The sequence below is a fragment of the Phyllostomus hastatus genome, unplaced genomic scaffold (genome assembly GCF_019186645.2).
Source record: "Phyllostomus hastatus isolate PE091 unplaced genomic scaffold, TTU_PhHast_1.1 phas_scaffold_12, whole genome shotgun sequence".
Classification (NCBI taxonomy): Eukaryota; Metazoa; Chordata; class Mammalia; order Chiroptera; family Phyllostomidae; genus Phyllostomus; species Phyllostomus hastatus.
The window spans coordinates 3,925,840-5,079,272 of record NW_025334007.1 but is presented as its reverse complement, the minus strand read 5'-3'; the positions used below and the strand labels follow the sequence as shown (position 1 = coordinate 5,079,272).

The 1,153,433-nt window shown below is 37.5% G+C and overlaps 2 protein-coding genes, 1 non-coding gene and 1 pseudogene across 3 annotated transcripts; 2 read left to right on the top strand and 2 right to left on the bottom strand.

Moving 5' to 3' along the window:
• Window positions 1–145,030: 145,030 nt before the first annotated feature.
• Window positions 145,031–145,817, top strand: LOC123830116 (annotated as a pseudogene).
• A 291,411-nt stretch (window positions 145,818–437,228) lies between these two features.
• IL1RAPL1 (interleukin 1 receptor accessory protein like 1) lies at window positions 437,229–1,020,080 on the top strand. Its single transcript, XM_045855844.1, has 10 exons — window positions 437,229–437,271; window positions 437,755–438,034; window positions 521,791–521,977; window positions 524,713–524,866; window positions 752,709–752,783; window positions 973,745–973,877; window positions 975,764–975,909; window positions 1,002,739–1,002,882; window positions 1,018,576–1,018,746; window positions 1,019,184–1,020,080. The coding sequence occupies exons 1-10, from the start codon at window positions 437,229–437,231 to the stop codon at window positions 1,019,900–1,019,902; spliced, it is 2,052 nt and encodes a 683-aa protein (XP_045711800.1). The 3' UTR covers window positions 1,019,903–1,020,080.
• Window positions 498,762–501,527, bottom strand: LOC123829883 (transcription factor SPT20 homolog). The gene is made up of 2 exons (XM_045855828.1): window positions 499,595–501,527; window positions 498,762–499,375 (listed from the first exon to the last, which is right to left on the bottom strand). The coding sequence occupies exons 1-2, from the start codon at window positions 501,525–501,527 to the stop codon at window positions 498,762–498,764; spliced, it is 2,547 nt and encodes an 848-aa protein (XP_045711784.1).
• Window positions 920,278–920,408, bottom strand: LOC123830166. The gene has a single exon (XR_006787724.1). It is a non-coding gene; the product is annotated as a small nucleolar RNA SNORA38 (small nucleolar RNA).
• Window positions 1,020,081–1,153,433: the final 133,353 nt, after the last annotated feature.

Sequence of the window (1,153,433 nt, the reverse complement as noted above, 5' to 3'; positions counted from 1 at the left end):
CTCTTCCAGCTTCTGTTGGCTTCGGGTGTTCATTGGCTTGTATCTGCATCATTCCAATCTCTGCCTCCGTCTTCACACGGCCCTCTCCTCTGTGTCCCGAATCCCTGTCTGCCCTTATCTTACAAAGACATTTGTCATAGGATTTAAACTCCACTTGGATAATCCAGGATGGCCTCACCTAGACATCTGAAATAAGCTGTCAGATTTTCTTTAAAGTATATACTATAGAAAATCAGTATTAAGGCTGTTTATGTTTTTAAAAGTATGCTTAAGTCTTAGACATTGTTACTTTTGGTATTTTTTTATTTAGGTAAAACAACTGTGAAACTCTTGGTTATCTGTGATAAGGAGAATAATTATACAATAGGAAGGATGAAGCTTATGCCAATCAAATATTCTTTTTCCTAAATTTGAAACAGGATTGCCATAAATGAATCTCCTGAAGGCAGGGGAATAGCGATTCAATTTTTGTTGCCTTTATACAAACAGATGGGAAAGGTGACTTACAGCGTATTAAAATTTGTCATGGCTAATCCTCATGTTGACTATCGTAAATTGGCAGGACATTTCTGCAGACAACTAATATTGACATGTCAACTTCTGTCTACAGTGATGATTGATTACTAGAAACACACCATTGGAGTTATTCTTCCAGAAGTGATTTAGGTTGTTCTGATGAGTATTATGAAACCCATAGAACTGGAAATTAAGTTGGGTTTCAGTCCAGCACGTTGTAAGCCTTGTTGACTGGGGCAAGTCCCTGAACATTTCAGGACCTCGATTTCCTTTTTTTTTTAATATAAAGCAAAAGTTTTGAACTATACATTGTCAGTAATAATAGAAGTTTATTCTTCTGTTCATTGCACAAGCATGTACTGAATAAATTGTTAACTTTCAGTGCCCCCTAAATACACAAAGTGATGCTTTTTTCTGAAACATATTGTAGCTATTTGCAAACTGATAAAACAAACTGAGATGTCTAAAGTTTGCAGCCTTAGTACTTTGAGGCACATCGCTGACTACCTTTAACTGTTTGCTACCCATTTGTCCTAACACCACAGGGCAGAGGATGTTACCAGTGTAAAACAGGGATTTGATTTAAAAATACGATTTTAGTGTTATTAAAACACATATGATACATAGTTACAAAGCTAAAGTAAAAGTAGGGTACTTTTCCTTGCAGGTGGTGACATTTTTAAGTGCAATTAGATTTGGTAGTTCAAAACACAAACTATGTTTTAGCCTGTTTTTGCTTATTTGCAACAAACTTCCTTTTGTACAGTTGTAGTCTCTTAAGACACCTAGATTATTGCGTTGCATGGAAAATGTTTCCTATGGCAATGACAATGGCTAACTTTGCCAAGTTTTAAAATCTCTGAGGGTTATATACAAAAATTCCTTCAAAAAGTGTCAGTAAGCCTCTCATGTGTATCCTAATCACTGTTCAATTCTCATTTATATTTTACTAACTACACTGAAATATTTCCCAGTTAATATAGCTAACTCGATTTCAGTAAAATTCTGTCACTGGCATTTTATGTTGCTCTCTAAAGACATCTTCCTGTGTGACATGAAGTTGTGAATGGCAAAGGAAAAATATTTTTATCAATGATGATAAAAAGTTCCCATACAATGATGGATTAAGTTTTTTCTTCAATACATTTGCATATCAGGAAAAAAAAAAGAACAACTTCAGCCCGAAAAGAGGATTTTTCCAGTTTTTCCTAGATATAGGTTCTACAAAGTAATGGGACTCTCCAATGCCATCTGGTGGCTTCTCTGAGTTGGTGAAAATACAGTAATAAATACAAAAAAACAACGGGAAATAAACATGGGAAGTAAACTTCTAATGAGTTATTGTTTAGAAATAATTTTAATTGATCCAGATATTTTCCAAACATTTATTGTCTCCAATTTATTGCTCTAGGTTTTAAAAAAGTATATAAGCTTCCATTCTTTTTTAAAAAATTATAATACAAATTTTCACTGACATTTTAAAAAAGAGGCAAAACTATTACGCTTTTTGTGATATAATCATCATGTTCATTTGTAACCCTGCTTTATTGGAGTTTAAATTATATAGACAGGTCTATTCATATTATAAACTGTTTTAAAAATTTCTTCTTTTAAAACCCTGCCACCATGAAAGCATTCATTGCAATAATTCAAGTATCAATAGGAGAAAAAGTCATTAAAATTTTTTTAATTGTTCACTACTATAAGTAAGAACTGCTGGTGGAAATATGGAAGTGAAGAGTAAGTGAGGATCAGTCTGTGCTAAACCACTTAGATTTTCCTGCTGGTCCAAAGGGCTGGGCCTGGAATAGGAGATGGGGGCAGTCCTGAGGATAGTCAGGCTAATGTACAGCACTAGTCACCAAGCAAAGTTACCCTAAAAACCAATCGCTCTTATTTGCATGTCCCAAAAGAACAAGGCCTGAGATGAAGGGAAATTCTAGGTTGGCTAATTTTTTTTTTTTAAGAAACACACTTGCTGAAGAGTTTTAGCTATTATAGATATCTTTTAAAATAAATGGCATATCATACATATGAACATGCATGTGTACATGCACACATACTAATGTACAGTCTTCCCAGATTTTGAACAGAATCTTTCATCATTTCCAATTATATGTACTTATGTGTGTAAATGTGTACAGCTGTATTGGTTAATGTTAGTTTCTTGTAGGGTGTTTTGAACCTCTGACTTAATGTCACTGGGAAGCTCCTTCCCCTTCCCAAAGAACAAACTAATAGGTTCCGTATACAATCATTAACAAGCATTCACTGAATTCATACTGTACTAAGTGCTCAATAACATTGACATCAGCTATATCCGAGTATAAAAAAGGTTAAAATATTTGTAGGTTAAAATATTTGTAGGTTAAAATTTAAAAGATTTGGAGAGATTGGACTTTTGCATTCCTTATTTGAAAACTGAATTATAGAAAGTTGTAGTTAAAGAAAAAGTGAAATAATTGATCATTGTTAGGTTTGACCACTTCCTCCTCTGTTTTCCATATCCATGAATTTTGTTCTGAAAGTTGTTTATACAGTTTCTCCATAGCTTTGGTCGTTATTATTTTTGGAAACATATGGGGTATATTTTTTCTGGCTGCATGCTTTTTTTAAAAAAGATTTTATTTGTTTATTTTTAGAAATGGGGAAAGGGAGGGAGAAAGAGAGGGAGAGAAACATCAGTGTGTGGTTGCCTCTCACGTGGCCCACACTGGGAACCTGGCCCACAACCCGAGCATGTGCCCTGACCGGGAATCGAACCGGTGACCCTTTGATTTGCAGCCTGTGCTCGATCCACCGAGCTACACCAGCCAGGGCTGCATGCTTTTTTTACATTACAAAGCCCATGTATCTGTCATAACTTTGAAGCTGGCAGTGCTATAGGCATTGTCCAGTCATATTCACTAGTCAGTTCTAGTTACTTTTTCATGTTTTAAAACATAACATATAAATAAGCAGTTGGAATGAATTCTCCAGGCGTTTAAAAAGATGAACTATCTACCATCTCTACTGTTAATGATTTTGCAACAAACAAAAACAGGAGCTATGAGACACACAGCCTAGTATATGTATTAATTTCCTCCAGCTGCTGTAAAAATTGCCATAGACTTAGCAGTTTAAAACAACCCCAGTTTATCGTACAGCTTTGGAGATCAGAAGTCCTGCAGTCAAGGCGTCAGCAGGACTGTGTTCTTTCAGGAGACCCCAGGGCATCATCTGTTTCCTTGCCTTCTCCACCTTTCAGAAGCCATCAGCATTGTTTGGATTGTGGCTTCTTCCTCAACGCAGATCCACGGGCCGTAGCATATTCTCACCTCTCCCTCTGACCCTCTGACTTCTACTTCTATTGTCACATCTTCTCTGAGTCAGACTTTCCTGCTTCCCTCTTATAAGGACCCTTGAGATTGCATCAAGGTCCACAAGGTTAGTCTAGAATGATCTCCTCATCGTAAGATGCTTAGTCACATCTGCAAAGTCCCATTTGCCGTGTAAGGTGACATTCTCAATGTTCCCGGGATGAGGACAGAGAAACTTTTGCGCGGGGCATTCTGTGTATCCCAGAGTGACACTCGAGTCGCTTTCAGATAGAAGAGTTGGATATGGCTGGAATGCACGCACATTTGGGCACGGCTTGGGAGACAGGAGGAAGGAGTGTGCCAGGAGAAAAGGTGGGAAAAAATATATGGGAGCCACATCACAAAGGACTTTGTATGATGTAACAAGAAATGTGACTGTTATCTTGTTGGAAATTAGAAACCGCTGAAGAAATTTAAGCAGGTATATAGCAGGAGTAGCCTGACGAGGTAGATTGGAAAGAGCCCTGAGACCAGGGTGTGGGAAAAGAGACCAACAGTTCGTTCAGGCAAGGAAGTCATGAACTGAGGCAATGGCATTAGGAACAGAAGGGAAGAGATGGGTTTGATTTCCAGTACAATATGGAAGTAATAAAAACTAGTGGCTGATTGTACAGGAGAAAGAGGGACAGGTAGAAGGTGATTCCAGTTGCCTTTATTAAATTTAAAATTCTGTTGATAAGTAATTGCTGATGTGGCATTTATAGTCTATTTTCTTCCTGGACAAATGCATGTTTAGGTTCTCAATATAAGGTATCTTCTGTGGTTTGGGTTTGGACTGGCCCATTGTATCTGACATATAGGTCTCAGTTTTGGAGCTAAATCCCTCTCTTGTAGGATTCTCACACAGTGCATTTTCCTGAAGTCAGTATTTCCTTCTCAGAGGTCTTTCAAATTCTGTCATTTGTGCTTATAATGAAGAATTGCAGCAATGAGTCTTCGTTTGCCAATTTCAGAGAAATACCTCATACAAACATACTGAATGGCATTTTAAAAGGTGTCAGGCTTCCTTTGAAATGTAGTATAATGTATGATATACAAATATCTACATGCATATACACATACACACCGGTGTGCACATAGAAATATACACAGAGTTAACTATTAATTCACAAAACACGCATTTCAAGAACACAGTATGTGTCAGGTGCTGAGGATTCAAAACTGACGAGGAGCTGTGATATCTGCTTTTTTTTAACATCCTTGTTTTATTTACCCAACTAGATAGTATAATATCACTGAATGTGAACATATCTTATGCATGTGTATGTATATGTCTTTTCAAATCACTGGGCTTAAAAGAGGCATTGCGTAATTAATGCTCAATACATATTTGTATTTGATTTCTGGATTTAAGCATGTTGACGAATCTCATCACAACACTCTCTATTTTCCGGTGGCAATGTATGTGCCTGTCAGAACTCTTCTCCGGTATGGGAAGCTCCTTGAGGAATGATCTCTATATAGTTTAACTTCATAATCTTTATAAACCCTCATTCAGGACCTCGCACATAGCACTCTGTGATGAATGCTTACATGAGCAAATGAATGAATTTAATTTACATGAAATGAATACTTTTATCGGAGTTTACATTTCTCTGGAAAGGGAGAATTAAATTTTCCCTCGAGCTGTCAGGATGACCTGACCATTCCTGTTTATTGCATGTGTTCTCTGCTGGAATTGCAATTGCTCGAGCCAGAAGCACTGTGGCTACCCTGGGAAGTGGATCTCCAGGACGTATTTCTGCTTTTGCTGCAAAGGGCAGCCTTTCAGTTCCTTCGTTGTAATGGGGATTGCACAGATTTTTCCTGCTCCTTATCTTTAGAATTTTTGCCACATGTGTGCATATGTAGGTCATTGCATGAAGGAGAACTAGATGCGAGAAAGGAATCCCGCTCAGAAGGGTGCCTGCCAGGAGTGGGGCATGAGCCAAACCAGCTGCTCAGTGCCTCCATGTCTCTCAAGACAGATCACAGCAAACCCTAGGAATACTGGTGAATAGAAGTGGCCTACAACATTGAGGGTGTTTTATTTTAATTCAGAACATGAATTAGTTCAATTTGGCAACTTGCACATTCATTCTGCCGTTCTGTAACTGACATGCCGCTCTGCAATGAACAGTGGTGACTTACTGTTTGTTTCAAAGGCATGTTTTTGCTTCTTTGGAAGACTTGCTTGGTTTGTTTTGTTCAATTTTTAATGATACATGATTTTATTTTAAATTTCTTTGGAAACTGCTTTGTATCCTAGGGTTTCCGGCTTTCTTTGAAATGAGAGGGGGTTATTACCTTCTAAGTTTTCAATTAGGAAAACAAAGCAAGTTTGGAAGCTCCATTGGGATCTTGTAAACCCTCTCAAAGCATGTTCTGAATGAGACAATTTTTGTGTAACTAGCACTAATTGTCTGAGATGAGACAATCTACAGAAGCTAATTGGCGAGAGTCTGATTCTACAGCATGCCTGGGGTTGATACAACAATAACTTTACTTCTTTTTGTTTGTTTTGGTTTTAGAGGGGTTTTTTTGGTCCACCCTTCCTGTCAGTATTTTTAAGGGAAAATTTTCCCGATTTTAACTTATCCTTCAGTGATAAGATTCAGGCTTTGGGTTTACATATGTACCCTCTTCAAATTCTGCATATTATTTCTAAATCCACATCTATTATTTTTATTTAATATGGCATCAGCAAACTATTGATACCCTTGTATCCTGTTGTGCTTTTCCCGCATGTGGTACTGGATTCTGTTTGAATTTTATGTGTGTGCGCTGAACTACAGCTGGTGGGGACTGAGTCGCATTTATCACATTTTGTTAAGATCACCACCTGAGTGATTACACTGTTGACATATTCTGAATTAGACAAGAACATATGCTTGACTAAATTGATGCCTCACTTCGAAACTTGCATATAATGAATTTCATTTGTGCAGTTATTTTAATTTTTGATTATATACTTTGGTTTTAGTTCTATGCTGTTTATGCTTCCTCAAATCTGTTTCTTCATGCCCTAAAAAAGAAGAATTCACTGAAACTTAGCAACTTATCATGTAGACTTCATGCCAATGTACCTTGAAGAAGTCAGGTTTCATATGATTGAGAAAAAGTATTTGAACTTTATTTGTATGCCATTCGTTCTCTTACCACTCTAAATTCGATTTATAGTTTATAATGTTTAGCTTAATAGATGGGAAAAATAGAATCATGTGGACACCTCTGGGATGTGATTGGAAAGTTTTCTTGTGTGGTTCTCTTCTCTGCAAATCTCCTGATGATGCTGACAACTTCACAGGAAAACTCTCCATGAGGTAGCGGGCAGGGAGAGGAGTCCCGGGAAGGAGGCAGCTGAGGTCACAGGGTAAGGAAAGTTTCTGAGGCAGAGTGTCAGGGAACATGGGAGCATAGAGTCGAGACCCATGTCCTCCAAACTCTCCTTTCTGTGCCTGGTGCCACACACACAATTTTGTTATAAAATCAAAACAGTTTTCCTCACAGTAGAATGAAGTAAGAATTATGAAGAAGACAGTGGGAAAATGTCAGTGGATAACATGGCTTAAATCAAACATATTCTTTCGTGAAGAAGACTTGAAGTAAATTTCAAGACTAGGGAAAATGATGCTACGACCAGATGTTTTGAATTAACGAAAATATCTAGATGCTGTTTGAGATTATTTTTAAATAAGAACATTTAAGTTCATGTTCCCATGTGGTTCAGCCACACCATCTGTAAATTATTGTTGAATGACAAATTATTAAAACTTCTATTCAAACATGTTTATATTTACTTTAGATGCCTCTATCTCTGGGAATTGCAAACATAAAGATAAGAAGGGAGCTTGCATTAATACATGAAGAATTCATGAGAATCTGTTTTGCTGTGTATATGTATTTAAATGCATATTCTGCTGTTTTATACAGATAATTTAAATATTACTTATATAGTTTAATATTTATATAATATGATACCTGAATTGGAATGGGTATAAACTAAGCTGTGTGCTCTTAATAAGAAAAAAGTTAAATATTTTTCTTAAAAACAAATTTGGTATTCATTGGAAACATGTAAATGCAAGGTCTTTTAAATTTGTGCCTCACTTTGTAACCAAAAAAAGAGATTGCATTACCTTTTACAATTACTGTTTGTAGAAGGAGGAGGACATTTATTCTCTTCTATGGCTGCTTTTTCTCAGCATTAGGGAATCAATGGGTAGAATGCTTTTAGTAAGTGTTATTTGGGCTCTTGAGTAGCCTTGTAAGTCATTACAGAGGTAATTTTAAAGAAGTGCTTTTTGAAGAAAATATTTTGAAATGTGCAAATGAAAAGATTAAAGCTATTTTCTACAGGTTGTGCAAATTCTTCTTAGAGTTTGCTTTTATAGTGATTGTTTGGGCTGTGTGTTGAACAGAACATGCCAGAAGTTATTAAAATATATGACTTACCGCATTTTGCCGTGTCTAGTGCGCACCTCACGTTTTTGGCCTGGGCTTTCAGAAAAAAAAATCTTTCGTTTTATTTTTTAATTCATTTTTTTTACTTATTTGTATTCAGACACTTGTTTATTTGTATTATAGAAGAATTTTAGCATTTATTTTTGAACATATTATGATACAAGAAATTGGATATAACAAATAATGACAAAACGCAAGACCAGATACAAGGTATTTCAGGTACTACCCATGTATAATGTGCATCCTTACTTTCCCTTTAAAAATTTGGGCAAAAAAAGTGCACATTATACATGGCAAAATATGGTAATACTTTTCTTCAAAATATAGAAGAACTAGTGAATTTTTTTCACTTACTATGGAGTCAACATGTAATGCTTCGTGTTGTCCAGCTCCTGTTATACACACTGAGGACAAATGGTGGGCAGTGTGCTCATGGCACGTACAACCTGGTGGGCTTAAGTGAACAATATTATTTCACAGGTTTTCTTGTTGTGAACAGAACAAAACAAGGTAATATGATAGTGATTGGCAAAGCTAGCTGCTTCAGACAGGCTGGTCGGGACAAGTGTCTTCAGGGAGAAAGCATTTGCACTGAGACTTGATGGCAAATGAGGAGTCCATTATACAAGAATCTTGGAAAAACTCCCTCCAAGCAGAAGGAATAGCGAATGTCAAAGACATGCAGCGGGAGCGAGCACAACACGAATAAGAAACAGAAAGAAGGTCACGAGGGCTGACAGGTTGGGACTGAGATTTGCACAGTGAATCACACAGTGGGGTTGTCAGAGGTTGTAGAGCAGTGAGTGGAAGGGGTGGAGCGGTAGGAAGGGCTGGAGAATGAACTGTGACCCCGAAGGGCATGATTTGGAAGTTGCATTTTATCCCCAGTGTAATGTGAAACTCCTGGAATCCAGGCAATGGAAGAATGATAAGATCTGACTTACATTTTCTAAAAGATTCATTTGGCGGTGGAGTAAGAGGCAATAAATATCATCCTAGCAAGAAGGGAGCTTGCAAGAAGGGAGCTTTGCCAGGTCTAGGGTGATAAATAGAGGATGGAGAGAGAAAGACTGGTTTCCATAACAATTTGGAGGTAGAATCAAACAGGACTTGATAATGGGCTGAATGTGGAGGCTGAGAACTAACTATACGAGGAATATATTGCATATAAGGAATTTCTTCATGTTTGGAGCAACTGGGTTTGTGATGGGGCTGTTTACTGAGATGGGGCCAATTGGGCAAGGGAAAGGTCACATGGCTTTTTCCAGGAGTCTGCTGGTGATCAGTAGACAGTTCAAGGAGTCACTGGCATGTAAATGGTTTTAAAAACCATTTGCCTGGATGAGATCACTCAAGCTGAGTGTGTAAGTTGGTATAAAACATAGAGGTCGTAGGATGGGGCCCTGGGATGTGCCAACATTTCAGGAGCTGGCAAAGGGAATGGAGATGAAACAGAAGTGAGATAGGAGAAAAATTGAGTGATTTCATGGGAGCCCAGTGTGATTCAAGAAGATGAAATCAAATTGTACTGAATAGAGCTGAGAAATGGAGTAAGATGAAGATAGAGGAGTGTTCACTGGGTCTGGACATCTTTACAACTATTAGTAATGAAAAGCGATGAATGAATGTGAGGGAAAGGTAGAGAATGGCGGCCAGGGCACCAGGCTCTAAGTCTTATTTGCTGTCCTGGTGTTACAATGCAGTGACTTTAAATTCTTCTTTTTACTGTATGGGACATGTTTGTAGAGGGTAATTTATGCTACTAGATAACCCAAGTTTAGGATGTAGGTGAAAAGAAGTGAAGAGAACAGGAAACATAGAGGTCAAACTATTATAGGAAAAAAAAAAAAAACCCTCAGGTCCTGTAATGAAGAGCTGTGTTAATCATTCCTGCCACTTGTGTCTGCTGAAATTAGATGTGAAATTTCTGATAGGTATCGATGGCCACTTTAAAAAAAAACCTTTCCCCTCCATCAGCTGGCCAAATCTCTTAAGTTAGAAATGTTCAGGCAATGAAATTAATCACCATTTTTCTTTATAAGTATAGATAATAAGCACAAACGACAACTGCCTCACTGCGAAATAAACTTGTTTTATTAAGATTTTGAGTTTAAATAATATCCAGTCAAGTGTACCATGCTGACACATTGTGATTTTAAACTATGGTAGCGGTCTAATATGGTTGAATGATTTCAACTTAAAAAATACGATAACTGTTTCTCAATTTAATTCAGTAAATTTTATGCAAATACATTTTAATCTTAGGATGCATGTCAAATAAGACTAGAATATGATATGTACTGTTGAATAATAAAGCCTTCAATTTTATAACGAGAAGCATTGAAAAGGTTTGGCTTACTGAAATTAATAATGTATAACTTTGACAAGCTGTAAAGCATTAATTACCCTGGCAAGGGAGTAGAAAATACATGGTGATGATGGTCAGAATCCTATATATTTTGCACAGAAAGTTGCCAGTATCTTCAAAGTGAGGATTGTTAAAATTGGGATTTAGATGGCTGTGGAAAGATGCAGGCTGGAAATTACGAGTCTAGATAGACTCATGTGGTCAGATAAAGAAAGGCACGGTGACAGAACAGAGAAGCACAGACGTGGCTCGGTAACCTGGGTGGAAGACATGAATGAAAAGTTAGTTGAACTAGATAGAGCAGTTAGAGCTGAATAAGTTAAGCAAGGGATGAGGAATACGATGATTAGAAATATGTTCAAACCCATACAATGAATATCAAACATCTCTCCATGAAAACCAGGGCTGAGATATGCAAGCCGTAGATGGCCACAAGCCGAGGCAGAAGCAGAAACACGCTAAGAATTGTCTAAAGAACACATGGAACAAAGTTACAATTGCAGCCTGGAATGTCAGAGGTCATTTGGGATAACTCTCTGTTACGAGGTGAAATAACTTAGTGTGACCTGCTAGGTTAGACCATCACAGATAGAGTGGCTCTCTCTGAACTGTTAAGGAGAATTGTACATGGTACAAAGAGAGGTCTCAGCTGTGTGTTAGAGACCAGCCTTTGTGCATTACTCTTTCTGCAGGATATCAAGGAAAAAAGAAAGTGTTGACTGAGTGGCATATTTGAATTACATAGATTGGCCACAGGATAGCTATTGTATAAAAATTCAGGCACAAAGAAACTACTTGTGTGCCCACCTATTTAGTTTTTATTAGTTTTGTCCACGCAAAATGAAGCAACCTATTGTGTACACATTGCTTAGGCCATACCCAACTGAATTTCAGAAATTTGAAAACACATAGTTTAACCTTGTTTTTTAATTCAATTATATTGATTTGCTAAGGCAACATTCTCTGATGAATAGTTTCAAAGTGTTAACCCTCTGGGTTTTGCAAAAGATGTAATTTTGGGCAAGCTTAACTACATGTTTTTGGATTCATAACCATTTTCTTTTCTTGAATATAAAAGATTTGAAATATGTCTTGACTATTTTTTGCTTGTTGTAATTAAAATGTCAAATTTCAAGTTGTTAAAATGCACATCTCTCTGATACTAATAATTTTTTCTCTTTAAAAAGTCACTTATGTTTTGTTTAATTTCATACATATCTAGATTGCTTAGGAAAATATAGAAGTGCCTGCTTTTAGGATTTGCCCATAAGCAAATATAGTTAAATATATATTAACCTCCATGTGTATAATAGACACATATTCATAAAATGAAATGGAAAAATTAATACAAACATATTTCCTAAGGTTAACAAAACACCGCAGCAGGTTGAAAGAGAGGCTTAAGGCTAATACTATAGCATAGAATGTCTAACACTGTCATGAAATTCTCTGTTGAATGCCGTATTCCCAGACACAGTTACCCTAGTCACAGCACCAACTGGCACCTGTTCACCCTAGAATGTGCCACATAAGCCAGTTTCATTGTCTCTACGTCACTCCTGGCCCTCTGGAAGCATTGGAAACTCCTTTAGTTGTTTGATATTCAAGTGTCCCTATTAGATGTAGTGTTTTCTTGTTTACTCCTGTATCCCCAAAACCTAGAACAATTGGTGACATATGAAATATGTCTGATAAATAGAAAAAAATTCATGATAACATTTTCCTTAACTGTAATTTTCAGTTAACAAATCCAAGTCTTGGAGACTTGACTTATGGGGGTGAACACACAACACAGTGTACAGATGATGTGTTATAGAATTGTACACCTGAAACCTGCATAGTTTGGTTAGCCAGTGTCATCCTAATAATTTCAACTGGAAAAAAGAAAAATGCATGGCATCGCACGCACTTAGCTGTATCCTAGCTAAGTCATGCTGCATGAATGAATTTGCCTTTGGAAAAAAGATCTTTGAGGAAAAATATCTTTCAGTTTTATTGTGTGGAATCCTGTACATTCTTGAATAGCGTTTAGCATGTAGTAAGGCTCCTTTGGTGTACGCGTAGCAAGTGTGTGCTGTGGGTGGTATATCATATATGCACATTGACCCTGACCTTACAAACCACAAAGTCTGTCTACAACAACTGCTGTTCTCTGGAGAGTAACGGTCGGGTCTTTCTCTGAGAAGTCTGCCTGCAGTGGCAGCTCCAGAATTTCTGTCTAGGAGGAGCTAAGAGAAGACAGTCTTTCTTGTTGGAAGAAGATGGGGATGGGAAACATCTCTCAGAGCTGAATTGCAGAACACTGTTTTCCTAGAAGTCTATGTGTATTTGAGGATTATTTGGGGGGACTGTTATTGTTCTCACTTCGTGAGGCCTCTGTTGTCTCTCTCCCCTCTCCCTATCAAATGGAACTGAAATGTTGGAAAAAATTAGTCCATTTCATTTGATTTCAGATCTTTTCTAGTACATGCATTGAGTGCTATTTAATTCCCTGCTGAACACTTGTTTTCATTGCATCACACACATTTTCATAAGTTGTATTTTCATTGAAATGTAGTTCAAAGTAATTTACAAATTTTGTTGAGATCTCTCTCATGGTTTTTAAGTGTGGTATTTAATTTCACAGTGTTTGGGGGATGTTCCACCCGTCTTTCTGTTGTTGAGTTCTAGTTCAATTTTATTATGGCCTGAGGTAATACATTCAATGATTTCTATTCTTTAAATTCCTTAAGGTGTATTTTATTGCCCAGCATGTGGTCTGTGTCAGTGAATGTGAGCTTGAAACAAATGTGAATTCTGCTGTTGTTGGGTGGAGTATTCTGTAATGTTAATGAGACCAAAGTGATTGATAGAGTGAATCAGGTCATATATACCCTTATTGGTTTTCTGCCGCACTGATCTATTAATTACCAACAGAGGGGTGTTGAAGTAATACAAATGTAATACAAATGTAATAGATTTGTTTATTTTTCCTTTCTGTTCTATCAGTTTCTCACTCATGTATTTTGCTCTGTTGTTAGGTGGAGATATATTTCAGATTGTAACATCTTCTTGAGAAATCAACCCCTTTAAGTAATGCACTTCTTCATTACTGATAATTCTCTGCATTTAAAAGTCTACATTATCTGAATTTAATATTTAAAAAATTGTAAAGATATATTAAAAATCTACCTTGCTTTCCAAGTGCTGGGCAGCACAGCAGTTTCACATCTTGCCTTGCCTCTCCCAGTGTGGTGTCTGTCCCATGAATAAGCTGGGGCAAGAGTGATCAGGACACCGTATTCTCAATCTGCTGCTTTTCTGTCCAATGAGGGGAGGAGGGGTGAGTTGGAGAAAGGATTTTCCCGACTTCTCAGTTGTACTAACAAGCAATTGAGACACTTTATCTTGGAATTAAAAGGAATGAGGAATTTTGGAGCCCCCCCCCACCACCGCCCGCCACTCCCAGAGAGCTATGGTAATCTTTAATCGGGAACTGGGGAGGGAGGGAGCACAGTCTTCTTGGGCACACCCATCTGGGGGGTTAACAGCTCCCCAGCTGGGTTGAGGCGGGGAGCTGTGGTGGGGGTAGGGGGAACAGGGTGTGGTTCAAATGCCACTGACTCTTGCTGTTCTTACGGAGTTTCAGTATATTTTTACGAATGTTTCTTCAGTTGCTGTATTCCTTTAGGACAATTTCCAGATACTTGAAACTTTTCAAATGTCTTCACCTGTTCTGCTTGCTTCATTAAGGAATGGTCCACAGAGTTCTTCATGCTGTCATCTCGGAAGTAGTTTCTCTCTCTCTCTCTCTCTCTCTCTCTCTCTCTCTCTGGTTAGCATTGTTTACAGGCATACTTCGTTTTTATTACACTTTGCTTTATTATGCTTCACAGAGCTTGAGTATTTTTTTTAAACAAATTGAAGGCCAAGCATTTCACTGGCAAAGAGAATACAGCTTGCTTTATCGCTGTGGTTTGGAATCGAACTCACAATATCTCTGAAGTATGCCTGTGTCTTTCCTCATGTCTGTCCTAACCTATACGAGTCTTTATGCTTAAGTCGGGTTGTTTGTAGACAACATATTTTTGTGTCTTCTGTTTTTCAATACACTTTAACAAAATCTATTTTTCATTGGTATATTTAGACTATTCACATGTAATGTGATTATGGAAATAGTAGGACAAATATCTTACATATTTGTAACTTTTTCCTATTTATTGATTTGTTCTTTGTTTCTTTTCATTTCTCTGTTTTCTTCCCTTTGTGGTTTTCATAGGGCATTTATATGATCCATTTTATCTCCTCTTAGCATATCAATTATACTTCTTTCAAAAAATTTGGTTGTTTCCTAGTGTTTGAAATATATATTTTAATGTATCCTAAGTCTGCCATCAAATACTATACTTCATGTGTAGTGCTGGTACTTTATAACAGAGTACTTCCAATGCTCGCCTTCTCTCCCTTGTCCATTTGATGTCATTCATTGTACTTATCCTTATGTTATAATAACTCAATACATTATTATTTATTCATTTAAACAGTTAAGTTTAGATCAAATAACAATAACAAAACTATTTTATTTTTACCTTCATTTATTCCTCTTCTGATACTCTTCCTTTCTTCATGTACAACCAAATTTTTGACATACATCATTTTACTTCTGCCTGAAAAACTTAATTTTTTTTACAGTGGGGAAGTTTGCTGCAATGAAATTCCTTGGGTTTTGTTTGTCAGAGAAAGTCATTATTTCACATTTGAAATGGAAGTGTAATTTCACTGGATAATGAATTCTAGCTTGATGATTCTTTTCCTTTCATACCTTTAAATATTTCACTCCACTCTCTTCTTGTCTGCATGGTTTTTGATGATATCACTGCTATAATTTTTGTTCTTGGTCATGGTATCTTTCAAGATTTTCTCTTTGTCTTTGTCTTTCTGCAGATTAAGTATGATCTACCTAGGTGTAGCATTTTTTATATTGGTGTTCACTGAGCTTCCTGGGCCTATGATTTCATGTCCGTTATTAATTATGGATAATTCTTGACCTTTATTACCTCAAATGTTTATTCAGCTCTATCATCTCTTCCTTTTCCTGCTGGCAGTTCAATGACATGACCCCCATATTGATAGTGTCCTTCACTTCTTGGATTTCCTGTTCTTTTGTATCATATTTTTTTCCCTTTGAATTTTAGTTTAGGAAGTTTCTATAGATGCACCTTTAGGTTTAGTTCTTCTTTCCTTAGCTCCATCAAGCCTACTGATGAGCTTGTTAAAGGCAATTTTAATTTCTGTTAACAGTGTTTTAGATTTCTAGTACTTCCATTTGATTATTTCTTAGAGTTTACAGCTTAGTATTTACATTACCCATATGCACTTGATATGCACTTTTTTCTTTAGAGACCTTAATGTATTACTCCTACTTATTTTAAATTCCGGTGTGATAATTTCAGCATCTGTGTCATTTCTGAGTACCGTTCTGATTGCTTCATTGTCTCCTTATATTGCATTTTTTATTGCCTCTTGGCAGGCCTTGTAAATTCTTGGTGAAAACTATACATGTTGTATCAGGTATTTGGAACTGAGGTAAGTAGGCTCTCTAGTATGAGTATATATGCTAATCTGGGCTGTGGTTCATGTGTGTGCATGTGTGTGTGTATAATATTAGTTGTAGCTAGAGGTACCAAAAGCTCCAAATTCCTCCAGTGTCCTTGTCTTGTTACCTCTATTGCCTTTATTGTCCCTAAGGACTCCTCTTCATAGAAAGCCTGTGTCTTGCAACCATTTCAGATGTAATCTACTGTTACTATACTAAACCCTTCTGGCTTGGAAGTATGGTATGGGAGAAGGAGAGCATGCTCTAATCTTATGATTAAATCTCACTCTATTTTAATTTTCAATTATAGTTGCTATTCAATATTATCTTAGTTTCTGATGTGCAGAATATGGGTCAGACATTTATATAACTTACAAACTGATCCTTTCAATAAGTCTAATACTAATCTAGCACCATACGCCATTTTTACAATATTCTTAACTGTATTCCCTATGCTGTACTTTACCTTCACATGACTATTTTGCAACCGCCAATTTCTACCCCTTAATCTCGTTGCCTTTTTTACCCAGTCCCCGTCTCCCTCCCATCTTGCAACTCTCAGTTGGAAATTAAGGGAATAAGTAAATTTTCAAACATATCATCTCCGTGAGTTCTAGTTTTGGACTATGGAAGTTAATTTCCAACAACGTCTTTATGAAGCCGAGAAATAGACAGCTATAGTTTCCTCTCCTTGGGCCCCATCTTTTGCTGTGTAACCCTTTAGTGCTGGCAATGGTGTTCTCAAGCACATTGTCAAAGAAATAGTACTGTGGCAAATAAATTAAGTTTGTCTTTTGTTCAGGTTGTGGCCTACTTGATATCATTTAATGAACTCCAAGAATGTCTTCCTCACTTTTGATTATAGCAGGCTATACAAGCTTAACAATGACTGGAGTTCTAAAATTACACCTTTATTCTTTGAGGCTGATGGATACTCCCTCTATAACTTGCAGTTGCTTCTTGGAAGATTGATGCTTTCTGTCTAGGGCGGTTTTGATCAGAAGGGAAGGAGAGAGAATATGGATGTTGAATGGAGAAAAAGTGTTATGGGAATAGACGGGGGGCAATAGATGACCTAAAGGATGATAAGGAACAGAGAAAACCACCTAGTGAGGATAACTCAAGGGCAACTATTACCTTTTGAAAAAACAGTCTAGAACCTTTAAATAAAAACAAAAAAGCATGTAAATTGGAAGTTCCACCAGTCATTGTGAGACTTTAGAAAAGTTGCTGAGATGCCATAGTTCACAGTTCTCTTATATGTGAGGTCAGGACAACCATGGCACATCTCTCATAGCATGTTAATAATGTAAGTAAAGTATTTAGCACAGTATGTGATGCATATTCAGAGCTCAATAAGTCTCAGTCATTATATTATTAACAGAAACAATGATTTATTTATGAAGCCCTGTGTAAAGTATTTGATATTTAAACTTAAGGTAATGTACAGACCCTTGTTTAATTACACATAATATGGAATTTGATTGGATAGCTCTTCCTGAAACTTAAAAACTCTTATGTGGAATCATGATGGTGATAAAGAGATCAGCATTCTTTCTTTATATCTGTGCTCAGTGATATTTCTCATATTTCTGGAAATGTATTATGAACAACAATTGTGTAAGGAAGACACAGATGAAATCAAGTTTTCTTTATGACCTTATATCCTCTCACTCTATCACTTCTAAGACCTTAGATCCTGGATTTCATATGCTGTGACCTATGAGTCAGTAACCATGAACTCCCAATATCAGTTTATTTGCAGAGGGTCACCCATACATCAGGCAGATCTTTCAAAATGATGGATAGGAGGAGTGTGTTAAGAAGCCAATGGGAGAACAATAGGTTGCCATCATCTCCTGGAACGGCACTAACAGGAGACTATTAGCAAAATCAACATAATGTATAATGTGATTGGAGACTTCTCTGAACCAATTTTATCAGTCACACACCAGGCAAAATCTACATAAAGAAATGTGACATTTACCATGGAGCAGGAGAGACTCTATCTTACAGAAGAACACACAAACTAGGAAAGCTTTAGGGTCTGTTTTGGTACTGTGTTGAACGCCCTTCACTAAATGTTGTAACTTTTCCCTGAAGTGCACGTCACTGGACACTTTATCTTAGGATTTAGGCGGCCAGCTAAATAATTTTGGCCAGCGAGGTTCTGGTAAGCCTCCTCTAGAAGATGACCTTTTGTGATGTTGAACTGACTTATAACTGAAGGATGAACATGTTATTTACTGGCAGGCGATTTCCTCTATCGGTGGGAGAATTTGAAGATCACCGCCCTTGTGAATGGCGATGGGATTGTTGGCCCAGGTGTGACTGAGCAGTTTAGTGATGCACATAATTTTGGTGACTGCCTGGAAGCTCTAGGCTCCTTTTCACTTTTGACCCTGATTTCAACTGCTGACGCCTAAATTACAAATCAAATGGTGGGAAGATGAATCACAATGCTGGGGGCATCGCTGTGTCATGCCAGCGAGCTGCAAATTGATTTTTTTTTTGTGAGGGGGAGTTGAATGAACAAAAGGGGAAAATTTTGTGGAAAAAAGTTTTTACCTGTTTATAACTCACTTGAAGGCATAATTTTGGATTTATACAAGACTAAGGACAAGAGGGATTGCTATTTTGGGAAGGCTTGTTTTTGAACATAAAAACTTCGAGTCTCCATTTTCAAGCAGTATGATTAATATTTGGGGGGCAAACCAAAATCTCAGATCTTAAAGGGGCCTGTGATCATAAGTTTGTAATTTGTAGCATAACCAAATTGTGGGCATGGAAAGACACTGGTTGATAACAAATAAGAGTTCTATGATGTGAAACTGTCGGAAGCAAGGGCGTATTTCCACTAAAATTTCACAAAATGACTGGCTAAATCCAAAGTTTTGTTTCATTTAATACAGTAGTTATGTTTTGTATGGGAAGATGTGGTCACAGATATGTAGTGAGTACTTTCATTGTGGCCTCTGAAAGTCAGTTAAGGCCTGACTGACGGTTTCTGAGGCCTGGTTGAGGTTTATTGTTTCTCCAGTGATTTAGAGCTAATGATTCATATCTTGGTTCTAATAAATTTTCTATATAAAATAGGCTACCTTTTAAGTGTTTCATGGGATTTACAGTCACTATAAGATTTACATTTTGGTTTCTGAGCTAAATAAGACTAAGTTTCTTGTGACTGATAGTCTGACTGACGTGTTGAGTATGACCTGTAACTTCTGATTTTCAGTTTTTCCACATGACTCTCTACTACTCTCTGAGAAATTACAGACCAATTATGTTTGATTTTTCTAAAGATTAAGTTTACTGGGTGACATTGGTAAATAAAATTATAGAGGTTTCAGGTGTATATAATTCTGCAGGTGCATTATCTGTACATTGCATTGCATGTCCACCGCCCGAAGTCAAATCTCCTTACGTCAGCATATATTTGACCCCCTTTACCCTTTACTACCCCCTTTCCTCTGGTAACCGCCATACTCTTGTGTGTATCTATGAGTTGATGTTTGTCTTGTTTGTTCATTTGCTACTTTCAGTGTATATCCCATGTATGAGTGAAATCATATGGTTTTTGACTTTTTCCATTGAAGACAAGGGCGAGTATGTCCAAAGTTCTCTTTGAGTTCATATTGAGGGATCAATGCAAGTATTTTCACATGAAGGGCTGTAACTGTCTTCACCGTCTCCTCACCGTTCACCCCAAAGCTCCAGGAACTCTGCAGAGGCCACGGGAACATGCTGCCATATCTGGGCCGTCCCTTGAATTGTGGTGCCCAAAGAAAATGAATGTGGATGTGCTCATCATCCTACAGCTTCCCTAATATTTTACTATAAAAATAATCAATTATTCCTTTAAAGAAATACAAGGCACCCCAAGAACGTGGTGAGGTAGGTGTCATACGGCCCCCTCACAGGCATCCTGGGCTGCACTGAGGACCAGGTCGTCTCCTGAGACTTTAACAGTGACACCCACTCCTCCACCTTCAATGATGGGGCTGGCATTGTCCTCAATGACCACTTTGTCAGGCTCACTTGTAGTACAGTGATGAATTTGGCCACAGCAACAAGGTGATGGGCCTTATGGTCCACATGGCCTCCAAGCAGTAAGAGGCCCTGGGCAACCAGCCCCAGTAAGAGGCTTCAGGCGCTGGGGTGTCCTTGCCTCAACTTGGCTGCCAACACACTCAGAACCACCCTGAGTGAGCAGTTTCCATTCTGGACCTTCTGAAGAGGAAGGAGGGGCTTAGGGAGCCCGACCTTGTCATGCACCATCCATAAAGTACACTGTACCCAGCACCATCTCCCCGTACCCCCCCATTGTTCCTAAGAGAATACAAGCCAAAGATTAATCTTAATCCAAAGATTATTTTCTTTAGAATCTTGATACATCAAGATTCTACGGAATGTTTCTTGTGTATATATGTTCCACAGAGCATATGATTTGGAGCAAATGGCTTTATTTCTTCTTGCTGATTACCACTTTTTTCTCTTATGAAGGAATTTTCATTAAATATTTTTATTGCAACTAAAAAGATCCTATAGAATATGTTGTACAATTATTGAGATTTCCCTAAGCCTGTGTCAGCCAACTGGCTAAGGCAAACACAACAATCTTAGGAAAAACTAAAGTGTAGTTTAAGCCAAACACATATTGTTATGTGGTCCAAATATTTGTCATACAAAATAGGAATACATTGCTGATGGGCTATTCTTAGTTGCAAATGTTTATGAAGCTTTTAGGTGTATTAAAAATCCCATGCCATTACACAAATAGTACATCATCTTTGTAGAAAATTAAAAAGACTTGTATAAGATCAGAATTGACCCCAGAATCCTAGGTTGCAAGGTTCCTTGTTAAGGATAACTAAGGGCCAAAATGAAATAAACCTATTATTGGGTTTTATATGCTCATTTATATGTGCATATGTTACAATGAGAACTGCATGCATTCTTTTTTGTTTTGGCACCTTAATTATTGTTGTGCATTATAGTTCAGTAGTTATCATTTACTAAATTTGATTAATATGAAGGGGAAGGATTAGACTATCTTTAAATTTCATTTCTTGATTTTCTTTCTATGATTGAAGGACTTTAGTTCAATTTTTACCATTGGCCTTAACATATAAATAGTAGTGCATGTTGCATATTTAGAAATGAAAATATATGCAATGGAACTAAGATACTTTATCAGTGAATAGCTTATACTTGATGAATAACTATGTACTCAAATTCTATTCATGTGTAATCTCAGTTTAAACATAATAACTTTAAAAATCTATAAAATGTATGGGAATTTTAAAGAAGTTCGGGATTGCATTTTTATTTTGCCCCAATGGATACTTTATTTCCCCATGGAATCAGAGGATTTTGTCACTGACATATTGTTGATATATACATAATTTATTGATGTTGGAAATGATCCTTGAGATAAATTATGCCCTTTTCTTACAATTGAGGAAACCGATACATGTGGTGATGAAGTGGCTTAATGGTATGCAGCTAATCGGTAGCAGAGTCTGGATTAGAATTGACTACTACTGTCTAAGCATTATTGATATACTGTATCATGTAGTGCCATGCTGAGTTACATCACTCACTGCTTGATCCAGCTGCTTTGTTATGTAAATAGTAAAAAACCATGATCTCAAAGGTCTAATAAAAATAGTAAATGTGTGTATTAGTAAGGGTTTCATCAGGAAAGCCGAGGCCACCCTAGGCTTTTGCAAGTTGGAAGAGTTTCAACTCAGGGAATGAGAGGACTGTACAGCCATTGGAGGATTGAGACAGAGAGAGCAGGGAAGCTGCTGTTTGAGCTCACGGAATCGGAACGTTGGATGGGCGGGAATCCATGGCTGGTTATCTGTGCACCTCAGTGGGTGATTCACAGGAGGGACCACTCAGCAGCCTCCTCAGACTCCATGCCTGCCATCTGATTTTGCTGTAACTGATCCTTCTCTTCGACCTCCAAAGAAAGCACAAGGGCCTCTGATGGGCTGAAACAACTCTGGAACAAAGAGGGAAAGGGATTCTAGAAAATTCAGTTACAGATTTCCCCTTGTGAATCAGTGAAGAGTGCAAAGACGCCATGATGATGCTGTGTTGACATTAAGCAGCCCATAATCCAGCTCAGAAAGATGGCACTTAAAGCTGTCAAATACAGAGGGGTGTTCAGTAAAGGACTAAAAAAGCCATATGGCTAAATTCCATGTCCTGTCTTATTTCAAAATTTAAAAAAAAACACAGAATTTTGCATTAATTGAGACATTTAACCTAATTAAAAACTATGCAAACAGGTAAGGTTTGGTATTCACTGTAACTGATATGATTAACGCATGTGCGTGGATACATGTAAAAGCGAGCAGAGTTCCAGTCTATTTCTTATTGTTTGTGTTCTTAACATTTTGGATTTTTTTAATGAGAAAAATATATTAAAAAACATTCACGGGTTCTTGGGGATAAGGATGTAGCCACCTTTGAAGAGCTCTTTTTCAGCTTATTACAGAACCCGGAGTTCCAATATCATTCTCTAAAATTGCAAAGTCCTTTATGTTTGTCAAAGATAGAAGTTTCTCAGAGGACTAATACCTTCTATGCAGTGTGATGAATGTACAGACAAGGCTAGATCTGCATGATAAAGCAGTATATTATAACATTAGTTATTTTGACTTGAGACATTTTACCTAGGCAAAAATAAACATTTTGCCCTTTGCAAGCAATACTACCAAGACATTTCTCAGTCTTGCTTTATCTCTAAGCTTCACCATACCCCTAGCTGTGTTAGGCCCAAGAGAGGCTGAAGATAGCATGTGCCACACACGGGGTTGGGGCCAGAAATTGGGTGAGGTTCAGTGATGGAAGGAGGCATCTTTGACATTGTATCAGTTTGCATGCTTTTGATCAAAAGAAACAGGAAAGCCAAATCCAAATGACTGAAATAGAACAGAAATGAAAAGATGTATTATTTAACTAGTATTCACAGATGTAGGGTAGGCTTTGAGCATGGTTCATATTTTGAGCCAGAAGTTTTGGTTGCGTTAGGTCTCCAGCTTTATTCTCTGTGATTGTGTTGGCTCTATTTCCCGCTGCTCCCCTCTCGCCGTTCATTTGGTTTATTTTGAGATGATACAGATTCACTTGGAAGATACCAAACTGTGCACAAGCAAAGTTCCATCCAACAGCTCCTTGTTAAGCACACCAAAACACTCCCATAAAGAAGGTTCACCTGCAGTGTCCATTTCCCTAACAACCTTTGTATTAAATCTTATGTTTGTTCTCTGTGTACACACTGATAATTGCCTGTTAACCAGGGGTTAATAAACTGTAGCCTGTGGGCGACATCTGGCCCACAGCCTGTTTTGGTGCAGCCTATGAGCTAACAATGTTTTTTACATCCTTTAAAAAAGATTTTATTTATTTACTTTTAGATAGAGGAAAGGGAGAGAGAAAGGGAGGGAGAGAAGCATCAATGTGTGGTTGCCTCTCATGCACCCTCTACTGGGGACCTGACCCACAACCAAAGCATGTGCCCTGATGGGGAATTGAACTGGTGACCCTTTAGTTCACAGGCTGGCACTCAATCCACTGAGCCATACCAGCCAGGGCTATTTTTTAATGTTTTTTAAAGGATTATAGAGACAAAGAATATATTGCCCAGACCTCATGTGGCCCACAAATCCTAAAATATTTACCATCAGCCCCTTCATAGCAAAAAGTTGCAAAGCAATGTGTAAGATTCCATTCAGATACAAAAATCCCCGCATTTCTAACCCATTCCCATTGTACCTACTGCAATTCTTTCTGCACAGCATTCACATCTTTAAACAGTTGTTTCCATCTACTCCCATAGGTCAAGTTTTCCTCTTTTTTATTTTTACTTTTTGAGGAGGAGGAAATGTTGCCAGGAGAGATTTTATTAATATAGCAGGGGGAGGACTTGCAGGAGAAGGTTGGTACAGAGACACCAGATGCAAATTTTCATTAATTTTAGAGGATCTGAGCACTGAAAGGACTTCAGAGAGCACCTTGTTTGGTTGCACCTTGTTGCAGCAGTGGGAGTAGTTGTGGCTCTGTACCACTCCCACAGGCTCCCGTTGCTTTTTTGATGCTGCATCTTTGACTTCCAGCCAACTCAGCCATATACTCAGCGCTGTGTGCATGCCAGGGCTGCCCCAGACTGCCTTTTTCACCCCGGAGTTTTCTCCATAGTCACTGCTGGAACGGGTGACCAAGAACTTCCTTAAAGGGATCTTCTTTCATTATGCTGTATTTTCCTCCTGGTCTTCTAATGCTATGCCCACATTCTGCTCCACTGGTTGTATTTCTGGAGCCTTAGCTCCATTGAGCTGTCATTGGCTGCTTTCTAGGATGGCTTAGTGGTGATAAAAAATGTACCAGAAGAGGAATGTAACTTCTTTGACTGTTAACTCAAAGTTTTCCAGTGGCCTGTTTAAGTCCTTAGATTGATTAATTTTCTCAGATCCCATTCTCTTTGATCTTTCATTCCGACTGTTAACCAGCTCTGCAGTTGTGATACTTGCTGTGGCACCTCTGCCTCTAGCTTGCCTTCTGATTCTTCTACTAGTTTCCTTTTTTATTCATTGGCTCTAATTCCTCTCTGTACCCAGAAGGATGGGTAGTCTTAGTCTGTTATAGTTTCTTATCACTGCTGTAACAAATCATTACCAACTTCATGGCTTCAAACAGTACAATTTATTTTTTTTCTTTCAGGTTAGATGTTCTAGGTGGGTCTTATAGGCTAAAATCCCAGTGTGGGAAGAGCTGTGTTCTTTGTGGAAACCTTAGGAGAGGACCCATGTCCTCATCCAGAGGTGGCCTGCATGCCTGCCTCAGGTCCCTTCCTCCGTCTTCCAAGTACATGAGGCCATCCTCTGCTTCTCTCACCACCTCTCCTCTTTTCTGACTTGGAACCTCTTGCTTTCCTTTTTTAAGGACCCTTGTGATCTTACTGGGCCCACCGGACTAGTCGAGTATGCTCTTCCCATCTCAAGATACGTACCTTAATCATACACGCAAAATCCCTTTTGCCATATCAGGTAAAATGTGGCAGGTGCCTAGAATTGGAACATGAGCATCTTTAGACATCATTCTTCTGCTTACGTCTCTTAGGTTGCTACCAATGTATCCCAGTTACATTTGTCTCTGATTCTTTAAAAATGTAAATCATCTTCCCAAAGTATGCCTGAATTAATAAAGGTTATTCTCTTGCATCTCAGACTCATTATCTGCAAAAGTATTCAAATCAATACTTCATTTTACCTGTACCTCAAATTAAGCTCCTACTGCCTCTCAAATGGACTGCATTTGAAAAGTATCCTGTGACTCACCCCACCCCACCCCACCCCACCCCACTCAGATTTCATCATCTGGATTATTAGCATACTCTGAAAGAGTAACCTACCTTACCTTCCTTTGCTTTCTTTTCACATAACTGTGTGATATCCTATGCTCCTACCACCACCTAGGTGGCAGAAAACACTTCCCACACAGATGTGTACCTCCTAAGTTCTATCCCCATGCTTTATACATAGAAAGTACCCAACAATAGCATGCCCATGATGTTATTTAAAACAACAGCATAGAGGGCTGCACTGGCTTAAGGTGTGTATTGAAGGAACCAGCTGCCAGCAAACTATACCTAAATGAATATTTCCTGCGTGTTTTCATTGGGAAACTTTCTTTTGCTCATCTCAGCAGACATCTTCTGACACAGCCTGTGAATTCTTTTTGAAATACCAATCGTGGAGATGTTGGCTACATCAAGTAATCCTGGGTGTTTGAGGCAATGTATGTTTACTTTAGATCTGTTTTAATAACCTCCACATTAGCTGAGAAGGACTGTGCCAAGTGTCGTGAAGGGTGTGAAGATGTCTGCGCCGAGATGACTGTCTTCTAAAAGCTTCTAGGGGGATACATTCCAGTGTGAGTTTTCCCGCTACATAGCGGTAGGACTCTACCCGTTAGTACATTTAATGCAGCATCTGACTGATTCCAGTTCCTTAACAGTAATAAAAATGCTTTGGTGAGGCCAACGAGAACCTGAAGTATGTTAGAATATTTCCTCTAAAATGTTTTCTACTTGGTGTTTATCAGAAATGAAGTTGCCATCTGAAGACATGACTTCGTTTCATGCACTGCTTTAAGCTTCTCGGCGGGCATGCTGCTCAGGCTTTGCCATTAGCAGAGAAGAGCTGTGGAGCTTGGAAGCTGCCAGGGCTTCCTCTCGAGATGTGTCATAAAGTGGTATCATTATGATGTTTGCAGTATGAGCCGAACGTGGGGAAAATGAACTGACCCTAACACTCAAACATCTATGCGATTTTGGAGTATTCCATTTCTCGTGGCGTTGACAGTGGTGTGAATGTAAATTACTTTCCCCCCAAACTTCCTAATTACCCATGTCAGTCACTTTTCTTTTTACTGTTCAAGAACAACATTTTAATCTTTACACTCAAGAGGATAAGTTATTATGGTGGTGCCATTTCATTCGAAAGCATACAGTGGCATATTTCAGAATTTTGACATTTGAATATATAACATATATTCAGCTAAAGCCTCAGCTATTGAAAATGCACTTTTGAATAACCATGCTGGCATTCTGATACTCATCAGTGAATAAATAACTGATTGTATTAATGTACTATTTTTATTTTCACTGCAATGGCAATGACTCAATGAGGTTTATTTTCATTCTTGTAATCCTATGGATGTTTCAAGAATTATTTATTTGTAAATTACTTGAATTGGTAAGACTCTGAATTGAATGACGTAGATTTAATATAGTATGACATTTAAGTTTCAGCTTCTCTGAGTACCGATGTTGTGTTCCATCATAAAAACACAAAAAAAACAGAGAATGCCGAGGGAGAATGAGTTTGCATATATATAGGCACAAATCATGCATATTAAACTGTCATCCAAATCACCATTTAAATTTATTGGTTAAAAATTCTATATCTGCTTAAGAATGTATAATGTTTGGAAAGTAAAATCTTATTTGCTTTGTTAGATACAAAACCCATTACTTAGAATCATTCAATTATTCAAGAAAATTTATATCATTTTGGCTATCTCCATAAGGTTCATGTATTTTTTTCACTTGGAAATATGAGCTTAGTGGACTTAGAGAAACCAAGACTAGCCATTGCTACTAAAATGTGAATTTTTACTTCCATTTTCTCATGTAGTTCAGCTTTAAAGGAAATTAAATTATGTAAAAATTATTTATTGAATTGGTCCTGTAGACCCGTGCTCATCTATAGATGTACAAAAATCAACAAAGCAAAGTTATCACAAAGCTTGGAGAGTGAAGGGCACTATGGACAAAGAAAAGAAACTTTGTTTCTCAGGGCACATTCTTTCAAAGGCAGTGTGCTTATTGTGGCTACAAAGTTATATCAGAAAAGTACTTAAACTAGATTTCCTTTTTGATAATACATTTATACAATGGAATACTACACAGCCATGAAAAAGAAGGAAATCTTCTCTTTTTGTGGCACCATGGCTGGAACTGGTGATTATTATGCTAAGTGAAACAAGCTAGGCATTGAAAGACAGATACCATATGACTTCACTTATATATGGAATGTAATGAACAAAACAAACTGATGGACATAATAGAAACAGAGGCATGGATACATGGAACAGAATGACATCTATCAGAGGGGAGAGGGAAAGGGGGACCAGATGGGACAGGGTAAAGGGATTAGTCAAAGAATGTATATGCATAACACAGAGACACAGACAACAGTATGGTGACGGCCAGAAGGAAGGGCGTGTGATGGATGGGTGGAGGCATGCAAAGGGGAGTTGAGGTGACCTGTAATAGAGTCAACAATAAAAATTAAGTTAAAAAAGAAGTACAAATCCCATTTATGATAAAAAACACTCAGCAAAGTGGGAATAGAGGGAGCATTCCTCAACATAATAAAGGCCATATACGAGAAACCTATAGCCAACATCATATTCAATGGGCAAAATCTAAAAGCCTTCCCACTAAGATCAGGAACAAGACAACGATGTCCACTTTCACCACTTCTATTCAACATAGTGTTGGAAGTCCTTGCCACAGCGATCAGACAAGACAAAGAAATAAAAGGCATCCAAATTGGAATGGAGGAAGCAAAACTGTCATTGTTTGTAGATGATATGATAGTGTACATGGAAAATCCTATAGACTCCACTGGAAAACTACTCGACCTAATAAGTGAATTTGGCAAAACAGCAGGATGCAAAGTCAATATTCAGAAATCAAAGGCATTTTTGTACATCAACAATGAAATATCAGAAACTAGGGAAAAACCTCCATTTACTATAGCAACAAGGGAAATAAAGTACCTAGGAATAAACTTAACCAAGGAGGTAAAAGACCTGTACTCAGAAAACTACAGAACACTGAAGAAAGAAATTAAGGAAGAAAATAAATGGAAGCATATACCGTGTTCAAGGATTGGAAGAATTAACATTACTACAATGTCCATACTATATAAAGCAACCTACAAATTCAGTGCAATCCTTATTAAAATACCAATGATATATTTCACAGATATAAAACAAATGTTTCAAAATTTATGTGGAGCCATAAAAGACCCTGAATAGTCTCTTCAATTTTGAGAAAGAAGTACTAAATAGGAGGGATCACAATACCTGATATCAAACTATACTATAAAGCTACTGTAATCAAAATAGTCTGATACTGGCATAAGAACAGACACATAGAACAATGGAAAAGAATAGAGAGTCGAGAAATAAACCCATGTCAATATGGTCAATTAGTATTTGACAAAAAGGGCAAGAGCATAAAGTGAAGTAAAAATAGCCTCTTCAATACATGGTGTTGGGAGATCTGGACAGCTACATGCAAAAAAGTGAACCTAGACCACTGACTTACAGCATACACCAGAATAAACTCAGGGTGGATAAAAGACTTAAATATGACTTGTGACACCATAAAAGTTCTAGAGGAAAACATAGGTGGAAAAATGTCAGATATTCCATGCAGCGATATTTTTGCTGATATAGCTCCTAGGGCAAGGGGTATAAAGGAAAGAATAAACAAATGGGACTACATCAAATTAAAAGTTTCTGTACGGTAAAGGAAACATCATCAAAATGAAAAGGCAACCAACTCTATGGGAAAACATTTGCCAATGATACTTTGGACAAGAGTTTGATTTCCAAAATATATAAAGAACCGATATGACTCCACACCAGGAAGACAAACAAACCAGTTAAAAAAGGGACAAAGGACCTGAAGAGACATTTCTTCAAGGATGCCATGCAGAGGGCCATAGACACATGAAAAACTGCTCAACATCACTAGCCATCAGACAGATGCTAATTAAAACCACAGTGAGACACCACTTCACACAGGTGAGAACGGCTGTCATTAACAAATCAACAAACAACAAGTGCTGGTGAGATTGTGGAGAAGGGGAACCCTAATGCATTGTTGGTGGGAATGCAGACTGGTGCAGCCACTGTGGAAAACAGTATGGAATTTCTTCAGAAAAGTAAAAATGGAACTACTTTTTGATCCAGTGATCCCACTGCTGGGATCCTACCCTAAGAATCCTGAAACACCTATGCACACCTATATTCATAGCAGCACAATTTACAATAGCCAAGTGTTGGAAGCAACCTAAGTGCCCATCAGTAAATGAGCGGGTCAAGAAACTGTGGTGCATTTACACAATAGAATACTATGCAGCAGAAGGAAGGAGCTCTTACCCTTCTGGACAGCATGGATGAACTAGAGAGCTAAATGAGGTAACCCAGGTGGTAAAAGACAAATACCATGTGATCTCACCTATAAGTGGAACCTAATGAAGAAAACAAACAAGAAAAATAGAAGTAGAGACATGGAAACAAACCGACAATGACCAGAGGGGAGGCGGAGGGGAATAAGAGGGGATAGAAGGGGAAGGGTCTAGCCAAGGAACAAGTGTAAAGGACCTATTGATAGGGACAACTGTGTGGGGACGGACAGTACGAGTGGGAGTGTGGGTGGGGCAGGAAAGAGCATCGGAGGAAACATTAGGACAACTGTAATTGAACAAGAATAAAAAATAAAAATGAAGTTAAAGAGTGTTTGCTATTTAACAATCACTGGCTTTAAGTAAGATAGTTGTTGCACAAAATACATGTGAAGGTCTTTAACCTGGGGAACATTATGTTTAAATACGGTGTAATGTGTATGTTAATACACATTATACTTTGTATATAAGCATTGTACATGAAACATTACATTGTACCTTATTGACTGATATGGATGGGAAGATTACATCCTGTTAAAATTTTGGCATTAGCAAGGCTCATTCCTCAAGTCTGGAGGCCAAATTCCTCAAGAGGTAACAGCTGGTTCTGTAACCCTCTTCCAGTAGCAGTAATGCTTTTGCCCCCAGATATTATATAGCTATTGTAGGCTTGTATAGCTTAGCCACATTACTAGTGGAAACAAGTTTACCTTCACTATAATAGTCGATCAGTGAGGGTAGGGAGAGAGAGCTGGGATATTTTCCATGGCAAGTTTCTTTGCATATTCAGGTGGTTTGAGAAGTAGCCCAATTATAAGAAGCAAGTCTGTGGTCCTAAATTGTTTGAGAAGATTATTAATTATCTGTGTAAATGTTGGAGAAGAGCAGTATGGGTAATTAATTTGAATGTATTTGAACATAGGCAGTTTTCATATTGCCTGTTGAAGTTGCTATTTGTGCAAAATAAAAAAAATCACTAATTAGGAAGCTTTCTAAGAAGATTTTTACATACACTATATTTTCATGCTCAGTAGAAATGTATTTGGAGTATAAATATTTTATTTAGCTACACATTTTAATTTAAATAACTCTCACTTTTTAAATTCCTAAATATTTATATTATCTAAAAACCTGAATTAATCTCATTTTTAACTAGGTTTATAGGCTGAAAGCCTGATAGCTATATACTGGAAAATTTGTTGGCTTTTTATTCATTAGGCTAATCAAGACTATAGGGGACTAAGTTGGGTGTTCACTCATTATGAAATATCTCAGATGGGACCAAATATAGAATATTTACAAGTAACACATTTAATGTGAAATAGGGGATTTTGATAGAGGCTATAAAAGTTTTATTCTGACTTGATCACCTTTATTTCTCATTCATATAAAGAACCCCCCAGTGTCTTCATCTTTTTTTCTGAAATTTGAACAATTAAATTTTACCTTCACTACAATGGCTTTGAAAAGGATTTATATTATGTGGTAGCTATTTGTACATTTAATTAATTTTTCCTGTCAGCCGTATTGAGAAATTTTATTCATTTATTAATTCTTGCAGCAAAGATGAAGTTAGAGAAGTAATTAAGATGTGGGTTGTGTGGCGCTCCTACAAATATTGAATGTCATTAACATTTTAGTATCTTTTCTGTTAGCTTAATTAAGAGGCGAATTATTTTAAGCAACAGTTGTACATTTTAGCAATTCCAAAAGTTTAATTTACCTGTAAAATTCATTTTTCTCTTCATTTAGTGCCTCACATTGTTTTCTGTAATAACGCCTTTATATGTACAACTTGTTTCTCTGTGACACTGTGATTTTGCAAGGAGCCTGGGAGTTCCCAGTGTTTTTATGTCTTCACCAGGTCATTCATCTATTTTGAAGTATAACTAGATTTTAGACTGGTTTATACATTTACTGATACTAATCATTTTGCTACTTTCTGGGCTGCATACTGGTGTCATTTTTCTAAATCGAGAGATTCACTTAGAATTAGTCCTGGTAGACCGTCTGGCAATGAGCTCATGCAGGAAGGTCCGTCAAGGTCATCATTTTGTGTGGGGAAATTAAATGGGAACTAGCCCCTTTAGAAAGATCCTTGTATCTGTATGTCAGTCTGCATAAACAATTTCCATCACAGTGAAAAATCTTAACACTGTTGTCTGTTAATGAATACTTCTTTTATGTTTAGCAATTTATAGTGTAATGCTTTTTCAACATTATAAAATAATTTAGAATATGAGAAGCTTCTTTCTGTGTGCTTATTGATCAGTTGTACACCTTTTTTTTCTGAAGAAATGTGTTTTGAAGTAGTGTCTTTTGAATTCCTTTCCCATGTTTTAATTGGGTTACTTGGAAAGGGTTTTTTTCTATATCCTGGATAGAAGTCCTTAATCAAAAATGTGTTTTGCAAATATTTTTCTCAGTCTGTGGGGAGCCTTTTTACTTACTTTCCTGATGATGTCCTTTGAAGAATATAAGGGTTTAATTTTGATGATACCTTGGTTTATCTATTTTTTTTCTCTTGTTGCTTGCACTTTTTGTCTGACACGGAAGAAACCATTTCTTACGTGTAGTTAAGATTTACAATCATGCTTTTTCCTATGAGTTTTATAGTTTTACCTTTTGCATTTATGTCTTTGATCCATTTGTAGTTAAGTTTTGCGTGTGGTGTGGAGTAGAGATGCAGCTTCATTCTTTTGCATGTGGACATCCAGTTGTCCCTGGGCAATTTGTTGAAAAGACTATTCTTTCTCTCATTATATTATCCTTATCAAAAATCAATTTATTGTAAATCTGAGGGTTTATTTTGTACTTTAGATTGTATTCCATTGATCTGAATGTCTGTTCTTAGGCCAGTACCACGCTGTCTCAATTACTATAGCTTTCCATTAAATTTCAAAATTGGGAAGTGAGTCCTCCAATTTTGTTCTTTTAAAGATTGTTTTCTCTCTTTTTGTTTCTTGCATTTTCATACAATTTTTAGGCACAGATTGTCAATTTCTGCAAATAAGGAAGCTAGTATTTTCATAGGGATTGCTCTGAATTTGTAGGTTTAATCAAGAGGTATTGTTATCTTGACATTAAATCTTTTGATCTGTGAACATCGGATATCTTTCCACTTACTTAGATCATCTTTAATTTCTTTCAACATTATTTTGTAGTTTTCAGTATACATGTCTTGAATTCTTTTCTAAACTTTATTTCTAAGTATTTTACTATTTTTGATGGTATTGTAAGTGGAATTATTTTCTGTATTTTATTTTCAGATTGTTCATTACAATTGTATAGAATTCAAATTGCTTCTTGTATTTTGATCTTGAATCCTGTACCCTTGCCAAATCTATTATTTTTAATATTGTTTTTCTGTGTGTGAGGATACCTTAAGATTTTTTTTATGAAATCATGTCATCTGCAAGTAATAGTTTTACTTATTCATTTCCATTTTGGATATCCTTTACTTCATTTTTTTGCCTAATTTACTTAGCTACAATCTATGTTTCAGTGTTGAATAGAAATGTCAAGAGTGTAAATTCTTGTCCAATTTCTGATTAAGGTGAAAACATCTAGTCTTTACTATTTAATATGATGTTACCTTAGGGCTTTTTGTCAATGTCTTTTATTGGGTTTAATTATTTAGTACCATTTTTGTTCCTAAATTGTTGAAGTTTTTATCACGAAGGGTATGGGATTTAAAATTTTTTCTTTATCAGTTGACCTGGTCATATAACTTTGGTCTTTTATTAATATGGTTTGTTACATTGATTGATTTTTGGATATTAATGTAGCCTGGATTTCCTGGGAAATATCCCAGTTGGTGTTGGTATATAAATTTTTTATATACTTCTGGGTTTTATTTTTTTTATTTTCTTGAGGATGTTTACACCTATATTTATAAGTGACATCATTCAGTAGTTTTTATTTATTGAGATGTCTGTCTGGTTTGGGTATTTAGGATAATCAGGGTATCAGAATGAGGTGGGAAATATTTCATCGTTTTCTGTTTTTTGCAAGAATCAGTGAAGAATTGGTGTTAAGTTTTAATTAAATATATGGTAGACTTAACCAATGAAGCATGTGGACCTAATGTCTTCTAAGTATTGAATTTTTAACTAAATGTCTTTATTTGTTATAGATAATTTAGATTTTCTGTTTCTTCTTGAGTCAGTTTGAGTCATTTGTATCATATTAGGAATTTGAACATTTTAACTATTTTCCATTGTTACTGTATATGTTCGAATATCTTCTTAGTGGGTGACACATATATTACAATTAACATTAAAACAATCCATCTTGCATTAATATGACCTTAATTTTAATTATCTACAAAACTTTGCTTTGATATAGGTATTTTCTCCTCAACTGTTTGTGCTATATTGTTATACAAATTACCTCTTTATACCCTATGAGCCCATCAAGACAGTTTTATAATTATCGCTTTATGCAGTTTTCTTTGAAATGAGATGGGGGAAGAAAAGTGGTACAAGCAGAAATACATTTAAATTGTCCATTATATTTAGCTGTGTAGTTCCTTTTAATGGATGTCTTTAATTCTTGATACGGATTTGAGTTGCTACTGTCTGGTGTCCTTTTCTTTTAGCCCAAAGAACAAACTTATATTTCTTGTTGTGCAGGTCTGCTAGTAATAGGTCTTTCAGTTTTTGTTTATCTGGGACTGCCTTAATTTGTCCTTGAGTTTTGAGGAGTTGTTTTGCTGGAATTCGTTCTTGACTTTCTTTTACTTTCAACTCTTTGACTGTTTTATCTCACCGCCTTCTGGCTTCTGTGATTTCTGATGAGAAGTCAGCTGTTAATTTCATTAAAACTCCTGTGTATGTGATAGTTGTTTTTCAGTTTCTAGTTTCAAAACTCCATCTCACTCATTGAATTTTGGCAGTTTTACTAACATGTACCTAGATGTGAATATCTTTGGGTTTATTATCATCGGAATTTATTGAAATAATTGGTTCATAGATTAATGTTTTTCATCAATTTGGGAAGCTTTCAGTGAAAGGATCTGTTTGGTCAGGTAGTGGTTGCACAGAGTTTTTATAAATTGCCTTGAAACATGAAGTCTCTCTGTTTTCTCAGAGGCTCTCTGCACATGTGTTTTTTGTTGAAAAGATCTTCAGCACTTTGCCATTTGACAAGTCTGCTTTAGCCTATACATTCTGCTTGTGCTGAAAGCTCAAGGTCAGCCAGAGGTGAAAGATTAGGTCTATCCCAGGTTTTTTCTAGGCATGCTTCACATCCACGTGGGCTACTAATTCCCTAGAAGTACACCATAGCTTTCAAAGGTGCCTGTGGCCATCTTATCCCCCACAGTTTCCATTTAACTGTTTTGGCTATCTTCACGTTTGTTATCTGTTGTTTTTCATCACTTTAGGAAGCTGAAATGTTAAGCAGTTGCTGTTGATTATTTTTGAAAAAACACTTAGCAAGTTATGAGTCAGGTCAGATAAACCAAAGTTCATGAATGGGGATTTTGAAAAGAGATACAAGACAGATTTCCAATAGTGATAGTCCTCTTGAGATGGAGCTTTGTGGGGGGTTCCAAAGCCTGCCACCTTGATTGCCTGGCAGATAACTTTTTTTTCCCCCAAGGGTAACACAGAGCTGATAGGAAGGGGGCGGATAGAGAAAGTTAAAATGTCACAAAGCTCACTGTTCTAATTGAGACTTAGTCATTTTTCTTGAATAAGCATTCTTCAGATTATTACCAGTTTTTGGTTAATTTCCAGAGTTCTGAAAAAGTTGATTTCAACAGTTTTCCCCAATGTTCATTTTGCATTCATGGAGGAGGGAATTTGTAGAGGGCGATATTTCTCCACTCTGGAGAGACTTCTCTTGTGCATATGTTTATTTTCTTTATGATTCAGTAGTTTGAACATTTTTCATCACTTTATACTTAATTTAAAAAACCTATTAGTGCTTTCAGTTTAAGAAATAATTCCAATACATGAGGGTGTACTTGACATACTTTTAAAAAGTTTAGGACTTAATTTTTTGAAGACCTACACTTACTGTTTTTCTTCCTACTACTTACTACATTTTAACATAGATTTGCAATTTATCTAAATGCTCTTTTCAGAATCCTGTTAAGCTACTTATTAATTTGGTCATAACACTTTTTTTCTTTCCAAAATTAAATATCTGTTGTCATTTAATAAAAATTAACTAGAAATAGAACATCTGAAAAGCATTTTCCAAGTTCTTCTGCACTGGAGAAAAGTCTAAATCAGAAATATGTTGAAAAGCAGAGTTTTATGACTGTAAACTACAGTAAGTTACCTTTATTTAGAAAACAAATAACCTGATTTATTTTTCTGCACTCTATTTTAGAGAATTAAAATAAATGAAAGCCTTATAATTTTTTTCTTGTATTCAAAATAATTTCCAACATGAGCTTTTAGTTCAATACCAATTCAACCCAATGTAAACCCCTACATTAGCTATATTTTAAGATGCCATTTTCTATATTGTAGATGCCATCTACAACATATAACTTAATAATATTCACTTAATAACTTAATAATAATTTGTTGTAAGCAACTAATGAAGGAGAAATAGTGACTATTTAAAATCTACTCTTGACCTTTATATATTGTATTATAATAAGATTAAGGAAATTGTGTATTTGTGGGTTCAAATATTAATTTATAATTTAAAAATATACTATATTAATATTATGTTGGTGTTTTGGGGTAAATGCAGAAGTTAATGCAATAATCACTTTCTAAATTCTTATATTTAGATGAGTTTTTCTTCTTATGAAATGTGGATCTCAAATGAATGGTTTACTTAGTTTTAGTAAACTTGTAAGTCACATCCTAATCAAGAGATTACATTTCTGTCACTTCACTTCTTTCCCTCATGATTTCTTACATACGAAAGGTAACCCACATTTTAATTTCTATTTCTATCAATTAATTTTGACTGTTATTGAAATTCACATACGCAGAATTAGGTAATCTTGTGTGTCTGACTGCTTTTGGTCAGTGTAGTGGTTTTGAAATTCATCTACGTTGTTGTATATGTCAGTAAATCATTTTTATTGCTTTACTTATTGGGTTCTTTTACATAAACACATAGCCATTTTTATTCATTCTCTTGGAAAGAAAATTTGGGCAAGGTTGTTTCATGTTTGGCTTTATTATAAAGGAAGTCCGGGCCATGATTTTTCAAAAGAGGCATGAAGTGGAACATAGTACACACTCACAATTCTGTAAAAAACTTGTTCCATGTGTGTGCATTATGTATTTAAAATATACACAAATGCATGTGGTGCTACGCATATAATAAACATAATGCTTATAATAATTGCAGTTAACATTTGCTTGTTTGTTCTTTTGCGAGGTCATTTCCTAAGTACTGCACATGTTTTTTTTCATTTACTCCTCGCAAGTCTACAAGTAGGTAGATGGTGATATATCCGATGAGTAAACTACAAATTTTGGAGGATAAGCAATTTGCTTAATTGGCCACACACCTAGTGAGTGGTCAAGTGGGTTTTTGCGTTATAGTTCTTGCGCTGTCAAACCTTGTACTGTGGCTGCTACTTCCTAGTAGTTACATCCCTCGAACTCTGCTATATGCCTAACACCAGTGGGATGCACGCACACACACACCTGCACTGCACTATAGACAGACAGTCTGTGTAAAGACTAGCTGAATGCATCATGTAGAGGTCACATTCTCCTCAGAAGGTTATATGAGGCAGAGGCCACAAGCTGGTTGTTAAGAGGCAGAAGTCAGTCAGCAGATATGTAGTGTTTGGCCTCCGAAGGGTTTAGAATTTATATTTTATTTGTTGCCAAGATTTAAAAATCAGAATGTCACACATTGAATTCTAGACTTCCAGTGTTTTCCATGAAATCATGAGGCCTGAAAACCTTGCCCACCACAGTGATCTGGAGCTGACCCTTCAGCTACCTCCCTCGGGCCCGCTGCCAGCCCTGATGGCTTAGTTCTACTTCCTCCAGAGAGGCATGTGAGTTTGCGAATCTTGACGTAGCATTTCAAGAAAGCAGCTTTAAGCTTTCCTTTGAAGGTTTCTAACGGCCTCTTCCAGGCTGCGTGAGGAAGCAGTACAACTGAAAAAGCCCAAGGAATGGGAATGAGGCAGGAATAATCTGCATTGGCCAAAGACCAGGATGGAGAGGACTATGCCAGACTGAGGTGTGGCCTTAGGATTTTAGGAAGCCTTGTGTTTTCAATGCTTTTATAGAGGAATGCAGAATCAGAGGTTTATGTTTTGATAGGCAAAGAGTAGCCTAAAATGGCTAATTGCAGAAAATGCCGTTCAAATGTGGTCATTTGAACCGAACATGTAGCTAAAACATCAGATTGCCGTTTTTGCAAGTTAAAAGGAATGCACTATCAACAAGTATGTCCAGCATGACCTTAAAAGTTTGCCTAGTAGAGCTTCACTTCAAATGAATAACGTACTTAATATATTATTTGTATGGTAAAATTCATTTGTGTTTTCTGAACCAGGACAAGGCTACCAGTACAAATATGTACTATAATCACTCCTCAGTTGTTGTTTTCTCTGTTTAATCTCTCAAACCTGTTTTCTATTTATTTTTGATGTGTTGAATTTCTATAATATATATCTGAATATTTATTGAAGATATTGAGATAACAATTTCTGTATGTTAGGTTGAAACCATTTGAGTTATATAAACAAATAATAGAGTTAACCAAAAATAGAAGATCTTCTATGAAGTGTTGATGCTAAAAAGACAAATTATGTGGATGAACATACGTAAGCTTCAGAGAGCTTTTCTTGTACTAGGCATTTAGCTGTCTTGCAACTGTTAATCAGCACAGGCCTGAAAACAGCTGCTATCAGATTAATTAGAGGGAATCCAGGAAATAATTCAAGTGAATGTAGCATTCATGTAAGTGTGTTGCAGGCAATTAAGAGTAACTATAGTCATTACTGAGACTTCCAGGAAGTATGCCAAAGGGCTCGAAAGTTATAAAATGCCTTCCCAGTTTATATATATATATATATATATATATATATATATATATATATATATATGGATATAGCTATATATGGGTATATCTCTATAGCAAATATATAAATACAGTAATAGAAATTAAAAATAAATAAAATTGAAATGATTTGCTTGAATTATGGGGTATTACCTCACCTTTTTCTTTGATGATGATGGGCTAAGAAGAAAAAAGTCTATTTAAAGTGATTTAGAAAGAAAAGAATGTATTTGACAGTGCCATGCAAAGCCTTGCAATCTAGTAGATGAATTAGGTTTCGTTCTTAGATTATTAACTTTCATAGCTAATGCAAATCTTCAAATAAAGGAAGCTGATGTTTCACCAAAGGCACCTATCTGTAAGTGAAAAAGGAATCAAGAAAATTTCATAATAAGGGATTAAATCCTTAAGAAACTTTATACTTTTCACACGACACACCTTCAGTACCTGGTCTCTGTGATTGCCAGCAGCATCCTCATTGCCACCATCACTGTCACCCCCAGTTGTTATTGTTGTCACGACTCCAGTGCTGTTTGTGTGACATCTCATCTTGTTGTCACTTTACTTAGGTCTCTTGACTACTTTACTGATTGATAGTATGTTACCGAAAACTTTGCAATGGGAAAATTCTCTCTTTTTTAATTTAAATTTAATTTATTGTTGTTCATGTGCAGTTGTCTCCATTTCCCTTCTCTTTAGCCAGTTTTTCCCATGATCGGCTCCTTGCAGGGGTGGTGGAGGGAAGGAGACGGAGCAGAAGGGAGACAGGGATGGGGGTGGGAATGTAAGTTTAAAAGGTTACGTAATAATTCCTTCTTATTTAATGGTACCACAGAGTGAACTCAGAGAGGTTAATTTATTTATGAGAATGGAAATTTGGTGTCTGACTACATCTTACTGTGCATTACAGTGCTTTAATGCTGCTTCTACAATTCTTCTTAAGCACGAGCTGAAAGACAAGATGGTTAACACTCCCCATTTTCAAAGTCCCGGCCACATGTTTTCAAAAGGGGCATAAAGTGGGAACAAATGGCCTACTTATCAATCTGTAAACAATTTTTATGAGTGTTTCGGGAACGTATGTCTGTTTGTTCTAAAGCTGGCAAAATAGAACCAGAAACATTGAAATAAAGAACACAATGAGAGTCACCAGAGGGCGGATGGGCAGGGGGATAACGGAAAGAAGGGGAAGGGTCGTCAAGGAACATGTATGCAGAAGTGGGAATTGAATGTGGGAGGTGCAAGTGGGTAAGGCAGGGGAGTGTAATGGGGGAAATGGGGACCATTGTAATTGAACAACAATATAAAAGTACTTTTATAAACACAGAAAACAAACTGTAGATTGGGAACAGTGGAAATGATTGATGAGAGTGTCACAGTTGGGACGGGGAACAGATGGGAAATGTTATTCTTGTGTCCTCATGCCCTGCCCCTCAAAGGTAACAGGGGAGTAAGTTCCCAGTGGCAGCAGGAGAGGCCTGATGGATCATAGGAGACTGTTCTCTCACAGGGTGCTACCACCATTAATGGAAAATGCACACCACGTTTCTCTTTGAGACTTGTTTGATTACTAGGCCTTTGGTTTATCAAGTGTCCATTTTAACCTCAATTGGATCCTTCTTTCCTTATCTCCCGCTGCAGCACCGATGCTCATCACCCTTCCCCTTTCTCCCACACACTAAGACCACACGCCACCTCCTTTCTTGTGGTCCCATCTGTGGCTCCTTGCAAACTCTGCTATTCTCTTTGATTCAGTTTCACCCCCCTCTCGCTAATGAAGCATTCACACACTACCATGGCTGTCTCAACCGCACATTTTCTGAGATGTTGTTGTCCCCAGCAAATCACCAGCTGTAGATAATGTATCCTCAGGTATTCATTGATTTCTGTGGTTAGTTCTACTTCACCACCAAAAACAAATGCTCTGGAATGAGTCTGGGAAGAATTAGTTATTTCCACGCAATTAGTTACTGTGTGAAAAGAAGATAAAAGTATTATAAGGAGCCCTGCCTGGCTGGTGTGGCACAGTGGATTGAGTGCTGGCCTAAGAACCGAAAGGTGACCAGTTTGATTCCCAGTCAGGGCACATGCCTGGGTTGCGGGCCAGGTCCTCAGTTGGGGGCATGGGAGAGGCAACCACATATTGATGTTTCTCTCCCTGTCTTTCTCCCTCCCTTACCCTCTCTCTAAAAATAAATAAATAAAATCTTTAAAAAAATAAAAAAATTCATTTTTAGGTAGATATATCACAGAACTGCAATTTAAAAAAATCTAGAAGTAATCTTAGAATCAATCTAGTATAAACCTGTCAAGGGAGAGTTCTAGAAACCAAGGTCCAGAGGGTTTGCACATCTGGTAAGTAATGTAGTACATTTTTTTTTTGACAAGATGTACTAGAAATTTGTTCTGCTGATTCCCTCTGCAGAATACTTGCCACAGTACTGCACGGAGTGTAATCATGGGTTATTGCATTTGAACAACTTGAACAAAGTTGAGAAATCAGATCTAGACAGACAGGAATAACGAGAGGTAAAAGGAATGAATTTTCCCAAATAAAAAATAGACAAAATAAAAAAGTGCAGAGAAGAGAAATGAATGTTGTCTTTTGTGGGGCAGATCAGATGGTTCCGTGTGCCACGGCTGGGTGAAAGGGCCTCGATACAGGAAATAAAGAGGAGTGCTTTTTTGTAAAGCAATGAAAAACAACAATAAAATTGACCCCAATTTTGTTTACTTCTTTTTGTTATTATTAGTGTGACCTGGATAGGACATGCTAATAATAAGGACAGTGAGAAATTACTCCTCCTTGGGAAAAAAAAATGTCTCTATTGTCAATAATTGCTACAGTTGTCATCAGTGTTCAATAATATATATGTAATCTTCAAATTAACACATATTTATTACTTATAGAGTTGAATAAACATTCAGTTCTTCTCACAAGTTTATTCAAAGAATTCCTCATTAGGCAGGTAGCTGAAATTCAGGCATACTCAAGATATTCGTGTTCACTTTGAAAGTAAGTTTATCACGGTTTCAAATCACTAGAGCTTGTTGCAGATGGAATTCCTGTCTCCAGTCCCCTTGATGCTGTGTAATCCTGCATTTGAACAGTAGGTTTTAAGTAAATCAGGTTAGCCTATTGATTATAAAGGTGAGGAAAAAGAATTTGAGTTACTTAACTTCATCTTGTTATTCTCTGTGACCGCTTGTGGTATTTATGTATGTTTAAAGTTCAAAATGGAGAAACAGTACAAAGCAGTGAATTTATTTTTTAGTAAATGCAAATTTTAGGACATAAATGAATTATTTTACTGAATTTCAATAATATTCTAAAATTTAACTGTAAGTGTAATATACATTATCACATACTAGGCAGCGGTAGGCAAAATAGACTTTATGTAAAATATTCTTAGAAGTAAATTAATGTACCAATATATTTTCTTATATTTATAATATAATACTATTTTAATTATTAAAAACTAATGAAATGAATTTCATTATTATTAAGATGGATGTAAAATATTACTACGAAGTATTATCCAAGAAAGTAAATCAAAATATAATCAGAAATAATTTGAAATAATATTTTAAAGCAATAGCTATTTGTAATTATACACAATACCAAATCACATAGCTATTTTTTGTTATACACAATACAAAGTTGCATGTAAAATTCTTTATGGAACAGCTACAGTGTTCAAAACATCGAGCAAGTCTATGTCAACAGTGAGAGCTAGAAGTTGAGACCCATCAAGTTGAGAGAGGATTGATCTATAATGATGGTGCCAAATATGAAGTGTCAGTATATATTTATTGAACTTATGATTACTCTGTTTAAATGGGGGAATATTTTATTGTCTTTTTACATTGCATAGTTCAACAACTTGTCTTCATAAGGGAAATTCAAGTTGCAAGTCTTTTACGCAAAGAGAGATGGGAAGAATTAACTCATCAGGAAAACACGAGGAAGAAAAGATTATATCAATTACCTCCATTAAATAAACTTCTGAAGAGACGCACTAAGTAAAAGGGCATTTTAGAAAATGTAGTAGAGTTTTAAAACTGTGAAATGTTTGCTTATAAGTGTTGCTTCAAGAGAAAACAACAACAGCAAAAAACCCAGTACGAATTCAGAAGTGCTAGTTCTGTCCTTTTGCACCAGAATGCTATTGGGTATAGAGCACTGATTATTTATCACCTGAAGATGACTTATGGATATAGCATTCCAAAACAATAGAAAGTCTGCAAGCCACTTTATATTGCAGTGAGTTTCACAAAACCACAGTTTGAAATTTATTATTTTGCTATGCTATTATACTCACAGATATTATAAAAGTACTAGAGTTCTCCCATGTCCTGTATTCATTTTCCTCTGATGATAACTGCCACTCATTATCAAGACCAGGAAGTTGACATTGGTACAGCACTACTAAGTCAGTACAGACCTTGTTCAGATTCCATCAGTACACGCAACTTTTTTTTAACACTAACACTTTTAAAGGTTTTCTACAAAATCATGTTTAGAAATGTTATTTTTACATCTGTAGAGGAAAAACTTAAATGAATTTAATTTTCTTTTATTATGAATTAATATATTTATTAATTCTCTGAATACGGAGTGTAGTATCTTTGGACTACACCTCTTTTTTCCATGGGGAGACTTATGCTGTTGCGTGCAAGTTGTTCTTCCCACGTGGGTCACCACCAGGACTAAACCCACCGAAGCAAAAATGGGACAGATAAGTAGAAGGTGTAGGGAAACCTCAGGTTCTGTCTCCAAAATCCACTTCTTAACTGCAACAGGCATAGAACCTTATTTACGATGGAAATATGTTTTACATGTGTTCTTGGACAGTAGTGCTATTTCTGAACAAATCTTCTTCAGCGTAAGATTACATATACTGAATATTAAATTTTGAATGTGAGCAGACGATTTCAGAGAAAAATAATTTTCAGTGCAATATGAAAAATATTGTCAATTTGAGGAAATGTGGCTATTGGAATATTCTAATATGCTAAGCTTAAAGGGAAACTGTAAATCTTTTAAAAATGTCCTTCCAATTTTTATTGTAGCAAAGCATGCAATACTTAATATTCCCGTAGTCTACAAGAAGATATATTTATACTTATTATGTTCACCAAAAAAGCTTTTATGACTAGGAGATTGAGAATTTCTTATAAGTAGTAAACCAGAATACCTAATTTAACAGAATAATTTACGTAAGAAATATCCAACTGAGAGATTAATCCCCTCACCAGGAATAATGTACTACAGTTTTAAAGTTAGAAATCACAGATACACAGTTTTAGGAATAATAGCAACAGCTTTTTAGTGCTGAAATAAGGTCAGTAGAATAAAAGGGTAAAATGATACACAGGGTCCAGCAGCAGTAAGGTTTGCTTGAATGTGGTTGATAAGGTACATGAATGTCTCGCATGAGGTGGACAGCAATTTGGACATTTCACCTCAAATGTCATATGGTGTGTTTGAGTGTGATGTTAATGTTACAGAATGCCATGCTTGTGGTTTTATAATAAAATATTTTGTAATAAAAAGGGGGCATTATTTTTTTCTGGACCCTGCATATATTTATCTTTGTAGAATATTACTGAGAATACTTTGCCTAAAATTGGTTCATAGACAGAAAAAAACCTTATGCTCACAAAATCTCCTATCTGCTCTATAAGCAAATGAAAGGAAATGACAGTGCAAGGGACAATTATCATATAAGCCATGGTTCTTTACCTCCAGTGGACATAATTGCCTGGGAGTGATTTCAGAGCACAGCAGGGAAAACCTGGTAAATGACTGTCTAAAACTTACAAAACACTCGTTTTTGTAGGACAGGAAAACAGTATCAAATCTGGTACTATTGGTTTCTGTGTAGTGTATATTTTTTCTAGGATTGGTTTGTAGGTAACTCAGGAGTTGAAAGCATTATTGAATAGTCATATTTATTTGACTTTAGACAGTTTTACATTTGCCTACATATTTCAATAGATATTCTCATGAATGTGGAAATAAAATAAAGTCCAATGGTGTGACCCAAAGTAGCTAAACTGTGGGTTCTAGACAGACCGATGAGCTGCAGTGTTGCTAGGACTCCAAAGTAGAGAATGCTGGGAGAAAGATAAAAATCTGACTTTCCGAAGCTCTCTCCGCTGATAGTATAGTGTAATGGCTTACTCTGGCTTGTCACTACTCACATGATATTTCTTTAATTTAATTTAATTTTATTTTAATTGTTGTTCAAGTACAGTTTTCTGTCCTTTACCCCCATCCCAGCCCACCCCCTCAGCCCTCCCCACCTCCCTCCCATTTCCACTCCCCGATGTTATTGTCCATGGGTCCTTTATACTTGTTCCTGCATCACATGAGATTTCTTAATAATCTGAAAACTTTTAAAGCTTTTCTAGCTATAATTTGGAACCTTGTATATTTAACTACTTATGTACTTCAAGGAGAAATGGAATACTTACTTTCTTTGAGGGGCCTGAGAAGTGTGGAGCCTAGGACATGTGTTATGGTGTGAGGTAAAACATTGTTTTAAAGGTTATATAAATATAACTTTTATTACCTTTATGAACTGGTCAGCACGTATTTCAAATATGGTGCAGTGGAAGAAGTGTGGGTGTTGACATTGGATAGTTCTGTGCTCTAATTCAGGCTCTGCCGCATTTTAGCTGTGACTTGGGCAAATTACTTAACTCTTGAACCTCCTGTGGTTCCTGTGAGAAAGTAAAGTGCATACCCAAAACAGCATAACACGATGCAGACAATCAGCAAATCCTCCTTTCCCCTGATTATCACGAAAGACAATTACTTTTCATGCACACATGTTGAAATTTACATGTTGTGGACACTCACTCAGTGTTGTTGAATGAATGTAATCATGGGTTAAATATGCTGTGTTACAAAACTTACGTCACTCATTTGGTGAAAGTGAGGATTATTGGGATAAGGTTATTCCATTTAATTTTGTAAGTTACAGAATTTTGTTCAGCTGAACTTTCACTGCACTTGATCTTAGCCAAAAGACTGAGAAGCGATGTTCCACTGCACAGTTAAAACATGGTCTCTTTATCATTTTTTCTTTGCCTTATAGTATAATTCCATTTAGAGACTCTTGTAAGTTCATGATGACCTCTCCAGGTTGCTTCTGAATCATAGACAGAAAAGGTTGAAACAATACAGACATGGGTTACATGAAACACAAATAAATTCTAGAATTTTCTTATTTATCATTTTTTTTTGCATGAGTAATTCTCGAGCTTAAGTTTATGGATAAAGTGGAAATACAATTTCCACTTCTTATATTTCAAGAGTCTGGTGATTAGTTATGCAGCTTTTTTTTTTTTTGGCTTATAGACTTTTTGCAACAGAGGGGAGAGTTGGGGGTAGTGGATGAAAGATGGTGAAGGGATTAAGCCAAATCCCTTCTTCAGAGGGCTCGACAATACCTTCTATACCCATACAGGAAATGTGCACAAGGACACTTTTAGCTATTCAGGATCATTTTGTAATATTATTACTGAACTGAAATTCAAAGGTGAATTCATCAATCATTTACTGGAAATGTCCCGAACACCGTTCATTAAAGCGTGTTGGTGCTGCACGTGCTAGCTGTCAAGTGCATGGCCTTCATTTTTATGAGCAGTTTGTTCCTATGTTTTCTTTGTCACTAGATTGGCTGTTTAATGAATCATGCATTGTAGATATTTTTAATAGCTTGAATATTTGGATTTTCTGAAAACAATTATGACAGTCAAGTTTGTATCTATCTTTGTGGTTTGAAAAAACGTTGCATGAATTAAGAATTAATTCTAGCTAGAGATTACTACCGATTCAAACAGTATTTAGTTATTTCTTTTTAAAGATTTTATTTATTCTTATTTTTAGAGAGAGGGGAAGGGAGGCAGAGAGGGAGACAAACATCAATGTGTGGTTGCCTCTCACACGCCCTGCACCAGGGAACCTGGCCTGCAACAAAGGCATGTGCCCTGACTGGGAATCGAACCGCTGACCCTTTGGTTCGCAGGCTGGCACTCAGTCCACTGAGCCATACCAGCCAGGGCGTATTTAGTTATTTTTTGTTCTCTATTCTTTCCATGGTTTTTTTTCACTTCAGTTTTATTGTTTACACTATCTCAGATGTCCTCATTGCTCCCCTCTGTGAACCTCCCCCTCAGCCCATATCACCTCCCCCCTCCCTCTGGCCATCACCTCACTGTTCTCCATGTCCATGGGCCATCCATGCATGTTATTTGGCTAATCCCTCCACCTTCTTTCATCCGCTACCGCCAACTCTCTCTGTTGCAAAAAACAACAACAACAACAACAAAAACTGGTGACTATTGACTTGTCTCCATAGTTTTGCCTTTTCAAGAATGCCGTAGAGTTGGATCATACAATATGCAGAATTTTCAGATTGGCTTCTTTCACTTGGTAATATACATTTAAATTTCCCTGAGTCTTTTCATGGCTTGAGAGCTAATTTCTGTTTAGTGGCGAATAATATTCTACTGTCTGGATGTACCAGTTTGTTAATCCCGTCACCTACTCTAGGACATCTTTGTTGCTGCCAAGTTTGGGCAATTATGAATAAAGCTGCTCTAAACATCTGTGAGCAGATTTTTGGGCATAAAGTTGTAGTTGTATTTATTTGGGTAAATAACAAGGAGTAAAACTGCTAGATCGTGCAGTAGGAATATAATTAGTTCTGTAGAAAACTGGCAAACTGTCATTCAGAGTAGCTGCGCCATTTTGCATTCCCACCATCAGCGGTTGAGAGTTCCTGTTGCTCCACCTTCTCTTCCCCATTTGGTGTCATCAGTGCTCCAGAATGTGGCCAGTCTAATAGGTGTGTTGTGGTGTGTCATTGTTTTAATTTGCATTTCCCTGATGACATATGATGCGGAACATGTTTTGATAGGCTTATTTTTTCACCTGCATATCTTCTTTGGTGAGGTGCCTTAATATCCTTTTTATATTTGTCACTGATTCCCATGAATCCAATGACAGCTTGTAGAAGCATTTACTCAATGCTTAAATTTCATATCCAAGCAGCAATTTTTTTACTATAGGGTATTATTTGAAATATAAAAGGTTGATTCTCATTAGAGGTATAACTCATACTTATATTACATATTCATATATTAGAATTTTACAAAGATAAGGGAAGATTTCACTTCTAGTCATAAAAACTGTACAACATTTGGAAGGAATTCTAGAAAACACCTTGTTAAATCAGCAGTCAGTCTGTGATCTTGCTTTACAATATTTTGTTTTAAAGGATTGTTGCATCCAGATTCCTTCACAGCCATCTGTGGATTGCTTCTTACATGAGTTCCAGATCTGCTCTGTGCCACCAACCACTGGCGGCCCCAGAGCTCAGCCCTCAGACATCTTGTCCTTGAATGCTCACTGTCTTGGGGATCTCTTCCAACATCATGACTTTAAGTATCTTCTATATGTTGATGATACCCAGATTTTCATCAGCACCCTGGAACTCCCGACTCACATATCCATCTGCCTAGTCCACTTCTTTACTTTTGCTCTAAACAGGCCCATCACACTTAGCCAGTCCCAACCAAATTCCTCACCTTTCCTCCCATTCGTGACCCTTCCCAGTCTTCCTCAATGGTAACTGCATTGTAGGTGCTCAAGCCAGAACCTCAGATTCCTCTTGACTCCCCCTTTATCATATGCTCCAGCCTATCAGCAAGTTCTGTCAATTCTGCCTTGAAAATAGACCCCAAGTTTGAGAACTTCTTAGCACATCTCCTGCGTCTTGGTCAAAGCCCTATCTCGCCACTCACCTATTTTATATAAATAGTTTCCTAATTGTTTTGTCTGCTTTCACCATCATTCCCTTTCAGGTTTTTTCTTAACATGGCAAGAAGTATGATTGGTTGAAATGCAAATTGTGTGATACCTTCTTGCATTCAACGTGTGCTCGGAATGCTTTTTCATCTCTGTAAGACTAAATCCCAAGTACCCACAGTTGCTCACAAAGTTCTTTGTACAATCAGCTAGCTCCTCCTCATGTCTCTCTGTCTCTTTGAACTTTCCGTTGCCTGCTCCACTGTTACAGGAGACGCTCTTCTTCCCACATCAGTACTGGCGCTACTAACTGCTCTGTTTGCCGGGGATGCTTTCCCCCCAGCTGGCCTCATGGCTGCCCCTCATCCCCCAACCTGCCTCATCCTGTCACCTCCTTCAGATATTTGCTCATGTGTCACTGCTTAGGGAGGCCTTCTCTGGCCTCCTATTTAAAACTGCAGACTGCTCCTTTAGCTCTTTATCACTGCCGATACCTGATACATAATTTTATTATCTGTGTCTCCTCACTTAAAATGTAAGCTTCAGGAGGAGAGATTTTTATCTGTTTTGTTCGATATCCCCAGTGCCTAGAAGAGTGCCTTGCTTAATAAATGTAGATCGATGGAATGAATTATGTCTAATACAATTAAATACTATGCAACTATGTGCCATACAATATTTTCGAAACTGTGTGCTTCAACAGTAGAGAAGAGAAAGCAGTCAATAGGTTCTTTGTTTTGAATTTGAGTTTTCTTGTTTAGCAGATTCATTCATTTTTTTCCCTTTACTGAACCTGTTTATTTACAAAAAAAGTCCACTGTGCTTTTCAAAAGCTGTGTGCTCTTAAAGAACTCAATAATATTAGTGCATAATCATGGTTCTTTGGTATGCTTCAAGACTTTCGTTTGACCTTTAGAAATTAGTTCTGAATTAGGGGCCACTGCTGCATGAGAAGTAAGGTACAAGATAAAGACAGAAATTTTAACTCAATGTGGAGTAATTAGACAGACAAAGACTGCAAGGAGAGGGACTATTTTCAGTGCATCAGTCCTCGTTTTCATAAATGCTGACATAAGCCTGCCATTAAAATAGCACATTTTCGCAAATATGGAACTTTCAGATGCAAAGTGAGCAGTCAAATGGCTCTGTTAACGTGACCTAATTTCCAGAGCTGGGTGTTGTGCGTGCTTTCATTCCGAGTCTGTAAACCTTCAGACCGCTGATTCTTTCAGCCTTAAGCTGATTGTATTGTCGTCTAAAACCTAGCTCGTCTTCTCTGTAAATTTAACATTTTGTGTTTTCTAAAATCTTCTATGCACACCTATATGAAGCTCTGAGCTTTACTGTCCTAAGGAGGGGGAGGAAAATGCAGTTCCAAAATAAAAAAAAAGCACAACAATATATTCAAAGTAGAACATTTAAAAAAGACTCTATTTCTGCTGAAAGGGGAAAAATTACCATTGTTCTGCCGGCTGAAAGGGTTGGAAATGTCTCAAAGAAACACAATTGGATTAATTATATTTTCATCTCTTTGCACCCATTCAAGTCTGAGGACGTACTTCACTGTAGTTTCACATTTTTTCTGGATTATATGCAAAGTCGCAAGATTATCAAGATGCTTTCGATGCTTCTCTAGGGATAACATGTCACCTTTACGAAGGACTTTTTGTGAGTCTGATATTCTCTTTCCTAGATAATCATATGAAGAAGAAGCTTCAAAAGCACCAAGTAGCAAGTTGGAGTTTTTTTATTCTGATTTTTAAAAATACTTGACTGTATTAAGGTGACCTTTAAAAATAGGCTAAACATAGATATAAAACTAAATTCAGAGCATAGCCAGATTCTCTAAAAACATCTAATCAAAACACTTAAGTTGAGCCCTGGCTGGCGTGGCTCAGTGGATTGAAGGCCAGCCTACAAACCAAAGGGTCTTCAGTTTGATTCCCAGTCAGGGCACGTGCCTGGGTTGCAGGTCAGGTCCCCAGCAGGGGGTGTGTGAGAGGCCACCACACATTGATGTTTCTCTCCCTCTCTTTCCCCTGTTTCCCCTCTCTAAAAAGAAATAAAACCTTAAATAAAATAAAATAAACACTTAGGTTGTTCAAAAGCACCCAGGCATCTGAGCACCGTGTGTTCAGAGGGTCAAACAGTAGAAAAACTATGGCATAATATCTGCATAATGAAATGGGGATGATATTGAAATTATACTTTTATTCTTATAAAATCCTGTGTTCTAAATATGCATACCTTACGGTGCAGCATTTTCAACCCAGGCATGCTTGCTTACCCAACAGTATCAGGTACTTTTGTTTCTAAAAATGTTCAGAAAAGTGCTATTTATGGTAGTTTAAAAGTGGAAGCAAGCCAAATGACCAGCAGTAGATAAATACTTTTGGTAGTGTGATGCAGCAATAAAAATAAATATATAGTAACAAGAGTCTACTATTACATGCAACATGATAGGAGAATGCCAAAAATGTTAAGTAAAACTGGATAAAGCCATAGAGAATATAAATTGTCTTTCCATTTAGGTAAAATACAATAGAGGGGAATATGAATCTATTGGGTGTTAGAAGTCAAGATAGTGGTTAGCTTTGGAAGGTTACTGACCAGAAGAAGAATCAGGATTGTTCCTGGTGCTGCTTATACAGGCATACTTAGTTTATGAAAATCCATTGAGTTCTATACTTATGATTTCCTTTTTTGTGTGTATGAGGTACTTCAATAAAATGTTTACTTAATAATAGCCTTTTCTTCCAGGTTCTTGGAGCTTGCAACTAATGACTAGAATGTGTGCTAAATGACTAATTCAGTAGTCTTTCCAGGTGTCCTTGCATAACTTCTTAACTGTGGGTACATTGTTTTGTTTTTAGAAGGTAAAAAATAAGGCTTTGGGGAAAAAGAAAGCCTTTCCCATGTGTATTAGATTCCTTTAGTTGCCACAAACTTTGTGTCTTAAAAGAACATAAATTTATTGTCTTACAGTTCTAGAGGCATCAGTATGACTGCGATGGAATAAAGGTGTCAGCAGGGGCATGCTCTGTGTGAAGGCTCCGGGGCAGAATCTGTTCATTGCTTCTTCCAGCTTCTGGTGGCTGCCAGCATTCCTTGGCTTGTGGCCACACCACTCCAACCTCAATGCTAGCATCTTCAAATCTCTCTCTGTTCCCTCTTCTCCATGTGTCAAATCACCCTATGCCTTCCTCTTACAAGGATGCATGTAACTGCATTTCTGGTTCACCTGGATGGTATAGGACAGGGGTGTCAAACTCGTTTTCGCCGGGGGCCCCATCAGTTTTGCAGTTGCCTTCAAAGGGCTGAGTGTTATTTCAACTCCTTAACTGTTAAGGAGTAGTTACATTTATACAGTCCTAAAATTACACTTGGCCCTTTGAAGGCAACCGCAAGGCTGATGTGGCCCCCGGTGAAAATGAGTTTGACACCCCTGATCTAGTATAATCTCCCAATCTCAAGATCCTTAACTTTATTACATATGCTAAGATTCTTTTATTCCATGTAAGGTACCATTTCCAGGTTTCAGGTATTAAGATGAAGCTATGTTTTGGGGGCTGCATTTTAGCTTTCCAGGCAGTGGGGTGTACATGAGATAGTATTGTTTACCAATGAATGTTGTTTGGGCATACTTTGTACCACAGTTTACATATGTACAAAAATTATTTTCTAGGGTTTCATCACCCCACTCTGTCTCTTACTACATACAATTTTAATCAAAAGATTGGAATTGTATTGCTGCATAGAGTAGAAATCGCATAATGCAAGTATTTTTAATACTCAAAATTTTTCTTTGGGTGAGATCTTCCATGGAATTCAAATATAAAACCACAAATAGCACTGCCTCACAATCTCAGTTTGTTTATTTTCCAGAGAGGCACCATAAGGTGTACCGGGAAATTCTAGGCCTCTGTTGAGTTGCTTTAAAAATTTATGTAGTCTAATTTCATTTTATTGGGGGCAGGTGACTAGCTTTCATAGCATGGCAGTTGTTTTTCCAAAGATCACCCAGAAAGATTGGGAATAAAATCCTCTATATTCAACTATTCTTTGTACTAAACCACCTTCAGATGCCTCTACATGGAAGAGCATGCTTTCACACAGCCCATGGTTACACTGTTGCATCAGAGAGGCCCTTTAAACCATAGGCCCAGATTTCTGGGTATCACAGAAACTTCACGAAACATCATAAGGTACCAAAAAACATGCAAGCAGGTTTATGTGAAGGCCCTAAACTCTCCATACAGACACCAATGCATGTCACTTGCTTACATTTAGGATTGTGGGAGCTACTTTCTGTGTACTCAAGAAAGAATGTCCCAGATTAGCTCTGTTTGATGCAAACAGTCCATCTTTTCAGCTTTCTACCAGTGTACACAGATGTCATCAGCTCAAGTCAGCACTTTGAAGGCTTGCAGTCTCAGAGCAAATTAGGGGGCTTCCCTGCTATGTGTAGGTTAATATCTAGGGGTCTTTCTTGCTCATCTTTGCTCCTCATAGGACCCATAGTATAATGACATACACATTTTATATTCCATGTGTTAATCCCATAAATTGCTGTTTACCTTTGTCCCCTGTCCTGTGAAACTCTGTTCATTATCTGAGCAATGTCACTGATGTGCTCCGCTGGTTTTACTCAATCGATGTCACTGCTCTCTTGTCGGACTAAGATCTTAAAACTAATGTGTGCTTACATGTATTAAAAGCATTAATGTCAGCAAACAAGGAATCAGTTTGGAGGGTCTGATTCATTAGGGTGATTTTCAATTTTTATGGGCAATGGAAACCTTTTGCTTCATCTAGCTGAGCTTTTCCATTTGATCAGGAAGAGGCAAGTATTTGATTTTTGTAAGTGTGAAATAAAATCTCCCGTGTTTGTTTACCCAATTGAAGCACCGACTTGTATTAACATGGTTAGTCCCAGGGGAATCGTAACCGACTGCATGCGTTGTGTTGGTCAGGAAACCGCCCTCTCACAGTCTTCTCATTGGGGTGTGTAATGGACGGCTGGCCGCTGATGCTGCATTCTGTGCATCATGAATTTGGTCCTGAGGCTCCTTCACAGGAGTTTATCCCAGCCAATGACTGAGTGTAGCAGGGGTACTAAGGTGGGCCCATTCCTTTAAGATGTGGAGTCCTCCAATGGTGGCTTTCTGGTAGAGGATCCCCCCGTCATGTTGGCCAATGCTATTTTACTTTATTTTTTGGCATCACAGCAGGATAGCTCTCTCAGGCTTGCTCCTGTTCTCTTTCAGAGGCTGGCTCCTCATCCCCGTAACTGCCACCTGTCTGATCCCATCTTTGTGCCTGCTTCTCCAGGAAAGGAGCGTGCATTAACAGATAGAGAAAAAGATGCTTGTACCTAAGTAATGACATATTTATGCCCCATTATTCAAATTATGCTCTCAGGTTTTACAGCCCACTCTTTTCTCATAGACTTATTTATATGCCCATACACTTTTTCAGGAACTCGTTATATAAACTTGAACATTCGGGAACTGTTGGATAACCTCAAACTTTCTCTTAATTTATTTTGCCAAACCTAGTTGCCCTTCAATTTGAACTCTTCCAACCAGCATAGAAAAGTATAGTTTCTCCTGCCTCTGCCAGTCAAAGGAGGTTTGTTTATCCTACTGGGCGAATCAAAATGACTGGGTGACTCTTTACCAGGTTCCCGTAATGCTGATGTGTCGGAAAACACTTTCTCAGGCTACTGGACCCTATGATGTAATTTCGTAATGGAGGCTTGAGTTAATGACTCACACTTGCCTAGAAACGGTCCTGACACCATGCTTTGTTTTGGTGCTTGGTTGTGTTGTGTCTGTCCACGATCCGGCACTGGGGTTTGACCGCTCCACCGCATCTCATTCTGGGATGTGTCAGTGTGAGGGAGCTAAGGGAGATGGTAGTCATTAACGCTTTGACTGCATTCTTAGTTTGCAAAGCAAGAAATTGTCCCGGTGGAGAGCCTCCCAGACCAGTTATGGTGATGCATTAACAATAATGTCTAGCACCTGGATAACGAGACTAATTATTTGGGTGCTTTGGAGGTTGAGTGTTATCTGAACCTCGGTGAAAATTCTCTCCTTATTAAAGTGTTATCTGCATACTAAACGGCCCACTCTATCCATTCACGATTAATACCCCAATTTTATTAAAAGCATCTGAGGACGTGGATTTTATAATGTCAACTTTAAATATGGAGACTCCGAATGGAACAGTACAGTAGACGCCATCAAAGGAGCAGCTGAAGGTCAGGCTATGAGGTGCATTAATTCTTCTAACATTAAATCTTGTAAAAACGGTACTTTATTGTTATTAAGTAGAGGTTTTTAAAAGGTCCATTAACTCCAGTGTCCACCAAGTGGCACATCAATTATAAATTTATTTTATGTAAATGGGACCCCCAAATGACACTATCATTGTATTGCTTTTTTACCTTTGATCAAACTAGTCAAAGCCAGTACTTGACACTGTCTTTGCTCGATTTCTCAGATAAAAATCTGGGATTAGCTGAGCAATTCCCATCTCATGCATTGAAGACAAATGGCCTCACTGAAAATTCTATTATAGTTTAAGAAAATTATCTCCCTTAATCTGACACCCTGAGGTAGTAGGGAATACAGTTATCTAGCGACACCTGCTTAAAATGGCAGTGGGAGGTATTTGGGGACCGTTGTTTCACTGAGTTGCTACACATGACCTTTGAAATCACAATAGCTACCATACAACCCACGACAAGAGCACGCACGGATTTCATTGAAGCACTAATTAAACTTTGAAATGAAGCTAAATTTGAGAAGTAGATGGTGCTAGATTTTTGGCAAAGAAAACCCACTTTAGAATAGATGACAGCATGACATTTTATGCAAATGAGGCTATTAAGACAATATGATATATAATATCCATGGCTATTGAAAATATTTTATTCCCAAGAGCAAGCCAGCCCACAAATGTGGGGTTAAGTTGCTAACTAGTCAGCAGCTGATACTTGTAATACGTTGCCTACAATTAGAAGAGTATAACAAATTTGTGTCCCATAGTGGCCAATTTCTCTATGGTCTCATACCAGCTCTGATTTGCTCTTATATTAACCTTGACAGCTTGCTGTTTTTAACATCCAGGACCAAAAGTACTTAATATGATTAAGTTGGCAAAGCTTGCATTTTTGGCATTTTATTCCATTCCACATTTTCTTGGTAGTAATTTTCCCACTCTCTTAATTTTTATACATGGGCATAATTCATGTGCATAAATGTAAGTAAGTGTGGCACTTGCCAAGAGATATTTCTATGTGAGGTCTCAAGTAAGATATCGAAGGGATGAAATACACTTTCTTGTTGAACTTGCGGTCATCAAACCCCACAGAGAGGAGGAATTATGACCCAACCTATATAAGGTAAGGTTAGACACGCAGAGCTGGTGCCTGAATGCTTGCCTTCAGATCTTAGCTGTATGATTCTAGCCAAGTTCCTTAATCTCACTGTTTCCTTTTTTTTTTCACTTGAAAGAAGGGGACAAGGACAACACCTCCTCACAGGATGTCTGTGAGAATTCAGTGCACTGATGCTCGAATACCAGTTAGCGCAGTATATCTAGTACACTGAGAACTCTGAACTATTATTATAGGCTGCTGAATATCCTGATTTTATATATATACATACACACACAGACATAAATACTTGTCAATCATAGAACAGTGCTTGGCATGTAGGAAGCGCTCAATAAATAATAGCTACTGCTAAAAATAGTGGCAAGGGATGGATCCAGGTTTTCGAAGTTCTTGAGGCTTTTACATTTGGGAGGAGGCACTTTGTAAAAACGGAAACAAAGTTATGAATGCAAAGTGCCTACAGCAACTTCAGTGCTCTTGCATAAATAAGTGATGAATCTGAGTGCCTGCAGTTTCCGAGGGAGGGCCCGTGCTACTGAGAGGGCACGGAAGTGTATGTATCATTGGCTTCAGTAAACCTGCCTTTGAAAAGGGACTTTGCCAACCCCACTGAAGTTATTCAGCTTGTCTGTGAAATGAGTATGTAGAGGTCATGAGGAGCAGGGCCGTGATTAATAAGTGAAGATTTGGGACCACATTTTTATAGCTCTGTACCCGGCCCCCTCGATCAAACACACACGCACGCACACACACGCACACAGACACACAACTGACACATGGTATCCTCCTTACAAAAGTGTGTTGTTATAATAAAGATTCTCAGTAACTGTTAAGTAAAGGCAACTATAATGTACATTCGTTAGCCTATAATTAGTGTGAGGAAATGAAATAGGGCCACAGAGATAACTAAGACGTGGAAAATAAGGGGTAAAATTAGAAAACAAATAAGGCTGAAATGAATGATTTATTTATTTTTATCCAGGAATCATTTATCAACTACCTACTAAATGTACTTGGTGTTAGATATATAAAGATAATTAAGATAGGGTAGCTGTCCTCTGGGAGTGTAGTTTAGAAAGAGAAGAGAAATAAACAAATAGAAACTGCAAAGTGTAGTAGGCAGTGTTTAATTTTACTGATTGTGGCGAGTTTTAAAGAGAAGGTACCACTTTATCTGGTCATCAGAATAGTGAGGTTTTCCTGGAGTAGTCAACGGAAGGTCAATGACAGAAGTAAAGATAAAAAGATAGGAAACACAGATCACTGAGAGAACTCCACATAACTTTACAATAGCGGAGTACTGGGCTTTTCCAGTGGAATGGCAAGAGACAGGGTGAGATCAAGGGTGTGTCTATATGCCTTACTAAGGAGTGCCGGTTTTCCACCGTGAATGGTGGGAAGCAAAAGCCATAAGCATGATTTAATATGATGTGCACCTTGATAAGATTACTCTGAGAGTATAGTGAAAAATCCCGTTTAGAGGGTTGGAGTGTGGATGTGGAAATACCAATTAATTCAGGTAAGAGAAGATGAGGCAAAGGTAGTAGCAGTGGAATGGAACTGGTGGTGTGGGAACCAAAAGAAAAAAAAAGATAATGAATCAACAAGATTTGATCACCAATAGCACATCGGGATGAAGGAGAGAAAGTGATCTGAGGTGCTTTTAGGGAATATAGAAGTCATTAAGGGAGAGAGATGCAAAGGCTAGTTTTGGTTATACTCTATCTAAGGAACCTGTGGGATACCTAGGCATACACATCATGGGTGGAGGGTGGATTCAAGGGATACGGATGGATATATAATTTTTGGTAAGTAGTTAGACATATTTTTAAAAGATTTTCTTTCTTTATTTTTTTAAAGGGGAAAGGAAGGAGAAAAAGAGGGAGAAAAACATCAATGTATGGTTGTCTCTCACAAGCCCCCTACTGGGGACCTGGCCCCCAACTCAGGCATGTGCCCTGACTGGGAATTGAACTGGCGACCCTTTGGTTTGCAGGACAATGCTAAATCCACTGAGCCGCACCAGGCAGGGCAGCAATTAGTAACTAAATTCACCAGAATGCATGCGATGGCACACCAGTAATGTGTGGAGAGAGAAGAGACCAAATAGAGAATCCAAGGAACTTGATATTTAAAGGACAAAAATTTGGGGAGGGGAAAGGAGGGGAAGGGGAGAGGGAACAAGAATAAGAGCGAGAGAGAGAGTTGTTGAGTAACACAAAATAAGGATAAGAAAATGGTGTTATGGGAATCAAAGGTACGGAGAGAGTTATGCTACAGAGAGATTAAATAGTGAGGTCGTTAGTAACCTTGGCCAGACCACTTTCAGTGAGCAGAAGGCCCAAATCTGATGGTGGTGCTTGAGAAGGAAGAGATTACAGGAAGTGGCGGCGGTTTGCATAGAGGGGGTGTCAGGCGAAGGATGTCTTCATTCCACACAAGTCTCCAGTTATTCTCATGGCCTCACATCTGAAGTAGCCTCAGATGCTTTTATCTTGCAGTGGCAATCTAGTGTATATGACACACAGGTACCCAGTGTACCATTTTTTATTACTCTCCTCTTCTCCACAACATTAGTTTTAGGAGTGTCATAAAATTAAGTAATAACAATGGCCCAAAAGAAAAATGATCATATGTAAGACTATTCCAGGAAAATAAAGGAGTGAATAAATTAACTACTACTGTACAGCAAAGAGGGGAAAAGTAATACTTAGTCATATTAATATATTTTCTGAAAAAAGACAAAAAATATATACCTACTTACTGACCTGTTTAATAACATTATGGTTTGTACCTTTGAGCCTTCCTCAAAGTTGCCAATGACTTCGTCTGAAGAGCGTTTTTTGTTACTTTTAAGTTTGAAAATCATCTTTCACATAGACAAATGGATATACAAATACATAGTTAGGAAAATTCTTAACTGTACAAGTAAGCTTGGCAGTCATTTAAAAAAATCCACTTCACAATAAATTCTAGAAATTGTAGTACAGACCATGTCGTTCCCTGCTTGGGATAAATTCTAGGGGCTTCCAAATGTCTCCATAGTCAAAAGAATTCTGAACACAAAATCTCCAAGTGTCCATATAAACTGTCAACAACAAGAGAGCTCAAATTCCAGTTTCTGGTCATCACATTCATGTTGAGACCATTTTTAGTTATATCTGCTTTTGAAAATTAAGATTATATAATAACCAGAGTTTGGAGACAGCACCTGTGCTGAAGGAGAGCTTCAGTTACTGTAATTTTCAGCCATTAGGAACTTACTCTTTCTTTGTTATTTTTTACTTTAATAAAGTTTTATTTTCTATTATAGTTGGCATTCCATACTATTTTGTATTAGTTTCAGCTGTGCAGCATAGTGGTTAGGAAGTGTTCCCCCGGCATTTCAAGTCCCCACCTAGCACTATGCAAACATGGTTATAGGCAGTGGTAGAAACTTACTCTTGAAAAGACCTGTGAAGCTGAGTCTGTGTGTATTGGAGGGGGGGGGTGAGGGAGGCGAGTGCGTAAATAGGATTTGTCCAAATTAACTTCCATGAAGAATTCAATGTTTAATCAAGGATACGTGGTAAGAAACCATGTGAATCTGACACTGATACAAATATTAAAATGAATAGGAACATCACCATTGCTCAGAACTTGAAGCCACAAAGGGTATTTTTCAAGGAGAAATACTTTCACATGGGTAGTATTTAGAATTGCCAGCACGCAATGATAATAAAATGCAGATTGACTTTAAATAGATTTTTTTATCTTTTAAAAATTATCTGCAGAAAATACCTCTGCTATGGCCTGCTCCTTCTGCCTGGCTTTGGAACTGTGTAGTATTGGGCAAAGTGCCTTTGTTTAAGTGATTAACATTCTTTTCAAAATTAAACATTTTCTCTGATAAAATATGAAGGATCTCCAACCTACATGTCATCTTTACTAATATCATTTGCCCATGCTTTCCAAATTATATTAAAGAGTGAATCATTCTGCGAAGGGTAGACAGTGTACCTTATTATTGGATAAGTTTGATTCCTTATATAGTTTATAGTATACAAAAATACAGTTTTAAATGTACATTGTAAGTTAACCATTAGCAGGTGTGATATACAGCAGTAGTCTCCTACAAAAAAAATCTGAACTACTTAAATAATGTATTCTAAAATCTCCACAATTACCTAGTATCAATCTTAGTTTGAGATTATTGTTATAATATAAATTTGAAATAGCATGAATAATTTATAATACTTGTGTTTTAAAATTAGTTAAGTATTCCATTGAGGATCCCACTTCCTCTATATTATTTCTACATGTTTCTTTTAAAGAATTACCCTTTAGGAAACTGACACTAGCTAGATATTAATCTAAATTGCTTTGCCCAAAATATGATTACTTAGTCACTGTTTCTCAGCCTGTTATAATGCAGAGGACATAGTTCAAACTATTATTATAATAATGAAAAGCATCAGCTCTGGTGGAGGAGGATCAAGATAAACTCTCTGTGCTACTAAGGAAGTGATTTCACTTCTGTGCTTTCCTCTCTTTATCTGTCAAACGGGGCTAATAATGTTACATAGCTCATTAGGCTGTTTTGAGGGTTAAGAAGGAAAACACATGGAAAGTTCTTATGACAATGTTTAGTGTATTGAAAACACTCAAAATGTGTAGTTATTTCAGGAAAGACTATGTAATACTAATTACTTGTTTATTCCTTTTCTCTGCTTGTGTTATGTATGAAGTGGGCACTATTCCATGTTTAGCCTAATTGTCCCCGTGACCTTACTCATGTGGCTCTTTTTGACTGAGAAAGCCATACCTGCTGTCAAGGCTTAGATATGCTTTAAAGCAACAACATTTTAACATTTTCATTAGCCGTGTTTTCTATAGCGTTAGAACATAACATATAAAGTATGTTAGCTGTATTATTCCCTATTGTGATCATTTTTATTTAGTATAAATCTGTCTGTAAGATTTCTTCTCAGTAATACTGCTTAAGAAAAAGACGCCTTCTAAACATAGCTTCGACTACACTAGAAATTAACCTACTTCATTTTAAAGGCAATATTAATATGTTTCCTGAAGGAAACACAATAGCTACTTACGGTGTAACTGAATAAGCAATAGATGTCAAAAGGACTCTTAACGTGTCTTCTCCCAGGCACACAAAGTGAAGAAGATCAGTCTTCCTTTCACAGGAGGCCCTGTGGAAGCGAACAGCATGCTATGAACAATGTCAAGAATACCCTCCTCAGCTCTCTGGCTTTCCCAGTGCTTACAGGCTGGTATGTGTGACCCATGGCTGAGATTCGTGACGAACAAAACACACAAAAAGGGCAAAACGTGGAGGGGCCAATAAAGAGAAAGCGTTTCCCATTTAGAGGAATTAACTTTTTTCAAGGCATGTGACTTGGATTTTTGAGCTGACAAATGCAGGCATTTGAAGCAGAAAACTCAGATGGTGAGGGGCGGCTGAAGGGAACAGTCTACAAGGAGAAATGCCCCTTGTAGTGAACTGCAGTGGGCTTTAAAATGAAATTGCTGGGAGCTACCTAAGGAAGAGAAAAGAATAGAAACACAATGAAGAACATCCAGATTTACAGCATCCCTGAAGGCAGCTGAGGGGCTGACCCCATTACTTTCATTGAGCAATTTGTTCCGTCTCTCCTCACACATACCCTCACTAGGACTTCTAAAATAGAAAGATGAACAACATCCTCCAGCCCTTTCCACTGTCTCAAAGAGGTCTCCAACTTTGTTTATTAAGGCGTTAGAACTTCTTCATGTTTTCCTATTTTTAATGTTTGGGTAACCTTCTATTTTTTTCCCTCTGTTTATTTTTCTCCTTGACCTATATCACAGAATTGAATTCTAAGAGGGCTTTTTTTTTTCCTAAATGCAATTTGTTAGAAATGACTTGGCAAAGACAGGCAGAATTCATAGTATCCTGCAGCAATAGAAATAATGAAGAGTTTTTTGATTAAAAAAAACTAAGACTGATTAATTTTTTATGCTTTTGAAATATACAGGCCAAGAAGAAAATGTGAAGAAATAACTTTAGAAACATAGTTTATATCTAAAATGTTACAAGCCTTAAAAAAAACCACTAACAATCTGATTAATCAACAGCTTTGGTTTTTATTATTTCAAGGGGTATCATTTTATAACATTCACACAATTTATTTCATGCTTATAAATATCTTTATGCAAAGTATATGTGAAGATGTATAGGATAATATTGCATAATGCCATCACCTTCAGCGACATGGGGTTGTTGTTTGTTTCTCAAGACTTGTGCCATACTAATACTTTTTGTTCGTAGAAACAAAAGTCCCCTCTCAAATAAGCTCAGTTGGGTTCGAATTTATAAGCTTGTAAGGGCAGGAGAGACTTAGAGGATATCATGTAATCTTCCATTGTGCAATACAATGATTAGGTTGGACAGAGGAACAAGTTCCACTTATACGAAAAGTATCTGCTTAGTTGGCGGGTCTGTGTCACACACACACTCACAGAGGTCCAGTTTGATGTCATGTATCACATTCAGTTCAGGTGGTACAATGATATGTAAAATGACACCAGCCACTGGAAAGGTCAGGTTCCAGGGGGACTGACTACTTTCCAGGAGGAAGTCATTCCTTTGCCCAAGGAATTACTAAAACTGAAAAAATTGTGTTCTTGAAACTACTTGACTTTTTATGTTTCAATGGCTTGGCTAGCTTTCAAGCTAGCAATGTGAAAAGACTGTAAGTTGGCGTCTGATAGCAAATTTCGCATCATCACTACAGCTTCGTTTCTGGTTACCTCCATCATAATATTAAAACCAAGCACACTAGCACATGGAAAATTCAGCCAGGCCTTGTATTATTGGATTTAACCAGGGGCTGGCAAACTCTTTCTTTAGAGGGCCCGATAGTAAATATTTTCCAACTTACAGGCTACACAGCCTATGTTGCAACCACTCAGCTCTTCCACTACAGTATGAAAACAGCATGGATAGTATGTAAATGGATGTGTGTGTACATTCCATAAAACTTTATTTACCAGAAACAGATGGCTGACCTGGTGTGGCCTACAGATGGTTGTTTGTTACCTCTGGACTAAGGAATGAACAGGACAGCTTTCCTGCTAACAGGGTTTGTTAGGAGGTTTACATAATTTAATGTATGTAAGATGCTTACAACTACGCCTGGCATGTAGTGAATGTTAATGGGTTACTACTACTACTACTAACATCTAGATAATTTCTAGGACTTAATCTTGCATGTACATATATCTTTGAAATCTGGATTATTGACCATGACAGTACCTGGATTTTAACATGTCAACCACTCACATGTATGGTAAGAAATTTTGTGGATAAAAACCTTCAGAAGGTTCAGCGTTTCACTTGTATATCACATATATTTGGACTGTCTCTACTAACAGATATGAAGTGATTTAATGATATTTTATACTATTTAATCATTTTAATTTGCCGTCCATATATTCTTTAAACTTTTAACCATTTCCCAAGACTCTGATCATTCAACTGACATACTTTGGTTTTCTGTTTATATTCTCATTTTAACTTTTTTTTTGCATCATATGGGTATAAACATGTGTTTATAAGCAAGAGAAACAAAGAAACACTGGTGTTCTTGAATATGATTCTCTCCCATATTGACACACCCAATGAGAACTCTACCTTATATAGTATACTTAATTTGACCAGATTTTTAAAATTGTTGAAACCTAAAATGTTCCGGTGTTGTGGGCCACTGTCTCCTGGGATAATAACATGATATAGAAATTTGGCTGTAGAGTCCTGGAACAGCAGTGATTCAGTTAACTTAAGCGTGACCAAGTTGCTCAGACCTTACTGACATTTGATATTCTTCAGTCCATTTCCTCACTTGTAGGGAAGATTAAATAGAAAATGAAACACTTGAATTTGTGAATTCAGAAAGATAAGTTTTGAGTGCCTGCGTCATATCCAGACTGAGTTCTGGGCAAATTCCTGCTACATTTTTATACAGGAAGATAACACATAACTTTTTGGCTGCAATTTTTACTATGGAAGAATGATCACAAAAATAGATTGAGTAAAGGAAAGAATTGTGGGAAGCAGAGGAAAGCACTACTTGGTCTTGTAAGGTTCTTCAGAAAAGGAGGCATTTGGCATAGCAAGTTCTAAATGAAGGGAAAGAACAACTTACATGGAAGATCTGGCGACAGCATGTTCAGATGGTAGGAACCATAGAATAAAAGGCTCTGAGACGGGAATGGAACTTGTGCATCTGAAGAACAGAAGGTTGCCAGTGGTGAGCATGGGGAAGAGTGATCTGACGTAAGGTCAGTGAGTATGTAAGGCCTTGTGAGACATTATTAGATACGCAGAGATCCCTGACACATACATGAGATGGTTGTAGGTAGGGCAATGCTGTAACTATATTGTTTTCCAACATTATTCTAGTAGCTCCAGTGATAGCAGGTATACCAATAAGGAAACTATTAGAGTGACTCATTAGGAAATGGCTGTCACTGGACTGGAGTGGAAGCAGTGGCAGTGTTGGGAAGACATGATTCCGAATATGTGTAGAGGTAGAGATAGAGCTAATAGGACTTGCCATTGAGTTGAATATGTGGTGCTGGAAAAAGAACCGATTCAGGGAGGTTTCCTAGGTTTTGGTCTGTACTCCTGGTAAACTATGATGCCATTTACTAAGATGAGGGACTTTATGGGAGGAGGGGATTGTCAGAAACCAGGAGTTCAGCTTTAGGTATATGAGGTTTGTGTGGCCTTCTCCATATCCAGATGGAGCTGTTGAGTAGGCAGTTAATCATTGAAATCTAGAATTCTCTAGAGACTTCTCAATTATAGATGAAAATTTGAGACTCCTCACAATGTAAATGGTATTTAAAACCATGAGTTGGTGTTATATTTTCAAGATAGTGAGTGTAGACAGAGAAGCCCACATACTGAGCCCTGGGTATTTCAGTTTTAGATGTTTAGCAGAAGAGATGACCCTGCACAGAGCATCAAGGAGTGGCCAGGGAGATAGAAGGACAACTGGGAGTGTACTTGGTCCATAAGCCAAATAGAATGTGCTTCAAGATGGAAGGAATGATTATTTTGATAAATACTAGGAAGAATTTGAGTAAAAGATGAGAATTGACAAAACTGATCATTGCATTTGGCAAGAGGTAAGAGGTTGCTGGTCTTGACAAGAATTTCTATTGAGAAATTAATGACTTTTCAGAAGCTTTTTGTTGTTGTTGCCTCATTTTTGCCTTTACTCCTCTTGCCTTTGGGGTCAAATTCATAAAATCTTTTCTAAGACTAAGGTCCATAATTTTATTTATTTGAGAGAGACAGAGAGAAAGAGAGTGGGGGGGGGTGGAGAGAGATTGATTTGTTGTTCCACTTATATATGCATTCATTGGTTGATTCTTGTATGTGCTCTAACTGGGGATTGAACCCACAACCTTGAGGTATTGGGATGATACTCTAATTAACTGAGCAACCTGGAAAGGGCCTCAAAGTCTATAAGTTTAGTACCTATGTTTTCTCCTGTGTAATTTATTGTTTCAGATTTTGTATTTAGGTCCTTGGTTCATTTTGAATTAATTTTTCTACATGGAGACAAACTGTAATCTAGATTAATTCTTTTGCATGTAGCTTTCCAATTTTTCCAGCACCATTTTTGAAGAGTTTTTTTTTCTTCATTTATGTTTTTGGCTCCTTTGTCAATTTTTTTTTTGGTTCGTATACATGTGGTTTATTTCTGGGCTCTCATTTCTGTTCTATTTCTCTTTGTGTCTTTTTTTTTTTTTTGCCATACCATGCTGTTTTAGTTATCACTGCTCTGTAGTATAATTTAAAGCCAGGAATTGTGATACCTCCAGCTCTGTTCTTTTTTTCCCAGGACTACTTTAGCTATTCAGGTTCTACTGTGGTCACCCCAATCTATTTAATAAAAAATTACATTTAATAAAAAAAATCACAGCAAAGGAGTAAAAGTAGGGAGTATAAACCAATCTTTCCAGAAGTATGGTATAAAATGAAGCACAGAAAAGAAGAGAAATGGAACTTAAGAAGTTTGTTTTTTAAATTGAGCAATATTGCATTATAGATGTACTAACAGAAATGTTCTGGTAAAAAGGAAGACATTTGTGATGAGAGAAAAGGGGATTTTGAAATAGTAGATTCTTTGAGTAGATGTGAAATAATGGAATCCATTGAGGGAGTGGATCATTGGCCTTAGATAATGATAATAACAGTCATTATTTAATGTGTGACTGATTCTTTTCCAAATTATTTACATATATTACCTCACTTAATCCTCAGTATAAAATTGGTTATATTATTATCTTCATTTTACATGGACAGAAACTAAAGCACAGGGATAAGCTCTTAAGTGGTGGAGCTGATTTCCAAAACCACTATGTCTGGCTCCAGAGTCAACAGTGGCCTATGTTGAGAGACTCATACTGCAGGCTCTCTCCACATAGGACACTATTCTGATGTACACATGGAATATGGGGAAAATTATCTTAAATATGCCTGGGTTTTTGTTCAGGTGAGGCAGATGGAGAGAGAAAAGCCCATTCCGCCATTTTCCTTTAGTAAAAAAAATGCCATGTGTAGCAAATTTCCCTTTCAGGAACTGCTTCCAGGTATGTCACTTAATATTCCTACAGCTTCATCCCACTCCCGTTTTCTTTTCTTATATACTAAACCCAAGAGGCATGTTTATTTAAATTTTTCATCAAAATTTTAGACTTTGCAGATTCTTCAAATATTATTTAACTTTACTGCTATCTATCACAGGAAATGTAAAACTGGCTTCTTTACCTTCTTTCACTTTGTTGTATTCTCATGCTCTACTACTGGAAGAGTTACTTCAGTTTCTAGAAGTGTAACTACAAAGAAACGATGGTCACCAAAGTGAACAGTGCCACACTCTTTGTCAAATCTATGGATCTATTCCATTGCTCTTGGCGTTTGTTTTTTACTTTGCCTTATAACCAAATATAGTATTTTGTGTTATGCATAAATGTTTGAGAAGTACCTATTTATTTTGTCATATAAGTTACTGAACTAAGGAGAGAAAGTGGCTTAATTTGTATCTTTTAAGAATGTGAACGTTAAACTTTGTCATTAGTTGGAGTTTATCATTTATAATATAGTTTGTAATACTTGCAAGTAAGAAAGAAATGGATTCCATGCCCTGGCTGGTGTGGCTCAGTGGATTAAGTGTAGGCCTGCAAACCCAAAGGTCACCAGTTTGATTCCCAGTCAGGGCACATGCCTGGGTTGCGGGCCAGGTTCCCCCACCCCCAGTAGGGGGTGTGTGAGAGGCAGCCACACATTGATGTTTCTCTCCTTCTCTTTTTCCCTCCCTTCCCCTCTCTCTAAAAATAAACAAATAAAATATTTAAAAACATAAAAGAAAGAAGTGAATTCCAACTCTAAGCTGGCAAGAGAAAAACAGCTTGATTCTGCTTGGAGTGAATGGAAGGAACATAGTAAAAAGAATGGAAGCAAGTGTCTGAATGAGAGACAAATAATTTTTTCACCTCTTTTCAATCAAATTTATTGACGTGACGTTATGGAATTGTACAAACAAGTTGTTTTTTAAAATACTTCTGGGCATGCCTTATTGAAGTAAGATAACAGACTAGCTAATCTAACCCCAGTTGATGAAGCCCTTTTGGTTATACTGCATCCTTTAGTTTTAAAGGTTTGCATTCTACAACAGGAGCAGGCTACATATTTATTGCCTTGCCATCTTTTGTTTTCTTTCCTCTTCTTTTTTTGACCACACTGAGTTTAGTAAAATACACTCTTGGCTCATTTAGGTGCTCCTTCAGATAGGAGAACAATGCATCTCCAAATTCCTCAAGAACCCACTTTCATCTGAATCTCCTAAGAAAAGTGTGCTTGAAAAAAATGTGAATTTTCTAACCCCTACACCATAACTATCAGGTGACAATCTCTTGGAACTCCGAGAACGTGAATACTCTCAGTTACTTCCAAATGGTTCTCGCATAGGCTACAGTTTAAGAATCACTCTACTGTACTGTACAATCTGCTTGTAGGGACTACAGTTTAGCAAAGTGGACTTTGGTGTCAGGCTTATCTAGGGCCAAGCCTTAGATGTGTTACTTGTGATATAACCATGGACAAGCCACGTAAATTCTTTCAGTTTTCACTTTCTTTAGCTGTAAGGTTGAAACTAAAAGACAACCATATTCATATTTGCTCGAGGGAGAACACATTTAAGTGCTGCCCAGTCATTGACACCATCTTCATTCTCAAAAGGATCCATTTGCATTATAAATCATATGATCACTCCAGCGTGCGATGATTATGTGATACAACTTATGTGATCGATTTAGCACAATTGGAAGCTAATACATATTTAATAAATGTTCTTATAAATAATGCTAATTTAAGAGAGCAGATAAACTATGTGGTTATTTATGCATCTTAACAGCATACTCAGAATTGCCTACTGCTTTAATTAGTTTTAAAAATGGATTTTCATGGAAAGGAAGTCACTGATTATTGATTGTCGGCTAGTTTTTTCCCACTGCGGGAAAAGGTCCTTGAATTAAGTCATTTTGTCTTTGTTGTTTTTACTGGCTTGGTGATGCCAGTTGGCATTGTTTTGTGCTAAATGGCATTTGGAAGGGAGACTGGGAAATAATACATTCAAGAGAAGGATAATAATAAAAGTCTTTAAACTGTAACTCTAACACAACAAAAGCAACTGTTTCCTATAAGCCCAACTATCTACAAAAGAGAAACAACACTTTTCTTCTCTCACTAGCTCCTTGATGGAAAACCTCATTATGCTGCCTTCTACTCGCTTTTCATTTCCAAACAAGTATGTATCCGCAAGGAGAAACAGGTGTTCAGCAGTTGTTCTTGAATGTTGTTTCATCTTGTAGATGAAAACCATGGGCTTTGAACCGAGACAGACCTATGTTTGAATCCCTGCTCGGCGAGAGAAGTTATCCAACTTCTGTGAGCTTTATCAGTAAAATGAAGGCCTCATTAGCGTCTGCTTCATCACGGTGCTCGGAAGAGATGAAATAATGCACATACAGTTTCCAACTTCTATGCTCTCATTTATGATTTCCTGCTACCGTTATAAAGAAGAATATTGAGGATGGGCTTCTTAAAATTGTGTGGGCAGTGGATTTGAAGACTGCAGCCTGGAATGTGTTCAATCCATTGGCTTCTTTCTACCCTATTCAGATGTTTACTTCTCTGTAATTATTATTTTTTTCATTCTCAGAAGAAGAAGAAAAAAGGAATGGGGTATAAGTAGAAAAAAGAAATCACAGTATATGAAAACCTAAAAGAGAGGAACTCGAGAATTGACAGGTCATGTCTCACAGCAGATATATAATGTTTTGGAGTGGCTGGTTGGCAACACATACCAATAAGTGGTTGAGATTTTCATTTTCTAGGGCTTTTTCCATTGCGTTTTTAAAAATACTACTTTTGTTGTACTTCAGATGAAGGCATCATCTTCACTGCAATGTGGATAATTTTGTGGGTAACATGGTAATAAAAATATTCAAACTAGTGCTGCATTATGAAGTTAAAATAGCCTTTTGGAAAAAAAGGTGCTGGTGCAAGTGGACACCCACATGCAAAAAAAATGAATGTAGGCACAGATTTTTATGCTTTTCATAAATATTAGTTCAATATAAATCATAGGCTTAAATATTAAACACAAAACTCCAAAACTCTTAAATAAAATCACTATATTGAAGAGATATCTGCAAGCCCATGTCTATTGCAACATTATTAACTATTGTTTTCCTGTATTGTTCATTTTTGACCATGTTTAGTTTGCCGAGATACAGAAAAAGCCTAAGTGTCCTTGGACAGATTAAAGGATAAAGAAAATGTGCATTTGCAACAACAGGGATGAACCTAGCGTACCCTATGTTAAGTGAAATAAGCCAGATACAGAAAGCAAAACCTGCATGATCTCACTTACATGTACAATTAAAAAAGAGAGAGGGAGAAAGAAAGAAAAAGGAAAAAAGTCAAACCCATAGTAAAATAGAGTAAAATGGTGGTTACCAGAGCTTCAGGGGTAGGAAAAAAAGGACAGGGAAATATTGGTCAAAGGGTACAAACGTTCAGTTATGTACAACATGGTGACTATAGTTATTAGAAAATATACCATATACTTAAAAGTTTTTAAGGCAGTAGATCTCAAGCGTCTCCTTCACAGACAGATCTCCCGAAAAGAATGGTTACTATGTGAGGTGATGGATATGTGAATTAGCTTGATTGCTGCAGTCATCTCACAATGTATACACATATAAAAACATGTTGTGTACTTAAAATATATACAATTTTTACTTGTTAAAAATGTAAAAAAGAACAAAGCCCTATAAAATGTTTGAGAAGATAATATAAGCAAAGCTTAGATGACCTTAGATATGGATAATGACTTTTTAGATGCAACACTAAAGCACAGTCCATGAAAGAAATAATTGATAAGCTGCCTTCATTAAAATTGAAAAGTTCTACTCTGTGAAAGACAATGGCATGAGAATGAGGAGACAAGCCACAGACGGGGAGAAAACACTGGCAAAAAAACACATCTGATGACAGACCGTTATTCAAAATACAGAAAGAACTCTCAAAACTCAACAATAAGAAAAACAACTCAATGTAAAAATTGACCAAAGACATGAACAGACACCTCACCAAGTGGCAAATAAACATTAGAAAAGATGCTCAACGTTATGTGTCATTGGGGAAATGCAAATTAAAGCAACAATGAGACACCATTGCATACCTGTTAGAATGGCCAAAATCCAAAACATTGACAGCATCAAATGATGACGAGGATCTGGAACAACAGTAACTCTCATTCATGGCTGGTGGGAATGCAGGATGGTACAGCTACTTTGGAAGATAGTTGGAGGGTTTCTTATAGAACCATATATACTCTTTCCATACAACCTAACAATTACATTCCTTGGTATTTACCAAAGGCATTGAAAGCTTATGTTCACACCGAAATCTGTAAATGGTTGTTTACAACAGGGTTATTTATAATTGCCGAAACCTGGAAGCAACCAAAATGTCCTTCGGTAGTAGGTGAAGGAATAAATAAACTATGTTATATTCAGTCAATGGATATTCTTCAGCATTAAAAGGAAATGAGTTATCAAGCCACGAAAAGACCTGAAGGAACCTTAAATGCATATCGCTAAGTGAAAGAAGCCAATCTGAAAAGGATACAAACTATGTTTCCAACATTCAGAAAAAGGCAAATCTATGGAGACAGTAAAAACATCAGTGGCTACCGGGGGTTGGGTGAGAGGGAGGGATGACTTAGGCAGAACACAGAAGAGTTTTAGGACAGTAAAGATACTCTGCATGATACTCTCATGATGGGTATATGCCACTATGCATTTGTCCGGACCCATATAATGTACAACACCAAGAGTGAACTACAATGTAAACTCTAAACCTTGTGTAATTGTGATGAGTCAGTGTAAGTTCATCAGTTGTGAAAAATGCACCATTCTGGTGAGTGCGGTTGATAATGGTGGAGGCTATGCGTGTGTCAGGGCAGGGAGTATACAGGAACTCTCTGAACTTTACTCTTAGTTTTTCGGTGAACCTTAAACTGCTCTAATGAGTCTCTTAAGAAGTAGTGTAGCATTAAGTCTAAAATATCCTCTATATTTTTTACATACTACTGATATTTAAACTATAGAAGGAAGTTAGAAACACTCACTTCTATAGGTATTACTTTCATAAATTATAATCTCCATGGCCATCATGTCCCAGTTACGTGTTTCAGGTGTGTGCCCATGATGGTAAATTAGATTAACTTTGAATCATCGATTATCTGGTTGACAATCATACACACGTAGATGATCCTTAACTATTTTGTGTCAAAATGAAGTGACTATGTGAGAATCACACTTTTATTGTGTAGCCACACTTTTCAGTAATGTTTTCATCCATTGCAATATTTTTCAATGAACTAGCAGCCTTATAATGAACATGGTGTTATTATATGGAAGCTGGCAGTACAAGTGGTACTTTGTGCTTTCTCATTTTATGCTTTCATTTAGATTTAAGATGTCCTTGGTTTCATTTCCAAGTTGGCATGAATTAGCAGTAAATAAGAATCTGCTGGCTCGTGTTAACTTTGCTTCTCACATACCTCTTGGGAAAGAATGGGAAGAATTCAGAACTGTGATCGGTTTTGATTGAGATCACCTAGATATGTCTTTTCTATATCCAAACACCAAGCTAAATTTCTTAGCATGTAATGAAAGGGAACCATGTTGATTTCACAACTTATTGATAGGTGTATGCTTTGATTAAGAAGTCACAGAGAAAGGAGATGATGGTATTCCCATAGATTCATGATTGTGGATTTTCAGCAATTACAAATTTCATTCAGCCTAGAAAACAATTTTTAAGAATCAGTAATCATGCAGGTCTCAGGAATAAAGGTTGATTAAAATGATGAATAATATATAAAATGCAATATGTGGTGAGAAGGAGCACATTGGCTTTTTAGGCACACATGATTGTTTTCCAGTCCTTTCTTTAATATTTACTTTTAGGTTCATTTCACCTCTGGAAAGTTAAAGAATCACTGCAATACCCCCCTCCCCCCAAAAAAAGTAAAAATGAATACTCTGACAGTAGATAGAAGTGCTCCTGATAACTTTGCATCATGGAACAGGTTTGTGTCAACCTGGCTAGCTGTATCAGTCAGAATAGTGTAGTTTATGATGCAGAAACAAATAGTCCCCAAGTATCAGTAAGCTAAAACTAAACAACCAAAGAAGGGTTTGTTTTTGGTTCTGGCTACATGTCCATTTCAAGATGGGGTGGGCTTGTGGGCTGCAGGAAGAGGAAGGGCAGGGCTGGAAAATCCTGCAATTAAATTAAATGCCATCGTCCAGAAGTGACCTGCAATACTTCTGTCCACAGCTCTTTGGCCAGAATAATTCTCATGATTCTGCCAGTGGCAAGTTGGCAAATAAGGATAATTGTCTTGTGTGGCCAGAAGGGGAAAATAACCAGACTTAGAAGAGCATCAGACATCTCTGCCACATCTGAGGAACACATTAAGTGTCCGAGCAAAGATCCAGGCATCCCACCTTAGCAAACGTAACATGATTAACACTAGAGCCAGCGTTTCCAAGCTTACACTGACCTCATTTCCTCCACTCACCCCAAGCTGGCAGATTTGGCTTTGCAAACATGGATAATGCTTCTCTGGTCCAAACCGAATTGAGTATTGGCAGTAGCAGAACCTGCAAGCTAGAGCCTTTCTGTACATCAATGCGTAATTTGATTTTTATTGAATGAAATGTGCACTCCTTTTATTCTTGTTGGAAAAAATGTCAACATGAGAGCTAGTCCAACTATTAAATCAAGATTTCCTGCACGATTTTTATTAATTCTGCCTGTCCTTCCACAAGACTGAAACTGATTTTATTTTCCAGATGTGATTCACTTTCGATACTTTGAGGATGGGGAACAGACCAACTATGTACCTGGTTTATTTTCCTGACAGCCTCATGTTAAAGGGAAGATAAGTATAGGCATCTCTAAGGAATGTAGTCATCTATCTCTGTTGATTATCAGCAGCCAAGAATGCTTTGGTGCTTTATGTGTTGCCTCATTGTGACCATGCATTCAAATTACCTGGCATGATTTGAAAGTGCCTCAATTCCTGGCCAGTGCTTTCAGACATTCCAATTAAGCAGGTTTAGGAGGAGGTTCAGGCATCATTGTTTTTAATAATCACCAAGGGATTCTGATGGGCAACCAGAAGTGAGAATTTCTGTCCTGGAATGTTGGAATGTTATGTAAGAGAAATGCATTTCAGTTGAACTTGTTTACTCAAACCATTAATTACCCAAATCTCATTTTTAAAAACATCTTCCAACCTAAAAATAAGACCATTCATTTAGTAACAGAGAATCCACATTTGCAATGTTTCTGGTTCACTTCTTGTGTGGAAAACACCGAAGTTATTACATAATTCATGGTGTGTTTTGGAATCCTGTCAGTCTCTGTATGTTTCATATTCTGGTTTATAAGTCAGTCGTGTAGGGAATATGTCATTCCTCAGTTTGCTACACAATGTCCTATTAAATTGATACAGAGCCCGTTATCATAGTTATTCTAATATATGATTCAACAAAATAATGGAAAAAATGTTGTAACTAATGATTTGTCTGCTCTAATCTCTTTCTTTAAAACACTGAAATAAAACCTGCCACACGTTTTTAAAATCACATTTTGATTTTGGTAGCTAGGATTAAAATGATTGTTAGAGAGAGGGCAATGGAAATCCCAATTATGAAGCCACTAATTACAGGAATCTGTATGGGAATACGTTTCTTCTTCTTAAGAGGATATTTGCTTTTCTTTTCAAGGATACCAGTTGCAGGTGTATCATTTTGGAACTGAATAAGACTGAACATCTTTCTGATGTTCATAGTTTTCTGTAAGATAAAATACACATGCATGAAAGACTGTCAAATGAATCTTACACTTATCTCTTAGCTTCAAAAGAATCTTCAGTTTATGTAGAGGAGCATTTAATAGAAGTAAATGATAACTAAGGCGCATAATTCTCATATTGTCAGACACAACCAAATCTGGACATAGATAAGGAGAGACTGTATTCAAAAGGATTATTTCAGGAGGGACTGTTGCAATAGGGAGAATGTTCCAACTATAAGATCTGTAAGTATTTCCGTGGTCAGGCAGAAAAAGTCTTTTATAGGGAGGAGTGAATGAGGCGAGAAGCAAAACCAGGTGTGGGAAAGTGGGCTGAAAGGGTGGCGTGATCACATGATCATACTGTTGATTAGGCAATGTTTCTCCTAAGGTCAGTGAATGCTCTGGAGGGACTCTTACAGAATGGTTGTGTGCTGGTTCAGGATGAGGATGTGTCAAAGTTCAGAGGTCTGGGAGAATGGGAGAAGCTTTAGCTTGGTTGGTCAAGCGAAGGTAGTAAGTGTTTCATCCACGTTGGTCAGTGGCTGTAAACAGTACAACTGATCACTTATGTTCAAAGGGAAGGGAATTTGGAGGGTTCTGGGTCTGTGTAGCCTTGTCATAGGGAGATTTATTTAAACCATCACTATATTCTAGGACTGTAGGGGCCTGGGTAAAGGTCAACATTGTCAGTTGTAGGCTGTGCAATACATTTTAAGAAAAAAGCACTTAATCTTTAATCATACGTTTTGATTAAATGTTGCAGCCAAGAAAAATGCTCTGTATAGCCTTAAACAGGTATGTATTTTGCACTGTGAAATGCATAGACTAAGTAAGGGAGACATGAATGAACACCACCCTAAGGCTGAAGTCTTTACAGAAGCCTGACTGGAGAAGAATTCTCCTCCTAAGTGAACTTCTCTGATTCTGTAGATTTTAAAACATTATGGCAGGCTCTGTTCTTTTCCTTTGGACCATGCTGTGAGATCGTGCTGGGGAAGTTCTCTCTGCAGTCTGCTAACAGACATTGATAATGGGATTTGAAATTATTCAATTCATATACGAATGAGCACATTGTATTCAGAACCTACAGAATATAATGTCAGTGTACATTTTTGAAGTGTTTGAATTAAAAATGAAGTGACAATGACAATGTGACTTTAAGATAAGTCATTTTTAAGGAGAGTAATATGTAATGTTAGAACATCTGGCTAGCATCTAAGCATAGAATTTTAGAATTGTGAGCAAACTTAAAGGTCATAGAATCCAACCTCCCACAAAGCACAGGAAATTCCCTCGTAAAAGATTCTTAGTACCTAGTCATTCAGGCCCTGTTTGATGATTTGTAGTGTCAGGAATTTTGCTTCCGGGACCACGTAATTTTTGAAGAGCCCTAATTGTTGAAAATTTTATCATGCTGGACTGAGATACAGCTACCTAGCAAAATAAGAGTACTTTATGTGCATCATTACTTTAAAAGTCTATAACCAAATAACTGCAACATATCAAATAATCTCTAAACTGGATACCAGCTGTAGGAGGCAGAATTAATCCCACTCTCACTCATTCATAATTCAGTGGCTCTTAATACTGTTTCTTTCATGACCCATATTTTCCGTATCAAAGGTTTTTTTTCTATTTTACTTTGTTTCCAAAATAAATTTGGGGAGGGTGGAGAAATGCTTGTTTTGATGAAAGAATACACATTGTCAAAAATAGCATATGTTTTTGGCCTTTTATTGTCTTTGAGCTATTGTACATGGCTACGCACAAATTCTGTTTTGTTACAGGGGCTTTCAGTGACATCCTTCCCGATTATAGGAAAAAAGTTTTGCCTTAATTTGCAATTCAATTCATTTACTCCATTGAAATTTTTGCTTTTTGATTTTTTCCCTTTGAACCAGTTATAACATGTCTGTTTTATTCATTTAATTTTCAATGTTTATTATATTTTAATAATTATTTTGATTGCATTTTTCCCCATTACCATTTATCCTCCTTGTACCCTCTTTTACCTCCACCCACACACCCCCGGTTTTCTTATTTAATGAATAAAAATAAAATGTATGGCATGTGTTTGTTTTCATTTTTTTATCTGTATTGGTCATCATATTATCTTTTTTCCTGCAAGTTATCTTTTTACATTAAATGGATTGGGGTGACATTGGTTAATAGGATCACATCATTTTAAAGTATAAAAATTCTATGATACATGATCTGTGTATTGTATTGTGTACCTACCATGCAAAGTCACATCATCTTCCGTAACCGTATATTTGAGGTCTTCCAAGAAGATGCTGAATGGATTCACCTACCAGAACCAGGTAAACTTCCTCAATAGAAAAGGGCGCTTTGTGGGTGATTTAAATCCCATTACCGGCAGAGAGGTGGGGAATTTTATTTTAAGATCTGGCCATTTAGTGAAGTTGTTCCTCATCACTGGCAACTCTGGTTGGTAATTTGAGTTCAAATTCTTATCATTTGATGAGCTCTGTAAATACATTAATGGTTTATAGAGATGGTATTTCTGTTAGGTGCAATATGAAAAAGAATCTGATGTGTAAGCTTGGTTTATCTTGTTTGCCTAGTTTAAGCTCATTTATAAATTTCACCAGAAAGTTCATGTGTAGACTGATTTCATATTTATGTTTATGCTTGAGCCATGGCCGAAATTTTAGACTTGAAGTCATAAACTTTCTCTGTGTTTCTGTAAGTTATGTCACTAACTCTGAAAGGCCTTTGTGTGAATGTGTAATGGTTTCTTACCTATGGATGGTATTCCCAAATTATACTATGAATTCTTCTTAAGGAGATCTATTCTGATTGGCTGGGAGATGAACAATTTGTTATAGAAATAGAACATTCCTAAAATTTCCAGAAATTAAAGAAATTGAATCTCTAATACTTTCAATGTGCTCCCAAAAGGTATGTTTATAGAAACCAACTTGAGATACTTTAAAGTTTTTTCTTTAAAGATTTAATTTATTTATTTTTAGAGAGGGAAGGGAGGGGGAGAGAGAGAGAGAGAGAGAGAGAGAGAGAGAGAGAGAGAGAGAGGGAGAGAGGGAGAGAGAGAGAGAGAAACATCAATGTGCGGTTGCTGGGGGTCATGGCCTGCAACCCAGGCATGTACCCTGACTGGGAATTGAACCTGTGACACTTTGGTTCTCAGTCCGCGCTCAATCCACTGAGCTACGCCAGCCAGGGTGAGATACTTTAAAGTTTTAAGTTCATATAATTTAGGTAAATCTTTGGTATTTAAGACTAGTCTAGACTAGTTTTATTTACTAAAAATAAGCTTTGTTTTCTTTGAGTTTATAAGCATTAAGTATAATACAAGTATGCATTATTTTTTCCACCCAGGTGTATTCTTCCTAAATATATGAGGTTTGCTGATTAAATAGCATGGCATCTACTTAAATCTTTAAAATTATTTAAAATGCAGGAAGATGGTGAGATAGGAAGTCTCAGGCCATTGTTTCTCCATAGAGACGCTGACTTAAAACCACCATTTGGATGAAATTGCTTTTGTGAAAACCTTTAAAATTGGTTAAAAGGTTGCAGCATTTCTTGTGAGCACAAACCAAGAGGAGTTGTAACTAAGTGGATAAGTAACTTAGTGGCATTTTGCATACCCTAGCCCCTTCCTTTCTGGTATAGAGCAGAATGCCAGGTAGAAAACGCCAGCTCCTGGCTACTCCCTCAAGGAAAAAGAAGAGAAGAACAACTACCCTGAAGGACTGGCTTCTGTCTCACCTGCTATGGAGTAATTTGCATAACAGCTATTCGAACACCAGGTTTTGGGTCAGTGCAAAGAAAGATGAGCACCATAGCTTGTTACATGCAGAGAGACTTCAGTGCTGCAGAAAGACATCAGGAAGACTAAGAGACTATAGGCTCCTGAGTAGAAATGGGAAGGTGAGAGAAGATGCATCCTCAGAAAAGGTTTGAGAGGTTCCCAGAATCTTTTTCAGTCTGGTTGGTGAGGGTCTTTCCCTGTATGAAGTCCATCCATAAAGACATGGAGAGGTGACTCCCCGCCCCCACCCCCAATGTCTAAGTGTCAACCAAAGTTCACAAGAAAAGAAATGGAATCATGCCCCAACGAAAGGAACCATATTAACCTACAGGAACCAATTCTAAAGAAACAGTGATTTTATGGATTATCTGAGAAAGACTTCAAGATAGCTATCTTAAAGATACTTAACTTACTGAAAGAGAAAACAGACAATACTTAAACAAAATGTGAATATCCACAAAGACATAGAAACTATTAAAAAATAAAATAGAAATTGTAGAGTTGAAGTACACAAGAGATTGGGGAAATCACTAGAGGCATTCAACCACAAACATGATCAAGCAGAAGGAAAAAAGATATCAGTGAACTTAAAGACAGGACATTTAAAATGACCTAGTCAAAGGAGAAAAAGCATGAATAAAAGTGAAGAGAGCCTTAGGTGGTTTTGGACCCCATCAAGTGGACCAGAGTATAAATTATAGGAGTCTCACAAAGAGAAGAAAGGAACTAAAGGGGCAAAGACCTGATTTCAAGAAACAATGGTCAATAACTCCCCAAATTTGAAGAAAGAAATGGGTCGAAATTCAAGAAAATCAACAACATCCAACAACAATAAACACAAAGAGACCCACCAAGACATTATACTCAAATTGTTAAAATCATGAACTGATTCTTGAAAGCGAGAGAACAGTGACTCATTACATGTAAGGGAGCTTCTGGGAAGACATCAGTGGTTTGCTCATCAGAAAACTTGCAGTCCAGAAGAGAGTGGGAGTGATGTATTCAAGTGCTAAAAGGAAAAATTACCAAATAAGAACACTATATTGGGCGAGACTGTCATTCAAAAATGAAGGAGAAGTTAAGACGGTGCCAGAGAAACAAAAGCTGAGGGAGCTCATCACCACTAGACAAGCCCTATAAGGAATTCTAAAGCGCGTTCTTCAAGTTGAAAGACAAGAATGCTAAACTGTAACATTAAAGCATATGAAAATGTATAGCTCTCTAGTAAAGGTAAATATATAGACATATATATATAAAATACTATAGCATTGTAATGTTGGTGCATTAATCACTTAATTCTGAAATAGAATTTGAAAGAAAATACATAAAAATAATTATATATCAATGTTAATAGATCCACAATATAAAATATGTATAATTTGTGACATCAATAACAAAGTAGGGGGCAGAAATATAAAGAGGAATAATTTTTTCCTGCTTTATTGAGATATAATGGACATAAAGCATTGTGTAAGTTTAAGGTGTTGACTTGATATATATGTTGCAAAATGATTAAAATGATAACATCAGCTAACAACTATAACCCATCACATAATTATTTCCTTTTTAGGTGAGAATATTTAAAATCTAGGAGTAGTTTTTGTATTCAACTGAAGTAAAGTTGTTATTAGTTTGAAGTAGTTTAAACTATGTTATTATAACTTTAATGTTTTTTAGATAATCCACTTGGTAACCACAAAGAAGATACCTATAGAAGATGATCTTGTAAACTAGTTATAACAGATGCCAGGTTTCCTCACTGAATGATTTATAAAGATAATGTTGAACCTGTATACATTTTCGTATCTGTAGGAATCATGGTTTTACCTTTTACTGAAGATCATCTCTTTATACAAGTGTTTATATATACTCATTAATGAAAAAGTTTTATTAATGAGAAGTAGCATAGGTTGATTTATACCTATTAGCATGTTTAATCTGAAAGATACTACTTCAAATACTTATTAGAGTTTAAATAATTTACTATGTAGTATTTAGGGCATTCCTAAAGACACATGTAACCATCACCTAGGTTAAGTAATAAAATATTGCCAAAGCAGTTAAATTTCTTTCTCTGTGTTCCTTCCCTGATCATCTTTCCTCTCCCCCAGAGGTAGTTATCATCCTGAAATTGGTATGCATAATTCCAAGCATTTTTATTATTTTTTAAATTATAGGTATGTATCCCTAAATACATGTAGTATTGTTGTGCAACTTTGAACTTTGTATGAATGGCATGATGAAATAGGTGTTCTACAACATACTTCTGCTCAGCTCTTTGTACTCGTGAAGTTTGTCCAAGTTGATATGTGTAGGTCCAATTTATTCATTGTCCGTGTTTTGTGGTATTCCATTGTTTCGTCTACAATTATCAAATGATCACCTGTCCAGGAAATGAAATAATGTGGTGAGAAACCGAAGTTGAACAATATTGTAATTAGTATAATTACTTTCAGGACCATTAAAATAAGTTTATTATGAATCAGTTAGCAAGGAATAAAATATTCTTATTTGATAGGAGCATATAAATCAGCTTCCTATTGCCTTTGCACCGGTAACATTAAAATAAGTAAATAATGTACTGATGCAGTAGTAAGGTGTTATTTATCTCAATTCTACTTAATTTGGAGGTAATACATTATGTAGGAAAACTAAGAGTATCAGTATTGATTAGCGATGTGAGGCAGATGACTTGCAAAACAAGTTGGAGATTGCTAGCAAGGTTCTGGTCTCAATCATGATGAAGTGACTTGCTCTGATGTGCCTAAGGACCCTGTCTAATGAGTTGTGTCATCTTAATTGGCCATACACTGGTGAAAAACATAAAAACAAGTTAATCATAATGCTGTCTCACAAAAGCTAAGCCATTAGCCAGTCCTTGTCTCAGCCCAGGAAAAGTTTCTGGCCGTTTGGTCGTAACTTCACCTCAGTCTTCACAGGTAGAGAAACACAATGTGTGAGCAGAGTATCTGCTACTAATTACTTCTGATTGGCATGCCATGCATACTCTTACGATAATTTGGAGGGCAATAAACATGTAAAACAATGCACAGTAAATTGCCTAAAGGAGTACACAGTGAGAACATTTATCTTTCCACCGTCCGCCATGTTCTATCTTAAATGGGAATAACAGTGTTGGCATTGTGGAGATAGGAGTTTTGGAGATCTCACAGATTCCAGTCATGGATTTTCATGTGTGTTACCCATTGTGCAAAAATCCTTAACAGTATAAGTTGTTTCTTACTAGTAGGTTTTCCCACTTTTGTTTATAACATTTAAGGATGTTTTTATGCTAGTATAACAATTGATATTTCTGTTATATTACAATCTAACTAGAACTGAGTTTTTCTTTTTTCAGACATGAGTTTTATATGGTAGTGTTTACGAGGTTGTCTTGGAAAGGAAACCAGAACTAAAACAGTTAACACATATAGCTCTGTTATTACCTATTTCCCAAACAATTTTCATTTTATTTACCTTTTGACAAAAGCAATCTTATTTTAGAAAACAGCAAAAATTTTTTATGCAGAGTGTCATTTTATAGTATATTTACATTAAGACTTTTAGGTTGAAAATTTAAGTTATTTCTATTAAGTTCAGTATATTTCATTATACAGAAAAAGGTGCTGTCTGCATTTTCCTATAAAGAACATGATGTAAATACTATATTGTTTCACTATATCATTAGTACTGAGCTAATAATATTATATTATTAGGATACAATTATTTTCCCTATAGATATTAGAACATATTTTGCTTTGCATTTGAATAAGGAGCATATTATTACAACTCTTAATGTTTCTCAGATGGTAAGGCAAAACTATATTCAAATGAGAATATACATTGAAGTTGCCACATCTAGAAGCTTGAGGTAAATAAACGATTTGGTGAGAGAGAGAACAGAATTTTTAATAATGATATAAGTTATTAATATTAAAATATTTGGGGATTTTGGGCACAGTATCATTGTCTACATGAAGAACGTTATAATTGCAAGTGAAACATTTTCATCTGAATTTGAAAGGCTAGACTAGAAATGAGCTAGTTGGTAGTATTTGAATAGAAACACTTACCTTTCTTTCTATTTTCCTGAATATATTTTTTCATTTGTTTCCTCTCCCCAACATCTTTCAAGTTATTAACCGGATTGCCTAAGGGTGAAACCACCACCTGAAAAATTATAATAACTTCTTGAGGGGTTTTTCATACTTGGCTTCAGTTTCTTCTACCTCTCCTAATAGATTCACCCTCTTTGTTCACCTTTCTAAAGGAGGCATTGTAGGGAAGCTTTCTAAAGGGATTTTGCAATATCTGGTGAGGTCTGACCCTTTTTTCTTAGGCTAGGCATTTCCTCACTGAAAGATGCCTTTTATCAGCGTGTATTATGCTCCATTCCCACTGCTATAAATCCTCTCTATTTTCTTAAATAGGGCAGATTATATTAGGAATCCAGTTCCAATGCCATAGTACTTGACTTCAGTTGTGAGTCTTTTTATTTCCCCTCCTAATCTGTATAAACTCTGATAGTTGCTTGAGGACAGCTTGCCTTTTTGTTTGCTTTGTTCAGTTGTTAAGCTTTAGTGGTAAGTGATGAGGGAAGGTGGATAAAAGAAAATCTTGAAAAGCCGTGAAATCCTCATTCAGTTTGGAACAAACACCTTAGTTTAAATGTTTCTGCCACTCAATGTCTTCGAGCTCTTGGTGTGTGTGTATGAGTGTTTGTCCACAGTCTTGAACTGAGCATGACTTGAACCTCTTAGGCATTCTTAGAATACATTTTGTTTCTGAGCATGCACCATGAAAGAGCATGTTGGTTATCAGAGCTCTTACTTATCAGTTTGTTTGCCAATAAAATACATGTATCTGTAATATAAGTCAGTATTAAGTGCAACTAAGTTTCAAGGGGATAACAGGTAATTTTCAATATAGAACAATTTACTGTACTTAATATCTTAAATTTATTTTTGGAAAGTGATTTATTATTTTTAAATCTCCTAAATACTCTAAGCACTAAGGAAAAGTATAGAGAATAACTTTCTATTACTGGTTTGAAGTCCTGTAATATAGGGTGGATTTAAGTGCTTCTGTCAATATAAGTTCAAAATTCCTAGTCCAGTGGTCCCCAACCTTTTTGGCACCAGGGACTGGTTTCGTGGAAGACATTTTTTCTACTTCCAGGGTGGTGGGGATGGTTTGGGGATGATTCAAGCATATTACATTCAAGCTCCTCTCCTGTGTGCCTCCTGTCCTAACAGGCCCAAACTGGTACCCATCCAAGGTGAGGAGGTTGGGGACCTCTTGTAACCTCATGGAGAGCACTGTGGTAACTCTTTTATGAATGAATGGTAGTCTTTCCTTTTATAATTAATAAATCTGAGCAAAAGTGAAGGCGTTTTTACTCCTTGTTATCAGCACTCCGTCCTGAAATACAGAATCACGTCTCTGCAAATAGCATTTACTAAGGGAGTTGTATTTGTTAGGTTAGTACATTTAGGTGACATCTATGAATAACCATTTCAAAATCCTTAACAAACATTCATTATCACAATAGGCTATTGGTTTAACCTACGGGTTCCAAAGTTAGCAAACAAGTAGGATTCATAAAGGGGAGAAGGTGGAATAGGAATGCTGTCAGATACTAAGGCAGAACTCTCAGTCTGGTCTCAGGGGCTCCTTGGTTTTTTGCTTTTATTCATTCATTTATACCTGTGTTTACTGAACAAGTGTTTGTTGATTCCCATGTGCCTGGACTGGGCACTGGAACTACATCACAGAACACAAAAGATGTGATTTCTTAAGAAATATAATCTGTAATTCATATACTTTACAATTCACCCATTTACAGCCTCCAATTCAGTCATTTGTAGTAATTGCACAGAGCTGTACAACTGACAATGTGGCAGGAAAAGAGAAACTCCAAAGTTTCTTATGCTCTGTACCTGTAACACTTGCAAAATTTCACATAGGACTGTAGAAGCTGACAAGTCATAACCAAAGCAACGGCCAATTACTCAAGGTCATACACAGACTCCCATGATAAGCTCCTGTGCTCTGTAGTTTCTGCAAATTCCTCCTGCGTTTTCTCTTTGTCTCCCATATAAGGTAGCTGGACCTAACTTCTGCATTCAGCTTCTGTAACCTTGCTTCGCCACGTAGGTAGGAAGCCCGGGACTATTTAAACCCCGGGAGAGTGAGGATCGGGGCTCAGAGGATTTGGATGTTAGCCACCCCCTCTGGGCCCCCAGGTAATAAAGTTTGTGCTTCGTTATCTCCCCGCGTGTGGGTGGATTTTCCACAACAACGGTACACAGAGTTTGACTCCCCAAACTATGTCTTTTGGGATATTGTTCATTTTAAGCTGGTTAGTGTTAAGAAACGAAGACTCAGGTGAGTCTTTGAACTTCCCTCTGACTGACTGACTGACTGACTGAAGGAATTTAGATGGAGGACCTGCCCCAGGAAGGGAGCTATCATCACAGATAACTATGGTTTAACATGAACTAGTGTGTTAAAGACAGGGAGGAGGCTAGTATGGACCAACTGATCAAAGTCCTCTCTGTGTCCTGTTGTTCAAAATGTCCCAGCAAGCATTTGTTTGCCAAACACCTGCTTTTCCAGCTCCTTGTGAGTTGCCTTTCTCCCCTTTGAAGTCCACCCCCACCTGCTTCTCCTTAGGTGAAGATAGCGTGTAAGCCTTAACTTTCTGGATCTGTCCTCAGCTCTCAAAACCCAATGGAACCCCCGTATGTATATATGTAGTAAATTTGGTCATTTTTTTTGTTAACCCAAGTGGAAGAAAAATTATTCTTTCTCCTCCACATAACCATCACCACAAACAATTTGAGAACATTTTTTTTAACCCAGAAAAGAAACCCTGTACCTATTGGCAGTCACTCTCTTTGTCCTTTCCCTTCAACTCCTGGCAACCGCCAATCTGCTTTTGTCCTTATGGATATTCTGCATAGTTCATATGAATGGAATCATACCTGGTCTTTTGGGACTGGCTTCTTTCCCTTAGGATAATATATACAAGGGCCTTCATTGCTTTTTATTGCAGAATAATGTTTAATTGTATGGATACAGCACATTTTACTTTTCTTGTCATCAGCCAGTGGACATCGGGTTGTTTCAGATTTTTTTGTTGTGGCTCTTACGAATGACACTGCTGTGAAATCCGGTGAAAGTTTTTGTGTGGGGGTATGTTTTCATTTATTGTGGGCATAGACCTAGGGGTAGAAATCTGGTTCATATAGTAAATTTGTGTTTAAGTTTTTGAGGAACTGCCAGACTTTTTGAAAAAAGTTTTAGGAGTTTTCATTCCCACTGGCATTATATGAGTATGTCAGTTTCTCCAGGTCCTTGTCACAGCTGTCAGTCTCTTTTATTATAGCCACCCCAGTGATATAAAATAATATGCCATTATGGTTGTAATTGACATTTCTCTAAATAAATAATACTGTTGAACAACTTTTTATGTTCTTATTGGCCTGTTTGTGTTGCTTTTCTGGAGAAGTGTCAGTTCATGGGCTCTGGCCATTTTTAATTTGGGTTATTTGTGTTCTTGTTGAATTATAAGAGTTTCTTATATATTATGGATATAAGTCCCTTAAATAGATGATTTGAAAATATTTCATACACTGTGGGTTGTCTTTTCACCGATGAATGGTCTTTAAACACATGAGGTTTTTACAAATAAGCCTGCCTGTCCCAAGATCATAAAAGCTTTCTCCTAAATTTTCTTTCTAAAATTTTGATAGTTTTAATTCTTTCATTTAAGCCTGTGATTCATTTTGGGATCATTTTTGTGTTGTTATTAGGAAAGGGGTCCAATGTCATTTTTTCCCTAAGTGTTCAGCTCTGTATCTCTCAGGTGTGGCTTGGGGTGTCAGTGGCAGCAGCTCTCAGAGAAGAGGGTTTTAGGCTGGCCAGAGACTGAATAATCTCCTTTCAGAGATATCTGGGGTTGTTTTCACCTTTAAATTTGAGAAGTTGTAAATGGTGTTTAGTAAAAGTGAAAACTCTTCAAATGACTGTGAATGAGTAATTCTGGGCCAATAAGGGAGAAATAGAGTTTTCCTCGAATACCAGCTATCCTGCACATTTCACCTTTAGCAACAATGGGTGGCTTGTGCGATTTCTGTCAGGGCTCTTATTGGAATGCAGGTAGTTCTGGTGCAAGGACCTTGGAGCAGGCAGTCACTGGTAAGGTGCTGAGTCTTTGTGGATGCTTCCTCATTTATAGACTGAGAATAATAGCTCCTCTGCAGAGACATTGTAATGACTTTGTTTCTGGAACAGAGTGTGTTGAAATCTATGTTAGTTTTCCTCCCTTCCAACTTCCAGAAAAGATTTTCTGCGATTTACATATAAATGACCAACTATAATAGGGCCATTAAATTAAGGATAAAACTAGAAGCATCTAATGGAAAGAAGACACAGTTTTTCTGCAAAATTGAGGCTAAAACTGGTTACTCTAATTGAATAAAAATGTAACTATTAGCTTTTTGGCAAACATGGTAAAAAGGGAAACATAATCAATTAAACAACTCTTAATATGTAAAGATAAAAAGGCATACTAGTTTGTTAGGAGAGAGAAAAAAACTTCTTAATGTTCAATTTATATGTATGTAAAATAACCAAGAAGGAAAACAGAATGATGCAATTTATAATTCTTAAAAATATCAAATTATAGATTTTTTTGTAATGGTCCATAAAATTTTTCAAACCTCCTGCCACTGTCCAATTTGAAATTATTAGTTATTTGTTACATCAGCACCCTGCTTCCAGTTAGTTACCAAAATCTGTATTAGATTTCTTTGGTGCTGTAACTAAATGCATCAAACTTTGTGGTCTAAGACACAAGTTTATCATTTTATGATTTTGGAGATCTACAGTCCTAAATGAGTCTCAGTGGGCCAAATTTAAACTATCAGAAGGCAGAGTTCTTTCTTCAAGCTCTAAGGAGAATCTGTTTCCTTGTGTTTTAGCATTTCTGGAGTCTGCCTACATTCAGTGGTTTGGGGTTCCTTTCTCCCGTCTTCAAAACCTGCAACAGCAGTCTAGCCTTTATCACTCTGCCTTCTTTATTGGTTCTGTTCCCCCGCCTCCCTCTCTTCTCCTTGTATGGATCCTGGTGTTTACATTGGGCCCACCTTCTTAATCCAGGATAATCTTCTTATTTTATTGGTAGTCTTAGTTCCATCTCCTTCCCCTTTGTCGTGTTTACTAACATTCACAGATTTTATGGATTAGGACCTGGACCCCGCTTGTGTTTCGGTGGATGTGTGTGGTTCTGTCTACTATAATGACCACTTAAGATAATAATCCTTAAGGAAATCTTTGAGTGTCATATTCAGTTGTGGTTCTGTAAGGCATTTTTGGTAAGTAGCTTAATTAACAGAATCCAAATATTTACTTTTGGGGGTAGTTTTTTACATGATAGAAGGTTTAAGAGATTTCAGAGAAATGGGTTTTTACTGTGGCCTCAGCTTTCACTGTTAAATAAATATTGGTTGTCTCACTTTGCATTCTTTTCAGAGTTTTATATCTGGTCATTTTATGAGACAAGCTTTGGATTTTTAATATAGAACCATTTAAACACTAATTTTACCTCTTTTATCTAATGTTAATGTCTGTGCACTCTCTCTCTCTCTCTCTCTCTCTCTCTCTCTCTCTCTCTCTCTCTCTCTCATGAATGGAAATCAGTACTCTTTTAGTAGAGAAGAGTAAACAAATACTAAGTTATTGAAAGGATATTGACTTTTGTAAATAACTATGCCAGGTCCCTGTCACAGTACAAAGACTAAGGCTGCAGTGCCAATGAGCATGCAAATAAGTTTGCTAATCAACAGCTGCTAGGATTTATCCATCTATCCACTCCTCATCTATAGAGCATCCAATATTGGAGATGCAGGAGTGAGGCTTGGCTCGCATGGCATGAAAAGAAAATTGCTTTGGTGGGAGGAGAGAATAATACAAGTTCGTAATAGATGTTTTTGAATATTTGTATTGACACACACAAATCTATTTTAAACTTTAAATGATACAACGATTTTCTCCGTTTTACAAATATTCTTCTCATTTTAACAAACATATGAAGCAATGCATCACATATATTAGAGGTTAAAAATAAATGATAATAGTCATCCTGGCAACTAATTTTTATATATTATACAGTATACACCAGGCCCGTTGTATTGCTGTGAAAAGTGAGGCAAAGAGAAACCTATCTAAGGTCATATAGCTTGTAAGTGCTGCTGTTTGAATCCAATAGCATGGTATTATGGCTTCTGCTTTTGTGATGGTAAACTGTAATTTAACTGTGTTTTATTTATTTATTTATTTTTTTGGGTGATCATATTCAATCAGCTTACAGATTTTTTTCAGGAAAACAATTTTTTTTTAATTTTTTAAAAAATTTCATGTATTTATTTTTAGAGAGGGAAGGGAGGGAGAGAGAGAGAGAAACATCAATGTGTGGTTGCTGGGGACTGTGGCCTGCAACCCAGGCATGTGCCCTGACTAGGAACCGAACCTGCGATGCTTTGGTTCGCAGCCTGCGCTCAGTCCCCTGAGCTATGCCAGCCAGGAAAAACAATTTTTTATTATTAAAGAATGTATAACACTGTCGTCTTAAGACATATTGTATACATGCTAGATAAAACATTACTTTTCATATTAATATATTCAATTTGTATTAACTTGTGCAGTGATAAGTTTCTAATAAAAAATGAAACTCATGTGTTTGTGGGTGTAACTTGTTAAGTCCTTCTGTGTCCAAATATTATTTTGGTCTAATAAATGATTGACACTTTGGATCGAAGAACTCTGGTTACAGTCATTGACTCTTCTAGAGTCCAAGTTTCTTGATGGTGTATCTGAATCTTGTTCTTTCACAGAGACTTTTATTTTTCTCACCTGGCTCCATGAAAAGGTTACTCAATATATTCTTGATATTTTCCAGATAAAATTTTTTTCTTGAAGTTTGTAATTTATCCATAGTGTTTTCCATTATTCTCCATCAGGTAAATCATTTGTCAGCAAGTTCTTGCTTTTCTTTATTGAGAAGTTTTTAATATTATTTATGTAACTGTTTTCTGTCACATGTTACCTGTATTGTTTTGTCTCCAAAAATATGTATTGGATAAGTGCTGCACCTCGTTCTTTATTTTCCACCTCTTTTTGCTTAACATTTATTTTCATGTCTGTTGCCTTTTTTTGTTTTGCTTAAAGTCATGGAAACTTTTCTGAAAATTATGAATCATATCACCTGCTCGTCTTTGTCCAATTTGTTATCCAGTCTTCTCATTAAAATGTTTATTTCATTACTTTTACTCACAAGAACGGGTAATGAAGATGAGCTGAGATTGAAGAAGAAAGTAACTTCTGGTTATAATCTAGAGGTAAAAAGACATGAAATCCTTAAAAATTCTGTTCGATCATAAGTCTGAGAACATTTGCCTTCAACTTCCAATGGCTTCGTGATAAAGGTTTCCATAACAACTTTATTGGTTTCCTCCTACAACTTGCTACTATGCATGCCCTTGTTGTAGAATTTAAAGACGTAAAGCTGATTTACATGCAATGTATGGAAGACTCAAAGCTACAGATTAGAATATAAATGATGCATATCTTTGCAATATAAAAATGACTAAAATGTTGATTAAAGAGAAAGAGGAAATTGTAGGTTTGGGAGTACACTCAATTCTCACCTTTAATACATCTTGAAGATCTTGTCAGTGTTTTCAAACAAAGGGAAAAAGCAATCATAGACTGGCATAGCAATTGATTTTGTAAAGGAATGGTTACCTCTCAAGTATGGGCAGAGGCGAATAAAGGGGGACACCTCTTTCCCTTTTACTTTAAACACTTTTGTTTAATTTGGTATTTCTGTCAGTTGCAGACTACACATACTAATCATGAAATTTTTTTCTAAAGGAAAGACAAAATAGACCTCAGGGCTAATATATTTTGGCTTTATTTATCACCGATAGAAAACAATTTCAATAATGTGGCTTAATTTCTTTTAATGATAAGTTCTTAGAAATTAAATCTGAAGTCAAATGTCTTTTTTCGTTATTGTGATTAGTTTATTTAAAAATGTTTTCCAGTTTTCCTGCCATTAAAGGCAGAGTTGTAGTTTAGGCCTAGAGTTTGTTATGCGATTTGTTCAGAAACGATTTGAGTTGATTTCTCTATTTGTCAATATTATTATTTTAAATCTGAATAATCATTTGCCCATTCTTTGTAAAAGCTCAAAGGCAAAAGAAAGGAAGTCCCTTTATCATCAAATCAATGCCAGGTAATCCTTCTGTTGGTGACAATCTGTTGCCTTGGAAATTGTAAAAAAAAACAAAAACAAAAACCGAAAGGTCTCCAAAGATGCTAACATTTTATGGCATATTAGATTGAAATTGGTTACTGAGGCCATGAAAAGGATTTAAACGTGAAAATGTAAATCCCATTGTTATTTTCCTTAACTTTTCTTCTGTTTAAACATCAGGATAACTTGCTGTCTGTGTGCTTGGTCTCCTGCTCTTGGTAGCAGCTCTAACGTGTGTGAGCATGCTGAACCTCGGACATGCATTAATGCGGTGACTTCTGAAGAGGGCTTTCATATCTTTCACCATTGCTAACTTTGAATGGAGCCAGTGAAAACTGTCCTAGTTTCAGTAAAAGTTAATTACTTTAATAGTCTAATGAAATTATGCTTGGTAAAAAAACAGTGGGCCATAGTTTGCTTATACCTGAAATCTTTGTGGGTTTTGGCAATGAATTAAAAAAAAAGAATGTTGATTTACATGCTTAGTCCAAACACTAACACAGAGCTATCTTCTAGGCATTGTTTAACAGACATCAGCTGCGTTGATACCATAGAAATAAAAATTTTAGGTGAAAATAGACAATAGTTTTAATAAAATTAAATTTGTTTTTTATCTTTTAAAATATTTAAAATTAATTTTATTTTTTTAAAGATTTTATTTTATTTGTTTTTAAAGAGGGGATCTGAGGGAGAAAGAGGGAGGGGAAGATCAAAGTGTGGTTGCCTCTTGCATGCCCCTACTGGGGACCTGGCCCACAACCCAGGCATGTGCCCTGACTAGATATCAAATCGGCAACCTTTTGATTCACAGGCCAGCACTCAATCCACTGAGCCACACCAGCCAGGGCAATAAAATTAAATTTATTGTTGCTTTGTTTTCTTGTTCCTTTTTATTCACGTAAGAACAATCATGTCATTTCAAATAGGATTAATATATGGTATCAATTTAAATATTTAGATAGCACTTATTTCTGGGAAAAAAGTATACCTACAATTGTTTCCATTTTGCTTTTAAATTCATTTTATCACCCTATTTGCACATTTAATTGGTTTTTGCTCACACTGTTGCCTGTGTTCTAAAACCTCTTTTTTTCTTAATTTTTGCCTTTCTTTAACCCTTTCTGCACATTGCCATTAGAGTTCTCTTTTAAAGAACACCATTTTTGTGAGGCTTTCTTGCCTAGCATCAGGAATCCCAATGGCTCAAATTCAAGGCTCTCCAAAAGATGGCAACACTCACCGTTTTAGTCTCACATTTTGAACATTTGGAATATAATCCATTTACACAAATTCACCATGTAAAATTTGACCTTGCTTACATTTACAAAAATCCCCATGAGTAGAATGAGTTTCCATCCTCACCTGCTCAACTATTGCTCAGCCCTTCATTCATAGATCAAAGGCCAACTTTGTGAAACTTCCCAAAATTAGGTGAGCATTGAAGAATGTCCTTCATGTGACTCTAAAGCACTTTTGGTTATTTTATATGATACCAGGTATATATACAAGCTTGGGCAAAAGTAGGTTTACAGTTGCTCATATGGAAGATAATACAATAATTAGTGAATAATAATACAGGAATAAACTCTGTGTTTTGCATACTCATTACTGTAAACCTACTTTTGCCTCATCCCGTATGGCTCCATATAGCCCCAATTCTCTACAAAATAACATTTAAAAAGCTGCATCCAGTGATCTTAAAGTACAACGTGGAAAGTTCTCCAGAAAGCTACCACTCTAAAATCTTTGCCAAGTGCTGCATTCATGTCACCACAAAAAAATTCTCTCTCCAGCTTCCCCTTGTCGATGTCCTTTTCTTGTTGTCTAGATTCTACCACCTCACCTTTCTCCCTCAGTTTTTGTCACCATGACACTCTGTCTCCTTGTTGGGAGTGGTCACTGGGATCTACCTCTTCCCACTTCCTAGAGAATCACAAATTCCATGCTTCACCCATAACCCATGGGTTTCCCACAGAAAGAAGCTAAAGAAGTTTCCAGGTAATAGTAGTTCTTCCCACACTCTGATTTTGGTTGTGAGACATCCTTGTGGAGACGCTTTCCACCTGGGAGACATTTTCCACCACAGTCTTTCCGATATCATTTTCACTAATTGTTTTATCAATTAGTAATAGTGCATGTTTCACCTGCCCCTCAAAACTGAGAAAAAATTGAAGACAGGGAGCACTTTTATTACTCAGAGCTTAACCTCTAGCAATGCCCCAATATATTTATTTTGTAGTTTAAAGAAAATAGTTCAGCTATTCTTCCTGTAGGTGAAATGTCCAAGTAGTGAGGTCAGCTTCAGTCACAAGCTTGCAATTCAAGGAGATTGTCATTGGCATGTAAATAACATAGGTCTTTAGAGCTTTTATTCCTTCTGCATGTGGTATATGAGAAGGTCCAGAGAAAATTCTTCTCCCTTCTTCCTTTCTTGCATTCTGTTTCCTGCTACCAAATATATGCGACAGTAGCTTAATGAACTAAAATAATTTGTGTGTATTGTATATTAGATTGTTATTGGAGGTGGATAAGACAAAGCCTAATCAAATATCTTAACATTGGTATTTATTATGAGCTATCTAAATGCATATGTTCTATGAATAACATATCATATAACGCTTTCATGAAATGCATACATATTTGTATTTTAAAAATTACATTTCTCTGTGTTTGGGTACTATATTTAAATCATTTTTGAAGAAAGTTAAAATATAACTTCATGAATAAAAGACGTGCGTGTATAGATGTATATATGCATGTGTATATATATATATCTATACATATGCAAACACAGATTTTTTTCATTCTCTGTCACAAAATAGACCTGTAATAGTTTTTTCCACACAAAGTTCCTTTGAAGATGCAGAGTATCAAGATTTACTATCTAGATGTCAAATTCAAGCATCATCATCATAATTGTCATAGCAGTGATAATAACAGCTACCGTTTAATGTGCTATTATTATACACCAAGGACTAATCTAAGATTTATAAGAACTTAACTATTTATTTAAGAATCATGAAATCTCATGAAGGAAACTGAACACAGATAATCCCAAAGCCACACTTTTCATAAGTGAATAAGACAGAAAAATAGTATGAAATTTAGTTGGAATTTTCAGGTAAAAACTTCAGCATTCTTATTTGAGGTAGTGTATGTAATGGTGCATGTACAGCTTAGAACTACTGCTATTCATTGTAGCGGTACTTCTCACAGTGGGTGCTTATTCGAGCTTCAAGCATGCGTGTCAGCCCTGGTGTCACTGAATACAGTGGATAAGGTGGCAGTGAATATCATAGGTCATAAGCTTTGTAACTGGCACAATACAATATTTATTTTAAACTTAGAAATGAGTGAAAATTGAACTGTTTACATAAAAGGTTTCTTTTTAGATTTCTGTGGGGTTTTTTTGGAAGACCTTAGCTGCAGCTTCCTTGTTTATACAATGAGGGTATTCCTTAAATCTATAAGGATCACTCACTCTGCAATTTCTTCAGATCTGTGATTCCTGTTACTTAACATTTTATCATTAAACTTAATTCTCTAAAAGGCTAACAGACTGCAAGATTTAAACCCACTGGGTTATTTGATTGCATTAGATCCAGAAGACATACAGAGCAAAATATAGAAAATAAGTATATATTTATATAAATGTATAATATAGAAATATATATTAAATACCACAAAAATATGATACATATATACATTATAATGTAAATATGTATTTGTATGTTATGTAATAAACATCTACTTTATCTATAATATTTCAACCTGTATGCATACATTCAATTCAGATTTTTAATAATTACCATTTAAGTAAAATCATGTGTTGTGACTTAGGAAATTAAATTTTTTCTAAGGAATACAATAATTAAACAAATAGAGACTTTTATAGCATTTCGCCTTAAGATATTATTTTGATTTGCTTTGAACTACCCATTACTTCTTTGATGTTTTGTATTCATACATTTAGTTTTAGATCATTTCTTTCTCATTATACTTTTCTTCCATAACCTCTGATATTAACACATTTAATTTTTTACTGAAATGTAATAGGTTTCACCAGACAAGATTTTTTAAATAAATGTTTTATTTAGAGGGAGGGGAAGGGAGAAAGAAAGGGAAACATCAATGTGTGGTTGCCTCTCATGTAACCCCTACTGGGGACCTGGCCCACAACCCAGGCCTGTGCCCTGACTGGGAATTGAACCAGCGGACCTTTGGTTTACAGGCCAGCACTCAATCCACTGAGCCACACCAGCCAGGGCTCTGTGCATTGTAATTATCATCACTAATCTGTAATTTGAAAGTATTGTATATACTTTTATTTTTTTAATTTTGTGGATCATATTATTTTGATAATGATGAGATAAAAAGGGCTTCTAGTTAAGTGAAAATTCAAAAAAGTATTGTAGAATTATTGATTTATCTTTGCTGAAGACCTTCATCTTTGTGAGTTTTGGAATATATTATTTATAATTAACATAAAATATGAGAATATTAAAAATGTTTCCTTTTTGCTAGAGAATTTACCATAAAAAGGGACAAAAATAATAGTATTTTTTCTGGGTATGCTGAAGTGATTTTTCTGTAGTCGGGAGGGCAGCAGAAGGGTAGATTCAGAATGGGTTTTATTTTCTACCATATGCACTTCTGAATTAGAATATTTTGAGTGAATTTGCATTTCTGTAATAACTACCTAAATGTGTAATTATGTTAAGAATATCTACAATTCCTACACTAATAGAATGGGTATCCTGCTCTTGTTTGATGGAAATTTCCATAAATGTCAAAATAGGACAAGTTAATTGATGGTGCTCTTCAGGTCCGTCTGTATTCCTTAAAGATTTCCTGCATGCTTGATCTATCAATTATTGGAGTGAAATCTTCAACTTTATTTGTGGATCTGTCTATTTCTCTTTTCAAGTGTATTAGTTTTTTTTTTTTCTAGATTTTATTTATTTATTTTTAGACAGAGGAGAAGGGAGAACAAGAGGGACGGAAACATCAATGTGTGGTTGCTTCTCTTCTGCCTGCTATTGGGGACCTGGCCTGCAGCCCAGGCATGTGCCCTGACTGGGAATCGAACCAGTGACCTTTTGGTTCACAGGCTGGTGCTCAGTCCACTGAGCCATACCAGTCAGGTCAAGCCTATTAGTTTTTATCTCATATATTTTGGCACTCTCTTGTTATCCCCGTATGCATTTAAGATTGTCGTGTCTTCTTGGAGAATTTAGTAGTTTTTCATTGTGGCAACTTTTTTTTTTATTCCCAATAATTTTCTTGTTCTGAGGCCTGCTTTGTGTATAATTATTGTAGCTATTCCAGCTTTCGAAAAAACAAGTACTAACATGGTATGTCATTCTCCATTCTTTTATTTTTAACTTAAGTCTTTACATTTAAATTGGGTTTATCACAGATAGCATATGGTTGAATCTTTTTTGGTCTACTATGAAAGTTTATGTCTTTTAATGGTGTATTTAGATCATTTACTATTAAAGTAATTACTGACACAGTTGGATTAATATCTATCATGTTCAACTACTTTCTAGTCATTGCATTTGTTCTTTTGGAAGAGGAAGGGGAAGTTCCTGGCTTTTTATTGATCCTTGGAATATACATTTATGGCTCCAGGAGAGACATGTGAAGATCTCTCTAGGAGTTCCTTTCTTGAAGTTCATGTTTTCTTTTCACAGAAAGCTCTGACCATGCAGATGCAGGAAAAAGAATTGATGTAACATTGCTTTCTGACAGTTTTTAATCTATGTCAGTTCCAAAATCTTTAAACTTAGAGGGTTTTGTTTAACCTCTCCTTTTTCACACTTATGAACATTTTAATGTTTTAAACATAGTACTTAATTTAGTTCTGAATGTCTTTCAAAAGGCTAAACAAACCTTTTAAGAAGATACTAAATTCCTGAAAAACTTTATTACCCAATAATGCTTATTTGAAATGAAGAATGATCCTGTTTTTACCTACCATACATTCTTATATTTTATGAGATACAATCATTCATAGTTTGAGTATAAAGTAGTGTTCTAAAACGTTGTGATGTATATCAGTGACAGCTTTCCATTTTTAGGAAAGTTTTCTGTGATTATAATAAAAACTGATTCGTTTCCCTTCACAGATTTGCAAAGTCACAAAAAGCCCTCAATCTGTTTCTCCACAAAGACACAACAGAACTTTGCTGTTGAATTCTTAAAAGGAGGATTGTTTTTGAGAAACCTGTATCAACTTCATTTGGATTTATTTTATATTACTGTATTTTCAAATTCTTCATCATTCTTGTGACTACCTGCAGACTTTGAAGTGTTTTAAACAGCCTAATATCATTAATTCTACCAGTTGTGTATCAACCACAAGAAGATGTTCTTATTTAAAACAAAAAAAAATAAAGAAAACACCTTTAAATTATCTGCAGTCTTTGAAGTCTGAGAATTTGTGGGTCAGACAGTAATTACTGAGGAAGATAATTCAGAATGCTGTTATTTGAGCATAAGTCTCTTGGCTCTCTGATCTGCAAAGAAGCCTTTCTCTGCAAAACTCCAAATCTCACCTCCTTCAAGGGATTTTCTTCTTTTGATCTGAAAATCACTGACACCTTTGCTTTTCTCAACCCAGTCTGAACACGTATCCCTTAGGGTCTTGTCATGATTTCAACCAGAAAACCTCATTTGATGTTAGTAATATATGGGATCTTATGATCGGTGCGACTGCTCTTATTTTATAGGGCAGGAAATATTTATTAAATTCCTACTGCATATATAGAGAAAGAAGTAGTGATATATTAAGGTCTTGAGTATAGTGTTACAGAGACGAGAGGAAAGAGTTTCAATGAGGCAGAAACAGTCATCATTGTTAAATCCAACACCATTTTTTTCATTAAAAAAGAAGGAATAATTTCCATTTAAAAAGTCAAAATCTTTCTAAAAGCTTTTGGAATGAGTCTTGCTGTATTCTATATGTCTTAGAAAAAGTGCCTGACCCTGGAAATTCTTAGATGAGTAATATAGATAAGTATGCATCAATATGATATAATATAATATAATATAATATAATATAATATTATAATGGTTGCTGTTTAAGTGTGCTTATGTGTTACCCTAATGTATCACTGTCCAATGGTTAATAGATTCAGCATGGCTGCATTAAAAAACCACACACACTCATTTTTTAAAAGACAATGTGTCTTGTTTTTGCCATGTTGCCAATGAAAAATATAGTTTTCTTTTGATTAAGGTTATAGAATTTGTCTGTGATGGTATTAAAAATGCCTTTCTCAAAACAATTTCAGATATCAAAGTTACTTACTGATGCTCAGTCTCTTGAGACAGTCATCCAGCACCAATTTCTTAAAGGCAGTACAGAATACTAATGTGTAATTATTTTTTTCCAAAGAAAATGCTAATGCATTCTGAAGTGAATGAATGGTGTACTAAAACTAGATGATGACTATTGGAAATGAAGTAGAAGTCCTTTTGCAGAAGAATCCCATGGGTCATTAATATTTCTACAATAAAACAAGTTCCTTTTCGGTTTATCACAGTAGCACATATTATCTAATCTAGTCATCTTTTACTCATGTGGTTAAAATTCTTTTTCAGCAAAGTCTTTTAGTTTAGAAATCACTGCTTTTGGAAGTGATTGGGGTTACATAACAGTGTCTTCAGTAGGGTTAACAATTCATGTGTAAAGAAAATATGCACAAATTTTTGAGAGCAGAAAAATACAGATTTTTCAAACATCAATGATTTACTTGGCTTGAAGTACAGGGTTTGTGGGGCTCACGTGCTATGCCATGTTCTCCGCTAGAATTGCTCCTCCCCCTCTCTCTCTCCTCTTTTTTACTCATCTTTAAATTTTAGTTCAAATATCACTTCCTCAGGAAAGCATTCCCAGACTCTCAGATGAGGTCAGGGCCTAAACTACACTCCTACTTAGGACTTATCATGTATAGAATTAAAGATTAGTTGTTTGTGTTCATCATCCCTAGAAGGAAAGCTCTCTGTGGCCAGAAACAGTGCTTGGAATGCACTGTCCACTCAGTAAATGTCTATTGGGATGAATGAAAGAGAAGGTGAAAAAAAAAGAGACTAGAAAATATATTGTATTCAAATCATTGTAGACTTAGATTTTTTTGTTTTATTTTGTTTTGTTTTGTTTTTAATTTTCTTCTTTACTCAGGGAGGCATGAAGAATTTGTAGCAGTAGGTTGAGAAAAGGAAAAGCAGAACTCTTGTCAGATTGTATGTCTAGAAAGCTTCGAGGGCAGAGCGACTGGAGGGAAGTGGCCTGTTAGTAACCACAGCACAAGGGATGTGGGCATTGGGAGTGCCTTCCTGATATCTGTGCGGTAATACAGTATTACTCTTCCAGTGTAACCATTATGGAATGTAAGGCTCTCACAGGTTGAGAAATCTGTCTAAAGTCCCACAGTTAGAAAGTGTTAGAATTTGAGTTTGGTTCTAGATTTCATGCTCGTTCCATAATGCCCTCTTAGAATAAGATGTTAAGATAGATAAATGAGACTGTCTGTCTATCTATCTATCTATCTATCTACTATCATATTATAGTAATATATGTATATATAATAATATATGATGTGCATATATCGATACATGATCCATTTGACAAGTGAAAACAATTTTTTTAAAAACATTCTGTAGGATATTAAGCAGTTAGTTAGAATTTTGGGACAAGGATTTAGCATAATATTGAAGTGGGAAACAAATGATTGATTCCCATATACATTTCTTAGATTTAAAATAAACCTGGATGTGTATACAAACTTACCTTGCTAAATTCTAATTCTTAGATAAATAATAGCCATAGGAGGGCATGTAAAGAGCATTATAACCTCAGTCTCTTAAGTTTTTTTCATAGGTAAGGTGGAAAAAATAAGAATCATTTGTAAAACGTTTTGGGTGTTTTATTAGGCAGAATGTTTCCATTAAAAGGGTCTTGTGGTTAGTCTATTCACTTTATAGTAAAGTAAGATTAATTTTATTTATATTTTATGTATTCCAGTGAATTTGTTTTTGTGGTGACAGATAAGTTAGTCTTTAAAAACAGCTGTCTACGAGGTGCCAATCCCAATTCTGTGGGTTCCTTTTGCTTCTAGTGGCAGGTCCTAATGAGCAATGTAATGATCTAGGAGGATGAGGAAAGGGACTCCGTAAATGAAAATTGACCGTAAGGATAGTGCTGTGGCCCTCTATAAAACCCATAAATCATTCTGCATTTTGGAGGTGATTATTTCACATTAGAATGGAGAAAACGAAAGCGCCAGGAGGGGACATGTGTGGTGATTTTACCCACCCTTGTAAACTATTGAGCTGCAGCTCTAGAATATTAGCTTGAAACAATGTATGCTGAATATTTCCATTTTTTAATTACACATATAATATTGTTCTATACTTCATAGTCTCCTGCTTAATAAAGTGTTGCTCTCAAAAGATATTTCCGTTGCAATGTGAGCATGGTTTATTTCTTCAGCTTGATGGCGAGCTCCTCTCTGAGGGCCTGCATACATTTTTCTACACATTCATACCCTGTACAATGCCTAATGATAAGCTGAAAACAGAATAAAAAATATTTCTTGGGGGAATTTGTTAACGGCAGCATCTCTAGTAGCATAGAAAGATGGGGATATTTGTTCCTGTCAAATAACTCAGAGGGAAAATTTGATGAAAGGGCACTGTCTAGTTGAAATTCTGGTTAAGCCATGTAACGTGAGTTTCCCCACCTACAAAATAGCAATAGTCAAGCACTTCACCAGTTGTGTGGTATGAGAAAGTGAATTTTAGGTACTTTTGTGACAATTTAGAATGTTACTGCTGTTTTAATTTTCCCCAGTACTATACTGCGATCCATTCTAAAGAGAAATTAGAAAATGCTCTTTTGCATTTTCATACCCAGAAAATTCAAAAATAGAAAAATAATTAGGGGCGTAATTTGAATGAGATGGTTCTAAGTGATATCTTGAGACTGGTTAAAATTGCAATATTTCGACAGTTTTTGATATGCTGAAGAAAGACTTAGGAAAGTCAGTGGAGTGCCAGGTGATACACACTGTGCTGGGTGGTACACAGGAGTGCATGAAGTGAACGTGGCTCCTCTACTAAACGCACTCAGAATGAGCGTAGCAAAAAAGAAAACAAAACCAGAATATCTGGGCATGTAGAAAGTCATACATCATTTGAAAAAATGTAAACTGCTTATCGTACAACCATGTATTCTAAACTAATTTTACATGATCTCAAGGCTTGTTATTGTGAAGTCAATCTTTTTCCAAATTGCCTTAAATAGTTTCATCAAACTGATATTTTATTTTTTCTTATATCATGAGGGACACGTGGTAAATAAAAGTTGGAATGCATGGCTTCAGAATCTCACTGTTATTTTAAACTTTTACTTTCTCTTTAAGGTTTGAGCCTTCATGTCCTCATCTACTTAGTAGGGATAAAACATCTCCACCAAGTCGTTACTTGAACACTTTCAGTCCACAGAACAGTGCTCAACCCACTGAGCCACACCAGCCAGGGCAAAAACACTTTGAAATGATAAAACATTATGCAAATATTGGATATTGTTAACGTTTAAGTCCACCTCACCAAACAATGCCGATATCAATGTTTTCAGTGTCAGTGCCTGCCAGCAAAACATGTGTTAGCTCGGCAAGATGTAGTCCTCAAATATTCACATCATGCACTTTCCATTAATAAACATTTATCACTTAACAAGGAAGCTGTTGTTCATTTCTTCTTTCTCATTTGTTAGCAATTTGGGCGTATGAACAAAAGGCACATGACAATTCAGGCTCACAGTGAAACATGTAGATATTTCCTGCTTTCTTTGAGCTCTCTGGTATTTTATTGTGTTTTAGGAAGAGTGAGGGGAAGTGTAGGCGATACAGTATAATTTTAGGCCCTCACGCTTAAAGACTGCCCTCTGCATCCTGGCCCCAATACTAATGATGCTTCCTTGGTGGAGTAGCTTAAAAATAGTATTCTTTGAATGCCTCTAATATCCTAGGCACTGTTGCGAATGCCTTACATATGGGCGTTATTTAATTTTTCCTGAAACACTAGAGGTCACTTAGTACTGTTGTCCTTACTTGATAAATGAGGTAACTCAGCTAACAGATGGTGCAGACCAGATTTGACCCCAGCAATATTTACCAGCGCGCCTGTGCTCTTTCCATGACACCATGCCTCCCAGTTTCTCATCTATAAAAGTGATGCTAGCTGTCTAGTCTATAAGTCTGTAGGAATTAAATAAGTCAATGGGTGATGAATAAGTAGCAATTTAGCAGCATCATATAAGTGCTCAATAATGTGTCACAGTTATATGTTCCAAACATCTGCAGGCCAGTGTATTTATTTTTTTCAACTCTGGTAGTGATATTAAAACTAGTGACGCTTCTGAACAGTGCAAGAGAAGACTAGGTTATAGATAGTTGCTAATTTCATGTAGTTAATAAATATGAAATCAGTTATTGAGAAGTCGAATGAAGACATCAAACTGATTGGAACTTAGGATAGAGTGTTTTTGATGGGCTGACTGTTAGTGTGGAAGACACTAGATTTCTTTCCAAATGACACTGTTAAACTATAGGGAGTTTCTAATTTCATTCAGGCAACAATGTGAAAACCAGAATAAACACAGAGAGCCAGAGCAGATGTAGCATACACCTTGGCCCCCAGTACCCCTAATGAGGACAGCGAGTGCCAAGACTGACTCTAGATTCTTAGCTTGATTCTGTGCTGCGACATTGCATTTTTATTACTAGGGCTTATGTCACCACTCAGGAAGTTGTAAATTAACAGTGTATGATTGTGTATTTAAACAGAATGATGACAAGCTCCGAAATTAGCTAGGGCCACATCTTTGTCTGCGTTCCACATGATCAGGAACCAGTACACCCCACATCTGGAGGTAGAGACTACTTCCAGCACTCCGGAGAAGGACACGCCTTCATTCTCAGGCTCAGACAGTCCATGAATGGATGCTCTGTGTGTGTTCCTTAGAGCTGCACTAGAGAGGTAAGCTTCAAACTTTAATTTGTGAGGAAAGCATCAGGGGAACTTGCTATGGGGATGAGATTCAGTAGGCCAGTGGGACCGAGCCAGCTGCACTTCAACAAATTATCAGATGATGCCCACGCAGCTGGTCAGCAGATGGTATTTCAGTTAGCAAGTCCCTACCAGGTGAGTTTCACATATCTGTAAGGAGTTTTAAAGATCAATCTTGTCTGGTCATTGTACTATTAATTTGTGGTGGTCTGTTTTTTAAACCTGTCATTTATATTTCAGGGATCTTTTACATATTATAAATGAGATATGGGAAGTGTTTTTCTTAAAATGGTTCCCAGTGTATGTACTGCTTTCTCAGGTTCATTATCACTATTGGTGTTTGAATCACAGAGTATAAGCAGTGGAATTTGAAGTTTGTTTTCTCTACTGAAAAACCCCTTTCCCTTGAGTCCTCTCTGATAAACACCGTTATCTTTTTTCCACTATGGAATGATACTACTTCAATATTGAAGCAAGAGGCCAAGATCATAGCCTCATCGGAATGTATTTGAACAGGACTCTCTTTATTGCCTGAGGGAAGATGCATTATTAGTGACATGTACTTTGTTTTTTGGTACAGAGAAGATAATATAAATGTGTTCATACTGTAACTTTAATATAAAATCAACTTTGTGCTAGCCAACTTTCTTTAATATGGTTGCAAAGAAAAATGTTAACACAGCTCATTTACAGTCTTTTAAACATTTTTTTCGACAGAAATCATAATTTTGGAGATTCCAACTTGCTTTATCTTAGAATCAAACTGAATTCTTCATTTGTGATATGATGCATGATCCGTAACAATTTGGGGCCAACACTATTTTAAGTCTCGAATCTTAGTTCTCTGTAAACCTAGTGCCTACTTGAAATTCACTGAGACCAAGTAACTCTTTGACTGCAATACTCGTGGGCTGCAATGATGTTCAGATACAGTGATTCTCAGTCAGGGCGAGAGGGAGACACAATGAAAGTTACCTCTGGAGAGTTTTAAAAGGTTAAGGCACTACTTGTCATGTAACACGAACCCTAATAACCCCTCACGAGCCACACGTTTTAGATATACTGCACCTGGGTTGGAAATCTCTGTTAATATGGTTTCTGATGGTTATGTGATGATAAAGAGTTATGGAGTTACTGGAGTTTTAAAATTGTGGTATGACATACATAGCAAAAGTTACCACTTTTACCATTTGAAAATGACAGTTCTATGGCATTAAGTACACTCCCAGTATTGTGAAATCGTTACCACTATCCATCACTGGAACTGACAAGTGCTTTTGAAGATTTTTTTCCAGTTAGATTCTTTATTTCTAGCATTTGTCACCCATGTTCGGTTAAATGTATACATATTTTAAACTTGAGACTTTTTTTTTAAATGGGAGAGTTGAGTTCCATCTGTCTGAGGACACTGAAAACATTTGACTTTCATAAATATGATTCCTGTTTTGCTGTTGTTGTTCCTCATGATATTCCTTTAATGGGAATATTTTCTTAAAACACATTGACATTCAATTTGACAAGCTGTTACTTTTGGCAAATGCCACTTTTTCCATGAGTAATTTTCTTCTTTCCACAAACAGTATTAGCCATTATATCTTACTATTGTATATTGAATGTCTCCTTTTAACACTGATAATGTAAAATACTTTAAACATTCTTATTAAAAATTTTATTGATTACTAGTTCAGCTTGTTCATTAGATTCCACATATGAGTGAAATCATATGGCATTTGTCTTTCGCTGACTGGCTTATTTGATCAAAAACGAAGAAGGACTCGTGGATGGGGATGACACTGTGGTGATTGCTGGGGTCAGGGGGTTTAAGAGGATTAAATAGTATTAGAAAAAATACAATAAAGATTAAATTTAAAAAATAAAAAATCACATTGAATCGAAAATTAGAAGACCACAGGCATTTACCCAGAAAACAAATTCTTTGTCCTTGATAATGACAGTTACCAAATCGATAACTTTATCACCCAAACCAATTAAATAAATTGAAAAACAAAGACGACTTATTAATTTTCATCCGAAATGGATGTTACCAGTAAAGTTTTGGGAACTTGAAATAACAGGCCCAATAAACTCCCAAGTAAGTTAAGCTTTCCAAAATACTCCACAGAGTAAGGAAATCAAAGTATTTATTAATTTAATGGAACAACTTTTTCAGTTAGTTGCAGGGCTGGTTCCATCCTGTCCCCCAACTACATACAGTTCATGTGGGCTCTGGGAAAGGCAAGTGCAGGATGCTCTCTATGAAAGTGGAAACAGGGGTGATTCAACTTTCATCAAGGTTTCCAATGAATTGCCAAAGATCAAAGAAACGTCCCTGAATTTTACAACAGAGACTTGATGCTAAACAGAAACTTGCCAGGCAAGGATGGATCCAAAGCCCTGACTGAGTCAGGGAGACCAGGAGGAAAGTTAGTAGGTCAAAGGCTGACTCAGGAAGGAGGGAGTGGTCTGTCCTACACAGGTGGTAGATTATGCAAAACCTTGTCGAGGGCTTTAAACTCTTTGGGTCCGTAAGTACAAGGGGAAGCCACTGAAATACTTTAAGCTGGAAATAAACATTTTTTTCATTTCTATTTTTAGAAAAACAACTTTTGCTATTGAATAGTGAATACAAGGCAGGACTGTTTATGGAGATAAAGTTAGACAGTTCTTGCTGAAGTCCAAGAATACTTACTCTCTCGGGGTAGATGGAGTGGAAGATACTGCAGGACCGCCACATGTGCTCCATCACTGATACATGATATACTCGGCCACAGGGACATTAACAATACTTGAACAGCTGTTAATGTCTGTTTCCCTTAGGAAATTTATTTCATCGAGCATACAGTGTTCCAGCCCTTACTCACTTATCTCACAAGGCATTCTATATCTGACTGTGATCCCTTCACTCAGTGCCACTAGGCTCTTTATACGAGTGCGGGATAGATACCCAGCTGCTCTCTGTAGTCACAGTGTACAACTTGCAGAAGTTAAAACTTTTTGCGTATCTCTGAGAATGTGTCTTCCCCCATAAAATTAACACCAGATTCTCAGCAAAAAGTACAGCTCTGGGATCAGACTTGTGTTTGAATTCTGTCTCTGCCCCTTACCAGTCATTTGAACTTGAGTAAGGCATTTAACCCTTTCTGTACCTCAGTTTCGTCCTCTGGAAATGCGGATGATGACACCTACCTTGCAAAACTGTTTATAGAAAGCCACCAATGAAAACAACTTAGACTAGTGACTGACACATAATAAGCATTTAATAAGTGAGAGATGCACAAATAACAAATTCAAAAAGGGTACTACAGTTGACAAATATGGAAGTTACTTTTATAAAATAAAATATCTAAATGAATGTATAAATATACTAGGAGCAAGCATGCCTATTAGGTTTTCAGACTTAAGAAAATACATTGTTTCAACATAGTTATCTTGCTTGGTTAGCTTTATTTTAATTGCAAGTATATTTATTTAAATTTATGTTATTGTCTTTTATTTTAAATGTAGGAACATTTTACTTATAGACCACTAAATAAATCAGTGGTTAGTTGTAATCATTTATTTAGTACATCAACTTTTCTTTTGAGGTGTCTCTCTCTCTGTTTATTTATTTATTTATTTATTTATTTTTGCTCAGTCCCTTTATCCCATCCTATCCAGTCCTGAACCACACCCCCCTCCAACAGCAGTCAGCCTGCTCTCTAACTATGTCTCTCTCTATTTTGCTTGTTAGTTCATTTTGTTCCTTAAATTCCACATATGAGTGAAATGGAAGCAGTCACACCCATGAATATAACAGTGGATAAAAAATGCTTTGGTACATTTACACCATGGAATACTACTCAGCCATAAAAGGGAAAGAAATCTTACCCTTTGCCACAGCATGCATGGATCTGGAGAACATTATCCTAAGTGAAATAAGCCAGGGAGAGAAACACGAGTACCATGTCTTACTGAATTAATGAACTATCAAGCATTATCCAGACTTAATAAAGCCTCTTCGAGAAGAGAAAAAAAAGATCATTTAATTCTAATGCCTGATACTTCTGGAGATGCAATGTGCAATATCAGATAATTCATTTGCCTTTTCTTCTTTTGTGCACCTAATTGGTTCATCAATTGTTTCCGAATCAACCTTTAAAGGGAGCCATATAGGGTATCAGAAGGGGATGTGACTTTGAGTGGTAAATATACCATTCAATATACATATATTCAATATACAGATATACAGATACAGAGATATCATCAAATTGTACACCTTAAATCTATATATTTTGAATTATTAATGTCATCCACCAAATTTAATAAGGAAACAGAACTTTTCTGCGATAAATCTCAACAGCTTTCACAACACCCATATTTTAAAATGCAAATCATGCTTAAGTGCGATTAAAATATGGCACTCTGTCAAACCGTACAAGCAGCTTTTCTCCAGTATAGTTGAGGGTTGTTTGAATGTGCCAGTGACCTCTATCATCCCTCCATGTCTTCCCGGGTTGCCCTGGTGATGAGAGTGTTGATGCTGTGGGTATTTCCAGTGGAGTTGCTCCTCATGAGGAAGTAACACTCCTGTCTTTCAGACATCGTTGAGTCTGAAAAGTAGCATTTTTCTCAACCAGCGGTATAAATGTCTGTAAAATTCTTCCTCCTGGTAGCAGCAGCAGCAGAAATAAAAGTCCTACTAAACCTGCAGCTTTTGTAATTTTGGGAGTTGTGGTTCCAGGCTCAAACTTACCTATTCTTCTTGGGAAACTTGGGTACAGAAAGCCCATAGCTAAATGGTGACCGAAGCACTTGATTTATTAATGCCTGACAGTCATTTAATACCTACTGCAGTGCCAAGGCTCTGTGTTAACTACAGCTGGATCAAGAGCAAACTGCTCTGCCTGAGCCTAGAATGAGGCCTTCTGCTGCCTGACCATTCATTGAAGAGAAATGGCTGAGCAGTGGCCAGTGATATAGCACAAATAAGGAATGGGGAGCTCTCCATACTGTTTTACATGCAGGGGCCCTACCTTGTATGTGTTTCAGAAAGAGAAATTCCCTAGCTTACTTCTTACTTTGAGAGAAACTAACCCAATCCAGTAATAAATTGTTGCTCCTTGCATGTCAAATGCTGACCAATAAAAATAGGGATGCTGCCTTCTTGAGAGGGGGAGGTAAGAAGATGGACGTGGAGTGGGGTGTCCTGCTTGGACGTGGGACTGAGACCAGAATGGAAACAGAGGAGCAGAAAGCTTCTAGCTACTCAACTAAAGGTTACGTGGATGCATCTAGAAACAGGATTAAAAGGGGATCAGTAGAATTACAGTTTCCAAAGTCTATAAAATTGAGAGAGATTGTAACTTAAAGACTAAATATGAATACCCACAGTTCTTATTAAAAAAATCATTGTACCATTACTTATACCATAGTGTTGAGGGAAATAATCGTTACATTAGATAGTAGATATTAATTAGAAGATGCAGCCTGATTTTCAAAAGGTAATACTGTAAAAAATTAAAAGGTCATTCTTAGAATGAGGGAATTCTAAGCTATTGCAAGGGTAAACTGAAAGATTTCTATTATAGAATCACTAGGAAGTGTGTGCACTGTTTGATGGGACCCACATTTCCTCTTTCTTTTCTTCCCTACCCTCTGTTCTCTCCTTGCCCTTTTCTCACTAAAACCCATCTTGCTGTGGCCAGCTAGTTTAAAGAAACCACCTGCTCTAGAAATAAGCTAACATTACATTTCAACTAGAGAGATGCAGGTTGAGGTAAACAGAAAGGGGGGGTTTCAAGTTAAGTAAGAGCATTATCCTGCCCGCTCCTGGCCAAGTGTTCTGCCAACAACGTATTTGGATTCACTCTGTGGGTTTAATCCTTTTCATTTAATTTTTTGGTTGACTTCATAAAGTCAACAAATAAAGAGGCACCACTGTCACTGTTGAAAAGAGATAACTGATTTGTGTGGAACCTGTGGCATTTTCATTCCTAACTGATGTATCAAATTTGGCTCATCACAAGTTAACAGCTTTCCCAAGGTAAATGACTTGGTGTGGACAAGTCTTTATATAGCAACTCCTCAAATAACGTCATTTCATTATAACATTGATGAGATGCCATAGGAACATAACAGTCTTCTTTATAACAGTCTATGGTAAAACTAGTTTCATTGGAAGTTGTTTGCTTTAAGTCACAGAACGTAGTAATGATGTTAAGTGAGCAGTTACTACACCTGTGAGATTTTATTTTATGATCATGTTAGTTGATTTTTCAGTGAAGAAAATTTGCTGTACATTTTAATGTGATGGTCAGTGGCAAAGGAGCAAGGAGTTGCTTTTCTTCTCATCTCTATTTTTCTTCGAATTCCATGTTTAATATGGGAAAGAATGTAATGTAAAGTAAGATATAGTGCTAGAATTAAGAGAGTTAGTCCAGAATATGCCTAGTTTTTTTTTAAATGGTCTTAATCTGCTATATTTTCAAGGAGCTTTTAAAAGTACAGTATTAAAGACTCGTCATTTTAAAGGTGCCTATACTTCCTAATGTGATTAAGTCTGCATTCATCTTAAGATTTCATTGGATGTAAATTGTGTTCAAGTGTAAGTACTGGTTGTTTATAAATAGAATGTGAAATCCCTAAATCCTCTGTAAAGGCATTTAACCTTCATTCCCTTATACTTTCTCTATCGTTACATTTACATCTACTTGCATTTTTAATGCATGCATTTGACCCCACCTAAATGGAGGCCTCTGAACATTTCTATATTACCTTTTCTGTGTAGCACAATACTTTTACCTGACAAATAATTTGTACATATTTAATTTGTAAGCAAAAAGCCTTCATGTGATATCTATGCCTTCGTTGTTTTGACGATGTGAGAACCAACTAGCTTTTTAAGCAATGTAGCATAAGAAAAACAGTCTCAATAATCTGGTGCTATTGGAAACCATTGTGTTCCCACCTGAGGAGTTACCCTGTTGAGCAACCTCAGTTTCTTATATAACAAGTACTAATAGTTTGAAACCAGGTTGTCAAGTTTCATTCTACCCTAGTAGAATTCAGACAGTCAAAACCAATAATGGTATCTACTCATTTCAAAAAGCCAGTGTCAAATTTCAACAGACAAATGGTCATGAGCCCCCAGAGGTGACAAAAATCAACGTGTGTCACTTGTTGAGTGCAGTCATGCCGTGTAAAATTTGTGTGTTCCTTCTTTTTAAAAACAGATATTATTTAATCCAATATGTTTATTTTAAAATATTTTAAAATTAAAATCACTGGGGTAATAAAGAACTCACACAATGCGACACCAGACAATCCAGTTCAAGAATGGTTAGAGTATCTGAATAGACACTTCTCCCTAGAATACATACAAATGTCCAGCGGTTTATTCAAAGATGTTCAACGTCACTAGTTAGTAGAGAATTGCAAGTCAAAACTATAGGAAGATATCACTCCACACCTGTGAGGATGGCTAATAACAACAAGACAGGTAGTAACAAGTGTTGGAGGGGCTGCGAATTCCCTCATTCACTGCTGGTGGGAATGTGAGCTGATACAGTCACTGTGGAAAACAGCATGGAGTCTCCTTCAAAAGAAGCGAAATAGGAAGCTTCCGTGCTCAGCACATAGCAGATACCTTTGCCAGTGCAGAGAGGAAAGAACTCGAATCGTCTTTTTTTGTTGTTGTTATAATTTAAAATATTTGTCACTGCTTTCAAGTACAAAGTCCTCCCTCTTCCAGGTAAAAAGTCTTGATTCAATTCAGAAATGAGTTATCTTTTTATATTCCTTTGAAATTGAACAAATAAAATATTTGTCCAGAAATTGATCATTTCCAGCTATCTTGGCCCTTTGCTCCCCAAAGTTTTAGTAAGACTGTCAGATGGATTAGTTCTTTAGAGTTGGAAACTTAGAGAAGACAGTTTGCAAAGGATTCAAGTCCTTTCTTGAATGACCAAATTGATATTATCTAGTACTGAGATACAGAGGTTTATAATAACATTGAAATGTGAACCTGGAAAGTTTATTCTAGTGTATTTTGCTGAAATTTAATTTCATGACATTTAAAAAGTATGAATTTTAATTAAACATTGAGGGAACTTCTTGTGATTAATATATATTTATTAAATATTCCAGGGTAAATGTGACCTATAAATCTGTTAGGCTTAAATGGTTGAGAGTAAATTTAATTTTACTTTCTGTGGGAACATTTGGATTACCCCAGGAGTAAAAATAACAGATTGATAAAATAATATTATTTATGTTTAACTATTATTTTTATTTATATGCCATCCAAATGTCCAAAATTCATGAAATGGTTCACTTAGGATTTGTGCACCAAAATAAAATGGAGTAATGGGTGGATAGAGAAATCATTAGATAGATATACTTATACATGATAAGGGAAGTTTAAACTCAGTTGTACAATCCAGATGGTGGGTTTATGGATGTTTATTGTATGTCTTCTGATTTTTTAAAATATTTTTGAAAATTTCCATAATTTAAGGTGAGGAAAAGCTTAAAATATGCTTGAATTACAATTCTATAAAAACTATTAAAATAATACAACTATCCATACTTCATCAAAGTTCCTGACATTCACAAATGTTACTGGTCTTGTGTTGGGAAAGCATTTAATAATGATTTTTTAACTAAGTAAGAAAAGTAGAACTTTTGTTAGATATTTGAATTTATGTTTAAAATATTGTGCTGCATGTTAAATTTGAAAGTTGCATTGTTCTTTAGTTTCTGCTGTTAATGGAGCCTTCCCTGCCACGAGTTCCTGTACATTTTCCTTAATGCTTTCGACGTCGTTGGATACTTTCTGTACCATTTTCAATTAGTAAGCTGTAAATAACCAGTTTTATGTTTAGATTCAGAAATAAATTCCCCATTGAGTTTGGGAGATAATTAAGCAGTGAAAAAGTATTGTCAGTAAAATTTGTTAGTCATTAGTTTGTGTTAAATTTATTTTCTTGAGCATAATTGGCTTAATGTTCTAAATGGTATGGCTACTTCACAGCCACTGGGAGCATAGGGAGAGACAGATCAGTGAGGTGCCGGTAATAGTGCAACAACTGAAGCTAACACCTGGCATTGTCCTTATTGTTGATCTTCATCCAGTGACTCAGATATGCAAAACTTCAATTCTATGATCCCTCACTTGAAAAAAAAAGACAAAAAACAACAACAAAAGCATAACCATTTTCTTTAAATCCTGATAAAATGGAATTATCATTTTATGAGGATTTTAGTGGTAGTATTAATGACAACATGTAATATATGTTGGCATTAATTCCATTTGCTATGCTAGCATTTGAAAACAAATCTGTGGTATATCCTTTGGTTTACCAATTTTTAAAAAATATAAGGACTCCATTTTAATAGTAATTTTTAAAAAGATTATACATATGAATATCTTAAATTTTAATACCCATTAATGGAGGGAGTCCATAAAGATGGCAATTCAGCACCGCTTAAAACTAATTTGAATGTCGCTATGACACCGATGAACACATCTGATAAAGAAGACATGTGACAAGCACATGTGAACCATATTTTTAGTTTTTGAGAATGCTGAATGACGTTTGGCACTGTGGGACTCATGAAGTTTTCCCAGAGGTACCTAGAGGCCCTGGGCTACCATATTGATAAATAGAATTTTAGTTGTTTGCCTGTACAGGAAATTTGTCTAGAAAATTTCTAAAGAATGTCTAAACAGGGATTCTGGGAAAAAATGGAATCTTCTAGGAGATTAGAGATGTGCTGAAAATACAAAGGTTTTACAAAGAAGACCATGAAACATAAATAGAAAAAGTAATTTTTATTTACACTATTGAAATATTCAAAGGAGAGAAATTGATTACTTTTAAACTATAAAAAACAAAGGCATGTGAAATTATTTTCAGGTGATTTCATTTTCTTTTTTCCTTTATAGTGAGATTAATCAGGTTTTTGTCTGTCATTACAAATATTGCTAAAGATTGCTTCTTTTATTTTGACTTGAAGTAGACCACATGATGACAGGATATATTTTCATTTCTTTATTATTATGGAAAAATTTATACAATCAATGTGAACAAGAAATATAATTTTCAGGTCCACCAAATGCTGAAATTTTGTTGCATTTCTAAGTGTTATTATGGTGTCTTAAAATTTCCATATGGTTTAATAGCTGAAAGGAAGCATTAATTTTTAAGTATTAACTTTAATACCAAAGTTAAAGTAGATTAATACATTTGAATGAATATTTAAAATTCCCTAATGTGAAGATAATTATATAAAATTAACTATGTATTTATAATTTGTAGGGCTAAATAATTCTTCGTACATGACATTAATGTCCACCTGATTCATCTCTTTTTGCCAAACATTTCTGTATTAGTTCTTTAAGTCAATTCTCAGCGTGACTTTATAGTATTGAAATGGGCGAGGGGTCACAGGGTCAGACTTTAATGTGAATTTATAATTTATAATGTGAAGATTGCCAGCAGTTAAAACTACCGTAGAAAATCTTGTGAATTACCTGTTTGAGCTTTTATGGTTTCTGTATATACAATCCTGTACAGTAATTATCAATTCTACTGAAGTTTTAAAACTACTGATCTAAACTAAAGAAGCAAAGGAAATCTATCTCGTGGCCATTTCAACATTGAAACTCTTTGCTTTTCAAATAGCTACCAAATACCTAGTGCAGGATGGGAAAGGAGTAGGTGATTCTATAACTGAGCTAGCTATTCAGTGTGGTAGCCATTAGCATCCTGTGACTATTTAAATGTAAGTTGATTATAATTAACAAAGTAGAAAATTCACTTCATTGGTCATACTAGCCACATTTAAGTGTTCAATAGCCCTATGTGCCTAGTGGCTACTGTATCAAACAGCACTGAAAGATATTTCCGTTTGGGGGAGAAGTTCTATTAAACAGCATTGTTCTAAAGTGTTAGTGCTTCTCCTAGGATTTTCTCAATTGTTTTAAAGATTAAACTTCTAAAAGTATAACACATTATTTTGAGTATTATAAAAGCTATTTGAGATCCAGGATATCTGCAAGAACAATCCATTTTACATTTTAGTTGTTTTTCCTCAAAATATTCTATTGAGAGTTTTGAAATAAAAATAGTCACAAATTGGCTAGTGCACGTTCCTTGACAGTAAGGAAAAGAGTTTAGAACACGGAGACAATCCCCTGTATGGTCTGATGATAAATCGCTTTTTCCTCTTAAAACTATTCTGTAAATTGTAGTTTACAGCCTTGGTTATAACCACCCACCTCAATGCCTGCGTTGCAAGTAGTTAACTATCACTGACACGTCATTTTAAATTCATAGCCACAATTCTCAAATGAGCATTCAACATCCCCAGACATCCTATTCCATTTCTTTTTTCTATTATCCAAAATGATTTTACACATCTTCTCTCTTTTCAAATCTCCCTCCCACAATTGATTCTGCTTCCCACATGGATAACCTTGCTTCTCATTTCATTGAGAAGAATAGTTACCTTACCTGAGTTCCCTCATCCATTCACATGTAAATCCACCAACTCATCTGGCTCTAAATCTCCGTGTTGTTTATTTTAACTGCTCTGCTATTTTACTGTGGATGACAGTCTACCTGCTCTCATTTCAAGCCCAGCCCTTGCACTTGGACTCAGGAGTTCATTTGTTCTGAATGTATTTATGTATTTTCTCATGAAATTATATATCTTTTAATACCAATTTTTCTGTATCTACAAATAACGTGTTTATATTTTCTAACTCAGCATTGCTAGCCGTTAGAGAGGTGCAAGTTAAAACCACAATGAGATACCACTTCACACCAGTGAGAATGGCCATCATAAACAAATCAACAAACAACAAGTGCTGGCGAGGTTGTGGAGAAAAGGGAACCCTAAGTGCACTATTGGTGGGAATGCAGGCTGGTGTAGCCATTGTGGAAGACGATATGGAATTTCCTCAGAAAACTAAAAATGGAACTGCCTTTTGACCCAGCAATTCCACTGCTGGGATTATATCCTAAGAACCCTGAAACACCAATTCAAAAGAACCTATGTACCCCATGTTCATAGCAGCACAATTTGCAATAGCCAAGTGCTGGAAGCAACCTAAGTGCCCATCAGTAAATGAGTGGATCAAAAAAACTGTGGTACATTTACATGATGGAATACTACCCAGCAGAAAGAAAGAAGGAGTTCCTACTCTTCATGACAGCATGAGTGGAACTGGAGAGCATTATGCTAAGTGAGATAAGCCAGGTGGTAAAAGACAAATGCCATATGATCTCACCTGTAAGTGGAATCGAATGAATAACACAAACAAATGAGAAAAATAGAACCAGAAACATGGAAATAACAACAGACAGTAACCAGAGGGGAGCGGGGGAGGTAATGGGGGAAAGAAGGCAGAAGGGGAAGGGATGTCAAGGAACGTGTATCAAGGACCCATGGACAGAGACAACTGGGTGGGGGAGGATTGAATGTGGGAAGTGCAATTGGGTAGGGCAGGGGAGAGTAGTGGGGGGGTGGGAAATGGGGACAACTATAATTGAACAACAAAATAAAACCACAAATAATCTTTTTTTGATCCTCTGACATACAAAGTTCTTCATGATCTGTCTCTTGCCTGGCTCTTTACACATCGCTTTATCTTCGTTCCTAATTCATTCTAGCCTCAGGCCAAGCAGCACCTTGCCTTGGTCCCTTGCTCTAGATATACAGTCTGTGGGCTTCTCTTTGTTTTTCAGATTTCAGCTTAAATGACCATTTCTCAGCCATAACTGATAACCAAACTAAAGTAGCTACTGGTCACTCTTAATCAACTCAACCTATTGTAATTGTTGGTGGGGAATGTATACTTTGTAAAATCGTTCTTATTTTACTTAGTTACAGGTTCATTGTTTATCTTGTCCTGTAATGATAATATCCATTGTGTCCCTAGAGTCTAGAGCTTGGCATGTCTCAAAATTAGAACTCTGAATAAATTAACGCCCTAAGGATGAAATCCATAGAAGCCGCACTGTTGGTTTTCAAGTGGTAGGCGATATTTAACTATTTGAGACTGTGGGGTTACCAGTGATACTCATTCTGGTAGACATTTCACTGAGACAAACAACGGCAATGTGAAAATGTATTAGGATGTGGATGTGGCTGTATCTAATGTGTCACCTCCCGCTCCTCTTCTTCCTTTACTGTTGTCACTGCGGCACTAATGAATCTCTGGAATCAGGCTTATATGACACATCCTTCTTGCTATATGTGAACATTCTGAGAAACACGTGTTGAAAGGCAGCTAGAAAACCTGATGATTATTTAGTAGCTTTCTTCACTGAACAGCCATGAATAATACCTTTGATGTCTACCACCAAAACTTAAACAGAAGCTCTCCAGAAAGGAAGGCCTGGGGATGATTTCCACATTTTCAGATGTACAGATGCTTGCTTTTGATGCACAACTGGTTTACAAAATGATTTTTATCTGTTTATTTCAAAAATACACGGTAAACCATTTTATAGTTAATATGTAGAATTTGTAAAATAGTCCTTTTCTTTTAACATTGCTATGTTGTTAGGAGAGGACTCCTTGTAAATCTTGTAGTTTTTTTTTCCTTTGTCTTCTAGTGCATCAAAATCGAAGTAGGAATGAGTGTTTTGCTTATGCTTTTTAAAGAAAGAGAATTAACTCATATTCTTGCACCAGTATCTTATTAAAAGCTTAAGTAATAAAGGTGAGAATCAGGATTCTGTGGACAGTTTAATTCCACACTAGGTCCTTAGTCCATCTTGCCAGTTATTTTCCTGAATGCTTAATGACTTTAACACTTTATAAATTCAGTACATAGTGGCACTTAAGCATTTCATGAATATTGTAGTTCTTTTCTTTCTCCTGGGTACTATGTATAGGGTATATATTCGCTTTAACTCATATTTAAAAATTAATTTCTAAGTATGAGAAAAATATTGAAAACTCTTGAATGTGAATTAGAAATTTGACCAGGAATTTCTTCTGCAAGAGCAAACTGAGTACGGTGTTTGGTCTGCTAATGAAATATAAGTTATAAACTGTGCTATAAAATCACTGGATATTTTGATGGGTAGGTTTTTTTTAAATATATGGGTAATTAAATGAGTGATACAGTCTAGGTGTTGTAACCATAGTGTATGGCAAAAGTAGGTCTACAGTTGTTCATATGGAATAAAATACAATAAATAATATAAGAATAAACTCTGTGTTTCTCATACAACTATAAACCTACATTTGTGCCACTCTTTATTTAGATTAATGTTTAAGCTTGGTTAATATAAAATCAATTAAGGAAATGGTCTGCATTACTCCATCATATCTATTTTCAACAGTGTTTTCTTTACAGTTAATTCTAACCAAGTCTTAGAACCTTGGGTGATTTATTTCTCTCTTCCCATTGCCTGTCAGTGTGATTGAGCCCTATTTTTCCTGAAAGTTGGAAAATTCAGCTCTATTAACTTTAAAGAATAAAGCTATGGGAAATTTTTCAGTTCAGTTAGGCAATAAGCTCTATTTATGAAGATGTTTAGAATTGAAGCATTTCTCTTATGGATAAAATCATGTAATTTTGGTTTATTATGAATGCAGTCCTGAATATGTGTAAATTATTGAATTTTAAGTTATTAAACTATTTTCCTTCAAATTCTATTATTTAATTCAGTACATAAAAATATAACTTTGCACAATATTTTATTAGCTATCATTAATAAGTAGTTAACCACTCTGTTTCAGGTTAGTAATAATTAGTTAGCTAATGATGTTTAAATTGTTAAGTCGAACTAGGAAATTTTATTTGGAAAAATATTATATAGTTAATTGAAAATGATTAAAATGTAATTGCATTGTTTTTTATTATTTAATAGTTCAGTGGCTATCAATATAATAGCCACACAAACTTATTTTGTTAAATGCTCCATTTATATTTAATATAAAGTTGGCTTTGCATATGTGAGTACATTAAGTTTACCTAGACAGAGACCTCTGAATATATTTAACACTTTTCCTGAAAAAAAATTTTATAATATTTTTTTTACTTGGGTGGAGGCCAATTCTCATTTATATGCGGTGGGTACCTAAACTGAATTTGAAAGGTCTTCTAATGATACATATATAAGTCACATATTCTTATTTGCATTCACCATTACAATCATTATATTTTGATGTTTTATTATAAATATCATTCTTCAAGGGCAACTTTCCATCTCCATTGTAAAGAACCCTTATCTTGTAAACAATATGAGTTTTAAAAAGATTAGTAAACAGAAACCTCATTTAAAATGAAGTAGCAAGGCCACAGGGGGACCTCTTCACTGTGATTACAAAGCACAACAAGGAGAACTCTCTGTTAGTAACAGGCTCCCAACTTCCTCCTTCCCTCTAAGAGTTTCCATTTCTTTGTTTTAGAGGGTTTCCAAGAGTTCTGCTGAGGTTGTGTGTTCTGAAGTGAAATTCTTTGTTGCTTCTGAATAAACCCATTTTGCTGGAGAAACATTTGGCAGGCTTTTTGTTTATGATCAATAGTCTTGTAATTCCCCTGTAATTTAAGAATTTTGTTGATCTTTGCTCTTCTTTGTACTGAAAAGAAATGTGTGCCTTTGTGTTTTTATTGATATGGATAAATACATCTTCAAATTCAAGTGCTAGTGTTTTGGAGAAATAAAATTTGGCTTCTGCTCTGTTTCCTTTTAAATGTTAGTAATAAAGAAACAATTAACCTAAATACAAAACAGTGTCCTGAAGGGAAAATCTCTTCATGGATCCCTTGAGGAAGAGCTATTTAGACTTTTTATGTTTCTAATTTTTACCTTGGAGCATATAACTTTACAATTTTTTTTTTTTGCAATTCAGCTTATTGTAATGCTAACAGGTAAAGTAGGAAAAAATCATTAAGAAGAAACACTGGGAAATGAGTAAGAGGGGAATTCAGTCCCACCAAAATAGCATACATGTTTGGATTATTTTCTTGTAAAAATTAAAATATTCCATACGAACATTTTTATTTTCAAAGTTTCAGAGTTATCTCAAATACTAAAGTTAATGTAATTCGTGGTCATGCAATTCTACTCCTAAACTTTTATTTCTTTTTTTTTAAGATTTTTTATTTATTCACTTTTAGAGAGGGAAGGGAGGGAGACAGAGAGAAAGAGAGAAACATCAATGTGCAGTTGCTGGGGGTTATGGCCTGCAACCCAAGCATGTACCCTGGCTGGGAATCGAACCTGCGACACTTTGGTTCGCAGCCCGCGCTCAATCCACTGAGCTATGCCAGCCGGGGCCTCTAAACTTTTATTTCTAAAGTTTGGTCTAAGTACCTCCTTTTTGCTCATACCATAATACCATATGTCTTTGCCTGTATGATTTGTTGGATGAATGAATTCAGATTTAATTAAGTAATTAATTCCAAGAATTGATTTTTTTATTTCTGTGAGCCAGAATGTTTTCTTCAAATGTACATTAATCACATGTCAATATATTTCTTCATGTTTACATTCTGGACTTGGTATAACTCAGTGAATTTTCAGCTTGTGCTTATACATCGTACTTTTCAATGGTTTGTTTTTACTGCCCCAGATCATTCGCTTTGTAGGCAGAGTTTGGAGAGGCAACGTGTCAAGCCTTTTCCACTGAACTACCTTCCCCATTATAGCTCAGTGACCGTCATGGTACCTACCTCAATCTCCAGTTCTCTGAAACCATGTAGAGACAGTGTTGGAGAGTGTCTTCTACCAACATCCTCATCTGTGATTGAACATAGCTTGTTACCAGTCAGTGGGTTTAATTTCTTCCACCATTGAAAAAGAGTTCTACAGAGAAATGGAGTTGACAGAATCAGATCTTCTAAGTATAAATAAATCACTATCAGAGTGTACTGAAAAACTTGTTTTTTTGTACTTTGAGCAAAGTACATTACCCTGTATCTAAATGTGTTCATGAAATCTTTGTGTTAGTCTGCTTGGTGGTTGGTATGGACATTTTTCTTCCTTGGCATTAAAAGCTCCTTTTTTTTGATAGCTGCTTTATTGAGATAAATTTCATATACCATATGATTCACCCACTCAGATGGTAAAGTTCAGTGATTTTTTTGTATATTCACTGAATTGTGCAACTATCAACATAATCAATTTTATAATGTTTCCTCACTACAGATCGAAGCACTGTACCCATTAAGAGTTTCCCGTCCATTGCTCCCAACTCCCCCAGCCCTAGGCAACAACTAATCTACTTTATGTTTCTATGTATTTGCCTATTCTGTACATATTATATTGTAATATATTATATGTACAACTCCATATAAATTTTATATTTTGTTTTTCATTTTTGTTTAAAAAGTCATGAGCCTAGGATGACTTTTCATTTACTTATTTCTTTAATTTTTTTCTAGTTTTCAATGTGCCTTATAGTTTGATAGTTTACATTATTCTAAGAATTTTTCAATTTTCTAATTCATTTAATTCATTGCCATACAATTGTTCATCAAATTACTTACAATTCTTTAAAAAAATTTTTTTTATAGGGCTGGTAGTAAAGAATGAATGCCCTCCTTCATTCCTCATTTTTGGGGTTTGAGGTTGTTTTTTTTAAAGATTTTATTTATTTATTTTTAGAGAGGGGAGGGGGGAGAGAGAGAGAGAGAGAGAGAGAGAGAGAGAGAGAGAGAGAAACATCAATGTGCGGTTGCTGGGGGTCATGGCCTGTAACCCAGGCATGTACCCTGACTGGGAATGGAACTTACAACGCTTTGGTTCGCAGCCCGCACTCAATCTACTAAGCTACGCCAGCCAGGGCTTTTTTTTTTTCATTTCAGAAGCTAAAGTGTTATTCTTCCCTGCTTTCTGGATATTTTTAATACTAATTACATGATAAAGTCATACAAGAAGATAACTTGTAATCAAACAAATTTAAGCTATTTTTGTACATCCGGTGACAGCCAGGTAATTGGGGAGAATGCCCATATTCCATAAGTGTGCATGTGTGAGTAACTTAACCTTCTTATCTTTTGGACTTCCTTCCCCTTATGTAAATAGAATGTAAATACATCTCTCTCAGACTGTTACTACCTGCATCAGCACTTCTCTTCTTGCTAGCTATGCTTCTGCTATATTTGAGTTTTATGTCACTCTCACTGAAATTTTTCATTGTCAAAAGTAGAATTTTCCATCAAGGGATAGAAGAGAAAAAGCTGGGTAATGAAAGTATATTGTAAAATCTGAGAAAGATTTCAGGAAAATGGGGGTCTTTCTGATCCCACTTCTTATTCTTCTGGCTCTTTCTGTTCCAAGCACATTGGCTTACAGTTTCTTGACTTCGAGTACACTTTTGACTTCATGGCTTTTGCAAAGCTCTTTCTTCTGCCTTAGGTATCCAGATGGTTTTCTCCCTCATCTTTTTCAAGTCTTTGGTGAAGACCACACCACTTTATTTAAAATTGCAACATCCCCCTGACTGGTGTAGCTCAGTGGACTGAGCACAGGTCTGCGAACCAAAGGGTTGCCGGTTCAATTCCCACTCAGGGCACATGCCTGGGTTTTGGGCCGGGTTCCCCATAGGGAGCACAGGAGAGGCAACCACACATTCATGTTTCTCTCCCTCTTTCTTCTGTCTCCAAAAATAAGTAAATAAAATCTTTAAAATTGGAACATCCCATATCCCCAAGAACTCATCATATCATGGTCATGGCTTAATTTTCTCTTTAGTATTTGTCACCTTCTAGAATATCAATTAATTAATTAATTTATTTATTTATTGAGGCTGTCCCACTTCTTTTATGCTATAAACTCTCTGAGAGCAGAGTATTTCTGTGTGCTTGCCACTACATTTAGAATTTTGCCAGATACATTTTAGTCACTGAATAATTTTTAATACAAAATGACTAAATTAATAACCTAGCAGTCTATCTTATTCAGAAGCTATAAACCAAACTGCTTATTCATTATATTTTATTTTAAGAGTTTTTAATGAAAGCATAGTTGCAATACAGTATTATATTAATTTCAGGTATACAACATAGTGATTCAACATTTATGTAGGTTATGAAGTAATTATATTATATTATGTCTAGTAACCATCTCTCACTAAAGATATTATGTTATTGACTATATTGCCTATGCTTAAAAGGAATTGTTTTAAAACAATATCCGATATTAAGATTGAACAAAATTCTCAAAAGGTTTTTTATTTAGTACATAAGGATGATTTGGTAAGTTAAAGATAAGATTACTTTCTGCATGACAATTTGGCCTGGAAACCTGAATTACTGGAAATCCGATAAATATAATTTGCCAAGTATACCAGAGGACAACATTTATTAGGGTAAACATGGTCTGCGACTGGTGAATTATATAAGGACTGAGAGAAGTTTAAATAGCTTACGGAAAGGCAGTAGCTTTGGGCTTCTCTGAGTGCTATGACTTTCAAAATTGGAAGATCTGTCATGGAGCTGTTACAAGACATACTGGCTCTTATATGGTATGGGGTTTTCAAGCCAGGAAGACTGCCACACCTGGCCAATATGGACAGTGGGTTTCTTCTGCAGACTCAAAGAGGCTGTCTCATGGATGGCTATATGGACTCATTTTTTTAAAAAGATATTATTTGTTTATTTTTAGACAGAGGGGAAAGGAGGGAGAAAGAGAGGGAGAGAAACATCAATGCGTGGTTGCCTCTCATGTGCCCTGCACGTGCGGATCTGGCCCACAACCCAGGCATGTGCCTTGACTGGGAATTGAACCAGTGACCCTTTGGTTTGCAGATTGCCGCTCAATCCACTGAGCCACACAAGCTAGAGCGATATATACTATTGAAGAGGAATATCTAATGCTGCCTTTCCAGCCTCCTGGGCTCCAGTCTTACATTCCTGTTAATGAATCTGATAGCTAGTATGGGCTAGTGTGGTCTTGTATGTCTGCATGTTCAGTGGAGCCTAAGATGCAGGCTGCACAGTATGTTTATAATTAGCCAAATGTAGGCCACCTGCATTGATTTACTCTCAACAAATTGAGTTACCTTAAGCGAATCACTTAAACATTGAGCTGCAGCCTCTTCAACTATAAAAATGAGAAAAGTATAATTGATACTCTCTATGGTTATACCCAATCGAGCATTCTATAACTTCCATAAGACTGTTCACAGTGTCCCTTAATAATTTTGTACAGACCCAAAGACTTTAGGTGTTTCAGATGATTTCCTCATGATCGTGACTGCAGACTAGATACTGGGCTACTGTTGATCATTGTAACTGTAACAGTGAGTATTGAGAACACCTGCTGTGTTCCTGGATATAATGCAATAATATAACTGTGTGTGTGTGTGTGTGTGCATGCACATGTGTATATAGTGGTATTTCATATTATGGCATTGATTTGGGATGAAAGAAAAGGAGAACTAAACTAAGAATCAACAGTTTTAACTTTAGCTATGCCACTAGCTTTTTTTGATTATGTAGCTCCCCTGCCAGGTAACTATGCTTTGTATTTTTTAAAAAAAGATTTTATTTATTTATTTTTAGAGAGGGAAGGGAGGGAGATAGAGAGAGAGAGAGAAACATCAATGTGCGGTTGCTGGGGGTTATGGCCTGCAACCCAGGCATGTACCCTGGCTGGGAATCGAACCTGTGACACTTTGGTTCGCAGCCCGCGCTCAATCCACAGAGCTACGCCAGCCAGGGCTATTTTTTTTTTTAATAAAAATGGATAATACACAATTCCTTTGAACTTCAGTTTTCTCTTTTTTACAATAAAAAGTTTGCATCACAAATTTCAGAGTTTCCTTTCAATTTTACATCGTGATTGATGAAATATTCTTTACATCAATGCCTGCTGCTTTGGCAACTTAGGCCAGGGGGGTCAAACTCATTTTCAATCAGGGGCCACATCAGCCTTGCGGTTGCCTTCAAAGGGCCGAAATAATTTTAGGACTGAATAAATGTGTCTACTCCTTAACAGTTAAGGAGTTGAAATTATACTTGGCCCTTTGAAGGTAACCACAAAGCTGATGTGGCCCCTGGTGAAAATGAGTTTGACACCCCTGACTTAGGCCAGAAAGGGTGGGGGTGGGGGTGCGGTGTGGCTCTAATACAACTTTGCAGAGAATGTGTAAGATTAAATTTTTTAATCATTTCTTCTCATAAGCTCTGCCTCTGCCAGACATTCTTTTGATTCTTTTATTGGTGTTTTCTTTTTCTTATTGGCTCTAACACTATTAATCTCACTCCCTTTGTCAGGCCTTGTCATTTATGCTGTGGTTCCGTAAGGCCAATAAAAAATTCTGTCGATAAAATATATTGAGAATTTCCAGCTTGCTTTTTTATTCATTTTTAAATCATGTCTTTGGAACTATAATTACATATATATCTGCATTAAAATTTACCCTCTGAAGCAGTAAATAACATTTGTCCCTTTGTGTTGCTGCTTATATTGAATTATTACTCTGAGTTCCTCTCTCACCTCAGACAGCACAGAAACCTATGCTAAACACGCAAAATTATTATTTGTTATGACATACCGCTCTGACATATCCAGATGTAAGTTCACATCCATGATTTTGCTTGGGTCCTAAGGTTGTGAAAATGACCAGATTTTACCGTCTGGCCTACTTGAATAAGGACATGCGCAAAAGGTAAAAAACAAAAATGAAAGGGACTGATCTAAGAACAGAGTAGGGTTTGTAGCTGCCATTGTGGATGGCACTGGTAGTTACTCTCTCCCAAACATCAAAAATTAGTGACAGAGGCAGAAAAAGGAGGGAAAGCATATCTTCCATTCCTGTCATCTTTTTTAGTGTGGTCTGGAATAAAGGCAAGATTACTTACCATCACGCACATTACTCGTGCTAAAGGAGACATTTCTTTTTCTTATTGGCTCTAACACTATTAATCTCACTCCCTTTGTCAGGCCTTGTCATTTATGCTGTGGTTCCATAATCTCCTGGATTCTAAGATGCACTTTTCCCACTCATGTTTTAACATCTATGAAATTGGGATATATATTATTGTACTATAAATTAAGCAGTGATTTTCTCGCTTAACTGGAATGGAAAGTGACATTGAATCTTACCATCAATGTCTTGGATTCAGACAAATTTCTCTTTCCACAGGCAACTTTAGACAGGGAATGACAGATGTCAAATTTCATACTGTATCCTGGTTTATCAAATAGCAATATGGTCCTCAGAATTTCTCTGAATAATCACCCCATCATGCTTAAGTTTTGCCTGCCTATCTATCTATCTATCTATCTGCATTTTTACTTTTGTCTTCCTCTTTAAAGCAGGTGCAGCTGCACAGCATGTATTCAACACATAGTTAAAAAAATCACTTTAAAAGAGAATATTTTATACTTTATATATGCATAAAGAAATAACAGAAAAAGATAAATATGCTCACCAAATGCAAAGAAAATTACATTCATATAAATACCTCTTATTACCTTCTCCTCAGCTCTGCAGAAAATATGAAACCGGTTGGAATGTTCATTTTATGTGGCTCTCAAGATACTGTTCTCATAAGGGTAAAATGAGAAACAGTAAATTATTGTGAAGTTTAGTAATAAGTGCAAAGAAGGCATATATTTATGAGAGTAAAAATATTGAGTAGCATTGGCCAAAGAATTGTGAGACTCATTTAAATTGATTTCTTTTAACTGCTGTAAATAAAAATGATTTATTGATAAAAGCCTATTTCTTTTCCCCTCTTTTTACTGTTCTCTTAAGAAGTGTTCTTTTTCTTATGAACAGTTTGGAAATATGGTCTTCTCATCACATAAAACTGTTGCAATATCAGCGATGGTTTTCCTCCTAGAAGTTTTAGAAGATGTCATTATGTGTCATTCTAGACAAATAAGATGCGGTTGGCTTAAATGTCTTAGAAATCTCTAAGGAAAGAAATAACCTGTTGATTGTATTATGTCCTGCTTGGGGAAATGGAAAATCACAGCCAGGATAATGCTGTCTCTGTCAGTCACATTTGATTGTGTGGTGTGCTCGCCTTTGGCCCCTGCTCTGCCATTTGAAGGAGCAGGTAGATATCAGCACTATGTCAGATAAGCCCTACCCACTGCTGTTTGGGTATATCTGCAGGTGATGAGAATTGTCATGCCATGGTCAACCACTGTAGCAGAGGTTTTCCATAAATGCCCAAATTCATGAATGGATAACTGATTTGAGCCAAGAGTAACAATCGATTTCTTCCCACTCTGGAAAGCATGAAACACTATAAAGTTTTCTTTTCTTTCTGGTTCTTTTTATTTTTATTTTCCTTTGCATTGTTATCTCAAGTTTATTGATGGGACTGGTTGAAGCAACTATTTAAAGCTATTAAAAGTTTTAATTGGTTTGAATAGAAAAAAATATTTGGAATGCCTTTCTAATGTGAAAATACAGCATCAGGGAGTTATATTTACCAATGAAGAGTCTTCGATGTATGCTAGCCTTAGCAATTGATAGGATATTATTTCCCTTTCCTCAAGAAGTAATTCATATTTGTGCATGACATTGTACAAAGCTCTAGGGAATGCTTAGCACTTCCAAAGGATAGTGATAAGGGCTTTTTGCTTTTGACTTACCTCTGTTACAAACTCACTGCAAGATGATGACTTAGATTTGGATGGAACTGGAAGATTTAAATAAAATTATGAGGGATGAGACAATTTGGACTCTTCTGACCTCACCGTTGGTACCACTTTCTTGGCTTTCCCGTCTAACTTAGTTCCATCTCGCTGGCCTCCTTCTAATTGGCTGTAGAAGCGATCCATACTCTACACTGAGCAGACACATCTGTACCGCAGCATAAGCACTTAAGGAAGGTGATTTAAAATTGTTAAAGGTTTCTTTTTAAAGATGAAAAGTGATTACAATTTTTTGGAAGTAACCATAATATTTAGTTTGGCTCCATTTAACTTTTCAGACATATAATCACATGCTTTTCCTCATGCTTAAGTGTATGATTACATTATTTGCATAAAACTCCCTTTCTCTTTAGTAGATTATAAATTACTTAGGGAAATATTGTGCTTTACAAAACTGTAGTTTGTAGAGAGTAACTACCCTCTCAACTTGCATGCAATAGGTCTTTAACAAGTCTAATGAAATGAGAGCACTACTAACTTCTGTTCCTGGTTGTCCCAGAGACTAAATACTTGAGTCCACAAAAATTGAAGACCTATTACATAGAAAAGGAGAAAACGCCCTAAAACTCAGAGTAAAATTGGAACAGAGGATGGGTAAGAGGATAGGGTGCCAGATGAGGATTTCTTAAGCTGAGATGAAATCTAATATGCTGAAAAAGCCATAATAAATTGTCATGGGAAGTATTGGTTTGCTGTGCACTAGCAATGTTCTGTCAGACTGGGCAAGCTTTCCAAAGGATTTTTTCTAGAGAGGATGTGATCATCTGATTGAAGTGTTGTATGCTTGATTATAAAGAAATTAAATGTAATAACATATAATTTATATTGTATGTACAGGATTAGGCAAAAGTAAGTTTATCGTTGTGGGTACATGAAACACAGAGCTAATTCTTGTATCCTTATTTATTTGTTATCATATTGTTTTCCACATGAACAACTATGAACCTACATTTGCCCCACCCTGTATTATAAAAATTGTATACATGTGTGAATATACATTATAAACAAATTCATATATATAAAATATATGTACCAGCCTATTCCAAGTCATTTTATTTATAACAGTTTTAATGGTTTTGAACCAAGATCTTGAAAATACAGAAGTAAGTTCTCACTGAAGTCCATTTCAACTTCTCAGAACCAGCCCTCAACCATTTTCTCAGTTTTTTAAATGATTTTACAGATAATTTAGACATGCATGGTTATCTGTTTTTCATGTCTGAATAAACTAAAAAATGTTGACCATTATAAAGGTAGTGGAAACTGGGCCATATAATATCATTATGAGACATTAGATAGCAAAATATATTCACAATTAAAGAAAATTAAAGATTTACAATAACTTCTAGGCATCAGATGTTTGAGAAAACTTGTTCTTTGTGGTGGAAAGAAATACAGATTTCTATTGAATGTAAGGAAGATCTTTTTCATATTTGTGTTTTCTGAGAATGGATAATTTTGCATTAAAGCAGTTTTTCTCTTACCAGATATTTTTAAGCACAAAATGAAAATCCACATGATAAAGACATTGTAGAGCACATCCAAGAATGTGTTAAGCTATTAGGTAATGTAACCTGTAAATTCTTGTGATGTTCAGTGTCATCAAAAGAAATAAATTGAACTGTACATGCCATTTAAGGAGGCACTAAAGGAAATAGAAGACACAGGAAGCTACTTAAAATCTTAGTTTTCATCTTTAAATATGCAAGCTTTTTTTTTTAAAGATTTTATTTATTTATTTATTTATTTTTTAGAGAGGGAAGGGAGGGAGGGAGGGAGAGAGAGAGAGAGAGAGAGAGAGAGAGAGAGAGAGAGAGAGAGAGAGAGAGAGAGAGACATCAATGTGCGGTTGCTGGGGGTTATGGCCTGCAACCCAGGAATGTACCCTGGCTGGGAATCGAACGTGGGACACTTTGGTTCCCAGTCCGTGCTCAATCCACTGAGCTATGCCAGCCAGGGCTTAAATATGCAAGCTTCTTAAAAATTTATTTGTAAAAATCAATCACTGCATTTTGTGATGGCTTCACATGCGTAAGTTTTGACTTTGTATTATAACATTGACTTAGAATTTGAAAAAGGAAGAACTAATTATTTTTTACTTCTTAGCCAGTTGAATATTTCTCTCAGTCTTGTTCACAAATACTTTGTAATATATAATTGACCATGGAATGATTGGTCATTAGAATAGCTTTTTTCACTCATGACAACAAAGGGAATTCACCTTGATGGTTCAACTGGTTGGAACTGAGACCTTGGCAGGGGAATAGGGAGACAGAAGTAAGATTAAGGTGGGGTCAGTTAAAGAAATAGTATGAGTGTCATTTTGAAGAATTTAAATGAGGTAGTAGTGAGCAATATTGTGAGTTACTGATCAGGAGTATAAGGTTACAAAGTAAGGTTAATGCATCAGTACTACACAGCAACCATTAAAAGGAGGGAGGTAATCATAGAAATAATTTTTAGGGCTAGGGAATCAGTGATATTGCCCTAAACCTTGCAATTAGAGGAATCATGGAGAAAGAACCGAGATAAGGAGGAATGTAGGGAGCTGGGAGATTAGGGGGAGGGGAGATAGTTTTTCTCTTATTATTGGGCTGGCCATAAAGTCTCTTTAGTTTTTCCCATAAAATAAAAGATACATGTTTCACATTCACCAGTAACTTTATTGATTTGGATATTTTGAGTATGTCAGCTCTCTCCCCTGGTATAATTTTGGTTGTTCTCAATTACTGTCTCGATTTGATCGCTATCAACTTGAAATGGTCTGCTGACCATGGAGCATCATCCAGCAAGAATTCTCCACCATGAAACTTCACAGACCACTTTTGACACATTCAATCAGTCACAGCACCTTCTTCCACACACTGCACAAATCATTTTTTGCATTTCAGTTGTGTTTTTACCTTTCTTAAAATAATAAAGTATAATATGCTAAAAATCTTGCTTATTCTCTTTCGTCTTCAGTATTAAAATGGCTACACAAAAATTCATCAATTTTGATGTTTTTTTTTTCAATGAACGCTGCTAGGATAGCTGTCAGTGTATATTATCTAACAAAATTGTTTCTAATGAAGTTAAAGACAACTAAGCACACTAGAGTCATCTTATGGAAAAAACCCAATGAACTTTTTGGCCAACCCAATAAAATATCTTTGACCTGTAAGTCAGATAGCAAGTTATCTTTAAAATTTTCATTAACATATGCATACTTGATCATCCAGAGTTGCCAGGCATATTAATAGACATAGAAATTATCAGTATTAGGTTCTAATGGAAAACAACAATAAATCTCTTGGGTATAATTAATTTAACAGACTAGAAAGGACCTATTCTATGGTAAAGTGCATTTGTTTGATGCCTTAGTTTGAATTCCATGATGTGTCGAAAGACTGATTTCTCTCCCCAGGTCCTTTTGCTTCAAAGATCTTTAGTATTATATCCTTCCCTTATTTCCTGAATTTGATTGACCACTGCCCTCCAAATAGATTTATAAATCAGAGCACTTTTATGTAAGTTCTGCAACCACCGTGTTTGGGCAAGTCAGTACATCTCTGAGCTAAACCCTCCCTAGTTGTTGTAAAGGTAAAACAAACTACATTGTGGGGACAGATATAGTAGGTAAAAATCAATTTTGTTGTCTTTATTTTTAATGACGACAGCAGATGCTCAGAATTTTATTATTTTTTAATCATGACTAAGGTAGTTATTTTATTTCTGTTATGGTAGCAGAGAACAATATTTTTAAAATAATCACTGATAAGGCAAAAACTCACAAAGTCCTCAGGTAAGCTAAGATTTGGTAAGTTCTGTGTAATGATTTATGATACTTCTTTCTTAAAGCTGGTGTCTGGTGTCACAAATAATGAGACATTAAGAAAATGATTTGAAACTTCTCTTTTGATGGGTCATTTTTGGATTGTATTTCAAAGTTTCTAAGGAAATTTCATTATGCTTACCCCTCTGCACCACTTTTGTGAGTATGGCTCTGATCCCCTGGGAATGAAGTTGATATTTAAATGACTTTGCAGTGGAGTTTCTTTTCCAGCTTTCAGTCTGCATCATGTGTTCAGATGGCAAATAGAAATCTATTTGCATATAATTGAAAATTGTTTATTATGATGTCAGTGATAAGGTCGAAGTGTTGGGGACTTCTGGCATTCTGTTTTGTTTCCAGTTGTGTACAAAATATATTATTGTAACTAAAAGTGTAAAGTTATCCAACAAAAGAAATGTCTACATCAAACCTTCAGCATGTTTGGAATGTTATTTGAAGACTAAGGAGTAAGTGAAAACAAACTGCATGGGATTTTTACTTAAAATCTTCAAAAGGAAGAAATGCTTTTAATGTTGGGATAGAAGGATTTATTTTTTAAGATGTGACAAAAGCAGACCATTTTAAAAATCGGACTGTGGTTTTTAATCTTGTTCAGTTCATGCATTCACAGCAGGTTATTTTCATTATTATTAATTATTCAGTCCTATTCAAAGCCTGTGATTGGCATTTACGCCAAGTCTCTGTGTGGCATTGATAAATGTATGAGTTTATAAAGCTGTCTTGCTAATCAATAGCTTTTGACTGAACACAGTTTAGTAAGTTGTTTATGTAGACTGTATTACTGTCCAAGTTCTAGGGTTTTGGAATCAGTGGGCACTAATTATCAGAGAGATTACACACACACACACACACACACACACACACACACACACACATAATCTTTTCAGGTATTTAAATGCATATATTTGTCCAGTAAGTACAAAAATAAATTATAATGTCTAAAATACTTTTGAGTTCAGAATGTGTATGAATAATTGGTAGACTCTGGAAATGGAAAGGGGGAGAGAAGGACATTCTAACTGATGTACTGTGATGCAAACATAGACGGCCTACAAATTAACATTTGATAAAATATGAGGTATATGGTTAATCTAATCTACAAATGCTTGGCATGAATACAAAATAGTAGATCATTACTTCATTTAGTTTGAAAAATATTCAGTCACATTTCAAAAGATTGATTTGATTAATGGATCGGTAACACAGTCATTTTTATGTTGTATTTCCCCTGTGTACATAAGTTTAATTATTTACTTTCCTTATTTCATATTAAGCAAAATTCTTTTTGTATGTTAAAATTTTTGAGAGAGGACAAGTAAGTGCAGTGATTTAAAGTATGGTCTCTGAAATAATGCAGCCTCTCTGACATTGTGGCGCCACTACTTAATTTAGTACGCAAATATGGGAGAATTACCTTCTCAGTCCCTCAATTTATTATCTGTTTTTGTGAGAATTATAATATGTGAAAAAACTGTGAGATGACCTATATAAACTGCTTTGGAAAATGCCTGGTACCTTGTAAGCATTCGGGTTAGTCATAATAATTACAGAGAATACACTTATCTTTCAGAGGATAGTAATTCTGGAGCAACAGATATCTAATAGATTTTCCCATTTTAACCCAAACAGTATTTATGGGGTCTCCGTTAAGTTCAAGGCAGTGTGCTTAATTAAGGACACAGCAATGGTTAGGACAGAGCTTCCACTCTCAATTTCATACAACTTTGTCTATAGCTTGAAGGCAGTGTCGATGATCCACAACATTTCATGTGTATGAAAGAGTATGGTGGTTACATTTAGTAAAAATACAGTGCTATTTGCTCTTGAGCTCTGAGGAGTTCAATTACTATGGAAATAGTGGCAATTCTCTTATCTATTTAACCATTTTGAACACCAAGGAACAGTTCAGAAAAACTTCATGCTAATAAGCAGTCATGGGCTTTGACAAGTTGTGTGTGGAACTGCATACCCAGTAAGCATGAATTGGAACAAAGAGAATCACGTTGTTCCATTTTTCTTTTTACTATTCAATGGTGGATGCCCATGCTCACATAAATCCCCCTTTTGGCCTGTTTTGTATGTCTCACACTCCAAGTTCATGTGTTGAAAGGAGTAGAGTCCCATAGCAGTGCTAGTGGTGAATGGGTGTTTGCGGGGGGAATATGTGTGCATGGGTACACTCATGTGCAAGAATGGTTTGGGGGAGGCGGCTGGCGAGCTGCTTGTGAATTTTTATCGCTCTGAAGTTTAATTCTCCCTTAGAATAGATTTCACAACACACCTCAGAGGGTATACAAGTTTATTCACTCAAAGTGTACGGAATGGCTAATGCGTACGATGCTGGCAGAGGTACATGGATAAGGATAATGTGGTCCATTTTCTCAGCCATCCAAAAACTTATTGTTTAGCAGAAGTAATAAATCAGGCATGCAATTGTGTATGGGAAAGAAGAAAACATTGTAAAGAAATAGATTTAATAAGAATGTGGGAAATAAGCTTGTTCTGATGCTTAGAGAAAGATGTAGTATTTGGGCCAGAAATCAAAGTGTGTAGAGTAGGCTTTTGAAATAGGGAATGGGGTAGAAGAACATTGTTGGAAGAGAACAATGGCTGTGACATTATTCAGCTGGCTGGGAGTGATTCCTCTGCCACCATGATTATGAGACCTAGCAGGCATTAAGTAATTAATGCTTGTAGTAACTGCCAAGACTGACCTACAGAAGTATGGCTTCTGACTGGAAGTCCACCGTTACAACCTACACACAGCTGTAGAATGTATAATGGTTGCACACACTCAAGTGGGAATGAGACATTCAGGTGTTATTCAGCATGTCACTTTTTCAAAGCTACTTAAAATTCTTTAATGGATTAACTTTTTCCATTTAATTTTCCTAAAATTGCTAAGGACCTTGCCTCTAAGCACACGAGCTTCATTGTATCTACTCATCTCCTAAGACAGGAAAATGGGTGAGTTTGCTTTGTTTGACCCTCTCTCTCAGACCCAATCAGCTGCCAACCTCTTAGAAAAACTCACTGACCCTGGCCCCATCTGGACACAAGTCCCCTTTCCCAATCCTCAGGAAACAGAGAGGTTTGGATGCCACACAGATAGAAGGCAACAAGATGGGATTGAAGAGTGAAATTGACCTCTGGCATGCACTTGCTGGGTGGCAGTTCTTGTGGTACTGATGTTTAATTTCCTCACTTAGAAACGATGGAATAGTAATTAATCTGCTTGAATTGTTAGAAGAATTTGAGGTAGTATATGTAAAGCAGCTCTAACAGTAAGCATTGTTAACAGTAATGTGGTGAACAATCAGCACATATCTAAAGGGAAGTTGCTATTGTTACCATTATTACTACTATTACCGGTTCAGTGAAAAAATTAGTCTCTAAATAGGCTATGGTAAGTAGATCTTTATTGAATGCCAGAGTGCTCAGGGTTAGGAATGAACACAATTAAACAACATTATGACTGATAGTCTCCAAAATGGCCTTAGCCTTAGAAAACAATGCAGTAAGAGGATCACGTATCCTAGAAATGTACACTTGAAACTTAAATCATTAACAAATGTCACTCCAATAAATTTAATAATAAGAAGGAAAAACCCCACGTACTTTATTTAGACTATTTCGTGTTCCCATATTATATAAAACTTCTTAAGAGATAACTGCTGAAAACAGTTTATCGGAAAAAGTAGTTTGCTTTGCTCAACATGAAAGAAATAGCCTTGCGCGTTATCATTTGCAGTGCCTATGTGAACGTATTTCAACTGTCAGCACAGTTGATAGTGGACTACGCAAGCGCCTGGCCAACTTGGGCCTGCAGTCCAATCTGGCTCACAGCCTGCTTTTGTAAATAAAGTTTTCTTGGAACACAGCCATGCTCATTGGTTAATATATTGTTTGTGGCTGCATTCAGGTTACAATACAGTTGACAGAGACCATAAGATGTGCAAAGCTGAAAATGCTTACTCTGGTTCTTTGCAGATGAAGTTTGCCAAGTACTAACAAGCTTTGACAATTCATGTGTCATAGAAAATCAGTGTTTTTGAAATTAGTGTCTGGTGATAGAAGTTGATTTGACTTTAGGTGGTGGGCACACAAAGCAATATACATATCATGTATCATAGAAATGTACTCTTGAAACCTATATAATCTTATTAACCAATGTCACCCCAATACACTTAATAAAAATTAATAAATAAATTTTGAAATCCCCCAAAATTAGTGTCTCATAGAATATCAACATTTATGACTGTTGATAATTGAGAACATTGAATATTATCATGGGCATGTCTAGTTGAAATTTTATTTACATTTGATTCACTTGAATAATTCGAGTGCAGAGTTGTTATCTACTTAGTGTCATTAGAATGAATATCATGGTAGATTTCAGAAATAGAGATTTTACTTTTAATTTATCACCTGCCCCACAGTCTCAGTTTAGTTGTCTCACCTTACTTATTTAGGAAAATTGAAAAAGTATCAAATTGTAATTGATAAGGACAATATACTTCAGTATAGCCAAGCATTTGAACTCGGGCAGGCTACATGGGAAAGGAGAAATAAGTGAAGTTGTCTTTTTTTTATCATGAGAGAACAGAAAGTATACCAGTTGCTACAATTAAATAAAGCTTTTATCCCTGGTGCTTTTAATGGCATTTATTACATGAGCTGCTGTGAGGCAGTATATTTTAAGTGTTCCGAAAAATATAATTAGTATCAGGAAGATCTGATATTGCATTCCAGTTATACTACTTACTCTCTGGCTGAGGGAACTCATTTATCCTCTCATAATTTCATATATGTCTAGAGTTGTTCTGAGGAAAGTACGAAAGATTGCATATAACATGCTCACATATATAGAATGGTCATTTTTATATTGTAGAGGTGCCTAAATTACCCCTCACAAACTCTTGAGAATAATACAGCTTATAAATTTTTAAGCCAGTATGTTTTTAGTGTGTTTAGTTATGTTTCCTCAAACTTTCCCTTACAAACAAAATTTCAAATCTGTGTCTGTCTTCCTTGTAATGTTATTATCATCAGTAACCTTATTCAAATATTACTTGAGGATCAATGAAAAATACCATTGACATTTGCTCTTACAATTTTAAACTTGGAAGTTTCAGAAGAAGAAACCCAAGTATATAAGTATACCCAACATATGAAATAATATAGCTGGCAAACAGATTATTCAAAAATAATAATACCTAATCAAAATGATTAATTGGAGGTAATTGTTAGTAGAGTATTAAGACTATTTTAACATTTACAGGAAGGAAATAAATATTTTTATCTCTTTTTTTTAAAGATTTTATTTATTTATTTATTTTTAGAGAGGGAAGGGAGGGAGATAGAAAGAGAGAGAGAAACATCAATGTGCGGTTGCTGGGGGTTATGGCCTGCAACCTGGGCATGTACCCTGGCTGGGAATAGAACCTGGGACACTTTGGTTCCCAGCCCATGCTCAATCCATTGAGCTACACCAGCCAGGGCTCTTTTGTTTATATATTAAAAGCAGAAGTAAAAAGTCATCTATAAGTCAATGTATTTTTATTCCAAAATATAATCTCTGTTGTATCAGTTTCTTAAGTTAAATCTACATGTTATTTGATGGTGTGAGGTCTAGAAGTCAAAGAACATAGACTGTGCCCTAATTCAAAATCTCTAAATGTATCCTAATTTTTTTTAAAACCAAAGGCTAGAAAGGCATAAAATGAAATGATGACAGATAATATTTATTAAACTTGTTCTTTGTGCCAAGTATACTATTCTAAGTACTTTCATGTATTGTCTGATTGAATATTGAAAACACCACTAGGGTAGATACTATTTTTATCTCCATTTTACAGATGACTGAAGTGAGGCAAAGGTGAAATAACTTTCTCAAGGTCATAAGGCCAGTAAGCATTAGAGCCAGGAAGCAGGTGCAGACCAGGTAGTCCAATTCAAGGACGTCTGTAGATAAGAGATATGATACCGCTGCAAGAAATAAAGTATCAGGATGCTCACAGAAATTATTGATTGTAGACGCCAAATAAAGGAAGAAGTGAAGGGTATGCAAAGTGAAATAAAGGAAAATATACCGGGAACCAACAGTGAAGGGAAGGAAATTGGGACTCAAATCAATGGTTTGGACCACAAGGAAGAAATAAACATTTGACAAGAATGGAATGAAGAAACAAAAATTCAAAAGGATGGAGAGGCTAAAGAACCTCTGGGGCAACTTTAAACATTCCAACATTCTAAATATAATGGTGCCAGAAGGAGAAGAGGAAGAGCAAGAAATCAAAACCTTATTTGAAAAAATAAGGAAAACTCCCCCAATATGGTAAAGGAAATGGACATGCAAGTCCAGGAGGCTCAGAGAGTCCCAAGGAAATTGGACTCAAGGAAGCATACACCAAGAGATAACATCATTACCCAAGATTAAAGATAAAGAGAGAATCCTAAAAGCAGCAAGAGAAAAGGAGAGAGTTACTTATACAGGAAATCCCATAAGATTCTCAGCTGATTTCTCAAAAAAAAAAAATCTTGCAGGCAAGAAGGGACTAAAAAGAAATATTCAAAGTCATGAAAGGCAAGAACCTACATCTAAGATTACTCTATCCAGCAAAGCTTTCATTTAGAATGAAAGGGCAGATAAAGTGCTCCCCAGGTAAGGTCAAGTTAAAGGAGTTCATCATCACCAAGCCTTTATTATATGAAATGTTAAAAGGGACTTATCTAAGAAAAAGAAGATAAAAAATACGAACAGTAAGATGACAACAAACTTACAACTATCAACAGCTGAACCTAAAAAATAAAAACAAACTAAGCAAACAAGTAGAACAGGAACAGAATCACAGAAATGGAGATCACATTAAGGCTTATTGACAGGGAGGGGAAGGGGGACCATGGAGGAAAAGGTACAGGGAATAAGAAGCATAAATCATAGGTACAAAAGAGACAAGGGGAGGTTAAGAATAGTATAGGACCTGGAGAAGCCAAAGAATGCGTATGTACGATTCATGGACATGGACGTGAACTAGGAGGGGAGGGAATGATGGAGGGAGGGGGATGCAAGGCATAGGGGGATAAAGTGGAGAAAAAATGGGGACAACTGTAATAGCATAATCAATAAAATACTAGAAAAACAAAAAAAAAATCATCAAACAAACAAACAAAAAGTATCATCCTGGCTGCTGTGGCTTAGTGGATTGAATGCCGGCCTGTGAACCCAAGGATCACTGGTTCTACTCCCAGTCAGGGCACATGCTTGGTTCTGTCCCCAGTTATGGCACATACTGGAGGCAACTGATTGATGTTTGTATCTCACATCGACATTTCTCTTCCTCTCTTTGTCCCTCCCTTCCCCTCTCTCTAAAAATAAACAAAATATTTTAAAAATAAAAATAAATAAAAATCTTAGAAAATGAAACAATATATTTAAGAATTATTTAAAGCTGAAACACATTCTTAAAGGTTTATTGTTTATTTAAATCTGGCATTTAATAAGTTGGTGATTATGGTATCTCCCCTACCGGGTAAGTAGGGGAGATACCATAACTGAACAACAATAAACTAATAAAAAAATAAGTTTGTGAATACCCTGGGTTTTGAAGTATCTTCAAAAGCAAAATCCAAATGAATCTGGAATTTAAACTACCTAACAGGCAGTTGCAAAATCTAAGTTTAGGTATTGCAGGGTTACATGTGCACATAAAGAGATCTTTAAGTGTTAACAGGCATCAAGACAGCCTGAAATTTTATTTCTCAACCTTCGTAACCTATTTAAAACACTGAGAAATGCTCGCTCTTAGTAGGCTTGCATTCTTCCCCTAATAGCTAAGAAAATAATTAGAGATACACAATACAGATTTTCTCATCTAACCCAATTTTTTTCAAGGAAGTTATTATTTTGGTATATTTTTCCAGTGGGATAAAATACAGATTGCTTAAGAAATACCATTCACTAATATCTCTAAATACAAGGAGATGAATACTGACATATTCAACTTGAAGAAAACACAACTGTTTTTGACTATGAACATGTTTAAACAAAAAACGAAAATCTAATCCTGAAAACATGTAGGGGTTCACATTGTTAGGATAAAGTATATCTGGTATAATTTCTATTAAGACAAAGACAAATGTTCAATACATTGACATCTCTATTTTAGTTTTTGGCTTTCACTTAGGTATTTACAGGAATATATTTATAGATGTGTTTGTAGCAAGATAAAACCAGGGTGATAATAGAGTTTGATAATGCTTTTTCTATGTTTATAAATAGTTTCATACAATAATGAAAGGTTAATACTATGGTTTAATTTGTTGAAACCTTGGTACATTTAATGGGATTTAATTTTACTTATGAAAATTTAAACTACTATTTTAATAATTCACAAAAAACTATAATGTTGACACATTAAATTGTCCAACAAAGCTCATTTGTATTCAGTGTGGACTGTTGAATATGGAATATAGCAGCCGGTTATGTGAAATTGATGATGTTTATGTGTTATGAATAATAGAAGGAAAATCCAAATCTATTCAATTAAACTTTTATGTGCAAAATTTTAGCCACATTGAAGGAAAATCTTATAATAATTCATTTTACAACCATTTGGGTTAATCAGATACCCAGTTATGTTTTAATAGATCTTCCTGGCAAATAAATATAATGTACATTTTTTTTATGTTTATGGCATACAATTACACTAACATTGCAATGACCAAACCAATGTTTGATCTATTTGGAATAAGATCACTTCTTTAGAGTAGTAGATACTTCTGAACTTACAAAGACCAAAGGAAATGTGCTTCCATTTCTGAGTTTTACTGCTTGCTTAACTATTTATTCATACTTCTGCCTTGCTCCTGAGAGGATTTTAGGTTCCTTACAAAAGTCCACACAATACAAATTAAAAATAAGCAAATGAGGGTTTGGGGACTGGTTTGGGGACGAAAAGCTGATGCAGATGTGAAGCTGTTCTGAGCTTTTTAGTACTCATTATAAAAACATTATACAAACATGATTCCATTCTCATGAATTAGAACTATTTTTTTTTTTGCTATAATAGGGCCCACCACAAATAATGCCCCTTTTATAAAATCTTTTATTGCAAAATTATAAGCATGTCATTCTGTCACATAATATCATACTCAAGCACATCATATGACATTTTAGGTGAAATGTTCAAATTAAAACTATAAATTATTACACCCATATTATTACCCTACCACTCACATTCAAGCAGGCGTTTCTTCTGCCAGACCCTGTATACTAATGGAGTTCAAATATTCCATTCTAGAAAAAGGTGCTTATTTTTAATGCTAGACCATCTAAAGGCACTTGTTTTGAATAGTGAATCCTCAGAAAATATATGCCTTTTGAATTCATCCAATAAAGCTGCCTGTCAACTTAGTTTCCATACATTTATGAATTAAAGAAACCAACATTTAAAAGAATTGACATTAGATTAGCTCAAGATCTGAAAGAACGTCATGAATCATAAAGGAGAAATTGAATTATGTCAAGTGAAATGTTGCTATTACTGGGAGAGATACCTGTATAATTTCTAAATTTTTTCTACCACTGAGATTTTGTGGTATGGTGTATGACTGAACTGCTCCCACTTAATTTTTCTCAAGTATTATGCCTTCCTCAAAAAGTAGGTCTTCTAGATTATGTGAGGTTTCTGTGACTATATAACAGATTTTGCATGTTCCCATATTTATAGAATGCTTAAAGTAGATTTTTATTTGCATATAATGTAAAATGTTTTTTCAAAATCTTTCTTGTATTTTTTCATTACCATTTAGTCTCCTTATACCCCCTCCTCCCTGCAATCACCACACTGTTGTCCGTGAGTCCTTCTTCCCTTTTGCTCAATCCATTCTCCATCCCCTAACCTCTCCCTCCACACTATCTGTCATCTGCTCTCCGTCTATGAGTCTGTCCCCATTTTCATTTATAGTTCAGTTTGTTCATTAGATTCCACATGAGTGAAATCATGATATTTGTCTTTCTCTGACTGGCTTATTTCACTTAGCATAATTTACTCGAAGTAGGTACATACTATCGCAAAGGGTAAAACTTTCTTCTTCTACTTCTTCTTTTTTATGGCTGAATACTATTCCATTATGTAAATGTTCCATAGTTGTTTTATCCACTCACTTATTGATCAACACTTGGGCTGCTTCCATATCATGGTGATTGTAAATAATGCTGCAGTGAATGTAGACGGATGCTAACGTTATTTCGAATTAGTGTTTTGGGTTCCTTTGGATATATTCCCAGAAGTGGGATTGCTGGGTCAAAGGGCAAATCCATTTTTAATTTTTTGAGGTATCTCCAAACTGCTTTCCACAGTGGCTGCACCAGTCTGCATGCCCACCAACCGTGCAAAAGGGAAAAGGGTTCCCCTTTCTCCACATGCTCGCCAGTACTTGTTGTTCAATGATTTATTGATGGTAGCAATTCTGACAGGTGTGAGATGGTATCTCATTGTGGTTTTAATTTGCATTTATCTCATGATTAGTGGCATTGAGCATCTATTCATATGTCTGTTAGCCATCTGTATGTCCTCTTGGGAGAAGTGTCCATTCAGGGACTTTGCCTATTTTTTTAATTGGGTTGCTTGTTTGTTTTTTTGGCATCAAGTTTTGTGAGTTCTTAATAAAATTTAGGTAACCCCTTATCAGATGTATTGGCAAATATGTTCTCCCATTCTGTGGCTTGTCTTTTTAGTTTGTTGATGATTTCCTTTGCTGTGCAAAAACTTTTTTGTTTTTATGTAGTCCCATTTGTTTATTTTTTTCTTTTGTTTCCCTTGCCTGGGGAGAGATATATCTGATAAAATATTGCTATGAGCAATGTGTGATATTTTGCTATTTTTTCTTCTACAATTTTTGTGGTTTTGTGTCACAATTAAACTTTTATTTTTTATAGATAAAGTATCCATTCCTATCTGAAATCTCAGTGTCTAATTATTAAGTATAAATAATATTTGCCCCAAATCTAAATCGGTAAGCAGTTATACTACATTCTCACCCACCTTCCACTAGAAATATTTAACTTGTTTGCTGTTCCAGAATAAAGAATGTACTGTGTCTACAGCAATATCTTAGCTGTTCACCTATAGTTTATCATGTCACACTCATGCCATTTAAATATGTACAATCTCTTCATCACATTCGCACATTATTAAGAGAAGACACACTCACAGAAAATGGGAAACATTGTTAATAAAGGAAGTGTGTCTAAGAGGCCTAAAAATGCTTATGCAGGACAAGTTAAGTTGAAAGCAATGCCATTAAGACAAGCATGTCAATTGACATGTGCTCATATACCCTGCATTCATGTATTTTTTTTGGTTTATTTACAGTTATATATAAGGTCCCTGAAATGAAACTGCATTCTGTCATCCTATACCATACAGAAATACTAATGAATGCATTAACATTTAAAACATATTAGCTTGTTATTGATGTTAAATATAATTGAGTTTTAAATATTCTGTATAATGCAGAAACCTTGGTGGATTGTTATGTAGGTGTTAAGAAGTCTTTTGTGATATTTGGAAAAACTGATGGGCCTTTTGGATGATCTGTGTAGGCATTACTTGTTTTCATCATTTAAAATAATGAAATACAGACTCCCAGTATCCAAACATTTTTATCCAACATATTTCCAGAATGGATTACATTGAGATAATTAAAGATACCTTTAATTGAAGTGGTAATTTCATATATGACCATAAAGAGCTTTTAACAATAAAACCTGGGTAATAATCCCTAATTTCCAAATTTGCGGGCAGTCTTTTTCCTTGCAAAAGTGCCATTTTTCTTCTTTCATTTGTGATACTTTGGTGTTGCCAACTTGTTTTATATTCAGTTTGGATTTTTATTAAAACACTTCACACATCTTAAACATTTATCTAATGAACTATCTCTTCAAAATAATAGATTGAATAATTTAAAATTGCTAACATTCAATTGATTTTGATCTATCAGTATCAAAATTTCATATAATTTAACCTAGTGTTAAATTAGTTATTCGTATTTCCTACCTGACATTTCATTGTTAGTATTCATTGACAATAACTGAATTAAGTGCCTTTTAAAATTTTAGCCTATTCTTGTTGTTAAGATATTTAATTTTAAAGTATTTTATTATATATTTATGTGTGTAAATATATAAACATTATTTGCACATATTTTGCCCAGTTCTCTATCTTTCGCTGATTTCAATGCTCATTACTATTGCTTTTCCACAAAGCCATCTGTGAGTCACTAATTCTTTTCTGTTAGTGTATCACTGATTTTGAGTTTGTTGCTGATTGCTTTTTATAGAATGTTATTTTTAATGAAAACTTTTGTGAGGCAGTGCATAGCTCATTTGACTCATGTGTGTTTTTATTTTGTATAATTCAGGCTTGTCTTTTATGCGTTTTTTCATGTTTCTCTCATTAATTTTTATGAATTGTTTACATATCAAGGACATTAATATTTTATATTCTGGAAATATTAAGATGTTTGATTTTAAGAATATTGAAAATATTATAGGATGAGCCTTTTGTTGATATAATTTTTTGTTTGTTTGTATGTTTTACTTTCTCTCAACTGGGGGTATCTGTTCAGGTATCCAGCAAAGAGTCTTTTTTTAAAAAATTATATGTTATTTGAGGATCATTCAATACTTGCTGTCTGCAGAAATAATTTTGAGTCATTGGAATCTTGCCTCTGAATACATTTTTTTAAATATTAAAAACAAGTTTTTGGCCCTGGCTGGTGTGGCTTAGTGGATTGAGTGCTGGCCTGCGAACCAAAGGGTCACCGGTTCAATTCCCAATCAGGCACATGCCTGGGATGCGGGCCAGGTCCCCAGTGGGACGTGTGTGAAAGGCAACCACACATTGATGTTTCTCTCCTTCTCCTTCCCCCTCCCTTCCCCTCTCTCTAAAAATAAATAAATGTCTAAAAAGTAAATAAATAGAATTTAAACAAAAACCAAAAAACATGTTTTTGCTCTTTTTCATTGCTGCTCACTTTCTGAATTGCTGGTTGGATTTTATGTATTTTGTGGGAAATGGGGAAGAGTTGGAGTCCATTAAGAATATAGGGCAAGTATTTCTTGTATGTGCTCATTTGGCCCCATTGTTACTCTCATAGGGACCACTTCAGCAGTGCAAGTACATCTTGGTATGAGTAATTGAAAATCAAATGTAGAGAGAACTATAAATGAAATTTTGGGAGCTTTTTTCTATGGCTGATTTTGTTAGCCAAATGACTTTCCATCGTGCCCGATTATTTGTAATTCCTTTGGCTCAGAATTTAAATACTCTAAAGCCTAAGTCTAATATCTATCTATCTATCTATCTATCTATTCATTGAAATAATTTTTAGGGTCTTTTGGCTCTATAAGTATTTACTGCCTTTGGTTTCTTTTTATATATTTTTTATTTTTTATTGTTATTCAAGTACAGTTGTCTCCATTTTCCCCCACCACTCACCCCAACCCCAGCCACCACCTCTCACCCCTGACCCCACCCGCCTTGCTTTTGCCCATGTGTCCTTTATAGGTGCTCCTGAAAACCCTTTCCCTCTTTCCCCCCATTATGTCCTTCCCCCTCCCCTCTGGTTACTGTCAGTTTGTTCTTAATGCCAATGTCACTGGTCATATTTTGCTTGATCCTTCAGTTTCTATACAAGTGACCAATTCCCTGTTAGGAAATTCTTAGTGTCTGCCATACTGTTTCAGCAGCTTTTTCCAGTGCTATTTAGCTCTCTCAAGTCTAAATCCTACTTACATTTTCAGATTTTACTCAAATGTTTGAATTTGAAATTAACATGAAATGATTTGATAGGGTACCTTGTTTGTAACTTAAATCCTTTGGGACCATTTTAAAATTGACTCAAAGTTATCAATCCTTTTATTCTCTTAATACATTTTAGAATAGCTTAATAGACAATGCTGAGAGGGACAAAATTAAAATCTATATGTATTTAATTAGTGTAGGGGTCATTTTTCTTGGTGTAATAATTACTTTTCTCCTTCCAAAGGATATCATCTTTGCAATTATTTCCTCATGCATGTGTCTGAACACAGTAAATGCAGGTGTATGCTATAGATGTAGCAAATACTGAAATTATATCCATCTGCCTAGATCAGGGTTATAGAACCTCAGCACTACTTATATTTTAAATCTGATCATTCTTTGTTATAGAGAGCTGTCTTGTGCATTGCAGGGCGTTCATTGGCATCCCTGGCACCTATCAACTACATGACAGTAGCACCCTACTTCCCACTCGTGACAGCCAAACTGTCTCCATGTATTGCCAAATATTTGCTGGGGAGTAAAATTGCCACCCCGGGAGAGCCACCGATTGCCATAGATATATTTTTAGGTTTTCTGAGAAAGTGCTATGAACATTTATTTCCACATACCATATTTTGCACTGTATAATGTGCACTTTTTTGCCTAAATCTTTGAGGGGAAAAATACAAATGCACACTATACATGGGTAGCACTAATTCCATATCTATTTAATTCTTTTATTTATGCTTATGTGTTGAAAATGTAACTCGAGTTTTGGGCTCTCTGAGCAGCACCATGGTGGTGGGCGAGAACAAGCGCCTGACGAAAGGCGGCAAAGAGGGAGCAAAGAAGAAAGTGACCCATTTTCTAAGAAATATTTGTATGATACAAAAACACCAGCTATGTTTAATATACGAAATGTTGGGAAAACAGTTATCACGAGAACTCAAGGAACCAAAATTGCATCTGATGGTCTGCAGGGCCGTGTATTTGAAGTGAGCCTAACTGATCTGCAGAGTGATGAAGTTGCATTTGGAAAATGCAAGCTAATTACTGAGGACGTTCCGAGGAAAAGCTGCCTGACTAATTTCCATGGCATGGATCTTACTCCTGACAAAATGTGCTCCATGGTCAAACAATGGCAGACCGGGGCTGAAGCTCATGTTGATGTCAAGAGTACTGATGGGTATTTGCTTCATCTGTTCTATGTTAGTTTTACTAAAAACACACAACAATCAGATTCAGAAGACCTCTTGTGCTCGGCATCAACAGGTCCGCCAAATCCGGAAGCAGATGATGGAAATCATGATCCGAGAGGTGCAGACAAATGACTTGAAAGAAGTGGTCAATGAATTGATTCCAGATAGCATTGGAAAAGATATAGAAAAGCCTTGCCAGTCTCTTTATCTGCTTCATGATGTCACTGTTAGAAAGGTCAAAATGCTGAAGAAGTCCAAGTTAAATTGGGAAAACTCATGGAGCTTCGTAGTGAAGGAGCAGTTTTGGAGAAACTACTGGGGATGAGACAGGCGCTAAAGTTGAATGAGCTGGATATGAGCCCCCAGTCCAAAAATCTGTGTAAAATTCAGGCATCTCATGGTGATAAATAAAAGGCTTAATGGTGACAAAAAGAAGTATAACTCTAGAAAGCAATAACAATATCTATACGCAAAATAATACCCTGTAATATGATAATCAGTTTTGTCTCTAAATAAAAGTAAATAAAAAATTGAATTAAAAATTAAAATGAAGGATTTTATTTCCTGAAATTTTGGGCCAAAAATGTGGGTGCACATTATACACGGCAAAATATCGTAGACCATTGCTTCACATAAAGTACAGAGTTTTTTTTATCCCATGTTTCTAATATAAGCTGTTACTTTTACTTTAAGAAAGTATAAACTGTCCAAATCACCATATTACCATTCTTTTAGCCCTCAAGACATAGCTCGAGAGCAAAGGAAGGCAGCTTTGGAATGGCATAATAAAATATATATAGTTTTTCTTTTTTGAAATTTAGAAGCATCAAATATTTTCCTATGATGCTTATGTTCTTTGGGAAAAATTTGAGTTTTGGTGTCAATAAGCCCATTTTATATTGGAAAACATACGTATTGAAATAAGATTATCTAACAATGTTTTGATTTCTGCTATATTATACATTATAAATATAGTTCTTGATTATCATGAAGTTTTGTTGGCTTTAAAAACAAAAACTCCAATTTTTGTTATCTTTAGCTTCTTTTCCTGGCAGTCCCACTATATTTTAGATAATTATCCTTTCAGCGCAATTCTCCATTTCCAAGTTTTATTTAGTGGAATTTGGCATTGAAGATCCAGATTTTGTAAAAGAGTCTTTTTATCATTTTTTTTCTTCCACTGACTACATTTGATTTTGATTTCATTTGTATTGTTTCTTGGCTGGATTGGCTGCCACTAACTTTTTATATAACATTGCATTTTTGATCCATAATTATCCTTATTTTGATAACTACCTCAGTTATTTGACATATTCTTTCAAGTACTTTGTTCATGAAAAATAAATGCTTAATATATTTTCTAAGATGCAGTAAATTAAAACATATATTCCTGTTTTGTAATTTCTCAGCTGGAAATGCAATTACTGAATCACAAAAATTCTCTGAAAAAAAAGCTGCATGTATAGCTTCAAAATTATTTGACTTTTAATGTTTCAGAGAAAATGAGGATGACTTAGATTTTCTATTACATGTGATGTGCCTTCCCAGCTCACAAGGCCAAAAGCCTTTTGCTGTTTTTGTTGTTGCTGTTCATTTATTTTTGTCCTTTAAATATCTGGCCAGAATATGTCCATTAGTGGTTGCCTCTCATAAATGTTGCATAGAAAAAGGTGATCGTTGAGTATTTCACATTATATCCTCCTCCTCATCGTGCCCCCAATATATGTGTATTTACTTTTGAACTACATGCACGGTTTTTCTTGTAATATGTATATCTATACATCATATCATTAATGATTAAAATGAATGAAAGCAAAACTTCCGATATGTTCTTCCTATGATACAAGAGAATGATCAATAATACCTCTAAGAATGTACTTTTCCCCATTTGGAAATCACTCTTCTGGATAACGTACAAACCTCAAATACTCACGTTTGGTTCATTTTATTTTCCCGAAGAGTTTTTAGTAGTATCTTGTCCCCTCATCCCCAAAACTCTATACTATTTAAAGTTCATTTTTCTGGGCAACCAATTGTATTATCGTCTCTTATTTCTCCTTCCTTCCTTTAAAAAATTAATTGTAGTAAAATGTACATGACATAAAATTTACTGTCTTAACCCTTTTTTTAAAAGATTTTATTTATTTGGTTTTTAGAGAGAAGAGGAGGGAGGGAGAAAGAGAGGGAGGGAAATATCAATGTGTGGTTGCCTCTCACACGCTCCCTACCAAGGACCTGGCCCACAACCCAGGCATGTGCCCTGACTGGGAATTGAACTGGCAGCCGTTTAGTTCTCAAGCCAGAGCTCAATCCACTGAGCCACACCAGCTAGGGCTTAACCCTTTTTTAAGTGTACAGTTCTGTCTTGTGTGGTATATTCACATTGTTGCATGTGTGATTTCATGACAGGTTTTTTTCCTCTGTGCTTTAGAAGCTTAATTGAAGTGCTTTCTTTCATTTTACATTTCAAAATTACAGAAACAATGTAGTGATATATGCCACTTATAAAGAAAAATGACAAAATAGAGAAATATAGGAGTATAAAATGAGCCATACCTTGCTTTACTGTACTGCACCCACTGTATCCCACCTTCTGGCCCAATCTTATTTCTTTCACAGTTTATGACATTTTGGTATGTAGAGTTCTGGACAATTTTTCTGGGTATTGTGCATATATATGTGCACATATATTTTATATAATTAAACTGTATAATTTTTCTGTCTTGTTTTTGTAACCCAATTATATATCTAGAAAATTTTTTCATGAGTGTTTATGTTTAAACATAATATCACTTGAAGGAAACTTTGACAGTAATTTTAGTACTACTTTTAATTTTATAAGTAAATGCTACTGGTTAAAAAATTCATCACAATAGAACGGTGTAAGAAAAAGCCATCCTGAATTTCCGCCCTGCATGCTACAGCCATTTTACTACCTAGGACAAGCAGTTGAGACTTGCCTGTCTGTTCTTCCATAAATTATCTCGGACTGTGCTGACCTAGGTTGTTATTTATTTGCAAAACATTCTGTCCTGTAACTCACTTCTTTTTCACTTAATAAAGATTTGTCAGTGCATAGAAAGATTTCTTTATTTTCTTTATGTGCTACGCTGTAACCCATACAATAGACGTGTTTTCCATTTAATGGTCATGTTAACCATTCATTTCCTCATGAATGGTTGTTTTGTGTATAAGTCTTGGTATTATGAAGGATGCTCTGGTGCCCACGCACTTACACATATTTTTGCTTATTCATGGGAATTTAGCTGTGGGATAAATTTCTAGTACCCAATTGCCTTGGACAAAGGCTATGTGCATTTTTTATGTTTCTAGAAATTGCCAAATTACTTTTCAAAGACAGAATACTAATTTAGGTGGTATAAATTTGCTTGTTTATTCTGGCAGCGTGAATTTTAATTTTTTTTTATTTTAGCATGTCAAAACTGTCCCCTTTTATGGGGTTGAGGTCATCTTTCATATTCGATTAAGTTAGCCAGGGAGTTTTGAAATAATTTCCACAGCTGTGTTTTTTTCTCTAAGGTCTGGGATAAGGGCCCCATTCCATTGTTTTGTAGTCGTTTTGTTTATAATGTGTTTCCTTTCTGTTCCTAGAATGCACACCTTGGCTTGGTGCTCATCACAAGACAGCTTGTTTGTCTTGTTCTTGGCAATGCGCACTGCCCACTTGTGTAGAATTGTAAGGGAACGTTCAGGAAACAGTCAAGTCATTAAAACTCAAGCTCATGTTTTTTGCAGGAGCTCAGAATTCAAAGTCCATTAAGAGACAGGCAAAGAAGTAGTAAACAACAATTTGTTCCATTTGTACACAGAAAACTTTCATTTCTGATCATTTGAGTCGAGGAAGAACTTGAAAATGATTCTTTAAACAGCTCATTTAGTAGAATTTAATTTCACTTAGTGAGATAGCTATTAATATACGTATCAGTACATTTTTTTTCCTTTGGTATTTAATACCCTGAAATGTGCACCTGCATTTCAAGATACCAAATTACAGGCAGGTTCCAGTTGGATCATTTATTTAAGAACGTGTTGAGCTTTTGGAATGAAAAGTGTGCTGTTTTCTCTCTCAGAAGCCAGGCAGCAACTCTGAAGGTCTGGGTAAAAACCCTGTTCCATAAAGCAATTTACTTAATTGAACAAATCTTCCCCCCCCATCCCCCCTCAATTTCAGTTCTGCCTTTTACCTAGCAGGGAAGATAATCCTTAGGAATTAATTTATAGTCTCTAAGGAGAGCTTCAAAACTTCACAAGTCATTGAACTGGCATAACACCAGAGAGGCTTGCACTTGATTTCATTTTAAATCTTCTAGTTCTTTGCCTGTAGGATTCACATTGATTTCAGTGTAGCTCTCATATGGGCCTGGGTAGCAATATGTGTCTATCAGGAATGCAGGTGCTAACACAATAAAAATAATAAAGCAATCTATGTGCTCTTAGCAGTGGTGTCCTTGCGAGATTTCATTTTCCTTTATATCATGAAGTTGTTTAGTAAAGCCATCTATCATAAAGGGTCTTGTTTGAATACAGTTCTCTTTTGATGAATGATGTAAAAATAACCTCCGTTCAAAACAATTCCTTCCCTTGATAAACATTTATTTTGTGCCTTTTATTCTTGGGGCCCGATGTTAGGCATGTACTAAAAAGGTCTACAATAACCCATGTATTTCTTTTGAATGGGATAAGGGGTTGGGGCACATCATGGCACAAACGTTAAATAAATATTAAGGTAATTAAGATAGGTTATCGTAGTTTTCAATAATGTCTACACATACATCCCAGTTTAGAGCCAAAACAGCTATTTTATAATTAGGTTTTAAAAGAAACTTGTGATGTTTCTTATAACAAACCAAATTCTTAGCAGTTCAATTGCCAAATTGTGTTTCTCTGCTTTTCTGGAAAAAAAGAAGTGATTATGCTTTGTTCTTTTTTGAAGCATAAATTGATATTCTTTATCTATTAGTCACTTATACTCATAAACGGAAGTTACTATTCTTGCTCCTCCAATTCTTCTTCTAATTAGCTGACAGAATGAGAATTCCAACAAAGAGATTACCTTGAGTTATTCAGGTGCCATCTGCAACTGGAAAGGGGGGTGACCGACAGAGTGCTGAAGTTTGGTGCTTGTAGGCAGAACATTGTTATTTCTGGAATAATTTGTGTTCATTGTAATAGTCAAAAGTTAGGCTTCCTTATGTGGCCTTTCAGAATAGCAATCCTATACCAGCTCTTCCTTCCTCCTCTTGTAGGTTTAAGTTTATATGATACTACTATTTTATTGATTGATTGATTGATTTTAACATCAATGTGTGATTGCCTCTCGCTTGCCCTCTTCTGGGGACCTGGCCTGCAACCCAGGCATGTGTCCTGACTGGCAATGGAACTAGCATCCCTTTGCTTTGCAGTCTGGCGCTCAATCCACTGAGCCATACCAGCCAGGGCTGATACTACTATTTTAAAATCTTTCTTTGTCAGCCTGTTGTAGTATACCAATTTAGGAAACCCAAAAGTTACACTGATGTAAGTGCAGATATCAAATACTAACAGATTATTTCATCAAGGATTTGATTCTTGCATCATCCTCTAAATTTTAATGTTTCCATCTGCATAAAAGTTTTGCTAGAATAATTACAGTTGAATTGAGGGAAACAGTTCCAGTTTTCTCCCCCTGAAATTAGTAATGTTTCCTAATAAGTACTTTTTATTTTTCCTTTATCTGTAATCCATGTAGGCATCACAACAAAAAACCTTTGTAAGTATAGTCTAGTGATTACAGCTTACCAGACGTATGCTGAATGGTATTCCACAAGAGGTGGCCAACTCAGTTAATTAGGAGTTACCCAATCTTTGTCTGCATTATTTTGGTCGCAAATTCCCCCTTTTGACTTGTAAATTCATTGTTGTTGGTAAAAACTAGGCTAAGGCAATGACCAAAACAGATTTCTTTGGGCAAATTTCATGTGGGATTCGATAGTATTTGATCGCAACTGCTCACAATATGCGGGGATTTCCTACCAAAGAAAGACAAGACTTCCACTGTACACATCAGCTGGTAGCTCCATGGCACTGGACTTGGTTCAACAATTCATCAGTGAAGACATATATGGGCATGCTCTCCACTGTGACAGCATAAGGGCCAGAATCAATTTGTGAAGTTTCATATTCTCTTTCGGCTTCTCAAATGTTCCATATCAAATCTGGCATTTAGATTTATATCTAGGTTTCTTTTCTTCTTTACCTTTGTAACTATTGACTAAGTTAAAACTCTTTAACTTAACTCCTTTGGGCAGCGAGAAAAGCCATTTTTGAAAACTTTCTACTTCAGACATTTTTTTTTTCTTATCCCTGAAAGACCTTCTCCCAAGCCTCTGTCTTCAAATTCTTGTCTTTCTAAGCATAGTGTTTGGGGGAATTTATTTTCATAGTGTCGCTATGAGGAATTGACTTCCAAACACCTAGTTCAAACCATTCCTGAGCTCCACAGCCCAATTTCAAACTCCTCAATGAACATCACCAGTTGTGTGGATGGATACCGACACATATAATTTAGAGTCCTGCAGTGCAGACATGCAAAGCCAAAATCTAACAAGGAAGAGATATTCAACAAATCTGTGTTGTAGTGGGGAAAAAAACCTTTACTTAAAAGGTTATGTCAAATAACACCTAAGGGAAGTAAAAACCTTCTTTAATTATATCTTAATTTTTAATGAGGAAAAAATATTGATGAAACAGACAGAAACCACATGCCTGAGGAAGAATGTCAGGACCCTTCAGTCTCTGGGGTGTGTCCACCCTCAGTTTCTGTAAGAGGCTTTCTGCATTCTTTTCTCAGGCTTCGGTAAGGGTGGTGGGGCTGGGTGACATGCTCCCTGCATGTGGAGAAATAAAAGGAGAATTTCTTCTCTACAGAAATAAACTAAAATGTAATTTTTGAATATCTGTCGGGGAAAGATTTCTTTTATAAAACCTAATGTAGAATTTCCAGCTACTGGCCTTAATAAAAAAAAAAAACCCTTAGATTATTTCGTATGTACTTAGAATGCTGCCAACCATTAGTTAGGAGTCATTACTTCCATTAGTTTTTAGTTAATTGTTACTGTACAGAAGTATTCCTTAGGTAATGATGTGTAGTTTATTATTAGTATGGGGGTTCAAGTACAAAGTGATGTCAGATCTAAAAAGTTGACAAAAGGTCAGAACTGCAAATCTTGAATGCCTTCACGTGTATTACTCATTTTATGGGCATTTCAATCCTGCCTCTCCTCACTCTGTGACCTTAAGCAGGCGCTCATGTCCCTGAGTCTCTGCTGGCCTAAATGTAAAATGGGGATAATATGGTCTGCTTCACAGGACTACTCGGAAGTTAACAGTAGAAAATACATTTATAAGAAAATTCTGTAATAACCAAGGGAAATGCTTATTTAATCAATATCTCTATACTATTACATAATAAGAACCAAATATTATATAGAAGGAAAATAAAGCTTAAATATGTATATAATAATTATGAAGCTAATGCTCAAAATTCAGTTTTATGTGCAAAATACAGGTATCAGTATTCTACAGAGGTTATGCAAATCTATATGTGTACACATAAGGAAAGAGAACAATTTGGGGAGGTAGTACCTAACCAATAACAATGGTGGAAATGGCAGGTTTTTATTTTTTGTCTTTACATGTGTCCTCAGGAGGGATTAGTTATTGAACTGATTAGGTATCATAGGTAATTTGATTGTTGAATAAAAATAAGTCATTTTTAATAATGAAAAGTTACTGTTCTTTTCTTTAATAAAAGAGGTTGGGTGTATAAGGGGACTAAAAGGCAATGTAAACAAGTACCATAAAGGTTAACTTTAAAGAAGAAGTCTATGTCACCACCTTTGTAGACTTCTTGCCAAAAATGTGTATCTGCATCGAGTCAGGAGGAAATTAGACAGGATGGGTGAGTCTACATGAAGGTTGTTTTGGTTGTTCTTTGCATTGTTCTTTTAGTTTTTCTCTAAGTGTGAAATTTTTCTAAATAAAGTTGGTAATAATGCATTTTACATAAAAGCTGTCTAACCATCCATCCATCCATCCATCCATCCATCCATCCATCATACTTTGGCTTTTGTATCAAGGCCATTTACTATATGGCCACACCAGCTAACTGAGAAACCATGATGCGGTAAAGAGATTGTCTAATACACGTAGTTTCCAAGCTCCCTTAAATGAGACCTTGCTGGGTTTGCTGCTGCTATGTTTGTAGATCTGTCTACCTATCTATTAAAAAAAAAGATTGCTAAGCTTGTTTAGGCTACTTGGTTAGGCTAAAACCTACACAGAAAATGTCTTTGAAATTAATTTTGGTATTCCAGAACTTTCCCTATACCATTAAAGCGTGTTGTTTGTCAACCTGGCTTCCTGAGTTTTCTGCTTAAATTCACATGCTGTGTAGTCTCAATCAGAAGAGACTTAGAGATATAAATTGAGTTATTCAGGCAAAATATTGAATTTCAAGGCATTGTTAGAAGCCGGCTTGCCTTTACTTAAGAAACTCTCTTACTCTGTGTAGGCATTTTTGTCCAGTTTTTAGAAGATTTAGAACGTAATACTTCAATAGCCACATGCTGATTTCTTAATCCCCCCTATTCATGTACTTTAATTTCTCTGATGATGTTTGTTAGGTTTATATTGTAAACTTGGCTGGCTAGGGTGAGGCAAATGAAAAAAATTGTAGCTATTAGACTGTCGCAGTGGTAGCATAGCTGTTTTTCTCTCTAGAGTTAATTTCTTTATAAAACTGAGGAATTTTATTCTCGGATATCAGAAGTATACATTTTGCATGTAGCACTGTGTATGTGGGACTTTAAATAGACAATGATTTTGCTTACTTCCTTTATTTCCATTAATCCTTTAAAACTTTTTTCTCCCGAAATTAAAATCTAAACCATGTAAGCACATTTCACTCCTTTATAAGATTTTATAAATTAATCAAATTGGTACACCAAGAACAGCTAGTTAATTGATCCAACAAGTAGTGAATGTGTATTGCGTATTAGTCGCTATGCCAATTATACTGGAAGATAAAAGTTCTAATTTAATCTATTGGTATTCCTAACTTGTCTTAACATATATGGTTGATAGGCTTATAATTCCTTAACCAATGTATAATTCTAAATAAAATTTGATGATCTTAATAATTCAAATATCACTTGCTTGTATAGGCTTATGTATATGACATAAACAGCAATAGTAGCACTGATGTTACCAGCCTTTAAGATGTTTTCAAAGAATTATCCTAAAAAACACCATACTTATCCTGCAATATGTTATCAAAACTATTTTTATATATGTTTCCATTGTTTCCAGCCATGCTGTTTGTTTCCCAGCCACATAACGCCAGAACAGGTGATAGCTAGTGGAGGGGTGAGGTTAGGGGGTAGAGAGATTGAGCAAAAGGGAAAAAGGACCCATGGACATGGACAACAGTGTGGTGATTGCTGGGAGGAGGGGGCATACGGGGACTAAATGGTAATGGGGAAATACAATAAAGATTATATATTTTAAAAAAGAGTACATATAGAGTATTTTTCTGTGGTATACATCATCAAATACCTTCCATGTCTAGTCCCACAAAAACACATCAAAAAAGGAAGAAGTATAAATGTTTCAATGTAATTCAGCCACACTACTTGCCCTGATCTTGAAAAATCCCTTGAGACATGGGTTTAACTTGTTCTCTTGGCTGAAGTCATGGATTGCCTCTTTCCCAAGCATCTATCTCAGTAACTAGCAAATACCAACTGCAGAGCTATATGGTTCTACCAAGGCAAAACCATCCTGGGGAGGCAGCATGTTGTCCCCCTGCCCCATCTTCCCTCTACGTTATTTTTCAAGCGTTCATAATGTACCATGCAATTAGAAAATCCCGAACAATTTTTTTTTCATATGGTTAAAGCACACAAAACAATGAATGTCTTTGGTGAGACACGTTCAGAATTCTTGATAAAGGAATACATCGGAGTCTCGGGGAATGGACTGCCAGTGCCACTCAAGGCTCTCCTTTGTAATCTCTAACAGGTAATCTATAAATCCCAATGACCTACAAGCACGAGACAAGGACTGCAGGTGCTTGAGCAACATGATAACATTAGCAATAATCAATGCATGGCTGTGTTTTCTCACAAGTACATGGGTAGAGTACCAAATTACTGAGCAATGCTAGATCTCTCTTCTACCGAGCTCATTAGTCTTAGAGGAATTCATTAATCATTTCAGCTTCTAAGAAAAATGTAACCTAGGATTTGGCAGAATGATCAATGAGACATAAGTGAAAGGGTGTGTGTATGTTTGAAGAAGAAGGAAAAGAGAATTGCAAGTTTAGCAGAGAAATTAATTGGACCTATCTGTGTTTGAAGATGGAAATTGGACCTATTTGTATTTGAGGATGTACAGGGGCTTGGACTCAGGGCTGCCAATGTAGGCAGAGACAGAAAACAATTCTCTCTTTACATTTTTATGGCTACATTTGGTAACAAGTCAAAGTTTCCATCTGTCTAGGAACTATAATCAGTATAATCAACTTTCTAAACTCGCAACTATTTGATCACCACATCTTGTCAATTCTACCATCAAATCTTAACTTGTATATACCCCCTCTTTCCATGCTTACTGCTGGCATCTTATTTCAAAGGCATCTGTGTTTTCTCCCGAGCTGTTCTGATTGTCCACTGGTTGGCTTCTCTGCCATTGTCTTCAGTCCATCATTTGTATTATATCAAGAGGATCTTCCTAAAACAGTTACTTCCTTATTTAAACATAGTACAGAACTTTCTATTGTGTTATTTTAGACTGCTTGATAAAGTGTTTCGATAAAGCAATTTGAAGAAATGTGTTTAATGCTCATTCTGTGAACAAAGTGAATTCAAATGTGACCTCTCTATGTCTATGATCTTATAGGTATAAAGGTTTTATTTTACTCTATATGTAACAGTTAAAAATAGTACAGAGCTCTGTTGTCTACACAATGAAATCCAAAAATTTTAGTATGGATTTATAGCACTTGATTGTTGTCGTTATTGTTTATTTAGAAGCTTATATTACTGGCCACATAGCATAATTATCTCCAGCTCCCAAACCAACCTTCAGGGAAGGGATGTTGTTATCTCTTGTTTTGCTAAACAGAAATTTGATACACAGAGAGGTTAAATATCTTTGCAAGTTCCAAGCGCAGGTATAGGGAACAGAACTAGAATTCAACCAAAGATCGAAGACCGCAGGCATTTTTTTATGACAATGTAGTTCTATTTAAACTTGACCCATCCCACCTTGATAGATTCATCACCGGCCACTTTCATCTTCTTGTACATTTTAAACACATTCAAACCTACCCACTATGATTTAAATCTATCACATATTTTTCCCATTGGTCATGACCCGCCCTGTGTTGGTGTTTCCTTTGTAGTCATTTCATATTTAGATAACATCTCCTCATTCATCAAGGTTCTATGTAAATGTCTCTTCCTGTGTAAAGTTTCTTTCATGCTGTTGCGTTTGCCCTCTATTTTTGCAATGTTTCAGAGCACGCGGTTCATACATTGATTACTTTACCCATCCAATTTCATTATAGTTATTCATTTATGTATTTAAAAGTTACCATGACTTCTTGAGAACAGAGCACTTGACTTCTTACTTTCTCTTTCACAACCCAGTGCCTCTCTCATTGTACCTGCTCATAAATACTTGCCGAATGAATGAATTCTCTATACAGCTCAACTCATTCATTTTGGCAATGGCATTAAAATATACACAGCCCTCTTCGTTTTTGTATGTCACTTTATAAAATTAAAGCAACAGTGTCTTCATGTTAATCAATAGTGTAATTTTGCCTGTGCTAGAATAGTTGAGAATTGGTTATCCATAAGTTTTATTCCCTACCCCAATGGCACAACTATCTATTTAAAATGTTGCCACTATAACTCATCAGCTTTTTTGCAAAGAACATCTTAATTCTGGCCTTGAGTAGATCAGATATGCTTGCTTGTACCTTCTCTGCCTGATTAGGTAAACGGGGTTAGGGCTGGACTCACATTTCTTCATTAGCTTTCTTCTATTCTGCATCGTGGATGCTATTTCTGTCTTTGGCTCAAATTTTTAATACTTTAATTATTTTTAAATAATATCCAATATGTACATTGAATGATTCTCTATTATTTTGTAGAGCCCACTAGCTTCGGTTTCCTTATACATACTGATTATAGTAATTATGATTTGTAAAAATTCACGTATGTGGACTACGCCTAGCCTCCTCCGCCTTAGTTAATCAAGAGGTATTATGTGTGTCTACTTTATGAAAACTGTTTAGCTAAGATGAACCAAGATTTCGAGAAAGCTCACAGTGTATCCTTTCTTTTATGGTCTGGCCCAGGGCACAAAGAAAGCGTTCATTTTCAAAAGTTGAATGAGACCTCTCTGGAGAGAATTTGTATTTGTTTTATGGCCATACTATGATCAGTGAGTTAACCATATATTTCTATTTAAACACAAGTTTTGGAGGCCCTACTTTGGGCTTGCAGAAGGAGCTATGTGCTTAGAATAAATTGGTGTAGTGGTGGCAGATGCTGGTGGTAGTCGGCTTTGGCCGTGACTGCTGGCATTTGCGGAGGCCTGCTGCGTGGTGCCTGCACGTTACTGAAATCCTGAGCTTTTTTTTTTTTTTGGACATATTTAAAATGTAAATAAGAATAGTATTTATTTCAAAGTGATTCTGTGAAGATTAAATGAGATAATGATGGTAAGCAAATATATGGTATTTGATAGACATTAAATTTGGGGTGTTTAATTAATGGCAATTTTTGATATGTATTTGTGAAATTAACTAATGAATGAAAAATGAACACAGATGTTATGATGATGTTTGTCTTGTATATCTCTTTTGCTGAAGTGGTGACCAGTTTTAAAACCTGTATTCTACTTTGAGTTGTAGGTAAAAAAGAAAAAAAACTCTATCAAAGGTCTAATATATGAATATCATGAATTTAAATGTTCCCTTTAGTAATACTACTCCTAATACTATCATTTTTATAGATTTTATATTTTAATGCATTTTTTCCATTACCTTCTTTCATGGGTAGAGCAATTCCTGTGTGGGCAGGTGTTATTTCCCTTGTTTTATAAATGAACAGACTAATACACAGAGGCATTTTTTAAAATTTTTATGTATATTTTATTGATTATGCTATCACAGTTGTTCTAATTTTTTCTCCCTTTACCACCCTCTGCCCTGCACCTACCCTCTGTCCAGCATTACCCCAATCCCCCGTTAGCTCATTTCCCTGGTTTGTACATATAAATTCTTTAGCTTCTCCATTTCCCATACTATTCTTCACCTCCCCATGTCTGTTTTGTACCTACCATTTATGCTTCTTATTCCCTGTACCCATTGCCCCATTCTCCCCCTCCTGCTCCCTGCTGATAACCCTCCACGTGATCTCCATTTCTGTGATTCTGTTCTTGTTCTACTTGTTTGCTTAGTTTTTGTTTTCATTTTTCTAGGTTCAGTTGTTGATAGTTGTGAGTTTGTGGTCATTTTACTGTTCGTATTTTTGATCTTCTTCATTTTCTTAGATAAGCCCCTTTAACATTTTCTATAATAAGGGCTTGGTGATCATGAACTCTTTTAATTTGACCTTATCAGGGAAGCACTTTATCTGCCTTTCTATTCTAAATGATAACTTTGCTGGATAGAGCAATCCCTAAAGTGGAGAATGATCAGCTCCTTTATATACCATAATATAGACATAGTTTATTCGTATGGAGAGGAATATAAGGAGATGGACATTGAGATACCAGTGATAAGTGTGTGTACAGATACAAAGGTAGGTAAATAAACACACATGGAGTGCACATACACATTTTGAATGCATGTAAAAGTGGAATGTAAATGTTTTCTATATCAACTCAGATGGTGTTTATTTAGAGACATTTAACCGTAAATGTCAACTTAATTTGCATTCAAGAAAAATAAGTTTCCACTGCTTACATTTTTAGAATAAGGTTTTTGGTCATCTGGTCAATGCTCATCTTTTTTTATTTTCATGTCCTGCCTTTCCCTCCTGTTACCAAACGTGCAATATGATTTTGTTGTATAAAAGTATCATGCTTAGAACTTGTTTCATACCTCTCCTTTTCCTCCGACCTTCACTCTGCCAGCATGCTCTATGCCTTTCTGTCAAATGAGGATTGTCCTGGGAAATGCTGAGTGACCTGCGAAGACAGCAAATGGGGTGGCCCCTTTGTGGAGCCCTTTCTGAGCTCCTTAGATGGAACACTCCCTGGACCTCATAGTACTTCAGTTCTTCTACTGCATTAAATGGCATTGATTTAAGTCATTTTGGCACAAAAGTGAGATTAGTAAGTATGTGAAATAAGCTCAAAAATTAGAGTACAAGTATTTTTGTTTTGGAATTTATTGAAGGGAAGTTGAAAGCCAACAAAGAAAAATTAAGCATCTTTTCAATTGATTGCCTTCTTTCAACTGCAAGTGTTTATTCCAGAAACACATGTTCACAAGCACCTCCTAAGTACCTTCTGGTTATCAGGGATTCAGCGATAGACAGAATATATAACAATATTACTCTCATGGAGACCAAAGTCAATGAAAAGAGACATATAGTAAATGAAATAAGTATGTAAAATATAAAATAATCTCCTTGGTGTTGAATACCTTGGTAAATGACAAAGCAAGATGGTAAGATATTGAATACTGGGAGGGGCTTGCAGTTGTAGGTAGCATGTACCTGGAGGACTTCTCTGAACACGTGATACCTGAGAAAGGAGGGGATAAGGGGTAAAGGCATGAGGACATCTCAGGGAAGAGAGTGCCAGGCAAAGGTGACAGCGACGCTGAGGCCATGAGGAATGAAGATGCAGGCACGTTCAGAGGGGGAGCTAGGAGAGCTGAGTGGCTGGCTGAAAGTGAAGGGTAGAGGAGTAATAGAAGTTCAGCAAAAAAAAATCATCTAAGAACTTGCAGGTTAAAAGACTTTTGGTTAATAGAGTATAAAATTGGACGTGAGTTGAAGTCTTTGAAAATGTCATAATGTCATCTGACTTAATCTTTTTAAAGGCTAACTCTGGCTTCTATATATAGAATTCACTGAAGCACAGTGGTGTGTAAGGTTAAGGTGAGCCACAGGGGCAAGAAAAGGGACACCAGCTATAAATCCATTAAATAGTTAAGGCAAGAAATATTGATGGCTTAGCCCAGGATGATAGAAGTGGAGGTGGAGAGGAGTGATTGAAACATGAATATATTTTGAAGCTAGAGAAGACGAAAGTTGCTGAGTAGTTAAATGGGTGGTGTGAACGAAGAGAGAGACTTAATGAAGATCCCAGGATTTCTGGCTTGAGCATTTTGGTGGATAAACGTCTTATTTCCTAAGCCTGGAAATACTGCAAAAGGAACAGGTATGAGGGAAGGGATTATTGGCAAAATTCTTCTGTAAAGGGCTGGATAGTAAATGCCTTAGACTTCACCAGCCTGAAGGACGCTTGCAACCATTCAACTCTGCTCTTTTAGCAGAAAGCAGCCATGGGCAAAAGGTAAACCCAATGAGTTTGGCTGTGTTCCAGTAAAGCTTCCCCAAAACGGGGATTAGAGTTGATTTGTTCCACAGGCTGTAGTGCGCAGATCCGTATTCAAGTACCTGAGTAAATAAACTGTTTCAAGGAGGAAAGAGTTATTGATTCTATGAGATGCGGCTGATTTGTCAAGAGAAATGAGAATTAAGAATTGACCACTAGATTTAACAGCCTGGTAGCCTTCAGTGATCTGGACAAGAGCAGTTTTAGGGAATGCTGGGAGTGAAAGCATAGCTGATAGAAATATTTGGATCAAGAGAGTGTTGAGGAGAAGCATGAGAGGTAATAGCAGCTGCTGAAATGTTTAAGGCTTCACTTGCAGGGCAACTTAGAAATGACGCTTTAACAGTGGGTGGGAAATGAGGTCAAAAGACGTTTATAAGATGGGAAAATATTAGCATAGAATACTCATGGGAGGGACCCAGAAGTGAGGAAGAAATTGGCAATGCAGGAGAGAGTGGGGCTACTACCTGGAGCCATGTCTTTGCATAGGCGGGGGTGGATGGACCTTGAACACGCGAGCTGTGACCTGTAATAGGGACTCACACTGGTGACCTGCAGGGTCGGGCATCAGTGCAGGCCTGTGGGCAGGTGTGCTGACAGGATGCTGGGATGCAACCCTTTATTGATTGCTTCGCTTTTCTCAGATCAGTGAGGAACGATGTCATCCATTGAGAATGGGCAAGGAAGGAGGTCTTGGAGGTTTGAAGAAGAAGAGAATAAAATAGTCATCAGGACAGGGGTTCTTAAACTTTGCTCCACATTCGAATGTGATTTGAGGGATCACTGAGAGACTTCAGTGTCTACACTGCAACCATGACCAATTCATTCAGAGTGTCATGGCGATGGCTGGTTTTAGCACTTCTAAAAATTTCCTCCAAATGCAGGTAAATTTGAGGACAGCTGATCTAGAAGTACAGGAAGAGGTGTCGACTGAGGCATGGAGTACAGCTGCTGGGTCATGCTGAGAGCCAAGTGGAAGCGAGTGATCATGAATTAAAAATGAGACTAGTCCGAATGATTCTGAGTTTTGCTCCCGAAGATTCAACAACATGAGAGGGGGCAGGGAATGAGTGGGTTGTGGGCTATAGTGGGGTTTCAGATTCAGCAGATGAGGTGGAGAAATGAAAGGGGGCAAAGGAACATGAGGGTAAATGAAGAAAGTGTTTCCAATGATAAACTATGGAGTTGATTCTTGTTAAAAGTGACGGTATGAAGGGTTGTTTAGATGGCGCAAAACCAGTAGAATGAATGAACTGTCGGGCTTGGTGATTGGTGTAAAGTCAGTGTTTGAAGAGGGGGAGTACTGGAGAGCTGGTTACTGAGGAGGTAGAGACTAGAAAGTGTAAGGCTTAAAGCTGATTTTCTGACAAAATTCAGGGTATAGCTGTGGGACCAAGGGACCAAGCGACCAAGGCAGAGAGTGAAGGACATAAACACAATCTCTGGAATCAAGGAGTTCATTGAATTACTAGGTCGATACAGTGAGAAAATTGTTTTCAATGGATAAAGCCCCATAAATTATGCCAAGTGTCACATACTGAAGAGAGTAACAGTGAGACAGGAGCTAAAGTCTTTGGGAATGAAAGGGCATCATGAACTCATTTGGACACCTTATTCTACTTTCAAAGGGACTGTTCCCTCTAGATTTTAGATGGTGAAACGGTATGAATTTTCTTGTACTTTATTCAAGATACTGTCCCACAGAGCCAGGTGTGAGCAGTTTCCTTTTGCCCTGTCGTATACTGGCTGCTAGTGATTCACCAGTTTCTAAGGCTAATCGTGTCATCATTGCTTTGTACACTTAAAGATAGAACATGCAGTCACTCTGTCGGTAGTGGTAATTTTTCTTCTTGGAAGAGCATACCTCTTAGCTACAAGACTGGTACAGGAATAGTAATAGAATTACTCTCCATGGAGAATACATTTTGTTTCTCCTGCTCTCACTTTTAACATTAGCTGTAATCTGAAAGCAAAATCAGCAAACCTAAAGCAAAAAGAAAATAATTATATTTCTGAAAACAGAGAGTCAGAAAACTTACCAGCACACAATACACATATATTTCTGTCTCCTGGGTAACAAGTCTGTGGTGGAGGCACTTGTTTTTGTTTCCCCCTTGGTTAGGGAAACATGTCATGGGGAAAATGTTGATCACAAAAAAAGGAGCCTATTAAACATTTCACAAGTTGAAAATACCTGAAGACCCCGATCTACCACAACAAATGTTAAATGATTCCCAATGATAGAATTCTCTGTGGTCCAAGTTCAGCAGTGCTGACTGACAGATATTTTCAGATCATTCCTGAAAGCATAGTACACTTGAACAATGTGAATTCTTGAGGTGTAGAGCGCGAATGTTCATCCTTGTATGTCTGAGACAGCAGAGCTTTTGAGTGAAGACGGGGTGTGATTTATGACCTCTCTCCGCATCAGTCACTAAACATGCAAATTGCCTTATCTCCCCTGAGAGCCAGTTGGATTCTTTGAGCGGGGATGGCTCCCTGTCAGTGTGAGTGAGTTCTCCTCTAGCTCCGAGCTTTCACACAGGCTGTTTCATGTGAACAGACAGCTTCTCTGCCACCCCAATCTTCTCACCTCTTCAAATTGATGTGGTCTCTTCCAGTTTGTCACCACAGATAATATAAACCCTCCTCCTTCTCCACTAAATGTTACTGATCAGTCTTAGGCACTCATATGTCAACTCACTGTTCGTTAACATATGTGATGCTTGTTATATTAATGCACTGCTGTGTTCTCTGTTTAAATTATTCTTCCTATATTAACAAGCTCATTTCTGATCCCACAGAAGTGCTTGATCCAATACTTGAAACCTGGAGTTAAGTGCCCCCTAGATTAGACCATAAAACTCCCTCACGCTGAGCACCCTCTGCCATATTGTCCATATATGATTATTGCTATCGGTTTGAAGATTTGACTTTTCCAATGAAACAGTCTAGAGCAAGAATTTGCTGTTAAGAGGGGTTTTGCAGTTGGGTTGAAGCCAAGTGCATATCTGAATTGTCTGGGTTGTTTCTTCTTCCTCCTCCTCCTCTTCTTTTTTTATGGCATAGGTAGTCCTTATTTCCAGCCCACTCCACAGGCAAAGCTGCTAAGCTTCAGCAGTCAGGTATCCAAAATCTGATACATTTCTGTGCTTAGCCCCATGTTGCAGGTGCAGTGAGCTGGGCCTCTCCCAGGCTGACTGACAAGAGGCCAGGTGCGCTCTCTCACCCAGCATGCCATGCCCCTCAAAGGAGAACTCATTATTAACAGTGATACTAAATAATTGACAGTCCTAATCATGGATTTTTAATGACTACATCTGAAAAGAATCCTAGAAGGATCTAACAATCTCTTTTTATTTGTTTGTTTTTACAGACAAGGGAATTGAAACAGTTCTATTTTAAGACTCCTGAAGCAATACTTTTTTCTGTTGTACCACACTGCTTCTAAAATAATTATTGGCTGATTACTAGCTATATGCAAGAAAGCATATTAAGGCATTTTTTTCAATGTTTAAAAATATGGCTCCTCTCTCCAGGCACTGAATATGCAGTTGGCAAAGATAATGCAAACTGCTTTTGCCTCTTCTTCATCCCTTCGGAGGGTGTCCATAGTGCCCAATAGTCCACATTGTGGTTCCTTCCATTCTCCTTCCAGCCTGTCCTTCCTATTTACCTCCTCACTGCGATGGAACTGTAGATCTGCCCTTCTCTTCTCCAGCGGTGGAATGAGGCCTGCCTGCCGTCGGTGTTCACTGCAGATTGGAGAAAGGGCTGAGGGGAAGCCTGGACCTCATCCTTTTCATGCCCATTCTTCACTGATCTTAAAGTATTCCAAATCGACGTCGAATTTTCCCCCACTTTAAAAACCCTGCTAATAGTTTTAGGCCCAGCAGCAGTGCTGCCTCCTTCTTAAGACTTCCCCTCCCACTTTGCCTTCCTCACTGCCCAATGGCCACTCCATGGCTGCTTTTGGGTTTCCCCCCAGCTCCTGCCTCTGTCCTGTCCCATCCTGCCCGTGTGTAAGCGGTAGACATATATTGAAAGCTCACAATACATCACACTCTTTGATGAGAACTGAGGGATAAAGTGGATATCTTCCTAACTTGATGGCTCTTTCTTTCTTTTCCTGGAGAACTGATTGGTTACAATTGAATGGTGTTGCTCTTTCAGTTCCGTTGTGCCAAATACAGCAGCAGGTCCAGGGTACGTGCTGTGTACTCAGTCCCGACTTAGATTCTCAGGTGTTCTCCAGTGGTGTTCCCTGACTGTTTGCTGATATCTGGACTTTTTATTAGATCCTCCGGGAATTCTGCTCCAGTCATTTGTGGAGAAGCTCCTCCAGAAACAACTCATGGGCACTGGGATCCAAATTTGGAGTTAGTCTTACAATTTCCTCATGTATAACATGGGGATAATAATTATGGTACCTACATATTCCTTATTCCACTAATCCTCCCAACTTGACAGTATTGTGAGGGTTAATGGAATCATTACATGCAAAGCACTCAAAATACAGGAAGCACTCAGTCATTATTATTATTCATATGGCGTATTTTAGCAATCAAAATATAACTTCACTGTGTTTGTATTCAGTACCTTTCTCGTATGGAAGCTTCTAATCAAATAAGAGTATATATTCCATTTATTTTTAACATTTTATTTTTGTGGGAGCTAGAGATACATTTTAGAGTTGCCCAAAGACAAACAGAGGCACCAGTACATTAAATTATGCGCCCTGGATCATAAGGTCAGTACTCAGATGCGAAGATCTGACCTCAGGGAAAGTGCTTCTACCGCTTAACCTGGGTGTCGACTTTCCTTTTTTTATGTAGTTACTCTTCTTCAATGTTTTAAAACACAGCAGCATCATTCTTCAGTAGAGAGCAATAAATATCAACTATAAAGAATCGTGAATTCCACTATTATTACATGTAATGAAAATATGTGTCAGCCATTTTAAGTAACTTCTCTCGGGATGAAATAAACATGCTTATCATTTGGTCTGGCTGGATTCTTGACTATTATTTACTTTGCTGAAGCATCCATCTTCCTGGCCACCTTAGACTTATTTAAATTACTTGGGCAGCCAGTGTGATTCTCAGACTAAAAGATCTCTAGCTGTCCTTCCATCGCTACTTGTTCATCTGGGGATTTTTTCCCTTCTGTACCTAGAAGTCAGAGTATTCCACTCCAAGAAAGCTCTGGGGTTCTCATCCTACACCCTTTCTCAAACCTCTTGGGCCCTCTACCCCATAAAACATAGTAAAAGTACCCAAACTTTTTACTGTGTTTGGTAACATAGTGAAAGAGGTTCATCACCACCTCTTTCGAATTTCAAGATTCTCCTAGCGACCACACTAATCTAAATCATGTGTTCCTGGGTTCTCTTTCCTCATAACTTATTATTTACTGAGCATTAACATTAGCCTAAGAGCAACGTATTTTCTCCTGTCCTAGCCATGTTTATAAGTTTCAAATTCACACTGACCTTGGGGTTCATCTTTTAAGGGCATTTTTTGTTCATTTATTTTTTTTATATTTGAATCACGACTGTGTTTTACTTCCATATTTTATTATCCCAAGACAGAAACTCATGACACTAAACCTTGTTATTTTCTTCTTATTTAACAATTTCATCTACTGAGTTACTTTGACTATAGCTTTTTAAAAAGCAGCCAAATGATTTAATAGTTTAAAAATTATAATCTCAAGATTATATGATTTTCATTCAAATGAATAAAGTAGTCAATTAATATAGGGGGAATATGAGCATGTCACAAAAATATGGGTGACAAAATTTCAACAACAGAAGTAGAAACGACTCTGAGGTCTCTGGAAATTAGTGTACTGAAGGTGTAAAAAGGTGTCATTGTTGTCTATTTCATATTGACTACTTGAAGTAGAATAGATAATGACAAAATATCTTATCTGTGCCACTAATAGGACCAAAGCATTTGAATGGCCTATGTGTAACATAAGCCCAAGTTCTAGAATAGTGCTGTCCAATCGAGTTTTCTGTCATGACGGAAATATTCTAGATCCGTGCTTTCTAACATGGAAGTCACTGGTCACCGGCAGCATGTGGTTATTGAACACTGGAAATTTGGTTAGTGCAAAAGACCTAAGATTGAATTTTTAATTTGATTTAAATTGGATTATATTAGTTTTAAATGGCCACATGTGGCTATTGTCTACCATGTTGGACAGAACAGTAAGAGTGCAGAGACTTCCAAAGTGCCCTTAAAATGGCAACTCACACAGGGGTAGTTCACCTTGTCATTCTCAGGCCAATGCCACATGAAAAAGAAACACAAACCCTACATTTAACAACAACCAACCAACCAGACGAAACAAAACACACACACAAAAAACAAAAACCCGACCAAAACAAACTTTGAAAAACAGTTTTGATATTTACTAATTTTGGGGTGAGAATGACCAAAGTATTGAAGAATCGTCTTCACTCATCCCTCTCCTTGACCTCTCACCATGCTTCAGTGCTCTCTTCCCCCCAATCCCTGCCCCCCACTGATCTTTCCATCTCTGCATCCACTGACCCCCTCATCCCACCTCTCCTCTGGACCTTTTCAGACCTGCCTCTGTACCCATTATCTGAGCCAGCACCTGAACAGGCCCCTGCCCCAGAAAACCAAACACAAAAGCCCCATTCCCAGAAAGAAGATGGGGCAGGCTGTGATTAGAAGCTCAAAGTTTGCTATCTGCCATAAGAATAAATATTTGTAAAGGCTAAATTTGGGTTATATATTAGAATCATTTATAGATGTCACCCTTTTTCTACCCTCCGGGCAGGATTATTTGTAATCTGAATTTCCTGAGGCCTCTAGAGTTTTAAGAAAAGCTAATGTTTACTGAATGCATTGAGTAGTAGCAGTAGCTCAAGGCAGGAAAAACACCTCAAGGTCACTTCCACCTCTTTGATCTCGTGAAAAATTGAGTAATTAATATACACCGGATGTGATTCAAACTAGTGTGCACATTGCTGTTACTTTGGAAGTGAAAGTAATTATGGGGAGACAAACAAAAAAAGAGATGCTCACCATCTTCCCTGAATTGACAGCTTTTCTTTTGTCCTTCAGGTTGTCTTCATTTGGGGTCATTCAACAAATATTTGTTGGGCCTTGGCTGTGTGTCAGGCGTGGTTTTAAAAACAATTGACATGCATTGCTAATCAAAGGAGAAAGATGGTGGTTCTTGCTCATAGAGAGCCTGCAAGGTATGGGGGAGACAAATAGAAAACAATAAAACCCATAACCTAAGTATGAAATTACCATTTGTGATCACTGTAATGGAGGCATGAATGGGGTTGAATGATAGAGTGTAGCAGGCTAGGGAGGTTAAACTGATCATGGCCATTAGAAAATAAATCCTATATAAAATACAGAGTACCACATATGCACAAAGATTTTTCTTAGTGTTTTGTAGACTTGTCTTTGGTGTAATCTTTCCTTTTATAGAGTATACATCCCTTTAGTAAAACACACTATGATCTTTCGGTGAGTAAATATGAAATGAAGATGTCAGGTTATTCTATGAAGGTTTTGAATGCCAATCAACAGTTGAGTTTCAGTAACATTTCTCCCTTTGCCTAAGAAGCATGAATAGTATAATTATTTGTGTTTTTTTAAAAGTTATCCATGTGGCTCAGCTGGTTGGAGCATCGTCCCGGAGGCCTACAGGTCGTAGGTTTGATTCCTGGTCAGGGCAGATACCCAGGTTGTGGGTTCAATCCCTAGTCCAGGGTTATGCAAGAAGTCAACTGATTAATGCCTCTAGCTCATATCCATGTTTTTGTTCTCTCTATCTCCCTCTCTCTCTAAAAACAGCAATTATCCATTTATTTTATGAAAGTGAGTAGAAATCAAAAAATCAAATGCTGATATTGATAATATAGACACATGGAAATTATACATGTCAGGTTAACCGAATGTATAATTTAACCACATGACTCATAAACTGGTAGATAGTGGGCTACCACTGAGAAGTAAAATAACAAAATCAAAGCGTACTTACAACATACGAATACTGCATCATCATCAAAGCTGTGCCTAAAAATTAAGATCTAATTGAGTCGTGTAAACATATGTGCTATGTCTAATAAAATGGTAACCTGCTTTTTTATCATGTGAGTGTATTCAAATTTTGCGTATTAAAAACTTCATTTAAAATTCATTATATAGAAATTAAGTAGAATATTTCGTATACATTATATCTGTTCCCCAAGTGTTATTTTTCTCATTTTATAGCCTATAAAATACAGGTAAGTAACCTGAGGAACATAATGTGGGTAGGAAATTGCATAGTTAGTATTCACATTCAAATTCAGAATGATCTGGCTTCAAAGTCCCTGTTTTTCTCAGTGAATGACTTATTTTTAAAAGCGTATTTATCAGGGATTTTAGTTGAATTATCAAAACCATTTTATTACATAATTCATGGAGACAAGAATAAAGAGTGAAATTGTAACAGACCAAAAAACAGTTGAAATAGGCTCATTTTTCTTGTTCTTGTCAAGGATGAGAACTTTGGATTCTTTTTTCTTTTGAAATTCAATTTGCTGTCCTGCACAGAAAAAAAAAGGCATCCATTTATATTTAGAATTTGACTGAAATTTTATTTTGCTAATCCTGAGGGGAGGATTATTTTCTCAGGATTAAGTGTAGTCAATTGGTGTTAGGGGGTTAAGAAGTAAGTGCAAAATTCTATTAAAGACTTAGTGACTTGAATTGATCAGCGTAACAGCCTCTCATTGCAATGGATTTGCACCTTGATATATATGCAAATTCTCTTCCATCTTTTAGAACTTGACTTTGCATTTGCACTGATACCTTAAGAACTACTAGCTCATTCATACTTTAGGATGTATCTGTCCATCACCTTGGATGCACATGTAGAAAGAGGATCTCCTTTATGCATCTTATTTTGAAATGCTGCCTGTGATCAGTTCTCCACCTTTAGGGAAGGTGTGGTTTTTGCTATGAGTCTGAAAGTCTACACAGGAATGTTGTTTTAGAGAATATTGCAGAGATTATTGAGCATACATTAGCAGCAAAGTCAGTTTTACAGTAGTTTGCTTTGCAGAAACATGGCCCTATTGAAGACTCGGTTCTCCATGTTGTGCGGGAAAATGACACTGGCTGATTTCAGAAGTTACCGTGGGAACACATTTTCAAACAGTTCTGCTACTCAAACCAGAAACCTGGGTGCTTTGTTCTTCTTGAAGTATCAAAAATAAAAAAATCAGAATTCATGAAATTCTGACCTCCCACCTGCTCCCTTATCTGGGCTAAATGCTGTGATAAATTTTCCTCTGTTGGAATAGTTGAAAATGAAGTCAATACACACTAATTTGTTTATTTGAACAATGCAGTTGAATCGTAATTACTAAATTCACACACTGCTCCTTTCCAGGGAATATAGAATACTGGTATCAAGAGAGTACCACATATATCCTTACTGGCAACCTTCCCTCTGAGCTCTCCTTGGTGGTTTATTGGATTAAAGTAGAGAAGCAGAAGTCTTTCTTAGAAGGGATATGTTGACAAATGGTGGTTTTTATCTTGATAATTTCACCAAATGTATAAACTGACTTTGTCAGGTATTGGGAAGGTGTGCTGAATGCCCTCTGTGTGTGTCTGAGGACAAGTGGTCTAATCAAGTTCAACTGTTCTGTGTCTATTTGGCTCGGCTTAATTAAAATTCAGTCTTGCTTTTGAGCAAGTCACAGTGGTTTGGCACACCTTCAAAGGGCGATACTGCAGCAAACAATAAAAGTGATAAAGGCGCATAATAACAATCAATACAATGCAAATACCCTTGTTAGTTACAAATCAAGTAGAAACTGGTTCCTTGAAGCATTCTCATCTGCTTCTGGTGGTACAATTAAATTTTTTCAAAGACTTTATCTGTAAGTTTGCCTACACACACCTTGCTGATCGGCTTTTTTCTTCCCTCCCTCTTTCTTTCTTTCTTTCTTTCTTTCTTTCTTTCTTTCTTTCTTTCTTTCTTTCTTTCTTTCTTTCTTTCTTTCTTTCTTTCTCTCTCTCTCTCTCTCTCTCTCTCTCTCTCTTTCTTTCTTTCTTTCTTTCTTTCTTTCTTTCTTTCTTTCTTTCTTTCCTACTAAGGAAGCAAAGGATGATATCCTTTTTAGAATCTTACAGCTCTTGTTTTATTTGTTGCATACATACATGGGTGAAAAACTGCATGGAGGATTTCTACATTTGTGAGGAAGAGAGCTCTAATTCATTTCCCATTCATTTGTGGTGGATGGGGAGAGGGGATATTCTTGGTGATCATCCTTTTTTATTTAGTCCCTTGTCTTTGGCTGCCTGCCCGGATCCCAGATTTTCTCACAAATCGCCATCTGGCATTCTCACTGTCCCCCACATATAACTCCTTCAGGACCTCCTGCAAGCAGGCTGGAGAATTTCACAGCTTGGGGGCCTGGGAGGATACTTCAAGTCGCAGCCCTTCAGGGTGGATTTCTCACCTACAACCTACGTAAGTGTCGTTGCTAGATGTGCAGTGGCAAGAGGCATTCGTGCACCGGGGATCCAGAGACATGGGAGGAAGTCCCGGAACACCTGTGGTTAGCTGTATTTTTAACTAGTCTGTGTTTGAAGAATGGAGATTGGAAAAGCCAAATCTCCGTAGTTCGCATGTTCATCTGGGAGCAGCAGTGTACGCAAATTCATGTGGAAGATGCTTTTAAAAATTCAAAGAGATGTTGTTACTCTTACAATGCAAGTGATTACAGTATCTCCAATTTATCAATGAGTACTTTTGCCTGATTGGGCCACCTGTGTAAATAACGCATTGTGACTGAGATATAAAACAAGGGAAATTGGACAAGGCATCCGGAAAATGTACCTGAGACACCAGTATTCAAAATATCTGGAAGCGTTTTTTTATACTTCTCACCCCAGTGAAAACCTGTCTCTTCCGTGTATGTACTTTAGGTTGGATTTTGGCTTCTGGGTTGTATTGAATCAGCAAGGTAATTCTGATAAAGGCATATTTGACCACTTTCTCAGCTTTATCACTGACTTCTGTAGGTGAAAGAGAGATACGCTGGGATAGGGCCATCACATCTGTTCACGGAATTCTGGCCAGTGGAACAGCTGGTCGCAGGGCCTAGATTTGTTCTAACTTTATTTTTACTTTTGTATGCTGTTACAGTTCCTGCTTTTTCTCCCTTTCCCTGCCTTCACTGAGCCCCATCATCTCCCTTCTCCAAGCTGATCCCCACATTGCTGTCTGCGCCCAGGGTTGTGCATGTATATCCTTTAGGAGACATCACCTCACATCTGCCAGAATGACTATCATCAATAAATCAACAAATAACAAGTGCTGGTGAGGATGTGGAGAAAGGGGAACCCTAGTTCACTGTTGATGGGAATGCAGACTGGTGCACTGCGGAAAACACAGCCAAGATTCTGTGCATTGTTTATATGGCTCTATCCTAATATTAAATATACATCTTATCAGCTGTAAAGGAAGCCATGCACTTTTCACTTTCTTTATATTTCATCCATTACCTACTCACTGTGCTTAAATTCGCCAAAAGCTTTCATTCTTTTCTTATTCTATTAAGATCACAAATGGCAGGTAATAAATTTGAAAGTTTTATTTAATTATTAATATAAGGAACAAGCTGCCTTAACACATTGAACAAATTATAGTTTTAAATTTGGGAAGCCAAGTCAGGTGTTATTTTGTGTTTAAGATGCCACATTGAGATGCCTTAATAGTCTTTGTAAAAGGTTTATACCAGTACTGATACTGATGTATATACATGATTCAATGAAATTTCTGCTGTAGTGTATTGGCTGTGACATTTCAATTTTGTATTAAACAATTATATAGACTCAAAATGTCTATAATTCAAAGTTGTAAACACAACTAATATTATTTCTGTTTTTAAGTAATTTAATCAGGGTTTCCATGTGAACAGAAAATAAGAATAGCCAATGTTTATTCCTTCTGGAAATTTCCATCATTACTTTGTGTAGTAAATATTTTGGGAAATCAAATTTATGCTTGTAAAACCTGAAATTTTCTTAAAATGTGGCATGACTGTATTGTTTAACTTTATTCTAATAAGTTTGGGATAGAAAAAAATCATTCCTAGGCGGTTACGTGAAAGTTATGTCAAAAACCAATGAGTGTCAGGTAAAACCAATCAAGTTTACAATAGTTTTCGGATACTCATTGATTTGGTAAATTCCTGTATTTTAACAAGGAGATGATTTTTCTAGTAGTGATTGTGCTGTGAATTATAAGATATTGGACTTTCACCAGAGCAAGCAAACAAAGGTGAAAATCTCGCAGTGTTGCTTCTCCAGAGTCAAACACAAATAAAAAAAACATTGGATGAGCCAGCAGCTCCTAAAGCCAGCACCCCTTACTCTCCAATTGATCAGTTGTTTCATTCCTGAGTGGACATAGCTTGACTCTGCTTTGAGCATTCTGTTGGAACCTCATCTGTCTCTGTTTCAGTCTGTCTCACTTTTGAGCCAAATCCTTCCAGCTTCCCTTTAAGATCCTATCTTGGATAAGCTTATCTTGTTGTATTACATCGCAGAAGTTTCTTAAAGCTAAATAATGAATAGTCTCATTGGCAAGTAAAGTTTCCTAGATCTGGAGAGGTGATATCGGCATCAAATGAGAATTAATCTAAAATCCTTTGACGTACTAAATAGTTTTCTATTTCAGTGAAACAGACAATTTTTCACTTTCTTTGAGTCTGATCTCAAGTTTAAGTTTCCCACTTTCCGTGCCCCCATCTCTCTTCTTATGGCTTTTGTTTTGAAGTCTGTTTTGGCAGATACAAGTATTGCTACCCAAGCTGTTTGTTTCCATTTCCATTTGCATAGAGCATTTTCCTCCAACCCTGCACTTTCGGCCTGTGTCAGTCTTTAGGTCTGAGGTGGGTCTCTTGTAGACAGCACATATATGGGTCACGTGTTCTTATCCACTCAGCTACCCTCTGTTGTTTGATTGGAGCATTTAATCCACTTACATTTAAGGTTATTATTGATAGGCACTCATTTACTGACATTTTTCCTTTATACATATAGTCTCTTCTCTCTCTGTCTCTTCTTCCTCTTAAAGTGGTCCTCGTGACATTTCTTGCGATGCTGGTTTGGTAGTAACAAATATCTTCAGCCTTCTTTTTTGTCTGGCAAGCTCTTTACTTTGCCTTCAATTTTAAATGATAGCCTTGCTGGATAGAGTAGTCTTATTGCATGTCCTTTTTTTTTATTACTTTGAATATTCCATGCCAATCCTTTCTGGCCTGAAGTGTTTCTGTTGAGAATTAGCTGACACCTTTATGGAATTTCCCTTGTAGGTAACAAACTGTCTCTCTCTCTCTCTTGCTGCCTTTAAGATTCTCTTTGTAATATTTGTCATTTTTCCTTAATATTCATAATTTTAATTTTGATGTTTCTTCATGTGTGTCTCTTTTGATTCATTTTCATTGGGACCTTCTGTACTTCCTGAACTTATGTGACTTTTTCCTTCACCCTGTTAAGGAAGTTTTCAGTCATTATTTCTTCAAACAGGTTTTCTATTCCTTGCTCACTTTCTTCTCCTTCTGGTACCCCCATCATGCGGATTTTGTTCTGTTTCATGCTGTCTCAAAGTTCCCTCAAACTATCTTCATGCTTTTCAATTATTTTTTCTTTTTGCAGCTCTGATTGAGTGATTTGTTTCTACCTTGTCTTCTTATTCGCTGATTTGATCCTCTGCTTCACCCAATCTACTCTTTTATTCTTTCCAGTGTATTCTTTGTGTCTGGCATATTATTCTTCATTTCTGACTGGTCCTTTTTGTGATTTATATGCCCTCTTTTATGCTGTTGAGCATCCTTCTAATCATTACTTCGAAATCTATATTTGATAAATTGCTTGCCTCCATTTCTTTTAGCTCATTTTCTGGAAATTTACTGTTCTTTTATTTGGGCAGGGTTGTCCAACCTTTTGACATCTCTGGGCCACACTGGAAGAAGAAGTGTTATTTTGGGCGACACATTAAATACATTGTGACACAGAATCACCACAGAATCTCATAATGTTTTAAGTATATCTATGATTTTGTGTTGGGCCGCATTCATACCATCCTGGGCTGCCTGCGTCACACGGGCTGCAGGTTGAATACCCCTGATTTAGGGTCTATTTCTCTGTCTCCCATTTTGGCTGCTTCTTTGTGTTTGTTTCTATGTATTAGATTGATCTGCTATGACTCCTAGTCTTTGTCAGGTGGCCTTATGTAATAGGTGTCCTGTGGGATCTCATGGCACAATCTCCTGGATCACCTAACGTGGGTGCTCCAGGAATGACCTGTGTGTGTGTTATGTGGACCCTCCTGCTGTAATTGGGTCTTGGTTGCTATTGGCCCGTTTGTACATGGCATTGACCTTCAGGCTTGCTCACTGTGAGGCTCACCCCTGCCTACAGGTGTGCGAGCTACTGTCCAGGTGCTGATCACACGAAGTAGAATTCACCTCAGCAGGGTTTGGTGCCTGCTTAGATCTCCCATTTATTATGTTGCTTGTGAAGCTTTTTGGATCCTACTCTGATGTCTCCTGAAGCTGGCCACCGGGTGTGTTGGCTCTGGGCCTCTTGGGAGGGATAGTGGTGCAGCGCAATGAAGCATGCTGCCTGTGACTTGTCCTGGGTAACCTGTTTGAAGCTACAAGAGATCCACAGCTTCTGGCTGGTTCTCCAGGGCTTGGGTGCACATGGAAAGGACAAAGATGCACACCAAGGCATCTCAGTGGTAGAGTCAATGAGATGCTGTGATCTACTCTGTGATTAAGACCAGTGTTGTTCCTGTGGTGTTTAAAATGGGTTGGAAGTGACAACTAATGTGTGTGCAGTGACCAGCAGAGGGACTATTGCCATTCACCAGAGAAGAAATGGTGTGGCTGGGGGCTGGCATGATGGTAATGGTGGCAGGAGCTATGGGCACATCCATGATAGGAGACTGAAGTTATAATTGACATAGCTTCTTGATGGGTGTTTGTCAGAGGGACTGTCTGAAATAGGAAATTAAAGATGACTTCAGTTTCAGGCTGGAACCATTGGATTGATTTACTGAGAAAGTAAAGATTGAAGTAGGAGTTTGATAAATAATGACATGATTGATTTTATAAGCAAATTATTAATTTCAATCTAAATAGACAATTTATAATATTTTATGGTTATGAGTAGTAGGTCTAGTTACAAATGTAGCTTGATGAATACCATATTGACTGTAAATAAACTCATTTGAATATGCTTATATTCACCCTGAATTTTTAACTGAATGCATTTTTGAAAAAAGTGAAATTCTGAAGTGGATTAGAATAAGATTAACAATATCAACAGATATTCTTAATTTTGTTTTATGAATGTTTGCATCCACATATAATGTATTTTAATCAACAGCTATTTGTGGAGTAGTTGGTTGGTTCTAGGCACTATTGTGACCACGGCGGGTATATCATTGAACAATACAGACAAAAATTTCTTCCCCGATCGTGTGTACATTCCAGTAGAGATGAACCAGATAATTTAAGAAAAAAAAAGTTAAATGAATTGTATGCAGGTAAAATCATTTAGACCATAAACAAAATGACTGTTAAGCCTGATGACAGTAACTATATGAACAAAAACGAAGGAGAGGAGGAGGATTTTATGAGGTGAGGATGAGGTTGTGGTCTGGAAGAAATTGTAATTTAAAATAAGGTCCTTGGGAGAAACTGTGTTGACTAGGAGTTGAGGGAAGGAGCCATGAGGATAACTGCTGGAGGAGCTTTTCAGACGGAAGAGTAAATGTCCCCTAGAGGGTGGGCATGGTGAAGAATAGGCAGATGGTGAGATGCCAGAGAAGTAAGGAAACAGGCAGCTTTAGGGGGCTTTGTATGAGGACTTGGCCTTTTATTCTGAATGAGATGAAACATTTTGAGTAGAAAATGACATGGTTTGCCTGACTTTGAAGTCATAGTCTGGACCATAGGCAGCCTTGGGTTGAAGAGGAGAGGCCATTTTAGTTGCAAGGTTATTCTACTTATTCTGGTCAGAGACAATATTATCTAAACTAGGATGGTTTTAGTAGAAGGCATTGAGAAATGGTTGGATTCTGTATATATTTTGAAGGTAAAGCTAGTAAGATTGGCTGATGGATTGAACATAAGGTATGAAAAAAGAAAGGCTTCAAAGAGGACCTTGTGGTTGAACTAAATGACTGGAACGATGGCATTGCCAATATTGGTATGGGGAAGACGGCAGGACATAGGTCTCAACTGTGGACATTGTTAGGAGGTCATTTTGGAACTAGTAAGTTTAATATGCCCGTCAGACTTCCAAGTGGAGAAGCCGGTGAGCCACAGACTGTTAAGTAAGCAGAGTCCAAATAAAAGGACCAGATCTTTGAGTAATTAGCAGTTACATTTTAAGTCGTTTTAAAAAAATATTTATTGATTTTAGGGAGGAAGAAAGGGAGGGAGGGGGAGAGAGAGAAATAGAGATCTGTTGTTCCACTTATTTATGCATACATTGGTTGATTCTTGTATGTTCCCTGACTGGGGATCGAACCCACAACCTTGGCATATCAGGATGATGCTCTAAACATTTGAGCTATCTTCCCAGGGCTCAAATGGTTTTTGTTGCCAAGAACTTAATTTGTAAGAATAAAGTTTAGTTAGGTCTAAATGCATTGAGGACTGATTTTCTGACGTTTTATGAAAATTTTATTCAGAATAATTTCATTTCAATATAGAATCTAGAAGATCAAACATCACTAAATTACATTAAGTTATTAAAATATTTTGGGAGTTAAGCATGTGGTACATTTAACAAAATGTTACTCTTTTAGAGGAGATTGATCATAGTAAGGACCTTTGTTCTGAAAGCAAATCTTATGTCTTTATCAGCACTTTTAATAGAATGTAGAAAACTCAAAAGAAGATCACTTCTACCTCAGGCTATTAAGAACTGAAATAAGGAAATACATGAAACCGTGTCATGCTAGCTTGGGTTATCTTTGAAGTCTTTGGCTGGAAAGTTTTTACTAAACAGAGCAAATGGCATAAGACCTAAATTTTGCACGTGAATGAGATCTGAGAAAATCTTCAAGCCTCTGTGTACTCCACTCCTCTATTAAATGCATGGAGGCAATAACACCAGCTATCATATATTTAGGTCCGTTTGAAAATAAAAATAATTTGAAAGTGAAAGTATGCCTATAAATATATTTTCAATTCTTCAACAAAAATATATTTCATAAAATGAAATCTTTTCTCTTTTTCATTATTTTTTCTTTTTATTAAATTTATTGGGGTGACATTCATTAATAGGATTATATAGGTTTCAAGTTTATAATTCACTGATACATCACCTGTATATAGTACTGTGTGCCCACTCCCCAAATTCAAATCTTCCCTCACCACATATTTTGCCCCCTTTACTCTTTACTAGTCCCCTAACAACCCCCTTCCCACCAGTAACCATGGTAGTGTTGTCTGTGTCTGTGAGTTATTGTTTGTTATTCATGGTGACCAAGATGTGGAAGGAACTGAAGTGTCCTTCACTAGATGATTGGATAATGCAGATGTGGTCCATATCTATGATGCATTACCACTCAGTCATAACAAATGATGAGATACTGCCATTTGCTACAACGTGGATGAATCTTGAGAATAGCATGCTAAGCAAAATAAGTCAGTCAGAAAAAGTTAAGAACCATGTGATTTCACTCATTTGTGGGATATAAAACTGAAAGCAACAAATGAACAAGCAACCTGTTATTTTTATCTTTATCGACCTCTCTTTATCAGGAAAAATTATTATTATTTTCAAATAAAGAAGGTTAGACATTTGATTATGGGTTGGAGTACAGAAAAATTATTATGAACCCTACTCTTGAATAGGAGTGAATTTAAAAGCACCTATATTTAAACTTTGCAAGAAGAGATAGAAGAAAAGGAGGGAACTCCAGAGAAATGACTTACCTAGAGATTGCTTGCCATTGATTAAATGATGGAGTTTCTTCTCAGGTTTTCACTGGGGATCCTCTAACTTATTTTCATATTATTGCTGTCAGAGTATTGTGTATTTCAATTATTAGTGTTGGGATTTAGAAAGACAGGCAAACTGATAGATATCCTGGTCCACCCCCTCACTGCCCCGCCACAACTCTTTGACAAATGGTGGATCTGAGGTTCTCCCTATGGAATACCTCAATGCCAAGGAACTGATTCTACCACTATGCTTCCTTTTCAGGTGCCTGGCACTTTCTTGTCCTCCTACTTTGATTTTCTTTCCTTTTCTCAGGTGGACAATGGTGTGGAAAGTGTGTAGTGACAAAAAGAAAGTGTCATCTAGAGGACAGATACAGAGTGCTCACTTTGGGAAATATCAGTCCACAGATGCACCCCCAAAAGCTCTCTCTGTGTTGACACAAGCTCCCACACAACACTTGTTCTATGAACCAGAAGGAGTTCATTCTCATTAAAAAAAAATGTGTATCGACTTATAATCTACGTGCTATACAATTCACCCATTTAAAATGTTAACTTCAGTTGTTTTTACACATCCACAAGAGTTGTGCAACCATCAGGACAATCAATTTTAATATCTTTTTATCATCCTAGAAAGAAAGTACATAGCCACTAACGGTCACTCCTAATTTCACTTGAAACAGTCCCCCTCCCTGCCTCAGCTCTATGGGACCACCAATCTTTGTACTGGTTCCGTGGATCTGCCTATTCTGGACATTACTATGAATGGAACCTGCTACATGTCCTTTGGGACTGTCTTCATTCGCTTAATAGAATGTTTTTAAGATTCATCCATATTGAAGAATATATTAGTAGTTGACTTATTTTCCTTGCCAAATAATAATGCATTGTATAGATATGCCACATGTCATTTATCCGTTCAGTTGATGTTCATTGCAGTGGTTTGTAATTCAAGCCATTAGGAATAGTTTGGGACAAGTTTTTGTGTGGACATATGATTTCTCGTCTCGTGGGCATATTCCTAGGAGTGTACTTGCTGGGTCATGTGATACACTGTTTAACCTTTTGAGGAACTGACAGACAGATTCTCAAAGTGGCTGCATTATTTTACATTCCAAATAGCAGTGGATCACGGTTTTGACTTTTCTATATTCTCACCAAAAATTATTATGTCTCTTTTTGTGTGTGGTAAGATATACATGACATAAAACTGACAATTTTCATCATTTTACAACGTGTGATTCAGTGGCGTTAAGCACATTTTCGTGTTGTGCAATCATCACCATTCTCTAGTTCCAGAACTTTGTCATTATTTGATTACACTTCTCATCAGGGTGTGAAGTGGTATCTCCTTGCGGTTTTCATTTACATTTCCTTGATTGATAGTCATTTTGAGCATCTTTTCATGTGATTATCGGTCATTTGCATATCTTCCTTGGAGAAATATGTATTCAAACATTTTGCCCATTTTAAAATTGGGTCATTGGTCTCTTCGTTTATTGCATTATAATAGTGAAAAGACTCACTCATGAGTTAACCACAAATGGAATAAGAAAATTTTAATGACCCTATGCTGTCAATTAAAATATATCTGTTGGTGATTCTGGGCTGACCCAGTCTGCATACAGGATATCTTTTTGACATCAGAACATGTAATCAGGTGCCTATATGTTAAGGATAGTGTGGAAGAAGTCGTACATTGAGCAAACACTTTCACAACTTTCCCTTTGAGAACTCTAATCTCTGAAAAACGCATGGGAGGAAATGTGTTAGGTGACAGAAGCATTTTTGGCATAACATTCACTTATGGGATTTGAATTTCTTGTGTTATAAACTATCAGAGGGTGCTTTTCAGAGGATCCTTCTTAAATCATAATGTTTGGGAAAGGGTTTGATTTCACATGGAAGGGCTTGTTAGTACGATTCTCTATAGTTGATATGTTGATATTTGGCTCAGAGGTTTTCAGGGCTGAATGGAACTTCGTGTTTCCACCACTTCAATGGAGTGTGTTTCAAGATGAGATGTGGGATATATGATGGAAATTTTGACCCCTGTTTCACTTGTCATTTATTTTTCCTGTGCTTTCAAAGGGAGGAAATTGTCTTACTGACATACTGTCACATGAATGTGTGCAGCGTACTAAATAAGTGATAATGAGTGTACTAAGACAAGTAAGAGAGTGAGACAGCTCATTTTATTTGCAAATGGGTAGCTACAGATTTGTAGCAGTTATTATTATGCTGGAAAGGAAATGATGGCAAAACCAAGATCTTGCTTATCCTAACAACTTTCAGTTTCTTGGTCTATTTCTGAAAATGTTGGGTCCCTTCCAAGATCTCAAAGCACCCCTGTCCCCCTACCATTCCAACCAGATTTATTTCAGGCAATAGGAAGAGAGGGAAAATAGTCCCTTTTAAAGCCAGTTGTGAAGGAGTCTCCAAGACATTGAAGGGAGCTGGCTGGTGTGCAGACCATCCTACAAAGTTTAGGATTACTTTGGCTAAAGCAGCTGATCTCTGCGGGGAAAAGTTGTCATGGCGGGAAAACACCTCTGTCCCTCAGTGCGTGCGGCTGGGCTTCTTCGGGGAAAGCTCCCCCCGGCAAGGCCCGGTTTGTCTACGTCGGGCTTTGCGAGTCTGTGTAGTTAGAGAAGTCAAACCAGTCCTTTTGAACCAAGGTGACAAAAAAATCCACCACAAATAAGCCAATGTTATTTTATTTTACCTCAGTATGGCTTAATTGCCTTTTTTAAAAAAAAATTCACCTCTTAGCAGGTCTTTCCTGTCTAGCGTCAGAAATAACAACTGAGACTATTCAGGAAAAAAAAATGGCACTCTTCCAAAAGAGAAAGTGAACTTACACAATTCCTGGATTCAAAAGGATTGCAAAGGAGAGTTATTTTTGTCAGCTTTAGTCATTTGACAGCTACAATTCTCCTTCTGCAATATGTCATCTTAAAGCTCCCTCAACTTACTAATGAGGATCCTGAATTTAATTCTTTGAGGTTTGCTCTGTGTGTGTGTGTGTGTGTGTGTGTGTGTGTGTGTGTGTGTGTGTTTCAGAGAGAGAAATTGTCCCTCTGTTTATGTGTTAAGTTTGAATGTAATTAACTGTTGTGCTTTTGCCTTTAACGTGTTATTTTTGCATTCCCATCATAGGAATTTTAGTGACATTCAGTGTTTCTGTGAAAAAAAATCATCTTGGAGTTATAAAAATAATAGGCTTTTATTGCTCATAGAGGAATATTTACCTGAACAAATACATAACTGTTTCTGTAAAGAATGGGTCTATTTTACTTTATCAGCAACTAAGGGAAAGGTTAATGGCCAGGATGTATCTTTTCTGTGGTGTGTGAAACATGCAGTGTTTTGCACTGTTGAGATTTATGGTGTGGAAGACAAAGCAGGTGCTATTCCAAGCCTTCTTTCAACAACAGAGTGTAAATGCGGGGCTGAACTTATCTGTCAAAAGTAAGTTAATACAACATTAGGGAAAGACCAGAATTTCACACTTTTCCATACCTTCCTGTCTCTAGCTCAGGAATTTAGCCAGCGTGATTAATGACCACTGTTATTTGTGTGCTTTCCAAGTCCCTACAGACAGAATGAACTTGACTCTTCCAGCCACGTAGAAGGAAACTGGCTGTTAGAGCTCTACAGCACGACATGTTCATCATGATGAGCTCTCTGCAGTTCGAAAGAAAGAGGGAAAAGGAAAAATCATCTTGCCACATTGCACAGAGTTACCTTAAAACATTTTCCACTTCCTCTCTGTTTTCTCTTCCTCCCATCTTCCCTCCCCCCATACATGAAGGCAGACACACGCACCCAGTACCTTTACCATTTTGTGGCAATCCAGAAACACAGCTGAACACTCCGTACTCTCACCTCCTGGTTTTCCTCATAGAAAGCCATTCAATCAGGCCTATTGATTCCTTTGTCGGAATATCGTATAGATGTTTTTCCTTTCCTCTGTTAAACTGTCCCTGCCACCTCATCTTTATGGGACTCCATTCCCTGAGGCTCCAAACTCTCTTTCCATCTTTAAGTCATACAGCTTCTTTATTTGCCTATGTTGTTTGTTTAATCCCCGTTCTTTCTTTGCTCATGTTGTCTCTATTCTGATTCCACATTAAGGCTTGTAGCTGTTCCCTCTTTTTGTTCTCTCTAATATGGATACGACTCAACATTCATTTTTATCACAATGTACTTTTAAAAGCATCTTTTTACATAAAAAAGCATCTTTTTTCTTAATCCTCCTTAGGCCAGCCTCACTTAGTAATCATACTCTTGTATTTTTGGAGGGAGGACGATGCATTCCTCTAATTTGCCTACACAGGTTTTCTCTATAATATCAGTTACATCTTAGACTCCTTAGTTAAAGAAAATAAAACTTCGAGCTCATTTAATTCTTTCAAGAGGTAGTTACTCTGTGGTCTGCACTGTTGACGTTCAATCTCTTAATAAATGTAATTCAAACCAGGTCAATTTGCAACCTGGAAAAAGTGAAGAACCACTAACGCTAAACCTCTAGCAATACCACAGCAGCCCCTAGTCCCTCTAGAGCACTTGTGGACATTGTAATCCATATAAGTAATTGAAAATTTTGAGTCTGTTGTTTACGACAAGGAGATTTTCGAAATTAGTCTTTTGATTTATAATGGTACTGAAATCCTTGCACTGGCCAAAGAAAGAGAACACTTCCAGAATCTTCAAATGATACAATCAAGAAGTGGGGCAATTAATCTCCGTCCCCCGCCAGTGTTTCTGCAGGATGCAGCTTAACATCCTTCCTGTTACGGAGTGTTCTTTTGACTAGTAAAAGGATTAGGCATCACTGTGGGAGAAAAGCACAGTCTAGTGAAGCTAATAGGGATTTTTATTCACATCACATGTTTTCATGTTGCAAAGTACAATTCTTCCTGGCTCTTGTCCCCACTCTAGAAGCTCCCCTAGATTCATGGCACATATGCAACACTGTATTTCTTCTCCTCCACTGCTTGTTAATTCTCTCCTACCAAACTCTGAGCTCCTTGAACACTGATCTTATGTTTTATTTACCTGTGTGTGCCTACAGTTATCTCCGTGCTTACACACGGCAGGTGTTCAGTAACACTTTGCGGAACAGAATTGAGTCATTTTTGAAAACTAGTCTATATTATGGATTGCGGTGATTTCCCTTTATTCTACAAAAAGATTTTATATCCTAATTTTCCTTGCCAGTTTCATACCACTTATAATACAGCATGTTATTTCGTCAGGGCGGAAAATGCGGATGAACACAGCTGCTCAGGTATTCATCTGTTTTTGTTTTGAACTCGTCATAAAGCCATTGATGATGTCTCTCTTACGGAGAGCAATTATCTCATTTTATGGCTGTTCTCCATTTTACGAGTTTGTCTTCCTGGTGGACTTCATTTTTTTGGGGGGTGGGAGAAGGACCCTATTTCTTAGTATTCCCATGGCCTACTGTGATGTTTGAGAAATAGTGGTTGCTCACTTGTATTAGGTCATGGTCAATCTCTATGTTGTCTTTTCATGACTTTTCCACCCTCTTTTCAGCTTGTCTGTAGCTGGCGTAGGATCTGTGCTGCACAGTGCCATTGTCCCTTAGCCTCCTGAATTGTTTTTCATCAACTCCACTTTTCTTTCCAGATTTCTCAGGTGAGACATGTACCATATATTTAGGACTGTAAGACGCTCCGGACCATAAGATGCACCTAGATTTTAGAGGAGGAAAATAGGAAAAAAAAATTTTTGAAGCAAAAAATGTGATAAAATATTTAATGACCTGTGACCCTGGTCCACTGCCACCCACCCCCCAGGCAGCCAGGTAAGTTACATTTGAAGTATAAGATGCACCCCCATTTCCTTCCAAATTTGGGGTGTGTGTGTCTTATAGTCCGAAAATATGGTATTTATCTTTCTTCCCCTTAGATCAGGGTTGTCAAACTCATTTGCACCGGGGGCCACATCAGCCTCTCGGCTGCCTTCAAAGGGCCGAGTATAATTTTAGGACTGTATAAATGTAACTACTCTTTAACTAGGGGCAAGGAGCTCGGTGCTGCCACTGGGTAGAAACAAGGTGCTGGTCCTGATTCAGCCTGTGGGCCTTGTGTTTGCCACCTGTGTGTTAGATGGTTTCTCCTTAAGAACTGTGCAATGCAGGCCATAAAGCGCATTATACGCTCTGGAAAATGAAGTATAACATATGCAGCAATAATTCTGTAAATTTTACACAATCTAAAACTAATAGTTTTAGTAATCTAAAACTGTTTTTTTTTCTGTAAATTTTACAGAATCTAAAACTAATAGTTTTAGTAATCTAAAACTATTTTTTTGGAAATCCTTCTTATGATAATACATTTTCAGTTTGTCTGTACCTAAGATGCCCTCACTTAACAAGGGAAGAAATAGAATCTTTGAATATGAGATCTGGAAAGATCCTTAGAAAGATTACTGAGCACATAAATAAGATACATGGAAGGCAGGAAATGATTCCATGTTCTCACAAGTAGTTGGTGGCAGAGTCTTCTGCCATACAGCCCAGGTCTTCTGGCATAACTACAAGGCAACATATTGATCATTGTGCTCATGTCTTTGTTTACCTTGAACTTGTGTTTGGTTGTGTGAATTGTCGCAGAATAAAAAAATGGTGCTATTCGATCAGCTTACGTGAGTGAATGTGTTCTGACACATTTATTTTTCACATTTAAATGTGACTCTGGGTGGTGAACACACAATGTAATATATAGATGATGTATTAAAGAATCATACACTTGAAATTTCTATGTTTATTAGCCAATGTCACCCCAACAAATTCAGTAAGGAATACAAATTGGTAAATAAATAAACAAACATGATTTTAGTGGACTTGAAGTTTTTTCAAAACCTAGGAAAATAAGCTTAAGGAACGTATCTTAAAAGACCTTCAAAAGTTCATCTTAAAAACAACGAGGAAGGGTTTTCAGGAACAACTATAAAGGACACATGGGCAAAACTGTGGGGGAGGATCAGGGGTGGGAGGTGGAGATGGCTGAGGTCGGGGGAAGTGGCGGGGAGGAAATAAAGACAACTGTACTTGAACAACAATCAAAATAAATAAATAAATAAATAAATAAATAAATAAATAAATAAACAAACCAGTAGAACCTGAAAAAAAAATAAAAGTTCATCTAAAAAACAGAAGAAATGTGTGAATTGATGGACAACGCACAAACTTATTCCAAGTGCAAATTCTTTCCAATATCATCAGTTATTAAAACAATGTACATAGCAATATTGTTCTTCATATTACCAAACTGAAACAATTTCAGTGTGCATCAACAGTAAGATGAATGATTTTGGTAAATTCACAGAATACAGAACTATTTGCAAATGAGAACAATAGAACTACCACCACATGCTATAATATGGATAAAGTTTAAAACACAATCACACGCACTTAGGGTCAAAGGAGTACTTATTATATGATTCTATTTATGTAAACTTATAAAGTTCAAATATATGTGATTAGAAATCATGATAATAATTGTTGCCAGGAACAGGGAGTGGGGAGTGATTGGGAGGGACATCATTTACTAAAAAGTTTGGGCTTAATGAACTCAGAGACTCCGAGATCCTGAGGTACTTGACTCAGAGAAGAAATATCAAGGTGGAAAGTACCGGAAAGTAGAAATACCTTTAAGGAGAATTTAAACAAAGGCAAGTTTATGTGGGTGTGGTGATTGGAACACATCTGAGACATTTAGACAATAAAACTGGTGGAAATTGTATTTTGATAGAATATGGGTGGAAGGTGGTGGGGAAGCCTCTGAGGTTGATTTCCGAGGTTGTATTTTCCAGCACTTGGTACATGGTATGTCAGAAACATAATCGGGAAATGGCTGTGAAGTGATCTGGGTTCTCAAATTTTACTTGAAATGTTTACATTTGTCTAACATAGATGGAAACTATAGAGATTTGATTCAATTCTATAGCCATTTGGTTGAAAATGAAAATATACGTGATGCTAAGCTATTTTACATACATGCTAATCTGACAGTATTGTAGATCGTAGGTCTTATCATACCTCTTAATTTGGGAAATGGGAAAAACAAAACTGTGGACTCTGAAGGAAGTCCTTATGTTACATATGTAAGGTATAGTTGGTTTAATAAATGGATAAGATGAATGCATATTATTATGCTTGAAAATAAAGATGCATATGTTCATTAACTGTTTTAACAGAGTTTTAAAATGATGTCAGATCTTAGACGTCAAAGTTTGTATAAAAGAACTATTAGTTTCCTGTGCGTATCCTAATAAAATAGAAAGAGAAAAAAATGTGTTTTGGGGATATTCTGTGTTAAAAATTAGCCAGAGCAGGTAAAGGACTTGACATGCAAAATGCCCTGGATATCTTACAGTGAGTTTTTCTGCTAGAAAACTAATTTTCTTAGGCAGTGAACACATAAAGAATGTGATCCAAATCTTACCAAAGTGAGCATTGATGGAAAAGAAATTATCTTTGGGTACTTGGTACAAATACCAGAAGACTTCATAGAAAGATGAAATAATCCAGGAAGCATTACTAACAAGTACACCTTCAATTTTAGTTAAAATCCTTGGGATTTTTTTTATAAATCTTACCAGATATATACCCAATGTAAAGAGAAAATCCATAGTCCACCTCTGTAATGGCTACTTGCCGTGGAAGTGACAGGGACAGAGAGTCTCGTTGACCTATTGGAAATTTTAGTGAGCCAGATCATGTTGTTCAGTGCATTTCATCTGACTTTTTGAATTTGTTTAAGGATCTAGCAAGTAGAATTGTTAGTAGTGCATTGAATTGTGAATTAATATGATTTGTCTGAAACCAGTTATGTTTTCAAACTCTTATAATTAATATGGAGAAAACCAACTTAAAAATTATGAATGGCATGCCCCTAAGAAATGTGGGTGCTGACTGGGCAGCTCTGTTGGTTGGAGCATCATTGTATATGCCAGAATTTGGGGTTCGATCCCTGATCAGCATCAGGGCCCACGCCTAGGCTGAGGGTTCAGTCCCTGGTGGGGCACTGTTCAAGAGGCAACAGATCGATGTTTTTCTCTTACTTACATCAATGTTTCTTTTTCTCTTTCTCTTTCTCCCCTCTCTCACTCTCCCTTCCTTCCTCTATCTCTAAAATCAATAAAGATATTCTTGGGTGAGGATTTACAAACAGTTATACATTTGGTACAGTAAACCACATTAGAATGAATTATGTAAAAATGATGCTTTTCCTTACATGATCGGTTCAAGAATATATTATTTTTGTTATTTTTACATGTCCCTTTTAAAAAACAATGTAGTAATATTCCCTTCAAGTTTGCCAACAATGAAGGATGTTGTAAGACCTGTGATAAATGCTAAGGTTATAAAGTGTGAGAGATATATATCTAGCTCACACATTATTTATGAGTATATAAAGCATTCCTTAAAGTGAAGCTAAATGCATACTGTGTATATTAGTAAAGAATATATGATGTTGGAGTTTATGTTTTTTTCTCACATTTGAAATTTTAGAAAACCTAGTACTGCCAAGGATGACTATATTTTCCTTCAAGATCTTATGAAATGAGTATTTCTGTCATGTTTCATCAGTTCCTTTAAAAAGAGTAAACTTAGCATGTTGAGTATTTCATAAAAGCAATTGCAAAAAGCCATTCTATGGCTCTACAGTTTTCATTATAGATACAGAGTGGTAAAATCGACAGTCATTGCAGCAGCAAGAAAGATGTTTGAACATTATTTTAGTAGGTACTACTTTTAAAACCAAATGCTTAGAGGAAAAATCAACTGGTTCACCTTTTTTCCCCATTTGTAGTTCTCCATGTTTGTGAATAAAGACATATGCTTTTTAAAATATTTTAAATATGCAACTAAAATAAATATGAGAAAATCAAAATGAAGGGCCAAAACCATTCTTTAGTATTCTCCTTAATAGTCACATTATAACAGGGCGCGGAGGGGAGCCCCAAATAGGGATTTGGAATGGGGTCCAGAACTCAGGGTGTCCAGGAAATATTAGGATGTCCTTGCCTCCCTCCCCAGGTGTGGGTTGGGGGAAGGGACACATGGAGCAGGGCCTTTGAGAGCTGTTTTGCATAGTGACAGCTTTGCAGCTAACTTCTGGTGTGGTCATTGCATAGATATGTAAATAGCTGTGGCCATGCTCTGAGCCAGAGGGATGGAAGTAACTTCCCACCCCCCAGATGTAACGGGGTGGGGGGCAGGTCCTCCGAGTTACGGTACCTTCATGAGAGCTTGGAGAAGATTGGCTCCATGATATGGGGCCATGCCTGCCCAGACTCAGGATGGCAACCCAGTAAAGCTGGAAGAATATAGGAATGCTGGCAGGTATAACTGATTGTAGGAGGAGTCAGAAATAGGGCTGCAGAGGAAGATTGGCGCAGGGATTTAAACCCAGATGCAGTAGCCATTGGAGGGAGAACCACGCGGCTTTGGCAGAGTGGAGACTCCCGCAGCTTTAAAAGGGGGAACTACCACCCGGCTTTAGCAGAGATCCCGGTGACACAGCTGATGGTGCCGGGAACCGAGGGAGACCTACCAGCTGAAATGGATTACTGGGAAGAACCAGGAGCTGCCTGAGCCTCGGACTTCTATTTCTTTTCCTGAGATACGGTACCCCAGACTGGGCCAAGGGGGAAGGAAGGACTGTGTGTGTTTGTGAGTGTTTTAAGGGACTTTTGGATTTTGATGAAGACATTAAGTCACTACTTTAAGTTTGTATAGTATTAAATAAACATTTCCTTTCCTTTCACAAATCTCTGGCATTGAGAGATGTCTTTACTCTGGCGGCGGACATAACGAACCTGGGGGGTTCCTTTCGGGTAATAGTATATCACCCCAGGCCTTCCTTTGTTCTGTAACAACACATCCCCTTTAGATTCTCAGTGTACATATTCAAAACAAGGTAAAAACATCAGAAATACTCACTCATATGTCTTGACCTCAGCCTTTTAGAAAATAGAATTTTTATTTATTTTTGAATTTTATTTATTTGATGGGGGAGGGAGGGAGAGAGAGGGAGAGAGAAAGAGAGAGAGAGAGAGAGGGAGAAATCACTTCTTTGTCCCGCATACTTATGCATTCATTGACAGGTTCTTGTGTGTGCGTTGACCAGGAATCGAAGCCGCAACCTTGGCCTATCAGGATGGCATTTTAACCAACTAAACTACCTGGCCAGGGCCTAGAAAATGGAATTTGCTAAAATAAAATCTAGTAAACGGACTGTAATTAAAGAAATAAATTTACTACAATATACTTTTAAAGAAATAAAAGAAACACGTGTTACTTTTAACTGGTCAACAAACACGTGTAAAAAAGAGAGAGAGAGTTATGTTTCAGCTATCAGTTCAAAGGTAACATCTTGGATATTTTCAGGGTGTCCCCCAAGGTCCGATTGCACCCTTCTCCAACATGCCACACGCCCTGGGAGGAGGGCCTGTAAGGAGTGCACCGGGGGCTCCCTGCTCTCGGTCTTGCAGCTGGGTATAGCTAGTGAGGAGCTACAGGAGACAAGTGAGCAGCAGACAGTTCGTTTTCCTGCCTCCCTTTCTGCCAAGCAGTCTTCGCAGTGAACTGGTGATCAGATGAAAAAATCACAGCTCCTGTCAGAAAGCCCTCTCAACCCAGCCGGCTGGCTGGCTCCCCTGTTTCTGGGTTCTGGTGCTTCTCCTGTCCCCTTTCTTCATCTTGACAACATTTATATACTGCTATTTATATGAAACTTTTCTAAAATATCCCAGTTTAATTATACCGTTTGTGTCCTGGAAACAGGAATATACCTGAGATCTACTTTTTCTAACTGGCTTTGAAAATCCGAGGCAGTTGGGAGCTCAATTTAAGATACGTTGAAGTTGAATTTATATCATTTACGTATTTATGAGATGTCTATATTCATTAGTTTTTATTTATTTTTAAATTAAATTTATCAGGGTGTCATTGGTTAATACAATCACATAGGTTTCAAGTGTACATCTCTATGATACATCATCTGTAAACTGCATTGTGCACCCACCACTCAAGGTCAAATCTTCTGTCACCATGTATTTAACCTCCTTTACCCTTTTGTAACCCCTCACCCCCGATCTCTAGTAACCACCACAGTATTGTCTGTGTCTGTGAGGTTTTTTGTTTGTTTTTCTTTTTTGTTCATTTTTTTGCTTTCAGTTTTATACCCCACATGTGAGTGAAATCCTATGGTTCTTTTTCTGTGTGACTTACTTCACTTAGCATGATCGTCTCAAGATCTATCCCTGTTGTCTCAAGTGGCAGCATTTCATCTTGTCTTACAGCTGAGTGGTATTCCATTGTAGATATGGACCACATCTTTAACCAATCATCTACAGAAGGATACCTCGGTTGGTTAAAGTGTTGTCTGGATAAGCCAAGGTTGCTAGTTCAATCCCAGGTCAGGGCACATACAAGAATCCACCACTGAATGCATAAATAAGTGGAACAACAAAATCTCTCCCTGCCCCAAATCAATAAATATGAAAAGATGGATTGTTGTAGATATTTAAATGATGTAGTACATATTAGCCACTTAGAAGGGAGGCAGGCACGTGGTAAGCATTCAATAGATGTTAGTTCTTATTTACTTTTCTTCATCATAATCTGTCACATGTGAGAGGGAAGACAAAATTCAGTTTTATGATTATTTAGAATAGTGAACCTGTGTTCCAATTCCTTTAAAATGAACCTGATTATGTGCATTGCACAGAGAAGGGATGCTTCAGTCTCAATAAATGTACAGACAGCCCATGTGCTGTCTGATTAAATATACATATAGCCCGTTGGACCAACTGCTGATGGAAATGTAAGATAGTACCACCATGTTAAAAAAACAGCTTGTTGATTTCTCTAAAAAGTTAAAAATACACTTATTATACAACCCCACCATTCTATGCCTAGACTCTTACCCATGAGAACTGAAAGCATTTGTCCATGGTACTCAGACAAGCATAGCAGACTTATTGCACTAGCTAACACTGGAAAGAAGCCAAATATTTGTGAACAGGTGAATTGGTTTTTTAAAATGGTGGTTTATCTATACAATGGAATACAACTCAGTGATAAAAAGGAATGAACTATTGATAATGTAACAACATGGGCGAATCTCAAGATACTCATGCTGAGTGTAAGAAGCCAAACAACAAGTATCCACTGTGTAATTCCATTCCAGTGAAATGTGAGAAAATGCAAACTAATTTATAGTGAAAGACAACAGATCAGTGGTTACTCAAAGACAGCGGAGGGCCAGGGAAAGAGAGTTTACAGACGTGCTTCAGGAAACTTTTGGGTATGATGCATGTGAGGCTACGTTCATTCTTTTTATCATAGTGATGGTTTCCTATGCATACATGCACAAAAACTGATCAAATTTTACCCAGTAAACATGTATGGCATTTATATTTTCATGCCAGTTATAACTCAGCAAAGCTATTTTAAAAAATACATTTCTTCCATAAACTTGATTAATGTCCAAAGTTATCATTTTCCTGTGTTATCTTTTTTGCTTCCATTCAATATTGAATTCAATAGGGATTTTCTCACTAAAATATAAACATCAGATTAAGTTCACTGTCAAATGATGTCTTATAATCTGTAAAACATTATCTGTAACCCATAATAAGTTAGAAACTAGAAGGAAGGATAGTGTATATGATAATATTTCAGTTCAGTGTGTTGTGTCTCTTATATACAGATTTCAGGAAGAGCAACGCTTGGAAATATTTATTTCTTTGCATGTGCATGTACCTCTGCCCCTACGAGGACATCTATACTGTAGTTCTGTGGGGAGGGAGCACTTTATGGCAGCATTCTCCAAAAATGATTGAATCACACCCTTGATATCATATACAGTGATCTAGTCATTAAACTTCGATTTATGCATACAATTATAAGGAGACTTAATTCATTCAAATGGAGGCATATGCATACAGGTATTGAAATGAACCATTTCTTATTTTATTTACTTACTAATTTTCAGGTAAAATTGGTTAATAATCTATGCGACCTTTGGTAAAATATTTTAACAGAACTTTAAATATTTTATATTTTTGTCTCTCAAATATTAACTTCTCAGGCATATAATGCTTTGCCATTATGCCAGGTCATCTATGTAAAATACACCACACTTATTCCAAAGTGGAAATTACTTTGAAAATTCTAATGCTTAGATATTTAAATACCATGATTATGCTATAATGAATATTTAAATCTTTGGAGTCATACATAGTTGCTGCTAATGTCAATCAAACCTAGGATGACCAAAGAAACCCTGCTTTCATGAATAAGTAATCTTTCTCCCCATGAGTTTTCTGAGCATTCTAAGAATGCATGTGGGAATTAGAGAGAACAGTGTTTGAATGACATTTTCTCTAAAGAAATGGAGCAACCGCAGGAGCAGATGTAGTATATTCGAGTCTGCCTGACCTATTCACCAGGTTTTGTGAGTTTTGAACTGTAAATAAAATGTTTTGCTTGATTCTAAACTATAGCTAACAATGTCAGATTGGTGTCTGAATTTCTGAAGTCTATTATTTTCAGGAATCAAACATTGGTAGTTCAAGATGAATTCTAAAAGATTTTAATTGTTGCTATTATTTTAACTTTATATGGTAATATTCTTTTGCAAATAATTCTTCAAAGTCGCAGAGGTAAGTATGACATTGGAGCTTTGACACTGAAATTTGTTTCAGTTCATATTATCCCATTTTAAACCATTTTCTAAGCATCCAAGTGAAACATATAAAATTCTGTTTAAAATTTGAGCTGTATCGTGGAAGTATTATAAAGATATTAGATGCCACAATGGTTCAGTTGAAAGGTGTATTATTAGAAGAAAATGTCTCAGCAGGATAATTAAAGGTGAGGGCTGGGAAAGACTTTATATTAGGTTTAAATCTCTACTGATACCAAAGGACTTGTAATCTGTTTGGGGGACATTCCTAAGATTTCAAGGTAGAGCAGTATCCAGTATATCCGTAAGGCCTCTCAAATCCGTCCCACAAAGAAAGGACAAGAAATATTATCTTCAGAAAGAAGCTCAGCTTGGAAACTACAGCCAAGTGTATCAAAAGCCTAATGCTTTGGGGGGACAAAATTTCTCCACTACAATCAGAAGAAAATGTAGACAAGGGAGTAGCTGTTATTTTCTAAAGGTCATTGAAAGAATAGTAAGAAGTCCTGTGGTTTCTACTTTTACTACTCCTAAATGTTACAGCTCCCTAATTAAAATTAACATTTACCAAATACCTACCTAGTTAATGTGCCAGGGCAAAAAGCATGCAAATATGTTCAGAACAGTCCTGCAGTTCTCGAGCATGTTTCTATTTAGTGGATAGAGAGAGTGGTTATTAGACATGCACTACTGATACTAATATACAGTAGATAGTGATGTGTTATTATTTAGTACCATTTATAAATTCAATGCATACTTACAGCCGAGCTCTACTGCTTGGAAGGTCATAATGCCTGAAGCATAGTCCCAGATCTCACAGAGCTCACAGTGTAAAGTGGGAGATAAACACATATAGTATAAAGCGATAAAGTCTATACTAGAAGATTCACAGGAAACATAAAGGCAGGGGCATCCCATTCCCTTTGTGAAGATGGGGCAAGTTCTTGAGAAACTTCTGGTGGCTTCAGCTATTATTTAGTGTGTATCTTCAAAGTAAGAAATACAACTGAAGGAATAATTTAATACATGACACCTTATTTATGTTATTACAGTTTCTCTTTCAAGAAAACATGTAGATATTTTTAGTGCAATGAGATCACATGGGTAAAAAACACCAAAAGTGAATCTGATATATTTCTTTTAAAAATTTTGCCAATATTTGTAATTCCAGAATAGCCTTTTTATAATAGCCCTTCAAAATAAGTAACAATTAAACATCTTATTGTAAATATCATTGCAGGCTGTGTTTCTAGGTAACATAAGATTTATATTTATATATATGTCTATATCTATATCTATATTTATATATAAAAGGAACAAAATATACCATTTTGAAAATATTGGGTCCTTTCAGCATGCCAGTATACAGTTTGCTATGGAAGGTTTTAGATATGAAGTATTCACCCATGACTGGTGTGTCTCAGTTGGTTGGGCATCTTCCCCCAAACCGAAAGGTTGTAGGTTCAATTTCTGGTCAGGGCATATTATGCCTCAGGTGCGGGATTGGTCAGAAGTCAGGACATGTATGAGAGGCATCTGATTGATTTTTCTCTCTCTGATCAGTTTCTCTTCCTCTCTTACCCCCCTTCCCCTCTCTCTAAAAAAACAGTTCTAAGTATCAGGTATTCAGAAAACATTGTGTTTCTGTGTGTGTTACTATAGCATCAGTATAGGGACTCTGTAATATATATCCTTTCAAACAGATTTTTACACAATTCATTATGATATTTTAAAAACTTTTTATACAGAATAATGCATATACACATAGGTACATGCACACACAGATATGTATTTCCAGTTGGTGTTTGAAAGTTATATATTTCCTAGAGTCATATATTCATTGTACAAAAATCAATGGTGAATTAGAGTGAAAGCAAAAGTACTATTTTACTTTTTTAAAAAATTTGGGATTTTAAATTATATTTGGTAGTAAATCAGTGCTTGACATTTTCCTTACTTTGAATGTTATTGAATGAATGTGACTCCTTGATATAAATGACCAAATGATATGTATGTATGAGTTAGTGTAAGTTTGTTGGAAGCTGATTGAATAATGAAGAAAAGATTTGTTTAGTTGCCCTAGGACATTTTACAAAGGAATTATGGAAGGAGCATTCTGAATGAATGGTGAATGACTACCACACATTGCATATTGCCTCAGTGAATTAATTGAATGTGGATTTGTGTGTCCACAATCTGCTTCTATTGACTAAAAATAAGGGTTTTTACATGCGTATAGAAAATGTTCCTCCTCAAAAAACTTTAATCATTTAAATATCACCAATGCAAAAATAGGACCCAGGTGAATCAGAGAATAGAGTGCTTTCTTTGAGCCTTTAGGAACTAGGCATTACCATAGCAACAAGGGACTTTCTTTTATAAGATTTTAATACCTCTGCTTTATTTTTCCATTGCAACAGAGGTTTACAAAGCCAGGATGGAAGGCTTTGTTAGGATTTTCTAGAGTGTCAGCATAGCCATGTGGATGTTGAAGTGAAGGAACCTTTACTCTGCACGAAATAAACAACCTAAATGTGACCAAAAGGTCAAATTTAAAAGAGAGTTCCAATCTCATTATTAAGGATGTCCATTACATGTATATAATAAATAGTATTGGATGGTTGATGAAATGCAGTATTCATATTGGGTTGCAGTTTTTTTCCAACATACGCTATTTGGAAGATCTGTACCTATCATATCAATGGTAGTAGGTGTGTAGCTTATCTGAAAACTGTTGTTATGCTTTAAAAATATGATAGATCTCCCCTCTTCTAATTATCAGCCAGTTGGTTGTTTAAGTTAGTAATTTGCTTTGGTGTTCATTAAATTCCCTTTTTTTTCAGTTCAAAACTGTCTGTATTATGTGGAGATATCCTTTATTGTGTTATAGTAAAATAATAGGATTCTAATTTGCATGACCATGGAAATCATTGAATCTCAGTCAGTTCTCAGTACAGTGTTCGCCATGAACAATCTCCAATTAATGATCATCTAGCCTTGCATCAAAACTTTCTGATTAAAGAAATTCACAGTGTGTTGATTCCAAATATTTCTTTTCCTCCAGTAATTGTTCTACGTCTTTTGTTTTACTGCTGCATGCACTAGACCAGCCTTTTATAGTTTGTCCTGTAATGTTTAAGTTCATTCAATGAATCACTCAGTGGATTTATAGTATTAATTTATTTATCCACACCTTCATTCAAACTCTTGCAAATACATTTGGAAGGGCTACCATATTCTAAGAATTCTACAGAGAACAAGGGAAATAGAACTGTGTGTATGTTGGTCTTGTCATCCCAAGGACCTCACAGTTTTGTGAGGCCAAGAGACACTTAGGCAGATAACTATAAAATAACATGACAATTGTATTAATATGCATCTTAAAGACTATTCTGGAAGCATTCAGGAGGAGAGCATGGTTCTAGGGTATCAGGAAATGCTTCTTGAGTAATTGAAGACTGGGTCTTAAGGGACAAGTGAGCATTGGCCAGGTGAGACCATTCTAAAAGAAAGGGAATCGAGCAAAGGTGAAAGGTGGGAAGAGCAACCTTGTACTGGAGGGAACTTAGTAATTCATTGTTGGCAAGCATGAGGCATCCAATGCCAAGAGAGACTCGAGGGCATTGGGCAGGGGCCAGATCATGGAGTGACTTTTATGCTGTGTTAGAGACCTTGGATTTTATCTGTGGCTAATTGTTAACCATTGAAATGTTTAAAGCAGGGAGTGATCTTGTTATGTATAGTCTTTAGATAAATCTGCTGGGTATATGTCACAGGGATATGTTAGAACATCACAGCAGTCCAGAGAAGCAGGAATGGAGATGGGAATTTGACTCTAGAAAGAATTATGTTAATACAGGGCAAAGTCAGAAGAGACCACATCTGTAGAGACAGAAAGCAGATTAGTGGTTGCCAGGTGCTGAGGGGAGAGCGGCCTGGGGAGTGAGTGCTGTTGTGTGTAAGCCTTCTTTCTTTCTACAGGTCACGGGAATATTCTGGAGTTTGGTAGAATATTCACAATGCTGTGTTTATTGCACAACTGTGAATGTACTAAAAACTAGTGAATTGCAAACTTCAAAAGAGTGAATTTTATGGTGCATTACACACACACACACACACACACACACACACACACACACACACAGAGTTCTAATGAATAAAAAACACCAAGGGTCTTAATGATGGATTAAAAATGGAAGCAGATGGAGATACAGGAGAACCTCCCAAGTTTCTTCCTTGGGTGAGCAGGTAGGTAACTGTGTTACTCATATGTTGGAAGACACCAGAGAAAGAGACACTATGGGGTGGGCATAGAGGTGAAATTGGGGGTGGGAGGCATTGATTTCAGTTTTAGGGAGCTGGAGATCTGTGTAAAGTCCTCTTATACTTCTATCAATGGCTGGGCTACTCGTTAGATGTAAATTTCGTAACACCTATGCTAGATTTTCAACTGTTCCCAAAACATTTCCACCTCCACATGTTCCCAAAGTTAACAAAGTCTCATTGGTAGCATTCCTCTTTGCATGCCAGTGACTTTCATCCCTGGTGAGATGTATATTAGTTTATCATGTAGGGGTTTATAATTTGATCAAAAGGCCAGTCTGTTAGTGATGCTAATGTGTCATATAGGGAATATTTTCTATGCTTCCCATGTTCTCCACTGGAAATTGGAAATTGATACCACTGATGGCTAAGACCATGATGTGAGATGTGATCATGTAGAGTTCTATGTCAAGTGAGGAGAAAGTTTAAGGGGTAAAAAAAGGAAAAGTGGTGCCAAAATGCTCACATAAAGAATAAAGAACAACTCTAGAAAAGATTCTCAGTGAATTGTTTGAAAATCGTTATTTACTGAACGAATAAATAAGTGAATGAGTATGATGTCAAGGAAGCTAATGGAGGGATTTTAGGAAAGCTAGAAAGATCGGGTATTTAAAAATCAAAAGATAAATTCAGTAAGGGAAAGTTTGAAATGTGTCCATTGGATTTTGCATTTAGGAGGGCACAGGTCAATTCAATAAATTGAATCTCAGGGATGATTTGTGAAATAGAAAGAGGGGAAGGAGGAAGGCAATGACTGTTCTCTTAAGAAATATGGTGGTGAAAGGAGATGGACCCGGAACACAGGGGGGCTCCTATGAAAGCAGTTAGGAATATGTGCCCGTGTTTCTGATAATATAATTTCTCATTTACATTACATTTACTGGGGTGACATTGCTTCATAGCATTGTATAGGTTTCAAGTGTACAGTTCTATGATGCATGATCTGTATATCGGATCATGCATATCTGCATTGTGTGCCTGCCACCCAAAGTCAGATCACCTTCCATCACCATAATATTTGGCCCTTTCCCCTTTACTACCCTCCCACCTCCTTCCCTCTGGTAACCACCCTACTCTTGTCTGTGTCTATGAGTTTTTGTTCATTTGTCTTTCTTCATTTGCTCCTGTCAGTTTTATATCCCACATATGAATGAAATCATATGGTTATTTGCATAATTCAGAGATAGTCATGGAGTCATCCCTTCAAAATGCCATCCTTCTCCCTATTTAATTTTACCCTGTAGTCAGAGGTAAAAATCATATATCAATTTTTGATAGAATTTACTGGTAAAAGCTGGGACTTCAGTGGTGTCGTGTCTGTAAGAGACATGTCACAAGTTGATGGCATTTCTGTTAGTAATTCCTCAGCTGTCTTACTCAATCCATTTGTTATTCTTGGTAAATCTCTGCTTTAAGTCATGGAAATAAAAGAAGTAAAAGTTCTACATGTATTTGTTATAAAAACTATACATACTTACATTTAAAACGTTTCATTGTGCGCTGTTTATGCATACCTTTCTTTCAGCATTTCTGCTGCACAGAGGCATCCCTTCTCACTTTCTTACTTTGTACTTTCATCTCCCTTAATTCTTCTCTGGACCCTTCATTTTCCCCTATTTTTTAAAAAATGTATAATCTATTGTACTGAGTAACTTCCTTGTCTGTGACTAGAAGCTGGCGATTGACTTTCTGTTTTGTGTAACAACAGGAATAAGTTTTATTTGAACTTTTCATGTGTCCAACTTCCCTCTCCTTCCTTTCAAGGTGGAGAATCCCAGCATTGTGTCTACAACTGTTGTATATTAATATTTTCAGTATATGTTCACTCCTTAAGTCATGGCTCACAGCTGTTCATTAAACTGTGCTTTTGAAATACAGTGGTCTCTCTATTACCTGTCTAGTCGCATCATGTAAACCTTCATTCTCCTTGAAATTCAGGCAAAAAGTAGAGGTGGTCAATCACCCGTTTTTTCATATCTTGGACTCCTTTTTGGATTTTCTTAGCTGTGTGACCTCCTGACTCCTTTTCGGCATTCTGTGGGCACCTCCACCAGCTCATTCAAATGGTTCTCTTCATTCTCCTCTTACCTTGTCTGTGTGTGCACGGGTACAGCTTTCACCCTGGCACTTTTCTTTTTGTTCAGTCCTCCCCACCCCATTCTCAAGGCACTTATCACCACCTCTGTGTCATCAGTTTTGCAATTGATAGCCATCCTTTGTCTTAGTCTGTACCCTGTATACTGTCTCTTAATTGGACCTGAGTACTGTCACTTATCATTCCTCCTGAAACTTTTAATTTGATTCACCTGAAAGTGCATTTGATTGATAATTAGATTTCTCACTTGATAGAGAGATTGCTTCAACAAAAGTCATCATGTGCCCCAGAAAAAATATTATTTCAAATGCAGAATTTAATTGCAGAATTTAATTCAGGATATATAGAAAAGCAGAATCAAAAGTGAACATTGAGAAAATACAATCTCCTGAAATTATCTTTTTTACATCCAGATGTTTCTCAAATTGTCTTGAAATGCAAATGTGTGACAACGATATTAAAAGTTTATCATTGCTTATTTTGAGTTATCAGAGTCCCAATCCCATTTTGAAATTCAAAAACAAAAGTAAAAGGTTCCTCTTTTAGTGGCAGCTTCTCTTTCAAGTTGCCTTTATTCTTTCTCACCTATGCCCCAAACTCCGCTCCATTTGATTACTTATCTCTTCATTGAGCCACAATTTCATGCAACAATCTTATTTAAACAACTATTACACGACAGACTAGATTATCTTTATCACAAACCGTTAGGCTTTATAGGAATACTAAACAAATATTGATTTTAATGTATAACATTGTCATTCTTGTGATTTAGAAACCAGATGCAATCTCCAGTAAACCACTCACTGCAGCCCACACTTGTTAGCATAATCAATTTTTCACGCTCGTTTTATAAAGTTGTAAGAGAGCCCCTCAGAAGGGTGTTACTAAAAATTACTGCTGATGTAAGCTGTTCACATCATGCCAGAGGAAGGGCAGTTGACACCACCAGGAAATAAACTCTACTGCAGCCTCTTTAATCATTTGTCAGGATGTATTATGTCCTTGTCAATATCAAGGGGTAAACACTGTCATTAATCTGTAAGTGAGGAAATAAGTAACCACATCAATGTTCAGTTGTCTGGCTGTTAATGGAAATTCATCTTTATTGCATCTTTGTCCCTTTTTAATTTTCTCCTGTTGTTCCCTTCCTATAAAACGTGCAGCTCCATGTAATGTTTAGAAAAATATATAATGCATTATTATGATGCTGGCCATTGTGAAATTTGCTGGGTGTGCGTAGCAAGACAGGCACTGACAATGCAGTCGTTAAGCTGAGCCAGCATAGATTAGTCTAAATGAGAACACACTAGCTATAAATTTAACCAAGTGTTCATTTTCTAAAGTGATTGCTTTATGCATGTGCAAATAGGAAATAACAGAACATCCAACTTATTCTTTCTAGACAAATAAAAAAACATGGATCTTGAAAGGCTTTCTTTATGAACCTTTAAATGGTTATTTTAATTTTAGATGCTGTCACTGATGTGTTATGCAAAAGAGGGGTATTACTTACAGTAGATCCAAAATGGAATTGCATTTATAGCATCTTTTATTTGACTTAAATTGCCACTTATGTCTTGAAACCTCCCATGGAGAATCTATGACTTATCTATATTAATTAGGTGAATATTTAAATTTAAGGTGGATAGAATAGCGGGTGTTTTTTTTGTCCATCAGAGTGTGCTACAAAATCCAGTAGCATTAGATTTCTTCTTTATAGTAGTTTTAACTAAAACTAATACATAAGCAACGTGCTTAACTATGAAAATAGTTATGCTCCAGGAGATGCAATGATTGACTGCCCAAATAATAATAAATCACTATTTATGGAGTGTTTGCCTATGTCAGATACTATATGTTATCTCATATCAAAGACAGTATGAGGTATATAGTATCATACAGATGAATCAAATTCCCTTCTCAAGATCACACAGATAATAAGTCATAGAACTTGGACTTGAACCCAAGTGTGCCTGCCTTGTAATTCTCAGCTATTATGCAGGGTTGCACTGCCCCTCACAGTGTATAATCAAGGAAAATCTTAGATTTTACTTAGAAAGATGTCAAGTATGTTTACCTAAGCATTAAAGCATGTTCATTAAGAATGAGATACTACTTTTGTGAACTCTCTTATTCATTCTTTAGAGATGTGAAAGGCATTTTTTAATACAGAATATGATAGGTTGAATTACACAGTGGTCCAATAGCACAGATTGTAGACACCAACTGTGTTGGTTTAAATTATGGCTCTTGACACTTCCTAGATATGTGACCATAGGAAAATTACTTAAGTGCTCTGTGACTCAGTTTCATGACCTGTGAAACAGGCATAATTATATTGGTTTATTGTGAACATTAAATGTGGTGAAAAAAAACCATTGAAAGTAATTGAAACAAGGCCTGCAATATGGTAACTGCTTAGTAAACAACAGCCATCTCTGCCATTTTAAGAAGAAATGTCTCAGCTCAGATATTTTTTAACATGAATGGTAATAAATTTCCCATTTACCTACATAATGTCTTTAACATCAGTGCCTACTTTCCATTCCCTACCCACCCTGACTGTTCTGGCCTTGATTCATTCTCTGTATCTTGGAAATAAACAACCAAAACAAAGATCTCTGCTTTCATGTCGGCCACATTCTACCGGATGTACCTTGAAGTCATATCCTCATTTTGCGTCAGTGCTTTTACCATTTTGTCACTCGCCATTTCCATGCTAGGTACACTTTTGTCCTTTTTTAAAAATTCTTCCATTTGCTAATACCTTCATGTTCTTCAAAATTCAACTGTGGTATTGCCCGCTATGAAATCTCTGGGACATAGACTCCTTCCTTCCACCCTCATCCCCTTCAGATTCAGGTTCATCATCTTAACCAATTCATAACATGTTCTTCAGCCACACACCATACGCAGCCCACAGCGCATTGCATTTATAATAGACAATGTGTATGTCTTTGTCCCTAGACTCTGAGCAGCTACAGCAAGAACCTTAACTTACTTCATGATGTGTGGTGCCACAACAGGAAGCTAATAAATCCTGAAAGAATGAATTGAAACATAGTGACTTAATATCAAAATACTGGACTGGTCATCGCCCTTCAAATCAGGTTATGTTAGAATGAATAAATGAAAGAGAAATTCTGTTTATTTTTCACATTTTGTCCAGATCAAAACAATTTCTTCTCAGTTAACTTCTTTCTCTTTCCTACACCTACTGCACCAGGGGGTAGGATCTTGATGAATGTTTTATCCTCTGGCTAAAACCAATGTTCTAATGTTATTGATAGCTGTAATACTTTAAATTAAATATGTTGAATCAAATAATTAGTAGTGTGACTGTTGAAATAATTTGATTATAGAAGACATGATGAAATTTTTTTTCTGTATCAGCCCTGGCTGGTGTGGCTCAGTGGATTGAGTGCTGGCCTATGAACCATTACCTATGAACCAAAAGGTCACTGATTCAATTCCCAGTCAGGGCACATGCCTGGGTTGTGGGCCAGGTCCTCAGGTGGGGAGGTCATGAGAGACAACCACACGTTGATGATTCTCTCTCTCTCTCTCTCTCTCTCTCTTTCTCTCCCTCCCTTCCCGTCTCTCTAAAATAAACAAATAAAATATTGTTTTCTGTATCGAATTCTAAAAGCCATATATATATATATTTATATATATATAAAGACTTGTCGTTCAAAGCTTATCCAAAATTATATTACAATTTTATTCCTGTAAGTGTAATTATTATAGGTTACAAATTTTATCAAATATATTATATTTTTTCTTTTTTAATATATTCTATTGATTATGCTATTACAGTTGTCCCATTTTCCCCCTTCACTCCCCTCCACCCTGTACCCCCTCTCCTACCCATATCCCCCCCTTTAGTCATGTCCATGTGTCATACTTATAAGTTCTTTAGCTTCTACATTTCCCATACTATTTTTACCCTCCCCCTGTCTATTTTCAACCTACAAGCTATGCTACTTATTCTCTGTACCTTTTCCCCCTCTCTTCTCCTCCCACTCCCCTGTTGCTAACCCTCCATGTGATCTCCGTTTCTGTGGTTCTGTTCCTGTTCTAGTTGTTTGCTTAGTTTCTTTTGGTTTTGCTTTAGGTGTGGTTGTTAGTAATTGTGACTTTGCTGTCCTTTTACTATACATGTTTTTTCTGTATCTTCTTTTCTTAGATAAATCCCTTTAACATATCATATAATAAGGGCTTGGTGATGATGAACTCGTTTAACTTGACCTTATCTGAGAAGCACTTGATCTGCCCTTCCATTCTAAATGAAAGCTTTGCTGGATAGAGCAATCTGGGATGTAGGTCCTTGTCTTTCATGACTTGGAATACTTCTTTCCAGCCCCTTCTTGCCTATAAGGTCTCTTTTGAGAAATCAGCTGACAATCTGATGGGAACTCCTTTGTAGGTGACTGTCCCCTTATCTCTTGCTGCTTCTAGGATTCTCTCCTTCATTTTTACCTTGGGTAATATAATTATGATGTGCCTGGGTGTGTTTCTTCTTGGGTCCAACTTCTTTGGGGCTCTCTGAGCTTCCTGGATTTCCTGGAAGTCTATTTCCTTTGTCAGAATGGGGAAGTTCTCCTTTATTATTTGTTCAAATATGTGTTCAATCTGTTGCTTTTCCTCTTCCCCTTCTGGTACCCCCTATAATTCGGATGTTGGAACGTTTAAAGATGTCCTGGAGGTTCCTAAGCTTCTCCTCATTTTTTTGAATTCTTATTTCTCCATTCTTTCCTGTTTGGTTGTTTTTTTTCTTCCTTCTGGTCCACTCTATTGTTTTGAGTCCCAGTTTCCTTCCCATCACTCTTTGTTCTCCGTGCATCTTCCTTCATCTCTTTTATGGTAACCTGCATTTTTTCATTTAATTTGTGCCCCAAATCACCCAATTCCGTGAGCTTCCTGGTCACCAGTGTTTTGAACTGTGCATCTGATAGATTGGCTATCTCTTGGTCGCTCAAAAGGATGAGTCCTGGGGCATTGATCTGTTCTTCTGTTTGAGACATGTCTGTCTGTCTCTCTCTCTCGTTTTTTGTTTTTTTTTGTTTTTTGTGTGTGTTTTTTTGGTCTGGTCTCTCCAGTTATGGTGAGGGGCGGAGCCTTAGGTGTTCACCGGGGCTGGGCACCCCAGTCGCTAGATTGTGACGTCGTATGTGAGGGCGGGGGCGGGAGGGAACAATGGCAGTTGCTCCGTTCTCCTGGGACCTCAGTCCCTTCTCTGGGATCCTGGGTTGCACTCTGCCCTGGTCCACAATCGCCGCCTCACTGGGTCCACCGGCTGCTGCCTGCGAACTCAGGGTCCACACACTGCGATCTTGTGCGCCCCAGACACCTTATGCGCTCCCGGTTGCCTTATGCGCCCACTGCTCTCTGCTCTCCGCTCTCCGAGCCTTGACCCGAGCTGCGACCCGCGCCCAGCTGCTCCTCTCCGCCCCTCCTACCGGTCTGGATGAACGGGTCTACTTCACCTTCTTGGCTGTCTGACTTCCATTTAGATAAATTCTCTATCAGTTCTGGGTGTTATTCTGCCTCTAAATTGTTGTTGTTCTAATCTTGGTTGTGCATGGAGGTACGGTGCGTCCACCTATGCCTCCATCTTGCCGGAAGTCAAAATATATTGTATTTTTCAGAGTAATTTTATCATAGATGGATATTTGATTGTATTTCAGACTTAGTTTTAGTTGAGATGGTGGTAGAATGATTGTTTAAAATGGCACCTTAGTTTTTAGAAGCATAACTGGAAATAATTTATGGATGAAAGATGCTTATGGGGATTTCTATCAAAATAATATGGGGGAGGGCGGATGGGATTGGAGAGGAAACAATATTGTCTAGGTTATTTTTTGAAGCTGTGTAATAGGTACATGGGCACTTATTTTATTCCTTTCTCTATTTTTGTATAAGTTTGCCTTTTTCCATAATAAAGTGTAGAAATATTTTGCATTTTTACCTTTCCAATGTTTTTGGCAAGAATTGGGCAAAAGCTCAGATAAAACTGATATTTTGAATTTTCAATTTCAAAACTCCTGCTAGGGGGGTTGAACATAAATGTTGTGTATGGCGGTTTGGTGATAAAGAGCTTTGACAAATAGACCAGATTGAGTTGAATGATGATTCCACTGAGATCTTGAAATGCTCATATTTGAAGAGTTAAATGTGCTCAGAAGAAAAGCAAAGTCTGGTTGACAGTGTCGTACATTCTTTCTCTACTACATTGTGATATTTTCTCCTCTTTTTATCATGCATAATTATTTTTCTAAGTGCTGGGTTTTTAGATGATGTGTTTAAAGCTGGAAATTTTTTTACTTTGGTTTTGCATGAATAACAGTTTCAGATATTCTCTTTGGAGCTCATAGAATATCTATCTGTATTTTTTAGTCTCCCGATTATGAATGGTTTGCTTTCAATGAGGGTAATAGCATATTCTTTATGAAAACAGGAAAGCACTATAAAACTTATGAAGCTAAAGCAGAGATATACTTTCTTGTTTTTTATGACAGTGCCCCTTCAATGTAACTATTAAGTGACTCATTTCCCCTTTCTCAATGCGCGCACCATCTCAGAGATGTGGTTCAGCACAATCATTGCCAGTTCTACTCCAAATCAAGGAAAAGTTTATGTATCCTTAAAAGCTATTATAATAAGCCCATGGCAATGTGTGTCTTAAGAAGATAGTTTTATTTGTGGGGCATTGTGTTTACTTAATGACATAAGAAAGGAGTGGAATAGAGGGCAAAATCTCCTTTCAGGAAGAAGTTGAAGAGTGGCCACTGAGGCTCAGTTAGGCTTTTTCTGAAAAATAAACATCTTATCAGCCTTGTGATCCTTATCAAACCATATACAAGGCTGTCCTAATTTACAAGTGGGGTTCTTTGAGGTTTCATCAAAAGTACAGCGCTCTTTCCTGTTATCCTTATCAAGGGCTCAACACACAGAGTTTGCTCAGGGAAAGTTTGTGGGTTTAAAACCTTGAAATGCTCTTTGATAACTATCTTGGTCATTGCTGCAAGATGATGGTATTTATGGTGAGAGCGTGCTGCGATGCATTGATTTATCGTGCTCCTTGTTATCATATCAACATAAAGTACCAGCTGATCACAGGTTCCTTATCAGCCTACATTCCTTGTAGAATGCCCATTGCCATGTAGAGCACAAGGCTGAACATCTCCTGCTGATCTCATTTGTTTAATAAATTCCTTTCTGATTATTTGGTGTTAGTTCCCTTGGTGCCAGGTGTATAGTAAACATTAATCATTATTTATAAATTGAATGAGCCCTGGCTGGCGTAGCTCAGTGGATTGAGCTCAGGCTGTGAACCAGGCATCGCAGTTTTGATTCCCAGTCAGGGCACATGTCTGGGTTTCAGGCCACCGCCCCCAGCAACCACACATTGATGTTTCTCTCTCTCTCTCTCTCTCTCTCTTTCTCTTTCTCCTTCCCTTCTCTCTTTAAAAATAAATAAATAAAATCTAAAAAAAATAAAAATAAAAATTATTTAAAAAGTAAATAAATTGAATAAATGAGGGAATAATTTATAGTCATAACATAGAGAATGTTAGGGTTCTCTGGATGTAAGTTTCTTCATATGTACAAGAGAGGTGATAATACCTAACTTTAAATGATGTTGATAAGATTGATTATATAACTTACATAAGGTTATCTATCTGTCTATCTATCTATCTATCTATCTATCAATCATCTTTCTATCTTTCTATCATTCATCATCAATCTGTCAAAATTAGCATACTCACTAGTGGACTACAGGCACCAGAGAAATGTTTGTCTTCCTTTCTCCCACCATACCACAGACTTTTACAGGGATGGCGATCCCATCTGTACCAATTGCACACTGCACAACTTCACAGGGTGACTTTCACATAGCAAATAATACACATGGCAGTACTGGAGATGTGTAGCCTGTGATGTGAAAACCTAAACATAATGGCTCCACATTTTTAACCCTTTATGTCCGTGATTTTCAAAGTGGAAACAGTTACACTCCTGCAACAAAGTGATTTCTGCAAATGCAGATCCTTGTGTTCCTCTCCACATCTACCTATGCAGAGTCTCTTGAGGTAGAGCATGCAGATCTGTATTTTATAAAGCTCTGCAAGTAATAATTTTAAATGGCTTTCGTGTTCTGTGATTCCCATAGCATACAGTTTATCTGTTTTGCCCAAGTCTGTCTTAAACAAACACACCACACCATTGTTCTCTTAATTCCCTAGTGTAGTGCCCTTTGGCAGAAAGATGTGTACCTGACATTTTCTCTCTCTGTGATTCTTTGGATCCACAGTAACCAGGGCTTGTACATATTGTATTGTGGATATTTGCTATTTAACTTTCATCACATTACTGTATTCTTAAGATTTAATATCTGTCTCTGCTTCCACTAGTTTTCATGCACATGTGCATATGCGCGCACACACACACAGGCTTAAAGTCAAACTGAATTGAATTTGAACTTTGAGTCTATCACTTGGATACCTGAAAAATGTGTGCGCTAAATACCTAGTTCACAAGGTTGTTTGAACCTAAAATGGAATGAAATGTAAGGTGCACAGTATAATGTGTGATAAATGAGGCTAATAATACCTATTCCGTTAAGCTGTGTAAGAATAAAATAGAAGTTTGTGAGCATATTATGCTGAACATGCTGAGTGTATGAAAACCATAGCTATAATTACATTGAAGAGAGTAATATGTACCCCCTTATATTTCATAAGGTTACTAATTTTAATAAATCCATCAGACATTTCTTGATTACCTACTGAATGCAAGATACTGTGCCTGTTGTGTGGTTGGGAACATCAGTATAAATATTGCATGAGGCCTGCCATGGAGGACCTCGCCAAAATATACAGCACACAAGTAACTACATATAATAAATATTTCATACTGGAACCACAGAGGAAATGCTAGTGTAGATTGGTAAATAAAGCATTATCAGAAAACAGGAGAAAAAATTGAAATTTCAGACAGGGATGGGGTCAGATTTTCACAGAGGAGGCAGGTAGAATTTGGCTTGGGATTTCAAGGGGAGTTAAAATGTGGCTACAGATTGCTAAAATGTGTCATCTTTTAGTATAATATTTATACCATTTTCACAAAATAAGTTGGGGATTCATCTTTTTAGTGCTCTGCAGTAATTGCATTGGCTTTGGAATCTTATGTTTCTGGAAACTTTTCAAGGGTTTGCTGTTAAAATTGACAAAGCCCAGGCTTTTACTAGAAGAACTTGTTCACCAATGATTCCAATTCCCACGAGGCTGTAAAAAATATCCCTGAGTAAATCATTGCAAAGTTACGCTTTAAAGACTAAAATGATCATTTCACATTCTAATATTAAAACACATATTAAAACTGCAGCATGTTTTTAAGGTACTGTTTCAAGGAGTTGGTACATAAAGCAGACACAACTACCAAGCAGAACAGTGAGTATAGTAACTGCAAAAGTTTAAATGCAAATGTAGCATTTTATAAATATTTAGTTTTAAATAATCATAAAAATGATTCATTTTTAAAGGGACGTTTGTACAAATATTGCCATTTGGAAGAGAAAAGTTAGATCCTTTCTATATAGCATACACTAAAGTTAACTTCAGATTAAAGATGTAAATATAAGAATAAAACTACAAATTACCACAGAAAACTTTAAATGAATACTCATATAAAATTGGGATGGAAAATGCTTTTGAAAATATAACCATAAAGGTAGAAAGCCACACTGGAGAAAGACAAATGGGTTTAAGTATGTAATAATCTTTAAAGGTTGTTCTTAACTATTTGAAGTAATTATGTTAAATCTAGAATTACTAAGTGCCCATCAGTAGACGAGTAGATAAAACAACCATGGAACATTTACACAATGGGATACTATTCAGGTGTAAAAAAGAAGAAAAGTTTACCCTTTGCAACAATATAGATGGGCCTGGAGAACCTTATGCTAAGTGGAATCAGCCAATCAAAGAAAGACAAATCCCCTATGATTTCACTCATATGTGGAATCTAATGAACAAACTGAACTAACAAGCAAAACAGAGACAGACGCATAGATGGAGGGCAGGTGACAGATAAGGATGGGGGGCAGGTTAGGGGGTGGAGGGATGGAACAAAAAGGAAAAAGAACTCATGGACATGGACAACAGTGTGGTACTTGCAAGGGGAAAGGTGGGTATAAAGGGACTAAATGGTAATGGAAAAAACACAATAATTTTTTAATTCAAAATAATTGTCAACACTGCATAATGGAAATTGTAATCTTTATTGTAATATACCAGTCATATTTTAATGGTAGGTTTCTGTTTTCTGTAGAGGTAACCCCAGCTGCCAGGCCAAATTTCTCACCCAGACTCAGGGATTCTTGTCACTTATTCAACAGGACATTGATGCTGCCAAGTTGGCATCAACTCTCTTACTAGTTACAAGGAGATTTGAGACAGAAGCTGTCAACAATTTATCTTTGGGATCTAAGTGTCTGTGAAAGGTAATCACAATTTAGTCACAAGTCATAATCTTGTCCAGTTGCATTTGAAAAAATTCAGGTTTAACTCAAGAACACAAACTGGGTTTTTCTATCGCTTTGACACAATGTTCACAAACATAAGAATGACTACTGCTTGGACATTTAAAGAGTGCTAGTCTTTCTGCTTGGACATTTAAAAAGGAGCCAGCAGAACTTGAGAAAGAGGGCAACACATTTAGTTTTTTATGATAACTCAAAGTATTTAAGAATTTGCAGGCAATAATAATTCAATTCTCAAAAGAGCAGTTTGAAGCCATTTCTAGTCATCAGTACACAGAGAGCAAGCAAAATTTTGTAATTATCTTATGTTTAAAGATAAGAGCTATTTAAAACAATTTGGTTTTACTTCTAGATTTTCTTAAATGTCTTAATTACTGCTAGGAAACATTTCAAGTTTGGAAAGTCCTTTTAATTAAAGCCAGCATAGTAACGTTTGGTATCCGTACAAGTAAAAACCTACTAACTGCTTATTGTTTTATTCATTTCTTAGTAAGCACTGGTAACTAATGATTTCCTCACTTTTCTTAGTTACAAAAAAGTTAATGTCCGTATCTACTTCAGCAGTGTTTCATTAAAGACAAATGTCCATATGATCGTGGACTAAACCGTATCATAGAATATCAATTTTCTATGAGGCATTAGTAATTATTCCTTGGAGAATGGTTCTATGGAGAAACAATTTTGGGAGAAACTGGAATCAGTAAAAGTAAACATAATAAAGGACTTCTGGACTTCTCAGAACTTTTTGAAAATGTACATTCAGATGCTCCAAAGGACATTGGTAGCATCCAGCATGTCCTTGCAAGCATTCGAACACGTCACTTTTTCGTGCACAGTATCTGTTGATATCTATTGAGAATCCTGTGTTACATGGAATATGATTTGTAAACTGCTGCTATAAGACCCTATAGACCCTGGCTGGCGTAGCTCAGTGGATTGAGCATGGGCTGAGAACCAAAGTGTCGCAGGTTCGATTCCCAGTCAGGGTACATGCCTGGGTTGCAGGCCATGACCCCCAGCAACCGCACATTGATGTTCCCCTCTCTCTCTCTCTTTCTCCCTCGCTTCCCTCTCTAAAAATAAATAAAATCTTAAAAAAAGAGACCCTATAGAATATGCACTGTGAAATAGCTGTACATCATGTGATAATAGCTATCTATACTAATACATCTAAGTAATATCCATTGAGGACACTCCCCTGAAGGTGCCATATGCTGAGTGGCTCTGTAACCAGGATTTTTTTCTACTTCAGCTTTATACCATGGGTTAGATTCAATGCTTCATGTACGAACACGAAACAATATGACCAAGTAAAGCAATTTCATGCCATCTAAAATAGGTTGTTTTATGGTTTTATGGTTGTTTTTGGTAATTTAATTAAAAAGGCAGTTCATTGGTTTTACTTCCTTATTTGCCATTGTGCTTGTGGCTAATAAGTAATGTCTGAATTGATTTCAACATCTTTCACATTAACATGTTTTGATTATTGCCACTTTCAAAATTTGATATGGGATAGGTGAGTCCCTAGACAGCATAGAATTTTTCTGCTATTGATGAACTCATTTGTAATTTCTTATGAGTTTCTTTTTCTGTGAGTTTCACTGTACTGGCAATATAGTCATCTGAAAGAAATTTGTGAAGTATCTTTTTTATTCTGGGAATCAATTCACCCCTGAATGAAATCATGATTTTTATGATCTGCAAAGTAGTTACTACATGTTTTGATATATTTTATTACATTTATTATTTTTAATCTTCACCCAAAGATAGGTTTACTTATTTTAGAGAGATAGGAAGGGGGAGAGAGACACACACACACATCATGTGAAAGAGAAACATCGATCAGTTGTCTCCCATATGTGCCCAGGCCAAGGATTGAACACAATACCTAGGTATATGGCCCGATCAGGAAGCAAACCCACAACCTATTAGTATACGGGACGATGTTCCAACCAATTGAGCCACCCAGCCAGGACTGAATAATATTTTATATGTCTTCAAATGAAGGATAGTAATCATTTTATAATAAATAGTATGGCACATTTGCTGCAGTAGGAGGAGTGTACAAAGTAAGATGGTTTACCTTGAGAATTGTGGGATAAATAAAAGACCTAGTACTTGTAAGATGGGAACATATTTATATATCAACCATCAGGGAGAGGTAAAACTTACAGCTCTGTTTTGTTTGGGCATAGCATGAGCTCAAGTGACCCCTGTTCTCATTGTTCACTTATCACCAAAATTTTCCATTATGAAGACATGATTGGATCAGTTTTACGTGATCCAGTACACAACACTGATGAACCAGATTTGAAATTCAGGTATCTTAGAAAGGCAGCGGGCCTCCCAGTGCACTGGCTTCCCTATGGCTTGTGCGCAGGTTTAGCCCAGGTACAGTCAGTGGAGGTCACCCCCTGGGATAGCGCCTGTCTGTTCACATTGGACAAGAACCAGGCAAAGCTGCTCCTGCACAAGGAATTTCACTTGGTGCCTGTTTTCTCAGAGGGGCGATGTTTCAGATACTTGGAGGCTTCATGGCCTGTCAAGTACACACATGTCAAAGTAATGCAGGTAGGAGATTCTTCTGACAACTTGCAGAAAGTAGCATTTTAATCTAGGGCTCTGCATTTCTGGGCAGCATGAGACAAGTGTAGGTTAAAAACGTTTTGTCTTTATACTTACTATTTGCAGGTTTTTAAATTGAATATGGCCGTCTTCATAAATGTAGTAAACATCTGCATCTAGAAAACATCTTGGGTATACGCATATATCTAAGTAATTGATAAACTACACATACGGCTATTTAAATTTGCTACCAGTAGCAATGGGACATTTAAAAATATAGCTGAATGAAATAAGCATGTATATGTCTTTAGAGTAGTAGTTCTCAACATTGTTTTATTCCTCAACACACTACCATGACCCAGCACGTTCCCATCAGTGATAATCTTGCTCAACACAACAAAGGTCATTAGCACCAGTGAGTAAGGGTAGACAAAGTTTGGAAATATGTTGTTGAAGCTTTCTTCAGAGAAGTGTTGACTTATCTGACATAATCAAGACTAATGGCTGTTAAACTAAAGCAGGAAATCATAAAAATAGATTATACCCATGAAATAAACACTTCGCTTAATATAATATGCAAGTACCTTTATTAATCATTTTATGTAGGGCCAAGACCATTTTCCTAAATGTTTTCATATTGAGGTTCTAAGTGTTACAAAAATTCTATTCTTAATGCATCACCTGCAGCTTCCAATTTCACTTTTTTAAATAAAGATTTTATTTATTTATTTTTAGAGAGAGAGGGGAAGGGAAGCAGAAAGAGAGGGAGAGAAACATCAATGTGTGGTTGCTGTCACACGCCCCCAACGGGGGACCAGGCCCACAACCCAGGCATGTGCCCTGACTGGGAACCGAACCAGTGGCCCTTTGGTTTATAGGCCTGCACTCAATCCACTGAGCCACACCAGACAGGGCCAATTTCTTTTTTTTTTAATGGAAGAAAACATAAATGGACTACTGTGTTAGGAATGTTATCTTTTAATTTCACTTCTGGGTGTTTATCCAAAGGAACTTAAATCAGAATCTTGAAGAGATACCTAACACTCTTGTGTTAATTGCAGCCCTTATTCCCAATAACTGTCACATGAACATCCTCAATGTCCATCCACAGATGAATGGGTAAAGAAATCGTGGTGTATGCATACCATGGAATATTATTCAATCTTAAAAAAGAAGGAAATCCTGCCATTTTTGGCAAAATGGGTGGGTGTGGAGAATATTATACTAAGTGCAAAAAGCCAGTCATGGAAAGGCAAATAGTACGTGATCTCACTTGTATGGAGTGACTCACTTGAATATAGTCTTTTCAAACTTTCAAATTAGTTTTTATAAAAACAACCATTTCCACTCCTGTTTTCTCCTTTTGCATGCTTTGTAATTGTAAAATTACCTTACATAGTAAACTAGTAAACAAAAGTACTAGAGCAAACACAGCAAGCTTATTTAGTAGACAACCCTCCCGTCAAGGATGCATGCCAAATTTTGAGGGCCTGGAGACGCCCTTTAGTCTACCAAGTCTATCACCATGAAGCAAGCTACTCCTCTCAAAACTGCCTTCTGGCTCATGATGAGTCCTTCTACTTTCATGGTTCCCTGTCCTCTGTTCTGCTTCCCACTCAACTGCTTCCTTGAGTCCCAACACTTTAAATCTGTCAGTACCACCTGTTGAATACTGCCCTCTTCTTGAATCAATGCATTTCTTCTTCAGTGGAATCCTTAGGTATTTTTAGCTCCCTGGTGTTCCCTATGTGTCATGAGGAGGATCACTGTTTTATTTCTCAGGAATTCATGAGCGTGCCATAGTCTGAGCAAGACCAAGGAAGAAAATCACTTCAGTCTTGTTTCCTTACCACACCCCCTTTCCTGGTTTAGCTTTAATTGTCCTCCAAGGTTCTTTCTGCTGTTCTCCATGAACAAAAAGCACTGGTCTTGCTTGAAACAGCTGCTTAAAACAGCTGCTTCTCAAAACACTGATGTGCATAGGACCACCTGGTCTGGGGGGAAAAGGAGGTTGTTAAATGGAGGCACTGATTCAGGAGGTATGAGGTGTGGCCTGAGATCGTGCATTTCAGCTTCACGGCGATGCTACTGCTGGTTCAGGGATCACTACAGTGTAACTAGAGTGTAAGTGACAGAATATCCCGGAATTTTCAACAGCTGTGTTTTCTTGGCATTCAAAATGTAGGTCTGTATTCTCTGATATTTGTTTTCCATTTGCAACTGCTAAAATTTATTTGCTATCATCCAATAATTAATTCCCTAAAACGAAAAGAAAGGAAAATAAATAGAAACCCTTTTATACTTTTAAATGGAGAGATGAAGCCTGCAATGCATTTACACTGGACCATTCATGGTATCAGCTCTTTGCCTGTGAACGCCAGGAACTGGGTCAGCTCTCTGTGTCAAGATCAGATCAGCTAATCTCCGAATGGAGCAAACCACCTGCAGTCTCCCCTCCAGGCTCACATCACTCAGTGCCAGTGGCTTGTTTAAGGGTCATCTGTTAATTATAGAAGCTATAGGTGATTGGTTAGCTTGAACATAGAAACATGGTAGACCTAATGTTGGTGTTGTGCCTTTCTTTCAATATATAATCATCGGTGTGGCATTTCTAATGTGAGAGGAGTTTTCCTCTTTCATGGCGCAGTGTTGATTTTAGACTAAACTCTAATCCAGACTGTGTGAATCCTTCTTAGAAATAACTGTGTTCCCATGTTTCCTCCAACAGCATATATTTTTGTGAATGTTTCACTGTGTTTGTCTTCACGCAGCCCAATGATTGTCTGCACTCTTGAGCATTGAGGAAAGCTCTTCTTGTTTTTCACGTACAGAAAGGCACATGATGCAATGAAAGTTATGAACCTTTCTCAAATCCTGATCTGCTTTCCCTGAGACCTCATGGGAAATATGCACCAGGGACAATTTGCTCTCATCTTCATTGCTACTCTCTGCCGTGCTTCATTTCCAGGTAGATTCCAACCTTTATTTATCAATATTTTCTGGGCTCTGCTTATGCTAATAGGCAGTCTGCTGTGCCCACAGATACAGCCTTAAAGACCCGAGAAAGACACCATGCCTCCTAGGGCCTTATAGTCCAGTTTGTCTCAATTTACACAAGCAACTGAGCAGAAAATTATCCAGTTAAAAGATAATAATATGTGTAGTTTGAAAGTACTTCCAAGATTCATTGTCACTTTTGTCTTCATTAACATTTCAGGAAAAAAAAGAAGAATTAAACAGTATAGATTAGGCAATTAGTAAGAGAGAGTGTGCCGAAGGAAAAGATAAACTACACTGGGGTGGAGGTGATGGGAATTCTAATGACCCCCTGACAGTGTATCGGGTTTTCCACAAACATGTATGAGCACCTACTAGGCACAACCAAAAAGATCATAGGTTTATGACAATAGCGTGTTTCAGATACAGTTTAAGAACGTCTTTTTAAGCAGTTCACGGAAACACTGACATTCTGTTGCCTCATCTGTAGGATGTCTGAAGGCGATATGCTGAAAACAACTGATTTCTGGGTTTCCTTTGATGCAATAATGTCTAAGAAGTGATGACAAGTGAGATGGAATAAACTATGATCTGAAACTTAAAATGACTTTCTGAAACAGTGTCAGAAGTGGAGTCTGACTGGTAGTTGACCAGCAGGTCTATGCCCTCCTTCTCTCCGGAAAAGATACCAGTTTTCATTTTGACAGTTTGCCAGTGATAACCAAGGCTTAGAACCTAGCCCCACATGCCCATTTCTGCTGCGAGAAGAAAAAACTGTATTTTGATGTTTCAGCTTCTTTTTACCCCATAAAAACTCAATGCGCTAAGAGCCTAAGGCCACAAAGAACTCTGCATCTAAGCAGTGTCTCTCAAAGATTCCTTCCACTACTTTGTCTAAGAAGACAGCTACTAGTTATGCACACAAATGGTTTAACTGTGAACTAGACTCCGCTCTCTAATTCCCATAGAAGCTTGCATTATAAGCCCTGGCTGGCGTAGCTCAGTGGATTGAATGCAGGCTGCGAACCAAAGCGTCGCAGGTTCGATTCCCAGTCAGGGCACATGCCTGGGTTGCAGGCCACGGCCCCCAGCAACCGCACATTGATGTTTCTCTCTCTCTCTCTCTCTCTTTCTCCCTCTCTTCCCTCTCTAAAAATAAATAAATAAAATCTAAACCCCCCCCAAAAAACCTTAAAAAAAGAAAAGAAACTTGCATTATAAGAATGACTCTAAGGAACATTGAAGATGTTTTTCTATTGACTCTGAAGCTAACCGTAAATGTGTTCACTGACTTTGTAACTTTGCGGAAGATACCTAAATGCTCTTTTCACAGATTCTCATTTATAACATGGAAATAGACATATTTCAGGATTTACTGAGCTCATGTATATATAGTGCCTAGTAAAGTGGCTGGTATATTTTCAGCCCTCATTATATTTGTAATGATGATATTATTGCTTTTGTTTATTGGAAAATAAAATTTTTACTGAACTGGGGAAGAACAGATGGGACATAAGATTTTTTTTTCTTTCTAGATTTGTATATACTAAAGGAGGCACTAAAATGGATATTTCTCTCTAGATTATCTTCCTGTTGGCATATGGAAATCAATGCATTAGGGAAAAATTCATAATTACATGAGGCATCTATGAAAACTTACAGGAATAGCATATTTTAATTGAGGTTTTGATTCCTAGCAAAAGCAAAAGCAAAATATTTTTCTCTTAGGAGTCATTTAATGTAAAGCCAAACCTTTCCTTTGGATGTACTTCCTACCTTGTAGAAATAGACAATTGATGTAAATATTCTTATGGGTATCACAGACCTGTTCCTTTCCCTAAAGCAGTTCAGTGGGAGACATTATATCAAAAGGAAACAGAGGTGGTTACCAAGTACTATTAAGACCCTTGTTCTAGGGAACCAGAGCTGTGTGTAAAATATTTATCGTTCTTTGTGGCTGCCCTGGCACCTTATGTTGACTACAGATCTTTACCCCTGTGAACTTTTTCTGGAAGAAAAAAAAAGAAATTCCTTTTCCCTAGTCTGTGAATCCATTTTGTGGATTACATTTTCAAACTTCATTTGCATTCCTGTTCAGAGAATTCTCTCTCTCTTACCAAAGGTGTGCCCAGACAGGCTCTTTTATTTCAGTTCCTTAGACCTAGCAAATTATGTCTTGAGAGGCCAACACATCATATTACTACTTGTTTATTTTCCTAGTCTATCTGTGCTTTCTTGGAAGATTTCATCTGGTTAATAAAGGCTTGAAAGCCCTGGGCAGAATCCATCCCTGGAGATGCTAAAGTTCACCACTATTTAAAAAATCTTTTCCTCTTCATGACATCTCTTCATTTAGGCCTGAAAAAAAGGTCCGCCCCAAGCGTCCTCATTTACCTCGTGAAAATGTGCCTGTACCAGAGCGCCAATGGCCTTCATTAGCCTGCCTCACCTATGAATCTGAACCCTCCTGAACTTCATTACAGGGAGAAAAAAAAGCTAATTGAAAATGCATGCAAAGATACTCAATGGAATCTTAAAACCTAGTCTTTCAAAGTGATGTGCTTTGGCCTTAGTAGGGCTTTTATTTGCTGAATTTTAAGCTTTCCTTGGTTTCCGTGGCAGGGTTAGCAGAGGAAACAAACTCAGACGTCTTGGAAACTGTCGTGCTGGATGCTCATCTCAGGGGAGCGCAGAGGCTATCATGTTTTAATGTTATCTTTTCAGAGCTTGGAATATGTCTGTTGACAGACAGCTTCCCAGGTTAGAGCAATGCGCCGCTGGTAAGGCAATTGCAGAAGCTGAATTAGACCAAGTGTTTTCATTACAATAGCCACCAGATGGAACTTTGAAAAACTGTTCTTGTTTTTAAAGGACTTAGAAGTTTTGTTACAGAAGCCACTCAAAAGATTTTAATTTTTTCTATTTTGTGTTAAAAAATCGGAATGCTCTCATTGCTTTTATTTAATTCTTAAGATTAATATGCAGCCAATAACAGAGCACCTTATACTCAAACCATGGCATATGCAAATTGATAACATTATTTAGTATTTGCAGATCTTATTTCTTCAGAGTAGTGGAAAATGCTGCTCAGCATTGTCTTATTAATCTTCATAATGAATGTAAGGGCATTAGGTAGGCGGTATTTGGTATTATTCACACATAATAGATTTGTTTTTTTTTTTAAATGGGGCAATGAAAAAAGAATAAGTCCAAAAACTTGATGATACAGTGGAAGTTCAGCAGTGAAAATGAACTAATAGCAACAGAAAGCCTCTTAATCTCTACTGTTTTTCAGAATGATTAGCTGCAACATTTAGTATTTTTTTCTGGTGACTGACAAGATTACCTCTCCTGTATTTGACACTTGGTGGTTTTCCATTTTGTAGCAGAATGTGTATGCAGATGTGTGTACGTGAAGAGTAAAATACTTAGGTATCTAATAGATTGGGGCTATTTTGGCCTGTAGAGGTGGCTCAATAGAAGAGGCAGAAACTACTCTTCAATGTTAATTGAATAATAGTAGAGAAAACTCGGGCAGGGGAACTTCAGTGGCTCAAGGCACATCATTTGGCCTCCAGTCTCATGGGCACCATTTGCAACGGGAGAGGCCATGCGCAGAGCCTTGCCTGTAGCCACATACAGTGGATATCAATAAACACAGAATGTTAAGCCTGGGCTTCACTTCAGTGATTCATCTGCTAGGGTCTCTGGGCCTGCCTCCCACTTCCAAATTCATTGTAATTTTTAGTTCACTGTAGGATCTGCAAATATGGTAACTGAATGGGTGAATGAAAACAGTAATACAAAAGAATGGGAGTTGCTTCATTAGTAGAGCAGAGTGTATGATTGCCAAGTAAAAATATTGTTCTTCATTAAGTTCCTTTTCCTTTTATGTACACATTCATATGAAAACATAGTTTAAAGCTACAGGCCCGAAGAATTTGCCTTCTTTTTTAAGTTTGCCCTTCAGTATGCCACTTAGTGCCTACTAATCTATCATGTTACCAAAATCCAATTACTCCCTCTGGTCATTGTAAAATTTGTTCCCGCATGGCATGCCATTTGATCTTCTGTCTTATCTTTGAAGTAATGTGTTTGTGGAACAAGGTTTGAACAGGGGTAGAGAGCAACAGAAGCACGCGCTTGCTAAGTGCTCAAAACATAGCAAGACCAAGCACCTGGTCACTTAATTCTCCCAACATGAATAGAGTAAATCACCCCCATTTTATAGATGTCAAAAGCAACACTTTAAGAAGCCAAGTAACTCACCCAGGATCACATAACCCTAGCACTGAGATTTGAATTTGGGCACAATGATGGCAGAGAGTTGGATCAGCTAGCAACCCTGTCTCTACCTCCAGCTCCAGAACTAGTGATTGACCTCAGCCTTGCTCAGCTCTGTCACATTCAGAGGTTGGTGTCATCAGATCTCTGTCTTACCACCACCTGCAGGGCAAGGTAATGACAGCATCATTGATTTTGATTGTCTGAAAATGGAGGGGTTGCTTGACGGTGGCAGAGGGAAGACCCTTATTCATTCAAGGTCTGAACAGGCCTGAATGGGTAAAGTGGTCACAGCCATCATCCTGTCTTCCTAAGTGCTGCCACTTAGAGATAAGGTGTGAAAGTACCTATAACTTTACAGCTTACAAAACACACTGACATTAAGCAATATCCACACGTCTACGATATCCACATGTCTATTGAAACAGACATAACTTCTCTATGGCAGAGTCTGGCATTGGAGCCATAGGCCCTGATGGTAACTGCAGTGTGATTTCTCCCATCCACATGGCCTGAGCTCTTGCAGGGCCTGCTTGGCTGCTAATAGCTTGAAATAGAAAATAGAAGCTGGTTGTGTAGTCTTCAGAATATCTTTTATTTTAGATACATTCTTAATCCATCAAAAGGGACATTGTATATAAAAGCTTGCCTCTCTAACATGATGTGTTAAATGAAGAATGGCAGGGGAAAACAAAACTGAAAAAAAGCCTTGTAGTGAGGTTTTCTTTAAGCCAGACCATAGCTGTTTGAAGAGTGACATTACAGTATCTCAGGACTGCCGCTACTCCTAATTAATTGACTTTACAGGTTTTTAGATATTCACTGGCGTGTCTAGTACTTATGACTAAAAATGCACCCTAGCAATCTATAGCAGTCTTACAACACCGATAGCACATTGTCAAACGCTGCCACTGATGAAACCTTCTCATTTTGCTCTCGATCTGTTAAGATGAACCACTTGAGAGTTACAGATGCATTTATTACCGGCATTTTCCAAATGGCAGGGACATTTGTTGCTAACAGTCTCTGATGAAAAGAGGCCTTTGGGGATAAGGCTTAAGTCAGCTAACAGTTTTTAAACTAGACAGGGTGTGAACAAGTGAACAGTGAGTACCTACTAGTACCTGTGACCGCTGAGCTTGAATAATATGTAATGAAGGCAGTCTTTTTTAGCCTTTTCAGTATAAATTTAACTTTTTTTCTTAAGGCTTCATCCATTTAGAGAACTGAAATCTTCTTTTATTTCTCTCCCTCTAATCTCTTATATAATGTAATCTGCATCTTTTTACATATTATCATATCTACCCTTGTGTTGGAACTAGTTATGTATCAAATGGTCCCTTTCACTCCCTTGTCCCTCCCCTACCTGATTCCTTAAGAACACTGTAGTTATGTAAATTTTATGTGCATGTGTGTGTCACCAGCCTCTATTAGTATGTAACTGTCACATACGGTGCTATCTCATATTCGTGTGCCCTTATGTTAATGAAGAAATGAATTGACACGTGAATTATGGGTAATGTAGTTGAACGCACTACATGGAACCAAGGGAAGTAGGTCATTCAAGCCACATTTTATCATTCCAATCAGACCACCATCCTACTAATATAGTATATGGATTTTTGAGTAAGGGTGCTAGCATTCCGAGCCTAATGTTTTGTAAGCGTCCCATGCCAGAACTTCCACTCATTGATGATTAATTTCAATGATAATTAGCCTAAACCTCTGAGTGTAGGTATCAGATGTTGAATATTAGTGTCCCAGCACTCAGGGGGTCTTTCCCAGGCTTTTACACGTGCTTCTCCATGCACTTCCACTTTTAGCATACAAGTCTTTTATGTACTATCAACCCACATAGCCTGTAGTCTATTTGTTAAGAAAATAGAGTGCTTATTGTATTTCTTGAACATTCTATGTAATATCTCACCAATTCAAACCTTGCTGGTCTATTAACGTTCAGGTAGAGAGGAAAATTAGGGCAGAATGCCAGTTTGTATGTAAGACAAAAGTGGAAGTCATTCCCAAGTATAATTTGCATTAGTCATTTTCTTCTGAGTGATTCTGTATTAGTCCTCAATGCAATAGTACCAACTTTCATGTGAAACACATAAAGAAATCGTCACCAGTTTTTTTCAACTGTAAAGTGCCATCAAGGTCAGAATGTACCACAGCTTTATGAACCACAGAGGGAGAAAAAATGCTGCCCAATTTAAAAAGTGGTATTGTTGATTGTAAGCTATACCTTGAATTCAAGGATATTAAAATGGATTAAAGGTCTGGGTCTCTGAACAGATGGCATGCGGTATTTTTTTAGAATTATGTATGTAGTACACACTTAATGCTCTGTACATTAAACATCGATATCCTGCTTCTTTAAAGGGTGGAGATATGCAGGGTGCTCACGGCACATATTCTTCTAGAAAGCTGTGTAAAGCCGAGTGCGCTTTGTGAGACCTGTCACTGCAGCTCTAATTTCTGGATGTGTGAAGATCTGTTCACTATCTCAGCTTCTTAACATCCGCACTCAAAGCATGTGCTGCTACAGCTTTCCAGAAGGTAACACCTATCCCACGAAGCTTTCAAACATTTTTCAGGCACTTTTCATAGCATTCATTGGCCTGTCCTATGACAGGCCAACTCAAAGCAGTTTGCTGCACCCAGAAAGCTAAATATTCTTAAACATTAAAAGCATTCAGCAACATTAGTGTGATGTTCTCCCTTATCCTTTCTAACAAGTCACAACTTTGCCTTATAAGCTTCTCCCCTGTCCAGAGTTTTAAAGCATTTGACTGGCCATCAGCTGTGAAAGAAGCAGTTTTACAATAGCCCTAAGATTTAATGGCAAAGAGAGGATGACTCTACATCTCAGTGGACCATCAGAGTAAGAAAGGTGTGGCACGATAGGGCAGTGACAGTGGTGACTATAGGCCCTGCTGTTCGCTGTTCTACACATGTCTAACTGCAGTCCCTCAGTTGCGGGGCAGCAGACTTTCCAGGCTTACCCCTGTGATCTTTTCCAATTGCTTTCTTGTCTCTTTTCTCTCCCATGGTCATCCTCATCTCTGCTCTGGACACAGCATCTAGCACTTACTACTAACTGATTGCTAAAAGTTAGTATTTATTTAGCATTCATTGTGTGCCTGGCACTAATCAATTTAACTGATGTATTTGAAAAAATATGTTGATAGTTTGGACTCATTACAGCAAAGTTAAAAATAAAGTAGCGAGTTCTTCTATACCTCCAATTTTCCCAAATGTTAACAACTTACACAAGTGCGATATTTTGGTCCAGACTAAAATTTAACCTTGGTACATTAGTAACCAAACTGCAGACTTCATTTGGATTTCAGAAGTTTATTCATGGATATCCCTTTTCTGTTCTGGGATCCAATCCAGGGTATCACTTTGAATTTAGTTATGTCTGCTTTCCGCCAGTCATTCCTTGCTTTCCATGACTAGGACACGTTGAAGAGCGTTCATTGGATATGTCAGAGAATCACTTTTCATTTAGGTTTGTCTGCTGTTCTAACCATAACCAGACTGGGCTTATGAGTAACAAATTCACTCTTCCCAACCTATTAGATGATGCTATTAGGATTCTATTTTGCAGATAAGGTAACCAGTGTAGGGAACGGTTGAGTAATTGGAGGGCCTGGGTTTGAACCCAAAAGTCTGGTTATGAACCCTGAGCTCATTACTGACTGCTATGTTATGTTGAGTCAGAATTCCTACATTTGAATCTTGACTTAGTACCTACCAGATTTCTAATATTTTTAGCATCAGGTCACCTGTGAAACAGCACTAACAATTTCTTACCTAATATGGCAATGCTAACCATAGTATCTGGGTGTACTAAGTCCCTAGAATGTATTTTTTGTTAGTATCGCCATTATTTTTCAGGAAGCCAGCTATGTCAGTTGTGTTAGCTGCACGATCACAACCCTGTGCACCTGGAGATATGAAATTATAGATGGTGTTGATTCTGCCCTTTATCTCACTTCTCAGAAGAGGTGTGTTGGCACTTTGTTTAGGTGCCTTATCTGCAGAGAGAAAGTACTCTGTGAATTCTGCAAAGAAATCCATGTTCACAGAAAGAAAAGATGGATACTGTAATGGTCCCTGCAAGCCTGGGAATTGATGAAAAAAGTAAAGCCACTTTCCAAATGACCTTATAGAATTTCCAAGAATAGACACTTTTCAGAATTAGACTGTAGAAATGAAAAAAATAACATTGAAGAAAATTTAAAAACCATTAGTTTAGTAGACCATGCCTGTACATTTGCTTATGCGTGTGTTTTGGGGGAGCTCATACTTGAGCAGTAAGCAATACCAGAATATCTCTGCCAGTAATGTTAAATGCTAATCCCTCCCTCTCGAACTAAAAAATGTCTCTTAGGTTAGCATGTGCATGAAAGTGTGGATGTCTTTCCCTGCAGTAAGAATTGAGGGAAAATAAAATACCCAGGAGATGTGTTCATTTTATTAAAAGAAAAGTGAAACATTCCTCCAAAATGTTGCTACGAACTAAACATTGATCATACTTGTTTCTTTTTTCTTTTAAAATTAAATCTATTGGGGTGACATTGGATAATAAGATCATATAGGTTTCAAGTGTTCAATTTTATGATGCATCATCTGTATATTGCATTGTGTGTTCACTACCAGAAGTCAAGTCTCCTCCCATCACCATTTATCCGCCCCCCCGCCCCGTACCCTTTACTACTCCACTTCCATCTGGTAACCACCATACTGTTTTTGGTGTCTATGAGTGTTTGCATTTTTGTGTTTTGTTCATTGGCTACTTTCATTTTTATATCCCACATATGAATGAAATCATATGATTCTTAACTTTTTCTGACTTTTTTAGGTATGCATGATATTCCCAAAGGTATGTTCTTATTTCTAAGGAACTTACCTTGGTACTATGTGCTAGATCACACTTTGTAGTTAACACAGAATTTTTTTTCCAAGAGGTTATAATGCTCAGAAAATTATTTGTCGACATAAAAAGTGAACATTTTCTGTTATGAGATTGTTGATACTTTTGAGCTAAAATATTTTAAAGTGAACTTCGTAAACCATAAGATAATGTGCACATTAGAGAAAGAAGGTTCATTGGTTAGGAATCACATCGCAGATGTCCTCCTTGGTTAGGATGGTGTCCCCTTGGTTAGGATGGTGACTTTGGCAAGCTTTCCGTGCTTTTCAACGCTATAATCCTGCTTCTCTGATGTTAAATTACCTAGTTGTAATCAGAAGGCTCTGGCATCACTGAAAGATTTGGAAGTACGACTTTCTGCTGGTTTTTAGCACTTTGGAAAGAACAATACCTAGGCTTTATTCAGATTTTTCAAGCCATGTGATGCTACGTCTGTGGCCTCTTAATGTATGTAGTTGTGACTAACTGACCTTGTCCAGCGGTTCATATGTTTAGGTTTCTCTCAGTAGTGCCAAGCAGTGGAAAACATTATTATTGTTTTGCTTTGATTTCTCACTACAAATGTATAAGATAAAATTGGGATTACACGTTTGTAAATGAATGGGGATCTGTAGATGCCTGCTCTGTGTTCCCTCCATTTCGGGGTGAAGGACATGTACGTCCGATTTTAAATGGGATTCTAGTCCCTTGGTTAATCTTTCACAAGGCTTTCCTTTGTCTTTGGTGCAGTATATCAAATCAAGCACATTCGTCTCTCTGATCTGTAAACATGAACTCAAAGCCTTATTTCTCAATGCTAAGCCCACTTCGTGTACAGTATGCTCTGAAGCAGGGAAGGCTATTCCATTCCCTCAGTTACACAGAGCAAAAATCTTGGAGTCATTCTCGATTCCTTTCTTCCCCTTGTCCCTCACATCGAAATCACCAGCAAATCCTGTGAACTCTACCTCCAGCATATCTCTAGAATCCAGTCACTTCTCATGTCTCTGTTAGTGGGACTCTGGTCTGTTCCACCCTCTTCTGTGCCTTGGATTGCTTTAAGAACTTTCTACCTAGCCTGCGTCCAACTTTGCCAAACTTGGTTCTGTTCTCCACAAGCAGCCACAGTGATTCATTTAAAATGTAAGTCAAATCATGTTTCTCTCTCCATCTCATTCATGGCAGATTCCAAATTCTGTACCGTACACCTCTACCTGGCTGACCGCATCATCCCTTTGCCTCTCCCCTCCTCCACACCAGCCCCACTGCCCACCACGCTGTGCTTGGACACGCCACCACAACTCTGGTGCTCATGAGTTTTGAAATTACTGTCATCCTTTTTCAAAATACTCCTATCTGAGATAGCTATCCTCAAGGTTTACTCCCTTACTTCTTTCATGGTCCTCCATTCCTGTATCACTTCACCTGAGAGGCCTTTCTTGAGTATCTCAAACCAAAAGCTCCTGCCACCAGTGCACCCCTTACTTTACTCTCCTGATCATACTTTGTGTCCATATCACTTACCACTACCTAACACACTTATTTTCTGTCTCCCTTCAAAATTAGAATATAAGCTCTATGAAAGCAGAAATGTATCTGTTCATTTAAATTGCCTTATCATTAAAATGTGGGGATAGTACATGGAACATAATAGGAGACAAATATTTTTTTAAAGATATGTATTTATTGCCATTTTATTCATATTTTAATCTTTTTTTTCTTCTTTTATTTATTTATTAATTTATTTTTAGAGAGGGAAGGGAGGGGGAAAGAGAGAGAGAGAAACATTAATGTGCAGTTGCTGGGGGTTGTGGCCTGCAACCCAGGCATGTGCTCTGACTGGGAATCGAACCTGCAACACTTTGGTTCGCAGCCTGTGCTCAGTCCAATGAGCTACACCAGCCAGGGCAGAAGACAAATATTCACTTGTTGAATGAATGAATGAATGAATGAATGAATGATTATGATTTAAAGATAGACTAGATTAAATTGGACCAGGCCAAATACATGCATTGGCCAACCTTCAATAGTATATAGGATGGATTATCGTTACGCATATTCAGTATCTAACATTTGGACATAATTTCAAATTTTGAAAATGTAAATATTTAGTGCTGTAGTAGGGAAGATTTCAATTATTTCAACTCACGTGACATTTAAGAAACTACATGGAACTTTTACTATTCCTCAGTTTTGTTTTTTCTATGGATATGTAGGATCTCTTTCTTATTGATCATCTTCTTCAGCACAGTTTTAAAAATTGTTTTACTATGGTTTTAATATCTTGTTTTATTTATAAAGTTCTCACTGTGGTCCAGGTCAGGACCTATATATTATCCATATAGTTCAGTAGCCTCCAGAAAGTGTTTTCCATGTCAAAGTGTATGGTTCACATTACCATGCATGTGATGCAAAGCTTAGAACTAAAAATATAGCTGTGTTCCTATTACTTGTTTTAATCATCATTGTCAAATGCACTCTCAATAGAACGTACAGAAGCATTTAATGGTAACTTGCTATGCTAAAAATAGTCATTTTATTCTATAGGAGAAATAAACATGGCCTAGATGAGTTGAAAACAAATATATGCCCTAGTGTATTTTCAGCAGCAAAATACAGTTTTCATGTATGTCTGTTTGTTTGTTTTTCTTTAATCAAAGCAACTAAAATTTGTAGGAGCATGTTTTTCTAAAGTTTTCTACATGATTAAAATTTAAAAAATAACTATATTACCATAATACATACATTAAATGACTCATATTTTTGTGTGTTTACAACATATTGCTTAGAATTCATTGTGATGATAGATTGAATTTTTTAACTTACTGGAAATTGGCGTTCTAATTTAGATGCATGTATATGACTCTCCATGTCTATTTTAGGATAGATTTAATCATCAAATGATTTTACCTTTGGCAAGTTAGAATAAAATCACTTGAGTCATTAATTTAGATGTTTGAAGGAGTTAATTTAGTTCATATAAATAAGAACTTTTTATCAATGAATCATTTAATGCTTTGTATTGCCAGTCAGCTTAGACATTTTTCTTTCTTCATCAAGAAGACAATCTGTTGATAAACTATTTGTCATTCTTTTCTGTTTATCAAGGTCTTTAGTATATTGGGCACTGTATTAAGAGTCCTGTAGTGACAGACTGCTGTTCCAATACTGATGCAATGTATAATAGTGGAGCATAACCGATGCTCCACTATAGGCATAAGCTTATTAGAAATGGAATTTTGATCAGTCTCTAAGTAGAATCGCTGCTTTTATATATTTTTTCAAGCTCACAGCTGAGGGTAATTAACATTATTGAAGATTTGTATCAATTCACAATTTATATTGAGTGATCGAATGATATAAAGGAAGGTATCATATATTCATATATATGTGTATATATTAATAATAGAGATTTGTGTATTGTTATGTGCCATTCTTTTATAGCTTGCAGTACCCAAAATAATGCTTCATTTCAATACAGTACTAGTACTGATTTGGTTTAAATCTATAATATAAGTGTTTATTTTAAATTTCTTTCAGTAATACTGGGCACTGATATTAACAAAAGAGTAACTGCCTATGTCAATTTTGAATAGAATATACATTACTTACACTAAATAATTTTTCTTGTATTCAGTTGTATACCTGTTATCCATCCCTACACATGGGAGAAACACTTAGTATTCATGACAATTTAACCGTTCTGAAGCTTAGCAATAATCCATTACTTTTTAGGCTGTGAGACTATTTCAAAATCTCATACACACGAGTAGGAAGTTTTATTTTTCTATTTTTAAAGTAAATTAGAAGAAATGATCACATTAACTCTTTTAAGCAAGTAGGGTTCATTTACATAAATGACCACGGTAGTATAAGAAGTGTTTCCCTCCCGATCTGAAAATATTTCTTGACGTCTCAAAAATTATACCGAGGGAGCAATATCCATCCTGGCAGCTGTGTTCATATTAAGACAATTAAAGTGCCAAAGGACTCTTACTTTATTTCTTGGTTATTGTATCTGAGTAAATTGACAGCACATTATTGAGATCTGTTTAAGATCCAATGATGATGATCTCATCATGGCATTCACATAGCACATCTATCCATTTCTCATTAGATTGATAGCTTATTTTTACCTATTGCAGTTTTGTCAAGTCTCCTGGGCTTATATGTCTGTATTTCTTTTAATCTTTGATAATCTATATGAATGGACAGCAAGGGTAGCAACGCAATCTAATGAAATGGCTACCTCAGCGACTTGGGAATGGATTGTGATGGTTTGAAGCACATGGTGTTTATTTAGGTAATTTTGTCACTGATTCACATTTACTAAGCAGGTCCTGGCTCGATGGGTAGTTTAGAATGACTTAGATGTGAGTAGAGAATTAGAGAAGCAGAGCCAACTTGTAAGAGTAGAAGAAGAAGCCAAGAGTATCTTTAAAAGAGACACTGAGAGTCAACATTTGGTGCTACCTGATAATTCTCAAAACTCAGGTGAAGGGGTTAGTCAAAGAACATGTATGAACGACCCATGGGCATGGACCATGTAGGGGTCAGGCTGGGTGGAAGTGTCAAAGGGAGAATAATTGGGAGAACTGCAATAGCATAAAGAATAAAATATTTATTTATTTTTAAAATTTTAATTGTTGTTCAAGTACAGTTTTCTGCCTTTTACCCCCATCCCAGCCTACCCTCAGCCCTCCCCACCTCCCACCCTTTTCCACCTGTCCCTTGTTATTGTCCATGTGTCCTTTATACTTGTTCCTGCAAACCCTTCCCCTTTTCCCCTGAAATTCCTTCCCCTCACTCCTCTGGTCACTGTCAGCCTGTTCTCAATTTCAGTGTCTTTAGTTATATTTTGCTTGTTTGTTTTGTTGATTAGATTCCTGTTAAAGGTGAGATCACATGGTATTTGTCACTCACTACATGGCTTATTTCGCTTAGCATAATGTTTTCCAGTTCCATCCATGCTGTCACAAAAGGTAGGAGTTCCTTCTTTCTTTCTGCTGCATCGAATTCCATCGTGTAAATGTACCGTAGTTTTTTGATCCATTCATTTACTGATGGGCACCTAGGTTGCTTCCAGCACTTGACTTCAATAATAAAATATTTAAATTAAAAAACAATGTCAGAATTCTCAAAACCCTAATCTCTATTGAGCTTTGATACAATTACATAGACGTTAATCAGCATATATAACCAGGATTTATAAGTCATGTTTATTATCTTCCTTGATGTGGCTACTAAGAATGTTCTGTGCATGAAACATAAACAAAATATTAATGTTAAAAATATGAGAGAAAAGCACACATGCTATTCCACAGTTCTAACTGATACACGTATTTGGACAAAAGCATTATGAAATACGGCCTTGGATATGTATCTCTGAATATGACAGTCTTTAAAAAATCACTTTTTTCTTTGTGTTCCATATGTAACACAAAGTGACTTGTGGCTAATAGAACATTTAAGTAAATTTACCACTTATTCAAGGGGTATTCCAGGTACAACAGCCTGTTCTGTTCACTAGAACATTTTGTACTGATCTGCACTCACTGTCCTCAGCAGAGAATCTGTTGAATTTCTGCACCTTTTCCAGCATCAGTCCCTTTAGTTTGGGTCTCACTCCATGAACCAGGCAGCTTCTCTCCCACAGCAGCTCCACCATTCTCCAACAGCCATTCCCCTTCCTAGGCAGAAGGTGATGCCCTTCGACTTATAGCTCGTGTCCCTATTAAAAAGACTGGCAATGGATCCTTTATTACTTTGATTTCTCCAAATGTCTTAGGGCTTACACTATTACTTGTGGCCAGTCCTGAAGCTCAGAACTGCAGAATATAGAAATGTTTCCATTAATGTTTTGAAAGTGAACTAACTACATCAGTGAACATGCTAAAGAACTGTTTGAAGAGCACAGATAAGGCAGAAGCTCTGCTTATAAAAAAATTCTCCATGGAAATTTTCAATGTGCAACCTCGTGGTGAAAGGCTTCCCCCATTTTCTTTTATGTTAATGGAGATTAGGTTTTTTTTCTCTGTGGTTGACTTATGGTCTGTAGATTTTATATTGGACAGTACATTTCCCCACATTAAAATACTTGTGTATTATGTCGTGGAAAGGTAGAACAACTACTATACATTGTAACTCCAGAGCCAACAGAATTTTTTGTAAGTTTTAGAATCTCAACACCTAAAATGTTAGCTGCAATAACTTTGCTTTATAAGCAAAACACGTAGAGTAAATAAAATGAGAGCAAAACTGGTTCAGAATAAAACAAAGATGGCAACATGATTCACTGATATCTAAAATATCATTTCCATAGAGCTTAACATAAAAAGGTAAAGCAAAAATTCACTGAGAAAAAAAGTGGTGTGTTATCTGAAGCTTGCTGAACAAACATTTTTTGGGGAAAGACAATAAAGCTTGGGAATTTGAACTTCTGGGATTTCAACTGAAAGTCAAGCATAAAGAAACTTGATTATCCTGCTCAAAAACGCTGTTACAGCATTCTTTGCATAATTTGGTAAGAGTTTTTAATATTGAGTTTATATCTTTAATAATAATAAGTATCAAAATCAAAAGACACCAGTTACCATACCACGAATTCTCTAAGTGAAATCTCAGTGTACCAGTTCATGGGTTGGGGGGACTTCTGTGGATATTTATTTACAACAGTATCCATAGTTTTTAAAAACCCATCAGGGCAAAGCAAAGGGGTGTCATGGACTCCCAATTTTAGTATGTTATACCTCTGAGTTTCAATTGGCTCTGTTGGTGGCAACTTACCTTGTTCACGAAAATCTAGGAGCAGGCTAAATGTTACTTGCTGATATTTTATCTCAAAGGCAAAACAGCTAGAGTACTTCAACTTCCCATATAGAATTACACATTCAAACTAAAGTCTAGTTGTAAGAATGTAAAAATGAAGAGGGAAATGAAGTAATATAATTATAGACTTGATAAGAGGTTAGAAATGAATAAGCATTTGGTAATTTGAGTAGTTATGAACCACTGCACATTGTATTATAGTTCTGATTTTTCAGTTCAGAAAACCATTTGAAGTAGGAACACACACACACACACACACACACACACACACACATGCTCATTTTAAGTGTAACAATCAAGGTAAGTTATTCTTTGAGTTAGAGCCGATCTTTACATATTTAGCCCACAATTCCATAGACTATCTAATTCTACCAATCCAGGTCACTCCTACCAAGCGAAGTATTCCATGCACCAGATTACCTCTCTTTTTTTTTTTTCCTGTCCAAAATGTTCATGTCACCCCAATTTGTGTGGCTCAGTTGGTTGGGTGTTTTTCCGCAGAGCAAAAGATGTCTGTTTTGATTCCTGGTCAGGGTGCATGTCTGGGTTGTGGGTTCATTCCAGTCAGAGCACGTGCGAGAGGCAACCAATTGCTGTTTCTCTCTCACATCAATGTTTCTCTCCATCTCTTTCTCTCTCCTTTCCCTCTATCTAAAAATAAATATATATATAGTCATTTTTTAAAATTCATGTTTACAATTTATCCAATCAGTTTTGGTTGGAACCCTCACTCCTATGAGTCAATTATTTGAGATTTTCAAATTGCTTGAAAAGTGAATGGCATGTTTGTTTTAAAGATTTTATTTATTTATTTTCAGAGAGCGGGGGGAGGGAGGAAGAAAGAGAGGGAGAGAAACATCCATGTGTGGTTGCCTCTTCCACGCCCCCAACTGTGGACATGGCCCACAACCCAGGCTTGTGTTCTGACTGTGAATCGAACCAACAACCTTTCAGTTCACAGGCAAGAGCTCAATCCACAGAGCCACGCCAGCCAGGGCTCAATGGCATATTTTTAAAGAGCAGAAAAATACCTCACTGAGATATCAGGAAGTATAGGACAATTGGAATGATTCTACCTAGAAGTAGGAAAGGATTCTGTGTGTACATGAGAAAAAATGACCCTGGGGTTAGATCTGCCCACAGAAACTGTCCCTGAACTCAGGGCCATGGCTTTAATTTACCTGTTCATGAAGTACCCCAATTCATTGGTTGTCCCATCCCTGTGCAACTAATGTATGATTATTTAAAAGAGTCACTATTACTTTTAAATTTTTTGTGTATTTTTTATTTGTAAACAATATATTCTGAAATTTTCAGGGACTGGAAAAAGTAAGTAGAGGGATTGGACCAGGAGTAGCCACAGACCAAGGGAAAATATGGAATAAATAAATAGTAAAGAATCATCTAATGACAACCCAATGTCCAGAGTGTTAAGTGAAATACATCGATGTATTGTTGTGCAAATTGTTAATATCTTATTTGCATAAACTGCTTATAAAAACCAATCTATAAACTTAAATACTATAAAACATAAAGCTATGAAGAAAGGGCATTAGAGATAGTTCACATAAAAAAATAGAAATATGACTTTGGTCATATTGAAAGGCCAAGTAGTAATCTAAAGTAGCAGAAGAAAGAGAATAACAAACACACTAGTCTGTAAGTTTATCTTAACTCATGTTTGGCAAGCACATATTGAAAAACCGTGAAAGATTCTGAACTTATTTACACTTCCTCTTTCTGAAAGATTCCTAGTTTGGCAAAGGAGAGGTAGGAATTTATTCATTGAATTGTTGAATAAGTGCTTCCTGAGTGTTAGAAACACATTTCCAAAGATATGATGATATGAAGACACATGTCACGTACACTTAAAAAGTTCTAAGCCTCAATAATCCTGGACATATTTTAATACTCTCTTTGCCTTCATTCTCTCTTATTTTCCCACCATTGGCCTCTTCAGTTAGGTGCCAAAACTTACTATTGTATTTGCTCATGTCTTCACATAATTAGTTGCACGGATTTGTTTGTTCACATGCATTTGTATGACTATGTGACCTCTCCATCACTAACACCCCATGGTGGTGTCAGATGTTGGTACTCAAGTGTCTGTTGAACTACTGTGCAAATGAATGCATGCAAGAATACAACAGTAGAGATTTCTGACTAGAGAATAAGGGAAGGAAATTTCTAATGGGCGGTACCGGTGAAATCTTTGTGGTTGGTATGAGCTAGGTAGTAACCAATTAAGACTAAGGATATTTGAACATGAGCAATTGTGGTATATAGATAACTTGGTTGAAATGAATATTTTGAAATCCATGCCCGGATATATAGCTTCAACCCATAATTTCCCTTTTCTAAACCCCTGTGCTAGTATTAATGGAAATTGATATTTCTATGTATTTATTATTTTTTCAAAGCAACATTACACTGCTCTTACATTTTGGGAAATGCTACAAAAAATAAGATGACATTTTTGAGTTGCCTTTATCATAAAAATCAAATGTGATTAGCATTATGCTAAGCAAAATAAGCCAGGCAGTGAAAGACAAATACCATAAGGTCTCACCTTTAACAGGAACCTAAACAACAAAACAAACAAACAAACAAACAAGCAAAATATAACCAAACACTGAAAGAGAGAACAGGCTGACAGTGACCAGAGGGGAGAGAGGAGGGAATTTCAGGGGAAAAGGGGAAGGGTTTACAGGAACAAGTATGAAGGACACATGGACAAAAACTAGGGGGGGTGGACATGGGACAGAGCTGGGGAGGGCTGGGTGTGTGGGCTGGGATGGGGGTAAAAGACAGAAAACTGTACTTGAACAACAATTAAAATAAAAAAGGAGCTAATGGACAAATGTTCAATTTTCAGAGTAATATTGTTATAGATTTAGAGCTAGTCTCTTTCCAAGGTAATTTTGTAATGCTTAGTCATCCAAAATGAGCTGTACTCAAATAGAGAGACTGGAATAATCTTTTTTTTTTATTTTCCCCTTTCCCTCATCAACTAAATCTTACCTATTGCTATACCAGTTGTTTATACCTCTACAATGTATGTGGAATCTCTATCATTTTTTATTTCGAATATTTACCTCCCTGACCTCAATTATTTTTTCCTACTTGTCTCATAGCCTACATACTGCTGCTTGATTTATTTTTTAAAAACCCGTATCTGGTCATATGATTACTGATGCTTAAACATTTTTCATAATTTTCCATTGTCTGTAGAATATGAGGTCCTTGAGATGGCATTCAAAATGATACAGTCTGTCTCACTCACGCATGTTCACCTTTTTCTCGGTCACTCTCCTTTGTGGCCCCTCCAATGTGGTCGAACCCAAGGGATCCCTAGGCTTCATGAGACTCACTGTTTGAATGATGTCCATTTCAAGGAGGCAGTCTGAGATCCACAGGTTAAATACAAGCATTTCATATTTATTTCATCTGTCTCACAATGAAACATCCAAGGTGGTAAGGGTGTTACAGAACAAACAAGGGGGGTTTGGGACGATATACTATTACTGAAAGAAGCCCCCAGGTCCGTTATGTCCGCCGCCAGAGGAAAGACGTCTCTCAATGCCAGAGATTCGTGAAAAGGAAAGGAAATGTTTATTTAATGCTATACAAACTTAAAGTAGGGACCTAATGTCTTCACCAAAATCCCAAAGTCTCTTAAAACACCCACAGACAGACACAGTCCTTCCTTCCTTCCCCCTTTGCCCAGTCCAGAGTACCGTATCTCCTAAAGCTGCGGGGGTCCCTACTCTGGCAAAGGCACATGGTCCTCTCTCCCCGGACCACGGGAGTCCCCACTCTGCCAGGGCCGCGAGAGTCTTCACTCTGCTAAGGCTGTGTGGTTTTCTCTTGTAGGGCTGCGCATGGCTCTCCCCCTCCAAATGGCTGGCATGACTCAGTTTAAATCCCAGCACCAATCTTCCTCTGAAGCCCCATTTCGGGCTCCTCTCACAATTGGCTACAGCTGCCAGATTCTGGGCAGGTGTGGCCCTGTGGTGTGGAGCCAATTATCTCCAGGCTCTTCTGGATCTTATTACAGATCCCTATTTGAGGCTCCCCTCTTGGCTGCACCCTGTTACAAGGGCAAGTGTTCACGGTTCACGGCTAACATCTTAAATATGCTTGCCACCATTCGTGTCTCCCTGGTGTCCTATACTGGTCAGAAGGACATCTCATTTTGTCTCATGACAACCCTTTCCTCTTTCTGAAACTCTGCCATCATTGCTTTATTTTCTGCTCTATCCCATGCAACGCTTTAGTTGTAAATGAGTTTACCATGTTTGTTTCCTTTAGTATTCTCTCTGATCCACTCAGTACTCAGTTATTTTTTCTTTGTTTTGTTTACAATAAAGGAAAACGCATAAGCTGATGCTAAAAGCAAGAGCTCTTTTGTGCCTGAGTCGGGGAAATGAAAGTTTTAAGTGCTCATTTTTTAAGTAACTTTTGTCCTCATTATAAATCTACCCTGTATCACAGTTATTCAGTATATGCTATTGATAGAGATTCCTCCTTGCCCCCTTTTCTCATCCTTCTCATTATTTCAAATGGAGTTTTTCAGCTTAGATGCTCTAATTCCTCCAGTCAGAATCGTCTGTTTCCTTCCTTTTGTTCTCTCAGCTTTTGGCCTATTCGTCTGGCGCCCTGTCTGCCTTCAACAAGTACGTCTTAGCTGTTTTCTCTCCTAGATCGTGAAATATGTGATGGCGTGGACCTTGGTCTTATTCACATTGTTATCCCCAGTGCTAAACACAGTGCCATTTACAAAGGGGAGACTCTATGAATGTTTGTCAGACGAGATCAGGCGCTTTCAGGGTGGTATGGCCAGAGACTGTTTGTCAAACTGATGGAAATTTAAACACTACATTTCAGAGCTAGGTTGAAATAAATTCACAAGCAGTTATATTTCACAGTGTCAGAAAAAAAAACTGTGTTCTTTTGAAATCAAACTGTGTGCATTGTTAATCACTTAAGAATATTTATCACTGATTTCAACATAAAACCCAATCATACGGATGGCATGAGGCATGCAAAATTAGAACCGATGTATTTGGGCAAAACAAGTTTGCTCTTCATATTTATGATTTTGTTGGAAACAGTTGGATCAATACCATGGGACCATCTCTTTAATTTGATCAGCTTTACCCTGTATGTACACTGACTATAGAAATGACTTTCTTTCAAGTGTGCATGATAAATGTCTATATGACTTATGTTACATTATTCTAATATTTTATTTTATTTTTTAAAAGATTTTACTTATTTATTTTTAGGGAGAGAAGAAGGAGGGAGAATGAGAGGGAGAGACACATCAATGTGTGGTTGCCTCTAACTTGCCCCACACTGGGGACCTGGCCTGCAACACAAGCATGTGCCCTGACTGGGAATCGAACCAGTGACCTTTTGGTTCATAGGCTGGCACTCAATCCACTGAGCCACACCAGCCAGGGCTCATTCTAATATTTTAAATATCATTTGCAGTGCTGGGGCAGCAAACACAACTATTTAAACATATTTTGATAATACTTAATTTATTTGAAGTTTTGCATTTAAGATTATGAAAAATATATATTTTAAATTTAGTTTTCCAATATGAGATGTAATATTTAAAATTGAATATGAGTTTTACTTTTAAAAAGCCATTTTAAATGTTTTATTGTTATAAATCTAATTTAGGGATGTATGTATTGTATTATTACAGTTCAATTACATAATGGAATATAAAAATGATATCAATATGTTTTAAAATATCCTCCTTAATCATTGTGTAAACTTTTTTTTTATCATGTGGAGACATCTACCTTAAAAAAATAGCTCCTGGAGGTAATGTAAAATTACAGAATTTAGTTTAAAGCAAATTCACAAAATGATATTGTACATATATGAAAACCAGTTAAGGATTTTTAGAACTCAAGTGCCAGATAGACACTTTTGACATTTGGAAATATACCCCAGCAAGTTTGGACATGATAAAGTTTAATTAAATGTATAATTTTATAGTAAGGAAAAATGAAAACTTTTTTCACATAAAGAACTTACAGAATTCTATGTGAGTTCCATGTTTCTTATTATGAAGTAAAATTACTTTCCCAAACTTGTTAAAAGAAATAACACATGATCCATTCTTTGGACCTGCCAGCATGAGTAACAAAAAGACAGTGTAAGGAAAGGTAAATCAATTCTTGGTAAGAAAGGAATGCTTCAAAATACTCATGATATGGTTGTATGTCCCTTGCCGTCTGAAGCTGTCTCACAATGGACACATCTGTTTTTCTTTCTCGTTTTCAGTGGCATAAGGAGATGTGGTTTACTCACTGCCCTTTTGGATTCTTTGCAGAGTGCAGTAGCCCATCGTTCTTAGAGTTTCTTGACATCTCTCTTCCTTGTTGCTGTGGGGTACTGACCTCCTGCTGGTAGCCTTTATTCCACAAAGCTTTTGACACTGGCTGGACTTCTTCTTTTTTTTATATCTTCACCCATGGATATGTTTATTGATTTAGAGAAAGAGGGAGGGAAAGGGAAAGGAGAGAGAGAGAGAAACATTGATCGGTTGCTTTCTGTACGTGCCCTGACCCCTGATCGAACCCATGACCTACGTACGTGTCCTGACCTGGAATTGAACCTGCAACCTTTTGGTGTCTGGGCTGACGCTCCAACTGAGCCACACGGCCAAGGCCTGACTGGAGTTCTTTCGTGTCCATTTTCTTAGCATTTGGACAGCTTGAAAACAAATTTTCCAAAATGTTTCCCTTTTCCCCATCACATCTACTTGCGCATATCTGCATAAACCGGAGTAAAATCAGTTTATCTACTTCTCCAGGCCCACTTCCTGATAGCTGTGTAATGACACAAAAAACCTCACAACCATGAAGAGTGATGTCCTGCCAATTGTAGTTACTGCCTTCATCTGTGAACTCCATAAAGTCAGCCGTTGGAGGTTTCCTTGCTGCTGGCCCATCTTCATTCTCCCTCATAGATATTTCCATAGTCTCTATCTTGCTTCAAGTCTCTGACTCTGCTACCTCACCTTTCTCCAACCTGTTGAAGAGAAGAGAAGCTATCAGGTGTTTTTGTTTTTCATTTCTTCCTCAGAACTACACACTTATTCAATGTTATAACCTCCCTTCTGCTGTGCTTTCTCCAGGCTAAGGTGAGATAGTCTCTCCTGGGTCTGGAGTCCATCTCCAAATCTCTTTAGAAAAAGAAATCTTACTGAATTTAGTGGGGCGACAGTGGTTTATAACATTACATAGGTTTCAGGTGTACAATTCTATAGTACATCATCTGTGTATCGCATTGTGTCTTCACCACCCACAGTCAAGTCTCCTTCTTTCCCTGTAGATTTGACCCTTTTTACACTTTACTAGTCCCTCACCCGCCTTCCCTCTGGTAAGCACCATACTGTTGTCTGTGTCTCTGAGTTTTTGTTTCTTTGACTTGCTCTATTTTCTCCATACCTAAATAATGTTCAAATGTCCCCCATCTATAAGAAGGAAAATAATGAGAAAAATAATTTTCTCCATCCTGATTGAGTCTTCACTTGTATTCAACAGACCCTCATGCTTAAGTCTTGACCTCACCTTCTAGTTTGGTTTACTGGATACTTTTTCTCTGTCTACTCCTTACGTGCACCTTAGCTCTCTGTTCTAATTCCTCTTCTCATTCTGAAAATGCAAGAAATCTAGCACAGCTCATGATGTAGATTTGTTTTCAGTATATAATAGGTGATTGAATGATAGAGTAAAAGAATGTATTTCTTTCCCCCCACAAATCCCCTATTTTTCATCTCTTTTGTTCTACAACAAGACTAATTCTGATGGTGTTGTTTGAAATTTATTATCTCCCAGAATTCTTGCTAGTCAAACAATATTCAACCCTAAGCAAATCCACATGTATCTCCTCTGTTAAGTACTTCAGATTGTTGTGAGGATTGAGTAGATACTACAAAATGTTAAAATATTTTAAAATCGACTATACTATAGGTACGTGGCAGTGTGCTATTATCAATATTTCTCCATTAAGTATTAATGTTAATATTATTTTAATAGTGGTTATTTGTAAACATGAACTATTTTTAATAGACTGTTATTATGTTAGGTTACTTTCATTTAGGATAGAATAAGAAAAGTGTGTCTTATTTTTGAGTGTCCCAGATTTTTATAATGGAGTTAAATATGTCAAGTCTTTATATTGTATATATGAAATGTTTTACTATGGCAGCACATTTTTAATAAATACAGGTTTAATTTTATCTGTTAAGATAATGAACTCATACTTTCAATTACATCCATTAGCACAATATTATTATTACTAGAATATACTACTTAAAAGCAATAGGTAAATGTTACTTTATTTGTACTAACTCGCCCATTGATTAATAGTTCTGAAAGTATGTTACAAACTATAAAACAGTATATCAAACTATAAAGTGCTTTTACTAATCAATTTGGAAATCATAACACCTGATCTGATGAGCGTGCTTGTTTTAAATGGAACAGATGCAGAATGTGATGCTACACCACATTAAAGTTATGAGTGAATAGATTTCTTTGCAATTACAAGTCATATAATGAAGGTAGCTAAGCTCTCTATACTTCTGCCAATGAAAGAACTGTAGGATTTCAAGTATTTAGAATTTTATTTATAGACCAGCCTTTGAAAAATGCGTAAAGGCATCATAGTGCTTTTTGTTGGCAGTATCGTGTGGCAGCTCTTCAGTTGGCATTTTAAAAAATGAAAACAAAATTGTATAGTAGAAAATAAAAAGCAACTTAATGAAATTAGTCTGTGCACAGAATTTAGTATTATGGATTTAGGTAAGCCAAGTGCTGGAACTTCTTCAGTTTTATGTCATTGATGAATTAATTAATCAATTAATTTTAGTTCTCAACTGAGGACGTGCTTATTGATTTTAGATAAAGGGGAAGGGAGGAGTAAAGAGAGAAGATAAACATTGATGTGAGAGAGAAACATCGATTAGTTGTCTGGTACATGACCTGACCAGGGACTGAACCTGCAACCCAGGCATGTGCCCTGACCCAGGATCCAACCCGCAACCTTTTGTTTTGTGGGACGACTCCCAACCAACTGCGCCAAGCTAGCTAGGGTTAGAGCTTCTTCGGTTTTAAATACTGAGACCCTTTGAAACTTAGATATATAATAGCAGGAATTCTGAATACTAGGGTATGTAGTGTAGGGAGAAAACTATTTCCACTCCATAGTCTGTGTTCTATGTGTTTTTATATGTAATTCATACTGACTTAATATGTTGTCAGACAAGAGAATGACATTTATTATAATAAAGTTAGTTAAAGGCAATGATATGGAACTGAATTTCTAGTGAAAATGGAAACTTCAATTTATTGATTGGTTACAGGTAATTTGAATATTTTTTTACTATACCAGTAAAAGTACAGACTCAAAAAAAAGTATATTTTTCCAGAAAATTATATAATTCTTGAGTGGATTTTTGAAGTGACATAGAACACCTATGCCTGCATTTTATTTTCCAGAAAAGGCCTTGTTTTCTAGTGTTGGATAATTTTTTCTTAACACGGAAGAGAGTCATAATAAAATATTAATTGAATGAAATTTGCTTTGGAAAAATTACAATGATCAACATAAATCAGTTAAAGTGATACAAGATAGTTTATAGTTAAGCACTAATATCTGGGACCAGGTACATGATTGCCTCACTGATTTAATTATGAGATGGTGAGATACTAATAGATGGGTATTGCAATGGAAATTGAAAGCAAAATATGTGGAGACATTTATTTAAAGTAATCGACAGTGCTTGGAGCTATGCGTAGTATGAAGAAATAATACAAGCAGTAAAATTTGGAACAATAAAACTTAATACTGATTTGATTTTAAGTTGTTTAAATTATCTTTACAACTCTTTGTGTGTTTTCATTGATCTATTACATTTTGGATTTTTACCACATTAATGTTTTATTCCATTAAGCTTCCCTTTTAATTTTTCCTTCATTTTATCCTTCTCTCTTATAATTTCCATGGCCCTAGATTCTTTTGCCAAGTCCATGCATTTTAGTATTTCACAGATGTGTCAGGAAGTTTTCTAAAATTCTCTCTGGTTTCTATGGAAAAAATTTCAAGCTCTTATTTACTTTCTAAGCATCGAGATTCCTGAACCTATACAGATTCCAGAAATTTCCATAAATACTTCTCGTTCTACTCCCTGAGCCTTGCATTGGAAGAGATATATGTAGGCCCAGTGCTTGGTAACAGTGTGAGCAGCATGCTGGGTAGAGTCTGCCTTCTTAGGTCTTCTTAGCTTACCTGTCCCAGCGTGGAACCTCAGCCCTATGAATGAGATGGGGTGCGGGGGGGTCAGGGCTCAGTTCCAATATTCTCAGCCTGTCACACTTGGGCTAGATCCTCTGTCCTATGAGGGGGCCTATGTGTAAGAGAGCTCCATTCTCTCAGCTGCACTCACCAAGGATTCAGCCTCTGTAACACCACAGCAAAGTGCTGCACGGGGAGGGAAAGGCTGGTTTCCTTCCCGTCTTGGAAAGATACCATAGCCCTTGAGTGGGAGCTGGGGAGAGAGGGAGCCCCACTTTATTGACCATACCTGCCCAAATTTAGAGCTTTTGACAATGTGGTGAGGTGAGGAGAGAGGAGGGAGGAAGCAGGTGACGGTTCATGTGCCATCGACTCTCCCTGTTCTTCCCAGTATTTAGTAGAGTTTCTTTAATAATTATGTATTTGCTGTATTCCCTCTGGGACAGTTTAAGTGCTTGGTTTTTCTCATGCATTGTAATAATTTTCACCAGTTACAGATGGTTGTTTCCTGGCGAGTGGGGCTACAGATTTTCTCATACCTCCATTCCAGAAGTGGAAGGTCTTCCATGCTGTATATAACGGGACTTCCTGGATCTTCGTTGCATCAATAGTAACACCACTTTTTTTTTAGAAAGTTTAAGATTTTTATTTATTTATTTACTTTTAGAGAGGGGAGGGAGGGAGAAAGAGAGAGAGAGAGAGAGACATCAATGTGCGGTTGCTGGGGGCCATGGCCTGCAACCCAGGCATGTGCCCTGACTGGGAATCGAACCTGCGATGCTTTGGTTTGCAGCCCGTGCTCAATCCACTGAGCTATGCCAGCCAGGGCCTAGTAACGCCACTTTTAAAAAACTTTAGTTTCAGATGTTTCTGTAAGTTTTGTGCTACCCATAAGAAAAATAACAAGGCTTTCCAGGCATCCTTGACTCAGATTAAGAAATAGTGCCCACTCAAAGCCAAGTATTAATGTCTTAGTGAAATGAGGAAAATGCTCTTTTCTCAATCATGATTGCATGAAAGAAAATATTCCCTCATTGTTAAGCTGAAACTCCTTCATCATTGAAATCTTCCCCCAAACAGCTTGTTTCATATCAGTTAAGAGCCTAGCTACAATTTAAGATGAATGCAAATAAGAATGTTTATAATGCAGATGGCACGGTTGGAGGGACAAATGTTTATATAATTTTCTCCCCCTCATCAACTTTCACTCTTAGAGTTTAGCGCAACGTGAAATCAGACTGCTTGGGTTTCAATCCTGGTTTTAGCACTCTGTGCTGTGCCCTTTGAAACAGTTATTTTCAACTTCTGTTGCCCATTGAAAACAATGGAAGTTATAATCGAACACACCGTTAGGGTCGTCTTGAAGATTATCTAGGCAATCGATCGCTTGTGTAACGTGCTAAGCAATTCCCCATGTATAACAATATATATGCAATAATAATCACTAATGTGTAACAAGTATAATATGGTAATAAAAATGAGAAATCATAAAATTATTAGTTATTATTCCCTTAGCAGCTTGACATAATCAATAGAAAATTAAAATTATAAAGACATTACTGTTTCATGAAGTATAGATTTGAATAATAGACAAGAATTTGCTAAATGTTCTCATATTCACTAGTTGCAATTTACTGGTTTTTTTAAACTGTCTATATATTAAATAATCCCTTCTCTATAAGAATACATCATTCTTTTTATTAAGTGTTACTCCCCATAAGATTGTTTTATAAATGCAGAGAAACTAAGCAGTGAAACTCTTCATGCCAAATATCTTGTATCCTGCACTTCTATCAGTCACCTACTTCAAGAACTCAAACTGTTTTCTGTATACACTCCATATAATACCTCTGTCAAGATGTATCTTTATATGAGGCTTTCTTCAATCTGCTATTCATCAACTGACTTTTACCCAATCTCTTTCTATTGTGCCAGGTACTTTTTTGGAATGCAGGAATGAGTGAGAAATAGTTACTTCAGCTGGAAAAGGGAAATAGATATGAAAGCATCCCCCTGGGGTAAAGTTTGAAAGGTACTATTGGGGAGATACCTCTAATGTAGCGTGTTTCCATTGGTGGGCCACAAGAATTTTTAAAACATGCACTACATGACTATTTAGTCAGGGGCACCGACCTCTTTTCCCTTACATTGTCAAATAAAAATAATGACAATAGCCAACACAGTGATAGCCGACCTGTGTGAATGAATCAAAATCATACCTATTTTTTGTCAGATCAGCAAAAAATTTAATATTTTTTTGGTGTGTTGCAGAAATTTAATAATTGGTTTATGTGTGCTATGAGATGAAAAAGGTTGAAAATTGCTTCTCTAAAGTATTGTAGAGACACAAAAAGCCAACACTTCCTGGGAAAGTTTCAAAGAGGACAGGAAGGAGAAGCCACCTGAGGTTGTTTATCAAAGCCAATGAAGAATTTTCCAGGTATGGTGAAATGCAAAAAGGCCATTTCTGTCACAGAGAACAGATTGAAAAGTATGCAATAATTAAAAGTGCTTGTGTTGGTAAAGAGATGTGGAAAAGTTCAGGTATTTGGAATATCCTGTGAACAGGACGAGGAAGGATAATGGGACTGGATAAAAGGGGCATGTCAAAGCTAGGCTGTAGAAAACACGTGCTTTTTCAAAGAGTTTGGACAGCATTCTGTAGGCTAAAGGAAGCCAGAGAGGATTTTAACCAGTAAGAATGACATGGTCAGTTAGGTCTCCAGAATAGTAACTCTGGCTGCATTGTGAATGATCGGAAAGGCATGGTGCTTACATTCCTTTTGTAATGGTCTAGGTCAGGGGAGGTCAGAGCTGGATAAAAATAGCTAGATACAAGACAGCTTTTCTGTTCCACGTAATAGAGTGTTTCCGCCCTGGTCCCTCCTCTTTCCCAGCAAATACATTTAGTCTTGTTTTATGAAATTGGTTTAAGCTATTCAACCACCCAGTTTTCTTTGTTTAGCCAGCTCAGGTAAATTGCTTTAATGTCCATATTGTAAGAGAAGAATATTCTGATTTGGGAAATATATACCAGATGCCTTTGCAATTGTGCATTTTAGTGCAATGAGGAAATTGAAGTAGGTAGTGAAATGTTTTGAAGTGTTACAATGATATAATCGACTGCATTCATAATGTAATGTATATTTAGAAGAGATAGTTACTTTTGTGTTTATTCTACCCTAATAATGAAAAAAAAGATAAATATTTGGGAACTAATTCAAATGTTTAGGATGTTTTAAAGCAAGCTCTTCCAAATGAAAATTTTTTAAATGAGAAAAGTATATCGATTCTTACACATGGTAATCACTTGATTTGATAGTTGAGATTTATATATGTCTTTCATAAATGGTTTTCTAACCCATTCTGTTGCTATTTTCAGCGATATTGTTGCCAGCGTTGCTAAGTGGCACGCAAAACTCATTCACACATCATGCCCTTCTTTCTTCAGATTTTTCCCGCAACACACACACACGCGTGTGCGCACACACACGCGCGTGCACACACACACAAACATACCTCATTGCCATTACTGATATTTTTCAGAGAAACCTCTGATCTTCTGTCATACAGTTCCATCATGGCTTATATTTTTTATAGCATGAAATTTTTGGTTTTTACCGTTGTTCTTAGGCTGGAGGGCACTGTTAAAATGGTTCTGTTTTCCTGAACATGATCAATAACAGCTCTGCCAGCTGCTGCCGATGTTTACATTGAGGTAACACATGGGGTGTGTAGATTTACAGTAAGAAAGAAATTTTATTAGAGGTAATAGCTCTTAAATTGCTCAAGAACAGATCACCCCATGCCCATCTGGTCCGATCAGCTCATTTCTCTTAGGATTCAGGAATTGGTGTTGTGGAAGTCCAAGAGATATGACCCATGCCCAGAAGCTTTGTACTATGTTAGATTCTCTTGAAATTTATGAATTCTTCTGTTATTTCTTGCAAAAAATAGTTTTGAATATTTAATAGAACAAAACACGTTTCTCTTCTTTATATTCTCGTGTTCCATGAATGCTATTAGAATAAAAAAGCATTTGTAATTTTGACATCCTACTTTTAATTATCAAAAGCACAAAAATGATATAGATTGCTTCCAGACAGAATGGCCTGTTGTCTGGCGTACCCTGTAATTTTAGAGCTATGAGTGTGTCTTTATGATATGAGCCTTAGAATGTTTATAACCTTCTTCCAGGCATCAGATATCAGCACCCTAATTAACACCTTCACCATTACTCTCCTGTACTTGAGAAGCTGGCAGAAGTGCCAATGGAACAGAGGCTAAGATACCAAATGTGGGAGTGACACAGATGGACATCAACTGTCTTGCATGACCTTGGGTTCTTCCAAATTTATTTTGTGCAATGATTCTCCTAGATCAGGGGTGTCAAACTCATTTTTATGGGGGCCACATCAGCCTCACAGTTGCCTTCAAAGGGCCAAATGTAATTTCAACTCCATAGCTGCTATGGGGTAGTTACATGTATACAGTCCTAAAATTATTTCGGCCCTGTGAAGGCATCCGCAAGGCTGATGCGGCCCCTGGTGAAAATGAGTTTGACATCCCCGCCCTAGATCCTGCTTCCCATCTCCAGGGCCGTGTTTTCGCATGTTCATTGCTCTCACCTGAGGTCTCATGCGCCAAAATTAGTGAGCGGTCACGTGAGTCTGTCCTTTGTGGTACATTTCACGTGGGGTGGGGTTGTGATTAATAGAAAGAAGTATGAAAAGTTATGTGACCACTTCAGGGTTATTAATATGTTTGCTGTATACTTGGTACACTCGGCAAAATAAGTGCTTAATAATTTGTAAAATCATAGAAAACATACTAAAAATGGTTTTAATATCAGCGAGGAAGGGGAGTGGGGAGAATAGGGGAAAAGGTACAAGGAATAAGAAGCATGAATGGTAGGTACAGAATAGACAGGGGGAGGTTAAGAATAGTATGCAAAATGGAGAAGCCAAAGAACTTACCTGTACGACCCATGGGCATGAACTGAGGGGGAGGAATGATGGTGGGAGGCAGGGTACAGAGTAGAAGGGAATAAAGGGGAGAAAAAAGGGATGTCTCTAATAGCATAATCAATAAAATATATTTAAAAAATAAAAATAAGGTTTTAAAATACTGACTCCCAAATTTAATAATAGCTTTATGTTAACCAGAGCTTTAGTTCTGTCTTTAGTTACATATCAAACACATTTCAGAAAAACTCAGGGTCCCACAATTTTATAGAGAATATTACTTGTTTATATCAGTTAAAGTCAGAAATCAGTATCAGTCCATATAATATACTTTAGTTTACTTAAACAAATAAAAAATTGAAATCACATCACCATGTATTGAGCAGCTTTGAGGTGCATGAAATTGAAAACAGAAGTGCTCAACTTTTCAGGTCTTGAAAACTTCCGTGAGGTAATCCTGTTGAAGCATCCAACATGACTGAGTTCTCCTTTTGTATTAGAGAACTGGACTCTGCCTATGTTCATGAAGGTAGAATATAACAAGGTGGATATTGGGTCCATCACAGAGTCATGTGATGTCCATCACAGACCTCCCAGATGCACAGGAAAAAGAAATTTCTAGAAAGTGTAATAACAGTTTTATGAACAGTCTCCCTAGGACATTCTTATGGAGACAAACCCATTCTAACCATTGCCTTCCAAATTTCTGGAGGAATATTTGGTTGGCCTAGTTTGGTTCTTACATACACCCCCTTGTCTTTGCTTGGGAACAGTCAGTTGACAGTGCCACCATTATTGCAGTCATTGCCAAATGGTGTCGCTTGTGTTTGTTTGCTTGCTTGTTTGGGTTTTCAACTGCTGAACCACATTCCTGCCTCAGTCTCTTCTCTCTGTGTCCCCACATGCAGAAGGCTACAGAACCTCCTCCTTGCTGAGATGAATACTTAATGCTTTTGTATTTTTAAGAATTGATAAAATGGAACAAATGATTATCAAAAAACAAGCAAATGATACTAACAGTCTTTTTATCATCTCAGTTCTTCTCCCTGTTTGCTTGATATTCCCACTAGAATTGCTAGTTTTTTTGTCGTAGGAATCTACTTTCAGTTAGGTGACATAAATCTAAATAATTCGGTTAGAGGTATGTTTGGGAAGGTATGAAGGTTAGAAATGATTGGACATTTCTATTTCTGAATCTGATTCCTAAGTGTCTCGAAGAATTCCTTTTCATGCAACCTCTCCCCCCCACAACTCCATTTCTGGGTCTGTGCAGTATTTCATTTCAATAAACATTCATTTAGGCCTACCATGCCGCAGTCCAGAAATGGTAGATGTCTGTTATCACATGTGCCAACACTGATGAATCAGTAGAGGTTAATGGTGTGGGTACTGAGATTTGTGAGGGAAAGAACCCTAGAGTCAGTGAACAACTTCTGTCATAATAAAGAAAGGGAGCGTAGGTGCATCTCTCACATGCTTTCATTTTCCTTTCTAAACTCTCTAGGACTTAAGACAATAAACCTAATGTGGCCCAGCGCTGGTGCAGATTCCTAGAATCTAGTTGGAAAGACTGGAGCTTGATATCCCAGTTAGGAAGTTTCCATAATACTTTAGGCGAGTGGAGATGAAGACCCGGGTTGGGCAGTGGTACTAGAAATGGAATGAATGACACGGATAAGTGGGATTTGATTTATGGCTAAAAGATGCTGCCGATACCCTTGCACTGCGGGCACTAGAACACTGAAGAAGGGAAGCCATGTCTTTTTGCCATAGTATTTGCCTGATGTACTTGCACCACACTTTCTAGTTCTACCCTTAGGTGATACTCCCCTTTTCTTTCCATTGTACACAGTGTCGTTTTATGAGAAATGAATGCTCGGTTTCACCAACTTGACAGTCTAGTCATTAATATCCTCTTCTCTGCTCCCAACCAACTTGTGTTTAAATGTGTAACTCCCATCCAGTGATCTGCCAACAGGATAGTTAGCTAAATTAGGTATTATAGACAAAAATAGTGGAATTTTATGTGGCTCAGAGAGCCCCCTCATGTGCATTCTCTGCCTCCTCATTAAGGAAAGAAAATTGTTCAATTGACTCTTATCATCATTGGTTTATGATCTCGGTATGCTTTAACCATAAGAAGAAAATGGTAGTTACAGCTTTAGTTATAGAATTTCAAATTACTGATGCTTCATTCATAACTGAAAAGAGTAATGTGGAGTTCTTTATTCTCAGAAACTGTTCTGATCTCCCCCTTCTGCTGGGTAGGAAGTAAACTAATATTGATTGCATAAGCTCTAAAGTCATTTTAATCCTACAACTTAAGCAGTCACTTTAGCTTTAACTCAGTCTTATCTGAAGATTGTTTTCTGCTTGAAATTCCTCTACTTTTCTCTAAAATAGCACCTGGGGTGTGAAGAAGTAGTTTTCATGATATTGTGTTGTTGAAAGGAAATGGATCACCTCACTTCATTCTGTTTCTTGCGGGATCGATGGCAGAATCTGCCTATTGACTGTTCTGCTAGCATCTGCTAATTGAAAATGACGGTTAACATTCGGAGTCTCTCAGCTCAGAAGTTGTTCAAGTTCAGGATCTCTCAGATCAGTTAAGCTTTCTGAAGATTCCTGACTTATTCAGCCACTGTAAACCATCCCTGAAAGTGTCTGGTTTATCTTCCTTCTTTCTCCAGGAAGGACAACTTCTCTATCCTAAGGTTACCAGGCCCTCTTTACAATGAGGCCAATGGCTGACCTGTGAACACTGAGGAAGGCCTGGGAGGGCAAACTGAGTCATCTCTGTGCCTAACCACATCCTGCTTCATCAGCTGAAGTATAAGCTCTTGCGTTTCCCCAGTCACCCCGAAGAGCAGTTTCATCCTAGTGTTCAAAATGGAGACAGAAATGCCCTTGCTACTTCCCTCCGTGTATGGAACATCCTTCTCCTTGACTGAAACATAAGAAGGGAAAAACAGATGTGCATCCCTCTCACCTACATCAGTTTCCTTTCCTCTTCCCACAAGCTTCTGGTAAAAAGGAAGAAAGAAATCACATTCAGAGTTTTCAAAAATCATAATCTTATTACACTATCAGTAGACAATAGAAATTTTATTAAGATTTTTCTTTGTGGTATCTGTCACCTTTATCTGTTATTCACTCTCACAAAGGCTTCAATCTGTTATGTTTGATTTATTGCAATAATTTTCAACGTCTCTTGCCTCTTTCTGTCTTCCCACGCCAGGCTATTTTGCATTCTGTTGCCAGACTATTCTTCTGATTGTTCTGCTTTGATTATACCATTTTTTTCCTTTAAGATATTCTCAAATTATGTGTCATCATTTATCCAGTATTCTCTTTCAGTCCTGCGCCTGCTGAGTCCTGAAACTTTTTTCTCGTTACTGTAATTTCTTTAGGACATATTCCTAGATGTATTCCTCCCTCATGCCTTGTGTATTATGTTGCCCCTTACTGATGAGACATCCATCACTGTCTGCTTCTTCAGAGCCTCGCCTCAGACCCCCCTCGGGGAATCTGACTCCCTCCCCACCGCGACTTCTTTCTCAGGGGTCACTAGAGAATTTAGTCTTTAAAACACGGCTTGAAGTAACATTATACCTTTTGGTATTCTCTCTTTTCCTTGCATACATCTCCTTCCTAACTCAGTTGGAAACATCTCTAGCTTTCGCAGTGTTTAATGTACAGCATTAAGTAATTAGTATTGACATTTTAAAACAAAATTGAACAGGAACTTAAACATAAAAGCACATACAGAAAAAACATGGGACTGAATGATGACAATATTGCTTTTTTATTCTGTTCTTTACATCTGTATTGTACATTTTCACTAATAGCATGCCCTATTCTTATCATTGTGTGAGCCCTCCAGTACTATTATTTAATTATGTTGTGCTCCACATACATTGTACAAAGTTTTATTTACAAAACACCAGTAAATCTGCAGTTAATCACGAAGCAATATTTTTGGTGTTCGTTTCCAAAAATTTTGTCTACATTATTAACTTCGAATACTTCAAATACGCTGCTCCTCAACTGTGACCAATATTGTCCATTCAAATTTGTATTACATCATTGAAGAGAGTTTCTCAATTTCTCATTATTCAGTTTTGAACTAAATCAGCGTGACATGACTTTAATAAAATTAGTTGTTTAGAACAGATGGTTCATCAGAGATTTGAACCCAAGCAAACAAGATCTGGTAGATTCTGTAAATGGAGTATTTTTATTTCAATTAATGGCCATGTTATATTTCCCTTACATAAAAATTAAGGATTTAGAGATAATGCTACCTTTAGGTTTGTTTGTTTGTTTGTTTTTAATTATTTTATTGTCATTCAATTACAGTTGTCTGCATTTCCCCCCACTGCTCCCCTCAATCCCAGCCAAACCCACCTCCCTCCCTTGCTTCCACCCTCTCCCTTGGTTTTGCCCATGTGTCCTTTATAGTAGTTCCTGAAAACCCTTCCCCCAATTAGCCCTTCCCCCTTCCCCTCTGGTTACTGTCAGATTGTTCTTAATTTCAATGTCTCTGGTTATATTTTGTTTGCTTTTTTTCTTTTGTTGACTATGTTTTATGTATATGAAATGAAAGGACTGGTTTGGATGATGTCTCGTGACTTTCCACTTACTGCATCTAGTTGTCACATTCTGTGGTTGTATGACCAGTCTCTCAGTTAGTGAGCTCTTTTATTTTGATACCACAGCAACTACTGAAATGAAAACAGAGATCACTCAGAGATCACAGTGTTTTCCATATCTGAATATGTCTGCGTGATACAGAGAAACATAGCATTTGTGAGTCCCACTAACTTTAGCACAGGAATTTTCCTAAGGAGAAGTGTTCCTATTTGATTGAAAGGGGTAACTACTGTATTCAAAAATTTCTATAGTTGAAAAAGAGCAATGATACACTCCTTATAAAGAAATACTTAACTGCTCACTCTTGTAAGAAGATGTTCTTTAGGTCTAAACTAAACCTAGAGCCTTGAAGAAAATATCAGGGAAAAAAAGCACATCAGTAGGTGTTCAGTTTTGGGCATGAACTTGCCATTTTCTCATCAAATTTAGATCAACATTGACGATATTGTAAGAACAATGTTTTGTTTTTTTCAAGGAGGAAATGTTCCTGTTCAGTTTCTACATAGTAAAAGTATTTAAATGAGTCTATTGGCTTCACATTTGGATACACAAGTCATCTTTGAAATGCATCCCATTGCTGTTAAGAAGAAATGAATAGGTGTGTTTATCCTTGAGTTGGGCAATACCCAGGGCTGATTCAGAAGAAAAAGCCATCTGAGATGTATATATTTCAGGACCCCTTCTCTCTAGGTACACCTTTAATAAAAAGGGCATGGTTCCTATTATCTTGCTTTTAAAAAACAGTTTTCTCTAGAGTGCATTTGAAAGTGTGCATGTCACTTAACAAACATACCTTAATATTCAAACTGTGAAATAATTCATTGAAAACCATGGAGACCACTTGTATAAAGAAATAAGTCAGATGGAAAAGTTGAAGAACCATAGCATTTTACTCATATGTGGGCTAAAAAACAAAGCAACAAGCAACAAGACAAATAAACAAGGGCTCGTAGACACAGACAACAGTATGGTGATCATAAGAGGAACGGGGGTTAGTGGGGGAGGTAAAGGACGGTGAGGGGTATCAAATAGATGGTAATGGAAGGAGACTTGACTTTGGCAGGTGAACACAAATTGCAATATACAGCTGATGTACTATAGACTTGTACACTTGAAAACTATATAATCTTATTAACCATTGTCACATGCATAAATTTAATGACATTTAAAAATAAATAAAGAGAAATATTTTTCCTCAAAAGTGCCTAGTAAATCTAAAGAGATTGGATCAGTCGGAAAGATTTATTAAAAATCGTATCGAAATGATTAAAAAGGTTATTTGTCCTTTCCTAATTTTCTTTTACTTTTATTTAAGTATAGTTGGTATACAATATATTAGTTTCAGGTGTACAATATAGTGATTCAATAATTATATACCCGACAATGTGATTACCTCACTTAATAACCATCACCTTGCATATTTACGATAATATTATTGAGTACACTACTATTCACCTTTTTCACAGATCACTTCACACTCCCTTCAGGTAGCCATTATTTCCTAATTCTCAAAAGAAAATACCTTATCTCCTTTCATGTTCATTTTATTCCAACTCTTTGTAACTTCATCTTAACAGTCAACATTAACACTGTATGTTGCTCATAATATTTTTCTTAATTCCTCTTATTCCACATAGTCTGCTTATTTAAAAAGAAACATGTCTATCAAAATGCCACAGGAGCAAAGGTCAGAAAGATAAAGAATTTCCATGTGTACCTAGCTATCAACGATTAATATTACCATCAAGGCATAAAGCCACATGACACTTATCACAGATTTATTGTACTGTATTTTCAAAACTCAGGCAACTTCTCTTTATTTAAAATTTCCAGGTATAATTTTCAGCTGGGAAAGGAACTTCTTCCTCCTATTCTTTGTGAAATTTATTTTAATAGTTGGAGATATAACTCTGATTATTATAATCTTTTTCCTGATGGATTTTCACTTCATCCATTCATTCATTAAACATTACTATGCACATACTGTAGGATTAGAAACCTCATTAGTCATGGGAAATATAAAAATCCAGAGCATTTTCTCTCCTTTGAAGCAAGTTTTCATGGGAGAATATAGAAAAATATGTATTTTTAAAATACAATGTGATAAATTAGATGGTTTGAGTGCATGACGGGAAATGAAAAGCAAAAAGAGAGGGTTGGGGTCAGAGAGAGAGGGAGGGAGGGGGGAGAGTGAGAGAGAGAGAGACACTGTGGGATTACAGAGGGTATTCTATGCAGCTAATATTGAAGCGGGTAAAGGCAGGCAAGAATAGTCCAGGTAATGTAAAAAGAATAAAAGAAGTGAATAAGATGGTAAATATAGAGATTATTAGGAATGGCCTTAAATGCCACATTCAGGAATTTGGGCTGTATCCTAACAGATTATGGCGAACTATTGGAAGATTGTGAGCAGCTGCACAATTGGGTTATTCTAGGGGGACTGTGCAGAATTGGCTGGGTGAAAAAGACTAACGGAAAAAAAGGCCAGTTTGAAAGCTGTTGCAATAGTCCAATGAGAAATAAGAAGAAAATCTACCCAGTGCGTGGGGATGAAATAGACACCAGGAAGCAAAGCAGCATATATTGAGAGGCTATAGTAGCCATTTTGATGGCAGATGGAGACAGCAGATAATATTGGAGTAATCACAAGAGAGGACAGATCTAGGGAGGAGTACTCTTTATGTTGAGGCATTCTGCATTGCAAGTGCCTGAGTAGAGAAAAATTGAACATTTAGGATGAGAGGATGGTGGTCATAAATCTGGGATTCGCAGAGCTGCAGTCTAGTCCATGGAATCGCAGAGCTGCAGTCTAGTCCATGGGATTGTCTGAGCTTGGACTGAGAGGAGAGTACGCATGCAGATAAAGGAGAAAAGCTGTCCTGGGATGAGAACCTGCAGAACTCCAACATAATAACCAGCAAGCAGTGACAGAGCTTTGTCAATCATGGTTTAAAAAAGTTAAGGCACCTGAGGATATGTAACTAATATTTTGTCCATTTCAGCATGGCCCTGTCTCTTTATACACTTGCAAATGCAATCCTAAGTAAGTATTATTACAATCAAATAAGTTCGGTTGCCCAGGACACCGTAAATCATGACATGGATTTGAAATCCAAGAAAAGTCATATAATCAGTATCCGATGGATTGGCTGTTTTCTACTTGGAAGCACATTTTGTTCTATGAAGATTCAAAGTGTTTGCTTATTTTACTCATGATAATAATTTACTTTCTACCAAAATTCCATAGAGAGATAATAGATCATTATTTATTTTATATTGTGTGTAGACCATAAAGATTAAAAATAGCTCATGAATAAAGAAAATAGAAACTCTAAGTGCGGGCTTTTATGCAATTATGGCAACAATTCCTTGAAGATACTGTGGTCTGTTATGTAAATATGTGTAATTATGATAATTTCAAAAGCCATTTTATTTACTCAGTAGTTTAACAGCTCCTTTGTAAAAGCAGTCACTTTCAGAACTCAGGAGGAGTACAGACATACTTTCAAAAAATGAAGGTGAATTTAACCTCTCAAGTGAATTTTAAATTTGCATAAGTTTTTTACTTAGATTTTCTTAGTTTTTTTAATTTAGTTTTTTTAAACTTTGTTGTTGTTCAGTTACAGTTGTCTGCATTTTCTCCACACCCCTGCCCCTGACCCCAGCCAAATCCTCCTCCCTCCCTTGCTTCCACCCTCCCCCTTGGTTTTGTCCATGTGTCCTTTATAGTAGTTCCTGAAAACCTTCTTCCCACTCCCCCCTCCCCCCTCCCGCCTGGCTATTGTTAGATTGCTCTTAGTTTCAATGTCTCTGGTTATATTTTGTTTGCTTTTTTCTTTTATTGATGATGTTTCAGTTGAAAGTAGAAAACAGTATGGAATAAAATTTAGTTTTTATTGTATTTTTTCTCATACCATTTAGTCCTCTTATAACACCTCCCTCCACACCGTTGTCCTTGTCCATGAATCCTTTTTCCATTTTGCTCAATCCCTCCGCCTCCTAACCTCCCCACCTACTAGCCATCATCTGCTCTCCACCTATGACTCTGTCCCTGTTTCACTTGTTAGTACAGTTTGTTTATTACATTCCACAGATGAGTTTATTTTTTAAAGCAGTACTTTCCCAGGGCCCGGGAAAGCAGTGTTGCTAATGAATGAGTGAGCATAGCAACGGGTCTGCATCAAACTTTGCTTTAATCTTGAACATTCCTCTGTGGAAAGTGTTCAGATGATTCAGAAGGCTTTCAGGGACGATGCAACGAATGCAGCGCAAATAAAAGTGCAGCACAACCACTTCAAAGATGTCGAGAATTTGTTGAAAGCAATCCACGTTCTGGAAGTGCTGCAATAAGCAGAATACCTGAGAATGTGGAACGTGTACGGGCTGCAACGAACAAAGATCGGCGACTGAAAGTGCAAGAACTAGAAGCTGATCCAGGGATTCCAAACACTACTGTGTCTGAGATTTTGATGCAGGATCTTGGCATGAAACGTGTTGTAGCAAATTCATTCTGCAGCTTCTGGTAACAGAGCAGAAGGAACATTGTGCTGTAGTTACTAATGACCTGATTCAAACCACTTCCACTGAACCACATTTCCTCAAGAAGGTCATAACCAGAGATGAACTGTGGGTCTACAGCTATGATCCGGAAATGAAGGCCCAGTTATCCCAATGGAAGTTGCCTGGTTCTCCATGCCCAAAGAAGGCGCAGCAAAGTCACAGCAAGATCAAGACTATGTTAACTGTGGATTTGATTGGGAAGGTGTTGTCCCTCATGAGTATGCTCTTCTAGGCCAAACCATTCATTACAGGTACAACCTCAATGTTCTTCATCAGCTGAGAATTGCAATGTGAGGAAAATGGCCTCAGCCTTGGGCAATTGTTGATTGGCAGCTTCATCACGACAACACACCTGCCCATCCCTCATGTGTCAAGCAGAGTTTTTGGTGAAACATCAAATCTCCCAGATGACCGATGGCTCACCCCCCATACAACCCAGATTTGGTGCCCTGTGACTTCTGGCTTTCCCAAAAGCTAAAATCACCTTTGAAAGGGAACAGATTTCAGACCGTCAATGAGATTCAGGAAAATATGATGAGGCAGCTGATGGCAATTCCAACAAAGGATTTTGCAGAGTGTTTTGGACAGTAGAAGAGTCACCCAAGGTGACTGCCTTGAAGGGAACTGAGGCATCATTGGCCTATGTACAATTTTTCCAGTATCTTGTATCCTCTTCAATAAATGCTTCTATTTTTCATAGCACATGGCTGGATACTTTCCGGATAGGCCTCGTATAACCTTCATCCGAATTAATAACCATATTCTATATGCTCACCACAGGGCAGGCACTCAACTAATGAAACTGTTACCCATTAAGGATATCAGAACTCATCTGGCACAAGTACTCTTCTCCTAAATTATTGTAGTAGCAGAGGCTTAAGGTGTGTCCCCAAGTTCTCTCGGCCAATTGATGGCAAGGCAAGTTCTCAAACTTCCCAGCACCTCCTACTGACCACTATGGCACAGATAAGGAGTAGTGAATAAAAACGCACCAAGCAGCACAATTCTTCCTCTCCAGGTACATGCTTCTATATTTAGCTTGGGCAGCCCCTTAACTTTAATGCTGGCCAGGAATATGTTCTGGGATTTATTAGAGCACCATGATCCCCTATGCATTATAACTGCATACTAAATGGGTTTCTAATTTGGTCAACCAAGATGGGCTGGGCAGGCGCTTTCATTATCAGGGCTTGCTGATAATGGTTTGTTAAGGAGGCTGCTTCTTGTATTTAGAGCTTTATTCCCTGTGATTTTCATCAAGTTAAATTTGGGTATATGCGTCACTACTTCATACAGAAATAAATACAAGTTTGGCCAATAATATTTGCATCATTCCCCAAACAACGTTTCTACTTTTTATATACTTTCCAATTCCCTTTCATCGATTTCCGTGTAAGTAAACAAATGCAAACCCAAAAACTTCCTGAAGAAAATGTCACACGAGGACTCAGAAATACAAGAACAATGATTATATGACAGTCATATTCTTCCTAGTCTATAGAAAATGTAGCACTGTGTTAGGCACAGAGAAATGGTTTCATATATAACTGTCAAAAGTATATGCGTGTATATCAACGATGTAAAGAAAATCATACGTTACATTCTTTTTGGATTTCATTGACTGTGGTCCCAGACTAACTGTGCTAAATGTCTGAGAGTTCAGATATTTATTCACATAATGACAAAGAAAATCGTGATGAGAACATTAAGCAGACAATCATGCAGCTCTGTTGATGGTTGTGTTCTGAGTCACGACACCTGCTGCAGTTTGAACAGGAGTCAGGTGTAGGCAAAAGCAATCTGACCAAAGTGTCATGTTCTTTGGGTATTTGATTTGACCTAGACAGGCTCCAGAGCCCTTCAGCAGTATGCCATGGAATGGCTTGTAGAATTTTCAATTAAGGGGTATGGTTGCCCAAAGCCATACAGTGATTTTGTTTCAGCTGAGTGATAGGTAACAATTGCCGTATGGTTGGTTTGCCCCAAAGTAACCTTTTATCAAAGTATACTTTAACCCTATCTGGTAAATGTCTATCGGTTATACATTTCACTAGGTTGAACTCAGCAAAAGCTACTACAACTTCACTGTAAATGTTCTCAGTTTGTTAAAAAAAAGTTAACTTGGTTTTTCTGAACAATATCTGGACCCAAATAAATAATTATACAGTTACCCTTTATGCATGAGGACATTATGAATAGCTGAAATATTGTGGTAAATGTGAAGAGCTGATGATTGTACCACATTTCCAAGTAAACTTCACTTAGAAATTACTAACAATGAGTTCATAAAAGAACTCAAATTCAAAATTATACATATAATTATGACATTGTGAAATCGATGTGTTATTTTCAGAGGGTCATGTTAACAGTTGTTTAGCAACACCCTATTATGAGCACATTGATGCTAGTATGGTAACCAAAGATTTAAATTTTGGAAATCTGTTGCATAAATTCCATTCTAGTTCCCTCCCTCTTAAACTATCTGTTATGGGAGCTCTTATAAAGATATGATCTTGAAAGAGCGTTTATTAGAAATAGGTGGCGTGCACTCTGAATATTCACCAAAGACCTTTTGCCTCCTCTTTGGACTCCCCAAACCAGAGCGGAGGCAAGTCACTGCCAGTGGAAGAAGGCAACGGCATACGAGATCCATTTCTGAAATAAGAATATAACTGGAGGTTTGAAATTTTCACAGGCAGATGAATGTCTAAAATAAGAACAAAACAATTTAATTCCAGAGCAATAATCTTTTCAATACATGTGTCATTCCTAATTGCAGTGCCATTGTGCAGTCTCTGAAACAGCACAAAGGCAATCAATGAGTCAAAGAAATTAACAACTTCCTCTTTAAAATAGAGCTATATTGATCAGGAAAACCTAACGTGTTTCTTCTAATGTCCTTCCCCATGGAGCAAAAGCCCTCTGCTCCCTGGGACAACATAGATTAACTGTTACACAAATTAGACAGGATGTTCAGGCCAGAAAGTATTCACTCTGAAGAAGAATAATTGAGGCGAAGCAGAGTATCCTTGGGTGCAATACGAGCACTGGTTTATGTTCTTTAGTGACTTTGTGTTAAGTCTTTTTTGTGTGTGATTTTAAGTGAAAAATAGTGTTAAGAACATTCAACTTGCATTTATATTACAACCCTTCCCTACAACCGTCCTCTTTCTGATTCAGGTAAGAATGGACCTTTTATCTCATTCATAGACCAAGTTACTCCTTTGCTGTTAATCTGATTCCTCTCTTTTTGTTTTGGTGAGGTTTCTAACATATACAAACATCCTTCCCTCTACTGTATATAAACACACTTAAATACTTAGCACAGGAAACACTAATTAAAGTACACAATAAAAAAACTTAAAGTAAAATATAAAAACACTGAACACTCCTCTCTTTCCTTCACTGTGAGAACTCTTGGAAGAATTGTTCATAGTTGTTTTATTGGCCTTGTCATCTTCTCCTCAAGGTGGCTTGCATGTATTTGCATATCTTTACTGAACATGCACTCAGCAGGGTTGCTAATGACTTCATTTTTAAATCCAATGGACTCTCGCTCTCATCTCACTTGAATTCTATGGAACACTTGGCAGCTCTTGAGTCTCATATTTACATTAAAAAAACATGCTTCTTTTTTACTCCTTTTCTGCTTTAACTATTCCTTCTTACTCTCCTCGTAATGGTCCTTTTCCTCTTCCGGTGCCCTAAATATTGGTACTAATGCCAATGCATGCTTTTGCTTAATCTCTGTTTTGTCAAATCATATCCTCTATAGACAACTGATAATTTCACTACTGTCTGTATACTGATAATCCCCCAATCCTTGTGTCCAACCCGCACCACCCTCTAAGCTTCAGACCTATGTATCCAACTTTCTGTTGAATATTTTCACTGGCCTGTTCTTGGAGAACAAACAATCAAATATTGTTGTTTACTGAAAAAATATGTGCATTGATTTTATAGGGCAAGAGATGAAGGGAGAGAGAGGGAGAATGCGGAACAGAGAGGGAAGAGGGGTCGAGAGAGAGGAAGAGAAACAACATCGATTTATTGTTCCACCTACTTATGCATTCCTTGGTTGACACTTGTATGTGCCGTGACCAAGGATGGAACCCACAACCTTGGCATATGGGGATGGTGCTCTAACCAGCTGAGCAATCTGGCCACAGTGCAACTACCCCAACATAATTTGTTATCTTCCCTCCAAATAGACTTCTCTCCCCCTAATTTCTCAGTGAATAAAACCACAAAACCACGATACGTCTCGGCCAAAAACCTGAGAACTATCCTTTATTTCTCCTTTCCCCTTACCCTTATATAAAATGGATAACCGCATGAAAGATGCAAACTGAGAATCAATAAAAAGTTCTCACATTTTCTCAGATTGTTCCTTGGCCCTTTGACTTTTCCCATTTCAAATATTTGTCTTTTGATAGTATAATTATTGATATCTGATAACATCAATACTTAGATTTCAATCTAAAGTCATGTAATAATACCCTATTTTATAGGGTGACTGGAAACACTAAATGGACTAGTACATGTGAGTATTAGCAAAATGGGTGACATGAAGAACATGTCCAGTGCATGTTGGTAATTATTTACTTATTAATAAATTGATTTTACTGCTTCTTTCACATTACTGTTAGGGTAATTTTCTAAAATTAAAATTCAGTCACCTTCTTATTTCATGGCCTCTTAATAGCCCTCTGGTACTTACACAAAATCTCCATAGATGGAGAACAGATGACAGCTAGTAAGGATGAGGTGAGGGGGTGGAGGGACTGAGCAAAAAGGAAAAAGGAAAAGGACTCGTGGACATGGACAACAGTGTGGTGATGGCAAGCAGGGTGCGGGGTGGTATATAGGGGTTAAATGGTAATGGAAAATACAATAAAGATTAAATTAAAAAGGAAACTATACCTGCCAATCCAATAAAAAGGAGTATACAATAGAAAATTAGGTTGTCTTGTTAGATTATTCATTTATCAAACAAAGTTGATGCAGGAGTCCTTGCATGAATAGGGGTGTGATTTTTATCAATGAAATAAAACTAACCTAACTGTTAAAATACTTTAACAACCAGTGAGGGAGCTTGTTCGATTAAGTATAACTGAATAGTCACATTTAATAGAAATGACTGAACCTGGGTTCCAAAATAAAGAAATCTGCTTTGGAAAATATGCCATTTAGGAAACAAAAGAATTAGGTCATCTTATTCAATGTAAGGCTTTTAAAATGATAAAATGTTATTTTAGGATATTCACACAGGAGAATTTTTACTTTTGTATTAGCTTAACAAACACCGAGGGAGTCCTAATAGCTAAGTTTATGAAATTAAAAGAAATGCAGATAATGAGGGCTTACTTTCATATTGTGCAACATTATCGGGTATTTGGATGAAAACCAGTGATCATTTTCTCTCAAGAACCATATATTGAGATTCCAGTTACATTAACAAGGTTTATACATAAATAAGGACCCTGCACTGGAGAATCTTAACAATAGTGGTGAAATAATGGACATCTATTAGAATAGCATAATAACATTGTAATAGGATTATAAAAATGATAATACTTATTAACATATAATGTAACTGTATAACATACCTAGGTATGATTTTGTATTCTATAGTACTTGGAAAAATTTCAGAATTTTATAGCTCTTGGAAGAACTTGATCTAAACAAGCTGGATGTGTTTTGACCAGTTACGCTGAAGAGTGGAATTACATGTGGGCAGCTGGGGGTTGTGCAGTGGTGGTGCGGATGATGATGGCAATAATGAGAAGAAAAAGGTGAAGGGGGACATGGAGAATATTAGGAAACACCGTAGAGCAGGGGTGTCAAGCTCATGTTCACCGGGGGCCACATCAGCCTCACGGTTGCATTCAAAGGGCCGAATGTAACTTTAGGACTGTATACACGTAATTGCTCCTTAACAGATAAGCAAGAGCTTGGTGCTGCCACCGGGTAGAAACAAGGTGCCGGGCCACATAAAACAAGGAGGAGGGCCTGGCCCATGGGCCTTGTGTTTGCCACCTGTGCCGTAGAGCTTACTGTGTACTAGACATTTTTCTAAAATGTTTTGCATCTATAAAGTAAGTTAATTCTCACAAAAAATCATTTGAAGAATGTACTGTTATTAGTCTACTTTTACAGTCAGGGAAATTCATGGACACAGCAGTTAGCCTGGCCAAGGTCACGGTCAGTGAATGTATGGTTGCTGTTAAAATTGGGCATGCCTGGAGAATGTGAATGTGAATGTTCCAGAGAAGTACTGGGGAGCATCGATGGTTCACTTCACTCATATATCTAGAGTGACCAAAGAGAAATGCAGATATAATGTGGTGCGTGACACGTGTGGGCGGACAGTGTGGCAAACCGGAGAGGCCGGGCGGACATTTGCCGGCCCATCTACGTGTAGCCAATGTCCCTGAAGTGATTGTGCTCCTCTCGCAATGCTGCCCCAAAGTTATCACATCATCTAAGGTGGTAAAGAACCTGAAATGAAACCTCCAGATTATTAAATAATTGGCAAGCAGGTACATTTTAAAAATAAAATGTCAGTTGGGGCCCAGAGAGCACATCCATCACTGAGCCCCAGGCGGCCCGGGAGCCACAGGGCACCATTCCATCATTCTGTAGAGGCATTTCCTGACTTTCCCAAGTTTCTCGGAGCATGAGCTCAGAACAAAATACACAGTAGTTAAAAGTCACTTTCAATCTATATTAATATTGCTAATTGCCTAGTGAGTTAATTTCGGTGCTGAAATATTTGTTTTAAGAATAAACACAAGAGCATGGGAAAATCAAATTTCAGCAACCTGCTTGTTGTTTGTTCCGTTAGCTTTTATGTTCCAACATTGTGAGCGTCCCTAGGTTTCCTCTGATTAACTCTCCTGAGCTCTGGCTGTCTCAGTCCATGCCACTTAGAGTAGAGTATGAAGGTCACTGCAAAAGCAAAATATCTTGTTTCCAAGGAACAAGTTATACAGCCCTGTTACAAATCCGCATGACAATATTAAATACTTTTTTTCTGGGAGTCTCACAGTAAAATTGGGCTGTTTTGCTTGCTTTCCTCTACCTTCCTCCTTTCCTACCCTTCTTCCTTTGTCCCCCTCATCCCATTTGCTCATATTCTGTGTTTTCTGGGCCCTTCATATTGTTTTTGCGTGACCTGTAATCCAATCATAACTTGATTGTTTTGGCACTGGATGCTACTATTACAAAAAAGGATTTAAATGTTAAAAATATAGACAAGATGAGGAATGTCCTGGGTAGGGTGATGTATGTGGTGAGGAGTCTTGATACCATGCCACATGAGGAACACGTAAAGAATCTAGGGAAACAGGCAGAATATTTAGGGGAATATGATAGCTGTTCTGGTGGGGAAGCTATGGGTGGTAGATTTTAGTTTAACAAGTGAAATATCTACCCAGAAAGAATGCTGCCTACATAGCACATGGATGGCTCAAAAGGAGTTAAGAGTGGTATGAAGTTTCTGAATTGCTAGTCAGAGCAAGTTGACCCTGGAAGAAGTCCAGAGAAAAACTATTAATATAAAGCAATGCCATCATTTAAGATAATTTCTATGATATTCCAGAGGAAAGCATTTTATCTAAACTAACTGTATGCATTAAAACAGAGTATATCATAAATCAAAATTAATAGAGACCCAGGATCTGTTGTTATATAAAAGTATTAATAAATGGCACATTCAGTTATTGTATTCAGTTTCTTTTCTTAATATGTTGAATAACAAATGGTTGAGAAACAAAACTGTACATCTGGAAAAAAATGTAAGGAAACATCAATTGTTTCCATAGCTATTCCCCTCTAAAATCTATTTTTACATATTTAAATTGACCAATTATATTACATGGTTTTATTTTTAAGTTCAAGAAGTTTTCATAGCACGTTCTCCTTGCTTGGGTCTTCCATAACGCTACTAAAATTCATGTGCATGATATCTGCTTTTTAGCACTCTGTACCTAGTAATAGTTTGTCCAAAGTGTACTGACCTCAATATTTTAACCGATGCTATCAAAAGCTTGTGACAATTTTCTAGGGAAATTGGATAGTTTAAGAATATTCAAGGAAAAAATACTGGTTTTTATTTCAAATGCGGTGGTTAATGTTGAATCATTTAATTGCTCTCACTAATCAGATCTGTCTTGGCGAGTATGACCACATGACCAGGAGGTAAATATTGATATTAAAGTGTGTTTTCCACAACTTCACTTTAATAAAATACGAGGCTGCTGTAGACAATTCTACTTGTCTTCACAAGTAGATTTTAAATAACTACCAACTAATGCATAGTGCTTTGCAAATGAAGTAAAAAATAATTACCTACGTAATTATATTTAAAGTAGCAAAGGGTTATAGAATATCGTGATGAAGAAATGACATAGACTGCATGGTAATCTTTGTCTGTGGCCCTGAAAATTTTCATCGCTACTTTCATTCTCGACAGACTTCAGCATGTAACGCTTCAGTTTCCACCAGTTGTCAGGGAAAAATGTGTCCTGGGGAAAATGAGATCAGGCTTACCTGTAAGCAAATTGATATTGATGCCTTGTGTCTTAGAAATGCACCTGCAATTTTATTAATGTTCTTCTTTGGAGCTCTTTATTTTAACTGGTTATTTTTGCAGGTTATGGTTCATGGGAGGGAGCAGAGGAAAGAGCAGGAAATCATGCATTGTATTTAAGGGGGGCAGGTATGGCTTGGATCCCTGGATCGTGTATTTTAATATAAATTGGAAATCTTTTTTTTCCACTTTTGTCACGGTCATGATTAGTTTTTGTACTTGAAGGCAGCGAAGTACACACACATACAAATGGCAGCTTTTTTCTAATTTTCTGCATCCCCTGTTTTGCCCTAATTTGATAGTGAACCGTTCTGCTGGAAAATGAGGGGAAACCCATATGATTCAGGTTAGCTTGTTCAAGACACATGGTGTGGCTTCATTTTCTATCTTTTTCTTACTCATTTTATCACAGGGAGATGGAAGCCTTTTTATTGCTTAAGTTTTGAGCAAGGGTGTCAAGAGGACCAATCACTATGAAAGTACAACTGTTAAGAAGTGGCATGCGGGCGATTTTATCGCTATGGCATTCCATAACATTTGGGGTGCACATCTCACACTCTTCATTTCCTGCCTCTGTTTCAGCTCTTCTACTGTTCAGTAAAATCTCCTATCAATCAGGCCACTGGATGGTTTAAAACACGATTTTCTTAAAGCTTATTTGAAAGCTTGGGAAAAATGGGGGGTATTAAACAGACATTTTTAATTCCATAAATTTTCTTCATGTTTTCTTTGCTTGTGTCCCACTGCCCTTTACTATTGAAAATGCCCCCCAAATTATATTCATAAAAGAAAACAATTGAATTTTTTAAGAGCTCAAACTGAGAGGAAAACATTTACATTTAATTCTTGAGAATTCAACACTTTAAAAGATGACTTTTGAAACTTATATAATCTGATTGCATCTCTAGGGTGGATAAAAGACATTTTGCTTTCATTAAAACAAAAATGACCAAAAACATTAACCATATATTTGCTGTTAAAGATAACTATATTTAATTCAACAAAAGTGGGTTCTTCACGGAGTCTATATGACCTACAGCACTATAGAATTGACTCCTGTTCTCTCTGTAACAAACCAGGGCAAGGAAAGCCAGGACTGTCCTCTACATCTTGTACAAAGACTGTGCTTAGGGTTTAAATAAAATGAAAAGAATAATGTGGAAAATTAGAATATGTCGAAGGTTGAAAGATTTGATCTTGTAACTTTTACATAACTCAGGAAGGAAATAACCCAATTCCTCTGTACTTTTAGTGGAACAGCAAATCAAAACCATAGAGGCTGAGAACTTTCTGTAGAAGGATTTTCAAACAATTTATATAAAGATGTTGGGAAATTCACAAAGACCTGGATAAAGTTGGAAAATCTTGTTTCCAAGGCAGGACAGAACTGCCTGATACAACAATGCCACCTATCGGCTCCCAAGGAATGGCACTGACTACAGCTTGTTTGGAGTGTCAGTAAATGAGAGAGTTTTGCAGTTTGGGACGTGTACATAGAAGCTCATTAAAGAAACAGATGCTGTTTGTCACGTGGTTTGCTCTTGGATGCGGAACTCTACATGATGCATATGGCACACACATATAAACATAATGTATGTGGATTTGCTCATAGACCGATAACCCTCTACTTTGTGCTAGATGATGAGCTTTCCTTACATTTTTAAAGTAGCTAGGTTTTGTCTACATATGGACCAGTCGATGTCATACATGCAGATTTATTTTTATGAAAAGAAGTAGCACTCTCTTTATTGAGCATGTTACTCATGTCTTAGTCTCTCACCCTTCCCAATCCCAATAGCTTTGTGATTCCCAAGCAGACTTAGAACAGGAAAAGTACATAGGACCCGGACTTCTCTCATTAATCCTACAGCAATTCTATATCCAGACATCATAGCCCAGAGTGTGAAAGAGAAATTTTGGCTGCTTTGAGTAGAGTAAAACATTTCATTGTGGTTATCTTAGTTTCTTTGTTTGCCTTTACATTTCATTAAAAGATGTGTTCTATAAAATTATTTGTAAAATTTTGTAATCATTTTGAAAAGTATAGTGTAGATTATAAAACCCTATTTACATGTGCTTCAGAAAATGTACAGGGAACACATATTATTTTACATGATATTAATATTGCATCTCAGATGTGCAATAACCTAAAAACAGTAAAGATACCAAAGTTGTCCATCAAAAATGGAGCTAGAAATTAAGGAATTAATTAGCTCCCAATGCATTTTGTTCTTGAATATTGAGAAAGTGCAAAAGAATAAGGGTCTCGACATGCAATAAATGGAGATACATTTTTCCTGGGCTTCCTCAAAGATTGTGAAAAAATATATAACGAAATAATTGGTTCAGAGAATTGTCATGTTATACTTAACAGTATATTAATAGTTGTACATACATGATATAGTTTATTGACAGTCATTACAGATAGAAAAATCTGTGCTAAAAACTAACATTTTCATTTCAATAACTCCCTTTTCTTTCATTTTCATTAACTTGATCACTTGCTTTCATTCTTGAGAGTTCCAGGTGGCCCTTCAACTGACCACTTCTGATTGGTAATTTGTCTAATTGATTGTCAAATTGTAATTATTGCTATGCAATGCAAGTTTTTACTTGAGGATGGTAAAGACTAAGTCTTCTCATTTAAAACATGGAAAACAGTTTGGTGATTGCTGGGGGGAGGGGGGTATAAAGGGATTAAATGGTAATGGAAAATAATACAATAAAGATTAAATTAAAAATTAAAATTAAAGAATAAAGCATTTCTACTAATAAGACTCTATTCAAGCACACAGGTTTATTTGAATGTCATGGCTCATTTGAAAGAAGAATTAAGTTATTAAATAAAAACCTATTGAATTGTTTCTGCCACCTGAGCAAAAATACAAAATTGTATGTTGTATTCCAAATTTAGGTTTGCCCATCTTATCTGTATATTCCATGCTGTTTGCTAGCTGTGCCTTATATGCATAATATCTTTCTTTAAATCAACTGTCATTTTTATTAAAATACAATTTAAAAGGAAAGCTTGTACTCCCATAAATGAAATCTAGAGTTTTCATAAATAGTGGGTTATCATTTAATTTTTTAAATCATGAACTTGTTGTATTCATTACTATAAGTAAATAATTATGATACTCTAGTTAATTTACCATAAACTAAATAACTTTTTTTAGGAGGGAAAATTGAACTGTATTTCATCAGCCAGCAATAATTTCATATTTGGTTTAATTCATGTTCAAGCAAGGTTCTTGGTGAATAGGAAGTGTCCATTTTTTTTTGTAGTTGTACTATTACATAGCAGTGAGCATCTCAGGTTACTGAGGTAAGTTCTAGGAAAGGGTAAACATCATTTCACTAATTATCCTGATAGTGCTGGACACAGATTAATCCTAAACATGTTGTACGTGACTTTGTATCAACGAACTTTTGTTTCATGCTTTTGTGTAAGAAGCCATTTGAAGAACATATGCTCTTAGGGAAGAATCTAGATTAACCACTTATTGCTGCCCTGTTGCTTAAGAGATAGTTACAAAAATTGCATCAAATTGTTTAACCATCTCTTTATACTATCAAGGATATTTCAGTAATGTCTTCAGATGATTCCATAAGCAGGTCAATCAAGTAACCTTGGTTATCAATAATTGCTGATGGAGTAAATATAATAAGTGCCAGGATGACATGCTCTCAGGATGCTGGCTGGGATCATGTAGCATGATTACCTTCTAGAAGGGAATATTTATTATGTATCAGGTACTGTGTTAAATGTTATTTATCATCTCATTCAGCCCTCACTACAGCCATCCTATGTGAGGACTATATTACTCCTATTTCATAACTAACAAGCTGAGGACCAGATAGGTAGAGTGATTTCTCTGAAGTCTCTTAGGTAAACTCCCTGCTTTGAGAGCAATGACAAGATACTGCATTCTATAAGCTCTGCTTCATGCCAAAAGGACTTGGTCTCTGGCTTGAAGTGTGGCCTGTGGGTCCTCCTCATGAACCGGAGTTGAGGCTAGCCCAGCCCTGACAGATCATTCTCAAGCAGCCACCCAACCTTTCCCCCTCCCCAGCCCTTCTCTGGAAAGCCAGTGGCAGAGGGTCTGACCCAAGGACAGGACACGTAAGTGTGATCAGCAGTATCCTGGGAAAGAAAGAATGACAGACTTTCTCTAATTCTTGCTGATGTCTGTTCCGCCTGGTGCAATCATCCCCTTCCCCAGGCCGTCACATCTTTGACGGCATCTGCACTGCAGTCTGGGTAACTTCAGAAACTCTTTCCTGTACCGGGAGTACACGCACTCACTTCAGGGATGCTGACCAGTAAAATCAGTTCCAAATGTTCAAGTCTGCTGGAAAATGACTGATTTCCTCACAAAGGTAGCTATGTTGATATTTTAAAGTAAGAAAGAAATGAGTTCTCTAAAAATTAAAATATGTAATGTATTTCTGAAAATTACAATGAATACTCATCAATTCTGTATGGCATTACAGTGTTATTGAGTAGTTTTTTCATTGTATCTTAGTTGACAACTACTTGGTTTTCCTTTACATTTCTAGATTTTGGTTTTGTTTTACCTAAGAGAAATGCCTATTGAAGAAATTTTAGAAAGTATACTTAGGTAAAAAAATAAATATTACCACTTATCTTACTGCCTATAGGTAACACTTTGAAACTTTTTGTTTATACTTTTCTCCATTGATATTGATTTTTCATTTCAGTCCTTAAGCTATCTGAAACCTGATCTTAGGCTCAGCAAACCTGCTAGAGATGAATGGCCTAGGTTCAAATGACCTGTCTGACTTCTAAATTCTTCGTTTGATTTTGGAAAAAGTTGGTATGCTCTTGCTCTGGGATACAGCTACGTATGAATTTATGTCTGTCAAATTAAAGTTGAAACTTCTGTATCCAATTTGCTAGCAAAGACACCCATTTCCTGGTTTCTTACAGTCTGTTAGAAATGTTTCAAAGATGTAATAAAACTTCAAAATTATCCAACTAGTTCTTAATGAGGAGGTTACCATCTCCAGGTGAGAGGTAAGTCTATAGTTCTTGAATCTTTCCCTTCTTTCTGTTTCTCCTCTGCCACACCAATCAGATTCAAGAACTTCAGTTCGTAATCTTTGTGTCATACTGCCTACCTTAATAGATAATGGAGATAATGCAGAATGTGGTCCATCAGTTGAACTCACAATAAAAAACCTTATATCATAATAGAAGTAATTTATAGACATCTGTAACATTTTCAGAATGAAAGGTTGGTATCCTCTCAATAATTACAGTATAATCAATAATGTCCCTCTATTTTAGTCTTTTTTACATTAGACACAATACATCTGAAATTGTCAAAACATTTCACTCACGTTATTATTATTTATTCATATATTTTATTTTATAACTTTGTAAATATTTGTATATTTTAGTTTCTCTCCTTCCTGGTATAACATGGTAGGTAAGCCGTGGAGTCCAATTCTCTGGTTCTTATCTGGGCTCCAGTGCTTACAAAATATATAACTTTATACAGATTAGTCTTCTTTGCTTCAAAGATATCACCTTTGAAACAGGGATATAAAAAGAGCATTTATCTCATAGTTTTGCTTTGAGGTTTATGTTAGGTAGCTTAACACATTGCCATACAAAACATAAGTGCACAATAAATAGTACCTATTAATATTATTAGGTTTTTCACATCTTGAGAATAGAAATTTTATCATATACATATTTGTATATAACATTTTTGGTATACGTTGGGTAGTTTCAGGAATGTGTTTAGCTATAAGCTTCAGAAAATCTTATCAGTAGCTTAAACAGATAAAAGCATATTTTGGTCATATAAGAAGAAATCCAGGAGCAAGCAATTGAGCAGTTATGTGCCATGCAGAATTAAAGTATCTTCCATCTTTCTATAGCACCATTTTTTTTAGCTTGTGGGCTTTAACGTCATGCTCACAGAATTGTCGCAGGGAGCCAGATATGTTCATGTTCTAGAAAGATATGAGGCAAAAGGGCAAAAGGAGAAATGAAAAAGCTGTAGTGATGGTAGGGAATGCTAGTTGAGTCTATCCATGTTACAAACCTTTCCTGGTATTCTTATCAAAAGATTTCCCTTGCATCTTCTTGGCAAGAAACTGAATGTATAGCTACCCGGAGCTGCAAGAATGTCGAGCAAGGTAAATATTTTAGCTTTGTAGCCACTCTAGAAAGGATAGCAATGTAGAAGAGGGTCCTAAATGCTTTAGGGGTAACTGATCCAAAATATCCACTATAGTACTCATTAATCACTCATTCAGTGAAACCAAAGGAAAAAGTCAACAGGGAAGCCTTTAAACAGAATGCATCAAGTCTTTTTTATGTAAAATGAAATCCATATACATTTAAATATGATGATTCCCTTTATCCAGTATTTTGCCACTAAAGTGTTTGAAGTAAGGAATGAAACTTTACACACATAATTTATTTTGGCAGTGTTGCCATGGTGACAGAGGGGAAAAAATGTCCCTAGAACAGACCCTGAAAAAAACTGCTCTTAGCAAATACTCGGAGGCATTTCTGCTGCTACAGATAATCACAGGAATTGCCAGAAATTAAAATGTGCAACAGATAAACACAAATCTTTCTCCTTTGCAATGCTGGAAAGATCTTGCTATTTTTTAACCTCTGTAGTCTTCTTGCCACATTCTGTGTCTTCTTCCTTTGCAATGGCTTTGTGATGGCTCAGTTATCACTATTTCTATCTTAGTCACCGCTCAGACTTTGTCAGTTGTGGATGTGTGATCTCAGGAAACTCCTACCTGACCTGTGTCTGTGCCAGTCCTCCTCACACCCCTCCATTCATAATTCTTCCGTTATCCTCTGCCGGTGTTTTCAATCCCGAAAGCTATCAGCAGACTCTACCCAGCGCAGAGGGATCTCACTCTTCTTCTTCTGCCCACACTTGGGTAGCCTCACATTCATGACGGGTTTTTTTTTCTTTCCCTGCAAGAGTCCTCCTCATTCTACTTTTAGAGGCACCCATACCACTGACCTAGAATTGTTTCCTCAATAACAAGATGATCTGAAATAAACTGACTCCATGTTAAATGTTTCTGTCCATTCATTCCTCCTTGTTAACATGTTTTCCTATTGATTCCTTGATTCATTCATCGATTTACTAGCAAATCGTTTTTGAGCATCAAATATGTGCCAGACATTTTGGTAAACATAGGGCTTACAGAAATAAAGAACTTAGGGTATATTCTCAAGGAGGGTACACTCTATTGGGGAAGGATAATTTCTCACTACTATGAGGATAGCCTCTACATTTGGGGAAGTCCTGAGGTACAGTTGATCACCCTCCTCGGGCTCCCTTTCCATCACCACCCCACTCCTGCACGTACACATTGACATGAGAGTTTCTTAAGGGCAGGAGAGATTCATTCAACCTCTTTGTTTTGGCACTATATTCTCTACTGCAAGCACACAATTGGATCTTAATAAAAATTAGTTTTTCTAAACTATTATGGGGAAATTATCCGAAAAACCAATGAGACAGAGTGAGAAGAGGATAAGTGATTTTCTTAACTTGTGAGAAAACACAGCAGAATACCATATGTGATTCAATGAAAATTTGTCAAAAATACATTTTTCAACCTCAGAGATTAAACATATAGACTTAAGACTTTCCTTGGGTATGTATGTATGTTTGTATGTATGCAAGCATGTATGTATGTAGTGTGATATTATTATACTACTTTGTAGCAGACTATAAATCTGGGCATTATCTAAGCAGAGAGAAAAGATTGCTATTCTTCATTCTGTGTGCTTCCAGTGTACCATGTTGTTCAGAATTTATCAAAAATGTAAATAAGTAATAATTGATATTTTGTTTTCTAGTTCTACAGAATTTTATTGAATATTTACTTTTTTCTCTTGAACATTTATCTTAAATATTTTTCATTTGAGACACCTACTTTCTACAATTCAGTGTTATACTTTGTTGCTTTTTGCTCACTAGAGGATATTAGATTAAAAAGATATCACTCAGTATCTTAGTTCATGTTCAAAAACATACAAAAACACCTTTTTTACGCCTTTGGATGAAGAATGAATGATTATGATATATTCTTTTCTGTGAACATCTGATTATTCAAGTCTAACTCTAAATTATTTTTTATCTGATAGTGTGTTTTTCTTCCATAGTAAGGTCATCTTTCTCAGTGATCTCTAATATTTTCAAAGAAGGTAGACTCTTTGCAAGTGTTTGAATCTAAAATTATGATTCATTCTCTGTTGGCTCAAAGATCTCACTCATTGGAGTTACAGAACCCTTTCTCTTCCTGCTGAAAGCATTTAATGTATGCAAACTTACATTTGGCTTGAGAGCATTTTTAAAAATAAACTTTTCAAGTTGGAATGTTCTTACTGAATTCAAGCTTTTATGATGCTGTTTGATTTGGCATATGTTCCTTGTGATATCTGCATTGAAAACACTTTGCTTTTGAGAGACTTTTTGTGTCTTATTGGGACATTTCAACTCAATTTATAGTTATCAGTAAGAACAGAAAGAAAGAATTTCCATCCAAAAGAAGTTTCAGTAGGATTGAGCAGTAAGGACTTTAAAAAGAACAACAGCAGCCACCTTGAACCTTTGCCCACATTAAAAAAAAAAAAAGAAACATGACAAGATTGTCTTTTTCTTTTTTAAGACCCACCAAAAATGCAGTCTTCAAGAAACACTTTTTCTAACTTACCCGATCCACGGACACTAGAGTAAAACTGAATTTATTCAGTCTTGCCTTCCGTGCTAAAATGTTGGCCATTGGTTGAATAGTTGGATCCTTTCCAGAGAGGGTTTATCTATCAGGGTACCTTTGGCTTCCTATACAGCCAACTCTTAGAGGTGTAGACCAGATAACTAGTAACTGTGAGGATTCTTAATATTTCCTTGAAAGAAACGCGAGGGTAGATGTTTCCACTGTTAGAAAGGCACACGTACCATAAGTAGACAGCTCTCTGATTCTTCTGTAATGGAACACAGCTGGAGAATTAGCATGTAACTCCAGAAACAGTGTTCCTGGACCCCCAGAAAAACTCCCTTTTTCATCTATTGTAGTCCTTACCCTCCTAAGGCAACCACTGTTGAGACTTCTGACACCACAGGTTATTTTTCTCATTTATGTACATTTTATAAATGGAAATGTACATGATATAATTTTTGTGCCTGCATTCTTTCGTTCAACATTATGATGGTGAGATTTACGCGTGTTCTCGCTTGTAATTTAAGATGGTTTGTAGTCATGACTGTGTAGTATTACTACTCTAGTGTTTGATCAGTTTCTAGTATTACCAGTGATGTTACTATCAGCATTTACTCTACAAGTACTTAGTATATGTCTTTAGGTAAACATAGGTACTCACTTGTATTTGATATATACGTAAAGGAGGAATTACATAGTTATAAGACACACATATGTTGAGCTTGAATAGAAACTGACAGTTTTACAGAGCGAGACACCATTTTCTTCATTCTTTGGAACATATTTGGATTTTTGGAAATATATTTTCGAATCATGTGGAAAAACATCATATCGTAAACTAAAGTGTCTGTGCCATGCATTGCATTTAAATGAAAACGAAGATGTGAAAATTGTGGGAGGTGGAAAGAGTTAATATTAGTTCATGAAAGAACATATTCAAAAAAGGAAAGAATTGGACCCTGTGTGCATTAGAGAGTTAAAAAGGATAAAGCCAGGTTTTGGAAAAGTAACCTCGTTTTTTTGACCCCTTTTAAAGAATGTGATAAAGTTCGCCTGTTTTTTTTTAAAGATTTTATTTATGTACTTATTTTTAGAGGGGAAGGGAGGGAGAAAATCAGGGAGAGAAATATCAACATGTGGTTGCCTCTCATGTGCCCCCTACTGGGGACCTGGCTCGCAACCCAGTTATGTGCCCTGACAGGGAATTGAACTGGCGATCCTCTGGTTCACAGGCCAATGCTCAATCCACTGAGACACACCAGCCAGGGCCCTGTTATTTTTTTTTATAGAAAATAAGATCCAACCAATAAAACATGAATATTAAAGTTGGAGTAGATTCTGGGAACTAATTGTAGCCACCCAAATGTGGTTTTTTTATTTTTGTTTTTTTTTTTAGAAATAATTTTTCTAATGTAAAGTTACATTATTAAAACATTTACAGTGATATCTGAGTTTCCTATACTTTACTTTTTAATAATATTGAATTATTTTAGGTTGTCTCATTTTGTCCTAAGAAAAACCAAAGATCTGACATAGTTTAAAATAGATTTTGAATGACTAATTTCAGACAGTGTGGAGAGGAACAGAGCAGGAACAGTCTCTTATGTACCTTTCTGGGGTTGTGCGAGATATTTACTTTGAGTACAAAGTGACAGTTTGTACTTAAATCAGTTTAGTGAAACATGTAAAAAAAATTTAGTTCAACGCTGTTCTTTTACTTTTTCTCTCACTGTCAAAAATTCCCTTCCAATGTCATTTTAAGTGAGAAAGTCAATGGTATTTTTAAATGTTGGCTTGAAGAAAACTGCAGTTCATTTTGCTTTGATGAGAAGGAAAAATAATTTCCAATATTAGATTAGACTGCAAAGGGATATAAAAGAGAGTTTTACTGGAAGATCTTTGCCTTTTCATCCTTTCAAGGTTTCATGGAACTATTATGGGACTATTCCATTAGTCTAAGACGTTACTTTAAGCAACTTTCTAAGCCTCGGCGCGTTCATCTCAGGCATGTGTTCTTCAGTTGTATTACCAGAAGTCTTTTGTTTAAAAAAGCCTTTGGTAAAAATTCTTTCCATTTGAATTTAGGTCTGGGCAACAACAAAAAAAGTAATTATTGCTGCTTTTCTTGATGCAGTGATCCACTCCTCTTATGCTAGTCTTTATATGGATGAGCCATTTTCTTGAGTCCTTTTCTAAAATGTGTTTCAAGAATAATGTGACATAAATCTTGTATATATGCTCTGATTTGTAAAGAGTCATTATTTTTCTTTTTATTGGTCCAAATATAGAAATGATCTCCTCCCCTTCCCCTCTCCTCAATTAGCTGCCAATGGTCTGGAACTTAACGATTTTACCTCGTGTGATTCTATTTGTTTGTAATCCTATATTCAATATTGTACTGAAGTCTGTTAAACATTGATAAGCTGGTTTGTATGCAGCAGGTCCTTGGAGAGCATTGCACTAAAATGTTGTAAAGACTGGATTTGGTTTAGGTATTGTAAGGTGGTTTCAAGACATTTTCCTAATGTCTGTTCTTCCAAAGGTGCCAAATCAACTTGGCCTTGATTTAATACTGCTAAAATTGCAATACTGAGCTGACTTGGAGCTTCACGTACTTCAAAATGAGTTTCTCTGGGGGTGATTTAACAAATAGTTCGATTTTTTAAGTACTGTGGAAAGCAATACACGCGGGACATTATTTTGTAGTCGCTGTGAGACACTGAGTTCTTTGCCAAAATCTTAAGTTGCTTTCATTGCTATTCTAGTTATACCTTCATCTGTGATCTCTTGCCAGGATTCTAATGGCCTCATCTGATATTGTTTTTACTTAGTAAGGTGAGTTGTAGTCTGTGTAATGTTTTCTGAGTTGTACAGACTTAAAATCATCCTGCATTCCAGAGATAACCACTATTAACAATTGGGAATATAGCCTTCTTATATATATTTTCCATACCTAGATATATAGTTTGAAAATGAAAATGGCATTATGCTTTACAGATTGTTTTATAATGTTCTCTAAAATATTTTACTTTACAATATATCATGTACTGAAAAGAATATATATTCACGTATAACATAGAAAGAATAATAAAGTAAACATCCCTGTATCCACCACGCAGCTTAGAGAACAGTACCAATCCTTTGAAGCCCCATGTGTCCCTATGAAATGTTAATCCTTTCCCTGTCTTGCAAAGATAACTGCTCTTCTGAATTTTCTGTCCACCATTCTCTTCCTTTAAAAGATTTTGTTGTAGTGTGCGCACACACACACACACACACACACACACACACCTCCACAAACAGTTTTTGTGTGTTTCGGAACTCTGTATCAGTCACCTTCCCCTCATCTTACCTGCTCTCATCGTCCAATGTTTGGTTCTATTTTATATACATTGATTTTCCATTTTAGATAGTATAGCGGAATGTTTATGTGATAAATTTAGCGTAGATTTATGCACACGTTTACCCAACTCTTTGCATACCATTTCTAGAGTGCCTAGATAAGTATTGAGATTTTATTCAGTGGAAAGGGGGCAGTTATGGACATATGGTTTGGGGAAAGTTCTCAAAATGATTCATTAGGGAGACTAATCTTCTGTAGTTAAACAAACAAAAAAAGGATGGATGAGGAGAAGAAAAGTGGAAACACAAAGGGTAGTTTCACAGTCCAGCCACTTGAAAGAATGATCTGAACCTGTGGGGTGGTTAAGGAGAAAGGGAGTGATCATCAGAATTAAAGTCACTGGGAAAGACTACACAGGATTTAACAACGGGTTTGGTGTAATGTGGTAAAGAAAACAGGATGATGCGATGATGTTTGAAGCCAGATCACTAAAACTTTGGCAGAAATATTACCAAGTAGCAAAGTCAGGGAGAAGGGCCACTTTGAGAAGAAAGATAATGCAAATTCTTATGGCACATAGGGATGCTATGTTCAGTACACAGTTCAAAAGACGACAGAGTGTTTGGGAGGGAAATTGTGGCTGGGGTTGTGGATATTATAGAATAGTAATTGGAGGCAGGTATTGGAGTGGGTGACTGTGCTTAACAAAAATGCTGTGTGTGAGTGATCATAGATGCACCCCAAAGAAGATGCTTGCATTGGGAAAACCCAAGAAGAGTCAGCACTGGATATATGGAAATCAAGTAGGGGAGAATTTGTTCTTGTGAATTATCACCTATATGTGATACTGAGATAGGTATTTCGTGTGTGAATTATCTCGTGTAACTATCTAATGTGGTGGCGGTATGATAGCAGCAGAGGAGACTGTTTCAAACAGAACAAGATGTTCAGAAGTGTCAAATGATGCAGAAGCAATAAGGAGAGAATTAGAATTAAGAAAGAGGGTTTGTGTCATTAGAATATAATTGATGAGTTTTGCAGAGAATAAGTTCCAATTAAAAGAGATGGAAGCAAAACTGTAAGGAATTGATATGAGAATGAATCTTGTGCAAGTGAGCATTGAAATGCAAACAGATTTAATAATTCAGTGGTGAAGGATGGTAGCAAGGCTGAGAGGAGCCGGTTTTGATTTAAAATAGAAAAGATGAGCTATGTGATGAGAATGCTGTCTAAACATAATAGGCACTCAACAAATATTGTTTGAATGAAAAACTGAATGTTTTGAGTTTGAAAAATAGGATCCAGAGGGAAGGACAGATAAGCAATGGAAAAGTATTGAACTGATAAGTTCTATGATTTAAAATTTCCAGCAATATCTATAAAAACACTACTTCATGAAATTGTACAAGATAAAGTATAAGCTTTGGACACTGTGTGATTTTTTGGACGTGTATTTGAAAGTACAGCAAGTGTGGGAAAATAAAACAAGCGCTGATAAAACATAACTTAAAAAATGGCGACTTGCTATCAATAACAATTGGCATTTGCCGTGTAAAAGGCCAAAGAGAGATGCATTTTGATAAAAGATAGAATCTTCAAAACATGTATATGTGTGTATGTAAGTAGAAAAGGTGTTCTTAATATAGCACTTTGACATTCATCTCAACTGTTAGTAGCCTCTTTGTATCTTTGGCTTTCAAACCACATTTTCCCCAGTCATAATACCAAACAATTGCAGATTCCATGTGACTGTTACTTGTTCATTTAAACGTGGCTATTCCTGATGACTTTTAAAGTCCTAAAGCAGTTTTGTCCAAGTTGGTTTTTTTTCTGTGCCTCAGCATTGCATTAGTCATTGAAAGTGATTTTAATAGTGAGATTAAATTATGTTGACACATGCAAATGACTTCCTCTTAAAGGAATTGACTGAGAATTCAACAACTGCAAGGTGGGCTCTCATGCCACAAATTGTTCTGTTTTTCATATTTTAATCTAAAACTTAAAATCTTGGCTGCATAACATTTGTCTTATTCAATAATACTTATATATTTGCACGCATACTTATTTCCTACATAAGTACTGAATGACTAAATTTTTTTCTATATACTTACATAAGTGAGGTAGTGAGTAGGTACTGATAATAACAATGTAAATATTTATTGATTGCTTACCAGGTGCCAAGCTCTGGACAAAATGCTTTGTAATTATCATTGTAGAAAACAGACAAATATCCTTATTTGAAAGTTGTTGCATTATTCTAATTTTACAAAAAAGGGGGTGAACAAAGAAGCATGGAGAAGTTCAAATAATTTGTTCATAATTACAAAGCCAGGAAGTTCTGGGGGTGCAATTTGTAAGCCAGCTATGCTCACCACAACATTTTTCTTAAAGAATGTTTTCTCTTTAAAAGATTTTATTTATTTTTGGAGAGAGGGGAAGGGAGGGAGAAAGATAGGGAGGGAAACATCAATGTGTGGTCGCCTCTCACATGCCCTCAACTAGGGACCTGGCCTGCAGCACAGGTATGTGCCCTACTGGGAATCGAACGAGTGACCCTTTCGTTTGCAGGATGGCACTCAATCCACTCAGCCACACTAGCCAGGGTTATAATACTCTTTAATCAGCAGAATCTATTCTGATTTCTATATAAGTTAAAATTTAGAGATACAGAAGTTTTGAGAATACTTTATTTTGCCATGTATAATGAACTCCCGTGTATAATGAACATCCACGTATTTGGCCCAAACTTTCAGGAAAAAAATCTTTCATTTTAATTTTCTAATTCAATGAATTATTTATTTATATTTAATGACAAAACTGATCATGTATTTCAGGGTATTATTTTGTATATGAATATCATTATTGCTTTCTAGAGTAACACTTTTAACACATAAGCATAAATGAAATCATTAAAAACACTTATATAGATATGGAATTAGTACTACCTGTATATATAATGTGCATCTTTATTTTTCTCTCAAAAATTTGGGCAAAAAGTGCACATTATACATAGCAAAATATGGTAGTTCTTATCTTCTTTCTGGAATAAGAACAAGTATACAAATTTCCCTTCCTATTGTGCAAACATTATGCTTATATCATAAAAAAATAGTCATGTAAGCAAAGAGTATATATCACATATATTGCTAAGTTGTAAAAACAAGTTACACTTATATAGTTTGGAATAATATGCTTATATACAAAAATTTATTATGCCCAGCTGGTACTAGCATTATTTAAGAGGTTCTATTTTACATGGAATTTCTACTTGTTTTTTTAAAAAATGGTTTAATTTTCAAGAATCTATAAAATTGTCAATAGATTGTTAAATAAATTGCCCTAGGGTTACAAAAGAATAAAAAAGGGACTATTAGCTTTGATTATGCACACATATGATATTCTAGCATGCATAAAACTATATTTCATCATTAACTCACAATGGACTGTTTTTATAATATATAGAAAGAGTCTATGCACATTATATTTAGATATTAAGAGTGCATGTGTTGATCAAAACAAATAAAATTATTTCTATAACTATCAACCAAAACCTGGGTCCTCAGAATCATTATTTTAAAAACATGTCCTATTTGTACATAAATATGGGTAAATATTTTAAATATATCTAAAATATAGTTAATATACTTATAAAAGCATGAATAAATATATCTTTAACATATTTAAATAACAAAAGAACCCACAGGCGGATATCATGTGTATATTTATTTATATCCTACAAGGTGTTCAGAGGTGAGAACCATCTCGTTGTGAAGATGATTTATAGATTGCAGCCCCTCTAAATCTGCAGATCATGTGCCAGGCACACTTAACAAGAGACAGCCAGCATTTGGGTGGACATCCAGTTTCTCATGTGGCAAATGTGGAGCTTAGAACTGCCACTCAGTCCTAACAATGAATACAAAGCTGAAAAAATTGAAAAAAAAAAAACCCTCATTATAGAAATGTCATGAAAGTCAACTCACAAGGCAAAACACTGTCCTAGAGTTCAACTTTAGTAGTTCCACATTAATGGTTGGAGGCTTCCCACTCACAATAAAGTAAAGATTCTATTCTTAAAAGAAGAATAAAGTAGCCCCAAATCTAGAGTATGGAAGGAAATAATAAAGATTAGATTGAAGATAAACAAAATAGAGAATATAAAAACAGTGGAGTATTATCAATGAAACCAAAAGTTGGTTCTTTGGAAAAATCAGCCAAATTGACAAATCGTTACCTAGACGGACTGAAAATAAATATAGAGTGAAGAGTTAAAGTACCAAAATAAAAAATGAGAGTGGGGACTTTACAGTTCAACAGAAATAAAAAGGCTTACAATCTGTTAAGAGCGGGGATACATTCTGAGAAATGTGTCCCTAGGCAATTCCATCATTGTACAAACATTATAAGGTGCCCTTACACAAACCTAGTTAGTCTAGCCTACTACACACCAGGGTATATGGGATAGTCTATCGCTCCTACACTGCAAACCTATGGAGACTTTTACTGGACAAAACAACATGACATTAAGTCAAGCACAAAAGGAAAAGATGCTAACAAGGGACATGGTAAACTCTAGATGTATCAGACTGCTGCCTGTGTAACACAGCATGCTGTTTTACATCAAAATTTTTTATAAACAAGAAGAGTACATTCTTAAATTATGATAAAAAGTATGGTATAACAAATACATAAAACATTAACATAGTGGTTCATTATCATTATTAAGTGTTTTGTACTGTACATAATTATATCTTTATCCTTTTATTTGACTGGCTATGCAGTAGGTTTGCTTATGCCAGTGTCACCACATACACAGGAGGAATCCATTGTGCTATGATGCTATGATGCCACTAGGTGGTAAGAGTTTTTCAGCTCTATTATAATCTTTTTAAAAAAGATTTTATTTATTTATTTTTAGAGAGGGGAAGGGAGGGAGAAGGAGAAGGGGAGAAACATCAGTGCGTGGTTGGCTCTGACACGCTCCCTACTGAGGACCTGGCCTACAACCCAGGCATGTGCCCTGACTGGGAATCAAACCGGAGAGTAATCGATTTGCAGGCCAGCACACAACCACTGAGTCACACCAGCCAGGGCCATCGCCATTATAATCTTAAGGGAACACTGTTGCATGTGTGGTCCAGTGAACAAAATGTTATTATGGGGCACATGACTGTTTAAGAGTGTGCTCTGTGAGGATTTTAAGAGAGTACTGTGTTTGTACACCAATAAGTTCGGTAACCTAGATAAAATAGACACATTTCTAGAAACAGAAAACTTTCCTAAGTACATCAAGGTGAAATAAAAAATCTGAATAGACCTATAGTTTGTATGGATATTGCACCAGTAATTGAAAAATCTCCCAACAAAGAGAAGCCCTTATCCTGGTGTCTACCAAATATTTAAAGAAGTACTATAACACGTTTTTCACAAATTTTCCCAAAAAAATTGAAGAAGAGGAAACATGGCATAACTAATTCTATGAAGTTAGCTCTACACTGATTCCAAAGCCAGACAAAGACACTATAATAAAACCACCGACCAGTATCCCTCATAAATACAGAGGGAAACAAAATGCTAGCAAATTGAATCCAACAATGTTATAAAAAGACTTATGTGCCATGTTCAGTTGGGATTTATCCCAGGTATGCAAGGCTACTTCAACATTCAAAAAACTATTAATGTAATTCATCACTTCAACAGGCTAATGAAGAAAAATTACATGATAATATAAATGCCTAACTATTTATGCAGAAAAATAACATGACAAAATCTAACACCCATTCATTTTATAAAATTCAACAAACTAGGAATACAAGGGGTACTTCCTCAACTTGATAAATATCTGCAAAAAAAACCCTCTACAGCTAATATATTTAATGTTTTTTTAAAAATTTTATTTATTTATTTTATACAGAAGGAAAGGGAGAAAGAGTGGGAGAGAAACATCAATGTGTGGTTGCCTGTCACGTGTCCCCTACTGGGGACCTGACCTATTCTGCAACACAGGCATGTGCCCTGACTGGGAATCGAATCAGCGACCCTTTGGTTTGTAGGTTGGCACTCAATCCACTGAGCCACATCAGCCGGAGCTAATATATTTATGTTGAGAAACTCAAAGATTTTCTGCTAAGATCAAGAACAAGGCAAGGATGTCTTCTCTCACCACTGCTTTTCACCGTCATAGTCTAAATCCAATAAAGACAGAAAGGAAATAAAAGCTGTACATAATAAGGAAGGACTAAGTAAAACTGCTCACAGATTATGGAATCATCTGTGTAGAAAATATAGAATTGCCAAAAACAAAACCAACCAAACGGACAAACAAAAAAATCCCCCTGGAACTAATAACCAATGATAACAAGGTCACAGGATAAAAGGTTAATGTACAAAAGTCATTTGCTTTGTTATACATCAGCAATTAACAAGTTAAATTTGAAATTAAAAATTTAAATTAACAAGTTAAATTTGAAATTAAAAAATTTAAATTAGCACAGTCAAGATGAAATACTGAGATATAAATGTAACAAAATATGTACAAGATCTATGTGAGAAAAATACAAGACATGGATAAAAGATATCAGAAAAGAACGAAATATATCCATGTTCATAAATAGAAAAACTCAATGTGTCAAGATGTCAGTTCATAAATAGGAAGACTCAATATTGTCAAAGTGTTAGTTCTGTCTAAATTGATCTAGAGATTAATGCAGTTCCAACAAAAACTCAGAGAGGTATTGTGTGTATATCAAAAAACTTATTCTAAAATCACATGGAAACTTACAAAAAAAGAGTAAACTGAGTATGGAAAGGTGAAAAACCAAGGTAGATGACTGACACCACCCAACTACAAGACTTACTGCAAAGCCATACTTTCTATTACCTGGGAAGGAATAGACAAATTCCTCAATAGAGCAAAATAGTGAATCCAGAAATAAATACAGTCAACACATCTTTGACAAAAGAGCAAAATCAATACAATGGAACAAATAGTCTTTTCCATAAATGGTGCTGGAACAACTGGACATCCACATGCCAAAAAAAAAAAACTGAGTCTATACATAGACCTTACACTCTTCACAGAAATGAACTCTAAATGGATCATGGACCTATGTAAACCACAACACTATAGAGCTCCTAGTACTTTACGTACTAGAAAACTGAGATGACTGTGGTATGTCATTATGTTTTTACATACAACAGCAAACCATTTACTATTAAAAACATACCAGCTCTGGCTGGTGTGGCTCAGTGAATTGAGCATGGGCCTGCTAACCAAACGGTCACTGGTTCGATTCCCAGTCAGGGCATGTACCTGGGTTGCAGGCCAGGTCCCCAGCGGGAGACATGCAAGAGGCAAGCACACATGGATGTTTGTCTCCCTCTCTTTCTCCTTCCCTTCCCCTCTCTCGAAAAGTAAATAAATAAATACAATCTTTAAAAAAATAAAAACGTACTACATATATTTTGAGAAATAGCTGATTTCAGGTCTGGATTAGGGAATATTGAAGATACACATGGGACATTTGCTCATAACAGAAAGCAAGAAAGCAATGAAAGACTATTGGCTTTACTGTCAAAAATTAAGTATCCAGCCTGAAGGGGTTCATGATAACCAACCACAGAAGCAGGCATCAAAATGATTGAAATCTTTGATGACATTCAGTACATAAACATGTTTAATCCATACATTATTAATGATCATTTTAAAAGTTCATTGGATGTTTTTAGAGAAGGCAAGAAAAGTAATTTGTTATTATTTACACTAATAAGTGAAGATACAAATTCAAGTATTCTTTTTTTCCAGCTTAAAAAATTCCTTAGGATAACCAAATAGCATAAGAGGAATGATTCTTGGCTGGTTACGCCTTTCCCCCATGTTCGAATCCAGTAAAGTTGCATGTCCCTGATGCTTCTTTCTGTGATCACAAGTCCTTCTGATGCTAAGATGGGAAAGGTTCTACACTCTTTAAAAAAAATATATTTATTTATTTTTAGGGAGATGGGAAGGGGAGGAGAAAGAGAGGGAGAGAAACATCCATGTGTGGTTGCCTCTTGCATGCCCCCCACCAGGGACCTGGCTCGCAACCCAGGCGTGTTCCCTGACTGGAAATCAAACTGTGACCCTTTGGTTCATAGGCCCGTGCTCTATCCACTGAACCCCACCAACCAGGTTGTTCTACACTCGTAAAGGGTCACATGATAAGGTTGTGCCAACCCAGATAATCCAGGATTATTTCCCTATTTCCAATTCTTAACCTTAATGTCTCTGTGAAGTCTGTTTTACCATGTAAAATTGCATATTCACATATTCTCAGGATTAGCATGTGAATATATTTAAGGTGGTTTTGTTCTGCCTACCCCTTTTGTTCAATTACTTCCATTCTAAAAACTAATATTTGCTAGGTTGGGTGATATTTAATACTTTAAAATATCCTCCGACATTAGTTATATAAGTATTAAAAAAGGGATGGGGAAGGTTGTCACTGATTATTTAACTAAAGTAACTTTATATTTCTATACAATTATTTTCTAGAAAGTTCTTATTCAATACACTGGAAGTATTTTATTAGCAAAATATTTTTCTTTAAATTCTACTAGAAATATATCTTGTTCAGTAGTGTACCATCATTATTTAAACTCTTATAAGTCAGGTTAATTAACACCTTCATATGTGTCTCTATCATTATAATAAAATCTCCATTTCTAATTAAAAAAGAAATATGCATCACTTATTATGTGAACTTGTATTAACAGATTAGATGACATATTATCTTCTAGTTATAATAATTAATTGCCATGAATATTCTGCAATAAAAACTCTCCAAAATTGGTTTACTTAGGTTAAAACATGTTTTCTTTTAAGTTGTCTCTTGCTTGGCTGTGAGTCACGTGCTTTTCCGTACTCCACTGTGAGCCTAAAGGAAGCCATTGTATATTCGTATTATCTAAAATTCCTGAGACATCATTTTGTAGTTGGTACTACCTGTTCCTTTAAAATGAACAAAGTCAAAAAAGAAAGTAGCAATTAATAATAGTGAAAAGATTAAAAGGTGTCAGGACTAAGGGGAATGTGATGACGAATCAATGCAGGAGACTAGGGGTTTGCGGGGCCTCCTGCTGTTTGATGTTGCTCTAACTTGATGCTCCAAACATTTCTGAAATAAATAGGCCCTAGCTCTGACATTATGCTGAAGCACACGCTCAGAAAGAGCTTTCTTTTCTTACTCTCTAGCCATGCCCTTGAGCTAAGTACTAGAAAATTCGAAGGGGCAATGTAAAATAGAAGAGTAGGCAGTATTGGGAGTGTGTGTGCAGTCTCACATTTTAGGTTTATGAATGCAAATGTATAATGTCAATTACAGAATGGCCCATTTTTAGAGTGGATTCATGTTCAGGAAACATAAAAATAAAAAGAAAGATCCTTGAAATTTTAACTAGTTTAGAGGGAAACTCTGTAAAGAGATTTGATAATAAAATATTCAAATATACATATGAAAAAGTTCAACTGTGAAATAGGATAAAGACTTCTCCCTAATAAATGCCATCATGACACACTCTGGTAATGCCGGCCATGTGTTTGGATGGATTTTACAATCATGGCTACCACATTTCTATTGGCTGTGTCTTTAGAGCATTGTGTTTACTTATGCAACTGAAGACCAGCTATATCAAACAAGGCAGAAAATGTGTTTTTTTTAAGTGATAAGGTGATATGACTAATATATTTTAAAATCATTTAAGGCTTATTTTGGAGCTATGTTGTCCAATTTGGTAGCCACTGGCCACATGTGGCTGTTGAACACTGGAAGTGTGGCTAGTCCCAACGGAGATGTGTGGTAAATCTCAAGCCCTGACTGAATTTCAAAGACTAATATTAAAAATAAGTAAAATGGTTTATTATGTTGATTATACATTGAAATGTAATATTTCAGAGATACTGTGTTGAATATATATATTATGAAATTCAATTTCAGCAATTTCTTGTCCCTCTTTAAATATCACTCCTACAATATGTAACAATTACATGTGTGATTCACGTTTGTGGTTTGCACACTCTTTTGTGATAATATTGTTCTACACTTTCCTCATTACTGAAATATCTTCTCCCATCCATTTTTGGGTGAAATTTTAATTTACATGTTAAAGAAAAAACTATAAATTCAAAAGAAATATACTGTATTCTGCCATGTACAATGTGTACCCACAGTTTTGTGCGCAGTAAACATGGGATTAATGCACCTATTATTATACTCATGGTATGTGAGCGTTATTTTTCCCTCAAAAACATGGTAAAAAAAGTGCTCATTAGACATGGGGAAATATGGTACTTACAAGAAATGCTAAAATATTAAAATACTAAAAACAGCACTTCAAACTTCCTCGATGAATAGTTAAATTAAAGTCATTGGGGTGGCATCAGTTTATAATATCATATAGGTTTCAAGTGCACGATTCTATGATACCTCATCTGCATATTGCATTATGTCCAGCTCATCATCACAAATCAAAACTTCTTTTATCACCATACATTTGATCCCCATTCACCCTTTACTACTCCACCCAAACCCCTTCCATCTGGTAACTACCACTTGTTGTCTGCGTCTATGAGTTTGTGTTTGTTTGTTTATCATTTTGTTCATTTATTGCTTTCAGTTTTATATTGCACGCATGAGTGAAATGATTCCTAACTTCTGCTGTCGGACTTATTTCATTTAGCATGATATTTTCAAGGTTCATCCATGTTTTCACAGATGGCAATATTTCAAATGTCCTTTAGGCCAATTCTTTTCTTCATCCCGAGAGAGAGATAGAAGATATTTGAGCTCTACATGTTAGATTGTGCTCTCCAGCCTTTTCTACTCAGAAAAGTCTGTGTCATAAATACATAATATTTCCTTGGAGGGCATAGGAAATAATTTACTGTATTAGAATGCTGTGTGGAAAAGTAAATTACACAGACAAACTTGAGCGAGGAATTATTCCATGATCAACGTTTTTTGGAACATGTGAAAGCTAACTTACTCTAATCGCTCTATGGCCACAAAACGCGCTCAGTTTTCAGCCCACGCAATTTAGTTCCAAAAAAGGAGACTTCCTGCAAAAGCTTGGTAAAAGGACAGCAGGTGCTGAGAAGGGTTTTGTAGGTTGGCCCGCAAAATGGCACTTCAAATCGTTCATCATACAAATGGAATCATTGAAATGGGAATAGCATTATAATCGACAAGCCACATGTCCCCTTTTTATGTGTGTGAAAAACAGACCATTTTTATAAAAAACACAGAATCTGTAAAGTAATAAGAAAGTCATAATAAAACAGGACAGATTTAATAGACATGTATTTATAGTAATGGCTTTTGTACCGAGTGATAATTGGGCATAAAGAATTTATTGCTCACAAATGTTACATTGGGGCAAGAGTAGTGTACTGCACACTAATGTACCTCCCAGACCTAACCCAATGCTCAGCATTTTGTGTAAGGAAAATGTAAATCAGTGGCCAGTATTATATATGGAAACTCTAGGGAAGACAGAGAAAGAGGACATAATTCTAATGCTCCCCTAAAAATGACCACAGTTTATTCATCATGCCTTTTAGCTTTTCCAACTTGAATTCCTGTAGCCTGCCTTTGCCTTCTTAAAGTAGCCTGATTTTTAAAGTAATTTGGGCTGAAGTAGCATATTTTAATAAAGTGGCCCTTTGCACCATTTTTAAGAATCACTGGTCAAACGAGTCAGACCACTGTTGTAACACTGATACTTAGATCCACCCCCTACCAAATCTGAAATTAATTCGTAGAACTTCAGGCTTTGTGGGCTTTATTTTTAAAAAGCATCATACAGAAAAAGTACCAAAGCTGTCCTAAGTAAAATACTTTTAAATTTTACTTTTAAAAGCCTTTTCTTTCTTCCCCCGAAAGAGTCATGGGCATCTTAATGCATGTCTTAAAATGGATTACTTGTTGTGTTCAACATCATTATATCACACATTCCCCTGGAAACTGCAGATGATAAAGGTAGTGTTTATGCCAAATATTATGTAAAGTATGCTGCATTTTGAAAGAATTTAGTAACATCTTAGAATGAATGTGTACGAGAAATATATGTGAATAGATTCAGGAAATAGCCACTTTCTCTAGTCCCTCATTCACCATTTGCTGTTTGGGATTAGGTGTGGGCTGCGGAAAACGTGGTCATTTTACTCCAAGGACTGGAACATCAGGAGTTCAGAGACTTGGGTTTGCTCCTGACTGTGGTCACTTTGTTGTGTATCACTTGCTAAGGAATGAAGAGGGGAGAAGGGCATTGCAGCAAGCATACAGGTACTTTTAAGTAAACTCTTGGTACTCAAAAAAAAAAAAAGATGGGTACAGGAATGGTTTAAGTGAGGTGGGTAGAGGAAGGTGGCTAAGGGTTTAGATTTTGGGAGTCACGACGCAACCTTTTATGACTGAAATATGCCATCTGTTTGATGTGGAGAATTCCATGTACGCCTTGGTGTTGGTGAAAGAATTAAAGGCATGATATAGTTAATTCACTTAACAGAGTGCCTGGCATGTATTAAATGCTCAGTTTGCTGTTATGATCACCGCTTCTAGGAACAGCTAATTTCACAGCCTAATAATGTGGACACAGGTGGTCAAAAGCAAATGGAATGGTTTCAGATGGAATTTTTTCACATGTGGCTTTGTGAGCTGAGTGCCCATTTTAGTAGAAAATATGTTTTTGCAGAGAGATAAGTTTTAGAGGTGATTAAAAGTTTGATTATAACCATTCTTGGGCTTCATAATTTAAAAACAATTTCACAAAATCTGTGATTAATTTTTCCCACTTAAAAATTTTATTCTCAATAATGCACAGCATTAAATATAATTAGAATTTCATAAGGCATCTTGGGAGTTACACTTTCACATATTAAACTATGCACAAAATGTTAAATTTCATAGGTTTTCAAGAATTCAAAGCAAAATAAAAGATAAGAAGATAGCGAAACAGGGCTTATGGTTCTTAAAAGGCCCTTTAATGTGGTTACTTATTTTCTAATGAATGCATGTAACAAATTGAATGCTCACCTATGAACAGAACCTAAATTAACACTTTAGAAATGAAAAAGTGACATAAAAATAAATGAAACTTTTACCTTCACCACCTTTCACAGGGTCATTCACTGATTAAATTATCTCCTGTGCTTGCTGCTTTTCTTACTACATAAATCACCCATGGATTTACATTAGAGGCATTTTGAAAATATAATTAGTAAGTCATCATTTGTATCTATTGTGTAGTAAATTTATATTTTTATGGTACCTCAGCTATACTGTGAATCTTTGAATAATTAATTTTTCACAAGAAATAAGCAAATTATAAGTATCTGGCAAGTAGCAATTCTGCATAACGGTTCTTTAAAGGATGAAGAACAATAGTTAAACTGTACCTTTGGTCAAGCATGGCAATATGTAATTACTATCTGTGGTGCACTCAAAATCAACTTAATCTCTGATATGTAATTCAAATACTTGTTGAACTGTACAATATGATACCTGAATAGTCCAAAAGGCTCATTTTATAAATAGATGGTATTTTTATAAGCAGTGTTTTTAAAATTACTTGAGCGTTAGGCTTATTATTCTAGAGCAGTGGTGATAGTGGTATTGGTGGTTGTTTTTTTCTCCTCTTCCTCTTCCTTCCTCTTCATTATTATCAACATCATGTAAATGTTCTAATAGATACAGGCAAAATTCTTCTACACAGATTGTCCAATTCAATAGTCCTTAAACTCTACAGGCATCCAAATGAGTTAGATGGCTTGTTAACACATGCAAAACTTGGCACCTCCCCCAAAATTTCTTATTCAGAAAGTAAGAGACCAGACCTTAACTAGTACTCAGGTGAGGCCAATACTGTTAGTCCAGGGACCACACTATGAGAATTATTGCTCTGCAAAATGTCTCTGTTCTCTTCTCTGTCCGGTGGTCTATGTTTTTAATGCTAATATGCCCAAAAGGACAATATTAATGCTCTTTGCCTGACTGTACACTAATCTCTATGGACTCCCAAAATAAATGACCAGCCCTGATCTCTCTTTTGAGTTTTAGTCCCGTCTCTCAACTGCTATAGTACATCTCCACTTGAAGATCCTACATGCTCTCCAAATTTTTAACATGCCAAAACTGGAACTCATAAGTCAAGCCCTACAAAGATTGTTTCAATCAAGAATCATCAAATTTTCACAAGGAGCTTACTTGTATGGTGCCTCAGTCAGTTCAGGCTGCTATAACAAAACACCACAGACTGTGAGGCTTAAACGACAAACTTTACTCTCATGATTCTGGAGGATACAAAGCCCAAAATCAAGGGTCTAGCAGATTTGGTGTTGGGTGAGAGCCCTTTCCTAGCTTGAAGATGGCTTTCCTGCTGTGTCTTCTCATGGAGCAGAGAGAGAGAATAATCTCTCCACCCGCTTCTTTGCCACCAATCCCATCATGGGACTTCCACCCTCATGACCTCATGTATATGTCATTACCTCTCAAAGACCTCATCCCCATGTGCCATTACCTTAGGGGTTTGAGCTTTAACACATGCATTTCGAGGGCCACAAGCACTCACTCCGCAACATAAGCTCCTAGTCGATTTTCCCATAGCTAATTATAGTTGTTAATGAAAAATAACTACTATAGGAAATATACATTGGAGAACTTGAACAACATCTTAAATGGGGTGATCAAAAATACCATCGAGGAGGGCAAACAAACATCACATGCCCGTAAGTGAGATGCCTGAGAACACTTTACTTTTCTCACTCTCTGCACACAGCTCAAACCCACAGCCTAGCACATAATGCACCTGCTTCACTTCCTGGTCTCTCTTCTCTCCACTTCCAACCTCCCAGTTTCCTTCACTACCTTCCTGCATTACTGGAATAGTGAAGAACATGCCAGATTCTCTCTTGGTTAGGGGCTTTCCTCCTTGTTGCTCTTTGCTTGTCTCACCCTTCCCCCTCCACAAATACATTCTGTCACCTTGCCTAGTTAAAACCAACTGGCCATTGTGGACTAAAAGTCAACTACCCTTTCTGGGTAGCCTTCCTTGCTGATTCCCCTTTCATGGATAGTTTAGCAGCTCTGTTATGTAGGGCTATTAGAGTTCTTATTGCGCCGTGTTATAATTTCCTGGTCAGTTCTCAGTCTCTCTGGTTTGACTGTGAGTGCTTGAAGGGTGGGAACTGTCTTACTCAGCTTTGTTTCCTCAGTGCCTCGAAGAGTATTAGTTAAGAAGTAGGTTCTTTATGAGTATACTGAATGTAGGAATATATGGGAAGAAAATCTAAATTGTATACATCAATGGTTAAATCTTCATTTTTATTTGGTGGAACATTGATTCAAAAAATGAGCAATAACATTTAGTTTTATGTTTGGCTCTCAGTATTGGAAAGACACTCCTGAATCTGTTCCATGTCCTTCATTTGATTGCAATTCAAAACCACAACTTCTGGTGACCTTTTTCTGCTCTACTATTTAAGGTCGGTTTGCAAAATTTTGGCAAAACGTAGTTTACTTTTCTATAGAAACTTTTTATGTGAATGTTTTAGATATGAATAATGTATTCACTAATATATTATGTTTATTGCCTTGGCTGGTGTGGCTCAGTGGATTGAGTGCTGGTCTGTGAACCAAAGGGTCACCAATTCTATTCCCAGTCAGGGAACATGCCTGGGTTGCGGGCCAGGTCCCCAGTGTGGGGGGGGCACGTGAGAGGCAACCACACATTGATATGTTTTCCCCTCTCTTTTGCCCTTCATTCCCCTCTCTTTAAAAATTAATAAATAAAGTCTTGAAAAATTGCAGGCATAAATGCATATACTCATGATTTTTGTTGTATTTGTATGTTTAGGGAAAATTAAGAGACAATGACTAAAATGATATATATAATGAAATTTACTTTTAGGTTGTGGAATTAATTTTCTCTTTCATTTTGTTACTTTTTTACAAGTATTGTAAATTAACATTATATGAAGAAATAATGTAGTATTTTTAACAGTCATGGTTTAGAGATAATATGTTTTCTAAAGGGCCCCCATGCTCTCTGTTTTCCCCTGAAAGAGAACCTTTTTCCACTCTTTTCAGACTAAATATCATGACATTTGAAAAGGGAATTGATTCACAATTTAGATATGGCTGTAAAATGAATTAATTCACAAAGTCTTCAGGAAAAATTTACTAAGCACTTTAAGATTTGCTCTAGTTACTAGGGATGATAGAGGAGAACTGCCCTTCCAATAGTCTCTTATGCATGAAAACATTAAAGAGAAAGCAGTGTTTTTAAAAGTACTAATTACAGTCACGCACCATGCAACAACTGTGATGCATTCTAAAAAAATGCATCATTAAGTGATTTCATCATTTCAGGAACATCATAAAGTGCACTTACACAAACCTAGATGACAAAGTCTCTGCTACACAGTAGACTATACCCTATTACTCCTAGGCTGCACAGCTGTTCAGCATGTTACCATAAAAAACAACATGGGATTAAATTAAGGCCATGAGAAAATGGTGCCATCAAGAGATGTGGTACACATGAGATGCAAAGAGTACACTGTAAAATAATGATAAAAACTGTAGTTTAGTAAATACATGTACCAGTAATAGAGTCATTTGTTATCATTATCATGTTACATACTGTACATAAATGCATTGCTATACATTCGTACAACTGGCAGTGAGTAGGTTTTGTAACACCAACATAATGATGAGCAGATGAGTAATGCGCCAGGATGTCAGTAGGTGACGGGAATTTTTTAGCTCCATTATAATCTAATGGGACCACGGTCTTATATGTGGTCTGTTGGGACCACAATGTTTTACATTGCTTGAATGTACTCAAAGTACAACGGCGCATTCCTTTAATTTTGTACATAAATGTTCATATATCACTGGGGAAAGTGTTGATTCCTTTTGTATCGGCACTTAAAACTTTCTAGACATCATTTATGATTTTCATTTTGAAGGTCAATCTGTAGTTGGATTTTTATTCTTGAATATATTTTTCCTTTATCCACACTTGTCTATGTTGATCAAGTCAGAAAGGACTGTTAATAAGTCACATAGTCACAACATTGTCACTTTTCAGCAATCGACTAAGAAAATAGCCAAAATGTTATAAATTTATTATTTGGCTTATCATGGAGGTCACGGTTCACCCAGCAAAGCATTCTTCAACATCATAACTCAAGGTTGTTTTATTGTTTATTGGCCATATACTCATACGCTGCCCTCCTTTTTATTTTGCCCTTGGCAGTGCCATTCAGTGAATATTCCACCATTATCATTCATTCTCTTGAAGTAAGGTATAGAATTTCCTGCTACATTTGCTGTTTGTCATTATTAGTGGCCCAAGTCAGCTAGACATCCCCTGTTCACTTGAGAGGGGGAAGAAGAGGAAGAGACCTATTACATGCACAGCATCTAGAAGAGTAAATCTTCACAGATGCTCGATGGAGATTAATTTTCTTTCTCCTCTCTCACTTTGCTCCCCTTTACCTCCTTTGCTTACTTAGAGTTTTAAAAATTTCTTACTTGGCTTCCACTGTATTAAAATACGTTTTCTGAAAATGTCAAAGCATTAATAACATGGATATTTTAAGTCAACTCGACTACATCTTTGTCGTAATTGGGGATTGTGGCTGAGTAGTAAGGTGTATCTTTGCATTGGAGTCTGTGATAATTAAGAGCGCTATTTGACTGTTGGTCACGTCAGCCACTCCTGAGAGGAAAGCAGTGTTCTACATGCATATTCAGCTGCTGCGTGATGTGTTGCTGCATTTCATGTTACATATAGTTGCCCAGCACCAAGCCAGTGCAGCAAATCTTAGTGCTAGGCTCTTGTCATTTTTCATAGCAACAGAAAAAATATACGGCTTTCCATTTCATTGAATGAATTTGAATTCACAGAGGACATCAACTTGTGCACACTGTGTACTTTATGGGCCTGTATACGCTGGCAATGTGGATAAGTTGACCATTCTGGGCAGACTAATCAAGGGATGTTGTCTGATATTTTGGAGATATGATCGTATCTATCTTTCTTTACCTTGCTAATGTAATACCTCTGATTTTCCCCCTTCTAAAATATCTGAAGGAAATTTCTGATTCATGCCCTCATTAAAGCATCTCAAGTTTTTGAGGAGGAAAGGCAAACCTAACTGATGGTTATTTCAACCCCTCGGTTGTAAAGTATTAGCACTTCGGGGACTTGTGTGGCTCAGCAACCTGAATACGATTCCTCTGATGATAAGTTGCAACGGCATAGCCCTGAAGCTATGTAGTCTCTGTGTTCCTCTGGGTCAGTGCCTCTCCAGTTTGGTGAGCACCCGTTCCTTGGGGAACTTGGTAAAAACCCAAAAGCCAGGGCCCTGTCTTACTCCTAGACTATGCTTCTCCACACTCAAGTTTGAAAACCATTGCTCTGAATGTTCAGACAAAAAAGGATACATTATTTAACCAAGATACAGGCTCCCAGAGCATGAGTTGTCCCATAGGCCTATTGTTCTTGATCCCCCATCACTGTGATAGTGCTTTACTGAACTACCTGGGGTCTATGGCTTATTTTGGAGAAGAACGTACAAGAAACAGCCCTCCTAGTATCTGCCATCCTCAAAATCACAAAGCTCTCAAAGCGACACTTCTATAAGTTTGATGCCAAAGTTCTTCTAAAGGTAATTTGAGGGTGAGGTACACTTATTTATCCCCTGAAGTCTCAATATGTATACATTTACTTGCAGAAATATTACTGTGCTTAATTCTAGAGTGCTCCCCCAGAGCCGAATAGGCATTTTTCAAAATATTTAGGATAGACAGTGTATAAATTTCCAAAATCCAGAAACATCTGCTTTTCAAAGCATATCTTGGACCCAAAGATTTCAGATAAGGTGTATGAGTGGTAATCTATTATTATCATCATCATTATTAATTATAATTCCTTGGCTGAATGCATTTTGTGATATGACTTTTTAGGATTAACTAGAATGTGTATAAATTAATTAGTTCTTCCTTTAGTTGCATGGATAAACTCGGATATTCTAATTGCTCGTCCTGGGGCATTCTCTGGGTGAATATTTGGCAAAACAGCCCTCAGTACCCCTGTCTCTCCTCATAATAAATAACCCTCAGTTCCGAGAGTAGCTTTGCTGGTGCAATAATGAGCTTGCATTTTCTGTTAGGTCAGATTCCTAGTAGGTGGCAGAGGAGGTATGAGCAATCTCACACTCTCCTTCCCTACAAAAAAAAAAATCTCCAGGAGCATCTGTCCACCTAAAACACGGAAAGCCCTCCAGTTTGTAGAATTCCAGACTTTTAAGTTGTGATTTTCATTCTCGAAGTCATTTTGGCTGTGAATGGTTGGATGGAAAGTGACACTCTTTCAACAGCAATGCTACCTCCTCTGGGGAATACATGCTTTCTGGCTCTGGATCACTGGCTCTGAGCATGAGGAAGAAGACAAGAGACAAATCACCGAGTCGTTCCTCAGGTCTTAAGTTATCAGCCCTAATAGCATACAATTTTGATTGCATATTTCAGTAGTCCTTGTGCTTTCTTTAAAAAAAAAACAGTAATAGACTTTATTTTTTAGAGCAGTTTGGGGTTTACAGAAAAATTGGTAATAATTTTACCAATCAGGACACAGTGTTTCTATCTGCTCCCCTCTCCTCTCTCCACACCACGGCTTCTCCTACTGACAATTTGCATTAGTGTGCTACATTTATCAGAGTTTATGAAGCAGCACTGAGACATTATTATTCACAGAAGTCCACAGTTTATATTAGGGTTCACTCTTTGTATTGTGCAGATCTATGGGTTTTGACCAAGGCACAGTATCTCGAACCTGCCATTACAGAATCTCACAGAACAGTTTCACGGCCATTTACATCCCCTGTGCTCCACCTGTTCATCTCCCAGTGCCTCTGCTGCCTCCACCTTTGGCAACCATTGATCATTTTTATTGTCTCTATAGTTTTGCCTTTTCCAGAATGTTGCACAATTAGAACCATATATGTAGCCTTTTCTGACTGGCTCTTTCACTTTCTTCACTTAAATTCCCTCCATATCTTTTCATGGCTCAATAGCTCATTTCTTTTTATTACTAAATAATATTCTGTTGTCTGGATATAGCAGAGTTTATTATCCATTTGTCTTTTGAAGGGCTTCTTGGTTGTTTCCAACTTTTGGCAATTAAGAATAAAGCTGCTATAAACATTTGTGTACACGTTTTTGTGTGGACGTGATTTTTCAAGTCATTTCAGTAAATACTTAGAAGCATGGTAAGATTATGGTAAGGTTATGGTAAGATTATGGTAAGGTAAGGTTATGGTGAGATTATGGAAGACAATATCAGACTGCCTTCCAAGACAGCTGTGCCAATTTGCGTTCCCACTGGCACTGAGTGAGGAGTTCCCGTTGCTCCACCTCTTCACCAGCATCTGGTGTTGTCAGTCGGGATGTTACCCATTCTAATAGGTGTGCCACGCTTTATTGTACAATTTAAGAAATAGGAAATGTGTGTTCACAACATTCTGTTCCTCTCATTACTTATGTATATGCTCATGGTTATATCAGACTATTGCCCTGCTTCTTTGTTTACCTGCCTTAGGCCCCACCAGGGTCCAGTTTTCTCCCTTTCCTCAACAGGTATGGGGACAGCTGTGCTTGTCTCGCCAGTTCACTGCTCTCTCTCAGTCAAGTTCCATTCCGGCATTTGCCTCTTTGGTGCCTAGCATGAGCCCCAAGCCAAGGCTTTTTTTCCCTCAGACCTGAAAAGTGGTATTAAGATGTCAGTGAGACATAATCTAACTCCATTTCCCTAAATGAGACTTTTCCCTTAGGCTCCTTGACAATGATTTTCTAATTCTCTGTGTCTGTTTCCTATCTTTCACTGTTATGGAGAATTTCAAACATACAAAAATATATGAAGAGTGGTACAACAAACAACCATATAACTGTCTCACATTCCAACAATCACTGATCCATGGCCAATCCTGTCCTTTTGTCTCCTTTGTTCACTTTGCCCAGTGTTAAAATATTTTGTAGCAAATCACAAATATTATTTTACATACTGATGTGAATACATATGTATATGTATACACACACACACACACACACACATATGGAGTCTTCTCTTTCTAACAGAAACATAAAATAATTGTTATACCTAAAATGATAGTAATTTCTTTTTTCTTCAAATATATAATCAATGTTCAAATTTAAGTTAGGATCAAATAAGTCTTTTTAAGTTTCTTTTAATCTGAAGGCCTCCTTTCTGTCTTTTGCCCCCTTGCAATTTATTTGTTGAAGAAGTACTGTAACTTGCCCTGTAAAGTTCCCCATAATCTGATTCTTACTGATCGTATCCCTGAAATGTAGTGTAACACATTTCTCTGTACTTTTTGTTTTCTGTAAATCAGTTAGAACCTTTATACAGGTTGGATTTATTTTGACATGAGTACTGTAACTTTGTTTTTGCTTTGTGTTTATGTCAGTTTATTACTGGTTCTCTCTTAATCTAACACTAGAAGGCATATGAGAGTGTCAATTTATGCTAATTCTGAACACTTGCATAAAGTTTTAGATAAATTATACAAAGACTTTCACAGTGTTGGACATCTAATTCACAAACTAGCTGGACTAGAACGCTGGACTCTAGACATTGAAACCGAACTCCCTCTTCCTCTAAGCATTTGGTCAGCTTTGTGAAAATAGCATGCCTCTTTCTAAATTACAAATTTCACATAGCCACAAACCAAGGAGTGCATTTGAAGAATATTCTCTTTACCCTGTGATATCCTAGTAAAAATAAACTTACATTTGTATGCATCTTTGGATTACCTAAATACTGTTGCTGCGTAACCATATAGCTTGGTAGTTAAAGTGTCTGGACTCTTCATTCAGACATATAAATTGGAATCCTGATTAGGGTACTCCCTTTGTGATCTGGAACAAGTTACTAAACCTAGTTTCTTTGCCTGCCACATGGGATTTTTTATTACTAATGACCATATGGAGTTGTTTGGATTTTCAGTAAGCATAGCGTATGGAAAATGCTTAGTGTAACATCTGGGGGGTGGAGGATAATGGTGGAAAGAAGAGGAAGGGACTATTGAGGAGCAGTTATGAATGATCCATGGACTTGGACAACAGCGTGGGAATTGACTGTGGGAGTGGGGGCGTGTGATGGGCGGAGGAGGCAAAGGGGGGAAATTGGGACAACGGTAATAAATAACCATAAAAAACTGATAAAAAAGAAACTGAAATATTGGAAACTACATACACTAGCATTTAGGTAAGAATTACAAAAGCACTCCATTGATTTCCCCACTCCTTTGATACACACTTGACAAGTGGTCTGATAAATTCATTTAAGTTGAAATTGTAAAAAAATTTCCTGAGATTTTGAGGACTTCCGGCAAGATGGAGGCACAGGTGGATGCCCCTTACCTCCACGCACAACCAAGATTAGAACAACAAAATTTAGAGCTGGAATAACACGCAGAACTGATAGAGAATTTATCTGAATGGAAGTCGGACAGCCAAGAAGTTGAAGGAGACCCGTTCATCCAGACCGGTAAGAGGAGCGGAGAGGAGCAGCCGGGCGCAGGTCGCGGCACGTGGAGAACAGGGAGAACTGGGCGCATAAGGCAACCGGGAGCGCGTAAGGCATCTGGGGCGCACAAGATCGCAGTGGGTGGACCCTGAGTACACAAGCAGCAGCTGGCGGATCCAGTGAGGCGGCGATTGTGGACCAGGGCAGAGCGCTCAACCCAGGATCCCAGAGAAGGGACTGAGGTCCCAGGAGAAAGGAGCTGCCACCATTGGTCCCTCCCACCCCCGCCCCGCCCCCCCCCACATACGACGTCACAATCTAGTGCCGGGGTGCCCAGCCCCGGTGAACACCTAAGGCTCCGCCCCTCACTGTCGCAGGAGTGACCAGACCCCCCCCCCAAAAAAAAAGGAGAGAGAAAGGCCTGTTTCAAACAGAAGGACAGATCAATGCCCCAGGACTCCTCCTTTTGAGTGACCAAGAGATAGCCAATCTATCAGATGCACAGTTCAAAACACTGGTGATCAGGAAGCCCACAGAATTGGTTGATTTTGGGTGCAAATTAGATGAAAAAATGCAGGTTACCATAAAAGAGATGAAGGAACATGCACAGAGAACCAATAGTGATGGGAAGGACACTGGGACTCAAAACAATAGAGTGGACCAGATGGAAGAAAAAAACAACCAAACAGGAAAGAATGGAGAAAAAAGAATTTAAAAAAAAATGAGGAGAAGCTTAGGAACCTCCAGGACATCTTTAAACGATCCAACATCCAAATTATAGGGGTATCAGAAGGGGAAGAGGAAAAGCAACAGATTGAACACATATTTGAACAAATAATAAAGGAGAACTTCCCCATTCTGGCAAAGGAAATAGACTGCCAGGAAATCCAGGAAGCTCAGAGAGCCCCAAAGAAGTTGGACCCAAGAAGAAACACACCAAGGCACATCATCATTACATTAGCCAAGGTAAAAACGAAGGAGAGAATCCTAGAAGCAGCAAGAGATAAGGGGACAGCCACCTACAAAGGAGTTCCCATAAGGCTATCAGCTGATTTCTCAAAAGAGACCTTACAGGCAAGAAGGGGCTGGAAAGCAGTATTCCAAGCCATGAAAGGCAAGGACCTACATCCCAGATTGCTCTATCCAGCAAAGCTCTCATTTAGAATGGAAGGGCAGATCAACTGCTTCTCAGGTAAGGTCAAGTTAAAGGAGTTCACCATCACCAAGCCCTTATTTTATGAAATGTTAAAGGGACTTATCTAAGAAAAGAAGATAAAGAAAAGACATGTATAGTAAAAGGACCGCAAACTCACAATTACTAACAACCACACCTAAAGCAAAACCAAAAGAAACTAAGCAAACAACTAGAACAGGAACAGAACCACAGAAATGGAGATCACATGGAGGGTTAGCAACAGGGGAGTGGGAGAAGAGAGGTAGAAAAGGTACAGAGAATAAGTAGCATAGATTGTAGGTTGAAAATAGATAGGGGGAGGGTAAGAATAGTATGGGAAATGTAGAAGCTAAAGAACTTATAAGTATGACACATGGACAGGACCAAAGGGGGGGATATGGGTGGGAGAGGGTGTACAGGGTGGAGGGGAGTGAAGGGGGGAAAATGGGACAACTGTAATAGCATAATCAATAAAATATATTAAAAAAATTTCCTGAGATTTTATACTGTCTTTACTTGAGTTTTCCCGAGTAGATACAAGGTACCTGTGCTTTACTCTTCCTGTGCTTGACTCTTCCCTTCATACTTTCTGTACATTTAACTTTAAATGTCTATTCTATTTAATAATTATTTACTTTTTTGGTAATTAATGTAACTAAAAATTTAAGGTGTTTGAAAAACAATCTCTTGTCCATAGCTTCTGAAATGTTGTACATATGATTAGCAAACTGTTGTTGATTTGCCCGAGATAAAATTTAAAAGGCATGATCATAATGTTGATATAATTTGTAACCTTTTATAAGTCACTTTGACCTTTGAAATTAAGTGTGCCAGAATCTGCAAACATAGTGTATGGAATAGATTACCCTAATGGTTTTGTTGACTTTTAGAAAGAACTCTTAAAAGAAACTTTGAAGTGTTACTTTTTTTAGTGTTTAGCTTTTTAAATAAAAATCACTGAAGCAGTTTTAATTTGACCATCTGACTCTTCCTCGAACATTTCCTTCATGTGCTTCCATACCTTATTGCTTTCATTGTCAAGCACACACAAAAAGCCAAATTCATAAGCTATCAGGGTTTCCCTGAGATAACCAGAATGCATTAAAACATCCCCATCATGAGATCCAAAGCTGATTCAGCTCTTTTAAAAATAAAATTTGATTTTAAATTAAGAGAGCTTGTCAACTTTCAATGTACGGTGTCAGAATGACACTCGATTTTACTAGAAAAAAATGTCAGTGGTTAAATCTTACTAGTCCACAAATAACTCTCCAGTTGTTAAATTTCATTTTAGCATCACCTACGGATACTTCATAGGAAAATTGACAGTTGACAGGTAGGTAAAACTGTCATAATTTCCTGCAGTAACTGGGTAATACTAGATTAACATTTAAAAGGCATTAAAAAGACGGGGAGAATTAAAACGTAGAAATTGGCATCCCTTCATTTTAGTATGTTTAATATTATAACGTATTTTGGTGTTTCGATTATTAAGGCTAATTGAAAAATTATAGTAGGAGGTTTTCCTGCAGCTTTATGTAGGAGCCTTTTCAAGAGGCTGTAAATTTGAGGAGAATGATTTCCCAGCCTGACCCTGGCTCCAGTCTTAAGACCCTGTGAAGGAACTCTGGAAAGAGCCCTGTGTATTTTCCAAGAGAGCCTGGTTGCCCACCTCTTGCAGCCAGCTCCAGAAGAGCAGGCAGCAGCAGTGGATTTCTGTGTCATCCGTTTCCCCAGATCCATTTTCAGTAGGAGGGAGAGGAAGGCAGAGGCATCCAGAAAACCTGGTGGCACAGGGGAAGTCCTTTTTTCAAATCTCTTCGTGCCCTCCGAGGGAAGTTTATGGAGCATGATAATAGCCAGGAGGGAAGAATGACAGGTGGAAAGGCAAGAGGAATAGTCTGGAGAGTTACTAATGAGAAAATTGATAGAAAATGGTAAAAATTAGGACAGACATGCTAAAAAGAAAAATACTATTGCCAATTTTAATGGAATGCAATTATATGCAGCTCTGCATACTGCCTTTTCTTGGCTTTATCAAAATAGGACTTCCTCTTTATTCTCCATTGACCTTGATTGTCTATTTTTATTATGGTACTGAAGAGATTTTTGTAAGCCACTTGTGTTAGTACAGGTTTGCTTAGTTATACGGTGGTGATATGCAACCCTCAAATCTCAGTGCTTTTTAACGGCATTGATTTGCTTCTGTCTCATGTTACATGCTGTGTTGGCAGCCACGCCTATGGTCTGTGTGCCTTCTTCATTCTTAGATCCAGGGACAAGGAATAACCGCTACCTGGGGCATGACATTTTCATGGCATAGGGGAAGGAACAATGGTGGGAAGATAAAATGGATTTTACAATTCATGCTTAGGCACGGCTTGAAAATATAATATAATCTCCTTTACCACCAAAATTCTTTCTGGAATAAGGTGTAGTGTTGTAACATGAACTTTAAATTGATATATGTGAAGGGATATCATTAAGCTGGAAACTGAATGAATAATGGTGAGGATATTTTTTAACTTTTTTTATTATTAAATTTATTGGGTTGACATTGGTTAATTATATTGGTTTTAAGTGTACAATTCAAATTATTATTGAGCATTTATAATATAGGAAACACCAGAAAGAAGCTATTATTAATCACTGTATGCTATATTTTTAATTTTTTGAAAGATTTTATTATTTTTAGAGAGAGGGAAAAGGAGGGAGAAAGAGAGGGAGAGAAACATCAATGTGTGGTTGGCTCTCATGCACCCCCCTACTGGGGACCTGGCCCACAACCCAGGCATGTGTCCTGACTGGGAATTGAACTGGTGACTCTTAGGTTTGCAGGCTGACACTCAATCCACTGAGTCACACCAGTCAGGGCTGTATGCTACATTTAAAATATTCTCGTTTCCATGAGGAATACAGTAAAATATATAAAAGTAATATGCATTTATCTAATGATGAGTGCTTTCTTCAGGAATGAAAGAGGTGCTCCTTTGCAGAAAATGTGAGTTAGATAAACTGTCAAACACTGACTTATGGAAATTCTAGTGTGGTTTCTGTGTTGGGATGGTACATTATGGTAGTAATAATAATGATACAGTAAAAAGAGTTGGCTCTTCTTGAGCATTTACTATATATAAAGCACTTTGAAAAATCTAGTGTAATTTCACAATAAGTTTTTCTAATATATTATTTATTTATTTTTAGAGAGAGGGGAAAAGAAGGAGAAAGACAGGGAGAGAAATGTCAACGTGTGGTTGCCTCTCTCATGCCCCACACTGGGGACCTGGCCTGCAACCTAGGCATGTGCTCTGACTGGGAATCGAACCAGCAACCTGTTGGTTCGCAGGCCCACACTCAATCCACTGAGTTAAAACAGCCAGGGCCACAATAAGTTTTTGACATATGTAAATTATCACTCTAATTTTACAGATAAGAAAATAAATTATATGTGTGACTGAAAAGACTCTATGCCTGTTTTCTTGCAGTATTGTGACTGTCCCCATAGCCTAAGCTCCAAAAATATTTTCCAACAGATATAATCAAAGGCTATTTGCAAAGCAATCTCTATAAAACTTACAAGCATGAGTCCTAAGGGTAGAATCAATTCATCAAATGCTACATTTCTTTATATGAATTATTGGGGGGAAATAAAACAGTATGATTACTGATGGCAATTTAAGAAATATTTTGACAGTTACTTTTATTGTTACTATTAAAGTATAGCTGTATTATTATACACCGTTGAACCCACCTCCACTCTTGGCATATATTTTGTATGTTGAGAATAGAATTTTGAAGGGGAAAATGTAAGGAGACAGAAATTTTTACATAATGCTTTGTTAATGAGCAAAATTTGGTCATTGTGTTTTCTATGGGCAAAATGTAATATTCAGGAAAATCTTTGGTATAATTAATCATTGTTCATTTATGTATTCATTACACTAGGGGTCTTTTTGTAAATTTTCCACTGTCCTAAAGCAGCAAACTCTTCCCTAGTTTGAAAATGTTACATCTTTATTGTCTAAAGAGGATCAATTTCTTTCTTTGAAACATATTGTCAATATCAAATATACATCCTTAGCTATTGGAGACAATCAATAGCTAATAAATTAACAAAACCATTAGGAGATATGGTAGTGTTTCACATAATAATAATGTATAATGAAAGCAGGTTAGAAGAGTAGTTCTGGGAGTTTTTATAGTATTTTTTAGTTTTGTGTTAAAAATACCAATCTTAATAGTTTTTTTGTTTTCTTTTTTAAATATATTTTATTGATTATGCTATTACAGTTGTCCCATTTTCCCCTCTTCACTCCCCTCCACCCTGTACACCCTCTCCCACCCATATCCCCCCATTAGTCATGTCCATGCATCATACTTATAAGTTCTTTAGCTTCTACATTTCCCATACTATCTTACCCTCCCCCTATCTATTTTCAACCTACAATCTATGCTACTTATTCTCTGTACCTTTTCCCCCTCTCTCCTCCTCCCACTCCCCTGTTGCTAACCCTCCATGTGATCTCCATTTCTGTGGTTCTGTTCCTGTTCTAGTTGTTTGCTTAGTTTCTTTTGGTTTTGCTTTAGGTGTGGTTGTTAATAATTGTGAGTTTGCTGTCCTTTTACTATACACGTTTTTTCTGTATCCTCTTTTCTTAGATAAGTCCCTTTAACATTTCATAAAATAAGGGCTTGGTGATGATGAACTCCTTTAACTTGACTTTATCTGAGAAGCACTCCATCTGCCCTTCCATTCTAAATGAGAGCTTTGCTGGATAGAGCAATCTGGGATGTAGGTCCTTGTCTTTCATGACTTGGAATATTTCTTTCTAGCCCCTTCTTGCCTGTAAGGTCTCTTTTGAGAAATCAGCTGACAGTCTGATGGGAACTCCTTTGTAGGTGACTGTCCCCTTATCTCTTGCTGCTTCTAGGATTCTCTCCTTCATTTTTACCTTGGCTAATGTAATGATGATGTGCCTTGGTGTGTTTCTTCTTGGGTCCAACTTCTCTGGGGCTCTCTGAGCTTCCTGGATTTCCTGGAAGTCTATTTCCTTAGTCAGACTGGGGAAGTTCTCCTTTATTATTTGTTCAAATACGTGCTCAATCTGTTGCTTTTCCTCTTCCCCTTCTGGTACCCCTATAATTCGGATGCTGGAATGTTTAAAGATGTCCTGGAGGTTCCTAAGCTTCTCCTCATTTTTTTGAATTCTTATGTCTTCATTCTTTCCTGCTTGGTTGTTTTTTTCTTCCTTCTGGTCCACTCTATTGTTTTGAGTCCCAGTTTCCTTTCCTTCACTATTGGTTCTCCGTGCATCTTCCTTCATCTCTTTTATGGTAACCTGCATTTTTTCATGTAGTTTGTGCCCAAAATCAACCAATTCCGTGAGCTTCCTGATCACCAGTGTTTTGAACTGTGCATCTGATAGATTGGCAATCTCTTAGTCACTCAAAAGGATTAGTCCTGGGGCATTGATCTGTTTTTCTGTTTGAGACCTGCCACTCCTGTTACAGTGAGGGGCGGAGCCTTAGGTGATCACCTGAGCTGGGCACCCCAGTCACTAGGTCGTGACGTTGTATGTGGGGACGGGGGCAGGAGGGAACAATGGCGGTAGCTCTGCTCTCCCAGGATCCCAGTCCCCTCCTTGGGATCCTGGGCTGTGTGTTCTGCCCTGGTTCACAATCGCAGCCTCACTGGGTCCACCAGTTGCCACTTTCATACTCAGGGTCCACCTGCTGAGATCTTGCGCGCCACCCGCTGTGATCCTTCGTGCCCCGGATGGCCTATGGATGGCTCAAGCGCTCCTGGTTGCCCTCTGCGCCCCGTTCTCCCCGTGACCCACGCCCGGCTGCTGCTTGTTTCCGCCCCTCCTACCAATCTGGATGAAGGGGTCTACTTCAACTTCTTGGCTGTCAGACTTCCATTCAGATAAATTCTCTATCAGTTCTGGGTGTTATCCTGCCTCTAAATTGTTGTTGTTCTAATCTTGGTTGTGCGTGGAGGTACAGTGTGTCCACCTATGCCTCCATCTTGACGGAAGTCTCAATCTTAATAGTTTTTTCAAAACACTTGTATAACATCTATTCTATATACATAATATTATATATATTATTTTCCTCTGACAGAATCTGAACAGTATTTAATTTATGAATTTTGTTTTGTACCATATAAAATCTTTAAATACTTTAAGACAGGAGTGTGAAACTCATTTTAACCAGGGGCCACATCAGCCTTGTGGTTGCCTTCAGAGGGCCAAATGTAACTTTAGGACTGTATACATGTAACTACTCCTTAACAGTTAAGTGAGAGCTCGGCACTGTGCTGGGTAGAAACAAGGTGGAGGGCCAGATTAGGCCCACGGGCCTTGTGTTTACCCCCTGTGATTTAAGATAATTTATGTAGTCATCTTGTCCAAGCTTATCCTTTCAAAAGTAACTTTTATTGAGATAAAAAAAATTACTGAATGATAGACTGAACTCTTGTATGAAGCGCTAGGGACATAAGATCATGTCTGTGATAATTTTCCCACAATCTATAGCTTCAGTGTAGTTATGAAAATATATTAGACAAATCCAAATTGAAGGACATGTACAAAGTCACTGCCCAGACCTTTTAGAAATATAAAGGTCAGGAAAGACTGACTGTGGAACTGTCACATGTTGGAGGACACTGAAATGTGACAACTAATGCAACATGGGATCATTTGGATCCTAGATCAGAAAGCAACTTCAGTGGGAAATCTGGTGCAATTTGAATGAGACCTGTAATTCAGTTAGTTATATTGTATAAGTTGTAATTTTCTGGTTTTAAGAAGTGTTTTATGGTTGTATAGAATGTTAAAATGAAAGAATGCTAGGTGTCAGGTATACTCACCATTATTTCTGCAAATTTTCTGTAAATCTAAAATAATTTTAAAATAAAAGGCTAAAGAAATATATTTAATGTGGGGAACAAACATAAAACTACCCCTTGTGAAATCTGAAATAATGAACCTTTTATTTGAAGATGTTTACTCCTTCCACGGGGCATGTTTCTGTCTACAAACTGAGTGTGTACACGGCAAGGCATTCTACAAGGTGCTGTATGATGCCAAGAACTGAAGCAAACTCATTTTTTATATCTTAATAATGACAGTTTGGCGAGGACCAATGATAACATGTGTTAAACTCTAAAATTATCTAATCTCTGAAGACAAACATTGAAAGATCACACTCTCTGATATGATGATGAAAGGTAGTATTTGAATGTGGGACACGTGGCTGCAGAATTGAGAAGACCCATATAAGCTAACTATTGAGGAGAATCTAATTTGATATTAGGGTTTGGGGAAACACTGGGTATGTTCATATGCTTCTGGAGACTAATAACCTCTAATTAGAGTTCTTGAGTCTGAACAGGGGAAAGTAAGTGTCAAATTAATGCAACTGTGGCCAGTTCATAGTGCCATGTTAAGGCATTTAGCTTTCATTGTATAGTCAGTTGTAACTGGTCAAGGGAATTTCAGGTATGAGCCACGTGATCAGTCCTGTGCCTCTTAAACTGAATGGCAGTATGACGTAAAAATCGTAGTGAGGAGTGGTAGGTAGCCAGGAGGCCAGGCAGGAGAGAATGGCAGTAATTCAGAAGCACTAGGCTAATACACCCTGCTGCCTACTGGACTTTCCATAGGTACCTTGGCTTCATCCTCACATATTGAAATCCAAGCTCCTCATCATCTCCGAAACCACTTACCGCTACGCTCCTCCCCATTTCAGTTCATTGAATCATGATGTTTTCCTATTTCCTCAGGACAAAAACTTAAATTCTTGATGCCTTTCTCTCCCTTTTATTCGCCATTTGATCTATAAGAAAATCCTATTGTGTCTCTCTTTAAAACATATCCCAAATGTAACCACTTCCCATCAGTTCCAATGTGAGCATCCTGGACCCTCATCATTCACTGGGTGAATGCAAGAGCTCCCCCTCCCGCAAGTGACTCCCAACTTCTGTCTTGCTCCACATCAGTTCATTCTCAGCTCAGCTGCTGAAATGATTCTGTGAAACAGAGATCTGTGGCATGGCATTTTTTTTATCAAAACCCTCCAAAGTCCTCTAATCTTACTATGAGAAAAAGCTAGAAGAGCAAACTACAAGGGTCCAGATGGCCCTGCAAAGTCTCTCTTTGGCCTGGTCTCATCCACCCCCATTCTCCACCTTGCTTGTTCTCTATCAGCCACACTGGCCTCTGGCTTTTCCACCAACACTTCAAAAATGTCCCCACCCCCGGGACTTGGCACTGGCTGTTTTCTTCTGACTGAACTGCTCTTCCAAAAATCCTTATGTTCCATTCCTTCACCTCTTTCAGGTCTTGAGTCCAGTCACCGTGTAATGAAGGCGTTTTCAGGCCACTCTGTCTACACTGTGAAACCTACTTCTGATCCTTATACTTCTTTGCTCATTTTCTCCTTAGCAATTATCTGTTATCACCCTCATGCTTAACATAGTTCGTGCTTATTTGTTTTGGTTTTTGTCTCTCAGACAGTCTTCCAATTAGAATATAAACCCTCTTAAGGCACATTTTTTTCTTTTTAATGGCTCTCTACTAAAAATCATATAATAAATCATTTGTTAAGTGAATTTAATAGGAAATATTACCTAAAGTGAGCCCTACTTTTCTTATCAATGTACTAATCTAACAGAACGTTTTCTGTACCTTTTATGTACTAGGACTTAGACCTAAGATGGAATGAATTTTAGGATCTTTTATATTCCTTGGGAACAGACATGAAAAAAGATAAGAGTCCAATGTTAGAAGAAGAAGGGTAAATCTGGGTTTATGCTCTCTAGCAGGAAAATATCTCACAGCCTCTGATCCAGAGATGTCAAACTCATTTTCACTGGGGGCCACATCAGCCTTGCAGCTGCCTTCAGAGGGCCGAATGCCATTTCAACTCCTTAACAGTTAAGGAGTAGTTACATTTTTCAGTCTTAAAATTGCATTTGGCCCTTTGAAGGGCCAAACCGCAAGGCTGACATGGCCCCCAGTGAAAATGAGTTCGACACCCCTGCTCTAATCTTACTTTTATTCTGCCAACACTACCCTGGAGAAGCAGCAGAGCAAATAACCAGCTGGAAGAAGGTGCTCCAGGAAAAATGTCAAGGCTATGATCTTTGGTTCTGTTTATCTTACTTATAAAGTAAACTCACCTATCTCCAAGTCAGATGGTCTTATATAAAGCAGGTCACAATCCCTGACAAGTAGCCATTCCAAGGAAGGTTGGCACAGTTTTTAATTACGCTTCTTTGGGCTGAAGTCTGGCGATTCCTTTACATTAGGCACACTCTGCCAGGATTTGGGAGACAGGATGAAAATAAGTTGGTAGGAGTCTGGGATGTAAAAAAGTCACTGTTACGGGTTATGGTCACATTCCCATGTCAACACCAGCAGTTGAAATCTCTTGGGCATTTTAGGCTAGATTTATTATTTATTTGTATGGAATAGCTCATTTGTATGAATATTCTGATTCAAATATCTATAGATACAAGAGACAGGGCAAAATGTACTCACACACAAAAACAGAATACCCAGTTAAAATATGTGTCTGTGTTAACAAACAAATCTTTGATTTAGGATTGTTAGTTGCGTTGTCCTAGAGGACTGAGGTTGGAATTTGTGGGTGTATGTATGTTTGGTTGACAAGATTGAGATGATATTACCACAGTGACCAAAATGATGATGAAATTCCCATTTATAAGAGTGATGGTTGTACCCTGTCTACCACAAAAGGGAAAAATGCCTGGACAGATTCATCATTGTTATGCTTTCTTGCCACAGTTTTATTCTCTTCTGCACTCTGTGGAAATTCTTTAGGTCCTGTGGCTTCATCAATCATAAGCTGTTTATTATTTCAGAATCATGAGACTGTAGATCATCGGCAATTCAAAAGCCTTTCGCGTTACTCCACCACATACAGAGAATATTTTTTCAAAGAGGCCAATTAGTGTTTGTATTAATCTCGCCAACATAGAAAATATATATCGAATATTACCAACCTCTACTGCAGCGATGACAGACGTCTCTGAACGTATGTGATCCCTGCCACTGGAGCGCAGCCTTCTGGGGTGATGCGGTACTAGTTTTATATTCAAGGAAGGTAAGTCAGACAACAAACCTAAGGCATGTTTATGTGAATTACGGCAGCCCCCTCCCCTTATTTGAGGCTTCACTTTTCTGTGGTTTCATTTACCTGTGGTCAACCGTGGTCTAAACATATTAAATGGGAAATTTCAGAAGTAAACAATTAATAAGTTTTCGATTGTGCGCTGTTTTGAATAGTGTGAGGAAATCTCATGCCTTCAGTCCTGCGTGGGATGTGAATCATCCCTTTGTCTAGTGTCTCAGTGCTATAGATGCTTGCTAGTTACGTAGTAGCTTTCTCAGTTTTCAGATCAGCTGTCACGATATTGCAGTGTTGTGTTCAAGTAACCCTTGTTTTACTTAATAATGCCACATTCACATAACTTTTCTTACAGTATATTATAATTGTTCTTTATTTTTGTTTTTTGTTTTTTGCATCTACTGCCCCCACTGACAAGTACAATGAAGTTTTCATTGTGTATTCATGCGCAAAATGAAAATCATTTTTGGTTATTATTGTTAATCTCTTGATATGCCCAATTTAGAAATTAAATTTTATTATAGTGATGTATATATAGGAGAAAACATAGTGTGTGTTGGGTTTGGTACTGTCTGTGGTTTTAGGCATAATGGGGGATTTAGAATGTATCCACCCTGAATAAGGGGGTTTGTCTCCTAGAGAATATATGCATACATAAGTATACATAAACATGTGTATATTTGCATATGTGCATGCATACCTATGTGTATGATATATGCATATATTAAATGTTTATACATATATTCATGTAAACATATATATACATACATATATGTCCTGCATAAACTATTTGTATACTATATATAACCTCTAGAAAATAAGAGGACCCTTCAGATTTTCAAATTATTTTACTTGTTTTGCTGGCATTTTAGGTTTATTGGGAGAGAATTATGAGTATATCAATCACTGATCGTTATTCTCATGAGAACAAGAGAATATTTTAATGAGCTCACTATTGTCACCACTGTTGCAAAGGTAAAGACACACTTTCCTAGGTAAAGACACCTTCAGTCAAATCTCATTGGGCATTTAAAAAGCATTTGATATATGTTTGAAAGAAATATGATAACATGGGAAACTAAGAAAGATCTGCTCTACCACCAGTTGTCACATCACCTAATTGATCTCGGTACTCACCATTGACCAGAAATCCTTTGAAATGAGGAAAGAGATGTGACTGGCAAGAGGTAGAATAGTAAGGAAAGGTCAGATTTGAAAGGGATCTGAGCAATCGCATAGCCCAGCCTCTTTAAAAATCATTTCAAAGAGGTCAAGTAATTTAAGGTCACACAAGTTTTTGCTGGCAAAGCCACATTTAAACCTGGATTATACAAACTTTGAAAGCATCTTTAAACATAGCAAATGCTATAGCAGTATCAGGTGATTCAGCTGCAAAACTGTCCAGAAGATGGAGATGTGCAGGCTGAAATGACCAGACAACCTGGGTAGCCATTGATTATAATTTATTTTATGCACTTTTAGAGGCACCAGAAGTAGAAAGCAGTGCAGACTGTGGTAGAATGAATGCTGGATTGGGGTCAGAATTGCTTATTTAAGTCTTGGTTCTATCAACAACTATGTATGTGACCTGTGGCATGTCTCTTAAATATCCTTGAGCCTCTATTCCTTTTCTGTAATTGGGGATAATAATCCATTCTCTGTCTACCATTCAGGAAGGTTGAGAGTCAAAATTGATATTTGAAAATACTTTACTAATCTGCTTGGAACTTGACATAAAGAAGAAAAGAAGCAACCCCCCCCCATTTATTTATAGGGTATATGTTCTAAGACCAGCAGTGGGTACTTGAAACCACAGATAGAACTGTACCGCCTGTATATATGATGTTCACACACACATACACAATTTTTCTATGCATACACCCTTATGATAAAGTTTAATTTATACATTAGGCACAGTAAGAGTTTAACAACAATAAATAATATAAAGCAGAACGATTATAACAACAGGCTATAATAACAGCTGTGTGAGTGTGGGGCGTCTTCTCTTATCCACTCCCCACCCTCTCAAAACTGATCCAATAACCAAGATGGTTGCTAAGTGACTAGCAGGTGGAGGACCGTCTACCCATGGAGACACTGGACAAAAGGATGATTCACATCTTGGGTGGGATGGAGTGGGACAGTGTAAGATTTCCACTCAGAACAGCACACAATTGAAAACTTTTGAATGTTTCATTTCTAAATATTTTCATTTAATATTTTTATGCCATGGTTGACCATATATAGCTGAAACCATGGAAAGCAAGACCATGGAGATGGAAACTACTGTAAGACACTTCAATAAATACTCTTTGGGCCATTCCTGTGTGCCATGCATTGTGCAAAGTCCTGAGAATGCTATACCAAAGAAAACTTGCATGAGCATATTTTTAAACTTTTTCATTCTGAGAACATGACTGCTTAGGTATAGCATTATGTAATTTACTAGGAGCTTCTAATTCATTTTCTTGCTCGAGCTTAACAATAGTACTACCCAGACAGATAAGATGCAGTAATGATAATGACCAAACTAAAACAGCTAACATTCCTAGCCCTTGAATGTCAAAGAATAATTTCAGATTGTTCAAATATAGTTATGTTGGGGAGTAGAAAGAAAGCCAAGATGGGGACAATGGGAACCATAACACCAGAAGCAACTGAAGCATCTGGACATTCCTCTGTGTGCTGATAAGCATCTTAGAGTCACATGATCATACCGAGCTCCTTTCACTAGATATAGGCTAGATGTTTTAGTGTGGATGTTATAACTTGAGAAACTAAAGCTTAAAATCACCCTGTGACCTTCTCTAAATGGCACACCTATTGAGTGGAAACCCAAGGGCTGGATTCCAAACACTGTGCCCTCAAAGCCCAGGTCATCTTCGTTGTACCAGGCTCCTCTCACCACGAGATCCTGACCACCTTCAGATCATCATGAACAGCTTTAGTACTAGAAAGAAATAAGCCAAACTATCCCACTCAGCAGCATCTCACCAACTATTTTTTTCGAATTCTGCTGTGTTTATGAATGGTTCCAAAATCCTTTGTACCTTGCCAGGCTTAAAAATCAAAGTTGAATCGTCCTTATTTGTTACCCCGTGTGAAATAAGTTGTCAGTTCCAATCTGTTTCACTTTTACAATGTTTTCAGTCCTATTGCTTCTGCATTGTTTTGACCTGGTTAATTCTTCTAGTAATTGTTGCCAAATCTCCAAACTGGCAGCCCTGGCTAGCATCCATCATCTGCCTGATTCAGCTGTCTCAGTTTGCATCCCCGCAGTAGTAGATCATAAGGCAAGCTTTCAAATGCTGGTAGTTTATTCTGAACATGATTCCCAGACACACCAGTCAGGGAATGGGGAAGTGAAAGAGGAAAAGATGTCAGCCAATAAAGGCCATGTTATCGAGAAAGTCACCAGTATGGCCAAATTAGAGTTCCCAATGGGGGACCTTGAGAACCATTGTAGGACATCCACCTTGGTGTTGTTCTGTCTGAGCGTCTTGGGAGCTTCATTGAGCTCCCATCGGTCATTGGTTTTGGACTACTCTGTGGGGCTTTTAAGTCTTCAGTGCTTTTCTTGCTTATGGTACATGGAAAGAGCTACTTAGACAGCCAGGAGAAGCCCTCAAGCTAAAGAACCCAGGTCTGACATTTGGAGGTCAAGCCAAAGTGCACAGAATAGATACTGGCCAGGAGAATGTGTCTGGGACACTGACCATGTCTGTTCTCCCATCCTAATATTTTTTCTAGAGTCATTGTACTGTGAGTCCCTGCTGGAGAAAGTTACGTGAGGCTACTCACACTAGGCCATATGACTTCCAACCTTGAAGCCTTTCCTCTTACTTTTCCTGAGTATTGTTTTCATCTGTACTTCCATATCCATATAGTGAAATGTTACCTGTTTTTCAGGTTGCATATTGCAGGCATTTCTGATTATGCTCTATCTTACTGTATGCCATAGCTTCCTATCATGCATTGGCCTAGAGGCCTGTGTATAGTAGAGGCTTCATAAATGATTGTGAACTCACAGCCTGAATGCATACCAACTTGTGAACTTTTCGTTGTTCAAAGAAAACAGAAACATTCTAAATATATAAGTCTGAAATTACAGCATACTAACCGGATTATTTTCTAGCACTTAATCCATAGTATCCAGTGAATAGTAGCAATCAGTTTGCTCAATTACACTTTTAATTAAACCCAGGTAGATTTTCTTAATGAGGGCTTGAAAACTGACATTTCTTGGGACAAGATAATAGTTTCATCTGTCTATTTGTTCCCTATGGCTGAAACAACACAAGTCTTCATAGTTCTGGAAATCACATGTTCACAATGGATCTCAGTGGGCTATTACAGTCAAAATGTCAGCATTCCTTTTTGGAGGCTCCAGGGGAAAATCTGGTTTTCTGCCTGTTCTGGCTTCTAGAGGTGTCCTGTATTTCTTAGCTCTTGGCTCTCTTCCATCCTCAGAGCCAACAGTGGCCTGGGTTAAGTCTTTTTGCACATTGCATCACTCTGATGCCGAAGGTTCTGCCTCCCTCTTCCCTATCCAAAGCCCTTCTCATTATGCTGGAACCATCTGGATAATCTAGGCTTATCTCCACATTATAAAGTCGGCTGATTAGCGACCCCAATTCCATCTGCTACCTTACTTCCTCTTTGCCATGTAAGGTCACATGGGACATCTCTGGGAGGTCATTGTCACGTTTACCATATTTGGGCTGTCTTAGTTCTTCCCCTAACCCAATAAAATCACCCTGTTCATTTGAATTCATCTGGTAAAATGTTTTAGATGTAACTGAAAAGAATTCCATGCTGGAGAATGAGTTATGGTTTCAATAAATGGAGTCTCATGTGTCATAAAACAATATGGATATTTCATTTTGAAAAACAAAAGTGAATTTAGAAAACTAGAACTTCTGTGTGTACGTATTATAGTTTTACTACCCAAGATTCGGCTGTTGGCCTGTTTTTGTTTTTGTTTTTTTAGCATTTCCACAGTAAACTTGTCACTTGTGTCATTATCATAGCTGATTATAAATGACCTACAATGACCACATAGAGAAAATGAACTCATTTACCTCATGGAAACCTGTCATAGAGTATGGGTATTCCATTTGTACTTGATTCCAGTAATGGTTAAGAAACATGTAAACTGACCACAATAAGGAAAGGTACACTATAGAACAATTACAAAACTTAAAAACCATCTCCCATAAGCTCTTTGCTTGTCTTGGAAAGTAGTTGCTCTTGTTAGAAACAGCACTGTTAGGCCTTGCACGCCCACCCTTACACCTGTTAGAGGAGATTGATGTGCTATAGTCTCTGCAGTCTCCTTTCCACAAGGCTTTACACACATGCATCTCACACATCCTGCGGGGCCTCTCGCACTCACGTTCATGATGTGGACACCCTAATTCTCTCTGTGAAGAACGGCTCGTTCACAACTTCTTCATGCAATTGTTTTTTCTTTCATTTCTTGTAATCAGAATTTTACTGCTTAAACTGGAATATGAACCCATGAAATGGTAATAATAGTCTCGTTCTTCATTCTAACAATAGAAATAATGCAGATTACTAAATGCCTTCTGGAAAATGCTGATTGTAAAATAATTTAAGGTAAACTTTTAAACCAAAAGGATTAGAAGTTAAACAGTAGCGTTATTGTATTTTCACCTTCGGTGCCGCCATTTTGAAAAGACAATTTCTCATTCTAGTGATTAATGTAATATCTTGAACTGAACCGACAGGTTGTTTACCCAACTTTATACCAAAAGAGCTTTTCCGCACTTTATAAATTCTGTTCAGATTTATAGCAATCTTAAATGCTTTCTCAGACGAGGTGTGCTATAAGAATATATAGGTAAAATAAAATCCACTTTTAGTTAACAAAGAGCTCACAAGTTGTGTTGAGATGAGGGTTACTGAATGAGGCCTCTCTGTACTTGGATGTACATCTGTAATGGCTCGGATCCTCGATAGTGAAAGTTCCATTGTTGTCTTAAAATAAATCCATTCTTCCAAGACTGGCTAAAAGCCCAATGTAACACTCAATGTAACAGCCCAATGAGCCCTCAGTGTGTTAATTGTCTTCATTAACTGCCTTTGTTAGAAACACCGTTCACACAGCAGTATGTCCACCAAAAATACTCCAAAGTGGACGACATGACTTATGCTGATGTTTGAATTGTAAAAAATTGTGGATATTTCTTACTAAAATGAGGCACAGTGAGCCATGCCATGAGCCTTTACATATGTGTTATCCCTTTGAATGTGAAAAAGCTCTGTGAATGTAGTAATTTCAAATATGCATGCTGTTTGAGTGGACTGTAAGTTTCTTGCAAGCAAGTATTTTGTTACATTCTTCCTTCACTCTAAAATGAAATCAGTAGTTAGTATTTCAGCACATGTATTATATTTCTAGCCTCTTTATGTCATCATTTTAACTCTGCTTTTATTTTTATAATGTTTATCAGCCGTATAATGTGATGAGCATGCACAAATTATTAATTTAATTATAGATCGATAAACCCTTGTCTGTCTGACTCCAAAGATGGATATAAGTTTCTTGCAGTGTGCTACAGTGCTTAGGATTTTCCATGAGCCTAGCATAGCACACCTACTGAGGTGTTTTCTTAGTACCGAAATGATAGACTTAGAAGCCTGTCATAGGTCACAGTTAGCATTACGTTCACTTAGAAGGATGTGGAAAAGAAACTTGCATCGAGTGTCTTTCTCCCTTGAGAGTTTGTCCTCAGAACGACTTACACAGTAGTCCCCACAGGCGCCTGAGACTGTGATATGTTAGCCAGCCATTCACCTCTGTCCCTATGTTCTGGAACAAGAATCACATGAGGCAAGTGCGGGAATCATCCACGCTGAAAAGCTTCATTACCTACAGCCAGTATGTCTTGTATCAAATCTGTAGTCCTAGCCTCTGGGAACATGCCCGGTTATAAGTCACCACACACAGGAAAGACCAAAGGTAAGGCATCCATATTAGGCATTTCTAGTTCATTGATAGTTTCCTCTAGTCCACATGAGATTTAACAGCTGGGAGTCATTTTTTTTATCATAAGCACGTGGCATTATAACCTTTGATACACCACCTTTATCTGTTTCCAGAGGATCAGAGCTGAAAAGTTAGCCAAATATCAAATCTTAGTGCAGAAGGTCAAGAGATTGGTAACCCTTTATCCCCTAATAATTTAAGAACGGGGCTCTTGAGAAGTAGATCTGGGGATTAATTCTGTCATTAGGGCTGACAGGCTTTGGATGCCTGAAAAGTTGATGGCTGAGACTGCCTGAAGGTAAAGATCCTCTGAGAGGTCAGGCTGTGAGACAGCGCCTTCATGTGCGTTCAAATGACTGAAGTGTGGATGACTGAATGGGACAGTGACTCAGGCTTGAAAACTCCTACTAAAGGAGGGCAAGTGACAAGGAGGGCTGCCGCTGACTATAGGTTTAAGGGAAGGTGTGCGATGGGTCTAATGAGCCTCATAGGAGCTGAGTTGTTTTGGAGGAAGAAGAGGATAATTCATTTTGTAAGAAGCAAGTGGGAGCAAGGAAAACATATACTGTATCTCCATCTTTCAACCTTCATTCTCATAATTCACTTCAGTGTCCTGAAATATTCAAACAAAGCTATTCAGTGGTAAGGGAATGAAAAAGTATAATTTGCACATGAATTATTAAATGTTGCCATGTTTGTTTATGTGTACCCAATACCACGTCTGCGAATCAGTTGTGTAAACTAGGATTTGTAATAAAGCAAAACAAAAACAGGCACACTGCTAGTATTACTATAAGGAACGATATGTTCATGTATGGTAATATATTGATACAAGGAATATTTAAAAGTGTTAATATAGGGAATGACATGATGTCGCTTTGTTGGTAGATTTAATTATTTGGGGATCTTTTTAGAGAACATGGCAGAAATGGATCTGAGTTATAAATCTTCCATTTGTTAGCTGCATGATCTTGGGCAAATGAGTTCACTAAGCTTCAGATTTATCTTCTAAGAAATTAGTACACCAATATTATGACTTCATGGGATTATTGTCAGGATTAAATGACATAATGCACACAAGGAGTTTAGCACAGTGTCTGGTGTAGTGAATAAAGGTTAGCTATCATTGGTATTATTGAAATTAAGTTGCATTTCTAAAGAAAAAACAGTTCCCCTGGTTAGGTTATTATAAAAAGGTAAAATAAAGTCAAAAGGGTAATGTGTGTAGTTATTTTCTGAAATAGAATATATGTAGTAATATAATGACCAGAATCCCATGTGGTAGAAGAAAGAGAACAAATTAAATATTAAAAGCAGGAAATGTACATTCTTGACTTTAATTTCTTACGTTGACCCCGGATCTTTTGGTTATTTAGCATGACCCTGAGGGATTCTTGCCTTATTTCATTAACAATACTCCAGTGTTACACGCATTTCTGCCCCCCTCCCCACAACCACCCTAAAGAACTTTAGGGGATATCTCTTGCAAACACTCATACTTTGTCTAATTATAGGAAAACACAGGAAAGGATGCCTTGCATCCCAACTTACTTGAGTCGCTGGAAAATGATTCTGATTGCCAACTGCACTAGGGATACCTCATCTGTCAATTAGCCGGCATTGATCCTTGTTTAGAAAATGTGCACTTTTAATTTGGTAGTGATATTTAGTAACATTGCAGTCTTTGGAGCCAGTATTTATGGGGGGGAAATCCTCCCAATGATGCTTAAAGAAGCATTGTTGCACTTGGCCCGCATCTTTGAAAAAGCTGTGGTTTTCTTTTGCTGTTTCATCTCAAAGATGCATATCTCAGGGAATGAGCACCATCTTCTACCACCTTTGGGGTCTTGGATGAGTCACACAATCTCTCACTTTACATCTTCACCTGTAGCAAGAGAATAAAAAGGTTTACTTCACAGAAGTATCCTCATGATTTCAACGACATCATGCATCTTGAAATGCTTCTAGAGTGTTTATTGTGGAGAAGGTGGCAGTCTAGTCCCTTTGCAAAGTTTATCTGTTTTCGTTACTTCACCACCAAAACTGTAATTGGAGTTGGTATGAGCAGTTATAGGACATTGTTTCAATGATGTGAACGCTGCTGGTTTTCACCGGACAAGTTGCTAATGTGGCAAGTCTTTACTCTACAATTCAATTTATGTGAAAATTATATTTTTTCTTTCCTCTATCAGGATCCACCCTACAGCTTGAGGCACAGTGTACATAATTTTTGTCAGAGGGTGGCTAAGTGCATTATATAAAAGATGCATTATTTACCCGATCAAAGGTCAGTGTGTTCATAATTTAATATGCCAAGGGTCAGACAGTCTGGAAATGTCTGCGAATTTCTGAAGTGACGTACATTTCTGAAATAAAACTGTCATCTCATAATGGATAGCACATCAACCAGGCAGCCAAGCATACTTAGAAGATTTACATGGCATAGCTCATCAGCGTGGCCCCCCATAAATCTACTCTAGGGAAAATGTCCGGATTCCATATTTAAGTACATCAACATTCTTCTCTCTGTCTTTTCATAAGACTTTCTCCAAGAAATTATCACAGTATTGCTCTTGGGACCAAATGTCCTTATTTGGTAGAATATTATGTGTTCTGAAAGATTCCTTATTAATTTGGTAAGTGTCAACAGTGCCAAATGTATTCTTTTTATTTTAGTCTTTGGATGGTGATGTTTTGTAATTTTAGTTTTCTTGGCCATGATCATAGCGAAACTACTGGCATCTTTATAGTGAGGTAGGGGTGAAAGTCACTGCACTACGATATAGACACCACATTTCATTTTTAAAAATGAATAATATTGAGCACCAGCCTGAGAACCAAAAGGTCACCGGTTGGATTCCCAGTCAGGGCACATGCCTGGGTTGTGGGTCAGGTCCCCAGTAGGGGGCACACAAGAGAGGCAACCACACATTGATGTTTCTCTCCATGTGTCCCTCCCTTCCCCTCTCTCTAAAAATAAATAATTAAAAAAATCTTTGAAAATAATGAATAATATATTATCATTGTAAAACATGTTCATTAGATACATCAGTTTCATTTTCATGTAATGATGATGGTTTTCATGTTTTATTTAATTATAATTTGTGTTATATTTCAGTATCTTACAAAGCATTGTGAATGGCTTTCTTTTTTTTTAAATATTTTATTTATTTATTTTTAGAGAGGGAAGGGAGGGAGATAGAGAGAGAGAGAGAGAGAAACATCAATGTGCGATTGCTGGAGGTCATGGCCTGCAACCCAGGAATGTACCCTGGCTGGGAATCGAACCTGGGACACTTTGGTTCCCAGCCCGCACTCAATCCACTGAGCTACACCAGCCAGGGCTGTGAATGGCTTTCTTAATTTCACTAAACTGAAGGTAATAATATATTGATGGGAATACTTATAATAATAACTACCAATTCCTTAATGGTACTACTTCTAAGCACAGTGCTAGAGCTATGGTTTACATAGCTAATTTCATATAATCATCAAAGAATCCTCCAAATCAGTATTATCTCATTTTACAGATCAATCTTAGGGCTAAGCTTGGAGACCAAATTTCTTTTATAAATCTTATAATCAATGTATTTACTGGTTCATTTATCTATTTAATAGATGTCTATGAAGTGCCTAGTATGTATCAAAAACTTTGCAGGGACTATGAATAGAGCATTTGACAGGATAGACTAATCCCGGCCCTCAGAAAGCTTCTAGTCCATGAGAAGGTTTAAAATTTAGCCAAGACATTAACAAAAAGTGTGATAAATAATTTGATAGGGCCAGTGGAAGTTGCTATATAAGTGCATGGCAGGGAGACCTAGCCTGGGAAGAGAGGCAGGGACACCCTTCCAGGAAAGAATCGAGTGAATGCAGGAGTTTAAATGTAGAGATGGAGCGAGGCAATAAGCTAGTCCTGATGCAGGAGAAAAGGTCCTGTATAGACACCTCTCTAATTTGTAGTGAGAAATTTGTAACCTATATCCCAAGAGCATACTGAATTAGAGAAAGGCTTTGTTCAAAAATGGGAACCATAATCCAGGAATCGCTCTGAAATTGTAATGTCCCTACTGTTTGATGATTATGGGAGGTAATCTATTTTGAATCAATGTTTCTAATGGTGAGTTAAAATGGCTTACCTATTGAGCTTTTACAAACATCTCTTGGCTTACCTCTGATTTAATAAGTAAATGAATTTGGTAATATTTGCCCTAATCCTTTGGGTCAGGTGTCCCCTAAACCTGCAAACTTTTATCTGACTGTATAAATCAACAAACCTTCCCTGCTTCAAATAGTCTTCTCCGTGCTACAGTGGGGCCAGTTGCAAAGTTTCAATGCAGTTCACAACCATCTGTTTCATTCTGCAGAAGACCCTGTGCTCAAGGTGTCAGACCATAGTCTACAAACAGTTTTGATCATGCAATCATATTAGATTAGTCAAAATATTATGGAACAAGCATCTCCATAGATGTTTGTGTGTTAACAAGGAATCCACATGCATTACTACATGAACACATTGTACACATTAAAACCTAAATAACAGAGGGAATCAAATGAATGACTAGATATAAGTAGACAAAAAGCAGTACATTTTCTTCTCATGGTCCAGATGAGCAAGACTTGGCCAAGGACTTTGCCTTGGATATCACGTGGGGAATGGGAAATCAGTTTGCGTACCTTCACACTGGGAGAGATATAGATGAATACTCTATTAACGCCTGCCTTCAAGGACGTAACAAGATGGTAATAAGACAAGTTCACCAATGGAGCATGCTGTGCTCTGTGGTATTCAAAGTCAGACGAGTGTGATTGAAAGTCAGAAAAGTGTTTCTAGGACTGAGTTGTATGCTGAGTCGAAAGAAAGGGGCTATTGGGCAACAAAGACTGGAAGGCAGCATTGCAGTGCTTTAGAACAGGGCTTTGCAAATTTAATGTGCTCACAAATCAGTTAGAAATCCGAGCTAGGGCCCGGAGACTGCATGTGCTCAGGCGATGCTGGTATTGCTGGTGTGCAGACCACACTTCCAGCAGCAAGGCCTCTGAGGGTGCTGAAAGTAAGGAGTTTGTCTGTAATGTGGTAAGAGGTAGGCAGCTTCTAGAGGTCGTCCAGCTGGGAGCAACATGATCACATCGAACTCTAGGCATATTCCTTTAGCAATAATTTATAGATTGGAAAGGACTAGGCTGAGACTCAAGGGAGAGAGATAAGTATGGAGGTAATTACAATAGTACAGGAGAGAAGTAACAACGCCTCTGATCCGGGTCACTGGCCCTGGAAACAGGAAAGGGAAGGTAGACCTGAAGGACGTGGCAGAGGCAGAATCAGCCTGAGAAGAGAGATAACAAACGAACACAGGTATAATACAAAACAAATTAAATTGAGGGCTAGAGGAACTAATGAGAAATCTGACCCTTTTTGTTCATCTAGTAATTTGGGAATTTAAGTTTTCATAAATTTGAATACATATGCATACATTATGTGTTCAGCTAACCACAGAAAAATTTTTCAGTGGAAAAGATCACGACTAAAATCAAAATGCTGAAAATGGATGACTGGCTCTTTTATCTTTTTCTCTAATCTTTGTTTCCAGAAAGAACCACATGTCCTTGCAGTATATGTCGAAACAGGTCCGATAAATCTCAGGGAGTGTAAATTGTGCCTTGTCCATATGGAGCAAACACTTCCTGTTCACTCACCTCCAGGTGAAAAACATTAATATCCTCATAAAAATCCCTGAAATTTTGGAAGCATAGAGAGAGCAGAGGTGGCAGGGAGAAATGTGTTTTCATTATAGGCTCCGAATTTTCTGTTGTAGCTGTTTTTGGCTATGGGGCCACTCCTTCCTTAGGACCTGACTTCCCACTGCACGTACTGGCAGCCACAGAGACCGTTACATTCCTTTTACTTGTCTGTGTGTTTGTCTGGCTTCCCCTACTGTAAGTTCCTCGAGAGCCAAGACTGTCTTACTCGTTTTGTATCTCTAGATCCCAGCACAGATGATGAGTAAACAGGTTTGAAAGAGGAATGAATGATCCCAGAACGTAACACAGATGTGAACACAGAGAAAATTCCATTTGAAACGAATGAATGAAAAAATAAATGGATGCGTGAAAGAATGAAGGTTTATGGCCCTTAGAATGTCCATGTCCAGACTGATTTCTTTACTTCTAGATAAGTACCAATCTTATTCAACCCAAAGGATGCAATCAGTATTTCACTCATCCATGCCCACACACTGTAAAGTAGTCATCAGCTTATGTAGGGATTTGAAATCCGAAGGCTAAATCTAGATTTTATTATAGGCCAATAATTAATGTACTTTGCATTATAGTCTAGTTTAAATGTTACATTTCCTAACATAAAATTAATTTTTCAGTTCTTCACTCACATAGATGTTTTTCATCATCCTTTTAAGCCTCTCATTTTTCATTCTTAAAAAAGTAGTTATATTTCATTAGTGTTGTGTATGTGTGTTAGGAAAAACACTAACCTGTTTGGTGGGCATTTTGTTACTATCCTCATTGGTATGACGTAGGAACCTTTATCTGTGAGCATGAACCTGGTTAGACAAAGGACAGAAGCCATCTGTTTTTTTTTTTGCACTGTGCACATGCAGCTTGGCTTATGATTGTAACCGCGGGTCACCAGGATATAAATGTTTAAACTAACAGCTGACCCATAGTTTTTGCTGAAAACAACCTTACATTCAGTTTGATTTCTGTGTCAGGTTAGTTACTCATACTGCTTGCTATACTGTTTCCAAACTTTCCAGGATTCTAGCACATTGTTTTAAATTAATTTTCACTAGTCATTTAAATGTTTATATTTGCAAGGATCATAAATATGAGCAGAGCCTTGGAGACTGTCTACTTGAATCCTTTTTTAGTAGGGATAGTAAAATAAAAACTTACAGTAGCTAAGTCACTTTGCAAAGGACACATAGCTGGTTAATGACAAAAATTGAGTAAAAATGATCCCTCCAAAAGCACCAGCTCATTGATTTTTCTCTTATGCTGCACTATATCATTAAAGGATTTTATAGTTTCCCTGTGGCCAGCAGAGAAACCTGATTCATAATTAACATTCATTGGATCTACTGGAAACCTAGATATGATAAAAGCAAAAGCCAGTTTTAAAGAACTGTCTATATGGTTCCATATGTCTAAAGTTTGGACGGGAATCTTTCGATATCTTCCCAGTTCACTGATGTTCCAAGAGGCTTACCGCATTTCTAGATTCATTTTCTAAGCTTTGTTGGTAAGAGTAATGTTCAGTCATGCACTCCTTCAGTTCAAAATGTTATCACTGCACATTGTCTATATATGAAAATACATTTGAATCTGCCTAGAGATTTTACTGTTTAGTTCAGCAGGAGAGTTTATCGATCTAAATACACATTCAAACATTGGTTTATGATTTGTGCTATCATATGTACTTGCACTGGAGAGCAGTCGTTGGAATGTAGAAGGTACCTTGTGTTAATGTTCATCGTCTGCAGCATGTGATGATGATAGCTAATGCAAGCCCAGTGTGCAGGGTTCTTTAAATACCCGCGTTCTTGGCAGTAACAGATTGAGTGAGGCAACGTTTTGCACAACCTGTATCATTCCTTTTTTAAAGAAGGGCTCTCATGCGATGTCTCATTGACTTTAGTTCTACCTACTTACTGCCATGAAGTAAACTTATGACTTGAAGAACGCAGAGCCTCTTAAAAACTCCTTAGAATCTCTACTCGTCTCCATTTCCACTATCAACAACCTCCTTCAAATTATCACCTTAACAACTGCAACTTCACCCATTCTTGCTCTATTCAGTCCATTGTGGAAACAGCACTCAAGCCTATGCATTCAAAATACAAATCTGATTTCGTTGCTCTCTGGCCTAAAATCAGTAATTTCCCATTGCTCTCAGTTCTTACCGTGTCCTGTAGATCCCTGCCTGATTTATTCTCTTTCTCCCATCTTCACTCCATTCATGTCTCCTCCCCCTTCTACTTTCTCAACTTCCACCCTATGTGAAAGCACATGCCTTGGCTTTGTCATCTCTGCACCTTGGCACATGCTGTTTACTCTATTTGCTAAGTATTATTGGCCAATGTATGGTCACTGCTTCAGTCAGTTCTTTCCTTTTTCTCTATGGGTTTCCAGATTCAATGTCACTTCATTAGAAAAGCTGTTTATCGCTTCAAAACCAGGTTAGAACTTCCTGGTATATACCTTGTAATACTGTGCAGTTCTGCTCCATAGCAGCAGTCATAGATATATTTAATTAATTGTGTAATTTATTGTAAATTTTTATTGAACTTATTTTTTATTTTACTTTTACATTGAAGAAGGCCATATCTCCTTAGTTCACCACTGTATCATGGGAACCTGCCATATTTTGACCATGATTGGTCCTCAGTACTATTTCTTGAGCTCTTGCTTATCAAAGCTCAATTGTTTCTATTAGACTTGATGAACCTGAGGTTGATCAATACATTGTAGAACAATGATCATCAAAGTGGTGTTTTGAATTTCAAGGACCCCCTAAAAGAATCGGCCAAAGCCAACGGGCCGGTAGGATTGTGTGTGGGAGGTGGTGGTGAGTGGGGTGGGGGGCAGTGGTGGGGGGCAACCGTAGTTGGACATCAATTAAAAAATACATAAAACTACAGCATGTCCTTCCTTTTCTATTGGGGCAGTGTTCTTGTGCGATGATTTCATGCTCTCAGCAGACAGCAAACCCACAAGGCATGATGCCAACAAGCGTGTTGTCCAGCACGAGGGCCAAGTACCACTTTATTTCCTTTCTTGGAAGTTTTATTGGTGACTCAATTAACTGTGACATGCAAAATCATGGCGATAATTTTTTTTCAGAAAAATATTGAATATCTCTTTCTTTTACTCATTTAAAAATTTTGGTGCCTATTTTGTTTTATTTTTTACATAAATATTGATAGAACATTTTTGGTATGGAATCTATATAGGGGCCAATGAAGAGAGAGAATATGTACTCCCTATTTTATTTCCTTCTTTTTATCTTGTGTTCCTTCCTTTCTTTTTTTTTCCACCTAATAGTGTTACTTGATCAAAAAGTCTGGAGACTGCTAATGTAAAAGAGCTGATTTGTTTTTTAATTATTACTATTTACCTTCTATTTAATAAGCAGAAATGGGCATGTCTTTTTCATTGTATTTCTTGGCCTAAATTTCTACCCTATAATTCAAAAATCCTCTATTAACATTTGTTGAAAAACATTTCCTTTACCTCCCAAGTGAAGGGCAGTATAGAAAACAACAACGGTTTTTCATTAAAGATAATAAAGTTGATAGTTTTGTGAAATCATGTCACTCTTATTTTTGCTTTGGTGTCTTTTCTAATTTATGCTACTTATGCCAGCAGCCATAAATACTTTATCTAGGGTGAATAAAAGGCATTTGAAATTAAATGCCAACCTTCCCACCTCAGCTACATTATCAAGAGTAGAGTAAAATGAAATAGATCATGAAATTAGCTCACTGGCAAATATCCAAATGGATTATTAGATGTAATGGTACAAATTTATCTAAATATCACATGTGCTTCCCATCTTTTTAATTGAAATATTTAACAAAGTGTGATTTTTGGCTACTTTTCCATTCCTGTGTTTGTTTTCTTTCTTTTTAATTTTTTAATGGATTCTGGATGCATAGCTTTAACCTACAGCCTTTGCCGCTCTATACAGAGGTTATTTTCCTCTTATTTTGTGGTGTCATTGTGTGTTTTGGAACCTAATCAACAAAACAAACAAGCAAGCAAAATATAACCAGAGGCACTGAAATTAAGAAAAACTGACAGTAACCAGAGGGGAGGAGGGAGGGGATAATGGGGGAAAGAAGGAAGAGTTTTCAGGAGCATGTGCAGAAGGACCCATGGACAAAACCAAAGAGGGTAGGATCAAGGATAGGGGGCAAGGATGGCTGGGGTGGGGGGGAGTGGTGGGGAGAAAATGGAGACATCTGTACTTGAACAACAATAAAAAAGTTAAAAATAAAATAGCAAAAAGGCATGTATAAAAATAATAAAGCTTTACAAATTATTTGCCTGACATCTCTAAATTAGAGTTTGAGGACTTACTTCAATTACAATTAAAGCCAAAAGCTCGTGTGAAAAGACAGAAATATCCATCAGAAAAAAATAATAAATCTCAAAGACTTTATTGAAAGAATAGACAGTCATTTAATTAAAAAAGCAATTTTAGTTCACCTGTTGGGATCTAATTGGATTATTCTTACCATGGTCTCTCAAACAATATTTGTTGTTGCCTCCCTGAAGTTTAATGAAAATAATTGTCAAAACTTTCTGATGTCTGGAAAATGAGTAAATAAACTGGATCATTAACTAGAAAATATTACCAGAGATAGCAAAGTTTCCCAAGCAGGACTTTACCATATCTAAATGAAGGGGAAGAAAATATGTGAGAAAGGGATTATATTTAATATCTACATGTGATTCATGGCAAATTCAAATGTCACTTTGTAAATTTGTCCCTATAATAATATTGGTTAAATTACAAAAGAAAACAATATAATATGTCTCTTGGGAGACTCTCTCTTTACTTACTTACTTACTTACTTACTTATTTTTATCCTAACTATTTTGAAGTCTACAATTCAGTGACATTAAGTATGTTCATATTGTGCATTCATGACCACTATCCATCTCAATAACTTTTTTCATCTTGTAAAACTGAAACTTTATACTTATTAAACAGTAATTTCCCCTTCTTTTCTCACCCTCAGCTCAGGACAACCACCCTTTAAATTTACATCTGAATGATTTTTTTATGTAGAATATTTTACTAGTTTCTGGTGTACAACACAGTGATTAGACATTGATGTAACTTACAAGTAATTACCCGATAAATCTCGTAGCCATCTGACACCATGTTTATACCACGTTCTCCATGTAAGGTGAATCAATTATAATGAATGTGCTAAATTTATACCCTAATATTAGTAATAGAACAAAATTTTACACAGATTACATATAATGCAACAAATTATGGCATAATGCTAATTCTTAGATGGAAATAAAACATTTTACATTGTGGGTATTTGTACTTTTTTGTATAATCAGCAATGATCTTTTTTTCTTTTTGTAGTCAACTTGTTGCAGAATTTCTGTTTCCAAAATATTTCTAAAGTTCCATTCATATAGAAATGAATTAGGCGTATATCCCTATTAAGCATATATCTATATGAAAACAACCAACATTTGTTGGAGTTTTCTCCTGCAGTGCCTTGTTTATCTGACGAGGAAAATACTAGGCATCGCCTATAATCGCATTATTCATCAGAATGACAGGGAATAGATATGTTTTCTTGGATTGCTATGAGAAATCGACAAAGATGAAATATTAAATTGAAGGCTGGTATTTGAGGTGACTTGCAACCGCATTTTCTGTTTTTCAGTTTAATGTAGCCAGTGATTTTGGATCATACACACCTCCCTGGTGTTACTCGATGAATAGGTTGGAAGCATCCTTTACTTACAAAAAAAAGGGGGAAATGAAATTAGGGGATATCCAACATATATTTAGATTGCACAATGTTTACAGCAATTTAAGAAATCAAATTGAAAAGTCAAATTGTAAGTTATAAAGAAGAAATAAATGCATAACATTTTGACCTTGTGATAAAATTTCTTTGACATCAATATGACCATATAATTATTTTTAGTATAAGGGATATATTTATACATATATACATATATCTATATAGATGTATAGATATGTGCGTGTGTGTGTATTTTTATTTGAACTCAGATAACTTCAGAGAAATGCAGTTACTTTTTTATTTAAAATTTTTACTGTCTCAACTATTACAGTTTTTGCCACTTTTTCTCCAAAATATACGAAAAACTAATGCAACTCAACACCAGGAAGACAAACAATCCAATTAAAAAAATGAGTAAATGACCTGAATAGATACTTTTCCAAAGAGGACATAGAGATGGCCTGTAAACTTATGAAAATGTTGTCATTAAAATTCATCCAATGCCTTCAGCCATTTTACCAGATGCTTTAAGGACACTAAAATATGGGTGATGATGTGAATTTTGTATGGATGGTGGTTTACTTCTTGTTACCGAATGTTGCACCCATTATATTGAAGTCTTAGGCTAACATGAAGGAATACGAACCCTGGAGGTAAAATGCAGGTCCGTGTGAATGACCGGAACTGGTCTGGGCCTCAGTCTTTTCACTTGTCCAATGGATATTAGACTTTCTACTTTCCCAGCAACAAGGAGGGATGATCTTATGATTATATCATAAAGTCAAAAATATACATGGTATACAATATCTGGATAATTCAAAATTCTAAGTTAAAATTAGCTCCGATGTTTTTATGTGAGCATGAATAAAAGTAAAAAAAGATAACATTTCATAAGTCGAATGAAATTTCTTAACTCTGAGTGAATATAAAGTTTATGGGTATATGTGCGCACTATTACAAAATGACAATATACATAAATAGAGGTAAAGTTAAAGTTTGAGAAATACACTGCTCTATCAGTAATTTATTAGGCATGTAAAATTAAGAGTGTAGACAGAAAAACAATTATCTGAAAGCAAACTAAATATCATGTCTATGTTTCTAAATGTCAGTTCAAATGGCAAATAGATAGAGAGAAGAAAAGACCATTTATTTTGTTTGCAGCATAGCACCGCATGCTTTTGAATGTTTCTCATGGATCAGATAGGATCTTCTTATCTGAAAGATTGTGAATTTGTGTTCATATAGTGTTTTTCAAGTCATTTTCAGTTTTTTTAATAAATCAAAAATAAGGATTCATTTTGCCAATAATAACCCGAAGGTGTACTTAATAACTCAAGATTTTTTGAACATTCAGCTGGTTTAACTAAAGTCAGCTGAATAGCATTCATGTAGTTCTTTTGGCATTAAGAAAATTACATTCTTTAAGATTAAGTTAGGTGTATGACTGAAGATTTTCACATTTAAAGTTTCTCTATTGATAGCTCCTTTCACTGTACAGAAGCTTTTCAGTTTGATTTTATTCACTTTTGCTTTTGCTGCCCTTGACTTCGGAGTCAGATCCAAGAAATCACAATGAAAACTGATGTCAAGGAGCTTACTCCCAATATTTTCTTCTAGGAGTTTTAAGGTTTCAAGTCTTATGTTCAGGTCTTTCAGCCATTTTGTGTATGGTGTGAAACCGTGGTCCAGTTTCATTCTTTTGCATGTGGCTTTCTAGTTTTCCCAACACCATTTATGGAAGGGACTATCCTTTCCCATTGTATACTCTTGTCTCCTTTGTCATAAATGAAGTGACAATGTATGTGTAGGTTTATTGTTGGGCTCTCTATTCTGTTTCATCGATCTATGTATCTGTTTTTATGCCAGCACCAGGCTGTTTTGTTTAGTTGCCAGAGGGAAGGTCGTTAAGGATAAGCAAAATGGGCCAAGGGGGTCGGTCAATTGTTTGGTGACAGGTGGTAACTAGACTTGATGTGATGATCACTTTGCAGTGTATGCAAACAGAATTGTGTGATCATAGACTGTATCCATGGTTTTCAGGTCACTGCTTGAAGCAACGTTTCTCAAAGTGTGCTTCCTGGACCAGCAGCAACAGAATTGTCTGGGAACTGGTTTGAATTGCAAATTCTCATTTCCCTCTTAGTGGTTCCAATGCATGCAGAGCATATATTCAGTCCACACCTTGCGCTTTAATGCCAAACAGTAGTGTTGATAGCAGTGAGTCAAAATTTGGGAGGTGAGACGCCTTATCACAGAAGAGCAATGTGTCTTATCTAATGGAACCCACAGGCCAAACATTGAGGAATCATGTTAAGAATCATTGACATTACTGGAAAATTATTGGCTAACTTTCTTTAGGAGCTCTTTAAACAATTGGTAATCAGGAGTAAGTGTGGAAACATTGGAAGAAGTCGTGGATTTGACAGGGGAACATGTATTTGGCTACAAGCTCAGGAGGGAAAGTGTTATCTTCCCATCAATTTCCTATTTTTTGAAGAGCAGGGGAGACTTGGGCTTGTTGGTAAACCTTATTCTGGCTTGAATTTGCTTTTATCCCAATGAAGTGGTGGTCTCAAACTCCAGTGTACTTAATAATCACCTGAGTCATTATTTCAAATGTATATTCATGAGTCATTTCCTCAGAGATTGTCATTTAAGAAGTCCAAGGGCCGCATTTAAAAAAAGCTTTGTTAAAGAATTGTACATAGGCAGAGGGTTTTACTCAGATGCCTTTTATAAATCATTATTATTTATTGTATTGAAAACCAACTAATTAAAAATTAAGTAAGAAAGGTAAATACCCAAGATAAATTCTCAAGAGAACTCTTTATTTTAGAAATCCACACATATGGGGAATAACTTTTGTCATTTTTAATATCACCCACTTAATGAACAAAACACAATCAGTACCTAAGGATGTTTTATATTGTTAATAACAGTGAATGAATAGCTAAACTTCCATGGCCTTCCATTGTTCTGCTTTATTAGAGGAACAGAAAATGCATACATGTATGGCCCAGTAGCCACACTAAGTTAAATCTTCTTTTGATTGATTTGTTTTATTTTTTGATTGACCTGATTGCACTTTCCTTATCATTGCTAATGGCGATTTTAAGGGCACTCTATTCTTGTAAATTAGCTCAAGCAGCCTGGAAGCTGAAGCAATTTCAGTTATCATGTTCAAGTTACGAGAATAAACTGGTGGTGGAGAGATAAACTGTAAATTTGGAACTATAATGGCATATATTGATTTTGCCATGGCTCATGGTAAACAGTAACTTGCGGTGATGCTACCTGGAGCCAACAGGTCAAATATACCAAAAGGAAAAGTGAAATATATTAAGATTTATTTTAAAATGCATGTGATGTTTAGACTAAATTGTGTTGTTTATGAAGGCACAGCTAATTTATAGTACATATGAAATGGAACCTTCTGCTCCATAGTAAGATATAATAACCATCTTTACATGGGGGGATGACAAACAGTTGATAGTTTTATTTAATATTTTATTGTCATTTAAAGCTAAAGTCCATATGTAAAGTTCTATACTAACTGTAAAGAGACACAGAAAATTCCAGCAATCTCAGCTTATGTATCAAATAAAGACTTCATGTTCCAAATTAATATGGGCTGTCACGTTGTGCTTTAAGTGCTCTAGTATAATTAATTTTTTAAACAATGATGTTGATGCTTTTGTCATATTGACAGGCTAATACTTATTTATATTTTGAATTCAAGTTTGTTCTTTCCACTGCCTTACTGCAACACACAGTATGTCATATAAAGTATATGACAAGTGCTTTGGAAAGCTGACCAAGTGAGTTATGAGTGGTCTGAGCTTAATCAATGTATTATTTCTTGAGGTTAGTAGCTACAAGTAAAAGCAAAATGCAATTCGGTAATTGAAAATGCCACATATTGCACCCCCAGAGTTTCCCATGCAGAGGGGGAAATAGAAAAATGAGAGTTGCTAGAATTTGGAAGCTACATGACAGCAGCTTCGTTTAGTAAGTCACCAGCATATATTCCAAGTAGAAATGGGAACGTGTCAACTTTTTTTTGAAATAGTATGTCACTTCATGTAATGCTTTACTGTAGCTTAAAAATTTAGGCTGCATCAGAATTACCAGGAGTAGGTGTACATATACACAGCTCGTGGGGGCTCTAGGTCTCAGTGGGTTTGGGGTGGTGTGTGATAATCTGCTTTTTGAACCACTTCCTAGGTGATTCCTTGATGCTGCTGGTCCAGGGAACCCATGCTGGGAACCATTATCCTAGTCTACCATAAGCAAATTAAAAATCTAAAAATAAAAGGAATTCCTCAAGTGTTATAAAGGAACTCATTATGAATTCTTACCTTTACCTTTTTAAATGAAACATTTTGAAGTATTTTGGGAATTATTGAAAGAGGAACATTTGTTTCCCTTGATTTTTTTTCCTTCCTCTGGCAATTTAATTGTGTAAAGCATTCCTGCTTAAATCTGATCTTACCTGGGCTTGCAAACAAAGACACTCCAATTCTGTTTGTGCTGAATAACCCTTCTGTGTGACACACGGGCACTCGTTTGCAGATGTGCACACTTTCTGCTCTATTGTGCTTTACCCTCTCAATGGCATCGATACTTTGGGCCAATCTCTGCCTCCAAGACTTCTGTTGTTGCCAAGCAGAAAGAGGCTGGACAGCGATTCAAATGGTGTTGATGAAGACCAGAAGGCATTCCATTTCAGTACTCCAAAATGACCAAAGTTTTGTTCTTGCAGTTTTGATTCAATGGTCTTGATAGTTTCTGACTTATCAGTCTTTTTGGCATCTCTACTTCCTTTACAATTAAATGGAAGGTTGGCACCAAGGGAGCTAGGTCTCTGTCAGGTAGTATGCATCTCTCTCTCCTGAAAACAGAGACTCTGTATAATCAACTGAGCTGAATTCTGCTTCAGTGGGGAAGAGAAAAAAAAGAGTAGGTCTCCAGTCAGAAAGACCACTGTTGATTTTCTGTAAACCACTTGTTTTACTGACTCAGATTTATTGAATTATCTGATCATTTTACTACATTCAGAAATGTAAGAGATACTCTTAAATTATAGTCCCTCATTACAGTTATACTCCATTTTCCAAACACTGTGGTGACATTTTCAGTGGAATGGACCTATTTCATTCACTGCAAAATTTTCATGAAACAGTTGTTCTTTTCCAGAGCAGAAGTGGTTAATTTTATTTGAAATATATTAGCTTTTCTGATAATATAGTAGTCACTGTTCACACATATAAACACACTTGCACAAATTGTGACATTTAATAAAAAAAAGTTTTGCATTGTTTAACTGAATCAACATTGTTAAATGCCTTCTGTCTGACCAGGCTGACTCTCATGTTCTGTATGTTGTAGGGTAGCTGGTAGAGTAGCCGCAATAGTGACCCCTCCGAGACTTCCAAGTCCCAAACACCTCAACTGTGCTCCCTTGTACCAAGACAGTTTGCACGTGTGACTAAGTTAAGGATTTGCAATGTAGATCTCATCCTGGTGGGCCTAAGATAATCACAAGGGTTTTGTTTCTTTTATTTTTAATAAGAGAGAGATCAGAGAGTCTTGGACAGAGTCAGAGAAGGAAAGCTAAGTAGAGCTTTGATGATTAATGTTGTTATTGAATGCATGCTGAATGTGAATAGGATTTGTTGTGACACGCCCCGCCCATTTTAAATGGCCTCAAAACATGAATGGAATTCTCCTATTAGCTAGCTTTCAGTAGGGTGCACTTTAGGCTATGGAAGAGAATGATGTTTCTACCTCACTGCTGACTAGAAGAGTGGTTCTTCAACTTCAACTTGCACCAGAATCACCTAGGGGGCTTGCTAAAACAAGCGTTTCTGATTCAAAAGTTTGGAGAAGGGTCCAGAAATTTTCATATCTAATCGGTTTCAGGGTCAGACTGCCACTACTGATCTGGGAACTGTTTTGAGAACCAGTGGACTTTAATTCATTCATGAGCAGTAGTGGCCTATAAAGGGTTTCATGTCTCTCCTTCCCTCCCTCTCTTTCAAAGTTTTAACCTTGGAAGCTCTTGGTTAAAAGTTTCATTTAATAACCCACGTTACAATGGGGAACTTCCAATATGATGAAGATTCGAAGTGCAATAAGCAGCAGTCTTTTAGAAAAGGAAATGAAGACAAGCAGCAAAGGGTGATGTTTTATATTTAGCAGCTCCAAAAATCTGCAGATATATTTAAGGTTCATTTTAAAGTAATTTTAATTCTTCTGCATCCCCTTGAGATAGGTAAGATCAAAGTGTTACTTATTCTTCTTTTTCAGGAAGAGATGAAATTATCTTTATTTATTTTTAAGAGAGGAATGGGACCTGCTTTTCTTGTTTCCAAATCTTGTGCTCTGTCAGTTGATCCGCATCCGTTAATACACGCATATTTCTTCTCTTGTGCATTGCTATATTGCTGATTAGAATGGAAACATTACAGTGGATTTTTAGATTACTGTATCTTTATGTATGCGGGGGTGTGGATCACTGTACATGGCAGAAGCATACTCAAAGACTGCGATCTGTGTATACAGACAGACCTCAGAGGTATTGAGGGTTTGGCTCCAGACCACTGCAGTACAGCAAGTGTCAAAACTAAGCGAGTCATAATATTTTTGCTGGTAGAGGGTTTGGCCTTCAGTTTGTCAAAAAACAAAACAAAACTCAACATGTGTGAAATACAAATAAACTGAAGCACAATAAAAGCACAGTAAAACAAGGTATGCTTGTATATCAAATTGTTTCTATGAAGCAAAAATAGTGATGATTAACTCATGGCAAAATGGATCTATGTTTTCTTCATTTTTTTTTCTGTTTGGGATATATGGTATTCCTCAACCTCTCCCCTCCTGTGTTATAGTACCGCTGTATCAGCTATTTACAATTCCATAGAGAGGCTTCCATGGTGATTAAGGAGATGGGATCTGGGGAGAGTCAGAGCTATATTCAAATGCTGGATTTGTCACTTTTTAACATGTGAAGGAGGTTAATAAACATCTGTTAGTCTCCATGTCCTCATCTGTAGTAAAAACAGTAATAGCCCCATCCTAGAGTTCCGATGAAGAATAAAAGACATAACACTAGGAAGGCTCTTCACAGACTGTGTGTTCATAGCATGTACTCATTACCACCTCAGCTCTTTCACGGTGCTGTTTGTAAAATAGCTCTGTTGTGTCCACATAGAGCTCCAAGTGAATCTTTTGACTATAACAACGTTTTGCTGCAGAATTTATTACTGTTGCTATGTTAATGGTCTAGGTAGTATAAGACCATGGAAAACAGATGTTGATGTTAAACTCCTAACATCAGTTTGAAAGGTACTTCCTCTACTTGTACTTGGGACACTGCAGTTATTTCAATTACAGGGTTTTTTTGGGGGGGAGCGGGTGGAATGGGGGATTCAGCAGTGAAGGAAACATTAAAAAAATCCCGCCTCTGTAACTTTTCTGTTCTAGTGGATTGATTGCTTTTAAAAGTGCGTAAAATAAAGAATGGTAACTATATTTATTTAACCATTAAGTCAACATTATTCCTCTTTCTGATATTGACAAAATGCTCTTTTTGTAATTCTCATGATGTAAAGCAGGTGCAGCTGAAGACAATTTGCATTCAATTTTACAATTTATCTAAGCTGCTCACCATTGTAAATAACTAGCTATAAGTCATTTTTGAAATATAAAATCTCAAACACATTAAGTGACAGATTTTGAGTTCTCAAGCAGTGTTGCGGACATTAGCCATTTTTATGCCAGCACCCGTCACCCTCCTGTAACAGTATCCAGCCCCCACTCCTGATTTATTTGTTATCAGGGGTGGCTAGATCCTGGGACTGGGCGTGGACCATCCAGATTCGGCCCAAGCTACTCAATACAGTCATTCCCCAAGCCTCACTGATTAGTGTGGAGAGGACCTTGTTCTTGAAACCAACTGATGAGTATCTGTGCATTTGCCCTCCCTGCTGTTGTATGAATGACAGGAAATCCAGCAGGATGTGCAATTGAGGAAACATGAAGCTAGAGCTGCCACTGTTTGTGGAACGTGCAAATGATGCGGCTGATGAAGGACAGCAGAGCTCAGCCACGTCCAGACATGACAGAAAAACAGAACTGGGTGCCATGCTTCAGTCCTCTGCTTTAGACTAGACTCAAATCTGGGCTTTTCTGTTATGTAACACGCGAGCAGAAAGTTTTGTGTTGTTGGTTGGTTTCCAGGCAGGTGTGCACTGGTGACTCAATCCAGCAATCCCAGAGTCACGGTGATGTGATTTTCTAAAGCGATGAAAGAATCTTTGTGAAATTGCAAAGAAAACAAAACCAAGCAAAATCTTCTGAATGGCACAGAGTTGAATGCAAGAAAAATCAATATGTAGGATTGAATGTGGGAGGTAGGGGTGAGTAGGGCGGGGGAGATAAGGGGGGCAAAATGGAGACAACTGTAGCTGAACAACAATAAAAAATGTACTTTGACTTGAACAAAAGAAAAATCGACTTGTATTAAACTTTGAAAAATATTTTGCATTTTCCTATTAAACAGGGTTAGGTTCTGATTCATACAATTGTAAACATTTTTTTTCACATTTGTAAATGTCCAGAAGAGCATCCAAAGTTGTAGGACAATACTTTGACCTTGGAGAATGGCCTATGTATATGACCCATGCTAGGGAAAATAATGGACCCCTAAAGATGCCCAGGTCCTGATCCCCAGGATCTGTGAATACGTTACCATGTAAGACATAAAATACTTTGCAGATATGATTGAGTTAAGGAGCTTGAGATGGGGAGATTGTCTGGGATTATCAGAGTGGGCCCAGTGCAATCCCAATAATCCCTCAAGGGAAAGACAGTTGTAATGGAAGGGGAGGTTGGAGTGATGCAAGGCCATGAGGTAGGAAAGGGGTCAGCCTCTGGAATGCGGAAAAGGCAAAGCCTTGGATTCTCCCTGAGAACCTCCAGAAGCAAATGCGGTCCTGCCTTCCTACTTATGACTCTGATCTCCAGAACTGTAAAATGATGAATTTGTGCTATTTGAAGCCACTAAGTTTATGATTCTTTGTTACAACAGTCATAGAACACTGACGCATGTTTCAAACACTGCATTCCTTCCCATCAACATGACAGCAAAAAAAAAGAAAGAAAATATTTCTAAAATGCCCACTGTGGAGGATACTGCTCTGTCCTTCTAATTCCTACCAGTGCTGCCTCAGTAAACCCGGATCATGTCCCATCTGGGCCAACATGAACTTTCAGCGATTCTCTCCTCTTCAAACGTTCATACCTCCAACACAGCCTTCCTACCCTGGATCACCAAGGTATTCTCTCTCAAACCTAAAGCTGATTCTCTTACTCCTTTGCCTACACAGCCTCACGGCTTCCAAAATGTCTACAGAATAAAGTACAAGTGTGATATTTGGGTTGATAAAGCCCTTCATGTTCTAGTTCTTGATTGCCTTTCCAGTCATCTCCGTCATTACACTTTTTTCTCTTTCCGCACGCTGTTGTCTCATCCGTCAACCCCAGAGCACACCAGACTATTTCCTTCCCTCTTTGTCTACTTTCTGAGTCATCCTCCTTCCTTCACCTCCTGCCATTCCCTTTTAAAATCATTGTTTTGCCTCTTTTGACAACTCAGATAGTTCTCAAGACATTAGCTCAGTGAAACTTTATGTCATCCCTCCAGTTACAACTGACCATTCCTGTATATACTCCTATTATAAAATAGGAGTATTTATCACCCTGACCTGTTAGCATTGGTAGTCCTTGTTTCTAGACCATAAGTGCCTAAGCAGTAGGGATGGTGTTTCCCTCATCTTTGTGTTCCCAGCAACTGACCCATTATCTTAGAGAGTGGAATACCCCTATTTGATGAATGAATTAAATTAACCAGTGCTCATCTGAACCCATATGATGACATATGATGAATATCATACCTCCATTTAAGCTATAAGAAATGATATTTAAATTATTACTACATCAAGGTTTGTTTTCTACAATGCGTTACTTAACACACCGCTGTAGAACTGAGCCATTAAACTTATGTAGTCTGCATAGGGACTTTGACCCGATTCTTGTTTTTTTTTTTTATTTTCAAGTTTCTTGATTAGCACTTGGTGAGAATGCAAATAAAGTAATGTTCTCGTGTCAAAATAAATTGCATAGATCACTTCCTATTACTGCACTGGCCTTGTCACAGGAGGAAATTTTCTTAGCCTTTGTAAAATGTATTATGTTGTTCCGAAAGCTATGGTAGTTTTTATTATTCCACAAAGGGCTAACAAAGTGTTCTTCAGGTTACTTACACAGTGTTAAGAAGAGGGTAAAGGAGAGAGAAATGGTGATGGAAGGAGACTTCACTTGGTGTGGGGAACACACAACACAATATGCAAATGATGTGTTATACAATCGTACACCTGAAACCTGTATAAGTTGATTAACCAATGTCACCCCAATAAATTCAATTAAAAATAAATCTTGACTTCTCAAAAAATATTCCATTTTTACCACTGTTAAAGACACTTTTAAATGATTATGGGTAATTTGTGACTTTAAAAATTATATTGTTAGGTGTCAGTGTAATAAGAAAAGCTTTTTGTCAAGAGGCTCACTAAGTAGGAGCTTGCATTTATCATTCATACAATTACAGACTATTTCACGGACTGAAAACACTCTTTAGAGCTTTCTTGCTAAATAAGGATGGTGGTAAGTTTCTAAGAATGTTATATTCTTACAGTTTGGTTTCTCACTGGCTAACTGAATGGAATGGGCTCTTAACTCAACTTTATCTCTGACTTGTTGTGTGACCATGGGGGAAATTACTTATGTGTGCTTAGCCTCTCTTTCTTTCACTCTAAAATGGGAACAATAATATTGGTAATGTTGTGGAAAACACTTAACAGATCCCTGGCTCAAAGTAAATTCTTAATGCAGATCAGTTGTAAGCATCATTATTAGTTCAGGATCCCTATGCTTTATTGTTTATAATATAATTCTCTGTACTTAGAGACATTTTATAAATATTGCTGTTTCCTTGCTACTTGAAGTCCTAAAGCATAATTAAACAACAAACCCTGATCTCAAGTGTGATTTACATTGTAACAGAGGGTTATATGACAAATCTACGAGTAAGTATAAGAAAGAATATGATTAATTTCCGAAGAAGGTAAAAATGTGTGTTTGGTGTATGGAGATGGCAGAAGCAACATTCACCTCTTGGCTCATACTCAACTATCCAGGTCAGAGAGGCAAGAAAAACGCTCTGCTTAAGGATTTAACAATCGGTCCAATATTGACAAAGGCTGTAAAGAGGAATTCCATGCAAAGAGCAGAAAATGACTAAGAAAAAGGCGAATGGTAATAATTAAATAAAGTAATTATTTTTTTATTTCATCCAAATCATCACCCTAGTGTTAGTTTTAGCATTTTTGCTACCCACATCTCTTTAAAAACTCACTGTTAACAGACTTTTTCTTGGCAGTCTGTGATAGACTTATAGAATTTATTTTCAAGTTGACATGGAAGTGTTTGTTTTCATTTAAAAAATTGATGGTACATACAAAATATTATGGTGCTATAAAAATGAATTCTTATCATATCTATTATTTAACTGCTAGGTACATGCTGCCGAGTTGAAAGCACTAACAAAAATACTGGGATGAAAAACGATGTAATTGGCCTCATAAGGTTTCTCTTGTGACCAACTTGGACAGAATGGCTGGCCAGTATGATTGGTTTTGCAGAAATCAAATATTACATTGCCAGAAAACAGTTTAGTCTGGTCTGTGACAAAGGCTAGGAACTCTACAATAGTAAAAATATTAAGGAGTCATTTTAGGTTGGACAACCCTGGCGGGACAACTTTTTGCAGAAGTGGCCTGACAAAAAGGAAAGAAAGAGAAAATGCAGATTTCCCCTGCTATCTGAAAGTAGAACATTTCTATGAAATCTCTCCTAAGCTGAAATGGCATAAAGCAAAGAAGCAAGTCCCATAAATTTGTATGGAGAAACTTTTCAGTGTTCCCAGACCTAAAAAACAACTGACCAAACCATACCAAATATGTTTAATTACGTCCAGTTTCATGATCAGCATGAAACCCTTTCTAGCTCTCTTAGGCTTTTCTGATACCTTAGGATGCATCTTGTTAACCGATGCACAGAATAAATGGAGATAAAGCACAGATGCTCATTGACACAGTTCAAAGCTATGGCAGCTTTATGCTGAGATGCTGAGTGTAGTTACTGAGGAAAGACCTTGCCAGGGGAACTCTTGCTGCTTGGGGTAACAGGTCCCTGCAAAACAAATGTGAACATTATTTTTGCTTTTTGCCCTTTTTTTCATAAAAGTGAAAATCCTCCACGGATTTCATTCAGTTAGCAAAAACCAGTACTAACATATCGTAGGTCTCTAGAACAAAGTGTTGTGAGGTGAAGTTTCCAAAAGTGGGGAAGACCTATATAAGCAAGAGAAGGAGGAGAGAAGACAATCGTGTTTGTAATTCTGTTCCCTGGTTGTGGTGCTATGTTACCGTGGTTGGCCAAAAATGAAAATTCCTCTCCAAAATTACATATACTAATAAAATCTAATATAATAGCTTTAAAATACATTCCTATTACTACTAATAATTAAAATAATAATAGCTATTTGTTGATTGATGAGTATATGACAGGTACTGTATTTGACATCTGTATACATGATCTACACTCTTAGGTAAGTTTTTTTTTTAATATTCGTTTCATACATAGGGAAGTTGAGACACCAAATAAATGACAATTTCAGAATCTGAGGCATGTTCTGTATGGCAACAAAACAGGTGGCCAGGCCATTATTCTGGACTACAGGGTGTATTATTCTGCTTGACTTGTAAATTAAGGTATATCGAATGAATATTTTTGTAAACATTTACCGATCTTCACACCCTTCTCCTAAGAATTGTGACAAGTGTGTCCAAGCTAAGATCTGACCCTATTTTCAAGCTAAGAAGATAGCTTACAACAGGTTTATGAGTACTGTCAGATGACACAGCCTCTGGGACCAGAGACCAAGGGCCTCACTGCTCCTGGCCGTCCCCTCAGCGTGGCATGAAGAAGGCTAGATTATACCTGATTGGACAGGGTGTTGCATTCCTGAAGAACCCTGTGTTTAGGGAAACCAAATATTTTATACTGGACAGTAAGCATGCCTGTCCATTGCTCTAGGTGGGAGATACTATCTTCATCTTCTAAGATTGTTCGCTATGCAAACATCTTGGAAAAGATAGTCTGAGACAAAGTGCCCTTTGCTTGCAAGACATACAGAAATGTGAGAGGCTTTTGGAGAATAGTCTCCAAACACCTTTCATTTGCATAAATGTATCTTTAAAAAGGGTCCCAACCCACCCCATCTTTAGCCCTAATTCTTCTGGCCTTATACTTTCTGGCGTGGACATCAGTTTGCTTCCTTAGGGGAATTCGAGCTGCAGTACAGGCATACTAACATTTGCCAGCCTGAAATTGGAAGGAAACCACACGTGTACTGAGTATGAAGCAACAAAGCCACTTCTGAAAAGGCCTTCACTGCCTCCAGAGCTCTGCTGTGAGGTGTAGTGCTAACTGGAACCAATTAAATGCAGTTCCCATATGTAGTCCTCTCTTTGTAAATGCAAAGTAAGTGCTAAGCGAGTGGTGGGCCCTCCAGCTTCTGTTGAAACTAGAGCTGCTTTCCCAGGAGCCTGAGATCCTTTCAGCTTCATCCTCTGTGGTGGGAATCCTTCTCCTTCCACGGATTTTCCTCTGTGCCTGTACTATACACTTCCATTCCTTTAGCAATCTCTGCAGGTCTCTTCCCTTGTGACTCTGAGGAATTCGACTGGCGAGAGAGCTGTATATTTATCTTCCCAATTTTTAAAGCATTTAATTACCAATAATTACTTCCAATGTGATTTTTCCCCTCTAGTGCACATTAAAAACTTTGAATCCCATTTTCTGTAATAATTTAAGTCAATCTGTAGGGACAGAGAATAATTAATTATCTATAATTTCTCAAACTAGAGATGCTGAAATTATTGATGTGAAACAGAAATCTAGTGAAGAAGAAAACTGAAATGAATCGGATTGTGTGAGAAAGAGTGGTGAAGCAAAATCAAATTTTTCTTAAAAATTGCAAGAGCTGTTTAGTACTATAATAAGGTTAAAACATAAACTATTTAGATCAACACTTCAGGTCATGTTCCCAAAAGGATATTTTTTTTGCCCTGAAACTTGTCTTCATTGTTTATGAGGTGATATTACTATAATGAGTTTAACATACACCTGTGGGCTACAAGAAGAAAGCAATTGAGAAATTGTCAGGTTAGTTCCACTTTGGTCCTTTTTAGGGTTAGTTGAGTTTAGGCGGTGTGTGTTCTTCATTTCTCATGGAAGCCTACCTTGTTGGGAAGTTCTTTATACAGCATCTTCTTTGGTATGAATGAAGACAAAGCAAAATATAAGATATGCATGTGCATTTTCAAACATACAGTCGGGGAAAGGGCATGACTCTTGGACTCAACCACACTTTGATAAGCTCTGCCTGTGTTAACTATATATCTGTGTTCTCACTGACTGAGGGTCAAATGTGTTTGGCTTCCTTGCTTATTTACGTAACTAATTATGGTATACATTAACTATCAAGGCAATGGTTTAATAATGACAAGGATTAAATAAACAAGTCCTTCTTTGTATAATACAATCGTAAATCAAACTTACCTCCTACTTTTATTAATATTTTAAGCGTATTGGGCTGTTGTTCCTCAGGTTCCCCCATGAAATGTAGCGAGATCCCCTGACCCTTTGGATTGCCTTCAGAAAATTAAAAATTCTCTTCTCAGCCATTAGTGTGTCCCATAATAATCAAAACTCTAAACTTATTTTGAAGCAGTTACTTCTTTCTCCATCTCTTCCTTACTCCCCCACCCCACACGCCCAGCGTGGCCCCAGTGACAAGCTGGAAGATGTGGTTTGGTTTCTTTCTTCTTTCTCTGCCATTCACTTTTATATATTTTCCTGCATCTTGCTCCTTCAGTTTTGGATTCCTCGTGATCAGAGGACAGAGAGGGAACCGATGTAAGGAGAGCAGTATAGTGGTTACTAAGTGCTATTGGGTTGGTGGTCCAGAGGGCCCTTCTGGGACAGCAGCTACCTTCCCCCCACCCCTGAAAGCTTTTGCCTGTGCTTCCCTTCATGCATCAAAAAAGCTGCACTCTCGCTACCACAGTCTCCTCCCTGAGCCTCCACGTACTCAGTAGGTCTTTTCACATTTTTCTGCTGAGTTCAGTGGCCTCCCAGACACTCCTTTGGTTAGGCCTCATACCACCTCTTTATCAAACGTGGCACATGGCCACTTTTGTCCCATTTATGTTCAAATAAAATCTGGGAACAATGCAATATAATAGTAAACTCTCTTAGGCTTGGTTCTGTAACTCCCCAGCCAGCCAGTCTGTTCAGCTATTAATCATATATATATATATTTTCCCACACACAGAAGGGTGAAAGTTTCTCTTGACTAGGGGTGAGGAAGAAAATATTTCTCACCCTTCGCAGGAGACATGACTCCAAGGCATAGGGACAATTGATTCCAAAAGCTCTTGCTTCATTTCTTTACCCCTTCAGACTCTCATTTATGGGAATGCTTAAGTGACATAGCACATAGAATATGTATTGTTCTTCCAGGGAAACTTAAATTTTAAACCTCCTTACACAGCTTTTCAGTATTTCTATATTGTCTTAAAAAGAAACATATACTTATTGAAACACGGAATCTGGCTTCCCTAACATGCATTTTGGTGGGCCAGAAATCCTGTGTGTGTGTGTGTGTGTGTGTGTGTGTGTGTGTGTGTGTTTGAGCAAGTGTTTTGTTTTTTTTTAATATTTTTATTGATTATGCTATTACACTTGTCCCAACTTTCTCTGTTTGCCCCCTCTGCCCAGTACCTCCATTCTCTCCTGCAGTGCCCTGTTAGTTCATATCCAAGGGTCAAGCGTTTAAGTTCCTTGGCTTCCCATTTCCTATACTATTCTTAAACTCCCCCATCTATTTTGTGCCTAACATTTATGCTTCTTAATCTCTGAACCATTCCCTATTCCCCCCTCACTGAACCATTCCCTATTCCCTTCCCACTGATAACCCTCCAAGTTATCTCCATATCTATGATTCTGTTTCTTTTCTGCTTATTTTCTTAGTTTGTTTTTAAACTCCATTGTTGATACTCATGAATTTATTGCCATTTTAATGTTCATAGTTTTTGATCTTCTTCTTGAATAAGTCCCTTTAACATTTCATATAATAATGGCTTGTTGATGATGAACTCCTTTAACTCAACCTTATCTGGGAAGCAGTTTATCTGTCCTTTCATTCTAAATGATAGCTTTGCTGGATAGAGTCATCTTGGATGTAGATCCTTGCTTTTCATGACTTCAAATACTTCTTTCCAGCTCCTTCTTGCCTGTAAGGTTTCTTTTGAGAAATCAGCTGATAGTCTTATGGGCACTCCTCTGTGGGTAACTATCTGCTTTCCTTTTGCCACTTTTAAGATTCTCTCTTTATCTTTAACCTTCGGCATTTTAATTATGACGTGTCTTGGTGTGGTCCTCTTTGGGTCCATCTTGTTTGAGATTCTCTGTGCTTGCTGGACTTGAATGCCTATTTCCTTCACTAAGTTTGGAAAGTTTTCTTTCATTATTTCTTCAAATAAGTTTTCAATTTCTTGCTCTTTCTCTTCTCTTTCTGGCTTCTCTATGATTCAAATGTTGGTATGTTAGAAGTTATCCCAGAGGGTCCTTACCCTATTCTTGATTTATTGGATTCTTTTTTCTTCTTGCTGTTCTGATTAAATATTTTTTCTTCCTTCTGTTCCAAAACATTGATTTCATTCTCAGCTTCATCCACTCCTCTGTTGATTCCCTGTAAATTTTTCTTTACTTCACTTAGTGAAACCTTCATTTTTGCCAGAGTCCTTTTTAAGCTGTTGAAGCACTCAATGAATTCCTTGAGCACCCTAATGACAAGTGTTTTCAACCCTGCATTTGATAGATTGCTTGTCCCATTTTGTTTAGTTCCTTTTCTGGGATTTTGTTCTGTTTTTTTCACCTGGGTCATATTTCTGTGTCTTCTTATTTTGGCAGCCTCCCTGTGTTTGTTTCTATGTATTAGGTAGAGTTGTTTTGGCTCCCTGTCTTAATAGTGTGGCCTAATGTAATAAAGTGCACCTGTAAGTTAGATGGGGCAGAACCTTAGGTTATTGCCAGGGCAGGGCAACCCTTGTGAACTGGGTTGATGGAGTCTCAGATATGGTGTTGCTGCTCAGTGGCTCTGTGTGAGGGAGGGCTCAGAAAAGGGACAGTGACCATTGCCTGGCCTCTGGAGTTTTGTCTGGGAGGAAGCTGTCCCCTAGCACTCACCTTGATGGCAGACACTTCAGTTTCTCCTCGTATGCCACTGGTGCCCTTCTAGCTGCTGCCCCAGTGCTGGAGCCCAGAGGGAATGAGGCTGTGTAAGTCCTAAGTCTGTTGCTCGTCCTTTAAGAGGAGACTTCTGAGAATCTCACAGTTTCTTCCACCACCCCAACCCACACTGGTTTTTACAACCAGAAGTTATGGAGGCTTTCTTCCTGACACTGGAACCCTGGGCTGGGTGGTCTGGTATGGAGCTGGGATCCCTTGCTCCTGAGGTATGTCTCCTGATTTTATCCACACATGTGTTCTACATCTCTGCCCCACACACCCATCTGGATGGCTGTGATTTCATTAATTCCTTGGTTGTCAGACTTCCATACAGCTTGATTTTCTGACCCTCTGGGTGATAGTTGTTTTATAGTTTAGTTTCAGTTTTTTTCTGTGGTTGTGAGAGGGGGAAGCCAGGGGGTGAGCCGTGTTTACCTATGCATCTATCTTGTGATTTTCTCCAAAAATTTCTTTACATTGAATTCATTTGCTAGATGGATTTTTTTTTCCAATAGCTAAGCATTTATCTAAACTCCAAATTGTTTATTACAACTAAGTAGTTACTACCATTTCCTTTGTGATATAGCATAAAGAACTATAAGCTATAAAATAACATTATATATATTGAGGAATGATTATATTCTCCACATTAAATACCTGTATAAAATTATTGTTTTGGCTTGAGATAATAACTAAATGCAGTAAAAAATTAAAGTTATTTTTGTATGCTTTCATTGATGATATATTCCAAATAAAATGTGATTCTACTAAAAACACTGACTATACTTTCTATAAATCCATTATATTAAGACAGACTAGAGCAAGAAATGTATATGGCAATCTATTTTCCTTGATCCTAATCAAAAAACCATTAGGATATGGCATTTGTGTATGAGCCTGCTACAGTTAGAATCAGAACTTATCTCTATATATTTTTCTCATAAGAAAAATGATTAGGAAATATGTTGGTACTGAAAGGTAGCTAGACAAAGTTAATATGTTAAATGCTTGTGATATTAACAACTGTGGCTATTTAAATGTAAAATACCCAACTTCAAGAACAGTCTATGTGCCAGTTAATGAATATTATTATTTTTGGTTGAATGTTCTGCATTTATGAGATGGAAGTTGTATCAGATAGTATGCTTATGAGCATTCATCATATTCAATACAGCTAAAAGGAAAGTTGATTGCCTGAAGGTACATTTTTTTCTTGTATTTTATTTTTGTTTACAACTCAGCTTGCTGTGATAATCCTTGCAATATGAATGTCATTGATAATCAGGTTTTCTATTTTGAGTTTTGTATTAGCTTTTTCCAGTTGTCATTGGTGTTGATATTGACAAGTAGATATGGATAAAATTGCACTACCAAAACACATTAGTATTTTCCTCTAAGTTTTTAATTACTAATGATTAAATTATATGTTATCTTATTTAATACAAATTCTCAGATCGCCCACATGGATGGATAAATGACATCCATTTCCGGAGACCCATTAAGGTTTCCCAAAGAATGTGGCTTTTGTTTTAGGCATTGCATTGGGAGAACTATGGCAGTGAAACCAAGGCTGAACTTGGGTTAAATACTTTTATGTTTGCAATATGGTAAATACACCGATATTGTCAAGTAGTTTGCTCCATTTTCTAACTAATTTCTAAATCTGAATCCATGACCTCCATATTCCTCTATTAATTTACACTTTGTAGTGGTTCAACAGGTTATGAAATATCCTACACAATAATATGGATAATTTAAATAATGTGAAGCTGCCAAAATGTCCATAAGTATCCCATGCCATTACCACGATGACCTCAATAAATTGCTAGGTCAGTAGATATCAATTATGCTTAAAAGTACTTAAGGTCACATCCTTTAAGACTTTCAGACTGAGGTTTTGCTTGTAGACTTAGTTTTTGACTTTGAAGATTACTAAGTACAAGTAAGAATTAAGAACTAATAACTAATATCTTTGCCCATGTTTAGTAAGCTACCCAGAGAAGGTTTCTCTTTAGTGATAAAGAACTATGGTGAACAACTATTTGTGCTAGCTCAATTAGACAATAATATTGTAGTACATCCTTCAGAGAACTAACTGAAATATAAGTGAAGTAAATGTACATGGAAAGTGCTGACATTTTTCTATGTGGCCTTCCTACTTAAAGCAGCCTTGAACCCTGGACAATGCATGCAAGTAAACCTCATCTAAAATCACGAATAAAATTCTTCCAATATATTTGGTTTTATCTATTGTATATGGATGCTAGTGGGTTATGGGCCTGCCAGTTGGGAAGGTTGGAGGACAAAATAATCTCTTATCAATTACTAGATGAAAGCTTCTCATTAACCCATCATTATTGTTTTGTTTTTTATGACCTGGCTCACTGTTATTAGCAGTGCTATCTTCCTCCAATACCTCTCCTCCCACTTTAACTGGAACTCTGCAGGGATCTCCATCCTTGCTTGGCTGAGCCATGACTCATTTCTTCAGTCTGGCCAGTTGCTTCTCCTGGGGGCACCGAGTTCATGTACCTTGAAATATGGACTCACGATTTATGGAAAGGCTAATTACTCCACAAGAAGCAATCATACTGCATCCTGACTTTCTATCCCATGTATGTTTTCCTAGTCATGGAGCAGGCTCTTGGATAACCAAGTCTTACTGAACCAGTAGACTTTCCTAGTCATGGACCAGTCTTACTGAAGCCCAGCTTCATCTTTCTGCTTAACGCATGATTTGGGGATTCTTGGAGGTTAAAGCCTTATGAGTTCCCTCAGCCTGAGTTTCTTTCCTCTTGTTAGCCTTTAAGGTTATAGCCTATAAATAGAATGATTAAATATATACTTTGTAGGAAGCTGTGGTTCTTCATAGTGAGTTATACTAAGCTGAATTATTTAATTTACTTTCATGTTGTTAAATAAACTTAAAAAAAGAATGTTAGGTTAAATCCAAGGGTTGTCTGAAATTTAAACTTCTTGTTTTCTACCTAGAAATGTAGAAATCACTTCCAAAGAAGCAAATGTCTTATTATAACCAGGACTTGATTTAGTTTAAAAAAATGAAAAGTATTTCCATCATTTTTGAAATGTCTGATTTCTGTTTGGGGATTTATCTTAGGCTCTCTGGAAATAAAAAAAAAAAGGGAATTCGTATGTGTGACTTCATGCTGCCCAGCTCCGAACTGCATTCTCAGCCTGCCCTGTAATGAAAATCAAGCATGATATTTTTAATGCATCCCTACCCAGTACTACAAATGGCCCGCTCAAATCTCTCCACTCATCACCCATGCCTAGGTCTTCTCCATTCTCATCAATCTTTCTGAGAAAAACTTCTGATCTTTGGAGTGTTTCCTGCATCACATGGCACTTGAGTGACATTCTATTTTTTTAAATGAGAAATCTGGACCATCAATAAATTGTATATACTGAGTATCAATGTGTTTTCATAGTTTTTTAAGAGAAGTATTTTAGTGGAAATTTTTACAGAAGGAAACTGTGTTTTTTGGGGCTCACTGCCCTGTAATCATTTTTTATTTCTGTATGCCTGGGAGTGGTGCAGATTCCTTATTATTGATGATGGTGGAGACAAGGGGAACCCAGAAGCAAGTTTCTAGGGATGAAAAGCCTCAGACCAGAACATGATGAGAATATCTCATGAGATGCTTATATGGGTGTAGATGATTTTCTTCATACCTAAATAAGTTCTGTTCCACAGACACCCTTTAAATTTCTTGGAATTTAGATGCAAACCTAGGGAAGGTGAGACAGTATGTCAAGTTTAGGTGTTCACTGCATATTGATTGAGTTGTAGAAAAATGAAAGGAAAGTTATGACTTCTGCAAACTCATCTTTTGTACCTGCTGTAATTAACCTGGACATGGCACACTGCCATAAAGGAAGAATAGGAGAAGCTGAAATTGGAGACGATCCTTAACTATTGCAAGTCAAAAGATGAGCTAGCTAAACAAAAGTTGGAGGAAGATTCAACATACTTAATGGTCTGGGGGGGGAGATGGTTTGATAGTCCTTGAGGTTTCATTGGTTTTCCCATATGAATTGCAAATAATTCAAGTCCACTGCAGTATAAGATCAGTCTAACAGAAATGAATATGTCATTAATTTCTTCTGTTTAAAGCAGATTTGATAAGTGGAATTCATAATCAAATTATAGTATTAGTGTTAATAATTTAATTTTTAATGGTAAAGAATTGAAGGATTTTATAATTGAGACATCACAGACAATGCATTTGTTTGGTTTATTGTATTAGAAGTTAGCAGACATTTTAAAAGTTAAAATACAAACTTTTTGATAAATGTTCATTAGTGGTCAAATTATTTTAAGATGTCAAGAAAATTTTGCTATGTGCATTAAACCCAAATTCATTACAGGAATACTGCTTTTACTTCAGTCTTTCTAGAAGTAAACGGTCATGTCCAAAACACGATGGTAGACTTCCCTGAGATAAAAACATTCCAGATGGAACAGTGACACTTAGAAACCAGTCACTATCATGCCCCTACCCATTCGTTTGGCTCTTGTGGCCGCACATTTTTGTCTATGAATTGGATAAAGCTAGAAGACAATACTTATCAAATGCATGGATTATGCAAAGTAAAGTAACAGAATGAAGATTTATCAAATACCCTCAGACTAAAAGGAAGTGCCTGTGGAACGAGATGAAAATTAATAGGGATACACGAAGTGTTCTGTACTTGGCCTCCAATGAAGTACTGCACAAGTGAAGAAGAAGGAACATTTCAGCTGTATTCAGCAAAATAGATTTTAGGGTTTTTATGCACCAGCAGGCTCAGGGTAAATTGTCGGTTTGATTGAGTGTTAAAAAGTCAATGGTGATTTTTAGCCACTTTAATAGAAAAATATTCCTTGATCAGTATTTTCAAAGTGCAGTCTATGGTATTAAGATCACCCAGAAGGTTTTTAACATGTCCATACCAGGACCCAACAAGTTAGTTACTGACGCAGATACCGGCCCACAGTATCTGCGGCGCTGGGGATGGAACATGAGACTTTCACACGGACTACCAAGTCCTGTGGAGGAATAAGGATGGCACAGCTACCCTCTCAAGGGGAGGGTGCCTCAGAGTGGCCTGGCCATTCTCTCAAAGGAGAGCGCCCCACGTCGCTGCCTGAACAGGCTTTTATTAGGTAGTTTTGGGTAGGAATATAGATACAGTTTATTAGCCACTGTCTGGCAGTGAGGATTAAATGAATAGATAATGATCAAAGAACTAAAAGGCTCATACTAAGTTGGGGTCTATCACTACAGAATTTAAGGGGCCAAACCCATTTCCTGCCCAGGCCTTCATAATCCAATTAAGAGCATCTTCAGCAAAGCAGGTTTCATGGGATTTTACATATCCTGTCTCAGGCCTGATTACCCTGGGAAGCCCGCCATTTCCAGAATAGGGCTACAACGCACCTTGTCATTGTTACTGGCTTGAGTCAGGCAGAGGATACAAGGTATCCTAGAGGTTTGAGACTTTTCGCAGGCAGAATGAGGACTCAGGCTTTGTCAAAGCTGAGGGGCGAGGGGCGATCACCCCCATTTTCCACAGCCCCCCCTCAAGTCCTTCCCTGAGGGCTTTCCCACATGATTGTGCCTGTCTTGGATCCATCCTCCCTTGAGGGATCTTACCCATCATTGGCTAACCAACCAAGCAATGGGGGCCAGGCAAGGAGCAGAAACAGTACTCCTGCCAGGGAGATAAGCTTGTCTCCTTAGTGTCTCCTGGTCCCGAGGTCACTCACTCCACATTAGCCATTGGGGGTTACAGCTTCCTGAAACCAGGCAGGGCAGTTCCCAACAAGTTACCAAAATCGAATCTCTAAGGTTTGGGTCCAGAAATCTACACTTAACAAAAAAAACCTTCCCTAGGCAATTCTTATGCAAATTAAAGTTAAATAACCATTGAAGTAGAGTAAGGGCAATTATAATACTACTCTGTTTTATACTATTTTATCACTCCAGGATAATTGTGTTCTATTCTTGTCCTTATACTTTCAGAGAAATGGAAAATGTAGGCTGAAGTCAGGAAAAAAGCAACTGTTAGGAAAATGGGGAACTTAGTCCCGTCCATGACGAATGTATGGAGCGTGGAACATTTTTGCTTAGACAAGAGAAAGCTTGGAGAGGCCTTCACCAATGTGTTATATAATTGAACAATCAAGTATATGACTGTTATTCATTTGGCTAGTATTCATGAATTTCCACTAAAAATCCATTACTATTAGCAGTTAACAGACATTATGATGCAGATATACAATGGTAGTAGAAAGACTACGTATAAAATTACACAAATATTTTGCCGAATATTTTGCCTTGAAGGACACCAGAAGAAAAACATTGAAGTGATGAGTTCTTTTATTAGGATAAAGTTAGTATCACTTTTCTTTGCAAAATATTTCTCGAATTGTAATAATCTAACTGTATGTCTCATTTGATTACTTTTCAATATTAATAAAAATAGGAAATTACCAGTTTCTTCAAAGAATAAAGTCTACTCCTGATGATGAATGATTTTATGATCTTTCCTCATATAGGTAGATAGAGGAATGATGATGTAAAAGGAATTAGAAGCAAATTCAGACTGGATTTAGGGAAAATTATTTCTGGATCTGAACAGACTGTCATAAAATTTACAGAAACAGACTCACAGATACAGAGAACATTTTGATTGTTTTGCCAGGTGGGAGTAGAGGTAGGGGCTGGGTGAAAAAGGTAAGAAGATTAAGAAATACAAATTGGTAGTTACAGAACAGTCATGGGGATATAAAGTACAGTATAGGGAATACAGTCAATAATATTGTAATAACTATGTATGGTGTCAGATGGGTACTAGACTTATCGGCGAGATCACTTTGTAAGGTATATGATGTTAAATCACTAGGGTATACACCTGAAAGTATTATAATATTGTATGTCAACTGCAAATGAAAAATTAAAAATGATTTAAATTAAAAATTCAGTTATTAAATCATATGTTCCAAATTTTACTTTTAAAACTTTGTTGAAATAAATGTAGTTTGTACTTGTTCACTCCATATTTATTAAGCACCTACTGTTTGCTCAGGATACACACACACACACACACACACACACACACACACATCCTTTCGCTCCATTAATGTACGTTTATAAGTCTATACATTAAATAAATATTGTTCTCAGTTTAAAGTTGTGCATTTAGAATAATGGACCAAGAACAAAATGCCTGTTTGAAATAAGAAAATCTAATAATTTAAGAAGGAATTCTATTATAATAAAGAAAGTATTCCCAGGAAATCGCACTGCTTTGCCTTGCCTGGATGTTATCATTGCCATCACGTTCCTGGGCAGACACCACCCCATTTCAGAGGCTCCGCAGGGCTAAACTGTCAATGTGAGGGGCTGCTTCTCTGACTCCGAAGGGCCCCCACTTGATTGCATTTAGTATCCCTCCTTCCAACGGAGAAGTGTGCAGGCTCCACTCAGAAAAATAATGCAGCAATACATTTTCAAGATATGGAAGGATCACTCTTCCTAATAATGCATTATTTGGCATCTTTGAATATGTGACTATTGCAAATGGTTTATCTGAAATTTGAACAGGTTATTTTTCTCAATTTAAAATCATATTGAGAAGTGGGGAGAAAACTGTCACATGTGAACATTTTCAGGTAGTAAGGTGAAGTGCCATTTTTTCCAATAAAACATTGTTTTATCATAAATTCAGTGTGGGTTAAGAGTGACATTTTTATAGTGTATCTGGGCAAGAATATAATATCTAGAGCTGTAATAATTGCTTTGTCTGTTATAAAAGCAATTTAGCTCATATTAATACTTAACACATTTATACTGTTAAGCTCATATGAATATTACTATGCAATATGATAGTTATACTGGTTGTGTTGTGTGCTACCTGAGGAGTTTTTATTCATTCTTTTACCCACTTTATGATGGGTGATATTTGATTAGGAGTAAGAAAAGCAAGGAAAATAAAAATAACAACCTTATTCATGTGATAGTTTTTAGTTTGTAGAGTTTATATCTCTATCTTGAACCTGGCTTCTTATCACAGTATCACATATCATGTTATTTACAAACTTAGTATATTATTAACTATTTTACAATTGCAAATAAATATAACTTTTAGTTAGTAACTTTTCCATAAATTTTGGCTTGTTTTGTAGTTTCCATTTGCCTATTTAGGAATTGAAATTCTTCTTAAATTTTCTAAAATAAAGTTTATTTCAATTACTATAATTTTTACAATAGTTCTGTGCATTTGGAGAATTTTGGAAATTTTTATAGTCATCATTATAACATAATGATGTAAAATGTAGTCATCAATATAAAATGATGTTTGTAAAAATAAGACATCATGCCTATTCTTTAGCTTATGACAATTTATATTATCTACCTGCAAGATTCTCTATTCTCTAAAAATCATAATATAAAGAATCCCTTCCAGAGAGTCCTTCATCCCAGGTACATACTCAAGAACAAAGTCATGCATGTGCAAATGATTTGGAACCAAGGTTAAGTTAGCTCTTCTCATTTTCTTTCTTTATTGCGCATATGTATAGGCAGTTTAAGTTGCATTAATCTACTGTGACTTAAATAAGAGTCATTATTGATTTCTTTTTTGTGAGGCTTCTAGGATCAAATGTGATTCTTTAAATTCACCTACCCTTTAAAAGAAACATTTTGCACTGGACATTTTAAACAGCAACACAGATTTTGTTTAGACTGCTACAGTAGGAGAGTGAGACTTCAATATACAATGGAGTTCCACTCCACTGAAATAAAAGATAGGAGGCCTTTTAAATGTCAGAGTGTACTAACAGGAAAGTGCGGAAGGACTTTGGAGAGGGAGGTTTAGCCATTGTGATTAGGCCACCTGTTCTTTGCTAATTATCCCCAATCAAAGTTAGACTCCCACCCTCCCACGGAGACTGGGAGAAAGGGCCTTACCTTTTCTGATGACGCATTGCATTTGAAAGAGATGGCTCACAAGGACTTGAAAAAGGCATAGAAAGTAAATGTTAGTTTCTATAAATATTAGTAGATATTACAAAAGTGGATGAGTAATAAGTGAAAGAGATGGCTCAAAGGTACTTGGAAAAGGCACAGGAAGTAAATGTTAGTTTCTATAAATATTAGTAGATATTACTAGTGTTGAATAAGTAAAAGTGGAGACACAAGTTACCTCAGAGACAGAGAAAGCAGTTGCAATTTTTAGTTTTCTAAAGTAAATGCTCTAAGAAAGGGCAGCTCGGGGGCGCAAAGAATCAATTCTTTTGGCACTCCAGAGCTTTCTCAGGCAGTGACTTACAGGAAGCGGGGTCATCTTCTTAGAGATGTGGCCCTGAGGATTGAGGGGGCTTGGGAAGAAAATACTTTCTACTAAAAGTTGTAGTTCTTATAAGCTGAGGTTGAGGCCTGTGTGAGAAGATTGCCCAGAGGAGCCTGACTAAAGTTTAGTCAAGTAGAGACACTTTGTCACTCCATCCCCTGATCACAGGAGATTGGTCTGCACATAATGCCTTACAGTTGTAAATATACATTTTGCAAATCTTTTCCTTTCCAAATTTGCAGTTGCAATTTAGACATTCAGATTAAAGACATAAGATATAGATGGTATTTAGACCAAAATGTTTGGTTTTATTGATTCTATGAGATTCTCCCAGAATGCATGCAATGACAATGCAAGTCTTGTCCTATATATGGATGTTACTCACAACAGGGTCGTCTGCATTTTGCATGGCAGATGTGGTGGATTCTAGATTCAGACTGCATGGTTTCAAAGCCTGACTTGCCTCTTTCCAGCTGTATGGCTTCTTAAGTTGAATAAACTGTTTAAGCTTCAATTTCCTCATCTGTAATATGGATATTACAACAAATGATTGCTATTGCATAAAGTTACTCTGAAGATTAAATGGTATGCATGCTTGACACAATGCCTGGTAAAGAGTAAGGGCTCAGTAAATGTTAGTTTCTATAAATATTAGTAGATATTGCTAGTGTTGAATAAATAAAAGTGGAGATACAAGTTACCCGATCCATATCATTATCTTATTTGAAAACTTGCGGCAGTAAGAAATTTCAAATTTGTGTTTTCATTTTCCCCTATTTTTTGCTTTGTATACTTGCTATTCTAAGCCCATGTTCCTTTTTTTTTTTTAAATTTCCACAATGTAAAGGATAATTATTTGAAAATGTGTTATATTTAAAAGGAAAACATTTGTCAGATAAATATCTGTGAATTCTGTTTTCAGGAACAGGTGAAAATCTCTTTTCTTCTGATTTCTATTATGAGTGACTTGGAAAAAAACATATGTTTGGGGCAATTTCTGTGATTGATAATTCTACCTAATGTCCTCCCAAGAACTATATCGACTTCCAGGCTTATATTTATTTTTTGCTAGCAAGAGCAGTACCAAGAAATATGGTTAAGTCTCCTGAGAGGCTACACCTTTGAGAATATATAATCAGCACATGGACTGATGTTATTTTAAATTATGATTGAGCAGAGTTTAAGAAGGCAAATACAGATGACAATGTTAATCTTGCAAGCAGCTTGATTACATACAATTCCATTGTTTTTGTCAAATGATGTTAGATTTGCATTTAATACCAACCAAAATGATTTTATTCCCTTTCTAGAGAAATAATAATGGTAGTAATTATAATATTTCCCCTGAGGAAAATATAATTGGACAAATCTTTACATGGATTAAGTCTTGTGTGGTATATAGAACACATTTTCTCCCTGAGGAAAATAATAATAGTACATATGGTATGGAAGCATGCATTTTTACACTGCTTTATTACCAAATGGATTTATCCCTTCAACATTATTTGGGATAAAAAAATGTGAAAATTGAAAGAAATAATGATTAGAAAAATAAGGTGAAGATAGTGGTGGTTTAACACAAAAATTACAAGACGTAAGACCCTGGGGTGTGGGGCAGTCGGTGGGGAGGGTAAATGCAGACAATTGAATCGAACAACAATAAAATAATTAAACTTCATTCCATTGGTCGATGCGTTTAATCTAATAGATACATAGATTTTACATATCAAAGACTCTCTTAAATAATACATTTTCAATATTCAGATATCATCTAAACTAAGAAAATTTCCTGTCTCCCCACCCCTTATCCTGAGGCCAGAAATGTTGACTTCTTTGTCCAAAAAGCAGGACGTGGACCAGAAAATATTTGGATATCTAATAAGCCATGGCTGCTGTAAACAAGTTATTGCATCTCTTAGACCCACCCTCTACCCCTTGCTTGGAGTATTTTAATGTATTCTTCATGTACTCTGAATGGCAATATAGAATGATTTGCCAACACCTTTAAGGTTCTCTGGAATTGTCCTTGTTTTCAGTTTTGAAAGAAGGCATGGTACTATATGGTTAAATTTCAAAAAGTTTGTTCTAAAAGTAGAAGTTTTAATGTATTTTGCATTTTTCAAAATCCAAGAAACAAAAAAGATAGCATAAAGTATTACCTGGAATAAATTTAGAATTGTAGAGATTGTTAAATCACACAAAAAAAATAAATTAGATCAAAATGATTGTGGCTGAAAGAACATACTTACTTTTCATTTTGCCACATCCTGGGTCATGATGACAAAATGTATGTGTCATTCAAGGAGTAAAGCATTTTAAAATTCTGCTTTGAGTCAAAAAATCTGAATTTTGACCATGTCTGTCTGCTTTCTCACTCAAAGTAGAAAGAGCAATGTTCCTTGTTTTCTCTTCTCGACTAAGTAGTAGTTTTCCATTACACTTGACTAATGCTTTGTTGAGAAATGCCCCCAAACAGTTCAGTGGATAACTATGTTAGCTTTTAATATCTTTCTTTCTCATCAGTTCTAGCCTGCTTTCTCAAGAGAAACATACTACCCATGCTGAGCTAAGATGGACTATCCTGGAAGAATGTGTTTGCTTAGCAAAGAAAGTGTGCTTTAATCTTATTTGCCTCTCTTTCACCATTTTGGCTTCTATATAAGTATCTTAAATAGACTGAAAACTCATGGAAATGCAAAGGCAACACTCCATACCAAAAGTTACAGTGAACTCCTGGATGGTGTGGCTCAGTGGATTGAGTTTCGGCCTGCAAACCAAAGGGTCACCGGTTCAATTCCCAGTCAGGGCACATGCCTGGATTGCAGGCCAGGTCCCCAGTGGGGGGCATGTGAGAGGCAACCACACATTGATGTTTCTCTCGGTCTTTCTCCTTCCCTTCCCCTCTCTCTAAAAATAAATAAATAAAACCTTTAAAAAATTATAGTGAACTTCTAATATATTGTTACAAATGAGTGGGGATGTTAACACTAAAGCAAAACTTCCTGTCAACACATGCACTGTGATTTTTTTAAGAAAGAACAACTTAATAATGTAAAACTTGGGTGTTATAAATATTTATATATTTATAAATATTAATATTGATTCAGGCAGCTATTTTCAATTGATTTAAAATCTCATTTGTCACCTTTGGAAATGCAAAAGAGACCTTTACCTGACTTTCCTTGGACCACTAAGCTTTATATTGACTTACATGTGGTATAATATAAATATATATGGAACTTCAGCAATCAGTATATGTTTTGCAAGATTAGATGGAATGTGAGCAAAATCATGAATATAAGATTTATGTTAGAAACCTTGTGCATTGATTCTGGTTTGTCAGTAGAAAAACAGGATAAACAGAATAATGGATAGGTTCCCAAATTCCTGATGAAGTAATATCTCTCCGAACCAGTGATGAGACTTCCAAAAGACTCAGTTAATACAAAACCCTTAATCTCAGACAGTAGTTTGACAAGATATAAACACTGCTATGTTTATTGCAGCATTAATTACAGTATTCAAGCAAAAGCAACAATGTAAGTGCCTATCTATAGATTATTGGATAAAGAAGATGTGGTACATATATACAATGGGGTATTTCTTGAATATAACAAGAATGAAATCTTACCATTTGTGACAACATGGATGGACCTAGAATGTATTATGCTCAGTGAAATAAGTCAGACAGAGAAAGACAAATACCCTGTGATTATCGGGGGGATCACTTTGTAAAATATATAAATGTCTAACCACTATGCTGCATACCTAAATCTGATTCATTGAGCATAAACTGTAATTGAAAAATTAAAAAGAAACACCTTAATCAAAAAACCCAAAATGAATTTGGCAATGAAGAACGGAGTCTTAAAAAACAGTACTGAGCATAAAGAGCAAGAACCCATTGATTTAAAATCATTTTCTGCCCTGGCTGGCATAGCTCAGTGGATTGAGTGTGGGCTGCGAACCAAAGTGTCGCAGGTTCGATTCCCAGTCAGGGCATATGCCTGGGTTGCACGCCATGACCCCCAGAAACTGCACATTGATGTTTCTCTCTCTCTTTCTTCCTCCCTACCCTCTCTAAAAATAAATAAATAAAATCTTTAAAAAATGAATAAAGTAAAATAAAATCATTTTCTAATAGAGACTTAAAGGTGTTGGCTAATCATTCTTCATTAGTGCATCCCAGAGTATATGAAGAATGCATTAAAGAACTCCAAGCAAGGGGTGAGGGGTGGGTCTAAAGATGGTCTAATACATTGTTAACCTTAGTCACACCTTGTTAGGCATCCAAATATTCTCTCACCCACCTCCTGCTTTTAGGACAAAGGAATCATCATCATTCACATTTTTCAGGTAAGAGTGTTGAGATTCACAAAATGTAAATATTTTAAGGAGGTTATGTAAGTGAGAAAGAAAGAAAACTGATAGTAGAGCCTGGTCCTCTTACCTTCTTATCAGGAGTCATTCCCATAAACCGTATTGATAGCACTGCCTAAAAGACATCTATTTTAGTGTTTCTGTCCATTGTTTTGTTCTAAGGTGCAGTGGATTGAAGTAACCATACTGTCCAATGGCATCTCAGCTATGTTAGTCTCTTTAATGCTCTGTGAGTGACTGCACATGCACATCAGCCTTGTCCACACAGCCCCACCCTTGTGTTTAACGTGGGTCTTTTTATTTGAACATTGTCCTTTAAAAATGTGAATTGATTTCTACTCGTGAATTGCCATTTCTGTAACATATATGCTGTTAACATTTTCATTTTACCCCTTCCTGTCACTAAGTGCTATTATTTGTTAGAATCTTTCCATGTTGCTAGGTGTGCATCTACTCTAGAACTTCTAACTTTATGATGAGTACATACTGAACCTTTGTGAAAATTAAGTAAAGCTAATTTTTCAGCTATTCATTTCCTTATCAGGCAACCTCTGGGCTGGTGCTCTTGTTCAGGCGCAGGATGCACATTTGTACACATCTGCAGTGAGGGCCATGATTGTGTATCCAGCCTGTCTCACCTGCCTTTTCCTTATTGATGGACATCCTGGTTGCTTCCAACTCTGACCATTACAAATAACCTTGTAATGAATGCCCTGGTATATATGTGTTATGGACCTGTACAACAATTTCCTTGGGATGAATGCCAGTTGTAGAATTGCTGGGTCAAAGGGTATGTGCATACTTAATCTGACTATGTAGTAACAGATGGCTAGACAGATTGCTGCCACTGTCTATACTACCTCCAGCAGAGGACCATGGCTCCTATGTCACCATATCCACGTGGCTCTTTTGATATGTTATATATACTTGGTCTTGTTTACCCAGCCAAGTACATTTCCTGCAGGAAGGGTACTCATACTTTTAAAATGGCCCTGATTTGAAATCCTAGGAAATATGTAACTAGCAGTGATGATACTTTAATCCCGGTAGATGAAAATCAACCAACATTCAAACTAGTTCCAATTAATCAGAAGTCTCGTTAGGTACATCTGGTGTTTAGTTAATGTTTTTTGAGTCAAGCAATGTTCTCCATCAAACCCAGATTAGGCTGATTTTACTTTGGTTAATTTTATCTCTGGTATGTTTCCTTAATTTCATCCAACTACATATAATGATTTTCTTTTATCCATTATTTGCTCTTATAATTAAGACACAATTAAATTGGTGAAAATAAATATTATAAATCTGTTCAGTGTGAATATTTGGGATCCAGAAGATTTACTGTTGTGTTTTGGGAAGTTAGTATAATAGAAATGCTCTTGTAGTATTTGCTGTCCCTCTGAGCTCACAAGTCTCACTTTTTCAGTAAGCAATCTTCCTATTGATCTGATAGTGTTTTCCATATTTCTTGAGGCAGGGATATTCAAAGTACCTCTTTTGTGCGTTTAGATATTTTGACCTATTTAATTTCTAATCATTCGCTTTCCAACTAAGAAAAGTGACAATGATCTGGCTTCAGACTGTTGCAGAACAGCAAGTATTTTGTCATGTTGTCACGAAGAGTAGAGTGTTCAGGAGTGACACTCCCTGGTCCACTCACTGTGTGGTTGGGCTTGTCTTTTCTGCAAAGCCTGATGAAAAACTTTCATTCCAGGTGTATTTCAGAGCTGTGCTTCCTTTGTTCTTTATGATAATGCTGGGTAAATAGCAGGAACTCAGTAAATACCAACTAGCTAATTGAAAAAAGAAATCTAATCCTTGACTCTATATAGAAACTGTTTTTCTGCAGCTCTTTATGGAAATCAGATATTCATTGAATGCTTGGCCACAGCTGAGCCTTGCACTTACATGTGCACACACTACTTTCATGCCATCTGTTGTCTTATTTTCCTTGTTCAGCTGTTTATATGAGTGAAGAATATAAACCGAAAGTGATAGAGTAGTTGTTTTCCATCCTACAACAGTTACTCTATCTTGGATGCTTTGCCAAATACAAACACACATAGGTACACACAGACACACAAATTCTAAGTGAAATATTCTCTCACATTCTTCTCTTTTAAAGATTTGTAGCTAATTTTAGTAGCTGTTCTGGATTGGAGATGGGGACAGGACTGAGGTAACGACAAAAATTGAGCGAAATAGCAATAAATTGTTTGCTTAGAATGAGCATCTCTCCCCAAATTATTCGTTCAATGGTATTGACATAAACCTTCTTGTGTCCTAAAGAATCGATGGTATACTGTTTGCTGCACTGTTGCTTACATGTGGCCATGAGTTTCCTTAAAGACATGACCACAAAAGGTATTTTGCATTCACGGGAATTTTCTTCCCTTTTAACAATTTTACCATCCACAGGGGTGAAGCAAGACACATGCTTGCCTCATCCCTAGCACACATCAAGAAGAGTAGCTGATTTTGTTACCTCCATAGTGACTTGGGGGATTAGAAGGCCCTTCTATTTGAAGCAGAAACAATGAAAAGTTATCCAAGGTGGTGAGGATATCAGAAAACCACAAGGAGTAAATCCTCTATGATGCTGAACCAGGGAACAAAATGATGATTCGAAGGCAGGGAGAGTGGGAAGTAGGAGTTCCTAATCCATCCAAGACTTGTTTTCAATATGCACAACTTGAGGATTTTAGTATGACATTTCAGAAGAAATGGATCAGTAGAGTAGTAATGGGCATTTCTGTTAGCCTTCTTGGTTTTCTTGATCTCTATAGATTGGCATGCCTCGACTAGGTCTATTTCTCTATGCTGACATGCTTGTGTTCTGAGAAAATTCTCAGGACCTTAAATAAAACATTTCATGCTGATGATGGCCAAACTGACATCTGTAGCCCAAACCCTTCTGCTCAATTCCAGGCCTGTTTATCCAACTTCCTACTCAACCTCTCTGATTGGAAGTCAGTGGATTTCTCCATGTGTCCAGACCTGAACTCCTGCTTTCCTCCCACCCCAATCCTGGAAGAAGTAACAACTAATTCTAAACAGATAACAAGCTCATCCTATGCATGCCCAGGCCAATTGCTTCGGATGTTATCCTGACTTCTCTTCTCACACCCCACCTCTAAATCAATCAGTTCTAACATTAAAATATATCCAGAATTAGATCACTTCTAATCTCCACTACTAATCTTAATTTCTACCATTAGTTCTCATCTCAGCTACTGCACTGGCCTCCCAAGTCATCTGCAAATCAGTGCTCCCTGTCCATGTGCCAGCGTGTCTAGTCTCCAGACAGTATCCAGAACGGTCCTCTTAAAGTACAGGCTAGCATATGCCATTGTTTTGCGCTCAACCTTGCAATGGCTCCTTTTCACTAAGGGGAAAAGCTCGAGTTCTTACCTTATCCAGTATTCTCATCTGCACTCAATCCACTTGAGCTGGAAATGCTCCCCTCCCATGAGTACAAGCGGGCATTGGGGCATTGACGCTGCTTCTCCTCTGTCTTCTGCAATCTGTCCTCCCAGATATCAGAAAATTAGCTCCTTCACCTTAAGTCCCTGCTTGAATTTCTCCTTCTCAATGAAGCCAATTTAAAATTCAAGCAGCCTTCCTTCTCACGTCTCTACCATAGCATGTACTGAGCCCCGCTATAGTATTATTTGGTCAAGATCATTTATCATAATCATATATACTCTGCACTTGATTTTCTAATGTTTATATTACTTTCCTCCAAAAGGAATAGGGCTCCATAAGAACAGAGATCTTTAACAGTTTTGTTTATAGATAATTCCCAAGTATGTAGAATAGTATCTACTAGGTGCTGGATAAATATTTTCAGAACGAGTAGATAAAATGAAAAGCCCAGTGACATCAAGTAAATGAATTACCTTCTCTGCATATAAAATTGCACAAACTGAAGGATTAAATAAAATGGCGTATACATGTCAACCAAATGCAAATGTGTGGATCATATGTGGATCGAGATTCAGAAATCAAAAAGAAAATATGTGAGATATAGAATATATTTGATAATGCTTTTATATTTCATTGTATTTAAAAATGATTGTTAATATCAATATGTATAATAATTATATTTTTGTAAATTTTAAAGGCTTATCTTTTTATGATGCAAAATGAAGTATTTGGAAAGAAACTGATGAGATATAGGATTTTCTTTAAAATACTCTAAAATAAATGAAAATAATAAATTAAGTAAAATGGGCAAAGTATGGATGATTATTGATGCAGAGCAATAGGCATATATTTTATTATAGTATTCTCTCCAATTTTGTTTATATTTGAATTTTATGATAAAAATTTTAAAGTAGATACTTTCTGAAATCCTTTCCTACTCAAAATATTTTATTGGAGCCAGAATTTTATAAATAGGTCGTTTGTTTCACAGATATTAAGAGGGTCACTCATATATGCAAGAAAATAAAGACCATTTCATAGAATAAAAACATAATCAAAGACTTAAAGACAGAAAATGTAATTTAATCTCATTTATAAATGAAACTTAGCTTTCCTCTGTAAAAACTATTAGTTCTAAACTGATTCTATCTAAAAAATGTAACCAAATTTTCATTCACTGTGAATAAGTAATATAAGTAAGTGAATGAATTATATATGCACATTTAATCATGGTACAAATGGATATCTTATAATTCCATTAACAGAATGGAGCATAATTTTTTTCTAAATAAATCCTAACAAAATATAATCAAAAAAGATTATGTAATTTGACTGAGCAATAAAATAAATTTTAAACTATATATTACCATATCATTAAAAATATAAAGACTGTCTAGATTTTTCAAAAGAAGGATTCTTATTTATTATTCGTCTTCTTCATTTATGCATATAGATTCATAGAAATACATATAAGTTATATATAGTGAAATAGGTATAGATATTTATTATGTACTAAACAATGTATGGATATATAATCATGTAATGAAGCAATAAGACACCATTAGATAAGTGAGTTCTGAATCATGAGTCATTTTGATGATAAAAGTAAGAGAAGAGAGAGATGAGGTTAAGGATATAACTTTTTTGAAAATCATCTCATTCCATAAAATACAGAGGAGCAGAACACTGTAAGTGGGACAGTTAGGTGAAGACAAAATATTTGGAATATGGCACAAAAGCAAAATAGTCTTATTAATCTTTGAAAATCTAGGGAAAATTCTTAGGGGAAAACAATTAACTGAGTAGTTTACCCATAATTCCATGAAGTTACTTCCTCTTGCTATGGGAACACATCCTATGTGGAGGGGCAAAACTGGACCAGAAAAACCACAGAGATGGTGACCAGCTTTTTGTTTTTCATATTTTCATTTTTGATTCCTGGTCTCAAACATTTTGTTGTTGCTACTTTGTTTTTTACTTATGTACTATAAACTGTTTTTTTTTTCCCCATGTAATCTCATTGAGAGTTTTTGGAGCTTGACCTTGTCTATTGCCACCAAGACCACATCAAATGCTCTCTCCTGCTCTTTCTTTTCATCCTCAAAGGAGAATGAAATCCCACCGTGTCACTTGAGGTGCACTAGAAATGATCCCTTCTTCCTTAAATATCAGTCCTTTCAATCAGTAGTTTCTGCTTGTTTCTTTGTATTTCCTAAAGCAGTGTTTTCTCAAAATTAAAAAAAATATATTGACACATATACCAGACCGCTACATATGAGGGAGACTCTAAAGGAGATGACTAGGCTAGCATGAAGTTGGCTTGTCATAATGCCATAGGTCCTGAAAGTTAGACAATGAGATACAATGTGTTACAGGGGCGTCCAACCTACGGCCCAAGATGGCTATGAATGCAGCCCAACACAAAATTGTAAATTTACCTAAAACCTTTTTTTTTTTTTCGCTAATCAGCGTTTGTTAGTGTTTGTGTATTGAATGTGTGGTCCAAGACAACTCTTCTTCTTCCAGTGTGGCCCAGAGATGCCAAAAGATTGGACACCCCGTCAGTACAGAAACTAGCAGGAGCATCAGTATGGTAGCACTAGTGACTCTGCCCTAAGCACCATAATGCAACACAATGGGCCGAGATGGTGACTGTGACACACTGCAGCTGAGAAAACCAGACCAAGGTCTCAACACCTTTGTAGTAAACAACTGGTAAAATAGCCCCCTTTTCTCAGGAACAGGCAGCTGCATGCCAGTCATGCTTGGAGCACTTTCACCTAATTAATTGCCTACACAGGGGATGATAGTTATGCCTTGAATTTGACACACTCAAGGAGGATGTGCAGTGATGGCTGTTGCCCATGAAAGGCTGCCCTTCCCAGGTGACCTGTAATGCAATATGGTATTGTTCAATTTATTCCATTTGGATAAAATTCTGGACAAGGTCAGACCAATTGATTTCTTGACCCACTAGTACATACAATTCAGAATTGGAAATTGCTGCCTCTTGTACCTAGTAGTCCATGCCTTGCAGAATCTGATTACACACTCCATTTTTAAATACTAAATGTTTGCCACATAATAAATTTAGTGCTCAGTAGGCAACGCATTATAGTAGAGGGTTAGTGGGCTTTAGGTCCCCATTTTACTATCTATTTAGTCATTAATACTTTGGTTTGTATTACCTGTTATGAAGCTAAAACCTAATACTCGGTAAGGTGCCTTGGAAAATGCCTCATAGTTGCTGATACTAGTCTTAAATGATCCAGCTTCCATGGATTTGTTTGTAGTGAAAATTACAACTAAGTTAAAGAAGGAAATATTGAAGAACTACTCTAAGAAATTGCATGAAAACTGAAATTATTGACTGAACTCTTGATCTTAGAAAGCACAAATCATTTGCACCCAGAATTTATTCATTTCTCTCTCTCTCTCTCTCTCTCTCTCTCTCTCTCACTCATACACACACACACACACACACACACACACACACACACACACAATGAAATGCCAAATACAGTTGAGTCCCACTAAGCAAAAACCAATGGAAATAAAATAAAAAAAACCACTATGAGATTTTAAAAAATAAATTTGCGTTGCCTCATATCCTATATGCAACTTTGAAAATTAACATGGTTAGTATTACTTACACTGTTCTGATTTTCTAGTTAAAATATTTAAAGACAAAGTCAATCCAAACATTGTATTTGCTTTTCTTTGTACAGAAATGAATCTCATTTGTCTCTTCTACTGATTGAGCACCATGACAATGTGAAGAAATTTATACAGTTTATAGTGCAGAATCATGCTTAATAAAACTGCTTTTGCTATGACAAATTTTTATATAAATATCAACCTGGTCATATTTGGCTATAATTTTTATTTTATAATGTTCAGTTTAGCTAGTGCACTGTTATCATTTAGAAATGATTACACAGACTTGTTTGTACAGGCTTTGGAAAAATGTGGGAGCCTACAATATTTAAAAAAATAGTTATTTTCTTATATCTCCTAGATAAGGCATATCCAAATCATGACAAAATAAGACCCTTCTTTGTAGTAAATATTTTATTAATGTTTTAAAAATATTTTATTTATTTATTCTTAGAGAGAGGGTAAGGGAGGAAGAAAGAGAGGGAAACATCAATGGGTGGTTGCCTCTTGTGTGCCGCCTACTGGGGACCTGACCCACAACCCAGGCATGTGCCCTGACTGGGAATCGAACCAACGACCCTTTGGTTCCCAGGCTGCTGCTCGATCTACTGTGCCAGCCAGGGCAATTTATAGTAAATCTTTTTGAGAAAATACCTAAAGCATTCCGTAATTACACTATTTGGAGGTTATTATACAAGTGGAGTTGAACAATTTAGTCCTGCTGTTATATCGGTATATCAGTAGGTAAAAAACTAGAAACATAACCTAAAATGTTGGCTACTACTGAAAGATAAAGTGGAGATCATTATAAAACTAGTTCAGAAAGAACTTTTTATCAAAAGAAGACAATAATGTAAAACTTTTAAAACTTCGTTTATTCCTTTTTACTCAAGAAGCAGTACTGATAAACAAGGTAAAGAAAATTGAAGAATATTAAGGAAACACATGATTCAGCATTAGTAGTCACACTAATGGCAGCAAAATGTACTGTTGGAATATTCTGTACCTTAGACACTTCAAAATAAGTCATTTAATGACAAGAGTAAATATTTTAGCAAACTGGGATTTCATCTGGAAGAAGTATTGATTTGACACTCCATCTCTATGTCACCTCACATTCTTCTAATATTTCTGAGTAAACATGAACCCTTTTGAATCTATTAAAGTGAACATGGGTGACAAAGAGTTGATTTCATGGAGTAGAATCTTCGAGTCTACCTGTGACAATATATAATTGCTTTTCAAATAATATGTTTGCAATGGGAACTAAGTTCTATAGCATATTTGATTCAGACCATATGCACATATATTTCATTTCATCATGTTGGCATCCCTCTAAACCTAAAAGCACCTTCTACACTGCAATACACATTCAACACATAATTATAACTGAAGAATATCATTGAAAGGAAAAAGAAAAAAATAGTTCAGTCCATATCCCTTAATAAGAAACCTGGGAAATAAGTCAAGTTGTCAAAGCCTCCCTCCATCTACATATTGAGAGAGCCAAGACGTAAACCTAGATAAGGCAATTTTTCTACTATAAAAATATTATTTAAATCATTGTTTTATTCATCTGAATATTCTACAAATATTTTCCAACACCTGCAATGTACCAGTCCTTGCGCTGGACTATGGGGTTAAGAACAGCAAAGATGAGGGTCTGCCACCTAGAGAGGTTGTGCATAACTAAGGGAAAGAGGTGAAAGTATGAAGACAAAGACATTATTATGGTCGAGTGTGGTAACAGTTGTGTTGAAAGTCATCAGCGGTTCCTAGGATTGTGCCTATTACCTTGACTGGTAGATAAGTTTGAGGTCTCATTGAACTGCATTGTCTTAACTGTAATGTTGCCTTTTAAGTGGTCTCCTCAGTCTGAGCTGGACCTTCCTCCAGATTTGTCCTCCACATAGCTACCTCAGGGGTCTTTATAAAATCTGAAACCTGATCGGAGCCCTCACCTGCACGGACGGCCTTCAGTGGCTCTCTATCTCTTTCCAAATGAAGTTCAAATTCACTATCTGAGCATGAGACTGCTCATGATTTGAATTCAGTCAGCCACTTCAGCCTTACTTCCCTACTACTTCCTGAAACATCGCTGGTTCAGCATCATAGAAATGCTTACCCACTAATAGGTGTAGGTGAGTGAAGTTGGGATCATTCTAACATGAGGGCCAGTAGTATTAAGTCAGATAAGTTGGAAGCAAAGTGATCTTGAGAAAGTAAAGGAAAAGTGGCAGTGTAGAAATCCTGTGGATGGAATGAAATTTGACAATAGTGACCCAGAGGGTAGGGAGATGGGACCTGCTGGAGTGTTTAGTCAGTCAGTGGACAGCTGGAACAACAACAACAACAGAAGAGAGAGAGAGAGAGAGAGAGAGAGACTCATAAAACACATGGACATAGACAACAGTATAGTGGTTGCCAGGGAGGGACGGTGGTAAAATGGTGATGGAGGGAGAGCTGGGTTGGGGTGGTGAACACACAGTACAGTGTACAGATGATGTGTTGTGGAATTGTGCACCTGAAGCCTGTATAATTTTGTTAGCCAGTGTCGCCCCAGCAAACTCAATGAAAAAGAAAGATAGTGTTCTGTCATTTCTCTAATACTTTATGGTCAAACCATAGTTAAACATGAAGATTTAAAATATATCATATGTATATATTATAAGTATACTATATATAAATTTATATATATTATAAATATGTTCATAATATTAAAATTATATATATTTTTAGGATATATATATCTATAATTGTTTTACCCCATCTGCCACTAGAGTTCTAGAGATCACTAAACTGGGTGTAAAAAGGGGGCCTTCATTAAAAAAAAAGAGAAAACTCATTTTGGCCAGTTCAAACATTAACAGAATAAAAAGGGAGCTGATATACTTCAGTGAAAAAAAGAAAGGAGTACTTTGATTTTGGTAGTAGTTTTTCTGCTTTAATTATGTGTGAAGGAACTTTTAAAAATGTACTTTTAAGGGAGGCTGTACTTGGTTTGATCATAGGTTATCCTGAGTTAATTGACAGCTAAGTTAATTGAAAAATATGTTTGAATATTATATTACAAACTGCCCACATGGTTGAAATTTAAGTATTATTGAATCTTAAAGGCAGTTATTTTATTTTACTTTGTTATTTGATATATATTTGCTCTTTATGTTGTGCTGTTGGAATTTTACATAATAATTCTCTACAACAAAAAACCCCGTTTGGTTGAAAGATATATACATATCTAACATGTCTAAGTAATTTTTAAAATTACACAAAATATTCGTAAGGCTTTGGAGACTTTTATCTTTACCTTATCTTCTAAAGGATGATAGGCATTGTTCAAATTGAGTAAGAAGTGAAATAGAATAATCAAATTATAATTTTGAGCACTGCTGAATTTTTGCTTACATAGAACCTTTAAAACGTGGCTTCATTATGCTAATGAGAGTGCTACTCTTGGTTGCAATAGGGGGTCTGGGAACTCATTGTGGCTACGTGAAAATTGTAAATGTCAGGTCTCAGTTTAATTGTGTTGGAAATATGTGGTAGCTCATTCTGAGTATGAAACAGCTGTGCAAATATTGGTAGAGCAGAAAATCTAACATGTTATTACTAGTACTTCGATGTTCTGAGGTTCTTGTTTAAAAAAAAAAACCCTGAATTTAAATTCTATGTAGGAAAAACAAAGGTTAAGATGCAGTATTAGAAATCCAGGTTTTTCAACCCTGGCTGCTCGTTAGAATCACTTGGGAGCTTTTAAAACAAACCCACATTGGGCCCCACTCCCAGGTATTCTGCATGAGTTGATCTGGGCTTATGCCTACGCATTAGCACTATCTTTTAAACAGGCTAATTCTGCTATTCATCTCAGGCTGAGAAGCACTCTTTGATATAGGTGAACATAAAGTTCATATATTTCAGATATAAAAAATAAGAGAGCAAATTTATCCAGTGTCATTAAAATTTTTCCTTACATAACCATCATGGAATGATGTAGTGAACAAAAATTCAGTGGGCTACCTGCAGTTTTAGGATTACATTGGCCAAACACATCTTCCGAAGATAAATGAAATGAAGGCCAAACTGGATAGAAGTATATTTCATTCTGTCTTTTGTGATTTCACATCTACTTGACTAGCACTACTAACACTCAGTAGAACGAATCATTCTGACAGTGCATTTTCATATACCTTGTGAAGGTCTCATAAATAAGACATGGCTGAAATTTTGTAGGAGGGACATTTATCTTGAAAACCCAAAATCCCTACAGCAAGGGCTTATATATTACATATAGTATAGCCATTATGCCAAAAGAGTAATATACACACACATACATATACATATACACCATGTGAGATATGATATATCATAACCATACTTCTTCAGCTCTCTGAACTATAAAAATGCATTTAAAAATGTGCACATATATATTTTTTTCACAAAAGAAATATAGGTTCAAGCACAAACAAAGGAACAGTGAGTCCTTAAACAGTTCTGCATCATTTAGTATAGCTGTATTACCTACCGTTCTCACCTGGTCCAAGAAGACTGGACCTATTTCCAATAGGTAATTTACCTTCAAGGGTTCAATTTTGCCACTATTAAGGATACAATAAATACTGTGTCACCCAAACACACACACGCAAATACTCAGAAATTGCACTCATTTTGAGATCAGAAGCCTTAATTCAAATCTTATGTTTTCCTAAAGTCTGTGAACCTTAATCTTGTTGAGAAAATTATGATACTGTTATCTGTCTCAATGGATTCTTGTGCAGATAAAAGGCTGTAAGAACAATGAAGGCAGGGGATTATGACTATTTCGGTACAATGCTTGCTACCTAACAGCCCTTCCATTGATGTTTGTTCAATGAATACAGGAAACATTAGTACAAGTAATCCACCACCTGGCTCCTTGTAGAAACCGTTGTTTAGGGTTTGTGGAATTTTGGTGTCGTACTCTTCCTTAATGGTGTGATGGATTGGTTGATACATGGCTTCTTTAAAGCATTCCCTTATTTTTTAAATTAAAAACAGTAAGTAATGAAAATACAGTCCAGATTATTTCACAATATACTCAAAAAGAACACAGTTAAATACAGAACAAAATAATTAGGTATTGGAAGAGAAATGACTTTCACTATAGTGCTTTCGAACTGCTGCTGCTTATCTAACAATTTCAGGTTGGTTGCATTTATACCTGTGCCCCATTAAGTACCAACAAGCTGGACATGCCTGAGGACTCGTGAAAATGCAGATTCTGATGGGGGCGGGAGGTGGTGCTGAGAATCTTGTACAAGAAATAGTGCACTGGACCAGTTAAATAGTTAAAGAAGACATTATTCAAAACAATTGCCATAAGGGAGGCATACAATTCCATAATATATCATCTGTATATTGTGCTGTGTGTTCACCACACCAAATCAAGTCTCCTTCCATCACCATTAATCACCCCTTTACCCTCTATTACTTCCCCCCCAACTCCCTCTTTCCTCTGGTAATTACCACACATTTGTCTATGTCTTTGAGGTTTTTCTTTTTCTTTTTGCTTAATCCCTTCACCTTTCTTCCCCAGCCCCACAAGCCCCTCCCCTCTGAGAGCTGCCAGTCTGTTTATGTACCTAGGAGTCTGTTTCTCTTTTATTTGTTAGTTTATTTCGTTCATTAGATTTTTTCACGGTAGTTGTTTTTCACCGCCTGGCTTATTTCACTTAGCATGATGCTCTCCAGTTCCATCCATGCTGTTGCAAAGGGTAAGATTTTTTTTTCTTTTTTATAGGTGAGTCGTACTCCTAAGAAAAGGAAGATCAGGAGCCTGTAGTCAGGGAAAAGCCTATCTCAAGTTCAGCCAAGTTGAGCAGAACATTAAGGCCCATTTGGGAAGTGTGCATTTCTAATAAGCTCCAAGTTGATGTCCATGCTGTTAGTCTGCAAAACACACTGAGTAGCCAAGGTATGCACTGATATATAGGAAATGCTCAATACCGATGAGTTATGTTAACTCATAATATTCTATCTAGGAATATTCATTACTGATGAGTAGTTATGTTAACTTAGTTTTTTTAGCTTCCAGACTGTGTCTGGAAGTGTGAATTTGAAATGGCCGATGCCATTATCTGTTTAGATGACCTACAGAAAATACTGGGCAGTCTCTCCCCATGAGATGAAATTTGGAATAAGGCAGAGTTCAGAAAACATGTGACATTTACTTCATTTCATTATGAGTAAAAGAGTGTTATGATGAAACCCTAGTGTTATATTTTGTTTTAATTATTTTCTCTAAGCCCCTACAAAAAGGTCATGTCATCCATGCATAGTGAATGGAAAAGAAGAGCATGATTTGATTTTGGTCCATGACAGTGTAAAAAGTACAATTCAATTCTAAAAATATTTATTACCTGATAAAGTCAAATTCTTAATCAGCTAAAGTCGACTAGACATACAAAAATTGTAGGAAATTGTTAAAAATAGAATAATAAAATGTCATGGGAATTTTAAAAAGTGAATTCTCAAAAGAAGATTATTATAAACTAATTTTCCTAACTGCATATGAGTTGAGGATTTTTAATGTCAGTCAAAGAATTTTATTCTAAACTGCAATTCATTAGCATATTTTATAAAGAAAATAGTGAGGTCTGAAATGCACTAAAAAATAATCCAAAGTTCAAAAAACAGAATTCATTAAAAGTGAAGAAAACAAATCAATGAATTAACAGGATTAAGAAGCTTTGCCTTTTTTTCATAAAAAAAGCTAAAAAGCCAAAAAATGTGATTTTTTTATAGACTAGCTTTACATGAATGGTGTTTTTAATCCATTCAAAGCCCAATCCAAGTTGAACTATTAAAACAAAAACTCCCTAACAGTTTAATTTGCACTCAGCAGAGATTCAATGAGACTAAGATGTTTAATTTAGCACCTTCCTTTCTAACAGGTGGAGCTACCCCTTTGATTTACCTTGGTTAATAAAATAGATGAGTCCAATGATTTTTGGATGCAAAGTAATAGTTAGGTGAATTCCATTTTTCATTGATTTTTAGTAAAATGTTAGATTTCCATACATGAAGCAACATAGTCTAGAATAAATAATTTTGGATGAGAATTGAATATGAGAGGCATTATGATGCAGAATATCACTAAAAGCTTCATCTATTTGCATCACTTTCCATCACTTCCTCATAATCTCTTAGCCTGCTGCCTCTGCTTGCTTCCTAGACAGAGCCATTTGCTAAGATAATAGCTACCACATACAAAGTCTTATTTTCTGTCTGCCATACACTGTTCTAGAACCTTTCATCAATTTATCTTCATGATTACTCTCTTAAATGGGTACCACTAGGATAATCAACATCTGCATACTATGAATGAGAAAACTGAGGCCAATTTATAGCCTTGACTACATAGACACTAAGTGCCAGAGTTTGTGCTTAAATGAGGTAGTCTCTCTTTAGAGATTTTATTTTTAAAAATATTTGTTTTATTTCTATAGGTACCATAGATACTGAAAACATGTACAAGACAAATTTACAGTTAATGACCAAGCATATTACTAATTCAGGATTTTTATCCTTCTTACCCTCCCCAGTCTTAGGAGACAGAAACACTAGAAAGCTTTGCTTGCCTCCTCCTAACCCCCATACATAATAGTGACTTTTCTAGAATTGTATCCTTACTATTTTTTAAAGTGTTGTCACCAGAATAGGCATCCCTAAGCACTGTAGTTGAGTCTTGTCTAATTTTTAAAATCTTTTAAGTCTCTTTTAATCTGTAGGTTTTCCCCTTGTTTTAGAGTGCTTCAGAGAAACAGAATGAAAAGGAGATAGATAGGTAGATAGATAGAGTATGAGAGTATTTACTATAGCAATGGTCTTATGAGCTTCTCGAGGCTGAGAAGCCCCATGATGTGCCATGCGTAAACTGAAGACCAAGGAAAACCAGTCTGAGTCCAAAGCTCTGAAAACCAGGAGTCTCTGGTCCAAGTCATACACTCTGAAGGCACACGAAGCAGGAGCTCCAGTGTTTGATGGCAGGAAAAGATGGGTCTCCCAGCTCAAGAATAGAATGGGAATCACCCTTTCTTCATTTTCATGTACTATTCTGCCCTCACTGGATTGAATAATGCCCATTGGTGAGGGTGGATCTTCTTTAGTCAGCAGAGATTCAAATGCTAATCTCTACCAGGGACACCCTTGTAGGCACTCTCAGAAATAACATTTTCCCACCTGGCTGGGCATCCCTTAGCCCATTCAAGTTGACACATAAAATTAACCATCACACCCCTCTATTATTTTTTAAATTAGTTTATTTGTTGAAGAAGCCAGATCATTTGTTCCATAGAGTTTTCAATGGCTTGACTTTCTATGTGTGTGTGCATTTGTGCGTGTGTACGTGTGCATGATATTATTGAATTTGTCCCCCTCTTTTGTATTTCCTGTGTACTCTCTCACTGTATTTGAAGATCAATCAGCTTCCAGTTTTTCTTTCCTTCTGTGTTCCTGTGGCACTCTGGTCCATTCTGGATGTGCGTGATAGCTAAGGGAGTTGAGCTGCAATGAGCTGCTTCTCCAGTAGGATGTAGTATCTCACCTGTATTAGCCTGTGAGCAATGACTCCCGAATGCCCATCCAAGGTCAAGTTCTACAGATGACAGAGTATACATGGGTTCAAAGCAGAATGAGAAAGACAAGGAACATTTTTTCCTGAAGTTAAATTTTTCCCTTTTCAAGGAGTATCCTTTATGAAAAAATAAAATTAAATTTAAAGAAAGAAGCAACAAAAGGTAGTGAGGAAGAAGGAGAAATGAACAAAAGGTACAGAGTCAACCAATTTCTAAAAAAAAGAGCTTTCTTTTTTGTGAAATTTAAGTTGTCCTCCTATTGTACAGTCATCGTTTCCTTTTGTTGTTGCATTATTTGTAGTTTTGTTTTTATGAAATAAAAAGTTAGAAATGCAATATCAGTCTCCATTCATTTTTATTTTGCTGATTTACAAAATTCAAAAGTTTGGAAAACAATACTTTAGCCTAACAGTCCTGCAGAAAAGTACAATTTTAATTTTCATGAAAGACATTATTGTTCTTAACCAATTGTTTCAAAAAATTGTTCTCTAAAGTCTGCCTTGAAGAATGGCACTTAGGATTTCTTCAACCTTTTGAATAAAACTCATTCTATTTCAAATGTATTTCGTCACTAAAACTGTTATACCACTTAATGGAAAATAAAAACAACTGTTTTTTAAATACGGGAAACTTAAAAGTGTATCTCATTGAAAGCCTTGACAAAAAGGTGGCTATGGAGTTCTCCTCCGGACATTTCTGAGTCCATTCCTTAATCCGATCATTTCCATTCACACTGCCTGCTGTCTTCCAAGTCCATGCCTTGCTGGCAATGGCAACATAAATTGTCAGCACAGGGACAGCTTTACTTGTTGAGGAAGATGTTCTCAATTATGGCAATTATTTTAAAATTACTGCTGCTGCCTATGCTGCTCAGCAAACGCGTATATATTAAATAGAGTGATCTGGGATGTTTTATATTAGTGGAAAAAGGCAATCCAAACTTTTTCTCTTTCCTGTCTTAGCTTATTACAATACATCTTCAGCACTCTCAGACTGTGCTGCAGGGTGAGTCGCAGCCTCCTGCTATTAATTGAGCATACATGGCCGCTGGTTGACATGGCATTGAATGTAACGTTGTTTTGTTGTTGCAAGCCTTTTCACCTCCGTGCTAAATGACTCAACCTATCAGAAGAAATTTATAATGGACATATAATTCACCTATTTAGTCCTCATGAGATTGATTTGTTACAAAGTTACTGGCTATAATGTCTTTGAGAGGGTAGACCTTCCTTTCAAATAAAGACAGCCTCCTCTGTGGTTTTCAGAGCATGTGTATATCCCGGTACGTCTGTGTTAAGGAAATGGAATGAAGCCTACTGTTAAAAATGAGAAAATACACGTACTAGGGTTTAGAACCAACTGTGTTACATAGAGGTTTTCAATGAAGAGCTTCAGATCATAATGAAAGTTAATATTGTTTGAATGTTTACTTAGAATCCTGTAAAAAAGTTAGCAGTCTTATCTGGATAGTGTCACTTTATCATCCCCAGGCCATTCGTTCCCCTCGATATCTGAACCTTCTTTCAAGTCCACTCCCTTCATGGTGGTGCTTATGGGTGTTCTATCACGTTCTTTCTAAACAATGTATTATATGTAGCTGTCTCCTAGGAAACTTGCCCTTTTAGTCAGCCTCTTGAACCTCCATGCCTTGCTTTACAACGCTGGAAACTTGAAAAACCACATTCCATTCTCTCTTGGATGTCCAGGCTGGCCAAGTTTCTTTCTAATTCTATCAAATGACCACAGGCTAATCCGATGGACTCATTCATACTAAAATCATTAAGAGGAAGTGACTAACCAGTAGGCAAGGCCATTTTCAACAACTCTGGTTTTAATTCTAATTTAGCAGTCATACTCCACAGGCAATGCTGGTGACTGGAATTCGATGTCAGAATGTTCTCAAATGACAGCCTGAAGGCATTAGGGGCCTGGTTAGGCTGATGACTGATACGTGAGACTTTGGGTAACAGAAGGCATCTCAAAGCCTGTAACTCATGGCAGTCTGAAATAGACATAAGCAGAGCCTTGGAAATTTCAGTGCTATTTTTAAGGGATCTGTTGTAAATAATCTAATATTTCCAGTTCATTCTGTCCTGTATTTATCAGGAAAAAAGATCTTCTGCTGCAAGTTAGTAGAAGTACAGTAGTCTTAAGCTTCTTCCTTTTGGCTACAAGTTTGCAGGTGGAAGGTTTGAGATGGAGGGTGGAGCAGTTGAGGGGGTAGCTGTTCCATGCAGTTGCTTTTGTTTGTTTTCTCACTGACCTGGCACAGCCTAGGCAGAGGCGATGCATGTTTCCTGACATTGGGCCGGTGATGTATGACCTGACCTTCAAAGTGAGAAACATCCCTGTGTGTGAGAGTCGAGCTACGCAAATCCTTTTATCTCATATTGCTCCATAGTTTGCAAACAGTTGCGACAAACAGTACCCACCCCACAGAGTTTGTAGAAGCTTGTATGTTGGTTTTAGTTTGAACATTTTGGCAAATAAGGGCTGAGTGAAACCATAATTTGGTTTTATTTACAACAAGGCTTTGTGGTGTCTGTTGTTGTTTTCCCATCTCTCTTTTTTGAATCTCTGAGGTTGTTTCTGTAAGTGGTTTATCTAACTTTATAATGAGTTTGCATCTGTTCCATTTAAAGGAAAATCCTTCCCCTGGGTGTCCTCTTAATTGACATCAGGCACGGTATGCCCTCTTTTTGGTGTTTGTTTGACGTGGGCCCACTGGACACCCCTCTTCCATCTCTCTCCTTCAGTATCAGGATCCTTGGACAACTGCTTTGTGGTCAGTAGATTATGTGTCTGCTATCTGCTCTGATCTGTTAAGGCTTTGGTTTAAATTTCTTCCCAAACATTGCAAAGGAAGGATGATACAGCAACATGTTTTTTTCTAGTATGATGTCAACTATATGCAATAACTTAAAAATATATATGTATCTATTTGAATACATTTTCTTTGTAGAAGTGCTATTACCATACTTTGTAGCACCTTTTAGGTACTCAAAAGATTCCACCTCTTTCTGAATAAATAAGAATCGTGGCAACAGGAATGGCCTGCAAGTCAGAGGACCTGGATTCTAGTCTCAACTTTGCTGACAACTTGTATATTTTACGGCAAGATGCTGAACTTATTTGTGACCATATTTCTTTATATATAAAATGGGGAGCTTTTTGTGGGTCAATGATTCCCAACCACGGTTGCCCATTAAAGTCATGGGGGAGATCTTTGAAATACACAAATAACCAGCCCGCATCCCAGGCAAATTAAGAAAAGGAATCTCTAGAAGGGAGATTAGGGTGTTGGCAGATTTTTAAAGTTTTCCAAGTTATTCTAATATGCATTCAGGTTTAAGAACCAATAGATTAGGAAATTTTTAAGGTCCATTACAGCTCCAAGATAGTATAATTCTAATCTGTTAGCAAATCTTTGGGTTGTTGTTGTTTTTTCTATCTTTGGAGTTAAAAGTATTAATTGAATTAGACAAATGTATTAAATCAGCTCACACAATCTCACAGGAATAATCAAAACCAAATTTGCCTTTTTAGAAAAACTTTTAGTCATTTTTTTTCTTTTTATTGACTATACTAGGGTGACAGTGGTGAACAAAATTATATAGGTTTAAGGTGCACAATTTCACAACACATCATTGTACACTGTATTGTGTGTTCATCACCCCAAGCCCAGTCTCCTTCCACCAGCCTTTATCACCCCGTACCCTTTTCACCTACCCCCACCCATGTCCCCTCGGCAACCACTGCCCTGTTGTATGTGTCCATGAGGTTTTTTTTCCTCTTATAATGTGTATTTTTATACTGTCATTCTCAATCTGTGTGCATAAAGTTGTTAACAGTACACAGTACTCTTTCTACCTCACCCTGGGTGATTCTGACCTAGTAAATATGACACAAACACCCAAACTACACAGTTAATAAGTACCCCAACTTTTTCCTCCATGTGGATCTACTGATCTTAGGCTTAGAAATATTGTCCTCTACCCTATAGGCATTTTCCAACTCTTTTCTAAATAATAAAGGTGTACAAGCCATGACTCCTCTGGTTTCCCATGGAATGGTTTTAGTTTCTCTCTGTTTGGTCAATAGTGCTGCTATGGATGGCATTAGAAGGAAGGTAAGACTGAACATAGTGCATTTTGAGTGAATTTTGAGTTTTCCTTAGAACTACAAGATTACAAGTTTGAATTGTAAGGGCGCCATCTAGTGGATAAGCATGCAGACCTGTTGCATCTTGTCCTAAGGTGTTTGCCTTTTGGGTTTAATTGGCATATAGATTTAAATATATATATGTAAGTATAGAAATATATATTAAATATGTTTATACATTTGATTCTATGTTTATATTAAATTTGAATGGATTCTTAAATTTTATGTTTTTCCTTTTTGTTTCAAACTATTAATTTTATAAATAACAGCTTATATTTTACATAGTTCTCATCCTTTTATGAAACATGAATACAGAAGCGAATAAGATACCTTTCCATGAAATAAAACACATTCTATTTGTAACGACATATAAAATATGCAATTAACTAAAGCATTTTTAAAATTTCTTGGATTTCAATGTAGGAGGGATTTAAGGACTTAAAAATAGTTTATGCAATTAGAGAATGCAGATATAGTGTGACGGATTCACAGTCTAAGACATTACCCTTTTATATATTCTGGAGTTTTTAACAGTCCATAACAATTGCATCGGGCTGATTTGGGCATTGCTAAAGATATACATCATGGTACTCACCAAATCATTTACAACCACCAGATTATTCATCTCTCAAGTGAGCATCTTCCTACTTGTGTGCATGCTACTTTTACAATGCAATAAATACGAGTTAAAAATTGGAGTGGCCATTTCTTTCCCCTACAGATGGAGAGAAAAGCACGTTTATAGGAGAGCAAGATGCCCAAAACATTCATTTTCCCAAGCCCACATTTTAAGTGTATTTTCACCAGAAGCATTTGAAAAGCTTAACATTTTAAATGAAATTGGAAATATTCTGTGACAGCTTACGTTGCATCACATTCTTCTTTTGGATCATTTCTCCTTCCCTTGTACTCATACTCCTGGGGTCTGATCTATTTACAGCTGACTGCTATTCAAATAACTTCCTGGTTCACTCCCCCAGTGCTGCCCCCCCACCTTTAGGGTTCAGGCTTCCCAATGCCTGCCACACATCACTTCCTGATATTCTCCTCCCACCTCAACCAAAGATGCCCCCCCCTGCCCCGCCAAATTAGTTATCTCTGCTCCTCTGCTATTTTAGTTCCGTATTTCAGTTAAAGGTTTTTACAGTCCTCACAAGTAGAAAGGATTCTGGCTCTCTTTAATCTTCCTTCTTTCTAGTCCTCCTTCCCCTTTTTCCCATTCTAACTCTAAAATCTTCTGGCATTACTCAGTCAGGCACTCTGCACTCGGCAATGTGGGGACGATGAGGTCACATTCTGTGGAAGTCAGACTGTCTCTAAGAGGACCCCCCAAGTTTCCTGCCTCCATGTTATCTCCCACACTCAAAGTCTCCTATCATGAATCCTAAAAATGTACACTTGAAACTTATATAATCTTATTAGTCAATGTCTCCCAATAAGTTTAATTTTAAAAATGGATATCATTCTGGGAAGACAACACTCAATTAGGAGACCACCCTAAATAAGGAGGGACTGAGCCTGTCATCCAAAAAGATATTCTCCTGCTAGGAACAAGCACTGCTTGTTGAAGTCAGCAGGCGTGTTGCGAGAGGGCCATGTGATGGAAACTGAAGTGGCTTCTAGGGCTGAGAGCACTCCTTGGTTGATAGCCAGCAAGAAAGGGGAGAGCTAAGACCACAGGGAAGTGCATGCTGCCAAAAGCCATGTGAGCTGGGAAGAGGACTCAAGCTCCATAAAGAATGCAGCACAGCTACCACCCTGATGTGGCCTAGTGAGACCCAGAGCTGGGGATCTAGTTCAACCATCCCAGGACTCCTGACCCATAATCACCGTGAGGAGAATACTAGCATATTGTATGCATCTTGGAAGAATACGTTATCTTCAAAGAACGCCAGTGTCTTGTATACAGGTTACAAATATCGACTGGTGGACTGACTGAATGAATACCACATACCTATCTATCTTTATGCACATCCAAACCTTTGCTGGTCCCACATCACATACAGGCATATGTCCTTCTGATATAAGAAGGCTGCATAATAAAATGTTTACATATATGGGTTCTAGAGTTAAAGACCTTGGGTTCAAATTCCAGCACTGATACTTCCTAGCTTTGTGACTGCTTGGAAGGCGCATTGCTTCACTACAACTTTTGTCATTTATAAAGCATTGTAAATAATACTCATTACCACACTAGAGTGTTGTGAAGATTAAATAAGACAATGAATTTAACGTATTTGCACAGTGCCTTTCTTATGCAATAGATCAATTATGCTTATAAAATTGGAGGCCCTCGACTATCTGCATTTCCCTTCTGTCCTCCAACCCCTGTGTATCCTGCATTTGCTGTGTCATATAAAAATAAAATGCATGGATACTGAGTTAGTTTCACAGCTGGCTGTATGGCCTTGCACAAGTTTCTTCGCAGCCTCGTTTTGTTATCTGTGTATTGGGGCTAATTGTAACACAGAGCTCAAGAATTGGTCTTGTCTCTATCTCCACATACATTTGTCACATTGTACAGTGGCTAGAAATTAGACCATGAGATCATTTACCATAAGGATGATTTTATAAATGCTTTTCATAGCATTTTGAAGTTACCCAGAAATTCTTTTTATCTCATTAGAAATAGTTGTGTGGCTCTTGGACAATCCCTGTGTTCTTGTTTTTCTACTGATCTGACCAGGCTTTCATCTTCCAGTTAACTGCTACCTGAAAAAAAAATCTGTGCTTTCTTTACTTGCAACCTTACTTTCTATCTGCATCTTTGTATTTCTTTTATTTCCCTTACCAATTTCTCATTTATGTTTTCCTGCTATATTTAGGTAAGTTACCTGTAAGTTCCTTCTTGATAAAAGAAAAATAAATATATGAATGTCTTCCAGGGTTATCACATATAAAACAAGCATTATTCAAGCGCCATTTTTAGGAGTGTATTGGTTAGTGTTTCAGTGGTGGGAATTAACAAACTATGGCAGGGAAACTGATATAGGCAGGAAAAATTATTGAAAAGCCACCTAGGAAATTGGATCAGATGAGTCCCATTTCTTGCTATGGAGTAGATCAAAAATGCAATTCACAAAAAGGCAAATACAGTGATTCTCACATCATTTATTTAGTTAAAATATCCCGAATGTTGCAGCATAAGGAAGCACATGTGTTAGGGGACGATGATTTAATGAACTGATATTGATATTGAAACTGGTACTGTCTTCCCTCCCAGAGGTATGTCTGAATTTATGCTTTAGCCGGCCACATTTCCACCAGATTCTATTTGATAGTCACTTGGTGAATCATCCCCAATGCCTCATTGAACATAATGTTAAACAGCAAGATTTCTGTGATCTATTCATGTGTTTAAGTAGCACTAAACAACTAGACATATCAGTGGAAATATTGGCCAGATCCACCATTCTGTGGCAACAACAGTTGCCTGATAATGTCTTAATTACTCAGGTGTTTGCATAGCCATTTTTAATAAACATGCTTCTGTATGGAGATATGTTAACACTTAACCATAGAAATATAAACAGAAGCTTTGGCTGAAATGAAATGACATGTATGAATGTAGCCTCTCTTTCATATATTCAAATGCTCTGTCAGGTTTCAGAATTGAAGATAAATAAGTCTTCAGTGACTCTTCATTGAGGAAGGGTATGGTGAATATTACCAAATTCCCACTGTATGTTAGGTTGAGAGGACTGACCATTCTCTGAGATCTTCAACAGAATGATCGAGCTCCATTTGGTTAGCTTTGAATGGCCATACTTTGTGTTAGCTACCACTGTCTTGCTCCCAAAATACAAGCTACAATCATTAGCAGAAAATATCAAATACTCTTAGGGTCTTTATCCTTCTATTCTTTCTGTTTAGTAATTTTTCCCATTTCACAGTCACCATTGCAGTACCATATAGATCCAACATTAGAAATAAGGACATTTGTAATAGATTGATATAGGTAAATTGGTATTCAGTAAAATAAAACCATTCTTTGCAGTAATGGGTGAGAACTTGCCTTTCACCTAGAGCCAAGTTCATTAGAAATTCATGCACACAGCCCAGGAAGAAAAACAGAGTTTTTATGAGGTTTCAACAAGTAATATATCTGCATGATGGGTTGTTCCAAGAAACTGAGCAAATGAAAATGTCAGTTTGCAGAAACTGTCAAAACCAGCATAACCTAATTTAGAATTGCTGCTTATTTAATAAGCCACCAGTAGCCCTACCAGATAGAGTCCTGTCAGTCTTGTAGGAAAAATACTTATTTCTTTTGCACTTAAGGTAGGTTTATAGACACCCTAGGCTCTGCTAATGGGAAAAGAACATTAATTAGATACAATACCCAGACATTAAAGAGCAAGAAGCATAGCTAGTGATTTTAGCTATGAAATGCCACATGCCTTGATCCGTGGATACCTTTATACATCAAAGTGGGACCCCAGTTTGTGTGCAGTGATAAAACTGTGTGCCTCACTCTGTGCTTTGCACATGGCACATTCTCAAAAATACTAATGGATAAGCGATTTTATGACTGTAATGTTCATAATGTTAGTTTGAGTTGCAAACATTCTCAACATTGAACTCTTAGCATCAGTGATATATACTTATTTACGGCCCCTAGCGTTTGCATATAAGGCCCTTGGGTATCACTACTTTGTATAATATCATGTCTTTACTAACATCACCTCTCATTTCATAATGTTTGGCTGTTAGCTCTCGTGAAGCAAATTGTTAGACTGGCAATGTGCGATGCTGCTTCAATAAAGCATAGGCATAAAGTGGATTCATTCTAAACCGGCCATATACAATCTCTGAAGGAGGTGGGGCAGGAGACCACCACACTGTGAATTTGGGAGGGGTGCATAGATAGGTACTACTAAAAAGAATACACCCATGCCTTTTTAACTGCATGGAATAATTTGATGGCAAGTTTCAAAGACAGACTGCAAAAGAATGCAATCAGTTCCTTGCCTGTTGGCACAATAGAAATTTATGGGGAGAATGTGGAGGAAATGATATGAGAACAGCTGAATGAACTCAATCGCTATGATGTGGAGCCTTCTTTATTGTTGAGAACGGAAAAGTGCAGAAGCACAGTGCACCAGATTTGGCAGCAAGCTGTGTTTTCCCAGTGCATTAGATCGCTATTGCTCATGAGTATTAGAGAAAGACCTACACACCTGCTTCTGTTATTCTCAAGCTGAATGACGATTACAGAGTTTATAAATGCCTTTTCTTCCCTCCTTGCTAATATTTCCCCATATGGGGGAGAAGGTAGGTTATCTGGCTATCTAAATATCACCTGGAATTTGTATAGCATGCTGCAAGTGTTCAAGAAATTAGAGCAGATGATTTTGGTTGACAGCTTTAGATAATATAATGTTTTCAACATCTTTCATCCTATTCTTCATTGTTTCTAGTTGTTGTTCCCTTGCCACCTGTTGATAATTATCATTTTGGCTCCATAGCCCTGTTGTCTAGAGTCACATTGACACACTTTTGTCATTGCTTCATACTGCTTTCTTTCAACCTCACAATTGCATAATTTCTTTCCATTTGCCATTCCTTAAGTCCATCCATGCTTCACTATTTATTCAAACATATGTCAATCTGGGAGTCAGCCGCTAGTTCTGTACGACAACAGCCTCTCACATGGTTTCTTTGTTTGTAACTTGTCTCCATTTCTTTCTAGCCGTTAAAGATCACAGAGACCCCATTTGTTCTTCCATTGGTTTGGGGAAGGTAGAAACATCAGTTTCTTGATATCTTCAGTGGGTCACAATTGCTCATCTTGAACCCATAGTCCCCTGTAGTGACCAACAGACTACAGGAGTTGTCAAATGCTGCGTCAGCTGTAGAGGATGGATGTGGGCAAGTGTAGTCTGGATAGCAAAGTGTCAGTGAAGTCAGAGGCCAAGGTGGCTGTCCTCAGCAGTAGAGTCTTATTAGGACATGGCCTAGAACTTCATTGACATAACAAAAAGAATGCATAATTCACTCTTTTTTAAAATCAATGACCTCTTAATATATACTGAATTACATTAATTTTGATATGAGGGGTTTAAGAAATCTAAACTATCTTTTACATATTTCTCTATATTTTACAAAGTACTCATTCCAAAACATGGCAGCCTTTAAAATTAAGATTTGTATACTCTATAGGCCTTTCAATCTAGGAAAAATAGAAACACTGCTAGCACACATTTTTCGTCATGGTCTGCATGAAAATTGTCTGGTCTTACTCATGGTAATCTATTTCTAATTTGTCTTGTGTAGTCTACTCTCTGCTGCAGATGGTGGAATGGTTATTTTCCTTGTCATTAGTCCTGATTTCTTATGCAATAGAGAATTGTTATAACTACATTACAGTACTTTTAAAATACAATTATTTTTTATACAAATACCTTGGATATCACAGCACATTAAATTTCAAATTTTCAATGGTAATTTTTTAAAAAGTGCGTAGTGTGCCTTAGTTTCCTTTTGCTGCTGAAACAAATGATCAGACATTTAGTGGTCTACAACAAAGCAATTGGATTATTTTACATTTCTGGGGATAGAAATCTGACTGCATTTTTTTCCTGGAGGTTTTAGGGAAGGATCCATTTCCTAGTTTTTTCATCTTCCAGAGGCTGTCCGCATTTCATGGCTCCTGCCCCTCTTTCATGGTCTTCAGCACCTGTAACATTTCATTTTTCTGACCATTCATCAGTAGGCATATCACCCTCTCTGACTATTCCTCTACCTCCTTTTTCCACTTTTAAGGGCCCTTATGATTCCACTAGACTCATGCGAATAGTCCAGGGTAACCTTCCTATTTGAAGGTCATCTGATCAGCAATATTAACTCCATTTGCAGGCTTAATTCCTCTTTACCATGTAATCCAACATATTCATAACTTTTGAGAATTAGGATGTAGACCACGTTGGGGGGCATATTATTCTGTCTACCACATAGTGATGTATGGCTATATAGATATGTAGATTTTTTTACCAACACCTGCCAATGAAAATGAACAATTCATAAGAACAGATTAAACATTTTCCTGTTTTTTTTTTACTTTGACCCTAGCTGTTTACCTATAGAATGAAAAGAAATCAACCCAATGAGTCAGTGTGCACTTTGAATCAATTTGAGGACTAGAAATCGTTTATGAAAATAAATATATCTATCCTCTGACCAGTGTAGCTCATCTCACAAAGCAAGATGTTGCTTGTTCCATTGCCTGTCAGGGCACTTGCCTGGGTTGCGGGTTTGGCCCCTTGTCAGGGCTCCTATGAGAGGCAACCGTTTGGTGTTTCTCGCTTGTTCTTCCTCCTTTACCTTCTCTATAAAAACAAAGAAACAAAATCTTTAAAAATGCATACATGCATACATACATACATACATACATATATGGCTTATTAAACTTAAGTACAAGATAATGGAATTTTGCTCAACTAAAAGTAATTCTCTGTGACACTAATACAGAATGTAACTGCAGATTCCAAGCAAGACTGAAGTCAGAAAATTGCTAATATTTCCAAACTTCTTCCTACAAGCCACTAATCGTTGGCTGTGAGCCAATAATCATATCATGTTTCTGTGACACTATCACAAATGCAGAAAACATTTATTACTTTTTTTCTGTCAAGTCATACCAGTTTTCAGGCCCAATTCTAATTTCCGAAGTGGAGGGATTAGGAACAAGCATTCAATCACCCCTCCAGAATTTATTCGGTATTGCTGCATAGAGTGAGCACCCTTGCAATTGGGTGTGCAATTCCAGCATAAGCCTATTTTACATTTGGGGATTAGGAGTTGAGATCATTGGGATGATTCCTGTGGAAATAGGAGCTCATAGTCATAAGGTACAGGGACATATTCTTAAGGCAAACATACTATAGAATGACGTGAAATGAGGTAAGAAATTGATTTCAAAAACTCCCTTTGGGACTGAACTAAGCAGTTCTTCACACAGAGGCGTCATGGTGCAATGAGGAGAATGGTGGAGTGGGATACAGGAGGCCTAGTTTCTGATCCTGGCTGTGTCTCTAATTATCGGCATCCTTTCGAACAAGCTAATGCACATCCTTTTGCCTCATTTCCCTCATTTTAAAAGTGAGCTGAGGTGCAATTGTCACTGGAGTCCTCCATCATTCAAAGCTTCTGTGATGCTATAATCCCAGTGTTAAGTGGCCTCCATATGTGTCACTTTATCCATGGTGGCTCATGGAAGAAAGGGGTTGGACTCAAAAAAGGAAGTGCAGCAGGTAAGTGTGATATGAGAAAGATCTTGCAACCACGAATAGTGGAAGCAGAGAGCTCACTGACATGCTGAGAACCCAAAAGGTCTTCGCACATCTCCTTGCTACTTTACAGTCTTCTGAGTTCAATTTCAATGGCAATGGTAAATGTGAAGGGGTCTTAAAAAGAAATAGCCTCACGATTTTTTACTATAGTTCTGCCTTATTGTGTATGGAATAGGCTTGATACTAGAAAGTTGATAGCAAAGTGAAATTCTCCGTGTAAGAATTTTTTCGACTGACTTCTTTTATAGAACTGAAGCTGCACTCCCAGAGGAAGATAAATGGTCCTACAAGATGCAGTAAAAAATCAGAGAATGTTATCATAGTAGAGACGGGATGGCATACCAACCAAATCTAGTCCATGCCCACTTTTAACTGATGAGAACATGAGAGACGCTTCATGATTCACTCGGGGGCATGAGGCCGGTTAATTGCAGACTCTGGGTGGAGACTACATCTAGCCTGCCACACATTCGGCTGTGCTCATCCTTTTATTCTTGAATTGCATACGATTGCATATACTATTCAAGAGGGATTTTTTTAGTTAAACATTGACAATATTTAACATCAGTCACTGATTTTAATGAGTTAACACTTCAATGGTGCTTTTTAAGTGGCAAGCACTGTTTTAGAGGATTTACTAGTAGATAGTTTTATTACCTTCATTAATCATCCAAGAATTCTATAAAACTGTTCTATTTCTACTCCTGTACTACAGAACAGGGAACTATGTCTCAGTCCACACTTTTAATAAATCGTGAAGATGGGATTTGAACCCAGACAGTTTGGCTCAAAGCCCCTTGCCTTTGATCTCAGTTATGCTGTAAGGGCTCTGACCTTAAATGCTACAAGAAAAAGTAACTGCCAGGTTGGACCTGGATTCTGTCATGGTCACAAGCATATGAGGTATTATTACATGGACCTTTAATTTTTGTATATGGCTTTTCTCTCTAACTGAGGCTCATTCATTCCCATGTTATGTGTAAGCATTTAGCACATAGACAGGACTTTACCTGATGATCTGGGGACTACAAAGGATAATATAATTCAAAATGGTAGCATGCATGATAAAATAGTATAATTCAAAGTATAATAAATAGCATTAATTAGAAGTTTTTAGATAACTCATATCCATATTTAATATGGGCCTAGCTTTGTGCTAGATGCCTTGTATATATTATCTCATTTAATTTTCACATCATTCTCTTGAGGCAAGTCACACTTCTCGATTTTCCCAATGATGAAACTGAGGCTTGAATACGTAAGCAATTTATCCATGATCACAAAGGAAGTGATAGAGTTGGCATTCAAATCCAGATCCATGTGAGTAAAAATCCTATTTTCTTCCTACTACTCTGCTTGGAATCTAATTACCCGATCCCAGATAAGGGACATGCAGTGCTTCCTTCCATTCCCAGCTGGGGGAATGTTACTTCTGAATGCTCAGCCAGAATCCTCCGTGGACTCTCTTTGCCAAGATCTTACAGGTTCCAGGAGGTTTATTATCTCCCCACACATGGTAGTGAGGAAAAACCCTCAAGTTCATTTCCAGCCTTGCTATTTAGGCTCTGACCACCAGTGAAGTTTAATACCATAGTATTGCAAAGTATTTTAGGAGTCTGAGTGATGGAATGAATGAAGACAGAGATGTGCAATTAAGTTCCTAAATATATGATTTTAACATAAAATGTAATGATTTTTCCCCTTTCCTGTTGCTCTTCTAATGTCCTATCATTTCAAAACTGTTTCTCTTATTTACCTGAAGATTTACTCCACCTAAGGTGTGGAGCCTCCTCTGAGTCAGTCACTTAGGAAGTGGACTGAGTCTCTCTGCTGTCACTAAATAATGTGGTGGTTTCAGGTTTTTAAAACTATTGAGCAACACTCTTAGAAAGAGAAGGATTGTGTTTATACCTCTTTTTTAAATTTAATTTTAATTGTTGTTCAAGTACAGTTTTCTGCCCTTGACCCCCATCCCAGCCCATCCCCCAGCCCTTCCCACCTCCCTCCCATCTCCATCCCCCCTTGTTATCGTCCATGTGTCCTTTATACTAGTTCCTGCAAACCCTTCCCCCTTCCCCTGAAATTCCCTCCCCTCTCCCCTCTGGTCACTGTCCGCCTGTTCTCTATTTCAGTGTCTTTGGTTATATTTTTCTTGTTTGTTTGTTTTGTTGATTAGATTCCTGTTAAAGGTGAGTTTCTAGCCCTGGCTGGTGTATCTCAGTGGATTGAGCACCAGCCTGCGAACCAAAGGGTCCTGGTTCGATTCCCAGTCAGGGCACATGCCTGGGTTGTGGGCCAGGTCCCCAGTGTTTCTACCTCTTAAAGAGTATTGAACTATGAAGCAATTATTGCTTCACTTCATTATGTTTTTTCTTTCACTTTCTCACACATGTACATCAGCATTGTGAAATTTCATTTGTATCACTGTTAGCTATTTATTTCTGGTATTATGGTGACTTACATCTTAGGGGTATAACTGTGTATGTACAATACTCAGGTGGAGACTTGTCAAGACAAATATAGTCTCCCTGACATTGATGCTTGCAGTCAACACTGGAGTAGGTTGTTGATAGCTGCATTAAAATTTTTGCAATTGGCTGTCATAGAAACCAATGGAAGAGTAACTTTGCACTGAAATATGACATTTCAGGAATATGTCTGGTGAATCTTTGACACAGAGTATGAAAAGAATTAGAAAGCAATTTTACAGAGACCTTTTAGATCCTCAAAAGCTGAGTCTCAAATCAGTTGGACAAAGTTTAACTATTTAGAAAAAGAAAAGCTATTGGTTCTTGGCATTCTTATATTCACTGAAAAGACTTTCTTTAGATGTTAATAATTTTTGATGGTAGAATTACTCTATTTAAAGCATTCAGCTCACTTCAGAAATGACTTAGACAGATTTCAAGATGGCAGTGGAATAGGTAGAAGCTACATTCACCTCCTCCCAGTACCAAACTGGAATTACAACTAAATTAAACAACCATCATCTTGAATAACCAACTGAAGACTAGCTGAAGAGGAATCATAATCACAGACATATAGAAGAAGCCACATTGAGACTGGTAGGAAGGGCAGAGATGCAAAAAGGGCTGATCCTGTTCCTCCAGGCAGAGGGTGAGGCTCCAGAAGGATATCTCAGGTGTGGGGGTTCCGCATGACAAGCATGGGGCCTAAACCCCAAGTCACGTTCCCCAGCCCAGAGTACCAGAGCTGGGAGAAGGTGCCAGCATAAAATCTGACTATGAAAAGCAGCAGGATTTCCATCTGCCACAAAAATACAGGAGTCTGCTAGAGACACAACACACTCTTAAAGAGCCAATGCACAAAATTTTGTTTGCAGCCACTCACCCTGAGTTCCAGCATGGAGGGTGGACAGAGCAGACTAGTCACATGAGGAATATCTGGGGTTTGTGGCTCTGGGGAAGGAGCTTGGGGGGCAGCTGCCAGGATCCCTGTGCTGAGACCCTGTCCCACTCCATAGATGCCATCTTTCTTGGGTAAAACGCTCCTCTCCATATAGCATCAGCCTGGGGGAAAGTAATAGCCCCACCCTCTGGAATCCCTCTCACTCCACCCTGAGGAGCTTATGCACTGCTGAGGAGTCAGCTGTCTTAATCAGGGTATAGAAATATGGGAAGACACAGGGTGTATCAGTGACTGAATTATCTGGCTTTGGGGAGGGCATCATTTCTCCACTTCCCCATGAATCTGAATGGCATTTTGCTGTCATCGGAGATCCCATAGAACCACCCTCCCAGCTTCTGGCAGACACAACCTTTGGGCTTCAGAGGCCCCACCTCCCCAACTCCTAGTGCCTGCGCCATGCCACTGTTGGGACAAAATCTGGGGCAGGCTGAGTCCTATGGCTCTGAGGCAGGGGCCACACCCACCACCTTCCCTGAAGCCACTTCTTCACAGGAGATCCACTAGCCTCATCCTTCTGTCTCCAGCAGAGGCTCTTTCAGTGATAGAGCCTAACAGGCAGTTGGCAAGCATAGGCAGATGGAGTCAGCTGGACACAGACCTCAGGGTGAATGGGGACTTTTGGTGACCAATCCCCAGGCTTGGTGCTAGTAAAAGGCAGCCTTGGTGCACACCTTGGTACTCCCCATATGTACCCAAATCCAGCAGAAAGAGCCACAAACTGTGGATTGGTTGTAGTCCCACACAGGTTGCTGAGGGCTAGGCATAGACAGCATCTGACATTGCCCTTCCCCAGAGTCTTTCCCATGATACCCAGTAGTCAGCTTCAGACAACACCAGAGCAAGATGCAATAATCTTCCCAAACAGCATATATAAAGGGAGGTCTTAGCAGGCATCAAACCCTGATGAGATGAATTCTGGTTTTTGTTGTCAGCATCTACATAGCCTCACATGCTGTGGTTTGGGTTTGAGCCTCCCATTCAGCCACCCTGAGGATCATTCCCATGCATGAACAGGCCAATAGCAATCAAGACTCAATTATAACAGGAGGACCCATATAACCCACACACAGGACATTCCTGGAGCCCCTAACTCTGATGATCAAGGAGATTGCACCACTGTGTCCTACAGGACACCTATTACATAAGGCCACCCCATGAAGACTAGGAGTCAAAGAAAATCTGTCTAATATATACAAAAAAAAACCCAAAGAGGCAACCAAAATGCAGAGGCAAATAAACAGGCTCAAACTAATAGAACAGGAGAACTCTCCAGAAAAATCGCTACATGAAATGGAAGAAGCAATTTGACAGATATACAGTTCAAAGTAATGGTTATAAGTATACTCAAGGAAATAAGTGAGAACTACAACAACATGAAAAAGGGCATAGAAACAATAAAAAGAACCACTCAGAAATGAAGAGCACAATGTCTGACATCGAGACACTGGAAGAAATTGCCCTGGCTGGTGTGGCTCAGTGGATTGAGTGCTGGCTTGCAAACCAAAATGTCACCAGGTTGATTCCAGTCTAGGGCACATGCCTGGGTTGCAGGCCAGGTCCCCAGTGGAGGGCACGCAAGAGGCAATCACACATTGATATCTCTTCCCCTCTCTTTCTCCCTCCCTTCCCCTCTCTCTAAATAAATAAAAAAATATTTTTTAATAAAAAGAATATACTGGAAGAAATAAAGAGAAGGTTGAATGAAGCAGAAGATTGAATCAGCAATTTTGAAGAGTAGGTAGAAAAAAACAGCTAATCAGAACAGCAAAAAATATTACAAAGAATGATACTTTAAGGGGCATTTGGGACAACATGAAGTGTAACAACATCCATATCATAGGGGTTCCACAAGGAGATGAGAGCAAATAAGGGATTGAGAACTTATTTGAGGAAATAATGACCAACAACTTCCCTACCCTGGTGAGTAAAAAAGACACACAAGTCCCATAAGCACAGAGAGTTCCAAACAAAGTGAACCCATATAGGCCCGCCACACTATATATATATATATAATTAAAATGGCAAAGGTTACAGACAAGGAGAGAATCTTAAAAGCCACAAGAGAAAGACAGTTACTTACAAGGGAGCTCTCATAAGACTGCCCGCTGATTTCTTAACAACATTTCAGGCCAGAAGGGATTGGCATGAAGTATTCAAAATGATAAAAAGCAAGGACCTACAATCAACACTACTTTATCCAGCAAGGCTATCATTTAAAATTAAAGGAAAATGAAGAGCTTCCCAGACAACTAAAAACTAAAGGAGTTTGATACCACCAAACCAGTATTAGAATAAATGTTAAAGGGCCTGCTTTAAGAAACAGAAGTAGAAGGAGGAGGAGAAGAAAAGAAGGAGAAGTAAAAGGAAAAAAACAGAACATAGTTAAAAGAATGAAATGGCAATAAATTTGTACCTATCCGTAATCACTTTAAATGTAAGTTTCTTGCTTAAGTGCTCCAATCAAAAAGACCTACTGTAGCTGAATGGATAAGAAAGCAAGACCTATATTCATGCTGTCTACAACAGACCCACTTCAGAACAACAACAACAACAACAAAAACACAAACTAAAATGAAAGGAATGGAAAAGAAACTTCATTCAAATGGAAATGAAAAAATAACCTAGGGTAGCAATACTTATATCTGTCAAAAAGACTTTTAAAAAAGGCTATAGTAAGAGACAAAGAAGAACACTACATAATGATAAAGGGAGAAATCTAACAGAAGGATATAACCCCTGTAAACATTTATGCACCCAACTTAGGAGCACCTAAATATGGAAAGCAAATCTTGATGGACATAAAGGGAGAGATTGACAGTAATGCAGTCATAGTAGGGGACTTTATCACCTCACTGACTTCAATGGATAGATCTTCCAGACAGAAAAATCAACAAGGAAACAGTGGGCTTAAATGACACATTAGGTCAGATGGATTTAATCGATGTCTTCAGAGCATTAAACCCCAAACCAGCAGAATACACATTCTTTGTTCCAACTGCACATGGAACATTTTCTAAGATAGGTCACATCTTAGGACATGAAACAAGTAAGTTCTAAGGAATTTAATAAACTTGAAATCATGTCAGGCATCTCCTCTGACCACAATGATATGGAACTAGAAATCAGAAGAAGAAAACTTTTTTTTTAAACACTCAAACATACGGAGGCTAAATAATGTTATTAAACAACGAATGGGTCAACAGTGAGATCAAGGAAGAAATCAAAGTTACCTGCAAGCAAATGAAAATGAACACACAACATCCCCAAATTCAGGGGACACAGCTAAAACAATCTTGAGAGGGAAGTTCATAGCACTACAGACCTATCTCAGGAAGCAAGAAAAGTCTCAAACAATCGTACACTACACCTAAAAAGAACTTGAAAAAGAACAACAAACAAAACCCAATGTAAATTGAAGGGAGAAAATAATAAAGATTACAGTGAAAGTAAATGGCATAGAGATTAAAAATGATTTAAAAAATCAATGAAATCAAGAGCTTGTTCTTTGAAAAGGTAAACATTATTGACAAACCTTTAACCAGCCTCATCAAGAAAGAGAGAGGACCCAAATCAATAAAATCTGAAATGAAAGAGGAGAAATAACAACTGACTTAATGAGAATATGAATGATTACCAAAACTATTATGAACAACTATATGCCAACAAATTAAATAACCTAGGTGAAATGCATAAATTTCTAGAAATATACTATCCTCCAAAACTGAATCAGGAAGAATCAGAAAATGTGAACAGACCAATTATAACTGATGAAATTGAAGCAGTAACCAAAATACTCTAGGCAGACAGTAGTCTTGGACTAGATGGCTTCATGGGTGAATTTTACCAAACATTCAAAGAAGAATTAATACCTATCCTTCTCAAGGCATTCAGAAAACTGAAGAGGAAGGAAGACTTCTAGGCTCTTTTTGATGAGGCCAGCGTTATCCTTATTCCAAAACCAGATAAAGACACTAGAGAAAGAAAGTTTAGGCCAATATCCCTGATGAACATAGATGCCAAAATCTCATCTTCAATCCTTAAACCAAGCTGGCATAAACTTTCATTAGTTAAGTTTTAACAGTCAGCAAATAAAGCTTTTCAAAACTGTAAAATGATTATTTTTGCAAATGAATTGCAATGTATCTGCATTTTATATATTGGGCATGTATTTTCCTCCACTGCATATATGCAGGCAATAAAATTTCACTGTCCAGGCTCCATGGTGAAGGAGTTACCTGGATATTGCAATTACTGAGATTCTTCTAAGCACTAGAATTCCTATCTTCAACTGATGAATTCAACTTGGCCATCCTCAGAGAGTATAAAAAGAACACCTTCATATACATTTTAGTCTCCACAGAATTCTTCAAGGATGTACTTAATATGTAGACTACCTGAAATATAAATATCCTTTCCTTTCCTGGTGATTCTTCACAATATTGTTGCATGCTAGTTATTGCGATCTCCTGGTGCTTTAGTGTAGGTATAAGGTAGAATCAGAATTGGTAACATCTCTTCCCTTTGACCTTGTGCAAGATGCCTTAAGCAATTAATGCCTTAAGGACAACAGGGCCAAAGGAAAGTGACTAGTGAGCTCTTGCCTCAGCAACTGCAGTTAGCCACACCCAAACTCTATTTGCACAAACAGTAGAAATGTCTTACACTTCCAAGTGCCATGGCAAGGAGGCCCAGGTGACTCTTTCCCAACCTAAGCCTGAGACTTCACCTGTCTGTCATCGCCACCATGCTGCCTAGGCAGCTGATGAGTGAATTCTAATAATGGCCAGTGTGGCTGCTTTGAATGATTGTCCTGGAATTCTTTCTTCATCCCTCAGTTTTTCTTCCGTTGTCTTTATCCTGTCTCCTGTTGCCATTCTAAATTTTCTGTAAAAGCTAGTTTCTGTATAGATTACCAACCCATCACAGAATACACTCTCTTTCAAGTGGAAATTCAAATAATCACAGCATGGTGGATACTGTTTTTATGCTTCTCTCTTGTATGTTGTTGTTTTATATCTTGGATCCACAGAGGAGGCCTTCATTCTGCCCAAGGAGGAAAGGTTTGTAGCCCCCACCCTTTTAACCACACTTGTTTTGAAGTCTAGTGCTGTCCTTAAAGTTTCAGAGATCTGAAAGTTTGACCTCAGGCAGGGAAGCAAGTGGTGTGTATGCAGATGTGTGTATATATACACCTATTATCTTGCTCAGTAGTAGGCCCATGTTAAATTAATTTGACAAGGTGTTTATTTTCAACGTAAGATGAAACAGAGAAAGACACCTCTGTGTCAAAGATTTGAAGGTAATTAATATTTTTAGATCCAATGGGTAAAAGGAAATTAACAACCAGTGATACAGTCTTCCCTCAGTTGGGTTCCTATACACAGTTTTACATGAAATGCAAATTAACTTAGCAAGTTTGTCAGCTGTGCCTAGATAGGTACTATAATATATAATTTTCTAAAATGATATGTGGCTACTTTAAATTCATCAGAATTCTATACCAGAAAATATATTAGGTTTTTGGGAAAAGGGCTTATAAAACAAAATGGATACATTCATTAATTTCTTTTGGTCTGATTGGATTGATGGTGAAAAAGAAAAGCATCAATAGGATTTCATTATCTCAAGGGCTGTTACACAAATGATGCTGCACTCACTGGACCCCGGGTCATGTCACACAGACATTAAGGATACTACTGTACCGGATGCTGGAAAGTGGTAGAGGGACAGGGACAGGGACAGAGGGAAGGAGTACTAAGGCAGAAATACAAAACTGTCAGTAGTAGCAAGAGGTAACCACATTAAAAACCAGAAGCTTTGGGGGGGAAATAGAAATGTCCTCAGTATAATAAAGAGGTGAGATTTAGAATGTTCTTTTTCCCATCTAATTTAGATGTCATGGGAAGGCGAACAGTTATTTGATGGTAGGAATTACGTGAAGAGATTAAAAACAGGACCCCTCAGGCCCTGTGTGTTTTGGTGTGGCATTTTGAGCAGTTAGTAGAACTCTGGGGTTCTTCATATTTTCTAACTTGGGCAAAGTAGTTTGATGTTGTCGAAGACTTTGTGGAGAGAGAGAGAAGAAAGGGTGGTGTCTGAAGAGGTGACATAGGTCTGGATGCTTCAAATTTTCTCCAAATTAGCACATTAAAAAGATAACCCAAACAAATAGAAAGCTGCATGCAACTTATATCACAGACAATATAAAAAAAGCTCTTATAAATCAATTAGAAAATACCAATAAATCAATACAAAAGGGACCTTTATGAATGAATAGGTAAGTAGGTAAGTAAAGTCAATTGGCTTTGACATATACAAAAATATTTGACCTCCTTGATAATAAAAAGAATCTAAACAAACAAAAATAAATTACCCATTAAGTTAACAATGTTAAAATATCAAGATTGTAGAGAATCAGGTGCTTAGATATTGCTAATGGCAGTTTAATTAATAAGGCATACATGCAGAACAATTTAGCAATATCTGTCTAGACCAAAGTGGTACATACTCTTCGACACAAGCATTATGGAAGTTATCTCACAGATACACTCATCCTTGCCATATTAATACATTGTGTGTGCACAGTCCTATTTTTGAATGGCATAAGGTCGGCAATTACTTAATTATGCATCAACAGAAGACTGCGATAGAGAATTACAATTTACCCACCAAAGGAACACCGTTCATTTATGAAAAAGAAAAAGATAATTCTATATGTACTAGTATGGAAAGATCTTGAAAATATATTGGTGAATGGAAAAATAGAGGGTTCAAAAAATGAACGTAGCATGCTACCGCATGGGAGAAAGGATATGCTCATGTATGTGAACACAGAGACCAAAGAAACACATGCCAGGATGCTCATTAAGAGGTTGCCTCTAGCAAGGGGGACTAGTTAGCTAGGGAGATTGGAGTGAGAAGATGTCTTTTCAATTTAGACACTTTCATATGTTTTACATTTTAGATCTTATGGTATGGGCTACTCACAAACAATAATTAAAAACTAAAGGAGTTAGAGGAAAGTATGGATTTTAAGAATACATTCTGTTGGCATCAGCAATCTGGTAGCAGTGACCATTAAACAGGAGGCAGAAAAACCTCCATGGATATTTTGACATCAAACTGAGATTGTTAGCATTTTTTGCCTTATGAATATTCTTAATAATTCTGGAGAAGATTTTATGACCCAGAAATGCAAAAATCCATTACAACATCTCTGTTACACACCATTAACAATGAAAGCACTCTATGTTACCTTTTAGTACAATTTTTAATATGAGAATCTTAGTTATTTAACCATTTCCCAATTATTAAGCCATATATGAATTATATTCACATTCTGTATTTAGAATAATTAAGATCAAAATATGTATTTCTGATAGCAATTATAGATCACAACAGTGAAGAAGAGAATTCAGATTATCAAAAGAATGGAGAACAAGTCAAAATCTTATATGAGTATGATACAATATTTTTGTTATGATTAGAAGTTCTCAGTGGCCTAATATTTTCTCAATAATGCTGAGTGACAGTTTTGAAAAGCATGTATAACTTGCACTAAATGCCAAAACACTGAAATAAAGAAAAGGCATAAGAAATGAAGATAAAGGAATCCCCATGTGTACCCATGTTACATCAAAATGGTTTTTTTTAATTTGTGGTGCAAAATGCATAGGAAATTTTATACATCATCATCATCATCATCATCATATACATCATCATATATGACATCTCTTTTTCTTGAGGTGTTATGGTGATTATTTTCATGTAATAATTTAGAAACTCGTTCAAAAGCAACATGACTTAGATATGAGATTCTAGCTGTACATAAGAACTGCTGACCCACTGACCTCCTCAATGCACCTCAACCTCTATCCAACTAATGAGAAGATGACATTTTTCTCTTTCATTGGCGTTCCTTTCATTACCACACTTGCCTCTTGCATCCATCATGCCAGTGACAGAAACAAGCAGTCCTAAAGCATGTCATAAAGAAAATGGCAATTGAGAAGTGGGAACAACAATGAAGATTTCAGTAAATAATTAACAGTATTTGATGAACATCCTAGCAATGTCCAAGTTAATGGACTTGTGTGAGAGTAGGATGGGCATTAATTCATGCTTTTTCTCACCTGTTGGGAAAAGATGAAGAAATCATTCAACCATTAAACTATGGCTTATAGATAAAATTTTGGAGAGCTGCTTTACCAAGCACTGAAAATGCTATTCTTTTGAATGCTATCCATTTTGAAAATGCTATTCTTTTAAACCTAAAGAAAAAAATGATTTCTACTCAAATAACACCAGAAGCCATTACATCTTCCCTCCAGTTTTCTTCCAAAATAATTGTTCTCTCATTCCTTTTTGCTGCATGATATCTAGAATATTAAGATTTATTTATCTTCTTTATCTCCTCACACATAAGCTTTCCACAAGGCAAAAGTAAGGTGATCAGATAAAGGCCAGGGGCTTTCTGTGATACTTTCAAGTAAACTTCTGTTGGTGTCTGCTCTGCTACCTTGGCTGTGGTCCAGGGGGTTAATTGGCTCTCATTTGCCTAATCTCCTGTAACAGATAATGTTATTACAGAATTTCAGGACTCCAAACTCTCCCATCAGGTAGGAAACATGGCATTTAATGAGAATGCCTTCATTTTACCTGGTGTTTGGCTTGATTTGAGCCACCTCGATTCCATCTTCTTTGTGAGCCATGCATTATTTTTCCTAAAAGCCATGCTCATTCTAAACCAGGAAACATTTACTTGAGATCATTTTTTTTTCTGGAATGATTTAAAGTTGAAGAAAGTAAAATTGGGGAGGAATTTAAATTAAGCTGAAATAGCAAGGAGACAAAATTAAATTGGATTTTATAACTTCTGTTTTGTAACTAGGATGATGTCAATTTGTATGTCAAAAGACAAAGCACTAGAGCATTTGCTATTTTTGAATTTACATTGTTTTCTTCTATACTAATAAATCAGTGTATATAATTCATGTGTCTAGCTCCTATATCTTTTATTTATCTATTTAGTTATTTTTACATTTAACAAATATTGAGTATCTTCTGTGTTCAAGGCACTTTTAATAAAGAAACCAACAAAGAAACCCAAAAGGAAGTCTTGACTCTAACACAACTTATACTTTTGCTAGTGACAAATATATAAAAAAATTTTGTCTAGAAGAGTATGGTATATATGTGGAGTTTGTTTATCATATATAGGAGTATATACATGTTGTATATACCTATATATCATATTTAGCCATGTATATCTACATAGGTGTAGATTATATGTTTCTTTGACTTTTCAAATATATTTTTATTGTACCATGGAGAGTCACATTATAGTTAAAAAGTCAAGATGCATAAGTTATTTGTTTTATTAAAGGATGTCAAAGATGAGCCTTTTAATAGCTTGACTTTTGAGAAAACTTAAAGGAGTAAAGAGGCAAGCCAGTAGCTACATGGAAAAAAAAAGACATACGGGTAGGGCACAGCAGAGGCAGTGGCCTGGAATGAAAGCATGTTTTGTGTTTATGGAAAAGCAAGGAATGACGTTAGTTCAGAGAAATGCTAGATGAAGAGATGATAGAAAGAGTGAGGGAGTGGAGCTAGTGAGGTGGAACTTGGTATTTCTGGAATGATTTGGGAATGGATTATTGGTAACAACCTGTATAAAATACGGTGGTTGAAATACAAAATCAGGGCTATGGAGAAAAGAGAGAAGCAAAAATATATGTGTATAAGAACTGTAATATGGTTTCTGTAGTTGAGTACCAGATTTCTCTCTGAGCTTCCTAATAGCCAGGGCATAAAGGGAAATAAAAATTTTATAGGTCTGGTTAAATAAACCAATACATAAGCAATCATGCATACCCATTATTAAGAGAATTTAAAATGTTTCAGAACTGTTGCTCTTGATTGTCTTTTTTTCTGCAAAAATGCCATTTTTCTCTTTCTTTTGATTTTTTTACTGTGTTGGTTCTTCAGTTTTCATTAAACAAATTTCCACCCTGGCTGGCGTAGCTCAGTGGATTGAGCGCGGGCTGCGAACCAAAAGTGTCTCAGGTTCGATTCCCAGTCAGGGCACATGCCTGTGTTGCAGGCCATGGCCCCCAGCAACCACACATTGATGTTTCTTTCTCTCTCTCTTTCTCCCTCCCTTCCCTCTCTAAAAATAAATAAATAAAATCTTAAAAAAAACAAATTTTCACACCTGAAACACTGTGTAATACCATATAATTTTAAACAAGGTTGTAGATTATAAAATCTTATGTCATTTTTAAGTTATCTACTACCATACTGAGATGTTTATGACTTGTTTTGCATACAAAGGATATTTTTATGTGTCAGTCTCACAATTCAGTTGGGCAAATCCAGTCTTTATTTTCATTAGAAATCACATAGTAAATGCTTCATGTACAAAGCAGAAACTTAGTTCAGCTAATGTGTTGATGATCTCTTTATATTGACTACCTCTTGTACATTTGAAACTCTTATAGTGAGATTAACACAGTTTTCTTATTGATCTGGTAAATACTTTCTTATGTACTATAAAATTTTCAGTTAAAATAAACTGTAATAACCAGAAATAATCTATATTTTCTTATGCCGAATAATAATTTAAGAAATTTAAAAATGTTCCTTATCTGAGAGAGCTCACCTTTCTGGGAAACCACAAGAAAGTGAAGTAACCTGTCTAAGGCAGTTATTAGCTACCTAATGTTTATAAAAGTTGATAAAACCAGTTAGGAATACAGGCAAGTGTGAATTGTGTGAAAAGAAGGGTAAGAGGTAAATATTATCCTAATAATTATTCCTCTTAGATAATGAGATAGTGAAATTTCAAAAGTTATCTGGTTATCATATTCTAAAATGGATAGTGACCTAAGCAAGCAGATTAAAAATGGTCTAAAGTAATGCAATAGTGAAAGAAACATACAGAGTAGAAGATTTGGATAACAAGAGTGAGAAGATAAGGCAAAAAAGTGTCCAATCATGTCAATAATACCAAAAAATAATTAATATCTATATAGACCCATATGGATATATATTTTACAGTGTGGCAGAGTGCCAGAAAGCAATGCAAGCATTTCAGAAAAACTCCTCATGTAATCTGGACCACAATCCCATGTGATTGTCTTTTGGCAAGGGTTGGAAAACCACTGGTATAGGGGTATAAAGAATAAGATGAGATACATTTTCATAAGAGTTGAATATTTCATTGTGTTATTTGAATTTGTAAAGTTTGAATTTTTGAAGATGTTATGGTGATAAATTACATGTGTGTTTCCAACACCAAGAATAGATATAATAATCGATTGAGAGTGGACCCATTGATTTGAGGACACTTCATGTACACATAACGAGGTTTCCTCCAGATGCTAAATGTTCTTACGTGCTCTGACACAGTGCATATCTTATAGGCTAAGTATACAACTTGGTTATTTTATTTTTCAAATACAGTTTGCATTCAGTATTTTTTCTTTTTAGTTTCACTTGTTTTCTAATGCCAGGTGTCATCTTTATTTCCATTTTCCACACAAGGAAACTAAGAGCACTGACCACATCCTAATATTCAAAAGCATTTGAATCTAAGGTGTTAGCGATGAAAGTTTCCAGTCAAGCTGGAGATTTGTGGAACATCATTGCATATCCGTGGTTTACATGGGTTTAGTCTGGGGATCAGGAAAGCTGTGATTAGACAATCCAGGTGAGAAGAGTTAGGACCTTTATCAGGGACTAAAATGGAAGTTAGGGATTTAGGGAGTGAATGCTTTAGGAAACATGAAAAATGGCAAGGAGGTAAAAGTCACCATATTTTTGGACTATAAGATGCACCCCCATTTGGGAGGAAAATGGGGGTGCGTCTTTTAGTCCGAATGTAGCCTACCTGGTGCTCTGTGGGGTGGGGGAGTCAGCGGTGGAGCGGTGTCACAGGTTATGAAATATTTTACCACATTTTTTGCTTCAAGTTTTTTTTCCTACATTCCTCCTCTAAAACCTAGGTGTGTCTTATGGTCCGGGGCGTCTTATACTCCTAAAAATACGGTAAATGGGTAAAAGAAACTATTGGATATATGACATCAATGAAAATCAGATGTAGACCTATTTGATATTGGGTTTGTATTTAGGGGTTGATTAGAAGATAGCTTGATAAAAATCTCATCTAAGATTGGAAAATATAATTGAGCTTAAGCTGGATATGAAAAAGCAGAAATGGGGAGATAGAGCCATGTGTATTTATCCAGAGTTTACCATGAGAACAGGGTCACTGGAAGAAAACAAATTCGACAACCGAAGAACCCAAAACTTAAATGAATCTGACCAAGGAATAGCTTTGTATACTGGTTATATTTCCTGGGCAAAGATACAGGGTCTCCTCTCCTAGTAAGCAAGGGATAAATAGAACAAATGCCACCATCTTTTAAAATGTAACCTTTTCAAGCTACAATTTAAGATTTATATTACTGGATATGATATTCTATTGAGAGACATCTTGTATGAAACAATTATATAGATTGCAAAACAGAATATGCACGTATAAATGTTGCTGAGCATGTGTATGCATAAAAGAGGAAGCGGGGCAAAGAGCAAAGGCAAGTGAGTGCAAGTTTTAAATATTTTAAAACTATAGGCAGGTTATAACATTATTATCATGTAAAAAGAAATTTCCAGTTCAAGGCGTATGAATTTATGTGGTGGACTTATAAAAAAAAGTATGATGAGACTGGGGAACAAGTCAAAACACTTGAGTGGAAGCAGAATAATCCTATATGAGACAGATGAAATATTCCAAAGTCACCTTGAAAGAAATATAAAATTGATGTTGACAGCTCGACAGTGATAAGAGTCAAGATATTATGCTGCCATGAAATCACAAAAGATGCAATTGATATTTTAATCTAAAAGATCATGTTGGAGGAAAAAGCCTGAAACTGGGAATTGTTCTTAAAAATAAAGCTGTATCTTTTGATACATGTCTGACTTCATTACTTTCCATTTTGAATCCTCATATGGAGAATAATAAAAGTGTTATAATTTCCCAGTTTCTTATTTTTAATTTAGTTTCTGAAAATAAATCTCAGGGGCTTTTTGTAATAGAAAAGAACCTAATGTTCTTGGAGATCATGCCATTAAAATTTTAGAATATTCAAGATGTTTTTATTGTTGCGACGCCCCTTTTTGTAAGAAATGAAATTGATTTTTTGAGTTTTCAGAAGTAAGGTATTTGTGTGTGAGTGTGTGTGTTAAAGAACACTCATTATGTTTGGTCTCCTAAAATATTTTGTTCCAGTTTTCCTAGTCTGGAAGAGAATTCTGCATTCCCCTTCTTAACCTTTGAAGGGGGTCATGTGACTCCCAGCCTACCAACTCCCACACCAATCCAATGAAACATTTTGAATATTTTAATTATTTTATGGCCTGTAATCTCCTCTTTCAAAGCTGCCTACATTTTGCCTCACAGGCCAGCATAATCTTCCTTTAAAAATATACTGTGTGAGTAACTAGTGAATTTCTTTTTTTTTTCACCAATTGCTGGCAGCTTACATTAAAACTGCATATGTTTAAATAGTAAGCAACAGTAATATCGAAGGCCAAAATGATGCAAGTAAATCAGCTAAAAGTGACAACAGTTTTGTTATGGCCAGTTTTGTAAATATTATTTTAAACTTTCCAGTAGTGAAGAGAAAAAAGAAGACACAGAATTTTATGTAGGACTCAGCAAAGAAGTATACCTTCCTCACTGATTTCAGTACATTATCCCCGAACCCTTGCATTCCAAAGCCTCAATTTTCCCATCTATACCCTGAAGATAAAGCCAGCCTTGCCGTGCTAGCAGAAGTAGTCTGATAACCTGGTCACAGACACTTGAGCACGCTGGATACTGGGCCATTCATCCAGGAGTAACTTTTCTTATATTAGCTCAGTTCCACAAGGCCTTGTTTTGTAGATGATGATGGTGGCGGTGATGGTGGTGATATGATGATGATGGTGATGATAGTTAACATTTATTGGCAACCTAGAATATGCTAGATATTATGCTACGAATTTGCCTGACTCAACTCCTTTCATCCTGAAAACAGCGCTATGAGATGTGTATGTTTTAAATTCCCATTTTATGTTGAGTAGATCTTGGAGAAGTTGTGTGAGTTCATGTCCACACATGTAATAAGAATCTGCTATATGTTTGTATATGGTGCATGTTGGCCTCATAATAATAAATTTGGGTGAACTGCCCTGTTTTCTTAAGTCCTCCCACTAGTACAGCTTATTAATTGAGAGTAATAAATTCAGAAGAGGCAGATTTACATGGTTGCAACATATGAAATAAATCTGAACAGATTTCAGGAGTACTTTGAACATATAGGGAGCAAACCACATTCATTTGCTTTTTATTTTCTTTCCTTTTAGAAGAGCAAGCATAGCATGTTTCTGAAAGTTTTTTGCAGTTTATCTAGTTATATTGTTAGCACCCAGTAAATTTTGGGGGTGAAGTCCACCCTGATGCGCTACACCACTTGAGTGCACAGAAAGGTATTAGCCCTGGTGAGAAGTATTAGAAACCCTGATTTGAGTTTGACAGTCTCCATTGAGGTTGCTGCAGTTATCTATCCATGTCTCTCTATTCTGCACAAAAGCAGCATCTTAAACGATGCAGATAAATAATAGTGACATTTTAGCTCCCTTTGTAAAGTTGAATTCCTAAAGGTAGGAGAGATCCTTTCATGCTTACATTACCATGACAAACTGAAAGAGATAAATTCATAAGGGATGGGACGAGATGTGGGAGTTAGGGGATTAATGCTTAGATGCTTCTTCCAATTTATTTCTCCTATTATATGTGTTAAAAATATATACCATATGTCATGCAGCACGTTTTAATCCCATCAAAATTTCTCACACAATTCCTCAGGGGATGCATTCTTGCTGCCAAGTTTTCACTGCTAGGATGCTGACTTACTATTCCTTTGCAGAGAGCTTCATGGTTTATTTTATGATAACATGTTGTTATACCTTCTCTGGCTGTAATTTCTATAAGGAAAATTAGTCCCAGGGGAATTTATTTTGAGAGCAGTATGCTTAATGGTGACGGAGAAGGATAGAAGTATTTCCAGAAAGCAATGTATCCTTCATTTGTTTTCATAGAACAGAAATTCCTTTGACGGGATTTGTGAAAGCCTTTATTGTACCCAGCATTTAAATTCAGTCCTTGAACTGGGGCTTTCCCAGATCATTTAAGGGTCAATTTCGGAATAGTTCTTGTGTCCTATGTCACTTTTCAGTGAAAGCACTTTATGTGGAGGAGCAAATGTAGAGGAAACTATTTGCTTTTAGTAATATTAAGTATACACGACTTTACAGCAAGTGACAGAAAACCTGCATGCAATTACCCTAAGAATGTCCTTTTTGCCATTTTTTTAAAATTGCTGAATAACAATGAATGTTATTAGGTAAAGAAGGACAGCTTGAACACATTTTCACTTGGAAAAGCAAAGAAGCTTAAAACTTTACCCCGAGAATTAAAATTATGTTACCTTCATTTTTCTCTCTGTGCTGATTTAGTTTAAATCCCATAATATCCTTGAAGCTTTTACTCATTTTACACATCATTGTTCACCTAACTCAGGCTGGGGTCCCCCTGATATTTGATTTTACAAATCAGGCATCACTACAAGCTTTTCTTCACTGAAGTCAGTGAATATAACAAAGTCAAAGTTCTTTCTTTGTAGAAATTAAGTTGTTCCTAAATCTATGTTCCCCATTTCCAATCAAGGGCTCTAATTGTAATGACATCCCCCCACAGAGAAGCTATTAGCATTTATGGGCTATATTAAGAAAAAATACTAAACATATGTAGGCACAATTCCAGAGGTGTTCTTTGGGTTCCCTTCCTACTAGAAGACAGAGCAGAAGTGGAGTCAGCTTTGCAAATGGCATATGCTTATTAAACTAAATCTGCCCGCTATGGCACAAATGCCATCTTTTAAGTTCTCCCATGGGACTTAATAAATGCAAGGATGCAAACGAAGGAGTTATTTGAGGTCATAACACCACTTGCAGTATATTGATGGTAAATATCAAATAATTTGCTTCTCCCCTTCCCTACTACTCACCCCATAAAGTTTGCACATATTAGAGCTCGGCTTCTCTTTGTCAGATTCAAATTGCATTTCTTTTGCTATCAGCTCTAGGCTCAGACTTCTATGACCCGAATTTGGCAGCACTTCAAGGAGTTTATGGTGTAAGCCTTTTCTATTTCTAACAAAAAAGTACAGCTCAAATCCACCTAGCAATCGTGAATTCTGTTTGAAGTTTCATTTTACAAAAGATATCATACATTCTGAGCTCATTTAAAGAGTTATTTCTACTGTTTCTGTACTGAGTAATCAGTACATTTGAATTCGAATTGAAAGGCTGTTGGTTTTTTAAAGTATACATTATGAGTTTCCATAACCTGATGTCTCGTAGTCAAACTTAGGGCAGAAACCAAATTTAGTATAAAATATGTGCTATACTATAAGATAACTGTTATATTTCTCTAAGCCACTGTTTGGCTAAGTTAAAGAAATCTATTTCAGAAATTTAAAAATATGATTAATCATGATTTTATATGTAACTTGTTCTTGGTAAACTTATAATTAGGAAATCAGATTTCAAAATTGTGTTACTACTGGAAATTCTCATATGATTTATATATCAAAATATAGCCAAATGCTTAAGATGGCCTGTATTACTGTGAGAAATAAACAGTAAATTGAGGTTATGGCTTCTTGTGAAATACAACCCACACATGGTATCACAGACCATTTTGCGTGTTGCATTTCTCATTAGAGGAGTTCTAATGAGGGGATCCAGTAAAATATTGATTAATAAGTGCTGAGGGAAAAAGCATGTTTCTTATTAAGTTGTAATTAAAATTGAATGTCACTATATTGCCAAGGGTTTTTTTTTTTTAATAACTCTTTCCATGCTGATTTTGGGATATGCCATTTGGGGAATTTGTTTTCTGATTAGATCCATGAAAACAGCAACACAGACAATAGGAAAAACCAAAATAGAGATGTTAAAAGGGTATCATCATAGTTCACGTAACACAAATTCAGAAATAAAGCAAAAAGAAGATATTGCATAATGACCTGTTTTTCATGAGACTTACATTTGCCTTTAAATAAAATGAAGTCACAGACAAGGGGTAAGAGCATGCATTGTTTTTCATTAAAGTATGGTTGACATACCATATTATGTTAGTTTCAGGTGTATGACCTAGTGATTCGACATGTATATACCTTACAACATGATCATCAAAATCAGTCTAGTTGCCAAATTTATTAGAATATTATTGAGTATATTCCCTATTCTGTACTTTATATCTCCATAACTAATTTAGTTTATAACTGCCAATGTGTACCTCTTAATCCTCTTTGCCTATTATGCCCATACAACCCAGAAGTTCCACTTTTGAGTATTTATCAGAAGAATTGAAAACATTAATTCAAAAAGATATCCGCACCCCCCATGTTAATTACAAGTTATTTACAATAGCCAAGGTATGCAAGCATCCTGAATGTTCATCCATCCATTGATGACTGGATAAAGAAGAGCATGCATGCTGAATCAGGCAAATCACAGTTTATCTGTCTAGTAGTCTACCTTCCTGCATTGTCACCATTGAAACTCTGGTTTCCACATCTGGCAAAAAGAGGGTATAAAATTATCTTTCCATTTCTATAACTGCATTGCTAATTCAATGGTTGTGAATTATTTGTGTGGTGTCTTACATATAATAAATACCTAGGAAATATAAGCTAATAGCATTATTTTTTCCTTTTTATTGTGTTTATTGGGGTGACACTAGTTAACAAAATTATACAGGTTTCAGGTGCATAATTCCACAACACATCATCTGTACACTGTATTGTGTGTTCACCACCCAAGTCAAGTTTTCATCAATCACCATTTACCCCCCCCACCTTTATACTCTTCCACCTCACCCTTGTCTCCCTTTTTCTGGAAATCACCACACTGTTGTCCATGTGCATGAGCTGTTTTTTTTTCAATGTTCTTATTTATTGATTTGAGAGAGAGAAAATCATTGATTTGTTGTTCCACTTATTGATGCAATCATTGGTTCATTCTTGTATGTGCCCTGACTGGGGATCAAACCCGCAGCCCTGGTGTATGTAAATGGCACTCTCACCAACTGAGCTACACAGCCAGGGCTGTGGTCCTTGAGTTTTTTCTTTTTCTCTTTTTTGCTTAATGCCTCTGCCCTGCCTCCAACACTCTGCCACACCCCAAATAGCTGTCAGCCTGCTCTCTATCTGTGAGTGTGTCACTATTTTGCTTGTTAATTCATTTTGTACATTAGATTCCACATACAAATGAAATAATATAGTACTTATCTTTCCCTGACTGGCTTATTGCACTTAGCGTAATGCTGTCCAAGTCTATTCATGTTGTTGCAAAGGGTAAGATTTTCTTTTTTTATCTTAGGTGGCATAAGAACCCCTATAGAAATCCATGTGGTGGTCACCAAATACTCTGCTGCCTTCTGACAGTTACTGGCTGGAGAGGGAGAGGGAGGGAGAGGGAAGAAGAGGAAGAGAGGGAGAGAGGGAGATTTCTAAACTGGTTCTTGAAGTGACAAGAACAGAAGGATAATAGTGATTTTTTTTTAAACATAAAGGTAAATGTCAAGTACTGTGCTTTTATTCTGATACTGTTTTATATGCACTTTTGTTCTTAATATGCTATTTAGTTTATCTAATAATGGCAGTAGGTGGATGTTGGATTCTGCTTTATTTTGTTTTGTTTAAAAAGAAAACACTTTCTAGGCCATTTAAAGGTCTCAAGCTTAAGCTGGCCAACGCACACATTATTTTATTTTAAATTTTATGATTTTTGTGACTCCAAACGTCAGGGACCCATAGTTCTAATCTTCTAACCTCAAGTTATTCACCCAGCCTTTTCTTGAAAATTCCATAAGACATAACTCTTGAGTCATGGAGTTGAATACTTTGGTGGACAGTTGAAATTATTATAATTTCCACTTCTGTGTCCCAATTCATTCTAATTGGAATTTAACTTATGGGTGATTTATTTTACCATATGGTAGAGGAAACAGAGAAATGAAGAGCAAATGGTTAAAACTGATATAAAATTTCAATAGCTAACTGAGTATAAATCTCTAATTGGGCAGACTTTAGCGGCAGAGATAAAGGTGAGTGAACAGCATCCTAACCTAATTGACCAGAGCGTAGGTAAGAAAACTGTGTAGAAGGGCGACCGGGTTTCCATTCCAGTTGTACAACATTTAGCCCTTCGTTGTTTTGCTACATTCCAGGACATAGATATTAAATTATGAATTAAGACTCCTTGATTTTTCACCTATTTGCTGGTTGAAAGCACAATTACCATTTTGACTTAACATGAATGTCAGCAGAAGATCAAAGCCTGAAGCAAGAACCAAAAAATGTACTTAAATGGATAGTGCTTATTCAAAAGTGAATTTCCTGCAACAGGGTGTGTACATTTGTACCTGAGCATTTTTGTGCATTTGTACACACAAACACAATCCCAGGATTAAGGAATGTTAGCAAAGATGAAAAATATCACACATAATATTCTATCATTTTAGATTCATTTATTTATGTATTTTTATATTATTACTTACTTCTTAACTCTTGTTTACAGCTAATTTTTGTAGTTGGAATAAAAATGTATAAATATGTATAATAAATTTAGTAAATAAATGAATCTTTATTTTATTATAGTACCACAAACTTTTTATTCCAACTTGAAATGGGTCTTCCTAAGTATGGTTTAGTATTGTTTCAATGACTATAAATCCATGTCCTTCCATGAGTTCCCATTGTTGCCTTTCAGATTGCTTTGATTTTTTAACTACAACCATTTATGAGTGCATAACATCTTCAATATTTGAATATTTAATAGGAATAAATTATAGGCCCAAAGATATGCATTCAGGCTCTTTACAAATGTTTTTTTCTAACTTTTCAAAAGAGTTGCAACTGATTCCATGTCCAAACTAAGTTCTTGATCTTCCTGGAGACAAGTTGTTCCTTTAGAAGAACCTCCCCAATTCAGTAAACTGTCCTATTATCCACCCTGTTGCTCAACTTAAAAATCTGACTTGCGACTTTCTCTATGTTCAACACCCCAACTTCCTGCCCTTGGAATTCATCATTCGGTTTTGTCTCTCTCACCTCATTGTGGTGATTTCTATTGCACTTAGAGTAAAACCCACGTTTCTTTTTTATCTTACTTTTTTTATTATTGTTCAAATTCAGTCATCTCCATTTCCCCCCCACCACAGCCCTCCAACCCCACCCATCGCCACCTCCCACCCTCGATCCTACCCCCTTTGGCTTTGTCCATGTGTCTTTTATACATGTTCCTTGATGGACCTTCCGCTATTTTCCCCCATTATCCTTCTCCCCCCTCCTCTCTGGTCCCTGTCAGTTTCTTCTTTATTTCTATGCCTCTGGTTCTATTTTGTTCACTTGTTTGTTGTATTGATTAGGTTCCACTTATAGGTAAGAGCATATGGTATTTGTCTTTCAAGGCCTGGCTTACTTCACTGTAATGCTCTCCAGTTCCATTCATGCTATTGTGAAGGATAGGAGCTCCTTCTTTTTTTCTGCTGCATAGTATTCCATTGTGTAAATGTGCCAAACTTTTTTAATCCACTCATTCACTGGTGAACACTTAGGTCGCTTACCGTACTTGGCTACTGTGAATTCTGCTGCTATATGATCTGCATACTTCCTACCTCTCTAACTGGGACTCTCTAGTTCCCAACTATACAGAGCAAATAAACTCTCTTCTTCATACTGTCTTATGTGTTTGGGATGTCTCTCTTTCTGTATTCTCCTATTCTGGGTTCTTATTCTTCAGGGATCAATTTTAATGTTCCACTTTTACAGAGGTCTCCCTCAACTAGCAGCTAAACTAGCTAGTTTTCCTTTGCATATTACTGACCCTTTCTTGGGTGCCATTTTTGTAATGCATAATATTAAATGGATATCTGTTGGTTTATTTGATAAATCTCTCTCTTCATAGTATATTTAACTGCATGAAGGTTCCTACCATGTCTGCTTTTGTTTACCACTGTATATGCAGTTCTAAGCATATTACCTACATCCTGGAATATAGTGATTCAGACTGTGTTGGTATCCTGGATTCAATATGCGTAAACTGCCATCCTGTGGTACAAATATAAAATGGGCATAATAATAAAACCTAGTGTATGGGTTTTTCTAAGTATTAAATGAAATTCTTCATATAGAGCTATTAGCAGAGTGCTTAGCACAGTGTAAGTTCTCAATACATATTACTTACTATTATTGTTTTTCTAATGCACAGTCATCAAATATTTGTTGAGTGAAAGAATGAATTTATTTTGTTATATAAATAATTAGCTAATTACCTCCTCAGTTTATGAACATGTGATTTCCACCACCATCTTTATTGCATTGATTGTCATTCTTTGTGTTTCTAATAACAAAATAATCCTCATCATTATTGCCATCATCATCATCATGGTATCCACTTTCTTATTAGTGATTGTCAGAGGTGGAAAATTTTCCCATCTACAAGACTTTTGATAGATAATCCATGTTTCTGTTCCCTTCATTAATATCTTAATTGTGAGGTCATCTGTTTAAAGATGTGGTCGGTGCAATATCCAACAGGTTCGATTGTTATAGCAATCCACAAATACTAAAACCCCAAATAACTAAATCACATGGACTTCAATTTGTATGTAAAACTGAATCAAATGCCAGTTGTTAAAAGATCGAATGGCTATGAATATAATCCTTTGCTGATAATTAGTTTAGCATCAATTATGTAGAGATGTTTTTCTCTACTAGATGTTCCAGAAATATATGGTAAGATTAGAAGTCATTGATTCAGTCTCTGTTACCAGTGGTGCCAAAGTACTCTGTTCATGTCAAATTGCCATTAGTAACAAATCATACTGTATTACAGTTGCTTATGTATTTGTCCCTCCCATTAAAGAGCAAGCTCACTGAGGGCAGAATCATATTGTATTCTTTATACACCTATGCATCCGGAAAGAAGGAAATAAAGAATGAAGGAAGGATTGGATTTTGTACACTTGTTACTAAATTACATTTATTATTTCTCCCAGATAAAATAATTTTAGTGAATATAAGCAGGGAAAACAGCAGTAGCAAACTAGTTAACACTCAGTTACTATGCAGAGGATGACACAGAAGTGTCTCAGTTGTCTTGGACATAATTCTCATTATGGATCTCAAAATATTCTCTCATGGTGATGAGGGAAGAATTGAAGCTACAGGCCTCAATTAGGATATTTCTAAAACATTCGGCTGGTTTGATTCTGGCCATCTTTCAATATATTCAGGCATACTGTGCAGAACTGAAAATAATCCCTAGTCAAAATCATAGGCTTAGGTTACAGAGATAAGTCAAGTTTGTGGTTTTACCTGAGGTAAGGAAGCATTAAGTCTCCTCATCCCGTCTCACCATCACTATTAGGCTAGGGATAGAACAGACACTGAATGAGGAGGGAAGAGGAGATAGCCCAGGGAGTGAGTAATTGGTCTCTATTAAAATTACCCTAGATTTCATGTCAAGATGGAGGCATAGACAGAGACACTTGGCCTCCTTGTGTAACCACAAAAAGAATTACAATTAAATCTCAAAATAAATAACACACAGAACTGTCAGAAAATCAAGCTGTGTGGAAGCCTGATAACCAAGGATTTAAAGAAACCACATTCATCCAGATGGGTAGGAGGGTGGAGAAACAGAGACGTGGAGACAGGTGGAGGGGCACCGTGTGGCACAGAAAGGTGGCAGTGGCAGGGGAGCAGACATGGGCAGTCCCACATTCATGTGTGGTGGATAAAAATCAGGAGGAATACCTTGGGAGAGTGCGATTCCAGCCCTAGGCCAGATTGCACAGCCCAGGGTTCCAGCACTGGGAAAATAAAGCTTCATAACTTCCGGCAATAAAAATCAGTAGGGGTTGGGGCAGTGGAATAAATGGCCAGATTTTCAGGAAACTCCACTTAAAGAGCCTTCATGGCCTTAAAACATGTGCAAACCCACCCACTGTGGGCTTCGGCACCAGGGCAACAGCTGGAAGGGCATCTGCCACATACCGGGAATGGGTGAAGTGACTGGAAATGGGGCGAGTGCCAGGCAGACCTCCAGAAGCGAAGCTTAGCTACAAACTGATCAATTTATCTAGAGAAGTTTAAATAATCATGAATTAATATATGCTCATAAGTCTAAACTCTTGAATTAGAAATGAACTGCAATACAGTGGTTTTTCAAAACTATGATTTATCTACTAATGTTAGGTATACAAAGAATATATGTGCTTGGATCGACCCCAAAGTGTATTACATTTATTTGGAGTTGTTGATATTTTTATTTTGTTACTTAATTTGGCACTTATATTACATTTTATAAAAGTCAAGTAGCAAAGTAGAACCCTGGAAGAAGGATACAGCAGTATTAAGTACTTTCCACAAAACAGAAGTTGAATAGAGTATACAAATATCCTTATATATCAGATAAAATAATTTGTATATATCATAATCAGATCAAGTATCTAGGCAGGCATGTTATGATAATCTTTTTACTGCATTCATTATACACACAAAAAGAATCTGTATTATAGAATCAAGTTTTGAATGTACATATTTTATCTCCTTTTAAGAATGTACTTTTATGGATATCAGATTGGTATCGTTGCTAGTGGTTATCTTTTTAAAAGATTTTATTTATTTATTTTTTAGAGAGGGAAGGGAGGGAGAAAGAGAGAGGGAGAGAAAGATCAATGTGTGGTTGCTGGGATCATGGCCTGCAATCCAGGCATGTACCCTGACTGGGAATCGAACCTGCGACACTTTGGTTCCCAGCCCGCGCTCAATCCACTGAGCTATGCCAGCCAGGGCTATCTTTTAAAAACACTATTTATCCCCATTTTTGCATGTTTAAATATACTTTAATAAGGGAGGCTATTCAAAATTACCATGTAAGGAATGTGTGTGTTTAAATAAATGTGAAATAAACATAAACAAGTAATATATGTGACTGGACTTGAAGAGAATGTCTAATGTCTTTAAAACTAAGCAGCCCATTAAAGAATTATCTTTCTGTGTACTTCGCATAATTGTCAGTTTATTTAAAAGGTTGTGCTTAATTAGAGGCCATTAGTGGACATGAATTACCAAAATCATTTAAAGATCTAAGTCGTGAACTTCCCATGAGGGAGCCAAGGCTTTGCAGTGCCTGTTTATGGTAGGTACACCCTCAGACAGGCCCCAGTTGGACCCGCTGATCCCAAACTCAGTGAACTTGTCAGTGCTGATGTCCTTACACTGCATGCTACTAATTGGAGTAGGTCTGCAGAGATGCAAGGCAGCTGGAAGTAGAACCCTCTGATAGCTCTCTGGTATCACTGCGCCCTTCCTTTCAGAACCATTCAGAGCCCATTTTTTTTTTTTAAGATTTTATTCATCCATTTTTAGGGAGGGAAGGGAGGGGAGAGAGAGAGAGAGAGAGAGAGAGAGAGAGAGAGAGAGAGAGAGAAACATCAATATGCGGTTGCTGGGGATTATGGCCTGCAACCCAGGCATGTACCCTGGCTGGGAATCGAACCTGGGACACTCAGAGCCCATTTGATAGAGTCAGAACTCAAGTCCCTGGCACATAAAACAGCCCCTATTGTTCCATCTTTCTGAGTTGTCCTCAAAAAGAAAACAACATTAAGTGGATGGAGTATAAAAATTCTTAAGCTAATTTTTAGGAGAAAATAGGAATGAGGTCCCACTGACCTTGGCACGGAGAAAGTTTCAACCTTAGGGACTTAAATATGTGGATTTACTCATTTGTCTTCTTTTACTGCAAATGTTTGGCTCATCTAAGGCCAGAAGCCAGGAGGAAGAAATCAAATAGCAAATGCATTTATTATGGTTTTGCCACGTGATTCTGTTGTCAACATTAATTGTTTAAATAAAACCATTGCATTTTATATGAGGTACTGCATTTCTTTTCTCTCTTCCTCCCTTCCTTCCCCCACAAAAATAATATATATTTTGGGGTGAAATTGAAAATAACAAGTGATATAATTTTAAATTTACAAGTACACATGGACTTCACAATTTAACATAAAGACTGATTTCTAACATTTTAATCCATGAATACTTTGCCATTATTGTAGTGGGATAACTTTATATTAATACACCTTTGATTTGTTTTTTAACATTTGACTTTTGTTAGATTTTAGATCAATCTGTTATATGAAAATGCCCATGAAAAGATAAAGTGCACTTTTTTTTTGTATTTTCCTTTGTGCGAGTGTGCCATTTGAATGGTTTAAAGTTGTTCCTCTGTGTTTACTAATGACATGGTAGATATAAAAATGTTTTCATTAGCAATAAAGGTGAATTGTATTAGAAGAGATTCCCGATTATGACCTGACAGGTTGATGTAAGACACAGAAACAAAAAATGAATAAGCAAGCCCTCTTCCCATCAGCAACCATGATTAATGTGAATTCACTGCCTTTAAAACCAACCAATATTAACAAATAGATGGCAGGTTTTAAAATCACCAAAGAGGAGCACAACTGGACATATAGATTCAGAGTTATCACTGTATACCTGGAAATTAAGGGGAAAGTAGGCAGAAATACATACCCTGGAGAGGATCTCAGCAGGACCACTGGTGTTTGTTGGATTTATAAGCAGGTATGCAAAGAATACAATGGGCACTGAATGAGGCAGAATGCAGTGGTGTAGAAATATAGTTCATATATCCAGGATGATGTGAAATGGCTACTCTCATGCTCTGCATACAGGAATACCAATTGGTACAAACCCTTTGGAAGCAATTTGATAAAACATATGATACTCTTTAACCTAGTAATCCTCCTTTAGATATTCAAGCTAAAGGTAAAGTGAGAAATTCAAACAAAATATATATAAAATGACTTGGTTGCAGTATACATATTAAAGTAAAAGTTAAAACAAATTAAATATCTATAATATTATGATGCACTTATAGAGGGAATATATATGTAGCTACTAAACAAATAATACAAAGGTGGGCAAAACTAGTTTTACAGTTGTATGTGAAACAGTTTATTCTTGTATTATTATTATTATTATTATTATTATTATTATTTACCCATTATTGTACTATTTATTATTAATATTAACTTACTTTTGCTAATCCCTGTACTTAAAGAACAATGTATGTTATGCAATATTAATGGTAACATGGAAAATAAAATTCTGCTTCTTACAGTACATTCCAATTATGAAAATATCTGATGCTATGTTTTAGGTGCAACATCCAGAACCCATCTAAATTACCTTAATAAAAGTGTTGTTATTATGAGAATGCATGAGATTTGGATTTGAAACTAGAAAGAAAGCTAAAATTAAGTTGTAGGGACTTTCTTGTGTTCTGCAGTTCTTTCCTTATGGATCTCTCAGTTTTTCTACTTTTTCTAAGCTTCTCTTTGTACATCATCTCCCCTCTTATCTCTCTAGGACTAGCTTCTGTATGTATTCACAGTTCTTTTCCCATTATAACTTTGAATTACACATAATTCTCACAGCCTCTCTGGCCTGTATCTACTTTAGGCCTCTGTTTCAACTCTGAGAAGAGGAATCCGATTAGGCCAACTCATCTTTTCTCATAAGACAAAGGCATGGGTTATTTGTCAGTCAAGGAATTGACTGCCCTCTGTGTAGGGGCCATGTTGCATCAATAGGTCATGGCTGGCCTGGGCATGAGGGCACATAAATGAAGAAACGGTCCTTCTTCTCCAACTATTTTTTTTATTACTGCCTATCCTAGGACCACAGTCTCTAAACTTCTAAATATATCACATCATTTCACCAAACATGCTGTTAGCCTGCCTTTTCTTCTTAGAATTGCCATCGCTGAATTCATGATTAATCTGAAAGTTCCATCTCTTGCACACCCCCATGAAAGCCCTTTCTGACTCCCTGAGGAAAAGGTGACACCCGCCTAGTGTTCTGTTTATGATTGTATTAAGGCCCTTGTGCCTGTGCAGTTCCATTATGAGAGTGATGTACATGAGCTACTGACTATAAAGAGCACACTTTTGACACCATTCTGTTGAGCAGTTAAAAAAAAAACCTATGAAATAGTAAGTGTATTAACATCATAACACTCAACTTGGGGCAAAAACTGCAGGCATAAAATACAGGAAAAAAATTTATAAACATACAACTCAACCAAACTTGATGTTCTAACAGTGTCACACGTGAAAACTGTCCAAGTATCATTTCTTAGCTATGTTATTTTTCTCCTACACAAGCCCTCACATTAATGGTGGAAGAAGTGTTTTTAAAGCAACCGCGCCATCTGTGAAACACTGGAGTAACACAGGTTTTATTGTTTACATGACTCCATATTTTCAATGATCATTTGAAGCAAATGAACAAGCACTACATTTAGTTTCAGTGGTTTCCTCAGGCACACTGGTTTCACTCATTGCCATCTATAAATTAGTCAGATCAGACCAAACCACAATTTCGATTTCCACAATCTGATTGGGAACTTTGAAACTTCTCTTACCTCACAGGACCCAGAAACCGACTCGGGGCTTTGTTACTAAGCCAGGTTGTAACAATGGACCCAGGAGTCAATAGCTTAGTTTTCTACTCCTTTGCATCAAATTTTCTCTTGAAAATGATGCATACATTATTGAAGAATGACAGGGAGGTACCTCAGTGAAGTGTTAAATATTTGGTTCACTCGGTCCTATCAGCAGGTAGGGCCTGAGGGGAGCTTGTTTATCCAGCAGAACGATCTCATTATGAGAGCAGTGATATAGCATAGTTTACTTCATCCCCCGAAGCCATTCAAGGAAGAAACTGAGTGAATGATATTCATCCCGGGCCCTGTATTGTGCTATTATGACTTGCAATAACTGGCAGCATATTAGAATAGAGATCGGGGACCAAAGCTACTCCACTGAATGAAGTTCTGAAATTTCAAAGCTGTTAAATTATTCAGTATTGCCCAATTTATGGGATAAAGGAATATATGATTGGCTATATCACAGCATAGTAATGGAAATAAAGATAATTCATAGGTTTCATACATTTCCCAGTAAATATTTATTTCTCATAATTGCATGGCACCCAAGTGAGTCTCTGTATAGGCCAGCGTGGCCTTCCTGTCAAACACAAAGGCAAGAACTTGCCTTTGAGAACTAGGGAATAATAAAAGAAGAAAATTTTTGAAAGAACGTTAATGAATGAACATTAAAAAGAACCCACAACACTGCCTTGTTTAGCTTTGAAAATACCCATAAATTTGGGGGAAAATTATTTTGGAAAAAACAAGTATGAGCCAAATGTCCCCTCTTGCCCATGCCAACACAGTAGTAACATGGCCAGCTATAAATTTAGAATAAAAGAGGGGAAGCCTGCTAAATGTCATGTGCAGGAATTTTGTCAACTGCTTAATTCCAGCCCCAACAATGCTTCGGGTATTGCAGGTAAGCCCTTAAATATTTGTTGAAATAAAAAACGAATCAATGAGTGCCTCCCTCCAGAGGTGGTTCAGGCTAAAAACTGTAAAATCTGTCTTCCCTCCCCAAATTCAAATGGTTTGTTTGGTACCTATGAAAGGAAAGAGTCCTCGTGCGACACCTGAGGGTCCAAGGTCTTAACCCTTGAGGGGTATATAATGGAACCCAGCTACAATACAGCTTTCTGGTACATCAGTCAGAGAAAGGATATTGAGCTGGATCAACCGTGAAACGTTCTATGTTCCTAGTTAGCCATAAAAAAGCAAACTGCCACTCACTGAGAATTTAAAGTTTTATTTCAATAACAATAACTAAGCAATAAAAGTTATCAGGAGGTTGCATCTGTTAAGCCAGAAGTTTTCTATACTTTTGAGTTTAATAAGTATTAGTAAATAGGCAATGAAGATAATCTCACTTAAGCCCATACTTCAGGGTCTTTTAATTGCTAAGTAACACTGAAGCATCGCAAATTGGTTTTGAATTTAGTAGATGTCCATGTTAACAACTGTCCAGGCAGTTATTCGCAGAAGGGCATACTCTCAAATTTATCAGCCCTCAAGAATGTACATGAATTTACCCCATATTTAGATGCTCTCAAAGGCAGGGAAAAACAAAATAAGAAACAACAAAGTCTGAATCAATGTAATTTTCTATTCTCTAAACAGAGATTTCTACTTGCCACGATTATTTAAGGAGTACCTGAAAACATGTCAACACAACCTCTGGAAAATAGACTTTAAAGTTCAGGGAAACCTTGAATACTCAATTTCTTTTTTTCTGTTCTTGGCTCTTCGAACATGAAAAGACAGAAACATTCCTTCTTTTTTTCTGAATTTATTTCCACTTTCTTTTGCTAAAGATCAATCATGTTTATGAGAATACTACATAAATGATGGCATTCTACACAAATAAAATGAACTGTTATTTTTGCATCCATGGTAAAAATGAGAAACCATCATAGTTAATATATGATCACACATATAAATGCACATTAATGCTAAAATAGTTGTGTGTAAAACTAATATGTGGACAGCATATTATGTTTTCATGAGACCTCTCCTACAGTGAAAAAAATAGACTCAGCATCACCAAAAAATAAAATAGCCCTAACTTTAAAAAAAAATTCTCACTTAGAAATTCACTTGAAAGAGAAATACACAAATTGTGTGTGTTTAATTCCCCTCCACAATCTCTGCAAGAAGTTAATCAAATAGACAATTAATTCATGTGATATTATTCATAGGAAAGCAAATGCATATTAAAATACATGACAGATTTCATTCCCATTTCCCTTGAATGTTTCTCTAACTCTAAGCGACTTGAATACCCAGCAGAGCTCATAATATGAAAAACATACACAGCAGTGCCTTCGTTGCACAAACCAGACAACACAAGCAATGACATTCTGCTGTATCAACACTTTCAAGAAAGGCAGAAAAGGTGGTGCAAGATGACCAAAGAGACTTCTACCCCAACGACGCTTTTCACCTGTACCTGGGAACCCAATTCTGCTCCTTATTTCCATGAATCATTTTACAGCTGTCTTGGGAATCCTGGTTTGAAACTTCAGAGTCATCCTTGACTCCTCTTCTCCCTCATCTCTCCTGTCTCATTAATCTCTCTCCATCCTGTTGGTTCCACCTCTGTAATTTCCCCACATTTCCTTTGCATAACCTATGCCACTTGATTCCTTCACCTGTACTATTTTAAGAATTTTTCTGCTCTGGCTGGCATGGCTCAGTGGGTTGAGCACCAGCCTGTGAACCAAAGGGTCACCAGTTCGATTCCCAGTCAGGCAACATTCCTGGGTTGCAGGCCAGGTCTCCAGTTGAGGACACGTGAGAGGCAACCACACATTGATGTTTCTTTTCCTCTCTTCCTCATTCCACCCCCCCAAAATAAATAAATAAAATCTTAAAAAAAAGTTTCTAAGTGGTCTCCCTGCTCCCAACTGTCTCCTCCTAATCCACCTTGACATTGCTACTAGAGTGATCTTCCTCAAATATAGATCAGATCATTCCACTTCCTTCATACACTTTTCCCACAGTCTGCACTGACAAGAGTGGTTCTCCTCAAAAGAGTCATCCCAGAATCATCGCCTGGGAACGTTTTTAAAAATGCACATTCTTAGGGCCCAATCAGCACTTTCTGAACCTGAAGCTCCACCATCATGGAGCCAAACAATTTCTTTTTTAACAACACCTCCATATGATTCTGACACATATTAAAATCGTAAATGACTGTACTATGGGGTGAAGTTCAAGTTTCCTGGCATGGTGTTTTACAGACCCAGTTTTCTGATCTTATTTTCATCTGGTTACACTCTTCTCCACCCCGTGCATTCCACCGTTTTAGAACCTTACCCTTTACTGTTCTATCTAACTAGAATACCGCATAGATATAGACAAAGAATTTTATCTTTTGAATTATCAAGTTCTGAATTGAGGCACCAGTCAAATTCCACCTCTTGAGTAAATTCTTTTTGATCTCCCCAGTCATGTTTCTGACCCATTAGTTTATTTAAAAAATAGAATGTTGTTCTGGGTTAAAATAGAACAAACCTCTTTGTGTTTCTGTACCAATGCTGTTTTTATTCCTGGAATATCTTCATTCTCCCATGTGTGATATGTAGTTGTTGACATGTTTCTTCCTACTAAAAGACTGTCTCCTCAGGGCCATTACTATCAGTAATCTTTGCTGTAGAACAGTGTAGGTAGTCAAGGGCATATGTGAAATCACACTGAAATAGGAATTGAACTCTAACAGGTGATTATTTCATGTGTTCCTTGCTGTAGACAACCTTCCATGTGGAAATGTTCAGAAATTTAAAAAGCTTATATAAGCTGCAATCTTTAAAAATAGGATTCTGTCCTGCCACGTGCTTTCACATAAAATGAAAGTAAACATGCCTCATCTGCCCCGCAACTATCTCTTTAAAAGGCCCGTTTGCAGGGCAGAGGTGCTGTCATCTGGCAGGCTTTTCCCTGTGAGGCGCCTCGCAGTCAGTAAAGGGATTAAATTTGATCGATGTTTGTTTGGTCGGTTGCTCATCGTGGTGGTATTTAATCCAATGTCTAACCAGTGTCCCAAGGGCATACAGTGCCTGAAGCTGGCAATGTTTTTTGACCTATTGGTATGCACATACCTTTCTCCTTTCTGTTGTCGAAATAGAGAGTTTTTGTGGAGGAACCCATGAACTAAGTAAATAGCATCATAGTAGGCCCATTAAATGTAAAGCAGAGTGTTTCATGTTCTCAAGAACAAAAGATTTACTGAGTTCTGAGCTATGTTTAGTTCTGTGGAATAAAATTATACTGAGTCAAAAAAATTGTATTGCCTAGAGAGCAGGCTGACAACTCTGGGAGGAAGTGGAGGTGGAGGGATCGAGCAAAAAAGAAAAAGGCCTCGTGGGCACGGACAACAGCGTGGGGATTGCAGCGGGAGGAGTGGGTGGAGGTGGAAGGGGGTAAAAGGGGGATAAATGGTAATGGGAAAAATACAATAAACAATAAAGAAAAGAAAATGCAGAGTTAATTTTTTTCAAAATTAGTAAGGTTAAAAAGACATAGAAAATAGCTATGAATATTTGTGCTGACACCCAAGAGACACATTTTCAATACCCATTGCAGTGAACATCTTTCAGTCCATCACAATGATAAAGCAAATACACATAGATATGGAAATGATAATAGCTACATATAGGTTTAGGTGGATGGATGATGGTAGGTAGGTAAGTAGATAGATAGATACAGATCGACATAGATATATGGTAAATTCTCAGTTCTTAAAGTCCCATCATTACAGTGATGAATGAATTATATGTGAACAAGTATTAAATCAATGTGTTACATACTAACAAAGGCATATATTAAATAGAGAACACAAAAATAATTAAAATAATAAAAAATTTTAAGTAAATTGAAATTATTATATTCTTAAAAGAATATAATAATGTATCAAGACCACATGTATCAAGGTGGTATCAATTCCTTAGAGCCAGAATTACAACAGTGAAAAATAACCCGGATTTTTCTTGTACAATGTTCATCTGCTTGTGTTTATCCAAACCCTGGGGCTTTTCCTGCCTGCTCCCGTTCAGTGTGGGAATGGAAAAGAGAGCACCTACTGTATTCTGGGCATTGTGTTAGGCTCTTGCTCGTGTTACTTTTAAACATTAAGAAAAGAAAAATAAAGATTTAAAAACAATGAGTCTTATTCAGAATTTGCTGTCAGGCAAGGCCAGGGTACCTTGATCCAACACAGCGGAATGGGGCTTTTAGATGAACTGTCAAGAAATTGCACAGAAAAAATCACCCTAAAGCATTGAGGATTTGCTCACGTCTCTGCTTGCAGGAAAGAACAACCCCTCTGAAGACTTTTACCCATTGAAAGGCAAGAAAGTGCCTTTAAGAAGGCAAAGCCAGAAGATTTCACAAGGAAAGTGATTGATGAGTTTGAGGAAGCTTTAAGGGTCAGTTTGAGATTTCATTGTTACAGTGGATCTTGGCCTGGGTGTTTGTAGAACCCCCAGTCCTCCTGCTGACCCTGATAATACAACTGAATCAGAAACTGATAACAGTCTAAGTAAGTTCACCATCAGGATCTTTTTTGAGCAGTTATCTCAGAATTGCTTGCTCGGTCCATTTTTCTGTGGCCCTGACTGCTCACTACCTGTCATCCCTCATGCTCTCCAAGACACGCAGCAGGCACAAGCCCAAGCTCAAAACACAGGGAGATTTCCCACAGGGGTGTCCAACCTGCGGCCCACCGGCCACATGCGGCCCAGGATGGCTGTGAATGTGGCCCAACACAAAATCGTAAATGTACTTAAAACATGATGAGATTTTTTGTGATTACGTGTCACAATGTATTGAATGTATGGCCCAGGACAACTCTTCTTCTTCCAGTGTGGCCCAGAGATGCCAAAAGCTTAGAAACCCCTGCAATCAGAACAAGCCCACCATGCAGATGTTTCAACATGTTATTTGAAGACCCTGAGAGCTTCAATGACTTGCTTGACCTTGACATGACTGGGAGTTGAACTTGGGTCTGGTTTGTGCACAGATCATACACTACTCTATTGTACAATTACTTTCATTTTTGAACTCCATCTTTATTAACAAGCATGTGCACAGGAGAATGACAAATAAGTTTTCTCATAGTGAATGAGTCACACATAGATCCCAGAGCTCCTCCTGGTTAAATTACATTCAGAAGAATTTCATTAAGTGTTTTGATCCATAACTTTATATGGAGTATATGCCACGATTGTCTTTACCCATCTTTTTGATTATGGAGAAGACCCTATCCATTAATCAACCTGAGCTCAAACAGGTACTGGGTACCCCCAAATTCATGACCTCTCTGAAGTTTCAGAATGCAGATTATTTGGAAATGGGGTCTTTGCAGAGGTAATTAGTTAAGATGAGGAAATTCTAGAGTAAGATGACTCCTAAATCCAATGACTAGTGTCCTTATAAGAAGAGAAGAGAGACAGACAAACAGACACACCGGGGAAACATCATATGAAGATGAAGGCAAAGTTTGGAGTGATGTGTCCACAAGCCAAGAAATACCAAAAATTGCCCACTCTCCCCAGAGGCTAAGACAAGGACATGGAGGAGAATTTCCCTTAGAGTGCCCAGAAGGAACCAACCCTGCTGACGTCTTGATTTTGAACTTCTAACTCCAGAAGTGTGAAAGCATTCATCTCTGTTTTTTAAGCCTCTCAGTTCATGGTACTTTCTAATAGCATTACTAGGAAACAAATATCAAGTGTTTATGATGCATGATAACTAACACTTAAGCTAGACTTCAGTGTGGCCATGTGAAAGCATGGGACATCACTGAAGAGAGATATTGCCAGGAGAAGGCACAAAGGTATACCATGGAGCCTCTCCAACTCCCACAAAGGATGCTCTCCATACAGAGTCTCTCTTCTTAATTTCCCCCTCACCTCTGGGAAATGATGATTACTCTCCACCATTTACAGATGAGGAAAGGCGCTGAAGTATCTGGTCACTTTCTCTTCCCCTCTCTTCCTCCAACTACCCAGCCTTCCTGGTCACCCTGAAATGTTTCCAGTGCATTGTCATCTCAGAACCTTTGTTTTGAACCCTGCTGTCTCACACATTTGCCTGGTTTACTCTCTGGTCAAATGTTAGCTCCTGAGAAAACCCTTCTATGGCCACCATAGTGGGTGCACCCCAGGCACTCTAACCCTGTAATATGCTTTACGTTTGCTTCTCAATGCACTGCATTGCTCTGGTTGTTGTCTTGCTTCTCTGTGTGTTCTGGAACTCTTCTCATCACCACTCTACCCCCAGCACGTAGATTGTTCCTTGTGCTACAGTGGGTGCTTAATAAATGAATGAATGGCATGAGCTGAGGCAAAAAGAAGTTAACAGTCAGTTTCCAGCTGCCTCACTGAACTCTGTTTGACACTCAAAACTGATTTCTTTGTGACTCTTTACAGATGAAGTAGCTCATAAATAGGTCTAAAAGTCTGGAAGAAGTGCCACATGACATCATAATGCAAAGGTAGAACTGATTTATGGAAGCAATGGATCTAAAAGCAATACGTTTATAGATGTATTTTTCTTTGTGCATCCTTTTCAGTGCATAGCTGGTTAGGAAGGGCTACTATTTTAGTTCAAGAGCTCTTCAGGGTACATTATAGGTCTGTGTTGATCATAAAGTAGGCAACTTGTTACCTAAGGCACCCAGTAAACATTTACCTCAAATTATAGGGACTTGCCTGTAGTCAGCAGCATAGCACCCCTCAAACCCATAAAAGAATGCAAGGAGAGGGAGCTAAGAGTGTTGTAACTCTGTGGTAGAACCAGGAGTCTATTCTTTCCCTTTTTTTTTAATTTCTTTCTGAAAATATAAATACTCACCCGGCCTTCTTTTGTCCTGAACAGAGGTTTTCTTTTATTCAACCAGGAAAGATACACAGATAGATCAGGTCAACAGGGAAGAACTTCCATGCCGTGAAGACTAAATCCAGTCTACTCCAACCCAACAATGCACCATTTGGACTTGGTTGGATGTTCCTCTCCAGGAAAGATAAAAATCCAATCTGCGGTTGCTCTGGATTGTAGCTGTGGGGATATTGCACTATTTCTGCTGACCATCAGCACATGAGCTTTTGGCTCAGAGGAGCTAGCGACATTGAAAACTGATTTTACGCATGCTTTGCATAAACCCCATGTTGTCATTCAGAAAGGTGACTTCTCTTCCCTTAGTGGATAAGATGAGCAAGTATGGAATACTTGGTCACCGTTGTTCTTTGCTTGCTTTGGGGGCACAGGCTATAACTCTAGATCACACGTTAAAGAGGAACAATCATCCTGACATGATCCTTGAATCAAGGAAGAAGTAACAACAGCAGTGCAAAAAGGGTCAATTCAGAACACTGGGGTGGTATGAAGTGGGCCGTGACCTATTACACATCAAAGAAGAGAGACCAGATATTGAGGGGCCGCTATGACTGAGCAAAAGGGGGGCCCAAGTGGGGCAGCAGATCTCTATACTGCACCTCTGGGAGCTTCACTGCCTCCTTTCATCTTTATGAGAGGCTTTCCTGGAGAGGGGGGCCAAAGGAAGTACAAAAGCTTGTTCTAACACAATCTTTCTTTCTTTCTTTCTTTCTTTATTTTAATTTTAATTGTTGTTCAAGTACAGTTTTCTGCCCTTTTCCCCCACCCCAGCCCACCCCTCCCCACCTCCCTCCCGTTTCCACCTTCCCCCTCTGTTATTGTCCATGTGTCCTTTCATTGAATCAGATAATACAGAAGTGAATGAACTGAATTGTAATGTTGAGTAAGGAGAGTTTGAAACTGCACGACATATGTATGATCAATCCTGCCACAGATTTAGGGTTGCTAAAATGGTGGCTGTGGTAATTTCGGCATTCAGTCATCACATGAATGATATTTATGATGCTATATTTTCGTAATTTGAGACAATAGTAGAAAACTAGGTGCTCAGTTTAAGAAACAGTGCATGAGAGTAAGGAAAATCTTATCATATATAGTGAAATCGCTACTTCCTAGATGGCTATTATGAAAAATGTTATGAAGCAGTTTTTAAAAATCTATTTAAAATTACTAAAAGCCTTAAAAATACATTGTCTGATCCAATAATTGCACTTCCAGGATTAGATCCACTATTTTTTAGAGGGTAAGGTCATGGAGCATTGTATATATAAAATTGTTTTATCACAGACAAACGTAGGGGGAAAATTTATGGACAACCAACAGCAGAAGAATTAAGTAAATTATAAAATAGCACTATTATGCAATACTGTGCAATTATTCCAAAATATTAAGTATAAAATTCATGATACAAAATTCAACTAAGAAGAGAAATGTAATAAACAAAAGGATAGGTTATGAAGGAAGATTATTCCCTCTTTATTCTCCTACAGTCCCCCTTTTTCCTTTTTATTATTAGAAAAAAATCCTTTGAAAAATAAATCCTCACCAATTACATGCTATGCAATGCACAGATTTTTGTGTCTAAGTGTCAGGAATACCTGCTAGAATTTGCAGGTTAAGATATGGTGGAAGATTAACTCTATCACCAGGATTGTGTCTGCCTAGGCAACAGCTCTCCCCTAATGCGAGGGTGACAGACTACCACATCCAGGCTTTGTCAGACAAACGGGATTCTAGAAACTGGATTCCTAATAATTGGCAGACTCTCTTAAGTAACATTAATTCTTATCACCCACACTAATCTCTCCAAAACATTTGAAAGAGCTCTCCCAAGAGCGTTATACTGTATATATTTTTAAAGGCAAGAATCTGGAAATATTCTACTCTAGATAAAGATAATCCAAAAGCTAGAGAGGAGGATGAAGTCCTCTGTGAACCAATGCACACTATAAAGGTTAACTTGTGCCCTATTCTGCTGCTGTCATTGCTGCCAATAATTTGGGGAGTTATCAGCTTCCTCTTCTGAAGGATGGCAGTTTTACCAGTTTCCATTTATGAATTCCCTATTTGAAAAGAGTACTGGCTAGTACAAGTAAAGTGCAGAATTCACTCCTTTAAAATCTGGCCTCAGCCTTTTTGTTCAGGGTCTGCAAAAGCTTAAGTGCAAGAGCTACGCTCCCTAACTATACTCATGTCTCAAGATCAGCTTTTCTCAGCACATCAGGAGTAGAAACAAACGATGCCAATATCCTGGATATTTCTTTTTATTCATTGATAACAAATATATACATATTTTGGGAGCAATTTTTTAAAATTTATATTTTTTTAATTTCCTAAAATTTTTAAATGGATAGAGTATAAATAAACATTTCAAAGACCCTACCACTTGACAGACATAGTGTTGCTTTTTTTGTAGTTGACTAGGAAAGGTGGTTTAGTCTGTGGCAAAGATATGAATTACAGACTAAACCTGCATTATTAGTCTTTCTCATTGCTTGTATTCAGTCTATCATTTACTCCTGCCAATTTCACCTCTGACATCTTTCTCAGTTCTGCCCCATTTCTTCTTGTCTGTTACCACTGCCCAACTTCAGATATTTAATAACATCACTGTCCTGGCTCAAGTTTTATATCTCTACCTAAATATTCATGCAGTATAGCATATCTAAAACCATTAGACTGGTCCTGTCACTTCTCTGATTGAACATTGTTAAATAATTCCCCCTTTGCTTTTGCAACGAAGAAAAACATTTTTTACATCTCATAAAGGTCCCTCCAAAATCTGTCTTTGCCCACTTCTGTCTCCCTCATCTCTTGTTATTTCCAGATTTAAGCTTATTTCAATATCACAAAGCCCTTTTATAGTTCCTGCAAAACTATGCTGCCCCTTGTTCCTGGGCCTTTGCTCTTGTGTTCACCTCCAACTCAAATGTCTGTCCGCCCGTCTTTGCATGGCTAACTTGTTTTCCTTTCATCTCAAACATTTGCTCTCCATGGAACACGTTTCTGACCAGCCCTGTGCATTTCCTTACCATTGCATTTCCATGTTGTGCTCTTAACTTCTTTCTGTCTCTTCTATTAGAATGTGGGCTTCTTGAAAGCAAGGGCTATGTCTGCAAGTCTTGATGTCTCCAACCCCTCAGACAGGAACTGGAATGAGGCTAGCTCTCACTGTATAAACATATAAATCTGCGTTAGGTCAGCTTTCCCAGAATAGAGCCCAAGATGGAGAGGTTGATGCATACAGCTGATTGAGGGACTCCTCTTCTGGGAAAACCTAGGAAGGAGGGAGGGAAGCAAGGCAGAGAAGGGAAAAGAGGTGGTGAGGAAGTTACAGGTGAACTATAGGCTTGGCATGGTCCACACCCACAGAAACTCTGAAGCATGAACTGCACTTTAGAATTGTCCCTACTTGAGGCAAAGGGCCTGGGCCTTTTATATAATCACGTCAATCAGTTATGGCAGTGGGTATACCCAGGGGTGTGTAAATTTCCCAGCAGGTTGACTCCTGTCTATCAAAGGTAATTTTCAAGAGGAGACAACTGTGAGCTGTGAGCGTGCAATGTTCAAAGTAGCTGGAGAATAGATATATCAGTTTAGTAAAGGGGAGCAGTCAGGATGGGGCATCCACAGTAGCACAGATATCTTATTTATTTTATCACAATTTCAATGTATCTACCCAAGTAGATACTTGGAGAGTAAGATAATTTGCCCTTTTATAAGTAAAACATTACACTTTCATCACTTTCATATTAGGAAGCAATATGTGTATAAGCTCTAGGATTAGACTTTTTTTTTTGTTAAGAACGCAACCTTCAAGCTTGTTACCATAAAAATATTTTGCGCTCACATGTATAGCAATAGTGACTTAATTAAAAATACTTTCCCTAATCTCATTTGAATGTATTTATATTTTCCAGTCTGCGTTGCCTTTGTTTATGAAATGGTACATCAATTTGAAGGCCTTGTAAAGGAATTAGTTCTGAATCTAATTCCATCCTGTCTTCATCTAAGCTCCCAGAAGATTATAGTTGGTAACAAAAATGAATGAATATGGTGCTTCCTCCTTCTCCCACCCCTGGCCCAGTGCAACTTTCTGGTTGTATAGACTCCCATGGACGGAAGGAATTTGTGCTGCAGAGGAGTCATAGAACTAGAGTATTTCCATGGAATCCCCCCATTAAGGAAGGAGAATACCAACAGCGTACTTCCTGAAAGAGGCTTGTAGAATGCACTTTTATTGTGATCAACAGAAAATCTGATTTAAATGCTACTGGTTTACATAATTACTTGATGACTATTTTATTTCACTTTGCATAGCCTTCACTTCTTCCTCTATTTTGTGTCCGTACTCAAAATAGTAGGGACTAGCGTCCTGTGAGCATCCTGATAACCAGTGTTTTGAATTCCACATCAGAAAGGTTAGCTCTCTCCTCATCACTTGGCTGTTTTTCTAGAGCTTTGGCGTGTTCTTCCCTTTGGGCCACCGTTCTGTGTCTAGGCTTGCCTGTTACATAGTAAGGGGTGGAGCCTTAGGTGTTCACCAGGGCGGGGCAACTCTTTTCATTGGGTTGTGGTGCTGCAGGGGCGGGGTCAGAGAGGGAACAGTGCCGCTCATTGGCTGTGCCCTACCCCTACTTTACGGCACTTCTCTCACTTCCTACAAGCAGACCGTGCCCTTTCAGGTGCTGGTTCCCAGGTGGGTGGGCTTGCGCACATTCTAGGGCCCTGTGGGCATCTCCAACGGACGCTCCTGTGAGACTGACAGTTTCACAGCAATGAAACACCTTTCAGGTGTTTTCAGTCAGAGGTTGTGAGTCTTTATTAGCCCCGCCCCCCCGCACTTCGCTTGCGTCTTCCACCTCCTGGTAGGGCTTCCGCTCCTCTGGGCTACCTATCTCCGCCCCTTCTGCCGGCCTGGGTGGATGTTTCTTTAATCCTTGCTTGTCAGAGTTCCATGCAGTTTCATTTTCTGGCAGCTCTGGTTGTTTTTTGTTTTTAAATTGGTCATTATCCTTCTTTTGGCTGTGCGAGGAAGCGAAGCATGTCTACCTACGCCTCCATCTTGGCCAGAACTCCGGATGATAATATTAAAATTAAAACTAATAAAGGTTATCTGATACATTACATAATGAAACTCGCAGTGCGTAGAAGGTTTCAGAATGTTTGTTTCCAAGCCGACAGAGCTTCAGTGCTGAAGTAAAGCCAAATTGAATAAATCAGTAGCAATGCTGGTCATCCAGAGCTAAGTTTTAATTTCTTACATTTTGTATTTAGATCAGAGATCTAAAATAGCTGTCCCTCAGTCTTAAGATTTGTCCCACTACATAAGATTTAAAAAGTACTTTGTGGCTATATAAGCAAAACGTCTTTATTCATAAGGACATGCATACTGCAGTATTTAGGGGTGCGATGTCATTGTGTCTCTGCTTTAAGTTATTTTCAAATGATTTAGGGAAACATGTGATACAAACACATTCTGAGAGAGTGTGCAAATGAGGCAAAATGTTAACAAAGGGAATGATATCACTCATCATTTATTTCATTTAATTAAATGTTTTCATTTAATTACTCGAAAAAGCCATAAGCCTTTTATTTATTTAGATGTGCATTTAAATAATTTCAAAATATCTTCAATTGTTCTTTATATTATTTGCCACGTTTACACCCAAAAAGTATTACAGCATGGTAATAATTGGATAGTTTATTTTGAATATCACATATTTAGTTTAATAATAGTAAACCTTTCTAAGCCATACACCCTGTATCTGGTTCCATACTGAATGGACATAATGCCTCTGATATTATTTCATCACTTCACCTCAGCCTTTTCTCTGTCATGTGACTGTGAGCTGTTTAAAACTTTTTTCTTGACCGATAGTTAAGTACTGAATAATTCTACTTTTCCATAATATTTGCAGTTTACTTACAAGTTTTTCTCAGTAAGCATGTTCTGAGAGTCTGTATTAATACCTGTATCTATCCCCAACACATCTGTCTTGATCTAATTTGTTACTAACTTTTTAGACTAAATATTTTTGCCCTTTAGCTTCAAGCATTTTACTTTATCTTACAAATCTTCTGAGAGTTTGAGGAATTTTATCTTCCTATTTACACTGCTACCTGGAAGGTGTTTCCACTTTTTCACTGGCAGCAGTATCTCTGCGACAGATGGCCTCAGGTACTTGATTCTAGAATTGTATTGCAATTCATATACTAGTAACACAAGGTAATGCTTACCACCAGAAACATAAGTCTTTAAAAGAAAATCCCACCAAGCATTAATTTTATGTAATGGGTCACATGTACAAATTGTGGTAATAAATGCCACAGGCAATTAAATAACCTTGACATCTCTGTGTACAGTTCTGTCATCCTATGAAATGTGGTATGCTAAGAATGGTGGCAATGACTGCGACTTTGATGATGTCCACGAAGCTTCCACAATGCTGAGGCTATAGGCAGTATCTAATACAGGTGTTTAATAGGAATCTTAGACAAACATTTAGTAGTTGAAATTATCTAAAAGAATGTTGTGAAGTTGAAAATACCTTTATCAGGAAACAATAGTATGGTAGGGACAGTGAATACAAGGGTCAGACACAGCTGGGTGAAGATCCCAGGAATTCTGCTGAATTCCTTTATTTGTAATAGTTAGTTGTTATTTATTCAATCCTTCATTCAATCATTTTGTAAATGTGTGTTGAACTGGTTAGCAAGCAGAGTTTGAAGCACTGAAGCTAAAGAAGTGAGTTTTGCCCTGGCCTCCTGTGGCTCAGTGGGTGGAATGCCAGCCTGCAAACCAGAATGTCACTGTTTTCATTCCTGGTGAGGGCACTTACCTGGCTTGCTGGCCAGGTCCCCACTTGGGCGCACACAAGAGGCAACTGATCAATGTTTCTCTTTCACATCGATGTTTCTCTCACTCTATCTCCCTCCCTTGCCCTTTCTCTGAAAATAAATAAATATAACCCTTAAAAATTAAAAAAAAAATGAGTTTAGAAGGATATAGTTCTTGACCTCAAGGGGCTTACATTCTTTTGGGGAGACAGAAAACCAATAGAAAGTGGGTACATAGTATAACATCAAATAGCAATGTCTTTTTACAGTTTTACTTTCTTTTTTTATTGTTGTTCAATTACAGCTGTCCTAATTTTTCCCCTATTGCTCTCCCCCACTCCACCTACCTTCCTGAAAAAATACTAAAGCAGAATCTGGGTCAAGTGACCAGAATAGGACTCTGGTGTTTCAGACAGAGCAGTTAGAAAGACCTCTCTAGGGAGGTAACATTTGGAGGAAGGGAGGGAGACAGGCATGCAGCTGGTTGGTGAACAATGTTGCATGTAGAGGGAACAAAGAGCTCAACAGCTTTAATGGATGTTTTGTGGAGGGGAAATGAAAATTTGTAAACTCAGCCATAGTTAAGTGCTCATTAGATGTTAGATATTATTTTAAGATAAGAAATGTAGATGACTCTGTAGATTACCTGTCCGTGGCTTCTTTGTCTAGTGTACTTCTTCCTTGTTAACTTGATCATATTCCTCCTCTCAAATTCTGCATTATTCATCCTGTTCCCAGATCCTTTAGCTTGCCCTTCTTTGTAATCCTCGGCGAGGTAAACCCTGCTGGCAACACTCAGATGCTACTGCTGTTAGAGGTCCTCTTTTCTTGGGTTTAACCTACAGCCCAGTGTTTGTATTCTGTGAGCTGTCACATTGATTGTCTTGCTAAATATTGGGCAGCTGCCATCTGTAAGCAGGAAATTCACAACATCTGTGTGACGGTGTTAATAGTGATGTACCTGACCTGTGGGGACCTGTTGTTGTTGGTGGTGTGTGTGTGTACACCTGTGTGTGTGCATGTGTGTGTGCAGGGGAGGGGTTGACAAAAAGTGATGTTAAGATGCCCTATGGAAGATGGTGCTTTCAGACAACCCAGAAAACTTACCCGGTCCTCTCCCCCATCAGCCTCATTGCTCACCATGGTTTCTACTTTATCCTTCCCTTGATGCTGCCAGAAATCAGACCCAAGTGACCTCCTCCCTCTGTCTCTGGCTGGGAAACCACTGCCTGAGCTTGACCCACTTTTGATGCATTTCTTTCTGCCTTCTTTGGTTATAAAATATGTATTTCTGATGTGATCAGTGTGGATCCAATCAGAGACCAATGCCACACACAAATTTGAATAAAAGAAATGTTTATAAGGAATTATGAAATGCAAAAAGGTATGGGAATAATGAAGGACTGGGTAGTAAGGAAGATTTATAGACTGAGTGGGTTACACAACAGAAATGTATTTCCCACAGCTCTGGAGGCTAAGGCCAAGATCAAGGTGCTGGCTGATTTGCTTTCTGGTGAGAGCCCCCTTCATGGTGTATAGATGGTCACTGTCTCCCTGTGCTCACAGGCCTGTCCTCTGTCAGCCCCTAAAGGAAGGGAGGGAGAGAGAAAAGGAAGGAGAGATTGGGGAGGGAGAGAACAGGGAGGAGAAGCATGTGTATATAAGGGTTTTGCCCTCATAAACTCTTCTAAACCTACTTATCTCCCAAAGACCCCTCCTTCAAACCCAATCACATTCTGAGTTAGAGCTTCAGCATATAAATTTTAGGACAGCACAGACATTCAGTGCAATACAACTCGAAAGAATAAAAGCTGCTATTACTCCCATGGCTGAGCTACAGCACCCAAGAAAAAGCCCCTCTCTTCCAATCTCCAGAGTGAGTGGCAAACCTCATTGGGAAAGCACATGGCTTGCTGAACAGCAGAAGTCACTGAAGTGCCACCCTGGCAGAACTTGGAAATCTGCCCTCTGGAATATGACACAAACTCACCTTCTAAAGTACCTGGGGAAGCTGTTCATGGGAAAGCGTCTCACATGAGGTTATGCTGAAAAAAAAATTTGACAAGCTGCTGGATACCTGGCACTGTAGGATCTGGGTACCAGTGAGAAGCCTCAAAGTCTGCAAGAGCCCCTCCCCACCCCAGCAAGCATCCTGTGACCATGGAGCAAAACCCTTTCCTCCTGCAGTGTCTCTCCAGCATCCTCTACCAACAGAGCCTCAGGGCTAGCTAGCAAAAGAAAACTATTTCAAAGGGTCAGATCCACTTTCAAAGAAGAGGCAAAAAGGTGGATGCAGGGTAGAAAGGCAATAAACCAATAACCATCACGCTGATAAAACATAAGAATAAGTTCCAGCAGAAGTAAACTAAGTGATTGAATATGTTGTTTGTTAGTACAGTAAATTGCTTCTCAGTGCCATCCTGAGTTTTACCTAGGGCTGCATCCATTGTGCCTGCAATAGAATGTGGTCCAATATCGATACTCAGTGTGTACTTGTTGAAAGAATAATGAATACATAAAGTAGTTATTACATTTTCTCTAATGTTTTCTTTTTTCTTTTTTCTTTAGCTGATGGATGCACTGATTGGTCTGTCGATATCAAGAAATATCAAGTTTTGGTGGGAGAGCCCGTTCGAATCAAATGTGCACTCTTTTATGGTTATATTAGAGCAAATTACTCTCTAGCCCAAAGTGCTGGACTCAGTTTGATGTGGTACAAAAGCTCTGGTCCTGGAGACTTTGAAGAGCCGATAGCCTTTGATGGAAGTAGAATGAGCAAGGAGGAAGACTCCATTTGGTTCCGACCAACGTTACTACAGGACAGTGGTCTTTACGCCTGTGTCATCAGGTACCATTTTAATTCTATCACTGCTGACTCAAACAAGCCACATGCTGCTTTCTTATACTTAAACTTTGCTGCTCTCCCTTTCACCGAAGGCATTGTCTCAATATTTGTGTGTGTTGCTGCTTCCTAAAATTTCGAATCTAAATCATAAAAAGATGGGATTGGAATTTATATTGAGACATTATTTCTGGCTTATGGAGAAAAGAGATACCATCTGGGTATCTACTTATGTTGCCAGAAATTACTAAAGACTATGAAATAAAATTTATAGAGGGGGTGAAATGTCGCAAATCAGATGTAAGCAAAGACTTGTTGCAGAAAGGATGCATAGTTTATTGCTAAATGGGTTGTAACATTTTGTTATTGCCCTTCACAGACAGATAGAGCGCAAATAGCTCTGGTTCACACACATCTGCAGCGATGATTTAGGTAACTTATGTATGTGCACAGCAATAGGAGGACAGCATTGCCGTGTTAGGGAATATGAACATTTTGTTCCACATCTTTGTCTTAACTAAATGTGCTGGGCCAATGCAACAATTTCCCTGGGTCCATCAGGGCCAATACACAATTATTAATAATAAAGTATGTGCCCTTATCCCCAAAGAAACTCATCACACATCCACACATCTTTGTGTGCTTGCAGAAGAGGCACATGTAGTTTGCTTAATGATGATATATTGAAACAGTATCTGTATAACACATTAGCAGTTGTGAGATCTTGGTTTAAGAAGTGAGTCCTTCTTGGACTGTGAATCACACCCAGCATGAATGATCATGGGTGTCATTGGGAAAACATTGGCAAAGCAGGGTATGGGCACAGAGAAGATGTGTTTCAATCTATTTCTTTGTCTTTCTCTCTTTTGGCTTATTAAGGGAAATAAAAGCAAATTTAATTTAGTTCCTTCTCCATTTGGAGAAGCTCTGAGATCGCCTAGTATCTTTTTCAAATCAGAATTCAACTTCCACTTCTGAAATTCTGATTGGCCACTGTCACTCCTCTGCCATAAGGATTGTGCCTCCCTGCATCGTCACCTGTAAGAGTTAACTTTGTCCTGAGTCATGGCTACATGAGTGTTAAGACATTAAAATAGGCCAAAGCCACATAAAAAGGTTAAGCAGAAAATTATGCTTAAGGAAACAGTGGACTGGAACGTGAAACAACAAAATACACCATTTCTTTGGCGGCTCGTTGTTTCCCTTCAGGTCTACCAATCCCTGTATATTCTAACATAACTCTTATTAGAGGTAGAGATTTTGTAGGCATGTTGAGAAATACTTACCATAATAGTATAGTTAAGGACACTGTTTGGACTGGCTGTTCTCACTTGGCTCATACTAATTTGATCGAAATACACATCTGTTGTGTTCCTTTAAAAAAGCATTACGTCTGATTGTTCATGCATGTGTAGAGGTGATTCTTCAAGAGAGGCAAACGTGTGTCCTCATTTATCTGAGATTAGAATTGAGCTAAATGCCCACAATCTAACACTTAATTGCATTATGTGTTGTTGATGGGAAAATAATGAAGCGTTCACATTAGTAATCTGAATTTTTAAATCACTCAGCTTGCAAATCGTGGATGTGTTTATGTATACACTGCGATCCGATGCTCTGAGAAACTGCCTTAAAATGTTCTTCAAATTATAGTTGCAATAAAGAATCTAAGGTCAAAAAGTTTCAAACACTGTGACATTTTCCATATGTTTCTATGTCTACATTTTAATGGGAGGTTAAACTAAAAGGCAAACACCTTAACGTGCATATGCGTCAAGTGGGACTCCAGAGAAAGTGATAACCTTGGCCAAAAATACTCTTACCACTGACATTCAAATACTCCAATTATTGTACTTGGAAGCTAGTCTTGACGTGCTCCTTTTTCCAGTGTGAAACATGGGACTCCAAATCACAAACAGCAGTTTAGGTAGAGCACGGCTTGGTGTCGATGCTGACGGAGCCCAGGCCTGTTACTTGAGTCACTGGCATGTTGGCACAGTGTTAGCTATCAGGCCTCGAAGCTGTCACCATGAGTTTTTAAATAATTCACTTTCAAAGAATTTTAGAAGTTTCAAAATGTTAGCTTGCACTCAAAGGTTCCAGTCTCTCTGATAAGTGGTCTGCGTATTAGACTTACCACTGAAAAGGTTTAATAAGCCTGCTCATGTATAGCTTATTTGCATTTACAACATAATATTTACAATTACATGTTGTAAATAATGGAAATGCCTAAGATTACTATCAGGGCAGTGAATAAGAGCTTTCCTACTCCCTTCTCTTTGTATCTATTCTTGACAGAATAACATCTCATAATTCTTTGCTCCACAGAACCCGGCTTTTTATTCAGTTTTTCTCCTTCTTTAGTTTTTATTTTATTTTTCATGAAAAAGTGAATGAAGGAGCGCTCCATATCATGTATTTTTTTCTTTTAGTGCCATTCTAAAACATAAACTTTTCTTCTGTGCTCCTGACCCAGTTTTTTAAGCCCCTTCTTCAGAGTTATTCTCTGTTAGAAGTTTCATATGTACATTTAAGCATTTTAATGCCCCCACCAAAGGGTAGTGAACTAAGTTTTTGGCACCGTAATTTTTTAATTAAAATTTTTATTTTTGAGGTAGCTGCTGATTTTTATTCAGTTGTAAGAAATAATACAGAGAGATCTCATGAATCCTTTCCCTGGTTTCTCTCAGATGTCCTTCAGTGAATGAATGAATAAACACTGTGGTAACGCCCATATCATGGGACACTGCTCAGCAATAAACAGGAACGAACTGCAGAACGCATGCAATCATTTGGATGCATTCAAAGGAATTAGGTTGAGTGAAAAATTCATTTCCAAAAAGTTGTATACTGTATGATTGCATTTATATAACATTTTGAATGGAAACAAATAGACACAGAGAACAGATCAGTGGTTAGTAGCAGTTTGGCACTGGTGGGCAAGGAAGGTGGATGGGAAGACAAGATCTCCTTGAGGTGACAGAATTGTTCTGTATCTTGACCATATCATTGGCAGCATCCCAATTATGATATTGCACTTCAGTGTGGTACAATTTTACATTCCCACCAGTAATATAGGAGTGACCCAGTTTCTCCATATCTTTCCAGCTTTCAGTATTGTCAGTAATTCATTTCGGTGTATCGTGATACCTCATTGTGGTTTCAATATGCATTTCCCTAATGGCTAATGGTGGTTAACATGTTTCCATGTACTATTTCACCATCTCTGTCCTCTTCAGTGAAATGTTTGTTCAGACCCCTTGCCTATTTTATAATTGTGTTATTTGTGTTCTTATTGTTGATTTTGATGATTTGTTAAATATATTCTAGATAATTGCCTTATTTTGCATATGTGGTTTGCAAATATTTTCTGTCCACCTGTAGTTTGTTTTTTTATCCTCTTAATAGGATATAAAATTGCAGAACAATTTTTTTTTCATTTTGATGAGGTTTGGTTCATCATTTTTCCCACTTAGGGATCATGCTTTTGGTGTGAAGAGTGCTTTGCCTAGCTCTAGGTCCTGAAGATTTTCCCTTTTTAATTTTTTTTTTGCCAAAAGTGCTATTGCTTTACATTTCAATTTGTCTCTCATCCATTTTTAGTAAATAGTTGTATATTATGTAAGATTTGTTTAAGTCAAGATACAGCTTTTTGGATAGGTGTCTGGTTACTGCAGAACGATTTGTTGAAAACATTCCATTTCCATCATGGAATTACTTTTGCACATTTATTCAAAACCAGTAGGACATGTTTATGTGGGTGTATTTGTAAATTCTTTATTCTGTACCTTTGATCTACATGTCTATCTCTATCAGTACCACTCTGTCTTTGTTAGCGCCCTTTTATAGTGGGACTAAATATCAAGCAGAGTGAGTTCTCTCACTTTATCCTATTTTGTAAAGATTGCTTTAGCTGTTGCTGGGATTTCCCTTTCCATATAAATTTTAGTCTAACTTTGTCAATGTCTGCAAAGGTCTTTACTGGAATATTGATAGGAATTGCATTAAAACTCTAAATCCATTTGAAGAAAGTCCTTACCTTTACTGTGTTGAATTTCTCAATGCAGTCTTTGATTTCTTCATTGGCATTTTGTAGTTTTTGGCATACGACTCCTGTACATGTTTAGTTAAAGTTATACCTGAGTGTTTCATTTTTCTCAGGTGTGTTTGTAAATGGTAGTATCTTTTTCATTTTGTTTTCAGCGTGTACATTGATAATACTGTCAGAAATGTGATTGATTTTTGTGTGTTAATTTCTTTCTAAAAACATTTTTTCAAATGACATATAATGTGTTCTCTCCAATATCTAATTCCATTACCCAAGTCTTGATTTTCTCTTTAGAGACTAAACAATGCTTTCTCCTTGAAAGTACATATTAAGCATCTATAAAGGTACTTAGTGAAATCCCTTTGCTTAGTCATCCATTTAACAAACATCTACTGATCACTAAGTAATACTCTAATGCTAGGATTACAATGATATTTTTTAAAACAGTTTTTACCTTCAAGTAGTTTACATAAGGGAAAATGTAAGTGTGCAGCAAATTGTTATAGATACTATAATCATAGCTTAAAATACAATGGGCTTTCACCAAGATGGAGTAACCCCATTCTTCCTTGTTCTCCCCCCCAAAAAAACCTTGATATAATGTCACAGACAAGCATTCAAAGTCTGTGAAAGGTGGGAAGGACTGTATAGGTACCTCATGACTCGAGGAATGACATGACCATAGTGTTGCAATTGCCATGCCAGATAATGTTGGCACAATCTTCTGTCCCCTGCCTGCCAAAGTGGCTGCAGCAATATGATCCCCTGCTGTGAAATGGTCAGCACACCTGAGTGGGGCTGATTCTCCATCCTTTGATTGGTGTGCAACTAAGGAGCCTATTCCTCAGCAAGAATAGTGTCAGTGGGGTCTAGTAGCAACCTGAGCCTCCATCCCTGCCTGGCAACCACGAGAACACCTGAGGCACCGTGAGTCCAGAATAGTCACTGCTAAGCTTCACTCTTCCTTCCTGGTATCAGAGGGGCTCAGTGGGCAGCAAAGCTCCACCCTGTACAAGGCAGACCGAGGTGGTGGGAGGCAGAGCCAGCTGGTAGCCAATTTCCCACCTTTCCTCTCTGTGTCAGCACAGCCCAGCAAAGAGTGAGCTTATGCCCCCTCTGGAGGCACAAGACATTGTGAATCAACGCCACACTGTCACCAGGAATGTCAGCAGGGCTGAGCAGGAAGCAGAGCATACACAGCCACTAGGCCCTCATGTTGCATTTCACCAGGAGGTTTGCTTGCATAAAAGAAAAAAAAAGATTACATAGTATTCACATTCTCATAATGTCTAAAATGCGCAGGATACAACTTAAAAAACCCACTGGCCATAACATGAGTCAGGAAAATCACAACGTAAATGAGAACAGATAATCAATAGATGCCAACACTGAAATGAATCTGAAATTGGAATTCTCTGACAAGGATTTTAAAGCAACCATCACAGTCCTGTTCACTGTGGCTTAGTTGGTTGGAGTGTAGTCCTGTAACTGAAAGTTTGGGGGTTCGATTCCCAGCCAGGGCACATACCTAGGTTGCGAGTCTGTTCCCCAGTCGATGTGCATCAGGGAGGCAACCAATTGATGTTTCTCTCTCACAGTAATGTTCTCTCTCTCCTTTCCTTTCTCTCTGAATGCAATGAAAAAATGTCCTCAGGTGAGGATAAAATAAATAAATAATAAAAATAAAGCAACCATCATAAAAATACTTCAGCAAGTAACTATAAAATCTCTTGACGCAGATGAAAGAAATGGGAAAATCTCAACAACGAAATGTAAGTTACAAAAGAGAAACAAACAGAAATTGCAGACCTGAAAAATACAATAACCAAAATAAAGACTCACAGGGTGGGCATAATAGTAGAGTGGAGATGATGAAAGACAGTGTGACTTCTTTGCTGCTTCACTGAAATTTTACTTGCAAAGGCCAAAGTACTTCAAAATGCCAGATCCTCTGAATATCTCTTGATTTTCTTAAAACTGATATTTACCGCTTCGACTCTTAGATAGATACGCTCCGATAGCTAGCTCAGTAAGTTCCTTAGGATCCTCTTCCTTTGAATTTTTCTTAGATGGTAGCGTTCACCAGAATTTTGTTTTCTCCTGTCTCTGTTTTGCTACATCAGTTGTTCTCAGTTTTGCTGCATGTGGAACTATCTGGGGAGCCTTTCAAAATTGTTGCTGTACATGTGCTACTCCAGATAGTTAAAGACAGATACCAGATAATTCTATTGTGCAGCCAGCTTCAGAATCACTGCTTCCTGGTTTTTCTTATTTATTCTAGTAGTTTCACTTATTAAATATCTATTGATGACTGAAAAAGCCATTCCAAATCTTTCGGCAAGTACTAGAGGTATATTTCCTATTTCCTAATCGTTCTCTCATCCTGTTTGTCCAAGAGGCAAAATCTATTTTCACAACTGACTTCAACAAGCCTATCTCTTTCTCCAATGATTCCTCCTTGCTTAGTAAGTAGGATCACCATCATTTCAGTGGTGTGGGAAGTGACAGTTTCGCATGTCACTTCAGTGGCATGGGAAAATGATGGGAAACAATTAAACTTGTTTCCTTCATCTTCCTTACCTTGCCTTAATTGCTTACCAAGGTCTGTACAATTTACCTTAGATATGCCTTTGGAGTTTATTCTTTCTTGCTCATACCAATGTCCATTCTCTCGGTGAGTAAAATGTCTTTTTTTAATTTTTAAAATTAATTTCATTATGTTTCAGTTATGGTTTACATTCAACATCATTCTGTATTAGTGTCAGAGGCACAGCAAAGTGGTTAGCAAATAGTGTGCTTCACAGAGTGGTCCCCCGCTGCTTCAAGTACCTGCCTGGCCCCATACATAGTTCTCACGTTATTATTGACATGTTCCCTACGCTGTACTTTACATCTTCATATCTTCTGTAACTACCAGTTAGTACTGCTTAATCCCTTCACCTTTTTTGCTCAGCCCCCAAACCCCTTCCCCTCTGACAGCTGTCAGTGCATTCTCTGTACTTATGCAGTGTCTTCTTAATTGGTGTCCCTCTCTCCAGGTTGTTTCTATTTTTGTGACTATTCCACACTGCTGCAGAATTATACGTTTAAAAGACAGATTAATTCCTCTACCTAAAAGTCTTTGATGGGCCTTATTACTCAGCAAAAATGAAGTCTGAAGACACTGCTTGTCCCTTTAAAACCCATCTTCAACCTTTCATTGCAGACTCATCTGGTGTTTTTCTCTGCAGGAACTTCGTGCAGGGTTCTCACCATGCTTCTTGCTGTTTGCAGATGCAAGTCTGAATTTTACTTAGTGTTTCATTCTTTGTTCCTTCATCCAAAATTCCATTTTTTTCATTGCCTCTTTGAGTAATAGTTGTTTCTTGAAGAAGATCCAGTATATGATTACCATCTTTCTACCTTTCCCAAATTGTTCCAAAGATAATTGTTTCAGTCATCTGCTGTGGGAGGAAAAGATCCCCAAATGAAGGGGCTTAAAACAACAACCATTATGTTTGAACTTGATGCTGCAACATGGATGGGACTCTGCTGGGTGATTCTTCTGCTCACTTTGGCTATGGTCGCTTGAGGCAGGAATCCAGTTAGATACAGATGTGGCCGAGCCTGTCTCTTTCTCAATGAATTCTCAGGGCCTCCCTTTCTCCACATGGTCTTTCATCTGTCTTCCCTTCAAGATGCCCAGATTTTTTTTTGTGGTGACTCAGAATGTACAGCCACATATCAAGCATCTGCTTGCATCACACTTGTGAATATCCCATTAGCCAAGTCTACAGCTAACAGGGAGGTGACTTTACAGGTGCTTGAATACTATGAGATGGTTCATTGGTGAGACCACCAAAAAAAAAAAAAAAAAAAAACCCAGTCCAACAGAGTCTGCCCTTAGGCCCCTAATAATCTGTGGCCTCATTTATTCAAAGTACACCTACTCCATTCCTATCCACCCCTAAAGTCTTATCTTATTATGCCATCAGGGTCAGGCTGGAAGTCCTGTATCTCATTAGCTATATCAGCTCTGGGCATGAAAGGGGTTCTTCATGCTTTTAGTTGCCTGAGTACAACTGGCTTAGGAAGGGCTCCTTAATCCAGAGCTCTGTGAGCTAAAAAGGTAGCTAACCTTCACACACCCAACATACAATGGTTGAAAGAAGTAAGATAATGAATTAAATAGGCCCATTTAAAATGGGATGGAGTTGGGGATGAGATATTCAGAGCGGATATTCAGGGCATATTGACTGGCTCAGAGCAGTCACTGGCACATAGCAATTCTAAAATCCAGCTGGACTCATGTCACCAGTTTGTAGATTAGGGTCCAGTTCTGCCTGCTAGGAGTGGTTTTCTGTGGCCCTTGGGCTCATCTTTTTTTTCCATAGAAATTTGAGGACTCAGAAACCTCTGTTTAATTTGAATATCATCTGTCTCATTTAGTACAATAAAAGCTAGTATGATTCTTTAAACTGCTTTGAGCCTTTTATGTGTTAAACTGTAATCAACTCCATTAAGCAGAAACCATACCCACTGATATTTTTAAGAGGGATGTCTCTCTACTTTGGTGTTAAAGTCAGGGTGCTAGAAGACAATGTACCAAAGTTTCTTAGATACCCCTTTGTCTGGCTTGTCTTAGGGTATGCCTCATTGACCCTCTTAGCTACATTCTGTGTATGGTAGAGTACGCATGGTATCCCAATTTGCTACTGTTGGTATGTTTTCTCCTCTGAATCAGTGTGGGATAGTGTTTGTCACAGAAAAGGCATCTGAAAAAGTTGCTGAATGGAATATTTAGTGACTAGAGTTACTGTTCTTAGACTACATTGTGAGAGACACTGCTGTAGCCAACATTATGCCATTTTCTGATTCTTATATTTTTCCATGAGAAAATAAAAGAGTTCTATTTCTGGTGATATCTCTTTCTGAAACTAACACAAATAATGGACTTATTATATTACATCATGATTTTTTAATATTGCAAAGACAGTTTGTTTTATTCTCTTTCTGCAATATATCTTCCCTGTTACCAGATGGAAATGGAGAGTAATACTATTTTAGGCCTTAAAGATAATTATAGTATAAATAATTTGCCATTCATTTTAATTGATATGATAGAATGTAATTTTAATATTTACTGTTGTTTTATGTGCTTATTATTTAAAATCAAGTCACTCATGGATCAAAGGATAAAGACCATCAGCCTCCTTTTAGAAATTATTAAAGATTTATACACTAAGGAGTCTTCTTAATTTGTTCAGGGCAATCAAATTCCATATAAATGTTTTATATCCTACCCAGAAATTTTAATGACCCTATGCATATATGTTGCAAGGACCTAAACTAGTTCCACAGTCTTGGTTTCCTAATTGTTAAACTACCTTTCTTAATTGGAACCAAAGTATACCCTTGAAAATATCAGGTGTAATTTATAGGTTATAAAAAATCCAATTAAACCTACATAAGGTAATCCTTTAAAAAAAAACCATATGCAATTGAAAGTCTTTAAAATAAAGTTTCATGTCTGGATGCAGATTCTCCTTTGGATGAGAAGTTAAAATTGGAGAACTGCCCATCGGGCACTCTTTCTGTGCCCTTTTAATGAGAACCTGTGTTTCTTGCCATGATGGACTTGGAAGAGATTTTGCAGTTGTGTCATTTTCATAATGCTTGGAAATCATGCTGAAGTGGTAGATCAACCTAGAACAGAGACTAAGTTTAGCCTTCTTTCCATGTTTGAGACATGAAGGCGTTTTTCTAAAAGATCTAACTATTTTTGTATAGGGCATCAATGAACCAGATTGCTATCTTTCTGAATGCTTTCTTTTCAGAAACAACAAGCCCAATTGACGGAAATAAAAGCCAAGAACTGTGTGAATTGCCTATTCGATTAACTGATTTTTAACTAAGAAGATAAAACAAATTCTGCTGGTATGATGATAGGGTAGTTTCTTAGGTAACTGGATTAAGGAAAGCTTTGTCTTATCTTCCTAAGTCCTGTAAGACAGAAAGCTTTGAGAACTCTTTGAAATCTGTCATGTCATGTTCAGGGAAGACAGAGACATGATTTTTTTTTCCAAAAAAGTCTCAATGTAATATGAATGAGTCAGGCAACTGAGAAAGATACATTTTTCCACTTTTTTTTATTGTTGTTCAAGTACAGTTGTCTCCATTCCTCCCCACCATCCCCCCCCCCCCCCCCGCAATCTCCACCTCCCACCGTGATCCTACCCCCCTTGGTTTTGTCCATGTGTCCTTTATAGTTGTTCCTGAAAACCCTTCCCCCTTTTCCCCTCATTATCCCCTCCCACCTCCCCTCTGGTTACTGTCAGTTTGTTCTTAATTTCAGTGTCTCTGGTTATATTTTGCTTGCTTGTTTGTTGATTAGGTTCCACTTATAGAAAGATATATTTTTTAAAGCTATTAGGTACACAAAGTTTAATTTTGAGTACTTTTATATTTTTGTTTTTTTTTAATTTTAAGTAAAATAAATCATTATGAGCCTTTTTTGATCATGGATATAACATGTACATTTATCATATTTCACAAACATTACTAAAAATCTATAATATAACATAATTGGTCATTATCATGAGGAAATAGTTAAATTGCAAAAAAATATGTGCCAGGCATGCAGGTCACTGATAATCCAGCATAACTTTATTGGTGGTTGTTTTGTACTGTAATTTTAAATTTTTCTTTATTTGTAAAAAATATTCTCCAAATAAAAGGTACCATATTTTGCCACATATAATGTATACATTTTAATATATACAATGTACCAACTGCTAATGTTGGTACAGTGAGCAAAGATAAATTGAATAGCACTAAGAAGTCATAGCAGCCAATCAACAAAATTTAGGAAATCTGAACAAGTTGAATATGAAGTTAAGATTATCCAAGGCTCTTTCTAAGTCTTATTTTGCCTGTAGTCCTCAACTAAAAATATGAACAATAATCTGCATGAATGTACAGAGGACAATAAAAGGACGGCTTGTTCTTAGAAGAACTCATGAAGGGCCTGTGATTTGAGCAGTACTTTGGAAAATAAATACACGGCTAGGGAAAATGTAATGGAGAGAGGTGTCCCTTTCAGAAAGGTCTTGTGAACACTAGTACAAAAGAAACAAAAGTAAGGTCTAGAAGATGCCCTGACTGGTGTGGTTCAGTGGGTTGGGCATCATCCTGCAAGAATGTTGGTTCAATTCCTAGTCAGGGCACATGCCTGGGTTGCAGGCCAGGTGGCCAATTGGGGGCATTCGAGAGGCAACAGATGGATGTTTCTCTCTTTTCTCCCCCCTCCCTTCCCCTCTGTCTAAAAATAAATAAATAAAGCCTTTCAAAAAATGAAGAGGCTTTTTAAAAAGATCTAGAAGGGGATTTGGAAACTTTGTCTGTAAAAAGCTAGGTGGTGAGCATTTCAGTCTCTGTCGCAACAACTCAGTGCTGCTGTTGTACCGGATCAGAGCCATGCCATATATGAACCAATGGGGGCGGCTGTGTTCCACTAAAACTTTATTTGCAGAAACTGGTGGTGGGATGGATTTAGACTGCAAGCTGTAGTTTGCCAACCTCTATTCTAGAAAATGCTTTGCAAACTGCAAATAGTTAAGCCAACAATAGAAACTGCTATTGTTATTAAGGGAAAAAAGCCACAGTCTATTCCTAATAAAATGAGTAGATCATTTTTGTTGGAAAAATGTTTTTTTTAAGATTATGGCAATAAGGATAACTATAAAGAAGGGTAAAACAGATGCTAAGAAGTAAATAAAGGTGTCAAGCAGGAAATGGGAAACTGAAAGCAGTTTTTTCTGGAATTACCTTGGAGCAAGTGTGTGACATTTAGAGAAATTAGAACATGGAATACAAGCAAGAAGTTTCTGCAATAATAAAGGTATGAAGCAGTGGGGACTATGGTGACAGTATTCATGGTACGGACAACAAGGAGAAGAAGATTCAAGATCACTTTTGGACATTAAAAATATATCAGGATGATATTTGATTGGATATTTCGAGCTTGATTTGATGTTGCCATGGGAAACAAATAAAAGGTAAAGGGATAGCAAGAGGCACATCTTAAAGCTTTCCCTGTACAAACCTGAACTTTTTCACCAAAAAATTCTCAGGGCCTTGAGAAATCAAATTGCTTTGACTTCAAGCCATTACACTAGGAACTCTTAAATAGAATTACCCCATCATTGCTTTTCCCAAAGTATTTGAATGAATAAAGGGAGAAGTCTGCAGTCCTACAAAGTCCTTATATTCATCTTCCCCAAATCTTAGGTGAACAATCAGTATGAATTTTCTCATCAGTTCACTCTGGCCTACATTTCTGCAAGTTTTAGTGGCATTTCTGGCTTGCTGGCAGGTTTCCATTTAGTAACTGCTTTATGATATAGAATCTGAGGTTATAAAACAAAAACTTAGAAGAGGTAATTGAATAAGCGTTTAACTGATTTCATTATGTTTCACAATTATAGATCCGGCACTAGCCATTTTTCCCATGAATGTCATAAAAGACAGTCCTATAAGAGAGTCAAGGTTATGGAGTGGGTGAATAACATTTGAAGTAAGATCTGGTGGTTTCAGGAAAGTGTCTTGTGTTGTCCAAAAGCCAAAAAACAAGCAAACACATAAACATCATTGTAAAGCAATAATACAAGTTACACTTCATAATGTAGAAAAGCAGCTTAAGCAAGACCATTAATTCTCTCATGTAAAGTAGTTGGGAGATAGGCATTTCTGAATTGGTATAAAAGTTTCAGGGTTTGGCTAGGTCCAGGCTGCAAAGCTTTATACTCTACCATTCCTAGCATGCGTCTTCCATTCACCCGGTTACTCCATGGTTCTAATGAAACAGAAGAATGGAATTTTTAACATTGTGTCATGTTAAATGATCACACATGGATCTTAGCCTTTGTTTTCAAATGGTAATGTCAAGCCATTCTAGGCTATTTCTTAGAGTATCAACTGCTCTAGATATTTAGCCTAGAATCATGTAGTGTAGATGTGGAAAAGATAATAGACCACAACATTGATATTTGGAGATACTGAAAATGAATCACGATCCCCTGATTCCACAATCACTGACAAGCACACAAATTGATTTCTTTTTTTAAATTTTCTTGAATTTCTTTTTTTTTAGTTTTTTTTAGATTTTATTTATTTTTAGAGAGGGAAAGGAGGGAGAAGGAGAGAGAGAGAGAAACATCAATGTGCGGTTGCTGGGGGCCGTGGCCTGCAACCCAGGCATGTGCCCTGACTGGGAATCGAACCTGCAATGCTTTGGTTTGCAGCCCGCGCTCAATCCACTGAGCTACGCCAGCCAGGGCAAAAAATTGATTGCTTTAACAAGATTTTATAATAGGTGGTGTAAGTTCTGAGTATCTTGATGTTGGTGCTCACCCCACACTATGTATATAGTGTATATGGAACCGTAACATTGTACATTTTACAATTACATTTGTCAACTACTCCTCAGTAAAGTTTTCCAAAAGGTTTTATAATTGACATTTTTGTGATATTTCAGGCAGACCTTCCCCTATTTGCTTCCAATAAGTAAAGTTTTTACACAATTACCATTTCAATTTGTTTTTGGTGGCTATTGTATTTGGAAAATGATTAAAATAATCTGACAACTAATTTTTACCCCATCTATCTTAAATATTGAGCACTAAGCTGTCTTTCTGGTCTTGACTCTATAAACCAATCCACTAAATGGTAAACTAGTCATTAATGTGCATGCGAACAAGAATATTATTTGTTATAAAAAAGTTGGGGAATTAGTTGCATCTAAGTAAATGTGTTTGATTTGGCTAGGAATTCTTCATACTGCATTCATTCTGAATTGAATGAATTTCCCAGTACGTTAATAAACACCTACTCTGCACCCATTACTGGGCTAGCCATTGGGAGCACAGCAGTGAATTAAGGCAGAGTGGGCTTTTCCTGGAGCTGGAAGTCTATTCAGGAAAAAAGCCTTTGACACAGTAATTACTTGTGCCCTGGATATAAAACTGAAAGCAAACAATTTAAAGAAAACAAACAAAAATTCATAGACACAAACAACAGTGTGGTGGTAACCACACCAAAGGAGGTTGGGGTAGTAAAGGGTAAAGGGAGCCCAATATATGGTGACGGAAGATGACTTGACAGTGGGTGGTGGGCTCACATGCAGTATACAGGCCATGGAGCATAGAAATGTACACTTGAAACCGATATAATCTTATTAACCAATGTTACCACAATAAGGAAAATAATAATAATAATAAAGAATGAGAACAGAGTACCTTAAGATCAGCTAATAGGCTGACCTAGCCCACCTGGTGTACAGGCTCGGCCTCAGAGCTGCACTTTCCTGGCTGAAATCCTACTTTTTCTGGGGTTACACAGTTTCTAAGGGGTGTGCCACAAAAGGGAGTTTGAATGGAATTCATCCCCAGAACCTCAACTTCCATATGTACTCTATTGCTTAGTAACTCGCAATGGCACTTCTTTCACTTTACCAAAAAACATAAACAAAAAGAAAAGCGTTCCAAATTGCACTATGCTGTATTGCCCCACATGCAAATGGACTTAGCTGCCAAACAAAGGGATCGTTTGAAACATTAGTTTGAAGAATAAAGGCCACTTAAACTTACAAGTCTTCCTCTTCTTCCTTACAGTATTTCTGATAACTTTGAAGCTTAATCCAAATTCGTATCTTCTCAATTCAGAATAACCAAAGCAAGATATAGTAGTGATACTGATTTAAATGCAATTGGAATGTTTTATTGAACTATCATATTTTTAAGATGCTTTTGATGAAACTCAGGAATAAATTGTATTTGATTTCTATCATGTTTGATGTGCATTAACTTCCTCCAAAACAGTTAAAAAGCCTATTTCATCAAATGATGCCATGAAATAAAATATGTATTACAATTATCTTATTTTATTTTGGTAATACTTAATATGTTTTCCCTCCAATAAATAAATAAGAAGGACTTACCTTAAACTTCACAAAATATAGATATCAATTTAAAACTCTTTAAGAGTTTTCCTAAAATCTTCGAGGGGAAATATTACCCTCTCAAAAACCACCAACAAAAACCCTTGAAAATTGCTGCTCACTGTTTCTCAAATTATGGTCTGATGTGTAATTAGATGAAAAATCACCCAAGGTACTAGTTTTAAAAATGTCCTACAATGAACCAATGTTACCCAATAAATTTAACTTTAAAAAATCAGAAAAAAATATCCTGGATCCTACCACATACCCATTAAAGCAGAACTTCTGGGGAAATAAGGACAAAAAACTGATAGTTCAACATGTATCTTGCTTTTCTTATCCACATTAAGTTTTAGAATTTATTTTCAAGTGCTAATGGTCCATTTAAGGGAATTACAATATTTCATACATATTCAGGAATAACAAGGTGCTTTATAAAATAGTAAATGTATAAAGAGTCTCCTGATGGAGGACATCCAGCACCTGACATAGTTCCCAGCATGCAGTAGATTGAAAGTGAATGAATACAAGTTACATACCTCCTTCTAAAATATTAGAAGATTTATCATAGAGGGTGCCTCTTCCCTCTGAAATGTTAAAGATGTACTCTGTAGCTAGTGCTTTTACAAAGGCTATTTACCTCTTCATCTAAATTTAATTTACAATGGAGTCATAGGTAGTAAAGACATAGCAGGGTGCCTTCCAGATTCCACTGCTGTGATCTTCGAATGAATAAACCCTGTGGATTATTCAACCTTCGGAAACTTCTTAATTAAGGAAAGCAGTAGCGTGCAGAGGAACAGCCTGTGTGTTAACCTTGTTGACACAGTGTAGAAATCCCATGTAGATGTCTAATACAAAAGAATGAAAATGTTCTAGTCCCTAAATTGGAATTTCCAAGTGATTGTACCTCTAATGAAAACTGCTGCCATGGATTTCAGGACAAAGGCTCTGATGTACAAAGTAAAAATGTGAAAATAGCAAACTTTCGTGATCTCTGAATGTTGTTTTTATTAGTTAGGTAAGTATGACAGCTCTGTCTTTACCCTAATAGCCCCCTGGAGGAAATAGCATTTTTGTTTGTCGAAACAGTACTTAATGACTACTCTAAAATTAGAGTTTAAGACCTTTAACTCTGGAATGCAAATCCCTATGTCCTTGACTCTGATGTTTATCATGAATATTAATTTTCTATCTTAATGTCAAGCCACGAAATTTTTATATATTTTCATACCTTTCCCTTGACAATTTTGGTAATTGCCATAATTTCCTCATCAGCAAGGTTTGTTCGTAGCTTCCCTGGTTTAAGGAGGCCGTAAAACGGGTGTCTCTGAATTCTCTCTTTTGTGTCTACGTGAGAGGCCTGTAGACTTATTTGCTCTCAGCAGTAACTGGACCCCTGATGTTAAAAGAATTATAGTTTCCATTGGTGCCTTTACAAGATAAAGGACTCAATGTAGTTTTGTTATTACAGGTTTTAATCATTACTTTGGGATTACTTTCCAGTTAGGTGAGATTTATGCCCACTTCTCTGGACCCTTTCTCTGTCCCTCACATAAAAATAGTATTTGCTAGAAGATATCTATAATTTTCTTTCAAGTTGACTCATTGCTAGTATCTGATCATCAAATATCAGGTTATATATGTTCAAATGGTATATCAGTATCTAACAATCAAATTATTTAAATAGTATATCCACAGACATACCTCTGTTCATAAACACCCATATACATACTTTTTAAATACATGCAATTCAAGTGGAATATTGTTCTCTTCTGTTTATTTGTACTTTCAACAAAGACTTAATAAACACCCACTAAGCATCAGATCTGCATTTTTGTTTAGGGAGAGGAAGAAAAATGGAAAGTATACAAACTGGCCTGAAAACAGCACAATCAACCAGGAAGGAGAGACTCATAAAGAGTGATCCATGTGTATCACTCTACGGCCAAGGCTGTTAGAGACCTACTGACAAAGTGCTATTGCAACCTGGAGTGTTCAGAGATGGGCACACAGAACAGGGTACATTGTGGCTGTGCATGAGATGGAAGTTTCTTGATAGAGAAATGGAGAGGACATTTTATTTTACATAGTGGAAATAGCACAATGCCAGCCCTGGTAATTTGGGAAAAGGTTCTGTGAAAGGGAAGAACCCCAGATGTGTGTGGTCAGACCGAAGAGTGAAAGATGGTACATGGGAAGATACAGAAGATGCCAGAAAGTAAACTTGTGGATAGATTTGAGAAGCATTTGTGGATGGAATCCCAGGCTTGGTAGTTTGATTTTGTTCCTTAGGAGGCTGATCCAGTGATCCAGGATGGCCTAAATGCCATAGAAAACATTATTCTGGATATTTTAGTCATCCAGGTAATTGTTTAACAAATTAGTTTTCAGAGCTCATCTTATCCAGGCAACAGCTAAGAATCAAAGGCAGTCTTCATTCTCAAGAATCTTAAAGTCTTTTGTGGGAGAAAATTAATGAAGTCAACAAATAATGTCTAATATGAAAAGATAATCAGAGAGGAAAGAACAGAGTGGAATGGGTGTAAAGATGAGGCATATAATTCAGAATAAATATCAGGAAGGCTTCCTGAAGCTAAGTGTTGAGCGTCTTGAGTTCTGACACAGGAATATAACTTAGCTGGAGGAAAAGGGCGGGGGTTGGAGGAGATCCTAGGTGAGAAAATAGTATAAGGCTATAATCATCATACATGCCTTCTAATCTTCAATGACTATAACAAAGTGTCTATGGCTTGGGTTGTTTCAAGAAAGAGCTATGGAAGTAGGAAGGGATCAATTCACGCACTGCATTTGCAAAACGAAAGAGGTAAACTTTATCCTAAAAAATACAGGAAGTCGATGAAGGATTTTGAACAGGTGGATGGCAAAATTAGATTTGAGTTTTAGGGAGCTCAGTTGGCAGCAGTGTGTGTGGAAGTTGACTGGAGGCTCTAGAATAGCATCTAACTATAGGGGTGTCTCAGACTGGGCTCCCCGAATCACACACCCTATGTGAGCATCACTAGAGAAACGGTGAAGTCATATGAGGAAAATAAGGCAGCCAACCTAATGTGTATTATAAAGCCAGTTACTCCTGTGGGAAACTGGAAATTAGGCTCTCTGGAGAACTCTGGGAGAAAATGTAGGCGTGCCCTCAAAATGATCACACCCAAGGGGAGAGGAAGCTGGGTTATTTAGCCACCACCACCTCCCATCTGTTCCTTATTGAGGGCTTCCTCTAGAAGCGTGAATTCTCTAGCATTTCTGGCTTGCCCGTCATACAGACCAGCCTTGGTCCCTAGGCCAGACCAAAGCCTGTAGCATGATGTTTTCTGATGTTTGTAGGAAGCAGCCTTTATATGCTAGCCATTTGGGTGAGGTACTGACCTCATCAGCTACAGGGGCTAACCAGATGGGAAGTGTTCAGGGTCCGGACTTAGGCCAGGATAGTGAACATTCAGAAAAGGCCAGGAGAGCTACCAGGCCATCCCTTTCACAGGATTTGAGTATGGATTCAGTGTTAGGGATGAAATCAGTGGTGTTGCCTTCCCAGAAAGTAGATAGATGTGGAGGATGTTGTAAAATGTGTTTTTTTAACAACCAAAGTTTTAGTGCATGTGTGAAACCAATATTGAAGCATCTTTATAATTATATATGTTTTAAAGAAGGATCATGCTACAGCAGTATAAACACTGGAGGGACCAGAAGTCATGGAGAAGTTCTTAGATCTTCAAATTTCTAACTGTGAAGCTTAGATCTTCAAATTCCTAACTGTGAAGGGTCTTAACCTGTCAGACCCTTTCAGGGGAAAAACAGAGGTAAACATCAAAGCGTCTTTGTATAGGCTACATGAAACAAAGTGTAAGCAAGACTTATACAAAGTGCCTGGCTGGCGTAGCTCAGTGGATTGAGCGCGGGCTGAGAACCAAAGTGTCACAGGTTCGATTCCCAGTCAGGGTGCATGCCTGGGTTGCAGGCCATGACCCCCAGCAACCGCACATTGATGTTTCTCTCTCTCTATCTCTCTCTCTCCCTCCCTCCCTCCCTCCCTTCCCTCTCTAAAAATAAATAAATAAATAAATCTTTAAAAAAAAAGACTTGTACAAAGTGTAAGCAAAACTTTACCTTTTAGGATAAAGTTTATCTCTTTCAAAGTATAAGCAAGACTTGTTTTCTACTTGCTCCAACTTTCAAGACTTGCTCCAACTAGTTCTATAGTTGTAAATTTTCACTTTAAAATAGAAACACCATCAACTATTGTGGTCCTAGTACCTATCAAGTTGTTTATTATTAAATGAGTGCGTGAATCTAGATGAATACCTTTCATTTGTCCTATACCATATTTTGACAACTGTCACTACGTCATAGTTAGGTGTTAAAATATCTGTACTTAGCACATATTTTATATACTGTTTTTTCTCTACTGAAAATAGTGTCATTAAAACATTTCTATCAATTAAATCCCCAAATAACTCTACGTGTATATTTTTAGAAAACATATACATGTAGTTAAAGATGTAATTTTTTTTCTGACTCAGTAAATCTCCTTTCTGCCCATGCTGATGAGCCATTTCCTTCTCCTGCACATGGCACACTTATGGGCACTTGGTTGATGGGCACTCGGTTGTGGGAAAATCCTCAGGTCATCGGAACTCTGTTTTAAGTTATACCCCCATCCCTTCCTGTGTAATTTTATGGGAAATAACCTTTCATCTTGAATCTTTTCAGGAAAGACTTCAGTCTCATCTGGGAGTCAAATTATTGTTAAATTGTCTCTTCCTTCTCTATGGTTGAGTGGGGACTCTTTCTCCTGATTCCAAGGAAAGAGCTTGGCATCCCTGCCTGCATATACGCAGGGCCAACTCTGCCCCTGTATCATTCAGGAGATTTCCAGCTTTCTCTTTCCTGTCTGTCTTTCAAAGTCTAAGCTTGTATGAGTTAATTTAAATGGATTTCTTTGAAAACGTCTTTTAGTCATTTTGGCAAGCATCTGTCAGAGCATTGCATTATTGTCTGTCTCAAAGAGTTCAAGTTGTATTTTCCAAAATACATACTTGAGGTTATTTTGAAAAAGAGATCATTGATGTCAGGAATTCCTTTCAAAAGAATCTAGGTGGTTGTTAGGACTATGGGTGGGGATATAGGTTGAAATTAAATTAGCAGGGTATTGATAACTGTTGAAACTGAATGATGGTTTGTGGGAATTTTGTAGTGCTTTCTACTTTTGCATATGTTTGAAATGCTCCATAATGAAAAAATATAAGGACACAGAAATTAAAACAGTTCTCTAAATCTTAGTTCTGTAGCATTTATCCCTTTCATGCATCAGCAAGCTATAGTTGTATAACAAACCATCTCCAAACACAGTCAGCCAAAACAATAAGCAGTTCGCATTGATCATGAGTCTGCACCAGATGGGCTCTCTCGTGTATCTGCTGTCAAGTGTAGGTCAGTAGGAAGTTCTACTCATTTTGCCTGAAATTTCCCACATGCTTTAGGATATCCCCATATAGGCCAGTCTAATATAGCCTCAGTTGGTATAATATTGGGCTTTCCTGATCATGGTCTCTAATCCTCCACAGAGCAACATGTGTTTTACATTTAGCAGGAGCTGGGATCCCAAAAAGGGAGTAGAAGCTTGTACACTCTCTTGATGCCTAGGCTTGGGTGAAAGTGTGCCACATTCTGTTGCTCAAAGCAAGTCACAAAGGCTGCCCAGATTCAAGGAGTAGGAAAGCAAGCTATTTCTTATTGTGGGGAGCTGCAGAGTTACTTTGCATTGGGGCAGGGTCAATACAAGGGGGCTGTAAATTGGAGCCACCAATGCAGTCAATTTAACAAGTAAGCATTTCTTGCTTTTAAATCAACTCCTACTTATAGTCTGATGATTTACAAATGTGTATGTCTACCCCCAACTCTCCCTCCAGTTTTAACCAGACTACCAGTCACCTACTCTTTGATTTTCCATAAGCACCTCCCATTAAGTGGCCAGAGTTTATTGTACCTTCCATAAAACCTGCTCTCTCTGTCTCTTTCTCTTCTCCCGATCAATATCATTACCATCCATCCATCCATCTCTCCATTTATTATTCATCCCTCCTCCGTTGCTTAACTTAATAAACATTTATTACATACCTTGTATGTGGTTAGAACTGGGCTAATCATTGAAGATTCTAGACTAGCAAAAACAGCCGCAGCCTCTTTGCTCATAGGCCTTACAGTTCAAAGGTCAAGAAGCACAATCAGCAATAACACAAACTGCGTTGCACTTATAACAACTGTCAAAGAGGAAAGATACACGGTAGTGTGTGACATTGTTGGATACACGGACAATGTGTGACCGAGCAGACTGGGGCCCATCACGTGGTGCCTTGGTGAATGACCCAATAATTAATGCTGGAAGGAGCAGGTCCTTATTCACAACATTCCAGCCTTCGGAGAGCTTAGAATGCCTCAGCTCAGAGTCCTCCTTTCCCACAAGACCCAGCACTTCCCATGCTCCCCACCAGGCTCCCAGCCGAAAACATCCCCAAAAGTATCCCATGTCCTTGTCTGTGCAGGATCTAGAATACATTGCCATCAGCCTCCAATAGTCCAGAAAAGCACAAGACCTGAGAGTCCAGGTAAAATCCAGGTGTAGCAGTTTGGGGTCTTGAAGGAAGTCCTTTGCAGCTCCAGAGTCAGCTAGAGCAGTCACAGTCACAGCAGCAGCATCCCTTTTCTTATTAGTCCAGGCCGCATGGCCTCCTTCCTCACTATAAACCACATCGCTGCTTGCTAACTTCTCCTACCTCACTGCTTTTTTCCCCACCACATGGCCGAGAGCCTTTTCTTATAGACAGCATGCCTCCTCCCTCCTACTTGCTGCAAGGCCAAGAGGAGAGAGAGAGAGAATGAGAGAGAGGGAGAGAGTAAGAGACTCATGGCGGGCCAGTGAGGCCCTGCTGCACCTTTTCAATCTGTGACCAAGAGAGACAATGGCTGCTGGGCCTGATTTAAATCTGGCCTGGATCTTCCGTCTCCGTCTCCCGTAACTCCTTATCCCACAATGGTCTACATCTGCCACTCCTCTCTTCTGCCTTTCTCTGGCTTCCTTTGTTAGTGCATGCAGGTGTGGCCAGTGATGCAGAATTGAACCACCTTCCTGCCTCTCCTGAAGGCACAGCAAGTCCCCAGTATGTCAGGGGTTAAAGTCTCACCCATTCCCCCGCCCTTGCCCTTAGCAGTAGGCTCAGCTATTTAGCATAACTGTGAAGCTAGCCAAGTTGCCACAGTTATGCAAAATAACTCTCAATGGCTGTCCTCAGCTTCTCCAACCCCCCAAGCCAAGGCTGTGGAGGTTTTTCCTCAATTTCTGACCCTATTACAACATTATAATCAGGTCTGAGTTTGTGCAGATTTAGCTGATCAAACCTGGTTCTTGGAGTCAGAGCATGCATGACTTTCAAGCAACCATGGAAGACATGTAACTTGGAGAAACCTTTGTTATTAATCTAGCCTATCCCAATGAACATACATGGTGTTATGATGGGTCATCCTCATATATCTTGAAGAGAACAGCATTGATGGCAGAGCTTGGTGTAAGGAGGAAACCTTTCCTCCTTCCAGAGATTTCCTGCAGTGAGGCTAGACCATGAGAACAAAGAGGTCAACATGTTATAGAACGAACTAGTATACATTTCAAAGGAGCAGGATTTGGGGGAAGGGAGCAGCTGAGTCATTATTTAGGAACCAGAATAGGTAGCAGCAACACCAATGCCAAGTTCATCTCTGAAGTGTAGACTATGAGGAAATAAATAGTCAAAAGTTGAGATGGCTGTAGGGGAAGTAATGATCACAGAGGAGAGCCAGGTTGTATTGGCTTAATGGCAAGAAGGGAAGGGGATGCTGAGGATTTAGAGCAGTTATGTGATTATGGAAATATTATACCATAGGGTACAGTGAAAGCTTTTGAGAAATAGTGTATGTGTGGGGGCTATAACATGAATGAATGAATGAGTCAATGAATGACTCACAAAGCATTATGGAGATGCCAGTGAATTAAAGATGTGTGTTTTGGAGAAAAGAATGGTTACAATTTTGGCATTAATTCATGAGACTACAGGTGACAGACATCATCATGACTGTGTCTCACTTATCTCTTTAAGAAAGATGACACATTGATTGAGGTGATGGCAAACTCAGAGACCATAGTATCCGTATGTTTTCCATGATGAGTTGATGGTGAACCAGCACTTTAGGTCCCAAGTGTCTGTTATTCCTCCTGAATCTAACCTCTCATGAATTGCCTCATGTTTAATTGTTCGCTATCAGGTCTTCATCATTTTCATTCCCTGCTGCTTCTAAAGCATATAAAATCATGATATGTAAAAACAGCTTAATAAATTTAAAAACATTTGAAGAAATAAGGAGATGAATGAGACAAAATAGAAGGTATGGACAGCCAGAGAAAAAAATACAGAAAAAATATAGCAACAGTGAAAAATATAGCAAACTATAGCATTAGTTTTAGAACTAATCTAAAACTAACTGTTGTGTAAAAGGGAAATATTAGAGTGTAAAATTTGAGTCATTGTATAGACTTGACATAACTGGACACAAAATTACAGAAGTTTATTTTGATAAGTACAAAGCTTTGTCTTCATTTGTCCATTTTTCCCTCAATAGAAACCTTCATAAATTCTCTGCAAACACTTATCTCATTACATTGAATGTAAGAAGGCAAATATTGTAAGAGACACAATCAATATCTGTACCAATAAGCAATGACACAATGCTTTCTTATCAAAGCAATTGTCAAAGACATTCCAGTTTCAGAGATGATAAAATGTGAGCAAAATGTACAACTTAGAATTGATAAAATCTAGAAATTGATGAAAACAGACAAGTCACTAAATGATTTAATACATGGCATTAGAAAACTTCTAGACAAATTAAAGCCATGACCTACCATGCTTTGGAAATAAAAATAATTTAACAAATGAAATTCACTGAAACTACTTGACCAATATTTCACAAGATGTTTCTGAAACCTCAAGAGTGTTAATTAAGTTAGTTAAAATGCATGATGAGGTTTATTATCTCAGACTCTGTGAAGTGATATGTTAACTTCTAGCAAACTGTTAAGTTGCAAATTATTTTTGTCTGGGAGGGATACAAATGAATTCTCTTCAGAAAGAAAGAAAACCCCAAATATTGCAATTTTATTGCTCTATAGGACATTAGCCAGTTTAATATCTCACTTTGCAATATTATTCTAGCACTTTTTCTTTTGTCAAGAAGATACTACCCCAGACCCTTGTTAAAAACAAGAAGACTTCAATGAAAACTAACGTGGTAGAGGTGAGAGACTGAACTCAACTTAGTTGAAATGAAAGGCAAGTGAGAACCTTTGACGCTACCAACTAAGCTACAGAAAGGTGTAATAACTATGCATGGTGTCAGATAGATTCTGTATCGACGTGATCACTTTATAAGTTACATAAATATCTCATCACTATGTTGTACACCTGAAACTAACATAATATTATATTTCAACTGCAGTTAAAAGTTAAAACTATATTTTTTAAATTTAAAAAAGACAGCCAAGGAAGTTTTGAAGCATTGAAGTGAGCTAGTAGACAAATACTAGAAAACATTAAGGGGATGTTTTAAAACTGGTCCATGGGTCAGGTCACCTCAGTTTGCTAAGTGGTGCTTATAAGTTAGCCTCCTACCCTACCACAGAGACAAGGTGCTATCTGCCTTCGGGATTACATTTCAGAGGCGTGGCTCCCAGGTGCTGGAGAAGGACAATCCTGGGTTATAGAAGATGTATATCTCAAAGAGGCAGAGCAAGATTTTCCAACTGCAACTTTTCCAAAATAAGTGCTTTAAGGATATTTAGAGGAAAAGGAGAGCTATAATCAGGAAGAAATCTGTCTAAAGCTGAGTCAACCTTAGGGACATGTTAAGGCTCCCTTGGTTAATTTCACTGATTATATATAGAATTCCAGTCTCTGAAATTCTTTTAAAACCAACTTTGTCACCCTTCTGGTCCTCTCTAAACTGTTGACATGAGTTCACTGCCTATTTCTATGATGTTAATGTCTTTTACATTTTTGAAAATTATATTGTGACATCTTTTGCCTACAATACTTGCTAGAATAAGCAGAAATCAAAGACACTGAATCCAGAAAACAAAACAAAGCAAACTAGCAACAATAAGACACATTAAAACACAGATTTAGAAAGGGCAAAATAATCATTTCTGGAATGTGACTAATGAGACAGCATGGGGAAAGCTAATGGAGTAAGGAGAGAAATAAATGGAAATAATTGTCTTTGGAATGTGAACATTAACATAATGGAGAGCAATAAATAAGAAGCATGACAAAGTTAAGTATTTTATGTCATTGTCCCAAGAGGCACTCAGTTGAGAAATCACAGCACAAAAACATTTCAGATCATAACAACTGTATATGATTTTTTAAAAAATGAGAGACCTTAGAATAGTCAGAGAATAAACAATTTCTTGCTGCCTCTTAAGTAGTTTCTAATCCCACTCCTAAATGTTCTTTGTCAATTCAAAAGTTAACTTGAATTCTGATTCCAACATAAATGAAGCTTGCAGCATTCATTTCTGTATTGCCCACAGAAATATTTATCTCGTTCTATTTAAAACCCTAGAGGCATTCCCATTTATTTAAATTTATAAAAGTCTTTTTCTTCGATGTTATTCTAAATTTATTTTTTCATTGTCTGAGAAAATGAACTGAAAAATCTAATTTTCATTTCCTAAATTACTATTTTTTCCATGAACTTTCTAAAACTATCCAAATGATTGGAATGAAATGGGATATGGCCAATTGCCTTCTAGAGGGATTCTTCACAATTAGAAATCATCAAAAGTAGTGATCAAAGCAGTATGTAATGGTTTTAAAACTAGCTCATGGATGCTGTTGCATATTTTTGCTTTGACTACTTTTATCTCATAAGTATTTTTACCAAGTTCCAAGTGTAAATAGGCACTCAATAAATGATTAATTTTTAAAAGCAACTACCTGCTTTGTTTCTAGTCTAAATATAATCAATATGAATAAAGCAATAAAGAATATGTGAGAGCTGCATTATATTTTGTTATCTAAAAATTCCCATTATGGAGACATCTCAGGAACATGTCTTTCCAAAGATTGTTTTCAAGAATAATAGTATCTCTAGATCAATGCAATTAGCATTATCCAATAAAAACTTACATAATGAAAGAAATATTCTATATCTGTGCTGCCGATACAGTAGCTAGTAGCCATATATGACTATTAAACACTTGAGATGTGGCTAGTAAAACTGAGTAACTGAATTTTTATTTTGTTTTATGGAAATTAATTTAAATAGCCATATGTTGCTAGTGCCTACCATACTGCACAACACAATCTTCTTTGAGGTGTTCTTCAAAAGTAGAAAAAAAATGTTAATTTTTTTTTGTTTAAAAACACAAAGCTTTGCTAACCTTGTAGTTCCCAAATTTAGTTAAGCAAGGAATCACTGTTTTACATCAGAGAAAAATATTAGGGCACACTGCCCTTTTAATCAACAATAAAAAGTAATAGGTGTTTAGGGCCATTTATATATTATTCCCTATTTCAGTTACTTGTTTACTTATGTACTCACTCAGCTAACATCATTGAGCTATGTACTGAGCACTGTTGAGATACGGTCTCATTGATTCATGGCAGATTAGTTAAGGGGTAACTACATTCAGTGTGATGTGTTCCAAGAAACGCAGAGGGCTATGAGAATATAGATGAGAGCACAAGACTTGCCATGGGAAAACTCTCCAGAGGGAGACTAGAGGACAAGTAAGATATCATCTGGTGAAAAAGAGACCCCTTTCCAAGTCAAGGCCTTGAAAATTCGTGTGTCTGGATGACAACCTCTTTGAGCTTACTCAATTGTAAAATGGGGATACAAATTTCTTGTGGCTGTTCTGAGAACTCAGTGAAATAATACATATAAAGTCCTCAGTAGGATGCCTATCATTTAGCAAAAGAACAATGACTGTAAAATATCTTCTTTTTTGAAACCATCTCTTGTCAACGTAGTGTTTCATTGTTACATCCATTCATTCTATAACATTCATGAAAATACTGTGTGGTAGTTGCTTTGCTGTGCATTAAGCGCATAGAGATAAGAAGGCCATGTACTCAGGTAACTTCTATACTAATAGACATGTTACCTCATGACACACAGAGTGCTCCAGGCAAAATAAGAATGACATGTCAAGATAGCCCAGGACATGTAGACATGTGCCCTAGTGAGTGAAGTTGATGTTTGTTTGACCTGGGCCTTGAAGGATACACAATAATTCATGAGATAGCCAAGGGTCAGCAGATCATTCCAGGCTAAGGGAAAAGTAAGTGCAAAGGCTAGGAGCTGCTAATATCTATGCTCAGTTGCAGCTATAAGAAGAAAGGGTGATTCCAGACAGAGGTCCAGATGGAGCAGCAGGACATGAGTCTGACTAAAAACAGTATAATAAATATAGGAGACCATTCTGTGTGGTGACTGTCCTGCATGTCATGGGCCCAGACAAGACCCACGCCCAGGGATAGGTTCTCCTGTGGGGAATCAGGTCTGCATTGTACCTAGACTGCTATGAGACTTGCTTTTGCTAAAACTCCCTCACCCTGAATTGAGGCAGCAAATGTTTACTGCATATCTTTAAAGTAACTTCCTAAAATCTATGCTAAACCTCCCAAGGACGAGTGTAACCAGTTCAACCACTTTTCCCTTTGCATTTGCAAATATCCTTCTTCTATGATGTGATTAGCAGTATTCTCTCCTTTGTTTTCTGTAAAAAGTAGCCACCTAAAGTGAACCTGTGCATAGTAAATGAGGACTATCATGTAATATGCTCAGGAAAGCAATAAAAGCTTGTCAAGGTAAGGGCCAAGGCTTTTCTCCTCTTGAGAGAGAAGCTGTCCACAGGACTCAGTAGTCCATGTGAATTTCTCTCGTCTCATCCACAATATCATGGACCCCACAAGGCGGGGTCTGCATCAAATAAATAATAATATAATTCAACATATAATGACAATAATCTAGTTTTTAATAAACATAAGTTGATTCTAAGCAGAGGGTCAAGGATTTTTTATGTCAAGGTATGGAATGAGGCTTCCATATTACATAGTGTAGTGATTGTCAAATATTTTTGGGCACTAAAGTCACACGAAAAGACTATTATACATGTCCATGTCCTACTCAGACTTCCCAGAGATTCTGATTTCATTTATCTGGAAAGAGCCTGGGAATCTGTATTTTAAAATGTGTTTGTGTTTGCTTTACACTCTTCTATAGATTCTAATGTATAGGAAGGACAGAAAGCTGCCTGCAGTAAAGAATCATAACCCAAGACCCGTAGTCAGAAGCCAACTATTTTGGGCAATGAAGTAGTACCCCTAAAATCTGTGTGCATCATTCTGGAAACAGGAAGTTGAAAGAAGTTTGCTAGTGGAACCATTCCCAGAAAACCCTTTGTAGAAGGTGATACTAGCAGCAGTGAGAGGATGTGTAGGGACAGGGTGTGTTTTCAGTCATTCCTGCTTATCTGGAGCTTTGTTTCAAAGAAGAAAAAGAAAGAGGCTCTTCAAAACTTCCTAGTGATATTGGCCAAGGTAGTGAACAAGGAATGAGGGAAACTCAAAAGAAAGAGGTAAACATGGGGAGAAACTAAGGTGTTGGGATAAAGAAGACAGAGAGCAAGAGCTCCATCATAAAGAAATCCAGGGATTATATTTATAGGGCCACTCGAAACAGGTAAGGGGATGAAGGTAAAGATAAACAATTTGGAAAAGTTGGATGTAAGGGGCTTGCAAAAAAATTATGACTACTTTCCCAGGCATTACTTTGCTCCAGCCCCGGGCACAGCTATGTGGTCCCTCACTCGTCTTTCTCAAAAAAAATTTTTAGAGATTTTATGTATTTATTTTTAAAGAGGGAGAAAGGAAGGAAGAGAAACATCAATGTGTGGTTGCCTCTTCTGTGCCCCCTACTGGGGACCTGCCCCACAACCCAGGCGTGTGCCCTGACTGGGAATTGAACTGGCAACTTTTTGATTCACAGGCTGGCACTCAATGCACTGAGCCACACCAGCCAGAGCTCTTTCTGAAGTTCTTTACCAGCCTGCTTTCTCTCCTTTTTGGGGTATTCTTGTTCCCCTAGGCCCTCCTCTGACTGTCTTCTCAGTTCGAAAATATTTTCTCTACTCTTCAAAGTGTTGATTATTTTTGCTAGAGTACATCTCATTTTATATTTGAATTAAGAAATATGCTATAGTGAGCATCCCAGAGCCACAGAAATAGAGAGTATTCATGAAGTATCTCTAACAAACATGCAAAAAGTCAAATGTGGTCAATGGACCAGATGATCTCAAGGTCAGCAGAACTTCCCTTCTGCCCCATTGCCAAAGTTCTTGGGGGCACATCATGACAAATGAAAATTAAAGGCAGACACATGTGTATTTTAATTTGTGATATTGAGTTATAAAGTGAGAAGAATAACTAAGCAGATGATGACTGCCTTCTGTGAGACGACATCATAATTCTAGGAGGAGTTCTCTAGTCTTCCCCAATTATTTTGGGATCTCGTGTCACAACTGTTGAAACCCTGACTTCAAGTTTAGGAGACGAAGACATGGCTGCTAGCTTTTCATTGGTGTCAAGAAACAGGCAAGCAAATATGCAGGGTGACTGTCAAAACAGCACTGTTAACACGGCAATGAAAGCAAGTTTGTATTTTTTTTTAATCTCTCGAAGGTCAGGGGACTGATGTGATCTAGTAATTCATCTGGAAAATGAACCACCTTTGGCTTTTAAAATGTTCATCAGAGGTACTTAGTTAATGAATGCTGTCATTCTTTTCATTATTTTAGTTTCAAGCATATTGGTCATAATTTTTGTTGGAAGGTATTTCCGTACATAATGGCTCATTCAGGACAGCATCTACTGATGCACCACAGAAGGATAAAAATTGTTGACACTGTGACAGGAGTTTCAATCAGAAAGGAAACCCTTAAGGAGCTTCATAAAATTTACCAAAATTTATGCTTCTGATTCCATGCTATATATGTCGATTTGTTTCATTCCCTGGAGTATGAATAGTGAATATTTAAGTAAAAGAGGACATGATTACACATTAAATGCAATGTCTTCTGCGAGAGGAGAGAAAACTTTCAACCTTAGTAGCATTCACATTTGTGTGCCCATGTGAATGCGTGTATGAGTTTATTTAATAATGCAGAAACTACTTTCCATCTGCATGATATTGTAAAGAGTTTTCCAGTGCATTTCTCACATTTTCTCTCATTTTAGTCCTCCCAAAACCCTGTGGGAAGACAGTAATATATACAGTACTCTTAACTAAACCCTTTGACATACAGATTTTATTTGAAAAAACAAGCTGAGGAAGTGATATCAATATTATCTCCATTTAAATAATTAGAAAATGAGGTTCTGATAGGGTAAGTGACCTAGCAACAGACAACCAGCTATTTGAGATAGAACTGATACTCAGACTAAGTCTTATCAAGGTAGCAATGTGCTGGATTCATAGAAAGTGTTCAATAACTAAGGAACTTTAATTTGTATCAAAACACTATATAGCCACCACAAGGAATTTTGGCTTTCTTTGGGAAATGTGGACTATTATATCCCAGGGGAGATTTTCTTTGTAGTTCAATATTATCAAAAAGAGATTATTTAGCTAAGTAATTTGAACCATAGAGATATCTTGCTGATATGGGAAAGCACACCATAATACAGAATTAAAGAACCCGCATGTTGTGCATTGTTGGGAAAGAAGCAAAACATTTTAATGCAGAACTGCTCCACATGAATTTGATGGGGTATTTTCCCTCTGTTTCTATCAGTAGAAATCTGTCTGTTTATAATAATTATTGGTGGAAAAAAGTAAGAGGGGATTATTACAATATAAAAACAATGACTTAAGCATGCATAGAGATCAGTGTTTGTTTTATTTCACAGAGAGACGCCTGTTGAACTGGTAGAACCATTTGGCAGGCTAAAAGAGTATCCTTATGTAAATGCAGAATGTAATTACCATTTTCACAAATTTGGTACATGTTTGAAATGTCATTTCAATCAGGGCTAATCATAATATGACAAGAATAGCTGTGGTACCATAAGTGATAATGTTATGCTGCTCACTTTTTCTAAATTTGGTGACAAAATATGCAAAGATAAAACTTTCAACGAGCCACGAAAACACGATGAAGATTTTTGCCACAGTTAAAAATATTTTTGGGGAAATATTCATCAGTATATTGCGACAGTTCTTTTGATAACTGAATTGTTTTTAGAGTAATCCTTTCTTAGAATTTTTGGCATCTCTTAAGGCAAATGAAAAAGAACAAGTATCAACTCTTAAGTGATGATAAAATAGTTTGTTGAATTTTTTCCATGTATATAAATTTAAATACTTGTTTTGTAAATGTTACCTCTTTCATTTTTTCATCAAGGATGCTTCTTATTGGTGAGGAGTCAATCTGAATGGGTGTTCCTATTCATTGCATTATGAAGTTGGAATGAATGTCATTTTGATACTATCTTATTTTGTGGCTCCTGATGAAGAAACAGGGTAATGGAAATATTCTGTTTCATTAGTGATTTAGTGGGTCTCACAAAGATCATGACATTTTTACTTTTGACCAATTTAATATTATTTTTCTAATGCACTTGTCTAGTGATTTGTCCAAGAATGGTTTCCTGAAAGTACCCCTCCACTGGGACTTCTCAATGAAGAGAAAGAAAGTGTGTGTATATAGCCCCAGGACAGGGGACAGCCGGGAATGAGTTAGCAGAGGGCAAGGGTACAGCAGAAAGGAATAGGCATTTGTTGTTGTTTTGATGTCAAGTACAGCATGATGTTGACACAAAACATAAATACATCTACTTGAATCCTAATATCTTAAGCTGTGTTAAGGTTACCCAAATGTCCTGAAATTTGATGCAATTTTATTTTATATTCACATGTTTTTTATAGGACAAGAACAGATGACTTTTATCGGATTTTCCTAGACTTATAAAACCAACATACAGATTCTAGATCACTGTTGTCTATATTAATTATATTCAGATCCAAATGGGAAAAGACAGGAAGAAAATATCATAAAGACCTTAATCAATGCATTTGCTTTGATTTATACAAGAAAGTACATTAAAAAAACTTAACCAAAATATAATGTGAAATAGCAGTATGGGAATGAAGATGATGTTCTTTGCTTAAGTTGAATATTAAAATGTAGATTTGAGCATGTTTAAAGCTTCATGGTCATGGAAAGAGGAAATTGGTATGATCTGTTTTATGTTGAGAAACTCATTACCATTTTTATCATTAATCTTGTTATTGTTTACTCTAAAATGTTAGAAAAATTCTAATCATGTAATAAATTGAGTTTAATATGTTTTTATGACTAAAACTACATAATCTGCAAACTCAGTGAGATGGGCTTTATACATGATGAACTTTCTCCAATATTAGTTTAAAGTGGCAAGTTTTTAAGATTTGCAAATACTTTAATGTGAAAGATGAGGATTTCTAAGGGTTTTTTATTATACTCATGCCAAGTAGAGAGTTAAGTACAGTGATAAAGGACCAAGATCAGGATCATCTGCATTTGACCAACCAACACATGCGGCCACTGATTTGAAATACATTGTACAGGGCCCGACAGAAGTAAGGCCTGCTTGAGTGTGGTTGGTAGGGCACATGAATGTCTCGCACGAGATGGACAGCAATTTGAACATTTCAACTAAAATGTCTTATGCTGTGCGTAAGTGTGACATTGTTGTGTTATAGAATTACATGCTTAAGATTTTGTAATAAAAAGGGGCATTATTTGTGCCAGACCCTCTATGTGTAAATACAAAAGAGAGTACAGAGAGAATTCTGCCCACAGACAGGAATAGAATGTCTTCTAAGAAGTGGTTGGAGAGGTCTGAAAGAAGTGTCTTCAGATGGGTTACATGTTGTTTCCAGGGAGGGTCATTAGTAGGAGCTTACCTCTTGCTAGATTGCTAACACTGCTTTGGAGTGGTTTACAACTGTTAAAAGGAAACAAACTTTTACTTGAAATAAATGTGCCTTTACAGTGAAGTACCTGGGCAGAGATTTGTAAACACAGACACAGGAGAAGCTGTAATTTATTATAATAACTACTGTTTATCGTTTTGAAAAATATGAACATGTATGGGAGCATATAGAATGTGTTTGTGTCTCCAAGTACAGTCAAGCAGGTGGTACGTTTGTTTTATCACACATGACTTACAGTTATCAAAAAGAGATTTGTTTCATAAAGGGAAAGTAGATTATATCACTTCTCTACCTTTGAAAAGAGGAATAAATTCAGACAATACTTTTCTAAATTTGGGCTTAGTTGAATAACCCAGAATCCTGTAGGATGCCACTGTACATTTTATTAGGCACTGCTCCATGTGCACTTGTCCTAGAGGGTCATGGGAAAGGTATTTATGTCATTCAGAAGGCAGGTTTTTGCCTATAAACAGAGGGAACAGATATAAACAGAGGCATAAGTCAAAACACAAACAATGCAAATCAGTTTTAATCATTCATTATTCAATAAATGGTTTTCTTATTAATGTTTTACCCTTCAAAATTGTTTGTTTTTCTGAACAATATCCCTTGTTGTGAACTGTAATCTTGTCATAAAATCCATACTTGGGAGATAAAACCTTTAATTTTCTGATTATGTCATGAAATAAAATAATATAAATAATGACCCTTCACAATAGAAAAGTAATAATAGAGCCAAATTCCTGGAGTTTCTTTCTCTTGGTGAGTTTATTAATTGTAGTCTTACTCAGTGTAGGCACCATTGACCGATGTTTTATTTGCCTGAACTCAGCTCTCTTTAATATTCCTGTGCAGGACAGTTCCAGAAGTGGGCTATTTTCCTTAATCCTTGTGTTTCACCCCCCTTCCTCCTCTTTTCCCCTCAGCTTATACTCTGCTGATACATTTTTTAAAGATTTCATTTATTTATTTTTAGAAAGAGGGAAGGGAGAGAGAGAGCAAGGGAAACATCAGTTGCCTTTTGCACACTCCGAACCTGGTACCCGACCAGCAACCCAAGCATGTGCCCCAATGGGGAATCAAACCAGCAACCTTTTGGCTTGCAGGCGGGTACTCAGTGCATTGAGCTACACCAGCCAAGGCTCCGATGATAAATATTTAAACACCTGGGACCATCACCTATAAGTGCTCTTGCCTTCCCTATATCATAATTTGTGTTCCTGACCACAACCAACATCATTCTTTTTCCCTGTCTAAGGGAAAAGGGTCTTATCTTCCACGTGACAGATAGCTAACCTGTGCCCACAAATGGGGTAGGCCATACCACCCTGAAGGCGCCCCATTGTACCTATTCCTTTTCTCTTTCCACTGTATGGTCATCTTTGTCTATTCCTGTGTATCACAGAAGTACCTTTTCATTTCTCTTCTCCTTTCCCAAACCAGACTTGTCAACAGAATAATCTCAGGTCTGCATAGCCTACTGTCCCACTGTCTCCCAGTCCACTTCAATCCCCCTTCTACCCCTCAAGCTGTGCCACAGCTATATTTTTATGATAAACAATGATTTTATATTGGTTAATCTACAGAATATGTGCTAGTCTTCACGAGGTCTATGTTCTGCAGTTGACATTTTGATTACTCTATCCCAGAAAGTCTCAACAAACATGCCTGCTATGACACCATTCTCTGTTGTCATTTCTGTGAACACTTTAATAGTATTGTCCAGGAGCTCCTCTTTCTCCACTCACCTTTTAGATATAGGTACCACCACGCTTCTGTCCCTGTTCTTTTATGCAGCTCACTCTGCACACCCCCTTAGTATCTCCACACCTTCTCCCACACTTTGCATCTCCATCTGATATTTCTATGTAGTAGGTCCACATTCGAACCAATCTGACCATGTCCAAACTCATACTGAGTAAGTCTCTCCCACTCTTCTGTTAGCACCACATCCTTAGGGACACAGAATAGAAACAAGGGAGTCATCTTTGTTCCTGTACATCCTTACTTTCCCATGCAATCAGGCACCAAGCCGTGCACATTTTACTAAGTATTTTTTGTTCCGCTTGTTTTCTTTCATTCTTGTTCCACACCCTGGCTCAAATACTTTTTTTATTTCTATTCTGGTCTACAGCAGCACACACAGTTTCACATAACTGAACATGACACACACACTCTAATTCATAAAAGGATATCATTTTTGGATTTTGAAGAATGCCATACGTTTTCAAGTATCTATAAGATTAGTGTATTTCCTCCTAAGGTCTTAGATACTCTAACGAACAGTTCTACATCACCACTTTATACACATGCGGCTCATAAGATACACAATTAGTTTTATATTATTATTATTCAGTGACACACTAAATTTATAAATTTTGCTAGTAAGGACCAAGCTATCGTGCATTTTTAAATCCATGAAAAGATTTAATTTCTTGTAATTAAGAAGGCTGCCATTTGTATTAACATTTTAATATTTACCTCTGTGTAGAGTACCTTTTAATTCTTTCTTGATTCTTCTCTCCCTTTTTCACATAGAAGCAGAAAATTCCTCCATTTTGACAGATATTTAGATTAATTTATTTATATTATGGTCAGTGAAGATCCCTCAAATAGTCGTATATATACAGTTAAAAAGGATATATATATATATATCCTATATATATATCCTTTATATATATACTATATATATATCATATATACATATATATAAAGTATATATACACAGGTTAGGACAAAATAAGTTTTCATTTGTTCCTATGCAAAATAATACAATAATTAATAAGTAACAATACAAGAATAAACTGTTTCACCTACTCAACCTGTAAACCTATTTTTACCCTGCCCCATGTGTCTCAGTCATCCAGCCAATCATTTCCAGGAGAAGAATGTGCATTTATTAGTCATGTTTGTACCCGCAGCGCTTATCATGGGACCTGCCACATAGTAAGCACTAGATAAATATATTTTAAATTAAAGATGCTATCAAAGGTCACCCAGAAAAATAATTCCAGAGGACAGATGAAGTTTTTCACATTTCTATTTGTTCACAACCCACATTCTACCTTATGCCGTTATTTAAAATTAATTGGCAAGAACTGCAACTGCCCTTTTCTCTAACTTGTTTTGAATTCTAAACTTTCTTATTGTATTTTGCCATGTATATGCTCTCCACTTACTTGAAAATTTTAAATATCAGACACCATATAAATCAGATACCATTTCAATTGATTGTTGTATTTCACAGACAACTATTTCTATCATTGTGTTCTTGGTCATTTAAATACCTCTCTGTCTACTTAATTTCTTATAAGGATATTGGCTTCTCTATGAAAACCTCATATATGTAGCTACATAGAAACCCCAATGCCATTCTTTCTCTTTTTTGTTGAGGAGGTTAAGACAGGAGAAAGTGACACTTGATTTCATTCAAGGCATTTTTATTGATTTTGTTGTATTTCTTTCATTACCATATAGTCCCCTTATATCCCCTCCCCGCTCAGCAATCACCAAACTTCTGTCCATGTCCACGAGTCCTTTTCATTTTTGCTCAATCCCTCCACTCTCTAACCCCTCAGCTATTTTTTTTTAATTCATTGACACTTGTCTTTGAAGAAAGGGCCATGCATCTTCTTGTCTTATTGGTGATGAATTGGCTTGCGTGTAAAGGCATATTTATGACCTTAGATCTAGTCAGGGACACACTCTCTCTAGTTCATTTGCATGCCTTTCCAAGCACTGTCGATTTTTGTCCAAAGACAATGTTTCCTGTTGAGTTTGAAATACACCAAATAGGGGCAAGCAAAGTACTTAACAGCAACTCCCCTTCCGGTGTGGTAAATTATGTGATGTATCTTGTATATTGCTGCATTTTTTTACTTGCATCTACATTTACCTTATATATGTACTTTTAATAGTATTTGAAAAGATTAGTAGTATTGAGAATGCATTGTTCTAAAGGGTCATAAACTTCACTATCTCTTTACATGAACAGCCTAAAAAGGGATAATTATTTAATCTATGTTTTAACTATTTACCCTGACTTATGCCTTGGTGGTAGTAACCTTATACATAGTTTTACTTATTCTCACAGTGACCCTGCAATTAAGTGGATTATTATAATTTCCATTGCCCAGGAGAAAATTGAAGGCTCATAGAATTTACATGACTTCCTATTGTCATGTGGGGACTAGAATCTGAACCAACTTCAGAGGACTTGAGAATTTTTGCTCTTTCCTGTATAGCAGTGGCTTTCAATATTTCTCTGCTTCCATATTTTCACATGGGCAGTACCCTCCCACTATGTTACATGATATTTCTCCAGAAAAAGAGAAAGGCAATAGATATAATCTAAGCCTGTTGCCTTTTACACTGCCCTCCCAACCTCTAGTGGTTTCAATACCCATGATCCTCATGAGAATTATTGCACTTTATAGCAGTATGTGAATGTTGGCTCCAAATTAGAATCTCTAATACTCAGACTTAATTATCCTAGGTGCTAGGATGTTAGGTGTGAGGTGAACTTTATTCCTTCATGTTTCCCAACTGCAAAGAACACAGTCCGTAGATTTTGAGGGGTCACATAGGAGACCCCTTAACTTAGCTAGAGACGATAGGTTAAAACCCTCAGATCATCCCCAAGGAAACACACAACAGCTCTTTGCAAACACAGGTATCTGCACAGATTCCTTACTACCCGTGTGCTTTTGTAAACCACTTATAATCTGAAAGTCAGCAGAAGTTCAAGAGTGGAACAGATGCTTACCCATTTCCTTCGAAAATCTCTATTTAGTGATTTGTAACTCATGCTAGTATTTCACATCTGTTGTATCTTGGTGCCTAGTTCCAACTTCAGTTTTAATGTCTTGTTTCATATGTATTCTTTTTTTGTCCACACAAATGTGAGAGCTATTTTTGACATGGAACATCTAAAGAGGTTATTTTTTCTTAGTGGTTAAGTGTGGCACAGACTTTGAAATAAGAAAACCAAGGTAATTAGATTTATGACTTTAGGAAAGTGACTTGGCTTCTTTGTTCCCAGTAAAATGAGGATAATAACAATAACTACTGAATAGGGCTATTGTAACTATAAGGGATCACCTATGTAAGGAAATTAACACAATACTTGTGTGTTGGTGTTCAATAAGGTAGCTATTACTATTACAATGATTATTATTAAACCATTAGTAGATCAAAAATGACAAACAATAAACTAAACTGAATGAAATGGCACAAGTTAGTATTCAGAATACCATTCTAAGTTCTTTAGAAGCAGAAGATGCACAAAATCTTAAAAATATCCACATATATTTAAAGGATAAATCTGGCTTATAAAGACACTCAATTAATATTATAATTAAATTATATAACTCTTTACATTAGCTGTTAGGTAATTTCACAAAGTATATTGAACCATAACATTTCCTATTAGTTTTCTGAGGCTGCTGTAACAAATTACCACAAACCTGGTGTCTTAAAACATAGAAATGTGTTGAATCATAGATCTGGAGGTTCTGAGTCCGAAATCTGGACCCACAGCTTATCAGAGGAAATCAGCAAAACAGAGTACTTCATTTTATGTATTTTTCTAAACCAGTAGACTTGGCTTGAGGTCTGGTTGGCTCCGTGTACCTTTAACAGAACAAAGACTTTGTGACAAATATTTCTCTTTTTTTCCTCCTATATTTGAAAGTATATTTACATTATAGAAGTTGAATTTGTTAGAAAAGAGTCAGTGGTGATTAGCTTTTGAAACATTGCCAGTTAATAAAAAAGATATGTAATGTTTAAAGTATCCTTGATTCTGTTTGAAGATATACATGTATATGTAAATAGTTCTGAAAAAATATGCTAGCTAAAGACATTTTGCCTCTTTGTGAAAATATACCTGAATTATGTCTGTTATTCATTCTTTATAAACCTTACCTCCACAGCCAATTATCCATCTTAAAAATATGTTTACGTATATTATTCTGCTTTCTGATTTTATTGCTGCATGTCTTTGTCTTCTTTTGCTCTGAAAGATAATCACAAGAATATAAATATTTCAAAATGTAAAATGCTAACTACAAACATACTGCTTTATTGTAAAATGGCTTGGAAATTTCAATGCAGTACATTAAAAAATAACTGAGAAGATTTGCCTCAGTTAAAGTGTATACGTATAAATAATAACACAATGGAATACTACTTGGCTGTAAAAATACAAGAAAATTTTACTCTTTGTGATAGCACGGACAGACCTGGGGAACATGATGCTAAGTGAAGTAAGCCAGGCAGAGAAAAACAAATACCATACAATTTCAAATATGTAGAAACTAATGAAGAAACTGAGATAGCAAGCAAAACAGAGACAGACTCATAGATGGAGAGCAGGCTGACAGTTGTCAGGGCTGGGGGGCTGGGTGGGTTGGAAGGAATGAGTAAAAAGGAGAAAAAACTCTTGCATGCAGTGCGGTGATCCTGGAGGGAGGAGGGTGGGAAGTGAAGGAGGGTGTAGCCAGGTAAACGGTGGTGCAGGGAGACTTGGCTGCTTGACTTGGGGTGGTGAACACACAATACAGTGTGCAGATGACGTGTTGTGGAATTGTGCACCTGAAGCCTGCGTAATTTTGTTCATCAGTGTCACCCCAATAAATTCAATAAATAGGGAGAAAATACTTACATGCATTTGTCATGTTTCTATGAAAATACTGATTAGTATAGTTTTTGAAGTTTAAAATTCAGTTGAACTTTGTCACTCTTATGTTTTAAGCTGAATGTGGATTACTTTATCTTAATGTATTGTCAATGACATGAAAATATATATTTATAAAATGACTTTCTTATTTAAAGAGAAAAATAGTAGTATTTTCAACTTCAAATGAAAATCAACAGTAGTGAGGGGATATAGTACTGGCTAAAAGGGGCGCCTTGTACTTCATGACCCTGGAATTCATGCTCAGTGTGTGTGTGACCTTGGGACTCAGGCTGAACCTCAATTAACCTCAATGTCTTTATCTACCAAATGGGAGTTATAATAATGATATAGGTATCATAGGGTTTTTTTTTTAGGATTAAATGAGGTATTGCATACAATGAGTTTAAAAAAGCACCTGACAAATATAAAATGCTTAACAGGTATTGTAATTATTATACATGACATTTAACATTTAAAAATATATATTGATATAACAGTTTATCTGGATTGAACCTTTTAAGGTCAAAGAGAACATACGTTGAAAATGTTACTTTGGCTTCAGCTATTAGCAGGATTTCTAACCTTAAAAGCTTGAAAAAATGACTTGTTAAATGAATAAACAAATTGTTGACTGAATTAACTATAATGTTCATGAAAGGAATATGGACAACTTCTTTTGATATTTAACTTTAGTATTATATGGAAAATATTATATATTATATATAAATGGTATTATATATGAATGGTATTTATAGTGTGTGTATATATATGTATATATATATACTCAGACATATATATCTTAGCCAAGTGCATTTGAACATAGAATGGTATCTTTTTAAAGAGTCTAAAAGTATTAAATTATGGGTTTTGATTCTTTACATTTCCAGGAAGATTCTGTAGATATTATTAAAAGTTTGCTTAGCTAAGTTGGAAAATATTTGCTTTTAATTGTAGACAACAATTGTCTTAAAAGAAAAGCTTGTGCTATTATTAAAAATACTGCTTTTTGTAAGCGGAAAGAAAGTGTCATGTTCTTCCTAATTTAATTCCATGTATAGTACTCAGCCTTTATCAGTGGGTGATACGTTTTAAGATTCCCCAGTGAACGCTTGAAACCACGGATAGTACCAAACCCTATATATACTCTTCCTATATAGAGAGAAAGTATATATAGGTATGTAAATATATCTCTACACACATATATATGTTCACACACACCTGCACACAGTTTACAACTTCTCTTTGGCTTATCCGAATTGCCAGTATCACTGTCTTGTGCTTTGTGGCCCTTGTTAAGTAAAAGAAGGATCACTTGAACACAAGCACTGTGACAGTGGACAGTCGATCTGATAACTGTGATGGCTGCTAAGTAACTGATTACTAAGTGACTGACAGGGATGGAGGGTGACTGATTACTAAGTGACTGACAGGGATGGGGGGCCCGTATGGATACGCTGGACAAAGGGATGATTTACGTCCAGGGTAGAACATAGCAGGATAGAGTGTGAATTCATCATACTGCTGAAAATGGCTCGCAATTTAAAACTTATGAATTGTTTATTTCTGAAAATTTCCATTGCGTATTTTCAGACCATGGGTAACTGAAAACACAGAAAATTAAACTGCAGAAAAGGGGGAGCTTATTTAGCAGTGAGAACACAATAAAATTAAGGCAGTTGTGATCAGAAGAGAGAGATCAAGAATGGAACATTATTATTTGAGGATGAATCACTCAACAAGTGCATTTGCATCTGGCCATTAGTGATACATATGGGCACCTCTGCCTTCAACTTCCCCCATCCCCACTAAAGCTGGACACTACCAGAGGAAGATGTGGAAACAGGCAGACGCATACATGACACTGTGAAGTCTTATTTGCTCTATTTTCTAATTGTATGTCAGTTTTAAAATTATAAACATGACTTAGCATATAGTCTAGTATCACCTGAATTTTCTAATTAAGCTAACATGCAACTTAAAAAACTGATGGCAAAAATACATTTCTTTTTAAGTTCAAGTAAAAAGAAGCACAAGTAAAAGAAGCACAAAGCAAGTGGATTATGCAAAGTCAAGAAGCAGGGTGGTCGGGCACCATAGCTGCTTCACAGGTCTCAATGTTAACAGAAAATGAAGTCTTCTTTTTTACTGGAACCTGATTTCAGAGTAGTATTGAAAAAGTCCCCTTAGCTCATCACCATTACTTCTAGAGGTCTCTTTCATCAGTGCCTCATGGAGATAACAATTTCTAAACTGTCTACCAACAAGCGTTAATTGCTTTGGTAATCAAAACAATATACTTGTTGATTTCCTCCCTGTATTTACCATTAAAAAGGAAAACAGCTTTAACTTTTTTTCTATTAAAGGAAAAAGACACTCATTGGAAAAATACAGGAAATAAATAGCCAAATTATTCATAATAGTTTTCTCCCACAGTAAGAGATTTCAGGTAATGTTTGCCTTCTATTTATTTTCTGTATTTTTCCAGTCAGCCTATGTGTAAATAGGGTGGGAACAGAGAATTGGTCCAAATCAAGTGGTTCCCTCTTTTTTTTGTTCTAGCTCAAGAATGCCCTTTTCTTGGGGCCAAGTTGAATATTTTCCTCTGCTCCCAATGAACCTTTCTAAAGCTCGGGCTACATTCTACACTTGTGCTTAAAAAGTATTGTTCCATAGAACCAAGCACATAGTAGAAACTCAAGAAATAAAATAACTCATTGATTTTATTAAATGCCTACTTTCCTGAAAATTTAAAATAGCATTAACCGAAAGAGATATGGTGAAAAGCATTCTATGATGAATTTCAGAAGGAAACACTCCTTAAGGTAATAGCTAATCTCGTGATATTCTATTAGAAAAGATTTATATAGTTTTACATCAGAAAACCCACATATGCATATTTTACTTGTATAATATTCATTTAATGAAGTAATAAACTTTTCCAACAACCATAAGTGAGAAATTATTTTTAATTAAGCTTTGTTCTTGCCCCTCATTCATCACACACACATACACACACACACACACACAGAGGTGGAGGTAGAAGAACAAGAGAAAATTCTGTATTAGGGACACTTGAAAAGTAGGTTAATGCAAATGAACATGATGTCAAGTGCAGTGTGAAAATTCACATTTATTAGCACACTTTGCATGAAGGTCTTTTCAAAGCTTTGCCTTGCATATGAAATGTCCCATTTTTATGCCCATATTTTCATTATTCAGTAGCCGTGTTACTTTCTGTTGTTCCCAGATGCCAGTTATAAATCTGCTCAAAAAGTTTCACTGACCTGGGATTTCACTCAATCTTTTGCACTTGACCTGATCATTTAATTTCAACTGGAAAAGCGATTCAATGGAAATGAGTAGAATAAGTGGAAATAGAAAATTGTGTATCTTAGAAATTAAAAAATAATACAATTAATTATCTATTTTAGAGGGGTTTTCGCCATGCTTAAGTCTATATTTGCATCTAGGAAATCAGATTTTATCAGCATAAACATGAAATATATTTTGTGTTCACAGAAATGGGAAATTTTAAAAGCCCCATTCATGTCTTCACCCTTTTATCTAGCTATTTGTTATACAAAGGCATTTGCCTTGAATCACTGTCTTTTTTAAAAAGTATTAATAATTTTCATGTATCTTTAATTAGACAAGTAATGCACAAATTCACTCTTACTAAAAATAGTAAAAAACAAAGTACAAACAGAATGTCTTAGTTTCTTTTTTCTTAAATTTACTGGTGTGACATTGTTTGATAAGATTATACAGGCTTCAAGTGTCCATTGCTCTGATACAGGATCTGTATATTGCCTGTGAGCCCACCACCCAGAGTCAAATCATCTTCTGTCACCATGTATTTGGGCCCCTTTACCCTTTATTACCCTCCACCCCTCTTCCCTCTGGTAACTGCCTTAGTGTTGTCTGTGTCTATGAGTTTTGGGGTTTTTTTGTCTGTTCATTTGTTGCTTTCAGTTTTCTGTCCAACATATGAGTGAAATTATGTAATCATTAACTTTTTGTGACTCACTTGTTTCTCTTAGCATGATATTCTCAAGGTCTACCCATGTTGTCTGTCACAAATGACAGTAGTTCAGGGTTCCTTATGGCTGAGTAGTCTTCCATTGTATATATGGACCACATGTTCTTTATGCAGTCCTCTACTGAATGGCACTTTGGTTGTCTCCATGTCCTGGACACAGTGAATACTGCTGCAATGAACACAAGGGTGCATATATCTTTGCAAATAAATGTTTTTGAGATTTGGAGGTACATACACTGAAGAGGGGTTGCTGGGTCACATGGTAACTTTAATCTTAATTTTTTGAGGAACCTCCGTAATATTTTCCATAATGGCTGTACCAATCTGCTTTCCCACCAGCAGTGAATGAAGGTTCCTTTTTCTCCACAGCCTCTCCAACACTTGTTAACACCTGTCTTGTTGATTAGAGCCATTCTAACAGGTGTAAGGTGATTTCTCATTGTAGTTTGATTTGCATTTCCCAAATAGTTAGTGAAGTCAAGCACCTTTTCATGTGTCTGTTGGCCATTTGTATGTCTTTTGGGGAGAAGTATCTATTTCCCTTGGCCAATATTCATATCCACTCTCTAAATAATACAGAGATAACTATGTTTTAAGACCAGAACACAAGCAATCAGATTTGTTTTTTGTTTTTTGTTTTTTGTTTACTGAAATGTGTAAATTGCTTTGCAATTTATCTTGGAGATGTCCCCATGTCAGCACATATAGACTTCACTCATTGTTTTTAACTGATGAAAAATATTTCACAGTTACACTGAACAAAAATTATATTAAACCATTTCCCTATTGGTAGATATTTAGGATTGTGCAAATGTTACACCATTACAAACAACACCTCTATTATAATCAGTGATTATGCCTCATTGTACACATAAGCATTTATTTCTTTGGGATAGATTGAGAGTGGAACTGATAGTCATAGGGTGCAGGCATCGCTAATTTAAATAGATATTGTGAAATTGCCCCTCTACATGTCATCGGTACCAATGTACTTTCCCACCAGCAGAATATGAGTTCATAGGACCCCTATCTTTTAGAAGCACTGAAAGGAGGAAATGCTATTTGTAGATTTCATATGTTGAAGATATTTTCTTAGAGTGTGCTGTTTATCTGTTTTACTTTGCCTAAGTTGTTAAATATTTTATAAAAATGTTATAAGTTTATATCAATCTTGTCATTCATGTTTTTATACTCCTTGTGGTGTTAAGAAAGCCTTCCAGTCTTACCGATCCCAAGATTAGAAGGTAAACTGGTTCATTTACACATTACTTTTAAAAAAGCATTTTGACTTATAATCCACCTAGGATTTATTTTGTGGATTTGTATGGTAGAAATTCATATATCTATGAATATGTGTTTATATACATGCATAATATATAACAGATGTTTTGAAATATTAAGTCTTGTTACAAATTAGAGTCAAAGAAATATGGAATATTATTAACTCAATTACTTAGGTAATTAGCAAGAGTTTTATATTTCTTTTCCCTGTCATCTTTAATATTACACCTAAAGTAAAATACTACTTTTGGGCTATTTGGGTTATCATCAAAATACATTCCTTCTTGTTTATTCAGGTCAGTTTTTTTATTTAAACCTAAGAAGGCTCCAGAGAAGGACAGGTCCATTTCTTCTCTCTTTTTTTTGCTGTTGTCAAATTCTTTACCCAGATGAAGTCTGTATTAAAAGTGACAACTATGAAATAGTTTGAGAAGGAGAAGTGTTGGCTCTTCTCAGAATATTTGTTACAATTCACTTGTGAATCCGTTTGGTCCAGGGCTTTTGTTTGTTGGGAGTGTTTTGGTGACTGCTTCAATTTCATTAGGCGTAATCTGTCCATTCAGATTCTCGGATTCTTCCTGATTTGTTTTAGGAAGATTGTCTGTTTCCATTTCATCCACATTGTCCAGAGTCTTGGTGTACAATGGTTCATAATATTTTCTTACAATCCTTTGTATTTCTTTGTTATCAGTTGTTATGTCTCCTTTTCATTTCTGATTTTATTTACTTGGGTGTTTTCTCTTTTTGTCTTGATGAGTGTGGTTAGGGGCTTGTCAATCTTGTTTATCTTTTCAAAGAAACAACTCTTGGATTTGTTGATCTTTTATATCATTTTTTTACTCTCTATTTCATTTATTGTGTTCTGATCTTAATCATTTCCTTCCTTTCACTCATGTTGGCCTTTGTTTTTCCTTTTCAAGTTCCTTTAGGTGTAAAGTTAGATTGTTTATTTGAGCTTTTTCTTGTTTTTAAGATAAGCCTGTAATTCTGTGAATTTCCCTCTTGGGATTGCTTTTCCAGTGTCCCACAGATTTTGGATTGTTGTGTCCTTCTTTTCCTTGTTTCCAGGTATTTGTTGATTTCCAAGTATCCTTGATCTCATCGTTGACCCATTCATTGTTTAATAATATATTAGTGAGCTTCCATGTCTTTGTGTGTTTTTCAGTGTTCTTTTGTGATCAACCTCTAGTTTCATAGCATTGTGGTCAGAGAAGATGCTTGATATGATTTTGGTCATCTTAAATTTATTGAGACTTGTTTCGTTTCCTAACATAACCCTGAATAGACACTTCTCTAAGCAAGACATACAAATGGCCAATAGTCATATCAAAAGATGTTCAACATCACTAATCATCAGAGAAATGCAAATTAAAACCACAATGAGGTATCATGTCACACAGGTCAGAATGGCCATCACCAATAAATCAACAAACAGCAAGTGCTGGTGAGGATGTGGAGAAAGGGGAACCCTAGTGCACTGTTGGTGCGGATGTAGACTAGTGTGACCAATCTGGAAAGCAGTATGGAGATACCTCAAAAAATTAAAAATGGGTCTGCCTTTTGACCCAAGAATCCCAATTCTGGGAATATATCCAAAGGAACCCAAAACACTAATTCAAAAGAACATAAGCACCCCTATGTTCATTGCAGTAAAACTTACAATTGCCAAGACATGGAAGCAGCCCAAGTGTCCATCAGTAGATGAATGGATAAAACAACAATGGGACATTTACAGAATGGAATATTATTTTTCTGTAAAAAAGAAGAAAATTTTACCTCTTGCAAGGACCTGGAGAACATCATACTAAGTGAAATAAGCCAGTCAGAGAAAGACAAATACCATATGATTTCACTCAGATGTGGAATCTAATGAACAAACTGAACTAACAAGCAAAATGGAGACAGACTCACAGATAGAGAGCAGATGACAGCTAGTTAGGGGATGGGGAATTGAACAAGAGGGAAGGATTCATGGACAACAGTGCGGTATTGCTGGGGGGAGGGGGTATAAGGAGACTAAACAGTAATGGGAAAAATACAATGAAGATTAAATTTTTTTAAAAAAGTAACAACTACCTCTTTTCCTGATAACAACCCTTGTGATTAGGTTGCGCCTACCTGGATAATCATGGCTATTCTTTCCATCTCACGATACTTAATTTAATTACATCGACAATGTCCCTTTTGCCACATAAGGTAATATACTCACAGGTTCTGAAGACCAGGAGGTGGACATCTCTGGGCAGCTGTTATTCTGCCTTCTGCACTTGTCACCATTGTTCCAACTCACTTTTCCTCATTGCAGTGGGGAGTGCATTGACGGTGGGGTCAGTAGAGTGGTAGAATTTGGGGAATGCTTAGCTGCCTTCAGCTGAGCTTGAGTCTGTGCTCCCACTGAGGCAGTTTCCTTTAAAGGATATGTAGCTAGACAGGCATCATAACAGATACTTTTAGCAGCACCCCTCTGTTGGAGCAGTTTACATATCAAACTCCATGACAAAACTGAATTATCTTTTGTAAAGCAGTTCAAACAATGTCTGAATGTAGTACGCATTACATATGTATTTGTACTTGGTAGTATAGCGCCCCCCCCCAATAGTGTCCACAGGAAAGGAGTTTAAGCAGACCATTGACTTGCATTTGTGATATATGCCCTTGACACAGAGAGCTGATAGATTTTGTGAATTACTTTCCTTGGGGTATATTAAACCCTCACTGTTGACTGTCATAAGGAAATACGCCTTGACAGGTTTGTCCAGTGGCAGTGGTGATTGTACATTGGATTATATACTTACTCCTCAGAATTTTATGAGATATCAACTTAAAGTCAAGAAGGAAATGTATATATTGGAAATGATAGCATTAATTGCTCTATCCTATATTTATTTATTGAACAGTTACACTGTGCCAGATGCTACAGAGCACTGATGATGAGTAACAGACAGTCCATTCGCTGAAGGCTTTGGAAGTATAATGGGGTTCATTCTTCTGAGTATGCAAATAGGTATAATACAAAGTGGATTGCATTGTGGCCTAAAGAAAATATAAACAAAGGGCAGTGAAAGGTTATAAATGAGAGTAATTAACACATGTAAAGATGTCTTGGAGTAGGAAGTGTTTGAAATGAGTTTTGACTACAAAAGTGAAAATGCAGGGCACTCCAGGCAAGGGGTTACTGTTACCTAAGATAGAGAGGTAGAAAAGCCAAGGATGCAAAATCAAAAGCTTGGCAAAAAATAGAGGGTGTTGCACCTGTGATCACAGTGAGAGAGACAACTGAAAAGTTGAGAGGGAGAACTGAAAAGTTTAATGTAAGTTTTAGATCATATCCCATTGTGAAGCGGTTGTAGTTAATTCTGTAGGAGGTAATGAATTTTGAGTTGGGAGATGTGTCATCCAGCCTAGTTTTGAGAAAAATTGATTTCACTGTCATATATTAGATAAATAGAATGGAGGTGGGATCAGACGGAGGGATAATAGTTAACAGCTCATTGCCAAAGGGCCTAAGTGAAAAGTAGTGAAGGCTTTCACTAGGTCAGTGTGGAAGTACTGGAAAGGAGGGGGTGGGTGTGAGAAACATCGTATAGAGCAGAATCCACATGATTTAGCAACTGATTGAGGAGAAAAAGGAGGGGCCCAAAATGACTGGTTTCCTGCTTGGATGAGTAGGATAATGTGGTATCAAAATAGAAGCAGGAAATTGGGCAGATGATGTATTCTGGTCTTGAAATGAATGGATTTAAAACACTAGGAGAATTTTGAGGATGACTGTTTCAAACAAGTATCTGAAAATGAGGTGGCAGTTCCGGAGAGAGTTAAATAAAGAGAAAGAGCTTTGGGAGTTTTCGTCTAAAATAATCTTTGGATAGGGGAGGGGGGACTGTGAAGCTCCGTTCCTCCTAGGAACGGCTTGTACATGCCCTTTTCCCATGGCTGCCAAATGGCTGTCTATCCTGTGTTTGAACTTTGAGTCCACACCTTCCTTCCTGAGGCAGGCATTTCTCTGTGCACCATTCAGTTAAAAATGTCTTTATTCTGAGCTCTCCAGAGGTCCTTCATTTTGATCCAAGATCTGTATCCTGGGACCCTACCCTAGAGCAATTACACTTCTCCATTTTACAAAAGCTCTTCTGATATTTTAAGAAATCTATAACTTCCCTGTTTAGCTTCCTCTTCTAGTAATGCACAGAGTGTAAATGGTGCTCAGAGGCAATGTAATATCTTCATGCCTTCTCCACTTGTGTCCCTGCTAGAATTTTCCTAGATATAAATAAACACATAGAAAACACAGAGAAGAAAAAAAAAACTTGGGCAGGTTCTGTGCTTAATCAATCTAACATGCAAACTTGAATTTAAAAGTTCCTCCTGGGAATCATTAGGCTCTTCCTAAGGATGGATGCCTGGGACATGCGTATCTCTACGACCTTGTCCCCTTCTTAGGTTCCTATATCCTTTTGTAAGCCACACAGTTCTCACAAGGGTTCATATACCATAGTTTCCACTCACATCACTGTCTTTCAGTGTAACTAGCATGGAGAAGAACAAGCCTAGCCCCTCCCTTGGTCTAAATATTGTGATTTTTTAAAGATTATATTTATTTATTTTTAGAGAGGGAAGGGAGGGAGAGAGAGAGGGAGAGGGAGAGGGAGAGGGAGAGGGAGAGGGAGAGGGAGAGAGACATCAATGTGCGGTTGCGGGGGGTTATGGCCTGCAACCCAGGCATGTACCCTGGCTGGGAATCAAACCTGCGACACTTTGGTTCTCAGCCCGCACTCAATCCACTGAGCTACGCCAGCCAGGTAAATATTGTGATTTGTAAAATTTTAGCTAAAATCAGTTTGTGTATATTCACCAGCTACCTCATAGTCAGCATCCCATCAGTGGAGAGCATTAATGTTCTGTAGCTAGCTGTGTAACCAAGCGGCGGCTCTTTCCTGTGTCAATGTTACACTTTGCCTTGTTATAGTTGACCACTCCTGTAATCTGCATAACTTTTTAGATCCTAATTGAGTATATTTATCAGGTTGTCTTCTATGTACCCATTTAAGACATTGTTCACAATGCAGAATAGTAAATAACTAGCAGTAATCTTCCAGTTTGCTAGTAAGTTGTCAAAGGTTCTGAGAAGGATATTTGTGAGAAATGTTATTGACGTGGGATGAATGTAGAAAGTACTTTTTAAAATGAAATGACCCTGCTATTTTAACCTGAATTTATTGATATAACATAACACTATTTTTGGTTTTAGGAGCTTGAGCTCTTGAAGCAGCAGACCTAAGTTCAAATCCTGTTATGTCATTTACAATTTATTTCTCTTCTGTTCTCTGAATCTATCTCCTTAAGTGTCAAAGGAGATTATTGACTTCTTTTTAGCATATTATTGAGGGTTGAAGAGATGATTTGCATGAGACACATAGTCCCTTGTTTGGTATATAATTAGTGTTTGGTTGTTATTTTTCTCTAAAGGTCTAATTACATACCAAAAATTCACTTTTTTTGTCTCTGCATTCAGTTTCATATTGAAAAAAGTGTAAAATTAAATCCTTGAGAAGAAAATTCTAACATGTATGCTGAACCTTATGGGATTTTTTTCTAAAAGTGGAGTTTGATTTGCTCTTCCTACCCTTTATATAGGCAGCAAAACATGCATTCGGAGGGTGATCAAGGCCAAGGATGCAGCCTAGAAAGCTGTGGCCTTGATGCTTTTACATTTGTGCTCTTACCAAAGCTGAGATACCATCGTCTGTTACCCTCAAGATCCATAAATAATATTCCAGTGCCTGTTAGTCATGGCTCACTCTGAGTAAGAAGGATGCTGGGAGGTGGTGAGCATTCCCCTACATCAGTCACTGCTGCCACCCGCCCCCCCCCCCCACTATGGCATGCTTTGTTTCTATTTTCTCATCAGCTCTACGTAATGTGATATAAAACCCATTCCTTGTGGTTTTCATTTCATTAGATTTTTGCTTTCTGGAAGTTCTAAGATTTATTTCAAATTGGTTAGGCAATGTTTGTAGTCAGATGCTTTATGCTCGTTTTCTATTTCTTTGTTTTAAAGCTGCTAGCTGATGAGTCTAATATCTATAGATTCACTACAGAGAGAAAGGGCAAGGAAAGAGTGAGAAAGAGAGAGAGGAGCCTGTCCTCTGTTTCTCATGATTCTTGCTCAAGGCTTCTATTTCCTTTTGTGCTTAGCTTTTCTTTTGTTTTCCATGAGGTGATCATTTTATGTGGAATATTATTTGGGGGAATTCTCTGAGGCCTAGGGTGAAAGAGCATTCTTCTAAAAAAGATTTCCATTTGCCTTGGCAGGTGCCTAAGGTATGATCACTTTGGGTTCGTTGTAAATTAAATGAAATCCATATCTTGAGGGTTCTTTGGGACTATCTATGTAAGGTGAATTTGTGCTATCAATCTGCCTTAAGGATGCGTAAGGGTTGGGAGTGTCAGGTTTAGTTATGTTTCATCCTTTTCTTGAGGAGGGAGCCCTTAGCCTTACTGGATGGGGGTTCTCTCCAATTGGAGGTTTGACCGAGACCCCAGCCCCACCCTTCCAGACCAATGCCACCAATATGCCCTGACTGTAGCTACTGGGCTTAGTAGATTCAGTAAATGCCTTCAGAGAATTGTAGTCATGGGGCCAATTTAACTGAGACTATGGTTTTACTTAGATTTTGGCTTAGGAATCTTGTAAACTATTTTATTTTGTGAATAATTTCAGTTGTTTTACTTATGTTCAATGGGAGAATTGGTCCAAATAACCTAGCTTGTTATATTACTAGAATTAGAATTTCCCCAGTGTTAGATAGGAGTTTTCTTGACCAGATTTTCTATTTACTATTTCAGATTCCTTGGACATAATTCTCATTCTCTGACCTTACTTTCTTGCTACTGGCAGCTTGATTTCTAATCTCCATTTCAACTTTATTTTCTCCTTTGGACAATCTATATCAACTTCAAACACCTTGAAATAGTTACTTTCATTAATGTGATATGGATTTAAAAATATGTTTAAAAACTCTGGATGATTTCATTTTGTGATTTAAGAATGAATGCATGACTTTGGAGAAAGAGTCAAGACTTGGTAAATTGGGTGAAGTAAAAAGACATGTTGAAAAACTTATGAAAGACTAGAAAAAGAGCATGAAGGGGAAGGGTCAAGTCAAGGAACATGTATAAAAGACCCATGGACAAAGACAATGGGGTGGGGAGAATTGAATGTGGGAGGAGGGTAGGTAGTCAGGGGAGAGTAATGAGGGAAAATGGGGACAACTGTAATTGAACAACAATAATTTTTTTTAAAAAGAGCATTATTGAAATGATTGACCAGATCATCTAGATTGTCAGGGAATTAAATAAAGCCAGAAAGAGGTTATGAAAAAGAAGCTGATTAAAGAAGGTATGACTGGAAGGGATGATGGAGAAACTGGAAGTACTGGAGCCTGTGTTAACCTTGGGGAATTCTACTCTGTGTTCATATTTTTAAATGTCAGTTAATGGACATTTAACTATGGGCCACATAAATCAGGGCTGGGTCATAATCTTCTCTTAGAACTAATTATCAGATATGAACTATAACAAAGGATCTTTTGACCTCAAAAGAATATTCTTGGTACATTTACTCATTAAACCAATATCCAGAAACAATAAAGGGGAACTTAATAATATGTCTGATAAGTTACAATTTTTCATCTGGAGATAATACGAAGAATGAGAGATAGCATGGATCTCACAGTGCTATTCCTTCTCACTTGGAACAGTTTAATGCATTACAGATGAAAGGGGGTATAATCTTTGATGTTATCATGGATTGTAATATGTGAACAAATATACATATCATGTATATAAATAATTATCTATTTCTACTTCCATTTGTTTAAGAAACATGTATAAAGGACACGTGGACAAAGCCAAAGGGGGTAGGCTCCAGAGTGGTAGGTGGGGATGGGTGGGGTGGGGGGACATGGTGGGGTGGAAATGGAGACCACTGTAGTTGAATAGCAATAAAAAATAAATTAAAACATAAAAGTTTTAAGTTGCTGAGCCAACATTGATCATTTATTGAGGTACTCCTGTCTCTGGTATTATGATGTTTTCAATATATTTTCCTCTTGAATCTTCAGAAAATCCTATGGTGTAGAAATTATTATTGCTTTTTTGTCGGTGAAACGCATAACAGTTAGTGGCATGTAACATTTTTATTAAAGTCTTTCATCTGTATTTACTTTCATGTGTGTTTTAGCTGTGTTCCTTATACCAAGCCAGTGAGTTAGGTCATTTATTATACACGAGGACAAAGAGGCCCAGAGGAGTGAGGAGACTTGCCGTAGCAACCAGCACACTGATACAAATATTGCTCCATCCCAGTGCTTCTAAATCATGATCTATTACTTTCTGTACAGTGTCACACTTCTTTGAAAGATAAGTGATGATCATGATCATGATCATGATGATGAAAATGATAACTTGAATGATTATGTAGAGCCTGGGATTCAGAAAACCATTACTAACCAACAATAATTACATTTATTAATACCTATATCTCATGTGTATTCAATACCATGTGAAGAACCCAAGGAATGGGTCCAGCATGTGCAAAGCTCTGGGAAGAATGTCACAAGTAGACTATGTAACTCTAAATGGCCATCTGTATGCCAACAATTTATTTAGGCTTGTCAAATACATTTTTTAAAGATACTTTTCTTTTTGATCATGCTAAATCTGCTCCAATTATTATAGCCAGGAATTAATTGTGGCATGAAGCTATAACCCCCGAATGGTAATTATTTTTTTCTTCTTTAAACGATCTAGTTTGTACATTCAGGTTTAATAATCAAAGTAAACATGAGTGTGTGAGGTAAACCATTACACTAATTGGCTGAAACTTTTTTGGCTTTTCTTTTTCATTTTAGATTATTAATATAGGTAAGGAAGTATGGCATGGAGCCATAGAATCAGTAGAAAAAGCCATATCTGTGAGTTATAAATAATTCCAATATTAAAAGGCCATATTCAGTATAGTACATTTCTGGAATTTCAAACAGGTATAGTAATAAAGAGCTGAAATTACTGACCTAAGGTCAGATAACTAATAAATTGGAGAGGTTGAATTTAAGCACATCTACCTCACCTTAGCCCCGTGCTCTAAACCCTTGAAAACTCCCAACAGGAGATACGGGTTTTGATGATTCAGGGTTTGGTAAATTGGCCAACTGTCTGTCTTAGGATCATGCTAAGACTGCAGGTTTTTAGGTTCATTTAAATGATTCTTAGTCATGTAAGTCTTGGGTCACAGATAGAGATTTGTCAGGAAACAATGATAGGAGTCAAAATTTCAATAAAATTAAGTCCAGATTATTTGTAGCTCACTTTTCATATTTTTGTTTCCTTGTTCTGCACAGACACAAATTAAGAGTTTTAATTTATTATTTCTGTCAAACAAATTTTGCAATGCTTATTGTTATGTTGTTGTGTTTATAGTGTTTGGTTGAACTAAGCTGTTTTTAAAATTTGAGTTTGCCAAGCAAAACACTTAAATAAAAGTCTGAAAGCTTACCTGTTTTGTATCTCAGAACTTTGGACAATTGACTAGCATATAGTAGTTTCATAATAAATATTTTTGAGTGAATATATGGGGATATATTAATGATATTAGTTTGTCCATCAAATGTTGTTTCAGCTACCACACAAAGATTTTAATTGGAAATTATTCGTTTTTGAAGAAATGCTCAAATTCTAATACATCTTTCTCCTGAATAGAGTATCTTCTAAAGCCTCTGATTGTTTAAGGTTGTTATTAAATATAATGCTTAATGGAAAATCTATTAAATCTTAAGACAGTGATATGTACCATGCTACATAATGTTTTTCTCAACTGATGATGATAAAAACAGTGACTCTCAGAGATGGGAGATTTTACTATCTCCTAAACCTAGCTCAGTACAGCTGATTTCCTCCTACATGTCAACTACTTGCTGATTGATTAAGATGGCCTCAGATGGAGTAACTAGAATAGGGAGACTATAATCTAGTTCTATAAGACTTTCTTTTTCCATGGGCTAGCTCAGGCATGGTCTCACATCAGTAGCAGTGGAGCAACAAAGGAGAAAGAGATGTGTATGTGTTGATTCAAGCTTCTGCTTAATGACTTCTAATATCCCATTGGCCCAAGCTAGTCACAGGGTGGATTCATCGTGAAGATTACATAAGGGTATGAATACATGTAGGAGTGAAAAACTGGAACCATTAATACAACCAACCCACCACACAAGATTACTGAACTGAATCTATTCTCACAAAGTGTATCTGGCCTTTCCACTATAACCTTCTAATTCCCTACTTGGAACTAAATCCTAAATGACAGACTACCTTAAACACACACACACACACACACACACACACACACACACACTTTGTTTTCATCATATCTTGTATTTTTTGCTAATACAATTCATTAGCTAAAATATTCATTGCTTTAGAGACTGAGCAAAAGAATAGCTGGCTTTTAAATAGAAATATCACATGGGATTGGCTTTGTGCTCAGTATACAAGACAAACATTATGCACATGGCATTTATCAAGTAAAATTTGTGTGTAGAGGTTTTATTTACAAACATACATTGCCAGAAAAGAACATATTTTAAAATAAAAATGAGCTGATCATTCAACAAACATTCTAGTTGCCTATTATAATGAAATTGTGTGTTAAGTGTCACTCTTAAAGCAATGCAAATGGCATTTGCATATTATTTTAATTGCTTTGGATTAAACATTGAAAGATGAGAGGCAAGAGAGCTTATTAAGCTGAAATGAGGGCAAGTGATAAAAAAGTGATACTATGTCAACACTACATCTGGAGGCCTGTTGCTATTTCCATTTTAAATCCTCAATTGCAATGTTTCTTAAAATTATTATCAAATGCCACAGAGTCTTTAAATACAATAAAAACAAGAAAAGGTTAATGCACAAATGGTGCTTGATATATAACAATTAGAGTTGAAAGCCACACTAAAATTTTCTCTACTTTGTTAAAATTTATTTGTTCTTAATGTACTGAACTGAGCTTTTCAAAGACATTATGTCTCATTTACTGCTCTGTCTCTAGGGCTTTGACAAATTGTGTCTTGTAACAGATACTCAATAAGTATTTGTGAGTGAATAAATGCAAGGTGTGGCAACCCTGTTACAGCTACTGTTAAGCATTTGGAGTGAGTAATTGAGTACTGCTGGTTTTGATTGGTGGCTATAAGGATATCCAAAGGCTGTCTTCTACTCTCAAACACTGTGCTCACTGGCCTTCTCCCTCCGCTTGGAAGAATCATCAGTCATTAAAGTCCTAGAGCCACCTACTTTGAAGTAGGCTTTGTTGAGTGGGACATGTGTGAGGAAACTTAATTTGCAATTCAGGGGCTCTCCTTTTGGGATGTTTGATTTGGGGCGTATATTAGAAACTACCATTTGTGCACTGTGTCCAGAGCATTGGAAAACTGATGCCACATCATTTTAAAAGTCAACAATAATGCAGATCTTATTTCTTTGCCTTGGAGAATCAGCACCACTTCCAAGCGGTCCCTGTTGCTCACCAGAGTGATTTTGTGTCTGCAAGATAGCCCTGTACTGTTAGATCATCTAAAGCAGATCCTTTACATTTGGTGAGAACAATCCCTTCATTTCAGTTATTCTGGAAAACTTTATTTTATGGAATGTTTAAATAGCTTTAAAAGACCTTCTTTTATCCTTGTAAGTACTATGTAAAAGCAGTCCTACTGAATAACTCCATTTTGCAGATGAAAGACTTGAGGTACAGAGAAGTTAAGTGACTTACCCATGGTCGACAACTAGTAAGTGGCAGAGCCAGGTCTGAAACTAGACAGCCTGGCTCCAGAGGGTTGTGTTCCCAACTACCCTGCTGTAAGCACGTAAGTGACTAAGGTTCCAGCAAGACCCCTGAAAATGAAATATTTGCATGCCACATCTGTTTCATTATTGTTGCTTTAAATGTTAATTGTGGTAATAAGAACCACAACATAAAATGTACCTCCTTAACCATTTTTAACTCTACAGTTCAGTAATGTTAGCTATGTTCACGTGGTTGTGCAATAACTCACTAGACGTTTTCCATCTCGTAAACCTGAAACCCTGCTGAGAAAACGACTCCCCATTTTCCCACCACATCTGCTTTTGAGTCCTGTCATCCCAAGCAGAGCACCCCATTCTAATGCTACTCCATCAGACTATTATCATAGGACGCAATAACAGATAAACAGAGACGAGAGAACATTGATTTATTTGCATAGATTTAGTGTATGCCCTAGATTCAAAACTTCTAAGAAATACAAATGCATAAGAAATCTGGCGGTTTGAAATAAAATGAAGTATCTCAGTGATTTATCTTCTTGTTCTTCAGTGTGATCTTGGAGTTTTACAAGTGAGGATTTTTCTGTTAGAGTCCATCAGAATGACCTATACCTGAATCATAATTTCAGGAACATTTTCTTGGTTAAAAGCCTCAAAGACAAAAAAGCTGTATTTAAGTTTCTTAGAAAATTAACTATTAGAAGTGTTAACTATTATTTAACTACTTAATTAAAATAACTGATAATAAAATAATTATTTAATTAGTTATCTTCATAAAGAGAAATTATAGTCAAATACTGATAAAAGTGCTATTATTTTATATATCTTATTTTTTATAATAATACTTCCCATTTAGTACTCTTTTGATGTTTAAAAAAGGCAATTGTGACATTCAACACAAAGTATTAGAGAATATAAATAAGTAATTATATAAAGTTTAATCATTTCAGAAAAGGCACTAATCCCTATAAATGCTTACAAAGTTATACAGTGTATGTTTGAAAACATAAATGGAAACTCTGAAAAGTATATGTATATTAATACATACTTTGAATTCACACTTTTCCTTACATTTATTGTCATTTGATTCAGAAATAACCCTGTGAAATAGTATGAAATGCACTGCCATAAATACAAAAATAGAATCAGACTCCAGTGTAGTGGTGCTGACGGTGGATATGAAGTGATGAACAGAGAATGGAAAGAAGTTCCCAGTTGAGGGTCTCCACCAACACAGGGAATTTTGGAGGAACGTGGCACATCAGGGGCCACAGTAGTTAAGTGCTGCCAAAGCCACAGATGTGAATGAGGAAGTGCTAGGAGATTTGTAGGAGTGAAAGAAGAAATAAATCCAGGTCAAAAAACACCTTTTTGCCAAACAAAATAGTTTGAATTTGATTCCACAGAGTATGCAGATGCAGGGAAGGAGATGAAGCAAAGGAGGGTGACACAGATGACACACAAATGTCACAGATGAAAATATTGTACAATAAAGTGTCAGGAGTCATTCTACTTCCAACTTTTGTATGCTATTCACTACCTTAAATTGGGTGGTGGTTCAGATGTTAAGAAAAGAAAACAAAACAGAAACAGACTCAGACACAGAGAACAAAGGGATGGTTACCAGTGGAAGGGGATGTGGGGATGGTGCGAAAGTGAAGACGAATAAGAAGTACAAACCTCCACTTACAACAAAGAAAGTCACAGGGATGTAAAAGCACAGCATAGAGGAAATACTCAATATTATTGTAATAACGTATGGTTATTAGACTTATTGTGGTTATGGCATTATAAGGAACACAAATTTTCAATCATTATGCTGTACACCTGGAACTAATATACTATTGTATGTGAACTATAATTAAGAAAATGAGAGAGGTACCTATAAAAATAGGGAGAAAAAGAGTTGAAACTTTCAAATGAGTGATTGGCAGGCCTGGCACTATTTCTAGCCTGTTTTGTGTGCTAAATAGGAATGAATGCTCATGAGATCCTGAGTGTTGTAGGGATGCGGAAGTAGTATTGTCAAACTTGAATCTTTGATATAAGATATTTCACTCAGTTAGAATTTTACTTCACTGTGTTTGCTTTCTAATTCTAAGTGTGAATGGGACAGACCGTTAAGAATAAAATAATCAATAAAAAAGGGAGTCTGAGAATTTTTCTAAGTATCCCTCAAAGTCCACAAGTCAGAGTAGAAGTAGTTAGGGATGGTAAGGTTGTACGGATAAATTTTATGTTTTTAAAAATTACTTAAAATTACTTGCTAATTAATTCTATTACTCTGTGAATTATTCTAACACCAAACAGTAAATGTTCTGAAGTGCTGGGGAAATGATGAATATCATCATATTTTGACATGTTAAGTGAAAGATGTTTACCAGTCATCAACAGGGGTACCTCAACTAGCAAATATCATTACAATCAAATAAAGTCAACAAAATAACTGTTCAATAAAATACATGTTTAAAATGTTTTCAGTATCTCATTCTTTTCAAGCAATCTCCAATTCCAGAAAATCAGGAAGATGACATTTTTAAGAGATATAAATCTTTATAGTTGCATATAAAATATTTTAAAAATATAATCTATGTTTGAATTTACTTAAATTTTTCAGGGGGAGAGAGGTTCAGTATGGCCATTTAGTTTCTTACCTTACAATATCATCCTAAAATATATTGTTTAGAAGCTACAAAAATCATTTTTAATTAACAGATATATTTAAAAATATTTTCATATCCCAATTATTCACACTTTTCCCTATAGTTCCCTGTTGTAATGTGTTTCATCAGTTCATCTAAGCCTATCATTTTTTACTCATTGGTCCATTATAAATCAAGAAACTTTTACCTTTTCTGTCTTGTGATTATTATCCTGTCTGATGGGGACAAAAATAATTGAGACAGAATAGAGGAGTAAGATGAATGGAAGACAGCAGGTACATTTGTATATTATAAAGTATTTGCAAAATAATAAGCACCACATGAATAATGCATTTGAAGAATATTGTCTGGCAAATGATATTGAGCCATATATCCAAATCACCCCTCAATTACTGAAGAATGAATTACAAGTGCCTGATACATCCAGTTTTATTAGATAGAAAATTTGCCATGTGGGGGGGGGACAAATAGATAGAATAAAAGGGCTACTTTTTGTAAATAGAGGATTAAAATCTGTCTATATATCTATATCTATCTAAACCTAATCTATATATCTGTATATCTATATATAAATAATTTCCTCACTTATTATTTTTAGGTCTAGTATTTTTTTAAGAATTGGGTTGAATTTTATGTAATGTAACAACTATTATTAGCACTAATATTATTACTATAATTTATTTTCAGTTTAAATATGGTTTCTTTCAAATATTTAATAGTTCAATAATTGAAATTAAATATAATTTAAATTTGAACCTTTAATATACCTTATTATATTAACTTTGATAATAAACTTAAGAAGTACATATTTCTGTTTACATTTTACAGACAAAGAAATACAGAAACATTACAAAATAGGCTTAAGGTTAGTAAATTGCAGAACTGGGATTTTCATTTCATTCATAGACTATTCCCTATATTTCCCATTAAATTATTTCCCTGTTTTTATTTTAAAAGCATAGGGTTGTGCTTCTGTATAGTTTACACATCTAGCAATATAAAATATTGAGACATTAAAGACAAAAATGAAGTAAAAATTAAGAAACTCCTTTGATTCAGTGCTCCTACGATTTAAGACTCATGATTTAGGAGTGTTGGGTAGACCTCAATTCATTTTACCTTTTGACTGGCTTGCTGCCTTCTGGCCATGATGTGGCTGAGCTCTTTGGGTTGCTACAGTTGGCACAGGCACAGGGAGCTGTAAGATTCTCAACTGTGCCTGCTGGGGCTGTGGCTGCTGCTGGAAGGCAGAGGGGAGCTGGACACTTTGTTGGGAATGGCTTTGCCCAGGTCCTGTCTGGGTAGAGCTTGGCTGAGACCCCATCACTTCCTGGGGCTGCAGATTACTTCTAAGTCTTTTGGGGTTAGCGATGGCAGTTTTCTGAGCAGGTAAGATCATTCTTCGATGGGTTGGACGTTGCACACTTGAACGCTGTGACACTGACTGTTGAATATGATATATAGGTTGTTGAAGTTGTGGAATCAACTGATAGAACTGCTGCGGCTGCTGCCATGGCTGCTGCTGAGGCTGCTGCTGAAGCTGCTGAGGCTGCTGAGGCTGTTGAGGCTGCTGCTGAGGCTGCTGAGGCTGTTGAGGCTGTTGAGGCTGCTGCTGAGGCTGCCGTGGCTGCAGGCGAGGCTGCTGCCGTGGCACCTGCTGAGGCTGCTGCTGAGGCCACTGCTGAGGCTGCTGCTGTACCTGCTGCCATGGCTGCTGCCCTGGCTGCTGCAGAGGCTGCCACTGAGGCTGCCACGGCTGCTGTGGCTGCTGCTGAAGCTGCTGTGGCTGCTGCTGAGGCTGCTGTGGCTGCTGATGAGGCTGCTGCTGAGGCTCCTGCCGAGGTTCCCGTGGCTGCTGCTGAGGCTGCTCCTGAAGCTGCTGTGGCTGCGGCCAAGGCTCCTGCCAAGGCTCCCGTGGCTGCTGCTGAGGCTGCTGACAAGACTGCTGCTGTTGTGTCTTCTGCTGTGGCTGTTGCTGAGACTGCTGCTGGCTGTTCAAAATGAGTGTACCTGGTGGAAGCTGGAGTAGTGTTATGGGCCTGGCTTCTGAAACATTTTTAAAAACAAGTTGAATACCTTGTGAAGGAGCCTGTGGTACAGCAGGCTGTACATTTGGTAGCTGCTGGTCTTCTGAGGATGGGATTTTGGGCTTGATTGGCACAGGAGTCCTGACCCTAGCAGTAGAGCCCTTTGTGGAACTGGAACCTCTCACCACAGTCTGGGCCACATGAACAGGGACTACCACCTTGATAAAACTGGGGCCAGCATAGGTGGCCTTGACCTGGCTGGCTGGGGTTATTTGTGCTGGGCTGGCAGTGAACAGGGTGGCTGTAGGAAATATGCTAACACGGTTCACTTCCACAGAGGATTTCTGGGGAAGACTTGGTGGCTTTGGAGCAGGGGCAGGAGATATTGATTTATGAACATTGCTTTCCTGCTGGGGACTCAAACTGTCACTACCTGAAGAACTCTTTCCTGAGCTGGAGAGAAGACTGATGGGTGGAGGGGTGTGCTGGACTCCCTCCCCAGGTACTGAAGACTGAACTGAGATGTCTAAAGGCTGTGCTGCTTCTTTCTCCGGAGAAAGCTGACTGAGAGAGCCTGAGCCACTGGAGCCTGCGGACACCTTGAAGGCACATTCGACACTTAGCGGCTCCAGTTCCTCAAACAGATTCTGTACTTCTTCCCCAGTGTCAATGACAGACTCATGCATCAAACTATAGCAATGGTTGTCTTCAAAGAAATGGCAGGGAGACATCGGTCTCTCACACCTGGCTTTTTTAGGCAAAGTTTGTCCAGAGATAAGTGGATCACCCAGGGACTGCATGAAGGTCAGCTCTGTTGTCTGGGACTGATCACCAGCTTCACATCCAAATAGAGCAATATCATCATTTACCCCATAGGCTGGCCAGTCTATTCGTGGTGAGTCATCGTATTTGACAGACCTCACCTCTCTAGCATATTTCTCTACATCCACCTCAGAAGGGACTGCCAAGTCACAGGGTCTCTGTTTCCACATATCCACACATTTTCCTGCTTTGGAAACTTTGAGGACATTTTGCTCAGCAGCTGGACTTGCCTTGCTTTTTTTATGAGGGTCCGGACTACAAGACGGCTCCTGCGGCTCATTCAGGGAGGCTCTGAAGTTCCTCTTGAAGTTCCTGTTCATGGCGGGAGTGTTCATCTTTTGCCTGTTATAGAGCAGCCTGTTTGCAGTGCAGGCTACTGATACAGAAGGGTCAAGGCACAGGGGCTCAGCTGTAGCTAAGATCAGCTGGCTCTCAAGTAACAGTTTGTCTTCCTGGGTCCATTCCTGGTTATCACTGGCTATGGACTCTACATCGCAGGCTAATGTCTGCATCGTTGGGCGTAGGAGGATGTGCCTGCTTTGGTAGCCAGGGGGCTCTGCATTACCGCCCTGCCTATAGTCCCGTACTTCTGCTATGACACACCCACTGTGAAACATGTTCAGTTCAGACTTTTCCAGGAGATCCATTAATACAGGAGGCAATTCCTCTGCATCCAGGTATTCTAGAAATGCCCTTTCTTCATAAGGCAGTCGAATGCTCTCTGAATATGGTTCACTTGGCCCCTTGAGCACCAGCGAATAGCCCTGCTTTCCTGGGTACAGGTTGACCACCAAACAGGGCAGGGGCTCCCTCTGAACAAGCTTTTCTAACAAGTTCACATTGCTTATTAATTCCTCCGTAATCTCGGGCTCTTTTCCACATTCTTCAACATATAGGTCATACAGTTTTTCATGGAGAGATTCCCCCCCACTAGATGACTGTTTACGTTTAGGGGGTCTCTGCCACGCACTTTCAATGACATATTCCGCATGATCTAAAGCTTGTTCTAAAGCTTTTTCCATTGTGGTATAAAATGGGAGCCCTAAGAGAAGAGAAAATATAAGGGCACTAATGCACGGGATGAATACTTTGTTTTAATACCAATCTATAGTTATGCAAAACACCACAACTGCACAGTCGTCTACCAATCTAACTTCAATAAGGACACCAAGAAACCGCACCACCCCCCCCCCCCCCAACGGGAAGCTACACAAAATTCTTGTGAGTTTCTGAAAATACCTTTATCTGTGCAGGGTCTGATCTCTCCGTTCGGGCTGGTCCTGCGTCCGTTGCTACTAGCTCTGCCGGAAGGCCACGTGGAATACTCAGGTCACGCAGCTTTCCGCGTGTGCGTACATTCCGCCCCCTCTGGGACTGGCTGTTGATTGGTCTGCACTTCCTGGTTCGGTGTCTGCACTTCCTATTGGCAGTTGGGCCAAGCATTCATGTGTAGTTCATGCAGTTTCAGAAGATAATGACAGAAATCACTTCTAGGGACTGGTGCAGTGTTACCCTCCTCCCCACCCGTTTTTTGTTTTGTTTTGTTTTGTTTCGTTTCGTTTTGTTTCGTTTTTGTAAAACAAAGAGCAAAGAATAGAAAAAGTACAAAATATATATATCCTATGACCGTTCCTCCTTCCCATAAAAATTTATGTATGTTCAACCGACAGCTTCGTTTGAGAATGAACTATGAGGGCGGGTAACATGATAGGAATTTAGACAGTAAAACCAGTGACAAGTGACTCGTCAAGGGGGAGGTGTTTCCTTGAGAACGCAAACAAGTAACAGATAATCACAATTTATAAATTTTGGACAGAATGATAAAGGACAGAAAGTGCTAAACAAGAGGAAATAAGAAAAACTGTTCCCAAAGGATGTGACAGTTGCAGATGAATACAGATTTATCAGACACATCAAAGGGATCAAGTCATGGCAATTCTGCAGTTAGGACAGAAATATAGATGGAACTATAGATGAGGATGTTGTCAACATCCATTTGAAATTATTTTCCAAAGAGTTCCCACCAACCATCAGGCATATTTCATAGTTATTGAAAATACAATTTACATAATATTTACATAATGGGCATTTTACAAGGCAGCCATTTTTTAACTTCATTTTTCAAATGAAGAAACTGACATTCAACCAACTTAAGTAATGGGCTCAAGGTTATAAAACAGTAAGCAGTTGAGGCAGTGGATAGAAATCTAATCTTTTACTCTAAAGCCTGATTCCACTTTTCTAAGAAAATTCCCCTAAAGAAGACGAGTACTTGGAAACATTGATAGGAATTTGGTGGCTGCTGCCCCACCGGGTATCCTCTTAGGATAATATGCAAATGTTGTGGTTTTTTAAAAATAATGTAAAGACTCATAGATGGAGAACAGATAACAGCTAGTGAGGGGGAGATCAGGGGTGGAGGGATTGAGCAATACAGATAAAGAACTCATGGACATGGACAACAGGGTGGTGATTGCAGGGAGGATGGGGTATAGGGAGACTAAATGGTAATGGAAAAATATAGTAAAGGTTATAGATTAAAACTAATAATGTAATGCTTTAAATTACTTATTTCAAAGCAAAGCTGATCACCCATGAATATATGGCCTATTGGAACCAGTCAATGTAGTTCTAGAGTTTATATGGAAATGTAAACATTCAAAAATAGTGAAAAGGTTGTTTTAAATAATAATTAATGGCAGGAGACTTGCCTTCCCACACATTGTATCATTTCAGTGTGTTACTGGCACCTAAATTTCAAGAGATATAAATTGAACAGTTTGAGATCTAAGAAATAATTCCCCAAACATACAGGAGTTTGTTATACAATAAGACTTGCATCACATGTCAGTGGAAAAAAGGTGAAGTTTTCATTCAGTGATGATGCTAACAGAAAACCTGTAGGAAAGAAGAAGCTTTTGTCTATTACCATTCTTTTTCTTTTCTTTTTTCTTTTTGACTTTATTTAGGGCACACTGGTTAACAAAATTATACAGGTTTCAGTAACATAATTCCACAACACCATTACCATTTTCCCCCTTTATACCCTCCCCCACCTCCTCCCAATCCCACCCTCAGCAATCACCACACTGTTGCCCATGTCCATAAGTTTTTTCTCTTTTTTTCCTCAATCTCTCCAGCTCCCCAACTAAATGGATCAATCATGAAACTATAAAAGTACTAGAAGAAAATATTGGAGAATTTATATAAATATATATTAAATACATACCAAATATATCTTTATATCTAATATATTACACATATTTGTATGCATTTACTTATTAAATAATATTTATATAAACATCTATGTTTTATATAAATAAAATTAAGAGATATGTTTTATATTTATAAATATATATTAAATATTAAATATATATAATTATAGAGTAGAGGTCTCTCTAAAAGACACATCTAGAAGTTATAAAATGAAACACTGATATAATTATTACAAATGAATAAAAATATCCATGGCAGGCAATCAAAATAAAATTAAATGATAAATTGGGAGACAATAGATGCATTATACTTAAAAAATAACTAATATCCTTAATATGAAAAGATCTTACAGTTCTGTCATGCTATTTAATGTTATATTTTGTGTTCACTTTTGTTGTTCCCATAAGTTAAGTTTATACTGATACCTTTCTATAATCACTTCTAGTTCTCTCTTTTTCTTATTTGGGTTTTTACTTTTATGTCAGCTTTAAATAATATTTCAATTCCTACCTATATGTAAATGAATCAAGTTAGTCTATATTTGTTTCTCCTTTCTCTTTGCCTTTTTTAGTTGTGCCACCTCTACTTCATCACAGGAAAAACTTTTGTACATTATTCCATGAACCTTAATGCTGCCTTTATGTTAGCACTAGATCTTCAAATATGTATGTTCACTACCAAAATTTCTCTAAATCTTTCTATATCTTTTCATTGTAAAAGTCTCTAGTTATAGGAAGGGTTCATATCTACAATATTTCCTGAGAGTTTTTAAAACCTTGCCAGTTATAAAATCTTGCCTCACACTCTATTCTTTTCTTTAACTTTTTGAAAATTTTGCTCTGCTGTTGCATTTACTGTTTTCTTTCCTATGTAAAAACTTGGCCATTTTCTTCTGGAGGTTCAGAGGACATTCTGTTTTTTAAAAAACATGCAATAGCTTTACTGAGATATTTTTTGTCACTTACCATTGTTTCTCAGTTTTTTTCTGGGTACATGATTGGGTCCTTTTGATATGTAACTTTAGATATTTTATTTCAACAAAGTTTTTTTCTTTTAATTTATGATCTTAACACATTTCCTCTGTTCCTTTGACTTACCTTTTTCCCCTCCTTCAGGGAAATTAGTTATAAGTATGTTGGATAATCTCTTTCTGTCTTTTCTAGTATGTTCTTTCTGAACCTTTTTCTTGTCTCTTTTCTATTCTGTCCTTTATGAACCTGTACTAACGGTGGTTATACCTATTCTCCATGGGGAACTTTTAGTATTGTATTGCTGCCATAACAAATTACCACAAACTCAGTGGCATAAAACTACACCCATTTTTTTCACAGTTCTGTTGGTCAGAACACAAGGCAGGCTCAGTTTAGGGTCTCACAACTCAAAACCCAAGGTTGGCTGGGCCCAGGCTCTTAACTGGAGCATCTATATCTATATCTATATCTATCTACATATCTGACCATATTTTTACCTACTAGATTGTCAAGGTTGAAAGCACTTCATGGCTTTTCATGTTAGCTAAGTTTGTGGGAAAACAGACACTCAAAATTATTGTCAATTGGTCCAATTTCTATGGATGGCAAAGAACCTGGTAATCGAAGATTGGCCCCCAGATTAGGGTAGGTGGGGCTCATATATGGGAATATTCCACCATTGGCGTGTATTGAAAATGTAGTCACTTTTTAATTTTTTTCTAAAAATGCAACATTTGCCCTGTTATTTTGTATGCTGCCAGCACACAACTGTTATCCATCAGTGAGAGCAGCAATAGTCATTCTGAGTAGCACTTGGTAGCATAAGAGCACTCGAGAAAAAATGAAGAGCAAGGACAAAAACTTAGAGAAATTCTAGCATGTAGCAGAAAAGGAGAGAATGAGCAGAGGCACAAAAGGAAAACCAGAAAGAGGCCCTCTAATAAAATATCAAGATGAATGGACATAAATAACACTAAATGTCATATTGTGCTCAAGACAGCTTCCTATTGAAATCCAGGAGATTATTGATAACCCTAGTAACAACATTTTCTGAGAAATATCGGTGAGAAAATTCAGACCATAGTAGAGAAAGGACAAGGATATGTTGAGAAAGCGAGGAGAGCAGTTTATGCTACCACTGAAAGATCTGTATTAGTGAAAGGATAGAGGCAAATTACGGGCAGACAGAGAGGACACACACATGTACACAAACACACAATACCTCTGTGCAAACTCTCTCAGTAATGCACTAATGGATGAGATACATTTAACAGGTGTAATGACATTATCAATACTTTATTTTGAACTTTTAGAAGAGGATGCAGGCCTTCATGAAGACTTTTATTTGACAAATCAGAAATGAATATACCCAAAGCCACAAAAATTAATGACCTATGCGTGTTATGTGCTTTATACATTACAGATACAATAAATGGTCAATAGTGACATCAAGAACTACAAAGTGGAATTATGCAGTGATACTTTGTATAATTTGGATTCCAAATAAATCCATATCAGTAAAAGAAAAGTGGAGTCCAGGAGCATTGTAATAGCTTTTGCAAATTAGTCACCAAGGTAGTCAATTATGGCTGTATTTTACAAACTAGTGAACAGAAGGGTTTTGAGAGTGGGAATGATTACAATGCTGCTGCATAAATTGTAGCTTTGAAAAAGCAGTCATGGAAAAGATGTCCAGGTAATTATTATGATATTTTCATATGTGTATGAGGATAATTTGGGAAAACCATGCATGTTAATAAGACTGAATATAATGGAGTTGAACTCCCCTATTCTGTAGGAGTTCTCCCTTTTTTCCTGCTGTTATCATAATGGACTTTTAAGGGAAAAGCAGATATTGTAACTGGAAATCATGTATAAAATAAGGCCACTTTCAATTCTTTTCAACAGTTGCTTCATTTGAGAAGAACATGAGAAATAATCTTATAGTATTGATAGGAATGTAGCTTTGACAGCTATCTGTTGCAAAGTCTCCTATGTAATTATTCTGCCACCCCTCTGGCTAAGGATAAAAGTTTTTCATATGGTCCCTTCTTCTGAAACTACTGAATTTCAAAGTGTCTGTTCCATGTACACAGCTACGGACATCCACAAATATTTAACTGTGCACTTTTATTTTTCTGAAGATTTATTTATTTATTTTTAGACAGAGAGGAAGGGAGGGAGAAAGAGAGGGAGAGAAACATCAGTATGTGGTTCCCTTTCACACACTGCCCACTGGGGATCTGGCCTGCAACCCAGGCACGTTCCCTGACTGGGAATCGAATCGGCGACCCTTTGGTTCACATGCCAGCACTCAATCCGCTGAGGCACACCAGCCCAGGATTAAGTATGCACTTTTAGAACCCCCTGGATGATTGACCCATCTACAATTAAGAAAAGAGAACAGAGCTAATAACAGACAAGGCCTGACTCATGATGTTTATTCACTTATTTTTCCTCCCACTGCTACAGGGAGGGATGCCTTCCACGTTAAGCCTCACATCCACTGCACCTCTCTCTGGCAATAATATGAAACAAGTTTAACTGACTTTCACACATATGGGACTTCCCTTCCAGAAAGGCTGTTCTAGTCCTACTGACCCTTTCTGTAAAATGAGAAGTTGAATCTGGAGAACAGAAATGGAAGAGGGCTGTATTCTAGGAGATTAAACATAAAGAATTATGTGATTTATCTCTTTTATGAGGTGCTGCTAGAAAGGAGATTAAACTTTTAAAAAGTGGTGACTGCCATGTTTAGCCAGTGGTGAAATATGATAAATAATGAAGAGTATGTGAAACATTGGGTGTAACTGAAAAGATTCAAGAGATATAGGGAGATTGACAATCTAAGGAGTAAAACCATCACTGCAGATAATATAATAATAACCATAGTAAAATGTTATGTAACAGCATTTTCATTACAAAGTATGTTTATAGCAGGATCTTCTCTTGGAAAAAATCCAACATTAAAGTCAATTGGCAGGAAAGCCTAGAAATTAGAAAACCTATTTATGGAATAAAGCGGTGAATAAGACAGAGAAGACACCATCTCCCGTGGTACTTACACTTTAAAGAAAAGAAATGAAGTCCAGAAACTATCAATTAGTGATAATGATAGGATAAATACAAAACAGTGTAGTATACTAAAAAATTATAAACATTTATTCTTACTGATTTTTGCTATTAACTTGATTTTTTAAATATTGCATTCATATAATACTTAACTTAATATTGAGTTTTTGGTACCCTCTTATTTACTTCATGATGCTTTTTTCCATTGGTGTAAGACTATAATGTTTTCAAAGAATTCTAGCCATTTTGCTTGAGGAACTAGGTGAATGGTGAGGTAGGGGAGACAAGTGGAAGAATAGATTTGAAGGTCAAAATAAAAGTTTATTCATGGGTCACATTAACTCTGAAGTCACTTTTTTTTATGAAAGAGGGGTGAGTAGAAAGCGGAAGGGTTCAATATCTTTCTTTAAAAATTTTATTTATTTATTTTTAGAGAGGGAAGGGAGGGAGAAAGAGAGAGAGAGAGAAACATCAATGTGCGGTTGCTGGAGGCCATGGCCTGCAACCCAGGCATGTACCCTGACTGGGAATCGAACCTGGGACACTTTGGTTCACAGCCTGCGCTCAATCCACTGAGCTATGCCAGCCAGGGCTTCTGAAGTCACTTTTTAATATTTCAAATAGGTGTGATAAATAAACAAGTGGGTATAGAAATCTCAACTTCAGAGAGGCTTTAGAGCTAGAGATAGAAACACAGGAGACTCAACATAGAGATGATATTTAAAATGAGTGAGAGGGTTAAATGAGATTACAGAGAGGGAGATTAAATGAGATAATGCCTATAAGGTTTTTGAAAATAATAGATTTATTGACATGATTTACATATATAATCCACTCATATAAAGGATACAATTTAATATTTTTAAATTGTGATAAAGTATACATAGCATAAAATTTACTGTTTTAACCACTTTTAATTGTACAATTTAGTGGCATTAAGTACATTCACAGTGCTGTGCAAGCATCACCACCATATATATCCAGAAATTTTTCATCATCCCAAACAGAAACTCTGTACCCATTAAACCCTAACTCCCCACTCCTTCCTCTTCTGCAGTTCATGATAATTGCCAATTTACTTTTAGAATAAACTTGCTTATTCTAGGTACATAATTTAAGTGGATCCATACAATATTTGTCCTTTTGTGTCTGACTTACTTCACTTAGCATAGTGTTCTCAAGCTTTATCCATGTTCTAGCATGTGTCAGAGTTTATTCCTTTTAAAGGCCAAATAATAGCCCATTGTTTGTGTATGCAATACCACATTTTGTTTATCCTTTTAGCTTTTGATGGCCATTTGAGTTGTTTGCACCTTTTGGCTCTTGTAAGTAATATTACTGTGAACATTTGTATAAAAGTATCTGTTTAAGCCCTTGCTTTCCATTCTTTTACCTATGTACCTAGTAGTAGAATTCCTAGACCATGTAGTAATTTTATGTTTAAATTTTGAGGACCCACCAGCCTGTTTTCTCACAGCAGCTGGCTGGAGCATGTAACATGCCTACCAGCAATGTACAAAGGTTCCAGTTTCACCACATCCTTGCAAAATCTGTTGTTGCCCATTTTTATTAACAGCCATGCTAGTGGACTTGAAGTGTTACTGTACAAAGCTTTTGTCACAGTATTCTTCCCCCCAGCATTTCATCTCAATAGAATGTAAGCTCCATGTAGGCAAGTACTTTGCTTATTCACTACTTCATCCCCAGCTGGGTCAGGCCCATAGTCTTTGCTCAATAAATATGTACTGAGAGAGTGAATGAGCTGTACATGCTCAATAAGTGATAGTTAACTCACTCCTTTAATAAATAATAGTTATATATTCATTCCTGTATTACATTAAGCATACCCTGCTGGCCTTAATGATTTTTTTTGTAATGAAATGGAATGCCTTTGCTCTCAGAAGTTTCAGAGGCAATATGCTGAATCTGCATATAGTGAAACTATCTCAAACCATAACAGGGAAAAAGGAAGTGAAAGTATTGAAAAATATGAAATTAGAAAGTTCTGGGTAAAGCAAGCAAGATGTCACATGTTACCTTCCAATTAGAGCGCTAAGCTGGTGCTATGAACATGTGGAGAGGTGACTGCAGTCTCTTCCTCAGGGAACAATTTTGGCTTTTATTTCCATCCCCCCAAACCTTTCTTGGGTGAGTAATAGTTTTTCCAGAAACAGACACCGTTCTGTGTTTTCTGTCTGCAGAAATTGGGTTACTTTCTAGATCTGCTATGTTCAAAGAGGTTACTGTTTACATGAAACTCTGGTTGTGAATGTTAACATCATATCTTTAAAATTATACCAGTTACCAGGGTTTGGAAATATTTCCATCTGTCAGTTTTATGGAATAGGTTAAGTTTTTGTCTTCTACATGTAATTAAGAACATGATATGAATATGAATATGATAAAGTTATTTACTATCTTCAGAGTTAATTTTATCTATTCCTTATACATCTTAAGTGGAAAGCAAAGCTATTACCAAGAAATACTGACTTGCAAAGTACCACTGAACAAAACATAGGCCATTGTGACATTTAAAAAATATTTAGAGAAGTGTTAGTAGGAAATGAAACACCGATTATGTGCATTGTTCCCTAATATTGCCCAGATTTGGTTTACATGCAGCAGGAGAAAGGGCATGGTTTTTTTTTTTTATTTTTCAAAGAAATGAATCTGACTCTAAAAAAGTCTATTTGTGAATTGGTTATAATTTCAGTGAACTCTGGTAGTTCTCTGCCTTCTTTAGAGATCATACCCTTTTTCTCTTTCTGTGTTGGAAGTTTCCCTGGAATTTTCATTTGTAAATGAGAGGGTGGGGGGTAGGATTAGTTGAGCATCTGAATCCTAGCCCACCTCTTCTCCACCCCACCTCCAGGAGCAAGATATAACAGTACCAGAACTATCACAATCACTTTAGAAAAAGCTGCCTGTGTGATACTTGGAGAGAAAAAAAGTGTTTTGCAGCTTACCCTCATGTGGCCCAGTCATTTGTCCTCCTTTCCCTTATCTTTCAAATGAAGAAGGTCATCTACCATTTGAAGAGGATCTATTGTGTGCAGGATGGGAGGCAGATGTAATCAGGGGATTACAGGTGGCTGGCTGTTCAGGGCCAGAGAATCTTTAGTGCTGTGTTGTATTTTTTTTTTTTTTTGCCTGGCCCAGAAGACACATCTGCTATCAGGAACTGTGTGTTGTGTCAAAGAAGCATCCAACAAAAGGGGGTGAAAATTACTCTGGTGGGTGTAGGTGAGAGCTGTTTAGAGGGATTAGCAAAAGGAGATATATATTTATTCAGAACTGTATAGCCATTAGCTCATAGTCAGCTCATTCATTGAGCCAACGTCTATTCTGAGTGGCTGCTATATGACTGGCACCATTCTAGGCACTTGTGAAAATCATTAGATCTTTTAAATCAATAGTCTCAAAAGGCCATCACAGTGAACAAATTCTTGTAACAGGTTATTGTCCATGCACCAGCAGAAACTGGAGTGTTCCTAAGGAGATAAAGAATTTAAAACGTTTTAATATATTTAAGTATATTTTATTGATTATGCTCTTACAGTTGTCCTATTTTTTCTCCCCTCCATTTGCACCCGCCTCCCACCAGCATCCCCCGCCTTAGTTCATGGATTGTACATATAAGTTCTTTGGCTTCTCCATTTCCTATACTTTTCTTAACCTTCCCCTGTCTATTTTATACCTACCATGTATGCTTCTTATTCCCTGTACCTTTCCCCCCATTCTTTCCCTCCCCCTCCCCGCTGATAACCCTGCACATGATCTCCATTTCTATGATTCTGTTCCAGTTCTAGTTGCTTGCTTAGTTTGTTTTTGTTCTTCCTTTAGAAGCCCTGATTCATCAAAAACCTAAATGTAGAATAAACATATGACCCAACATTTCCATCCCTAGTAATATACCAAAACTATTGAAATTAGGTATGCAAACAAATACTTGTATGTGAATATTTGTGGCAGCATTATTCTCAATAGCCAACATATGGAAACAAACCTAAATACCTATCAGTTTATATATGAATCAAATAAATGTGGCTTATCCCTACAACAGGCTGTTATGCAGCCAAGAAGAGGAATGATGCCTACTGCAACATGGGCAAACCTTGAACAGATGATGCTAAGTAGAAGGAGCCAGCGACAGCCGTTCACATGTTGTACGATTCCTGTTATATGAAATATTCTGAATAAGCAAACCCATGAAGACAGAAGCAGATTGGTGGTTGTTCAGCGCTGTAGGAATGGGAAAATAGGGATTGATTGCTAATGGGTATGAGTTTCCTTTTGGCGTGATGAAAATAGCTTAGAAGTAGATACAGGTGACGGTTGTGTAACATTATGAATGTACCAGCTGACACTTATATTGTACACTTCCAAATAGTTAATGGTTAATTTTATGTTGCATGAATTTTACCTCAGTTAAAAAAATATGCCTCTCAATTCATGAATCAGGACCACCATGACAGTGCCTTCTGTTTTCTGGGCTTGCACAGCATATGAGACTGTGACAGTTATTTTGTCACAGCACCTAGACTTCATCAGCAAGCCTCAGGTCTTTGCCCTGTGAGGAGCAAAACAAGAAATAGCCTCAGAATGCATATAAGAAACTTTTTTTGGTCCAGAAGGATTCTGGGATTCTGGACTTCAGTGACATCCCAAGGAGCTTATTTCCAGTTCTAACTCCTTGTTGTTTTGTTCCTGTGATTCCCTTCTTCCCATTGTAGACTGGGGTCCTGTTTTTAGAATATTAATGAGGAAGTGCTAACCTTGGGCTTTTTCATTACAGGACACTGGGGCAGGGAGTGGATACACCCCGTGCCATTTTGGGTCAGAAGGTGACACTTCCGCCCTGCTTCTGCCACAGTCCCCCCAGTGGGACAAGCATTCTCCTGCTCTCTGCCAGTCTCAGTTCTTCCTCCCGATAGACGAGGGACAGGCCTTCCAGTGTGTGAAGGGTCTGCAGTTGCCAAGGTCAGAGGGTCCTGTGCTCGCTGCCCCGGTCCTCAGGGTTGTAAACACAGAGCTCTCCTTTGAGGGGGCTTCCTTGGGAACTGAGGCCAGCTCTGCTGGCCAGGGGAAGCAGCTGCTTGCTTGTGTGGGATGGGGGCTTTCTGTCAGTTGGCGTGTGCGGGTAACATCGGGAACACCGGGCATGCAGTAAGAACCCTTTACTGAACCCCAGGAACATACTGAATCATAAAAAGGTACATCCTCTTTAAAACCGTTTTTCTTTTTCCTTGTCCTAAAACATTGAATGGAAAGGTAGCCTGCAATTCTAAATAAGAATACTAAAAATAAAAGGTTTCAGTTCCATAGGGGAAAAAATATGCCTCTCAATTCAAATAGTATACAGCTAACTCACTTATTTTACATATTATGAAAATACATATTAGCAGAGGAGACAGCAACATAAGTGGAGATAAGTAATTGCAAATTGTGATTATTATGTAGAAAATAAACAAAGGAGTAAGAGGTCTAAAGTTTGATGAGGTTCAACTACAGGCTTCCCTGAAGAAATGATTTGTATTTTATGTGAGCTTAAGCCCACATCTTGGGCCTCAATCTTCCTTCAAAGACATGTTTCTTACCTCCTTCCTCTTTCTGTCTTTTCTTCTGCCTCAAGAGGAGGTCTGGAAGGACACCTTGGATTCCACAGTGGTAAAGAGTGAAAATGCACATGCCCAGAGAAATATTGGAAAGAACTTCACGCATGAGACCTCCTCAACATTATTCTTCCTCAATGTTACAGGAATATCAGGCTAAAAAATAGTAAAATTATGTGAGTCAGCTTCCATCAGAAAAAAGTGGAAATAATTATTTTGAATGTATAGCTAGCAGAAGGTCATAGATGAAGTGCAATTTACCAGTTAAATTTTGTTAAAGTGTTTTCAACGAGAAGGCAAGAAAATGACATTTTTAGGTCTTATCATTTGCTCAGTGGTCTCACTCTAATCTTCTCACAGGTTGACTTCAGCCTCAGCTAAATCACCAGGTGCTGCAGAGTTCTTTTGAAAAGAAAACCCAATCCAAACAAATTTCACATTTAGTGCCAGTAGCTATAAGCATAGTGTGTGTAAGAAAGATAACATGAATCTCTTTCAGGGCATGTGGCTCTGAGATGTCCCTGGAGTGGATGAGCTCCCCACATTTTGTTGGTGAATCCTATAGAGGAGCCATAGTTCCAGCAATCTTTGAAACCAGACATGGTTTTCAGTGTTAGAAGTACTGAGTTTTCCCAGTGACTGACAATCTCCATCTATAAAGCCACCAGATGGAATCTGCAAAGAATATGTGTAGTAGACTCCCATCAACATTGGCAAACAAGAAAAGTCACCATCAGCAGGCCAGAAATGGTGAGGTGCACCCAAAAGCAAGAAAGCAATGGTTTTGAATGGGCAAAAGTTGAGGAAACCCAAAATATGTGTCTGAGAAGTAAAGACAGGATCCACTGAAACTCTAAAAGTAGGGTGAAAATATAGCAAGAACTGGACAGAGCACTCAATGCAGCAAAGTATTTAATAATTTAATTAGAAAATAGCGGCCCTAGAATTGAATTAGAAAGGCAGCATTAGCCTGAGGCTACTATTCTCAAGATACATTCCAAAGAAAGGGGTTCACCATGAGGTAGGAGAGAGTTCCGGGGGAAGGTACAAAGATCTGAGACACAAATGCAGCCAAAGGAAAGGAATAAAGCAGCTCTGCCAGGAGGGAGAAACACTAAAGGATACCACTGCCAGGGAGAGACCCTTCTTATTTCAGCAACTGGGAACTCCAGCTTGCCCACCTGCTCCACATCCAGCGCCATAAAGAAGAGAAGCTTCCCAGCAGATGGGCTGCTCCCGGTTATAGGAGCCCTGCAGTTAACTTTGCCATTCAAGGGGAGAAAAGCCCACTCAGCTGCCAAACAAACAACTGAGTTTCTCATTCAGAGACATAAGTGGACAACAAAAGATCATCAGATATTTGAGGAAAAGCAACTAAATGAAAGGGAAGACCCATAGAAACAAACAAGTGAATGTACAAACTGACCCCAGAAGAAGCAGAGAAAATGGAAGGACATAGAACTTAAAAATAATGAGTCTAAATTATATTTTCACTGGGGAGAGTACAAAGACAAGTCAATAAAAATTTGTTAGAAAAAGAAAGAAAAATAGCATATAGCAGAGGGACCACTATGTGTGGCTTCATGTATCCCCATAAAGACTGAGGGAAAAATTTCAACATAGGGAACACTGGAAGGCGTGAAGATCAGAAATTAATGATCAAAGTATCTTTATGGCTTTACCCACTGTAATATGTTCCCTCCACAATCTAACCCTGACATTTTTGGTCCTCAGCACTATTTTTGCAAGTAATGATTCAACATCATGATCACATGTATCGAGAATGAACGGCCTTTCAGACCAGCTGGGTCCTGCTCAGGTCCATAGTACCTCCCCTTTCCAATCCCCATCCTTCTGTGCCCAAGCATTTGTGGTACTTCAAAACTATTCTCTTCTTTTATTTTTACAAAACAATTATGCACAAAAGAATGTGACCTGGAAAATGACCAGTGAGTGTAAGAGTAAACCATTTAAAACATAGAAACATAGAACAGCTTAATCCTTTATTTTTTTATTGTTGTTCAGTTACAGTTGTCTGCCTTTTCCCCCCACTGCTTCCCCCGACCCCAACCAAGTCCCCCTCCCTCCCTTGTTTCCACCCTCCCCCTTGGTTTTGTTCGCGTGTCCTTTATAGTAGTTCCTGAAAACCCTTCCCCCCATTATTCTCTCCCACCTCCCCTCTGGTTACTGTCAGATTGTTTTTACTTTTAGTGTCTCTGGTTGTATTGTGCTTGCTTTTTTCTTTTATTGATTATGTTCCCGTTAAAGGTGAGATCGTATGATATTTAAAAACATTGATCCAATATCCCTGACTGTCTTTCTGAGTGGGAAAAGATTTCCAAACATGATAGAAATGTTATTATTTCTCCTAGGGACCTGAGAATTAATATCATATACAGGTCAACTCTTTAGTGACACCGTAGAGGATATATTTAACAGTTGTGTTATTGGGATTCTGTCACAGTAAGAGAGAGACACTGACTATTATGCATGATCATTTCTAGGAGGTGTGATTACAGAATAAGTACAACTGTGCTACCCTTAGGTATGGTGTAACATGGTTTTAATACTCTGTTAGCTAATAACGTAATACATAAAATTTCCCTCCTCACACATATTTTTCTTTCTTACCTCCTGTCTGCACTACCCAAATTTCTGCAGCTCAATCTGTAGTTATATAGCATTGTCATTCTTTACTTAAAAAAAAATCTCTGGTAGTTCCCATGCATGCCAATTCAGAATCTTTCCCTGTTTCAAAGTAGCACACTGCTAAGAAACCCGTGGAGTGTTTCAATGCACTGTTCCGACTTCCAGACGTTGTATTTACATAATGAGTTTAATTTTATTTTTCTGCTATATATTTGCTTCTTGATTATGTCCAAAAATTTGTTAGTTCCCAATATTTGCACTGGATTTAAAGTTAGACTTTTTTCTTCCTAACAACACTGGACCCTAAGCCAGTCCTTTTAGGAGCCCGTCTTATAAGCATATATATGTCAAAAGTACGTAGTGGAAAGAGCTGAAGAAGCATGATATACCTTTAATACCTGGTACTTCTCCTGTGTAGTGTTTATTGGATTTTATAGGTGTTTAAGGACCGAATTTTCAAAGAAATCCAAGTTGGAACATATTCTGCCTTTCTCCAGAAGGCCAGAGGCACATATTTCAGAATGTAAAATTATATAAAATTAGAGTTTAAGAGTGGGTAATTTTCTTTTGTTTGAAACACAGGCACACACACACAGTAACCCAGCACTAGGTACCTCCAGTTGCACATAGAAGAGACTAATGAATGAGAATTTAGGAGATGTGAGTTCTAATCCCATTTCTGCCACTAATTAGATGGGAGAACTTGGATAAACCATGGACTTCTTCAGGCATTGGGTCCCTTTAATATAACCTCAGGAGGTTGAAAGAAGTAACTCCGTCTGAACTGTTTGTACAATACATTGCATACTGCAGGGTCACCCTTGCCAGAGAATATTCAGTCTTTTGTAAAAAAAATCCATGTTAACATTTCCTGGCCAGAATGAATAATTGAGCATTGACTCTCAATTATGAACTGTTTTCTGCACATACATGTATATCCTACCTTTGCAGCCATTTTATGAACTCTGTAAGTCATGATTTAACTGGTTGCCTAGATTGCAGCTCCTCTATTCCACACAAGAGAAGCCAAATCAATATTCACTGATGATTGCCACGGAAGTCCTGCAGGAACATTCTTCTTAGCCCAGTTACCTCATTCCACAGTATTGCCCTGGCAGCCGAGAACCGCAGTGCCCTAGCTGCTGGGCTTCAAATTTGATGATAGCAGAGGGTACTCTCTACTTTGAGAGTGCAAAATTCCCCTCTGGGGTGGGGGATCCTATGTTTGTTAATGTTTTATGAGTTGCATGCCTCCTGTTAGCTCTTCTCAGTAAATAGGACTATAGTGTTCATTGGCGGCTGCTTTATTTTTAGCTTGTAAAATCACCTCCTGATGAACAGAAACAGTAAACATGTATTAAAACATTGAAATTAACTTGAAAATCGTTCTATCCCCGGGAGTCTGGAATTCCAGACATTACCTGACAGTTGTAAATCAGCCGTCACCTCGCAGGGTTGGGGAATCAGAGGCAGGGAAGTAAGAATACCTAAGTGTGCTCATCCGGTGCCACTTTCTGAAACATAGCGGTCAGTGGCATTTATGGAACAGCAGGAGGATGGGTGGTGTGATCATTCCATCTTTCATCAACCTGACTCATCCTTCTCCAGCCCAGTCAGATATCCCAGGTGGAAAATATAAGGACTTCTCTGAATTTTTATACTTCACACTAATGAAACAACAAAGAACTGAAGGCATCATCATGGTGATACTATGTATCTAACCTGCCTCATCAACAAATACTATTGTGTATTTGTAGTTTCCATTTGCAAAATGGAAATAATAAAGAAAGTAGGGGAAAAGGGACGCAGTACTGATAAGATCTAACATGTCCTGCATGCTGAGCAGAAGGCTGGTCCTGTTCTGACCTCTCTATCTGTTCAAACACATTTGATCCCTATGGGGTCTTTAGTTTTATTTTCTCCTTGTACAAATAAAGGAAACAGAGGCTAAGGAGTCAAGTAACTTCTTCATTTTAAAAGTAATGAGTGATTCAGCTGGAATCTGAACCTCTGCAGTTGGGCTTGGGAAATCTTGCTCTTAACTCTGCCTGAGTAATAATAATAATAAAAAAAAGCCTGGTATTAGATACAAGGAGGCGTGGTGAAACCCACAAACACCAGTAATCGGCAGCGTGAGTAGATAGAAAACCTAAGACCCATGAATTTGAAAGATTAATGTGCAATGTTGAAAATTGGGATTCACTGATTTATGTCTTAGAAATGCCTGTACTTGAAGAAATCTAAAGTCTTGTACAAATATCAGTATTATTCCAAAACCTGCATATTTTCTTAAGACACATGTGGAGTGTGTCCCAAGGTAGTTAATAGCTCAACTTCTATCATTGTTTTTCTGAAAAAAAAAATTATCTTAAAATGAGCCTGGGAAGAGCATGCCCTGGTCTGTACTGGAGTAGAATTAATCAATAATGCATGAGCAATATTGCTGGCAAATCCAAGGAGGATCTTTTTCCCCAGTTGGGTGTGAAGCTCAGGCTAAAATTTAACACACTTTCTTTTCTCTCAAAGCTATTTCTTTTCAAGTATTTTCCATGCTGAAAGATTGACTCTACCTTTCATATACTCATCTGAGGAGAATTCTTCATCGTGTGTGGCTGTCTCTTTCCTTTTCTCCCTCACCGTCACACTGATTCTGTATCTCCAATATACTTTTAATGCGATCCCCCCCTCTGTCTCAATGGGCACCGCCTTTGTGGGAGCTGGTATCTTTTTGCTGAATGTATGCAGGTGCTCTTGAATTTGTTTCACTGCACTTAGTCCTCCTTCCAGTCCAATCCATTTTTCTCACTCTAGTCAGAAAAAAAAATCTTTGCAAAAACCAAACCTAATTATTTCTCAGCACAAACTCCAAACTCTTTGCACTGGCTTATATGACTTGCAGCCTGGCTCTTGCTCACCTCACCAGGCTCAGTTCCTACTGTTCCATTATAACCACTCTTTAATCCAGACACACCAAATCATCTGTAATTCCTCGAACACGCCAAGTTGTTTCATGCCTTCAAGCCTTTGTGCATACTAATCCCTGAGATAGCCTTTCTGAAATTGCCAAAGTCTTACTCATTCTTTAAGAGAACCAAGTATCACAGTTTATGAGATCTTGTTTCTTTGACACTGCGGCGGTAGTACATTAAGTCTTCGTAGTACTCACTACATTGATTGCCAGCTGTTTACTTGCATGTCACTGGACTGTGAGGTGCTGAGGGCAGGGGATAGGTCTCATCCTTCTAGCAAATTCCCTAACACATTCTCTCAGAACTTTTTCCAGGCTACTGGTTGACTTTGGTTAATGATTAATGGTTTCGCCTATTAAATATTTTAAATCTACTTGTAGACTACCAATTATGCAAAGCTAGAAACATTGGCTTTCAATCATTTTAAATTTTAATTTTGTGGAAAATTTCTTTGTTTCCCAGTATAAAGCTAAATGCTTCACTGGAAAGGGAAGCTGGGGTTTTCCTCTTTTATTCTCAACACTTCTAACACCAGATGCATGCGGTCTTTCCCTCACCAAGGAATTTTGCCACGCTGACTGGATGTCCCCACAATTCAGCTTGGTTCTAACACCATCTACCTGGCGTTAGCATCAGTTCCTACAGGTTAACAGCTCAGTCCCACATGATCGTCCCTACAATTCACAAGCCAATTGCAAGTCCAGGTTGTCACCCATGCTTCTTACTGACCAGCCACAAATCAGAGATTCCCAAACCTCCCTCCTGGGATTTAGTCATTTGCTAGAATGCCTCACAGACCTCAGGAAAACAGGTTACTTACTATTGGTGACTTATTACAAACGGCATTCCAAAGAAGACAAATGAACGGACAAATGGAAGAGATGTGCTGGGCAAGGTATGGGAGGGTGGAGACAGAGCTTCCCTGCCCTCTCCCAGTGCACCGCCCTCCCAGCCCCTCCCTGTGTCCCCCAACCTGGAAGCTCATAGATCATTTCGTTCAAGAGTTTTTAGAGCTTAATCTCCAGCACCTGTCCTCTTAACCCTAAGGTCTGTGGGTGGGACTGAAAGATCCAACCCTCTGATCACTTGGTCTTTCTGATGACCTGCCACATCCTGGGGCTATCTAGGGGCTCTGAAGGCAGCTAATTAGCGTAAACCCAGTAGTGATCAAAAGGGGCTCCTTATGAATAATGAAAGACAATCATGTCACTCAGGAAATTCTAAGAGTTTTAGGAGATCTGTGTCAGAAGCCCGAGACAAAGATCAAATATGGGTTTTTTTTTTATTATACCACAACTCTGCTCTGGCCATTTGCATCATGTCATATTAGCATGAAAAACAGTAAGAATGGAAGTCAAGTTGCTGCTTAAACACCAAAGCATCTTGGCTGAATAAGGAGGATAACTTTGGGGCCATGGTTCCTGGGCACCAACACAGAGCTGAGAGGAACCAACACCTCTGAGCTCTGGTGGCGGGCCAAGCAGATTTTTACTTCAAATCACAATTAGTACTCAGACCAGAGTTGTCCTTGCAATCCACCTGAGAGGTTTAGGTGGGTTCAACAAGTTGCCCAAAGCTGCACAGATAGTAAGCAATGAAACTCAAATGCTGGAAGTTGATGGCTAAGTAAGTAGACAAATAAGTCATCAGGCGCTTGCCAAATGACAAGTTCTCTATAAAACCTTGAATCTGGTGTTTTAATTTTCTCTTTATTCTCACTGTGTGGCACCATGCCTGACACATTATCAGTGTTCATTGAATGTCCAGAGACATAAATAGCTCACAGAAATGGTGCACTTTATTAGAAAACTTCCTCTGGTCCCAACTCTTTCAAAGAAATCTCTGAACGTGATTTTTCTTTTTGTGTATTCTACGTTATAAACCTATTCTGGGGAATCAGCAAGGAGTAACATGGGACACTAATTTAAAGAAATGATTCTGTAGAATCTGTCTGGATTGGGTTGTCCTTATATAATACATTAGAATGTTTCTCCTGTCTGACAACCTGGACCGCAGGTTCCAACCCAAATGGATGTGGGTCTGTAGAAATCGTGACTTTGCGATGCTTTTATACTAGACTGTTTTCTGCCCAGACTCACTGCTAACCTCTCTTCTTTTTTTAAAGGATTTATTTATTTATTTTTAGACAGGGGAAGGCAGGGAGATAGAGAGGTATCAATGTGTGGTTGCCTCTTGTATGTCCCCTAATGGGGACTTGGCCTGCCACCCAAGCATATGCCCTGACTGGGAATCGAACCGGTGACCCTGTGGTTCACAGGCCAGTGCTCAATCCACTGAGCCACACCAGGTAGGGTGACAACTTCTCTTCAGGACAACCAATACTATGAGAGTTGAGCAGCCTTATTCCTGTCCTTCCATTATGCTTAATAGGTCAGTTATATTTTTCTACTTCTGTGTTGAAATTGCCAATTTTAGCATAAACTCAGGCTTCTCATTTTCCTGACCTAAATTTCTTTTATTCTTTTTACTGTTCTGCATACAAAACTTCTGTTGAACTTTTTTTTTCAAGCCAAGCCTGTATATAATACAAAAAAATTTCCAGCAAATGAAAAGTATGCAAATGGTTTCACAGAACCAAGCATCGTTTAGCTGGGTGACAAGAGAGAACCCTGTGGAACAAGGCACAATGCTGTAACATTAATTAATCAATGGTCTCTCTCTCTCTCTCTCTCCGCTCTCTCCTCTCGCCTCTCTCTCTCAACACACTGCCTCGGCAGCACTTGCTTTTGGTTCACGCCAGGCTCAGGCTACCATATTTATTCTGCTTCCTTACAGGAACTCCACTTACTGTATGAAAGTATCCATCTCACTGACAGTGGGTGAAAATGACACCGGCCTCTGCTACAATTCCAAGATGAAGTACTTTGATAAAGCTGAACTTAGCAAAAGCAAGGAAATTTCATGCCGTGACATAGAAGATTTTTTACTACCAACCAGAGAACCTGAAATCCTATGGTATAAGGTATGGACTGTGAATAATTTTATGGCTTCTACATAGATGAATGTCTCACTCTTGGGCAAGTTGGAGAGGAATTGTTCATGGGTACGGTACAGTGTACCTCTGCCTTCCTAAAATACTACAGCAAGTTGTGCTGGTCATTTTAAGTCTTCAAACCAGTGGCTTTGATACATGCTAGTTAATATTTGTATTGGTAGTTCATTGTAATAAGCTGTTGTACTTATATTTATATCTAGCTTATACCTACAGTGCCTTCAAGTTTATTATAATCTGCATTGATGATTTCAGGAACTCCAACTAAAATTCACTTCAGAGCTCTTCATGTAAGCACTCCAAAATGTCCCCAAACAAGGAGAAAAAGGCTTAATTTGCTTGAATGATAAAATGGTACAGTGGTTTTATTGAAATGTTCTGTTTAATGGAAGTATCTTTGTGCATATCCTAATCCTTTTCATATTCAAGCATGTATATTTTTAAAATGACATCTGATGAAAATTTATAGCATTATAAAAATAGTGATAGACTAACTTTTTTCAAAAAGCAATTACGACCTAGAATAAACCAACCCTGCCCTTATCACATCATTGACTTTGATTGAATTTCAAGATTTGAACATGTGCTTCAGCTCATTTCTGTAGCATAAATGATATTTTTGTTATGGAACGTATTCAAGGCTATACAATATAAGTGCTATGAACATTAGTCAGGAATATTTTATCCGTGGTTTAAAGATTCCTAGTGTAATATTTGCATTGTCTAACTCTCTGGATTAGGAATTTAGGAAGCTGGACCTCTTAGTAACTGGATCCACTAATGTCAGTATTCAGAACATGAGCCCCCAGAATTGATTAATCATGAATTCAAACCTTGTTAGAAATGAAACAGGAAACAAATCTTGAACAACTTTTAAGAATTTTGCCGAAGTTAGCAATGCTTTTCTCCAAGTAAGACCTTTTTTTTAATTTTATGTTTTTATTTTTTATTGCTGAAACTATTACAGATGCCCCCCTTCCCCCCTTTGCCCCCTCCACCCAGCCCCAACCCTCTTCACCACACTGTTGTCTGTGTTCTTGGGCTATGCATGACGCATATACATTCTTTGGTTAATAAGACTTAATTATGATCCTTGATAACAAGCAATGGAGGATATGGAACAGCAAGGGAATGGTTAAAATTTGTGTCTATTTTTCCCTTGAATGCTCATCCTAGACCATGTTAAACAGCCCTCAAATATTAGCCCCACTGATTTCTGTTCCTGTGCAGATGAGTTTTATTTTTGTCTTTTTAAGTCATGTGAGTATCTCTCAATCTGACTCCCTCTCTCTGTGGTCTGGCTGCTTTCCACAGGCAAATTCAAAGCAAGCCCTGATGATGGTTCCAAAGGGCACAGGTATTTCAGGAGTTTGACCCAAGGTCTCCACAAACAAATGCTCTTTAGTGCCTACGTGTGTATATTCAGCTTCTAGATAGGCAACTTCTTTGCTGTTTGCTAATTTGCTGAAACCTTAGAAACTATGTGCACGCACACACTCTCATGTACTCAGATTTGTAAATGGCTGGCCTCACATTGGGTCCTCATCATGTTTCCACTATCACCCCAGTCATTGTGACCTTAAGCTTCAAAGTCCATAACTAGTGCAGTGATGGGTGGAGATGCAGTCTACACAGATTTTAAAAGTCTTGTGATATTTCAGATTATTTTCCCATAGCCACAGGGATATGTATTCCATACCTTCAGAGCACAATTTAAGCAGTTTTCACACCGTGTGCAACTAATGCAAGGATATAAAGTGTATATTTTGGTCTGAAATAACTGCATAATAGTCCCCCAATTATACGAAGGCATTGAGCCACATAATCAAAATAATGGTCCGCAAAAATTTAATTTAGCAATAAGTTTCTTTTTAGAAATAATATTACCTCTACATAGTGTCAAAGGGTTTGAAAGCTATTTTATCCTCATTCCATTGATTGCAAATCTGGACAGAGGAAGTAGACTTCTGTTTTGGCAAAAACAGAAATCTCCTGAGCCAGCATCATTATAATCCAAAGCTTAATTCAGGGACCACATTTTGGTAGAACTACAAACAATGAAAATAGACATTTACAGAGCTTAAAGACCTTTCCTATAAATATTACTAATTTATTTCATGGATTATACAATGCGCATGTTCTGAAGTGATTCAACCACTTCTAAAACACACAGTCAAATATTTGACATTGAAATTGAAGCATTTTCATCTAGAGAATTATGTTTTTCTGCATTCCACTAAATTTATTCTTTTTGTTTTTTATGTTATCAATATCAAGGTGTTTAATTTCTCAGTCATCAAATGTGGAGTATTTGCTTCTAAGAAATAATATCAGAAGTTATCTTAACAAATGTCCCTTTTTACATCTAATAAATTAATACATATCTCAGTTGGAGTCACTAATCTTAGGAGTTAATAAAGCAACTCTTGCTGAAAATACTTTTTTTAAAAAATTGAGGTATATAATTTTTCAGAGATGTGGAGAAGGTATGAAAATCTTTAGTATTAATTCCAAATTATTTAACCCTTGTGAAATATAATTTTAGAAGCCTTTAGTTTAATTATTTTAAGTACTTTATCTTTAGTTGCTATACATATAGAAATATGAATACTACATATAAAATATATAAACATAAAATATTACATATTTATAAAACATATAAATACTATATATATATATGCACCACAAAAAATTTCTTTATGCAGGAATGTAGGACAAAATCATGGAGGCCAAGCATTGTATTCAAAAGAGACACCCTGCTTATAAGAGAAGTCCGAGAAGATGACATTGGAAATTACACGTGTGAATTAAAATATGGAGGCTTTGTTGTGCGAAGAACCACTGAACTAACTGTTACAGGTAAGCCCAGTTTTTAAGGTTTCATTTTCAAGTAATGCAACTACCATCTGAAGTTTTGTTTTTGTGTTGCATGTTGATTTTTTAAAAAAATCTATGCAGTGAAAGAAGTATTTAACCAAATGCTAAGTGGATTCCTATAGGTGAAATTTATTTCTCTTTGCTTTTAAATCATCTTGCGCTTCAATACATTTTAAATATTAAAGAAAATATGCTTATGGAATTATACAACTATTAGCTTTTGAAAGTACTTGAAATAATTAGTTTATAATTTCAGGAAATGATGTTTATATTTTGTAATGGTATCATTTTCACAAACTTTCTGGAGTGTGAGATGGACTATATGAAATCTACCTTTGTCTTCCTGTCTTGCTACAAAAAGTGCTTTCTGTTTATCGCTGTACAATGCTAATGTATGTGTTCTCATGAACTTGAAAATAACAATTTCAGGTACAATAGTGAATAATTATGTGAGATACAATACACGGAGTCATTCCACATTTGGTTGCTAAGTTAGAAGGTCAGAAGAACAAAAGTCACAGCACTGTCTGTAATCAATGAATCTGTGCCTCCCTAGTCACATGACCTTGTTTGAGTCACCAGGATCTTCAGAATATCAGTTTCCTCATACATAAATGGTGATGATAACATTTACATTGTATACTCCAAAGAGTTTTGGCAAAGATCAAATGAGGTAAAGTAATATGCATAAAATTAATTGGAAAAATACAGAATGGTATCCAAATGTGCATCATTTTGGTCATTTTTACATCACGTGAAGTATTGTGCTCACCCCCTTTTCTATTTCTAGTGTACTCATCTAAAAACGCTTTCAAGGGAAAAAGGGAAAACAAACAAGTGCAATATTAGCAAGTTAAAGACATTGTTCTCATCTTATTGAAAGAGATTCTTTTTGGTGACTTTTTATACAATCATATTTATGAAACATATTAAAAAGTATAAAAGGGTATCAAATACTTCAAAGAGATTTTTGAATGTTAACTCACATAAAATCTTTTTCCTGCTTATGACAAGTACTTTGTACTAGTCTCCTTCACCTTATAATAATCGTCTTTTCTTTTACATCTTTACTTGTGATATAGTTTGACTTAAAAACTAAATCTGGTTTCATGAAATTTATTTGGTGAATAGTGGTGATTAAGTAAATAAGGTACTTTTTGGTAATGGTAATACCTTTCATAAATATTAGACCCAGTAAATAACTGATACTTGCAATATATGATACACTAGAATAATAAGCCCACATTCAATCTTGTATTATGTACCTATGGTATACACACGTATAATTTGCTCTAGTTTGGATTTTAGTTCTGCTGTGTGTAATAGGTGTGTGTAAAAAAATAAAATTCACACATAACCACTTTACCTCCCTATATGTTTAATGGGACAGTGAAAAATATACCTGTATGTACTTGGGTTTTCTTTGAAATAGATGTTGAGTTTTTATTATTTTTTCTCAATCTATACTGAAGTAATTTTTCCAAGGAGTATGTATGGTGACAAAAGAAGTTAAAAATATAATGAAAACAACATATATTTTGAAAAGAAAGTAGAATTCATTTTTAGTCTTTACTCTTTGGAGTATAAGGTAAGATATGGTAAAGACATCTTTCCACTTTCTAGCAATACTAAGATAGTAAACCACTATCTAGGAAAAGGAGATTGAAACACAATCTCCTGGAAACTAAAAACCATTAAGTTGTTCCCCAATGGGAAGACAACTTAAATAAGGCTATTTTGTATAACCAATAATAGAATCGTTTTCTCCTCGATGCTACCCGGAGCTACTATACTTTTGTAACTTAATTCCTCCCGAAATATCTTTTTTATATGAAAAGGAGGAATAGTTATTTCATGATATCCAGGAGGAAGTTAAGGAAAGTTTTCATTCCACTCATTATCATGAACACCTCTAACTTAACTAGCCTTACTGGAGACATTGATTTGAACAAATAAGTATAAAAAGCAGTGTTTGACTATAATAGGAAATTTTGGGTGAGTGGGAGCACTTCATGCCCCAGAATTAAAATAGTGTCATTGAAATGCATTTTAAGTATTAACAAATCTACTGACAACATATACTTATGTCTAACACTGCTGTTAATGATGTGGCACTATAGCAAACACATCTACTTTACCTGTGGCCAAACTAAAGAACAATTCTCACAACCCACATTGTATTTCTCAGTAAAGCAACAAAGGTGGGTGGTTCTCTTGATAATTAGTCACTGTTTTGTGACTTGGTTTTCTGCGCATCATGATCTTATTATACTTAATGTAAATAATACACAAAACATGGTATCCTTTAGTTTTAGTGGATTTTCCATAGTAGCTGATAATGAACAGATATTTTGAAGTGTGTTAGAATGTTGCTTTTAAATGCAAAAGAAGGAATCCTATATGTGAAGTAAAAAAGACATTTCTGGATAAAATGGCTAAATGTGCAGGTAATATGGTGCAATTTTATGGCAAATCCTTCATTTATTTATTCATTTTTAATATATTTATTGATTATGCTATTACAGTTGTCCCATTTTTTCTCCCCTTTATTCTCCTCCACCCTGCACCACCCTCCACCAGCATCCCCCCTTGTAGTCATGTCCATGAGTCGTATATGCAAGTTCTTTGGCTTCTCCATTTCCTATATTATTCTTAACCTCCCCTGTCTATTTTGTACCTACCAATTGTGCTTATTTCTTGCACCTTTTCCCGCATTCCTCTCTCCCTACTGATAACCCTCCACGTGATCTCCATTTCTGTGATTCTGTTCCTGTTCTACTTGTCTGCTTAGTTTTTTTTTTTTTTAATGTTCAGTTTTTTATAGCTGTGAGTTTATTGTCATTTTACTGTTAAGTGTATGTGTCTACTTACATTCTGGAAAATGATAAACCTGCCCAGCACTTTCGGTCTACTTTAAACATTATAAAGTATTAAAAAAATTAAGATGTTTCAGCGTCATTTACATCCTGCACCCTCTTTTCTAAGCTTCAGCCACACTGAAGTTTGTACTATTTCCAAGTCCTCTGCGGCCAAAGCCTTCCTCAGGCTGTGCTCCCTCTGGAATGCTTTCTCCACCCCTAGTCACAGGGCTGGCTCTTACCCTTTCTGTTCTTTTACTTCAATTACCATTTACATTCTTACCCTTTCTCCAAGGCACAGTTAAAACGTTTCCTCCGTTTTGAGGCCTGTGGTGTCTTATGCCTTCAGAGTATTTTTAGAATCTTTATTGCAGCACTTAGCACATCATGTTAGAACTATTTGTTGACATTCCTGTTTGTCCACAAGAACATGAGCTACTCAGAGTCAAGGCCAATCTATTTGTTAAGAAGCATTTTATTTTAGAACAGTGTTACATTCATAGAAAAAATCATAAAAATAGTAGGGATTCTCTATACCCCACAACCAGTTTCCCCTATTATTAACAACTACCATTAGCATGGTACGTTTGTTACTATCAATGAACTAATACTGATACATTATTATTACCTAAATCCATACTGTATTCAGATTTCTGTAGTGTTTACCTAATGTCCCCTCTGTCCCCAGATCCCAGCAGGATACCCTATCACATTCAGTGGCCGTGTCTCCTCAGGCTCCTTTTGGCTCTGTTTCTGACTTTCTTTGTTTTTGATGATCCTGACACCTTTGAAGAGGACTGCCTAGAGTGTCTGTAGAACATCCTACAGTTGTGATTTGTTTGGTGTTTTACTCACTATTAGACTTGGGGCACATATTCTCGGAAGACCACACAGGTAAAGTCACAACAAATCATACCATCAACAAAGCATATCGTCATTGATGTTGACCATCACCTGAGGCAGCGTTTGTCAGGTTTTGCCATTGGAAAGTTACTCTTTTTTCCCACTCACCAAACTGTACTCTTTCTTTTTCTTTTTTTAAAATTGTTGTTCAAGTAAAGTTGTCTCCATTTTCCCACCACCACTACCCACCACCCTAGCCATCCCCACCTCCCTTTCCTGATTCCACCCCCACTTGGCTTTGTCCATGTGTCCTTCATAGTTGTTCCTGAAAACCCTCTCCCTTTCCCCCAGTTATCCCCTCCTCTCTCCCTTCTGGTTACTGTCAATTTGTCCTTTATTCCAATGTCTCTGGTTCTATTTTGCTGGCTTGTTTGTTTTGTTGATTATGTTCCAGTCAAAGGTGAGATCATATGGTATTTGTCCCTCACGGCCTGGTTCATTTCACTTAGCATAATGCTCTCCAGTTCCATCTACGCTGTCACAAAGGGTAGGAGCTCCTTCTTTCTTTTCATAGTATTTCATCATGTAAATGTCCCACAGTTTTTGACCCACTCATTTACTGATGGGCATTTCAATTGCTTCCAGCACTTGGCTATTGTAGATTGTGCTGCTGTGAACACTGGGGTGCTATACTCTTTAGAAGTAATTCCCTTCAGTGCACACTTAAGTAGTAAGGAATTGTGCCCTCATATCTTTGAAAGCAGAGTATCTGCATAAATTATTGGGAATCTTTCTGCATAGGACATATATCTATTCTCCCATCTTCATCTACTCATTCAATCATTTATTTATATCAATAGGGACTCAGACATTTTATACTTTGGTGTATAATGCGTAATCACCTGATTTATTTTGTTGCTCAGACGGTTTTTGCTTTGGCCCTTAGGAGCCCCTTTAGTTGAATCCTTTGTCCCTTCGATGCGGCTCCATCCTACGCACGCACTTCCTTATTTGGGGGCTGTACAATATGCTTCGGGATCACCTTTCACTTTCCCCGCTATTGTCCTAGAATCAGATTCCCCCCCCCCCCGCCCCCCCGCAAAGAGCCCTCTTTTGGGGGAATTGAAAAATACTAGAAACTGAGACCTGGATACTGAGAGTACTCAGTTGCTGCTGGAGTACAGTTGATTCTAAAACTTCTCAGTTCACAGAGCAAGGAAATATAAGCCCATTAACCCAGGTATAGACATGCACCAATAAATATTTATGTATGTAACCATCTGTATGTATATTGAACTAAACATGAATTGAGACTGATTTCTCAACCCTGATTTGTTACCATTGGAATAATTCTAGTTAGCCTCTTCCTCTTGCTTTTCTGTAACCTTCCTGTCCAATAGTGAGAAACCTGCTTCCCACCCTCTTCCAAACTTTACGTAATTGTTCACTTTCAATGTAGATGTATAATGAGATCAGAATTGGCAGCCTGTACTCCTGTGAGAAACAACTTTATTAACTAGAGAATAGTGCTTATATATAGTTTCTTTTGTCTTAAAAACTCCACTCATTTCCAGTGTTACTTAGGGTAGCACCTTTCCCCCATCCCTTCAGTGAGCTCGCCTCATATATTTGTAATATAGTTACATTGCCCCATCACACTTGCATTCCATCCTGGGATCTTCCATCCTCCTAAGTGATGTCTTTAAAAAATCACATCCATTAAAGTTTGTAGGAGAGGAAAAATAATTTTTTCTACCCTCTGAGTTCTTGGCTGAGACCCTCTGTAAGGTAAGTCAGATTAAATAGAGAAAACAAAAAAATTTATTAACATGTATACTTCGCATATACATGTGAAGAGACCAAGGAAAACGGTATGTCTTAGAGATGGCCCAAGTGGAAAACATGAACATCCAGCTACTTACCATGTTATCCAATGAACCTACCTCGGTGAAGACACGATATTACTGGCAACAAGAAATCCTCTGCATACCTTCTGAATACAAACCCCTTCTTCCCCACTGTGCATTATGTTACCACTACTGTGACTTTCATATATTTATTTTCTGGTATCTTTTTGTAAAGTTATACTAGCTTTATAACTTTGTAAAGTAAACCAGCAAAATAGTTAAAATTTTGTTTCCTTCTGAAACATAAATTTGGACCCACCCATTGTGTCTATTGACTTGCTTACTCCAAATTTTAATTTGTTTCACAAATATTCTACAGCACAGGTGGCAAACACAAGGCCTGTGGGCTGAATCCGGCCCTCCACCTTGTTTTATCTGGCCCAGCACCTTGTTTCTACCCGGCGGCAGTGCTGAGCCCTCGCTTCACTGTTAAGGAGCAGTTACATGTATACAGTCCTAAAGTTACATTCAGCCCTTTGAAAGCAACCGCCAGGCTGAGATGGCCCCTGGTGAAAATGAGTTTGACACCCAGGTTCTAGGGGATATATGCATCAGATATCCACTACTTCTAAATGTTATGATTTCTTAGAGCTTATAAAATGTGCTTTGATATTCATAAAATTCTGTTGTGAGTTGTATATAAACTTAATTAAAGTATGAAACAAACCAAAAAGAAAAACCAAAGACACTTTTTCTTCAACATTGCTAAATAAAAATATTCAAGTTTGTATGGCTATAAATTGCCATATCCTAGAATTCCTTATGCTAAACTCAAGCTCAAACCCCGATTATAGCTTTAACACTAAACCTCTGCCAAATTATCTGCAAGAATGTGGATATAGAGAAAATGTCATGTCCAGAAATGGTACATAAGAGACCTAGTAATTTCAAAATGAATAAAACAGCTTGGCTCTTCTTACAATATGAACTTTAGACAAACGCTACAAACATTAGTTTTGGTACATATTTTTGTATTTGTTACATTTAAGAAAAAATACACACTATAGATTTTCCCCAGAAGTATTGATCAAATTATATGACATTCACTTTTATCTGTTTAATTATTTTTCCTTCTAGCCAAAACCTTTTTCATAATTTTAAAAAGAAATATTCATAACAAAGTAACAACCATATTTTCAGCATAAACTTTAAAAATGAGTCAGACCACTTAAAAAACCCATTTAATTTCTAGTACTAGATCACAGAGTGAAGTAATAATAAGAAAATGGATTGTGACAATGTTAGAGCAAGAAAAAAAAATCCCAATAAAATGAGTCAGCAAGAACAGTGAGGAAGGGAAAACTGACTTGAAAAAAGAAAAATGAATGAGATGATTGCTACTAGGATGTGATGGTGTTAGTAGCATTTTTATATTTGGCCTAACATTTGTAATGGAGTTAATGTAGCAATATAGTTAAACTATTTTCCTTAGGGAGAATTTATGCTCTCAAAAGATACATCTTCTTCCTTTTTTATGTATGAGGAAGCTGAGGCAAAGAAAGGTTAAGTGGCTTTATCAAGGCCACAAAGCATCATGGTGACAAATTTAGGAATAAAATTTAATTTCCTGAATTTCAATTTATGATTTATTCCACTGGATAATTAATAGGAAGGCATTGTAGTTTTCATATTAGCTCAACTGATCACTATGAAAGATTTATCTTTTAGGTTCAAGTGAAACACATTTTACTATGAGACCTTTAATTCTTTTGTCACTGATGTAATTAAATGGTAAATTTGTGGTCTAGCCTAGAGGTGGAGTGATTACTTTTATTTTTTCTCTATTTCTTTAAAAAATGGAACCTTTTATCTCCCCCATTAAAAAGTATTTTTTGTTAACTTATTTCAGACACTCATGTGTGTTTCACCGTTACTTAACAAGAATCGATGAAACTGATAATAGGCGCATATCTTTCCAGACTTTATTGTGTCTGTTTAGCAGTGTGCTAGAATTAACAACCTTCACATATATTATTTTTGATAAAATGCAGTATATTTCAGCCTTAGCCATTTTTACAAGTAAACATCTACTATATTCTGCAACTCAAAGATCATTTATTCAAATATTTGAATTAAAAGAGATTAAAGCTGATCAATATGGTGAAACTGAGATTAATCAATTTGGCCATTTAATCTTGATTTAGAGGAAGTCCCTAGAGGAAAGGTCTTCTCTTGGGAGTAATTTCTGTTGATAACTTGCCTGACACTAAGTACCTTAATTTATTGTTTAATCTCTCAATATATTGAATGAGTTGCCCAACTGTATGAATCAAGGAAACATTTAATGTCAAAGTGTGATAGCTTTTAATGAAAAGCATGATGTTTTCACTCTTAAGCAGAAAATGTATACGTTTTAGAATATATCAATAGCAAAATTGAGATGTATCACTTCTGGCCATGGGGAAACAAGGCATTATTCATTTAGATGATTTCCATCAGTGTAAGCAATAACATGTATTAGTAATTAGCATAATTAATACTTAGTCTTTACTAGGTGGCAGAATCTGTTGTAAGTTTTTTAAACATTAAATTTATTGGGGTGACATTGGGTTCAAGTGTACAATTTTATGATACACCGTCTTTCCATTGCATTGTGTGCCCACCACCCACAGTCAAAGCACCTTCTGTCACCATGTATTTGACCTGCTTTACTACCTCCCACTCCTTTTCTTCTGGTAACCACCTTAGTGTTGTCTGTGTCTATGAGTTTTTGTTTTATCAGTTGGTGCTTTCAGTTTCATAGCCCACGTATGAATGAAATCATAGGGTTCTTGACTGTTTCCGTCTGCTTTCTTTCTCTTAGCCTGATAATGCCAGGATGACTCATCTACCCCACATAACCTCGATTTATTTACTCCTCATACTTTCCAAGTGCTTGCTAAGTACCTGGTATTCTAAGTTTTATAAGTTGCACTTGAAAATAATCTATCTTTTCATTGTTCACTACATATTGATCCTTTGAATTAAAAAATATTGATATGCACTCCTGAAAATGTGGTTGATTATAGTATAGCTTCCCCACTTCCCCACTTTAAACACCTAGAAATGCTAGGTAAAATACACTAGAAGGGCCTTTTAAATGATTATCTGAGTTTTCAAGAAAGTTGAACAAATCTCAGAGGCCAAAAGGAAGGAACTAAAAACTAGAGCAGTTAAAGTACTTGACTCAGGCTGCCATGGGGTGGGGCGGGGGCCGGGGCGGGGGCGGGATCATAGGCATGGCACAGAGTGGTGTTGGGATTGTCATTATCAGCAACCAAGGGCTTGGGTTTCATTCCTTCCGTGGAGAGCTGACACTAGGACTTGGGCCCTCCAAGGGTGGGGAGCTGGAAATGAAGTTCCCATATAAACCTGGTATTCTAAAAGGGCCACTGTAAACGTGGAAAGGGAAAATGTGACCACTGACACAGGCAAAGTCGAACCAGGTTGTTTTCCCTACTCTGAATTGTCCACTTATTTAAAACAAAGAAACAAAAGGTATCCTATTAATCTAAAACCTTGGGGGGTTGATTGTTTAGGGGTTTGGATTTATACCACCTGTGTGGTCTGAAAGTCCTTATGTCAAAAAATTAACATACAAATGGTGCCTGGCTCCTATTTCTGGGGAGCAGTATAAAGCAAAACTTACAGAGGAAAGGAACCTCAACGCATGCTGTTCAACGATCCCCTAGATGAAGTCCCACTGGAGACTGCAAGACTAAACAGGGCATAACTTGCCACACAGAAAGGGTGTTTGGACAAAATTTCAAGTGGACCCGGGCCCATGTTTCATAAGATTGAAAGATCCTTTTGGTGGTGAGGCACACAACCCACTGACACGGGGATCGATGAAATGCAAGACCCGTTATTACATACAGATGCAACTGAGAGAAGGCTGTCAGGCTGGGGCACACACTGGGTTGTGCCCATGGATGGGGGGACAACAAGCTGGAACTGTAGGGAACAGCTTCTGCGTGACAAGTGGGGTGGTTAGCTAGGTTTCCAGGGCTCTCTGGTGATTGGCTCAATGTGAATAACTTCATGGCCCCAGGGACATAGGAGATGTCCTCACTGCCTGGTGCCTGGCTTTCAGGGCAGTTAGGGCTGGTGCACAGTGCACTGTGAGTGTGAGAGCCCGAAGGGGGAGTGTATGGGGTGTGTTACTCAGCTACTCAAGAAGGGAGACTTGCCTCCAGCCAGGGCCTCAACACGGCCTGGGTCAAGACAACATTAAAATTACCCCAAGGAGGGGAGATTCTGGGACTGGGTGAAGAATGTAAAGGGATTAAGAAGTACAAATTGGTTGTTACAAAATAGTCGTGGGGAAGTAAAGTACAGCATAGGGAATACAGGCAATAATATTGTAATAACTATGTATGGGGCCTGGAAATATTAGGGGGATCACTCTCTAAAATATAGCAGTGCCCAACCACTATGCCATACACCTGAAACTCACACAAAGTAATGTTAAATGTAAACCGTGATTGCAAAATAAAAGTTGTGAAGAATCATAAAATAAAATAAAAACATCCAAAAAGAAAAGAAGCCCGATACTATACCCTTAAGAATATCAGGTACTAATGCCCTTAGATACAGGCTATAAATTAGCTCTGCTCAAAATGAATACTAATATTTTTCAAATCTGAAAGAATGCTTCTATTTCTGGTGCTTTGTGTCAGCGTGGAGATTAAAAGGAGAACTTGGTCAGCAGTACTTTCTAACTGACACCTCTATGGCTTTTGATTTGATAGAATTTTGTGATTTCATTTTTGGTGTCGTATTGTATAGCCTGACATCCTTCATCAGCAAGAGCTAGCCTTTAATTTCTTGCTGATTTTGTCAGTGGTGGATTTCAACCATACTTAGAATCCCCCTATCAGTGAATCCCATGGCCTGCTAGCCTTTTAGACATGGGGCATCCTTCCTGTCACCAGTCATCCTTCTTGCCTGACTCGGGTGTTTGAACTATGTTGTCTCTAGGCTTGTAGACCGTGAACCACACTGATACCTATCTCATTGTTAGAGAAACAGCTACTCTTTCTCTGGCAGCTAACTTCATGGCAGGCACTGTGCAAAATGATTTACATGCATTATTATCTACATTTTACCAAGGAGGAAACTCAATATACACTGTGGGCGTGGATTTATAATTTTAAATACAAATCATTATCATCATTTCTAATGGAGTTTCATTCTTTTACTTGCACTCGGCTGCTTCTGATGCTCTTATGTTCATGCCAGCAAGTTCAATTGTGAGAATGGAGAAACTATCCTATAAATACTCTTGGATAGAATGATTCATTTAGTGAGAGCAGTGGGCAAACAGCTGGACCTGTGCTGTCCAGTGCAGTAGATGTTAGCCACGTGTACCTGTGGAGCACTTGAAATGTGACTAGACTGGATTGAAATATGCCGTTTGTGTAAAATACTCACTAGATGTCAAAGACTCGGTATGACAAAACAATGCACAATATCTTGTTTGAAATTTTGATATTGATTATGTATTAAAGTGACAATATTTGTTTAAATACATTATACTATGAAAACTTGATCTGTTTTGTTTCACTTTTTAAAATGTGGCTACTAGAAAATTTTAAATGTAATATGTGACATGCCTTATATTTCTATGGGACAGTGCTGCCCTAGAAAGTGAAGGGGATGTCAGGCTCGAAAAGAGTAAGAGAAAGACCTGGGGTGTAGCTTGATTGGATCTCTGCCATGCCTGGGCTAAAAGACTTATCCAAATCTCCTGACTTCACTAAGGGTCATGTTAACATTGGGACTACAGATACCCACTCAGAGTACTACAGGAGTTAGCTCGGACATGTGGCTGCTGGTTATAAAGAAATAGGCGAACGGCAGTGTCCACTGCCATAATTGGGTCTGATCTGGAATCTTTTTTTAAAAAGATTTTATTTATTTATTTTTTAGAGAGGGGGAAGGGAGGGAGAAAGAGAGGGAGAGAAACATCCATGTGTGCTCACCTCTCATGCATCCCCTACTGGGGGCCTGGCCCACAACCCAGGCATGTGCCCTGACTGGGAATCGAACCAGCGACCCTTTGGTTCACAGGCCCATGCTCAGTCTACTGAGCTACAGCAGCCTGGGTTGATCTGGAATCTTTACTTTGGCTTGTTTTAATTAATAGAATGTTGATATTTATATGCTAACTCAGTCTTTCAAATGACACTGATTATCATCAATACAAATCATTGATTAATACTCATTGAACACTAAGTATTGGTTCATATGTGTGGAAAAATCAGAAAAAAATCTTATTTCTATGCAATCTATTGGCCAGTGAAGTCCAATATCTATAAGTGATATAAAATATGAATACATGCATTTCTTGCATTTCTGCTTCTCATGTGATTATGTGTATGTGTGTACAAAAAACTATTTGACTTATTAAAATCAGCTGTTTTTTTAAAAAAACATGGTTCCTTTTGTTTGGGTCACATTTCAAAAACTTACTTGAGTATGATTGCAGTTATATGAGCTAACTACAAAGAAAAGAAATTCCTACAGACAGAAAATAGAATAGAGGTTACAGGGTCTGGGGGGAGAATGAGGAATTATTGTTTAACGGGTGTAGAGTTTATGCTTTGGATGATAAAAATTATGAAAATCCATAGTGGTGATGGTTGCACAACATTGTAAATACACTAAATGCCACCAAATTTACACTTAAAATGGTTAACATAGTAAATTTGATGTCATATATAGTTTACAATGAAAAAAGTCCATATAGAAACAGACTCCTAGATACAGAGAACAGATGTCAGAGGGGAGGGGGATTGGGGGCTGAGTGAAAAAGGTAAAGGGATGAAGCAAAACAAATCCATCAGACACAGACAACAGTGTGGTGCAAGGGGTCGGGGAGGTAGAAGAGAGTAAAGGGGGATAAGGGGTGACATAAGGAGACTTGGCTTGGGGTGGTGAACACACAATACAGTATACAGATGATGTGTTATAGAATTGTATACCTGACACCTATATGATTTTATTAACCAATGTCACCCCAATACATTCAGTTGAAATTTAAAATAATAAAAAATAAATTGTCATTCTTAACAGTTGGGAGTATATTTTTTAAAGATTTCATTTATTTATTTTTTAGAGAGGAAAGGGAGGGAAATAGAGAGAGGAACATCAATGTGCGGTTGCTGGGCGTCATGGCCTGCAATCCGGGCATGTACCCTGACTGGGAATCAAACCTGCGACACTTTGGTTCGCAGCCCACACTCAATCCACTGAGCTATGCCAGCCAGGGCTTATTTTTTTTTTAATTATATGAAAAAATCTTTAAAGCCTCATTTCCCTATTTCATGTTGGCTTTCCACTTTGACAGGCACTGATTTTGTTTTTTTTACATAAAGCTTATTAAACTCAAGCCATTGTGTTGGCACTTTATATAACTACTTTTAGTTCTGAAATTCACAAAATTGACTAAGACGTCACCATTGCACCTATTTCAGTAGAGAAGCTCTGGTGTGGCAAGGTCACTAGGACAAGCGAAATCAACCTCTGCCGCCCACCATGCTCCCTCCGGTCTGTCTCATCAAAGCAGAGATTGAAAACCAACTCTAGGATCATGCATTCCTGGTGAGGATAGATGACAACAAAATGCAAATACAAATAAACGTACTCTCAAATCAGAAACTAAATAAAAGTTCAACTTTTAAGTATTAAATGTAACATAAGAAGACCTAGAATGTTGAAGAAAGATTCCAACATATTTTATGGTAATTAAGTCTCTGAGCTGTGAATAAAGATGTCTGTATCCCAGAGGCTAAATTGCATTTAATACCTCACTAGATGTAAACTCTTTAAAATATGAAAATGAAGCTTAGTATATAATGTCAACACTAAAACTGTTAAAATATATGTGATATTGGACAAGATATATTTCTTAATGGCTCAGTAAATTAATTAAATGTTTTAGTGTGATAATACCTATAACTTCATACAGACCTATGTGCATTATATATTTTTTTCTTTTAGTTAGAGAATTATCCAACCTATTTTATATACACCTCTTGTATTCCTAATTTTGTTGTTGCTGCTTAGTGGCAAGAAATTTATTACTTGGTATAAAATAAAACAAAGTTGATTAGTTTAAGCATAGGTTCCTCCTGGACTTAATGATATTATATCATCCTGATATTAGTTTGCATAAATTCCTGTTATCTTATTTTTCAAAGCAAACAATAATACATAGAATCTACAACTGAATAATTGCAAAAGCACAATGGTCATGCTGCTACTTCACTATGGGGGGTTAATAAACTGAATTTTGTCAGCTTAATGTGTATACGACTAAGGAAAAACTTAAAACCACAAGCCAATTTCCTGTCATACTTACTCTGTGTATTATTTTTAATGGAGTCTCAAGTTTACATTTCTTCTTTCTTAGACACCAAATTAAAAAGGGCAGTATGCACTTGCGGAGAAATGTTGAAAAAGCACAGTAATAATCAGAGACAGAGAAAATAAAATAGGTTAATGAGACTGAGAATATTGCTATTTTTTAAAAGATTTTATTTTTTTAGAGAGAGGGGAAGGGAGGGAGAAACAGAGGGAGGCTGACTCTCATACACTTCCCACTGGGGACCAGGCCTGCAACCCAGGCATGTCCCCTGACCTGGAATCGAACCAGTGACCTTTAGGTTCACAGACCAACACTCAACCCACTGAGCCACACTAGCCAGGGTATAATGTTACTGTTTTTGAATTAGAAAAAAAACTATGATGTAATATAATAACATGTTAAGGACTGGAAAAATTCAGAATAATGGAAGAGCAATTATCAGTTACTTTATTAAAACTATAACGATGGGCTTCATCATGATTTAGAAGGGTTTTTTTAATTGTCTGCTGTACACTTGGGATTATGTTTACTTGCTCTAGATCTCATCTTTTCTGGTCAATAGGAAGGTTCAATTTATACCTCAGAAGGTTTAGCATTTGACAATAGTTCCTTAAAAATTTATTGTTCCATAGTAGGAGAGATTGCTGGTGCTGTCTTCTTTGGAGATTTATAAAATAGGATAGATTCCCAACTAAGGTAGGCTCAAGCATAAACAAGCTGGAAGAAGGTCACTGAGGTTCTAGTGATTTTTCATTATGTTAATTTTTATTACTTATACATTTCATAGATATTTGATAGTTGAAAAAACAGGAAGCAATTAAGAAAATCAAACATTAGGTTTTGGTAGGACCGTGCAAAAATGACATAATATTTTTAAATTTTTATTTATTTTTTCTCTTTTTATTTTGTTTTTTATTTTTATTCAATTTATTGGGGTGGCCTTGGTTAATAACATTATGTAGGTTTCAGGTGTATATTCTAAAACACATCACCTGTATATTGTATATTTGTTCACCACCCAAAATGTCTCCTTACATCTCCATTTATCGTCCCTTTACCCTCTTCTACCCCCTACCCGCTCCGGTAGTCACCATGCTGTTGCCTGTGTCCATGAGGTTTTTTTGCTTAATCCCTTCACCTTTTTCACTCAGTCCCACAATACTCCTTCCTTCTGACAGCTCTCAGTCTGTTTTTTGTATCTATGAGTTTGTTTCTATTTTGTCTATTTATTTTTTTTGCCCGCTCCTCCTCTCTGCCCCTCCTACCGGTCTGGATGAATGGGTCTACTTAAACTTCTTGGCTGTCTGACTTCCATTCAGATAAATTCTCTATCAGTTCTGAGTGTTATTCTGCCTCTAAGTTGTTGTTGTTCTAATCTTGGTTGTGCGTGGAGGTAGGTGCGTCCACCTATGCCTCCATCTCTCTGGAAGTAACTTAGCATAATACTTTCCAGGTTCATCTCTGCTATCGCAAAAGGTAAAATTTGCTTCTTTTTTTACAGCCAAGTAGTATTCCACTGTGCAAATAAATGTACAATAAATTTTTTATACACATCATCAACTGATGGGCACTTGGGCTGTTTGCAAATCTTGACTATTGTAAATAATGCTGCAGTGAACATAGGGGTGCAGATACTCTTTTGAATTAGTGTTTTGGGTTTATTTGAATATATTCCCAGAAGTAGAATCACTGGGCCATAAGACAGTTTCATTTTTAATGTTTAAGTTTTTTAACTATTTGAAAGAACATTTATTATGTTTACAGTGTGAAAAGGTCTAAGGTCTACTAATTACATTTCAGGGTTTTCTTATCTTTCATGCAATGTTTTGAAGGTTGTTTCTCAAAAATAAAATCAAGAGGTTAATTCTTAACTTGCAATTGATGTGGATGTTGCATAATATATACTTAGAAGAATTTTTAAAACTACCTTTGAGAAAAATTATGGGAATGGAATGGTTTTATTCATGTCAAAATATATGGCTTTTGCAAGAGGATTGAATGTTTTCATTTCTCAAAATGCTTGACCAAAGCTTTTAGTCATTATGTTAGCATCTGTTGTTCCATCTGGGAAACCTAAAAAATCCAATGAATTGTAAATGGACAGTTCAACATGAATATTCAAATTAAGGGTTTTTCAGGTGGCAAACAGACAATCCAATATACATATGATGTGCTTTAGAATTGTATACCTGAAACCTATGTAATTTTATTAACCAATTCCATCTCAATAAATTCAATAAAAATAGACATTTTATGAATTATATGTAAGATGTGAAGAAGTTCCATAGCTTGCAGTATACCTTAACTAGAAGATCTTATCATATATTTCTTAATCTTCTGTTGGGTGTCCCATTGGGTTCCACTCCAACTTAACTGGGACTTCCTGAAATATAGACAGCATCAGAAATTTGTTAGAATATCATTGACTTTGTCTCAGTACATACAGTATAATGTATTTACCAGGGAAATTTAAAAATTCAAGTTAACGTGTAAGAGGTATTATTTTAAATATAAAAATACTGTCTGTAGTCACTCCTGTGTTCTGGTATTAACAAAAGTAATATTGGAACTTTTCCTGGTGTTCCGTTAGAGTTAGGCTTCTCCCACACTGCTGCCTTTTGAGGAACACTTTTGCTTATTCACTAAACCTTGACACATACTCTAAACATGAATGTGAATGCTGCTGTTTCTATCCTCTTCCTTCTAAATCTTGTGATTTCTAATAGTTGTTTTAATGTTTTGTATACATATATTTTAATTATTACAGTATTCTAGAGATTATATAGAATTCTAGAGATTATATAAAAATATCCACAAGTCTACAAAGTTCTGGTATGATTTCATTTGTAATTCTAATGATCTTAAAATGTTGTTATAGAAAAGCAAATTTCTTTGTCAGTTACATTATAATCAGATCTATAACCATTAAACCATATCATTAAAATTTTAGTTTTCAGTATTTCAGTTATGATCACAAAGCAAATGCTGAACCTTTTTATACATTGAGGTTTGCTCTGTCAAATTAGGATGAAAGAAAGACAGTGAAACATATGTCCTTTTTTTTTTAAAAAAAAGGAAAATTTACATTTGAAGCTTATTAAGGGAAATTATGGCTCCTGGATGTCATGAACATATCCTGTTTCTTTAATGCATCAATCTTTATGAGTCCCCAAGTAAAAGACATAACTTAAAACAGAATGTTTCTAATTAGATATCGTTGCTATAGTACTGTTGAGCTAGTTAATGATACAACCCTTTCAGAATAATGAAGTTGATAGCAGTTGTCACCACAAAACATGAAGGAAGGGAATGAGGTAGCAGAAATGTGAAAAATATCCATTAATATTAAAACCCTATGTTATGGGGAGGGGCAAAAGAGGGAGTAAGCAATTTGTTATTCACCAGTTGGTTATGACATTGCTAAAATTAGATTAAGGCAAAGAAGTTGAGTACGCATATAATGAAACAGTTTTGAGGATGGCTTCCACTAGGGATATATAATCAGATCATTTTATGTTAATCTGATTTGTCTTTGAGTTAAATATTCTCAATGGTGTTGACCTGCCTTTTCATGTGTTTTTATTATTCAATGAAATCATTTCATAAACATTTTGTAAGAAATGGAATTACATTCACAACAGTTGTATACTTACACCCACTACCTTTAATATATAATTGTACAATCATTGCACATTCTATTCAGACAGAGCTAAAAAATGACAGATACTTTCTGCAGTGGCAATATTCCAATAACAAAGTAAAGGAGTTCTCCACCCTTATCATTAGAGAAGTACTTTTCTTGGTGACAGACAACAAGGGACTGAAACAAAGGTAAGACAGCAAGTTAGAAGAAAAAGCAATAGGTTTAAGATATACGTCGGAGGTAGGACTAAAGAATTAGATGACTAATTATATATGAGTGCCGATAGATGGGGACTGAGTTTTTGTTTGAAAGATCTGAATTTTGAGGAATTTCAAGGTGGGCCTGTTTGAAGAGAAATATTAAGTTTTTCGGGTTTTGGTCTTTTACTGCAAGTAACTAATGACAAAAATTACAAGAACATATTATTATGTTTTCTAACAAGAATTCCAGGCATAGGGCAGGCCCAGGGTCGGTAATTCAGGAGCTGAAATGGCAATGATGAAGGAGCTAAATGGCATGATGAAGGACACATTTGTCTGGTTTCTTTCTAGTCTACCATTCTCAGCAAGTGACTTGAACTCTTAGGCTGGCTTCCCTAGATGGCATCATTGAACACTCCAGTGTCTACAGACAGAAAAAGGGTTGTCTGATATTTTATTCCCTAAGTAAGAGGAAGGACAGCTTTCCCAGAAGCCCCTGGACCAGGAGGCCACCCACCATGCCATTGTCCAAAATTGCTCATGAATAAACCAATCGCTAGAAAGGGGTACAAGACAGCTGTCGGTGTGAGTAGCTTACCATTCAAGTTCCAACGCTGGGATTTAGAAGGATCTTAGCCCTCCCACCCCCATCACCACATCCAAGAAGCACATGAGAACCTGGAGTAGGGCTAACAATATCAGGATAGCAAGGACAAGAGAGTGGGGAATGGCTTTTGGATCAGCAACTAGATTGTATGCCCAAGAACTGGCAGTTAAGATTTGGTAATGTTGGGGGTTTGGAATATCTAAAGGATATCTGTTGGAGAGTTCCAGGAGACAAAGAGAAATATGGGCCTGGAAGATGTTAAGAATTTGGGATTGATCTGTGTACAGATGGTACTTGAAACTATGGTAGTGAGTGGTACCGTCTAGAGATGGGATATTAAGAAAAATATGAAGTGTACACAGAACAAAATGCTGTCAGGATAACAGAGATGTTAAGAAAAGGTGATTTCCCAGAGAGACAGAATTAGAACCTGGGATACTCTCTTTTTTAGTGTGAAATACAATTAAAACACAAAACATAATTTTTCTACATCAGAGATGTTCATCTTGGACTCTACATTTCTAATTAATAGGAATCCTATTAACATCTACAAGTCCTGCCACCCTTCCTTCCTCCCTCCCTCCCCCCTCTTTTTCTTTTTCTCCCTTTAATTTAGAAACATCTATAATGGCATATTTTTTATCATTCACAAAATTTCCAGCAATTGATTCTAATCAATTTCAGTTTGATAATTTGTCTTTGATGTGTATCATTTTTTTCTGATTATCTGATTATATCATTCTGAGTCCTGGAGCAGAATGGCAAAGTATTTCAACAATGCCCCTCTAGTAGTGCAGTCAATTACCAATAGAGGTGATCTCTGTGATGTAAACATACCAAGTGTACCCTCAATTGGAATCTAATATATGTTTTCATATGTGTTCCTGTACTTTGCCAACCAGTCCCTTCGTGGGTGGGCATGGCAAAGCAGACTCCTCTTTCCCTGACATAGAGCTGTTGCCGGAAAGCAGCTGCTCAGCCAGGAATCCAATCTCCCATGCCCTCTTGCTTCTAGGTAGAGTTATATGACTGACTAGTCCTCAACAATGAATACAAAAGAAAGGAGGAGGGGTCACCTCTGAGCCAAAGTAGCAAAGACATGTATATCCTTTTTCTCATCTTTCTTTCCCCATCCATTGCTGGTGCAGAGAATGCCAAGACCCCAGTGGAAAGAAGGAGCCCAGGTCTCAAAATCACATGATGGGAGAAAGCTGTTCACTGAGCAGAAAGACTCTCATTGTGTGCTTTTGTGAATGAGAAATGTGCATGAATTAACTTAAACCACTGAAATCATGGAGTGTACTTGTATGGCAGCCAGCCTTACCCTAAGTAGCACAGTTAGGTACATTTTGCTAATGCAAAGTCGTCCGAATAACAGTGTTCACAAAAGGCCTTAAAACGGAACTGCTAAACTACACAAACTGCCACTCTTTCTGTCCATGAGAATGTCCCTTGTCTGTGCTGTTTCCTCCTTTTCTCTGCACACCCACCAGATCTCTGTATGTTGAAACTCTACCTGTCTCTCAAGGGCCAGCTCAAAACCCACCTCTTCCACTCAGCCTTCAGTGCCTTCCTCCTACATCAGGACAGTCCCTTTTTCCATGGAGATCACATTACTTCTTAACACTTTATTTCCTAGACTGTTCTCTGGCTATTTGGATGTATTGCCACTTCTTCACAGTGGCCTCTAGGTTAATCGAGGTTAAGACTTTGTCTTGTTTCTGTTGGTTCTATCAGTAATTCTACATTATTTAGCACATAGTAGAAGATGATTAATAAGTCCTTTTTGAAATGTTTAATAAACCAAAGCTAAGTTGGGTGTGTATTTTAAAACATATTCTATTGTAAATAACTCAGTTAAATTTGTTTTTAGTCTTAATCATAAACCTCTTATATAAGTAGTTATTTCAGGGCATTTGTCTATTCATCAAATGTAACCATTCTATTTGAAACTCTTTGTATATTCATTATGCTTGAATTAATATGTAATGATCCTAATGAGCTATAAAAGCTGTTATTTCTTCACAATAGTGCTAGTGATATCATTTTTAAAAGTCAGTTCAAAATATTTCCCCTACACAACGTCAACTGAAGTCTTTTTTAAAGTTCACATTCTTCTGGTGATTTACCCATGAAACACATAGCAGTATATTTTAAAGTTGGAATCATCAAAAAGCACTACAATATGAAAAACAATACAAGACAGCCTGGAAGACTAATGCTCACAGAAGACACACACAGGAAAAAAGAAAAGATCTACAGGAAAAAATAAACATGAGAAAGGAGCAGAAGGGAGGATAGATAAAGTGAAAAGGAAGGAATAAAAACCCCTGGTCTTCTTGAGGAGGGAATGTTTCCTGAGCATTAATTCAAGGGGGAAACTCGTCATTCAGCTTACTTTTTGTAGTAATACTTATAACAGTACACTATATTAAAAACTCAAACGTCCAAAAATGATAATGAAATGACTTTATAAATTGTGTGAGGCAGTGCCATACAGTGGAAAAAGGCTAGATTAGAGTGAGGTGACTTCAGGTGAGGACCTGTTTCAACCAGCTTTAGGCAAATGTCTTAACCCTTACTTGAATGCTAGGGCACTCTATGTATTAGTTCCTTTTTAGGACTAAAACTTTCTCATGCAATAGTTTACACTGTTGTGATTTTAGCAGTTTTCTGAATGTCTTATCTCTTCATAATTTGGGCAAGGACAGCATGCTCTTCTTCAAAGAGCAAAATCTCCAAAGCCAATAAACTGTCATCCATTCTTTCAAGGATGCTTATTAAATGTCTGGCTTCTAACCTCAACCAGGGTATTTTTTTCCCTAAAGTGATTCCATCGGGAAATTGACTTTTCAGAGTTAATTTCTTTGGTCTACAAAATTGTGATGAGAGGTAAATTATATTTAGGCACCCAATACTGTACAGCACTGAGTATGTCATAGACTCTCAATAAAGGCTTGTTTCCTCCCTCTGGTGCATAAAACAACAAAATGAAAAACTAAAAGCAAAAATAAGTTAGCTACATCCCTATTCTGCTGTCAAGGGGTTGTTTATCACAGGGAATACTCATTTTTGTGATACAAACCATGGTAAAACTGTATTTTAAAATTACATGACAGAAAAAAATCAATTCATATTCCCTGATTAATTTCAGTCATGATTATATAAGTCGGGTTCTCTCCATTAACTGAGCATCTCTTCAATGCAAATGCAAAGAGGATTGTGTTAATGATGATGACTAGCATTCATTGAGTGCTTGCTACATGCACCATTCTAAGCATGTTTTATACTGAATCTAATTTAAACTGTATTATAGATAACATAAGAGCTTAAAGTGTCCTGTTTGTTTGCTGCATTTTACCCTCTATTGACATTTGATAGACTCTGTGGATGTATGAAGTCCATTCTTCATTCACTTTACAAAAACTGACTAAGTTCTTATTCAGCACAGTGTGGGCACTGTGAGAAGTCTAAGAATGAGCTAGGCAGAGACCTCCTGGGACAGTTATCATCCAGGAAAAGAGATAAAGTATGCACACAAGAGGATGCAAAATGAGAAGGTGGGAATTCTAGAATGGTCATGGAAAATCTGCACAAGTAGAATTTGAGGCCCTCCTTCAAGGAGATCAAAATTTGCACATGAGGATATCACATTATTTTTAGAGAAATCTGAACTTGACAAAGACTTTATCAAATGGATTATTACAAAGAGGGGGGCTGTTACAATAGGAAGGGGGTAGATATTGCAATAAGGAGACCACTGTGGCCATAAGGTCTGCAAGCCCCTCCAGCATTAGGCAAAAAGTGTTTTTCTTTTAAAACAGGGAGGGGAAAACAAGAAAGAACTGGTTGGAGGGGAAGAGGGATGAGCAAGAGTGTCATGCTGGGACAGTAGATCATAAAATATTTTATTCTTTGGCCAACCTACCCTTTGAAAGGGCTGTTCAGGAAGAGTTGTGTGCTATTTCCAACTGAAATTAGGTTAAAGAATAGGGGAGGGGGGAAGGAGATAATCTTACCAAAATAAAGTTAATGAGCATTTTGTTCTGGTTGATCAGTGAGAATAACAGTTCAGCTAATCATGAGGATAGGGTAAGGGTTAGAGATCAAGGTCAGCCTTAACACTGTCACCTCTGTACGCCCAGGTTTTGGGGCTTCATTTGGATCCATCTGAATGTGATTAAGGCAGACTTTGAGGAATGAGAATTAGGTGGGAAATGCCTGCTGTTTCTGTCATTAAGGGTATCCCTGAGCTACCCTGAAGGCATCTCCAGTAGTACAGTTTAGCCTTACAGAGTAAGGGACAATCATTGAGTCCAACAGGCATTCAGTTTGGCTTTCCTTTACCAGCTACACTTGCATTTGCTTTTACTGTTCACATGTGCCATTGTTTTCCCTAATGATTAACTTGCAGTTCAGTTAGAGAGTGCATAGCACATGGTTGAAAATCTTATTGAAAATATGGGCCCTGGCTGGCATAGCTCAGTGGAATGAGTGTGGACTTCGAAACAAAGCATTGCAGGTTCGATTCCCAGTCAGGGCACATGCCTGGGTTGCAGGCCATGGCCCCCAGCAACCGCACATTGATATTTCTCTCTCTCTCTTTCTTCCTCCCTTCCCTCTCTAAAAATAAATAAATGAACTCTTTTTAAAAAAGAGCAATACTTATAAAAAAGAAAATATGGTTAACTATTTGGCATGTAAAGTGGTGAACCAAGTTTATCTGCAAAGGACAGTTTATGTAGAAATGCTGATTGCACTGACCAGTGGAAATTTTACTGGAACTATAATGTAGTAATAATAGCAAGTAACCTTTATTGAGCCCATTTTATGCCTCTGAACCAATGGTAGGTACTTTCCCATCTTTACTTCTTTTCATCTTCCAAGGAACCTATTTAGTAGGAGATATGCTTTCCAGTTTTTGGATGAACAAATTAAAGTTAACAGAACTTAATTAGTTTGCCCAAGAACTTGTACTTAATTCTTAGAACCAAGTTTTATACCCAGACCTCCCCAACTTTAAACATCTTGTATACCATTTTACTCTGTACCAGCTACTCACATTTTCAAGACTAATCATTAATAGCTCCACTACCTAATAGCTGTGTAATCCTGGGGGAATTATCTAACTACTCTTTGACTTAGTTTCATCATCAGAAAATTGAGGGCAATCATATCTTCATCACAGGATAATTGTGAGGATTAAATAGATTAATATGTATAAGGTATTTGAAAGGCCTACATAGCTGCCACTTTTATGTGCTAGCTATGATGATTTAGATGCCAATGAAATGATACTCCCTGTGTCTTAAAAACTCAAAGTGAATAGTCAGACTCAGCATCTCAATATGACTCTCTACTCTCCAGAAACAAGGTTGTGTGTGTGTGTGTGTGTATGTGTGTGTGTGTATGCTTTGCTGCCCCATACTCTTCTAGCTGTTCAATTAAAATAAAATTGCAGAGAATTAGGACCTTTGTTTATTCTTAATTGAATTCTAATGTAATTTTTTATGTTAAATTGGGAAATCTTTTTTATATCTGCATTTAAATGTCTCTGTGTTCCTAAAACAAAATTTTATCTAAGAGGATAGGCTGGCAGCTTTGACAACTGGATTTTGGAAAACTTAAGAAAAACTAAAATAGGGTTTAAATAGCCAACACAATATTGGAGGGAAAGAACAAAGTCGGAGGGCTGACACTACACGACTTCAATACTTACTATAAAGCTACAGTCACCAGTGCAGTGTAGTACTGGTGAAAGAACAAACAAATAGATCTATGGAACAGAACAGAGAGCCCAGAAATGGATCCACATAAATATCGTCAGCTGATCTCTGTTAAAGCAGCAGAGGCAATACAATGGAGTAGAGATAGAATTTTCAACAAATCATGCTGTAACCACTGGACATCCACATGCAAAAATATCAATCTACACACAGACAATATATCTTTCAAAAAGTAACTCAAAATGTATGACAAACATAAATGTAAAATGAAAAACTATAAAACTCCTAGAAAATAACATGTGGGAGGAAGAAACTTTCCTTTACCCTCCGAGGTTCTTTTGGGTAGTCTAATAATTAAATCTGCAGAGACAGGATGACAAAGGAAAATAACCAAATTTAATTATATAAGTATGTATGGGAACCCCACATACTGAAAGAGTCAGAGACCCACATACATGAGACAGTTAGGGACAGAAAGGGAAAATGAGTTCTATATGACATTCTGAACAAAGGATGAGGTAAGGTACCTTGGGCCTTCAAAGGGTCATTGCAGGGTAATAAGAAGAGCTGTGCTCAGTAATTACTAGTTTGTCCTGCCCTATATATAAGTCAAAAAAGGTTATCTCTGATCATCGCTTAGTATGGGCAAGGCACTAATTGAAATTTCTGAGTAATTAAAAGGTGGAGGCAAAGTTTATCTTGAACCCACAGGGTCCCTGTTGCCTTTAGCTCAAAATAATCTGCATAGCACAGAGGTGCATCTTGGGGTGATTCTTTATGAAACCCTACAATAACATAGGAGACAAATTTAGATGACCTTGGATTTGGTGATGATTTTTAGATACAACACCAAATACATGATCAAAGGAGGAAAGAAGTAATACGCTGGACTTCAATCAAATTTGAAACATTCTCTGGTGAGAAAGACAATGTCAAGAGAATAAGACAAGTCACAGACTAAGAGGAAAAACATTTACAAAAGACATATCTGATAAAGGAATATTATCTAAAATACACAAAGAATTCTTAAAACTCAACAGTAAGGAAGCAAGCAACCTTATTTAAAAATGGGCCAAACACCTTAACAGACATGTCACCAGAGAAGATAAACAGGTGGGAAATAAGCATATGAAAAGATGCTCAACATCATATGTTTGCTAGTGAAATGATTCAGTAAGAGAAAGACAAATACCAAATGATTTTACTTATATGTGGAATCTAATGAACAAAGTAAACAGGAAAGCAAAATATAAACAGACTAAAAAAAAACTTAGTAAGATACAACTACAAATGTATCAGAATGGCCATCAGAAGACATGGAGGAAAATTAAATGCATATTACTAAGTGAAAGAAGCCAATCAAAAGAGGCTACATAGTATATGATTCCAACTACATGACCTTTTGGAAGAGGCCAAATTATGAAAACAGTAAAAAGATCAGTGTTTACCACGAGTGGGAGTGGGGTCTGGAGAGATGAATGAAGAGAGAACAAGATTTTGAGTGCAGTGAATACTCTGAGTGATACCTATATTAGGTATCTGTCCAAACCCATAAAATGTACAACACGAACAGTGAGCCCTACTATAAACTATGGACTTTGGCTGATTATAATGTGTTGATGTAGGTTCATCAGTTGTAACACAGGTACCACTCTGGTGAGGGATGCTGGTGATGGGAGAAGCAGTGCATGTGGAAAGGCAGCAACACGTATGTGTAAAATCTCTATCGTTCCTTCAATCTGTCCATGAGCCTCAAACTGCTTTTAAAAAATAAATTCTTTAACCAAAACATAATAAAAAATTTGGATAGCAGTGCCCTGGCATGCACATTCAGGATCATAAAATGTTAAGAAAACACTTAGTCACATTTCCCATCTGCATGGAACATGGAGATGTTAACATTCTCTTGACTTACTTGCTCCTCATATATTTCAGACAGGAAAAAGGCTCCGTGCAGCCTGAGTTTTCCTGCCTGAAACATATGTGCTGACAGGCATGACTTGTGATCAGAGATCGAACTGGTCAACAAAGAAGTAACATGGGAATGAATAAAATGTAAAAACAAGGTTTTTTCACCACCTTAGTTCATTTAACTACGAAGAACTCAGAGGCAAGGAGTGAGGGCAGAAGCAACCAGCCTGAAATTCAAATCTATATTGAAGTCAAAGTTATTTTAAAACCTGTAAGGTTGGGGTATGTTTGCGTGTGCACGGTAGTGCTCATTAGCCTCAGCAGTGGCTCTAAACGGCCCTTGGAGCATGTGATAACTTTACGCTCTGGTAAATGTGTGGTTTGTAGATAAATCAGGCCGAGTTGAAGGGTTTAGAGCAAGGCTTGCATACGATATTGTGGACATCATCCTAGAACTGGCCTTAAACATTTTAAATACAAAAGATGAAATTAAGTTCATCCAGAAGATCCACCATTTCCTATATAGCTGTGACTTTCAGCAGTCGGTGCCTTGAAGCTGGGGAGAGAAGAGCTGACAGTTGGCCTCTCCTTTCAATCCGTACTGACTACAGAAATGATCACACAGATGGCCACCGATATTGGTTTTGTTGGAAAACATCTCCCCATTCTAGAACACAAAATGAGTAAACACCACCCAACACTATTTAAAGATTATACTAATTTCTTCTGTTTCTTTGAAACAAAGAAGGAACTAAGACCCAATTTATACAAGCTCGGGCCTGAAGAAATTGGGGTTTGGGGCTCAGCTGAGGGCATCTTTCCCCTGCCACCTTGTCTACCTCAAAACCATTCTCCAAGTTGTGAAAACATGTTGTGATAAACTCAATGTTACCCAACATACCAAGTCCCAAATCCTCAATTGGCTTAGCCCCCTCACATTCCCCTACCATTATCCATCCTGTCTGCCTAATTACACTTTAAATTTTAGCCAAACTGAACTTTCTTGAGTATGTACCAAGGAGTATTCCTTCTGCCCAGATCACTATCTAAACTCACTATATGCATTTACTTGATTAACTAACTCCAGTGCATCCTTCAGGTCTGTTTTATAACCCCGAGTGACGTCTTTCCTCAGCCCTCAAATTAGGTCGCTCGCCCCATGTGTACTCTCAGAATGTCAAGGCACATCTGTTTGAAAGACCTCTATAGTGATATATTTAAAGTTTCTCAAACTGTAATGTGCATAGGAATTGCATGGGGATCTTGTTAAAATGCAGATTCTGAGTCAGGGCAATGCCAGCGCTACAGTTCCCAGAGCGCAGGCTGAGCAGCAAGGATTTAGGCTATCTGCTTCCCTAGACGGGAAGACAGGATCCTCCGAACCTGACACACACAGTAGGTCCTGACTTCACAGCTACTGGATGAATTGAAAAAGCAATCAAATCTTCACAATACAGCAATTTCAGTTTAAAATACCAGCAGCGCTTATAAATAACCACTTGAGAAGAACCTTGTTAACTTCCTTCCCTCCTTCTGTAGCTTCATATTTCCATCTGTTTATTCTGTCTCTTTGCTTCAAAGTTCACTAGTATCTGGAACTTTCCCCCAACCCCCTCCTTAAACCTCTATTCCCTTTCATGCCCTGAAGGCAATTTGAACAGTTGCACTTCTGAAAATGAAAGGCAAAGGAAGCCAGGGTGGAGAGATGTAGAAAAAATGAACTCCTATGCTCTTCCTCAGACAGCATTTGAGGTGCTTTCTTCTTTCTCCAAATCTCACCTCCTTGGAGCCCACAGACTATTTATCAAAGAATTACAAACACATCCCTGAACTCCACTTTAGTGTTGTTGTGCTCAGGAAGCTATTGCCTAGATGTTCTTCAGAAATGGAAATGGACCTTATACCAGTCTTTTGTTTGCACACAGATGTGTCTTTTATCATCTAAGTAGAGACTTGATCTTGTTTTAAGACTATCGATATATATTTTTTAATGCATACACCTTAGGGCTTGGGGGAGAAAAGACATGTAGCCATTTTATTCTAAATATTTATAGCTTCATGGAGTGTCACAATGGACAAATAAAAATAACACAAACTCCTTGTGGCCCCCTTACACTCATACCCTCAACCCATGTATTTAATACTATAAGTAATCAGAATCTTCGAGAACAATTGCAGTGGAGTAGTCACTGCATTCAGGGTGAAAATTGGTAAAAAATGTTTCATCGAATAATAATTTTCCTACTCGGTGGATAGGTCTTTTAATGGTACAAGCACTGCTCTCCTCCATCGGGGCTAAATGTATTTTTGAGCAAACAAAGCCATCAAGGAGAACATTGTTTCTGGGAGAAAATGTGTCCTCAGATACCTCAGACACCTGTGGTTTTAGGAAACCACAGGGTGATTTTTCTATTCACAAATACAAATCTTTGTTTTTCAAGTTTCAAGTTTCTTTATTGTCCCAAGGCTTAGTCTGGATTTCTGAATTAAATATATAGTATGACTTATATAGTTCTCTCTATTATAGAATGTATATTTTTATCCATATGTATGCATTTCATATACATGTGTGTGCCTTTTCATTTCTTGACAGCGTAGGTGTAAGAAAGATCAGAAGAGAAAGTCTTGGCAAATGCATACATTTATTTATTTACTAGATGTTAGACATGCACAAATTTCATGTTAAAAATAGCATACACAAATGAAAAAAGAACAGAACAGTTGGAGTAGGGTGTGAATTTTAGAAAATTAAAAGAAATAGCTGCACAATCCACGTTTTTAATTCTCTGACAGAGCCCTGTTAATAATTTTTCTGGAAGCCACAAACACAGCAGTAACACTTAATTATAATGCAGTCTTACAATATAACGCAATGCAGTTTTTCTGCTGCCTTCACCATCTCATCGGCAGCAGAGCCTAGCATAATGAACTGTCCCGAAGCATCAAAATGCTGTTTTCAGCAATTTCGCATTGGAGTATTCAGATTTTACAGTGTGTGAAGCCTGACTTGAATGCGCTTCACCACAGTAATTCTTACTTCAAAGTATTCACATTTTTCTTTTTTTAATCGAAGACCATGTTATTAAGAAAGGATATAAAAATATCAACAATGAACAGCTATAGGGAGCTAGGAACGAGATAGGACCCCAAGATTCTCCAAGATAGGCTAATGTGTATTTTGTTCCATCCATTCTCTGTGACTTTCTTCATTTTACCAGTAATACTCCTCTTTGGCTACTCCTTTTCTCTCAAGTCAAAAGAGTAGCAGACAGTTTGGTAGATTAACAAACAAAAGGAAAAGTTAAGCTTTCTAATAAAGAATATTATTCTTTTTTAACTGATGTAACAACTTTATTTTTTTAATCGTTCAAGTACAGTTTTCTGCGTTTTACTCCCATCCCAGCCCACCCATCCAGCCCTCCCCTCCTTCCTCCTGTTTCCACCCCCCTAGATTTTGTCCATGTGTCCCCCATACTTGTTCCTGTAAACCCTTCCCCTTTTCCCCTGAAATTCCCTTCCCTCTCCCCTCTGGTCACTGTCAGCCCACTCTCTATTTCAGTGTCTTTGATTACATTTTGCTTGTTTGTCTGTTTTGTTGATTAGGTTCCTGTTAAAGGTGAGACCATATGGTATTTGTCTTTCACCACCTGGCGTATGTCCGCATAATGCTTTGCCAAAAGTTCCATCCATGCTGTTGCAAGGGTAGGAGCTCCTTCTTTCTTTCTGCTGCATAGAATCCCATTGCGTAAATGTACCATAGCTTTCTGATCCATCCATTTACTGATGGGCACCTAGGTTGCTTCCAACACTTGGCTATTGTAAATTGTTCTGCTATGGCTACACAGTAAATTATAATTAGTGGTAATTAGAAAGGGTCCTCTTAAATGTGCATATAGTACCATTTTTTACAGTTTAAATATTTTACTTCAACTTTTTTAAGTCACTAATATAACCTGTCACTCCTTAAAAATTATAGAAATGCTTTTACAACCCAGCTTTTTTTATTTATCAAACAAGAGCTTAACTGCTCTGTTTTTTCTTTTTCGAGTCACTCTGGGGTATTGCGTTAATTGTTAGCCAGAGGATAACAATAAAATATAATTTTAGTAAACCACAAGATAACTTAAGGGCCTCATAAATGAAAACACCTTATGGAGTGCTTATTGACTGAGACAGCCTTTGCGTTCCCGTGACTAAGGTTTAGACAGATATCTTCATGACTGTACATCTCTGACTCCCTGTTCTTAGAACATTCATTTTAGAAAAGTTGAAATTGTAAATTTTTTCCTGCTCCTTTGAGATATAAATGATTTCCCAGGCTCTTGCCAGCTTTACTTCCCAGAGATGTAAAGCTCAAAGAGCTGGGAGTTTTCCCTTTGAAATGTAATCATCAAGGGAGCCAGGAGCCCTTTCTTCCGATCTCTTGTGGGAAAGTAGGAGCCTAACTTTGATAGATAACGGACAAATTAGCCAACACAGATGGTCTAATCACATTGGCCAAGCCCCTTTACTAATGTCCTTTGGTACTTTTGCGCTTATCCAAATGCTTAAAACCTGCCTTATCTTTTGTTTTGGTGCAGGTGGTCTGTCTGTCTCCTTTAGTGCAAGAGTCTTTCCTAAAGACTCCCTTGACTGTTTAATTCTGCCTGGTGCACTTTTTCTATGATGTTATTTAGACCTCAAGTTTACTGCACAGTAAAGGAATCTCAATCAATGTAAACAGATTTCTAACAGTGTTTTAATGAATATTCTAAGACATAGCAATGCCCTATCTACCTGCAATCACTATGCCTTGCCCTTTTAAGCCATACCATAATTTTTTTGCCTACTTTTGTTATTCATGATGGAAATGTTCCTAAAATGATAGTACAATAATAAGCCTTCTATTTTTAAAAAATGAAGAGAGCTGTTATTCAAAATGAAAAGGGGTGTGTGTGTGTGTGTGTGTGTGTGTGTGTGTGTGTTTAAACACACACACACACACAAAGAAAATTCAAACATCAAAAACCACAGGTCAGGAGACTTCCGGAAAGATGGAGGCATAGCTGGATGCACTGTACCTCCACGCACAACCAAGATTAGAACAACAACAATTTAGAGGTAGAATAACACGCAGAACTGATAGAGAATTTATCTGAATGGAAGTCGGACAGCCAAGAAGTTGAAGGAGACCTGTTCATCCAGACCGGTAAGAGGAGCGGAGAGGAGCAGCCGGGCGCAGGTCGCGGCGCGTGGAGAACAGGGAGAACTGGGCGCATAAGGCAACCGGGAGCGTGTAAGGCATCTGGGGCGCACAAGATCGCAGTGGGTGGACCCTGAGTACACAAGCAGCAGCTGGCGGATCCAGTGAGGTGGCGATTGTGGACCAGGGCAGAGCGCTCAACCCAGGATCCCAGAGAAGGGACTGAGGTCCCAGGAGAAAGGAGCTGCCACCATTGGTCCCTCCCACCCCCACCCCGCCCCCACCCCCGCCCCACATACGATGTCACAATCTAGTGCCGGGGTGCCCAGCCCCAGTGAACACCTAAGGCTCCGCCCCTCACTGTCACAGGAGTGACCAGACCCCCCCCCCCCAAAAAAAGGAGAGAGAAAGGCCTGTTTCAAACAGAAGGACAGATCAATGCCCCAGGACTCCTCCTTTTGAGTGACCAAGAGATAGCCAATCTATCAGATGCACAGTTCAAAACACTGGTGATCAGGAAGCCCACAGAATTGGTTGATTTTGGGTGCAAATTAGATGAAAAAAATGCAGGTTACCATAAAAGAGATGAAGGAACATGCACAGAGAACCAATAGTGATGGGAAGGACACTGGGACTCAAAACAATAGAGTGGACCAGATGGAAGAAAAAAACAACCAAACAGGAAAGAATGGAGAAAAAAGAATTTAAAAAAAATGAGGAGAAGCTTAGGAACCTCCAGGACATCTTTAAACGATCCAACATCCAAATTATAGGGGTATCAGAAGGGGAAGAGGAAAAGCAACAGATTGAACACATATTTGAACAAATAATAAAGGAGAACTTCCCCATTCTGGCAAAGGAAATAGACTACCAGGAAATCCAGGAAGCTCAGAGAGCCCCAAAGAAGTTGGACCCAAGAAGAAACACACCAAGGCACATCATCATTACATTAGCCAAGGTAAAAACGAAGGAGAGAATCCTAGAAGCAGCAAGAGATAAGGGGACAGTCACCTACAAAGGAGTTCCCATAAGGCTATCAGCTGATTTCTCAAAAGAGACCTTACAGGCAAGAAGGGGCTGGAAAGCAGTATTCCAAGTCATGAAAGGCAAGGACCTACATCCCAGATTGCTCTATCCAGCAAAGCTCTCATTTAGAATGGAAGGGCAGATCAAGTGCTTCTCAGGTAAGGTCAAGTTAAAGGAGTTCACCATCACCAAGCCCTTATTTTATGAAATGTTAAAGGGACTTATCTAAGAAAAGAAGATAAAGAAAAGACATGTATAGTAAAAGGACCGCAAACTCACAATTACTAACAACCACACCTAAAGCAAAACCAAAAGAAACTAAGCAAACAACTAGAACAGGAACAGAACCACAGAAATGGAGATCACATGGAGGGTTAGCAACAGGGGAGTGGGAGGAGAAGAGAGGTAGAAAAGGTACAGAGAATAAGTAGCATAGATTGTAGGTTGAAAATAGGGGGAGGGTAAGAATAGTATGGGAAATGTAGAAGCTAAAGAACTTATAAGTATGACACATGGACAGGACCAAAGGGGGGATATGGGTGGGAGAGGGTGCACAGGGTGGAGGGGAGTGAAGGGGGGAAAATGGGACAACTGTAATAGCATAATCAATAAAATTTATTTTAAATAAACACAGGTCAGTGTTTTCCAAAGTCATTACTGCCCCACTAAGGAGCCATTTTAGACATTCTTTCTACTCACCCAGCTTATGAGATTTCGATATCATGAATATATCATATATCTGTTTGTGCGCTGTGGCCCTTAGGAGTGTCGAAAACCATTGTAATCAATGAGACTTGTTTGCTCCTCAGGGACAAAATTTTGCACCCATGGGGTCATATTGCCCATTGAAAATTCATGGATTACAGCACAGCATAAAAGTCAATTAAAACCCCATGCCTCAGAGGTGATGACAATGTGCATTTATTATTTTTCCTTTTTTCTTTTTATTTTTATTGCATCTTCCCATATAATCTTAATATGTAATATTAAATCATATAGGTTATATTAAAATATTATAACTTATATAATATTTTGTGAAAGATTTTTGTGTGTATGTTCATAAAGGGATATTAGGTATCACATTAATATTAGCTTTATAAAATGAATGGAAAGCATTCCATCTTTTATTTTTGGAAGAGGATGTATAGAATTGGTGCTAATGCTTCTTTAAATATTTGCTAGAATTGTCCAGTGAAATTATCTGGACATGAAGGTTTATTTTTTGAGAGTGTTTTATTATGAATTTAGTTTCCTCAATCGTTACAAGACTATTCAAATGATTAATTTTATATCGTGTGAGTTGTGGCACTTTGTTTTTTGAGGAATTGGTCCATTTTATCTAATTTGCAAAAGTAATACATGTACAATTTTTCATAGCATTCTCTTATTCTTTTGGTGTTCTTGGTGTCTTTAGTGATAGCAGTTGTTTTATTATTGATATTAATAATTTGTATATTCTATTTTTATGTCATACTTGTTAAAATTTTGACAATTTTCTTGAGCTTTTCACCAAAAAAGCTCATTGTTTCATTGACTTTTCTCTATGCTTTTACATTTTGATTTCATTGATTTCTGCCCTTGTCTTTCTTGTTTTCTTCATTCAGCTTGAGTTGGGTTCACTTTGATCTACTTTTTCTGGGATTCTTGAGTTGGGAGATAAGATTATTGATTTGAGACCCTTCTTATATCCTAACATATGCATTTAGTGTTTCTAGATTTCTTCTTAGCTCTGGTTTGGCTGCATCCCTAATTTTGACATGTGGTGTTTTCATTTTTATTTAGGTCAATGGGTTTTTGATATTCATTAAGACTTCTTATTTGACCTAAACATTATTTAGTAGTGTGTTGTATAGTTTCCAAATGTTAGGAGATATTTCTCTTATCTTTCCACTAATCTCTTGCTAGATTGAGTCCACTGTGGTCAGAGAACACATTTTATATCATTTTAATTATTTTAAATTTGTTGAGGTTTACTTTATGGTCCAAGATACCGTCAATCTTGGTATACATTCCCATGGAACTTTAAGTTCCTTTGGAACTTAAAAAGAATCAGTTTTCTGATGCTTTGGGTGCATTATTATATAACTGGTGATTGTATAATGGTGACTGATGATGGTCTACCCAATCAGTAGATTTAGATCCCTAGGCCCTGAGAAATCTAATCCTGTATACAACTGGTGCTTAGTAAGGGTTGCTGGACTACATAAACCTATTGTATCTGTACCCTCATTCCTGTCATCTGCTAAAAATTTCCAGGAGAAAAATAAGCAGCTAACAATGACACCCCGCCATGGGATTTGACTGGGCAGGCTACACTGATGACACTGCATAAACAAACAACCTAAAAGCTCAGCATTTGCAATACCAATAATTTACTTCATGGTCAAGGGTCTACACAGTTGGCTGTGTTTTAGCTGATCTTATCTTCTCTTGCCTCATCTCTACCTAGCTATGCTGGATTCAAGGTTTTGGGTTAGATTCGGGTATATTCCATAATTGCTAATTTGTTAATCCATGCTCAAAGAGAAATTGCTACCTGGAACATGTTGCTCCCATTTCAAAAGGTAGAAACCTGGAGAATTGTCAGAAACATGGAACATCTTTTAAAGACTCAGCTTATTGTAGGCAAAGTGTAACTTCCATTCATGTTTCATTGTCCAAAGGAAGTCATACAAAAGTCTAAAGCACATGTGTTGAAGGTACTCTGCCTACTCCTGTAGGAGGTACTCAAAATCATATGGGTAAAGACCTGGATGGAAAATTCTATTACAACGAGGGAGTGAATAATTGGCAGGAGTGATCCAATTTACCTCTGACTTATTTTCTGAATTTTTCTACATTCTACTGTACGCAGCAGTCAGGGAAATGAAAACTAACCCTCTACTTGAAAAGGTGTGAAATCCTTCTATGCCTTACAAACAATAAAGAGATGTTCCCTTGGCATACAATTAAGTCTCATACATTGTGTTTTGGATAATTTGAAGAAATAGCTTTACTAAAGTAATGAGGAAGTGCTTCAGAATATACTTCATACTACATCAAAAGCAATGTATTTAAAAATCCAGCCTGTGTTTTCTGATTCTTTTGGTTTTGAACTATAGGCAAGCATTTGGTTTGGGAGTATTTATGGGGGTGAATCCTTTGTAAACTTGCATAATTAATCTAAATGCAAAGACTTAAAATAAATTTCAATTGTATCAGTTTGATGTGTGTGTGATATGAAGCATTTGCACTTACTATTGTTTTGTAAATATTCATTTTTATGAAACAGAAATTTAACTTGACACCACTCAGACAGTCATCACAATCCTATAGGATGACAAATGTCCAGGATCTGTTAGGTCACAATTGGAATTTTATTTGAAAAAGGACCTTAGTCATTAAAAATACAACACAGAGAACCCTGGGGACAGAATTCTTACTAATTTAAATCCAGAAAAATCATGTAGCACCTCAGAGCAACAAACTTTCCTTATCTGCAGATAATAAAGGAAATGGTTGCTGAGAGTCTATTCCAGATACTAAGTGGTTACAGTTGAGATAGTGGTTTTAATGATATTGACACTTCTTTCCCAACAATTGATCCAGGACCACCAAGACATTAATACAGACTATCTAGCACAAAAGGAGCCAGTGATGACTTGCAGTCACTCCTTGTTAAATTGACTTGACTTAAAACCAATAACCCAGAAGACAGGAGCCATTTTACTACCAGTTTTCTTGTCAAGATCAAGCAAAATTAAGAGCCATATTTAAGAAGTACTTGTATTTGCAGGCGTTTGTGTGAATGGCATTTGAAACACAATTATCATAACAAAAAAGTAGCAGAATGAGAGTTAAATTAGAGCTTTTCCAATATTTGTCAAATAAAAAGGAACCAATTTCACTAGAAAATCAATGAAGAAAATTTAAAACATGTTTATTGCAATTTGAATTTTGTCAGTTGTAGGAAAAGGACTTTGGTGTTGAAATGCTGACAGTAGATAAATTTAAAAGTTGTTATTTTTCCTTTGAATTTCCCCTTCCATAATGACTTCTAATTCCTTGTAACATAGCAATAAACAAAATGTAAGGAGGTCAGCATTGGACGTGAGTACCTGTAGCATCTCTAGTGATGTCTATGTCGTGATGCTTTTTCTTTCTCATCTTCCTTCATTGTGGATATACCTCCACTTTTCTTTTTCCTTCTGTAATTATCTACTTTTACAGCTTTAACAGGACCCTGCCTATCTTTCACTTGCCTCTCTTCCAAACAACCCATTTTATTCACCCACCCTCCTACTGTAAGTGTTCACTGGGACATCTTCATAGTGCCTCAACATTTCTCCTTCTTTATTTTCCCATCTTTTGTCTGCTCTCTTCTTCCTTCAAGTTAAACAAAAATCGACTCATCATCTCTTGATTTACTAATTAATTCATTGTGCCACTTATGTCAAAATCTCTATTAACTTTGGTCTTGCCTGTCATTTAACTCAAAATCTCAATTGTTAATGGACTACACAGAGAAAGAGAAATTGACATCTGTGACTGGTTTCCAGAATGCTAACATTTTATAATTAATTATGTTAATTGTGTTCAGTCTTATCTGCTTCATATTTCCACTAATCCCATCTGCTTCAAATTCACCCTGCCCAATGCCTGGGCCAAAAACGGTAAGCACATAACACTTGATTCTTGGCAGACATTTCATTTGACTTTGACGTTCTCATCTGATGTTCTTAGACTGGCTTCAAATTTCATCAGTGTCTCAGAAAGTCAAAATGAGTATAGTCTCATTGGCACAATACAAGATCTGTCTGTGGTCTTGGCCTACATTGTTGCAAAATACTTCTTGTCTGTAGATACTTCCAAACAGAATGCATAGAACAAACTTCCACCAGATAAATCTGCCTGAAGTATCCTCTCCTTTTGTGTCAGTTTGTCATTCCACATGAATGTACTCCTTGTCTATATGTGCTGGGATGTGGACATGTTTGGGAAGCCCTGATTAATGAATTGGCATGATTATTGTTTCACGACTTATGTCTCTGAACTCATTGGTGCTAGTTTTGGAGGATCTCCAGGGATCTTTTGAGAAGAATAGCTCTTCTCTGTACAGCAAAACCGTCTTTCTTCTGTTCAGGGTGGACATTTTCTTTACTCTGGTTCTTCAGATGAGTGATCCCACCTGTTTACTTTTATCCACAAAGTTCTCAATTCTTCTAGTTAGCTAATTTCACCTTTTATTTTGCTTTAGTTGGAGAATGGAAAGACTCTTTCATGTAGTTTTTGTTATTTCAGTGGAACTTCATTGCGAAATAAAATAAGATTTAAAATGTCCTTAGTCCAGTATTTTATGTAAATTAATATCTTTATTCTGAAATAATTTCAAACTTAGAAAAAGTTCTGAATATCAGACATAGAGTTACTACCTACCTGCTCCAAATTTCAACAACTGAAATAACCATAATAGTTCCATTGGACTATGTCTGGTTTTCTCCCAATACTAGGCTCTTTTGATTATCATTGCTCTAGTATAATTTGAAGTCAGGTAGTGTGGTAACTCTGGCTTCATTCTCTTTTCTCAGGATTGCTTTTACTATTCAGGGTCTTCTGTGGTTCCATACAAATCTGATATTTTTTTGTTCTCTTTCTTTAAAGAATGGTATTGGGATTTTAATAAGAATTACATTAAATATGTATATCATTTTGGGTAGTATGGTCATTTTAAAAAACTATGTTGATTCTACCAATGTGTAAACACAGAATATCTTTCCATTTAATTTTGTGTTTTTCAATATCTTTTAATAAAGTTTTATAGTTTTCAGTATATAGGTCCTTCACATCCTTTGTTTAGTTTATTCCTACATATTTTGTTCTTTTTTGCAATCATAAAATGAATTTAATGTCTTTTTCTGAAATCTCATTGTTATATTTAGAAAAGCATAACAGAATTGAAAGCCCAGAAATAAAACCACATGTATATGGGCAAATAATTTTTAACAAAGGAGCTAACACACAATGGAGAAGAGAAAACCTCTTCAATAAATGGTGCTTGGAAAATTGGAGAGCCACATGCAAAAGAATGAAACTAGGCTATAGTTTGTCCCCATGTATAAAAAATAAATTTAAAAATGGATCAAAGACCTAAACATAAGATCTGAAACCATAAACTGCATAGAAGAAAACATACATACTACACTTATAGATCTTGGTCTTAGAGAACATTTTATAAATTTGACCCCAAAGGCAAGAGAAGTAAAGATAAGAATAAATGAATGGGACTATTCAAACTAAAAAGCTTCTGCACACAAAAACACCCTGTGAGCAACACAAAAAGGCAACCAACTGAATGGGAGATGATATTTACAAACAATAGCTCCAATGCTGGATTAAGATCCAAAATATAAAGAACTCAGCACCAAACGTACAAACACTCTAATTTAAAAATGGGCAAAGGACCTGCACACACACTTGTCCCAAGAAGACATGCAAAAGGCCAATGGATGTATGAAAAGTTGCTCAACTTCACTAGCTATTAGGGAACTGCACATCAAAACTACAATGCGATACTACCTTACACCAGTTAGAATGGCTACTATCAACAAGACAGGTAACAACAAGTGTTGGAGAGGCTGTGGAGAAAAAGGAACCCTCATTCACTGCTAGTGGGAATGTAGATGGGTGTGGCCACTATGGAAAAGAATATGGAAGTTCCTCAAAAAACAAAGAGAATAGAGTTACTGTAAGACCCACTAGTCCTTCTTCTGGGTATTTAGCAAAAAAATTCAAAAACCTTTATTTGCAAAGATATATGCACCCCTGTGTTCATTGCAGCGTTATTCATGGTAGCAGAGACATGGTGACAAACAAAGTCTCTTTCAATGGAAGTTTGGATAAAGAAGATGTGGTTCATATATACAATGGATTACTACTCAGGCATTAGAAAAGATGAAATACTGCCATTTGTGATGATATGGATGGACCTTGAGAATATTATGCTAACTGAAAAAAGTCAGGAAAATCTAAGAACCATATAATTTCACTTATATGTGGAATATAAAACTGAATAGACACAGACAACAGTTAGGTGGTCACCAGAGGGAAGGGGGAGTGGGGGTAGTAAAAGGTAAACGAGGCCAAATATATGGTGATGGAAGACGATTTGACTTTGGGAGGTAGGCGATCACAATGGAATATACAGACCGTGTATCATAGAAATGTACACTTGAAACCTATGTGATGTATTAACCAAAGTCACCCCAATAAATTTAATTCAATAAATAAGTAACCATTGTAGAATTATCAAAATTGAGAAGTTAACATTGATTCAATACCATTAACTACTCTAATATTAGTCCCACTTTGCTAAATATAATGTTCAACTATTAATTTATTGACTATATTTATCTGAAGTTTTGTATACACTTAATTTGATGCAATATTTTTCTAGAAATTGTGATTGATCTTAAATTAATGAGTAAAATTATAAAATTCACAAAAATATTTTTTCATTCTATTCCCATTTTTCTTGCATGTCACCTTTTGCTTATATAATTACTATTTATTTTAGTTGACTATTTGGATTACAAAGAGCAACATCTATTCTCTGATTAAACATTCACAGGTATTTGTTCTTTGCAACCTAAAACCTTAAAACCTTTAGTAGAATCATATAGAAATATATGCACAGGATCCAGGATGTAATGCGTCTCCTTCAGTGTGGAACTGGGACCTAGAAACTTGTTAGGAACTGAAGCTCTGTCTTTCTCTCTATCTCTGTCTCTCAGTCTCAGTGGTCACAAGTTGTCTCATTCAATACTCAAAAGGATTTTTTTTTCATTTCTGTATATATCTGTTTTATTCTTTTTTATTGTTCAAACCTTGTTCTCCCCTTACAAATAGGCACGCAATGGCGACCACAGTCAAAGTAGATCATCTTTCAATATTATTATTACCCATAGTTTGAAAATTCCACTTTGTGGCTCTTTGTTCAAATCCAAAAGAGGGATTTGCTGAATCCAATTTGTTTTGGGGAGTTAAGCCATAAATATTGCATCACTGGCTTGTGTAGAGATGCTTCCCATTGCTTTTATGTCCCTTAACCCTTAGTAACCATAATGACTAATATCATTTAGTCTTTACAACCAGTGCCCCCAATACAATAATCATTCATTTGCTCACAGCTGTGTGAGTCATCAGTTTAGGCTGGTCTCAACTACAATGGTTTCTCTGTGCTTGAATGAGATCAGCTGGGCTTAACTGCTATGTTTGAGACTTCTGCTGGAGTGACTGAGCTTCTCTGTCTTTATGTATTTTGTCATCTTCAAGGGGACTAGCCCAGGCTAGTTCATATGTTGACAAAAGGGGTCGCACAATGAACAAGAGAGTGGAAGCCCCAAATAAAAGTACTTTTCATGTCTGTCCTTGTGTCACTTTTGTTGATGTCTCATTGACCAAAGCAAGTTACAAGGCCAAGCCCAGATTCAAGGGATCAAGAAGTAGATTTTGTTTCCTGTTAGAAGGTTCAACATGACTCTGAAGAGGGATGTCATGCAGACATGGAAGAATTTATACTCTTTTAATCTATCACACTAATCTAGGACAATGGAGAGATATGATGGGGGTGTCCAACCTTTTGGCATCTGGACAACACTGGAATAAGAATTGTCTTGGGCCACACATTAAATACATTGTGACACACGATCAAAAAAAAATTTTATAATGTTTTAAGTAAATTTACAATTTTGTGTTGGGCCACATTCAGAGCCATCCTCGGCCACATGCGGCCCATGGGCCATGACTTGGCCACCCCTAGACTGTAGAACATAACTATTAAGGACAAAAGGAAATATGAATAAACATTTCCCCAGTCAGGCTTGTGAATAGACAGTTCCAGAATATGGTCATCCAATGAGGTCAGCAGTGTGTCACACTTCATTTATATTGATGCAGTTTATTATATTAGCAATTATAATGACCTCAACAAGGAAGTCATGAAATACTCTGGGGGGAGTATACATGTTAAAATCCACAGCCTATCTCCAGTCAATCCTTTGATCGTAACCCAATTAAGACTAGATAGCAATGGCTGAAAATCATTTTCCCTGGTGGCGCTTCTGTTGTGCTGGCAAATAAAAGGTGCAGTGCACTTCCTGGTATGAAAAAAAAAACCCCACACTAGGGAAAAAAACAAAAGGTGAAAATACCATCATACTTAGCACTCACTTGGGTCAGTAATGGAAAAAAGAGGATTTATTTTAGCTTTCCATTCTTCATAGTCGCCCTCATGGGTAGAATCCATAGTACATGTATTAGTTTGCTTGAGTATTGCACCGATGCTGCCCACATCGACCTTTTCAGTGGCTAAACAGAAGCGATCAGTTCCCAAGAGCTAATGTTTGGCTGTGTGAAAGTAGACAATGCATTTCTACCAAGCCTTGCAAATCTTTGTTTTTGGGACTATTCCTAAGATATAAATATCAGAATTGAACAGATCCATGAAACAGTTCACTATGAGGTCAACAAGGTGCCATGCATCCTTCTGTGCAGTAAAAGACATAACCTGGTCCTGAAAGGCTTAATAGGCTTTCAGAAGGTGAACACTCCAGACTCCACTCTGCTTAGATTCACTCTGAGGGGAGAGAAGGGATGCCACTAGTGAGCAGAAAATCAATTGCTGACTTTCTGGAGCTGCATTAAGTTTTATTTATCCGTAGGACACCATTATCTTTTTCGGAACCCTGCTGGCCTAGCCATTAGCTCCCTTTTCATCAACAGGGTCAGACCTTTGCTGCTTCTGAGTTAGGACTTCCATGAATTATACATAAATGCTGCATGTGTTTTTTAAAATGGAATTGCATCTAGAAATGTGTTGATACGCCTTAGAGATAGCTGTTGTCAGAGAAATGGTAGAATGAAGTAGACTGTAAATGACCTCTCTGTGACCCATTATATGCCTGTATTTAGATTGTAGTCTCTCTAAAATTATTGCAATGGTTTCAAGTGTTTAAAATAACTATTTAAGTTTATTTGAGTTTGCTACTTTATTCTCTGTCCTACTTTGCACATATCAGCCTGAAAACCACGTGGTCTATAAAGGTTCAGACTTACGAGTTAAAAAGGGACAACAATGCTTTGATTTAAAAAGGGAAAGTAGCTCTTTACCATGATATGATTCCTATAATCAAGTTGCTCTTTTCAACTATCATTTATTAACTTCAATTCGAATACCACTTAAATATCTTTTAATAATTCTGGTACACTAGCACTATACAAAACTCTTTAAATTGAGTGAAGATTAAACTAGAAATAACCATCACTTGAACAGTACTGTGTTATGTTTGAGACAGAACACTGAAAATCAGTACATTACCAAATGATTCACAAGATGTTTTGCCTTGTATATTTTTAATTAGAAAACTCACTTTGAAATGTTTGACCCCTCAAACCAAAGGCATATCTTGGAAAACAAAAGCAATGTGACTTTGAAGAATTACAAAATATTAAAAGCATTCCTGGTGAGAGGTGACTTCATTTTACTACATCTGCAATTAAAAAAACAATAAACAAAAAACTTCTGATGGTCAACTCGTTATAAATTATTTTTAATCATGTGATCAATTCTGACTCCTAACTTATGGTGCATCAGACAATACTTAGACTTTTCCGCTTAGAAACTAATAAAACCATTTTTTAAGGGAAAGGGGACTAATATGTGCTCTCTTAATTAATCATCTAAAAGTAAGAACCACTTTTAGTCCAGATATTTCTTAAGACTTTATGAAGCCATATGTAGCCAGCACAGTCTGGTGACTAAAGGACAATACACATCCTGATTTGGAATAGTTGTTTTCTTTCTATAGGATGATACTTAGAAGGACATCTTCTTTACAGTTTACAATGCATCTGACAGTCCATAGCAGTGAACATATTAATCATCATTAGCAACATACAAGTGGTTGTAACCCTGGCTGGCGTAGCTCTGTGGGTTGAGCGTGGACTGGGAACCAAAGGGTCGCCGGTTCAATTCCCAGTCCAGGCACATGCCTGGGTTCCAGGCCAGGTCCCCAATAGGGACCATGTGAGAGGCAACCACACATTGATGTTTCTGTCCCTCTCTTTCTCCATCCCTTTCCCTCTCTCTAAAAATAAAAAATAAAATCTTTTTTAAAAAGTGGTTGTACACATAGTATTCTCTGGGACAAACCACCTTTATAGTGTACCATGTTCACAAGAGAGAATACTAAGTCTCATTGGGAATGGTGTGAGAACATTTACACCCCTGGTAGCTTGGCGCCAACTTGTAACAACTCACAAGAGCCTGACACATGCTACAAATCGCTCTCATTCCCTGACCTTGAAGTTGTTGTTACACATTCACCAGCAAACCACTGAATTTTAAACTACATAGTTTTAAAACAATTAGATTCTACATGATCTGTGGTAATTTGAAATGAATTTTATTCTTTTATTGTTCTTACTGTGCACTCTGTTTGTTAGCAAAATCAACTCAGCATTTAAAAAGCCGTTTATCTTGAAAAACATAATCTATCTGTACTCGTACATAGTTCCTATGATGTCAAACTGCACGGCCTAGTTAGCGTCCTCATTTAAGAACATGTGGTTTGATTATCGAGTGTATGTGGAAACCCTCACTCCTCCAGAAAGGAACGCTTCAACTTGCTTATAAAAACAGAATTTCCAGTTGATTAGTTTTCATTGTAAAGCTGCCTTTCATAGTTTCATGTTGAGACAATTATAGGAGCCTCATGTAAAAAAGAAAATTGTTTCATTAATTGCCTTCTAAAAGGAAGCAAAGTAAGTTATTTTCTCAAAAGAGACACATGATTTTCAGTGTTTTGCCATGAAGTCTATATACATATATATATAATTGCCCTTGAAGCAATTTTCACAACAAGATACCTTTGTAATTATCTGGCTGGACTAATTTGGTATCTGAAGCAAATGTATTAAACAGTTAACAGTAGCAGTAGGTCACAGAGTTTTGTTTTAGCATAACTTGTTTTACTGCAGGATTTGATGAAAGGCAGGTGTCTCTTCTCATGGAGTATATTATAGCAACTACCAGCAAGAGCTCTCCAAACATTTCACTTACAATGTCCAAACTTAGAATAGTTTAATTTGAAGAAACTCTTCCTTTGAGATCCAATAACACAACTCTGTCATAGGAGGTATCACTCTGCAATACAATTGTTGACTTACTCATTTGTCAACTCTTCAGTGATGGAAAACATAGCATGTATTATTATATCTCTGTAAGAGATGGGTGGATGGCATACAGGAGTCACTCAATACCCATTTGAAGAATAAATGAGTGAATACTAAGAGCAAAGATTGGTGGTATAAATAAGAAATTCATTTATTAATTAAAGGGAATACCCAGCATATACTTGAATAGTCAGGGAAGACTTTATTGCATTAGTAGGACTGCCATGAACATTGAGTTTATATATGGAAAGTATGGCAAACTGGTCTGGGCAGGGAAAACTGCTTTAGCAAGGTTGCTGAGGTGAAACTAATGCTTTTGAATTTCAGTAATGGGCCAGCTTGGTTGGAGACAAGATCTGCAGAAGTTAATTCTGGAGGTTGGGTAGAGATTTGGAATAACACCAGGTCATGGGGTGGTTTAGAGTTTATCCTGTTGGTTATGGAGAACCATTGAGACTTTGCCTAGACACTGAATTTGGAAAGTTTCCTCTGAAATAGTTTGTGATGGGGTTGAAATTAGACTTGGAAAAAAAGTGAGAAAGTCTGGACCATTAGATTATATTAGTGCCATGAAATTCAATGTTATGTAAATGTGCCTTCATTCTCCCTGCCCACATCTATTATCTTAAGGCAAAACTATTGACAGGCACTAAATTATTGTAAGCCTTACTTCTAGGAAAAATACTATTTCTAGGAAATTATAATATTTCTAAATTCTGTGTTCATACACAGAGATTGAGTATAGCGAAGTCTTTCTATCAGCCAATACAAATCTATTGATTGAAACAGTAAAAATGTGAAGAATTAGATTCAAAATAATTTTAAACACACAAATACACTAATACCAAGACTCTGGCAAATAAAATAGCAGTAGAGTCATGAAAGTAAACACAAAAGCAAGTGAAAATATGCAAAATATATATATATAATATATATATAATATATATATATATAAAATATATATTTATATATTTATATATTTATATACATAAAAATTCTCCACATCTTTGTTATCGTTTTTCTGTTCATGGACACCACTTAGGTTATCTCCATATCTTGACTATTGTGAATAATGCTGCAATAAACATGAGAGTGCAGATGAATTTTTGATATCTTGTTTTCATTGTCATTGGATATGTACCCAGAAGTAGGATTGCTGCATCATTATATGGTCCTTCTTGATGATAGCTGTTCTGACAAGGAGATGTGGCATATGTGTGTGTGTTTTTCATTATTATATAATGGAATATTATTCAACCATGAGAAAGGAAGAAATTCTGCCATTTGCAACAATATGGATAGACTTTGAGGGCATGATACATATTGAGATACACCAGAGAAAGACAAATATTGTGTCATATTACTTATATGTGGAATCTGAAAATGCTGAAGTAGAAACAGAGTAAAATGGCAGTTATCAGCAGGCGAAGGGGTGGATTTGGGAGATGTCCAAGGGTACATACAGACTTGCAACAAGAAGATCAATAAATCCTGGAAATCTAATGAATAGCATTTTGATTATAGTTAACAATACTGTATGATAAACTTCAAAATTGTTAAGATACTAAAACTTAAATATTCTAACCACAAAAAAGGATGGAACTGGACAGTATTATGCTAAGTGAGATAAGCCAGGTGGTGAAAGACAAATACCACATGATCTCACCTTTAACTGGAACCTAATCAACAAAACAAACAAGTAAGCCAGATATAGCCAGAGACATGGAAATAAAAATTAAACTGACAGTAACCAGAGAGGACGCGGAGGGAGTTAATGGAGGAAAGAAGGGGAATGGTCAAGTCTAGAAACATGTATAAAGGACAAAGACAATGGGGTGGAGGAGTGGGGAGGATTGAATTTGGCAGGTGGGGGGTAGGTAGGGCAGGGGAGAGTAGTGGTAAGAAAAAGGGGACAACTGTAATCAAACAACAGTAACATATATATATTTTTTAAAAAAGAAATGGTAATTATATGATATAATAGAGGTTTTGCCTAATGCTATGGTGGTAATCGTATTGCAATATAAAAATGTATCAAGTCAGCATATTATATATCTTAAGCTTATACAATGTTTTATGTAAATCATATTAATAAAATAATAAAATAAACGTTTTAAAAATCCCAGAGGCTGGGTGCTTTAACAACAGACTTTTATTTCTCACAGTTCTGGAGGCTGGGAAGTCCAAGATGAAAGTGACTGGAGATTTGGCTCCTGGAGAGGATCTGCCTCCAGGCTCATAAATGGCCATCTTCTCCATGCGTTGTCACACGACAGAGGAGGCGATCTGTGGTGCCTCTCCCCTGTTTTATAAGAGCGCTACACCCATCATGACAGCCCAGACTTCAAAACCTCATCTAAACCCATCTCCCAAATGCTCCTCTTCCAAATACTGTCACATTGGGGGTTAGGGCCTCTGCACATGAATTTTGGGGGACACAAACATTTAGTCCTTAACAATAGGTATTATCTTATTTAGTAGTTACAACAATCCAATGAAAACTACTATTCTCATTTTCTAGATAAGGAGACCAAGACAAAGGTGGGTAGATAACTTGTCCTATATGAATGGCTATTTGGCTGGAGGATTGAGAAACAGCCAGGATTTGGACCAGATTCATAAAAATGATGCTCTTAACTCATTCTCTAGATCACAGTAGAGTATTGGCAGTTTAATAATAATGGGGTAGCAGTAATGGATATGTGTGTGTGTCTGTGCATCTGAGAAAGTGAGAGAGGGAGAGAACAGAAGGAATAATAGACACAATCATGACTTATCATTTCACTGAGGTCTGAGTGTGTAGTTCCAGAGGTACAAGAAAAAGGAGTAATTTTAATCTGATTCTTTGAAGCATGCCCATCACTCCTACAACAGCATGTCAGGACAGTGCAAAATGTCCTGCTAAATCTGCATTGGGCTCTGTGGGTGAAGTGCTGTGAGTAATGCATTTTTTTCTTCCAGGAATCTCTCCTTAATAGTGAGGAAATGTTTTGTAATGTTGCCGATAAAGAAAATTTGTTTTAAGCAAGAGTGACTTATGCTTACATATGTATACAGAAACACAAAATATAAGGAGGAATAAAGTAATCATATTTTATGAAACTCTCTAGTTATGTTCCAGTGTTCTATAGAAAATGAGAAAATATTTAACTGACTAAAATAAAAGTAAGAGGAAAGAAATAATAAAAATGAAAGGAGAAATTGGGAAGAAAGCTATGTTAAGGGAATTCTTTTGACACCTGGTATTCGAAGTTTTAGCTTTCCTAATTCCACTTCCTTGACAGTATCAGCAATGTTATTATCTATAAGCTTAATGACTTGGGAAATGCAAACTGGTTAGAAAGTGTCAAGGTAGAAAGGAAAATTTTCCAATCTTTTGCTTTCTAATGATGGCTTAGTTGACAAATCTAAGTCCTTTTTAGCATAATGGCAAGATTTATTATTAATGAGGAACATTTAGCTAATGTTAGAGTAAAATTTTTCAATAATTTGCAGTTTAATAAATGCTGAGATGGCTTCAGTGTGCTGACAGGATATGAAACGTTTTAAGAAGATATTGGGAGAGGAATCAGACACATACACACATATTTTCTTTTTTTCCTTTTCTAATACTTTCTTTTTACTTCTTTTTATTATTGATTTTTAAAGAGAGAGGGAGTAAAACCTCGATTTTCATTGTTCTGCTTGTCAATGCATTCATCGGTTGATTCTTGCATGTACCCTGACCAAGTATCGAACCTGCAACCTTCGTGTATCAGAACAGCTCTCTAACCAACTAAGCTACCCAGCCAGGGCCTACATTTTCAACTCTAATAGATGGATGGGCAAAGAGAGTAAATATTTAGGGTTTGCCAGGCAGCTGGTCTCTGTCACAACTACTCATCTCTACTGTTGTAGTATGAAAGCAGTCACAGACAATACATAGTCAAATGAACATGACTGTGTCCCAATAAAACTTTATATATAAAAATAAGGGAGGAGCTAGATTTTGACCATAGGATATAGTTTACTGACCTCTAACATATATTCATATATTAGGGATAGAAGGATAGCTTCGACTTGTAAGCATTAGTATTGTATATATGTATAATTTTAAACTTCAGATAGCTAAAAACATATCAAATCATTCAACCTTTTAAAAAAATTTAACATTTCCATATTTTAGTCTTCCTGAGGCAAGTATTTTATATTAATGTTTAATTCAAGTGAAGGTCATTAAAATGAAAGTGACATCTTTATGTTCAAGAGCACCTTAAATATATTAGGCTTGTCAGTGCCTTAAATAGACTCTATGAACAATTCTCAATATAGCTCGTGAATTCTGTCAAATAAACTTGGAAAATAATTGCATGGCATGTATTTACCACCTTCTGTACATGATTAAGGTGCTAATATTTGTGTATGATAGTAAATCAGTTAGTGGGGCATTGATATTGATCGTCAAGAGTCACAATGACAATAATTAATAAAGAATCAAGTTCAAAGGAAGCAACTGCAAAAATATACAGAAAATTTGTTCAGATACAAGATGGAAAATGATTGTATCTACTAATGCCTGACATGAAAAAAGAACTATCATAGATTAAAAACAGAAGAACATTTTAATAAGTTCAAATTGGCAGTTACAAAATAGTCTTGGGATGTAAAGTACAGCATAGGGAATATAATCAATAATATTGTAGTAACTGTGTATGCTGACAGGTGGGTACTAATCTTCTTGGGGAATCACTTAATAAGGTATAAAAATTTCTAACCACTATGCTGTATACCTGAAACTAACATTGAACATCAACTGTAATTGATAAAGAAATATTTTAATCATAATTTTATAGTGATTTGGGATATAGAATTGAATGGTTTTATGAATTAATTTTTAAGAAGTCATGTCTTCTTATGTAGGAATTAGAATTAGTTCTATAGATAAATAGGTAGATAGACAGAGATAGAGATAGAGACACAGACAGAGACAGAGATATATAGATGTCTCCACTACTTCATCAGCTCTGGAACAGGTTGCTGTGAAAACAGTGGCCCACATTATCAGTTCCCATTTTTGCTTGTCATTACTCAGAAATATATTGAACACGACACTGGGAAAAATGTCTCTCTTTGGGATGGCTATCCCTTTGAAGGTAATGCTGGAGGTGACACCTATATTTTATTTAACTATTTAGAAGACAAATAGGTGGGAGTGGAGGAGATTTTTGTGACTTCCCAATCAATCAATTCCAGAATTTCTCCCTAGCAATAAAAGGGTGACATACTTCCCCTTCATGGATAGTCTAACTATGTTAATATTTGGTTTTGAAAATGCTTTAGGGTAGGAGTCACCTTCTTCAGCTCTACAAGGACAGGGAATTTTGTCTGTGTCATTCGCAGCTGGACCATAAGATCTTGCAATAGTGTCAGGCCCAGGGTAGATATATACCCAGAAGTGAAATTGCCATGCTACCCGGTAGTTCTAATTTTAATTTATTGAGGAACACCTATAGTGTTTTCCTCAGCAGCTGCAACAATTTACATTCCCACCAATAATGCACGAGGGTTTCCTTCTCTCCACCTCCTGACAACACTTATGTCTTTGATAACAGCCATTCCAACAAGTGTGAGGTGATATCTCATTATGGTTTGGATTTACATTTCCCTAGTCATTTGGGATTTTCTGTATCTTTTCATGTACCCGTTGGCCATTCAGATGTGTTTTTTGAAAAAAATGTATATCCAGGTCCTCTGCCAAAACTGATTTTTTAAATCAGTTTTTTTAATTACATTGCATGAATCCCTGATATATTTTGGATTCTAACCCCTTATCTGATACATGGTTTGCAATGTTTTCTCCCATTCTGTAGGTTGTCTCTTCATTCTGTTGATTGTGGCTTTTACTGTGTAGAAACACTTTAGTTTGATGAAGTCTCATTTGTTGGCATTCTTGTGCTTTTTGTATCATATTCATAAAACATGGTGCCAAGACAAATGCCGAGGGACTTTTTTCCTGTGTTTTATTCTTATTGTTTTATGGTTTCAGGTCTTACATTTAAGTCTCCAATCCATGTTCAGTTATTTTTTGTGAGTGGTATGTAAGTTAGGGGTCCAATTTCTCTCATTTGCATGTGATCATACAGATTTCCCAAAACGATTTATTGAAAAGATTATCTTTTTCCCATTGAGTATTCTTGACTCCCTTGTCACATATTAGTTGGATATATATGCATAGGTTTATTTGGGCGAACTCTCTTTTTTTAAATTCAGAGAGGGACAATTAGTAAAGAAGAGACGCTGATTATAGACATGTTATGAGATCAATTTTAAATATGTCCTAAAGCTGAAGATCTGGAAATGGAGCCCCTTAAATGTATCCATGTCTGTGTGCTTCCTGGAAAGTCCTCATGTTGTAGTATGTCTACAGCAGCTGTGAGGTAGCTGGATTAGACCTGAAGCTGGTAGTACGGGGAGCGGCCCATGGGACAGGCATAAGTGGTCAGGCCCTGTCTGAATCTCACAATGGACCAACAAATAAAATCGTTGGTTCAGGATGAGGTGAGCATCTTTTAAAATTAAAGCCATATGTGTGCCCTGTGTTAGAGCTAAATAAGAAAAGTTTAAAACTAATCAGACAAGCAGCAGTCTAGGTATATATTTATATCAGATGAAGGGTAAGAGTGGATGACAAACCAGGAAAGTAGATGGAAACAATAGTCAAAAAGTGTAAAACATAAGAGAAGATGGGATAATCAAAATGTAGATTGTTCGGTAATCAACAAAATCATGGAGGATGAAAGATTATAATAAACATGGCTAGAAGAAAATCAGTGAAAGTAATGACAATATCTGGGGCTCCCTTCTCACCCACTTAGAAACCTTTCATGTTTCCCTTAAAGCAAGAATAAGTCATCATGCATAGTAAATGCATACCTGCAGGCAACTGCAGGCAATCGGTAGTTCCATCTCTGTGGTGTGTAAGTGGAAGGCAGAAAAGAGGCAGATCCTGGCATCTGGAGTATAATGAATACACCGAAAATGTACTTTCTTTTCCATGAAAAGCCACAGACTCCAACTGCAGATGACACTGGCCCCAGATATATGACCACAACTAATGAAATTTTTTACAGATTTCCTTTTTCTGAAATCTTTTAAATAACATATTTTACAGACTTTTTCACTTTTGGTAAATTTTCTTGGTTCCTGTTTTAACCCAAATAGAATCCCAACACGTATCTCTTGAATAACTAAAAGTGTCTCTTAGAATTTAAATTCTTCTTAAAATTTTAAAAGTGAAAAAATTTTTCAAAAACTTAGATGACAGTATACACTTCAATGAGTTTTCAAAAGGAAAAAAAGCAAAAGGATACATTCTAAGTTTATGAAAATGTTAATGCAAAGAAACTTTTCCCTTGAAAGTCTTTACTCTTGAGCATAAAAATAAATGTTGAAGTGCTATGGTATTTTGGGGAGCATATTTAAATTTACTCAACACCAGAAATCTGGATAAGGGTTAATGCAAATAAAATATAACAAAATATTAATTAAATCAAGTACTTATCCAAAGTGTGATCACAAATACATAACGCGAGTTCACACTTGAGGCTCTTACATTTTCATATTGCTTGGCACTTCTTAATTAAGAAAAAACACGTTTTTCTACTGCATAGTCATAGGGTTCTTCACTTAATTTGCTATTTAAAAGTACTTTCATTTCAGCTCTTAATTTAATTAAAATGAGAAAAGTAAGAGAGGAAAGTGAAAGAGAATCCTGAGCCATCACTCTTTCCTTCACTGATCCTTCACATTGTTGGCGAATGTCTATTTAGAACGGAACACTGATACCACTCACAGGGTGATAACCAGCCTTTGTAAAATTATGGATCTGACATGAAATGAAACGTATTTATTCCCTTTAAAGGCAGGGAGCACTGAAAATTGGAGGGTTTTTTTTATCACTTTGAGGAAATTAATAGAAAACAATCAAAGTACTTTCTTTTTCTGACAATTTTTTAAATTGTGAAAATAGGGTTTCCTTTGTCTAGGTGTTCACATCCACCCACATCGAAGGAGATAAAATTTTTTTCTTGTAACCCTGATGTTAAAATGCATTACAATATATTCTACTCTAAGTTGAATTTTTTTCAAATGTTTTGTTGCACATTTTTTAAATGGCCTGACATCTCACTTTTCAGAAATCTCAGCCTTAGGAAATGAAAGATAAAATTTGTATTTGAATGATAATTCTTGCTCAAGTCAGGACAAGTTGGCTGCGACTGGGGTTCAAGGAGTTGGGGTACTCGCGGTCATGGCTAACTTCTTGTCACGTTACATTGACATTGCTCAGTTGGGTAGCAGGTGACTGGATATGGGCTCAGACTTTGGTTTAAGGACAGTTGTTTACCTGGACATATCCCACCAGGAATTTGCCAAAGTCACAGATAGAAAAATGGAGAAATGGATCATTCACTTATTTTAAAAAAATGTGTGTATTGAACTATTACTAAATGCTATGAACGAGGCAAGATGCAGAGGACACAACAGCAATGATAACCAAAGACATGACAGTCACGGTTAGGATTCCAATGGCAGAGATTGGAAAGGGGCTTATCTCTGACAGAATTTTCCCTAGTTTCCAGTGCTTCAAGAGCACCCATCATTGATTGGCCTATTTATGACCTGTTTTGATTAACAACTGGAAATGGAAAAACATTTTCATAATGGATATTGTTATTATTTACATAAGATAAAGTACTTTTCTAATAACACTTGGAAGTGTATTAACCACTGTTTCATGGAAGAATTTTGAACCCAAACCATTAATATACAAATTCCATTAATATACAATGTTATTATGGAATTTATACCAGATTTTATCTGTGTCTGTTCGGAAAAGTTCAACCATATACCATAAATATTTTATTGCACTAAGTCAAGTAGCATATTTAAATAATTAACTCAACATCCTAAAGTATATAGATCGCTGCCAAATTGATACAAGAATGTGTGCAAAAGGACTTGTACTACTCGAGTAGTCAAATTACACACATACACAGCATCGAAAAGGATCCTTGGACCATGTACATGTAAGTAAGTGAAGACTGCGATTTCTGATAGAGAGTGTACTAAGCTTAAGAAGCAGAATTGTTACGAACACCAAGCATCCTGTTAGATGAGGCATCCCGCAGAATGTAGAGTGTAAACTCTAGATGAGGTATGAATAGAGGTTTGTTCTTTTCTGAGAGTTTTCAGTGCCAGGATGAGTGAAGAATGTGTACCTCGTTTGAGAAACGGTGGTAATTTATTAAATATTTTATATTGCAAAATGGTTTTAAAGAAACCATACTTGAAGTAAGTCAATCTAGGAATGGTGCGTGGAATACATGAGAGCTTTAAGTGAAAGACTGTCAGCAAAGGGACAGGTTACAAGACTGCCACAACAGCCTAAAAGGAGCTAAATGAGGACCCCACTGAGTGGGTCAAGGTGATTTTGAAATAAGGGGTGATTACAATGAATTGTAACATCTTCTTGATTAACAACCCGCAACTTAAATTATTCCCACGCCTTCGTGCCACCATATGCAATAGTCCCTTTAACTGGATCTACCTGTTTCCTGTCTCCAATTCAGTAAAACATCAATGAATTCTGTCTTCTTGCTAAGTCCGTTCCCGGGGACACATACCTTGCCTAGATTTACAAGGCCTTGTGCTTCAGGTCTTGCTATCTGGCAATAGCTCTCTCTATGGATTTTCAAGTACTGGAGTCAGCTTCCCTGACATTAGTTTATAACTCCCCACCTGGAGCCTGCTACATCTCGGACCTTATAACTCTTTTGCCTCAGCTCTCACTAGAGATGTTTATATTTTCTGGGTAGCATTGTACTGACCCATAATATTGATTTATAACCATCAGGCCTGTGGTTGGGCAAATTCTCTTCACGACCATTGTGTCCCACTATGCCAAAAAAAAATGCCATGTCCCATTTCTGTTTATTCCAGCTTCCTATAAGCAACTACCCATACCGCAGACCTGAATCTTGAGATGTGCTATTCTTTAGCAGTTGTTTAGAACTGTGGAATACGAATTACAGATATTTGATGTATTCCTTCTTATAGGTATGCTAATATAAGTGGGCGACTTGTCTATTAAAGACTATTACATACAGTTAGACATTATATTCAAAATCATTTACAGCTCATACTGCCTCATCACTAACCCATCAAAACAGCTGCCAGACATCAATAATGGCTTGCCTACCAGCGAGGAATATCATTCTGGCCTGTGAAAAGGAAGTCTTTCTAAAAATACTAGAATTTAGAGCTTAAACTATGAGATGTCTACAAAAATATAGATACTCTCTGTGACTATGGGGAAGGCAAAGATTTCTTAACATGACACTAAAAGCATGAACTATATAATAAAATATTAATAACTTAAATTTCATAAAAATTAAACACTTCTGTTCTAAGAAAAGATACCATTAAGCTGATGAAAAAATAAGCCACAGGCTTGGAAAAAGTATGTTCAAATTATATGTTAGATAAAGCACTTTTATCTAGAACATAGAAAATGTGTACATCTCAATAAGATGAAAATCCATTTTAAAAAGAGGCAAGGTATTTGAATAAACACTTCAACAAAGAAGATACACAAATGGACAACAAACACATAAAAAAACTGTTCAACGTCATTAATTGTTAGGGAAATGTAAATTAAACTATATTGAAATACCACATAACACAGGCTACAATGGCTTAAACCCAAAAGAATACTACTAAGATAATACTAAGTATTGGCAAAAAGGTAGAAACTTAAGCATTCACACATTGATGGTGTGAATGTAAATTAGTATAGCCTCTTTGGAAATTACTTTTGCAGTTTTTTTTAAAAATGAAACATACATTTATTATAAAACCCTGCAACTCCACACCAAGATATCTCCTCAAGAGAAATGGAAACATAGAAGCTCTTGTACTCAAAAGTTTAGGCTAAAATTCTACAGAGCAGCCCCAAACTGAAAACTCTCCAAATGCCCATCAAGTAGTGTGAGTGGATAAATGATGCTCTGTTAAAAAGAAAAAATAAACAGTTGATACATGAAATAACATAGATGACTCTCCAAATCATTATGTTCAGTGAAACAATCTTGTCACAAAAGTCTACTTATACTGTAGTTTCATTTATATGGAGTTTTCAAAAAAAAGCAAAACTACAGAGATAGACCAGATTAATGGGTTCTTTGGGCTAGGGGTAGGAGCAAGGATTGGCTACAAATGGGCATGAGGAACTTTTTGAGGTGATGGATTTGAAAACTGGGTTATGGTGATGGCTGCACAAATGTATAAATTTACTAATACTCATTGAACTGAACACTTAAAATAGGTGAATTTTATCACATGCAAAGCATACCTCAGAGAGCCATTTTAAGACTACAGAATATTATTATAGGAAGATGTATTTTAATTTAAAAGATGATTTGTGTATGAAAAAGAAACTGATCAAATTTCATCACAAAGATTTTTTTAAGTGGCTAAGATATAAAACAGGCACTTGAGAGAGTTAGGACATATAATTAAAGCATCTTTTTTTTTCTTGCAGGCATACATATTGCAAAATTGTATGGCTCTGTTTACAAGCCACAAAATTTTATAGTGAAACTATATTCATAGTCAGTTTTGAAGGGAAAAACAGTTCCATGAAATAAAATATTGCTTGGGGACTTCTTTCATGCTACTTGTCACTAGCATTCTCACTAGCTTATAAGTTATAATTGCTCTGTGATAAAGGCATGTGCTTTTCCTCCTCTCTTATAAAAATTTTAATGAGAACTTGAAGTGAACTCTCACTGAACCTATTTTCATTCCAAAAAATCTCACAATTTTAATCTTATGATCCTCCTGAGACCCAGCACTGTGGTCTGTGACAGCATGAATACTTCATCATTATTCCTCCTGTTTGTAGAAAACACCATGAGCATCCATCATTCCTTCTCTCCCCGCTGCCTCCAGGGAGCCGCAGCCTCTAGCAAGGTCAGTAATTGCAGTTGTGGTTGACAGTTCCAGGCCAGCTGAAGCGAAGACCAGCCATGAGGGGTATTGCCTGCCTTCCCTTCAGTTTCTCTCCTCCTAGTTAGTTTGGCCTCAAAACTCTTCCTTAGCGATGTGATAGATGGGACAGATGGATGCGAATCACGTCACAGGAGATTCCCCAGAATAGAGAAAATGAATAGTGCCTCTACAGCCATGTGTATAATACATGTCTGTTGGTATTTGGGGGACAATTGATCTAACACTCTTGGGGTAAAGTTAAAGGTCTTCCTTTTGAATATAAATAGAAGGTTGTATTGGAGCTTGATATTTAATATGAAGTTTGACATCTAAATCTTCTGGAGATGAACTCTATGAAAAATTGTATATTCAACCATGTAGATTAATGTGGAACCTAATGAACAAAAACAAACTAACAAAATAGAAACAGACTCATAGAGAATAGACTGACGGTATTCAGAAAGGAGGGGAGTTGTGGGGCTGGGTGAAAAGTGGAGGGATTAAGCAAAAAATAAAAAAAGAAAGTTTGGGGAAGTGGAAAAGGATAAAGGGGGGATAAATGGTGATGGAAGGAGATTTCACTTGGGGTGGTGAGCACATGATATAGTATACAGATGATGTACTATAAAATTATATACCTGAAACCTACACAATGGTGTTAATCAATGTCACCCCAATAAATTCAATAAGAAAGAAAATATATTTATATATGTGATGGTATTTTGGAAATAGATGCGCTTCCTTTTGGTAATGTTAAAATTTTTAACTACAGCTTTTGACCTGTGCTTAGGCAAATGGATACTTTAGAGGAAAATCGAATAATAGAACATTCATTTCCTACTTGATTTCTTGACAAATGAATAGAGAGTATCATCAAAAATACTAAAGCAGTGTCGCATGCTTTAGGAAAAGAAACACTTTATCAATAGAAAGAGGGATAATCTAATAGCCTCCATAATGCACCTAATAGCAGATGATGTAGATTTAGGGGAAAGAAGAGAAACTTTTATGTGAAATATTAATGAATTCCCCAAAAAGAAATGCCTTTGAAAAGTGGTATATTTCAACTTGCTAACACCTCACTCTGTCCTTTGCTCACTTGAGTACACCTACAGGTACTGGCGGAAGCAACTCCTATGGTGCCCCAGATACCAGTGCAATGACTTTAGGTTGAAAATAGGTCAGGGTTATTTTCATTTGATTTCCCTCGTTCTTTTTGGTACTTTGTTTCTGGCCTTACTTGAGGCTTTAAAAATGGATTGACTTGAAAACTGTTTAATTAATCATTCTGGATGATGTTTTAACTGGATTTAATGAAAGACTTAAGTTAAACACTAAAGTTCATTGTAATCACGGTCTCCAAACTGTCTGACACACCTTCTGTCAAGATGTTGAGTCTGCACAGGCTTGCAGTTGCTCCAATCAATAGAGTAAGGCTGAAGAGATGCTATATCACATTTAAGGCTAGGTTTTAAAAAAAGCCACTTAGAGCCCTGGATGGTGTGGCTCAGTGGATTGAGTGCAGGCCTGTGAAGCAAAGGGTCACTGATTCGATTCCCAGTCAGGGCTCATGCCTGGGTTGCAGGCCAGGTCCCCAGTACACAGCACGTGAGAGGCAACCGTACATTGATGTTTCTCTCCCTCTCTTTCTCCCTCCCTTCCCTTCTCTCTAAAAATAAATAAATATATTTTTTTTAAAAAAACAGACATTTATTTTCTCCCTGGTTATCTTGGGATGCTTACTCTGGGCGACACTAGTCATCAAGTATAAAACTACCCCAGGACCACTGTGTGGAGAGGCTACATATAACAGCATCAGCCAACACCTTGGCACCAACCACCAGCCCTGTGAAACAGTCTTCTTGTGTATCCAGCCCAGTGTAGCTTTCGAGTAACTGCAGCCCTACCAGATGCTAGGCCACGTTCCCATCACAGATACCAAGTGAGAACCGCCTACCCAATTCCTTCCCAAATTCCTGTTCCCCCACAATTTTGATAATTCCTTTAATTTGTTTGTAATGAATATCTATCACTCTAGTAACATTTCTATCACTCTAGTTTTGATATTAGTTACATATTTGTTGTGAAAGTCCATTCTTTCTGCCCATATACAAATAATGATTGCATTTCTGTGACGGACACACTCAGCATCATTGCCATGGTAGTCTATGTAATGATGTTCCCCTGAGGTGCACAATGCAGTGTCACGGGAAAGGTAAGACATAAAGAATTATCTGAGCAGTAAGCATTATTTTACCTGTACTTGCTCAGGGATTGATGCATAAGATTGCCAAGATAGACTATGAAATTTCACACTGGTTTCAACCTCCTTTACACTGCTGTGTTGTTGACAAGAGGGAAAACATCTAATGAGAATGTAAAAATAACCAAGAATGTATTGTTTTGAAATGTAGAAAATCAAAGTTCCACATAGCACTATATGCAGTAATTTATAGATGATGCTTTTCTGGCACTTCTGGACACTTCAGTGTGTCTCATGAGAATATGCCAATTTGAATAACTATAAAGTAAGGGCTCCATCCTTGGCTGTACATTGAAATAAGCTGGACAGTTTTTAAAATCCAATTGATGTTTGGATCCCCGCCCCAGGGAATCTGATTTAATGGGCCTGTGGTACAGCGTGGACACAGATTTTTTCATAGTTGCCAGGCTATTCTAATGGGCAGCCACAACTACAACCACCGATATATGTTCCTTCATTTAATTCAGTAGTTCTCAATCTTGACTGCTTATTAGAATTATCTGTGGAGCTCCTAAAACTGTCAGGGACTTGGTTCCATTTCCAGAGATTGTGGTTTAATTGCTCTGGGGGTGAGGCCTGCTTTTTGATACTTGTTAAAATGCTCCCTTATGTGAATTGTAATTTTATGTACACCAATATGCTCAACCTGGGCTTGTGATGAATTTTTTTTCTCTATAGTATACACATTTCTTAGCCGCAGTTACCACATCACTACTGATGGGACACAGCTAAGATTGCCAGATTCAGCAAAGAAAAATGCCTGGTTATTATGCCTGGATAAAATTTACATTGCATATAAATGACAAATACTTTTTTAGTATAAGTATGTCCAATGCAATATTTGGGACATAGTTGTAATACAAAACCTGTTTTCGTCTGTAATTCAAACTTATTGGGGCATCTGTATTTTTATTAAAATATCTTTTATTGTTGTTCAGTTACAGTTGTCCCTATTTTACACCTATTGCTCTCCCCTCCATCCAGCTTCTGGTCCCAAAGACAATCCCCACCTCATTGTCTTTGTCCATGGGCCCTTTGTACACGTTCCTTGATTTGACCCTTCCCTTTCTACCCCACATTACCTGCCCCCGTCACTGTTAATTTGTTCTTTATTTCCATGCCTCCTGGTTCTTTTTTTTTTTTGCTTGCTTGCTTGTTTGTTTTAATCATTAGGTTCCACATATAGGTGAGATCATATGGCATTTGTCTTTCACCACCTGGCTTATCTCACTTAGCATAATGCTCTCCAGTTCCATCCATGTGGTCATAAGGGTAGGAGCTCCTCCTTCCTTTCCACTGCATAGTAGTCCATTGTGTAAATGTACCACAGTTTTTTCATCCACTCATTTCCTGATGGGCACTTAGGCTGTTTCCAGCAGCTGGCCATTGTAAATAGCACTGCTATGGACGTAGGGGTGCATAAGTTCTTTTGAATTGGCATATTTTTATCTTGCAATCCTAGGCACAGTAGATTTTAGGTAAGAAACAGAGCCAGACCTAAGCAATGCATATTAGGTGCAGTGTGAGTACATTGGAGTTTAATTGATTTTCAAGGACAGAGTAAATATACTCTCATTGGCCCCCACCATTCTGTCACATAATACTATTTCTAGTTGGGCTCACCAGTAGCCTAACTATTATTTACTGAGCAAAAGCAATGGACAGGTGGAGGGGAGAGGAAAGAACTGAAACCTGTTCCCCCATGAGTGTTAAATCCATTGCTAGTAGAAAATGGGCACGGTGAGGTAAAGACACTGAACCATATGACTTAAGGACAAACAGGCAAATGAACAAACAGAACCTATGGGTTTCAGTTGCTATTGCTTTGATAGTTCCTCAAATATTTTCATTTAATTATAGAAGAGAAATAAAGATTAGCGCTGAAGTTCAGGTCACTGGCAGAACTTTATAGCCTTGGAAGCCATTGCTAAGGTTAGAGATTCTCCCCTTTGTTTGTGTAATCATTTATATTGTCGTATAATAGTATATTAGTTTCAGGTGTACAACAAAATGATTTGACATTTCTATACATTGCAAATTTTGTATACACGTGTCCTGTTTATAATGACAGCAGTTCCCTCGGAATTACACAGCAGTTGCTGGCAAATATAATGCTGCGTTTGGCAAGAGCTTGCATTTCCCAAGCTCACTTTCTCATTTGTTCTTCTCAACAATGCTGTGCAGTAGACAGGGAAGTTATTGTGACATCCATTCTATAAGTAAGGCAAATAAGAGTCAGATTGCCTTATCCTACCACAGTGTTACTCAAAGTGTGGTCCCTGGACCAGCAACCTCAGCACCATGTGAGAACTTGTTAGAGATACACATTCTCAGGTCTCCCTCCAGGCTTACTGAGTCAGAAACTCTGAGGGAAGCCTTTAATTTGAGTTTAGCAAGCCCGCTGTTGCACAGTGAAGCTCGAGAACCTCCTGCCCTAGACTCTGTGGTTCACAAGTGGCTTAGTAAAAAAAAAAAGAAACAGAGAAGAGTTTCAATCCAGTTTCAGGAGGGCTGGACCTAAGACTAAAAGTTTAAAAGCACATATTTCCATTTGCATGTTTATTTAGTTATTTCCAAATTCATTAATTAGTTCATAGAAAGATTCATAAAAGCTTCTCATTTACTGCAGGATAAGGTTTAAATTTCACCTGAATAAAAGATCCTTCAAGATCTGATTTCTGCCTGTACTTCTGCCCTGGCCAGGACCCTAACGTAAATGTTGCTGTTACAATATTTACCTATTCAAGTTTGGGATTCTCTTCACCCACTAAGTTTTAAACTCTGAGATCAAGGATGGTCTGACACTATCCAGGCACATCATAAGTGTGCAGGAAATATCTGAAAACAAATGAATAAAAGAGTAGGATGAAAGAATATAACCCGCATGTGATGGTCTTTTGCTGGCAAGTCTTGCCTTAGCAGAAATGCCCTGTGCTTAGAACAGTCGATTGTTTTGCCACCATGAAAATGCACAATCTCTCTTTAGCAGACTCTCAGCCAATGGGAAGAAAAACGGCTGACTGCATGAATTTACCCTAAGGATATGTGTTAGTGCATTAGTTCTCTATAAGTATTTAAAAGGGAATTCTTCCACTGTTTATAATAAGGAGAAGCTGGAAATAAACTGTTGAACACTTTTATAACATGGTAAAATTTTTATAATATGTTGAGTGAAAATGGGATTTGCATAAAGATGTTAAAGGTCATTTCCTTGTCTGTAACATTGTGATTACAATTCTACCTATAGGGTCGTTAGGGAGATTGAGTGGACTTACTGTTTTTAAAAAAGATTTTATTTATTTATTTTTAGAAAGAGGGGGAAAAAGGGAAGAAAGAGAGGGAGAGAAAAAAATCAATGTGTGAGACAAACATTGATCGATTGCCTCTCAACTGGGCTGCTTCTCAGGCAGTGCCCTGACCAGGAATCAAACCTATAAAATTTTGCTTTTCAGGGAGACACTCAAGCCACTGAGGCATGCCAATCAGAGCTGGACTTACTTTTTAAAAGCCCATAGACAACCCCTGGCACAGTCAGGTATACTAATGATTATTATTGTCGTTAATATCACTATCAGATCTGGATGGAGAAATTACATGCAATCTTTTTATTGTTTTCCCTAAAATATCTTTTACAAAATATGTGCCATTTTTGTTGTCATATAAAAAATCTGTTATAAAGGAAAACTACTTGATTCAAAGAAATGCCTTTGAATTAGACCACTTTGGCTTATTTTCCACTTCCTCACTTTTCAAAATTCCTTGGGTTTCCCTTGCTTATGTCTTTTCCTCTGTGCCTACTTGACTGGCTTAATAGCCAAGTTCCTACTAAATCTTTTCTTAGGAATGAGATTAGTTATTAGTTCTCTTGAGGATTTTCATTTCCATAAGGATGCTCTAGGAAGAAAATATCGCAAGGAACTATATATTCCATCGAAGGCACCTTCAAGTGTATCTAGTTTGTTCCTCTCATTGTTCACACAAAGAAACTACATTTGCAAAAGGTCACATCTGTCTCCATACAGTACTTGAATAGCTGGGAGTAGAACTCTAATGTCTTTATTCACTCAGCCTGTCATATGCACAGAATAATTTCAAACACAGTATCCTATCAAGAATGTTTAAAACTCTCATTACAGAGACTGTCACCAGTTTGATTCTGATGTCTTTACTTCAGCATTAATTTTAATTTCTTGTGATTTTTGCAGAGTTTCACCTTGTTATATTGAAATACCAGGGCAAACATGGAATTTTGTATTTATAAAAGAATTAATTGTTTCAGGAAGCTGATTTGCAACTCATAGAACATGTTGATTACTTTTTCCTTAAAGCAGAAGAAAGTAATGTGCTAACATCCAAGTGAAGAAAAAATCCAAGCTTATCTCCTAGCCGAGTATCCATATTAATGTCATTGGGTGGGTGAGAGACTTCTGTAATTCTCAAGTGTCAATGCATCCTTCTTTATTCTCCCAGCAAAGGTATAACTTTGATTAGAGTATGTTTTAGGGAAAACAATCCTCATGGCATGAGGGTCATCATTCTTCTACTTCTTTACTCTGGTATTTTGGCTCATCGCAGTGACATTTAATTCATTTTCCCTTATCTGGTGTGCTTTGCAGACACTGTGAAACCACTATATGGTGTCTGTTGAGCTGAAGTCAATTAATCACAGGGTGACTTTTAAAATCAGGATTAATAATAGGCTATTTTATAGCCAGAATGCTTGATTAAGATGGGCACATTTGTGGTTCCCCTCAAGCTCAGAAATAATTTAGCCAATTTGCAATATCTCAGACAACTTTTGCTCTCATATAATTTTTCTAATTTGAACTGCTCAGCTTAGATGGACATTCCTAAGCTTCTTCTGGAGCTTCCCAGAAGTTTTTTACAAAATCACTTTTCATTCTAACCCGCATAGTATTGGCACCTCCTCAACAAATTTGGGGGGGGGGACAAAGGGAAAAATAAGAAAAAGTCTGTCTGAATGTGTACAAAGGACCCGTGGGCAAAGCCAAAGAGGGGAAAGATTGAGGGTGGGAGGTGGGGGTGGGTACAGCGGGGAAAAGTGGTAGCAGGAAAATGAAGACAATTGTATTTCAACAACAATAAAAAAATAAAATAATACAAATTCTTTAAAAGTCTGTCTGAGAAGATTACAGCATCTGCCATCAACATGGTGTCCATCTCAGGAGGATCCTGGTTTATTAGTAGGTCTAAAGCATTTGCTGTGCATATTCTGCTTAGCAACGTGGTGGTACCCCTTAGCAGTTTAGCAAAATGGCAAAGCCGTGTGTTTAATCAGCCATACAGTGTGCTGTATCATCAGCTTGATTTTGCTCGGTAAACTAAGGGAACCAGTCGGCACTGATGAAGTTGAGTTTTATAGGCCAGTGCACCATCCATATTAAGGAAATCCGGGACAACGATGCACATGTATATTGTAGCTGGAGGCTGAATACATTTTATACAATATTTCATTTGCTGTGAGAAGGAAAAATATGAAACTTCGTACAGCTACCATAGAAATCAATTTTTAAGTTTGATTTTATTGCTGCCTTTCTATTCCCCAGGTGTGCCTTTTCCTAGCATTTCCACCCTAAACACAATTGCCTCTGAAGTACATATATATATATATATATCTGAGTGGGTGACAATTTCTCAATTCCACTTGGAAAGTACACTGCTACTCCTGATGTAACAATTGAAGTAACAGGAGGTGTTACAGAGCCACATATCTTCGGCTTTCTATTCTCTTGAGATCTTAGCAGAAGCCCTGCCTGGTATCCTTGCCTTATTAAAAAGGATTGGTTTATTTGATATTAATTGGAGGACACGTGCCATCTCTCAATTCTCTCAGTGCTGTGATTCTTTTTAATCTAGTAAAACGTGGAGTGGCTTCATCCAGTAAACAGTAATACAGTTAAAGATAGGGAGAACACCGAATGAAGAATATTAAGCTAATTTTCACTGCAAGAAAATTGTTGACTCTGTAGCTCTATGGGGGGATGTTGTTTAGTTTATTGGACTTAATACCCATTTTATCTTTTGAAAAATGGTACACTTGACTTTGGGTAGTGGGCACACAATGTAACATACAGATGGTGTATTATAGAATTGCACACTTGAAGCCTGTATAATTTTATTAACCAATAACACCCTGATCGATTTATTTTTTTTTTAAAGACAGTACTCTGTGTTTCACTGATGTGTCTAGAACGTACTAGTTTGGCAAGGTGCAATGCTCCCGATTACAGACTAGACCTGCAATCCCTCTGTTCAGGAAGACACATCTTATAGGACCCTCTCCCATTGCTAGTTCATTCCTGTGAAAGAGCACACTTTTGGTTGTTGTTGCCAGTTAGTTCATCAGCACCTTGCTGAAGGAGTGTCTCACCTCCTATGTCCCCAAGGTCTTTTATTGGTCAGACTCTCTAAGCTACTTTGAATTCTACTTTTGTGACCTAGTAAAAGCTTTTGATTTTTGGCTTAGCAAAACCCTCTCTGGGTGGAAAAACATCCACTAATATATCTATATATCTATATATCTATATATCTATAGATAGATAAATGATAGATAGATAGATAGATATAATAGTGTATGTTTTTCCATGTATATATATAGAATTTGTTATATATATATATGTATATATATAAACAGAAAAACAATGAAAACTCAGTTCAGACTCATTGAACCTATCTTTGTCAACAATTATTGAACCGTAGGTGACATCTCACTACTGCATAACTCTGTAACCACCACCTAATATCTCTCATGTCCTCCATAACCAAACATCATTTTTCTTACAAAATTTTTAAACTGATATATAATTCTCATACCATAAATTGCATCATTTGAAAGAGTACAATTCAATGATTTTTGGTATATTCACAAAGTTTTACAAATACCACCCCTATCTAATTCTAGGATATTTGATCAGTCCCAAAAGAAATCTGGTACCCATTAGCAGTCATTTCCCCTTCTCCCTCTTACCCAGCCCCTGGCAACCACTAATCCTTCTGTTCCTATGGATTGGCCTATTCTACCTATTTCATGTAAATGTAGCAATGCAATAGGCAGCTCTTTGTGTCCGGTTTCTTTCACTTAGCATAGAGTTTTCATGGTTCATCCGTATTGTAGCACATATCAGTGCTTCACTCCTTTATATGGCCAAATAATATTCCATTGTAAAGCATATACCGCAATTATATGCATTCATCAGTTGATAGAAATTTACATTATTTCCATTTGGAAGCTATTACGAATAATGCTACATAGCCAACCATCTTGATAGAGTTGTTATATGCAACGTCATCTCCTCAGTTTCTGTTCACTTCTCAGCTCACTTCAGTTTGATTTCGGCTTATGACCCACCTGAAAGGTCTCTCTCTGGTTCCATCAATGATGTCTAGGTCAGCAAATCAAAACCATTTTCAGGAGAGCTTGCCCACCTTGTAGCCACAGTGCACACTGTGGACCATGTTCCCTCTTCCTCTGACATATATGACACCACACTGTCATGGTTATTGTCCTGTCACCATGGATGTTTCTTCCCTTTCTCCTTTGCAAACTCACCTTATCTTTTTGCCATTGAATGTGGGATTCATTGTACTTAAGACTCAGTCCTTGCTTTGAGTCTTCACATTTAAAAGTCTCTTCCTAGGCAACATCATCTCCACCTATGCATTTACCAATCATCTGTGAACTTTTGACTCCAAATATGTGTTTATAAGTTATATTTCTGGAGTATACATCTAAATGTTCCCTGATGTAGCTGAGTATTTTAAAGATGCCTTTATCTAATCAATGCCAGACTCATTATCTTCCCTGCATACAGAGTCACCTTTGTTTTTTCTATTCTTTTTAAATTTTTTAAATTTTTTTCAATTACAGTTTACATTCAATATTATTTTATATTAGTTTCCCATATACAGTTTAGTGGTTAGACAATCATATACTTTATAAAGCATTTCTTCTGATATTTCCAGTACCACCTGACACCAGGCATAGTTATTACAATATTATAAATTACATTTGTATGCTGTAATTTACATCCCCATGACTATTTTGTAACTACCAATCTGTACTTCTCAATATCTCCATATTTTTTTTACCCAGTCTCCCAACTGCCCTCCCCTCTGGCAACCATCAGTCTGTTCCCTGAATGTTTGAGTCTGTTTTTGTTTTGTCTGTTCATTTTATTGTGATTTAGATTCCACTTATAAGTGAAATCTCATGGTATTGTCTTTTTCTGACTGAGATATTTCACTTAGTATAATACCTTCTAGGTCTGTCTTTGCTGTTGAAAATGATAAGATTTATTTCTTTTTATGGTTGAGTAATATTCCATTGTGTAAATGTACTACCTCTTTTTTAATCACTCATCTATTGATAGGCACTTGGGTTTTTTCATAACTTGTCTATTGTAAATAATGCTGCAATGAACACAGGGGTGCATTTATTTTTTTCTAGTTAGTGTTTTGATTTTCTTTGGACGTATAGCCAGAAGTAGAATCACTAGGTCATAAGGCAGTTTCATTTTTAAATTCCTGAGGAAACTCCATAACATTTTCTATAGAAGCCACACCAATCTGGATTCCCACCAACAGTGCACAAGAGTTCCCCTTTCTCCACATCCTCGCCAACACTTGTTGTTTCTTGACTTTATGATGGCCATTCTGACAGGTGACACATGATATCCCATTGTGGTTTTAATTTGCATTTCTCTGATGATTAGTGACATTGAGCATCTTTTTATATTGTCTATTGGCCATCTGTGTGTCCTCATTGGAGAAGTGTCCATTCAGGTCCTTTGCCCATTTTTTAATTCGGTTGTTTGTTTTATTGGTGTTGAGTTGTATAAGTTCTTTAAATTTTGGATATTAACTCCTTATCAGATGTATCATTGGCAAATATGTTTTCCCATTCAGTAAATTTTCTTTTCATTTTGTTTATTGTTTCCTTTGCTATGCGAAAACTTTTAATTTGATATAGTACCATATGTTTTTTTGTTGTTGGTGTTTTCCTTTGCCCAAGGAGATATATCAGAAAAAAATACTACTAAAAGAAATATCCAAGATTATACTGTCTATGATTTCTTCTAAGAATTTTATGGTTTGAGCCTTACATATAAGTCTTTAATCTATAATATTTTGAATTTATTATTGTACATGGTATAAGAAGGTGCTTTAGGTTTTTTGGAGTTTTTTTCCATGTATATGTCCAATTTTCCCAACACCAGTTATTGAACAGACTCTGTGTGCATCCTGAAATTGTGTGTCTTTTTCCTTCACCAGGTTAGGGAAGTTTTCAGCCATTATTTCTTTAAACAGTTTCTCAATTCTTTGCTCTTCTCTTTCTGGTACCTCTGTATGATGCAGATAGTGTTAAGCTTCCTGTTGTCGGACAGGTGCCTTAGTCTATTCTCAGTTTTTTAATTCTATTTGCTATTCTGATTGGGTATTTTTTGTTATCTTGCCCTCTAAATTGCTGATTTCACCCTCTGCTTTATCCTGCCATTGATTCCTTCCAGTGCATACTCATTTCAGGCATGGTATTCTTCATTTCTGACTGGTTCTTTTTAGGATTTTCATGTCCTTTTTATACTTTCTATATGTTTGCCGAAGTTCTCACTACATTCCCTGAGCATCCTTCTAATCCTTGTTTTGAATTTTGTATCTGGTAGCTTGTTTGCCTCCATTGCATTTAGTTCTTTTCCTAGGGATATTGCCTGTTCTTTCATTTGGGTCCTGTTTCTTTGTCTCCCCATTTTGACTGCCTCTCTGCATTTGTTTCTGTGTATTAGGTATATCTGCTATACCTTGGTGTGGTGGCCTTGTATAGTAAGTGTCTTGTGCCGCTCAGTGGCACAGTCTTCATGATTGCCTGAGCTGGGTGCTTCAGGAATGCCCTTAGTGTGTGTTAGGTGGGCCCTCCTGTTGATGTTTAGTCTTGATTGTTGTTGGTGCCTCAGTGAGTGAAGTTACCTTCTGGCTGGCTGTGAGCATTGCCCCTGAGCACAATGTATGAGCTGCTGTGCAGGGGCTGGCAGCACAAAGCTGAATTCACCCTAACAACAGCTGGTGACTACCATGATCTCCCTTTATATGTGTCACTTGTGGAGCTAATTGAGTGGTGCTCTGATGTAGTCTGAATCACACTGAGTGTATTGGTTCTGGGGTCACTTGGGAGGAGATCCAGTACAGGTCAATGTCAGGTGCCAGGCACGGAGAATTTGTAGAGATGAATAATATGTATTTTATGCATACATTTTGCTATTTGGTCATCTAGACTTGAATAAAAATCAAAGAGCTTTGCCCTGGCCAGGTAGTTCAGTTGGTTAGTGTTGTCCTGATGCACTGAGGTTGTGGGTTAAATCTCTGTTCAGGTCACATCCAAGAAGAAACCAATGAATACATAAATAAGTGGAACAACAAATGGATGTTTCTCTCTCTGTCTTTCTCTCTCTCTCTCTAAAAATCAAAAAACTGATTTTTAATTCAAAGCCGATGAATTCTAATCAGTTTTCCAATTATCATACATGAGTACACATTCAAAATGGGGATTCCCAGGTGACTATTCCTGTAGATAAGATTGGCATCTTCTAAATGTGTGTTCAGTAACTGGGAATGGAATGTTCTTCATGAGAATGCATGAACACACACACCATGAACTGGAAGACAAGTTTATCGCATATAGCAGATCTCACAGATACTGGGAGATGGGGCGTTTGTGAGATGCAGGGAATTGTGTTAAATGCCAGTAGAAACTCCCATAAAAAGATGTTTCTGGAGCAGCAATGAAATGAGACTTCCCAGCAAAAGCTTTGTGAAGAGCATAAACCAAACGGCTGAGTCACACACTGCAAATTCCAGCTACAGCTTTGACTCAAAAGGCAACTTTCTGGTAGAGTAAACAAAGAAATGTTGGAAAAACAGGTCTTCTCCATCACATCCCGTGGCAACTTCAGTAAGTCATGATGTCATCATTAGCCATCGAAAGGAGGGTAGAAGGTTAAGTTCTTACTGAGCATTTCAAGGTCCTTATGGGCACATTTTATAAACAGAACACTAAAAATGTTGAAAAGTAGTTTGTGATAGAGACCAGTGAGGCCCTTCACTTAGCAATGTAATGGATTTTCATCCAAATATTTATCTGTACTTCCTGCCTGCCAGGCCCTTTATTAGATGCCAGCATGCCATAGCCCAGTCATTGAGTCCCATCAGTCAACAGCTTCAATGGAGTGGGTAACTTGTGGAGGACACTATAGCAATGCCATGGAATAGGGAGCCAAAGATACTCAAATGAGATTGGGTTAATCAAACAGAGGTTGAGAGGAAGGAGTGTTTTGTGACGAATTTTTAGAGCAAGCATTCTGAGTAGTCTGGCACATGCCCAGTTTAGAGCTGAGCTGGTAAGAGAGTCTTTAGCAGAAGTGGTGTCCTACAAACCCTCCCCTTCGTTGATGTCCCTGGTCTGCAGCAATTCTTGCTCTTATTTTCTGTAGCACTTGAATTCACTACCAGGTCATTTAGTGCTGTTCTGCATTGTTTGCTAATTGAGCCGAAACTCTTGATTCCTTAAATCATTATTTCTAGAGGGCAGAAAACCTCCCACCACATTGTTTGGTATTTTTCAGTCTCTCACCGTGTGCTGTGACTCATCTACTTGAGTAGCCAAATTTGGTCTCTATGATGGTTTTCCCCTTAGAATTGCACCTGCTTATGTTTCCCTACCCCGAGGCCACCACATTACAGAAGCTGTGATGTAAATGTGGGGGTGCATAAAGGGTTGTAATTTCAACCATCCTAAGACTATGTTAGTGGCAGAAGTTGTAGTGCCTTGGTGGGGGGGTAAGTACTTTACAAGGAAGAGTAATGATGCAATATGTTATCCTCTGTGCTTGAAAAGAATAGACTGAATTTCTCATCATTGGGATGAATTATAGTATGAAAATAGAGAAAAGATTTTCCAGTGGGGTTACACATTGGACATGCAGTCAACCAAAGGGAAGATAGTGAAAGAAAGGTGGGGTGGCACCCTGAAAGTATCCATTGCCAATAATCTGCAATATGTGACTGCAGTGAAGGCTTTGTGTGCGTTGTTGGGTGCATCAGTGTGTACTGGTGCAACCAGGGGCCATGTGACCATTTATAATGGGCTCTTCCCAAGTGATGCCAATTTGAGTTAACAAGTATTGTGATGCGTGCATAGTTTTCTCATGTGAAAATCCAACGTTCTCTTTCCTCTTATAAGCTGCAGCTCATCACTTTAGTTCATTCCAGTCTGATTCAGTGAGCATAGAGTAAACGCCTTCTATGAGTCAGGAGGTGTGCTAAGCACTGGGGACTCACACTGGAGATTCCTGCTCTCAGGGAATTCCCTGCAGGAGGCAGACATACCACCCATAAGTGACACTAAAGCAGTGGGGAAAGTACTGCAGTAGAAGGGCACTGAAAATTGGATCATGGTTTTCAAGTTTTAACCCCACCTCTTGCATGTGCATTTAGATATTGAGCTAATCACTTTCCTAAGTTCAGTTATTTATCTGAAAGGATACACTTCCTCCTTTCATTGTGTAGAATAATTCTGAAATACCATGCAAACTAACATATCAAACAGTTTTAAAATTCTTAAACCAGTATAAAAATGTAAGTTTTTCAAAAAAGTTTATTTTTGTTCTTAACTTCTACCTTGAGACTTTTGCAGCTAGACATCCATCTTTTTAAAATACTCTATTTTTGTGGAATATATTTTATTGATGATTTATGAGAATGAACTTCTTATAATGAGAAAGATGTAGTAACACAAATAAGTATAGAGTTTACTTGAAAATGCCAAACCTTTTAAGAGTGACCATTCTATAACCATAATGTGGCTTTTAAATGTTATACTGAGAAAAAGTTCCCTTTTCCTTCACTGCTTTTCTTTCAGGTATCCACGTCATTTTATACTTTTAAAATGTTTACCAGGACAACGTCTGATTTCACCATCTTAATGAAGTAAAAAATATCAGGTGGGCTTGATTTTTCAGTTTCTGAAAAGTGTCTCTAAAAGGTGAATTTGCAAAAAAAATATCACCAGTTCTGACTGTGGGAGTTAACATATTACCCTCAACTGACATTGACATTCTCTAAACGATTATGTGCTTTCATGATTTTCTGTGAGTCCCTGAAAAGGAAAATCAGAACATTTGCCCCATTTTTCAAGCTAAAGTTCTTTGAATTCCTTGAAATGATCCTTTAGGTGGTTGCTTCTATAAATCAAGAAATTCAAAGATCTTTTGCCTGCAAAATGATGGAAATGTCCTTATTTTCATTTTCAGAGAATCACAGAAAATCACAAAAGCATGTAACATTTATAGAATATTGATGTCAGTTAAGGATAGTAGCCAAAGACACTATATGCATATCTGCATGGACCCAGACACCAGTGTGGTGAGGGCGGGGGAGGGGACTGGGTCCAGGGGCAAAGGGGGGGACATGGGGGACATCTCTAATAGTGTCAACAGTAAAAATAAAATAAAATAAATTTGTATTTTTAAAATTCCTCTTTTAACCTAATAGTATTTGAGCTTTTTATTTTCATGTGTAAAATGGATCAAGAATGTGACAACTTGTCATTTATGCAGAAAAAGTTCAAGTGTGAGAAACTGAAAATTCCTGACTTGAAAAAAGTAGTGGAGGAAAAAAAAAACCATACCCTTTGAAAAAGCAATTTGTCATGATTTCAGTAGCTCTAATTGTCAAATGAGGCCACTGGTGTGTTCCTGCACTGGTAATGTGAGTTTTGCCACTCTGCCTCTGAAAGGTGTAGACAACTACCAGCATTCCTAACGTTTGTTGACCAAGACTATGGACAAAGCCCTCTGCTGGGGATAACTGACTTTGGCCAACACTGATAAAGTTATATAGTTATTATTCAGAAACAGTCTGTCCTTTGGACTAAAAAAGAGATGAAACCCACAGATAAGCATCAGTAAATTAGAAGTAGCAGCTTACTTCAGTTGGTATAAACGAAGTGTTTTCTCTTTCAAAAAAAACAAAACATTTTGAACAGAAAAGATTAGTTCTTTCAGATTCTACTTTGACTTACATATAGTACTGCTCATGGCGGCGTGGGGGGGGGGGTCCAACCCACCCTGATTTGCTAAGATACTTCCCTTGACCCCTCATCCTTCCAGATTTCAGTGCTGCCTTGGTCTGTTTCTGTAAGTATCACTCAGGATGAGAGAGGATGGGAGTGTAGTTAGTGCTTCTCCACAATTAGGAACTACCTCCTGTTACAAGTGCAGAAAACCATCATCTAGGAGAAAACACTGAAATAAGAATTACAGAAAGCAGATGAAAATATGCAACACTTCATGTTTGTGAAGAAAAGATTACTGGCTTAACTTCGTCTACATATTTCGGTGCATACAGTCATGATTTGGTGACAAGCAGAAGAGCTTTGTGGTCATATTCCATAATTCAGGCAGTGTTAGCATCCAGCAAGGGTTGCATAGATTGTGCCTCCATCCTTGACTCACCCAACAGATTTCTCCAAGTCTCTCGTCTCTTCCTCAACATGAGATACACACACACACAACCCCAGCTGATAACTGCCCCTTCCCTTCCCTTCCCTTTCCTTTCCTCCCCTCCCTCCTCTCCCCTCCCCTCCCCTCCCTCCCTCCCCCTCCCCTCCCCCTCCCTCCCCTCCCCTCCCATTCCCTTCCCTTTCCTTCCCTCTCTCTCTGGCTCTCCCTCCCTCCCTCCCACTGTCCCTCCCTTTCCCCTTTCCCTGCCCTCACCGTCACTCTTCTAAAATGCTTCCATAGAGGAACTCCAATTACAATGGCCTCCAGGAAAGGTATGAAAGATGGAAAAGTGTTACAATAAGCAGACCTATAGGTTGGAAGGGGAGGAAAGTTTATACAGAATTTGACTTGGTGGCCCTGGATTTATGGACTAACGATAAGGAAATGAGTGTTGAATTTTTTAAAGCATTCCTTAGAAATGACACTTTTTCTTTATCCATCACCATCTGTTGACAGGTTTTGTGTCTCATTCATGCTAGACAATTAGTAGCTCTGAGCAAACAGTGATCTTGAAGCAAATCATATACTAAAAATTAATAAAGGTATAGTTATTTCAAAGGACTTCCTTCCTTCCTCCCTCCCCCCATCCTTCCTTCCTTTCCCCTCAATCCCTCCTTCCCTCTGTCCATCTTCCTTCCTTCCTGCCTTCCTTCTTCCCTTCTTTCCTTCCTCCTTCTTTCTTCTTTCCTCCCTCCCTGTCCCTTTCCTGCAACCCTCCCTCACTCCCTGTCTCCCTCTTTCTTCCTCCCTCCCTCCCTGTCCTTCCTTCCTCCCTCCCTCCCTCCCTCCCTGTCCTTCCTCCCTCCCTCCCTCCCTCCCTGTCCTTCCTCCCTCCCTCCCTCCCTGTCCTTCCTTCCTCCCTCCCTCCCTCCCTCCCTGTCCTTCCTTCCTCCCTTCCTCCCTCCCTCCCTGTCCTTCCTTCCTCCCTCCCTCCCTCCCTCCCTGTCCTTCCTCCCTCCCTCCCTCCCTCCCTGTCCTTCCTCCCTCCCTCCCTCCCTCCCTGTCCTTCCTTCCTCCCTCCCCCCTGTCCTCCCTCCCTCCCTGTCCTTCCTTCCCTCCCTCCCTCCCTCCCTCCCTGTCCTTCCTTCCTCCCTCCCTTCCCTCCCTCCCTGTCCTTCCTTCCCTCCCTCCCTCCCTCCCATGTCCTTCCTCCCTCCCTCCCTCCCTCCCTCCCTGTCCTTCCTTCCTCCCTCCCTCCCTGTCCTTCCTCCCTCCCTCCCTCCCTCCCTCCCTGTCCTTCCTCCCTCCCTCCCTCCCTCCCTGTCCTTCCTCCCTCCCTCCCTGTCCTTCCTCCCTCCCTCCCTCCCTCCCTCCCTCCCTCCCTCCCTTCCTGTCCTTCCTCCCTCCCTCCCTCCCTCCCTCCCTGTCCCTCCTCCCTCCCTCCCTGTCCTTCCTCCCTCCCTCCCTCCCTCCCTCCCTCCCTTCCTGTCCTTCCTTCCTCCCTCCCTCCCTCCCTCCCTCCCTCCCTCTCTCCCTGTCCTCCCTCCCTCCGTCCCTCCCTCCCTCTCCTTTCATCCTTCCCTGCTCCCTCCCACTCTCCCTCTTTCCTTCTTCTTTCCTCCATCCCTTTCTCCTTCTTTGTCCCTCCCTCCCTGCCCGTACTCAAGAGAAATGGCATTCAATGAAGACTGAGGAAAAGACCAGATATTTCAATTAGCAGAGCTCTTTATTGGCCCTTTATTACAGCACATCAAATTCACTCGTGAATTTATTTTCACTCATGCTTCTTGTTCCCGTTCTCCTATTCCTGGGCTCCTTCAGGCCATTTCGCAGCTTCTTGGGAAAGCAGTTGTATGTTTTCCTCAGGATGAGCCATTTTGACCAAGTCATCTGGCATTTCCTTGTCAACTTGCTTTACATTCTTCTCAGAGGCTTCTAAGATGTTTTCAGTCTCAGCACCTTGGACTTGGAGAAAGTCAGATGATTCTTTGAATAAGCGCTTCTGTGCTTCAGCACAAGCCATCATCACTCTGTGAAACGAAACCTCAAGGAGCTCATCATTTTCTTCTTCTTTGAGAACGTCCTCCAGCAAAGGGTAGAACCTGTTGATATTCTCAAGGAGTACGGCCAAACACAGAGTTTGTAACTTCAGAGGCCTGGCTTCTTCTGGAGGTGACACGGAGACTTCACGGGCTTGGGTCCATCTGATCTTCATGAATTCACGAGATACTTCAAGCTGGGCAGCCAATCTGTTGACTAGCTGCTTTATCTTCCCGAAAATGTATCTTCTCCTTAACATAAAAACAAGTGTAACAACAACACAGAGCAGGACATCCTCGATAAACCGCTGTGGAGCATCACTCACATATTTGACAAATGACCCCACAGCAGTAAACATTCGGCCCAGCATCAGCTGGAAAGTCACTTTTATTCCAAGCACCAGGATATCCATGGCTCCACAAGGCAGTGCAGCTCACTCTGACTGCCAGCACTGACCACACCGAGCCTAGTAGAATGTTCTGATGTACACAAATGCTGCCTGGCAACAAGGATGGAACACTGGTAAGGGTGGGGGAGGGGAGGCCCTGTAGGTTCCATAAAGTGGTACTGTCTGATTTCACTCTGTTCACTGCAGTAAGAGAAAATGACATTAGTGTACAGAGCATTTGCAGAGGTGGAAAGGGCTGGTTGAAGCCAGAGGAGGACAAGCAGGGGGCTCTGGCCACACTAGGCTCCACCTGGCCTTACAACAACCTGAGGTCTAATCAGTCCCATGCCTAAAGGCCTTTGCTCACCAGCCTGCAGTAGGGGACTTAGGCGTCCACATCCCTGGGTGAGGCTCAGCCTCCTATTTCACCTTTCCTTCTCCAACATGGAAGCCCGATCCTGCTTCCCAAGGCCCCAAGGAGCATTTTCCTCCTGTGAAGGCTGCTTCTCTCCTTTGTCTTTGCTTAGTACTAACAGGCAGGGGCAAGGAATAAAGATTCTCATCAAAGGCAGTAACCAAGGGGCCTGGTGTCAGCAGGTGAGGTGGCCTTGTCCCAGATGTCTGGGTGACTTATCCCCCATACCTGGGGGAGGCTGGTGTGCTGATTCTGTGGTCAGGGATGGAGCATGACACATACAGAGGGTCCAAAATAGAAGAAGCATGGCATGCTGATAAAACAGACACATAAGCAGCCAGGCTGGGCAGGGACTGCTAGTGTATTGTGTAGCAATTGCAGCCAGCTCATGGGTTTGTTCTTGGAGATAAGCACAACCACTGGGACACAAGCAGCTCACTGACCTGGGCATGTCCTTCAAGCCACTGACTCGGGCATCTGTCAAACACCTAATCAGATCTGAGTTCCGTACAAACTTTTTATTTTTTCAGTGAAGTTTCAGAGAGTGCCTTGGGTAATCCAGTGTTTAATATAGTGCCTGGGAAATGGAAGGCACCCAGTATGTTCAGAATGATAAGACAGATACTCTAAGGAATGCCCCGTTAAAGTAAGGAATGAAAAATGATGCCAACAGCGGTGTTAGCATTTAGGAAGTGCTTACCCTGTGCCGTGCACTGAGCTAAACATCTACGTGAATGACATCGTTTAATTCTTCCAGTTCAAGTATCAGCTAGAGCCTAGTATTTTCTCCCTTTAACAGTTGAGGAGAGAGACATGGAGAATTTATTTTTTCACATTTTGCTTTCAACTTTGTTTTGTATTGATTTTAGGTGTACAGCTCAGTGGCTATACAGTGATATACTTTACATGGTGTTCCCCTCGATAAGTCTTTTAACCACCTGGCACCGTGCATAGTTATTACAATATTATTAACTATATTCCCTATGCTTTACTTTACATCCCCGTGACTGCTTGGTAACTGCCAATCTGTACTTCCCAGTCCCTCAGCTCTTTCAGTCATCCCCCCAGACCCCCTCTCCCCTCACAACACCCAGTCTGCTTTGTGTGTCTGTGAGTCTCTTTCAATATCATTGTTCATTAATGTCGTTCTTCAGATTGCACTATAATTGAAACCATATGCTATCTGTCTTCCTCTGACTGACTTTTTCACTCAGCATAATACTATCTAGGTCGATCCATGCTGTTGCAAATATAATTATTTTTATGGTCGTCAAAAGTCCCAGAGTACCCTGAGATCTGCCTCTTCCTGCCTATGCCTGCCACTGCCTGTTAGGCTCAGTGACTTACAAAGCCTTTGGTGGCATGTGAGTTGCATGAGGTAGGTTATCAGTGAATCACCAGGTAGCGGCCAGTGAATGAGCTTCACCTGATTCATACAGAATCAGACTTGTTGGCAGTGCTGGGTCTGAGGCCACTCAGCAAAAGTCCCAGGGTGCACCAGTGCCAGCCACCACCTGCTAGGTGCCTGCAGATCTTTGAGGTAGGGTGGGTTTCCAGTAGATATCAGGGGGAAGGCCAGCGGAGTTTATCAGCCCTAATCAGACCAAGGTCAGCTGTGTGAAGGGAGGGGTCTGAACTGGTTGGGCGTGCAAGGGAAAAATGGCCCCTGTCCTAGAGATCTATAGCTCAGTCTTTCCTGAATTCTTCCCAGACCTTCTACAAAGCCAGAGTTCAGCAGGGTGAGCCTGCTGGGAGTTGGGAATGTGGCGTTAGTGGATCTCCTGTAAGGGAGTGGTGCCAGTCAGGCTTCAGGGGAATCATGGCCACCCTAGAGCCACATAATTCAGTCTCTGACATCCCCTGGGTGCACTTGGACCTCTATAGCTTGGGTCTGAACAGCTGACTCTTCTGCAGAACTTGAGCTCTGCAGGACGGGGTGAAAAGGAGTACAGAGGGTAGGGCTCCTTCATTCTTCCAGGCTATAATACCTTAAGGAGGGGAGTGCTCAACCCAAGAAAAATGGCCTCTGTGGGTGCTGTGGGAGTGGGGCTCAGCACAGAGACCCTGGTGGTAATTCCTTCAGCTCTCTCCCCAGAGACAAAAATGCCAGTGTCTCCTTACACAACTCTTGTCCACTCTGAGCCACACCTCCTTCACCACAGCCCAAGGTGAATGACTCAGAATGAAGTTTTGTGTAGTGGCCCTTTAAGAGGCCCTTCATAAAAGAGAGAAGCCCTGGTAATTTTCATAGCCAAATGTCATGTGGCCTCCTCTTCCTGGGGCTGGTGCTCTGGGCTAGGGAGTGTGGCTTGCAGTTGAGACCCCAGCATCTCAGGGGGAACCCCCACCACTGAGATATCCATCTAGATTCCCAGCTGCAGCATGTGGGTTTGGGGCCAGCCATTTTCATGTCTTTGCCTCCCTACCAGTCTTGATGTGGCTTCTTCTGTAAATCCCTGGTTATAAGACTTCTGCTAAGCTAGTCTTCATTTGGTTATTCAGGTTGATTGTTCTGCATTTTAGTTATAATTCCATTGTCATCTGGGGAGGAGGTGAGTGTAACTTTTACTTACTCCGCCACAATCTTACATCTCTCCTTTTTATTTTCTTAGTGAATGACTTTCATTAGTAACCCAGTTTGGCAAGGCCCAAAATAAACAATCTTCTTTAAGGATCAAAGTGAAGTAGCTACCAGCTCTGGGGAATGGCTGGCTGGGTTTAGATTCAAGGTCTATCCACACTACCTCTATGAACTTGGAGAAGTCATAAGCTTTCTATGTATATTACCTCCTCAGTAAAATGAGTACTCCCCAGAGTTGTTAAATGTCTCAATAAGTTTATTTTTTAAAAAGATTTTATTTATTTATTTTTTAGAGAGAGGGGAAAGGAGGGAGAAAAAAGAGGGAGAAACATCAATGTGTGGTTGCCTCTCACGTACCCCCACTGGGGACCTGGCCCATAACCCAGGCATGTGCCCTGACTGGCAATTGAACTAGCAACTCTTTGGTTAGTAGGCCAGTGCTCAATCCACTGAGCCACACCAACCAGGGCTCATAAGTTTAAATACAATAAAGATTTTAGAATTATGCCTGATATGAAATAAGAACTTTAAAGGTTCCCTATTTTTCCTTTGCCTCATTTGCCATTTCTAATTCTTCTCTTCATTAGGAGTTCTCAAATTCCTCAAATCTCCTCTATCATCACCACCCTGGAACAAACTCTTATCATGACTCACTGAAATCACTTGGTGTCTTCCAAACTGCTTATCACACTTTTATCTGTTCTAAATGTAGCTCTGACCATATTACAAACTCTCCAAGAGATGGGGAGACAGACACACATATGTACACACAAGGCTTCCTGCTGCCTTAATTATAAAGAGTAAAATCTACACCCTGGCTTGGTGTTGTAGTTTCCTAGTGCTGCGTGCTGTAACAAAATACCCCAACCTGGCTTAAACAACAGAAATGTATTTGCTTATAGTTCTGGGGGCCAGAAGTCTGAGAGCAAGGTGTTAGTAGGATTAGTTTTTAGGGCCACAAGGGAAGGATATGTTAAAGGTCTCTATCCTTGGCTTGTAGGTAGCTAACTTCTTCCTGTAACTCTTCACTTTATATCATCTTCCTTCTATGTATATCCCTGTGTCCAAAACTTCCCTTTTGATAATGACGTCAGTCCTATTGGATTAGGAGCCCACCCCACTTCATCTTAACTATTCACATCTACAGTGATATCATTTCCAAAGAAGGTCATATTTGGAGGCACTGGGGGTTACCCCCAGGTCCTAGGAAGTCAGCATATGAATTGGGAGGGTGCAAAATTCAACCTACAATATCTGGTTAGTCCCATTCCTACCTCTCCAGCAACACATATACACTATGCTTTCTTAACCTCTGTCCTTGTCATCCATACAATGGCTTCTTTTAAATGGGTCACCATATTCCCACTTTACCAGAACACTTTCTGGAAGATATTTTCTTGATTTGAAACACTCTTCATCTCGTCTTCCCCACCCCAAACGATTTTTTGGCTTATTTCTGTATATCATTCATATTTCAGGTCAAGCTCATTCAGTGAAGAATTCTCTCATCACCTAGGATGGGTCTGGTGGATTATAAATCTATGAATCTATCAAAAAAAATGAAACCCCTAAAGCATTTATCTTGCTTTGTAAATGTACATTCATTATATACTTTTTTTTTCTAGTAATGCCTATTTCACCTGAATGGTTTGTCTTACCCTCTGTACTGCAGATCTTTAAAGCATATAATAGGATCTGAATCAATATTTTTTAAATCCATGCATTACTAAAGTATTGTTGTTTTGACAAATCAAGACCCTTACTATTCATTATACCAAGTCACTTTTTTTTCTAATTTTTTAACAGCTCATTCCCTCTAGCACTACCACATCAACTTGAAATCCTTCCATTTCTCTGTATCCTTTGCTTGAGGGCAGGTTTCAAAGAGGACATATTATTTTCTCAGGTACTCTGTTCCCAACACAGAGGAGCTGATTGAAAGGTTCTTCTTTGCCAGATATTCATAATGTGGACTGGTTATTATGTTAAAGGTGATTGCTAAGAATAACAAGCCCATTTTTCAGTCCTCTGGCATTTCGAACACATGGTAATGGCTAATATATGTATATGTATGTGTACATTTTTACTTTCCCAGAGACGTATATAAATGAGTCTTCAGAAATGCAATTGCATGTGAAAGTTGTAACTACAGCCAGAATGTCAAAGTTGGAATTCCAGCTCCTACATGCCTACATTCTTATAGCTGTGCAACCTGAATTCAGTTGCCTAATGAACTAAGAATATTCACCTTGCTGGGTTATTTTAAGAGTTAAATGAGTTAATGCCCCATAAGTGTTACCTAGTAGCAGTAAAAGGAAGGGGAAGGAGGAGGAGGATTAGTAGAGGTAGCGATATTTGTTAAAAGTATCTCACCACTTTGAGTGACGTTTTACCTTTCTATGTGCTTCATGAAAAGAAGGTTTCTCTTAGTCACCTTTTTATCCTCACAACTTGGCACAGGGCAGTTGCTCAATAAAAAGTTGCTTCTATCATTTTATGTTGAGTTGTTTATGTTTATTTTACCGGTGGCTGTTTGTACTGCACTTCAGGTCTGGGAGAACATTATACTTCAAATTTAATTTGAGTGTCTATTTGTCATCAGGACAAATCCTTTGAATATATGCCTACTTAAGACAAGTATGCAGAATGTTCACTAGTACTCCAATAGAGTTGGGATACATTTTAGAACTTGAGGTACTTTTGCTTTTTAGCATCTATGTATGAATTAGTGTACAAAGATGGGAGTAATTGTTTTGATGAAATTTTATCCTCTGTACCGCTCTACCCTCACTTCATTGTGAATGCAGTGGGATTTGCCCTAGCCTCATCTCTGAGCCTATAGATAAGGCATGGAAAAAAATAATTTCTTTTACTAGAATCTGTCCATTTAATACCATAGCAAATCACCAAAGAATTTAATATCATTAGTGTTCTCTCTGAACTGAAACACTTGAAATCATAAAATATGTGTATTTTTATTAAAAGGTCAACATTATTTTGAAATATGTCTTACAGCAAGTTTTATATGAGTTCTTACAACAGACGGATATAGTTTTCATTGGTCTTTCAGTTAACATGATGATAAAGGGAAAATGTCTGTTTCTGCTACGGATGTGTTATGTTCCTATTCCTAGTTACATGTTTTATGTAGTAATTTATCACACATTCTGAAGTGTTGTTTTGCCTAGTTTCTTCTAAGAGTTTCCTTCAGTATACATTTGATAATGGATGCCTACATATCAGATTTTTCTTTGGGAGACTTAGAGTGACTCTATTTTAGTCTCATTAAAGTAAAAGAGAATTAAGGGATGGATTTTAGAGTTGCTGCACTGAAACACTGAAGTACTTTTGGACTCATAAGGGCATAATGTAGCAGGCAAGAAAGAGTAAAATATAAAAGCAGACACTCAGGCCTTTACCTGATCTGGTTGGATTAGCCATCAACCTGAATGAGGGTCAGAAACTGAGCAAGATTTCTCAAGCAGCCACAGGTTCTATGGTTCCATGCTGATTAAGCTACCAAGCATAACAGGATCCCAGAAAGCCATGTTGTTGAAATTCACATAGAAGGAAAGTTTAGCTCACAACAAAGGTGAAAACGATATGCAGGTCAGAAATTTCAATTAGTGGTAGTAGGTAAGAGTGATTTGTGAACAGCATCTTTTATAAGGTAACTGAATTTTTCTCTCTGCATTTCTATCATAAATGCTTCTATTAAAACACTTATGATGTTACATTACTGTCACGTGTTTATGTCAGTTTGTTGTAGGTAAGTCTTATTCATCTGTTCTCTGTAGGGCCTAGTAGAGTACCTGTTAGCATATGTACCAATACTCATTAGATGGGTGAAATAAGAAATGCAAAGTTTCATACCACATCAATAAGAAACAAGTCCAGGATAATCGTTGTATCCAAAACACTTGATATCTTCACGTTAACTGATTTCTCACACTCCCTTTGTAAGTTCTGAGATGTCAAGGGCCGTATTAAATCACATCCTGAACTTAATACTGTACCTGCCACATAGCAGGCATTCAAACACACTTGCTGAAGAAACAAACCAATAATTATAATAGTTTTCATTTATATGGCACCTAGTATATACCACATATTGTTCTAGGCACTTTAAATATATTGACTCATTTACTTTTTACCCATGCTTTTAACTAATAATATGGACTCTCTATGTGGTATGTATCAGCTACACTTTGACTGAATCTAGGACCTCATTTGTACCATGGGGAAAATAGGGCCGATCTCCCAGGATGTCTTGTGAAGACTGGATGAAGCAACGCTTGCAGCATGCTTGGCCTAGTGTCTGGCATAACAAAAGTGCTCAACATATTTTTGCTCTTATGGCTATTATTGCTACTATTACCATGTCTTCCAGCAGTAGATGAAGTCAGGTTGTAAACTTTGGAGGGCCAGAATAAAGAAAGCTAATGCTGTTTGTGTAATCAGTTGTGTAGTATGTTTACTTTCTGGCCCTTGTCTCTGCATCCTTGTAAACAAACTCCATCTTCAAAGTATTCCTTTGTAAGATGAAACTTAGCTAGCCCTTGCTGTCTGTAGACGCTGCAGATTTGACTAGAGTAAAAACAACAAAACGCAATATTAGCTAACACTCTGTAGTGACTCCTTCTGCCTAAGATAGCATCTTGTGCCCTTAGCTGTCAGTCTCTGTCTTTCCTTGCATTATTTTGCTGCATCCTACCTGTCATTATATATTTTAATTGTTAATTTGTTTGTTCTCTGCTTCCTCTATAGACTACAGACTATAAGATCTGAGGACAGGAGATTTTTTTCCCCTCACATAATATATTCCTAGTGTCAGCCCTTAGCATGTAGTGCCTTTTAAGTGAGCAAAGGGATGTTCAGCATCACAAATGTTGCAAAATGTTTAAGAGGGTAAAATTTCACAACCTTCTCAGAGAATTATTTGACATTATGACTGTTTAAAATGCATGTAATCTTGGGCCCAATTATTTCACTTCTAAATTCCTAAGAATACAGAGAAGGTGGAAGGTTAACGAACAAAGCCATTGCAGCGTTGTTTTAGGTAGGTAAAATTGTCAACAATCTATCAGAGGTGTCCAGCCTTGTGGCATCTCTGGGCCACACTGGAAGAAGAGTTGTCTTGGGCCACACATTCAATACACAGATGCTAATGAAAACTGATGAGCAAATAAAAGGTTTTAAGTAAATTTATGATTTTGTGTTGGGCCGCATTCATAGCCATCCTGGGCTGCATGCGGCCTGTGGGCCGTGGGTTGAACACCCCTGAGAGGTGAATGTTTAAATAATCAATGCTTTTTTGTTCTACAGAATATTCTGCACTGATATTTGAAAGAATGGGACAGATCTCTATGTACTGTTACTGAAAGATCCCTAGAATATGTTTTTTTTTATTTTTGCTTAAAAAAGTATGTTGTATTTCCAGTCAGGGCACATGCCTGGGTTGCAGGCCATGGCCCTCAGCAACCGCACCTTGATGTTTGTCTCTCTCTCTTTCTCCCTCCTTTCCCTCTCTAAAAATAAATAAATAAAATCTTTTTTTAAAAGTAAGCTGTGAATATAATGTGTATAGACGAATCCCCACCCCAAGCTTACGTTTTGCTCTGCTCCTCTATAACACTTTCACTTTTGCCACGTTACTTTCCTCACATCTAGTTTCAGGCACTCACAGGTTTCCACTGTTGTCCATTTACACCAACTCTCTGCTCAAGTTCTTAAAGCAGTTTTATTATTTGTTCTGTAGGTTTTACCCAACTCACCTCTTACCTCCCTCTACTTTGGTTTCAAGCCAATCACTTTTCAGAAATCAATCCTTCCTTGCCCTCCCAGTCTCTCTGGATCGCTAGCAAATGTTTAGTGACCTTTGCTTGTCCAAATTCATTGCTTCATTTTTACCCCTGTTCCTTGTGACTTTGAAACTCCACTTAGTACTCTTGGTCCCAATATTTATTTAGGGGGGATAATAAACTATATGCTTTACTGAAACACTAATCAAAGCATGACTACATGTGTGCATGTATGTCTATGTGTAAATACACCAGTATACGTGAAAAATATAATCTGGATCTACAACATCACCTATGACCGAAGGAACATGTCAGTCTGGTGTATTCTAGTATCCTTCTTTTTGCGTTATCATGAAAAAGAAAACAATTTTGAGAAGAAAAAGAAAAATTTATCTCATTATATCAATATAAAATTTACGTCAGCACTTCTGCTTATGATTTGATTTGAAGCATAATAATATGTATAATTCAAATTTCAACATTTTCAGAACTGTGTATTTTTTCAGGGGTGCTGTGGAATATTTGTAATAAAGGTGACCCACATTTTAGGTATAATAGTAAACAAAGAGAAATAAACTATAAAAAATAAATTGCAATCTCATTTTAATGCAATATCTATCAACAGTTTAATATATATTATCTCCTTTCCTTCTTTCCTCTAATGAAATCTTACTGTATTTTTAATTTTTATTTATTGATTTTAGAGAGAGGGAGGAGAATGGGGAGAGAGAGATATTGATTCATTGTTCCACTTAATTATGCATTCATCAGTTGCTTCTTATATGTGTCCTGACAGGGATTGAACCTGCAACCTTGGTGCATCAGTACAATGCTTTAACCAACTGAGCTAGCCAGTCAGGCCTGCAATCTTACTATCTTACCACTTTATTTTTTTTAACACAACATAATAGCTAATGTTATTAACATAATAGTTTGTTATTAAATATAATTTCATAGCACCATTTTATAAGTGAATGAAAACACCATTTTTAATCTTTAAAAAATTTACTTGGTCCAATGGCTTTCTTAGCTATATTTTCTTTGTTCCAAAAGCAAATGTCCTCAAAACAAATTATACTTAGTGACTCAATCTATTTTATACATGATTAACTTTCAAATTTTTTGTTGATGTTGAATTATTAGATATTTGATGATATATAACAAACTAAAATATTCAGGAATCAGCTAATAATGTGTTTTTTTTTACATTCTCTGCTTCACTTGGCTAACATAAATATATCTTTAACGACTAGATAAAATGATAGTCATTTGTCAATTAGTGATAACTCTTGCAGCTTAGTAGAGAAGATATATTGATAAATGGGATGCATATGCCAAAGCCTTTTGCATTAACTGCATCAGTATGATAAATTAAGCACTGAACTTCCTTCAGAAATTATTCACGTAGTCCAAAAAACCTTCAATCATTTCAAAAAAGCAGGAACATATAATAATTCAAGGCACTAGCCATCCAGGCATCCCTTCTCAGAGAAAGGCTGCTCCAAGAATTTTGGCAAAGACCCACATGTGAAATCCATGGTAGAAAAATGGGGACAACTGTAATTGAACAATAATTTTTTTGAAAAGCCATTCTATGCTCAATGAGCTAATAATAGTTACTTGATTAGAAGATATACAGTTGTCAATCTGGAGAATCTACCCAAGGCCTAATAAGCTCTGCACAACCTGCTTCCAAGAGGAAGGCCGGGAGACTCCTGGGAGGCCTTTGGAGAGAAATGATGTTTCATTCCAATCCCCACCCCACTCTTCAAATGGGAAAGGAAGCAGTGCTTTTGGGGCATAGCAGTTCATTGACCTGGTAGCCCCTGCTTCCTGCTTCCTGGACCTCAACTGCCTTTAAGAAGTACAACTACCCTGATGTGAGAAGCTCCACCACCTGGTAAGGTCCGGGAAGATGAGACACCATATGGAGAGAGGCCAAGGAGCCTGTGAAGAGGCCTCCTTGGAGTGAATCCCTCCCCAGCTGTTCCAGCTGACTATGCAGATCAGATACTAACGACCCAGGCGAGCCCTTCCTGAAATCTTGGCCCACAAAATTGTGAGCAAAATAAAATGAGATGTTGTTAAGTCAGGAAATCTTGGGGTAGTTTTCCATGACAAGAGATAATTGAATCAAAACATATTTGTGAATTATTCTATCATATCTTGTCCCCTAATATTGTCAAAGAAATCAACTCAAGAATGCCCTGGGCTCCTAGGACACAGGGATTACCAAAAGGAGAAGGACAGGAAAATACCTTCATATGTGTACACTTTGCCTTAAAAAAAGTTAACCAAGGACTTGTGTAATACTCATTTTCTATATTTCAAACATTTTAATTTTCCCTTTCATACTAATAATACAAGATTGATATGAAAAGTAAGAAATAAACATAAATGAAACTTAGAACAGAAATATTCTTTTATCATTAATAACTGTTAAATGTGGAATTTAACCTTTAAGGCATTTTCCTTTGCAATATAGTTAACTATGTCTTATTGCCCCAATGTGTTAGCAGGGGAGCATCACATAATAACTGAAGACCAAGGCTCCAGGGCCAAACTGTTTAGGTCCCAGCATACCCTGCACTACCACCCCTTACTAGCTGTATGACCATCACCAACTTTGCTAATGTAATTATATGCAATAATTACATTTATAAAGAAAAAAACAAATCACAAGACATATCATTTTGAAATATGCTCCCATCACTCAAGAACATAGAATAAATATTACTCATCAATAAGTACATATTTGTGGCATTAATTTTTAAAGCTGCATAGAATATTTTCATATGGATAAGTATAATTCCCCATTTTTAGACATTTATATAATTTCATTTTTTCTTCTAATGCATCATAATTTTTGTTATGAAAATGTTCAAACATGCAAAGGTAGATCTATCAAATAGTACAATGAACCCTCATGCACCCATCACCCAGGTACAATAATTACTGACTCATGGCCATTCTTGGTTACATACTTCAAATAGTCATTTTAAGCCATCAATTCTGATAAAATGAAAATATTGGCTATGTCTTAAAGTGTAGGAGACTCCATGTCTTAAGCAAATAATATTAGGTATTTGTGTTTACAGTGGAAAGACACACTTGGTATTCTCAGCATACTGCTTTTTATCTGATGCCAAACTTAAAATGGCCAGTTCTCCTTATTCAACTCCAGTGAATGTTCTTCTATATATCTTGTTTCCTGCAATATATTAGGGGGAAAATGCAATAATTTAAGAGGTGCTAGTGGGAAAAAAACACTTCATTTCTAAATATAGTGACATTTTCAGAGCTATTTTAGCCAGTGTTTTTGAAGTCCTCTTGTTCTCCACTGACATATTTTGGAAGCTCATATGTTTAGAGTATGAAATTTCATTCCAAAAATGATAGAAAGCCTCTTGAACTCAGTACAGAGTAACTGAACTGAATTATGATGGGCAAAAGCTTCAGTGAACTTAGGCAAGTATGTATGTGCTTCCACCTGGATTAATTTTGCAATTTATCCTGGAAAGTATGGCATGCAGGTAGCCACTGTGAAAAATAGCATGTCAGTGACTTTCATGTGCTACCACTTTAGTGCTGAGGCCATAAACTCCTAAGATGCTATTTTTCTGGCAGATACATTTCTTTAGAGTAATAGTGGCATATTCAGTACCACACAGAAAGAAGTTAAACTTAGAAGAGAGAAATAAGTTCTCCTCATCATGCTACAATAATAAAGCTATAACTAATGGATGGGAATATAGGAATAAATTATATTTGTTCTAATGACACCAAATATAGAGTATAGATATTTATTTCTATTGCTGTGGGTTGGAGCAGGGAATATTACATTGACCCATTCATTTCAAATATTTATTGAGCACCTTCCTTGTAACAGGCACTGTTCTGGCTAAGGATAAAGAAGACACATGTCTCTCTGCATCTTGCTCTCTGTGGAGAAAAGCAGGCACACAATAAACAAGAGAACAAACATATCAGTAAATCTGCTTTCTACCTTAAAGCCTTTTGAAAATTAATCCTTGTAATTTATTTCCTCTGACTCTATGTCTGCTCTTGTCGAAAGGCCCTAGACTCATTCAGCATGACATGGCACCTTTTTTATTCTATTTCCTCATCTAAAATTACATAAAAGGGAAAACAATAACCTCTTTAAACTCCTTGGACCATTGTTGGGATGAACAAATGAATGTGCAAGTAGGTACTTTGAGAGTTCTCAAATGCTTGAAAAATATGGGGTTCCAGTTTTATGATGTCAGGTATCTCACTTTCTTGAATGGTTGAGATGTATCTAGGGGTGGTATGAAACTCTTTTCTAAAAATGAATACGTGACCAGAAAGCCTCAGATACGATGGAGACTTAGCTTTTCATTTGTTCAAGAGGTTGAGGGAAAATGTTTTAAGGAGACAGATGGGAGGAGGGGGGAACCTGTGAAAAAGGAACAGCCTTTGAAATTGTACAAAAGAGGGTATCTATTATGACAGTTCAGAATTTCCAAAGCTGTTCTCTGCAAAATTTAATGTACCTATGAGCCCCTTGGGGATCTTATTAAATTGCAAATTTCAATTCAGTGAGTCTGGAATTAAGGCAGGAATTCTACATTTCCCACAAGCTCCCAGGTGATGGTGACAGTGTTGATCCATTAACCGCACTTTGAGTAGTGAGAGGCTAGACCATGCACAGTAATTGGGCCTGTTGTTTTGCAGACGCCAGTGTCATCGATGGATCCTACCTGTCTGCATATTCATGAACCTATTCTGAGCAGTTTTCTACTCTTATAATGCTCATTGCTTTTCCCATGTGGCTCACATTTGGCCTGTGTCTTTGCTTTATTGCTTACACACAATAGAGCACATTTTAATGTATGTATATTTAGCTTTACCTCTCTAACTTTAAGCAAGTGTTCCTTAGAGTGTTGGTGTCAGTATTCATATCATAAAGAACCTCTCCCAACCTTCTTTCCTTCATGTACTTCCTTTCACTTTTAGCTTTTTGAATTGGCCTGTGAACATTCTATCTTGCTAGGTCAAATGATTCAATCAAAAGGGATTCATAGATGTATTGAATGAATTAGATGTGCACAGGTGTTTGTTGTTTGTGAGGAAAAAGAGAATAGAAAAGGAGATGAATGCATGTTGCATGTACTCACAGAAACACATTAATTAATGTGATACAAGCCATGTGCAGCTGCCCTAGTCCTGTACTGAGGACTATGGAAAGACTGAGCTGAGTACCACTAAAACCATTCTTGGCATGGCTGTTACGCCTCTCTTTAGATATTGTCAAATAATCCAACATGTGGTAGTTTAGCAACAGAATGCTCAAGATCATCCCAACGTGATGTCAGAAGGACAAAATCTAATCTATCCAGACTAATGGTTTGCTACAGCCTATGGCACCAATGTCATTAACAAGGGCAAGGCATGGAGTGCAATTCGCATTATGGTTGCATAAGATGTCCCTTGTTCTTGTCCTGTGTTCAACAACAACTGGCATCCATCCACAGATGGAAGTGTTTTTTTGTGGGGACTGTGGGATCCAGCAACATACGCCAATGGACCTGGGAGGAGCTTGCCCACCCATGTGTTACGTAATGGCCAGAGACATCTTGGTCCCAGCTATGGACCCTGTAGTGACCCATGAACTGGTTCCAGTCCTTGTTGGCTATGGTCTGGAAGCTTGTAGAAAACACTGTCTTAGACAATCACCTAGGAAAGAGAGTATTTGTGGAAGTCCAGGTTTCTACAGAAGTTCCAGCATATCACTAGAGCAAAAAATATGTCTTTAAATACATTGAAAAGTCTAAGAGGAACAGTCTGACTCCACCTTCATCATTTCTCCCCCAGGGTGATGCAACTTAGCCAGGAAAGATCTCAGCATGTGATTTCTACTGTGGGAGAAAGTAAGAGCATGTGAGTGAATGCCTAGCTCCCCCTGCTGTGCAGGGCACTGCCAAAGAGACTCATTTGTCTCTTGCCCCATTCTCAGTGTTGAATCAAGTACTGCATGACCTGTTGGGTGGGGGGAGGGGGTGGCAAGAAATGGGGCTAGGAAAACAGCAGATAAGATTACTGGAGGGTATTAATGGGATGAGGATCAGACTCTGTCACTGACTCCATCAAGAAGATTGTCCATGAACTGCTAGAAAGGCCTCATCCATGAACCACTCATCCTGGTGCACAGGCACCCCCACAATATCACCTACCTCACCCACACACACATGGCATAACTCCCTGTGTACAGTTCTAGGTAGTATCAGCAAGAACAAGATTTGGCAGATAGCTAGTGAACACATGCAGAAAGCTGGCCCAAACCTGAGGGCCAAGGAGAGACCAGAGGCTTGAGCTTTAGCACCACCTTTGAGAAAATAAAAAGGAGATTGTCAGCACCTGGGCCCTGGTGTCTTACAGGATCAAGAGAAGATAATTAGGTTAAGAAGTCTGCCACAAGAGGGAGCAAGAAGCATGGAGCAAGTATACATGTAAAATATCTAAAAAGGCCTCAGAATCCCTAGCAAGGCTGGAATGTTTCCCTAGAAGCTATTTATCTCCCTAAGGCAGTGAGTGAAGACTAGAAGTGATGAATGCTACTTCAAATGGGAAGACAGGAATGCAAGACTTCAAGAACATGAAAAATCAAACAGAATGGCACCACCAAAGGATCCCAATAATCTACCATTACCTGATTACAAAGACATAGAGATTTCCCATTTACCTGATAAATAATTCAAAACAAGTGTTTTAAGGAAACTCAGTGAACTACAAGAAAACCTAGAAAAACAATTCAACAAAATTAAAAACCAATACTCAAAGAAAATGAGAAGTTTAACAAAGATAAAATCATTTGTTTAAAAAAGAACCAAACAGAAATTCTGGGGATGAAAAATACAGTGAAAGAAATGTGAAATGCAATAATGCAATCAACAGCAGAATGGATTGATCAGAAGAAATAATCTGTGAATTAGACAGGAACTTTAAAATTATCCAGTCAGAGGAGAACAAAGAGAAAAAGAATCCTCTCTGATACACATGATAATAAAACTGTCAAAAATCAAAGACAAATAGAGAATCTTAAAAACAGAGAGAGAAAAGGTCTTATAACTTAAACAGAACCCTCATAAGGCTATCAGTGGATTTCTCAGCAGAATCCTTATAGTCCAGGAGAAAGATTATATATTTGAAGTGCTGAAAAAAAATATTGCCAATCAAGAATACTCTATCCAACAAAGTTATCCTTCAGAAATGAGGGTAAAATGAAGACTTTCCCAGATCCCCTACCAAAACAAAGCTAAGAATGTTCATCACTACCACACCAATCTTACAAGAAATGCTGAAAAGATCACTTCTTGGCTTTTGACTAAGGTCAGGTGAAGAAATGCTAAAGAGTCTTCCAGCTGAAATGAAAGGATGCTAATTAGTAACACAAACTCATGTGTAATATATAACACTGGTAAACATAAGTATATAGTCGAATTCAGAATACTCCAATAATGTAATATTGTTGTGTTAACTCCTTAATTGTAGTATAAAGGTTAAAGGGCAAAAGCATTACAAATATCTATAGCTATGATAATCTGTTAATGAATATACAATATAAGAACAGATAAGTTTAGACATTAAAACATGAAATATACTGCTAGCATTATATTTTATGTAAGCCTCATTATAACCACAAAACTACAGTAAATTCAGAAAAGATAAAGAGTAGGGAATAAAAAAATACTACTATAAAAACACCAATTCACAAAGGAAGGCAGTAAGAAAGGAAGGTCCAAGCAACTACAAAACAGCCAGAAAACAAGTAATAAGATGGCATTAGTAAGTCCTTGCCTATCAATAATTACTAGGAAAATAATTGAAATAAATTCTTGAATCAAGTAGCATATAGTAGGTGGGCAGATAAAAAACAAGACCCAACTATGTGCTGCCTGCAAGAGATTAACTTCAGATTTAAGGATACACATAGGCTTAAAGTGAAAGGATAGAAAAATATATTCCACATAAATGGAATCTCCAAACAAGCAGGGGTAGCTATGCTTACATCAGACAAAATAGACTTTAAGCCAAATATGGTAATAAGAGACAAAGAAGGTCATTATATAATGATAAAGAGTTCCATTTATCAAGAAGATATACTAATCACAGATATATATGCATCCAACATTGGGGCACTTAAATATATTAAGCAAATAGAACAAAGGATAGATGTTCCAGACAGAAAATCAATAAGGCAACATTGGAGTGGAACTATATTTCAGACCAACTGGACCCCAGCAATACATACAGAACATCTAATTCGACAGCATCAGAATACACATTCTTTCCAAGCACACAGAGAACAATATCTAGGATAGATCTTCCCATAGGTCATTAAAAAAGTTTCAGCAAATTTAAGAAGATTGAAATCATGCCAGGTCTACTGTCAAACCACAGTAATATGTAACTGGAAATTAATAACAGGAAGAAAGCTGGAAAACTCACAAATACACAAAAATGAAACCATGTGCTCCTGAACAACCAATAGGTCCAAGAAGTCATCAAAAGTGACACTTGAAAATATGTTGAGACAGTCAATCATAGATTGAAGAGATATCTGGACTCCTATATTCAATGAAGCATTATTCGTAATAGCCAATATATGGAACCTAAAATTCCATCTATGAATGAATGTATAAATAAGATGTGATATATAAATATATATGATTCTATATAACAGAATATTATTTAGCCACAATAAAGAAGGACATTCTGCCATTTGAGATGACGTAGATGGATCTCATGAGCACTGTGCTAAGTCAAATAACACAGAGAAAGACAAATATTGTATGGTATCACCTTATGTGAAATCTAAAAAAGCAGAACTCACAGAAACAGAGTAGGATGATGGTTGTCAGGGGCTGAAGGTGTGGAGAAATTGGGAGATATTTGTCAAAGGCTACCAAGTGCCAGTTATAAAATCAGTAAAACCTGGGCACCTAACATACAGCATGCTGCTTTTCGTTTAATAATACTCTATTATATGTTTGGAAGCCCCTGAGAGGATAGATCTTAAATCCTCACCACACTCACACAATACCCATTGTGTGAGTTGATGGAGGTGGAAACTGTGGTAATCATCTGGCAATATGTATGCATATATCTAGTTAACATGTATACACCTGAAGCTTACACAATGATATATGCCAACCATAGCTCAATAAAGCTGGGGTTGGGAGAAGGACGTCCTTGTGCAAATTAGAAAGCAGAATTCCTTTTGGGGGCAGATAGATCTCATTGACATATGGGCTGGATTTCCACACTCATCGCCCTTTGGCTACATCCCTTGTGTGGAGCACGACCTACACACCTGATACTGAGTGTCTCATAAGCCCTTTTATCTATCTGTTATCTTCTTTTTCTCATGATGATTTACCCATTGTTCTTTGGCTTCTTTTGTTTTGAAACTATACATATTTTTTTGCACTTAATTTTCCCAAGGACTTCCCAGTTTATTCACAAGTATGTATAGATAGAAGACAAATCCCCTCCTAGGCCTGCATCTGTATTGCACAGTTGAATAGAGAAGCACATTATCAAATCACATAGCCCAGTCCATATATCACATCATAGGCCTGCTGATAGATGCACAAGCAAGAAAAACAGAATTCAAGATGAGTGAATGAAGTTGTTAGCACATGTAGTGTTTGAAGGGATAACTCTAGCATGCTAACCAAGAAAAAAGGGGGCATTTAGAAAAGTCGAAACTTAACCAAAAAAAGTGTATTAGTTCTCCATTAACTCATCTTTTACTGATTTTACAAAATGACAACTTGTATATTACCTTTGTTTTATTTTGACCCAATGTAAAAGTACTACATTCATTTTATTTCCTTTATGAGAAATTTGTTCCAAATGTGTAAGTTTTCTTTTAATTTCTAATTCACCTAAATACATCATTACTCATAATTATATTTATAAGGGCTCTGTTATTTAAAACTCTCATAAAACATTGATTCTGATGTCTGTTACTAAAATTTTATAGTTAAAATAACACATGAAATTGTGGATGCACAGATATTTACTAGAATAGGTTTAAAACTATGCAACAGAAATAGGTAATTTCACTAAACCTTTGGTTTTCTCATATAACAGCTACTTCTTTAAGAATCTATGCAGCAAACTCTAGGGTAGTTGACTGTTTAATGCTTTCCTCTTCAATGTCACTGTCATTCAGTTATCAGCTTAATTGTCACTTCATTGAGAAAGACCTTCCCTGACCCCTGAAGTTAAAGTAGTCCAAAGATCACCTGATTTAATTCTCTGTGTAGCACTTATTAAACTCTGATGCCATATAGTGGATTCACTCTTGTTTAGTGCATTTAAAAAATTTTTATTGTTATCCTATTGTTTGTTTTTCTGGCTATCTGAACTTCAAGAAGGCAGGAGGCTTCTATTATTTGTTAATTGGTATATTCCAAATGTTTACAACAGTTCTAGGCATGTTATATAAATCCTCAGTAAAAATATCTGGGAAAAGGGAGTGAATACACGGTAGAGATATTAAAATAAAAATTAAATACTTTTACAGGAAGTCGTAAAAAGGATAATTTGAAAAAATTGGAAGCAGCCAACACATACTTTGAATAAGCTATTTAGTATGATTTTGTATTTCAAAGTGCAAACTAAGTATGATATCGTTCATCTTTATTTTTTCTTTCTTTTTTAACATTTTTATTTTATCACTCTGCAACCTACCAACATTCCCATAGTAAAGAGACTTTATTTACCTTGCATCCTTCCTACAAATAGCAAATATTTACATACACACACATAGACACCTGTATATGTATGTATATTTACAGCTATGTTGTTTATAAATGTGTATCTCACCACTTGCAGCCTTTCTGATGTGCTCATCGTTATTTTCATTATTTATAAATAACTATGTGGTAGTTATGTTTCCATCATTAGGTTGTAGATACCTTATGGGCAACAAGCATCTCATAAGGAAGAGTTTAAAGAAGTCAAAACCATTACATTAGAAACATGATGCTTTCAAATACACTTTTGAATGTTCACCTCAGTGTTCTAATTAAATTCTAATTTCAGTACACATATCTGCTTATCTGAATGCCTTTAGCAATTTGAAATGACTTACTGAGTATTCTAATTCATCCCATACTGAATGGAAGGATATCGAAATTGTCTGCTATTTAAATGTGATATCGAAAGCTATAAATAGAACAGGGCTCTCTGTCAAATGTGAATTAATTGTGATAAAGCTATTTTGATAAAAGTTATTCCTCACTTAAGTGAAACATGGAGTAGCTGATTTATTTCTACAACAGCTATGTTAAAAGCTCTGCATTTCCTAACAAACTTCTGCTACAGTATATGTCACAAAAACTTTTTTTAAAAAGTAGGAAAGGCCTTGCATTTGATTAGCTTCCAATGATGCCTCCTTGATGGATGCAAATAATTCAATAAAAGAGGCTAATTGTATAGAACAAGTAAATATTACACATACATTGCTCATTTGCCTACAATTACACAGGTAATGTCTGTATTTAGTTTCTTAATTTCTCATTAGAAGACAATTGCATCTCATCTAGCACTGTTTAATTGCATTGTTTCTGTTGCTAAAATAATAGCACATTGCTTTTTTAAGATGTTGAATGACAAATAAATTTAGATTATAATCACTTATTATTCCTTCTCTAAGCAAAACCACTCAAGAGTTTCAGTTGCAATGAAAAAAGTCTGATTTGCTACTAATGATGGCCAAATGAAAGCATTCTAGATAAGCGTATCCTGTTTATCATTTTTCTCCCTCAGTTTTGGCTGCAATCATTACCTTAATAAGTCTAGCTGGCTGAGTTTACTCTTTTCGAAAAGTGTCACTGTAAAACTGTATAGTATTTTGTATCACATCCTAAAACCTTGTTATAGTCTGCTTTTTGATCAATTGATTGATTTATTAGAAAGAGAGAGAGGGAGAGAAAGAGAAAAAAGGGGAGAGAGAGATTTGTTGTTCCATTTATTTATGCATGCATTTATTGGTTGATTCTTGTATGTGCCCTAACCAGGAATTGAACTCATAACCTTGTCATATTGCAACAGTGCTGTAGCCAACGGAGCTACCTGGCTAAGGCTGATTGTATTCCTAACCTTACATGCCTGCACTGGTAAATGTTAAGCACACATAGAATGACAAACATGCAGTGTATGAACTACACCAAGTGTAGTTCATAGTTTTTTACCCTAGTTCTCATTCTGGACTGAATTTAACAAATTCTACCAGGAGACAGGAGCATTAGACAAAGTGATCACATAGGTTCCAACTTATCTTTTAACAGAAGATGAAGTCTTATTCACAACTAGTATTTACATGGTTTTTTTATTCCAAATGTATTTTCTAAACGATTCGCCTGCTCCTAGCATTTTGCACAGTGTAATGATTTTTATTGTTGCCATAAAAAAATTACCACAAAATCAGTGGCTTAAACAACACAAATGTATTTATTATCTTGCAGTTCTGTGGATGGAAATTCAGACACAAGTATCAGTGAACTAAAATCAAGGTGTCGGTAGGACTTCATTTTGTTCTGGAGGCTCTAAGAGAGAATGTCCCTTTGCTTGCTTCCAGCTTCGAGAGGCTGCCCACATTCCTTAGCTCACAGCCCTTCCTTCCATCTTGAAAGACGGCAGCTGTCAGTCCAGTCCTTCTCACATCACATCACTTGACCCTTCTTCCATTGTGTCATTTCTCAATGACAGCAGTGAGAATAGTTGTTCCCTTTTAAGGACTAACATGATTAGGTTTAGCAGGGTGACCTCCCTGTCTTAAAGTCTATAAACCTTAATCACATCTGCAAGTCTTTTGGCTTTATATGATAACATTCACAGGTTCCAGGTGTCAGTGCATGGACATCTTTGGGGGGACAGTACTCTGCCTACTACATGTGGTCTTTTACTATTCAGCATATCTAACTCAGTTGAGTGCTTCCCATGGATGGGAATGCTGTGCATCATAAAACATGACATTGGACTTATGAAATCAAGCATCATGGTCATCACTTATTAATGCTGGGGAAAAGCTTGAACACAACCAAACTTTATTTCTAGCACGAGCTTTCTCTTGCTCTTCTTTATTCATTTTTTCCCAACAAGAATGGATGGTAGAGATGCTATTTTTATTTTTATTTTTATTTTTATTTTTATTTTTGCATTGGCACTGTTGCAATGCAACATTAATAAATCATCAGTTCTGTTGATTTGGAGGAGAAAGACTGAGAGTCCAGTTATATTTTCTAATTCAGGACCAAGATATCTGCTATTCCTCACTGGGGGATTGTCACTGTTGAGCCAGGTTTCTCAAATACACCTAAGATTTATGGGAGGTTCTGTTTTATCTGATGAGAAAGAAGCCCAGATCTCTAGGCAACTCTTGTTAACTAATGTTGAAGATAGCACTGGAAAGATTGGGGAGCTTTCAAAAATTTATATCACATTTGATGTATTTAACATTCATGTTAATTAGGAATATTAATTAGTTAATTTCTATTTAATACTTATTGCTTGGATAGATCATTAAAATGTAAATATGATTGATGTATTCTCGTAGTCTTTAACAAATGACACCGTTAGAGTTGTACTTTTAAGGAATAGTTCTCCCTAATTTTGCAATATTTTACTACCCCCCACTTAAGTACTTTGTGTTTAGTTAAATAAGTCATGATGAAAAGTATATAGTTTATTTTTTAATGTTATAATAATCTACCCAGAGGAAAAATTATCTGTCAATGCTTGTTGAATTACCTTAGAAAATAGTATGTGTGTGCACTTACAGGTTACAGCAACAATTTTTTAAAAGACAGAAAAATGCTGGAAATTTCCTTAAGTGTTATTACAGTCTGTGTTAAAAACTGTGTTATTAGGTTTAATTAGTCTTTCTCATATAGTTTTATGTTTTGTCAAATAAGATGGTGCCACTTTGGCAGACGTAGTGTTAAAAGTAAGCATGTAGATATACGTGGATTTTCTAGATTTTCTAATGCTGTTATGTGTGACAATTCCCATACAAGGTAGACTTAAACGAGTTTCCTAAATCTGTTCCTGTAATCTCAATACTGCCTTAAGGAGAGTATCTGAGTGTATTGTGTCTCCTTGGTGAAATCCCTTTAGATGGGCTTAGATAGCCGTATGGCTCTAAACTTACTAAATGTAGAAAATTGAACTTGGCTTTACTTCTTTCATTCTTGGGAAGACAATCTTCATTTTGTTGATTAACTTTTGTTTAAATGCTTATTTTATACTGTCTCTATTTGGACTCTGCTTCATTAAGCCTTGATTTCCATTTAATTTTGCTTGTGTCTTACTGCTCGAGTTGCTGTGTCTCAGTTCACTAATGAAATGTTTTCTAACCTGTGAAAATTCAAAAGAGCTTAAAGACCCATATAAAAAGTACACTCCAGGTTTCTAGAAGAAAAATTCAAGTCTTTGGGGGCTATGACACACTTAAAAATGTAAACACTGTTCTTGCCCCAAACTATAGTCATTGAACCTTTCAATCCCTAGTGTCCATATGTTAAATCTCCCTATCCAATGATGACATCTATGGCAAGTGCCTTATTATATCTCTTTGCATCCTGTTTCAGTGGTTGTTCCTTGTGACCTGATCTTGACATTTCCAAATTCAGTTTGAAAATATAACTAGAGTTTACCAGCATTTACAGAAGATGGATATTAAATGGCATTATGTATATATTTAGGTAGAATAAGAGGTGGATGCTCGGGCACAGATAAAACTTTTTTTTCGTTATTTCAAAATATATATTGATTCAGCATATAGTATAATTTTGGACAAAGAAAGTAGAAATGAAGACACAAAAGAAGGATTTGTCAATTTCATTAATCAATTTCCTAATCCCATATCTAGGCTCAAGGGACATTTCATTATATAACCTATCCTGACCAGAGCTCCAGTCCCAGCCAAAGTTGCTATCTCTACCACGTACACCTAGGTCTCTTTTACTGACCACAAAATAAGAATTGAAGTGCCTTAGAGATGAGGCATGGAAGACCAATAACCCAGTGGCCACTATCCCCTATTCTCGCCCACTTTGTCCTGTTTACAAACTTGAGTTCTTCTTAGTTTTGATTTATAGCTCTGGGCAAGCTTCAAAATCACCAATTATAGCCTGGATTCAGGCATAGCTTGGATTCTAGTTCCTGTATCCAACCTGCCTAACTAAATCATTTTAAGTGAAAGATAACACTATTGTACTCAATCTCTGTCTGTCTTCTCCCATCTCCCTGTGTGTCTGCGTCCATCTCCCTTTCTATCTCTATTTGCCTGAACAATCTGGCCCTTGATTTCAGGTCCATTCTGTAGGGTAAGTTCAGAATTTTTCCTGCAGTCCTTAACTAGACAGATCTAAAGACTTCCCATTGCTGAACATCCAGCAGGCTTTGCAATTGGTCCTACCCTAGCTATGGCCATGCATAATTTTTATTTGACTCTTATTTGAAATTGTATTTTAGTATACTCAATTTATCGTGGATAACAATTTCCATATATTTATTGTTATATAAATAAACATTCATTTACAGTTCTTAATTTGCCTTTCACCTGTATGTAAGATAGCTTCCTACATGTAGAATGTTAAAATTTGCCAAACTAAAAGTATATTTTTCTAATTAAAAATCTTCATAATTAGATAAAGTTAAATCACACAGTTTAACACTTAGCTAACTCTCTTATTCATTTTAGTGCAGATCTCTTCATTTATATGAATTAATTTGTGAAACTTGTATTGAGACTATACCCAATGAAACTTCCACTAATATGACCTTGGAAAGGAGGATGTAGTAGGATAACATCCTGGTCCTCTAGAAACTTACAATTTAGTGGGTGAACCAGACTGGACATAAACAATGCTCCTAACTTCTCAGTCATTGGAAATGCAAATAATATGCCATTTAAAAATAAAATATGATTTTCATAAGGCCTGGGAAATATTTACACTTTTCACCAGCAAACCTTCCAATATTCTAGGTAAGCAGTGCTAGGCTGATCGAGCATGGGATAATGTAACCTTGATAATGTGAGCCATTTTTATGAGCTTCCTATGTTTAAAAGTAAATTATGTATCTCAATCATAAATTCCATAATTTTATTACTGAGTTTCTTCATACATTTTGGAAAAGCTTTGGATGCTTTCTATTTACAACTGATTCATTAGATGTAGAATTTCCTTTACCTTGACCAGTGTTTAATGTAAGATTTTTATATTTTCATTAAAAGGCTATTTAAAGTATATGTTGCCTTAACATTTTTCATTAACAATAGACACTTTACCACTTTTTAATAATTATATGGTTCTCACACTTGGAGTCCCTTATTTCCCTTACCTTAGTATATTTCCTATTTCACATTTTTATGAGCTCTGCATAAGTAGAATAATACCTTTCCTCAAGTAAAAAATTATTCACTTTCTACTTAGTCTTTATCTGTTTTCCCTTTATGACATGATCTTTATTTGGATACAGGTTCCAATGAAAGGCTAAAGTAATTTCCAATTTTTTGTGTTTTGATAAGAACTCTACCTTGAATGAGTACTACATCTTTATTTTGTTACAGTTCTAATTTCCAGAGTTCATTGGTCACATATTAGATTTTAAAATTTTAGTTTCATCAGTTACTCTTTAATGCAGTCTTTTATATTTAAGTATAGTTGGTATACAATATTAGTTATATTAGTTTCAGGTATACATATAGTGATTTGACAATTTTATATCTTACCGTGTGATCACTACATTAAGTCTAGTAAACACCTGTCACTGTGCAAACTTACTACAATATTATGGACTAAAAGTCCATTCACATTTTTTCACCCATCCTTTGCCCCCTCTTGTAACCATCCCTTTGGTCTCTGTTGCTATGAGTCTATTTTTGCTTTGTTTTGTTTGTACATTTTCCTTTTTTTTTAAGATTTCATGTATAAATGAAGCCATATGTTATTTGTCTTTCTCCACCTTCTTTTACTTAGCATACTATCTTCTAGGTCCATCTATGTTGTTGCAAATGGCAAGATTTTGATTTGTATTGCAATGTAATATTCCTATATATAGAAATATATGACATATATATGCTATCTATATGTAGTATATATGTGGTGTATACATGGTATGCATGTGGTGTATATAGTGTATATGTGGCATATACATGACACATACATGGTGCACAGATTATATATCTGTGTGTATATCTATATCTACATCTACATCTACATCTATAATTGCTGCACCAATTTGCAGTCCCACCGACAATGCATAAGGGTTCCTTTTTCTCCATATTCTCTTCAGCCTGTTATCATAAATATAATCTTGTACCTCATCACCACTTATTTTATATGCCTTTTCCTGTCTTCCTGTTATAGATGATGTAGTTGAGCAAGTTTTTGAAGCAGCCTTGTTCTTTTTTATATTTAGAGTATAAAATTTTCTTTTGGAGCTATAACACATTTCTATAATTTTGGCAATAGCACTTAAGTGAATAGAAAAAACATGAAGAAAAACATACTAAAAATACAGTAGTTATGCATCATCAAATACATAGTAACACTAACATTTGAAAAAGCTAACATTTGTCTAATTTTGTCCTGTTTAATTTTTTAACTTCCAGGTTATTAGACATTTCTAGTTTAGCCCATGTCATATCTGTTCAACAATTTCCAACATCTTTAAAACACCATTAAATTTATTTTGCTCATTAGGAGTTGCTACTTCCTGAACTTAATGAGTAGATTGAGGGAGGAGTAGATGTTGACAGTAATTAATATTCTTCTATGTAGCAGCTACATAGCAATTATTTTTCAGAAACTTGTTTTCAAAACTATTTGTTAAAAATATTTCACTATATTATTTTCAGCACTGTCAGTTTTCTAACATTGCTATTGCTATTAATTTATTCATAAGCTGAATTCATTTTCAGTGTCTATTTATGTAGCTCTTTGTTTTCTTCAAATTACTTCTGTTATTTTCCATGTGAAAAATAGATAACCGTCTCTTTGACTAATTTCCTTCTAAATAAAAACTGTATCACCCTTTAGTGACTCTGGGCAAAATGTAATAATTTAAGAAGATGTATTATGCCATTGATTCCACTATGTTTTTAAAGCAGTTTAATATTTGTGCTACCTCAGTTGCTAATTGGTTCATCTTAAATGTGGTCATCATCTGTAGATTAAGAGTTACCAGATCAAAATATTTGAGTAATCAACAATAGAGTTAACAACTGCCAGAATCTTCTGATGTGGGCCTTTTCTCAAGACTAAAACAGTTCAGTGAGAAATCACTGGAAAATTTCTTACTAGCTACTTGGCTGCCTATAAAGTTGCCCTTGCCAATGACCATGCTGACTAGTTCAGTCCAGAAGTGGTCATTTATATCAATAAAGATTGAGTTCCTGTGATATTTCTTCTCTGACAGCCATGATTTTTCTGTCAGTCCACATCTCCCTTGCTTCAGGAGATGAGGCTCCTTCAGTTCCTCCCTGTGGCATGCCCCCCTTCAATCCTTCCACACTCTGGGTGGCTGCAAATTGTGTGTGGTAGTGCAATTCCTGTGAAGGCTCTGCACCTGACTTAGCCTATTACATTCACTAGCACCACTTTATTTCTACCTCATTTCTTTTTGTTGTCCTCTCATTTGTCTCGTATTTTCCTTTCTTGTTCCCCTCTCTTAACCTTTATTGATTTCTTTCTTTATTCCATTATTTAAGCTTAGTCACCTTCTCTTGTCATTCTGAATGAATTCATTTATTTTATTTTTTTGTCCATTTCTCTTTGTTCTAATTGTGGCTTGGTTGTTCTCCTTTTTATTTTTACCTTTAGTTTCCATCATTTAAAAAATTAGTCCAGATGGAATGGTCCTTAGGTTGGATCCAAAAATATTAATACTTCATTAAAGAATTTATTGTCTCAAACTGTTTCTAGTGATTAACAGCATAATACCCTGCCCCATACATTTTGGAATAAGCATCGCGTTTTATTGTATTACTTATTTACATAAAACCATCTTATAAGTTTCACTCAGGATATACCTAGATTGTATATTTTGGCCTTAAGAATATCACTGAATGCCAGATATTATCTTGTGAAAAAGTTTAATGTTAAGAAAAATATATAAAGATTATTGAATATACATTAAATACATTATAAACAATTGAGAAGCTGTGGTAAATTCAATATGAATTCAAAAATTAGTAAGAATTTAACCATAAGAGTTCTTTATTGAGTGAATCTTCAAGTAATTTTAGGATTCCAAAATATTAGTGCAAAAAATTTATTATTTTGTAGTGTTATTATAAATAAGAATTACTAATGATAATATCTGAAGCCCTCAAAGTATTGATTCAAAAAGTGTCACTGCTAATTGAATTTTATGTGTGATTAAATGCATAAGTACATAAATAAAACAATATGTAATTGTAAATCCGAAAGGCTTTGGATATGGTTTCTGTGTTGACTAGTTTGATGTTTAATAAAGGAATGGGCATTTAAATCAAAGAATTGTACTTAATAGTGAAAGCCAATCCAGCCATAGATTCACAGTTAACAGATTCAAATGTCCGTGTCATCCTCTAGCTATTACCAGTTTTAATAAGGATTTGTTTCCACACTTTTTAAAAATTATTCAGGAAGTTTTAGTACAGCATGTATTTCAGCCTTGCAAATTTGTTGAGGATAATGTTTATGTTTTATTACTTTTTGGATACCCTCCTGAAACTGTTACTTACTTTTTCTACTATTGCACACATATCAAATGGGATTCATTTCAGGACCCACAGCTTTAGGGTATAGGTCTAATACAAATATACAATACAAATAAAAATATATAGGTCAGTCCACTTACTATTTTTATTTAACAATGGTAGCCTTAATATAATCAATTCTACTATTCTGGTTAATATAACCCTCCCCCTAAACTCTACTTGCTGCCTCAAATAATATAGCTGATTTTAACACCTACACTAAGTAAAGTAGCAAAGATCCCATTGAGCTCTGCCTGTTGGATTAGAATCTTTTTCCTATTTATTCTTAAGAAAACTACATGTGGGATAATCATGGAAGGACTGAAAGGCCATGACACCCTCAGAAGCTTCCATTCTCTATAGTAGCAATAGTATGTTCAACAAGCCAGCTCTTTTTTTGTTGGTTTCTTTACTGACTTCGTGATTTTAAGCCAAAATTTCTAGACATGGTATTTTACATAAAAGTAAGCTTTATCTATGGCTATTGCATGATTGCCATCCCTTACAATCTTTAAAAGTGTATAGGAATATCTGTCGAGAATTATACTATTTGGGAAATTTCATTGATTTATTTTAAGGCTTAGCTCCTTTGACCAGGAACCATTTGAATATTAGGGTGCACAAGGTCAGTGCAAACCCTACGACTATGCTCGAGAGAACCTGTTTCCTTAGAAAGGCTCTAAGATTCAGGACCTATACGAATCATTTTCTCACAGATAACAAGTTTCATAACATAAATCTTTTTCTTATTCTGTAATCACCTATCTCTCCATGGTTTATTTTTTAACTTTTTTGCTTTACAAATTAATTGTATGGGTTTATATCTCTGTCCTATAGAAAGTAAGTCAATGGTACTTGTGGTTGTTATCAAGAATCCATCTCAGCCCTAGCTAGTGTGGTTCAGTGCATTGAATGCTGGCCTGCGAACCTTTAAAGGGTCACCAGTTCAATTCCCAGTCTAGGGCACATGCCTGGGTTGCCAGCCAGATGCCCAGTAGGGGGCACACGAGAGACAATCACACATTGATGTTTCTCTCCCTCTCTTTCTCCTTCCCTTCTCCTCTGTCTAAAAATAAATAAAGTCTTTTTTAAAAGCAGAATCCACAGCAAACACATGTAAATAAGCCAATTCCTGGCTCCTGGTCAAATACACTGAATTTGAGTATCCAGCATTAGGCCACAACAACGTGAATTCTTTCTCCATTTTGAGGATTTGACTTTTATATAAATTGCAAGGTAATAATCACTTGTGACCTAAGCCATGGTATGAACTGACTCCCTAACCCCAACAGGGCTATTTACTATCCAAAAGGATGTTTATCAAATGAAAATAATTTTCTTTGTAAGGTAGTCTCTAAAATGTAGTTGGCTTATATCTAATAACTACTTACAGTCAGCTTGCTGCAGCTAAATTGGAGCTGCGTATTTTCTTCTGAGCCTCCTGGTAGTCAAAGGAAAAAATGAAACAAAATTAATGGTACATACAATACACAGTCTATACTGAATTTTGTAAACGTGTAAGATGATTTGAAATTACTCTGGGAATATTGAATCCTTGTAAACTTGCAGGATCAAGACATCAGAGATGTGTCCGCTCTTTTGAATTAATCTTATTTACCATTAATCAGTCAACATAACATGGAATAAGTCTTTGCCAGAGGAAAAACAAAGAGAATTGTTGGATGACTGGCAATTTTGATGTTGTAGTTTCTTGACAGTGTCCTACAGGTTTATAGGAACACTCTTGATGTTTGATAAATGATATCTACTACATTAGCCTCACCTTTTTTAACATGGATAAATTAACAATTGGTACTCTATGAATAGAGAAGATAACCTATACTTCTTTAAATCCATTCACATTTTTGTTATAATGACATTTGTGAAGTACTTGACATACCACTTTATGCCAGCGACTTGGCTGATCATCCTCATAAAAATGCCATGGTAAGCCTACCAGTCAGGGCTCAAACAAAGAAACAGAACCAGCAGGAGATATGTATTAAGAGATTTATTGCAAACAATTGGCTTATGGAATTCTGGGGGTTTGGCTAGACAGGTGTAAAATCTGTGGGGAAGGCGGTCAGAAAGGCCAGGCTGGACCCTTGGACATGAGCTGAAGCTCTAGTTCATGGAGGGAATTTCCTCTTCGGGGGAGCCTCGGCTCTTCTCTTAATACCTCTCACCTGATTGAGTCAGGCCCATGCAGGTCGTCCAGGACAAGTCTCCCGTAAAGTCAGCTGGTTGAGGGCTTTCTCACATCTACAAAATGCCTTCCTAGCAACAACTGAATTAGTGTTTGCTTGAGTGGACTACAGCGTAGCCACGTTGATGTATAAAACGAACCATCATGGGCAGATAGTTTTATCATCGTTATTTTCTCAATTCAGGAGATTGACTTTGAAAAAGTTAAGTGGATTTGCTACAATGAGTAAGTGATGGAACATAATATGAACCCAAATCTGTCTAACAAGAGCCCATATTATAAAAGCCCAGATGCTAAAGAGGAAAACTGGCATTTGGCCATTTACCTAGTAAAGAAATGAATGCTGCATACACGCCTGTGTGCACATGCAGGTGTACACACAATCACCAGCACCACTGTGCACCTGTTCATGTGAAACTGATACCAGCATATTTAGCACATTTGAATTCACTTATTGATATTGTGGGGACTGGCCAATATTTTCATTAACTTAATTTTCTTGTGCCATGAAAAATGATCTGTTCATTATAAATTACACTGATCTTGGAAATAATTTGACAGTCAATCATCATTTAATTAAACTGAAATAAAATGTCAGGAGGAAACTATAAAAGCCAGTGGAATCACTCATAGTCATTTCTGTCATTTTAAACAGAAGAAAACAGAATATGATTTCTGCCACTATTAGAATTAGGTAGTAAGTGAACTCCATGTGCAACTCTGTAAAGTACTACATGTAATTTAGTAGATTTCCGCATTTCGGATTAATGAATGTGTAGCACAAATGTATAAAACAGTCATTCCAATACACTTAGCACCTAGATTAGACAGTAGCAGCTGAGGAAACATTTATTATTCTGTTACTGCTTATTAAATTCGTGATTTATTTTATTCTTCTATTTATGGTCTGAAATAGTACTCTAATTTCATCTAGCTCTGAAATATGTATGTACTTTGAAAACTAGAAGAGGCTAGGTGGAAGGCACTGGCTCCCCATGGAATTCTGGGCTAAGGAGAGAGAAAAAGAGCAAAATCAAAGGTGCCGTCACCAAAACAACTCTGAAAAGTGGTGTTTGTACTAGAGTTTCATGTTTTCTGATGACACATTATTTTAACTTGCCTCTGATGTTTAAATCATTTGTGCCTGCCTTGTTTCGTAATTTCACTATTTGACTTCTGTCCAAATATCAGAAAAATTCTCAGACTGAACATGTTATAGAATAACATCTCTGCTTTAGTTACCATCTTTGTAAAGCCAGCCTTGTATAAGCAAGACACTGCCCTTCTGTGCAGACGTTTGCCTTCCTTACACTGTCTTTGCTCAGCCTGAGATGTTCCCCGCGGATGGAATGCAAGAAACTCCCATCCTTTCCGGTTCCCCAGTTACAGTACCATGCTTATTCCCTATTACTTTCCAACGCAAACATGTTCTAGCCCCCAGCCTGTTCATTTTCATCACAATTATCATACACATATACAGACCCATACCTATGCTCACACTGTTGGCCTTATGCGACTTTAGTAATACTATTGGCTGAAAATATTGAATAGACTATAAGAAAGGCTGAAGACCTGCCATTAAATCTCTCGTTCTCTCTCTCTCTTTCTCAAAATAGATCCATTAACCTATATCAGTTTGCTGTGTTACTGTGTATTTACACTATATTACCATATGTTACATACGTATATACTATATTACTATATAGTATATTGTATACAGGAATATATACTTAGCTAGTTCCTATCACATAAATGAAATTTGGTGGGATGAGAATCATGATAGAAATACAGGGGAATGACATGGCTTACTAAAAAGAAATGGATTGATAATAGAAATGTCGCATGATTAATATAATCATATAGCCCTTTTGGGACTGCAAAGCACATGCACACTGAAATCGTTTGTTGTTTTTATTATGTATATTCTCTCTTTCTGTTTACCCTGATACAAAAAATATTTCACGACACTTCCTGAAACAGAGTGAAAGATTCCAAGGAAAATTTGCAATATAGTATAATTTTATTCCAGAATAAAATATATTCTGAAAAATATTGGGAGTAATGTAAAGCATTCATTCTCTAATGAACCTTCCTTTCAAGAAATAAAATGATTAGTACTCTCTAGAGATTCTAGAATTTATGCGTTAATACTTCTTAAAACTCTTCAGTTAGGTATGCTGTTGCTGAAGTTGTCTTATTATTTGTTTCGGAAAAGCTGGAAGACTCTTAAGATGGTGAAACCAGTGAATTCAGAATCAATTATATGAGCGTGTGCTACTAACATTAAATAATTACATAAGACTCAGAGCTTCCCATCTGTTACTGATTGTGTCTCCCAGTGTTCAGGTGGCCAGCATTGTATATTTAAAAGAATAAATGATTCCACACTTCTGGATCAGGAAAATAACCACACTTTATTTGTCAGGATGTGGATAAGCATTGTCTTATAAACTGGTAAAATCAAACATTTATTATATCTTTTCAAAGCAATTCTATATTCTTCAAGTGATTTTCAGCTCTTAGGAATTTTATATTGTATATTTGACTTAATGACTCGTGAAAATGTAACCCAAAAGTAAAACATTACATAATAAAACACATAATGCCATTAAACCACTAGTAACATGGTCCATTGTGTTAATGGTCTGTATTTCTAGACAAGTAATTGTGCCCTCTTGCCTTAATTCTTTTTCAGTTATAAATCTTGCTATCTAATTTGAGCAGATAAAGTTGGGTTTAAAATATATGTTCTATTACTTATCACAAAGTAATTATTTGCCCTGAAGTAAATTTGGAAAACAGATAAGCATAAAAAGGAAGAGGAAATTTTGTTGTCATTCCATTATCTGAGACCAACAACTAAGTAAAAAATTGGCTTCTATCAATATGTATATAGTTTCTTTTCCAAAATTTAGGCTATAATCTACATACTGCTTGGTAACCTTACTTTTCTTTCTCTTAACAATGCATTCTGAATACTTTCCATGTCAATAAATATTCCAACATATCTATTGCTATAGAAGAATTTATTTAACCAATCTCCTATTGATGGGCATTTAAGCTGATTTCAATCTATTGATGAAAGTAAGAATCTCGATGTTTCTAAAGATGCTTATTTTAATAAGTGCATACAATTCTGAGATCTGTTCTGTACAAGAAGTATATATTTGTTTTATATGCCTACAAAATAGCCCATTATCTATTCTCTGCTTAAAGCTGTAGAATTATTGCAATGTTATAATGAAACAAATGGTTAGCTAGAATAACTTTTAATGCTTTCTGTTAGAAACTTGGTGATGTGTTCATTAAACCCTTGATTTGGGCTTTTAAATAACTGCAATAGTATTGACTATGACTAATATTGTTTAATATGCATGTTGCTATTTTAAGATAGCTGTATCTATTTACTGGTTCATTTGTAAAGTACAGAATACCTTACCAAAAGATCAAATATCTATTCATATCTTCAACTCATATAAGAACATATTTTTACTAAATTGTGTTCAGAAAGTATCAACAAGATTTATAAAAACAGTGATTGAAGTTTACAAATTTCTTTAGGTTGACTATAATCTTCCATAATTCCTGGAAATTTCTTTAAAATGTTATATATCATACCTGCTTTGACATAACATTTACTATGTTTTTCTGTTTCTATAGGCATAGGTGATTTTAAAATTTGCATTGGTTTATAATACTAGCCTAATTTTAAGCAAAATCAATTAATTATAAGAGAGAAAACATTAACGACCATGGTTCCATTACCTAATAAGAAATATATGTCTGTATAATATTTAATGAATTTTATTTTATGTCAGAAAAGTATAAAATTTAGATAGTTAAGAAATTGTCTGATGAAATATACAATACCTGTCCTAGATATTCCTTCATACCAGAAATTATGTATACTAAAAAATGACTTCAAGTGTTTTTTCACAAATTTCTCAAACTTTGTTTTAAACAAAACACATTTATATAACACATGTTTAACTGATGAGACAATTACATGCTGAGATTTTATTATTAAAATGTTTTTACTAAAAAATTAACATGAAAACACTAAGTTGCACATGTTTAATACAAGCACACTGTAACTGATTTTTTTAAACCAAAATTGATTTGTTAAACCTAAAGAATTGTAGTAAAATCAGTCAAGCTGGTGGAAACTAATTGGACTTCCTTAAAACCATGACCTGTTTCTCTTAAGATATTGTATAATTCTCCTTTTTAGTTTGTGTGTGTGTGTGTGTGTGTGTGTGTGTGTGTGTGTGTGTTTAAAGATTTTATTTATTTATTTCTTTTAGACAGAGGGAAAGAGAGGGAGAGAAACTTCAATGTGTGGTTGCCTCTCGTGCACCCCCTACTGGGGACCTGGCCCACAACCCAGGCCTGTGCCCTGACTGGGAACTGAACTGGCAACCCTTTGGTTTGCAGGCCAGCGACTCAATCCACTGAGCCACACCAGTCAGGGCTATAATACTCCCTTTTCCATTTTTATGCAAATGCCAAGTCATTGTAGTAGAAGCTGTCACCTCAAAGCAGCTAGAGACAGTGTCAGTTGCTTTTCTAACAATTAAAATTCTTATTGACTAATATTGATCCACAGTGACTCTCAGTCACTTTTTCCTCACTGAAGACAGGAACCTGATAAAAGAGTAGCAGCAAAATTGTTTACATATGTTCATTAATTTTTATGAATGTTCACCATATTTAACAACTGTTTTCCTATACTTATAGACCATTCCATTGCAAATTTATTAGTAGTATTATAGAAATAATATTATTTTTATTAAAAGAATATAATTAATATAATATAATATAATAAATTCCTTATATAAAATTTAAGAACTTTGGATAACACATATTTAGGCTAACTGTATTCTGATCATGGTAGATATTCAAAGATTGAATAATTGATACTATAAAAGCTTTTTCGGTAAATGTTTTATATTGCACCACTCACAAATAAAAGCACAATATTCAATGACTTTGGATATCATAGAGATGGTTTTTGATGGAGAGAATTAGGACACTCATTATGACAAGAAAAATATGCAATTCCCTTTGCTCCAGAAGTCTCAGTGTTCTTTAATTTAAACCACTTTTAAAATTCCATTTTCTATTTATTTTATGATATTTTATGCAAACTACATGTAATGTCTATGTGGGGTTTTTAGTTTGGATTTCCAAAGTAATTGCTGCAGAAGGGAAAAGGGGAAATACAACTCTGGTGGTTATTTTTAATGTTCTCAAACATCTTTCTTCAAAAATATAATGAGCAAGGAAGGTGCACACGTATCTTGTTTGGATTATGAAACGAATATTAAAAGATTTGCAACTTACATTTAGTCACGGTTTCTATGTAAGTCATATTATCACTTATAAAATTGCCAGAAAAGCTGGAGATATTTTTGTTGTTCTTCTGATGAGAAACATGCCTTTGATATTTGTTACTATAAAATCAGACCCACACGTGAGCACAGCTCTAAGCCTCGCTGTCTGCCTTTAAGAAACTATCTGTTTTGTGGCCCTGAAGTAGACTTGGAGTGGATCTGCTTAGGTTACTTGAAATGAGATTGTTGGTGAAGTTAGTTAACTGCATTATAATCTCCTTCACTGGCCTTGTAAAAATCAAGAAGGAAAATCTCAATCAAATTATTTGAAGTGCCTCACTCAGTAATCTTGTACTTGACTTCAAGTTCCGTAGCAAACTATACAGATGTTTACTGCATAGAATTTCAGTAAAAGTTTTGAAGTGGTGGAGGAAATGAACCTTTACTTAAAGCTATGTAGAAGAGTAGCAAAATAAACATTTGAATAAAAACTGTCATGGCCTACAGAGAGATATGTTAAGTGATATCAAGGGCATTTCACGTTGAGACTGAGAAAAAATATCTCCACTCAAGGGCAGTCATGTAATTACCAACTCAAGAAATATTAAAATCTCTACTAGGAATCTATCTCAAAGGTGGGTTTTAGGAATAATTAAATCAATTAATTTTAAATTCAGGGATGATATGATTCTCTCCCAGCCCTTCTGGCTTCCAGTGATTCATTAATTGATTCTAGTTGCTTCTTTCCATTCGTTTTACAATAGATGCAAAAGAAAGTGTAACACAGATCTCCAACGAGGCCATGTTAAATTGGGCTGTAGGAAGGACCTACCCAGCTATTTACTTTGTATTAATGAACAGTTTCCAGAAAATATAGAACATTATTTAATGGTTTGTGGAAAAAAATTTAAGTTGATATTCTGGAATGCCTTTCATTTACCTATTTATACTTTTAAAGTAATATGGAATATGTTATAGATGCAGATGAATGTATATATCCTATATAGAGAGTTTAAAGAATAAAGACAAAAAATGAACTCCTTTATATCAGTGAGGAGTTTCAAAAATAAACCATACAATACTGCATCTTGTCAACTCCCTGGGCACAGCCTCCTGGATCCCGACTCCCTTCAGATATGACTACCATCCTAAGTTCTGTGTTACTCCTTTCGTTCCTTTTTGTTTAAAGTTTAATTTAAATTTATTTTTATTGTTTATGCTATTACAGTTGTCATTTCCTTCCTTTTGTCTATCGTTTTACCACGTACTATACATGTATAACTAAAATACACGTGGTTTGTTTTGCTAATTTTGTTACAGAAACATATTCATTTGAATATATTTATTTTTCTGACTTTTTCACTAATTATTATTTTTCAGATAATATAAGGGTGGCAGTATCAGTACTGAGTCATGAATATGACTGCATAATGCTTAATTATATGAATATACCACAATTTAATGTATCCATTTTACTGTTGATGGACATTTGAACTATTTAGAGTTCTTTGCTATTGTGAACAATGCTGCTATGACTACTCCCACGCTCATTTCCTGATGTACATGTGGGACTATGACTCCAGGCTATCAATGACTTGAATCATTTACATATATATATATGTGTGTGTATATATATGTATGTATATATATACACACACATACAGTATCAATGAGTTGAACTGCTCTGTCTGTAAGCATATTTTGAGTTATACTAAGTAACGCTAAATTTTTCTCTGTATGTGTTATACCAATTTACAGACCCGTAAGTATGTTCAACTGTATCTGTAATAAAGCCTTTAGCCTTTTTCCACTTTATTTTTCTGTCATTTGTCTTAAGCTTATCGATTCAAAGGAATATTTTACACATTCTGGAGCTAGGTCCTTGCCAGTAATACATATTGCAAATATCTTTTCCCAGATCACAGCTTATCTTTCTACTGTTTTCATGGTACCTATGATCAAAAGTAGTTTTTTAACTTTAATCTAATACAATTTATTATCATTTTTCTTTCAGGCTTGCACTTTGGAATTTTTTTGAATTTTACTTTTACTAAGGGTTAAGGCTTAAGCTTAATGTCAGTAAAATACTTACCAGAATATTGCTATTTATTATTATATACAGGGCCCGGCAGAAGTAAGGCCTGCTTGAGTGTGGTTGGCAGGGTAATAATATGGGTGTGATAATGTATACTTTTAATTTGAACATGTCACCTAAAATGTCTTATGGTGTGCTTCAATGTGATACTGTTATGTTACAGAATTACATGCTTATGATTTTGTAATAAAAGATTTTGTAATAAAAGAGGGGCATTATTCGTGCTGGACCCTATATACATTATTAGTATACACACACATAAAATGTTTGTATATATGTAACAAGTTTTATTTTAAGGTTTTCAGCTTCTAAATTTTAGTGCTGCCTTATCATGCATAAACTGCCTATTCCTTACTTTATTATTTTAGGCAGTTCTTTAAAGCACTTGTACTTTTCACAGCAGGTGGTAGTTTGAATTCATCCACTTGTCTTTAAATTTTTTATAGACACTGTGACATTATTATTATTATTATCATTATTCAGTGACATGATAGAAAGTATAGAATTTTAAATTTTATCAGACATCATCATGCTCATGATTTATTGTTTTTGAACAATTTATTCCAACTCAAATGTCCCGTGAAATAAAATAACACATTAAGTGCAATTTGTTATTGCTAATTATTATGTGTAGCAATCATTTAACTGTGCAGATCAAAGTTTACTTTGTGAGAAGCTCCTTCCAAGAGTGTTAATGTGTTTGTTTCTTTTTTAATAAACCTAGTAATCATTGGGCAGTTGGTGAGGAGGAACAAATTAGAAGATTATTCATCTATATTTTCAAAGTGATAAAATAGAAATTTTTATGTCTATCAACTTTTGCTGGTTGGTTTCTGGCAAAGTATATTCTTAGTTGTTAAAATGCCAAAACAGCCCTGGTTGGTGTGGCTCAGTGGATGGAGCACCACCAGCCTGTGAACCAAAGGGTAGCCGGTTCGATTCCCAATCAGGGCACATGCCTGGGTTGCCAGTAGGGGGCGCTTGAGAGGCAACCACACACTGTTGTTTCTCTCTTTCTCCCTCCCTTCCCCTCTCTAAAAATAAATTAATAAATAAAGTTTTTTAAAAAGCCAGAACAGTGACTGTGAACTGTAATTTATCCAGGGAGAAGAAAGACAGAAACTATCATTAGCCAAGCACTTGATATAGGTTAGGCAATGTCCTGGCCACATTACTTAGCCTGTACTTCATTCCTTCATTCATTCTTTCAACAAATATTTTTTCATGTTCAAGTTCTGTCCTATCAATTGGGATAAAGCATTGAACAAAACAGACAAAACTTGTTATCCTAGTGGAATGTGAGCAAAAAAAAAAATTGATGAATTACTGCCTTAAAGGCGTGTAAAAGTTGACAGTGCTTTAGAAAATAGCATGTGTCCTTGTTTCTCAAATGTTCATGTGCATGTGAATGACCTGGGAATTTCATTACAATGCAGTCAGTCTCAAGTAGGGGGGGCGGGCTGAGATTCTGCCTTTCTGGGAATTTCCTGAGCGATGCCAGTGCCGAGAGTTTGGAAACATGCTTTGAGTAGCAAAGACTGTACAGTAAATAATGTGTGGGGGGAGGGACAGTTAAAAGTAGAGAATGAGAGGGTGACTGGCTGCTATTTTAAATATAATGATTAGGGTGGGCTTTATTGAAAGGTGATAATTGAGCAAAGATATGAAGAAGGTGAAAGATTTTAGCCATGCATATTCATCCAAGGAAATAAAACCAGCCAGTACAGAGGCCTTAGGTGGAAGCATGCCTGGCAAGGAAGCCAGTGTGGATGGAGTAGAATTAACCAGAAATATAGTAGAAGTAAATCACATTTGAGAGGCAGAGGTGGTGGCAGAATTTGCAGGGCCTTGTAGACCATTACAAATGCTTTGGCTGTTACTCTGAGATGAGGACCCACTGGAGGTTCTAGGCAGGAGAGCGACATGCTCTGACTTATGTCTTGGAAACATCACTCTAGGTGGTACCTAGACAATAGGCTGTTGAAGGGCCAGGGTACCAGCAGTGAGACCAGTTCATTTGCTGCAAAAATGTGATGGCTCAGAATAAGGTTGTAGCAGAAGAAATGATGAGAAGTGAACGTATTCAGAATGCATTTTGTAAGTAGAGCCATGCAACACATCTGGATGTTCTAGATGTGGGCTCTGAGAGAAAGAAAAGAGCAAGGATGACTGCAAGATTTTTTGGCCTGACTTTTTTGAAGGATGGAGTTGCTATCAAGTGAAATGGGAAAAGGTAGGTTTCCAGGAGCACATCAGCAGTTGAGCCCATGCACGTGTGGAGTCTCGGTGTGTGCTTTGGACCTCTGAGTGGAGATGAGGAGTAGACAATTGCATGTGAGAGCCTGGAGTTCAGGGGAGAGGGCCGCACTTGGAGGTTGAATGCACTCTCATAAATATCCTCTACCATTCATTTTTTATCATTGTTTTGCAGTTGGGAAAACACAATCAGAGAATATAACTGACTGACTCAGCTGACAAAGGGTGGAGCAGAAACTCAAGGCAGAGACTGCCTGGTTCCAAAGGCCATGCTGTTCTTCAGCTTCAGTAGTAAAAGAATCAATACAGGTCACTGTCACTGGTTATGCATTTACTCAGAGCAAGTCAAAAATATCTGGGGGCAGGAAAATTGAGTTGGCTATTTATCATGTTAGCTGCTGTGTTTGACTACTGTAGACAGATTTCTTTGAGTCAGTACTTGGCAGGTTTCCATATGTTTCAGAGTGCCATGCTCATCTGGGTGTAACACATTTTTTTTTTTTTTTTTGGTGAATCACTCACTTCCGTTACAGCTTATTAGATGAGAGAAAACCATATGGTCAATGATCTGGGATTCGCAGTGAATAAATCGGTGCTTTCTCAATGTAGGAAGTGCAGGGAAGTAGGACGATGAATATTGTGGACTCCCTATCCTCCAGTGGGACAATTATGAAGAATGTTCTACATTGTTTCGCAAAGGTTTCCAGCAGGATTGAGCCCTAGTTGCCCACAGCGGTAACCTGCTCATTAATACTATTTATTGGCTTTCCTTGCATCCCTGCCTTTCCCATTTTTCATTTCTTCTTCTTGGAATAGCCTCCCAAATAGCGCGTCTGCCCTCAAGAGCACATCTCAGGCTTATTTAAGAGAGGTGCCAATGTACAATGTTCTTAATTGATCTATCCAGAAAAGTTTTCTTTTTCTAATTTCTACTACAATGCCTCGCACATAGTCACAATAAATATTTTGCAGACTGATGAATGACTGCAACTTTCCTTCATGATCATTAAGTAGCAATAGTAGCTGCTGTTACTATTATTTTAGGCAAATGTATTTTAAATAGAATAAAGATAAATTGCCCTTTGTCACCACTGCTGCGGGTCTCATTCCTTTTCCTACCTTTCCAGAAGTGAAATGTATTAAGAATCGAGTGTGTGAGGTTTCAGACTGTGTGTGCGCACACTCATGGGGAGTATATGACATTTACTTTACTGAAATCACACGATTTCATACACATGGTTCTGTAAATTGCTTTTTCATTCAAATTTATGAGTTTGAGCTCTATCTATATTGTATATGTCCTGCTTTTTATTTGATTAAATTTTTCTATTGTTTTCCTCTAGAGGATTTGAAACTCCTAAAATATGTTTTTATTTTTAGTGATTTTCTTAAAGATTTTATCTAAATCTAGCCCTGGCTGGTGTAGCTCAGTGTATTGAGCGTGGGCTGCGAACCAAAGTGTCGCAGGTTCGATTCCCCAGCCAGGGTACATGCTTGGGTTGTAGGCCATAACCCCCAGCAACCGCACATTGATGTGTCTCTCTCTCTCTCTCTCTCTCTCTCTCTCTCTCTCTCTCTCTCTCTCTCCCCCCCCTCCCTTCCCTCTCTAAAAATAAATAAATAAAATCTTTAAAAAAAAAGATTTGATCTAAATCTTTAAGATATATGAATTTTTATTTTTAGGAGTGAATACAGTCATGAGCTAATATTTTAACACTATTAAAATTAATAAAGCCCTGGCTGGTGTAGCTCAGTGAATTGAGCACAGGCTGCAAACTAAAGCATCGCAGGTTCGATTCCCAGTCAGGGCGCATGCCTGGGTTGTAGGCCACAGCCCCCAGCAACTGCACATTGATGTTTTCTCTCTCTCTCTCTCTCTCTCTCTCTCTCTCTCTCTCTCTCTCTCTCTCTCTCCCTCCCTTCCCTCTCTAAAAGTAAATAAATAAAATCTTTAAAAAAATAAAATAAAATAAAATTAATGAGCCTTTCTACTCTTCTGGCAAAAACATGGGCCATGGTTTGCTTTTCCTCCTAGCTACTTCTCTTGACTCCCACATTAGTGTTTTCTAGAATTTTACTTTGAGATTTTCTTAAACAATAAAAGTCTCTTTTCATTATATTTATTGTTATTGATTTTTTAAATGTTACTATATTCTTGCCATTATCATTTAGTCCCCTTATTCCCCCCTGCACCCCCCACACTGTTGTCCGCGTCCATGAGCCCTTTTTCCTTTTTGCTCCATCCCTCCACCCCCTACTTAAGCTGCCATCCTCTCTATCTATGAGTCTGTCTCTATGGTGTTTAGACTAACAAAATTTTATTTCTTTCATTTGCTTCTTGAATATATTTCTTTCTTCAGAGCATTTTTTCCTTGTTGGTGAAGTGTCTGCTTTAGTCACTAGACTCCAGTAGTTAATCTAGATCTTGACAAATAGTAGGGTTTTGCCGTGAGAAGCAAGAATGCATTATCTTTGCAAGGCCACAGTGTCTGGATTTCCCACGTGTGCTGCTGCATCTATGAATTATCTTCTGAAAACTGCTGTGTGTTGCTCCAATGGTTTGTAATGAAATCCAAAGTGTGGTAAATGTATGTATATTAAAAATAAACTGATAAGGAAATGCATAAACAGCACATTAAAAAGTGACCCAAAAGAAAATGTCTAAGACAGTACATTTGATATATTACAATACACAAAGATTTGTTTGGAAATATTTTCTCTATTTCTTTAGAGCATCATCCAATGCCAGCATAAATAAAGGTAATGAAATAATTTTTAAATACATTTAAAAACCTAATTTCTGCCTGTGTTTAGCCTCAGTGACTAGGCATTATGAGTGAAATTTTCAATGTTTGTAGACCTTTTACCTTCCTTACTCCTAGAGTCCTTAAGTGCCAGCCCTAGTTTATTTTCCCTTTCTTTACCACTGCTATAATCACACCCCTACATTAGTTCTCTAGTTATTAATTTTATGCAATTTGACCACTACATGTACTTCTTTATTATTACGTCTGTCCTTCTGTTAGTATTCTTCCCAAAGGGTTATCATAAAATTTTAAGTGACTGAAGACGTGTATAAAACATGAAGCCTGTGAATAGCAAGTGAAGTGGGAAGTCCTCTCATTGCCAGAATCGCACTCTCTCGCCTTTCAGATGGCTTATGGTTGTGGTTGCGGAAAAGGCAGGCGAGGTGGCACTCAGCTCTTATCTTGCTATGATGTGTGATGTGGGGGCCCTGGTTCTTAGCTTTCAGGGGTCTGTATGGTAGATATCACCTTTAGTACTGCCAGGACCACAAAAGTTCAACCCAGTTAATCAAATCTTAGCTACAATTGTGGTTCCCTATAATACTCTAAATTCTGCTACACTCTCCTCCTAGCCTAATCATGGGAAAGAAGGGAAAATGCACTTCTTTTCCTCTTCTCAAAAGGTTATCTTTTTGCATTCTATTCAGGTTTCTCTTGATGTCTCTATTTCCAATTGCCTGCAAGTCTACTTTCTCTGTGGTGTTTCCTGAGTTGTATGTGTCTTATTCCTTCTGCGATGTTGCTAATATCACCGTTGTGTGATCGCGGCTGTTATGCATGTGCGGCAGAACTGCATATCTTGTTAGAGGCCACTACAGACAGCATTTACCGGCCTTTACGGATTTTAGACTACCTTGACCATTCATTTAGGCTTAAAGTCCATGTTGTGGGCAATCCAAAACCACCACTCGGACAAATTAACACCCTGTCACAGGTCTAGCTGTTGTCTCTCTATATTTGAGACCCTCAGAGCATTGTTAAACCATGACATGATTAAGTGTGAACTTTTATTGCACAATGGACTTAATCACACGGTATCTATAAAGAGTCCAGTTTCAATGAAACAGTTCTCTGTTCACTGTTTATAATTCCCTCAAAGGAACCGATCATATTGAAAGACATGCAGAGACTGTGTGGTATTTCTTACAGTCTATTTTCATGAGAGCACGTACTCACTGTACTGGATTTCTGGTATTTGGTGTTGTAGCCATGTAAATCCTATTTTAAGTGCCCTTGAGATTTCTATCACCCAAATGAACAATCAAGTTTAAACTTTTCATCTGCACATTTCGCATTTGTCAAAACTTCAGCTTGGGCTACATATAGGTCCTTGTATTGACAAAAATGTTAGAATCTAACCATTTCAGTTTACAAAAATATTGTATTATTTAATATTGAATGTTATCTTTGGCTATTCAATAAAAACACTTAATTAGTGTTAAAGCTTGTTAAAAACAGCCCCTTCACATGTTTATACGATGATACCTTTGAGGTTTCTATCTAAACCAATTTCTAATACATATCCCAATAACTGTTTCATGTGTTCCATTTCTTTCACAGTTTATTTTTTTAAGATTTTATTTACTTTTTTTTTGGAGAGAGGGGAAGGAAGGGAGAAAGAAAGGGAGAGAAACATCAATGTGTGGTTGCCTCTCGAGCGCCCACACACACATGCTGGGGAACCTGGCCCACAGCCCAGGCATGTGTCCTGACCAGGAACCGAGGTTCACAGGCTGGTGTACAAATCCACTGAGCCACACGAGCCAGGGCTATGTGTTACATTTTTATTCTCCTTTTATCTTAAGGAAACTTATGACTTCGTAATATTTTGTTGTAGCATCATAATTTAAGTTTTAAGTCTACTAAAATATACTTTTTGGATAACAGTAAACATAATATTCCATGAAAACACAAGTTCACTTCGCTCCTTAAAAAGGGACAGATTTTCTGTACTTCTATATGTTACTATTGAATTTGAACTCTCAATGTAAAATTCAACGAAGAAAGTATCTTCCAATATTTCTTCTGGTTTCCAGAATATCATCCAAATGGTAAATAAAACTAAAGTGATTATTACTAAGAAAAGTAGGCCCTCTTTAAAAGACCATCTTCAACATGTCTTTTTTAAAAAACACATTGAGTGTAACTTGCACTGTTTATACTTGCTTCCAAGGTGACACTATCTTCTTTATTCTGGGTAGAAAATAAAACTTGAGAAAGATTAAAGTGTGACAGAGTAAGTCATGTCTCCACATAAGTTTCAAATGGCATGACCATTCCTTTCTCTTCAGATTGGCCCCAAAATAGATTTTTCTCAGCCATTCATTAAGATACATGCATTCCTAACATTCTAGTTGATTTCTTATGACAGTTTAATTTACTGACTTCTCTGGTTTTCTAACTGTGCATATTATAAAAAATAGTTATTCTTTATTTCTTCAGTAAATTTAATCAAATCCACCCCTGGCAGGAAAGTGATTCCTAACTCTTCTCCATTTCTTTTAGTATTTGTTTATAGGCTGCTTTATCCATGCATCTTGGTTTTTCTTTCTGCCTCTTACCTAGTTGAGAGCAAAGATGAGCCTGTGAGGCCAAAATAACAATCTTTCTTTTTTCTAATGTTATTTAGTCACCGTAACTATAATACCTTATAATCTATTGTGATGATGAAGTTGCCATTAAAATGTGTAGTTTTTTTAATGATTCTAAATATGTACTGCAAGCCAATGCTTTAAATATATTTTTTTCATGTAGTTAAGTTTCACGTTTGCATACTAGAGTATGTTCTTATGAATATTCTTAAAACATGTTCCAATTTAAATTTAAGTAAGCTGATCAAGCCATGCAATAGAAAAGAACTCATTATTTTGAGAACTCTTTGTTGCATAGAAAGAGATAGATTTGTGTGTATGTGTGGCATTGCTGTATAATGTGTATCTATAGTATACTCATAACACAGTTATATTTATTAAAGTTCTAGAGACATACTTACTATGGATTATTATCTTTGATTTAAATTATATATAATATATAATTACTCCTGTATCTGTATGTCAGCTTAAGTATTTTAATCACAAAAGTTCCATGCAATTTGTGTCCAAAATACTCTTCTCCCTGGCCATGGTAAATTCTATCTTCTTTGAAAATAGCTTTTTTTATTATCACTAGAATCACTTCTCTTGGGCTAGGTTGTTAATTAACTGTCATTTTCGTACAGAGTGTAAAAGAAAAATGAAGAGTACATGAGCAAACAGAGACTATTATAGTGTCTTCAAACTTCAAAAATATATATATTGATATTTTATCCTATTTAAGTTCATCAGAAGCATGACTTTAATCTTTGATTCATTACACTAGAGCACTGTAAAGAAGCAATTTAATCCTGAATGAGAACATATTAATGTAGCTTTTAAAGTGGCCATTAAAACAGATTTCAGCTTTTTCACTTTGTGCATTTTCTATGGTAACTGTCACTGCCATTGTAGCTGGTTTTGTGTGCATTTATTAGCTTCTAATCTAAACCCACAAACATAAAGCACTAAGGCAAATAGCATCAGCAGTGTTTCCCTTTAGCCACTATTGTAAATTCACAAATGGGATTACTGCTTTTGGATTTTTAAAATAAACAGACCAAACAAAACATACAGAATCAAATCAATAGAGTGATGTCAAAGAAGCCACACTTTTTTATTCCAGTGATTCACTGGCCCAGATACACCACAAGTTCCCACTGCAGAACTGCTTTCACAGGCCAGTTTAAGAACCAGAAAATAAAGACTAACTTACTTATGCTTATAACCTCATTTTTAGCCAAAAAAGATATTGCCAAACATACCACTTAATCTCTTACTGAATCTAATTCTCAATGATTTTCAGTTGTTTGTCAAGTTCAGAGCAGTTCTCAGAAGAACGGAGACTTTCAATCATTAAGACTATTGAGAAGGCTGATCTATGAGAAATTCAGTAATTACAAATGACATCATTGCTTTTTTATTTCCAAAGGAGGTGATAGGTACAGAGCTTTCATCAGGAATTCCCAGAGATTCTAGGAAGGACAGCAGAAGCTGTCCACAAAGCCATAGGAACCAGAGGTAGAGTGCCAGGCCATGGTCAGCCAAATCCATAACCTTTAAAACATATTGCAAGTACATGATAGCTATCTCGAGCAGATGCGATAAGCTTTTGCATTCTAAGATTCAGGAAACACTACATTCCCAAGCTCCACGCCGCATGAAGCTTGCCACTGCCTATTTGGCACATTAGCAGTCACCCGCTGCTGTGAACCTATGAGTGACATGGGGTATTAAGCTGGAACACAAAACTCCATGGGGATGCTTGGGACTGGGGGAAAGATGTGGACAACAGAGACAGAATGAAATGGTTGAAATAAGGATCTGTTTAGACAGTTGCTGGGGGCTTGTTTCATGGCTAGTTTAGACAGAAAGCCCAACCCTCCTATGGAGGCAGCCGTGTTTCACTGGCAGGGGTCAGCAGGGATGAACAGGCCACGCCTTCATGTGCTAGACGTGGTAGCTCAGCGTGATCTTCAGGAGACACGTATGGAAATCTGCAGTCTAAGCAGGGAAAGGAGTTCAGTGTGTCACTGTATGGTACATGGAAGTGGTGAATGAAAAAGAAGCTAATGAATGAGAGAATTGCAAAATGAATCTTCACAGAGTGAAGTGAAAGGGAAATAATGAGAAAAGTGGGACCAGTGACAAGGAATTACTAAAATTGAATTGGCTATTCTGTATGTTTACATCATTGTTTATAATTAAAAGGTCATTGAACTCTTTATCAGTGTATCTTCATATCACTGAGGATTTAAAATACATTGCATCTAAAAATAATCGAAAATAAATTATAATTGAGTAGACTGCAACACCAAATTATAAAAATATTTCACTATGACCAAGTGAGATTATAAAAATGGTTCAAAATTCAGAAAATCTATTAATAGAATTCACCATATCAGTAGGTCTAAGAAAAAAATATACACTTATTCTATAGATGACAAAGGTGGAAACGAGACAGGAATGAAATAAGACAAGATAAATCAGAGGCATAAGAAAAGAAGAAGTAAAACTCCCTCTATTTGCAGATGGCATGATAGTATACCTGGAGAATCCTAGAGAATAAATGGTAGGTTTAACTCAAAAATAAAATAATTCAACCAGTTGGCAGTATATAAAACTGATAAGCAAAAATTGATAGCCATCATATGCAAAAAAAAACAATAAGAAGAGTTGCAAATTTGCTGTACTGAATTAGAAAATCCTATTAAAAATGCAACAAAATAGATAAAATAGGAATCAACTTAACAGAAAGTATTTCAAATCTATAGAACAGAAACTATAAAGGTCTTTTGAAAGACACCAAAAAGTAGACTGGACAAAAAAGGCATCTCTCATTCTTTGATAAGACATCTCAACATCATTAACATGTCAGCTTAACCTAAATTAATTTATAAACTTGATCCCCCCAAAATATCAACATACTTTGTTATATGGAGCGTGACAAATTGAAAGTAAGGTTTATATGGAAAAACAAGTACACAATACATCTGGGAAAGCACTGTGAAAGGAAAAGCTGCAGGGTGACTAGCCCTACAAGATATTAAAACATGCCACGACACCTCAATCATTAACAGATCATCAATGCCATATAAATAGACAGACCAATGGAACAAAATCAAAAGTCCAGGAACAGACCCAAGTATATATGGAATTGTAATCTGTGATAAAGGTGGCATCTGGAATCACTGAGGCAAAAGTGAATTTAACAGTAATTTGTGTTGGTAAAAAGAGGAAATTAGATCTCTTTTTTTCAATCTGTACATAATAAACCTTAAATGAATCACAAAACTAAATATACAGACAGGGACTGGAGGGGAGGGGCATGGGGATAAGAAAGGAAAGAAGGGGAAGGGCCTAGTTAAAGAACAAGTATGAATGACCCATGGACACGGACAACAGTGTGGGGATTGACTGTGGGAGTGGGGCCGGCAGAGGAAAGCAGTGGGGGGAAATTGGGATAACCGTAATAGAACAACAATAAAAAAAATCTCTACAAGCACTCAAAGAAAATATTGGAGAATTCCTTTATAATGTGAGTATAGGGAAAAACTTTCTGACTCAAAATTTGGATGCCACAAATAAAGAGTACATTAGTAAGCTAGACTACATAAAAAACTCACAAGGAAAAATCAGAAGATAAATGAAAACTTCAAACACAAAAATCCATGACATATCACAGATAGAGATTTAATAATCCTATTATATAAAGAACTTTTAAATATTGAGTGGGAAGCAAAAGTTCTTTTAAGATGGGCAAAAATATAGACAATTTATAAAAATATAAAAATTTTCCTTAGTGTGAAAAAATGATTGCTTGCAGTAATAAAATCACACATTAAAACTATATTGAAGTACTGTTTTCACCCATCAGCTTGGCAAAAATTCTAAAGTTTGAAACTATATTCTTATAGAAACTCTGCAGAAACAGGCATGCTGATACACTGTTGTTGGAATTGCAAAATGGTCCACAAGAAATGAAGGAAAAGTTGGCAATATATAATGAAGGTACATATGCAATTACACTTCAACCCAACAATCTCACGTCTTAGGAATTAGCCAGAAGATGTATCTTCTACAATGTAAACATACATATGCACAAAGTTCTTCATTGCAGCCTTAAATGTAACTGCAAAAATATTGGAATCCACTTAAATAGCCAAACACAGCATATTAATTGAATCGATTATAGTGCATGCACACAATAAAGTAGTCAGCAACTATAAATAATAAGGATATATTGATGAGCTACTATTTGAAAATTTTCTAAGTGAAAGAAAGTCTCTCTAGTGGCCTTTGTGTACAAAAGTAAAGGAAATAAAAAGAAACTGGACATCACCTTATCGAAGTATTCAACATTAACACATTAGCTTTCTATTGCTATGCAACACATTAACACAAATTTTTCAACTTAAAACAACACCTGTTTATTTTCACAGTTTCTGTCGGTGAGAAGTCTGGGCAAAGCATAACTAGATTCTCTCTCAGGCCCTATCCACGTGATCTCTTTCAGAATCCCTCTCACTCTTGGACTTTCTGACCTTGGAAAGGCCCTAGCCCCGCCCAAGTGTTCACCTGATTAGGGCAGGCCCGCTCAGACAGTCTCCCTTTTGCTTATCCCTAAGTTAATTGATTTGGGACCTTCTTTGCATGCAAAATCCTTTCACCTTTGTCATATAATATAACCTATTTACAGAAGTGATATCTACTGTTTTACCCCCATGCATTGGGAAGGGATTATACCGAGCATTTACACTAGAGGTGAAGATATTGGGAGTCCTCCTAGAATTGGGGCTACCGTAACTAATATCGTCAAAAAGAGGAAAACATATATCTTGTGCCTCCAGATGAAATACCTTAAAGAGATATAACACCACTTGGAAGGAGGTAACACCAGTTAACATAGTGTTCCCATTCAAACTTTCTCATAAGAGAACATCAGACAAACCCAAACTGAGGTGCATGTTAAAATGTGATTGGTCTGCAGTTTTTGTCATGGTCCTGAAATAACAAGAAGGCATTCCAGACTAAGAGATACTAAAGAGATAGGACAACTAAATGCCATATGTAATTCTACATTAGACTCAGTAATGGCAAAACCTTATCAAGTTATGGCATAAAGAACATTATTTGAACAATTAACACATTTAAAATATATGAACTACTGATTAAAGTATTATATCAACATTAGATTCCCTGAATTTGATTACTGTATGGTGGTTATATAAGAAAGTATTCTTCTCACTTAATACACACTGAAGTTTTAAGGAGTAAAGTAACATAATATATACAACCTACTCTCAAATGGTTCAGAAAAAAGTACTTTATGTGCATGTGTGTGTATGTGTGAATGGAGAAGAAGGAAGAGAGAGTGATAAATCAAATGTAGCAAAATGTTAAAAATTGGTGAATCTTGGTGTTCTTTGAATTAGCCTTATAACTTCTGTAATTATGAAGTTATTTCAAAATCAAAAATTAATATAAAAACAAATAAAAATGAAATGCATTTCAACATCTTAGCACACAGCCTGACTGCACATAGTAAGTTCCCAATAGATGGCAATTGATAATACTATCACTGATATTACCTACTTCTTGCTTATAATTTGTATCCAATAAACTGAACCCATTTCTCACCATTATGTTAGGTGTTTTGTGGCATTCACGTACAGTGTACCATACATAGCATAGCAAATTTATGAGAAAACTAAACAAACTACTACCTAAGAATACTTACTATCTCTCATTTAAAGTCTAAAGCAATTTTAATTGTGATAGAAATGTGTACACTAACTAGTGATGAGAATCCCAGCAAATGTAGTGTCAGTGCATGAACGGATTGTTTGGGTTCTGGTTGTCCAAAAGGCAGGGCCTAGATCCCAAAACAAAGATTCAAGAGCAAGTAGTTTATTTGGGAGGAGATACCAGGAAATATTAGGTGTGGGGATAAGACAGGGTGGGGAAAGCATCCAATAGAGCAGGTATGTCAAACTCATTTTCACTGGGGGCCACATCAGCTTCGCAGTTGCCTTCAAAGGGCCGAATGTAATTTTAGGACTGTATACATGTCACCACTCCTTAACTAGGGGCAAGGAGTTCTACATTCAGCCCTTTGAAGGCAACTGTGGGGCTGATGTGGCCCCCGGTGAAAATGAGTTTGACACCCCTGCAATAGAGGGTGCATTAACAACCAAGTTAGCACTTGGGGCCTGGGGCTTAATCCGAGTGAGGAACTCTGGGAGACTATATAATACAAGCCTCAGGTATCCTGCCCAAGGAGGGAGGGGAATAGGATAGTTGTACACTGAATCCCATCAGTCATTGATCGGGGGCTTCTGGGGAATGTGAATTAATTCTAGGCACTTCCAGACTGTCTCCCTGCCCCACCAGATTCCATAAAGCAACTGCCCACAAGAGCTGACATTTCTCAGACAGGGCTACATACATGCAAATGTTAAATGCCATGGGAAGCTGATATGCTGAATCAGCTTCCCTGGTAATTTCAGCCAGCAGAGTTGTTGCAGCCTAATCATGATGAGATCTTCACCGTAACTCTCTTTCTGGGGTCAGACACATCTGAACTGAATTATTCTTTCTTCCATCTACTAGCTGAACAACCTGGATGAGTTAAAACTTTGGTTTCCTCATCTGTAAAATAGGGACAAAATCATGCACCCTCAAAGAATTGCTTTAGAATTAAAGAGAGCATGCTTTTAAAAGGTTCGGCTCTAGAAAGTGCTCCGTAAGGATTAGTTTTAATTATTCTATTTGCATCCCTTATGGTTATTATTACTTTTCATTTTAATTAGTCTGTCAACGATGATTATTCTTATCTTGAAGTATAAGATGCACCCTGATCTGCTAGATTAATGTGTACCTTGACTACAGCAAACGAGAACTGTTTATAACCATCGAAGTCTCGGGACTATAGGGACACCTATTTGCCATCTGTTCTTGAAAATGACAATCAGTTACTTAGGAAAGTGACATTGAAAAATACAAAGGAAAGTCAGAGAGGTTTAAACAAAATAATGAAGCTACAACACTGTCAGAAACACAGGTTGTGAGCAGCACATAAAGGAGAAATAAGTAACAGTGTGAGGACTGCATTAGCTGTGCACAGTATGCTTCGGAAATATTTATGGAATCGTCATACTCTAACTGGTTGATTGCATGAGCTGCATTTGGTTGGGTACAAGCAGAAAATCACCTTCTTTCCTGCACTGCCCCTTCAAATCCACTATCATAGCTTGTTCTTCATCTATGAAGGAAACCTCTGCCAGTCCCATGGTTTGTCATTCTCACCGTGTATTAGTTTGCTAGGGCTGCCATAACAAAGTACTACAAAGTAGGTGACTTCCGAGAATGGAAATGTATTCTCTCCTAGTTCTGTATATAGGATTCCCAAATCAAGGCATTGGCAGGTCCATGCGCTCTCTGAAGGCTTTAGGGGGTGCCTCTTCCTAACTTTGGTGATGGCCAGCAGTCCTTGGCTTGGCATTCTCTGCCTGCATCTTCATATAGCACCCTCCCTGTGTCTCTGTGTCTTCACGTGGCCATATTCTTATAAAAATGTGAGTCGTATCCGATTGAGGGCCAGCCCCACTCCAGCATGACTTCATCTTAACTATATCTGCGACAACAATATGTCCAAAAAGGGTCACCTTCTGAATTTCTGGATGTTAGGACTCCTACTTACTTTGGTGGTACATAATTCAACCCCTAACACATAGATAATGACAATCTAGGCCCATCAGTGCTTCAACCCAAATCTCCTCCAATGTAACCAACCTCCCTCCCTTCCTCAGCTCAGGGCTGCTTTATGCCTGAAAAGCTGCATTGGGGTGAGTGTGACTCTACCTCAGTGCCTCCCCACCTTGTTCCAGATCTCCTCTTGGGCCACTGACAAGGGTGCCCCTGGGTAAAGGTGCTGAGGATGGGAAAAGAGAAGAGAGGAAAGGATGAAGAAAGTTCTTACTTTGGTAGAAGTATTTTGGCTTGGATGTCCTCGAAGGCAGCAGATTCCATATTCTGTCTCTTATTCTTCATTGGGTTGTGTTTCTCGCTTCTTCCGAAACCCACTCACACTCAAAGGTGTCTCTTACTTAGACCTACATTTATCAGGACAGTGCCTCCACCACTAACAACCAGATCTTCTGTGCCTTGGTATCTCATTCTGCTCCTCGGCTGGGATCTCTGTACCCTGCAGACAGGTGTCGTCTTCGGTGGAACCTCTCCTGAAATGGAGCAGGCATCCTTCTGCAAGGCTGAAAACAACCCAATATAAATAAATGCACACATGCTTGTCCCACAAAGCTGGGTCTGTTTCCTCAGTCATCGATTAGTAAAACCCCATTCTCAGACACTTGCTCTTGAGTTTTCAAGAGTGAGTTCGATAGCAGTCTCCATGCCCCTCGGTCCCCAGGGGGTCCATTTGAAGCTGTCCAACTCAAGGTTCGTTCTTATGGAGCATTTGTTACTAACCTCAAGATGAAGTGCAACATCCTTCTTCCCTACCCCATCGGCTCCCAAGAAATGTGGGCAAAGATAGGGAGAGGATTGTCCGCGTTGCTGACATACAGAATACTAACAACTCTCTCCAGAGAAAGCCACACGACTGGACACCTTCATGCACCGAAAGACTTCTTAATGTTGTATAAAAAGCCAAGAGTGGCCTAATCAAAACCTGGTAGAACTTGTCAGAACCTGCCTTCTAACACTTTCTAAAATGGATTGTTTTACAGTGCTTTGCTGAAATATAATTTGCACACAATGTACCACACCCCACTTAAATTGCACAATTCAGTGTTTTTATGGCATATTCACAGGGCTCTACAAACATCACCACAACCTAATTTTTGAATATTTCCAGCATCACAAAAGAAAGCCCATGTCCACTAGCTGTCACTACCCATTTTCCTACTTCTCAGCCCCAGGCAAACATTGATCTCCTTTCTATCTCTGTAGATTTGCCTGTTTTGGACATTTCATAGGAATAAAATAGTATAATATATGGTGGTCTTGTGTGACTGACTTCTTAGCATATGTTTCTAATGGCCATACACTGATTTGCAGCACATATCATTATTTCATTTTTTTAATTTCCAAATAGAATATTAATTCTATCACATGAATATGTTATATTTTATTTATTCATTCATCAGTTCATAAGTATTTGAGTTTTTTCTACTTTTTAAAAAAATTATATTTTATTTATTTATTTTTAGAGAAAGGGTAAGGGAGGGAGAGAAACATCAATGCGTGGTTACCTCTCGTGTGCCCCCTACAGGGGACCCGGCCTACAACCCAGGCATGTGCCCTGACTGGGAATCAAACCAGTGACCCTTAGATTTGCAGAGCAGTGCTCAGTCCACTGAGCCATGCCACCCAGGGCTAAAAAAATGTGCACTGTATTTTTTTCAGTAGCATTTAGTCCCCTAAATCCCCCACCCTGCCACAATTACCACACTGTTGTCCATGTCCATGAGTTCTTTCTCCTTTTCTACTTTTTGATTATTATGAATGCTGCTGCTTTGACAGTTTGTGTACAATTTTTATATGGACATATTATTTCCTTTTAGGTTATTTTCATAGGAGTGGAATCGCTGGGTCATATGACTCTATGTTCAACTTTTGAGGAATTGTCAGCCTGTTTTATGAAGAGACGACACCACTTTATGTTCTGACCACTTTTTCATAGCCTTGCCAGCACCAGCTTTTGTCTGTCTTTTTTATTATAGCCATTCTAGCAGGTGTGAAGTGATTAATCCATGCTAGCTTACCTCCTACTTACAGATATTGGGTTGTTTTTCTTTAGGATGTTCAAATAATTCGCACTTACTATATTTTCCTCAGGCTTTGAGGGCTCAGCTAAATCTCTAAAATGACAAGAACAGTGACATTTAACATTCAGTTAAAATGACAAGAGTTTCAACAAAAGACACTAGTACAGTTTTAGCCCTGGAGTTAGCATGATATCATCTACACAAGAAATCATGGGTATGTCATAGAAGCAGAGAGAAGTGTAAATGTGAAATAACCTTACTACATTCTGAGTGCTAGACACTTATAAGGGCCTTCATCCAGTTACTTGCTTTATAACAATAATCGTTACAGTAAGAATAAATAAACAATAATAATAGTAACCCTATACTGAGCTCTTCCTATGTTTGTATTAATCATTATTCCATATACACTTTACATATATTAACTTCCTTAATTTCTATAAGAACCCACTAAACAGATACTATTCTTATTCTCAGTTCTCAGTTGAGCAAACATTCCCAGAAGACAAGATTAATCTCTTTTCATAAGTAAAGGGGAAAAAGATTGAGAGGGCATTAAAAGTAACTAAGGCACAAAAATTTACAAAGAGTAGGAACAATTGTTTTACTTAGTTCCACCCAGGTTGCCTCTGATCCCTTTTAAACGTTCACATTTACCCTCTCCCCAATTAGTGTACTTTCACTGCTCAGCAACCAGTTGTCTTTGGAGGGTTGTCCTCAGGCTACTAAAGGCCATTCCCTTCCCAAATGGGAGAACTGAAAACCTGGGAATTTCCCCAGATGTTTTGGAAATGTCCCTTTGTTACAGAACAAAAGGGGGGGCCTGGGATGATATACTGTTACCCAAAGGAACCCCCCAGGTTCATTATGTCTGCCACCTATAGGAAAGATGTCTCTCAATGCCAGAGATTCGTGAAAAGGAAAGGAAATGTTTATTTAATGCTATACAAACTTAAAGTAGTGACCTAATGTCTTCATCAAAATCCCAAAGTCCCTTAAAACACCCACAGACACACACAGTCCTTTCTTCCCCCTTTGCCCAGTCTGGGGTACCGTATCTCAGGAAAAGAAATAGAAGTCCATGGCTCAGGCAGCCCCTGGTTCTTCCCAGTACTCCGTCTTGCCTGGTAGGCCTCCCTTGGTTCCCAGCACCATCAGCTGTGTCGCCAGGACCTCTGCTAAAGCCAGGTGGTGGTTCTCCCTTCTAAAGCTGTGAGGATCCCCACTCTGGCAAAGCCACATGGCGATTCTCTGCTAAAGCCATGTGGTGATTCTCTCTCACAGGGCCATGGGAGTCCCCAATCTGCTAAAGACTGAGTGGTTCTCTCTGAACAATGGCTGCAGGAGTCTCCCCTCTGCCAAAGCTGCGTGGTTGTCCCATCACAGCTGCTGTGCCTGGGTTTTAAATCCCCGTGCCAATCTTCCTCTGCAGCCCCATTTCCGACTCCTCCCACAATTGGCTACACCTGCCAGCACTCCCATATCCTTCCAGCCTTACTGGGCTGCCATCATGAGTCTAGGCAGGCATGGCCCCATGTCATGGAGCCAATCTTCTCTAAGCTCCCACGCAGGTGCTGTAACTCGGGGGACCTGCCCCCCAGTTACATCTTGATGGGGAAGTTACTTCCATCCCCCTGGCTCAGAGCATGGCCACAGCTATTTAACATATCTATGTAACCAGTTGAAGGTTATAGACATGTTAAATGACCACACCAGAGGTTAGCTGCAAAGCTGTTGATATGCAAACAGCTCTCAATGGCCCGGCTCCATTTGTCCCTTCCCCCACCCCATACCTGTTGGGGGAGGGGTGGTGAGGACATCCTAATATTTCCTGGACACCTTGAGTTCTGGACCCCATTCCAAATCCCTATTTGGGGCCCCCCTCTTGGCTGCACCCTGTTACACCTTCTGATAAAACCCTTCCCTATCCCGCTCTCCCCACTGCCTTACTGGTTTGCCCCGGAAATTTTGGTTTTTAGTGAATCACATACACAAATCCTTACCTCAGAGTCCATTTCAAGAGGGCACAAAACTTGTTGAGAAAGGAGAATCTTGAAATATTTAAAAGGAAGTTAGTATGTGAGGAAGAATTCTCATCTTAAACTAAAAACAAGAATAAGAGAAAATTCTCTTAAGCCAGCAGGAATTTACATTAGCAACAAATGGATTGTCATGATCTGAAAATGTTAGAACGAGCTATTTACCAAGAAAAATCTGTGTACTTGCTTTCTGTGAAGACTTTAAATATATAGAACCGTTTTGCTGGGTTGGTTTCAATATAGTGCAGTCTTTCTGGAACAAAATGATTAACTTAGTGGCTTCCCAGAGCCTCTTTGGCTCTGACAGTTGTATAAGAGCACAACATTATCATTAACCTAAGCAGTAAAGCCTTTTTTATATATTATGCATTGTGCTAAGGGCTTTACAATGATGGTTAAATAGATTCTGTCCCAGACTTTCAGGAATTTAAGAAAGCAAACTTTCAAAGAACAGTGAAAGAAATCTACTGTTTATGGTGTACTACAAAGAAGCATTAAAGTAAATGAGAATGAAGCTCACTTAAAGGAAACATTAATAGATTGCAAATATTAGTATTTCACAAAAGGAATTATTTAGAAACGATATCCAGTTTGAATTTACAGATGAGGTAAGTACAAGAAAAATATATTTATGACATGTCTACTCTAAATTGATCCATTTTTGCAGATATGTAGAAAACTAAAGAATAAAAGAAGTAATACAATAAAATGGAAATAATTTTATCATTATATAGTGTTAGGGGAAAAGATTATGAAGTAAGTTTGCCAACAAAGTGTGAAGATTTGGTGCATATATAGGCAATGATCTTTAAAAATGATGGAGAAAGGAAGATGTTAATGGTCAGGGTATTAAGAAAACACTTTTGCAGAATAAATTCCAATTATATCATTGGGGAAGCAAGTAATACTTCCCTGTGGATGGCTGCAAGCTGGAGTCTAACGAATTAGGAGATTTGTCTTGGGGTAGTGAACACACAATATAATATATAGATGATGTGTTATAGAATTATACACCTGAAACCTGTATAATTTTTTAATTCTTATTGAATTTATTGGGGTGACATTGGTTAATAAAATTATATAGGTTTCAGCTGTACAGTTGTATAACACGCCATCTGTATATTGTATTGTGTGTTCACCACCCAAACCAAATCTCCTTCCATCACCATTTCTTCCCCCTTGACCTACTTCTACCTCCCCCACCCCCTTTCCCTCTGCTAATCACCACACTGCTGTCTTTGCTTATGAGGTTTTTTTCTTTGCTTGATCCCTATGCCTTTTCCACCCAACCCCCTAACCCCCCTCCCCTGTGACAGCTGTCAGTCTGTTCTCTGCATCTATAAGCCTGCTCCTAGTTTGTTTGTTTTGTTCATTAGGTTCCACATATAACTGAAATCATATGGCACCTGTCCTTCTGTACAACGGAATAGTACTCAGTCATAAAAAAGAAGGAAATCTTATCATTTGCCACAGCATGGATGGACCTGAAGAATATTATGCCAAGTGAAGCAAGCCAGACAGAGAGAAACCTATATAATTTTATTAACTCATGTCACCCCAATAAAGTCAATAAAACTTAAAACAAAAAATAAAAAAAACACACTACCACTCCCAGAAAAACTTTGCCTTTGTGAATAAAGAATAAACATTTTCAGATGTACAATAACACAGAACGTGTTTCACCCTTTCTTAGAGTGTTTTTGAAAGATATTGTCCGTCAGAACTAGAGAGAAAGCCAAAGAACGAGGAGAGCAGTGAAGTTTAGACGCTCCGTGACTATAGCTATTCAGAAGGCTCTAGCAGAAAGCAATCTGGTCCAATTTAAAAAGGAGGGAGGACTGCAGAAGAGAAGTATCTGGGGAAGCAATTTTATTTTACCCTTTACATCTAAAACAATGTAAGGAAACAATAAAAGCAGAAGGTAAAATGATAATAAAAAGACAATCAAACATAAAAGATCTTAGTGCCCTTTTTATGGGAGTGGAAGGACTACTTGTTAAAACCCAAGCAGTCAAGATCAAACACTCCAATAAATTCAGCAAAAAATAAAAAAACAATTTTTCTGAACAAAAATGGAAAAAGGCACGTGTTAACCGTTAAACCTAAGCTCTTACAAATGGCTGCAGTCTCAGCACAGCCCGCGAGGAGGCTCAATGGCTCAGCGTTCTTCTAACCCAGGATGTTCTCAGTCCTGACTCTGCTCCCGGGTGGCCTGGAACAGGGACTGATCCCATTTCCACTGGGCCTGAGGCTGGTCTAGGGCCTTTCTCTGCAGACCAAGGCTGCTGCCCTCAGCTGGGACGATGAGGCTTGGAGGCCTTCCCTCACAGATTCTGACTATCTACCTCAAAAGTCTTCAGAAGTAATTCTTTTCAAAATAAGCAGAGTGGCACAACTAATGGCACTGGCATTTATGAAACTTTCCAGGCAGGAGCTACCTACAGAAACATGGTTATTTATCCTTATTAGAGTTATAGCCTGCATGTCAGCAGAGTGACAGAGACTCTTCACACCTGGGGAATCTAAGCCCGCAGGTGCTGTTTCTCAGTCACTGGCCTCCGAATGCTAGTCCAAGGGCAAATGCCACGCAGCTCCAGCAGAACCATTTAGCAAGCTTTTCAAAGATACAGATTCTTAGTCCCAGCTCTGGAGATTTTGATTCATTAGGTCAGAGGTGAAACCCAGGAAGCCATGCAAGCCAAGCTAGGATCTATTAGAAAGGCTTTTGAGGCATATGTTACTTTAAAATATATTTTACTTTTTTAAATGAAAGCCCATTTCTATTACAAAATGTTGCATTCTCATGTTAACACTTCAAAAAAGTTAGACAGGCATACATAAGAATCTAAATATCAAACATTTTATTACCCAAAGGTGATTACTGTATAGATTTTGGAGAACCTTTTTTTTTCAAACAACTTCACATGCAAATATATATAACTTTAAATAAATGTCAGTTTTCTTAGTTTAAAAAAATCAAAACAAATCAAAACCCCAAAGTCAGGAATATTGAATATTTGGTAAAAGAACTGAAAAACTTTAAATACAAATAAACATGGAATTGAAAATAAAAATAAAGATTGTAAGTCATATTTGTAGAGCAGAATGTAAATATTATAAGCTTGGAAAACTGATTTAATATAAAATTGGAACAAGAAGAAGGAATAGAATATTATTTTTCTATTTTTTACATAGGAAATAATATTGAAAATTTATTTTAAAATATCAGAATTACAGTGAAGCTGACCTCTTCATGCTGTTTCATGTTATTTTTTGTTAAAATTATAAAGCACCTAGATGGGTCATTAAGAAACTAGTAATTATTTCACTTCAGATTATGTCTTTATTTACTTGCAGATGAAATTGCATTAACTATATTGCATTAAAAATATATGACCATGTTTGCTATAATCCCATTTTTATAAAATTTTATCTATCTTTATGTCCATGTAGGGATTAGAGAGATAGCTTGAATGATAGTTACCTGATATTTATTCTTACTATTTCTTTTTTTTATTTTAAAAAATTTATTTATTTATTTTTTTAGAGAGGGAAGGGAGGGTGATAGAGAGAGAGAGAGAAAGAGAGAGAGAAAGAGAGAAATATCAATGTGCGGTTGCTGGGGGTCATGGCCTGCAACTCAGACATGTACCCTGGCTGGGAATCGAACCTGCAACACTTTGGTTCACAGCCCACACTCAATCCACTGAGCTACGCCAGCCGGATATTCTTACTATTTGTTTTTTTTTTTCCTTTTTTAAATTTTAATCATTGTTCAAGTACAGTTTTCTGTTCTTTACTCCCATTCCAGCCCACCTACCCATCCCTCCCCACTTCTCTCCCATTACCACCCTCCCCCTAGCTTTTGTCCATGTGTCCTTTAAATTTGTTTCTGTAAACCCTTCCCATTCTCCCCTAAAATTCCCTCTTCTCTCCCCTCTGGTCACTGTTTCTTGTCTATAGTTTTTAATATTGTTTGATTTGTAACATTGACAGTATTTTCTAAAATAACCATTTTAAGAGAAAACCAATTTAGTAAAAGTGACTTAAAAATCAATACAGCTATATATATAAAAGGTCAACACAACCACACAATTGCAGTAAATTTGTTTTATAATAGAGCAAAATGTCCAGTGTATAACTTTAAATATTCTTTTCAACATTTAACATTTTAACACTTCAACACTTTTGTAACCTCCTAAACTATTGCTATCTGATACAAACATGTAGTCTTCACCTATATTTTTAACTGGAAAAAATGTATTAAGGGTATAATTGCTATAAAAAAATCTTAGTTAAGCCGTGGAACTCTAACATGAAAGAATATAGCTTAAAAACAGAAGATACATTAGTGGGAAGATATACGACTCTATGTAATGAAATTCAACCCAAATTACTGCCTTTATTTTGGAGGGCGCTTCAGATGTTGTGACCTCTTTTTGCTCTTCAAAGAATGTCTGGAGACAGAATGTATTTGCTTTTACTTTATAAAGACAAAAGTAAACAATCATCGCTGGTAAAGTTTTGGAGCACAATATACTTATTGGTTTCTTTTTAAAAATGCATTGGAAAACAGTATCTAAACTCTCAGGTACAAAACACTAATTTACAACCTCCTATACGCTCTCCTAATCTGAATGTATTATAGAGAGAAAGCCTAATCTAAATCAGGTATGCTACATGCTTTTCATTCCCTGGTAAAATTAGCCCAAATGGTGTAAGAATGAGACCAGGGATATCAGCTTTAGTCAGCCTGGCTAACCTCTCTTTACCTCCTTTCCTTTTAGTTCTTGTTTTCCCATTAGCATGGTTAGCAGACCGTGCTGCCCATAGTTATGACCTGGGGTATGCTGAGTACAAGTTTTTCACTTGCAATAGACATCCACTTTGCAGCAAGCACTTCTGAGTCTATTATCCAAAAACATATAATAAATAACCATATACTTGGACCAATGGGTGTATGCCATAAATCATATTCAGGTAAAACTAATGGATTCTTGAAATGTTCCTAAACTTATTTTTTATTGACCCAGTTTCTCCTCTGATTCATGTCAGTCATCTGAATTAAGGACTTGCTATCCATCCTCCCGGAACCGGGTTTCCATATTTCCTGGGATAGTTGATGCCTCATAATGTTCTCCTTGCTTCCTACTAGCATCTCAGGGACGCCTGCGTTGGGTTGTAATCACTCTTCTGCACTCCCGTTCCATTCCAGTAAGTGCATGCCATGTCTCCCATGGTCCCTGTCCCAGGAATGCTCTTTCTTCTCACCTTTTTCCATCCAGCTATACTTCAGGTTATACAGTCCAAGAACTTTCTTGTTCTCTAAATCCCTACGGAGAATAACATGCAGCTTAGCACTTAATCATTCTCTAGTTGTTTGCTGCAAGCTAATTTGATCTCTATAAGCGAATGTAAATTCCCTGAGTGCAGTACCATACCCTAATCTTCTTTATTCAGCACTACCATAAACAGTGCTGAGCATATTTGATACCTGTTTAACGAGGGTTGTGTGTGATTATTTGATATTAAGACTTAGACTTGCGGTGGGGGCAGCTTCTTTCAGTTAAAAATAAACAAACTAAATAAAACCTCACATATTTTATGTAAATTTCTAGACTCCTCTGAATTTCTTTAACAGTTTTAGTTTAAATGACTCAAACCGGAATGTACTTAAAGGAAACCAGAGTTGTAAATATCTATTGGAATGACTTAGGGTAAATAAATAAAGACATAATAACTCGAGGGATGAGATGAAAGCCAAAGTTCAGAGTTAAAGTTTTCGAATATTGGCCAATCTATCTTTGGTCCAGTTACATTAGCTAGTTGGTCAACGGATCCTTTTTGTTTGCCCATAGTAACCTATGTATTTCTGGCATCTAGCACCTTTTCTATTACAGTATATTGGCATATATTTCTTTCTTTATGTGCCTATTGGTCCCTTATGATGCCCAGCAACTGTCTTCTTTTCACCACAGTATTAAAACTGCTGAGCATGGTACCTATCACTTAGTAGGTGTTTAATATTTGTTGGAAGAATGAATGAATGGATGAATGGATGGATGAGAGGTGAAATTACTAAGTCATAAAAGAATATATACCTTCTTTTTTTTTAAATAGCTATGCCCAAGGGCATTCTTTTTTTTTAAGATTTCACTTATTTAATCTTTAGAGAGGGAGAAAGAGAGAGAGAGAAAAACATCAATGTGCAGATGCTGGGGGCCGTGGCCTGCAACCCAGGTATGTGCCCTGACTGGGAATCGAACCTACAATGCTTTGGTTTGCAGCCTGTGCTCAATCTACTGAGCTATGCCAGACAGAGCAAAATATATACCTTCTTAATAAAATAAGTGGCCCTCATTTGTTGGATTGTCTCATGGCCTAAGATGTTAAGGAAACCAAGAGGACATGCATAATAATTGAAACACATGACCTTACCATATAGAATGTGGAGTTGCTGCCTTAAACATTTCAATGTGGCATTGGAGATCTCCTTTAAGCAAAAGACATCTTTGTGAATAAAAGTCAAAAGTCACTTCATTGTCTCTGCTCTTCAGTTTTCTCATCTACAAGATGGCTATAATAATTGTTTCTTTGGCCCTGGCTGGTGTAGTTCAGTGGATTAAGTGTGGGCCTGTGAACCAAAGGGTCACTGGTTCAATTCCCAGTTGGGGCACATGCCTGGGTTTCAGGCCAGGTCCCCATTAGGGGGTGTGTGAGAGACAACTACACATTGATGTTTCTCCTCCTCTTTTTCTCCTTTCCTCCCTCTCTCTCTAAAAGTAAATAAATAAAACTCTAAAAAAATTTTAAAAAGTAATTGTTTCTTTGTACCTATTTTACAGTTGTATTAAAATTGAGACCCCTGCCATATGATTACAGAGCCCTTGCACACCTTTCTGTGGATACTGACATAAGGTACAGAGGTCAGGGAAAAGATAATTATAGTGACCTAGTGGGGTGACCACAAGGGGACAATAAAGGGAAGACTGAGAAATTCAGGCCAGGGAGTGGGGGTGGGGGTCTATGGAGCTTAGTGCAGATCTCAATGGGGAGGGAAGCATCAAAATGATTAATGTTAGGATTCAAAATCTACACTAAGAAGGGATTTTAAAAATTGGTTTTTTGTTCACATGTCACGTATATACATATACAACAGCAGCATTCAAAACAGTTTTGAGTCTTATAGTCACATACCTTTACCTAAGTGTCTCCTACAGTGAAAGCTCATGGACTTAGCTAATTTTATGTTTTTTTAGCTTGTCAGCTAACCCTTTGTTTCTTCTCTCTGGTCACACAGAAGGATTCTAAAATTTATTCCTGCCACATAGTTATCTTTGGTGGGAATTTGGTTTAAACCATCTCAGTTGCTACGATACCTAGTTTTCAGTTAATGGAAAAATGCAGAATTAAAATAATACTGAATTTGCAGTATATATGTATTCACCACTCACTCCATATTGGTTTGTTCACTTTGATTGAATATGCAAATGGTCAGAAGTTTTCCAGTGCTATAAAAATATACCTAACCTATTTAGAATTCACATACTAGTAATTACATGTATATATTTAATGTGTGTGTGTGTGTGTGTGTGTGTGTGTGTGTGTGTGTGTGTAGTAAGAGGAATGGTGTGATATAATATTATTTGGGAATACAGTCCTGAGACTGTAGCTAGTTAACCTTGGACAAGTCACTTATTGCTCTGCATCTTTTATTTCCCATCTGCTGTAGGTATTACTCCTAATACTTTTCAATGATGTTATTAAACTTAGAACAATATGTTTTAATTGCCTAGAAAAGTGCCTGGCACCAAGCAGGTTTGCATAGGCCTATTAGTGTTTTCAAATTTGCAGGTGATATTGTATATACATTATGGGCTTAACTGTGCTCCCTCAACCAATTTTATTATGTTCAAGCCCTAAACTCTAGTACCTCAGAACGTGGCTGTATTTGGAGATAGGGTCTTTAAAGAGATAATTAGATTAAAACAAGGCCATTGTTGTGGTTTGTAATCCAATCCAACTGGGGACTTGCCCATCAATTCAGGCATATACCTTGACCTTGTTTTGAACCAGCAACCCTTTGGTTCGTAGGCTGGTGCTCAATCCACTGAGCTACACCAGCCACAGCTCCTATAACTGTTTTTGATGGACATAAGCACTTATTTCTTTTGGGTAAGAAGTGCATAGCAATTCTATAAAATGTTTCCATTTTAATGTTATATAGTCGCATATTATAGTCACAAAAGTCAATATTTTTCTGCCTTCTGAATATTGCCTTTTACTCTCCTCACTGGAAAAGCCTAATATTTCTCAATCACAGATGATTTTGCCTCATGGGGAATATTTGGCAATGTCTGGGGATATTTTTGTTTCACAACTGAGGGTGATTCTACTGGCATCTATTGGGTAAAGGGCAGGATTACTACAATACCCTACAATGCACAGGACAGACTCGAACAACAAAGACTTATTCTTCCCCAAACATCAATAATGCTGCTATTGTGATGCCCTGGATCTAGATCAGTTTACTTTTGTATTTTTACCTTATAGATATCAACACCAGTTTTCATTGCTTGGCCAACCTCCGTATTCCTTCCAATGTATATTTTAGGACTCCTAAAGGGAAATAGTACATGGCAGGGGTATCTTCTTTCCTATTTTTTGGGGGGGGGGTATTAACTCTCAATGCATATATGGCCTAACTGATATTTCTAGAAGAGGAAAGTAGCATATCTCCCCTTTAAAGCTTGTGATACTGCATTCTGAGCATAAATATATAGATACACACACATACACACATACATACAGGGTAGGACAAAAGTAGATTTACAATTGTGAGTATGCAAAAAGCAACTTACTCTTGTATTATTATGTATTAATTATTGTATTATTTTCCATATACACAAATACCAACCCTTGCCTCTATTCAGAACTAGCTAAGACATCCATGCATGGATACCCGTTCTATTTCAAAATTTGTACAGAATATCCTCAAAATCTCTCCTGTCACTGTCCCCGATCTTTAAAACTGATCTGTCCATTTCCATGCCTGCATTTCACTCATTGTTTTCTCAGACAACCTCTTGGAACCTTCAAAATAACAGAAGGTACATTCTATTCACTAGAGTTATCATAAATACTTTAAAAAAATGAGCATGTTATTTTCATTTCCGTGAGTCTGAGTCTTCTCTCCCATATTCCTGTCAATTCTTGCTTTTGCAAACTGAGCTTAGGGGCAATATCTTAATTTACACTTCTTGCTGATTTTATATCATCCATCTAGGTATAGGTCCAACAGAGGTGATTACTTACCTCCCTAAATAAGAATGGAGTTTATACCTAATATGATTGTCTTCATTTATTTCAGTGACTCTAAAATGTAGGAATGGAGTTTGCTGGCTCTCAGCTTTAAACTCATGATATACAATATTTTTGGCTGCTAGCTAAGTAGCTCCTGGCACTAAAACAAAACAAAACAAAAAAAAATCATGATTTTTTCCTTTTCACTTTCAAAAATTGAAAAACTACAAAAAACTATGAATACTAGTTATAATACATTTAAGTACTACATAATCACATCTTAAATTCAAAAAATAATTACAAATAATTCTGTTTTAGCAACTTTTAACATGTTAACACATTTCTGTGGGTGAGTTCTTATACCACTGAAATATCAGTATGTTTTAGCTCTATGCTTCCTTAACTTTAAAACTCATAGTCATTGATATTTGGCGCCTAGGGTCTGCGTGCAATGCCCAGTCTTGCTTCGTGTTTGAAGAAGTATCATGAAAAGAAAGACTGCCTGTTTTAAAATTGTAGTAATGTCCTCATTGGCAACCCGTTAAATGAAGGCACAGAAAGATTTTCTAAAGTTATTCTCAATAAAAGAGATCCTGGAAATCATGATTTCCATGATTTTAGAATCAGAGAAACCGTGGAGAAAATTAGTCCTCCACTTAAGCTCTTGGGGAATATTTTCATTAAGTTACTAACCACTATTATAGGTAAATGACTATTGTGGCCTATTTTATAAAATACGTGAGTTTTTTTTCTTTCATCTGCAGCAGCGTTACTGACCTCTAAACCTATGGCATGTCCTTGGAGAAAAAAGTTCCTGGGGTTGTGATGGATAGTTCCCTGTGTCTTTATGCGTGGGCTGAGCGAGGGATGCCCAGCTAGCTGGTAAAGCATTATTCCAGGTGTGCCTGCGGGCGTGCCTGCAGGTGTGTCTTTGGAAGAGATTAGCATCTGAATGAGCAGTTTGAGTAAAGAAGGTCTGATCTCCCCAGTGTGTGTGGACATTATCTAATCCATTAAGGGCCTGAATAGAACAAAGGCAAGGAAGAGTTATTTTGCTCTCTGCTTGACCTGAGACATCCATCTTCCCCTGCCCTCCTACACCAGAGCTCCTGGTTCTCAGGATTTTGGACTCAGATCAGGACTGACACCATAGACTCTCACCTTAAACTTGGACTGAATTATGCCATCAGCTTTCCTGTTTGCACAGCTCGCAAACAGTAGATCTTAGAAATCGGCCATCTCTAAAATTGGTAATTCCGTTATAATGAACCTCCTCATATATATAATGTGATTATATTCTACTGGTTCTATTTCTCTACATCCCTGACTAATACAATGGTGCAACAAATTAATTAAATAACGTATACTGTTTCCCTCACACCCCACCGCCGACCTAGTGTAGCCATTTGGATTAGCATATGGAAAGCTTTAAAAAACTCAGTTTAATCTCTTTAACTCATTCTTCTAGTTGCTGTTGTTGTTATGAAAACACTTAACGTAAGTTTTGCCCTCTTAACAAAATTTTAAGTGCACAAATACAGTAGTGTTAACTAAAGAAACAATGTTTTACAGCAAGCTGATCTCCAGAACTCACTCATCTTGCATGGAACTTGATTCCCATTGAATAGTACCTCTTCATTTTCCTCTCCCCCAGTCCCTGGCACCCACAGTCTATTTCTTTAAGTGTGAGTATTTTAGGTACATCATATAAGTGGAGTGGTGCAGTGTTTGTCTTCCTATCACTGGCTTATTCCACTTACATTATGCCATCTAGGTTCATCCATTAGCCTCACATTTAAGATTTCCTTCTTTTTCAAGGCAGAACAATATTCCTGTGCATGTATATATTTTTTCTATATTCTTTCACTCATCATTGGGCACTTAGGTTGTTTTCATGTCTTGAGTGTTATGAGTAACACTGCAATGAAGATAGGGGTGCAGTTATCACTGTAAGATCTTGATCTAAATTCTTATGGATACAACCCTGGCTGTGTGGCTCAGTGGATTGAGCACTGGCCTGTGAACCAAAGGGTTGCCAGTTCGATTCCCAGTCAGGGTACATGCTTGGGCTGCAGGCCAGGTCCATGGTTGGGGGCTTGTGAGAAGCAACCACACATTGATGTTTCTCTCCCTTTCTTTCTCCCTCCCTTCCCCTCTCTAACAAAATAAATAAATAAAATCTTTAAAAAAATAAATTCTTATGGTTACATACCCAAAACTGAAATTCATGTGAAACCACAAAAGTTTCCAAATAGCCATTGCAATCTTGAGAAAGAAGAACAAAGCTAGAAGCATCACACTTCTTGGTTTTAAAATACATTACAAAGCTATAGTAATTAAAATAGTATGGTACTAGCATAACAAGAGATAAATTGACCATCGGAACATAATAGGGTCCACAGATAAATACATGTACATTTGGTCAACTGATCTTCGATAGTAGTGCCAAGAATATGCAATGGGAAAAGGGTAGGTTTTTCAACAAATCATTGGCAAATTTGGATATCCACATGCAAAAGGATGAAATTGGACCTTTATCTTACTACACATACAAACATGAACTCAAAAAGTTGAAAGACTTACATGTAAGACCTGAAATTATAAAACTTCTAGTAGAAAACATAGTGAAGAACCCTCATGACATTGGTCCTGGCATCGATTTCTTGGATTTGAGACAAAAAGCAAAGGCAACAAAAGCAAAAATAAGAAAGTGGGACTACATCAAAGTAAAAAGCTTCTGCACAACAAAGATAACAATGAGCAGAGTGAAAAGCTATTTGCAAAACATTTATCTGACGAGGGTTTAATATCCAAAATATGTTAGGAACTCGTACAACTTAATAGCAAAGATAAATGAATAACCTGATTTTTAAATGGGCAAAGGACCTGAATAGACATTTCCCTAAAGAATATGTACACATGGCTGACTGGTATAAGAAAACAGAACTAGTGATTAAGGAAATGCAAGTCAAAATCACAATGAGACATACCTGCACATTTGTTAGAATAGCTATTATCAGAAAAACAAAAGACAAGTACTGGTAAGGATAGGGAGAAATTGGAACCTTTGTATACTGTTGTTAGGAGTGTAAAATGGTTCAGCCTCTATGCGAAATAGTATGGAGTTTCCTTAAAAATTGAATACAGGGTGGGACAACAGTAGGTTTAGAGTTGTTTGGATGGAAAATAATACAATAATAAATAAGATTAGAAGAATAAATTCTGCGTTTCACATACTGACAACTGTGAATCTATTTTTGCCCACATTGTATGCATTATTTCTTATATGTATAAGACTGTAGGAGACTTTTTTTATCTAACATATGGTAATAATGTTGTGAAATAAATGTTCTATGGAATCCACTTTGGAAAATGACTGTGTGAAGTAAACATATCTTCTTATTCTAGTCTGAATTTAAAAGTAATATTTAAAAACCAGGGACTTTTTGCATAAAGTAAAAAAGAATTTAATGGTTCATAGTACTGTAAAAGATTTTCTAGTTAACCTTTCTCTTGAATCTGTGGTTTTAGTATCCAACTGGTGAATCCAAACAGATTCCCCATTATCTTTTCTTTGTTAAGCCCACCATTATATTGCTCTCTTAAAGAGAAGATGCATTTCACTAAAGAGCATTAAATGAATCAGTTCATTAAATAAGAGTCTGAATATGAGACAAAGCATATGTGAAAGCATAATGGTCATTGTTTTAATTGTGGTCAATATTTTGTGTAGAGAATTTGTTTTTTTAACTTGAGAAAGAAGGCGTGGCAGACACGTTGTCCTTAAACACAAGATAATCTAGATAAATTCCGTCTGCACATTTATTACTTGTGATATTTTACTGAATAAGATTTTTAAATAAATGCTGCAAAGTTTAAAGATAAAAATAGAATATTATCATAAGTCATATTTATGCTCATTCCCTTCTTTATTTTCTAATGAGGTCTTCTTTTCTACCTTTACTGTCCAAACACAATCTTTGGCTATACAAGGGATATGCCTGTCCCATTTAAAGTGAAGGGACACCATTAGTTCACTAGTGCTGCAGCTCTGGCAGATGAGATCTGAAGGGAAACAACTGTCCTGTCACACTAACTTGCTCCTGGCTTATGCAAATGAAGAGAGCAGTTTAAGCATTTCACATGTTTCACTTGTCATACAATGCCTCCAGTTTTATGCTGACAAGGGACACTACTGTATGTGAAACTAATTTTGATAATCCCATTTTAGCTTTGATCTCATTGGACAGGTTTTCCATACTGTCTTTCTGTTTTCATCTGGGGATCATATGAAAGTTGCCTCAGTTTACACTTGCCCATAAGAACCAGTTTGGGTATAAGTTTCAGTGTCTGAATAACTTCAAGGACTAGATTAGAAACACATCTATTCAATTTACCCATATGTTCACATTTGGTTTATGCATATGACTGTCTCAATGTGCTATGCTAACATGTGAATATTTCTATAACTAATATAAATTATTTAAAAATAGAAAAAGAAAATGAGAACTTCTTATATGAAATACATCAGCATGAAATTTTTACTCATTGAACACCCATTGAATATCTTGTATTCATTTTGATGATTGTAGTTTCTCCACTAAAGATCTCAAGAATAATTCTCCAGCTCTGAAATAAATCCCCTCTTGTTATTTTAAAGCAAATCAAATAAAATTCATTGGGATAGACTGTATAACTGAACTTTTGTGATGATTTACAATATTTCCCTAGGAATAGAAAAGGTTATTCCTATGCAAATAAAGTGGCAATGGAAGTTCAGTGAGAAATCAAGCGTATGGACATTGAATGAAGTAAAGAGGTTGGTTGCCTCCATTGTTCATGGAGTTTCCAAATGTTATTGCAAAGTTCTTATTTTCAGTCAGTCACATCACAGATGAGCATCTTTAAAATGAACAGATTATTGTAGCACTGAACACTGTCTATTGGAATGCTTGGCAGGAAAGTGAAACCAGTAAGTTATTTATCTGTAGGTGTTTCTCTGTATATATTGTATTGAGAAATGGGAATATTCTTTTTATTAGAAAAGTTCTAACAATAAAAAAGCAGAATAAATGATTTCCCACAGTAATGGAAAACTTGTGTTTTTGTTATGCATATGTCCGTCTAGGGAGAAAGAATTTTTTAGGGGATTTTATATATATTTGAGTGAAATTTTGACTTTCTTAAGTATACATGGTGTTTTAAGTTTTTTAAACTGTTTTTAGCTTCTAATGTTTGCCATGTTGATTGCATAAAGCAAACATTGCAACTGCATTTTTCAGCTAATCAAGTCTTTAGAGTTTTCAAGCCCACCACGTGAAGATCCTATATCCAGAATCATGTGTGGTACACTAATTCCTTCCGGGAAGTCTACTGCCGCTAGATATTCCTCTCATTTTAATGCCATTCATTCCAAGCTATCATTTTACAACCTTTTTAAGGTAATGTCTCTCAGCGCTTAAAACGTCTCCCTCTAATAACAAATCGCATGTATAAAATTCTTCTCAACATACCAAGTTATGACTTGACAACTTCTTCTAGTGTAATGTATTTTAGCATAGTGAAAAAGCATCACCAATGTAATGTTTAAAATTCTGTTCAATCCAAGTAAAGTATATGTATTCTGGATCTCTGCCCTATTAAAAATCAAAAGCAAATGTTTCATTTTTTTACCTATTAGCACAAAGCATTCTTTAAAAATGATAACTTTCTCCTTCTCTAGACTTTGTTTTCTCTTAACTATAAAATGCCAATTAGAAGTTCTCTCTCCAGCAGTGTAGCATTGATGGAAGTAGGTCAATAGTGAGTGCGGTCCCTGTCGGTGGTCCAGACACAGATAACGATCACATAGATTTGGGTGTTAGAAAAGGAGCAAAAGAGAAGTGGGCAGGTTTGAGATATATTTTATCGAATGCCGATGGACTGGATATGAACAATGAAAAAGAAATTGTTTTAAAAGTACCTATCCAGAAATACAGAATGCAATGAAAAAGTGTTTCCTTCGGAATATCACATGATGATCGCTTAGGAAAGGAATTATCACATAATAGAAACTCAATACATTTAATTTCATAAATTTATCTTATGAGGAGGATTTTAAACAACTGCTCTAAACATATGCTAATCCCTGGAAATATTCATCTTACTGGCCTTATTTCGTTTCTGCAGTTTCAAATTTGTTTTAAGTCTTTTTTTTTTAGAGACATACATTTGTTTACTTGTGTGTGGCTATGCGTGTTCTGCTGGTGATTCCACAGAACGGGACACCTGAGCATCCCACGGTTTCACTCATTCTGAAAAATTAGGTCAATTTTTTACTGTGTTTAAATTTAAATAACAGAAAATGTACCACTTTAACAATTTCTAAATGTACAGTTCTGTGGCATTAAGTCCTCTCACATCGTTGTGCAACAGTTTTACTCAGTGTATTCACAAGAATCATGTTGGTAAGGATTCATTGATTTGCTGTAATGATTGTCTAGTCACTCATATATAATAATCCTTTTAGGAAAAGTGCTACATATATACTGGTTGTATGATTGAACCATTTAGCAAACTCTTTTAGACTTATATAGTGTACAAAGTTTATGCTCTTTTTTTTTTCATTTTACTTTCCCTTTGCACTTCAGTTTAGAAGTGGACGTTGACCGAGAGTCAGTAGACTTTCCTTGGCTGTGTGTTAAGTCCACTAACGAGCCCATCGAAGGCATGTTTCATTTCTGACACAATGTTTTTGATTTCCAGTATTTCCTTTGGATTTGTCCTTAGAGTTTCCAGCTCTCTGCTGATATTACTCATCTATTCTTGAATGATGTCTACTTTTTCCATTAGAGCCCTTACCATATTAATCAGTGTCATTCTAAATTCCCTGTCTGGTACTTTCAACATCTGTGTCACATCTGAGTGTGGTTCTGATGCTTGCTTTTTCTCTTCAGACTGTGCTCTATCTTGTCTTTTTTGGCACGCCTTGCGAGTTGTGCTGAAAGCCAGACATTTTGCACTGGCTCAGAACTGAGGTAAATAGTCTTTCATTGTGTGAGTTTTTGTTAATAGGCCAAGAGTTTGATGGTGTTTGACATTTGCTGTAGCTGTATGAGTAGGTACCAGAGGTTCCAGTTTCCTCTAGTGGCCTTGCTTTTATCTCCTGTTTTCTTTGCTCTCCCCTGGGAACTCCTCAGAAAGAACTGGAAGTCTATGTCTTCCAGTTCTTTCAGCTGTAATCCACTCTTTCACACTGGGGCTCTGTTGGTTTGGTGGTAAAGTGTGGAGGGAGAAACCATTCTATAATCTTAACATAAATCTGTTTCTTAGTGGGCCTGTGTCCCTGGACTGTGACATTCACGAGGGTGTCTTAGCTTTTTAATCTCCCTCCTCCAGTGAGACAGGAGGGTTGGGGAGGGGGAAAAGAGAATAGAGGCTAGGGTTGGAGAAATACCCTTATTTCAGGTGGGGTAAGTCCCCGGTGAAGCTTTCTTCCCTGGAGAGCTGGCTTTTGTTATGGAGAACACTCTGGGCTGATTTCAGAGTCTTTATTCTTTCTATCCCCCTACCACAACCACAAGGGTTCATTCTTGTCTCTTCTCTGTGAGAGCAAGTGGGCTTGGATTCCTGGAGGTAAAACCCAGTAAACTGTGGAGGCCCCAGGAACTTCTTACTCTCCCACTACTCCACATTCAGCCTTCAGAAATTCATCAAAATCTCCATGTGAGTGTACCATTTAAGTGATGTTCTTGTCAGTGGAAATCAGGCTCTTCATAAGGAAAGCAGTCAGAGGACCCGTGCATAGGAAATTGTAGTGTGACAACATGATTTTTTTCATTTAGAGCTCTGCCCCTTGGTTTCCAATGCTCCATCTCTTTCCCCTGATGGAAAAAGTCCAACTGTGTCCTTAACAAGGCCATCACAAAAGCTGGTGTCCACATTTTCTGCTTCATATTAAAGTACAGTACTTTGGAGTCCACAGTGGCTATTAAGTGGTCTTAGTCCCCATCCAGGTAGCTTAGTTTATTCCCACCTGCTCTGGTGATAGACTGCTCATGGCTGCCAGCCAAGGAACTACTAAGGCTACATGGCTATGGAGAGAGCATGCATGAGCACCCAGGATAAGCATGGGTTCATAAGAGAGAGACAGAGTATAGAGAGGGAAAGAGACATTCTTTGTTCCCCTGGGATTATATTAGCTTAGGTTTGAAATGTACCACATGCTTTTTTAAAAGAACCAATCAACTTACAAAGCTTCTGTGGCCTGTTGATAGGCCCACCCCCTGGTTAGACTGGCAGGCCTCTTTGGTCAAGCTCTTCCCCCTGCACCCCTTCAACAATTCGGTACCAGTGGTGGGGGAAATGGAGGAGTGTTACTCTCCTTGGTGGAGCAATACTATAACCCCATGTAATGTGAAGCTGTAGTCTTCTGGTGAATCAAACAGGCTCATGCCCCCAGTTTATTAAGCTCACTGTCCAACTTGCCTGCTCCCCTTTCCCATCAATAACTAGCCAACTGCCTAGAGTAACAATATGGCTCCAGAGGCTTCTTTTTCAAGTAAACAGATTTCAGGATTTTCCTATATCTCCAGATTTACATGAAAGTTTGCTTTGTGACCTCAAGTCTCTGATGGGTCCAAGAAAAGTCATTAACTTTCAGTTTATTCAGTTTTTCTTATACAGATGGGAGTGAGAATTTCCACGCTCTTTACATGTTGGGGCTCTTGGGTGGCCTCTTAAACTACTAACTAATAGAGTGGGATGCAGTAAAACTAACAAAAAGCATCAAACAACAGAACCTGGAGTATTATTCTGGCCGTGCAATACCGAGTAGAAAAGACAGTGTCAGTTACACAAGAGACCCTTTCTGATACCAAAAACAAACACATCACCTACTCTTGTAAACTTTTGGTTGAAAAGGTTCAAAATAATCATATGTGATACTCATACAAATGAAGGATCATTTGATCTCATGAATGAGATCAACAGTATGGCCCCTCAACATTCTACATATGATGTCAATCCTAACACCTCTTTGGCTAACTACTACAGTGGCTGAATCAGTTCTCAGTCAAGGGAAACTAATCAGCCTCCCAGGCCTTCATTAGAAAGATTTCTTCAGACTGCCCTCTACCCAGTCCTCAACAACCCACCAGAGAGAATATCGCAGTATATTCCTCTCAGGGGACACATGTTTATTTACCTACTCTTTTTACAGTTTTAAGTTGTGCCCTAGGATCTGTGTAAGTCTCTTAAAGGCCACCCTGTTTAGCCTCAGACTGAATTAGCCTTGTCCCTCTAAAACACAGCTGATGCATAATGATGTGCCTTGGGCTTTCTTTACAGGCTACCTCCAAAATCGATCGCGTAAATTGTGATTCTGCATTTACTATCCATCTGTGGTCACTGAGAGCACACCATGTGTATGTCCATGCACAAAAACACCCATACACATCCCCGACTTAACTGTTCACTAACTCTGTCCATTGTTCTGCACAGTTTTCTCGTTCCTCTCAAATAATGGTTTTCATGAGTTCTGAAACACCAATTGAAATAACCCTTTACGACAGATTCTGGGGGATCCAGGTGGCCTTGAAAGTCCACCCAGAGGTCAAGCCTCTGGCAATGAGACCAAGAAACCTCATTAATGGAGCCTGCCAGACCACCTGTTCCACTTGGATAATTCAGAAACAGCTTTTCCCATTAATTCATGCCAGGCATGAATCTAATCCTAAATGAGGCATGTTATAAAGCATTTGGATTAGAAATAATGCCATTATAACCATATGCCTGCATTTTTAAATGTACTTTCAGACAACATTGTGACATTATTCTAAATTTTGCACCACACTATAGATTTGACCTATAGTGCTAATTGGACAGCTGTCAATGAAGGGAAAAGGCTGTGAGGGAGCCATTTTCGTGTACTTAAAAACTACAAGTTTGAAGCACCCTGAACTTAAGGCCTCCAATGTCCCACTGATGAAACTGTTTGAAGGCAGAGAATTGCCTTCCTTCAGCTCAAATTTAGAAATAAATGAGCAAGACCATTTTGCCTCCATTCTGCACCTCCCCAGAGCCATTCTCGCCACACCCTGCTAGAGTCTTGAAGAGATAGCTAGTTGTATTTTCTGTGAAACCACAAATGCTCTTCAAACCTCAAATATAAGCCTTATAACACTGCAACCTACTGTACGCATATCTTTTTTTAGAACTTTTTGGTGTGTGAGAACATTGAGATCATCTCCATAATGAGTTATTTCTGTATCCCTCAAAGCCCTGGTATCAAGCCTGACACATAATCAGTATTTGATAGGGTTATGCAATGAGTAATTAAATAATGGGATGACCCGTATGTATGTCACATTGCAGCTTTCATTTAGGAAGAGTGTTTGAGAAGGGGGAAAGGCAAAGAGGCAGAAGGAGAGGGCCATCTAAGAACTACAGGAATGTTATAAACAAGGTAAATAAATGCAATACCTTCCTTCTTTCCATCAAGGGCTTTGCTTTTCTAGAAAGGAATACCAAAGCCCACTCTCTGTATTTTCTTTCCTTAATCTGTTCACCTTCCGCCTTAGCCACATGTGTGGAGCGTCTCTTCTCCCATGCTACTCCGGAAGACATGGTCTTCTACATCTGTTAGGAGTGAGAGTGTGGGGCAGACTGTCAGACACAGCTGAGGGAGCCCTACTGTGTCTAGGCAGGGGAGCATGGAGATAATGTGTCCGCTCTCCACCACCACTCCTTGCCGCTGGGGTGAGCAGTCAATATTTGATCAAAATGAGTTGGAAAACTCTAGTAAGGCTGATTTTCTCTTTCTCTCTACATGGTATCTGTTGGTAAGAAAATAAGAGTTACGCATTAAAATAGGTTAATTATATCTCATGAACTCTTAAGAAGCAGAGTTTAATATCCAAGCTGATGTGTGTTGTGATATGAATGTATGGTGTGAGAACTAATTGCTGAAAGGTATAATAGATTGAAAAATGAGACAGTAGCTTACTTTTTAAAGCAATATATGTATATACATATATATTTTTCACAACAAAATATACTCAGTATTCCTTAGAACAGTGGTTTTCAATTCATGCTGTGCATCATAATTGCTTGTGGAGCTTTTAATTAATAATGATAGATATCTAAGCCCAGCCCCTGTTTCTAATTCATTTGGTCTGGAGAAATCTTAGGTATTTTTAATGGTGTTCTTGATATAGGGTGAAATACCACTTCCCTGGGGTTACCAAGACATTTCTAATCATCCTAAGGAAAAAAAATTATAATCTTTTCATCCCTTTATTTTAAGTACTACATAATCATTTTTTCATAAGTGGCGAATGATCAAAATCCATAGGAAATATCCTTAGAGTGTGGGGGGCCATCTTGAAACAAACCAAGTTGGTGGCAAATAAGTTTCTGGCTGTCTGATTTTGGAGATATTTAGAAAATTGTCCCTTTTAAAAGAAAATCAACCGTGCATTAGCCAATAAGTAGAGTATTTGCAAAAGCAACAAGATTTTCAAGTTCTTTAATGACATGGTTTACAATGCCACTATCTCGGGGAAAGGCAGTTACATTTACTTAAACCCCAAGGGAAAGGGTTCTCTGTGAGACCTTTTTTCCCAGCGGGAGCGCTTGGTAGAGGAGAGCCATAGATCATTCACCGGCATTCGGCTCCTGACAATATACAAGAGGGCTCTCTGGCAAGAAAGAGAGGCACAGAATGGATGAGCCTTTTGGGATGCTTAGCAAGTCTCTCATTTGAAGTAGAAAGTGTTCAACTTGAAAATAGGGGAAAAAATAAAATGATCACATTAAGCTGGCGACATATTATAAAGAACAAAGACATTATTAATAAGAACATTAATGGGATGCAAATTTTGATACTAAAAGGCCAAAAGGTGAGTTTCAAGAAAATAAAGCTATTACTCATGCATGGATATTGAGGTTTATATGTTATTAGAGAATATTCATACCTGTTTGTATTGTTAATTTGGGAAGTAGAGGGTTAAAGTGCTTCCTCATTATTGATACACTCTTTCTCTCCCAAGATTCTTTCTTGGGAACCTCCCAAAGTTTGTGCTGCTCTATAAACCTCACTTTTGTAGTTAATGGCAATAAGGAAAGCAGACGGAAGGGCATTCACTATGGGAAGTAGCATGAATGAAGTAGTCAATACTATTGGAAAGATAGAACATAACAGACGGAACATGACCATCACATTGATTACCATGCACCATATGCTAGATTAAATGATGCATTAGCCAAGATGCCATAGATTATAATATGGAAGTAAATGACCTTATTTTTAAAAGTAACTCTTATTTGAGTTTTTGTAAAACTTAAGAAACATGACATCATGATAAACATTTATAGAAATACAGGACTATTTATATAAATCCAAAATAGAGATATAGAGATGAAGAAGCACAACAGATCAGAGAGGTAATAAATTATTATGCAATTATTTGATATTCTTATGTATAGTTTTATATATTACAAATGTGCTTTCTAAATAAGAACCTACATAGACCTTTATATTTGGGTCATTCCACTTCTTTCAATTCTAAATAAGTTAATTCTGGTCTCCTTCAAATTATTCAAAATTGTTTTTAAGCATATTTTCTGTTAACAGTGGGTTCCTCAGAGATGTACCAAGTTTTCCAGAAATACTATCTCCTTAGTAATCCACTAGTCAGATTTTAGGCAGCAGCTGTTAAGAAAAGCAGTTTAAAACACTCACGTTTTATTTTTTCAGATTGTAAAGTTCTAGTGCTGGTCACTGCAGCTAACATATTCATCACACAACATTATTTTTGAAGTATAACTTTAATGGAGATAATGATTGAATGCAGACTCTCGAGAGTTCCTCTTAAGTGGAATTATCTTTATGAGATCTCTGAGCAGGAAGAAGTAGAAACTCAGTTCCAGGCTCTTGTCTATTTGTTTCTTTGGATCAACTTTTTACAGAAGCTTCAGCTCTGATTTGGTGACCTTACTAGGAGGCATTCTCAACTTACATGCCTACCCTGCTAACATGGTTGATGTATTCAAAGCTGTGAAAACGGGCAACCCTGTGTCTAATGCTCACGTTCCAGAAGTAATAAGGGGAGTTTGAGACGGAGGCTGAAATTGCACACTCATGTATTTCAGTTACTGTAAATCATGTTATATTTTTTGTGTATGATCTTGTCTTTTACCTTGGAGATGAGTTTCTTTAGTGCCATGAACAATTACATTTATTAAATATAGAGAAAGTTCATGATGCGGTCCTTCAATTTTTGGCTTTCTTTTAAAAATCAGTCTTAATCTTATCAAGAGTTTGTATATCTTAAACTGATGTGAGTTTATCAGAACTGTGAGGAAAAGACATATCTTTTGGGCATGGTGGGAAAATCAGTGTCCTAGAACTTATAAATGACACCTTTAAAGGAGACTTGGCCGACCAGTTAAGTGCTGATTTCCACTTTGCTATTTTAAGAGTATTCTATGACAATGAAAGGGTATTTCAAGACCCAAAGGGCAGTGGAAGTAGCAAATAAGCATGATGATTGCAAAAGCTCACTAGACTGAGTAAGAGGAAAGGACCTGAAATTATCAGTGTGTGCACTGATTGCTGCCGGAATGGTAGGGTGACCCCGAGCATAACTTTACAAAACTGCCTTCACAAAAAAAGGTCAATAAAATGCCATCACTGTTGTTCTAAATAGCAGTGGTAGATCAAATACAAAAATAGATTAAAGACATATTTCAACAAAGTAAACATCTCCAGACCAAATACAAAGCAGAAATTACATGAGCACACAGTATGGCAGGCAGATCTAAGGGCATAGTTCGCTGTGACGGAGATCTGGAAGTAGGAAGACCTGTCCTGGAGTTTGTATCCTGTGGGTCTACAGCACTAACATGGCTGTTCACAAAGGATGTAACTGGAACTAGGTTAGTTCCTGGTGCGTAGGATGGAGTGTATGCGAACTGGCCTGTAGGATGGAGACTGATGGAAGAGAGCATCTTTTGGCAGGCTCTGGACTTTTGGAGGCTGTAGCAGGATAAACTAGTCTATTAGTGCCAGTATTGTTGCTGTACTGCATTATCACAAACTTAGTGGCTTACAACAACAAAAATACTTCATCTCACAGTTCTATAGGTCAGAAATTTGGCCTGGGTTTCAGTGGACTAAAGCGAGGCATGAGTAGGGCTGCATCTCTTTTGGAGGCTTCAGAGGATGTGTTTCCTTGCCTTTTCCAGCATCTGGAAACCACCTGCATTTCTTGGCTCACAGCCCCTGCATCTTCAAGCAGCAATATAGCATTGTCAGTCACATCTTCTTCACCGACTCCGCTAACTTTGCCACGTCGCTTTCTCTCCGTTACCTCCGACTCTCCTTCATTCTGCTTTTCTTTAATGAAAGTGCCATGGCTATAATATGACTAAAGATACTGTACTCTATCATATTTAAAAAAATAATAGTGTCTTCAATTTGTCAGAAATGACAACAAATTAAAACTTTAAAAAGGAAACAGACAATGAATAAGCACTTGGGATATAAAATTACTCCAGATAAAATGGTCATAATGGGAAAAATTACTAAAATAATTACATTCATCATTTTCTAAGAGATGAAGAAGTAGCAGTTGTTCCAAAAGAACAATTAGTACAGAAACAAAACAGACCCGAAAGAAGAAAACTAGTGGATATATAAAGTAAATTTTATTATTGTAGAAATTGTTTACAATATCTATAATACAGGATTACTATTCTGAAGATGCAAATGTTTCCTACCAAATAAGTGAAAATATTTACTTAATAGTGAAAATATTTAAACAGATTATCAAAGAAGCCAATTAACATGGAGAATTTTCTCAGCTTCATTAGTAATCAGGAAAAAGCAATTAAACAGCATATATGTACTATTTACTACTGAACAGATTGGTAAATTTTTAAATGCTGTTGCCATTTATAAAGTTGATAAAATAGTTATACATATCAATTAAATCTAAAACCTATCACTCAGAATTTCAAACTTATGTATTTCTTCTAGAGAAATATTCATACACATGTATAAAGAGGCACATACTAAGATACTTTTATTTCATTGCTGTTTATGATCGAGAAAAACTGACACCAAAAACAGACAAAAGATAGAAAGAGTAAATAAAGTATAGCAAAACATATGAAATACAAGACATAGAATAAAATTAAATAAAAAGCACTAAAAGTATTTATGTGCTTCAACATGTGGGGAAATTTCAAAAACATTATTAAGCAAATGATATGATTGGTATAGCATGATATATATTTTATATATTAAAATATAAAATAACACTAAATAATTTACATGGGTATGTATCTGTATATGTAAAAAAAATTAATTCATGGAAGGGTACAAACCATATGTTTAATACTATTTGCCGGAGTTCAGTGGATGAGTGGGTCAGAGGTAGTGACTGAAGAGGACTTAACCTTTATGAGTGATTTCTCTAATTATGTTTGTTAGAAATGTACCCAGGATACTTTCAATAGTTTGAAAGCAGGCATGGGAAGCAGGAAGGTATCCATGAGTAAACTAAATCACAAAAATTGGTTAATTCCAAGAGCTGCCAAGGTAGGTGCTTGTTAATTTTATTTATATTATGTTACCATTATTTACTTTATAAATATTTTTCAGAATAGCTTTACCCCAAAAATCTTTTAAAAATCTCAGCAGATTAACTGCAGAAAATACAGAGCCAATATGTAAATTAGTGAGCCGAGGCATTTATACCAAAAGCAGAATAAGGGGGCAAAGAGTCGAAATAGATATAAAGGAATACTTAGAAGGAACATAACTTGTAAAATTCCAACATTCTTTTCATAAGAAATCAATAAAGTAAATAACAAAGAAGTAATATTTAAAGTAATAATGTCAGAGAATTTTCCAGAAATGAAAAGTACATGAGCCCATTGATTAAAAGTGCACATTCAATGTCCAGTAGGACCAATATAAATAAATCCATACCTAAACACATCAGGATTAATGGTAACATCTTATGAGCTACCAGAAACAAAAGGAAAGACAATAGAATGACAGCTAACTTGTCATCAGCAAGAATAGATGCCAGAAAACAATAGCACAGAGGTTTCATGAAAGCACGAAGGTTAAAATCTGTCAACCTAAAATACTATGCCTAGCTAGACTATTACTAAGAAGGTAAATATATTTTCTGACATTGAAGGACTAAGAGAGTTTTCTGCCCATATATTCCCTGAAGGGTGGGAGGCCTCTAAGCAAGAAGAAAAGTCAAGTTAAACAGCCAGACTAGACTCAGGTAATGGTGCATTTGTATCTCTCCTCTTCTCTCAAAAAAATGAAGTCTCTGCTTAATAGTAATTTGCAGTATTAAACAGAAATTTGCAGTATTTTTCCTTTGGAAAACAGGTGAGGTGAAGAAAAATTTCACATTCTCATAAAAGTTTATTCCTGATAAAACTTTATGAAAAGTTTAGAATTAAGTCAAATATTTGACTGATGAGATTGATGCAGTTCATGGCAGTCTTTCACCCTAAAGCAGGCTAATGTAGACAACAATGTAAAAATGATCTGTAAGTTTTCTTTCATTACTAAAAACGAGAAGCTAGATATTTAGGTACCTAGACAGAAGCTCTATTTGTGCATAGGTTACCAAGATTTTCTCTCATATGAAGATGTGTTTGGCAAGCATCTTCCCTGTTTTGAAGTTGGGAGAATTGTTGAGGTCTCAAAGGGACTTGTGGGGGAAATGTAGTGTACAGAGCCAGCAACTGGCTACTTTGAGAATTGTCATCATTTTCATATAAAGGCATAAGGGAGGGGAATGGAATCAGTGGTAATTCCAACACACTCTCTTTCGAATTACTAAAGGAAATATAGTTCATGATACACAATAAGCACTCAATTGTATGTCGAACTAATGATAATGATCTTGTCCTTCTGACCTATTAAACTTCTCTTAAGGGTCAAGAATAATATACCATTTATTAGATTGTTAATCTAATAGACAATGAATATAGACGAATATAAGTATAATGAAGTAAAAGGAAAGAGGTCCATCCATGGATTAGTGGTATTAAAATGTCTTAAATCAAAATTTATGATTATACCAATTGTGTACACAGGAGATTTTTGATGAACAAATAATGGGTTTTATGTTCTTTTGAAAACTCTAAAGTTCTATATAAATGTAAGATAATTTATTGTAAATGTAAGATATGTAAATATAAGATAATTCTAATGCTGTCTGCAGCATTAGAAGAGGACTGGGGGTAAACCTTCCATACTGTTTCAAACTCAATTATTGACAGAGATCAAATCAAGTTTCAACTAGGCCTATTTATTGTAAATTATGGCTGCTATACAATATGTAAGGGGTTATTAAGACAAATAATATTTAGGACTAAGCCTCATTAACATTTGCACTTGGGATGATTTCATAGATTTCAAAAGAGAAGAATCGGATTTACCACAACTGTAATAGAGAGCAGCAGTTTTCTAGCCCTTCAGAAACAGAAAGATTTCATTTTTACAGAGAAGGAAAAGGAAAAGAGAGTCAGGAGGGTCTTCAACAGAATATCCATTCAGGCCTGTATCACTCAGTTAAAATAGAGACATGGCAGCCCTTGGAAATGACCATGGAGACAACTGCCACCAACTTTGAGAAACTATCCGCCATAGATTTTGTTGTCACTGAGCCTTGGCAGTCACTTTAAATCTCTCCCAGTGCTATTTCTGTCCACCCTTCTTCATCAAAACTGAAAAATAAAATGTGTACTAGATAACATAGACATCATGCCCATTCATCCACATTCTGGTAGCTAAATGCCCGTGTTTTCTAGTTGGGTGATCCTAACCATTTGTTACCGGCTTTGGGATGGAGCCATGAAAATGGTATATGAAATCTTATAATGATATAAACGTGCTGAGTAGAATTTAAGGGAAAACATGTAACTGAGGTTGGTTTCTCTGATCTGGAGCGTATTCTCTTCACGCACCTCTTAATATGATCAGACTTCAACCTCAGAGGCTGAGGAACTCGCCTAAGGCCACCTGGCTAAAACATGACCCACCTGGGGTGTATTAACATCAAGGCTCATTTTCAGGTTCAAAATAAGAAATGCCTTACATTTTGAGCATGTCAGTGTAAAGTTCTAAATGGAAAAAATGCCGTATAACTTCAAAGCCTAACTTTCCTCACTTCATTATATTGCCTCAAGACTACACTGTTAGCTCAGTCTGAAGGATCCTGGATGATTGATTTTCTTATTTTGTCGTGACCCTAAACACAATACAAAAGCAAGGACAGATGACATCTTTCTCCATTTTATGCAGATATTTAATGATTTAGAAAGCAGATTGACTAGAAGAAAATTCACAATGACCTTGCAGCAACTCATAGCCATGTTAAAATATCTATCAATGTAGGATAAGTGAAAATATGTGATGATTTGAATATTAGAATTTGTATAATTAGCATATTCCTAGGGGGGGAAATTTTTTGATTTGGGCTAGAAATAACACCACCAAAAATGGCTTTCTAATTTAGAACCTGTTAGTCTGATAAACTCACGTGTGTTACCATGGATCCATGAGGGCACTTAACTAATGCATCCATATGACCCATCATATGGAAATGTGTGAAGACAGTTCCAGTCTTTACGAAGGACATAGGAATGTCACCATCATAGAAAACAATAGAATGGCTATTATTTGCCATATCAGACAAGTGCATTATTTTTTAAAGATTTTATTTATTTATTTTTAGAGAGGGAAGGGAGGGAGATAGAGAGAGAGAGAGAAACATCAATGTGCGGTTGCTGGGGGTCATGGCCTGCAACCCAGGCATGTGCCCTGACTGGGCATCGAACACTTGGTTCGCAGCCCGCGCTCAATCAGACAGGTGTATTATTAATAAAAGATAAAATCAGATCAGACCCTTCAAGTGTAGCTGATATCCAGAACCATGAGATTTATATTTTATTAAGGTTCCATAGATATATAATGGGAAAATTTATTATAAAAGATGTTTAATCAAAAAATAGCTAAGTATCGTGTGGGTGTCTATATATGTCTATTCTCCTAATTCCAAGTTTGCTTCCAAAACAACAGTGACTAATCTAAATGACAAATCAAACAAAACAAAAATATTTTCAATGCATACAAAAACTAATAGCTTAATATCAGTGAACATTAGGTGCTTTCTTAGAAAAAGATCAGCAGGTGAAAAGCTGAGCAGTTGACCTCAGCCGTGCATTCACTTATTTCACTGGTGAGTTTACCAGAGTATTTTTCCCCCACACATTACTACTTAAAAGTAAGGGAGTTTTGAGAATTTGAACACATTTGTTAAGACTTTCATCGTAGCCTTACGAAGGTGCTTTCCTTTATTTCAGCTCTCAGTTACAAAGAAGACATTAATACCTATAAAAACTTCTAAAATTTCTGCTGTATTTACCAAATGCTAGGCTGACTTAATGCTAAGTCTGGCTAAGATCACAGCCTTGAACAAAGAAGATAGATGCATATCACAGAGTACAAGGAGGAGATTCCAGTCCTGAGCCACTTAAGCCTGCCTGACAAATGCTGTTGAGTACTACATTGCACTGAATCACTTGCCCACAAATGGCTGTGATACGAGCTTTTAATTTTATCCTTGAATTGCTTTATTGTACTTGTAGAAATGAAAGCAGGAGAAAATATATGAAAAAAAGGTTATGTATCTTATTTGTCCTTTATCCAAAAGAGACATTGGAAGTCATTTGTCTAAACAGCTACTCTTGACTGTGCTATTTACATTGTAATGCTGATTTTAAGTCCCTAACTATTCCAAAATTAAAATGCAAAGATTGCACCTTAAAACAGGTACCTTCAATTTATATTGAAGCTTAACCCTAGTGCCCTTTTACTAAGCCTAACATGCAACAAAATATAATTAGTTCCTAGTAATTACCAATTCTCAATGATCTCCGGTCAAGAGACTTGAGAACATGTGATACCAAAGAAAATACAGCAGCTTATTTCCAGTTAGATTGCAGTTTTCCTCGTTATTTTAATAGGTGCTTTTCTAATCTCATTCCCATATCTCTAGATATTGTCCATCCCATTTTACCCTCCCATGTATAAAGGATCTATTGTTCAGAGAGATGTAGATATAAGTGGATATAACTGCAATGTGGAACTCGCCCCGTTGCATTCCAGGAGCTGTTTTGTGGCCTGCAGAGTTTCTGGGAGAGGGTGTGGGAAAAGGAAAGGATGAAAGAACTAGTATCTTAGTGGTAACCGATCTTTGCCTGCATGTGCCTTCTTCCTGCAATGTCACCATCCCCTGTAATGCTCGTCTCAGAATTAAGAGCCCCTGGTGGTCTTGGAGTGTAAAGATGCTGTTGTGTGTTTTTTTGTTCATTAGTTTATTCAGTGAATAATTATTGAGCAACTGTACGCCAAGTACTGTTCTCAGCTGTAAAATCCGACAAGGCCCTTTAAGTCCCCTCACAGTGCCTTTTTATGTTACGCATAGTCAAAAATTCTCAGTGATAGTTATGTGTTTTATCTTAAAGGTTTTCAGTGCACCTCAGGATCTTACAGGGTTAAGAATTTTATCACAACCAAGTTTTTTGTTTTGTAGTTGGTGTCCCTGATTTTGTTTTATGTTTATTATTAAGCCAGTTGAGACCAAGGGATTTGATTTCTGTTCACTGTGTAGCTTTTCATTTCAAGGCAGTTGTAATTTCTTACAGTCCCTGTAATCATGAATGAAAATTGAAGTATATAATCATTCAACTCAAATGTGTAGCCAATCACTCTAAAACCTGTTCTAGGAAGTAAAGCATAATTTATTACAAGTTGAAGGCAGCATTGTTTCACATAGTTTGTATTAGGTACTCTCCAAAGTCATTTTCTTAATGTATACATAATGGATGTAGAATGAATAAACCTGGCTATTACAATTTCTTTATCTTTAAGTTCACAGAAGAAAGGCATTGTGTGAGAATTGCTGCCATTTTTTTTAAATTCAGAAATTCTTGACACATGCACACAATAAAATTGAAACAAATCCTTTTCTAAAAGTATTTCAGGTTTTGAGGCACTGTATGAAAATACCTATTCTAATATTTTCCACATTGTATGCCAACTGAATATTTTGTTCAGAAAAGGGTTCCATAGTCAGACAAGTTAGGGAATGCTGCATGATTAATTCCTCCTTGGAAGTGTACAATTCACATTTCCATATCAAAAGAATCTTTAGAGTAAAGGCTCTTGCTTATCTTTCCTGATTCCTTTTAGAAAATGAAAACTATTTGAAACATTTTCATAAGTATTTAGAGAATATTACTACTACTTGAGTATTTTTATTGGCCTTTAAATTTTTACCAAATGATGATATATTCCAGTTGCATGCATGTATAAATTCATTCTTTTAGTTGCCTGAAATTAACACAAAACAAATCAAATTAAAACAAAACAAAACAGTCCTGGCTGGTGTGGCTCAGTGGATGAGAGCCGACCTGTGAACCAAAGGCTCACCGGTTCGATTCCCAGTCAGGGCACATGCCAGGGTTGCAGGCCAGATCCCCAGTAGGGGGTGTGCAAGAGGCAAACACACATTAATGTTTCTGTCCCTGTTTTTCTCCCTCCCTTCCCCCTGTCTAGAAATAAATAAATAAAATCTTTTTTTTAAGAAACAAAATAGAAAGGTGGCGGAAACTTAAATTAGGGAGAATTTGGAAAGGAATTTCAGAAATACAATTGAGTTGCCCTAGTCCACAGTTAGTGACAAAGAATAACCTATAATCAAGTACCTTCTTTTCCTATTCTCCCCCAACTCCAATTCATTTACAGATAAAAAATGATGTTGTTACTAGATCTGTTACATTTGCCTGTTTCTTGGAAACTTATTTTTACTTATGAAATGAGACTTTGATAAGATGAGAGAAAGGTGAGGCAAATGCCATGCATCATCTTCTAGACCACATAGGGACGTGCATCGAGCTTTATGAAAGAGTTACATGTTTTAAAAAATATGTGCTTGTTTGCACTTCATCATCCTCCCATTGCTAGCATTCTTCTGTAAAAGTAATATGATGCCAGCAATAGCCCTTCAGATAGATCCATCTCAAAATTATTTTGAAAATTGTATTTACGATTAGGGATGTAAGTGTTAACAAAACCAAGAGAAACTGACCTATGGCTAACCACATAGCTCTGCTACCCTAGATGGTTAAGGTGCATGTGCACTGGAAGAAGCATAAATACTGTGTGAAAATCATGGTACTGGGCTGCCCCGAGTGCCCAGGACTTTCGATATGGGCACATCGCTAGGAGAGCTTGGGAAGCCCTGCTGGTGTTGGTGTTCTAAGCAACATTTGCTTCTCTGAAGAGTGAGACCTCTAATTCAGGGCAGTACCCAGCTGCCTGATGTAGAACTGTCCCCCTGAACCTGAACGGTGTCACCTAGGGAGATGATAGCTCCCAGAAGGCTGTGTGAACTCTCACCTACAGGAACTGCTGCAACGACCCGTAGAGAGGACCTCTGTCATCTGACCTGCATCTTAAGTAGACTCATGGCACGTGTGACTGTCATCGTCTTGAGAGTATGAATATCTATGTGAATCCAGGAAGAACCCCTGGAAGGCAATTCAATGGTTTTTCTCTTCTCTCCAAATATGTGGCTTAGTTCTCACCGTCGCTATCATGTATCAAATGGAAAGACTAGAAAGGCTTTCTCCAACTGTGGGCCTCAGATTGCCCTCAAAAGGATAACGATGAAAAGCTAGATGATAGCTGTTCAGGACCTGCCTTAGAACAATTAAATAAGAATCTTTGGGGATGAGGACCCTGGAGCTGGATAATGCGCTTTTGAGATTGTTTTCTCATTTCTGCCCTCTATGACCGTTTAATTCAAATGGTTTATTCCTTTCATTCTACATACTGACTGAATGCAATAAAAATGTTCCTTTCTTCAGATGACCATCAAAGAGTAAGTAACTAGGAGTTTCTGAAATGGCAACAGGATGGAAGGGAAGATCTTTTTAGTTAGTTCAGATTTTGAGGAACTCCATCCTTTTCCAATTCTTTTTGGTCCTCTATGATCCTTCAGACATATAGCTTCTTAGTACCATATGATCCTTCTTTGTGAAATGTTGATTTGTCCTTTTTGAAAACATGCTGTCACTATTGGCAGTGTTCCCTTGATTTTAAGGTAGTGTGACTCTTGCAGGAAGGTCACAGATTTTATTAGGTCTTACCAAGCTAGTGAAAAATCAATACTTTTACTCTCTTTAGAATTAGTTTTATGTATACTTGAGATGAAAGAAAAAAAAATCCATCTGTTGTTCTGCTGAAGTTACCAAGCGTTCCATTAGTCTAGGTTAAGTTTCTGGGGTCTTGAATTTCATTTTGGTTTCTAGTATTGATTTATATTTCATAAATACTTTGTTGATTACCAAAAAAGCCTTCAGTAAAGTCTTCCCCTCCTAAGGAACTGCTTTAGTTCAAAATGAGAAGTGTTTTTCCAGCAATTCCATTTCCATTTTAGGACTTAACATTATTAGCAAAATAGAGAATTATTCTGAATTATAAAAGGTTAGTAGACAGTAATTCAGGTCACCTGGAATTATGTACTTTATTTTAGGCTCTTGAATGTAAGAAACCTGAATAAGATTCAATCTTACTTTCTCTGTTTTATCACAATGTTATGGAAAGTTGTTTAAGATTTTATACTCCTTGAGGGCATGTATCTTTGACACCTTTTTATTTCCAGCAGTGTTTTTACACTGCAGATATTTTATGCACATTTTATAAATGAATGAACTGATGTTGTGGGAAAAAGAAAAGTCCTGCCATCAGACTTTCGGTGGAAGTAAAAAGCAGCACTAGCCATCCGCCATATTGGACCTGCCCGACCCCACACCTCTACCCTCCCCCATGCATTCTGAAGTTCTCAGACTTTTTTCTTCTGTTCTTTGGCTGAGCCAGACCTCCCAAGAGTAGTGACCCCTAACCCAAAAGCATCTTTCCATGTCTCTAACAATCAGTCTTTCTACTCCTTTAGCACCCCAATCCAAACCACATGTTCTGAGAAGAGGGACCCGAGACAGGGACATGCATAGCTGGTAGAATCCCACAAGCAAGTTTACCCTCACTGGGCGGTATTTGTACCTTAAAAGATGATGGAAATGTTCAGTGATACGAGCTTTAAGTTTTCCCAGTGGTAGAATTTCAGGCAGTGTGGCAAAGGAAAAAACCATTTGGGGACAGGATCCTAAAATCATGCCAGAAGGTGGCCTCCTTTATTTTTTTCTACCTCCAAGTTTTGCAGGTTGTGCTGTAACCTGACTTGATTTTGGGTTTATAAGATACTCTTTACAAGTACCCTTCTTCAGAAGAGGTGCCAGAATGGAGAGGGAATGAGCAGTCTTTCCCCTTGTGTACCAGCCACCCTCAACCTCTGCTGTACGTGAGAATCACCTGGGGAGTTTAACTACCCTCAAGTTCAGGCCATACTCCAAGCCAATTGCATTGGATTCTCTGGGAGTAGAGTGTGGGCATCAGTATATTTACATCTCCTAGGACCACTACTTGAAACGAGGATGTGGAATGCAGTAGGCATCACATGCCTATCGAGGACAAAAAGTTCCATTAAGAAGCCATGTGAGAAAAAAACTGATGGAGTCTGTGGGAACTGGAGAGTAAACACAGTGGTGGTGCCTCAACTTCAACCAGGTATTGAAGGGAGGAGGGCAGGCTGACGGAGAGACTAGGTCCAATGACCAATCCCCTGCGGTTCAAACGGGGTTCTGCCCTTTCCTGCGCAAACTTGAGCAAGTGACTCCTTTATGCTCGGTTTTCCTGTTAGCAAAATGAAGAGGATAATTACACCTATCTCAGTTTGTAGTGAGGATTACATGAAGTCATAAGTATAAAGAGATTAGCTTTTGTTAGGTACATAACAAACACAGTCTGACTCTACACATTTGTGCTAATTATAGTGATAATGAGCCCAGAAATACCAGAGTTCACTTGTCTTCTCTTCAACAGGCAGTCGGTTCCCAATCTAGGGAGAATGGAAGAATGCGCAAGAGCTAGGGAAAAATGCATCAGAAGATTCCCACAATAGTCTTAGTATTTTTAATTTTTTTTTACATTTTTCTATTGCCTTGTCCCACTCTCAGCACCCACCTCCCCTTCCCCACCTCCCCAAAAAACTGTTCGTAATCTTTATATCCTGCCATTTATGGCTGTTGTAGATTCTTACGTGCAGTTTCATGATATCCCCCAACAGGCTGAAAGTGGCATGTGGACATGAGTGGACGAATACTAATTCATCTAAGCCACATCGGTTTAGAGTTTTCCGTATAGCACACTGTCTCAGGACAAACATTAAATGTATGGTGGCTTAAAACCACAGATGTTGTGTTTTTGCCTCGTTATGCTTGGAGTCGGCAATTGGGCCTGTGCTCTGCTGAGGGCTGGTCACTCATCCATCTGTGTTAGCCGCTGGTCATCAGGGCAGCTCTTTATTTCGGAGTTGGCTGGCTGTAGCTGGGGCGATAGGGATGACTGCGCCACGTGTCTTTCAGTATCTAGCAAATACCCTGGGAAGTTTTACGTGATGGTAGCACCTCCCAGGAGTAGAAACTCTTAAGGACGAGGCTCAGAATTGACCCTATACAGCTTCTGTCATATACTTTTTTTGTATTGTTGTTCAAGTACAGTTGTCTCCGTTTTTCTGCCACCGCTCTCCCCAGCTTCACCCACCCTCACCTTCCAATTCAATCCTAACCCCCATTGGCTTTGTCCATGGGTCCTTTATACATGTTACTTCATGACCCTTCCCCTTCTTTCCCCCATTATCCTCCTCCTCTGTCCCCTCTGGTTACTGTCTGTTTGCCACATACTTTTGATCAAAGGAGATCTTATGTCCAGCCCATGTCCAAAGGATAGGGAAATGGACTCCACTTTTCCTTTGTCACTGGAAGTGAGGCTCTTTCATGGGATTGAGAGAAAAGCATTTCATTGACCCACGCACAGGAGATTGTAGTGTGGCAAGATTTTCTTGGATGGAAACAGAAGGCTGCTCCTGTGTCCCATTTCCGTCCATCCTGCCATGGAAAAAGTCCAGCTGCACCTTCAGCAAGGCCAAAACAAAGACCAGAGTCCCGAGTTTTTGTGTCATAGTAAAGCTTAGTCCAGTGCTGCAGAATCCAGGGTCACTTGTTTATGGAGAAAGATCACATGAGCACACAGGGTCAGTAAGGGTCACCAAGAAAGAGAGATAGCGAGACAGAACTTCTTTGTTAAACTGGGATTATATTATCTCTGCTTGGGGAGGACTGGGTGTTTTTTCAAAATAATCAGTCAACTTCCCAAGGTTTTGTGGGCTTCTTTCTGATGGGTCCAGTCCCTAGTTAGACTGATAGGCCTCTATAATCAAGCACCTGCCCCCACACCATTTTGACTTCTATTGTGCATATTCTTTCTTATTCCCACAGCTCCTCCCAGAAAGTAGGGTATGGAGGGGGGAAGGGAGCAGTGTTGATTCTTAGCAGGGCAATGCTGTGGTCCCCTGGAAGGTGTGAAACTGTGGCTTCCTGGTGAAGCAAACGGGTTTATACTTCCTGGTTGATTATGCTTGACAATGTCCAATTCCCTTTGCCTCCTTCATTTTTAAGAATTAGCTAACTATCCACAGTAACATTTTGAGGTAAGTTTCTGCATAGTATTGTGGCCATTTTTTGTAATCTTTCACAATACCCTGTTGAAATATGGCCGATGGGCGCGAATGCAGTCAGAGTGACAGTATATAAAAAGCATATTAGAGGTTAGATTAAACATCAAATTAGAGGTCAGAGTTTGGGCACAGAAAAGACAAATTAGAGGTAGGGTTTGATGAATAATCAGGTGTGCGAGGTGAGGGACAGAGGACTTAAGTGTAAGCTGAGGCTTCTGTTATGCAAATCAAACTTTGATTCAATAAAATAGCAAAGCCAGAAGGTAGAAAAGGAGACCCTGAACTGTATTCACTTTCTACAATAAAATTGATTTTTTTCTAGGGACCCTAGAAAACCATTTTCTCCCAAGGACAGAGCATATATTAAACTCATTAATAAAGAACCCAACACGATTCTTTTCATAGTTGACTCCTCTATGAACTTTCACAATGCTAATAAAATGTATAAATAATGTATGTAGTTTATAGTTCGAAAGGTTCCTCCTCTGGTTTTAACTCCAAAGCAGGTTATTCAGTTTCAAAACCAAAATATCTAACTCTGTATTGAGACCAAGGTCCATGTAACATCTTAAGAGAATTTGAGAGAATTTTATAATAATAAATATACAGTGAGACTTAGCCATTTTCTCTAGTAGTTTGTTGAATCTGCTGTATTCAGTTCTTCTCCAAAAGTTCATTGACTATTTTGTTATACAACTGCTCTCCTTAATATAGTTTTAATTAATTTTTAAAGATTTTATTTATTTATTTTTAGAGAGAGGAAGGGGTGGAGAAAGAGAGGGAGAGAAACATCAATGTGTGGTTGCCTCTTGTGTACCCCTGCTGGGGACCTGGCCCGCAACCCAGGCGTGTGCCCTGACTGGGAATCAAACCAGCGACCCTTTGGTTCCCAGGCCAGTGCTTAATCCACTGAGCTACACCAGACAGGGCCCCTTAATATAATTTTAGATTGCTTTGCTTTTATATAACCATTTTATTTAGGTGACTAGGCTGTGAAATAAAGTCAGAAAAAGGTAGATATTGTTTTTTCTCTCCTGATTTAGTATTCACAATTATTTTGCTATATCTACATGATCTCTCCTTTTTTTCTCTGTGGTGTTTTCCCCAGAAAGTCTTTCTTTTCACTTTGATGTACATTACTTGAAGTACTTTTAAAATAGCATGTTTTCCTCAATCAAATATCTTTAATATTAATTTAGAAATATCCAACATCATTCATGCAAGTGCTTGTAATTCATATTTCATTATTGTTAGTATTTATCATAGTTAATTAAAATGTGTTTTTAAATAACTAAATTTCTCTCTCTCTCTCTCTCTCTCTCTCTCTCTCTTTGCCCTTAATCTTGGGCACTTGTTACCAGCTCTGGTTATATGTATATAAGTCTCCACATGGAAAGTGAGGTCTGTAGAATGCGATAGCCTGGCCCAGGGAGAAGAACCATTTACTTTTATTCTTTTATGGTGTTTCCTTGATCTATTACTTAGCTACTGCCCCGTCACTGCTGCATAGTAAACCATGTGAAAACTTGGTGATTTCAAACAACAATCCCTAAGTCTCACTCAGGCACCTATGGATCTGCTGAGGACTGGCTGATCTAAACTGGGCTCAGCCTCATTAGAATCCAAGATTTAAGTTGGATCTACATTCATACAGTGTGTCCCTTAACCTCCTTGGACCTATTAGAGATTTTTGAGCATGGTGTGTTCTAGGTAGATGGCTGTGACAGCAAATTTTCTATTTGCCAGTTTGAATGAGCACCAGCAGATGTCTCAATATATAAGATGCAGACAGGAAACAACATGCAAGTATGCCTTATTGGCTTATAACAGACGACAAGCAATTCCGTTTTCCTTTATTACTGAAATCTCCAGTCAACTCGTGAATTTGAGCCTTCTTCATCATCAATTGTTGGAATTCACATGTGGCCCATTCTGTCTTAATCGAAGTCTGAAATAGCTTTATATTATGGAAATAAAACATCTCCCATCACAGTGTAGTCCAAAAGAGGTTAAATAAGATGGTTTCCCCTGAGCAAGCAGAGCAGGTTGCAATATAACTTTCTCTACGTATATTATGTCACGTATTCTTTTAGAGTTTATATGAGTCAGATACATCACATACATACGCATCTATAAATGCAAACAGAGCAGAGATGCTGGCACAACACATTCTTTAAAACTGTTTTATTGCTTTTTCACTTTAAATCATTTTTTAAATTTTTCATTTACACATGGCATACATTATTATATTATTTTCAGATGTACACTCCAGTGATTAGACATTACATAACTTTATTGTTTTTGTATTTTACTTGTGCTGATTGGAAAGGACATCTACACATACTTTTCAGTGAATTCTAAAATATTCACTCTAGCAGTGTTTTCAGAAACCATATAGTACATGTTTCCAGGCCTGTGGTTCTTGTCAGATTAAGGGGTACAACACAAATGTATTGTGGCTTCTCAGACGTTGCACTGTGAGTTAGTGGAAGAACTGGAAGTGAAATCCAGCTCTCCTGACTACCCAATAGGCTTTTTCTATTTTACTGCCATACCTCCCAACCCCTGCTGGGACAAAATGCCAGCAGAGCTTGCAGAAGGAAAAATGAGATACAGTTGCGTCCTGAACTCTGTTATTGGGGAGACTTTTACAAATGTGCTTTAAGTCCTAAATTAGTCTTGCAGGCACTTCAAAACTAAGAGCATGTTCTTCTGAAAACTTCTCTGGAATCCTATAGTCGATGCTGATGTTTCTTATCTTGGAATTCTTGTAGCTCTTATACATTTTGTCATGGGGCAAAAGTTCTGAAGGATACAAAATCAATATTCTTTGCTCCTTTGCCCCTTCTCATAGAGATTAGGGAAGTTCTTGCTATTAATTGATGTTGATGGTAAATTTCCCCAAAAGACAACCAGAAAGCCCATTGATTGAGCAAAGCTAAGTTTATTAGACCTACTGCAGTAAAGGGAGACCATCATGTGGACTGAAACTTGGTAGTGTGTCAAAAGGGGACATTCTAGGGGTTTGAACCCGGGCTAGATAATCTTACAGTAGGTCTTGCAAAGTGCGGAGATGGTTGGGGATGGACTGAGTTTATGTTATGATAGTTTTGGATGAGTGGACACATAGTACAGGAGTTTTATATGGTTCTTAATCAGTAAGGTATTGGTCTTGCTGAATATAACCTTTGATTGATTTACAGTCTTTTCGTTCAAGAGCAAGTATTTCTTGGAACAAGTAATTAAGTTTTATTAGTCTGAACTCAAGATTTCAAGAACAAAACCGGGGCAGTATACATCCTTCCATAATCACGTAGACCAGGAAAATATATTAGTACCAGTTTTCAATATTTACTTATTAATCGATCATCATGACATCACTCTAAAAATGAAACTGAGCCAATCTCAAGTTATATGCAAGGGGCATTTTTTAATAACACTCTGAAATGCGAAGCTGTGTAATTTATTCTACAGATATAATTACCCATACACTTCACAAAGTCTTATGTGTGACTTTGCACTGGTGAGGGGTGCCATTTGAATTTGAAGGAGCAAAAGAGAAGTTGACTCAGTTAGTTTTCCATGTGTTATTGAAACTTGTGATGGGAGTGCTAGTCTCAAAACTAATGGAGTAAAGGCAATGTGAGAAAATTACGTCTAGACCCGGTCCCAGACTTCCCTCCTTCTTGAAAAATGTTACTTGGAAAAACCTGTTTTTATAAACAGGATCCAAAAGCAAGAAGCCAGTGGGTTCCCCCTTTTGCTATTGAGCTTCCCTGAGGAAGCTGATATCAAAGGCCAAATAAGATGCCAGATGTTTCAAATGAGGAAATGATACCAATGGGCCTCTGCTGAAGAATATCGTCTGCCCGCATCTGCCAGCTGCAACAGCGCTCTGGAGTGCTGCGTGTGTACGTCGTTGAGTGCCAAATTATATCTCCATTCTCCCTCTGCTTTTCTTTATTTAAACTACTGCAGAAACTTCACTTGCACCTTTTGTTTTGTTGCATCCACCCAAGGCTACTATTTGGCTCCAGTTCAATCTCAAGCGTCGGTGCACGTTCAGCACTAAAATCTGTGGCAATGCTTAGTTATACAGCAGTTACGTAATATTTTTGTATTATCTCCACAGTGAAAACACAGTATTTTAAAATTTCTCTTGGGAGTTTTTTTAAAAAAAAAGATTTTATTTATTTATTTTTAGTGATAGGGGAAGGGAGAGAGGAAGAGAGGGAAAGAAACAAGAATGTGTGGTTGCCTCTCATGTGCCCCCTGCTAAGGAACTGGCCCACAACCCGGGCATGTGCCCTGACTGGGAATCGAACTGGCGGCCCTTTGCTTTGCAGTCCAGTGCTCAGTCCACTGAGCCACACCAGCCAGGGCTCTCTTGGGAACTCTTAAAATTAGGTTTAAGAAATACTGCCCTAGAGTTCTAGTAACAGTAGTACACCATTCTTTTAATATGCAGACATTCATTTAGTAAATATTCACTAAGCACCTATTATTTGTCAACCACTGTGCTTGACATTGAGAATTCTGTGGTAAGCAACAATAACTAAGGCCTGTGCCCCTAGGAATTTACTGTATAATGGATAAGGCTTGCTTTGAATGAACCAGGCCGCTAGGAACATGGTCATATTTGTATGTAGCATGGAAAGCCACAGCACTGAGATGGATGGAAACTCTGAGTCATATGCAACTTATAGTGAAGCCTGTTCACTACTGAAACAGTCTAAAATCTGGACACGAGGGCTTGAGTTGTTTAGCATCAGCATGACCACATCATCATTTACCTTGTATGCAGAGGGAAGGTGCAGTTGAAAGAAGGAATAGAATTTTGGAGCATGTGGTTTCTTAGTGAAGAACACGTTTTGAGGGGCAGCTACACTGAGATGGAAGGGAGAGTTCCAGGAAGTACTGGAACTTTTCTTTCCCAGAAAAGAAGCATAAGGAGACAATTGGGAGAGCGATGATCATAGGCTTGGCCTCTGTCGCTTTTTCTAGTTCAGGTGCCTGGAGATTACTTAGGTGAAGTTCTGGCAGGTGGTCAGAAGTTGCTGATGTCTGCTGAGTTCTGTTAAAGTAAAACCAGGCACCGTCTGAATTGAAATATACATGATGCTGCCAAGTGCTTGAATGTGTTCATCAGTGACATCAGGTCTGATCATTTATGCTGCTCGCATTCAATGTCCAAAGTAAGCCATGGTACCTGTGCTCCAGATCCTAAGGGAGAGAACTCCTGAGAGTAATTTATGGTTCTCAGAAGGGTGCACCCCTGCTACTTAAAGTATGGTCCTTGAAACAGCAGCATGGACATTATCTGCAGACTTGCTAAGAATGTAGAATCTTAGGTTCTTCCCACACTGAATCAGAATCCGCACTATAAGAAGATCTCAGGTGCCTTGGGAGAACATTTAAGTTTGAGAAACATAGGTCTAGTAAGCTCTCTCTTTGACCTCTTTTATTGCATTTTCTTCACTTTTGGTTCTACTATCAAGTAGTACCTTCCTTCTTACCTCAATTTACAGAGTTCTCTAGGATTATTGTTTCCCTGATTCAAAGTATTAATAAGTATTTAAGATGATTTATAAATCTTTTCACTCATCTAATCTACTCATGGTAATTGAGCACCCTGTAGGTTCTGGGGATAGAGAAGTGACCCCAACATGCCATTTTCCCGACTTCATGAAGCTTTTAGTTTAGTGCATTTTTCATGGCAGTCCTAGTTTCTGATGTTCTAGTTGCTTTCCAGACTCTTAGTCCTGAATTTGGATGTCAAAGGTATGCAGCACGACAATACAGAGTTCATTGTAGTGAGGCTGGAAGAGCAGAATGTTTTCACTCAGACAGACCGCTGTTGCAGTCCTGGATGTCCATGGCTTACTAGTTATGTGCTCTTGGGAAAAATAACTTCAATCTCTTGGACTCAGTTTCCTAAACTGTGGCATGATGGATTGGTTCGCAGGATGAAATACAATTACATATATTAAATGTCTAGTAGAGCATCTGGCCTAAGACACTCTCAATAAATTGGAGGAGAGTAACTCTGGCTGTTACTATGAGAGCTTATATGAAAAACAGAATGAAGTTCTTTGAGGCTAGTTCATTAAATCCGATGCAGCCTCTATTACATATAGTGAAATCACACACCTTTAGAAATGCACGGAAAGGTCTAAGTTGGTGTGGATTGATGCCTTCCCAAGGGCAGTGATTCTGGTTCTCTCCCTGCCTTCCTTCCCGAGTGTAGGATCCCTGTGCACTTGCAGAAGGGGAATATGACAGGCTGCTGCTTTTAGACTGATGCTATGCTGGCCATGACCCCCACGTTTCCTATGAAATCCACAGGCACAGCTGAAGCATAATTCTTAAAGGGGTGGCAGCCACACCCTGCCTGATTCTTCCCTGCTTGTTAACCTTCCAGAAGGCTTGCAAACACGGATTCATTAAAGCTCAGCCTTCAAACTCTTCCTCGCACACCAGGTCATCTGAAAGAGCTCAGGAAGCCAGCTCCCTACGAGTGTCATGGTAACCACTACCTGTCATCCCCTGCATGTATTGGAGGGTCCGATGCCCTGACCACACAAAATCACTAACCTGACAAGGTTTACACACCTACTATGGTTTCTCCTACCTTTAGTGAATTCCTCTGATGTGCTTTCCTGAGAAATATCCAGGAGACTGTTTTGTACTGCAACCATCCATTAGCCAAAATAAACAGTTGTTAAAAATCAGACAGCTGTTTAATACTATATCGAGATCTTGGTATGATGATTAGTTCTCCGGCATCATGCACGTAGAGGCTGAGGGACTATAGGCTGAGGGACCCTGGGCTATTAGGAACCAATGGCTGGACAAAGAGTTACGTTTACTTCAGGGTGGGAGACAGGAGGGGAGGTGGTAATGTTGTTGCTATCCTGTGATTTGCTACATGCAGGTGCTGGGGGAACAGGTCTGTTTGCTACTCGGATGAACAGAAGAGTAATAGTTGGCTAAGGCTAGGAGGGCTTCCTGGTTCTCTCTAACAAACCATAAATTTGTTGGGTGGATGTCTTGGCAATGAGGTTTCTGAAAGCATGAAGTTTAATGGGCATTGCATGGCAAGAAAGTTTCCTTGGATTTGTACAAGCGCATTATCCAACGAGGTCTAAGTATTAACACAACACCAACACTATTTCCTTCATTCTTGGGACATTCCTGTGAATTAGCCAAAAGGCCAAGCTGGGTCTTTCTGCTTAGACAGATGCTGGAAACAGGCAGAGAGTCGCCAGGCAGAAGGGAGTCGAAAGGAAACCAAGGTGAGGACTGTTTGGACCCCGGATGGACCTCTGCCTCTCCCTCTGCGTCACTCTTCTGTCTCTGCACAAGGCGCGGCAGGACGTGGTTTTCACGGCCAGTGACCCAAGCCCCCAGCACGCACGGAGAACCAGGCCCAGTGGGTCCTTGGGGAACACACCGAGCTTCTGGCCTACAGGGAGGGAGACATAGGCAGCTACTCGGAAAGCACACTCTGCACCAGGCCCTGTGTGGTACAGCAGTCACCAGCATGCACTGGCTTCATCTTTGGGAAAACCCAAACATGGAGGAACTCTTATTATGTATCCCCATATTACACACGAGGGAACTGCTGCTCAGAGAGAATGGATGAATGCCCAGGACCCACGGCCAGACAATGGTGGTCTGGGATGGCCCAGCCAGGTCCTCTGGCTCCATTGCTGAAGCCAGCTGGGCAGCCTCTGACCAGCCCTTAATGACCAGTCCTCTATGACACACCAGGAGGCAGCAGACGGTGATGAACAAGGTGAAAACCTCAAATGAGGACACTCGTAGCAGAGGGGCTGGTTTTCTCCTCTGCTTCAGGTGACAATTTTTTTTTTCTTAACACAGCACATGAGAGTGCTTATAAGAATTATGTGTTCTCTGCATCCATTCTTTGGGACAGAGTTTACAGAGAATACACAATACCTCCCAAAACATATATTCGACCATTGGCCAATCTATGGTTCTCTGTCAGATGTGTGATTTTTAGATAGGTTAAGTGTTTCAACTGGGAATGAGACTGATAGTTGTGTTTGCAATGATGTACTTTTAAAAATAAATCCACTTGTCAGTAATTAATAGCAAGAACTGCTTGAATTCTATGTCTTAGGCCACATAATGGCTTATATATAATATCACTGTTTAACTTAGCAATGTTTACAGAGAAGACAGACAATGTATTCTACAGAAGAATTAGAATACTAGCTAATAATCTCTGCCTCAAGTCCTGTTTCTGGAATGAGGTAGAGAATAAGTAAATAACAAATATAATCAACCTGGCCATAATTCCTGTTTTTGTGTACTTCTTTCTGGTTTCCCATCGTTACTCCATCAACCTGTAAAACTCCATTAAGTTCAGGCCAACTGCTATGCCACCCACTTATCCTCCACCCTCAGTGTAGTAACCTTCTGACCTTTAGACATTGCTTGTCATAAATAAAGCCTTTGGCACTTCAGTTGTTGTCATCAGCTCTCCCCTACCCAATACTGTCATCATTCTGAGACTTCAGCAGGCCTAGAGGACCCCCAGCCAACATCCTGTTCTCACAAAGAATTGACTTCCTCGGAGCCAATAAGGAAGCCTCCTCTTCCTACTACCTAGGCTAGCTCCTCCCACTAAGGCCACTGCCCACACCATCACCATTAGAAAAATGCTCCCCTATGAAATAAGTGATTCCAATACCCAACACTGACTATACCTTCTGTCTCGCCAGGGACAATTTGTATAATGTCCCTTCTGCAGAAGGTGATGTATTGAACTTATAGGAAACTACAGCTTAGTTCTTGTAGAGTGGGAACAAGTCAGCTTCCTGCACCTGTCGAAGCTGTGACCAGGTCCCATCATCCGTCATGGTGTTTATGAGGTTTTGCTCTCGTGGGCCCTGCTTGGTTGTCCTGTTAGCCTAGGCATCTAAAGATAGCATCGCTCATTCCCATTCACTGCATTCCATTCTCCAGCCTCTCAGGGAGCTGCCTTTGTGACTTTGAAACTTAATGTTGTCATTAGTGTCTCTGGGCCTTTACCAGACTTGGGCATACAAATATTTGATGAAGTAACATGGGCGTCCTAATAACTGGACCCTCCTTTTGAGGAGACTCTTAACTTTCTAATTGATTTTAATGTCACAGAAAAATAACTGTGAGTTTCAGTGGAAAACTTTGCCTTGTCTAAAGGACACCATTCTAGGTTATCTGATTCTGGCTGTAAATTTTTTTTTAGCTCATTTACATCACTTTGATAGTTGCAAGTCACTGATGGACATGTTCATTGTCTTGTTCAGTAGACATTCCATTGTCTCCTCTCTCATGTTGTAATAAAGCTAGTTTTGCCTCCATTTACATATTCATTTCAATATTCCCGGTGGATATTCCATTGTCTATTCTTTGGACGCTTTTTTGCGCCAGTTATAAAACCTGCCCATTCACTCAAGAGTTAAATTAGAATCCTTTAATATGTGTTCAGTTCATATCTGTATTAGTGTCATGACTTTATCCTGTTTGAAAAATACATTTTAACTGTTTTGGAAGTTGCAACAAGATGTTCAATAGATTCACCTGACAAAGCTAGATGAACTTCCATGACGGAGATGTGCACTTCATGTGTAGTTGAAGGCCAAATAAGTGTTATTGGCTCTTGAGGTGAATTCAAAGTGCCAAGAGAACATTGTTGACTCTCTGTTTTTCTAGTTTTAATTTTCCTCTCTACTAATTTTGTATTTCTGTTTCATTTTGGTTCATTTGCAGCCAATACGTTACTACCCATTGTTGGCAGCAATGTTTGGGAACTTGATTTTAAGGTCTGACAATTTGGACAGCCCTCTAAATGGATTAGTGGTTTATAGAAATCTAATCTTTGTTGAGAGGGAGAGACAACAGGCAACCTGGTTTGTTAGTCTTATTGTTTTTCTAGTTTTGAGCTCAAATCAATGAAGAATGTCATGCCATCTGGGAGGAGAACATCTCTTTCATAGGGATGGGCGGTTTTTCTGTTCCTGTGTTGATTCTTTTCCCATAGTGATTGTAGAATTGAAGCTAAAAGCTCTATTTTCCTGTGCCTTTATGTGTATATGTCTGTAATTCAGAAATACCTTCACCTTTGATTGTGTGAGTGAACAATGTTTTTCTACCTCCAGGTGGTATTATCTATTAGCATATAAAGTCTCTTAAATTAGAGGGGCTCTGTTCTGATTGGCATATAAAAGTACTTGTTTATATAAATTGAATTTTCCTAAAATTCCCTGAAAATAAGGGAATTGAACTACTGAATCTTTAAATGTACCGAATTAAAAAATGTACATTCTCCAGCAAACCAACTCAGAACCATTATAAGAACTGAAATTAATATAACTTAGGTAAATAGTTGACAAAAGTATTAGTTAATTTTTCATGTTTAACAAAAGCAGCATCTCTTCTCTGATTTCTCATGTTAAGTATCACACAAGCACACTTTTTTTTCTTACTTGGATATGTTTTTTTTTTCTAACTGCAAATGAGTTGACCCGTCTTATAAACTAGCATTACTTCCAGTTATTGTTTAACATTAGGAAAAACACATTTGTATTTGACCAAGTTGAATCATTATTCCAACAGTCTTATTTCCACAGTAATTAAGTTTAGGAATATGTCATCGTCAAGAGAATTTTCAAGGTGTACAGATAACCTTTAGATAAATATTATATTGAGTTAATTGATGGACATTTTTTGGATGCCTAGATTGTTTCTATATAAGATAGAATACTGAAATATTGATTGTGAAGCATAATTTTAAGTTTTTATACTTTGCTCCTTACTTTTTATTGCTACAGAGAAGATATATCTATATATCTATATCTATATCTATATACATACATATATGGGATATCTTTGGGTTTGTCATTGAACATGTTCGTGTCTGCCATGTTGAAAAATTTTATAAGTGAATTATGCTACTGTACAAAGCTAGATTGTGTGTATTCTGAGCTCTGCTATTCACAATTATCCACCATCTCTTTTTCTTCACAAAATAGAAGCAACTTTGCATAAAAGTTATACTTAATATATGTGAATGAGACTCTACTATGAAACTCAAGATAATAAAGCATGTTTTGTTGATTAAGGGAAAAAAGAGAATGTTTTTGTCCTGAAGTGAAATGATTTTGTTCCACAATAAAGAAAAAGAGTATGGTGAAGGACAACACTGAGCATATCGATAAATCTGTAAGAGACTGGTGGAAAGAATCTGACAAGGGGAACACATTTGTCTTAAAATTTCACCAAACCTGGCCCAGTTTTGATGGCTTTATAAACAAGATTTTCAAACACAGCCGTGGCTCCCTTACAATAAAATATTTTAATGATGCAAACCTAGTATTTGGCTTACGCCCTGTGAAAATGACAGACTTCTTGGAATGCTTGTCTGCTCTCAGTAACAGGCAGTAAAAGTTTGCTTTTCACCTTGAAGGCTAATTTACTCGAATAGCAGAGATTCCATATCTCACCAGAATGACACTCTACACTGTGTTTCTGACTTTGTCATGCCCTTAATTATTCTCCTTAGAATAAAAGAAACAACAAATGTTTCTCCTTCTGAAAGTCTTACAGATTTTTCTTTATTTAAATATTGCGTTGTCACTTTGATTAATAGGTAGCCAAGTCACAGCCATTCATGGACTCAGGCACCTCGATCCCATTTCAGGCGCTCAGATTTCACGGCAGAGTTTGATTTTTGTCCTCCCCAAATCAAATCCTTACGGAAAAACAGAATTAAAAATACAAAACTTTCACCATCTGTTTTGTTCCTACATCTCTCCTTCAGATTTCCTAAAGGGCCCCTGGAAAGTCACAAAGATTTGTTCTTTTTGCCTTATGGAAAAGAGATGCTATGAAAATAATGAGTTTTGTTTGTCATATTATTATTGATGAACTTCATACTTGTTACCTCAAAAGAGGTGCCGCTTAGTGCTGTTAAGGATTACTCTGATTTTACATATGTCATATAATCATTTTTAAATGAATGAGAGAGATTGTAAGAGTTTTTGATAATTTAGTACAATGCTTCTAATCAAATTCAGATACAACCATTAATTAGTTATTTAAGAATGTTTATGAAATCTACTCTGTATAACTAGTATGATTTTTTTAATTTGTTATTTATAAAGATTTTATTTTACCCAGAATTTTGGGAGCAAAAAATCAAATAAATGTCTTTAGCCGATCAGTGAGTGCATTGATAGCTGAACTTGAGAAGCCATGATAGGTATTTCAAGTGTATTTTCCAACATTCAGTTCTTATTGAAATCTGACTAGTCAATTTTTATTTTTGCTAGAAATCTCTTGTAGAGGAACTTTTAACACTTTAGATTTTGAGTCTGTTTCCAATTTTAAAAAATGTGCATACATGGGGGTTTTAAGAGAAGACACTGATCATTTTTGGCACAAAATCTCATAATAATGGAAATGTTTCCAAACATGCCATTTTCAAAATGTTCTCTCTATAGTTAAATTTATTTTTTTAAGTTACATTCTTATTCTTAAAGTGAAACCTCTACTTTAAATAGACAAGATGCCATATATTTATTGATTAAATACCTTCTAGGAAGATTACTGACAGGTAAGTTGACAAGTCTAGAACACCCATTTTTTTTCACTAAAAGAAAAAATTTACACAAAAATTTACACAGACAACTCTTTGAAGGACTTTGCTGTGAAATAACCAATAAACATCTATGGGACCTAAGGGGGTTTCATGATTACTCTACATTTCAGTGCAGAGCATTGGGAATGTTTCAGTATTTAAGATAATGAAATCAGTAAATCCCCCTACCTGGACCATATCTCAAAATAGGCCGAAGATGCACAGGTGTTTGAGGCTGGCACATCAACCCCTTCCCTCCTCCAGACTTAGACTTTCCTCTTCAGAGAGCTGATGTGATGCGAGTGTCTTTAAGTATCTGACATGGACTGAGTGAGGGTCAAGGTTAATCTGCATGTGAGATATCCATAAATCTTTAGTGTTTTTAAATGAAAATACATCTTATTTTGTTTGTTTTTATTGTTGTTCACTTACAGCTGTCCCAGTTTTTCTCCCATTGCTCTCCCCTGCTCTGCCCAGCCCCCACCCCCCACATTCAATCCCCACCCAGTTGTCTATGCCCACGGGTCATTCACACATGTTCCTTGACTTGCACCTTCCCTTGCTTTCCTCCCTTCTTCCCCACCCTCTGGTAACTATCCGTTTGTTCTTGATTTCCATGTTTCTGGTTCTATTTAGCTTGTTTGTTTGTTGTGTTCATTAGGTTCCTCTTATATAAAAATAAATTTTAAAAGAATAGTTCCAATATATTATTTTTATACTCCACCAAGTTGACTAGCGTGCCTTATTTGTGGAAGTCAGTGGAATAAATTATAACTTTTTTATATGTACTCACTTTTCAGTCATGGTGGTCACAAATGACTAAGTATGAATTTTAGATGCAATAGGAATGTGTAGCATATAAGTCATTTTTAAAAAATATTATACCAACCAAAACACCCCAGACCATAAACCTAAATTGAAATGGGAAGTGACTTTGAACACTCAAAATCATAAGGCTTCCTGGAAATGATAGCTACTAATTGCTATCATATCCCCTAGGTTTGTCCTTTTCAGCACAACTCTTATTTTGGTCAAGACTCACCCTCTTCTGATGACCAGATACTATACGGACTCTTTACCCCACTCAGGCCAACATGGTCTAAGCCAACCATCGTTGACTAATTCTCTTGTCTATGATTCGTTTTGCAATGGGAACATATTGCACTCTGAACAATGAGTTGAAAGGCAGAATTTTTGGGGGAGCTGATGTTCCTGTGCAAAAATTTCCAAAGTCTTGAAAAGAACACATAGGGAAGCAAAAAGTCTTTTGTACTCACTTGTAGGTTATCAAAGGACCAGATGCTTGAAGATGCAGTAGACATTCTGCATCTGGGAGACAACCCAACAGGTAAATAAGGCCAAAGATGGTGGACTGGACTGACAGTGATGAGTGTTAATAACATCCCCTTATTTTTTTAAGTAGTTGAATTGGAGTTTTCTTTTCCTTCTAATTTGGAAGCTGCTAACAGATACCTACCTATACATGGATCATACACTTTTTTATATGTGAAGACTTCACTTAATTGTTATTGAATATTATTTACCAGTATATTTTTTAACAAGTTTGCTGGTCTAGTCTTCCCACACATAGCACTTTCAAACCCAGAAAACTTTTCAAGATTAATGTTAGCAAGAAAATGACAGCAGGAGATGTGAAAGCTGCCAGGGTACCTTTGAAGGAAGGAGCGGCTAAAATGGCAAGGAACTAGGAGACATAGAATTATACCAAAATGCACAAAATGGGTGTTCATTATTATGATGACTTTGAGCGTTCATTTAAAAAAGACTTCCATCGAAAATCTTAAAATGTGTTAATTATGTACTGTTGTTTGAGGAGGAAAGTTATGTAGAATGATGATTGATAAAATATTCTTTATTTCTCAACACCTAGCAAAGAACAAAGCATGGAAGAGGTAGTTAAAAGTTTATCAAATGAATAAATAAATGGCTTTGGAGAACAGGTGATATATAATTATAAGCCAGTTCTGTTTTCACAGTTCTATAACTCATCTGACATCTAAATGATCACCTCTAAATAGTTTTCTCTTCTTAATTTTCCATAAAATCTATCCTCCCAATTTATCTCTCTCTTCCTCTCTCTCCCTCTCTCTCCCTCTCTCTCTCTCTCTCTCTCTCTCTCTCTCTCTCTCTCTCTCTCTCTCTCTCTCTCTCTCTCTCTTTGTATTTAAGAAAACTAGTGTAAAGAGATTGGGAAATTTTCCATTACAAGTTATGCATAGAAATGCACCTACAAAGTTTTTATTGTTTTTGTCAAATTTTATTAACATAGCAAGATAGGGTTCCAGGGTCAAAATAAAAGAATAACAATGAAAAAATTTGTTAAATCAAACCATATCAGAGATGCCTGAGGTGGGAAGTAATGGGCATCAGTCCTTCTAATAGGCATGGAATAAGGGGGTGAAGTATCTGTAGAACAATAAGAAAATTGACTAGAATTTGGTTGACTTTTTATTTTCCCCATGTACCAGCAATTGTAAACAATGTCTGTAGTAAACTATTTCTTTTCCCAAAAATATTTTGTTGGTCTAATTTCTAAATTCATGTGGTTAGTTTAATATTTATCTAAGCTTTAAATGAACACATGTTTATTACCTATCCTTGAATAAACATTGACTTCTACATAGCAGTTAACTCAAAGACATCTCAGTTACACACACTGAGTTGGCTATAGTGCATTTATTTCTAGACTACATTCATAATAGTTTCGAGTTGTCTGAGCTGACTATGGGGAAAGTAGCTCTCTCAACCCAGCGGTAATTGATATGTCTTTAAAGAGAAGATTTGGTATAAACAATGATGGCACCAGGATTATAGGGATGAGCAAATAGAACTTGATTTACTTTAATTTTGACATTGTATATGATCCCTTGGAGTTTTTATTTATGTTTAAAATTGAAAACAATTAAGCAGAGTGGGAACTATAGGCAGTAATTTTTTTTTGTTTGGAAAAGGTACATTTGATGCATGAAATGTGTAACTGAATTTGAAAAATATCTATAAAGCTGATATTTCTTTGTTTTAAATTTTATTGTTTTAAAACTAAATAACAGCCCTGGCTGTTGTGGGTCAGTGGACGGAGTGCCAAGTTGCAAACCTAAGGGTCACCAGTTCAATTCCCAGTCAGGGCACATGCCTGGGTTGCAGACCAGATCCTCAGTAAGGGACACTTGAGAGGAAAGCACACATTGATGTTTCTCTCCCTTTCTCCCTCCCTTCCCCTCTGTAAAAATAAAGAAAGTCTTTTAAAAAATAAATAACAAATTCATAAAATAATAGTTTACTGATCATTTCATGAGTTTTACTGAGACTGATTTTATTATATAGAAGGATATGTTGAAATATGATCCACTTCAAGAGTCAAATGCCTTAGTTACTCTGCTGGGTCATCCCTTCCATGTAACACGCATGCTGTTATGGCATGAATTATTCTTAATTATCATGGGAGTCATGATAATTAAATACCAAATAAGCCAGTGTTCAAATTTTCCACTCTCCATGGATCAGTTTGGGAGCCAGCAAAAGGATTACAATGAGCCTCACAATATAGAAACAATCATCTCATTAGTCATGCCCAGCAATTAAGTTGAAACTAACTCTCTCCTCTTCTTCATTTCCTCTCTTGAAAGGATTGCGTTCGAGATCAAATATGAGCTAGCACTTACTCTGTGGAAGACAAAATAGGCATGACATGGATAGGTTAATGACATGATATCAAATATGTTCCTTGAAAAAACTAATTCTCCAGATGATGTTAGTGATGTTAAGTTTCTTGGAGGCAGTTTTCATTCTGCTTATAGACTATACCCTGTCATCATACATCTTGGCAACATTTATCACAGGGGTCTGTGTTTCTCATTCTGTGGGATGCTTCCATGGGCCTCAGTGATTCCACAGTTCTTCTTTTCTAGTTTTTCTGCTCTGTCTCCTTGCTGGCTCATACTTCTCTTGCTATTCTTTCCATATGCGAGTTTATCATGACCGTGGCATAGACTCCTTCCTTATCTCATTTTATAGGCTTATTGTAGATAATCTCATACGCATTCTTTACTTCGGTCACCATCTGTGAGTGAAGAGCTTCAAAATGTCTACCTCCAGTTTCTCTATGAGCCCTATATGGCCACTAACAGCTGGACATCTGCTTAGCTGTCTCAGGGATACCTCACACTCAGCCTTTCTGTTTCAGTTTTGTTTTGTTTGTTTCCTTGCTGCTGCATGAACATAGTAGTTAAAACAATAAATATCTATAACGTTTTGACTGGGTAGTTTTTCTGCTCTACTTGGTGTGGGTTCCAGGGACATGCAGCTGCTTTCGGTGGGAGGCTGAGCTGGCTGGGCGGGGCTAGACTAGGTGGTCTAAGATGTCCCCATTTTCTGCCCGGTGTCTCTTCCCCCAGGGCCCTGCCATGTGGCCTCTCTCTTCAACAGGATAGCCTAAACTTCCTTATAGCATGTCAGCTGGGTTCCAAAACAGTGAAGAAGGAAGCTGCCAGGCCTCTTAAGGGCTAATTCTAGAACTTATACAGATCAGGAAAGCCTATTGCTTTAGCCAAATGCATGTACTATGAAAACATTAAGTTTTAGAGATAGGCTAGCTATTGCCACCATCAAAGGGAGTTTCTAAAGATAAGGAATGAAGGAAAGAAAGGAGAGAGAGAAGGAGAGGGAGAGGAAAGGAGGGGAAAAGGTAATTTTAAGTCAATTTCTCAAATTAAGAAGAAGAAGAAGAAATATTTGGCACTAGCAATAAGAGTCATTGATACTCTATGATGTATTAGGTTTATTAGTATTTGAAGTGAGAGCTACCTTTAAAGCAATCCCACGTCTACCTACCAAAAAGGGAAGAACACAGATAAAAAGAGATTACATACATGTTATAATGATCAAAATGGTTTCTTTCATGGACTACCAAGTTCAAAGTATTATTGATTTTTTCCATAATTTGTGCTGATAACCTTGGACACATGATTTGATTGGTTTAATCCTCTTTCTCCTCAGTCCAGTCATGTATCCAGTCTAATGGAGTCTCCCTTTATGTGATTTCTCCCACTGAGTAGTTCATCATCATTTTCATTACCACCATCCTCCTCTTTCCCTGTCTACCTTCAAACCTGAGGCATTGTGGAAATCTCATAACTGGACCCAGTCTTGCCCTGGGTCAACCCGTTTTACACATTAAAATGACGGTAATGGATTTTCTGTTGCCTGCACGGTACAGTCCAAACACCTTAGCGTGCCATGGAGTGCCCTCTTCCAATTGTTGCTCCAACTTTATTTCTAGCTTTCTCAGCCAAAAACTCTTCCTTAGTGACCAGATAGATCGGTTTCCTCCTTGTAACTGCTCAAGCTGTTTTCTAACTGAATTGTTCTTCCCTCTTATCAATTTGCCTAAGTCTACCCTTTTCTGGTGAGTCTTTGCTCAAGTCCCACCTTTTCTCTTTCTGGACAATCCTAGCCCTCAATGACCTTCCCAGTCATCGGTGTATCAGATCATGTGATTTATCTGTATTTAATATATTCTGAGGTAACAGTGATGGAGCCTAACTTAGAAAGCATGAAAACTTAATGCTTATAAGAGAATTGATAGTGATTTGATTAGGATGGTTGGAGGTGCGGGCAGAGGAACAATTTAAAAGATGTTTGGGACCTACTTTTAAAATTTTCATCATGGCCAGAATTCCAAAAATACTACATTCCCAGTAGACAAAGAAAAACTGATGGACATTTCAAACATTTTTATAATAGTAAATTGTTTTTGTCCTTTTTAGGGTATTTCACGATGTTTAAAAATGCTGGCTGGGCTATCTAAATCTTTAAGGAAAGTTCTAGAAAGGCAAACCTCTTGGGTAATATGTGAAAAACAGAAAATGATCCAATGCTTTCCAGCCAAAGGCTAACTCTCCGTAATGTTGAAAGAAGCGAACGATGTCATTATTTTACTGTCACTCCGATCCTAGTTAATGTTGCAGTGGAGCAGTGCCTCGCTAATGCATTTTAGCAAAGGGGCTCCCCTGAGATACTGACGACAGCTGTAGTATTCTCTCCCCAAAACACACACTTGCACAGATACACACAACTTTCCACCCAATCTTGGAAGATTCATGTGTCCCTGAAGCTATCTATGGGTGTCAGATTTAGAACGTTTTTATTTTAAAAAATGTGTATTAAAACCACAATAAAAGGGCACAGGAGAAGGGGTAAGCTCTCTTTCATTGGTCATGTTTCTCTAAGGAATCTCCCAGCCAATACTTTGTTCCATCCCTACATTATATGGCGGCAGAGTTCACTAGAATGGAACCAGAACACAGATCTCAGACTCTGTGTCCCTACTCCATCCATTTCCCTTTCGTAGTATGTGGGAAAAAGCAATGTTTCTAGTATGTTTCCAAGACTTGTTCCTAATCTGATTATGCACACCACCAATAGTGATTACTAAGTATTAAGAATTTATTTTTGAATTGGAAATATTTAGAAACCAAGTTGTTTTTTTTTTTAAGTTTGGTGACATGCAACCTAACACTTTTTCTGTGCTTATTTTCTAATATTATTGGAGTGATTCATCATTTATTATTCATACAGTTATTGACTGAGCACTTAGGGCATGCCAGAGACGGTGCTAGGGGCTGAGACTATGCAGGTGACCATGGCACACGTGGCTTCTGCCTGCGAGAAATGTGTAATCTTCATCTACCTGCCTTTAAATGCACCACATACATTTGTTAATTTGACTGCTTGAAACTTCTAGTTACCTGGCTTAAAATTTCTTTTTTTAAAAGATTGTATTTATTTACTTTTACACAGAGAGGAGGGGAAGGAGAAAGAGAGAGAGGGAAACAATGGTGTATGGTTGCCTCTCGTATGCCTCCTACTGGGGACCTGGCCCGCAGCCCAGGCATGTGCCCTGGCTGGGAATCAAACCAGCGACCGGCGCTCACTCCACTGAGCCACACCAGCCAGGGCTTTAAAATTTCTTTTACACATTCCCTCTGAAGTGCATCTTCTAAATAAATACTATCTAAATTGCAATATAATGCCATCCACAATATGTGATTGTAAATATAGTAGTAGTTAAATTAAAATAAAAGTTAAAAAGAAATGTGAATTGTATTTTAATACTGTATTTCATCTAAGCAGGCATTTCTAAATTATTGTCATTTCAACATGTAATATTATAAAAATTTGTCATTGAGATGTTTTACAGTATATTTTATACTAACTCTTCAAAAGCCAGCTACATTTCATGTGCTCAGTAGCCACATGCGGCACGTGACTACCCTACACGATAAAGCAGAGCAAAGTGCTCGGCTCCACCTTTGTGCTTGGTCTACCTCTGAGGACTTCAGTCCCTCAGCATTTCTTCTGCAGGGCTGTTTGGCTCCCGCTCGCATTTTCTTTTAAAAAGCAATACTTATTCTTTCTCCCTTCTATCCCTCCCCAAACTGCTTAACAGTATCCTTATTTGTAACAGAAAACAGAAAAGGGCAAACAAAAGACTTACCATAAACTATCTGCCTTTGGAGGACAATGAAAAGGGCCATACATTCCACAGCGACAACGGAAAAATGTTTACTGTAAATGACAGAGCTGGAAGGGATCATGGACTTGGGTCAAGGAAACTTTGGATGTGGTAGGATGTGACAGGTAGAAGAGATTGACTTTTTTAAATACTCTGTCACTCTGTTAATCGAACTCTTATTTGCCATCTGCTATACGCAAAATTGAAGCCAGGGATCTTCTGAGAAATTTAACTCACCCGGAATAATTACACCAGCTGACAAAGGCACACGCAGACCAATTGTCTGCTTGCCTTATTTACTCCAACTTGCCATTATTAGGCAAACAGCCGGATTGACCAGGTATTATCTGCATCCCAGTTGAGACTGTGGTGTCCGCACAAATCTATTTTGACAACTTCCTTTGGTGCTCCTGTGGCCCAATGCAGTGGAAATAAGGTTTGAAGGGTTCAAGAATTTGAAAACTGCTTTTGACTTTGAAAAGTTGAAAAGTTGCTATTCTAAAATGATTTCTGTCTTATAGTATTCAAAACTCAAAGAACTGAATAAAATTATGGAAGCTATTTAACTCACTTAAAATTCTTCGGCAGATTCTGAATAGGAAATACTAATCGACTGGGTTGGAGAGAGACATCGAGTCACATTTTCTTTCTTTAGTAAACAAAACAAAAAATTTCAACCCAAATAGACTCGACTCTTTTATTTACACATGAAGTTAATATTCGTGTATGGTAACGTTTCTCCATGCAGCTAGGAAAGGAACAAAATAAAAGTACATCTTTTTCTTTGAAAGCTGCCTGAACAAATACCTGGTATTCTCCCGAGTAAAGAACAATGTCTGCACGGCAAAATGGTTTTTCTAAGAAAGAAAAAACAGAATAGATTATGACCATTATTTAAGTTGATAGTTTTTTCAGGAAACAAAGGAAATCTTTTCTTGTGGAAACCGTGGCTGTGCAGTCGGAAAATGCACTCCAGATGCCTTGGCAGCTGTGCTCGCCACAGGAAGCGGTGTTGGGGAACTGTGTTGTGGAATGGCAATGTCCAAACCAGGTATTAGGTAGAAAATCATTTGAAATAAGAGACCCATAGCTTTTGTCACTTATATCTGGAATGCTGTAAGAGCTTCTTTTCCGATTTCTCTGTTATCTGTCTCTCCCTTCACTACGCCATCCTCTAATCTTACTTATGTATTGGATAACCATTTGTTGATTACCTATACATCAGTCACTATGTTCTATGCTCCTAATAGAGCAATGAGGAGGAGCAAGCCCCTGTCCTTGGAGAGCTTCCAGTCCAAGTGATCCCAGTGCAGTCGGAGAACTGTCACAGGGCATATAGGAGCCGGTAGCAGCGACTCCTTAGTGTCTCATCATCACTCTTTTAGTGATGCCAAGATTGATCAGTGGCTTCACGCAGTGACAACCTGATCCCTGCATTCATCTTAAAGATTCCCAGGAGTGAAAGGTTCTGTATAATGGTTTCTTAAAAAGATTTATTCAAAATCTCATAGAGCAAACATTTTTTCAGCTGATTTTAACTGTTGTCACTATGTGGTTGCCACAGATACAGAAATTATATAAGCCAATGTGCGTGTGGAGGAGACAGAGAAATGAATAACTTTAGTGCACTATGCAAAATGTGCAGGGCAGGGTTCTGGGACACAAAGGAAGCAAGGGCACTAATGATGGCATGCTCACGCGGTCAATGGGGAAGTTCACATACATCAGGAGCCATTAGCTATCATTCTTTGGCAGGCAGTCAAAATCCAGCTACAAGCCCCATCTGGACCTCTTGAATTCCTGCACTTCAAAACCAGCCACCAAAGAAAGTTTTACTAGAAGCCTGATACATCAGGCTTTCTGGATTCATTCTGCTGGTGCCATCATTTCATTTTATTTTATTGTTTATGTTTTTGTTGTTTCTAGCTAAAGCTCACGTATCTGCACTGGATAACACCGCTTCAGCCTCATGCAAAGTAGGCCAGGATGCTCTATGGTTCCACAGTAGTGGATTTGTTTCTTTAGCATTGTTCGAGTTGTTTGCATCAGGAATTTAAGGAGAAATATTCCAGTTAGTCTACTTCACTCTCTAGATCCTCAGTGATACACGTTGAAGAACGGTTGTCTCTCGCCTATTTTACTGTGACCAGCATTGAGGTTTGAGTGAAGGAAATCAACTTTCAAATAAGAATGGCGTCCCCTGCTGTTGGTTTAGCCGCACTATAAACCACAGATTTTGCAGATTACAAATAAAATTTAATCCTTTAACCAAGAGAGGAGCTAGAAGCCTTATTTTCCCATTGGGCCTTATAATGTAGACTCAGCCATTTACTTAATTTCCTAAAGAATACTTTAAGGGAACACTAAAAGTGTTACCAAAAATACAATAAGAGAACTCTGTAAATGCTATCTAAAATATCACAAGAAGAGCCAAAAGAATTCGTAACTGCCTCTGAAATTACTCTCTTAGGATTTTAATATTAAATTTTTAAAATGCTGATTAGCCTTTAAGTTTCAGTTGCCCCCACCCCTTTCCCCAGCAATCAGCAATTGTTTTCCTCACATACTGAGTGAAAAAAAAGAACCACAGAGTGGGTGGCTTATACACAACAAAAATGTATTTCTCACAGTTCTGGGGGCTGGTAGCCCCAGGTCAGGGGTGCCAGCATGGTTGAGTGAGGGCCTCCTTCTTTGTCACAGACCTCTCGCTGTGTCCTCACATGGTGAAAGGGACCAGGGAGTTCTCTCCACCTTTTTTTATAGGGTATTAATTTCATCCATCAGGGTTCTACCTTCATGACCTAGTTCTTATATGTCCCATCTCCTAAAACCACCGCATTGGGTGTTAGGATTTCAACATATGAATGTGGGGGCGGGAAACACACATTCAGACCATAGCACTAGGTAAGTGTCCTATGACATGTAATGCTTTTAAATATTTCACTTTGGAAAAAGATAACTTTTTTTTTAATCTTTATCATCCTGGTTGGATTAGTTTCTTGTGACTACTGTGACAAATCACCACAAACTTGGTGATGCGTTTACTCGTTTTCACCTCTAGAGGTCAGAAATCCAAAATGTTTCACTGGACAAAAACCAAGGTAGACTGTAGTTCCTCTGGAGACTAGGAAAGAACCAGTTTCCCTGCCTTCTCCAGCCTCTAGAGCTGCATTCCTTGCATTCTTTAGCCCCTTCTTCGGTCTTCAAAACCAGCGGCATAGCTTCTTGCTTCTGTATCCCCAATGAATTCTGTCTTTGGAGTCAAATCTCTCTCTGCCCTACTCTTGAAAAGGGATTTGTGATTAAATTTAGGGACCACCTGGATGATCCAGGATAATCTTCCCATCTCACAGCCCTTAACCTCATATCTATAAATGTCTTTTTATCATGTAAAATGACATTCACAAATTCCAGAGATTAGGACTTGGGTATCTTTGGGGAACATTGTTCAGTTTACCACACTAGGTAATCACGACATTACTTCTCACGTAACTATCCATCTTCTCATATAATCCAGCCCCTTTGGTCTATTAAGGTTGTTTGAAACTATTTTTTTCTTAAGTACATTAGCTGCCAAACATAAATGAATGCAGATGGAATCACTGTAGATCTGTAATATACAGCCTGTTCAGCTACAATAAACAGAATTCCCTTTAGCTTTTATTTATTGTTGTTCAAGTACAATGGTCTCCAATTTCCCTCCACCACTCCCTCCAACCCCAGCCATCCCCCCCCCACCCTCGATCCTACCACCTTTGGTTTTGTCCGTGGGTCCTTTATACATGTTCCTTGATGACCCTCCCCACCTTTGCCACCATACACCCTCCCCTCCCCTCTGGTTACTATCAGTTTGTTCTTTATTTCAATGTCTCTGGTTCCTTTTTGCTTTCATGTTTGTCGGTGTTTGACATGCAAAATGATCACCTGACGAATGTTTCAATGAGGTTTCTAAAACCCCACTAATATTCAAAATATCTTTCATTTTTCAGTGTTTCTTTGGGAAAAATTCATGATTTAAGAAAAAATTTTGCCTCTTAAATTTAGAAATTGGATTTGCCTGTGCTGGTGAACTAATATGCAACTTGAGCTGTATAACTCATCCTGATTTTTAAAAATTTGTTTTGGCTTCCAGGAAGCACAGGGTAAATTTAGTATATAAAGTAAGGATTCTTTGCTAGTATTTCTTGTATGATTATATGTTCTTCAACCCACCCCAATAGCCATTTCTTCTACTCCTTACTGTGATGCTTTTGATAATTTATCTTCACTTTAACAAGCCTATTGCATGGGCCTTTTATTACAATCTACCTCAAAATCCTTTTTGTAAGCAGCAGACATAAATAAATCAAACAAATAAACAAACTTGGAAGATGTATAGGTCGTATGAATTATAGCCCATCTGCATATTTTTGAGTGCCAAAGGCATAAATTCAGCTATGAATACATGCCGTTACTACAAAAGCATTTTAAAATTGTGTTTCTATGCATTATAGGGCTTATTAGAATAGATAGATAGATAACTTAGATGTCAAGGATATGCTAATTAATGCCATTATAGCCTGCAGCTTTTTTGATTTCATTCAATACCTTCCAATTTTAAGAATTTACAATTGGTATCAATGCCACTAATAAAATTTAAAATGGAAATGTGTATGAGCTATTTTTCTTAAACTTCCTGAATTAAAGAGGCATAAATACAGTTTTGAAATATTTTCTGAAATGTTTCCATAGGAAAAAAGCTTCATTTTGGAATTATTTTTTATCAAGTTCTGATCTATATGATACATACATGGGCTAAATAATTTGTGTGCATCAAAGGCCAACCACATTGGCTATCATAGACACTTTAAAACCCTGTCCTAGGAGAAGAAAAATAAGAAAAAAATAAATATAAGGGTCAAAAATCTCTGTACCTTGTCCTGCTTTCCCATTTGTTCTGTTAATCTGCTTTCTGATGGTTCCTTGTTATGTCAGTATCTCTCATTGCATTTTCAAAATTACAACTCCAATAAACCTTAATGATGATAAGATGGTATATGGTAAGCCTTAATTCAAATTCAGCAAAAATAAATATGCTTGAATGGGATTTAAGATTTGCTAGAAAAAAAAAGAAATTTGCCTTAGAAAAATTAACATTAAATTATAACTCCAAAATTCTAAGTTCAAAATCTGTGTTCACTGCCTCATCTATCCTTTTGAGATATCTGTATTTTTAAAGATATATTTAACAATGTAAGTGATTACACAGACTTAATTCTGTGACTTTAAGGTTATAGTTGTCTAAAAAATCTAATGCAGTCATTTCTGATATTTTTTTAAATTTTATTTATTTATTTTTAGAGAGGGAAGGGGGGGGAGAGAGAGAGAGAGAGAAACATCAATGTGCGGTTGCTGGGGGCCATGGCCTGCAACCCAGGCATGTGCCCTGACTGGGAATCGAACCTGCGATGCCTGGTTTGCAGCCCATGCTCAATCCACTGAGCCACACCAGCCAGGGCCCATTTCTGATATTTTTAATTAATGACAGCACTTTTAAATTTTTAATTTTTTATCGTTCAGTTACAGTTGTCCCCATTCCCCCCCCCCATTACTCTCCTCCTCCCTACCCACCTCCACCTCCCACATTCAATCCTCCTCTGGCCCTGCCATTGTCTGTGTCCATGGGTTCCCTGATGACCCTTTCCCTTGACCCCATGTCCCCTCACCCCTCCCCTCTGGTCACTGTCTGTTCTTTATTTCCATGTCTCTGGTTCTGTTGTGCTCACCTGCTTATTTTGCTGATTAAGTTCCACTTATAGGTGAGATCATATGGTATTTGTCTTTCACTGCCTGGCTTACTTCACTTAGATCCTTTTTTTATTTTAAAAATATGAAATACTTTAAACAGATAAAATTGTATATAATAACATAATGCAGCACCTTTAAAACCTTTTTACTCACAATGCAGAGTAAGAAAAAATATTTTACATCACATTCATGGGCATACATAAAAATGCAGATAGCTGAAGCAATCAGCAAAATACTGATTAGATGTACTGCAACTTACATACTGATATTTTCTATTTTGTTCTACATTATTCTTTAAAAATATTAGTCACAAGTTTTTAAAGTGATATACTGTGAACATTTATGTCTCCATCATTCTTTCATCTTTATAAGAGCTTAACATTTTGCCATATTTGCTTTAAATAAAAAAATAAAGCATTAGATAAATTCAAAGTCCATGCGCTCTTTTTTTCCTACTTTCACACCAGAAGTAACTGTTATTTTAAATTTGTTGTTTATTTTCATACATGTTTAACAGCTTTAACTTCCTATATATGTATCTGTAAAAAGGTATAGCATAATTTCTATATTTTAAAGTTTATATAAGTGGGTTATGCTTACATAGTCTTCTGCAGCTTATAGTTTATTTTGTTCATCATTATGTCCTGATATCAAGTTTGATATCAAGTTTGATAACTGTAGCTCAACTTTATCCATTTTAACTCTATAGTAGGTCATTGAATAAATATTCCTCATTTTTTATGAATCGACCTATTGTAGTTGGTAATTTAGATCTTGTTGTTGTGAAATAATACTGTAATGAACATTCATGTACATACATCTTTCTGTTCAAGAATAAGTGTTTCACTAGGTTCTGTAACTAGAAGCAGAAGCATGAAACAATAAAACTTGCACATCCTTGACTTATATATTTCCAAATTGTTGTCCAAAGTAGCTTTTATTTCTCTGTGTCCTTGCCAATTCTAAGCATGATTAAAAATAATGTGAAGGAAATCTTATTTTAATTTGTATTGTATTGATTAGTAGTGAATTAGATGTGTTTCATGGTTTTTGGTCATTTGAGTTCCTTCTTCTATAAATTTTCCCATTTCCTAATGGCATACACATTTTATATAGGTGTGCTATAACTATTTTCCTCATTATTTTCTCTTTGAGAGTGAGGCCAGGTCTATATTAACAATATGATAGTGAAAACTAAAGTAATTATCCAAACAAACAAAAGCCAAGTCTCACACTCCCTGTTCATGCTTACAATCCAAGTATAGCTTTCTGGTTGGTTTCCCTGTAAGAACAGCATCTAAAATGGGATTTGGGGCTTACATTGACCTGAGTTAAGCTCCTAATAATAGCTTTCCACCTGAGGTAATATAGAACACAAACCTAATGGGTTATTGGGTTCTCATTTATCAAAACCGAATCAAATTTTTGTGATTTGGATTAATTTACCTCTGACAATTCCTTGTTTTCTCTGAATTTAAATGATGCATTCTTAATTTTCTGTCATCTTAATTTTTTTGAGAAATTCAATTACAATGAGAATGAGGACAACATATATTTAATATCTACCTGCTATATGCAGTATATTATAATGGAAGAATGGGTAGGTATAGGTACATGATACCTAACTTCAACCAGAATATGCTTGCATTGGGGTCCTAACCAATATGCAGAAATGTGCACACTGTATGCTGGATCAGATGGAAATCTGGGCCTTCAGTTCCAGCCCCATTGCTTCATGGCTATGTCACCTCAGCTGATCAATTTCCTATGGCTTCTCTCAGCACTTAGGTAACGTAAGACAACTTCTATTTTTTTAGTATAAAAAAATGGCATGCCAAGTCAACATCACAAATTTATATTTAATACATTCCTATGTAACTCACTCCATTACCATTTAATAACATGTGTTGTACTATTCACAATATGGTGGTGAGATTTTTAAAAATATCAATTCATCATACTACATCATTGATATGGACTTGTAACTGAACATAAGCATAAAGAATATGAATATATTTTATCAATTCTATCAATAGCTCTTTGAGTATATAAATTCATTTGTACATTATGTTCATTATAAATTTGAATTCTTGAATGTGAGCCATGGGCCAAGAGGTGTATCGCCCCTCATTTTTCCCCAGATACCACGGTACCATGGATACCATGGAACCTCAGTTGACCCCTTAAGCTGTAAAATGATTTGTAAAATCCCATCCATATCTAGCAGCCCATGATTTTACAGACATCCTCTTGGTAGTTATTTGTGACCCTACACACATAGGACCAATTTCTCTGGTGAAAGTTCTTACTTGGCCTTGATGAGCCATTTGATTGTTTTTGGAAATACATCAGCTCTTTTGCGCTGATGCTTCTTAAGAGTAAATTCTCAAAGAAAACAGATTCCCACAGCATCCCAAGCTCTAAAATACAGGGCTGTCGATATTTTTAATTATTCCAGAAGTTAAGATTTTGTGTGTTTTTGGGCGAAGAAATCACTTTGTGATAAAACCAATACCTGCTTTACCAGAAATACTGGCATCCCACACATCATAGAAATAGGAATTCATTACAAAGGAATTCCAGTGCAGTAAATCCGAGCTGCAGCTTCTGTGAACTAAAATAACTGTGCTAGATAATGTCTTAGAAGATTTTAGGAAATGTAAAGCATAAGAAATTGTCAGTGCTTCAAAAGCAGAGTTAATGTCTTATCCTATTTGTAGCCCTGTTGCAGAACAAGGAGGGGGGGGGGCGCATTATTGGCCCACCCAGGGATGCCAAAAACTGTTACAGAACACAGCCACACAGGGCCAAGGGGGGTTACTATATACTATTACTGAGAGGGCCCCCCTAGGTTCTGTTGTCTGCCACCTTAGGAAAGACGTCTCTCAATGCCAGAGATTTGTGAAAAGGAAAGGAAATGTTTATTTAAAGCTATACAGACTTAAGGTAGTGACCTAATGTCTTCATTAAAATATCAAAGTCCTTTTTGGATACCCACAGACACCCACAGTGCTTCCTTCTCCCCCTGCCCTAATTTGGGGTACCATAACTCAGGAAAAGAAGCAAATGTCTGGGATCCAGGCTCCTGACACTGTCAGCTGTGTCGCCGTCCAGGCAGGATCTCCAATTAATCCAAAACCATGTGGCACCTTCTCATGGCCTACTGGCAAGAGTTCTTTCACCCTTTTTCCAGGCAAAGTCTCTCCTGCTTCCCAGGCCACGTGGCCAAAGGGAGCACCCCAAAGCTGTGTGGTCCTCTTGTACCAAAGCTGCAGGGGTCCTCACTCTGGCCAAAACCTCATGGTTCCTCTCAGCAAAGCTGTGGGGAGTGGAGGGTCGCCACTCTGCCAAAACTGAGTGGCGGTTCTCTTCTAAAGCCACATGGTGGTTCCTCACTCGGCAAAGCCGCGTGGTTCCCTTTTCACCTAAGCTGCTGGGGTCTGCATTCTGGTGAAACCGCATGGATCTCTCTTCACATGGCTGCAGGGTTCCCCACTCTGCCAGAAGCACATGGCTCCCTCTTACATGGCCACTGCTGTATGGTCCTCTCTCACATGGCTGTGAGGATCCCCACTCTGGCAAAGCTGCGTGGTTACCCCTCCTCAATGGCTACGGCATCTGGGTTTAAATCCCCGTGCGAATCCTCTTCTGCAGCCCCGTTTCTGACTCCTCCTACAATCAGTTACACCTGCCGGCACTCCCATATCCTTCCAGCTTTACTGGGCTGCCATAGTGAGTCTGCGCAGGGGTGGCCCAGTGGTGTGGAGCCAATCTTCTCCAAGCTCTCACATAGGTGCTGTAACTTGGGGACCTACCCCCCAGTTACATCTTGGGTGGAAGTGATTTCCATCCCCCTGGCTCAGAGCTTGGCCTCAGCTATTTAACATATCTCTGCAATCAGTTAAAGGTTATAGATATGTTAAATGACCACACCAGAGGTTAGCTGCAAAGCTGAGGCTGTACAAAATAGCTCTGCATGTTCCTGCTCCATGTGCCCCTTCCCCCAGCTCACACCTGTTGGGGGGAAGGGGTGAGGACACCTTATATGTCTTTCTAATATTTCCTAGACACCTTGAGTTCTGGACCCCATTCCAAATCCCTGTTTGGGGTCCCCCTCTTGGCTGCACCCTGTTACAGCCCCAGTGGCTAGCTGGGGTTTGCCTGTTAGTACAAAATCAGTAAGAATATTCATGAATTGGAGTGTAAATCATTACTTTTCAAACCTACCTCCTTTGAATAACAAAAGATTCTGTTCTTGCTGTTTCTCAACTAGATACATGTGTGACCCATAAGTTTCTTACCTTTGCTTTGTATTTCTTTAGAGCTATGACATAAACTAAAGCATTTTTTAGGGAAGGTGACTTCTAAAATATTTTTTGTTCATCTTTCAAATGTACAACTATAGTCTGAAGATCATCAGGGTGTAGTTAACTTCTGTGCCATCCATATTTTATAGTGGCAACCATTGTTCATGTGTTTCAAGTTCTGCCTGCAGGATATTTTCCTCATATGAGAAATAGAAGTAAATTAACGTTAAAAAGTTTGTAGGAGATTAGAATCTTATCTGTGATTATAAAAGCTTGACTCTTTTTATTACTAGATACTTATGTCAATGTCACATGCAATATAATATTTGATTATGAAATTGTTTTGGAATAATTAAGGTACATTAGTGAATACTCATGTAATAACCATGAATGGTACAAAGAATGCCATCGGAAAATAAGTCCTAAGGCAGAGAACCACAGACTTTTCTAAAGCGACCAGATAGTATACATTTTAGTCTTGTGATATATACAGTTTTGGCCACAACTGCCCAGTTCTGCCTTTAGAGCAGAAAAGCAGCCACAGACATTGTGTAAAAAAACAGGCATGGCTGTGTCCCAATAAAACTTTATTTACAAATACAGGACTGGGCCACAGAGTGCCTGTTCCTCCTGTAAAAATCCACTGACAGCCCTGGCTGGTGTGGCTCAGTGGATTGAGTGCTGGCCTGCAAACCAAAGGGTTGCCAGTTCAGTTCCCAGTCAGGGCACATTCCTGAGTTGTGGACCAGGTCACTAGGAGGGGCTGCAGAAGAGGCAACTACACATTGATGTTTCTCTCCCTCTCTTTCTCCCTCTCTTTCTCCCTCCCTTCCCATCTCTCTAGAAATAAATAAATAAAATCTTTTTTAAAAAATCCACTGACATAGTGCAATTTTAAGAATTAGAAAATTTTAGTAAAAATGTATTATATGGCTTTATATATAATTTATAAGAACATTAATTTTTGAAAGAAAATATAAACAAATGAACCTGAAAGCTAACCTAAAATTTTTTATTTTGATTATTTAAATAGAAAGATTTTTTATTTAATTATAAATTCATTAAGCTAATCTTACCTGTTCTTACACTAAACTGTTATTAAAAATTATTTAGAGGGTATTTTTTTATTATGTCCCCTGAAATGTACTTGAGTCTTGGACAAATGTCTCCTTATTATTGAGCTTTAAGATTCATGTCTATAAATAAAGGGTTGGTCATGATTTTTCTAACATATCTTCAAACTATTCAATTCTGTATTTCTATCAGTGTCAGTCATATTATTTGTCAGTAGGAACAATGTCTTCATTCATAAAGATTTTTTAAAAACTGCTTATATTGGGAATGCCATTTTTCCAAGACATTTTATTCTCTTTGAAAGTCACTTCTGGTTTCTACATGAAAAATGCCTTTTAAAATCAATACTAATGAAAGTGAATCAGTGATAGAATGATTATAGGATGTCTTGCTTATCATTGGAAAGCTAAGATAATTATCTCTGTAATTATCCTCACATGTGATTTGAAAGGACAGAGGGGCAGATTTTCTGGCCGTATCACTGCTAATTTGTAAACTGTCCCCATAATAATCACTTTGTAACATGGCAGCCTGCTTTTATTGCCATATTCTAAGGAGATCACTCAATATTATGCCCAAATACCCCGGATATTACCAGCCCTATTCCCATCTTAAACTTACCATAGATTCAACATAGTCAAAAAGGAAATCATTAGAAAATCTCCTCACATCCTGTCTCATTATATTATAATACATAAGGAAAAATAGTTTTAAAGTATATAGAAGAATGACAGGTCAGGCAGCTGCTTCCCAAGTGTTAAATTTCCGTTTCCAATGCCTTCATTATATTTCCTCACTGAAAGGCAGAAATCACTCATTATGAGATACAACTATTTCCCCTCAACCAAGTGTTCAATGCCTGCTATTTTATGAGCCCATAATAAGAGGCAATTGAAAGGGTGTGGAAGCAAGTGGCAGGGAGAAGTCATCAGGTTTATTCTTCATATGCCCCTCCGCAGGGTTTTGCCTACTCAGCACTCCCGTATCTCTGGGAACTGGCTTTTCTTTCTGCCTCATGTTTTTGAATAGTTACAGTGGAAGCAACCACATTTTTCACATGGTGACCGCCCCTACCTCATCTGAGTGAATGAAGCCAGAGGTTAGCTCCTGACCCAGGCTGAGCTAATTCGAGTCCATTCTCAGATTTTACAGTTGAGACTGGGAAATGATCACCCAAACTCTGAGCTGTTAAATGAAAATAATGAAAACCTCATGAGCTGTTGTCTGGACCTATTTTCTGATGTGGTTTTGGAAATAGAAAAAGCCGAGAGAGAGAGAGAGAGAGAGAGAGAGAGAGAGAGAGAGAGAGAGAGAGAGAGACAGGAATGAAACAAAAATATACAGAGAGAGGCAAAGTTGAGATTTGAAGAGCAGCTTCCAGTTTCTCTCTAGTTTTTGGATCGGGTTCCAGCTCACCCATCACCCAGCTGAATTCCTACCCTTGGGGTGTGTGAAGTTAATCAGCTCCCTTTTGCTAAAACTAGTTTAAAAAGGTTTTCATGACTTAAAACCAGAAGAGCTAATTGTGAAGTTTATCTCATACTCTATACGTGTATAAAATATAGAATATAAACATAACAGCAATAAAAATGTTCTTGCATGGTGGTAAATTATTAAACAGAATTAATTATCCAATAATTAATTAAAGAATATGGAAAATACTATGAAGGAGAAGTAAGGGCAAGGAGCAGGGCAGAGGAAGCCACATGCATGAGCTCCCTGGAATTTCAAAGATGTCCAGTGTTGCTAAACAGAAGGATTTCTTCTCCAAAGCCATTTATGAATTGGATCCTGGAAGTGTGGTTTCTGTTTTCTGATAACCATATTTAGCTTTCATGTAGGAGCATTTTTGTCTGTGCTTGAAATGTATTTCTCAAGTAATTTAAACCCCACTTCCTTAACATTATTCAAGAAAGTTATGTTGTATATGCAGTGTTGTTCATGCTGGCAAACTATTCACCAAACTTTCTTTTTGTCGTCGGGGGGGAAAAGAAATTCATTTTAGGTATAATCATGGTCTCATTGTGGATTAGCGAATGAGTTAGTGAAGTCCTACTTCCAGTGGCGGGAGTGTGGCCGTGTCGCAGCCCATTCTTCCCGGCCATTCTCAGCCCCATCCCACCCAGGTAGGGTCCCACAAAGGCATGTGAGCCCAGAGCTGTGGGAATGACCACTTCCATCCAGAGTTTATAGGAAAAGACAGTATCCTTAGTGAGATACTCTTTGGAGAGCAGCATGAATTGCTCTGTTGGACTAGCACCCCTCTGTTCGTAAGCCGCAACCAGTGCTACCGTAACATTTCAGTAATACTCACACAAATGGCGTCAAGGATATAAGAGGGAAAAATTCTACTTTGAGTTCTCCAGGTTCTGAGTGGTGCACAAACTACTTAACCATGTGCACAAAGAACTGGACATTTAGTTGCTGTGGCACTGATTATTCGTTGTCCTTACAGGGAACAAAATGGTCCTTTAACTACTGTGACTCATCCCTTGAGGTAAAATTGATAAAGTTGCCTTTGTTAACTTGGAATGAGAATCCTTCAGTTGGCAAAGTTGTTCTGTAGCTCTTGTTGCTGTTAAAGAAAAGATACATGTTCATAAACTCAGGTTGAATTGCTCTTCTCAGTCATTGATAGCTTTGAGGAATGCAAACAAGTTACCCAATCTAACTGTAATAGTTCACGCACAATAGATGAACAGGAAATCAGGTGGCCATCAGGGAAATAGTGTTTTCCTAACACGTGTTATCTTGAGTCGTATCTAAGCTTCGATGACTGTGCGGCACTAATGACCCCCGGCATTGTTGATGAGGGATTATCAACTATCTGATGCTTTGTCTGCCCCTGAGAAGAAATCTTTAGTGCTCTTCAGCATTTGGTCAGCAGAAAGTCCGGTGAATGTTAGGTGTGTGAGTTTTGAATTCCTCCGTCACTGTGCACCTCCGTGACAGAAAGCATGAGTGATTCTAGGACAAATGTGAGGATCCATGTGTACACTTGTAGGTGTGACACCCCGTAGGACCTGCTCTGTGCTCCCTTGGCACTGTGTCCATAGTTCCATAATGACACTTTTCACTTTCCTTTATAATTAATTTTCTTTCTGTGCCATTGTGTTATCAGCTTTTTGAAGTAGACTATGCAATTATTATTGTTATCATCATCATTATATTATTATCATTTTTAATTATCGAGTGCCTAAAAAGAAGAGGTCGATACATGCTTGCTCTATTATCAGAGTCTACTTTGAGAAAGCTATGTTCATTAAGCATTTTTATTTTGTAAGTATTTTATCGTTGATATTATTACTGATGTCCCAATTTGTCCCCCTTTGTCCCCCTCCACCCAGCTCACCCCTGCTCCCACAGTCAGTCCCCACACCGTTGTCCATGTCTGTGGGTCATTCACACAAGTTCTTTGTCTAGTCCCTTCCCCTTCTTTCAATCAATCAATGCCTCCCCCCTCCCTTCTTACAGCTGTTAGTCTGTCCATGTTTCTATGCCTCTGGTTCTAGTTTGTTCTTTAGTTTATTTTGTTCATTAAATTCCTCTTATAAGTGAGGTCATATGGTGTTTGTCTTTCACTGACTGACATTTCACTTAGCATAATACTCTCCAGCTCCATCCAGGGTGTCACAAAAGACAAGTATCCCTTCTTTTTTACTGTTGCAGAGTATCCCACTGTGTAAATGTACCACAGCTTTTTGATCCACTCATCTACTGATGGGCACTTAAACTGTTTCCAAATCTTGGCTATTATAAATAACACTGCTATGAACATAGAGGTGCATATATTCTTTTGAGTTGGTGTTTTGGGATTCTTAGGACATATTCCCAGATTAAGCTTTAACATTATGGAGTAGATACAAAGAGAAGAAGTAAGCCTGAGGACCAGTGCATTACTGGGTGTCTTAAGATTAATTTCCTTCTTGGGAAATTCTCTGGGTTGTGGTTGGCTTAGTAATAATAACTCTGGTTTCACCTTATCCAGAGAAGCATACAATAAAATAGTCCAGGCCTGAGAAAGCTCTTTTTTCATTTTTATTAAATAATTGTTGCTTTTGACAAATTCTAGAAGCTACAGTGTTGGAAGTCCATGAGAACAAACAATTTATTTCCTGGACATGGCATATTTCTGAGTAAAACAAATGAAACATCCTACATCTTCACAAACTGTCTTAAATCAGATAACTCTCTGACACAAATGAGATACCATCTTAATCACTGATTTTACTTTTGTATTAAAATTCCTAAGACAAAAGCTGATTTGATCACAGTAACCAAAAAGTTGTGCCACATCAACATTGAAGTGACAAAGAGTGCTAAGAGCAGTGAAATTGACAAGTATGCATCTTTTATGTTTAGAAGTACTTCCTTTTACATTAATAAAAATGCACAAACCATACCCCCCTAAAATTACGATAGGTCATACCAAAAATTTGGTGAAACATGAATGTAATAGTGTGGAAAGGATTACAGTTTTATATTCTATGAGATTTTGCCATTGATTCTTCATTGATGTAGAAATTAGTATTGAAATTCCAAAGCTGTTCTAGATAGTAATACCATAAATGAAATAGCATATTGTATTTATAAATGTGGACTAAAATACAGCACACAGGTATATCTTAGTTTAGAAAAGTAAGTAGTAGTATGTTACACAGTTTAACAATTTGTTTTCCAAAGAAATGCACTTAGTCCCTATTCTTCCATGCTAACCTCTATATTATTGCAAAGTCATTTCTGCATCTTTCTTTCCCAGTGGCCCGGGATGTTCAAGTGGAATGCATTCAACCCTGTTTGCACTTATCAACATTCAGTATACTGAGGACATTTCCATCTTCTTTTTTTCCTTTGCATTGATTGTCTTGGGGTGACACTGGTTAAGAAAATTACAGGTCTCAGGTGCACAATTCCACAACACATCACCTATACACGGTGCTGTGTGTTCACCCCACCAAGTCAAGTCTCCATCTTCTTTTCTTTGAAAATCTTGATGTAACTAAATTATTGTTTAGTAAGACTCCATTAACTCAGGTTCATTGGAGAGAAGGTGATTTGAATTTATTAGGAAGGAGTTTGTTGTTGTGAATGTCTTGCCGTTGTATAACTTGATCTAAGTGTTTTTTACTTGGAGTAAAATCTAAAACTAAGAGCTGTGGAATGGCTTTCCATTAGAGAGACTTCCTGTTTCACAGGTAACATGGTATTTGAATGCACAGACAGAGCTATCATAGACTTGAAAATTTTCATTGTCCTCAGAAAGTTGAACATTCTCTGAAATCTTGTTTACACTTTCTAAAGGCATATTAAATGTGTTAGTAGGAAAAAAGCATACAATAAATAACCTTCCTACTTTCATGATTTAAGTAAAGAATTAATTTTAAACTCTTGCAAATCAAACAATAGCATAAACAATTTAGGAGGTAGGTAATAGAGTAGAAAATTCTATTTCCAATGGATATCATGATAAAGAATTGGTATATAAAATCTATAAATAACTCCTAATCAATCAGATATAAATATAATTAGATAAATTCATATAAAATGGTCAAAGTTATAGCATAAAATTCACAGATAAGAAAATCCAAATATGAAAGGACAGTCAACTTCACTATTTCAGTAAAAAAATTAAAACAAAGAATCACCATTTTACCCATCAATTAATAAAATATAACTAGGAAATCTGTGTATCAGGTGTGAGGAAAGATAGGAAAAAAGTTGTACTCAGATGCTTCTAGTAGAACTATGAAATGGTGCAGCCATGTTGGGGAACTATTTGGCAAGCCCATAAAATTGAAAAACCAACTATCTGCCTTATTACTAGGATGAATATATTAATATAATTTATCATTCAATATGGGACACCTTGAACATGAAACAAGGTGCTATTAATATTTATGCCAGAACAAATGTGTAAACTGGGGTTACCTGAGGCCAATCTGGTTATAATGGTGCCCTATCTATGATGCGCTTTGCACTTACCCCCTAGATAATGTGTTGTCCTTGCGCGCTATGTGTGAGTATGGCTACTCTTTGCTGCAGAGTGTATAACAGCAAAAAGTCAAGAACAACCTGTTGAAAGGAAACTCGGTAACTAAAAATGCATACTCCAGAATTCTAAACAACGAGGGAAAGAGATGAACTAGATTTCTCTATATATCAGTATCAATAGCTATCCTGAAGATAGACCTCAGTTAGAAATAGAAAATTCCAGAATGTTATGCACAAAGATAGATTTAGATGTATATGTTTATATTTATACCATGTTAATTCATATAGGTGAATTTGAAAAAATGCCATGAATACTGCTTCCCAAATTATGATGGTGGTTGTCCCTGGCAATTGGGAAAAGAAATACTGCTAGTGGTGTAAGGGGAATTCAGCAATATTAGGAATGTCTTAGTTCATTAAAAACAATTGGAAGCAAATAATTTGCAGCAACTATTACAGATGTTAGAGTTGATAGATCTAGACTGGAGGGGATGTACTTTTTAACATATTCTTTGTATTTTTAGTGACTTTCATTTTTCAAAATAAAAACAAAATTATACATCTCCTGTGAAGACTTCCTTGATCTCTTGAGTCCAAGCCTTATTTCTGTCACTCCTATTTGTGCCTGTAACCCTCTATATCTCTTCTATAAGAGTTGTGCTATTCTGCTTCTTAGGTTTATCTCCTCCATTAAATTGAAAAATTCCTAATTGAAAGCATAGTGTCTTATTCCTCTTTGTATTCCTCCACAACACCTGGCCAGATATCTAATACACAGTAAACACCCAATAAAGCTTTATGAAATGAAATACAAAAAGAATAGGATGGTTTCCATAGAAACCCTTGCTCCTTTTGAGGTAACTTAAATTTTTTTTAATGTTTCAAGTTATTTATGCTTTTCTTTGCATGATGGACCTACACTGTGTGCCCACTTCTATTGGCATTCTTTCAGAATGAATCTCTAGTAGAAATGAAAATACAGTGTTTTGTGTTTATGTGTTTCTTTAGTATGTTGAAGATGCTCTAGACTCTAATTATGAAAGCAAAGCTAGACTAGCATGGTGATTGAAAGGACCTGCTTCATTTTCTCTGTTGTCATAGATATCTAGCCTTTGTCCTGATGCAATCCTGAGTTCTAGAATGTTGAGTGAAATGTAGCATTCTTCAGAATTACTCCTTTGTGTCACTTTGGCTCTAGTTGACACTTTTGTAATGATAATTTCTGTCTGTCAACATCAATGGACAGTTTTTGAACATCTCCTGGGGCCACAGCTGAGCTTCAGGTACCTGCTGCTCATTTAAAATCTAATCAGTAACAAAAGCTCGAGTACAATATGGCATTTGGTTTTCTTTTTCTTTTTCTTTTTTTGAATTTCAAGTTTCATGGTTTCCGTTGTTCTACTCTCATGAATAAAACATGTGCTTTTATTTTTTCAAAGTTACCAGAGTTTGTTCAGTTGAGCAATGCCCAACTTGCAAATGAGTACTTTTGAAAATACATACAGTGGATATATTCATAAGTACATATGTGAATTCATTTCATTTCAATGGGAACTTATTAAATGTGCCAAGTTATCTTTTGTCAAAAGAACTGGTACTAAGTGAGGACATCAAGTGTGCTTGCTCATTCATTCCTAAGGTGCTAAATTTAGGTGTTAATGCTGCCTTTTAAAATGATTTTTGGGGGGGTTGCTCCTTATGCTAAACGGATGCCTTTTTCTTGAAAGTAAAATAGGTTCTTGAAGAACACCTTTTAAATATTTTTAGATTCTTTCATTGTTATTGTTCTGAGTTCTCTCTCCTGTTTCAGACTTAGGACAGGCATTACCCCACTGCAACTGGCCCCTCGATCATTATCCAGCTTTCTTTGAAACAGTACTTGGCACGGAGTGTGTTTTCTTAGCCAGCTGATTTCTGCGATTGCTGGACTCAGTGCACTGTGTGATGTGTCTTGCAGTTAGATCGGACTAGTTATCCTGGCACTTTGAAAGTGTTGTTTTCAGGTACACTTTGGCACATACATACCGAAGATGTGCTGATGATAGCACTGACTTTTCAGAGTGATCTTTTCATCATAATTAGCATTTTAAAATCCCTGAGTTGAAATCGACCACGCTCGCCCGTCCTTGATGCTTCTGTAGTTAAGAAGGGCAGGCACAGTCCCGGGGAGCACTTGCTGACTTGGCAGCATGAAGCAAGTCACATGGACCTCCCAAGGAGCCGGGAAGCAAGCTGATTTTATTCATCTCAGCCCACCATACTACGTGGACTGGCTGGCCAGTTACTTGCTCATCTTGTCAAAGCAGACCCTTAAAGACTAGTCATCTGTCTATAAAATTCAAATAGTTACACCCAAAGTTTGAGATAAGCATCTGAAACAGCCAGGCTTTTACTGCAGGAGCTTCGTTATGGCATGTTGCAGGCTCTTATGAGCACAGTGTTCGGCATTTCGGGATCAGAAGGGTTTCAGAAATCCTGCTCAGCACCTGACATCTTTTGGGCCTTCTCTAGATCTCTAATCCAGCTATTCAAGGAAAAGAAATGAAGCTAGCACTGGCTGGTATAGCTCAGTGGATTGAGCACGGGCTGCGAACCAAAGTGTCGCAGGTTCGATTCCCAACCAGGGTACATGCCTGGGTTGCAGGCCATGACCCCCAGCAACCGCACATTGACGTTTCTCTCTCTCTCTCTTCCCTCTCTAAAAATAAATAGATAAAATCTTTAAAAAAAAGAAATGAAGCTGCAGAGGCTTTGGTGTGGCTACAGTTGGTGTTGTGGAGGTTAGGGTTATGCTACCAGATAACACATGCGTTGTTTTTACTGATGTGGAAGGCTGCTTTGCTGAGTGTTTCTAGCACAGTCAGAAAGATTGATTCCTGAACTATTTTGAAAAAGTGCTAAGTACCAGCTACTTTGGGTACTTACCCAGGGGCATTGCAGCTGCCTGGCATTGCTATGTGGCAGCTGAGCAGTAATCGCTGCTATTTCTCAGATTTGTTTGTGTCTTTGTCAGCATTTGAGAGAAGGGAGGTTCAAGCTCAGATTGGGGCCCTCGCCTCCCGGTGATCTCATCCAGCCCATGACTTGAAATACTTTCCGAGTTGCTAATGGCTCCCAAATTTACATCTCTGGCCCTGATGTCATCCCTGTGTTCCAGACTCATATATTCAGCCTCCCACTAAATAGCTCAGATCTGATGTCTAAGAGGTATCTCAAACTTAAAGTGAACAGAACCCAACTGCAGATCTTTCTACCCGTGTGCAACCCACCCACTCCTCTCACCATCTTCCTTTCTTAGAGTCGCTCCAGCCAAAGCCTCACAGTCATCCTTGACTGCTCTCCGTCCTCACCACGTGTCCAACTTCCAAAGGGTCCATCTCGAAAGTATATTCAGTACATGAACACTTTTCTGCCACCTCTGCCTTACTCCAAGCTGACAACAGATCTCATCTGGACTTTTTTAAGTCCCCACTACCACGCCAGCCTGCTTTGCAACTGTGTATATTGTCACAGCAGCAAAAGTGAATCCAAAAAAAAAAAAACCACACAAATTAGACCACATTATTCTCTGCTCAGAGAATCACCAATGGCTTTCAATCTCAAAGGTCCAACTCAGACGTGCAAAGTTGTAAGTGATCGGGCTCTCTGATATTTCTCTACCTTCCTATCCTTCTGCTCTCTCTTGCCTGGTTTCCTCAACTCATTCACTTTCACATACAGTGATCTCTTCACTGCATCTCAAATATTCTAGGCACGGTCCCACCTAAGCATTTTGAACGTGGACTTCTCTTCACCTGTAATTCTCTTCTAGGTATTTGCATGGCCTGTTTGCTCACTCCCTGTACGTTTCCACTCAGATATCCCTTTATTAGTACGATCTTCCCTCACCAACCTTTATAAAACGTAACACTGCTTTCAGTGGCATCCCACCTTGCTCTGTTGTCTCAGTGCCCTCTATGCCTTTTCCCCTCATGCAGGCTTTGTTCAGTTCACTGCTAATTCCCCAACATGAAGGACAGTGAGTGTCTGGTGCACAGAGATCTCTACTGAGCATTCGTGGAAAGCACACCCACCTTACTCCTCTTGCTACCTCTATGCCCACCAGCTATAAAATGACGCTTAGAATATCGGGACGAGAATAGCTCTCTGATATCTTCAGCTCTTCAGTACAAAAACCCATTGAAATCCAAGACTTGGGGAGCTCATTTCTCCATCTCTCACTTGACCCAAGCCATGAAATGCATGCGTCAACCGGGGCTGTGTCACTCAAGTCATACTGCGCCTCGCATTCCTTGCATGGTCTAGCACTAAGGGCCATGGTCATACTGCCTGGATACCAAAGAAGTTGCTAATGTCGAAAATCATCGTAAAGATGGTACATTTCCTGTGCCTTGGGGAGAAACTTGGAAGTTCACAGACACATCAGCACTGTTAATTGTTTCCTACATTTTGCAGCCGACTGCAGTGTCTGGAACTCATCTTCCGTACTCGCCACGAATGACACACCTTTCCTAGTCCTTGTATGTTCTTGTTTAAAAGAGAAGGAGGTAAAACATATCACTCTTTTTTTGTCTTAAAAACTTATCCTAAGATCTCCAACATTCTGTTTTATGATTTGGTTGGCTTTCAGGAGTGAGATAGTTTTGTTCCACCTTGCCAGTGAGTTTGCTAGTCCTTTGAGGAACAGGACCCACGAAATCCAATACCAGCATTTGCTACAACATTCAGCAACAGCCTTGCCTGTGGCGTATAATCAATGATATCTGTTAGTTTGAGTTTTAGCCTTTTTCCAAATGTATTTGACAATATGATTACCTGTTCTTTTAATTAGCAACACAAACCCGATTGGTGCTTGTTTTTCAAGAAGATAAGCCACTACACTTCCCTGATATATTGGACTGGATATTCACTAAGGCACAGCTTTCCAACTGACATGCAGTGACACATGGCTGTACCCCAGCTGGACTTTAGGTGTGCTAAAATAATGACTCCTCTATTCTCTCAGGGACGGCTGACCAGAAGATTGCTTACTCCACTGTGCCCAACAAACGTATACATGTCATGGCATGAAAAAGGTTGAGAGTAATTCTAGTCTAGCACTGCCTGGTAGAATTTTTGCAATAACAAAAATGTCCCAGATCCACCTGTACAGTAAGGTAACCACAAGGCACACATAGCTACTGAGCTCTTGAAATGTCACTGCCGTGGCTGACCTAGTAGCTATCATGTTGGATAATGCAGCTGTAGTGTAAATTCTAAACTGTATATTCTAATCTAGTAGGAGCCAAAGATGGCAAAAAGCATGATTTAGCAATTTATCAGGCACAACAAATATTAATTTGAAGTGTTAACAACCCATAGTGGGACCAGCAGGCGCAAATTAAATTAATAGAGCACAAACTTGAGAATACGGGTATCAACGCAGACCTAATCTTTTAATGTGGCAAATACAGTTGGATATTTCAGGCTGAGTCTAGTTGTGTTCTCTTTCTGTCTTGTTGTCTCTTTTTGTTGTTTGATGGTGTGGCAAAGAACAGCGCTTGTTGCCTAAAAGTGGCTTCAAAGTCATACCTGCAGGCCTTCCCTAATTGAGCTCAGGTGACTTGTGGTCTGCATTGTTCTTCTGATGGGGCCTGGAGCCGTCTAATAATTCACCTTTGGGCTTTACAGACAATGGCATGGTTACCACCCGCCTCGTCGTATTAAATGATTTGACAGTCCTTGATGAAGCCAGTGCTCTGTGTTTAGCAGTTTTTATGCTAAATGAATCAATGTGGAATGAGCTATTGCTCACAAGCCATTGTTATCGAAGCACTGTTTAATCCAAGCCAGAGAATTCTGGAGAATGTAATTTTGTCAAAATTCACTATGTAATTTCAATCAGCAGTTAGGAAAAACAAGGTTAGACTGAAACCGGAAAAGACACCAGCATTCAGGCTGCCTGTCACTACCAAACCCAATAAGCAGAGACAGGCATTGAATCTTTATGGGCGCTTTATTCAGATGGCGGGCAATCTGAGAAGACGGCGGGTTCACACCCTAACCGACCATCTTGTCTTTTCTTTCCAGGCCAATACTTTTACAGCAGGGAATAAACAAGGTGCAGTGAGGGGTTTTGAAATTCAGGAAGAATTAGGTGAAAGAAACTACAGCATCTTGTCCTGGGCAGTTAGCTGTTTCCAGAGATGAGTGGTTGTCTGTCTCTCCCTGGAACACAAAGGCCTGGATGCCTCCGCTTGTCCCCAGGCGATAATCTTTAGCAGTGCCCCAGGAGGTTGGCTTTTCTCCCAGGAGCCAAGATGGGCCTTATCTATCTGTAGTTTCTGAAGCAAAAGCTTTAACATACCCATTACTTAGTAGGCTTATAACTATTTACCTTAAACTAAAATTTTCCAACTCTTCAGTCCCCTGTCAAGACAACCTATTGTTTATTCATAAATTAATCCCGGGAGAGGATTAGTATCTGGCCTTCACATCATGATTCCTGTATTTGTTAATTCTTTTAACAAACTGTTTTTGGAGATGCCTATTTGCCCATATGTCTCAAGGCCACTGATCCAGTGTGTCCCACCACCTCATTAACCTCTCAGTGTATGTGGTCTCCCAAGTCCAGCTCTGTTCCTTGTTCGTGCTGCTACTCTTTCTTTTTGGAATGACCAGTCCCTCTTTTTTTTCCTCAGGTACATTTTAACCTTGTTTCTGGTGGTATTCAAATCCTTAATACTAATATTAATGTACAGAAGCATATATGAAGCCCACTGGCTGTGCTAGGCATCATACCAGCAACTCTTACAAGGGGGTTCATGTAGATGTCACAACAAGCCTTTAAAAGATCGATTCCTTTTCAGAAGTATATTTTATATGTACTTTACAGATAAGGAAACTGTGTTTCAAACATGTGGAATAATATGCCTAAAACAGTTTTAGAATGAAGCAGAGCCAAAGTTTGAACCTGGGACTTCCTGACTCAAACGCCTTTCATTTTCCATTGCAGATATAGGAGACAAAGAGGTCTACCTATTAAAGGAGTCTGATAATGGGGTCTATTAACCTTGTACTTGCTTGGAACACACTGTATGACTGTATGGCTTCCTTGTTTGACTTCTTGATTCCCAAGACTTGTGCTGTTATCTTAATTCCTACCTCAGGGTGCATCGCCCTACGCATAGACAACCAGTGATTCGCCAAGTGTGTGAGAGACACCGTGGTAGGCAGGGAAAGCCTTGGTCCTCCCTGGGTAACCTGGTTCAGGCGCAGTTGTGTACTGCTCATATTGTATATTGCTCATCCATGAATCTCTGGTTAATCATAACCTCTCTCTTCTGCCCCTTAACTTAGAACCGTGAAATCACCCAGAGCCAAGACTACATAATTCACCTTGTTATCAAATGGTGTCTTTCATTTGTTGTTGAATTATTGTTCATGTCTGTTCAACCAGAGTGTAAATTACTTGTGTGTGGATATCTTGTTTTGTATGTATTTGGCCTTGCACTATGGTGCCAGCCCAAATTACTAGGCTAATCACTGGAAGTTCTTACATATTGTTGATTGAGTGATTGATTACATTCATCTTTATATTATAGTGGACAAAAAAATAAAGTTGAAAAATTAAAAGTTATTTCCCAAAGATAAGTAATATAGGTGAATATACTAACTCCTGGTCATAAATCACTTGAAGGATGATGTATTTCTCATATAAATGTACAAATAGCTGGTACTTAATATTTTTCAGAGGGTAGTAATCATTACTCTCTGGATGCACGTAGTACATTTTCTAGATGAGTAAGTTTCCCTACATACTGAAGCTTATCTCATTAGCCATCCAAAATGTATTTTAATGAACAGTTTTAATGCAAATCTTTAGAAGAAAGGAGCATGTAACTACTGCCTTTTAAGAGAGAATGTATAAAATACAATTAAATCTTTCCTTGACTAGTCAGTCATTCTACCAAAAAGGTTCTGAGCATTCACTATCTTCTACCTGTTAATGAAAACACTGAAAGCATTAGAGACAAGTAGGTTAAAATTTTTTAAAAAACATAATTCCTATTCTCAGTGAGTTTATATTCTCAAGAGGAAGTCAGATGTATAGAAGGAAAATGAACAACCTGACCTCCTAAAGCACAGGTGGCAAACAAAAGGCCTGCAGGCCAAATCCAGCCCTCCACCTTGTTTTGTCTGGCCTGGCACCTTGTTTCTACCTGGCAACAGTGCCAAGCTCCTTGCCCCTAGGGAGCTTGGCACTGTTAACTAGGGAGTTAAGGAGTAGTTACATTTATGCAGTCCTAAAATTACATTCGGCCCTTTGAAGGCAACCACAAGGCTGATGTGGCCCCCGGTGAAAAAGAGTTTGACACCTGTCTTAAAGGCTGGAAAGAGGTAAGGAGGTTGTATGTAAGGGCCCCATTAGAAGTCAGGAAACTTTAGCCTAAGAATTGACATCTGTGGTAGGTGTGGAGTGTGAGTTAGGGTTTAAGAAGGTATGATGTGGCATTCCAAAATGAGCCAAAACAACCCAAGAGAATAGTGAACTGGGGAAATGGTTCAGTGGGCTTGATGCATTGCAGCCTGAGGAGAGTTCCAGACTGCAAAGGAGCGTAAGAAGTTCACATCTGGTCATGTAACTTCCCTGTTTCCAAACTTCCATTGGTCTAATATCAGGTACTGAATAAAAGTCTTAGCTTGCTAAAGAGATGTAAGCAAGTCCAGCCCAGATGAGCAAAGCCACGCACGTTAGACCTGTTGCTGACCACAGATGCATGAGGGAGCTGAGCAAAGATCCTTCAAGCCTGAACCAGATCAGCTGAACCTCCCAGCCATCTATCTAGTAGACTCACAAATAATTATAAAGGGCCACTATTTTCAGCCACTAAAATTTAGGATAATTTGTATCTCAGTCATATTTAACTGATAAATTGTATTCGTGTTTTTCAATTCTTTTTTCCTAAAGTAAAATGCCTTTCCTATATTTATTATAAACAAAGAAATGGGAACATGTAATAGAAACAAATTTTGCTGAGCAAATAGAGCCTTGGTATTGCTTTGAGCTGGCATAGATGCCATTCAGTTTCATTTCATTTCTTGTGATAAACTTGGCTCGAAATTTATAATTTATGCTTCACTGTAGGGACATATGTAGATGTATGCACATATTCATGCTCTATGTAACAGCAAAAAATTTACCAAACCCTGAAGCTTGCATATCTGTGACATAAAAACAGCTATTTTTATTATGGACAATTTCAAGCATAATAGACACAAAAATAGAGGGAACGGCAAAATAAAATTCTGTGTACACACTACTGTTGTTGTTTGTTACTGGCTTTTTAAAAATTTTCTTTAGAGGATAACAGTGATGTTTAATGCAACTAAGAATAAATTTGCAATTCTATCCTGCATTGCTAAAAAGAAAATTCTTAAAATGACTAACCTCCGTTAGTTGCCAAGTTACTCCTGGCTATGCACTGATAGCAAAAGTAATATAACAGCATTCGCAGCATAATTAGATTTGAATAGCAAGTTTTATTTAAAGAGTGCCTGGTCTTATTGCTCATAGCCATGCTTTTCTTTTTCTTTTTGTTTTTGTTTGGTAGTAATCACATTTTTAATGACTTGTGATAGATTTTCATTTTGTGAAACAATAAAAAACTGCCATAGGAACTGTTTAGTAAGCCTTTAAACTTTGTCAAAGCTGCTTAAAATCCTTTTAGGTAAGAGGTTATTATTTGTTAAATAATTGCTTTTATAAAATGACTTCTGTAGAAAAGATTATTGCCAACAGTGTCACTTAGAGGAATGATAACAATCTAAACAGGAAGGGCGATAATAGAAGAAAGTGAGCTATGAATGAATGGAAATTTAGGTTCTGCTTTTTCATTGTACCCGGAATAGAGAAAACAGAATGCTTTTCCTTCAGGTTGCTTTCCAAAATGCAGTTCTTGGGAAGGAAGGAAGTATGAAACGAAAGGTGGCAGAGATGGAAGTAGGGAGGGAGAGCAGAAGGGAAAAAGAAGGAGCAGAAGGGAAAAAGAAAAAGACTGGAGGAGCAGAGGATAAACAGAAAGAAGGGAAAAAGGAAGAAAAGAAAAAAGAAGGAAGCAAGCAAGGGAGAGAGGGAGACTAATTATTTGTAGGCATGCTTCTTAAAGCAGTAACACCATTAAATATTACAATCAGCCTGTAATTTAACACACAATATTTATATCACTACTATACTGGACATTCAGGGTTAAGTTCGCTTAGATTCATAGAATGTCAAAGGAACCTGTGCAACCTAATACAGCCTTATCTGTAATGGAGGTCAGCAAAGTTAAACCAAGTGTGAAAGCTGAATATATCAATATTTGGTCCACCTCTTATTTTCCCATAAGAAGCTGACTACTGATGAAGTTTAATTCATCTAGAAGAATGAGCGTACTATGACTAGAATTGTGTGTTTAATTTATGTGTCTGCGCTATATGCAAAAGGATGTTATACTTTTACAGGATTTGTGTTATAAAATGTCACTCTAAAGGACATTTTTTAATATTTTATACAATTACTACACATTTTAAAAATTTAGTTTATATTCATAAACATTGAATTTCAATGGAGATCATGCTTATTGAGGCTCATTTTATCTTTGGAAACAGTTTTAATAGGATTTCTAAAATGCTTACTTTGGATGAGGAGGTCCACTGTCATAATGAGTGCGTCAAATTGTATGTCGTCAAGTTCTGTTATCTTTAAAGGGTTCCGCTTCTGAGAGTCAATAAATGGCAGACATACTCCCCCTTTCCAATGTTAACAAAGCAGTGTGAGACTTAAATTCTACGATACAAGTTCACTATTGTCAAATACAGTTTAGTCCCAATGAAGTCCATTAAAATCACAGACCTTTCCATCTCTGTTTCCAAACCCTATCAAAGTCATGCTTCCCCATCTGTCCCATATCACCCGAAACTCCAGAAAAAATCAAGGTGTCTAGTACAAACTGCATTAGAAATCACAAATGCTGAAAAGCAGTCTACAAAAATGGAAAGCATATGACCATGAAAATCAGAGAGGTGGGTTCTAATCTTGGCTTCAGTCCTCACTGGGTGTTCATCTGGGGAGAAGTTTCGAGATCTTTTCATTGTAACAAATTGGGGGTCAAGTGAAATAATGTAACTGCATACCCCCAAATATGGTATGTTAATTTTTCCTATACATATGACATTTGCAACATAAACATAAATGTATTATATATGTTCTTGTGTCTTAAAAGCCTTAAATTTATGCTGAGAGTTCCAGTTAACAACTTGTCGACTTAATAGTTTGTGAATGAAATTAAGCAGAGTGTTAACTTTTACTGATAAATTGAGATATTACATGGGCTAGTTTGTTTTCAATTCATGGCTATTTCCTTTGAAGAGTTACTGCAACATACCAAAACAATTTTTTTAGGCTACCTTCTTTTGGTAAATATGTGTCCAGTGATTGCAACCAATTTCCATATTAACTGAAGTATAATATTATTGGGAAGCTTTTTCTGCACACTAATTCTGTAATATTTCAACGGCTAAATGTTTTATAATACATTAGAATTAGTTCTGCAGAACTGGGATGCTTCTGCTATTCTGCATTAGATGAATTATTCTGTGTCTTTAGACAAGAATCTCTTCATTTTTAGATATTTGGGTCAGAGCAAGAGGCCTTGGCGGTGAGCATTCTTCCTACGGGGGGTTGGAAGGAGGAAGAGAAGGCTGCTCGTTCTTTACAGGGAGCCTCCTCAGTTTGGCCTCCCATCTCTCCGCAGCACCCTGTCATACCTGGCCCTTCTGGGTGCTAACCCTACGCAGATGCCATAGACCCTCACAGCTTCCACTTTACACTTGCTCAGACAGCATCGTCCTCGACCCCCATGCTTTCAATCATTTTCAGTCTACCAGAAAATTGAAGTCCTCAGCCTAAATCAGGTTTGAAATATAGGTAATAAAACTACTTTTAATATATGGTTAGCATAGGGCAGGGTTCTCAGCCTCCGCACTGTTGGTATCTGGGACCAGATCATTCCTGGGTGGGGCTTTCCTGTGCGTGGTAGCGAAGCAGGGTCCCTTGTCAAGCTGTGGCAACCCAGTTGAGAACTGCTGGCAGAGAGCCGTACAAGTGAGTGAATGTGCAAAAGTCTGTGTTATGAAGGAAAAGCCTGGGAGTTTAAATATCTTTTACATCAAAGTACAATATAAATAAACCGACCCAATGTCATCTGGAGGGCCATTAAATTACATTACAAAATATTACAGAAATGTAGTGTGTTACTGTGATATTCCAAGCCAAGTAGAGAATGAAAACAATCTCTGACTTTCAGCAGTCACATGGTACCTTTTGTCTACTCCACAATTTTCCTTTAATAAGTATTTCCAAATACCCTGGGATTTGTCATTGTCATTTCTTGAAGAGCTTTTATATACTAATAAAAAAGGAAAAATGATGTGCTATCATAATTCTTCTTATTTTCTGATTGTTACAGAAAAGATACTTCCCCTCACAAGGCCTGTAATTTCTTGGAATTGCCTGTTGTCCCTAGAAGCTAATTGGTGACCAATAATTTTTTTCCTCGCCTGTCAACAGAAGTGAAAACAGTAATTGGCATGCTCACCTACTTGATTATAGCTATTACATCAATCAGCATTCTTTCCTAGGATCCATCATTATTTATCTAAATAATTAGGTATTGTTTTATTTTTCTCACCATTTGTATTTTGCTTTGGCAATGCACAAATTTATTTATGTGGTTGAAATCAGTCTTGCAGCCAGTTAGAACTCATCCCCCCCAACATTTATGCAATAGCCACTGCAGCAATGGTTTAAAAGAAGAGATTTAAAACATATGAAGTCCCCTTCATGTCTTCTGTCTACCCATGCTCTCTGTTCTTTGCCCCCCATATTTTTCTCAGCTTGTTTGGTTATAATCAGGGGGTGCTGGGGGCACCGAATGAGATCTGGGACTTAAGAGACAATTATAGCAGGTGACAAATACATAGAGAGCCTGAGCCCTAACACCAGCCCCACATTAACTAACTTTTCCTATGCTGTTCCTGAGTGATTCTATTTGAAAAACAATTACTCAATGAATATGATTTTTTCATTGTTTATGTTACCTGGAAGCTTGATCAAGATATTGGAAAGTGATTAACTATATTAAAACAGTAATTTATAATAAATACTTTAAAATAACAAACAACTAAGTTAAACATGGTGATATTAAATTAGCCAATTGAATATACTTCACATAGCATTGACCTGGAGAACTGTTCTTCTTCTCCTGGCTAAGCCTGGCCCTGAATCTATTAGTCAAAAGTAAGATTGGGAGTATTATACATTTTCATTATGAATGATGTTAAAGCAAAATATAGTAGAGGTTAGCCAAAGTTTATCTCATGATAAGTGAATATGGCATTAGCCTGAAATATGAAACTAGAACATTTTCTCAGTCCTTTGGGGGACGAGGAGGAGGAGATGAGTCATCACTCAGTGGCTCACTTTTTCAAAATATAAATCAATCATTAATAGTAAAACTCTCTAGCCTCTATGGATAAAGGGAGGTGACTGCATTGATTTATAAAAATTTGTCTCTTGGTTCCTACTACCCCATAAAACTGTCTCTCTTGCATTCTCCCCACCCCCATATCATTAAATGGAACTGTCATTCATGTATTTGGCCGGGCCCCTATCTGGGGACCTCCTTTAAGTCCTGGATTTTTATTTACATTTCACATCAAGTCCATCAGTAAACTTTGTCAATTCTACCTACAGAACAGAAACATAAAGGAAAACATGCTATCATTTCCACCACCAACACCAATGGATCATCACCTTTCAGCGGACTGTTTCAAGACCTACCTCCTGGCTTTCCTGCCTCTCCTCTCTGCCTTACTGCCTCCACACGAGTCCATCCTCCCAAACTTAAACACCACAGCGCCAGAGTGAAACTTCTGGCCTATAATTGTTAGCAAGGGCTCTTTTCCAAACTCTTCAGGGCTTTCTCATTATGGTTGGAATAAAACCCAGTTCTGTTCTATGCTCTACAAAGCCCTGACTGAACTGGCCCGTGGCTGTCTTCTGAACTCAGCGCCACTCTTTGCTGATGTCAATATTGCTATAATGACCTGTGCTAGCCCTCAAACATCTGAGTGCATCCCCATCTCGGGGCCTTTGCACTTGTCCTTCCCTCTGCCTTCCATCACCTTCCTCTATGTTTTCACACGGCTGGTTTCCTCCCTTCGCACAGATCTGTTTGACAGGGTCTTCAGAGCACACTTGACGGACATTCCTCTCCAACACAGCACTTGCATTAGTCTCTTTCTCTTGCACCTACTGTTTTATATAGTACTTATAACCATCTGATGTTATCTTGTGCATGTATTCATTTACACCCGTATTTCCTATCCCCCTCTCTGGAACGCAGGCTCTGTGAGAGGAGGACTTTTGTCTGTCTGGTTCACTGTTATGCTCTCTAGTAACTAGAAAAGGGCTTAGCAGAGAGATGCTTTAAGGTATTTGATTAATGACTGAACATGTTTGTTTTAGTTGCCTGATAAGCAACACTTATCAGTCTATATGAATAAAATAAAAGCATCAAAGCTAGTCAAATGAATTTCTTGATTCTCCGGGATACATGCATTTTGATGGCATAGTAACAGTTACATCCTTGGGAGTATTTGCTCTGTCAGTTTGACGTGACTCTTAGATCAAGGTTATCTTATATATGATGTTAATTCATTCATCAGCGGCTCTCGTCCCTGTACTTCTCTGCTCCGTTGCGGTGCCTCTCCCCTCCCTCTTGCAGCCTTCTGAGCCTCCGTGACCCTGCTGTGAGTCACCAGAATTATTTGCAACAGAAAGGAGAAGCATTGCCAATCCCAGGACATTAGCATAAGTGAAAAGTGAAGTACCATTTCCCCGCAAATGGCTTCACCTATTATATGGTGATATTTTCTCCTGTCCATTCAGCTTTTCTCCCAAAGACCATGAGATTGTGTCTTCTTGCTTATAGCTCTCACAAGCTCTATGCTCCGGTATGAGAAATGAATGTGAAAACATTCCAGGCCAGAGAGAGCAAAACTGAATTCCCATTCTCAGTCATTGAAGCTCCACAGGTCATGCACATTCCCTGGACTTGCTACAAAAATAAGCAGCTGTTTGTCAACTCTTTTACGTTAAACAAAAATACATACAAATAAAGAAAGATCGTACAATGGAGTGTGTTGGTGGAAGTGCCACAAGACATGCTTTATTTTCACCTGCATAAATCTGTGATGCTGTTTTGTGACCAGATTTAGTTGGTAGATTGCAATCGGGTTGTAAAGAAATTATCTCTGAGTGTAGCACTCATCACAAGGCATCATGTATTTGTTCTCTCTTATACAGTCTGATGCCAGACTCCATGTCTAATTTAGTTTTTGTTTCTAATACAGCACTAACTATTTGTAAGTACTTCATAAATGCTCTTGAAAATGAATTATGGAGTTATAATTACCTAGGTTTTAAGCTCTGTGACTGTTTAAGAGCTGTGTTTTGTTTATCTTCAAGTACAACTTGAATCCAAGTGCATTGCTTGCATATCTAAATGTCTTCAAAATGTTTTCTATTTAACTGTGTTCTTGAAGATACATCAGTCCTCCTGCTGTGGAAACTAATGTTGGAAATATTAATGATTCTTAAATTCAGGAGCTAAATGCTTTTGAAACCCTAGTTACACATCCAGTTCATTATTTTATGAACAGAAATAGTTTTCTTATCAGACTACATAGAATGCTAAATGATATTGTCCCAAAGTTTGATGCATGTCATAAGAACAGATTTATTTTTTTACTTACTATATCCAGGCACTTAATCTCTTCTCCTAGTTAATCCTCACACCAAGCCATAAGGGAAAACTATTTATGTCAGTTTTTTTATATGTGGAGATGGAGACTCAGAGAGTTTAAATAACTTCTCCAACTTGCCAAAGCAATAAAGCAAAGTCGGGAATGATTACACCTGTATCTCCCTGAAAGTGAAGTACATGATCTTTCTAATTCTACCATTTAATACTTCTAAGAAACAAAGCAGAGAATGTATTACTTAAAATATATTTTGAAAATTATCTATGACTTTAAAAGAATAAATTTGTGGTAGTATGATTATAGTATCCAAGAAGTATTGAGTATTCTCAATAGTATTTGAGGGAGTAGTATTTAAGGGACTAAAATTAAATTTGAGTGATGGCTGGTCAACAGAAAAATGTACTTTCATTCTAAAAATCTCACATTCTCTTCTTTTTTAAAAGATAATGTCACTTATTTACTCTTTCAGTTGTTTTTCTCATTTTATTCTGTATCTTCTATTTATTTATTTATTTTTATTGTTGTTCAAGTACAGTTGTCTCTATACTCCCCCCACCCCAGCCATTCCCACTTCCCACCCCTGATCCTACCCTCCTTGGTTTTGTCCATGTGTCCTTTGTAGTTGAGTTGTTCCTCAAAACCCTTCCCCCCTTTGCTCCCCATTATCCCCTCCCACCTCCCCTCTGGTTACTGTCAGTTTGTTCTTAATTTCTCTTCTTCTTTTTTTTTTATTTATTTATTTTTAGAGAGGGAAGGGAGGGCGATAGAGAGAGGGAGAGGGAGAGAGAGAAACATCAATGTGCGGTTGCTGGGGTTTATGGCCTGCAACCCAGGAATGTACCCTGGCTGGGAATCGAACCTGGGACACTTTGGTTCCCAGCCCGCGCTCAATCCACTGAGCTACGCCAGCCAGGGCTAATTTCTCTTCTTCTTAAAAACATCAGAAAATTTCAAAACTACTGACCCCGTTACCCTGGTCCATTGTCACTTGTTTTTGGAAGATGGGACCTTATACTTCACTGTTTCATAACCCAAGTGTATAAGGAATGGGAGTAAAGGAAAGACTGTATCTGTTTATGATTAGTCAGGTAACCTTAACATACAGAATCAGTCTTGCACACAACTTCATGTATATCCACTTCTAGATATGTCTCTAACTGGCAGCTGGAAAGCAAAACAAATGTCCTAAAATGCCCCTCCTCTGCAGAACACTCTTGTCAATCAGCACATATTTATAACTCTGTAATAGTGATCTGTTTTTATTTTCAATAATTATATCAGCTTTACTGTTGTCAATAGGATATTCTAAGAGCTGGGGAATGCTTGGTTGGTGGATACGTAGAATTACTTTAACACATAATTAGCAAGAGTAAGATCTCTATTATAATTGTTGTGGTTGTTTCTTGTTAAGCAGGATATGATTAGTATTTAAAATCAACCTGTGCTCCCTGTCACTACTGTTGGATTGTCTTTAGTTTTTCAATGATTTCAGTTTAGTCAGTGAGTGTGTATGTGTGTCTTTGTGTGTGTATGAGAGTGGGGGAGAGACAGAGAGAGGGGTGGGGGGAGAGAGAGAGAGAAAGAGAGAGAGAGAGTTGGTCTTGTCATGGTCTGCTGCTAATTATTTTTATTGTAATTTGTTTGAATTTCCTTCCAGTGCCACTTTTGCCCATGAAGAAAATAAAGAGGGCTTTTGTCTGTGTGTGTTGATTTTCTTTGGTCATTACCATTTCTGTGTTTTCTAGCTCTGTCTTCTCTAAATTTAATACAACTAATAATTAGGAAACACCATAAAGTGTCAGAAATATTCAAATAATGGATCGTTGAGCACATGTGCTGTCTTGGTGGCAGCAAAATTTCTCATCTTCAGTCGACTGTGGAGCTGAGCTACATCTTAGCTTTAATGGTTACCACTTTCACAGTCATATTGCCAGTGTGTCAAATCTGGTAGTTTCTGTTGACTTTTATCAAAGACAGATGAATCACATGAGAAGCATACCTGATACCCGTCATAGCATAATATCAAAACATGACATTTATAGATGACACATTGCACAGTAAGAGCACTCTATATAGGTTATGGTTATTTAGTTGCATGTTTTTGCTCTCCTAACAGATTGTTAACAGCTACAGTAGTTGCTTGACAGAATTTTCAAGGAGCGGATGACAAAGAATTCAGAGACAAGGATCTAGCAAAGCCTCTAACTTGAATTTGCTCTGTTACCTTTGGCAAATCAGTTGTTCTAGTTGTACTGTGAATTCTTAATCTTTAAAACAAGGGAGATCAATAAGCTAAGAATCGTTTACTTTCACTATTACTTTTTACTTTTGATGAGTATAAGGCATAAGGGCAGAAACCAAGCTATTCCAAACCCCCATCACAATGCCTAGCACATTATAGTGTTCAATGTACATCAGTGGGATTGATTCTTTAAATTTTTTTTATTAAACTATAGTTGGCATACAATATTATATTAGATTCAAGTATACAACATGGTGGTTTGACATTTATATTTCTTACAATGTGATCACCACACCAAGATCAGTAACCATCTGTCACCATGCAAAGTTATCACACTTATTAATTATATTCTTCTTCCCCCTTCACTCATCTCTCCACCCTCCTCCCTCTGGTGACCATTAGTTTCTTTTTCTTTCTATGAGTCTCTTTGTTTTATTTGTTCATTTGTTTTGATTTTTTTTTAAAAAAATTCACATACAGCCCTGGCTGATGTAGCTCCGTGGATTGAGCTCGGGCTGCAAACCAGAGGGTCACTAGTTTGATTCCCAGTCAGGGCACATGCCTGGGTTGCAGGCCAGATCCGCAATAGGGGGCCACGTAGGAGGCAACCACACATTGATGTTTCCCTCTTTCTCCCTCCCTTCCCCTCTCTCTAAAAATAAATACATAAAGTCTTTAAAAACTTTCACACATAAATGAAATCATGTGGCATTTGTCTTTCGTTGTCTTATTTCAGTTAGCATAATACCCTCTAGGTCCATACACATTGTCACAAATGGCAAGATTTTATATTATTTTATTTTTGTACTGCTGAGTACTGTTTCATTGTATGTGTGTGTGTATGTATACATATACTTACCACATCTTCTTTATCCATTTATACATTCATTCATTAATTGATTTATTTTGGTTAAAATCTTGGGAGAAGTGCTGACATCTAACGAATAAAGGGCAGAGCTACTTTGTCAGAGAGGAGTGCATGGAATCAAGCCCCATGGACCACCCCTTCTCTCTGTCTTCACTTCATCTGCTCAGGGGGGCACTGTGGAAATCAGGACTTTAGGGAACACATTTTTTAATAAGCATATCATTTGTTTCTGGCTCCGACATTGTACAATTCCTCTGCTGACTGGAGCTGTCGCCTGAGAGTTCTATGAAAGGTGTTAAGGAGGTAACACCATATGATGGGTGTGGATGGTAGGTCAGGGCAGAGAAGCACACAAGCATTTTCTGCTTCTGAATGCATGTGCTCCATAGGAGTGTATTATCTTTCTCAGAAGATCTTTTCTCTTACTATAAATTAGCACCAGATGTGTTTGAACAGGAACATTTCTTTCAGCTGCTTTCTATAACAAACTGTTGAGTTGTCTACTTGAAACTGTATAACCACAAGATTTTGTGAACTGAGTTAATTTGCTGAATAAACTTCTTATTTTGATACCATAGTTGGTTTTCAAGTTCATTGAAAGCATTTGATAACCAGAGCCTAAGGAATGTGGTGTTTTGACCTACTAACGGTGAACTGTTTTGCCAACATTTAGTGAATAATCTACTTATTAAGCTGGTAGGAGAATAAAAATCTGTTAATATCACTGTAGGTAACAAATTTAAGCTGAATTAGAGTGATGTTAAATCTTTGACAAGAATTTCACAGTAATTAATATCCTCTCAACCCAAATTTCCCTTCCCTTTCATCCCCATCCCTGTGTTAAATATTAACAAAGATGAATGAATAATACATTCAATTCGTTATGAACAAAAGCGATTGATCCTACGTGCAGTTGGTCTCCCAAACCAGGACTCTGAAAACTCACCCTGTTTTTCTGAGTTGGGATGCATCATCCATTTGCACCGACTGTGTTTTCTCTTACAGAGCAATGGGAGTGAGTGGCTGAAGCAGATTTAATTCTTGAATCCTCTGGTGATGAGGACATGTGGCCAAGTCTGGGCACTGCTGACTAGATTAGCCTCCCAGTTATCAACCAACTGGCATGTCCTCCTGGCAAGGAAGGAAGGAAGCCTTCAAAGCAGAAACATTTAGTTCAGCAGCCCTTAAATGATCACTTCTGTACTTGCTACAGAGTGAAAGTTGCAGTGACAGATTTCAAGGGACCTTGGCATTTCAATCAGCGAGAGTGGGGAGGGAGGCTTAATGAAGGAGAACTGGCTATTTGTCTAAGGTCCAGAGAGTCTAGTTTAGCTAGGACTGCAATATGCAGTGGGAAAACTATTTTCAAGATGCTTAATAGGAAAACGTTAGATATGTAGTATGATAACTGATGAGTTGATGAGCGTGCAGAGTAGAGAGGTATGGAAACTTAAAAATCAAAGAGAGCATATCATGCAAATTAGTAATAAATATGATAAAATGTAACAGATAATGCTATTAAGAGGTTTTGACTAAATGGAAACTATCATTTAAAAACATGACTTTGGTGAATAATTGTATGCACATTTGAGTGTGCAGCTTGTATCGATACTACTTTAATGTCATATCGCTACCCCATTTATAGAGTGTGTGTGTAAGAAATAGTCTAATTCCTAAGTTATGGGTTTTGAGGCAGTGTGATCCAAGGTGTGGAAGTTAGGAATGGGAATAAGGAAAATGAGGCAACGTTATGCCAAAAAAGTCATTGAAATGCCCGGTACATGTATCATGTGTAGCTTTAATTAACACAGTAAATGTAAGGTATGCTTTAAACAGGAAAAAAATGTACAAATTGAAAAGATGTGGTAAAACACAGTCATATGTTCTTAAAGAGTGACCAATGCGGATTCAGTACTTAAACAGTCTCATGTGACTGTCAATTTGGAAGTGTCACATTGGACTCCTGAAGGTACTGCCTGCAATATGTAAGTCATTACTTAGCAGAATGCTTTGACACGCTACTCTGAGAGGGAAAAATATTTAGGAAAATAAACTGTATTCTATCCCTCCGTTCATACAGCTAACTATAGTTGGTATTATTATTATTTTTCTAGCTCCTCTGACTGATAAGCCACCCAAGCTTTTGTATCCTGTGGAAAGCAAACTGACAATTCAGGAGACTCAGCTGGGTGAGTGATTCCTTAATTCCAGTCAATACACTTTTCTCCATATACATTCTGACAGTCAATAAGGCTCTACTGTAACCTGATGTAACACTCTGAGCCCTTCCTGTGTGTACTGGAAGGGAGAAAAAGTAGAAAATACCAGCAAACATGGACCATCCTATCCTCGCAGTGCATGCGTTAAGGCAAAGCTGGGCATATGGATGTAAAATCTCATGTGTCATTTAGATGTTTGTTGGGAAATGAGATGGGCTGAAAGTTTCACTGATGGTGTCATGTTGTCATTTTATGAAGCTTGAATTGGTTTTAAAGCAGACAATATGGAACTGTTTGGCTTATCTATTATTAAATACACTAAAATACAGTTTTTGAAAGTTGGGGAAAAAGGTACACATTCATAAAAATAAATGTTATCATTACAGTTCAAATCATTTTTATTTAATCAAATATAGTGGATATTATTTACGGTAGTTAAGTTATGGTTAATTATTAATAAAATGTGAGTGAGTGGCTTTTGGTTAAAGGAGTAATAATAGGCTTGGGACATAAGAACATGCACAGGACATACTTTGATAAATGTGTTCAGTTGTCCACAAATCAGAATTCTAACATAATTATCTTAGAGTTTAGTCTATAATTTTTGCATTTGGTTTCTCTATATTCAATCATACCAGATTATGAAAATTTTCTCATCTTAACTATAAATATATATAGCACATTTAATTATATTATTTTAGTTGTTATTTCTATTTGAAATATAGTATACATGTATATATCATCAACTTCAGCAGAAAACTACTTGTTTTTGTGGTTTGATATAAAAGATTACCAAAATCTGGATTTAACCATATATTCTTGTTAGTTAAGGAACTTTTTCTACATTGACCATTGAGAGTAGAGATGCATTTATTGTATACAGCTACAAAAAAATTGATAGCCCATCCCTTAAGTTACGAGTGCTATAACTATTCTTAGAGTGAGAATTTGGATTAAAATTGTAAATCATCTTCAAAATGAAGATTACAGATGCAGAGATCTTTACAATGGCATATGCAAAGTTATAGGGCAAAATATGATTATGGTCATGAACTTCTAAAATGATTTTACTCAATGGATTTCTAACATTGCAAATACACACACTAACTAACCTTGAGGAAAGAACATGTGCTGGATTTATGCAAGTCAGGGTATTAACATGCTTTTTTGATGGTAAGCCCAAACCTTTGAATTAATGCCATATACATGCAAGTAAAATAGTATTATAATTCTTCTTATTTTGAGGTGGAAGACTACAAGCAGAATTAAAGCGATGCTGTACATGAAACAAGCAGATACATTAAAACTGTGTCACACTCTTTACTCATGCTAGGGTATATTGATGTATATTAGATTTGATTGTTATTTTCCAAAAATATTTTGAAATATAAATTCTCATAGGTGGCCATGCTCATACAGACCTTTCAATAACTCCTAGGGAGATGCACTTCTAAGGAGTCATTCAAAACTATAAAATCTTGGGCCAAGAAGGATTTGTTTATGGTACCATTTGTCAGTAATGAACATAGTGACAATGAAATTCATTGTAGTGGTTTACTTCACAATATAATTACAATAATTTCATGATTTTTGGTTGCCCATTGGGTTTCCTGATTTTGTCCCTGAAATTGGAATATGTCAGATTATTCCCTACTTCTGACTAAAATGTTTTACAAAATGAAAGAAATAATTGTAAAGATTTCCCTTTAAAACTACTTTTTTGTGCACCAAAATTATAAAGACTAATCGAATCACTTTGAAAATATGAAAATTCTCATGCAAATTGGAAGGGTTGACTGGATAGTCATTGGAATAAAATGGGCATGGCTGCTATCAAAATGCTCCAGGACATACTCTCATTCCTTTATTGTCACTGCCAAAAGGAATGCTAGTTCTCTGGCAACACCAGGTAAACTAGAGATGTGAATCAGCGATTTGGATCCTTTTATACAACTTTTGTTTTGTTTTATTTTCTAATTCCAGTTTTCAGCGAATACCATAAATCATTTAACCGTAATCCTTGAGTTTCTGAGTACCAGTTGATTTGAAATAACTAACTACCTTTCTAGTGTTGTTACTGCAATAGTTTTAGAGTAGGAGAACAGCTGATCACACAGAATAAGTGAAAATAGGAAATAATATTGAGGACAAAAAATAAGGTTCAAGATGCCTGCTCATGGCTGTTAATAACATGCTCTAGGAAATACTCTAATTCCTTTATTGTCATTGCCAAGAGGAACATGAGGTCTTTGACTTTTCACTTCCTTGGAGATTTAATGTTTGCTCTTTCTAGACTTGAAAAAGATATCAAGTCCAACAGGCTCAAAATGTGGTATCATATCATAAGAAAGGGGGCTGAGTGAAGAGTCATGGGTGGGAATAAAGACTGTGGCCAGGACCAGGGACAGGGAACCTGTAAGTGGCACCTACGCTTATGAGAAGTTTGAATCTCCAAATGAGGTTTAAAGCCAAGAACTCAGGGGTCTGACTCAACCTTGTCCTAAACTGACTCAACCTTGATTTCAGAGGATAATAAAACTGTCATATGAGTTATAGTCTAAGAACAATTATTAGAAATTACACAAAGCTGAGCTGGTACATGTCTGGTGACCTAACTTGAGCACCCTGGCGAAGTTACACCCACAACTACTTGACCTTGGTAATTGCAAATCCATCAGTTCCCCGGTTAGTCTTCAAACACATAAAATACATTTATGAGGACAGATAGAATCATGAGACGCATGGATTTGTCTCCACTTCCAAACTCTTCTTTCCCTGCTATTTGCTGGCCACGCCTACTTTCCCTTTCACCATCCCTTGTGCCCTCCTCTTCTTTCAATCCTGTCATCTTCTCAAAACTGGAAGGGTTCTGATCACAATCATTTTAACCTGTTTCAGCACAGAAAGCAAAGCAGACAAAAAAGCAAAGTACTTAGGGAAAAATTAAATGGTAACTAGATTTATATAAAATATGTAAATCATGGGTTTGAATTTCAGTCAGTATGTGGTCACAGAACAACGTTTCCATTTTAACTGGCATCTCTGTGTCATCTCTAATGTGAAAGAAAAAGAATTTTGTACTCTTAAAAGAAATTTCAGGAGTCAGCAAATATATGTACAGCACTTTCTTGGGCAAAAGGCTCAGAAATCACACTGTGCAATTCTGAACTTCCGTCCGGGGGGTGAGCCTCACTTAGTCCTTTCAGGCAGCTGTAGTTCAAGGACTCATAAGACAGCAACCATTGTCATGCTGAGTTTGAGCACTGAGAATGTCAGTCAGGAATGTGGCCTTCTTGCTATGGCCAGGAGCCCATTTTCAGAGCCTTCCAGAATCGAGGTTGTTATATTTATCATAACCAGACATTTGAAGGGTAGAAATCCATCCCACCCTTGACCTAATGAGGCACATATTATTTTACAACCTAGAGTTTACTGAAAATTATCATTATGTATCCAGATGCAGATATAACTGTATTTACATTTTGGTTTTTGCTTTAAAAAATAAGTATACTAGTCAATGGTAGAAATTTGAAGGGATACAGAAAATAATCCTGTTTCTTACACTTTACATTGTGAAAACATTCTGTTCTTCTTAAATATTCTCAGAAAACACTCTTTTAATGGCTACATGATATCTATGTGAATGTCATAATTTCATATATGGTTGAAATTTTGATTTTTCCAACTTTATTATAAATAATGATACAAAGGTCTTTATCTGTACATTGGCCCCTGGCTTTATGATTATTTTAATGTGACAGATTCCTAAAGGAAAAAATACTGGGTAAAAGGAAATAATTTTAAGTTTCTTGTTACATACTCTTAGAATTCTTACTAGAATAGGTATATACACTCTCACCACAAGCATACAATGAATATAATAACTTTTTAAAAAATATTTTATTTATTTATTTTTAGAGAGGGAAGGGAGGGAGAGAGAGAGAGAGAGAGAGAGAGAGAGAGAGAGAGAGAGAGAGAAACATCAATGTGCGGTTGCTGGGGGTTATGGCCTGCAACCCAGGAATGTACCCTGGCTGGGAATCGAACCTGGGACACTTTGGTTCCCAGCCCGCGCTCAATCCACTGAGCTATGCCAGCCAGGGCTCAGTATAATAACTTTTAATAATTAATAAAATTAATAAAATGATACCTTTGTAACATGGACCTCTTGAGGGAAAAGCGACTTTCCTTCAATATCAGAATCATTTTTTCCTCCTCTCTCTTACCTCTTTTTCTCTCTTTTTTCTCATTGTGTCCAGGTGGCCTCTCTTTTTTTCAAGGTTATCCACATTTGGGGGGTTTTAAATAAACCTCATCCATTTATGTAAATGTCTACAGTTGATGAAATATATAAACCTAATCAAAGGTCAAAAGTGTCTATCCATTTTCTTCCCTTGGATATTTTAGTGCTCAACTGAGAACTTCTACTACACTCTGTTTTCTAATAAAGTACACAGTAATTTTGTGATGTGCTCTGGGCACAAGGGAGGGCAATAAATACTAATTGATGCTGAGATGTGCTTACAACAAAGGGCACACATGAATACATTTTCTGCAAGAGAAAATAATAAAACTGGACTGAATATAGGTTGCCAGACAGTACTTTTTTTTCTTTAGTATTTACTTGCATTTGTTAAGTTTGTTAAAAACCATACACTTAGAGCCCTAGCCAGGTGGCTCAGTTGGTTGGAGCATGGTCCCCTGAACCAAAAAGTTGTAGGTTCGATCCCCAGTCAGGGCACCAACAGGAGGCAACCGATCAATCTCTCTCTCTTTCTCTCCTCTCTCTCTCTCTCCCTTTCCTATCAATACACATATCCTCAGGTGAGGATTAAGAAAAGAAAACAAACACTTATATAACTGAGCAACTAACTACACACATACCTGTAACTTCATCCAATTTAAGTACAGGCTAGTTCAAATAAAATGTCACACCAGAACTTAACTGGCACACCCTACCCTGTTACAGCATATTATCATTTGCAGAATTTTAAATTACAGGTAGACTGAGGGGAAATGTCCATACATTATGCAATAGAGCCTGATTGATATTTTTATAGGAAAATCCCTTGTCATATAAATTATATGTTTCATTCACTGCATTGTTAATTAGATATTGAAGCACTCTAACGCTTTATAGGTTCTGTAACAGTGTATATAAATATATTGTGCATGGAATGTGTTTTATTATGAATATGCTAGTTGAGTTTTTAATCCAAGGAGAATTTATAAGTAATTATTTTATAAAGTGAAATATAGCCCTCTAACATTTGCTATCTAGGTCTAGATTTTCATATCTGGTTTTTTTTTTTTTGCAACAAAACACACCCTTTCTGAAGTGACCACTCTGTCTTGCTCAAATTGGGAAGTGTCACTTTCCTTTCTGGGGCAGGGAAGTATTTAATATCAATACCCTAGAAACAAAACAATTCAGGTGTTGAATTTGATACCTAACTCTGAAAGCGCCCTATAGTACTCTTGATGCCAAAAGAACGCTTTGTTGCTGAGGTGTGCAAGTGATGCACATTTGACCTTGCTTTCCAGAGGTAGGGAAGTCAGCTTTGACTGGGGTTTTCCATTCATAATTACTCCTCTGGTTGTCGTGAGCAAATGTAATGCTGTTGACTCTGGTTTTACTGCACCGTAGGGAATGTAGAAAACATATTTTCACAGATGAACTCATTTTTAAAAAAACATAAAAATTCCCTTTTACTCTGGATACAAGTATCTGTATCCAAAGTCCAAGTTGTAGATGAAAAGTGACGTCATTGTTGCCCACTTTAGGAAGACATGCAGATCAGCATAGTTCTGCTGCCTGAAGAAAAACCTGTTAGAGATAAATCAGAGCTTCTGGACAAATGCACATCATAATTAAATTATGTAAAGGCAAATACTCAATGCTATTATAATTATTTAAACTGATGGTGTTTAGTTCTACTGAAGCCAAATTTATCATGCTGTGATAAATGAAAGTAATAACTCTTAACAGTTGCGGTCTGATATGTTACTTTGGAAACCAAAAGCACGTTAAAAATTATGAGTCAAACCTGAAGAGGAATGTTTTTCATGTTAGTATTTAGTTAACATTTCATATCCTGAAACAAATGTCAAATCAATAAATGGAAGGTGGTGTTAGTATTCCTAGATCATTTTATGACCTAACTTCTATGAACCTCGCAGATTTTCAGAATCAATGTCTTTCTTTAGTGTCAGACAGGAGGATTAACTTGAGAGAAAAATACAATATTGCATGTTTGCTTTAAAAATTGCTATCTAAATGGAAGTTGAACTTCCTTATAAGTGTTAAGTGCTTAAGGCCTAGTGCTGGAAAAGGCTAGAAGCCCAAAGATGGCAGTGAGGGTTAGAACAGTCACTGTGGGCTACTGGTACCTGACAGTTTGAAAGCCAGATGAAGGAAGCACTTGTTAAAATGCACTAAAATTTGAATAGAAACAATGTATGTGAGTCTGCTTATTCTTACCTTGGAAAATGGCCAGGAGGGAGAGACGATGGAGGGGGAGAGAAAAGGTCCAGGAAAGAACATTGTCACAAAACCAGTGTGCAAAGTCCACCGAAATTTCCAAGTCCTGGTCTAGTTCTGGTCTACTTTGCTGGGCATTGACGTCACTCATGAACACTGCTCTTTTGCTACAGCACTAAAAATATTATTTTATTTGTGGCTGGCCAGTTAATAAACTAAATATGTATAACTCTTCACAATTCTAGATTTAAGAACTTTAGAAAATGGAGGGGCTTTGGTAGTTAAGTCAGATCCTTCTCTTTAACTGATGAGAAAACAGAAAACAAAGTTTGTTACATGCTTTTATATCACAAATTTATGGAAACAAATATATCACATTATTATTATATAATTATTATTATATTATTAATTATATGTTAGTTATATATTATTATATAATCAATATATATTAATTAAATATTAATACATATTAATGATATAATTATTATTATTATAAAGAGGCAGTAGATGGTGGTGGCTCCAAGTTTAGGTCATTCTGTCAGACAGATGTAGGTGACAATCCAGCTCTGCCACATACTGCTAGTGTAACATTGAACAAACAGTCCTCATTTTCCTAGTCAATGAAAAAAGCTCCAAAATAATGCATACCTCTATGGAGTCAGTTTGGGCATTTAATGAGATAAGGCATGTAAAGATTAGTACATTGCCTGGTGTATATTAAATAGTCAGTGCATGCTTACTGCTAGTAATTGAGATATTTGAATGCTAAATCTAGAAGTTTCCTGAAATGCATTTTGAATACTAATGATTATTTGATCATGCTTATATTCTTGCTAGAGTAGCAACTATGGTAGTAGACATTGGCTTCATTATAGGATGAATAATATTTTAGTAAATTGATTTCTATCTCCCTTCTAAGAGCACAATATACATACTAAATTTTCCACTTAAATGAGACTTAATCTTAAAGAAATTATTGATTTTTGATTACTTAATTATTCTACAAGTCTATCCAAATGCACACAATAAGTACATGGTTATAAAAGAAGACAATGATTCCCATTCTTTAAAAAATGGCCATGTAATGGACCCTTTGCAACACGAGTTTATAAAGGACCATCAAGAAGAGAGTAAGAGTGAAACAATATTTTTCTAAACCAAAGAAATTCAGATATCATATTTCTTAGGACAAGAAACATAAGAATAATTTTATAAAACAAAGCTTCAAAACATTATGCCTGTCAAGTTCCTCCTGATGGTTTTGGCAATAGTCATATTTATTTCATAGGAAAATACTGCTCTTTCTCTGACAAGCACTGTTATCGCAAAGCTTTCTGAGTCTTTCTTAATGATTAATATTTACTAGCATAGAAAAATGCAATCAGTATCCTATTTAATAAGAACTCCTTCTGAATTTGCAAAGTAAATGCCAATTTATCAGAAATAAACCCACCAAAGGACGTTATGGTGTAGAATATAGAAAGAGGTTTCCGAATAAGAGTGTGTACCACATGACTGGTGTTCACTAAAATAGAAGCTATAAAAAGACCCACATCGCTTAAAATTTGATTATAAAAAGAATTCTTCGTCCATAAATTTCCTCTTGAATTTTGGCCAAATAACTAAGTCTTCCTAAATTATATGCAGACTCTTCATGAAAAATCACTTGTGCTTGCATATGATTATGAAAATAGGATACCATTATTTTATGGTTAAATGCTAGAACACTTAGTATTCCAGCCATAACTTATGCTACCAACTTAGTGTGTTCCCACAGCCTTGTGGGTATATTGAATCATCATAAAGTCAGAGAAGTGTTTCTTTCATTTTTGATTGATCTTTAGTTAGTAGTGGCTTAACACATCAGTTTTAAGAGGATCTGTCCCCCAGTCTCTCTTAAGCAGCTAATGACCAGTGAAAGATTTATATGCACAAGGGAAATATACTATTTAAAGAAACTCTGTGGTGAATAATTTTGCATGAAAATCCTTTTGTAATTGAATAATCACCTGTATAACTTTTCTCTGTGGTAGCACAAATTTTTAACATTTTCACGAGATGAGGTTCATCAGCAAGTAGTGCTTCTAACTGACCCAGATGAAAGCTCATCCATCCATCACATCACATGCCTTCCCCTTGTTTGTCAGTGGAAACTGATGTCCCCATTGTGACTTTTTGCCTCCTCTGAGCAGATATTAAATTGTATTCACCAGCTTCAGAATCACCAGTGTTTCATTTAAATCTGATTCTTTGAAAATTGATGTGTCAGGAGAGAATATTTGAGTAACCAGAATACCTCATGGTCGATTTTGACCGATCAGTTTATTTCCATGAGGAAGACACTTTGAGGACCATCACACTACTTTCTCTGCCTTGGTTCTGTTGAAATGTATCCCTGACAGAATGACTGCCCACAGTGTCATTTGCTTCTCCACACCGACAACTGTGGTAAGAGCTCTTATTTCCAACTTCAAAGGAGCATTTTGAATTTTGATTCTTCTAGAATGTATATGGCCCTTCTCATCACACTATTCTGCTGACCACTTATTTTTTCTTAATGTATTCGTATGTATTTAATAATGATTTCCTTTTTAATATCAACATATATATATATAATGAAATCTGATTTGCTACATTATGAATGCCTAAACATTCACATTATAAGATGTGCCTAAACATATCCTCCAAAACATGCCAGATGATGCTAATGCACAAGAGTATTCAGGAGGATTTAAAACCTGAGTCTCCCAGCACAACTCTCGGGAAGCGTCCTCTTTCCAATGCCCCCCACACAGGTCCCATGTGGCTTTCTCAGAAACACTAAGGATTTTTTTTTAATTTAGCAGTTAAAATGTGTAAAATCTAGTTGTAGCATATATCATCCGATTGAATAATAAAAAAGAAAAGAAGAAACCTTAACAAAGAATTTTACTTTCCAAAATCCATCTGTATTGAAATAAGTCTTGGGTGCATGATCTGGTCAGGAGATATTTCCCACTTCCACTTCTGCTCCACAACGATCGTGAGAAAAGGGCGTAAGTTCCAGGAGAGTCCATGGTTTCTTCTCCCTTCCTCTTTACTGAAATGGTCTTCTCCTCAAACATACATGCAGGCTGCAGGCTCTCACTCTCAGAGAATATTTGTTTGTAGTTTAATAAAAGCAGGGCACTGACCTTGGATTTTCCTTAGAAGACCTTAGAAGGATAGCGCTGATAGAAACTTGGCAGCTATTTGAGTAGGAAGAGAGCAAAAGAAAGTGCATTGCTTTCTAGAAAAATTAATATGAATGCATCCTGTCACATCAAGCCATTGTTAGAAATAGGACACTTAGAATATGATGAGTTCCAGGAAAATTTGACACAATTACCCCAAATAGGCAGTAAGCAGCCGTTATGTGAAATAGCTTAGGGGAAGTTTAGCAAGAGTGTGTTTGTTTTCTCTTTTTAAAGGAAAAAATGTAGTGTTCCTAAGGAACATGTATTTCAGATTTGATATTAATTATCTTGATAACTTTAAAACTTTTAATTAATTGATTAAATTGTTAATGCTTTCTGAATAACGTACCTAATTTTGGCGAAAACTACTTGCAATGCAATAAAACTATTATACACTCTGCTTATTTTGCACAGCCTATTTATAAGCAGTATAAATATTTGCTTCAGAAGTTTATGTCACATTAAATGTATGAAGAGATTATTCAGAGATTTTTATTAGATATATATGTAATATGTAATGATTTTTTTTTTTAAAAAAAGCCCATCTTTGTTTCCCGTGAATAATGTCTTTTCACTTCAATGCTGTTTATCAGGATTTGGGATGAATTAGAAAGTGGAAGTCACATTTTTATTTAATGGGAGATAAAAATAAGTGACCCTTAGAGAAATACATGATCTATTAGCTTCACGTGAAGTTAAGCGAGCATCAGTTACTATGTCTGAATGTGATGTTAAATCAAGAAAGAACTCTGCTGCTGGCAGATTCTGGGGCAGACAGGCCTTCATTTTCTTTCAGCCGCTGTTCATGTGCAGGAAATAACCTAGAGAATTGAGGCAAGTAGACAAACAATTTAGAGGGAAAATAATGCAAAAACAGTTTTTGTCTCAGACAGATGGCTATTTCAAGCAAAAGTTTGAGTATTTTTTTTTTATTTTGCACCAACTTTTTTGCCTAGATAGCTTACACCTGAAGAATCACAGGTTCTGGTTTGTCATTGTCGGGGCTCTAATCACAAGTGACAGACCACTTAACAGGCAGGAGTGGCTCTGGCCTCAAGGATGTTTGAATTTTCCTTTTCTTTTCTGTTTCTCCCTGCGTGTCATCATATTTTATAGAGGTGGAACGCGACGGGGAGCTGAGAGCATACATGGGGAGGGCAGTGATTTGCTCCATTCTTTTAACCCCGGGAAAAAGTGCAGTTTGGAACTCTAGCTGGAGTTGGCAACTCCCTGGGGACGAATCCTGATTGGCTTATCTTAGGTCACACATCTCAGTTTTGAACCTATTACGATAGCATCAGAGGGGGAGACAGGAGACTTCTGGCGGCTATTGTGTGCTCTTTCTCCTGTGGTGAGGAAACCTGAGTGCTTGTGTGAGTACGTGACCGCTTGTACCAGACAAAGGTGGGAAGCAAGCAGTAGTTATTACAAAAGCCATGTTTTTGTAGTCCGTGTTTGTTTTCTTTAAGGTCCTTGGTTAATCCACATCTTATTAATGTAGCTGCCATCTTAATGTTTCTTCATTATCTTATGGGGGCAGGAGTAGCCAGCCTAAGGCCTTTGAATGCAGTCTCTCTCAGTCAGAAAACTCTTCCTTGCCTTTCCTCTCAACCAATACTGACATTCCCTGTGTACCGAAGTGTATACTTCTCAGCTCCTCCTGTATTCATCTTACCGCTGCTTCTGGATGTTATCTCTCAACCTTGAACTTAATGCTAACTGCAAGCCAAATGTCAGATTCTCAGCTGTTAAAAATATCTTCATGTAAAAGATAGGTTCCTGAAAAGATAGAAATGCTACAGCATAGGTTATTAAAGTCAAGTTCATGTAATATAAATGAATAACGTAACTCCAGGTATAATGCAGTAAAGAACAGTAGAGACCATGGTGAAGTAGGAAACATATGTCCCACTTAAAGGAATTCAGATGTGCCGACAAAAAGATGGTGTGTGCGATCCATTATTATTAATTATAGTTATTAATATTGCCTTATTAATTAAAGCCCCCATCAGTTTAATATAATCTTCACTCCTATATATAATCATCACAGTCAAGAATCTGGGGCTACAAAGAATAGAAATCCTATCATGGGCATTAGAATTTTTAGTCCATACACCAAAAATTAAGCAGAGTCTGTCTGTCAGACTCTCAATTTTGTTTTGGGAAGAAAATTATCATTGTAATTCAAAATAATGCTAGATTTGCTGCTTTAAAATATTAGGCTTGCCTGTCGCTTCTCAGATAAAGGCCCACTCCCTCGCCAGTCTCACCCCATTTGTTTTCATAGTTCCATTTACCCTCCTACTAAGCTCACACCATGAGCCAGGCCCTCTCGATCACGGCATGGCCTTCTGTGACTCTGTCCTTTGCGCATGTGAGACCCGCCATCCAGAATTCCCTCTCCTGCCTCTATCCCGTGTGCCTGTCTACTGATGTGCTAAGATAAACCCCATTGCCACCTTCACGAAGTCTTCCCTGACTTCACTCCCACTAGGCAGAATTAGTTAACGTTTCTCAAGTGCTGGCAAGTCTCTTTTTCACACTTTTATTCAAGCATTTCTCTCATTTGGTGTACATATCATATGTGTCAACTTTTCCTTACTGCACTTGGAACCCTTAAAGAATGGACTACAGTGTTTTCATCTTCATATCTGTAATATGTAGGTCAGCACCCAGTGCACAGAAATGCAGCTTTAATATTCATAAATAAGCACCAACATTTATAACTCACTATTTTCAGTAGCAGTATACTAGAGAGTAACAGAATAAACCACACTGAAACTGGTAGTTTTGATTTAATTGCGTGCTATGATTGAAGATCCTCCTTCATGGATGAAGCAGGTAGATAAGGCAGGGCCGAGGACACTGGCTGAGCTATGAAGATCCAACCTAGAAGCTCAGCAATAAATCAAATCTAGATCAGATGGCTATTGAAGGTCAAAAAAGCAGTAGGTACAGCTTGGAGAAATAAATAGAGGTTAAAAGAACAGTTACATATCACAGTTCTGCCAGGAAACTGGTCATGGTTAGAGGGTGAACTGGCATCTTGAGTTTAGAGCAGATCTCTGAAGTTTAGTCAGGTGGACTCCACAATCTTAGGGGTTCAGAACGAGAAATGGGTTCACTACTTGCATTTGCTACTTTGTCATTTAGTGTCTACTGAGAACAAGGTGTGCTAAAAGATAGATAGATAGGTAGATAGATAGACAGATAGATAGATAGATAGATAGATAGATAGATAGATAGATAGATAGATAGATAGATGATAGATAGATAGATACAGCCTGTCTACAAAGGCTTTATATTACAATCTTGGTTAACCTCAGGGATAATTCTTGTTCTTCAAAAAGAGGCCTAGACTTTCTGTCCTTGTATGTAGTTCCAGCCATGAGTGAATGTCAGCTCTCATTCAAATGAGCTTTTTAATCAACCGGAAAGTCAGGACCCTGTAGGTGCAGCTTTCCGTGATTAATGATCATTATCTCTCTTTGCTCTTGGAATGTCTTGCATTTGTAAGGCATTTTCATGTTGTTTCGTTTCATCTATCCAACAGTCTATGATGCCTGTGTTGTGCCTCCGTTTTACAGGACGTGACTGAAGCTATATGCCATGCTTCTTGTGACTTGTCTATACACTAGTGTTTTGATTATTGTTTCCTTCTTCACTCCTTTATTAAATTCTAGTTGTGAGCAATGCTCTCTTAAATCTTTGACCCTTCTGTCATATAATATTTAGAATGATCTCATCCTTATTGACTGATTCATTTTGGTTTTACCCCACCGTTAACAGATCCTGTCTTGTCGATAGAATATCTAGTAATAATGCAATCGAACAGAAACTTGTCCTTGAAATGTTTGTCAGGCCTATTCTTCCCCTATTCGGTTGCATGTCTCCTGAATCTGTTTCTGTTCATCTTTGCCTCCCGTTGTCCTATTCCCTTTTTCTTTTGTACTTTTGCTCTCTTGCATACATTTTAACAGACACATCTCTTCCTCCAGTGATCCTCAAGCATGAAATATCTTTTCAAGGCACTTAAGAAAATGGAAGTACTTAGAACATTCATGAGCAGAATGTTTCATGAGCTGCAGAAGGTAATGTGAGAAGGAGAAGAGCCGGTTAGCTCATCCGTTTTTAGTCTTTAAAAAGCAGCAAGTTATAGTTCTTTCTTAAATAGCAAACAGAAAGCAAGCGGTCTCGTTTCACTTCTTAAAATGGAGAAAATGAAACTAATAATTGACTTGTCAATTTACTGTGACTGCTAATTCCCTGCACACAAGTTGACTTTTGTTAATTTAGGATTCACATTTTCTCTCTGCGTATAATTATCTGACTATATATAGGTAAGTAATTTAAAGCCAGCTAATGATTGTTTGAGAATTTAAAGTTAAAACCTAGGTAGACATTAGTAAATTATCCATTTAGAACACCTGTAACAATTGGATCAAAATTAATGTTTACCCAGAAGTTAAATTGGACTTATGGTATTTTTATGACATTTACAGTACGCCTGAACTGGATTCACATGACTTGTAAATATATGTTAACATTAAAGAACTTGTTGAGGTTTTCATAGAAATAGAAATGCTTTTATAATGCAAATGTGTACTCTATTAACATAATACAGTAATTTGCTATTTCTCCTATGGGCTGACATTTAGTAGGTCAAAGCACCATAAATCCTAGTATCACAAAAGATCCACCAATTGTGAAAATGATTATAAGAATGAAAGTAGCGTAGTAAAAGAAACCAGGATCTCCATCACCACTGTCTGTGGCAGTGGTTTTTAACTAGGAATGGACATCATAAACACCTGTATAACTCTTACAAAACACACATACCCAGTTTCCTAGCTCTCCTACCTCCCCTCATAGCTAAAATTTACATTTATTAGATCTGGAACGAAGGCTGAGAGCCACTGTTCTCTGTCCTGTTGGGAACTTTAAGGTCTTTTTAACCGAAAATTCTTATAGTCCTATACCTATAGCTATATATTTATATCAATATGTACATCTGTATGTCTTCTCACCTGCTGGAATCTGATTTCTTAGTCATCATAATCATGATCTCTATACTTTCTAGAGCTTCTGCTATGCATGTGAGGGAGCTAACAGACACAGACATATCTGGGTTATCTCATCAGTCAGGCTGTAATTGTCACGAAAGCTACGCTGTATAACTCAGGCACAGATGGTACAAATGAGATCTGCATACGTTTCAAAGTGGAGCTATACACTGTACTGGGGAATGAACATGGCAATGAAATGGTGAAAGAGGGCACTTCTCAAAGCATAGTGGAAATTCAGCAACCATTTTAGGCACTTCCCTTCCTAAAAACTTGTATCTCTATTAGTTTCTGTGGCAGCTGTAACAAGTTACCACAAACTTGTTGGCTTAAAACAATGGAAATTTATTTTATCTTGGTTCTGGAGGTCACGAGTCTAAAATCAGGGACCACACTGCCTCTGGAGGCTATAAGGGGAAATTTTTGCCTGATCCAACAGTGGGAGGCTGTAAACACCAGAGTTTTAAAGTGTCCAATTAACTGTACAAAGAGTAGCAACTCTTTAACCATTTTTCAAGAAGTAAAAACATGTTAGTCCTTCCATTTATTTGTGTCTTCCTTAATTTCTTTCTTCAATGTTGTGTAGTTTTCTGAATACAGGTCTTTTACCTCCTTGGTAAGGTTTATTCCCAGGTACTTTATTTTTCTTGTTGCTATAGTAAATGGGATTTTTTTTCCTGATTTCTGTTCCTGATATTTCATTGTTGGCATATAAAAATGCCTTCCATTTCTGAATATTGAGTTGAAATCCTGCTGTTTTGCCAAATTCACTTACTAGGTCAAATAGTTTTATGGTGGATTCTAGGGTTTTCTATGTACACTATCATGTCATCTGCAAACAGTGACAGTTTTGTTTCCTCCCTTCCTTTGGATGCCCTTTATTTCTTTTTCTTGTCTGATCTTTGTGAGTAGGACTCCCAATACTATGTTGAATAGAGATGATGATGAAAGTGGACATCCTTGTCTTGTTCCTGATCTTAGTGGGAAAGCTTCTAGTTTTTGGCTATTGAGTATAATGTTGGCTATAGGTTTCTCATATAAAGCTTTTATTATGTTCAGGAATGCTCCCTCTACTCCTACTTTGCTGAGTGTTTTTATCATAAATGGGTGCTGTACCTTATCAAATGCTTTTTCCTCATCTATTGATATGGTCATGTGATTTTTGTCTTTCCTTTTATTTATGTGATGTATTACATTTCTTGATTTACAAATATTGTACCATCCTTGCAACAAGTGCTGGAGAGGTTGTGGAGAAAAGGAAACCCTAATGCACGGTTGGTGGGAATGCAGACTGGTGCAGCCACTGTGGAAAACAGTATGGAGTTTCCTCAGAAAACTAAAAATGGAACTGCCTTTTGACCCAGCAATTCCACTGCTGGGATTATACCCTAAGAATCCTAAAACACTAATGCAAAAGAACCTATGCACCCCAATGTTCATAGCAGCACAATTTACAATAGCCAAGTGCTGGAAGCAGCCTAAGTGTCCATCAGTAAATGAGTGGATCAAAAAAGTATGCTAAATTTACCCAATGGAATACTACACAGCAGAAAAAAAAGGAAGGAGCTCCTACCCTTCGGGACTACATGAGTGGATCTGGAGATCATTATGCTGAGTGAAATAAGCCAGGTGGTAAAAGACAAATACCATATAATCTCACCTATAAGTACATCCAAATCAACAAAACAAACAAGCAAACAAAATAGAACCAGAGGCATTGAAATTAAGAACAAACTGACAGTAACAAGAGGGGGGAGAGCGAGAGGGATAATGGGGGAAGCTAGGGTAATGGCCATCAAGGAACATGTAAAAAGGACACATGGATGAAGCAGAAGGGGGTAGGTTCAAGGGTGGGAGGTGGGGATGGGTGGGATGGGGGAGTATGGTGGGGTGAAAATGGAGACAACTGTACTTGAACAATAAAAAAATAAACATTAAAAAATGTTACTTCTAGTAGTTCTGAGAGAGCAAAGAAAGTTAGATCCTAACTCTTCAGAGTTGAATTTGACAATATTCAGTTCTTTTCAGTTTCACAAGAGTTAACTCATCTGCAACGGAAAAGAATATCTACTCATAAGTGTATTGGTGATTATATCTACTAATGAAAACTAGGATATTTTTCCCAAAGTCTTCACAGATAAAACATTAGTAATAATATGCTTTTCTCCCTTTGTAGACATCCTGGTATCTAACCATAATAATTATAAGCATAACTCTTTAAAGCTGTGGAGATAGTCACTTAACATTGTTCAGCATTCTAGGTCTTAGGATACATGAGCAGAGTTATACTATTGAAAGATTTTAAGGTAATAATATTAAATTGTTCATTTCATCAAACACCTGTTGAACACTTGCCATATGTCCAGCATAATGTTAGGCAAAGTGGTAAGGACAATCAGAAAGAGCATCCTGTGTGAGTTTAGAGAGGGAGAGGTGATTTCAAAGCAGGATCAAGGAAGGCCTCATTGTGAAAATATTCTGTGGGCTCTACCTTAGTGAAAGAGCAGAACTTGGGGAGACAGAGAGAAAGGCATTGCCGAGAGACCAGTTTTAGGGGAGGCCCAGAGGTGGGAAAGCTTGTTGGCTTTGGGAACTGGATAGTATCACAGCCAACGGAAGTAGTTCAGCCAACTGATCAGATGAACATATCAATAGATACATGTCCACCAAACTGAAACCCTAACTTCACTGAAGATCTATTTTTTTTTTTGTTTACAAACAGGGGAGGAATAGAACCCCATAGGTCAGGTAGTCTCATAGTAAGCTGTAGAATAAATGAGAGAAAAAAGAAGCAGAAGCCAGAGCACCAGTTGGGAAACTAATCGTCTAGGTGAGAAATGATAGACTAGGGCCTGAAAAAGGTCAGACCTGAGGGGGGTCAGCTTTCAGAGAAAATCAGAGGTACAGATCTGATGGCTGTATCAACTAACAGGAAGTGAAGGTGACGGAGAGAGGAGGCAAAGAAAATGGATATTAATCATGCCTGGCTGGGAAGTCGGTAATAATAAGAAGAATGTCAAAAAGATGAGCAATATTTTGAAGGAAGTATGTTGAGTCAACGTGTGGACACAGGGCTGTGGTACATTTTGGCAAGGCGTTCCCAATGGGAAGTGGGAACAGAGCGTGGAGGAGAAGTTTGGGCCGGACAAGCTTTTGAGACATCATCCTGGAGAGGAAGGCATATTAGTTTTGAACTGAGAGCTAACTTATTTTTCTCACTCTGCTTCAAATTTTTACTGTATGATTAAGCACACTAATTTCTAAATGTCTTCTTTTCCCCTCGAGAGCAGGAGTTTTATTTATCTCCAAGTAGCCAATGGATATATTGTGTTCAATAAGTCCTTATGTAATGACTGAAATTTCACTGTAATATTCCCGAGATCATCTTGTTTTTACAAATGTAATGGAGTTTGTTTTTATATTTACTATTATGTCCTGAAAAAGTATTTTTTGGAGTTTTGCTATAATCACATTATCATATCATTGTATATTTCAAGATTCCCCATACTTTTTAATTGTTTAAATTTCTGAAAAGCATAACATGTAACTAAGAAAACTGCTCATTATTTTTACAGTTTGAGTTATATACATTCAAACTCACTTGTCCACAAATATATATGATCAGATTAATATCCTAGTATAGATATCATGAATTATGTCTTTTCTTTTTGCTACTGATTTGTTTTCTTTCCCTTCTATCCAGAAAAGGAAGGCACTATATATACATGTTATTAAAATGTTTAGTAACTGAGTAATTTAGACAACATTTTAAATAACTGGGGAAATGGAATAAAAAAAGTAGAGTCCACTTTTTAAACAATTTTTTAAAAAATATATGGTCAGACGCGTATTTGATTAGTATTGATTTTGCACTATGCCTATTTCCATTTGAATTCCCGTGACCCGCTTACCACTTTTAGGTTTTGGATTGTTTTCTTCCTTTGTCTATCTTTCCATGCTATATCGATTTCTGAGTGTGTGTGGGGGGACTTCCATTTTCCAGCTCATTTAAGTGCATTCCATCCCGCTGTGCTGGTCATCAGCAAGACACGGAAAGCGGTATACAAATGGCCATATAATGCCATGTGATGTGAAACAAAGGGAATTGCGCTGCTCTGCAGGCATGAGGTTTTTCTCTTGGGTTGTTCAATGTACTTAGAAAGTAAAGAGTTATCCGATTTTTTTTTTTTCATAAAAGTGATGAGAATTTTGGATGCCATTTAGAGCAGTGATTTCAAAACATTTAGATTCCGGGAACCAGTTGAACTATCTGAAAGAAGGCAGGAAGGAAGGGACGGAGGGAGGGAGGGGGACCATTACAGAGTTGGCAGTGTATTTAGTTTGTCAAATAACATTAATTAAAAAAATTAAGTAACATCTGCTATCGATGCAGTTTGCAATTTATTAAAAAAATAAAGAAAGTAACACCTGCTATCGATATAATTTGTAGTTTCTGAAAAGGGCAATTTAAAATCCAAAACTGGAAGGTTTCTTGAGAAAAAGGCCCATCATTTGAATTGAACATATTCAATTTTATATTTATTTTAAAAGCTCACTATATTGTCCTCTCCCCCGCAACCGGGTTCTGCATCTAAGATGATCTCAAGACTATTACTGATCATGTCCTGCCTCCAGGAACGAATATACTCATAACCCCTTTCATTTTTTCCATATTAAAATAAAACATTTGACATTGAAAACTGATTAAACTGTGCACTTACATTTCTCCTGTCTAGTTGGGAATGGAATGTCTTCTTTGTTATGTATATATGGATGTTATTTACAATGCAAGGGAAGCTATTGTCATCACAGTTACAAGTGGAGTCATGTTGTGAAAACTATCTAGTGTAAAATGTAAGCACCTCTGATCTGTCCGCTCATGCACAGTGTTACCCCACTTCCCAGAGGCGACCACCTGCAAGAGACGTCTGCTCTTTCCTGCCCTGCCTTTAATAACGTGCTTGTACCACAACTTCAGTGTTCTATTACCTTATTGAAATTGATTTATTAGTTTAACCTATTGAATTCCTGGTATCGTAGATGAAGATGATAGTTCTCTTTCAATTCTCACTCTTACTACACAATTTTGCATCTCCTCTGCCTAAACATCTCTTTATGTAGTCATTGCATCTTTTGGTTGCTTATGACTATGGAGCCATTAAGTGTAGTAATTTTCCATCTCTTTTTCTTTTTGCTTGACTTTCTGGGAGGATTCCTAAACTTTATATTTTCCAAACCTCTTAATAAATTTTTTATGATACATGTATTTATTATTGTTTTTCTATATACACATATCTTTTTCTGTAGCAACCTGTTCTTGCCATGTGGAGGCAATAAGATGTCTTCTCTCTGAGGGCACTTAAGTTCCTTTTTTTTTGTTTTAGTGGGATTACTTTTCTCCCCAAGTTCCTGTTGTCTATTTGTATATTTGGGTCCCCCTCATGTCTAAGCCTTCCCATAATTTTTTGGCAGTCCTTGGTTATCCACTCATCAGGAAGTATAGGCAGTAATATGATGCTTGGGCACTCTTTACAGCCTGTTGAGTGTGGGCCGTGGTTCAATTGTCTGGCTAGTTAGGAAACCCCTGCCATTAGTATCTTTGGGCTTTTTGATTTGCATTGGTCATGTTCACAGGGAAGAATCCTACCCTGGCTGGTGTAGCTCAGTGGATTGAGCACGGGCTGCAAACCAAAGTGTTGCAGGTTCGATTCCCAGCCAGGGTACATTCCTGGGTTGAAGGCCATAACCCCCAGCAACCACACATTGATGTTTCTCTCTCTCTCTCTATCTCCCTCCCTTCCCTCTCTAAAAATAAATAAACAAAATATTTTTTAAAAACCCTTCAATATTCTGCCTACCTATCTGCTTCTGAAAAATCAGTAAGAAAGGATCGTACATTTAGCATAAAAGCACTCCTTCAGCTGTGCAGAGAACTTACACTCTCTCCACAGAATAAACTCACCTTCCATCATGGAGAAGGAAATCAGTATCGAATCGATTCTTAAAATTTTTGAACAGTCCTCTTATGTTTCCCCCTTCTCATCCTACCTTCCATAGATATCTGATGTCATCAGTTCCTTAGCCTTTTGGGGTTTCTGCATTAATAATCACATTGTTTCTTGGTATAAACTTCTGTTAGGTTAGAGTTCAGCTTTTTCAGGTCTTCTAAGGAAGTTACTATGTTCATTAACTGTCTAAGCTTCCAAAATTCTATTGTAGTCCCCTCCCCTGTTTCCTATGTCATTATGGGTATATGTGTGTGTGTGTGTATAATTATTATATTATATTTAAAACCCCTTTACTTATATTTTTGTGTATTCTCAGAAGGAAAAAAAAGTCATGTATTTCTATGAGAAATCCATCATCATTACCTGATAGTCTGCACATGACTTTAGGAAATTGGTTCTTGACATTTTATAAGACGATGACATAAAAATAAACTGTCAACAAGTCTTCATAGAGGATTTATGAGCTTGAGCAATAATTGTAATACTCTCTATTAGCTAATCTGACACAACTCTAAATTAAAATGAACCCAGCCATGTTTGCTATTGTTGAGGTGCTATGAACAACGTGAGTGACAGTCATTTTTAATTAGGCTGTGCATAATTGCAGTCATGTACCTAAATCCCATTAGTGGTCACTTTTGAGCATCCATGACACAGAAGTACCGAAACCACTCTTTTCTCTGTTCTGTTTTGGGTCTTTTTGTAATGTGGCAAAAAAGGTCAACTGTGCTTTGTAGGTCGGCATTATTAATAGTATGCTTTTGTTTGGATTAGCATTTTCGTATCTTTTTTGCTTAAGTCTCCTCTCTGAGACTAAGCTTATTAGTGTCGTGTAAGATTTGTTAAGCAGCACAAGTCATATCTAAAATCCACCTCCACAGGGTGGAGTGATTTATACTCATTTCAGGGAAACCCGTACACCAGATATAATAAGCAGCTGTTCTTCTTTTTAACCTTTTAATATGTATTCTGCCCATTGGAATCTACCAGAATCTGTTGGGTTATCCTTTTAGAACCCGGCACTTCCTGAACACTTGCACAAAGTGTGCTCTGCAACTAGCTCTAAATGGATCCTGCTGGGTTCTGCCTTTTCTCAATCATCTTATTCTTTCAAAAATGAGACTTTTCTCTTCCTCTTTAATTTTTAAAGTATAGAGATTTCAATTTCAGCCAGCAAATTCAACTTTATCCGTTATTACTAGAGTCAGAGATTTCCCCGTGTTGTTCCAGTTTCCACATTTGTGGAGGTCCCGGTGTGCCCGCCACATACACGCAGGGGGCTTGCCACTTCAGCCAGGGAAGCTGATGTTTGCACGCATATGTGTATATGAAGGGTAATGTAGTGTCATGGGTAGAGAGCTTTAAGGACACCACAGGTCAGAAGGCTATGTCGTGTTGGCTTTGAGACTCAAAGGATGAATAATCTCTCCAGGTGGAGAAACTCACACTAGACCAAGCAGTAGTATCAGCAAAGGCTTATGCGTGCCAATAAATCTGAGCGGCCACAATAAGAAATGTCCTGAAATATAATTAATGAAAATTTACCGTTAGGTCTAACTGTAACAATTACACTGACAGAGTATTTATTTCTGTCTGACATCATCCTAAGAACTTTTCCTGAATGGTCTCATTAAAAACACAAGCTCTATTATCAATCACATTTTACAGATGAGGAGATTGAGGTACAGATGGCTTTCCCAAGTTTACATAGTTATTGGTGAGAACGAGACTTCAATCCAAGCAGTCTGATGCTAAGACTCGTGGTGTTCATTGCTGTGCTACCAACAGCTGACCGAAATACATCCTTCTGTTGACTATAATCGTTCTTTAGCCTCCAATTACATAGCCTGAAGACATGGAGTACCCAAAGGAACCGTACAAGTAGGGTTGTGGTTGGTGATGGTGGTAAATATGCTTAAATTCTTGCACCTCTTAGTGCTAAACAATAACCACTCTTTACATTCTACTGAAAACTGCACTCTAGATGGCAGTGTTTATTTTCAAAGTAGAAGTAAATAACCTCTACTTTGGTAAATTTAAATCTCTATTAGTCAAGTGATAACTCATGGAATACTTTTCCCTGTGGATAAACATTTAAAGCGAGATGCTGTCTTAGAACAGGGTTTCTCAATCTTGGTACTATTGACGATTTGGGCTACATAATTGTTAGGTGTGTGAGAGGGCTGCACTGAACACCATTTAGCAGCATTTATGGCACCTATTGACTAGATGCCGGTAACACCCAATTGTGACATTGAAAAACACCCGCAGGCATCACCAGATATCCCCTGTAGGTTAAATAAGTTTCTACTACTCAGGCTGAGAATCCACTGCCTTAGAAAAATCTAGTATGATTCTGCTCAACTTTACACAAGAAGTACTGTAGCGAAGGTCACATAGCTAAACGGTGGCAGAATTTTGATAAATCTCAGGTCTCCTAATCCCAAATCCATATTTCACATACAACAACCTGCCTGAGGCAGTGTCTTCCAGATAAAGCAATGCCTCCAGAACATATGGTTTCAAAACTGCTCACGCGCCATCCATCACAGCTCCGTAAGATAGGCCACACGGCGATGTAAACCCAATGTTATCAGGGAAGACGCATAATGAGAAAGGTTATGATTTGTCCAAGGTCACATGCTTAGTAGGAAAAAGGGCCTGGACCCAAGACTTTAGATGACAACTCGGTTCATCTTTCCAAAATCAATGTTTGCCCCAGGTGGTTGGCGTGAGATTGATTTGAGGAAGGAGAAAGAGAAGAATTCTTGGGGAACATTTCTCTGTCATAGTTTTCATTTTCAGAACTCTGATCTTGTATTTTTTGCACAGAGAATGATAGAAATAGCTTTTGAAAACTGGTAGGAAGGAAGGAATCACAATACCTGCATTTGCTATGTACTAGCTTGTGTCTAGCTTTAAATTTTTTAAACCAAAAGATTAGTTACAGATGACCTCAAAAACATGGAAAAGAAAAGAAAATGACCATAATTATGAATGCCTCAAATAAAGAGACCTAACTACTGAATTCTAAAGATTTATGGGGAAGTATGAATGAAGTCATATTCCAAAGCTTTTGCTGTTTTGGATTTTGCTATAGGTCTCTGTCACACAGTGATATGAAATCTAAATATTTAACTACCAGCCTCTTTCCGTTCATCACTGCACTGGCAAAACAGAGGCCTTTATGGAGATAAATGATCTCTCGTTGGTCAAAAATGCTTTCTGAGAAGTCAAGGGTAAGCAGGTGTGAACAGGCTTTCCAGCTATTACTGCCCATATGTAGTTGTCCCTCTATTAAAAAGAAACTTATTCTGAAAGTTTAAATTCTGTTGAGTTTGCATAGTGGCTTACGTAAAGTGATACAGGTGATTTAAAGAAAGAATTCAGAGCAAGGTTTGTATACCTGCACAGCAACATTTTTCTTCAATAACCCTAAGCTAACACAAGACCTATCTATAATATTTTTAACTTACTATTATCTGTGCACAAAATGTGTATGTGTGTGTTGTGTACTACCTAAAACAAAAATTGATCTACTAAAATAAAATTAGTACCTATAAATATCTGGAATAAATTCAGAAGTGTTCTGTATATACTCCAGAAATTTCCAAGTAAAGGCCTGTTTAAAACCCGCATTGCAATGATCAGTTCTAGAGCCAGGAGGACAGGATGCACATCTGACCCCATGCATCTAATGAATCACCAAGTTCTGTTGACAGCATTTCCTGAATATTCCCTAACCTGCTCACCGCTCTCCTTCACAGCCGACATGAGCGCATTGGCCACTGTCAGCATCTCATTACAAGTACCGCAGTTGCTTTTTAATTGTTCTTCCACAACTACGCTTGCCCTTTTCTGATTAATTCGTCCCAAAGAAACCAGAATGACCTTTCTAAACTGCAACATCCTTTTTAAATCCCTTCCATGCCTTTCCATTACACTTGGGAAAAAATTCCAAATTCTTAAAACAGAACATAAGGTCTGGTATAACCTAGCTCTCTCCAATGTTTTTTTTTTTTTTTGGCCACTTCCTGCCAAACTCCTCAATTACACCTAATTGCAACTAATCCTCAGTTACACCTTACCAGTACATGGACCAGACTCCTTTCAACTAGAGTCTTCACATACTTCCTATTTCTGGAATCTTTTTTTCCCCATGCTTTCCTTTGGCCAAATTTTTACTCATTGTTTTGGGTCTGAGCTTAAATATCACATCCTCTAGAAATCTTTCCATGATTCTCCTAGAGTTTCCTGGGTATTCCCTGTCTGAGTACCTTGTTTCTCTGCATTATTAACGACCATCTCATGTAACTCTGGAATTGTTTGTTAAATGTCTGTTTCTCCCAGTAGACTCGAAGCTTCAAAATGGCAAAGATCTAAGTCAGTTTTGCACACAGTGCTTCCCTAGTGGCTAGCACAGTGCCCAGCGCATAGTAGGCATGTTATAAGAAACTTCTCGATGAAACGAGAAACAAGAAGGAAAGAAAGAAGGAAAGGAGGATGGGCAGCAGAAAAAATAGTTAGTGGGGAGCTCCTTCCTTTAGTTGTCTAACTCTAAACTTCTTTCTTTAAATGTTATCACTTTCTCCATGCAGACTGCGCTCCAATATACAATGAGCATTCCTTACTTGATAACTGAAATCACTTTAGAAATATTATGTGTACATATAGGAACTATACACATAGTCAAATTTAATATTAAGTATAGAATTTCTGTCTGTATTTTATTGGATTTTTAGGATTTAATTCATCTTCTGTAAATAAGCAATTCTTTTGCTAGAACATAGTTCAAAAGTTATGGAAGGATAACCAATAAAAAGTTAAGTTTCAACCCCAGCTACCCAATTCTTCTCTCCAAAGGCAGCCAAGGGTTCTAGTTGCATGCCAGAATTTGATTTTGACTTCATGATTTCTGAATTGCCTTACAAATTGGTTTCCTTTTATTTCGTTTTGTTATTGTCAGGCTTGGCTTCTCTGAGCATTGCAATATTTGCCTTCATGGGCCTCACTATTACATAAGCTGTGTCAGTGTACCATGCATGTACGTAAATATCTTCCAGCATGCTGGATTCTCTTATCAAATTATTTCATTTTCAGATATGTCTCTTTCTCCCATCCACGTACTGACCGGGCCCGACTCTGCTTAGCTTCCGAGATCAGACGAGATCGGGCGAGTTCAGGGTGCTATGGCTGCAGACTCTCGTTTTTATAAAAGAGCTATTTATCAAATGACCTTACTTTTACAGCCAAACAGGGAGCTAGTTATTTGCCTTTAAAAACATGATTGCAATGATTGCTCAAGTTCTTTGCAGAAAAATTTTAAGGTTTTATTCGGAAGACTCTATTCTTTATAGAAACCCCAGCCTGAAATCCCAGTTCATAAGTCTTGTCACAAGTTAAGTCTCAACTTTCTGTACTTCGTAAAAAGTGACTCCCTAGTCAAGACCTTTTTCTTGTGTTTTGATTGGCCTGACCTTTTCTAGATGACTAATTGTTAGTGGTTTTTAAAAGATGTTATTTATTCTAATCAACAAAACAAACAAGCAAGCAAAAGGTAACCAGAGACATAGAAATTAAGAACAATCTGACAGTAACCAGAGAGGAGGTGGGAGGGGATAGTGGGGAAAAGAGGGAAGGGTTTTCAGGAAGAACTATAAAGGACACATGGACAAAACCAAGCCTTGGGTGGAGTCAGGGGAGGGAGGTGGGGATGGCTGGGGTGGGGAGGTAGGTGGGGGGTAAAGACAAATTTAAAAAAGATTTTATTTATTTTTATAAGGAGGGAAAGGGAAGAAGAAAGAGAGGAGGAGAAACATTGATGTGCAAAGAAAAATGTCAATTGGTTGCCTCTCACACACACCCCAACTGGGACAGAACCCACAACCCAGGTATGGTAGGTTTTCTGGTGCCTTGACCAGAAATCTAACCAGTGACCTTTTGCTTTGCAGGGTGATGCCCAATCAACTGAGCTACACCCATCAGGGCTAAATGTTAGTGATTTTTAAAAAATGCTTACCGCAGATTTCTTGTGATTGACTATATCTACACTGGTCCAAAAGGAAAGGATGACTTCACCCAAACATTTAGAGCCAAACAAGTTGAGCTTTGCCTCTCTAAGCTGAATTTTTAAGATAGAAATATGATGGCACAATTTCTGTCTTCTTTCTTTCTTTTGGGGATTGTGGGCATGGTGAAGAGTGTTGATGATGGAGGCGTCGGAAAACAATTTTCTTATCCCTACTCGGTATCTCTCTGTGTGGTGTTGTGTTATTCAGTTGACCACTTGGTATTTCTGTTTTTTCTTCTTTAAAAGGAGATATATGGACTAGATTATCTATGAGAAACTCCGAGGTCTAAAATGCTCTATTGAATAAAAAAGGAAATGAATGAAATAATGCCAAAAGACTTTAATAAATCTGAGGCCAAAGACTGGTTTGCTTTTCTGTTATTTGATATAAAATTCACATCATTCAATTTATACTTCCAAATCATTAGGGTCTGTTAGAAATCACAGTATCACATCATGTAAAACAGAAACTATTCATTCCAAAATTATGGGATATTTTGGATATTTGTGCATGTGTGTGACACAATAAGTATTTTGCAACAGAAGTCATTTGCACAAATGGGGTTCTAATTAAACATTTCATTTTCAATCCAAAAGGTGTTCACATTAAAACCTACTTGCTTCACTTATTTTGGCAGTTACTAAATACCTTTTCTTAATATTAATAATCTCTTCTTTTCCCCTCTGTCTCATTGTATAATCAATTGATGTGAAAAATGAAAGTGTCAAGGGCATTACAATCTTTGAATAATCTTTAAAGTTACTAATATTTAGTTCATTGAAGTTTTTCACAGGTATTTCACTAAAATTATATTAACTTTTTCTCTCCCACCAGTGTAATAATATTACATCTTTGTAGGGAGTTAATTTTGTAAGAGGAGTGACAGATTCTCACGTAGTATATTTGTGATAAAAGAAGGCCATGTTGACAATTTTTTTGTGACACATTAGGAGTTGCTAGGGATTTAGCCTTATGTAATCATTGCCTGACTACATAAAATTACCCTTTGAAAAGCGTTCACTTAAAAAACATCAGTTTGTAGACTCTTACCAGATGACATTGTACCTTAGTATAAAAAATAGCTGAACTTTCAGCAAAATGGAAAGTTCCATGATTTGCCATCAATGTAAATTTATCTCTAAAGTGTAGTGACATTTTGATATCATTAAAAAAATCTTTCTGTTGAACTAAAACAAAACTTTTAGGAACATGGATTTATAAAGAACAGCAAAGAAAGGAGAACTGAAATTTCATGTTAAAAATTGTTCTACCACTATCTTCAATCCATTTGTTACAGTAAGTCAAACATAAGATAATTTTTATATTTTACACTTAAAAGAAAATAACCATTCATCAATTCATCTACAGGCAGGTTATCAGAGTGGTTAGGGAGCTGGGCTCTGGTCCTAGACCATGTTTCAAAATCTGGCAGTGTGTCTTAAGGTAATTAATTAACACCTTGCTGTGGTCCAATTCTTCCATCTCATTGAAAACTAAACATTTGTATTAAGTTTGCAGGATTGTGGAGAGGCTAAAGTAGGCTAATAGGAATAAAGATGGAAGAACCACGATAGGCACAAAGCAATAGCTCAAGAAATGCTACTTGATGTTCTTACTAGTATTATTTAATAGGATGTGAAAATTGAAATTTTTCCTGAAATGCCACTATATGTCAGTTATCAGATATTCAGCAGAGTGTGCGATAGAATACCCTGGAGGAATATTCAAAGTAGATAAATTGAAACAGTTTCCATGAAGCCTTTCTTGAAACCTTCACCCGCTTTTAGAAAAGAATCTAGAATGAATAGAGAGGTGCTGGCAATATTTCTTTAGAGAGCTGCCAGGGTGGGGTGAGTGAGATACCTTCTGCATAGCAATTCTGAAGGGTGGAAGCTTTAATGGGACTGCTCAGAGAGGCTAGTGTGTGTTTCTCTGGAGTTGGGAGAAGCAGAGTACTCACTTATGCCTCATTCACACCTGTGACAGTTAAAGCATGTATGCGGGGGCAGGGTGGGGGATGGGAGAGAGAGGGAGCACACTTGAGGATAAAGAACCAGAAAATGATACTCCTGTGCGGCAAGACTATGGAGAGCAAGAGGGGTAAGAAGGCCTGAGTGTTTCCCATGAAACACTCTTCCCACATATAAGAGTAAGCCTATGTGGAGAGGTTTTAAGCCCTGCTCAGGAAGAGATGAGTCCTTAGAGATGCTTGGTTTGAGAGGATGATGACCAAAGGAAAGCCCTCTCACTATCTTAGAAGCTTAGTCCAACCTGGAGACTATTGATAAACCCACAGAGTACTCGGAAATGAAAGACTAAGCTTAACATATTTGCCAGTTGCCTAGCAAATAAGAATACTTCTGTCCTTATATTTCTTTACTTCTCCCTGATCTTTAAAGTTTGATGGTTCTGACTTTAGCAGTAAGTTAAACTTAATCTGGTTCCATGTAACAGCTAGTATCTATACTAGCCAAATCAAATATGTAATCACCTCTTCTATTTTTATCAATGAATGATCTGAAAATTAAGATACTATCAGAACGTAGTCATTTGAATGAATAAAATGACTTGAGTATATGTGGGTGTACACACATACACGCGGTCTGTCCGGAAAAAGTCCAGCCATTGTTAATATAATGAAAACGGTTTGCCAGACATCAATGTAACCTGGCAGCCAAGGAGAGTGGACTGGAATGTGCATGTGTGGACAGTGACAACTTCACTGTACTAGTCAGTGGGGGTGGCAGACACCACTGAGTGAGCATGTGTGCTGTGTGGCCATCACATTCAAAAGGACTGAGTGAGTAGAGCAATGAATCTGCATCAAATTTTGCATGAAACTTGAATGCTTCTCTGCAGAAAGTATTCAGATGATTCAGAAGACTACAGCTATGGGCAACTGGTGATTGGCAGCTTCATTAAAACAATACACCTGCTCATGCATCAAGTCTCATGCACAGTTTTTTAGTGAAACATCAAATCACCCAGGTGACACAAGCCCCCTGCAACCCAGATTTGGCACCCTGTGACTTCTGGCTTTTCCTAAAACGAAAATTCAGATCATTGATGAGATTCTGGAAAATACGAGGGGGCAGCTGATAGACTGGGAGAACTGTGTGAGGTCCCAAGGTGCCCACTTTGAAGGGGACTGAGGTGCCATTGTCCTATGTACAGTGTTTCTTGTATCTTGTATCTTCTTTAGTAAATGTCACTGTTCTTCATAGTACATGGATGGATACTTTCTGGACATACTATAATATGAAACTATATTATATGTATTTGTAAATACAAAGTTCCCAAGGAAGGAGGCCATATGCAGCTTGCATACTAAGTAATAAATAATTCTAAATAGGATAATGATCCTCATACTTGGAGAATGGTATCAAGATACAAAAATAAACATGCAAAATGTTTTAATAAATATAATAAGGAGTTAAATCTAACGAAGGAGATATCTATTAGGTCTAAATATGAAATTCTGCATTGAGGTTCAACACTGTTATATAAATGAGTACTTAAATGTATTAATATTGCTAGGAGTTATGACAGCCATGTATCATAACTATAGTGTGTTGACTCAAACATTTCATGTACTTAACACATATGGATAGAAGACATTTCCAATCAGAGAAGACGGCACTCCATTTGGAATTTTGCATTGGCATGCTCTGCTAAAATATGAGAACCATTTTTAAGGGGGTACTGAAAAATCAAACTGTGTTCTGATATAAGTAACCAGGTTGATGAAAAAGATCCGGAAACTCTTATATGAGAATGGGTTGGATGTGCAGAGGATATTATATTAAAAAGGGAAGGTTTGTACAATGGATATATGAGTTCAAATATTTTAATAGCTCTTACATGGAACTAGATTAAGTTTCATTTACTCCATATGTCAGAGCCATCAAACTTTTAAAGGTCAGTTTCAGTTCAGCCACAGTCGTTTGGTTTTTTATCAATTAAATTATCTAAACATGATAAAGCCTGAATTGTAATTAGTGGAGGAACTTTCTGACGTAAGTGGAAGGCTACACCAAGTTCCTGCATTAGCCCTTCCCTTAACAAACAAGTATCAAGTCCCTATCATGTCCTAGGTGTTGAAAAAAAATTTTAAGTCACTGATTACTAATGATATATGAGTCTAGATTGCCATCTATAAGAAAATGTTTATCGAAGCCATTTAAAATACATAAAATTTATAATAAACTTGTGACGATTTTTACAATATTACATATATTACGTCCTGCTGAGTTTACTAAGTTTATAGCTCTGCACCAAGTAGGGCGAGTGATCTGACAATACCCAATTCATTTTTAAGAAGGAATCCAGCAGTTGTATTAATCTGCCTCGAGCACTGGATATTCTTAGGAGGAATGAGAAAAGTGTACTGATGGTGTGGCAGTTAAAGAGAACCAAAGGATGGAAGACAGAGATAGAGGCAGGGTCCCAAAGTGTAGCATCCCCTGAGAACTTGTTAAACATGCAGATTCCTGGATCCCACTCCACACTTACTAAATGAGAAACTCTGAGAGTGGATTCCAGCCAGTTGTGGTTTAACAAGCCCTCCAGGTAATTGTAATTCATGCTCAATTTGAGAACCGCAGAGTAGACGGCTGGCGTGAAGTGGAGTTTAGATATGATTTGGAAGGCGATTCATGGTCACTGCACATGAGTGGAAATAAAGGATTAAGAGATCCCATAGCCTGTAGTAGCAATATGATTTATTGGCTAACTAATGTAATGGATACCCCAGAGAGCACCTAAAACAACCAGTGTTGAAACTCTTGTTTGAAGAAAAAATTATTGAAAGCAGTTGTTTTTTTTTAAATTTCACATCTACCAATTCAAATGATAGAGCTGGGTATTGATGTCTGCCAGAAACAAGGCCTACATATTTTGTTTCTCAGATAATGAATTCTTTCTTCCTCTAAAATAGTGCTGGGTAATGTTCCAAAAAAGTAATTACAGGCCAGTTAGTAAATATATGCTGAGACAGTAGAGTGCTAGATAGCAAGGACTATATGTCTGCCACTGCTGATGACCCGGCTAGAGAGCAGACCTGTTCGTTGGCTTAATATGGGATAGAGACTCCATTAACGACAGAATCTGCATCTCAGTTATTAAACATATTTCCCCACTATTTTCATCCTCCTGGGTGTATATTTGCTGTTCTTTTGTCTAATCGAATGACAATCGGAGATGCACACTTTTTACAAATTGCTCCTGCGCTTCCTGTCTCCCTCTTTTATTCAATCGGCTTGTCAAGCTGTAAGAGATGATGTGAAAGTTTCAGGAGTTAGAAATCACAGCTATTTCAATCTCATTTTCATATAAACCGAACAGTAAATTATTACATTGTAACAGTGCATCACTTTGGACCTAAATTACAGCGACGTAGTTTGTAAATCCCATAACAGAGATAGATAGTCCATTTATGGAAGCATGTTTCTTACAGTTTGCTATAACTCTCAGCTGTAGCACATTTTATATAACATTTTAATATATTAGTTTGGAAGGATACAATCATAATATCCTGGGCTTTCTGATTTTGTTTCTCTCTAACCTTTGTTGCTGAAGCTGATTGGAAACCCACTTTAGCATCGGCAGCTTCATATTCTAGGATTATTCCTGTTTCAGGTCAAGAGCAACGTGAGAAACATTATGTCTGGAAATAGAAGAGTTGCTACTGTGTACCTTGCTGCTTTTCCTCTTTATATGTTGTTCTTCTGTCCGATAATTAAATTCCTGCCCTGGCACTTGTGATCAGAACTGTTCCTCTCACTCAACAGTTGACCTAGAGTTCTGTCCTAATTCTCCATTTAAAAAACATTATAGGAAATTCTTGCCATTATCTGCAATCTCATTTCTTCCCCAGATACTGACTGTCCATCCACCCAACAGGTATTAGGCCATTTTCTTTCTAAGTACTCCAATTTGATTCACACGCATTTCCAGCAATCCTGCTTTGTGATCTAAAAGGATTTATGTGAATATCTCCTTTTGTTGCCTGTTAGAAAATTTCTTGATTGTAGCTGTAGTGGATGCTCTTGGTACCCCACTTAGATGCTCTTAACCTGCAAGTACACCCATTCTCCATCTGCTGGGAGTGTTGAGTTAAAACTCATAGCTACTGCCATCACCACCACCCTTCTGTGGAGCATTACCTTAGATCAGTGGTTCTCAGACTTTTGCTTACTTCTGAATCACATAGAAAGCTTGTTAAAACAGATGGCTTGGCCCTGGCAGGTGTGGCTCAGCGGCTTGAGCGCAAGCTGTGAAACAAAGGGTTGCCGGTTCGATTCCCAATCAGGGCACCTGCCTGGGTTGTGGGCCACATTCCCAGTAGGGGGCGTGCGAGAGGCAACCACACATGGATGTTTCTCTCCCTCTCTTTCTCCTTCCCTTCCCCTCTCTCTAAAAATAAATCAATACAATCTTAAAACAAAAACAAACAAAAAAAAATGATGGCTGGCCTCAGCTCCCAGAGATTCTGATTCAGTAGCTCTAGGCTGGGGTCTAAGAATTTGTATTTCTAACAAGTTGATGCTAATGCTGTTGGTCTGGATGACTAACTTCAAGAGTGACTGGTCTAGTCTGAAATAGGAGCTTCTTTGTCCCTGGAGACAATGTGTCTCAACTCCTTTGCTCAAGGCACACCATGGTTGATGACTGATTGCCACTAGCTTGTATAGGTCAGGCCCTCTTGCCTCAAGGTGGCAATGTTTCTCTATTTCATTCATGCTCCAGACCTGACTGGTGGGATCAGAATTAGTCACCATCAGAAACCACCCCTGTTTATCCTGCTGCTTTCACTCTCCTTTTCATGAAAGCACTCGGACAATAAATAACCTGAATAAAATCTCCGTCTCAGGCCATGCTTATAGGGGACACAGCCAGAGCCTTGTGCCTGTTAATACAAAATCTCTGTATTCCAAATTATTCCACAAATCTGTACTGAGTACCTTTGAAGGCCCAAGCAGTACTTGGTATATGGGGAATATTGACACCTAGTCTTTCTCTCAAGCAGCTTACCACTTGCTCAGAAAGTGGATAAGTAAATCTACAAATACAACAGTGTGGGTGTTGCTATGCTACATTAGTGCTGAGAATTTGAGGCCATAGAAGCTTTTATCTGAGCCATGGAGGGTGTTGTAAGCTGGGCCATTTAGAGAAAGAGACTGAGATGGAAATTTGTGGCGAGGAGGTTTGAGACATATTTTTGGGAACACCAGCATGGAAGTGAGGAAAGCATAACTGTATAGGCGGGGAGGCTGGGGGAGGCCTCAGGCAAACCCATGGGGAACTTTGTAGGTATCCAGAATTAAGGAAAGGGATCAGTCACTAGATGCAGCCTGCCCACTGAGGGGGGAATGACATTGGTAGAAGCAACTCCGTTTGGCTGAGGGATGCCCGAAGGGAGGCTCTGCTGTAATGTGTCATTAGCCAGTTCTCCCAGCTGCTGGGGAAATAGATGCTGAGTCCTATAGTAAGGATCTGGGTGCTGAATACAACGTCCAATACAGGGGCCGGTGCATACAAGGAGAGATCAGTCCTCAGCCCTTTCATCCCAGAACCATACAATTCAAGTTGGGCGGTCTGAGAAAAAGCCTTAGGTTCCAGCACAAAGAGCGCGCACGCGCATGCGCACACACACACACACACACACACACACACACACACACACACACACACACACACACACACACAGCATCCTGGAGACCTGTGTTTGGGATCAGCTCCATAATATACACTGGCTTGCAGCCAGACAACCATCCATCCTAGTCCACCAACCGAGAATTTTAATTGAGTCTGTTCTTAAGCACTAAATTTCTCAAATACCGCAAATGCTGCATGCAAGGTAAACCTGAGATTTCCTGAAAATGTATCCTGTAGACAGACCTGAAAGAGTTCCAGCCTTGTTGAAATGACTCCTCGGAGTAATGCAGCAGGTAGCAAATCCGCCGACAAGCAGCAATCTTCAGAATAAACATATGTGGGCCCAGAGTTCAGAGGCTAAAGCCAATTTAATGAGAAAGCTGGCACTATTCTGTTTTATGTGAAATAAATGTATGCCAAGTAGCCGATGTCACAGCCTAACGGTAAATAGTCGGGCTGCGGAGCTGCACATTTGTTTTACCCTGTTCCCGGGGTCACTGAACGATGAATGGGAGTTACCTGCACTGAACAGAATTCTATCCAGTGTGTTCAAACGTCTGGTGATAAAACCCGAGAACCTAATTAAAAAGAACTGATTTGTTTGAATGTAAAAATTGTTTATTTTGCAGTACGTCTATGCCAAACATTGACGTTTTTCCACTGTGATAGTAACAGCATGCAATTTGTAGAGCGGAATAGGGAATCTTAGTGAATAAAGAGCAGGCTATTAATAAGTCTTCATAAAGTTAATTACAGAATGTTAAGACAACAGAAGGGAGACTTAAGTAACCTCATACCTATCCGGAGCAAATGCCATGCAGATTCACAAGGGGTTTTTTTTTAAGATTTTATTTATTTATTTTTAGAGAGGGAAGGGAGGGAGAAAGAGAGAGAGAGAAACATCAATGTGCGGTTGCTGGGGGTTATAGCCTGCAACCCAGGCATGTTTCCTGGCTGGGAATCGAACCTGGGACACTTTGGTTCCCAGCCCGCGCTCAATCCACTGAGCTACGCCAGCCAGGGTCAGATTCACAAGTTTTATTTTCCAAATGTAGTGCCACAGATGCTGGCCATGCGCGTGCGTGCACACACTCGAGCGCACGCACACACACATGCAGAGGAATGAAATAGGTCCACCTCTCTCCTTGCAGTAGCTGGAATCTGTCCTGATGGAATGGCCTCTGGCGATAATGTGAATCAGCATGAAAGAATAGCAGACCTGGCCTCTGGAAACCATCTCCCCGCTGAAATGCATGTTTAAATTACCTCACGGCCCGCAAGGCCGGTGACATTCAAGGAATGAAAATGAGGTTAGAAAAAGGAAATGTTTCTCCACTTCAGGGAGGGTCTTTTGCCTGATGAACATTATGTAAACATTTTGCCCAAGAAAGAGTAGTACCAATCTGGAGCAGCCAAATGATTACAGAACAACAAACCACTTCTCTGCCCCCTATGCTTAGTTCAAGGGTGAGCAAACGGGCCCAGGGGCCAAATCTAGCCGGTGTTCATTCTTGTAAATACATTTTTATTGGAACCCAGCTATGCTCATTTGTTTATATACTGTCTGTGGCTGGCTTTTGCACCATAATGGCAGTTGAGCAGTGCAAATGAGACCATACAGCTCTCAAAGACTGAAATATTTCCTATGGAGCCCTTTTACAGGAAAGGTTTGCCTACCTCCTGCTCTAGGCTGTTCTAGTTCTCTATATTCCAGGTTTACTGATGATGAGAATCACCTGGAACACTTGGCAAACCTACAGCTTCTCCAGCCCCTCACTTAGAGATTCTGAGTCAGTGAGTCTGAATAAGACGCAGAGACTTCTATCATTAACAGGTACTGCTGGAACTTTGGAGAAACATTGGTTGAGTTATTTTACTCTGCAATTCTTTTTTTTAATACTACTTAGAACTTTTTTTAAAAGATTTTATTTATTTATTTTTAGAGAGGGAAGGGAGGGAGAAAGAGAGAGAGAGAGAGACATCAATGTGCAGTTGCTGGGGGCTGTGGCCTGCAACCCAGGCATGTGCCCTGACTGGGAATCGAACCTGCGATGCTTTGGTTCGCAGCCCACGCTCAATCCACTGAGCTACGCCAGCCAGGGCTACTCTGCAATTCTATAAGGAATTTTTTTGTGTTCATCCAGTTTACATTCTTTTCTTTAAATTCCTCCTCATTTCCCCTTATAAGGGCAAGATACAGACCAATGGAGCACGTGACATTGATATGTGTGGGGTTTGCTAGGAGCAGAGCTTATGCCAAGGATCGGGGTGCATGTACTTTATTGAGAGGGCATTCTCAGGAGCAATGAAGTCACGGAAGCAAGACAGGGTAGGGGAGAAAAGCTAAGCAACGGTGTGGTCTCAGCGGCAGACATACTGAAGTCTGATCCCACAGGGGCCTCTGCAACATGAATCCCACAGAGGTAATCCCACCTTGAAGCCATGAGCTGGCCTGTGTATACTGTCCTTTCGTGCTGTCAATCAGTCATTTGGAGGTAAGGTGTTCTTGAACGGAGGACAGCTGAGAGCCATTAACGGCAGTAACTGGGGCACACGTACACCTCCGGGAAAGGAGGATGGGGGGAGACATACAGCATCCAGTATAGGAGCTAAACCACCAAATGGCTGAAATTTAGATAGACTCCTAATGTGCCCTCTGGAGAGTCATACCTGCGGCAGTCTTGCGGTGATGGCCAGAGGGAAGGAGGTGTGGGGGCTGGGAGGAGGGGGCAAAAAGGGAGGAAATGGGGACATCTTAAGTAGTTACAATAATAAAAAGGTACCTTGAAATATATGTTGAAATTAGTAAATCTTTGGAAGTCATAAATGCATCTGCTAGCATTGACAGCTTCAGCCTGCTGCTATCTTTGAAAAGTAAGAGGAAAGTATGTGTCAGAAAGAAGTGACTTTTCCAGTAAATAATGATTGTTTTTTGACCAATATGTTTGACTTGGTAAGATCGTTGAATTATGATTATTTCTGGAATGGATACATGAGGTTCTTCTGTATTCCAGTGTATGTAACCACTGCAGAGGCCCACTTGGAATAGGACTATGTCAGAGAACTTCTCGTCCCTAGCCCTCAACACTTCATAGAAGGTCTACGAGCATCTTAAAAAGATTGTTCAATAAAGGGTACATTATGGGAATGTAAAACAAAGTTCCACTCTCCATGCTTGTGGTTTACTTTCCAAGGAAATAGTAGCTAGCACTACTTGCTAATTCTTTCAACCAGTAAGGCAGACATCAATCCCCACATCCTCTCCCAAGGTCGCATAGCTAGTCAATGGTAGAGCTGAATGTTCTGAAGAAAGGACTACGTAGACCCTGTTTAAAAAGTTGTCTTGCTGTTTTAACCCAAGTTGTTTGAATAAAGCGAGAACTTGTTAAGTCTAGAGCAAAGGCTCTTTCAGACATGTCCAGATTACTTCTTGGGTTTTGCGGTGTATATTCTTTAGGCTCTCAGGAGCTGGCGGAGGGAGGAAGGGGGACATGTGATATGGTGAGAGTTGTTCTGCTATGCTCAAACCAGTTCTCACTTTCAAACTGCTCTCTCTGAAAGATGGGCAGAGAAAAGGTCAGTGACCCCGGAAGAGGCTGTGTGACCTGAGAGCCTCCTAGAGTCCCCTCCGCTGCCCTCCCCCTGTGAAGACAGTGGGGTGAGCTCATGTAAAGAATGTGGAAAGTATTACACTGTTTTGTTTTGTTTAATTTATTATTTTTTTATTTTTTATTATTGTTCGAATCCAATTGTCTCCGTTTCCCCGCCACCACTATCCACTGCCCCACTCACCCCCCAGTTCCCGCCCTCCATCCTCCCCCTCTTTGGCTTTGTCTGTGGGTCCTTTATGTTCCTTGATGACCCTTCCCCTTCTTCCCCGCGTGATCTCCCTCTCCCCTCCCCTCTGGTACACTGTTTTATAGGCCTGGCAGAATGAAGGTAAAAAGAGCACCTAGAATCTTATCTCACTGTATTCTGTTCTCTATCCTCTTCAGGTTAAGTTGGCTTAAACCTTTGTCAAACTGAACACTGTATGAAATAAGGGTCTTTGCCCTAAATAAGTTAAGGACACATTTAAACAGAGAAACAGAGAACACGATACAGTTCCTGGATTAACTGAGTGGTTTTGTAAGTTGGTAACAAAAATAGAACTTGGATTGTATCTCATGCATTTCGGGAAAGGGAACAAAAGGCATGATGGGTTCATCAGTGAAGGAACCAGAGACCTGGCAGGGCCTGGATTTCCCTGTGGCCCTGCTGTGAACTTGAGATTCGAAAAAATAAATCGAGCTGATTTCAAAGCCAGTGCTACTTCCAATGTGCCACACCAATTCCCTACGACTCTCCTGAGGCTGGGGCTAGATCGGCATCCCTGGACTTGAGCCTCGCCCGCGGAGGGCCGGACATGGGGATCGCTAAACCACAACAAGGGATGATAGCAGAACACAGGCCTAGGCCCTCCGCAAAGCCATTCCCTGTCTCTCTAGGTGGACTCACATGGGTCTTCTCTTGCTGTGCACCTTTCTATTTTAAAACTTAGCACCTGGTTATACCTTTTTAAAACCTTTTTTTCATTATTTTTATTGTTGTTCAATTATAGTTGTCTGCATTTCCCCCCGCCACTCCTCCCCATGCCAGCCAAACCCACCTCCCTCCCTTGCTTCCACCTTTCCCCTTGGTTTTGTCCATGTGTCCTTTACAGTAGCTTTTTCCAATGTGCTAGATCAGGAGCTCACCTAAAGTATGTTGTGTTGTGTGAATTCATTCATTCAAAAGCTGTTTATTGAGTGTGTACTATGTGCAGGTGTTGTTTTAGGTGCTACAGATACAATAGTGCATAAAATGGACCAAAATTATTGTCTGTAAGGAGCTTACAATTTATCAATGGAGGCTGTACATTGTATATTCTATGTGGATGAGTGCTGAGGTCTAAAAATTAGGCTAGTGATCAACATGGGAATTTGATCAGCTTCATTTCTGAACTGGGCCACAACGACCCTCCTTAGGAAACCTGGTGACCCCCCACAGACCTTTGTGACTTCATGGATAGATCTTGAGAAGATTATGCTAAGCAAGTCACACAGTAAAAATTAAAAACCATATGATTTCACCTGTATGTGGGATATAAAACTGAAAGTGGTGAATGAACAAACAAGAAAAAACAAACAAAGCCCATAGACACAGACATGAGTATGGTGGTTAAGAGAGGGAAGGTCAGTGGCAGATTTGTAAAGGGTAAACTGGGTCAAATATATGGAGGTGAACGATCAGACTATGGGTGGTGAGCACACAGTACGAAACACAGATGGTGTATCATAGAAATGCACATTTGGAACCTGTGTAATTTTATTAACCAATGTCACCCCTATAAATTTAATTAAAAATAAAAAATTAGGAATACAAGTACAAAAATTAGGCTAGGACAGGAGACAGGTGTTGGGGAGACAGTTAATATTTTAGACGGTGAAGGGAAAGCCTCACAGAGAAGTTGACATTTGATTAAATACTTGGGGAAGTAAGGGAAGTAGTCTGCAGGTATTTGGCAGAGGAGAAGCTCGAGAAGGAGGGTAACTATAAGGACCTGGAGGCAGGAGCATGCTTATGTGTTTAAACACCAACACGGAGCCTTTTTAGGTCTGGACTAGAGTATACAGGGGAGAATTTATAGATGAAGTCAGAAAGCAAAGGACAGGTGGGGACAGAGATCACCTGTGGCCTTGAAAAGCACAATAATGACTTTGCCTTTTACTTTGAATGAGATCAGAAGCCGCCGGAAAGCTTTGAGCAAAAGAGTTCCATGAAATTTCAGTTTTAAGAGGATCCCACTAATGTTTAATGAATTCCTTAACTAACTAATTCATATGTGCTTCCAAGAAGTGTACATAGAAGCCTGACTTTGGATCAAGCTTAAGCACATTTTCCTAGAAGCTGATGGTTCAGTACTGAGCGACGGGTCTCATCAGGAGACAAGGAGAAGGCAGCCACCACTGATGAGCATGAGAGGAGCCCCAGTGGCCATGGAAGTCGTGCGTCACTCCTGCTGCTACCAACAGATCAAATAATTGACTTGGGCCAACGTCCACCCAGTTTAGAGAATGTGGGCAGCCCTCGTAGAGCAACAAGCTAAGTGAGGAAACTTGTAATAAGAAGACGCATCCCACCTATGTCTCCAGCATCCAAAACTGAGCTCCAATATCCTGGCAAATTGTATCAGAACGTAGAGAGCATAGAGAGCTGTGCACATTTGGGCACTTGGGACATGCTTGTTAATAGTATGCCGAGTCCTCTTTTCGTTACATCATTGTTGTGTATTTTCTTGGCCAACTCACAGGATCAAACCCTCTAGTACACATTCACAAAACCTTATAAGCTCCCAGAAGTGTTCATGTTAAAGAAATCTCGGTGAATTATAAGATTTGAATCCCTAATTTATGTCTAAGTTCACTCTTAGGTCACAGGCTAATATCCTGAGTAGAAAATGTTGATTCCAACAGGAACCACAGCATCTCATGTGCGCACTTCTACAGCGTGGCCACAGATGGTCAGGAACACTTTACTATAAGAATGTATGAGGTTTAAAGAATGTCAAAACAACTTTTTACTGAAAAACAGGTCAAAGTAAGGAATTAAAATACTTTTGGATGAAAGGTGGGAAGTGGGGATGGCTGGGGTGGGGGGAGTGGGGGTGGTAAAATGGAGACAACTGTACTTGAACAACAATTAAAATTTAAAAATTAAAAAAATACTTTTGTAATTATATTTTAAAGAATTTCATAGTTGGAATTCCTGCAATGTTTATCTAGGATTTAAAAAAAAACACCAGTCTCTGTTTTTTTTTTTCAGAATGAGCACCTTAATATTTTTTTGGCATTTTTGAAGCCAGTTGTGATATTTCCCTTTTTGTGTGTGTGTGTGTTTTTTTTTAATTGAATCACCTTCACTCATTTTGCCCACCCCACTCCCGGACTCCTTCCTCCAGCAACCACCAATCTGTTCTCTTATTTATTTTTGTAATCCTCATATAAGTAAGATCATACAGTATTTGTCTTTCTCTGTGTGGCTTATTTTACTTAGCCCAATACTCTCAAGGTCCATCCATGCTGTCTCAAATGGCAGGATTTCCTTCTCTTTATGGATGAATAGTGTTCTATTATGTGTATGTCTGTACATCATATATGTGTGTGTCAGTGGACTCTCACCTGCCAATGGACACCTTGGTTGTTTCCATGTCTTCGCTATTAGAAATAGTGATCTTATTTCCTGTGGATAAAAGTTTTAGTGCTTTGTAGGTTATACTGATTAATTTATTTAAAGGTTTATTTGTATTTAATTTATACATTTCCTGTTACTATCTGTTTGCCTACTTTTCTATTTGTATGTTCCTTCTTTTCCATTGATTTGTGTAAATGCTTTATATGTCAGTGATATCTGCAATCCATCACAAACACTTTCTATTTGTCTTTTGTCTTAAAAGTTTACTTTAAAAATGAACTAATCTGTATTTTTTGTATGAATTCTGCCTTTGACTCTGTGTTTAGAAAGCTCCTCTTTACCTCCAGCTGAAACCAATAAATACCTGTTGTTGCTTTCAGTGCTGTTAAAATTCATTTTTATACATCTGAATTTTTTTGTGGCCAGATTAGTCTTCCCTGTACATTTCCCATATGCACGGCACTTTTTTCCAACCCATTATCTGATGGATAACTTCTTTCCCCTGTGCTGTGAGATGCTATCTGTGGTGTGGACTAAGGTCTTACGCTGTGCTTGGCCTGTTTCTAGATTTTGTCTTTGGTTTCACATCTCTGCTCTTGCATCACCAGCACATCGGGAACATTCCTTTAATTATTACACCCTTGATTTACATTTTGAAATCTGCTGCTTCAAGCTTATCAAAACTTTCTTGGCTATTCTTGCGCGTTTAATTTGTCCAGACTCTCTTGGCAAGAGTTGAAAAATGCCATTTGGATTTTTGTTGAGATTGCTTCAAATATTTTGATTAATTTAGGAATAATTGGAAGCTTTACCATATTAACTTTCCATCCAGACATATGGTTCCTCTATTTCCCTAAGACTTTCAAAAAATTTCTGACCGTAAATTGTTACAGTCTTCTTAATGTGGATCTTGCACATTTCTCATTAAGTTTGTTCCCGTTCATTTTATAATTGTTACTATCATAAATGAAAATTTGGAATTATATTTTTAACTTTATTCCTGGGTATGTAAGAAAACTATAACTTTGTGTTTATATTTATTTCATCAAATTTTATGGCATGGGGATCTTGCCAGTTTTAATGTGGCCATCAAGAGAACATTGGCATACTGGAACCTTCCCAAGGATTTCTAAACAATGTTTCCTTTGATAATGAGTTGTTTCTGAGATCTTTACATGTAACTCTGCATTTTTTTGTGACTACTTTACCCAACCTTCCACCTGTGGCTGAGAGAACAAAGGAAAAATGAGGAGCAATGTGATCGATGCTCAGAGTGACCATTAGTTTTTAGAAAGCTATACCACTTCCAAAGGAGATAATTCGTCTTTGCCACATACTTTAGCAAGCAACAAGTGGGAAATAATGAAGTCAATAAACTTTATTTTTATTATGTTGATAGTTCAAGTTTTCTGAGTCAAACAAGCAGTGTAATATATACTTACTATCAATATGAAGATATTGATATGCTTGAATGACACCGTCCTTGGGGTTGAAATAGGACTGACAAACCGGACACAGTTCTGTGTGTTCCCTAGTCCTTTTCACTGTGCTCTTGCTCAAATTCCCACCCCACCTCCCCCGGAGACATCTGAGGGCCACTGACCACTCCCTCAGGAAATCTCTAGAGCTACATACACCAGCAGACATCGATGGGAATGAATTGTAAGCTCTTCTTCCCACTCTCTAATTACACTTTCCAGCCTAATTGCAGGAAATGAAATCAAAGGGGATCAAATTTACTCAGATGGCCAGACCTTAGAACCATTACAAAGCAGCGCATTGACAAGTACAAAGCCAGCATGCTCCTGGGAGTAAAACTGAACCTCCTCTCTCTCATCAGAGTATCAGATCTACCTGCTTCACATTCTTGTCCACTGGTTTTAGGTATCGTTATTTTAATGTTTGTTAATTTCCCTATTGTTTTCAAGTAGAAATTAATATTGTTTCTTTGTTTATTTTTTAAAAAAAAACAGTCTGTTACTTAGAGGAGTGAGTTTCTCAAGGACTGTTTTCTTGGAAATTCATTTTGGAAAGTATTTTCATAAAACTCTTGTATATAAAGTGAAGAAAATAGTCAATTGTAAAGATATATTATGTACTGGAGACACTTTTCATTCCCATGATATAAGAGGTGCCAAAAAATGTTGCTCTTTTCGTTTATCTTAAATTGATTTGGTCTCCTTCATGAAGCTTCCTCCACCATGTAATAGAAGAAAAATAAATTCTCAGTCTGCTTTAGGCTTTTTATTTAGGGCTCGATCTCTCATAAGGAGGAAGGCACAGTGTCTCATTCAGCTTCCTTCTGCCTCAGCTTGTTGCAAATAAGATGTTGCTCAGATATGTGGGGTGAAGGGGAGGCTTCCCCAGCCCTCATGGTTGCAAAAGGAATCAGGACCCTTGGAAGTTACGTCCCTTTTTCTATAGCCATTGATGTATATGTCAGCAGGTGGAATGCATAGTCAGTCTCCTAACTGGATTATTGTCCAACATCCCTTTCTGGTTGACATGGATTCCCCTTAGATTACAGACATTTCCCCTTAGGTTAGAGACATTGTATTTTCTGTGCAGCCTTCTGGCCAGTGGTCCTGCCCCAGCCTCCACCATTGGGCCAACTACTTCTGCCACACCATGCCCACAACAAGCCTCTTGGCAGTGTCCAGCTAGAGTGCATAGTTCCTACAGATGTATATGTATGAGTTTTCTGGATGTCTGTCCAGAAACAGTGCAGCCGCTGTTAATATTATGAGAACAGTTTGTGTGACATTGATGTAACCTGGCAGCCAAGGAGAGTAGACTGGAATGCTCATGCGTGAACAATGATGACTTCACTGTGCTAGTCAGTAAGGGCAGCAGACGCCATTGAGCGAGCATGGGTACTGTGTGGCTGTCACATTCAAAATGACTGAGCGAACAGAGCAATGAATCTGCATCAAATTTTGCTTTAAGCTTCAACATCCCTCCTTGGAAACTATGTAGATGATTCAGAAGGCTTTCAGGGATGATGTAATGAGTGCAGCACAAATAACAGTGTAACCCACATGCTTCAAAGCTGGTGGAGAATCTGTTGAAAGTGATCCACATTCTGGAAGGCCTGCAACAAGCAGACCATCTGAGAATGTTGGACATGTAGGGGCTGCAATAAACAAAGATGGGTTACTGACAGTGCGAGAACTAGAAGCTGATCTGGGGATTCCAAACACTACTGTGCCTGAGGTTTTGAAGCAGGATCTTGGCATGAAATGTGTCTTGGCAAAATTTGTCCATGGCTTCTGTGACCATAGCGGAAGGAACATCATGCTGTAGTTGCTAATGACTTGATTCAAACCACTACCGATGAATCACATTTCCTCAAGAAGGTCATAACTCCAAAGGGGGCTGAGGCGTCACTGTCCTATGTACAATGTTTCTTATAGCTTGTATCTTCAGTAAATGTCTCCGTTTTTCATACTGGATGGCTGGATACTTTATGGACAGGCCTTGATACCCATTGTTACTCATGGCTGTATCTATACACTAGACTCGCAAAATTTTATATGGTGAATTTTGTTTTACCCCAGCTAGTGTCAATTGTGAAATGTTATATCTGACTTATTTTTGACTCACCAGCACCACACCTGACACCTGGAATATAAATAATCAGTATGTACTCTCTTCATGATTGAGAATATTTCTCCATTCCCACTGATGGTAAGTTTCCGACCACTAAGCATGCACATGGCATTGAAACGATGGCACAAATAGGGAAACAATGACATTGAGGGACACGTTAGGATAATAACACATTTTGGAAGGGTTCTCTAGATGCCTTTTGATCCAGCTTCTGAATTTATAATGTAGAATTGGCATTTGTACTCGAGGAATGTCTCTAGGTTATGGAATTCTGGCAGTGATCTGGACCGAAACTCCAATGACCCACCGAGACTACTAGCACAGTTTCCTCTCTTTTTCTCTGGTCATTTTTCTGTAGCACTAAACACATACATGGTGCTTCGCAAAGTACAAGAAAGGGATCAAAAACCTGATCACAAGTATTTACGTGAAATGGTTTAAAGAGTGCTTTTTAGGTTCCCTAAAAAGATAAAGAAAAACCTCCTTTGAGAAGGAAGTATCTTGGGGGGAAAATAACAACAAGTCTTTCCGAGGCCGGTTGAGGTTTTGAGGTTAAACCAGAACAATGCCTTCATTGCAGCGAGCGCTTCTGCCGTCTGCCCGGGGGTACACAGTCTCAGACAATGGCTGCACTCTCTCTGGCTTCTGGTTCATGGTGCTTTGTGGTGCTGTTAGGCAAAACTAAGTGACTGTTGTCACTGTTCTGTCATTTGTCCGTGAGATATCTGGTTTCTTTCACACTAAGGAAAATGTCTCACAATGACGGGGTTTTGTATGAGTGTGCTCTTTCTTCCAGGAAAAATACTGATTTAAGGATTTATCTCTGTTCACATGGAAGAAGAAAAGAAGAGCTAAAAAGTTCTTCTCCTCCCTCCCTATAGCAGTTCTTTTCTGGCTTTCCATCGGGGGAAATGTTACCTTCAGTATGGTCAGTGTATGAAAGAGACAGCGCCAGATGCTTCAAAGAGTCATAATTGAGAAGGAAATGAAAAAGGAGGCCTCTTCCTACTGTGTTTCATTTAAACGTAGAAGGGAAAAGCCCTTTGGGTAAATTAGCACTCGGAGGATTTAACAAAATGAATGAACTCTGACAGAGGCCTCGAATATGTCTATTTGATGATCTAGCAAGTCTGGTTCCCGGTTACCTGGGCTACTACTCTGCTTTGGAATGCCATGGAGTCATTAAAATGTGAGACAGAGTCTCTGGAAGAAAAAACCGGATGAACCTTGACTTGCACACACTATCTCTTGCTAAATAGCATTTCCTTTGATTGGCTGTACCTTTCCCTTGGTAGTGCATTTCTCACACACTCCTCTGAACAGTCAAAGAGCTGACTGAATTTCAGCTGTCCAAACCGAAGGACAGTTGGGAACGCTCTTTACAAGACATTAGCAAGTGTGCTGTCCATTCATAAAGTGTTATTAAAAGCCAGCCTCTATTGTGTTATAGGAATAAGGAAAGGAGACATAATGGCAGAAGCTTGTCATCACAAAGTAAGAAAAATAATATGTGTATGAGTCCCCTCTCCCTGATACAGAATTCTAAAATTGAGAGAAAAAAAAAAAAAGCTCGGCAAGGTCAAATGCCTTTGTGGTAACTCATTCAACTGAACTTGGATGGATTTGGTGGCTGAGCCCTACCTGACCTCCTGTGAATTATTCATCTTTATTTATCTCTTGTAATAACTGTGCACATGCTTCACTGCTGAAGTATTAGTGATCACAGGGCTGTCTCCCGAGGATCCCGTAGAAGAGGTATAGCGTCACTTTTACAAATCTGAGAAAGTCTGAGTTTCTGAGCAGAGAAGTCTAAATATTCAAACAGAGAAACCTATACGCTTTTCCTGCTACCGTGTGAGGCATTGTGCCAACTGCTGTGCAAATTCCATCTCACAGAAAAGCCTTACAGCCTCCCTCAAAGACAGATGCTGCCGTGATCTCTAGTTTGTAGATGAGGAAACTAAGGGTTGGATTGGTCAAGTAAGTTGCTCAAGGTCACTCTTCCAGTTATGTATCATTGCATGCTAAACATCCCTGAAATGCAGTAGCTCAAAATAGTGCTTTATTGTTACCACACACGTTTTTGTGGTTTGACTGGACTCAGCGGGGCGGTTCTCACATGTGGCCACTGGCATACAGGAGCTGGAGGTGGAATCATCTGGAGGTGCCTTTACTCACATGACCTGTACCTCAGCTGGCACTTCTCGGGGCTGGTCAGGCATCTCTGGCTCCATGTGGCTTCTCTGCAGGGCTACATCATTCCTTCCAGCGTGGTGGCCTCAGCGTAATGTGGTGACAGGCATCCCCTAGACTAGAGCAAATATTACAGGAAACAAGAAGTGGAACTTGCCAGTTTCTTAAATGCTGGGCTCGGAAACTGACACAGTATAGCTTCCACGTCTCTTCATAGACATGGACTCCAGCTCTCTAGTGAACATCTAGGACTTGAATTTCAGTCTACCTAGTGCCAGAGTCCGTTCACAATAGAGTAAGCTTGCCTCTCACCCATTCCTCCTTCTGAATGCCACACCCACTTTGCAGTGTTCTTTTGCATAATATTCCTTTTTTTCCCCCATTCACGTTCCTATAATCTCCTACCTCTACCAGACTACCATGTAAGAAGGGTATTCTGAGGACAAAAAAAAAAAAAAGAGACCTGTGATATCTTTAAGGGAGTGAATACTGAGAATTCATTCTTTTCTCTTCATCTTGCTCTTACTTCACTGATCCAGAATTTATCCCCATTTTTAAAATCCTCACCTCAGTAGGAGAAAACTTGGAATTAACAAGCAAGGAGAGACTCAAGGAAGGGTTCATGTGAAGAAGGGACAAGAGAAAAGGGAGAGCATATGCATTCTGGAATATTCCAACTACATAAGCACCTTTACTCCTCCCTCTACCTGTCCTGTACCCCAAAACTCTAATGGAGACCTGCCACTACAGTGTAACACTTTTCAAGCTTATTCTTGTAAATATTTACTTCGGCCCCTAGTACAGTCACCGCGTGCGTTAGTTCCCACCCTGTGGCAGAAACGCACGCACGAAGCTCTATAGGTCAGCAGGTATGTGTCACAGACATCTTACTTGCAGCCTACCTCTAGGCCACCCTCTATTCAACCAAAAGTAGAAAAACAAATGGCTGGGCCATGCCTGTCAGCTGCCATGGTTTTCGTTTGGGCTGTAATGAGACCTTGAGTTCTTTTTGCCCTTGTGGGTTAAGCTTCAGGGTCTGGTCAACTTGGAACAAGTAGATGGGGCCTTGAGAATTGAGGTTCCATCCTGATTTAGGGAGGAACAATCACAGTGCTGTTCAGAAGGAGAGTTGATGCACTTCTGGTGTCTTTAGGGAAAAGCAAAGATTCACTGGGATTGAGCTAACTGGCAGTCAGGATGTTGAACCCTGCCCTATCACAAGTGCCAAAATGGCATGTTATTTTTTTAGGGGGCTTCTGGGGGTGAGCTCTAGAGCAGGCAGCTGAGCTGATCAAATGCAGCTGAACGGTAGCCCTGCATTAGTCAGTCTATCCCAGACACCCCTGGTGTTTGCTTCCCAACTCCATTCTCTCCACACCTCGCCTCCTGGGTGCCGGACACACCAGCATAGCCCCCCTTGCCCTGTCTTCCACTACCCTCCCAATAATGACACAACTTCTATCCAACAAACTCCGTGGTTTTCTGACTCCTGTCATTTTTTCTTGTCAAATGAAAACTACTGATGGCTCCTTCCTATAGAAACAAATGTCACTGCCTGGAGCATTCCTGAATTCGAGGTCATTAGCACAGGGTGCAAATATCAAGCGTAGCTTGTTATGATGTACCCTTCCTGTGTGAGTGAAGATGCTTAGTGGCCGAGAACCTTTCCTAAGACAGAATAACAAGCCTCAGGGCCAAGGCAGTAGTTAAGCACAACCTTTCGGGTTGCTAGGCTGCAAACACCAGGAGAGAACTTGCTGCCTTCCCCGTGGCAGAATCGTTATATAGCAACATAGGAGGGCCTTTGGGATCTCTTCATCCAATTGCCTCGTTTTACCTGTTAGGAAACTGGGACCCAGGTAGGTAAAGCCATTTTGCCACAGACCTGCAATGAAACAATGAGGTTATAACCCAATTCTCCTAATTCCTCCTAGTGCTGTGACCATAATACAGTGCTGTATTCAGATCACAGTTTTTTTCCTTTGTCCATCAAAATATCCTGTGCATTGTACTCTATCCCACACTTGCACACCACTGTGATTTATACTCCTGCCACCTCAAAGCTAATTTTCTAGATCTCCTTTATAGTGTGGGTGCATTGGTCAAGGGAGCATTCCTTGTTCTTGGTTCATTTGTTACCAACATGTACGCTCCTGCCTTCCGTTCGTTTTGAGTAGTTTTGCCCACGTTGCCAGGGAAACTAGCACACCTTTCAGCCAAAAGATGGACGAGAATAAGATCAGGTCTATTGAGCATGGTATAACCTCCCCTCTAGAGTCACTATGCCTGACTGATGGAAGAGGTTTGCCCTCTCTGTAAAGATTATAACTCCAGCAAATAGTGGATTGTATTACCTGTTCTATGCTAGCTCATGAGGAGCCCATCTGAAGAGGAAGGGTACCTACATACAGTGTAGCCCTCCGCGGAACCTATGGCAGGACCCTGTAATCTAGGGCATGAATGCAAGATGACTGATGTGGACATGTACTGCACACACACTCAGGGTCGGAGAGAGAGTAGTCCAGGTGTCTCCATGGCAGCCGTAGTGAAGGAGCTCCCAGGAAGCTGAAACAGTGCACAGTGACAGGGGGATGCCCCTGCCTTTGACCTTTCAGTTCCATCTGAAAAACAAATGTATCTTCCTCAGGAAGTAATGGATGACGGGACTGTGTTCATTGTCATAGTTTTTCCTCCACCCACCCCCATCCCATTCAGAATAACAGGGGAACTCTAAAGATTTGAGGCTCAGTTGATAGGCTAAAAGTGGTTAATGTGTGTGGCTCTTACTGATTCTAGGCAGTCCACACGCATTTCAACCGTTGTGCCCCAGGGGATCTGCTGGCGGTGGAGATGGAATCTGAGCCATTGCATTCAGTTCCCAGAAAGGGAGCTCCCTGGGATGCAGATAAAGAATTGTTGATCCACAGATAAAGAAGTACTGGGGAAATGGCCTCTGGACTGCAACTCCTATCCAATTAACCTTTTCCCCAACCCCCTTACCTACCCTTTCTTGTCCTTATAGAAAGGTCAGCTTGAACTGAGATATTAAGACAATTTGTAAGGAGACAGAACCTGCCGTCTTCTCAGGTCGCCGGCCATCTGAATAAAGGACCCATCAAGATTCAATCCCTGTCTCTACTTAATGGTTCTGGTGGTGACAAGCAGCATGGATGCCAGCTTTTCTGGTTTCAGTAACTGTTATGGTAGCTACCACCAGGCAAAATGGGATAAAATCATTTATCTGATAGTAGCTTTAGTGGTTTTCAGTTTTTATCTCAAAACTTCCTAGAGGTATAAAAGTCAAGTTCCATTTGTGGCTTCTAATCCTTCACAATGGGGTCCCCATCTTCCTCTGGAGCTAAAATGTGTTGTACATCCTTTCAGGTCAGAGTAGCGCAGGAAACCAGATGGACAGAGTGAGCTAAGGAGCAGGGTTTATTAGTGGGGAATAAGAGGGAAAAGGGGAGCCACCAAGGGAGGTTAAGACTCATTTGGTTGTTCTTGAGGCAGGGTTTTTAAGCGCAAAAACCCATGAAGGGTAGCTGGCTGCGGTGTCAGAGTCTGATTGGCTAGAGCTGGTTGCTGGGTGCCGTTCCTGCTGACCGTTGTGCTTGATACATGGTGTCAGGCTCAAGTTAGAGCTGCGTCCTGTTATGCCGGATAGGCTGGCCCCAGACCCCAGTCTTAGCCGGGCATCTGTCTGTCCTGGGTAGGGTCGGCAGGCAGTGTCCCAGGCAGGCACTTTCCCAGGCTACAGTTTCCCACGGTACAGTTTTCCCGCCTGGTGATTTTCCATTCCTCCGTGGCCTGCCTAGGTCTGTCACATACCTTTGACCTACCCTTTGTATGCCCTAACTCCACACAACTAACAGAAATGCTGTGGACTTTTAACACACGGCACGTACTCTTCCTTTCACTGGAATATCCTTCTCCACTGCTTCTACCTGATAAACTGTTACTTGTCCTGTAAGCTCCATCTGACTTATTTCGCCTTCTGCAAGGATCTTGTTATGGATGTTATCATATGTTTCTGCCACGTCTTCTTTATGAATACACCTTGGAGAAGGAATGTCTTCTTGGCTAATCTCAGGCTGGGAGCAGTTTTACTTCTCCCAGACCATTGGTTTGAGTTTATCTTATCAATGACCAATAGTGACTCTCACCAGGTTTTCCTTTAACAATGGTTGCTAGAACTTTCATAGTCAAAATTGCAGCCTGTGTACAATCAAGGGTATGACTTTCCACAGTTACATTTCTGGCCTTATTTTATGAAATGAACTTTGCTTTCCTTTTACTTTTAAATTTGATATTTTGTCTTCTATGTATCATTTTATGGAACTCCTTTCTGGAACAAGATGGCCAGGGAAGGAAGGAAGGAAGGAAGAAAGGAAGGAAGGAAGGGAGGAAGGAAGGAAAGGGAGGGCAGGGGAGGGGAAGGGAAGGGAAGGGAAGGGAAGGGAAGGGAAGGGAAGGAGAGGGAAGGGAAGGAGAGGGAAGGGAAGGAGAGGGGAAGAGAGGGGAAGGGAGGGGAATCCAAACTGAAAAGCTACTTTTTGATTCTGTCACCTGGAAAAATTAATTTTCACTCTGTGCTTTCACAGCACTTTGAAGAAGCCTTTATTATAGCATTTATAGCACTTCATGTCAATTCTTCTTAGACTTTTTTTTCTTGTACCTGACTGCAAATTCTTTAAAAACAAGGATAGTTTGTTACTTGGTATTCCCAGCTTCTGGCTCAGTTCCTGACTCAATTAACTACTCAATATATGTGTATTGAGTGAGCAGTAGCTGAAAAGTAGCTCCAAAGATTTAATCCAATCACATAAATTGATTTAACTAATTGGGGTTCTGTTCAAGATTGAGACTCGTTCTCTAAATCAGACTTCTGACCTTCAGAACTTTATCCGTGACTAGTCACGGTCATATTTTCATTTTACTTGTCTCCAGCTGAATTTTAGCAAAGAACCCACCAGCTGTATTTAATACAAATCAGATGATATTAAATATAATTTAAAATCTCCCGATGAAACAGGATCAGATCTCATTGGGGCACAACAAAACGCAATTATACCTTCCTGGCATATGCTCTTTTTAAGCAAATCCATTCGTGAGTATTAAAGTCTGACAATCTTTCTTCAGAGTTGGTATGATCCTATAAAATAAGTAGTGCCAATACCAAATGGGAATTAAAAAGTCATTGTATTATCTCTACCCTGGATTATTTCTCTAAGCAGAACCATCAATATTGATACATACCGGAGCTTTATTTGAATTTAATGGCAAATCAGTTACATCCACATAACAGCTAATTATATTCATGCTCTTTAATAGATGGTGAAATTCTACAATATGTGTACCCCAGTGAGTGCAGGGCAGGTTCAAACTTCCTTTCTTTGCAAGTTGAAACAGGCTTGACCTCTACAACAGTTATTCATTTAGGTCTTCCAGGTCATTGCTGGGGCAATTGCCTGAAATGTCATTTGAAACGTTAAAATAGAAAAAAGTAGTCTGAAGAAATTATTATTGTTTCTGATTTTCTCTCTGTTATTTGGGTAAGTCATAAGCACAGGAAGATAAAAAGCATATGCTAGCTAGAGAATGGCTAAGCCTCCTGTACTGTTTTACAAGTTGATAGGAGGATTTGACAATTTCTTCACAATTGTGGACACATTGTCATTTAAATAAAGAGACAATCAAAAGTGAATTAGCCATTAACACCGATGTGTGTCTTATATACACGCGCATTCACATGCATAGGCACAAGCTCTTGTGGGTCAGAGCTGCCTCTGGATAAATTAGAATGATGTCACAGCAGTCGCCAAAAGTGACCAGACACCAGAACAGTGTTAAACAGAGCTATCTGCTAAGCTAGTGCCAGCCCCCAACCTCGCCAGCATGATGCCTCACTGAGTTTCAATAAAAGACGAGGAAAATTAATCAATATCTGCAGCAGATGGTGCCTGGAAATTTACTTCCTAATCTAGTCAATAATTGCAGTTCTTTCAAAGATGCACAGTTTCCTTGACAAGGTATCTCATCAGCGACTTAACCATTTGGAAATGTCTCCTTTCAATTTAGTGTTCCGAGTTCTCAAAATAACAGCATTTGCGGCCAGATTAGGGCAAGACAGCACTCCTTTCATTTCCCTTCCTCTTTGGTCTCAGCACCATCAAAAGCCCGAGGGTAGGGTAGAGATTATAATGTAAGGAGGGGAAAACTAAGGTTGGATGATAAATATCACCTTTCTGTCCCCCAGATTCCTAGGGGAAGCACCTAATTTACAACCCTTCCACAAGGAGCCTCCTTTGAGTGGCATTCTTATTTTTTCTTTCTGTTTTTGTGTTCCTTACCTTGAAATCATGAGTGAGCATTTTGACTAAGGCATCTGTATTAGTTTACTATTACTGCTGTAAGTTACCACAAACTCAGAGATTTAAAACAATACCAATTGATTATTTTACAGTTGTGAGGGTCAGCGGTCTGGAATAGATCCCACTAGGCTAAAATCAAGGTGTTGACATGACTGCGTTCCTTTCTGTAAGGAATGGGGGAGGATTAGTTTCCTTGCCTTTTCCAGATTATGTGGGCAGCCCCACGCCTCTTGGGAGCTCTATGCAGAGGCTGTGATGGCCAGTTGAGTCTTTCTCCTGCTGCATTCCTCTCACACTGTGTCTCCTGCCTTCTCCTTCCTCTTTCAAGGACCCTTATAATTTACACTGGGCCCACTCAGTGAATCCAGGATAATTTCCATTTTTTGTTAGGGTCAGCAGAATGCCATCTGCTACCTTAATTTCTCCTTGCCATGTAGCATTATACACAGGGTCCAGCAGAAGTAACGCCATTGAGTGTGGTTGGTAGGGCACGTGAATGTCTTGCTTGAGACAGACAGCAATTTGAACATTTCACCTAAAATGTCCTATGGTGTGCTTGAGCGTGATATTGTTATGTTACACAATGATACGCTTATGATTTTGTAATAACAGATTTCTATGTAATGAACAAGGGGTGTTATTTGTGCCAGGCCCTGTATTTACAGGCTCCACAGATTAGGACATTGGACACCTTTCGGGGAGGGGCATTATTCTACCTAACGCAGCATCTTTCTGGAAGCCTAACCTCCTACTCAAAGGGACTGATCTCAATTCAGGGACCACTTCAATTCTCCCCATCTATGATTTTTTTTAAAATATTTTATTTATTTATTTTTTAGAGAGGGAAGGGAGGGAGATAGATAGATAGAGAGAGAGAGAGAGAGAGAGAGAGAGAGAGAGAGAGAGAGAGAGAGAGAGAGAGAAACATCAGTGTGCGGTTGCTGGGGGTTATGGCCTGCAACCCAGGAATGTACCCTGGCTGGGAATCGAACCTGGGACACTTTGGTTCCCAGCCCGCGCTCAATCCACTGAGCTACGCCAGCCAGGGCTGTGATTTTTTTTTAATTGGAGTTTTTCACTCATTCCAGGCAGTGGCATTTCAAGAGGCTAAGAGACTGTTGTAAGCTCTGCAGAGGAAATGTGCAAGCTATTAGGCTTAATATCTTGGTCTCTTTAAATCTAAGACCTTAGGGATGTCATTTATAAGATTTTGACCCAATACCTTCATGTTCTTGGCCCTTTCGGGTAACTTTGGAACCATTGTCACTTACATATTTGCATCCAATAGAAAGTTAGTTCTTAGGAACAGAGACTGCAAACAGATTGCCAGCCGGCCAGTTGTTTTAAAATAAGAAAGAAGACAGTATAAGACTACAGAGATAGAGCAGACAGTTCTGAACTAGTTCAGGCTATATAAAGTTGAATTGGAAGGTATTTGGCAACTCGGCTGCAAACCCAGTGAAAACATTTGATCAGTGAGATCAGGAGAAGAAAGGAAAGTGTCAGAACATTGGCACCACGCTGTGTCTACAAAAAAGTGATGCTAAGTCGAAAGGGATGCAGCCCGCTCATGACTCAGTATAACCCACTTGAGTGTGGGAAGATGATTTAAGCATTTTTATATGTGCATCTTATTATACGGATATTCTATCTGTATTGTAAGTAAGAACTGAAGCCTTACTAACATTTAACATACAGATTGACACTGTCGTGATCATTTGGTCTGTACTTCGGCTGCTCACATATGACGCAGGTAAAGTAAAGCATTTATTTGAAAAAGAGTAGGAATGTCACTCTGCAGAGAGGTTGACCAGGTCTCTTCACTGATATGCTGTCACCTTAGCGAGACTTAATTGTGATAACTTATGAAACAACTAAGTGGATTGATTGCCATATTATCTTGTTTTGAGTAAATTAACCCTCACAAAATGGACAAGGAGTTTAAAAATAGGCAAGTGTTTAGAGAGTGCCCCAAGAAACTATGTGTGGAGATAATGCTAATAAGCTGAGCAAAGGTAAACACCAAGCCAATGAAAGAAATGACTTTTTATTCAACCTCCGGTACTGTCTTCATCAGTCACAAAACCATCCCAGTCTGATCAGATCTGACACATTCAATTCTGAGCAGAAAAATATTTTTGCATTTTAAATGAATACAATAAAAATAAAATTTTGTTTGCACTGATACTTGTTTTGTCTTTAGCTGTGTCTAAATTTATATGTAGTACATATTTTATAACATGTGCGATATATTGGTACAATATTCCATGCTTGTATTTTATAAACAAACTTATAAACAAATATAGTTATAAACAAATATATTTATAAGCCAAGTACATTTGTTTTATGGGTAAGGGTGTATCATTTTAGCCTTTGTAGACTGCTGCTCGAGAGGACAGAGCATTTGGAAGAAGGCAGCAAAGACCAAAGAAAAGGTTGGACATGAAAAAAAGTTCAAAAAGTCATCAAAAGAGGGTATATGAGGGAACCCCAGTGTGGGTCACAGGACATGGTGCATTAAGTTGGATCGGACATTCCATATAGTAGTTCTATCCTATAATGGGGCCCATGACATATAACATAAGCCATAAATGGCTCAGTGAGATCCTTAAACTTTTAAATGTCCAATTTTGTTTGCAATGCTAAAAAACTAAACTGCTGTGAAGTTCACAGAAATATGTCTTTTCCCATTGCTTATAGCCATGAGGCATCTCAGAAATACATGCATCCCAACATTAAGATGTCAAATAAGATTTTATTCAAGCTGGATTTAAATGGCAATTTAAGTGGCAGCTAGCATATAGTGAGTCCACTTACTCAGGGAGTCTTCTTTCTGGACCACAGAAAGAAGTAGCTTACATCCAGCTACTCTTTTATAGGCTTTAAAAATATAAGTAACAACGTGCATTTTCTAGGAAACGACTGTAGCATTTCAGCTACAAAGAATTCCATCCTATGAAGTTTTTGATATTTTTGTATGGGTTAGGAGATTTTCATAACTTCCGCTCCGACATAACACAGAAACCTCCTCCCAAATGTTATCTTTAAGATCTCAGAAGCTAAGAGATTTAAATTTCAAAGTGCATGTTATCCATTTTCTGGTCATTTTTAACTTCCAGGCGAGCTCTCTGATGCCCTCTTCATTTGTTTAATGTTTTTCATTTTTTTCCAGCTGCTTTGGGAGTCAATTTCAGCTCACAGAAGACAGAAAAAATGTTTTTCTTCCTCCTGCCCCAAGCTCACCTGCCCAGACAAGATTTTTATCTGCATTAAATAGATTCACTGACCCAGAACTAGTAACCTACCCATAGCAGCAGCTTCTGAGGTGCTCAGTGGAGCATGGAGAGCCCTATAATGACTGATTACAGTCCTCAGGAGATCCTGAGATCATTGTAAAGGATTCTGGGGCAGAATGGCCCTGCCAGCCATTCTTGTTAGCCCGTGTCGTTTCATTACCATTAACACTCAACCCCAGCTCTCTCCCCCAATGCAGAGAATTATGAGAATTTGACCCGGACTCACATGAGCGGTCACGTTTTCTGTGTGCTGGGACACAAAGATAAACTCTGCTTCCCTGATAAGATGCCCTGACAGAAGTTCCCGCAGGTGTTTCCCCCAGAAGGTATCACATGAGTACTTACTTTAGGGATAATATTTTGGATTGCATCACAGAGCAAAGTATTTTGTCAGATAATCTAATAAGAAGGATAACAGCCAGCCTATGCCGTTTCATCCTCAGATCAGAGAAACCCAATTAGGTCATATTTCCCCACTTCACAGACCAGGGAAGGAAATTTCTGAGAGGTTAATTGATGTGCTGAAGGGCACATAGTAAAGTGCCCAGCTCAGTCCCACATTCCTTTTAATTGTTCTGTCTTATGCTGTCCCTTCTGAATGGAGTATTAGGTCAATGTTAATTCTGCCCAAGTACTGAGTAACATCATAAATTTAGAATGTTGTTACTTATCTCAGTTCTACTATCATCGGTCGCTGAAATTATTCAGACATTTTTGGTAATCATAATTTTTGGAAAAAACATAACTTCTATATTGTTTATTCAGTATTTTTGTTTCCATTAAATATGTTCCTCTTTGGCTTTGACAATCCTTTGGATTGATTTTCCCTGCCCAAGTCGTAACTCTCTTTCTTTTAACCAGCAGTCACCGTGCAAATGCTTGTGCATCGTGGCGTGCTCTTTAAATGTGAGTGCAGTGAGCATCGGGAATGTATTCGCTTGAATATGTAATTGGTAAAACAACACAGCTGTGCTTGTCCTGAACCCACCTAGTAGCTCTGCACTCACAGACACCTGAAGAGCCAACCATCCTTGCATCCTGGGTTTAAAAAATGACATGTGGCAAAGTTGGAGCACCTTGCTCTGAGCCAGTTGTGTCTATCCATTCCATAGCAAAATATCTGTAGCCAGTTTGCACATACCATGCATCGAATCATGCCCCCTATCCAGTTTACCTCATATACTTCAAAGTCCAATGTCAAATAGTAAGTACAGTACTTTGTACTTTGGAGATCTGATATGATCTTTGAATTTAATCTTTCACCTGTATAAATTTACTCTTAAATCAGATTCTATTTCCAGGAGAACTTTATAGAACTTAAGTTCCTTATCTCTACTTTTCTAGTAGAAATATCCAGCTGAATGTTTCACTGGCCCCTGCAATTCAGCTTGTCTAAAGGAAAGCTCATCTCCTTCACCACTTTCAGAATTTCTGTATTTCACCCTCTGATTCGATCATTGTCTTAGTTACTTGGGCTTGAACTTGTCATGCTTTAGTCTTTTTCCCCTGTTCTTTCATTCATGTCCTATGTGCTATTAATCATTCTGAGCTTGTAATCGCTTTTCCATTTCCATTGTCACCCTCATTACCTTGCAGGGACTATACCATAGTGCCTATCTCCCTGCCACTGCCTCTCCTCCTCTCTGTCCTCCAAACTACTCCAAGGTTGATCTCTGTAAATCAACATTTTGCATCTACCCTTCACCTCCTCAAAACATGCATTTCTGCCCTAGCTGGTGTAGCTCAGTGGACTGAGCACTGGCCTGTGAACCAAAGCGTTGCTGGTTCGATTCCCAGTCAGGGCACATGCCTCAGTTGCTGGCCAGGTACCCAGTAGGGGGTGCACAAGAGGCAACCACATGTTGATGTTTCTCCCCCCTCTCTTTCTCCCTCCCTTCCCCCTCTCTAAAAATAAATAAATAAATCTTTTTAAGAATAAAAATAAAAATAAACATGAATTTCTTCTAAAATTAAATCCATAGAGACTACCTTTCAAAAGTTCTCTCTTACAATGCAAAGCCATCACTCCAACATTTACACTACTCCTTGACCTGATAGGAGCCACACCAAACCCATGGGCTATTCTCATTTCCATCCTGATTCTTTACTTATGACTTGTACATTGACAGCACTGAATTTTCTGTTGTTGGTGACAGGTAATGACAAGTCAGCCCTCTATCCCAAGTAGTTCCAAGGCTCTTTGGTAGTAAAAAAAAAAAAGAGAGAGAGAGAGAGATAGTCTAGCCTTGGCTGGTATGGCTTGGTGGGTTGAGCACAGGCTCTCAAACTGAAAGATCACTGGTTCAATTCCCAGTCAGGGCACATGCCTGGGTTGTGAGCCAGGACCCCAATTGGGGGTGTGCGAGAGGCAACTGATTGTTTCTCTGACACATACATGTTTCTCTCCCTCTCTTTCCCTGTTTCTAAAAGTAAATAAATAAAATCTTTAAAAATGATTCTCTTAAAGTAAAAATTTCGAAGAAAGAGAAATATAGAAAGAAAAACAACACTCTAAACATTACTCTTCTTAGATCTGTGCTATGTTATTGAATCAGCTTTTGCATGAAATAAGAAGGTATACAGTTTATAGTTTAATTTATAACATCAGACAATCTCAAACAATTCATATACATCACTTTGACTCTAAAATAACCTGTATAGTTTTCCAGAATCAAAATAAAAATTCCATGTTTTGTCATAAAGGATCCTTTTTCATTCTGTCCAGGGCAACAATCATGTTTAAAGTTTTAACTTGGAAATCAAGGGGAGATCCAAATAGCACAGTCAATCCAGACAGCAGGCTGCTTGAGCACACACCTCGCCTTATGGCCATCATTTTAAGCAACAATTGGTAGGTTTACTTCAATAGTTTTTTTCCCTCTAGCTGTTATAAAAGTAAAGCAAAGACCTAGGGTCTGGCATATGAATACTGCAGGAGAGGGATTCTGAACTGAGAGGGACTCTGGAAGCCCCCCACATCTTTGGGGCTATCTATAATCATAGGTCTGAGGAGGAAACTGTGTCTCTTGGCTGACCACGTGCAATCTTGCACAGCCATCTCACAAAACTGCACACCTATTCTTCTGAAATCATTTTGTCCCTTCCAGCAAGACTGATAGATGAAATAGATTCCTATGTTTATACCCCTGTGCTTGTGCATTATTAAGAAACTGGTAGGGAAAATTGTTTCGTACAAGAACTGTACACGTGACTTGGGGAAGAGGAAAAGTCTGTGTGTGCTAAGATGAAATAGTGCTTCTGACAATTCTTTTGGGTGTATCTTAAACCTAAATTATAATGAAGACTCAGGTCAAGGAATTTGTACCTACTAGAAAAAATGAAACAGGTGTATAGGTGACTAAGTACTGAATTTCTTTCCAAATCTTTTACCTTTAGACTTTCAAAGAACATATTAGCTAATAGAATCGGTGGCCAAACTGTGGTGTAAGTGGAGCACAGGTCAGGGTTAGAGTCTGTTTGGCCTGGAGAAACACCTGGCCGTTGCCATAGTTTGCACTCCTAACACCGAGTTGCCAACTCTTACATGTTACAAGGTGTGTGATGAAAAAAACCTTATCACTCCCAAAACTCCAAATATCAAACCACATGTCTTACAATTGTTAGGTTTATTATAACAGCTTCCTTTCTATAAAACAAAGCAGAATGGAAACAAATCAAAATCATGCATGAGCCAATGGAACATACAGATCGGTTCAGCACCACAACCACATGTGATGTTAACAAAAAATCCACCATTTTCAGCTTTTTAAATTTGTAATAGTAAACAGTCATCACACTTCAAATATGAATATTTAGCCTGGGTTACTAATGTATAAAATTAACTTGCATGTCCCTATTTTTTATTTTCTGGATCCGACAGGAAAAGCGGTTGGGGAACTTCAGATTAAGGTTCCAGTTCTAGTCCAGCCTTTTCCTAACCATGTGACCTTGATCAAATCAACTAACCTCTCTGATCCCATGCCTTCACCTGAATGTGTGGAAAAATAACACTTTATAAATACATGTGACACATATGAATAGTGTATATGTAATATAACCATATTTAAGATACTAAAACTACTTATGTATCCCATTTAATATTATATAATGTATTCATAGTGTATTAACATAAATACATGTATGTTAGTTTAAAATTTATATGATATATTAATTTTGCATATTATGTGTCATGCAAGTATTAAATTATATAATTGCAGTACTCTTCTATGACCCCATAGCATTACAAAACATGTATCTACATATGTACATACATATATAAATGTATATGTAATGGGTGCTGGGTCATGTAAGTATATGGTAATTAAAAAGCTTAATATTAGCCCTGGCTGGTGTGGCTCAGTGGATTGAGCACCGGCCTGCGAACCAAAAGGGTCGCTGGTTTGATTCCCAGTCAGGGTGCATGCCTGGCTTACGGGCCAGGTCCGCAGTAGGGGGCATGCAAGAGGCAACCTCACACTGATGTTTCTCTCCCTCTCTCCCTCCCTTCCTCTCTCTCTAAAATAAATCAATAAAATATATTTTTTAAAAAGCTAAATACTATTAGACTATAGGTGAATTTAACGCTGCTAGCTTCCAATGTAATTTACTTTAGAAAAAGGTATTGATGAGATTATCTCTCTGTTTCTAATTCTGTTTACAGTATTCGGCTTGTCTTTTACCCTGTTATATTAGGTAAGCGTCCATTTTCCATTGCCAGAGATTGCCAACAAGCACATACATACAAGTGGTGCACTGAGAAGGGTGGTGCCAGTGCTTAAGTTCTTCTTTTCTGGAAGGTGATAAAGCTTTCCTTATTACTGCAAATGCTTGAATGAATGAACACCATTGCAAGCATGGACTTTCCATACATTTTGTCATCAAACAGCCTGATAGCTTCCTCAGTGCCCTTTTCTATTCAGCACTATCGATTTGTTTCCAACAATTGAGTTTGTTTGCAATAAGCTGAACCAGACCATAACCTTTCATTAATTAGAAAAAATGTACGGGCATTAGCTTGAGGAAGCAACAATGCTTGTGTGTTTTCCAGGGCAAACGCAGGGTGATGTTTTGTTTGATTGCTATTGTTTCTTTCTTCCCTTGTGACAGTGTTAAGTCTGATGCCAAAAAAAAAGAAGAAGAAAAAAAAAGTCTGAGAACCTTTTAAATAACTCGTGCCCATTTCAGGAAATAAAAAACCTACCAAGGTCAGCTGTGAATGAATGTGAAACTAGAATCTTAAAAAACAAATATGTGCCATTACTGTCTCTTATTTCTAAGCCTTTGTCATCATTTACAATTGTTCTTATACTCTATTCCACATTGAAACAAACATGTTAATTATCTTCTTTATTTTAACTACAGAATTGAGAAAATATTCTTTGATTCGTACTTATATTCCTTAGGTAATTACCACTATGAGCTATGTTGAACTAAGAAGCTAGGAAAGGTGTATATGGTCTGCTCTTTACTTCTGTTCTGCACTGTTTCTGGTCAGGCTGATTGAATTAGCCAATGCGGATTTCTTAAACTCAGCAAAACTTAATCGTGTAAGTAATTACGATCATATAATAAATAAAAACTGCTGTACCTCAGCATATTCACTGTGACCTATTTTTCACTGCACGGTGATTAAAAATGACTCATTTTTCTTAAATTTTGAAGTCTGACAGTATTCCTTGAGTGGAATCGTTTATGATAGAATTACATTGAAAAGGAAGACAGCAGTGGGCACCAAGGGGGCAAACAGATGCAACAGAATAAAGGTAAAATGTAACTTGGAATCATTAAGCAGAAATCAAGGTGGCTGTAAAAAATATAAATCGGACATTGTTAAGGAGATCTCCATTAGAAAAGGGAAGCCTAAAATCACCACATTAACATTACCACGAGATGTCATTGTACCCTTTTAACATACAGATGAGAACATCCTGACTCCACTATCCACAAGGACACGAAACAGATAATGGTCTTGAATCCATTTCCTTTTGAAAATTGTAACAGTGGAAGGTATCTGCTGATGCATTTTTGCCTGAACAGAACTTCTCGTGATTGATAGACTGCCATCACTAAACAACAAAAGTGCTGCATGCTAGAAATAAAGTAATTCCTCTGAGTTCCACTCCCTGCATTAGCTCTTTCTCTGAAAATTATTGTCATAAAGGAGATTCCGTGTGTGACAGTCGAGAGCAAGCACGTTATTAGCTAGACAACAGTGCCTCTATGAGGAAGAGTAGGGGGGGCAAATATGACCCTTCCTGGTCTTCTCTGATTCTTAAATAGCTCTAGTCTTCACTAGCATCACTGCAGGCCTACCCATTGACTCCCGATAAGGAGTATTCACCCCCATTTAAAATGTACGCACAAAAGCAGAGTCTCTGCTCTGCGCTTTTCCCATGTGGGTTTTGGTTACCATTGGGTTACTTTAGTCTTCAGTGAGCAGAACTGCCATATTTTTAATGATTTCTTCATATTAACACACTGCCATTATTGACACACACATTATTTTGGACAGCAAAATTCCTGCTCTAGTATTTTATATCAAATTAGCACAATGTCAAAAGACAACTGTATGCTTCTTGATAAGGGTAGCACATTTTGACACTTGTGGAACTAACAAGCAATATGCAAATTTCCAAATAGCATGCTGTTCAAATGCTTCTATTTTTCAAATCCTAATAACTTCCTAAGAATGTATAATAGTACATTTTAAAGAATTTTTTGTTCACTGGGAGAACTTCAAAATATTAATATATTAGCCAAACATATCATTTAGAAAAATGATTTTATTATAAGAAAAGAACTTAAAATTTTGATAATAAGCATAATTTAGTGAGTAATTTTCTGTGGTGAGTCATCATTTCATTGAAATAAAAAGAATTTCTCTGTGTGCATGCACGGAACAAGTTTCATTAAAAGAATCCAAAGCTTTCAAAGAAAAGAAGCTGAAGTATGACCAAAAAATATTTCTAACTTCTGTGGGGTTTCATATGATATTTGATGATATATCAAATGCTTCCTTGTAAAACACTTAATAGCAGAGACTGCAGGAGAAAGCTTATTATTTATTAATCATGAACTCTATTTTTAAAAATAAACAATACATCATTAGTTTGGTTTTGTTCACTGATATATCCAAAGCACCATGACATTGTTTTGAAATAGCCATATGATTAGACTCCATACACAAAAAGCTGAAGGGAATTAAAGCAATTCAAGGTGGAACACACTGGATAATCAAGAACATAATGTGGCCTTAATTACGTGGTTGTTTCAGGGTTGCAAAGGGATGAAGGGACTCAAATAGCTCAATGCTCTGGCCACTGAGCAACTTGGACAGCCATGGGCTTTTTGCCTTACTCCACCATGAATTTTTGGAGCAAAGACAGCCTAATTAGACATGGAGCAGATACAATAATTAGACATGGAGCAGAGATTGTAAACTATTGCTATGGCGAATGCATATGTTCCATATAGCAATAATTTTCATAGCAATGAACAGTAACTTCCAAATACTATGCCAATAAAAGTTAGAGTGGTATTATTCCGTTGACTTGTCCATGCAGGCATAAATAATGCACACTTATTTATTTACCTAGAGGGTTCTTATTGAACCCAGTGAGCTGTCTATCAGTTATCTCCCTTGCGTAGTGTGCCGACTCACTAGGAAGGTTCCACAAAGTAACAATGTAGTCACTCTGAAATGACTTCATTTCAGCACAAATCCTGTGCAAAAAGGTTTTTGGTGAGCAGTCTTTCCCCATGGGGTATAGGTTATCTTTTAGGAATTAGAAATGAATAGATAGGAAATATACAAGAACACTTTGGTTTTCCCAATAATTTCTTAATCACTTCTAGTTTTAATAGTGGCTTTAATTTTTAAAAAATAGTAAATTAGATTAATTCCCAAACTCTTGGATTTTATGAGAGCGAAGGCATTTGAAGAATAAATGTCTAATTATCTTACTATAAGCATTCACTCCCTTTTTGACTTCACTGGAAAAATGACACCTAACGAAAGAAATTAGGCCATTTCACAAGTTAGTGCTACAGAGTTGTTTTGTTTGTTTGTTTGTTTGTTTGTTTTTCCCAATCTTAAGAGGCTCTGTGAGAACTGAGCAAAAAGAAAAAAGAGAGAGTGAGAGACAGAACTCATGCACAGGGACAACGGAGTACTAGTGACTAAGGGGGGGAGAGGGGGAAGGGTAGATGGGAGAGGGTAAAAGGGAGATAAATGGTGATGGAAGGAGACTTGACATGGGGCGGCGAGCACACGGCACAAGGTGCAGATGATGTGTTACAGAACTGTGCATCTGAAACCCACATGATTTTGCTGCCCAGTGTCATCCCAATAAACTCATTAAAAATTAACAGTAGAAAATAAAGATAAAAATAAAGAGATTCCATGAATATTTTCATGTCAGATTTTACAATTTAACATGTCAAGATAAGATTACTAAAGACTGGTAATTCTTGTCTCTGCTACCTCACCCGTTTCATTAGTGTCATGCACTCCCGGGGCACTTATAAAACCAGAAACAACAACTGTAAAAGCTGCTCATTATATCAAACATGTTCTGAGTATATGTTTTTTTAACAATTTTATTTCCTTATTTTTAGACAGAGGGGAAGGGAGGGAGAAAAACATCCATGTATGGTTGCCTCTTGTGTGCCCCCTACTGGGGACCTGGCTCACAACCCAGGCGTGTGCTCTGACTAGGAATTGAACAGGCGACCCTTTGGTTTGCACACCAGCACTCAGCCGACTGAGCCACACCAGCCAGGGCCAGAGTATATGTTGACAAACAGCATGCCTCCAGCTTTCATGAATATATCCTTTTCCCTTTGTTTTTCTTAAAATGATATACCCATGGAAACTAGCATGATACACAGATCATTCAATAAATATATTTGATCACCAAATATACTTCAGGCACCCAAAACTCTTTGGGAACACAGAGTAGAGTTTAAATGTACCGAAAGGGGCCGGATGTGAACATATCTAAGTATAGTCCAAAAATGTGCAATGATAGAACTATGTAATGAGTGCATTTGAACAGTTGTGATGCCATTAATTGGGGGGGTAATAAATATAACAGCTAATATTAACTGAGTAATTACTATGGGTCACATTCACTTTCAAGTGCTCTCCATGCACTAACAGAAGTAAGAGGGAACAGGTATTATCTCCATCGTTTTAGACTCTCGGTGATAATGCATCTTGTCCAAGGCCAGGGAGCTCATAGGCAGTAGGGCTAGGATTTGAACTCAGGAAGTATGGCTCAAAGGCCAATGCTCTTTAACCCCAGACCCCACTGCCTCTCTCGTTTCCTTTGGAGTAATCTGGAAAAGGTCCAGAGACAGGTTCGTATTTGAATTAAAAGCCAAACTGTAACCATGACTTGATGAATTACAGAAAGCAGAGAAAAGAATTTAAACAAAGGAAATATAGTGAGCAAAATCAGGAAGAAATGAAGTACAGGAAACACAGGTGGGAAATTAATTGCCCAACATCCGAGTTGCTAGATTGAAGCGCTTCGGGGAGGCAGCCGGGGGAATGAGACAGTGAAGGCGGAAGGAGCCCTGACTGGGGGTGGCCTTATGGGATCCCATGGGGGATATTGCTTTACTCACGCTGAAGATTATACTGACTTTGTAGTCGGGTCAAAGCACATTTAAACTGTCAATGAAAAGTACAGGCTTTAACGTCTGTCACCATTTTTAAAGCACTGTATGAGATTGAAGCACTCAGCCACATAATGTAGACAAAAGAAGACATTTTACTTAAAACATTCACAAGCCGTTTGAATAATGATCTAAACATATTCGTTTCACATAGTTTACATACATTTTCTTTCAAAGGAGGTATTAATTCATTCTTATGTTAAAAATTTCAGTATTTTTTTAAATTAAAATGCTGTTACTCATGCCCCCAAATCATACATACTGGATGTGATCGAACTTTTGTGTTGGAAATGCCTCTGATGAAAGAAAACAAAGAAAGAAACAACCCCCCCGCCCCCGCCTCGCAAAACCAACACCACAACTACCACCAGCAACAGCATCAAAACCTCACTTGGAAGGGAAGACTTAGGATTTAGCCCGCAACTTGATGCAGCATCCAGGCAGTAACATCTTCTTTGTTAAAAGCATCCAATACAATTGTGCGTAAGCGTTGTGGTGAACAGAAATGACCATCAGCTGATATTAAGTTTGAAAGCTGCAGGTGGTGGCCAAGACCCAGTCTCTTGAAAGCTCATCTTATGTTGAACTTCATCTGACCCCCTTCTAATTCATGTGGCAGTAAGCGGAATCTTCCTGTCTCCAAAGCTGGGCCTCTGTCCTCTCTGATGCCCCGATACCCTGTAGGATGGCCTCTTTCCTTGCCTTTAGAGCCTTTAGTTTCTTTTGTCTATGGCATGTGACTTTGTAGTTTCTGTGCCTCACTGGTGGCTGTGTTCAATTTTTAGGGAACTATGTGTTTTCCTGAGCACATCCAGAATCTTCTCAGGGGAAGCATTCACTCCGCCCTCTCCTTGTGGCTCTCCCATTTTCCATCCCCACCTTCTGTTTGATGCATCCCTTTCTCTAGGGAAGCGTAACAAAAGAGCCTCCTTTATGCGCGACTTTCCTGTCAAAATTATCTTTTTTATTCTAACAAAGCTTGTAGTTACTTTCCATCCAAGATAAAAAAGAAACTTCATTTCCATTTTTCCATTTTAAGAAAAGCTGGGTAACAGAAGAATATCACACGAGGAGCAGACAGTCAATGTGCTGGAGATAAAGTGATTTGTGTTTGTATCCTCTGAGCTGTTCTTCACTTTTTTTTTCCAGGAAGTAAGACCATGCCTTTGTATTCAAATGTTTAGGAAAAAAAGATTGAGAATCAGTAGTAATAATAATAGGTTGCCCCTTAAAATACATTTAAGTATTATCTGTTAAAATATGGATGGCTATACTGTAATTTTGAGAAATTATTCACATGATAATTTTTTAGTCATTAGACATATCAATGGTCACACTAAGCGATAAAAGATTATGAACTTTATAAAGGATACATTTTTTGAACTATTAAAAATTTGCACCAGGCCTGGCTGGGTGGCTCAGTTGGTTGGAGCATTGTCTTGTACACCAAAAGGTTGTGAGTTCAATCCCCAGTTAGGGCACATGCCTAGGTTGTGGGTTTCTTCCCCAGTCGGAGCATGTACAGAAGGCAACAAATCAATGTTTCTCTCAAATTGATCTCTCTTCCTCTCCCTCTCTCTCTCTCTCTCTCTCTCTCTCTCTCTCTCTGACATCTACATTTCCTCAGGTGAGGATAAAAAAAACAGCATATTTCACTAGGTCAATTGTCTTTCATTAGGTATTTATATTTCTCTATCTGCAATGACATGTGCCATTTAGAATTTGCCACAAATAACTGAAGTTTATTTATGTGAACCATTTCATTTATTTTGTTCACCAAACAGAATATTTACATTTATTCCTATAATTACACCCCCCGAAATCATTTGCAGTCTGGTCTGTGTCATTTGAGGAAGAGGGATGGAATGAGAGCCGTAAGCTAGCTTCTCTGGTCATGGCCGTAGCGTGCCATTCGTCTCACATGACTCAGTGGGAAAAAGAGTGATGAAAACTGTCTAGATATGTCCCTAAGCATCACAGCTACGCTTAGATTCAGTTCTCAAACTATGATGAAAGAACAGAAATCCAGTGTCTGTTGAAACATGGTGGGGTGAGGCAATCAAACTGTTCAACTTTAATCTCTGCTTGTTGCTATGTACAAGGTCCAGTGTTTACTTCCTCCTAAAACGCATAGTTATATATACATATATGTGTGTAGGTGTGTATATATGTGTGTGTGTTACAGAAATAGAAAATGAATATATGGATTATGTCAGGGCAAGTGAGAATCGAAAACTAGATTCTAAGTAACACTGCAACAAATATTACCGAAAAATCTACCATTGGTCATAAACTATTAATACAAATATTAGTTAGACATAATCCCCCTAAAAAGTATTCCGTTGACAGTGGAGATAAGCACTAAATAAATTATCATGCACTCACCAAAAATAAATAGATATCATCCTTACTGAATTTCTGATGTTCTTAGAAAAATGATTGGGGAAAAAACTGTAAGGATAAATGTGCTCCAGATTATGGTAGGGTATTTACACTCTAAAATGAAATCTCCCATAATATCTGAGGGTGAAAATATATTTTAAAATAACAACAAGAATACATGTTTTGAAATAAAGGTTAAACCTCCTAACAGGTGATTTTTATTACTGATTGCATAACTTCAAAAATATGGAAAAATGTAAATCTGCACGTATGTTTGTGAACTGTTTCCATAGGTCTAAAATATTTCGTGTGCTTTTAAATGAGCATCAGTGGACTTAGCTTTCAGAAATGTTACAGTATGCAGACTTGCTAAACAGTAGAAGGTTAACTGAGAGAAGCCATCAAATCTGCTCCTCTAATTAGGTGAGATTCTCATTCATTGGGCTCATTCCTTTGGGGACACTTCAAGGGAAGGGGGTGAACATTCCTGTTTCCTTTGAATGTTGATCAGCCCTTCCCTAACCTTGGCTTTGTGGTCCTTTCACACTCTAGACTTTGTTTTACATCTCCAGGCAGTTTACATTAATTGTCATTTCTTCACCAGTTGGTTTAGAAATAATACAGATGACAGTTAATAAAATTCACCACTCTAACAGCAAGTCATTGATGGTTTTTTTTTATCTGTTTCTAAGTAAAAGACCTGAAAATTAAGCAGTCAGCTTTGCTGAGTGATCTGGAACAGATCAGTTAAGGTATACAATCAGAAGTATTAACATGTCCATGATATCTTCCCTTAGAATTACTTATCTAGTGCCCGTGAGGCTGGATGTGGGGTTCATAAAATGAGACCCCAAAATTAAAATGTGTGCCTCGTGACATAATTCAGCAGGGTCAGCTAAGTGAAAGATCACATAATTCCAGGTAAATTGACTTAATCTACCTAAAGCATTCTGGACAATTAAAACTAACTAGTAAGTAAAACTGGGGAAATCATCAGTTATTTTAATTAGGTGTCAAAACCATAGAACCATTTTTTGAGGCATTTAATGCCTCATTCAAGCAAGTGTTTCTCAGAGGCCCTCGTTTCATTGTTGATTTGTCATCACTCTAATAAATATGTACTTGAGTTTATGTCATCTGAAAATCGTTGGCATGCCCTACAGAGACACGGCAAACTGATGTAGGCACACACCCGCCCAACGTTTAATGACCTTAATCCATCTCAGTGACTTGCCTTTGTATTCAAATAACCAGTTGGGGATGTAATTTACTAAAATCAACTGTCGTAGTATTATTTCAACAAAGGACAACCTTTTGTGTGACAAGCTATAATATTATTTAGCTACCAAAAGGCCTACCATATTTCTCTCCCGCTGAGAACTATTTGTTATCTCATGTCACTTATAGACTGCATGTAAATCAAATTATTATTTCTGGCCCTGCATGGGGCATGTTGATTAAAAACTTGTCAAGCTATCAGAAGAATGAGGCCATTTCTCAGCATGGAATGATGGTATTTATTCTGCGCCCAGTGATTGGTACCGGAACCAATGCTTAATAATATCTGTGACCAGGGGGAAAGGAATCATTTTCAGGGATCACTTATCACAACCTAAGGCATTAGAATTTCTGACAATGGTAAAATAATTGTGCAACGTTAAGGAAATATACATAAAGGGAGCTAAACTTTCACTGAACTCATGGAGGTCAGTGAACACTATGCAGTTCTTATCACTTACAGCTTCTCAAAGGCATTTAACACTGTTGACCACTGTTCTCTTGCAATATTCTTCAACCCACCTTTCACACTCTCTTGGCTCTTGAACTTTTTATCCATTACGTCTCAGCTTCCTTGGCTTCTGTGATTTGTCTCATGTTCTTCTCTTTCCCTTGCTGCCCTGGAAAAATTTTATGCCTTCGTGTGTGTTCACTGCTTCCCATATATTCTCCAAGCAAGAGGTCTTTCTTGACCCATAGGCCCATACATCCATAGATCATGAAACAGTTCCCACTGATAACTCAAATTCAGCTTGCATAAACTAGTTTTAGTAACTTCCTCCCAAACTGAGTTCCTAATGTGTGGCTCCAAAATTTATGCAGCTATATGGCAAAATTCCCAGGAATCCTCCTAGACAATCTTGTGCTCCCTCACAGTCCAATCCATTAAAACCTGGTGAGTCAACCTGTTAAATACTGCTCGACCCTAATCTGGGTCTATGTTCCCCACTGTTCAGGTTTGTGTTGCCATTAGCTGCCCACCATCACTATCGCAGAAGGCCCTTCACCTGCACTCTTTCACATCTCTAAGCTGGCTTCCTGACTGTGTTTTCTAAAATACTTACTTGATTATCTTATTTCCAGCCTTCAAGAATACCACACTGCCTGAAGTCCACGCTCATTAGCATTGCATAAGTAACCTTCCTGATCAGCAATCCACGTACATTTCCAGGCTCAATCTTTAGCTTGGACATTTTTGCATTCTAAGTCTCAATAAATATACTGTAGTTCGCACGCATAGCAAGATATTTCACACCTGTTACCCTGGCTGGTGAAGCCCAGTGGATTGAGTGCTGGCCTGCAAACTAAAGGGTCACAGGTTCGATCCCCAGTCAGGGCACATGCCTGGGTTGTGTGCCAGGTGCCCACTATGGGGCGCACGAGAGGCAACCATACATTGATGTTTCTGTACTTTTTCTCCCTCTTTTCCCCTCTCTCTAAAAATAAATAAATAAAAATCTTTTAAAAAAGATATTTCACACCTGTGACTCTGTTCTGTTTATTTTACACAGTTGCCTCTGGTTATAAAACCCACTGTATTAGTTATCTATTGCTACATAACAGATTACCACAAAACTAGTGACTTAAAAATACGCAATTATTATCTTATTTTTATCAGGAATTATTTCTATCTTTGGCCTATCTGTTTCTCAAATGTCTGGCTATTCACCAAGTAAGCTTTCCTTCCAAGGACTTAAGAATTGCTGAAGATTTAAATGTAACAGTCTATCACTGTTTTATTCTACTTTTCTGTTGGGACTGATTGTGTGTTCTTAAGATGTTTCCAAATTATTGAAACCTGTCTAAGGTTGATAGTGATGAAAGACTTTCCTGTCATTCAATTTAGGAGATCATGAGGAATGTATACATGAAAATTATATTCTAAAATATGGCAAAAATAGAAAAAGTGAAAGGGAAGGAAGGGACTGTATATATGTAAAAGGTACACAGAGTATTGAAAAAGAAGGCAGGGCAGGAAATACTGACACAACTCCCATCTGAAAATCTTCCCTTACTACATCCCATGTGTTTGAGACAGGTGTGTGGAGGACACGTTGTTTAGGGCAGAACCAGCACAAGTGCCAACCTATGCCGGGACATGCGCTCTTGGAGGCCATTTACTAGGGTTGAGAATACACCTCCCCAAACCATAAAACCACATGAGGTATCACCTCACACCTGTCAGAATGGCCGTCATCAATAAATCAACAAACAATAAGTGCTGGCGAGGATGTGGAGAAAGGGGGAAACCATGCAATGCTGGTGGGAATGCAGACTGGTGCAGCCACTGTGGAAAGCAGTATGGAGTTGCCTCAACAAATTAAAACTGGAACTTCCTTTTGACCCAGTGATTCCACTTCTGGGGATATATCCAAAAAACCCTGAAATGCTAATTTGAAAGAATATAAGCACCCCTGTGTTCATTGCAGTATTATTTATAATAGCCAGGATATGAAAATAGATCAAGAGTCCACAAGGAGATAGGTGGTTAAATAACTATGGGACATTTACACAATGGAATACTACTTGGCTATAATGAACACACTGAGGTAACAAGCAAAACAGAGACAGACTCATAGATGGAGAGCAGGCTGGCAGCTATTGGGCAGGGGGCATTAGGGAGTGGAAGGATCCAGCAAAAAGGAAAAAGGGCCCATGGACATGGACAGAAGTTGGGGTGATTGCAGGGGGAGGGGGGTGTAAGGAGATAAAATGGTAATGGGAAAAACTATAATAAAAATTAAAAGTAAATAAATAAATCTGCAAAAAAATATATGGCAAAAATAGAAAAAGTGAAGGGAAGGCAGAAAGGAAGGAGGGAGGGAGGGGTGGGGAGGAAGAGAGGGATGGAGGGAAGGAAAGGAAGAAAAGAAGGAAACTGAATGGAAACACAAATCTTTATCATTCATTTGCACAAGTGTGTGATATTTCCTATCATCAGTACAGAAAAAAGGAACCTGCATATTATTCTGAAGCCGTTACTGTGACTTATCAAGAAAGCAAACTAACAGCGCTTTCCTCTTGAGGTAGTGCAAAGGTTAAACAGCCTGGGAATTACCTGCACCGTGGAAATGTTCTCTGGGCTTAATAGGTACGAAGTGTCCATCTTTGAGTTATTTTAACAAGTAAACCCTAGGGACCAAAGATATACTAAGGGACAGTAAAGAAATATAATTACATTGGACACTAATGTCATGAAGAGTTAATTAGGCTTCAATAAGTCATAATTTATTTTGAGGCTGTGGCATTTTAGAAAACCACCTCACTCGCTTCATATTACCTTCAGATGCTAAAGGTGTCATTGTTGTCATTGTTGCGTTAATCGGTGCTGCACTTTAATGGCTGTATATGTGGTTGTTGTGAGGTCTTTTAAGCTGTTGGAGATCTCAGTGTTTGACACAGAACCTGAAGAAGGAATTATGACTTTATAGATTTAATACCGCCCTTTATAGTTAATAATATTGCCTTTTGAAATGGTTATTATTGACAGAACACATGTGCAAGTGGCTTGCATAGCTGCCTTGCTCTGCACCATGTCTTTTTTTGGAGGTCACTAGGATTATCTAATTATACCAACATCGCCACCATATTTGCTCAGTATGTAGTGTATGGTAGGTCTATTGCAAAATACTGAAGGAAAGGGAAAAACCATTTGAAGTGGTTTCTCCTTGAAAAATAATATAGTTACAAATGATGACAGGAATAATATTTTATTAACCATAGGTCCTGTTTTTTTTTATTGGAAATGGTAGGTACCATATTAGGCACACAGCTTGAAATATATGTAGCACAATGAGCAGTAAAGGCTTACTTCCCTAAAATACAAAAGGAATGATAAATAGGTTTTTGATGATCACATTTAAATATTTTCAGAAAGGGCTATTTTCCACCCAGCAGTAGAATAATTGATATATAATTATAAAAGAGGCTGTGCCAAAATTATTGCTAAACCCTTTATACTGAGCACAATGGTCTTTATACATCAGTGTTTGGTGACAAAGCTATCATTTCCCTCGGGGTAATGGCCAGTTCTTTTACCTCTGTAACAGCTTAAATGCCTCTGCTCCTAGACTTTCAGTTAGCTGCACTTACTAAATCTTGAAAATGGGAAAAGCATACATTTCCAAGACAAAGACTTAGCGGGCTGTCTTTACTTTTAGGACTTGGGGTGCATTTCAGCTTGCAAAGCTGGCTTCTCCTCTGAAACTAGGAGGGGGCGCACCGAGTGCCAAGATTACCGCAGTGGCTCTTGCCTGGGCTGCATGTTAGAACTGCTGCGGAAGGGGGTGCCCAGGCCTCACCCCCAGTCATTCATCTGGATCTGGGAACTGGCCTTTTTTTAAATAACATTCTCCAGGTGATTCTAATGTGCAGTCATGACAGTGATTTTACATCACTTGTCAAAATACAGCCTGCTCAACACTGGCGAACTGTGTCACCGTCAATTTCCTGGCTGTGTTCTTGTACTGTGGCTTTGCAAGAGGACTAAAGGGTAAGTGCAATGGAATCTCTCTGTATTACCTGTTACAACTGCCTGTGAATCTGTAATTATTTTTAAGTATAGTAGTCTATACTTAAACCTTATAATAGTCTACCAATGAACTCCATTATTCTCACCTGTGAGTCTCCAAAATGCAGAAACTGGGCCCCAGCTAATATGCATATCTGTGAGTGGGGCCTGGAACCTACATTTTTATCAAGCTCTCCGGGAGATTTCACTGCAATCACAGAAACACTGATATAGGTTCTTACACTTTTAGATTCTGAGGAATACTGGGCACCCAGCCAGTCCTAGGTAAGGGGAAATTAGATAAATTGCCATTCTAAGTTTCCTCCCCCATTTAGTATTCTCCTGCTATTCCCACTTCACTCGAGCACAAAAAGGAGGGCTTTGTATACGAAGATGTTATCATACTAAGGTAAACAAAAATAAAAATGACCCATAATGAATCGGTCCATCATTTATTCCACAGAAGCACTTCCTATATGTCAAACACAGTTCTAGGTGCTGCAATGAAGAAAAACATTGGCAAACCAGTGACCTCAGGCATTGTGATAAAAACTGTACATCCTTACAACCACCCTGGGATATAGGTTCTTTTATTCTCCTCACTGTATAGAAAAGAACACAAACTTAGAGAGATTAAGTTCCTTATTGCTAATAAGTTATGGACCTAGAATTAGAATTCAGCATCTGAAATCAGAAGCTTTTTTGTGTTAAAATATACATAACATAAAATTTACTATTTTAAGCACTTTAAAGTATAGAGTTCTTACGGGCAGCATTCACCACCATCCACCTTCAGAACTTTTCCATTTTCCAAACTGAAACTCTGTGCCCATCACACAGTATCAGAGGCTATTTGTATCAGGCAATATATGATACTTCCTACCTAAAAAAAAATCTCTAAAGAAAACAGTGTATGAGAGGAGCCCCTTGCCAGTAGAAATCACATCCTGTAGAAAAGCCTGTGTGTGCTGGCTGGTGTGGCTCAGGGGAATGAGCATGGACCTGTGAACCAAAGGGTCGCCAGTTCAATTCCCAGTCAGGGCACATGCCTGAGTTGCCGGCCAGGTCCCCAGTAGGGGGCGTGCGAGAGGCAACCACGCATTGATGTTTCTCTTCCTCTCTTTCTCCCTCCCTTCCCCTCTGTCTAAAAATAAATAAGTAAAATCTTAAAGAAAAGAAAAGAAAAGCCTCTGTGTGTAAGGCCAGCCATGATTTGGTTGCATTTACATTGAATTTAAAAGAAGTAATTATCAGCACTGTTGTATGTTCATCAAAAACCCAGCTGTAGAACCATGCTGCCCAGTGTGAAAGCCACGGCAGCCACTTCTTAACTGAGTAACTGGTTAAATGATTTAACTTATGTATACGACAGTTACTTCTCATTTGTAAAATAGGCACACTAATGTTGCCAAATGAAAGTTTCATCATGAAGATTAAATGACTAATGCTAGCAAAACCCTTAGAACATTGCCCGGTGCCATGTAAGTACCACCCTGGTACTGCCCACCTTCTCATCCCAACCACTCCCAGCCAAGACAGTTATTTTCCCAGTTGTCAATTTTATGTGTTTAACTTCGTCTACATAATTTTCTTACATTTCTTTCACTGATTTTCAATCTTACAGTTCAGTAGTAAACACAATGACTAACAAGCAAAATTTATGTTTATTATAATTATTTCAAAAATTTTCAGTACTACATCCTAAAAAGTAGGCCTCAAGCAATTTTATTACCAGCGATGCCAGCCCTCAATTCAGCAACCTCAGTTCTTGAATTCAGCCAAGAAAGAATTCAGAGCCAGGAACTCTAGGGCATGAACTTTATTTGGCCTTTTAGAAAGAAAGTCAGAGGCAGAATAAGTGAGTCAGCTGGGCTGCGTGGACTCAGGAAATAAGTTACAGAGGCAACAGAAGGGCCCTTGGAGCTTAGGAGGAAGAGAGCAAAAGGTATCCGCCTAAGGAAAGATGGGTAGGAAAGTTGGGAAAGGCATGGGTGTGCTCTACAGGGGGGTGGGGGGAGTGGGTCCCTGGTCTTAAGGTTTTATTCTGTTTCCTAAAGGCAGGAATCTTAGGGGAGGTGTCAGGGGAGGATCTCAATAGAATGCTCATCAGCTTCCAGGTGTGTCTTTCAGGGTCTAGTCTCTACTGATTGGCTGTAGGGTTGGGGGCATTGGTCGTTACATCCAGTCCTGAAGTCAGCCATGGAGTAGGTCGGCCCGGCCTCCCTGCTCTTCTGGGCCTGGAGCTCCTAGGAGGCCTAGGTGTTATCTCTAGTTTATCCAGAACTCTGTCTCTGTGGCCAACAGACCCGAGGTTTGGTTCCTAAGATTATTTGATACCGATTACTTGAACCCCATTGTCTGAGGGCATACTGCTTCAGGGAGCGGCTGTGGAAGAGACAAGGAGGCAGGCGAGTCCAGGTGCCGGATGAGGCCAGTCTGAATCAGCCATCTGTCCCAGCTTCCCTATTCCGCTTGCCAAGGAATTTTCCTAACGTGTTACTATCCTGCCTCAATTTCACTTGTTCTTCAGGAACTGAACCCAATCTTGAGAAAATAACAGCAGCCACCCCGCTCCCGCCCCAGTCTATAATATCTGAGCAAAAAAATAAATTGCTTTCCCGAAGACTTGTTTCTGTTTTCATTCCAGTTGAATAGAAAACACACTGTTGGTGGCAAATCCATGAGCAATTTAAATATATAATTAATTAGAGGACCAAATTGCAATTGACCAAAACTGCTCAAATCTCTCAGAGCTTTGAAAAGACCACTTTTCAAATGGTCAGAACAATTACTGAGATTTCAGGCATGCATTTAAATGCAAGTCAGCATGCAATGGAAATACAAAAGAGAAACGAGACTCCCATGATATTATAAATTCTAACGCGGCCTCTTAAAGCAAACTGAAGTCTCTTTCTGATATCAGTAGCTGTCTTCTAGGACAAATAGTTTGGTATTTTATAAAATGAAAAAAAACGTATCAAAACATTTTTATGTAATGTATCTCTTCTGAAAAATTACTCCTTGAATTTGAGTAAAAGAATTCTTTAGAAGCATATTTGAAGATAGGCCATTGAAAATCAGAGATGATTTTCAAAATAAGCCTTCAGTGCTAAAGAGAGAGAGAGAAAGAGAGAGAGGGAGAGGGAGAGGGAGAGGGAAATAATTCAAGTCACAGGTGATTTAGGTTTGGAAATTATTATCCACTTGTTACTTTATTATATTATAATTTAGCAATAAATAAAACAAAGGACGAACTTTCGTTTTCACACCAAGACATCAAAGCAGTTAGGAGCCTTAGCAACTGGTATGATTTTTGTTTTGCTGGTAATTACGAAAAGCGGTGTGCAGGGGTTTCAGTTCCAGATAAAGATGGGCGATGAAGGTCAGTGTCTGACCTGCCGTTTTGGATGGTCACTACCAGCACGATTTAATTGGGATCAGGTAATTGCTCAGAAGGCTCCAGTGAACACATTATCATCCGTCAGTGTCACTCCTGCACTCCTAGTTAGGCTGACATTGTTTGTCAAAAACTGTCACAATGGAGCGTGTCACACTGAGGAAAATAACCTGGATGTCATCACTCAGAGCAACAATACCAAACCTTAAAGTGATGAGAAATATATTTTATTAAGCAAAACCCTTTGAACTGATTCAATTGGTCCATCATGGTAATATGACAGAACACTTTAATAAAGTAAATTCTTTAGGAAAGGTCAGTGATCTTTGTTCTTCTAGATTTGTGTGATGGTTTTAAAATGTTCCTCTTACCCTCCTTTGGCAGCAGAGAATATTACATTAGTCTAGAATGTCTTTTGAATAATACTATGTTATGCAAATAAAAGGCATAAATATTGTTTTAAGGACTATAGCACTGTGAATTCTATTTTTATTGCAAAAGTACATGCTAAGTCTGTTCTGAATAAGGCAGAAGCAACTTAAAACTAACCTTTGTCAGCATTAACATTTCTTTGCGTGATTCTTTTCCCAGGTGAGGTTTCAGGGATTTTCAATGACTCAAACCTCGGAGAGCAACATGTAATGGGCCCCAGGCATAAAACACCAAGGTTGCTCTTAGTTAATTCAAGTGTTACTTGCATTTTATATTTGAAGAAGATAATGAGTATAATGAGGAAGATATGAGTGTAGCTGAGAGACGGCTATACAGGATTGCCTTGTCTTTGTCTCTGAGTAGTGGTCGCCTGAGTGGTTGTAACCAAAAAGGGCCCTTTCTTAGGCAACCACCTGCCTTGCTGAGTAGGAGACAGCCTTTCCAGCTTGCTGTAAAATTCAAATGACTCTGATTAGATGCCATCTTTCTTCACTTGATTGGAATTGTTATCGAGTCATTTTTAACAATTAGTATACAAGGAGAACAGAAAGGCAGAGGGGTTAGCATGAGTTAGAGCTAGGAAACACACCGAAAAAAGGAGGTTGGAAGCACCAGGCACACTTTTTTTTTCTTTAATCATTTTCTCTGGGTTAAAAAAAAAGTGCATTGCCTTTGTCCAAGTCACAAAGTCACGTGGTATATTCCACATTTAGCTGCAGTATTCATATAAGAAAAAAAACAACTGTGTTTTGGCAGGTAGGGCCTCTGCTCTGGGCTGGACCTGGCCGTGCGAGCACACGTTTGTGTAGTGCGTGGAGGCCTGTCACCACCAGAGTGTCTGTTTTACGGTCCTCCTGCTATCAGTAAGTGACTTTGCTGTCCCTGGCCAAGTCAGCTTGTGCCTGCAAACGGAGCTCACCAGCCTGCTGCAGAATGAGATACTAAAACTAGGACAAGAGCTTCTGCTGAAAAGCTCATGCCCAGTATTACTGGAAACTAATTAAAATGACTATTAGAATAAACTAATCCTCCACGCATTCAAGGGACAGGAAAGTGTAAAAAAAATACACTTTGTGTTTCATCAATGGGTTACGTGCCACATTCATTATATTCTTTGTTCTCAAAAGGAATAAAACAGGCAAGTGCAGAGTTTCCTTCCTGGGCTGCCAAGTGTTTTTCCCTTTTTTAACAGGTGCAACTCAGCTCTCAATTGCTTTGAGGTGTGAAGTTAATGGCGGTGGTTCTATGCTTTTTTATCAGTGGCTCCTTAATCATCATCTCAGTTATTTACATGTGGATGCCGAGGCTGTATTCTCCCAGGTGCTGGGCCACTAGGGCATTGCCACCAGCATAATTTATAACATGACTAATTAAAATAAATTTGCCTGCAGTCACATTCCACATACTATTTGTGGGGAAGAAGTTATTAAACTATTCAGTACAGCAACAGTAAACTTGAATACAAAGTAATAATAACCATACATTTTTAATTACATGTTTAATACCCATTTGGCTAATGTAGAAGTAGTCTGAAAATTACTTAGGCTCAGCATAATGTTGTTTGTGCTTAGTAATATCCAAAGGCATCTTTCTGAATGGGCTTAGCATATGTGCTGTCATTGAGATATGGCTATTTAATAACGGACATGCTGTGTGTTTTGGCGATACTGTGCAGAGAGGAGCAGCTTGGATCGATATGGGTTCATTGTGCTCATTGCAGTCGTATTGTTATATGACTTTGTAAGAAACCACATTTGGAATAAATTGGATTTGCATTTTGTCCATCATGCCACAAATGTCCCTTTTTCACTTTCAATTGCGTTTGGCCATTTATTCCTCTAACTAGGATGTCCCTTGTACAAATAAATGAATACAAACTTTGAAAGATTCCCATTTTCCCACCAACTGTTACTGAAAATTTCAAGCCTGCAAAAGTTGCAAGAGTAGTACAATGGACATCCATATGCCCTTCGCCTAGAATCAATTGCTAGCATTTGCACTTGCTTGCACACTCTGTGTCTTCCTCCCTTTTATCTATAATTTGTGTATATAATTTATATGTATATAAATTTTCCTTAACCATTTGAGAACTACTTGAAGATGGCATGATACTTCACTGCTAAATGACATGTAACTTCTAAGAACAAACTATTCTAATAAATATATTTATGTAGCTGGCCAAAACATAGTTATCTCATCCAAGAAATTCATGGCGCTGTTATCCAATATGCAGGCCATATTCAAATGTCACCAACTGTCCTGGTGACATTCTTTTACAGTTGCTCCTCGCTCCCCACCCTTCTAGGATTTAATCAAGACTGTGTGATGCATTCAGGTAGATGGCATATCTGTTTGGTCTTCTTTAATCTAAAGACCAGTTCCCAGCCTTTGTGTTATTGAACAGTTCATCCCTATTTACAATAGCTTCTGATGCTTGGGTTTGGTTTAAGCCAACTTCATGAAGTGGTATGAATTTATACACAATGAACGTGAATAATGAATCGTCATAGTTAAGGACCGGCCATTAGCAACGTCCTTTTGCTCTTTTAGCCATAATACCCACAAGACAATCCCCCATTCATTTGGAAGGTGTTTCCATTTACAAACGGCAAGTTACTCTGTTAGCTATTAATAATGCTGTTAATTAAGATATTGTAGTATGAAGAAAAGTAAAAAGTGTTATTAGTATTCCCAAGGAAATTATAATCTAAATGATGAAAGGAAATGGAAACATGGGGAAAATCAATACAGCATTTGAATAAAATGTAAAGTAAAAACGGAGCATATGTTACAAGGCAGTTTAGCGTTAATTGCTAACCACATGGTGTAGGAAATGCCTTTATCTGAAATTTATATAATGACTGATTTCTATAAGGATAATGCGATACCACTAGTCAAAAATGGGCAGGAGATAATGTGGACTCTACTAATAATCATTTACATATGAGTTCAAGGACAGTAAGGTAGTTAGTGCTGGCTCATAAATATGCATAGTTTTCACTGATCAAAACTACTCCCATAAACTTCTGATGTCTGATCTTTTAAACTATTATACAACATTAAAGTAATTAAAAAGAGGATTGAGGCAAAATAGACTGCTTTTAACACATAACTTCCCTAGTGCTTCTTCTTGAATTACATCATTACAAATGCTAAGTTTATTCTGATTAACAGTTCTAAATGTTTTTAAAAACCCTCCATTAGATTTTTTTAAGCTTGTGAAGCCTTTAGTCACCATGCTAAAACATTCTATGTTTCTACTTTATGATCCATGCCAAATAGTATACAACGTTTAACAAAAACTGTTTATGAATTATACTTATTTCTTTATATTATTATGACAAGTTTTATGATAGTTCTTCTTTTAGAATTCAGTAAACTAGGCTGACAGTATTCAGAGGGGAGGGAATTTCAGGGGAATTTCAGGGGAAAAGGGGAAGGGTTTACAGGAACAAGTATAAAAGACACATGGACAAAAACTAGGGGCAGGTGGAAATGGGAAGGAGGAAGGGACGGCTAGGTGGGTGGGTGGGCTGGGATGGGAGTAAAAGATAGAAAATTGTACTTCAACAACACTGAAAATAAAATTATTAAAAAATAATTCAGTAAACTAGGAATGAAAAACTACTTTAGATCCAATGATTCCATCTTCATGAACCTTCTGATTAATAAGCTTTGTCAAATGCATTTCAAGCCAAAAAAATGCTGAATATGAACTCAGACTGCTTAGAGAAATGCTTTTTATCTTTCCTTTTTCAAACAAAAGTGAATATACAATGAGCCCAACTCTCTCTTTAGTGTTCAGTGCAAAACTCAGGACTAGAGTGTCAGCCCAGTGCCCTCCCCTTTGTAGCTACCAGTTAGTATGATGGGTTGATAGATCGCACACCTGACACTGGCGATCACTAAGACACATAAAGTTGTATGCAACGTGTGCCAGGCCATTGCGCATGCCTAATATCTTACTGGGGATCAGCAACAAAAATGGTGATTTTTCAATCAACTGTATGTGGACTAGAAAATGTGGTCTGCGTTTTCCTCTGTCTAGTACTTGCTTCTGTTTAGTGATTGTGTTCTCTGTATTTTTAAAATCTCTTTACTGTTGTTCAATTACAGTTGTCCCCATTTTCCCCCCCTACTCTCCCCCGCCCTACCAACCCCCCACCTTCCACACAGTAATTGCGTTTTCCTAGTGACAAGTGTTAATTATATATTTTCCCCTAGGCAAAAGAGAAAAGTTATATGTTTTCTTCTCTCTCTGTTTTTAACTTTCTTTTTAAAGAGTTTACACTTTTCACGTTAGTTAGCAGGTACTCATACAGAGTGCTTGGCATGTTCGAGGCACTGCTGTAAGTGCTTTAAATATTAATCTGCAGGACATGAGCAAGATCTCCAATGTTTCTATTGTGAACTAAATACCTACTGTGAATTTTAGTGCAGGATGTTTCTGTTTATAGAGCAGTTCACAGGACCACCACTGCTCGGGCTCTCATCATCTATTATACATAGTATGGTGTCCGATGAGGCCTCCCTCTGAGGGATCTGCCGGCACAGTGAAAAGAAGCCCTGGATATCTTAGCAGTCGCTCCCCACTCCCTCACCCCCCACCCCAGCCCCTAGCAACCACTAATCTGCTTTCTAGCTCTATGGCCGTGCCAAGTCCGGACACTTCACATAAATGGAATCATACAATAAGAGGCCTTTTGTGTTTGGCTTCTTTGATTTCAGATGCTTTCAGGGTTCATCCATGTGGTAGCATGTCAGCACTTCATTCCCTTTTATTGCTGAATAATAAATATTGCATTGTGTAGAATATTTTTATTCAGTGTATTGGGGTGGCATTGGGTTGTATGGAATATTTTGTTTACCTAGTTGATAGACATTTAGGGGGTTTTGGCTACTATGAATACTGCTGCTATGAACATCTATGTACATTGTTTGGGCGGACACGTGTTTTCAATCTTCTTGGTTCTATAACATAAGTGGAATTGCTCGGTAATACTTTTGAGGAGCTGCAAAACTGTTTTTCAAAAACAGTTACACCTTTTACCTTACCAATAAACATACTTTTCTATTTCAACTGACTAATAAAATTTAAATATACCCAGCATAGCCCTGGTTGGTGCAGCTCAGTGCATTGAGCATAGGCCTGTGAACCAAAGGTCACTGGTTCGATTCCCGGTTTGGGCACATGCCTGGGTTGCAGGCCAGGTCCCCAGTAGTGGGGTGCTTGAGAGGCAACCACACATTGATGTTTCTTTCCCGGTCTTTCTCCTTCCCTCCCCTTCCCGTTTCCCTAAAAATAAAGAAATCTTTTTTTAAAATAAATAAATAAATAAATATACACAGCATATAAGGGGATTTTCACTTCGAGTTACATCTGAAACATTTGGCTATATTTGAAAGTAGATGTTCAGTATTTAACAGCAAACCTAAAATTATACCTCTTGATATGACTTACATGCTTATGCTGGATGCCAAGTACATAATCACCGGTGAAGCACAATTCGAAGAATGCCAGCAATACGGCTGATGGAGGCACGAGCCACGCAGCCATCCAAAGCACTATATGGAACCAAATAGCAGAGTTTCGTCCAATACAGAGGTTGAAATTGAAACTCAGTACATCTATCTTTCTTCTTGCCCTCCTCCATTCCGATATGAAAATAAAAGGAAACAAACAAAATGCTCCATTCCAACTTGTTTTTCAGTATAAGGAACAAATGGTGTAAGGACAAAGCAAAAGTACATAGCAGGGAGGGAAACCTGATTGAGATATGATTTGTCAAGTATAAAACCGAAGGGTGGATTCCATTTATTGAGCGCTAAGTATATACCAGACGCTCTTGTAAGTTTTTTCCATGATTAACCTAAGCCTCTGAGGTAGGGGCTATTGTTCTCCACATTGCACAGATGAGGACATGAAGGCACACACAGGCTGAGTGTCAGAGCTGCTAAGTGACAGAGCTCGAATCAAAATCTAGGTGCATTGATTGGCTCCAGAGTCTGTCCCTTAACCTCCTACTCTGCCCTGCTACGTGGCTTCTGTTACCACCATTATCTCACTAGGAACTTTAAATTCATGTATGTACTAAATGGCAACTTCACACACTAGAACAGTTTGTATATGCAATTAACTAAACATCTCTAATATCTGACTCTCTGATTCAAATGTGCAGATCTGCTATCTAATACTTGAAGGGCACTTTGATCCACTAACAAACTATTGATTTGTAGTTTGTTTTGTGGGAGAGTAGACTTCAGTGAGAATTACTACAGGATGGAATCAAGATTGAGTGCTCTATGGAAGTGCTAACTCCATTTCAACATGCATAGCTCAAGCAAATTATTGTCTCTTGAGGATGTTCTTCAGCCTGTTACTATATGTACCTGCCATGTCTTTTTCCTGAAAGACAATACTGACCTTTGTGTTCTAAGGTTTTATGCTACCATGAGTGGTCACCTCCACATTTGAAATATTTGAAGCAAGAGCCCTGGCTGGTGTAGCTCAGTGGATCGAGTGCCAGCCTGCAAACCAAAGGGTCCCTGGTTCAATTCCCAGTCAGGGCACATGCCTGGGTTGCAGGCCAGGTCCCCAGTAGGGGGCGCTTGAGAGGCAACCACACATGACTGTTTCTCTCCCTCTCTTTCTCCCTCCCTTCTCCCCTCTCTAAAAATATTAAATCTTAAAAAAGAAATATTTGAAGCAAGAGAATATATGGATTTTCAGAGATCAAAATGTGTCCAAAAAATGTCCACTTTCGATGGATGTGGGTGAGCATGGCTGTGTATCACAGATATATCATAGACGATAGTTTTCTGTTCACCCTGTTTCCTTCCCACAGTACCTCATCTTTTTCAAAGGAACATGTGGCTATATCATTTCAGATTTCAAAGGTTTCACTGAACTATGTTTTCTTAAATAAAAGGGAGGAAAAAGTAATTTTTCCATGATTTGTAGATTTAAACCCTATCATTGACCATATATCTGCACATAAAATAAGTCAAAGCTTTGCAGTAGATAAGGTATTTGCTAGGGCCTCTCTGTTATTTGAATTCCCATCACAGGAAGGAAAGTGTAAGAAAAATAAAACGAATGTCTCTTTTCTCACCTGCTCTTCAATAGTTTGGGGTCACTGTTTGGAAAATCATAAGAAACTGTAATAGCTGAAATAAATAGTAGAGAGCAGATCACTTTAACCTGTGCTATTTATATATTTGCTTCTACCATCAATTTCAGCTCTACCTTAGGAGAAAAATGCAGCATAACATTCCTGACTTAGCCCATGTCAAAGTACAATTTTTTTCCATCCTTGAAAATAAATCTCAACCCTACTTTCAAAATCCAAAATTGATTCACTACCAATTTGATTCTATAATTATTATGATGAGATAGTTATGGTGTGACAGAGTCTGATCAGACAATGATCTGTTCATGCATAGAGGCAATTATATAATAATGATTGTATCGTCACCATTTACAAACCATTTTTGAGTTTTTTCATGGCTACTCCTGTATGTGCATGCATTCATACATGTGCCAAGCTTTGTGGAGCATGCCAAAGCCCTGTTAAGTATCCTTTGTCTCATCGTCTTATTGGAAGTTCTGAGGTCTGTAGTGACAGCCGATACGAAGGAAAGTCCTGAACTTCATTTTTATACTTTATGCTACATTCAAACAGGATTGTATTGGTTTACTTATTTTAGTTGAAGTTTAGATTTTTAAATGTACTTTTTACATGATAGTGGGCAGAAGTTAATGTCTATTGTTCATTGGAACAGACAATGGCAAGAAAGAAGTTGGAGGTGAAAGCAAGTGCTGATCAGTTTCCCCTCCTTTTGCTGTAGCCTTGACAAATTGGCACCTTCCACGCTCATTTCTACCACTGTCCCAAAGGAAAGGCTCTCCTCTGTTTGTTGGGAAGAATCCCCGTGTATGATTGTTATTATCATCCCCTTGTGAATTCCTTTAAAGGCTCCTGCTACCTATCCAGTGCCATTTCTAACTGTTTAAAAATCACATGGAAGAGAGAGTTGATAATACGACAAAAAGCAAAATTATTTTTCTGCTCAACATGTGAGGATTTAAAATAATGCCAGCAGAGGGAAATACAAAAAATTTAACTCTTAATCTACAACTTCACTAACACTGTGAAGAAATATTCCAAGGCTACTTAAGGCTAAACGTTTCATTCCAAGGGTTTGTCTCAAAGTAATTGTATCCTTTCTGAGCTAGTTGTCGACATGTGACCAGAGATGGTATTAAGGATGAAGATGCTTCATCCTTGTTTTCACCTCTCTCTGTTGGTTTCCAGCTGTGCAAGGGGCTTTCTTTTCATTACTTAAGAACCTGTGGGCTGAACTGTCATTGCTTCTCTCTGCCTGCACCCACATATTTCTGCAGCTTAGAAGTTTGCCTTTGAGTTTATGTACTAAGGATATTTTGTCTGTCACTGTGTGGTAGCTTTAGCACAATTGCATTTAGATTTAGAGATTAAAGCTTCTATCTTAATTATAAATACAACTACCTAAGAAAGAGTTTCATTTAAATTTAATATTTTGATTCAGCACAGCTCAACTCATAAGTGCTCTTGTTAAATTGTCCCTCATTGAATACATCTTGTCATTACCTTCAACATCAATTCTTTTTCACAGTTGCAGGCTATAGTGAAATAATGCAGACCTGACTTCCATCTGAGCTGATCTTTAGAAAAGGCTGACAATGACAGAGACATAATTGCAATTCATCTGGTTAATCAGTACCGTGGCGTATGTGTTGTGTGTGTGCATGCTTGCATATACACATCTGTAGGCAGGTACACACACATCTTGCTATGCTAGGACCTGGACAAATAACTTAATTAAAAATATATCTGTAAGGCCATAGCTGGGTGGCTCTGTTGGAGCACTGGCCCGTGCCCAAAAGGTTGCCTGTTCGATCCCCAGTCAGGGCACGTACCTCATCGATTGCAGGTTCCATCCTGGGTCAGGGCATGTACAGGAGGCTTCCAATCGATGTTTCCCTGTCTCTCTCTCTCCCCCCATCTCTTTCTTCCTTTCTCCTCCTCTCTCTCTAAAAACCAATAACATATCCTCAGGTGAGGATTTTATGTATATATAAACCTGTAAGGCCTGACCTAAAATTATAATGTAGATGATGTTTAAGAAGATCTGCTTGTGGTTTCCTAATTTTATGCCCATGAACATGCAATGCTACATACACATATATAGAACATTATATACACATATACATGTATATACAATACTTATAACAGTCTAGTGATATAGTTGTTCAGATACGAAACCCACTATTTGTAGTAACATTTCAGTGGTGTCTTTAACCCTGCCTCCCTCCCTCCCTTCCTCCATTCCTTCCTTGCTTCCATCCTTCCTGTCTCCCTTCTTCTTTCCCTCCCTTCTTTCTTCTCTCCCCCTTTCTAGCTCTGAAAAAATCAAAAAGAGGAATGGTTCGGTCAGGTAAATAACTTCTAAGCTTTAACAAATAACAACGGACTTTATAAAGGTGATTTAATCTAAGAACCAACTGCAGTTGGAGGGCAATGGGGGCTGCTCCGTACATGTAAAGCTCCCCGTCGTCAATGGGCAATGTCCATGTGTCAATCTGGTGGCAACATCAGAAGCAGGAACATATTCAGTGTTTCGAAGGAAAGTTTAGGGAGCTTTGTGAACTTTGTACATAATTAGCCAAAGAAGTGATTAATACATATTGCAATAGACTAGTGTACCAAATCAACATGCTGTGTACCTTCAACTTACACAACATGATGTGTCAATTACATATCAGTAAAGATACAAAAAGAACTGATTACTAGCTAAAGTCTTAAATAAGTTCCTTGAAGAAGCAGCATTAAAGCAACAATAACAAGCACTTAAAAATATACGTGAGTATCATGTCAAGGGGGCATCTATTTATTTCTCCCTCCTAGTTAAAATCTCAGTGTATAAAGTTCTAGTGGATATACTTTTTATACGTAAAAATCCCCCGATATACAAAGCATTGCTTGTTCTAAATTTCACTGTCAGCAATTTTGAAGTAGAAAGGCATTTGTATAGAATAATGCAGTTCAACCTTCTCCGTCAAACCCCAGGGAGGTGTTTGTGTGGGGAAGACATTCGGGTCTGACTTTATACCAAGTTGCTCCCCTTTGATGCGCTTTGAAATTGGGTCTTTATTAACATTCTCCTTTGAAATAAAATATTTCCATTATTTTCAAATATTTGAAAATCAATGGTAGAATTCATGGTAAATTTTCCACTTTAAGCATACTTCTCCTGACTGTAGTATAAGTACTGTGCCTTTGTAATAAAAATGACAGACAGTCAAAGAAAGACAAATACTAGAGATTCCATTTATGGGAGCTATCTAAAATAGTCAAATCCGTACAACCAGAGAGTGGACTGCATCCCCAAAATGTGACTGCATTTAGAGATAGAGCCTTCAGGCACGGGGAAGTTAAATGAGGTTGTAAGGTTGGAGCCCTAATCTGGTAGGACTGGTGCTGTTATTAGAAGAGGAAGAGACACCAGAGAGCTTTTCTCGTGGGCGCCCTCGAAGGAAAGGACAAGGGAGGAGACAGAGAGAATGTGATTGTCCGTAAACCAGGAAGAGGCTCCTCACCAGAAACCAACCCTTACAGCACCTTAATGTTGGACTTCTAGTCCTGACTCGTGTGGCTCAGTTGGTTGGGCATCATCCTGTGAAGGGTTGCTGGTTTGATCCCAGCTGGGCATGTTACTAGGTTGCAGGTTCGGTCCCAGTCTGGACAAATATGAGATGCAACCAATGTTTCTCTCTCACATGGATGTTTCTCTCCCTCGCTTTCTCCCTCCCCTCCCCTCTCTCTCAAAAAAGTAAACAAATACAATCTTTTAAAAAATATTGGACTTCTAGCCACCAGAAATGTTAGAAAATAACTTTCTGGTTTTTTTTTAAAGAGTGGAATGCTGGTTGCTAGGAACTGGGTGAGGGAGAAATGGGAAGTCACTAATCAAAGGGCATAAAAGTTCAGTTAAGCAAGGTAGGAAAGTTCTAGACCTTCTGTACAAGATTGTATCTATAGTCAATAATACTATACTGTACACTTAATCTGTTAACAGGGTAGATCTCATATTAAGTGTACTTACCACAAGAAAGTAAAATTTGAAAAAATCAAGTGAATGAATTAGAAAAAAAACAAAACTGAAACAGAGCCATAAAGTAAGCATAATTGAAACCTACACAAAATGACTAAGTAGCATGTCTTCAGCACGATGCTTAAGGAAAGCGAATCTGATTAGGGAGAGACAGGAGGCAGATGAAGACTTTGGTGGGAATTGTAAACAGAGAATTAGGGCATTTTCAAGGGCTTTGAGTTTGAGAGAGTCATTATATCCTAATTCACTTTCCATTTCCTAGTTGTTAGTTTCATTATTCCTGTACTTATTCATCACTGAGGCTGTTTGGGACCTTACAAGTGAGTTAAAGAGCTTGGAGAGAGAAATCTCCTATGATGATTAGACAAGCAAAGAGGGAACAGAAGAAGTTAAGACAATGTCATGCTTTTGTCAGGTGGAAATATTGATTAGTTCCTCTGTGAGAAGCAGAAAAGAAACCCAGACAGGCCATATACCATTGTTTACCTCTTTGACGAAAACTCTCATCAAGCATTCATTCACTTACTGCGTTTTTACTGGCCAAGGTTGTATGAACACAGTGTCCTAGGTGAAGGGCATTCTCTGATCAACAAGACCTGCCTGGAGCTTTCAGTCTACTGGGATAACAGACATAGAATAAAGAAGCAAATATTGTAAGCACTAGAAGGAAGCAGAGCATAAAATGAGAAGCTGTGGTAAGGGTGCGTATTACCGTCTCAGTGCTGCAGGAAGACTTCTCTGAGGAAATCATGCCTTAGCGGAGACCTGACTGATGAGCGGGAGTTACCTTACATGCTGAGGTAGGGGAACAGTGTTCCTGATAGAGGGAATAGCCAGTATTAGGCTGAGTTATGGTGGTTGTATTTGATATATATATGACCTAAGACCTACTCTTTCTTTTGTCACCCCTGGATAATGGGATGTAATCAGCATCCTTCCAGTTACAAAGCCAAGGTCTCTGACGGTAATTTGGGACGTGCCCTCTCTGCCAACCCTGGCCTCCCCTTATCTTTACTTACTCCAATCACCGTATCCATTTAATCAAGAGTTACTCCTCTTCCTGTCTCCAGTTCTCTCTCAATCCCTTCTGCACTTCATCCTCAATTTGATTCAGGTCCCAATCACTTATTGCTGAGCCTCTTGCTTTTTCACCTCCACCAGAATTGACTTTCAGAAATACAGGGTGGGGAAAAAGGAGATTTACAGTTGTGAGTACACATAACACAGTTTATTTTTGTATTATCACCTATTGTATTATTTTCCATATGAGCAACTGTGAACCCCCTCTTGCCCCAAACTGAATTTTATCGTGCTGTTCTCAGCACAAACCTAGCTTTTGAAGTAGTACAGATATTTTATGTGATGATTTTATTCTATTTTATTCATGATAGCATATCTCTAGATATTACTTTTGAATGTTTTGCTTCTTAATGTTTTATTGTTTATGTTGTTTACAGTAGTCCCAATTTTCCCCCTTCGTCCCCCTCCACCCAGCCCATCCCCCACTCCCACAGCCAATCCCCACACCGTTGTCCATGTCTGTGGGTCCTTCATACATGGTCTTTGACTGGTACCGTCCCCTTCTTTCAATCAGTTCCCACCACCCTCCTCCCCTCTTACAGCTGTCAGTCCATTCCATGATTCCATGGCTGTTGTTCTATTTTGCTCATTAGTTTATTTTGTTCATTAGATTCCTGCTGTAAGTGAGATCATATGGTATTTGTCTTTCACCGACTGACTTACTTCACTTAGCATAATAGTGTCCAGGTCCATCCATGCTGTCACAAAGGGCAGGAATTTAATGACATAGCTCTGCCTATGAAATAAAGAGCATCATCTCTGTATGATTTCTCGATATAATCTAGATCCCTCCTCCTCTCCTGCCACTTTCCTCACATTTTGGCCACATGCACCTTCTTGCTATTTCCTGTAATTTCCTGACAATAGCAGGCGCTCAGGGCCCTGGGTCTTTAAAGATGCTAGCACGCCCTTCCGCCCCTAATTACCAGTCGCAGGTCCAGCCTGATGCTTTCCTGGTCAACCTACTCAAAACTAATCTCGCCTTTCTACTTACAGTCTCATCACACTTACCCGCCTCACCTGCTCTTCAGCATTTACTTCACTCTGCCTTATACTGGAACATGTCATTTATCATCTCCCCAACTGGCTTTTAAATTCCATGAGGTCAAAGAATTTGTCTTACTCATTTTTCCATTCCTTTTAAGCCTTCTTTTTATAATATTCCACAGTTGGAAGTATACATTTATATTTCAGGCTTTTAACAATTTCTCAAACTGAAGAGGGAGGCTGGAGAAGAGGAGATATTTAAAGGGCACTTTGAGAAAGTAATTTAGAGCATTTTATGGTTTATATTCTCTTCTTGATCAGTTGTGGGTACCCTCAGAATATTCATTGTTGATAATGATCTGACAGAATTCATCAAATTAAAGAGACTCAGACTTCACCTGTATGAGGCCAAACACCCACATTTTAAAAAACTGAACATTTTTAGCAGCCACATTTAAGATCATTGAAAGCAGGATAGCTGGTGTTTGAGCAAACATCTTTAAATGCTTGCTTTCAGAAACTTAAATTATAAAAATGGAGGATTTGTGATGTCACACGAAATGTTATTCAATATGGCTCTTTTATTCAACATGTAGTGATGGATCACTCACTGGGGATAAGGGAGATTAAAGTCCAGTCCTCTTTCTAGGCTCTGGTCACGCTTGCTTTACTCCATTGCTAATTGGGTCTCAAGACTCAGACCAGGCCTATAAATTGCCTGACCTCTATGTTTGGCTCCTCCCCCAATCCTGACATTAACCATACAAGTGAAACGGGGGATGGAGAGCTACCAAATTTTCACTCTTCATATTCAAGCTCTTATTCTTTTTCCCCTGATCTAGTCCTTTGTATAAATCAAAGGACATTCAGGCAGAGTAACAAATGAAAATCTCTTTGGGCTTTTCAGCCAACAATAAAATATTTTATAAAGCATGGAAGCATTCAAGATGGCAGCCATCTGTTGTTTAAAAATGGCAGAACTATATTTAAACCTAATTATTGTGTAAGGTCTGAGTCTTGAAAGCAAGGGTAATAATTGTTTATGTTCATCTAAATGGGGGAAGCTTTTGTGTTCTACTTCATTCATCTATGCTGGTATGAGATTGGGTAACTATTACCTACTGAATATGGTTGCTCATATTTAATTATAGACAATGGTGGTTGAAAAATTGTCCTTTTATTTTATTATTCATGAACCACATGGGCATGTCAACTTGGACAATTCTTTTTTTTTTCCCCATTTCTATTGAGTGGCTTGAAATCCAGACATACTGGCTTAGCAAACTATTAGATACCGGTGATAATGGAAATTGTTAACAGAACCTGAACCCTTTTTCATTTTCCTCCAAAAGTTTCAAATATATAAATTGTGGTAGAAATGGCAATTAGAGTAATTGTAAAAAAAAATTTTCAGTGAAGTATATACTAGCTTGAGTTAGGTTGTTACTAAAAATATTCTTACAGATATTCAATAAAATTGATACTGTTATATGATATTGCTAAGTGAAATGATCTAATCTGCATAAATTAGACAGGTGACATTCAATGAAGATTTATCATACTTGAAACATGTAGTTCATCTCAAGATTTAATCGGATTATATCACCAAATCAGAGATCACATATGTCTATGGGGACCTAATGGAACCTCATGGGTGTGAGCCCTTCTCCACTCCTCCCTCTGCCTTCCATTTCACTGACCCACGTTAGCATTATGAAAACAACAAATGGAAGCTTCTCCTGACACAGGCTTTACAAGCATGTTTCTATGTGGAGGGCATCAGAGGAAAGTCAGGCAACATAATGGCTGTGGTAATTAGGCTCAGGCTTTTAAAGGCCTTGTAATATCCACATTATTGTTGTTATTGTCAATATCACCTGAGTATTGTCTCACGGATTACCGAGTACTTCCTCATGTTATTTTCATGTCATGGATGGTAAAATGCTAGCATTAAAATCCTAAGAATATTAAACCGATATTATTTTTGAAGAATATTGTTTTCATATTACATGAATCCTTGATTTTCAGCGATGCCCTCTTGTTTCCACAGTGACTGTGAGTATTTGCTGTAGATTCTCAAACAGTATTTCCTTTTGAGAGCTGACAACAGATGCTGGCATTTTAACAAAGAGGAAATCAAACAATCTATGGCCTGCTCAGAGAATTGAAGTGGTTACTAGAAAATTTTTAAAAGTGTGATGATGCTTGGGTGATGCTTAGAACTTTCTGGCACCTAAGTTATTGAAAGGGCCAAATAGGCCTCTAGTCTACTCCTTTCCCTAGCAATCCCACGAATGACTTCTGGCTATTAGATATGTATGCCTGTGTGCTAAGAACCCCTCTTTAAAAAAAGCATAAATATTCCAACACACATGAAAATAGTGCATCAAGTATTTTACTTACAATTTACATTTTGTTGGCAATTGGTTTAATTTGCTTGCTTTGATCTAAAGTCCGAGCCTTCCAAGTTTGTGGGCAGAGAGTAGGCATCTTGTTAATAGGGAAAGAGGATAGAGCCATAGAAAAGTGGTAAGACCTCAGTGCTAAAAGGGGGACATCAAGGTGTGTCAACCTATGAAAGGGCAGGCCCCAGACAAGATTTGTGTGGGGCCTCTCCTTCCCTTATGCCTGAATAAAACCTATAATTCCTGGATAAAGTATATTATTACAGTTGATCAGTACTAACCATTCTGTCTGTGAAATCCTGACCTTCTAAAATTATTTTTATGCCATCTGTCAAATGTACTTTACATTGAAATAGTTGTAAAATAATAGGCCACCAAATCCTAGCCTGTCTTTGCAAAGTGACTTAGAACTCTTAAAACATCACCAGCATTCTTAAAATCAGTTGAAGACCGTTTCCAGCGTATATTACTTGAAGATATATTTTGTTTAGATGATACAGTATTTCTCATTCTGTGTCCATTGGCCATCCACATTTCAAAATTGAGAGGTCTCATATAAGCATCACTTTTCCTCTTGAAAAGCCGAAGATCTAGTAATATTGGACTCATGTTCTGCTGGAGCTCAGTGTCATAGGCTCTTTTGTAAGGGACCTTCCACCTGCAGTTTTCCAGATCCTGACAAATCTACTCCTTTTCTGGACACAATTGTTCTGACAGTGATTGACATTTCTTGCAGAAATTGCATCCCTAAAATTTCAACAATGCACCAGTTGATTATTTTGTAAAGAGCTGAATGAACCATCTTCAGTTGTCAGTTGCTCTATTACATACACATGAGGGTGGGCACAAGTAGGTTTACAGCTGTGAGTACATGAAACATGGAGTTTATTCTTGTATTATTACTTATTAATCATTGTATTATTTATTTATGTTACAGCTGTAAACCTGCTTTTGCCAACCCCTGTATATAGACAGCAGGAAAACCATGGATAAAATTGCACTTTTAAATGGGTCAGTTTACCACTGTGCAATTATAAAGGCTACATTGAAACAAATTTAGAACATATTTTTCCATGTACAGCTCTGTCTTATGAGTATGAGAGTAGGAAGAAGATAAGAAATAGACGTACTTTTTGCATCTCCTAGTGGTTCTAAGTGTGTAAAATATTGCATAATTAAAAGAAGAATCATTCAAGAATATACTCCATACCAGAAATGCACAGTTCCTCTCATCTAAGTCATGCTAACAGTATAAATAGGACATGTTCCCTAGACTCTCCATTGCAGAGTTCAGTGGATAAAAAACAAAAATATAACAATAATTAAAATTGCCCTGGCTGCTGTGGCTCAGTGGATTGAGTGCTGGCCTGTGAACCAAAGGGTCACTGGTTCGATTCGCAGTCAGGGCACATGCCTGGGTTGCAGGCCAGGCCCCCACTTGGGAATGTACATGAGACAACCAATTTATGTATCTCTTGCACATTGCTGTTTCTCACCCTCTCTTTCTCCCTCCCTTCTACCCTCTCTAAAAATAAAGAAAGAAAGAAAGAAAATCTTTAAAAACATAGAATGTGATCAGGGCCATAGTTCAGACAGGTACACGTTATATGGAGGAAATAGACAGAAGTAATTCTGCCCGAGATAGTCTGTGAAGGTCCCACAGAATCATTTTCTGAGCTGATTCTTGGAAAATATGCAGGGCTTTTTCTGGCAGAAGAAACAGAAAAAGGCATTCTAATGAGGGGAAATGACTTAAGCAAAGACCTAGACATGTGAAAGTTGGTTTTAAATCTATTAAAACTTTTCACAGAAGCATAATGATGGAGGTGGGGGCTGGTGAAAAGGAAGATGTGGAAGATAGAATGAGTTGACAGTGAGATTTGAAAAGGCTTTTTATTCCTTCTCAAAGAGCCAGAGCTTTTTATGACAGACAGTAAGAAGTAGCAAATGTTTTTAGGAGAGATTATGAGTCGTTAGGAAAGCAATTCTGTGGCACTGCGGAGCTGTGATTAGCAGTGGGGACCAGTAAAGTCAAGGGGTTTGTTAGGAAGCTTCAGGGATTGGCCAAGGAGAGTGGCTTGAAGATCTGAAGCAACTGACAAGAAAGAAGAATCAAAAGAGAAATAACTGACAGCTACCTTTGAAGAAATTTTTTCCAATTAGACGTGAGTGTTCTGAGGACAAGATGAGTTGGAGGCACGTAGCTTGAGAAAGAATGAAGAATTCAAACCCAAACCAAAATTGTGGTAACTAGGAAGAGAAGTATTTTCTGTAATCCTTGAGAAATGTATAAACTCTGTCATAAAATGTTTCCCCACGAATATTAATTGGGCATTTGAACCAAAAAACAGTTAAATATTAATTCTTAGTAGTGCTGCTGTTGTTTTTATTGTTATTATTAGAGGTAGTATTTTGAAAATGTGAGTGACCTTATGTTGTCATGCACACTAGGAGTAACACTCAGAACAAAAACGACAATTTTGATTTAGTGCAAGAAAAACACACATTTATTTTACATTACTTTTTCTTAGTTATTCTACAGAATCCGGAACCAATATTTAAAAAGTAAATAAAAACTTGTCATCCTGGTGAACACATTGATTGCAGAGTTTCCCTGCACTGAATACAATTAAGTCCGTCAGCAGCTGTGGAGGATAACAACCTTTCAAACAAACAAACAAACAAAAAAGTCACTACTGTGACTTCCCAAACTGTGTATATCACATGTCCTGTACTTTAAACTAGACCCTCCCAGACCTGTCATCCAAGTTCATTTAAAACCTATGTAACCATTTCACAGACATAAAAACGTAACCTTATCACATAGCATAGGTTCTATTGCTTCTATTCCATTGTTACTAATTGCCTCCCTGGTTCAAGATTCCAGTTTCTCTGTAGCTCTGCATTTACATGGATGAATATCCCAGTGTTTAATCCCACTAGATATCCTAATTAAAACAGAGAGAGACCCCAGGCTTCCTCGATTCTTTGCTTGGTCCCCCAATCTACTTCCCATAATGTGAGTTTCTAATGTAATATATTGAACATAGTATGATACAGTCCAACTTGCACAGGCTACTCTTACACAGGCATATATCTTGTATTCAAAGCACACTTAGCATTATGTGTTAAAAACATACTGATTCAGAGGTCTGTTAATTGTAGGATTAGCAAAAATGAAGGTTGAACTTTGAAGACTATATTTCAATCGGAAGTATCATGAGTAGCTGTTGCTCTATCAAATTCAAAATTAAAATAGGATTTAAGTGATTAAAAATACAAGCATTTTCAGTTTATGGACTTTCTTATTATCTTTAAAAAAAGAAAGAGTGATAGTGAGGTTTCCAGCTGAGAGGAATGGATGCAAAAGACATTTTGTTCCAGTTAGTTAATTTTTCCCTACATGTGCTATATTCATCGTATCCATTTTAAAAGCAAATGAGCCATCTCTATCTCCTCTCGCGTTTGTGGCAAACTCGTGCTGTGCCAATTTCAGATTACATGTATCTTAGGGAGAATAAGATGTTCTAATCTTGATTATAATTTTAAATTAAAAGAATGAAAATAGTTCAATATGAGGATGTTGATAACATGCACTAGACAGGCTGCTTTGTGCCTTTCAAAAATAATCGGACAAACACGCCCGTGAACAGGATGGTAGGTTCCTGTATTCAAATGTATAACAAGATGCATTCTACTGTAAATGCTAGTAGATTTCCACTCAATCATGTAATCAGTTCATCCAAGCTAAAAATTGTTGATAAATGTGCTGTATACTTGAAATTCAGCCATTTTGCAAGTAATTGCAGCAAACTTTCAATGGAATTATTTGCATTATAAAAACAGATCCTTCCCAAATGAAGACATAATAATGAATAATAGACACACAAAAAGATACTCAGCATTATTAGTCATCAGAGGAATGGAAATTAAAACCACAATGAGATTCTACTACACACCTATTAGAATGACCAAAATTTAAAATATTGGCCATACCAAGGGCTACAAATGATAAGGAGCAAGTGGAACATTTAGACATTTCCATTGGAAATGACGACTAGCATAACCACTTTAGAAAATTTGATAGTTTCTTACAAGGTTAAATATATGTCTGTCTGACCATGACCCCAGGTTCTGCTCTTAAGTATTGACCCAGGAGAAATAAAAATGTATGCAACATAAAGGCCTTGTTCACAGATTTTTGTAGCAGCTTTAGTCACGATATCCCTGACATGGAAGCAAACCTAATGATCAACAAACCTAATTGATTAGCAAACCTAATTTATCAACAGATGAATGAATGCACACATAGTGATGTGAGCATACTAAGCTTGTCTCAGTCACCAACAGAAAGAAGCAAACTACTGGTACACATATGAAAATGAATGAATCTCAAGCCATTAATGTTGAGCAAGGAAACCAAACACCAGTGTATAGGCATTCATATGAAAACTAAGCTATGGTGATAGCAATTAGATCAGTAATTGCCTGCTTATGGGGGAATCTTCCAAGGTAATAGGAATACCTTGTATCTTAGAAGATGTCATCTGCCCCAATACTTGAGCATGGAGAAAATATTTAATTTTGAATTGCTATAAAACAATGTAAGTATTCAGGCCACAGAGAAAGAAAAGAAAGGCACAGTGTAGGAACATTGTACAGTTAGAACTAGAAGTCTCTTGTGTAAATGGAAGCAGGTATGAATGATGAGGCATGCATTCATTCAATCAACAACCAAATAGCTATTAATGTGTGAATGATGACCCAGACCTTTCAAGGCACTGGGGATTTAAATGAAGTCTCTGGCCTCAGCTAATTTACATTTCAGTGGGCTGAGTCATACAGTAACCAAGCACCAAATACACAGAATGATCACAGAACAGTACTATAAAGAAAACAATGGCACTTCAGACAGGAAGGATGGGACACCCATTTGTGGAGAATCCCGGAGAAGGATGTACCAGGTAGGGGATGAGTTAATGTGAAGGCCCCCAAGGTGAGAAGGAGCTCAGTTGGTTTGAGGAGCCAAAGGAGAACAGTGTTGTCTAAAAGGTGGGTGAACTTTTACACTGGAGAGCCAGGCAGAGACGTCTGTTTATTTTAGGCTTCACAAGCCACATTAAGATGTTTGCGTTTCAACCAAAGTAAAGTGGGAAGCCATTATGGAGTTTTAAGTTAGAGGTGCATTAACTATTTGTGTTTTTTAAAAGACATTTCTTTAGCCCTGCTTGGTGTGGCTGAGTGGATTGAGCACTGGCCTGGAAACCAAAGGGTCACCAGTTCAGTTCCCAGTCAGAGCACATGCCTGGGTTGTGGGCCAGATCCCCAGGTGCAGGGCATGTGAGAGGCAACCACACATTGATGTTTCTCTCCCTCTCTTTCTCCCTCCCTTCCCCTCTCTCTAAAAATAAATAAAATCTTTTGTAAAAAAGAAGTTTCTTATTGAATATGCATATTGAAGTAGAAGGAGAGCAAGAAGTAGGGAATGAGGTCGTAAAGACTATCCCAGTTGAAAGAAAGCAGGGAGGCGAAGTGGGAGAAACAAGTGAGGGGGATCAAGAGGTATAAACCTCCAGTTATAAGACATGGAGGTGAGTCATGGAGATGCAATTTACAGCATGGGGAATGCAGACGATAATATTGCATCGACTTCGTATAGTGACAGATGGTAACTAGACTTACTGCGGGGATCAATTCACAATGTATATAAATGTCGAATCACTACAGTGTACACTGAAACTAATATAATATTGTATGCCAATTATGATTCAATGTAAACAAACAAAAAAAAAGAAAGAAAAGAAAGAGACCTGCTACGAGGTTGTTGCAACACCTCAAGTAGAAAATGAGGGTAGCTTGAATTAGGGGTCTGGCAGTCAAGAAAAAGAGAAGTGGACAATTTCAATATGTATTTGAGTGGTAGACCTGGCATGACTCACTAATAGGATGTGGGAGAATGAGCGATCCGTCAGTCTGCTTGAGCTGTGTACCATTTAGAGAGATGGAGAAGTCTGGGTGTCTAAAGCAGGGCATCAGGGTGAGAAAGTCAATGTGTCTAATCAGAGGTTCAGCAGCAAGGGCATGCCACGCCCAAGCCAGGTAAGATGAGAGAGACTATTTACAAAGGCCTGGGAAGTGTGGAAGAGCAGCAGTGTTAGTGTGGCACCCTGCTGCTAGCACCAGTTGGGAGTCATTACTCTCCCCGGGATAGAAGAGACAAGGAGAACAAGCAGGATCAAGCAGGATGGTTTTACAGAGAGGCCTCCAGACAGGAGAGGAGGTCCTCAGTGGAAGCGTTGCACAACCCATACAAATCTGACTGAACGGGACCCTGTTCTTCTTGTGGCTGGAGAACATCCTCATTGACCGAACCCAATCTTTACCTGAAGGGACAGGGGACAGTGGAGGACTAGGGAGGGTGACCATCTCCCAGCACTCTGGCAGGGTGTATAGCCAGATACCCACCATAATACCCATATACTGAATTCTGTAGCATTTACAAACATACGAACTTTCCCGAACAGTCTAAACTACAGCCAGCATTTTACAGCAACACAGAAATGTTTGTTATGAAGAAAATGAACTTGGCTTTTTTAGTTATATATTAGTAAGGTATTATTGTTTTCATATGGATTAAAGGAAGCCATTCCCTTACTATTTTAAAAAGTAGTCATTCTTAGTGAACAAGGCAAAAAGTGTAGGAAAAATTATGGGATGCTCCAAACCTGCAGACAACCTCAGGGTTACAGAGGATCTTGAGAGCACTAGACAGATGGAAGTGACGAATGCATCTGTTTCTGTGCCATTCAGACCTTGCATAGGTGTTTGTGACATTTGGAGTTGGGATAAGGAACTCAGGTTTTATTCCATATGCTCAAAGTCTTTATTAGGCTTGTCAGTATCATGTAATCTTTTTAGTTATCACGTGCGATTCTGTTTCTGCATTTTACCGGAATTGTGTAACAAAGACAGAATCTCTATGTTTCATAATATAAGCTATCCAAGGGTCCCATCAGCTACTATAAACTGTGTCTTGAAAGTTTATTTAATTAGAAGGCATCACTGTCAAAGCAGCGATATCAACTTGTAATGATGCCCTCATTTAAAAAATAGTGCATACTTGCTAAATATTTGGTTGCTGTTTGATATTTTATTAAATCTATCATCATGCACTGATTGATTACCAACAGGTAATAAAGGCATTGGAAGGAAAGAGGATTTACACTCAATACATGTGTATGCAAGTGTATGTACAATTATTCCATGAGGCAATGGTTTTGGATTTATTCAGAACTAAAGAACTGGCATTGATTCCGCAAGTATTTACTGGGTGCCTACTATGTGCCAGGCACTTTTCTAGGCTCTCAATCTACAAATGGACCCAGATTTCAGTTTTTGTGGATATGATATTTTAGTGAGGTAATATAGACAATAAATCAAATGTAATAAAAAATAAACTACACCGCATGTTAGAAGGTGACACATTCTATGAGAAAAATAGAGCATGTGCAAAAGAAAGCAGTATTCATCAGGGTCATGAAGCAACCATAACCCAACTCTAATCTGATCTCCTTGAATTTAGCACAGCATTTTTTGCAGTTTTTCTAGACATCAGTTCTTAAATGGTAAAGCCAAAATCTTCATCAAAAATCCCTGATACATTCATGCTTTATATGATAATGTTTTGGATCACTAAATACATTTGAAATAATAGACCAGACTTTCAACTTTCATTATTAAACTTTCCATAATTAACTATGTTTATGACAAATAAAGCAAAACAAAACTAACTTATATGACTTTATTTTGTAATCAATTGATCAGGATACGTATATTGTAGCCTTATCTTGGTGCATCATTGGTCTCGTTATTTATTTGTTTTGTTTTTTGAGGAATTCTACTCATGAATTTTAATCTGCATTGGTGTATCTTTCTTGTTGACTAAAAGGAGTAATTATTGTGTTTATTGTGTGTGTATGTGTGTGTGTGTGTGTGTGTGTGTGTGTGTGTGTGCATTGGTTTTGAAGAAATTATAGTCACATGAGATTATTCCACCTTAAAGTTTCATTTTTATTGAAGCTGATGAGAAGCTGCTGAAGTAAATCTTCATGGTGCTAAGTCACTAAGCTCCCCCACAAGACAACTATTAGGAAAGGGAACCAAAGGCAATCATCCCTTCTGGCAATGGGCAAACTGCCCAGTTGTCAGCCCTGACCTCATCCTACTAAGGAATGTGTATATGGTATCAGTGTCTATTAGACTTGACTTCCTTTTAACCAGCTTTATTCTAAGTATAGGCTCCCATTTTTTATTGCAAGGTACACTGGAAACTAGAAGAAAAAGGACCATCTCATTCTGGGTGATTGGTAACTTTGAAAAAATTAAATTTCTTTGGGATCTTTCTGGCCATAGTTTGAGGAGGCAAAACAACTTTTTGTTTTTGACAAATTGAAACCACTTATTTCCTCTCAGAGTTTGTATCTGATATCAAATAAGTGATTCTTCTCATTTGTTTAGGCTTCCTGAAAACTACTGAAAAAAATTCCCTTTCATTTATTTTTTATTTTTCTTTATGAGATGTTTATATATATTAAGATGTTATTGGAGATTGGAGGTTGGCTACCTAGCTCCTATTAAGAATCTAACAGAAAATATACCATTCAGCATTTGAGCTTCTCAGATCAAAATTTGTATTTAAGACCAAATTAATATTATGCAAGTTTTTAAAAATTTTACTTATTTAGCCCTGGCTGGCATAGCTCAGTGGATTGAGTGCGGGCTGCAAACCAAAGTGTGGCAGGTTCGATTCCCAGTCAGGGCACATGCCTGGGTTTCAGGCCACGGCCCCCAGCAACCACACATTGATGTTTCTCTCTCTCTCTCTCTCTCTCTCTCTCTCTCTCTCTCTCTCTCTCTCTCTCTCTCTCTCTCTCTCCCCTGCTTCCCTCTCTAAAAATAAATAAATAAAATCTTTAAAAACATTTTACTTATTTATTTTTAGAAAGAGGGGATTGGAGGCTGAAAGAGAGGAAGATAAACTCAATGTGTCCTTGCTTCTCACACACCCCCACTGGGGGACCTAGTCCGCAACCCAGACATGTGCCCTGACTGGGAATCGAACCAGCAACCCTTTGGTTTGCAGCCCATGCTCAATCTATTGAGCTATACCAGCCAGGGCATATTATGTAAGTTTTTATGATCAACAAAAGACAGATAGTAACTTTGGGCAGAATGTTTGTATCTGTTAAACACTGAATTTGCATTTCTAAGTCTAATACTTCTGATGAATTTCCCTGTCAGGGATATTTCTTTCAGGTATATAGCTCATGAGGCTAAAGCAGTATCCAATCAGCATAAGCATTTTATCTCTGTCATATATTTGGTGTCTTTCTGTTTCTATAAAGAAATAAAGTTGCTCTTTAATGTTCTGGTGAATTTATATGATTTCTTTGAAAGTTTACACCAGGATTCACCATAAATCACAGCAATATACTTAATGCTATTCAGAAAACATTTATCCCCTTCTCTGTTTTGAGAATGTTTATTTCCTTTTAATATTTTTAATCCCCCTTATTTAAAGCCTAAGTCTCAAACATTCATGGCTCTTATTACAAACTATAAAATATGTGCTTAATAACATCAGCCTTTCTAAAAATTGTCCTGAATCACTATAGTTTAATCACCCATCTTGCTTATAACTAAATTTAACAATATCTGTAAATTGTCAGAACTCGTAAAACAAAATGACTGAAAATATTATGTAGTGATGTGGCTTTCTAGCAACGGATGCACAACTTGGTTTATAAAATTATTTTATTTAGCTTTTTAAGTTGTATTGGCCCAATATGTGTATTTAATAAAATCAAACAGGAATTTGGATATTGAATATTTTTTAAAGCCAACAACCTTCATGCCATCCTTGGTTTTTCTTTTTCTCACGCCTCTGACATCTAGTCCTTCAAGTCCTACTGGTTATGTCTCAGGTTTGTTCTGTCACCCTCTTATTCCAAGCTTCCTCCTGGGTCTCTCTATAATCCACACTCCACACAACAATGAAAGCTACTTTTCACAGGTCAATCAGTGTGAACCACATCATCCTTACTTAACACTGCTCTATGACTTCATGGGATCAAATCCAAACTCCTTATCATGGCCAACGTAGTCCCTACATCAGCTGGTCCCTGCTTCCTTCTCAGATGCCCTCTCTTGTCTCATCCCCTTCTGGTCACATACCAAGTTCATTCCTACCTTAGGGCTTTGGCTCTCGCTGTTCCTTCACTTGCCTCATCACTTCTCCCTTCGAGTTCCTCAGATCTAAGTGCCTCCAAAGGAGCCTTCTGACCATCCTTCACAAAGAGCCTCAGGTCAATCTCTATCGTATCTCCCAATTCTGTTTATTTCATTGCAGTTAGCTCCATCTGAAATTACTTGTTTATGTATTTGCTTAATTGTTGCCAGCAACTCCACCTCCCTGTACCCCATTGTAAGTTCCAAGAGATCAGGGCCCTTATCTTGGTGCAGTACCCGAGATTGTTGATCAGAATCTGGCATACATAATTCATGCTGTATGTTGAGCATGAGAATGAAGAGTTTACTAATGCATTAAAAATTAAGGGTATATCCATTGAACATTTTTTGAAGCATTAATTCTTTTTTAATTTACTTATTTATTTTTAGAGAGGGAAGGGAGGGAGATAGAGAGAGAGAAACATCAATGTGTGGTTGCTGGGGGTCATGGCCTGCAACCCAGGCATGCACCCTGACGGGGAATCGAACCTACGACACTTTGGTTTGCAGCCCGCGCTCAATCCATTGAGCTATGCCAGCCAGGGCTGAAGCATTAATTCTTAAATATTTTCCTCTGGTAAAACCGTCGAGTTCTTGTACACTACCTGGACTCCCGAAAAGCAGATTCAGTGTTATAGGGCTTTTCTGCTCATTACAAACACTTTTCTACCAGCAAGATTTAATTTTGGTAAAACATTCAACAGGTCTTGAGTTATGTAAATCATGCACTGCCTTTCAAATAAGAAGACCCAGGAAACCAGCCTATTGTGTGCTGTGATTTCAAGGGTTTAATTTTTTAAATTATTTTATTGTTGTTCAAGGGTTTTAGAAAGCATCTGATCACTTCATTCTACCTGCATCTACCCATCCTCATGCATGCCTGAAATGTGTGTTTAGAGTTTTAGTTCTTTAGTTTATATTTAGATTTGTATTAAGATAGAAATACTCCTAGAAGAGCCTTGTCTGGTGTGGCTCAGTGGATTGAGTGCCAGCCTGTGAACCAAAGGGTCGCTGGTTCGATTCCCCATCAGGGCACATGCCTGGGTTCTGGGCCAGGTCCCCAGTGGGGGGCATGAGAGGCAAGCACACATGGATATTCCTCTCTTTCTCTTTCTCCTTCCCTCCCTTCCCCTCTAAGAATAAATAAATAAAATTTTAAAAATACTCCTGAAAGAATTAACACTTTAAAACAGTTCATCCATGTACATATAAGCACCAAGGATCTAAAAAGATGTTTTGAAAAGGGAGAAGGGCAAACATTAGAACACCAGGATGCTGAGAGATAGGCAGAAGGGAGCACCTGGAGGGTGGGCGACATTCCAAAACCTTGGTCTGCTTGTAAGGCAGGTGGGATGTAATGTCCTTCATTCTGGTTCTTTTCCTGGTTCTACCACCAACTGTGCAAATTGGGGCATGTTATTCAACCTTTTTGTGAAAAATTAAGAGGTTCAGCTGGATGATCTTTATACGATGCCACCTTGGTGATTCTAGACTCAATAATTTCACCCATGACCAACACTCTTTACTTCTCGTGAATAATGGAAACTATAAGAGAGCGGATGTCATTAAAAGCCAAACAGTTTCTATAAATACAGTATGTTGGAGAAAACAACAACAGACCTAGAATTCCATTTTTAGTTTATGTAGTTTATTCCACATGTATTCACACTGTTTCATTACACATGTGTTCAGATGTGAATGTGTGTGCATGTACACACATGCACGTCACCTCCACTGAGAAATTACAACACCATTGTCTGTTCAGAGGCACTGAGTCTGAGAAATGTGAACCAGAGGATACTTCTCTCCTACATAATGATTTTCTTCATTATGTTACATTGTATATATCATATTAGGTCGAACCAGAATGCACAAAGCCATGGCAGGTTGAGGTTAGCAGGAGATCACCTGTGTCTTTCTTCAACTCAGCCTCTTTTCAGGAACTCTTTCTTGGTGATTCTCTTTTTAAATTAATTTCCTTCCTTCTCTCTACACTCCTCATTAATCTGTTAACATAGGGTCAATTGTAGGGATCCTGGCCATGTAATAACAACAACTGCTATTGCACTAACAAAACACAGTATTTGGTTAATGTTTTTATTTCTCAAATGGGATCACAATTAGACTTCTTACATTATTACTTCTAATGCACTTACTACTTATTATATTTATTACATTAGCCATGATCAAAAGAATGGTCCACTGATTCTGACTCTTGGGAGGCACTCAATAAATATTTGGGGAGTGTATGAATAAATGCAATGTTGGAATTAAAATACACTCTCAACATTTTAACAGAGCACTTCACTGAAAAACACGGGGCGGGGCGGGGAAGAATGGGGTTGGAGGCAGTGCACTAGAACAGTTATATATTTCTCCATAGCACGACATCCTGTCCTCATTAAAATGCATGTAATGGGAAACCATTGCTCTAGGAGGGCCTGCTGTGTCCTGTGGAAATTACCCTCACCAATCCATGGATTAGCTCACAGTGGGGGAGGACAGAACTGATATTTCTGCCTGTGTACTTAGATGACTGAAGGAAGGAAGTTATAGGGATTAACATTCTGCTTTTACAAGTACAATTATACATTTCACACAGGAACAACTTTATTTTTAGTGTATTTCATCTGTGCATGATGAATGATATGTTCAGATCATGCTTTTTTGCATTTATTTTCCATTTTTGTGGAATTGAAGTAAATGCATCCAATTTATACGTGAAATTCAAAACTTGAAAATTAAAGAAGGCATTCGTTTTCAAAGGGTGAGGATGAATAAATCATCAAAACTTCAACAGTGTCCAAAAAATAATTTAAAAAATGTACTTAGTCTGTTATTTCTCCAAGTAGGTGCTTTAAATGTTTTGGTTTGGATTTTTTGTTTGTTTTGTTTTGTTTTGGTTTTGTGGGGGGTTTTTTTGTTGTTGTTGTTTGCTTTAAATGTTTGAATCTCTGTTGTAAAAAGTAACCTAGGCCAATTTGGTAATTCAGCAACTTTCAGGTTCTTAGAGCAATTTTTGTTAGAATCCTGTGGTTACAGACCGGTGGGTGACCCATGGCTACCTACCAGGTGGTATGCTAAATTGAAACAAGTTTTAGAGCAAATGGACCAAATTCAGTCAAATGTGCCACCATTAAGGAGCAAGATAGGCCCAAAAACACTTACTGAGTGTAGGTCTTAACGTTCTCATAGAAACCACACTAGTCCCCTTGCAAAAGAGGTTTCCTATGAGGAAGATCAGCCAGCCTTCTAATAGGAGGACAGAGTCTTCCATGAAGGAGAATAGAAGGCTGAACAAAGCAAGTTTAGACTGAGAACTACTGCACTTACCTGAAGGTATTAGGCTCCTAGCCTTGCTGAGGCCTTATGCCTTATTCATAGTAAGGTCTACACAATCTGCCTAGCCAACAGAATGTCTTGAACACGGGCCATTTCATCAATGATCACCGTACTTTGGACCATAAGACGCACCTAGGTTTTAGAAGAGGAAAAATAGGGAAAAAAATTTTTGAAGTAAAAAATGTGGTAAAATATTTAATAACATAAATAACATAATATTTCACCAATGTAAATGTTAACAGAACTCAACAGCAGCATTAACAACCATTATTCCTCCCAAATTTTGTGGGGGGGGAGTGTGTCTTATAGTCTGAAAAATACGGTAGTTATTTCAAGCATCCTTTTTTTTGAGTTAATGAAACCTCTGGTGTAGATTTTGATAATGATACAATTCTTACATATCAATTTTTCAAGTGTGAATTTTTGATTAGGGAACGTAAAGTGCTAGCCACCTATATCTAAGTGGAAATTTATGAATCAAAGTAAATCTACATATACATACATATAATATAAAGATATACCTCCATATAGAGATACACAGTGAAGTATTTTAAAGTATATCACCACACCTATATCATAATAGCTTTTTAAATAGATTTATTAAATATTATAACAAAGCTTTTTGATTAGATTTATACTATAACATTATATCTCCACCAAGAAGATGTTAATTGAAATATGTAACATTTCAGACATATCCTTCCCCTGTCATTTCATATGCGTTCTTGCCCCTACTATAATAGATGTATTTATTTAGCAGGAATATCTATTCAGATGTATCTATTCAGCATCTACTATCACTGTAGGATCGGGAAGCACAGAAAATGAGGTCATTTGAGCCAATGTCCCTTTTGTGTGTCATTTAAATGGTCTTAAATTTCAACCATATAAATCCTTAGGTATTCAACTACTGTAAATTCTACACATGCCTGGAGTAGTCTCTTCCAAATCTTTATTGACTGTATGTAACTTTCTCATATTTAAGAAAAGTATTGGATGTGAAGAAGACAAAACTGAATTCAACTGGATTGTTGAAAAGCTTTGGAAGGAAAACAGGGACAAGTTTAAAGCCTGCTTCTGCCCACAGAGGAACTCCCTGGGTGAAAGAGTAGAGCTCTCAAGTTGCTTTCCCAAAGAAAAGTTTAAAGTCACAAAACAGGGCCCTCAGGGAAAAGCAGTGCATGCCTAAAAGCTAGGTCTAGAAGTAGACTGAAGTCAAGTTTCAGGGAACTCTCTCTAACCAGATGGAGAGACACATTATGACAATCCTGTGCTTTCCACTTTTCAGTTAACCCTTTGGGAATGAGTCAGGTGGTTTGCTTTTAATCAGTATATTGATTCCATTGATCTACCCTTGGGAAGACCAATTCTACTCATATTTCTGGATCTACTGTTTTCCTAGAATTAGCTATATACAAGTGCTTTGGAAAACAACAGAACTTTCCACTCTACCTCTTGAGATGTAGGATATTTATAATAAATATACCTGAGATTAACTGCTCCCCACATGGACTCCCTGAGTATTATACTACCTAGACACTTATGATGACCAAATTTTTATTTCTCACTCAGACTCTGCTGAACCAACATACATATATCCAAATAAGTACTAGAAAACTCCTGGAAATCTGGCAGGCAACTCAACCGTAACTTTCAAAGCAAAAATAATGGTTTCTCGCTCAGTCCCCCAAATGGCTTCCCATCCATTCTTCCCATCACAATTAATGTTTGCAACATGCCCACCGTTATTCAAGCCAAACAACTAAGAGTCATCCTTCATTCTCTTTATCGCTTACACTCCACAGCCGGTCTGTCAGCACTTTCTGAGAGCCCTAAATCACCATCTCTGCTGCTGTTCTTCCTGTTCAGGCCCCCATCGACTCTCACCCAGCATGCTGTATTTTCTGCCTAGCAACTCTTCTTTCTTCTACTCTAGCTCTGCTTCTCTGGTTAACACAGCAACTAAGTGATAATGAAAAGGGGAAAAAAAGCATCATGTTACTCCTTTGGTTAAAAGTCTCCTATGGCTTGTCTTTACTCATGAAATTAATCCAGACCCATAACAATGGTTTATGAATCCTTTCCACCCCGTTCCCAGTCTCTAGCTTCTCGAATCCCACCAGTTTCCTGCTCACTCTAGCCCCATAGTCTTTTCTCCTGTTCCAAACAGAAAGCCAGCCTAGCCTAGCCTCAGGACCTTTGCACTCACTGTTCCCTCTGCCTGGAAAACTCTGGCCCTTGATAACACATCTCTGGTTCCTTAGTATCCAAGTCTCAAGCCAAATGTCACACCACTGCAAGACCATCACTGCTACCTCATCTCAGGAAGCTCAGCAGCACCCTCAACCAGGCACTCAACTGTAAATATGGTGTAAGTTCCATGAAACCACAGATCTTGCCTCTCTTCTGTTCTACTCTATTTGCCTTAGCGCATAGTGGGAGTTTTGTTGAATAAGGAATGAGGACCCCCACCTAGCAAGGTTCTTCTTTCAAGAAAGGGAGGATCAAAGTGACCTTTTCCAATGTAGCTGAAGTACTTGGTAATATGCTGAAAATGGCAGAGCTGTTCTGAGAGCCTCTCCTTTAATCCAACTCTGAATACATTAACTGCTCAAAGAGCCACCAAGAAACCAATGGGATCAATTTGAATGTTTCTTGTGGGGGCCCCCTCATCCTGCTGTTTGATAAATCAGTGCAGGAGGAAGAGGAGTGCCATCATATTCGCTGACAAGGAAGGCCTCTGATAATTTGCATGATCTCTCAAGAGAAATCCAAGGGACTGACTCCATCTCAGGGCCCTAGGGCAGTGGTTCCCTAGGTGTGCACCTTGGGTCTGCAGCATCAGCAGCACCTGGGAACTTGTTAGAGATGCAAATTCTCAGGGCCCACTCCTGACTTACAGAATCAGAAACTTAAGATTTGTTTAAGCAAGCCCTCTGCTAAAATACCAACAGTGCCCAACTTTGCATTTTATAATCACCTGCCGAGCTTTCAAATGTCTGCATCCTGAGCCCCTCTATGAGAGCTTCTGATTTAGCGAATGGGCCGGAGCTATATTTACTTTAAGTTCTGCTAGGTGATGCTGACAGACCTCCAAAGTTTAGAACCACTGCCCTAAGTGTAGCAGCAGGGTAATTTCAGGTCTGTCCCGGCACTTTGCCAAGGTTCCTCCTAGAAAGGAATATAATTTGGAATTCAGAACTTGTTTGCTTCACAGTTGTACAGTAGGGGAGTAGGGAAATGACTTGGACTGAAACACAGCATATGGTTATAAATGCTAGGGTTGTGTAGCCTCATCGAAAGCGTCAATTCATAGGGAAGCACATTAAAGCAGTGTAATGTTCAAAACTCAGTTCCGTGCTAAGCATCTGCTATAATAGAATGACTTATTCCAGAAGGGAAGTTTCATTCCAGGGGAGCTTATCATAATATCAAATATGTTTGGAGTTAATGAAAATGCAGGAAGCACCAAGTTAATAGGGCACTTTTAAACCATAAACCCTAATTTAACTGCACTAAGAATGACAATGATCTGCACAAAAGGATGTTTCATGACCTGATTGATCAAATCAAGAATTACTAGGATGCTGCGTGACATCTCTTTTGGAGAAGCTAAGCTGACTGGAAGGGGTGGGCTTCTTAGGATATGGTTACTTACTTCTTAATTAAACACATAATAATTAAAAAAGAATTTCACTTTCCGAGGCCACTGAACAGCTTGTCTGATAAAATTGTTATAAGCCTTCAGGCTCTCCTTTCCATTTTACTATGGATTCCTTACATTTGTTTTCGAAAATATTTAAAATAGACGATCTTCCATTTCTATTCATATATTTGTTTTTCTAGTTGTCGTTAGAAGATAGAGGTTGAATGAAAAGAGAAATGGTGTTTATTTTTGCAATAAAAAGTACTTTGATCTGTAACAGTGAAAATAAAAATATAACTTACTTTGCGTAATACAGAAACTATCTCTTTTGATATAGGTAACCCTATATTTCAACTGCTTAACTTCCGACTGAATTATTTAGTGGAAAAATTAAAAGTCAATACTAGTGAAACAAAGCTACTTGTTTCTCTCATTTTATGGATGGATCATAAAGTATAAAGCCAGCTATTTTCATTATAAATTTCCTGAATTGAATCACCTTAAGTGCTTTACTGAAATTATATTTAATCAATAGCTCTTTTAAGACTTCCCCTATAAAATATATTTCTTTGTAGTATTTTCTTTCCATATAAGAAGAGGTTATTACTGTGTATGTTAAGAACTTTGTTAGCTTTCCTTGGTTTATTACACTGCCACATGATGACTAGCAAAACCTATCTGGCTGTTTATTAAACAGGGAATATTGGAAACATACCACATGCGAAGCGCAGTGTTACAAGTGGTTCAACTTTCTCCTTTTGAAATTACATTGGGAGTGTAATACATTTAGAAAATGTGGCTAGTGAAATTTAAAATAATTAAAATAAAATAATGCTGCAAGTTTAGTTCTTCACTCACACTAGGTATACTTCCACTGCTCAATAACCATATGTGACTATGCGACTCCTGGCTACTCCATTGGACAGAAAAGATAAGAACACTTCTATCATCACAGGGCACTCCGCTGGGCAGTGCTGCCTAGGCTGGTTTGTGAGGAAATAAACATTTTTACAAGCATTGTTCTCTAAGATCCTTTAGGCTACTTTTAAGAATCTTTCCATAAAATAAAATTAAATATTAAATAAATAAGGAATTATTATGCCACGCATGGACTATTTTTTAAAAATAATTGACCCTCCAGAAGAGGAGCCTGAAGTGCACTACACACACCACTTCCTGTCAGAGTTGTTTGCCTAGAGCTTTTGTACATCTGAGCTCCGTAACTAGGTCATACGGGCTTTGCAGGCACTGTCCTCCGTTTTATCCAATGTCCTCAGAGCACCAAAAAGAGTGATGTGCATAAAGAGGGCACTCAGCACATCTTTCCTAAAAGCACTGAAAAAAACTGAAGCAAGGGCAGACTCCATAAATACTGGCTTTGAACTCGAACAGTAGTTTGTGAGTCCTGGTTAATCTACCACTCCTCTGTAGGGTCATTCTGAATAGTAGTCGGTAGGCCGTGACCCCCCTTCTGGGTCAAATAGACTCACAAGACCAAGCGCCCCTCTCAACCACTCTCTGAACTTTATGCTACTGGCACTAACACAGAGCTCTGATTCCCCCCTCTTTGTACCTGCTTCAGGACCAACCGAAGTAAACATAGACTGGCTATCCAGGCTTCTCATAATTAACTATTCAGCTTGAATTACCATATGACTTTCTCCAGTGCAGACCCGTCTCTCATTCTCTGGTTTTTTCCTTATTATAGGAGATGAATACTCCAAACACACAGACACGCATTAACACATATACACTAAAGCCATGATGAGATCCCTCCCTAAATCAGCAACATAGTTTTTTTTTTTTTTCAAAATATTTGTGTCTTGGCCAGTGTGAGCCAGTTGATTGGAGTGTTGTCACATACACTGAAAGGTCACAGGTTCAATTCCTGTTCAGGGCACATACCCAGGTTGTGGGTTGGATACCTGGTTGGGGTGCTTATGTGAGAACAACCAATGGATCTCTCTCTCTCTCTCTCTCTCTCTTTCTCTCTCAAAGCAACGAAAAAAGTCCTTATCTAGGGATTAAATATACATGTATATTTAATATATATTTACAATGCATAAATCTCATAAGGTACTCAGAAATTTAATTTAAATTTAATTCAATAAATTATTCTATTCATAAAACTGTTATCTTTGAATATTAGTTTAAAAACTAGGGAAGCACCCACAAACAGCTTCATTCCTAGATTCAAGCAAGGCAAATATTTTCAAGCATTTTCTAATCTCTATGATTGCTTAATCTCCTCTCCCACTAGACTGTGTGTATCTAAATATTGTTGAAAAAGAAGGCAGGGCAGGAAATGCTGACACAACTCCCATCTGAAAATCTTCCCTTACTACATCCCATGCATTTGAGACAGGTGTGCGGAGGACACGTTTCTTAGGGCAGAACCAGCACACGTGCCAAACTATGCCGGGACATGCGCTTTTGGAGGCCATTTACTAGGGTTGAGACTACACCTCCCCAAACCATAAAACCACATGAGGTATCACCTCACACCTGTCAGAATGGCCGTCATCAATAAATCAACAAACAAGTGCTGGCCAGGATGTGGAGAAAGGGGGAAACCATGCAATGCTGGCGGGCACGTAGACTGGTGCAGCCACTGTGGAAAGCAGTATGGAGTTGCCTCAACAAATTAAAACTGGAACTTCCTTTTGACCCAGCGATTCCAGTTCTGGAGATATATCCAAAGAAACCTGAAATGCTAATTCGAAAGAACATAAGCACCCCTGTGTTCATTGCAGAATTATTTACAATAGCGAAGATATGGAAGCAGCCCAAGTGTCCATCAGTAGATGAGTGGATAAAACAACTATGGAACACTCACACAAAGGAATACTACTTGGCCATAAAAAGGAAGGAAATGTTACCATTTGAGATGGCGTGGATGGACCTAGAGAACATTATGCTAAGTGAAATAAGCCAGTCAGAGAAATACAAGTGCCATATGATTTCATTCATATGTGGAATCTAATGAGTAAAATTAGCAAACAAAATAGAAACAGACTCATAGATACAAAGAACAAAGTGACAGCTGTCAGAGGGGAGGGGGATTAGAGAGCTGGGTGGAAAAGGATATGAAAGGATTAAGCAAAAAATAACTCCCATAGTCACAGACAACAGTATGGCAATTACCAGAGGGAAAGGGGAGTGGGTGGATGTAGAAGAGGGTAAAGGGGGGGTGAATGGTGATGGAAGGAGACTTGACTTGGGGTGGTGAACACAATACTATATGCAGATGATGTATTGTAGAACTGTACACCTGAAACCTACATAATGTTATTAACATTTATCATAACTATAAATGCAAGAAAAAATAAAATAAAATAAAAATAGGAAAAATACAGTAAAGAAACAAAAAATTCAAAAATAAATGTAGCTCAGAAGGCAGTGTTGTTTCCCAGAGTGGGCTTCGTTTTCATAAGCTGAGCTTGAAGTCCCTACTATTTAGAAATGACAGTGTGGTCAGTGTGAGGTTCTTTTAAATAATCCTTCTAAGCTTATCAGCTTTGCAAAACGTTACTAAGTGCCAGTATTCAGTTTATGAAATGTTTTAACTGTTGACAGTGGGATGGTAACCAAAAAGGGTAATAGTCATGAGCTAAGACTGATCAAAGATATTTCGGTGACTGACTGTTTTGTAAGAGGGATGGTGGTGATGTTGTTCAGTGGTTTTAGAGAGAGAGAAGGATTCCCTAGTAGTTGTTTTAAGACATATACACAATTCCATATCTTTTAAGAAGTTTTTATGTCATAACATGTTAAAATTGGTTTGGAATTAAAATGAACCACAGAGATATTTAGAAAAGTGTTTATAGTTAAATGCAATGTAATTAAATTCTTGAAAAAGGAATTTAAGGATTTTTAATACATCTTAATGTTAAACATATATGATCATGAATAGCACTTGGGAATTTTATGAATGAATGTCTCAACAATATGCACGATCTTGTGTGTATGGATGGGTATGTTTGTGTTTGATTTAATGGGGGCCATTGACCAAATTTCTGTCCCATTCATTTAAATAGCTTGGTTATTATATACATCATTGAAAGAAAATAGATGGAAATGTGTAGCTTTGAACAGATTCATTTGAGAAAAATTGTGATAGAAAAACTGAGACTTACGAAAGCAAGCTTGATAATGTCCAAGCTTTATTCATAGAAAAGAAAGAAAAAAATACTTAATTAACCCTTTAAAATTTTAATGATATTAAAAGAAATTATGGTAAATACACCAATGCTTCTGAAATTACCTGAGATTAGGTACAAGTTTTTTTTTTGTTTTGTTTTCTGTAATTTCCACTCCCTCAGGGTCAAATAATTTGGTAAAATATAAAAATCAGTAAGTAGAAATAAGTAATTTTTAAAAAGGCCTACAAAAGAACAAGCCAGGTTTTTTTTATTGTTTCATTCCAAATCATTAACAAAGTGCCGTAAAATTTATTAAATGCATACCCTCACTTTATATACTTCTTTTTTTTAAAGATCTTATTTATTTATTTTTAGAGAGAGGGAAGGGAGAGAGAAAGAGAGGGAGAAAAACATCAATGTGCGGTTGCTGGGGGCCGTGGCCTGCAACCCAGGCATGAGCCCTGGCTGGGAATCGAACCTGCAATACTTTGGTTCGCAGCCCGTGCTCAATCCACTGAGCTACACCAGCCAGGGCCTATATACTTCTTACTGAAGAACAATAAAAACTATCTGGCTTTTTTGGTCCACATTCTAAATAGAATTGCTCTACATCAGTGGATTCTCAGAGAGTTATGAGATAACTCATAAAATATTATATATGTTTATATGTACATATACATTTATAATTTTTGTAGTTGTATTTTATGACAATTTTAAAAATAATATAAGCGTATAACTGTTTTAACTGGTAGACCAAAAAGTACAGATGCAGAAGTTCCGACATCTGTGCTTGTGTTTAAGACCCAGGCAGCAATAGGTAATATTCTTTTAAATGTCAAGGCCTGATGAATAGAGACAGGAGGAAGCTCAAGAACTGGATACTTTGAACAGCTACCTCTATTACATGGAAGAGCTAGGCCTTCAAGCCAATTGTTTTAGTTACTCCTTTAGTGTGTTTTATTTTGGTCTTAAGGCAAATGCATACTAGAATAAATTGTTTTATATGAATCTTTTATTTTGAAGCAGATTTTATCATTGTATAATGTATGAGAAATAAAATAATGAAACAAGACCCTTGATTACCACAAATTTTTAAATCACATCTTATATAATATTTTCCCCAGAATATACTACTTTTATTTGTATAGTTGAAAATTTTAATGCAAAATTAGAAATAAATAATAGAATATTTGTGAAATCTAACTTGGACTCACTTTTTTTAAGACTCTAAGGGGAGAGACTGGGGAAAGCATATTAAATATATTAGAGGCACAAACCATTTTCTGAAGGTTACAAACTTTCTTTCCACTTTTGGGGGGGGCAGGAACAGAGTTAACGAATATGTAAAATGCAGAATAAGATCTCATATACCAATGGACCAACTTGTGCATTTCATAATTACATATACTAGGAGTTCAGAGAAGAGGAAGCTGAAACTGAACGTGAACTAACCTGATCATTAATAGCCTCACCAAGGAGTCTAACCAAACTTCAGTATGAATTGTGTTTCCCTCCTTTGTTAAAAAATGATTAAATGTATAATATTGTTGTCTGAATAATTCTCTAGTGCTGAACATCTAAACATTAATTATGAAGTAAAAGATAAAAACTTTTGTATGTCCTACTAATTAGTAAGAAAGACTAGGGCAATTAATTATTTTCCTTCACCATGGAAGTAAACTGAATATTGGTTATACAGCAAATCTTTCATTTGTAGATTCGAGTTTTGAGTATTCTTACTTGTTATATAATGTTATCATCTAAATGACAAAATATTACTTAGTGAAAGATTGGGGAACAGATTGAAGTTATTTAACATTCATTGCAATATTACACAGTGAAACATGCACTTTAATTTGTGCAATATGTCAATCACAACACTCTGACACAGGAAAGAACGTTTACTATGTTATTGACGGAGAATTCTCAAGGTCACATTGAAGCAGATGAGATGGGACTCACACAGCTTCTCTAAGCTTTCCATCATACACTTACACACAAATATGCACTCATGTACCTGCATGTGCATGCATGCACACAGACACATATGCACACACCGCAGCTTAAAAATTGTTCAGCCAGGAGTGCAGTGCATGGTGCTGAAAACACTCCACTCATTCTGGGCACATGCTGTGCCTGAATAAGACTATACCCATTGGAACACAGGTCTATGTTTAAAATTTCTAAATAGCATCTTTAAAATTATTATGTATTATAAGAGGAAAGAAAGATTTTTTGAAGGTTCAAAGTAGCAACATATTTTTGAAAGTATGTTTCCACTAAAGGAGGTGAAAAGTTTAGAAGATATCTTTGTGTCTTCAAAAGCTAGAAAGAATACATGATCACTGGTAATTAAAAAGCCAGAAGCCGTCGAGAGAAATGTTAGAGATGAAGGGCAGAGATGCCAAAAAAACTTGTCATAGTGAGAAAAGAATTCCAGAAAAATCCAATGCAAATAGGAACCTTAAAGCTGCATTTACAGAAAGATATTATAATGTGAAATAACAGAAAAAGCCGAGCACATTGTGTATGCGTAAATGAAGATATCTCCAGAATGCCAAGTAAAGAAAAGTATATAGAAAAATCAGTGCAAGGGGGCAGAGAATAGATATCTAACTTCATTTACATCTAATTCAGGTGAAGAAACCACAACAGGGGAAGGAGATTAATGTATTTGCAATAAATAATTATTATCATAGGGTAACGGGAGTAGAGGATTGAAGTCTTTTTCTTGTGCTCATTCTTGCTCTTGCTCTACACACGCACAAACACAAACACGCACACACAACTAGTGATGTTGAAGACATATGAAGGAAATGACAACCTTGACTTACAGTGACAGGCGAGCACTTCAATGAAGGCAGCTATGCATGCTTCTTCATTGGGAGAGCAAATAACAACATAGAAAGGCATAAAAGTCCTCCCAAGATTTTTAAATTGAATTCTAATCAAATCCAATTATGCTTTTTTCTTAAACTCGACAAAGTTATTCAAAAGCACATTAGAAAGAAATAGTTCATAATATATTTATAATTTTAAATACAGGAAGACTTGCCATACTAAATAATAGTCATGCTTCTAGTCATTAAAACAATATGGTAATACCAACAAAATGGAGGAATAGGAGATCCATAGCCCACATCCCCCACAGAAACAAATAGTTGGCGGCCATTTATGGACAAAAGTGCCTTTGTGAGAGCTTTGGTATCCAGGTAGAAGTTTCCAAATACCTAGTGGAGCCCAAGACCGAGCAAGGGCAATTTGAGAAGGCAGGCCTATGCATTGTCCCCCTACAGAATGAGCACCAGCCCCGCTTGTCTTTGGTCTTGACACTTGGGCTTTTCTACCAAGGGACCTGGGAGACCCACGCCTGTCTGTGTTGACTGATAAAGACCTGCTGACCTTGGACGCTACTGTGATCCCTGAAACACCCCCATGTTCCAGTTCCAGCCTATGTTCAATGAGGCATTATTTGCAGTAGCCAACATATGGAAGCAACCTAATTGCCTATTGCTAAGTGACTGGATACAGATGTGGTACATATATATAATGAAATATTACTTGGCCATCAAAAAGAATGAAATCTTACCATTTGAGGCAATATGGATGTACCTAGAGGGTGTTATGCCAAGTAACTGTGTCAGACAAAGACAAATGCCATATGATTTCACTGATATGTAGAATCTAAAAAAACACAAAATAAATGAACAAACAAAATAGCAATGAACTCATAGATACAGACAACAAACTGATGGTTGCCAGATGTAAGGGGACTGGGGGCTATGTGAAAAAGCTGAAGGAATTAAGAAGCACAAACTGGAAGTTACAAAATAGTCACAAGGATGTAAAGCACAGCATAGGGAATATAGTTAATAATATTGTAATAACTGTGTATGGGGCCAGGTGGGAACTAGACTTATGAGGACTATCATCTCATAACTTGTATAATTCTCTAACCACTGTGCTATACACATGAAACTAATATAATTTTGAATGTCAACTATAATTGAAAAATTTAAAAACATGAAAAGACATGGAGAAATCTTAAACGTATATTACTGAGCGAGAGAAGTTGATCACACTATATGATTTCAACTATATGACATTCTGAAAAAAGGCAAGACTGTGGAGACATTACACAGATTTGTGTTTCCAAGAGTTGGGTATGGGGACAGGGTGAATAGGCAGATTGCAGAGGATTTTTAGGGCAGCAAAAATACTCTGTATGATACTTTAATGATGGATATGGGTCACTGTACATTTTCCAGTAGGTGAAGTATCCCTTTTTTTGCAATAGGATTATTTTAAAAAATCTCACATATAACCTTAATATAGCAGATAAAAGCAACATTTTATGAAGATACATTTACTTAATGGTATTAATCTTTAAAAATGTGTAGAGCCGTAATAAGGCCCAGTCTGTTATTAATTTTCATTAATGCTCCATGTGTATTTGAAAAACTTTTATATCCTGAAAGTATTACGTGCATTAGATCGAGTGTTAGTTGTTTATCTCAAATGTTATATATTGTACTGATTTATCTTTTTCTTTTGCCTGCTATATTTCTAAATTGGAAAGAGGAATTTTGAAAACCTTTCACTAAGATGGTCTATTTTTGTATTTATCTTCACAATCTGTCAAAATTTACTTTATATATTTTGACACTGTGGTTTTGGATGCATAATTATATAGTCTCAGTATGTATCATAAGTATAGCTTTTTGATAAATTACAACACCCTCTATATCTCTAATAATACCTTTACTTTAAAGCTTATTTCATGATTATTAATGGACTTAGTCCAGTTTTATTTTGTTTATATTATTGTATATAAATTTTGTTATTGTTGTTCAAGTTCTTCAAGTCAGTTGTCTGCCTTCCCCCCGCCCCCGACCCCAGCCATCCCCACCTCCCTCCCCTGATCCCACGCTCTCCCTTGGCTTATCCATGTGTCCTTTATAGTTGTTCCTGAAAACCCTTCCCCGTTTTCCAATTTTTTATATGCCATTCTGTATGCTTTTAACTTAGATGTGCTTCTTATGAACACATTTCATTTGGTTTGATTTTTTCATTCCTGTCTGGCAATTTTTGTTAACTAGAGCTTTTTTGTTCATTTTAATTGTAATTAAGCGGTGTTTGGAATATCTCTACCATATTTTGTGCTTCTTATTTACCTGCTTTGGTTGTAGGTCATTTTCTCTGATTGGTTTTTCCTTCTTTTACATTGATCGAGTGTGGAAGTTTTATACTTGATCTTGTTCTTTTCATTATACCTTCCAAGAGTCACGCATATATGCTTAACTGATCAAAGTTTACTTTTAGTCATATTTTCCTTGTCCTTTAGAAGAAAGTAAAGCATTTAGAAGGCTTCATTTCTGCTGCTCTTCTCAATTTATGGTATTACTCCTCAGCATTTTAGTCAATTTTTTCTTAATTCACAAAAGGTGCAATGTTAACGCCTTATATCGTCAGTATTTGTTTAGACAGCTATTCACAAGGATGTGAGAGGCACGAAGACAGGAATTCTTGTTATAGTGGCTCTTCCATTCTGTACTTCAAGCACTTACAGTCATTGCTCATAAATAATTATTGAATCTGTGGGTTGAATATACCCAAGTATTTAACCCTTTCCCCCTCATCCTACCTTCCTGTGTCCCTCTGTGATCATTTTCTTTCTGCCTGAAGAGTAATTATTTATAATTTCCTTCAATGATGTCATGTTGGTACCAAATACAATCTGTTTCTTTGTTGTCTCAAATGCTGGTAGTGTTTTGGTTTTACTCATGAAAGATACTGTGATGGTTATTTAATTCTCAAGTCTTTTCAGCCCAGGGAAATGTGATTCCCCAGGCCTTTGACTTCTATTGCTGCCTCTGAGAATTTGGTTGTCAGTCTAATTGTTGGTCTCTTGAAGGTATTTTGTCTTTTCTCATTTTAAAATTTCTGTCTTTATGTTTAATTTCATATAATTTCATTATACATACAAAGTAGTGGGTTTTTATTAAATTTGTCCTTTTTGCAAATCATTAATATTCATGAATCTGGGAGTTCCTATCTTTCAAGATTTATGGAAAATTCCCAGATATTATCACTTCAAATATGTCAGCTTCATTCTTTCATTCTTTTTTTCCTCTTCTTATGGAACTCTACTTGGAGTAAGAGATACCTTCTTATTCTAGTCTCCATATCTTAAACCCTATTGTATTTATTCAATCCTTATACCCATTCTTATATCAAATTATTATATTTTTTATTTCTAAAAGTTATGGTTTTTCATTTTTAAATCTACTTAGTCATTTTCCATATTTTCTTGTTCATATATTCAGCCCCTTCTTTTCTGTTTTTATAACATATTGAACATACTTATTTACATTCAATTGTAAGGATTTAAATATCCCAAGACTAGAATATGCTCTCTGTCTTTTCTGCTGGTTCTCACTTACAGTGCCTGATCTCTGTCCTTCTATGTGAGTGTGTCGTGCATCTAGGAAATGCAGTCCGACCCAGAGGGACATGAGAGAGTGGCCAGTGGCTCTCTGTAGACAGGGTGTTTGAGTGTGAGGAAAGGGGAGTGGGAAGGAGGGCAGCGTTACCAATGGACCCAAGGAAACTTTTGGCAGTGATGTATATGTTCCTTATTTTGATCATGGTGATGATTTCCCAGGTATATATATACGCATGTTAAAACTTGTCAAATTGTACTCCTCATGGAGTTCATTGTATGTTAATTCTACTTTACTAAAGTTGTTTTTAAATCAGTCAGATACATAAGTACCAGAATCTTAGTAATGGTTAGTCCTCTATATGGCAAGTTCATTGATAATTTTAGGTCCACTTTTCTTACTTTTTTGCATCTTGAGAAACAAACGTACTTTTAGACACAGGGATTTTATGTTTCAGAATCTATTTTAAGCAAGATCTCAGATGAACAAAAGATCACACAGAAGCTTATGAATTACGATGTTGATAAGAAGAAATGTTTAGAAGCAACTTAAATACTGACTGGTAGAAGTTAGGTAAATAGATCGTGAAATATATGTTATGGAATATAACACAGCTAACATCATCTGGGAAGGGCTTCATGATATAAAGACTAAACAAAATAGCATAAAACCAAATTGTTTACACTATGATAACAATTTCATAAACACTCAAAGATAGTGAGAGGAGATGAACCAAAAGATTAACGATGGTGTGTTACCTTGGGAAAGTGGAATTTTGGATAATTTTTATTTTCCTTTATATGCTTTGTTCATATTCCAAATTCTTTACCATGAATATGCATCACTTCTGTCATAAAAAAAATAGAAAATGACTAAAAGGAACTTTCCAAAATAATACTTCATTTTATCTTTCAATGAGATAACTTTTGAAAGAATCCTCTCATAGAGGATTTCAAGCACGTGAAGAAAATAATTCAGAACTGCACAGAGTATTACAGTGAATGTGACAAGGTTATATTCCGACTTTTGACATGTTCATCATTAACATTTCAGTGGTCCCTAGCCTGTCTGAACAAAGAGATAATTTCATTAGAGATGGGTAAATAAAAAGGTGATTTTCTCTCTAAATTAATATACTGACACACTTTCGTGATGAATTTTCTAAACCATTTTGGGTTATATCTTCGTCTTTGTGAGTTCAATTATCTTTGCCATAAAACCCTTTTTTTATTTCCTTAAACAACCTTTGCCCATTTTTCATAGCCTAATTTAACTATAAATCTGTTACTGTTCCATTTTAAAGCTGATGATACATGGCCTTTAAACCTATTTGAAATTTTTGACATTAGGTGGTATAATATTCATAGATCTAACTTTACCAATTATGAGGAGGAAGAAAACCTCAAAAACATAAATATGGCTTTAACCTTGAATCCTGCCAAGTGTTTCGGATAAGAGAGAGATGAGCCATTTTATGTATTTAAATTCCTCTAGACTCCTAACCAGCTGCCTGTGTGTCACTGTTATGATTAGTTCTTCTTAGCACTTACCTTCCAATAAATGTGTGAAAAACATATGTTCCCTATTGTTAGTAACTCAATAATATTTTACTAAAGAATCACATAATCTGTGAAAGTTTCAATAATAAAGAACATTCACATTAGTATCTCCTGGTTATTTATATGTATATGTGTTTCATACCTTTCTCTTTGTGGGTAATCAAAATAGTGTGAAAATTCAGACTGAGGCTTAGAACAACAGTATCTTATTCTAAATCTCTTGGAAAAGGTCAGTAAGATTAATCACAGTGAGCAATATATCTTATATTTTAAATGAATACCTGCTAACACTCTTTTCTTTACCATGGCATCAACTAACAAAATGCCAAGATTTTGGCATAAGGCAGTGAGTAACTTATAAAACCAAAATAACAGAAACTTTTAAAAATCAATTTCCTTGGGGCTTTATTTATTTGAGCCAATTTTCTACTATTTTCCCAACTCATTTGTATTTGAATTATCACGGGTGCATTTTCTTACACTGACCCCTTTTTTAAATGGCATTTTGAAACCGGAAAAGACACTGGTATTTATGCTGCTTCTCACCTACCAAACCCAATAAGCAGAGACAAAGATTGAATCATTATGGGCGCTTTATTCAGATGGCCCACAATCTGAGAAGATGGCGGGTTCACACCCAAGCAGACCATCTTGTCTTTTCTTTCCAAGCCAAGGGTTTTATAACAGGGAATAAACAAGGTGCGGTGAGGGGTTTTGAAGTTCAGGGAGGATTAGGTGAAAGAAACTGCAACATTCCAGTCCTCAGCAGTTAGCTGTTCCCAGGGGCAGGTGGTCATCTGTCTCTCCCTGGAACACAAAGGCCCAGATGCCTCCGCTTGTCCCCAGGCAGTAATCTTCAGCAGTGCCCCAGGAGGTCGGCTGTTCTCCCAGGAGCCAGGTTGGGCCTTATCTATCTGCAGTTTCTGAAGCAAAAGCTTTAACGTATACATTACTTACTAGGCTTATAACTTTTTACCTTAAACTAACATTTTCCAACTCTTGAGTCCCCAACCAATTTAATCTGCCTCTTTTTCTGACATTTGCTTCTACCCTATGATTGCTGTTGTACCGAGCACTGAGCAGGTGTCTCAGGAAAACAGTCCAATATTATCTTGTGAAAGAAGTTCTGCAGTAGTAGCCTGTATGTTAATGTTATTTATCCTTGTGTCATATTACTAAGATAATGTTAGGGTGTTTCTTTAAACTCTCAAAGTTCTCTCTCTCTCCATATATATATATATATATATATATATATATATATATACACACACACACACACACACACACGCGCGCGCGCGTATATATGTGTTTATATGTATATATGCATATATACATATATGTGTATACACATATATTAATACATATGTATACACACACAATGTCAGTAGATTAGGCACATTTTAGTCTGAGATACTTGAAGATCTCGGGCATTTCCATTCCTACATGCCACCTCAAGTGTAGTTTGGAAACTGTGGGAGCATAATAACGCATTGCCTGTTTCTTCCTGTTTGCCTTTGCAGAATAGCTTTCAACTTGAGGGCAGTTTTATTCTATTTGCTGCACAATTAGCCTCACATCCAGTTCCGTTTCAAGGGTGACTTTGGCTGCTTTGGTGGAGCGTTTTGACAGCCTGTTGGCCTTAAAGATTCAAATGCATTTCACATTACTTATCTCTCAGTTATCCCAGTATAATGTGGCTGGTGACTTTCCACTTGTTTACCAATTTTGTAGAAATGTTTCCAGTTGATCTACATTGCACCTGTGGCTTATTTCCTTGTGTTGGCAAAACCCTGAACTGGAAGGAGTATGAACTATAATGCTATTTCTTAGCATATTCTTGGTAGTAAGTTGGCTCTAAATGTGCTGATGCATATAGTGTATTTCTGCTACAATGTCTCTCTGGGAAATACCATTTACTTTGAGTTTTAATCAGCAAAGATAACAGCCATAGCATAAACCAAAATTTCTCAGAACTCTTAACAACAAAGATTTCAGACAATTCATAAGAATTAAGATGCTTTTGGCTACAAGTTACAAAAATCCAAATTCCAACAGACTCAAACAATAAAAAAGAAATTGTCTCACCTGACTGGAAATTCATATATGAGGTGAGCTTCAGGTTAGATTGATTCAGCAATGTCCCCAAGGGCTCAGATGCTGTCTATCTCTGTGTTCTGTAAATTTTTAAACTTTATTTCCTGATTTGAAAGAGAGAGCTTTGTTGTTCCATTTATTTATGCATTCAGTGGTTGCTTCTTGTATGTGCCCTGACCAGGAATTGAACCTGCAAACCTGTCATATCCGGATGCCACTCACACCAACTGAGCTACCCGGCCAGGTAGCTGTGTTCTGTAATTCTGTAGCTGTGCCAGGTAGCTGTGTTCTGTGTTCTAAGTGTGACTAGAGCCTCATGGTAGTGGCAAGATGGCCACAGCAGTCCTAAGCATCATATCTACACTTAATAATGTCCAGTGCACATTCCTATGGCTATCTCATAGAAATAAGGGAATGTTCTCTTAGTTCCTGGAAGACTTCTGATCACACTTCAAAATGAGGTCATGTGCTGGTCCCAGAACCAATCATATGCAAGATTACCCTTGAAACTATCCCTTTCTAAAATTGGGATGAGTTCCGTTTCTCCTGAGACATACAGCTACTTAGTTTGAGGACTTATCTGATCAAAATCCAGGTTCTAATAGTACCAAATAAGTAGAGAAATGAATGCTGGGTAGGCAACAAGTGACGTGTATTGCCTGGCTTTATCATCCTAACTGGACCCAGCAGTAATACAGGGAGAAATGAGAGACCCTGGGGCCAACTTCCTTTGACCAACATGTGTCTCTAAAGCAAAAGAAGCAGACAGTGAGATTGCCCATCTTTTAGCCCAAGTCTGAATGATTCATATAAGTGAGCAGATACTATAATCTGACTCATTCAACATCCAACCCTATTTCCCTATTCTGTAGAGACTGGAAAGGCATGTCCTTGATGTCTCAGCCTCTCTGGAATCTTGGTTTGTCCACAAACAGAGTTCTGGCCAATGAGATTTAAGAAAAAGTCACTGGAGCAGCCTTTGTTTCCAGGAGATTAATGTCAAGTTTGGAGATGATGATTAGGAGTGTAGTACCTGCCTTGAAACCAGGAAAATAAAGTACCTGTTAAGGATGGTGGAGCAAGAAGGAGGCTCGACTGTCGATGGCATCATTGAGCTTGCCATTCTGGCCATGAACTGTCTACCCCTGAACATTTGATTATGTGAGAAAACACCAGCCACAGTGAAACCAGAAAAGACACCAGCATTCGGGCTGCCTGTCACTGCCAAACCCAATAAGCAGTAACAGCCATTGAATCTTTATGGGTGCTTTATTCAGATGTCCAGAGATCTGAGAAGACGGTAGGTTCACCTAAAAGAACTGTCTCTTTTCTTTCCAGGCCAGACTTTTTATAACAGGGAATAAACAAGGTGCGGTGAGGGGTTTTGAAGTTCAGGGAGAAAGAGACTGTAGCATTTTTGTCCTGGGCAGTTAGCTGTTCCCACAGATGGGTGATTGTCTTTGTCTCCCTGGAACACAATGGCCGGGATGCCTCCGCTTGTCCCCAGGCGGTAATCTTCTATCAGTGCCCCAGGAGGTCGGCTGTATTCCCAGGAGCCAGGATGGGCCTTAACGATCTGTAGTTTCTGAAACAAAAGCTTCAACATATACATTGCTTGCTAAGCTTATAACTATTTACCTTAAACTAAAATCTTCCAACTCTTAAGTCCCCTATCAACAGCAGCAGCTGAAAGAGATGCTCGAAAATTATATAAATTCACTAATATTTTATCTCACTTAGCTTAGCCTTTTATTTCCCAAAAGCCAAATTATAGAAACTCCTCAAATAGCATATATCATGAATATATGAGCTAATATGAACCCAGAAAACCAATGAATCACATTCTTGGTGTCTCAGCAGACAATTGTGGCTGAATGTGCAGGGCATCATTTTACATGGATAAAACATCGCATGCCTGAACCACCACAAGTTTCACAAATCAGCAGTCTGGTTTGAGCCTGCATGTCACTCTTATTATGACACTGAATACAACTTAACTGAAGAACAGTTAATTCTATCTCATAAGGTGAACTGATCTAGCAATAACTCTGAAAATATTACCATGCATAAATGTAGGTGTGTTCCAGCAAGGAAGTGAAAATTTATGTTAAGGGTATTTTGTTTAGCAATAATATTTGAACTGCTATCAGTTGAATAGTAAGGAGACAGTCCTTTCTTCCTATATTTCATTAAAAATAAAAACCACACCGATTACTTAGAAAACATAACTTTTGACTACATGCAACCAGATGACAAAAGATGTTAGCTAGAGGGGAGTTTGTTCTCTACTGATAAATAAAAGCACCTTTGAAATACACCACGATAAGGAAAATGATTTTTAGTTTAGAATTACAAATTCCACAACTGTTTTAATACCACAGCTTCCTTCCATTTGCCTCTCTATTCCTGCTGAGGCTTCTGCTGCATCTACTGATGTACATAAGAGGTTCCCTTACCTTTGAAACAAAGCCAGAGCTTATTTTCCAAAGGACATTCAAATCGTTCGTGTGCGTTGCCACTATTAAGCATTCATTATGTTACCTCTTGTGTGCACACACCTATTCCGTGGGATAAACTTACATTCCTAAAATGCAAAGAAAAACCTACTAAAAATAAGACTTCAAAAAGTTCTCCAGTACAGATGTGATCTTAATTAAAGCTGAGACAAAGAGGTTGCTGTGAGATGTTTTACCGAGATATTTATGTTAAAGATAAGGTTCTACATTTGGGATCGAATTTCCATCAAAATACCTCATAATTATCTAATTGCCTACAGATAAAACAGGAATATAAGGATTAATTTCATAAATATGCAGGGGCTTTCATATGTGCTCATTCATACAGTTAAAAGTATGAATATAAGCTGCTCTGTGGTAGGTGGTTAGTTTATTCTCCTAAGTAACACCAGCCATTTGTGTATATCATGAAAAAGAGTTGGAATGTTTAGTATTCAATAATGTACTGGGGCTTTTGCTACTAATAGATGAATATAAAATTCAAAGACAGTGATTTTGAAATTTTTCATGTTACAAGTTTTAGCAGTGTAATCCTTTTCATTAAATCAGAGCTTACCAAGGAAACCCAACACAGAATATAGATCAAAACAGAGCTCTTGGTTGAAGCAAAACTGGCATGTTTAAAAACTAGTCTGCTTAGGTCATGCAATCCCCAAGTGGCCCCTGAGACTCCTCTGCAGAACTGTTAGAATCCTTCTTAGGGTCCTGAAGAAGCTTGGGACCCAAATGTGTTCTCCTATGTCCTTCCTAATAACTGTACCTATTTTAGCTTGCCCATGAGGATAATGTAGGTGGCAGAGAACTGGGCAGAAGGACCCCTCTCCTGGAAAATGGGAAGTGTCCTGAGTTCCAAACTATACTTCCTCCTGTCTCTCTATTCCTCAAGGATATCTGATTACTTGTATAAAAGGGATGTCTTAGGAGACCTTGGGGTTTCCTAAATGGAATTTCAATCTTACGGTTTACCACTTCAATAGCTGCAGAAAGTTGAGCCTGCTATCAGATTCCTACACGATAGAGATTTTTTCCCTTCTTTCTTCCTCTTTTCCATTTGGGCTTCCTTTGTTCCTTGTATCATAGAGTGTTGGCTATTCTCCTAGTCAGTGCATGTGTGTGCGCATATGTATGCTTTAAGTGTGTGTGTGTTTCCTGACCAGAAGTTTAAAATCCTCCACCTAGCTTTGGGCCAGTTCTAAGAGGTCCATTGAGTCTGTATTAATGTTGCTGTAAAACACTGCTGATGAAACCTATGAACGCAGAGTGGTCTATAGAAATGGTGCCAATGTGCTGTTTTGTTCCTACTGAGCTGAGTTCCTTTAAGCAGAGAACCCAGCTTCCATGGCATATACAGGGAATCACACAAGAGGTGACACAGCCACAGATGCTGTTCTGGTAGACCAGTTACCAACTGAAACCCATTCCTCATCCTGCAAGCCACCTAGAGTCTCCTTGTATGCCTGTACTTCAGATTGTACACATCCTTTCATTTCTCCTGGTTAATACCTGGGCTTCTCTACAATATACTAGGTTTTCTGCACCAACAGTATATACTTAAACTCTCATGTACCAGGGTATATTCAGTTAGGAAATAGTTGGCAAACCTAACAGGATACGGGAGAACCTAATGCAGCTGCTGTGGCCTTTAATAAAGAAACAACCAACCAGAAGGTGCTCAGCAGGGAGCTGGGAGAATAAATATCTTGACCCTATTTCTATCCCACTCTCTCTGAGTCCCACTGACCATGACCAAAGTGAACCCAAAGTTCTCTCCTGGGGCCCAAAGGAGAGGAAAAGAGGATTGAAAAGCGGAGGAGTAAACAGGAAAGAAAAAACTAGCACTCTTGGAAATGCCTTTCCCAGATAAATCTTTTTATCTGTGAATGCCTAATATCCATAACAAAAGCTACTATTTATCTAAAATTTGCCCTATTCCAGTCCCTGAACTAAGCCTTCTATACACATTATTTTAATTTATATCCCATCTACCAGCTATAAAGTCTAATTACACGTATTCTTTCCATTTTACCCATGAGCAGAATAAGGATTAGAAAGTTTGAGTATTTTCCCAAAGTCTTATACAAAGATAAATATTAGACCCAAGCTTGGAACCTAAGCGTGGCTCTAAAACTCAGGCTTTTAATCAATTTTTATACAGTCTTTTATTGCTACCCCAGTAGCATTCTCAGCTGACTCAGTTATTTTCTGCTGAAATTCTTGAATTCTTAGCTGCTTCCCTTTAAATTATAAGGTCGAACCTATAGACCCCCATACTGTAGTTAATTGTGACAACATTGATGAGACACCCCAAAGCTTTTGTTTTATCTTTGGTGGGAAGACTATATAACATACATGAGGGGGACCCCCCATAAAATCGGCATTATCTTCTGGAGGGAGGGCCCCTTGTAATACAGGCTTCCCTCTCTAGGTGAGTGTTCTAGGAACCCTTCTGTATCAGTGCACCAGATGGTGTTGTGGTGAGAGGCTGCATTCGGCTTCAGTAAATATTTTTGAAGACTCTTTCAATACTTTTGCCCATTTCAGGATGGGTGATTTATGAGTGCACCTGCCCACACCATGCTGAGTGTTCAGCAGTTTTTGACCAAAAATGGTATGACCCCCCCCATGCCCTACATTCTCTATTCAGCCAATCTCACCCTGAGTGACATTTTTTTCTTTGTTTCTCTGGATGAAAAAGTCCTCAAAGGGAATCATTTTGCTGATGTGGAAGAGATGAAACAAAAAATGGCAGAAACACTAAAAGCATAAAAATTGACAAGTTCAAAAACTGAGCAGTGGGAAAAAACACCTTGATAGGTGTATTGTATCAAATGAAGAGTATTTTGAAGGTGACCAAAGTTTAAATATGTAAGAATAAATACACAATTTTTATAAATAAATTCTGGGGGGGGTGGTTCCCCCTCATATACATTTTGGGAGAAGGCACAAAAAATTTAGTAATGCCTGTAGATCTGAGCACTTAGAAGTTAAAATAAATGGGTGACCTTCCAAAAATTGAAAACAGAATCTTCATTCTTATCCAGGCAAATAATAATGTGGCCCACCTGGTATTGTCCCGTCAGTAACCGATCATTTCTCTCCGACTCAGTTACCATAAGGAATGGATTTTGAAGTTACAGCCTTAGAGCATTGGTTTACTTCCCCCAGGTCACTTCCAAGATGCCACTTATTTATGACAAATTTCTACCATGACATGACCCATGCCATTAGCCTGGGTCATTAAGAGTCTGGATTCAAGCTCATTCTATTCCAATGGCTAAGACTAGATCTATTTAGGAAACTAATTTAACCTTTAATGGGTCAGACTACTTTCTATAGCAATAATGACTTTCTGTTTCAAAAGGGAAAATTTTGTTATCTGAAGACATTCATTTTTCCAAACTAGAACAGACATAATCCTATACCCTAAGCATTTTATTCATCGCACTCCGGCTTTCTGTTGAATTCTAATAACATGCAGGATGGATCTGGACAGGGCTTCATTTTCTGGTGAGAGCTGGTTGACGTTGATCTGAATTAGTTTTATGTTCTTGAATATGCCATTCAATCTTTCAGCACTGCATGTGTGACATCTGAGTGTCAGAGAGAAGCAAAGTTACCATAGTAGTCCTCTGATTCCTGGCTTCTAACCGTTCGTATGGAAGCCAGAAATTGCAGTCTAGGATTTTGAATGTTTATATTTATTAGTCTTATATTTAGCATCATGGAGAATAATAATCTGGATACTTAATCTAGTACTCTACTCTCAATTCATTTGTTTGAAATCATGTGAACAAAGCCTGTATTGTCAAAGAAATACATTTAATTATCTTGGGCTCCTAAGAAACTCAGATTAAACCATATGTGTTAAAGATTCACAATAATAGATGTAAATATTGCACTATTAAAGAACTAATAGAACCAATTAACAGTGCAAGTTTACCAAGTGTGAATCATAGAAAGAGATAAAAAGATTCACATTAAACCAATATATACCTGTAATTTATTTAACAGTTTAATATTTTCAAAAGTTTTGTCTTCATGTTTAAAGAATACGTTCTCTTTTCATTTTTTGTCTGTACATGTAACATTTAGATATTTTGAAGGTTAATCTGGTAAAGTCTACTTTCTGAGTAGAATTTCCTGTTAATTGAATTTATCATGTTATAAACTAGAATTTTTGTTATTGTACATGGGCTGCTCAGTTGTGTATTCCACATATAGTGTTCAGCACCAACAAAGTACCTGACATTGTACCAGACAGTAGAGGGCAGGGATTAACTTTTACTCAACTTGGCAACTTCCTTAATGTCTGAAACTTTGCTTTGAAAGCTATTGCTCTTCTGCAAATATTGGCTCAAAGAATGAAGACAAGCTCCCAGACTTTGTGGAATTACACATGCAGATAATGACAATGTTCATAAAACGCACAAAAATTTCTGGCGGAAGGTACCAGAAGTTTTTATGGAGGGGAGATATAATGACCTAACACTTAAAAGGTGCGTAGAAATGTGATAGGTGGATATGGTAACAGGAGGTAGTGTGGTCAGAGGCACAACTCCAGAAGAGAATGAAGTATCCATACTAGAAGAATGAAGTATAGGCAAATTGGACTGGAGAGAGTCCCCTGGTAAAGGAAACACATTTGGCAGCATAGTGCATGTTCTCCAAAGCAGGTTGAGAAGCTTCAAATCTATTTGGAGTCACTGGATTCATTTGAGCACAGCGTCCTTCATGCAGACTAATCTAGCTGCACTGTAAGGGGCGGATAGTTGCGATGAGAGATGAAAATGGGAAAATCCACTGTAAGATGAATGTACTCGTAATTGTTCACCTGGAAGGCACTAATAGCCTGAGTGGCCAAGGGGTGTTCCTGTATTTGAGACTGATTTTATTTCTTAAAAGAAAAAAAAAGCTTCAGACTGTTTATAAGAGACTTCAAGATAACTCAAGCTTGAAGCAATCAATGTTACTCTGAAATAGCAACACGTTAGGTGAAGCTTCCTCAATTCCTCACTTCTTTAAGGTATCTATCAGGCACTTTAACATGTGGAAAACACTGGAACCATTGTAACTCTGAATTTTTGCTAGTGTCCACTGGAGACCACCCTAGGCCCTCACTGGGAATCTATTTAAATGCTTAAACACACTTAACCATATTACATCAATTTCTATAATATGTGGGAATAGAAAAGGCTAATCAGAAGATGACAGCAAGCTATCAGAAGGTCTAGACCCATTCGTGTAGGCACAACCATTAAGTGTACTTTGAAAAAATATTGAGATAATAAGAGTGTACTTTAGTAAAGAATATTTCGAGTGATCACGAAAAGTTTAAACTGTTTTTCACAAATTCTGAAGAACAGCTGTTCAAAAGTGTAGCCAATATTTCTTCCATTAAGATAACTACTTCTACTGATATCAAACATTTGATATCAGCAACATTTTTGTGTAGGGGTGTAAGCGTGTGTGTGTGTGTGTGTGTGTGTGTGTGTGTGTGTGTGTGCAGTCTCCCTTCTCTTTCCCACTGGCCCAGATACTCAGTGTCCTTATGCCTCCAATCAATTCTCAAACATTAAAAGTGCATAAAGTATCACCAGAAACACTTTTTCAAAGTATGTATTTCTAGGCCGACACTCCCTGGATATACAGATCCCATTGCATGGGAAGCCTCATACTCTGCACTTTGGATAAGCCTCAGTACAGCATTCTTAGGCATGGGTTCCAGGGGACCGTCCTTTGAGGGGTTGAACGTAAGCCCTCTCTCTATTTGCTTGTGTTTGGTGTCATTAGCCCTGACTTCAATAGTTGCTAGTAATTATTTAGTTCAGTTAATGAGTAAAGTCCACCAGTGTGGATAGCCGGGAAATCTTGACTGAGTCAAAAGCATGGCGTGCCCAACTAGAGTCTGATCGTTGCTAGCATCAACCCACATTGAGAACTGCAGTTTTACTTTGCCAACCCTGAGATGTTTTATATGAAGTTAAATGATCCAACTTATATTATGTGCTCACATATTTCCAAAGACAAATCACTTCCAAGGTAGTCCCTTTTACGCATTTAATTACACTTGGGTTCCAATCCAACTCAACACCATGTCTACGAAGGCTGGCGTGTATTCAGCTAAACATTTGAATGCTCCTTTGTTCCTAAGGAGGAAAGCACAAGACTCATTTCTGCACAAGTAATTGCAGGTGCAGGTTAAGTTTGCAATCTTAAAAAAGGAAGTGTCTCGGTGAAAGAGAAATTAAATGAGAGGGTTAAGTGCACAACTTGGAAAGAATATCCAAATCACCTGTGATTTTCCATCCTGTTTTAGAATTCATCCTTTCTAGGAGGTGGGGTCACATTACCAGCTGTGTTCCCCTTAATAGGACTAAATTGGAGATAAGATGAGAGTCAGAGATAAAAAAAGATTGAAAAACAATAGCCAAACAACCACCAAGATATATTAGGTCTTTTTAAAGCTAGTGGGAAGCAGGTGAAGAACTACACAATAAAGGGATAAATAAAAACATGTTAGGGAAAAATAATGAAGTGCTTTCCCACCCACTGAAGACAATCACATTTCATTTGTAGGTTTCTCTTTACTCGGTTCACTTTGGAATGAACTTCATCCGTTTCTGTTGTCAGAAAATATTTCCAGGTTATATCACTGGGTAAAGACGTGTCTCTGAGGATTATGCACATTAGTAAGAAGGGCAACTTGAGGCCCTCTTTCCCCCAGTGTGGATTCCGTGGCCGCCTTTGTTCTAACTGGTCTGAGGAGATGCTGAGGCTGCCTGTCCAATGACTGCACTCTGAGAACTGCTGATCTAGAATATAATGCTCACTCCTAGTAGATATAGTATGCTGTGCATAATTAATTTTCCTTTTTTACTCATAGTCATTGATCTGTACTTCAGACATGGAATAAGAAGGAAGAATTTATTCCATAACATTTTATTGAGAACCTGCGAAGTATCGGGCAATCTTCTAGACGTGGGGAACTATATCTCTCGATAACAGAAAAAGTGGAGCTTATACGTTCAAGTGAGAGAAAAAAGAGAATAAGGAAGTGTATGGCCCATCAGGTGGTGATATATACTATGAACAACATCGAGAGGAGACACGGTGCTCAAGACTAGACAATGGGGAAAGGTCAGGTGACCAGAAAGGGCTCTGAAGAGGCCAGATTTGATCAGGGCTATGGCAGGGCAGTGAGAGCAGGAAGTGCAGATTCAGTGCATATTGTGGTAAAAACATGGAGTCAGGACAAGCAGAGTTGAAAACTTACCACTGGCCCTCTTCTAGCTATTTGAACTGGGTCAAATTACTTAATCGTGCCTCACGTGCCTCTGTGCCTCAGATTCCCTATCTGTAAAATGGGGATAATAATATCTCCCCCATAGTACTGTTGTGAAAATTAAATTAGGTAGTATATGTTAAAGCATTTAGAGCTGTGCATGGCATATGGTGTTATAGAGGTAGATTAACTGTGAGGATAACAAGTTAAAATTCAGTCTCATTTATATGGACCTCTTCTGAGGCTCTCTACTGAATTTCGTATACAAAGTGTCATATTCTTTTTACAAACAGATCCCAAAATTGTATAAACCTCGGGCCCTATATAACCTGGACCTGCCCTTGATCTTTACTATTTTTTAATCTCTGGGACATATGATTACAGACAAAAGCAGCAAGAAGTGCAAAAGTCCAGATGCTGGGTGGAAATCTCAGAGGGCATTGTGATGGGAGGAAAGTCAGTGCAAGACAAAGAGGGCAAGTGGCAGGGGTGAGGTCAGAGGGGACCATTGGGGAAGGTCATAGGCCTGGAGCAGGCTTTGGTAAAGCACTTATTCTGAGTGGCACGGGCAGATACTGGAGGTTTTTGAGAAGAGGAGAGATATGCACTACTTTACATTAGAATATTAGCATCACTGTGACAGATGTTTAGGGAATAGATAGGAAGGCAAGATTAGAAGCCAGAAGACCCATGAGGAGGCAACAATCTAGAGAGGAAATTCAGGGCTAATGGAATTCAGGACTAAGGTAGAGAGTTGTTGTGGATGATTCAAAGGTTTGGGTCTGAATAACTGACTAATGAAGATCAGGATCGGATATGAGTGTAAAGTAAATATCAAGATTTTGGTTTTAGACATTAGTTTTGAGATGCCTATTTGAGATGTAGGATTGTAGTTTTGTAAACAGGGTGCAGCCAAGAGGGGGGCCCAAATAAGGATTTGTAATGGGGTTCAGAACTCAAGGTGTCCAGGAAATATTAGAATGATATGTAGGATGTCCTCACCCTCCACCACAGGTGTGGGTTGGGGGAAGGGACACATGGAGCAGGGCCATTGAGAGCTGTTTTGCATAGCAACAGCTTTGCAGCTAACCTCTGGTGTGCTCATTTAACTTATCTATAACCTTTGTCTGGTTGCATAGATATATTAAATAGCTGTGGCCATGCTCTAAGCCAGGGGAATGGAAGTAACTTCCCCACCAAGACATAACTGGGGGGCAGGTCCCCCATGTTACAGCGCCTGCATGGGAGCTTAGAGAAGATTGGCTCCATGACATGGGGCCATGCCTGCCCAGACTCACTATGGCAGCCCAGTAAAGCTGGAAGGATATGAGAGCTCTGGCAGGTGTAACTGATTGTAGGAGGAGTCGGAAATGGGGCTGCAGAGGAAGATTGGCTCAGGGATTTAAACCAAGATGCGGCAGCCATTGAGGGGGAACCATGTGGCTTTGACAGAGTGGGACTCCCTCAGCCATTGTGCAGAGAGGACCATGAAGCTGGGGCAGTAGAGGGAGAACCACCACCCGGCTTTAGCAGAGGTCCCGGCGACACAGCTGGTGGTGCGGGGAACTGAGGGAGGCCTACCAGCAGAGACGGATTACTGGGAAGAACCTGGGGCTGCCTGAGCCACGGACTTCCATTTCTTCTCCTGAGATATGGTACCCCAGCCTGGGTAAAGGGGGAAGGAAGGACTGTGTGTGTTTGTGGGTGTTTTAAGGGGCCTTGGGATTTTGATGAAGACATTAGGTCACTACTTTAAGTCTGTACAGCATTAAATAAACATTTCCTTTGCTTTTCATGAATCTCTGGCATTGAGAGATGTCTTTCCTCTGGCGGCGGACATAATGAACCTGGGGGGTTCCTTTTGGGTAATAGTATATTGCCCTTGGCCTGCCTTCAGCCCCCCTTGGCCCCTTGTGTTTGGTAACAGTTTCTGCCCTGGAAAAGTAGCCTTGGTGGATATTTTTCTGAATCATTACAATGAAATTACTCTATAGTCATATGCCTGTTATAAAATTCTATACAGAATGTACCATATAGAATCTTTGAAGTTATAACGCATAACTTTTGTGGCAAATTAATTTTTATATCAGGTTTACTGAGTTATTATTTGTGTATAATATGATTTTAAATGTGCAATTCAATGGTTTTAGCACATTCAGACAGAAGGAGCTTTCTTTTAATGAAGGCTTTTCTTTATTTATCATTATCCCTTGACTTTTTAGAAGCATCCAAAACATGTATTATTACTTTACCACCGAACACAGCATGCCAAGTCCGTTATCTTGTAAGGTTCAACATGTTCTATTTCCTTTGAACTTAGCTCTTCTACCTTGCTCGGGTTTTAAGATTTGCCATGGGAATGGGACATTTAAGGATGCTAAAATACTTGGGGGTTTACTCTATCTGAAGGTGCTAAGTTTATTATTTAATGATATCATTGTTGATCAAAGAACTCCAGGCGTTAGCTCTTTTCTACTCAAAGAAATACCATTGAGTTGTTCCTTTTTTCTTTAATTAAAAACATTAAATAGGTCAAACTTATAAAAGATAAAATAATAATTTAAAGAATATACTTAGACATTCTCATTTTCCCTAGTCTTTACCGGTTTATCCTCCAAGGCCGCATCATGAGTCTGTCCCTTTCATATCACATGATGTGGAAAGTTTCAATTAAAACTCTATCATCTAACTAGATAACAATAGCCATATTATTAAAAATATTTTATTCTCTTAGACTCTAAGGTCCTGAGCAGAAGGCCATGTTTACTCATCTTCACAACTACAGCCTATCTCTGCTTGCCCACAGTAGGTGCTAAAGATGTTATATGAGTAAAAGTAATAATGTATATGAGGATGAAGTACTTGAGTAATTTCATTTTTGTCCAGAAGAAACCTAATATCCGTAAGTCGCTGACTATCAATAGCAGTTTAAGAATGGATAATGCGATAAAAGCATGTGACTTCAAGTTGGGAGTCCATCCATTTTTGGTTTTATTAATTTGTCTAATCACTAATTTCTCTGAACATTTTAAGCATATTGTATTGATTATGCTCTTACAGCACCTGAACATTTTTAAATGGATTTACCATATTTTGCTGTGTATAATGCATGCCTTTTGGCCCAATTTTTAGGGAAGAATAAGGATCTATATTATACATGCATATAATGATTGCACACCATGGTATAATAACAGGTATAATAATATCATGTATAATGTGCACAAAACTGTGAGTGTGCATTATACACGGTGAAATATGGTAGCCTTTGTAAAATAACATCTAGAAAAACATGACTTAGAAAGTACCAAAAATTATATTTAGATCTATCTAATAAGAAAGAATTTTTATTGACAATGTCTAATCCTTATTCTGAGAATAAGATAATTTGCTATAGTTTTTCAAATACTTTGCATAGGATTAGTAAAATGGACTTCCAGAAACTTCATTTTCCTTAGTATAAATTGCAAGGGTTTGGTCATTTAAATTCAACTCCCATTAAAATGTGAGCTGCTTTTCAGGCTAAACTTGCTCTCTTTTAAGATTCATTTGTGGGAAATAATCTACTCCTGGAAGGCTTACTGAAAAAGTCTTCTGACATTTCAATTCAATTATTCTGAATTTAAAGTTTGTTAAATCAGTGAATAAATTTGGGGAATAAAGTATCCCTGTACCTTTTCATATCTTTCATAACCTCTTACACATTAACCAGAATTAGAAAAATAATCACCTTCCCTTCCTTAAGGTAAAATAGAATAGTTGGTGCATTTCAACAATAAATGATGAGAATAAATGATGTTGATAAATGTTTCACTGAATCCCCTTGAAGCTCATCATAGCTCCATTGGGTGATAAGGTGCAAACTTCCATGTAACTCAACACTTTATCCTAATATTTCAAATAATATTTATTGTTTCAATATATTTCCTTATTTTCCCATCATTCAACAAGTATTAACTCACCATTTATCATCATCTCTCAGGCTCTTTGAAGGCATAGCCGAATGGGGCTCACCCAGTCAGTGCAGGGCCCGAAGAGCAGAAGTTGGGAATATGTTATGCTCCTATCTCTAACTCTGTGGTAGCAGGGAGAGAAAACCATGTTTAAAAGAGTTTCGGGTCCCAGGGGTAGAAAAGCTGGCTTCATTCAAATGGCTTTGCAAAGCAAGGAGAGAAGCAGGATTTAAGAGATGTGATTTGGAAATGGGCCTGAGAGCCGGGGAAGAATGAAGTCAAGGATAAAGGTTCTAAGTTAGAATTCAAGAGGAAAATTAGCGACAGTGTTCCTGGAGACCAAGGACCCTGTTTGTCTTGTTCACGGCCATATTCTCCATGCACAGTACTTGGAACATAAATATTTGTCAGTTGGCAAAATGCTGCTGATCAATTGTGTTTATGTGTGCCCCTGCTAAGGTGCCATGTGAGCAAAGCACACACAATGAATGGACTAGGGAAAGAAAGAACAAGGCACTGGTGACAGTGACAAAAAAGGTGAATAAGGAATGATTCTTGCTTTCCAGCACTAGGTGGTTAAGTCTCACCATGGAACTCAGCTTAGAGGAACCAGGACTTACACCATGTGGGAGAGAAGGGTCAGAGGATGATTAGAAACTGACCAGCACACAAAACGGGAATGGAATCTGAGGAAGAAGCAAAATCATGCGCCAAGTCTTTGAGCTGCACAAAAGGGAGGCTTGTTTGGAAGACGCCTTGTTTAATATGAATGTGATGACAAATAACACTGGGAAAACAGGCACACAGCAAATTATGAGGCATCTTCAATGTCACGCCAGGAAATTTGAACTTTGTTAAGGCTAAGCCTCAGATAGTTAATTCTAGCATATTCACCCAAATATTTTCATCTTGTTACAGAAAAAGCTTATTAGTAACAGTATGATACTGACCTAGAAGAGTATATTTGTGTCACGAAAGTGGAGAACCTTTTGTTCGGGGGAAGAAAGACAAAAATACACTTTGTCAGAAGCGGTGAGAAAGCAGGCGCACTTCCCCTCCCTCTCCAGCATTCCTCACTGAAAGATCTTTCCCGTCAGGCCCCACGGATGGTTACCCTCTGGTTGTATGATATAAGATTACCCATAACCACCTGGATATTCCTGGTTGTAGCTAATATTACAAAGAGAATTCAATTATGGTAGTTCACAGTTTCAGTTATTTATATGGTTTTTCATAATGTTGTCAACCTGTAAGGTCACCAGTGACATTGTTTGTCGGGAACAGTCATCACAAGTGAGGTAGGCTGTGCCATTACAGTAGCAGAAGGAGCTGGTCCTGAGACAAAAAATAATGCCTTTCTCCTTCTGTTACATTCTTTTTGAGGACTGAGAGGTTCTTCAGATTCTAGATATACTTGGTGCAAATCAGTTAACGAGGGTGTGCTGCTGAGAAGTGTAGGATTATAGAGGATGAAATGAAAGCCGTGCTCTCTGTGCCTTAAATGCTCACATTAACTCTCCCTTTCAAAATATCTAGCCTTCTCATATAAGAAACGCAAATTCTCACATAATTATTTCTTTCCCACCTGTTACATCCCAACCATCAAGCACAAGCTTTGTTTTCAGTTTGAAGAAAGAAGAAATAGTCACCAGCAAAATTTGGGGATGTGAGTAGGAAATTAGAGGCAGAAAGAGCAAGTAGTGGAAAGACAAAGCTTTATGAAAATCCCTGGCTCTCTCCTACAAAGGAAATGGAACATTTCATGCATAAAACCACATATCATTTGCCGGGCAGCATACGATCATATCAAAAGTTTGCAAATATCACCTGCCTGCCCCCTACTGGCTAGTAAAAGGAAAATGTGCTCAAGGTAGTCAAAACTCAGTTTCTAGTGCCCCGCAAGCTCACCTCCGCCTTCATTTCTTCAGTAGATACTCACTGTCCTATGTTGGCATGCAGATGCACACACCGCATGAACCCACACATTGCTAGAAAGGAAGTTTCCTCCTAGATCCATTCATTGTTTAGGTCCTTCCTCACTCCTTCTGTAAGGAATGCGTGTTGGCTTTTATGTCCTCTGTCGGGATAAAGACATTTCACAAACACCTGCTGCATGCTGCTCCAGCCTGTGACACTGAATCAGATGTCACTCATTAATACACAGCAGGGGAGAAGCTCAAACATTAATAAATGTTGTCATGGTTGCTAATGGAAGAGGACATAAGAAAAATATACATGATTGCCCTCTTGCTAGCTTAAAGTACAAATGTCAAAAATATCTATGTATACTTAAGGTCCTTGGGTCTATTACAATTATCTTCAGATATAAAATAACCATTATGTTGGTATAATTTAAAATTTTGATCTCCACAAATTCTTTCCTAATTACCTTTTATAATAAGATTAAAATATAATACTCAGATTATATAGATGCATATATATCCACACATGCACGCTCATATATGTGGTAGATATAAATACATAATAGATATTCTTCTCTCTTCCTTCCTGCATTAAAGAAGCAGCAAGTGAAAGCTAATTATAGTTAAGTGGTTATCAGATTTAATTATATTTAGTATTTAGTATGTGGTTTTTAAAAACGATTTTAAGTCCTGTGTATTTTGACCCACACTTACGTTTTCAACCATGGAGTCGAGAGTTATCTAAGTAGTCTTCAGTTCCATTCCTTCTTACATAGGTCCTCTTCATGTAAGAGCATCACTTTTCCCAGAGATTTGTAGGGGAAAACATGCTATTCTCAATTCACTAAAACTTAGAAATTTATTTATATGGAACTAAAATCCATTTCTGGAACACTTGGGTTTATTCTACCTGGAGGTCACTTCAGCAATTGAACATATTTCTTACATGACAAAGGAGTTTCATCTCTTGAAAAATTTCTGATTAGTAGGACCTAGCCGGAGTGTCAGCAGCAAGTCTAAGGTGTTTTCCATCTCATCAGGAAAGAGTACAGGCATCTACTAGTGATGTCTGCCATGGGCAGGGTATAGGATTGGCCAAGTTTGGATTGAGTGTAATTCTTCTTCCCATGAAATTCCCTCAAGTGTGTGAGTATAGCAGTCATCTCTCTGCTACTTAATGACTATCGTCTACCTGAATCTGAAATCTTCCAGCTGCCTCACAATACATACTGTTGCTTTCTCTCTAGCCTCCCAGCATGGCATAGCTTGTTCTATGACTATCCTTCTAGGCATCACCTCAACCATACAGCACAGAGCTGTTCTGTGCTTGCAGAAATCTCATAAGAAAACCTTTCTTTCAGGGTCACAAGTGAAGCTTGAACACTTCTTAAAAGTTCCTCTGAGTTCATATCTATATGCTGCAGTTCAGTGTGCTGAAAGCAAGACATCATCTTGTCATTTGACTACTAAGATAGCTTGCCACAACCATCAAAAATTTGCTTAAAATTGCATTTTTATTTCTTACTGTGCTTGTCAAGAGTATTGCTGATCAAATATATACCCTGTTTCAACTTTGAAGATTTTGCATCCTCATGTGTCTGTATGGACGTAGCTAAGGCTATGTTGATGACTCCAGCAGCAATAGAGAGTGTGACAGCACACAGTTGACACAAAACTACTTACATTTGTTAAATGGAAATCCAGTTATGGAAATATCACAGCACAACCCCTCACCCCTATCCCTGCCAGGATGCTGTGAAACAAACATGAAACAAACATTTTTTCCCCTGAATTTTTATCGGGTGATATACTTTCAAGAGCTAGTTAGCCAAAGTGGATGGTTATCACTTTCAGTTCTACTCAAGTCTGCACTCATGTGCCCTCCTATAATGGACTTCCAGACTGGCCCTGCATCAGTCAATATAGAATATCAAATAATATACTTGGAATTATAAATCCATCAGTGTAAAATGATTTCAATTGTGGATATCCTCCATTCATACTACGTAACTGAGTAAGTAAGACCATGCTGATATTATGAACACTTCTGCTATATTTTATTTTTGATGTACTGGTATATATATATAGGATTCAATCTTTGCATTTTATGTTCTGGGTTATCTTGTGTCAATAATGTATATAAAACTGTTCACGTTTCCTTACATGACAGCTGTACAAAGTCTGTGTCTTGGAGCTGTATATCAAAGTGGCAAATATAATAATATAACACAGAACTGTTTTGACACTAATATGGATTTCATGCTTGTTTCACAGCCCCTTGGCCAAACATTCACAAGCATTGTAGTACCCAGTAAATAACAGGCCAGAAGTAAAATCCAGAGGCTATATCTATTATTTCAGAGCAAAGATTATGAGATACATGAATGCACAATCCTTTTCTACATTTTGCATTTTACTTTATAGCCTGTGTTTTTAGGATTAAAGTACTTTCTTCCCTAAGTTCAAAATGTGAATTTAGAGAACAAAGGCAAATGTGAATCCACGAGGTAAAATAAGAGGCTTCTTTAGAGGTTTCTTTTTTATAATAAAACACATTATTGTTTTATCATCAGTCATCATTTCCTTTCATCTTACTATGCCAGGCACCTGTTCCTGCATTTCTATAAAGATTAGGTTGTTTAAGTCTTTAAATGACCCTGTTAGGTAGAGTCTTATCATTACTCCATGTCACAGGTGAGAAAACTGAGACACAGAAGAGTTAAGTGACAAAGCCAAGATTCCAGATTTAGTGATGGCATGATCAGGATTTGGACTCAGAGGGTCTGGCTCCAGAGCCCATGGAGTTATCACAACATATCATGCTGTCCAGTGTATTAAAATTACAATGAGGGGGAAGAGTACTAAAGGTACTAAGGTACTAAAGTTTGTTGAGCTCCAATCATGTATCAGGAATTGCGACAGACAACCGACATCTACAATCTTCTCTAATCCTCATGCCAGTCCTGGTGGTTAGGAACCAGCCTTTCTCCATTTTGCAAGTACAACTGGAAAGGTTAAGCAAAAGGGCAATGAAATTTGAAAAGGTAAGAAGACCTTAGTTACACAACCGATAAGGGAGAAAAGCTAGATGTAAAATCCCATTTGCCTACATCTAAAGTAGATATTCTTTCTTCTTTCATATCCCCTCTATTCTAAAACAAAATATAACCTCAATAAAGTGTTTGACTAAACTGTCTTCCCTGCTTTCTTATTTCCATGATCTTTCTGTATGGGAAGCCCAGGAAACCAAAGAGCTTTGGGTACAGCAGAACATACCACATACACATTGAAGTCATTTTAGAGTCATCTGGTGGTAATTTTTTCTTGGAAATTGAGTGGCATTGTTGGTGTTTTGAAAGGCAGCAAATATAACTGCACATTATATCATAAGAATAGACAATTATAAAAAGAGTATAAGATGAAGTACCTTTACATGAGCTTTAATTGCAACTGGTAATTAAACTGAAGGGTTTCATTTTCCCAGTCAGCTCATCAGTGACACCAGAAAACAAACAATTTGAAAGTGAAATCCTTAGGGGCAAACAATTGTAATTAATTGCATTTTCCAAGGGAAAAAATATTCCTAAAGCCTATTTGGGGTGACCTCTTGAGTAACATACACAGTGATTTACACTGTGAGCCGAGTGTGGGGTTCAGAACCAGGCCTCATTTAATTTGAATATTCATGAAGTCTCCAGCATGATTTATACTTCAAATCCATCTCCATTGTCAAATTTATTGTCTCTTCAGTGGCAAAAAAAATGGAAGCAGATTTATATTCTGAACAATTCTCATTACACAATGAGATGATCAGCATGGAAAGACTTTACCATGGTGGAAACACATAAAGTGGTGCTGGTATTAATTCCTCCCAACTTAGAGTCTCTTCAAGTATCAAGAGTATTTTTTTAGAGATACTTGAGAGCTGAAATGAAAACTTTTATGCATAAATTTGGGTCTGCAGCTGATAAGCCTACTGGATTTGGATCATAAAATTCACACAGTCTGGTTTGCCCCTGCTCTTTTGCGCAGAGAGCCGCATTTGGAATTTGTGTGCATCTTGTTGGCTTGTCAGATCACATGAAACAAACTGCTGTGAGTGTAACTGTGATTTGTGCTGCTCACTGTGGACCCTGACCTGAAGTGGGCTTTCTTCTGTATAATTTCACATAGCTTGATCAACAGCTCTAGTATTCATTTCTCTTCTCTCTCTTTTTTTAAACTTATGATATCAACTTGACCTTTGAACTGATACAGGCATAGATACAGAGCCCAGCTCCACGGCTTGCTCTGTATCAGTTAGCTTTTGCCATGTAACAAGGAGCCCCAAAATTTAGTGGCTTAAATTTAACTATTTAGCTCATGATTCTTCAGGAAGGTATTCTGAGCTGAGCTCAACTAGGTGGTTCTTCTGGTCTAGGCCAGGCTCACCTGATATCAGCTGGGGCTCTTCTTTGCAACCACAATTAACTTCCAGATTAGGGTGGGGGTGGTCTAGGGAGGCTTTAGCAAACACGGCTTCTCTCTGCTCTATGTGGTCTTCTATTTTCGATCAGGCGAACCTGAGCTTTGTCAAATGGTGATGTGGTGAGATCCCTAGATCAGTAAGAGAGGGCAAGCCAAAAAATGCAAGGACTTTTCAATTGTTGACAGCTTCTACTGTCCCATTGGCTTCATGGCTAAGCCCAGAGGCAAGATGAATGGTATTACCACAAACTAGGACTGCTTAGAGGCACGGACAAGTTGGGGGCCTTTAATACAAGGATTGAGAGCATACGTATGTAAGAAACTATGGTCTAGTTTCTTAATCCCTCATTTCCAGTTTTAGCATCATCTGATGAGATGGTTTAGGGGATTAAAATCAACTGATACGTGTAAATTAGTGAGTAAACTGTTTGGCCTATGGAAGGCACTTAATATTAACTTTTTCTCTTTTATATATCTATGTAGGCACATTTGGTTATATGAAACAGGTATTTTAAAGATGTGGGCAAACTGCTAGTAGGATGTCATCCCACTGACCTCTAGAATCTTCAGTATGTAGGTGGTGAGATTGTCTCCTTGTTCCTTAACAATTTCATGTTAATCTCTGCTGAAGCTATTCATAACCTGGAGGGTAAAATTCTGCAAAGAAGTATATTCTTAAAGTTGCGTATGAATAAGTGCATTTATGTATAAGGTATTTTCATAAAACTAGAAATTTATTGAGCTATTTATTTAACTCCTCTTATTTTCTTACAACCTACCAATCAGAGGGAAAACTAGATCAAGACAATCCATGCATTGCATTGGGGTCATAGCCTAGAAGAGTTTCAAGGTTTTCAAAATACTGATCATGGCCATTGAAACAGCTAAGGCATTTCAAAGTCAGCTTGATGTTCTAAGCAAGTAATGAAAAGAGCCCTTAAATTGAACTCAACTTTGGCCTGATTGTCTTTAAAATCTGGCTCCAATATTAATGCACGGATGTTCACATCTTTAATTTGGAACTAGGCCACCAACACAATACAGTAGATGAGCTTCCGTAATTTTCAAGTGCACCCATGCTTTTTACCATTGATCAGTGGATAATAGATCATTCTATTCGCTACCCTGAATTCAAATACAGTCTGCATAATTCAAAACTAGTCAGTAAATGTAACATAAAAGTACCTTGACCTGAAGATCGTATAAATGAAAATCCATTAACAATCACAATAGATCATTATTCTTGTCATATTTGCTCTGTGAAATATACAATTTGTTTGTTTCACCATACTAGTCTTCCCACACATCTATTACTTTATAGGTCATTGAAATGGTGCAGAATATGTCAGGTTTATTATAGTATGCAATGAGAGCTCTTGGTCTTTCGGGACTGATAGAATGAGCCTGATCTGTACTGACTATTTAGCCAAAAAGAAAAGGATCATTTGGTCAGCATGGGCTGAATGAAAGAGCTCTGTTTACAAGCATAATTGGAAGTCCTCTGATATGGACTGTTTGCAGAATAGGGGACAGCACTAATTTGAAGACTTCGTTGGAATCATGTGTTAATAAGGTATGAGGCAAAAAAATACTTTATAAAATGTAATCTTGCTCGTTTCAAAATATTCTCTTTCCTATTATTCCAATGATCATTTAACATGTTTATGTAAATATGTAGGTATATTTAACTTTTGATCAGCCTGTTTTAGTGGGTTGATCTGCTGGAAACCAAAGGTGTTGGCTCTCTCATCTTACAATTTTTCAAGATGAAAAGATAATAATTCTATCCTTGTAATTAAAGTAATCATTTCTAGCCAGATATAGGATGGATAAAGCATGATCTCTGTCCTCAGAGGAGATAGATATATACACTGTAATTGCACGTAAGAGCTATACAAATGGTATGAATTGGATTTACTCAAAACAGTTGAGTCAGTGATTCTTCTGGAGTAGGAGGAATGAGAGAGGCTTCACAGAGAAGGTGACATTGGAGCTTTGAATACAGAGAGACATATTAGAGGTCCCCACAACCACCCCCAGGTTCAGCAATTCACTAGGAGAACTCACAGGACTCAGCATATAGTTGTACTCATGGCTACAATTTCTTAAAGAGAGAGGATACCCAAAAAGTCAGCAAAAAGAAAAAAGTGTGACAACCTGGGTAAAATGTGGTCTACCACTGAAGCTCATTAGACACCTAGTGCCCAGGGATTTTACTATGGACTAGTCACATAAGCACCTTCTGCCTAGCACATATCAAAATTTCAGACTCTCAGAAAAAAGCAGATGTTCAGCATAAACCATATTGTTTGCACAGTCCATGTCAGTACATGAGCCATTCTTATCAGGAATTCTGAGAGCTGACCTTGGAATCAGGCCTTCCTAAGGACAGCAGCCTGAGGCCTGAGAGGTTAACACTTTTCTGCACAGGTGAACAGGATCTTTCCAGAATGAGTTGGTGGAGAAATGAATTTGGGCTGATAAAACATAAAGAAAGGGCTCAGAGGTATGACAAAAGGATTCAAAACATTTTATCCAGTGAGATATTGAAGCCCAAATGTTACTGGAACTATTTGGAATGTCAAATCCCCGAGACAATTCCAGCATGAGCAAACAGGCATCATATTGTAAAGAGCATTAAAGCAGTTATTGGGTTATTCCAACATTTTGCCTCAATTGTCTACTCGTCCATGTAAAGATGTATTTCTAGTTTGCAATGTCTGGATATTTGGCTTAGGTCAGTGTTTTATTTTCACAGTGTGTACATTTTCTGACCATAGCATGTTTGAAGCTGTATAGTTTACAATGTCTTTGTTATGGTACAATGGAGAGTTTAATGTTGTCCTAGGGGGAGCACATGCCATCAGAGAAAACATTTCAGAATATGGACCATTTATGAAAGTGGTCCACACCAAACATCATTTTATCTCTGGTACTTAGGACATTAAGTGTAAGCTGTGCTCTTCCTTTTCCCCAGTAAGATTAAGACATACTTCAGTGCCTATCAGATCCTATACAATCTAAAGCAGAATCATCTCTCTATTCTACTAGGAGAGAAATGAAAACTTAAGCTTATAAATATTTCACTGTAGGTTGCTATGTATTAGCTGCTCACTGTTGAATTCAGCTGCTGTGAAATGCTGATAATTCTCTACTCTGGGCTTGAGGACATCCTCCATTTCAATAAATAATAGGACTTGTACTGATTTATAAGTTCCATGCATTCACTAACAGACAAGATGGAATGTGTTCGCCTTATGAATGCAATTGGTGCAATGTACTCAGAGAACTAGGCCTCAATATGAAAGATTTAGCTGTTTAGGTATACTATCACTATAACATGCATGGGCCTTAGTGGTGTAGAAATATATATATCTTATAAAATAGTGTGCAAATAATACTTCGGCTTCAGTTTGGAAATATATTGGGAAAATTATACATTTTTGCATGTCTTCCATTTTGTTCATACTCTTAGGGCTTTATAAATGAATTATTAAATTAAAAAAAACAGCATAAAAACAGAAAATTGTTATCTTTTTATCTTCTTTCCTGAAAATAAACTAGGACTCTGAAAAAAAAATGTTAGCCCCTTAATATTAGTGCCCTGTTAATTCCATAAGAAATTACTACAAACTTAATGGTTCAAAACAACACAAATATATTATGTCAAAGTTGTAGGGGTCAGAAATTCAAAATAGGCTTTACAGAACTAAAATCAAGTTGTGGGCAGAGCTGTGTTCCTTTCTGGAGGCCCCAGGGGTGAATCTGTTTCCCTTGCCTTTTCCAGCTTCTGGAGGCTGCCTGCATGCCTGTGACCCCCTCTGTCTTCAAAACCAGCAGCATAGTGCCTTCAGATCTCTCTCTCTCCCTCTCTGTCTCTCCTTCTCTCTCCTTCTTTGTCTCTCCTCTCCTTTCTTCTTCTTCTTCTTCTTCTCTCTCTCCTCTCCCTCTTTCTCTCTCTCTCTGCTCTGCTTTTATCATCACATCTCCATCTCATACCCTAACTCTCCTGCCTCCCACTAATAATGATCCTTGTGATCACATTGGGCCCAGGCAGATAGTTCAGGTTTCTCTTTCCATGCCAAGATCTCTAACTTAATCACATCTGCAAAATCCCTTTAGCCGTGTGACATCTAGCATAGTAATAGGTTCTGGCGATTATGATCTGGACATCTTTGGGGGACATTATTTTGTCTACCATAACCCCCATATTTTTGCTTTGTGTGATCATGAATAGTATAAACTATTCAATAGCAATACTCAACCAAATTTTGGGCAATCAATAAGTTTTCATTGAGCACCTACTATATCCCCTGTAATGTTCTATCTAGATGCTAAGAAATATCAGTTAACCAAAGTCTTTGCTCTCATGGAGCTTACATTCTGAAGGCAGAGAAAAATAAATGAATATTTCATGTGTTCTGAATATTTGGTGCTATAAAGGAAAGGAATTCAGAGTTAGATGGGAGAGTGTGATAGTCTGTGTACAATGAGTAGTACTATTTTATCACTGAGCATGGCCAGTAATGGCCTCTTTGAAGATGCAACATAATGGGTTGAACAGTAGCCCCCAAAAGATATGTCCAAGTGTTATCCTCTGGTACCTATGAATGTGAACTTACATGGAAATAGCATTTTTGCAGATGTAGTTAGGTTAAGGATCCTGAGATGAGATCATCCTGGATTTAGAGTGGGCCCTAAATCCAATGACAAGTGTCCTTTTTAGAGACAGAACAGAAGAAGACTCAGAGAAGAAGGTCAAGTGAAGAAGGAAGCAGAGACTGGGGCAATGCATCTAAAGCTAAAGTGCACCAAGGATCACCAGCAACCACCAGAAGCTAGGAGAAAAGCATGGAACGGATTCTTCCTCTGAGCCTCCAGAAGAAACTAACTCTGCTGACACCTTGATTCTGGACTTCTGGCCTTCAGGACTGTGAGAAAATACACTTCTCTTGTTCTGAGCCGCTCAGTTTGTGATGATTTGTGATAGCCACCTTAGAAAACTAATACAGGCCATGTTTGAGCCTGATTGAAATAAGAGCACAAGCCTTGCAGATATTTCAAGGAAAAGCAAAATAGACAGAGTGCACAGTAAGTGGGAGACCCTTTATGGCAGGGGTGTCAAACTCATTTTCACCAGGGGTCACATCAGCCTCGCAGTTACCTTCAAAGGGCCGAATGTAATTTCAGCTACTTAACTGTTCAGGAGTAGACACATTTATACAGTCCTAAAATTATTTTGGCCCTTTGAAGGCAACCACGAGGCTGATGTAGCCCCCAGTGAAAATGAGTTTGACACCCCTGCTTTATGGTATCTAAATAACAATAGGGAGGATGGTGTGACTGAAACCCAGAAAGCAAGGTGGAAGAGTGTTTGAAGATGATTTCAGAATGATCATATGGACCAGCTCTGGCATGGAGTACCTTGAGAGCCCTCGTAAGGATTTTGGATTTTATTCTGTCTGTATGTTAGTTTCATTGTGACCTAATAAAATACAGAATTTCGTATTAAGTATTTTTATCTTTTTTCTTGTACACGATGGCCTTTACCTGCCAGAAGGAAGTAATCAGGACACAACTCACTACAGTTACAAAACACGAAGGTTGCATTCTTTTAGGCTCTAGCATATTCCTATCAAATGTCTAAGTAATGTTGGCCTTGGCATGACCAAAGAAGACGTATTGGTCCCTCCATTCCTATGACACAGCACTTATTTCCTTTTGTGTCTGTATATCAACAGTTCCATGAGCAGCAGTGTGCTGTGTACTAGTAGTTTCACTGATGTTTCACTGTGATACTCACACCAGATAACCCTGCCCATCAGTGAGAATGGAGGCCACAGACTGCAGAGTGAGAATGCTGCGCAAAATCTGAAAGCTCCTCTTGCTCACCAGAGTTGTGAAGTGGAAGTAAAACGAATGAATTTAAGTTTCACTTCCCCTGATGCTCCCTGCTAGTCCTGACTCTAGGAAGCCATAAAATGCTATCAAGAGGTGACAAAACAAATGGACTCAAAAATTATGAATAGCTTATTAAAACTTGCAACATATGTACTACTGGTTGCTAGAACTGCTCTAGAAATAAGCAAATTGTAATAGGGCGGGAAGTTATACTTCTAGGCAGATGTCTCTGTGTTAATACATGAAGATCAAATCTTAGAAAATGAAATAGGTTTTCATGGTTTTGAAACTATGTAATTGGTAGGATCATTTCAAGTAAATTAGTAATGCATAGAAACGTAACCCATGCAAGTTTATTAGGAGATGCTTTACTTCTTATTTGTTGAATGTATTGGGGTGACAATGGTTAAAAAAACCATGCAGGTTTCAAGTGTACAACTCACCAAATATCATCTGCATATTGCATTGTGTGCCCATTGCCCCAAGCAAAGTCTCTCTCTGTCCCCATTTATTCCCCCTTTACCTCCAGACCCACAACCCCCTTCCCCTCTGACAGCTGTCAGTCTGTTCCATGTATCCATGCTGATTTCTATTTTGTTCTTTAGTTTATTTTGTTCATTAGATTCTACATATAAATGAAATCATATGATATTATTCTTTCTCTGACTGGCTTATTTCACATAGCATAATACTCTTGAGGTCCAACCATGCTGTTGTAAAAGGTATGATCCCCTTCCTTTTTATAGCTGAGTAGTATTCCATTGTGTAAATGTACCACAGCTTTTTCATCCACTCATCTACTGATGGGCACTTGGGCTGTTTCCAGACCTTGGCTATTGTAATAAAGCTTAACATTTGTCCCTCCTTATATTATGGACAATTTTAATATTTTAGATGGTATATCCATCAATCAAAGTAAAACTATCATCTATATGTGTGCATATACACTTTGTATAAATATATGTATACAATGAATCATAGCTTACAGCCCTTTGGGCAAGAAAAATAGCAAAAGATGCATATAAGATCTTATCCCTCTCATTTCTGATTTCTCCTTCATTTTGTTTTTCGTTTTACATGCGAACTAAAGTGTTCTAAATGACAAAAGTTTATTTCATTTGTGGGAAACTAATATCAAATGTGAGCTGAATCTTGATTTTGGAATCTTACCTGTTACTTAAAACAGAACATTTCACACCCTTTTCAAGGGAGCACCTGCTAAGTTCATTTGATTCCAATGTAGAAATCTTGGCAATACTTCCAGTGGGTAGACAAGGATAATCTAGAACTTGAACATGAGAAGAGGAGAGTCCCTTGGAGTCAACAGATTTGAAATACGCTTACCGAAAACATTGCTTTAATAGGGGCTATTTGAACCCAGAAGGAATCTACCCACGGCCATCTAAATTACCCGCAGAGAGCTGGTACAGTGACAGAGAGTGACAGAATTCTACTTCTGCCTTTATTATCAGCAAGATGACAAACCTCACACAGGTCACCAGGCCACTTAACCTTACTATAATTCTGGTTCCTTATATTTAAACTGAGTACTATGAAAATAAGAAAAAAATGCACCATCATTTTAGGCTGCATAAAATGTGGAAAATGTTTCATTTTAAAATATCAGCAATGTTATCAAAACTATATATCTAAATACCTACAAATGATATAAGTACAACTTATTTATATAGATGGCATATATAGACTACATATAGTTCTTTATCTGGAAAGGATTAGCCATAGTTGTAAGTTTTGTCACTGAAGACAGTTAAATACCTTGAAGGAAAATATAAATCTCTCTTTCCAAATATAATTTTATATCTCAACCTACTTTATCTTTGGTTCACCATAGTTAGCACTTTTATCCTGTGTGCAGAAATCAAAACCTTTATGATCTAAAGACATCTTTAGGTTACTTCCCCCATGCTTTTTCCTTTGGTAATGGTTTAGTATAGAAATAAAGTTCTTAGAAAAATTACTGCCATGTTTGTATATTTTGAAGTCTTATTCTGCAAATATATTTGTTCCTTCTTTTCAAATACAACATACTTTTACTTAAAATAATCTGATGTAGTGAAGAAAAGCAGATGCATGTTCTAGACACAATTCGCCAATAGAAGAAGTCAGTGCTTCATGGATGATCAGAAATGCATTTCGTTGAAAAAATGTAAAACTTAAAAAGTGACTAATTTTCAGATGATGACAACGAACAGTAACTGAGACCCTCACAGGAGCACACGCACCTGTACAAGGTAGTTTGTAAGAGAATGCACACCTACACGAGGCGGGTTCCCGGAGCGTGAACATCTATTATCACGCTCATAAATGAGAATTGTTGACTCAGCCTGGTAATTTAGAAGGTCTGTGTAGACTATTTTTTTCTCCCCTTTGGTGATCTCCACTTTAATTATTTTCCATCATAAATTTTCATTAGAACTAATATATGCTACTGATTCTCTTCCTAATCTTCTGTGGCTAAAGCTTACTGTGTGCTATGGGGAAATAAAAGAACCAAAAGTCACCACAGTTGTGAGATCAAGCTCTTCTTTTCTTTTCCAAAGTAGAGCAATAATGTATTTTATTATTTTATTCCGAAAAGAATAGCCCTTTGGAGATAAGTGCAGGCCTGCTCACGTTGGGGATTTTAAATAGGGATGCATAGGATGTAGGTCACACATTCTTTTTACTTAAAAGACCGAAGCAACTAGGTTGTTATGTTTTTGTTTGTATTTAATATTCTTTATGCTTTAGCCATATTTTTTCCAAAGGGAACAATAAAGTTTGATAAAAGCTTGGGCAGAATGTAGACTGGACCAATGTCAAGAGGGCTGTGCTCTGGTCTGGACTAGACCACTGACTCACCGTGTGTCTCTAGTTTCCCTGTCTCTTTACCTGGAGAGCATTATGCTCAGTGAAATAAGCCAGTCAGTGAAAGACAAATCCTATATCACCTCATTTATATGTGGGATGTAAAGAGCAAAATAAACTGACAAAATAGAAGCAGAGGCAGGGAAGATGGGAGGGGGCTTGGGAGTGCTGGAGGAAAGAACGTTGAAGGGATTAGCCAAAGAACAAACATGCATAACCCGTAGACACAGACAACAGTGTGGTGATGGCCAGAGGGAAAGGAGGGTGGGGGGAGGTGGGCAAAGGCGGTAGGGGGAATGAGGACAGAAAGAGACTTTGCTTGAGCTGATGGGCGCACGATGCAGTGTGTACATGGTATTTTGTTGAACTGTACACTTGAAACCTGTCTGGTTTTGCAAACCAGTGTCATTCCGATAAACTCAGTAAAAAATAAATACATATGTAAAAATAAAGCAATGAAAGCCTTAACAGAGAAAAAATAAAATAAGAGCCCCATGGTCTATCACAGCATCAGCCCTATTGTAATTGGACATTTGCAAGAAGTCCTAAATGAGGAACACGTGGCCATGCTTGCCACTTAGAGGCAAGAGAGGAATTACCTCTTCCTGTCCCGAGAGAGCTCTTCTGACGAGGCTCTCCCAGCGTGTAATGAAGTGGGAATCAACCGCTTCTCTTTTCACTCTTTACTTCCCTGCGTTAATCCCAGGCCATTTGATTTCCTTGTGCAACCATTGAGTTTCTTCCCGTCCACTTCCCTTTGTTCACATCTCCTTCCAAAATAAATTATAGCTTATTTTTTAAAGCAAAACTTGCTTTTATCAAACTCATGGGGATAACTATGAGAAAAAGTGAGGTAGCTGCTGGAAAATCTTTTATTTTTAAGAAGAAGTGCAATTTGTTTTTTGTGAGGGTTTTTTTTTTTTGCTGGTTTATACAATTCTCCCTCATGTTTTGATTTGTATTAAATTTCTTAGAATAGAAATGAATATTGCCAGTTTGCCTTGAGGCCTCTCTCGATATCAGAAACTTGGGGGATAGTCCCAATGAGACATATTACACCAATGAGGTGTAATATGAGACAGGAACTCTTCTAGGTGCTGGGATACCTGTTGACCAAGACAAACCAGTCCCCCTGGAAGTCTGTGTTCCATGCAGTAGACAGACTATACAATTAAAGAAATATTTTCACAGGTGCTAATAAGTGCTGTGAAGAAAAGAAAGCTGGATATTAAATAGAAAGTGTCAGGAAAAGGGGGTATTTTCCTAGTGAATGGTAAGAGAAGACCATTCTGAGGTGGTGTCATATGCATTGAGACATGAAAGTTGAGGACACCTGAGTCATCCGTAGGTCTTAGGGACAGGCATCCTGGGCAGCAGGAACAAAATACTAGCATAGGGCTCCTGGGGCCTGAAAGAGCTTGCCAAGATGGAGGAACTTGAGGGTTAGTGGACTAGACAGAATCGAAGGCAGGAGAGAGCATCGGATCAGGTTGAAGAGGCAGCCAGGGGCCAGATTAGACAGGCCTTGCAAGCCGTGACAAGGAGTTTGCATTTCATTCTCGGTACAAAGGGAAGCCATTGGGAAAATAAGCAGATTGTTAGAACAAAGTTCCTCAACATGACAGAATTGGGGCGGGGAGTGTTTACTCAGCATATTACCCAGAAAACTTCGCCCCAATTTCTCTAAGGATTTCTCTTTCTCGCCTCACAGTTTTCTTCTCTTGAGTGGCTAAAATCTTCATGTCTCTCTGCCCTCCCAACAAGAGTGCAACTGTTATGCTACCTTCCCTTTTAACACATTTCTCTTTGGCACTTAGGGTACCTACCCTCAACCCTTCTGGCTGAGTAGAGTCCCTTAGCAATATAGTTTCTCTTCTCTACTCCCCCTCTTCCAAAGAGAATCCTCATACTCTTCAAAAAAGAAAAAAATCTTGTGAGTGAAATTCTCCCCTGCACACTCTCTACCTATTTTAAACCTTGCAGCCATCTACCGAAGGGGCACAATATTTGTTTATACATCCAAGACTAGTTTCTGTTCATAGCCTCATGGCCCTCCTCCTCAAGGGATTTTTCTCAAGGGCCTCCGGAAGTGGTTCCGGGTTAGATATGGCCAGGGGTTTCAAAATTCAGTCCATCAGCTCTAGGACACCCACCGCCGAGGTTTCCTGTTCAAGGCAGTCACTAAAATTCCTTGCCTCTCTGTCACCCTTACCCCTCCAAGTTCACCTCCTCTGTTTCTGCACAGTTATGCTCAGTCACACCTTGATCTGCACATAGGTTACCCTCTGACGTGCATGAGAATTACTCATGAGAACTATGGGTCCTTTTCTGTTCTTATTGCTCTTCCTGTGAGCACTGTCTCTTTTGCCCTCCCCCCACCCCACACCTGCAATGCGGGTAAAGAAAAATAAGATTAAGAATAAGAAGCCAGTTTTGTTCATGGTTTAGAAAACCTACTGGATATTAAAGACTCTTGGAGTTAGAATTAAAAGTTATTCTTAAAACACAGTTACACTCTTAAAATATTTTAGCATGAGCTGTCTGTTTCACTTCAAACTCACACAGAGGTCGCTCTGGAAAATATGCCCACAAGTCCAGGGGCCACGAATCTGAATTACAGCAATGAAAACAGAAATGAATCTTCTCACTTAGGGGTGGCCGAGCTGTGGAGAAGTGATGAATACCAAGCCAACTTGCCAGAAACTAATTTATAAACCAGAATGCTGATATATGAAATGAAATGGAAGATGAATCCAGTAAGATAAGTGGCATCAATCATTTCTACAGGGCACACCCTCTTTAATGAATAAGGCCATCGAAGAGACTAGCTTGCAGAGTGGAAGAATTCCTGGTACAGGGGATTAGAAGAGAAAGGGATGTTAAAGGGCATTCCTTCAAAGTCACATTGCTCAGCCAGTGTCTCTCTCCCCGCTCTGGGGGTCTTGCAGTCTGAGAGTCTGGGTGCTGACATGGCTGGTTCTTACCCTTCAGCTGACTTTTATCTCTTCTCCCTCGAGACCGCTACCTTTGTCTGGGGACAACAAAGCCCCAGTATTGCTAGAAAGGTTTAGGTCAGAGTTTATTTTGCACTCATGACATTCAGTCTCCTGGGGTTCTAGGAGATAAACTAAAGAATCCAGTAAGGGTGTTTGGGAAGCACCTTAAAATGACCAGCCACCTTTTCTATAAACCATTTTTATAGTGAGTTATTTCAGCATATGAATAATCATGTCTGTTTCAGCTTAATGCCTATTAGCTTTAATTTTCAGGAGGTGACAGTTTTTCCCATTCAATTTAGCAACTGCTTACTGAGCTCCTGAAGAGCAAGAAAACCATCCCGAGGAAACAGGAATGAGCAAGGGAGCCCTCTGCAGAAGCTTACAGAAAGGCGCAAGCACAGGAACAAGAAAAGGTGCAAAAATTGTAGTCCAGAATTAAGGAACCATGTAAGAGAATCTCTTCCAGAAAAGGAGACGATCACAGATCAGTGTGAGAATCAGTGGCTTTTGAGCTGGTCCTCCTAGGACACGGAGGGTTTGCCAAGAGGAATGGCAAAGAGGCGCCTCTGAGCAGCTGAAGAGATCTTGCTAAGAGCCACAGTCTAGACTGAGAAAAGCCGAGCACGTTCACAGAAAAATGATGCATGGACCCTTGCAGGCAACTGCAAGGGGTCCATGTGAAAGACTTGATCCATCAAGTCTATTGTTATGGTTTTTTAAAATGTAACAACTGAACAAACATACAAAAAACACCCATGGAAACCCTGTCCCTAGCTGTCACCACAACTGGTGGAGTTAGATGTTGTATTCTTTTCTGCATAACACTGGACTTTGAAAAGCCAGGACAGTTAGAAAGCAATTATTTACACAATAAGCATGACGTTTAATGATTAAGTAATGTTAAGAGCAACTTAATTATAACTCGTCATCAATTGCTGTTCCATATTTAACTATTCTTTTTCCCTGAGAGTGTGTTCTTGGTCAAAGGAAACATGCAAATTTAACAAAGTCTTTTGCTTCTGAACTTTTGGCCATCCAGTTCAGCTCTGGAGTGCCTGGTTATGTGTCATTCTCTATGACATGATTTCACTCAGAGGTGCTATCTTTTGTGGCATTGTAAGTGCTGAGAAATCAGTAGTTACTACGAAGATAGCTAGAACTAAAATGACAAGGCTGTAATTTTAACCCATTTTTAACTAATTAAAAATGAGTAACCTTTTGTCTCCATCTGTGTCATTTAACAGTGAGAAGGAACCTCACTGTATCTACCTTAGGACTTTATTTCTGAGTCCTCTCTTATCCTCTTTCAAAATCTTTCAGGTATTAAAAAAAAAGTCATTGTGGATTCTCATAAATTGCCACTGAAATGTTCCTATAGTTAGTGAGAGCCGCCTTCCACTTACTTCCAGGAGAAAGACTCTTCACACACTGTTCCGCCTCTTCCACTGGCTAGAGCAGCTTCCAAGGAGAAGAATGTGACATTATTATAGACTTTCTGTGGCTTTTACTTTATGCTGTGTCTTCGAATACCACATACAGGTACCTAAGTGCTGAGGGGCATGGGGATGGAGTGAATGGAGTGAATTTAACCTATGGAGAGAGGGACTTCCTAAGATAAAAGAGGGATAAGATAAAAGCCACTTTAGGAATAAATGTTACATATGATACATATATATATTTTCATTAAAATTCTTCCTTAGTTCAGCTCAAAGTACAGAAATATTGGAGAATATTATTCCACCTGGCCATTAGAATTGGCAAGTCACCCATACAAATGCAGGGTAAGTCTGCTTCTCAATTCAGATGCCTTGTCTGAATCCCAGCTTCCATTACAACTATTACTTTGGGCAAGTGACTTACTGCTCTACCATTAGACTAATTTTCACACCTATCCAAAAGGAATATTAATACTTTCCTGGTATTACAGTAATGATTCAATTAATGGTATATCGAAAACATTAGCACAATGCCTGGTGCAGAATAATCAAACTGTAAATGATATCTATTATTTAAAATGAGAGGTATTGTTTCTGTATAGCACCTATTTATCCTGTTTGTATATGTCTTTTTAAAAATATGTCTTAGTACACTATAGGACGGCCATGGCAATTACTGAAATGCAATTTAAATGTGTACTTCACCCTGCCCAGTGAAGAATAGAAAGAGAGGACTTGGGGGACTGGTAGCCAAACCACTGAATCACGAAGACAGTATTGGTACAGGGATTTCCATCTGGCCAATTTATCTCTGTAAGAGGAAACTCATCATCCATTAATGTTTTTAATGAGAGAAATTGTGAACATCTACTGGAATTCATCCACAGAAATGCTGATGGCATTTGTGTATCTGCACCTACACATATGCTCATAAACACACGGAATGGCAGAAGGATTGGTTGACTCATTTTTATATCTCTAGATATGTTCTGTTTTTATTCAGATTATACTTAGTGGGAATCTGATAGTTATTTTAAATATATTTAGAGTATCTCTATGGTCTCAAGACTCCATGTAAAGATTCTGGGTCTACAAGCCAACCCACCAACTTTCTAATGTGAATTGGTTATGTATATCAGATAGAGAGAATGTGATGCCTTAAGATGTAAGATTTTTAAACCCCTTTCCTGCAGGGTAACTAATACTGTAACTGCATGGGGCGGTGCGGGGGGCAGTAGAGGTAGAGTAAGAACTGAGCTCTTAAAGCAATAGGACCTTCGCTCAGATTTTTGGTGTTTTCAACACACATTTGAATACCCAAATGTGAAGATGTGTATTCCTACAGCCACCATAGTATTCATCTATGCCTCCTTGTGTTTTGGAAGACTAAAGCACATAGTGTAATGTCTGCCCCATGTAATTGCTCGGAAAGTGGTAGCTACTATAATTTAATCACCTTAGACTGTACCCAGCTCTCTCAGTTTTCTATCATTATGTGATTTTCTTACTGCCACTATCTGTACGAGGCAGGTTTCAGGCTTTTCTGGGTCACAGGGCCCTTGGGAATATCATGAAAGCTATGGATCCCCTCCCAAAGAGAAGTGTATATATCTACATCGACACAACATGCACAATTTCCATACATATTTTAGGAGGCTTACTTATTCCGTGAATTGAGAGTCTCGGGATGCCACGTTAAAAACTGGCGCTGATTCAGAAACTCTTTCCTAAAAAATAGATATCTATATATCTATAACTATGTAATTACATATAGATATCATTATATTACAATAATTAATAATGCATGAATAAACTCCGTGTTTCATGTGCTCACAACTGTAAACCTACTTTCGCCCCACCCTGTGTGTGTATTCAAGTGCCCTAGATTTGATTTTAGAAGATACTAGTCAACACACCCCAAGCTACTCCCTTGGGTCTTGAGGTAGAGCCCAGAGTCTCTGATGCCCTAAGAGTAGCTTGGTACTCTTCAGTAACTTCAGACACCCTAAGAGTAACTTCACAGAGGGGAAAGAGGCCGTGTGAAATCCTTCAGCCCCTCCTGAGGGCTGGGACAAGTTGGGGTTCAGGATTCAACATTATCCAGAATGTAGTAATGTAATGTGGTGTATCTATATCATTCTATTATACCATCTCAAGAGAGTTCAGAGGCAGCCCCTTATAATCAGAGTAATATTTCTGCAGCAAAACACGAATATTCACACTAAGTGTGACCAAGACTGTAAATAGCCATACAACAGTTTCAAGAACAGTTTTGCCACTCAATGAGTTACATTTTTTAAAAAAGACAACTTTCAGTTGTCAGAGATTTTATGAATTCTGAAATATAAATAAGGAATTGTAGATCTGTGGCTGAATTCAGGTATCCAAGGAACCAGTATTAAGGCTCACATTTCTCTGTATTTCTCCACAGCTCACAAAGGATTGTAAATGGCTATTAAAAAACAGCCCTATAGTCTCCTGTAATTTATCAAGAAGAATAATTTGTAAATTACACAGTCACAGACATAATTACATAAAATTTACATATAAATACATATATATTATATTGCATTTATTATTCTATATGACTCTTCTTTTAGCAGCATTCAGCAATGCATCCCAGTTGCACCACTTGAACTAATATAAATTCCTTTTTTGATCCAATATGAACATATAAATAATTTTTTCAAAGACTTGAAAACCACTGCTGGAAATTAGAAACATATCTCTGCAATGAGATATTTTTATTCAAAGAGAAGATGAATGTAGTGCTTGAATCAGAACCCCGTCTCAGCCTCACCTGAAATAACTTTGCCCAAAATTTGTGTAAATGACTTCACTAATAAGAAAAGCAATGAGTTTTAATAAAATAAGTATGTCTAAATGTAAAGTACCGTTCAAATGGCACAAAGGTAAAACTTCCTCAAGCGTTTAAAACCTACTGAAAACATGAAAGGAAATGCATAATAATAATAATGTAAGCCATATGTCTATACCCTCATTTATATGTATTCATCTACCTATTTATATATATAGCTATCTATCTGTCATATTGTAGTCAAGCCATTGATAAAATGAAGTATTATCAATGTAAAGACACTAAAGACTGTTTCTCCCTCTTAAGGAAAATCTAACTCTTAGGTATTGAGAACCACTTTTAATGCTTTCTTCATCTGCCATTCATCAAGAATCGATTGTATACCTCCTGGTGCTCCAAATGTAAAGCTTTGTATCTAAGAGGACACCAGAAATACCCTGCTGCTAGAAGAACTCACAGTCTAGTTAGAAGACATGCCACTAGGGTTACATAGAAACAAGAGCGCACAATGTGCCATGCAGTGTTTTGTACATGGTAAGAGTCGCATAATTATCACTCATTCACATTCACAGCTAGTACCTCCGAACCCCTATTCCTTAATTTGTACTTCATCCAGATCTTGGGACCACATGTGCCTTGGCAGAAATAAAGAAGGAAAAAACACACAAAAATGTATTACCTTGAAGCATATGAAATTGCCACTCTATAGGTCTGAGATGGCCAAATACCAGCAATTTCACGTGGCTGGTTGTAACATCAGACAACTCGATCTAGGAGTTATTGCCCTAAGTCAGTTACTCTTCTGTTCCTCCTCCGATCTTGATCTTGGGCATTTGTCCTAGAGCAACAGCCCCTAAAATCTAGGTGCCCCCAGGCCTCCACAATGCTAACTGTGTAACCCAGAACTTAGGCGGGGCCTTGGCAATTTTTTATCTACCCACTCTTCTCTCCGGACTTACACACCCCTGAGAATGAGCGCTTTCTTAAGTTTTGCCTCCTGGATACCTTGTTTGCCTCATCCTAGTCCCAGTCCTGAGTGACATCAAACTTGCTCATCAACCCGGAGCTGCCTGAATCAACCAGGAAAATTAAATTGAAAAGTTTTCTCCCTTTGTTATTGACTGTATTGGGGTGACTTTGGTTCATAAAATTATAGGTTTCAGATGCACATTTCTATATACAATTCTATACAACATCTGTATGTTGTATTGTGTGTTCACCACCCAAAATCAAGTCTCCTTCCCTCACCATTTATCCCTCCTTTACCTTCTTCTACCCCCCACCCCAATTTCCTCTGATAAAAACTATACTCTTGTCTTTCTCTATGAGTTTGGGAGATTTTTTTTGGCTTAATTCCTTCATTTTCTCACTTTTAACTAGATCTTTTCCATTTTTTAAAGATTTTATTTATTTATTTTTAGAGAGGGAAGGGAGGGAGAAAGAGAGAGGGAGAGAGAGAAAAACATCAATGTGTGGTTGCTGAGGGCCATGGCCTGCAACCCAGACATGTGCCCTGGCTGGGAATTGAACCTGCGATGCCTGGCTCGCAGCCCATGCTCAATCCAGTGAGCTATGCCAGGCAGGGCCAGATCTTGTTCATCTTAATCATATTACCTCCTCTGCTGTATTTGACACTATAAGTTCTTCCCAAAGCTCTTTCTTTTCATAAGCTATCATATTTTTGTTACAATTTATTGAATCTCTATTAACACATCACAATCATCCAAGGTCCATAGTTTACATTAGTTTCACTCTTGGTGCTATACCTCTATTGGGTTTGGACAGGTGACTTGTGTCACCATTGTAGTATCATACAGTATAGTTCGACTTCCCTAAAAATACTCTGTGATCCGCCAATTCATTCATCCTTCCATCTAACCCCTGGCAGCCACTGAGATTTTTAATGTCTCCATCGTTCTTTCTTTTTCAGAATGTCATATGGTTGGAATCATATAAAATGTAGCCTTTTCGGATTAGCTTCTTCCACTTGGGAATAGGCATTTAAGCTCTTTCCAAGTCTTTTCATGACTTAAGAGCTCATTTCTTTTTAATGCGGAATTCTATTACATTATCTGGCTGTACAACCATTTTTTTATCTATTGACCTGAAGAATAGCTTGGCTGCCTCCGAGTTTTAGCAGTTTTGTGTAAAGATGCTATAAATATTCATGTGCAAGTTTTTGTGTGGGCATAAGTTTACAACTCATTTAGGTAAATACCAAAGAGTATGACCACTGGACTGTATGGTCAGAGTATATATAGTTTTGTAAGAAACTTCCAAACTGTCTTCCAAAGCAGTTGTACTATTTTTCCTTTCCACCAGCTGGAAATGAGAGTTCCTGTTGCTCCATATCTTATTGGATTTGTAGTGGCATCCAATTGTTTAATGTGTGTTTCCCAGGTGACATGATTAGGAGCATCTTTTTATATATGTATCTGTTGTCTGTATAGCTTCTTTGGTGAACTAGTTTTTAAAGTCTTTGGCCCATTTTTTCATTGACTTGTTTGTTTTTTATTGTCGAGTTTGAACACTTCTTTGTATATTTTGGGAAACGTTCTTTTGTCAGATGTGTCTTCTGCAAGTGTTTTCTCCCAGTCTGTGGCTTGTCTTTTCATTATCTTGACAGTGTCTGTCACAGAAAAGAATTTTTAATTCTTAATAGAGTCCATTTCATCAATTCATTGTTTCACAGACTGAGCCTTTGATGTTGTATCTAAAATGTCATCATCAAATTCAAATCATTTTTCCTATGTTATCTTCTAGAATGTTTCTAGTTTTGTGTTTTACATTTAGGTCTATGATCTGTTTTGAGTTAATTTTTGTGCAGGGTATAAGGACTGTGTCTAGATTCATTTCCTTTTTGCATGTGGATGCCTAGTTGTTACAACACCAGTTTTTGGAAAAACAATCTTTGCTCCATTGTATTGGCTTTGCTCTTTTGTGTAAGATAAGTTGACTATACTTATGTGAGTCTGTTTCCAGGTGCTATTCTGCTCCATTGATCTATGTATCCATTCATTCCCCAGTAGCACAATGCCTTAACTACTGTAACTTTATAGTAATTCCTAACATCGGGTAGTCAGTCCTCCAACTTTGCTCTCCTTCAGTATGGCATTGTCTAATCTGGGTCTTTTGTCTCTCTCTATACAAACATTAGAATTACCTTGTTTATATCCACAAAATAACTTTCCGGAATTCTGATTAGAACTGCATCAGTTCTATAGATCAAATTATGAAGAACTGATATCTTGATAGTATTGACTTTTCCTATTCATGAACCTGCAATATCTCTCCATTTATTTAGTTTTTAAATTTCCTTCATCAGAGTTTTGTAGTATTCCTCCTATGGGTCTTATACATATTTTGTTGTGCTTATGCCTAAATATTTCATTATTGAGGGTAATGATGTAAATGGTATTGTGTTCTTAATTTCAGATCCACTTGTTCATTACTGGTATATAGGAAAGCAATTGGCTTTTGTGTATTGGCTGTGTATCCTTCAAACTTTCTATAATCACTTATTAGTTCCAGGGTTTTTTTTGCATATTCTTTCAGATTTTCTACATAAACAATCATATCACCTGTGAACAAACAGTTTTGTTTCTTTCTTCCAAACATGTATATATTTTATTTCACTTTATGGACTTACCGCATTAACTAGGACTTCCAGTACCGTGTTCAAAGGCAATTATGAGAAGAGACAGCTTTGTCTTGATCCCAAACTTATTGTGGAATCTTTCAGTTTTGCACCATCAAATATGAGGTTAGGTGTAGTTTTTTGTAAAGGTACTTTATCAAACTGAGGAAGTTCACCTCAATTCCTAGCTTACTGAGTGCTTTTATCATATATTGGTATTGCATTTTTTCAAATGCTTTTTTTGCATCTATTGCTATAATCATATGATTTTTTTTCTTTTTTAGCCTATTGACGTGATAGATTAAATTAATTGAGTTTCAAATGTCATACCAGCTTTGCACACTTGGTATAAGTCCCACTTGGTCATGGTGCATAATTATTTTTATCTTTTGATGCACTTTTAATAGATATGAGAATTGAAGATCTGTTCTTAAAATCAGCATAAATGAGAGTATCAGTATATGAGGAGTGAGGACTAAACAATGGTACAAGGTAAATGTAAATCTCGATATTCATGTCATTTTTTGAACTAGAATTTTAACGAGGAACATTAAAAACTTTGATTGCATGAAAGATATATTTATTATAATACATTGAGAACTGTTTACCAGTTATGACCAAAGACACCTCACAAAAGCCAGTAAGCATGTCATTTCATGTCAAGTCAACCTGCCAAGTCAACCCTAAGTAAGTGTTACTTAAGAACTTGCTGGGACAATTGATGTGTAAAGTAACACAAAGCACAATAGGTTACTCCTACTCCAAAAGAATTTATAATTTTGTAATGTAAATAAAACATACAAGTAACTGTCATACTGTACCTGCAGATGTGGGTTGTATACACCAGTCACAGAGCACTAAGTGACATAACTTGCACAAAATTACTGAGTCTCTTTCTTTTGCTTGCCTTTGGAAATCTCTTTGGAAAACCCTTTCTAAATTTCTGTTTAAAAGTATTATAGAAGAAAGAAGTAGAAAGGAGTAGGAAGAGGAGAAAGTAATAAACTATGGTTAAAAATTAAACCTTTTGTGTAGGAGTAGGGAGGGTATGGGACTTCTATGTGCCTTCTTAACTATGCTGTGAATCTAAGACTGCTCTAAAAAAATAAAGTCTTTACAAATGATTAAAGCTTTTTTAAAAGAACACTTTATCAAAGCCTTCTAAAGAGCTCAGGAGTTAATGTAGACCCGATGCTGCAATTTTTAGGTGACAACAGATGGAAATAACTTCTGGAAAGTACTCCTTTTTGTTTTCTTTAACAGTGGAAAAATATTCATCCAAGTGAATAAAAAAGAATGTTATCAAATATTGAGGACTTGAGGAGAAAACAAGGAGAAAAAAATAGCGTAGAATGAATGGGCTCTGTTCCCTTTTCTTCTGCTCCTTCTTCATTCTAGGAAGAGATTCTCAATATTCAAATCACCCATGAGAGCTTTTAAAAATCCCTATTCTTGAGCTCCACCCCAGAGAAATTAAATTCAAATCTCTAGGATAAAACACAGGCATCTGTATTTTAATAAACTCCTCAGGCACTTCTAAAATGCAGTCACAGTGGAGAACCCTGTCCCAACAGATCAGGAAAGGAGATGTGAAGGAAGCCTTTAACAAAGAACTTTTTAATTAAATTTATTGCTGTGACATCGGTTAATAAGATTACAAGGAATTTTTTTTTCCTATGTGAAATGGTTGACCTTGAGCCTGCAGGGACCAGGCAGCCCCCAGAGTTCTGCAAGTGCACATTTCTCTGCCTCCGATTCCTAGGTGTCCAAGGACAGGGACCCGCAGGCATGCCTGTGGAGGAGGGTAAGATTACAAAGAATTTGAGAGGAGGCAAATATATGAAGTTCCTGATGGTCGCTCTTGGTCCACTGATAAATATATACACACTGAAGGACACGTTCAATGATCTAAGCATTTGGGAAGATGGTAATATGGAAATTCAGGTCTGAGGTTGGTTTGTGGGTGAATGATTTCAAAAGCTCTTAGCTCTTGATATCAGTAAATGTATTCTCTTTTTCCTCCCTTATAAAATTCATGTATTGTTTATTGCTTGCATGGTATTTTGGGGTGTGTAAAGGCATCCCTCACTTATTCTCATTCTGTAAATGTGCCAGTTCCTTGTTGCAGACGAAAGAAAGCTACAGTTGGTTATAAAAACTTGATGGATGAGTTAGGTGGCTGTATTCGGCTGTAAGCAATAAATGCTGAGCTCGGCAGAAAGTACTATAGGCAAAACGCAAGTGATTTACTAGCTATCTGAAGCACATGAGATTTGTAATGCATGAGCCCCTCAGGCCCATCACTTCTCTTCAGTAATGGGAAACAATATTTTGGTGAAAAATGACACATTTAATTTCAACTTTCTGTTGTAAAACAAAAAGGCAGCCTAATTTTCATTTTATTATTTTTTCGTAAAGCAACTTTTCATCTTACTGGAAGTATGGATGGTTTGTTAAGCAGAAACCATAGAGCACATTAGAAATTATATGTGTTGGTAAATGTTTATTGTACATGGTTGATGAGATCAAATGAGGAACTCAGAGCCCTGTGACGGACCCGTTGTGCTCTCATGGACTTTCAGAGAACTAATTCCAATGGTTGAGTGCTCTTTAAGTCAGATGTAGAACCAGGGATTACCATGTCTCCATATGGATAATGCAATCAGTCTTGGCATCTTCCTCAGCCCCACAAAAAAAGCCAAAAAAAAATAGTAAGAGAAGAAACATTACTCACTGAACCAAGGGTGAAAAATGTAGTCATAAAAGACCATGAACTCAAATCCCAACTCTGCTAATGATAGATAGCGTGAATACTATAAACTTTCTGCAACTCATTGTACCAGCCTGTGAAATACTGACCTATTTTGCAATTTCAATGTGAGAGATAAATAAAACCTTTTCCAAGGCACTTTGAAAAGAGATTCTGCATTTCAGAATAAATGTTAAACAATAATAATGATGATGCAATAGCTGACACAATGCAAATTTTAAATAGAGCAGAGTAACTTTCTAATTACGGGCTAGGTTTTATTCTTTCTAAGTGTAATTAGAAAGCGACCATGTTCCTTTAATTAGAAAGTTAATTAGATTGTGACCTCTTTTCCCATCTTATTGTCTTGGACTGCAGGCCAGAAGTAAATTACAAATCCCACTATCTATGTATGTATAGCTCCCCAAAATAACATAAATATGATTATAAGGAATAATATTAGGGCTTAACAGTCAGATAGGACCTTCATAGGCTATGGAATGGATCTTCTATTAGAGAAAATTGTATCTGGGTAAATAAGGTACTCTTCTAGATCAAGCGTATATAAAAGGTCCCTAAATTGTGTTCTTCAGGATGCTGGTTCTCACACTTTACCATGCATGCATGAAAATCACCCGAAGGACTTGTTAAAACACAGACTTCTGAGCTCCATAGAGAGAGCATCTAATTCAGTGACTCTGTGCGGGACTAAAGAGTTTACATTTCTAACAAGTTTCCAGGTTATGCTGCTGCTGCTGTTCTAGAAATTGCACCTTGAAAGTCATTGCCTTAAAATATTAATAGTGTAAAGCATTAAGTATCGTTCTATCATCAAATCATTGGGAGAGTTCTTAAAGAAGAACAAAGTGAAGCAAGTTTCTTTAATGTGTGAGCCTTTTATATATTACTATGCTTTAGGAATCTTCAAGAAGGATGAAGTAGACATTGCTCCTCAAGTGTATTTGACCTCCCCACCCGTTAGAATGTCTACCATTTAACGTGTTTAAGCATTGGCAACAGGACAGGCCATACGTATTGCTTTGTTTACACTAAACTGTAGAAGTGGTTGCCCTTAGAGTAATAATTTCCAAAGGTGATCCCTACATGCACTTTGGCTCTCTCCTCAGAGCTACAGCCAGAGGTTTTGCCATTTCACATACTGTTGTTAGAATAGTCTGTTAAATAGCATTAACAGCAGAATGTTAGAATTTTTATTGGTGTAAAAATCATTGGTGATTTCCCCATATGTGTATTAGCGAAAATACTGTAGAGACACTTCCTTCCTATGTATGAACAGTGTATACAACTCTAGTAAGACTTCATCCTTTAAAGATGAACAAATGTGGAAACGTTTTTCTAAATGTGATTGCTAGTTGTGGAAGCTTCTCGACTGCCTGACTCCAACTAGTCTAATTAGCCAAATTCTTTCCCTAATGTTATCATATTGGCCTTGGGTGAAATTTCATGCAAGAATAATATTGGATCACTTTAAAAGATATTTGTGACTCCATAGAGTTGACTAGCTGTTGTTGTGGTTGCTTGTTAATAACTGTCCAAAGAAGAATTTGCTCAGAGATTTGCCCACATTATGACCTAAGAGCAAAGCTCCTAGAGGAGAGGCCAACCCTTCTCCACCTCTGGCCAGTGGTGGTTATGGAGATCTGTAAGAAGAGAACATAATAGTTGTATAAGAGGAGATTGCCTTAGGTCAGATCACGACACTGCCCCTGCTCCCCATTGCTATTCTTGGTTGAGTCTCCGTGAAGCATTTCACACAACTAGTGCCCTCCAAAAGCACTTGGGAAAATCCTGTGCGATTATTTTCAACCTCTTAGAACACAGGAGGCCTATGTCACAGAAACCAAACAGCATTACTAAACTGGTCTGCAGCATCTCCATTGTTTCCATGTGAAAATTCCATGCAGAGCAAAACAGAAGCACAAGAATCACATAGAAGCAAACACATGGCGAAGAAGTAATGACTTCCTGTTTATGTTCTTGGTGACAATTTCCTAGGGAAATAACTTGTGAAATATTTTCAATTTGCCTCACTTAGTAGTATAAATTGTATACTGTCTAGAGAAAAAGTGCTCTAGAACAGGTGTGTTTGGGCTAAAAAAAATGTGCATATCAACACTACCAAGAAATTCAAAGATATCCTTTTAGGCTGTTCTTATTTTGCTCCATTGAAAGCAAGATGCTCATATTTATATAATGACATTATTGAGTACGATTAAGAAATCATATCCCCTTCCCAGCCAGGGTACATGCCTGGGTTGCAGGCCATGACCCCCAGCAACCACACATTGATGTTTCTCTCTCTCTATCTCCCTGCCTTCCCTCTCTAAAAAAGAAATAAATAGATAGATAAATAGATAGATAGATAAACAAACAAACAAACAAATAAATAAATAAATTGTATCCCCAATACAATGTTTCATACAAAATGCCTGCTTAGTATACATCTGTGTTTGCTTTGGGGTCATTCCTGTTGATGCACTGTTGTCATTTAAATTTCAAGTCACTACATGAGCTTAGAATATATATTTAGAAATTGGTATTTTGGTGGCACAATGGTCATGGCCTACAGTAGATCTCAAATGAGTACAATTTTAGGCTAGAATTAATGGGGACCACTCTGCTTTGGACTTAGATTTGAGTTCAATTGTTGGGTTTTATCACTTACTAGCTCAGTTGAGTGAGGGAACACCCTGGAAAAATCCTTGGTTTATTTGAGTTTTAGTTCGATAAAACCCCAAATGTAATTAATAAAACCTTACCACATAGGATGACTGCTTCATTCATTCAACAGACATTTGTTAACTATCTGTGTATGACAAGCATATTATCTACTACCATGGAGTCCCCATCTAGCCACAGAAGCCAGAAAAGACCACCCGCAAATATGTAGTATAATATCTGGGGATAATGAGCACCATGAAAAAGAAATTCCAAGAAAGATTATAAAGATGTTGTTATATTAGGAGTGTCAACTGAAATATACATAACTTCAAGAGTGCTATAATTTTCAAACACAGCAAATGGTATATCCCATCTATTGTGATTACTGTTATCAACATTATCACTGATGTTGATGCATTTTCATAAACACTTGAAAGTTTGTTTATAAGTAGACAAACTTGAGGAAAGAATAATAAAAGGCCCTCACAAATGAACTATAACTTACGGGAGGGACCACTGCTTTAAGCGAGAGCCTTATTATGACCATTGCAATAGTCTGTGCTCCCAGGACTATTGATAGAGAAAATGTGCCATGTGTTTTATATTCACTATTACTTTGAATTCTCCCCCAAATTCTAGAAGTTAGGTAGTTAGAGTACTATAAAGGAACTTGCCCAGGATCACCCAGGCAACTCCTATCAGACCTGGCATTGGAGCCCGGAGCAGTGTGGAAACAATCTCCATGCCCTTACTTGCCACACTCACAATGTAAAATACATTGGCAAAAAAAGAGAGAAAATTATAGCGCTCTTGAAGTTGTGTATATTTCAGTTGACACTGTAGAATAAAGAACTAAACTTTTGCTCTTGACCTTGGAACTTATTCTTCTGTATGTTCTCTGTTTTTAAATGAAAAAAATAGATTTTAATACCAAATAACAAACATAAAAATAAACTTTTGGAGAACATATGTGTGTACCTGGAACTTCCTAGAGATAGCACCTTTTTGAATTCTAAGCACTGAGAGAGTAAACAATATTCTTTTTTTTTAATATTTTATTTATTTATTTTTAGAGAGGGAAGGGAGGGCGATAGAGAGAGAAACATCGATGTGCGGTTGCTGGGGTTTATGGCCTGCAACCCAGGAATGTACCCTGGCTGGGAATCGAACCTGGGACACTTTGGTTCCCAGCCCGCGCTCAATCCAGTAAACAATATTCTTTGACTTTTTAAAATAATGTAGCCTCCCCTCAAATCAATATTTACCCATCATCTCTCTACACAGTGCTGCAGGTCACAATCAAACTCCTGAATAGAACCATTTATATGATTCTAAATCATCACTAAGTCCTATTTAAGACATGGAGACTTTATAATTTAGGTGTTGTTTAAGAAAGCAAACACCTAATAAGACAGCTTATTAGATTTTTGAACTTTATTTAGTGGAATGACCTCTGGCGGTACAAATACTATAAATTAGTTTTGAATTATTATTCAGGGTGACCTGTGGCTGCCCATGAACAGACAGACAATTAGCTAGTGAATTTATTACAAAATAAATCCCTAGTGACCTACTGGTTTTCTTTCCTAGTGAAGTTTCTCAAAGCATAATCCTATCACTTTTGAGTTGAATGAACTACTCACTGTCTCCGAAGCTGAACTACAACATCATGTGGAAGTTTCATTTTCATTTCATTTTATTTGACCTTGAGTAAGCTGGATCATAAAAAAGCAATACGATCTCCAATTATAAACTTTAGGCATCTTGTATCTACTCTACCTGGCATGACTCCTTAAGAGATCTTGAGAAATTTTTTAAAGAAATTGGTCAAATTTGCCACCTCTAATTTTACTGCCCCCGATATTTGGGCATTTCTTCTTTTCTTATCAGTACCTCTCAAACTCCGGGGTACCAAGTAGATAACCCTATGCACAGGGGAGAAACTTGCAAAAATAAATTCCAGACATTACCCTCTTTAGCTAGGCACCCTGTTCTAATGCTTAACACAATGCCTGGCACATAATTGACACTCATATGGTGTTAGTTGCTTAAACCACTAACTCAGTGAATCAGTGACTAGATCAACCACCCAGAAAACAGACAACGAACTTCACCTTCAACTTTTATTTATTTAGAGTTCAATTCACGGCCATAGAACCCATTGGAAAAAGTACTGTATGTAGATACAGTAGCAAGTGACTCATGATTTACATTTTCTGGAAACATATTTCATCTTAAGTGGGCTTTCTGTAAACATCAAACTAAAGGAATGCTTAACCGGAAATTTCAGGTTCTCATTGGGCAAAATCATGAGAGAGGCGATGTGGAGAGGTGATTGCATGTGGTTTTGCATTCTTTTCCACATCCAGCATCCTAGAGTGTAAAATACGGGTTAGATTTCCACTCATACTATTGGAATTTCAGCTCTCCCAAGCTAGGTTCTCTCTATTTCCTCTTTATAGCTTCATCTTTATATAAATACACAATTCACCTGGAAAGCACAAAATGAGCGCCACATTAGGTAGAAGATGGACAGGACAAAGGAAGCTAGTGAAAAAAACCTTCTTTTGATACTATGATTCCTCACTGTGCATGCCTAAAGCTAAGCACAGCTAAGAGTTTATCGCTCCCAGAATCTTAAAGTAGTCAGTAGAGTGTGGTAAAACAAGGTTAAGGAATAAGATAAATTTCAAAATTTTAAAGTGCACTTAGGTTACATCTGTGCCCATTATTTGATAGCTATATTAATATACCATCAAAAATGTCCTTAACATTTCAGTGTTGTATTAGTATTAGTATTTCAAATACTTGTTGCATGTTAGGACATCAAAGGGCCCACATTCCCACCTCTTAGTGTCGGGAGACTTCATGAAGGGAGGCATTGTCCCTAAGCCTCTCGTGATCGTTAGTGCCATCCATAAGCAGCTAAATGGAGGGCACCAGATGCAACTCCATAGCTGGGGTGAGACAAGGAGCACTGGGCCACATCTTATGAGCCATAGGCTCAGCAGAAGCTGAAGTCTGAACATAAAACTCTCAGATAGAATCAGAGTGTTTCAAGTAAGAACTTGGGCTTCCTGCTATAGTCACCACTCTATTGTAAAACTCGCTTTGCTTCAGGGAGGAGCACAACAGCAACTGCTATTCTGTGGATAACCAGGGTGAGCGCTATACATGATCTGTCAAGTACTATGAAGTATCTGACAATTGTTGGGTTAGTTGAACTTGAGAAGAAAATTAGAACCAGAGGCCCTCTTTGGCACAGTCTGGAAGAAGTTGAATAGGCAGAAAAGAAAAATTAAGATGGAGGGTGAGCTTCTCTAAGTACAATAGAGAGTTGATTAGGGTGGCTTCTTTGGCCTCATTATGGAAATGTGATAGAAAACTAATGTGGGAATGAAACATTAGTGACATCAAGAAGGAGTGAGTGACAAGATGAAAGCTACTCAGCGAAGCTGCCCTAGAAGATAGCCAGTCAGAGTCAATTCTAGAAAAGGACTGGTGGAAGATATGCAGGTTGGTGAATGGACATGGCTCAGTGGTACATTGGATAATGTGAGCAAAAGGCAGAGCGGTGTAAAACATCATTCAAAGTCAAGGAATCTGACTCTTGCCTGTGACAGAGAGACAGAAAAATCAGAGGGAAAATGTATGAGAAGGAAGAAAATAAGGAGAGATTTTTAAATGGTTACTTTGAGTTTCTACATTATTTCTTCTTCTTTGGAGTTTCCCAACTTCCCACATCTAGGGGACGTTGGGGTGAGTGATAGTCCCACCTGGGAGACCCTGGTTGAGGCTGAGGGTAACTAGGCTGCTATGGCCCCTCCCATTCAGTGGAAGACTTAACATTAGTTTGGGGATATGGTTTTGCAAATGCTGAACTGATACATCTACTCTGCCTCCTAAGAACTCCCAGATCACAGCTCCAAATTGATTCCATGTGTTCCATTTCCCAGAAAATCTCTTCTCCCTCCTTTCCTGTTATCCTGGCTTGTATTCACTATAATTCACTATATACAGAGCCCTTTCTTCTCCTTGTGTTCTGATGGTGGTGATACTTTATAAATTGCTGTCCTGATGACAGCCCTCTGCTTGGTTGGTTCTCCAGGAATCATAGCATAGATTTTTTTAGCACTTTGTCTCATTCACCTGTTCAGAAACCACTACCTCACTTTGGATTCTGCCCATTCATCAATGCCAAGCATAGGCCCAAATTGTGGCTTGAAAAAGAATGTTCTTAGGAACTGCATCTTGCAATCTGGCTGTCTATAATTCTGCCTCAATCTGCAGGTCATTTTCCCAGGCTTCTGCCTCATCCTAGAGAGCTGATGTTGTTTCATAATAGTTTCAACCTACCGTGTGTAAGACAATATGTACAGGACTGCCTGTTATGTACTTTGTATACATTATTTCATGTAATCTTTATGACTACCCTGAAAGATAGATATCATTAGTTGTTTTTACAGATGACAAAACTGAGTTTCCCAAATATTAAATAATAGGACCCATACAATGCAGGAAATAAGTAACACAGCAAGACTTAAAGTAAGCTCTGTTTGAATTCGAGACTCGCCTTTTTCCAGTGTGCTCCAGCAAAATATGGATGGGGAGTGGAATTAGGAGAGAGTTTACTGCCTCTTGCCACCTGTCCTATTTGCCAGGCCAAACCATTAGAACTCATATCTCAGACTCATGATGATTATATTGCACTGATTAATTTAAAAGTTACTAAGAGATATCTATAGTTTGGTGTTCTATAATCAAGAAGAAAATTAGAAAAGAGTGGGCACAACCAGAACACTAGAAGCATGGATTGGAGACTTGTCTACATGCATGTTGTATTAGATTCCTATTGCTGCTGTAACAAATGAACACACACTTAGAGGCTTAAAACAATACAAGTTTGTCATCTTACAGTTCAGTAGAGGTCAGAAGTGTGACATGGGTCTCTCTGGGATAAAATCAGGGTGTCAGCAGGGTTGAACTCCTTTAGAAAACTCTAGAAGAGACTCAGTTTTCTAGCCTTTTCAAGCTTGTAGAGGCAGCCTACATTCCTTGACACATGCCCCTTCCTCCATCTTAAAAGATAGCAACTCAAAGGTATCTGACTCTTCTTCCTTCATGGTGTTTCTCTCTGACTGCAGCAATAAAGATTCTTTGCTTTTCAGGACTTGTGATTACAATGGGCCCACCAGAATAATCACCCATCTCAAGGTCCATAACTTTTATCACATCCGCAAAGTCCCTTTTGCCATGTTAGGTAACATATTCATAGTTTCTGGGGGTTAGAATGTGACCATCTTTGGGGGGACATTATTGGCTTTTCCACAGAGATGTTTTCTGAACCAATGAATGCCCATGAGAGTCTCATATCCAGTATCAACAAGAGCCATTTTGATACACAAGACAACCACCCAAATGACAAGGAAGTCCTCTGAGACACTGTACACAGTGATATCCCAGCCTTTGTTCTAGAGGACTATATATTTTACCCGTGTGGTGGCAATGCTGTCTTGCCTCAAAGTGACAGGGACTTCTACATCTTGCTAGATAATGCCACACACCCCACTTCAGCCCATCTAACCATTAGAAGGGGAACTTGTCTGTTCAATTGAAGCAAAGGGATTCCTGTCATTTTTGTTTCTTCTCCATAAGTATCTGATTTTGTGGTGATCTGAAATATAGACCTTTTTCTAAGTGATTAAAGTTGACATTTTCTCTTCCTGGCCAATTCCTTCCCATCTGGGCGATCACAGGCTAAAAGAAGAACACATATCAAGCACCGAATCTTCTACAGGTTGGGTGTATAAGAGAATGAGTATTGATGGTGCCTTTTAGCCTCTTCTCAAGTTCACGTTTATCCATTTGACCTGGTTATCCATGACATTAATTCGGCGTAGCCTAAATTCCTTCAGAGCAGAATATCCCTCAGGAGGAATGTTATGTCAGGTAGCTTTTCAGCACTGAACCTATAAATATCCTGCCTTATATAAGAAGGAAGTTGTAGCAAGTGCCAGGTTATCTATTGTCAGCAAGCACCTAGAATGGATTGCCTGTAAATTATCTTTCACTATTTCTTTTTCTGACCGAGTGGGTAATTGTCAGATTCAGCTAAGAGTCTCTCCTTTCTCTCTCACAGATCTGCTTTCTCAGGACCAATTCCCATGTGCCTCCACGGCACAGCCCAACATTGTCTCAGACGCTCCAACTAGGTCAGATTAGATTCAGGGCCATCCTCACAAAACACCCATCTCGGTTATATGTTACTATCAGAATCAGAATTCAAGTGCTATTTTACTTCATATTGTCCTAGAGAACAGAGTTTCTCATTTAAAATACTGTAAAGGATGGAAGAAAGAATGGAAAAGTAACAATATGGAACAGCATGTGTACTTATTTCTGCTTCCTTTCTTTTTTTCACTAATTAACACAGGTAATAGCGCCCTTTGGTCATAACCCCCATAATCGCAGGTGATAGGCTACCTTTGATGATGCAGTATCGGTGGAGAGGAAGTGAGCGGTCAAGGCTGGCCTTGAGAGCTGGAAAGGCAAAAGGAGCCTCAACTTTCTGAATGAACCTTAGCAGCTCCCCTGCTCCATGATGCTAACTGGCGTAACACACCAGTGTGTTACCCTTTTGATAGGCTGTGTCTTTTTTACATAGTATGTAAATAGATGCCAGGTGATTCTACTGCAACATCTACGGTCACCAATGAGTATTACAGCCTTCTCGCTGGTGTGGTTCAAGTTGGTCCTCAGGTGGTGTGCCCAAAAAACCCACCATTGGCGTGTTGCAGTGGTGAGGTTTCTACACCCGGGTTTGTTTTCCTGCTAGTTTAGCATTAATTAGGATAGCCAAGTCAACAACGGGATCATTTCCTGCTTCTCCTGTGATACAGCTATCATTTTTACAAATCAATATAGATAAAACTAGAGGTAGAAGATAGTCAGGGGTTACCAATTAGCACCTGTCCAATGCGCCCTGTATGTTACAGTACAGTTTATGTCAGAGCCATTTTCCTGCATAGTGTTACCCAACCATCTCACAAAAGCAAGGCACACATTCTAGCTCTAAAATGCTGTTTCTCAGAACCACTGTTTCTCTCTACCCATTAATTTGCTTCCAATCGAACACGCTTTCTATCATCTCCATGTCCCAGATCTGTGGTGATCATATTCCCCTTAGGATTTCCTCAACTGGGTGGGTTCCTTGGAATTAACCTTGGCTAGAAAAACTTAGGTTATTCCTGTCTGAGTGTTTTACTGCCTGGGTGACAATTCCCATAGACCTTCCCTCTCCCTGCCATTTCCAACAAGGTAAAGAAGTGTGTCATCCGTGTTTGTATTTTCATGCAAAGGGATATGTTCTAAAATGGTTTAAATCTAGTCATTAAAATTAGAAAATATTCTTTATTACATTCATTCACTCTAAGACCTCATCTCTTCAGCTACCCAAAATGATAATGTGAAACTTCAAAATTTTCTTCCACAAATTCATGCTTTATTATCTGGACCACATCAAATTATATTACCATTCCTGGGATCCTTGAAGTGATGTTTGGGAAATCACAGTGCCAACAGAAATGATAAAATAAAGATGCTTACATAAAAGGAACGACCGCTGGCCAACCATTGATAGATTCAATTGAAAAGAAATACCCATTTCAACTCTAGCTTTTATTGAAAGGTACATTTCATTGCTTCCCTCACAATAGGCTATTAATACACTTTGCTCTGATACCATTTCACAAACACTCTTCTGGCAACACAAACACTGAAAGACATCCTGCTGAGGTAGGTGCTTAGAGCATCTGATAGATACAAATTTCCACCCTCTAAGTATTTATCCTTGACTTAAGGCGGTCAGTTTGAAATATAAGTGGCTCTTTTAATAAAATAGATTCCTCTCATGTTTTTTCTCTTAAAGTGAATACAATTTTTGAGGGTTTTGGGTTTGTTTTTGTATATTAGTATAATGGCTACAACACTTAGCACCCCCTACTTCCCTAACAGACACAGACACATGTGGATTTCAAATCCTCAATTCTTATTTATTTTTTAAATATAATCTTCATTATATTTTTCTGTTATCATTTAGTCACCTTATACTCCCCCTCCCCACTAAATCCCCAAGTTTTAAACAATATTCTCTGGTCAAATTCTTGTTGACGTGGTGTGAATGCTTTGGACATACTGCCTCCCGGTGGCGTGACTGAGTTCTTTTCCAACTATCTTTCACTGCCCCTAGAGTGATTTCTAGAAATCCGTCTGTAATCAAATCATTATTTCATAATGGTTAAATATTCAGAAAAGTCGTTATTTCAGAAATGTGGGCAAACTGCCTTGTAAAAGCATACATTTAAGCAAACTATACATATTTTAAGACACCACAACCTCTATCCAGTGATCTGAGGGCCTTCTCCATCAGCTTCCTCCGAGGTTCTTGTTTCCCAAATTCCTTCCAGAACCTGCTACAGGCTTTCCAAACTGGAGTCTTAGAGGGCGAGGCCAGGAAAGGGAAACTGGCCTGGTTATTTTCATGCACATTAAAGTCAGAGAACCACTGTCCTCAGAGCCACTACCAATCCAGTTTCGGAGGGTCTAGAATTCTGCAAGAGGCCATCACAGCATGCCACCTAAAAAATTCCTGACCCCACATCTGTGCATTTCAATTGCTCATTTCACCGCTAAAGACCTTGTCCTTGGAAAAGGGTTAGGAAGGGGTAGTGGGAAAAGCTTCAAAGGAAATGTGTGGTGATCAGAGAGTGTGGATAGGATCTGATACTTTTATTATCTCAAGGAGGAAGAGAATGCTAAAGAAAGCAGTTTCTGACCAACTCCAGTTCAGAGCTAGTTCGTCCTCTGCTTATGCAGCTGTGTGACTCAGACAAGTTAAACAACTTTGATGATCAAAATGTGAATACTAATAGATACCATAGTGTTGTTGTAAAGATTAAATGGCTAATGTAATGTTTCCAGCGCCATAGTGGATGCATAGTAGCCCCCACAACCAGACATTAGTTACCTTTCTTCTCGACTGCTATGACTACTACGCAAAATGAAGACTTTAAAACTTTGAGAGAATTCTGACACCAGACTGTAAAGTTTCTTTAGGACATCGTACAGAGATGGAATTTGTTTGCCAAACAGTGTAGTCTTCAGTGTAGTTCAGGAAATGAACTGGTACCAGTATGCTTTATCCAGTACCAGCAACGCTCATCTACTATTTGCCAACTTCAGGGCGGGGCTCCTCATAAGGATTCCCAAGTATCTAGTCACATAAGTGAAAAAAAAAATCCTGCACCTAAGGGGTAAGCTGCACAGAGAAGACTCTCCTGCAGTCCTCACTTTTACTGTCAGGCAGGAGAAAATATTAGGAGAGAGAAGAGCAAGCAACCCTGGAAAATGACAGCGGAGGAGAATAAAGGAACAGAAAAGAGACTAGAACAATAAGTAAGAGCGCAGTGACGATAAGGAGATTAACGACTCCTGATAAATGGGCTTCACATCTTGTTTGACTCCCAATTCTTGAATCAGAATCCTCCACTAACAAACTGCTGAATATGCTTTAGCACCCTCGGTGAACGGTGCAACAGACAAGACCAAACAACCCAGAAAAAAACAAGGCCCATCTCTGCCTTCTAGTATTTTGCAGAATACCAGGAAACCTTAACAAATTTGGCACCAGAAACGGGTAAACTAATCAGGAAAAATTAAGCTTATCTCCATGTACTTAGGCTAAGAAGAAACAGCCCCATACTTCTTGTTAAAAATAAATGTGGTTTAATTGCTCGAAGAGATCCCAGTCCACAGATTACCACAGTAAATAATCGTACACCCATCTCTTTGCAAATCACAAAGCAACCTACTGCAAGCACCTCAGATGCCTTTCCAAATCACCACAGAGGGAGACTTTTAATCATTTCAACAATGAGAGCCCCAGCTTTGTTCTCAAATAATGCTGGAAGGTTTCTAACAGCTGTGCTATCCATAACACTGCAATTTTTTGGCTTTATATCAGCAGGAGGGTTTTGTTTGTTTGTTTGTTGTTTTGTTTGTGTTGTCATATTCCAGGAATAAAACGGTCCTGCAGATCAATGCCACAGGTGCAACTATGCATTTATTCTTTTCTTCTGATTTCTATTTGCTGGATTGGGACTACATAGGGGCTGGAGGTACCGCCGGCGTCTACCTTTCTTTCTGAATTTGGGCAAAATGAGTAAGGATTGACTTTTACATATGCCTTCCTACACCGAAGATCTGAAATGAGTCCCGGCTCTCCTGTAAACAGTGTGGATCCACCTCCTGAGCTGCATTGCTGAAGGGTCAGCATTCCGTCTTGTTTATCCCCAGGAACATGGCAACTTATAGACAAATTAGCATCAATATGAACTCTCCTTTAGAAGGGTCATGATACAAATACAAAATACAAAATAAAGAAATGAATCATTTTATTCACTACATTTTCAATCACATTCTACCGGAAAGAGTAATTAACAAATTATTACGTTACCCTAGTAAAAGAACATAATCACTATATAATCACTAAGAAGACATTAGATGCAGACAAACAGGTGTTTGCATTTCACACACATACTGTGATCTCAGGAATTTGATTCATTAACCTGTAAAATGAGTAGGATGTAAACTAATTGGCAAGTTCTTGCAGTGATAAATGTCTCATGCGAGTGCAAATTGGCTCTGATTTTCCAAATTATTTAAACAGAAGGCAAAACTTTTAATAATTTGTGAATAAATTTCTACACCTTAGAGTTTTGCTTCAAGGCTCAGACCAAAACCATCATGGGAGAAACACAGAGGTTGAGTTCTGAGTCACTTGGACTTGTGTAAGAATGTCAGATCCAAGAGGACAAGCAATTATCACCAACGTGTCGACAGTGCCTAGAAGAATGCCTGGCACATAGTGGACCCTTAGTGCATTTCCCTGAAATAAACACATGAATAAAATTTATTATATTATAAAACTTATTTTATTATAGTTTCTCTGTCAGAGTTACCATCATTAATCAAGCCAGGGAGCAGGCATGGAAACCTTTCTTGGGAGGAATAATCACAGGACGCTATGGTACAAAAGGTAGCACACAGAAGGCGTGGGTTGAGGTGTCTCATGGATACCCTGTCTCATAACGAGCTCTGCACAACCCTAAGCTCAAATGAACTAGAAAATTAGGACAGCCATTTCTCTAGCAATGTTCACACTTTGTTACCTACCATTCCCAAGTCAGGGAGCTCTCCCTCCAATATGTCCTTTCCTTCAGTCTGCTTTCTTTATTAAGGAGCTGTTTACCCTTCAGTCCTTGCCCACTAGGGTTTACATGCATTTAAGAGGGTGACGTTTGTTGTTCTTTTAGCTTCATTTCTGCAGTGGAAGCAGGAACAGGATTCGAGGCACTGACATGAAGAAAGTGGGGGCAAATTGTCTGAATCCACCCTCTTTTTCCCTGTCCATTCTTGAGCCTTTCAGATTCTTAAGGAGGACGAAGGATATTTCAGATGCCTTTGTGACAATGAGGACAACTCTGAAATAACCATCCTTGGTTCTGTGTCATCTACAATCATGAGCCTTTTTATTAGCTACATTTTCAGGGGAAATATTTTCTCTCCTCTCTGAATGAAAGCCAGCTGTGTTGTTTTTCTGTCAGTTTCTACAACTTCACTTCTAAGAAATGGTATAAAGGTGTATCAGTCACAGAAGAGGACTTCTGTTTATCCTTTTGGTATTTTATCGGTGCTTTGATTTATTGTTTAAAGTATCATATTGTATCTGTTAAACGGTTTGCACATACACTTACCATTTGACTTGTCAATTCCACTCCTAAGTATTTACCATACAAAATGAAAACTTACGTTCACACAAAAACCTGTACATGAGTGTCTATGACAGCGTTATTTGTCATAGCCAAAAACTGGAAGCAGACCAAATGGCCATCACTGGGTAACTGGATAACTAAATGGTGGCAAATGGTGACAGAAAGAGACTTGACTTGGGGTGGTGCGCACACAATACAGTATACAGGTGATATATTATAGAATTGTACACTTGGAACCTATATAATTTTATTAACCAGTGCCACCACAATAAATTTAATAAGAAAGTAAAAAATAAAAGACCAGACATCCATAATCTTTCAACAAGCAAGGAAAAACTTACACTGGGAAATCAATGAGGAGTTTGCCAACTATTGGTACACACACGAACTCAGAGAGATGTCAAAGACACTGGTATACTGAGCGAAAGAGTCCAGGCTCAAAAGGCCGTATACTATATGATTCCATTTATATGCCATTCTGGAAAAGATGAACTAGAGTTACGAGAACAGAACAGTGGTTTCCTGGGATTAGGAATAGAGGAAGAATGGTATTCCAGGAGGATAGTACAAGGGAGGTTTGGGGGCAATGAAACTCTTCTGTAACCTATTGGTGGTGGTGGCTACATGTATATACATTTGCTACAAATATATATTTGCTAACACATACAGAGTTGTGTGCCAAAAGGGAAACAAGTCCATTTTATTGTATGAGAATTTTAAAAGTAAAAATTTTAGCATAAAAACCATAATGTTCCCTTTGAGTCTATACCCATAGACAGATGCCTAGAAAGGTATACACCAAAATGATATTATCTGCATGGAAGCTCTTCAGATCAGAATATATTTCTGTTATTACTTGAAAGTACCTATTTCCCTTTTTAAAATATTTTAAAATAGTTTTTTTACTTAGAAATGGTTAAGTGCTTTTTTGTTTGTTTAATTCGGGTGCTAATAGCTTTTGATTAATACGGCAATCCAAAATGGTTAATAATTATTTTTATACAGTATTTTTCTGGCAACATTAATACAATTTGTGTGTGGTGAGTGTTACATTACTTCCTGCCAAACTTGGAAACCAAGATGACAAGTGCCATAAGTGCTAAAAATACATAAAATTAATAGTTTCGTGCCTAAGAGCCTCTCTTTGCACATGAGATTACTACACCATTCTTAGTTTCATTTTGTAGTATAATTGGCCTCTTCAAAGAGCTCACTTTATTCCATTCAATTGCAAAGCTGGAATAGTTGATATGCCTGTAATAAATTTAGAAAATTAAGTTACTACTGCAATGAAGTTCTCAAAACTTCATCCATTCAAATATTTTAGCCATACTTTTCATAACAGAGCAGCTAGAAAGACAGGTGCTATCAACATTTCTCTTTCTTCCCTGAATTCATCCTTATACGCTTTAAAAATAAATGCATGACATAATATCACATAGGCACGTAGGCCTGTACATCTAAAAGATGAACGAATGTATGTCTTTGAAGCCAAATCGTTGTCCTACATTTTAGTATCAGAATATAGGTACCTGTTCTTATGTTAGAATTTAAGCCAAAGAAAATTAAATGGCCTGTATAATTAATGACTCCCTTTTATCCCAAGGTAGGTTTCTTCCTTTGTTTTGCATGCAATGTAATGCAAGTTTGTTGGGGTCTTTTCCACAGAGACATATTAAAAGGAATCATTATGACCATGAAGCATGGTCTCTAGAAGAACTGTTTGCAATATGTAGCTCAAACTAAACAAGAGTAATAAAGTGAGGTATTCAAGTGGGTACTGAATGAATTGTTATGTTCATTTTATGACAACATCTAAATATTTCATGTTTCTATTTTATGTCAAAAGTTTAACTGGAATAAAAAAATTTCTTTCTGGGTAAAATCAGTTGATTTAGAAGTTTTAGGCCTGAATCAAAGCTTTCAATCAACACTTCGTTCTGTCAGATTTCCCTCTTTATATGGAAAATTCTGCACCTCATTTTTTCCCTTTAAAAATCATCAGAAAGAATAATAAAAGAACACCAAGTGTCTCTTTTTTGTTGAAAGAGTTGTAAAAGAGACACCACAATAATCCTTTGTTTTCTTGTTTGGAAGCTACCTTTATAAAAAGGCGAAGTTTGTACTGGAATCTACTATCAAAATTGTGTGACTAAGGTTTCACTGTGAATCAGGATCACCAACAGGGTCCTTGGGTATGGCAGAGCTGAGAGATGCTGTCAAGCACCATTCAACAATAGATATTTGTCTTTAAGGGGAAAAAAAATGCCACAGCAGACAAAGAAGAGCATTGTATATTGACACAAATATTAACCCATCAAGAGGATATGACAATTATAAACATATATGGGCCTCAAAACAGAGCCCTAAAACAAGAAAACAAGAATAAATATTTGCATGAGTTCTGGTTTAATTTCCCCTATTTTCATAGGGAAGATTCCCTCTCTTGCTTCTCAAAGCGTTCCCTTGTACCTTCCCCTTGGTTCTCCTTGCATCTGGGTCCCCCTCTTCTTGCACACTGTGATACTCTGCAGGGTCAAGGGTCTGTGGATCGGGAGGGTTTCTTAAGGCGTTTCCACAATTCAATTCCAGTTTTTGAAGACTCATGACAGACCACATCCTAAGGTAAAGCAAAAGTGAGCGTTAATGGATCATAAGCAAGAACAGATGTCAGGGGCATCTCATGATACTGAGTTGATCGAATCCACAAAGTCTTAAAGGATGCATAGAGCCAGAGGGAGGCTGTCTTATTTTGGAGTCGTCAACTAAGGGCTAAGGAAAAAAATGATCTGCGAATTCTGCTGTGCCAAGACACAGCTAGGGATTTTGGAAGGAAATAACAATGCTGATTTTGCCATAACAAGCCTTTCAGCAATTACGTTGCCTTTTGCTGAAACTCTTGCCACCTTTCCTTCTCTTTCATTCTATCCCGTTCTCCTTGGCCTTCAGAAATCTCTGGTTCATATTAGGAGAGACTTAGTAATATTTATTGATCAGAGTTTAGCATATGAATAATTTGTTCTTTTTTAGGATTTTATTTATTTATTTTTAGAGAAAGGGGAAGGGAGACAGAGACAGAGAGAAACATCAACATGGCCCCCACTGGGGACCTGGCCTGCAACCCAGACATGTGCCCTGACTGGGAATCAAACTAGCGACCCTTTGGTTCACAGGCTGGCACTCAATCCACTGAGCTACAGCAGCCAGGGCTAATTTGTTCTTTTTATATATTATTTTATATATATGTTATTCATTATGCTATTACAGTTGTCTCAATTTGCCCCTCTGCCCCCTTCCACCCAGTACCCCCATTCCCTTCAGCAATTCCCCATTTAGTTCATGTCCATGGTTCATGGATGAAAGTTCTTTGCCTACTCCATTTCCTGTGCTATTATTAACATCCCCCTGTCTATTATGTACCTACCAATTTGTTCTTCTTAATCCTTGCACCTTTCACCCCATATTCCTCATTCCCCCTCCCAAATAATAACTCTCCAAATGTTCTGCATACCTATGATTCTGTTCATGTTCTGGTCGTTTGTTTAGTTTGTTATTTGGACTCAGTTATTGATAGGTATGAATTTATTGCCATTTTAATCATAGTTTAATCATAGTTCATAGTTTTGATCTTCTTTTTCTTATATAAGTCCCTTTAACATTTCATGTAATAATGGCTTGGTGATGATGAACTCCTTTAGCTTTACCTTGTCTGGGAAGCGCTTTATCTGCCCTTCCATTCTAAATGAAAGCTTTGCTGGATAGAGCAATCTTGGATGTAGGTCCTTGCCTTTCATGACTTGGAATACTTCTTTCCAGCCCCTTCTTGCCTGTAAGGTTTCTTTTGAGAAATCAGCTGACAGTCATATGGGAACTCCTTTGTAGGTCATTGTCCCCTTTTTTCTTGCTGCTTTTAAGATTCTCTCTTTATCTTTAACCTTTGACATTTTAATTATAATGTGTCTTTGTGTGGTCATCTTTGGGTCCGTCTTGTTTGGGACTGCCTGTGCTTCCTGGACTTGTATGTCTTTTTCAAATTCACCCAATTAGGGAACATTTATTTTTTTCATTTTTTTCAAGCAAGTTTTTAATTTCTTGTTCTTCCTCTTTTCCTTCTGGCATACCTATGATTCCAATGTTGGTATGTTTAAAGATGTCCCAGGTGTTTCTAAGCCTCTCCTCATTTTTTTTCAGTTCTTTTTTCTCCCTGCTGTTCTGATTGATTGCTTTTTCCTTCCTTGTGTTCCAAATCGTTGATTTAATTCTCAGCTTCGACCTCTGCACTGTTGGTTCCCTGTAGATTTTTCTTTATTTCACTTAATGCAACCTTTATTTCTGCCTGGGCCTTTTTTATGGCATTGAAGTACCCGATGAGTTCCTGGAGCATCCTGATAACCAGTGTTTTGAACCGTGCATCTGATAAGTTGCTTATCTCCATTTCATTTAGTTCTTTTTCTGAAGTTTTGTTCTGTTCTTTCATTTGGGCCCTATTTTTTTGTCTCCTCATTTTGGCAGCCTCCCTATGTTTGCTTCTGTGTATTAGATAGAGCTGCTTTGACTCCCTGTCATGGCATTTTCGTAAGTTGTGTAGGGCATTGTCTTAGGTAATTGCTAGGGTGGGACAACCGGCATCACTGCTCTGTTGCTCTGTGTGGAGGAGGGCGTGTAGAAGGGACAATACCACTGCCTGGCCTCTGGAATTTTGCCTGAAAGGAAGCTGTCTCCCCACTTGCTGTTCACTTTCTCCCCATACACTACTGGTGCCCTTCCAGATGTTGCACTGGTGCTGAATCCCAGAGGGGATGGATCTGTGTCAGTCCCAAGTCTGTTGCAGGTGGAAGAAGATGCAGTTTCTTCCACCGCCTCAACCCCTTACTAGTTTTTACAACCAGAAATTATGGTGCCTTATCTTCCTGGCACTGTAGCCCTGGGCTGGGTGGTTTGCACTGGGACTGGGACCCCTTGCTCCTGAGGTATCTCTCCTGTTTCTTATCTACCACACATGGATGTGCGACCACCCATTTCCATCTCCATGCCTCTCTGTGCCCCTCTGTGTCTCCACACCTCTCCAGGTCTCTGCACTCTCCTACCCATCTGGATGAATGTGGCTTGTTTAAATTCTTGGTCATCAGATTTCCACACAGCTCAGTTTTCATACCATTCTTGGTGATATTTGTTTTGTAGTATAGCTGTATTTTTTGCTATATTTGTGCATGGAGGCGAGGTGTGTTTACCTATGCCTCCATCTTTTTTTTAAAGATTTTATTTATTTGTATTTAGAGACGGGAAGGGAGGGAGAGAGGAAGAGAAACATCAATGTGTGCTTGCCTCTTGCACGCCCCCTACTGGGGATCTGGCCTGCAACCCAGGCATGTGCCCTGACTGGGAATCGAAACTGTGACCATTTGGTTCACAGCCCCTGCTCAATTCACTGAGCCACACCAGCCAGGGCCCTATACCTCCATCTTGACCAGAATTCATCTTTTTATATATTCCTTTGTATGGCTGGGTTCAAATATTTACTCTGGCACCAGCTACTTGGTGATTCAGTCAAGTAATCTGAACCTCATGTATTCAAGTTCCGAAATGGCTACATACTATACTAGGAGAGAGAAATGATTCAGTAGAGCGGAGTCCTTGAAAAGGTTATATGTGTTACTAATATATATGCAGTAGAGCTAATGGTACATTGTTTCATTTCTATAGCATTGATGACAGGTGAACTAAATTTTTTTCTCTAAGCAGTTAAGTTGCATATCTGTCTCCATCCATCACATTTCTTTGTACCTGAATAGCAAAATGTTGCTAAGCATATCTAGGATCACCCTGGTTTTTGGAATACAACTTTTCTCTACACATTGACACTTACATTATTTCTGCTAACGTGGTCACCTTGAGACATTATTTTGAGGCAGCATATGTGATAATTAAGGTCATGAGTTTGGGAGCTACTCCTGGATTCAGATTTTTGGTCTGCTACTCTCTAGCTTGTAATGTTGGGCAATTCATCTAATTCCTCTGAGTCCCAATAACTCTTCTTCCATAAACTAGGATAACAGTAGTACTAAACATCAAGGGTTGTGAAGAATGTACCCTTATCCATGAGGGATAACTTCCAGGACCCGCAGTGGATGTCTGCACAGTGTACTGAACTTTATATATACCTTATCAGGGGTGACCCCCTAAAATGGAATTATCTTCTGGGGGGTGGGCCCCTTGTAGTTCAGGCTTCCCCTGCCAGATGAGTGTTCTAGGGACCGACCTGTATCAGTGTACTAGCTGGTGTTGTTGTGAGAGGTTGAGTTTGACTACAATGAATTTTTTTAAGACTCTTTCAGTGTGTTTGCCCATTTCATGATGGGTGATTTATGAGCACACCTGCCCACACTGTGCTGAGTGTTCAGCAGTTTTTGACAAAAACAAACAAACAAACAAACAAACAAAAAATGGCATGAGCCTGTGCCCCACCTTCCCTATTCACCCAATCTTGCCAGATGAACTTTTTTTTTGTTACCCAAGATGAAAAAAGTCCACAAAGGGAAATGTTTTGCTGATATGGAAGAGGTGAAACAAAAAACTGCAAAAGTACTAAAAGGCACCAAGATTGACAAGTTCAGAAACTGTTTTGATCCAGGAGGAAAAACATCTCAACAGGGGTATTTCCTCAAATGGAGAACACTTTGAAGGTGACTGAAGTTTAAACATGTAACAATGAATACATAATTTTTTATAAATACATTTGGGGGTTTTGGGTTTCCCCTCATAAATACACTTTGCAGCTTCTCTTGGGCATATCCAAACTGGCAGTCAGCAACTCAGAATGGTGCACAATTTAAAACTTATGAATTGTTGGTTTCTACAATTTTTTATTCAATATTTTCAGACTGCAGTTGACCACTGGTAATGGAAACTGCAGAAAGCCAAACTGTGGATAAGGGAGGACTACTGTAATCCACAGTAGCGGCCAACAAACATTTTGTGTAACAGACCAGATAACAAATCTTTTAGGCTTTACAGACCATATCACAGACTGTCTTTCACAACTACTCAGCTCTGTCTTTGTGGTACAAAAGCACACCTAGAGAATATGGGCATGAATGGGTGTGGCGCCAATAAAGCTTTATTTACCAAAACAGGCTGCAAGCTGGATTTAGCCCATTGACCCTAGATTGCTAACTACCCACAATCTCCACTAATGCTAAGCATTATTCTAAACACTAATTTTAATTCATGTAATTCAGAGCATATTAATTCAGTGGCATAAATTTAAACTTATTTTGTGATTCAAGAATATGTCACAGCCGAGTAGCATTCCATTGTGTAAATGCACAACTTTTTTATCCACTCATCTACTGATGGGCGCTTGGGCGTTTCCAAATCTTGGCTGTTGTAAACAATGCTGCAGTGACCATAGCAGTGCATATATTCTTTCAAGTTAGTGTTTCAGGTTTCTTCAGATATTTTCCCACAAGTGAAATCCCTGGGTCATAACACAGTTCCATTTTTAATTTTTTGAGGTGACTCCACACTCCTTTCTACCCAGTCTGCATTCCCACTAACACAATACAACATACAGATGATGTATTATAGAATTATACAGCTGAAACCAGTATAATTTCATTAGCCAACGTCACCCCAATAAATTCAGTAAAAATAAAAGTAAATTGAGAAGATAATTCAAAACAAATATGTCATAATCATATGTGGCTCTATTCTATTATTTCAGAAACTAAAATCACTAGATCATAATGGCAAATATCATGGTTTGAAAATTTATGTGTGTGAGGACTTCTGCAGTAGAATCTGCTTCTCTGATAAAAGGGAAATAATAGTCATTAAACATTTTGACGGGGTTTCAAAAGTACTAAGTAGACCAGGATGATAGAATATTGAAACGAAAGTCAATTACATGAAGTTTGCTATCAGAGAGGGCCACATGTTTATTCATTCTTCAAAGTATTTATCCTCTGACTGGCATTTCCTTCCTAAATGTTGCTAAACATATGCACCTAGTAGAAGCCTAATGCGCTGAACTTGTAACATTACATCCCTGTTCCTTGTCTTCCTAATATAGTGAAGCTGATTACATTCCTTGTTTTATAATGTTCACCCCTATTAGGATAGCGAAATTCATTGGCTACCAAGCTCAGCCTTATGTTCATGTTCTCATCATTAGCGCTGCTCTAGCTATGGAGCTGTCAGCATTTTCAGGGCTTTGCAATTCAGCCATAAAAATCAGCTGCAGGGAGAAACTTGACATATGAAGTCCAGACCCAAGAGAAAAATTTTATTACATTTTTAGCAGGGAGAGGGAAGTACGTTAGCCATTATAAAAAGCATAAATATCATTGTAGTGGACTTGCTCTGGATCTTTTTCTGTCTTGGCATAATTCAGATTGCATTTGTACTCTGCCTCCTCCATTTGCCGCGTATCCACGGAGGAATCCTGTGGACTTCCAGTGTTAGATGACTTTACAACAAGTTCCCTTAAGGCTACTGTTCTATTTAAGATTGGACCAAAGCAGCTTTTATTTGAGTGTCATTTGTCAATGGGTAAAGGAAATTTAGCCTCTTACGATAGCCTTCTATGAATTCAAATTCCGAATCATTCTTCTGCCACAACATAGCAATACAGGATTTGACCTGAGTCAAACTTCATGTTTTATGCTTGCTCTTTAGAACTGGCTTGGGTGGGCCAAGACCATTTCTTTGTGATGCAAGATTGAATTAAGGAAGATTAATTAACATTTTCTAATTAAATTCTGCACTGTGAACTCAATCATGTTATAGTCTGCAACATTGATGAGATTACTCTATTTTCATTGAAATAAACAAGATGGGTTATAGGATTAACAGCCTGGACAATAGCCATCCCTTTCCTCCCTCACCTGTTTTCCAGAAACATTTTGGGCCACTCATATAATTGCAAGAATTTGGTAGAAACACCTTTCTCAGAAATGCTCAAGGATATTAAAAATGATGCCTGATTTCATGACCGAGATTGGCGTTGTACCCATTTAATACATAATTCAAGGTTATTCTATTCATTGGAGACATAGCCTATTTTTTTACTGCTTTTAAGCTTATTCTCTACAGAGCAGAACATGTGATGGATAACATACATCAGGGAATACAGATATGTGATTCTTGCAGAACATGTGATGGATAACATACATCAGGCAATACAGATATGTGACTTTCTGTGACCTCTGTGCCATTCAATGTAATGGCTATGCACCATTCTCGTCTCACGTGGCCAGAGTACGACACTCATCCTCCTCCTCTGTGACAGGCCTTTTCCCCTGGCTTCCATGGCACCTGATCCCTGGGTTTCCCTGCCACCTTTCTGGTCACTCTCACTTTCTTTTGATGATCACTCCTGTTCCCCTTGAGCTCCCAGTATTGCCACGCCCCAGGTCTTCCCTTCCCTCATTCTATGGGTGATTTCATCCCTTCTACGTGCCAGTGAGTCCTAAGTGGATCTACCGATTCCTGATAATTCTCTAAAGTTGCACATCTAAGCACCCACCCATCGCTACTGGAGTAGACACCCCAAAGTCCACAGCTTCAAAACTGAGTTTCTGATCTTTCCCTGCAGACCTGCACTGTTCACAGCCCATGCTGCCTCAGAGACAGTAACTTCAGACCTGAATTGCGCAGGCCCAAAACTTTGAAATCATCCTTGATCTTTTCTTATGCTCTCACTCTTCATCTCCAGCCTATCAGGGAAAGCTGATAGTTCTAACTTTACAATGTTCCAGAATCTGACCACCTCTCACTTACTCAACTGTTACTACCCTGGTGTGAGGCACTTCTCCTTACTCATCTGTTCAAAAGCTCCCGATTTCACATGCAGTACAATAGTCCTTGCAACAGCCTGCAAGGCCCTCCCCGGGTAAACTCTCCATCCACTGCATGACCACATCTCTGCCCCTCTCCGACTCCACACCAACCCCTTGGCCTCCTTGGTGTTCTTCTAACATGCCCAGCATTCTTCCTTCTGAGGACTTGGTACTCACTGCCCCTCTGCCTGCATTCTCCTCTGTATCATATCTACCCGGCTAACTCCTTCCCCTCTTCCACATTTTTTCTCAAACACCACCAGTTCAGTGCATCCTATTTTGACCCCCTATTTAAAGTTGCAGACTTGTCCTCCTGCCGGAATTCCTGGGTTCTAGTTTTTCTCCTTTTCCCATATATCTGATCAGCTTTGACGTAATGTGTAATCTTTGCCCATTTCTTATCATCCTGCACTAGGGTTCAAGTCCCATGGGGGTGAAAGTTTTACTTTGTTGTTTTACGTATCCCAATAACCAAGAGTAATGCCAGACATCTAGATTAATGCAATAAATACCTAAAATGCTGAAGCATACATAATCACTGAAAAAAATTATAACATATAGCAATAAAATTTCAAGCATTCACAATACATAGTACAATGCCAAATGATTTGTTAAACATTTTTTAACTTACTATTTTTTCCATATTTTTTATTGTTGTTCAAGTACGGTTGTCTCCATTCCCCTCCCCCTGTCACTTCCCCCACCCCAGCCATTCCCACCTCCCACCCTCGATCCTACCCTTCTTTGGTTTCGTCCATGTGTCCTAGGGAAGATGATCCTTTAAAAAAATATTTGTTATAAATGAATCTTTTTACTATCTTAAATGATAAATGTTTTACATAATGAAAGATGGATGATGACCTATATTAAGCAAGTTTCAAAGAAATAATAGTTACATTGTCATAGACTTGTCAATAAAATTTTCACATGGAAAATTTTCTCATGGAAAGCAATCGCATCCTCATGATTTAGCTAATAAAATGGCCCAAAGAGATTAAACTCAGTTGTAGATTCAACTAAGTGGCTCATGACAAAAGCTATTTTGTGCAATGACAGTGAAACCAAGAACTTTGGGAGATTTTTCTCCGAATGTTGAGTGTTGTTATTTCCTCCTAAAGCACAATGATTTCTTTCGTTCTGCATACTTACTGGAAGCAAGCAACCATCAATCCTTTTAATCTCAGGTTTATAGAACCTCCTGCTTCTGTGGGAATGCTTTGCCCTATGTTCTGCTTTCTCTACTCCAGAGATTTTGATCATGTTAAATCTCCCTTTAATGGAGATGATTAGAGGGTGAAACCCAGTGATAAATTTGGGTCAGAAATAGAAGATTCCCTTTGGCATTGAATTCTTACCGAGTGAGATACAGATATTATTGATACTTCTTCAGCGTTTCATCTTTAAGAATGATGATTGTGGAGTCACCACTAATAATGACAGTAGAATATGTTAGGTGCTAAATAAATAAGTGGATCTAAATTGCAACTCCCGACTCAAATAACTGTAATAATTTTTCCATAGTCACCTTTCCCAGAATGCAATTTAGATGGAGCTAAAACAAGAGTTAGATGCGACATGGGGTAGACCTGAGAGCACATTGGAGTTGGATTGAAAATTACAGTTCCTGATGTCCTTGTGCTGCAGCAGTCTTTCATTAAAAATATAAACTATGAGATAAAATTTGTATGAAGTCCTTATTGAAACCTCATTTTTATGCACTTACTGTTTTGATGATTTACAGTTCTAATTTTATATCTTTAGTTGAGTGTGCCTTAAGCGAAATTATAAAAACATGTTTCTCATTAGAGTACTTGGAATCTCCTCATATAACTGATCCCATCAAGTGAATAGGAATTTTTTTCTGCAATGAATATTGCTGCTATCCCATTATCTATATTTTACTTGTATATTAAAACTACTTCGGCACTGATTCCTTCGCTATTAAAATAGTCTAATCAAGTTTTGCTACTCCCACTTGTAAAAACAGAAAAATTATTAAAGTAAAATCACTACAGATTATCTTCTCAAATTATCAGAACAGGAAGATTGTAAAAGTTTAGGAAAATATATTTTCAATATCATTCAACTGTTTTGCCTAAAGCATTAATGCCATAAAAGTTGTATTTTGAAATATTTGTGTAATAACTTTTGTGTTGGAGATAACTTACAGCTGAATTTCTTCAACTTTCCATACCAGTACACCTAACAGTAGAGTCCATTTGAGTTCTTTATGGCTATTTGAACATTAAAGCTTTTTAAAAATTATCAACCTTTGGGAGTTAATGCCCTGACTGGGAATCGAACTGGAAACGCTTTGGTTCCCAGGCCTGCACTCAATCCACTGAGCTACAGTACCAGCTAGGGCTTGGTGCATATTTTAATAAGTTCTTTCTCTTTTAAGATATCAAATCACCTGTATCCAATGATGGATGTAAAGGCTCTATGAGGCAATGATTAGTGTTCCTTATTGCTTCGGGGGAAAATAAAAGGGCTTTATCATTAAGGACAAAATGAGAATGGAGTTCTATATTTATAATTAATGATGTAATTTTTAATTTGTCAATCAACTAAGAATCCCAAACAACTCATAATATCTATGAACTCTTTGCCCAAATTCAATATTCATTTCACTGTAGTAATATTATCATGAGTAATAAAAATATTTATAGCTTTACCTTAAAGTCATCAACAAGAATACTCAATTTGGGGGGAAATCTTATCTGGGTTCTTACTGTTTCTTACTGCATTAGTTCAGATAATGATAACTGTTCTAATACAGGAAAAAAACTATAAATCTCAGAAGCTCAATATAATAAAAGTTGATATTTGGATGACATGAAATGAATTCTTTTGGTGGCAGGGATTATCGGTGCAGTCCTCTGCTGTCATTTAGGGACCGGGGAACATAGGGACTCTGTCATATTCAACAACAAATGGCTTCCCAATTTACCCTGGGTGTTAAAATCCAGGCTGGAAATCAGAGAAATGAGTGAATTTTTCAGGCAGGTGGGGAACAATAGAGTGAACAGGTCAGGCTTAGAAGTTTCACTTCACATTTCTGCCTACCTCTCGTTGGCCATGACTCAGTCTTATGGCTGCATGTAACTGCAAGGAAGACTGGTAATGGTATTTGGCTGTCTGCCTAGAAGGAAAGGAATACAGATTTGGTGAACGGCTAACCAGTGTCTGCCACAATCATGTTTTATTTGTTTGCTTGTGTCCATGAAGACAATGAACAATTCTGCATAGAGTCTGGAAATTCTTCCCTGGACCATATATCACACATGTGTGCAATAACCAGGTTTTTAAAGTCACTTCCCATTTTGATACCAGTATGTCTAAAGAATGGGAATTTCAACTCCTGTTGTTTACAAAATTCATGACTTTTACCACACTGTGTGGAGCTCCTGGGGAAAAATCAAAAGGTGGACTATTTTAGAAGGCATCCTTTTTGTGAGTGATGCAGCAGCAGTGGAATTGGGGGGCAGAGAGTAGCCCCAACCAAGGCTACTGTACTTCAGCTCTATCTTCTGCGAGGCGATCCTTTTTGTGTATGTATCCATCTGGTTACTTTTTCATTCATTTTATGCTCACTTAAAAACGTATACCTTGTTGAAAAATTTCAGCAACTGTTTTCCATCAAACAGGTCTTCACAAAGATTATCATTTGAAATAATGAGAATCAAAGACTAATAAAACAGGAAATCATCTAGAGCTTTAGTACTGCCCTTCTTGAAAGCTCTAATAAAACTATAAGGCCCACCGTAGATGTAACCTCAACCTAGAAACCAATTGTTCTACAATGGTTCTGAGCACTTTAAAAGACATCCCTTGTTAATGTCAGTAAATAAAGGCATTTTTTTTCCTGGTCAGCTTGGCTCCCTCCTTTTGGCTCAAAACAGATTTGAGCATCTCTACTATCCAAGTTTAAAAGAAAATTGTCTCATATTAGAAATTCACCCTCCAAAATGGTATTTCCGAGATGAACTTTTTTGTTTGCATTTTTTTCCTAACCCAATTTTTTAATTGTAAAAAAAATAGCTCATTTTTTTCCTAAATGTATATGATTGACTTTAAAATGCCAGTGAAGAGGAATGGTTTCATGGAGGAGAGCTTCATGCTTTTTTATGTGGCAGATGCTAAAATGTAGGCTCATTTCCATCACCAAGTCAAAAATCATATCTGACATAAGAAACTAAGTGTAGCCTATGCAAGTTCAGATTCACTGCTGCTTACTGCTTACTACTGATTGGACTACTTTAGGTATTAAGTTTCATAAATCTTGGAACGCTTCATCATTTCAGATAGTTCTTTCTCATTTATCTTGCACATTTTCACCAGTTTCAAATCTATACTTTAAGCTTTCTGTTTCTATCCATGACCCATTTCAACAGACAAGGTCTGGTGCAAATGTTGCCCCTTTTTCTTACAGAATTGTCAATATGTAATTCTGTAACAACAATATCACATTCAAGCACACCGTATGACATTTTAGGTGGAATATTCAGTTAAAACTATAAACTATTGCACCCAAATTATTACCCTACCAACCACACTCAAGCAGACCCTAGTTCAGCCGGACCCTGCATATTATACTTTACTGTAAATATATCTATTCAAAGAGATTTAGTACAGCCTTTTTTGTAATAATAAGTACAAAAAAACTTTAAAATGTTCATGAGTGTGCACTGGTGAAAGAAGCTATGATCCACATATCATCATACTCTGTAGCTAATGCAATGACAGAATACAGCTACTTGTAATGATATAATCTAACTTGTTCTTCAGACAGGACATACATGTATGTCTCCATGTATTACATGTGTGTATACCAGACAGATATGTGCATTTATATTTACATGCACATATGCATATGTTTTTCTATCCATATTATTAGCAGAGAAACAGAAGAAACTGTTTCTATGGTTACCTCTGGAGGAGTAAAGCCACAGCATGGAATGTGGGTAGGAACTCTTTTGTCTTCATCTTACATCTTTCTTAACTGTGGCATTTTTGTTTTGTTTTGTTTGTTTTTTGCCGTGACCATCTGATGTGGCCTGTCATTTGTTCCATATATGTATGTGTATATACATGTAAGCATGCATATGATATATATAGCATGGGGGAAAGTAGATTTACAATTGTTCATATGGAAAATAATTCAATAATTAGTAAATAAAAGTGCAAGAATAAACGGTTTCACATACTTAAAATTGTAAACCTACTTTTGCCTTACTGTGCATATATGCTTGTATGCATAGATATCACATATGCACAACCTTATAGTACCTATCATTAAAGTTTTAATATAACTAAGGAATAAGAACGTTATGCCTGGGGTGGTGTGGCTCAGTGGATTGAGTGCCAATCTGCGAACCAAAGGGTTGCCAGTTCGATTCCCAGTCAGGGCATGTGCCTGGGTTGCAGGCCAGGTTCCCAGTAGAGGGCACATGAGAGGCAACTACACATCGAAATTTCTCTCCTTTTTCTCCCTTCCTTCCCCTCTCTCTAAAAATAAATAAAATCCTTTAAGAAAAAGAACATTAAAGATGGAGGAAAACTTCAAGATCCAAATAACTTAGAAGTGTTTGAATTCTACTCTTTCTTTCTATTCTGCCACTGTCTATGCCACTTCTCAGCTAAGTTCATTCCCACCTGAGAGTTAAAGGCAGCAGGTTCTGGAATCACAGCTGGGAAACTTGTAGCTGGAAACCAGAGCATAGCTTTAAACCAGCCAGCAGCCATGGAAACTAAATACCAGACATTAGGAATGGTTGCAAAATGTAGTCCCAGCCCACTCCCCCTCCTTTCTAATTACTCACTAACTGTTTCTTAACTGCTGGCAGCCAGGCTGCTGTGATTGGGTATGAAGAGTGAAGAACTTTTTGAATAAGGCAATACTTACTCTGGAATAAGACAATGCTAACCAAAAACCCAATTGTAGCTAAAAGGAGGTAAGAGTTCCTATTACTTGCATCACATTTGTTCTGCCCCAGGAAAAAAAGATGATGATTCTATCTTAATTATGCTAACAGCATTTTAATAGCCTCCAGAGAAAATGCCTATTTTCCAAAATACAGACCACTAAATTATACTGTATTATTTAGCAACTCCTACCACTGAGAATTGAAAGCTTATCCCAACTGTAGTTGGTTTTGGCTATCCTAGGATTCCAATCTATCATTTCCTCCTAAATGCTGCCCACCCTTCAGTGCCCAGGACACAGTGGGAATATTCCTCTGGGAATAAGGGTCTTTTCAAGCTGCTGTGATTCCTCTGATTCACTCAAGATAGCTCAGATTCTGGCTAGGGACGAGCATTGTGCGCCCTCTCTCTCTCTCTCTCTCTCTCTCTCTCTTTCTCTGAAAGCCCCACCCTTTGCCTCTAGTGTCCCAGATTTGTTTCTTTCTGTCACAGCAGAAAAACCCCCAGAGGTTCCCAAACCTGTTATGCACCTGAATCACCAGGAAAACTTATTAAGTAAACAGATTCTTGGTTCTGGGGCTACACACAGACAGGTTTGAAATCCCTTCTCTCTGTTCATTGCTTCTGAGTCGTATGTACAGAAGCACTACCAGAGCTGCCCCACTGGCAGCCTCTCACTGACGAAGGGCTCCCTACACTCCACTGCGTGTAGCCGCCCTTTTTATCCATAAGCGACCTTCTATTCCTTGAACTCCCAGTTTCCTTTTTATGAACTATTTAAGCCCACTCATTGAGAACAATATAAAAGATGCCAGCACCACAGAATAATAGTGAGACCTTTGCTTTAGGTCAGTTTTCCCTCTGATCTTCTGCTTCCTGAAGAGGACTTCTGCTTCCAGACTCTTGATTCAGAACGAGTTTCCCACTTTTCCCAAATGGTCATTAGCAGGGATGGAGGGGTAGTCACCACTAGTGTCCTGTGGGAGGCATTTTTAGTCCAAAGTAGGAAACATGGCTTTGGGGCTCAGAATCCTCCTCGCGGGCTCGGAAGCTCAGGACTCTACGAGCCTGCTGTAATAGATGTCATTCCAAAGACATGTCGGTGACGTCATTAGCGGGCACTGTTACATTCATGTAGGTTTTCAGAAGGGGACTTCTCTTCATGAAGACCTACCTCAAAGATTATTTTTGCACACTCTTAGGAAGAAATAAGAGGCCTGAGTAAAATAATCTTCACTGAAAAGATTTGAGTCTGATAGTTTGCTTTATCATTTGGTGTGCAATACCTATCTATGAAAATCTTCCTCGGTTACCTTAGAGTTTACATAGGAGGATATGAAGCTGGCCCGTGGAGCTAAAATAAAAGTGTGCACATTTCATAAATTTTTATTTATATGCACCTGTTTTGCACAAATATGTTTACAATCTGGTGAAAAAAGCAAAAGGTAAAATGCAGTCATGATGAACTTGAAAAATGGATTGAATTTAGATGGTATCTGGATGATACAGCAAGGGCTTGTATGAGCGCTTGGGAACATGATGGGGAAAATGATGGAAATACCTGTGTAAGGCTTTCTGGGTGGGCTGGATCAAGTCTGAGTTCTAAAAGATAGTCACAGAATGGTAGATAAAACAGCAACTTGAGCCCTAGCTGGTGTGGCTCAGTGGATTGAGCGCAGGCCTGTGAATCAAAGGATCAACAGTTTGATTCCCAGTCAGGGCACATACATTGGCTGTGGGCCAGGTCCCCAGCAGAGGGCGTGCAAGAGGCAACCACACATTGATATTTCTCTCCCTCTCTTTCTTCTTCCCTTCCTGTCTCTCTAAAAATAAATAAATAAAATCCTTTATAAAAAGCAGCAACTTGAAGTGAGATTGGAGATGAGAAAAAACTTGAGCACAAAGGATGGCAAGATTGGGTATGTCTCCAGATGAAATTCTGCAGAGCAGGACAAAGCAGTGAAGGCTGACAGTTTGGTGGACAGCACTTATTCTTTCATTCTTTGGATAGGTTAACCTGGAGTTCAACAGTGCTGCTGGAGACTAATACAGTGTGAAGGGATGCAAGACACAATCTATTACATCAAAAAGTTTGGAAACATTGGTGGTGTGAAAATTAAGCATGGCAACTTCTGTTTGCAGAATGCTAGTTCTGTTTTATCAAAGGGTACTTTTCAGGTACCTAGTAGGCACTTTATTTTTTTTTGGCATTTTATTTTCTAGGGCTCTGTATCATTTTTACTAGTACTTACACTTAATAGTTATTGAACCATTACTCCCTCTTATAACATACAATGTGCTAAGTCCTTTATATACCTTATTCATATATTTAATCCTCATAATAAACTAAGGAGTTAAATATTTTCACATTCAGTGTTGCAAATGAGAAAATTAAAATATTAGAATTATATGATATAAATTGCTTAAGTTCAAGGAGATAATAAATGATAGAGTCCTATTTGGACATAGATTTAGCTGACTCAGGGGTCTGGATTTCAGCCACATTTCTGCTTTAGGATAGAGATTGCAAAGTGGTGACTGGAGCATGAAAATCAGCCTAGGAACCTGCTTTGTGCAGCCTACAGAGCATGTTTTTAGACAATCTGAATGTGCATTTTTATAGAGGTAACTGTTAACTGGAGTCACCATGCTTCATTGCCTTAAACCATCTTGACATTTAAGATTTTAGTCTCTAATTTAAGGTTACAGGTTGAATAATCCCCTTTATCTAAACTGTGTGTGTGTGTGTGTGTGTGTGTGTGTGAGAGAGAGAGAGAGAGACAGAGACAGAGACAGAGACAGAGACGTTTGTTGAAGAAGATACAAGATACAAGAAACATTGTACGCAGGACAATGATGGCTCAGTCCCCTTCAAAGTAGGCACTAGAGACCTCACACAGCTCTCCCAGGCACCATCAGCTGCCCTGTCATGTTTTCCTGAATCTCATGGATGGTCTGAAATCTCTTTCCATTCAAAGGTAATTTTAGTTTTGAGAAAAACCAGAAGTTACAGGGTGCCAAATTTGGGCTATAGGGGGTCTGAGTTAGCTGGGTGATTTGATGTTTCACCAAAAATCTTTGTACAAGATGTGATGCATGGGCAGGTGCATTGTTGTGGTGAAGCTACCAATCACCAGTTGGCTATAGCTGCAGCTTTCTGAATCATGTGAATAGTTCCCGTGGAGGAATGTTGAAACGTAATGCAAAATTTGATGCAAATTCATTGCTCTACTCAGTAAGTCATTTTGAATGTGACAGCCACACAATACACATAGTCACTTAATGGTGTCTACCGCCCCCACTGACTAGTACAGTGAAGTCCTTATTGTTCATGCATGCACATTCCAGTCCACTCTCCTTGGCTGCCAAGTTACATTGATGTCATGCAAACCATTCTAATTCTATTAATAATGGCTGCACTTTTTCCAAACAGAGCTCATGTGTGTGTGTGTGTGTGTGTGTGTGTGTGTGTACAATGCAATATATTTATAGAAGCAGAACACATATTTAAGGAAAGTTCCATTGTTTATGCTAAAAATGCAAAGAGAAAACATTGGGAGAAAATTTACAACATTCAGAAAATACCCAGGTATATTGATTTTGCCATCTTGAAGTGACATATTTCCAAAAATTCCTTCTTTTTCCTTCAATTTTACATCTTGCTTTCCATGAATAGACACAGCCAGAGGGATTCCCTTCTGAAATCCCCATCTACATGCGTCTGTCAACCAATTAATTGCTCATTAATGCATCAGCCTAGGTGTTAATTTGTTGACAGACAGATACATTTAAAAAAGAGGGTGTGCATAGTGTCCCAAAGGCCCTACCCACTCTGGAACATAGGAGAAACTATAATCACAGTGAATGTAATGTCAAATTTCTTGTCTCAAACATTTATTTCCAGCTACTGTGATAATGTTTCATTGATGTTGTATTGACTATATTTTGCTTTTATTTCACATTATTCTCCATTATGGATAGAACTTAATTATTTTCTAGAATAAGCATATCTTGAGTGATGTGGCTATTTTTTTATTTCTTTTTCATCTTTCCTATAAGCTGGTAAGCCAGTTACTATTTAGATGTTTATAAAACTATTTCATTTTCCTAAAACCCTATAATAAATCTATTAACAGGAGAAAGAATGGCTGAAAAATTAGATGATATGACCAGTGATTTTAATACAGAATTGTTTTTTGCATTTTTAGCACATTAAACAATTTTAAGAATTGATTTATCAAGTTCAACCTAAACATTACATTAAGTCCTCACCAATGTCTTAATATCTTAAAAAGAATAGCTTATTTTATGTATAGTTTTTGCTACTTTATTCTTTCAGATAAATCATCAATATTTCAGTTATTTCTTTTCAGAGGTAACAGCAAGACAATCATGTTTGTTTTGAAGAACAACTCTAGGTTATCATTTCTGTTAACCTATATAGACAAAAAAATATATAATTTTACTAAAGGCAGCATGGATCTCCCAACACCTTCCTGAGAAATTATAACTCATATAGAAGTTCACAGGCAGGCTGCTGGGAAGGGAAGATAATGAACAAGGCAGAATCCATGAACACAAGCTGGGTTTACAGTCCACGGAGCCAGCAGTCAGGCGGGAAGAGCCTGAGCAGGCTTGAACTCAACTAGGATGCTTAAATCCGTGTGAGTTCCTGTTGCCTCTGAACTTCGAAACAAGAATGAGCAGGGTCTCTCATCACAAGCTAAACAGGTACATCTCGAGCCAAGAGGTCAGAGACACTGATGGGAGATCCAGAGGGGAAAAGCAGTTTCAGGCCGAACTGCTACTTTATGTCAACAAAGTGAAGGAGCGTAGCATATCAGCAACAATGTGTACACACGTGTGTGCATGTTTACACATACACAAACGGCTGCTGCCTCCCTTCCATTCTATTAGTAGGACAGAATCTTTCTCATAGCCCACTCTAATGGAACACACACGAGAAAATAGAATTACGGGAAATTCAGTTCAGCCTAGCCAAGTCAGTACATTACACAGCTATCACAATGTGCATTCTCAAAGGGTGTGGGAAATCATTGCGCTTCGTTGTACCTGCACTTGGAGGATAAATGAAGGAAGTGATGTCTAAATCAGAGGATGAGCCCATAAATCAGCTTGTTTCTCCCCTCAAGAATTCCAAAAGCGTTGCTCACATGTATGTATTCAAATTAGATAAACCAGGGGATTAAGAAGTAATGAATTTACTCAATTTACCTCTCTACGATCTTGCATACCAGACAGCCATTCCTAATATTGAAAGGAAATGTCCATTTTCCACTTTCAAGGGGGCAATATTTTTCTAAGATGAATTGTCTTGGTTATTAAAATGAAAAGAGAAGGCTCTCTGAAAAATTTATGAGAGTAGTGGAGCACATCTAAGTGACAGTGTTGGCTGAAATAAAGGAGACAGCATAAATGCATTTCACACCTCTTCTTTGGCTCTCCAAAAAGAGCAACTATTGTTACAGGGTATAACCTTATTTATTGTTATGAAAAGGTGGAAGGGTTTTATTCATACTGTACCAAATCCCTAACTGTGGAGTAAGATGTTGCTGGGGGGAAGAGGGAGCTAGTTGAAAAATACACACAAATTCAACAAAGCTGACTTAAAATGTGTATTCGTGTTGTGGAAACCCACCGTTCCTAACTGTGGATGAGCAAGATGTCTCTTCTAATAGTTATATTATGTTAATGCTGTGCTCTCAAGAAGTAGCATTAATCTATACTCTATACAACTGCACTTCTCTCAGCATATTTAGAGTCACAGAGCAGATCTTGACTGAGGGAGGATTGTTTCTCCAAGGGCCATAGGAGGCCCTCGGAGGAAAGAGGTAGTGGAGGAAGATGGGGCACGATCTGCTGTGCTACCTTGAAGTAGAATATATGGTGACATTTTAATGCTATAGTTAAATTTCTCCTAAATTATGAAAGCCATATTATTCTATTGCATCAATTTTTGAAAAAGACAAAACTAAAGGAAAAAGAAGTAATCAAGAGATATAGAAAGTGCTTTAAAGCTTCATCCAAATCTTAAGAGTCTCTCTCCTACTTCAAATGAGAAAGTCAAGAAGCATATAAGTAAATATAAGTATTTACTTTTGAGTAAATAATGGTAGAAAAAGTACTAATTAAGATGTTTTAGAATTGTGATTTTCAGCTCACAAGAATCTGATTATGTTTAATAGGTTTATTAATGTTTTCTTAATTTTTGCTATAACTACTTTTTATTATATGATAGGCCTGGTTATTAAAAATGAAAGCATCACATTTGATCAAGTTAATCAGATCAGTGAGTATTTTCATTAATCCAGTTCCTGATTCAGCATGTCCATCCTATCAGCAGAACTTCTTATTAACTTTTAACACAGGGTATTCCAACAGCTAGCTCCAAGGAGTTAATATGTTATGAAACATTATTCAGATATGAACAAATGGCTTTATTATTTCTACTCTCTTGGACTATGTGAAAGTTTCCAGGGTTCCCTGGAAAAGATTTAAAACTGATTGTTGCATTTTACCTGAATTGATTATATATATTAAAGGGAATTTACCAGGAGATTCAAATGCTGGTGGAGGCGGGAGGTCAGGCGAAACAAGCTTATTCATATAACCACAGATAGAACACCAATAATGTGAATGATTCATAAATATGTTGGACAAGGTATTCATCTCTTTGAAATGATAACAAGTGGTCATTTCCTTAAAGACAAGAAGACTCAGTTATTTTAATTTACTTCTACAACTTTCTACTTAGAGCATTGCTAATATTAGAACCTAGTTTTTTAAATCACAGAATAATAGTGATGGACACAAAAAATAGACTTCAGAAAGTCATATAGCTTCTGTAGGTAAGAAATCTGTAACAGTATTCTCAAGCGATTACCTTTATTAGATGCTGACAAGTCTCAGATGCTACTTTACAAGCTCTTTTATTGAAGACATATTGAGGGTTATAAACCTTCCAGATAGGTGTCTCATAAGCCCTGCATAAGGCAGTTGTGATTAAAAACCATGTGAAAAATCTCTCAATAGCTCACAAAAGAGTAACCAGTATGGGTAGTATTGGGTGTGTGTGTGTGTGTGTGTGTGTGTGTTAATAAGATACTGGTTTAGTGTAAAGACAAGGAGTAAAGGTAACACCATGAGGGACGATAAAGTTATAGAAAGTGAGAGTGGAACTCCAAAAATGAAGAAAAAATTAAGAAGAACTTCATAGCCTCTCAAGAAGTTTCAGGTATAGACACAATAAAAATACTTTTAAGTATGGGAATAAATGTCTTCTAAGCCTGAGTTTCTATTATCGGGAAAGAGGGATGAAAGTTAGACAAGAAGGGTTACTTTTGAGTGATTTTAAAGACACCAGTAGTAGAATGGACTGAGAAAGCTAGCTACAGGTTCCAAAGATAAATAATGCATCTTTTCAAGGATGAAAAGAACTGAGAGAAATAGCTCTGGTCATACCCTGAAAGGAAAAATAACAGTGAAATTTTTTAAATACTAAAAATATTTATGAATACTATCAACTTCTGATGAACTCAGCACAGAAAATTTCCTCCCATTTTGAACTTCAGTTTTTTAAACTACTTTCATGGTGGTTCAAACTGTTATCATTTCTCCTTCTATCAAATGTGGACCAAAAAAAAAAAAGTTCCATAGTGTATTTTAGCCTCATAAGCTGTCAGAAACATTTTACTAAGCCACTATGGAGGGGAGACAAGCAAAGCAAACCAATGTATGAAACACCAGCAGCTATACTGAGTACTTTCAATATAATGCTGACCAACAAAATCCCTTCTAGACTGAGTTCACTGAATGTTCGCTTATATTTTAAATAATAGATCTCATGCATGAGCTATCATTATGTCCTGCACTAGCCATGTTTTATAAGCTTATAAAACTCCTAAAGAATATTTCATTAACTTTAAAAGCCATATAAACCTAAGGATTATGGGTTCTATTTTTTAAAACATAAGGAAAGCAGGCTTTGTATATATCTAAATTACTTGTTATGACCTTGGGTATTAGGAAACTTAAGGGAATAGGTCTTATTAAATTGCACAGATATAGCAAAGTTCAATTTGTTTTTTTAAATTATATTTTATTGATTATGCTATTATGGTTGCCCCAATTTCCCCCTTGGCCCCCCTCCACCCAGTACCCCCCACTCTCTCGGGCAATCCCCACATCATTGTTCATGTCCATGGGTCATGCATATAAGTTCTTACTCAATTTGAGTTAGACCTTTCATTTAGACCAACCAGCCCACGTAAGAAACAACAAACCAAAACAAAAAATCTTTTTTAAGTCACAAGGTATATACGTGTTTTAGAACAGATGCTATTGACTGTATTACCCCCTGAGTAAACTGTGACCTAAGTAAATGCCTGATAGTTGTCTTCTAAATAAAGTTAAGGACTTCTTTAAAAGGACAATCATTCCTGATTTCATACTTTCCTTCTCAAAGAGAGTATTTTGTATTTTGCTGCTCCTCCATTTTATACACAGGCACTGTGGGGAATTGTTAGAGTACTAACAAGAGATAAATATGGTTCTTGTCTACAATACTGATTGGCTCAAATGAGTTAGTGTAGTGTCATGGATTTTATCCTGCCCCGCTGCAAAATGGCAGACAAGGTGGAAAACTACATTCTACAGGTGCTGTTTGGGCACAGGCGAGGCTGGGTAACAAAGGTACCCCAAAATACAATGTTTTCAATAAATTAGAAGTATATTTCTCATTAAACAGACTAGTAGAGAGAAGCCCAGACTGATGGGGTGATTATGTTACATCAAGTAAATCACGGATCCCGATTCCTTGTGTCTCGCTGCCCCAATATTTTGTCTTTGTATATATGATAGAAACCAGTTCACAGACACAGTCTGCCTTGCAGCCTACACGAAAGAGAAAAATAAAGTCCAGGGCATGAGGCTTCATCATGAAAGAGATGACCAGGAAATTGTGCACATCGCTTCTTCACACAACTCACTGGCCTGATCTCAGTCTTATGGCCGCATCGACCTGCAAAGAAAGCTAGGAAATATAGTCTGTAGCTGGGAAGCCTTCTGCCCAACTAAATCCCTGGGGGTTGTGTTACTAAAAGGAAGAAAGGTAAGAGACACTGGGAAGTATCTAGCTGCCTCTGCCTTAATAAGTACCAGCCAGGATTTGAAGGTTACAGATGAAGCACAAGAAAGACGAAGGCAATGTCAGGACAGGCTCTGTTCAAGAACATGGCAAACCTATATGGAACACCCGTGTTTGAGTACGCTGTCGGGGAGTTTTCAATATCCTTCACCTCTACTACTAATAGCCCGTTCTTCACTCCTCCTTTTATGATTCTTTCCCTCTCACTCCTCCTTTTCATATTCCTATTTTCACCTCACTCTGTGTTTTTCCTTTCCTGTCTCAACTGTCTATGATACTGAAGCCTCAAGAACTTGCTGATCACTCGGCACAGATGAATGCTGTCTTGTACGTATGTTAAGGACTGATTTAAACATAGTTGGAGGCTAAAGACGGGATACTTTGCTTTAAAATGTGAGAGTCTGGAAGGATAAGAAAGCACCAAAAGGGTTAAAAGAATCAGTGCGGGATTTAGTACAGCAACTATGTCATTAATGGAGCAAAAATAAAGATGCCTTATCAAGATGCAATCACAAAGTTTCGAGATCAGTAAGGCCTCTGCAATAAAATCCTAAAAATGTCTGCATTACAGAAGCAGGTTTATATTCTGGATGACTCAAAACAATTTTAGAAATGAATAAAATCCTAAGCAGTTCTGATGTCTTTGGCGGAAAGCAAACCACAAGTCACTTCTTTCATCCACTCTTTAACTGATGGGCCAAACGGCCCCACTTCTCCATAGGTTTCAAAATGGCTAAGATGGTAAAATTTATGGTATGTGTATTTTAAGTCAATTAAAAATATTAGAAAGTTGACCCGAGTTCCTCTTCTTCATCACCACGAGTTTCCAAGTAACCATTGCAAGCAAATCCATTTTCTGGCACTTGAATGTTTTCCCCGAAGCAGTCATCGGTTTCCTGCTTCTTTTAACTAATGCCCATCCTTTCAACACTCAGGTGCAACCTCACACTTTCCCAGGGTGAGGTGTTCAGGTGGCAACAGATGTTAACTGATGCATGCTAAGTCCCTCTGTTCAGCCCGATGTCCATTGATTTTGCTAGATGCCATTAACTTTTGTAACATGCAAATGAAAGGCAGCCATCAAGAGCTACAGTTTGAGTCCTTACAAGGATCTTTGAACCAGCGAAACACAGTGCAGCAATAATACTCCCATATTGGGCGTGCTTTTTTTTCAAGTGCGTGTGTTTCCCCTCCACTCTGGAGGGGCTCTGCCCTTGCTTCTATTCCTGTCACTAGTATGGGTAATATCCCCAACATTTCATTCAAATTCTAGGATGCAGCCCTCAGCTTCCTGAAAGGCATACCTGGCCTAACTTGATGCACAAAGTGCAAGCCATCGCTTATAGAAAAGTTTAAGTCCCGTGACAATAGCAACATGAGTAATAAATTGATAATTGCTTAGCAGCTTGTGAGCACTCGCCCACCATGTGTACTATGGATATATATTAACTCAGTTGATGCCAAGTCCAACTACTTAAATCCTCTTGCAATTCTATTAGCCAACCAAATAAGTTGCTTTGTCCTTAAAAGCTAAAGAAATATGTTGTAAGATAGTCTGAAATACACTATCATAAAGAAATCTGACAGGACAGCTGAGTCATGGTGAGCAGATTTAAAGTGCATGTCTTGTTTTTGTTTTTTTTTTTTCCGGTGATTTTATTCCCCTGAAATTTGAGCAGATGTTGTTACATCCTTCAGGAGTAAGATCCTGAACTATGCGCTTAATATAACCTATCCCTTCCATTTCTTTCCTTTCGTTTGGAACCCTGAGAAAAACCTCTGATTTCCAGAGAACTCTCTGTGGTTAGATACTGTCAGATATTATGTGCCATAGGGCCTGATACTTATTTGGGCCAAAGATCTTGAGGAAGTTACAAGGGAACTTTCTTTCTTTCTGTGTGTGGGGGGTGGGGGGGAGAGGGAGGAGCTGGAGGTGGGGGTGGGGGAGAAGAGGAGATTCTTCATTTTTGAATAAAGCTTTCTGGAAGAGGAGCCATCAGTGTAACTGATGACAAAAGATAAATATGTTTTGCAAACCACCTTGTTTTATCTTAAATGAAAAGTCTTTGGCAAATCATTTATCTTTACCATGACCATAGCGTAATTTTAATATGCATGATTAATGGTGCAAATGAAATTAAAAATCCCCCTACTATTCAACATCTTATTTAAGAACAAAATACACATATATTCCAATTTCAGTGAGTAAGATCTCTGAATGCTGATGCTTTTTAATTAGGGAAGAAATTTCCTTTTAATTAAAAAAGAGGCTTCTTTTTTATTTAAACTTTTTAATAAGTTAGAGAGTGTCCTCTAGTGGAGAAAGAATTTCTGCTCTCAGCACTTTTAGAAATGGCCAGATAATCCCTAATTAGAAGGCTGCACTAAATCACAAGTGACCCTACTTACAGCCCATTGGAATCCAATGTTTAAAGGGGAAATGTATCATTTTCCTTCTAACGCCTCCTCACATGGCGGCCTACTCGAAATCCTGATGTATGACAAGCATTGTTCTCCTTTTAGATAGCAAATGATTTTTTTTATGATCAATTTTAGAGTGCTTCCTTTGTAACCTGGTGAGATTGAGCTGATGGTGCACCTTTCTGCCAAAAAAGCGGCAGAAGCATTTAGTGCAATTTACTGTAGCTTTTACCGATATCAACTTGAGACAGCAACACTATTATCTTCAAGACTCCAGGCCTGGCTGACGGATATATTTGATGTGTTCAGCTACCTGGGGCACACATTAAAGAATTCTGCTAGTGCTTGAAGAAAAACAAAGAAACAAAATTAAGATGAAAATGAAATTGTGTCTCTCTCTTCTATGTAACTCATGGAATTCTCATGCTAATTCGGTATTTCCGGTCAAGTGTAGTAAATACTATGAGCGCTATCACTTGGGTGTCAGAGGTGGGACTGGAGGTGTGTTTTCAATATCAAAATGGAAGGGAATGAAGAAGAGCTGTGGTGTTGAGTCTCTGAATTGCAGGTTAGGATTGCCTTATCAGAAATTGCAGGTTCCAGCAAATTAAGAGACCAAAAGGGAGAAGAGATGGATAGTTGCTGTTGATAACAAGATAAATCATTTGGACTTCAACAGAATAAAGATAAAATTTTACTCCCGTTCTTATATTTGAAAAAAGAAAGCAAAATAACGTGTTCATACAATCCTTCAGTAATCCAACAAATGCCAGAGACATATCGCATAGGTAAAAATATTACGTGTTGCTTAGTTTAAGCGCAGTGATAAGCAAGGAGGTCAGCATTATATTCCTGTTAACAGACAATTTTCAGAAAAATGTACAATCATTACTTTCATACAGATATAAGGATAAACACATGTTAAAGACATTTTTGCTCATATGATATGAAGGGACCAGGCAGATTATGACCAGTGCAAAGGTAATATCAAAGCAGCAGATTTATATAGAGTAAAGGAATCTTGAGATGAATTCCAAGTAGAGAAAAAGTAGATTTTTCCATGGGTTTGGGGGGGATAGCTAAGAGACCAGAGGGAAATAAAATCAATTAAAACACTGCCAGACATGGGAAAATTTACATGTCAGTTACCTGTAATTTACAGAGTCAAAAAACAGCTAAAAAACGGTGAAAGTTAGAATCTGGTAACTCAGAAAAGTAGGTAAGTGGGTAGTTTTCCACTGAAACACAAATTCTGTCCTACATTTCTTTGGAAAGACGATATATTTCCATAGCTTGGATGGGGTCACCAGGGGCACAGTTGAAAATTCTATGTCTTGTTTACACTAGCTACCTCTCTACCCACCATCATCATTATTATGAACCCTCTTTCCTCTTTCCCAGCCTCCCTGTCCTTGCTCCCTCATTAAGGGCCCTGCCTGAATGGTTTTCAATCTTGCTTTTCTGAGCCCCAGTTCCACTTTAAACAAAGTCTAAGGTAAAAGGAAATTGTTCCAGACAGTTAACTGTAACCACTTGCATGACAATCTCCTGAGAGAGCTCATTAAAAATGGAATTCCCCGGAACCCTCTGCACTTGCTGAGTCAACATCTGGGAGGGGAGCAAATTATTTGACAATAAGTTTGAGATTCACTGGCTTAAGTAAAATAAAACAATATACCATGTTTTTTGGACTATAAAGATGCACTTTCTCCCCCCACCAAATTTGAGAGGAATAATGATTGTTAATCCTGCTGTTGAGCTCTGCTTACATTTACATTGGTGAAATATTATGTTATTTATGTTATTAAATATTTTACCACATTTTTTGCTTCAGATTTTTTTCCCTATTTTCCTCCTCTAAAACCTAGGTGCGTCTTATGGTCTGAAAAATATGGGTGGCATGTTAACCTGTATTTATCTAAACTAAATGATATTGTAGAAGATACAGGAATATAAAATAAAATCTGGTATGAAAGTTAGTGAAAATATGCAAAAATTTTGTTAATCGGTGGCATTAGGAGGTGCAATAGTAATAACCTTTCCTCTAATTTCTTTCAAAATCTGTTGATGTTTTGTTTGCTTTTTTCTTTTGTTGATTAGGTTCCTGTTAAAGGTGAGATCATATGGTATTTGTCTTTCACCACCTGGCTTATTTCACTTAGCATAATGCTCTCTGGTTCCATCCATGCTGTCCTGAAGGATAGGAGCTCCTTTCTCTCTGCTGCATAGAATTCCATTGTGTAAATGTACCATAGTTTTTTGATCCAATCATTTACTAATGGGCAAAATATAACCAGAGACATTGAAATTAAGGACAATAACCAGAGGAAAGGGGAGAGGGGACCTTGGGGAGCAGGGTTTTCAGGAACTACTATAAAGGACACATGGACAAAACCAAGGGGGAGGGTGGAAGCAGGGAGGGAGGTGGGATTGGCTGGGGTGTGGGGGAGTGGTGGGGGGAAATGCAGACAACCGTGATGGAAAAACAATAAAGTAATTTTTTAAAAAATCTGTCTATGATCATTTTCAAGTTGAATGTTTAGAATATTAATCCATTAAAGAACTTTCAAGGCACTTGTCTAAGTGTTATTTTATCACATTTCCTTTGTAACTGAAAACATACTGAGACACACATTAGATGGCAAACACGATCAAGAAAATGTAATCTTCTCTGTTGTTTTACTTTTCTTTGTATTGTTTCCCAGTGTACCAAAGCTTTACTAATTATTTTTTAAATCTGCAAATCTTGAATTTTCTTGTTATGTTGAGGCTGGAATTCTAAGAAATCATTTTTCCTACATAGATTCATAAAGTAACATACTTCTTCTAGATAGTATGCCTGTTTCATAATAATATTTAACTCTAGTAAGTTTTAATTTTTGTTATATCATATGAAATTAATCTTTGTTTCCAGATCATAATTCAAAATCTGATAACTCATTGCCTGGAGTTAATCTGCTACTATTTTTAAGCATTGCCCATCATGCTTTACACATTAAATATATACAATATTTATTTTAAAATAATGTATAAAAATCAATGCATTTTGTTCTTTGGACCATTCACATGCTTACACTTCTTTAGGAAATTATTCACAATATCTATCTACCTAAATTTCTAAATGAATATAGAATTATTATTTTGAATTCTGTAATTTATTGGATTTTCAGTAGCAGTAACATTGAATCTAAAGTATAACTTGGGAGCGGACCTCAAAAATATCTAGTTTTTTTATCCAAGGCTTTGCAAACTTTCTGTATATGCATTTCATAAAAACTTTCATCTGATTCAATATTATTTTGTGGTTCACTTATTCCCAACCATTTCTGATTATTGTTTAGTTTTTTGTTGCTAGTATAAATAAGATCTCTACTATTTTCTATTCAGTTACTATGGAAATCATGTATAATATAGAATTTTAGATATCATAGACCATTGCCAACCCCCAACTTTTCTTCTTGAGGCTGGCAAAATGGTGGTCAAAATCATTGTCTCCTAGAGAGTAAGATTAAGGCAAAATAACTTCAAACCAAATTAACTATAGCTAAAATAAGAGTACATTAATTTCCTACAAATCATCTACTTAAAAAAAATTGCCAGAATTCCAAACTTACCCTTTTAAGGAAAACTTCTTTTCTCCTGAATTGCCTTCTTCAATTGCTTGCCACAGGCTCCAATATGCTGAGATAGATTCCTCTACCATTTCATATTGGGCCGAGTACATCTGATTTTAAAATTTCATAAGCTAGTTTTTTAAAGATTTTATTTATTTATTTTTAGAGAGGGAAGGGAGGGAGAAAGAGAGAGAGAGAGAAACATCAATGTGCGGTTGCTGGGGGCTGTGAGCTGCAACCCAGGCATGTACCCTGACTGGGAATCGAACCTGCGACACTTTGGTTCACAGCCCATGCTCAATCCACTAAGCTACGCCAGCCAGGGCTCATAAGCCAGTTTTTAATGATTTTAAAATAAATGCTCTTTAGATTTGCATAGTCTGTTGCTTTTGTTTTGCATATTTTGGCTCTATTGAATTCCTTAAGGGCATCCTTTTGCATTTTTTTAACGTGAAGTTCTATTCAAATATATTGAGATGGCGAATAGTCCTTCTCTAAGCATTACCACATACACTCCATTTGTTAGACAGGTATGTATAGTGATACATTTACATGATTTTGACATGGTCTATTTAGAGTAACTCGAATTGCACAGATTTTTACATTTTGTAATACAAATACAAAAAGTATGTTATATCAAGAGGCCAAATATTAAAACTTTCGCTAGTAAGATATTCCTATATATTTCTTACATTTGGACATTTGAAAGAACTCTTTTTTCAAAGAAAGTAAAGATATAAGTTCTTCTGAACTGTTTAAGTTTGCAATTATATTATTTTCAAACAATTCTCTTATCACCATTTAAAGCATCTTATTATTTTTTCATGTCTAAGTGAATTAGCAAAACTGCAAAAAATATAATCATATGAGAATGATGCTAGTAGGTGTCCTCATATTGAATTTAAAGGATATGATCCTACAGGCCCCATTTATATTAATTTCTAGTTTAAAATATGTTTACTTTTAAACATTTGAAAATAACTCTTCTCAGATGTTCTTAAACAGTGTAAGCCTTCAGTAATAAAGTTCTTATGATTCTCAACTAAAATTATAAATTCATCATAGAGTCTATAACACAACAATGAAGAAATTAGCATGTTAGGTATGATGTTAACAAACACATACTGTGGTCTAATAAAATCCCTTTTATCTTTAGACTGGTTTTATAATTTTGAACCACACTGGTTATTAATAAAATAATTATATGTAATAATAACTTTGTGGCTTTATATGAATGGTAAGGATCACAAAGAAATACTATTTCACACTCAGTAGGATGGCTATAATCAAACAGACAGATAACGAATACTGACGAGCATGTGGAATTGGAACAACTTGTACATTGCTGGAGAGAACCTAAAATGGTACAGCCACTTTGGAAAACAGTCTGGCAATCCTTCAAAGATTTAAATATAGAATTATCTTATGGCCCAGCAATTTCACTTCTAGCTATGTATATACCCAAGAGAAATGAAACATATGTTCATACAAAAATTTGTACAGGAGTGTTCAAAGCAGCATTATTCAGTCCTGGCAACAACCCAAATGCACGCCAACTGATGAATGAATAAACAAAATATGGTCTATCCATACAAGGATATATTATTTAACCATAAAGAGAAATGAAATATTGATATGTGCTGTAATGTAGGTGAACCTTGAAAGCATTAAGCTAAGCAAAAGAAGCCAGACACAAAAGGCTATATAATGTATAATTCCATTTATACAAGATGCCCAGAATCGGCAAATCTATAGAAATAGAAAGTAGAAATTGATTAGTGGTTGCCAAGGGCTGGCAGGTTAGGAGGAAATGACAAGTAACTGCTAATTGGTTCATGGTTTCTTTTGGGGGCGATGGAAGTGTCTTAAAGTTGATTGTGCTGCTGGTTGCACAGTCCCGTGAATGCTGAAAACCATTGACTTATAGGACATTTTAAATGGGTAGATGGATGATATGTGAATTGTATCTCAATAAAGCTATTAAGATGTGCTTGCAATATCTTTGAAAAAGCAATTTGATAGAGAGTATGCTGGTAAATGCTTAACAATTGGTTGTCCAAGTACAATTCTGACATATAGGTGGTCGGTACTTTTGTTTACATTAGCAAATGAGTAAACATAGGAGATACATGTTAGAATTTCATTCATCAATGATGTGAATGACTTCCTTGCTGAATCAAATTACATTTTTTTGATACTAGAGGAATATGTTTTTTATGCCTGTGCAATTACCAATGTAACAGCTATACACGTGACACTTAATCTGCATTATTAACATTTTCTCGGGAGACAATCAACAAAACAGTAAATCATACCTTGATTTATAGCATTTGGCAACTTATGGGTAAATACTCCCACCATAGCTGACTGCAAGCTACCAACACAATCTCACTAAATGGGCGGCTGAGGAGAGATGTGCAGTAGCACACTGTTATATACTACTTCTGCCATATGGATGCTATAGATTAATAATGTTGCAAAATACTTAGGACATTTTGATTTATCTATTAACCTTTGTTTTTAATAAGGTCTTTTTAATTGTAAGTTTTTATAATTCAATTGTACATAATTACTGTGCTTAACAAACTGCTTACAAATTTTCCAAAAATGTAGTAATCGACTCTTGTAAGCTAGTATGAACTGGCTCCAGCCCACAAGTGAAATAATGTCTGAAAAAAGAGACTCTGTATATGCAATGTTGAAGGCTAGTTTACAAGATAGATTTGGCCTGCTAAGATAAGCTGTACGCATGTTAATTATTTAATTAATTAATTAATGAAGCTTTGATAAAAGGAAGCAAGGGAAAGTGCAAATTTGAAAGATATTAAGCAAGTTATTAATTGATTTGAAATTATTTATTGAATTCCTAATATATTCAAAACACTGTAATGGGTCCTGGTGACACATAAAGGTAAATGCAGATATAATTTCTACCTTTGGGAGTGAATGCTGTGGTTGCTAGGATAGATATGCAAATAAACCAAATGTTGTAGGGAATATATTCTGATAAATACAGGTATGCTTCAAGGGCTATGGGAAGCAACGACAGAGTGACTGACTATTCCCAGGGAGGCCATTGTCAGTTTCTATTTGAGTTAGCTCTTAATGGATGAAGAGTAGTACCTTAGGTGGAAAAAAGGGGAATATAAAGCCAAGAATATACTTTTAAAAAGCATGAGAACATGAACTGAATAGTGCGTGGACTACTTCTAAAACTCAGATGCTAAAAACCTGTTGTGCAACTGGCATGTCCCACTTCATCAGCTAAAGGTACAAACACAGTCATAACATGTTTACTTTCCTAATTCCTATTTCCTATTTGCCTAATTAGCTTTGTAAATAAAATGCCCTAGTTTTCTTAATCATCCTTATTAATCTCTGTCTTCCCTTCTTGAGTGGGAAAGCATCATCTCTCCCTAGACCCCACCCTGCCCCATGCATTGCAATCGACTCCTGGTTCTTATTCAACCTGAAGGGAAGTGATGATAGTTCTTTATTACAGCTTTCAAACATGGGCAATACAGACTTGTGGGCTAAGGTCACACCTCCCTGACACTCCCATAATTGGCCACCATTACCTAAAGGAAAAGTACTGGGTAGTCGTTGCTTTCCTCCCAAACATTTGGGCAGTTGGATTTCAAGCATGAGCCTTATCTTGTCTCAAGTTTGACTACATGGGCTCCTAGTGTCCTGGTGGTGGTGCCTTTTGCTCAGGCACATATATAAGTATAATTAAGAGAACCCATTCAGAAACCTCTTAACAGAACAGAGCTCTGCCAATTTGACTTTCTAGCCTGATTATATTGAGAACCAGCTGGCAACATCCCAATTCCCCCATTCTCTGCTACGACACACAGTGATGCATGGAAATCATAAAAAATAAAAAATGTATTTTCTACCTCATTAGACTTCCTATGAAATCTCTGCTTTGAGAGGTTCTCTATTATCACATTGACAAAAAGCATAGTGATCTGTCATCAATGCTATCAACTATGCTTTACCCTTTTAAGTAATTATGTGAGAAAATTCCAGTCTTTGTGCAGTGACTATTCCTTATGTTATGATCCCAAAATACTGTAACCCTCTCAATGCTCTTGATTCTCTCTGATCCAATCTCAGCATTTCAAGTACAGAGAAAGTGATTTCTTTAGCATGCAGATGGAATTATGTCAGTCTCCTTGAAGTCTTTCCCCAGGGTAGCATTGCCCTTAAAAGCACATCCCAAATCTTCAACACAGCCTGTAGGGAAAGCTAGGGCTGCCACTGCTCTGGCCTCACTGATGCTCTATTTTCCCCCTAATCCTCTCCCCCACACCACGCCCACCCCGCCAAGTACACTTAAGCTTTAGCCAGTCTGAAGTTATTTATTTCCCCCAAAGTTCTCTGGCATTCTTTTACTTATGCTTTTTCCTCTGTGCCTGGAGTGCTTTACTATTTTTCCCTCATCCTCTTTTAATTCCTTCCATGAATTTTATGACCCACAGCAAGATCGATCCAAATCTGGACAGAGCTCCCCAAGGCACCCCCAAAACATTGCAGATATCCCTGGTACGGGAGCTCAAGGCAAGGTAGATAGTCAAAGACCAGGTGAGCCAAGAAGATTGAGAAAGCAAATTGTTTTTGACATGGGTGCAAGAGCCATTTCCTAGGTGTGGTAGCACAAAGCCTGCAGGTAAGAGAAATGAAGAATTAGGTAATGGAAAATCACTTGTTCTGTGACAGGAGAGACAAATTCAGGTCCCAGTGAGGGATTCAACTTGCTTCTCTCATACAGAATGTCAGGCTGAGTTGCTCATGGTATGATCATTATTTATAAGCCTCATATTTAGTCAAACTGGAATGGAAAGTTAAGTAATTTCTGGAGACTTCTTTTTATGAGTTTTAGTCATTAACTCCCTCCTACAAGCTAAAATTTGATCCCTTAAAAATAAATTTTGTAAATTATGACCATAAAAATGTAAAACTCTCTAATGTATGTTCATTCTGTTGGCATGTGATGTTTATCATCACAACAGGTAGTATTTTGAGATTTACTATAGAATTCATGACCACCTCGACACTATAACAGGTAGTGAGGTTGCATATAAGTTAGTGCCCTTATAAAAATGCAAAGCCAAAGAATATTGGGTTTAAAACTGTTTTTTTCACATTGAATTGATACTTCTCTTAGAAATCTGTGGCTGATTTCCAATCAACAAGATTGGCATTTGGTTATCCACTCTGTAATGTAAGTATTCTCCAACAGAGGTGTGGTGCCATGTTAGAACATTTAGGCGATATTTATGTACAAAATTGATAATCAAGGAACCTTCTTGGAGCTCCATTTTGCTTCTTAAAAGCTGGTAGACATTTTCTGGACTTGCCTTATCTGGTTTTTAATGTTGACTATTGCATATAGAACCAAAGTCCAAGAGGAATCACTTCCTTGGACAAGATTCAGACATGAACAAAGATAAGATACAAGGAGAAAACTATAGCATGCCATCCTAGAAATAATAGAAGAGCAAGAATTTATTTATGAACTCTCCTTATACAATGAACATAATTAAGATAGCATTGATTTTATCCAATAAAAATTATCTTGCTGTGGGACTTGGAGAATAGAATTTGCATATAGGTATACCCATAGCGGGGATGGAAAGAGTTCATCTAAGCACACTGTGCTTTCCTTTGGATTTATATTGTAGTATCCCTCCTAAGCATAATTTCAGTAGGTGTTCACTATTAACTCATAACTTAGCTCTGAGGCTTCCAAGTGTTTAGTCATGTCCTTCTTTGACCTTTAGATCATAGAGTTGTCAGGTCCTCAAGAACCTTTACAGGAGTTTCTGAAATTGAGAAAGTTTTCTTACTTCAAATGCCAACAAAGGGGTCACTGGGGCATAGTTTTCAGCCTCTCATATATGTAGCGCCCATCCCTGAGAGTTCCCTTGCCCCAGTCCTAGTGGAGTCAGTCCTTACAGGTCCCCAGCCCACCCTGACCCCCACTTTCTGATTCCACATGGAGGCAGTGAGATTTTAAAACTAGCCTGTACTGGAATAGTTCAGTTCTCTAATGCTGGCTGAGGCTTGGGTAAACCAGATGTTCGCAAAATGGCATAACCTGTCTAGAGATAAACATTACGTGTTCTGCAGGCATGAAATGCACTTCCACCCTTTAGTCGGGGGCCTCTACTTAGCTGTTTTAAGTAATCAACTGATCTGCACTCACCATTACAATGGTCTCTCCTGAGGAGCATATTGAAAGAAACTAACCTCTACCGTGGTATCACTGATTGTACATCTAAGAAAAACCCCTACTATTGACTTCTAGTCATTCCTTTGTTTTTTTTGTGTGTGTTCTTTTCTACCTGTTCATGTGTTGGTTTTCTTCATTACATTATTATTCCTCATATAGTAAAAGTAATTTAATAATGTTTTTCAAGGGTCCTGCATTTCCAGTTCCTTTTCTTTCCCACCTGGTGATTTTGTTCCCTCTCTATTACTCATATTCAGGAGTGAGAAATACTTTCTAATTGCCCTATAAAATCTTATAATTATCAATACTATGTATCTCCTGATATCATGCTTCGGGAAGGGCACATCACCTGTGTGGTACTTTCCCATGCGTTTGCAGCCTCAGTCCGATCATGGGAAAACATCAGGCAAACCTCTATGGTGGAACTGTCTATAAATTAAGTGGCTAGTCTTATTTAAAATTGTATGAGTCACTACCATTTCATTCAACAAGCTGTCAAAAGCATCCATTTTATAAACTTGACAAAGATTGAAAGGAGCAGAAAAAGATTATTTTAGAAAGATGTTTCATTAAATCAATTAAGTAATCAAAATGGTACCTACCAGTCTGTCTGAAAAAAAAAAAAACAGTGTGTACAAAGAGTTTTATAACATATTTCTATCGCTTCTCTCCACAGGCGACTCAGCTAATCTAACCTGCAGAGCTTTCTTTGGGTACAGTGGAGATGTCAGTCCTCTAATTTACTGGATGAAAGGAGAAAAGTTTATCGAAGATCTGGATGAAAATCGACTTTGGGAAAGTGACATTAGGTAAAATATTTTGTTTTCTTTTACCTTGTAGTCAGGATTAACATTTGCTCAGTTGGTGACTAGTAAGCTGAAAGCAAAGACTTCTTTTGTTTGTTTTGTTTTACTATTATAATAAAAATATTGCAACAGTTAATGGCAAAGAGGCAAAACACTGTTGAGAGACTATGGAATTGCAAAGCATGAATGCCATTTGCAAAGAATTAAGAGCAATAAAAAGGAGTTTTTCATGGAGGAATGTACTGAAAGTGAGACAGACCAAAGTACCAACAAATTCAGAGAATGCGATATTGTGCGTTTTGTTTGTAAGAGCTCTTTGTTTTAAACTGTTAAGAGGCAATAGTAACAAGGTACCAGGACTCAACCAGGTACAAGCTCTGTCATTTCCTTTTATATATTTTCATATGTGAGGCATCGGGTAGACTATAAAGCACTTGGTAGGAATGATAAAGGATACACCAAATTATTTTATTGCCTTTGTTAGTCTGACTTTAAGTTCTAAATATGAACATAGTGGGAATGATAGAGAATAGCCATTAAAAATACCATTGATTTGAGGGCATAAGGCTTCAGCGTCTTTTTCAAAAATAATTTCTTTGTTCATTTACTTTTAAGAATCAAGGTATTCAATTAGAACTAAAATGATGCTTGGGCATAGATACTCATTTTGAATCATAATGTACAGGAGCAAGCATATTAATAATAATTAAGTTATAACTGAATCCAAATGCTACTCATTTGCAAACACTCTCCCATGTAGAGGTCACGTGTTCCCGGAGTACAGGAACATTTTAACCAAGGTTCCTCTTCTTGGAGGAGGACACTTTTAAATGTGAGGACTTTTAAAATTTGATCAAAGGTAAAAGGGGAAAAGTTTTTCAATAGAAAATGAAAACACGTAAGACTGTCATGTAAGGTCATTTCTACTAGGATCTTCTTCCTGGCAACCAATACACAGGGCTCTCACACACTAACTGGATTCTGAAATGTGCAGGTGGGCAGGTTCTCCAATGTGTATACTAAGGTGTTCCTCGGCCATTTTTCATATTTACAACTTCACGGTTGCCATGGACTCACACACTTGGAAATGTTAAAATTAAAAAAGGACACTAAATCTCCTAACTCCCCTCCCCCTGTTTCTCTTTTTATGGGTGCTCAGGGAAGGTTCTAGAAAGGTGTTTTTCTTTAATTCTGCCTTAAGAAGTGTCATGCCCAGATGGGTTACCAAACAGGTGGGAAGGTAGAGGTAGAAACTTTTTGAGCAGAAAAAGGGAGCTTTATTGTGAAATTTCCCATTTGCTCTGAAAGACTGCTAAAATCTTTGACAGTGAGATTAGTGAGCACTTACCATTCATTTTAAATGTCAGAATTAAACACCTCATCGCACCGCTTTGTCTACAGGTTTATAATTTCATATTCTAAAAAAATTGGCAATTGATTTGTATCATGAAAAGAGGCCAGGCTGGAGGTTTCAACTGAAATGTCAAAATAACTCAAGAATTTTCTCTTCTTGAGATATAATTAGTCCTCTAGCCTAAGACATTAGAATTTCTTATCTCACTTTTACATCATATTTCTTCTTAAAGAGAAAGCAGTTCATAAACTTTTCTTCAAGGTCTCTCTCACTTCTTTATTATGACAGTGTGATTGTCCTGCTAAGAGAGATAATTAACTGCAACTTCATTAGCATCTACAAAGACAAATTTACTCATTATAAGGGAAGAGGGCATGATATAATTTGATTAAGACAGCATCAATCCATAGCTAAATCTGAAGCACAGATGCTGCAGGTATTTTCACATCAGATTCAGATTCATCTTTTTTTTTTCTTTTTCGTGTATGTGTATGTTTGTGTGGGGTTTTTTGTTTTGTTTTGCTTTATATTTTAGAATTCTCAAGGAACATCTTGGGGAGCAAGAAGTTTCCATCTCATTAATTGTGGACTCTGTACAAGAAGGTGACTTGGGAAATTACTCCTGTTACGTTGAAAATGGAAACGGACGTCGGCATGCCAGCATTCTCCTTCACAAACGGGGTGAGTACAACCTTCTAAGCTGGAGTGGTCGACTGAACCTATAATGGGAAGGAAATAAGTGGGAAACAAAGAAAAATTAAAGTTTGTTTTTCTACCCAAATTTATCTTAAATAAAAATCATCACATTAGCATTCAAGCTATCAAGGCAGGTAACACAGTGGATGAGTGAGTAGCTCAGGCTCTAGAGTCACATATGGATTTATTGATCTGTTTCAATACCAACTGTAGAACTTTGGTCATGGTGTCAAACCTCCTTATGCTTCAACTTCCTGATATGTGGGATGGGGGAAAAATAGTGTCAATTTAGAGTGTTTTCTGGCTGAAAGAAGACAAGACGTGAGGAGTTTGGCACAAAGCCTGTAGACAGAAAGTATTTAGTTAAATGTAATTAATTACTATTAGAAAGAGGCAAATCAATGAAAAATAACTGAAATAGTTTTAAACCGTAGACTGCATTTCTTATTAGAAGTTGTTCCTTTAGTGTAAAAATTCTGCCCAGTGGATTCCCCATTGCAGTACTTCTTGATATTTTTTCCACCCTGGATAGCTTTTACATGCATAACATCCTCCCATAGTCAAATAATAATTCACTCATGAATTATTATGATTACTACCTGTCACTCCTACCTTGTCCTAATGAACTATTAATGAATTATTATTTAACTATAATTTATTAACAGTGACTCCAGTAAAATAGGCTGTGGTGGAGGGCAACATCTGCCACACTAAACCTGATTCCACAACAGCTCCAATGCCTTATGCACAGGGTTAAAATATGTATAAATACATATTGAATTCTTTGAAAGTAGGGATTATTGTGAAATTTGAACCACGCCCTTTAGTCAGCAAAATGTTTCATATACATTACAAGAGAAAAATATATTTTTCTGTATTATGCTAAGGGAAAGCTTTCTAGTTTTTGCAACGGTTACATTTGATGTTCTCTTACTCAGCAAATTTACAATGATTTTCAATGCAAAGTATATGTTCAATCCTAGACTCTTTGCAGTAAGAAAAAGAGAATACTGATGACTGTTTTCCCCATCTTGTTGGGAAATAGAATCCCTTTGAATAATGTCGCTTAAAACTATTAAAACAGGCATGTCTGTTGTCAAGGTGACTACAATATTAAAATAGTCTACGTTGGGGGAATGTAGGTAAGGGGAAAGGTAGGCAGCAGCTAGCAATAGAATTGTTTCTTTTTCTAGGCCAACATATCTTTTGTTCAGTGAAGGGATTTCAAGTAGAAATATATTATGCATGTGAAAGAGCAGAAAGAGCTTCTCAGGCTTGGAAACAGCTTCAGTGGTAAAACTACTCTACAACATCTTCCCGAGTGCCCTAGTAACTTATACTGGATCACATTCCTTCTTAAGGGAGCCAATTCTATCTTTGGAAAAGCTTACCTATTAGAAAAGCAGCCTTGTTTCACCATCTGTCAGCCCTTGGTCCTCAGCTCTACACTTGTCACCTCTGTTTTCCAAAACAGCCCTTTCAAAGTTTGATGGCAGTCACCAGGATCCTGCTGGATCTCTTCTTCCTTAGATTCCACTTGTTTAGTTTCTTTTACTCATTCTTCCTTTATGTGGAGAGGGTAGTGTCACCATTCTTGTCACTCTCTTCAATATGCTCTAATTAAAGAGTCTGAGTTATTCCCCAAGAAGGGAAGGAGTAGAGAGAACATATCGGGCACAAATAAATAAATATCGGTTGACTCAGACAATATATATTTCATCTTAGGGCAAGACAGGAGTGACAGTTAGGTAGTCATCATAAGGAGAGAGGAAAGAAAATGAAATGCATCTAAAGAGGATACAACTATTAAAGCCCTGTTCTTGTAGTCAGGCACACCGCCAGGAAGGGTCAAACACCTCCCAGCCTATTTTAGCATGTGTAGCCTAAGGTTAATTTGCCCATAGCTACATAAAGTTCCAGTACTACAAAAATAAATGGTTGAAGAATCAAGGAAATTGAAAAAATAAACTTTCACAATAATGTCTGATGACTTAACCATGAAGAGGAGAATTATAGCCAATGTTAAAGCACCTTTCTTTTCAATAGTTAAATCTTCCACAGTGGTTTTCAAATATATATTTATCCCAACATTATGTTTAGTAAACTGAAAGCATTAAGAAGCCAAAAAGAATCCTTCAAGGTCATATATTCCAAAAGTTCCTCTTCAAGTTTAGCATGTGCCTTCTTTTTAAAGGAGCCACAGCAAATGAGTCATCAATTCAACAAGGCAACAAGCAACACACAAAGTCTCCTGCCCTTGAAAGTTGTATAATCCTGTGGAATGATCCATCCCAACTATCTTTGGAAAAAAGGAAATGACTTTGGTTAACATATAGCATAAATACAAGTTCACCAGCTCTGTGAGGTGCAGAAGTTCAGGGCACAGCACACGTGAACTGATTATTTGGGGTTTTGATCATAGGGTCCCTGAAAGAGTCAAGTTGCTGTCTTGCTAATAATTAGGTAAATTACGAGATGAGTTGCTGCATCACACACAAGACTAAAGCTGAGTGAAGGAACTGGACGGTATTGCTATTAATCATATTTTTCTGCCATTGATTTGTAAATCGCTTAACTTACTTTACAGACCATCAAAGACTTTCATTTGAAAACCTCCCTAGGGAGATATGTTAAAGCATTTGATGAATATGCCTTGTGCAAACCACAAATTATCAGTTCTCTGAGGTAAACATACCAGGACACACCAAAAGTTACTTGAAGCATTTTCCCTCCACTGTTACCTTTTGTTCAGGATTGTTAAAATAATAAAAGTGATGTTAGAGCCCTCCAATGGGTGCCATGGATTCTTTGAGCCATCGTTCACATGTATGAAGTGAGTCTTCCTAAATTCCAAGTCGATGCTGCAATAAATAATTCAGCTAGAATTCTGGACCATCCTTTTATCAAATATATATATATATATATATCATATATAAATATATAAATATAAATTTGTATATACATAGAAATAAACATAAATATCTATATCTATATATATATTTATATATAAATATATGTGTATATATATCTTAGTTCCAGAAAAACTGGCTGAAAATTTACCAGGAAATTAGACCATAGAAAAACCTTACTTGAAAATATTTAAATTTGTTGATTCTTACAGCCAGGGAAGGTATTTGGACAGGTAGGATTATGTCAGACATTCAGTAGACACATATTTCACACACTACACAGAAAACTAGATCATGCAGTGAAACAGAGGCGAAGGATGAAGGAGGAGCAAGGGCCATGGGGCTATGTTAGTCCACAACCGCCCTGCCACTTATTCCTCACTCTAGTCCCTGTCCTGACAAGCCAGAAAATGAGACGCTTGCTTTACAAAGAACCAAAGTAGATTCGATACATTCACTACTGTGTCATTTCTTGTTCTCACTACTGTTCATACATGACTGGGTTCCATATTTGAGTGTCTGAAACTTTTACCCAGACGCCCTTGTTTAGGTTCTAATTGCGGGTACCTGACTTGACTTGCATCAAATACTGACCCTTCGGTTTCCCTCCAAAACCCTGAGCTTTCCTATTCTCTCCATTTTTACATTTTCCATTTCCCTGACACGAAGAATTCTCCGGAGAGAAACTGCTGGGGTCCAGGGTAGGCCAAGCCAATATATCCACTATGATATTGATGTTTTGGAATTAAAGTTACTTAAGAAACTTTCAATGCAGGAAGAACAGTCTGACCTCTCTCTGCATCTGCCCTCCTTAAATCTCCCAGGTGAAAGGTACCCTCCCTACACCTGGAGGCTAAGAGATGCCCTGATTGCTAGGGTTAAGGAATCCAGAGCCGAAAAGCTCACATAAACAAACCTTGTTGCACCTTTAATCATTTACTACCCAAGCCCAAACTTTGCTTCGATTTCTTCCTAATGAACACTCACTTGTTTTGGTCCCATCAATTCCTCAAAAGTTTATTTCTTCATCCAAAAAGTATGAAAAGGTGCCTGCTTCGATCATTTTTCTGAGCATCATTGATTAAATGGGCTTTCTCTTCATCTGGTCTTGTGGCAGTTTGATTACTAGTCTAGCCATAAGAATTCAAGATGGGTAGAGGGGGAATTTCACCGTCCCTGACAACACCCAGCAGCATTGCCTCTGGCCTCTGGCCTCCAGCCTTGCTGCTCTTGCACCCATCAGGCACTCTGGCTTTCTTCTTCACTCTGTGGTCTTGGTTCGACTCTAACCCTGGCTGCCCTCGAAGTGGGGACATGTTTACTATCTGGAGCAAAGCAGTTGAATGGTTAAGGGTGTGGACTCTGGAGCAAGGCTGTCTGTTCGAAACCCAACTCTGTGCTATACCAGCTGTGCTATCTTGGGCAAAGCACTTAAGCTCTGAGAACCTCAAATCTCTCTTCTATAAGATGCTGATAGTAATTATGTCTTCCATATAGAGCAGCTCTGAGGGTTAAATAAACTAATACATGTCAGTACAAATTACACGATGTTTATTCTTATCAAGCAATAAATATTAGCAGCTATTACATGATTTCTCTGCTCCAACTACATGATATTCTGGGCGACTTAGGATGCAGTAATTACGTGTTTTATTTTTTAAAAAATCCCTCAAATCTAATTTGTCTTTCATTTAAATGGTCAGCTTTATCTCCAGCAATTTTGTTCAATTTTGATTCTATATTTTACCTTATAATAGATTTATTTTAGTTTGAATGTAGTGTCCTAAAGGAGGCCTTCATTCATTTAGACATGCATTTAATGGTAATTATAAGAACCTACTGTTCGTGGTGGAAGTAGGACCCTTGTAGTGTCTAAAGGAAAGAAATTTCCTGAGACCTGTACCCGAAAAAGTGGTTCTGTGGTATGGTTTATTGATGGTGTACAGTTAAGGGGATTCCCCTCCTGGCCTTCCAATGTCCCATCTTCAGCCATCTCACCATAGAAAAAGTTCAGTCTTGTTGTCCTCAGTAGGGCCAGGATGAAAGCCATTGCCCAGAGTTTACACTCCATATGAAAGTACAGCCCAATCCAACAGCCAGCTAGCTTAGCACATGTTTACACCTAAAGTTCATTGCTGTGCTACAGATTTCAGGCTCTGCTAAGTGGCCTCAGTCCCCATCCAGGTAGCTTAGCTTATTCCCAGCTGCTCTGGTGGCTGTGGCTGTGGAGAAAGAACACACAAGCACACGGGGCAAGAGTGTTCCTGGGTGGGAAAGAGAGAGAGAGAGTTTAGTCCCTTTGGAGACCACGCCATCTGCTGTGGGTCTGGTAGCTAGGAGACCCTTGTGGTTGTGTGCTCCCAGGAAAGAGAGCACACCAACACACAGGTGAGTGCGTTACCAGGTGGGTGAGAGAGAGAGAGAGAGAGAGAGAGAGAGAGAGAGAGAGAGAGAGAGAGAGAGAGAGCATCTTTGTTCCCCTGGAGATATAACCAGGAGCTGGAGTTTGGGACAGACCAGGTACTTTTTCAAAAGAATCGACTTCTCAAACTTTCAAAGGTTTTGGATGGGCCCACCTCCCAACCAATCCCTTCTTTCCCCGGGCTGTATTGACAGGCCTCTGTGGTCAAGCACTTGCCCTTGTGCCATTTTGACTTACATTGTACATGCACCTGCCTCCTTCTGCTCTCACCTGGCAATCCGTTACTGGCTCGGGGAGGGAAGAGTTAATCCCTTTGGTGGAGTACGATGCTATACTCCCCTGGGTTGTGAAACTAGAGCTTCCTGATTATCAAGCGAGCTTATGTTCCCAGTTTATTAAGCCCAGTGTCTAAGTTCCATTTTTCTCCCCTTTTCAACATCTAGGTAAATACTGACAATAACACTACTCTGTATCTGGCACTCATAACATTAAATGAACAGGAAATAAGAACCGATATAATTTGGAATGCCATCATCTACTTTTAAAATTGCACGGTTATTAAGCATTCCTAATGTATAATTGTGCTTCTAAGGAATGTTTGCCTTTGAAACTGTCACGTTAAGGGGATGCTCATTATCATTCCTATTCTGAATGGTTATGTTTAGATGTATTGATTGCAATAATATGGAAATTCATTCATCATGAAGTAGTTTGGGAACTGGCAAAGTATCTATCTGAGGGACTGTTACTGAGCAAACCGGGGCTCGGCTATGTGGCGCCTTTACATATGACCCAACAATTAGTGTTGAAGGAAACAGATTTTTATCAACAGGGTTCCAACCTTGAGTAAGGGGTGGGCGGCCCAAGAGCACTGCTGCTCAGAGCCCTCCTTTCCCACGAGACCCAGAGCCTCCCTTGCTCCACAAAAGTCTACAAGCCAGAACCATGCCCAGAAGTCCCCCATCTCCTTATCTGTTCTTAAGCTGGTCACACAAACAGGTCTCCATCCGCTCTGGAAAGTTCTTTTGTGGGTCTCAGAGTTGCCATCCTCACACAGCCGCTCTCTCCTTCAGGATCTGGAGTGTGCTGTTCTCAGCCTCCATGCAGTGGTTCAGGAAAATATGTTACACTAGGTCATGGTGCGGTCCAGGGAGGCACACGTCCCAAGAGAGTGGCTTCTCCGTATGTCCTTCAGTGAAGCAGAAGTACCTCCTCTCTCACTCCAGACAGCATAGCTTCTGTCCCTTCTCTTTCAGCCTGCCGTTATTTAAATTCTCAGCCCTGGAACTTCCTCCATGATTTTATATTAGGCCCTTTGTATGGTGTGTTAGTGTCCACCATTTTTGCCAGTTCCCCAGTATCTTTTATCTCTTTTTGTCTGCCATCTTTAGTCATAGATGCCCAGGGCAGAAGTTTCCAGCGATGCACGGACATCCAGGGTGGACATCTGCACTCTGCCTCTTGTGCAGGTGAAATATAAGCTCCTCCACCCCTGGCTTTGTCACCAGTGCCTGCAACTCCCCCCACCCCACCACTATGTCAGGAGCCAGTGAGCATTTTCACAGTCCTGTACACAATTCACCCTGGGCCACATCCCTCTTCCCTTCAGGAAGGCACAGCTATTAACTTGCCATTGTTATGCAACATATCTCAAAGGCCGTATCATCCACTTCCCTCTTCCCCCAATCTAGAAATGTGGAAGATATTCTATTTTCAGGGAACCCCTTGCTCTGCACCCTGTTACAAGACTAACTCTAGTTAATAATGATGAACAGTTAGGCTTTCTCTATGCCTCCTCAAACACATTTTAATTCTTGTGTACGTACACACACTCTCTCTCCAAAGAACGTAATCAATAGGAATTAGACTTGTTCAATAAACTGCCTAGTCCTTAGAATATCTTTAATAATGTAATTACCATACACATCATTTAGGATGCCTTGTTTTAAAGCCAGATGAATTTAGGCCCAGTGGACTTCTTATCCCTTCTTATAATGAATCATATTTGTAATATGTGCCCCTATCCTTGTTGTTACTTACCCAGTACGTTTATTTACTGAGAGATGCAATAAGACCAAAAGAACTATTTACACCTCTCTTGGGGCTCATCTCTGACAACTTTAACCACTCATTTCAGAAAATGTAAAGGCCAAACTTTTCCCAGATATCAAAACCTCCTACCTCTCTATATTGGTGACATCTCCCTGGAAAGAAAATGACCCATTAAAAACTGAGTAGGCATAAAGGAAAGAGTCACTTTTACTGAGTCATGGCTGTGGGGGAGAAAAAATAATTTTCCCTTTACCTTCTAGGTTTTCAGCTGAGACACCCCTTGTAGTAAGAAACCAGATCAACAGGAGAAAAACAAACAGAAGTTTATTAACATGCGTACCTCCTATATATGTGGGGGATACCCAGGAAAACTGAGGAACTCTTCCAAATGGCCCAAGCCACCACCTTAAATAGCATTTCAGGCTCAACCAAATAAGATGTTGGGGAAGGGACCATTATGGGAGATTACCTAGAAAAGCACAGAAAACAAGAATAAGGTTGTTATGCAAATTTAAGTCATTGCCTTCTCCATTGGTAAAACTTTGCAGAAATTTAAAGTCATTCTTCCTTTTGTGGTACAGAGAAAGAAAAAACCTTACAAATGGAAATTTCCCTTATAAATGTCCATCTCTATTACAAAAGGGTAACTTCTTGGTTTTCAGAGCTTCTCCTGTGTCTGCTGTTTCTTAAAAATAATCAGCCTTAAATAATACTAATGTCAAAAAGGCATATTTTGGGATGGTATATTCTGCTTCCCTTCATTGCTTATACAATGTCAAAATATTAAAGAACTTAAGTTATGTTGCTTCAGCATCTTTAAATCAGGGGCATCGGGTTTAACAAATTCTCTCCTTGGATGAGATCTAACGTTTTGCATTGAAAATTTTTTTCTATCCTGTAGCATTTTTCTTACTTCTCTGCTCTCCAGTCGTATAAGACACATAAATAGCTGACCCCAACTTTTGTTCTTGTTAATTAATGCTGAAATAAACAAGCAAACAAAAAGCAAACAAATAAGGACCACACCTGGAGGCTATTATGAATGCTGAGAGCACAGATTGTCTGCCACTAGTGATTTTACACATTTCAGTGTCTTGACATGGACATTCCAACAAGGTTACTTGATTGCCACCGAAATTACAGGCATCAAACTGAACTTTTGAGCTCCTTCCTTAGACATGCAATATATGATTTAAGTGAGGTTAACTCCAACTTATTTTTACCTCAGCGTTGGAATACCTTTCCAAAGGTTTGTTGATCATAGGTTTTCCTGATCAACTACAGCATGGAGATATATTATATAGCATAGTTTTGCATTTTAGTAGTTTCGCTCATTCCATTTTCTTTATTGTGAACTAGAATACCCAAGCAGCATCTATTTTTGGAAAAAAACAGGACCACTAGTTGCTGATGATTAGCTTATTTCTCAATTAATAATTAATAAGGGGATAATCTTTGATAAAAACCAATATTGAGAGCCAAGAATGATAAGCCTTTCAGTTTTTTTTTTATTATTCTTGGTGAACTAATCATGGGTGCCAAAGCTCTTAGTACTTAGTCATACAAGGCATAACCTTTAGAAATCCTTTATTTGCTTTATTGAATTTTTCACTTGTTTTCCTATAAATGTTAAATTATTGATAGAGATCTTTAACTTGTACTTCTGTGTTACATGGTTCATCATACACAACCCATTTTGATGAATGGGATGCTTAAACATATTCTGAGTAACATGAACTTTATCTGCAGTAGGATTTCTCAATCTTGTCACTATTGACCTTTAGGCTGGGTGATTCTTTGTTATAGGGGGCTGTCCTATTCCTACACACTGTAGATTGTTTAGCAGTGTCCCTGGCCTCTATCCATTAGATGCCAATAGTACCTTTCCCAATAGTCAAATATTGTCTTCAAAGATCACCAAACACCCCCAACACACAAAATCAGCCCCAGTTGAGAACCACTGACCTATAGTATGAATATCAGAAAGATGAGTATTTTATTATATTTTATTTTAATTTTTATTGTTGTTCAAATACAGTTGTCTCCATTTTCCTGCCACCAGTTCCCCCCATACCACCCATCTCTGCCTCCCACCCTTAAATCAACCCCCTTGGGCTTTGTCCATGGGTCCTTTATGCATATTCCTTAATGATCCTTCCCCTGTTTTCCCCCATTATCCCTCTCCCCCTCCCCTCTGGTTACTGTCAGTTTGTTCTCAATTTCAATGTCTGTGGTTATATTTTGCTTGCTTGTTTGTTTTGTTGATTAGATTCTACTTATAGGTGAGATCATATGGTATTTGTCTTTCACCCCCTGACTTATTTCGCTTAGCATAATGTTCTCCAGTTCCATTCATGCTGTCTCAAAGGGTAGGAGCTCCTTCTTTCTTTCTTCTGCATAGTATTCCATTGTGTAGATGTACCAGTTTTTTGATCCATTCATTTCCTGATAGGCACTTAGGTTGCATGAGTATTTTAATCTCATCCAAGATTATATCCAATGTAATTGGAAGGTCAAGAGAATGGGTGCTTCTTATGCCACAGGAAATGACAAAAAAAAACGTTCCTTGTGTTTCCACTCTTGGAGAGTCAACTAGAAGTCACTAGAACAGTACTTAACAATCTTTTTGTTGTTGTTGCTATTGCAATCTTTGCAGTTCACACCAATCACCTAGGGAGTTTGTTTAAAAGGAATTCAAATTCAATAGCCTTGTGTATAATTCAAGATTTGAATTTCAAACAAGTTCCTTATTGATGCTGATCTTGTCAGTCTGTGGACCACAATTTGCATGCCAAGATCTTTGCCTAGGCAATAGATCCTCTAATAAACTTGGTAGTATCTAATAGGTTAAGAGCAACTAGCTCTCTTGAGTTCACTGTTTCCATGAGAGAGGAATGAAAAAGGGAGGAGTAAAGCCAGTCACTGGGACTAATTCCAACTAATTGCTTCATTCTTTTTACATGGTCAGCACCTTTGAACCTATTTGAACATTGCCCTCACACTCTACTCTTAATGAGGTTACTTGCCGCATGTGTTGAAAGAAATTGTGCTTTATAGAACACATTTGCCATCAGAGAGATGTCTGAGAGGGCATTCTCTTCAAATATTAAATAATTAACCTCTTAACTGAAAAGAGCTCGCATTGTTAGATACAGTTCTTCCATTACTTTTTCATTGAAAGAAGGAAATCCACTTAGGAATCTCTCTCTCATTTCTCCTCTCTCTCTCCCTCTCCCTCTCCGTCTCTCTCCCTCTCCCTCTCTCTCTCCCCCCTCCCCTTCCCCCCCCTCTCTTTCCTCTGTCTCGTGTGTGTGTGTGTGTGTGTGTGTGTGTGTGTGTGTATTAGCCTATGTAAATAGCTGATGCGGACCCCAGCTCATTGGGGATGGGAGAGAGACATTCACGTGGACTACCGAGTCTGGTGGAGGAAAAGTGTGGGTGGCTTCGCTCTCAAGAGGAGCCAAAAGCCATGGCCTCCACCATGACAGGCCTTTATTTCTTTTTTTCTGGGCACATTACATGATGGTCCTCATTGACTATGCCCAGGTTAGCTTTAGGTGGTTACCTTTTACAGAAAACAAAGGAGCCAATGCTGCTAATCACATCACAGAAGAAGGATATTTGCAAATGAAAAGGCAAAAGTGGTTGAACCGGTTACACTCATCCTTGGAAGGTTTAGCATGGATTTTAGGAAGTTGCTTTGAAGTAAATGTCCTCAATTCAGGGTGAGGGAGTTTTTTAGCAAGAGCAAGACTCAAAGTGGCCTAGGCTCATTGTAGGCCTGATTCCCCACGGGAGAACCTATCTGTGGGCATGGGTCCTGTGCATCCCCCGGTGGGAACTGGGCCCACGCCACCCAGAACAGTCTCCTACAAATAGCAATTGCCAAGAGGGAACAAGGTATATGATGGGCAGTAAATACTGCTAATTTCCTGTCTTGAGCACTTTTATTCAGCTAAATCTCAATTATATGTAGTAACGAAGGGCAGGCATAGTATGAGAAATGAACTGCCACATATTATTGAGCAATGATATGGCAGCAAAAAGGCAAAGAAAGAAAATAATACAGAAACACAACCTGTATAAACAGTTCTGATGTGTTCAAAAGTTTAATTCATTTTATATTATTTTTTATTTAAGTATAGTAGGTATACAATCTCATATTACTTTTGTTAGTCTTAGGTGTGCAATATAGTGATTCCATATTTTTATGCCTTACAATATGGTCTCCCCACTAACTCTAGTAATCATGTCACCGTGTAAACTTACCACAATATTATTGACTATATTCCCCTTCCCCTTTTCACCCATCCTCTACCCCCTCAACTATCTAGCATCTAATAGCAAAAGTTATAAAACACGAGTAAACCTAAGGTGAGAGTAGCGGGAATCCACTGAAACTCAGATCTTTGTGTTAGAAAATGACAGACAGGCCATTTTTAAAAAATAACTTAATGTAAGGTATTTGCAAGAAGCCCATCAATATCATCTAGCACACACATAACATATTTCCACATACATGATCAGAAATCACAAACAAGATAGCATATTCATGGCCAAACACACCACTCATTCTTCCTTCTCAGAACCACCTTAATATTCTTGTTTTTAGGTCAAAACGCCCTGTTGACTGATATGATAATGTTTCATAACTTGCTCAAAATCTCACTTCACTGCAGGCTGCTTAGAGATGATTCATATAATGCTGTTGTATGAAAGAGCACCAAATCATTCCTATCCACCAAGTATATATTGAGTGCCAGCTGTGGGCAAAGCACTGGGTTAGTTGTCTTTAGTAGTTGAGTCAGTGCTGAATGAGGGATGTCTACCACCATCCTGGGGCACTGAATCCACATTGTTGGGGAGCAGGAGGATGGCTGTGCATTTTTATGGCTGTGAATTCCTGCAGTCAGTTGAGAAATGGCACAACTGGGTCATAGAATGCAAGGTTCAACTTTTAATAGGCAGTCCCTGCATATCGAACTTTGACAACCAGGTCAGTAAAGTGAGAAATTAGACAGGACACATGAAAACTGCTAACTACTCTCTCAGGTCATACAGTAGGAAAGAATGTGTTGATTTCCAATAAATTACCATGGTAACTTGCATTAGATTTTGTTGTTGAGAATTACATTTGCCATCTGTAAGAAATATGTTAGGTATTTGTCTCTTTTTCGGACCCATTACTATTTTTAACATGTGTTCTATGAAGCATGATCTATCTGCAGGTTGATTTCTCTAAATTAAAAGTTGACATTTAACTGTTATTAAAGTACATTTTACTTTTACTTCACAAAAAATCCAGTGGTATATTTAAGAAGCACAAAAAGGTCATTTTTAAAACCACCCGAGAATCATTACCATGAATTCAAATTTGATATGAATGAGGATTGACTGAAAAGAAATTGCAAACTGTGAAAAAAAAAAAACAGTGTTTTTTTTTTTTGACTCTTCACTTGGGTTCAACCTAAGCAAGTATCTTTGAGTCATTGTTCTTCATTTTTATTATTTGCAAACTAATTACCCTTAAGCCTCAGTACATGAATCTTGTAAGAACATATTAAACCCTGGGTGACTAATAGTATATATTAACCCATTTTTCAGGGTTTATAGATTCTTAAGAGTTTTGAGTCATTGTACCTCATTTTGCAAATCTTGAAAGTGAAATAAAGTAGTTGCTCTTCCCAGGCATTTTCTTTTTTCTTTTTTTAAAGATTTTATTTATTTATCTTTAGAGAGACGAGAAGGGAGAGAGAAAGAGAGAGAGAGAAACATCCACGTGTGGTTGCCTCTCCCACGCCCCCTACTAGGGACCTGGCCTGCAACCCAGGCACATGCCCTGACTGGGAATCAAACTGGCAGCCCTTTGGTTTGCAAGCCTGTGCTCAATCCACTGCGCTACACCAGCCAGGGCCCAGGCATTTTCTTATACTTTCAAGTGTTTGTCAAGTTGCCTCAGATCTTTAGTTGAGAAGTTCTTAAAACTGCACAATAGAAATTTCAATTCCTTAGGAAATGTGAGTGCAGTTAAAAGTACTGACTGGTAATGGTTGTCAAATTCATAGAAATGAAAATGGAAGAGGTCATTATCAAAGCTTAAAAGAATGACAGACATAAATTGCCTGACTTAAATCAATTTGGAATTCTAATTCTAGTATGTAATGTAAAACGAGTATGACTTGAAAACTCATTTCTACTATCTCACATTTTCAAGGGAATGACTCGCAACTGCTTGGGTGCACTTTTAATTTCCCCCAAACAAATTTGTCTATATTATTTAAATATCTCAGTAATGAAAATAGCTTAGAGGAATACATTAAAGATACTACAATAAAATTTCATATTGACTGTCTTCTTAAGTAAGCTCCTGTCACTAGCAACCCAGTGGTCACATAATTTGTATTATTAAAATGTATTTTCAACTGTTGACTACTCACACACCAGGTTAGTCTCCTCATCTGGAAAACAATGCAATTAAACTAAATGAAATTTGAAATTCACATTTTCTCTGAAATCAGATTATGTTTTTACCTACTTTTTCGATGAATACTTATAAACTGTTGCCAAAATGATTATTTATACAGAGAGAAGTGCCTTGAAGGTGTTAAATAATTTCTGCTAAACTTGCCTTGCTGAACCAGGAATTTATAAATGCTAGTTAGATAAATAGATATGTGACTGAAAGATTAATTTGGCTAAAGACTTTACCATGACTCTTGGTAGAAGCACAGATTATAAGCCACCTTGTACAACGCTATTCCAAACTGTCCAGAGTAAAAGGCAAACTATAAGCTATTCTGGAATATTAGCATTTAAAGCTATATATCCCTTGCCTCTTTTAAGGTTACTTGAAAACCTAATATATTGGAAAGATGTATTAAAAAAGGCATTTAAACTAAGTAATAATAGTGGTTATCTCAGGGCAGTGTGATTACATGTGACCTTTAATTTATTCTTCGTGTTCTTACATGATTTTCAAATTCTTTACAATAAGCATGTTTTATGGAGTCAGGAAAAAAAGAGAAAAAATAAATCTGTTTTTGTACAGACACTGAAATATTTTTAAATCCTGACAGGAAACCTATTATTACTCTGTTTGTACTAAAATCAAGTTATTTGCACATTTGTAAAGTATATGAAAACCTATTTGCTTGAATGTATAATCTTGCTCTCATTTTATGTCTGTCTATATTAGAAAACATTGTATTTTAGAGGACACTTTTATGTCTGCATTATTTTCTCAAACCACTGCTAATTTTCATGTGCCAGAAACCAATACACAGAGTGCAATGATAAGATAATGCCTTATTCTTTGTGAAGCAGGGCTCTGTTATTGCCATTTTGGTTAAAAGAGAATTTATTCTTGAGGACAGGCCCTTCATATATGTATCCCAACTACACAGGCCACTAAAATATACAAGTTAACCACTTCATCTCAACTTTATCATAGTTTAAGAAGCCATTTACTATTTTCTTATGAGGAATCAAGGAATGGTAAGTTCTGCTGTTGATAGTTCCCAAAATATGTCCATTTCTTCATAGAGTATTAATGAGGGTAAAAACCTTAAACAAGTTTTAATAAATTATTACCTTGTATCTCTTTACAAAATGAGAAAAGAAGGCACACATACCACTATTTTCCTCAGCAGTTTTATGTTATAAGAAAACAAAGAGTGATCAAAAAGATTCAACAGATAAGATGAGGCAGACACCAGCCCGCAGTGTCCATGTCATTATGGATGAAATGAGAGTCTGGTGGAGGAAAAGGGACAGCATGGCTTTTCTCTCAAGGGGAGCAAAAGCCTTGGCCCTTGCCATGAGTAGCCTTTATTGGGTTTCTTGGCACATTACATGATGGTCCTCATTGACTATGCACAGGTTTACTTTAGGTGGTTACTTTTTACAGAGAACAAAGGAGACAATGCTGCTAATCACATCACAGAAGAGGGATATTTGCAAATGAAAAGGCAAAAGTGGTTGAACCAGTTACACTCATCCTTGGAAGGTTTAGCATGGGTTTTAGGAAGTTGCTTTGAAGTAAATGTCCTCAATTCAGGGTGGGGGAGTTTTTTAGCAAGAGCAAGATTCAAAGTGGCCTAGGCTCATTGTAGGCCTGATTCCCCACGGGAGAACCTATCTATGGGTGTGGGTCCTGTGGGAGCTGGGCCCACGCCACTCAGGACAGTCTCCTACAATAAGAAATGAGTTTTCCTGTTACTTCCATTGAAGGAAATGAACCAGCTTATGGTTTGATTATTGTTTTTGCCTTAAGAATCTCTAGCTCTGTAGAATCCCTAAGACTTTGAATGAAAGTTGTCTCACGAGAGAAACAGCTTTTGCTGAACACATTTTATTCTAATGCTTTCAATAATTAGGAAATGTGTTAAAACTCTAAAGGAAGAATATTAGTATAATAACATAAAATTCTGAAGTTTATCAAAGCATCCCATTTTGTATATTGCAATGCAGTCAGGTTTTACATGTGTAGAAGATAAAAAAGAATATTTTATAAATCTATTTTCAACCATTGAATATACTACAAAACATTGTACAATCTTTTTTTTTAAGGGGTTCAATGTTTCTGTAGAAAACATGGCTTCTTCTATTGGTTATCTAAGCAGTCCAGATGTTCTGGGTTCTCTGGCCAATCCAAAGTATTCCCAATGGAAGAACAAATTGTTCTGTGACAATGTATCCTCTAGTGGAGGATTGCTTCCAGGATAAACACTTCAGCCTTTAACAAAAAGGAGAAAAAATGGCAATGCCACCTTCGCTGTGGCAATTTGCTCTCAAGAGATGTTTTGTAACATTCCATCTGTGTCCGTCTATTTGTATGACATGTTCAGAAGGAAATCCCTAGAAGAGGGAAAGCAAATGCTTTTTCTTCTGAGAGATTTTCTTTCAGGCATCAGTGAAGTTTGACACCTTGATATACAATAGCCCTGTCTACTAAGCTGGTCACCTGAGGCCCATTTTGCTCTTTACTGTAGCAGTATCCTCTTTCTTTTCTGGTTTCTCCCCATCATACTCAACTGTATATGGTCTAAGATGAAGGAGTGTTCTTATGAATACTTTGTATGTTTGTATGTGTGCAAATACATAATGTCTGTGTACATCCCATGTTACAATCTTTAGACAGACCTATGTCAAATACTGCTTTTATAATCTAAAGAAGAAATGCTTTCAGCGAAAAAAGCTCTGTGTTCGTAAACCAAACTGTCCATTTATAAAATGTCCATTTTGCACCGGAGAGGATGAACCATTGTTCTATTTCTCTGACCTGATTTGGGGAACCTGGAATAATTGATATCATGAATCCTCCAGACAAATATTTATTGACAAGGTACATGCCAGTTGCTTTAAAAAGGAAAAAAAGATAAACAACATATTCTAGCTGAGGGCTCACTGTATGAATTTGCCTACCATCACCCATCTTGCCGTGCATTTGCTTTTCTTGTACTCCATATCAAACTACTTGCCAAGAACCTGTGCAGACAGTGTGCTGCACTGTGCCATGCAGTGTCTGATCCCCATCTATAAAATCCCCCAAAGGAAACCTGCATCTGCACAAACACTCCAAAAGTTGATCACCTATGGTTATAGTACTTACAGCAAAACATTCCTAGGCCTTGGCTGGTGTAGCTGAGTGGATTGAGTGCAGGCTGCGAACCAAAGGGTCATTGGTTCGATCTCCCAGTCAGGGCACATGCCTGGTTTGTGGGGCCCAGGCCCCCAGTAGGGGGCGCGCAAGAGGCAGCCACACATTGCTATTTCTTTCCCTCTCTTTCTCTTTCCTTTCCCCTCTCTCTAAAAAGAAATAAATAAAATCTTTAAAAACAACATTCCTTACACCCGTATAAAAGGCCTAGCAGAGCGACACCTAAGTATACAATAAATAGTAACTTTTATTTTGTTTTTAAAAATTGCTTGCATGCCCAGCTCTGCATTTAGACATGGTCTGCTTTAAGGCAAGAAGCATATTTCTTTTTTTGTTCATTTTTAAAATTGTTTCACTGTTGTTCAGTTACAGCTGTCTGCATTTACCCCTGCCACCCTGCCCCCCCACCCCAGCCAAACCCAACTCCCTTCCTTGCTTCCACACCTCCTTGGTTTTGTCCATGTGTCCTTTATAGTAGTTCCTGAAAACCCTTCCCCCCACTATATTTCATTTATCATTTTATTACTAGGACTTAAAGCAGCACACCTGACACATGTAAGGCACTTACTACACAAAAGTAAAGTGAATGAGTGAATGAATGAATGAAAAGAAAAGTGAATAGCAGTATCAAAGATATAAAGCAACACATGATTTATTTCTAAATGCTAATTGAATACAACCTTTTCTAGTCTGTAAGTCTGTATATGTCTATATTATCAGTGGATTTATGAATGAAAAAACATTTCTAAATCAATATTATGAAGTTGACCATTTTTCTATGGAATATAATGGACCACATATTAATAATTATACCTCATCAGTTGTTTGAGCCTTCTGGGTGGCTGTAAAACATGTCTTATAGAGATATTCTTGGAATTTTAGAGTGGGAATGTACAAAATCTAACTTTGCGTTAGAAAGTTGAGTTTGTTCTTAATCATCCAGTCATTCATTTAGTCAGCAAGTACTCACTGAGCACCTACTATGTGTCAGATAGTTTTCAAGGCACATAGATAAATAAGAAATATGAAGCCCTGGCTGACGTAGCTCAGTGGATTGAGTGTGGGCTGCGAACCAAAGCATCGCAGGTTTCATTCCCAGCCAGGGCACATGCCTGGGTTGCAGGCCACAGCCTCCAGCAACCACACATTGATGTCTCTCTCTCTCTTTCTCTCTCTCTCTCTCTTTCTCCCTCCCTTCCCTCTCTAAAAATAAATAAATAAAATATTTTTTAAAATCATATCTAATAAAAAAGAAATGTGAAAAAATAAAAATTGCCCTCATGAAACTTAAGTTCCAACGGGATGAGATAGACAATAAACAATAATAAACTTATTAATAAGAAAATTAAATACCATGGTATATAGTGATAAATGATATAGGAAAAAAATAAGAAAAGTAAATGGAAAGACTTGAAGGAGCAGAGGGAAGCATGTAGAAATCTGAGGAGGAACATTCCAATTAGAGGGAACAGCCAAAGCAGAGGTCCCAAAGTACAGCACACATTTATAATGTAAAAACCAGAAATAAAACTATATTATATAATGCAATGGGGTAAGTCACCAAAAAAAAGCCCTACAGAAAATACATGTTCCAAGGACATGATTCACTTTCAGTTGGAAAAGTGTCAAAAGCTCAAATCTTAACCTTGCCTTGCAGAGTTGGTAGAGTGTTGACAAACAAAAAGGAGAAGTTCTAGGTCTGCACACAAATGGGCAAACATATCAAGTTCAATTCCTATTTGGAGGGATGATTCTGGCTAGGGATTCATCAGCCGCTTCAGTTAAAGGAGTGAAGGACCTTGAATACCAACACAGGGAGTTCACACTTTCTTCCATCAGCAATGTAGATCGACTGACAATTACTGAAGAAAATTCCAAGGTTAGGGCATGTTTTTGGAAAATCAAACCAGAGGCTTTGTACAGAATACATTAGAGTAGCTGTAAATCATCACATTTCAATCCAAAAGTAATCAGCCCAAAATGTACTCTAATTACAGTAACACTTGCAATAATGTATTCTTGCCATATGACCTGTCTTTTAGTTTTTTAACTTTTTATTTTGAAATATAAACCAGCAGACATTACAGAAAAACTGCACAAAAATTATACAATAAATTTCAGTCTGCTTTCTCCAACTATACTGACCAGTTATTAACATTTCGTCACATTTGCCTTATCTCTCTTTGTTTAGATAGATAAATAAAAAGACAGAACTACCCTCTGTATAGTAACACGCAATACATATTATTGCTGAACCACATGAGAGTAAGTAACAGACATCATGACTAAATTCTTCATTGTGAATCTCCTAAAAACAAGGATATTTTCTTTAAAAAAAACAGAGTATGAGTAGCAAATTCGGGAACATTGAAAATGTTAGAATGCTATTATCTAGTATATAGTCTATTTTCACATTTCAGAGATTGTCCCAATAATGTCTTTTATACCATATTTCCCATCCAGCACTGCACATTGCACTTGATGCCATGATTTTTTAGTCTCTCTGATTCTGGGAGGGTTTCTTTGTCTTTCAGGGCATTGTCATTTTTGAAGAGCAGAAAGCGCATTTTATGTACATGATGTCAATTTGTCCCATTACTGGTGATGTTGATTTTGGTCACTTCCTTGAGATGCTGTTCATTTTCCCCTTAATTATTAATAAGTAGACTGTAGGGAGGTACTTTAAGACAGTGTAAATATCCTGCCTCACCAGTCCTTCACCCAATAATTTTAGTCATTGTTGATAATTCTTGCTTGAATCAATTATTATTAGGATGGAGGAAAATGGTGATTTCTAACTCCATCATCCCTTCTATATGTACCAATGGACAGTCTGCTCTGAGGGAGAGCTTTCCTTTTTATTAATGTATAATTAATATGAACTCGTGGATTTATATTTTATTCAATTAGTGTCATTATTCATTATTTACCTTGTCAACCTGTCTTTTAATACATACCGCTTATGAATATTACCTACTTCATAGGAAAAGAAAATACAACATACTTCCTGTCTTCTTGGAAAGAGGAAATACACATTCCAAGGGCAGGCTCTAGCAAACTGTAAAGAGAATGATGCATTTTACCTCTAGTGTTTCATTTTATTGTGAATTTTAATAGTGTATTAACATGTAACAATTCAGTTCCAAGGGCTTGTGGGAGCTTAGGCTGACTATGCCCTAATGATGGGTCCTAGACAGCGACAATATTGGCATCCTTGGCTGACAGTAAGTTAAAATTAATTTGGTACTTTGTCTGAAAACTTCTTTACAAAAAGGCAAAATATGCTACTTTGAATGTAATCTTTTGCCAAATGTTGCCACATCAAGCTGCGACATTCATTTCATCAGCATCGTTATTATTATTAGGTATACGCTGCCTTGTTTCAAAAAGCACTTTTGCAAGAGCAAAACTGCTGTCTTTACATACTAGTTTCTACCTTTGTAAAACATTTCTTTGCTATTATGTGAATAGCAATTCAGCTTCTTAATGTGTTACCAAAAAAAATTATAACTGCTTCTAAATTGCATTGATGTATTATAGAATTGAGTTGAATATCTTTGTAGGTTGAGCATAATTATCCTCCTGCCAGGAACAAATAAGTTATACTGCTCCAGAGAAATAAATATGCATATGAATTTATGTGGATGGATAAATCCTTATAAAGTTTAGCTCTTTGTAACACAATGAAAGAAGAGGAAATGTACTTGGTGAAGCTAATGAATAAACTGGGATCATTATATTGCCTATCATGCATTTTCCCCCACAAACTTTCATTTTACTGCATATAAATCAGGGCAGAGCATTTCAAAGGACTTTATATAATGAGTGAAGCAATTTTCACCAAAAATCTTCAGTCATACTTTAACACACACACACACACATACACATATGGAGAGAGAGAGGAGAGACAGAGACAGAGATACAAAATGAGCAAGTGAAGAGTTCAAAAATACATATAAACTTTAATTTAACTTTGTTAACATCTTTACCTGTTCAAAGATACCTAGCAGAAAAAGTTTTCGCACAATAATACCAGATATAGGCCAATAAAAATTAGGACCCCAAACTATACTAGGTAATTGTAGCAAGATTAGTGTACACCAAACGCATTTATTATTTGCAATGTAATCCGATATACGAAGAGATGGCATGTGCTTTATTTTAATTAGCTGTTTCTTTTAAAGAGTTGCTTGGTCCAGCTGTCTTGATAAGAAAAAATTGTAGTCATTGCTCAAAATGCTTGTAGCAAATCTAGTTTCAAATTGAAGCAATTTATTCCAAAAGCAGTCTACTACTGCAGCAATAATCAATGTGTTTTCCCTTAGCCCATACTGGAGCTTTCCAAGGACTATTGTTAATTGCCTGTAACTAAATGACTACTGGTGCCCTTAAATGTAACTCTTTGGCATTTGTTCATTTGTTGTGTTTAACCAAATGCCAGTTTCCCTTAGGTTTTGCCCAGTGATTTTGCTTTACAATTTTCAATATTCAGTCTCAGTACTTTAAAGGGGGCAAAGTCTATCATTTTAACAAAATAACACAAAAGCTAAACAGATTTTAAAAGGTCTGCACTTTCTCTTTCCATCCTTTGATGTTGACTTGTGCTGAAATGGAATCTTTTTATTTTTTAAATGCTGCTAACTCCAGGCAACTTGAACTTGAGTTGAAAAGCAGATCCCATTTCAAAGGGAAAATGACATTTGCTAGGGTAACACAGCTCATATTGTCATGTAAAGATATTCTTTCGAATTAGTGTTTTGGTCATAAGGCAGTTCCATTTCAATGTAAAGATAAAATACAGAAGTGGGCCCCAATCATTTCTTTTAACTGTAACAGGATTTAACCCCTGGTAAATTCGTCCTCGTGCAAGGTATAAGCAATAAAGGGTAACACTCATTAATGAATGTGTTCAGCTTGGAGCAAAAGAAATGTGGAAACTAAAGGTGATACACCGTTTTCTTTGGGAGAGTTTATACATGCTTTATAAACCTATGCAAATAACTTGAATCAAATGGAAAATTTTTAACCTACACACATTTATAATGTGAAGGCATATAAATTACTCTCACATAAAAACCCTGTAACTGAGGAGCAGGCACTGGTGTGTGTACTGTGCAGAAAGACACATTTCTTTACTGACTTTCAAGGACATTATAAGAACACCATGCTTCTGCATGTAATTCTACAGAAGTATCAGGGACAATGTGAGATGATCTCAGGATTTCAGTATCCATTAGTTCCCTGTAAATGCCATTTTTCTTGACCGGTTTTTGGTATTCTTGCTACTAAAAGACTCTCATGTAGCTCAGAAGGCTTATTCTTGCTTATTGTCCATACTCTAGGTATATATAACCTTTCATGTTTGTACCTTAAAGGAGGTATGCAGGTGACACAAGACCACTTAGTAATGGCTTAGCCACATCAACCCTGCTCTCTTTTTCTCATTACATTTCAGACAGTAATAATTGATTGGCCTAGTAAATAGTACACACAACTTTTTGAGTAGTTCATGACATTTAGAAATGGGAACCATTCACATCTGTGCAAGTACTTCTCTGAAAATAAAAAGGGATTACCTTTATAAAATTGTTCTCTAACTTATACATGTCCATTTTTAAAAGTTTTTAAGAACTGTATAGAGACCAGTATTAGAAATACCATCCAAAGAAAATGAGAACTCTGCATATTAGATTAATAGGATTATGTTTCAGGCATAGGTGTTGATTGTTTCGATATCTATTCAACTCGGTAGGTGTTTAAGGCATGCGAGAGGCGCAGGCCCAGTGCGATGCCTCCAGAATCCAAGGGCATGCTCGGGGCACCAGGAAGAACCACTCCCTGCAGATCAGCTGTCCGCTTCCATCTCTCTTTACAGCTTCTCCCCACGTAGGCCTTGGGTTAGAACTTACAATGGCTCTTTTTTAAAAAAAAAATTGTTTTAAAGAACTGAAGTACAATTAATAAAATACTGGGTTGGTGAAAAAGTCTGTTACTTTTTTTTCCATAAAATAAAAGACACATTTTCCATTTTCACCAATAACTCTGTCAATTTGGATATTCTGAGTATGTCAGCTATCTCCCGCTATTGCTGTCTAGTGAGTGGAGCCCAGGGCTGCTGCTAACCATCTTCCAATGCATCAGACAGCCCCACAGCAAAGAAGTTTTTTGGCCCAAAATGTCAAAAGTAGCAAGAAACTTCACAAACCGCTTTGACATGTTCTTTCAGAGCACCTTCTGCACAGATCTTTTCTTACCTTTGCGTGTTTACCTTTCTTGATATAATAAAACACAATATGCTGAAAATGTGTATTTCCTTCCATCTTCAATATTAAAATGGCCACACAAAAATTCACCAATTTTGATAAGATTTTTTATTGCATGCTGATATGGCAGATGTCACAATACAATCTAATAAAATTGTTTCAAGAAGTTTAAGACAGCTAAGCACTACTAGAGCCATAGTATGGAAAAAAACTGAATGAACTTTTTGGCCAACCCAATAAAATGCATAGACCTTGTGTCCAGCTCAATAAGTTATTTCCTTTTCATTGCACTTATTGGTTAACAAAATTATACAGGTTTCAGGTGCACAAATTGTACAATACATCACCTGTACACTGTATTGTATGTTGACAAATGTATATCCTTGTATATCTACACCCAAGAAATACAGAATATTTCTTGCACCTGAGAAAATTTCCTCTTGCCTCATTCCAATGAATTTTTCCCATAACCCATCTGCAGAACAATCATTTTGTGATTTCTATAACTATGGTTAATTACGACCTGCTCTTGGACGTAATTCAAATAGAATTGTACTGGCCTGGCTGGTGTAGTTCAGTGGATTGAGTGCGGGCTGCCAACCAAGGGATCACTGGTTTCATTCCCAGTCAGGGCACTTGCCTGGGTTGTGGGCCAGATCCTGAATAGGGGATGCCTGAGAGGCAACCACATACTGATGCTTCTCTCCCTCTCTTTCTCCTTCCCTTTTCCTCTCTCTAGGAAAATAAATAAATTGAAAAAAATTAAATTGTACTGCCCTGGCTGGTGTAGCTCAGTAGATTGAACTCAGGCTATGAACCAAAGGGTCGCTGGTTCGATTCCCAGTCAGGGCACATGCCTGGCTTGCAGGCCAGGTCCCCAGTGAGGCCATGTGAGAGGCAACCACACATTGATGTTTCTCTCCATCGCTTTCTCCTTCCCTTCCCCTCTCTATAAATAAATAAGTAAATAAAATCTTTAAAAATATAAAAAATAGAATTGTTCCAAAAGTATTACTTTGTGCCTGGCTTCCTTTACCTAACATCGTTTTGTGAGATTCACACGTGCTACGTGTATCAGTAGTTTTCATTGCTCATGCTGCTGAGTATGTTCCATCATTGGACACACAACACTTTGTTCTTTATCTCCTGTTAAGGAGCATTTGGGTTGTTTCCAGTTGTGGCTTCTTTGAATACGACTACCCTGAACATTCTTGTACACATCCTGTGGACCTCTGCTTATATTTCCTTTGGAAATACTTAGGAGTATAATTAGTGCTAATTAGGGTACATTCATATTGAAATTCATTAGAAACTACCCCAAATATTTTCATAGAGTAAGACCATTAAGCACTACCACTAGCAATGTTTGGGAATGGAAGTTAGGTGTTCTCCATTACTTTTCCATTTATTTTCTCCCGCAAGACATTTTAGTGATACATTCCAAGTGTTTAATGTATTAAATTAGAAAATGGAATGGATCTTACAAGAAGGCATAGTCCAGCTTATCTCTCCCATCATATTCGCTATAATTTAAAGCAGATTTTTCTAATAGATAAATTAGCCTATGGGCATAAGTTTTACGCAGGCTCCTACGGGTGGTGGAGTTGAACACACATCCTGAGAGAACAAGACTCAATGTACCCCACAGAACTATCTACCCACTTACCCTTTCTGTTCACACAGTATTGGGAAAACATTATGCTGAATAATGTTTGGTATTCCATTGCTGGTACATTTGTAGTACTATTTTGTGTAGTCCCTCACAAAAGTCAGCAGATAAAGCTGTCTGATATTTATAAGTATAAAATATTAAATTTCCTGGAGGTTCTTTTCAGCCTTTCATACTTCATTTTAATTTACTTAGACTCTAAAAGATTTAATAGCTCACTTCATTTTTCTCTCTTAAGTACATAAAATCCAATCACTTTTTCCAAGACTTTCTTCTATGTCCCTTTTAATTTCAATAACAGGAAAACACACTTGATTAAACAGCAGTTATATGTGTTTATTTATTAAACTGTTGAATTAGAAATGAAGGACTAGGAAATGAGAAGTTTGGCTGAGGTTTTCCCTGCAGTCACAAGAAAAGCGACATCACGTGCAAGTACATGCACACACACATACACACACACAATATCCTTGTGAGGAAGTGATAGCCACACTTTTCAGTTTATTTACTGCTGATATTGCACTGCGCCCATGGTGATTTCACCCCATTCATTATGACCTCTCAGCAATGATCTCGTAACCCAAGAGTAGTCATCACCACAAAATCATATATGAACATTCTCAATCTAAGCCTACATTGACTGTTACAAAATTAGATAGCCCACTGGTGAAGTCTAAATTACAAAACCAAAAATACCATTATTGTAGAACCATTATTTCAGGATTATTTATCTTGAATGACAATGGAAGACAACAGTACTTTTCAAGGTGGCTACCCATCGATGACATTTGGACTATGATGATTAAGAACAACCTGCAGACATAGGCAATCAGTTACAGCGAATTTCAAAGTCTGTGCATTGTAGCCTAATATTTAAATAACAGAAGCCTTGAATTCATTACAATGTCCATGAATCCTAAAGGAGGAAAAAAGAAGTGGATATTTTATCCCCCAAATTGCCTGATAAGTTTTGATGTAATGTAGATATTAATAGGAGTAAGAAAACTTGTGTGCTATGAATGACCAGAAAAATCTCTTTTTTTCGGATAGAATGTAGTAACGTGCCTAGTGAAGGGGGAAACAAAGAAAAAGAATAACCTTTTAAGTAGCTTAGTGAGAGGAAAATACTTCCAGCATAGTCTGGTGTAACTTCCACTAGGTGGGCTACTTCTAATCAACCCTAGTAAGCATTTAGCCTCCAAGACTGTGGCGCCACTTTATTCAGAAAGGTATAGGACAAGAGTCATCGCTCCTGGCAAGAGCCAAGAGACAGTATTGATTACATGGTCTACCCAACACTCTCTGCAACAGTCCAGTCTACCCTTCAGAAACTGTGCTTTGTCACTCCTCATCTCCCCTCAGCCCCAGTCCCCAGGTGTCAGCTCAGGAGAGAAAGATAAAGATTCACATTGGGCGAGTTAAGAAGCCATCCTGGCTGAAAAGTTTCATAGCAACAGATACCAACACTATAAGCATACCTTGCAAAATTCCTACAAGGGATATGTTTGTATCTGAGTTACTGCACTCAGGCAAGCCAAAAGTTAGAGTTTCCAAACAGGTATTTATAATTCTCTCCGTCCAAATACAATCTACCAACACAGGTTCATTTTTACCATAAGCAATGTTGCTTAGCAACAGAGTTACCACATGCCACCTCACCTGGTTACCAAGGAAACAAAACTAGAAAGTTATCCAAAGGTTAAATTTTCCTGCAAAAGGGGAAGGGGCTGGGGTGATTCATTGCCCATATCTGGTCTCACCCACAAAACTGTGAAATCAAGTTGAATGTATGATTTTCAATGTGAAAATAGTCTAATTCTACCTTGTGGGGTTTTTTCTAGAGCTGATGTACACGGTTGAACTCGCTGGAGGGCTTGGTGCTATCCTTTTGCTGCTTGTTTGTTTGGTGACCATCTACAAGTGCTACAAAATAGAAATCATGCTCTTCTACAGGAATCATTTTGGGACTGAGGAGCTGGATGGAGGTAAGAAGAGTTCCCTCTTTTAATATTTTCCTGAGTGTTCTTACTGGTTTCATTAAGGGGAAAGAAACGTTACCCGCATAACCACTGACGACAGCTCTTATAGTCTTTCCATGTTCAGTTTATAACTTCATTTTTTATATGGAACTGTGTGTGCGATGCTTTGGAGCCAATAGGTATTTTCCTCTGAAAATTGTAAAGCAATACCTACCCTTTTTGGACTTGTATTCCACACAGCACTTGCGAATTACAAATGCTGATTGCAATGCTATCAGTGTTCATTTTCTCTCACCTTGTAATCAGTACTGAAAGGCCAGCTTTACTTTTGTATAGGTAAAGAGTGTCTCTTTTAATTGTATTCCCTAGCCTAGTAGTTTGAAGTGAATCTCAATTTGTACCTTGTTTAAACTGATCAGTTATAATAAACTGTACTGAATATTTTAGAATTCACCCAGCAGTCTTTCAGTCCTGTTTATTTAGCTATATTTAGACAAGCTAATTTTCGTTCCAAGTGTGGACCAGCAGATAGGAAAGTGCACGAGCACATTGTTTTCGTGATTGTACACCTAATAGTTCGACTCAAATTGGACAGGTAAATATTATTTTCATAGAAATGGTAATTGTTATTTGTCTCTGGTCAGTCATAAATATGCATATAATCTAACAGGAAATTTCTTGGGCTCCTTAAACCACCTATTAGAGGACTTAAGTTTTTTCCTTCTTGGTCATTTGAAAGTGATTCATATATAAGGTAAATTCGTAATATAGAAAGTATATGCAAATTGACAATAAACAGTGCAGATGCTAAAGGTTTCTTGACCATACGTATACACTTTCTTTTTCACTGACTGTCTGTTTTGCACTAAATGATACAAAGGAGGATGAAGCAATTGCCCACACTGCCACATTGCCAGGGTCCTCTGGAATAAATCCCCAAGTAGAACTATACATGGTCAGATTTGTGAAGGAAAGCAGTTTAATCAACATCCCTAACACTCCTCTCTATTTAACTTCCCCTTTCCATTAGGGTGAAGTCGGTGCTGTAGCAGAACTATTTTTTTTTATTTTAAGGGCTAATTTGCCTATTTGTTCTTTGTTCCTAACTTTCTTGCCTATTCATACAAAGTAGTAATTTTTTGTCACTGCTTGAAAGAATATGAGAAAATTGTTAATGTCAGAGCTGTTGTTGAATGGGTACCAAGGAATGTGCTAGAAATTCTTAAAATCATTCTTGCTAAGCCTCAAAAAATTCTGAGATCAATTATCATCTCCATTTTACTGATAAGGCAACTGAGGTTCCTGGAAGTTAAATGTCTTACTGAGGAAGATAACACAAGTATTACTGTATGTGGCCAAGATGGGATTTGAAAATAGGCCAATTTCCAAAGCCTTTATTTTATTGAACACTGAGTCCATAGTTTTAAATTATATTTTGTTGATTATGCTATTACAGTTGTCCTGACTTTTCCCCCATTACCTCCCTCCACCCAGTACTCCCCACTCCCTCAGGCAATCCTCACACCATTGTTCATGTCCAAGGGTCATGAGTATAGGTTCTTTGGCTACTCTCATATCCTATACAGTACCTTACATCCCCATGACTATCCTGTAACTACCTATTTGTGCTACTTAATCCCCTCACCTCTTCACCCATTTCTCCACACTCCCATTTGGCAACCATCAAAACACTCTCTTTATTCATGATTCTGTCTCTTTTCTTCTTGTTTGCTTATTTGTTTTTTAGACTCAATTGTTGATAGATATGTATTTATTGCCATTTTATTGTTCATAGTTTTGATCTCCTTTTTCGTAAATAATTCCCTTTAACATTTCATGTAATAATGGTTTAGTGATGATGAACTCTTTTAGCTTTTTCTTGTCTGGGAAGCTCTTTATCTGCCCTTCGATTCTAAATGATAGCTTTGCTGGGTAGAAAAATTTTGGCTGTAGGTCTCTGCTTTTCATGGCTTTGAATACTTCTTATCAGTCCCTTCTAGTCTGCAGAGTTTCTTTTGAGAAATCAGCTGACAGTCTTATGGGAACTCCCCTGTAGGTAACTAACTTCTTTTCCCTTGCTGCTTTTAAGATTATCTCTTTATCTTTAACCTTTGGCCTTTTAATTATGATGTGTCTTTGAGTGGGCCTCTTTGCATCCATCTTATTTGGGACTTTCTGTGCCTTCTGGACTGCCATGTCTATTTTCTTCACCAAATTAGGGAAGTTTTCTTTCATTATTTTTTCAAATAGACTTCCAATGTCTTGCTCTCTCTCTTCTCCTTCTGGCACTCCTCTGATGCGAATATTGGAATGCTTGAAGTTGTCCCAGAGGCTGCTTATATTGTCCTCATTTTGGGGGTTTCTTTCTTTTCCCTTGTTGTTCTGATTGGTTGTTTTTTGCCTCCTTATGTTCTATATCATTGATTTGGTTCTTGGCTTCATCCATTCTACATTGTTTCCCTGTAAATTGTTCTTTATTTCAATTAGGGAATCCTTCATTTCTGATTGAATCATTTTTATGCTGTTGAGATTCTTACTAAGTTCCTTGAGCATCCTTATAACCAGTGTTTTGAACTCTGCATCTGACAGATTGCTTAACACCGTTTTGCTTAGCTCTTTTTCTGGAGTTTGATCTGTCCTTTCATTTGAGCCATGTTTCTTTGTCTCCTCATTTTGGCAGCCTCCCTGTGTTTGTTTTTATGTATTAGGTAGAGCTGCTTTGACTCCCTATCTTGATTGTGTACCCTAATGTAGTAGACACCCTGTGGGGTCCAGTGGCACAGCCTCCCCTATCACCCAAGCTGGGTACTGGAGGTGCGCCCTTCATTGTGGGCTAAGTACACCCTCCTATTATATTTGAGCCTTGGTTGCTGTTGGCAGATCAATAGGAAGGGTTTACCTAGGCTGGTCAGCTGCAAGGACTGCCTGTATAACCACTGACCACCAACCCCCAGCCTCAATGGAGGACCAACCATATAGGAGCAGGGTGGTGGTGCTGTGATGTGGTCTGTAGCTGTCCACTGCGTGTGCTGGCCCTGGGGTTTCCCAGGTGGTGCAGACCAAGGTCGGCCTTCACATGTGTTTTGCCTGGGGCCACCCTGCCTGAGCTATAAAGCAATCTGAGATGGCTGCTACTTCTGCCAGGCTTGGAGATTCCCAGGTGAAGCCAAGCTGTGAATCTAGGCTGGCTGCTGCTAGTGCCAGGCCTGGGACTCACTGAGACCAGCTGTTGCTTGTTTGAGAGGACTTAGGAAGTTGTGAAGCAGGAGCCAAGACCAGCCATTCATATGGAAAAGTAGCTTGGGTGGGCCTGTAATTTGAGTGTGGCAGAGTCTCTGGGAATCTCCGGGAATCTCTAAGGTGTGTCAAACAGTGTTAGCCAGGTTGATGGAGTCTCAGATACAGCACCCACTTGCCAGTTTTGTGGGTGGAGTGTTTAGAAAATGGACAATGGCCTCTGCTCACCTGGAAACCAGACACTTCAGTTTTTTCCTGTATACCACTGGCGCCTTTCAAGCTGCTACCCTAGCACTGGAGCTCAGAGGGAGTCTGAGTAGGTGAGTCCGTGTGTGGGTTCTTTAAGAGGAACTGCTTGGGGCTCCAGAAATTTCTTCCACTGACTCAATCCCTGCTGGTTTTTGTGACCAGAAGTTGTGGGGACTTATCTTTCTGGCACTGGAACCCTGGGCTGGCAGCCCTGGTGTGGGGCTAGGACTCCTCACTCCTGACATATCCATCCCAAAGTTTTGTCCACTGCACATGAGTGAGGGACCACCTGTTCCACATCTGCATTCCTCCTACCAGTCTGGATGGGTGTGGTTTTTTAAATTCCATAGTTGTTAGATTTCTATTCCACTAGACTTCTGATGATTCTGAGTGATGGTTGTTCTGTATTTTATTTGTCATTTTGATGTGGTTGTGAGAAGAGGCGAGCTATGTCTGCCTACGCCACCATCTTCACCAGAAGTCTTAAGGCCATATCATTTTTAACCTTTTACAAATTTAGTATGTTCATTATAATCTAAAGAGTTAGTATTGTTTGCACAATTAGCACAATAGAAGATATTTGAAAGAGCAGATTACCTAAACCACTCTCACTTGATCTATGAACTCTATTTTGAATATGTTTTACTTTGTGTTCTGAATGACATGAATGATGTTACCCAAACTATCAATTTCCAGTAGTTTTTATTTGTTATGTTCTAAATGATAAAAGATTCTGATGGTTTAGATGCCTATAAACCTTAGTCACATCCCCTTGGATCCTTCCACACATGCTGTCTTGGTCAAATCATTATCTAATCTTCCCATTATCAAATTCCCATTTTTCCTGGCTCTCCCTGAAGTCCTATAATCTTCTGAAGAAAAGATGAGTGTTGAGAAGAGACCCTGGGCTTTCTATATTCTTGACCTGGCTTTTTAAAAAATGTAACTTGAAAGTCAAAGCTTAGCAATGTCTTCTTTACCTTGACTACCTTTTTACCTCCCCTGTAATGGGAATACATAAAATAATTTTGGAAGTAAAGAAAGTCAAAGAGTGTGAAGAAGAACAGGAAAAGAAAACTTTAGCTAATATTTTGAAGTAATGTCTTACTATGGTGATATAATTATAACAGATCCACTGACCATTTGTTGAGTATTTATCAAATAGCAAATGCAGTGTTGACTACGTTATTGATACTGAAAGAATCACACAACCAGAAAGATAGAAGTTAAACCCAGGTCTAAAGAACTCCAAATCTGAACAATTTCAGCCATTGTATCAGACTAGGGGAGGAATATTTGGCATCAGAGATACAATCAGCCAGTTCCTTGTAGGCTATTACAGTAGGTATCACCTGACTATATCAGTTCTATATCAGAAGGATTTGATTTTTCCAAGATAGAACATAATACTGCTTTGCTCTCTATCACTTCCTGCCCCCTACATAAGTTTATATTTTGTTGTTGTTACCCCTGTACTCAGGCCTTAGTGCTTCTAACTAGGCAACACCTCCCTTTTGGATTATACTTACTTACAACCTTATCTTCAGTTGCCTTTACACGCAAATAACTCCTAAATCTTAACGTCCATTTCTGAATTCTCTTGTTTCAGAATCATTTTTTTCTTGTATAGCTTATTGGCTATTTCCATCATATAAGTCCCAAAGATCTGGAGAGAGCCAAACCCAGCTGTTAAGTCATCCTCCACACTTATTTCTTTTCATCCTGTCTTTTTAAATCTCATTTTTTTGTATCATCCTCTACCTCATTTGCTTCTCTTTCTCCTCATTTGCCAATTCCAATTAATCACCAAGGCCAGTTAATTTTACCCGTTGAAAATAGAGTTTTCCCTCCCTTTTCATTGTAACTGCCTTGTCCAAGCCTCCTATACCACCCTCTTGGCCGTCATTCTCTAGCCCTCCATTATATCCTTTATACTCGGCAGACTTCTCTTTCTCAGTACAAATTTACTGTGATTCTTTGGGGAAAGAAAGTATGCCTCTATGTTGACCCAACTTGTTTGCAACTTGCCACCCCCATGGAATCTGACCATGAAGAGCTCCATTGAGGGGCATATGCTGTCCTTTACCCAAGCACAGCTATTGAATGACCCAAGACAAGGCATCATGCATAATTTTCAGGTTGTTTGGGTAAATGAGGTAACAATAATGGTTAGGGGTGGGAGAAGATTAGCTACTCCCCCACCACCTTGATTCCATAATATAATAAAAGAGAATTTGGACACATTCTGTTGCATATATTTGCATCTATTAACAAACAAGTGTGTAAACCATCCTGTAATCTTGAAGATATTCACTCTGTCATGTTCCCTCCAAAAAACCTTACAGGAAAGTTTTCCTTGAGAAAATATGATATTCCAGTGGGAGGACTAGGCTAACTATCTAATGACATCCAAGGATATTCTCCATCAAGACACAGGCCATGAATCCCCCCCCCCATCCTTCTTTAGTTCTTATGGCTGAACTAATGATAAGATAATAAAATTAACACAAGACTAGGTTAACAATAGAAAAAAACAATGGAATATGTCTGAGTGGAAGGATCATAGTATGATTCTCAGATCATGAATTGAGTCTCAAAGAAATGATCAAACCATGCATTTTAGGCAAAGAAGTTTGTGAAAAATTGTTAGGAGAAAAAAAGTTAGTGCTTATTAGAAAGGAATTGAAGTTAAATTTAGGTATTCATGAATGAGAAATTTAAACAAAATAGTTAATTAGAAAAGAAGCAACAAGGTTTGTTTATGCAGATTCTTGGGCTCTCTGCTGATTAACTCCAGCAATAAGTGATGTCTTCCAGGTGTGGGGGAGATATCTTTCACATGGGAGATTTTTATCTCCTGCTTTTAGGGGGACAGAGATCAGAGGGTTCTTGAACTGGCAATTTCTTAACTTTAATTCAAAATAATCAACATGCCACTGTGGGATATCATGGGGTGCCTGTCCTAGGCCACAAAATCAAGCCTGGAATAATTTCTCTAAGTGGGAAGGCCACTGGCCCCACTACATTCTTGTAGTGGTGGATGTGCCTCTAAATTATGTTAAATAATCCATATGTCTTGAATAGCACTGATTTTACAATGAAGGGTCCATTTCCAAGATCTGTTATACTTAGTAAAAAGCCACTAATTTTAGCAATGAAACTTGATTTCTAATATCCAGTTTGCTAATTAACAAGGAATCTACTTTTGATTCAGAAATATAGTTGAAGTGCTTATAGTGGCTGCCTCTGGAGTGTTGCCTTATTCTAATTAAATGCTGGCCAACTATCCTGATAAAGATAACCTACTGTCTCTAGAGCAGAACTTACACTAACACAGGGTCTCATTGTTTTTGTTGGAATAATTACAAATAAAACATAGTTATCCTAATACCATCACACTCCTTTGCTTCTCCATGCCTCTGCCTAGGGATTCCCTGGCACTGTAGTTAAGAGTCTGTATAGCTATAATCCTTTCTTCCTTCCTTTCTATTTCTTCTTCCTCCCTTCTCTTTCTGTCTCTTATACACAGTTCATGTTTTCCCTGTAACTTATAAAGATTTCCCTCATGATTTCAAGGTCTGATTATTTTCTCCTTCATTGATACTAAAATGACTCTACAGACACATTGTCATTATAGCTCTTTTCACTTCGAGTAATGAGCATTTACTTGTGAATGCTTACCACTTGTAGGGCATTGTGAATTCAAGATTCCATATCTCTCTTTACTTCTGTGAAAGGAAGGCTCAAAGACAAAGTCATGAAGAAAAGAGTTATTACTTCCAAAAGTTTACAAAGGTGTCTAGATTTTAGAACTGGCTCTGTAAATATAAGATATAATTGCTATTTAAAGAAAAACAAGGCTGTAAACTTATAGGTGGTCTGTTAATAGAAGAAAACAGCAAGTAGCAACGCTTACATCATGATTATATTGGTAGATGTCAGTAAGGTACTGCATCAGTTTTCATTAGGATGTAACTTGTAAGAACAGGCTTAAGACTTCATTTTGGGAGAAGGTTCTAGTGCAAGACAAGTGATTCCATTTTATGTTTGTTTTTCTTAGAGTGCAAACTGTTGTGGTTTCATTTTTGTTTATATACCTCCGACTATGCAGTATAAAGGGCATGATAAGTCATAATGATGGCAGCATAAGCTCGTAAGAACACTATAAATGCTAATACAATTCCTAGTTTCAAGATAAAGAAAAAGATCACTAGTTTTACTTTGGGAGTTATTACAGGTATTAGACAAAATGAGTTAGGGCAATTTTTTATAATCTTCACCCCTCAACCCTTGGAAAATGTGAACAGCTGTTCCATTTCAAGTATAAGAAACAAATTGGTATCTATGCAGTCTTAGGCCACAGAGTTTATTTTTCTTTCATTTTCAATTATAAGGTTACCATTCATCGTTTCATGAATTAGTGTCCTCATGTGCATCAGTGAAACACAATACTTCTGAAAATAATTTAGAAGCCCTATGGGGTTTTGTTTCTGTTTTTAGGTGCTGATGATTAGATCATTTGCATATACATTAACAATCCAAAATGTGTGTTTGAGTTCCAGAAGGCGAGACCTGTAGTTGTTTTGGGTATACAATGTGCCCAGTTGTAAGCTGTTAACTGGTAGGAATCTAGTTTTCTTATCCCAAATCCTGTGCTCCCTATATATCACTCTGCTAACTCTTCACCCTCTTAAGACTTCTAACATCTATGCTGCCCACTGACCTCTTAAGGAAATTAGTGTCTACTGAACACCTACTTTGTACCAAGAAATTTGCTATATGATGGGGGCTCACTTAATCCTAGATATCTCCTTTGGAAAGGTGCTATTTTATAGATCAGGAAACATCAAATGAGCTCAAGAAAAATAATGGCAGGCAAGATTTGACAGCTCAGCTGCTTTTTTTCCTTCAGTATATTACACCATTAAGTGCATATTTAAGTTAGTGCCACATATTTAAGTTAGTGCCACATTTCAGTGTTGGAGACCCTATGGATTTCAATAGTTCAGAAAAGTACCAAATAACAAAACATGTACCAAAGCATTGCTTGTTCCCAAAGCACTCCCTGTAAATAAATTACAAAAATGAGAAAAAAAATATAAACTAGAATAATGCAAAAATTTCAAAGTGCAAAACTAAAGCAGCTTTATTTTGGAAAATAATTGTCAGACATCACAAGGCAGAAATAAAGTGAAAGGTAAAATGTACTAAAACAATGACATTTGATAGTCATAAAATGTACTGATTATAGGTCTATTTTTTATTCAAGACTATATCATTGATTTCTACAGAGTTTTTTATTGAAAAAATATATCTTGGAAATGTTAGAAAGCATATGAAGGCAAATCTGAGACACCAAACAGAAATGTGGCTTAATTTTTAACAACTTTTTTATTCAAATTTTATCAATGCTAATTTTAATGATGATATGTTTCTGTGCTAACATGCCACATGCAAACATAAAATATTGCCTTTTAAGATGAAAAATGAAATTCATCATTGAGACCTCCTCCAGTCTCCTTGTGGTAACCCATTTGTTGAATGATGGCCTCTGTCACTGGCCTTTTTCATGTATGTGACATAAATATTTGAGAAAAAATGACCAGCTACCAATATCATCTCTCAACTATTCAATAGGTGTTTAAAGGTTAAAATCTCCCAAAGACCCAAATGTCAATCTCAAGACATTTATATTGTCACTAAATCTCTTTCCTAGCCCAGATCCAATAGAGCCACTACCTGCATATTGAGAAGGGAGCCTTAAATCTACATTTTCTTAAAAGCTGTTCTAAAAAGATCCATGGATCTGCTCTGGCTGGTGCAGCTCAGTGGCTTGTGCTGGCCTGTGAACCAAAGGGTTGCTGGATTTATTCCCCATCAGGGCACAGGCCTGGGTTGCGTACGAGATCCCCAGTAGGGGCTGTGTGAGAGGCAACCATACATTGATGTTTCTCTCCCTGTCTTTCTCCCTCCCTTCCCTTCTCTCTAAAAATAAATAAATAAAAATTTTAATAAATAAATAATCCACGGATCTTTTGATTTCTTAAGCCACCTAAAGAGCACTGACTAATATCCTCTCATTTGTCAAAGAGAAAAGTATTTATCATTTTTCAAAATCACTTTTTCATTCCTGATAACACAGTTCCATGTATCCTGTGCTAATCAAGATTTCTTACTAATAATATTTTAAACTCTTTTATTTTCTAACTTTTCAGAGTCCAAACACCTTTTTTCCCCCTCAAAAACATTTTTATAAAAATACAGTAGTTAATTCAGTCAATTGAAGGAGAAAATTCTACTGGACCCATTGCTTGATTGGGTGAACTCACCTTCAATTGCACACAAAAATCCTGCACTTTTACTTTCCTCTCCCCACACTCGATGCCACTATTCTCATAGTTTATGTTTTTTTATATTGTGTGTTCATTAAAATAAATTACTATATCTAGTTATTTTAATATTATTAATTTTTGAACTTTTGTACTATAGATAAAAGTGATTTATACACCATCATTACAGTACTAAGCTACTCTGAATTTTACTATACATTTACTTTTACCATAGAGTTTTATATTAATGTTTTATATGTTTTCATGCTGTTACTTAGTGTCCTTTCATTTTAACTTGAAGAACTTCCTTTAGCATTTCCTATAAGGCAGGTCTAGTGCTCATGAACTGCCTGAACTTTTGTGGGTCTCAGAATGTCTTTATCTCTCGCTTATTTCTGAAGAACACTTTTTCTGAGTACAGTGTTCTTGGTTGGGATTTTTTCTTTTATCACTTTGTGTAATTCATCCCACTTTCTTCTGGTATGCAAGATTTTTACAGAGAAATTCACTGACAGGCTTACGAGAGTTCCTGTGCATGTGATGAGTCATTTTTGTCTAGCTGCCTTCAAAAATTCTCTCTGTCTTTGGCATTTAGCATTTTTTCCAGTTCTTTTATTGTTGTTCAGTTACAGTCATCCCAATTTCCCCCTCATTGCTCTCCCCTGATCCCAACCCCCACCCCCATTCCCTCAGTCAAAGAAGGAACTCCTACCTTGTGACAGCATGGATGGAACTGGAGAGTATGACATTTAGCATTTTTATTATAATGGGTCTCAGAGTAATCATATTTGATTTGATCTTGCTTGGGGTCCTTTGAGCTTCCTGTACCTGGATGTCCACCTCTCTCCCAAGATTTAGGGAGTTTTCAGTTATTTCTTTAAATAAGCCCTCTGCCACTTTCTTTCTCCTTTTTCTTTAACTTCCATAATGTGAAGTTGGTTCACTTGATGGTGTCCATGTGATGGTGTTCACATAGGCTTTCTTTATTTTTAAAAACATTTGTGCTCCTCCATCTAATTTAAAATGTTCTGTCTTCAAGTTCTCTGTTTTTTTCTTCTGCATGAGCATGTTTGTTTTTGAAGCTATCTATTGATATTTTTTTAGTTCTGTCATATTCTTCAGCTCTAGTATTTCCACTTGGTTCTTTTCAATTGTTTCTATTTCCTTATTAAACTACTCATTTTATTCATGCATTGTTTCTTCTGATTTTGTTAAATTGTCTATCTGGGTTATGTTTTTCTTGCATTGCATTGGATTTCTTTAAGATGATCATTTTGAATGCTTTCTCAGGAAAATTGTAGCTCTCCATTTCTTTGGGATGTTTACTGGAGCTTTATTATTTTCCTTCAATGGTGTCATATTTTCCTGAGTCTTCTTTATCCATGTATCTTTGCATGGGTGTCTGCGTATTTGAAGGAACAAACACCTTGTCTAGTCCTTACAGGCTGATTGCACTAGATTAACTTCTTCTGTTTCCCAAGTCAGTGGGATTACCTCTAGAATTGCAATCATGCTGGGTTGGATCTAGTTTTTAGGCTGTTGCTGGGTCTGCAGGAAGGTCCGTGTTTGGCAGGCTCATTACAAGGGGTTTAGGTAGACAAGGATCCTGTCTGAGTGAGTGTGACTGCTTCTAGTACCTGTTCAGTAGACTGTCACTCGGACAAGTGTGTGCTTCAGGGCCCACAGTTGAGTTCTCGGTCAGCAGGCCTATTACTACCTGGTATATGGATGGGTACACTTCCAACCAGGTCCCTTGAAGGGCTCCTGCCTGGTCACTGTATGGGTCCCTAGGTTGGCAAGACTGTCTCTGGACCATGGCTGAGAGGACACAGGCAAAGAATGTCTTATTTGGCCAGTTTACTGGCATCACTCCTGTTGTTCATTTTTGTGTGTGTGAAACCTAGCAGTCAGAATCTCTTGAAAGTCATGGAAAGAGTAAATCAATGACTATATTTGAGTTTATGAAAGTTATTACAAAGAATATATACATCAGCTGTTTTCCATCTCTGCAGTGAATAGAATGTAGTTGAAGGTTAAAATTAGAGAAAAAGCTACTTAGAGAATAAAGTTCAGAATAAGAAATATACTCAATAGTACCCTGATATGACTATTTATTTATTTTTAATTAATTGTCCAATTAGAGTTGACATTCAACATTATTTTGTATTAGTTTCAGGTGTACAGCACAGTGGTTAGACATTTATATAATTTACAATGTGATCCCCCAATAATTCTAGTACCTATCTGGTATCATATACACTTATTATAATATTTTTGAGTAAAATCCCTATGCTTTACTCTACATCCCCATGATTGTTTTATAACCAATTAGTACTTCTTAATTCTTTCACCATTTTTACCCCCAACCCCCCTCCTCTCTGGTATCCATCAGTCTATTTTCTGTATCTATAAGTCTGTTTATTTTTTCTTTAGAGTTTACATACAAGTTATATCATGTGGTATTTGCCTTTCTTCACCTGGCTTATTTCACTTAGCATAATACCCTCTAGGTCCATCCATGCTGTTACAAATGATGACTAACTATTTTTATGCTGTTTATAAACTTAAGTTTACTTTAAAAGATCACCTATCCTTTAAAAAGCTCTACAGAATTTTTCTATGGTTCTAAAATGTCATTTTTCAAAGTTTCTCCAGCCACATGAAGCTCATACAGACTAGTCAGTATACATTCTTACAGATATTTTTTTTAAAAAATCTGAGAGATAGCACCCAAGCTTCATCTTCAGCTAGTAGTTGGGAAAAAGGCAGACACCTTAGAATCCATGATTCTGAGTCAGAACACATTATTGAATTTATTGTAGTATCTGGCACAGTGTTGGCAGTCTGATAATTTTCAAATCCAGCGCTTGCTTTTGGTGGTAAATAAATGTCTAGTTCGTTATTGAACTGATGTAGACTGTAGGAAAAGAGAGGAATTAGATATCAATCAAGTGTCTCATTGATTTGAGGATGCTGATGCAGCTGCTCACAAGGGTCTGTGTAGCCACTTTTTATCCCAGGATAATCTGCATGTGAGCAATTTCTTTTTATATGAGAATTATTCACTTAAATGCTATACATCCATCCAGATGACATGAAGACATAGCAAACTGACTGAGGCCATAGCACCAATTCCTGAGGTTCACTTAAGCTTGCTATACTTACTGTATATACTCCTCTAGGCAAGAATCTATCCCCTTTTGGGTGGAAGTGTGTTTCAGTTATTTTGGGTGTTTCAGTTATTTTATTGAGAGCACATGCCCGGTCATGTAAAGACCAATTATCATGGAGCTAAAGCTGCAGTGTTTAGGTTTTGTGGTGCTCTGGTCAATTACCTGGCTGCTAGCTGCAGCTCTTTGATGTCTTTGAGACTTCTAGATGCCTATATTCTATCCTAGAAAGAGTTCCTCAAAGTGTGGTCCTTGGATCTGCTGCAGCATTACCTGAGAGTTTTCTATAAATGTAAATTCTCAGGACCTATTTTAGACCTTCTGAATGAAAAACTCAGGGGGTGGGGCCCGGAAATCTGTATTTGAACAAGCCCTCCAAATCTGGTCATTCGTGCTCAACTCTGAAAACAATTTTTCCAGAGGAGTTCACGGGGACTCTAGGACCTTCCCTTGAGTCACAGTGAGAAAATACAGTTCAAGACTACTCTAAATGAGCCTCACTAAACTCCACCCCCATAGCTCCTAGCAATTCCTTGCAGAATCCATCCAGGCAGCATGGAGTATATACCACCAAAGGCTTCTCTCCTAGGAAATGGCCCAGGCCTTGAGAAAATCTCTGCACTATGACATATAAGTCATGTGATACCCAAATGAATGGCCATTCACTCATTTAATCAACACATATATTTGAGCATCTACTAAACTCTAGTCACATATCTGAGTTGAGAATTGTGTGGTCAAAGAAAGAAGATAAAATAATGATGTAAGACAATAATGCAATACCTGGGAAAAGAGACCTCCACCAATGCAGCTATCAGACTCAAATTCAAAGGAAACAAACTGCACATTTAGCTGCTGGTTTTTGACAATGAATAGGCATAAATACTTTTCAAGTTACCATAAACATAATCAGTGGTGAGCTTTGGAAACATAAATTCTGTAACTCTGTGTGGAATGGGTCAGAAGGAGAAGGAAACAGAGAAGGGGTATCCACCAAAAATAATTATAACAACTGAGAAATGAATATGGCCTGACTTAGGAATGGCTATGAGATTACTGGTAAATGCAAAGGGATAAGTGAGACATGCATCTGAAGCTTGGAGACTAAAGAAGTAAGATTGTTATGTCATTAAAATTAAAGTAAAATAAAAGATGGAGAATGGAGCTTTGCAATGTGAAGCTTGTTATTTTGTGGGCATGTGGAATGTAAGGTGATGCTGAACATGCAAATTAAGGAGTCCAAGTTACAGGTAGAAGCAGAGGACTGTTGGTAGGTAGCTCATAAGAAAGAAAACAGGATTGGACATCTATGTTAGGGAGGCAGCTACACAGATGTGATTGTTGATGTTATGGAAAGAAAGGAGATTTTTAAAGGAAAGTGGGTTGAGAGAAAAATGAAGCAGGCTATAGAAAATATCTTGAGAAATATGGTGTTTTATGGGTTGGAAGAGAGGCGTCTGTGGAAGAGGAAGGGGAACTAAAAACTGACAGACAATGTCATGTAAGCAAAAGCGATACCCAGGTAGGACTTACCAGTATTGATGAACCAATTGTGAACATTTCTTCTGAGTCATAAGTGCTCTGTTTTTATTGGTGTTCATAATGGTCTGGTTTTCAAATATTTTTAAGCCTAGAAAAGATAAAGGGCAAAGAATGAGGTTCTGGTCATTACACATCCCAGATTCTGGCAAACTTCGATACTTTATAGAACTGTGGGGCAAACCAGAGAAGACAAGCTCCAAGAAAGAAAATAGTATATGCATGAAATCATTCTACAGTTTACAGTCTGGCTTAAGGAACCCTCCCTCAGCATAAACACAGTAATTAAAATTGAGGTGAATTATGAATTCTGGTATCATGTTCTCAAAAAGAAACTGACAAATGAGAGACTATCCAGAAGATAAGTGACTTCTTGTTCTTACAAACAATAAATGAGAAATCTGGGATGTTTTTCTTAAAAATTTAGGATAAAGATACTACATGAGAGTGGTCATCAAATATTTGAAGAGTTTTATGTTAAAAGGGGGGAAGAATGGAGAAAGAAACAGGTTTTAGAACCAAGTTTCATTCACTTTTTGTCATTTTTGATTCTTATGCTCAAACTGATTAACATGGAGAGAAATAATTTGACTTTATTTTACATGTAAAATAACTGGGGATCAGTAAAGCAATATGCTTTTTCTGTAATAATTCAGTGTAACAATACCCTCAGTCCCAAAATCCAAGAACCGACTTCCAGTAAAAAATTACATATCCCACTGTCAAGCAAGGTGAAGGTTTCTCTTTTTTTTTTCAAACAGGATAAAATGCCTAAAGGCAGGATTGATTGATTGATTAATTAAGTGTAACCATTATTTAGAGTAAGCACCCGCTATCCAAATATGTGGCTTTTTATAAGCAGTTAAGATTCTCTATGATCTATGCATCAAAAAAAAATGCTGGAAGTTAACATAGTATCCTTTTTTTATTGATTTTTCTCCTGCCGCCTTCACAACAACAGCAAAATGGAAACGTGCCCCCTTACAGCTCCAAACCAGCTCCAGAATATTTGGCACTGTGAACTTGTTATTGAAAAGTTAACAAGGGCTTCTTTCTCTAGTCTCCCAGAAGTGGGACATTTGGAGATGTTTGTGAAAAGAGGTGAACGTTTTCATGCCCTGGTAGTTTCTTTGTGAAGTAGTGACTTCAGCTTTCCTCTGTAATGTTTTTGACAGACAATAAAGATTACGATGCATACTTGTCATACACCAAAGTGGATCCTGACCAGTGGAATCAAGAGACTGGGGAAGAAGAACGCTTTGCTCTTGAAATCCTACCTGATATGCTTGAAAAGCACTATGGATACAAGTTGTTTATACCAGACAGAGATTTGATCCCAACTGGGAGTAAGTTCATGTTTGCATCTGAGAGTGTGTGTCTTCGTGTGTCTATCTGTGTAGTCATCATTTCTAGACGTAGTGTTACCTTCTGGTTCTTTACTTCCAAAATCGTATGTGTCAGATTCTCAAGAAAGAAATGTCATTATGTGCTGATATGAAACTTAATTTTTCACACGTCTGAGGAATGCTATTTCCATTATTTTATAAAGCATCTCATTTGATGAGCCTTAACACTGAAAGAAACCAAATGAGAGATTTGTACTTGGAAAATTATTTCTAACATTAAAAGCAAAGCCTGCACTTTATTCAGAGTGATCATTGGCTATTTTCATCTTCTCAACAAACACCAATTCTCATTTAATGTGTGAAAGAGAATCTTCTGGGGCTTTCTGGACCGTATGTTGGATTTACTCATTCTGACAAACCTTTCTTCTCTTTTGTAGCCTACATTGAAGATGTAGCAAGGTGTGTAGATCAAAGCAAGCGGCTGATTATTGTCATGACCCCAAATTACGTAGTCAGAAGGGGCTGGAGCATCTTTGAGCTGGAGACCAGGCTCCGAAACATGCTTGTGACTGGGGAAATTAAAGTGATTCTAATTGAATGCAGTGAGCTCCGCGGAGTTATGAACTACCAGGAGGTGGAGGCCCTCAAGCACACCATCAAGCTCCTGACGGTTATTAAATGGCATGGACCAAAATGCAACAAGTTGAACTCTAAGTTCTGGAAACGTTTACAATATGAAATGCCTTTTAAGAGGATAGAACCCATTACGCACGAGCAGGCTTTAGATGTTAGTGAGCAGGGGCCTTTTGGGGAGCTGCAGACTGTCTCGGCCATTTCCATGGCTGCGGCCACCTCCACAGCTCTAGCCACGGCTCATCCAGATCTCCGTTCCACCTTTCACAACACGTACCATTCACAAATGCGTCAGAAACACTACTACCGAAGCTACGAGTATGACGTACCTCCTACCGGCACCCTGCCTCTTACCTCCATAGGAAATCAGCATACCTATTGTAACATCCCTATGACACTCATCAATGGGCAGCGGCCACAGACAAAATCGAGCAGGGAGCAGAATCCAGATGAGGCTCACACAAACAGTGCCATCCTGCCGCTGTTGCCAAGGGAGACCAGTATATCCAGTGTGATTTGGTGACAGAAAAGCAAGGGACACCCCGTCGTCCCTGGGAGCTTGAGTAGAGTCTGCAGTCCAGTGCCTGGAACTAAATCCTCGACTGCTGCTGTTAAAAACATGCATTACAATCTCTAGAACACGAGGAAAAACAGGGTCTTGTACATATGTTTTTTGCAGTTTCTTTGTAGCATCAGTGTTTTCCTGTTTTACCATGTCTCTGACCCATTACATTTTTGACTTTGTTTTATATGTCATTGGAATTTGTAAATTTACATTTTTTTAAAGAAGAGACTTATGTATAGATAGAGAACCCTTCTTTGCTTCATTAGTTTAGTTTCAGAATGGGTTTCATTTCCTTTCCTTGATTTTGTTTTGCTTTTAACATTTCCTTGGGGTGCTTGGACAAATCAATCTGATGAGACAAGGAGCACCGGATCCTCTCTTGGGTTCTACCTGGGATCAGCAGGGCCACGTGGGCCTTCAGAGAGCAGTGCGACGAATGCCAGCATTGCCATTTGAGGGGAAAGAAATGAGAAGAACACTTGTTCATAAAAGGGCCCCGCCAATCAGAGCCCTGAATCTCTCTGCCTTGTCCCACCTCATTCCTCACCTCTACCCTTCTAATGGCGGCATGATGTGTAAAAACTCTGAGGAGGGGTGGGGGTGGGTCTAACTGTCTTAACACTTAATTCACTGTTCGTCAGAATACACTCCAGACCCAAAAGAGTGCTAGTCACTTGACAGTGACCGCTACAGCGTGCTAAGAAGAGAAGATCAAGGGCATGAAAATGGGGGAAAGAGTGTTGTTTCCATTTTTTAAATGAGTTGTTGTACCCTTCTATAAATATATATATATATAGAAAAACACACAACAAAACAAAAGAAACAAAAAAAACACAAAAAATGACAAAAAAAAACAAAAAAAAATTAAGCCCTATATTTGATCACTTCCTGGAAAGGCATGAATGTGTTTGTGGATGTTTTTGTTTAATATTCTACTTCCTCTTTTCCCTCTATATTTTTTCTGCAAATGAGATTATGTGCAAATGCCAGGCAAGTTAACTCAAAAGGGTGAATCAACACAAGTCAAAAGGAAATTTACACCGAAGGCTTCCAAACCAAAGGGAAGGACAGGATGTGTCATCAAATATGTTTTGTCACCTTGTATTATACAAAGTGTTATTTTCTAAAGAGTCAGAACAAATCCGTGAAACTTATTATGGGGTCCCCTTGTACTAAGTGTTAATTCACTGTACTTACTTTTCAATGCTACATTTAGAATCAAGTGTTTGGTTTCGGTTTGTGAACATAAACAACACTTACTAATATCAGTGTTTCAGTAAGAACTCAGGAGGTCGAACATATGAATACCTACAGAAGTCAGTATTTTCAAAATAAACATTATTTACACAAAACGTTTTTATAAATTAGGTGAGAATGTGTTTAAAATAATTTCACTGTATAAAAACTTAGTTTTGTTTTCACTGTATAATTCTGTCTTTCAGAAACAGAAAGCTGATGCTCCCCCAGAAAATTCCTCCCTACCATGTAGCTTTGTTTGAAATCAGTGACATAAGCAGCTAATATATATTTATGTTAAAGACGATGCAAAATCAGTCATAAAGGAACTTGCAGAGGGCAGAATTGTTGAAGGGAAATAGTACCTAATTAGCTTTTAGTTAAAAACAATGTGATGAAAACACTGATAATACAACTTTTACATTACTTTAGTGACTCCTTGTAGGAACGTCCATTCCAGTCATCATCTGTGGCTCGTGTAGTGACTATAATATGTTTGGTTTGTTCCTACCACCTATAATAACAAAACAAGTGTACAGTTTTGGTCACAATTCTAAGGTGTGAGTTGGCCACAAAAAGTATACACTTCAACAGAATTCATCAGGGAGGGTAAAATTGAATTGCAAATGTCCAAGAGATACGTCTAAGAATTTTGTAACAACACAAAGTTTTCCGTATTTGTGCGACAAGGTAAAGGAGCCTTGGGATGTGCGTTGATTTTTCTTTGCTTAGAAAAAAAAGTTTATTTCCCTGACGACTCACCTGGGTCTTTCTCTAGAATCTGTTCTTTATTCCCTTGCTCCCTTTGGACCTGTGTCACATTTTCACAAACCATAACTGAAGCTGCAAGGACGCATAAACTTTTAAGGTCAGCTTTGCACATCGGGTTATTTTCAGAATCCAAGAAAGCCGTTGTTTACTTTGTACGATGGACGCCTGTCAGAGACTGGTGGGGGCGAATCTCATCGGACTGGATTCTCGACCCCCCCCCCCCCTCCAGTGCTCAGAAACCTGTAAACATGGCAGTGGTCTGGTTTCTTTCTTTTTCTTTTTCTTTTTCTTTTTTTAAGTGCACGATGGAAGTGTGGAATACATGTAGAGGAAGTAATCACACCACAGTCATATTTTAGGCATCCATAGGTGTTACTTTAGCTGCCTTGGGAGTTCTTTTCTTTTGGTTCTATTTTTAGTGTAGATTTAAGCACTTTGAATAGCATGATTCAGGGATTGATGGGTAATATTTGATATCTCACAACTTAAGAAATATTTTTCCTCTAATGCTTTGTCATATTTTTAAAACTGAAATAAATGGAGAAGCTATCTATGGCTTTAGAAACATTCCTCCCAAGATTCCCTCTATCAGCTCCATGTGAGAACAAATGAAGGAAACTGTCGTGTGTTCACATGCTCTCTGTTTAACAAAATTTATGTTAGAACTCACAATAAAAAGAGAAAAAAATGTATTTTCCCTAGTGCTTAGGTTTCATCCTTCTCTTTTTTTTCTGTGGGGGCTGTTGGGGATAAGCATATTCTAGTTTTCAAAGCACAGTTGAAAGTGTGAACATTTAGCCAAGCTGAGGGAAAGAATGGTCCCGTGAACTTGGACATGTGTGATGTTTGGTATTGCCTGGTTTTGTCCATCATAGCTCAGGCTCCAAGTGACACATTATGGATTCAAGAGTTCATCTGGTTCTTTAACGTAACCTCTACTTGCTGCCTATGAGTGTCCTACCCTTTATACTGGTGCTCAAATCTTTGATTATTTAATTTAGAATTCATTCCTTAGATTTCCTATGGGCAGAGAAGAAATTTGTATCCCAAGCAGCCAGCTGATTTAAGTTTAGGTATATTCTTTGAAATAAATCTGAGATGCGAAAAGTGAAGAGACTTGAACCTACTCTATTTCTATAGCTAAACACCCAGTACAAACCGTCGACCATTTTCAGTTTATTACTTTCTGGATAATGTTTGTATTTGAACCCTATCAACTTAATCTTAAATATCCAGATACTGGTTTCTTCTTTATTTCTTTATTATTTAGTATTTTATAACAAGAGGAAATATTTACTGAGAGCCAATCCCTAAACTCGAGGTGAGTTTTGTTTATCCTAGAATAGTCATTAACTTCGACAGATACTATTTATGTAAATTAAGATCACCATTTCTAGGAAAACATTAATTCCTACATTTGTACATTACTTTCTGATTCTGGAATGATACTCTAGTTATCCTTTCTCTAAGAAGTATTTTTTTATCGTGTGTTTAATTTCTTTCCTTTCTTTCAAGTATCATTTACGTTTATATCTTTAGTCCCAGAAAAAAAAGCGTACTTAAATTCAAAGAAGACTATTGGTATTCTACAAGAAAAATGGCTGAATGGAACTAAGGAAATGCACACACGCAGAAGAGGAAAATCCCTTACTGTCTGTGATCTGAACTTGTTTGGTCATTATTCCCATTATTCTCAGAGCTGGTAAAGAGAGGTGAAATATTAAATGGGTTAAACATCCTACCTACGGACACACATACCTTCTCACTGAAAAGGTTTTTTTTACAATATAGACAGTTATTTGAAAGAGTTGATGATGCAACTGAGTTCCCTAAAAGGAGAAGCTTGTCAATGGAAGCGGAGCTCTTCCTTGCCTTATCACAAACCCTTTCCACCTTCTGAGCAAAGACAGTGACTAACAGTCAAATTTTGATTATCTGGAACAATAGAGCTCAAACAGGTTCAGGGACCCCTTGAGTCTATGAAAAAAATGAAAGGAAATCATGAAATCCTTGAAATTCCAGACAAAATGGTGAATGTGTGCCAAACTATGTTTTCCTGAATGTCAGAGTCAAAGACATCCATCGCCTAAAAAACTATTGATGTTTGTATTTAGAGCACAGTCTCAGAAACCAGCACTCAGATAAACCACATCATTTGTGGGCACCATTATGGCTGCTATTTCTCACATTCATTCATGAAAATTCACTGGCTGCTTATTGTTCTTTTAACAAACAAAGGCGCTTCCTCCTCTAATATGCCCGACCTATGGGAGACTTGGTTTATTGTGAGGAAAACCTTTGTCTGATGACAAGTGATTCAGGCCCAGATAAATGAGAAGTGACTTACTATGATAATTTACTCATTTCTTAATTTACCCAAAATATAGTTTGGGGGAATTTGAAATCATGTAATTTGGCATGATGTCTTTTTTCATTAAGTTTCTTTATGCTTTGGGTTTAATTATGTTTCCTACCACAAAAAAAAACAAAGAAGAGTTAATCTAGTACAAGAGTAGAAGAAACAACCATTTGAACCGCTTTTCCAAGGGGATCCAGTTTTCTTATGCCAAGATTTGGAATTCGCTGTATACTTGGTTTTCAGCAATTGGGCTTTTGCCAGTTTCAGGATATACGATATGACTTTGGGGGCAACATGAAGAATTCTGAGAATAAACTGGAGTGAGATGGTTATTTACAATTTTACTTTTTACTTGGCATTGACAGCAAGTGAAAGTTTGTGATAAATTGATAGTTAAGGTACAAGGAGCTGTAAGACCTGAATTTCAGTAAAGAGAAAGATGAGGATAGTTCATCCTAATCCTAAACTTGCATGTTTTGTCATCATTAAACCTCAGTCACATGCATAGCAAGTGCCCAGATGAAAAAGAAGAAACTCATCTGTAACCTTCCATTGAGTATCATTTTTTTCCTTCCAGGCTTAGAGTGCGAAACATCTCTCCATTACAGACACATAAGATATATAAAAGAAAAAGTTCCTCCTGCCCTTGAGTAAATGTTCCTCTGAATAGTGTGTGAGTCTACTGACAAACTCATGTTTCTGAGTTGTTCATTAAAGGAAGTCAAGTAAGGCACTGTTGTTTTCCTACCATTCACTACCCTCGCTGATGCATTCTCCAGGGTCCACAGCCTGAAAGTATTGTCTTTCCAACGAACAAAGGCAATCACTCTCAGTCATTACACTGTATTCCCCCCACAACTAAATGGATAGAAACCGAAGAACTGCACATGAACTTGAGATTATTACATGTAATATTGATGTTGTGTAAATTTCAATCTTCATAGTCCAGATAACCTTAAGTTTCAAAGGGCATGCTGGTCATTAAAAAAAAAGACTTCATGTAAAATGACATATTACATAGTGCATGAACATGTGGCGAAGTAAATTGGATCTATCCTTACTAGTCAATGAGAGACTAAATTGGGGGAGATCAGATGTGAGTGTTGTAGGTTAATTCTCAACTGGGATGAAGACACCTTTATGTTAGGGTACATGGACAGTTGTCCATTTTCTTTGCAGCATATGCTCCTGGTAACTAGAATCCTTAGTGTGTTCTTTCCACCAAAATAGTGGAGATATGTTCATATAATCTGCTATTGAATTGTAAAAACTTTTACACTTTCAGAGTTTGAGGGAACCCAAACTAGGAAAGTGAATTGAGTCATTTTCCTCTGCTGGTGTTCAAGTCAAATTTTAAACTCAGATACTCTCACATATGTTCAACAGTCAGTAAACAGTGCATTTTACATAGTGTTTCCCTTTAGTTTTGCCTACCCTCTTTGATTTCTGTACAATCTAGAATGTATGTAACTCATGTGTAGGTGATGGAGGCGCTCCTTTCTTGTTAGAATACTTACAATTATATATTTGGTTTTGCTTTGACTAGCAATAGGAAAATAGACAAATACAAGTGTAAAAATGAGAAATTTTAAACTTGAATTATAATTTGTGTTTTATAGTCGTTTCATAAGTCTGTTGCTCTCTATGAGTATGCTCTCTATATATCCTGTAAAAATAAATTTATATGTTACATAGAAATTGAAGAAATTAAATTATTTATTAAGCTACAAATGTTTCTTCTGGTTTCTACCTGATCATAGATAAAAATAAATTAATAATGTGTTGTTGGAACATATGTAAGTACCTTCATTAATTTGATAACTCTTGTTATACTTTTCTTTCTCTCTCTATTTATGTCTGTATAAGCTTATAACTCTTAGACTCAATTGCTCTTCTGAGTGTGAAGAAAAGGACTTAAGAAATGTCCAATTGGTTGAACAAAAAGAAAAACTTTGTTAAAAGGTCAAGTCCACATACAAACCCTTTTATCTTCATCACTGGCTTATGGAGAGATTTCAATCACACACTTGATCACTAAAAAGTTATCAGATTAATGAGCTTTTCAAGGTTAAATTCTGCATTTTTCCCTCAACTATTTCACAAAATTCTTTGAGAAACAGAAATGAAAGGCATAATAATGTGTCAGTCCTCTTTGCTGTTCCTCTTTCTCATTTCTTGCTCCCCAGATATTTTCTTCCTTTCTTCTTTTTTAATTTTAATTGTTGTTCAAGTACACTTTTCTGTCTTTTACTCCCATCCCAGCCCACCCTCCAGCCATCCCTACCTCCCTCCCATTTCTGCCCCCCCTAGTTTTTGTCCATGTGTCCTTTATACTTGTTCCTGTAAACCCTTCCCCTTTTCCCCTGAAATTCCCTCCCCTCACCCCTCTGGTCACTGTAACCCTTTCTTCTTAAGGTACTACTCACAAAATGTCCTTAAAATAAAGTCCCCCTCAGGTAATATTTTAAAATGACCAAGATCTTTAATCATCTTATTTTTCTACTCTGTTTGCATCCAGTTATAGTGCATAGTCATTCCTAAAGGGACATGTTTTGGGCCTTACTTTTCATTTTTCATTAAAGGTAAATAAACTTATTATTTGTTTGTTTGCAGGGAGGGGAACGGTGGTAAATCTTTCCATCACAAGCAAATGAGTGAACAACCAGAAACCTCTTCAAATGAATGGGCTGTTTAGGCAGAATTCATGCCATAGCACAACCTTTTAAGAAACACTTATCAAAGATGAATCAGAGTGAAATCATTATAAAAATGTAAAGTAATATTTTTAAAAACTATAAGGTTATTGCAGGTTGAATTTTAAAGTAATTATCACCTTTGAAATTTTCATAAAGTTATTTCTACCTCACTAGGGTTTCTCAATATGAAAAATAACTTCTGAAAAAGTAAAATGTTACATGGATTATGACCCCGTGTATTATATCCATATTGTATTCGAATTGCGAATCATGGGATCCAGCCTATTATTAAAAACATCAGGAGAGAACTCTCTATTTGATGAATATTTGCAACTATTTGTGCCCCTCACACACACACAAACTCTCAGGATCTTTCAGTTACACTCATCAACAGGTGTTTAAGAAACTGATACTCATAAAACATATTACTTATTTCCAGAAGGTTCCTGATTGATATCAGATCTAAACTTACAGTAAAAAATAAAAACAGAAAATGAGGCAAATATTCACAAAATTAAAATAGTGGTGACCCAGTTACTTACTGCTATAGTATTCTTAGCATTTATGTATGGCCTGTAAGAGTAACTCTAACAAGCTTCTTGATTAATCTTGAATTTTCTTTTTTTTAAAAGCTCTTCAACAATCTTTTTTTTAATTTTATTTATTTATTTTTAGAGAGGGAAGGGAGGGAGAAAGAGAGAGAGAGAAACATCAATGTGTGGTTGCTGGGGGCCATGGCCTGCAACCCAGGCATGTGCCCTGACTGGGAATCGAACCTGCGACACTTTGGTTCGCAGCCCACACTCAGTCCACTGAGCTATGCCAGCCAGGGCTTTGAATTTTCAATCAACATTTAATGCCCAGTGATGCTGATGTGTGTGTGGGGGGTGATGGGGGGAGGATGAGGTAAAGTTCTAAAAGACAGAGAACAGCAAAATTTGACCAATAGTTTAGCCAATTGTTTGCCCAAATTAGGGGATTTTATCCCAATGATCTGTTAATTGTTTTACATAGTATGCAGAAGCAGGTTTTTACTTGAATAGTTATATATTTGATATAAAATGTCTTAGAGTTTTAAAAATACTTAAGTGGTACATCAAACTTCACTTTATGGAGACTCTAGTTCTCCTTCCATGGTAGAATGATATATACTTACCTGATTTAAATTACAACATAGGGCCCTGGCTGGTGTGGTTCAGTGGGTTGAGTGCCGGCCCTCGAGCCAAGGGATTGTCAGTTTGGTTCCCAGTCAGGGCACATGACTGGGTTGTGGGCCAGGTCTCCAGTAGGGGGCACATGAGAGGCAACTATACATCGATGTTTCTCTCCCTCTCCTCCCCTCTCTCTAAAAATAAATAAATAAATAATTTATTTTAAAAATTACAACATAGGTAAATGATAGTTTAAGAGAGGTGATATATGCTAACAGTCATCAAGATGCTTCATGAATGAGTGGACTGTGGAAATACTGCTAAGGCAGTCAAATTTCTAACTTCTGGAAAAAAATTAACAAAAGGCAAAACATCCCAAGAAACAGAGAGCAGAACATGCCAAAAGCCTACATAACGGACAAACATAACTAACTGTAAGATTATGAAAATCAATGTCTGGTTTAAATGAAGCAATGAAATATCTCAGTTCTCTTATTGTCCTTGGCAATAAAGAACTGTTTACACAATTATGAACTGGAAAGGAAAACTGGACTCTGAATGAAAATTCCTTCTCAGGTGGATTTAGGCTGAACAAAGGATCACTTCTCAGCATGCTTTTCTAAAATAAAATGAAAACAATTTATTGCTAAGCATTATAATATATGCAGAGAAATTATGGTTTTTGGCATACTTTATACTGTGACATAAAGGTTTGACAAGGGGTGAAAGAGTTCTTTCATACCATCCTTCTAATGGGCCTACTAGTAACAGCTCTAAAACCTACATGTACATAGAATCACCTGGAAGTTTTAAAAAGTGTCAAAGTCTCAGAAGTTCAGAAGAAACTAGTTTGGGGTCTGTCCCTATAGTTATTCTTTAAAAAAAAATGCTTCCAGATGATTCTATGAGAACCAGAGTTGAAAACTACAGAAACCAAACAGGTAGGTCTCAAATTTTAGGCCTCAGAAGAATTGCCTGGAAAGCTTGTTAAAAAATGGAAATTGAAATTGAACCCCAACAGTGCTGGAGTGGGGCCCAGAATCTCTTAACTCAACAAGCTTCCTAAGTGATTTCCATGTGGGAACCCGCAGACCACTCTGACAAACACAGGTGTAGGATTCGTTGTTTCCATCATTGCAACTGCTGTCGCTCTTTGAAATACAACATTAAAGTTTGCAGAGGATTAATGCCACCATAAGCTCTGTCTTCCTTTTTAAACAATTCCTCCAAATTTGTTCATCTAAACACTCAATAAAGCCCTGGAAAAAAAGAACTATGTAGACCACAGGTGGCAAACACCAGGCCCGCGGGCCGAATCTGGCCCTCCACCTTGTTTTATCCCTCCCAGCACCTTGTTTCTACCCAGCAGCAGTGCTGAATTCTTGCTTCACTGTTAAGGAGTAGTTACATGTATACAGTCCTAAAGTTACATTCAGTCCTTTGAAGGCAACCTCAAGGCTGATGCGGCCCCCAGTGAAAATGAGTTTGACACCCCTGATGTAGAGGATTACACTTTATTTGAGAATATCTCTGAAAGAAGCGGGGGGGGCGAAGTAGTCAAGAAAACTGAGTCCAATTTTGTCATGAAATATATGACTTCAGAAAAGTAACTGCAACATCATAGAAGAAAAATAAGCTAATTAATAGGTAAGTGTTAATTAAAAACACACCTTCCAAGAGAATACAGGTCTATTGTGACTTCTGCTTCTGTAAAGGAAGAAAAACAGCAAAAATACACAGGGATATCAGAGATACTCATTGTGAAAAGAAGTAGATCGTTATCCCCAAAATTTAATTAGTTGGACTTAATTAACAATTATTTTCCCTCGTGTTAACAACAAATTCATCAACAGATGAACTCCAATGAAGATGTGTCCAAATGTCCTTTAACATAAGAATCACTTGTAGCACTTGTTAACAGCATAGGTTACTGGTTCACACTCTGAAACAACTGAACCACAGGAAATTTTTATGATCATGTAACATGGGGAGTCCTATAAAGTCCAAGACTGTATTCATGCAATGCCAATAAATTAAGTTAATTTTATGTAAGTTGTAAGTCAAATGCATCATCCTGCATTACTTTAAGAAAATGACAACCTACACAATGACAAACCACTTGGTTCTTTTATCATACACCAATCACTTATTCTGACAATATATTTCCAACCACATACATTTATCTCATTGGGCTAATGTTGATCTTTGTGTCCCTCGTCATGTCAGGAATGACTACCAGTGATGAGGTTGTTAGCTTCTGTTCTTAAGGCAAATGTCCTTTTTTGATGTCTGATTCTCATAGCTAATCATATCACTGATGCTAAAAGGCAAATTTCAAGGACATGGCTCCTGTTAGTGGACAGAAAATATTCTTATATATTCTTTGTGGAGTGGTCACATCAAAGAGTTTCTAGAGAATTAGTTTGTTTTTCCACCTATATTCTAGTTACTTCCACAACCACTGTAAACCCTCTTCCCATCCAGGATTTTATAACGCCAGAAAAAAATAATATTAAACAGTAGAATTTTATTGAATGCAATATAGCTTTTTTTATTTCTACACTCAGCTGAAGGAGGCAATGTACCAATTGAGCTTGATTTATTTTCAGAACATATTTTGGATGGCAACAAATCAAAACAGTAAACTTTGACAACGTTGAGCAGTTAGCCTGCCAAGTTACACGTGTGCATGCACGTGTCATGTGTGCACTCTAAAAAACAGGCACTAGCAATACATGTAAATAAGCTAATCAATACATGCTCTCTATTCAATAAATACTTCTGTGAATTCCCGAGATAATGAACTCCTTCAGGAAATTACCCAGTGAATCATTTTTGCACAGACTAAAAATACATTCCCAGATTTCTGTTCAACTAACTTTTCTTTAAGGACATGTATTTTATCTTAAAGGAGAGAGCCAGCTCATTCTTGCTTTTCCCATAAAAATTCTATAACTGTTTCCATTTCTTGCTTTTTCCATTATATGGTGGGACTGAATTATTTATTTATAAAAATGGGGGAGGCATTGCACTCAGCAACTATCATAAGAAAAGCTTGTGAAAGCACCAACGTTATTACCATGGGTTTCCTATCTTTTGATCGATTTTATTTTTTCAGGACTGTGAAATAGCTTATTTTTTCAGACTCCATTTAAATTATATCCTTAGCAAATAACATGTCCTCAGCAAAGCCTAACTTTAGAAACAGTTACTGATAAGATTTCTTTTTAGTTTTCTCTGACTTCACAGAATCTGTGCCATCACTGAAATGAAAGAAAAATACAATAGGATTAAGTGAATTTACAATTGAGTACTGCTCCTTAAATATTCTGCACTATGAGGTGACCTTGTATTCATAGCCATCTTCAAACAGGAGTCTGCATAACTTGCTGTGTATTATCGTGAGAAAACTGAACATGGAATGAGAAGTTACAGGAAGAGGATCACAGAGATTCCTGCAGATGTAGAATTTAAAAAAGTAGACTTTTGTGTTGCTATCTCTAAAGATTTTACCTATGGCTTATAGGTAAGACTATGTAACCTACTATAGCAATTATAACTCACTTAGCATTTTGTGCTTTCGTTTTGAAGAGGGAAGGAGATCACTCAGTGCAATATGAATGCTGCATATGTTAGGAATCGAGAGAGTAGTTTTGTAATTTTGATTGAAAGAAGGGGGGATGATAAATTTTTTAAATTTTAAATTTTTTTCCAGAAAGAAATTATATATATAAATAAATATTAAATTTATTCTGGTTCTCATAGAATCATCTGGAGGCATTTGCCTTAAATTTTTTTCCAGAAAGAAATTATATATATAAATAAATATAGATGAGGATGGTTAAAGAACATTGTTCTTAAAACAGGCAACTTCTGCAGTGATTATACTTTTTCACATAATCTAACGCATAATGACAGAGCATATTTGCCAGATCCATGTAAGGAGTATGTGAGCACATGATAACAGCAGTTTGTATAAGCACAAGGTGTTTTATGTTTAGATTAAAAATTCACACTGATAACTTCTGGTGTGACTACTTTAAATTTCAACAAAGTTGGATGTTTAAAGACAAAATTATTACTTGCATAAGAATATTTTTGTATAATGCTGGGGAGGGTTTAAAATATGGACTTGCTTTCTGGAATGCAATTTTTAGAGAAAATAAACAGGGTGTGCGTCCAGTTTGTAAAATGTCTTCTTTCAAGATTACTCTTCTGCTGGTTTAATGCAAGGATATGATGGCTCGAAATACTTTTTTTTGTGAACTGAACAATACCACCACCACCACCGAGAGAAATAAAGTAATGTGAATAAGTTGCATATGCAAACTTCTTTTAACCAATGCTAGTACATTCTGAAAACAGTAACATTTGGGAACATAGTGCTAGAAATAAGTATCAGTGTGTCCTGCCAGTCCTTGCATGAACTTATATTCATTATAAGAAAAATATAAAAAGTGTCTTGTTTTTAGGAGACTTTTTGTTCTTCATACTTCAGTCTAAAATTGTATTTCTTTTCTAAAATTAAGAACAATAAGACAAGTTAATAGTTTCTCATACTTCTTACTAAAAATTGATGACATCAAAACTAATATATGAAGAAAGTTCAGAATTTATGAGATTCTATGTGTACCTATTAATGAATGTATGTCTTTACCTAAAACTGTTAGATTTTTGAGAAATACCATATTTATAAAAAATGGTGTGCTGGTTAATATTTATATATATTATAGAGAGAGAGAGATTGATTATATGTGTGTGTAGATATAATATATGTATATATGTATAATCTTCCTATAATGCACCTATATTTAAATACTCTGCTTTGAAATCTATAAATGATTCACATGTGAATCAATTCACATGTGATTGTGAGGCAAACGTGATATCCACTACACTACGGAAACTCTTTATTCACATGTGATTGTGAATTGGTTTGGGCACTGAAGAGTATTCATAAGGCTAAAAATGTCTCTTAAACATGAGAGGCTAAAGTTTTTAAGAAGACAACAGTCCCATAAAAGATGTGTACATTTTTATACATGCATTTATAAGTATTTTCCAATAAGTGGTTTTAAGGAGGTTTTATTAACTCTTCCTAATTAAGAAAACTATAGAAACAGAAAATAAGCCTTCTTTACTGGGAATAAGACTTGTGACAAGAAAATCAGAAAAATAATTACATTTTTTAAAAAACATGTGGTATCATACCTGCAGCACTATGGGGTGTAGAAAAAGTAGTGGACTAATAGAATTTTCTTGTAAGTTTGTGAAACATTCCTTCCAAGAGAGCAAGGGCATTAAAATGAAAATCTAATTTCTGCTTGATCACAGATGTCCCTATACCCATGGTAAGTATTATTATTTCCTAATGATGTACAGTTAATTTTATATTTTGAACATCTGTGTAAAAGTTTGCAGTTATTACTGTATTAGGTTGCACCCAAGAGAAGTGCCAAAATCAAGAGTGGGTGAATGAAATTGCTCAAAAAAGCATTACAGGAATTTATTTGGAAAGAAAATGGGCATTTAGATCAATAAAAAGTAATGAAATATTAACCTGTAGAAATTGATCTTAATGTCTTACTCCCCCACCCAATTGTCATATATAACATCACTGAATCTAACATACTGACACACCCTAATTATCTTCTTGTGATTCATGTAAGAATTTGGTTACATTAACAATAGAGTTCTTCTTTTTGTTCTATCTCTCTAATCTTTATCTTTAATTTAAAAAAAAAACACAGGGAGACAAAATTGACCTTCACACACACACACACACACACACACACACACACACACACACACACACACACACACACACACACAGGTCTTAAGAGGTGTTTTTCTTTCTCTGATGTTCTGACCATCCCTGCTCCAAAGCTGGTGGGTGGTCACAGAGATACAGCCCCAAGTTTGTATTGTGGGTACAGAATTTAACCTTTCTGTGATACTGTTAACATATGTAGGGAGTCAGCTCAGAGTAGGGCCACTGGGATAAAACTTGGGTGGGACTCTATGGTCAAGGATCTGAACTATAATCTTAAATTGTCTACCTCTAGATCTATTAAAAGGCTGAGGAACAATTTGTATAGAATCATGCTAATCAGGCATTTAAGACACTGTTTTCTAAGCAAATGAAAACTATTCATAGTGGACAAGAAGACCAGAATGTCCTTGTCACCTTGTAAAAAAAGCCAAATATTAAACAGTAGTTTGTTTGCAAAATGTTGAACCATAAAGAGAAAAGTTAGTAGAAAGAACTTAATGTCAACTGTCATGATGCCCATGTCTCTACCACCGAGATACAGCTGCTGACCAGTCTCTGCCCTGGGCATTTTCTTCCTTACACAGAACTAGAAAGATAGAAACAAATTCTGATTACTGTTGTTCCTTTTTTCAGGACTCTCAGATGTCCCTCACCCTCCTGTTAAATAGCACACCTTGAAATATGACAATATAGTCATACCTGTCCTCCCTACCTGGAATATGAGTGCTAACAAGACCCCTCAGACATCCATTTACAAATCTCTCCTTAACTACTTTCTTTGCTTTTAGTCTCAGAAGATAACCTTAATTTTCAACTTTTCAATCACATGTTCCTTCTGGTTAAATAAGCTCATTACATCATTAAGACCTATTGATTTGTGCTGCTGATGTTTAATAATTGAACTTACCATTAAACACCTCGTTTACCTCTTAAAATGTATGGGGGAAAAGCACCAGAGAAATGCTCCCAGGGCTTGTTTTGACATTCTGGCAGAGGACAGCAGCTATTTACTCTACTCAAGTCATCTGTTTTGGTCTTTTCTAGACCCCCTTTAAGACTGTGCTTAACAGATTGTTTATCTTCTAACTTAACTACATAGAAACCCTGGAGAGGACAGCAGAATAGCATCAAGAACAGAGAAAGTAATTTGCTTTAACCCAAGAGCCCTTGAGCATGTTATATGACCTATTTTAACCCTTAATTCCACATCAGAAAAAAAGTAGACATAAGAGTTATTATATGGTAAGTTATAACAGTTTCTTCCTTTCCTACTTCATTCATTTATTAATGCCAGGCATTGTTCTAGCTAGGTCATACTGAAGGATCAGACAGACAATAGTCTTTACTCATGTGTCTTACTCTCTGCTTGAGGGTGACAGTGAAGGCAAGTCCCAGAATCAGTGAGAACATTTCAGTCAGTTATATATTGCAAGGATACTATAAATTAGGGGGATGTGATAGGAAGTGACTACCTCAGGAGGTTAATTTACTTGGAGTGGCTATGAAAGGCTACTTGGAAAAGATGAAATTATGCCTGGACATCGACTCAAAAGAAGAAGATAACTAGGAAAAATGGGCCATTCATAGACATTCAGTCTGAAGGACAAGCTAAAACAAAGACTTCAAGGCAAGAATGAGCTTGGTGTATTTGAGAAATAAAAGGAAGTCCATTGTGACTGTGTCATTGTGACTATAGCTTAGAAGGTATGTATAGAATGCATAGTACACATAGTATTGAAATATGACAATATAGTCATACCTGTCCTGACATCGTGACAGTTGACTTATTTTCACAGGAGGAAATAAGGAAAAGGCAGTTAGTATTGCTAAAAGCAGGTTGGGAATTAGATTTTAAAATTCTGGTTGTCTTAATGTTAAATGAAAATACGTAGAGTAACTTTTCCTCCCCCTCCCTTTTTTTTGATCCAGTCCTAAAGAGACTTTAATAGGGAACATTAAAGAACATTTATGCTCACCAAATCAGCTATAAGCAAAACCAAACCAGACCCCTAAAACATATACTCAAGACTTGATATGTTTATATCAGAGTCATGGACCAATTAGAGTCTATGTGGTTCTTGGGGGAAAGGCAGCAGAAGATCAAAGATAGACATGCAATGCCCACAAACTGGGGCAAGAACCAATACAATAGTCTCTCACTGCTCACTTTAGCATGATGTGCAAAGAAACAGTTGGGAAGGAGAGACACGGGCAAAGAGGCTTGAGAGAAGTGCATTGATTTAGTTCTTGCTGTGTGACAAACCATCCCAAAGGCCAGTGATTTCAAACAATCACCATTTTATTACCTCTCATATGAACTGACTTGGACCAGCTGGGCAGTTCTTCTGCTGGTCTCGTTTAAAATCTGTCACATGGTTGTGTTCGTAATACAGAAGGGAATAAAGTCATAGGGAGCAGAAACTGGAATTCTAGGATGGCTGTGCCTCTCTCCTTCTTTGTGTAGTTTAGTGCCTCTGCTCTCCACTTGGCCCTTCTACAAGGTCTCTCCTTGTGGTTTCTCCATGCTAGACTTCTTACATAGCAGCACCAGTTTTCCAAAAGCATAAAAGTGAGGGCAGCCAGGCCTTAAAGATCGGCATGACTTTCACCACATTCTGTCAGTGAAAGTGAGTCTAGCCAGATTCATTTTGATTGATTGTGGGAGAGAGCCACACAAAGGCATGACTTGTAGAATGCACGGTTCTTGGGGGCCATCTTCAGAGACTACCACAGAGTCGATGAAAAAGACAGAATATGTGGGGCTGAAGTTTCTGTTTACAGCCCAGCACATGGCCCCACCTCATGAAATCACCTTTGAAAGGCAGGAAGTTCACAGCTGCCTTCATTATCTAAGCAAAACTGTCTAATCTTGAATTCTCATTGGTACCACCAAATTTAAACATAAAACATACAAGCAGGAAAATCCTCACTTCTTTGTCCCCTCTTCATGTTACAAGGTTTTTTTCTTATCTTAGTCAATACTCACTCTGCCTACTGGAGAACAGAGAACTAGCTAGGGGAGGCTTTATTTTATATTGAGGTTTAGTATTACTAGTGATGAACTAATAATGCCAAACCTCTATCAGCAAAGTTCCCAAGGATCACTCCCTAGATAAATAAAAATTCTGAAATACATACAAATCAGTTATTTTCTAAATGAAGTCTTCAGAGCTCAAAACAAACCATATATATAGCTCTCTAGTCAAAAGGTTATACTAACACTTTGAACAAGAATAGGAAAGTTGAATTCTAAGATGGCTGCGGAGTAGATGAAAGCTATGCTCATGTGCTCTTGGCCTCAATCCAATTTATAGCTAAAATATTAGAGCAATCAACCCAAACAACCAACTGAAAACTAGCTGAACTGAAATATTATAAACACAGATTTACAGAAGAAGCCAAATAGAGACTGGCAAGAAGAGTAAAGATGTGGAAAAGGCTAGTCACCACACCAACGTGTGACCATGTCTGAGAAGCCAGAGGGATGTCATGGCTGAAAAACTCCCTACCCCCAGGAATCCCCAGCCCAGAGCAACAGACAAGAAAAGGAGCATATATAATATCTGGTGGTGAAAATCAGTGAGGATTCAGTCTACCTGGGAGACCCAGCTTTGACCTTCCCAAGGACAAGCACTCTTCTTGCTACAGCACCAGCCTGGGGAGTGCACTGCCTGGTCTCCAATTGCTGATGAGACCACTCTGCCATACTCAGGTCCTATGGAGGGGACTGCTGGTTGCACCCATTTACTATTACCAAACTGTAATAGCATAATCAATAAAATATATTTTATAAAAAAAGGAAGTACCTTTTCACCCAGCAATCCCACTTCTGAGAATACATCCTAAGAATCTTGAAACACTAATTTGAAAGAATATATGCACCCATATGCTCATTGCAGTGTTATTTACAATAGCCAAGATCTGGAAACAGTTTAAGTGCCCATCAGTATGTGGGTGGATAAAAAAGCTATGGTACATTTATACAATGGAATACTATGCAGCCGTAAACAACAAGGAAATCTTATCTTTTGTGACAGTAGGATTGACATGGAGATTATCACACTAAGTAAAATAAGCCAGTCATAGAAAGGCAAATAACATATGATCTCACTTGTATGTGGAATCTAATGAACAAAATATACTGATGAATAAAATAGCAATAGAGGCATGGATATATGGAACAGACTGACAGCTGTCAGAGGGGAGACTAGATGAAGGGATTAGCCAAAAAAAACATATACACATAACCCATAAACACAGAACAATGTGGTGATGGCCAGAGGGAAAAGCGGGTAGGGGTAGGCGGAGGTAGGTATGGGGGAGAATATGGAAAAGAAAAGAGACTTTGCTTGGGGTGATGGGCACAAAATGCAGTGTGCAGATGGTGTTTTGTTGAGATGCACATGTGAAACCACATGGTTTCGTGAACCATGTCACCCCAATAAATTCAATTTAGAAAAAAAAAGAATGGTAAAGTTGAATCTATGTTAAATTCTCATTAGCATTTCTTTGATCAAATGCATATTTTCTTCTTTTTTTTTCAAGGATTACATTCATCCATTTCCAGAGAGGGAAGGGAGAGAGAAAGAGAGAGAGAGAGAAACATCAATGTGCGGCCACTGGGGGCCGTGGCCTGCAACCCAGGCATGTGCCCTGACTGGGAATCAAACCTGTGATGCTTTGGTTCGCAGCCCGTGCTCAATCCACTGAGCTACGCCAGCCAGGGCATATTTTCCTCTTTTTCACAATTTTTTTTCAAATGCAAATATGTGCTTCAACATTAGTCACTGAGCTGCTACTGGACAGGAGCATTCATGAAATGTTTAAATATGCAAATCAGCACCTTAGAGAGGAAAAGATGAACTTCCCTACTTGGCTCTTTTGTAAAGTGCAGCAGTGGAAGATAAAATTAAATAGAGTCTCTCTGAACTCTTCCATCAAGAAGTATGTATTATCAACTGAACTATAAGCAGCTGTACTGCCAGAAGTCTTAGCAAAATGCCGCTTGTGCCCCAGAGATTCCAAATGGAATACAATTGCAGTTAAATTGAGACACCATTAAGGAGAGTGGCCCAAACCTGTGTTCATACAAAAATACAAAGTTTTGTTTGAAAATGGGCTCAGTCATTTTATTGTGTGGATGATTTTTAGAAGTAAATAAACATGAAGGATGAAGTTAGAGGCTTGTGGAAGTAATCCACTCTATAGTATTTTATTCAGAAGCAATCACCTAATTTAAGAAAGAGTGGCATTTACTAAAATTTGGAAATAATTTTTCCAAAAATATTAACAAATGAAAATGAATCTACAGATACTAATTAAATGATGTACCAAGCATTGGTGAGGTCATGAGAAGATGAGGAAATGGGTATGCTTATTTACTATGGGTGAAAAGGTGAATTGGCACAATGATTCCTTTAGAGTGAAAAGATGGTATCTTTTCTCATCTACCTGGAACCTGTCTTTCTCTTCATTTTAAAGTCTGTTTCATAGTCTATCATCCACTAAACATTGCACTGAGCCTTATCCAGGGTTTCTAGAATACCACACTAGTGGAAATACACATCTTTTCCCCCCATTGATTTGTTTTTTCCTTTAATTATAATTTTTATTATGCTGTTGTCCCAATTTTTCCCTTTGCCTCCCTCCAACTAGCATCCCCCACTCCCTCAGGCAATCCCCTCACCATTGTTCATGTCCATGGGTCATGTGTATAAGTTCTTTGGCTACTCCATTCCCTATACTGTATTTTACATCCCCACGGCTATTCTATAACTACATAAAAAATTTCTTTTGAAACATCAGCTGATAGCTTTATGGGAACTCCCCTATAGGTAACTAACTTCTTTTCTCTTGCTGCTTTTAAAATTCTCTCCTTATCTTTAAACTTTGGTGTTCTAATTATGATGTGTCTTGGAGTGGGCCTCTTTGCCTCCATCTTGTTTTGGACTCTCTGTGCTTCCTGGACTTGCATGTCTGTTTTCTTCACCAAATTAGGGAAGGTTTCTTTCATTGTTTTTTCAAATAGATTTCTAATCACTTCCTCTTTCTCTTCTCCTCTGACACCCCTATGATGTGAATGTTGGACCCCTTGAAGTTGTCCCAGTGGCTGCTTACAGTATGCTTGGGGTTTTTTTTTTTTTCATTTTTTCTTCTTGTTCTGATTGGTTGTTTTATTCTTCCTTATGTTCCAAATCATTGTTTTGTATCTCAGCTTCATCCACTCTGCTGTTGTTTCCCTGTAAATTACTCTTTATTTCAATTAGTGTATCCATTTTTGAATGAATCATTATTATGCTGCGCTCCTCACTAAGTTCCTTGAGCATCCATATAACCAGTGTTTTGAACTCTGCATCTGATAGGTTGCTTATCTCCATTTCGTTTAGTTCTTTTTCTGTAGTTTTGATCTGTTCTTTCATTTGGGCCATGTTTCTTTGTCTCCTCATTTTGGCAGCCTCCCTGTGTTTGTTTCTATATGTTAGGTAGAGCTGCTTTGACTCCGTGTCTAGGTAGCATGGCCTGATGTAGTAGGTGTCCTGTCAGGTCCAGTGACACAGCCTCCCCTATGACCTAAGCTGGGTACTTGAGGTGTGCCCTTCTTGTCAACTGAGTACACCCTCCTCTTGTAGTTGAGCCTTGATTGCTGTTGGCAGGTCAATGGAAAGGATTTGCCCAAGCCAGTCAGCTGCAAGGACTGGTTATAACCAGTTACCACCAATCTCCACCCTCTGTGGAGGATCAGCTGTTCAGGGGCAGGGTGGTAGTGCTACAATATGGTCTATAGCTGTCCACTGGGTGCACTTACCCTGGGGTTTCCCAGGTGGTGCAGGCAAAGGTCAACCCTCATGTAATTATATTTCTCTCTCCTCCATCTCCTCTTTCTTTTTTTCCCCACATTAAAAATGAAAACTAGCACAATGTGAAGAAAGTGATAAAAGCTTTATAAGCTTGACTTTCAATCCTGGGTTCTCAACTTTTTTATGGACCTTTTTCAAGTTAGTTATAATCTATTTGAGCATCAGTTTTTTCATCTGTAAAACAGAAAATACTTACCATGTAGTGTTTTGTGAATTTTAAATTTACAGGTAGATAGATAGGACCAATAGAAAGTATCTTAGTGTATTATGTAATGCTAAGTTCTGCAACAACTTAAAAATATCCAGTGGCTTAACTTATTACAATGTTATTGTTGTAGGCATTGCTGGTCAGACAAGATATAATGCTAAGTGTTGGGATTTTTCCATTTTGTAGCTGTACTATTCCCTTTGTCTTACACAGGCTATGAGTATGCAGGAGCTCACCTCTACCTCATTACCTATAAGGACGTGATATATCACTTGTACTCATAGAGTCAATATTAGGCATTTGTCAGCACCTGAAGTAAGTGGGCCAAAAAGTATAGACCATGGCTAGACAGCCCCTCTCAGCAACAATTCAACATGATGGAAGTCCCAACAAATGATGAATGGCCATTTATCTACCACAGTCAGCCTCTCTAATCTTCACATATTCCTGCATACCTTCTACCCACATTTAGAAAGTGCCTGCCTGCCTCCATGGAGGGAATCTAAATTTCTATCTCATCTCTGCATTAGGCTCAGTCTTAAATCACAGGCTAAGGAATCATTCTCTTCATGTGGAATGGATGTGGCTTCTCATGGTTCACAGACCTATAGAATAAAATACAAATTCTATGTCCTCACCTCCAGGATACAATAGTTGGAGCAAGTACAGAAAGTTACAATTAAAAATACTTTTGGAAAAGAGAAGAATGGGAAACAGAAAGGTTACTGGTTTATGGCAGGCAAGCATTGTAAAGACTCCAGCACTCCACCATAGAAATGAATAAAGTCTTTGATAAGACTTTGATTCTCTTTCTGGGTAGAACCCCTTATCTATTATTCTTTATGCCTAATGGTGCCATTCATTGTGGGAATCTTTCTCATCCACTTCTCTGGATGGACTCCTGTAATATGGGCACTAGGAAGATAAGATGTCCTCTTTGGGGGCTGCACAAATTTTGCTGCTGCCTTCATGTTTGTGACACAGAGGGGCCTGCAGGTAGTTTCAAGTTTTGATTAGTCAAAAACTTTAACTCCTACATGGGTTGAAGGTTTCTTTGGCAATACAATCCCTTTAGCCAATTAATTGGTTTTTCATTGATTAGCTTTTAGTCAATTTTATTTGCTTGCAACCATACTCAAATTTCTTTTTTCAGACTGAATTCTCACTCCTAATCTATCTGTTTATTTCCTTATCCCTTTGGCACTCTCTCAATTTAATAATTATTGTCTTGAGACGATCTGAAAGAAAGGGCTTGGATGAGAAAGAAACATTCATAATCTGATCTTTGCTGCAGGGTTGAGTCCCTTAATTCTAATGAGAATTCCAAATAGACTTTTGCTCAAACTTTCTTCAGTTTTGCCTTTAACTTCTTAGCCTGCAATAAACCTACTTTTCCAGCCCTACAGGGGTCCAAATTTCTCAAATCTTTCTATTTCCTTTTTTTTAAGCAAAGTTTAGTCTATTTGGGAATAGCAGAGAAATGCAATTCAGGACAAGCAAGTTATGGTGACCATAGACAAGTCCAAAGAACAAAGAAGAGATGCTTGCCTTTATAGAGGAAAAGATGGGATTTAGGAGGGGTGATTTTGACAGAAAGTCTATTGGGAAAGAATTAGAGCCAGAGTGGTGACAACTAGGTTGTTGATAGGTAAGGAAAAAAAATCTTCTTTTCTCTTGCTGGGGAATAAATATAAAAGATAGTTCTCCTTGTTGTAGTTTGACAAGATATAATGAGTAATAAAGTGTGAAAGCTCCTTTTACAGGGATTCCTGACTCCATTTTATTTTTAATTTTTATTGAACATATTGGGATGACACTGGGTAACAAAATTATATAGGTTTCAGGTCTACAATTCTATAATACATCATCTGTATATTATACTGTGTATTTACCACCCAAAGTCAAGTCTCCTTCCATCACCATTTATCCCTTCTTTACCCTTTTTTACCTCCCCTGACCTCCTTTACCTCTGGTAATCACCATATTGTTGTCTGTGTCTATGAGTGGTTGGTGTTTTGTTTTGTTTTGGTTTTTTTTGCTTAATCGCTTCACCTAGTCTCCCATTCCCTTCCTCTCTGACAGCTACCAATCTGTTTTCTGTATCTATGAATCTGTTTCTATTTTATTTGTTAGTTCATTCTGTTCATTAGATTCCACATATAAGGGAAATCATATGGTACATTTTTTCTCCAAGTAGCCTATTTCACTTAGCATAATTCTCTCAAGTTCCATCCATGCTATTGCAAAGGTAAGATTCCCTTCTTTTTTTACAGCCAAGTAATATTCCATGTGTAAATGCACCACACCTTTTTTATCTACTCATCTACTGATGTACACTTGGGCTGCTTCCAAATCTTGACTATTGTGAATAACACTACAATGAACATAGGGGTACATATAGTCTATTGAATTAACTAGTGTTTGGGGTTTCTTCGGATATATTCCCAGAGATGGAATCTCTGGGTCTCTATTGTCTTTTATTTTTGTTCTCAGACAAATCAATTTTTGCGTGTGTTTGTGAGTATGTGTGTGCATAATACTTATTAAACATGTCATGTTATAAACAAGCACACACTAACATTATGTTTTCTCACTCTTTCCCTTAGAGCCAGTGGCTCAGTAGGAACCTAATGTTCCTTCTGGGGTATCACAGGCAACAGTTTCCCCAAATATTTGCCCTATGTGGGGTTCCATCTTTTCAGTCTCTGATAGAAGTTTTTGCACCACCATCCAACTGCCTGCTAAGCCAACAGCACATGTTTAGGTTGATACTAACATCTGACTTCAAGGAAACACTTCTGTATTGGTAGAGTAATGTAGACCATGCTAGATGATGTAACAAAAAAAAACCAACAATCTAATAGAATCTCGCTTTTAACAATCAAATACTAATGTCACTGGTAATCCCACAGCCTTCCACAGGGCAAGAGCTCCATTCATTTATGGTTACACCACCTCCTGAAGCCTCAGAGTCCTCTGCATCTAGCTGACAAATGGAGGAAGAGTGTAGAAGCCCTTCTTGCTTTTTCAAACTTTGTTTTTATTTTGAAAATTTTTTTCAGTTACACTTTACATTTACTATTATTGTGTGTGAGTTTTAGGTGTACAGTATAGTGGTTAAAAATCATATGCATTACAAAGTGTTCCCCACAGTATTTCTAGTACCCACCTGGCATCATACAGAGTTATTACAATATTATTGACTATGTTCTCTATGCTGTACTTTACATCCCCATGATTATTCTGTAACTACCAATCTGCACTTAATCCCTTCACCTGTTCACTCAGTCCCCCAATCCCCCTTCCATCTCTCATCCATCTGTCAGTTCTCTGTATCTGTGAGTCTGTTTCTGTGTGGTTTGTTTTGTTTCAATTCCACCTATAAGTGAAATCATATGGTATTTGTCTTTCTCTGACTCCTGCTTTTTAAAAGCACTGATCTAGAAGTGACATTCATCCCTTCTGCTCTATTCTATTAAAGGATGCATGTGATGATTGGGGTTCTACAGGATACAGATTCTGAGGAGATTAGCATAAATTAATTTCTTTAGGGAGTGTTTTTGGAATCATCTGTATAAGGGATTGGAAGAAAGTAGGGTTGGGTGACAGAAAAAGTTGGTCTGTGATTCTGTTCCATAAAAGACCTCAGCTGACACCCACAGGGAACTATAAAGTTGAATATGGTGCTTTAGAATTGTCACATGTTATGACAAAGATACTAGTCAGTTATATTCCTGTGTAGACCTATCACTCATTGGATGCAGGTTGCCTCTGGAATGGTCATGTGAAATTTGTAGTCTTCTCTTAAGTGGCAACATTCTTTGAAAACAACCATAAAATATTGTAATAGTTTATGACAAAAATACATTTATTTAATGCAAGTTAACGAGTGTGTGAAATCAGAGGTTCCTAGAATGCTTCAGATGAGTTGGCCGAGCAGAGATAATTTTTCATTGAGATTTGAGATTTGACTTCACTAGAGGCTTCCAATTAATGCATGTTCTTTCTGTAAATGCTCTTCCAATTTTGATATATAGCCCTCCCCCCAACCTGCAGCCTAAATTTGGCTTGTAGTCTTCAATATTTCTAGGGGAACCAGTCCAGGTAACCCCAAGCATAGAGAATGAGAGGGAATTCCATGATACTCTCTATGGCATAAGAGGAGTTAACCTTTTTCACCTAGGAGAAATCAACCACTCTGAGGCCCTGACTACTCCAGTACAATCTGACTCTCAGAGAGCAAAAAATAAAATTCCACTGTCCCTTTTGCTTACCTAGTAATGCCTAAAATTCCAACTCTGGAGATTCAGTTGCTTAATCAACAAGTCCATGTTCAATTAACATACAAATACCTTGGGTGAAGTAAGGGTGGCTTTTATCAGTTATTAATACATTGAATTAAATAAATCTATCAGATTGTTTTTACAGAATGGCCTACTAGAAGAATGAGTTGAACCTGAATGCCAACTACTGATTAAAAGAATAGGAATACAATCAAGCTTGTGCATGGGGAGGATGTATTAGCTTTCTATGGTAGCATAAATATTACCCCAAGACTTACAGGCTTCCAACAGCATTTATTTACTCTCTCTCATTTCCTTTGCAGTTTGGGAAGACATTACCTGGGCCCAATATTTCAGGGCCTATCATAAAATTACAGTGGAGGCATTTGCTGCGTCAGTGGTCTCATCTGAAAGCTCAGTTGAGGAAGACTCTGCTTCCAAGCACAATCACATTGTTGCTGGCAACATTCAGTCCCTTGCCCAATTTTGAGTGCCTCTGTTCCTCACCAGCTGTTGAACAGAGGTTTCCCTCAGTTCCTTTCCATGTGGCCCTTTCCAACATGGCAGCTGGCTTCATCAATGGGAAGTAGCTGCAATGGCAAGAGAGACAGAAATTGAAGACAGTAGTAAATCGCAGTCCTGTAACCTAATCATGGAAATAACATTCCATCGCCTTTGCTGTATTCTATTAATTAGAGATAAGAATATGTGTAGTGTTTATTCTCTGAATGTCTATTGATGGTGTAACATTTTTTCTAAAGTTTTATGTGCAGTTCAAAAATTTAAATACCTATTAAGATATATTAGATACTCGAGTAAATATTAGAAAATCTTATATCTGTACCTGAACTACTAAGTAGAGAGTATATTTAAGCTATAGATTTCATGGGGCCTTAATTGTCCTTTATTTTGAAGTCAATCCCTGTAAAATGATTATTTTGTAGTGATTAACTTTGAAATAAAGGACAGAACAATTTCATTCCTCAGTGCTGTATGCACATTTGGAATCTGCTCCATCAATGTTCAGTATACAAGAGGCTGGTAATTGTATTTATCGTGAGACCTGCCTTATCGTGTACAAGATTATTGCTGAAGTTAAAGAGGAGAAATCCAAATACTCTTAATGCAGGCAATTTATCATTGTCTTGATTCACTGCAACCAAGGGACTCTTCTTTATCTAATTTTCTACTTAACTTATGCCAAACAAATACTTAAAATGCACCGTATTGTTGCCCTGCACTATTTTCTCCATTCTTTCCCTTCCATTATAAAGAACAATAATTTGGGGTCTATTTTTTTACATCGGTCTCTTTTTAAATGCATTTAAAACTCATTCATTCCACAAACATTTATGCAGTTTCTACAATGTCTTTTTGAGAATTCAGTCTTATTGAAAAGTGTACTCACTGACTTTAAGGATCTTAAGATCTATGAGAGAGAAATCATATGTCTAGTAATGATATAAATGCTGGGAAAGTGATCAGTTTAAACTAGTGTGATCAACAAAGGCAACATTAAGTGCCACTTGACACCTGACTTGGAGGCCAAGCTTTGAGATGTGCACAGGGAATTACAAACAGTGGGTCAAAGTATTTTCAAAATGCTAAAAAAAATGACACTTATACAAATATAGAATGAGCACGTGTCAAAAATTTAACCCATTAATGGGAGAACCAACAAGAAGGCAAAACTGGTTCAAAGGAGACTTTAAAAAAGAGATTTATATCTCAGCAAGTCAAAAGAATGCTGAAATAAATTTGCTGATAGATGAAAAATTAATGTCTTACAGGGTAAACTGTATCCTTTGCAGTACAGTAGTATTCCCTCCTAAATAGAAATGTATAAGTTAGCATGTAACTTTGGAGCCTGCACCCTGATCAGTAGTAAACAGGAAATCAAACAAAGGTAAATCCTCTCAGAGATAAAATAACCCTTGGGTGGACCTGGCCAGCAATGATTCACTGTGACACCAAAGTGACAGGCAGTCATTCCTTTGTCTTATTTATAAGTTTTGAATACTTTCCCTCAGCAAAGACAAGTGGCATGAACATGGCCACGGAGGTACATTTTCAGAGAATGGCACATATGGAAGGGGATGACATTTTTGTGTGTGTGGAAGGCAGAAAGTAAATATTTTAGACTTTGGGAGCCCCGATCTCTGTTGTAGCCACTGGCCTTGGCCATCGAAGCATACAATGGCCTTAGGCAATAGGTAAACAAATAAGCATTACTGTGTTAGCATACAATTATGAATGCTCAAATTTGTTTGCTATAATTTTTACAGTTCACAAAACATTCCTGTTCTTTGATATTTTGTTCAATCATTTAGTATTGTAAAAACCACTCTTTAGGCTGTACAAAAACAAGTGGCAGGTTGCATTTGATTTGCAGGTCACAGTTTACTGGCTCTGATAGACTATCTGAAGCCATAAGTTGCTATTATGTATCAGAGGCAAATAACATAGCATAGAGGTTGGGGCCAGGAAATGCATGGTCTTAATTCATTCCACTTCTCAGACACAGAGATAGGTTAAGTTCTCAATGTGAGCACAGTGGGAGTTTGCTAAATGCCATTGTAATGCTTTCATAAGAATAATATGAACAAAGTGTTTTAGACAAGGTGCAGGAAGGCAAGATCAGAAATAGCAAAAATAGGTAAGAATCTTTCATTAATTATGAAGAGAGAATCATGTGGCCCAGAAAATGGCTAAAGAAGAATTTCTCAATAGAAAAACTGTATTGAGCAGGAGAGAGCAAGTATTCAATGCTTACACATAAAATTCAAGCCACAAACACTGAGGAATGAAGATTTCTTCATCAGAAAAGGGGCGTGATGGATACATTGGTTGTAAATCAGCTGAACTTAAGCTGTCCATGGAATTCCCGATGTAGGAAATTAATCAGATTGTCAAGAATTGCTCAGATGGATTTGGGGAGACAGTACTTGCCCAAGGGTGGGAATGTGTGAGAAAGTTTTCTCAGAGAAGGCAGAACGAGGAGGCATGGGAGTAGAAGTGTTCAAAGGAAAATGCACAGCCAGAAAAGCAAACTAAGGACAGAAGCTGGTGTATGCGACAGTGATGGTAGGGGAAGTGGGAGTAGAAAGTAGCTTAATAGATAGGATACAAGAGGTGAAAGGCCTATTCAACAAATATAAAATCTGGAAAATGAGATTTGTTTATAATCACAGAAGTCAGACACTTCATTCATTGTGAGGGGAAGTGATAGCTAAGAGTTGAGGGAGAGCTAGTTCATGGACAAACACTTGCTGATTTTGCTTTTGTTTATTTTTTCTTTTGGGGGAATTAGAGATTCTAATTTATTCAATTGCAAATGAGCTTCTACAGTGGAAAAATATTAGATAACAGCTAACCAAAAAGCCTCAAGACCCACCTCTAGTGCTTCTCAAAGTGGCATTAAATAATGGGAAGAAAGGGCTAGGGTTATAATTCTGTCTTGTTCTCTCCTTAATTGTGTAAACTTTCCAATGTCAATTCCACACCTTAGGACCCTAGTCTCTGTATGTGCTTAGTGAGCTATCTTTGAAATTCCTTATGGGCCTGAAATTCAGTGATTCTATTTTATTCTCATGCATAAGAACGGTCCTGTGTAATCCCCAAAGGGGACAGTGAAAAATTGCATCTGCACCTCTGGATCCCAAACTCGGAATCCTCAAGGAGTTAAGTGGAGGAGGTAATGGAGATTCTAAGGTTCTTAAAAAGCATTTCCATATATCTAACTACTTTAAACGCTAATTAAAATGGCATCTCTATCCAGGAGAGTACTTGAAACATTAATATTCTTTGGTGCTAAAATCTTATTAATTGAGAGATGGAATATTTTCATGTGGATCAGAAGCTCTGATTGGCATTGGTGACTCTTTGACATCCCAAAATATTAAAAGGGTTCTTTATTTTGAAAGTTTGGAAGTTTGTGGTCAAAACAGATCCAAATGAAATTACTGCAACAATACTGATGCTTAATGAACAGGTCCTTTTTGAAAGCCTGGAACTGGCAATAGTTCCAACATATGGTAAAACATCATTGACTCTCGGAAGGCAGGAAAACTCCATAGCTGTGGTTTGCTTCTGTTCAAGAGTATATTGTATACACAATTTTCCACCTGTCAGAGAAGAGAGAGGGAAATGTCTTGCATGTGCACAAGAAATTAAGAGAAGCTTCAGATCATCACTGGATAAAAAGGAAGGTAGGACTACATGGTTGCTGCTATATTTAATTTAATATAAGTGATAATAAATTAACTTTGGAGCACATTTTACCTTTTCAAAAAGAACTTCCATATACATTACCATGTTCTCTAATTTGATCTAAACAACAATAATGTCATAAAACAAGGAAGAAAGATATTATTTCTCTTTTACAGCTGGATAAACTGAGGCTCACAAAGGTAAAGGCTTGCCTAAGATATCAGAAGTAGTACTCTTAAAGCTGGAATGCATTAGTAATCTACTGTGGCAGTACTGCTGTGTAACAAACAACCACAAAACCTTAGTAGCATGCAAAGCAAGCATTTATTACTCACACACTCAGGCTGACCTGCAAGGCAACTCTATTGACCTTGGCTGGGCTCGTGTGGGTAGTGTGTGGCTGACTGCTGGCTGACCTGACATGGCCTTGAGTAGAATGACTGAAGAGACTTACATCTACCCCACTATCTTTTATCTCTAATGTATGAGCCTGGGCATATTCTCTGAGCAATGGCAGAAGAACGAGGCAATGAGAAGAGACACACAAGTGCTTTTATCCAAGCCTCTTATAATATCCCATTGGCCAAAGCATGTCACATGTTTAAACTCAGAAATTAGAATAAAAAACGAAGTTAGGAGTAAAAACATTGGTCCACTAATATTTACCACTTGGAACGTGAACCTATGGTTTCTGCTTCTAATCTCATCCAGTCTCTTTTTGCTGTTCTAATGTGCATACAGCTCCCAAACTGAAGCACAATTTCAAGAGAAATTGCTGGTCCTTAAAATATGAATGAGATTTCTATTTACATGTACAGGATGACAGTTAATATGATCCTCCTTTATTCTCTCATCCCCTTAAAAATACAGGGTGGGGCTAAAGTAGGTTGACAGTTGTTCATGAGGAAAACAATACAATAATCAATAAATAATTATACAAGAATAAACTTGGTGTTTCATGTACCCAAACTGTCAACCTCCTTTTGCCCCACCCTGTGTTTATTGCCTATTGTATGCTAGGCACTATGCTGAGAAGCTTATTGTTTATAAATGAACAGAGTAGTCACATCAGCTTTTTTATAATTATATATCAAACCTTTGTGTTAAATCATGAAAGTATAAAATTTATTTTATTTACATTCCCCAAATTCACTATTCAGATATCAGCACCTGAAAAATAAAGGGAAAAACCGGTTATAGTGCAGTTCAGCAGTTCTGCTCAATTATCTCACACAGTTCCTGCGGCAGCTGCCACATTCTTCATGGTCTCATACACCAAATGCGCCTTCAATTCGTTTCTCTTTCCTGCCAGACCTGACCCTGCTCATAAAGAGAGTCAGCAGCTCTTTACTTGCTATAATACGCTTGCGACTGCCTCAAATTCCAAAATTAGTTTCTCATATTGAATGGGTCAGGTGGAAAAAGCAGGGCATTTCTCCCCAGGTTCACAGATAGAATGCCATATGTATTGATATTTTAGAGCTGGAAGAGACATAGAATCTTCTAGCTCAGACAGTTTTAAAATTATTTATATTATTTTAATTGTAAAGCAATGGAATTTGTTCATTAAATTTCCACATGAAATTTTTGGTATGGTCCATGGATTAAACTAGATAAAAGCAGGTTTTCCTACTTAAATTAAGAGTTGATTGTCCACAGCCCCATCCACTCACTCAGCTTAGACCAAGCTAAAACTAATGGAAACATTCTGAAAAAAAAAATAAGGTAAATGTGCCTTAGATAAACCCTGCCAGTTCTGAAGATCCTATTCTTTTTCCCCCCTGTAGCACTAAGAGGTGCTAATGTATGACATGACTAATCAAGTACAGCACCATTTCCTACTAAAGCTGAATTTGGCATTAGAATTCCTTTCAATATATAGAAGTCTAGAAAATCACCATTTATCAGTATAAATGTCTCTATGAGAGGCTTTCTATTCACGCACACACACACATGTGTACATCTTCCTTATATACATACATATTACTTGTCTTATATGTAATGCTGATGTTACCTGGCTACGCAATCAGGTGAACAAGGCATGACCTCTACAGAGGTTGAACCAGGGAACTACAGTCAGCTCTTAAAACCTGAACTTCTTCCCCCACCCAGGCAGAATTCATCTTGAGAAAACAGCCTGCCCACACAGTCCAGCAACTCTGAAAAAACAAACACTGGTGGATGCGTGGGTGTTTGAGAAGTCGCCAAAAACCAGACCTACAGAGACCTTTATTAGTTTACCATACACAGAGACAGACTGAGGGGCCATTCCTGTATTTCCACTTTTACAATACATACCATTTTTATGAGAAATGACATGTATATTTAAATAGCTAACTATTCTACTTTCCACCAATTAAAACTGTTTTTACAACCCTCCCTAAACTAATCTGATATGAAGAGGTAAGTGACATTTTAGTGGATATAAAGTCTGGATGCTATCCTTAAAAGGCCTTTATTTTCTCAAATCCATTTCCCTTTACCCTACATGCTTAGTAGTAAAACTATGAGCTTTGGTGTTAATTAGATCAAGGTCCACCTCTCAGCTCTGCCTTTTGTTTGCCATATGATCAAGTATTGTTTTACTATTTTGGGTTCTCAGAAACCCCTATTACTCCAAAGTTTATTTGAAGAAGATATATCAGCATGGTGACTCAGGAACCCTACAATCAAGAGACAGGTTCTAGTACCTGTCGTGTGCCTTAGAGATCCCTGTGAACTTTAGTGTCTTCAATTTTCCAAGAAGATTGGATTTGCTGTGCTGTAGCCATCAGTGGTGCGCCAATCAGATTTTCCATCAGGAGGAAACTCACCATTTAGCTGCAAAGAGTGCACTTCTGTTTGCCTAGCTTTTGATCTGAGGCCAGCAATTCCCAAGCAGCCCCAGCTGGCGACTGAGCACACAGGGGCTGAGCGTGCCATTTCTCCTTTAATGGGCGAACTTTGCACCACAGTTCCCTGTTGGATTCACTGAGGCTTTGTCAGAGCTGCACCCGTGATTGCTCCCTGCCCAGTGCTATTTTCTTTTTTTTCTTTCTGTGGGTGTCATATCTGAAATGCAGTGTGAAAGCTTTCCTTGCCCGCTCTCCCTTTCTCTCTCCTTCATCATTCACTAGCATTATCTTCCTTCTATCTCCAATAAACCCTTTGCATTCCTAACTCCATTTCAAAGTCTACTTCACGATTGGCCCAAACAACACATTTCATAAGGTCCCTTTCAGGTCTATCATGTTTTAATAAATAACAATGTTGAAAGTGATTCTTCTTTCTCTATCCTTACGTTTGGCATTTTAGCAATAGACACAGGAGAGGCTGAGTGTGATACTTAGGAGGACCATACATCCCAGTTTGCCTGGAACAGTGCCAGTAGACACTTGTTGTCCAGATGTCCTTCTGACCTAACATTTGCAACCTTAAAAATTGTTTTGGGGGGGAATAAAAGGGGAAAATGGGACAACTGTAATAGCATAATCAATAAAATATATTTAAAAATTGTTTTGGATACCATAAATTAGATGGCCTCCTTAATGATAGTGAATAACATCTATAATTTCTTCCATAGCTAAAGTTTAAAATGCTCCCACATATTTCCAAAATAGCTCAACATATGCATCAGTGTGATGGTTTTCTCATTCCGTTCATGTATTCCCTTTGTTCTGGAAATATTTATTGAGCTTAATTTAGTAAGCATTATCTACTCAGGACTTGGATAAAAGACAGTAAACACTCAGGTAACATTTTAAGTCCCATTGTTGTATTTCATTGGCTGAAAGACTAATTTGAAACATCTATTCTTCCCTGATCCTCCAGCTCACAAAGACCATTTGGAATGGCTAGTGTACCATGACAGATATTTTCTCCAGTGGGGATGACACGCTTCCCTTGGGAAAATCACTGCGGGCAGCTGCAGCCACAGTGCAGATTGTTGACTTCAGCTAGATTATATTCGACAGATTGAAAACTTACAGGTGCCTGGAGTATACCATGAAAAAATATTTGTCTGTCTTAGTAGCAGAATTAGAAGGATTTTAGTTGTTTCTGCCAGTTTTTTCACTTATACACGTTCAGATGGTGCATTTCTGCACAACAAAAGTAACATCACAAGTATATATTCTGCTATGTGATAAATCATTAAAGATTTTTCATTTTATTCATAATTTCCAGTGAATTTAAGTAGCTTTACTATATATTTGCTTTTATAAAAACAAATTGAGACACCCTTGGGATTTTGCATGTTTCTCATGGTTGAAAAAAAACCCCTTGTGACTCTACCTCTCCATACTTCCAACTTCGCCCTTACCATGGGAAAATCTAATAAGCATGGTTAAAATGGGCTACCGCAGGGAACACTTGTTTCAAACACAATGCAACAATTGTTTCTGAAGTCAATATCCACTTTGTGTTCTTGAAAGATAGGCTAGATTGTATTTCAGTTGAAAAAGAATGAAAAAAGGATGCATGCCCTAAGATGAACAGCCTGAAGACTGGTCACTAGAATGACTGATTGCATCTCTAAGTATCCCCTTATATTTAAATTTTCTCTTGAAATCATGATATGATTGTGGTTAAAATGATTTGCATATGCAATTAATTCTATTTTGTTGTTGTTTATGCCATTCAGTGACTTTAGAGATCTCTGAATTTCCATTTAGGGCACAAAACTCAGTTTGTGGTGGTTATTGTATAATAGAAAAACATTTTAAAAGATTTTTAATATTAGAAGGTGCCATGGTTGATTATCACTTATACTTTTCAAACAATATGCTTAATATATTTTCTACAAGTATTACCTTGATTATGCAACAAATAAGAATTGCTCCACAGCAACCGAGGGGCAAATAATGTTACATTCAATTATTTTCCCAAGTTGACTGAAATCAGCTCCAATCTCCACCTGAAAGGACCAATATCACACATTGGGGTGGGGGGGAGGAACAGCTATTCACCTTTTCTATAAAGTCATAGTTCATCCAGGAAAGTAGAAATCACTGTAGATATTTCTTCCTGGCAGGAATTTAATACAGGGAAACAAAGGCTTCCACCTTTGCAGTGTTGCTGACATCAGGGAAGCAGAAAATGCCGGGATCAGGAGGATTCACTGATCACCTCAGGTGGCTGCAGGAGCCAAGTGGGAGATTCCTGTAGGATGCTCAGAAGTTGTCAAAGCCCTGTTTGTTCTAGCCCAGCCCTTGCCGGCAACTTCAGGATGAGAAATAGTGGCTTTTCCTTTTATTACATTTTTCCAAATCTTACATAAGCCCCTTTCCATGGCATTGTCTAAGCTAGACACCTTGCAGGTAAGGGGACCCTGAAAATGTATTTCTAGGATTTTCTGTTTCTGAACCAACACAGAAGGGGAAAAATGACACAGGGTCAGGATTGACAACATCTGGCACCATCTCACAACCCTTGGGGGCACAAATAGCTCCAAGACAGTTGCCCATGTTTCTAATCCTCGTCATGATAGGCCAAACGGTTCTCAGCCCATGACTGTTTTCACTGGTCTTATGTATTTCTACACACTGTAGCTACAGAAACCTGACCCCATTTCCATATCCATTTTTCTCCAGGCTTGGAGACCCTGGCCCAACCCCCTTACCAGGTGACCAAGACCATTGCAGTAAGGATATTTCTCTCTGAATTCTTTCCTGGATAAGCTGGCACACTGGCCCATCTTGCAGGCTCCCTAGGCTGTGGAGTAATACTCAACCCTTGCTAACATAGTCCTCATTATTACCTGCTGCACGAGGAGGCACTCCAACCACATCCATCCCTACCCTCCAGGACCCCAAACACTCCATTGTTTTCCCTATGTCCCAGTCATGGAGTTATATCCAATACAGTTTAAAAATTTTTAAGCACAAAAATTTGTTCTCACTGCTTTTTAAACGGTAATGCTTAATTGCATCCATGGACTTCTATGCCTTGTCAAAACAAAGGTCTGTTTTAAGGGAGAGGTCTGTTTGTTGCCACCCACATGAAAACATCTCCTTCCAGCCCTGCAGTTCAACAACTGATTAGTCTCCACTACAGGAAATGTAACCCGAGATCCTAGGGAGAGAAAAGACTCACTGGTCTCCTGGTGAGGTAAAAAGCACTTCTTGTTCTTTCCCAATGAATATCCAGCAGCAAGAGCACAATGCTATTTCTTTGTAGGTCACCCCATCACATTGCATTTGCAATAAATCAACCTGCTACACCTTGCTAAGGGATTGTCTTTTCCTGTAGACTCTGAGGTGAAAGCACTCCTCTCTGGTAAATCATTGTGGATCGAGTGCCATGTCTATCTCCTCAGGACACAACTGCTATTCAATGAGGATGGATTTTTGCTCTACACTCATCTCATCAAGAAGAAATCAAAGCCCAGGTATCCCCATTTATGACTGTGAGAGGAGATACAGTGATACTTTTAGATGCAGGTGGAGGTTAGACATTCTGGGCCACCTAACTACTGGTCTTTCTAAGTTTGGAGATGGGAAAGAACAGAGGGATTCTTAGAGCTCCTGCAGAAAAGGTGTGGTTATGGGTCATGGTGGGGCCAATGAGAAATGGACAGAAGGAGAGATTGAGTGAGCAAGCGAGCAAGCAGGGAGGGGTTGATGGGCATGAAAGATAATGAGTTTAGGGGAACCATGTAAGAGGTTAAAGAGAATTAGAACCTCAAAAGTCACAAATAAGCACTTGACCTCCAAAACAGGTATACTACCTCCAGCAGGATGAGACAGGAAAGGCACTTGGGATCGAAACCTAGATTTACTAGAGTGGCTTGGTAAAACTCTGCAACCAAGCCCAGACTTGAAGCCAGGCAGTGGATCTCAGAGGATCTAATGCAAATCTGTGGGGGTATCCTGATGGATAAAGTAAACACTCTAGTCAAGGATCACAGACCAAGCCACATGCAGAAATCTACAAAAGTAGTTAGGTGATGCCCATCCAGAAAGCCCACTAGCAGGTAAAGGGACTCCAGTCCCTTGGCTAGGGTTCAGACGGAGATTATACTGTCTGAAAAGATAAGACAGGCATAATCAAGGCCAAAAGTCATGCCTAGATGGTTATGCTGTAGGAAAGGTTCTTGGTTCAGAGAGTCATATCATAATTTATTTACTACTAGAGCATGCAAAAGTTCCTGAAAATAGAGAATCCCAGTTATGAAAATGAAGAATAAAGCCAGGACTGATGATAATAATAATAACTATCTTTTATAGATATATTACCAGGTTCCACAATCTCTGATATATCCTTTGAATATCTTTTTTCTTTAATCATTACAACTACTAATGAGGTAGATGTTATTATCTGATTTAACCGATGAAGAAACTGAGCCCCAGGGAGTTAAATTATCACAATCATATAGCTAGTAAGGCACAGAGCATGAATTGAACTCCAGGCTCTCTGGAGTTCAATTATGATCCAATGATAAACATGGAAATCAAAAACATTTGATTTCCTTCAGTCATTACAGTGGCCAAGAGTATTTTCCAAAGATGCCTGCAACATTATCTCCTATTCCACATGGTTTTCTGCAATGTGACTTTGGCACTATACCATAGAGAAGAGTCTATTTCTCTACTCCCTTGAAACTGATATAGAATATGGCAGAAGGGATGCTGTCGCAGTTATGGCTTCAGCTCTTAACTGGCCTGGAAGTTTCTACTTACAGCATCCTGTAATGTGTGTTCCTGGGATGCTGCAACTCAGAATATATCCACCATGCTATAAGAAACCTAAAGCACGTGGGAAAAGTCACATGTAGGTGCTCCAACTGACCACTCCAGCTAGTTCCCTGCTGACAGTCTGAATCAACTGCCAGCACTTAGAGTGGGTTGCCTTGGACATGCAGCCCATCTGAGCCTTTAGATGACTCCAGCCTTGAACATCATTTATATGACTGCAAACACATGAGTATTACCATGTGACCCCAGAACCACAAGAACAGATGATACACAGTGGTGCCTCAGTACTCATTAGCTTCAGAACTCATCCAATGTGGTACTTGTTACATTTTGATGAGAAAAATGTTTCTGCACTTGGCGTTTGCTTGCCACTCCTTGCACTTGCTAGAACTTGTATGAGCCATGATGCCACACTGCAAGAGGAAATACTTCATCAATTGTTGCTTTCTCACCACTTGTCAGAACAAATTAATGACAAGTACCGAGGTACCACTGTATTATTCTTTCAAACCAGTAAGATTTCGGGATAGTCTGTTATGCGGAAAAAGATTAGAATACTACACAAAATAAAATGTGGTCCTAGCTACTGAGCTGAGACTGAGCCTGGACATTAGGGTTAGGTAGGTCTAGGGGAGGGGGGGCAGGAGAGGTGGAAAACTAACCACATAATACATTTGTTACTCTTAAGTTTGGGGTAGGGGATAAGTAAGATGATTGAGTAACATGAAATTTTGTACTTGCTACTTAGCTCAGTTGTAGTGTTGGTTTTACATTGCTGCATAAAAACATTACTATGATCAGTAGCTTAAAACAACATACATTTATTATCTCACAGTTTCAATTGTTCAGGAATCTAGGTACAACTTAGCTGAATCTTCGGTTCAGGATCTCGCAAGGCTACAATCATAGTGCTGGCCAGACTGACTGTATCCTCATCTGGACCTTAGTCTCCTCTTCTGGGCTCACATGGGTGTTGGTAGAATGTAGTTTCTTGTGGCTGTTGGACTATGTCCCTAAGCTCCTAGAGGCCACCTGCAGTTCCCTACCACATGGTTCTTTCCATGGGCAGTTCACATCCCAAAAGGTTGCTTCTTCAAGGGCAGTAGGAGAGTCTTTCTAGTGCATGCTAGCAAGACAGATATATCAAGATAGGTATAGGTATAGGTATAGATACAGATATAGATTTATTATTTGTAATTAGTTTTTTAAAGATTTTATTTATTTTTAAAGAGGGAGAAAGGGAAGGAGAAAGAGAGGGAGAGAAACATCAATGTGTGCTTGCATCTCACATGCCCCTACTAGGGACCTGGCTCACAACCCAGGCATATGCCCTGACTGGGAATTGAACCGGTGATCATTCGGTTTGCAGCCCATGTTCTATCTGCTTAGCTATACCAGCCAGGGCCAAATATAGATTTAGACGCAATAACATAAACATGGGAGTGGCAGCTCCTTATCTTTGCCATATTCTATTTGTTAAAAGCAAGTTACAGTGTCTGCCCATGCTCAAACAGCAGAGATTATTCAGGATACAAACTTTGGCATCACTGGAGGATCTGTCCCCAACAGTGTATCTTCCTTAATGTGTTCAGTATTCAATATCCATCCATCCACCCCCCATCACTTATTCTCTAAGTATGCTCCCTCAGAACCTTGGCATTTACTTTTCCCTCTGCCTGGAACACTTCCCCAGAAATTTGTACACTCACCCCTCTACCTTCCTTCAGGTTTCTGCTCAAATGTCACCTCATCAGTGAGGGGGTCTATAGACCAACCTGTCCAAAACAGCAGCCAGCCTTGGGCCCTAGCATTCACTATCCCTCTTATCCTGTTTGATTTTTCTCAATAACTCTTACAAACTTTATATATATCTTTGTTTATTGGCTGTTTTTACCACTACAGTGTAAGTTCTACAAGAATGGGGAATTTGCTTTATTCACTGTTGAAATACCAAAACCTAAAACAATGCCTAGCCATGGATGGAACTCAATACACATTTGTTAAATGAATGAATAAAGAAACAAATGAAAATTTATTGAGCACCTACCATATGTAAAGGATGGTACCAATTGCTTTGGGGACCTGAATAATTTCAGCTGTAAGAGAGTTTACTAGGACAGTACAGAAACTGAGCCTGAGAATGAAGATTTTGGAGCAAAAAGGCATTTTAAAATCAAACTCAATTTGAAACAACATAAAGGAGACATTAGGAATTTCTACAAACCCCAGAGAAGGTACAAATTAAAACTGAGGCAGGTGGAGTTAGTGTTTGAGGGAAGACAAGCACTCAGAAAATTAAAACGAAGATGAAAACAAATCATTTCAAGAGTAGCAGTTTCTGGGTTCACTTTTCCCAGAGGCTGAGAGCTGTAGGCAGACTGCTAATTTTCACAGTATCCAGAAGTGCTTTACCTGGTGTGGTATCCTAATTTTAATTGTTCCAATGGAGAAGCTACTTTCTTGTAGATGATGCTTGATGAGTCCTGGATCATCTTGAGGCGTTTTCTAGAGCTGTGTACAATATTGCAGATGTGAGTAAGGTTCCAGTGAGAGGGCACTGCAAAGGCTGACTTCCAGATGCTGATCTCTATTTAAAAAAAAATATGCAGGTGCAACTTACAAGCAACTAGTGGAGCCAAAGCAATAGTAGCTAAGAGGAAGACCATTTCCTGGAAACAGAAGAGTGTGCAAAGACAGGGAAAAAATTATCTCGTAAAGTTGGTCTTGGCACAGAGTAGTGAGGATGCAAGTGACAGTGATGGCGTAATTATGGGTAATAAATATACATGAAATCCAATCACAATATGAAGAGAAATGGGTTGGTACCCCTATGTTTCCAGTCTTATTTTGTGATGCTGAGGATCATGCTCAAGATGTCAGAATACCCGTGGAGAAAGCAAGAATAGAACTACGCAGCCCACAGCTACTGCCTTCTTATCTAAAGAAAAGCATAAAGCCAATTTAAAAGTGTGAAATCAACTTGGACTTTGGTTTTCAGCTAGCTGCCTAGCTGCTGCCACCCCTTGCCATTGGTGAGAAAGAGCTGGGGACAGCTGATTCAAAGAACCCTGCAAGAACTATGAGTTGGTGATGGTAGGGAAGTAAAATTAATTTCACTAGGAACAATGCATACATTTCGAAAGCCCCGTGAGCATTACTGGTGCACTCTTGTGTGCCAACCAGATGCAGCATCTATTCAGCAGAGAAATATAGCCAAGTGGGCACACCCAGCTGTGTGACACCTGGGTGCCAAAGCCTTGTATATTGCAATTAGCTCTTAAATGATCATAGATTGGAACTAATTGGCATCTCTGCAAAATGTAATATGTTTGCAATTTGGAAATATCCAATGTTAAATAAAGTAATGGGGCTAGTGAAAGTGACATTTGGTAACCTTGGGGTCTCTGAGTTTAAAAAAAAAGAAGAAGAAAATGGATCTTTGAAGGTACCCTCCCAGCCCCCGCTATGTAAACAATAGATCAGTGGTGGTTTGGCCACATTACTTGACTGTCAGATTTGCCAAAGAAACATTTAAGTTACAGTATTTGCTAAAGAAACATTTAAGTTGCAGAATCCTGGGCCCTACCTCTTGGAGTTTGGGGATTGATAGGCTTGAGATTCAGAATCTATTTTTTTAATCCCAAGTGATTCTGATGGGCATTTTTGAGAACCTTGAACACCGATAACTTAAAGGAGGCCTACAGTTTATATAAACGACTGAAAATAGATGTTTAAGAAACAAAATATTCATTATATTTTAGTATTACCTAGTATTTTGGCCCCAAATGACAGGAGATTCCTGAAATAAAGGTCTTAGAAGGCAGATTCTGGTTCAACAGAAGGAGGAAACCTCTAAATTTAAAGGAGAAAAGACTAGTAAAAACCAAGCACAATGATCAGTGAGGTGATAAGTATGGAGACGAGATTGTTATTATATATATGGAAATATCCAGTGGAATAGTGATGTCTGGTGGCAATGAGTATCTTTTTCACCAGTAGATTTGTGCAAGAGCTATCAGAACAATTTTACCAACAGGGCGTTTACCCTTTAACCTGCTACAACCCACCTTCTGCTTCCACTGACATTACTATGTCACTAACACCCTCTTAATGTTCATTGAGTGCTTACTGTTTACCAAGTATTGTTCTATGCAATCCAGGTGTTGCATGTACTTTTTGCGAAAACCGTGTAAAGTAGGTAACATTCTTATCTGATTTTACAATGTGGAATCTGAGGCACAGTGAGGATAAATTATCTTCTCAAGATCATGTGACTAGTAAAGAGCACAATTGATGTATGTCTCCAAGAAGCCAAATTCTAGAGCCAAAACTCATAAAAATTCTACTACACAACTCTCTTACCACACTTCCAGCAGAATTTGGCATGGCAGACCTCTCTCTCTTGGAAATAATCTTAGTTTCCATGATACCACAATTTCAAGCATGTCCCCTTGCTATTCCATCCCTTATTTCTACTTTTCTTTACTAGTTCCTTCTCCCCTAGTAAAGCAATGACTTTATTGTATATCTTGTCATCATTCCATCATCTTTGTAGGCATTCTCATCCACTTCTATGGTTTCTCAATGTCATCTATATGCATTAGACTGTGGAACTTACATCTGCATTCCAAGACACATTTGTGACATTTTATAAGTATATTTTAAATTCCTACATCAATTTCTCACAATATTCCTACATACTTGGAAATATTTCTTTCTAATTCGTTGCCACTAATCTGACACAAGTCCATCTCTCATTAGACCAAGAACAAATTTGTTAGCTCTTTGCTTCAAATCTTTCATTCCTAAGTGAGTGGCCTTCCTTACAAAAAACAATAGCTCTGGATGTTGTCTCCCTCCCATTCCTGAATGTGTTTCTCTAGGATTAGATTAAGGATGATTTTTTCACAAACATCATTTTTTATTAGTGCATAATATTCCATCTTATACTTTTACATTAATTTAACCATTTTCCTATTATAGGTAATGAAGTTGTTCCTACTTTTCAAAAAGTTAATAAGTTTTATTTTTTAGAGCAGTTTTAGGTTGACAGAAAAACTGAGCAAAAAATTAAAGTTCATGGACCTCCCTCTGCTTTCTTCTTGCACAGTCTCCCCTGCCATTAACATCTTGTATTAGTGTGGTACACTTATTACAATTCCACTAATATTGATACATTGTCATGAACTAAAGTCTATAGTTTACATTAAGCTTTACTGTTTGCCTGTGGTTATATTGGTTTTCCCAAATGCATAATGTCATGTATACACCATGAATGACAGTATCATACAGAACAGTTTCACTGCTTATAAATCCCCTGTGCTTCAGCTGTTCATCCTTACCTTCGTCTCCCTAAACCTAGTGGCAACCAATGATCTTTTGATTCCCTCTTTAGCTTCTCCTTAAACCCACCTCCCTCCATAAACACACTCACCCTTTGGGCACCATCACAAGAACTAATATGTCCAAACATAGGCTTTAGAGACAGACAGGCCTGGCTTCATATATTCTTTCTCCCTCATAGAATTTTAGAGCTTTGAGGAATCTTAGATATTATTCCATCCAATAATTTTCTTCCTTTGATATCTTTTGTACTGTTTATCATTCTATTTTTTTGGCTGCAGATGGAAGGAATAATGAGACTGAACGAACATGATGTTTTAGTTTATAAGTACCAAACATGAACAGACTTGTAAACTATGGACGGAGTTGGAGATACCAGACCAGCTTAGCATAGTCTTGCAAATCAGATATCTTCTGGGCCTGCTTGGACCAGCTTCACATTGGCCTGTGATTTCAACATGCTCAGATCCATGCATACTTGAACTGGGAAAGGGCTATGGGGCAAAGGCCTATTAAACATTATATGGTATGATGATTAATTTTATGTGTCAACATGGGTGGCCCAGGGTGCCCAAATATTTGGTCAGGTATTATTATGGATGTTTCTGTGAAGGCTTGTTTTTAGGTGAGATTATCATTTAAATTGGTGGACTTTGAGAAAAACAAAGTGCCCTCTCTAAAGTGGATGGGTCTCATCTAATCAGTTGAAGGCATGAAGAGAACAAAAGGCTCACCCAGCCTATGCAAGAAACAATTCTACCAGCAGATGGCCTTCTGACTCAAACTGCAATATCACCTCTTCCCTTAGTCTCTAACCTCATGGTTCACCCTGCAGATTTTAGATTTGCTAGCCTCCATAATCTTGTGAACCAATTTCCTTTTTCAAAGATTTTACTTATTTCTGGAGAGAGGGGAACGGAGGAAGAAAGAGAGGGAGAGAAACATCAATGTGGGAGAGATACATTGATCAGTTGGCTCTCTCATGCTCCCCACTAGGGACCTGGGCCGCAACCCAGGCATGTGCCCTGATTGGGAATTAAACTGGTGACCTTTCAGTTTGCAGGCCAGTGCTCAGTGCACTGAGACACACCAGCCAGGGCTGTGAGCCAATTTCTTAAAAAAAAATCTTTATCATCTATCTATCTATTCTATCTAACTATCTAGCTTTCCATCTGTCTTTCTACAGTATATTGGTTCTGTTTCTCTGGACAATCCTGACCAAGACACATGGTTAAAAGTGAATGGGAAATGCTGAGTCATGTTTTTGGTAGACAGGATTGAGAACATGGGGAAAAACCTACATTCTGCTTGGACTATTTCTGATGCTCAATGTGCAGTCAAAAGATGGAGTGAAGAGAACAGGAGGTATGTGGGAGGGAGGATAAGGTCAAGTGAGTATTACTACCTTAAGCCTTCCAATTTCCAATTGAATATAACTCCCTCAGTAATGTATTTCCCCATGGCTGCCAGTGGCTTTCAAGATAATTACATAGACTTCATGGCTCCTCAAAGTAATATGATTATTACTCCTTCACTATGGGTAATGATAATGCATCTCCCTTAGAAAAAAGGATTTTAAAAAATCAAATATGAAGCATAGTTTCTGTCTTGTATACCTTCTTATCTCCTCAGCTTAGATAAAGCTAGAGGATGAGACTAAAAAGTGGGAAACTATCATTAAATCCTTCCATCACTATTTTCAGTGCTCCAGAAAGGTGACATCTTTTCTTTTTTACAGAAAATATATATCAGCAAGGACTTTTCAAAGGAAATTTCAAAAGAATCACTTACAGAATTTCTAAGACTAGTAGGAGGGAATGGGGCTGGCTGCCTTCATACGTGAAGACAGACAGCTGAATTCATCAAAAAGGCAAAAATAATTGTTTATGAATTTTATTCAGCAATATTCATTTATTTAGCCAATGTTTGGGGATGCTCTGCCATGTGAAAAGTCATGTGCTTCAGGACCTGTTTACAATGACTGGTAAGATGTCGTCCCTAAATTCAGGAAGTCCATCAGATAGAAGAAAATCAGTAGTCAATCAAACAATTACCTAAAATAGACTATAATATGATAAGCATTATAATAGAGTCATCTCAAGGGTTCCTGAAGAAATCTGTGTGGAAATGACATTCAAGAGTCCTGACAGGCTGAGTAAAAATGTGAATGAAAGACATGAGACAAAATGCCACTGATAAATTCAGTTTTAAAAAATTCACTCTTACAACAAAGAGATTATTTTAAAAAGCAGTCATTTGAAACAATATTAAGTTCTTGCTGTTTGACTTTCTTGAGTCTTCAAAACTAGAGTAGTGTTATATCTTAGTTTCTTTTTTCAGTATAGTTGATATATAATTTAATATCAGTTTCAGTTGGACCTTTCCAGAACATTACAAAAAACAAATAGAATAGAAAACAAAATATTAAAGATGTACATAAACATGAAACAACTAATAAGTGAGATAAATTGTGCCCTTTAAAAAAACTACTCATTGTTAATATTTGAATGGTGCTGAATTAATTTATGAAAAAGTAAATACTATTTTAAAATTTGTAAGAAGGTTTCAGATAGATCAAGTTTCTTCAACAACTTGTGTGGAGTGAAAAATCATGCCTTGTGGTTGTTTAATAGGGGTTTATGATTACCTTTAAAAACAATGTGTTATTATTTGATCTAGTGAAATACCATAATATTGGGTAGCCCAATTTCTGAAACAAGGTAGCATTATTCTAACAAAACCAAAAAGAAATCATTTCCCTTGATCCAAAGCACCTATATAGATTATAAAAATTAAAAGTGAAAGCATTAGGTATCCTATCTACCTTTAGTTAAGTTTGCATTTATTTTGTTTCTCTCACTTATAGGTCTATTAAAAGTCCCTGAAGAAATTTTAGAGCCTCTGAAAAACTCCAGATAGAAAGGCCACAACTGCTCTCGTTTCTGTGCTGCACTTCCAGAAGCCCCCATCTGCACCAATGAGTCTGCAATGAAAGCATATGTATCCCTATGAAATGAAAGAGATTGGACATTGTTGCAACAAGGATTAAACTTTTTGTTTTTCAGAAAGAATGTGAATATGGTAGATATGGGTATACATTATTTTATCTTGAAGTGTAACAAATTACATAAATTAACTTCATGCTGAGAAATAGGGATATTAGTCAATTGTACAAAACCTCATCCTGAGTGAGAATTATTGTACAATTGCCTCTGTGTTTTGAATGAGGCACTTCAGTGTGAATAAAAAGGTACCTATTGCATTTGGAAAAGGAAAATAATGACTTCACCTATGAAACACTCATTTTATCATTTTTCTGTTATTTTTTGCAATTCTAAAGTGCCACAAGGGCAGACTGGAGAAGTTGGCACAACTCATAACTTTTCATTCTCAAAAACAATCCACTTAACAATTGCATTAGCAGTATAAAGAGGCTTTTTCTGAGCTATTGTTTGTGATGACTATGTTTCAATCTGGAATTGTAAAAGACTAATATCAGCAGTTCATGAACACTTGAAAATCACCAACTAAATCTATTGCAGGCATATGTTTTCCTTTTTCATAAGACCCTGACTTAACACCTGAAAAATAATGAGAAAAATAATCTTTGGAAACATGTTCATTAAGCACGAGATTATATGGGAAGAGAGTGAACCAGTTCTGAACATGCAGGCAAATTGATACTGTGAATATAAAACATAGGCTCTAGCACTCGTGCTTTTTTTCCTAAACCTGAAAAAATGTTCCTTCACTGGAGTTGCATTCTTGGTCACACAAATAAACAGGGCCGTGTGGTAAAGTTGTATAGCTTTTTTAAAAAATTCAAAGTATCCCTTCAAAATTATAGGTAAGGCTTGCATAATCTTTATCCACCTTAACAGAAAACAACAGCTATTTTTTTAATAATTATACTAGGAGAAATACAGTGAAATGAGAACAAATAACATGGACTTCTAAAGGTAGGGGGAATGTGTTTAGTATCAGGTGCTTATTTATAGGCCCGAAGGAATAAATTAAAAGGAGACAGAACAAAGAAGTGGAGACTTATTGTTTGAATACTATCTATGCATCTTCCGAGCACCCCAGTGCTAACTGAGCAAGACATGCGCGTGAGGATCCGACAAACAGATTTGTAAGAATAGAATGTACAGTCTCTATCAGGGGTACCTGAGCCTGGGAACAAATAGCTCCTCCTGAGATCCTATCTCCAAACACATGTTTTTCTTTTGAAAACCCTGTAGGAAATCCGGGTATAAGATGTTTGAATGCTGTATATATCACAATGGGTTCCTACTAACTTAGTAGTACCAGGCTTCTGTCTTTGTGAAGTGAGTGGAAGCAAACTTGCCCTTCTGCTATAAACAACTAGAAAACTGCAGAGAATAGATGAAACAGCAGCTTTGAGACTTTGGACAATGGCTAGTACACTACAGACATCCTCAAGAGAAGCGAAACAAATGAAATAAGTTCCGGGATTGCCTCACCTTTTGGGCAGGGAAGTGATGCTGGAAGAGAAAACCCACGCAGAGAATGGTGGCTTCTTTGAGTGGAGGTGTTTGGGGAGGCTGAGGCAGCTAGAATTTCAGAGCAAACTATCAGAAAGCAGGGAGCTACACAAAGAAAGAGCTCAAGAAAACTTCCTAGGCTTTCCTTGGAGCCCGTGGCAGAGTACTGTGCACTTGGTGTAGGATGAAATCCACAACACTGAGCACAGATTGATCAGGAAGCTGACACTGAGCAATTTCCAGCAGATCAAGTTTTTGGGTATGTTCATGTTACAAAATTTGTGGGTTTGATCACAGCTTTAGAGGAAAGGTGATAATTTGTGATTGCAAGTGCTACAGGAAGACCTAGGTAGACAAGTGATGAAAGAAAGCACATTATTAAAAAGCAAATTATAGAACTGGAAACACAAATCTGAGAATCAATTCACAGAGGTAGTAAAGAAATATATTTTCTCTTAGTGAAATTATGTAAAGAGATGTGAAAATTAACAATTCTTGATCACCCCCTTTGCGCCAGCACTGAAGTGGATATATTCATATTGTATCTTAATTTAAAACATTGCAACAATCCTATCAGGTAGGTAATGGAATTCCAATTATAAAAATCAGAAAGTTGTAAGTCAGGAAGGTAAAGTCATGTTGCTCAAGGTTCTACATTTGGAACCAATAATTTTTTTAAGAGCTCACAATAGTCACCCAGACATGCGAGGCTCCACAGCCCAATCTCATCCAAGGAAAAAAGGCTGACAGGATTCCCATACTGAATTTCAGAGAAGGAAGTTAAACGGTCTTGGTGTTCTGGAGGCCTAACTATGCCTGCCTAACCTGGCCCCTGGGTGCTTCTCTAATCTCTCCCAGGGCTCACCTCTCATTCACTCTGGTCAGCCCTGATGACTCCTACTTGTTTCTGGAGGCACAGAGCATGTTTCTACCTCAGCATCCTTTCCAGAAATGCTCACTCCCACAATATCCACACAGCTTATTTTCTCATTTTGTTCAGGCTTCTGTTCAACTATCAGTTACCCATAGAAGACTACCTGACTGACCAATGTAAAACACTAATCCCTTCTATTCTTTGTCTCCATCATTTGCTTTACTTTTTCTCCAGAGCACTTTTGTCTATCAAGTGATATGGCACATAATTTTCTATGTTTCCTTTTCTGCCCCTCCCCAGATAGAATTAAGCTCCATGAGGTCAAAGATATTATCTGTTTTAATCATTGCTCTCTCCCCAGTACCCAGAAAGTGCACATTGAATGTTCTCAATAGATGTGAGTGAATGAATGAGTGAACGTGTTTTAGGTTATAGACCTTTTGAGAACTGATTAAAAGTATGGAAACCCCTACATGCACCCTAAAAAGCTTTACACCCCACTGGAATAACCAATCTAAAAAACTGTTTGACCTGATGTAAAAACTAAAGATGTGGAGAAGTAGAAAAGTGAGAACAGTAATTTTAAAAGTGGGGAGTGGAGTCCTGGCTGGTGTGGCTCAGTGGATTGAGTACAGGCCTGTGAACCAAAGGGTCACTGGTTTGATTCCTGTTCAGGGCACATGCCTGGGTTGTGGGCCAGGTCCCCAGTGGAGGGTGTGCAAGATGCAACAACACACTGAGTTTATCTCCCTCTCTTTCTCCTTCCCTTCCCCTCTCTCTAAAAATAAATAAATAAAATCTTTTTTAAAGGGGGCAGTGGAAAAGATAACTGAAAATAGATAAATGGCCAATTATGTCACATGAGCCAGAGAATATTCAGAATGAATCAGCTTGATATGCTATTTGATTTGGCAAAGAAGAGAATGGTGACCTTCAAGAGTTCAGTTTCCACACAGAGGAGGACAAATTCTGATAGCCAAGGCGTTGAAGTGTGTATGGCAAGAGACTGGAGTCAGGTTAAAGACAATTATAGATCATGGCAAAATGTAGCTAGCTATATGGACTCCTAAAAATAGAGAGAGGTGACTTGCCTTGTTATTGATGCAGAAGTTACTGGCAGAATTAAGACTAAATCCCCAGGTTTCTTGGTATCTATTCTTAAGATAAAGTACAAAGGTTCAGAGCATAGGCTCCAAAGAAAGAGCCAAGTTCCACCACTTGCTCTGACTTTAAGCAAGTACTTAAAAATTCCCCAGGACCCCATTCTTTATGTGTAAGTTTTGGTCAATAATAAGGTCATGATGAGCTACTGTATATTGAAAGATTAATGTGATAAATGGCACATAGATAGCACTCAATACATTTTATCCATCATTATTTTCCCTGTCCCATAAAAGTAGCCTCATGTCTGTCATTGTTACTATTCTACACACTATTGTTCAAAACACTCCTAATCACACAGCAAGTTTATTTCATTATGTGAATATTGTATGATAAGTGAATACTCCATATAAAATATAACACGTAACAACAAATGGAGGAAAATAATTATAGCAATAGCAAGAATGGTTATATGGTTAAGTAAAGGTTTCTGTTATCTAACAAACCACCATGGATTTGTTCACTCTTCTGTGGGTTCAGCTGGATGGCATATCTCTGCATCACATAGTGTTGTCTGAGCTCACTCATGATTTTGTGGTCAGCTGATGTTTCTTGTGATGGTCTTACTCATATGTCTGATGGTTGGCTATCTATCAGTCTGATGGCCAAAAGGGATATCTGGGTCATGTGTCTCTCATCATCCGGCAGGCCTGGCTGGGCTTGTTCACATTGGGATTATTCTTGGGTGGTCACAGAGTTTCCTAAGAGCAGCAAGAGAGAGCAAACCCTAATTTCAAAGCCCTATTCAAGTCTCTATTTGCATAATATTTGATAATACCCCATTGAACACAGCAAGAACCATAGCCAGATCAAGATTCAGTGTAGGTAGAGACAACTCAGGTCTTGGTTAACAACCAAGGTGCTAGTTGCAGCCACTAACATACAGGTTAAAAACCTGCACAGGGTAGATCCAATAACTGAGCATATTTAATGGAGAAGGCAAATTGTTGATGAAGCAAGATAAACTTCAGAAAGGAAAGAATACACAAGACCAAGAAATTTCAGGAGTCAGAGAGGGATAAGTGTTCCTCTAAAACTAAAAGGAGAGATGAAATCAAGGGTACAAAGAGGAAATGTTGCTGTATAGAGAAATCAGGTAGTTCACAACAGACTTGTCTCATTAAGCTTTAGTCTAATGTCTTAGTCATCTTTCTCTTTCCCTTTCAGCTTCTCTCCATTCTTATTGGCGCTCCCTAAGTCACCTATCATAGACACTATTCCATCTGAGAGGCAAAATTCTCCTTCATGTTTGCATCGTATTAGAAGACTCAGAACCTAAAAGGCATTTAAAAACAGATTGACTTAACTTTGGGTGATGAACACACAATATACAATATACAGATGATGTATTATAGAATTATATACTGAAACCTACATAATTTTGTTAACCAATGTCAGTTCAATAAAAATAAATTTAAAAAATAAAACAGATTGACCGTAACAGGCACTGGAAGAGATATTTTGAGAAAGCATTCTCATTGATTCTTCACAAATTCCACACCATCTCAGCTTGACTCTTTGGGTTACAGAAAACCCTAAAAACTGAAATGTGTGTGTACATAATTTCCTCTCAGCGAATAAACTTGTCATTGACGCACTCATTGAAGCACTTTGGCAGACCCATTCCAATTTAACATCACGTAGAGATGGCCTTAGATCTAATCACTTTATCCTGGGACCCACGAGATCTTCATTTTTTAAAGACTAATTATTGTATAAAGAATTTTATCTTAAAATTACATTTTAAAATTTTGTTGAATTTTTAAAAATATTACTTTCAAATTAGGCTTAAAATTTTGTTGCAAATAGGTGTACATTGTATATAAATTCCAAGAGTCAAAAATTGTTTAAATGAAAAGAATGTCATCTTCCCCAAAGACAATTACTTTTTCTGATTTGAATACTGAATGAATCTTTGATTATGTTAACAACATGATAATTTTATGTAAGTTCATAACTGTATTATTGTTGGTTTTTAAGAGTAATTATTTTCTATAGATAATTACATATTTGTGGTAAAAAAAAAGAGTTTCTATACCTCACCTAAAATTTAATATTCTTTTAATACACACACTCAGACACATGTATATACCAATATATGCATCTTTAATACTGGCATTAACTTTGGGTTACCTTATATTCAGGGAGTATTTTTGGCTGAGGGTATTACTGCACAGGGGCCCAGCCCTGAGTGGGTCTGCCTAGGGCCAGCTGTAGTGTGTAGGTTCTTAAATTTGTGTAGGAAACATTTCACAGCATGAGTCAGGTGACCATGAGGATCTGTTTATTAAAGTTGGGGACAGTGAAACAAGGAAAGGCTTAGCATAAAGGAGGCAACAGGAGAACCTAGGCTGGGCTGCCTCAGCTCACTGGTAAGTCAGAGAAGAGAGGTTTTAGGGATGGGTTCAGGGGATTAGCTTGGGACAAGCTGCCAGATGCCCATTGCCTTAGAGTTTAGGAGACCTGTGTGTGGGGAGAAGAAAAGAGGAAAGGAAATTGTAAGGGATGCTCCCCAGAGGGAGAACACATGTGCTAGTTCCTTTGTCTTGAGGTTTTTTCTCTCTCTCTCTTGCAGGTGGGAATCTCAGGAGAGGTCTCAGGGGAGGGTTCAGCAGAATATTCATCAGTTCTCCGTGTGTGCCCTTTCAGGGTCATGGTCTCCACTTGATTGGTGAGTGACAGGTCTGGGGTTCTTTAAGCATTGCAGTTGGTTCTGGCATCACCTACTTGGATTTGTTACTTTTCTGGACATGGAGCTGAAATGCAACGGAGGCCTAGATGTTACCCCTAGGGAGGTGACCTTTTGTATCTGACTGTAAATTGCTTAACCATTGTGTTCCACTATCTGTCTCAGTTTCCCTACTCAACTTGCCAAGGAATTTACCTAGCTTCTCACTGTACTGTCTTCAAGGCACTTGTCAGGACCAAATCATATTTCCTGGAAATCAGACTGCTTCATTTTTCTAATTCCCATGAGCCAAGGACAATACCTGGGACTACATCCAAATAAGTCTTTACTAGACACTCAGTTTAACTGGCGTTTCTCAATACTTTCGTTTACTTATTTTATTTTATTTTTTAAAAGATTTTTATTTACTTTATTTTTTAGAAAGGGGAAGGGAGAGGGAAAGAGAGAGAGACAAACATCAATGTGTGGTTGCCTCTCACGCGCCCCCTACTGGGGACCTGGCCCACAATCCAGGCATGTGTCCTAGACTGGGAATCAAATTGGCAACCCTTTGATTGGCAGGCTGGCACTCAACCAACTGAGCCATACCAGCCAGGGATGTTTATTTTTAAATAACTGCGAAGCTACCTGAAGATAGCCTAATGTGTAAATCTGGCAATAGGATTGAAATTATGGGGTCAAGAGCCATGGTTTTAACCACAAAAACATTTTGTTTTATCAGACATTAAATTGTGATCAAGTAGCTAGGAAGCATGGCATTCAACGATAATCAGTTCATTGACTGCTTTTTCTAGTCATTTCATGTAGCTACATTTGTGGAACAAAATTCAGAGGCAAAGGTATTGAAAAGGTAATTAGTGCATTGATTTTGTGGTTGTCTTTAAGAAAAATAAATAAACAGAAACTCACAATAGGGAAGAAATTTAGGCAATTGCTTTATTCATGAGACAGGTTGAATGCTTCATAATGTTCAAAAACAAAAGACACTGTTATGCTTTTAAAAAGAATGGCTAGTTCCTGATTACATTTAGAACAGCAAAATCTATACTTTAAAATTTTGTTAAAATGGGAAGTGGTTAATTACATTTTAAAAGATTTTTATGTTATCAATGGATAACTACCAAATTTATCTACATAACTATTAAGTATGATTCTAATTTATAAAAATCAAGCCTAATATCCTCTTAACAATTGTTGAGTAGATTTGTTGTATGTGCCCAAATGAATATACTGAATATGCCAAGGGGTTCTGAGATCTCTTGGTCTTGAAATAATTTTTTTTCCTATGGGGATATGACAACTAAGTATTATCTCTCCACCAGAAAAGATAGTATGGCAAAATGAAAGAGGTTTTAATATACTTGATTTCCATTACCTTTGTTAGTACGTAGAAGTAGATACAAAGATAACTCTAGCTAGTTAAGAATAAAAACATGTTTTTCAACTTCAGAATGATTCATGTGGTCTTTTGTATCAATATATGCTGTTTGTTAGATTTGACTTGTATATTTTAAAATTTCTTACACATTAACCAATAAAAGTATTAAACTATAAAAATATTTCCTTTTCTATATTTTTTCTAAATATAGAAATTGTTAATAAGCAATATTAGAATTTAAAGACATTAGCTTAGATTGTTGATTTGGTATTTTGATTATAAACATTATTAAATGTCTTAAATCATTTGACTCTTACATTGTCTTATCTTGCAGAATTTAGTAAGAGTAAAAATTGGAGAGAGGATAAGTGACTGAATCTCACATACAGGAAAGTAGATGCATACTACAGATGAATTCTGTATCATTTTCTGTGTACAAGTGTTCTTTAATTATCCTAGTAGTGTTACTGTAAATGAATCAGTTAAAACCAAGATTATGGTGCCTGGTCTTTCTGTGTTATCACTACAATTCAGGTTGAAAAGTATGATTTATTAGAAATGGTTGAAAGACAATGAGACTAAACCAGAATGCCTCTGGTAACACTTAAGATGAATAGCAGAATTGAACATCTAATTGTATTGTCACAGTCCTTCAGCTGTAATACAGAGACTTTTTCTCAGTATCTGCACTTAGGCATTTTTCTTTAATTCTAGTACCTAAAAATCCAAGAGGAGCAAAACCAGAAGAGACAGACTTTTATGTACCTCTATGGCAATTATTTTCTTGAAAAAATTTCAAGGAATATCCAAAAAATTTCTGTTAAGATATCCATGAACAGGTAGGCACTCAGCATCATAGAAATCTAGCTTCATTTGAGACTACATATTAACAGCTATGGATGCTTACACAAAGATTAATATGAGAGTATGAATTTTGCACTGAGACAGATATGAGTTTGAATCTCAGTTCCATCATTTACAAATAGTCTAGCAGTAATAATCAATTGAGTGTCTACTGTGTCTTAGGACAATTATTTGCATGCTCTGTGTCTCAATTTCCTCATCCAAAAAATAGAGGTAGTACCTACTTATTTCTTTAATGCGACTGTATATAAACTGCCAGATATAAAATAAAGGTCTAATAAAGCTTGCTTTTTCTTCTCCTTTTGGCTATAAAATACATAACACTTTGCCAGTACATGCCCATTTTTTAGCCATAAATTCCAAATATAATGATCTCAAAATTTAGAATAAGTACATGTAATTTTGATACAGAAGTTAGACTTCTTGGATATTGACACAGAAGCTAGACTTCTTGGATGAAATTTCTGAATAAGAATTACGTATGGTGTCAGTCCATACTCAAAAACATCTTTATATGTTTAGAGTGTTAGAAAGGTAGAGTCAGTGGGAGATGAGCCTAGGGAGGCTGGTAGGAGATAGATCATGAGCATCATCACATACGTAGTAAGCAGAAGCATCTGACTTTATTTTGAATGGTACAGGGACAAATAGAAGAAAGATTTAGGCAGTGGGACAACAAGATCAGATTCATACTTAGGAAGATCACAACAGTAGTGGAGTCTGGGATAGAATAAGATCAAAATAAGAAATACAGATAAGCTATATGGGGAAGTTCTGGTCTAAAGAAATGACCATGAGTTTGCAAGAAGATGGATGCTGAAATACTGAGGATATAGAATTTTCATAATAGATTTAGTAGAAATCTTCTGCCACACAGGCTTTCATTTATAGCAAAAAAAAAAAAAAACCCACAAAAGTTAATTACCTCTCTTACACATGCTCTTTTAGGGGAATTTTTAAAAGATTCTTTTTTTGATTTTGTATTGTCTTCATAATTACTGATTATTTCTGACAAACAGAAATCAGTCCCAGTAGTACCATATCCCAGAGATAAGCAAGTATGCCTTATGTATTAATTTCTTGTGATCTCAAGCAGTTAATAGACTTGAGCTAACACATCATACTAATCTTTTGGGAAATGAGTTTCCTAGCTACTCATATGTCCTCTAAACTTAAATACCCTCTTTGTTTGAAAAATGTTCTCCAACCAAGTTAATTGTTATTATTAGCTGCAAACCTGAATCTTCAATATTAAAAGCATCCTAGTAGACTCATTAACCATCAAATACTAGTTACTTGCCATGTTGCTTTGAATAAAACATCAGTTCTATGATGTGAGTATGCATGGAGTAGAGAGGATGTCGGAGTAAGGAGAAAGATAAAATGATAGTAATATGAGTATTTGGAAAAGACAAATAAGCCTTGAGCAGAGGAAGACCAAAATAGTATCTAAGAGGAAATAACATTCCAGTAGTAATATTAGTATCAATGGATCCAAGAACCAGAATATGTTTAATGACCAAAACACAGAAGTAAAGGAATGTGGCAGACACAACTGGTAGCATATCCAACATCTATTCCCTTCTTTTCTATTAGAATAGAATTCCAACTACATTTGGGCAATGTGCCAGCTAAAAGAACTACATTTTCCAGCTTCCCATGCAGCTAAGGGTGGCCATGTGACATAATTAAGGCTAACAAGATATAAGTAAAAATTATAACATGGTATCCCTATGAAAATTCTTAAAAAAAAAAGCATCAACTGACCTATATCATCTGTCTTTAATGCTTTTTTCTGGAACACATTTATGATGCTGATGGTGGAATAACTAACATGAAATCATAATCACAAAGACAAAAGCTGCCAACTAAAATTAGAGGAGTAGAAATCTAGAAGAAGTTTGAGTCCCTGATGACATTCATTGAACTGGTCCCGGGCTGATGAACTCTAGACTTCTCGTTTTACAAAAGTTAAGAACCCTGTATATTGGTCAAGGTTATTCAGAAAAACAGAACATATACCACCTCCACCCACTCTGCTCCCCCTCCATACACACAATAGAAAAAGAGCCGGAAACAATTAAAATTTCATCCACTGGTGAATAGATAAGCACAGTTTTTAAAATCCAAACAATGGAACACTTGCTGAACACTGCTCAACAATTGGCTTTCATGTGTTTGTGGGGGCAGACAAGTTTGAAATTCACAGAGCATGCCAACAGGTGGAAACTCGGCAAGGTTTCTATTTTGTTGTCTTGAAGCAGAATTCCTTCTTCAGGAAACATGTCTTTGCTCTTAACTCCTTATGCTGATTGGATAAGGTCACACCCACATTATGGAGAGCAATCTACTTTATTTAAAGTCTAGTTATTGTAAATGCTAGTCACATAAAAAAATACTTCCACAGCCCTGGCTGGTGTGGCTCAGTGGATTGAGCAATAGCCTGTGAACCACAGGGTTGGTGGTTCAATTCCCAGGCAGGGCATGTGCCTGGGTTGTGGGTCAGGTCCCCAGTAGGGGCCGCATGAGAGTAGGGGCAGCCACACACTGATGTTTCTCTCCCTCTCTTTCTCCCCCTCTCTTTCTCCCTCCTTTATCCTCTCTCTAAAAAATAAATAAATAAATAAATAAATAAATAAATAAATAAATAAATAATTGAATACCTATAAAATATCTATACTATTGCTTGACCAAGCAATTGGGTATCATCACCCAGCCAAATCAACACATAAAATTAATCATCACATCTTCTAAATTGTTTGATTCACTGGTTACTTGGTTTTCTGTTGCAAAGCACAAGTAAAAAATGTATTAATTATTAATGACAAAGAAAAGAGATCATACCTCTAAGCATGAACAGTTCTAGATGGTAGGAATGGAGAATGAGCAGGATTAGAGATGGGGAGGGCAGGACATAAATCAAATCAATAAATAATCTTGTATCTGTTTGACCTTAGTTTCTGTTAACATCTGCTGATGTTCATATTTCAGACTTCAAATGTTCTGAATATAAAAGTTTGGAATCTCCAGACACATCAAGGCAGACAATGCAATATTCATTGCCATCCCCCTTTTCTATTTTGTTATAATATAAATATAATATATATTAAGCAAAATGCTTTGACAAATTAAGTCAAGGATTTAAATACATATCAATGAGAAAAGTTAGAGTTTTTTATTTCTTTGATATATTAAGGACCCTTTTTCTTGAAATACAACTGTTCCTCTCTCCAATCTGTAGAATCAGTCACATATTAGTGCATTTTTTCAAAGGTCTGATGTAGTGTTTTTGTTTTACCTTGTACCATAAGCTTTTAGAATTGCTCATCTACAGTTTGAGGTAAATCTAGTAGGATTATTTTGAGGGCAAATCTACCCCAGCTTTTATATTTGGGATTTCTTGGATGAGTCATTCAACATTTTTAGGTCTTAGTTTCCTTACCTGTAAAATGAAGTATTCAGCCTGGATAATATCTAAGTTCACTTCCAGTAGAAAATGTTATGATATTGTTGAATTATCTAAGAATTCTTTATATTTTTGCAGGAAAAAAATCTTAAAGTAACTATTCTGGAATTCTTAATTTCACTGTCTGTACATACAAAATCAAGTAGCATTAAACTTCTTGTCTGAACTTTACAGTGAATAATGTCACATTTTTTCAACTTCTATTGAGGTAAAACTTTTATATGATAATGTATTAAAGTGTATACTTCTATAATCATGACCACAAGAAAAATGTAGAACATTTTCATAATCCCCAAGTTTCCTCATGCCTCCACCTACTTCCAGTTCTCTGGAAATCACTAATGTGATTCTGTCCGTTTATTTTTTCCTTTATTTTTAAAAGATTTTATTTATTAATTTTTAGAGAGGGGGAAAGAAAGAAGAAAGAGGAGAGAAACATCAATGTGTGGTTGCCTCTTGCACGCCCCCTACTGGGGATGTGACCTGCAACCTTTGCATGTGCCCTGACTGGGAATCAAATCAGCGACCCTTTGGTTTGCAGGCCAGTGCTCAATCCACTGAGCCACACCAGCCAGGGTTATTTCTTTCCTTTATTAAAAGGTCACTTAAATGGAATCAGTCAGCATGTAGTCTTATGTAACTGGCTTTGTTCACTTTACATAATCATGTGAAATCTGCCCATGTTTTAAATCAGTAGTTTGTTCCTCTTTATTGCTGAGTGGTGTTACATTTTTTTGTATTTTGAAAAGTATGCTTATCCATTCACCATTTGACAAAATTTGTATTATTTTCAAGTTTTTCTAGTATACATAAAGCTGTTAGGAACATTTGCATATAGGTGGGTTTTTTTTTTCACTTCTCTTGAGTAAATACATAGGAGTGGGATCACTGAGTCATAGGATAAATATATTTTTTAACTTTATAAGACATGATCAAAGTGACTGAATTATTTTGCATTCCAACCAGCATTGTTAACAACCTCAGTCCTCCAAGTTGCTCAAAACTGTATGACTTTTCAAAGCAGCCATCTTTTTCTCATTGTTAGGGTAAGATCAGTGTTCTTTCATGGCTTTCCACATTCTAAGAAAAAGCAGAAATCTTAATGTTTCTTCATTATCAAGGTACTTTATGCATCTCCCTAACCAAGAGCTCTAGTTGGGGACTGAATACTAAGGACAAAGGGATGAAAGTTATTGACTGAAATGGATGACTATGCATAGGTACATGGTACCTTCTGCCAAAGAAAAACTCTGAAAAGAAAGTAATCAGGAATACATCTAACACCACAGGCACTCTTGATGGGGAGCCTAAAGATTTTAGATGCTACTGCAGTTGAAATTAAGATAAGGGTTGTAACTTGTAAGTAAATTCTCTGAGATGATTTAATATATTCACATTAACATATAGAGTAAATTAGTTACTTTACTGTTTTATTTAACAATACTCAATGAGGCCCTACCATGTGTTACAAATTCTCTCCTTGACTTGCAGAACTGAGCAGTGAATAAAACACAGAATGAATTTCATGAAGCTTTATCTACAACAACCAGTAAAAAACTGAGAAACACAAATATGCTGATTATTTGGTTTCAAGCAGATGAAATATCTGGTTATTATTATCCAGTTTGGCCAGTTCAAGTCATAATTTTTTATACAGGCATATTGTGAGTTTTCCCAATCACTGAATGAATATCTTGCCTTCTTATTTACTCAAGGGGAAGACAATTTTCCTAAGTAAAGCTCAGCAATTCCCTCTTTGTTAGGGTGAATTATGCCAATTCCATATACATGCAGACAACTTACTCTGAAATATATTTAATTATACTTAGCTGCAGAAATCCCAATAACATTAAACTATTTCACTGTTAAATATGGAATCTGTATTTTTTTCTAGATTCATTCTAAATCTTCAAAAAGCAGTGAGACCAGACGTAGTTCTAAATCTAAAATGTTAAAGACATAGTTCAGGCTCAGTGCTTAATAAGTAAAAAGGATGCTTCCAGTACAATGGCCTGACTAAAAAACAAGTGTTATTTTAAAAACCCTCTTTATCTATGTAAGACATTGAAATTTTAGTGTTTGTTATGTACCACTGAATGCTGGCACCCAAATGTCACCAATATAAACCTATCAGTAAGACAGGTCTCGATGTACTGCTTACTATGGTAAGGATGGTCCCTACCTTGACAGTTTGGTCTTGTCTCAGAGGGAGAAGAATGCAGGAAGATTTTTGTTAAGAATTTCACACTTGGTTTAAAGTAGTTTTTCATTGCGGAGCCTTGATTAGGATTGAGTAAATACTAACTGGGAAAACAGCAAGGTGAGAGCACAAATTGTTAATGTTTTCCACTGAAGAGTTGATGGGTTATTGGGAAAGTCCTATAATGAGTAATGCAATTATTTGCCTGGGCAGAGTCTTCTAGAATGATAAAATTATACTAATGTAGACAACTCAATAGTAAAATCATGTCAGTGGTTCTCAACTATTGCTGTTTTGCTTCCCAGGATGGCAGTGACTTTGGCAAAGTCTAGAGACATTTAAATTTGGCACAAGGGAGTGGGGACCATGGTGCTACCAGGATCTAGTCAATGGATGCCAGCCAGGGATGCTGTTAAACACACTACAATGCAGAGGACAAGCTCCACAAAAAAATTATCCAGCCTAATATGTCAATAGTGCCCAGACTGGGAAAACTTGGTATAGATGTGAGGTCTGCAAAGGGCCAGACAGTAAAAATGTTTAGGCTTTGAGACATACAATCTCTGTTGCAGCACAAAAAGAGTCACAGATAATATGGAAACAAATGGCATGGCCATCTTCCACACTTTATTTACAAAATCAAGCAGGAAGCACGATTTGACCCACAGGCTGCAGTTTGATGAACCCTAAGAGAGACAGCAAGCTGTGTGGGGATAGGTGGTCTCAGTTCTCAATGTGTTAATGTATAAGTAGATGGTTTCTGGTCTCAGCAAAAACATTTTCAAGAAAAGAGAAAATAAATATGGAATGTCATATGAAAGTGCTAGACTTTCCTAAGGACATCACGAACAACTTTATGGAGGTGAATTTTCTGTTCAATCTGAACCACACGAAAACAGTGATCTGGTTGCCAGACCAGTAATTTTCCACAATGAACTAATGAAACCAAAACTAGTTTTTAGCTGGGTTTTATCTATATATTCAAACTGATCCAATTTTTTAAATGACAACACAAAATAAAAAATAAAATCATTGTTTCTTTTAAAACAAATGAAATATGACACTCTGATTGACTATACTTTAAAATTATCCCTTTAACTCTTAATAGTCTTTTTTTTCTTCTGTTTTCTTTCCAGGTTTTGTTTCACTGCCTTTACTAATTCCTGAAATGACATATATTTGTGTATTTATTGTCAAGCTTTCCCTCTGAGGTCAAAGTCATCATTTACTTTAGTCATAGCTGTATGTCATCACCAGAGGACTGGAGTGAATAATTGCATCACACATACAGAACCATGACTATTATAACAGCTAACACATAGCACCTATGATGTGCCAGGAACTATCCTAAGCACTTTACATGGATTAATTTAGCTTGTCTAATCACATTACAACCCTGGTTAGAGAACACTATTATTATCTACACTTTATTTTTTCCTTTTTATTGAACTTATTGGGGTGACACCTGTTAACAAAATTATATAGGTTTCAGGTACACAATTCCACAACACATCATCTGTACCCCATATTGTGTGTTCATAACCCCAAGTCAAATCTTCTTTCATCACCATTTATTTCCCCTATACCCTCCTTGACCTCCCCCACCCCCTTTACCCCCTGCAATCATCGCACTGTTGCCTGTGTCCATATTATTCACACTTTAAAAGATGAGAATCATGAATCATAGGCTAAGCAACTTGTTCAGGCCCACAGAGCTAAGCAAGGGGCAAATCTAAGATTGGCATCCATGTACTGGGGCTCCAGAACCCATGCTTTAAACTGCTAAACTATAGCTACCTCAAGTGGCTAAATGTTGCATAAATGCATACACATACACATCATTAGCATGTTTCACAATTTCTCTATTGTAAATCAGATTGTATCTCTAGCCTAGGTCTGCTGGCTTTGCCATTCTGGTATGATATCAGGATATTCAGGGCCCAGGTCCTTAGAGGTGTATCTCTATAAGGCACTGAGATGCCTCGTGGGAAACAACAGATCCTGAGGAAAGACAGAATTGGGAAAACCAGCTTGCTTTGCTATAAGTATTCCCACCATTAGAAAGAGAAGTGGTATTGGTCAGAGCACAGTATCTATTGCTCCCTGTGAATGGACATCTGAACCCTAGGAGAGAGAGGTTTCCATTGATAAAATTTGCAATAGCAATTTTCTCACAAAAAATTCCAAGAGACATCAGGAGCACAAGGAATGCTGCTTGGTGATGAAGCATGACACAAACTTAGAGGTTAAGAGGGAACTGTGGCACCAGCAGTGGGGTTACACCTCAACACTGCCTAGTATCCATAGTCAGTAGTGTTTCTCCAGGGCTAAGCTGCTCCACACAGGGCCAGGCAGCACAGAACCTGGGCAATAAATCACGACTGTCAGTGTTGGTAGCAGGAGGACAGGGGCAAGAGTCACAGAGCCAATACAGCTGAGGGAGCTATGTGTGAGTGCATGAGAGTGACAGAGAGAGAGAAACTGCATATTTTTTTGTATGTAGGCCTAAATCATCTTTGGCCTTACAAACTGACTAAATTAACAGTAATGCAGTGAGTCCTTAATAAGAAGCACAATGGTCTAAGCTATTCTCTGAATTACTAATGCCCTGAAACTGTCTGAAAGTCATTTGCTGATAATACTCTTGATGAGGAATAAAATTTATTTTTTGCCTGAAAGCTAATTAATGTAATCTTTAAAATATATAAATCCCGTGGTGAGCCCTAATAGTTTTAATTGAAATGTGGACCTTGCCAAAACTGAGAAAATTAAAATGGAAACAAAATCTGTTAATATATCTAAATTAAAAAAATAAAAACAAAAAGGAAAGAAAACCAATTAACTTTTGGAAACAGGGTTTGGTATTTAGAATGAGTAGATTAAGTTTTGCAGATATCAAATTAACACTTGGAATGAAGATGGTGTTGCCTAGCTGCCTTTCAAAGCTTCGCCTTGTTCAGACTAAAGTTGCTAGAGAGTGGTGAACTGAGCTGTTTAAAAGGCCACAGTTATGTTCCCTAAATGGTCTGCACAGGGATCATAAAAATTCCTGATGAAATCTTTAGCAGCCTGGAGGTAATTGGAAGGAAGGCTCGGGGCTAGTAATTAAATCACAGTTCTTTTCTGGGGAGATTATATGTAGATATACATATAGAGAGACATACATAAATAAGTATATGAGAAGGAAATTGACATAGACAGGTACATACATGTATATTCATTTATACCACACCTAGTTAGTTGTTTTGGTCATTTCAGTATACAGCTGAGGAACTCCATTTAAAAAAAAATAAAACGACATCAGAAGCATGGGGCTTAGAATACAAACGCAAACATTTAAAATATACCTTTTCATGTGACAACTTACTAGTTAAAACGAAATGGCCAAATTATCTTTTTCTTTTTGTTTTCTTTTGTTTTATGCCTGAACTGTCCAACTCAATCCAGGTCCTGGAAATTCCATGTTACTTATGCACTTAGGGAGCCAGATAAATGTCTGGCTTCAGGATATTGCTATGCATTTTGTCACTTTTCAAATGGTTGTTTTCAGCATTATGTACATGTTGTCACAGCCTCTTCCACCGCATTATGATTAGGAGCTCATGCTGGGAGTAATTTTGGTAGACACACCACCACAAACAGATTATAGGCTATCACTCTGGATGGATCTGTTCTTCCTCATTAGCCAGACAGACAGGAGTACTTTTCAATATCACATCTGAACTCCGGAGTAACCCCTCTCCTTTCCTGAGACAAGCTGTAGAGTGTGTACCCTGCTGCACAACCTTGATATGACCGTTAAAGTTCAGAACTCAATCATGGATGCCATCACCCAATGGCCAAATTAATAAGACACTGGAGAGGCCAATCAGAGATGAAAACAATTCCAGTTGTGTATATCTAGTATTGACAGGGACACAAGACATTCATCTTATTCAGATTATTTGGACTTCTTAGCCCAGAGGAAAAAGAACAAGGCAGAAAAACAAAAGGTTTGTGGAATTAGTTTGGTATCATTACATCTATTCCTCCAGGGAAACAAAAGAACACAGAATGGGAGGAAAAATAGAGGTAGAATAATTTCTTGCCAAGTATAATATTTACAAGAAAACTGGTAAGATGAACAGTTAATGAATGTGTAAACTCATTTAAAAAATATGAACCAGGTTAGAGTTGGAGTTACTCTGCTGAGCAAAATCAGACAAGGTCCCGACTCCAAGAGAATTACAGCCTGGTGTGGGGTGCACACCTTCACTGAAAACTGACTCTGATGTAAAGGAGCACAGTTCTATGGATGTGTATTATGAAGAAAGCAGACTTAGAATGAGCGTCAGCAAAATAATTGAGTGCTTAGAATATGGCTATACTAAACCCTACTCCAAACTGGAATGAAGGCCTGCCTACATCAGTCTTTCAGTTAAACCTACCTGCCAAAAACTTTTATAATTACCCCATGCTCTGGCATCATAACGGCACAGCTCTTTTCACATAAACTACAGCAAAAATCTTATTTTTTGTAAAAAGTTGGATCTGTAAATAGGAAACAAAGAAGGTATAATGCAGTTCTTTAAGATATGCTATAATATAGTTTTAGAGATGTGGACTTTATAAATTAATTATGTATTCTTTGGCACTATAATACACAAAAGCAACTCAAAACTTCTTTTTTTTTTAAACAGGAGAAAACCAGATTTTAATATGTCACATAGGGATTTCACATAAGCACAAAAAAATCCCTAGAAAGTTCTTAACTTTCAAAATGATTGTTAAAGACTTTTTCCTAAAGTTTTCCTAATTTGATGCCAGTTGAAGACACTGTTTACTGGGATAGAAATAAGGACATGATTGTCTGTGCAACTGATGATTATTACTTTGCAACTTTGCAGTCTCCTTGTACAAAACTAATCTGTTTCTCAATGGAGCTGGTGTAGCAGGTAAAAACATGACTCTACATATTTTGTATGCTGGAAAGGCATTTATTTTATTTACTTCTATGGGGAAGTGCCAATTTATCTTAATCCACTCACTTTCTTCCCCCAATCCCTGCTTTTCTTTCAGGGGTTAGTCCAATTACAAGGGAGATTATATACTGCCAAGACACAAGAAAGGGACTTTGGCCTAAGTAATTTATGCATGTTGGCATCTTTCGAGCTATCTTTGTTTCCATCTGTTCATCGGCCCCCATGAGTCCTAGCCAAATCCCACTTCCAACTACAAGCCACCTTTAGTTTGGCTCTTTTTATGCCACTTGTGAATGCACAGAATTTATCTTCTTGATCTTTCTACCCACTGGCACAGTTGCTCTGTGAGACTTTCTCAGTCCAATTTGCCTAGACACATGATGCAGAGGCTTGCTGCCTCTCTTGACTATCCCGGAAAACAGAGTCCAGGTTCCTGTGTTCTTGGATCTCCATCCAATCTAGTGGGGTTTCCCTATACTATCCCCCTTCAATATGAGGCTGAGCTTGACAGAAGTAATAAGGCTCAAGTCTTACCTTTCTGAGGGTTCCATAATGACTGTTTAGTCAGTGCTTCCCATAAAGATTTCCTGCAATCCCATGAATCTGGGGTATCTAGTCATGCCATACATAGCCTTGCTCTGAACCACTATGTAATCTTTCTGCCATCAATCCCCTTATCAAAAGTGTTCTCAGCTCCTGTTATAGCATCCGGTTTTTGAGATAGTCCATATTCCAGCTTCCTGAATGGGGCAAGGATCACATATAACAGACCATGCAATTGAGTAATACCATAAAGCCTCCTGTTAACTTTTTAGTACTTTTGAAGATTATTAACGAGTGGATTCAAACCTCAAGCAAAGCAGCAAACCACATTTTGTCGGGGTCTTGTAAAAAATCTTAGTGTTTTGGAAAGAGAGATCCCACTCAGATATCAAGTATTTTATATTTTCACGGAGGGCAGTATACTTACCTATGCCCATATTTACTGTAGGCTCATCTTCTTTTGATGGGGGGGCACTATTATGAGTTAGAAGGTTTACTGGAGTTGTTTAGATTTTTGGAACATTCCAAAAGTATGCAGCAACAAACTTGTTTAGCCACTTTTTATTCCCCTATTTTTTCCAAAGTAAAATATTCTCTGATATTTTTCCTTTCTCAGATAGAATAGAAAAATGATAATGCATGTGGGGGGGCACTGATTCAATGATCATGCTCTAGTGTTTGTGACTCTCAGGAATTAAACTTAGATGAATGGAACTATTTCTCTTCTACAAAAGGAGGGGCAAATTGATGTTTTCTTTCATAGATATTGTCCCTTGGAAATCCAGAGAAGATATATTTCTCTCTCTGTTGTGGTGAATGAGTAGTATGAACATTTACTGAGAGCTATACAATCTTTATTTACAATGGCACTATACTTCTTCATTCATTCTTATTGAAATATGATATGGAGGAAATAACACTAGACTCATTTCCAGAATTTCTGAGTATATGCCCCCGGTTCCATCACCTACCCATTAGCTATGTGTTTATGTTTATATTTACAACATTTACAATCTCATTTTACTCATTCTTAAAATAGGAATAATGATATCTCTTATCCCATCACGCAAAGCTTGTGCGCATTTGTTGTTACTGCTAAATCTTTGAGCTTAAATAATTTCTTGATTGTTTGCATTTATAATATAGAAATATCGTCCTCTCATTGTTGATTCAGAGGTCTCCTTAGACTAGGATAATACATAGAATGGCAAAGCCTCCCTAGTGCAATATAATCTCCTTAAAGCTCCTGTCGATGTAGGCATTCATTCCTATAGGAAAGCTTTTCTTCATTGAATGTGGAGGCAAGTCAGCATCATGGCACTGAGGTCACAGAACAGCATCAGAAAAATGTCTGTGGCTGAATTCTTGAACAGGAAAAATTGCCAAATCCATGCAGACTTCCTTTCATACATTGGCATGAATATAAAGGAGACTTTTTTCCTGATTGGTCTGACATTCAGCCTTATCAACAAGCTTGGTGAACCAAATTTCCGACAAAAAATAGCATTGCACAAAAGCAGGCATCTCAGGATTGATCAGACCAGACCAACAAAACAATGAGAGGGATTATATTCTCTAAGTAAAATAGTCTGAAAAAAAAATAAAATAGTCTGAACTCACAGATTTGCTAGATTTTGTTTCATTCTATATTTTCATGGTGTTTAAGAAAGATGTTTCTGTAAATAAATTATTAAAAAACAGACTTAATCAAATTAAGGACAATATATATATGATCCTCATGAAATTTAAAGACTGTGTATTTCCAGATGAATCACTGACAGCCTGTTTTGCTGTAGTTACAGTATTACTTGTTGACACAGATGAACTGAGAGGATCAGCTGTGTTGCCATAGGCCTGCTTTCTCCAGTGTAGGGAACTATCCTTTGTAGGAGGGTTCATCTAAGAGTGTGCTGCAATCTACTTGGTAGGTCAATGATTGCTTTCCCTGTTAGTCTGTGCTATGTGTTTTGTGTGGTGAGCCTTAAGTTCATCATAAAATAAGAGGAAGTTAGGAAGAGAGGAGATGGAACAAAATGTTGAGGCTTATGATATTTTAGGAACACAGTGATTCAATATTAAGTATTTTGTTTGATTTGCATTCTTGTCAATTATGCTTCAGTGAGTCAAAGTGGAAATAGTTTATAGCTGAATTTGAAAATAAAGGGATGTTTCATTGATTACATGCTCATCTGTCATGTAATCTATTTTACTGATAATCTAATATCTCCTGGTGATCAAGGCGGTATCTAATTTAAAAGAAAAATAAACATCAGCAGCAGCAAATAGTGGGAACTCACTCTAAATTGCTACTCATTAGCAATTAAACATGGCTTCCCCTTGGATTCTTTACAGCCAATACACTTTAAATAGTTTCTTTGGCACATCCTGCACAGTTTGATACCATTCAATCTCTTTACTAAGATGTTGAGAGGATTTCACTCTCTCTGGAAGGAAAACCAAATGTAAGGCAAAAGGCTGAAATACAAGATGATAATAAAGAGGCCTTAAACTCTTGCCAACATCATATTTCTGTTTTATCTGAGAGTGGTTCTCAATCAGGGACCATTTTGTCCCCAGGGGACATTTGGCAATGTCTGAGACTATTTTGGCTGTGGCGACAGGGAGGTGCTACTGCCATCTAGTGGGTAGAGAGAGGTCTGGATACGGCTAAACATCCTACAATGTATAGGATAGCTCCCACTCCTTCCTCTCCCCATTCCCCCATTCACAACAATTATGTGAGCATTGCTATTTGCAAAACATTAAATATTATGGATGCTAGATCGCATCTTAATGTTAAACCTGCACTGATAGTTGTACTTATGTCAATCACGAAAATTCTGTAAATACAGAAGTGAATTGTGGATGTAAAATGGTCATGCCATTTGGATAATGGTACTAAGCAGCATTTCTGTAATAATTAATAACAAAAATTCATGGCTAGTGATGTATAAAATAAAATTCTCCTTGCAGTAAAGAAAAAAAGAATTACCTGGGCCAAAATGTCAATGGTGTCAAGGCAGAGAAATGCTGACCTAGGGCAAGGACATCTCATGCAATCTTAGGATATTTTAGGGGCACTTTTACCTTACATCATCAGTCTTCGCACATTAATACATATTTCAAAAATGAAATTAACTATGGTTGAGGGCACTGCTGCTCTAAGTTCAAATACATAAGCTCTTCATCTGAACTCAGGGAGTTATAACTTCATGCATGGTCTCAGCAAATACTCCCTGCTCATACAATATGAATTCTGTGAAGAAAAGTCTCCACTCCTAGATGGGGGGAAATGGTGTGCTTTCCACTAAAATGCCCCTAGAATGGAGAGATTATCATAGCATTCATTTAAACAATAAGATATTACTGTTTCCATGTGTAAAAATAGTCACATCCCAGCAATATCATATAATTCAATCACTCTGTGCTATGTTATCTGTTGTTGAAAGATCATGATCTGAAAGAAATTCACATTTGAGAGAGAGATGTCAGGATGTCCCTTCACGATCCCTCATTTGTGTTTCCACCTATTATAATAACTATGGGTAGAGTATGAATACTTTTGTGATATCTTAATCAGTGACATACTGTTCAACATCCATCTTTGCAAAAACTTTTACCCAACCCCTTTAGGTTGGCACAAACTTTTTGAGAACTATACATAGAGATAACAGAGTTGATGTTCCTCAGAAATTTTGAGAATTATCAGCCTGGTTTTGGAATAAAAGAAAGTCAGTAAAAGAATTAAGGAAATAAGAAGTTTAGTATGACAGTGATTAATATGGTAATTAGGGGAGTGCTGGTCTAGAAGGATGCAGCTGACAGATCAAAGAAACAGTCTCTATGACATCAGTCTGAAGCCTTGGAGTGGGTGAACTATATGCCAGTTCTGGAGAAATTCAGGAAAGGTCCACCCCCACAAAATGGTAGCATGCAGAGTGGTCCGGAACCAGACACCCACTTCTCTCATTGTCATGATGCATTGAGCAATAATAGCTTCAGATACACTTCTACCTTCCAACTTGCCCAAGGTTTCCTTTAATTACTAAGCTCTAACCTGGGTGTATGAACTGAAGGTGGTATGAACAAACATAGTACCCAGCCTTAGGAGGGACTGAAAGCAGTGATGCCAAGTGGACCACCACCAATCCAGCACAATGAAAATCTCTCCTGTGATGAATTGCTTGCACTCATCATTGAGATTAGGTGCACATGGACAGTTAACGTTTTACAAGATATCATGGTGTTATGACTGCATTTTTATTAGAACAAGTGAAGATGGGCAGCTAAAGCCTTGGTAGAATTCACAGTATTATACTACCTGATCGTAATGGAGGGAAGGACACACAGCTTAAAATCTCATGAGTTTTGACAGTGTTATAACTGCCTTCTCATAAGAAGTCATCAACAATGAAAATGAACAGGAGAAGATCATTGTCATCTTTCTTGCTTCAAATGTTGAGAGATGTCTTTTGGGAAAAGGGGGAGAAGGAGAAGCTTGAATAAGTTTTATTAATCAAAAAATGCCCTCTCAGGAAACTCATATCTGACTGTGTCTACCACTCTGGCTGTCTTAAAGTCAAGTGGCGAGGTGAGATGTGGGCATTTTATTTGCTTTCTCTATGACTTAAATTATTTTCTACCTTACAGTATTATTTGGTTTCAAGGTCAAAAATGGAAGTTTAGAAAATGCTGGGTACACAATTATTTCCAGATTAAAAGTAGTTAATTCATGCAGTTTCCATCTTCTCTCTCTCTCTCCACTGAAAGAATCTAACTTGCTAGGGACCTATGTGGTGTCCTTCCTTCAGCTAAAAATAGTTGATGTCCAGTCCTTCTCAATCTATTTTGGTATACTAACATAGCCTTGGTTTTACTTTGGTATATTAGTCAGGGTAGAATGGCCAGTGTTTATCAAATTCTCAGTGGTGAAGAACTGGTTTTTATTACTTTCAATCTGTCACAGACAACACTCTTGTAAAATACAGTATACATTGCCAGAAGTGAGAAATTAAAAAAAAATAAAATCCATGACAACAAAATACAAAACTGGATTTGTTTTCTATTAAGCATATGTAAAATTTGTTTTTCAAAATGCCATCAAAAGTCCTTAAAAACTTGGATTTGTGTATTTAAATTTCATCATAGATTGATATCAACCAGGTTGCAGACCAGAACTTACTAGTGTGGACAACATTTTAATTAACACTGAGCTAAGCTCTGCTTCATTAATAAATAAAATCTGCAATAACAGTGCCTTACAGGAATAAAAATCTTGCTCATGTTAAGTCCAAGGTGCTTAGTCCTGGTCTGGACTCTCCTGGGCAGCTCTCTTTCAAATAATGATAGACGAATCCATTTCCCTTCACTCTTGTGCTGTAGTATGTAGTCTCTAATGTTGCACCAGAAGGACAACACAGGTAGGCACACCTTATATTTAAGCACTCGGTCCTGAAGTGATTCACACCATTTCTGCTGATAACCTCTTTTTCTTTATATTTATTTATTTATTTATTTAGAAAGAGAAGACAGGAAGAGAGGGAGAGAAACACTGATGTGTGAGAGAAACATCTGTCGGTTGCCTCTCATATGTGCCTCCATGGGTACTGAACCCCCAACCCAGGCATCGAACCAGTGCCCTGCCCAGGAATTGAACCAGCAACTTTTCATGTTGTGGGGTGATGCCAAACTAATTGAGCCACACTGTCAGCACTGCTCATAACCTCTTATCAGAACTGGTCACGTGGCCAAACTAACTGCAAGAGAGTCTGGGAAGTGTAAAGGAGCAGATGAGTACTGGTAAACTCAAATAATTTCTTCCACATACAACTTTATATATTTTGTGATCTTCTTTAACCATTTCCATGCCCCTTTTAGAGTATGCACAATTTCAAATGTTTTCTTGGGTATTTAAAATGTAATTTACAGGGTCTGTTGAACACTCACATTGCCTGTCTCAGGACCTGACCACTGAGATATGGCTTACTGCCACTATTGGTGCTACACTATTCTGACATTGGCAAATATTTGTGAAATTTCACATGACAACTATACATTAATGTCCTTGGTATTCAGGTTTCCACATAGACTAGGGAGTTTATCATTCCATTTGGAATTCTGTTGAGGGGATTATGTTGGAGCAGACTTAGACTTCTTTCAAGGATGTTCTTAAACTCAAAACTTTTTACTTCCCTCTGACTTTCCTATTTCTCATTAGCTTTCGGCATCTTTATAAAATCCAAGGAAAATGGTTCTTTAATCATCATCATGCATTCTTCTTAAATTTAACTGTGATAGGATATATTTTGACTTTGGTACTTAAAAGTACTTTATTTTCAGATTTTTGCAACTCTCCAACTGCTTTTTTCCCTGAACCTACAACCTCTTCAGACATTTAAACATTTTTTTCGATATACTAATACTGACCAGAATGTAGAATGATGTGAACAACCATATGGTAACAATTACAAACTACATACAATAAGATAATCATAGTTCACCCATCTATAAAGCTCTTGAATAATAGCAAATTCTGAGACGTCTTAAAGAACTAAATTCCATAGAAGGATGAGCCTTTTCAACGGTGAATAAAGAGCCACAGACACTTCCATAGTTGGAAGCAAGAATCTATGAAGAGCCCTGGCTGGTGTAGCTCAGTGGTTTGAGCACTGGCCTGTGAACCAAAGGGTTGCCAGTTCAATTCCCAGTCAGGACACATGCCTGGGTTGTGGGCCAGGTCCCCAGTAGGGGATGTGCAAGAGGCAACCATACATTGAGGTTTCTCTCCCTCTGCTTCTCCTTCCCTTCTCCTCTCTCTAAAAATAAATAAATAAAATCTTAAAAAAAAAAACAGAACAGATGAGGAGTGTGAGTGGTCAGAGGTGCAGGCCCATTTGTGCTTTTAGTGACATGATTGGTTGGCAAAATGGATTGGAATTTGCAAGAGCCCAAATGGAAAAATAAATCACTTGGTCATATCCTCTAAGAATTTACATTTCTTGCCCTAAGCTTTTTGCTGAATATTCAGTAGAGAAGGCAGTAGAGTTTGCAGTAGAGTTAAGTCTGGAAAACAGAGAGAGTTTGAATAGTGTTCTTATATTCCAACAAGGAAATCCTCCTACAGAAATCCAAACTTTATGAGATAATTTTACTAATTTTTATTTGTAGGTAAATAATGTGAGAATATTATAAAATGGAAATAAATGTTCTCCATTTAGTTTATTATTTTTATCTTTTTAAATCCTCACCTGAGGATATTTTTTTCATTGCTTTTTAGAGAGAGAGGAAGGAAGAGAGAAAGGGAGAGAGAGAAAGACATGATGCAAGAGAGAAGCATCAATTGGTTGCCTCCCACATGTGCCTCGACTGGGGATCATATGTGCCCCGGACCAGGGATTGAACTTGTAACCTAGGTATGTGCCCTGATGGGGTATCAAACCTGCAACTCTTTGGTTAAGGGATGATGCTCCAACAAACTGAGCCACACCAGCCAGGACTAGTTTATTATTTTTAAATATTCAGGACAAAAATATGGAAGGTGGCTTCCTTCACTTCTCATATGAATAAAAATAAAACAAATGCAATATCTGGGAATTGGTGTCAGAGTTACTAGTCTAGAGTTCACGGGGGAATTGTGTTGTAAGTTATCAGGCTGGGACAAGACATTATGCATCCTGGAGAATATTATGCTAAGTGAAATAAGCTAGTCAGAGAAAGACAAATACCGTATGATTTCACTCATATATGGAATCTAATGAACAAACTGAACTAACAAGCAAAATAGAGACAGACTCATAGATAGAGAGTAGGATGACCATTAAGGCAGGGAGGGTATAGTGTGGAGGGACTGAGCAAAAATGAAAAAGGACTCATGGACATGGACAGCAGTGTGGTGATTGTGGGAGTGGGGGGGGGGCAAATATGGAGACTAAATGGTATTGGAAAAAATACAATTAAATAAATAAATAAATAAATAAATAAAAAGTATAACCTTGAAAAAAGATGGCCAGTAATATATAAAAGGGTTTAATCTCATTAATACCTGAGGAAATAAGAACTTTTAAAAATGAGAGGTTTTGTGTATTTGTTTTTGTTTTTGAGATTGGCCAACATATTTTTAGAAGTGTTGTTGTAATCCTATGTTTGGGGACAGAGACACCCACTAGCATCATTATTTGGAGTGAAAATTGGTACAGAACCTCTATCGTTCTGTAAGGCCAGTTGATAAGATATAAGTATATAAATACATATGTAGATATAAATAAAGACATTCTGTATCAGTTTTATCAGTCCAACATATCACTTGCTCTAGAGTTAACCATAGCATCAAAATATAGAGTCATTCAGGCAAGAAGAAAGTTCCCGTAAATAATAGAATCTTACAATTATATTCCTTGCTGGAACTTAAGAACCTTAGAAATCATCTGGTATAGCACATGCTTTTTACTTATGAAGAAATTAAGCCACAAAGAGAGTAAATGATCTGAATGTCATATGGCTTGTTTGTGGCACAATCTAGTCCCCTGCCTCCATCTCGTATATTTCCCACCAAACCAACCTGAGTGTATTGTCTTCAAAAATATATTGTGGAGTGTAGCCATTACAGTTTATTTTTCTCTTCTACTTACAAAATATTTCTATTGTGTGAAAAGGTCATGAAATCAGATTGCTTGTGAGAGTAGATCTATCTCAGAATTATTCTTCTTTAACACTGTTTCTCTTTCTCCTTCACCCTCTCCTACTTTTTCCTCCCTCACCCCTTCTTTCTTGTTCCTCCACTCTATTCCCTATTTACTCTCCCTCTCATCCATCTCTTTTTCTCTCTATTTTTTCATGCCTATAAAAGTGCAACACACAAAACAAGTGAAATAACAATTATCAAATTAATCTCTTATGCAACAATACTCTACAAATGTTTAAGTTAAGTATATTTTAGTCAATGAGTTAGCCTTTATTTCAGATTAATAGTAAATTAAATTGAATTTCACATGTGTCATTAAATTTTCAAAGTCTTATATTTCATATGAGGAGACCAAGCTCTGTCAGCGCCTTCATATGGAAAAGCTTCTAAGTGCAGGAGTAAACACAGCTTTCATGAACGATCATTCATCCTTTGGAAGTATAATCAGAATTAATGAATTGAAAAAGTATTTTTACTGCCAGTAACACTGGCCAATAAATATCTAAAATGGCCATAATTTTTCAACATAGTTGGCTCTGACTGAGACTTTCAAATGTTAGCTGAAGCAGAAATGAGAAAATGAGAATGATGTTGTGCAAGTCATTGGCTTGTTTGCTCTTGGATCCTGTCAGATTTATCTATTGCTGTGTAACAACCAACCAGAACACTTAGTGGCTTAAACAATGGCAATATTTGTTTTGATCATGGATCTGCAATTTGGGCAGGACTCAGTGGGGACAGCTTGTCTTTGCTCCATGTGGCATCAATGAGGATGGCTTGAAGACTGGGGTTAGAATCATTTAAAGGTTCACTCTCCCACTCATCTAGCCATTGATGCCAGTTGTCAGCTGGAACTTAGCTGTAGGCATGAGCGGTACACCTGTTTCCTCATCACTGCTTGGCTACTGCTAATCCCTAGGCTTCCTCACTGCCCTCTGTTGAATTTTGGGGGTATTTTACAAACTACTCTTAGCAGTTATTTCCATGTATTAAATTCTCTTTGTTGGTTTACATCTCAGAAAACTTGGATTTCAAGGATGGAGAGAGGCAGGGAGAGAAAGAGAGCAATGCAGAAGCTATATCTTCTTTTATATATTCATACAGTCACTTTCTGCTATATTCTGTTCCTTAGAAGCAAATCACTAAGACCAGTCATATTTAAGAGGAGGGGAATTAGACACTACTTTTTGGTAGCAGGATTGGGAACATGTTTTAAAACCACTGTAGCTTTCCTCCTCTAGTCATTTGCTTGTTTGCTCAGACCAAGCCTTGCTCTTTCCCTTCCCACATGTATATATCAGGGCACTTATTTCTGCACAGTACATTATTCAGGACTTCTTGCCTCTGTCTTATGATTACAAGCAACCCATGGAAGGCATTGAGAAGAAATTACAGGATAAGATGAGGAAGGAAGCCAGAATAGTGCTTCTCTTCCTGCTTCCAGCAAAGTCTTTGACAGTGAATGCACTTCTTCTGGTTCCAGTTCTGATTGGGATTCCCCAGTCCCTGTGCTTTGGCAACACGACTTCTTCCTTCTGTCTCACCACCAGCAGTGGTGGTAGCTGACATCTGTTGCCACCAATTCCTGGATTCCATTTCCACCCTCTGTGTGGAATTTTTTAGGTCTTTTGCAATTAGGTAATGAATTTCAAATATCATCTTTTGTCCAATGAACTATCCCAAAGAATTTTGATTGTCTGACAAAAAACTGACAGACATAAATACGAGGACAAGGCAAAGAACACGGGTTTAAAAAACGACTGATGGAGATTTAATTGAGAGCTAGAAAACAAATTAGGGAAAGGCTGCTTCAGTTTGTGATTTGATAATACAAAAACAAGAGCCATGAAGTTGTACACTATATATTCCACATTTCAGCTATATTGAGAAAAACAGGTGAATAGCAAGTGCCATGGATTATTTAAGTGGCCATGTCATAAATTCAGAATTGGTACAGGACAATGCTGCAGGTCAGCCATGCCACAGTACACAAGAATGAAGTCACATCGATCAAAACAAGGATATGTACAACGCATTTTATATGGTCATCAAAGGATTTTTTGTTGTTTTTTTTTAATTTTAAAATTTTTTATTTCTTTTTTAAATATATTTTATTGATTATGCTATTACAGTTGTCCCATTTCCCCCCTTTATTCCTCTCCACCCTGCACACACCCTCCCACCCACATTCCTTCCCTTTAGTTCATGTCCATGGGTCATACATATAAGTTCTTTGGATTCTATATTTCCCATACTATTCTTACCCTCCCCCTGTATATTTTCTACCTACCATCTATGATACTTATTCTCTGTACCTTTTCCCCCCTCTCTTCCCCTCCCACTCCTCTGTTGATAACCCTCCATGTGATCTTTATTTCTGTGGTTCTGTTCCTGTTCTAGCTGTTTGCTTAGTTTGCTTTTGTTCTTGTTTTAGGTGTGGTTGTTAATAACTGTGAGTTTGTTGTCATTTTACTGTTCATATTTTTTATCTTCCTTTTCTTAGATAAATCCCTTTAACATTTCATATAATAAGAGTTTGGTGATGATGAACTCCTTGAACTTGACCTTATCTGAGAAGCCCTTTATCTGCCCTTCCATTCTAAATGAAAGCTTTGCTGGATAGAGCAATCTTGGATGTAGGTCCTTGCCTTTCATGACTTGGAATACTTCTTTCCAGCCCCTTCTTGCCTGCAAGGTTTCTTTTGAGAAATCAGCTGACAGTCTGATGGGAACTCCTTTGTAGGTTACTGTTCCTTATCTCTTGCTGCTTCTAGGATTCTCTACTTCATTTTTATCTTGGGTAATGTAATTATGATGTGCCTTGGTGTGTTCCTCCTTGGATCCAACTTCTTTGGGACTCTCTGAGCTTCCTGGACTTCCTGGAAGTCTATTTCCTTTGCCAGATTGGAGAAGTTCTCCTTCATTATTTGTTCAAATAAGTTTTCAATTTGTTGCCTTTCGTCTTCTCCTTCTGGTACCCCTATAATTCAGATGTTGGAATGTTTCAAGATGTCCTGGAGGTTCCTAAGCCTCTCCTCATTTTTTTTCTTGAATTCTTGTTTCTTCATTCTTTTCTGGTTGAATGTTTCTTTCCTCCTTCTGGTCCACACCATTGATTAGAGTCCCAGTTTCCTTCCCATTACTATTGGTTCCCTATGCATTTTCCTTCATTTCATTTAGCGTAGCCTTCATTTTTCATCTGATTTGCAACCAAATTCAACCAACTCTGTGAGCATCCTGATTACCAGTATTTTGAACTGTGCATCTGATAGGTTGGCTATCTCTTTATTGCTTAGTTGTATGTACTCTAAGGCTTTGATGTGTTCTTCTGTCCGGGTCATTTTTTTTGTCTTGTCTCACCTGTTATGTTGAGGGGAGGAGCCTTAAGTATTCACCAAGGTGGGGCAACCCACGTCGCAGAATTATGATGCTGTATATGAAGGTGGAGTCCTAGAGGGAACAATGGCGCTTGCTTTGCTCTCTGATAGATTTCAGTCACTTCCCCCACTTCCCCCAAGCAAACTGGGCCCTTCTGCTGCTGATTCCCATGCGGGTGGACTTGTGTATGTTCTAGAACCCTGTGGGTCTCTCCAAGGAACTCTCCTGTGAGGCTGGGAGTCTCTCCCTGTGCCTCAACCTCCAAAGGTGTTTTCAATCAGTTTTTTGAGGCTTTATTTCCCAGTGCTTGGACCCTGGGTTGCGTGGTCTGTCTTGATCCCTAGTTTCATCTGGTTTACCTACACGCAAATGTGGGACTGCCCCGTCAGCCAGCCACCTTGCACACAGTACCTCGCTTCACAGTTGCCACTTTGCTGGGTCTGCCAGTCGCCGCCTGCGCACCCAAGGTCTGCCCACCCACTGCTGTCTTGGGCGCCCGGGGTTTGTCAGCTGCTGTCTTTTGTGCTCAGTGCCATCACTTTTTGTGCTGTGACCCCTCTTAGCCTGGCCGCCCAACTCCACCCTACCTACCGGCCTGGATGAATGTGTCTAATTTTACTCCTTGGTTGTCAGACTTCCATACAGTTTAATTTTCTGTCACTTCTAGTTGTCATTTTGTTTCTGAATTGTTGTTGTCCTTATTTTGGTTGTGTGAGGAGGCACAGTGTGTCCACCTATGCCTCCATCTTGGCCAGAAGTCTCACCAAAGGTTTTCATTGTGACCATTGTGCTGCCTAAAGAACCTATACTCTATTTTCCCAAATTCTCATTGTTCCAACTACATCATATTGCTTAGTTGTTTTGTGATAAACTGGGTTTTTATGTGTTATTTTTATATGGTATCAGTTTATAAGGGACTTTACTATATGAGGGGGGACCCCAAAAAACAAATTATCTTGTGGAGTGTGGGCCCCTTGTAGTACAGGCTTCCCTTGATAGGTGAGTGTTCTAGGAACCCATCTGTATCAGTGTACCAGCTGGTATTGTTGTGAGAGGCTGCATTTGGCTTCAGTGAATATTTTGAAGATTCTTTCAACGTCTTTGCCCATTTTATATTGGGTGATTTACAAGTGCACCTGCCCATACCACACTGAATGTTCAGCAGTTTTTGATCAAAAATGACCCCCCATGCTCCACCATCCTTATTCACTCCATCTTGCCCCGAATGACTTTTTTTTGTTTACCTGAATGAAAACATCCTCAAAAGGAAACATTTTGCCAATGTGGAAGAGGCGAAACAAAAAGGAAAAAAAACAGTAGAAGCATTCAAAGACATCAAAATCAAGGTGTTGAAAACTATTTTGAGCAGTGGAAAAAATGTCTCAATAAGTATATTGCATCAAATGGAGAGTACTTTGAAGGTGACTGAAGTTTAAACATGTTAGAATAAATACACAATTTTTTATAAATAAATTTCAATTTTATGGGTCCCCCCCCCGCCCCGGTATGTTCAAACAAAAGGTTTTACTTGTACTTTCAAGTACAAAAACAACTGTTAAAAACTTGTGATTTAACAAAACAAAATCTTCATTTCTTTTTGGAGGAAAGTGTGAAGACGATTTGGAGATATTTGTGTGCTCAGTGGGGTGGCACATTCTAGGGGCTGTGAAATTTCAACTTCTTTCCCTCCTTACATTATTGATACAGTTTATTTGTGATGGTTTTCATTTTATTTTTAAAAATTTGTATTGAATTTATAGGGGTGATATTGGTTAATAAAATTATATTGGTTTCAAGTATACAATTCTATAACACATCATGTCTATACTGTATTGTGTCTCCACCACCCTGAGTCCAGTCTCCTTCCATTACTGCTTATTCCTCCTTTATCCTCTTTTACTTTCCTACCCACCCTTTCCCTCTGGTAACCACCATACTGTTGTCTGTGACTATGAGGGCTTTTTTTTGTTACTTAATCCCTTCACCCTTTTCACCCATCCCCCCAACTCCCCTCCCCACAACAGCTGTTAGTGTGTTCTTTGTATCTATGAGTTTGTTTCTATTTTGTTAGCTTATTTTGTTCATTAGATTCCACATACAAATAAAATCATATGGTACTTGTCTTTCTCTGACTGAGTTATTTCACTTAGGATAATACTCTCCAGGCCCATCCATGCTGTTGCAAAGGATAAAATTTCCTTTCTTTTTTAGGGCCAAGTAGTATTCCACTGTGTAAATGTACCATGGCTTTTTTATCCACTCATCTACTGATAGGCACCTGGGCTGTTTCCAAATCTTGGTGATTGTAAATAATGCTGCAATGAACATAGGGGTGCATGTGTTCTTTTAAATTGGTGTTTCAGTTTCCTCGGATAAATTCTCAGAAGTGGAATCACTGGGTCATAAGGCAGTTCCATATTTAACTTTTTGAGATAACTCCATACTGCTTTCAACAGTGGCTGCATCAGTCTATATTCCCACCAACAATGCAAAAGAGTTCCCCTTTCTCCACATCCTTGCCAGTATTTGTTTGTTGATGTATTGATGATAGTCATTCAGACAGGTGTGAGATGATATCTTATTGTGATTTTATTTTGCACCTCTCTGATGGCTAATGATGTTAAGCATCTTTTCATCTGCCTTACTCTATACAACTTTCCCATGTTTTAAGTTCCAGTAACTTCTCCCTTGTTTCTTAGGACATAGGGGTGGTGACAATTCAATCGTTGCTAGCCTAATTTCTTAACCTATCTCTGTGGTTCCTCCTATACTCAACCCAATTTTTGTACTTAGTAAGTTTATCAAGCCTCTATGAATTAGTTTAACTTCAGTATGCCATGTTTCCTGACAAGACAAGGTAAAACTGAGGCCAGTAAAGCTTTATTAAATAAAGTATCTTCAAACAGCACAATAGAAGCTGGAGTACACAAATGCCTTTATGTAATGAGAAAATTAACTTCCTTTAATGAAGTTCAAAAGATGTGACATAAAATATAAGCCAGCCTTAACAGAGAAAACTGATCCCTATGTATAAGTTGAAAAAAAAGTGAACAAAAGAGCATACAGGCAGTACAGACCAGGGATTTTCAATTGGTGTGCTGCAAGAATTTTTAAAACACGCAATAACTGACTATTTAGTCAGGGGCACTTACCTCTTTTCTCTTAGATTGTCAAACAAAACAACAATAGCCAACACAACAATAGCCATCAGTATGAATGAATCAAAATTATACCTATTTTTTGGTCAGATCAGGAAAAAATAATATAATTTTTGTGTGTGGCAGAATTTTAGTCATTAGTTTATGTGCTCCATGAAATTAAAAAGGTTGAAAATTGCCAGCTTAGACCACTGTTACATTACCAGCTTGTAGGATATTACTTCTCAGAAAGAGCAGGTTCAAACATTGCATATTCTTAAGTGCAATTGAAATTTTGCAATGCATTCACTTAAATTAAATCATCTCAATCATTTTCTAGATGAATAATTCCCAGTGGAAATAAGTACCCCAATATCTGAGTAGAAGAGCATGTGTACAAGTGCTCATTATATTTTTTGGCATTTCAAATTGACTTAGGATTTAAAAATTGGGTATAATTTTCCAGAAAATCTCCAAGTAATTAGACTGCAGAAGAATTTTACAAGCATAGCCTATCCTATGAACAGTTATAGTGTTGGTGAAACACATCTGTGTGAGCAGAGGATGCCAACTTCTACCATGACAGGCAGCAGTAAGTCACATGTCCCAGGCTTTAAACAGAATAAAGACTCTCCTTACATTATCTGGTGCTATATGTTTTAATATAATAAAACCTTTGGTGATTAGGAATGTTCATCATCTTACAGTGTTTGAAAGTGTAATTTTTGTATTTTCTTGATGCCTTAAGGAGTGCAAGTTTTTATAGATGAGAAAAGTAAAGTTCTTTACTGCATTATTCTCCCAAATTTTAATCTTAGATAACACATCTTCCTTTAACATTAAATATTAAAAATAAAAATAGCATATAACCATAACTCTCAGTGATCTGGGAAAGTAAGCTCACATATCTAAAGACTCTTATGATTAGGGGAATGGTACAGCCACTCTATAGTCATATCAAAATTTTTAGATACCTTCAGATTGGAAACCTTAAACTAAATTTATTAGCATATTAAAAGTCATATTTTATAAATTATTGATACACAAGTCTTGTCACTGATTTCTAAAAATCAATACATATTGATTAGTAACATTAGTAAATCAAATAATTTAGGTATTTTGTTAACATATTTGGGATTAAATGTATGGATTAAATAAGTTTAAATGATAGAGTTATATTGGCAATACCAGTACAAAAATATTTATAAAATTTATAAAGCACTCACTAAATTCCAGGTGTTGTTCAAGATAGAAAGATAATTAAGACACAGTCCTTATCAGAAAAATTGTAGTCAAAAGGAAGGGAGAAAGCATGTATTTGATTGAATAAAATGTAAGTTAAAACATAGACTTCTGGTCAAGATGGTGACATAGGCAAACATGGCTTGCTTCTTCACACAACCATATCAAAATTACAACTACCATAAAGAATAGTTCTCATTCCGGAATGTCAGGAACTGAGTTGAATGGAAGCCTGACAACTACAGAATTAAAGAAACCACATCCATCCAGACTTGTAGGAGAGGCACAGATGTGGAATGGGCTGGTCTGACACCCACATGGATAAAAATTCAGGAAGCGTATTTCAGGAGTGAGGGGTCCCAGACCCACCCCAGGCCCCTCAGCCCAGAATTTCAGTGCAAGGAAGATAAGTCCCCACAACTGTGACGGGACATAGCTCAACAGTAGCCATTGTTAGGTAGGAGCTGACCAGCAGCTGTTCCCAGACAGCAGCCTTTCCCCGATAAGCAGTTGTCTCAAGGCCAAAACACTGACCTTCGCTTCTGCTTCTGTATGCTTGCTTTTAGCAGTTGTTCCCCCCTCCCTTTTTGCCTTGTAACAAGCATATAAAGGAAGCTCCAGCTTGAGCTCATGGCCCAGAATTTAGATTTTGTATCTCTTCTGGGTCCGCATGGGTGAATAAACCCCATTTCACAAACTCCGAGGCTGTCTGAGTCGTCTTTTCCATAACACAACTTCTGGCTGCAAAAACCAATGGGGATTGAGTTGGTGGAAGAAACTTCTGGAGCTCCAAGCAGTTCCTCTTAAAAAAACCACAGGTAGACTCACCTACTCAGACTCACTCCCTCTGAGCTCCAGCACCTGGGTAGCAGCTTGAAAGGCACCAGTGGTATAGAGGGAGAAACTGAAGTATCTGGCATCAAGGCAAACAGAGGCCGTTATACCTTTTCTAAACCCTCCTCTCACAGAGCCAGCAAGCTGGTACCATATCTGAGACTCCATCAACCTGGCTAACACTATTTCACTCACCTTGGAGATCCCCAGAGGTCCTGCCCCACCCAATTTACAGGCCCATCCAAGCTGCTTTTCCACAGGAATGGCTGGTCTTGGCTCTTAAATCCAATCAAACAAGTAACAGCTGGCTTCAGTGAGACCTAGTGGCTGCCAGGTTAGATTCACAGCTTGTCTTTGCCTGGAAATCTCCAAATCCAGCACAAGTAGCAGATATCTCAGATTGCTTTACAACTCAGGCAGTGTGCCCCAGGAAAAATGCAGATGGGGGCTGATCTTGGCCTGCACCACCTGGAAAACCAAAGGGCCAGCACACCCAGTGGACACCTACAGACCATGTCTGAGCACTAGCACCCTGCCTCTGCACAGTGATCCTCCAAAGAGGGTGGAGCTTGGTCAATAGTAACAGCCGGTCCTTGAAGCTGACTGGCCTGGGTAAATCATTCCCATTGACCTGCCAGTAACAACCAAGACTCAACTACAAGAGGAGCGTGCACTCAGCCCACACGAAGGGTACACTTCAAGTACCCAGTTTGGGTAATAGGGGAGGTTCTTCCACTGGACCCTACAGGACACCTTACTACATTAAGCCACACTACCAAGACAGGGAGTCAAAGAAGCTCTATGTAAGAAATAGAAACAAACACAGAGAGGCTGCCAAAATGAGGAGACAGAGAAACCTGGCCCAGATGAGAGAACTGATTAAAACTCCAGAAAAAGAGCTAAATGAATTGGAGATATGCAATCCATCAGATGTAGAGTTCAAAATGCTGGTTATAAGGATGCTCAAGGAACTTAGTGAGGACCACAGCAGCATAAAAAAAGACCCAGTCAGAAATGATGGAGATACTAATTGAAATAAAGAACAATGTACAGGGAAACACCAGTAGAGTGGATAAAACCAAGAATCAAATCAATGATTTCAAACATAAGGAAGAGAGAAGAGAGAGAGAGAGAGAGAGAGAGAGAGAGAGAGAGAGAGAGAGAGAGAGAGAGAGAGAGAGAGAGAGAGAGAGAGAGAAAAGAAGAAGAAGAAGAAGAAGAAGAAGAAGAAGAAGAAGAAGAAGAAGAAGAAGAAGAAGAAGAAGAAGAAGAAGAAGAAGGAGAAGAAGAAGAAGAAGGAGAAGAAGAAGAAGAAGAAGAAGAAGAAGAAGAAGAAAAGGAAGGAAGGAAGGAAGGAAGGAAGGAAGGAAGGAAGGAAGGAAGGAAGGAAGGAAGGAAGGAAGGAAGGAAGGAAGGAAGGAAGGAAGGAAGGAAGGAAGGAAGGAAGAAAGAAAGAAAGAAAGAAAGAAAGAAAGAAAGAAAGAAAGAAAGAAAGAAAGAAAGAAAGAAAGAAAGAAAGATCCAACCAATCAGAACAGCAAGAAGAAAAAAGAATCTTAAAAAAATGAGGATAGTGTAAGCAGCTTCTGGGACAAGTTCGAGAGGTCCAACATTCACATCATAGGGATGCCCGAAGGAGAAGAGAAACAGCAAGAAATTGGAAATCTAGTTGAAAAATAATAAAGGAAAACTTCCCTAATTTGGTGAAGGAAATACACATGCAAGTCCAGGAAGCACAGAAAGTCTCAAACAATATGGATGCAAATAGGCCCACTCCAAGACATATCATAATAAAAATGCAAAAGGTTACAGATAAAGAGAGAATCTTAAAGCACCCAGAAGAAAGAAGTTAGTTACCTACAGGGGAGTTCCCATAAGAGTATCAGCTAATTCCTCAAAAGAAACTTTGCAGGCTCAAATATATTGGCAAGAAATATTCAAAGTCATGACAAGCATGGAACTACAGTCAAGATAGCTCTACCCAGCAAAGCTGTCATTTAGAATCAAAGGGCAGATAAAGAGTTTACCAGACAAGAAAAAACTGAAGGAGTTCATCATCACCAAACCATTATTATATGAAATGTTAAAGGGACTTATTTAAGAAAAAGATCAAAACTATGAACAATAAAATGACAAAAAAAAATACATATCTATCAGAACAGAGTCAGAATCATGGATACAGAGAGCATTTCGGTGGTTGCCAGACAGGAGGGTGGGCGTGTGGGAATAGATGAAGAGGTGAGGGGATTAAGAAGTACAAATAAATACTTACAGAATAGCCATGTGATGTAAAGTACGGTCTAGGAAAGGGAGTAGCCAAAGAACTTATATGCATGACCCATGGACATGAACAATGGTAGGGGTATTGCCTGAGGGAGTTGGGGGCACTAGATGGAGGAGTGCAAAGGGGGAAAAATCAAGATAACTGTAAGATCATAATCAATGAAATATCATATAAATAAATAAATAAATAAATAAAACCATAATAAAGGCCTTCAGAGAAATACAAGAAAAATGTTATGAGTATTTATAGAAGTAGATCATATTTGGTTGAGTTTATCAGGAGGAGAATCACTGAAGAAGTTTGAGAAGGAAATAGATCTTGAGGGATCAATAGGATTTCAAAAGGGAAAAAGTAAGAACATGGGTGGGAATTGAAGGGAAAGCATTATGTGAAGAAAGAGCACAACAAAGGCATGGCAATGGGAAAACCCAGAGAATAAGGAATAGCCAAAAGCCTAAACTAATTAAATGAAGGATAAGAGGATTATGTTCAGCACCCAACAGCTATGTACTATGTTTGTGCAGTATGAACAAAGAATTTTGCTAGTGTCTGTCGTAAACACAGTCAGTAAGAATGACAATCTTTTTCTTCAAGGATCTTGCATTCTTGAAAGGCAGGGAAAGGCAATCAACAAATATCTATTTAATCAAAATTTTGAAGCCTCACATAGCATGAAGGATGGGAGAAATGCAATTGCCTTGGCTTTGGGAAGAAGTGTATTCTGCTTGTAGGCCTGAGAGTCCTAGGGAGACTGGGAGAAAAGGCCAAATATGAGCTGTGATCTTTATCCTAAATCTCTCTAATCAGATTTCTGATCCAATGGGAAGGGCCAACAGTGAGGAAAAGAGAGCAGTGGGCATTTTCTTCCAAATACTTCCAAAACAAGGCATAAGTATAAATGACCACTTATCCTCCATAGGCAAGAAAAAAAGGAGAGTTTCCATTCTACTCCTCAAAGAAAAAATTGTATAAAACATTAGAGACATGAATAGGAATTTAACACTATATTAAAAAATAGTTTTAATTATGCTAGGTAGCTGACTACCAAAAAGATATAGGATATTATGGGTTATTCTTTGTAGTTATCTCTCAAATTCCTCAAATCACAGACTTCTATGTAGCTTGTATTGCAATCAACAAAATATTCCCTGACATGAAGGATTGTTTCATCTTACAATCCATTTCTTTTTAAGCATTTTATTAAAAATAATTCAAAATATACAGAAAATATGTGGTTTGTCTATGCCTTAATAAAGAAATCAGCCCTGGCTGGCATAGCTCAGTGGATTGAGTGCGGGCTGCGAACCAAAGCGTCACAGGTTCAATTCCCAGTCAGGGCACATGCCTGGGTTGCAGGCCACGGCCCCAGCAACTGCACATTGATGTTTCTCTCTCTCTTTCTCCCTCCCTTCCCTCTCTAAAAATAAATAAATAAAATCGTTAAAAAATAATAAAATTTAAAAAAAAAAGAAAAAAGAAATCAAGGTAAGCATTGTAAATAGACTATCAGACTGTTATATGATCCATATATTCTATCAAAAAAAAGAGCACAAAGCTTCATTATTATTATTACTTTGTAGTACATCAAAATAGTTGTAATTTATGAACCTACATTGACACATCACCTAGAGTCCATAGTTTACATTAGAGCTCACTCTTGGAATTGTACATTCTGTGAGTTTTTACAAATGTATCCAGCACAATAGCATTATAAATTGTAGTTTCACTGCCTTAAAACCCCTCTTTGTTCTGCCTGTTCATCCCTCTCTGCCACCTATTTCCTGGTAACCACTAATCTTTTTCTGTCTTCATAGTTTTGTCTTTTCCAGAATGTCTAATAGTTGGAACTATACAGTATGTAAACTTGCCAGATTGGCTTCTTTCACTTAGTAATATGCACTTAAGGCTCCTCCATGTATTTACATGGCTTGAAGATTCATTTTTTAGTATTAAATAATATTCCACTGTCTGAATGCACAACAGTTTCTTTTTAAATTTTATTTATTTATTTTTATTGTTTTATTGTTGTTCAAGTACAGTTGTCTACATTTATACCCCACCACTCCCCCCCCAACCCCAGCCATCCCCACCTCAGTTTATTTTTTAAAAAAATTATTTGTTTTTAGAGAGAAGGGAAGGGATGGAGAGACAGAGGGAGAGAAACATTGATGTGTGAGAAAAACATCAATCGGTTTGCCTCTTGCTTAACCCCAACTGAGGATGTGGCCCACAATCCAGGCATGTGCCCTGATGAGGAACCAAACAGGCAACCTTTCGATTTGCAGGCTGGTGCTCAATCAACAGGGCTGTACCAGCCAGGGATGAACACACAACAGTATCTTCTTTCATTCACCTACTGAATGATGTCTCGATTGCTTCCAATGTTTAGCAATTATCAATAAAGCTGGTATAAACTTTCATGTGGGGGTTTTGTGTGAACATGCTTTCAATTCCTTTGGGTAAATATCAAGGAGCACAATTGCTGGATTGTATGGTAAAAGTATAATTACTTTGGTAAGAAACTGTCAGACTGCCTTCAGGCTGTACCATTTTTGCATTTCCACCAGTAATGAATGAGAGTTCCTGTTGATCCACATCCTTGTCAGCATTTGATGTTGTCAGCGCTCCATAGTTTGGTCATTCTAACTGGTGTGTAATGACATCTCATTGTTTTAATTTACAATTCCCTAATTACATATCATGTTGAATGTCTTTTCAGATGCTTACTTGTCACCCATATCTTTTTTGGTGAGGGGCCTGTTCAAGTCTTTTGCTCATTTTTAAATTTGGGTTGTTTTCCTGCTGTTGAGTTTTAAGAGTTCTTTGTATATTCCAGATAGCAGTCCTCTTTCAGGTGTGTCTTTTATAAATATTTTCCCAATCTGTACATTTCCTTTTCTTTCTTTTGATATTGTTCTTCACAGAGCAGAAGATTTTAGTTTTAGTGAAGTCCAGCTCACCAATTATTTCTTTCATGGAACAATGCCTTTGGTGTTGTATCAAAAAATCATCACTATACCCAAGGTCACCTAGATTTTCTCCTATGTTATCCATTAAGAGTTTTATAGTTTTTCATTTTACATTTAGGTCTATTGTCTATTTTGAGTTAATTTTTGTGAGGAGTTAAGGTCTGTGTCTAAATTCATTCCGTTGCATGTGGATGTCCCTTCATCCTCCCTTCCTCCTTTTTTTCTTTCCTTTGCTGACTTCCTATTCTGTTTTTTTTTCATTCTCCCCTCCCTTTTATTTCTTTTTCTCTTTTACTGGGGAAAATTAAAAATCCTGCTAATCCCTGAAAATCTTCTCCACAAATGGTAGGAAAGAAAGAAAACAGATTTATTATTGAAAAGCATTAAATCAGATTGTGATGTGCATCAAAAAAAGACAAAAAGAAATCTCACCTGCTTTTAATACAGTCAAGTGGTTAAAATCCACTAAACAATTATTTTCCACATTAATGGTAATGCATCTTCCTGTAAGAGGACTTGATAAGCACCCCTTTCTAAGCATTCTTTCATAGTTCATCCAAAGTTCACCTGGTAATTGAGGCAGCTACATTTTTGCTAGTCACTTTTAGCCAAAGACATAAGATCATTTCCCTTATCTTTTCAAGAAGCAAATGGCTTACAGCTCAGAGAAAGGCACCTAAGGTAGATTCCCAAGGTAAGAGAAAAATAGGGTCATTTTCTTCCTTAATGTTTACATTACAAAGAGATAGCTCTCAGCCCCTTAAGAAAAAACATTCCTTAATGTTTTAAGTTGTAAACCTGACGAAGGATTTATCTAGTCCTTGCAAATATTTGTATACATATCAAAGGTTTAGAGGAAGGATTCACAAACTTTACATTTCTCAAGGAAATGCTCTAAAAGGAGGAGGTGGAGAGAGTTCTCTTTCCCTTTTGGCAATAGGGAAAATTCAAACTTTAAATTTACCCTCAGCATAATGTTGTCCAGGTCCATGCATACTGTTGCAAAGAGTAAATTTTTTTCTTTTTTACTGCTGAGTAGTATTCCATTTTGTAAATTTCCCATAGTTGTTTCATCCACTCATCTACTGATGGAAACTTGGGCTGCTTCTATATCTTGGTGATTGTAAATAACCCTGCAATTAACATAGGGGTGCTTATGTTCTTTCAAATTAGTGTTTTGGATTTCTTCATATAAATTTCTAGAAGTAGAGTCAGTGGGTCACAAGGCCATTCCATTTTTAATTTTTTGATGTAACTCCATACTGCTTTCCACAGTGACTGCACCAGTCTGTATTCTCACCAACAGAGCAACAGACTTCCCCTTTCTTCACATCCTCAACAGTACTTGTTTTGTGTCAATTTATTAATGATAGCCATTCTGACAGGCATTTCTCTGATGATTAGTGGCACTGAGCATCTTTTCAGATGTCCATTGGCCATCTGTATGTCCTCCTTAGAGAAGTATCCTTTCCAGTTCTTTGCCCATTTTGTAATTGGGCTGGGATTTTTAGGGGGGAGATAGAGTTTTGTGAGTTCTTTATAACTCTTGTTATCTTAAAGGAAGTTGCTAGCAAACCTGCACAACATTTTCCCTGGAGGAGATTATCTTCATTATTCTTAACAACAAATATAGCTTCCCTCTTCCCCAGAGGGAGATACCAACTCTATTGTCCAACACTGCTGGCTATACAAACATCCTTGAAAAGAATGTCCAGAACAGAAGCTGCCAATGGCTGTTTTCTATAAATGTACAGAAACATGAAACATGAACTGACCACTAAAAAGATAAATACACAGTGGATTTGGGGGGAAATAAGTGAAAAGGAGAGGATAAATAGAATAGTGTAGAATGAAGTTTTTTCTTTGATACTTTTTAATACTTTTTATTGATGTCTAACATAGATGCAGGAAAATGCAAGTATCACACTTATACAATTTTATCAACTCTCATAAGTGAGCACAACCATGTAAACATCACCCAGTTCAACAAACAGGTGGTTTCCAGCTCCCAGAAGACTCCCGTGTGCTGTCTTCCAGTTACTAATCACTCCCCTAGGGTAATCACTACTGAAAGGTAACCACTAACCATAGATTAGTTTTCTCTGTTTTAAAACTTCATTTTAATTGTACCACAGAATGCATACTCTTATGTGACTGGTTCTTTTGTGATTGGTTTCTTCTACTCAACATTATTGTAGTGAGATTTATCCATACTAGTGCATGTCTTTTCTATTGTTTATTTAAATTACTGTGTAATATTCCATTATATGACAATACTACATTTATCCATTCTACTGTTAATGGGCACTTGGATAGGTCTTGGCTTTGGATTATTACAAATATAGCAGCTATGAACATTCTAGTACATGTCTTTTGATAAATGCATGTTTGCTTTCCTGCTGGGTATATGCTTATGAGGAAATATTCTGGGCCTCAAAATAGTTTTGAAAGGTTTAAAATGTGCTAATGATGAGCCCTGCTTTAAAATAATTTCTCCTGTTTTTTAAAAATTATTTGCCTCCAAAGAGTACATCTGCAGCAGTTTGAAACCACATGCCATTCTAGGTCCATGATTAAAAGAAAAGTTTAGAAGCCAATCTAAACTGGGCATTCTCAACTTCTGGCCAAGATGGGGGCATAGGTAGACACACTGTGCCTCCTTGTACAACCAAAAGAAGGACAACAACAATTTAAAAACAAACAAACAAAAAAAAACAACCAGAACTGACAGAAAATCAAACTGTAAAGAAATCTGACAACCAAAGAGTTAAAGAAGAAATATTCATCCAGACTAGTAGGAGTGGCAGAGATGGGCAGCCAGGCAGAGAGGACTTGCAGCAAGGCAGTGGCTGGAGGACTGGGGCCCACAAGGCGGTGGCTGGTGAACCCAGCGTGGTGGTGGATTGTGGAGCAGGGCGGGCAAGGCCACAGCTGGCCAGCAAGGCAGCGGTTGGTGGACCCAGCAAGGCGGTACCTGGTGGAGCGAGCAATTCCACATTTGTGTGCAGATAAACCGGAAGGAATAACTGGGGAGTGAAACAGACCATGCAACCCAGAGCTCCAGCGAAGGGAAATAAAGGCTCAAACTCCTGATTGAAAACACCAGTGGGCATTGAGGCGGCAATGGGAGAAAGTCTCAGCTTCACAGGAGAGTTTGTTGGAGAGACCCATAGGGTCGTAGAACATACACAAGCTCACCCACCTGGGAATCAGCACCAGAAGGGCCCACTTTGCTTGTGGGTAGTGGGGGAAGTAATTGAAATCTGGCAGAGAGCAGAGCAAGCACCATTGTTCCCTCTAGGACCCCTACCTCACATATAGCATCACAATGCTGTGATGTGGATTGCCTCGCCCGGGTGAACACCTAAGGCTCTGCCCCTTTCTACACAACAGGCATACTGAGACAAAAAAAAATGGCCCAAATAAGAGAACAGTTCAAAGCTCCAGAAAAAATACAACTAAGCAACAAAGAGATAGCCAACCTATCAGATGCACAGTTCAAAACACTGGTAATCAGGATGCTCACAGAATTGGTTGAATTTGGTTGCAAATTAGATGAAAAAATGAAGGCTACACTAAGTGAAATGAAGGAAAATACACGAGGAACCAATAGTGATGTGAAGGAAACTGGGACTCTAATCAATGGTGTGGACCAGAAGGAGGAAAGAAACATTCAACCAGAAAATAATGAAGAAACAAGAATTCAAGAAAAAAAAATGAGGAGAGGCTTAGGAACCTCCAGGACATCTTGAAACATTCCAACATCTGAATTATAGGGGTACCAGAAGGAGAAGACGAAAAGCAACAAATTGAAAACTTATTTGAACAAATAATGAAGGAGAACTTCTCCAATCTGGCAAAGGAAATAGACTTCCAGGAAGTCCAGGAAGCTCAGAGAGTCCCAAAGAAGTTGGATCCAAGGAGGAACACACCAAGGCACATCATAATTACATTACCCAAGATAAAAATGAAGTAGAGAATCCTAGAAGCAGCAAGAGATAAGGAACAGTAACCTACAAAGGAGTTCCCATCAGACTGTCAGCTGATTTCTCAAAAGAAACCTTGCAGGCAAGAAGGGGCTGGAAAGAAGTATTCCAAGTCATGAAAGGCAAGGACCTACATCCAAGATTGCTCTATCCAGCAAAGCTTTCATTTAGAATGGAAGGGCAGATAAAGGGCTTCTCAGATAAGGTCAAGTTCAAGGAGTTCATCATCACCAAACTCTTTATTATATGAAATGTTAAAGGGATTTATCTAAGAAAAGGAAGATAAAAAATATGAACAGTAAAATGACAACAAACTCACAGTTATTAACAACCACACCTAAAACAAGAACAAAAGCAAACTAAGCAAACAGCTAGAACAGGAACAGAACCACAGAAATAAAGATCACATGGAGGGTTATCAACAGAGGAGTGGGAGGGGAAGAGAGGGGGGAAAAGGTACAGAGAATAAGTAGCATAGGTGGTAGGTAGAAAATAGACAGGGAGAGGGTAAGAATAGTATGGGAAATGTAGAATCCAAAGAACTTACATGTATGACCCATGGACATGAACTAAAGGGAAGGAATGTGGGTGGGAGGGTGTGTGCAGGGTGGAGAGGAATAAAGGGGGGAAATGGGACAACTGTAATAGCATAATCAATAAAATATATTTATTTTTTTAATTAAAAAGGAAGATTTTTGGCCAGAGAATAGAAAGAAAGAAAGAAAGAATTCTCATCAACTTACACGTGAAGTTTTAATTAAAATACATTCACATTAAGACTCTATCACTTTAGTGTTGCTATTTGCTTTTGCTACAAAACAAGCAAGCAGGCAAAGAGAGATTTGAGGCATTTGCAGAATACACCCCCAAAAGTGGAACAGACAAAACAAAAATGAAAGCTAATACAGAAAGAAAACACCTCTGACAGAAAGTCCCAGTGAAACTAGAAGAGAAGTTTAAGAAATTAGTATGAATATATTCCATATATTTGGAATACTCAATTGACTATATAAGCAAATAAAATGGTGTGAAAAGAGTGAGTTTACTGGTGAGATTCACTGAGCTAAGGGGAAATAGCAGGTAAAAGCATTGATTCACAAAATCAACCCCCCCTCCAAATAAGATTCTATCTGCCAGAACATCAAAAAATCAGGAAGCTTAAGAGCACTGCACAGAGGTATAAAAGGCAGATGAGAACACCTTAAAAGGTAGAAACCAGGCCAGGTATCTAAGGTGATCTTTAAAATACACACACACACACACACACACACACACACACCACATTATTGAACAAATGCAGGAGACAAGAATTTTAGGCAGAAACGTATACCATTTGCAAAACTTATTGGAAAGTTCTAGGAAGACTTTCTGTAGTAATACCATCTACAGGGAGAATCAAGTCTCCCCCCCTTCAAAATGATAGGGACAGAAAAATGGTAAGAGTTCATTAAATAAGCAGAGCAAATGGATAAAATTGATTGAATTGGCTGGGAAATTCTAGGAATCTCTTTACTTAACTATTTCTTTTTTAAGTTTTAGTGTTTCCTCACTGTCTCACTACATTTTTGTTTCTCTTTTGAAAAGACTTGGGGAGATAATGAATATTCTTGACCCAGTCTTACTGATAATGAGAATGCTATTCAAGTATTTCTGTTAATGATGATGTTTACTATAGGTTTCTGATACATACTTGTTTTCAAGTTGTGAAATTTATATTATTAGGATTAGGAGCTTTTATTAGGCAATGTTTTTAAATTTTGTCAAAGTAATTTAGCATCCAATAGAAGTAACATGATTTTTCTGTCTCTTCTGTTACTATGATTAATTATATTAATATACAGTTCTTAATATGAATTATCCTTGCATTCCTAGAATGAATCCTTGAATCTAATAATTTTTCACTAGTATTTCTTTACTAAAATTTTATTTGACTTCTACACTTATTTTCATAAGTGAGATTTGCTTATAAAGTCTCATAAGACTGGAATATCAAAATTATATTAGGTTGGCAAGCTTTTCATCACTTTTCATGCTCTAAAATTTTAAGTGAAAAATATATCTTCTGTTCTTATTGAGATTGGTAGAACTGGCCCATGAAACTAATTGGACCTGTTACCTTTAGAAAGGTGAATATTTGTATTACTTTCTTAAAATTTTGTCGCTATTTATCTATTCAGTCTAGCTTTGTCTTCTTCAGTCAGACTTGGTAATTTACATTTTTCTAAGAAATCATTCATTTTATCTGAAAGGAGAAGGAAGCTTAGCTGATGGTCTTTATGATTTCCAAAGTAATAAAGATTTTTTTCTAGGACTGAAAAACTTTAGATTGTTTTACTCCTTGTGGAAATTGCCTTTCATTTTCTTTCTTTCTCTCCTTCATATTTTTCCTTAGTCTGTTGTTGAGGTCCAGAAGTATGCCAGGTTCTGCTCTGCTTCTTTCTCCAGCTACAACTCTGTAGCAACCCTCTCCCCGATCCTTTGGGATCACAATTTATTCTTCTTGTTCCTTTGTCAACCATTGTCTTCTGGTCTCTATGTTCCAGAAATTCTTCCACATTTTTGGACCACTTTTATCTTTTTTTTTTCTTTTCCATCACTGAAAACCAGTGCTTCTCAAACTTTAAGGTGTATACAATTCTGAGGATCTTGCTGAAATGCATATTCTGATTCAAATGATCAAGGGCGAGGCTGAGATTCTGCATTTCCAACAAGTCCCAGATGATGCCACTGGTCTTTGGACTGCATGATGTGTTTCATAGCTAGACTATAGACCATGTTGACTGAGAGAATGGAAAGGAGCCTTGAAGATCACTTGGTGCAACTTTCTCAGTTAAGATTTGAACAAACAGGTTCATAGGGCTTAAAAGCCATGTCTCTCTAGTAGTAGTTAATCCAGGTCCTACTTAATATATAACATTGTGTTCTCCCAATTAAATGGGAGTATACCTTATTTAGATTTAAGGTCTTTTCAGTTCACCAATACAATATATATCTCAACAAAGGGAACTGTTTTGTTATAGCCAAAATCTCCAAACAAAAGAGCAGTTTGGTCTTTGAGCTCCTGTCCTGGCAAAGTTGAGAGGTTAGTCACTTGCAAAAGACATCAACCTAGCTGATGCTTAAAATACCAAAAACTCCCATTTCCATCACCATTCTTATGTGAAATCATGCTCTCATGACAAATTTCTCTACTTGTTTCTACGCTACATTACAGTAACTTCACCATCATTATTTTTAATAGCAGAGGCTAAGTAAATATGTGTTGAAAATGTAATGGTAAATTTATTTTTTATTTTTTATCTTCTTATTTTTAAATTTATTTTTTATGTAGAATTTTTTATTGTTGTTCAAGTACAGTTGTCTCCATTTTCACCCCACCCCAGCCATCCCCACCTCCCACCACCCCTTGGTTTTGCCCATGTGTCCTTTATAGTTGTTCCTGAAAACCCTTCCCTTTCTTTCTCCCCATTATTCCCTCCCACCTCCCCTCTGGTTATTGTCAGATTGTTCTTAATTTCAATGTTTCTGGTTATATTTTGCTTGCTTGTTTGTTTTATTGATTAGGTGCCACTTATAGGTGAGATCATACGATATTTGTCTTTTGCCACCTGGCTTATTTCACTTAGCATAATGCTCTCCAGTTCCACCCATGCTGTCACAAAGGGTATGGGCTCCTTCTTTCTTTCTGCTGTGTAGTATTCCATCATATAAATCTACCATAGTTTTTTGATTCACTCATTTACTGATGGGCAGTTAGGTTGCTTCCAGCACTTGGCTATTGTAAATTATCTCAGGTGTCAATCCACACACAAATATATCTTATTTATTAACACACTGTTTTATCCAAATTCTCCTGCAGCTACTTGTGGCGGATCCTGGACTGCAGGATCCATGTATGTTGTGGCTGCTAGAGAACAAATACACATGGACTACAGAAACCCTGTGGAGAAAAAGGGATGGCACGGCTGCTCTCTAAGAGAGAAAGATCGAGAGGGCTAGTGGCCCAGTCCCTGCCTGGACAGGCTTTTATTGCTTTTCTGGGTACTTTACATAGAAGGTAGTCCTCATTTACTATACACAGGGTCACTGCAGGGGACTACCTTTTACAGATAACAAAGGAAAGAATGCCACTGATTACTTCAAAGAGAAGGATGTTGCAGACCAAGGGGAAAAGTGGTCCAACCAGTCATACTCCATACTTGGGAGGTTTAGCTCAGATTTTAGGAAGTTACAGTAAGCACTTGCTGCCTCAATTCAGGGTGAGGGAGTTTTAGCAAAAGCAAGTTTCATAGAAGTGTTGGTATAATGCAGTCGTGATACCCCACAGGAAAACCTCTCTGTGGGTGTGGTCCTGCATGCCACTAGCTCCCCACTAGTTTCCCATGAGCTACAATTCCACACCATGTGAAGCAGTTCCCTACAGCTACTCTAGAAAATTCTGTGACCAAGAAGTTGGTTCAGAACACAGTGGCTCTCAATTAATTGAATACAATGAACCTTGATCATGTTTTTTATCTTATTTTTTAAATTTATTTTTATTGCATTTTTCCATTACCATTTAATTCCTTTATACCCCCTCCCTCCTGTAATCACCACACTGTTGTTCATGCCCATGAGTACTTTTTCCTTTTTGCTTGATCTCTCCACGCCCTAACCCCACCCCCCATAGTTGTCAGCCTGCTATCTATGAGTCTGTCTCTATTTGGCTTGTTAGTTCAATTTGTTCATTAGTTTCCACATATGAGTGAAATCATATGGTATTTGTCTTTCTGGGTGGAAGGACTGAACAAAAAAGAAAAAGGACCCATGGACAACAGTGTGGTGATTGCTGTGGGGGGGTATAAAGGGACTAAATGGTAATGGGAAAAATACAATAAAGATTAAATTTATAAAAAATAACAAGTGTTGATATTTATTGAGCACATACTGCATCTCAGACACCATGGTAAAAATATACATGCATGCACTGTTGTTTAAATGCTCCCAACAACACACAAAAATAAGGCTTTTCTCCTTCAGTTTATAGATGAGGAAAGTTAATGTCACACAGCTAGTCAGTGGAGTTGGGATTTAAGTCCACTTGCTCTGCCTTCAGAATCCATACTCACTAAGACTACAGTCTCATAGACTATAGAGGAGGGTATAGTCTATGCCACTTGCTCTGCCTCTCTGGGAGGCAGAGATGGGTGAGAGGGGCCAAGGTGGGGTGAAAATGGAGACAACTGTACTTGAACAAAAATTTTAAAAAGAAAAAAAAGAAGTCATACTTATTACTAAAGGAAATTTTATGTGTTATTTCCTCCATGTTGGCGTGTAAACCTCTGTCATCTCTGATAATGCAGACTATTCAAGTCAAGTAATTAAAGTAGGTCTCCACTTTCTCTTCCCCATCACCAAGCTAGTTTTCAACACTTTTAGCATTCTGTTTATAAAATGTGCCCATAAAGACTTTGGGGTGCTCACTCAGGCACAACTTAACCTTCTACCCTCCTTTCGATGGCTAATTATAACATCACGACTTAGTGAAGTTACCACGGGATGTGAGGGAGAAGACCTATTGTTCCCAACATTTCTTTGTTTGCTCTACCAGAAAGTTGCCTTTTCAGTCAGAGCTGTAGCTGGAATTTGCAGTGTGTGACTCAGTCGTTTGTTTTATGCTCTTTACAAAGCTTTTGCTGGGAAATGTCATTTCATTGTTGCTCCAAAAGCATTCTTTATGGAATGTCAGAATTTCTACTGACATTTTAAAAAATTCCCTGCATCTCACAAACATCCCATCTCCCAGCAGCTCTGAGATCTGCTATATGGTATAAACTTTTCCTCTGGTTTATCATATGTGCAAGAACTTGTGTGTGTTTTCATGCATTCTCAAAAAGAACATTCCATTCCCAGTCACTGAGCACACATTTAGAAGATGCCAATCTTCTCTACTGGAATAGTCACCTGGGAATCCCCATGGGGAGTTTGTACTCACACATGGCTGTTGGGACGGTGATTAGAATTCATACTCTTTGATTTTTATTCAACTCTAGTTGACAAAGTAATCAAATGTATGCATAAACTACATAATGTACATCTCTTTAAACTTTTCTGTGCCTCACTTTCATCAACTGGTAGAAGAATTAAGTAACACCATTCACATAGATGTTTAGCCCAGTGCACAGGGTAATCACTCCCTAAATGTTAACACCACTGTTGGCATCACTTTTCACTCCTTACTTTAATGGGGCATTCCTTAGACTATCTGTCTTGTCATTCTGAAGATACTGGGTGCCTTCCATTTCCCAGGCACTGTATCAAACACTGGATTGCCTAAGGCACCCTGAAACTTCACTGAAAAAATAACAAGTTTGTATGGAACTCAGATCTGATTAGGTGTTTGACAGATGCCCGAGTCAGTGGCTTGGAGGACATTGCTAGGTCAGTGAGCTGCTTGTGTCTCAGTGGTTGTTCTTACCTCCAAGAACAAACCCATGGGCTGGGTGCAATTGCTACACAATACACTAGCAGTCCCTGACCAACCTGGCTGCTTATTTGTCTGTTTTATCAGCACACCAGCCTCCCCCAGGTATGGGGGATAAGTCACCCAGACATGTGGAACAAGGCCACCTCACCTGCTGACACCAAGCCCCTTGGTTACTACCATTGATGAGATTCCTCATTACTTTTATCTGCCTGTTAGTACTAAGCAAAGACAAAGGAGAGAAGTAGCCTTCACAGGAGGAAAATGCTCCTTGGGGCCTTGGGAAGCAGGATCAGGCTTCCATGTTGGAGAAGGAAAGGTGAAATAAGAGGCTGAGCCTCACCCAGGGATGTGGACGCCTAAGTCCCCTACTGCAGGCTGGTGAGCAAAGGCCTTTAGGCATGGGACTGATTGGACCTCAGGTTGTTGTAAGGCCAGGTGGAGCCTAGTGTAGCAAGAACCCCCTGCTTGTCCTCCTCTGGCTTCAACCAGCCCTTTCCACTTCTGCAAATGTTCTGCACACTAATGTCATTTTCTCTTACTGCAGTGAACAGAGTGAAATCAGACAGTACCGCTTTATGGAACCTACAGGGCCTCCCCTCCCCCACCCTTACCAGTGTTCCATCCTTGTTGCCAGGCAGTGTTTGTGTACATCAGAACATTCTGCAAGGTACTGTGTGTTCAGTACTGGCAGTCAGAGTGAGCTGCTGCCCTGTGGAGCCATGGATATCCTGGTGGTTAGAATAAAAATGACTTTCCAGCTGATGCTGGGCCAAATGTTTCGTGCTATGAGGGCATTTGTCAAATATGTGAGTGAAGCTCCAAAGAAGTTTGTGGGGAATATCCTATTCTGTGTTGTTATTCTACTTTATCTTCTGTTATGGAGAAGATACGTTTTAAGGAAGAATAAACAGGAAGTCAACAGATTTGCTGCCCAGCTGGAAGAATCTCATGAATTCACACAGATTAGACCAACCCAAGCCCGTGAAGTCTCCGTGTCACCTCCAGAAGAAGCCAGGCCTCTGACATTACAAACTCTGTGTTTGGCCGTACTCCTTGAGAATATCAACAGGTTCTACCCTTTGCTGGAGGACGTTCTCAAAGAAGAACAAAATGATGAGCTCCTTGAACTTTCAGTTCACAGAGTGATGATGGCTTGGGTTGAAGCACAGAAGCGTTTATTCAAAGAATCATCAGACTCCCTCCAAGTCCAAGGTGCTGAGACTGAAAACATCTTAGAAGCCTCTCAGAAAAATGTAAACCAAGTTGACAAGGAAATGCCAGATGATTTGGTCAAAATGGCTCATCCTGAGGAAAACATACAACTGCTTTCCCAAGAAGCTGCAAAATGGACTGAAGGAGCCCAGGAAATGGGAGAACCGGAAAAAGAAGCATGTGTGAAAATTGAAATTCATGAGTGAATTTGATGTGGTGTAACAAAGAGTCAATAAAGAGCTCTGCTAATGCAATATCTGGTCTTTTTCTCAGTCTTCACTAAATGGCATTTCTCTTGAGTATGGTGGGGGAGGGAGGAAGAAGAAGGAAGGGAGGGAGGGAGGAAAAGAAGAAAGAAATTGGGAGAAAGGGAGGGAGGGAGGAGGAAGAATGGAAGGAGAGGAGGGAAGGAGGGAGGGAGGAAGAAAGAATGAGGGTGGGAAGAGGGGAAGAAGAAGGAAAGAGGGAGATAGGGTAGAAGGGAAGTAAAGGAGAAGGTAGGAGGAAGGAGGAGGGAGGTGTAAGGAAGAAAGAAAGGAAGGAGAGGAAGGCATGCTAGGAGAGAAAGAAAGAAAGAAAAAGAAAGAAAGAAAGAAAGAAAGAAAGAAAGAAAGAAAGAAAGAAAGAAAGAAAGAAAGAAAGAAAGAAAGAAAGAAAGAAAGAAAAAAGAAATAGAGGGAGGGGAGAAGGAGCAGGAGAGGGAGGGGAGAGGGAGGGGGAGAGGGAGGGGGAGAGGGAGAGGAGAGGGAAGGGGAGAGGGAGGGAAGGGGGAAAGAAGTAGGGAAGGAAGGGCTCAGGAAAGAGGGAACAAGGGAGGAGGAAGGAAGAAAGTAGAAGGGAGAGAGGGAAGGAGTGAGGGAGGAAGGATGAAAGAAAGACAGAGAGAGGTAGGGTGGGAATGAGGGAGGAAAGAAGGGAAGGAGATGGGGAGGGAGGGAGAAAGGAAGGAGGGAAGGGAGGGAGGAGAAGGATGGAGGGAGGGAGGAAGGAAGAAGAAAGATGGAAAGATGTTGGGAGAGGAAGGAAAGAGGGAGGGCAGGATAGAATAAAGCAGAGAGGGAGGAAAGAATAAGTGCAGGAAGGAGGGAGGGAGGGAGGAAGGAAGGGGAGGGAGGGAGGAAGAAAGATCCAGAGAATGAGGGAGGAATTGAGGGGGGGAGGAAGAAAGGAGGGAGGAAGAGAGGTAGGAAGGAATGGAGGAAGGAAGGAAGGATAGGGGACCATGGAGCGAGGGAGGATGAAAAAAAAAGAGGGAGAGAGGGACAGAGAGGAAGGGAAGAAAGCGGGAGGTCTAAAGAAGGAAGGACGAAGGAGGGAGGAAGAAAGGAAGAAAGATGAAATGAGTGAGGGAGGGATTGAGGGGGAAAGGAAGGTAGGAAGGAGGGAGGGAGGGAAAGAGGGAGGGAAGATGGAAGAAAGATGGACAGAGGGAAGGAGATATTGAGGGAGGGAGGAAACAGGAAGTAGGGAGCAATAGAGGGAGGGAGGAAGAAAGAAAGAGGGAAGGAAGGAGTGAGGGGGAAGGAAGGAAGGAAAGGGGTGGGAGGGAGGAAGGAAGGGAGTCTTTTGAAATAACTATACTTTTATTAATTCTTAGTATATGATTATTTTCAAGGTCACTGTTTAGTCAAAGCCACTAATTATCTAGCATGAATGAGACAAGAAACCTGTCAACAGACAGTGATGGACAAAGAAAAAGCAACATTTCCAAGGAAAGCTTTTAAAAACTCAACATACATTTCCCCATCATTGTTCCATACAACCATGGCCACCAACAGAAATTTGTTTAAAATTTTCTTCCCTTCCCGCATATAATTCTGCTTATTATAATATTTTTCCATCTTTCATACCGTTCCTGGAGGCCATTGTAATTGGAGTTGCTCTGTGGAAACATTTTAGAAAAGTGAGGGTGGGGGAAGGGAAAGGAGAGAGGGAAGGACAGCAGGAGGGAAGAAAGGAAGGGGGAGGGAGGGAGGGAAGGGAAGAGCCTGTTATTGGCTGGGGTTGTATGTGTGTGCCTCTCAGGCTGAGGAAGAGATTAGAGACTTGGGAAAATCTTTGTTTGGTGAGTCAATGGTGGAGGCACAACCTGTGCACACCTTGATAGATGCTAATTGTGCCTGAGTCATGGAATGTGGTCACAAAGCTCTTTTGCTTGTTGCCAAATCATGACCTCTATGCAACAAAAATATGTTCACAAAGTTAAGCCAGTAATCTTTCCTTCACAACCATGAAGAGTTGCATATTTTCATCTACTTTCTGTAATTCTGACTTCAGTGTTTTCTCCTAGATGATGATTTTCTGCACTTGTAACAGGAGGTGGTGGAGAAGCACTAACTACACTCTGACCCTCTCATCATGAGTGATACTTACAGTAACAGACCAAGCCAGTACTGAAATCTGGAAGGATGAGGGGTTATTTAAGGGAAGTATCTTAACAAACCAGCGTGGGTTGGATCCACCCTCTGATGAGTAGCTTTATGTAAGTCAGATTCTGAAAGAACTAATCTTTTCTGTTTAAAATGTTTTGTTTTTTGAAAGAGAAAACACTTCGTTTATCCCAACTGAAGTAAGCTGCTATTTCTAATTTACTGATGCTTATCTGTGGGTTTCATCTACTTTTGAGTCCAAAGGACAGACTGTTTCTGAATAATAACTATATAACTTTATCAGTGTTGGCCGAAGGCAGTCATCTCCAGCAGAGGGCTTTGTCCATAGTCTTGGTCAAGAAACATTAGGAATGCTGGTAGTTGTCTACACCTTTCAGAGGCAGAGTGGCAAAACTCACATTACCAGTGCAGAAACACATCAGTGGCCTCATTTGACAATTAGAGCTACTGAAATGACAACAAATTGCTTTTTCAAAGGATATGGGTTTGTTTTTTTTCTCCACTACTTTTTTCAAGTCAGGAATGTTAAGTTTCTCACACTTGAACTTTTTCTGCATAACAATGCTGTGGGAAGTTTTCTGCCCTCTAGACATAATGATCTATTTAAGGAATCAAGAGTTTCAGCACAATTAGCAAACAATGCAGAACTGCACTAAATGGCCTGGTACCAAATTCAAGTGCTACAGAAAATAAGAGCAAGAATTGCTGCAGACCAGGGACATCAATGAAGGGGAGGGTTTGTAGGACACCACTTCTGCTAAAGACTCTCTTACCAGCTCAGCTCTAAACTGGGCATGTGCCAGACTACTCAGAATGCTTGCTCTAAAAATTCATCACAAAACACTCCTTCCTCTCGACCTCCGTTTGATTAACCCAATCTCATTTGAGTGTCTTTGGCTCCCTATTCCATGGCATTGCTATAGTGTCCTCCACAAGTTACCCACTCCATTGAAGCTGTTGACTGATGGGACTCAATGACTGGGCTATGGCATGTTGGCATCTAATAAAGGCCCTGGCAGGCAGAAAGTACAGATAAATATTTGGATGAAAATTCATCACACCATTAAATGAATGGTCTCTTGGGTCGCTTTTCATTGTGTTATCAATTTAACCATTCAGCCAATAGATAGCTTTAGTATGAGAGTAATGCGGAAACAGTTAATGTAGTTATTATAAGTAGATGTGACTTGGAAGTGAATTGTGGTAATTGGGATATATTACCTCAAATATATGTGTGTGTATATGTACACGTATATATGTATACATATATATGTATATGTAAACCCATTGCCATAGACACAAAGTTTGAGGTCTGTTACAGGACCTATATTTTTGTATGGCAATTCTTCATTTTAAGTGTAAATAAGGTCATATAAAGTATTTATCTTAAAGATTAAATACTACCCAACCATTTTTCTGTGTCTCTTTTATTGATTAATCGTCATATTGATTCATTGCTTGCTACATTTGAAACAAAAGGCAAAATGTGGACCAGGCTTTAGAAAATGCCATGTAGGGAACAATCTACTACAAGCAGTAAAAATTCTTAATACCTGTTACATTTCTTCTATTGTTAAAGTGTAAAATATGTAGAGTGGTGGATTTCATAATTATATATATATATATTGAAACCTTATTTGCACATCATGGTATATTCATACAATGGGAAACTATAAAACAAAGAAGTTGAACTGTCTACAACTTCTTTCAATGCTGTGGATGAATCTCCCAGACTTGATGTCATGTGAAAGATGACAGACTGAAGGGTACATATTCTATGATTGTTTTAAAGTAAAATACTAAAATTGGCAAAACTAATATGTACTATTAGAAATAAGGGTATTGGCCCTGGCTGGTGTGGCTCAGTGGGTTGAGTGCTGACCTGTGAATCAAAGGGTCACCAGTTCAGTTCCCAGTCAGGGCACATGCCTGGGTTGTGGGCCAGGTCCCTGGTAGGGGGTGTGCAAGACACAACCACACATTGATGTTTCTCTCCCTCTGTTTCTCCCTTCCTCCCCCTCTCTCTAAGAATGAGTAAATAAAAAGTTTTTTTAAAAAGGAATTAAGTGTATTCCTTGAAGGGGAAAGATTTGTAATGGAAAGAAAGCAAGAGTGTGGCCTCCATAGTGCTGATCAGATTCTGTCTCTGAATCTAGCTGCTGCATTCACAGTGTGTTCAGTTTATAAAAAATCATAGAAGTGTATAATTAAAATATATTTGCTTACTTATGTTTTTATTTTCATAAAACATTTGCAAATTAGGTTAATATTTGCCTCCTAAGGTTAACAGGAGGGCTGAGTCAAATGGCATTTATGAAAGTTCTCACCAGACACTGAATTCAATAGATAATTAATAAACATTGCTTCCTCATGTGTTTAATACTTATACCTTCATATATTATACAATTAAGATCTTTGCATAATCTGTATTATATCTATTTAATACATGCTATAATAAGACAATGTACTAATATCTTTCAGAACATATATGTTCTGTCTTCTTCTATCCTAAAGAAATTCACAAACAACAAATAGTATCCAAATAAAACTGCCTTGTAAGGTTGCCATCCATGACTTGCTCCTTGCTGAAAACGTCTGCATACGTAACAACTGTATAATAGTACCCATCATGCACTAATAATGAGTGGACAGCAACAGAATGGAGCTCCTAAGAGAATAAAAACAAACTACAATCTGAGCAAAACAAACCTTTTAATTTTTCAACTGGCAGGAAAAACGTTGCTTGAAATTGTGACGTGGCAATCCATCTCAAAGAAAATAATGTCAAATGACTTCCTGAATAATCAGTTTACTGATCAGGGCCCAGTGGATATAAACAGTGTGCTGAGGAGTTCTTTCTAGCTCTTGAACTGAACAGAGTGTGTTGAGAATTGATATGATCCCTAGGTTCTCTGACTGTGCATTTCCTGAAAATTGCCTTAAATTAAAGACTGGATAATTTTTAAAGAACACAGTCATACATGACTACTTGTATTTGCCAAGTTTTTGTCTAATTGTAGTCAGTTGTTTATTCTCATTTGCTCACTAATGGCAGCCAACATCTTTCTTATCTCATTACGTTTCATCTATTGCCCAATCTCACTATCACATTGAAGTTAAAGGATGGTCATTGAGGAACTAGATTTTACAATGAAAGCATTATGCACTCGAACAAAGCATCCCTAGTAATTATGATCATGCATACGTATTCTACACTTGGCCCGCCATGTCTTCATAAAAGAATTCCTGTGGAAAAAAAATATTTTCCGATTCCTGGAATTGCTTTGCATTGACTTTTTTATCAATACAGATAACTATATTAAGGTTTGAAGACCAATGTTGAACCTACTTTCTAAAATCTTACATAATCAACTTTTCCCTAGTGAAAGCGAAAACAGAAAACCTTAGAGGCCTATTGCAACTGATTTTTCTTAGAACTGCAAAAATGTTTGTGAAGCACCAAGAGAAACAAAGAGAAAAAAATATAAAGCAATTAGACATGACATTTCAGAAGATGGACTTGTTTATCTGGAGACAAAACACCAACTGCAAAATCCTTCTTAACTAACTTTATGACAGCATTTCCCCCAAACTAATAATATAACCCCCCACATTTATAAAATGAAAAACAATACTACTGAGTTAAACACAGAAAGGACAATGAAATGCTGATTTTGATGAAGTAAAGGGGACCCTAAGGTACTGGTACTGTTTTTCATGAACCTCACACACTAGCCCTTCTAACCTAGAGGCAAGCAACAGAAGAAATTTATTGAAAAATACCACTCAGGGAATGACCCTTTAGGAGTCTGTGGCAGCAGCATCAACAAGGGGCTGTGATAATTTGGGGCAATGTCAACCCTTACATATACAGTCAACCCTTGAACAACATGGATTTGAAATGTGTAGGTCCACTTCTATGCAAATTTTTTTCAATAAATACACTCGTCACTTCCTATCTCCAGGTTTTGTATTGCAGATTTAACCAAGCATGGATGAAAACTACCGCTTTCAATCTGTGGCTTGTTGAATCTGCGATGTGAAGGACTGACTGCAGTTAAGTTTTGGAGGAGTCAAAACTTAGTCACCGGTTTTGCCAGGGGGTTGGGGGCAGTATCATGCCCCTAATCCCCACAATGTTGAAGTGTCAACTATTATAAAAACCTTTCCTGTGCCAGAAAGAATAATAGGACAGCCAGCTCACTGCTGGTAAAATGTGTACATGCTAATTAAGTGCCTTACTTGCAGAGCACTGTATTTTATGCAGCACCTCACTTCACCACTGGATTCTGCAGGGAAAAAAACTCATGTAAATAATTAGAGGACACTTTTTAAAATAAGATCAAGGTCTTGAATTGTTTGTTTCTTCCTTCTTGGTGCTACCGGTATAATTCTAGCTTTCAAGTGAATCCTACAATTCAAGTTTGACTTGTAAATTAAGAGGTACTGTTTAAAGTGTTTTATTTTAGATCCACATAGAGAAAAGTCTTCTAACACATTATCTAACAATGGGCTGATTATTATCCTAGTTTATTATCCTGCAAACTAGGACACTGAACATCCTTTGAGCAGTACACACTCCTCTCCTTGCTGTGTGCATTATCCTGAGGACTTACCTTCACTGAGACTTTTACCTGATGGGTTGAGGAGGGTTACAGTGTCCGGACCTCCTGGAGGGCTTCACACTCTGGCTACCTGAGTACAGAATACTCATATTTATTCTTTCTCATTGTCTAATATTCATGGGTCCTTTTTTATAATTATCATTAGCTTCAGTGGAAGTGAAATTATTAGCAACTCTTTTTAAAGATTTTACTTTATTTATTTTTAGAGAAGGAAGGGAAGGAGAAAGAGAGAGAGAGAGCGAAACATCAATGTGCGGTTGCTGGGGGTCATGGCCTGCAACCCAGTCATGTACCCTGACTGGGAATCGAACCTGTGACACTTTGGTTTGCAGCCTGTGCTCAATCCACTGAGCTATGCCAGCCAGGGCTTTCATGTGTCCTTTTAATAGATATCCACATAGCAATGAGACTGTCAACCTCCTATTCAGATGGCAGATCCCTCTTTGTAGAAAAATTTGCAAGGCCTCTGCCCAACTGACAATAGTTTATTCCTTCCTAGCATGCTTGTTTGCTGCCATAGAGCAATGGGAGATACCTAATTTGGGCAGCAGGAACTTGGCAATTCATGTATAATTGTTGGTTTATTGAGCTAGGAATGTTTTCACTTTTATGACTAAGATCACTTTTATAATCTTGCTAATGAGTTTTCTGCTACCGAAAGTGAGGTCAAACTGCTTCCATATTCCTTGGTCATTATTCTTAGCTGGAAATTTCTTATGTGGTTTTCATATGCAGCATGAACAAGAAACAATTGAACCAGTGGATAAGCAACTCCCACGCTGTCGATTTTAATTTATGTTGAAAAAATATCTGTATATGTGGAGAAGTATACAAATCACAAATATATCTCAGTAATTTTACATAAAGTAAATATACATATGTAACCACCACTCATATCATGATACAGTATATTACCTAGAAGACTCATTTGTGCCTATTTAATCATAATCCCCCCTCTTGGTATAACCACTATCCTGACTTACAGCACCATCAATTAGTTTCTCTGAATTTGAACTTTGTAGAAATAAAAAAGTTGCTATTTCCATGTCTACTCTTTTGCATCAGGCTTCATTTAGTCGTTGCTTTGTTAGTGATATTTATCCTAGCACTCATGAAGTTATAATTTATTCATTGTCACTGCTATATACTATTCTATTGTATGATTATGCAGTGATATATTTATCCATTTTACTGTTGAGAAGCAATTGGATACTTTTCAGTTTGAAGCTACTACAAATAGTTTTGCTATGTACATTCTTGTCCACGTCTATTGGCATCCATGTCTTTTGGTGCACATATCTTTTGACCTGTCTCCTTATTGCTGTAGTTAGAAGAAAAATTGTGAAGTAAAGTGGAAATACCCATCTAAAAAAGATAAACCCATGATGTCATTGTCATTTGGGTCTTGCTATGTGACTAATTATATTTTGAACACAAACAACTCCCTCTACCACAATACTTTCCTTCAAGAACCCAAACTCATTGAATAACTTAGCAAAATGGCCCCAAGACACTCCTGTTCTCATTTTAAAATCAACCAGATTTCAGTTAGGGATGAAAGCAAAATTTAGGATAAAAATATGCAAGCTTAAAGCCATATAGAACAACACAGCCAAAAACATTCATTAAAATTACTTGTGGACAAAAAAGATTTGCACTAATTAAAATGCTTAGTCACTATAGAGTGGGTAAAGAAGGAAGATTGACTTAGTACCAAATGGCTTCATTTTATGGCTTTACATCAAACTTCTGAAATATTTTCAGTTAAGGAAATGAAAGGAAGATGAAAAGAACCTCGGAGGGAAACAGATAACCTACTGTAGACCTAAGGAGATCCATTATCATCATTATGGCAGCATTTTCTATCACATTTATGAATTTGGGTGATTTTTATCACATTTGTTGTTAAGGGACAAATGAGCAGGTGCCATTTTATGAGCTACTAATTCTTGAGTGATTTCCAAGTGGAGGATATGCGCACAAGGGTCAATTATTATGAATCTAATAGAAATTCTGTGGTTGGGAAAAATGAAAAGTAATATTAATCTCCCCATTGCTCCCTTGAGCAGAGTTCAGCTGTCAATTTTAGTCCTGAGGAACTTGGAGACCGTCAGCATGGCCAGAAGTGTTTCTGATTTGCTGCATCCAGGGCAGAATGAGCTGAATATTTTTAACGTAACTCTATAAAAGCAGTTCCTAATTTTAACATCATAGGACTATTTAAAGGCAAAAAGATAAACATGATTTCTATAAATAAAATATAGCCTCTATATGTTAACATATGATTTTGAGATTTTAACCTTCAAATGAAAAAGTGTTCCTACATCAGAACAAGTCCTGATTCTTCAGTAGCTTCTATTTCAGTATTTATGTGACTAAGCATAGGGGGATTTTATTCAGATGATATGGAATGTGCATTTTATTTCCCATTAAAATCAGAACAACCAAAAATCCTTCTAAAGCTTCAAACAATAAATGGGAAATACTTAGCACCATGATTACACACTTGGCATTCAAGAAAGTTAGGTTCCTTCTAGCATATATTTCTATGACATTGCCATATAACTATCATTTGCCACATATGGATGGGTCTATATAAATGGAAAGGAAAAGGAGAAAATTGGAAGAGGACTAATATTTATTGATGGCTTTTTATGTGTAAGGTAATAAGTTCAATATTTTATATATGGTAGCTGAGTTAATCCTTTCAATAATGCTACAAAGTATGATTTGTTAAGCTCTTTATGGACAAAAAAATCGATATTCAATGAGGTTAAATATCTTGAGCAATGTCACTCCCTAATAAATGGTTCTCAAGAATAAGAGGCACACACTTCTATGCCCATAATCCTTTTCTACTCTACTACTTGGCTTTCTCATCCTAAAGACTGATTCTCAGTAGTAAAGATCCTTAATGCCCTGTGGAAAAGCTTGAAATGAAAATGATCCTAGCTCACCTGCCAGTGCACCAAGCACTTCTCCAAGTTCAAGGTCATTGCATCTCATACCAGTTTTGACATTAGCAATGTTTTTTGAGGAATCTCAAGGGACAACTATCACCTTCCAGTTATGTGTCCCAAGATGATAAGGAAGGTTCAGCTAGTGGCCACAGGCCACATCTGGGCCAAGGTCAAACTGCCAAGAAAGGTCAAGACTGTCGTAAGCCATGTCTCCAAGCTGACACTTCTTCTCAGTTTAGAACAATCCCCATTTCCTCATTCCTTGCCCCCAGTTTGCTGTTTTCTCTGTATCCCATCTCTCTCAACTCTAAACCATCTTCTAAGCTGCTGCCAGAGATCTTGAGGTTTATAAAATGCAAATCTGTCCATGTCACTCTCTTCTAAAAAAAAATTCCTTAATCCTGATACAATTATGACAATGTCCAAACTTCTTAGATTTCTACATAAGAGTTGGAATCCTCTTCCTTCTCTGGCCTTGCCTTGCCCTTTCTCTTTTACCCTCACATCTTTCTCTCTGACCATCCTGAAATAATATGACAAATGCTTCATATCTCCAAGCCTTTGTTCATGCAGTTATATCCACAAATATTCTTTCTTCCTTTTTCTTCTAAGTAAACCCAACTTTGTCTTTCATGGTTCAGCTCCAACATTAACTTCATTAGACCTCAATGTCTGATTTGTATTATATGTCCTGCTATGTACTTTAAAAATGATAGAATTACACTACTAATTTACAATAAGTTACTTGACTATATTTTCCACTATATGGTAAACGTCTTGAGGACAGGGACTATAATTTTAGTCATGTTATTCTTGTGCATAGCACAAGAGCATGTACTCTGTATTTTGTCACTTACTATCCTCCTTCTCCTTTCTAAGCCTTACATTTGTCATCTATGAAATGGAACATCACCCACTTCATAGGGTTGTTGTTAGGATTAAGTAAGATTAGCCCATGTCAATAAAACACAATGTCTGCATGCCCTCTCTGGTGTGGCTCACTGGATTGAGTGATGGCTTGTGACCCGAAGGGTCATCAGTTCAATTCCCAGTCAGGTAATATGCCTGGGTTGCAGACCAGGTCCCCAGTAGGTGGCGTGCGAGAGGCAACTACACATTGATGTTTCTCTCCCTCTCTTTCTCCCACCCCTCCCCATCTTTAAAAAATAAATAAATAAAATATTTTTTTAAAAACACAATGTCTGCAATATGTTAAGTACTCACTAACTGATAGCTATTACTATAGTGAGAAGAACAGTGTCCAATTATTTAAGGAACAGTCATTTCTTAATGTATAAAAATAATTATGAATTTAGTAACATTTTAATACAATTTTGAAGGAATTCCACCTTCATCATAACTATCAGAGGAACTCTTAATAAGAGCTAAAATTTATTGTATCTAATAGGGACAGGAAACTAAATATCTTCTAGTCTCCTTGTTGTCTTTTACAAATGAGTATTTGAGGCCTTGTAACATCAACTGCATCCATTAGAATTTGATCAGAGAAGCAGAACCCTTTTGAATGACATAGAATGAGGGGTTTATTATATAGATTATACCTTGTGTGGTTGTGAAAAGTGATAGAGGTATGTATGTAAGGTTGTTACTTTCATGTCTGGTGGTAAGTCTGAAGTCACTGTAAGTCAGCAGCACCAACAATGACAAAGCAAAGCCAGGCCTGAGTTAAAGGAGCATGAGGACAAACTGAAACCTTCAAAGGCAAACTACATCCCTGATCAGAATGCTTGACTGGTTGAGCGTCATCCTGAAAAGTAGAAGGTCGCTGGTTCTGATTCCTGGTTAGAGCACATACCTGGCTTGTGGGCCAGTCCCTGGTTGGGGATGTGCGAGAGGCAACAGATCGATGTTTCTCTCACACATGGATGTTTCTCTCCCCTCTCTTTCTCTCTCCTTTCTGCTATCTCTAAAAATAAATAAATGAAATATTTTTTTAAAAAAATTGGAACCCACTGGGACATACCAGCACTCGCTTTTGTTTTCCATGGCCTCCAACCACTCTGATACAGGTGATCGGAAAAGGAAGACAGTGCCCTTTGCCATTGAGCTGCACAGATGCCTAGTTCAATACTTAGAGGAACTTAAGGGTGAGAATTGTCAGGAGCTGAGGGAGCTGAGAGCTGGTGGCTACTGGAACCAGCAAGATGAACCAGAAGAGAGGTAGTAACATGTGTATGACTTGTGGCAATGTGTGGGGCCCTGCACCAACCTCCAGAGACTAGAGGCTGCTGCTCCCCTTTTGCCTTCTAAATCTCATGAAAATTTCTCTTGTGGACAACTCTAACCTGGGGAAAGGAATTATTGAAAATGCAGTTCCAGCTCAGATAAAGTGGCATGGTTTAAAGCTGACATCAAGTAACAATTCTACAAATGCACAATTGTAGAGTGTTCTTTTCATTAGATTACTCTCCCATCTCTAATAGTATCATTTGCAAGGTTAAGAACATACACGGTGAAGGAAAGTAGTTTTATATTTGTGAGTATGCAAAACACAAAGTTTATTCTTGTGTTATTTTTATTAATTATTGTATCATCCACACAAATAACTGTAGACCTACTTTTGCTCCACTTGAATAATTTAGTTTGGAAAAATTAGATATTTAATTTCTGAAAACAGACATCAAAGCACTGGATTTTCATCAAAAACAAAGCCAGTCTTTCCAGTACTTCTCATAAAATTTGTTTTTGTGTTATCAAATAATCAATGAAATTATTAGGCACAGATTTCTTATTCAATATTACAACTATGTTTTAAAAATTTGGCTTAACATCAATCCTTAGAATATTCCATTTCTTGACCAAACAGGAAGGACACTTTCCAGACTTCTGATCCTTGAGGGCAAAATCACACAAACCTATTAATCCATGGAGGATTTTGGTTTCCCAGAGATGGCCTATTCTAGGACCATAAGACCATAGGTAGTCACAGACCATTTTTGGTCTGATTTTTTTTAAAAATCCTTCCAACACTTCAAACTCTATTTCCCAGTGGTAAGAGAAAGTTTTACCTATAGATGTATAGGAGAATCTAAATTTCCAAGAAATCTTTGGTTTAACTGGCTTTATCCAACTATTTACATATTAAAAAGCTATATGATCAACTGTAGTTGAAAAAATAAAAAATAAAAGTACATAACAAAAATAAAGAATGAAAACCGTAAGACTTTTGCAGAACCACCTCTAGGTGGCCCCAGAGCTCTTTTTCTATTCTGACATCCTTGTGTTCTTATTTTGTTTCCACTAACAGAAACTCAAGCATACTTTGTGATAAGTATCAACTTTGTGAAAAACTGACCCCTTTCGATTCCATTTTATCTTAATCATAACTTTTTTAAAGTGCTCTCTTTTGAAAACACGTCTTCAATTCTTCCCACAGCTCTTGTTTTGCATTTCTTGTAGATGATTTAGCTCAAACACATGAGTCAGTTGTCTCATAATACTCTATACTGTATATATTATATAAGGCATTTTTATAATAGCCTGACTGGCTTTTTAATTATTATTCTCTTTGAGGAGGAGAGTAAAGACCCTTTAAGTGTGCCTGGAACCATTTTTTCCCCATGATTGTGGCAGATTCCAAGAATCTGGCTCCTTCATCTCTGGGGCTGGACCTTCACTCAAAGGGCTTTGATTACTCACACCAGGCTCTCCAGAGAACAAGCAGTTGAGCCACAGGATGTATTCACCTTGGTGAGACAGCTGGGCTCCCAGAGGTGGCCTGAGATACTAGAAATCATGGGGTGAGGGTGGAAGCTGATGTCAGAATCCAGTGTTAAGGCAGTGACTTTTCTCAATTCAGCAACCAGGGTTCTACAGTATCTTCAGAGTGAGGACCTCCTGCATGGAGGCCAGTGTCATGAATGTCTCCATGCAAAACTTAGCTCACTTCCTCCTCTGCAGCTGTTTCTTTCCTTCTGGAACCAGTCTTGTCTACCACTCTTGCTAATTCTTTCTATGCTGTTAAGTGAAACAAGGATACTTACTAGTGATGGTTGAACACACCATTTCCCAAAGATGTTTTCATCTAATAAGGGCCATGGCGGGGTGAAAATGGAGATAATTATACTTGAACAACAATAAAATTTTTTTAAAGATATTCTTTAATATTAGAATGAAGCAGTGATTCGGGCCTGAGGATTTAGAGTCAGGGGTATGTGAGTTTTATTTATGCCACTTACTAGCTTGCAGCCTTCCTAAACAATAAAATAAAAGTGATATCTTGGAGCCTTCCTGTCAGGATTGAATGATATGTCAGTGGGTATAGTGATCAGCACTGAGAGAACATGCCATAAGTGGTGGCTCTTACTATTTTTTAAATTGTTTATACAGAAGCAAAATTGTAATAGCACCTGAAAGAAATGGGCTTAAAGCTTGGAATCTGAATGCATATATTGTATTTCTATCCAAGCATCATCATTTGTGAATTGTGAGATCTTGGGCAAAGTGTTTAACCCTTAACCTCTATGCCTTTGTTTCTTCATCTGCAGAATGGGGAGAATAGCTAATTTTTAAGGCCATTGTGAGAATTATACACACACATATATGCACAAAAGTAGGTTTACAGTTGTCCATATGGGAAATAATACAATAATTAATAACTAATAACACAAGAATAAACTGTTTTTGTCCTGAGTACTCACAACTGTTGACCTACTGTTACCCACACCTGTATCCTTAGGAAGGGCCTTGGTGTCAGAGGTTTGCACAGGTGGCAGATACAAGGTTCGAGGGCGGAATCCGGCCCTCCACCTCATGTTATCTGTCCAGGCACCTTGTTTCTACCTGGCAGCAGCACCGAGCTCCTGGCCCCTAGTTAAGGAGTAGTTATGTTTACACAGTCCTAAAGTTACATTCTGCCCTTTGAAGGCAACCATGAGGCTGATGTGGCAACCCGCCCCCCCTCCGTGAAAATGAGTTTGACACTCCTGGCCTAGTGCATATAAATGCACAATAAAGTTTAGCTTCTTTCTAATCATTCTTCAGAATGGACAACACACACCTCATTTTGATACATGTATTTTACTGTTAAATATTATGGAGGAAATACCCATTCAGATTTAGAGTGACAGGTGACAGGCTGTGAAAGCTTAGTCTCTAAGCAAAAAAACTAGACAATTCTGGGAAGTAAGACAGAAAAAGTGTCTTTCATACACATCTTTACCACCTTGCTCATCCTTTCACTCCCACCAGAAGGTTGTTTTAGGGGATATGATATTTAAGTAGGTGTCATTGCATTTAAGTACCAACATGAAAAGTTGGAAATGGCATCAGAGATCACTGAGTGCATCTCAGTTATGGAAGCTTGTTTGGAAATACAGAACCTCAATCTTCATCACACAAGGTTTGACTATGTATATCTAGGTTATGCCCAGGAGCTGGCATTTGCACTAGCACTCCAGGTGATCCTACTCCACACTGAGAGTCCTGAGAGCAAGAGCCTTCCAAAGGGACAAAAATCCATTTCTAAGAAAATCTGACTCTAAAACCTAAGATTTGAACCACTATTTTATTCTGACCTTAAAGAATGTGCCCAGCCCTGGCTAGTGTGGCTCAGTAGATTAAGTGCCAGCTTGCAAACCAAAGGGTCATGGGTTCGATTCCCCAACAGGGCACATGCCTGGGTTGCTGGCCAGATCCCCGCTGTTTGGGGTGTGGCACAAGAGGCAACCACACATTGATATTTCTCTCCTCTTTCTCCTGCCTTCCCACCTCTAAAAATAAATAAATTAGATCTTTTTTAAAAAAAAACAGTGTGCCCAACTATTTACAAATTTACATGCAAGAATGATTACTATTGATAAGAGAGAAAGTTTAGCAGTAGTGTCAATATCCAAGATTAAAAGATCATATCAGTTCTATCCACATGGTGGAATACTATGTAGGCCTCAAAATTGAGATTTTATTTTTTTCAAGTTCATAATTTACTGGTAAGTGAAAAGAGAAGGTAGTGAAGATACATGCAGTATAAATCTATTTTTGTCAAAAGTATTATATTTATTGATGCTGAAAAGGATATGTGTTAAAATGCTGTCATGTTTAACTCTGGGTAATAGGTTATAGACAATTTTACAAGTTGAGTTTCTTTGTGCTTTCCAGTGTCTTTAACATTTTCTCTTAGCTTCATAATTAGAAATTTTAAAATGATATTTTAAGATAAAAAAGGTTGTGCGTGTATGTGTGTGTGTGTACTACAATGCTTAGGAAACACATTTGCCAAGCAAACTGTGGTAGGCAGAATATTGCCCCCTGCCACAATTCCCAGAAACTGAATATATTGCCTTACATGGCAAAAGGCACTTTGAAGATGTGATTAAGGGTTTGTTAACGACCTTGAGATGAATTTTCCCAGATTCTCCAGTAGACCCAATCTAATCAAATGAGTCCTTTAAAGTTGAGAACTTTCACGGGTTGTGGTCAGAGAGAAATATGATGACAGAAGGGTCAGAAAGACGTGATGTGAGAACTCAACCTGCCTTTGTTGACTGTGATGTTGGAAGAAGGGGACCAGAAGAGAAAAATGCTGACAGTCTCTAAAGTTGGAAGACAAGGAATCGGACTCTCTCCTAAAGGCTCCAAAGACAAGGGCAGTCTCTGACTACACCTTGATCTTAGCCTAGTGAGATCTGTGTTGAACTTCCAAGCTACAGAACAGGAACATAATAAATTGATACTGTTTTAAACCACTAAGTTTGTATTAATTTATTATAGCAGCAATAGACAACTAATGTGAAAACAAAGCTAAATATTTGTCAATGTTTAAGCTTTTTGCTAGTGTACAGACCCTCTGCCATAATCAGCAACCAAATTGCTGCCCTTATCAACAGTGTCATTAAAATCATAAATGTTAATAGTAGAAACAACTTCAGCAATCATCTAATTCAAGATTTATAGTTTATACATGAAGAAATTAAGGCCTGGCGAGGTGTGTGACTTAGCCATTGAGAGATTAAAATACTTTAAATTACAAGCATCAGAAAAGCTGGGTTCGCTCTGATTTAGACAATGAGTTTTATTATGTCATGTAACAAGAAACAAGGTGGTGTTCACCACAGGGTATCAGAATTGTACTTTTTGCCAATTCCCTTGTCTCTGGGATGACTCGCCCAGTCCTAGGCCTCACATCCACACATGAGAATGTCCAGAGGAAGAATAGGAGTGTCTCCTTCTGTATCTCCTTCTAAACAGGGAAGAATAATTTCCCTTATACCCCTCAGCTATATGTATGCTGTGACTCCAAGCCTGAAAATTAGAACCAGACTGACTGATTTCAAACAATAATGCAGCCTCTTAGTAGCTGGGCAACCTTCCTTCAGCAAGTTATTTTACAGCTTTGTGTATCATTTTCCCCACCTGTAAAATGGCATGAGTACATTTTGCCTACCTCACTGAGTTTTTGAAGGATTAAATGGGTTGTTGTGTAAAGGAAGCTTAGACCATTCTCTGGCACATAGTGAATACCGTAGTTAGTGATTTGGTCAAACCTCCCTATATCCACATTCTTGGGATAGTCCCCCTCCACACTGACTCTGGCCTCAGCCATGTGACTTAACTTGGTCAGTGAAATAATACTGGCCATGACACAAGCAGAGACTTGAAAAGCACTTACACGTATCAAGATTTACCTTTTCTTGTTGCTCTTGATCACTGCTATCATATGAAGCAGCTCAAAGTAGCCTACAGGAAAGGAAAAATACATTTCTTCTGTTGCCCTGGCCAATGGCTACACATATGAATGAGGGTATCCTAGATTAACCAGTCACCATTCAATGCTCCAGCAGACCACAGACACACATGCAAGCCCAGTGCAGGTGTGCCAGGGCAACCCAGACCTAAAGAACCTCACAGCTAACCCACAGAATCATAAACTAAGTTGTAGACTAAAGTCACAAAGTTTTTGGGTGGTTTGTCAATATAGCAAAGGCTAATGGATACAATAAGCACTCAGTAAAAATTAGGTATCCTTTGCTATGGTCATTGCCCAATCACCAACAATGGCATAATTATCTAAATAATAACAACAGTTGTTAGTTTAGAGCACAGGCTCCCCAACCTGGTGGACAAAGCCTTTTGCAATATGACACCCTCCCCCTATACCTTTCTGGTTTTCTCTGTTAATCTATCTATTGTAACCTGAAGTCTTGACAAACTATCAGTCTCATTGTCCCCTAATGAATCCTATCTCTGTGCCTCATTATCTGTGCTTGTGCCTTGCTCTATACCCACCATTAAATGTATGTAAAGTGTTAACAAGTGACAGAGGTGATTCTGGTAAGCAGCCAGTGTTGGGAGTAATCATTTGATTTGGAGTAATCATTGAGAAGGACTGGATGTTGGGGTGTCAATCATCAAAATCATTACATATATGATGACACAGCTGCTCAGTAACAGAGTGATGCTATTGACTGGTTCTCCTGAGCCCCTTCCTGGTGTTTGTTTCTATCATTACATGCTGTGGGAGAGAGTGATACCCTTAGGCATTCACAACAACTTAATTATTGGGCATATTGTCCAACAGCAGAGAGATACTTGTTCACACTTTGAGCTACACATATTCGGAGGCAAAATAGAAAACTTCAGATACCATTACTGAGACTTTGTTTTCTTTTTTCCTGTATGCCCAGCAGCGGGTGAGGGTTCAGTATCAACTGTGAGAAGTTAAGCTGAATAAACTGGAGGAAAAGCTTCTAGAGAAATCAAGCTCAGCTTTTAAAAAGTGCTAAGTTTGCCAACTCAAAAGCCCAGGACAGCTTAATAAAATTAAACAAAGGAAAACCAATTAAAGACTTTAAACTACTATTCTTGGACTCACCAAAACAATACAAATCAAAAGAGGAAATATTCAAGTACTTGTAGCACCTGGATTTTCGTGAAAGTCTTTTTAGTTAAGCCAAGTTCCCCCTCTTGCTGGTGCTTCCCAAAAGACCAAATGATTTTTCAATCTCCACAAAGTACTTCACTATGGATTTTCCCACAGTGATAGTCAAAGAAAGCCTAATGGCCTAATGCATAGCTCTGAGCATTCCTCTTCTCATTTCAAAAACTTTTAGGGGCTCTTCCTGGTTTGTCAACATCCTTGACCTGGTAGAGAAAGCCTTTGCAATATGACTAGGTTTTTTTATTGTGCCATCTACTTGTAGCCTGAATTCTTGACAAGCTAGGGGGCTCATTGTCCCCTGATGAATCCTGTCCTCTGCTGCCTCATTGCCTGTGCTTACGCCCTGCTCTATACCCACCTCTTCCTTACATCCTTACTAGATAAATAATCCATTTTTCAAAAGCAACTTCACATGCTAACTTTTGGAAGCCTTTCTGTATCTTTTGTTGAAACTCACCAGCCACAGAATGCCTGTAATACAAATGTAATCAAGGTGTATTTAACTTGCTGTAGCTTGGAAGAATACATATCAGAAGAACCATGAGAATTTGGATTCTAAGGAGGGTTTAAGGAGGCAGGGGCCATTTCTGGATTGGGTGCTCTCAGGAAGCAAGAACCACTTGCTGAATGGATACCTTGATAACTTATATATAAGAGACAGGAGAATTAAAGCAATGCTACAGTTGTCATAGGTGAGGAAGCACATATTAGAGAGAAGAGGGAATCATTCAGCCACTTTACTACAGCAGAGTGTCCTTGCTCTGTGGCTGTGTCTGATTATTTATTATATACTCCCTGTGTACACATTCTGTCTATATACCTTGTATGTTGTTCATGTTCAGCTAGGACATCTTAACTCTCAGGACTATTTTTCACTTATTTACTATGCAACAGGTTATGTCCATCTTTTCAGAATCTCCATAGTACAGAAGTGAGAAAAATTTCCCACAATGACATCAACATTAGCCTTCATAGGTTGTTCTTTTTGGTTTCTAGTTGACTCTTAAATATTTTATACTTCACAGTAAAACACACCTTGTCTAAAACATTCACCATATTTTGCAAAAGAGAAAAACTTAGCATGACTAGGCTTGTAGATCTGCATGCAAGAAGCTGAACAGCCACTATCCCTCTTAGGCAAACATGTTTTCTCCAGCATACCACAGCCCCACCTCCTCACGCAAGGTAGACTTGTCCATTTACACTGGACTCATAACCCTCACCTGCTGTTCCCTAAGGATATTTGAAACCATGTTCTCTTGTGATTCATGTTTCAGAGTTAAATAAGGAACTGCATAGAAGAAGAAGAATGAACCAGCAGGAGTGAAGGAATGGTGGCCTGTAAAGGGCAGATATTAAACGTTTTCAGCTCTGTGGGCCAGACAGTCTCTGTCACAACTACTCAACTCTACCTTTATAGCAAGAAGGTAGCCAGAGACAATACATAAGACTTGAGTTTCAATAAAATTTTATTTATAAAAACAGGTGGTAGACAGAATTTAACCCACAGGACCAGTGTTAGCTTTGAGAGCCATTCCTGCCATTTGATCACAAGCTGATAACCATCTCTGGTTTTGGTATTCTCATCTGTAAAATGGTGATAATAATACATGCTTTATGTGTAAGGATCTACGTGGGATATTGTTACGTGAAAAACCTTTTTAAAATTTTAGGTGCTGTGTACTCAAAAGATATTATTAGCCTGTTATATATTTAAGGGGCAGAACTGATCATCTTTCTGTGAGAAGATTGTGGTAGACATGGAAATGTGCCACATAGAGCTCCCTTCAAGGAAAGATTTGCTGCCCAGCTGCGGGGAGTGTGCTCAGCAGGCAGCATCCAGCTGGTCAGCTGTTTTACCATTGGCTTCAGCCACTGAGGGTCACCTGATCCGGGGAAGACATCATAGTGACTGAGCAAGACAAAGGTATTACACAGGTTCAATCATTTCAGCCTGAACTCTCATGAGCAATACTCACTGCAGAGCTCCTCACCAGACTAGCCAAGTCTTTGGGGGACCTCATGTCAGATCAGCTTCTTCTTCTGCCCAATCATGCTTCCTCTTCTTTTTCTTTATGAGTTCATCCTTATAAATATCTTATACCCTAACTTCCATTTCACAGTGTGCTTCTGGAGACCACAACCGGTGACAAGGACAGTTTACTGAGATACTATTGTGTGTTGTTCTTTTTGTGTGTTTCTTTTCTCTGTTCCAAGAACATAGCTATGCCTTGCCTTGGGACCATTTGTGCTCTTTGATTATAAACTCCCTTTCTGATCAAAATCTCTAATGGAAATATGCTTGGGCTTTACAGGTCTAGATGGAGAGATAGGCTGCAAGGAAAATGGCCAACCCTGAGGAAATGGGACTACTCTGGACGAAGAAGGCATCAATGGTTTGGGGTCTGTGTTCCATAATCATCAAAAACCACTCACCATGTATTCACACACCCCAGCAAGACTTCAGAGAAAACTAGTAGAATTCTATAACTCAGAGAGCCTAGAACAGAAAAGTTGGGATGCTGATGCCAGGAAAATTCTTGGGCCCATAGGACCTCTTCAAGAGAAATGCAGTCTTGGACCATGAAGAGATCAGCAACAAGATGGAAGTTCAGAATCAAATATAATTAAAACTATGAAAAGTAAAGTAATGTGATATATCTTGCATAGCCTAATTGTTGAATAAAATCCAATATACTGTTTACATTGCTTTAATAAACTTTCTGACCAAATAAATCCAATGATTTTTGAAAACTCAATAACAAAGTTCTAATCACTCATTGATTTCACAAATGTATATCAATATCTATTGTGCTATATCCCTGGCATCTTCTAGGTGTATGGTAATGAACAAGGTAGATATGGTCAGCAGGGAGTATGCAGCCACTTTTTATTTTGCTGCTGCCAACAGTCTCAAGGCCAGGCAGGTGGACTCACAGGAAGCTGACAAGGCCTTCAAAGACTGAAAGGGTCAGTGTGGCTTCCTGCCACTTCCTCGGAGACTTAGATTCAGTTCAGTCCAGATTGAGCGCCTCAGAGGCTCCTCTTGCTGCCAGCATCTGTGACTCTCTGCCAGAAGGCTTTCTCTAGTTACATGAACATGCTCAGTTCATGTGCAGGGCAGGCCTGAGTGGTATGTGTGTATGTATGAGAGAGAGACAGACAGAGACAGAGACAGAAAGAGAGGGAGGGATGGGAGGAGAGGGGGAGGGATGGTGGGAGAGAGAGAGAGAGAGAAGGTGTGGCATAGAATTGATGTCTTTGGGAGCAGCTTTTAACCACTGGAAACAGGAGTTGCATAAACTCCCCTGCTTGCTTGCCCCTTGGGTGGGAAAACTCTGAGATGTTCTCTGCACTGTCTCCCAGACATGCCCAGTGGGATTCAGCCACAGTTTCCCACAGCAATAATATGCTCATTAACACAATCTATTTTCACTTCTTTCCCTTCAGTCTCATTGTCCCACTCCTGTTCCAGTGATTCCCAAGATTACCTCGCAAATAAGCTGCTTGCACTGAAATTCTCATTTTGCTATCTGTTTCCTGTGGAACCTAAACTAAGATTCCCATCACCTTCAGGTATGCTTCAACATAAGGGGAAGGGACACCACAACCACTACGATGTCCACCCCAGCACATGTATGCAAGAAAGCCCCATCTCTGGGTCCTGGTTGATAAATGTGTGTGCTTATCTGTAAGCACTCTGATTAATATATGGCTGAAAACAGCAAGCAAGTAATTTGCTTTGTCCCCCTAATTAACAGTAAGTATATTGAGGACAGGTTGTGTAACTCCTTCTTCTATCAGCACCAAGTGTATTGCTAAGCACCAAGTAGGTACTCAGTGATTGAACTGATTTTTTCCCCCAGCGAGTCAGTGCCTACTTGTAACTAAGTAGGTTTTTAGGAGCCAAGTAGGTCTGTTAATTCACATTTCTGGCGATTATTTAGAACCTGAAGAAATGGTGTGTGTGGTCTCTGCAGTGAAATAATTAAAGCCCTCTGGTATTTTCATAAAGTCTTCAGGCATTTTTGTGCAAAGTCTCTGAACTAAAATGATCAAAAACAGCCTAAAGCAAGCAAACATTTTCTGAAGTGGGCCAAATACTAAAACATTTTAGGCTTTATGACCAGAAAGCCTCCATCACAACCACCCAAATCTGCCATTCCAGCACAAAAGCAGCCACAAATAATATGGAAATAAATGTTCCAATGAAACTTTATTTACAAAAACAGGTTGCTAGCTATATTTAAACCTAGGAACTTAGTTTTCTGACCTCTGGTGTAAGGCAATATTGTCAAATAGAACTTTCTCTAGTACAAAAATATTCTATAATTTGAGACATCCAGTTTAGTAGCCAACATGTGGCTAGTGCTACTGAGAATATGAATTTTATTTTATTTACACTTAAATAGGCACCTGTGGCTAGTGACTACCATATTGGACATTTTATGGTGCTGTTTTGCCAATCCTGGCAAACCCCTGACCACTTAATCATGTTTTTGTCAATATTTCTGCCCCAACTGCTTATTCGCTGAGAAACACAATGCTGGGAACAGTGAAACTGAGAATAGCATATGCTCTTGTCTTCCCAGTAAAACTGACAGCTTCCCTTTTGCTTTGGTGTGGTTGGCTGAGCATCATACATATGGAGAAGACAAGCCATTATTTATCCCTGGGCATGCTAAGGCATAAGTAAAGCTCATAGGCATATTTTCCATGAGCTTCAGTGTCTCTGCCAAGAATTCAGACATCTTCAGGTGGTCTTGGATACTAGTAGAAGTCTCATCAAAGTGGGGGCTTAAGTTTTCTTTCTCAGCAGGCTATTTTAGTGTGCTAGCACTGTCAGCTCAAAAACTCTGACCTTTTAGCAGTTGATGACTCAATTTTGGCAAGCAATTTCCACCTACCTTCTCCTTTACAAAGTTTGCTTTTCAAAACCAGCCTAACAGGGATCATTTCAGTGTGTGATGAAATGGGCACTTACTGAGCAATAAACCTGTGAATTTATGCTTATGGGTTTCTAGAAACAACTTTGCCACAATCCTGTGAAATCTTGCCCACAGTTCATTGAGCTCTGACTGGATCTTGAATTATAGTTGATGCTTCAAACAGAAAGTAATATTTGTCACATCCCATAACTGTATATTCTATGGTTTTGGAAAACTGTGGATTGCTTTGACAGATTCACTCTGCTAGGGCTAAAGTAACTCTTTAAATTCTGGATCACAGAGTTATAAGGTGCCACTGAGTTTTAAGAATAATTTATAGGTAGGAAAATGCACATACCAACACAATGCATCTTCCCAAGCTCAACACAGCCATAGAACCAGCATGCAAACCATGCTTACTAAGTTGGGAAGAAAACACCATCCTTACCTTTAACAGTATAGGTCAGGTTTTCCTATTTTTTGTTGGTTTTTTACTTTACTTAAATTTAATTAATCACATACCTCGGTTATTTTGTAAGAGTCATTCAACCCATTGTGCTATATGTAGTTGTAGATCGCTTATTCTTCTTAATGTAAGATTAGTCCATTGTATGGATGCTCCACAATTTATTTATACAGGAAACTAGATTAATATGTGTGTGATTTCTAAACTTTGGATTAGATTTTGAACAGTGCTTCTGTCAACATTCTAGTACATGTCTTTGGTGCATGTGTGAAGCATTTCTGGATCATCAGGTATGCTTATACTCACTGTAGAAGATCCTGCCAAACGTTATTCTAAAATGATTGAACCATTTCACACTCCCACCTACCTACAATGGATAGAAATTCCAGTTGCTCTGCATCCTCAACTACATAGTATTTTCTTTTTTTATTTTAACTCTTTTAGTTGACATATGGTAACTTATTGTGGTTTTAATTGCATTTCCCTGATGAGTTGAGCATCTTTTTACATCTTTATCAGCCATTTGGATTTTTTTATGGAATATTTGTTCAATTCCATTGCCCAATTTTCTATTTGATCAATTCCCTTTCCTTATCTAATGTTTTTAATTTAGTTTTTCAATATATGGTATAGTTAGAAATTCAAAAATGAAAATATTTTAAAAGATATAGAAAAATATATCCTTCCTACCTTTTGTCCCAGGTTCAACCACATCCCACTTTTCCTCGCCCCAGGAGGAACTAGTTTTTATGAGTTTATTCTGTTTATTTTATTACTTTGCTCTGCTTCCAGGGCTTCTTTATGAGGGTGCTGTTATTTAAATATGAAACAAGTTTTCCATGGAAAATAGCAGAAAGTCAATACAATGATCCACTTTGATCAACCAAAGAAGTGAGTCCCATTCTTTTCTTTTTTCTTTTTTGTAATTTTTTTGCACTGCCCATGCAATGTTAACAGCAATCAAAATGATAGCTGTTCTGTACAACTGTGGGGCAAAAGGCCCAATTTGCAAATCATTCCGGGTCTGAAAGTTAGGATATGCCCATTTTACCTAATACTGTTATTTTGTCAGGGTTAAGCAATTTGGATCTATTACATATGAAGCTTACAAACCAAATATAAAAGTTGTACATCAATCTGTTCTTCCTCTAAGCTATATATTCTCTAAACAGAAAGGTTCATTGGCATTGCAGGACTTACATAAACAAGGGTGTATGATTTGCTGCAGATTTGCTGACCTACCTGATACTGGGCTCTTTACTCCCCATTTCCTCTGTTACTCACTAGTAGTAAGCTGGACACTTAGGGAAGTGCACTAACTCTTCTGAGCCACCTAGATAACATCACCACACAGAAAATTAGTATAAAGAAGATTGCTTTCTCTATAAATATTCTCTCATTCTACAAGCTTGCTGATGTGCTCAAGTTCCACTTTGAAGCAGAATTAGACAACCTATGCCTGAAACATTGTATTTCTGTGGGCACAAAGCCACATGGTCATATGTCAAACTTTAGGTGAAGAGGCCCATGCACTCTAGAAGAGTTACTTACCAAAAGTGAAATGTTGTCCAAAGTAGTATAAAGATAAACCACCTATGATCACAAGTGGTCACATGCAAAAGTTTCAGACAAACTTACAGCTCAAATTGATCTTGACTGCCCCTCAGCCATAGTAGACATATGGGAAAGCCCTCAGACTTTTCTCTGGCAGAACCCCAGAAAGAGATGTGCATACTTGGAAAATATTGGTTGGTCTTTGAGGATTGGGCTTCTACCTTGATACATGTTAAATTCATATTTTCCCAGGAAAAGCCTCCAAACACCTTTTATCTCTCCCCAGGAAGAAAATACCCAACTACAGTCATTGAGGAGTCAGAGAAGCACCTGAATATAGGTGTAATGATGAGCTTCCAATACCAGCACACATAACATACAAACAGGAGAACACTAGAATTAATGCTAGGTGCCAAACAACAGAGAAAAATAATCTCTTTGTAATTATTTAGGCATCTGAGATAGGTGCCATGACTCTTGAAGCATTTCTGATTGCATTTTTAATAATCACCTTCATTAATTTCAATGAAAACTAAAGTCTGATAACCATTGCACTCAGTTATTTAGATTTATAACACACCACATATCTATTATATATTAACATTTATGTAAAAAGTTAATTATGTAATAAATATATAAAATATTTTGCAGCAGCTAAAAATTCCCTGGTTATATGAAAAAATATATAAAAATATCATAATTATAATAAGTTTAGAACATTCCATAGTTTTCAAATTATAAATGGATTCACAGATTTGTTTTAGCTCCCTGTATTAAATAAGGCAATCTGTTAGACTAAGCAGCATCTAAAATTTGTGGGTCACATAGAAAGCTATAAATCAAGCTAACAGAGAAGTAATATATATTATGTCCTCCTACTTTGAGCAATAAAGAAAGGGCTAGTCTCCCCCTGACCACCTTTTGTTCCCCTCATCTTTCAAAAGTGGTCACATACATAGACATGTGGACACACAGCCCACACCATTTACCTCTATCCTCCATTCTCCATCCACCTAAATTCCTCTGCAGAAACCACTCCTTAGTCAATGCTCAGGCCTAGAAGTGAATACACAAGCAGTGTCTACCCTCAAATGCACAGAACCAAGAAAAGAACCAGCGTATACCTTGGAAGCAGAGGTGTGGTGTAGGACGAGTTGAGACCTGAGTTTCAAGTGGACCCCTAGGTAGGGACATAGTTGGTAAAAGACCAAAGCATACTCTCAAAAGTGCAGGAAACAAGTCAGGATCTCTTCTTATCCCATTCTAAGAATGGTGTTACTGTTTGACGACTAGTTACGTTGAAAAATGGAAGAAAAATAACAGCAGTAACCAATTTTTCAACTCCCATCAAGTTTGCAATTTAATTGATGGAAAAGTTTCTTACAAGAATGAGAAAAACTCTCAGATATATTTTACCAGGAATTTACAGGGAATTGCTTAAGGCAACTGCTTACAATACGTAAAAACAGATCTTCCTTTCAGGAAATGCTGGCAGGCAACCTTCCCTGAGGCTCCTGTCTCTTCATTGCATGTTTAACAACAAAACCCCTTGAAAAATACACTTATCACCTAATTCAGGAGTCAGTAAACTTTTTCCATACAGAGCCTGATAGTAACTATTTCAGTTTTCATGGGTCATATCATACAGTGTGTGTCACAAATACTGAACTTTGTCTTTGTAGTGAGAAAGCAGACTGAGACAATATGTTAAGATATTGGGAATGACAGTGTTCCAGTGAAATCTATTTACAAAAGCAAGCAGGTGGCTGGATTTGGCCCATCAGCCATAGATTCCCTGATTTATATTATGACCAAATAAGGAAAAGGATAGGCATAGAAGATTAGGGGAGGAGAAGAAAAAAACTCAGAAAAAGAGACAAATACACCTGATGAAAGGGAGAAATATTTTTATTTTATTTATTTTTTTAAGATTTTATTTATTTCTTTTTAGACAGGGGAAGTGGGGAAGCGAGGAAGAAAGAAAGGGAGAGAAACATCAATATGTGTTTGCCTCTTATGCAACCCCTACTGGGGACCTGGCCCAAAACCCAGGCATGTGCCCTGACTGGGAATCAAACTGGCAACCATTTGGTTTACAGGCTGGCACTCAATCCATTGAGCCATACCCGCCAGGGCAGAAATATATTTTTTAAAGACAAGGAAGAAACAGAGTACCATAGAATTATATACTCATGGAATGTTTGCAAGCATGGGTATGCACACACAGGACATGTACACAAAGAATAATAATAGAAGTATAATAGAAATAAACAAAAGTCAACATACCGATTGTATGTTGTACTTACGTATTTTTCGGACCATAAGACACACTTAGGTTTCAGAGGAGAAAAACAGGAAAAAAATTTTTGAAGCAAAAAATGTGGTAAAGTATTTAATAACATAAATAACATAATATTTCACCAATGTAAATGTAAACAGAACTGAACAGCAGCATTAACAACCATTATTCCTCCCAAATTTTGGGGTGGGGGGAAGTACGTCTTTTTTTTTTTAAATTAATGTTTATTTTTTTTAATCATTGTTCAAATACAGTTTTCTCCTTTTTACTCCCAATGCATTTCTCCCTCCCGCCCCTCCCCACTTCCCTCCCATTACCACCCTCCCCTTAGTTTATGACCATGTGTCCTTTAAGTTTGTTCCTGTGAACCCTTCCCACTGTCCCCTTAAATTCCCTCTTCTCTCCCCTCCGGTCACCACCAGCCTGTCCTCTATTTCAGTGTCTTTGGTTACATTTTCTTTGTTTCTTTGTTTTGTTATTTAGGTTCCTGTTAAAGGTGAGATCATATGGTATTTGTCTTTCACTGCCTGGCTTGTTTCGCTTAGCATAATGTTTTCCAGCTCCATCCACGCTGTTGCATAGGGCAGGAGCTCCTTCTTTCTTTCTGCTGCATAGAATTCCATTGTGTAAATGTACCATAGTTTTTTGATCCATTCATTTACTGAGGGGAATCTTGGTTGCTTCCACCACCTAGCCATTGTAAACTGCGCTGCTATGAACATCGGGGTGCAAAGGTTCTTTTGTATTGGTGTTTTAGTATTCTTAGGATGTAGTCCCACCAGTGGAATTGCAGGGTCAAAAGGCAGATCCATTTTTAGTTTTCTGAGGAAGTCCCATACTGCTTTCCATAGTGGTTGTACCAGTCTGCAGTCCCACCAGCAGTGCACTAGGGTCCCCTTTTCTCCACAACCTCTCCAACACTTGTTGTTTGTTGCTTTGTTTATGATGGCCATTCTGACTGGTGTGAAGTGGTATCTCATTGTGGTTTTAATTTGCATCTCTCTGATAGCTAGCGATATTGAACATCATTTCATGTGTCTTTGGATTTTCTGTATGTCCTCCTTGGAGAAGTGTCTGTTCAAGTCCTTTGCCCACTTTTTAATTGGATTCCTTGTCTTCTTAGAGTGCAGTCGTGTAAGTTCTTTATATATTTTGGAGATTAAACCTTTGTCTGAGGTATCTTTGGCAAATATGTTTTCCCATACAGTTGGTTCTCTTTTAATTTTGATACTGTTTTCTTTAGCTGTGCAGAAGCTTTTAATTTTGATGAGGTCCCATTTGTTTATTCTTTCCTTTATGTCCCTTGTCCTAGGGGACAAGTCAGTAAAAAGTTTCTTCGTGGAATATCTGAGATTTTCCTACCTACGTTCTCCTCTAGGACTTTAATGGTGTCATGTTTTATATTTAAGTCTTTTATCCACCTTGAATTTATTTTTTGTATGTGGTGTAAGTTGGTGCTCAAGTTTCATGTTTTTGCACGTGGCTGTCCAGTTCTCCCAACACCATTTGTTGAAGAGGCTATTTTTACTCCATTTTATGTTGCTGCCTCCTTTGTCAAATATTAATTGACCATAGACACTTGGGTTTATTTCTGGGCTCTCTGTTCTGTTCCATTGGTCTATGTGCCTGTTTTTATGCCAGTACCAGGCTGTTTTGATTACAGTGGCCTTGTAGTATAGTTTAGTGTCGGGTATTGTGATCCCTCCTACTTTGACTCTTCTTTCTCAAAAATTGCAGCAGCTATTCGGGGTCGTTTATAATTCCATATAAATTTTTTGAAGTGTTTGTTCTATGTCTGTGAAATATGCCATTGGTACTTTAATAGGAATTGCATTGAATGTGTAAATTGCTTTGGGTAGTATGGACATTTTGATGATATTAATTCTTCCAATCCATGAACATGGTATATGTTTCCATTTGTTTGTGTCTTCCTTGATTTCTTTCTTCAGTGTTGTGTAGTTTTCTGAATACAGGTCTTTTACCTCTTTGGTTAGGTTTATTCCTAGATATTTTATTTTTCTTTTTGAAATTTCAAATGGAATTTTTTCCTTGATCTCTGCTTCTGCTGTTTCATTGTTGGTGTAAAGAAATGCCTTTGATTTCTGGATATTGACTTTGTATCCCGCTGTTTTGCCAAATTCATTTATTAGGTCAAGCAGTTTTTTGGTAGAGTCTATAGGATTTTCTATGTATACTATCATGTCATCTGCAAACAGTGACAGTTTTGTTTCCTCCTTTCCAATTTGGATGCCTTTTATTTCTTTTTCTTGTCTGATTGCTGTGGCTAAAACTTCCAGTACTATATTGAACAGAAGTGGTGAAAGTGGACAGCCTTCCCTTGTTCCTGGTCTTAGTGGAAAAGATTTTAATTTTGGCCCATTGAGTATGATGTGGGCTGTAGGTCTCTCATATATGGCCTTTATTATGTTGAGGAATGCTCCCTCTACTCCCACTTTGCCGAGAGTTTTTATCATGAATGGGTGCTGTGCCTTATCAAATGCTTTTTCTGCATCAATTGATATGATCATGTGGTTTTTGTCTTTGCTTTTGTTTATGTGATGTATTACATTTACTGACTTGCAAATATTGAACCAGCCTTGCATCCCTGGAATGAATCCCACTTGGTCATTGTGTATGATCTTTTTAATGTATTGTTGGATGCGTTTTACCAGTATTTTGTTGAGGATTTTAGCGTCAATGTTCATCAGTGATATTGGCCTGAAGTTTCCTTTCTTTGTTGTGTCTTTATCTGGTTTTGGAATTAGGATGATGTTGGCCTCATAAAAAGAGTTTGGGAGACTCCCATCTTTTTGGATTTTTTGGAATAGTCTGTGAAGGATAGGGGTTAGCTCTTCCTTAAATGCTTTGTAGAATTCTCCTGTGAAACCATCTGGTCCCGGGCTTTTGTGTGTTGGGAGTTTTTTGATTACTGCTTCAATTTCTTTTGTTGTTATTGGTCTGTTCAGACTTTCTGCTTCTTTTTCATTGAGTTTTGGAAGATTATATTTTTTCTAGAAAGTTGTCCATTTCACCTAGGTTTTCAAATTTCTTGGCATACAGTTCTTTGTAGTAATTTCTTACAATCCTTTGTATTTCTGTGGTATCTGTTGTAATCTCTCCTCTTCCATTTCTGATTGTGTTTATTTGGGTCTTCTCTCTTTTTTTCTTGATGAGCCTGCTTAAAGGGTTGTCGATTTTGTTTATCTTTTTGAAGAACCAGCTCTTGGATTCATTCATCCTTAGAATAGTGTTTTTAGTCTCTATGTCATTTAATTCTGCTCTGATCTTGGTTATTTCCTTCCGTCTGCTTGCTCTGGGCTGCCTTTGTTGTTGTTCCTCAAGTTCTTGTAGATGTAGGGTTAGGTTGTTTGTTTGGAATGTTTCTAACCTTTTTAGGTGGGCCTGTATCGCTATGAACTTCCCTCTCAGGACTGCCTTGGCTGTGTCCCATAAGTTTTGGGTTGTTGTGAGTTCATCTTTCATTTGTTTCCAGAAACCTTTTGATTTCTTCCCTAATGTCATTCTTGACCCATTCATTGTTTAATAGCATGCTATTTAATCTCCATGATTTTGAGTATTTTTGGTTTTTTTCCTTAGGGTTGGTTTCTAGCTTCAGTCCCTTGTAGTCTGAGAACATGCTTGGTATGATTTCAATTTTCTTGAAATTCTTGAGGCTTGTTTTGTGTCCTGTCATGTGGTCTATCTTTGAGAATGTTCCGTGTACATTTGAAAACAATGTATATTTAGCTTCTTTTGGATGGAGGGTCCTGTATATATCAGTAAAGTCCATTTCATCAAGGGTATTGTTCAATGCCACAATATCTTTGTTGATATTTTGTTTAGAAGATCTGTCCATTTTTGATAGTGGGGTGTTAAAACCTCCCACTATAATTGTGTTGCTGTCCATATCTTTCCTGAAGTCCTCTAAGATTTTCTTTATGTATTTGGGTGCTCCTATGTTGGGTGCATATATATTTACAATATTTCTGTCTTCTTAATGGATTCTTCCCTTGAGTATTATGAAGTGACCTTCTGGGTCTCTCTTTATGGACCTATTTTGGAAGTCTATTTTGTCTCATATGAGTATTGCTACCCCGGCTTTTTTTTCCTGTCCATTTGCTTGGAAGATTTGTTTCCAGCCCTTCACTTTCAGCCTGTGTAGGTCTTTTATCCTGAGGTGGGTCTCTTGTAGACAGCAGATATGTGGGTCATTTTTTCTTATCCAATCAGCTTTTCTATTTCTTTTGATTGGAGCATTTAATCCATTTACATTTAAGGTTATTATTGATAGGTGCTTATTAATTTTTCTTTTATGTACGTGTGTTCCTCTCTCTCTTTGTCTCTCTCTCTTTCTTCTCTCCTTAAAGCAGTCTTTTTAGAATCTCTTGCAGAGCTGGTTTGGTCGAGGTGTATTCTTTTAGACTTCTTTTGTCTGGGAAGCTTCTTATTTGGCCTTCTATCTTGATCGAGAGCCTTGCTCGATATAGCAGCCTTGGTTGCAGAGCTCTGGTTCTCATTACCTGGAGTATTTCTTGCCATTCTCTTCTGGCTTGAAGTGTTTCCATTGAGAAGTCAGCTGTTAGCCTTATTGGGGCTCCCTTGTATGTTACTTCCTTTTTCTCCCTTGCTGCCTTTAAGATTCTCTCTTTCTCTTGAAATTTTGTGATTTTAATTATGATGTGCCTTGGGGTGGGCCTCTTTGGGTTCCTCTTGATTGGGACTCTCTGTGTTTCCTGGATTTGTGTCACTTTTTCTCTCATCAAATTAGGAAAGTTCTCCTTCATTACTTGTTCAACTAGGTTTTCAATCCCTTGCTCTTCTTCTTCTCCTTCTGGTATCCCTATTATATGGATATTATTACGTTTCATATTGTCTTGCATTTCTCTTAATCCCTCTTCATTCTTTCTGAGCCTCTTTTCCTTTTTCTTGCTCTTTCTGGGTGTTGTTTTCTACTTTGTCCTCCAGCTCGCTAATCCGATCTTCTGCTTCATCGATCCTGCTTTTCATTCCTTCTACTGTGTTCTTCAGTTGAGAAATTGTATTCTTCATTTCCTCTTGACCTTTGTTGAGAGTTTCTATTTCCTTTGTCATGTTTATATAGTTTGCAGTGAGATTGATGTAGTTTCCCTCTAATTTCTGAAAACTCAATGTGAGTTCATTGCACTTCCTGGTAATCATTGTTTTGAACTCACTGTCTGATAGTTGAGTTGCCTCTATTTCATTTAGCATTTTTCCTGAGGCTTCCTCGTTTCCCTTCAGTTGGGGGGTTGTTTCTTTGTTTTCTCATTGTTCGTGTGTTTCTTCTTTTTTCTTCTTGTTTGTTAATTTGATCTGTTCTGATTCCCTGTAATTATGGTGTGAACTTCTGTGGTAGAATATTTGTGAGATTCAGTGGTGCAATCTCCTTCATGTATCCTGGTGTTCGCAGCTTCCCCCTACTCGTCTGGTTTTTCCGTGATCACAATAATTTTTGATGTCCTGCTTTCAAAAGTGGTTCAGTAACCTAGTCTACTTGCTCTGTTTCTCCACCGATCCGCGCATCTCCCTCCTCTTCACAGAAGCCGAGAAAAACGCTGCCTAGAGTAAAGCCGCCATCTTCCCGTCCCCCAAAGTACGTCTTATACTCCAAAAATATTATATATATTTTTCTATATAAAATTATTTTAAATATGAATCCAATTTCTAACATCTATAAACTAAATCTTTTGAAATTCCCTATTTGCCTCATGTTAACATTTTTAAAAATAAAATTTTTATTCTGAAAAATGGGGATGCTGTATTTTATTTTCTAGATCAGAAGTTATTTTCAAATACTATTTATTTCTTATCACCTTTAAGTCTTTTGCCATCAAAATCTTGAAATTCAGCCCTGGCTGGCGTAGCTCAGTGGCTTGAGTGCGGGCTCCGAACCAAAGCATTACAGGTTCGATTCCCAGTCAGGGCACATGCCTGGGTTGCAGGCCATGGCCCCCAGCAAGCGCAC

Excerpts from the sequence above, each read along its gene's own strand:
- IL1RAPL1 (XM_045855844.1), top strand. The coding sequence starts at position 437,229 with ATGCTGAAAAAAAAATTTGACAAGCTGCTGGATACCTGGCACT. Across the intron at positions 438,035-521,790 it reads CTTTACGCCTGTGTCATCAG|GAACTCCACTTACTGTATGA; the intron begins GTACCATTTTAA and ends GCTTCCTTACAG. Across the intron at positions 524,867-752,708 it reads CACTGAACTAACTGTTACAG|CTCCTCTGACTGATAAGCCA; the intron begins GTAAGCCCAGTT and ends TTATTTTTCTAG.
- LOC123829883 (XM_045855828.1), bottom strand. The coding sequence starts at position 501,527 with ATGGAAAAAGCTTTAGAACAAGCTTTAGATCATGCGGAATATGTCATT. Across the intron at positions 499,376-499,594 it reads GACACAACAGCAGCAGTCTT|GGCAGCAGCCATGGCAGCAG; the intron begins GTCAGCAGCCTC and ends TGCAGCAGCCAG.